Here is a 1153433-nt window from a genome sequence, read left to right on the forward strand (position 1 = left end):
AGAGTGTGAAGCACTATGTCTTCTGGTTTGAGTGCCAGCTCACCTGCAATACAATAGAACACCAGGTAGACTTCTGACGTTTCTGACTCTAGTCTCTAACTCCCAGATGGCACTTCTGGACCCACCTTGGATTTGGGGGACCTCATGTCCCAAAAAGAGAAGGACATAGGCCTGGTTGGCCTTTACCACCTGCCAATTGTAGAGCTCCAGGGCCCAGGGAGTGGTTACAGTAGGCCTTGGGCAAGATTAAGAATTGTGCTGGCTTCAGGTCTGAACTAGAGCACAAATAATGATGGTGGCCACATGGGGCGCTATGTCACTCCACCTCAGCTTTAGGTGGCTCAGAACAAAGACTGTGTGTTTGGGAAAATGTAAGGGAAGACAACAAGACTCCCTGCCTGGTAATCCAGAGAATTATCCCAGATCATGGCCAAGACCATCAAGGTGGTACCTTCACAAGTCTGCAAGAAGCTCAGTGTTACTGGGCTTGGGGTGCCCCCTAAAGCAGAAACAGCTTAAATCACAACCACCTAAGTCTTTTCAAATATCTGGAAAGCCTTCCCAAGAAAGACAGCTACAAATAAGCCCAGACAGTGAAGACTACAATGAACCTAAACTCTTAAATGCCCAGACAACAAAGAACATCTACTAGCATCAACACCATCCAGCAAAACCTGACCTCACCAAATGAACTAAATAAGGCACCAGAAGCCAATTCTGGACAAACAGAGATATGTGACCTTTTAGACAAAGAATTCACAATAGCTCTTTTGAGGAAACTCAAAGAAATTCCAGATAACGCAGAGAAAGAATCCAGAATCCTATCGGATAAATTTAACAGAGACTAAAATAATTAAAAAGAATCAAGTAGAAATTCTAGAGCTGAAAAATGTAATTGGCATACTGAAGAATGCATCAGAGTCCTTTAATAACAGAATTGATCAAGCAGAAGAAAGAATTCATGAGCGTGAAGACAGGCTATTTGAAAACAGCCAGAGGAGACAAAAGGGAAAAGAATAAAAAACAATAAAACACACTTACAGGACCTATAAAATCCCTCAAAGGGGCAAATCTAAGAGCTATCTGCAGATAACCTGTCACAGGACTTTTCAGCCTTCATAAACATGTGAGTCAATTACCCTAATAAGTCCCCTTTCATCTATCTATCTATCTATCTATCTATCTATCTATCTATCTTATTGGTGGTGTCTTTCTGAAAAATCCTGACTAATACAACCCACTCTTTTGTTATAACAGTGCGGTATTAGTCAGGGTTCTCTAAAGGGACAGAACTAATAGGATAGATGCATATATGAAGGGAAGTTTATTAGGATAATTGACTCACATGATCACAAGGTAAAGTCCCAAAGTAGGCCGTCTGCAAGCTGAGGAGCCAGGAAGCCAGTCTGGGTCCTAAAACCTCAAAAGCAAGGGAAACTGACAGTGCAGCCTTCACTCTGTGGCCAAAGGCCTGAGAGCCCCTGGCAAGTCACTGGTGTAAGTCCAAGAGTTCAAAAGCTGAAGAACTTGGAGTCTGACAGTCGAGGGCTAGAAGCATCCAGCTTCTAGCTGGATGGAGTCCAGAAGACTCAACCAGTCTAATCCTTCCAAGTTCCTCTGCCTGATTTTATGCTAGCCAGGCTGGCAGCTGATTAGATGGTGCCCACTCAGATTGAGGGTGGGTCTGCCTCTCCCAGTCCACTGACTCAAATGTTAATCTCCTTTGACAACACCCTCACAGACACACCCAGGAATAATACTTTGCATCCTTCAATCCAATCAAGTTGACACAACATTAACCATCACAAGTGTCTACTAAGAGAATTAATTTTTAAAGATCAAAATAAATAAGACAATGACTCTGCCCTCAAGCAACTTGATGAAATTTAAATACTTAGGAAAATACACAAAATTAACACCAATACGAAAATGAGAAATATCTAGTTATGGTAAGAAAGTTCTGAAACCAAAAACACATGAGCGATTAGTTCTTGATTGAGAAGAGTCTCAAATAAGTCACATATTTGTATCTTACCTTTAATTAGTATTATTTAGTTCTCTAAGGTTTTCACAAGTAAGATTTCATTTACTCTTTTACCACAGTTGTAGTGGGTAAAAATCATTGTATCCCTTAAAAATGAAAGAGAAATAGATGTTCAGAAATATTTATTGATTTATCCAAAGTCACACAACTAGTATATGAAACAGCTCAGATTTTCAACCCCTTGTTCAGTGTTATCAAATATTATCTTGGAAAATGTGACAGTAAGAAATTATAATAATCTCCAATCAACATACCTTTTGTAAACAGAGATTTTGAACTGTTTGAAAACATTATCTTCTAAAAAAGATGTGATAAACACCTTGGAAATATGCTTATCTTATCATTTGTTCACCATCATTAATTTCAAAGGTTAACTACAGCCCAGAAGCTGTCAGGTTTGACAGATTAATGGAGCTGAAATAAATGGCATGTTGCCCTTGCTACAAAGTACAAGTATTGTAAATGACATGTCTTTGGATATAATGGAGTTTTAGAACACAGCATGTTGGTAAAGATCTGAGAGTCCTTTATCCTCAGAGGTCCTGCTTTGGGCCTGACTGTGTTTAATACATCAGTTCTAAGAGGAATCGAGATCTGGCAGCTGCTCAGGTCTGACGATTTATTGACTCTCACCTGGAGATAACCCTTATTAAACTCTTTGCTGCCATATCTTGAAAAAGCGTTGTAAAATATTTCAAGACTGCAGACTGTTCTCTGAAAATGGGGAGGGAAACTTAACAAATATATTTTGACTATATTTTTATAACGATAAAAGACCTTCAAATAACCCACTACACACACACACAAACACACAAACACACACAAATCCAACTATGCAAATGAATTCTCAAGACAAAATCCTCGTCTTCTAATTCTCCTAATTTGATTGCCATTGTGAAGACACAGTAATTTAAAAATTAGTGAACCATCACCATTCTTGTCTTCTCATGTATAGCTGGAGCTGTTGTGGGTGACTAAGTAGTAAGAGAAATAAAGATTAGGAGGAAAACACTAGGCATACTTTATCACACTGACAAATGAATAGTGAATGGACCCAGTAAAAGATGGTGTTCACATAGGAACCTACCAGGAGATGAAATTAAAATGTAGATGAGAAAATGCCTAGTCTCTGTGCAGAGCAGCATTGTACCTAGTTGCTTAAAATGATAAAGCCATTTGAGCTGTGGCCTAAGGCAGCATGGAGGGATTTGGATTAGATGTACACTATCAACTGTCAGAAAAGAAAAGCCTGTGCAGAAACAGTGATGACCGCTATAAATGCAGTATGCAGGGAAAGAAAATGTCAGCTCAGTCAATAAATTATCTGTCTCCACTGGCCTACCCCAGGCCTCCACAGACACATGAAAGCTTATTGCATACGCAGATGTCACTTTGTGGTGATTTGCACTCCACTGACTCTTACTAGCTATGTGATATTTGGAAAGTTGTTATATTCTCCAATCTTTACCCTTTAGTTAAATAGAGATTTTTTTTAAAATGGGCCAGGTGCGGTGGCTCACGCCTGTAATCCCAGCACTTTGGGAGGCCGAGGCGGGCGGATCACAAGGTCAGGAGATTGAGACCATCCTGGCTAACACGGTGAAACACCGTCTCTACTAAAAATACAAAAAATTAGCCGGGTGTGGTGGCGGGCGCCTGTGGTCCCAGCTACTCGGGAGGCTGAGGCAGGAGAATGGCATGAACCCAGGAGGCGGAGTTTGCAGTGAGCGGAGATAGCGCCACTGCACTCCAGCCTGGGAGACAGAGCAAGACTCCGTCTCAAAAAAAAAAAATTAAAAAATTAAAAAATTAAAAAAGTGATTTCACTAGATTGTCATGGAGGAAAGGAATGAGATAACGCATGTGAATGAAGAAGCAGAATCTTCAGGGGTACAGAGTTGCAGCCTGATAAATGAGAGCTATAAAAAGTCAAAGAATGCTCCCTCCTTTAAAAACTCCTATATGGTGTTCATTTGATTCTTGGCATTACATGCAAACGAGTCTCTTCTCTATCTTAACCTGATCAACCACATCACCAACTCTTCTCCCATCATGAACTCTTAAATCTTGCCACATCAACCCTCCAACACACCAAGTCCCTTCTCCGTGATTCTATACACCATTACATCTGCCTGAAAAAGTCCTTTACTCCCCCACCGAATAAACTCATCCTTTAAGACTCACAGTCTTCTGTGAAGCTTTTCCATCATCTGCTAGAGTTAGTTCAACCTATCCAGTAATCTGATGAGGTCTAATTCATGCTTCTTTTAGACACTCTGAGCTTCTAGAAAGCAAAGGCATTCCATGTATTTATTAATTCCTTTATTCATCCAACTTTCAATGACTGTCACCTCTGTACTGGGAGATAAAAGTACATTTTTGGAGGTATTGGAATACCCTTTACTGAAGCCTTTTCTTTCTGTGGCTGACACTAACACAATAGTTGCTTAATAATAAGAAGAAAAGCAGAGAACCCTTGAGAGAAGAAAGAAAAATGTCTTTCCTTCAAACTCCCAATTACTTGACACCATCCCCCCAAAAATAAAGCCATGTGAATCTTCTTCGAACATTTTTCGTTACTTCTATATATAAAAGCCAAGTTCCTCTGTTGTCTTCCATTAAAATTTGTATTAATTTCATCTATAATTTGTTTTTACACTTGTTTGCATGTTTGTTTCCCTCTTCTAAACTGAAAATTCCCTCGGGATGGAAACTCTTACTTATGTCTTAGCACAATGCCTGGCAGATAGCATGTGTCCTATACGTATTAGTTGAATGAATAAACAAGGAATAAATTAGTAAAGTTTTTCTTTCCAGCACAATTTCACATTGGTCTTGCCCAGTAGCCAAACATCTTTGGGTTCTTATACTCTGAATCCCAAACCCCAAAACATCTGCTGGTCAAGTCAGGCCTTTAATTTTGAAATGATCAAAAACATGATTTAAGTTTAGGATTTCCATCTTCTCCAAAGATAAAGTATTTGTTCCAACTGAGTGAAGTCAACACGAAGAAAAGAGGAAGTATAGGAAATATCAGAGAATATTTACGTATACTGTGGCACTGAAAGGAGAAAATTAAATGTTTGAATTCCTCTCCGCTATGCGTGTGGGATAAATAATTTCCTTTCTTCTAGAGTGCTTATTCACTCATTTAAGACAGAGAAATACACTAGCTACCAAAGTTCCCAGTTGCTCTCTCACATAAAGTTATAAAGATCATTGACTTCTTTCTTTTTACCTTTCTATCGATTTAATTCTCACCACTTTGATCATTTGGCCTGAGAAAGAATACTTTTCTCTATTATACCTTAGTAATCACACAGTTGCATTTGTGTTCTTACGTTATTGTAAGGTGACTATATTGACATTGAAATAAAGCATATGCTTTACTCTTTAACAAAATCAACATTTTATTTTTCTAAAAGATGTAATCATTTTCTACTTTGGGATATCGTCTTGTAAGTTTGAACTGATCTGACCAAAATTAGATACTTACTGACTGGTCGGGAAATGACAATGATAATCTACATTGAGAACAAACAATGTGTTTTGGAAATGACCTTGACTTCATGAAACCACTCTTCTAGTCTGCATTTAACATGCTTTGTCCTAGTGATTAATTAAAATAATGTCACTGGAAAGGAAAGTCAATAAGACTTGGCTGGGAATAATACTGCTAGCCTGAATCACAAATGATACAGTCTTTAGTTTCACTGAAAGAAGAAAAGCTACCTCTAATTTTAGTTTGCAAGAGAAAGTACAATTTGGCATTGTGGCCCCTCATTGCTTTGTACAAAGTAATTGAATGTCCACCACACCTTCAATAGTGGTGTTACAGATACCCCAAATCCCTAAACACCTTGACTTTACACTGGCAAAGCCATTATATGTATTTATTCCAACCATTTTTAATAGAATATCTTCTTCTCAGCTGGAGGACTATGTTGATCTTGCTGTATTATTTTCTCTGGAAAATTAATCCACTCTAGCTTATTAAATCATTTTGGTCAATCAATTATCAAATATTTGAATTTTGGCTACACAGCAGACACTTTAAAGCAAACATATGCAGAAATGATTTATACATCCTTTTCCATTCTCTCAGTTTTCACTAATAAAATTAATAACTATGCTTTTTAATTTTTGTCATAAACTTCTAATTTCTCTGTAAAGTCATCAAAAAAAGTTTGTCCCATCTAGTATCCATTTCCTGTTTTGGTAGAAGTGCCCTCACGTCATTCATTTCTGCGTGATGCAGTTTCAGGAAAAGCCAGCCCCACGCTGTCTTTAGAGGCATCCCTCTATTCAACACTAGGCTAATCAGCATCATTACATTCCCCTCCTTTTTCTTATGGACTTTCCTTCCCTCCCTCCCTCCCTCCCTTCCTTCTTTCCTTCCTCCCTCCCTCCCCCACTTTTCCTCCCTCCCTTCCTTTCTTCCATCCTTCCTTTCTCTTTCTTAGAGGTTGATTCACTTAAGCCAACAAGAATGAAGTCCAGAACTTTGATTTAAAGGTTTAAAGAAGATAGTCTTCCTTCCTGTAAAGAGCAACAGAAGACACAGTCCAGAAGATGCTGGCAGCCATCTTGGTTCCAAAACCTGAGTGCTGATGAGCCTCAGAACACCTGGCACTGAGGTAACACACCCTGATCCATCAGATTTTTTACTATGCTTGTTTGCCTGAATAAAGTATCACCTGGAATTACACTTGCCCTGAAAACACCTGATATATTTCCCTCCCAAAATGTCCTTGTTTGGCTTAAGCCAGTTTCAATTGTTCTTTTCTTTTTTAACTTTTATTTTAAGTTCAGGGGTGCATGTGCAGCATGTGTAGGTTTGGTACATAGGAAACCATGTGTCATGGAGGTTTGTTGTACCGATTATTTCATCACCCAGGTATTAAGCTTAGTATCCATTAGTGATTTTTTCCTCATCCTCTCCCTCCTCCTACCCTCGGCCCTCTGATAGGCCCCAGTGTGTGTTGTTTCCTTTTATGTGTTCATGTGTTCTCATCATTTAGCTCCCACTCATAAGTGAGAACATGTATTTGATTTTCTGATTTTCTGTTCCTGCATGAGTTTGCTAAGGATAATGGCCTCCAGCTCCATCCAAGTCCCTGCAAAGGACATAATCCTGTTCTTTTTTATGGCTGCATAGAATTCTATGGTATATATGTATCACATTTTCTTTATCCAGTCTATCACTGATGGGCATTTGGGTTAATTTCATATCTTTGCTATAGTGAACAGTGCTGCAGTAAACACATGCGTGCGTGTGTCTTTATATGGAATGATTTATATTCCTTTGGATATGTACCCAGTAGTAGTGAGAGGTGAAGCCAGCTGAGCTTCTGGGTTGGATGGCAACTTGGAGAACTTTTGTGTCTAGCTAAAGGATTGTAAATGTACCAATGAGCACTCTGTAAAATTGCACAAATCAGCACTCTGTGTCTAGCTAAAGGATTGTAAATGCACCAATCGGCACTCTGTAAAATAGACCAATCAGTGCTCTGTAAAATGAACCAAACAGCGCTCTGTAAAATGGACCAATCAGCAGGATGTCAGTGGGGCCAAATAAGGGAATAAAAGCTGGCCACCTGAGCCTGCAGCGGCAACTCGCTCAGATCCCCTTCCATGCTGTGGAAGCTTTGTTCTTTTGCTCTTCACAGTAAATCTTGCTGCTGCTCACTCTTTGGGTCCACACTACCTTTATGAGCTGTAACACTCACCGTGAAGGTCTGCAGCTTCACTCCTGAAGTCAGCGAGACCACAAACCCACCAGGAGGAACAAACAACTCTGGACGTGCTACCTTTAAGAGCTGTAACACTCACTGCCAAGGTCTGCGGCTTCGCTCCTGAAGTCAGTGAGACCATGAGCCCACGGGAAGGAAGAAACAACTCTGGACATGCCACCTTTAAGAGCTGTAACACTCACTGCGAAGGTCTGCAGCTTCACTCCTGAAGTCAGCAAAACTATAAGCCCACCAGAAGGAAGAAACTCTAGACACATCTGAACATCTGAAGGAACAAACTCTGGACACACCATCTTTAAGGACTGTAACACTCATCATGAGAGTCTGTGGCTTCATTCTTCAAGTCAGCGAGACCAAGAACCCACCGGAAGGAACCAATTCCGGACTCAGTAGGATTGCTAAGTCAAATGGTATTTTGGACTTCAGGTCTTTGAGGAACCACCACATTGTCTTCCACAATGGTTGAACTAATTTACACTCCCACCAACAGTGTATAAGTGTTCCTTTTTCTCCACAACCTGCCAGCATCTGTTATTTTTTGACTTTTTAATAATAGTCATTTTGACCGGTATAAGATGGTATCTCATTGTGGTTTTGATGATGATCAGTGATACTGAGCTTTTTAAAATATGGTTGACCACATGTATGTCTTCTTTTGAGAAGTGTTTGTTCTTTGCCCACTTTTTACTGGGGTTGATTTTTCTTTTAAATTTGTTTAAGTTTTTTATAGATGCTGGATATTAGGCCTTTGTCAGATGCACAACTTGCAAAAATGTTCTCCCATTCTGTAGGTGGTCTGTTTATTCTGCTGATAGTTTATTTTGCTGTGCAGAAGCTCCTTAGCTTAATTAGATGCCATTTTTCAATTTTTGTTTTTGTTGCAATTACTTTTGGTATCTTCATCATGAAATATTTGCCCATGCTTATGTCACGAATGGTATTCCCTAGATTGTCTTCCAAGATTTTTGTAGTTTTGGATTTTACATTTATGTCTTTAATCCATCTTGAATTAATTTTAGTTTATGGTGTAAGGAATGGGTCCAGTTTCAATTTTCTGCATATGGCTAACAAGTTATCCCAGTGCCATTTATTGAATAGGGAATCCTTTCCCCATTGATTATTGTTATCAAGTTCGTTGAAGATCGGGTAATTGTAGGTGTGCAGTCTTATTTCTGGGTTCTCTATTCTGTCCCATTGGTTTCTGTGTCTGTTCTTCTATGAGTACCATGCTGTTTTGGTTACTGTATCCATGATTATCTCAACAGATGCAATAAAGGCTTTCAATAAAATTCAATATCCTTTCATGTTAAAAACTTTCAACAAACTAGATATTGAAGAAACATACCTCAAAATAGTAAGAGCCATCTATGACAAACCCACAGCCAATATCATACTGAATGGGCAAAATTGGAATCATTCCCCTTGAAAACCAACACAAGAAGGATGCCTTCTCTCACTACTCCTATTCAACATAGTATTGGAAGTTCTGGATAGAGCAATCAGCCAAGAGAAAGAAATAAAGGGCATTCAAAAAAGGAAGAGAGGAAGTCAAATTATCCCTGCTTTCAGATGACATGATCCTGTGTCTAGAAAAACCCATAGTCTCAGCCCAAACACTTCTTAAGCTGATAAACAACTTCAGCAAAGTCTCAAAATATCAAATTAATGTACAAAAAATGCTAGCATTTCTATCCACCAATAACAGACAAGCTGAGAGCCAAATTATGAATAAACTTCCATTCACAATTACCACAAAAAGAATAAAATACCTAAGAATACAGCTAACAAGGGACACAAAATATCTCTACAAGGATAACCACAAAACACTGCTCAAAGAAATCAGAGATGACACAAACAAATGGAAATACATCCTATGGTCATGGATAGAAAGAATCGATATTGTTAAAATGGCCTCACAATCATGGTGGAAGGCAAGGAGGAGCAAGTCACATCTTACGCGGATGGCAGCAGGCAAAAAGAGAGAGCTTGTTCAGGGAAACTCCTAATTATACAACCATCAGATCTCATGAGCCTTATTCACTATCACAAGAACAGCACAGGAAAGACCTGCCCCATGATTCAGTAACCTCCCACCGGGTCCCTTCTACAAGATGTTGGAATTCAAGATGAGATTTAGGTGGGGACACAGCCAAACCACATCAGAAAAAGTATAACCAAGGATGGGGCCATTCTAACCTTGCATGACTGCACAGATTGTTTGCCCCTAAAGCTGGCTCTGAAAAAAGTAATAAATCTTTAGTCTAACTCCATACTACTACTTACAATGTAACTAATTTGTGTTGGTCTTTGTACCATACAGATATAAGACTGAAAGTTTGATTTGATTGCAAATATATAAATGATTTTACATAATATATATAATTTTAAATACACAAAAAGACAAACAATTGAAATAATATTTAGAAGTGGCTTCAAAAATATATAATTTTTCCATGAAAAGCAAATCGATCTTTCATGATTGATTCATGTTCAACTGTAGAGTGTATTTGAGCATGAGACTCTTTGTCCTACCTTCTCATGCTACCATATTTTACTATTTTTTGACATGTTTTCAACATAAAAACCTCTGTTGTGGTGTTGTTGCTTGAAGTAACTTCAAGTAATCATTTCTTAAATTAACACTGACTATATACCATCATAAATATTAATGAGTCAGTAAATGCTTCTGTCATTATAATTATGAGACACTCATGCTTGGTTGCCAATTGTGGTGACTACACCTAGGTATGTATGCTTGAGGCTAGCTAAAATCAGAAACAAGTTTATAATTCATCATTACAAAATTACATTAAAGAAAAAAGTCATTTCCCTTTGATTTTATCATCATATATTTCTTTCAAAAATCATTAATGTGTATAAATGTTAATATAGCTACTCACATTCATGTTGAAAAACTGAAAATCACAGGACATATTTCAAATAAAATATAGTTTGAACATAATCCATGGAAGACAGATTATGCTGTGCATAAACTTCTGTAGTCTGTTATTTCTACTTAAGATTATATCTTGAGCATGTCTTTCAAAATAATTAAATGTTACAGACTTGATTTCAGTAGTTAAATTTTGCCCTATTGTATTTTTTTCCATTAACCATTTACTTAATGTTATTATTGAACATGTAGGTTACTTCTAATTTTTTACTATTAATAAATTCTGTTATGTGAAATATCTCATATGTGCATCTTGGTTGCATCTATTATTTCCTAAAATAAAGTTATTGAGATAGGATTGCAATGGTCAAAGGGTAAGAAGCCAAAGCTGGATTACTGGCTCAAAACACTTCTAATACCAAAAAATTTTAAGATTATACAATTTACTTTTCTACACAGTGTAAATTTATTTGTTTTAGAAAAATATACAAGTCCTTAACTTACATTGTACACCAAATAAATTCCAGATGAATAAATATTTAAAAAAAGATAAATGTAACTGATCTAGTTGAAAACTTAGCTAAATATGTATGTGACCAAAAACGATATTATCACCATGAAAAATATTGATAAATACATTATGACAAATTAGAATTAAATGTTTCATTAATAAGTATTTCATAATTACAAATAAAAGACAAAAGAAAAATTGATTTAAGACTGCTTGATCAGTGAATGGCAATAACATTTAGCATCTTAATAAAAAGTGCCCTTCCAAATAAATAAGAACTAAGAACATCATTAACAGCCCAATAGGTAAAGAAGCAAGGATGTTCAGATGAATAGGAAATACTGGAAGAGGAAAGGCAAGTATATAGTAATTATATGAAAAATATTTAAGCTCTCTAATAATTAAAGAAATTAAAATAAAAACAAAGGACTTTTTGTAAGATTGGTGTCATTGGTAAATGATAATGCCTAAGGCCAGGTGTAGATCTGATAAAAAATAATCTTCAAGGACAATTAAGCGCATGTATTAAATATCTTCCAAAAAAAATCTTAGGAATTGGCCAGGTGCAGTGGCTCACACCTGTAATCTCAGCACTTTGGGAGGCCAAGGCAAGCAGATCACTAGGTCAGGAGTTCGAGACGAGCCTGATCAACATGGTGAAACCCTGTCTCTACTAAAAATACAAAAATTAGCCAGGTGTGGTGGCACACATCTGTAATCTCAGCTACTCAGGAGGCTGAGGCAGGAGAATCGCTTGAACCCAGGAGGTGGAGGTTGCAGCGAGCCGTGATCGTGCCACCGTACTCCAGCCTGGGCAACAGAGCCAGACTCCATCTGCCCCCCACCCCCTCCAAAAACAACCTTAGGAATTTACTTAAGAAAAAAAAATTAAGTTCATGTAGAGATTTATCCACAGTAATGCTTTGATATATAGTAATAATAACCTGGAAAGAGCCCAAATGCCTGGTAATAGAAAATTGGTAAAATTAACTGTGGTCGATCCACATAATATCATGCAATGTTATCATTAAAACAGTTTCACAAGGTCGGGCCTGGCGACTTATGCCTGAAATCCTAGCACTTTGGGAGACTGAGGCAGGTGGATTGCTTGACCTCAGGAGTTCAAGACCAGCCTGGGCAAAATGGTGAAACCCTGTCTCCACAAAAAAAACAAAAATTAGCTCAGCATGGTGGCTCCCACCTGTAGTCCCAACTACCTGGGGGCCTGAGGTGGGAGAATCACTTGAACTCAGGAAGTGGAGGTTGCAGTGAGCCAAGATCACACCACTGCCACTATACTACAGTGTGGGCGACAGAGTGAGAGTCTGTCTCGAATAATAATAATAATAATTTCAAAAAATATGTTTTAAGACATGAGAAGGCATTTGCAATTAGCTAAGTGAAAGTAGATTACAAGGTCCATTGATATTCAAACATCCATACATTTATTTAACAAAACAAAGACTGACATTTTACAGACCAAAATATTAGCATGGTTTTTCTTTTCTTTTTGCCCTTTCGAGTTTTCTTAAAACGTATGTATTCCTCTTATAATTTATGTTTCTAGTCTTTTATTTCAAAACTCCCTCTGCAACTGCTAAGAAACATATTAACAAGGTATAAACAGCACAAGCCTAGAACGAGAGTGTGGGAAACTTTTGCTAGTATCATTTTACAGAGGTCCTTATTTCTGGAACAGAAACATATTTAGAATCCAATCCTAGCAAACTTATTCTCCAGTTTGAGAAGAATAACTGTTACATTTCCATGATAAAAGAACAAGCTGATGTGATGTTTGTAGTGTGTTGCAGACATTTGTCTGGTGCAATTGTGTTAAGCAATCTCTAATCTGCTCCTACATACATTGTATCTTTCTCTAAAAGGAAGAATACAGAATAAATTGAAAATTGTCATTCTTAGCAAGTACCAGAGCAGTACTTTTCCCCATTGTTCTTTTTTAAGGCCTTTTAATACTCGAGATTACAACCTCTGGGGTGTGGTTCTTTACTAGTTATCCTTTCTTCTTATTTTCAGGTGGTGGCAGTCTTTGAATGTGGGCAGAAATACTGGTAAACGGGAGGGGAGAGAAGGGATGTTTCCTAGTTGTGTCATAGTCACTGAAGCTGCCATTTTAGAATTTCATCTGTGTGGGAATCCAGGACTCAGCTCCTTTCATAACCTTAATTAAATAGTTAAGAAGACCCAGAAAAAGATAAAATCCCCAAAATGGTTCCCAGTGATTTTTGCCTTGTAATGTTCATGCCTCCATGTAATCTTCTCTCGCAATGAATAGGGCTGACTCTATAACCAATAGGATATTGCAGAAATGACAGAATGTGACTTCGGAGGCCAGGTAATAAAAGATACTGTGGCTTCTGCCTTGTTCTCTCTTGCCTCACTGACTCTGAGGGAAGATAGCCGCCATACTGGGAGAACATTCAAGCAGCCTTACAGAAAGATGAAGTCTCCTGTCTACAGTCTGCATCAATTTGCAATCCACATGAGCCATCTTAGAAACTGATTCTCCACCTGCAGTAGGTCTTCACATAGCTGCAACTTCGTATAACATGCTAGATGCAATTTCATGAGAAACCCCAAGTAAGGACCTCTCTCATCTGAGCCACTCACAAATCCCTGACTCATAGAACCAGTGTGGGATAATATATGTTTATTGTTTGAAGCTGAAAGGTTTGCAGTTATTTGTTACACAGCAATAGCTAAGTAATACAATGTGTAATAAACAATCTAATACATAAATTTCAGGATGCTTCCCTACCTTGAGACAAGATAAAAGTACTTACTTTCCTACTGCATAGAAGATTGTAACACCGACTGTGTTTGAGTATGAACATGAGAAAAAAAATGGATCTTAGTATGAAGCAAACACTGATAAAAGAGAAAGGAGACAGAAACTGGGACCTTGATGACATTACTGAGGCCTTGAAATAAGTCAGCACTTTTATGGAATTTCTAAATTTGTGAAAGAATAAATACCTTTACCTTTAAATCATGAGACCAGTTTCAGTTGCATTTTTAATTATTTCCAGCACAACACTGCCTAGCTGGTACAAAATGTACATATAGTCTCTCAAAACATGCTTTCATTCTCCCACGACCACCTGACTTCCATCCTCTTCCATGCTCAAACACATACATATCTAATGCATCTGTCCTCTTTGGTGAGCCCAAAGAAACTTAAACATGCTACATTCTTTCATATTCCCATCGTTTTGCACTTGCTTTCCACTCTCCCTAGAAAGCCCTTTATTCACTTGCTAATTTCTTACAAATTTAAGATCCAGTTAAATAGTGATCTTCTCGTGCATGTTCCTGGACTCATCCTGGAAGAATTAGATATTTCCTTCTATCTTATCACCTGGCATTTTAATCAAATCTCTATTATAATATTTTCTATACTATACTATACTACGTATCATTCTGTCTTCTTTTCCTACTATTTTCTAATAACCTTGAGAGCAAGAACCATTTCTAATTCAACTTTCTAGCTCAGGAGTTTAGCTAAGCACTTGACAGATGGCAGATGTTCATTCAAAAGTTTTTGAATTAATCAATTGATTAAAAGTGCTCTACACATATAAGTAGTGCTATCCTAACATAAAGTATACGAATTAGCACCAATGCTAAATTTGAAAAATCTTGGCCCCTATGGCAGTGATTCTCAAATGTTAGTGTCTGCAAAAATTGCTCAGAATGCTTAATAAAATGCCAATTCCCAAAGACCCACCACTAGAAATTCTGATTCAATATTTGTTAGACACAGGGATCCATCTTGGTGTTCCTCATTTACTAATCCTGTAAGCTCGGGAATATAACTTCACCTCTCTGTTCATCCATTTCTCCATCTGCAAAGTGGGGATGCTAATATTACCTATATTGTTTGATCATATTGTCTTATTTGTCAGGAAATAAATAATAAATGAGAAAAATTGGCATAGAGCCTAAAAAATAGGTATCTGAAAAACAATATTACGTATGGGTAAGCACATAAATGCTAGAGCCAAATTTCCTGGGTTTCAATCATGGCTCTGGTCTCGCAACTGTGTATTTTAACCTCTGGGTCTCTGTTCTCTCAATTGTAAAATGAGAATGATAATAATACCAATCTTATGGGATTGTTATGAGAATTAAAACGAGTTAAAAAAATACATACAAAGTTCTTAGAACAGTGCCCGGTACACAGTAAGCATTACATGGTCTTGCTAGTCCTATTATTTTAGAGTCATTAAAGCTTTCTTGTAGAATATTTGTCCAGTGGTAGTCCTATTTTTCTTTCCTCAGTTAAGAATATGTGCAGCTTCTTTTGAGAGGACCTCCACTTTTCAGCAACAGACACAAGCTATGCTTTCCTGAGCCACAGCAAATACCTACAAGCTAGAGTCCCCAGCAGCCTCCTGGAATGTCTATACTCCCTGGCTTCCACAGACCTAACCACAGATGTGGACCTTAGAACAGGGTCATTGAAAGGCTCAGTTCATCTTTTTATTTGAGGGCATATGGTCAACTCCAAATTGTTGTGTGTTGTTATTTTGTTGTTTTTGTGAGAGACTTGAATTCTACTTCCAAATAGATGCTCAGAACCCAGAAAAGAATTTATAAAGTAAAGAAAGGTAAGAATCCAACTTTACTTTGATTAAGGAAGAGATCCATTCATCTGAAAATGTTTGAGGTATAGTAAACATCTACATTATAATTGAAATTAAGTAAATATGCACATATTAGTCAACTGAACAGAGAACTGACTAGAAGAACTCCCATCTTTATATGATGTTTATATACTATAGTTGTTGTTTGGTCAGTTGGCATATCTTACAAGAGCTAGTGAGTTCTTATAATCCTGCTAGGTGTCTGGTGCCACCAATATCAATGCCTGTAAGCACACTGCCTCACTGCCTCTCAAATACAGTCAGACTTTATTTAACAGTGGGTGTACATTCTGAGAAATGAGTTAGGTGATTTTTGTCATTGTGTAAACATGATAAAGTGTATTTACACAACCTAGATGTCATAGTCGACTATATGCCTAGGCTATATGATACAGCCTTTTGTTTCTAGACTGCAAACCTAAACAGCGTGTGACTGTACTGAATACTAACTGTAGGCAATTGCAACATAATGGTAAATATTTGTGTATCTAAACTTATCTAAGTATGGAAAAGGTACAGGAAAAATACCGTATTATAATCTTATGGGACCATCATTGTATACATGGTCTGTCATTAACCAAAATGTTCTTATGTGATGCATGACTGTACATAATATTCAAGGAACCATGATACACTCTGTGAAAGGAACAAGACATGGAACACTAGCTCTTCGCTGTACTGTAATTTTATATTTACATATATGCACACATAAGTACGCATCAGCAATTGATGCTTTATGATAAAATATTCTAAGGTTTACCTTTATGTGAAAGTATGATATATATTTATGTGTTCTCTCTGTAACTTTCCTGCTGATATGGGCAGATTTACGTTTAAGAGAAGATGGCAGATCAGGCAGATCAGAGTAATCTAATGGTAAGGCAGACTGACACTTACAGGAATCTCATCAAAGGCATCTAAAGATTTAAAAATAAGCAGCTCTCGGCTGTCCAGCTGATAACACGTAACATAGCACTCATGTAATACAGCACTGTATCAGAAATGTTTAGAATAATCAATGCCACTCATGTAATATAGCACTGCCACTCACGTAATGCAGCACTGTATGAGACATATTTAGAAGAATCAATGATTTTTAAATTAAAATGTGAAATAAGATAATTATTTTTTATATGTCTTGAGAGGTCACAAGGTGGAGAGGTAGATATAACTTTCTGCTAGGAAGCAGAGGTTCACCTTCCCCAGTATGCCAGCTAAGAGACCCTAGGCACACTCACCCCTGCATCCAAGCCAGAATCATTTCAAAAATACCTTACCTAGATGAAGGTTTGGAGCAGGGTCAAATTATTTCTTAAAGTCTATTCTAATTTTAGCCTCCATGATAACTGTATTATCATATTTTTTCATTTAAAAGAAACATACCAATATCAATATTAGTAATATTGTATATATTTTAAAATTCATAATTCATAATGTATACATATGGAGGTCACCTCTGTAGATTTTTGCGTGTATTCCTTTTACAAGCATTTGATCACAGATCTCTCTCCCCTACTAAAATGAAAATTCCTTAGAAACAAGGTAAATGTCTCATAAATCTTTATTACTTCCTGTGCCAGTTATTAAGATAGGGTGTCTCAGCTTCAAACCCCGCCTTCAACACTCTGCTGTGTGGGGCTGAAAGAGGGACTTCCCTGGTCCACTGGCTGGCTGTTAGGCTGTAAGTCCAGAGAGGGTGCTGGAGGGAGACAGAGAGGCTTAAGGGAGAAGTGGGAGAAATTCCTTCCTATTTTCTTTCCTATTCCTTTTTTGTTGGTGCTGCCTTTTTGAATCGAACCCTAACCAATTTTGTTCAACAGGATAAAGGCTATTTGTTTTGCTAGCAACAATTAATTTTAGACTGAAATTTTTCTAACCCATGTTAGAACTAGACCCTGCGCCTTCCTTGGAGACACTATCCACAGAGCAGTGACCCCTCCTCAGAGGTCAAATCAATTCCAGCGTCCCACCTCCAAACTTCCGGGCTTCAGTAATTTCAACTTCAGCTCTTTGTTCCTCAACCCTAGGAGTACTAACTGCTTCCTATTGCTCCCTGCATGAGGTCTAAGTGCTCCATTGTTTTTCTGTCTGTTCATTAATACCTGTTTTACAATTCTTTATATGAAATTATCTGTGCTCAAATGGTAGATGTGGCATTGTATGTACTGTTGACCAGATGCTAACTGGTACTTGTTAATACCTAGCCCCACGCCTGGAATAGAGGCATCTACATCTTAGTTGCACGAATGAATGTCCTATTACTGCATTTTCAATACAGTATGATACAGCTTTTATTCAACTGTGGCTTGTGCCCTTTCTGCATCATAAACTCTACATCTTGTCACACAAAGCATTCAACTCCAAGGCACATTTTCAATCTTCTAAGGCTCACAAAATTTCTTTGAAAAGTATTAGATGCTGACAGTTTTTTCCCCACCTCTTTTAGTTTTAACTCATGAATTGTTGAAATACAGTCCAATCAACTGGGCGAGGACATAAATGCACTACCATTTCGTTCTTCTATACTTCAGACTATTTTATATTAGCATCTTATTAACCATCTCTTCGTCTTGTCGACATAATATTTTAAGTGCAACTACACTTCTGTTACTAAAATTGACCAAGATAGAAACTGAATTACATATGCTCTGCCTCTTCCTGTTGCTGTCTTAGGAACAACTGCAAGCAAAGGGTAGAATATCCAGAAACAAGTAGAGGAGGCACACACACACACGCACACACACATGCACACATAAACAGACACACATACAGATGCATACACACATGTGCATACACACACATGCACATGCGCATGTGCACATACACACATACAAACACATGTACATACACACGTGCACACAAACACATGCACACATATACACATGCAGATGCATACACAATCACATGTGCATGCACAAGTGTACACACAACCACGCACGTGCACATACATGTGCACATACATACGCACATACACAGGCGCACACACGCACACACGTGCACACATAAACATGCATACACACACATGCACAGAAACATGCACACACCTGCACACACATGCATACACACAGACACATACAGATGCACACAGACACATACAGATGCACATATATACACACACACATATATATGTGCTTAAAAGAAACTTTCAGAGCAAAGAGTGTAGGAAATGTACTTTTAATGCAACAGGAAAAAGAAGCATAGCAGCAGATGGAGAAATCAACAGATGTTGGCTAACCTGGCACCTAAAAACATCAGAGATGATTTTATTTTATACGATATGGATAACTAAGAATTGTTTTAGAATCCACTTCAACTTGTGAAAAAAAAAAGCAGTGCTGTGAGAGAGAACATTCTTAGAGGAAGGTCGCAGTCATAAACATGGTGCAAGATTTTTTTGTTTTTGTTTTCTTTTTTCATTAGTTATGGAATTTCTGCTGCCTTCATTCTCATGCTCATCAGATCTCCCTTCTCTCACTAAGGCAACCTAGTTCTTTTGGTTACAGGATAATCCACCCCCATAAAATTTTTTCTTTCCTATTATTTCTTTCCCTCCCAGATAAAGATTTTACCTCTTCATTATCAAAAACAGTTCTTCCCAATATAGCCATGTCAACTTCTAGTCATTGTGTATTTCATGTGTATCTGCATTTTTTTGTTACTACAGACATCTGAATTTTTCAAAAATCCATAAATGTTTGTCAACTTAAGAACTGTGGGCTATATTTTATTCTTACAAACAAATGCTAATAGTTCCTGACAATTGCATTGTGCTTTATCCATTTCAATGCCATTTCCCATAAAAATAATTTATTTTATTCTCATGACTCTGTGAAACAGACAAAGCAGATAAATTGTAGACTTCTAGAGCAGGAGAAAAACATGGAGAACGCCCAGTACAAAGTATCCATGACCTTCACTATCCTTTCTCTCTCTTTCTGTCTCTCTCTCTCTCTCATTTGCTCTCCTCACTCTTGCTCTCGCTTTCTCTCTCTCTCTCTCCATGGCATAACAACAAATCTAAAATTAATCTGGTACTAGAGTTGGTTAATTGAGTTGCCAGCAATATCTTCAAAAACCAGGTACTGTATCATTTTTTGTTCTCCATCTTTACATTATAGACCCACATCTTAGGAGTTTGGCTACAGCAGGTTTCAGGCATCAATGCCTCTCCAATTTATAATATAATCAAAGATCAAAATAGAAGACTGTATAGCCTCTTCTCGTGTTCCATTTTAACAGCAATGATTCTTTCTAGATAAGTTCTCTTCAGATCACACTGGACAGATGGCATCATATGCCCATTAGTAACCCAAGTGCCACCAAGGGGCATCGAATTTATATGACTGTCTTAGAGAAATAAAGCTGAAGCTCTTGGTTGCCCAGGCTCTAAAGAATGCTGGGGTTCCATTTTCCAGGCTATTTTGAAGGAGTGTGACTGTTGTGTAGGCACTAAGTAACACCTGACTCATTAATGAAAACATAAGACTCTCTTCATCTGAAAAGCCTATTTACATATTTATAGATACTCTTTTAATAATTATTGTCTGTGGTCATTTCACAGTTAAAATTTTTCAGTACTGACTTTAAGATTATTCAAACTCTATCATCTTTAATAAAATTATTACAAATAATTTCTCCTATATATGCTTGATAGCCATATGAACCCTGTTTGAATATTTCACAATATTGAGAAGTATTTATTTTATTAAGCAATTCTAATTATCCAGCAGGGCCTCTTTATATGTTACCTTATAAATGAAAGTAACAAACTTGCTGAGCATCAACTGTGCATCCCCGATAACTTCCAACTGTTATTTCTTTGGACTCCTTCTGGACAAACACAGGAGAAATCTAATTTTCCTTCCATATATGACTATGCTCCTTTAAGGTGAGGCCAGAAGAAATAAAGCAGCTTGCTTAAGACCTTGTGGATACTTCCTAGCAGCACTGAAATGACAAGTCCTCTATATTATGTAATTTATCACCCTGCTTTTTTAGGTATCTATAGATACATTCATTTTCCTCCAACCATCTGACTAGTGCTTGTTGTATCTTCTTGATGTTACAAGTTTTCAAAAGAGAGCACATGATATCAAATAAAGAACTGTGGTTAAATTATTCTGCTACTAAGGGATGTCAAAACAGAATTTGCCATTGATAGTGCTGAAAGTGCAATTCTCATCTCCCCTGTCTTTTCTTTATGTATTCCAAACTATAATTTAATTTCTCCAGTGGTTGCTTTGTCCCTGAGTTTAGCCATGACAGATGCAGCCAAGTGAAAAGGAGGTTGCTGGATTTTGTCTGCATGAGCTCAAAAACCTGAGGACAGCAATAATCTGTAATAACATCCCGAGGTAATACTTCTAGAGAAACAGATTCCAGGTTGAATTACTGTCAATGTTTTCCTGCATATCAGCAAGATAAACTGATATTTGTTTTAATACTTTTCCACTGTCTGAAACTATAGGTATTAGTGATAGGAGACTAATAAATTATCACAATATGCTAATTTAAAAAATTGATTTGCATAACAAATGTTGATTTGTATATAATTAAAATGCACTTTTTTTATTTTTCCTGAGAAACAGAAAAAGAAATAAACTTTAAATGCATCAAAGTGCAGAAAGGTGTTTGCTCAAGAAGTGGAGTCAGCATTGAAAAGAGAAATGAGGACTTCCTTATTTCTACCATGGTTAGTCAAATTTCTGTAGAAACAATCATTCATTGGACCATCCCACATGACCAAGACAGGAATAGGGTACAAGCAACCAGAACATTCCAATTTTTCCATTTATTTTGATTAATAATGTCTCATTGCTTACACTATCCAATTTCTGGTGGTACAGTGTAGCCAAGCACACACCCTAAGATCTCAGTAGAAAACATGTACACTGCTAATGGGTATGCGGCTTCTCTTTCAGGTGACCAAAATGTACTGGAAATAGGCCAGATGCCTGTAATACCAGCACTTTGGGAGGCCAAGGTGGGCGGATCACTTGAGGGCAGGAGTTCGAGACCAGCCTGGCCAACATGGCGAAACCCCATCTCTACTAAAACTACAAAAATTAGCCGGGCATGGTGGTGCATGCCTGTAATCCCAGCTACTCTGGAGGCTGAGGCAGGAGAATCACTTGAACCCAGGAGACGGAGGTTGCAGTAAGCCAAGATTGTGCCACTGCACTCCAGCCTGAGTGACAGAGAGCGACTCTGTCTCAAAAGAAAAAAAGTACTGAAAATAGATGGTGGTGATGATTGCACAATTTTATGATATACTAAAAAAACACTAAATTTAATAATAATAATATAATAATAACAGTGCAACTCACAGGCTGTCTCTAATCACCACCAAGTACTTCTTTTCCCTTTTCCATTCTTTAGTAATTATTTCTTAACCCATCTGTTTCTCTATGGTGAACTAAAATATATTTATATTCAATTATGTATTCAACCAATAAATCATTGATTTTTTATTCCTTGTATACAGTATATTTTCTATTTTCTTGCATAGTGACCTTAAGTCATTTGTTCAATTTATCTTTCTTAAGGAAACTGCCACTCTTCCAACCTACATAATTCAGGGGAACTATGAAATAATGCAACACACAAACTTTAGCTTTGGGAGTAGGCTTAGAGCCTGGCCCTGGCTAATCAGAATGTTTCCATAAGATTTGCTCCGAAAACATTTGGAAGGAAAAGATCTTCTCTCTTCCTTTGTGATTAAAGTTGTAAAGATTACATGAGCCCGAGGCTACCAGCAGATATATTACCATTCCTAAAGGGAGGTATGACTAAGGGTAAATCCAAGCAGAGACAAAGAGATCTAAGAGATACTGAGAAATAAAGATGGAAACGGAGAAAGAGATCAAAAATAAAGAATCCACAAAATTATCTGAAATTCTGTATCCTCTATATGCAAGAAGCTACACTCCTCTCCCTTGGATTTGTGAAAAATAGGCATAAAAGTACATCCCTCACCCCTACTCCACCTCCAATACACACAAATATCTGATTTTACTTGGAGTTTTTCGTATTTGAAACAACAGCATCCACTTTAGATAAGTAACACATGTAATAGCTCTTGCTTTTAAAAGAATGTAAAGACTAATAGTGGAAACAGGCCTATAAACAGATACATGTGAATATAGTATGAAGCAGTGCTGGAAGGATGGATAAGATATATATTGAGAAAGGGTAGAGAAGTTAATGTTCAACTATAACTGAGGTGGTGAAGAAACGCTTCAAATGAGATGTAACACTAAGGCTGATTCTGTAACTATAAAAAGGAATTTAAAATGAGAACTGGCTCAGAAAAAATGTAAGACAGTCCATAAAAAAGAACCAGCAAGAGAAAATCCAGGGACAACAGAAAAGCATTATATATCAAGAAAAATAAAACAGTTACTTATAGGTACAGCAAAGAAACACAAAAGAGTAGTTTCAGAGCAAGGATCATTGTGACTTTAAGGTGCTAATTGGGTATCCGTACATAAATGTCCAGGAGGCCATTTTCTGCATGGATCTAGAACTTAAGAAATCTTGGCTAGGGACAGATTTGAGTCTTCACAGAACAGCGGGCAGTTATAAATGTGGGATACAATGAGACAGCCCAGAGGAAGTGAAGGGAGTAAAGTGAGAAAAGTGTGAAGGAGACCAACCTGTGTATAAGTGCTGAGCGTTCATAGAGGAAAAAGCCAAGACTCTGGCAGAACTGGACTCACTGGGCTTCCTTGGTATTGCAGAATTTTCAGAGACCCAGACCCTTAGAATGAAAACTTTTATTTTCTTCACAATCAAGATCTAACTATCACAATCCCAATACCTCTCTCTCCACAGTTCGCCCTCCTGCCACTACCATCAATGGGGTCTCTTGAGTTTTTAGATTTTAAATCATTTTTTAGCGGCCGGGCATGGTGGCTCACACCTGTAATCCCAGCACTTTGGGAGGCCGAGGCAGGCAGATCACAAGGTCAGGAGATCGAGACCCTCCTGGCCAACATGGTGAAACCCCTCTCTACTAAAAATACAAAAATTAGCTGGGTGTGGTAGCGCTTGCCTGTAATCCCAGCTACTCGGGAGCCTGAGGCAGGATAACCGTTTGAACAAGGGAGTCAGAGGTTGCAGTGAGCCGAGATCGTGCCACTGCACTCCAGCCTGGTGACAGAGGGAGACTACGTCTCAAAAAAAATAAAAATAAAAATAAAAATATATCATTTTTTGGCACAGTTATCTACTATTTTATTGTGTCTCTTTTGGTCTTTGACTTCTGGACTTCCAATTCCCTGCAGCTTCAGTAAACTGGGCCCTTAACTTGATGTCTTGAGACCTGTATACCTCATCCATATTCTGGCCAAGTACCTGATAAGTCTTGATCTCTTGAGACCTGTATACCTTATCCATATTCTAGCCAAGTACCTGATAAGTCCACCCACATCCCAGAATGACAAGGAGGATCAGGGTCAAAGAAAATCATGACATGTATATCTAAAAAGCAAACAGGGAAACACGGTGCAGAATTTGTAATGATACTCTTTCCTAAGTTCTTAGTCTATTGTTCTGAAATGTTGAATTCTCTCTACATGACAGAGTATGGCTTGCACTCAACATCTGACCCTCTTATGGTAACATCATGTTGTCCTAAGAGCAATCACTTGCTCAATAACAGGTTGCCTCTATGGCAGAGGATCAGAATGTTTTTTAAAGGGCTTTTCAGCAGTAGGGTTGCTACCATAGAAATGTAAAACTGCAGGAAAATAGCTGCATCAAAGACAGGGTCATTAAGAAGATACTAGAAAGGAATTTGCTTCTGATAAAGCCCGTTGTTTGCTTTTTCACTATACACCCACTGAACAAGGACGTTTGGGACTAGAGCAACAGAAAAGCATGCTGCATGCATTCAGATCAATGGAAATCAAAGTAAGATTACTAAAATTGCACACTATGGATTTATTAATTAGTTGAGAAAAACAGCAACAAATACTAGTGGAGATATCACAAAATTTCCTGGAGAGACTTAGATGCAAACATTCCATCCACCCAATGGTTATGTAACTGTAGAGTAAGTTACCTAAGCTCTACAAGGCTTAGTTTTTGCAACTATCTCCTTCATAGGGTTGTTACCTAATAATGCCTCCCACATAGAGTTATTTTGAAAAATTAACATAAATAACATAGAAGATGTAACTAATAAAGTAGTTGGTACATGGATGGTGCCCAAAATATGTCGAATTTGTATAGTATTTTTATATAAAGTAATGCAATGGAATTTGTTAGGAGCAAGATGTAGCTGTTACCTCTCTACTTCCAAATGTATGTGTTTGATGACCCAGGGACCATTCAGAGCAGGAAGATGGGACAAAGCTGACCAGAAAACAGGCCAGATAATTGTTTTTTTTGTTTTTCAAGTTTTAGTAAACAGTCTCTCCCATATTGTATTGTTTTGTTTTGTTTTTCACTCTGCTGCCTGGGCTGGAGTGTAGTGGCGTAATCTTGACTCACTGCAACCTCCGCCTTCCTGGTTCAAGCAATTCTCCTGCCTCAGCATCCCAAGTAGCCGGGATTACAGGCTTCCGCCACCAGGCCTGGCTAATTTTTTTTGTATTTTTAGCAGAGACAGGGTTTCACCATGTTGGCCACGCTGGTCTCAAACTCCTGACCTCAGATGATCCCCCCGCCTCAGCCTCCCAAAAGTGCTGGGATTACAGGCGTGAGCCACCGCACCCAGCCCCTATATTGTCTTTTAAATATGCTGTCTGCAAATATAAGTTCTTCTTTATTATTGCCCCTCCCAGATGATTCCCTTTTCTCCAGCACTGAGGCTCAAAACCCCCAAAGTATCTTTGACCTCTTCTTGTTCCATTGTACAGGTTGTCCACCTAGGAGATTTTATCAAAAATTCTCTAACACAAGGATAGAAGATTTTAAGGAGTTTTAGAGGAATAAATTGTAGCTTTTAAAATCAGGCCATCTGGAAAGTGGTTCTACTTATGAAATCTCCAGGAATGAAGTTGTTGGCCATAAAGGAACTGTTTTGATCCACTTTAAATATAAGCCTAAGGGCTTAGATGCTGCTGTAAAGCAAAATGTTAATAAAAGTTAGCTGATAATTTTGCTGAACATTTGTATTGAACTTTAAAGAGAAAGTGTTTTTGTAGAAAGTAAAGAGAAAGTGAACAATATTCCAGAAGAGCAAATGCTAGTCAGGAAACCTTAAAGTTATGAGACACCAAAGGAACCCTGGCATGTTTCAGGACTATGTTCTAATTTGCTCCATATCTCAGGAGCAGTGCTGTTTGATTTTTGGATGCTGCCCAATAGTATCAGTGTAGTAAGAACGGCATAGATACACAGGGCCAATTACCCAGTGTTTTTAACTTCAGCATTCCATTTTGTCTCCTCTAGCCTTCTTATTGCTTTGTCCCCTGGGAAGTACTAGTGATGTTTTCCATGCTGGGGAGCTGTCAGTTAAGTGGTTCATTTTTTTATTATTTCACATCAAATGTCTATGAAAATAACTTTTTGACCCAAGATCATTACGTAATGTGCTTTGATTTACTTCTACAGAAGTGCAAAGGGTGGCATTTAGAGCACCCGAGCAATGGTGGTATAAGGGTCATGTTTGTGTCATGCAGTAGATAATGTCTCATCTAAGCACCACTTTTACCAGGAGCTGTACAAGCTCTCTACATCTGTGCCTGTTTAGATTTATTCTCCATTTTTTTTCTGTCTGAGCAAATACATTATCTGCAGGGGAAAATATGAATATATTAGTCTTGCCAGAGTGAGGCTATACTCCTGTGAAAACAAGATGATCTAAATCAGCAGTGGAAGATTCCAGAGTGTGGATTGGAAGGGGGCTTGCAGACAGATATGCTGCATCAAAGGAAATTACCAGCAGCCTCAACCTTGCTGCAGCAGAAGGCCTTTCAGAGAAATAAACCATTTTCATTTTTGATTTACAAAATATTTTAGGGGAATTTTATCTGTAATCATGGAGAAGACAATTTTGAACACATACGAGTTTTTCTTTCATGAGTGAGGTGATGAGTTTTCAGGACGGGCGCCATGTATTTACTCATTTTCTGGTAAAAAAAAAAAAAAAAAAAATGCCGCAAGATGTCACCACTTAGTGGAGAAGAAAGTGATCTGAAGCAATGCTACCCTAGGAAACTAATGCATATCCATACCCAGGCTGAGAAAACAGCTTTAGGAAGAAGAAATAAATTTTATGTATACTACTGAAACATCTCTGACTGTGCAATAATTTAAAAGTACAGCAAAGTTTCATTTTTAAAAAGTCATCTAGAGTGCTGCTGTACATGTAGAAACTGTTCAATAAATATTTAATACTGAACTCATTGTCATGGAATAAACTGTGGTCCAAATAGTTTAATAAATATAAGGGAAAAAAATTATAAAGTACATTTTAAAAGCTGAGAAAAACTTGAGGCTGCTTAAAGTTTCAACTGGATTGATTTCAGAACTCCCAGGAGGAAAATGCACCACAACATGTAGAAGAAACAGAAGACGGCCGGGCGTGGTGGCTTACACATGTAATCCAAGCACTTTGAGAGGCCGAGGGGGGTGGATCACCTGAGGTCAGGAGTTCGAGACTAGTCTGGCCAAAATGGCAAAACCCCGTCTCTACTAAAAATACAAAAATTAGTGGGACGTGGTGGCAGGTGCCTGTAATCCCAGCTACTCAGGAGGCTGACGCAGGAGAATTGCTTCGACGCAGGAGAATTGCTTCAATCCAGGAGGCAGAGGTTGCAGTGAGCTAAGATCGTGCCACTGCACTCCAACCTGGGTGACAGAAAGAGACTCTATCTCAAGAAAGAAAAGAGAGAGAAGAGAAGAGAAGAGGAGAGGAGAGGATAGGAGAAAAGAGAGGAGAGGATAACAGAAGAGAATAGAGGAGAGGAGAGGAGAGAAGAGAGGGCCAGCAAGAGTGGAATAGTGGAATATTTTCTAGTCACATATTATAACAGACATTAGAAATAAATAATTTTAGGGAAAAAATGTAATCAGTTCTAATTGGAAAAGAAGCTATTGTATGCCTATCAGTTTGTTATACTCTAGGGAGAGAGAAACAAAACCTAGACCTTACTCTAGAGGATCTTATAGCCAAAACCTATTTCTTGAGTTTAAGGCACATCCTAACAGATGGAAAAATCAGAGGTATTGGAAACAGGTGTCTCTTCCTAAACATTAGTCAGGTATATTTTAAACTACAAGTTTCCATTAAAATAATGTTTCTTAGAAACTAGATTTTGATGTAACATATTTTGCACCCTTAAATGAGAAAAGAAGACTCCTAGAAAAAGAGACTATGATAACTCACAGCCCAAAGCGAATAAAAACTGCTAAACCTTAATATCCATTATTTGGATAACTACAAGGGTAGTTATTTTTAAGGGTAGATAAAATAATAACTACACGGGTAGTTCAAATATCTTGTCCATGAATAATAACCTTTTTAAAGAAGAGAAAAAGTTTTACACAAAAAATCTGGACTGTCTTTCCAGCCCTTCCTACTCAGTATGACTTGTATTCACTATGGAAAAACTATAAAAGAAGATTTTTTTTTCCTTTGGAGAAAATGTAATTTTTAAATCAATATTGAAATGATCCTCTCTTACTGAATTCTGGAATGAACTAATGTAATATCAGTAACGGGGATGGATTCCAAGCCCTTTCAGTTTTGTTAGGGGACCTGATTACTTTGAGGTTTGCTGTGGGCACAGCGTTTGTACGCATGCATGAAACCCCATGCTGTGTTGGATTCTACATTCGGAAATATAAAAATAAAGTGGTAAAGTAGTTCCCTTTGTTTCTGCTTTGAACTAAACAAGTTAAAATATCCTGGGGGCGGGGGCTGGGTGGAAATGACTGAAATGGAAGGGGAAAGAAAGATGGTTTGAGTTACAGTTTTTTCTTTGCTGTGTGTGTGTATGTGCGCGTGCGCGCATGTGTGTGTGTTATTGCCAGGACTTTTCAATATTACATGTGGCCTTAGCATTTCTCCCTTATTTGTGAATGCTCTATACCAGCCATTTCTTTCATCCTCAACTTGACCTCTTTTAAAATCTTTTCTCTTAAATCTCCTTGATTTCTTCTTTTAAATTTTTCTCTCTTCTTTAGTCTACCTCCCTCCTCTTCCTCTACATTTAAGACCCAATTGGTGGGCCGGGCGCGGTGGCTCACTCCTGTAATCCCAGCACTTTGGAAGGCTGAGGCGGGTGAATCACTTGAGGTCAGGACTTCGAGACCAGCCTGGCCAACAGTGAAACCCTGTCTCTACTAAAAAATACAAAAATTAGGTTGGTGTGGTGGTGCATGCCTGTAGTCCCAGCTACTTGGGAGGCTAAGGCAGGAGAATTGCTTGAATCCAGTAGGCAGAGGTTGTAGTGAGCCAAGATCATCCCACTGGACTCCAGCCTGGGCTTCAGATCCTTCCATTGCTTATGAAGGTAGAAGAGTTTATAGGGGGTCCAGTTAAAGAGCATATGATTCTTTTGTACCATTCCGGTTAATACTCTGTTTTACTCAATATATTGGACTAAATACACATCAAGGAACTTGATAAAGATAGATTCAATAATAAAGTGTATATTTACCTGTCTCTAGCATCTTGTTGCACTTAAATAAGTAATTGTAATCCACATGTTCTGTGTTGCCAAAATCGTTCTGTTAAAATCTTACTGTGTTAGCTTTAAAATAGTTGAGATTAAAAAATTTGCTGAGGAAAGCGTTTTGTTTTTTTTTTTTCAATTTATAGGTCATTCTTTCCTCTTTAAATAGAGTCTCGAATATACCTTTAAAAGTCTCTTCCTTTAAAATTATTGCCAGAACTCTTCAGTCCAGAACTATTTCTGAAACTCTACGACCCAACATCCTCCTTAGAGCTCAGGACAGATAGAGGTGCCTGCCTCTGGAATATTTCAGTGCGTGTCATAGATTAAGTGCCCTGGAAATAGTGTGACATGGTGTATTTGTCAGCTTGGGCCACCATAACAAAATGCCACCGACTTGGTGGCTTAAACAATAGAAATTCATTTTCTCACAGTTCTGAAGACTAAATGTTAATGATCACGGTGCCAGCTGGTTTTGGGCCTGGTGAGGACCCTCTTTCTGGTTTGGAGATGGCTGCCTTCTTCTTAAGACCTCATATGGCCTTTCTTCAGTGTGTGTATTCAGAGACAGGGAGAGAGCTCTTTGCTGCCTCCTTTTATAATGACACGAATCCTAGAAGATCAGGGCCATGACCTTATGGAGGAGCATTCTTGGGGTTACACCTGTAAGGAACTGAAGAAGACAGGGATGGGCAAAAGTGCTGACATGCAATGTGGTTGCCATTAAGACTTCCACCTGCCTAAGGAGAGCTCTAGAACTGGGATAGTCCTTCAAGTTAGCCCCAAGTCACAGAAAAGGGTTGGCTGTTCACGTTCTCACAACAGTCACTAGTCAGAAACTGCCCTGGGAAAGGGCATAAACTTGATTATTGCAGCTCCATGTGTCCAAATACAATTCCCTGTGAAGGATGCAGCCATGACCTATCAGTAATTGATATGCCCAGCAGCTCAGGGAGGGGTGCATTGGTCCTGGGAATGCAATGTGAGTGAAGTACTGCAATATCCCTTGCATTCTCCAATTTGCTTATTTTTTATAGAAAGTTAGCCCCATCTGGAAAGAGCTTTCTCAGGGTGCTGGTTGGTCTTACTTCTGGGAGAATGTAGAAGAAAGTGGGAGGAAACAACCTGTATTGTTGCACAGTTAATCTCAAGGCCATAACTGACCCTCATCATCCTCTCCTCCAGCACTCATCTTAGATTGTTTTCACCTTGCCTGGCCCCTCTGTTGGTCCAGCTGGTGGCTTGCCACGTGGGGGACCTAGGCCCTTATCCCCAAGGGGTCTGAGTCCCAGTAGTTATTATGTCCTTCTCAGATAATGGATACTGTACCTTTCCGTTTAACATTAAAACTGGACAACAGAGCACCAAGAGATGTTTTAGTAGGTCACCTGAGCTCAAGCACTTTCCACCCCATCCCCATTGTACAGCAGCAGCCCTGCCTCCTCCTGCTGATCTGAGCTGACCACCCACTGAAATGGTGACTCCTTCACTTGATTGCCGGCCCCTTGACATGAGAAGACCAAAATAACCATATGAAAGAACTAGCTTAAACTGTAATAGGACTCTACTGTATCCTCTAGTGGAAAGCACTACCATTCTGAGAACCAAGATCTTTAGACTCACGGAGACTATAACTGTGGTAACAGAAATTACAAATGCCCTAGAGAAAACTGGGGTGATGGAAAGCAACACCACTTCTAATTCCATCTGTTGGTTCCCAGATCCATGTATTCTAGCCTAAAGCAGATACAGAACAACATAATAGTCATTGATTTTCAGTGAATACCACGTCCTGAAGTGAATATCATCCTCACAGGGTATGGTTTCCGACCAGGGACCTCAGTTGCACGTTTTAAACATGACTTTACCAGTGTATCAGATTGACAGGTTTTGGTTTGTGAGAATAATGATATAAAACAAATGGAGCGTGTAGTCACACATCCTCTACTGCAACTACACCTCATTTGTTATCATTTGATTCTCTTGGTCTAAGGACAGGTTACACAGTATCCTGTACCAGCAGACAAAATCTTCAAAAATCTGCAGCTAGTGATATTAGCAATGGCCTTGCAGTGGGAAATAAATACTCACACCCAAACTATCTGTGGATTCCATTAAGGATAAATCACTGCTTCTTCAGGGGTAGGAGAGGTCCATCGTAGTCAACTTTCTGGTAAGCTCCATTCCTTGGGTAAAGTGTGTCATACCAAGGGCTAAATATTGGTCTCTGATATTGCAAGCTGGACTTTTGGCAGAGGCTATAGCAAAATCATTATTGTTGAGAGAAAGCCCGTGCAACTCGGCTTTCACAACCACTTCTGCCACCATGGCTACTTCATTTATGTGCCAATTATGCCAGCCCTGTGACTGATTGATAGGGACTGGCTGATGTCAACTAGCCACATGAAAAAGAAGTGATTGGTTCATTGGAGGCATTGCTTGACTAGTGCCTCTGGTGGGTTAACCTGTGATACAGAGATCGTCATTCTGTGCCCACTCCCATAGGTCTATCCATGTGCCTCTTCTTCTGATCTTTTGGTCCCTGAGCTTCTAATCTTTCTCTTTTCAAATTCCAGACCAAGCATCCAGGACATTAACCAGGGATTTTAATCCTCCTTCCTGATAGAATGGAAAAAAAATGCATCTCTCAGTGGGTCTGTATAATATTTCACAGGCTGTGATGTTCTCCTCTAGTAAAGATACGCCATCTGACAAAGCAACTGCAATTAGAGCCACTGCTTGGTACAGTTTATGGTAATCCACTGTAAATTGTCATTATCCATCCATTCCTAGTAAAGGCTAGACTGGTGAATCTCAATGAGGATATGACAGGAAATACTAGTCCTACATTCTTTAAATATTTTAAAATAACGTTTATCTCTTCCTGTCCCCCCGTGATCTGCTATTGTTTTTGATTTGCTATTTTTCCTGAGCAGTGGGTCAGTTTCAAAGCATTATACTATATACTTTCAGTGCTCTTTCCCCTACCTTCATCCTTGGACCAAGAAAACAATAGGAAAATTCTGCCAACTACCACCTCTAGCCATCCCAAATGTAAATTCAAAATCTATGAAAATAAAAATCAACAGAGTCTTTAAACCCAGCGGACTCATTATAAGTTGTGCCTGGGCCAGGAATTCATTTATTATCTGGCTTCCATATATCCCCACTCAGACAGGAGGGCTAAGTTATCAATGGGTATTAATGTCAATTCAGACTCTATGTCTCATAATCCTGGAAATGTGTAGTTATTTCCCATTTGCCAATGCATGATTATCTAAGCAAATGACTAGAGATACCTTTGGGGAATAGTGGGGAAACAGCTATTGAATATGCTTGTCACAGTGTTGTAAGGTCCTGGTGGAGACATGACTTTTTCGTCAGTAAAGAGATTCCATATCTGAGAATTATCTAGGTCCAGAATCTGTCAGCTGCATTTGGATTTCTGATCATCCATCCCTGATTTCCTTTGATTGCACGAATAAAGTAAAAGTCTTGTTACTTGCCCATCTATCTTGTCCCTGAAATCACAATGTTCTCTTAACCACCTCCAGTTCTCTGTGGATTGGGACCCCTAGCTACCACTTTGATCTTTCCATTCATTGCAATAACTGCCTCTCCAGTAATTGTTTCTGTCTATTAAGTACTTTACATGGTCTGTATTATTATAGAACCCTATCATCACCATTGTTTACAAGGAGTCCAGTTTGTAGAGGACAGACACAGTAGAGCTTCTAAATGATGAAGTTCTGGCATCCCTCTCAAAAGCACATTCTCTGTTCAGTAAATGGAATGTTATGTTGCAGAACTTATTAGGCAAGTAGGTTTTCCAACCTTGCACAGTATATCTACTCCAGGATACTATTTTCAGAGCCTTTTAGTTCTTTCTTCCTTTGTCTGCCCTGACAGTTTGATCATATCCACTTCATTCAATGCGAGACATCACTTTTTAAAATTTCTAAGAGCACTTGCCAGTGTGTTAAACTCTGTATCACAGAAGAGCATCCTGTATCAATTGGTTGCCCCTTGATCCAACATCACGGGAGAGCTCTGCTATGCACATGCTTCCAGCTCTCGCTGGTACATAGTAACAGATCACACTGCTCCATTGATATATAGGTCCTCTCTTCCCTTCCCAGGTCTGGCACACCTCACCAAGTTGTGCTGCAATTTAACCTCTGTTTTGGTCTGATTGTGAGGAAGAGTGATAGAAGTAAATCTTAATTGGGAACAAGCATTGTTCTATAAGACATCTACCTCATCTGAGATTTATGATCCTCAAGCAAAGGCAAGGATAGGAGGATGGGTTAGAGGGAGTTACCTTCTAAAAAGGGGAATTAGGCAATTCTATAGGCCCAGAAAAATAAGAATAATTTATGTGTTCAAGGTTGAGCTGATCCCAATTCTCAAGGTCTCACTCTTTCCTTATTAGGGCCCTAACCTTGGTTTAAAAAAATCCATCAGGTCTCAGAATTCAACCTTTTTCTGGATGTCAACTACTCTTATGATTAAGTTCTGATCAAGGTCCTTCATCTTTTTGCCCTCTGGTAAGAAGGCAAAAGATGAGATTCTCCAGTTGTTGCGGGGTTTTTTGTTTGTTTTTAATGTTGCCTATAATAGGTAATTGATCACCCTGAGCCTGTAATTATATCTTTTCAACAAATCAGTGGAGCTCCAGTAACCTAATTCCATGGTCCTTATAGTTTTCCCTTTTCTCTCTTGACAGCCAAAAATAACGCATCTGTCAATGTATCTCCTTCCACAGGTATCTGGTCACAGTTCACTACAGGTGAAAATTTTAACAGTCGCATCAGTGCAACATGCCAGGAGCAATTCAAACACCACCCACCACCACTGATAGGGTCCTAGTGCCATATAGCTGGCAAGTGATCCATCTCCCAAATTCCATTTTAGATTCTGCTTCCTAGGACTGATACCATTACCTGCCTTCACCTGTGAGGCGGAGAATCATGTGCTGAAATATATTGAGAAGTGATCTCAGGAGGTACAGCTGCCAGGAAGTAAAAGCAGAGGTATTGGGCAGAGGAAAATTCTGACCTACAATGCAGTTGCCACTGAGATTTCAGAAAAACTTAAGAGAAGATCTGGAAATGGGAAGATCCTTCAACGTTGCCTCAAATAGGTATGAGGTGGGGCCTTAGCATTTTCACTTTCATTGTTGTTCACTGTTGGCCACAGGGTGCCCCCTGCAAGCAGGAGGAGCTGTTACCTTGAGCAACATAGTTCCCAGAGGCTGAGGGCAATTTCCACTGAAGGACACAGCTGCCAGCCATCAGCAAGTGGGAGATGGGTGCATGGGCTCTGAAGGGAGAAACTGGGTGGAATATCACAACATCCACTAAATTATTTCTCATCCTTCATATTTAAGCTCAATCATCACTCTGTCTGGGAAGTGTCCCATGACCTTGACCCATCCTCCTCCCCTGCCATACACCACAGGCTCTCAAACTAGGTCAGATCTCCCTATTACATACCTTCTTCACTTCCTGCACTATTCTTCATATAACTTATTCCACTTTTAGTTATAGGTTCATTGCTGTGATTATTTGGTTAAAATCTTTCTTCACCATTAAATTGTAAGCTCCTAAAGGGAAAGACTCTAATAGTTTTGTCCACCCTTGAACCTCCAGTGCCCAGCAGAGGATCTGTTATATATTAGTGCTCATTTGATACTTATTTCAATGAATATTACATTGGTGAATGACTATCATAGATGATGTATGTAGCTCACTGTAACAATGACATCATTATATAGTAAACTCTCCTCAATGGATATTGTAAAGAATGGATTTCTGCAAGGAAGTATAGCAGTTTTCCTCTGAGTATTGTATTCCTGGACAAAATTTGCAGCTTCAGAGAGAATGAGACAGCAACCTAACTAGTCAGAGTGTCTTGATAACTTCTGAAATCAAGATTATATTTGATTAACTAGTATTATATTTTAAAAGAGCATGTACTGACAACACCAAATGCTGCAAAAGGATATGGCAGCAGGAACTCTCCTTCACTGCTGGTGGGAATGCAAGATGACTCAGCCACTTTGGAAGACAGTTTGGCTGTTTCTTACAAAATTAAATACAGTCTTATCACACATTCCAGCAACTGCGCTCTTTTCACTTTCCTCAAATTGGTTGAAAATGTGTGTCCCCCAAAAAAAAAAAAACCTTCACACACATGCTTACAGCACTTCTATTCATAATTGCCAAAACTGGAAAGTAACCAGGATGTCCTCCAATAGATGAATGGATAACTAAACTGTGGTACACCCAAAAGGGGAAATAGTATTCAGCACTAAGAAGAAAATAGCTATCAATCCATGAAAAAAAAAAACATGGGAGAAACTTAAATGTACATTACTAAACAAAAGAACAAAGCCATCTGAAAAAGCTACATACTGCAGGATTCCGACTCGATGACACTCTGAGAAAGGCAAAACAATGGAGACAGTAAAAAGATAAGTGATTGCCAGGAGTTTAGAGAGAGGACTGAGTAGGTGGAGCACAGAGGATTTTTAGGGCAATGAAACTACTCTGTATGATACTGTAATGGTGGATACACATCATCATACATTTATCCAAACCCATAGAGCATACAAGTGAACTCTAATGTAAACTATAGACTTTGGGTGACGATGTGTCAATGTACATTCATCAATTGAAAAAATGTGCCATTCTGGTGGTGATTTTTTTTTAAGTTCAATTATTTTAAGTTCTGGGGTACATATGCAGAATATGCAGATTTGTTACATAGGTAAACCTGCACCATGGTGGTTTGCTGCACTGATAATCCCATCACCCAAGTATTAAGCCCAGCATCCACTAGCTTTTCTTCCTTACCCTTTCCCTCCTTCCATGCCCCACCCTCTAACAGGCCTCAGTGTGTGCTGTTTCCCTCAATGTGTCCGTGTGTTCTCATAATTTAATTCCCACTTATAAGTGAGAACATGCAGTATTCGGTTTTCTGTTCCTGAGTTAGTTTGCTAAGGATAATGGCCTCCAGCTCCATTTATGTTACTGCGAAGGACATGATCTCATTCCTTTTTATAGCTGCATAGTATTCCACGGTGTAAATGTAGTCTGATGATGATGTTAACAGTCTGGAAGGCTGTGCATGTGTAGGGGCATGGAGTATATGGGAAAGCTCGGCACCGTTTACTCAATATTGCTATGTGCATAAAACTGCTCTAAACAAATAAAATCTATTTTTTAAAAACAGTTGTGGCCGGGCGTGGTGGCTCACGCCTGTAATCCCAGCACTTTGGGAGGCCGAGGCGGGCGGATCACGAGGTCAGGAGATCGAGACCATCCCGGCTAAAACAGTGAAACCCCGTCTCTACTAAAAATACAAAAAATTAGCCGGGCGTAGTGGCGGGCGCCTGTAGTCCCAGCTACTTGGGAGGCTGAGGCAGGAGAATGGCGTGAACCCGGGAGGCGGAGCTTGCAGTGAGCCGAGATCCCGCCACTGCACTCCAGCCTGGGCGACAGAGCGAGACTCCGTCTCAAAAAAAAAAAAAAAAAAAAAAAAAAAACAGTTGTGTAAATGAAAAAAAGTGCTTATAAAACTTGTTTGCCTTGTATGACATGAATTTACATTTTAGTTCCATGTTGATTATTGCGATGGTTAATACTGAATGTCAACTTGATTGGATAGAAGAATACAAAGTATTGATCCTGGGTGTGTCTGTGAGGGTGTTGCCAAAGGAGATTAACATTTGGGTCAGTGGGCTGGGAAAGGGAGATCCACCCTTAATTTGGGTGGGCACCATCCAATCAGCTGCCAGCACAACTAGGATATAAAACAGGCAGAAAAACGTGAAGACTAGACTGGCTTAGGCTCCCAGCCTATATCCTTCTCCTGTGCTGGATGCTTCCTGCCCTCTAACATCAGACTTCAAGTTCTTCGGTTTTGAGACTCGAACAGGCTTCCTTGCAACTCAGCTTGCAAACAGCCTATTGTGGGACCTTATGATTGCGTGAGTTTACTCTTAATAAACTCTCCTTTATACATATATATATATAGGATATATATATAGGATAGATATACATATAGGATAGATATATATATAGGATAGATATACATATAGGATAGATATATATATAGGATAGATATATATAGGATATATATAGAGGATAGATATATATATAGGATATATAGGATAGATATATATATAGGATAGATATATATATAGGATATGTATATATATATATATATCCTATTAGTTTTGTCCCTCTAGAGAACCCTAATACAATTATGATGTTGATGAAATCATCAGTTGCTTTTAGACCATTTAAGAGGTTTAGGATGATATTTCATGAGATACAAACAAGAAAGCTTGGTTATAAATTCTGTTTTGTTCTGTAGGAACATTTTAGAGGAGGAACTTCTTGAATAGAATTCACCTCAATATACCTCATAAGGCTCATACTTCCATTTTAAATATCTGCCACAAGAGACACAGTTTGGCATCTCTTATTCCTAAATCATGAATTTCCAGAGACTGTTGCTTCTAACAATGGTTCTGTGTTTGTCTTCCATAAAGGTAAGAGATTTGTAAAAAGAACATTGATCTGAGCAGTCAATATCATGCTTTGTCTCCCTGAATTAAATGGTCATGTTTAAAGATTAGTGTGGATTATGCACATCGCTAAAAGAAACTGGCAACTGGACCTGCCAAGGGTTCTGTTGTGTAATGTCATCTCACCTTCCCAATCGTAGTGAGTCATAATGAATTATCAAATGAGCCACATCTCAGAATCTCCTGGAGCACTAAGCTCCATATGCTGTCCTGCCGCTCATATCCCCCTTTTTAACATGAGATTTAGTATTTGCTGGGAGTTATAAAACTGAAAGCATACTTTTCCAATAAACACATGCATAGCATGACCTGTGTACTCACTGTTCTAAGTGCTTTACAAACATTTAATAGGTGGGTTTTGGACACTATAATTGAAAAGACAGATTTCATATCATAAGACATCCAGGATAAAATGGAGTTGCTGATCATCTCCAAGTTAATCAGTTGCCAAGTTATTCCCCCAAGAAACTCTCAGTGCCAGGAACCCTGGAAGTATCTCCAGTGTTGCCCTCTTAGGTGACCTTGTGTCTGACGGCTCCTGACACTCAGCAAATTCACCATGTGAAGGTAACAGCAGGCTTCCTCTGATTTCACAACTGCTCAGATTGCGCTATCTTGTGGCTGTACCACAGTTCATATGCTACAGACTTAAGACTCACAAACTGTGCCCACTTGCAGGCTAAATTATAATAGTGTCTGAATATGTAGGACTGATAAGTGTCCTGGGAACCCTGACAGTGTGTTTTGATATTTTTGTGTTACTATTCCATGTTCCATGTTTCAACAAATTAGAGGGACGTTAAGATCAATGTTGCATACTTCCAGCTCCCCCCCAAAATAATAATCATCTTTTCTAAAAGTTTTTGTATTTTTCTGTTTTCTCTGCTACTCAACAAAGTATAATCATTCTGACCTGTTTTAAATTAACGGTGTTATTGTTAAGTCCGGGATACTGTACCATTAAATATGAGCCAGTTATAGGCTAATAATTATATCCCAGATATTACTGCCCTTCATTGGGTTTTAATTGTAGCATTGACCTCATAGTGGTGGCATATTCATACAATCTTGTTTTATTCAACTCTCTTGAGGCATAAGTTAGCTTATTAAAATTTTGTAGCTCTGGAGTTGCTATCACTGAAGTTTCTCCCAGACCAGCAAGTGATGTGTAGCTGTGGCCAAAGTCATAGTCTGTGAAATGGCAAAGCTTCTGAAATGTTGAACACATTATCAAAGTTTATAGTCTGTGAAATGGCAAAGCTTCTGAAATGTTGAACACATTATCAAAGTTTTTCTGTGGCCTGAATTATCTTTTCAAAAATATTTTGTGCAGAGCATATAATTTTCCTTTGTTCCATGACATTAATGGATTGCTTGGTCTGTAAACTACTTTCCTTATTTAATACAAATACCTCTTCAATCGAAATTATCTGACTTTGATTAATGATACACCAAAAGAACTAACAGACTTTACTGCAGCTTAAATGAATGTGTGCATTCATTTATCCTCTAGTTGTTTTCACTGTACAGTGCTCTGCTTATTTATTCAAAAATAAAAACAGATGGCGTACTTGCTTCTGCTTCAGGCTCTACGAGCAGTTCTTTGTCGATTGCATAAAAGTTGTTTGCAAGCACATTTTTCTTTATAAAGGAAAAATGTAATGAAGGTGTCCAATGACCCTTAAATTATTGGGGGAATTTAACCCACTACATACAGGCTCACAGAATGAGTAGCGGGAGTGTCAAAACTTTTCAGCCAACTATTTAGTCTGATTTCTGGCTTGAACTTTATCCTATTTTCACACCAATTCAACTCAATGAGTTGTTTTATAGGAGTTAATAACAGACAATGAACAAGATTAAAACACTTATCTCTGAGCTTAAAGTAAATAACACATCACTCTGAAAAATAAAGTTGACTGATTTCTCTAACACTAAGTGAAAGTTTTTAAAAGCATTGATTATAAACCGTAACAATGTCTTTAACTGCATGCCTTCAAATATAAGTAACTTTCACTTAATTAACTAACCTTATTGCTAATGTGGAAATGAGTGATTTTCAAGGACTGTCGTCAGCTAAGTTGCAGCTTCCCAAGTGAGTTGGGGATGTTAATGACATGAATTGCATTTGACTCAATAATCATCACATCAAGTATAAGAGCTGTCTAGTCATACATAAGAAATTATTCAAAAGCAAGCAGGTATTCCATGCCCCCATAATATTTCCTGTGGGTTGTATCGTTGTTCTGGTTTGCTAAATACTTTTAGAATTTGCCTTTCTTTCCCCTGGTACTATAGTCTACCATCCAAATAGTTGTTTCCAGATAGATTAATTCACCACCTTATTGGTACTTATTTTAATAAAAGGCAATTATATGTTTTAGCTTTCTGATACTTCTCTGATGCCACAAGTTGGTATTTTTAAAAGACCTAATTTTCTTCAAAGCCAGTAATATTCTGCCAACTCTAAAACTGGCTCACTAAGGGCTGATGTTCTTATTCTTCCAGGAGTTAGAGATAAAAGTGAATGGCTTCTTAGTAGCAGCTCAATTCCAGCAAGTCCCCTAGCACATGTTAGGAAAACTAGAATTTATTGGATGATATCTGAGGATGCATCTATTACTCCAGCTCTAGAAGTACCTCAAATCTGATGTAGTCCTAACTTTATTCTCACCAGAGAATTGATCATCCTCAAGATATCAAAAATGGGTGCTGATGACATCGCCACTTTGGAAAGCCGTTGGGCAGTTCCTCACAATGGTAAGCATAGAGTAACCTTGTGACCCAGCAATTTTACTCCTAGGTACACAAAAGCACATGTGTCCACACAAAAACTTTAGACATGCATTATTCATAACAGCCATAAAGCAGAAACAACCCAAATAGCCACAAACTGATGAGCGAATGAACAAAATGTGATATAGCCACACAATGATTGAAAATAAAACGATATGACATGATACACTGTAAAACATGGCTGAAACTTAAAAACATTTTGCTAAATAGAAAAGAAAATCGTCACACAGGAACATGTACTGCATGATTCTGTTTATATGAAAGGTCCAGAATAGATGGCTCTATAGGGGTAGAAAATAGACTACTGCTTGCTTAGAGCTTGGGGAAGTGGAAGAATAGGCACTAAGGGGGAAAAGGGAGTGACTGCTAATGGGCGTGTGAGTTTTTTTGGAAGGTGATAAAAACGACCTAAAATTGTGATGATGGTTGTACAACTCTGCTAACATACCAAAAATCACTGAAATGCATGCTTCAAATGGGTGAGTTTTATCATACATCATTTCTATTTCAATAAAGTTATTAAAAATGAGTACCATTTATTGTGTTTATTTACTATGAATCAAATATTGTATTAGGAAGTATATATATATGTGTGTGTGTATATACTTATTTAATTCTCTGAACAATCACTTTTAGGCAGGAAAACAAAAGCCAGAGATGTTAAGTGACTCACTGAGGCTCATACAACCAGAAATTAAAATAAGTTGATTTGACTCACGAAACAGCTGTATCATATGGTCATCAAGATGCTGCTGTAGCCTGGCGCGGTGGCTCATGCCTGTAATCCCAGCACTGTGGGAGGCCGAGGCGGGCAGATCACGAGGTTAGGAGATAGAGACAATCCTGGCTAACACGGTGAAACCCCGTCTCTATTAAAAACACAAAAACTTAGCCAGGCGTCGTGGCAGGCGCCTGTGGTCCCAGCTATTCGGGAGACTGAGGCAGGAGAATGGCCTGAACCTCAGAGGCGGAGCTTGCAGTGAGCCAAGATCATGCCACTGCACTCCAGCCTGGGCGACAAAGTGAGACTCCATCTCGAAAAAAAAACAAAAAAAAAGCTGCTGTGTCAATTGGTGGGTTCTTGGTCTCGCTGACTTAAAGAATGAAGCGGCAGACCCTCGCGGTGAGTGTTACAGTTCTTAAAGATGGCGTTTCTGGAGTTTGTTCCTTCAGATGTTCAGATGTGTCTGGAGTTTCTTCCTTCTGGTGGGTTCGTGGTCTTGCTGACTTCAGGAATGAAGCTGCAGACCTTTGCGGTGAGTGCTACAGCTCTTAAAGGCAGCGTGTCTGGAGTTGTTAGTCCCTCCCAGTGGGTTCTTGGTCTCGCTGGCTTCAGCAATGAAGTTGCAGACCTTCGTGGTGAGTGTTACCGCTCATAAAGGTGGCGTGGCCCCAAAGGGTGAGCAACAGCAAGATTTATTACAAAGAGCAAAAGAACAAAGCTTCCACAGCGTGGAAAAGAACTCCAGCAGAGAGCCGCCGCTAGCTTGGGCAGCCTGCTTTTCTTCCCGTATCTGACCCCACCCGCATCCTGCTGATTGGTCCATTTTACAGAGAGCTGATTGGTCCATTTTACAGAGAACTGATTGGTTCGTTTTGACAGGGTGCTGATTGGTACGTTTACAAACCTTGAGCTAGACACAGAGTGCTGACTGCTGCATTTATAATCCTCTAGCTAGACATAAAAGTTCTCCAAGTCCCCACCAGATTAGCTAGATACAGAGTGCTGATTGGTGTATCCACAAACCCCGAGTTAGACACAGAGTGCTGATTGGTGCATTTACAATCCTCCAGCTAGACATAAAAGTTCTCCAAGTCCCCACTAGATTAGCTAGACACAGAGCACTGATTGATGTGTTTACAAACCTTGAGCTAGACACAGGGTGCTGATTGGTGCATTTACAATCCTTTAGCTAGACATAAAAGTTCTCCAAGACCCCACCCAACTCAGGAGCCTAGCTGGCTTCCCCTAGTGGATCCCATGCCAGGGCCGTGGGTGGAGCTGCCCGCCAGTCCCGTGCCACACGCATGCACTCCTCAGCCCTTGGGTGGTGGATGGGACCAGGCACCGTGGAGCAGGGGGCAGCGCCCATCGGGGAGGTTTGGGCCACTCGGGAGCCCATGGGGCAGGGGCGGGGGTGGTGGGGCTCCGGCTCGGCAGACTGCAGGTCCCAAGCCCTGCCCGTGGGGAGGCGGCTGAGGCCTGGTGAGAATTTGAGCACGGCGCAGGAGGGCTGGCAGTGCTGAGGGACCCGGCCTGCACTCTCTGCAGCTGCTGGCCCAGGCGCTAAGCCCCTCACTGCCCAGGGTGGCGGCGCCAGCCAGCTGCTCTGAGTGCGGGGCCCACAGAGCCCGTGCCCACTAGGAACTCGCGTTGGCCCCAGTTCCCGCCCGTGCCTCTCCCTCCACACCTCCCGGCAGGCAGAGGGAGCCAGCTCCAGCCTCGGCCAGCTCAGAGAGGGGCTCCCACAGTGCAGCGGCAGGCTGAAGGGCTCCTCAAGCATGGGTAGAGCAGACGCCAAGGCTGAGGAGGTGCCAAGAGCCAGCGAGGGCTGCTAGCACATTGTCACCTCTCACTGCCTTCAGAAAAGGAGCAGATGTGTGTTATTTGGCATACCAGGATAATTAAAATGTAACATGTTGCTAACCCATAGCAAGCCCAAAAAGCAATAAGCCTCATTTGGTTGTCTTTCTGAAAGAAACACTGTCTACATGACCTGTAAAATCTGGGCAATATAAATTTTTTTTAAATTTAAATGGTCAGCTGGTTTGAATTGGTCCAAATACCTGTCTTTAAAAAATATTTAGAGCAATTTTTTTTAACTCGAGGTTTTATAAGGGCAATGAAGCAATAGAATGAGAATGAGGCATGACATAAACTTTTCAATCTACTTAATATTTAATTAAAATATAATCATATACTATAAACCAAAATTAATATATATGAAACACTGGCATTAACTTCCACTTGAGAATTGGGAAAGTTATAGAATAACAAAGAAAAGAACGTGAAATGGTGCCCCTTTGATCACACTCAGCTAAGGATTTCCTCTATTCTAGGCAGTCACAACTGTGCTAAATGCTTGACATAAATTTATATACTTGTTCTTCACAATCATTCCAACATGTGTGTTATTATTACAACTGAGAGTTGAGTAGACTGCTTCTTAGAAAGGTAAATTGCTAATGTCAGATAGAAAATGAAAGAACCTGAATTTGACCTAAGTTGCATTGTTCACAGGCTATGACCTCTCCTCTCTGTGAGGCTGTAATCACATGTATTGTACTGATTGCTAGAAATGATAAAGGCCACCCCTCGAAATTAGAACACAGATAACCTGCTACCAAATCTGAAGGAGAAAGAAGGCAATTTATCATCTCAATGAATTTTAAAAAGCCTATAGTTAATCCTCTCTCAAGACATTTCTTTTCTCAGATATTCACCTACTAGCCAATGAGAAGGGTCTTTAAGCATGTGCCTGACAAAAACCCTTCAAAACATTCCATTTCATCAATTGCCTAAAAATAAGCTCTCTAAAACATTAATAAGATTGTACTGTTCTTGATTGTGCCAAAGCAAGAGATCCTTGTTAGAGGCAATGCTGAAACTGACCCAACAGTCCCATAGATAATTTTTTTGTTCACTTGTTTTTTAAATAAACATAGAAATTGACCTTTCTGGTCTTAAAGCTTGAAACTTGTATTCATTTTATCTGTGTTCCTTCCTCAGGAAAGGACCTTCAAGCTGCTCAAAAAGAAAGTATCAAAGAACTGAAACTCACCACATCACCACATACAGACAATGAGATGAGAGACCTCTCATTCACCCATCATGATTGCTTCATTGCCCCTTCCTAGTTCCTGTTTTCTTATACATTGTTACATTTCCTCCCACTATATAAAACCCCTACGTTTAGTCAGTTAGGGAGACGGATTTAGGACTCCCATCTCCTCGACTGCAGCACCCGACTAAAGCTGTCTTCCTTCTCTTCCTTCCTTCATTGGTAGTACTTGACGAGCAATTGGCTTTCTGTGAGGTGAGCAGCAGGACCGAGACCAACCCCCAGGTGTTTCGGTAACAATACCCAATGTCTCAATCTTCAATCATATTGTTATTACTGGGGTAAAGTTGGCAAGTTTGCCTCCTGACCTCGAAACTAACTGAGAATCAAGGCTTCCAGTTGCATGTGTTTTCCAGCTGGTCATAATGTGCTAGGCATCATTCTATAAATAATCTATATGATTCTCTTGTAAAGAAAAAAATGAGAAATTATATATAGTATACTACCTTATCTATGGTTTTTCTTTCCATAGTTTCAGTTACCCAGGGTCAGCAGGAATCTGGAAATATTACTTATGGCAGATATTTTCAGAAAGAGAGACCACACTCACATAACTTTTATTTTATTTATTTATTTATTTATTTATATTTATTTATATTTATTTATTTATTTATTTTTGAGATGAGGTCTCACTCTCATCCCCCAGGCTGGAGTGTGATGACGCCATCTCAGCTCACTGCAACCTCCGCCTCCCAAGTCAAGCAATTCTCCTGCCTCAGCCTCCTGAGTAGCTGGGATTACAGGCACCTGCCACCATGTCCCGCTAATTTTTGTATTTTTAGTGGAGACGGGGTTTCACCATGTTGGCCAGGCTGGTTTCAAACTCCTGACCTCAGGTGATCCACCTGCCTCGGCCTCCCAAAGTGCTGGGATTACAGGTGTGAGCCACCATGTCCAGCCACATAACTTTATTATAGCATATTGTTATAATTGTTCTACTATATTGTTATTGTTAACCTCTTACTGTGCCTAATTTATAATTAAACTTTATCCTAGAGATGTATGTATGAGAAAAAAACATAGTACATATAGGGCTTCAGCACCATCAGCAATTTTAGGCATCCACTGGGGGCTTAGAATGTATCCCCACCAATAAGGAGGAACTACTGTAATACCATTTTAAATCTTATTTTTTCCTGAACTATTGCCAGATAAACAATCTATATTTCCTAAGCACTGTTAGTACTTGACTACAATGTTAAATTATTTTCATATCTCTTTTCAATCTGTCTTCTCAGACTGGATAATTGATTAGTTTACTTGTATTTTCAATTAGGTAGTATAAGTTGCAGCTGAAAATGAGTGACTCCTTAGAGTTTTTAAGATATAGGCAGGCTTTCACATCTTTTTAAATTCTCTAAATAGTTCAATTAAACCCTTAAGCCTAAAAAATCCCGTAGTTTACAAAATTAAACTTTTTTTTTTCCTGTAGTCATTATGCTTGCTTGCAAATCAATATTTGCAAATCAAGTTTAGATTTAGTATGGGCGTGGTGGGGAATCCAAGGTAAGAATAAGCATTTTGGTGCCACAATGTTTAAAAAAAATTTTTTGAGTTTATTCAACTAGCATATTTTAAAAATACATGTTTGGCTTACAAATCCAAAGAAAATTATTAAAGCACTCTATAAATATGAGGCAAAGTAGGGTGGAAAAGTGGAGAATAAGGCACTAAGCTTTGCAATCCATACCTCTAATAAAGAGACATGATGGGAGAATATGATCTTACCACCCTGAAGCCTGTCTGTACAAATTTTAAGCAAGTTTTTCAATCTCCCTAAACCTCAGTTTTCTCATTTATACGGGGATGATGCTTCGAGCTTTGTCACCTCATATGGTTTATAATTCCAATAACTTCACTCATTTCCATGTCTTACTGAATGCATAATAAAGTTGAAAACATTTACTAGAAGTTGGTCTTATGTAAATAAATAACATGTTTTAGAATCCTTTTTCTGGATATACATTAAAAATGTAAGAACCAAAATTATTTTGTACTATATATTATTACTTAGGTTTAGTCTCATAAGAATTCTAAATATTTCAAAATATGGGTCATTATTTTGTTTCATTTCATGACACTCATATTTTTTCCTAAATCCCTTTGTTGTAGAGGAAGACATGAATTCACTTTCACTTCACTAAAGTCTAAAGCTAGAAATCCTTACGCCACTCCCAGCCTCCCAGATTCCCACAATCCTAGCCACAGAATTGCCACTCAACCCTCACCTCACGGGCCCTGAGACTAACATAGGGAGCTACCTGGACACTGAACAACAACACTGCTCTGGAAAAGGAGCTCATGCTTGATCCCATACACCCCTTAAGTCCTAAGCAGCTGCAGCAAAGTGCCATTTTGAGATCCTAGCCCTCTCCACCCTGCATTCTGCTAGAGGCTCAACAGACCCTGCACCTCCACATCCCCAGAGCTTCATTCACTTCCACAACACGCACCCACCACCACAGCTGGGTTGCCACCAGGGTCACAGTGGGAATCATTTGTAACAACCCCACTTCCCTCAGCAGCAGACCCACTACACATCTTCATGCGCCCCAAGAGCAGACTCTCCCACCTCCAGCGGCCACCGCTGTAGGCCACTGCTGCTGGAGCTAAAGTAAGAGCAGAGTGCTTGCTCTTCACCTGCTTGCCTTTGACTGTTGTCACTGAAAGTAACCCGCCCTCCCCTGTAACAGGGCTGCAGCATGGCCACAGCCATCCCCACCTGGGCATTCCACCAGAAGCCTAGGGATAGCTCCTCCCCTGCCTATTACAGCGAGTGCCTATACACACCACCTAGGGGGCCGAGGACACCTGGGGATTGCCCAGCCTGGCCCACTATCATTGGCACCTGGACATTTATCTTGAGGAACTGAGGTCAAGCCCAGCCAACCTGTCACTATCACCACAGCTGGCACCCCCCATATGCACCAACTGTGTGACTGGGGACTGGTGCAAAAGCTCATTGCAGCCACCACCAATACCAGCATAAACTGCTTGGGAGTCATAGTGTTGTCATGCCACTGCTACTGCCATTGCCTGTGCCACATCTACTGCTCACAAACCCAAAGACCCACTCACCCAACTGGCTCACTGGCACTACCATAACCCAGGAAAGCTGCCTGGAGACCCAAGAATTAGCCAACCTGGACTCACTAACACCAGTGCCATTATATGCCTCCTGTGGACCCAAGGATGACCATGCTCAGCCTGCTGCTGCCACTATTGAGGCCTGATGACTGGTCCACCTGGCATCTTCATTCCCATAAAAACTTCACCATGGCCGCTACTAACCATACCTTAAGCCACTGGGGAAATCAATGATTCCACTGTCACTGTTTACAGCTGAAGAAATCACATGGAGACTTCCCTACTGCCTGCACCCACAATTAGAACCAAAGTGCCCTATCCAACCAACACTATTGATACATCTTTGGGAAAAAGCCCTCCCCTATGAAAGTAAATTCAAGAAATTGGAAAAAGCAACTGTTACACCAGATGAGCAGGTATCAATGTAATAACATACACACAAAAAGAAAGGAAAGGAAAGGAAAAAGGGAAGGGAAAGTGGGGAAGGGAAGGGAAAGGGGGGAAGGAAAGGGAAGGGAAGAGAAAGGAAGAAGGGAGGGAGGAAGGAAGGACTGACAAGGAAATATGACACCTCCAAAGGAATGCAGCAATTCTCCAGCAACAGATTTCAATTAAAAAATTCAACAAGTCCCAGAAAAACAATTAAAAATCATGATATTAAAGAAGCTCAATTATATATAGGAGAACTCAGAAAAATGATAAAAAGACATTTTTAAAAAATCAGTATACAAATGAGCAATGTACCGAATAGATATCATAAAAAAGAACCAAACATAAATTCGGGAGCTAAAGTATTCATTGAATGAAATATAAAATATGTTCATAAGTTTTCAATAATGCACTAGATCAAGTGGAATAAAGAACTTTAAAGCTTGAGACAGATCTTATGCAATAACCCAATCAGAACAATAATTTTTAAATAATAAAGCAGAATGAACAAAACCAATGGTACATATGAGGCATCACAAAGTGACCAAATATTCAAATTTTCAGTGCCCTAGAAGGAGAAGAGCAAACAAAAGGGAGAGAAAACCTATTTAATGAAATAATAGCTGGAAACTTCCCAGGTCTATCCAGAGATTTAGACTTACAGACACAAGAAGCTCAGAGATCCCCAAATAGTTACAATTCAAAAAGTTCTTCTCTATGGCACAATTAGAGTCAAATGTGAAAAGTCAAAAAGAAACAATTCTAAAAACAGCAAGAGAAAAGCCTCCAGACACTTATAAGAGAATCCCCACCAGACTAAACAGATTTCTCAGCAGATGTCTTACAGGCCAGGAGAGACTAGAAGGATATATTCAGAGTGCTGAAAGAGAAAAACTGCCAGCCAAGAACAGTTTACTCAGCAAAGTTTTCCTTCATATGAAGGAGAAATAAAATCTTACCTAGACAAGCAAAAGCAGAAGGAATTAATCACTAGACTGACCCTACAAGAAATACTTAAGGAAGTCCTACGCCTATAAGTGAAAGATGATATCTACACTCATGAAAACACATGAGAGCATAGAAGCCCCTGGTAGAGTAAACACACAAATAAGGAAGAGAAAGGACTCAAACGTTACCACTAGAGAAAAGCACCAAACCACAATGATAAACAATAAGAGAGAAAGGAATAAACGATATACAAAAACAACCAGAAATCAATTAATAAAATGGTGAGAATAAGACCTCACTATCAATAACAACCTTGAATATAAACAAATTAAACTTTCCACTTAAAAGATGTAGAAGAGCTGAATGGATATACAAACATAACCCCATTAGTTACATGCTGCTTACAAGGAACTCAACTCATAAAGACACATACACACTGAAAGAAAAAGGACGAAAGAAAGATATTTCATGCAAATGGAAACCAAAAGCAAGTGGGAGTTACTATGCTTATACTATACTTATATCAGACTAAACAAACTTTAAGTCAAAAACAGTAAAAAGAGACAAAGAAGGTCATTATATAATGATAAAGGGACCAATTCAGTAAGAGGATATATCCATCTAAACATATACACACAGCACTGGAGCACTCAGACACATAAAGCAAATATTAGATCTAAAAAGAGAGGTAGACTTCAACACAGTAATAGTTGGAAACTTCTACACTCCTCAGAATTAGACAGATCATCTAGACATAAGATTAACAAAGAAACATGCAATTTAAACTGCAAGTTAGACCAAATGGACCTAGCAGATATTTACAGAACATTTCATCCAATGTGTACAGAATACACATTCTTCTCATTAGCACATGCAACATTCTCCAGAATAGACCATATGTTAGGATGCAAAACAAGTCTTAACAAATTTTTTAAAATCAAAATTACATCAAGTATCTTCTCAGACCACAATGAAATGAAACTGGAAATCAATAACAAGAGGAAGTTTGGAAACTATACAAATACATGGCTATGATTAAAAAGTCAGAAAAATAGTAACAGATGCTAGTGAGGATGCAGATAAAAGAGAACTCTTACACATTGTTGGTGGGAATGAAATTAGTACAGCCACTACGGGAAAAAATACGAAGATTTCTCAGACAACTAAAAATAGAAATACCATATGATTCAGCAATTTCACTACTGGGTAGTTACCCAAAGGAAAAGAAATCAGCATATCAGAGGAATACCTGCATGTTTATTGCAGCACTGTTCACAATCGTGAAGGTATGGAATCAACCCAAGTGTCCATCAACAGACAAATGAATAAAGAAAATATGATAAATATACATAACGGAATAGTATTTTGCCATAAAAAAAGAACAAAATCTATATTATTTGCTGCAATATGGATAGAACTAGAGATCATTAAGTAAAATAAGCCAGGGACAGAAAGACAAATATTGCATGTTTTCACCCACATGTGGTCGCTAAAAATGTAGATCTCATGGAGATAAAGGGTAGAATGACAGATACCAGAGGCTGTGAATGGTGTGGAGGGCGGGTCGGCATAAGAATGAAGAGAGGTTCGTTCATGGGTACAAACATACAATTAGATACAGTTATATAGGAGAAAAAAGTTATGATGTTTGACAGCAGAGTATGGTAACCATGTTTAACAACAAAACACTGTATATTTCAAAATAGCTAGAGGAGAGGGCTTGAAATGTTCCCAAGACATAGAAAAGAAAAATACTCGAGGTGATAGAGTTCCCAAACATCCTGACTTAATCATTACATACTCTATGCACGTAACAAAGTGTCACATGTACCCCATAAATAGGTACAAATATTATGTATCAATAAAAAAGAGAAATGAAAAAAATAAAATTCAATTCCTCTTGCATCAGCTACATTTAAAATTTCCAATAGTCACGTGTGCCTACTGTCTACCTTATCGAACTGCCCACACAGAGGACTTTTCTATCAATGCCGAAAGTTCTACTGGACAACATTGGTACGAGATGTTAAACTGTTTGATTTTCTAACTAATATGTATACTTCTTTGTAATAGATGAGTTTCTAAAAATATATAGAGTTTGTTTAGTATCATAATGAAACTCTAAATGCAAGAAGATAATTGGTTATGTAGAGAAAAAGTTTCCTATTAGACTCTACGCTCCATGAAGTCAGACTATGTAATATTAATCACTGCATTCCCACAACCTAGTAGAGTATCTAACACACAGTAGGTGTTCATTATTTTTTACATTATTTTGTTGCATTTAGTCACTTTTGTGGTGAAAAATTACTGTTCAAGCATAGTAAAACTTCATGTACTTAGCACAAACCAAATAGAATTTACAGTTATCTAACTAGAGAGGTTGAAATTTATAGATGAGCTCTGAAAAAAGCATTTACAAAGCAAATTAAAAATCATATTATAAGGTACTTGACTTCTTTAAAAGATTAAAGTGGCTAAATGGTTTCAGGGACTTTAACATCTCTATTTGGAAAGAGTTAGTTACAAATGCCCCTTCAATTAAAATTGACCTTAAGGGATCCTATTTGGCAAGAGTTCCTTACCGGTAATCCTTCTAATTATAATAACACAAAATATTTAGAGTTAAAATAGTCCATAATACAGCCATCCCTAATTTAGATTGACCTTTCCACAAATACTCTTATTACTGGAATTTTGCTGAATGAGCTAGCTATTTTACCACATCATTTATTCTGTCACTATCCTAAAGATAAATAGAAAACAGTTAAAGTCTTAGTTGAATACTGCTTAATAATTTAAGGAAACAGTCTTTGATCATTATATAAAGGAGTGCAATCATAGTAGGCAATAGGAGTAAGGCAGAGTGCAGTAATGAGAATGCCTGGCTGTACAAATTAGGGCAGCCTCATCCAGTAGCTGTTGATTTGCAGCGTTTGTTGAGCACAGTTCCAGTTCTGAGAATGCTTGCTAAGTAATTAAATAAGTCCATGACTCTAAGGAGTTTTTATGTCTAGTGAGTTCCGTTGTGTTTGCCTGTCCAACGTCAGTTCCCATTTCTGCTAATAGCACCCTGATTTTGCTTTGATGATCTGATTTGCTCACATTTTAAGGCAGTCTTGGCAGAAAAGCTCAATGTCCCACCTGCAAATGAGGAGATGGCATCCTTAAACAAAACTAAGTTTAATCCTAAGCTCTCTCCATGAGATTTCCATCTTCAGCAAAATAATACAGAACCTGAAAAGAATAGATATTTATTCTTCTCAGTTAAAATGTCCAAGGAAGATGCTTCGTTATTAGCTCTATGCATACATCCCTGGACTTTTCCCATCTTGACTTTTTGAGACTGGTTCTTCATTTTTACCTCTGATTCTTTCAGCCACCCCATATTTTTTTTTACCAACTCCCTTTTATATAATTTAACTAGAAGATTATTCCATTTTACACAACCAAAGAACATTCATGCCATGTCTGTCAGGAGGATTGCTAATTAAAAACAATTGTAATGCAATGTCTAAAATTCTAGGTGTAAGAATTCACAATAGCGATGCCATTTTTCTACCTTGGTAACTGTGTTTCCTACCTTGGTGACGGTGTTCCCAAAACCAAAGCAAAGGTCAATCTCACCCATACCCTTAACAGAGCTTAACAACCCTGACCACAACAAAGCCTGACTGGCCCTTATCGCATCCTTCCCCAGGCCCCTACAGTGTCAGCGTGCCAGCGCTTCCCCAACCCCTCACCTATAGAAACAGTATTATAAAACCTCACCTTGTAAGCTGTCAGTGTCTCAGCCAGATTCCTGACTGGGACCCCTAGCAGGCTTATTCTTGTAAATAAACCTGTTTAGCCATTGATTTGCCTTCTCTCTCACTTCCTTCCTTTAAAAAATCTTCCAGCCAGCAAGAGAAAGCAAGAAAGATCTAAAATCAACACCCTAACATCACAATTAAAGAACTAGAGAAGCAAGAGCAAATGAATTCAAAAGCTAGCAGAAGATAAGAAATAACTAAGGGCAGAGCAGAACTGAAGGAGATGGAGACACAAAAAACCCCTTCAAAAAATCAATGAATGCAGTAGGTGGTTTTTTGAAAAGATCAACAAAATGGATAGACTGCTAGTCAGACTAAACCAGGAAGAAGTCGAATCCTCGAAAAGACCAATAACAAGCTCTGAAATTGAGGCAGCAATTAATAGCCTACAGCCAAAAAAAGTCCAGGACCAGATGGATTCACAGCAAAAATTCTACCAGAGGAACAAAGAGGAGCTGGTACCATTCCTTCTGAAACTATTCCAATCAATAGAAAAAGAGGGAATCCTCCCTAACTATTCTTATGAGGCCAGCATCATCCTGATACCAAAACCTGGCAGAGACACAACAAAAAAAGAAAATTTCAGGCCAATATCCCTAATGAACGTAGATGTGAAAATCCTCAATAAAATACTGGCAAACTAAATCCAGCAGCACATCAGAAAGCTTATCCACCACAATCAAGTTGGCTTCATCCCTGGGATGCAAGGTTGGTTCAACATACGCAAATCAATAAATGTAATCCGTCACATAAACAGAACCGATGACATAAACCACATGATTATCTAAACAGATGCAGAAAAGGCCTTCGACAAAATTCAACAGCCCTTCACGCTGAAAACTCTCAATAAACTAGGTATTGATGGATATCTCAAAATAATAAGAGCTATTTCTGACAAACCCACAGCCAATATCATACTGAATGGAAAAAAACTGGACGCATTCCCTTTGAAAACAGGCACAAGACAAGGATGCCCTCTCTCACCACTCCTATTCAACATAGTGTTGGAAGTTATGGCCAGGACAATCAGGCAAGAGAAAGAAATAAAGGGTATTCAAATAGGAAGTGAGAAAGTCAAATTGTCTCTGTTTGTAGATGACATGATTGTATATTTAGAAAACCCCATCGCCTCAGCCCAAAATCTCCTTAAGCTGATAATTAACTTCAGCAAAGTCTCAGGAAACAAAATCAATGTGCAAAAATCACAAGCATTCCTATACACAAATAACAGACAAACAGAGAGCCAAATCATGGGTGAACTCCCATTCACAATTGCTACAAAGAGAATAAAATAAGTAGGAATCCAACTTACAAGGGATGTGAGGGACCTCTTCAAGGAGAACTACAAACCAGCGCTCAAAGAAATAAGAGAGGACACAAACAAATGGAAAACATTCCATGGATAGGAAGAATCGATATTGTAAAAATGGCCATACTGCCCAAAGAAATTTATAGATTCAATGCTATCCCCATCAAGCTACCATGGACTTTCTTCACAGAATTGGAAAAAACTACTTTAAATTTTATGTGGAATCTAAAAAGAGCCCACATAGCCAAGACAATCCTAAGCCAAAAGAACAAAGCTGGAGGCATCATGCTACCACTATACTATACTACAAGGCTACAGTAACCAAAACAGCATGGTACTGTTACCAAAGGCCTCAGAAATAACGCCACACATCTACAACCATCTGATCTTTGACAAACCTGACAAAAACAAGCAGTGGGGAAAGGATTCCCTACGTAACAAATGGTATTGGGAAAACTGGCAAGTCATATGCACAAAGCTGAAACTGGATCCCTTCCTTATGCCTTATACAAAAATTAACTCAACTTGGATCAAAGACTTAAACATAAGACCTAAAACCATGAAAACCCTAGAAGAAAACTTAGGCAATACCATTCAGGACATAGGCATAGGTAAAGACTTCATGACTAAAACACAAAAGCAATGGCAACAAAAGCCAAAGTTGACAAATGGGATCTAAGTAAACTAAAGAGCTTCTGCACAGCAAAAGAAACCATCATCAGAGTGAACAGGCAACCTACAGAATGGGAGAAAATGTTTGCAGTGAACAGGCAACCTACAGAATGGGAGAAAATGTTTGCAATCTGTCCATCTGACAAAGGGCTAATATCCAGAACCCACAAAGAACTTAAACAAATTTACAAGAAAAAAACAATCCCATCAAAAAGTGGGCAAAGGATATGAACAGACACTTCTCAAAAGAAGACATTTATATGGCCAACAAACATATGAAAAAAAGCTCATCATCACTGGTCATTAGAGCAATGAAAATCAAAACCACAACGAGATACCATCTCACGCCACTTAGAATGGTGATCATTAAAAAGTCAGGAAACTACAGATGCTGGAAAGGATGTGGAGAATTAGGAACGCTTTTACCCTGTTAGTGGGAGTGGAAATTAGTTCAACCATTGTGGAAGACAGTGTGGCAATTCCCCAAGGATCTAGAAATAGAAATAACATTTCACCCAGCAATCCTATTACTGGATATATACCCAAAGGATTATAAATCATTCTACTATAAAGACACATGCACATGTATGTTTATTGCAGCACTGTTCACAATAGCAAAGACTTGGAACCAACCCAAATGCCCATAAATGATAAAGTGGATAAAGAAAATGTGGCACATATACACCATGGAATACTATGCAGCCATAAAAAAGGATGAGTTCATGTCCTTTTCACGTATATGGTGAAGCTGGAAATCGTCATTCTCAGCAAACTAACACAAGAACAGAAAACCAAACACCAAATGCTCTCATTCATAAGTGGGGAGTTGAACAACGAGAACACAGGGAGGGGAACATCACACACTGGGTCCTGTCAGGAGGTAGAGGGCTAGGGGAGGGATAGCATTAGGAGAAATACCTAATGTAGATGATGGGTTGATGGGTGCAGCAAACCACCATGGCACATGTATACCTATGTAACAAATCTGCACGTGCAGCACATGTACCCCAGAAATTAAAGTATAAAATAAAAATTTCTGGCTGAGCATGATGGCTCACGCCTTTAATCCCAGCACTCTGGGAGGCCAAGGCAGGCAGATCACCTGAAGTCAGGAGTTCAAGACCAGCCTAGCCATATGGCGAAACTCCATCTCTACTAAAAATGTAAAAATTAGCTGGGCGTGGTGTAATCCCAGATACTTGGGAGGCTGAGGCAGGAAAATCGCTTGAATCCAAGAGGCAGAGGTTGCAGTAAGCCAGGACTGTGCCACTGCACTCCAGCCTGGGCAACAAGAGTGAAACTCTGTCTCAAAAAAAAAAAAAAAAAAAAAATCTTCCTAACACTGAATTTGTCCACTAATTTTCTGTAAAATGGGGTTAAGAACACCTACTTTGTCAGAGGACTTGTGATTAAATTGAGATTGGATAAAAGTAACAAATCAAGCACACTCAGTAGGGTCTCCTCTTACAAAGATTTGGCAGAAATTACCTACAAAAACAAATACATATATATATTTAAAGGACAAACATATCATAATATTAGAATATAATAAATAGCACCACTAGAAAGACTAAAATTTTGAGGAACACTGGAAGATAGAAAATACATGAGGTTGAGTTGATAGAGGAACAGGAGGAAAGGAAATCTCAGACAACAACTACTATAGAATTGTAAGTAATTCCAGAAATAATCCGAACTCAAAGTAAAACAAGAACAAAGACCTGAGTCAGCCTTGAGGTGACCAAAGGTTATTAACTGAAATATTGATTTATTAAAGTTGGGGCAGGCAAGTTCTCAGTTGGCAGAAGGAATCTTGCCCTGGGCTTAATATTTTAAGAAAGATGCTAGTACAGGGACGGTTGGGATTATTGAGGAATTGTACATAAATTCTCCACAAATTTAAAAACAAAATAAAAAGGAAAGCATGGGAAGAACCAGCTAAGGTATTTTTGACACAGAAAACTCTAAGAAGAGGCCCTTACAATAAAAAAGAAGATATTGTAATCAGAGAAAAGATAGATAATGATTTTCTGCAGCTAAAAGAAGATAAATCTTTAGACTGAATCCTCTGAGCGTCAAAGAGATTAAACTAAAAGATAAAGAGAAAATCTCATAACATGGTAAAATTTCAGATATTCATAAATCCAGGGATAAGAAAAAAAGTATCAAACCTCCCACGGGAAAAATGGAGTTTCACAAAAGAATGAGTATTAGAGGCCATCAAAATTACTCAGTCGCAGTGGGAAGGAGAAGGTAATAAAACACACCTGAAATTGTGAAATTAAATTATTTTAAACCTAGAATTCAATGTTCAACCAAACTAGCACAGAAGTATGTGAAACAATTTTTCAATATATCCTTTCAGTTAATAAATACTTACTGAGTACTCGCCTATTACATTCTAGGCGGTCTGGGAGGTCTTGGGCACATATCTGTAAACAAAATATATAAAACGTCCTGCCTTCATAGAGCTTGCATTATAGTGGGGAACAATAAATAAGTAAAATATGTAGTATATTACATATTTGTTTCAATTACTCCGGCACACGACAAATTACAAGCATTACAACAAATAGGGGATATTATAGATTTGGTTTCAGATTACTGCAATAAAGCAAATAGCACAATAAAGTGAGTCGCACAAATTTTTTTTTATTTTCCAGTGTATATAAAAGTTATGTTTACACTATACTGTAGTCTATTAAGTGTTCAGTAGCATTATGTCCAAAAACTAATGTACTTTCCTTAATTTAAATATAATTTATTGCCAAAAAATACCATCATCTGAGCTTTCAGTATGACTTATGACGATCAGGGTGGTGGTTGCCGAAGGCTGGGGTGGGGAATGTGGCAATTTCTTAATGGCATCTAGAATAATAGATCCTTTCCAGAAAGTTTTTAATTTACTTTGCCCGGATCCTTCAAAGAAATTATTATTTATAGAAGCTACTGTCTTACAAAATGTGTTTCCTATATAATAAGACTTAAAAGTCAAAATTACTCCTTGATCCATGGGCTACAGAATGGATGTTGTCTTAGTAGGCATAAAAAAACATTAATCTCCTGTTCATTTCCATCAGTTCTCTTGGGTTATGAGGTGCATTGTCAATGAGCGCCTATTTTGAATTTTTTTTTTTTTCTCAGAAGTGGTTCTTGGCCGGGCACAGTGGCTCATGCCTATAATCCAAGCACTTTGGGAGGCCAAGGTGGGTGGATCTTTTGAGGTGAGAAGTTCAAGACCAGCCTGGCGAACATGGTGAAACCCCGTCTCTACCAAAAATACAAAAAAATTAGCTGGGCGTGGTGGCACAAGCCTATAATCCCAGCTACTTGGGAGGCTGAGGCAGGAGAATCGCTTGAACCTGGGAGGCGGAGGTTGCAGTGAGCCGAGATTGCACCATTGCACTCCAGCCTGGGCAACCGAACGAGATTCCATCCCCCCGCCCCCCCCCCAAAAATAGAAGTGGGTCTCAATATTGGACTTAAAATACTCAGTAAGCTATGCTGTAAACAGATGTGCTGTTATCCAGGCATTGTTACTCCATTTATAGAGCTCGGGCAGAGTAGATTCAGCGTAATTCTTAAATTACGTAATTAGAAATTTTGAAATGGTCAATGAACACTAGCTTCAACTTGAAGTCATCAGCTTCATTCCCTAATGAGGCAGCCACTCCTTTGAAACTTTGAAGCCAGGCATTGACTTCTTCTCTATAACCATGAAAGTCCTAGATGGCTTCTTCTTCTAATAAAACCTGGTTCCATCCACACTGAAAATCTGTTGTTCTTCAATAATTATTTTCGCTAGATCTTCTACATAACTTGTTGCAGCTTCCGTATCATCACTTGCTGCATCACTTTGTAAATTCATGTTATGGAGATGGCTTCTTTCCTTAAACCTCATGAACCAATCTCTGCTGGCTTCAAACTTTTCTTCTGTAGCTTTTTAATGCCTCTCAGCCTTCACAGAAGTGAAGAGAGTTAAGGCCTTGCTCTGGATTAGGATTTTGCTTAAGAGAATGTTGTGGTTGGTTTGATCTTCTATCCAGACCACTCAAACTTTCTCCATGTGAGTAATAAGGGTGTTTTACTTTCTTATTATTCATGTGTTCACTGAAGTGGCACTTCTAATTTCCTTCGAGAACTTTTCCTTTGCATTCATAACTTGACTTGCGGTTTGGCACAAGAACCCTGGCTTTTAGCCTACTGTGGCTTTTGACATGCCTTCCTCACTAAGCTTCATCATTTCTAGCTTTGATTTTAAATGAGAGGCATGTGACTTGAACACTTAGGGGCCCTTGCACAGTTATTAATTGGCTGAATTTCAGTATTGTTTTGCTGCAAATAAGAAGCCTTAAGAGGGAGAGAGATGGAGAAATGGCTGGTAGGTGGAACAGTCAGACATATTGTTTAGTGATTAGGTTTGGCAGTCTTACGTGGGGGTGATTCATGGTGCCCCTAAATGACTATAGTAGTAGCATCAAATATCACCTTAAAATATATGATAATAATGAAAAAGTTTGAAAATTGTGAAAATTACCAAAACATCACAGAGAGACATGAAGTGAGCACTTGCTGCTGGAAAAACGGGGCCAATAGACTTGCTAGTTTCAGGGTGGCCACAAACCTTCAATTTGTAAAGAAATGCAATATCTGTGAAGCACAATAAAGCAAAGTGCAATAAAACAAGATCTGCTCATAGGCCAAACCTCAGTGACAGAATAATGGCCATTTATCATACTTACGGATTCCGTCAGGAAATTGGATAGGGCACATCAGGGACAGCTTGCTTCACTCCCTGACATTTGAGGCATCAGCAGAAGAGGGCTAGAGACTGGAGTCCTCTGAATGCTCACTCATTCATGCCTGGAAGTTGATGCTGGTCATCTGTTCTGACCTTAACTGGGAATTCCTACATGGGCTCTTCCTATGTGGCCTGGGCTTCTTTCCTAACATTGCTGGAGCCCAGAACATGATAATCCCAAAGTATGGCACCTTGGCATATTGAAAATTTTAAGCTGACGAAAGTTGAGAAAACTGCAGAATCAGGAAAGTCACTCTGATTTTCTCCCACCTTTCTCCCCTGAAGCGGGCCATAAAATAATTCTCTGAACTACCTACAGATTCTAAGACCCTATTTCCAGAGGGATCCTGACCTATACCCAAAGACCCAGATGAATCTGAACAGGCCTTGCTAAGTTTACCCTAGTTTATTACCATTCGATCACACCTTTTGGCCTCTAATCATACTTGTGCACAACTGGCCATGAAAATACATTTTTCGGCTGGGCCAGGTGGCTCACATCTGCAATCCCAGCACTTTTGGAGGCCAAGGCAGGTGAATTACGAGGTCAGGAGATGGAGACAATCCTGACTAACACAGTGAAACCCCATCTCTACTTAAAAAAACAAAAATACAAAAACAAAAATTAGCAGGGCATGGTGGCGGGCGCCTGTAGTCCCAGCTACTCGGGAGGCTGAGGCAGGAGAATGGTGTGAACCCGGTAGGCGGAGGTTGCAGTGAGCCAAGATGGCATCACTGCACTATGGCCTGGGAGACAGAGCAAGTCTCCGTCTCAAAAAAAAAAAAGTCTGATTATAGACTAACCAACTTGAGGTAGTCTCTGTAATATTGCAGCTGGGTCTCCAAGATTATCCCAAGATTAGCCACCAAAACTTCTAAGTAGGCACACAATTAGATACTATCATACAGTTAGATAAAGGTGCATGGTGAAAAGGAGAGTATGGTAAGAAAAAGAGGGATGTGTTGTTTCAAATAAAGTATATTCCAAGGCTATAAGACTTAGGAGGAAAAAAAAATGTTTCTGTAGTAAACTTCAAGGTTACATCTTGAGACTAGAGAGAAAGAGAGAAGGGAAAAAATGTTTCATGGTGCATTTTCAGGCTAAACTGTTCATTTACAAAAGTACTGCACTATATATATGTATATATATTTGAGACAGAATCTCTGTCACACAAGCTAGAGTGCAGTGGCACAATTATAGGTCACTACAGCCTCAAATTCCTGTTCTCAGGCAATCCCTCCCTCCTCAGCCTCCCAAGTAGCTGGGACTACTACAGGTGAGTACCACTATGCCCATTAATTTTTAAATTTTTTTGTAGAGAAAGTGTCTCCCCATGTTGCCCAGGCTGGTCTCGAATTCCTGAGCTCAAGTGATCCTCCCACCTTGGTCTTTCAAAGTGCTAGGATCACAGGCATGAACCACTGTGCCCAGCCCTGTACAATATTTTTGTAGAGGAGAGCAACACTGGTTATTTTATGACCTCATTTCCACTAGATCTTTGGTACACTTTCCAAAACCTGGGAACTTCTGTTGTTAGTTAGCCTCAATTTGTTTTTGAATAATGCAATACTTCCCTTGTCACATCCCTTAATTAACTGCTGAAACAGAAAACAACGTGTGTTACTTTATACTTTGATAGCCACCATTATGAAATCCTTCATTTGATATCGATAAGCCAATATCTGTAAAATCAAGGTCAACTTTTGAGTATGCTATTGATTTGAGCAAGTACTCATTAGAAATAGGACATGTATCAAGTCTGCGTCAAGGCAGGGGTTGGACCATAGAAGTCCATAGGACAAAGTCACTCTTCTTCAGCAACTAAGTTCAAGTAGGAATGAGATATGATTCACATATGAATTACAGGTACAGTCATATACTCAACTAACTAGAAGGCACTGACAAAATGTTGTCAGGGAGATAAGAAACCATGATAGTGCACAAATGGGAACACTATATGTTCATATTTACTCAACATCAAGGTATAGACTCTTTTCTTTAAAAATAAAAACTAGATACACAGAAAAAGGAAGCCTCGAGGGACTCTCATCACCTTTCACAGGAGTGGTCCCCATACCCTCACCCCTCCACACCCTCACCCCTCACCCACTTATAGTTTTCTCAGCTTCTTCATCCATCCCCTTCCTGGAACATTATCTTTCCCCATAATATTGGTAGAGAGGTTGTCTTTCTGAAGAGCTGTGAGGGAAATAGTGGCAGAGAAGCACACATCAACATTTATTGAGTGCCTGCTGCAGACTAAGGGAACAGGCACTGTGTTTAGTGAGGGAACTGGAGGACCCACATCTACAAGGAGGTCAGGACATGGTAATTCATACAATAGCACTGAATAAAACCAGCAGAACCCCAAATAGAGACTGCACGGGTCCTGCAAGAAAAAGTCCTGGGATCTGAACTCTGGATTCTAGCTGCAAATGCAAACTGGAAAATATGTGCTGGGACACAAGTTGACACTGAAAATCATTAGAGAAGGCGAAGCTAAATTAATCATGCTTGGCACAACTGCCGTGCCTCAGGATGATTGAAAGGAGTACTATGGGCCAGGCGTGGTGGCTCACGCCTGTCATCCCAGCACTTTGGGAGGCCGAGGCAGACGGATCACTTGAGGTCAGGAGTTCGAGACCAGCCTGACCAACATGGTGAAACCCCGTCTCTACTAAAAATACAGAATTAGCTGGGCATGGTGGTGCATGTCTGTAATCCCAGCTACTTGGGAGGCTGAGGCAGGAGAATCACTTGAACCCAAGAGGTAGAGGTTGCAGTGAGCTGAGATGGAGCCATTGTATATTATACTCCAGCCTCAGCAATGAGCAAAGCTTTGTCAAGAAAAAAAAGAAAAAAAAAGAAATAAAAGAAGAAAAAGGAGAAGTAAGGAAGGAAGAGAGAGAGAGAGAGAGAGAGATGGAGGAAGGGAGGGAGGGGGAGGGAGGGAGGAAGAGAGAGAGAGAGTACTATGGCTTGTTGGCTAAGATCAGTGAGTACCATGCAATGCTGAATTGGGCACAGCTGTGGAGTGTACTACAACACGTGTACTCTGAATCTCATTGATCCAGGTAGGTGCACCTCCTTCGGCACCTTACAAGGTCTGGTTGGAATCCAGTTGCTCTAGGATGTGAAATATACACAGAAGCACAGAGCTGTAGTGGATAGTGGAGCAGAAGTAAGTGTGCAACGTCCTGTGCTTTATGAGCTCTGTCTCACAACGAACACATTCCTAAAAGATATTCAATAAAGGAATATACAGATGACTTATAAAACATGAAAAGATGCATATTCTCACTCCTAATAAGAAAAAAGTAAATTAAAACTAGACTGAGGTACTATTTTGCACCTGTTGGACTAGCCAAAGAAAGTTCAAGGAAAGACAATAAACAGTGTAAAGAAACAGGCATGCTTAGACACTGCTTAGAGAAAAATAAATTTATATAGTTTTTATGGAGTGTAGTTTGGTGATATCTATTAACATTAATCATATTAAAAGGACATTTCCTCCATGCAACACTTCTAGAATTTTTATCCAATCAATCTCCATGCAAGCGTGTAGGAAGTTATCCCTTGCCACAATGCTTTCATAGCATAAGCACCCTAACAACCAGCAATACCAGGTTAATAAAATAAATTATGCCATATTAAACATTGGGATACTATACAGTTCTAAAAAAGGAGTACAGTACTGGCATAAGAAAATCTGATATAGGAAAATCTGTTACACACATTTCATAGAACAACACATATGTTATCTTTTCTGTAAAAATGAAGAAAAACAAATATTTACATTTACACATATACAAATAAAGAAATTCTAGAGAAATACACATCAAATTAATAGGTGGTTAGATTAGGTGTGGGACTTTTTTTGGTGAGGTGGTTGGGTTGTTTTGTTTATTTTTGTTTTCAAAGGGACAGAACTCAACTGATGGGAAAGAGGGACTTTCATTGTACAGTTTTTAAGATATTTGCACATGTGAATATATTACTTACATAAAGAATTAAGTAAATGGATTTTTTTAAGTTACAAGTATCTGTAGCTATGTAGTGGACTAGAAGCAAAATTGAAACATGAGGTTGCATGGTTCCTTCTGACACCTGTCAAACCTGGCTATCAGGAAAAAGTATCATTTGTTCAGAAGGCATCTGTGTTCCTCAATCTTGTCTTGACAAATTCTTAAAAGATAAGTATTTTGTCCAAGTCTGTTCCAGGTGAAAAATTCCACATGATTTTGTGAAGGTTTGCATAATGTTATTATCCTTCTTTTTATCATAGTGATTTTAGTAATTTTTAGTTAGTTTGTCCTGGTGCGTATGATGGAGAGCAGGCAAGCCCCAAATTGGGGCTTAGTCCAGGAGGGTTCCTGGCTTCGCTCAGAAAAGAATTCAAGAGTGAGCTAGTGTTAGAAGGAAACCGCTTTACTGAGGCAGCAGTGTTACAAGCTCTGTGACTGCTCCTGCAGAGCAGGGCTACCCTATTGGTGGTGTTTGCAGAGTAGCAGCTCAGAGGCAGTTCTGTAGTCATATTTACACCCACTTTTAATTTCATGCAAACTAAGGGGCAGTTTATGCAGAAATTTCTAGAAAAGGGTGATAACTTCCAGGTCATCGAGTCATTTCCATAAAAAGGGGTGGTAACTTCTGGGTATTGCCATGGCAATGGCAAACTGACATGGCACACTGCTGGACATGTCTTATAGAGAGGTGCTTCTGCCCCTTCCCTGTTCTGTTTTAGCTATTCCTATATTTGGTCCAGTGACTGAGCCCCACCTCTGCAGTTGAGTCCTGTGTTCTACTTCATGTACTGTGCATGCAAAAGTATTCAGTCACTTACAGTGATAAGCCTGAGCAAAACACTTTAGCATCTACCTGGAAATGTCCAATAAAATGGGTACACAAATGTGGAATTATGGGGAAAGCTTTGAGTAGAAATATATATTTGAGATTCATCCATGTTTAAATGGTACTTAATTCATGCAATTGGATTAAATCACTGTCTGAGCCTGGATTCCCTCTGAAAAGACCCTGAAACCAGGGCTTATTGACAAGTTGTTTATTCAAGAGGCAGTTCTAAGAAAGAGGATAAAAGACCATGAAGAACAAATGAAGGAAGGAAAAAGAGCCAATGCAATCATATATTATCAAGTAGATCACTGACTCGGGCAATAGGAGCTTGATTCCACTAGAATCTTCTGAAAATCATTTGAAGTGTTTCACAGTATTGTCTCATTTGAGGACTGACCAGGAGAAAGGTTTTTCTATCAGCTCCAATGATTGAGGAGTCACCCACAGGGCTTAACTCACCAGGACTTCCAGGCTGAGCCTTTGCACCTAATAGGCAGGTGCCACCCCCAGGTTAGGAGAAGCCTCAGGCAGAGATTATAAAGGAGGTGAGAGCTGCAGCCTGAAGTGAGTAGAAGCCTGCACATGGACCTCTTTGCCATAGTCCTGGCTAGAATCCTAAATAAGGCTGGCAGGAAGTAAAGCAGATCACACAGGACCCCTATGAAACAAGAGGTTTGAGTATTGACCCTGGAGCACCCCCATGTTTAGATGTTGAGGAGATAATAAATACCCAGCAAAGGAGACAGTGGAGCAGCTGTAGCTGTAGAAGGAAAACTGTTTCCTATTGTATGCCAGGCCAGGTTGTGAAGGTCTTTAAAAATTCACAAAAGAACTATTGTGTTGGAAAATGAAACTGTTGTATCTACTGGAGCAGGGTATGATGTGATCAATATTATGCCCGAAAAAAAATCTGATTTAATTTGGAGTGCTTTAACAAATGTCTTATCATCAATTCAAATCTGAATTGATGCTTACAACAGTGGACATGGGTATATGTCTAAGTTTAGACTTTGTGCTTATTTTTTAATTGTGAATTTTTGTCATTTCATTATCTCTAACCTTCAGAAAAAGGGGAGTGTTCAGTTGACCATTTGCTTTGTTGAAGTAATGCAAATGATAATATCTATGCCAAACAACCAAAAATGTTGGCTTTTTCTACTTTCTGTTATCGTTAGAGTACCTATTCTCTATTTATCTACTATGTACATAAGTTCCAGAGCATCATAGTCTTGAGAACCACATGTGAATATTCCTTAAAAACGGGGAGTAAAGTTGAAAGGCTCATAAAGAATATGCAGAGTCCGGCAGCGTTCATGCAGCTGCTTTGCAGTAGTTTGGCTACGGTTCGTTCATTCCCACCAAAGCTCATGTTGAAATTTGATCCCTAATGTAGCAGTGTTGGAAGGTATGACCTAGCAGAGTGGTGTGAATGAAGAGACTGGATCCCTCATAAATAGATTCATGTCCTCTTGCTCCTTTCCACTGAGGTGAGTGAGTTCTAGTGGGAATGGATTAGTTGTTGTTAAAAAGAATCTGACTTCCCCAATTTTACTGTCTTGCTTTCTTCCTCACCATGTGATCTTTTTGCACACACTAGCTCCCTTTCTGCTGTCCACCATGAGTGGAAGCAGCCTGAGGCCCTGACCAAATCCAGATGCCCAATCTTGAACTTTCCAGCCACCAGAACCATGAGCTAAATAAATCTCCTTTCCTTATAAATTATTCAGTTTCAGCTATTCTGTTATGGCAACATAAAACAGACTAAGACAAACTCCAACTTTTAAAAAATCTAAGAATAAACTTTACAAAACGTATATAGAAACTTTATTTAAAAAGTTATTAAACTACTGAGGAACACAAAAACAATGAAATGAAAATGGAAAACTATCTTGTTTTAAGTAGTTTTATCAGGCAGGATCCTGACAGGAATCAGAAGTCACATTTAAAGAGGTAATTCAAAGGACCAAGTGTGGCCTTAATTAGAAAAATCAGGAAAAGGAAGGACCCAGGGTTAGCAAGAATGGGAGCCATCACCTTCCCATAGGTCTGAAGTATCAAGAATAAGAATCAGTTACTCATCTGAAGTTGGATTCAATAGCAGGAGGGGGCTGCCCAATGAGGGTTAAGGGATATAGTCACTGTCACATAATGGCCTACAGGAGAGGAAAGGAGGAGACAAGTAAAGTAGATGTCACTTTTTCCTTGCCCCCTAATGTCCTACCAGCATCTTACATTGCCTACACCCATTTGAAATAGGCTATGCCAATTGATGTGCTTCATAAAAGTCAGCCTCCCAGGGAATATAACAAGGTAGAGAAGAAGAGAGATTGGCTCTGGAGAGGCAAATGGGAACTATCCTGCACAAAGACTAATTTTTTTAAATGTTATAAATTGACCACAAACTGACCTCTAAATGTAATACAAAGTCAATTAAATTCAATGGATATTTTAACTTGGAAAATAAATGATTCTAAAGTAAATCTACAATAACAAACACATCATGTGCAGCTTGGATAATTCTAAAATGAGTGAGTAATGAAGCACAAGAGCTATTTAGTCTACAGATATATGCTATTATGTTGCTATATAATAAAATTAATTTGATGCTAATGGAAAACGAGAATGACTAATTTATTTTTTGACATAGACAGTCCAATGATAAATCCAAGTATATATTGAAACAATGGCATTTAAATACACGAAAAAATAATTTAAAAAAATCACTACAAAAACGGGATATAATCATGGAGAAAAAGATTTTTATGTTATACTTTATGTAAAAATAGATTATAGATGGATTTAACATCAAAATATATTAGAAAAATATAAATTTATGAAAAATATATGCTATGATAGGTAAATATCAGGTAATATAAATAAATTGTACAAAAATCTTGGCATGGGGAAGAAATCACTCTGTGTCTCATTTAACCCAGCCCAGCATCTTGTACTGAGCACCTCTCTGGCTGTATTACATGTCCTCAGTAATCAGCTAGTTAACAAACATATCAAAATCAGAACACATAAAAGCAAAAAATTGATAGAACTGACCAGAAAAGAAATGTATATTCGTATAGAGTCAAAATGAACAAAAATGTGGCAAAATGCAAATTAATAAATGCAAAGGAATAATTGCATATATTCGCAATTTCTCATAGAAGCAACCTAGGTCCCCACCAATGGTGAATTGGGCAATATATAAAAATGCCTTAGAGATCATTAGAGAAAGGTAAATAACTCAATAAGAAAATTGGCAAAATAAATGAACAAATAACACAATGACAGGAAAATATAACTAATGAAAAGGTAAATTTACAAGTTTAACACTATTAGAAATAAAAGAAAAACAAGTTGTCTATACAATGACTTTTTTAGCATGAGCCTAACATTGATAAAAATTGAAGATTGAAAATTAGTGTCAATCATATGGTAAGCATAGGTGAAGGTAAGGGAAAATCTCTCACATAGTTGGTCAGAATGTATAATGTTTAAGTTTCTATCAGGTAATCTGGCAATTTATTCTAATAATTATAATTATAAATGATTCATAAATAATTATAAATAGATATAAAATTATGGTTATAAACAAAATATTAACCACATATGAGATTAGTGTGGCATTAGACTATCTGTGTAATGTATTTATATACCACAATTAAAGATAAAGTAATAGAAGGAGATTTATTTCACAGAAAGCTGTTCATGAAATTTGTCAACTGAAAAAGCAAATGAACAAAACAATATCACTTCAGGTCATAAGGCAAATTAGACACCTTTATATTTTTGATATGAACTGCCTTTTAACTGAATAAACATAGCAGTATTATTTTAAGTGCATTGCTGAAATCCCAAGGATGTCAAGGATTGAAAAAGAAATGCATTAAGGTGTAAAGCATGTGGTAAGCACTGCTTGTCAGTGGTGTCTCCTGGAGTTGTGGAATGCCTGCAAGCTGTGGCCATGCACTGTGTCACTGGAGATAACTATGGAGTGTGGGCCTCAACTTGGACTAAGACCTTAGCTCTATGTGAGCTAAGATAATTTGATAAATAAAGCTAGTTTAAAATTGTTGTTAAAATGAAATAGTCTCCAGAATTGTCACTATTAAATATAATTCAGACATTTTTCCCTGGGTCAGACAGGCTTATGCTGTCTCTGTTACTTGTTTTAAGGTCATAAAACTGCTGCTTCTGTAATATTGTTCATACTTGCTTGATTTGTCTGTGAGCTACAGTTGTAATGGACCAGATCCTGGGCTCCCCTGAAGCACTGCTCACATCTTACTATGAGCTTATGCCTTTGCTTTGAACCTCTGGATTCCAGGGGATGGACCAATGGTCATGGCGAGGCCTGAGGACATATGTGTGTCCATAACGCATGGGCTACCAGCACCAAGGCAGAGCCAAGACCAATATGGCCCTGTCTTCCCTGGCCCAACGTCACCTCCTGGCCAACCTGGGAGGGGTTGGATACTCCAGGAATTCGTCTACACAGCTCTGTCTTCTGTCTTGAACTCTAAGCCTAGTGTGTAAATTCAGGGTCCTGGCAAATTCTGCCCTTCACAGCCATCCTGGGTGCCACATGTATACTCAAGACCTAGGATAACTGAGGAAGACATTAGGGAGGGTATCTGTGTCATAGTTTCAAAATTCTTTTCAGTAATTTAAAATCTTAAAGTCATGTTATGTTAAATTAAGTAATAGAAAATCATAAAATCTGTGAGTCATTTCTAAGTTAAAATACTGAAAAATTAATTATTAAATAAAAATTTAAGTTTACATACTTTGGCATGTTGTTTTTGTATGATATAGAAAAGCTAAATATATGTAGATCTGTTAACAAACAAAAACATTGAAAAAACATCTTTCTAAAAAAATTGGTTTTATCTAAAAATACTGATATAAAACAGTTCAAAATTACTTTCTAGGTTTTTCACTGTTAGGGTTACTAACAGTTACAACTGCAGTTAATATTATAAATGTCGTTAAAACTACTAGAAAAAAATCTATGTACAGAGTATTAAAAAAGATGTGTTTTTTTACAAAGAAGTTTATAAAAAACACAAGAATGTAGTTTTGTTAACAGAAAAGTAATTTTGTCTGTTTTAGAAGTTTTGTGAGTTGTTACTAAATGCAGGAAAAAATATAGAAAAAAACTAAATGGGGACGGGCACAGTGGTTCACACCTAAAACCAGCACTTTTGGAGGCTGAGGTGGATGGATCACTTGAGGTCAGAAGTTCAAGACCAGCCTGGGTAACATGGCGAAACCCTGTCTCTACTAAAAATACAAAAATTAGCTAGGTATGGTGGTGGGTGTCTGTAATCCCAGCTACCCTGGAGGCTGAAACAGGAGAATCACTTGAACCGAGGAGGCAGGGGTTTCAGTGAGCTGAGATTGTACCACTACACTCCAGCCTGGAAGACAAAGTGAGACTCCATCTCCCCCCAAAAAAAAAAAAAAAAAAAAAAAGGAAACGGAAACTAAATTGCTATAAAAACTTGGGGAAAGAAATAACATAGAATTCATAAGAGGTTACAAGGGGTTTACAGGCTTAAGGGTTTATCTTCTTGTGTGTTCAAAAGCTGAATGTGATTGGATAGATTTATTTACTAGGTTTATTAACATTAGCTTTTGTATCAATAATACACTAATATAAAACTAAAATTTGATTTTATTCTTTGAACAAGAATTTCATGAAGTATTAATAATAAAATATTTTTTTACTATTAATAGTAAAATAGTAAAATATTTTTGTTCATTTTTTGAACAACTACAATAAAAAGAGGAGAGAGAAGGAGAGACAGATTCTGTTTCATCTTGTCTCTATTAGGTCTTTTGATTGGAAAATTGAGCTTTTTCTCTATCAGAAAATAAAAGTTTTTGCATTTAAAAAATTTAATTATTACTTTGGCTAAGTGAATGGCCTATTTATAGTGTAAAAGTTGTCAGAATAAAAATGTAATCACTAATTTTTTTTTAAATCTTGACAAATAGAGCCAAAAAAAAAACCCATAAAGAAAAGGTTTTCACACTTGTATGGCTGGTAACATAAAAGACTCCACAAAAACCACAACCTTGCACAAACATCATCACAATCTTACATGAAAACTACTTCTACCATAACATCTGCCCAGCAACTATCTGTTGCTGGGTTCAATCTTGGACTGACATCACACTTATTACTAATATTTGTAGCCAAAGATAATTATTTCAAAATAATTATGTAATCCTCTTCATTTTTTTCTTTAAAAACTTGTGTGTTCCTTTACTTCTCTAAATACATGTATGAACCCCAAAAATCTGAGCTAGGTCTCAGTTAATTTAGAAAGCTTATTTTGCCAAGGTTGAGGACATGCACCCATGACACAGCCTCAGGAGGTCCTGATGACATGTGCCCAAGGTGGTCAGAGAACAGTTTGGTTTTATACATTGTAGGGAGACATGAAATATCAATTAACATATGTAAGATGAACATTGGTTCAGTCTGGAAAGGCAGGACAACTTGAAGCGGGAAGGGGGATTCCAAGTCACAGGTAGGTAAGAGACAAATGGTTGCATTCTTTTGAGTTTCTGATTAGCCTCTCCAAAGGAGACAATCAGACATGCGTTTATCTCAGTGAGCAGAGGGGTGACTTTGAATAGAATGGGAGGCAGATTTGCCCTAAGTAGTTCCCAGCTTGACCTTTCCTTTAGCTTAGTGATTTGGGGGCCCCAAGATATTTTTCTTTCACATTTCCCCCTTTTCTTTTTTAAAATCTTTTGGAGAAAGCATTTTAGAAGAAAATGAATCTCTTGTCTCAGGTTTCATCTGATCTCTCATGGTTAGGATGGCTTATTCTTAGACAGGTAGGTCCTGAGTTATTAGGAAAGCTCATTTTTAGAAGGTTGTGAAGTCTCATGTCCTCTGAAGACAGAATAGGGGGAGGAAGAGAGAAAAACAACAAAAAAGAACAATTCTGGAAAATCGATAATAGGACACAGTACTCTGAAGTCCATACATCAGCAGGTAGGGATGAATTTGGCTTATGTATGTAAATGTATGTATGCTGTTATTTTCTTCTGAAGTTTAAGTTGTCTAGCTTCAGTTCACAGGGCTTTCTGAAAGCACAACTTAGTTTTCAGTGAATCCAAATTAGGAAAAATGGGGGAAAACCTGAAAGAAAAAATTGAAAACATTATTTTGAAGACGTATAGCCAAGAAAAATTAGAATTTGGTCCAAACTGTGGAAAATGGTGAAAATTTAAAAACGTTAGGCAAGATTAGAATCTAATACAGGTGTACTATAGTTTTGAAACATAATTTTTCCTCTCTCCAGTTTCTCATATTTGCTAAGGACAAATCATGGTAGCACTGATTTGCTTTATTATATTTGGCCTAATTATTTATATAAAGTACAGCAAGACTTTTTTTTACATAGGCTTTTAAAATTGGCTTTGATGGAACTTTGTTCCATAGAAGGAATCACAGATGAAACTTTTTTAAAGCTGAGCCTAGCCATGGATTTGTACCATCAAATATCTATGAGTTGGGTGAGCCTCTCCTCTTGAGGTTCCAAGACAAAACTTTGGGCTCCTAGACCTGTCAGGAAGCAACATTCTCTACTTACCACAGGTCAGGAACCCTGTTTAGGAACTGTGTAGACAAGTATGAGGCCAATTTTCCCAAGGGGCTTTTATTGGCTCCATAAGTCAAGTTTGATTCCTTAAAGGAAAGTACACCATTCCAGCCAAAGCCTTGGTAAAATAACCATTTTCTCCAATTGTGTCCTGTTATAAATGAAAACAGATTCTTATTGCACTTATGCAAGTCACTGTATTGCCATAAGTTAAGAATACTCACAAATAGTTTCCAAATTCTGGAGAAATCAGGTAGAGAAAAAACAAAAATGTTCTAAATTTTGTTCATAGGAGTATACTAAATTGCTAAAAGCTGTTAATAACTCAAAAGAAAAGCTTTCTTGATTCTGAAAAAACAAAGGATCAGCAACATTTTTAGCAAAAAGTCAAAAAGTTTACTTCAGTCTTCTATTTGTTCAGTCCACATAGTTAATTGCTGTTCTGCTTTATATTCATGAACATTTCAGCTCTCCATGAGTCCTGAAAGTTTTCCTTCTATTCTGATGTCACAATTTCCAAAGCTATCAGAAACTTGTATTCAAGAACACCTGTTCGAGTTTTACTGATGATTATAAAACTACATTCTAAGGAGGACCAAAACAAGACAACAATTGTCTGTGGATGAAAAAAGGTTTTAGGGCAGCCATAGACAAAGACACAATTGACAAGGAAATTTATTACCTCTGTGTCACACAATAATTTAACATAACAATTATTATTATTACTAATAATATACACTAAGTCATATCAGAATTATAGGAGTTTCCCATGATTTTGAAACACATACCAATAACATATTTATACAAGTACACCCTAAAGAAAACCAAACATCATTTTATATTTGACAATGCTTCCTGTATAAAGTTTATACCAAATAAACCAAATTATGTCATATTTTGTACTTTAGGGAACTTAATATCTTAAAGGATTAATAAGGTCAGAAGAAAATTTATAATTTGATTTTAGAAAGTTTGTCTAATATCAAAGGTTTTAAACACTTGATATCACAAGTCATTGTAAAATAAGTCATTCATTTGACCAAAGTGATAACTCAAGGGTTTCAAAAAAAGGCAAAAACCTTCATTCTTTGAGAGGAGACTTAATTTTCCAAACAATAATCCCAAATATAAACAGTATGAAGCCAATTAAATTTGTCTTTCAAAATTTTATGAACAATCTATCAAATTTTAATCCTTACCATAAGATATAACTTTCATAAGCCTTGTATAAACTTTATAAGCTGTATTGAGAAAACATTTAATGCTTAAAGAAAATCTTGTTAATCTGACACAGGGACCCATATGCTGGTTGCATCAATGTGCTATTGACATTAATTATTAATTTATAGAGAAATTGAACTTACTTTATCTCTCAAAATTGGCTCTTACAATCTCACATGCCCACCTCTTCCATGATAGTCCCTGGGCCTGGAGAAGTTGAATAGTTTTAATTTCTGGCCCTGTGTCTCAGGAATGCAGTTTATTTTGATTGTCATCTTTTACTGGGTCTGATAACATTATTTTGAGTTTCCGATTTAGCTTCTCCAAAGGAGGCAATCAGATATGTGTTTATCTATTTATCTCAGTGAGCAGAGGGGTGACTTTGAATGAAATGGGAGGCAGGTTTGCCCTAAGCAGTTCCCAAGCCTGACTTTTCCCTTCAGCTTAGTGATTTGGGGACCCTAAGATGTTTTCCTTTCACATCTGCATAGTTTACTATGTCATTCATATTTCCATTACAATGCTTTATTACTAAATAAACTTTTTTTTTTTTACTTTAGAGAGCCTTTCTGTGTTATTTAGGTTGACCATAGTGACCTGTGATCCCATTTTGATTAAGTGTTTTAAACTTTTGATGTATTTGACAGGCTTCTCAAAGTCAAATTTCAAATTCTAAAATTAAGTCTCTTTGTTCTCTAACTTTGGATGTTCCAAAGGACCTCTGAATAATACAAAAGAGAGATAATAAACAGGCTTATTTGATGTGTTAAATTAGATGGAAAGCACTGTCAAGAAATGATGTTTGACCTTCTCTGAGTTATTTTTTATGGATACATTATTAAAATGTGCTCCAAATTGAGTAAGAGTCTTAAAATTCTGAAATGTCTTATATATTATCCATCATAATTATGGTTTCTATGTCAAATTATTGTAGTCCACAGAAATAACTGAATTTTCTTGTCAACTGCATCTTTAACCATGACCATTTCAGATCTCGCTCACAGTTAATTGCTTAATTCTGATGCATTCTCAGAAAGCTCTTTAAAAGCAAGTAAAATCCTGAAGTATTGTACCTTCAAGCACTCTTGAATACAGGTTTCTAATAATTTTAGGGTGATATTATTTGCACTGTGTAAAATTCCCAGAACTCTAAGGAATAGCCTGACTGAATTATAAAACTGCTAACTCAAGAAGGACAAGAGTTCATTGAATACCAAGAAAATACTGTGCCAGATATTCATGCTAAATCAGCCAGCATAGAAATTGCAAAGATACGCAATTTGAATGAACACCATGGTCCAACCAAATTACCTATGATAACCCATTTAATATACATCTGAGTTGGAAAAGCAAAATTGATATTTAAGAGGATATAAATCAAGTGTTAAGCATGAACTCACAGAAAGCCTGGATGGCTATCTGGTCCTTCCTGAGTCTTTAAAGATTCCATTATTTAAAGTTCTGCACTTCATGACTCATCATAGAAGAGATAAAATGATTTCTCTCTCTCTCTCTCTCTCTGTGTGTGTGTGTGTGTGTGTGTGTGTGTGTGTGTGTGTGTGTGTGTGTGGTGACTGTTCTAAATTGCTAAAATGGTTTATTACCAATGTTTGGTTTGTCAAACCCATAACACTGGGAAGACAGTCAAAATTTTAGGTACATTTCTGCTAACTGGGTAGACCATTTGAACATTTATATAGGAATTTAATTCAATTGCCACTTTTAATGCATGTTTTCTGGTTGTATAAAAGCTTTCCCATGAAAGAACGTCAATGTTATAACAGTAGATAAAAGGTTGCTAGAAAATGTGTTTCTCTCATGAAGCATTTCTGGAGAAATCTCCAGCAATAGAGGTACTTGTTTCAGTGGATAAATTATAATACATTTAAATAAGTTATTACAGGTACAGTAGCATTAGGTAAAGCTAACTGAAATGATAATATTGCCTTGGTTGGAGGTATTGAATATTGGTGGCAATCAGATCCACTTTCAATGTAAAATATAAGTTAACTTTTTGTGAATAGTAACTGGAAGGCTTATGACACTAATGATTGCACTTCATGTATCTTTCCTTCCTGAATTCTGATATGACTAAATGCTGAAAGGCTTTAATTCATTAAGCCAAAGTGTATTTTCACTAGGTAAAGGAAGCTTTTCTTGATTCACCAACTGAGGACAATCAAACCCTTTATAATCTAGAAGCCAGATTTCTGAAAATGTCATCAGAGAAAGACTTCCATTGCCACCCACACAGCAGCAGAAGTTGGGAACCTTGAACCTTGAGTCTGTAATCTCACAACTCAGAAGGGCTCCTTCAGAATCGTGGTGGAATTGTACACCCATTGGAGACCTCAAGGTAAAGCTAATCAGCAAAGTTTCTCCCCAGAAGCAGATGGCATCCTAGATGTTGACAGCTTCCCCAAGATCACAGATCAAGGCTACTCTGATGTTATGAGACTGTTACTTTTCATATTTTTTTTCTTGGCCTGTGCCTCTATGACCAATAGAACTGGGAGGCCTTGTGTGGACCCATGGGGTATACATTCATTTTGTCAAGGATTTTGCAACCAATCTTATACATGGGCAAACTTATGGCTTGATGGATGGAAGATGAAGAGCCAATGTGGGCTAAAAATGTTAATGGTATCTTTGTTGCTCAGTAAACCAGTCAGGAATAGAATACTGGCTCACTCCTTTTAACACACATCATAGGTAAAGGGAACATTGCCCAGAGGCCTTCACCCTTCTGGGTGGGCATCATTTGTTAGGTCTCTTTTTCTATGGTTTGCATTAAATGAGGCAATGATTAGAAAATTTTCCCTCATATTAGGTTCTATAGCAAATTCTACTGCAAAGGCTATGGTCACACAACATACTTCTTTAAATTCTTTCACTAAAGTTGTGCTAAATAATAGAATTTCTCTAGATTACTGACTGAACAGAGAAGAATCTGTGCAGTTACTGACACTTCTTGTTGCATATAGATGACTATGCAGAGTATTATAGAGAGTCAGTTGCAGGGATTAACAGACAGGCTGCTTGCTTCTTGGTTAAAATGATTAGATTCTTCATCTGGTTCATCTTTTGATGTATTTAATTTGAGTTGATATTGTTCTTGGGGAGTCTGGCTAAAGAGTATATTTCAAATTATTGTATTATCCTCCTGATAGATAGTCATAATAGTTTCCCTGGTATACTGTATTCCCTCAAAACCTTTAAATGTTTACAGGCAGCCATCCGTAGAATGGTGTCTCTTTGACTGGAATGACAAAAAAAAGTAAAGAAATGTATAATCATGAAGACACCGTAACCGGGGAATGACATGCTGAGACCGGAAACTTGAAATGATCACAACTAGAAGTAGCCCCAAGATTTGGACACAGTCTTACCTAGGTGAAACCTGATCAAAAGAGTGGGGAATTGTTACACAAAATTTTAGGAAGCCATTGTTCTGGATTGAGCTCCTGAACTAGGCCCCTGAACAGACCAGACCAAACCGAAATAGAATCATTCATGCTAAATTGACTTAAGCAAACTGAAACTTTAAAAAAGCAGAGAGAGGCCGGGCGTGGTGGCTCACACCTGTAATCCCAGCACTTTGGGAGGCCAAGGCAGGCGGATCACGAGGTCAGGAGATCGATACCATCCTGGCCAACACAGTGAAACCCCGTCTCCACTAAAAATACAAAAAATTAGCCGGGGGTGGTGGCAGGCACCTGTAGTCCCAGCTACTCGGGAGGCTGAGGCAGGAGAATGGTGTGAACCCAGGAGGTGGAGCTTGCAGTGAGCCGAGATTGCACCACTGCACTGCAGCCTGGGTGACAGAGCGAGACTCCTTCTCAAAAAAAAAAAAAAAAAAAAAAAAAGCAGATAGAGCCCAACATTTCTGTCTCCTGAAAACAGGCGATCACAGCATAATAAGGAAGTCCCCCCTGCTCTAATCCTTACAAGAAAAGTAACTTGAAGTAACCAATCATTTTTTAAATTGTTCTGTTTTCTTGTTCACATCATACAAAATGCATTCATCTGCTATTTCCCAGTGGAATTTGAGATTAAATAAGTTCACTTACCATGGTGACAGAGTGATGTCAATGCCTAAAGTTTTTGTCAATATCTCAAAATTGAGAGGCTGACCAAAAGAGGAGTATGGTTAAATTGGATTTAGTCTAAGGCTGCCTCCTTACATATTTAAAGTTTGGCCTAAAGGTTTCTCCATACATAGTGAATAGGTAGTTACACATCCACTAACGGGATGTGTAAACATACTGTGACCTTTTCTTGTACCAATCACAGAATTTTGGCCAATCGCAGCTGCACAAGTGTTCAAACTGTGGTCAAATAAGGCAATGCCAAGCTGTAAAAAAATCCAGCTGTTTCTGTACTTCACTTCTGCCCTCTGTATGTCACTTGCCTTCTTCTGTCCAGGAATGTTATCTGACCATGGGGCAGACCTAGAGTCACTCTGAACCTACTGTGGTTCTGGGGGCTGCCTTATTCTTAAATCATTCTTTGCTCAATTAAACTCTGTTAAATGTAATTTGTCTGAAGATTTTTTTAACAAATCATAGGAGTTCTTTTGTTTCCAAAACATTTTAATTGTTAAAAAACAATTTTCAAATATTTAAATGTATGTGAGATTTATTAATTGGGTTAAAGTCATAATAGGAGAGATAAGCCATTAGACTGAAATCCTGTGTTTCTACATAACAGGGACACCTTCAAATATAATAAAATTAGAGAGAAAAGAATTAGGGGAAATTGCAGATGAAAAGAATCTGAGTTGAAATACTGTTTATTGCCCCACAACAAAACTTGAATTCATTTACTATTGATCCACTTACAGTAATTGACTCTGAGGTAAAATAAAATGTATTTAATTTGTTGAGTGGAAATTTAGCAAAATTTCTCTGGAAAAATGGCTTGTGAGAAAGAACACTTTTGATAAGCCTTTTTTTCTTACGCTGATACCTGTCATTTCTCTTCAAAACCACTCTACACTTGAACAAAGAACGTAAGATCAACTTTAACATGTAACTTATATTCAGTCTCCACGCTATCCATCCGACCTTCATTTATAAAAATGGTTCTGCATATTCATACAGCTTCATAAAATGCAAGAGTCAGTGCTGAGAAGGACTTTAGGCTAACACATATACTATAGCAACTTTCAAATGGGAAACCAAAAATATAATTTATTTTTATGGCATGACTCAACAGCATTAAACAGCCTGCAGATAAACTGCAAATAAAAAGTATATAAAAGTGTATATCCAACACTTTTTCATCTAAAGCTTTCAAGTAGACTCAATTATGTATAATCAGAATGCATTAATGTTTATTTGACAATATGTATCCATGGCCACAAAAGTCATAGTCACTACAAGTGTCTATATCAACATGTAGGAGTTTGCTGAAAAATACCTATGAGAATATAAAGATCTCAAGTATCTGAAAATGTTTCTGCTAATAGTGAAAAAAAGCTAAAAGTTCTGGGAAAAAATATAACAAAAAATCCTTTAAATTCATAGCTGAGTTGCAAGAAAATTGGGAATATCTCCAGCGACAAAAATTGTGGAAGAATTGAAAGCCTCAATAGCAAGCCAATGGGCTGATGCTGTTGATTCCAAAGTGGGAGCTGTTGTTGGTCTTAGTAAGTGAAGAGATTGGATTTTAATGCCTATACAAGAAAAGGAGACGAGTCCCCTTGCACAATATGGTAATAAAGATTGAGACGTCCACAAACTATGAATTTCTATGAATTAACTGGAATTCCAAATTGCAAGTTGATTTTGACATTTCTCTTGAATTGAATAAAGTATAAATCCTCATATTCAGAAATTACAGTGAGTTCCAAGTGCATTTTTTATATCCTTATAAAATAAAAAAGAAAAAGATCTAAAGCAAGCAAGTTAAAATAACAAGATTTGACAAACCTGGATAGTGAGTACATGAGTGTTCACTTTTATTATTTTCCATAATTTTTGTAAGCTTTCAATATTTCCTTAAAAGAAAAGCAAAAATATTTGACCTCTAACCTTTTTCTCACTAAACAAAAATATATGACACTTTTGCTAAGGCAACGACTCTAGCCATTGTTTGCAGAGGCCACTTTTTGAGAAGTTCAAGTATTTACTGCAATGAATACTTTAATAAAGCAGCTTCGGGATAGTAACAAGATGAAATATCTCTCACCAATTGTACTTCATTTTGCCCATCACCCTCTAGGAGTCTGAGATTCCCTTTGTAAAAAAGTTACAATCTCACAGGGTCATGGTAAAGATTCAACATGAAAAATGTATGTTGTGAACCCTAATGGGCTGTTCTAAAGTCATACTATACAGTGGGCAAGCCACAGACTGTGTATCAGACAGCCCAGCTTCCAGTGTCATTTGTGCCACTTAAAAGCACTATGATTTTAGGTAATTCATTTGATCCCACAGTGCCTCAGGTACATAACTTTAAAAGAAAGATTAATATAAAATTTTCCTGATGTACATTTTTATGAAAATTTAACAAGATAATATATATAAATAAACACAAAGTCTAGTGACCAAGAAAACCCTAAATTTCCTTTGGCTTGACTAAACTTTAGATGAATTTCTTCCAGGTGCTAGATTCCTGACTTCCTTTTACTTAGAGCAATTACTTTAGAAAACTTTCTGTTGTAAATTATTTCCCTGACTCTTTGAAAGACAGTACATTTTCCCCCAGTTTCTTGTCAACTTTACAACACAGAAATGTCTTTCTTGAGAAACTGGAAGCAATCTTTGTGGAAATCATCCCTGAAGGAGACAGCATCCCTACTTCCAGTCTCTGCTGGGTAGAAGCATAATTTCAATAAGCGGCAGTCAGCAAGCACAAGTGGTCTAATCGCATTGACCATCTATTCCCCTAACCTCCAGTACTTCCTCGCTAGCTTCCTCCTTTTCTTTCAGCAGGGTTGGGTTCAATATCTCTCCTCTATTGCAGTAGTCTTGAATAAAATCTTCCTTGCCTATTTAACTTGCTCGGAGCATTTTTCCTTTGATGTTGGTACATAGAAAATAAATAAATAAATAATTTGTTATTATTACTATAGTAATATATTAAGTAATACGACACTTTTAATAAAAAGATCCCTAAAATCTTAACTTGTATTGTCATTGCTCTATAGCCTATTTTTTAAAGAACCTTCTAGATTGAATGGGCTAAGTTAGAAGGTTATATTTAAGTCATTTCTTTAGTTTTTAATAAACGTATTTCAAAGTGAAAATGACAAGGGCTAAAGCATATTGTGAGGTTTAGTGTTGTACTTAGTTCTATGAATTAAATGTCAGACCAAGAACATGAAATATGTACTAGATTTTTTCTTGGACTTTTTATTGTTTAAGGAAATAAATCAAAATTGCTACAATTAAACTGGAAAGAAAAGAGAATAAAGAGCAGAGATTAAAAGATGGTGTTGCAATTAAAGAATTCCCTCTTTGAGGTTATTTTTCAGTCTACTTACCCTCGTGATTAAACCTGAAATCTCTCCTTTTTCTGCTATCTATTATCACTGGGGCTTAACACCTTTATAGGACTTTGCACCCACCTTCCAAATCTTTTTCTGTACATTTGTCTTTTTTCCCACATTAGCATATGAACTTTTAAAGGTAAGGATTCTATTTTTCTAACCTCCCAACTTCCTATACCTAGCTCTGTGCTTTGTGTATAATGGCCAATTATTATATATTGAATATACATTGAAAGACGTGAAAAAGAAATGTTTGCTGAAAACTCAAGGAAAAAAGAGTCAACAATGTGATTGTTGTGATGATCAGTGAAGATCATCAAGAAAAATGCATACATTGTACAGACTACCCCGCAAAAAATGCTTCTCTGCAGCTGTATCCGTGCATCCCCAAAGCAAATGTCCACTGTTCAAACACTATGAAGGCATGAAGGTTTTAGGCTAATTGCAACCAAAATTACCAACAGACACTACTTTACAGGGTAAGGAGAATTTGAGCAGGGGAAGCATTTAGGTAACAGACAAGGCAGATTACTTACAACATTCTGCCTTTTACATAAAATGATTGCAAAAGATTTTTTTTTTTTTTTTTTTTTTTTGAGACGGAGTCTCACTCTGTCGCCCAGGCTGGAGTGTAGTGGCGTGACCTCGGCTCACTTCAACCTCCGCCTCCTGGATTCATGCCATTCTCCTGCCTCAGTCTCCCGAGTAGCTGGGACTACAGGCGCCTGCCACCATGCCGGGCTAATTTTTTGTATTTTTAGTAGAGACGGGGTTTCACTGTGTTAGCCAGGATGGTCTCAATCTCCTGACCTCATGATCCGCCCGCCTCGGCCTCCCAAAGTGCTGGAATTACAGGTGTGAGCCACCGCGCCTGGCCGATTGCGAAAGATCTTTACATTACAAAGTAGTGTTTCTAATTTTTACAAAGCATCTATTTTCTTATTTCTATTTCTATGCTAATTTTTAACTGCAGAGGCATTAGCTAATCCGAACAGTATTGAAATATTTGAATATTACAGGTAAAGAACATATTGCAATATTAAATGATCTTGTCCCTTTTATATATGTGTCGGGGGGGGGGGGGTGGGATGGGGGTGCATGTGTGTATATCCAGACAGAACATAAGTGAAGCTGATGGTGACTTTTAAACATTGGCAACTAGATGGACAATGAATACTAGAATTGCAAATTTTTTATTTTGCAGAGAAACATAATCAAACTTAACATTTTCAAAAAGTCAAATAGAAGAAAACAGCATTATTTGATACTCAAATTCTAATAGATTATTTTGAATATTTGAGAACAAAAATACCTTATGATAATAATTTGAATATTTCAATTGTTTAATTTGATTTACATACTTGATAAAAATATATTTAAATTTTGTATTGCTTGGCTACATTTTTTCAATCCTTTAGATCATTGAGAATAAGTCAATAAAATAATAGAAATAAAACCTACAAGAATAAGGCTATAGAAAATGACTGAAATTAAAAAGAGAAAAATTTTAAAGAGGCATCGTGTTTACATTTTAAAAACCAGAACCAATAAAAACAAGCAGCTTTTGGTAAGCATGGTCAATATGAAATTTAAGAATGGGCTTTACTAATTGTTTATTTAATGAATAGTTAATTGTTGATCACACAATGAAAATATACAAAAAAGGATTCTCGTTAACTTCACAACTCAACAAGGTCAGATTAAATCTGCAATGTCAACTTTTTTGCTAAAGGAAGAGATAATTTCCGGTAAAAATAATCAGAATAAATGAGATAATTATTCATATCAAGTTCATAACTCAAAACAAACCAATGCGATTATGGCCTGTCCATTAGAAGATGAAGAAAATTTATGCCTCAAATCAGCAAATTACAAGTGGAACAACTGGTGTTATACCAGTTTGTTTGATGATGATCTGGGAAAAGAACTCTCTCCTTGTGACAGAGGAAGAATTTTTTTAGTAAATAAAATTAATGATTTTTCACTGGATAAACATGTAAGAAAATTTAGTATTTTAAAGTAATTTACTTCAATATTATTTCAAATGGAGAAAGTATAGAAATTGACTTTACATTCTAAGTTCAAACTTTCAATTTCCAAGCTCAAAGACAAAAAGCATCTAGCATAAGTACTAGTCAATATCAGTGACCGCATAGCTAGCTTCTAAATTCTATGTGGTTTGCAATACGTCCATTTCATGGATCTGAAAGCAGATTCAATTAGTTCAGGCAATCTGTCTAAGGTTCTGAAAATATATATTTTCACAGAAAATATATATTTCTAAAAACGTTTAAGCCCAAGATCAAACTTTTCTTCTATGACCTTCATTAACTATCTGCTATTGTTTCAGAAATAAAAATACTATGGTATGCATTTTAGTGGAATAAATCTTTCAAATGAGGGGGCTTCTTAAATGTTTGTGGTTATCTATAACACTAATATAAAGAAATAATATTTTCTTTAAAGTCAAAAGACCTGGCCTTGATGTTCTGACCTACCAATCAGTAACTGAGTGAACTTAGTTAAAATAACATTACTTTTTAAGCTCTACAAATTTTATATAAGGGAATGCAGGATCTGCCTAATGTTTATCAAAACTAAACTGTTTCTGTTTTGAGAGGAGTTTTTAGGTATGATCCCTGCCCTATTCCCTCAAAAACAATGTGATATTCTTTCTTGCACAGACGATTTAGGAATGCTGAGTTAAGCAAAGTTTATTAGAGATGTGTTGCTGTTGTTGTTTTAGCAATCTGGTTCTTACAAAATTATTAGGCACATTATAAACCTCTAATAGGGCTAGAGCATGAAGCTTGTTTTTCAACTTTTTTCACTGCGAACCTTTTTTTGCCTGAAGCTTGTGATGTTATCATCTGGAAGAGAGTCCCTGAGAACATCAGATTTTAAAATTACTGTGTAGGAAAAAAGCATGGGCTTTGTAGACAGACTTGAGGACAATGGCCACTCTCTCAATTAGTAAAATTTCATTATCTTGAACAAGTTATTTATTCTTTTTGAGTCTATTTTCCTGATGTTATAAAATGGAGAAAATATATCAACGCCACAGAGTTGATGTGAGATTAAATGAGATAATGCAGGTATGAGAGGCTAAATAATGCTTCACACCCCACCCAACAAGGATGTCCTTGCTCCTAATCCCCAGAAACTGAATATGTTACCTTACATTGCAAAAGGGGCTTTGTGGCTGTTATCAAGTTAAGGATCTCCAAAAGGTCCATATAAGAGGAAAGCAAGAGAGTCAGAGAGAAAGAAGCAAAATGACAATGGAGGCAAAGAGAGAGAGAGAGAGTGGAAGATGCTTCACTGCTGGCCTTACACACAGAGGGAAGGGACCATGAGCCAAGGAATCCAGGTGGCCTCTAAAAGCTGGACAAGGCATGGAAATGGACTCCCTACCAGAGCCTCCAGAAGGAACTCAGCCCTGCCAATACCTTCATTTTAGAACTTCTGATCTCCAGAATAGTAATACAATTGTGCTGTTTTAAGCCACTTAATTTGTAGTGATTTGTTACAGCAGCAATGGGAAAGTAAAACAATAGGTAAATCTCTTGGCACGGGGCCAGTGAAACATGAAGAATAGTCATGTCTAACTTGAGAGTTCTGGTGGATGTCAAATGTGATCATATATTCAATAAATCTTTATAACTCACAACGTGCTAAACAAATATTCGCTTTTATTGCATAGCTCAGGAAACTTGTCTCTCTGTAATTGAGGCCTAGGTACACAGAAGAAAATGATTTTAAAATGTCAACAATCAACAACTTGGAAAGTAAGTTGTCAACAATAAAACACGTTGGCAGCATAAAACAATTTAGAGGCACTCTTGCTTTCTGCGTGTACTGATGACAGACGTGTAGTAAAGAATGTGGGAGCCAGAGTTCAAGGTTAACGTATATTGTGGAATTGAGAGGCAGGCCTGCATAGGTGGTGGTACTACTATCTGAAAGTAGTAGGATAAACGGGCATTTACAGCAAATTTCTTTTCTTCAGACCTTCCTGTTCATAGCCAACAGGAGAATGATTGTGTTCTGTGTGAAAAAACATTTTAATGGTCCATTTTCAAGGCAAGATAAATGTAGGTACTGACAGCCAGTACCTAGGTACTGTCACACGGCCCATGCACCTAGAAAGTCACAATAAGCAAGCAGGATGTAAAGGAGAGGTCAGCTCACTAAATGAAATAAAATGTCTTTATTGGTAAAACCAAAACTTAAGCGGGAAGGGGACCAGAATATGATCTTATAAGGGGATAATAAAACCTGGGCCACGTCCAGGAAGATTGCAACCCAGTAGTATTCCACCAATAAGGAACTGGGGGAGGGACCTGCATGCTAGGAAATCAATTACCTGCTGCAACTGTCCTGGATGTGCCTGCCTACCAGACACCCGATCTCGCAAGACCACCATTAAAAGTCTCACTTCCATTGTTCTTCCTGTCTCTAAGTCCATTCTTTTGGTTTGGACTGGTAAGTGTGTTTCTTGCATTCTGGAAACAGAAAACTCAGCAATTGTCAGTCAAAGCATGAGCTCATGTGGCCAGCAACTGCCTGAAGATAAGTAAACACCATTCTATGATATTTACTATAAAATGGAGCTTCCGTCTCCCACAACTTCTCTTTCTGAAAAGAAAAAGAAAACGGAATTTCTAGAATTTAACACCTTGTTGAATTTCCTATACAGCTGGAGTATTCCTGAATTTAACTAAATCACTTTCTGGATAATGGCTTGTACTTGAATAGACAATACTCCCAAACACTAAAAAATGTTTAATTTAAAAAACGATCTCAATTAGCCACGAGTCAGTTTTCCTAATATATGCTCTCAGATTTTTAATAAATAATAAATAACTATAACTGACGGACTCTTATATGGTTAGTTTATGGAAATCATGTCAAATTTTACCTGGTTCCAGAAAACAAAATCACAGATTTTCAGAATGCAAGTTAGTTTTAATTCTGACCCTTTTTCAGAAACATAGACTTGATTTCACAGAAACATCCTAACACATTTTACTTCAAAGATAGTTAAAAGGTGCTTTTCTTTTCTCCTTCTCAGTTTTCTTCTCCCTTCAAACCAGAAAGCCAGAAAGAAGGAAGATGCTGTAGCAGGGATGGTATTGGACATATAAGTGAAATAACCATTCCAGTTACTTTTATTTCCATTTTCAGGTCCACTGCAGACACGTCAATTAAAATTCTTTGCCTAGCACCCTCCAGAGAAAACAGAAGTTTGTATACAGTTTTGAATGTCTAGTAGTAGCATATGGACACTGAGAATGTGCAAAAAGAAAAAAAAGAAAGAAGGATAGAAATAAAAGAATGAAGAAAGAAGGAAGGAAGGAAAGAAAGACGGACCAAAATAAAATAAATATCAAAAATATATATTAAGACTTTGACACAAGATTATAGATCATGGAATGGAGGAAGATGGCTGAATAGAAGCCTGCACTGATTGTCCCTGCTGCAGAAACACCAGAGGTTAACAACTAACTCCACACACAAAAAGCACCATCATAAGAACCAAAAATCAGGTGAGCAATCAAAGTACCTGCTATTAATGTCCATACCATTGAAAGAGGCATTAAAGAAGGAAGGAAAGACAGTCTTGAATGGTCAACGCCACCCTTCCCTTGTTCCCCTAGTAGCACCAGGTGCTACTAGGTGGTATGGAGAATCTGGCACTTGAAGGAGGGAGAACACAGTGAACTGGGGACTTGGCATTGAACTCAGTGCTGCCCTGTCACAGTAGAGTAAAGCCATGCTGGGCTTTGAAAAAGAGTCTAAGCCACAAGGACTACTATTCTTTTTTTTTTTTTTTTTTGAGACAGAGTCTCGCTCTATTGCCCAGGCTGGAGCACAGTGGCGCAATCTCGGCTCACTGCAAACTTCACCTCCCGGGTTCACGCCATTCTCCTGCTTCAGCCTCCCAAGTAGCTGGGATTACAGGCGCCCACCACCACGCCCAGCTAATTTTTTGTATTTTTAGTAGAGATGGAGTTTCACGGTGTTAGCCAGGATGGTCTCAATCTCCTGACCTTGTGATCCGCCCGCCTCGGCCTCCCAAAGTGCTGGGATTACAGGCATGAGCCACCGCACCCAGCCCACAAGGACTACAATTCTTAAGCAACTGTTAGCCCTGGGCTTGGCCTATAGTCAGTGGACTAGGGTAGCACATGACCTAAGGAGACACCAGCAGGGGCAGCTAAGAGAGCGACTGTGCCACATCTCCCCCAGTCCTAGGCAGCACAACTAGCAGCAACAAAAGTGACTCCTTCCTTCTGCTTGAGGAGAGGAGAACAAAAAGTAAAGAAGACTCTGTTTTGCGTCTTGAATAACAGCTCAGCCACAATGTAACAGGCCACCGGGCAGAGTCGTGAGGCCCCCATCCTAGACCGTAGCTCCCAGGTGACTTTTCTAGACACAGCCTGGTCCAGAAGGGAATTCACTGCATTAAAGGGAAGAAACCAATCCTGGCAGGATTCATAACCTGCTGACCAAAGGGCCCGTGAGCCCTGAATAACCAACTGTGATATTCAGGTAGTACATCGTGGGCCTTGGGTGAGACTCTGAGACAGACTGGCTTCAGGTGTGACCCCGCATATTCCCAGCTGTGATGGCTATGAGGTGACTCCCATTGCTTCAGAAAAGCAAAGGGGAAAGTAAAGGGGACTTCGTCTTGCATCTTAGATGCCAGCTCAGCCACAGAGGGATAGAGCACCAAGCAGGCTCTCAGGATCACTGCATCCAGGTCTAGGTTCTTGGACAGCATTTTTGGACTTGCCCTGGGCAAGAAAGGAGCCCACTGTCCTGAAGGATGAGACCCAGGCCTGGCAGCATTCACCACAATCTCACTGAAGAGTGCTTGGGCTTTAAGTGAACATGGACGGTGGCCTGGCAAAATTCCCCATGGAGTGGTGGTGGTGATGGTCACTAGGAGATGCTGCTCTTCCTGTGGAAAGGGGAGAGAAGAGCAAGAAGGACTTTGTCTTGATGTGTCAGTGCAAGCTTACCACAGTAGAATAGAGCACCCAGGTAGATAGCTAAGGTTTTTTTCTCTAGCTCCTGGATCCCAGATAATACCTCTGTACCTGTCTGGGGCTTGAGGGAACTCACCGCCCTGAAGGGAAGGACACAACCAGGCTGGCTACCTCACATGCTGACTGTAGAGCCCTAGGGCCATGAGTGAACACAGACTATCAACAGATAATGGTTACAGCGGGCCTTGAGTGAGACCCAGGGCTGTGCTGGCTTCAGATCTGACTCAGTGTGGTCCCACTGGTGGTGGCTACAGGTGTGCCTATGTCACCCCATGTGCAGCTCTAGGTGGATCAGCACAGAGATTCTTTTTTATTTGGGAAAAAGTAATAGAAGAGAACAAGAGTCTCTGCCTGGTAATCCTGAGAATGCTCCTAGATCTTATCCCAAACCACTAAGGTGGTATCTCTATGAGTCTACAAGAACCACTGCATTATTAGAATTGATGCTCAAGTCCCTTGAAATACCTGCAAAGCCTTCACAAGAAAGATAGACACAAACAAGCCCAGACAGTGCTTACAATAAATATCTAACTCTTCAATACCCAGAAAATGACAAACCTCCGTAAGTGTTAAGACTATACAGGAAAAAAATGACCTCAACAAACAAACTAAATAAGGCACCAAGGACCAATCTGGAAAAACAGAGATATGTGTCCTTCCAGACAGAGAATTCAAAATAGCTGTTTTAAGGAAATTCAAAGAAATTCAAAATAGTACAGAGAAGGAATTCTGAATACTATGAGATAAATTTTTTAAAAGTTTGAAATAATTTAAAAGAACCAAGCAGAAATTCTAGAGTTGAAAAATGCAATTGACATACAAAAGAATGCATCATAGTCTCTCAATAGCAAAATTGATCAAGGAGAAGAAAGAATTAGTGAGTTTGAAGACACGGTCAGAGGAGAAAATTTATGGACAGAGGAGAAAAAAAAGAATAAAAGGAAATAAAGCATGCCTACAGCATCTAGAAAATAGCCTCAAAAGGTAAAATCTAAGAGTTATTGGTCTTAAAGAGGACATAGAGAAAGAGATGGCAGTAGAAAATTTGTTCAAAGCAATCATAACAGAGAACGTCCCAAACCTAGAGAACAATATTAGTATTCAAGTACAAGAAGGCTATAGAACACCAAACAGATTGAACCCAAAGACGACTACCTCAAGGCATTTAATAATCAAACTCCAAAAGTTTAAGGATAAAGAAAGGATCTTAAAAGCAGCAAGATAAAAGAAACAAATAACATCTAATGGAGCACCAATATGCCTGCCAGCAGGCTTTTCAGAGGAGACTTTACAGGCCAGGAGAGAGTGGCATGACATATTTAAAGTGCTGAGGCAAAAAACTTTTATCCCAGAATAGATTATCCAGTGAAAATAACCTTTAAGCATGAGGAGAAATAAAGACCTTTTCAGACAGACAAAAGCTGAGGGATTTTATCAACACCAGACATGTACTACAAGAAATGCTAAAGGGAATACTTTGATCTGAAAGAAAACGATGTTAATGAGCAAGAAGAAATCATGTGAGGGTAAAAAAAAAAAAAAACTCACTGGTAATAGTAAGTACACAGAAAAATACAAAATATTATAACACTGTAACTGTGGTATGTAAACTACTCTTACCTTAAGCAAGAAGACTGAACAATGAACCAATCAAAAATAATAACTACCATGACTTTCAAGACTCAGTAGAATAAGACATTAAAAGAAAAAAAAATTATAAAGCAGAGAAACAAAATTAGAGTCACTCTTAGTTTTTTTTTTTTTTAGTGTCTGTATGTTTCTCTATGCAGTTAGTGTTAAGTTGACATCAATTTCAAATAATGAGTTATAGGATAGTATGTGCAAGCCTCATGGAAACTTCAAATCAAAACATGTACAACAAATGCACCAAAAAATAAAAAGCAGGAAATTAAATCATACCACCAGAGAAAATCACCTTCACCAAAAGAAGACAGGAAGAAAGGAAAGAAGGAAGAGAAGACCCCAGAATAACCAGAAGACAAATAACAAAATGGCAGGAGTAAGTCCTTAATTATTAATAACATTGAATGTAAATGGACCAAACTTTCTAATCAAAAGATGTGCAATGACTGAATCAGTAAAAAAGCAAGACCCAATGATCTGTTGCCCCCACCCACCCCCACACACAAACATGCTTCACCTATAAAGATACATGTACACTAAAAATAAAAGCATGGAAAAAGATATTTCATGCCAATGAAAACCAAAAAATACCAGGAATAGCTATACTTATATCAAACAAAATAGATTTCAAGACAAAAACTGTAAGAAGAGACAAAGAAGGCCATTATATAATGATAAATGGGAAAATTCAGGAAAAGGATATAAAAATATAAATATATATGCACCCAATGCTGAAGCACCCAGATATATAAAGCAAATATTATTAGAGCTAAAGACAGAGAGGTCGGGAGTGGTGGCTCACACTTGTAATCTCAGCACTTTGGGAGGCCGAGGCAGGCGGATCACAAGGTCAGGAGATCGAGACCATCCTGGCTAACACAGTGAAACCCCGTCTCTACTAAAAATACAAAAAAATTAGCTGGGTGTGGTGGCTGGCGCCTGTAGTCCCAGCTGCTTGGGAGGCTGAGGCAGGAGAATGGCGTGAACCCGGGAGGCGGAGCTTGCAGTGAGCCGAGATCGCGCCACTGCACTCCAGCCTGGGTGACAGAGCGAGACTCCATCTCAAAAAAAAAAAAAAAAAAAAAAGACAGAGGTAGATCTCAATAAAATAATAGCTGCAGACTTTAACACCCTACTTTCAGCATTAGACAGATCTTCCAGATAGAAAATCAACAAAGAAACATCCTACTTAGTCTGCAATATAGAACAAATGAACCTAACAGATATTTACAGAACATTTCATCCAACGGTTGCAGAACACACATTTTTTTCCTCAGCACATGGATCATTTTCAAGGATAGACCATATTTTAGGTCATAAAACAAGTCTTAAAACATTCAAAAAAATGAAATAGTATCAAGTATCTTCTCTGACCACAATGGAATACAACTAGAAATCAATAACAAGAGGAATTTTGGAAACTATACAAACACATGTGTATCTGTTCCTGGATAACCAATGGGTAAATAAAGAAATTGAAAAATTTCTTGAAACGAATGATAATGGAAAGACAACAAACCAGAACCTGTGGAATACAGCAAAAGCAGTACTAAGAGGAAAATTTACAGCTATAAGTGCTTACATCAAGAAAGAAGAAAACCTTCAAATAAATAACCTAATGATGCATCTGAAAGAACTGGGAAAGCAAGAGCAAACCAAACCCAAAATTATAGAAAAAAGAAAAGAAATAAAATTCAGAACAGAAACAAACGAAGTTAAAAGAAGAAAACCAGATAAAAGATCAACAAAACAAAAAGTTGTGTTTTTAAACAGATAAAATTGACAAAGCTTTTCTTCCATAAAGACACATGCACGTGATTGTTCATTGAAGCACTGTTCACAATGGCAAAGACATGGAATCAACCTAAATGCCCATCAATAACAGATTGAATAAAGAAAATATGGTACATATATATCACAGAATATTATGCAGCCATAAAAAAAGATTATATCTTTTGGGGGAAGATGGATGGAGCTGGAAGTCATTATTCTCAGAAAACCAATGTAGGAACAGAAAACCAAATATCACATGTTCTTACTTATAAATGGGAGTTAAATGATGAGAACTTATGAAAACAAAGAAGGAAACAACAGACCCTGGGGTGTACTTGAGGGAGGAGAGTGGGAGGAGGGAGAGGAGAAGAAAAGATAACTATTGGATACTGGGCTTAATGCCTAGGTGATGAAATAATCTGTACAACAAACCACTGTGGCACGAGATGAACTATGTAAAAAACTTTCACATGTACCCTCAAACCCAAAATAAATGTTAAAAAAAATAAGAGACAAGACCCAAATTTTAAAAATCAGAAATGAAAAAGGTGACATTACAACTGATAACACAGAAATTTAAAGGATAATTAGTGGCTACTATGAGTGACTATATGCCAATAAATTGGAAGATTCAGAGGATGTAGATAAATTTCTAGGCATATACAATATACCAAGATTGAACCATGAAGAAATTCAAAACATAAACACACCAATGATAAGTAACAAGATCAAAGCAATAGCATAAATTCCCCCAGCAAGGAAAAGCCTGGGACCTGATGGCTTCACTGCTGAATTCTACCATACATTTAAAGAAGAACTAATCCCGATCCTACTCAAACTATTCCAAAAGTAAAGGAGGAGGGAATACTTCCAAACTCATTCTGTGAGGCCAGGATAACCCTGATACCAAAACCAGACAAAGATACCTTTAAAAAACAAAACTACAGGCCAACGAATTCATACAGCTAAAATAAACTCATTTTTGATAAATGTGCCATGAACACACACTGAGAAACACAATCTCTTCAAATATGGCACGGGGAACACTGTAAATCCATCTGCAGAATAATGAAACTAGACCCCTAGTTTTCAACATCTACAAAAATCAAATCAAAATAGATTAATCCTTAAATCTAAGACCTCAAACTACGAACTACTAAAAGAAAACACTGGGGAAAATCTCCAGCAGTTTGGTCTAGGCAAAAATTTCTTGAGTAATACATCACAAGCACAGACAGTCAAAGCAAAAATGGACAAATGGATCACATCAAGCTAAAAAGCTTCTGCACAGTAAAGGATACAACCAACAAAGTGAAGAGAATGGGAGAACCCACACAATGGGAGAAAATATTGGCAAACTACCTGATATGGTTTGGCTCTGTGTCCCCACCCAAATCTCCTTTTGAATTGTACTCCCATAATTCCCACATGTTGTGGGAAGGGCCTAGTGTGCGATAATTTGAATCATGAGGGCAGTGTTCTCCATACTCTTCTCCTGGTAGTGAATAAGTCTAATGAGATCTGATGGTTTTTTCAGGGGTTTCCACTTTTGCATCTTTCTCATTTTCTCTTGCCACTGCCATATAAGAAGTGCCTTTCACCTTCATGATTCTGATGCCTCCCCAGAGTCTGATTCTGAATGCCTCCCCAGCCATGTAGAACTGTTAAGTCCAATTAAACCTCTTTTTCTTCCCAGTCTTGGGTATGTTTTTATCAGTAGCATGAAAATGGACTAATACAGTAAATTGGTACCAATAGAGTGGGCCATTGCTGAAAAGGTACCCTAAAATGTGGAAGCGACTTTGGAACTGGGTAACAGGCAGAGGTTGGAACAGTTCGGAGGGCTCAGAGGAAGATAAGAGAATGCAGGAAAGTTTAAAACTTCCTGCAGACTTGTTGAATGGCTTTGCTGAAAATGCTGATAGTGATATGAACAATAAGGTAGAGGCTGAGGTGGTCTCAGATGGAGATAAAGAACTTTTTGGGAACTGGAGCAAAGGTGACTCTTGTTATATTTTAGCAAAGAGACTAGCAGCATTTTGCCTGGAGATTTGTGGAACTTTAAACTTGAGAGAGATGATTTACGGCATCTGGCAGAAGAAATTTCTAAGCAGCAAAGTGTTCAAAATGTGGCTTGGGTGCTGTTAAAGGCATTCAGTTTTATAAGGGAAGCAGAGCATAAAAATTTGGAAAATTTGCAGCCTGACTATGCAATAGAAAAGAAAAACCCATTTTCTGGGGAGAAATTCAAGCTGGCTGCAGAAATTTGCATAAGTAGCAAGTAGCCAAATGTTATTCCCCCTGAGACCATGGGGAAAATGCCTCCAGGCCATGTCAGAGACCTTCATGGCATCCCTCCCATCACAGGCCCAGAGACCCAGGAGGAAAAAGTGGTTTCATGGGCCAGGGCCAGGGTTCCCTTGCTGTGTGCAGTCTAGGGACTCGGTGCCCTGCATCCCAGCTGCTCCAGCTGTGGTTTAAAGGGGCCAATGTAGATCTGAGGCTGTGGCTTCAAACGGTGCAAGTCCCAAGCCTTGGAAGCTTCCACATGGTGTTGAGCCTGCAGGTACACAGAAGTCAAGAATTGAGGTTTGGGAACCTCTGCCTAGATTTCAGAAGACTCATGGAAATGCCTGGATTCCCAGGCAAAAGTTTGCTGCAGCAGCAGGGCCCTCACAGAGAACCTCTGCTAGGGCAGTGCAGAAGGGAAATGTGGGGTCAGAGACCCCACACAGAGTCCCTACTGGGGCATCACCTAGTGGAGCTGTGAGAAGAGGGCCACTGCCCTCTAGACCCCAGAATGGTAGATCCACCACTAACAGCTTGCACTGTGTGCCTGCAAAAGCTGCAGACACTCAACACCAGCCTCTGAAAGAAGCTGGGAGGGAGGCTGCAAAGCCACAGGGGTAGAGCTGCCTAAGACTATGGGAACCCACCTCTTGCATCTGGATGTGAGACCTGGAGTCGAAGGAGATCATTTTGGAGCTTTAAAATTTGACTGCCCCACTGGTTTGGACTTGCATGAGCTCTGTAACCCTTTGGTTTGGCCAATTTCTACCATTTGTAATGGCTGTATTTACCCAATACCTGTACTCCCATTGTATCTAGGAAGTAACTGTCTTGCTTTTGATTTTACAGGCTCACAGGTGGAAGAGACTTGCTTTGTCTCAAATAAGACTTTGGACTGTGGTCTTTTGGGTTAATACCGAAATGAGTTCAGACTTTTGGGGACTGTTGGGAAGGCATGATTGGTTTTGAAATGTGAGGACATGAGATTTGGAGGGGCCAAGGGCAGGATGACATGGTTTGACTCATTGTCCCCCAACAGATCTCACCTTGAATTGTACTCCCATAATTCCCACATGTTGTGGGAGGGACCCTGTGGGAGATAATCTGAATCATGGGGGCAGTTTTCCCATACTGTTCTCTTGGTAGTGAGTAAGTCTCATGAGATCTGATGGTTTTATCAGGGGTTTCCACTTTTGCATCTTCCTCATTTTCTCTTGCCCCTGCCATTTAAGAAGTGCCTTTCTCCTCCCACCATGATTATGGGGCCTCCCCAGCCATGTGGAACTGTGAGTCCAATTAAACCTCTTTTTCTTCCCAGTCTTGGGTTTGTCTTTATTACTAGCATGAAAACAGACTAATACACTAACCATCTGACAAGGGATTGATAACCAGAATATATAGGGAGCTCAAGCAACTCTACAGGAAAAAAAATCTAATAATCCAATTTTAAAAACAGGCAAAAGATCTGAATAGATATTTCTCAAAAGAAGATACACAAATAATAAACAGGGTGCTCAACGTCACTGATCATTGGAAAAATGTGAATAAAAACTACACTGAAATACCATCTCACCCCAGTTTAGTGGCTTTTATCTAAAAGACAGGCAAAAATAGTTGCTAGCAAGGATGTGGAGAAAAAGGAACACTCATATACTGTTGGTGGAAATGTAAATTAGTACAACCACTATGGAGAATAGTTTGGAAGTTTTTCAAAAACCTAGAAATAGAGCTACTATATGACCAGGAATCCCACTGCGGGTTGTAGACCCAAAAGAAAGGTAATCAGTATAGTATACCAAAGGAATATCTGCTTCCTCATATTTGTTGCAGCACTGTTCACAATAGCTAAGATTTGGAAACAACCTAAGTGTCCATCAACAGATGAATGGATTTAAAAAAGTTTTATATATATACACACACATATATATATACACACACACACATATATATAACATGTTATATATGTGTATATATATGTGTGTATATGTAAATATTTGTATATATATACACATACACACAGTGGAGTACTAGTCTGTCATTAAAAAAATGAGATTCTGTTATTTGCAAAAACATGGATGGAACTGGATGTTGTTATGCCAAGTGAAATAAATCAGGCATGGAAAGACAAACTTTACATATTCTCACATACTTGTGGGAGCTAAAAATTAAAACAATCGAACTCATGGAGATGGAGGGTAGAAGGATGGTTACCAGAGGCTGGGAAGGGTAGTGTGGGACCAGCAAGGAAGTAGAAATGGCTAATGGGTTCAAAAACAATAGAATGAATAAGACAGGGTGACTATAGTCAATCATAATTTAATTGTGCATTTTAAAATAACAAAAAGAGCATAATTGGATTGTTTGTAACACAAAGGATAAATGCTTGAGGGAGAGGATACTCTATTAACTGTGATGTAATTATTACACTTTGCATGCCTATATCAAAATATCTCATGTACTTCATAAATATATACACCTACTATGTACCCACAACATTTTTTTAAGATTATAGATTATATAACTACATGAAACTTCAAAAAGAAGCTTCTCTAATGCTTACGGAAGCAATTTAACAAGAAAGGGCCCTGTATTAGGGTGAGACAGAACTAATAGGATAGACTAGATAGATGATAGATAGATAGATAGATAGATAGCTAGATAGATAGATAGATAGATTGATTGATTGATAGATAGATAGAGGGGAGCTTATTAAGTATTATCTTACATGATCACAAGGTCCCACAATAGGCTGTCTGCAGGCTGAGGAGAAAGGAGAGTGAGTCCAAGTCCCAAAACTGAAGAACTTGGAGTTCAGTGTTCAAGGGCAGGAAGCAACCAGCACAGGAGAAAGATGTGGGCTGGGAGGCTAGGCCAGTCTGTCTCCTCTTCACATTTTTCTGCCTGCTTTATATTCTCTGGCAGCTGATTAGATGGTGCCCACCAGGTTAAAGTGGATCTGCCTTGCCCAGCCCACTGACTCAAATGTTAATCTCTTTTGGCAACACCCTCATAGACACATCCAGGAGAAATACTTTGTATCCTTCAACTCAATCAAGTTGACACTCAGTGTTAACCATCAGAAGTCAACCCCTTGTCAACTTGAACCCATATACATCTCCTAAGATCACACAGTCTTCAAATTAAGGCAATAATAAGGTCATAATTATGCCTAACATAATACTACTGTCCTTCATACAACCGGAAACGCACCACTCACCAATCCAAATACTATTACGTAAGGTTAACAATACTTAAATGCTGATATAGAGTCAATCAATCTCATGTCACATGATAAAGGAAAAGGAAACAAAATAATGATATTTTCTTAATACAAGTGTATACAAGCACAAGCATGTTTTTAGCACAAGAAGGAAAAATTGCTCATGACAATTACAGTCCCCGTTTCTGTAACTGGTCACGCGGTCCTAGCTGGTTCTACCTTCCACCACCCATTCAGTATTCCCTTTGCCTTCAGAAAGCACCTTGGCAGGTCATGGTTTTTTTCCTGGTGGAGTGACCCAAACCTTCATTCCTGAGGGGTCTGAGCCATTTGTAGTCCTGCTTGGATTGATCTGTTGTCGTTTTCCATTGACCTTAATCACAGGGCATGGTAATACTGAGAGGCACCCTAATGGATCTCCTGTATTCAATGCATACTTTTCCATACCTCCATTGTGGAGTAGTAGATTGATTTCATCTTGATAGTCTGGGTCAATCACCCCAGCCAACAATGTAACTCCCTTCTTAGCCTGTTGAATTAAAGGTAGGAGGAGCCCAAAAAGTCCACGTGGCAATCTTAACTTCCAGTTTAATGAAATCATCGTTGTGTCTCCTGGTGGCAGCGTTCTTCCCTCTTGAACTAAGACCTCTAGGCCAGCAGAACTTAATGTCGTGGGAACAGGAAGCAAACATTTTGCTAGTGGGCCACTAGGGGTGATGGTAAGTGCTGCCACTTCCACTTCCACCCCTTGATTCCTGGACCCATGAATCCTGGCTGTGAGAGAAACAGTACCATATATTGGATGCTGATTCAGAGCATACAACGCCTTCTGGAGAACTTTGCCCTAGCCCTGCAAAGTGTTGTCACCTAGTTGGCATTGTAATTGTGACTTCAAAAGGCCATTCATGCAGAACCATCTGTGAATCAGGCCCTAGTCTTCTCTTCCTCTGTCAGCTGCTCCAGGGAATTCTCCATGAGGCCATCAGTGCAGGCTGGGGGAGAGAAGGCAGGGTGGCAGGCATGGAGACCATGGGCATTTGAGCCACTTCCTCATGTAACTTACTTGTGCCTTCAGGACCTGCTCGAGCCTGATCATGTATACACCACTTCCATTTGATGATAGAATGCTGCTGTGCATGACCCACTTTATGGCTAGATTGGTTATGATAGGCAGCTCAGGTTCCATGGTGACTTGATGACCCATAGTCAAATGTTCAGTTTCCACCAAAGCCTGGTAACAGGCCAAGAGCTGTCTCTCAAAAGGAGAGTAGTTGCCTGCAGAAGATGGCAGAGCCTTGCTTAAAACTCCTAGAGGTCTCTGCTGTGATTCACCTATAGGGGCCTGCCAAAGGCTCCAAACAGTATCCCTATCTGCCACTGACACCTCAAGCACCATTGAATCTGCTGAGTCATATGGCCCAAGTGGCAGAGCAACTTGCATAGCAGCCTGGACCTGTTGCAGAGCCTTCTCCTGTTCTGGACCCTACTCAAAACTGGAAGCCTTTCAGGTCGCTTGATAAACGGGCTGGAGTAACACACCCACATGAGGCATGTGTTACTTCCAAAATCCAAATAGGCCCGCTAGGCGTTGTGCCTCTTTCTTAGTTGTAGGAGGGGCCAAATACAGCAACTTATCCCTCACCTTAGAAAGAATATCTTGACAGGCCCCCCACCACTGGACTCCTGGAAATATTACTGAGGTAGAAGATCCCTGAATTTTAGTCAGATTTATTTCCCATCCTCTGGCACGCAAATGTCTCACCAATAAGTCCAGTGTGTTTGCTACTTCTTGCTCACTGGATCCAATTAGCATAATGTCATTAATGTAATGACCAGGGTGATACCTTGTGGAAGTGAAAAGCGAATAAGATTATGATACAAAGCCAGAGAGTTGATATACCCCCGAGAAAGGACAGTACAGGTATATTGCTGGATATATATACCCAGGATCAATACTTTGTATCCTTCAATCCAATCAAGTTGACAAACAGTATTAGCCATCACAGGCCCTTTCTGTCTTGACCTCTCACTCCTCCAGTACCTCAGGTCCCAAGTCCACCAGAATTTGCACATAGCCCAGAGATTATTTGGTTCTGCGAAGCCTTTTGTTCCCTGCCAAGACTCTCAGGCTCCCACTGGAGATATAACTCTTTATCCTTCAACATCATTGTTGGAAGCCTGAATCCAACGTGGTGTAAACCTTCCCCAAGATATCTAGAGGCAAATGGTATAAGTCTTGTAAACCATGAGGTCCCTCTGACAGTGCTGTCATAGTTCATTTTTCTCAGACAGAAGTACCATCTCTGAGTACAGTTAACAAAAGTTAGTTCTAGGCAATCTTACAGTCTACAATAAGAGAAATAAAGAAATAGTTTACTACAATGCAAATCATTGCCTTCCTTTGCATGTTATGGCTCAAATCTTACAAATTTTGTGGAATTTCCATGAAATTATTGTAACCTACATCATTTATGATTTTTTTCTGTATAGGCTGGGCATGGTGGCTCACGTCTGTAATCCCAGCACTTTGGGTGGCCGAGGCCAGTGGATCACTTGAGGCCAGGAGTTCAAGACCAGCCTGGTCAACGTGGTGATACCCTGTCTCTATTAAAAATAGAAAAAATTAGCTGAATCTGGTGGCATGCATCTGTGGTCCCAGCTACTTGGGAGACTGAGACATGAGAATCACTTGAACCCAGGAGGCAGAGGTTGCAGTGAGCTGAGATTATGCCACTGCACTCCAGCCTAGGCAACAAAGCAAGACATGGGCTCAAAAAAAAAAAAGCATGTATATAATATAGCCAAATTTTAATACTCTCTTTGATAGTTTTAGACTTTGATACCTGTATCCTGACTAGTGAACACTGGCACTAAAGAGCCACACATTTTCCATAAACAGTTATCCACACATATATTACCATGCTGTTTTCTGTGACATCTGCTTACTAGGTTAATGAAACCAAGTATGCCCATAACAAAATAAATGTGATCCATCTTTTCATGTATGGATGAGAAGAAGAGAGATAGGATATTTAGTAATAAACTTTTATTTCATTTCTGAGAAATCTATGAGACAATTTAAAAAGTGATTATGAAGAAAAACCATTTTCAAGAATTTTTTAAATCTCATGAATTATTCAATAAAAGATACATAAGTAATGTAGTGCTGTATAAATCAAGAGGACTTAAACAGTAATTGAATAATCTTTATAAGATCTGGACTATAAGTACAGTAGGAGCTGAAGATTGAGGCAGTAGAAGAATGAGAGGGAAAGGGAGAGAGAGAAAGAGTGGGGATGGGGGAAGGGATCAAAGTGGAAAGGGCACAGGGGAGGGGAGGAGAGGGGAGGAGAGGGGAAAGCAAATGGGGGAAGAGAGGCAAGAGAGGCAAGGGGAGACAAGCCATGTAGGAGGCAATTCCAAGTCACCATTAGGTAATGATGAATGTTTACATGGAAGCAAAGATTCTCCAAGCAATCCTCTTTCTTTCTTTCTTTCTTTCTTTCTTTCTTTCTTTCTTTCTTTCTTTCTTTCTCTCTCTCTCTCTCTCTCTCTCTCTCTCTCTCCCTCTCTCTCTCTCTCTCTCTCTCTCTCTCTCTCTCTCTCTCTCTCTCTCTCTCTCTTTCTTTCCTTTTCTTTTCTTTTCTTTTTTTTTGAGATGGAATCTCACTCTTTCACCAGGCTGGAGTGCAGTGGCTTAATCTTGGCTCACTGCAACCTCTGCCTTCCATGTTCAAGCGATTCCCCTGTCTCAGCCTCCCAAGTAGCTGGGACTACAGGGGCGTGACACCACACTCAGCTAATTTTTGTGTTTTTAGTAGAGACGGGGTTTCACCATGTTGGCCAGGATGGTCTCGATTTCTTGACCTCGTGATCCACCTGCCTCAACCTCCTTATAAAGCTAAACAAAGTGACAAGGCGGTTTGTACTGTCACCTCACTTGGCTCCTGGGCAAGGACTAGGGGCAGGGCCAGGACTTGGATGGCTTCTGCGATCAGGCAGATGCTAGAATAGATGGTAGGACAAGATTGCTGCAAATCTGATACAGATCGTTTGGGGTTCTCTGCTAAAGGCTCTATGTCGTTTCATGCTATACACACAAGAAAGCCTGGAGGCAGATCAGAAAACTGAGGCTCAGAGAGACTGAGAAACTTTCTTAACATCATAGAGCTACCAATAACCTCACTGTTTCTCCTCGCCAAGGAAGACAAGCTGTTGTGCTTTATTTCAGTGTAAATCACCAGGTCAGAAATCCATATGTACACATGTTATCATCCAGTCCACCTAAATGTCTGGTTTTTGTTCTAACGCCTGTACTTTTCTTGAACAATTCATCCTTGCTCTTATTTTGTTGGTTTTGTTTTCCCCACACCAGGAATTTCAGTGTCAGTGTATTTAGATGTCTTGTACCATCAGTAAAAAGGATCAGTTTTGGAGAATAAATGATCCAGAGGGCACGACATTTTCTAAAATGTTTTCCTGGGTTTCCCTATGATTCTATCCTTCCTGAATCATTTTTTTTCCCTTAAAGTCATGAGCTTCTTGGAATTTGTATTATGAATTCCACAAGAATTTTTTCATTTTATTGATTTTTCAGATACCAGAGAGTTTGCCATTTCCTACATAGGCACGTATCATAAAATCATAGAAATGGAAATGATTTTTCCTAGGAACCACTGGTAACTCTATTTTCAGTCAGTCGTGAAAATAATCTCTAATCCCATTGCCCAAAAGCACGAGAAGCTAGCTCAGATCTAAAGATAAACAGAATTAATGCTCATAAATTTTAATCAAACTACCGGCCTGTTTTTAACAGGAATCTATCACAGAGAAAATGGTGTATCGTTTGCCTAAGATTACCTATGTCATTTCTCATAGGTTAGTAATGAGAACAAAGAGGAAAAAGGCACATAGAATATTATAGCTGAAAGAGATCTTAGTGATTACCTAGTTTGACCCATTATTCTATAGATGAGGAAAGAAATGCATAAAGTTTAGGTGACTTACTCTAGTTCACACACTCAGTCAATGGCAGGACCAGAACTATGTTCTAGGACTAATTTTTTAAATTGAATAATGAAATCTAATCATGGAAAAGAGGAGTAAATGACTACAATCATAACAAAAACAAAGAAAGGTTTTTTTTCCCATTGAAATATGTAGGAAATGACACAATTCTGTTGATTCTAATATTACACTAATTTAAATATTTTTCAAATTCATCAGTGAGTTAGTTCTTCATTGTCTACTTTTGTACTATTACACAAATTACTTCCAATTTTAAGCCCTTACTTTGTGTTAGGTATGCTGTGTATCTGATCTTATTTAAATCTCACAACTGATCATATAAGATGTATCATAATCCCTATTTTACAATTGAAGAAAATGAGGTGAAGGGAGTTTGGGAAGCTTGCCCAACTTGATTTTGACTTAAGACCAGTTTACCCACTGCAGCTTCTGAACATAGCTTACTCCACTATACACTGATACACTGTCAGAATTTCCTCTGGCACCACCCTTAAGACTCTTCAGCCTAAAGGTAAAAAAAAAAATCATATTTCCTTTGTAGCCCCCTACAGTGCTAAAGTGACAACCTCACGGGCAGCTCTCTCCTTTTATTGCTGACCTTGGAGGGATGAGGGCTCAGCCCTGTGGTTTTAGGAATAGATCATCCACTTGCTCCCTGTATCAATCTCTGTAATTAGAGCAATTGTACAATCATTGATGAAAACAAAACCACTTCCCTAAAGATGGGAAATAAATGAGGATATACAATACATACAATTGGCAAGTAATGTACATAGATTATGTAGCAAGTTGGGACTTACCTATACCAGAAAAATAGTTTTACTTAGACCTTATTCATTTGGGCACTTCTTTTTTATTTTACTTTAAGTTCTGGGATACAAGTGCAGAATGTGCAGGTTTGTTACATAGGTATACATGTGCCATGGTGGTTTCCTGTACCTATCAACCCATCATCTAGGTTTTATGCCCCACATGCATTAGGTATTTGTCCTAATGCTCTCCTTTCCCTTGCCCCGCATCCCCCAACAGGCCTTCATTGTTCAACTCCCACTTATGAGTGAGAACATGTGGTTTTTGGTTTTCTGCTCCTGTGTTTGTCTGCTGAGAATGATGGTTTCCAGCTTCATCCACGTCCCTGCAAAGGCCATGAACTCATTCTTTTTTATGGCTTCATAGTATTCCATGGTGTATATGTGCCACATTTTCTTTATCCAGTCTATCATTGATGAGCATTTGTGTTGGTTCTAAGTCTTTGCTATCTAAATAGAGCTGCAATAAACATATGTGTACATGTGTCTTTATAGTAGAATGATTTATAATCCCTTGGGTATATACCCAGGGCACTTCTATCTAATGGTGTGATATCACTCTTCTCCCCACTGAGGCTTCTTTCACAGGTCTCACTCAAGTGTCTGTATTATTTTCCGGCATCTGGTCATCTACTATCGCATGGCCAGGTACAACTGCATTAACATGGACATCTGAGTAAATGTTTTCGCCTTATGACCTGCAGTTTCTCAAATCTTTTTCACTCTTTATTTTTCTATCTTTCCTAGTTTTTCATGGCCAGAACCTCTTATGCCTTCAGCAACCCCAAACCCCCTGAAATACTCTCTGCTGACTTTTTCCTCGTTGTTGTGTTTCCCTTTATCTCTTCTTGAATTAGCCAAAGATGTATTTATTGTGATTACATAATGATTATAATCAATTAACATACATGTGGAAGGAATTATTACTTTCTAAAAATATAATTTTAAAGCAATTTGTCACAGCCTGGTGAAACATACATAGGTAAATATATATTTGAACTTGCTGCCAACATTTGTGCAGGAATACTTAGGTTCAACTCAGGCTCTTTTTACAACCCACAACAATTTAAAGTGGTATTTACTTTCATTTAGTTATAGAATAATAGTCAATGAAGCTAGAATTTCTAAAATACCTATGATTGTACAGTTGACGTTTGAAGAACACAGTTTTGAACACTTATAGGTGGATTTTTTTTTCTGCTTGCCTCTGCCACGCCTAATACAGCAAGATCAACTCTTCCTCTTCCTCCTCCCTCTCAGGCTACTTAACTTGAAGATAAGAAGAACGAAGGCCTTTATGATAATTCACTTCCACTTAATGAATAGTAAATATGTTTTTTCTTCCTTGTGACTTTCTTAATAATAGTTTCTTTCCTCTAGCTTACTTTATTGTAAGAATATAGTGTATAATACATATAATATACAAAGAATGTTTTAATTGACTGTTTATGTTATCAGTAAGGCTTTCAGTCAACAGTAGGCTGTTAGCAATTTAGTTTTGGGGGAGTCAAAAGTTATATACAGGTTTTTCAACTTCACAGGGTATCAGCACCCCTAACCCATGTGTTGTTTAGGGATCAACTGTATAATCTTCCATTTTTACCCCAATCAGGACACACACACACACAAAATATAAATAAAAACACTTATTCAACCCACCAGTATCCACAAATATCCATAAAATCATGAAAATGTACATAAGCAAATTCCAGTCTTCAACATGCCTTTCACCTTCCTGAGAATGACTTTATTTTCTTATAGGTCCTAGATTAGAAAATATGTTTTGTAAATATTTTATTTCTAGGCACTCCCACTTCCATGTGAATAGTGGCCATTTTGCAATTTTTATTTGCCTTTTCCCCAGCCATTTCACAGTTTTGCTATTGACTGTTGGCCATTTAAAGTGAGTAGGGCCACATCCTTAGCTCCAGAGCAAAGATCTAATTGATCTAAAATCACCCTACTGTTACTTAGGACACATTAAAGGGACCTAAGCCAACAGTGAATGACAATCCTACTGACCGTAGAAATTGATAAAGAATGTGTACATTGTCTTTTTCCCCCCTCTTTCTAATTAGAATGAAGCTCAGGATTTCAAAGTTTTATTTTTTTTTTCAAAGTTTTTTATGTTCGAAGTTTTATATTCTTCTGGAATCACATGGTATTCACATGGAAAGGATGGAACCACTGCAGACATTTTATTAACACAAGGGATGTCAGGATGAGGATGAAGCCAATATACAGATGAGATTATAGCTGAAAGAAATGGAACTAAGGGTTGGGCAAACTGAGACTCAAGCTTGCCCTATATCTAGATGTTTATAATTACATTATCCCACAAATTCTTGTTCATGTTCCAAGAGTTTGAACTATTGGTTTTCTGTCACTGCAAATGATAACATTCTAACCAATACAACCAATTAAGAGTTGGTCACTAAGGAAAGTGCTGGGAAGAGAGTAGTGGAGAAAAAAGAAAAACCAACTTAGCCTCTGTACTCAAAAATCTCAGGGTCTACTAGGAAATTAATATATTAAAATAATTCATTGCAGTGAATTTTGTCATTTAGCCAAGAATGCTTTGTGACATGCACCTAAAACTCTAACTGGCATTGTCTGATCTTTGAAAGCTCGTTGAGTAAAGTTTTCCAATTACAGAATGGAGAAGTGAGCAGAACGAGGCAAAGGAAACACTGTTGTATCATCATGACCTTTATTTAATGAACAGGGATAAGGGAAGGGAAGAGATTAATGCTTTCAGTTAAGCAACTGGTTATCCATTCATTCATCCATTCACTCAATATGATGGAGAAAGCAGACGCATAAAACTTACAAATAAATGTAAAATTGGTACAGATAATAGTTGTGCAGATACTGCACAAATAAAAGGATGTTTAGCCTCATTGAGGTTACAGAAGAATTCTCCAATAAAGTGTCAATGAAACTGAGATCTAAAGAATTTATAAGAACTATGTAAATATGTACATAGGTTTTAACTCAAATTGAAAACTACCAGTAAAAAAATACAGTGTTGCCAAATTATAATTTCTTTGAATATGTTAAATGAATAAAATAGATTGTATTTTATAACCTAATTTTAAAGAGAGTATTTGGATTTAGCTATATAATAAACATATTTTATATGATATACATCTAGTGAGTAGCAGTTTTGGCTATTTTATGCTAGTCATACCAGGTTCCTATATTAATAAAAGCACTGGCTTAACATGTCATACTGAAAATAACACTGTTGAAAACATTGCAAAGCCTTCACTATTGCCCTAATGCCTTTGTCTGGAAACCAATGAAAAAGAACAAAGAATGAAAGCAGAAACAAATTTCACATTCTCCACTTGTTTAAGTAAAGGTTAATGACATTTTAAAAATGTTTCTTCAAGGAAAGGACACATAATTTCCAGCAAAACATATCAAAAATCCATGCATTAAGACATTGCATGGATACAAATATGAAAATAACAAAATTCAGTTAACTAAAACCCAAACATCTAAATGTGACTTAAGTTTCTTAGTAAAGTTATTTCTAAAGCTTGGTATTAAATTTTATCTTTTTGTTTGCTGCTCTAGCCACTGGGACAGTGTTTGGCACCTAGCAAGCGCTCAGTGACTATTGAATGAAGCTAAAATTTAATTTGGAATTTCTTCCAGCATCTCTCAGATCTATGATGCCTGAAAAAAATTAGCATTTGAGGAAATGTTCCTGATAACATTGCAGGCCTCTCCTTCTGCTCCTATTTTTTTCTTCAAACATTGTACCTATGGGACTAAAAGTGATACACTTGAAACCCATCAGTAATCAAAGTATAGGTTTCCATAGAAACCGAAACAAAAAAATATCTTCATTTTTTTCTCAGGCAGAGATACAACTGCAGATTCAAATTTAGTTAAAAGGATAAATACCGTTCAAATGATTACATGTTCATTTTATGTGCTGAATATATGATGGGGATTCTAAATTTTGCAGCCTTTTAGCTGTCTGCTTACTGTCAGGTTTTGAATTTCAATTTTGTTTTGTTTTCTTAAACAGCCTAATTGCTGTATTGATAAGAAAGTGCTTTATTATTATGTTTGTTGTTATTACATTGCACGATTATCTAATATTTATATTTGGTTTCCTTTAAATGCCTATTTGATATGTATCAAGTTCATCCATTGAACAATAATCACATCTAAATAAATGAATATTTTTAAATCCCATTTTTATGATATTTACATTTATGTCACCAAGTAACATATGTAGGTGCAATAGAAGTCCTAGAACACTTTCATGAATGACAGCAGTCAGTTTCCTATCAAATATTTAAAAAATTCTCACCAAGACTTCCTGAAATTGCCCTCACTCCTGGATGTACCTAGATATCTATTTATTGTTTTAAAAACTGAGATCCTCTTTTTACACCTCCAGAAAATATTTGTACATAGAAATCAATACTTCAAACTCTCCAAGAGTACCTGCTTAAAGAAAGGCTTTCTTCCCAGAGTGGAGACCACAATCAAATTCCACAGGAAAAGTACTGGATCCCAGGAGCTAAAGAGGAACTGTGGATGAGTTAAGAAATGAAGCTGCTCTCCAAATACTCCAGAACTATTTGCCTCTTTTGAGAATGGTAAATTATCTAAGATACAAACAGCTTATTAGTAATGGTGACAATATCTGTGCATAAAAAGTAATCTTTATTTTTTATTTTCATTTTATTTTTTGTGGCAGGCGTGATTTTTGAAAGAGCGCAGAAGGTTGAGTTGGAAGATTATAAGGAATGGTTTTGGAGCCAATGAAGCTCTTGGTAAAAGATAAGCAAGTTTAACACTAACCCTACATACCTAACCACTGAAATGGATGTATCATGTCTAGCATTTAAAAAAAAAATTGTTGGAAAACTTAACCAAAGAAATCTCTAGTAGCTTCCTAGAACTACTCAAAGGAAAATAGGACGTTCCATAAATTGCACAATAATAAAATGTACAATAAAAATAAAATGTACAATAATAAACACTTAGTCACACACTGTAACCATACCTGATTTCATTCTTCTCTGAATATGCCCATCGCATTCTAAGGTCCTGCCTTTGTTTAACCTATTTTATCTGCCTGCTATATTATTTCATGTAATCAAAGACACAAAGCACATAAATCTCATCCAAAAAAGCCCACTCCCACTATCAAAAATTATTCTCTTCTCTCTCTCTCAGCACTCAAGGCCTTTTTCCCCTTTTCTTTCCTCTTTTTAAATTGTTGTATAAAAGCATTTCTCACCTAATTTTTTTTTCTTTTTTTTTTTTTTTTGAGACAGTCTCGCTCTGTGGCCCAGGCTGGAGTGCAGTGGCACGATCTTGGCTCACTGCAAGCTCCGCCTCCCGGGTTCATGCCATTCTCTTGCCTCAGCCTCCTGAGTAGCTGACACTACAGGCGCCCACCACAAGGCCTGGCTAGTTTTTTGTATTTTTAGTACAGATGGGGTTTCACCGTGTTAGCCAGGATGGTCTTGATCTCCTGACCTCGTGATCCTCCTGCCTCGGCCTCCCAAAGTGTTGAGATTACAGGCATGAGCCACGACGCCTGGCCTAGCATTTTTTCTTACACATGCCTCAGCCACTCATTTTGATTCTATGAAAGTCATTAGAATTATTCCCTGAACACTGTGATTGAAAGTAAAACATGAAAATTTGAAGAAAGCATGTGCTCCACACAGACTGGAATTCTCTCAAAAGCAGAGAATTGTGGGAGAAAGAGGGTTAGAGCGTCTTATTATATAGTAAACAATAGTGAATTGAGTTAAACTAAAGAAAGGTTTAGATGGAGTAAGAAGGCATATCATAGTATTGTTATTTTATTATTTTAATTTTTTAGAGATGGGGTCTTGCTATATTGCCCAGGCTAGAGAGTAGTAGCTATTCATAGGCAAGATTACACTGTCAGGCCTCTGAGCCCAAGCCAAGCCATCACATCCCCTGTGACTAGCACGTATACATCCAGATGGCCTGAAGTAACTGAAGATCCACCTCTTCAACTCACACCTGACCTAAAACCTAAATGCTTTATTTTCTTCTGCAATGCCACTTGAGCCCAATACAAACTCGACAGTAGTTCCAAATAGCCAGAAAATGACACTTTGAATTTTTCCATCCTGCAAGATCTAAATAATTCTTGTCGTAACATAGGCAAACGGTCTGAGGTGCCTGACGTCCAGGCATTCTTTTACACATCAGTCCCTTCCTAGTCTCTGTGCCCAATGCAACTCGTCCCAAATCTTCCTTCTTTCCCTCCCGCCTGTCCCCTCAGTCCCAACCCCAAGAGTCGTTGAGTCTTTCTAATCTTCCTTTTCTACAGACCCATCTGACCTCTCCCCTCCTCGCCAGGCCGAGCTAGGTCCCAATTCTTCCTCAGCCTCCGCTCCTCCACCCTATAATCCTTTTATCACCTCCCCTCCTCACACCTGGTCCAGTTTACAGTTTCATTCCATGACTAGCCCTCCCCCACCTGCCCAGCAATTTCCTCTTAAAAAGGTGGCTGGAGCTAAAGGCATAGTCAAGGTTAATGCTCCTTTTTCTTTATCCCAAATCAGAAGCGTTTAGGCTCTTTTTCATCAAATATAAAAACCCAGCCCAGTTCATGGCTCCTTTGGCAGCAACCCTGAGACGCTTTACAGCCCTAGACCCTAAAAGGTCAAAAGGCCGTCTTATTCTCAAAATACATTTTATTACCCAATCTGCTCCCGACATTAAATAAAACTCCAAAAATTGGAATCTGGCCCTCAAACCCCACAACAGGACTTAATTAACCTCACCTTCAAGGTGTACAATAACAGAAAAAAGTTGCAATTCCTTGCCTCCACTGTGAGACAAACCCCAGCCACAACCTCAGCACACAAGAACTTCCAAACGCCTGAACTGCAGCAGCCAGGTGTTCCTCCAGAACCTCCTCCCCCAGGAGCTTGCTACCCGTGCCGGAAATCTGGCCACCGGGCCAAGGAATGCCCGCAGCCCAGGATTCCTCCTAAGCCGCGTCCCATCTGTGTGGGACCCCACTGAAAATCGGACTGTTCAACTCACCTGGCAGCCACTCCCAGAGCCCCTGGAACTCTGGCCCAAGGCTCTCTGACTGACTCCTTCCCAGATCTTCTCGGCTTAGCGGCTGAAGACTGACACTGCCCGATCGCCTCGGAAGCCCCCTAGACCATCACGGACGCCGAGCTTCAGGTAACTCTCACAGTGGAAGGTAAGCCCGTCCCCTTCTTAATCAATACGGAGGCTACCCACTCCACATTACCTTCTTTTCAAGGGCCTGTTTCCTTTGCCTCCATAACTGTTGTGGGTATTGACGGCCAGGCTTCTAAACCTCTTAAAACTCCCCAACTCTGGTGCCAACTTAGACAATACTCTTTTAAGCACTCGTTTTTAGTTATCCCCACCTGCCCAGTTCCCTTATTAGGCTGAGACACTTTAACTAAATTATCTGCTTCCCCGACTATTCCTGGACTACAGCTATATCTCATTGCCACCCTTCTTCCCAATCCAAAGCCTCCTTTGCGTCCTCCTCTTGTATCCCCCCACCTTAACCCACAAGTATAAGATACCTCTACTCCCTCCTTGGCGACCAGTCATGCACCCCTTACCATCTCATTAAAACCTAATCACCCTTACCCCACTCAATGTCAAGATCCCATCCCACAGCATGCTTTAAAAGGATTAAAGCCTGTTATCACTCGCCTGCTATAGCATGGCCTTTTAAAGCCTATAAACTCTCCTTACCATTCCCCCATTTTATCTGTCCTAAAACCAGACAAGGCTTACAAGTTAGTTCAGAATCTGTGCCTTATCAACCAAATTGTTTTGCCTATCCACCCCATGGTGCCAAACCCATATACTCTCCTATCCTCAATACCTCCCTCTACTACCCATTATTCTGTTCTGGATCTCAAACATGCTTTCTTTACTATTCCTTTGCGCCCTTCATCCCAGCCTCTCTTTGCTTTCACTTAGACTGACCCTGACATGCATTAGGCTCAGCAAATTACCTGGGCTGTACTGCCGCAAGGCTTCACAGACAGCCCCCATTACTTCAGTCAAGCCCAAATTTCATCCTCATCTGTTACCTATCTCAGCATAATTCTCATAAAAACACACGTGCTCTCCCTGCTGATCGTGTCCGATTAATCTCCCAAACCTCAATCCCTTACAAAACAACAACTCCTTTCCTTCCTAGGCATGGTTAGTGCGGTCAGAATTCTTACACAAGAGCCAGGACCGCACCCTGTAACCTTTCTGTCCAAACAACTTGACCTTACTGTTTTAGCCTAGCCCTCATGTCTGCGTGCAGTGGCTGCCACTGCTTTAATACTTATAGAGGCCCTAAAAATCGCAAACTATGCTCAACTCACTCTCTACATTTCTCATAACTTCCAAAATCTATTTTCTTCCTCATACCTGACGCATATACTTTCTGCTCCCCGGCTCCTTCAGCTGTACTCACTCTTTGTTAAGTCCCATAATTACCATTGTTCCTGGCCCAGACTTCAATCTAGCCTCCCACATTATTCCTGATACCACACCTGACCCCCATGACTGTATCTCTCTGATCCACCTGATATTCACCCCGTTTCCCCATATTTCCTTCTTTCCTGTTCCTCACCCTGATCACGCTTGATTTATTGATGGCAGTTCCACCAGGCCTAATCTCCACACACCAGCAAAGAGGCAGGCTATGCTATAGTACAAGCCACTAGCCCGCCTCTCAGAACCTCTCATTTCCTTTCCATCGTGGAAATCTATCCTCAAGGAAATAACTTCTCAGTGTTCCATCTGCTATTCTACTACTCCTCAGGGATTATTCAGGCCCCCTCCTCCCTGCCCTACACATCAAGCTGGAGGATTTGCCCCAACCCAGGACTGGCAAATTAGCTTTACTCAACATGCCCTGAGTCAGGAAACTAAAATACCTCTTAAGTCTAAATAGACACTTTCACTGAATAAGTAAAGGCCTTTCCTACAGGGTCTGAGAAGGCCACCACAGTCATTTCTTCCCTTCTGTCAGACATAATTCCTCAGTTTAGCCTTCCCACCTCTATACAGTCTGATAACAGACCAGCCTTTATTAGTCAAATCAGCCAAGCAGTTTTTCAGGCTCTTAGTATTCAGTGAAACCTTTATATCCCTTACGGTCCTCCGTCTTCAAGAAAAGTAGAATGGACTAAAGGTCTTTTAAAAACACACCACACCAAGCTCAGCCACCAACTTAAAAAGGACTGGACAATACTTTTACCACTTTCGCTTCTCAGAATTCAGGCCTGTCCTCGGACTGCTACAAGGTACAGCCCATTTGAGTTCCTTTTTATTAGGCCCCAGTCTCATTCCAGACACCGGACCAACTTAGACTGTGCCCCGAAAAAACTTGTCATCCCTACTATTTTCTGTCTAGTCATACTCTTATTCTCCGTTCTCAACTACTCATACATGCCCTGCTCTTGTTTACACTGCCGGTTTACACTCTTTCTCCAAGCCAACACAGCTGATATCTCCTCTTGCTATCCCCAAACTGCCACTCTTAACTCTTGAAGTAAATAAATAATCTTTGCTGGCAGGTCTATACTGAATCTCCTTAGGCACTTTCTAATCAGATGTCCTAGGTCCTCCCAATTCTTAGACCTTTTACACCTGTTTTTCTCCTTCTCTTATTCCATTTAGTTTTTCAATTCATACAAAACCGTATCCAGGCCATCACCAATAATTCTACACAACAAATGTTTCTTCTAACAACCCCACAATATCACCCCTTACCGCAAAATCTTCCTTCAGCTTAATCTCTCCCACTCTAGGTTCCCACGCCGCCCCTAATCCCGCTTGAAGCAGCCCTGAGAAGCATCGCTCATTCTCTCTCCATACCACCCCCAAAAATTTTCGCCGCCCCAAGACTTCAACACTATTTTGTTTTATTTTTCTTATTAATATAAGAAGGTAGGAATGTCAGGCCTCTGAGCTCAAGCCAAGCCATCTCATCCCCTGTGACTTGCACGTATACATCCAGATGGCCTGAAGTAACTGAAGATCCACAAAAGAAGTAAAAATAGCCTTAACTGATGACATTCCACCATTGTGATTTGTTCCTGTCCCGCCCTAACTGATCAATGTACTTTGTAATCTCCCCCACCCTTAAGAAGGTCTTTGTAATTCTCCCCATCCTTGAGAATGTACTTTGTGAGATCCACCCCTGCCCGCAAAACATTGCTCTTAACTTCACCGCCTATCCCAAAACCTGTAAGAACTAATGATAATCCACCACCCTTTGCTGACTCTCTTTTTGAACTCAGCCCGCCTGCACCCAGGTGAAATAAACAGCCATGTTGCTCACACAAAGCCTGTTTGGTGGTCTCTTCACATGGACGCGCATGAAACATACTGCACTACAGCCTCAAACTACTGGGCTCAAACAATCTCCCTGCCTCTGCCTCCCAAGTACTCTTGAACCTGGTGCCATCCCTATTGGAAAGGCTGAAGCAGGAAGAATGAGCCCAGTAGAGCATGCTACAGGTGCATGCCACCATGCCTGGCTTTGGTGGTGTTTTTTTAATGTATCTAAGCACACTTCTCCAAATATAAATCCCTGTTACATTAAAAAAGCAGAACCTTAGATCTAATGAAAACTAAAAGAAAGCTTGATTAATCTTCAGGAGAATAAATTATATCTTGCATATTATTCAGCCTCAAATATTTATCTTGGTTCTCTGTAGGCAGTGGTTCTTAATCATTTTTATCCCAAGGATTCTCTGGTAATTCAATGCAAAACAATAAGAACCTAGAGTCATCACTAGATAAGCAGAAACTGAGGAAGGAGTAAATGATCCAAAGAAATAAAGATGCATTTTGCCTTGTCACAGGAATTGCAAGGGGAGACATTCCCAATGCTGGAGGGTCTTCAAAAGTCCCACAGAAGCACTCCATGAGATAAAGAAAGAGTCTGTTTTAAACACCTTCCAAGTTTAGTAAAAGCTGACGTTCGCTTGCCATCGCAGCATAAGTCAAGCAAGAATTCTTCCCCTCCCCTTGCCTCCCTTTGTATCCACATGCTCCAATTCAGGATGAGTCTGGAACCTAACTGTCAAAATCTCATAAGTAAGTGCAAGGAAAAATAAGTCAACTTCAGCTATAAACTTAGCTTTAAAAGTCCTGAAAGTATAAGAAAAATAATATGGTCAATTACAGTATATTTCAGAAATGCAAAAATGATTCAACCTCAAAAAATTTAACAATGTGATATTACGCAACAGTGTTCAAAAGTGGAGAAATTAATATCTTCTTATTAGGAGTCTAAATGCATTTAATAAAAGCTAACACCTATTTACAAATAAAAGCTTTTAGAAAACTAGAAATATAAGGTAGTTTCTTTAACTTGATATACTCTATCAAATCCCTATAGGAAAGATTCTATTTAATGGGAAAACTAGAGAAGGTTGGAAACAAGAAAAGAATCTCTCCCCTACAATTCACCTTAGAAGAGGAGATATTGACCAATGCAGTAAGATGAGAGGAAAAAGATAGGTAAAAATTGTAGGAAACAAGATCAAATTATATGCTGTTATTTATATCACAAACACAAGAAAATCAAAAGAGATTAGAATCAGGTTAGAATCAGAGTCAGACAGATATTTGCTTTGTGTGTATCAATTTCCAAAAGCCGTATGTTCCTCTAGGTATTTTCATGAGTAATTGTGATGGTTAGTTTTATGTTATCAATTTGGCTAAGCTGTAGTGCTCAATTATTTGAATGAAACACTAATCCAGTTGTTGCTGTGAATATATTCTATAGATGCGGTTAACATCTTCCATCAGTTGACTTCAAGTAAAGATTACCCTTGGTAATGTGAATGTGCCTCATCTTATTATTTGAACACCTTACGAGAAAGTACAAGTTTTCCACAAAGGAACCTTTCCACAAGACTGCAGTATTAACTCCCGCCTTCGTTTCCAGCCTGCAGGCCCGCCCTACAGATCCCGAACTTACTAGCCCCCACAATTAGGTAAGCTAATCCCTTAAAATATATATAGATATGAGATAGAGAGAGAGACAGAGTGTGAGAGAGAGATATCCTATCAATTATGTTTCTCTGGAGAATTTTTAATACAATGAGTAAAATAGGAAAATGAGATATATTTTGCAATGGTGTGAAAATCTGTATCTTATCGAGAAACAAAGCTATATAAAAATTAGTAAGACCAATACAGATAAAAATTTAAGCTTTATTAAAAGACATAAAATAAGTGAGATGACATGATTATGGATGGGATTTTTTAATATCCAATGCAATTGCAACTTTAATCTCAGGCAGATTTTAGTAGAATGTGAGAAACATGTCCCAAAATAAATGTGGAAGAATAAAGATTAACAAACAGCTAAGGAAATTATTGAAATAATTTTTGAAAAAGGAGAATCCACCTGCTGGATATAAGCACGTGTTATTTTTTTCCTTCAACTTTTATTTTAAGTTCCAGGATACATGTGCAGGATGTACAGGTGTGTTGTATAGGTAAACGTGTGCCATGGTGGTTTGCTGCACAGATCAACCCATCACTTAGGTAGTAAGCCCAGCATCCCTTAGCTATTCTTCCTGATGTTCTCCCTCCTCCCTCTACCACCCCTCAAAAGGCCCCATTGTGTGTTGTTCCCCCTCAGGGGTCCATGTGTTTTCATCATTCAGCTCCCACTTATAAGTGAGAATACACAGTGTTTGGTTTTCTGTTCCTGCATTAGTTTGCTGAGGATAACGGCTTCCAGCTACATCCATGTCCCTGCAAAGGACATGATCTAGTACTTTTTTATGGCTGCATAGTATTCCATGGTGTCATATGCTACATTTTTTTATCCAGTCTATCATTGATGGGCATTTGGGTTGATTCCATGTCTTTGCTATTGTGAATAGTGCTGCAATAAACATATGTGTGCATGTGTCTTTATAACAGAATGATTTATATTGCTTTGGGTTTATACCTAGTAATAGGATTGCTGGGTCAAATGGTATTTCCACCTCTAGATCTTTGAGGAATTACCACACTATCTTCCACAATGGTTAAACTAATTTACACTCCCACCAACAGGGTGAAAGTATTCCTTTTTCTCTGCAACCTTGCCACCATCTGTTGTTTTTTCACTGTTTAATAATGGCCATTCTGACTGGCGTGAGATGGAATCTCATTGTGGTTTTGATTTGCATTTCTCTAATGATCAGTCATGTTGAGCTATTTTTCATATGTCTGTTGGCTGCATGTATGTATTATTTTGAAAAGTGTTCATATCCTTTGGCCACTTTTTAATGGGGTTGTTTGTTTTTTTCTTGTAAATTTGTTGAAGTTCCTTGTAGACTCTGGATATTAGACCTTTATCAGATGGATAGATCACAAAAATTTGCTTTCATTCTGTAGGTTGTCTGTTCACTCTGGTGATAGTTTCTTTTGCTGTGCAGAAGCTCTTTAGTTTAATTAGATCCCATTTATCAATTCTTTCTTTTGTTGCAATTGCTTTTGGCATTTTTGTCATGAAATCTTTGCCCGTGCCTATATAAGCACGTATTTTAAATCCATTGATATCAAATCAGTGCAGTGCAATTCATGCACAGGAAGTGACACATGGATCAATGAAATGAAGTATTTCCCTAGTCACATGTAAGTGACAAAACTTTAAGACATTGCAAATGACAGAAGACAGAGCAGATTGTATAATAAATAATGTTGGGAAAAATGGCTTGTTACAAGAAGAGAACAAGTAGATTTCCTACCACACAATACATGCAACTGTAAAAGTGTTAAATCTAAATGTTAAAGGGCATGTTGTAAAACACTTTAAAGATTTCAGAGAGTTGTTTCATAAATTTGAGTTGCGAAATAATTTCTTAAGACTCCAAAAGACCAATTTGCTTTTAAATTTATAAATAGTATAATTTAATTACACAAAGTAAGCCATTTATTTTTTACAAACAACTTAACCCTAAAAATATCAAGTTGATAGAATTGTATATAATTCCTCTCTAAAAGTAGATTAAATAACTCCATTTTTGAAATGGAGAATTGAAATGATTCTCAAAACCCATGAATGAGCTGAGATTTATAACTTAAGGAGCAGTGCTTTGTGCACAGATTTTCTAAATCTTACTTAATCACTTCTCCAACTGAAACTACTCTTGTCAGTTACTCACAAATAATTCTTCCTACCCCTTTGTCAGGACAAGTTCTAGGCATGGTGGTAGAGTTTACATATTTTGTCTTAAGGTTCCTCAACAATTTTCTAAATCCTCTCAGATCTGATTTTTCAATTCATCTCTGTCGACACAGGAGTCTGCTAGGGAAATGCTCACAGGTACTGTACATTCCCTGGAGAGGTAGCATAAAAATACTAAGACATACGATCAAAAGACCTAGATTCCACATCTATCCCTCCCACTACCAGCTCTGTGACCTTAGGAAAGTATATTGTCACTTTTTGTCAAGTATACATATGGCTAAAACTAGGGGGACAATGAGCTTGCAAGGCCCTTCATAGTTCTAACAACTATAATTCTGCCATTACCAATGACGCTAATGTGAGATTATAAATCATGGTAGACCAAAGTGAAAGATATCTGGGAATAGGCCCCATGGACTCTGACACTGCAAATACAGCGTCAATTACCTAGTACTTTTATGACAACAACTGACCCTATCCTCAATATGGTAAGAAAAATTTCTGTTTTCTGGGTTCTTTAGTTGTTGACAACAGAAAAACAAAATTGGCTAAATTAAGCAAGAAAATTTTTTTAAAAAATTATTCGAAGCAAATGTGATGAGTCATGAAATTGAAAAACAGAGCCGGTAAACTAAGTTTCTTAAAGAACAGTGTGATAATTAATTTTATGTGTCATCTTGACTGTACCACAGGGTGCCCAGATATTTGGTTAAACATTATTCTGGGTGTGTCTGTGAGGGTGTTTCTGAGCTGGGGCATCAGTCTTCCCCTGTCTTTGGATGCAGACTTGCACTGGAACTTACACCATCAGCTCTCTTGGGTATCCAGATTGCTGAATGCAAATCTTGGGACTTCTCAGCCTCCATAATCCAATTCCTTATAATACATATTGGTACATATATTTATATAATATATACAGAGGCTGAAAAACTAATGTACATATATATATATATATATCTCCTATCCATTTGTTTTTCTGGAGTCCCTGACTATATATACAGAAACTCAAAAATCCCTTGGGATGATGAGAAAAAAGACAGAGAGCATCCCCACATCACCGTGGAGGTACTTCTTTACCAACTACTTCCTCTCTTCATTTCATCTGTGAGAGCTATTTTGCCTTAGTTGGATTATAAACTTATCATCTCTTGGCCAAGGGAAGTCAAAGCATCTTGGTTGAAATCATGGACAAGGCTGACTGCAATAGAAGAGAGAGATCTTTTTCTCAAAGAGAATCAAGATAGCTACCACACAAAGGAGAAATTAATCTTGGATAAGCAAGAACAACAGCTCTCACAACAATTACTCACGGAAATCTCTGACATTGTCATAATTGTCATTTTCTGAGCCTTTGCTCACATTGGAAGCTCTCCGCTGTCAGGCCTAATAGAATCAGAGAAATTATCGATACTCTGCAGCTCATCTTCCTCTGAAATGGTAGTTTACTTGCTTGGACTTGTTGGGGACCCTCTGCTGTTTTTATTCCCCCCATTCCTTTACTCAAATCTCTTCAAACAATCAAAAAAGAAAAAAAAACTAAGAATATGTATTTACGTTTTTTCTCAATGTCTCAAAAGAATTTTAATGTCTTTAAAAAGCATGTTTTTCTCCAGGCACAGTCAGTCTTGGTAATTTACTATCCATACTTTCATAGGGATAGAGTAAGATGTGCAAAACCAAATGAGGTAGAGTTCATTTTGAAAATAGAGAAAGATATTATAGTCTAGAAAATCACTGACAGAACTACTTCTGCTCCATTATGACCAAACTCTTTTTTAGAATTAAGAATCCATCATGCTGGCAAGAAATGTGCTTGGAAGGATGCAGAGTTATTCTGCGATCTCAATGAGAAAAGATGTAGAGGTGGCAAAAGAAAATTTTGCAAACTTCCTAAATGTGTCTACACTCAAGTTACTACTTTCCTTCAGCAACCTGGATTTGATTATAAGGATGACTGAATAGTATAAAATAGGTTTGTTTTAGTCTCATGGTTTCTTGGGGATTTAATTCCTATTTGATTTTGATTACCTTTTTACAAAATGGGACAAAATGTGGCCACTGGATATTGAATGTTTCAGCAGATGCTATCTGGTCTTACCCAGTGGTAAACTGCACGACCATCTGACCTCCCTGAAGTTGCAGCCAAATACAGCACTGAGAATGTATGTGTCCTTTGTGAATATTGCACTTCTTGTTTACTTTGAAGAAGTCCTTTTCCCTGACACTCTAGAAATAAGGAGAAGCCTAGCCCTGGAGAAGAGCTTTACTGATGCCCACTACCACAGAACTGCCTGTGCCCATGGAGACACACCTGCAGCGATAGAATCCTCTTCCTATTTTTGCCCCAGTCTGTGTAGTTATTTGCAATGGAGACAAGCAAAGAGAAATTGGAAGAAATATCTGACTTAAACAGAGCATTTGAAATGCAGGGGTTTCATGTGTTAATATAGACAAAGATTCCATCTGGAGTTGAAATCTGGTCTGATTTTAAAAATATGTAATAATATGTGAATAAACCATCTTAAAAATACAAGAGTTCAAGACCAGCCCGGGCAACACGGTGAAACCCCGTCTCTACTAAAATACAAAGAATTAGCCGAGCATGATGGTGGGCACCTGTAGTCCCAGCTACTCAGGAGGCTGAGGCAGGAGAATTGCTTGAACCTGGGAGGCAGAGGTTGCAGTGAGCCAAGATCACGCCACTACACTCCAGCCTGGGTGACAGAGCGAGACTCTGTCTCACCAAACAAAACAAAACAAAACAAAAACAAAACTGACTCTTTTGGAGAGCAAGCTTTTACTAAGCCTGTGACCTCAGCTATGTCATTTAATTTCTCTTAGTCTGGTCTTATTTATCTGTTTAGTAGTATCTGCCTCACCCAACTCAGAGGACAATTTGAAATAATGGACGTGAAAACACAATGTAAATCCAAAGTGAAGTGAAATGGAATTATTTCTGGGAAACAGTCTGATGTAATTCAAATAAAATAGGCATTGCAGTTAGGATATCTTGGTCCAACTGAAGATTCTTAATAGCAAGGTATATATTTTGGCATTTTCAATTACAGGAACATGAACTAGCAATAAATAGTAGAAAAATCATTAGCTCAGGTTTGTAGTCAGACAGACATAGGTTCAAGTACAGACTCTGCCACTTAATAATTTTTGTTGTCACACAGCACCTTCCCCTGTCTAATACTCAATTTTCCCTCTTGCAAAATGAGAAAAATATTCTCTACCACGACCAAAATTAAACTGGCAATATACCCATAAAAGGAAAGAGAAAGATCAAATGAAAAAAGTTAAGGCAGCCTCAGATGCAAGAGGAGCTGAAGAAATGTAAAAGGTGGTGATAAACTACACCAAAAGAAGAACAGCTGCAGATTCTAAAAACCAAAAAGTAATCAGGTATTTTAAATGAAAATGAGAATTTTGCTTAGCATTAATGGGGAAAAAGGCCTCCCAGTTAAAAAGGCTAGAGAAAGGCAACTTTAGTAATCTAAACCAGCTAAAAACTAGTGAGATTTTGCAGGGGCAACAAAAGAGGTCAGGGTATTTCATCACCTACTCAGAATTACGCATTAAAAAATATGTGGATAGGATATTCTTCGGCCTAAGCAACTAAAAAGATGGGTGTGTAAATATGTCAAAGCTGTATGGTCATGGAAACATATGTCTTCTTTTCTTTTTTTTTCTTCAACTTTTAAGTTCCAGGGTACACTTGCAGGATGTGCAGGTTTGTTACACAGGTAAACGTGCCATGGTGGTTTGCTTTACAGATCAATCCATCACCCAGGAATTAAGCCGAATTAAGCCCAGCAACCATTAGCTATTGTTCCTTGTGCTCTCACTCCCCCTGGCCACCCTGACAGTCCCCAGTGTGGGTTGTTTTCCTCCATGTGTCCATGTGTTCTCATCATTCAGCTCCCACTTATAAGTGAGAACATATAGTGTTTGGTTTTCTGTTCCTGCATTAGTTTGCTGAGGATAACGGCTTCCAGCTCCATACAAGTCTCTGCAAAAGACATCATCTCATACCTTTTATGCCTGCATAGTATTCCATGGTGCATATGTAAATTTTCTTTATCCAGTATATCACTAATGGGAATTTGGGTTGATTCCATGTCTTTGCTATTGTGAATAGTGCTGCAGTGAACATATGTGTGAATGTGTCTTTGTAATAGAATGATTTCTATTCCTTTGTGTTTATACCCAGTAACAGGATTGCTGGGTCAAATGGTATGTCCACCTCTGATCTCTGAGGAATTGCCATAGTCTTCCACTGTGGTTGAACTAATTTAAACTTCCACCACAGTGCTAAAGTGTTCCTCTTTCTCTGCAACCTTGCCAGCATCTGTTGTTTTTTTTGACTTTTTAATAGTAGGCATTCTGACTGGCGTGAGATGGTTATCTTATTGGGGTTTTAATTTGCATTTCTCTAATGATCAGTGATGTTGAGTTATTTTCATGTTTCTTAGCCACATGGATGTCTTCTTTTGGGAAGTGTCTGTTCATGTCCTTTGCCCACTTTTTAATGGGATTGTTTGTTTTTTCTTTTTTTATAAATTTAAGTTCCTTGTAGACCCTGGATACTAGATCTTTGTCAGATGGATAGATCACAGAAATTTTCTCCCATTCTGTGGGTTGTCTGTTCACTCTGATGATAGTTTTTGTTGTTGTTGTTGTTTGCTGTGCAAAAGTTCTTCAGTTTAATTAGATACCATTTTTCAATTTTTGCTTTCATTGCTATTGCTTTTGGCATTTTCATCATGAAATCTTTGCCAGTGCTTATGTCCTGAATGGTACTGCCTGGGTTTTCTTCTAGAGTTTTTACAGTTTTGGGGTTTACATTTAAGTCTTTAGTCCCTCTTGAGTTAATTTTTGTATAAAGTATAAGGAAAGGGTCTAGTTTCAATTATCTGCATATGGCTAGCCAGTTCTCCCAGCACCATTTATTAAATAGGGAATCCTTTACCCATTCTTTGTTTTTGTCAGGTTTAAGATCAAATAGTTGTAGGTGTGTGGTCTTATTTCTGAGTTCTCTATTCTGTTCCATTGGTCTATGTGTCTGTTTTTGTACTGGTACCATGCTGTTTTGGTTACTGTAGCCTTATAGTATAGTTTAAAGTCAGGTAGCATAATGCCTCCAGCTTTGCTTTTTTGCTTAGGATTGTCTTGGCTATTCAGGCTCTTATTTGGTTCCATATGAATTTTAAAATAGTTTCTTCTAATTCTGCGAAGATTGTCAATGGTACGTTAATGGGAATAGCATTGAATCTATAAATTACTTTGGGTAGTATGGCCATTTTCACAATATTGATTCTTCTTATCCATGAGCATGGAATGTTTTTTCATTTGTTTGTGTCCTTTCTGATTTCTTTGAGCAGAGGTTTGTAGTTCTCCTTGAAGAGGTCCTTCACTTCAATTAGCTGTATTCCTAGGTATTTTATTCTTTTTGTGGTAATTGTGAATGGAAGTTTATTCATAATTTGGCTCTCTGCCTGCCTGTTGGTGGTGTATAGGAATGTTAGCAATTTTTGCACATTGATTTTGTATCCTGAAAATTTGTTGAAGTTGCTTATCAGCTTAAGAAGGTTTTGGGCTGAGACTATGGGGTTTTCTAAATATAGGATAATGTCATCTGCAAACAGGGATAATTTGACTTCCTCTCTCCCTGCTTAAATACCCTTTATTTCTTTCTCTTGCCTGATTACCCTGGTGAGAACTTCCAATGCTATGTTGAATAGGAGTGGTGAGAGAGGCATCTTTTTCTTGTGCCAGTTTCCAAAGGGAATGCTTCCAGCCTTTGCCCATTCAGTATGATATTGGCTATGTGTTTGTCATATATGGCTCTTAATATTTTGAGATATGTTCCTTCAATACCTAGTTTATTAAGAGTTTTTAACATAAAGGGATGTTAAATTTTATCAAAGGCCTTTTCTGCATCTATTGAGATAATCATGTGGTTTTTGTCTTTGTTTATGTTTATGTGATTAATTACATTTATTAATTTGCATGTGTTAAATCAAACTTGTATCCTGGGGAATAAGCCAACTTGATTGTGAGAGACAGGCTTTTTAGATGTACTGCCTGATTCGGTTTGTTCGTATTTTATTGAAGATTTTTGCTTCGATGTTCATCAGGGGTATTGGCCTGAAGTTTTCTTGTTTTGTTGTTGTATCTCTTTCAGGTTTTGGTACCAGGATGATGCTGGCTTCATAAAATGAGTTAGGGAGGAGTCCCTCCTTTTCAATTGTTTGGGATAGTTTCGGTAAAAATGATACCAGCTCTTCTTTTTACCTCTGACAGAATTCAGCTGTAAATCTGTTTTTGTTTGTTTGTTTGTTTGTTTGTTTTGTTTTGTTTTTACTTGGCAGGCTATTGATTACTACTTCAATTTCAGAACTTGTTATTGGTCTATTCAGGGATTCAATTTCTTCCTGGCTCAGTCTTGGGAGGGTATATGTGTCCAGGAATTTATCCATTTCCTCTAGATTTTCTAGTTTATGTGTATAGAAGTATTCATAGTATTCTCTAATGGTTGTTTGTATTTCTGTGGGGTCAGTGGTGATATCCCCCTTATTTTGATTGTATCTGTTTGGTTCTTCTCTCTTTTCTTCTTCATTAGTCTAGCTAGCAGTCTATTTTATTATTATTTTTAAATAACCAGCTCTTGGATTCATTGATTTTTTGAAGGGTTTTCCGTGTCTCTATCTCTCAGTTCTGCTCTGATCTTGATTATTTCTTTTATCCTGCTAGCTTTGGGGTGTGTTTTCTCTTGGTTCTCTAGTTCTTTTAGCTGTGATGTTAGGTTGTTGATTTAAGATCTTACTAGCTTTTAGATGTGGGCATTTAGTAATATAAATTCCTTTAACACTGCTTTAGCTGCGTCCCAGAGATTCTGGTACATTTTCTCTTTGTTCTCATTAGCCTCAAAGAACTTCTTGATTTCTGCCTTAAATTCATTATTTACCCGGGAGTCATTCAGGAGCAGGTTGTTTACAGTTGGTAGCTCCAGATTTCTAGCCAATAACCATATATTTAACACCACCTTACAAATAGGAAAAGAGAAATGCCAGAAACATGTTTAAATGCTTTCTCACAGTAACAGCAAAATGCACAGAGTGGAGGGAACATGAGAGTTCCTTTACATTTTAAACATCTTTGGAAAGATGCACAACTTTGATGCCATTTCAGGGTGCTCCGGACACCCATGGCCACTTCATATAAAGCGCTCACAATTTCTAGGGCACTTTGAGAGACTCCAATATGATTGTAGTGAAATTTTGTAATTAAACCTAATGAGGGCAACCGACACTTCTCAAATAAGAGATGTGTCAATTATAGTGCTCCCTTACTCTAAGGCATTCACAAGGAGACAGATAAACAGGTTTTTTTTTTTACTCATCCTACTCCTCCTTCTTCTCTTCTTCCTCCTCGTCTTCTTCATCTTCCTCTTCCGTCTTCTTCCGGGCAACTTTAGCAGGATCCTTTGCACCAGCAAACTTTCCTTGAAACTTATAGTCAGCAGCATTCTTCTCATACTTCTCCTTCAGCTTGGCCATCTTAGGGATGTAAGGCTGCTTTTCATTGTCACTTAGGTTATTCCACATCTCACCCAGTTTTCTTTTTTTTGCCATGTCACCAAAAGAGTTGCCAGGGTTTGTGGATTTTATCTTGGGGCTGAATTCTTAACAGAACAGGAAGAATGCAGTCGATGGCCTTTTGGGGGCATTAGGGTCCTTCTTCTTGTCTCACTTAGCTGGTCCATAATCCTTCATTTCCCAATCATAGCATACTTTATCCGCCTTTGCCACTTCACCAAATTTAGGCTTCTCTTTCCCAGACTCTGTCTTCTACCTCTCAGAGCGCTTCTTGGAAAATTCTGTAAAATTGACAGGGAGACCTCTGGGTTTTTCTTCTTATGTTCTTCTCTGCACATCTGCCCAAAGAAGGCATAAGCAGACATGTTGCCCTTTTTGCTCGGGGTTATCGTTAGCCATCCTGACTATAGTGTTCACTAGTCTAAGCAGTGCAGGGCATGACACGCAGCTCGGCGCTCCCCAGCCGCCTCACACTAGCTGCCTCCACGAGAGCCACCTATTCCCTATTCCTTTCTTTCTTTTGTTTTCTTTTGTTTTCTATTTTTATTTTTATTTTTTTTATTTAGACAAAGCCTCACTCTGTCACCCAGGGTGGAGTGCAGTGGTGCGATCTTAGCTCACTGCAACCTCTGCCTCCCGGGTTCAAGCGATTCTCCTGCCTCAGTCTCCTGAGTAGCTGAGACTAGGCGCCCGCCACTACACCCGGCTAATCTTTGTATTTTTAGTAGAGACGGGGTTTCGCCATGTTGGCCAGGCTGGTCTCGAACTCCTGACCTCTGGTGATCCACCTGCCTCAGCCTCCCAAAGTGCTAGGATTACAGGCATGAGCCACGGCACCAGCCCTCTTCTTTTCAAAGTAAGTCTCCAGTGGGCTTTTCTGGAGGCCCAAGTAACTTGCATTTATCAGTTTATAGGATTTAGATTCTGCAGTGAAGCCAGGGATAACACAAGTAAAGCAAACTTTTGAAATTAAAGCAACATGCAGCTACATAACCAAAGAGCTCTATCTTATAGCTGTGGTAAAATATTTATGAGACAAGAATTTCACAACAAAGCTGAAAAATATGTTAGATGCATATTGGTGGAGAATATTTTATTCTTCTTTTTTTTCTGAGAAGAATTGAACCGATAAGCCACATTTGATGAATGTTATGAATAATTCAGCTGGGTATGTTTGAGCATCAAAGACATATAATTTTTTAAAAAGCCAGAACTTTATCAATATATCAATATACAGTGGTGATGACATAACAAAGTTATTTTAAGGGTACACAGGAATAGGGACTTAGGTTTGGTACAACATCCAAACATCATGAAAACAAGAGCATATTTCATGAAGAATCCAGGGCAGCCTTGAGATCTTCTCCTTGTTTCTCTAGTGCTAGGGGAGAGAAATTCTTCAAAGTAAACCAGAAGTACAATATGCACAGAGGCCACAAGTAGTCTGGGTGTTATATTTTGCTGCAACCTGAGGAGGAACAGGTAGTCATATTTTCATGCCCATATCCACCATTGGAGTAGCTCAATTACCTCTGTATATCTGCTAATGTCTGCCTTGTATCAAATGTCTTCTAGTGACATTCTTTTTCCCCTCTTGACTTCCACTTGGCCCATAATTTTCTCTTCCCTGTGATTTTGACTCACCAGGAGCCCAGAGGCCATCAATTACCTCATAGGATCCTTTCAGCTTCTACTTGCACTCCAGCAACTTTCATTCACAGTTCATATTCCCAGGAGAGATGAGCTGATTGATCCACCCCGTCTTTTCATATCAATCCGTGGCACAATTTCTGACTGGCCTTTGGGTCAGATGCCACTTTCAGTCCAATCATTTGTTAATGGGAAAGTCACATGGTTCATAACAGGGAATTTAGGTGAGGAACTTTCATTCACAAGAATTGGGTCTTGATATATTATGAGACCACTCTCAGTGACTATGGAAATCTAAGCAAGTCATTAACTAGCTTTAAGCACTCTGTGCCTGTCTCACCAGATTTTTGTAATCATGATATGAAATAATTTATGTGAGAGCCCTTTGTAACTTCTAAAGTAAACTATCATGATATGAATATGCATATATTTAATTCTTTTCTTTTTCTTTTTTCTTTTTTTTTTTTGAGACAGGGTCTCACTCTGTTGCCCAGGCTGGAGTGCAGTAGCATGATCTGGGCTCACTGCAACCTCCACCTCCCGGTTCAAGCAATTCTTCTGCCTCAGCCTCTCAAGTAGCCCAGACTACAGGCACATGCCACCACACCTGGCTAATTTTTGTATTTTTAGTAGAGATTGTGTTTTACCATGTTGTCTAGGCTGGTTTCGAACTCCTGGCCTCAAGTGATCCACCTGCCTTGGCTTCCCAAAGTGCTGGGATTACAGTTGTGAGCCACTGTGTCAGGTCTCTTAAATTTATTTTTTAAATTATTCAGTTCCATGTATGTAACAATTGGCTCTGAGGAATTTGTGGTCAGTTCTCAAGAACAAGGTGCTTGTTACAGATTCCCTTAAATGTGCCAACAGTCTGAATTAGAGCTTCTTAATGTAATTCAGGTCATTTCAGTTCAGATGAATATTTCTGTGTGCCTCTTCAGTACATAATGGACTACATTAAGGTCTCTAGCCCAGTGCTGAACACTGTCCAGTTTTTAGGAATAGGACACTATGTAATGTCTTCCCCCCACCACACACACACAAATATCTTGTTTTGAAAATATTTTCGTGACTATAGTAATTATTTATCAATTGCCAGCTTCCAGGAAGATACTACATAGGCCTTATCCTCAAGGTCTGACCATGTTGAAGGACTTAAAAATGGATTTCACAATACTATAAAATATAAAGTGGAACTATTGTTTTTTGAGATAGTTTATCCAGCTGCACAACTGGACTAAGTAGGGGGTATAGCCCCCACACAAGGTCACTCTCACTTCTGACACCAGTTGAATGTTTAGGGATGGGAGCGGATTTCCAAAACCACCTTTGTATTTGATAATTCACTGGAAAGGCTCACCAAACTCTCTAAAAGCTGTTATACTCGTGATTATGGATTACTACAAGGAAAGGATGCAAATTAAAATCATCCAAGGAAAGAAGTACGTAAGACAGAGTCCAGGGAAGGTGGCACGAAGAGAGCTTCTGCTGTCCTCCCCCCTGGCATCATGGACACATTCCTTTCCCAGCACCAATGTGAGACAACATGCATGGAGTATTGCCAACCAGGAAAGCTCACCCAAGATTTTGTTGTCCAGAGATTTTATTGCGGCTCAATCACACACTGCTGTGTGGTTAATCTTTAGTCTCCAGGATTTGCCAGAAGTCATACTGACATCTTTAACCTCCAGTTCCCTCCAGAGACAAAACTCAAACCACATGGCCAAAAGTCCCATCATAAATCACGTTGTCAGACTGTCAGATGGTCAAAGCCTCCAGGCAAACAAAGACCCTCCTCCCCTCAGGCATGAAATATCAGGCATTTAGATCTCACCTTCCAGTAGCTTAGGGCAAAGTCCAGACCTCTCTTTGAGTAAGGTTAATTCTTATCACTACACAATAACTAAGTGTAATAAGTGACATTTAACTCAATGAGAATTCTAGTAAGATGATGCTCAGGGAGGTTAGAGACCACTGGTGAGGCTGGGATAGAATCACATAAAATTGATATGCTGTATACAGAGGTAAAAATATGAACCAAGATAATCTAAGAAAGCAAACAAGGCAGGTTTTTCTATTTTCAGCCTGTCTTCCTATTTACTTAAGATAGTTTTACTGAGGTAAAACTTATGTACCATAAAATTCACACATTTAAATTGTATAATTCAGTATTTTTATTAAACTTACAGAGCTGTGAAACCATCACCACAATCTGAGCATTTCCACCACCCCAGAAAAATCCCCTCTGCCCATTTTTCAAATCCTGTTCTCACTCCCTACCCTAGGAAACCCCTGATATACTTTCTGTTTCTATAGATCTGACGTTTCTGCACAGTGCATATCAATGTAATTCTACAACATGTAGTCATTTGCATTGCACTTTTTAACATAATGTTTTGAAATTCATTCATGTCATAGCATGAATCAGTGGTTTAACCCTTTTCATTGCTGAGTTGTATTCCATTGTATGGCTACACCATACATTTTGTTTATCCATTCACCATCTGATCGATTTTTGGATTGCTTTTATTTATTCCAATTATGAATAATGGTGCTATTAATGAACAACTTGTTATGTGGATATAGTTTATTTTTTCTTGGGTAGATATGCAATAGTGGAATTGTCAGTTTTTGGTAAGTTTATGTATAACTCAAAGAAACTATCAAGCTGTTTTTAAAAGTGCTTGTCACACTTTACATTCCCAAAAACAATGGGAGTGTCCAGTTCCTACACATTGTGCCAACACTTGTTATTTTCTGCTTTTTTTACTGTAATCCTTTTAGTGGGTAAAAAGTTATTTCACATGTATTTTTCTTTTTTTTCTTTTCTTTTCCTTTTTTTTTTTTTTTTTTTAGACAGAGTCTCGCTCTGTTGCCCAGGCTGGAATGCAGTGGCACGATCTCGGCTCACTGCAAGCTCCGCCTCCTGGGTTCACGCCATTCTCCTGCCTCAGCCTCCCGAGTAGCTGGGACTGCAGGCACCCACCACCACACCCGGCTAATTTTTTGTATTTTTAGTAGAGACGGGGTTTCACTGTGTTAGCCAGGATGGTCTCAATCTCCTGACCTCGTGATCTGCCTGCCTGGGCCCCCCAAAGTTCTAGGATTACAGGAGTGAGCCACGGCGCCCAGCCCGTATTTTTCAAACTAGTTATAACTGCACTGGTAAACGGCTATCATTGCATCCAAGGAAATAACAACTTCAGTAACAGGTGCTCTGTCTCTGCCTTTGCTGTGGAGAAAAGATTTTGCCATGCTTATTCTTTGTGTTTGAAGCTTTCATATCTGAGAACTGTTACTTGTGATTATCACTGGAATAGACCAGATCCATTGATCTTCACATGACTGTCACATCAAATCTGTCTGGCAGCAAGCACGATGTTATTTCTTTGTAGAGTTTCTCACATTTACTAAAAAAGACGATAGCAAAAGTGGAGTGGATAAGATATACATAGGAATTATGGCAGGGTGGACAGGACTGGGAAACATGCTGCATTTAGATACATGATCAAAATACTTCATGGTGTCATGCAGAATGACTCTGTAAACACAACAATCTGTGCTGACCTATGGATTAAGCTTTAGTTTCTACTAGCAATATTCCACACATAACTGTCTTACTCCCCACTTGCAAAAACTACCATGCACAATAAACTAACATGTGGGAAGTGAGAAAAAATGTAGGAAGAAAAAAAAATAATCCAAAGAAAGAAGGTACACAAGAAAGAAAAACCATTGCTAGAATGTATAAATCATGGTATGATTTATAACTTGTATAAGCAAGCACTGAAATATTTAATTTCATGCCATTTGTAATGTAAAGCACAGCCAGGCTGACTAGTTTTGATAGCAGGGGAAGGGGGTTTACAGAAATGGCCTTTCAAGAATACTGGAAGCTGTAGAGAACTACAGCTCAGAAGCCCCTGACCACTGACTCTGTTCACATCCCTCAGTATGATGGCATTGCTTTAATGATGCTGAGTATAGATCAAGAACCAGGAGAGCCAACTATTTGCGAACATTACCTTAATTCAGTGATTTTCAACTGCATGCTGTTTATTCCCCAGGGTGTAGTTGGCAATGTCTGGAGGCATGTTGGGCTGTCACAACATCTGGTGAGTGGAGCTCAGGCTTACTGCTAAACATCCTAAAATGCACAGGACAGCCTCCCACAATAAAAAATTATCCAGTCCAAAGTCGGTAGTTCTGAGGCTGAGGAATGCTGCTTTGAATAGAGGCACACTGATTATTTGCGTAAAGTCTACCTGAACAGTCATGTATGGCCCCACATTAAAGAGCTACTCTACACACTAATTGACCTCATGCTGATACCACTGCCGTTTCACCAGTAACTGCATATACTTATTGAATCTCTAGGCCAAGAAAAGCTGTATTATGATATGCTGCATGCGCTTCTTTTCTGCCTTACTTTCAGTCACTTTTTTTTTTCTAGCCTTGGTGAGTTAAATCATGAACATAACCTAATCTTACAACAGAGGGAGAAATGTGAATGTTTGTGTAGGTGAGGGTGGCCTCTTCCTGCCCGTCTGTATTGTATCTAAAATGCTAAATCTATCTTTAAAAATTAAAATCCATAGGGAGTCTGAGAGATATTTTAGATAATTGTTTCTAACTCCTTTCTTCTTGCCTTTTTGGCAAAATTGTATTAATAAGAGCAAAACAAACTGCTTTGAGTTTTATCTTGTATGTCCCATAACTGCTTTCAAATTTAAAAAACATAATGACATGTCTTAGAAAGCAGGTTGCAGGAAGGAAGAAAAAACAAAAGACTCTAAAAAACATCAACTAGAAAAATAATTCCTACAAAGGTCCCTAAGAAGATTCTAAAAACTGACTGGACTTGGAACATTTCTATTGTGCTGTATTTTATAACACAATTCCAGTCATTGTGGATTTCCCCCAGATTATTTTATATTTTTTGCTTATCTCATTTTGCAAATCAGAGAAAAGACCCTCTTTCTATCATGCAAATTTATTCTTCCTATTTCTAGTCCATCAATCTTCATGTGTGGTAATAAATGTGATAGATATATTCTGTCACGATAGCTTTATTTTTCAATAATTTTAGGTTTTCCCACTGGAAATTTTTGGGAAATGGTATAGCATACACCTCAGATTTGTCTCTTCCTCCTGATATAAGGAAAAAGAAGCTGGGGTAATTTATGCTCCAATTCTTGTCAACCAGTGGCTGAGGACTGTCCTGGGAGAATGTGTGGATGCTAAGAGAAAATGTGTAGAGAGCAAAAATGCATTAACAGCTTTTTCAATTCCTTTTCAGAGAGTCAGTGATGGCTTCCTTCCCTAAATGATGTCGATATTACATTACTTTTAGTAAAGTTGTACAGCTAAGCACAAAGTAAAACCAACAATAATGTAACTCCTCCAAATCAAGAGATATGAGTGTGGAAGGGTGGTAGGAGGTAATAAAATTGCACTTTCCTCATCTTGCTTACCAAGGAGTAAGGAGAAAAGGGTGATTTATAAAGAAACAGAAATATATGCTTATTGTTTACATTTGTAATTTTTAAAAATCAAGTGGATGGATGGCAGTCACTGGTTTGGTTTTTCTCTTATTGTTTCTTCTAACCCTGCTGTTTTGCATCTTTTTTTCTCATCCCTTAGCTACATCTTGGGCCAATTCTGTAACTTTCTGGTCACTTTCAGCTACTAAAGTTCAGACTAATTTAATGCATCAATCTGAAACTCGATTTTAATCATAGATCTTCCCTTTCTACCCCACGTCCATTTTCAATAATAGATTTGACTCGTAATCATGGCTGCTAGAGTGACGGGGAGATGGAGTCTACTCTGACCTCCTTCTCCCATTTCATTTTCTGCGTTTAGATCTCCTGGGGTTCTGGGGGAGAAATATTAGTGGCAAGGTGTATTTATACAACTACCTGAAGGCTGTTCATGGGCACTAGCCCCTGGTCTTGCTCTGATTTGAGTTCATTTTCCTTGCTGCTGGTGACACTCATGGTCATGAGAGTCCCCAAATGGCTGTATGAGTGTTTTTCTTAGTGCAGTGTTCCCCAGTATTCACCCAGGCCTCATCTGTTATTGTTGCCCCATTCAGAGATAGCAGCAGTGTCTCCTTAACCATGACAGTGGTTCATGCCCACAATTACTTTTCTGGAATGGACAAAACCCTGCTAGGGTTAGCAGCCTCCTGAACTCATACTTCCTCATTTAACTGCTATGCCCCATCTCAGGGAGACAAAGGAACTGCACACATCTTCTTTTGTACCCCTTCCAAGATCACAGAGAACTGAGATGATTTGAGAGGCTGGTTTCCACCATCTCCTTCTAATCATACACCACAACCCCTTCCTAAGAACATGTATGCTCCTTTATACTCCACGGGAAACACCAAGGTGGCTGTGCAGATCCTGCAAATCAACAAACATTCAGCCTTCCATTAAGAGGCAAGTGCACTCTCAGCACCACCTCTATCACTGATTCCCCTGGAGGGAATCCTCTCACTCACTTGCAAAGGAGAAAGTCTCTCACTGTGAACACTGTACTTCTCAATGTCTCTAGTTACAATCGATTTAGGCTCCCCTTCCCTAGTCCTCTCTGTGTAGACTAAGAATAGGGCCATTGATGAGAGTTAGACCATTCCTACAGCCTCTTGCTAAATTGGAAGAGAAGGCCATGATGTCAATTAAAGATTCCTTCTCTGGAATCAAGAGTAGAGTTTCTCAAACTTCAAGGTAATTTCCTCAATATAATTTCCTCAACGCAACATACAACTTGGAGATTCTTATTAAAATACAGATCCTGGTCCACTAATTCTGGGCTGGGACCTGAGATTCTGCACTTCTAACAAGCTCCTAGGTGATGCTCAACTTGCTGATTTACAGACCACAGCAAGTAGCTTTTAACCACAGCTTTGTGTGCCTTAGTTACAAATTCCAAGGAGAGATGGAGGAGGGAGCTATACAAGCAAGGCAAGGGAGGACATTTTTATTTTCTATTTTAAATTATCTTATATTATTTGGAATTTGTTTTGTCTCTACTTTTTTTTTAATTTTAAAATACAGAGGGTTAAGCAGCACAAAAATAATTTTTGAAAATTGTCATACTCATTGGAGGGACTTTGAATAATTTTTTCGTATTTATATGGAGTCTCTAATTTTGTTTTCTTTTTGATATAAGTGAAGGAAATACCAGCTGCTATCAGTTAAGCAGTTAATGTCTTTCTCACTTAAGATGGACCTCATGTTGGTTTAGAAAATATCTGCTAACCAAAAAGGAATTTTAAATGCATTAAATTAGACTTTGGGGATAGTACACTATGCCCGGACTAAATTACTTTTGAATTCCTGTTTGTTAAAGACAGAAAGAATATAAACAATCCATATGCATTTAGAATATATAACATGAAACCCTGAAAATTTCCAATATCATTCCGCCAAATAAAAACTTCCCTCAAGGGGATTTACCCAGAGAAAATACACGGATGCCTCAATGTTCAGAGTGTTTTCATCGGCATTCCTGATGCCTTACTTGGTTAGTGCTTCTACCCATATTAACTGTAGGGATTTTCACTGTTATCTCTTTTCTAATGTGAGGCTCCCCTAACGCAAGTCTTTTTGATTTATTCTTTGCTTTTCTTTCTTGCAAACTCTCTATCTTGATGTTGTGCTGCTGAGGTTAATTGAGGATTCACGCTCTCAGACTTCAGTCCTATTTCAGGTTAGCCGCAGGTTCCCTGTACACTTAGCGCCATCTCTGGTCATGAACTGGAACTGCAAGCCAGGAAAATTCCAGAGTCATTCTCAAATCTTTGGAGTTGGCCAGGCTCTCTAATGTGGCCTGGGCTGTATTTTTATCTCTGAATCTGCTAAAGAATCTGCCCATGGGCTTGCCTGCTGCCATACTTTCTAATCTTCAAGTAGCTAGTCTCAAACTAATGCTTTTATAACACCCCCAAAAGTAGTAAGTTTCAGCAGAGAACCAACTGATGTATTGGAGGCTAGCTCTGCATACAGTGCAAGGTGCAGACTTAAAACTTTTTTTAAAAATTCGATTGTTGAGATGTCTTAGGTGTTCTCATTTTGCAGGGGCTTCCATGGGTATTTAGATATGTAATTTCCTCAAAAAGCCTGCTAGGTAGGCTACTTTGATTTCCAAGCTAAAATGTTATTACTCAATATAAAAAATCTTTATATTGTGCTTTTTAAAAATGAATTTTAACCTAGTCCATTAGGGTTTCACCTAAAGAAGTATGTATTCTGGGACTAGGGGACATTGTAGAAGCCCTCAACCCACACTACAAAGCAGCTTATCCTTTTATATTATTATTTTTTGACTGCAAGAAGTCAATTGGCTATAGCTGTAGGATTTAATTTTTCTGTAACTACTCAGTCATAAAAAGGAACGAAATAATGTCTTTTGCAGCAACTTGGATGGAGCCGGAGGCCATTATTCTAATTGAAGTAACTCAGGAATGGAAAACCAATCATCATATGTTCTCACTTTGTAAGTGTGAGCTAAGCTATGAGGATGTAAAGGCGTAAGAATGATATAATAAACTTTGGGGACTGTGGAGGAAGGTTGGGAGGAAGGTGAAGGATAAAAGACTACATATTGGGTACAGTGTACACTGCTTGGGTGACAGGTGCACTAAAATCTCAGAAATCACCGCTAAAGAACTTATCCATGTAACCAAAAGCCACCTGCACCCCCAAAGCTATTGAAATAAATAAAAATTAAATAAATCAGGATATATCCAAGGCCTACCAAAAAAAATTTCCTGTAGCTGTAAGAAACAAAGATGCATCTATGCTAACATAAAATGAATTGATATATAGATATTCCAAGTAATTCAGAAATTAGGTAATTTTGAAATTAAAACAATTCACATTGTAGAGACAGAGATGATGCATACATCAACATTATTGAAAATTGTGGAAATTTAATTTTTAAACTTTCTGAATTTTTGATGATTTCCCAGAAAAAAATCATTTATCTAAAGAAAGACTGATTATCCAGATTATGTATCTGGAAGGTTGTCTGCCATTGTCTGCTAGAGGGTTTGGTTATTTCTCTGTGAAATAACTGTAGATTTGGCTTTAAGGTCAAGATACTGACACCTACAATTTGCAACTTCACCCATGAAAAAACTTACCCTTATATTAAGCAATGGCATAAATTCTAACTAATATATGCCAAATCATTATAAAAAAAAATATTAGGAAGAAAAAGAAATTGTTGCTATGTTTTCTTAGTATTAAAAGATAAAGTTAAAACGTATTTCTCTACATGAGGTTAAGTTCAGGAAATAAGGTACTTGCAAGAGTGTCCTCTACTTCAGTGGTGAATAGATTAAACCAAAAATTATCAGAAGTCTGATTTAAAAATGTATCTTTGGGCATTTTATTTGTTTAAAAAACACTCAGGACTTCATGACAGATTTGCACCTCCTTAGCTCCACTCTTAGGATTTGGCAAGAGGTAAATGACTGACTCTTTTCTAGTTAGTCAGGTTAAAGACATCCACCAGTGAGCATGAAAACCCAAGAGAATCCTGAAGACGATCCAAAAGGGCAAGAGGATGAGCTACCTCCCCCAAATATTAAAACAACTCAATCTATAAAGAATCTAAATTAAAACAATATGGGTTATGTGCACGGTTTAGACAAAATCATGAAAAAAGGAATATCCTGCAATTTATACACAAATAATATACGGTAAAAGGACGATTTCAATATCTCAATTTTGTGTGAATATTGTTTGGGTTTTTGTGGGTTTTCTTGGGGGGTGGTGGTGGTTAGTGATATTCAGAAAGAACTGTATAGCCCCGTGGATAAACAGAAAAATTGGATCCATTACTCACACTACACAGCAAGATAACCTTCAAATGGATCAGAGATTTAAACAAAAAAAAAGAAATGATACAAGTGATAGAAGAAATTTAGACCGGGCACAGTGGCTTATGCCTGAAATTCCAGCACTTTGAGAGGTCAAGGCTGATGGATCGCTTTGGCCCAGGAGTCCAAGGCTACAGTGAACCATGATTATGCCACTGCCTTCCAGCCTGGGTGACAGAGTGAGACCCAGACGCTACAAAAGAAAAGAGAAGAAAAGAAAAGAAATTTGGATGAATTCGTATTTAACCTTGAGTGGGTATAACTTTCCCATCTAAAGTCCGAAATCCAGAGGCAAGAAGAAAAAATAAAAGAAATTTAAAAATTGTATCACATTAAAAAGAAAACACATTTGAATGGTCAAAAACACTGTAAGCAAAGTAATAAAATACATCACTTATTTACAACTTAAATCATAGATAAATCATTAATATCTCTAATATATTGAATGTTTTTTAAAATAGTAAAGAGTCAATGTTTCTTTACAGATGACCTATGGAAATTCATGATCAATTCATAGAAATAAGAAATGCAAATGGTTTTTGAACATGTGAATAGATGTTCAATCTCTCTCATATTAAGAGAATATACTAATTAAACCTACACCTAGAGAGCATTTTTTACTTATTAGTTTGGCACTAAGTTAGAAAACATACTTTGGGAGGCTGAGGCAGGCAGATCCACTTGAAGTCAAGAGTTCAAGACCAGCCTGGCCAACATGGTGAAACCCTGTCTCTACTAAAAATACAAAAATTAGCTGGACATGATTGGAGATGCCTGTAATCCCAGCTATTCGGGAGGCTGAGGCAGGAGAATTACTTGAACCTGGGAGGGGAAGGTGGTAGTGAGCCGAGATCGCACCAGTGCACTCCAGCCTGGGTGACACAGTGAGACTCCATCTCAAAAAAAAAAAAAAGAAAAAAGAAAAGAAAACATACTCTGTTGGTAAGCCTGTGGAAAAAGAGGCACTCTCATATATGTCTAGAGAGACATCAACATACAGTAATTACTATGGAAAATAATTTGAAAATGTCTAGCAAAATTACATAGAATCTACATTTTAACCTAGCAATCTCACTTCTAAAAATCTATCCCACAGATAGATTGGCTTTTCATTGTGGGAATTATCTGATAGAGCAACTTAAATGTACATCAGTAAGAAGCTGTTTGAATTACATTACACTGACACTCAATGCCTTACTATGTAGCTATAAAAATGAATGAGGAACATCTCTGTGTACTTCTAGGGATTGAGGGTAGGAATTATTTTTCAGTTAAAAAATAAAGGTGGAAAATTATGGATATAGTATGGTCCCGTTTATCTTAAAAATACTAAATGTAATTGTATATATGCTTAATATTTTTTAAAAAGGAAATAAACATGTAAAAAATAGATACCTATATAAGTGAAGAAAGAATTAGGAGCAAGAAAATAGTGAAGGCACCAAACTTCCTTAAATATATCTTGTTTTGATTTTTAAATTATAAGAATATTTTACATAATTAAGAAATTGTATGAATTTTTTTAATTCTTAAAAATTCTTAATAAAATCTAAGAAAATGAAACACATAAACCTAACTATGTATGTTGATGATGATATATACGCACAGAGAAGACCAGTACTAGTACTAAGCAACTTTAAAACAAATTGGGTATTTATAATCACTAACAGGATACACCCTAAGGACAAAAAGGCAAAAGACTGAAAAAATAAATTGAGCTATTTTTGGAAATCATATTGTTGATAGTCATGTTTATATTGTAATTCTGACACTGTTATATGACAAGGTAAATTAAATAAATGCCTATGTAATATTTTATCACAAGCAATACCATTTATAACCAAGATTCTCAATGTAGGACTAAGAAGATAAGAGGTAAGGTAGAAGAAGCTACACAAAATCCCCATGGTCCTGAATTTTAACTGGAAATATAAATAGGACACATGATAGTCTTTATTTTTTATTCAAACAAATAAAATAGCTCACTGGAGAAATGACTGATTTCAGGTCTGGGCAGGAAATAAATAAGCTAAGCCTGAAACACCTTGGTATATCAGATATTAAAAAAAAAGACCTGCAAAGACAGCAAAAGATATAAGGAGCAAACTTAAGGAGGGATCATTGATTAAAAGTGGGACTATTTGAGCATCAATATCAAAAATAGCTAAAACGGGTTGAAATACATCAAAGAGGCATCATAAGTTTACAGTGATTCAAAATAAAACTTTAAAAATTGTTGGTCAATTACCGTTTTGAAAACTTGTAAAAAAATACATATCTATATAAACTGGTAAATACATTTTACCACTGATAGACAAAGAGAAGATGAAGGGATGTTTCTATTTTTAAAGTAATCTAGCTATTAAATGAGAACCGAATGATACAGTTGGAATACCAGTATTTGGCAACCAATAATAAATTAATGAATTAAGAGTATAAACAGCTACTCATGTCCTAAAACCAGAGGTAACCAGACAGTATGTGCCTCCTGGTGGACGAACACAATGGCAGCTTTGGAACAGTCTTGCCAAAACAATTAAACCTGAATATGATTGTCTCTAGATCCAACTATCAAGACAGATGAAAGAGAAGACAGAAGAATGTTAAAGAACACCACAGGGGTGCATCAGCAAAATGCAGATAGTAAGAAACTCCCCAAGATAAATCACCTCATTTCTTCCATAAATAAGTTGAAAAGGGGGAAAAAGTTGGAGAGAAGACCTATACGTAGTAACACATAAACCATTTGCCATATTTGAGCTGATTTCAATCTAGACTAAAGCAGCAAAAAATAAAACATTAAAGGCGGGGCACAGTGTCTCATGGCTGTAATCCCAGCACTTTGGGAGGCTGTGGCAGGCAGATCATGAGGTAAAGAGATCAAGACCACCCTGGCCAACATGGTGAAACCCTGTCTCTCTAAAAATACAAAAACTAGCTGGGCATGGTGGCACACGCCTGTAGTTCCAGCTACTCGGGAGAGTGAGGCAGGAGAATCGCTTGATCCCAGGACATGGAGGTTGCAGTGAACCGAGATTGTGCCACTGCACTCCAGCCTGGCAACAGAGGGAGACTCTGTCTCAAAAATAAATAAATAAATAAAAATTAAAAATTTTAAAAATTAAAAATAAAGTAACAACATATGTGAGACAGTTGAAAATTGGAACAGTCACTGGATATTTTATAGCATTGAAGAATCGTTGGTGATTATTTTTAGATAATGTTACTGTGCTTGGGTTTAAAAAAGAGTTCTCTTTAAGAGGTGTAAACTACAGCATTTACAGAAGATATAATAAAACTGCTTCAAAGCAATATGGGAAGGATGAGATATACTTGAAAAATACTGACCATAGATTAATAGTTGAAGATGTGTAATGGTTACGTGGGATTTCAATGTACTCTTTGGTCTACTTTTACATATGTTTGGAATTCTACATTTAAAAAAATGACAGAACAATATGCTTGGGGATCTTGAAGAACAAATGGAACTTAAATTAGAAGTTAAAGAAAAGCTTCTTAGTGCAGAGTAAAGGTGTATATGTTTAAGTAGGCACAGTTCATGAAACGTAGTTTCTGGTGGCTGTTGCTTGGAGTTTAAAAATCAAAGGGAATATAAGGCTGGAATGTTAAGTAGAGATCAGGTCTTGGAGAATTTTGTATCCTATAAAATGTGGTGTACTTTACTGTAAGGGAAGCGGGGAGACATTAACAAGTTTTAAGCAGGAGAGTTAACACCAATGGAGTTGAATTCAGAAAGCTCAGGTAGCAGCTGTGAGGAAAACTGATTGAAGTGAGGACAGACAGCAGCAGAGAAAACAGTTAGAAGCCTGTTATAGTAATTCATGAGAATTTTTTTTATTATACTTTTCAGTTCTGGGATACATGTGCAGAACGTGCAGGTTTGCTACATAGTTATACATGTGCCATCGTGGTTTGCTGCATCCATCAACCCGTCATCTATGTTAGGTATTTATCCTAATGCTATCCCTCCACAAGTACCCCACCCTCTGACAGGCCCCAGTGTGTGATATTCCCCTCCCTGTTTCCATGTGTTCTCATTGTTCAACTCCCACTTATGAGTGAGAACATGCAGTGTTTCATTTTCTGTTCCTGTGTTAGTTTGCTGAGCATGATGGTTTCCAGCTTCATCCATGTACCTGCAAAGGACATGAACTCATCCTTTTTTATGGCTGTATAGTATTCCATGGTGTATATGTGCCACATTTTCTTCATCGAGTCTATCATTGATGGGCATTTGGGTGGGTTCCAAGTCTTTGCTATTTTGAACAGTGCTGCGATAAACATACGTATGCATGTACCTTGATAACGAATGATTTATAATCCTTTGGGTATATACCAAGTAATGAGATTGCTGGGTCAAATAGTATTTCTGTTCTAGATCCTTGAGGAATCACCACACTGTCTTCCACAATGGTTGAACTAATTTACACTCCCACCAATAGTGTAAAAGCATTCCTGTTTCTCCACATCCTCTCCAGCATCTGTTGTTTCCTGACTTTGTAATGATCGCCATTCTAACTGGCATAAGATGGTATCTCAGTGGTTTTGTTTTGCATTTCTCTAATAACCAGTGATTATGAGCTTTTTTTCATATGTTTGTTGCCTGCATAAATGTCTTCTTCTGAGAAGTGTCTGTTTATATCCTTCACCCACTTTTTGATGGGGTTGTTTGCATTTTTCATGTAAATTTGTTTAAGTTCCTTGTAGATTCTGGTATTAGCCCAAGAGTAGACCAATAACAAGCTCTGAAATTGAGGCAGTAATTAGTTGCCTAACAACCAAAAAAAGCCCAGGACCAGATGGATTCACCGCCAAATTCTACCGGAGGTATGAAGAGGACCTGGCACAATTCCTCCTGAAATTATTCCAAACAATAGAAAAAGAGGGACTCCTCCCTAACTCATTTCATGAAGCCAGCATCATCCTGACACAAAAACCTGGCAGAGACACAACAGAAAAAGAAAATTTCAGGCCAATATCCCTGATGAGCATCAATGTGAAAATCCTCAATAAAATACTGGCAAACCGAATCCAGCAGCAAACAGAATCCGATTGCAGCTTATCCACCGCAATCAAGTCAGCTTCATCCCTAGGATGCAAGGCTGGCTCATCATACACAAATCAATAAACATAAACTATCACATAAAAAGAACCAATGACCAAAACCACATGATGATCTCAATAGACGCAGAAAAGGCCTTTGATAAAATTCAACACCCCTTCATGCTAAAAACTCTCAATAAACTAGGTATTGATGGAACATATCTCAAGATAAAAAGAGCTATTTATGACAAACCCACAGCCAATATCATACTGAATGGGCAAAAGCTGGAAGCATTCCCTTTGAAAACCAGCACAATACAAAGATGCCCTCTCTCACCACTCCTGTTCAACATAGTATTGGAAGTTCTGGCCACGGCATTCTGGCAAAAGAAAAAATAAAAGGTATTCAAATAGGAAGAGAGGAAGTCAAATTGTCTCTGTTTGCAGATGACATGATTGTATATTTAGAAAACCACATCGCCTCAGCCCAAAATCTTCTTAAGCTGGTAAGCAACTTCAGCAAAGTCTCAGGATTCAAAATCAATGTGCAAAAATTACACCAGTAATAGACACCAGTAATAGACAGAGAGCCAAATCATGAGTGAACTCCCATTCACAATTGCTACAAAGAGAATAAAATACCTAGAAATACAACTTAAAAGGGATGTGTAGGACCTCTTCAAGGAGAACTACAAACCACTGCTCAAGGAAATAAGAAAGGAAACAAACAAATGGAAAAACATTCCATGCTCATGGATAGGAAGAATCAATATCATCAAAATGGCCATACTGCACAAAGTAATTTATAGATTCAATGTTATCCCCATCAAGCTACCATTGACTTTCTTCACAGAATTAGAAAAAATTACTTTAAATTTCATACGGAACCAAAAAAGAGCCTGCACAACCAAGACAATCCTAAGCAAAAATAACAAAGCTGGAGGCATCATGCCACCTGACTTCAAACTATACTACAAGACTACAGTAACCAAAAGAGCATGGTACTGGTACCAAAACAGATATATAGACCAATGGGACAGAACAGAGGCCTCAAAAATAACACCACACATTGGCAACAATCTGATCTTTGACAAACCTGAGAAAAACAAGCAACGAGGAAAGGATTCTCTATTTAATAAGTGGTGTTGGGAAAACTGGCTAGCCATATGCAGAAAACTGAAACTGGACCCCTTCCTTACACCTTATACAAAAATTAACTCAAGATGGATTAAAGACTTAAACATAAGACCTAAAACCATTAAAACCCTAGAAGAAAACCTAAATAATACCATTTAGGACATAGGCATGGGCAAAGACTTCATGACTACAACACCAAAAGCAATGGCAACAAAAGCCAAAATTGACAAATGTGATCTAAGTAAACTAAAGAACTTCTGCACAGCAGAAGAAACTATCATCAGAGTGAACAGGCAACCTACAGAATGGGAGAAAATTTTTGCAATCTATCCATCTGATAATTTAAAAAAAAAAAACGAAAATTGACAGGACTTAGTGATTGGATATAAGAGATCAGAAATACAGAAAGTCTAGGACAACTCCCAGGTTTTTGGTTTTGTTACCCATATGGATGGGATGTAATTAGATTAAAATAAAATTGGATTAATTTTTTCAGCTTTTTGGGGACTCTTATAATGTATCTTGAGCTAATAAGTGCTTAGATATTACAAAACAAGAACTGTGAATCACAACTAAGAGATGATTCTGACACTAGTGTCCATTAATGTGAAAATCAGCAGTCACAGACTATGGCTCTCTGAATCATGCAAACGATTCTCTATGCAATGATAACTAGACATTTAAATGTTCTGAGTCATAGTCTTGCAATCTTGACAGTGCAGACAAGAATATATGCTTCCTAATCACTTAATGAAGAAGAAAATTTTTTTTTTCTGGATTTAAAAAAGACATTTCTAACCGATGGAAGCATTTGACATTTGGTATTTGGCATTTGAATACAAAATGAATGTTATCTTTTTACCACAATTTTCTGAGTTGCTCTCTATAAAAGACTCTTTTTGTTTGTTTTTAATTTATAAAGAAAAGAGGTTTAATTGGCTCATGTTTCTGCAGGCTGTACAAGCATGGTGCCCCTGAGGTAGGAGAATAGGGCCTGGAGACTGGGAACCTGAGGACTTCCTAGAACTAAATTAAATGGAAACACTTCAGCAATAACACGAATGTGAATGGCTTTGTAACTTCACTTCATCCTCTTCATTTACATAGGCGACACACACCCAGTAACATCCTCTCCATTTACATAGGGTACATACTGAGTAAATGACTTTGTAACTTGACTTCATCCTCTTTATTTACATAGAGCATACACCAAGTAACCCATGGGAAACCTCTAGAGGGAACTGAAACTCCAGAAAATTCTGTAACCAGCGCCCTTGACCTGCTTGCTGGGGCCCACTCCCACCCTGTGGAGTGTGCTTTCATTTTCAATAAACCTCTGCTTTTATTGCTTCATTCTTCCCGTGCTTTATTTGTGTGTTTTATCCAATTATTTGTTCAAAATGCCAAGAACCTGGACACCCTCAACTGGTAACACCAGCATCTGTTCAGCTTGTGGGGAGGCCTCAGTGAGGTTTTACTCATGGCAGAAGGTGAAGCAGGAGCAGGAGCAGTGAAAGAAGGAATGAGAGAGAAGGAGGGGCAGGGGTGCCACACTTTACAACAACCAGATCTTGTGAGAACTCACTCGCTATCATAAGGATAGCTTGAAGCCATGAGGAATCCTCCCCCATGACCCAAACACCTCCCACCTCCAACATGGGGGATTATAATTCAACATGAGATTTGGCAGCGACATATATTCAAACCATATCATTCTACCCTCTCCGCCCAGCCCCGCTCCCCCCTCAAATTTCATGTCCTTAGAAGAAAACCTAGGCGATACCATTTAGGACATAGGCATGGGCAAAGACTTCATGACTAAAACACCAAAAGCAATGGCAACAAAAGCCAAAATTAACAAATGGGATCTAATTAAACTAAAGAACTTCTGCACAGCAAAAGAAACTATCATCAGAGTGAACAGGCTGATGGGGGATCATATTTCAACATGAGATTTGGCAGCGACATATATTCAAACCATATCATTCTGCCCTCCCCCCCACCACAAATTGCATGTCCTTCTCATATTGCAAAATACAATCATGCCTTCCCAACACTCCCCAAAAGTCTTAACTCATTCCATCATTATCTCAAAAGTCCCAAGTCCCATACCAAAGTCTCATCTAGAGATGAGTTCCTTCCACCTGTGAGCCTGCAAAATCAAAACAAGTTATTTATTCCCGAGATACATGGGGTTACAAGGATTGGGTAAACATTCCCATTCCAAAAGGGGGAAATTGGCCAACAAGAAGGGGCTTCAGGCTCTATGCAAGTTTGAAACCTAGCAGGGCAGTAATTAAATGCTCTAAAATAATCTTTGACTCCATGTGCCTCTGCGTGGGGGCTCCAACCCACATTTCCCCTCCACACTGCCCAAGTAGAGGTTCTCTGAGTGGGCTTGCCCCTGCAGCAGACCTCTGCCTGGACACCTGGGCTTTCTCATACATCCTCTGAAATCTAGGCAGAAGCTGCCAAGCCTCTTTCACTTTTGCACTCTGTGTGCCTGCAGGCTTAACACCACATGGAAGCTGCCCTGACTTATAGCTTGCACCCTCTGAAGCAGCAGCTCAAGCTATACCTGGGGACCTTTGAATCAAGGCTGGTACTGGAGCCGCTGGGAGGTGGGGAACAGTATCCCAAGGCTTCACAGGGCAGCAGGGGCCTGACCTCAGCAACCATTTTTTCCTCCTAGGACTCAGGGTCTGTGATAGGAGGGGCTGCCTCAGATCTCTGAAAGGCCTCTGAGGCTTTTTTCCATTGTCTTGGCTATCAGCACCTGGGTCTTTTTAGTTATGCTAATTTCTATAGCAAATGGTTACTTTGCAGTCTACTTGAATTTTTCTTGAAAAAGCTTTTTCTTTCTTTGCCACATGAGTAGCATTTTCCAAAATTTTACACTCCACTTCCTGTTTAAATATAAATTTCAACTGTAAGTAATTTCTTTGCTCCCACACCTGAGCTAGGCAATTAGAAGTAGCCAAGCCACATCTTGAAAACTTTGCTGCTTAGAAATTTCTCCCACCAGATAACCTAAATCATCACTCATTAGTTCAAACTTTCACAGATACCTAGGGCATGACTACAACACAGCCAAGCTCTTTGCTAAGGCATAACACAGGTGACCTTTGCTCCAGTTCCCAGTAAGTTCCCCATTTCCATCTGAGACCTCATCAGCCTGGAGTTCACTGTCCATATCACTGTCAGCATTTTGGTCACATTTAACTAGTCTCTGAGAAATTCCAAACTTTCCCTCATCTTCCCGTCTTATGCTGAGCCCTCCAAATTCTTCCAGCTTCTGCCTGTTACCCAATTCCAAAATTGCTTCCACATTTTCAGGTATTTTTATAGCAATGCCATAATCCTCAGTACCAATTTTCTGTGTTAGGCGGTTCTTGCAGTGCTATAAAGAAATACCTGAGACAGGGTATTTTATAAAGAAAAGAGGTTTAGTTGGCTCATGGTTCTGCGGACTGTACAAGCAGAAGCTTGGCTTCTGTAGAGGCCTCAGGGAGCTTTTACGCATGGCAGAAGGCAAGTGGAAAAAGGCACATCACATTGTCAGAGGCGTCTGAACCAGAGCAACTCCATCTTGAAGAGGTGGTGGGTAAAATAAGGCTGAGACCTACTGGGCTTCATTCCCAGGAGGAAAAGACATTCTAAGTCACAGGATGCGATAGGAGGTTGGCACAAGATACAGGTCATAAAGATCATGCTACAGTTTGCAGTAAAGCAGCAGCCAAAACCTACCAAAATCGAGATTGCAACAGGAGTGACCTCTGGTCATCCTCACTGATACGCTCCCAGCAGTGCCATGACAGTTTACAAATGCCATGGCAATGTCAGGAAGTTACCCCATATGGTCTAAAAAGGGGATGCATACATAATCCACCCCTTATTTAGCATATAATCAAGAATGATAAAAATGGGCAGCCAGCAGCCCTCGAGGCTGCTCTGTCTGTGCGGTAGCCATTCTTTATTCCTTTACTTTCTTACTAAACTTGCTTTCACTTTATAGACTCATCCTGAATTCTTTCTTGCACGAGATCCAAGAATCCTCTCTTGGGGTCTGGATTGCGACCAGTTTCCAGTAACAACATAGTGAGAGCAGGAGCAAGAGAGCAAAAGGGCACATATTTAATAGTTGTTTTCTTGTCTGTTCCTATGGGTTTGGTGTAAAAGTGTGTTTTAAACATTAAATTTATGATTCTAGCCATTAAAAGAGATATGTGAAACAGTAAAGCAGCATGAGTTGCTAAAAAGGTCTTTAATAATACAACTATTTCCATTCCCTGGTTTGATGGGTCCAGGAAAGGGAGAAGGGAAAGTCCAGGATGTATCTTGAAGCTACATTCAGATAAAAAGTGTATTGTTTATATTAGAACAGATGTTTATCTGTGCTGCTTTCCAAAGCTAAGGGAAAGTAAAGAAAGCTAAAGCCCAAGCCCACATTTGGTCACCAAGGAAGGTCTTCAAGTTCAAAAAGCCTATTTGCCTCAATTCACTGAATCTGAGAGGGTGGGGGGCTGGCACTGTCTTTAAGTAGTTACCAACCATTGCACCATGGTTCAGGCACAGCCACAATACAAGTTATGACAAGTCTGTGAGATCAGAAACTTGTCCTGCCACAAAGGAAGCTGTGTCTGCTTCTTGGGGGTCAGCATCATTCCGAGTTCTGAGGTGATCTGAATATTTAAATTCAGTTTAATGACCTATTTGATATCATTTTTTATTTAGAGGCATATGTAATATGTGTTACTATAAATTCCAGTTGGCACTGGTATATATCACATGCAGATGAATTTTTGCACAGAGGGACAATAAAAGACCCATTCTTTGATTCCCTATTATAGACAATACAAAGAGCAAAAAATATGGTTTGGCTAAGCGACACAATACAAATCAGAGATGTTTACCTCCAGGACTCATGACCAGATACCAAAAATGGCTTCGACTTCCAATTATTTTATCTGTATATAAGATGCTTTAAAAATTATAAATTATCTTAATGAGAAGTCCTCCAAGCTTCCCTTTTCTTACAGTTTATTATGGTTAGAGTATCTTTCTCCTACTCTTTATGATGGTATCTGCTTTAATGAATGAATAATTATAGTAGAATTCTTTGCTTTATAATTATATTTGATGAGATTCTGGCTAAGAAATCTCACACATAGGCCGGGCGCAGTGGCTCACACCTGTAATCCCAGCACTTTGGGAGGCCAAGGCGGGCAGATCATGAGATCAGGAGATCGAGACCATCCTGGCTAACACGGTGAAACCCCATCTCTACTAAAAATACAAAAAATTAGCTGGGCGTGGTGGCGGGCACCTGTAGTCCCAGCCACTCGGGAGGCTGAGGCAGGAGAATGGCGAGAACTCGGGAGGCAGAGCTTGCAGTGAGCCAAGATCGCACCACTGCACGCCAGCCTGGGCGACAGAGCAAGATTCCGTCTCAAAAAAAAAAAAGGAAAAAAGAAAAAAAGAAATCTCACACATAGAGCCACAGACCTATGTAGGGAAGAAATTATTTCTTTTGGGAAAATAAAAAGCCAGCTAAACTTCTTCATGCTCTGGGTATTAATTTTTGTTAGAATAAGAGTTTGATCTACTCCAGATGTAATCTTCTGTGATCCAGCAAATATGACAGTTCAGGATTAAGAGACCTTTAATGTTAATTTCATTACTTTTTATGTTGTAATTGAAAGTCACATAAAAATGTACTCTGCTTCCTAGAAACTTTGCCACAGATACACACACACACACACACACACACACACACACACACACACACCACTCATACAAAATGATACAAAATTATGATAAGTATTTGGTTACTTTCATTTTATAGAAATAAATGGTTATTTAAGCATGTAAGAAGTACGTGGTTAAAGTACTTATCCAGAACATTTAATGCATACAAAAGATATTCTATTTACTAAAAAAGATATAATCACAATATTTTTCGAACCTCAATAAAATTCTCAAGTCATCTGAATTTTCTCCTTCTTTTACAGAGGGATGTTTGTCATATTTTATACTGATAAGAGTCTAAGAATTGCTGAGGACAAACCATGTATATTAAAAGTACGGTTGAATACTGTCTTCTAGACTCAGCAAAAAAAGTTCAACTAGTATTGACTCTCTGATATATGACATGTTATCTTGTAATCAGAATAGTAGTTAATATATCAAATAATATGCTGCATTCTATGATGGTAATAAAATGAAATTTCTGTAACTTTATTATTTTGACATATGTATGAATTTTCAATTGTCCATTTAAAACTTTTGAAATATAAATGCTGTGTATTCTAAAGATTTCTTTGTGGCTCATTTTTCTCTTGTTTGAGGGCTTAAGCTCTGCATGTCAGCTACGTACCAAGCAGCTGTTGCTAGGATGTATCTGTTTCCATAGCAATAGATGAACTCTTCAGATACATCTAGAATTCCCCCTCTTTTCTCTATCCCTCAATCCCTTGTCCATCCATATGTAAATCAGTATCCAAATCTCTAACTGCAACAGAATTATTCCAAGTGATAATATCTGTATTTAACATCCGTGTATGTAGTGTTGTCCATTATAGAATTTTTTTCTTTAATCTCTGCATTCTTTTCTCAAGATGTTTATATTGTGTAGAAATTCCTGTGATTTGGAGATTAACACTGTGCCAAGTTGATAAAGATCAAAAACATTTTCTGCCAAGGCACTTTTCAGAAACAGTAATTAATAGGAGAAAACAGCTAGGTGCAAATGGTCTTCCTCTTCCTCTTCCTCTTCCTCTTCTTCTTCTTCTTCTTCTTCTTCCTTCTCCTCTTCCTCTTCCTCTTCCTCTTCCTCTTCTTCTTCTTCTTCTTCTTCTTCTTCTTCTTCTTCTTCTTCTTCTTCTTCTTCTTCCTCTTCTTCTTCTTCTTCTTCTTCTTCTTCCTTCTCCTTCTCCTTCTTCTTCTTCTTCAGCATTCATTATGGAACAAAGAACATGTTACAAAAGTAACAGGCAATATATGCCATGCGGATTTGGGCCAATCCCTTTTGGACTCAAGCCTGAATTTCAAACATCAGTTTAGGTTGACCCTTCTGAAAGATTTCTGGGCTTTCCAAAGTTCTAAAGGTCTTGGTGTGAAGTGTCACCGTTTCTCTGGCTGTGAAGAGAGCTGTGATGTGATTGCCCCCAGTGGACCTAAAATTGTCACTACAGGTCTTCTTACCTTTCTATTTTTTTTTTTTTTTAAGTTTTCATTCAGGAGCTTCAGGCACTGACAACAGTTATTGCAGAAAAAGGAAAGCAGTAGAGCTATCACTAGACACCTGCCACTACGCTAAATAATCCCTGCCAAGTGCTAAACAGACTGTGAACTCAGCAATATCTGGGAACAATAGAAAAAGTAAAGACAGGGACAGATAGAAATCTCTAAAACTAATATTTGAGTTGATTCCTGGAGGCAAAACCTTGTTTTGTGAAAAGAGATTTGACACTGGCTTTTTTACATGACTTTATACTTTCTGAGGGTAAATAACCATGCTTTCTGCTTCATGTTGTGATTCAAATGCAGCCTCTCTCCTGGGCAAGAAGCAACCCTGCTTCCCTAACTATCCATCTTCCCTAGAGGCAGGAAGGAAAGAAACATGATGTTCTTAATCAAACAATGCCCACTTGTGCTCAAGTTGTCTATGACGAAAGAACATATGTTGATTATATAAGTATTAAGTTCATTAACAATTGTTTATCTTATTTTTCATTCAAAATACACAAATTTTATATTATGTCTCTGGCACTGCTTTTATCTATAGAGAAAAGAAATATGAACAATTAAAAATTATCTTACTAATATGTTTTCTTATTAAAAATGTATTATGCTTGTAGTTAACAATACTGTATTGTACACTTAAAATTGTTAGGAGGGTAGATATAACCTTAAGTGTTCCCACAAAATAAAAATTTTTAAAAATCCATTAGAGATACATAATTATATTTTTGATCCATGTATATAAATATATTAGGGATGAAGTTGGGAATTTGAAGCAATATGTTAGTAGAGATTATGTAATCTATTTTTTCTTATCTGTAATTTCTTCAATGTTACTTTTGTAAAGGGAAGTTAAAAAAGTAGCTTTTAAAAAAATACTGCCTTATTTTTAATTGTTGTTTAATAATTCCCCCATGTTTAGAGTAGACATACAAGAAGCATCCTCTTCCAATTATGAATTTGCCTTTTTAGATTGTTAATAGAGAAGAATTTAGGAATTGACTTCTGTGTCCCCTCAGACTGGTGATGAGCTGCAAGTGTATAAAAACAGCTGGTAATTGTTTTTGCCAGCATTTGGCACCCAGATGATGTCTCCTGTCATATCCATTTGTGCTTTATCCTGATTATGAGAAAATAGCAGAAAATAACTTTCAATACTATGTTCCTCACTATGAATTCAATTAGAGAAAAATGGATCTCTCTCAAACAAACCTCTTTCAATAAGTGTTCTTGATAATTTTTATATTGTGTATTAAATATACGAAGAAAACATTTAGAAATCCAGAATTCAAATTATTTTCTCAAATTAAGATTTTTATCATTTATATTCAACCATGTATTGAACAAAAATGTGGACCTATTATACTCCACACTTCAACACTTAGGCTAAAAAGATGGTCTGTGCCTTATTAATTATTATGTCATATATGTATTATACTAATAATTACTATTGCACAAAGACTAAACAAAACTCCTTCTTTTGTTAGTAATTGTTGGTATAGTACAGTATAATAATTATTAGGAAAATACATGTTACTAATTAATGATGGCTATAATCAATATAAGCTTTTAACAACATTTTATTATAAGGAATACATTATATAATTAAAGGGAAAAACATAAAAAGAGTTATTATAAAAATGATTTAGAATTGATTTCATAAAGCTTTAAAATGTCCCTTCTTACTTATTAGAAAAAAACGCTAATAAAAATTACAAGAGTTTTATTCAAAGACATATGTACAACAATGGAGATTGGTTAAAAGAATACCCATACAACGGATGTAATTTGGCTTTAAAGTTACAAGATAGAATTATGTTCAGCAATTGACAAATGTACTCACAAAATGTGTTAAGTGAATAAAAGATGATTATATCACAATCCATGTTTTTTTGTTGTTGTTGAGACAGAGTCTTGCTCTGTTGCCAGGCTGGAGGGCAGTCTCAGCCATTGCAACATACGCCTCCTGGGTTCAAGCGATTCCCCTGCCTCAGCCTCCTGAGTAACTGGGATTACAGGCGTGCGCCACCACGCCCGCTAATTTTTTGTATTTTAGTAGAGATGAGGTTTCACCATGTTGGCCAAGATGGTCTCGATCTCCTGACCTCGTGATCTGCCCGCCTTGAACTCCCAAAGTGCTGGGATTACACACAATCTATGTTTTAAGTACATCAAAATGATAGCAATACTTATCTCAGGTGGTGATATTACAGGTGACTTTTTTCTTCATTTTAAATATTTTCTAATTTTTCTAAATGACCGCATGTAACATTTCCCATTTATATTAAAATTATTTTTGTAAACAGAGTTGAAAGATTAGAATAAAGAAGAAAGTCTGTAGGTACTAGAAAGGGTAAAGATGGAAAATAACTAGAAGATAAATAGCTAAAACAAAAAAGAAAAGAAATTTTGCCAGAGAAGATTTGAGCTGCCTTACCATAACACCAAATATTCTGAGAATAAGAAACACACTGTGTTGACATTACAGTGTTTCAACTGGTAAGTTATCAAAAACTTCCTTCTCAATCTGATGTTCATGGTAAGATATCAAAAGGACCTCATGCTTTCGAAACCACAAAACCACATTTGAATCTTAAGTTAGAATAACAGGGACACTCGTGTGAACATTCCATCAAAGCCACAACACCAACTGTCTCTTTTACCGTGAGTTTAATGAGAACTGGCTAACACGAAAGCTACTCACCAATGTATGTTTAAAAACAAACCATACATGGAAGTCAGGGTGGGGGCTGTGTGCACATATTTTACAAGGACACATGCATGTCTTAGTTAATAGAAATGAAACTAATCCAGTGAAATATCAGAATTCTATTTCTGTTGGTGATTTACTTATAAAGTGCTCCATGAGAAATCTTATTACAACACACCCTCATCATTTCAAACATGGCACATGTATACATATGTAACAAAACCTGCACGTTGTGCACATGTACCCTAAAACTTAAAGTATAATAATAATAATAAAAAAAAAGAATGACACAAATGTCCACTCCTAAAATATATAATGAGGTTTCTTACCTCTGTGTCTTTTGTTCTTGCTATTTGTTTTGCCAGAAATAATCCTTCAATTTCAAGTTAAAGAGGGTATGGTCAGAGCTGACAGGTGGAAGAATGGGCTGATTTTATGGAAATTGGGATTTCCTGTCACTAAAGGTGATCACGTCCCTGAGGAAGGACTAATGGTGTACACTGCAGGACGAGAACATCAGAGAAGTTATTTAAATAATCTTTGCAAAAATGAAATTCTTATTCAATGGTCATACGGCGTAATTTGCTAAATGAGCTGTGAAGAAGATTTTATCTCTGCTGTCCCCCTGCCCTATATTAGATTTCTCCAATATTCTCCAAGTTCTCTTCCCCACTCAGAAGAGCTACTACTTAGAAACATTGTAAGGTTTTCTTTGCAGTCTTTTTAGGTATTACTATATGGCAACAAATGGAAAAACATCTGGTAAATTTTAGTTGACTGAAAGCAACTAAAACAAGACGAGTCAGGCTGCAGGAAACAAGCTTAAGGATTAGATATGCCATACAAAGAATTTAAAAAAAAATAACAACAGGAAAGGACACCAAAATATGATTATTCAATCATAAGGAACAATGAGCCTATCAAAACTGTATACTGGAGACCTGGGACAAATGAAAACTGACTTGATGCTCATCAAATAAATGGACAAGGAAAGATAAAAATCTGAATGAAATTTAATTTCTAAGTAGTCCCTGCTAGCTACTGCTAAATGACATAATAATCCTATTCTTCCTGACCTTGGGACTCCTAAGAAATATTATTTTCTACCCCACGCCCCAAGAACCTGATAGAATAACTCATTGGCACCAACTTTCCAGAAGCTAATTTCTTAATTCAACTTTTGAGAGTTTGTAGATGAATAAGAATAGGGAGTGATAACATAGAAGATCTGAAGCATCAAATGATAATATTTAGTAAACTCTCAAGCACTAAGTTATTCCTGAGATTAAAATCTCTTCTGCGTTATATTTATCATGTTATGGAAAGAGCACAAGTTTTGGGGTCAGGTAACCTGGGTCTCAGGAATACCCTTAACTAGATCATTAATGTGATTATGTAATCTTTATGAGATTTGGTTTCATCTTGCATGAGGAAAAAAAAATGGTCTCGAAAAGCAGAATATTGAATTTATCCTTATTAGCCTTTGTGCTTACACTCTTAAAGCCCTGCCTTGAAAACACACCAGCAGGCTCAGGTTTGCAATATTTAAATATTACATTTTAAAAGTATAAGGTCCATGTGAGCAAAACTTCTTTGCAATAAATCCTTAAATTACATATTTAAAGCACTCTCTTTAACATGTTCCTTAACATTCCCGAAGAAATAATTAAAAGCACTTTGGTTAGCTGGCTGTACCTTTTAGCTTGGCCTGGTTCCATAGCTATTCCCACTTTTCATCTGTTTACAGAAAATGTTGCCTTCCATTGATTCTTGAAGAACTCTTCTTTGCAAATATCTAAACAATGTATTATACATCTATAGATTGAAATTAGTCCCTAAGAACTAATATTATTCTTAATAATGCTTGAGGTTATTTTTTTAACCATTGTTTATTTCATACAATGTGTAATGCACATTTGGGTATTCTTTTCAAATTTGGTCAAATTTTCAAATTTTGTCAACAATTATCATTTTTATTAGTATACTCAATACATTTTGAACATTTACTACATGCTGTATGTGCTCTGAACAAAACAATTCTATACTGGTATTATATGTAGGATTGCCAGATCTATCAAATAAAAATATAGGATGCCTAGTCACTCTTGAATTTCAGATGAATAACAAATATTTTTTCATATATATGTGTCCCACGTAATATTTGGCATACTGTATTTTATCTGGCAGCTCTAATTATGTGCCATATTTCCTTACACAGCATTCTTTCTGAACACCTTACATAACCCAGTTTAATATTGCTTCCCTTCAAATAAACTGGAAAATGTAGCAGTACCATTTATTTGTGGCATTTTCTGAATTTGCTCAAAGCCATTTTATATACACGTTAAAACCTAAAGGATTCTCAATTTAAACTGTAGTTCTTTTGAAACTATTATTGAACACTTAACATTATGTCATAAGAATAATGATTAATAAACTAACTATAAAGTAAATTAGATTATGGATGAAAGAAAAGACTGCAAACCAATTCAAGAAGGTAAACTCTTGGCCAGGCAAGGTGGCTCACGCCTGTAATCCCAGCACTTTGGGAGGCCGAGGCAGGCAAATCACCTGAGGTCGGGAGTTCGAGAGCAGCCTGATCAACATGGAGAAACCCTGTCTCTACTTAAAAAAAAAAAAAAAAAAAAAAAATTAGCCAGGCGTGGTGGCACATGCCTGTAATCTCAGCTACTTGGAAGGCTGAGGCAGGAGAATTGCTTGAACCCAGGAGGTGGAGGTGCAGTGAGCCGAGATTGCGCCACTGCACTCCAGCCTGGGCAACAAGAGTGAAACTCTGTCTCAAAAAAAAAAAAAAGGTAAACCCTTAAAGCTACATTAGCAAGATCAATGTACATATAAATATGCTAATGACATTTTTTCTGTACTCATTTGTTTATCCTTTTAAAAAATGTATTCGTTTTATCTCCAAGAGGCTATCATCTAGCAGAAACAAATTAGCAACTACTTCTGATACTATATATAAGTAACTAGATAAAATCATGCTTCCTTTTGTAATTCTGTCATAGGTTTGTAATTATAGAGTCACAGTTTTATAATTCTCAAATTTTACTTACTTTTGAAGAAGTTTTTACAATTTATTTTCATGCATATAAAGATGATATCAGATAATTTCCCAACTTTATTATCTGAAATTGGGCTGATGTAGACAATGTATGGATTATCACTTTCCTAAACAACTGATGAATTGTTTCTCCTCGAATAAAGGTTGGTAAATGGGCCAAAATAATATAATTTTATAGTGTGTCTAAAATATCCAGTGTGTAAGGATTTATACATAATGTGTTTATCACAGCTAGATTAGAAGGAAGAAAGAAAAATGCATGTATATCCAAAAGTGAATGACTACATGAATCATGGTACGTCCTAAACTATTAGGAACAACTAAAAACAATGGGTTATAAAAATTCGATCAGTGGCTGCTCTTTACTAAAAGTGTGGAGTATTGGTTTTGTGTGTGTATATATGTGTGTTTTAATTACTATACATTAGTTAAAAATCTTTTTATAAAAGTGTGGAGTATTGTGTGTCTGTCTTTAAAAATTGTAATATTATATTAGTTATTCATAGGAACTTCAGAGGGCCTTAAAAATAATTAACAACCAAATAATGAACATTGGAGAGTGTGTGCTGTCCTTTAGCATCTACTAGGAATGTGCTGTAAGCTGTCCATCACTAGATGGATGTTAGATGATAGATAGATAGATAGATAGAGCTATTTTAAGCTCTATTTTAATCCATAAAATGTGTAAGAATTGTGATCAAAAGCTGGTGGCAATTTTTCCTTAGTCAGAGATTTTTATTCCTGTGGAAGTTGGTAACACAAAGAAACTGTGTATTAGAGGTGCACGTATTCTTGGGAACTGCGTCTCCTTTACCTATGAGACTTGGCTTTTCTTAAACGCCTTGTCAACTTAATTTCAGTATAAATCCTGAAGTGGTGTGAGTTGTTCTACTGCAGAAATTGGCTCATAAAATAAATCACTGACATTTCTCTGAAATGTAACACTCTGTGTCAACTTCTCGTTGTACCTATATTGAAACTTCTGATATTGCTCACCATTGTAAAGCAATCACATACAGGTATCTATAGAAGTTAGAAATCTTCCTATCCAAACTTTGGGACTAAATAATTTCAGACAAATATTTGATAAATGCTTTAGTATCCAAAATGTCCTTACTTATTTTCTGCAATCTGGATTCCAGATGGATTTAGATATCACTATCTGAGGTTACTATCGAAAGTCTTATTTACCAAACTCAGGAAATAGACACATAAGATTAGATTAAGAAATTAATACTAGTCAGATATGTTTTACTGATAATTTTAAATGGGGAGTAAATTTGTCTATTTAAACATAAACACTCATACCTGGCTGCATAAACTAAAATTAGCTATGTGTTTTATACAGTCGACTCAACTAAAAATAAATACCTCAGCTAAATTAAAAGAATGAAAATATTATATTAGTCAATTTATAACAAAAGAAAACTGAATTGCAATAATAATTTCAACCAAGGTTAAATTTGCCACAGATACTGTCAAATAAATCAAGGAGGGGCATTAAATTAATATGAACAGAGATTTGATATCACTGTAATACTGACTTTTTCAAAAAATAAATCAAGATGTAATAAAATGTATTTTAATTTCTTTAAAAGTACACTCCACAGAGTGAGACCTGGCTCAAGCAAGTGCCTTGAGAGCTCTGGTTACAGAATTTTCTGGGGGTTTAAATACCCTCTAGAGGTTTCCCGTTGGTTCGTTCATTTACCCTATGTAAATGAAGGAGTGGCCCTTCAACAGTCTGATTGGTTACGAAGGCGACCAATAAGAGGCTGAAGTAAAGTTACGAAGTTACACCCTATGCAAATGTCTGATTGATTGCAGGAGGAGACCAGAGGTGCTTTCCATTTCTCATCTGCGACTCAGAAAAGGGGGGACCTGAAAAAGGGAATAACCTCTGTTTTTGTTACTTGGGTGTGGAAAATTGGGGTTTTCCTTCTGATTTAGTTCCAGGAAGTCAGTGTGAACCAGCCTTTGGTTCCCTGCCTCCAAACCGTATTCTCCTGCCTCAAACCTTTTAAAAATTATTTTGTACTTTTAAATTTTGTGGGTACATAGTAAGTGTAGGTATTTATGGGTTATATGGGATACAGGCATGCAATGTGTAATAATCACCTCATGGAAAGTGGGGTATCCATTCTCTCAAGCATTTATCCTTTGCGTTACAAACAATCCAATTATATTAATTTAGTTATTTTTAAATATACAAATTATAACCCTTATTCATATGTTCCACTTCTTGTTGCATTTAACCATTCCCAACTCACCCTCAACCCCCCTCTACCCTTCCTATGCACAAACCTTTTGACACATTGGGGATTCTATCTTACAGAAATAAAATCTCCAGTGTGTAAGGATTTATACATAATGTGTTTATCACAGCTAGATTAGGAGGAAGAAAGAAAAATGCATGTATAACCAAAAGTGAATGGCTACATAATCATGGTACATCCTAAACTATTAGGAACAACTAAAAACAATCGGTTATAAAAAATCCATCAGTGGCTGCCCTTTATATAAGTGTGGAGTATTGGTTTTGTGTGTGTATACATGTGTGTTTTAATGACTGTACATTAGTTATAAATCTTTTTATAAAATATGGAGTGTTGTTTGTGTATCGTGTGTATATGTGTTACAGGTTATAAGTATGTATATATGTTATATGTTATAAGTTATATGTCCATAACTTTTTATCCAAGTTTGCCTTTTTGCTCTCCAGATTAGCTTTACTTTCAAGGAGTGAATTATTCTACGCTGTACATGTTCGTCTCTGTTTGATTAAGCATAGAGCAACTTGTGGAATAATATATATCAAATCGTTAATGTTGCTTACTTCTGGTAGAGGAATTTCACAGGTTTGTAAAAAAGGTTTTACTTTTTTTCTAAAACCATCTCTTAACTCTAATTTGTCGTGAAAAGCAAGTGTTACATTGGCAAATTTATAAAATAAAAAGTTTAAGACCTCAAGAAGCAAATGGAAAAAAAAACAAAAAACCAAAAAACTGTTCCCTGAGGGACCTACATGTTAAAGTTAGTGTGAAGGTAGAAGGCACACAGTGTTATTCTAGATCAGAAAGCGGTGAGGTGAGGCGGCCCTGCAGCAGCTCCATTTTGATGTTTTTCTCTCTTCTAGGTTAGAGTATGCAAACTTTTGTGTAAAGGGCCAGGTTGTAAATATTTTAGGCTTGGCAGCCATACATACGGTCTCTGTCACAACTACAGACTCTGCAGCTGTAATGCAAATGTAGCTTCAGGCAACGCAAAAACAAATGACCATTAGCTATGTTCCAATAAAACTTTATTTGTAGACACTGAAATATAAATTTTATATAACTTTCATGCTTTGCAAAATATCATTCTTCTTTTGATATTTTTCTCCACTATAGAAAAATGTTAAAACCATTATCAGCTCATGGGCTGGCCCAAAACAGGCTTTGGGCCATAGTTTCCAATCCCTGTTCTAAGCAGTGCAAGTATAAGTGGAAATATACCTACTACAGGTGGGTCGTGTTGTCCAAGCCAATGCCATTGGAATCCAAGTTAACCCAGTACAGAGGTTGGAGCTTGTCACTCCTCTATGGTCTGATACATTGATTCTGAAAAATATCTCCCCAGGTTCTTTCCTGATAAAATCTGCTTGATTATCTTTCTAGCTCTAATTCTAAACTTAGAAGTCTTGGTCTTTGCAAAAAAAAAAAAGGAAGTAAAAAGCTACCGTTCTAGGGGGGAAAAATGCATTAGGCTATGCTATCTCTCACTATGTGAAATTGTGAAAATGATTTTCTCCAAACAACCATACCCAGAAAATGGAAGTTTTAATAGAGTAGATGAGAAGATGAAAGGGTCCTTTTAAATAATAGATCCCACAGGAAAAAGGCTGGATGGGCCCTGGAGGGGCGTGCTGATCATCAGCGGTGAGGCTGTGGGGTGGTGCTGGGCCCTGATTGGCAGCAGGGGAGATGCAGGTCTCCAGAAGTGGCACAGAAACGCGGGTGTAGTGGGAGACAATGTAGGACAAAGGCTGTATAACAATGTTCCCTAGAACACTTACTGGCTTTTCCACTGTGGTTAAAACTGCATAAAACAAAGGCATTTTAGGGAAGGAGAGGAAAAAGATGAGAATCCTCATTCTTCAGATTTCTGGCAAAGATTACTCAAATGTGTTTTAGGCAGAGACGAAATGGGGCATCATGCTTGATGATCACAGATGACCGCACCGAATATGCCTTAGATGTGAGCCAGGATTTCATGAACTGGGAATATTGAAAGCTGTAGTCAGCGGGGAAAATGTTCTGTTTTAAATAAATGTGGGGAAGAATGTGTTAAAGTCAATAAAGAAGGCTCATTTGTTTGCAGGGCTATTTACAGTCCTACATATTCTAATGAGACCTGTCAATCTCCAAGGGAAGCTAGAGAGTACATCACTTCCCCAATACTTCTGAAAACAAGTGGGGTGTGTGTGTGTGTGTGTGTGTTCGCGCTTGTGTAACATCTCTCAGAAATAATCTTCACAAATGTATTTTGAAAACTACTACTTCAGCTATAACCTTCTTATGACAAAATGTGTCCTAAGACAACAAAAATCACCAGACACAGCCAAACTAAGAGGGTGAAATAAAATGTACAATATGCATTTATATACACTTAACAGATTTGCTTTCCTATGGCACAAACTGTTGGAGATATTCACATAAACAATTTATTAAAAGCAAAGATTTCAACTTACCGAGGAGTTTTAAGTTCTAAAAGTTTGTTTTTATCACTCTTAATAACTCAGAATGCATTTTCTAATAGAAACTAATAAAAATGGTGGCTCAGTTTCCAGCCAAGCCTACTAATTCTTTGAATAAAGTTGAAATAAATTACTGATCATGCAGTAGGACATTTATGTCTGAAACAGTAGTAAAATTGAATCAAACAGAAATGCAAAGATACATTTTTAAATGTTATATTAAATGCAATGCCTCTGAAAAATAAGAATAACTGAAAGGAGGTTTAAGTTGAAGAAAACTATGAAGGAAATTTTGTAGCCTGCCGTAAGGTTGAGGTATTTATTTTATATATAATAGTTTCACTTCCTTTCAAATTAAAAAAGGTATAATAAAATATATAAAATTAAAAATATGAAGAAGAACATAAAACCATCTATAATTTTACCATACAGTATAATTCACTTGAAATGCATACTCTCACACTATATTCTTTGCCTACCCACATATTTATCAGAAGGAGTTTTTGCATTAGTAACATTCCTGGCTCTTTAAGAATAACAAACATACAGAAAACATGTGCAGAACAAATATTCCCCACTGTAAATTATAACAGAATGAACACCCCGGTAACCACCACTCAAGGAAGGATAGTAATATTGAAGGATGAGGAAGTGCCTCATGCAATTGCTCATGCACAATCACTACTTCTATCTCTTCATCAATGGTAACACGATTCTGACTTCCAACAGAATGGACACTTTGCAAGTTTTGAAATGTATGAAAAGGAAAAATATGTCTTTTTCTGCTTATGGCTTTTTTAGTCAATGTTATATTATGCACTTTATTTATGTAATTTTGTCTTGCTATAGTTTGTTTGCCTTTATTGACGAATAATAAATATACTAGTATGTGAACACACCACTCTTTAATTATTTAGTCTACTTTTATTTCCAGGTGTTGGATCTTTTTCATCGATATGTAGTTGATTCTTAGCAATGGAATAGCTGAGTCATAGGCTCAGCTATTGAACTAAATAGATTCAAATTTAGTAAATGATGCCAAACAGTTTGGCAAAAGGATTGGTCCAATTTACATTTCTGCCAGAGTTTCCATTGCTTCGTAACCTTGCTAGCATGTGGGATTGCATTTGTCTCATGTAGTCATTATGGTATATTTGTGGTCTTTTGTTACGTTTTTATTTGCATGTCTTTCATTACTAAAGTTAAGCACCTTTCTATACATTTATTGAGCATTTGTGTATCTTCTTTTGTGTTCAAGATACTTGCCCATAATTTTACTGGATCATCTGTTTTTTTCTATTATCTTTTAACAATTCTTAATTTAGTCTAGATATAAGCCCCAATGAATTTTACAATTTTTTATTTAATATTTTGATGAGTTTGTCAGGATATGCTAGGTTTATGCTGAGAGAACAAATAACCTTTATCAGTGGATTTACACTTAAATGTTTAGATGTGCTGCAGATCATTGGGTTTGAGGACAGCTCCTTTGTCCATATAGTCTCTCACTCAAGGGTCCAGAGTGACTGATGCTCCACCATCTGGAATGCTGTTAGTTGCAAGGCAGAGAAAAACAGAAAACTGGAAAATCTCACACCAGAAGTGATACATGTCATGTCTTCTCACATAGTATTATCCAGAACTAGATGATCGTTCATTCCCAACTGTGAGAATGATGAGACATGCAGCCTCCCAAATGCCCAGGAAGAAAAGAAGAACCCAGTATATTGGTAAGAACTAGCAATGTCTACTATGCTTGGACATTTTCCCTTATTAGTAATTTACATCTACTTTCCTGCTCTAATGTTTGCTGTGCATTCCAGTTTTGGCTTCTACCATACTTTGGTTAAATACTTCCCCCAATTATTGAGGCATGGCACACAAGAAAAATAACATTTCTATGGAAAAATGGAGGAAATACATGGGGGATTGGGTCATGCTAGAGATATCCACGTGGTATTTGGTAAACAAAAAATTTTCATTGCACTTTCTTTATATTAATTATTAGAAAAAATGTTTGGTCATATAGTGTATAATTAATGTCTATACAACAGTCAAATCTCAGCTTTTCAAAATTTAAATTTGTTTCTCTGAACATGTCTGTTTTTTTTTTTTTTGAGATGGAGTCTCACTCTGTCGCCCAGGCTGGAGTGCAGTGGTGCAATCTTGGCTCACTGAAACCTCCGTCTCCTGGGTTCAAACAATTCTCCTGCCTCAGCCTCCCGGGTAGCTGGGACTACAGGTGCCCATCGCCACACCCGGCTAATTTTTGTATTTTTAGTAGAGGCGGGGTTCACCGTGTTGGCCAGGCTGGTCTCGAACTCCTGACCTCAAATGATCCACGCACCTCAGCCTCCCAAAGTGCTGGGATTACAGGCATGAGCCACTGTGCCCGGACTGAACATGTCTTTTTAATATCTAATCTTGTGCCTGAAATGGTAAGATGCAGTTCCTGGTCAAGTTTTAAATGATGATATTTTAAAGTTCTGGATGTGAACATCACTAAAACTTTGTTCATAATAAGCTTGCAGAAAAAAATACCACAGTTAAAATCATATTTAAAGATTTGAACAGCTCTTTTTATTTCATTGACAAATTAATGTTGAAATTGCTTCTGAAAATGGGAATGGATTTTGAATCTAATTCAACATTGTCAATTCAACTATTTAAAATTATTGATGAAGATCTAATCTGAGGATATGCATGCATTGTTAGGGCAATATCCTGAAGCTAACATAAATATAAAAAGGGGTGTATTCACCATGAAAGGACAAACTAATATATGTGAGGACAGAAATACAGGGATCAAGGCTGTTGCACCTGCCTAGAGTCCCTGCCTACCTTAATAGACCACACCTGCAACTGTGTGAGTCAACCCTTGGGCACCTGAAACATCCACTCTGCCCAGCAGCAACATAGAATTCTTGACCCTGATGAAAGGCAATATGCTCTGCAGCTGGTCACTACTAACAAAGTCATCAGGGTGGTTCACTGCTGACCAGTGTGTGGCAGTGAGGTAATTAGTGCCAGATGTTGCTCATTTTGCTTGCCAACTGCAGCGAATTGGAGTGTATCACAGCCCTGCCTGCTCTGAGGAACTCTGGGAGAGGTTTGTGTTAAGGGAGAGGCATCTGGTGGTGAGATGTTTTTGGCTAAGCTGCATTTTGCTGGATTCTCTGACTCTTTTCACAATATTCTGGGCACCAGTTAAGTGAACCCTAATAGGAGACTGTAAGGACAATTGGCCAATTTAACACATGAGGAAGCTGGGGCACAGAAAGATCAAACATCTTATGCACCGTGACCCAGATTGTTAAGTGGGGAGTGACTATTTGAATGTGGCTCCAAAGTTGACGCTGCTAACCACCACATTCTACAGACTTTCTTTGATTTGCTCAAAATGAAACAAAAAAACGGCACAAGTAAAAAGCATAGATATGTTGCATTAATATTAACTACTTCCGGTGTGTGACCTGTTGATCAATGGATTGTAAACGTTTGCAGATTTGCTCTACCTAAAAATCATGGCCTTTTGCAATTCATCACGACTTTTGCTGTTAAAATGAATTAAGGAAAACTAGTTTGTCTACAAGTTTAGTAAGTTACAGTGATATGAAAATTGTGATTATAGTTGTAGTTTGTACAGCATTTTTTAATTTTCCAGGAATCTGACATGGTGCTAATAATATCAATAAAATTGTGTTGGTAGTTTTTTTCAGGGTGAAATAATAGAATTTTAGTTGCCAAAATTGATTATTCATTAAATTAGAGCTGCAGTAACAATAAAAATTCATATCTCTACTAATGAAATAAGAAGCCGTTCTGAGTATTAGTCAAGAATATTCTGTTTATTAGGTTTCATACAAGATTTGACTAGTTAATATGATTATACAAAACTCTATAGATAAAAAAGTATTTCTGTATATTTTCATAAGCTATATAATTACACTGTAGGAGCAAAACTAGAAGTTTTAGATTGATAAAAAATAAATCTGGTCAATTTTTCTGACACTTAGACCTCTAGAAGTCAAAAAATCATGGCCTCTTCCAAACTGAAGCAGATGTAATCATATTTGATTTCAATCAAATACTCAAAAACTAAGATAAGATAAAGATTGAGCTCATCAAGATCCAGCAAAAAAGGTATGTTATAAATGATGTTATTCTGATTTAGTTCTTGCTTTCTCCAATTTGTTTATTTTTATGTGACCTAGCTTTATACATTGCAATTTAAAGGAAATGAAAAACAGTTTTGTTATTTTCTTGTGTTATCTGGGAGATTATCTTATTCTTTTAGGGTTCAAGTGCATAGAGTTGGTGCAATCAGCCACAGTTTATGACACAGTATAATTTATGCTTCTTGCATTCTGTTTTAAATTTATTTTCACCTTTTATTTTCCTTCCTTTTATCCCTTTGTATTATGTCTAATATCACCTCATCTTCACCCCAATCCATGATGTCACCATAAGCTATGTGAATACAATTTACATGATGGCTTTGGGCTTTTCATCTCTTCACGTTTCTTCACAATATTCATTCAGAATATTGTGAGTTGTCCATGCTGTCCCCTGTAGATATACTAGTTTCCTTTTCACTGCTGCATAGCATTCCATCATTTGTAATACCACATTGTACCTATCAAGTCCCTATTTACAGACATTTACATTGTTTCGCACTCTTTGATTTGATTAACAATTCTGGACAATCTCTTTGTGTATATGTAGAATGATTTTTCTCAAGAGTCACAATGTGTACACATACACAAATTCACTACAGATTATCTCTGCAGATTAATTCTGATGGTAAAAATTAACATATCATTGTTTTTTATTTTCTCTTTTTCCTTCTTTTATACTTTCAACTTTTATTTTAGGAGGTACCGGGTTCATCTCACTAGGGAGTGCCAGACAGCAGGTGCAGGACAGTGGGTGCAGCGCATCATGCGCGAGCCGAAGCAGGGCGAGGCATTGCCTCACTCGGGAAGCGCAAGGGGTCAGAGAGTTCCCTTTCCTAGTCAAAGAAAGGGGTGACAGACGGCACCTGGAAAGTCTGATTACTCCCACCCTAATACTGCGCTTTTCCGACGGGCTTAAAAAACGGGGCACCAGGAGATTATATCTCGCACCTGGCTCCAAGGGTCCTACGCCCACGGAGTCTCGCTGATTGCTAGCACAGCGGTCTGAGATCAAACTGCAAGGCGGCAGCCAGGCTGGGGGAGGGGCGCCCGCCATTGCCCAGGCTTGCTTAGGTAAACAAAGCAGCCGGGGAAGCTCGAACTGGGTGGAGCCCACCACAGCTCAAGGAGGCCTGCCTGCCTCCGTAGGCTCCACCTCTGGCGGCAGGGCACAGACAAACAAAAAGACAGCAGTAACTTCGGCAGACTTAAATGTTCCTGTCTGACAGCTTTGAAGAGAGCAGTGGTTCTCCCAGCACGCAGCTGGAGATCTGAGAACGGGCAGACTGCCTCCTCAAGTGGGTCCCTGACCCCTGACCCCCGAGCAGCCTAACTGGGAGGCACTGCCCAGTAGGGGCAGACTGACACCTCACACGGCCAGATTAAGCGGTACGTGTACAGGTTTCTTACACAGGTATATTGTTCGATGCTGATTTGGGAATGAATGATCCCATCACGCAGGTGGGGAGCATGGTACCCAACAGTTAGTTTTTCAGCCCTTGCCCCCTCCCTCCTCTTCCCTCTAATAGCCCCCCGTGTCTATTGTTGCCATCTTTATGTTTACGAGTATCTGACGTTTAGCTCCCACTTACACATGAGATCATGTGGTATTTGGTTTTCTGTTCCTGCATTAATTTGCTTAGGACAATGGCCTCCAGCTCTATCCATGATGCTGCAGAGGATATAATTTCATTCATTTTCATGGTTGTGTAGTATTCCAAGGTGTATATTACCACATTTCCTTTATTCAGCCCACCATTGATGGGCACCCAGGTTGATTCCATGTCTTTGCTGTTGTGAACAGTGCTGCAATGAACATATGAGTGCATGTGTGTTTTTGGTGGAATGATTTATTTTCTTTTGGATATATATCCAGTAATGGGATTGCTGAGTCACATAGTAATTGTTTTTTCTTTGAAAGATCTCCAAACTCTTTTCCACAGTGGCTTAACTAATTTACATTCCCACCGACAATATATGTGTTACCCTTTTTCTGTAGCCTTGCCAGCATCTGTTATTTTTTGACTTTTTAATAATATACATTTTGACTGGTGTGAGATGGCATTTTATTGTGGTTTTGACTTGCATTTCTCTGATGATTCATGATGTGGAGCATTTTTTTCATATGTTTGTCACGCACTTGTATTTTGTCTTTTAAGAAGTGTCTGTTCATGTCTTTTGTCCACTTTTTAATGGGGTTGTTTTTTGCTTGTTGGATTGTTTAAGTTCCTTATAGATCCTGGATATTAGACCTTTGTCAGTTGCATAGTTTACAAATATTTTCTGCCATTCTGTAGGTGGTTTGTTTACTCTGTTGATAGTTTCTTTTGTTGTGCAGAAAGCTCATTAGTTTTATTAGGTATCACTTGTCAATTTTTTTTTGTTGCAATTGCTTTTGAGGACTTAGTCATAAATTATTTCCCAAGGCCAAAGTCCAAAATGGTATTTTGTATGTTTTCTTCTAGGATTTTTATAGTTTGAGGCATGACATTTAAATCTTCAATCCATCTTGAGTTAATTTTTGTATACAGTGAAAGAGAGGGGTTCAGTTTTATTCTTCTGCATATAACTAGCCAGTTATCCCAGCACCATTTATTGAGTAGGGGGTCCTTTCCCTGTTCCTTATTTTTGTCAACTTTGTCAAAGATCAGATGGCTGTATTAGGTGTGTGGCTTTATTTCTGGAATCTCTGTTCTGTTGGTCTGTGTACCTGTTTTTGTACCAGTACCACAGTATTTTTGTTACTGTAGCCTTATAGTATAAAGTTGAGCAATGAGATGCCTCTAGCTTTGTTCTGTTTGCTTCAGACTGCTTCAGCTATTCAGGCCCTTTTTTGGTTCCATATGAATTTTAGAGTAGTTTTTTTTCTAGTTCTGTGAAAAATAATGTTGGTAGTTTGATAAGAATAGCTTTAATGCTGTAGATTGCTTCGGGCAGTGTGGCCATTCTAATGATATTGATTCTTTCAATCCATGACCATAAATTATTTTTCCATTTTTTTGTGTCATCTCTGATTTATTTCAGTAATGTTTTGTAGTTCTTCTCATAAAGACCTTTCATCTCCTTGGTTAATGTATTTCTAAGTATTTTCTATTTTTGTGTGTGACTATTGTGAATAGGATTGCATTCTTGATTTGGCTTTCAGCTTGAATATTATTGTTGTATAGAAATAATACTTATTTTTGGACATTGATTTTGTATCCTGAAACTTTACTGAAGTCATCTGTCAGTTCCAAGAACCTTTTCGGTGGAGTCTTTAGGGTTTTCTAGGTATGGAATCATATTCTCAGCAAAGAGATCTCATTTGGCTTCTTTTCCTATTTGGGTAACTTTTATTTCTTTCTTTTGCCTGATTGCTCTGGCTAGGGTTTCCAGTACTGTTGTGGAATAGAATTGGTGAGAATGGGCATTATTGTCCTGTTCTAGTTCTCCAGGGAAATGCTTCCAGCTTTTTCCCATTCAGTACAATGTTGGCTGCAGGTTTGTCCTAGATGGCTGTTATTATTTTCAGGCATGTTTCTTCAATGCCTAGTTTCTCAAGGGTTTTTATTATAAAAGGATGTTGGATTTTATTGAAGGTTTTTCCTGTGTCTATTAAGATGATGATATGGTTTTTGTTTTTAATTCTGTTTATGTGATGAATCACATTTATTAATTTGTGCAATGTTGAACCAACTTTGCTTCCCAGGAATAAAGCCTACTTGATTGTGATGAATCACAATTGATGTGCTGCTGGATTTGGTTTGCTGGTATTTTACTGAGAATTTTTGCATCTATGTTCCTCAGGGATATTGGCATGTGGTTTTCTTTTTTTCATTGTATTTCTTACCAAGTTTTCTTATCAGGTTGATGCTGGCCTTGTAGAATGCGTTAGAGTACCTCCTCTTCAATTGTTTGGAATATTTCAAGTGAATTGGTACCAGCTCTTCTTTGTACTTCTAGTAGAATTTGGATTTAATTCTTCTGGTCCAGGGCTTTTGGGGGTTAGTTTTTGATTTTTACTGAATCCATTTTGGAACTCAATATTGGTCTGTTCAGGGTTTTAATTTATTCCTGATTCCATCTCGGGAGGTTTTTTTCAGGAATTTATCAATTTCCTCTAGATTTTCTAATTTGTGTGCATAAAGATGTTCATAGTAGTCTCTGAGGATCTTTCTTTTGTATTTCTGGGAGATCATTTGTAATGTCACCTTTGTTGTTTCTGATTAAATTTATTTAAATCGTCTTTCTTTTGTGCTTTGTTAATCCAGCTAGCAGTCTATCAATATCATCTATCCTTTAAAATAATCAACTTTTGGTTTTGTTGATTTTTTGTATTTATTTTTAGGTCTCAATTTTATTCCGTTCTGCTCTCATTTTAGTTATTTTTTTTCATCTGCTACCTTTGGGGTTAGTTTTCTCTGGGTGTGATGGTTAGATCATTAATTTGAGAGCTTTCTAACTTTTTGAAGTAGACATTTAGCACTATAAACTTTTCTCTTAACACTGCTTTTGCTGTATTCTAGAGATTTTGGTATATTGTGTTTCTGTTTTCATTTATTTCAAATATTTTTTTATTTCTGCCTTAATTTTGTTAGTTTGAAAATTTTCCTCATTAATGAGATTGAATAATCAGGTATCAACATTCCTTTTTGTGGATTGCCTAATTACATCCTTTCTTGGCTAACTAGTGGCATTCCTGTCTTATTTTTCCTAAATTAAAGAAATTTCTTCTATATTCAAGATTTTAGTCCTTTTTAGCTATATATTGTGACAGAATCATCTCCATCTATAACCTGCCTGTTAATACTGTCCATGATGTTATTTGTGTAAGATAAATCTTTGTGTTATATTCAAAACTCTCAAATTTTGCCTTTATAGAATTTACTTTATGTGCATTTTATTTTGTAACATTTTATTGAAGTCTGAGATGCATAAAAAACAAAGATATTTCGTGTACAGTTTGATGAGTGTTTATCTATGTGTAAACCATTGTAATGACTATACAGACAGAGAAATTTCTGGCAGCCTAGAAATTTCCTTTATGCCTTCCCAGTCAAAACCTACTCCTTCCGATCCCCCATAGCACCTATTCTACAACCACACATCAATGTTTTATTTTTTTGCCTTCATATACATGGAATCATAGTATTTTGCATCTGGTTTTATTCACTCATGACAGTCAGATTCATCAATGTTCTTGTAGGTAGCAGTTGTATTTTGTAGCTGTGTGGTTCTCCATTAAGCAAATATGCTGCGGTGTATCTATCCATTCTACTGTTGATGGGCATTTGCATTGTTTTGAGTTTGGGGCTATTATGAATAAGCTGGTACTTATTGTACAAAGAATTTTATAAACATATTTTGGTCATATGTCTTTAGGTGGACACATATACCCATTTCTCTCCAATATATTTATATAAATATTTATAAGGATACATAACTTTTCTGTGTGAAGGTCTATGTAAACATCTAGGGTCAGGAAATATTACAAAACTGGTTTTCAAAGTGACTGTCCCAGTTTACACCCACAACAGCAATATATGAGAGTTCTCATTGCTCTACATTCCTGCCAATATTTTTGTGTTTAGTCTTTTCAATTATAGCCATTCTCATAAGTGTATTTCGGAATCACATTGTGTTTATTCTTTTAATTTCTCAATATTTAACTTAATTTTTCTAGCTTCTTTACCAATATGAGGAACACACCACTTGGAGTACCACTCTAATAATCGTTGCATATAGACTATCAGTTTGCAATTCTACTTCCTGCTTCAATACATTACTATTTAACCACAATGTTTTCTAATCACAAATATTAACTTTTATCGACTTTACTTTCAGTATCTATGTATATGTAAAATTATTACATTTTTACGGATTAGTTGATAAATTACTAGGTTTCCTAGTGCTGAATCTTTGTTATATAACCAGAATAAAATGCAATCTATTATGCTGTGAAATTGTTAATCATTTGCTTAGAATTTTGTTTACTCGGAACACTTTTATTATTATCCACATGCAAGCTTGGCTTGTTGACATTTTAAATGCTATATTTTTGGAACACTAATATCAAGGTTATGTTTGCCTCATAAAAGAAACTGATGGGAGGCTGAGGCAGGTGGATCACCTGAGGTCAGGAGTTCGAGACCAGCCTGGCTAACATGGTGAAACCTGATCTGTACTAAAAACACAAAATTAGGTGGGCACCTGTAATCCCAGCTACGTGGGAGGCTGAGGCAGGAGAATCACCTGAACCTGGGAGGCGGAGGTGGCAGTGAGCAGAGATTGTACTTCAGCCTGGGTGACAGAGCAAGGCTCCATCAAAGAAAGAAAGAGAGAGAGAGAGAGAAAGAGAGAAAAGAAAGAAAGGAAGGAAGGAAGGGAAAGAAAGGAGGGAGGGAAAGAGAGGAGAGAAAGAAAGAAAGAGAAAGAGAGCAAAAGAAAGAAAGAGAAAGAGAGAGAGGAGAGAGAGAGAGAAAGAGAGAGAGAGAAAGAGAGAAAGAAAGGAAGAAAGAAAGAAAGAGAGAAACTGGGAGTTTTTCCATTTCTCTTATCTAGAACTGGTCAAATAGCATTGATTAGATTACATTCAAAGCATAGTAGAATTTTCTTTGCCACTCTCTAGTCTGATTTTTTTTCAGGAAGTAACACTTTGACAGCAACTCCTATTTCTTCTGTGGCATTTGGCTTACTTATGTTTTCTTACAGTCAATGTAGTAAGCTGGCTGAAAGCATGGAAGCTGGTGCCAGACAACCATGGTTAGACTCTTTATTCCATCACTTACTAGCTATGTGTCCCTAGGCAGGTCGCTTCTTCTGTGCCTCTATTTCTTCATTTGAAAAATGGCAGTAATTAAAATAATAAGCATAAGAATACCTCATAAGTTGTTGCAAAGAATAAAAGAGTTAAGGTCTGTAAGCTCTCAGAACAGTGCCTGGCACAGAAAAAAAACAACATTTAGTGCTATTGTTTTATTTCTTCTGGGGGCAATTTAGACCATTTACATTCTCATAGAAAATATATTTTCATGAAATTAAATAGCATAATTTGGATAGAGCCATCTCTGTTGCTTCTTTCAATTATTATTATTTTCCCATTATCATTTTTATGGTTTATTGGCATACTCCCCTCTTTACTCCTTGACTGGTTTTGCTGACAATTTTAACAATTTTATGGTCTGTTTTTCTCCCCGCAAAAGAACTAATGTGAGATTTATTCATTATTTCTAATGGTTTTCAGTTTCTAATTCATTATTATAATTTTTGTCCCCTTTTTTTCCTTCTGTTTCCTATAAGTTTATTTTAGTTTTTCTAAGTTCTTGTGTTGGGTGTTTAATTTTTTCTTTTTTTCTTGATTATTTAGATAGACTTATTTTATCTCATCCATATGCCAAAGGTTCAGATATATAGTCTTACCATAATTTTTGTTTTCTAGATATTTTGCTATTTTGGTACAGCTTTTCTCTTTTACTAAATAATTTTTAAGAAAGCTTTTTATCTGCTTTTTTTTACAGTTTTTATTTTCTTGTAATAGATGTTGCCTTATTCTCCAATAATCTTATAAATTCATTAATACTTAATTTTGATCAGAAAATGAGTCTTTTTTAATTTATGAAGTTTACTGAGGTTGTGTTAATATGTGGTCAATTTTTATTTATAGCTCCATGAGCACCTGAAAAGGACATAACATCTGTTTTCTAAGTATATGGAACCCATATCATTATTCAAGTTATTTATACCTTTTGTAGTCTTGCTTAAATTTTGTTTGTTTGATCTTACATGATTGGATAATAGTGGACTAAAGAGTATCCTTCATGCATTTTTATCTGTATTTGTCATAGTCTTTGCCTAATGAATACTGATACTATATTATTTAGTACACAGGTATTTATAGATTATTACACTTTCTATTTTTATCTAATTTCACTCTAGTACGAAGATAACTCTTCTCCTTTTTGTTTGTATTTCCTTTTTATATTTATTTATTTATTATTTATTTATTTAGAGTTAGGGTCTTACTCTGTCAATCAGGCTGGAGTGCAGTGGTGTGATCATAGCTCACTGCAGTCTCAAACTTCTGGGCTCAAGTGATTCTCCCATCTCAGCCTCTCAAGTAGTTAGAACTACAGGTATGCATCACAATGCCCAGCTAATTTTTTATTTTTGTAGGAATGAGATCGTGCTATTTTGCCCAGGCTGGTCTCAAACTCCTGGGCTCAAGCAATCCTCCTGCCTCCACCTCCCGAAGTGCTGGCATTGCTCTCATGAACCACCCTGCCTGGTCTGTTTGTATTTTCCTGTTACGTCTTTTCCTATCTTTTTAGTTTGAGCATATCTAAATTATTTTTTAAAGGTGTATCTTATGAAGCAATTATTATTTGTGTTTTGCTTTGTAATTCGATCAGAAACTTTTCTTTTTGTGAGTTCATCAGACCATTTATATTTATCAACACATTATCTTGGTCTTATCTCTGTTATCACATACTCTATTATACTTTAAATTTTATGTTTTCGCTTTTCACTATGTCTTCTTCTGCTTTATTTCTTTTATTTTGTTTTTAGTATGTTTCTTCAAATAATGTATATAATTTATATTTTCATTCCAGTGGTTACTTTTATATCTATACATCTATATAATATCTTAGTTATTTTCATTTTCTACAGTATTTGACTTAATGCATTATATGATCATAACAGAATTAATATTGTTCCTCTTCGTTCCTTTTCCTGCCTTATTTCTCTATCATTCAATTTTTGAGGAACATACATTTTCTGTGATATTACTTATCAGTTTTAAAACCTATTTTGACCATTAGCAACAAAAGATAAGGAGAATAACATGCTTTTAGTATTCATCCCTTCTATCTCGATGGGCCTGTGATATAGAACTAGGCATGCTTCTTGCTGCTGCACCTGGAAGATTCTATCTCTTCCAAATCTTCAACTCTACCACCATCAATGACAGAAATCACTTAGTCCACCTCAGTTCCTGCCTACTCTCTGGATGATCAGGGAGACTCAACACACTCAGTGGGTGGAAAGCTCTTCCCAGTCCGCTGCTTCCCAGAATTCATCCAAGAACTCCAAGAAAAGCAGCAAAAGCTCTGCACTGTTCTCTCTGCCTAGACCCCAAGAAAGCCCAAAACCTTACTTGTACCCAACTGCCTATAGGCCCACTGCTGCTGTATTTTTGCTTTATGTTTAATTATTTACCCTTCATACAACTATTTATGGGAGAGAAGGGAGCATTTGAGGAGCTGAATTTATTGAATCATCTAAAAATGGCATTTTTGCTAGAAGTAAGTTTGTTGTTATTGTTTTTTTTTTTTCTCTATAAAATATTTCCCATGGACCTTAAGATTAGAATTATGTTAGTGCCTCTGTCTTCTAGATATTGCTTATGTAAACGCCTCAAATAAGGGGTATTATTATTGCCAGCACCACTATTTAGTAACTGTAGGCTTTTTGGTTCTGTATAAATTAAATCATTTTAGTTTTTAAAATTATATATTTTTGTTTATTTCCTGTTGCAGACAGAATGGAATTAGAATCAGACTCACCATATCTTCTTTAAAAAACACATATTTGTATACGAAAGAGAAAAAATACTTTCCCCTTATTACAAGCATTGCTTTGACCCTTTACTAGCAGTTGTTTATTCTAACAGCCTTCTTCCTGCTCTGCTTCCAAGCTCAAAACGTTCTTGAATGTGATCCTAACACAAAGAAAGCTTGGCTGTTAGTAAAGTGCCAGAGTCCGTCCTTTATCCCTAGGATCGGTTGGTCAGAAAAATACCCAAAATTACATCGTTTTATATTTCAATTATAGGAAAGATCAAACATGCTAAGACAATTAAAATGCAAGCTGATATCATGTGGCTTCACTTTACAGATAAGAATGAAAACCAAGGGTCTTTAACATTGCTTAATCCAGCTGTAGTTACAATTCTAATCCTCAATGTTTATATCACAAGCTTGAATTATCCCTATTATATTCTGTGTAGCAAGCATCCTTAGGTACCTTCCAGGCTTTAGGGACAGGGGCCAGAACGTACACTCTCTCTGCTATCTTAGTCAAGGGTCCTCAGAAAAATTGGCATTTGCTATGCCCCACCACACCCATTTATTACCGGCCCAAGTAATTTCCTGTCAGGCATTCATCTAAATCTAAACCTCAGCATTATGAACACTCACTAGCCTCATTTTCAAAAGTTCAATTATTTAGACTAGGTAGTGTCTCTAGAGTCATAGAGCTGAAAAAATTCTGGTGTTATCACTGTTACTTCAAAAGCTGATTCTCGTTCCACAGAATGAAATATTTATTCCCTAGAGAAGCTGAGGACGCTAAAGAGCATGTTTAAGTCGTCTGCCCATTATCGCTTCTGAACGCTTCTACTGCTTGTTCCATTAGACAATTCAGAGACTCAAAGCCAGAAGTTTTTATCCCCAAGTGAAAAGTCCTGCATTTGGTCTAAAATTGCAAATATACTGAAGTGCCAGAAAATGACATTCTGAAATTGGCCAAAGGGTTTTATTTAACATCAGAGCACTGAGAGCATTTCTGAACTAGCACCAAAATTTTATCTTTTTTAAAGACAGGCTCTAGCCCTGTCACCCAGGTTGGAGTGTAGTAATGTGATCATAGCTCACTGCAGCCTCAAATTCCTGGTTTCCAGTGGTCCTCACACCACAGCCTTCCAAGTAGCTGAGGCTACAGGTGTGTGCCACCAAGCCTGGCTAATTTTTCAATTTTTTGAGAGATGGGGATCTCACTATGTTGCCCAAGCTGGTCATGAACTACTGGCCCCAAGTGATCCTCTCCATTCAGTCTCCCAATTCATTAGAATTACAGGTGTAAGCTACTGCACCCAGCTAAAAACTTATCTTTTATAATGATATTCTTTGTATCAATGCGTTTCCTGACACATCAATACTTAATTGTTCTAGCCAGTAAGACTTTGTTTTCATACAACCATGGTTTAACCTAACTTGTGGTTCAAAAATAGATCGTCATGATTTTTCTTTTTGGCACTGGGAAAGGCAAATCATATCACCCTCTTACTTACCCAGGGGTTCTATCACTAGACTGTCTCCATTTATTTCTTCCATAGTGCTAGGTAGTTCTAGTTATTAAAAAATCTACAGTAACCAGTGTATTTTCAAGCTTAGACAGGTTCTGCTGGAAATGTTTTGTAAACTTACCATTTGAATAATTGAATTTTTGTCTTTTAAAAAATCAGTGGCTGTTAGATTCACGAGGCATGTGTGTGTGTGTGTGTGTGTGTGTGTGTGTGTGTAAATTGTTCCTAGGGAAGACAGAAAGATAATACTCCAGGTTTTTCTGAACACTATTCGAAACTCATGCTATTCAGCAATTTAAGGCTTTCTTATGTTTCTATGGTTATTCTTTGATACATAAAGAATAGAAAAAAACAAGGAAAAAAAATAACCAAGGGGAAAAAAAGCAACCCTTGTTGATGGATGAAAATATGTTATCAAGAATGCTGAAGCAGCAAGAGAGAATAACACCATGATAATAATTCATAGTCACCTGAGGCACAAGGAACCACCCCGAGGCCAGCTGAATGGCTTCAACACTCAGCAGACATAAACAGAGCAAATGCATTTTCTGTCTCCTGCATGGAATCATAGTTTTTGCAATACTCTCTATGGTAATGCTGCTAAAATTTTCACAGTAACTGGCAAAGATCCTTCAACCTTCTGCCTATATAGAGTCTAATAAAATGTCCTGATCAATGTCTCATAGAGTGGTACACCAATCCTGAATCCCCAACAGACATGAAATTTGGGGCAATTCACTAAGCCTGTGTGTGTGAGCTCTATGGCAACATCAGTTCAGAACAATTTCAACATGACCTTTGGACAAAACAGCAGACCATGTAGCAACAGTACAGGGGATCAAGATGAAATCACTCTTCTGTGGAGAAACAGAAACTCAGAACTTCAAGTATGCTTCTGAATGCCTAGTCCATTCACTCTACTCAGATGACTATTTCACAATATTTTTTTCTCTTCAATACTCCAACATCTCCTCTCCAAATTTCTAGCAGCAAAAACAGAAGCACTCGGAAGACATCCTCCTCCTCCTAGTCCACCAAGTCCACCAAGATCAAGCATCTGTGCTCATGTATACCACAACCCTCCTGTATTATGGAGGAACAGCCTTTCTCCTAGATGAAGTCAATTCCTCCACCTGTGTCCTGGATCCCAGCCTTGCTTACCTACTCAGAAACTTGCTCCTGAAATTACCTATGTCATCTCCCCTGGGATCAAGTTCTCTCTGTTCACTAGAGCATTCTAATGACATAGCAATCATGTGACAATTCCCATCTTTAAAAAATCCTCTTGCAACCCCCATACCACCAGCTTTGCACACACTTCTTGCTCCCTTTCATAGCAAAAATAAAATAAAATGATTTTTATCCTCATTGCTGCCATGATTTTTAATCACCCACTCTCTCTTGAACTCATCAGTTCAAGCATTTATCCCCACCACTCCACTGAAGCTAGTCTTGTTCTTGGTCAATAACGACATTCATATTGTCACATCCAATAGTCATGGTTAGCCCTCTTCTTATGTGATCTCTCAGCAGTATTTAACCCAACTGTTCACACTTTCTTCCTTCAAACACATTTCACTTGGATTTGGGGACAACATACTTTTCTGATTATCTTTCGCTTTCACTGACCGTTTCTTCTCAGTCTCCACCTTTTTTTTGGATGCTATGCATGTTCCAGATTTCTAAATATTGGCATACTCCAGGGCTCCATCTTGGACCATGTCTATTCTCTAACTACAGTTCGTCTCCAGGTGATCTCATACAGGACCATGTGTTAATATCATTCATAAATTAAATAACTAGACCTCAGCTCTGACATGCCCTCTAGTATCTATCAAATATCTAATAGTCATATGGCTAAACCTCTGTTTGCCCTTCTCTGCCCTGCTCTGTCGCCAAGGCTTGAGTGCAGTGGTGTGATCTCGGCTCACTGCAACCTCCACCTCCCTGGTTCAAGCAATTCCCCTGCCTCAGCCTCCTGAGTAGCTGGGATTACAGGTGCACACCACCATACCCAGCTAGTTTTTTTTGTATTTTTAGTAGAGACGGGGTTTCACCATGCTGGCCAGACTGGTCACGAACTCCTGACCTCAGGCAATCTGCCTGCCTCAGCCTCCCAAAGTGCTGGGATTACAGGCGTGAGCCACTGCACCCAGCCAATATAATTCTTTTTATGTTGACAATATGGAAAAGATAACTCTAAGTGATAGCACTGTTATCCTAATTTCTCCAGCCAACAAACATAGAATAACCTTTGATTCTCATCTTTATCCCAGACCCCACCAGCAATCCATCAACAAACTGTGTCATCTCTAACTTCAACTTCTTACCTCTAGAACTCAGTCGTCATTATCTTTCACCTGGAAACTGAATAAGCCTTTAAGTCGTCTCTCTGTTTCTTCTTTTGCCTTTCTACATCCATATTCTGGTTATCTATTGCAATGTGACAAACTTTATTAGAGCACAGTAACTTGAAAACAACAATTTTATTGTTTTTCATATTTCCTTGTGTTGACAGGGCTTGGTTGACTGATTATTTAGCTGGTTTCACTTGGTGTCTTTAACACAGTTGGAGGTAGAGAGTTCGTTACTTGGACAATGAGAAAGCTGGACCTCCCTCTCTTTGTGAAGCCTCAGGGCCTGTCCTCTCAAGGCCTGTTCTCTCCATGTAGTTTTTCAGCAGAGTAACCAGGCTTCTCCCATGGTAGCTAAAGACTCCCAAAGTGAGTGGTTCAAGAAAGAGGAAGCAGAAGTGGACAGTCCTCATAAATGCTAGATCTGTAACTAGTACTACGTCTCTTCTGTCACACTTATTCATTAACATATGTCAAAGGCCAGCCCAGACTCATGGTGGTGGGAGAGCACTTCACAAAAAATGACTTCTGAAGAGTATGGGCCATTGGGCCCCATCTTTGGAGGCTAGCTGCACATTCTCCAGAGTTATCCTTTCAAACAGAAATCCCATCATGTTACCCTCTGCAATCAACACTCCCAAAGACTTTCCATCTAACTCAAGATAAATTTCAAAGTCCTTAGCATGGCCTACCAGATCCTACATGGCCTTGCTCTTGGATGCCTGTCTAATATTATTCACTCTCACTCTCTGGAAACGCCACACATGGTGTTCTGGCTCTAAATTATCTGGATAATTGCCTCCATCCTTTAGTGCATCTGACATTTATAGTCTCAGGAGAACCACAGGAATCTCACATTTAAACAAAGTCACAGGTACAAGATGAAAGGATTAGAAATTACCATTGTTCCTGCAGAACTGAGACACTCACAAATAGAATTTCAATCACTTCTTCGAGCTTTATGGCCTATAAATGCCCATCATATTCATCACATCTCTTGACAATGGCATCACAGGCAGAATGGGAATTATTTTCCTCGTTTTTAGATTAAGAACCCAAATCTTTTAATCACAATGACTTGTCTAATGTCAGAGATGTAATAAGTGGTTGATCCAGAACATAGAACTAACTCTTCTAATTATTTGCTCAATATTCTTGTTACTTTCTCATAATAAAAGAGGAGAGAGAAGAAACTCAGAGATACAAGACTATTGAAAAAGGAAAGACAAAATGTATCAATTTATACTTGTAGTGTGCTGTCTGATCACCTATGTATCAATTTATACTTGTAGTGTGCTGTCTGATCAATTCAGTTACTGGATAAAAATTACAGTGCCAAGTGCTCCTTTGGAACTTGCTTTTGTCATTGTAAACACTAACCAGAGATAATTGTAAACACTAATCAGAGATACAGGAATACAAAATGTAGTCTTCACAGAGCCTTTTTTTTTTTTTTCAAGATGGACTAGGGTAAGTTGAACTTCTCTTTCTCCCTACCTGATATTTATTCATGTATCAGTATATTCACACTTTCCTTCCTCCTTTTGTACATTCAACAATATCTGTAAGTGACACACACCCCCGATTTATGCAACTCTTTTGTAGGCCATGCCACCACTGCAAAATAAATAGAAGCCAGCACTTCTGCCTAAAAGGAGTTTGAATTGTAGCTGAAGGAATGAAAAATAGATACAAGGTGATATGAGAACAAAACAAGAGACTCAGCCACAAATGCAAAACAAAAGTAAAGGTGAATGTGTGAAAAGCTTTTTAAAAAGTTTATGACCTTATTGGAAGATCTAAAATTATACTGCTCCTAGGCATAGACTGCTCCTCACATCACAACCAAGCATAAATGCTTCTCAATTGTTATTGAAACAGTTATTCCCTGCAAATAGTTGAGGGATATTATAAGATATATAAATTTTTAGTGAGTTTCTGAGCTATGTATTTGATCTAAATATTATATTATCAATCTGGCTCAAAATCTCACAATCTGGATTACAAAAAAACACACAGTTAAGCCTTGAACAGCACAGCTTTCAACTGCGTGATTCCACTTATTTGCCAACTTTTTCCGTAAATATATTGGGAAAATTTGTGAAGGTTTGGGACAATCTGAAAAACCTCACAGATGAACCACATAGCCTAGAAATGTCAAAAAAAATTAAGAAAAAGTTTGGTATGTTATGATACTAGTGTATTTTATCATGTACTATAATAAAATATATATGTCTATTACAAAAAGTTAAATACATCAAAACTCACACACAGACACAGACCACATAGGGTACCATTGGCAGTTGAGATAAATGTAAACAAATGTAAAGATGAAGTATTAAATCATAACTGTATAAAAGTAACTGTACTAGGGTAATCATTTTATAACCATCTTTTTTTTGCTATTGCAGTGAGTTTAATGTTGTGAGTAGCCACTTAAAATGCCCTGTCATGCTAATCATCTCCAGCTGAGTAGTTTCTGTCTCCAGTAACTGGCATGTAGTAGTGAAAAGTGATCTCTCACTGTTCTCCTGTATTTTTCATCATGTTAAGCACAATACCATAAACTTTGAATAAAAAGTGCACACAGTGCCGCTGGAAGTGCTTCCGAGGAACAGATAAAAATTATGGCATTACAAAAAAAAAGCTGGACTGCTCGATATATACCCTAGATTGACGTCTGCAGCTACGGTTGCCCACCATTTCAGACAGACGAATCATCTTGTAAACGGATATCAACTTACTATATGGATAAATACAGTACAACACTATGAATGTATTTTCTCTCCCTTATGATTTTCTTTATAACATTTTCTTTTCTCTAGCTTACTTTATTGTAAGAATACAGCCTATAATACATGTAACACACAAATATGTACTATTTGACTATTTAAGTTATCATTAAGACTTCCACACAACAGGAGGTTATTAGTCGTTTAAGTTTTGGGGAAGTCAAAAGTTATACATGGATTTTTGACTGTGTGTGAGGGAGCAGTAGGGGGAGTAGGGGCAGTGTCCCAATCCCCACGTTGTTCAAGGACCAATTATACTTCAAAACTTGCCTTATCCTGCAGACAAACATTCTCGTGTGCTTAAGATAAAAGATCAGAGAGAGCAGCCCCAAGTTTTTCATCATTAGCTTCTGAAGTCTGATAATGCAAGCTGTCTTGCAGACAAGAGCAACCTCTCCTATAGAACCTCAGCCTCAAAGTAGGTTGTGATCTGACTAAATATAACAAGTTAGAGGAACAGAGTAGGGCACACTTCCAAAGCAGCATACCCAGAGATGTGTTGCTTTGGACACAGCCTGATACTTTGTTCAACAGCCAAGTGACTTGTCTACCCATTTTATGAGAGCCAGGGAAAAAGAGATATCGCTGATCTCAGTACCAGGAAGGATTGTACTTCTCCAGAGCCACTAGTTTTCAGACCCTATCAGACACATAACTGCTTATGTTCCTTTTCCAGTAAGTGTATGACATTTCACGGTTATGAAGGTTAATTTTGTATCAACTGGCTTGAGCCACAGCGCCCAGATATGTGATCAAATATTCTGGATATTTCTGTGAAGGTATTTTGGAAAAGATTAACGTTTAAATTAGACTTTGAGTAAAACAGCTTGCCTTCCTTAACATGCGCAGGCATCCTCCAATCAGTGGAGGCCTGAGTAGAACAAAAGGTTGACCTCCTCTGAAAGAGAGAATTCTGTCAGAAGATGAACTAAAACATTGGTTGTTCCCTGATCTCCAACCTGCCAGCCCACCTTGATGATATGGGACCAGATGGTCTCCATATTGAAGAAAGCCAATTTCATAAAACAACTCTCTATATATTCTCTATATACTCTCTATATTCTGTATATATTGGTTCTGTTTCTCTGGAGAACCCTGACTAATATGATGGTGCAAATTTTGTACACTTCTCATTCTTTCGATTTTAACACACTTTTCTATTCCTTACTTCTCCTTGATCTCCCTTACTTGGTTTCTTTTTTTTTTTTTTTTTTTTTTTTGAGACGGAGTCTCGCTCTGTCGCCCAGGCTGGAGTGCAGTGGCGCGATCTCGGCTCACTGCAAGCTCCGCCTCCCGGGTTCACGCCATTCTCCTGCCTCAGCCTCCCGAGTAGCTGGGACTACAGGCGCCCGCCACCACGCCCGGCTAATTTTTTGTATTTTTAGTAGAGGCGGGGTTTCATTTTAATTTATCTTGGAAAAGAGAAAAGCTGTCCTTGACAGCCAGGAGGTGGCCTGGCACTTAGAGCTATGCCTTGATGTTCTCCTCTGTAACATAATTTCAGAGAACATCAATATCAGACAGGGAAACTGTGTGACTATGATGGATTAAGCCAAAGACAAGACCACTGCAAAACTGTGTCCAGATACAGACAAAATTATTGACGTCGTTCAAACCACAAAACTGTCTAAACACATCCCTGTTCTAGCTAAGATGAGTGGCTGATTTCAACCTCAGTCTAGTCTTCCCTCCTGGATGTGATTTAGCCAGATAGAAATAACCCCAGTCTCTGAGTATCCAATCCAGAGTAAAACCTGCTTCCTTAACTCTTCAAAAAATCACTAACCTCAAGCCCAAATTCTATGTAAAAAAAAAAAAAAGTTTTTTCTAAACCCTTCTACTGAGGTGACTCAGTTTCCTGTGGCCTTTGTTGATACAAGCAGCAATTCCAACTTGTTCTGTTACAGGTAAATTTCTGATTGTCTTTGTCTAGAGAGCATTGACAATCTCAATTTATTATATGTATCATGAGTTGCTTTAAGTGATTTCTGGATCAAATCAAGGTGACACGCAATATTTACACAACAGTAGCATGAAATGTGAAACTTGAAAAGCCCAGTAATAGTTTTGTATTTTAAACACATTCTCAATACTACGTTGACTGATTTCAATGTTTATTTTGGTATCGTATCGCTACAAACCAATATTGGATATCAAAAGCACTTTGTGAATTGTTGTCTTACAGTATTAAATTTTCCTAAGTGGCTATACAATATCCTTTTCCTGAAGAAAACCATAGGTTTGTAATCATTGTCATTCTAGGTTCTATGAGTATTCTTTACTGATCAAACACTTTTTAACTGCCACTGCTAGTGCAAGCACAAAAAGAAAATATGTAGGATGTATAAATTCCATTTCAATTTAGGAGACAATTAAAAACTCAAACGATTTTTTAAAGGCCAGACAAATGGGATGGGGCCACAGAAAAGACATACAAAGAGAAGACACGACATAATATGACAGACATAGATTTAAAAACAGAAGAGATTTAAGGTTCTCTTTCTAGCCAAGATGGAATAACAGATATTTCATTAACCCTCACTGAAACAATAAAAAAGGAATAAATATAGAAAACAAAAGTCTTCAAGACATTGTATGTCCAGCAACAAAGAACAGTGATCCCTGAGAGACAGGAAGCAAGGCGAGTCTACGGTTGCCCTGGCTTAGTGCCTTGAGTTTCCAGGCCATAGCACAGGAAGAGGAAACCGAGGCAGAGCATCTGAGCTGTGAAGAGAGGAAGCAAAGAGCCTAAGAAAAGCAAGGCAGCCAGAGCTCACCAAGCAGAATACTGGAGAGGTGAGGGCTGCACAGATAAAGAACCCTGGAATCTGCAGAGGGTGCCTCTTGAGTATTCAGCATAATACTGAACAGTGCAGAGGAAGCTATCAAAGGCTTGAAAAAGAACCACCCAGACACGATTAGAGGGAACAGTATCTGGCACTCATCCCAAGCTAAAAATATTGCCTATTTCTACTAACCAGATGGGAAACTATCATATTTTGTAGGGCACTGTGCAGAGTAGTTAAAACGTCCTCTAATCTAATATTTTTAAAAACCCACAAAGGTAGATGGTTTAGGAGGAAGAAAGGTGTTTTCACAATTTTATTTATCTTCTCGAAAATCAGCCTGATTTTCACTATTATTTTCCTGTTTTCTATTTATCGTTTTCTTCTCTGACCTGTATTATGTTCTTTCTTTTGCTTACTTTGGAATTAATTTTCTCTTCTTTTTTAGTGTCTTAAAGTAGAAGCTGAAGTCGTTAATCTGAGACACTATTTTTTCTAGCATAGGACTTCAGTGCTGTGCATTTCCCTCTACATATTGCTTTAGCTACATCACACAAATTTTAATATGCTGTGTTTTCATTTTCATTCACTTCAACATACTTTTTAATTTTGCTTTTAAATTCTTTTTTGTCCCATAAATTATTTAGATGATCTCTAAGATTATCTCAGAGATATTTCTTTTTATTATTGCCTTGTACCTTAATTCTGTTTTGCTCAAAGAACATATTTTCTATGAGTTGAAACTTTTAAATTTTTCTGAGACTCATTTTATGATCCAGGATATGGTTTTCCTTATGAAATATTCCATGTGCACTTATAAAAATGGACAGTTTGGTCTCGTTCAAAGAAATGTTCTATATATGTCAACTAGGTCAAATTACATGAGAGTATTAGTCAAATCTTCCATATCCTTACTGGTTTTCTGTCTACTTGGTTTGTCAATATTCAGAATGGGTATTTAAATATTCAGCACACATTATGGATTTGTCTATTTCTCCTTGGCGTGCTTTTAGTTCTTCAGTTTTTGCTTGATGTATTTTAGGTGCTGCTATTAAATGCATACATATTTGGAATTATGCATTCTTAATGAATCATCCCTTTATGTCATTTAAAACCTCTCTTTATTGCTGGTAATATTATTTATTCTGAAATCCACTGAACCTAACATAATATAGGTGCTCCAGATTTCCTTTGATTACTATTAGCATGGCATATTTTTAACCACCTTACTTTTTAACTTATTTGTTATTTTATCTTTTTTTCTTATTCCTTTTTTCTTTGGAGAATCTATTTTACATATATTAGGCTACATAAAGTTTTCCCACAGCTCTTTGATGTTATCTTCATTTTGTTCATTCCTTTCCTCTCTGTGTTTTATTTTGAAGAATTTCTATTGCTAAATCTGTAAATTTTTCTTTTGCCGTGTCTAATGTGCTGTTAATCTAATCCAGTGTATTTATTATCTCCATTATTGTAGTTTTCATTTCAGGAAGTTTGATATAGAGATTTTTCCTATGTCTCTACTTAATATGCTCATCTCTTTCATAGCTTCCTAAACATATGAACTATAATGAAAATAACTGTGTTACATTCTTGTCTAGTAATTCTATTATGTGTATTATTTGGGGATTGGATTTGGTTGATGGATTTTTTTCTTCATTATGGATCATATTTTCCTGCTTCTTTGGGACACTTTGTGTATTAGGGTTCTCTAGAGGGACAGAACTAATAGGAGATACACACACACACACACACACACACACACACACACACACACACATATTAACTCACATGATCACAAGGTCCCACAATGGGCCATCTGGAAGCTGAGGAGCAAGGAAGCCAGTCCGAGTCCCAAAGCTGAACAACTTGGAGTCTGATGTTCAAGGGCAGGAAGCATCCCACATCGGAGAAAGATGTAGGCTGGGAGGCTAAGCCAGTATAGCCTTTTCAGTTTTTATCTGCCTGCTTTATATTCTAGCCACCCTGATAGCTGATTAGATTGTGCTTGCCCAGATTAAGGGTGGCTCTGCCTTTCCCAGCCCACTGATTCAAATGTTAATCTCCTTTGGCAACACCTCACAGACACATCCAGGATCAATATACTTTGCATCCTTCAATCCAGTCAAGCTGATACTCAGTATTAACCATCACATTTGTTAATGTGTTATTATTATAAGCCAACATTATGAAATTTACCTTGCTGGATGCTAAATATTTTTGCATTTTTATAAATATTCTTAATCTTTTTTTCTGGAACAGAAGATAAGTTACTTAGAAATAGTGAGATTTTTACAGGTCTTGCTTTTAAGCTTGGTTAGGGAGGAGCAGAGAAGCATTTATTTTAGTGTTAATTTTCCCCACTAATGAGATAAAAGATATTTGTGTACTTTTCTTGATGCCCATGAATTAGGAGATTTCTTTTTTTACTCTGGTGAAAAAAGAACTATTCTCCATCCTAGTGGAAGCACAGTTGGCTCTTAATACTTTCAGGCTGTTCTTCATCTGGCCTCAGATAATTTCCTCACATGCGTGTACTGATTAGTAAACACCTGAAGTTTTGAGGGGGACCTATGCAGTTCTGTCTATATGCGGCACTCTCTTCTATTCTGCCATACTTAACTCAAGCCACCTTGTCCTCCAGGGACACCCAGCTCTCTCTTCCCAATTCAGGAGACCACCAGGTTCTGTTTGGATTCTTCCTCCCCATGTTGCAACCTCAAAACTTTCTTCAGGCAGGAAATTGAGGCAATTTTCAGGCTCACCTTGTGTGTTTCACATTTCCCAGGCATCACTGTTCTTTGTTTCCTGATGTTCAACAAATTGAAAATCATTTTCTCAGGCAAGAGGTTAAATCGAGTCTCTGTAACTCCATTTCCACTGAAAGCAAAAGTCCAAGAATTACATTTTTAAATTTATAAAATACTGATCCCAAATGGGAAAAGAATCCAAATTTGACATCAGATTCCCTGATTTTGCTGAACTATGTGTTTATTGGTGCAAGAAGCTGGATAGCTAATAAGAATAGTAAGAGTTGATATTTTATTAACTTTTTTTCACTTCATACACAATAAAGGGAAGAATTAATTTCTTCCATTAAAGACATCTGAGTCTGCTACTACTCTTATTTTCTAAACTGCTATGGATTATTAATTCTCCCATCAGCTACATCAAAGGGAGAACACTTCACAAAATTGAGTGACTGGATAGCTGTCATTTGTTTTGGACTCCTTTTTCTGCATTGAGAACAATATAAAGAATCACTCTGGGAATGATTCAGGGAAGTGAAGATGATAAACAGTGTTCAGTTGTATTTTCTTTTTACTGCTTCTTTATGGACTTCATGTTGTACATGGGTTGAAGTTCATAGAGGCTTTAATAAATTTAAACCTGAGAGCTCATAAACCATGTTCCAGACTCTACAACTCTACAACTGTAATAGTTCTTTATTTTGCTCTGCTCTAAGGGATACTAGCACACACTATGTCTCAAAACAATTTTCCAATCTATTTAACTTATGTATTTATTTAATAAGTATTTATTGAATACTTACAATGTCAAGACACTGAATGAGATACTAAGCATATAATACATGAGACAAAAATTAGGCTCTGAACTAAAAAGTACATAATATGGTAGGAAATAAGTAATACAAGTAAATAAATGAATATGTACTTAAATACAAATTGTGGCCGGGGGTGGGTGGTGGCTCATGCCTGTAATACCAGGATTTTGGGAAGCCAAGGTGGGTGGATCACTGGAGGTCAGGAGTTTGAGATCAGCCTGGTCAACATGGTGAAACCTTGTCTCTACTAAAAACAGAAAAATTACCCAGGTGTGGTGGCATACGCCTATAATCCCAGCTACTAGGGATGCTGAGGCAGGAGAATCGCTTGGACCTGGAAGGCGGAAGTTGCAGTGAGCTAAGATTGTACTGCTATACTCCAGCCTGGGCAACAGAGCTAGGCTCCATCTCAAAAAAAAATAAATAAATAAATAAATACAAATTGTATTAGATGCCAGGAAGGAAATTAACAAGCGGTTATGCTAGAGAGTCAAAAGTCCATCAATTTTGATAACATAGGGGAGTCCTATCTACAACAGCAACATATGAACTAACCCAATAAGTGAAAAGAATTCATCACAGGAATAGCACAAAGGAGAGAGGTTGAAGGGGTATGTTTGTGCTGAAATATTAAGGAAGAACTTGGTGTGTTAGAGGAAATGGGATAAAGTCTTTGTGGCTGAAGCACAGCAAGGGAGAAAGTAAAACCAGATGAGTTTGAAGGATGAGCAAAAGCCATACAACGCAAGGGCCTGAATGCAGTGACCATGGCAGAGTTTAAAGCAGGGGAAGAGCATTCTGGTTTGGGGAACTAAGTGAACAATGATGTCATTTACTAAATGAGAACAGACTGAGTGATAAAAAGTTTTAGAGATGAAACAAAATGTTAAGCTTGGGCCCATTAGGTTTGGGATGCTAGGAGTTATCAAAATAGAGACACTAACTAGTAAGCTGAATAACTATTTTAGAAAAGGAGTTTGAATTATAAATACAATGTTGGTAGTTGTTAGAATGTAGGTTATATTTAAAGGCATCGTCATAGGAGCCTTAGAGTGTTGCTTCACCGACCAGAAACTTCTGTGACAGGTGGTGCCTCTGCTTGGGTTTTGCTTGCATCCACTGGGCTCGGGCCAGGCACAGTGGCTCATGCCTGTAATCATGCTTGCTCATTCGGCCCAGCAGGTTGCTCTCAGCTCGCAGTACTGGCCCGGATCCCATGCCTGCCAAGAGTGAGCCAGGCACAGAGTGGGGATGGGCGTGTGACTGAGTGAATGCAGGGTCCAGCCACGGCACGTGGCCAGGCACACTGGCTGCAGTGGGGTGGGCAGCTCCAGGTGCCAGCACAGGCACTGGCTCTGTGCAAGGCTGCAACTGGACCAGGCATACCATAAGCAGCTTCCACCATGGGCACCAGGGAACACAGTGGCGCCCAAAAGCTCAGAGATGCCAGGAACACAGAGCCCCAAAGAGGTTGTTACAGCTTGTCACAGCCCAGGATCAGGGAGCTGCAAGGTCTGGGCTCCCAGAAGGGCCACAGGTCTTCTTTCCTTCTTGCCACCCACAGCGTGGGGAGCGAGGGTGGGAGGGCATGTTTTGGGGAGGCGAGTTTTAGCCCATTTGTGTTACAGCTCTTTCAGTCCCACTGCCCGACTCCAGCCCGTGGCTCCTGGACTAGCCCAGCCCCACCACTGCTTCCTGTTGCATAGGGTGACCACTGGGAGCCAGTGGAAGGCAGAAGAGCTATACTGTTAAAGCAGCTCTGGCTTCAGGAACTCCAAGATCTGGGCTTCCAAAAGGTCACTACTTTTCATACCCACAATCCAGGAGTGTGTCACTGCCTGCAGCTCAGCAAGCCAGCCAGGAACATGTTATAGTTCCTTTTGTTCCTGCCATTTGGCAGGTCTCAAATTCCTGTCCCATGTCCATGAAGAATGAGGTATGAGGTTACACAGACAACTGTAGGGTGAGCAAGGTGGAGAGGAGCTTTATTGAGAGACAGAACAGCTCTTGAGAGACTCAAAGTGGGTAGCTCCACAGGCAGATCATCCCAAGGAGTGGCTGAGTCTGCAGTTATTATGTGCTCAGAATGGAGGAAGTACATGCTGACTGGTCCATGGATGGCCGTGGGCAGGCCTTAAAAAAGCACCATCCAGCTGGCCAAAAGACATCAAGGAAGTTCTCACTCCTGGTCGCAGACTCCACTTGGAACAGCCATCCCGGCCCCCAGGCTTTAGACCATCCCTGGCTTGAAGGTGAGGTTTCACTGGGGACTCATCCCTTCCCAACTAGTAACCTGTCTGCCTCCTACTGCCATCAACATGCCATCTGCACCACCCAGACTGTTCATTCTGAGGGACACCTGCAGGCCCATGCCGAGCCCCACCGTCAGCCCCCTGCCAAATTTGTTCCTGAGCTAGTTGGCCCCCAAAGTTTCAGAGTGGGCTGAGATGCATTCAGTTTAAGGCAGCAATTGAAACAGAAATTTTAAGGTCAGCAGCAAGAAAAAATAAGCTCATTTTGATAAATAACATACAACAATATGACATTTTAAAATGTACTAGTGGTGGTCAGGTGCGGGGGCTCACGCCTATAATCCCAGTACTTTGAGAGGTCAAGGTGGGAGGATAACTTGAGGTCAGGAGTTCAAAACCAGCCTGGTTAACATGGTGAAACCCAGACTCCACTAAAAAATACAAAAATTAGCCAGGCATGGTGGCATGTACCAGTAGTCCCAGCTACTTGGGAGGCTGAGGCAGGAGAATTGTTTGAACCCAGGAGATGGAGGCTGCAGTGAGCTGAGATCATGCCACTACACTCCAACCTGGGCAACAGAGTGAGATTTCATCTCAAAAAAAAAAAAAAAAAGATCCTAGAAGCAGTAAGAGAAAAGAAACAAATAATATACAATTGAGCTCAATATGTCTAGCTGCAGACTTTTAGGTGGAATCCTTACAGGCCAGGAGAGAGAGTCATGACATATTTATTATGCTGAAGGGAAAAAAAGCTTTTACCCTAGAATAGGATATCCAGTGAAAATATCCTTCAAACATGAAAGAGAAATAAAGACTTTCTCAGACAAACAAAAGCTGAAGGATTTTATCAGCACCAGACCTGTCCTACAAGAAATGCTAAAGGGAGTGCTTCAGTCTCAAAGAACAGGATGTCAATGATCAATAACAAATCATCTGAAGGTACAAACCTCACTGATAATACTAAGCATAGAGAAAACACAAAATATTATAACACATAATTGTGCAGTGTAAACTACTCTTATTTAAGGAGAAAGACTAAATGATGGACCAGTCAAAAATAATAACTATGACACCTTTTCAAGACATAGACAGAACAATCAGACATAAAGAGAAAAAACAAAAATTAAAAAGCAAAGAGATGAAATTGAAGTGTAGAGTCTCTACTCATTTTTTTGGTTTTTGCTTTTTTTGTTTATGCAATCAATGTAAATCTGTCATTAGTTTAAAATTATGAACTATATGACAGCATTTGCAAGCCTCATGCTAGCCTCAAATCAAAAAACCTACAACACATACAGAAAAAATAAAAAGCAGGAAATTAAATCATACCACCAGAGAAAATCACATTCACCAAGAGGAAGATAGGAAAGAAGCAAAGAAGGAAGAGAAAGCCAGAAAACAAATAACCAAATGGCAGGACTAAGTCTTTATTTATCAATACTAACATTGAATGTAAATGGACTAAACTCTCCAATCAAAACACAAAGAGCGGCTGAATGGATGAGAAAATAAGACCCATTGATCTGCTGCCTTAAAGAAACACACTTTACCTATGAAGATACACATAGACCAAAAATAAAGGGATGGAAAAAGATATTCCATGCCAATGAAAACCAAAAAAGAGCAGGAATAGCTATATTTATATCAGACAAAATAGATTTCAAGACAAACATATGACATAAATCTCAAGAGACAAAGGAGGTCATTATGTAATGATAAAGGGATCAATTCAGCAAAAGGATATGACAATTGTAAATATATATGTACCTAACACTGGAGCACTCATATATACAAAACAAATATTATTAGAGCTAAAGAGAGAAATCGATTTCAATACTATAATAGTTTGAGATTTCAACAGCCCACTTTCAACATTAGACAGATCTTTCAGACAGAAAATCAACAAAGAAACATCAGATATAATCTTCACTATAGAACAAATAGACTTAATAGATATTTATGGGACAATTCATCCAATGATTGCAGAATACACATTTTTCTCCTCAGTATATGAATCATTCTCAAGGATAGATCATATGTTAAGTCACAAAACAAGTCCTAAAACATTCAAAAAATTGAAATAATATCAAGCAGCTTCTCTTACCACAATGGAATTAAACTGTAAATCAATAACAAGAGGAATTTTAGAAACTGTAAAAAAAATGAAAAATAAACATATTTTTCTGAATGACCAATGCATCAATGAAGAAATTAAGAAGGAAATTTAAACATTTGTTGAAACAAATGATATTGGAAACACAACTTATCAAAAACTATGGGACACAGAGGAAGAAGTACTAAAAGGGAAATCTATAGCTATAAGTGCCTAGTTCAAAAAATAAGAAAACTTTACATAAATAACCAAATGATGCACCTTAAAGAACTAGAAAATTAAAAGCAAACCAAAGATAAAATTAATATAAGAAAAGGAATAATAAATATCAGAGCAGAAATAAATAAAATTGAAATGAAGAAAACAACATAAAAGATTGACAAACTGAAAGTGTTTTTTTTTAATAAACAAAATTGACGAACCTTTAGCCAGAGTAACTAAGAAAAAAAGAGAGAAAACCCAAGTAAAATCAGAGATGATAAAGGGGACATTACAACTTATATCACAGAAATTCAAATAATCATTGGTGGCTACTTTGAGCAACTATATAACAATAAATTGAAAATCTAGAGGAAATGGATAAATTCTTAGACACATACAACCTACCAAGATTGAACCCTGAAGAAATCCAAAACCTAGGCCAAGTGCTGTGGCTCATGCCTGTAATCCAAGCATTTTGGGAAGCCGATGTGGGTAGATCACTTGAGCTCAAGAGTTCAAGACCAGCCTGCCTAAATGGCAAAACCTCGTCTTTACTAAAAATACAAAAAATTAGCCAGGCATGGTGGTATGCATCTGTAATTCCAGCTACTCGAGGGGCTGAGGCATGAGAATCGCTTGAGCCTGGGAAGTGGAGGTTGCAAAGAATTGAGATTGTGCCACTGTACTGCAGCCTGAAAAGAAAAGAAAAGAAAAGAGAAGAAAAGAAAAGAAAAAGAAAAGAAGAGAAATCCAAAACCTGAATACAACAATAACAAGTAATGAGATCAAAGCTGTAATAAAAGGTCTTCAAGTAAAGAAAAGCCCAGGACTTGATGCTTTCATTGCTGAATTCCATCAAACATTTAAAGAAGAACTAATATCAATCTTACTCAAACTATTCCAAAAAATAGAAGAGGATAAAATACTCCCAATCTCATTATACAAGGCCTAGTATTACCTTGATACCAAAACCAAATAAAGACATGTCAAAAAAAAAACGAAACAAAAAAAACTAACTATGGGCCAATATCCCTGAACACTGATGCAAAAATCCTCAACAAAATACTAGCAAACAAAATTCATCAATACATTCATAAAATCATTCATCATGACCAAGTGGAATTTATCTCAAGGATGAAAGGATGGTTCAACATATGCAAATTAGTCAGTGTAATACATCATATCAACAGAATGAAGGACAAGAACCATATGATCATTTCAAGTGATGCTGAAAAAGCACTTGATAAAATTTAACATTCTTTCAAAAAAATTCAAAAAACTGGGTATAGAAGAGTATACCTCAACATTAAAAAAGCCATCTACAACAGAACCACAGCTATTATCATACTAAATGGGGAAAAACTGAAAGCCTTTTATCTAAGATCTGGAACAAGACAAGGATGCCCACTTTCACCACTGTTATTCAACATACTACTGGAAGTCCCAGCTAGAGCCATCAGACAAGAGAAAGAAATAAAGGATATCCAAATTGAAAAGGAAGAATTCAAATTATTCTTGTTTGCAGATGATATAATCTTATATTTAGAAAACTCTAAAGACTACCCCAAAAAACTATTAGAACTGATAAGCAAATTGAGTAAAGTTACAGGACACAAGATCAACATGCAAAAATCAGTAGCATTTCTCTATGCCAACAGTGAACAATCTGAAAAAGAAATTTAAAAAAGTAACCCAATTTATAGTAGCCACAAATAAAATTAAATACCTAGGAATTAACCAAAGAGTTGAAAAATGTCTACAATGGAAACTATAAAATGTTAATGAAATAAATTGAAGAGGACACAACAAAGGGAAAGATATTCTATCTTCATGTACTGGAAGAATCAATATTGTTAAAATGTCCACATACCAAGAGCAATCTACAGATTCAATGCAATCCCTATCAAAATACCAATGACATTCTCTACAGAAAGAGAAAAAGTAATCTTAAGATTATATGGAACCACAAAAGACCCAGAATAGCCAAAGCTCTCCTGAGCAAAAAGAACAAAACTGGAGGAATCACATTACCTGACTTCAAATTGTACTACAGAGCTACAGTAAACAAAACAGCATGGTACTGGCATAAAAACTGACATGTAGACCAATGGAACAGAATAGAGAACCTGGAAACAAATCTATACACCTACAGTGAACTCTTTTTTTTTTTTTTTTTTTTTTTTTTTTACAAAGGTGCCAAGAACATACATCAGGGAAAGACAGTCTATTTAATAAATAACGTTGGGAAAATTGGACTTCCATATGCAGAATAATGAAACTAGGCTCCTATCTCTCACCATATAAAAAAAATCAAATCAAAATGGATTAAAACTTAAATCTAAGATCTCAAACTGTAAAGCTACTACAAGAAATCATTGGGTAAAATCTCCAGGACATTGATCTGCACATAAATTTCTTGAGTAACACCCAGAGCACAGGCAACCAAAGCAAAAATGAACAAAAGGAACCACATCAAGTTAAAAAGCTTCTGCACAGCAAAAGAAGCAATCAACAAAGTGAAGAGACAACCCACAAAATATATAAGAAGCAATTTTATCACCACTACAATGAAGATACTGAATAATATCAATGATAAAAGTTTCTTATGGAAAATTTTTTTCTATAGGGAAATATCTAATAATCTGATCAAAACATGGGGAAAAAATTTGATTAGACATTTCTCCAGAGAAGATATACAAATGGCAAACAGGCATATGAAAAGATGTTCACCATCATTGATCATCAGAGAAATGCAAATCCAAACTACAATGAGATATCATCTCACTCCAGTTAAAATGGCCTATATCCAAAAGACAGGCAATAACAAATGCTGACGAGGATGTGGAGAAAAGGAAATTCTCATACACTGTTGGTGGGAATGTAAATTAGGCCAGCCACTATGGAGGACAGTTTGGAGATTCCTCAGATAACTAAAAATAGAGCTACCATACAATCCAGCAATCACATTGCTGGGTATAAACCCAAAAGGAAGGAAATCAGGTTATCTAAGGGACATCAGCACTCCAGTGTTTATTGCGGCACTGTTCACAATAGCCAAGATTTAGAAGCAACCTAAGTGTCCATCATCAGATGAATGGATAAAGATAATGTGGTATATGCACACAATGGAGTACTATTCAGCCATAAAAAAATAATAACATCCTGTCATTTTCAACACTATGGATGCAACTGGATGTCATTATGCTAAATGAAATAAGCCAGACACAGAAAGACAAACTTCACAGATTCTTGCATATTTGTGGGAGCTTAAAATTACAATGATTGAACTCATGGGAATAGAGAATAAAAGGATGATTACCAGAGGCTGGGAAGGTTAGTAGGGGGTGGGTAGGGGGAAGTGGAGATGGTTAATGGGTACAAAACATAGAATGAATAAAAACTAGTATTTGATAGCACAGCAGGGTGACTATGGTTAATAATTTAATTGTACATTTTAAAATAACTAAAAGAATATAATTTGATTGTAACACAAAGGATAAATGCTTGTGGCAATGGACACATCATTTACTATGATGTGATTATTACGTATTACATGTCTATCAAAGTATCTCATGTACCCCATAAGTATGTACACCTACTATGTACCCACAAAAATTAAAGAAAAGAAAGAGAAAATGAGTAGGTTGAGGAAAGAGCTGGGTCAATTTGTTTTATCAGAAGAAAAGTCGAGAGTGATCTTGTCAAGAGCCATTTCTATGGAACAATGAAAGTGAAAACTAGGTTAAATAGGTTGAAAAGTGATAGGAAGTGAGGAAGTCGAGATTGAATGAGTGACAACTTGGAAGAAATGAGTTTGAAGGAAATACATGAAGTGGTAAATAGAAGGAGACACGGGATAAAGGAGGCAATTTATAAATATAGATGGTTTTCTAATGTGCTTACATATATTTTCTCACGTTTCTCACCAAAACAAACCCTGAATAAAATATCCTTTCTATTTAACAAGAAATAATGGTCTGTGATACAGATCCTTATAAAATTGCAGTAATTCCTGTCATGTAGGTCACTATGAAAACATTTTCTCACTGTCCATATAAAACCAAGCGCTACCAGAACAAAAGCAGAGAGCTTGACCTCAGATGTCACTTCAAAATGAGGTTATCTTATAATTTCACTGAAAAAAGAAAAAACAGCCAAACTTGCAGGATATTTTCAGCAAATATGAAAATTCTTTAGTTCTTCTCCCACATGTGAGAGACATATAGATAATCAAAGGACAGATAAATAAGCTTAGATGAGGGAATGGGAAGGGCATCTCACTGCAAGGAGACAGCCGAGAAACTTGTTTTGGTATTTAATTTGACAACATGTAAAATTTAAGTAAAGGGACTAATTTTTAATTGAAGAGTTTCCACCCAAGTAAGTGTCCCGAGCATATTCTATTCATTTTTTCTAAACACAGTGAGGTTGACTCTATTATCTTAAATTTACGATGAGGAAACAGATTTGTGGAAGTTAGCTGGGAAGTGTCAGATCCAGGGTCGAAGGCCAGCTTGTCCATCACCAAAGCCAATGCTGAAGATATATTGTAATGAGCAACAGTAGAGGAAAATGGTTAGAAACATAGGCTAGGAAGCAGACTACGCAATTGATGTTCAATTTTACTTCCTACTAACTCTGTAAACTTGTGCAAGTTATTTTTATATTCTATTCCAGTTTCCAACCTATAAAATGAGGATAAAGAAAATGCCTACTACACAGCATTGTTGTGGGGATTAAATGAATTTAAACAGTGCCTGGACCATAGACCTTCATAAATGACAAGTGTTAGTATATTATCTTCTCTTAAGAAAAAAATGGTCTCTCTATTTGGAAAGGTCACCCTTTTAATAGAGTATTAGTAGTTACTTTAGTCAGCAGAGATGTTTCTCAGTCAAATCACCCTAAACCAGTTTTGATCTTGTATCTGAATAGAGGCAACTAGAATTTTAATTTCAAAATCATCCCATCCAAAAACAAAATTGTCTTTGGCTCAACACTGCATATGTATTTACTTGTTGTTCAAGATTTCCTTCCCACCAATAACTCTTTGTTTGTCTTCCTGTAAAGAAAATGATGAGGGCTAAATCCATCAGCACCAAAGCTGGGAAGCCCTCCAGGTTCATTTGGAAGAAAATACTCCTCTGAGCTCAAAGGAAGTGTGATCTGTCACAATATTGTATGCCTGCACTAAGTTTGCATCCTGAAAACTCACTGGAAGATAGGAAAGCAAGCATGAAAAAGCAGCCGGGTCAGACAGGCTTCTGGATTCAGTGTGTGGACATGACTTTGCCTGCATGAATTGCCCCTTTCTCCTACAAACAAGAGAATTCGGTCAAGTGGATGTGGCAGAACTGGGCTGCTCTGAGATGATAGAAAAGGGCTCCTGCTTTTCCTGTAATTGCAGCCCCTTGTTCTTGTGGTTGCTACATGCAATAAATGTAATTCTATGAGAAGGACCAGCCCTTACATCCCATCAAAATGTTTCCTGGAAACCTGGAGCACAGAACTCTGATATCCTCTCACACTGTGGCAGGAGAAGCAGCACAAGGCACAATGCTGAAATAGCATGGTCCAGGGTAGGGTACAGCTCATTTATTTTGTTGAAGAAATCCTTTTCATTGCATTTGCTGGAAGAGGAGGAGTAAGGGCTGCTTGACACTCATCTCTTAAATGCTATACATTCTACCTTGTCCCTGTGATGTAAGAGCAGGAAATAAGGAATACCAAGCACAAAAATAGTAGTTAACAATTTTGTGGGTTAAATGATAAAGTGTGTGTGTGCATGTCTGTGTTTTCTCACAGTGGCCATAGAGTAAGTGATTTTTATGCCAAATTATGGTTTTATAGAAATTATTTCGGAGTTCCTATGGTGACTTCTTAACTTTATCAGACAGTTGGCAGTTTGGACAACTTATAGAGAAATCTAGGACTCCCAGCTAAGGAAATTAATATTTACAAAAATCAGCCAATAGCAAAGAGAAGAAAAGCTCTGACAGATTAAAAAGTTTCACAAAAGTGGTATTTTTTAGTGTAAACATAAACTGCTTTAAGAATGCATAATTATCTTTGTACACCTATATGCATGTGTATTCAACACAATGCTCATACAAAGAATTTAAGCCCAAGTAATTTTAGTTGAAAAAATACATATTTTTCAATTACATGAATGTTCAAGAAAAAGTAAAAATTATTCCGACCACAACAACTTTCAAAATGATGTCACAGTTTTCCACTTTATTTGTGTGTAGACTATTTTAGAACATTTCCTCTTTTCAAAAAGAAGTCATCTTTGACAGCCATTAGAATGAGCACAAAATAGGCCCATTTATTTATTTATTTCACAGATGGACAACTAATACAGATGGTACTATTAAAATTATGTCACATCAATGTTTGCAGGGAACTTGGATTTAACATTATGAAAAAAGATTCATTCAGAAATAAAAAGGGTGATACTTTGAGAGTCAACGTGAGTCTACTTTCCAATGAATTCAAGCAATACTTCAACTGTCAACTAAATAATTTAAGTTATTGGACTTCCACTTCCAAATGTAAAAACTGAAATATCTTCCTTAATTGCATTTTTAGCAGTTATATGATGAGACTAAATCAATAACACCAATGGAATTGAGTATTTACAATCATTGTTGCTTCAGCAAAAGGTTTGGACTGAACAAAAGGTTTGGACATAACTATGGGCTAAATAATAGAAGTGTAACAAGCTACGATTTTTAATAGCTGTGTTTTAATAGTTGACAAATTTCTGAAATAATCTCAAGCAAGTAAAGCTCAGTAGAAATAAACATTAGTTTTCTAATCACTGTTATAATAGAAACTTTCCACAATGTTTAAATTATTAAGAATTTTTAATCCTCAGAAAGTAGCAGTAAATGGATCATCAACTTTTGTTCTGGATCATGAATAGATATATGTATTTCCTTCCTTTAAGATCTATTGGGCACACTTAAGCTGAATATACAAATTTTTGTAGTTCCCACTTTTGGCAAAACAGTGGCCTTTATGGTGTCATTCTATTTTCCGAGCCCTCTTAGGTATTATCTCTCCAAAGGATTAAAGTGGCAAATAGTGCCCAGCCTGGAGTCTTAAACTCAAAGGTAGGATTTGGTCACAATTGCTGTTTCTATTATATTTTCATTAATTATTTTTTCTTTCTTTGAATGTATTCATTTTCAGCAATGTTCAAAAGTTAAAATAGGGTCTATGACATGTTTTCTAAAAATGAATGAAATGTGGGTGTCTCAATCAGTTTGGGCTGCTATAATGGAATACCATAGACTGGTGATTTAAACAACAGAAATTTATTTCTCAAAGTTCTGGAGCCTGGGAAGTCCAAGATCAATTTCTGGTGAGCGCTTTCTTCCAGGTTTATAGATAGCCGTCCTTTGCTGTGTCTTCACATGACATACACAGGGAGAGAGGAAGAAAGCCTTCTTGGGTCTCTTCTCATAAGGGCACTCATCCCATCATAAGAGCTCCACCCTCATGACCCAACCACCTGCCAAAGGCTCCATCTCCAAATGCCATTATATTGACGAATAGGGTTTCAACATATGAATGTGGTTGGCAGGGCTGGGGGGGTACACAAATAGCATATGAATGAATTTGTTTCATAATATTTATTGCATCATATCCTTGATGATTTAGGCCTGCCAAAAAGAGGAAGAGAGTTTTCAAGTGGACGTTAGCCTTGAGCCTCAAACATTTTGATTCCTGCTTTTTAAATGTATCCAATAATCAAGAGAGAACAATAACAATGAAGGATGTGATGCATAGAATACCAACCAGTTACAGCCAGGAAACTTTCAAAAACTAATACATGAAATTCTTAGAAGAGCTTATAAATAGCTATGTTCATTTCATTTTAGTCATTTTATATTCGCCTGTGAGAGAGAGAATAAACTGAGAAATTCTATAAGCAATGTCATTCAAGTGCCTGAAATAATCAATGCATGCTGGCAAAAGTTACAGAAAGAATTTGTGAATTTATGCATCCAACAAATGTTTATGGGGAACCAATTTCATTTTGGACAAAATTTTCTGCCTTCATGGAGTTCACATCAAAGAGTAGAATAAACACATAAGTAAAATTTAATAGGTTGAATAATGGTAAAAGTTTAATAAAGCTTAGTAAAATGAAGTATCAATAGTGTGTCCATTAGTTTACTATTGCCACAAAATTGTCACATTTCAGCAATACGTATTTATTGCTCATGTGTCTGAGATCTGTCAACTATGCTGATGTTGGCGGGGGTTGGCTGACTGAAAGGTGATCAAAGCTGACCCTGGCTAAGGTGACTGGAGCAACCAGTATGTGTCTCCACCTCCAGCATGTTAGTCTGAGCAGGTTATCAAGGCTTTGGAAGGAGTGGGAAGACATGTGGAAAGAGCCAAGGCTTCTTGAGACCTAGACTTGAACTAGCACACTGTCACTTCCAGCTCATTCTATTGGGGAAAGAAAGTCATATTGTTGATCCTAGAGTCAAAGAACAGAGCAGGTCATCCTACGCATTGAGAGAAGGAACTGGAGAGTCACATAGTAAAGGATATAGAGACAAGGAAGGGTAAGAAATGGGGCCAGTGATGCATCTACCATGGCGTGGATGCTACTCCAAAGGAGAGGTCAGGAAAGAGGTTACTGATCTATTTGATCTAACTGATAAGACACCTTAAGGAGGTAAATAAGTGAGCTACAGAAATATCTGGAAGAAATATTTCAAGTGCAGACGCCATAAGGCAGTATGGAAGAAATGATGGAAGTGTGGTAGAAATGGTCACAGAGGTGGTGGAGGAGTGAGGTGGGACACACATCTTGTAGGGCCTTGTAGGCCATTCGAAGAAACTTGATTTTACTCTAAGAAAGATAAGAAGCCAGTTAAGGATTATGAGGGATGGAAAAACATAACCTTATATTTAAGAGGTTTCCTACAATGGACAAAAAGCTGAGCAGGCTGCTGGTTGTCATTAAAAAAGTGAATATTAAGAGCCATAGACAATGAGAGGAATTGATAAATTGGACATGCAGGATCATATATACAAAACTACATACCTGGTACCTTAAAGGAAATTTAATGACTATTGAAGGTAAGGTGACTTAAAATTTGCTTATGCTGAATTTAGATAAAAAAAAAAGCCCAGCTAAGCAGAGATTTCACCATAAGCTATGTCCTTGAATACGTTACTGCTGGGCCCACTGAGCACAGATATCCTTTCATTTATGTGGTATATGCATTTCTAAAAGGTCTATGGGGTTTTGAATTTTAAAGTGAAGTAGTTTTCCCATTACTATAATGGAAGTTATGTATCCCCATGCAGAAATGAAATTAAAATTCTCCAAAATAAAATTTGCCTTAAACAATAAGAGAATTGAATAAGGCATAGGGTATAAAAAGTAAGCCTGCCAAAAGCAATATCCTATATGCACACATAACTAAATTGAAGATACAATGGGAAAGAAGACCATATCTGATATAGCCAAAATGTATAATAATATAAAACATCTAGGCTAAATTTTAGCAAGAAGTGTTCACATCTCTAGAGGAAATCTAGAAAACACTCTTCAAAGACACAAAAGTAAACTTAAACAAATGAAAAGATATGCCATTACTTAGGAAGAAGCAACCTTATAAGGAGATCAGTTCTCCCTCAGGTAATTTTGAAATTTAATACAACACCATTGAAAACCACCAGGTTTTTCTTTTCTAGAGCTTGAGAAGTTAATTATAAAGTTCATTTGGGAAAAAAAGCAAACATATGGAGAGAGTGGCCAGTCTTATTTGTTATTAAAATCCACTAAAAGTCTCATAACGGTGTAGAATGTGTTATGTAAAAAGACAGAGAGACTAATGGCACAAAATTTAAAAATTCTGAAATCAACTTGGTTACATATACATACATACATAGAAAATATGGGATACAATAAAGATGGAATCTCAAGTCTAAACTGAAAAGATGAACTTTTTAGTAACTTGAATTGAGATAATTTGATAGCCATATGGAAAAAGACAAAAATTAGATCAGTCTCTTACATCATACATGAGAATAAATTCCGAAGGGATCAAAAAGTAGATTCTAAAAAATTAAACCCTGTAGTACTAGAAGTTAACATGGGTAAATTCTATAATCTGAGAGTGGGAAAACTGCCACGCTACTACTCGAAGTCCAGAAGTAATACAGGAAAAAATTGATGAATATGAATACATAAAATAAAAAGATATTTTTGGTATGGCAAAATCATAAGCAAATAAAGACAAATGACAAACTGAAAAAAAATAGCTAAGTGCTATATCTCTAATATATAAAGATCTTCTAAAATAAAGAAAAAACAGACCCTATTTTTAAACAGGACAGAAAATTAAAGAGATCTCACAAGAAAGCAAATGGCTCTTAACTCTGAGAGATGGTCAACCTCACTGATAAGAGAAATAAAATTAAAACTACACTGAGATATCATTTCTCACCTACTAGATCAGCACAAATCCAAGAGGTTGAAATCACATTCTGTTGTCAAATTCATGAAGAATCAGACACTCATATATATTTCTTGTAGAGTTGCAAAATGTACAATTTCCAAGGAAAGAAAGTTAATAATATCTAGCAAAATTACATATGCGTGTATCCTTTGACCCAGCATTAACTCTAGGAATCTACCTCAAAGACACAGTGGCAAAAATCCAAAATGCACAGGGCAATTCACTGTACTCCTGTTTAGAACAGCAAATGTCAGAGAACAACTCAAATGTTCATTAATAAGGCACTGGTTGAATAAAGTATGGTAATTCCACACACATGCAAAAATAGTTTACAATTATAAAAAGCAGTGAAATATGTCTCTGCATATCATTATGTACTATCACAGGAAACTATATTAAAGTAGCAGGTTATAAAATTATACACAAAAAGCATAAGAAAGTAGGGAGGAGATAAAATTGTGTAGTGTGACAACAATTACCTAAGGATAGAAGAGAATATACTGTTAATACATATACATATCTGTTTACGGTAACAATTTATGGAGAAAACAAAATTTTTAAATTACCTTTAAGTGAGGGAAGAAGGGGAAAAGGCAGTGAGTAAAGAGTAGCTAAACTTCTTTAGAATGTACTTTACTTTGTATACCTGACTCTGATAAGAATTTAAATTGCTGATAAAACATATTGCAACACTGTAATTTATAGAAGTGAATTTGAAGAACTTATGCTGAAAGTTATTTTCAAGTTTAGGAATTCTAATTCAAATTTTGTCATATGACATTAAGTTATTTTCTAAAGTTAGGAATACACAACAGCTATGTTGGCATGTGTGAAAACACATACGTGTGGACTGTATTTTTCACTGTGATAAGAGCTCCAGTATACAGCAGAAAGAGACGGAGTCTGGTGGAGAGTTTCTCAATTGGAAATCAGGTCACTAGCCAAATAAACAGAAAAAATTTCTCTGAAAACAAACAGAAAAAACCCACAATGGTTACTGATTGTATCCAGAAATAATGATTGGGGTTTGTTCCCTTAATGGATATGATCCTGTTTATGTAATCAAATACAAATATCTCAGTTTACTTCTTAGCTTACTTTTTCATTGAGCTATCAAGCTGATTTTGACACAAAATTGACTTATCTCCCTAGCACTTATCACCATCTGACATTACATGAAACTAATTTCTCTCCTCTCTCCCTCTCTCTTCCTCTTCCTTCTCACACCCCATCTTTCTTTCCTCCCTCTGCAACATAAGCTCCATTAAACCAGGGAATTTGTGTTTTTACTCTTTTAACTAAGTACTTGGTACTAGTGCCTGACAAATAGGTGATGCCTGATAAATATTTGTTAAGTAAATGCATGGGCGAGTATTGATTTTTTGTCACAGCCAAAAATCTAACTGAGATTTGATATGGTCACAGTGCGTTTTGCCATGCGTATCAATCCAGGTATTTATGATGGACAGCGTCTCTTGTAGGCTTTTAATGGCACTGGGGCACAGGCGTACATGAGATCAGGGCAGACTGTCCTGGCTAAAGAGGATGCTCTCTGAAGGCATTCACTCCATCTTCCACAGAGCCTAGTTCACGCACCTGGATACAGAGACTTAGGACAGAACCTATCTCATGTGGTTATTCAAGGAAAGTACCCAATACACTGTCTGGCAGACAGTCAAGAAAATTTATTGTTCATACCCATAAGTTATGAGAAGGGATAAAGGGAAGAAGTCTGAAGGAGCCATAAAGCCTCCCCAACACCTAACTTCCTCGATTTCCCATTCTGCTATTTTTCATACAGGTGACCATGGTTAACTTTTTGGAATGATTTGAGCATCAGCTTCTGAATTAGAAAAATTGAAATAAAATAATTCCTGCTCAATCAAAAAGTCAAATAAGACCATTTAAGTGGAAGTGATATGTTACTATATAACTGTGCTGTTTCCTTTTCATCTACCCACTCAAACCACCTAGTCAATTAAGCCAACTGTTCAATCAATCAAACAGTACGTATTCATGATCACACACCAAGTGAGAGGCACTGAACTCTTCACCATGTAGAATAATGTAGGTATTTACAGCACTCCCCAGGGAAACCACAGACAAAAGATTCACTGAAATCTTCTGATTTTTGTTTAACATGCAGCTGCGGGCACTCAGGTATAAACAAAGAGATTTTTTTCTCCCAAGAATATATTCTTGGGGACCAGGCACTGTGGCTCATGCCTGTAATCCCAGCACTTTGGGAGACCGAGGTGGATGGATCACTTGAGGTCAGGAGTTTGAGACCAGCCTGGCCAACATGGTGAAACTCTCTCTCTTCTAAAAATATAAAGAATTAGCCAGGCATGGTGGCTCTCACCTGTAATTCTAGCTACTTGGGAGGCTGAGGAACGAGAATCACTTGAACCTAGGAGGCAGAGGTTGCAGTGAGCTGAGATCAGGCCACTGAACTCCAGCCTGTGTGACAGAGTGAGACTCTGTCTCAAAAACAAACAAACAAACAAAAAGAAGAAAATATACATCCTTGGGTTCCAAGTTCTTTCTCATTTTCTATTGTGCCCCGTTAATTCTTTTTTTTTTTTTTGTCTTTTCTGGCCCTGCATATCAAAAATGTGGGAGACCAAAACCAATTATAGTCCTAGTAAATAATAAAAACAGATTAAGTCTTCTGATATTGTCCCAAGAGAAAACATTTGATACTCTTTTCAAATCACAATGTCATTCTCCTATCCAAACTACAGGTTCGGGAATGAAGACTCAACCCCTGAGAATACTACTATCCCCTGACCCAGGATAAACTTTCTCTGCATGGTTTATACGGAAAAACAAAGTGTGTTCTATTGAAACAAAATGTGTTCTATTTGGGTTCAAGGCCCACCTTCCTTATATCCAGCATTAGACTATTTTCCAGGAACCTCACTTGCACCTGTATTAATATCTTCTCTTTCTGAACACATAATTTCTCCTCCACAAATTTTGTTTTTCCTTATATCACAAATTTCTTAACAATATTACTTTTTTTTATTTTTTAATTTCAGTTTGATGGGTGCCTAGTAGGTGTATATACTTATAGGGTACATGGTATGTTTTGATACACGCATGCAATGTGTAATAATCACATCATGCCAAATCGAGCACCCAACCTCTCGCGCATTTATTTTTGTGTTACAAACAATCCAATTACATTATTTTAGTAATTTTAAAATGTACACTTAAATTATGATTGACTGTAGTCACCCTGTTGTGCTTTTTTTTTTTTTTTGGCTTACTGATAGCATGCTTTTTTAAAAAATCATCTTTATTTTTTAGAGCAGTTTTAAGTTCACAGCAAAATAGAGCAGAAAATGCAGAGAATTTCCATATGACCATTGCTCCCTCACACACACACACACACACAGCCTCCCCACAATTAACACCTCTTGCCTTTGTTACAATCAACGAACCGAACCTATATTGACATATTATTATCACCCAAAGTCCATAGTTTACATTAGAGTTCACTTTTGGTGTTGTACATTCTATGGGTTTTGACAAACATATAAAGACATGCATTCACCATTATAGTACCATATAGAATAGTTTCACTGCCCTAAAAATTCGTACACTCTTCCCATTTTTTCCTCCCTCCCTCCAATCTCTCACAACCATTGACTTTTCTACTGTCTCCAGAGTTTTGTCTTTTCCAGAATGTCATATGGTTGAAGTCACACAGTACATAGCTTTTTCAGATTGGCTCATTTCACTTAGAAATGTGAATTTAAGGTTTCTCTATGTATTTCCATAGCTTAGTGGCTTTCTTTTCTTTTCTTTTCTTTTTTTTTTTTTTTTTTGAGACAGGGTCTCGCTCTGTTGCCCAGGCACAAACATGGCTCACTGCAGCCTCTCCTTTCCGGGCTCAAGCAATCCCCCCATCTCAGTCCCCCAGGTAGCTGGGACTACAGACACATGCCACCGTGCTTGGCTAATTTTTGTATTTTTTGTAGAGATGGGTTTTCACCATGTTGGCCAGGGTCGTCTCAAACTCTTGGGAGCAAGTGATCCATCCACGTTGGCCTCCCAAACTGCTGGGATTATAGGTGTGAGCCACCGCACCCAGCTGATAGCTTATTTCTTTTTAGCCCTGAAAAATACCCCATTGTCTGGATGTACTACAGTTTATCCATTCACCTACTGAGAGACAATTTAGTTGCTTCCAATTTTGACAATTATGAATAAAGCTGCTATAAACATCTGTATGCAGGTTTTATATGGACATAACTTTTCAACTCATCTGAGTAAATACCAAGGAACATGATTATGGGATTGCATGGTAAAAATATGTTTAGTTTTTTAAGAAATTGCCAAACTGTTTTCAACAGTGGCTAGGTGTTTAGTTTTTTAAGAAATTGTCAAACTGTTTTCTACAGTGGCTGGGGTTTGGGCCATACTCCTGAAAGATACCATTCTAAATGTTGTAATATCAAATGTTGAAATCCCAAAAGATCAAAATCCCTAATGTCTAAAGTCCCCAAAATCCCAATCCTGATAGACCAAAATCACAATATAATTCTGGAAAGATAATTTAAAAAAAATTTTAAAGACATTTACTTACATTTGTAAAGAAGGTTTGTTTGAGAAACATAAAAACACAACCGAACACTTTATAGGCATTTGAGATTATGGCATTTGGGATTTTGTCTTTCGGATTATGATCGGCACTGTGAACAGCTCTACCATCACGCATTCCCACCAGCAATGAATGAGAGTTCTTACCGCACCAGCATTTGGTGGTGGTCATGTTTTGCTTTTGAGCCATTCTAATATGTATTTAGTGGTATCTCGTTTTAATTTGCAATTCACTAAGGGCATACAATGTTGAAAATTTTTTCATATGCTTATTTGCCACGTGTATGTCTTCTTTGGTAAGTTTTTAGAGTACTTTGGACACCAACCTTTATCAAAAGTATTTTGCAAATGTTTTCTCCCAGTCTGTGGCTTGTCATTTCATTCTCTTGACAGTGCTTTCACAGAGTAAATGTTTTTAATTTAATGAAGTACAGCTTATCAATTATTTCCTTCATCAATCATGCCTTTGGTGTTGGATCTAAAATATTCAGCTCAAACCCAAGGTCATCTAGATTTTCTTCTACACTATATTCTAGGAGTTTTATAGTTTAGCATTTTACATTTCTGTCTGTAATCCATTTTGAGCTGATGTTTGTGAAGAGTTTAAGGTCTATGTCTAGATTCATCTTTTTGCGTGTGAACATCCCATTGTTCAGCACCATTTGTTGAAAACTTACTTTTCTCCGCTGTATTCCCTTTGCTCCTTTATCAAAAATCAGTTGATAGTATTTATATGGATCTATACCTGTGCTCTCTGTTCTGTTTCATTGTTCTATTTTTCTATTCTTTTGCAGATACCACCACACTGTCTTTATTACTGTAGCTTTATAGTAAGTCTTGAAGTCGAATAGTGACAGTCCTCCAACTTTGTGCTTCTTCAATATTATGTTTGCTATACTGGGTCTTTTTCCTGTCCCTATAAACTTAAAAATCAGTTTGTTGATATTCAGGAAATTATTTCTGGGATTTTGATTGGGTCTGCCTTGGATCTATACATCAAGTTGGGAAGAAGTGATGTCTTGATAATATTGAGTCTTCTTATCCAAAAACATGGAATCTTTCTCTATTTATTTAGCTTTTAATTTCTTCATCAGAGTTTTATAAATTCCCTCATAAAGGTCTTATATATTTTCGTTAGCTTTATGCCTAAGTATTTAACTTGGGGGAACTATTGTAAATGGGATTTTGTTTTTAATTTCAAATCCCATTTATTTGTTGCTGGCATATAGGAAAGCAATTAACTTTTGTATATCAACCATTTTTGCCACCTTGTTATAATTGCTTATTAGCTCCAGGAGGGTTTTCTCTTTTTTTTGGTCAACTCTTTCAGATTTTCTACATAGACAATCATGTCATCTGCAAACAAAGGCAGTTCTATTTTTTTCTTCTTCTTCCCAATCTGTATACTTTTTACTTCCTTTTCTTGTCTTATTGCATTAGCTAGGACTTCCAATAAATATGATAAATATGATGTTGAAAAGGGTTGGTGAAAGGAGACGTCCTTGCCTTGCTCCTTATCTTAGTGGGAAAGCTTCAATTTCTTACCATTAAGTATGACGTTAGCTGAAATATTTTTGTACATGTTCTTTATCAACTTGAGTAAGTTCCCCTCTAACACTAGTTTGCTGAGAGTTCTGATCATGAATGAGAGCTGGTTCTGTTAGATGCTTTTTCTGCATCTGTTGATATGATCATGTGATTTTCCTTCTTTAGCCTGGTGCTGTGGTGTAGTTAGTCTGCTGCCACAGCCCAAGTGTATAAAATCCTCTGATGAATCTCCTGTGATGATTCAAATCCTGGAGTAATTTCCTGAAGAAGAGAAGAGCCTCTGCTCCACGCCCCGTGGCTTCCGCCCTTCCTTCCAGAGCAGGGGCCTGGCCTGCTCCCCACAGGGTTGTTGTATTCTGTTTATTAATCTCTTGTCAGATGAGTAGTTTGCAAATATTTTCTCCATTCTATAGGTTGTCTCTTCAGTTTGTTGATTGTTTATTTTGCTGTGAGGAACCTTTTAAAGTTGACATGATATCATTTGTCCATTTTTGCTTTGGTTTCTTGTGCTTGTGGGGTATTACTCAATAAATTTTTGCTGAGACCAACGTCCTTGAAAGTTTCCCCAATGTTTTCTGGTAGTAGATTCATAGTTTGAGGACTTAAAGTCTTTAATTCATTTTGATTTGATTTTTGTATATGGTGAGAGATAAGGGTCTAGTTTCATTCTTCTGCATATGGATATCCAGTTTTCCCAGCACCATTTATTGAAGAGACTGTCTTTCTCCCAATGTATGTTCTTGACACCTTTGTAAAAAACTGAGTTCACTGTAAGTGTGTAGATTTGTTTCTGGGTTCTCTATTCTGTTCCACTGGTCTATGTGTCTGTTTTTATGCCAGTACCACACTGTTTTGGTTACTTTAGCTCTGTAGTACAATTTGAAGTCAGGTAATGTGATTCTTCCAGTTTTGTTCTTCTTGCTCGGAGAGCTTTGGCTATTCTGGGTCTTCTGTGGTTTCACATAAATCTTAGGACGATTTTGTCTCTTTCTGTGAAGAATGTCATTGGGATTTTGATGGAAATTACATTAAATTTGTAGATTGATGTCAGTAGTATGGACATTTTAACAATATTGATTCTTCAAATACATGAAAATGGAATATTTTTCAATTTTTTAGTGTCCTTTTACATTTCTTTTATTACTTTTTTTATAGTTTTCACTATAGACATCTGTCACTTCTTTGGTTAATTTAACTCCTAGGTATTTAATTTTACTTGTGGCTATTGTAAATGGAATTACTTTCTTGATTTCTTTTTCAGATTGTTTACTTTTGACATACAGAAGTGCTACTGATTTTTGTATGTTGATTTTGTATCATGAAACTTTACTAAATTTGTTGATGCGTTCTAGTTGTTTTTTGATTCAGTCCTTAGAGTTTTCCAAATATAAGATCATATAATCTGTAAACAAGGATAATTTGACTTCTTTTTTTCCAATTTGGATGCACTTTCTTTCTCTTGTCTGATTGCTCTAGCAAGTACTTCCAGTACTATGTTAAATAACAGTGGTGAAAATGAGCATCCCTGCCATGCTTCTGATCTTAGAGGAAAGGCTTTCAGTTTTTCCCCATTTGGTATGATAATAACTGGGGGTTTGTCATATATAGCTTTTATTATGTCGAGGTATGTTCCTTCTAGCCCCAGTTTTTTGAGGGTTTTTATTATGAAGGAATATTGAATTTTATCAAATGCTTTTTTCAGTATCAATTGATATGATCATATGGTTTTTGGCCTTCATTCTGTTGATACTATGTATCACATTGATTGATTTGTGTATGCTTTGAATCCCAGGGATAAATCCCACTTGGTCATGATGAATTATCTTTTTAATATATTGTTGAATTCAGGTTGCTGGTATTTTCTTGAGGATTTTTGCATCAGTGTTCATCAGAGGTCTTGGCCTATAGTTTTCTTTTTGTGCTGTGTCTTTGTCCTGTTTTGGTATCAGGGTAATATTGGCCTCATAGAATGAGTTTGATAGTATTCCCTCCTCCTCTATTTTTCAGAATAGTTTTAGTAGGATTGGCATTAGTTCTTCTTTAAATGTTTGGTAAAATTCAGTAATGAAGCCACTAGGTCCTGGGCTTTTCTTTACCGGGAGAACTTTATTCTGGCTTCTGTCTCATTACCTGTTACTGGTTTGTTAAGGTTTTGGATTTCTTCATGGTTCAATCTTGGTAGGTTGTATGTGTCCAAGAATTGTCAATCTCCTCTAGATTTCCCTATTTCTTGGCATATAGCTGCTCATAGTAGCCACTAATTACCTTTGAATTTCTGCAGTATCAGTTCTAATGTCTTCTCTTTCATTATTGACTTTTATTTTTTTGGATCTTCCCTCTTTTTTTCTTAGTTAGTCTGGCTAAAGGTTTGTCAATTTTGTTTAGCTTTTCAAAAACCTCATTTTTTGTTTTGTTCATCTTTTTGTATTGTTTTTTACATTTCAGTTTCATTTATTTCTGCCCTGATTTTTATTATTTCTTTTCTTCTACTAATTTTATCTTCAGTTTGTTTTTGTTTTCCTAATTCTTTAAGATGCATTATTATGTTGCTTATTTGAAGTTTTTTTTTTTTAATGTAGGCACTTAATAGCTACAGACTTCCCTCTTAGTACTGCTTTGGCTATATCCCACAGGTTTTGGTATGTTGTGTTTCCATTATCATTTGTTTCAAGAATTTTTTTCAATCTCCTCCTTAATTTCTTCATTAACTCATTGGTCATTCAGGAATATATTGTTTAATTTCCATGTGTTTGAACAGTTTCCAAAATTCCTCTTGATATTGATTTCCAGTTTTATTCCATTGTGATCAGAGGAGATGCTTGATATTTAATTTTGTTGAATGTTTTAGACATTAATGTTTATGGTCCATCCTTGAGAATGCTTCATGTGCTTAGGAGAAGAATGTGTATTCTGTAGCTGTTTCGTGAAATGTTCTGTATTAAGTCCATTTGGTCTATAGTACAGATTAAGTGTGAAGTCTCTTTGTTGATTTTCTGTCTGGAAGATCTGTTTAATGTTGAAAGTTGGCTTTTGAAGTCTCCAGCTATTATTGTATTGGGGCCTGTCTTTCTCTTTAGCTCTCATAATACTTGCTTTATATATCGGGGTGCCCAATGTTGGGTGCAAATGTATTTGAAATTGTTATATCTGCTTGCTGAAGTGACCCCTTTATCATTATATAGTAACCTTCTTTGTCTCTCCTTGTAGCTTTTGGCTTGAAATCTATTTTGTCTGATACAAGTATAGTTAGTTACTCCTGCTCTTTTTTGGTTTCCATTGACATGGAATATCTTTTTCTATCTTTTTATTGTCAGTGTATATGTATCTTTATAGGTAAAGTGTGTTTATTTTAGGCAACAGATCAATGGGTCTTTATTTTTCATCCATTCAGCTACTCTTTATGTTTTGATTGGAGAGTTTAGTACATTTACATTGAATGTTATTATTGATAAGTAAGCAATTATTCCTCCCATTTGGTTATTTGTTTTCTGGTTGTTTTGTGGTCTTATCTTCCTTCTTTTTTCCATTCTATCTGCCTTTCAGTGAAGGTAATTTACTCTGGTTATATGGTTTTGTTTGTTGCTTTCTATTTTTTGTGTATCCTGTGTATTTTGGGGAGGGGTTATGTTACCACGAGGCTTGCAAATACTATCTTGTAACTCATTATTTTAACCTGAAAACAATTTAGCACTTTTTGCATAAACAAACAAACAGGTAAAAAACCCCAAAAAACTCTAAACCTTAACTTTGTCCCCCTACTTTTTAACATTTTGTTGTTTCTATTTATATCTTATTGTACTGCTTATGTCTTGAAAAGTTGCTGTAGTTATTATTTTTTATTGGTTTGTTATTTATTCCTTCTACTTAAGGTAAGTTTAGATTACATACTAAAGTTATAATGTTATAATATTCTGTGGGTTTCTGTGTACTTACTATCACCAGTGAGTTTTGTACCTTCAGATGATTTCTTTTTGTTCATTAATGTCCTTTTCTTACTGATTGAAGTACTCCCTTTAGCATTTCTTGTAGGACAGGTCTGGTGTTGATGAAATACTCAGCTTTTGTTTGTCTGGGAAAGTCTTTATTTCTCCTTCATGTTTAAAGTATATCTGATGCAGAAATAGGGTAAATTTTTTTTTTTCTTTCAGCACTTTAAATATGTCATGCCACTCTCTCCTGGCCTGTAAAGTTTCCACTGAAAAGGCTGCCTACCAGACATATTAGAGCTAAATTGTATGTTGTTTGTTTCTTTTTTATTGCTGCTTTTAGGATCCTTTCTTTACCTTTGACATTTGGGAGTTTGATTATTAAATGCCTTGAAGTAGTCTTCTTTAGATTAAATTTGCTTAGTGTTCTATAACCCTCTTATACTTAAATATTGCTATCTTTCTCTAGGTTTGGGAAGTTCTCTGTCATTATCCCTTTGAATAAACTTTCTACCCTAATCTCATTCTCTACTTCCTCTTTAAGGCCAATAACTCTTAGATTTGCCCATTTGAGGGCTGTTTGCTAGATCCTGTAAGTGTGCTTCTTTGTTTCATTGTTTTTTATTCTTTATTCTTTTGTCTCCACTGACTGTATTTTCAAATAGCCTGTCTTCAAGCTCACTAATTCTTTCTTCTGCTTCATCAATTCTGTTATTAAAAGACTGTGATGTATTCTTCAGTATGTCAGTTGCATTTTTCATCTCTATAATTTCTGTTTTATTATTTTTAATTATTTTAATCTCTGTTAAATTTATCTGATAGAATTCTGAATTTCTTTTCTGCATTACATTGAATTTGCTTCAGTTTCTCCAACATAGCTATTTTAAATTATTTGTCTGATATGTCACATATCTTTGTTTCTCCAGGAATAGTCCCTGGTGGCTTATTTAGTTCATTTAGTGGGGTCGTATTTTCTTGGATTGTCTTGATACTTGTAGATGTTTGTCTGTGTTTGAGCATTGAAGAGTTAGGTATGTATGGTAGTCTTTTCAGCCTGGTCTTGTTTGTATTTGTACCTGTCCATCTTGGGAAGTCTTTCCAGATATTCAAAATAACTTGGGTGTTCTAATCTAAGATGTATCTGCTTTAGGGAGCACCTCAACCCCAGTAATGCTGTGGTTCTTGCACATTCATTGAGGGACCACTTTGATGGTCTTTGACAAGATCTGGAAAACTTATCTGAATTACCAGGTAGAGACTCTTGTGTTTCTTGTTTGTTTGTTTGTTTTTCCTGTTACTTTCTCCAAAACAAATGGAGCCTCTCTCTCTGTTCTGAGCGATGTGGAGCTGGTGGTGGTGTGACACAAGCACCCTTGAGACCACCACTACTAGGACTCTGCTGGGTCAGACCTCAAGCCAACACAGCACTGGGTCTTACTCAAGACCTGCTATAACAATTCCCTGGCTGTGGCCTATGTTCACACAGGACTTGGGGCTCTTCAATCAGCAGGTGGCAAAGCCAACCAGGCCTGTGTCCTTCCCTTCAGTGTGACAAGTTCCTCTCAGGCCCTGGGCATGTGCAGAGATGTTGTCCAAGAGCCACGTTCTAGAGTCAAAAACCTTAGAACTCTATCTGGTATTCTATTGTACTGTGGCTGAAGTAGTACTCAAACCACAAAATGCAGTCCTTCCCACTTTTCCTTTTTCTTTCCAAAGGCAGAGGAGCTTCACCCTGTGGCCAGAGCCACTACTGGCCCATGGGGAGTACTGCCAGACTACCACTGCTGTTCCCTTAAGCCCCAAAGGCTCTTCAGTCAGCTTGTCATGAGTGCTACCTTGCCTGGGACTCACTCTTCAGAGTAGTGGGCTATCCTCTAGCCCAAGGCAGGCCCAGAAATGCCATGCAAAAGCCAAGTCCTAGAACCCCATGAACCTACTAAGTACTCTACCCCACTGTGGCCAAGCTGGTGTCTAAGGTGCAAGACAAAGTCCCCTTTGCTTCTCCCTCCCCCAGCCACTTTTCTCAAGTGGAAGGAGTCTTACCCCATAGTCACCATGGCTGGGAACCTGCTGAGTCTCACTTGAAGCCATCAAGTTTCCAGTCTTACTCAAGGCCCTCGACATAGTACCTGAGTATTGCTGCTGGTTATTCAGGGCCCAAGGGCTCTTCATTAGCAAGTGGTAAATTTTTCCAGGACTGGGTTCTTCCCTTGAAGACAGCAGGTTCCCTTCTGGCCCAGGGTGTGTCTAGAGATGTCATCCAGGAGCTACAGCCTGAAAAGAGAGCCTCATAAGTCTGACTGGGGCCATATCCTGCTGTGGCTGAGATTCAAGATGCAACACGAAGTCCTCCCCACTCTTCCTTCTCCTCTCGTAGAGTGGAGAAAAGGGATCTCTCTTGGAACTGTGAGCTGTGCAGCCTGGGGCTAGGGGAGGCGTGATGCCAGCTCTCCGTTAGCCACCACATACTCCTATAGTCCACTGTCTACTGGCCACGTTCAGCACTAGGACTTGCCTAAAAGTTGCAGTCCTTGTGGCCTAGATAGTCTTTTGAGTTTATTTAAGGCCCCAGCGCCCTTTAGCCCACAGTGGTGAGGCTTGCAGGAACTCAAGTTCAGACCACTGGGATTAGTGATTCCCCTCTGGCTAGGGCTGGGTTAAATGCTCCCTCCATGGGCAGGCATCAACTGAGTTGGTCCGGTTCTGTTTTCTGTTATAATAGGACAGCACTGAGTTCAATGTGTCACAAATGCTGCAATCTCCCTCTACCTAGCACACAGAAGCACTCTCCATACACTGCCCACCCACTGCTGGGGAATGGAGGAGGAATGGTGTTGGTGATTCAAGACTGTTTTTCCTACCCTTTCAGTGCCTCTTTCTCTTTCAGTGATATGAACTTAAAACCAAGTGCTGTGAGTGCTTACCTGATTTTTGGTTCTTATGAGGTACTTTTTTGTGTAGATAGTTGTTAAACTGGTGTTCTTATCAGGGGGACAATTGCTGGAGCCTTTTATTCTGCCATCTTGCTTCACCAGAAATCCAATATTATTATCTTATTTGGTCTAGCTTATCAGTAGCCCTTCTCTTGTAGGGGTCTCTATGTCTCTTCCATGGGGCTTTGCTAAGTTCAAATACAGATTCACATATTAAACAGTGCCGCCTTTAAACTCTGATCTGCCTTTAAAATCTTTGGATATACGTAAGACTGACATTTTGTAAAGTAGTATATGAGCAATGTGACAACAAATTAAATGTTTCCTTTAAAAAAAAACTAAACACTCTAGAATATGAATAAATGAAAGCAATCTTTTTAAATGGTCATTTTGTAAGATTATCTGTTTCTAGAAAAACTTGCTGGTTCAGGACAAATCTTGAAACTGCCTTCAAAAAATTCATAAACCTATTTTTTGAAAAGAAATTTCATTCACATACACTAAAGCTGAATGTCTTTCTTTAAACCACAAATAAAATAATATGAGTACAATGCATAAACTTAGCTTTAATATTTCAAAAAAACCAATTCTATCCTCAAAAAATAAAGACTTAAACACTTGCAGCTATATTAAAGGATATGTTAATATACAAGGAAGCACATTTCCAGATGAGATTTTCTAAACATATGTTGGATGATATGGTTTGGCTGTGTCCTGACCCAAATCTCATCTTGAATTGTAGTTTCCATAATCCCCGCATGTCATGGGAGGGACCCAGTGGGAGCTTATTGAATCCTAGGGGCAGTTACCTCCATGCTGTTCTCATGGTAGTGAATGAGTTATCATGAGATCTGATGGTTTTATAGGAGGGTTTTTCCCCCTTTGCTCTCCACTTCTCCTTGCCGCTGCCATGTGAAGAAGGACATGTTTGCTTCCCCGTCTGCCATGATTTTAAGCTTTTTGAGGCCTCCCAAGCCATGTTGAACTGTGAGTCCTCTTTCCCTTAAAAATTACCAGTCTCAGATATGTTTTATTAGCAGCGTGAGAATGGTCTAATTTTTGAGGCCTCCCAAGCCGTATTGAACTGTGAGTCCTCTTTCCTTTAAAAATTACCCAGTCTCAGATATGTTTTATTAGCAGCCTGAGAATGGACTAACACAATGGTCTATCATTAATAATTCTATTCAGGTCTGTTTCCTTAAAAATTAGTAGAATACCTGACATACTGTAGACCTCTGAGAGTCTCCCCTTGGTGTGCATTTACGTTTAAGAAGAGGATATATTAATACGTTTATGAAGAAGGGTAAATCCTGGTTTTTGCTCTTGAGGTTCTAAAACTTGATTAAGGAAATAAAAAGACAGGCATTGTGGGGACACTGGGGATTTTAGAACTTTTCTTTTATACCCAGAAAAATTTTAAAGATTCAAAACAGGACTATGTCTGTCTCTTTAAGAATTTAAACATTTGATAGTAAGGTATAATTAAGAATGAACTTCAAAGCATCAATTTACCTTAATCAATAGTCTTACTGTGTGCTTGGACACTTTCAAGGGAAATGAGGAGAAAACAAGTAAAATTATAAGCTAAAAAAAAACAGAGTAATAGAAAATATTCACCAAATACATGCAGTTGACTTTCCCAGTAGCAAATTAATTTTTAGTACAAAAAAAATTTTTTTGTATTTTCCCCTATAAGATTTGGAAAGTACAGAGAGATTAGAGAAGAAAGACAGTCTAGTCGAGACCAGACTGACCAGCATGGTGAAACCCCATCTCTACTAAAAATACAGAGAGATTAGAGAAGAAATTTGGGTAACAGACCTTGTTCTATATCAATTTTGGCAATCTCTTCACTGAAAAGAGGAAACATTCTATGAAGCTGAAAAGGATCGAGAGTGATAAACACCATTAAAATACATGGACTGCTTTCATTGTTCTTACATGAAAGCAGTCACAGAACAGATAAATACAAAGACAAGTTACATTAGCACTGCTCTCTGAACCTGCAAATGGATGCAAATGAAGCCTAGACTATATAATCCAAGATAAGAAGCAGAAATTTCAGCCACAAAGAATCTAAGTGTAACTTAATTCTAAGGTTACCATGGAAGTTTAATTTTACATTTAAAGCAATTAAAAAAATAAAATTTTCTATGTAGTTTAATCTCATCAAAAGCTCTGTGAGTAGTTCACATTTCTATAAATCTCATTTCAAAAATGCAATATCTTACTGTTAATATAAAATATTGGTATTTGGACAATTTTAAATTATTATTTTACTAAAAGTGCTTAAAGAGAAAATTATCAATTAATTGTTTGGCACAGGTCATTAAGTTCTGAGCTACTCTGTTGCATATGTCTAAAATGCACCAAACCATGGAGTCTACACTACTCTCCTGGCAACCAGTTGCTACAGAAAAGACTGAGGAGCTGCTATATTCTATAACTGCCAGTCTATAATGTCAACAGAACCAGTGCCTTACAGTGAGTCAAGCAATGTTTATTGGCTGGGTGCGGTGGCTCACGCCTGTAATCCTAGCACTTTGAGAGACCGAGGCGGGCAGATCTTTTGAGGTCAGGAGTTCAAGGCCAGACTGACCAAAATGGTGAAACCCCATCTCTACTAAAAATACAAAAAAAAAAATTAGCTGGGCATAGTCGTGCACGCCTGTAATTCCACGTACTAGCGAGGCTGAGGCAAGAGAATCGCTTGAACTTGGGAGGCGGAGATTGCAGTGAGCCGAGATCGCGCCATTGCACTCCAGCCTGGGTGACAGAGTGAGACTCCGTCTCGGAAAAAAATAATAATAAAAATAAAATGTTTATTAAATATCTACTGTGTGCTAGAGGAAAAAAAATGAGCAAAAACAGAGAAGAAAGAGCATGGCAAGTACAGGGAATTATAAGCTGTTGAGGATTCATGGTGAGCTAGGAGCAAACGGTGAGTATCCAGAAATGCAGCTAGAAGGGTTTGTCCTCAAGGACCTTAGATGTCAGGATGTTTAACTTTATCCTGTACATTATGGGGAGCCAACAAGCATGATCAGCAAGGGCACAGTCTGATTTCCATTCTTTTAATCTGTTTTTGGCTACAGTGTATAGGATGAACATGTAGGAAGATAGATCAGTTAAGAGCTCACTGTACAACTCTGTATGAGCCATGAAAGTCTGAACAACAAAAATGATACCAAAAGGTAGAGTCAACAATCGTGGTAGTTGAATGTGGGAAAGGCAGTGAGAGCAGTCTATGATTTTCTTTAACAAAAATTTATATGATGCATACTGTGCCAAGGACTCTTGTAAGTGCTTTATTAACGAAGCTCATTTAACACCCATAAAAGTCTTATAAAGTAAGCACTATGGAAACTCACTTTTACAAATGAAAAAATCAGGCCATCAACCAGCTGATTAAGTTGTTCATTGTCACACCAATTGCCTGTGATTTAAACAAGATTTTAGCAATAAATGGGGCATAAGAATTTATACTTCTTTTAAAATTGTTTTTAGAGACAGGATCTCTCTCTATCACCCAGGCTGGAGTGCAGTGGCACAATCATACCTTACTGAAGCCTCAACCTCCTGGGCTCAAGTGATCCTCCCACCTCAGCCTACCGAGTAGCTAGGATTACAAGCGTGCACCACAACACTTGGATAATTTTTTGTTTTTGTAGAGATGGGATTCTGCTATGTTGCCCAAGCTGGTCTCAAACTCCTGGGTTCAAGTAATCCTCCCACCTCTGACTCTCAAATGCTGGGATTCAGGCATGAGCCACCTCACCCAGTCCAGAGTTCACATTTCTAACCACTGAACAGTGCTGCCTACCTAGAAGGCCAAGGAAGGCTGCCAGATTTTTGCCTTGAGGAACTCAGGAGATGGTGATGCCATTAAGAGAACTATGATTGGATAGGAAGGTGAAAATGCTTTGGGCATGTTGTATTTCCAGTGCTCATGAGTTATTTAAGTGGAAATGTCTACCAAACTTATCTATATTAGAATCTGAAGCTTTAGAGAAACAACAGAGCTAGAGATGTAGGTTGGATCTATCAGTATATAGGTTAAAATCAAGACAAGAATGATTTGAGATTACTTAAGAATATGCTGAAAAGGTTAATAGAGAGAATGCTGGAAAACATCAACATTTAAAATGCAAGCAAAGGAAGAAGAAAGCATTAAGATAAACCAAAATAAATTGTCAGGGTGGGAAAGTAATTTTTAAAAATAAAGTTATGGAAGAAAGAGATAAGAGATGCTGTAAAATAAAGACTAAAACACCAATAGGTTTAACATTATGAAAGTCCCTAAAGTCCTTGGAAATAAAGGCCAGATTTTAAAGTGTGGAGGAGGAGAAAGGGAAGCTGTGAAAAACAGAGAGAAAGTTGAAGGCAGGCCTTGGGTTAGAGATGAAAACATGAATAAAGTGCCAGTTTTTAATGAAAATGGAATAGTCCCATGGTATTAACACCAACGAGAGTCTTTTATACAAAGGCAGATGTGCAAGGGTTTGAAAGTGGAATTAAAGCGCTGGAAAAGTGCTACTACCCCCACTGCTTTCTCTGTGACCCTTGGAGCATGAAGTTCAGGGAGGGGAGGATGAGAGAAAGAATCAAGTGAAAGGAAGCACAGAGAGTTGTACAGAGATAAGAATGCAGGTTAATACACTTTTTTTGTGAGTATTGAAGGCTATAATGCAAAAGAGTGATTTGCTCAAGAAGTGATTTTAGAAAGATTTATATGGCACTGATACAAATGTTCAATGGAGTAAAAGGAAACAAAAGAAAGAAGCTGAGACATTTTTATGATGACCTAAATCAGTGCTTCTGAAAGTGTGGTCTGTGGATTTGTGGGGTCTCTAAGACTCTTTCCATGGATCAACAAGGTCAAAAAAATTTTAATAATAATTCTAGAAAGTTAAATGGCTTTTTCACTGTATTGTATTTTTGCACAAATGAGGCATAAGCAATCATGAGTTCAACTGCTAATACCTTAGCAGGAATCGAAACAGTGACCCCATGGCATACTAAGAGTCACTGTACTCTTCACAGACGTGCACTCACAGAAGAAAAACACGAAAGAAGTTCCACTTTTAAAAATATAATTAATGGATCAGTAAAATGTATTAATTGTATTAAATCTTGGCCCTTGAGTACATCTCTTTAAATCTGTGTATGATGAAATGGGAAGGACACATGAAGCTTCTGCCACAAACTAAAGTAGAATGCTTGTCCCAAAGAAAAGCGCATGTTGCCTGTTTGAGCTGTGAACTAAATTAACCACTTTTTCCGTGGATCACTATTTTTATTTAAAGAATGACTGAGGCCGGGCGCGGTGGCTCACGCCTGTAATCCCAGCACTTTGGGAGGCTGAGGCAGGCAGATGACGAGGTCAGGAGATCGAGACCATCCTGGCTAACACGGTGAAACCGCGTCTCTACTAAAAATACAAAAACAAAATTAGCTGAGTTTGGTGGCGGGCGCCTGTAGTCCCAGCTACTCAGGAGTCTGAGGCGGGAGAAAGGCGTGAACTCGGGAGGTGGAGCTTGCAGCGAGCTGAGATCGCGCCACTGCACTCCAGCCTGGGCGACAGAGTGAGACTCTGTTTTAAAATAAATAAATAAATAAAATAAAATATAATGATAAAGAAATGTTTTTATAGAGCTCTCAGTTTTAATTTCTGAAGTGATAGACTGTGATAAAGATAACCTAAATAAGAAAAGCTTTTTGGATCCTCAATAATTTAAAAATGTGTAAAGAGTCCTGAGACTGAAACATCTGACAACTGTTTATCTATTAGAAAGTGATAAGGGGCTGTACTAGGGTAATGGCAAACCTCTGTAACTGGAAATTGAAGAGCAAGACTTGAATAGAAATGAGGTTCCAGATTTTAGAAAGACATTTAGGCTTATGTATCATTTAAACTAGTTGTTTTTGGATAAATTTTCAAGAGTTGATTTAGTTGGACCCTAGATACTACCTTCAGGCCCTTAAAAGAATCAGGTCCTTTAAGGACGATTCTGTACAGTTAAATATAGTGTATTATTTATAATAATTCTTCTTGCTAATTTCTAGGCCACATACAACAGGATATAAAAAGCCAAACAACAAAGGATAAATTCTTTCATATGTGTGTAATCCTATAAACCCTCTTTGAAGTTGATTCTCATATTTTTATTTTACAGAAAAGGAAACCAAATATCAGGAAGTATAAGTAATTTAGTAAGTCACAAGGAAGTAAATAGTTGAGACTGGATTTTGAACTGCTTTTTTTTTAATCAAAAGTCCGGGGCTTTCATCCACTTTATTCTAGATGGCTTTGTTTTAGGTTTATTGGGTAGAAGTTGGTGTGAGGAGTTTTTTGCTTTCATTTACTTATTTATTTTTTTACCATGCAAATAAAGAGTGCCTATTCCATTTTACTTGATATGTATGCAACAATCCAGTGATCAAGGATAATATTGTATCACAATGCATTTGCATTCTCATTAGCTATGCCCATTTAAAAGTTAGATAACATAGAAAATATCTATAAACAAATACATAAAATGTTCCTCCAATGAAACCTTGGATGTCCCATTTTTCTGAGCTTCAAACCACTGTAATTGTTTCCTGCATAGTATTTATGTTTGTGTTCCTCATTAATAGCCATTAATCATGTGTTCCATTAACAGCCACTCTCAACAGAATCAGGACTAAGCTATTAAAGTAAGTGTAGGATGAAGGCAATTCTATGAATAACTAAGCCAATAGATGTTGAAATTCAAAGAAGAGAAGTGACTTTTAGCACTTTCCTGGGATTCATCCGTGCTATGAATAAATACGTTGCTTTGAAACAAATAATTTTTGTGAAAAATGTTGCATGATATGGGTTTGATAGCAATGTTCAATCTAAATGTATAGATAATAAATTATTCTTGCTTCGAATAGAAAGCCTGGGCTAAGCAAGAAGCATCAACAAAAAGACAGATATTTCTATTGTACAAATTACATATTAAGGCTCAATGAAATAAAAGATATATTTGGGATCAATACTGTATGAAATAATTATGTTTGTAATAAATTGACTCATTTATTTGCAGTCCATCTCCTTTTATGAGAGACTTGAACTTTCACAACAGACTTCAGACCAATTGAGTAGGAAATGAACAATTATGGAGGAAACAGGGAATATACCATAGGGAAACTCTGAAATAACAAAAACTTGAAATTGAGGTGCTTTTATACTACATATTAAGTGGTATTAATTTATTATTTCTGGAACAGTTTTTCTCTAGGTTTCTCAAGACTGTCAATATATTTGAAAGAAAATTAAATTTGTTCTGCAGCTTCCTGAATTGTATATTAAATGGGTGGAAGATACCAAGATATAAATGTTAAACAACTTAAGGAAGGACATGCAATGATAACCAGAATATTCTATATTCAAAATAGAAGGATAATAACTATCCTCACTGAAAGATGATAAAGACCAATAGAAAACAAAAAAATCAATCTCAGCTGAGAATATGAAGCACAAAGTTCAAGTCCTGCTCTAGAGAGTAATTGCATTTTTCTATAAAACAGAATAAAAAAACAACTGTTTCTAGAAAAGGGCAATGGGAATGGGGTTGCTCTTTGCCTGTAATTCTAGAAGAAAAGGCATATGGCTAGTCCATAAGTCTATACATTTAAGTCCTGGTTGGTTGACAGACTATATTGAGTCAAAAAGGACAAAACGTCTTCATTAAGGTTTTCCCATAAAGATGTTTTATTTTCAAACTGTGTCATTAAAAAAATCACCCAGATTGTTTTATTTTTATTTTATATTATTTATCACCCAGATTGCATATATTTTATGCCATTATCTGGGTATAATGGCATAAAATATATGCTAATCATTTTTTCAACTGAATTCAAATATTATGCACATTAATATTCATATATGTTTAATATAGAAAGAAACACAGAGAGTGAGGGAGGGAGTCCACTATGTATTAAGTACTGTGTTAGTGAGCAGACCTCCCTTAGGAACCTTATTACGGAGTACAAAGCTAGGAGAGTAAATAAAGTATATTAAAAAATGCATACAAAAGATGACAGAATCACCATTCCAAAAGATCTTGGTGGATAAGAATCATGAATTGGATCTAACAAGATGTAACTTAAAAGTAAAAAAATCTATAGTGTTGTACTGAGCTCCCTCCAAAGCAACTATAAATTTATAGGAGATGAAACATATGATTCACCAGGCATAAGAAGAAAGTTTCCGTAATCAAACACTATTGTATCCATCTTTTTAAACTCCAGCTCCTATCACAGCACCTGGTCCAAAGCAGATCTTTAGTATTTGTGGAACTGGCTTGGATTGTGTTTAGGAAATTTTGTCATTGGTAAACCTAAGGAGAGTCAAGAGAACAACGTGACCAAAAAATAAAACTAAAAAAAAAAAAAAGGGACTTTCATTGTACTGGTAGAAAGACAAAGTTTATAATCTGGCTTAGTTTCTTTTTTTGTTGTTGTTTGTTTTTTGGTCAGGGCAAATTTAGGTCATTATTTTTAACACTGGAACTGTAGTTTCAGAGCAGATAGACAAACTATAATGAGAATAGATGAACAGCAAGGCCACTGAAAGGACTCAGAACTACATCTTATAAGAAACAACTGAATGATGCTAATGTTTAACTTGCAAAAGAGAAAACTCAGTTGATTTCAAATATATGAAATATAGTGGTAAGGAGTTATCACTTATTAAGCAATTACTATTGCAATGTATACTCATTTAATCCTGCTAACAGACATATGAGGTGAATATTATTAGCCTACCCTCGCCTTTTTTAAGTAATGAGAAGACTGTCATCCTGTAGGGTAAAGTAACATGTCCAAACTCATACAGCTACAAAGTTACAAAGCTGATTTATAAAATGATTGACTCCAAGGTCAGGAATTATTATACTGTGTCTTGTCTTCCACATGAACTAAGCACAAAGGAACTGAATGCAGGCAGACAGATTTCAGCTCAATATAAGAGAATTGTTACATTAGTTCATGGAAGAATATGTTTTAAGGTATTTTTGTTAGTCTCTAGGAAATCTCTGTAACATTTTATTGTGTAAATTATATGCTTTAATGTAAGAGGATAAAAATAATAGTGAACATTGGCAAAATAGCCTATGATTAATAGAGTTTACCTATGAGTTATCTGTTTCTAAGATAAATGCCAAAAAATAATATTGGAATTAAATGTTCCTTTCAAGATCTTCCCTCCCTGCTCCCTGAAATTGCAGTGAATTTTTCAAGACCAACTGAGGACATGTATTTTCAATGTTTATGGTTAAAAGATATGTACATGCACAGATATATACATGTACAGAAATGAGAATTACTTCAGAATTGGTGTTAACTTTAGAAAAAAAAAGACCAAGAACTTACTCTTGGTATTTACAAATTTATTTCTAAAATAGAAGCACTCATGGACTTAGAAGTAAGGTATAAAATTCAAAAACGTATCCATGTTTCTCAAGGATCTTGTTGTAGGCCACTCTAATTCCATATATTATGTGGCTTTTCCTAGAATTTTTACACTAGAAAACAGACTGAATGCAAATTTTGTTTTGTTTTAACAACCTTCTTCTCAGAAGCATATGTCTATCGAGGAAGTCTTCAGATAAAAAAGATAAACAATTCCAAACAGGTCTATGAGATTTAAGATGTGAAAGATCAACATTATCTTTAGTTGACTTTACTGGATGCCACAACCTTCTGATTTCTGTAACCACTTCTTATGCCTCCTACCCACTGAAACAAAATCAGAGGCAAACAGAGCTTCACCCTAGAAATTGGGGAAAATGAGGAACAGGTTTTCTGCACAAAAGTTTATTTGTTTCTCATTTCTTTTTCAGAAAATAAAGGATCGCTGTTGTTCCCAACAGGTTTGTAGGGAAGAAAATTGGAGAAACATTATTACCTTTTCTTAGATGTTGGCAACGGAGGCAACAAGGACTGCAAAAGAAAATTGTGTGTCCCCCATTCCTAAATAATCAAAATTGGCAGTAGGGATGGAAGAGCATTGGGGTTTTAGGGCTGTTAGGGTTTCATCAAGCCAATGTATTCCCTGCCAGATTTTAAGGAGAAAAAGGCGCTGGAAAATTGAGTGATGTTAGCCCCCTTTCTTATTTTTCACTGCTACCAAAGACTAACTCTATCTCTCTCCCCAACCCTTCTCTCCATCTCCCTCCTTTAGATGTGTTTGCACAGAAGAGTGCCCAGTGAAGAGACCTACTCCTTGGATCGCTTTGCGCAAAATCCACCCCTTTTCCCTCCTCCCTCCCTTCCAGCCTCCGAATCCCGCATGGCCCACGCTCCCCTCCTGCAGCGGTGCGGGGCAGGTGATGAGCCTCTGTGAACTACTAAGGTGGGAGGGGGCTATACGCAGAGGAGAATGTCAGATGCTCAGCTCGGTCCCCTCCGCCTGACGCTCCTCTCTGTCTCAGCCAGGACTGGTTTCTGTAAGAAACAGCAGGAGCTGTGGCAGCGGCGAAAGGAAGCGGCTGAGGCGCTTGGAACCCGAAAAGTCTCGGTGCTCCTGGCTACCTCGCACAGCGGTGCCCGCCCGGCCGTCAGTACCATGGACAGCAGCGCTGCCCCCACGAACGCCAGCAATTGCACTGATGCCTTGGCGTACTCAAGTTGCTCCCCAGCACCCAGCCCCGGTTCCTGGGTCAACTTGTCCCACTTAGATGGCAACCTGTCCGACCCATGCGGTCCGAACCGCACCGACCTGGGCGGGAGAGACAGCCTGTGCCCTCCGACCGGCAGTCCCTCCATGATCACGGCCATCACGATCATGGCCCTCTACTCCATCGTGTGCGTGGTGGGGCTCTTCGGAAACTTCCTGGTCATGTATGTGATTGTCAGGTAAGGAAAGCGCCAGGGCTCCGAGCGGAGGGTTCAGCGGCTTAAGGGGGTACAAAGAGACACCTAACTCCCAAGGCTCAATGTTGGGCGGGAGGATGAAAGAGGGGAGGTAAACTGGGGGGACTCTGGAGGAGACCACGGACAGTGATTGTTATTTCTATGAGAAAACCTACTTTTCTGTTTTTTCTTCAACTGATAAAGAAAGAATTCAAAATTTCAGGAGCAGAGAAGTTGCTTTGGTAAAAGCTACAAATGTCTAGGGGTGGGGGGCGGAGGGAAGCTATAGCATAGACTTGGAGCGCTTCCTTATACTGAGCAAAGAGGGCTCTTGGCAGAGTCCTACACTCAGTCCCTCTGCAGGAGCTATGGAAAGAGTAAGTTGTGAATAATGGGAGAGAAATTCTAGTTAGCTTTCCCAAATTTGGTTGGGGCCGGTGTGTGTGTGTGTGGCGGGGGGAGCAGTCTCAAGTCTTCTCAATTGTTTTGAGATGGACCTTGGCAACTTTCCTACTCCTGCTGGTTTAGTACTTCCCTGTACCACAACCCCACCCTTTCTTCTCCCCTGCCATAGCAGCCCTTACCCAACTCTTCCTTTCATCCTGAGGCAACACTAGGTAGAGGAAGTTTTCCTAGCATCTCTCCATGACAGTTTTCCTCTGTTATAACAAACATGACAAATGTGTTGCCTAGACCAGTTTGCCGTTAGTAGCTTCAGATCGCCTAAGTCACAAACTGCATCTGGAATGGGTAGGTTGGTTCAGGAGAACCGCAGGACATGGCTGTATTTCATTGCCTTCACAAGTTGGAGCTAATTAGGAGTGACCAAAAGCATCATAATTCCACATTAGAAACTGCAGAAACTCTTATACAGGAAGTTGTGATGGGTGCTCTAGACAAAGTGTTCTTATCAAGTAAAATTAATTCAAAAGAGTTGTAGTCCACTTTCTGTTTACCCAGATGTTCCCGGTATATTTGGCAGAGTGTGGAAGCTCTCAGTATTGACTGAGATTGATATTGATTGTGTTGGTGTTGATGTGTATATTCAAATACTACATGTGAATGTGAAATGCCATATATCTGTTTTTGTTAAAGAAGATAAATATTTTAACACTTTAAAATAGTTCCTAATTCGAGGGTTTTTTTTTTTAACCAGGGGTATGTGTATATAGGGAACATGGCATTTTCATATTTAGTTACAATGTTTGTTTCACCTATTCAGCAAGTATTGCAGGTTTCAGCGGAGCTCTTAAATCATTTAAGAATTGCTCTCTCCAGTATGCTTTCATTACCCAGGTGCTGCAAATTGCTTATAAGCAATTCTTTCTACTCATCTGTCTGATTTCTTTAATTAATGATTTTTAAAGAGTAAAGCTAATTTCCCTGATCTTTTGATGAGGAATAAGATAAGTATTGTCTGTAAGAAAAGAGCACCATCTATTGAGAGGAAGGCTAACAACAGAAGGAAAAATGCAAGAAGATCGATGGAAGTATTTATTTTTAAAAACATTTACTTTAAGTAATTCAATACAATGATTCACATTGAAGATTAAAAACCAAGTTTAATTTTGCAGTTATGACAATAAAAGTTATAATTAAAGGCCTGTTTTGTGAAGGGAAAATATGTTTCTCATTTTTTCTAAAAGAAATTCATAGAATCATAAACTAATCAAGCTAGAAGGGACTCTAGAGATTATCTATGCTAAGTAAATAAACTGAGGCACAGAAAATGTAAATTATTTTCTCTAAGAACAGATAGTTCATTAATTCAGTGCCACTAAATCTCTCCTAGCTAACATATTTTTTTTTTTTATTGTGCTGGCAAATCATGATTTGAGTTAATTCGACTATTAGGTTGACAGAGTGGGTTGATATAGCAATAATAACTTGGGAATAACAAATTATCCCCAAATTCTATGTGAAATCCTGAAGGAAAAAAGCATGAAACAAAAATACCAAAGCATCTAGGAATCCTGCCATCTGAAACATAATATTTTATTCCCTTTTATTGCTTCTTGATATTTTCCTTCCTCATTTTTCTACCCTTTAGTTTATGCTTTGCAATACAGAGAGAGCCAATAGAGTGGCAACTGGCTGTGAAATGAGCAGATTGGTCTTATTCCAGTGTAGAAGAGGTTGCTGGTTGGGTGAGTTAGTTTTAAAGGCATTACCTCTGGCCTCTTGTTGACTTGGAGAAACATGGTGACGGTGCATCTTACTGAGAACATGTTATTATGCTTTATTCTCGGTACTGAAAGTTCTTACAAAATGCAGTACTATTTGAAAGGTCATCCCAAACACCCACCTGTGGCAGGCTGGGTTTTAATCGCAGGGTTAGGTAACCCTCTTGGAATGTGACTGTGAAACAGAAAAATGGGCAAGTTAGTGACAGATGAAGCGACAGGGAAAGCATCTGGGGACTGAAGCAAGTATGTCTATTTAGCTGAGAACATTTAACTGACTGTCTCCAGGCTGCGGTGTTTAAACTACAAAATGATCAGTTCAGGGATGTATTGTCCTTGCTAAAATGCTGGATATAATGTTGCATCTATTAAGTATTGAGGAGAAATGTTCACTTCCTTCCCTATTTAAAATTCAACAAATGCTATTGAATGATCAAGTAGTTGCAGTTTTCTGATTATATTAAGGTAATATTTATTAAAATGTTTTAGTACATTGAGTGAATCATGAGGCTCAGATGACTATGGCAACAACAACAACAAAAATAACTGCTAACATGGACGCTGTGATTAACTCTTTGGTTCTGTTTGTAACACCATCATCATCATCCCCTCATCAACAACATTATTAAGTAGTATAACTTAAATGAGATTCTTAAACAGGGCTACTCTAAGGAATACAAGGGAGGAAAGGAGAAACTGTAATATGTTCTAAAGATTTTAAGTCCAGATGTTAAGTGATAAAAATGTTATCAGTAACCATCACCTGAAAGCTTTTTTGGTTTTAAAGAAAAATAATGCTTGGAGAATAACCTTATGAAAATTATCACAAAGATTTTAGAAAATGTGATGAAAATACTACAAACAGTAGCAATCACTTAAAATGGGATGATAGTATTTCATTGTCAAGAACTGTAAAGAAAAAAAATCAAAACAAAAAGTAACAGCCACCAGAGATGTTTCACTTTTGGGAAAATATTTAATAACTGAACCAGACTATAGAATTACCCATAACTGCAAAAACTAATATAATCCCAGATGTGTTTATGTTGGGAAATTCTTTTTCCAAGGTTTGTTCATGTAGCTATGAACATGGTATGTACAGACACTGTTGAAAAGTGGAGGGCTAGAAACTTTGAGATTTCTGTGGGCTGCGTAAACCATCCTTCCAGTAAATTTCCAATGAAGAGTGCCAAGTAATAGTACCTTCATTTTTAAGATTATTTCTTAATGTGGTTAGATAAATTCTCAATATAACTAATTATCAGAGAAGAGCATTTAAATACGTGCAAGATGTTATTGTCATTTCTCCTTCCTAACAAGTATTTCTGATTTTAGAAAAAGTCCTGTGAGCTTATACTTGTTCTATATACTAAATATTTGATTCAGGTTTAAATTTAAAAATGATCAGTTATACTTGATTGAAACAGAAGTATAAGCTTTTAAACTTAATCTAGATTCAGGTAGCTACAAATTAGTGAACAATAATGTTTTATCTAATATAAGGATATATATGTGTGTGTGTGTATATATATATATATATAAATTCACACACACACATACATATTTGAATCAATTTGAATGCATGTCACTAAATATGATCATTAGTAATTTTCATAAAATAAAAAGATAATAGTTTATTTACTCAAATATTAATAAAATTCACTTTTCTAAAACCCACAAAATATCCTAATTAGAGGATGGATTTAAAGTGAAAAACACTAAATAAAATTCAGTTCTCAATTTAATGGCTTACATTAAAAAATACTAACTTAATTGCATGCCTTTCACTTAGTAAGGGAGAGCTCCTGGTACCTATTACAATTTGAACTTTAAGTGCTATTTTCCATATAGAAACTAATTCAGAGGAGAACAACTCTTCTTCTGTGTCTTCTAAACACACTAAATTGCTTTTCCTTTCCTTGGTTGTAAGCTGTGTCTTTGTCATTTGCATGACATTACCAATCAACGAGTTTCCTATATTCTTCTCTCTCTCTTTTCTTTCTTGAAAGAATGACCTATCTGATATTTTATGAAACATCTCCAAAGATAAAAAATATATAATTACAGAACAATTCTTCTCTTAAAGGATGGATGGATAGATAGATAGAGAGAGAGAGAGAGAGATAGACAGACTGAAACAGTTGAAGTCTCTTCTCTGCTCCTAATACCCTCCTGTCACTGAGACTACCACTATCATAAATTTAGTGGTGAGTTATTCACATGCATGTTTTTAAACATTTACTACATATGGAAACACATATATATATAGTAAACATATGGAAACACACATACATAGTAAATGTTTTTGTATGTTCTCATAACTTTTTATAATTGGTACCATATCATATGTTTAAGCTTAAACACATAATTTCCCTAATTACTCCAAGTTGTTATAGTTCCAGTAGGCCAATGCTAGAAAATAGATGTCAAATAAAACCAACAAACATAAAAGAAAACAAACAAACATTCGGGCCATTAACTCTTCTGAGTACTTTTAACTGATCTTATTTTTTTTTAAATGTGTTAAAAATTATTTGTAAAAATTTATTTGCAAGCATTTTTCTAAGCTAATTGTTTTAATTAATATTTAGGTATAATACTCAGAAAAAAACCTCAGCTACTGCTGCAAAAAAAATAAATCGGTTAATAAATTTAAATAAAGCATAATTTCTCTACTGCTAAGAAGAAAATACAAATAATTAATTGGTGTCTGTAGGTATTCAAATAATAAATGCTGACAATATTTACTTTGAGATTTTGAACATCTAATAGGATCTCTTACATATAAAAGTTGAAAATATTATTTCTCCTAGGATTCCGTTTAAGGCAGTAGTTGAAACAGATATTTTAAGGTCAGATGCAAGAAAAAATAAGCTCATTTTGAGAAATAACATACAACTATATGAGATTTAAAAATGTACTAGTGGTGGTCAGGCACTGTAGCTCTTACTTACAATGCCAGCGCTTTGGGAGGCTGAGGCAGGTGGATCACCTGAGGTCAGGAGTTTGAGACCAGTCTGGGCAACATGGTGAAATGCTGTGTCTACTAAAAATAAAAAAAATTAGCCAGACTGGGTGGCGCATGCTTGTAATCCCAACTACTGGGGAGGCTGAGGCACAAGAATTTCTTGTACCCAGAGGCAAAGGCTGCAGCGAGCCGAGATCGCACCACTGCACTCCAGCCTGTGCAACACAGTGGGACTCCGACTCAAACAAAAAAAATAAATTAAAAAAAAAAGTACTAGGGGTAAATACCAAGACTAAATGGTGCATGTCATTTTAAAATACAAGAATTCCAAGTCTTTAGTCCTCACTAAGTTTAATGTTTATCTGACTGAAATAATTATCTGTGACAGCAGTCTTCAAACTTGTTTTTAGATGTAGACACTTATTTCAAGAACTTGGGACCCAATATATAAAACAGATCACAGAACAACTGTCCAGATGTAACCACATGTTGAGACCAAGAGCACTGCTCACCTTGCACCCCCATGCCACCCACCAGTGCTGTCCCCAAGGGACCACCATAGAATTTCTAGGGCTCCACCAGGCAAAATTTGAAAGCAATGGCTTTCACGTTGTTTCATATCCTTCTCGTGCCCACCTCATGTCCTTCACCTCGCCTTCTACCTCAGCCGTTGATATGGCAGTCAGTTTCCAGACATAACTGAGTAACACTTCACCTTGGCTGCATCTAAATCACTTACTTTCTGCCCTAGGGCTTCTCTACTGGAGTAATTGCCCTCCATAGGAATCAGCCTGGCACTCACAAAGGCACTATTTGGAAGTTCAGGAAAGTTCCCTTGACCAGGAAATGGAAGCCTGTGGAAAAATGCTGCCCTTGCTCCCCTCTCTCCTGAGGTGTACAATTCTGAGGTGCCAACTACAAGGCACATCAGAAGGCCCCGCCCACATTGTGACCGTCTCAAAAACATGCCTCGTTTTCCTCTTCCCTGGTTTACTCTTCTAGTTTCCCACTCCTTGCCAAGCAACCACTTTTCAAAATGGTTCACCTTCACACAAGGTCGTATCTCACACTCTGCTGAATATCCTTCCTGTTATTTTATAATTGGTGACTATACGTTAGCACAGTAAAATCTGTTTAATAAATAGAGCTCTTACAGACCTATCAATAAAGGTTTTCTCTTAACTATCAAAAACTCGTAAGAAAAATTCTGATAGGCAGCACCAGTTAGAACTACCAAGAGAGTTCAGAAGCTAAGCTTTTCCTTCCATTTTTGTTCCTGCCTTGGGATTTAGGAAAGGCTTTTTTGGGTAGGTTTGGCTGAATGGAGAGAGAGTGGGCACCAGTCATGTCCAGTGTTCAGTTTACTTCTTCTTGAGCTCAGGATAATAGGAGCAGAATTGTGTGTGCCATGTAAAGGAAATAAAGCCTCCTGTGCCTTCTGGCAAATTATCTGAGGGTATAAGAAAACAAACAAACAAAAAATCCTGCCACTCCCTTTTCCATTAATTTCATGTTATATAGTAACGTTAAGAGTATCTTGTGATTAATTGAGCTCAAGAAAATTTCAGTCTTCAAAAGTGAGCTGAAGCATCAAATGCAGGAAACGTCATATACAACAAGCATCATATACTGAGCTTACCAAGCAACTCCTTTCTTTACCCATCCTTTCTTGCCTCAGGTAACTTTTTTTCTTTCCCCATCAATTTCTCAGATACAAATTTAGAAAGGAAGAACAGCAAGGAAGAGAAACCTTGCCCTGGCTCAGGGCCCCAAGTGTCAGTTGTGGCTCGACTTCAAGGCACTCTGCGCCTCACTCTCCTTATCTGTAAAAAGGTGCGAATTGGACTAAAAAAATCTTAAACGCTTTCTAGTACTAAAATGTCCTATGGCAACTTCAATGACTATTAAGAGCATGTTTTTCCCAGCAATACAATCTGGAGGAAAAGAGGAATCATCCACAAAACTAAACAATCGTGGTTGCCATTCCATCACAGCCCTTTGGATTCTATATAAGCTCAAATAGGTTCTGTCAAAGGGAGAAAGAGTGAGTGTGCTCTGAACTGCCAGGTGTGGTGTTTATGATTAGGACAATAAGGGAAACAGAAAGTTACAGTCAAGCCTTTATTCATATGCTTCGAGAGTACAGGCAAGTGGTTAAGTGGGAAAAGGTGCAACCCCATCATGTTTCATTCCCCCCACCCCCACCCCACAGAAGCCACCAGGTGAGCATCACATGTTTGAGCAGAAATGCAGGAAGGAGAGGGAAAAGTCATCTTCTTACTGCACTGGGAGGCCCAAGCAAAAGGTCCTGCTGTTTTGTGTACCTGAGGGCCTGGGTGCAAGATGGGGAAAGACAAGGAATGAAAAACAGTGAGTCAGAGTATGTGCTGCCTCCTTAAGGGTTAGGAACGCATAACCTAAAAGCGTGACTGGCAAAGGTGGAGCGTGGGCAAAATTCTCTCTCTCTCTCTCTCTCTCTCTCTCTGTCTCTCATTCTCTGTTTAATTTTTAGGAGATGGTTTTAATATTTGCCTTTAGGTATTAGTCCTATCCTGGATGTTGTATTCCAAATCTGATGCAAAGAGGTTCCACCAAATCTAATCAAGTGAACTTTCGTAAACCAATGGATAGGGCTTTCCCATAAGATGAAGTGTGTGATGGGTTTAAATGAGAGAGAGATCATTCTGTTCTGGATATGTGTCTGTCCAGGCAAAAATGTTGTTAAGTACAATTTTTGTTTGTTTGTTTTTTGTTTGTTTTAAATAATATGTTAGCTTATGCACTGTATGTAAGTAGGTGTCTTCGTGTGTTCAGGCTGCTATAACAAAGTACCATAGCCTGGGTGGCTTACAAACTACAGAAATTTACTCTTACAGTGCTGGAGGCTTGAGGAGTTCATGATGAAAGCACCAGCAGATTCTGCATTTGCTGAGGACCTTCTTGCAGAGACAACTAACTTCTCCCCATTTCTCCACAAGGCAAAGAGGCAAGGAAGCTCTCTAGGGCCTCTTTCATAAGGGCATTAATAGTGTTCATAATGGCTCTGCTCTCATGACCTAATCACCTCCCAAAGGCCCCACCTCCAAATACCATCACACTGGGGAATAGGTTTTCAACATGTGAATTTGAGGGGAACACATTCAGTTTACAGTAGGTGTCCTAAGTGATTCAAATATTAACCACTCATATTCACTGAAAACCATTAGTGTGATTTAAATTAACGTTTACGTAAATTAGGCCAACCTGATTCCTTCACTATCTTCCAATATGCTTCATGTTTATCTCTTCTATACTGTTTCCTTTATTTTTCTTTCTCTCTGTTTTCCTGTAACGTATCTCTCATTCTTTTCCTATCAAAATGTTTCTTGTTCTTCAAGTATCAACTTAAATCCATCCTTTCTTACAGCCTCTCCAAAGTACTCCTACAACCAATTTCCCTGCAATATAACCCAAAATACATGCTACCATTGTTAAAAAAAAATTATGCATTTTCTCATGGCCTTATAAAATGTCACTTGATAAAACTTAAAGACTTGAACTATATCTATCTCTTTGTGTTTAGGTGAGAAATCCAACATTCAAAGTTGACCAACAGAACTGAATATCTTCAAAATACTGTACAATTCTAAGCTATTAGCAATTCAGATGTACCTCAAATTATTCAAGTATAAAATCTAATTTAAATAATTTTCTCAATTCACTTTGTTCATGCATATTTAGCTTTTATCACTTGAGTCATGAAAAGTGATCTGTACCATAGATACATATTAGCAAATCATAAATTCAAATACAAACACATACATGTCTATATATGCATATATTCCTGAGTTTACAAACTTTAAAAAGGGAATATATGGTTACTCTTATAATAAAAACTCAGAAAGTAAAATTTGAAGAAGTAAAAACATAAAAAGTTAATATAGTCAATTCCCATTATTCATGATAGTTATGGTCCATAAAGTCATTATGACTACAGAATTCGTGAGTACTGAAGCTTTGCTTCTAGGGGATATATAGGGCAGGTTCCTGTGAGCCTCTGATTATAAAATTTTCATCAGCTAATGCATTCGTAACCTTGTTTTATGTGTGTTTCTGTTTAAAGACGCTTTATTTAATATATAGCTGATTCACTAACGTTGAACTCATGGTTAACAGCACTATAAATCATGCCTGAACAAAGCTTCTGTAACACAAGTACTTTCCTCATAAGCCACATCACAGTCTTCTTGGCTTAGGGACACTAAGCAGAACTTCCACACTATGTTTGAGACCATTTTAAACAGTGAAGTCACCACCACCACCAACAACAACAACAAAAAAACACAGAAATGTGAAAAATGTGGCAATAAATAGATTGTGAAAAGGACACGTGTTTATAGTACAAGCTGAAAGAAGACAGCAGAGCATTGCCTTGTTTGACCTTACCTGGGAACCTGCACAGAGAGCAACTCAAATTTTTTGCTGCTCTATACATGTCCACACAGGTCCTCAAATGACTGCAAAAGCCAAGTATTATTTTGCGGGTAAATATTAATAGATTTTAGTGAAGAGGCCAATTTTCAAATACAGAATCCTCAAATAATGAGAATCAAATATATATAAAATGTTCCTCAAGGAAATATTTTTGAAACACTAGTAAAGAAGAAAATCAGGAAGCTATGTTCCAAATTAAATATGGTAGCAAATTCATGACATGATGACAAGTTGTATGTTTTATTATAATCAGGTAGAATCGTTTGAAAACAAAATGGATTCCCATATAACTCACTCATGAGTCACCAGATACCCAACCACATCACACAAATTTAAAATATATACAGCGCATTGATTGATTTGCATATGTTGAACCATCCTTGCATCCCAAGGATAAATCCCACTGGGTTACAAGGAGTGATTTTTCTAATGTGTTATTGAATTCTGTTTGCTAGTATTATGTTGAAGATTTTTGCATTAATATTCATCAGAGATATTGGCCTGTATTTTTCTTTTTTTGATATGTCTTTGGTTTTGGCATCAGGGTAATACTGGCCTCACAGAATGAGTTTGGATGTATTCCTTCCTCCTCTATTTCTTAGAATAGTTTGAGTAGGAATAGTATTAGTTCTTCTTCAAGTATTTGGTAGAATTCAGCAGTGTAGCCATCAGGTCCTGGGCTTTTCTTTACTGGAAGACTTTTTATTATGGCTTAGATCTCAGTACTTGTTATTGATCTATTCAGCTTTTGGTTTTCTTCCTGGTTCAATTTTGGTAGGTTGTATGTATATACTCAAAACAAAGGAAGTTAGTATATCAAAGAGATATCTGCACTCCTATGTTTGTTGCAGCAGCACTGTCTACAACAGCTAAGATTTGGAAGCAACCTAAGTGTCCATCAATAGATTAATGGATAAAGAAAATGTGGTACATAAACACAATGGTATACTACTATTCAGCCATTAAAAAGAATGAGATCCACTCATTTGCAACAACATGGATGGAACTAGAGATTATGCTGTTAAGTGAAATAAGCCAGGCACAGAAAGACAAACTTTGCATGTTCTTACTTATTTGTGTTATCTAAAAATCAAATCAATTGAATTCATAAACTTAGAGAGTAGAAGGATGGTGACCAGAGGCTGGAAAGGGTAGTGGGGGCTGATGGGGGGCTGGGAGGAGGTGGGGATTGCTAACAGGTACAAAAATATTAGAAAGAATAAATAAGACCTACTATCTGAAAGCACAAAAGGGTGACTATAATCAATAATAAGCTAATTGCACATTTTAAAATAACATAAAGAATGTAATTGGATTGTTACTCAAAGGATAAATGCTTGAGGGGATGGATACCTCATTCCTCATGACATGTTTATTTCACATTGTCTGCCTGTATCAAAACATTCCAAGTACCCCGTAAATATATACACCTACTACATAGCCACAAAAAACAAATATTTTTAAGATTAAAATATATATTAGCATGTTTTATTTTGCATATTGAAATAAAATTTTCAAAACTAAATTGATTCCTGTATATTTCTAAAATAGAAGTTTAAGTAAAATTGTGATTATGTAATATAAGTATGTGAACATCAAAATTATCCTTACAATGTAGGATTTCATTTATCTGAAGTCTTATGCTTTTTTCAGTAAAGCTCTAAAACATGGAAAGGAAACTTTTACCTAATAAGTAATAACCATGCTATAGCTATAAAATCACAACAATTACTTGATATTTACAATTAGCAAACTTTGGAAAAATTTATTAAGCCACAAAATCCTTACTCTAATTTTTGGTAAACAACTAAAAAGGGCTCTGCCTAAAATTGAATGGCTCTAGGACCGTGAATTAGCCTGCTCCCTCCAAACTGAGAATGGCGAAAATGCACAAGTAAACTAGACATTCCATCTGGAAAGTAAAATCCTATTTTATACCAAAATACTTTTATTAGCCAACATAAAATTTGGATCTAAATGATTCTGAGGTAAGACTCTCATCTCATTTTACTATAGTTAGATGCATATAAGACCCCTTCATTGCATGAAGAGTGATGGCTTTGCTCAGTCTTTCCTATAAGAGTTACAAAGTATTTATGCAACCAATAAGCATATGAGAAAAAGCTCAACATCACAGATCATTAGAGAAATGCAAATCAAAACTACAATGAGAACCATCTCATGCCAGTCAGAATGGCGATTATTAAAACATCAAGAAACAATAGATACTGGTGAGGCCATGGAGAAAGAGGAACGCTTTTACACTGTTGGTGGGAATGCAAATTAGTTCAACCATTGTGGAAGACAATGTGGCAATTCCTCAAGGATCTAGAACCAGAAATATCATTTGACCCAGCAATTCCATTACTGGGTATATACCAGAAGGAATATAAATCATTCTACTATAAAGACACATGCACACATATGTTTATTGTAGCACTGTTTACAATAGCAAAGACATGGAACCAACCCAAATGCCCATCAATGATAGGTTGGATAAAGAAAATATGTTACATATACACCATGGAATACTATGCAGCCATAAAAAAGAATAAGATCACGTCTTTTGCAGGGACATGGATGAAGCTGGAAGCCATCATCCTCAGCAAGCTGACACAGGAACAGAAAACCAAACACTGCATGTTCTCACTCATAAGTGGGAGTTGAACAATGAGAACACGTGGACACAGGGAGAGGAACAGCACACACTGGGCCCTGTCGGGGGTTGGGGGGCAAGGGGACAAGGAGCATTAGGACAAATAGCTAATGCATGAGGGGCTTAAAACCTAGATGACAATTGATAGGTGCAGCAAACCACCGTGGCACAAGTATACCTGTGTAACAAACCTGCATGTTCTGCATATGTATCTTGGAACTTAGAGTAAAATAAAATAAAATAGGTAGAAAGTAAATATTTCTGGTTTTTACAATCAGATAATCTCTGTCATAACTACTCAGTTCTGCTGTTGCAGCCTAGAGCAAGCCATAGACAACACATAGATGAATGGATATGACTGCATTTCAATAAAACTTTATATGGACACTGACATTTGAATTTCCATATAATTTTCACATGCCTCAAAACATTATTTTTCTTTTGATTTCTTTCAACCATTTAAAAATGTAAAATTGTTCCTAGCTGGAAGACCACAGAAAGAAGTGGTAGGCTGGGTTCTGCCCACAAGCTGTCATTTGCCAAACTCTGACACAGAACATCTTAAATAAAATTTTATTCTTGCAGTGGTCATGAAATAGGAACACATCATCTTCTTTAGAAAATTTGATTACATATTGTTTACTACATGAAGGCAAAACATTTTGTTAAAATAACCTAGTACTTAGTAGGTGTGTATATTTATGGGGTATGTATATACCCACAAAAATTAAAAATTAACAAAAACCTAGACCAACTCACAGTATTTTTCAACATCAGAAAATAGCAACACAAATATGAAGTTACCACAAACCAGAACAGTTGCCATAGATTGCTATGACAGAGCATATTGCTCTTCTGGAACTGAGGTTGAAGTTGTGCTATAATAATCACCACACAAAATTATCTCTATTTCACCCCAGGCCTCCATATCTAACCCCCAACCCTTTATTTGACTCAGACAATCAGCAAGGTTTATTACCACCCTTAGCCAGTGATTAAGGAGTAAGTGCTTAGAAAATAGCATTTCTGAAGAATTTATCTTTATTGGATATGCTTTGTGGTTATCTTAAGTAAGTGCAGTTTGCTAGGCTTGTCACAGTATTTTCGTCTTCAATCTTTTGGAAGCTTTCAGGAAAAATGGAAACTGTCATCTGCAAATTCATATTAACTTCTTGGCAAATATAAAATCTGTCTTCCAAGATACCTATGCCTGCACACCTGCCACCCTGCACCCACTGCATGTGACCAGATAGTGAGTGGCAGCTTCAAACTCTATGCCATTTCAAACATAAAAGCTCATTGCTTGGATCTTTTTTCTTTTCTGTCTGACTTACATATTGCTCATTTAAAAAAAATGTTTTCTGCAGCTCTCAGAAGTTGCTTTGGAAAATGCTATTACTTATTCTTTAGAACTCAGACTGTCTAGCTGGGTAAAAAGGAGTGCTAGGGTAGGCCAAGGTATTCTAAGGATGCTTATAATCCCTTGACTTCTTGTCTACAGTTTTGTTCAATGATTTCCTTAAGACTCACTGAAATCTCCTCCCTGCCTGACTCTACATCTTTAATTTTGTCCCCATCCATCCATATCTAAATGACTGCCCTTTGATCTGCCATGCTCAGAGGAAACTTTCTCCCATGTACAGGAATTCTTTAGATTAGCCAGATGACCATCAGGAAAAAGTTCGCAAGAAGAGTTAAGTTAAAGGAGAGTTTAAACTGGGTGACATAGAGTCCACTGCAAAATTTTATAATTCCCAGACTCTCTTAAGCGAGAATTGGATCTAAATTCTAGCAAGGAACCCAGACAGGATAAAATGAATAATAATTGAGTCTCCTTCCAATTAACTCATGGAACATCAGAGCCATTATATAAATCCCCACAATATGCTTAGACATGTAGAAGAAGAGTACTTTCAGATCGTCTAGTCCAGTGATTCTGAATCCTGGTGGTACCTTAGAATTACCTGGAAAGCTTACACCGGTCTCGGTGGCTCACGCCTGTAATCTCAGCACTTTGGGAGGCCGAGGCCGGCGGATCACGAGGTCAGGAGATCGAGACCATCCTGGCTAACACGGTGAAACCCCGTCTCTACTAAAAATACAAAAAATTAGCCGGGCATGGCGGCATGCACCTGTAGTCCCAGCTACTCGGGAGGCTGGGGAAGGAGAATTGCGTGGACCCGGGAGGCGGAGCTTGTAGTGAGCTGAAATCGCGCCACTGCACTCCAGTCTGGTGACAGAGCGAGACTCCGTCTCAAAAAAAAAAAAAAAAAAAAAAAGGAAACCCGCCTAAGGTTAATTGAATCAGAATCTCCAGGGGCAGCTCCTGGGCATAAGTAAGTGTAAAAGTTCCCCTGGTGACTCTACCATGCAGCCAAGATCAAGAAGGACAGGTCTGGTCCAACCTATCCATTTTATGGATGAGAAAACTGAGTCCTGTTTGTGAAAAATATTTAACGGATCTGTCCTTATATTTTACTTCCCTGAACTTTAAGGGGTTATTTATAGAACAAGTAGTAAATTAAATTATCTTGCAGAAAAGCGAAAGCTCAGGATGTTTTGAAAATTTCTCTAAATTTGACCAATCATCTCTCTTCAGAGTAGGCATAGTGGAGTAGACAGAGTAGTAAACATGTAATGAAAGACATGTTTAGATAAATGCTTGAGAGGATGCATACCCCATTCTCTGTGATGTGATTACTATGCATTGCATGCCTGTATCAAAACATCTCATATACTTGATAAATATACACACCTAACACCTACTAGGTCGCCCACAAAAATTTAAATTAAAAAACTTGAAAAGCAGACATGTTTAGATGTCTGCCCCTTACTAGTGACTACACTAGACACCTAACCTACTTGAATCTCATTAGTTAAACCTTAATAAAGGAAAAATAGCCATATTCAACCTCACATGGGTTTTAGGTCCAAATAGATAAGATTTGGATAATAAAAAATATGTGGTCAACTCTAAAGTGCTCTGTAAAGCTTGGCTGGGCGCATTGGCTCATGCCTGTAATCCCAGCACTTTGGGAGGCTGTGGCGGGCAGATCACTTGAGGTCAGGACTTCAAGACCGGCCTGGCCATCATGGTGAAACCTCATCTCTACTAAAAATACAAAAATTATCCGGGCAACATGGCTTGTGCCTGTAATCCCAGCTACTTGGGAGGCTGAGGCAGGAGAATCGCTTGAACCTGAGAGGTGAAGGTTGCAGTGTGCCAAGATGGTGCCACTGCACTCCAGTCTGGGTGACAGAGTGAAACATCGTCTGAAAAAATTAATGAATAAACAAAAAAAAAAAAATAAAAGCTAGAGAGTTTTATTAGCTCCTAATTTTCTTCCCTCCCACTGCACTCACACCATCAGTATGCAACCTACCAACACTCACTCAGGGCTTTTGCCTTTCCCTAGGTCAGATATATTATCCATTATAATATTTCTAATTACAGTTTATCTTTCTAGACTCCTAAGTTCTGCAGAGAAGAAGCTAGGTTTTGCATGAGTATCACTGTTTCTTGTCATTCTTCTCTTCATTCCCATCAACTCCTTCTACATGCACTGGGTCATTCCAAAACCATCGTGTCAAGGACATGATGATGTGAAGAAAATTCTAAGGACAGGCAACTGCAACTCATTTGGTTCCCTACTGTTAAGTCTTTTTATATTGTCTAATAAAGTGAGTAGGGGAAAAATATGCAAACCAGTGATGTTCGAACAAAACAGCATTTTTGTTACTTAAATCTTGGTGTGAAAGAATCTCAAGCAGGATCTAAGTCTAAATGCTAACTGCATGTGACAAAACTCCTTTGTCCCCAGCAGCACTGTTCATTTGAATAAGAAGAAATAACTTATAACAATGGCATTCTCTGAACACCAGCTTTGAGAATTTAGGGATTTCTAATTTCATCCCTATAAAGAGTCATCCTGACCCCTGTTGAGTCTGATTCTCTAATCACAGTAAAATTGGTCAAATGATGGAGCTCTTTTCTTTTCTTTTCTTTTCTTTTTTCTTTTTCTTTTTGTTTTGAGACGGAGTCTTGCTCTGTCACCAGGCTGGAGTGCAGAGGTGCCAGCTCGGCTCACTGCAACCTCCGCCTCCCAGGTTTGAGTGATTCTTCTGCCTCAGCCTCCTGAGTAGCTGGGACTACAGGTGCTCACCACCATGCCCAGCTAATTTTTGTATTTTTAGTAGAGATGGGGTTTCACCACATTGGCCAGGATAGTCTTGATCTCTTGACCTCATAATCCGCCCGCCTCAGCCTCCCAAAGTGCTGGGATTACAGGCGTGAGCCAACGCGCCCGGCCTGATGGAGCTCTTTTCTGCATGAAGGACACATTAATGACGATTCTGTGGCTATTTCTAACACCTTCACGATGGATTTTTCCAGGACTTGCAATGCGATGTCTGTCAACTTCCTAACTCAGGACAGTAAACTCTATAAATAAAGCAAGCAGAGGATGCAGCAGAGAATGACAACCTGGAATCTTACGGTGCCCTTGAAAACTAAGACTCTTCCAAGTACAGAAGCTGTGGGAACAAGGAGATCAATGGAAGGGAAGGCCTCTTTGTTTCCGAGCATTTTTTCACCGAAATGCTGGGTTCAGTGCCAGTGAGAGGTTGAGCTTTTTCCGGGGGAGTATTAAATGTTAATTGAAAAACGTTGCCAGCAGTATAACCTGAACATCAGAGCCTCATTGTGCCTGCCAAGAAGAACAAGGGAAATTATTATCAACATTATAATTTCATTCTTACTCAGCCCCCATAAGCTCTGGAAAGAAAACCACATGGGCTGAATAAAATTAAATATGAGCATGTTAAAGATCCAAGGCCACTGAAATTGGTAGTCCTATTAAAAGCAGATAGCATTAATTGAAATCCTTCAAATAGTCTTTCCTTCTGATGACAAAAGGAAGCCTTTTCAACTTCCTTATAAAATAAATAAAACACATATCTAAGGACTAAAGATATTCTTTTTGTCCTTTTAATTTTATAGAACTTTACATTTTTCCCTAAATTGAGCAGTTTGAGTCTCATAACATTTTTGTGAGTCTAAACAGGGAAGACATTGAACAGACTCATTTTAAAGAAATAGACTAATTTTAAAGAATAAACATGAACTACGTTTGTTGAGCACTATGTACAAAGCACTCTCTTAGGAGTTTCAGATATCAGTGAGCAAAATAGACACAGTCTGACTTTTTCCCAAAGGTACAGTCCAGTGGATGAGAAAATTAAACAATTTTACCAGTTAATAAATGCCAAGAATAGGACTATAATAACTGACTTTGTGTTCTTTCCATCACAGTATCAGAAAAACACTGTTCTCAAGGTTTATTGCCATCAATTACTATAGCTCACCTTATTCCATCACCAAGCCCATCAATGTGATAACTTCTTAATTTAAGTCTTTATTCCATTTCTCAAATTTTGTTAAAGGTATTATTTATGTCTCAGAGGCAAGATAGTAGTGAGTGGAAAAGGCCTGCGTTCATTTTCATAAAAGAATGAAAAAAAGTGCTATTGACCATAATTTATAAGTATTTTTCTCAAAGTAGATATTGTAAAAATTTTACAAATAGTAAGGATATCGGCACAGAAGAGCAGAGTCCTGTATGAGTGGAATTTGTAGGAAGAAAATCTCAGGAGTCATTCCTTTCGGACATTTGTTACTCTCACTGTAATGGAACGATGACCAGTCTACTTATGAATACCCTGTCACACGAAGACAGGCAAGAGAAAAATCAAGCCGGAAGTCCAACCTGAAACTTTCACATTTTAAAAAGTTTTGTATCAGTTTTGTGATATTTAAGATGTAACTATCAAAAGAGAAATTGACACTATCTTTTAGAAAAGGGCCACTATTCTGAACAAAGAAGAAATTGTCTGCATATAAACAAATGCATCACATTTCCACAAAAGACTTTGGTATATTTGTCAATGCCACAAAGCATAACTTAAAACATATAAAGCACACCAGTGATCATTTCCACAGGAGTATTATTTTCTCAGCAATTTAGAAACTTAAAATAACAGCATATGAATGAAAGAATTAACATGCTTTCTACACACCCTTGCTTTTATGCATCTTTAAAAAAAATTGTATATAAAGATATATGCCTTCTGCTATATCAAAAAATTCTAACACTATTAAAAAGATGAAAAATGATGTTTGGTATAGCTCTCATGTTTTTATTCACACATTTGTTTGAAGTTAAGTTGATATTAAAACAGAATATATTGGGTCAGCATTCTAGTTGAAATAGATGAAGTTATAAAATTTAGCTGACCAAAACATTTTTGGAAAGATAATTGGTCAAAGAAGCCCTTTGAAAACAGTTGTGTTTTCAGAACAATCACAGGTCAGAATGCATCAATTATCTTTAGCCCACATGAGAAACATCTAGAAGCAATGTTAGTACAGTCAAAACAAAAAGTAACACTTTAGTAAATATGAATGCTTAATCTGGGCTCATATTCTAAGGACAAATAAACATGAACGTAGTAGAATATTGGTCCCTAGCAATGTGCCTTGGAGAATAAATTAGCACCCATTAAATTGGAAACCCATAGAAAGCATTATCATCATCACCATCTTCATTATCATCATCACCGTCTTCATTATCATCATCATCACTGACTTTTACTGAAAGTAACTACAGTTCAGATTCCATACTAACAATCCTTAAATACACTACATTAAAAAATTTTCATCTTTACACCAACCATTAAGGAAAGTATTAATATTTTCCAACTATTACAGACAGGAAAAATAGAATTCAGAAAATTTGTGTAATAAGCCCAAATTTGTCCAACTAGTAAATGATGGAAGTCAGATTTGAATTGAGAGCTACATTACCCTGAAACCTAAGTGCTTAAAAATTGTTTTATTCAATTGCATCAAGGAGAGGTTTTCAAACCAGTTATTGAGGGTTCATTTGGATGGCTGACAGGTATATTAAGGTAGCTTTTATATCTTACTTTCCAGAATTGTTCCCTAATTGGCAGCCTATTTTCCTTATTGATAGGCTCTACCTTGTGGAAATCGGAATGAAGGAAATGAGATGCCTGTCTCCTTGCAAGTCAAACCCTGCAGATTTTCCTTCATATTAGGCGGTGACATTTTGAATTGACCTTTTGTCTCTAGGATAACTCAATCTAGGTCTGTAATTGAGTCAGCCTTTTAACCTGGTAAAATAGAACCCATCAATTATTAGTGGAACTTCTATTTACAAAGCCTCAATTGTGATCTAAAGGTGCTGTCATAATCTGTCCTCGACAGCATCATTACTCAATGTGTGACTAGTGAGTGCTAATAATTCCTATCAGGAAACTGGTCAAGAGACAGCCACTCTGCCAGGCTCAGTGCTGAAAGCTGGAGATCTAGTCAGGCTTCCTGGATGTGTTATTCAGCCAAGCACTGTGACATTTGCATATCTCCACTTACATTCATGATCCTTTTTTACACTTAAAAAAAAAAATTCCGGTTTTAAGAATGCAAGCTCCTTGAGGACAGACTGTGTCTGGTATTTTTGTTGTTGTTTGTTTGCCTGTTTTAATTCTTTTATCTCAGAACCTAACAAAGTAACAAATACTCATGTGACATACAGTAGCTGAAATGTTCCACTACACTGAATTTATTACAATGTTATGTTAATGCTACATTTATTTCAGCCCTTTGTGTCTCAGTGTTCCATTTCTAATTTTTGAAAGTAACTTTTAAGTCATTGTTCCACTGAGAGCTAATGTTTCAAAGAAACTTGAAATTCCCAAGATTAAAATTATTGTAAAAGAGCTTTTTTAATTATTTTGATGCAAAGATATTTTCCAAGGTTATTTTCTACATTCGAGTTGAGAAGAGAACCTAAGCCCATGAAGTGTCTGCCTTTTCCTCTTCCCAATTTATTGCCGCAAGGAATCCAAATGGGAGAGGGGTTATAGCAAGATAATAGTAACCGAGAAAAATTGAATCTAGAAGAGGAATTAAATCTGGAAGACTCTAAGAAGAATCAATCTGGAATAAAAGGTACAACTTTACTCAAGGATTTTATTTTTGAAGCAGCACTAATGAAATTCAAGAAAAGGCATCCTGCTCCATATCCTTGCATCCCTACCCTAGCGACCAAAACACCAGATGGACAGGCTGAAGGCAGATTAGCTGGAATTACTGCCAAGTGCAAGTAACCAGGCATGTCGGTGGTACTCCAGCGAGCCTAAATAAATAGACCAAAAGAACCAAAAGTACCCAGCAAAGTAGTGGAAACTCCCACATTTTATTCATGACTCTTATCTGTAACTCTTTCTTTGCTTCTCAAATGGTTAATGGGGTCACTTATGAAAAGTATGGAAACCTAGTCCATTCAACTCCCATGCCAAATTCTTCCCATAGACTACTCCAGTCCATTCCATATTCTTTGTCTTAGAAACAGATTGGAAAAGAATAAGGTATCTGCGGAGACTTCCAGTAAATGAGATTTTTGCTTATTGTATCAATATGATAGTCTGAAAACTGACAAACACTGAGAGAAGAATTCTTAGTTGTATGAGTTTTTTCCCCCGAAAAATCAGTGGATTTCTGCCTCCCTGGGAGAAAAAGATGAGGTGACACTAGCCATAATAACAGGAGAACAATAGGGGCAGAATGCTTCCCTAGAAAATGGGAAGAAAGAAGTCACAAGACAATGTGTCATTAAGAAATCCAGATTCATCTTAGAGATGTATCCCACAAGGAGGTTATACTGGGTGACACAAGAAAATTTCTAGCCTCTACTCTGCACCAATTATTTCACAAATATTTAAAAGTACAAAGTTTATGTCAAGAAAAGAAATTCTTACTTCATGGAGCAGAAATACACTGGTAATAAAATATTGGCAAATATCTCACTCTCACTAAAATGGGTAGTAAAATTTGTGAATTTAAACATATTTAACAGTGGTGTATATTCACTTCTGGAAACTAGATACATGGCAGGCTAATTGGAGATACTTGATTTATATTAGTTTCTGGAAAACTTTGGGGCCCACCCTAAATTAATGGCTTTCTGCTACCATCAGAGACAAAATCCTTGGCAAAATGGGCCAGGAACATGTCCCCAGTAAGTGAATTAAATACTTTCACAGACACTCTCCATCTAGTAGAACAAATTTGGAATAATTGCAACATTCCTGTCACCTACATGAGCATTAAGTACTCCTCTCAACACTGCCATGTTACCCGCACTGCGCTGTAACATCTAACACACCATTTAGAAATCGCTTGGTTCTGGTTTGTCACCAGACTTAGGAGAGATATATCTCACTGTAGAACCAGTGCCTATCATGTGCTTGGCAAAAATAAAAATAAGAGAGGTGTTATTATGGAATACTATGCAGCCATAAAAAAGAATGAAATCATGTCCTTTGCAGCAACATGGATGCAGCTGGAGGCTATTCTTCTGAGGCAATGTATGCAGGAACAGAAAACCAAATACCACATGTTCTCACTTATAAGTGAGAGCTAAACATTGAGTACACATGGACAAAGAGGGGAGCAACAGACACCGGGGCTTACTTGAGGGTGGAAGGTGGGAGGAGGGTAAGGATCAAAAAACTTTTATCAGGCACTATGCTCACTACCTGAGTGACAAAATCATTTGAACACCAAACTCCAGTGACATGCAATTTACCTATGTAATAAACCTGCACATGTACTCCCTAAAAAAAAATAATAGTTGGAAAAAAAAAAGGTGTTAAGGAAATGTATGTTGACTCAATGTTGACACTAAGAAGATTTTATGGCGAACAAAAGTAATTATGAAAATATAATGCGTTCTATGAAAATTAAAAACATGCCCATAATTCTTAAGATGCTTTAATACATAAAGCTCAATAACATTTTTGTCTTTAGCTAGGAAAAGTGTGAAATGTATAACTTTGATCACGAAGTTAGAGTATTAAATATAACAAAATGTTCCCAGAGTTTGGCTGTACTTGTTAAGTTTAGAGTGATTTATATTTTAGTTTTTATATAGTTCAGTGTTATTCAGATTTTTAAATATGACTGTCCAATAGCATAAGGAAAAATATAATTAATCATATGAAAACAAGTAAAAAGGGAGAACATTTCAGAAGTAGTAGATGATCCTGAAAAGTAATAAAGTATTGCATTAGAGAGCTTTTTTACTAAAATATAAATCAATGTTTGGAATTTTCCTATTAAAAGAATAGTTACATAATTTGTGGCTAAAAATGTTGTTAGTGCCAAATGACTCTATTCCAAGTCAGAAGACAACTCCATATTGATTTAATAACCTGTATTGCACTATAAGACTAAAATTTCAGGCTTTAAAAACTAATGGGACTTCTTTGCTTTGCCAAATTACTGGTTTATTCATGAATCATATTTTCTCCTTACAAATGCTATTGAGTTTTCCACAGGGAAAGGAAAATACCTTCCAAAAAAACTCTCTGACTGAAAAAAAAATCTCAATAAGCTTCTTTCTGTTTCCTAGAAAAATCTCAAGTCAGCATGATTGTTAAATTACAAATAATTGTGTAATTCTTGGATGGAAAACAGTCATCATAAGTACCTAATTTTATATAAATCAAGATCTACAGGAACTAATTGCATTACCTTTATTTTTCCATCAATTGGTCCTAAAATATTTTGGAAACCTACTGTTGCAGGAATTCATTAAATGTCAAAATATTCAGACATCAGCAGGTACTAAGACACACTAAAATGGATAAACAGAAATGCTCATCAACAGTTTGGACAAATCGAATTTGAAATTAAGTCTTTATAGACCTTAATTAAATCTCCCTTTTGTAAAACTTAGGAGCAATGAGAACATCCTTATTTCAATTTCAGCTTCCTAAACAGTATCCTGACATATAATTCTTTCTAATCTGTTGTGCTATTATTAAACATTCCAAGTAGTTAAATCTCCAGAAAACACACACACAAAACTACAACTGAAACAAATCTTAACTATCCAGATATTTTGCTTGCATAGCAACAAATATCCAGGTATTTCAAATGCACAATGCTAACAATGTTAAACATTTTTGTCTTTGACAATTGTTCTAAACTTCAGTACTCTTCTCTTTAAAATAGATACAATAATAGATACAATAATCACGGTTGTCTAAGTTACTACTAGAATTTTTGTGAACATCAGTTCGCACAAACCCCTGTAAAGAGTTAGTAAAGCTTACTGTACTTTATTTATTATACAGATAGCTTATGTTTCATGGTGCATATATGGTAGCAGTGCAATGTAGTAGTAAAGAGCATTAACTTTATTAAATTATTAAACTTTATTAAATTTAAATATGAATTTAAATTCTGCCTCTGCCATTGTTATTCTTTTTTAACCCTAATTCATATTTTTATTGATTCATGCAACATAAAGTTTCCATTTTAACCGCTTGTAAGTATACAATTCAGTGGTCTGAAGTACATCCATGTCATTGTGCAATCATTAGTATCATTCATCTCTAGAACTCATTTCATCTTGCAAAACTGAAACTCTATACCCATTAAACAATAATACCCATTCGTTCTTTCCTCCTCCCAAACCCTGGTAATCACCATCCTACTTTCTGTCTCTATGATTTTGACTAATCTAGTTAACTAATATAAGAAGAATCATATATTATTTATCTTTTATAAATGGTTTATTTCATTTGGCATAATGTCCTCAAAGTTGATCCATGTTGTAGTATATGTTAACATTTTCTTCCTTTTGAAGGATGAATAACATTTCATTGTATGTATGAACCACATTTGGTTTATTTATTCATCTATTGAGTGGTTACATCTATGCTTTAGTAATTCTGAATAATTCTGATGTGAAGATGGGTATATAAATATCTTGTGGAGACCGTGTTTTCAATTTCTTTGGGTATTTGGATCATATGGTAATTCTGTTTTTAATTTTTTGAGAAACTGTCCTACTGTTTCCCACACTGATATGTCATTTTACATTCCCACCAACAGTCCATAAGGGTCCTATACGTTCTTCATATCCCCACCAACACTTGTTATTTTCTGCTTTATTTAATAGTAATATTCCTAATGAATGTGAGGAGGTGTCTCACTGTGGTTTAATTTGCATTGTCCTAATGAATAGTGATATTTTGCATCTTTTCATATGCTTATTATCCATTCAAAAATCTTTTTTGGAGAAAAGTCTGAATAGACTCTTGAATAAGTCCTTTGTCTATTTTTTAAATTGGGTTGTTTGTTTTCTGTTGTTGAGTTTTGGGAGTTCTCTATATGTTCTGGATATTAATCCCTTCTCAGATATATGATTTCCAAATATATTTCTCATTCTGTAGGTTGCCTTTTTACTACATGGATAGTGTCCTTTGATTAACAAAAGTTTTCAGTTTTTATGACATGCAATGTGTCCATGTTTGCTTTTGTTGCCTGTGCCTTTAGTATCATATCCAAGAAATCTTTGTGAAATCTAATGTTGTGTAGATTTTGCCCTATTTTTTCTCTTAAGGGTTGTATAATTTTAGCTTTTATATTTAGGTCTTTGATCCATCTTGAGTTAACTTCTATACATCAGGTTAGGTAAGGTGCCAAAGTTATTCTCTTGCATGTGAATGTCCAATTTTCCCAACACCATTTGTTGAAAAGACTGTTCTTTCTCCATTGAAAGGTCTTGGAACTCTTGTTGAAAATCATTTGGGCATGTAGGCAAGGGTTTATTTCTGGGATCTCTACTCTATTCCATTGGTCAATATGTATGGCTTTATACAAGTACCATGCTGTTTTGATTACCATTACTTTAAAGTAAGTTTTGAATTCAGGAAGTGTGAGTCCTCTGCCTTTGTCCTTCTTTTTCAAGATTATTTTGGCCATAGTGTTTAACTTAAGATTCCATATGAATTTCAGGATGAATTTGTCTATTTCAGCAAAAACTTCATTGAGATTTTGGTAAAGATTGCATTGAATCTGAAGATGACATTGTATGACATCTTAACAGTATTACATTTCCAATCCATGAACATGGGATGCCTTTCCATTTATTTATGTCTTCTTTAATTTTTTTTTTTTTTTTTTTAGACAGAGTCTCACTCTGTCACCACACTGGGGTACAGTGGCACGATCTCGGCTCACTGCAACCTCCACCTCCCGGGTTTAAGTGATTCTCCTGCCTCACCCTCCCAAGTAGCTGGGACTACAGCTGTGTGCCACCATGCCTAGCTAATTTTTGTATTTTTAGTAGAGTTGGGGTTTCACCATGTTGGCCAGGATGGTCTCCATCTCTTGACCTTGTGACCCACCTGCTTTGGTCTCCCAAAGTGCTGGGGTTACAGGCGTGAGCCACAATTTCCTTTAGCAATGTTTTGTAGATTTTGTACACATCTTTCACCTCCTTGGTTAATACCTAAGTGTTTTATTACATTTGATGCTATCATAAATTAAACTATTTTTCTAATTTTCTTTTCAGATTGTTCATTGTGAATGTATAGAAATGCAACTGATTTTTATATGTTGACTTTGTATTCTGCTACTTCACCAAATTCATTATTAGTTCTAACAGTTTTTTTTGTGTGTGGAATCTTTAGTATTTTCTACTTATAAGATTATGTCATCTGCAAACATATTCATTTTACTTCTTTTCTAATTTAGGTGTATTTTTTTTTCAAATTTATTTCTTTTACCTATTTTCTCTGGTTAGAACTCTCATGCTACATAGAACAGAAGTGGGGAAAGCAGCCATCATTGTCTTGTTCCTGATATTAGAGAAAAAGCTTTCAGCCTTTCAACATTGAGTATGATCTCTGCTGTGGAATTTTCATATACAGCTTTTAATATGTTATGGTTGATTCTTTCTATTTTGATTGTTTTGAGTATTTTATCATGAAAGTGTGTTGAGTTTTAACAAATACTTTTTCTGAATTAAATGAGATTATCATGTGGTTTATTTTCTTCGTTCTGTTAATCTGATATATTACATTGATTGGTATTCACATGTTGAACCATCCTTTCATTCCAGAAATAAATCCCAGTTGATTATAATGTATAATCCTCTCAATATGCTGTAGAATTTAGTCTGACAATATTTTGCTGAGGATTTTTGCTTCAATTTTTATAAGGGACATTGGTTTACTGTTTTCTTTTCTTGTAGTATCTTTGTCTGTCTTTGATGTTAGGGTAATGCTGGCCTTATAGATTTAATTAGGAAGTGCTCTCTCCTCTTCGTTATATTGAAAAATTTTGAGAAGTATTGGTATTTGATTTTTTTTAAGTGTTTGGTACAATTCACCAATGAAGCCATCAGGACCAGGGCTTTTGTTTATTGGGAGATGTTTTTATTACTGGCTCAATCTCCTATTATTGATAGTTTCTATTACTTTGTACTTTAGTCTTGAGAGGTGTTATGAATTGAATTATGCACCCTCCCATCCCCCCCAAAAAAAATCATTTGTTGAAACCCTAACTTTGATGTGACTGTAATTGGAGGTAAGGCCTTTAGGAGATAATTAAAGTTAAATGAGATCACAATGATGGGGTACTAATGAGGTTAGTGCATTAATGGAATTAGTAGTCTTATAAGAATTGAGAGAGAGAGAGAGATCTCCTTTAAGCAAAGAGGAAAGATCACAGGAGGACACAGTGAGAAGGCTGCACCTGCAAGCCAGGAAAAAAATCCCTCACCAGGAATTAAATCAGTTAGCATCTTGATTTTCAATTGACCAGCCTCCAGAACTACAAAAAACATTTTTGTTGTTAAAACCACTCAATGTATGGTATTTTATTGTAGTAGCTTAAGTAGACTATTACAGTAGTTTTTATGTTTTTACGAACTTGGTCATTTCATCCAGATTATCCAATTTGTTGGCATATAATTTGTCCATAGAACTCTCTTGTAAACATTTTATTTATGTACAAAAACTAGTAATATGCCTACTTCAACATTTTATTGTAGTGATCTGATTATTGTCTATTTTGTTATTAGCCAATCTAGTTAAAGATTTGCCAATTTTGCTAATATTTTTGGAAAACCAATTTTTGTCTTCGTTCACTTTCTCTATTTTTTTTTAGTTTCTATTTCATTTATCTCTGCTCCAATTTTTCCTTCCTTCTGCTAGCTTTCTGCTTACTTTGTTCTTTCTCTAGTTCCTTAAGTTTTTAAGTTGTTAACTTAAGATTTTTAAATTTAAGCATTTATACATACAAATTTTCCCTTAGCACTGTTTTTGCTGCATCATAAAAATTTCAGTGTGTTGTGCTTTAATTTTCATTTATCTCTAAGTATTTTCTAAGTTCTCTTGTGATTTTTCTCTTTGAACCATTGTTTATTTAAGAGTGTTCTTAATTTTCACAAACCTGTGAATTTTCCAGTTTTCTTTATGTTATTATGTTATTGATTTTTTTTAATTTTATCCAATTTTGGTCAGAGAAGATACTGTATATAATATTTATTTTTTTAATTTATTAAGATTTAATTTGTGGTCTAACATATAGTCTGTCCTTGAAAATGTTCCATGTGCATGTAAGAGGAATGTTTTCTGTTGTTGTTGGGTAGAGTAGTCTGTCTATATCTGTTAAACCTAGTTGGTTTGTTGTGTTTTGTAAGTCCTCTATTTCCTTACTTATCTCATCTGATTATTCTATCCTTTGTTCAGAGTAAGATATTGGCACTACCTCCTTCCCTCTTCAATTCTGTCCACTTTTGCTTTATATGTTTTTTAATGGTCTGTTGTTGAGTACTGTTTGTAATTGTTATATCTTCTTGCTGTGAAACATTTATTGACATATAATGCCTTTCTTTGTCACTTGTAAACTTTTTTTATTTACAAAAAGTTAAATTACAAATTATTTTTGCAATAATACTAGCATTTATAATTGTCAATGTATTTACCTTTACTGAGACCTTTATTTCTCTGCATGACTTTGGATATTGTCTACTGTACTTTCCTTTCAACCTGCAAGACTCCCTTTAGCATTTTCTTAAATTTTAATAGTATATTTTACTTAATCCCATATATCTATATTATCATTTCAACAAGTAATCGATGTAAATTTCTTAAATCATGTACCACATGATATTTTGAAGTATACATGCATTCTGGGATGGTTAAATCTAGCTAGTTATAACTTCTGTAATGAAAACACAACATTCACTCTCAGCATTTTTCAATAGTACCATATTTCAATATTAACTATAGTCACCATGTTGTACAATAGATCTCTTGAATTTATTCCTCCTAACAGTAATTATGTCTTCTTTGATCTATATAACCTCAACCCCAATTCACCCTAACCACCCCAGCCTCCATTCTATTCTCTACTTGTGTGAGATCAATTTTGTAGATTTCTCATTTGAGTGAAATAATATGGTATTTGTCTTTCTGTGCCTGGCTTATTGCACTCAACATTATGTCCTCCAGGTTGACCCACGGTCACAAATGACAGGACTCCCTTCTTTTTTATGGCTAAGTCGTATCCCATTGTGTATATATACCACATTTTCTTTATCCATTCATATATTAATGGACACTGAGATTTATTCCATATCTTGGTTATTGTGAATAGTGCTGCAATAAACATGGGAACGTAGCTATCTCTTCAACATATTTATTTTGTTCCCTTTGGATATATATACCTAGTAGTGAGATTGCTAGATCATATGTTAGTTGTGCAATTAGTTTTTTGAAGCACCTCCACAGTGTTTTCCATAATGGCTCTACTAATTTGCATTTCCACCAACATTGTGTGAGGATTTCCATTTCTCTCCATCCTTGCCACCACTTACCTTTTGTATTTTTTGTAATCATCATTCCAACAGGTACAAGCTGATATCTCATTGTAGTTTTGACTCGCATTTCCCTGATGATTACTGATGTTAAACATTTTTTTCATATACCTGTTGACCATGTGTATGCCTTTTGAGACATGTCCATGCAGGTCTTTTGCCCATTTGTTAATTAGGTTATTTGCTTTCTTGCTATTGGTTTGTAAGAGCTTCTTATGTATTTTGGATATCAGCCCCTTATCAGCTGTATAATTTGCAAATATTTTCTCCCATTTTGAATGTTGTCTTTTCACTCTGGTAATTTGTCTCCTGCAGTGTGCAGAAGCTTTTTAGTTTGATGTAATCTTATTTGTCTAATTTTGTTTTTGTGGCCTGTTTTATTTTTTGAGATGGAGTCTCGCTCTGTCACCAGGCTGGAGTGCAGTAGCCAGATCTTGGCTTACTGCAACCTCCACCTCCCAGGTTCAAGTGATTCTCCTGCCTCAGCCTCCCCAGTAGCAGGGATTACAGGTGCATGCCGCCACACCCAGCTAATTTTTGTATTTTTAGTAGAGACAGGGTTTCACCATGTTGGCCAGGATGGTCTCGATCACTTGACCTCGTGATCTGCCCACCTCGGCCTCCCAAAGTGCTGGGATTACAGGCATGAGCCACCGCGCCGAGCCCTGGCCTGTGCTTTTAAGGTGATAGCCAGAAAATCATTGCAGAAACCAGTGTCATGAAGCTTTTTCCTATGTTTTCTTTTAGCATTTTCATAGTTTGGGGGTCTTACATTTAAGTTGCTAACTTACTTTGAATTTATACTTTATCTGGTGAAAGATAAGGGTCTCATTTTATTCTGCTGCACGTGGAAATCCAGTTTTCCCAACATTATTTATTGAAAAGACTTCCCTTTCCCCATTGTGTTTACTTAGCACCTTTGTTGAAAGTCACTGAGATATAAACTTAAGGTCTTCTCAGGCTTTTTTCTGGCCTGTGCCTCTCCCTCGGCTTGTTAGTGACTTTCTGATTTTCCTTGTATATGCAGTTGCTTTTGAATATCCTAGTCTTTAATGTCTGACCCCCAAAAAAGGATAAGAAGGAAAAACAAATGAAGTAGGGGGGAAATGGTCCTGGTAATTTAAATTCCCTGGAAGTTGCTTCAGCTATAGGGAAAGAAATTTGTAATATTCGGAGGTGAGGGGGTACAACAATGACTATCTGCCTTTGTGTCTGCCTTCCATGATCAGAAGCAACAGTCAGCACTCAGAACACAGGTTCTGCTATTTGGATGACATGGTTCTTATTGCCTACCCTGGCTCCCACAAGCTGCATGCAAGCTGCTCCTGCAGCTCATGCACTGCCTCCCACCAGGCTCGTGTGGGAGATAGAAAACTGTTAGCCAGGTAAGAGCAGAAATTAACCAAAATAAACCAAGTTTACTGTCAAGCATTCCCCTGGAAGTTGCAAGCCTTCCACAACACTCCAAAGTTCAAAAATATTTACAACAGACAGACTATGCCAATGCAGTTTTTATCTAGATGGGGAGACAGATTCTTGATGCTTCTACTCATCCATCTGCCCAGAATCTTTGCCACTGTTATTTAAGAGGTGCATCTTGAAAGGCTGTGATGAAGATCAAGTAAGAAAAATCCAAGTAAACTCTTTAGAGCAATGCCTGGCATTCAACAAATGTTGGCTCTAATTATAATGCTCAAAAACAGTATCTATCTCCATTATTATTTAATTTGTTTTAAAGATAATTTTTTGGTAATATCTTCGCCACTTTACATTTATGGAAATTGGGACTCAGCAACTTGACTAACATCACAGACACAGTTCTCAGATTTATATATCCTAATTCCAAACCCAATATTCTTACTACTAGAATATGCTGGACCGTTTTACTCCTAACTTGGTTAAGAAGCCAAATATAGGAGGAAATTAACAAATCAAGGTAGTTTTAGTTACTCATTGGTCTGTGGGTTCACAGCATTTTAATGGAGCCAACTTTGCTCTTAAGATGAGTAAGCAGTTGGTATGACTCAGGAATCTCTAAGAATGTTTCTACCTTAAAAGGCAGGTTTTTGTTTCTTAATCCTTTAACAATTAATATTTTAATTAAGGGAACATTGGATAGACATTGTAAGGTGCAAAATACCTCTAGAAGGTATTGAAAATACTCACTGTAAGTATAAGCCATTTGATTACAACTGAGCAAGCAGGTCTTCACTTTGATAACTTCTAGACCTAAAGACCATGGTTAACTGATATTTGAAGGTATGGAATGCATAATATGGAAAGAGACTTAACCTAGATCATGGTGAAGATCCAGCTAAAGGCACAGTGTGTAGTCATAGCTGCTGAAGGAAGGAAGCAGCTCATTAAAAAGGTGAGATGGTATCCAACACTAGCTTTCATACCCCCAGGTCTGCCTGAGGTGGGTTTCTGCCTGCTACAGATAGATGCTGGATAAGTATATATGCCAAGATTTCAGTGAGGCAGCAGCTGATGTAGCTACAATGCCCCCTAAGTGGCCTGTACCCATCTGTCAGCATCACTGGAAAATGTCTAATGCTTCCCTCTAATTGCTGATTTTTGTCAGCTTGCTCATCATGAAGCCTGATCCTCATTTGTTATCTTCAAGTACACTCTATTATCCATGCTCACCAGCGAAAACCCCCAGGAATATCCCTGTAGTTTTAAAAAAAAAATAGGTGTATTGATCTTGCTACAGCAAGGAATACAAAACACCCAGGGATTTCAGTTTATATTTGGTGATTTGGGAAAGGATTCAAAGAAACAAAGGTCTATCTAGACAGTGTGCTGTCCTAAAGCAAGAGAAATCTGATGAATGAGCATCAGTAATTTTTTATCTAGGAGGAAGAATTAAGCATGTAAGGCTAGAGTTGTCATTGAGCAGTGGTCAATGACAATAAGAAGCAGTGGTTACTTAATGTTAACCAGGAAAGGGAGATGCTTGGCATTTTTATGGTTGTGGGTGATTTTGGTTTTATCTCTTTTCCAGGCATGGTTACAAAGTTAACTTGTTTTTGTCTTGTTGCATCACATCATGGAGAGTCCTCATCTGATGTTTATATTCTATGGAATTTTGTTCCACAGAGGAATACCACAGACTGATGGTTAGCAACCAGGCTGCTTCCCAAAAGCTGTCAGGGACTTTTTTTTGGTCTTTCTCGCAATTACTCAACTATTATATACTGTCCCTTCTCCTTCTTTGGCAATAGGAGAGGGATAAAAATGAGAATCAACGTGGGAATGGTAAGATAACAAGAGCTGGGAAGGTATGGTTTATTCTTATTGGAGGGAAATCTCCTAAGAATGTGAGATGATCAGGAATGTCATAATTAAACAAATATATAAATGTGGCCGTTAGGATCAAGAGAATGCATCATGTTGCTCAGGCATAGCAAGGTAGGCAGTTGAGTGCAGATTGAAGGTGGTCTCTGAACTCCAGAAGCTTATAAACCAATAGATAAAACAGATACTACTACTATAATCATCACATATGTTACATAGCACTAAGATTTCATGTGCAAGAATGCAAAAGGTTGAAATGTATTTTCAAATTCATTGATAGCACAAGATTTGCTTTTATTCAATACTAAAACTAAGTACTTGCTTAAAGTGAATGCAATCTTTCATTTTCAAGATAGCTAATTGAGAACAAGCATGAGACTCCACTCCTGGTCCCCAAGCTCCAGAACACAATAGAAACTATTTTTTAGAGAATATAAAGCAATAAATCAATGGACAGTCATACATTAGTTTATGAAAATGACAGAAAAATTCTTACTAAACAATGTGATATTTTAAAGGGCCCTATTAAAGGTTATTCCTGTTTTCTCTGCCATTTTGAACCAACTGAGAGATAAGACAAAATGAATTAACAACGTCACTACTGATAAATATCTTTATGATGGAAAGTTGTGCAGTAACAATGGCTTCCCAATTCTAATCCCAGAATGCAGCATACTCAACCACCTGATTGCCTGCTTGAACCACTGGTGACCTCTGCACACGGATACCAGCCCCTTTAAAATTTAGAAAATAGAGTACTTTTATGTTTTCCTTGGGAAGCTGAATCTCAAAGAAAGAGAGAAATGGAGAAAGCTATATATATCCTATTCTTTAAACATATAAAATAGCTAAGTCACTCCTCCTTTTGAAAGGAGTGAATAATGGAACTGAGAGAAATCAAAGCAGAGAAATGGTGGATGACTTTACTCATGAAACATGAACTCAGAAGAAAGGAGGTTCTCCCATTGCAGATAAACTAAGATGCTGAAAGAATACCTGAAACTAAGAACAGCCAATATAAGCTGCAGGTAGTGGAGCAAACTCCACTGATGTTCCATAATGAGGCAGACTTCCACAGTGGTAGCAGGCATGTTAGTTTACTCTTTTATATCTTCCAGGCTAGACATAAGCAACAGTGTCCTCATGCATACTTAGGGCAGAGATACTAGGCTATACCTGGGAAACTAGCACTTCTCTACAGGATTAGAAGGAAAGATAAGTAATCGAAATCAGATGACCAGCCACTAATGTATTATGTCTACTGCAAGCCATCTCATCCTCTGTTTTTATTGAAAACTGCATAGTGTGTAAACTCAGGAGCTAATTCTAACCTTTATCCCCAGCCAGGCTGCACAAGCAGAAGCAGTGAACAGTCTACCAGGGAATATTAACTTCAAGGATCATCTCAAAGCCAATAATCATCACACTGTTGAAGAGTGACTGCACCAGGAAAGAGACAGGGCAGCAGTGGGAACACAGCAAACAGAAGAATTTACACTTGAGGAAACAGAATAAAAAAGCAGTCACACAAGGACTTTAAAATAAGTCATATCAGGCATGGTGGCTCATGCCTGTAATCCCAGCACTTTGGGAGGCCAAGGCATCTGGGTCACTTAAGGCCAGGAGTTCAAGACCAGCCTGGCCAGCATGGCAAAAACTGGTCTCTATTAAAAATACAAAAATTAGCCAGTGTGGTGGTGATCCCAGCTACTCGGGAGGCTGAGGCAGCAGAATCATTTGAACCTGGGAGGTGGAGGTTGCAATGAGCCAAGATTGTCCCACTGCACTCCAGCCTGGCCAACAGAGCAAGACCCTGTCTCAGAAAAACGAATGATAATAAGTCATATTTTACATCTTCAGATAGATAAAAGAGAGAATTTTTTCTATGAAATAGGAGGAAGCAATTCAAAAATAATAAGAGATGGTTATTAACAAGCAAAGCATAGCAACCAAATTCCCAGACAACCTGGGTTTCAATCCTGGCTCTGACAACAATCACTAGTTGGATGTCTCCAGGGCAAATTACTTAACCAATCTGTGTCTTCATTTTTTCATCTGTAAAATGAAGATAGTCATAGTATATACCTTATATATGTGGTATGAGGATTAAATAATTTAGCATTAGTAAAGCACTCTGAACAGTATCTGACACATAAGTGTTTGTTAAATAAACGAACAAATTGGAAATTCTAAAAATAACAACTTTAATTTTTGGCGTTCAGGATTTTATGGGTGAGCCGAAAAGCAGAAAGAGAGAAGGCGAAGAGCATGTTAATGAGCTGGAAGAACATAGAAAATGGGATGGAGGCCAGGCACAGTGGCTCACACCTGTAATCCTAGCACTTTGGGAGGCCGAGGCAGGCAAATCACCTGAGGTCAGAAGTTCAAGACCAGCCTCGCCAAGATGGTGAAACACAGTCTCTACTAAAAATACAAAAATTAGCCAGGCGTGGTGGTACACTCCTGTAGTCCCAGCTACTTGGGAGGCTGAGGCAGGAGAATTGCTTGAACCTGGGAGGTGGGAGGTTGCAGTGAGCTGAGATCATACCAGTGCACTCCAGCCCGGAGGACAGAGCAAGACTCCAAATAAAAAAAGAAAAGAAAAACAAACAGAAAAAAAAGACAAGCAAAGAAGAAAAGAAAATGGGATGGAAATGGAGAGTATGAAGAAACACAAAAGATACTAGAAGGATAGACACGGAAAAACTAAAATGTATCTATTAAAGGTAGAGAACAAAAGCAATGGAAGAGAGGCAATATTGGAAGAAATAATAGCCCCAAACATCCTATAACTAAAGAAAGGGATGAGACTGAACTGATGTCTCTGTGTTCCAGGCACAATAAATATTTTTAAAAATTCTTGCCACATTTTAATAAAATTCAGGAACATACAAAAGAGATAAGATTGCAAGTACTATAAGAGAAGAGAAAATGATATTTTTAAAGGGAATAGAATAAGAGTTTTCATCAACACACTTGGCACAAAGAAGACAATGAATAGAGTAACATTTTCAAAGTGAACAAAAACTACTTTGAAAATTAAGCCAAACTAGCTCTCTTAGAGGTTACATCCTCAACTTACACTAGAAACATGCTTTTTAGAGACATTGAAGTAAATAGCAAAATAATCAGTTACAAGTATTGAAAATGATACGGTGAGCAATAGGAATGAGACAAAGTAAAAAGAACTGGCATTTTTCATTACAAGGATGAAATTATGTTTTTGTACCCTTTTCATAGAGATTAAATCTGTTTTTTATATAACCAACTAAAATAAGCACTTTTTTTTTTTTTTTTTCCAGACGGAATTTCACTCTGCTCCCAGGCTGGAGTGCAGTGGCGCAATCTCGGCTGACTGCAACCTCCACCTCCCAGGTTCAAGCAATTCTCCTGCCTCAGCCTCCCGAAGAGCTGGGATTATGAGTGCAGGCCACCATGCATAGCTGATTTTTGTAATTTTAGTAGAAATGGGGTTTCACCATTTGGGCCAGGCTGGTCTCAAACTCCTGACCTCAAGTGATCCACCCACTTCAGCCTAAAATAAGCATTTCGAGTGCTCCTATGCAGAGGGCTTGAAGACTTGGAAGACTCAACCCCACCTCTGAGAGACTTCCCATCTGTTAGAGGGAGGAAGGGTGGAACAGTGAACACATCTGGGGAATCCCAGTCTGTCATTTACTGGCTTTACAAGTTGAGGGAAGGGAGCTGATCTCTCTGAGCCTTAGTTTTCTTGCCTGTAAAATGGGGATGATGAAATGCCTACCCCATCAACTTTATGAATTACTTAGTGCAATACTTGGCATGTAGACAACATTCATTATCATTACTCTTCTTCTCATGTATAAGGAGATGCTCGAAAAGGCTATCTCCATGTAGTAGGATTTTACTTTATTTTTATGTTATTCTTTGTATTTTCCTGTATTGTGTATTTATACAGTAAGCATGTATTATTTTTACAAAGTTTACAAAATGCACCCTGTAAAAGAATCAATATTTTTAAATTATCGGAAGAAAATTTCAGAGATCATTTTTAATAACCTCAGAATAAGTAAGACCTTTACGAAAAACATGTACAAACACACCCACCACAGGTAGTCAAAATGTAATACTCCTAAGGGACAAAAACACTATGAATAAAGTTAAACAATAGCAATCTTTGAGGAACTATTTGCAGCATATATCTTAAATTTTTATAAATCAGTGAGAAAAAGACAACCTAATAAAAATGGTCAAAAAATAAATTCATAGACGAGGCAGTACAATTAACCCAGAAATAGATGAAATTATTTTCAACCTCTAATTAGTATATTGTTAATTGAAACAATAGTGGCATATTACCTATCATTCATAATATTGGTAGATATGGCTAGACACGGTGGCTCACGCCTGTAATCCCAGCACTTTTGGAACTGGTCATCAAGAACTCCAAAATCTCCCCTGTAAGAACCACCACCTTTCAGACCAGCACCTCTTCCTTTCCAGATCCTGAATCTGACACCTCCCCCAAAACTGAGCTCTTCAATCCATCATCCTAACTCCTTTTTTATAAACTACAAATCTCAAATGAGCACCTAATACTGCCAAGCAAATGTTTCTTTGCTAAATTTACTTTCCTGTTCTCTTCTCTTCTAGATCTCTCACATTTTCTTCTCTATCATTTCCTTTCATTGATACTTCCGGGTTTTATTTTATTTATTCATCCAACAAATATTTATTTTGTTCCTTTCCAATAGAATTCAGGTCCATGAATGTGGATTCTTTCTTGAAGTTTTGCTGAAAAGTAAAATAGAAATGAAAATTATAAAACATAAAAAATTGCGGTTAAGAGAGGGCTTTCAATGAAAAAAAATAAAAGCAGGCAAAAAAGTCCTCAATAGATCTACAAGCCTTTTCTGTATCTGTGCCCATATTTTCAGTCTTCATGCCAGTAATAATCAAGAAGAGGTCAACCAATCCACATGTGCTCCAAACCCCACCCCCTTTCAGTTTCTCAGGGACATTGCACATACTCTATTTTCCCTGCTTCTTCAAGTTTCCATTGCTACAACATAATTTAATAGCACACATAAATTCTCTAGTATATCAAATCATAAGGGGGTGGTTTCTGGGATTTGTTTTGTTTTGTTTTTAGAGACAGAGTTTCACCATGCTCGCCAGGCTGGTCTCAAACTCCTGGCCTCAAATGATGTGCCCACCTCGGCCTCCCAAAGTGCTGGGATTACAGGCATGAGCCACTATGCCCAGCCTTCAAGTCATGTTTTTTAAAAAACAAAATAAGGCCGTGTATGGTGGCTCACGCCTGTAATCCCAGCACTTTGGGAGGCTGAGGTGGGCGGATTGGTTGAGGTCAGGAGTTCAAGACCAGCCTGGCCAACATGCTGAAACCCCATCTCTACTAAAAATACAAAAATTATCCAGGCGTGGTGGCACATGCCTGTAATTCCAGCTACTTGGGAGGCTGAGGCAGGAGAATCATTTGAACCTGCGAGGCGGAGGTTGCAGTGACCCGAGCTAGCACCACTGCACTCCAGCCTGGGCGACAAAGTGAGATTCCATCTAAAAAAATAATTAATTAATTAATTAATTAACTAAAACAAAAGAAATTCTTTCTTGAACTCACATGTCTCTCTTTCCCTCTTCATACCAAAATATCTCTAAAGAGTTTTCTAAATCATTGGCTTCCAGATCCTCACACCCCATCTACTTTTTTTTTTTTAACTCATATCTATTTATCATCCAACCCTACCACTCCAAGGAATTTGCCAAGGTTATTAACAGGTATTTTGCCAAAGGCAGTGAACATATTTCTGTTACTCAGTCTCTCTGCATTCCGCAAATTTGACCACTATAGACTTCATGATAATCTTTCCTCTTTTGATTTCCTTAACCCTAGCTCTGGGTTTCTTGCTTAAATTCTCTGGCCATTCCTTAGTTCCTCTACCTTTCTCAGAGCTTTAACCTAGTCCCTCTTCTCTTCTGTGCATATACTTTCTCCTTAAGTTTTCTTCCTCAGTTCCATGCTTTATAAACTACCCATATGTCAACTACTCCCAAAGTCACACTCTAGCCCTGTCCTCTCTTCTAAACTCCATATTCCAACTGCCTATTTAATTTCCTTACCAGTTACCTAATAGGTACTTAGCAAAAATAAGAAATAAAAATAATATCCATTGCATATATTCCCTTTCAGTAATTCCTTTTTATACTGCAGGTCTGTTACCCTTAACACCAGACTATGAGAGTAAGCCTGTATTCCCAAGAAAGGGAAAAAGAACCCACAGGGAGAGCAAATGACTGTCAATTCCATTATAGAATTTTGAAAGCTTTAGCTTTAAAATGCAAAACTAGATGATGAAAAAGGAAAATGTTTTTAATGAATTCTGAAATCTTGGACTTAATTATGAAAAACACATCCTAGGCTGCATGTGGCAGCTCACACCTATAATCCCAGCATTTTGGGAGGCCAAGGAGGGAGGACCACTTGAGCACAGGAATTTGAGACCAGCCTGGGCAACATGGCAAAACCCCATCTCTCATCTCTACAAAAAATACAAAAGATTAGCCAGGCATGGTGATGCATGCCTGTGGTCCCAGCTACTTGGGAGGCTGAGGTAGAGGATCGCTTGAACAGAGGAGGTCAAAGCTGCAGTGAGTCATAATTGTGCCACTGCACTCCAGCCTGGGCGACAGAGCCAGACCTTATGTCAGGAGGGGGAAAAAAAATCATCCTAAAAGACTAAAAGAATATGGCTTATGCCATAGGCCATAGATTAGAAAATAAAAGCTGGTGAAAATGTTGATGTTCCTGCCACACAGAGAGGAAGAGAGGAGAGAGGAAAACGTTCTGGGCTGGGGAAAGACATTTGAGAGGATAGGAGAAAGAGAGCAAGAGAAATCAACTCAGTGTGAGCCCTGCCTTTACCAACTGATCATCTCATTCCCTCACTCCAGGAAAAACTCTTTATGGGGAAATAAACAAAAGGAATCCAAAACAGTAAGAGATGTGACCTCTCGCCTGACTGGAATTCTGGAGACATTTCACAGGGTGCCCCAGGGTCCCCTGGAGTAGCTAGAGGGGAGTAGAAATCTGGCCAAGTGGCACTAGGCAAAGAGAAACTGAGATGATCTTGCAATATGCAAAGGAGACCCAAAATGGGGTAGAGGAGGTCAATGGAGTTGGGAAATTTTGTGCCAGCCAGAGGCACCTGCACTGCATGGGGGAAGTGAGCCCTCTAGATTCCTGTGGCAGAAATCCAGGGCAGAGACCAGAGAGATAATCAGGCTCAGTCCAGGAACAGCTCTGAGAGCCAGAGCTGAGAAGTGAGCAGGCAGGGGCTCGAAATATGTGGGATGAGGCTCAAGACTCATACACACTGGAGTGCTCTGTAAGAAGACGATAGAAAATCACAAGTAAAAATAAGAAACTAAAGCAGATAATTCAATGGAAAAATCATTTAGAAATATAAAGTATTAAAAGTTGACAAATACCACAAATATCACAAAATCCAAAAAAGATAATCTTTTAATTTATCTTTTTAATTAGTTTTCATTTTTTAGAGGTGAGATCTTGCTCTGTTGCCCAGGCTGGAGTGCAGTGGCATGACCGTAGCTCACTGCAGCCTTGAATTCCTAGGCTCTGTGGATCCTCCCACCTTGGCCTCCCAAAGAGCTTAGGATTACAGACGTGAGCAACTGCACCTGGTCAGAAAAATAATAATATTTTTGTTAGTTAACTCCCTGCCATACCTCTGTAATGCTTTCTTAAATGGTAGGCCGCATACTTTAGGAATGCCTGATTATTTGATAACAATTTCAGATTATCATATTCTATATGGAAAAGGGAATACTAATTAGTTTCTCTAGCATGGTTAATGAAAAATTTATTTATTTTTATTGATATTTTACATAATTTTTTAGTTTGCAAATTGATCCTGGAATTCTCATTTAAATGTTTAAGATTGTCACATTTGGGGACATTTCTATCAAGATCATTTCTTATATGAGCTATAAGATTTATCAGGAAAGTTTGTATCACATAAGTGAAATGTAATTCAATATGTTAAGATGCATGAAATATGTGATTTCACTTACAAACATACTCATGGCTATAGTACTGCAGCAAACTTAACGCCTTCAAATGCAAGAATCCTGATAAATTGTATTTCAGACGATTGCCATGAAAAAGTTATAGTCCATGAATAATTGCATGTTACATGTATAATCAGCTATAGTCAGACGAGAATTGATAAAAACCAGATCCTCTACTTACAAAAATGTGTGTACGATGATTAAAAAATTTCCCACAGATTGGCTTCTACCTCTGACATTTCAAACCTCATTTCTCTCACACTCACTTATTTCTGACGTAGCCTGCAAAGTGCATTCCTATCTTTCCTCCCTGTCTCGCTCCCTCTTTTCCTCTCTGTTTTTTTCTGGAACTTGATCCTTCTCTGCCTTCAGCATTCTTTCCATTCTGCATCACAGCACAGAGCCATCCCATCTGCTCACATGATTAGAATCATCTAGAGTCTGGTGACCCGTACGTGAGTGGCTCCGGCTAAACTGTAGACATTTCCAATGGCTTAATGAACAGTCTCCTTTGTCCCACAACACCATACATCCAAAGTGTCAACACCAAATCTACTTTTCCTCTCTGCCTTCTCTGTTAGACAATGATATTATCATCTATCCATTCTCCCATGCTGGAAGTGCAGAAGTCACATTACATCCTTCTTTTATTCCCTCCTTCCAAAAAATAAGTCTTGTTGATCCTTCTTTCTAACAATCCCAATTCTCCATTTGTTGTATCTTTGTAAGTGACGTCACTGATTATTGCGTTGTTCTCATTGTGGTGGTGGTGGGTGAAGAGGTGAGAAAGAATAAGTGTATTTTGAGAAGTATTGTCTCTGAGAAACCAACACGGCAAGCAAGCACAGATGTCCAAACAAAAGGAGAAAATGTAGTCACCAAACTGGGAACAGAGAGGTTGTGAGTCAGTTTACATAGAACTGATAGGTTCAAACCATGGATTGTAAGAAAATAAAGCAAAGGGCCTGGCGCGGTGGCTCACGCCTGTAATCCCAGCACTTTGGGAGGCCGAGGCAGGCAGATCACGAGGTCAGGAGATTGAGACCATCCTTGCTAACACAGGGAAACCCCGTCTCTACTAAAAATACAGAAAAAAAGTAGCCAGGCGTGGTGGCGGGCGCCTGTAGTCCCAGCTACTGGGGAGGCTGAGGCAGGAGAATGGCGTGAACCCGGGAGGCGGAGTTTGCAGTGAGCCGAGATCGCGCCACTGCACTCCAGCCTGGGCAACAGAGTGAGACTCCATCTCTAAATAAATAAATAAATGAAAGAAAAGAAAAGAAAGCAAAGGATATGGAAAAAACTCAGCTTTCCTTTAAACAACTATGACTGTTACAGCATTCACTATAACGAGAAAATGTCTCAAGATTTCCAAGATACTCTCAGCACAGTCATATTTGAAAAGAAGATAAGAAAGCTTTGCATGCCTACTTCGACGTGGTCAGAGAGGTGGAAGAGTATTTCTGGGACCCATTGCTTACAACACAATCAGCAATGCACTCCTAGAAATACACGTGGCCCACAATACAGGCTAGACTCCTCTTTAGTTTCAGATGGAGTCTAGAGAAATGGGAGAAAAGCCTCAAATACTTGTAACTCTGTGTGCCTCGGGTCCTTCACCATCAAGCAAAGGTGCCTCTTTGCTTAGTTTCATAGAGGCCTCTCCCGGTCTTCTCTTTTTGAGGCAAACTAGCAAGCAATAGTTCCTTTCCTGCAGCAGGATTCAGAGGTCTGCTATCACCCCTCGTTCTCTTAGACAATGTGATCTTGAAAGTCTCATTGGGATCTTCTCATTATTCCATGACTTTCTATGATTGAAGTTCTTTTTAATTTGATAGTGAACTGGCACAGCAAAAACAAATATTCCCTCTTCAGTCTTACTTCAAAAATTGCTGGTTCTCTAAGAAAAAAATGTTTTGTCTTACACACAGAAAATAAAATAACCCAAGCCCTTATTTCTTTATTTAAATTCCATTCAACAAGCATATGCTGGTGCCCATCTTGTGCTGGGTTCTATGCTGAATGGATTATTTTTTTCTATTTTATTTTGTTAAATTATTCTATCCATGTTATTTTTCATATTTTACTTATATTGAGTGATTACATGTACAATGTCATTACCAAAAGTGTATATTAAGCCTCATATTTGTTGTACTAAGCGCAGTAAAAAATAATTTTACTAGTAGTCTAAACTTTCTAGAAATTTAAAATCTACAGCATATGTTTGCACTTCTACAAAAGGTAATTTTCTAATATTGATAATGATGAAATTGTTTTATCATATTTTGAAGTTGTCTTCTTTGTTGTTCCTTCCGTATTAAAGAAATACCTAGGGCTATACTATGATTTGAAGTCGCTAGTAATGTATACTTGATTTTTCATTTATAAAATTCCCAGATCATAAAATATAAGAAATGACCTTTCCCCTTAGAAGTTATAAGTTTGAAAGCTAAGCTATTTCTAAGCTCTAAATATCAGGTTCTTAGAATAAAAGCAAAGCAGTATTCTCTGTAAACCAAAAATCTCTAGCTCCTGAGATGGATGCTCTGATGCTGTTTTCAAAGTCTTTAGTCCAAAAAAATAAATATTCTATATATTTGCAAACAAAAATCAAAGCCACAGATAGGAATATTTCATCTAGTTATAACTGCTTATATATGTCAGAGAATATAACATAGTAACATTTTTCTATAATACATAAATACTATTTATCACAGAATACAGAAATCAGAGAAGCAAAACATGTCATTTTTATATAAACTTCTGATACGTGCTATCCATGTCCTGAAGTAAAATTTTCAGAAATCGAATAATGCAGGAAATGGGCACTTCCGGAAAGCATAATACAAAAATGGGAAAGCAAGGTCTCTTGGCTATAATGGAAGTATCTCTCGTTCCATTTCCTTTCCTATACCCAGAGGAGTAGTGCAATGACATTCGGCCATGTTCTCTCCTCACCCTCCAACCCAGTTTCCAATTCCAAAATAAGAATTTGAAGAGCTTTACAAAAGTGCATACCAGAAAACAAGAGAAATAAAGAAGAAGGCAGGCCAATAGAAACCAAGAGAGAATGAAACCATGAGATTAGCAGGAGAGGTAACACAATAGAAATGTATGCCATTAGCTTCTACACAATTATTATGGGGATACACAGATTTTCCTCTGATATTTTAAGCACCAAATGCAAAAATAAAAATACAATTAGTTATTCATTTTATATTTTCTATATACAAAGTTCATCATGGTTCTGAGAAAGCAACTTCCCCTTGCTCTGTCTGAAAGATACTCATGGTTTGTCATCGGGGGACCCGAAGGAAGAAGAAAGCAGAGAAGATTGGGAGAGGACAAAAGAGCGAGAGGATGTGGAGAGAAAGGGTGACATGCTACCAAGAAGACTGATAGTCAGCCGGGTGCGATGGCTCACGCCTGTAATCCTGGCACTTTGGGAGGCCAAGGTGGGTGGATCACGAGGTCAGGAGATCGAGACCATCCTGGCTACGACACGGTGAAACCCCGTCTCTACTAAAAATACAAAAAATTAGCCGGGCTTGGTGGCGGACGCCTGTAGTCCCAGCTACTCGGAAGGCTGAGGCAGGAGAATGGCGTGAACCCGGGAGGCGGAGCTTGCAGTGAGCCGAGATCGCGCCACTGCACTCCAGCCTGGGCGACAAAGGGAGACTCCGTCTCAAAAAAAAAAAAAAAAAAAAAAAAAAGGAAGAAGACTGATATTCATCCCACTCTGGTGACACACAGGAATGGAAACGGCCACTTGCCCTCTGGATGGAAATGCCTCTTTGCTTAATTTCATACAGGCCTCTCCCCGTCTTCTCTTTTTGAGGTAAACTAGCAAGCAATAGTTCCTTTCCCGTCGCAGGATTCAGAGGTCTGCTATCACCACTCTTTTCCTTTGCTGATAGTAGCTTATTAGAAATGTCATTAACTACATAACGTCACCTTGAAATAAATGTAAATTAAATGTTTCACAACATTTTATAGCAAAGTGAGAAGTCCTCCATTCTCCCCTTCACTAAGCTAGTGGAGAATATAATACAAAATAGCAACCTAATATATAGTCTTTCTCCATGTTAATGCCAATGAGAGGATAATCACTAGTTTTGATTATGCTTTTTCTTATTTTAGAACCTCCCCCCCCAACAGACAGACAGACACACACACACACACTCACAAGTAAAAACGCACCTGGGATATCAGAATGGAATAGATGGATAATAATGGATCAATTAACTCAGGTAGATACTCATTTGACCATATTCTTTGCCTAAATAATTACTTGAAATGTAGGAAAGTATCTTTATCTCATTGGATTGATCCAATTAAATATGAGTATTAAAGTATGACACTCTAGGGAGGATTTTTTTCTCGACTAAAAAGGTTAATTTCTATGTGAGGGTAAGTGGACATAAAAGTCATGGCAAATGCAAGAAATATATCTTTCCAAGCACATTGCTGAACATATAAAAGGGGCTTGTTGAATTCTTACTGAATTAGGTATCTTTCTTCACACTACTTGGTAAAAAAAATGAAAAGGCAGAAAAATTAGCCCCAAAAGAGATGAAACTCTTCCGTCCATCACCATTGACTCTATTGTGAACTTATGAAAAAGGTAGTTGAGCAATATGAAGGCCATGATGTGGAATTAAACACACACACACACACACACACACACACACACACATGCTGGATTCTAAAATGTGTCCTTCCTCCTCTCACTCTCTTGATCAGTTTTATTTCTGAACTGAGACACGATCACCACAATTCAAATAATTAACCACAAAACTAAACAGAAGTTTACAAAACCCATCAGGTGTACAGAGGTAATTTATTTAGTCTGGCTTCACTTAACACAAATAGGTCAAAAGCAATCACATTTTGTAAGTAGTAATAGTTGGAGAAATGTGTGAAGAATAGGTCAAAAGATAAATAAGAATTATTTTATAACCATAAGAAAGGAAGAACATCTATAAACAAAAGTCATATATGCAACATAAAAGAATAGGTGAGCTGCCAGCAAATGGGCCTCACAATGCCTTTTCCCCAACACTTCTGGAAGTTCCATAAAAATCACTCTAATGGGTCAAACATCGATGGTTCTCAGAAGAACACAATTTTTTTCAAAAACGAATAGCATTGTAAATTCATTTGAATTCATAAAACAAAAGAGCTATTTAATCATCTAGACCAAAGTTAAAGAAATACCTACTACAAAAATTTTAATGGGATAATTAGAAAGAAATAGCTTGGGCCACTGCTTCGAGCAGAAGATGGAGTTCAGTGGCTACCATAGGAAGGGTCAATATCAGGATGGCCTGTGAGTCCAGATGAGTCTCTCTTTGCCCATTTTGCCACAGAACACATTCACAGCACAGTACAAAGCAGTAGGCATGGAGTAAGGAAAAAGGCTTGTGTTTTAATAGCCAGGAGTTCTACTCGGACCCACTCAGGTAAACTGAATGGCAAAGATAATTCTTCCTGCAGGTCATTTCTTTTGCTAGTTTGCTAACTCTGAGTCCTATGCTCCTGTGCAAGGCCCATGATGTGACTCTGAGCATTCATTGAACTTTGCTGGGACAACATTCATGCCACCACATCAGAACAGAATGAAAGCTTGCCCTTTTTTTTTTTTTTTTTGAGACAGTGTCTCTCTCTGTTGCTCAGGCTGGAATGCAGTGGTACGATTCTCCTGCCTCAGCCTCCCAAGTAGCTGGGATTGCAGGTGCCTGCCACCACCCCCAGCTAATTTTTCTAATTTTAGTAGAGACAGGGTTGACCAGGCTGGTCTCCTTCCCCTGCCCTCAAGTGATCCATTCACCTCAGCCTCCCAAAGTGCTGGGATTATAGGCTTGAGCCACCAGGCCCAGCCCACATTACTCCTTTTCTGATTAGACCATCTCTTCAGATTAAAGCCTTTGGGTATATGCTGGAGGCAATTGGAATTCTTAATCCTTTAGCTTTGTATAATTTTCTTTCACATATTTAGAAGATCGTTGAGCCCCCTTTTATATGTTGCTGTGATCCAAAGCATGAGTAACTGGGGTAAGAATGCTGGCTATCTTTAGAGGAAGACTTTTTAAATAAATTGAGAAAAATTAAACAGCATCATTCCTATAAAATGCCCGTTGAAAGAATTTTTATAGATAAATATTCACTTTTTTTTGGTAAATTGATGATAAAATTATGTATATTTACCATATACAACATGATGTTTTGAAATGTATACACATTGTGGAATGGCTAGCATGCTAATTAACTATGCATAACCACGTTTCCTTTCACCATGTTGAACCCTGACATAATTTTTTTTTCCACAAACACCTCACTCTGGAGAAGGAAATGATTTTTTTTAATTAAAATAAACATACATTGGAAATACTTAGTGCTAAAATAAGCCTGAAGGAAAGGTTGGAAGTATGATGAGTCAGAAAACTGACTGTAAAGAAACCAATTACTTAACATAAAACACCATTAAAGATAAGCCACGAAATGTAAGGTCTGCTGGGTAGGAAAGTGGCAAATGCAATGAAGCATGTCTTTAGATCATGCAGGTCTATAACCAACGGTGAATCTAGCAAAAGTTATTTTCTCTTTTGGGGAGAAACTTCTTCTTATTAAAAAAATAAAAAATGTTTCAACTTCTTGAGCACCAAGGTCAATTATTCTAAATCTTAAAACCACAGTTTTAATTTTGCTTTTTTGTTGGTTTTTGTACTTTGGAGTATTTGTCTACATTATCCTTTTTATATTTGCCATATTTAAAGTCCAAACTAAAAGCAAATTATTTTCTCTCCTCAAGTTAAATGGCTCTATCTTTTTCTTTAAAATCCATTAAGAAAGTGAAACTCCCAAAGTAAGTCCAAAAAAAAGCCCCCAAGTCTGAAAATGTGGAGCTTTTCTGGCAGTAATGCAGCTTCTGCAAGTATTGCAGACCAGATCAGGTATCAGAATTTTAAAGCTTCAGTAACAAAGCTGTCCTATTGACCCTGAGGAGATTTATGAAATCACTTTCCTGATGTTATTGAAACCAAAACACTTTCCTGGACACTGAATTCAGTCCTAAACAAAGGGCCTCCAACCAACAGCTGTCTTGGGCTGAATGAGTTAGACTCAACCTCGTGTGACGGAAAAACAGTAAACACAAGCTAACATTTAAAAGGAATTGATGGCACCGTGTAAATCAGAAGCCCAAGGAGGGCCTGGCTTCAGGTGTGGGGTTCTCTCTCACGCTCTCAAATCCACATCCTCCGGATTAGGTCCATTTTCAGACAAGCTCCTCCAGCAACTACATACCATGCGTCTTCTCAGGTGTGGGTCCTGCAGGAAAACTAATACACTCTTTGTCCATAAGTCTCAAAATAAACTCTCACTGGCTCTGGTTGGAACATGAGAGCATCCTTGCCATTCACCATGGCCCCGGTCACTAAACGTCTTCACGCCCTGGACTGGTAATACAGCCTATCCCAAAGCACCTGGACTGAGAACGGGAAATGAGTGGTTCCCAGAGTGAAACTGAGGTACTATTACTAAATTAAGGTAAATATATGTGGAATGTTAAAAAAAAAATGATGTCCAATGTTTACAAGGTATACTTCTGCCATCAGATATAATGTATTATTGCAAGTGTACCTGCTTATATTCTACTATCATATTTCTAATTTCTGCAGGCCTTGAAAACATATAACACTCCTAGATACTTACCCAGGAGGAAGAAAAGCATATGTTTATATAAAGACTTGCACATGAATGTTCGTAACAGTTCATTTGTAACATCCAAAAGTTGTATGCAACTCAGTTCCCATTAATAGGTGAATGGATTAAAAAAAAAAACAGATGAATGCATAAGTAATACTACTTGTCAATAACAAGGAATTAATTCTTGTTATATGCAACCACATAGATGAATCTCAAAATAATGACACTGAGTGAAAGAAGCAGCACAAAAAAAGAGTACATACTGAATGATTCTATTTGCATCTTCTAGGAAATGCAAACTAATCTATAAGAACAGAAAGCAAACCAAGATCAGCAATTGCCTGAGGAATAGTGAGGGTTGGATATGAGGACAGGGAGGGGCAAACAGGAAAGATTAAAGAGCTACACAAAGACACTTTTGGGAGCAATTGATGTCATTATCTTCATCAGAGGTTGACATTTTTTTCTGTAAAGTGCAAGATAGTAAATAACTTAGGCTTTGCATGTCATCTGATCTCTGTTGCAATTATTGAACTTTGCCATTGTAGCATCAAAACACTTATGGGTTTTTAAATAGGTGTATTTATTTATAAAACAGGCAACGGTCCAATTGGGTCTACACACCATAGTTTGCCAATCTCTGATCTTAATTATGGTGGTGGTTTCACAGGTGTACACACGTATCAAAGCTTATCAAATTGTATACTTTAATTATGCGTTATTTATTATAGGTCAATTCCACCTCAATAAAGCATTAAAAAATAAAAACAAAGCAAACACACTTGGGTTCCTCATCATGGATTGGATAGAGTCTAATCTTACCATGGCATACAAGTTCTTCATGTACTGGCCTCTCTTCTTCCCCAGTCAGATCCCTTGCCATTCCCTGGTAGAATGTGCTTGACACACACATCAGGCCATTCCAACTCTACATCTTTGTTGGGGTTCTCTCTGTTACCTCTCTGTCTAGAATGACCTGCTCCTACCAAGTGTCTAACTCAATCATCCTGCTTGTGCTTTGAGATTAAACTTGCACTTCCAGGATGCCTTCCACATCTTACTCCTACTATTCCCTTTGCCTTATGCTCTGTGAGATGCCTCATCTCTGTGCCCCATAATCGCCTGTGTGTTTGTATGTGCATGTGTTTGTGTACATACCTATAGACACTTGCACAATTATACTTCTTGATAATTTTAACTATATTTATATAGCTAAAATTTTCTCTTTTATATTTAGAATTACTATCCAGTCGCTGCCCCTACTATTTGACTGGAATCTCCCTCTTTCTATTAGACCTATCACAATGACTGACACATTACAAAAAAAAAAATTAAAACCCTCACTGCGTGTGGTGTCTCATGCCTGTAACACAAACACTTTGGGAGGCCGAGGAGGGAGGACTGCTTGAGCCCAAGAGTTCAAGACCACCCTAAGCAACATGTCAAGACCCTGTCCCTACAAAAGTTTTTTAAAATTAACAGGGTATGGTGGCATGCACCTGGGATCCCAGTTATTCAGGAGGTGAGGCAAGAGGATCTCTTGAGTCCAGGAGGTTAAAGCTGTAGTGAGCTCTGTTCATACCATTACACTCCAGCCTGGGTAACAGGGCAAGATCCTATCCAAAAAAAAAAAAAAAGGAAGAAACTCAACAAAGCAGCATCGTTGCTATTATTGCAGCTATTTAGCCAATAGGTACATCATTGACATCATTGTAAATAGCCAAGCTGATACTGGAAAACAATTCTATATCTAATCTCAAAAAAGCTTTCTACTAATTCATGCAAATTTATTATTGGAAGCTTACCTATATTTTACACTAGTGTCTTTTACTGATTCTCACTCTTCTTCCTTTATCTCCTAGATACACCAAGATGAAGACTGCCACCAACATCTACATTTTCAACCTTGCTCTGGCAGATGCCTTAGCCACCAGTACCCTGCCCTTCCAGAGTGTGAATTACCTAATGGGAACATGGCCATTTGGAACCATCCTTTGCAAGATAGTGATCTCCATAGATTACTATAACATGTTCACCAGCATATTCACCCTCTGCACCATGAGTGTTGATCGATACATTGCAGTCTGCCACCCTGTCAAGGCCTTAGATTTCCGTACTCCCCGAAATGCCAAAATTATCAATGTCTGCAACTGGATCCTCTCTTCAGCCATTGGTCTTCCTGTAATGTTCATGGCTACAACAAAATACAGGCAAGGTGAGTGATGTTACCAGCCTGAGGGAAGGAGGGTTCACAGCCTGATATGTTGGTGATGTCATAAGCAAAGCAGTATTTATGGAGTGCCCCATTGTCTTAGTCACATTGTAATTTTAATTATTCTTCCTAGCAAAAAAAGCCTTTGAATACTTAAAAATAGGAATTTTCCTCATAATTTTAGGCCTATTAAATCCTTTAAAGAGAATGTAATCTATTTATTTCTGATTTCTCTGTATTTACTTCATAAAAATGGTGTGTAAATTAGTACATAGCTCTCCCAAGAGTAATTGGAGCTTAAACCCAAAGAGTATTACACTGAGGCTTGTTTAAAATTATCAAGTGGCTGACTACATGGCAAATGTATCTTTCTACACCTAATATCAGAATATTGAACAATCCATCAAAAAATGAAGTGAAAACATCCATTACCTGGAGCCGCCTAGAGACTTTGGACAATTATTACATTTTTTATATCAATATAGACCTCATGGAGGATCTAGCTCATGTTGAGAGGTTCATTTTTGTTCCCTGAACGAAAGCTTAATGTGATCGAAGTGGACTGCAAAATGGGAAATTTAGAAAAAAACAAAAAACATTAGAAGTAAAACTTTCTTTGAAAAGTAACAAACAACTGAGTTTCTTCCACAATTTCTTTATAGCCTTAAGTTAGCTCTGGTCAAGGCTAAAAATGAATGAGCAAAATGGCAGTATTAACACCTTATGACATAATTAAATGTTGCTGCTAATTTTTCCTTTAAATTCCTTTCTTCTAGGTTCCATAGATTGTACACTAACATTCTCTCATCCAACCTGGTACTGGGAAAACCTGCTGAAGATCTGTGTTTTCATCTTCGCCTTCATTATGCCAGTGCTCATCATTACCGTGTGCTATGGACTGATGATCTTGCGCCTCAAGAGTGTCCGCATGCTCTCTGGCTCCAAAGAAAAGGACAGGAATCTTCGAAGGATCACCAGGATGGTGCTGGTGGTGGTGGCTGTGTTCATCGTCTGCTGGACTCCCATTCACATTTACGTCATCATTAAAGCCTTGGTTACAATCCCAGAAACTACGTTCCAGACTGTTTCTTGGCACTTCTGCATTGCTCTAGGTTACACAAACAGCTGCCTCAACCCAGTCCTTTATGCATTTCTGGATGAAAACTTCAAACGATGCTTCAGAGAGTTCTGTATCCCAACCTCTTCCAACATTGAGCAACAAAACTCCACTCGAATTCGTCAGAACACTAGAGACCACCCCTCCACGGCCAATACAGTGGATAGAACTAATCATCAGGTACGCAGTCTCTAGAATTAGGTATATCTACTGGGGATGACATAAAAATTATAAGGCTTTGTGCTAAACTAGGAGTTTAATCCATTATAGAGGATGAGAATGGAGGGAAGAGGGGAAGCAAATTGTGGTTCTAGTGTTAGAGAAGAGGTTTGTTATATAAACTGTGTTCTTTATATTTGACTGTACATATTCATTTAGGTATAAAGATACACCAATGAGAAATCCATGAAACTATTCAAAATAACTATTTTTATGGCCTTTACTTCTATGCAAAATTTATGACTTTAGCACATTATAGAAATAATTCTGATCTAGAATCCTTTTCATTTTCCCCAGAATTATTATATAATTCATAGATGTTGCTGCAATACCCCTCTTATTTCTCAAAAGCCAGTCTTGCTCTGGTTCTGTGATTAAAGAGAGAGGGTGAGTGCCTTGCCCACTGTGGTCATGGATGCAAGATATTCACAGAAAATTAGCATCATGGAAAAGGAGAAAAGATTAAAAAATGACCATCCCTAACTTTTCTTAAGCTATTGGTTTGCTACCTGAACTCTAGCACAAATATCAAACATATTAGACTGAATAATATATTATTAATATGTGAATATTAATCTAATAAATTTTATTAGATTAAACAATTTTTAACAGACCTCATGCTTGTTGGAGATAATAGGGTGAATAGCGACTAGCTTTTGGAAGGTGTATTTCTGTGCCCAGACCTACACAGAAAATTCAAGACTTATACACACTATTATAATCATATGGGAAATCAACAAGGAGGAAAGAGAAAAGGCTGTCTCCAAGTTAGTATTACTTGATTAAGCCACTGGTTGGCTAAATTTGACCTCTGATCTATAAAATCAATCAAATACATGGCTTAATTTTTAATATTAATCTAAGTAAGTAAATTTTAAATAATGATGCCAGCATCCAAAAATCACAGCCTGTATAATTTTTTTAACAGTGAATTCAAATTCAAACTTCCTATGAAGTAAAGGCTGGAGTCAGAATCTTGGCTAAAGTTCCTAGAGTCAGGCGTCAGGACTGTGAGGACAGATGGCTCCGGAGAAATGAATAGCAAGTCAAATGATTGAGGAGCTAGGGGAGGCCTTTGCCACCACAGGGTGCAGTGGCTTCCTCCTGCTGTCTCTTGACCACACCCTGTCTCTCACTGTCCCCTCTTTACCCCACTCTGCCATCCAGCCCAGCCCAGGCTCAACCTTTCTAATTGACCAGAGGACTAATGTAATATGGCCCAGATACATCCGTCATGGGCGACATTAATCCTCATACCCCTGGTATTCAGTGATGCTCAAGGGAACACAGGAACTCACACCCCCTAGAGAGCATGAGGTAATGATGGCAGACCCACTTCCAGACAAAGGGAAATTAACTTATTATGTCTCAGTTCTAATTCCATTTCAGAAATGAATGCCAGAAAGAAATGGTTTTGACTCTGCTTCTTTTCTCTACGTTTTTTTCCACATCAAGACTGCTAAACCTACTCCTTTTACTAGGAGCTACTTTTAAAAAGTAATTGCAAAAACAGCGATTACTTTTGCACCAACCTAATGCTAAGCAGCCCTCCTATTCAGTGGCTGCTAGAATCTTGTAAGTAACTTTAAAAGGGCAGGGATTTAAATAGATTTTCACCAACCTGGGGATAACATGTTAAAGATTGCAACTTAAAATGCCTAGTCCTCAGCTAAGGATAAAATATTTTGCTTTGAAGTAAAATATTTCCATTGGAGCAAAATAATGGCCATTATAAAGTACTGACTCTTTCTCCTTTAGTGCCTACCTATACCTTCCCTGTCTTGCTGGGCTCTAGAGCAAGGCTGCTTGGTTGTGTACCCTGGACCACTGCAAGGACCTCTTGTCAGATATGACCTCCCAGCTATCCTTCACTCGTCCTGCCTTCGTGGAAATACTGCTCCCAGCCCGTCTGGTGGAGCATTTCTCCTGAGTTAAGCATGATTATTCTTCAGTTGCCCGACACTGCCCTTGACTCCCTTCCAAATTCGGCATTTTCACATCAGTATGGCTATTGTACAGCCAGATAGAAGAGAAAAGAAGCTAATTGGAGGAGTTCTGTTCCAAGTAACTAAAAGGTTTGCTTTAAAAATACATCCAATTAGGCCTTATCTTCATCGCTGCCTCTATGAAGCAGTATCAGTGTAAGATAACAGCAGAAACACATTAGCCCTCGAATTGGTTGCTGTCCCAAAATGCCCAACTGAGAGAACTGGACACAGAAGAGAGGCTGCCAGGAAAAGAGGGAAAGATGCTCTGACATATTTAAAAATTAAGATAAATCAAAGCTCCCTTTGGCTAATCTCCACTGATGTGTCATCATTAGAATTAAAGCAGTTACAACCAGACAACTGGAACAATACATAAGCTGCTAGTGATAGTTTCAATAATATATCAACATAATAAAATGACTTGAAGGAGAAATTGGAGACTTGATGGCTGTGTCTATAGGACATGTTAAGTTAGTTGTACAAATCCAGAATGTGATAAACAGGTGTTTGGTCGTTGTTTCACATCATGACCCATCATGTTGGAAAACAAAGCTAATAGGATTTGCATTTAACTTTTCAACTACTTGTTTGAAGTTTATATTGGTTGTGGATGTTTATGTTCTGCCTTATGTATTTGTACTTTCTTTGAGGAATATATTATACTCTATATGTCACATTTCAAGCACATTAGTCAACTTCATATTCTGCAGATCAGAGATCCAATATCAAACCTTCCCAGGGTGTCTGTATTCTGACAACTGTCCACTGAGGCAATTTCCATACAGCGCAAAGTGGAGTGGCGATTTGGCAGTTATCAAGGTAATTTGATAAGCCAATGAGAAAATTCTGTGCCCAAAATAAGCTTAGAGTCATACTTACACAGTTAAGAGCTGCTCAGTCAGCTTTTGTTACATTACAAATCATTCCAAAATGTAGTGGCTAGAAGCAACCATTTATTTAGTTTACAATTCTGTAGAACAGCCATTGGAGCTGGGCTTGGCTGGACCGTTCTTCCAGTATTGGCTGGGCTTGCTCGGAGGGCAGCTGCCCGATGGGCGGGTGGTCAGCTAGCTGATCTACATGGCCTCAGCAAGAATGACTAGCTCCACATGGACTCTTACCGTCTAGCATGTTACCCCAGCCTTGTTCTCATGGTGGTCACAGATTCCAAGAGAAAGAAAGAGAGAGAGAAAAGAGGAAAGCGTCTTTTGGCATAGAGTAGGAATTGGCATACGGTCAACTCTGTGGTTTTATAGGTCAAATAAAGTCATCCTGCCAACCTAGATTCAAAGGGTGAGAAATTAGACTCCATCTCTTGCTGATAGGATCTGCAGTCACATTGCAAAAGGATAGGTATATAGGGAGCGAATAATTATGACCACTTCTGCTAACAATCCGTAGTAAGGACATGCTGCATGAGACAGGGAAGCCATTACTTCCTGAGGGCAGGAGCCGTGTCTGTCTTGCTCTCCCAAGCCAGAGTCTAGCACATTAAAAAGAAAGTACTTCTGGCCAGGCACAGTAGCTCATGCCTGTAATCCCAGCACTTTGGGAGGCCAAGGCTAGTGGATCACCTGGGGTCAGGAGTTCGAGACCAGCCTGGTCAACATGGTGAAACCCCGTCTCTACTAAAAATACAAAATTAGCCAGGTGTGGTGGCACATACCTGTAATTCCAGCTATTTGGGAGGCTGAGACAGGAGAATCGCTTGAACCTGGGAGGCAGAGGTTGCAGTGAGCCCAGGTCGTGCCATTGCACTCCAGCCTGGGCAACAAGAACGAAACTCCATCTCAAAAGAAAGAAAGAAAAGAAAGAAAGTACTTCCAAAACATCCAAAGCATTGGACAGATTCATGTCTGTTGAATAAATGATGAGAGGGCTGAGGATATTTCAGGAGATGTGGCAGGCATGACCCCTTCATCATGCAACTGACGAACAACCTAAATGACTATGTACCCTAACCCTCTTACCGTCAGTAATGGGAAAATATTCAAAATAGGCCTTCTTCCTTTTCTCCTCCTCAGCCTTTGCTACTCTGATCCAATGTTATTTATACTTTTCAAAAAATCAGTTACATTCATGGTTGTTTTCTAATTTTATTTCTAACGCGTACTTTTGATAAGGAGACCAAGAGATTGATTCAGTGCCCTAAAGAGGTCTTTCCCTAGCTGAGTATGAAAAAACAAAAAAGATGGTCTCGTGTTTTTTTTGTGCATGCCTGGGCTCAGCCTACTGCTCCAGCTGTAGCCTCTGTGCCTGATTTATGTTCAGCTTGCTGTCTTTATGACTTTTAGATCTTTATTAGGTAGACTAAGGCATAGGCATTCATTTTCCATCTGTTCTCAGTGCAATTTAATTTCTCCACACACGCCCTACACTGCTGTTGTCCTATTGAACTCCACTTTGCTTTCAAACCCTTCCCTTGTTTATTTCGATCACTTCAGGTTCAACTCAAACCTGAACTGTTGGCCACTGCTAACCTGCCTTGCCCACTTGGTTTCCACCCGCATCATATTATCTAATGCATTTTCTTTTTGTTGTTATTGTTGTTGTTTGTTTGTTTTTTGATTTTTAGTTTGAAATGGAATTACTCTGTCGCCCAGGCTGGAGTGCAGTGGTGCGATCTCAGCTCACTGCAACCTCTTCCTCCTGGTTCAAACGATTCTCCTGCCTCAGCCTCCCCAGTAGCTGGGATTACAGGCATGCGCCACCACACCCAGCTAATTTTTGTATTATTTTTAGTGGAGATGGGGTTTCACCTTGTTGGTCAGGCTGGCCTCAAACTCTTGACCCCAAGTGATCCGCCCACCTCAGCCTCCCAAAGTGCTGAGATTCCAGACGTGAGCCCCTGTGTCTGGCCTCTAACGCATTTTATATCTTGACACGTAGGTGATTATTGAAAACGTTTAGCATTATATGGGGAAAAAAGCAACACTGTTACATCAGTTGAATTATCACTGAAACGGTAGAGTTTGGTGCAAAAGTAATTGCGGGTTTTGCCATTACTTTCAATGGCAAAAACCGCAATTATTTTTGCACCAGGCTAGTACTAACAACCACTATAATAATAATGCTGCCTTACATTTATATGGCAATGTACAGATTCAAAAGTGCTTTTATGGGCATTATCACATCTGCTTCCTATAACAACTCTGATGGGTAAATGTAAGAAAATGCTCAGGGAAGTTAAATCATTATATAAGATCAAACAGCCAGGAAGAGGTAGAATCCAGACAAGCACCCAGGGCTTCGAATATTACTCCACAGCTTTTCTCTGCTTTCCTACACAATGCTACTTTGCACTCAATTATTATCACATGGTCTCAGCCAGATTCTCAACATTTACTATGAGCTCCAGAAAATGTAAGTTCTTAAGAACTGCTCTAATAAATTATAGTTTGTTATGTGAGGGTCCAAGAATCTGCCTTTTAAATAAAACAATAAACTGAAATCTCTTATTTAAACTGTACCTTCATCTCCAAAGTAGCACATTTACTGTTTTGTCTAACCTGTCTAGCCATTTCAGTCAAGCTGATTGACATGAATGTTTTCACCAAATGAGTTATGTGTTTTGTGAAATAATGTAATTATCCTTGGAAAAAGCCTTAATATTCTGACATATCTACCCGTGGGTCTTACAGGAAAAAGCAATATAATAGTGATAAAGTGAACGTCGTGGCATGTCCTGCTAATTCCTTTCCATTAATATGGCAAGTCCAGTCCTAAACCCTCTAATTACTATTATTAAAGCACTTTCTTGACATTTTAATCAAAATAGCGGGTCAAGAAGTTAGGAGATGCTCTGTATTTGGTTTAACTGTGAACTATATTATCCCCAGCTAAACTAAAAGCAGAAGCCTACTTTTAAAATAAAATACATCACTCTCAAAAGTTGATCTCAGTTTTTTTTACAAGACATCTGTGGAGAGTTAATTTGGGAAAGTAATTGTTTCAATTCAATGGGAAAAAAAACTCAAATGAGAATAGCTCACAAAATTACAGCAGTGGACAACATTAATGCTTATTTTGTGAATGAAATCAAAATGGCTATTCTTTCAGTTCTACAGTTTAAAAAGAAAATGGTTCCGTGTGTGTGTGTGTGTGTGTGTGCGTGTGATATAGGCATGTCTCTTTTTGCATGTATGGAATTAGAGTAAATGTAGGTTTAAAATTAATATTTCATGCATAGCAGAAGAAATTAGTATGTGTTTCTATAAATTATTGTGATATGTGAGAGAAAATGTTGTTTAGTTAAAAATGTGTTTATCCCTAGAAAAATTTGGCTTTTAGACTATTCATAATAACATATATTGACCATTTTGTGTCTGGGATGGGATATCTTATTTAATCATATTAGATATGGATTGTAACCTCTACTCTATAGTTGAGGAAACTAATGTTTAAGGAAGTAACTTGCCCAAGGTCATAGTTAAAATGTAGTGGCTGAGGGTTGGGTGCAGTGGCTCACGCCTGTTATCCTAGTACTTTGGGAGGCCAAGGCAGGAGGATTGTTTGAGGCCAGGTGTTCGAGACCAACCTGGCCAACATAGCAAGACCTTGTCTCTACTAAATTTATAAAATTTTAAAAATTAGAAAAAAAATTTTAATTAGTGGCTAACTATTGACTCCAGTTAAATTCCATCTTATAACCCAGGCTTTTAATCAATGTGCCCTGATATATTCCAGTCTATTTTTCACTCTTCTCAGCATGGTCTCAGACCTGAGAAATTTAGGGAAATTTAGTTTTAAAGATTGGATTAACTAAAGTGGTGCAGTATCTTCTTTTCCTGACTGTTCTAACTAATGTAACTAACTGAAAAACAGCAACATATTTTTCCTTTCAAAACTAACAAAATGAGATGTCATCTTATTTGGTTAAACTTAAGTGGTGAATTGCTATTTTACAGCCATTTTTTGTAAAAATACTCTCACTGAGATTTAGTGTTTTGGAACATGTCAATCTTTATTTTCTACCTCATGTAGTTTTGGATGCTAAATATGAAAAGGTGCATATTTTTCTCTTTTAACTTTCAACAACACCACGTTTATTTTTACTTCTACCTCTATGATTTTGAAATGCAGTTTCACAGTATTTATTTTTGCTTTTGCATTTTCTCCTTCACACTAAAGGAAAGGATATTTGAATGTATATGACCTATCACAAACCAGCTGTTAACTTTTGGATGTCATTCTGATCACTATATCTTTTGGCAGGTTGCAAATAAATATTTGTAAATTGCTAAAATTTGACAAAAATGGCAAAATTAATTTGGAGAGTACATTATGAGAAATAGAAATTTCTGTGGGGTGTAGAACAAAATTTGTCTTATTGATAATTTTCCTTTTCTAATTATTATTTCCCTGGAAATCAAGAATCCAAAGCCACAATTTCATCAGTCCTCTCCCTTCACACTCAGAATTTGTTTCTTTATAGAGTAGAGTTTCTGAGTTTCACGTGAATAGGAACTTTTCATGATGAAGAAAAAAAATTAGAGCCAGACCAGGTGCAGTGGCTCTCATCTGTAATCTCAGCATTTTGGGAGGCCGAGGCCAGTGAATTGCTTGAGCCCAGGAGTTCAAGACCAGCCTGGGCAACCTGACGAAAGTCGATCTCTGCAAAAAACAAACAAACAAAAAAAGCCAGGCGCGGTGGCATGCACCTGTAGGTCTAGCTACTCAGGAGGCTAAGGTGGGAGAATTGATTGAACCTGGGAAGTTGAGGCTGCAATGAGCAGTGATTGTGCCACCGCACTCTAGGCTGGGCAACTGAATGAGAGTCTGTCGAAAGGAAGGAAGGAAGGAAGGAAGAAAGGAAGGAAGGAAGGAAGGAAGGGAGGGAGGAAGAGAGCGAGAGAGAGAGAGAGAGAGAAAGAAAGAGAAAGAAAGAGAAAGAAAGAAAGTAAAGAAAGAAAGAGAGAAAGAGAAAGAAAGAGGGAGGGAGGAAGAAAGAAAGAGAGAAAGAAAGAAAGAAAAAGAAAGAAAGAAAGAAGGAAAGAAAAAGAAAGAGGAAGGAAAGAATGAGAGAAAGAGGAAAGAGAGAGAGGGAGAGAGGAAGGGAGGGAGGAAGGAAACCATATCGTCTATGACTTCTACTCTACTGCAATAAAATCTCTTAAATAAAGATCATACACATATATACACACATATATATACACACATGTATATACATATATACACACATATATATGATGTGGGTAGGGGAGGCTAGAAACAAGATTCATTTCAAATGTTAAATTGTAATTGTAGTTTTTAAAAACATGGAGAGTTTTCATAATAAACATGAAGAGTTTCATAAAAACATGAGTTTTCATAATATATATCAAATATATATCATATCAGGATATATCATAATATATTATATATTATCATATGATATATATCATAACATATTATATATTATATTATGATATATATCATAACATGTATTATCATATTATGATATATATCATAACATATATATTATCATATTACGATATATATCATAACATATTATATATTATCATATTATGATATATATCATAACATATTATATATTATCATATGATATATATCATATGATATATATCATGATATATATCATATTATATATTATCATATTATGATATATATATTATATATTATCATATTATGACATATAATATATATTATCATATTATGACGTATCATAATATATATTATCATATTATGACATATCATAATATATATTATCATATTATGACATATCGTAATATATATTATCATATTATGACATATATCATAATATATATTATCATATTATGACATATATCATAATATATATCAAAAAGTCACAGAGCTCATGCAAGCCCAGTCATCCCCATTGCCAGTGGTGTGTGCTAAAGGAATACACCCATAAATATTAACCCTAACTGGTGTGAGATAAGTATGAATTTAAGGTAGTGCTTGTTGCTTTACTGTGTATGAATCAAAGGAAATTAACCATCTTGTCTTTCTATAACATCTGAACATATTAGAAACACATGCAAAGAAATAAATAGCCTGATAAATTGGCTCCATATCATTATCAGATACCAAATAAATATAGGCTGAAAATTTCATCACAATTTGAATATTGGTCCTCTCAGTTTAAGAATGAATATATAGAAAAATAATGTGAGCAATTTGTCTGTATAAAGTGAAGTATTTCTTGGGAAAGAAGGAAAAAGAGCTAATGTATAGAGCACATTTTTTGTGTAAAATCAGCTACCATCTACTATTCTGTTTTCTATACAGACACCAGAAATCCCAAGAATACTAGATATCTACAAAATCTAGCAATCCCTACCTAGGTTCTTTCTACTTTTGTCACATTATCCAATATTTATAAAGGTTAAAAAATATATATTTAGGAGATTTTATAAATATAAATATATATGTATATATAATCCAGGATTCGTAATATATATTTACATATTATATATATAAATATATATACACACATATATAAAATTCAAGTTTTCTATACCTAAGTCCCTTGAAGTGTAAAAAGTAAATGATTTATTATGATGAAATGGATTCCTTTAAGATGTAATAGAAAAGCAAATCCTATGAAAGATGATATTAAGAAATAAGAATAACTTAATCAACAAATAGCAAAATATTTTTTAAAACGTTGACAACCAGAAAATTCAGTGAAAGGTGGATGTGGGATGAGATATGACTACTGTACATTTGACAATACAATCATCTATTTAACTCATTTCATAATTTGTCGACTTAAGAAGAATATCTCACTCTTACTCTTCTTCATTCTTCTCTATTATATTAGCTAAGGTGTTCTTATATTCAAAATTCCTGAAGTATCATTAAATATGGGCTCATTCAAATTCAAACCATCAACTTTTAAAAACGCTCTCCTTGAGCTACTCTTTGGAAATAGAAGGGAAATGGGAGGAACAATTCTCTCATAGAATTTTTAAATGCTTCAGCTAAGGCTTGCAGTGTGACTTGCATATACTATAATAACTGAATTTCTTTCTGATTGCTTCAGAAGTTCAATATGACAAATAGACTTTCAAATGGCTATAGTATAGCAAATATCAACGTCTAAATCTCAATAATGTAACTGGATATGTCAAGCAGATGCAAAATGTTCACAGTTCTTCGAACACTGGAACTGAAAAAGAACACTGCAGACTGTCTTATCCAAACATCCTTTTCCTATAAATGGAGAAATTGAAGGCCAGAAATGTATTTTTTTATTGTGTACCTTTTTTCTTACTAAATGTAAAAGATGATAGTGAAATCTTTCCAAACACCTAGTTTTCAAATAGAGTTTAAGAAAATTTGTGTAAATAAAAAGTCAGATAATTGTATTTTTACATAAACATATGTAAATTTAATTTTAAAATTTTCATCAGGTTAAGGGGAAGCATTACAATTAGATAAGAACAGCAGATGCAAGATAAAATCCTAAAAAATTATTTATTTTATTTTTTTGGAGACAGGATTTAGCTCTGCTGTCCAAGCTGGAGTGCCGTGGCACCAGCTCAGCTCCCTGCAGCCTCTACTTCCCAGGCTCCAGTGATCCTCCTGCCTCAGCCTCCTGAGTAGCTAAAACTATGGGCACACACCATCACACCATGCTAATTTTTGTACTTTTTGTAGAGACAGGGTTTTGCCGTGTTGCGAGCCTGGTCTTAAACTCCTGGGCTGAAGTGATCCACCTGCCTTGCCCTCCCAAAATCCTAGGATAGCCAAAATCCTAAAAATGTAAATGGCCCCAGATCATACTACTGATGGGCTGAATGTTCTTGGGCAAGTTTCTAACAATCTCTGCTTGCATTTCCTCATCTGTAAGAAAGGTAATAACTGTAGTAACTACCACTTAGCTTTGATGTAAGCATGATGTATGATTATCCATCCAAAGTGTCAGGCAACTGGCTAATATTATTACTCCAAGCCATCCGGTGAGGCTTTACTATTCTCATCTTCTTCTTTTCCTTTTCCCTCAAAACTGAATTTCATCTCTTGTAAATAGCATTTAAAAGGAATGAAATAATGTACCAAAAGAGATCATAAAGTGGACTAACCCAAGCCTTCTCAACCTTGGCGCTAGTGACATTGTGGGCACTGTAAGATGTTCAGCAGCATCCTTTGTCTCAACACACTAAATGCCAGTAGCACCCACCCATCTCCCACTGTGATGCCAAAATGCCTCCAGATATTGCCAAATGTCTCCTGGAGTGGAGGCAGGCAGCAGAAATCAGTCAAGAACCATTGATCTAACCTGTTTAATTTTGTTCAATAGCTGGAGAAACATTAAGGTCCAATTAGTTGTGATGTTTTTAAAGCAATGCTTGAGAAAATTGGAACCAAACCCCAGGTGTCCTGACTTTAGTCTGATCCTCCTCTGAAAATTTCTCTAAGGAAAGCTTTCTTCTACACCACTAACCAGTTGCAAAAAAAAAAAAAAAAAACACTCCATACTCATGGAAGACAAGAGAAAGGCACAATTCTTCAACCCTTATATTACTTCAAGCTTCTTTTAGAAAAAAAATGACCTTCAGCTTGAGACACTATTAAGAAAAAAATTAAAGGCCAATAAAGATGAAGATATTGTTAGAGAACCCCAGGAGGCTCTGAATGAGGTCAAATCTCATGGCGATATTAAAACATTAAGAGGAGTTGTGGACAAACTACAATGAAACACAAATCATAATCTCTGAAGCAAATAAGAATGGAAGGACTCCTGGAAAATGAGGGTAAAGAAATAGAATCCCAAGTTTAATGGGAATATTGTAGCAACTGAAAACCACAGAATATTTAGCTTTGTACAAATTGTTTTTAGAACCTGGATTAAATCATTAAAATGTATTTTGAAAGTACTTAGAAAGAAAGCAAGTAACCTCTAAGAGGCAAGTTATCATTAGTTATGGCAAAATAAATTTTATTTTCTTAGAACATTACTGGACCCGGAAATTAGGTAAACCCTATACCAATTGTGTTTCTAACAATAGATTTGACAAGCTCTTACTAATTTCTGTAATACTATACTGTGTTTATGATCTAGGTAATAGTACAATGAGGTAGGTTTATAAACTTTTTTTTTCAAAGTGAAAGCAAGTTTATTAAGAAAGTAAAGAAATAAAAGAATAGCTACTCCATAGAGCAGCCCTGAGGGCTTCTGGTGGCCCATTTTTACAGTTATTTCTTGATGATATGCTCAACAAGGGGTGTATTATTCATGCCTCCCCTTTTTAGACCATACAGGGTAACTTCCTGATGTTTCCATGGCATTTGTAAATTGTCATGGTGTTGGTGGGAGTGTAGCAGTGAGGACAACCAGGGGTCACTCTTGTTGCCATTTTGGTTTTCATGGGTTTTGGCCGGCTCCTTTACTGCAACGTGTTTTATCAGCAAGGTCTTTATGACCTGTATTTTGTGCTGACCTCTTATCTCAGCCTGTGACTTAGAATCCCTTCACTGTCTAGGAATGCAGCCCAATAGGTTTCAGCCTCATTTTACTCAGCTCTTATTCAAGATGGAGTTGTTCTGGTTCACATGCCTCTGACATGTCCCCCCTCCCTTTTGTAAGAGAACCCTTAATCCTAAGAGTTGCAGAGAGATGAAGATCCATCTTCCGTAACTTCTTCAGGCTGAATAGGGGCAATAATATTCCTGCCTAGCTATTAGGGGCTCTTGTGTTTAGGGTAGAGAGAAGCTCAGTCAGAAAGCATCAGTATGGCGAGGGCCATTCATGACTCTTGAGTTTCAACAACAGATGATATCTGGAAGATTAATAAATGTTTAGTTAAAGAAAACATTCAGTCAGCTTGTCCTGTATTCCTACACAAAGAATATAATAGGAATATATTCCAAAAGAGTAAAGCAAAACAAATGAAGTTATTCCAAGTAAACTAAATTAGAATGCTTTTCATAAACTGGACAACTGTTGGAACTAAGCTGATATGGGGTTGTTAGCTGATTGTAATGTGCCCAGAATTAGAATACTCATTTAGATTTTTACATTACCCATCCCTCTTGTTTCTTCTAAGCAGCAGTCAGACATCACTGGTTGGTTTACAGGAATAAGCAGGATTAGCCTAAATTGCAGAAACAAGCTTAAAAACAACTAATGAGACTAGAATTTAATAACAAGTGTACCATAGTTTTTGAAACATAATATTTCTCTCTCTAGTTTCCCATTTTTACTAAAGACAAATCATGGTAAGGCTGATTTGCTTTATTATACATGACCTGATTATTTGTATAAAGTGCAGCAAGAATAATTATTTTTCACATAAGCTCTTTTTAAATTGGCTTTGATGGAATGCTGTTCCACAGAAGGAATTTCAGGTAAGATCTTTTTAAGCCAAGCCCAGCCATGGGTTTGTACCCTCAAATACCTATAAGTTGGGTAAATTTCTTTCCTCTTGAGGTCCCAAAGTAACTTCAGTCTTCTGGACCTGACAGAAAATGACGTTCTTTACTTACCATAGGTCAGAAACCCTGAACAGGGACTGTGTAGGCAAGGTATGAGGCCAGTTCCCCAAGGGACTTTTATTGGCTTTATAAGTCAAGTTTAATTCCTTAAAGGAAAACACACCATTCCAGTCAAAGCCTTGGTAAGATAAACAATTTCTCCAATTGTGTTGTATTACAAAAGAAAACAGATTCTTATTATGCCTATGCAAATAACTATACTACCATAAGTTAAGAATACTCACAACTAGTTTCCAAATTCTGTAGAAATCAGGTAGACAGAAATAAATATGCTCCAAATTTTGTTCATAGGAGTACACTCAACTGTTAAAAGCTGTAAATAGCTTAAAAGAAAAGTTTTCTTGACTCTGAAAAACAAAACAAAGGATCAGCAATGTTCTAAGCAAAGTTTAAAAGATTAGTTTTCTATTGGTTTACTGAATTTAGTTAACTCCTGTTTTGCTTGACATTCATGAACATTCCATGTCTTCATGAGTTCTGAAAGTTGTTTCCTCTATTCTAATGTTACAATTTCCAAAGTTATCAGAAACTTGCATTTAAGAACACCTGTTAGAGTTCTATAGTTGATTATAAATCATCTTCTAAAGAGGATTAAAACAAGACAACAATTTTCTGTGGATGACAAAAAGTTTTAGGACAGCCACTATTAAAGCCACAATTGATAAGGAAATTTGCTTACTTCTGTGGCACACAGAATTTTACACAACAGTTATAAATAACATACACTAAGTCATATTAGAATTATAGGAGTTTCCCATAACTTTGGAACATATACCAGTAACACATTTATGCAAATATAGTCTAAAGCAAGCAAAACATCATTTCACATTTGATAACACTTCCTCTATGATTTTTATGCCAAATAAGTCAAATTTCACCTTTTACTATTAATGCTAAACCTAAGTTTTAATAAAACCTTATAGACATATTTACCCAATTTTAATGTTTAACCATAAGGTAAGATTCTTATAAACCTTTTATAACCATTTACATTTTTTTGTGTAAGAGCAGATCAGTGCTCTAGGAAAAAGCTATTGTGATTTATTCCAATGTTTAATTTATGGAAAAACGGAATAATACCCCCTTTTAGCCAATATGTTCACACACAGAATCTCTTACAATTAATCCTTATAAACCTTCCACAGCTTGTTTAAATCTTTAGATTTTTTTCTTACTTAAAACAATCCTTTAACACTTTAAGCAGAAAAAATTCACATTCTTATGACTTCTTATAATTTTTCACCAAAAACACATTTTACTTTCTTTACACACCTTGCATGTAAGATTGTTTCTTTAGTAGTTTTAATTACATGTGATAATGTTAACTCTTAGCAACTTCTATTTTTGATGAAAACCTTGGTAAATTTGAGATTTTAGTTGTGTGCTAGGTGTGAAGCCTGGCCCAGAACACTCCAGGCAGAAGTGCAGATAAGAGCTGGCTCTCCAGCACAGCTGAGGGCATGACTAACTCCGCATGTCCCCAGACCTTACCTAGCAGTAAAGCAGGCAAGTTGTACGGTAAGAGTCATAGTGGCATTTTATGAAGCATTTAGGAGTCCTTACAACCTTTGAATTACACAACATTTCTTGCATAAATTCCTTTTCACAAATCCTTTCATCACTCACACAGAATATCTGAGGCATTTTTGGACTTTCTGACTTGCCCTAAACCTCCCTTCTTTTAAACAACCAGTTATTTTACTTTAGGACAAGAATTTACCATACAGGATCCTTTTTTATATAAAATCTCTTTCTTTATAATCTTCTTTGTATAGCTAGGGGGCATGGTAAATTCCACATATCCCCAGGCCTTATCTAGAATTTAATGGCTTTAGGGTAGGTAGATTGAACAATTTTCAAAAGTCAAAGAAACAGTTTGACCTTAAAGCATTTAGCAAATCTGATATCTGACCTTAATTTAGACCAAATGTCTACATTTTTAAGATGTTTTATTTTACCAATAATCTTTAAAACTGTCTTTATTTCCAAAATATTACTAAAGTCATGTGAACAAAGAGGCATAAAATATTCTATTTTTCTGCTGAAATACTTCATTTAAAGGCTTATATTTCTAAGCCAATTAATCAGAGCCCTTTTACATATAAACATACAACACATATAAATATAGAGACAGACAGAAGATTCAGCACTTGTAAGATTTTCATTTGCCAGTTTCTTAATTGGATGACTGGCTTGAGGATGGAGTCCTTGGAAGAATGGGGACAGGAAAGGGGTCTCTGGTGCCTCCTGTTTTTCCCAAGGAGTCCAGACTGTTAAGAGTTTGAATGTCCGCTTTTAATTAAACTGATTTTAACCATAGCACTCTTTAATAAAGTTCTTTTAGAATTTCTTATGCCAAAAGGCCGGTATTTCTGGCTTTTGAACTTCACCAAAGGCAACCTCCTTGGTGCTTAGAGAAAGGAAAATTTCAGACAGTCCGCAGAGGAGAAGAGAATAGACGTCTTCACTCAGATATTAAACCAGAAGTGACTTACTTTCTAGGTGGAATTGAACCTGGACTGTCACTGTGAAAATGCAAAGCCTTGGCCACTGAGCTACAATGCAGGGCAGTCTCCATTTCCCTTCCCAGGAAGAGTCTAGAGCATTAATTTTGAGTTTGCAAAGGCTTGTAACTATTTCATATGATTTTTAGAGCTGACTATGACATGAACCCTAAAATTCCTGTTCCCTTGAAGGTGGAGACCAAGAGAAGGTACTGCCGTGTGGTTAAAAGGTCAAGCTCCCAAGGTGGAGAGACTTCATCCAGTTTTTTTGTTGGTTTCAGGGACCTCCAGCCAAGTTTGTTGCTGACCAACTTGCCGGGTCGTCTTGAAAAGGGGGCTTACAGGTGTTCCAAGCCCGTGTTTTATCCTGAAGTATCCCTCAACACAGAAAAACGACCTCATAACACAAAATACACCAGCTTAAAAATAGCCTTTGAATTATTTTTCACATTAATCAAAACTTTACAGAGGAGATAAACACTGATTTTTTTATTTTATTTTATTTTATTTTATTTTATTTTATTGCCATTCATTCAACCGTTTGCACAGAGAGAAAGAAGACAGAAATCTGACTGGTAAGAAATTGTTACCCTTTTGCCAGCATGCCAGGCTTCTGGGTTCCCTTTCCCTGAGCGGCCCTAGTGATCCGGCTTGCGGCACCATCGCCTACGGGCCAAGCTGCATCATAAAGGAAATTTTTTTTTTTCATTCTGGCCAGAGCAAAACACATGTGATAAAACATAGGCATTAGCTACTCTGCTTAGCACCAAATATCAGACTAGCTTAAATTTGCCCCCAGATGGGTTCCATCATCTTTAATCCGACCTCTGACTTGCAGTTTCAACACGTGCTCTCTGGGCAAAACAGTTGCCCTGAGTAACAGAAAAGATAGGAAAGGAAAAGGAGAGAGAGAAAAACGTGCCAGTGGAAGGGTGGGGAAGGTGAAATGATCAAGGAGGCCAGAGAAAGACTCACCTATTGCAGCAACACTGTAGAAGTTCAGGCAGCTGCTTCTCGGTAGCAAAAGGATCTTTTCCAGCAATCCTATTAGCTCTCAAGTTTCCCCTTTTAGGGAGGAAAAAGCTCCCCATGTCCCGCGATCCTGTACATGTCCAACCCTGCCATCCACAGCCATCAGCAAAGAGTGCAAGACAGATTAATCCAAAGAGAATAGCAATTAATATCCCATAGCATCAAAGCTGTTCTTAGCCAAGAGGGACTTTAACGAGAGGGGTCTCTAACACCCTAAATCTTAGAAGAGACTCTAACCATCCTAAGTAGGGCCTCTAACCCCGCTTTATAAACTTTTAATTGACTCCCATCTTAACAGTTGCAATCCATGGAGGAATGCTTGATAACCTCGGTGATAAGATAAAAAACCAAGCATACTAGAAGTGTTCTCTAAAATTAAAAATACAGTAGTTACTAGAGAAAAATTTTAGTCCAAAAATCCAACTATAGAAACATAGAATGTGAGAGGTAGCACATAAGAAATAAGTCATGGGGATTTTATTTCATGGACCAGCAATATGATGATAAAAGCCATCTAACCTGTTGGAATTATAGGTCACATCAAGAGAATTCTAGTGTCTAGAACCAAAGAAATGTTAGCCTCACTCTAATAGACAATACACTTCAGGAACGAAATAAGCAAATTAGATTGTGTTCAGAGATGAATAACCAAGATGGCAGAGGGAATTAAAATAATTGCTCATGATTACCCTGGGAAATAGAAGGCTTAGAAAGGACAACACAGTTTCTTCATATGCTTAAAGCAATGTGAATAGGGAATTGGACTCAACCAACATAGCCCGACTTATTAAAGCCAATGGGTAGAGGTTACAGAGAAAGCTATTCCAGTACAACCAAACAAAAAAAATAAAATGTAAGCCACTTTCTTGAGACATGATTGACTTACAAAAAGATGTATGTATTTAATGTATACAACTTGATGAGTTTAGAATTTTCTAAGCTGTGAGTTATAGAGATTTTCTTGTTACTGGAAGTCTAATATTCAAACATCAGCATTTTGCCTACATGAAAAGGACACTGAGATAATTCAGATGTTAAGATTTGATGATTAGGGAATCAGAGGGAATGACCCTTTGAATAAGGTTTTCAGTTTTCACACGCTCTACCAGCTTCTTGTAGAACACTACTAAAGTGAAATGCTAATGGTGGTCCGTGAATGAGAAGCTCTATAGACAAGTGTTAGGAAATGTGGCCTACCTTATTTTGGTCATGGGGACTGATAATATGTATAAGCATTTAAAAGGCTGTGAAAAGCCCTACTCTCTCTCCCTCTCTCTCTCTCTCTCTCTCTCTCTGTGTGTGTGTGTGTGTGTGTGTGTGTGTGTGTGTGTGTGTTGCATACATACACATTTCATTTTCTAAGCCAAAGTTCAGTTCTCCAGTTCATCTGAGCTCAGGCCCAGTTTTTCAAGGGACACCTTATAACATCTCACAGAATAAAGGTTTCACTAAGCAATGTTTAAAAGCCACTGTAGATCATCAGTCCCAGTTAGGCATGAATCTATTCAAAATTCAATGTTTCACTGGAATAATTGGCAAGGTCTCATAATTCTAGGCATTAATCAGAATCCTAAAATTGATTGTTGAACTCTTATTCTTACTCATTTAAAATATATGCTCTAAATACTTCAGTATACAAAAAGACATTAAAATTTCCTATCTCTGAAAATAGAGCAGGGTTTTCCCTTTTGTTTTATTTGGGTTTTCACTTTTGTTTTACTTTGTTTTCTGGTGATATTACAAGAAAAAAATCTATGTACCTTTGGGGTATAAATCATTGAATTAAACTATACATTGCTAAGAATAAGCATTATAATTGGTACATTGTTCTGTTTTTGAATGAAATATCTTTGCAGAAAATAGATTTATTTCAAAAGTCATCTTTACTCAACTGTGAGCATACCAAGGGCTAATAATTACAATATTTTCCCGTGAAAGAATATAAGATTGGAAGCCAGAGAGCCTGGGTTCTGCTGCTAGCCCTAATGGAGACCATTTGTGTGAGTTTTTCATCCCATGGCTTAAGGGTTGCTTATGGTTGCTTAAGGGATCCCTTCACAAGCAGGAGTTTCCGAGCTCTTTTGACTGCTCAAGAATTAGGACTCATTGGCCGGGCACGGTGGCTCAAGCCTGTAATCCCAGCACTTTGGGAGACCGAAGTGGGTGGATCACGAGGTCAGGAAATCGAGATCATCCTGGCTAACATGGTGAAACCCCATCTCTACTAAAAATTCAAAAACTTAGCAGGCGTGGTGGCGGGCACCTGTAGTCCCAGCTACTCGGGAGGCTGAGGCAGGAGAATGGCGTGAACCCGTGAGGCGGAGCTTGCAGTGAGCAGAGATCGCGCCACTGCACTCCAGCCTGGGCGACAAAGCGAGACTCCGTCTCAAAAAAAAAAAAAAAAAAAAAAAGAGAGAATTAGGACTCATTTCTGGGTTTGACTGATTACACCATTCAGACTCCAGGGCCAGCTTCTGTTAGTGGACAATAAATGTAATGACCAACGCTTTCTCTTGTGAAAGAAAGATGTATTATATTGGACAAAATAAGTCCATATTCACAGCAGAAGAAAGCATATGGCAGATCAAGTCTGGATCTTTTGAACTACCAGATTATTCTACCTCTCCTTGAATTCTTCTTTGCTGAAGTCGGAGCCCTTGTACTATAGATTCCATATGTCTGATTCAGGCAATGGAGCTTGGAAGAGGGGATGAGTTTCCTATTATTATTATTTAGGTACATGGAGATCTTTGCCTATGAGTCATCAGCTCCCAAGGTTTTCTGTATGGCTCTGTTTTTATGATTTCTGTAATAAATGAGATTTTGAAGCCTATTTCTGGCTCAAACTCTGATTGGCTTCAAAAGTACCCAAGCCTGTTATTGCCTTCAATTGTAACTTTGAATGGCATCACAAAGAGAAAAGAAAAAAATTGAGGTGGAGGAGAGTGGCCACAAAATAAAAATATTAAACCAACTTTCCTCCTCCAATGCACCTGGGCACACCACTTCACCTCTCAAGGTTATGTTTGCTTCCATAGATTGACAAGGTTGAAAAGACAATCTCTTCAATTTTCTTTAGTTCCAAAAGTGCAGGAAATACACACCAACCTTTGCGTGGATAAAGATTAAAAGTGCCTTAAATCAGCTTCCATTTGAACCTTAAAAGCTTTTCAAACATTTAATTTTTTTAAACAGGACCAAAAATAGCCCAAGGGTATTTGCTAGTTGACTTCCTGGAAAAACTATAGTTTATTTTTATTTATTTATTTATTTATTTATTTATTTTGAGACCGAGTCTCGCTCTGTCGCCCAGCTGGAGTGCAGTGGTGCCATCTCGGCTCACTGCAAGCTCCGCCTCCCGAGTTCATGCCATTCTCCTGCCTCAGCTTCCTGAGTAGCTGGGACTACAGGCACCTGCCACCACGCCCAGCTAATTTTTTGTATTTTTAGTAGAAACGGGGTTTCACTGTGTTAGCCAGGATGGTCTCGATCTCCTGACCTTGTGATCCGCCCGCCTCGGCCTCCCAAAGTGCTGGCATTACAGGCTGGAGCCACCGCGCCTGGCCAAAAACTATAGTTTAAAAAATTGTTGACAAAAATAGAAAACCGACAGCAGAGAGTTGTGTTACATCTATGTATCTAACATATGTGTCTAAGTATGGTATCTAATGTCAAATGTCAAATCTACTAACTGTACTGTGGTTATCATCAGAAAAGAAACCCAGCTTTAGAAAATGGTAGGAAGTTCCAAAACTGCAAAGGAGATATCTTAGCAAGCAAGTAGCTTGGCTTTTCACAATTTTATGGGTGCTAGAAATAGCATGACTCAGTGGACCAGAGAAAACCACTTATTACTCACAGCACAGTAAACAGCACAAGTATCAGCATGCTAATGCCAGTTCCTTTGCCTTTATGTCTTGTGATGTGACACCATGAACCCAAATTGCTGCTACACATACAATGAGTTGCACAGCAGCTGAGGAGTTCAGAGATATGGGTTCAGTGTCTTTTGTAGCAAGCAGTAAACAAATCAATCCTCCTTCCCCAGGAGCCAGAGTCTCAAAATGCCGTGGTCCTCATGTGGTCAGGCAGTGAAGGTTGTTAATTGACTATGACTAGCTGTAGAAAGAAATCAGGGTGAGAAGATGATTAGATCTTGCAGTTCAGCTCAGTCAGTAAGAATGGGCAGGGTTGTTCAGTGGACTGCCTCTCCCAATAATTCACATTCAACCTAGAATATTCTTGGCTGAACTTAAATTTTTATACGATTATGCCACCCTATCAGCAACTTGAATTAGACATATTGACAAGGACTAGGACCAAATCTGTTTCCACTTATTTCAGTCAATACTAGATTAGGGCTATTGTCAGCAGAATCCCATCCACAGGATTAGGTCAGTCTGCAGTATTGACCTCCACCATGCACTCCAGGATCCCCGACCCAATTAAATAAGTCACAGAGAAGACTAATAGGTCAAATTTCAGATAAGCACCTAGCTTCCTTTCTTATGGTATGCATGGATTGCTCCACCATACCGTGGATATTAATCCAAACAAAACAGGAACAGTTGGCTACCATACAAATTCTCCTCCATTCAGCCAGACTGTAGTCTAAGGCCAATCAATGACCCATTTACAATCAGGGAGCTAAGACTGACCTGCTGATCTTCTATGGTTTGTTCTGTCTCATTGGCTAGGGTAGCTAAACTTAAGAATAGGTTCCTGGCCTGTCTCTAAAATGTGGACTCTGATGCTGGGGAACAGTACTCACACTGCTGTATGGAAATAGAAAACCATGTATCCCTCAGGCAGGACAGCCCTCTTTACCTAGGGGACTAACAAAGGAAATAAAATCCAAAGAGTGGCGCCATTGCCAATTATTGCAAGGACTCAAAGATGAACCAAATAGCAACCTCCACATGCTCCAGTGGATGGATATCCTCTGGGCCACTCTCTCCCACATATGAACATATAACTTGATTTGGATCACCATGACCTTGGTTTGGTTAAGCTCTATGGGCAGGGTCGCCAAGTACTTGTCACCTGGACAGCCCTCCATAGCATGACTCAAGGGCACTCAGTGTCAGGAGAAGCACATGAATCAGTATGAGCTGTCTGAGTGATTGTGCAGGTAAAAAGGGTGATTAATTTTGGGGAGCTGACTTTGATACACCAGGCACAGTAGAATAATTCTGGACCAAGCAGGCCAACAGGAGATTTTCTGATCCCACAGCACACGGATGAGGATGATAAATCCAGCTGATAAATCCAGCAGTGTTACGGGTTGGCAATCAGAGCTGCTGCTTGTCTCTGATGGACCATGTGATTATTTTGCCAAGTGAGAGGCTGGGATTCAGAGACAAAAAGATCATTCATTATTCCCTCCTCTGAGCACCTCCAGGGTCTAAGGTGTTCTTTCCCCAATGAAGTGGCGAGTGGTGCCAGGGAAGCAGTGAGTCCAGGATGCCAAGGGGTACCTCCAGGTGGAGACTGTTTCCCTTTCCAGAAGCCTGGAGTTGAAAAGGGCCCCCTAGGTGGTCTGCTGCAACAGCCTGCTACACTGACCCACGTGTCACCTGCAGCTTAGGTCCCCAGTCATATATGGCAGACTTTCTAATCAACTTGTACATAGGACTCAACAAGAGGCATGCATAGATAAGGCACGTATTGTCTCTAAGATCTAAATAGTCCAATTAAGTGCCAGGCTTCCTTTCTCTTAGGAGAGCCATAGAGCAAAGAATATTTTCTTTACCGTCTAGGATCAACTTTTGAGTCTTAGTCCACATCATTTTGGAGATACTGACTTGGGTGGCTGGTCCTGTATCTTATCAGAATTAAGAGCCTTTCTGGGACTTCATGTGATTTAGCATTGGCTAATTTTATTAAGGCCTTTCAATAGAATATCATCAATACAGTAAGCCCAATTTCTCTGCAGAAAAAAAAAAGAGAGAAAGAGAAAGAGAGAGAGGCTTGTCCTGTGTTTTGACCCACCTATTGGCGATAAATAACAGGGAAATTCACGTAGTACTGCAACAGCCCAGTAAACATGTTTTGGAGGGTCAGCCAGGGAAGGGGTCTTAATCTTTGGGTGCAAAAGGGATTGAGAAAAATACATGGCCAAAATCAAAAATGGCACACCAGGTGCTATCACAGGGAATTGATTCATTTACAGTCACAATGTCTGTAACAGCCAGGACTATAATACCAACTAAATTCAGTTGGCATGATCTAACACAAGCCTCCAGATTCCCATTAGTTTTTTTTTTCACTGACCATACAAGGCTGCTACATTGAGATATTACATTTTTCATTAGTCCCATTGTATTTAAGTCCTTGGTCAAGGTTGTGGTTTCATTTTCTCCTTCTGGAATTCTAATTAAAAAAAAAAAAACAAAAAACTTGAAGAGAACCAAAGCCAAGTTGTGATCAGTTGTGCATGCATCCTTCTATCCCTCTCTACAAATGGCTCTTCCAATCAAAAAAATCTCTCTTGTACATCATGAACATTTACAGAACAAGAATGTAAATTATCAATACCAATTACACATTCAGCCCTGGGAGCCGCAAAAGTAGTAGATAACAGGGCTCTAAACAGCTCTGCCTAGTGGATACAGTTACTTCCTTTCCTATTTTTTTGGTATCAAATCTGGGTAATTAAATGTGTGGTCCTTACAAGAGAAGGACCTCGGAGAACCTAGTGCAGTCCCTCAGGAGAACCTAGTACTTAGTCATTTGAGCATGGATATCAAAAAGAGACATAAGGCGGCGCAGTGGCTCAAGCTTGTAATCCTAGCACTTTGGGAGGCTGAGGTGGGTAGATCGCTTGAGCTCAGGAGTTCGAGACCAGCCTGGGCAACATCGTGAAACCCCGTCTCTACCAAAAATACAAAAATTAGCCAGGTGTGGTGGTGCATGTCTGTGGTCCCAGCTACTCGGGAGACTGAGGTGGGAGAATTGCTTGAGCCTGGGAGGTGGAGGTTGCAGTGAGCAGAGATTATACCACTGCACTCCAGCCTGGGTGACAGAGTGAGGCTCTGCCTCAAAAGAAAAAAAGAGAGAGAGAGAGAATAAGAGTTGGACCCTTCCTTCTCTCCTCTACCTCCATTGTTCCCCCCATCAGGTGTAATGCCTCTGATTCCTCTTGGGAATGAAGAGAGCTTGTCCTTAAAGGAGTCTAAATCAGGATATAGAAGTTTAAAGTTAGACAGTAGAGGTTCTGAGGGGGTGATCTGCCCTGGGGCAGCAACCTGGCTTCCCCCTCCATTAAAGGAGGATTGATCTCCACAAAGGAATCTGTTTCTATAAAGGAACATAGAGTTTCATCTGTGTAAACAACTAACTGCCTCCCTAGGGCCCACCGTCGCTAGATATCTGGACTGAGTTTCTTTGGCGATCATCCGATCATTCCCTTCTTTGGGAGCTCCTGTTTAGTAGGCATGCCCACATTGCCTTATGATCAGGTCCCTTTGGAGGGGCTTGGTTTTTCTCATCCTGGGCTTTGTTTTGGATTGCAGAGACCTTACCTGGTTTAGGGAGTGGTGTCTTTATCCTAGACATCTAGAGGCCCTAAATCAGCACAGCTGCCAGTACAGGATCTCCCGGCAAGAAAAGTAGTGGAATCCTCAACCTTGGAGGGAGAAACTCAATCTTAAAAATGCACTGGTCGTGCTCTGGGTGAGGGTTCATCATCAAAGCTGTCATTCTGTCCAGGACAGAACAAGTCTAGGGCAGCTTCAGCCCTCAGGCTTTAAATAGCTTCCTCCATGGGGTTTCATGAGATTTTATTGACTTAAGAAAATCTTCTTCAGTTGGGCGTGGTGCCTCATGCCTGTAATCCCACCATTTTGAAGGCCGAGGCAAGTAGATCACTTGAGGTCAAGAGCTCCAGACCAGCCTGGCCAACATGGGAAACCCCATCTCTACTAAAAGTACAAAAATTAGCTGGGCGTGGTGGCACATGCTTGTAATTCCAGCTACTCAGGAGGCTGAGGCATAAGAATTGCTTGAATCTGGGAGGTGGAGGTTGCAGTCAGGCAACATCATGCCACTGCACTCTAGCCTGGGTGACAGAACGAGACTCTGCCTCAAAAAAAAAAAAAAAAGAAAAGAAAAGAAAAGAAAAATCTTCTTGGATTTACCATAATGTAGTCACTAAAACAGAAATCCAGGGTAGCAAACCTTATTGTGGGACATGATTCTATCTCAATGACATAATTTGCACAGTGTTTTAAAGTATAAGGTCCCACATGAGACAGCCTTGGTTCTGCATGCTCTAAGGCATAACCTTTCTTACTCCTTCATTACACCAATGCAGCAGCCAAGTGTCGAACAGCCCCTCTGTCTGCTGATCCAAGCACCCCTGGACTTCTTTCCTTTCTCTCTCCCCTTGGATCTGCATCTTGGTACTCTCTGTGGGAATGCATTGCCCTTCAGGTGTATACATTTGTAACTTACAACTTGACACCGTTGTGCTTTCCTCCCTAATGGAACCCAGAATGTTCTCTCCATCCTCCACCCCACAGATGAGCAAACAGAAACCATGGCAGCTTCTTGGATTTTATCCCTCACCTTTCAACCTCCATCTATTGACTCAACTCTTGTTCATCAACAGGTAGGACAGAGGTGGACCACTCGCTGCCCACCTTCTGCACCATTTGGGCCAGAATATTTGCTACCAGACCCAGGGAGTTCACAAATGTCCCTGAATCCAGCTTATGAGTTCTTGCCTTTTTATTCTTCCAAAAAGTTGTTGTCTGTCTTGGCACCCTGCACTTTGTGCCACTTTGAGAAGAATTTCAACCTCTTAGAAGATGGCAAGAAGTAATAGAATTCCAAAAGAGATGACTAAGCAAGCAAGTAGGTTGCTTTGCCACAACTCTATAGGTGCCAAAATTAGACAAAAGACCCAGGCAATTGACTACTCACAGCACAGCAAACAGCAGAAGCTTTAGCATAATAGTGCCAGTTCCCCTACTCCCAAATCCCACAAGGCAATACGATGGGACCAGACTGCAGTACACACACAGTGGGTCGTATCACAGTTGAGGAACCCAGAGCTTAAGTCTCAGCACCTGGGGGAGCAATAAACAAACCTCCCCTACGATCAAGCAGCCACATCATGGTCAGTGCTGTGCTCGCCTGTGCTTTCTTAATTGCCTGTGTGACCAGCTACAGAAATGATCAGAGTCAGAGGACAGTTAGACCTTGTAATTTGTCAGGGTCAGCAAGGGTGTGCAGGGACACTCCTGGCCATGATGGACTGCCTCTCCCTAAAGTGAGAATGACCTAATCTGTTCTTTATTCTTAGAAAAAATGTACTGAGATATTTAAGGGTAAAGCATCAAATGGCTTAAAAAGATGGTGTGTGTGTGTGTGTGTGTGTGTGTGTGTATGAGAGAGAAAAAAAGAGAGAAAAAGCAGATGGCAAAGCACATGGATAAAGCACATTTACTAAAATAAAATTTTAAAAAAATGATCTTTTACCCTTTTACGCTTCCTATACAAACATCTCCTTTTCTCCTTAGCAGTATTATAATGAATGATAGCAACAATTATTTGTTAATTACAAAACTTATTCTGTTTCCACAGTCCTCTTTTCTTACCTGAAAATAGCAGGCCACATTTCCATGTGTCTGAGCAAATGTTATTGTTCAACACATATGCCAGCTTTACAGTGGGGATCAGGTAGGGTGTATACTTCAAATCAGTTACAGGAAAAAAATCATTAATTTTGAGAATTGGGTAAAAATAGAAATCTCTTTATCTGGAAATAAATAAGATCAGAAGTACTGAAAAAAACATCGTTTTTCTTTCAAAATTTTGATCAAGTCATAAATGATTTGAGGCTAAAGAGGGAGGAAGAGGGTAAAAAAAGGGGGAGAAAGAGTTTCAATTAAAATGTATTTTTTCAAGGAAATTATCAATAATCTCTCTATAATGACTAGTATACAGTTCTTTTCAGTAGCATACACAAATGAAGAGCATATTCATAATGAGCCAGAAGATTATTCATAATGTCTGAAGAGATTGATTAATGTCTTGACATTTAAGAAAAACTGAGGCTTGCAGGTGAAAGTATACATGAAGGTCTTCAATGCAGTTCTTACGAGCAGAAGATGCTCAACAAATGTGTGTTGCAACCGTATCTGAAATGTTCACTGTCTTTGCTCTTTCTCTCCTTTCAGCTAGAAAATCTGGAAGCAGAAACTGCTCCGTTGCCCTAACAGGGTCTCATGCCATTCCGACCTTCACCAAGCTTAGAAGCCACCATGTATGTGGAAGCAGGTTGCTTCAAGAATGTGTAGGAGGCTCTAATTCTCTAGGAAAGTGCCTGCTTTTAGGTCATCCAACCTCTTTCCTCTCTGGCCACTCTGCTCTGCACATTAGAGGGACAGCCAAAAGTAAGTGGAGCATTTGGAAGGAAAGGAATATACCACACCGAGGAGTCCAGTTTGTGCAAGACACCCAGTGGAACCAAAACCCATCGTGGTATGTGAATTGAAGTCATCATAAAAGGTGACCCTTCTGTCTGTAAGATTTTATTTTCAAGCAAATATTTATGACCTCAACAAAGAAGAACCATCTTTTGTTAAGTTCACCGTAGTAACACATAAAGTAAATGCTACCTCTGATCAAAGCACCTTGAATGGAAGGTCCGAGTCTTTTTAGTGTTTTGCAAGGGAATGAATCCATTATTCTATTTTAGACTTTTAACTTCACCTTAAAATTAGCATCTGGCTAAGGCATCATTTTCACCTCCATTTCTTGGTTTTGTATTGTTTAAAAAAATAACATCTCTTTCATCTAGCTCCATAATTGCAAGGGAAGAGATTAGCATGAAAGGTAATCTGAAACACAGTCATGTGTCAGCTGTAGAAAGGTTGATTCTCATGCACTGCAAATACTTCCAAAGAGTCATCATGGGGGATTTTTCATTCTTAGGCTTTCAGTGGTTTGTTCCTCAGTTTTAAATGTGCAATTTTCTTGCTCCTATTTAAGTGTTCACAAAAGGTAATAGTCAATGAGCTCATCACTTCATCCATGCAGGAAGTCAAGCATTAAAATGTACTCTTTATTTCTCACTGGTTTCTCCATACTGCAGGCTCCCCACATATTATTTTCTTTTTTTAACTCAGCTCAGAATCCTTATGCCTTTTGAATCAGTGTGATAAAATGACAGATGTTTTTGTTGATTGCCAGAACAGTTTAAACTTTTTTTAAACAATAAATCCAATAAACATAATCTCAAGACAGACTCATATGACCATACAGAAAAGTGTGTCATCTATTTTTCAATCCTGTGTAGTTACTTGGATGTGAAATATTAACAATGGCCCAAAAATATTTTCCTGAAGATTGTGTTTATATAATGTCATCACCAATATTTTGGTCTTTTTGATCTCTGCTAAATGTCAAGATTTCCTTTGTAAAGTGTCGATCTTCTAAGTAGTTTCTTTAAGACAATTCTCCGCTTTAACTGATTTTCTTTGTTGTGAAACACAGTAGAGATTTGGCAATCAACCATTTTACTTGATCTAGGTAGACAGCCAAGTCAGATGGCCCATGCCTAGAAGCTCTCCATTTTGAACTTTTGTCAGCATTGATTAAAAGAATCAAATACCTTGTAGTTATCTATGATGATACAAGTAAAAAACTAGGCTGCTGACTTCTGAGTATTCCTGAGCCTACAATTGTAAAATTGTAGACTCCATTGTAAAATTTGTATTTTTTCATCAATCTGACAAGGCACAAATATGTGCCAGATATACAAAAGCAATGTTTCTAGAAAACAGCTATCATGGATCAGAATAACTGAATTTACTCTCAGATCTATTGGCTATAGTTATGTGGACTCAACCCACGTATCCAGTAGATGGGAAAAAACAAAAGCCAAAATAAGTTTTTTAGTGTTTCCTTCTGATGAAGTTTCATGTTTGCTTGTAATAATCTCCATTTCTCAAATATTATGTTCCATAATAGACATACATTATGTTTAATTTTTTATATTTTCTGACAAAAGTAACTAAAACTAGGACCTTAAAAAGATTTAGAATGTTAAATAAGTGTACTAGGGTGTATATATTTACATATATACACTACTAGAGCTTCCAAAAGTAAAATGGATAATTCAAACAGAACACAATGTAATATTTGTATGTAAATAACTGAGGAGGAAAATCCATGCTTTTCATGGGCTAGGATGGTTTCTCCCAAGAGATGACATAGTATTGCTTTTGCTCATCAGGCTGTTTCTCAGCAATCATTGTTTCTGCTTAATACCAGCTCCTAGTACGAATTATCTGGCATGTTGAGAGCAACTTTGTCTTCAAGTAGGACCTGATCTATCTTTTTCCACAAATGTCATGTGTGTGAACAAGTTTCTTCCATGTCATCTTTGAGACTCTACACAGAATACACAATAAAGGGAGTTATTTTTAAAATAAGACATTCTAAAGTAAATAATAAATAAGGTCATTGTCAACGTTTTTCATTCAAAACCATTTTTTAACGTAAATTTGCTAGAACCACCTTCCAATTCCAAGGCAAGGAGAGACATTACAACCCTGACTCAACTGGATGGGCTAAGGTTTCTGATAAAATCTGAAGATAAAGAAAATGGAATATTCTGCTTTTTTCTTCCTTCTAATTTCACCCTTGCCTAAGGATGAGATTTCTTCCCAGGTTGGTATCCCAGAAATGCAGACTGTAGCTATGGGGCGGAAGCTTTGTTTCTTTACCTGATCACTTGCTGTGGAAATTCTAGCTTATTGTGTTCCAAGTAGTTAGTGGTTTTTCTCCTTCAGTCTCCACTGTTATTTTGCTCCTTCATCCCTCTTTCCTTGCCAATCATTAGAAAGGAAAGAAGAGGAAAGAGACTCGCTGGAGCACTGGTGAGTCTCTAGGACCCTGCTATCCTATCCCAACAGGGCTGTCAGACGGAGAACTCCTAATGTGGCCATTTGAAACACTTCTCAACATTGAAATAGACAGTTGAAGTTTTAAAATAACCTCTTCTAAGACACGGCTATGAGTAGGTAAGAGAGCATTCATTCCCTTCAATAATATGACTGTGTTGATAAAACTGATAACCATTCACTTGCAAATGTTATTATTGAATAAGTCTCACTTAGCTCATTTAATATTACCCAAAAGATGCTAACAAATTCTGTTTCCCACATTGTCACAGCATGCCCTTTACATCTCAGGATCCAGGCAAAAGTTGAAATTCAGAAACATAGATATGAAATGTAAGATACAAAGAAAACACCTCTGCAAAGATTCCGACCACATTTATCAAAAAGTCCCCAAAGCATTCAAAATCTTTACTTAAGTCAAGTCTATTTATACGTTTAAAAGCTAAAAACAAGATCTTTTTGGTAATGCTTCAATTAAATGTTTTATCTAAATATGTGGAAATGATAAGATGCGTACTGCATCTCTCATATAATAAAGATAATCAGTTTTATACAGACATATTCTCCATCTACTGGCAATTACCAAGATAAGATGGCACTAGAAATTTCTCCAGCTTACGCCATGAATACTGCAGAAGCTGATACTATCCGTTGTGGTTTTACAAATTCTAGAGGGTTCTAGCCAAAGCAACCTAAGAATAGGACATGGTAGCTTAAGTTTTTCAGCTTCTTAACTGGCCACACACACACAAGTTGTGTTTGTACAATTCTTGAGGTCAATCAGAACCAAAAAATCTGTTGCTGGAAGAAATATTATCCTCTTCATAGAAATATCCACCAGCAGAAAATTGGTTTCTCAAGGAATCCCTACTGCCCTTGTAGAAACATCAAGATTCTTGCCTGGATTCTCAACATAAGTCTTTACTCACAGGCCTATTGCTTGGTTTCAGAAGAGTGAGAACATGAAAGTTCATAAATGCCTGGGCCACTGCAACTCTAACCACTGTGTTTCCCCCAGTTTGATATGGTTCAGGATACATAGTCATAGAACAGGGCATGCAGATTGTATTTAAGACCACTGCAAGTAAGGTCTAAGGCAAAAGTAAATTAATGAGTCCAACTCTGGGGCATCCATTTAAGAGCCATTTAATCCATTTAATTACAAATAATTTCAACCCATAGTCAGTGTTCTTCACTGTCTTCAAAAATATAAAAAGTACAAGGAATTGTGTACATTACAAACTGCTCCAGAAACAAAACCAAATGTGGATAGCTTTGTGAGCTGCAGTGTGTGGCAAATGTTCAACCTTTTGTTATGCAATATCACCCATATCAAATACCATTCTTAAAGCAGTAGACAGATGAGTCAAGTTCAATTTAATGCAAACAATATTACTGTGTTCTAAGCGCTTCTGTTACTCGAAAGGGGTCTGATCCAGACCCCAAAAGAGGGTTCTTGGACCTCATGCAAGAAAGAATTCAGGAGTAAAGTGAAAGTGAAATGGGTCAGGATCAATGGTCTCATTGTCTAAGGTGTTATCCGAGCTCGTTGTCTCACAACCAAGAAAATTAAGGAGCATGGACACAAAGGGTGAGGTTGGAGCAAAAGTTTAATAAGCAAAAGAGGAAAGCTCTCTGCAGCAGAGACGGGAGCCCAAGTGGGTTGCTGTTTTTACAGCTGAATCCAAAAGCTTTTATAAGAAACTCCTCTCATCTCTGCAGCTATTTGAGTAACTTCTCTTATCTGAAAAGCTGTCTGTACAACTGCCTCTATCTATGCAGCTATGGGGTGTCTCTAGGCGAGCACAAAGCATAGCTTCTCTTGTTGTATAATTGTGGGTTTGTTTTAAGTAAGCCACTTTCCTCCCTGCAAGTTCCCACGGAGCAGAAAAAAGGAGGAAACTTTTTCCTGGGAGCCCACTAATCACACAGTGAACAAAAGGCTTCTATGCTGGGCCTTACTTTCTAACAGTGCAGCAGTTATAGTCTGAGTTTTCTCCAGGCTGCTCCATTTTTGCCTGTAGCTATGATTTTTCAGGCAGCCTGCTTCTCCGAGGACTAGTCTTAGCTGTTTACCTAACTGATTGGTCCTTTTCTTCTCCCTGAAAAGCAAGTTTATTAAGAAAGCAAAGGAATAAAGAATGGCTACTCCATAGGCAGCGTAGCCCCAAGGGCTGCTGGTTGGCTATTTTTGTGGTTATTTCTTGATTATATGCTAAACAAGGGGTGGATTATTCATGGGTTTTCTGGGAAAGGAGTGGGCAATTCCCAGAACTGAGGGTTCTTCCCCTTTTAAGACCGCATAGGGCAACTTCCTGACATTGCCATGGCATTTGTAAACTGTCGTGGTACTGGTGGGAATGTTTTTTAGCATGCTAATGCAATATAATTAGTGTATAATGAGTAGTGAGGACAACCAGAGGTAACTTTCATTGCCATCTTGGTTTTAGTGGGGTTTGGCCGGCTTCTTTACCACATCCTTTTATCAGTAAGATCTTCGTGACCTGTACCTTGTGCCAACCTCCTATCTCTTCCTGTGACTTGGAATGCCTAACCTCCTGGGAATGCAGCCCAGTAGGTCTCAGCCTTATTTTACCCAGCCTCTATTCAAGATGGAGTCGCTCTGGTTCAAACACCTCTGACACTTGAATTACAAATATAAGGACCATTGACACTGAGATTTTAAGGGAGGAAAAACAGATTGACAGTGGACTAAAGGTACTTTTGTAGCAAGGTACTTTCCACACAATATTGAATAAATGCAGTGTATACATTTTTAAAGGAATTTTAAGAGCTCGGAAATCATTAAAATTAAGTTTATCAATTTTTGAAAGCATCTTCTGACTCAAATATATGAAAAGATTATTCTAGACCTTAGGCAGATATTCAGAGAAAGATCAGTTTTCTATGGGTTTTTTCCATCATGCATTTTATACAAATTTAATATACTTTTTCAACTCACTTTGCATTTCCTGTTACCTTGTACTGAGAACTTCATTAAAACCTGCACTTGAAATTGCACTTAAACTTTACAAAATCACAGAAGAAGTTGTTTTCCATAGGTGTGGGGTGGGATGTTAGAGCTCTAGACATTAATTCCTAGGAATCGCATACCTACGGAAAACAGTCCTCTGACCTCCTGTGACACATGGGGTGAGCCCTTCCTTTTTGTCTCAATCTCAAAAAACAGTAAGTCTTTAATCCATTTGCATCAAAAAGTACTTCATATGCTCGAAACTAAAGTAAAACTTTATTGAAATACATTAATATGCTCCTGGAACATACTACTGGGTCTCAGACAGTGCAGAAGCTTTATTGTTTATTTGGGAAGAGCAAGGTAAGAATCAAGTAGAAATGATAAAGGGCAAGGAAAAAAGATGAAAGCTTACTCATATTAACCATTCTACCATTGGAATTATTTGCCAACACACCTTGCTGCTACTTAGAGAAAGTAGTTCACCTCACTACCTTTTATCCAAAGAAATTATCTCTAAAAGCACTCAGACATTTTGTAGAGCAAGTAGCAATCTATTCAAAGTTGTAAAGGTTCTGTAGAATCTCTCAGACCAGGTACAGGACCTACCAAAGGCCACAGCCAAGCACAAGCAGCTACATTAGACAGTTTTACAGCTCTGTATTTCAGGAAAACTTCTGTCCTGTGGGAGCAATACAAAACTATACCAGTTTTTTGTTAGTGTAAAAATTGCCCAATATTAACCAGAGCAGCCCAAAATATTTCAGGGTAAGAATAGATATATTTATATTTTTCAGATGATATATCTTCATTTTCGATTTTGAAAGAACAGTAATACTAATTATATCCCATGTAAGGGGCTACTGACAATTTTGATGGTACCTGAATTTGCCTCTATCATGCATCTCAATGATTTGTTGTCATCCAAAGCTATTTCATGAATCAAATATCGTTTTCTACCTGCCCCACAACTGTGTACATAAAACCTAAACCTCTGAAGCAATAAACCTCTTCCATTACACAGGTTTAGATTCAGAGTTTTCTTGCTTAAGTTCCAACTAAAAGTATTACATTCTTAGCATAAGTATACTCATAAAGAAAAATAAGTATTTGTTTTAGGTTTTAGAGAGAGAGCACAGAGTCCCTTTGAGACAGTGGGGAAAATTCATCTTCATATTGTCACATGCACTGTAATAGGAATGTTTAGCAAAAAAAACCTTCCAGAGAAAGGTGGTTTCCAATATTACCTACAACTTCCTTTGCAATTTGATTTTTGAAAGGACCTAAAAGTTGAAAACAGGCTATCACATCCCATTTGCTTTAAAGTCTCTTAAACTTACGCTCTTTCGCTTCAAATGCATAAATGTTTTATTTAAGTTTGCATTGCCCACTAAGGCTAGACATTTTTTTTTTTTTTTTTTTTTTTTTTTTTTTGAGACAGAGTCTCGCTCTGTCGCCCAGGCTGGAGTACAGTGGCGGGATCTCGGCTCACTGCAAGCTCCGCCTCCCGGGTTCACGCCATTCTCCTGCCTCAGCCTCCCAAGTAGCTGGGACTACAGGCGCCCGCCACTACGCCCGGCTAATTTTTTGTATTTTTAGTAGAGACGGGGTTTCACCGTTTTAGCCGGGATGATCTCGATCTCCTGACCTCGTGATCCGCCCGCCTCGGCCTCCCAAAGTGCTGGGATTACAGGCGTGAGCCACCGCGCCCGGCCCGGCTAGACATTTTTTGATAAATTCACAGGGTTACAAAATACCAAACGGAAATGAGATAAGTGGTATAAACCACAGAAGATATAGGAGAAGAGAAAAAAAAAAGAGGAAATAAAGAAGACAACTCTTTTCCTAAGAGTCTGGGTAAAATTGAACATAGCCATATTCACTGAACAACATGAGTGAGCTTCATTAATTTAAGCACAGCAAAACTGCTTTAATTAACAAGACCAGAGAGAAGGGAGAGGAGACTACATTTGTGTGACCTAATGGTTGTGATTTCACTGTCCAAGAGGACAAAGACAAAGAAATTCTGGGAAGGAGAACAACAATTATATTCCCCCATTTCAAGAAGGGCAGAAGTGTCCCAACACTACCCAATATTTGCAAAATTCAAATGTCTCATAGGCTCTTCTTCCCTGGTTCCCTCAGGAGCTGGGTTTCTGGGTTGCAGAAGTGCTTTTCATATTCTGTATCTGGTTGTGGTGGCAATGTCACCACCCTACACTGCTGTGACACCGAAACAACCAAGCCTAGAATCAGCTGGTGCCTCTTTTCATCTGCAGGGTAGATTTGGCTTCCATGGTTGTTCACTGCTCTGTGTTAGGAAGGCTCAGTGACAGGTGTACAGCCTTCAGTAATGCCTCAAAGGTTCTCCAAGCAGAGGTAAACATGTGGGTCCTGCTGGTGACATATTAGACTTCTTACTTTCCCCAAATAAAAAAGTGCCTGCTGGGCGCGGTGGCTCACGCCTGTAATTCCAGCACTTTGGGAGGCCGAGGCGGGCGGAACACAAGGTCAGGAGATCAAGACCATCCTGGCCAATATGGTAAAACCCCATCTCTACTAAAAATACAAAATTAGGAAGGCGTGGTGGTGCACGCCTGTAATCCCAGCTAGTCGGGAGGCTGAGGCAGGAGAATTGCTTGAACTGGGGAGGCGGAAGTTGCAGTGAGCCAAGATCGCAGCATTGCACTCCAGCCTGGGCAACAGAATGAGATTGTCTCAAAAAAAAAAAAAAGTGCCACATGCCATGCTATGTGCCCAAAGTTTCCTTCACACAACACAGCCTTGAGATGCAGTATTAAATTCTACACTTTTCCTACCATAGTGATACATGTGGCTTTTCTTTGCTGTGTTCTGAGATGTCATGCTTTGAAATCAGTGGCCATTATCATCTAAGGATTCCGCCAGAGACTTCCAAAAGAAGAGGTCTCATTTATAAAGTGAATTTGAATAAAATGACCAGTTAGGTGTTTTCAGAAACACCTATGCCCTACTTGCCTACTCTTCAAGGGTTTAGGGGCTTAGGGGGAGGTTTTGTTTGGGTTTTTTGTTGCTGTTGCTTGTTTATTTGTTTGTTGTGTTTAAGACGTTTTACTTGTCCCTGAAATGTTTGTCATCACACAGATACACGCTCAGGATAAGAACTACCAGACTAGATTAGGAGGTCCACACCACCAATTGAGATGTACCTGTGCTCATGACTTGACATTGTGGTGGGCCGGCTACAACCCTCCCCACCCCTCGCTTTCACTAAATAACAACTCTCTTCTCTCCATCATTTTGACTTAGAGCCAGTCAGAATTCAATCTCCAATATCCTGACTAGCACAAGAAATCCATAGGTTGATTCTTGTTCTCCTGCATCTCTGCAGGTGGCAAACCTGATTCCTAATGCCTGTTCCTGCCTCTGCAGGGGTTCATTCAGAAAACAGGAAAATAACAAAGGCTTCCTGTAATTCTCTTTGGCTGTAATACAATTTGTTCCCGTCTGCCCCCAGGCTCACCCAGTGCTCTGTCTCAGTGGTAAGCTGTAACTGATCACTGCTGTATTAACTCAAAACTCATTTGCTTTATGGAAATTCATGGCCCTTATTTCTCAAGGGACCAGAGAAAACCAATAGGCCTACTCCCCAGCTGAGTACTTTCCATGCAAGCTACCGCATCTGTATAAATTAGGTTCAAATAACAGAGTATTTCCAGGATTTATAAATTCAGTATTACAAATAGTAATCTGGCAAGTGTTCTCAGGATCCCCTTGCTACCTGTAATTCAATCATATAACTTCTGAATGGGCTGGGGGAAAATAACAATAAGAAAAACTGGTGTTTACCTGAAGATCTGCCCAGTGATTTGTGTGTTTTCTTAATAAACTTTACCCACTTATTAAAAGAATAAAATGAAGGTGGAGTTAATTCTGACTACGGGATTCCTTTTTCACTTTTATAATGAACTCCTTCCTTCTAACTAAATCTTATCATAAGCAAATCTATGCACCAAATTATTTAGTACAATTCCTAATAACAGCTGAAGGACCATTTATTTGAAGCAATGTTCACCATAGCAAAATTCCAGTGAAGTCTAAGAACTGGGACAGTCCGTTGAGGATCCTTGTGCCAGGATGTATGTTGCCCCATGAATGTGCACATGCATATTAAAATATGGGCACCTCTTTTAATTCTTTTTTTTCTCATAATAAGTTTGAAACTCACAGTAGGAAATTGAGAGATCAATTTGGTTACTGTTTTATCATTGATCCTGAAGACAGTTGAAGCAATCATACTGGTTGTTCTCGAACTAGCTGGTTTCCCAGAGACAGCTGGAGACTGAGCACATAAAGACATCATTGAGGAAAAAGGCTACCTTGTACCTCATGGAGAGCTGAAGGTCTGATAAATGGGAACTGCCAGGTAATAGCTATGCTATTTCTGACATAAATTTAAAAACTAGTATTGTTTCTTCTAGCTCTGTTTTTGCATAGTGCACAGAGATCTTTGTAAAAAACAGGAAATTAATGTTAAATTGGATCTATAAACATAAGTCAATTTGGCTCTATTATGTCAAAAGAGAATAGGAGTTTTAACTTATATCTGTGTTTTATTAATATTTTGAAGTATAGGAACCTCATGGTGTAGCAGGATGAGCCACAGACAAAACCTCTCAGACACCGAGTTGTAGAAGGAAGGGCTTTATTCAGCTGGGAGCATCGACCAGCTACTGTCTCAAAATCCAAGCTCCCTGAGTACACAATTTCTGTCCCTTTTAAGGGCTCACAACACTAGATTTCACATGAAAGGGTCGTGATTGATTTGAGCAAGCAAGGGGTATGTGACAGGGGCTGCATGCACCGGTGGTCTGGGAGGAACAGAACAGGACAGGGAGTTCTTCTATACAATAGAGAACAGAACAATGTTCTTCTATACAATGTAAGGAATCTATGAATAACATCGGCTTCTAAATCATAAGTTGATTTTTAACTACTGGGTTTAGGCCAGGCGGGCCCAGGCCTGGTTTCGGGCCTGGCGCTGAGCTGCCTGTATTTGGTTTTACTTCCTTGTTGTTTTTACTGAATATGAAACAATATAAAACAATGTGAGAGGGTCTTTCTCTCCTCTCAATGTCAACATCATATATGATTGGAGACTTCCACATAATTGAGTTTTAGTGCCCACTGTTACAGAAAATCATAATGGAAAAACTAAAATGTCAATAATAATTTCAGATGTGTATTTTAGTTCTCATAAGAACATCTACATTCATTTGAAAAATAGTTCTATATCTATTCTTGAAACATATTTCTTTAGTTCAAGGTCTGATGAGCTCCCAGACTGTTGGGGATTGCTCTACAGCTGCTCAAGCTTTTGAAGACTCCTGTGATTTTTTTAAATGGCTGGTTTGGTTGAAGTTTCTCTTATCAGTCAGGCACTTTGCATTTTAAGCGTACTTTACCACCGACACCCTCCCCCCCCAGCACACACACACACACACACACACACACACACACAACATAGTGAAATGGACCCGTGGGAATTATATGATAGTTGTAATCAAAATAAAATGCAATCAATACTAAAATACAATTTACCAAAGGCTTACCTCCTTATTTGAAACTCCAGCATCAATAATTTACTTGCACTCTTGTTATTTACATTTGTACTCTGGAAGTAAACTTAAAATGAAAATTAGAATTTGCTTTCAATTATACTATCTCTATCTAAATCTTAATTTGAAATTTAAATTATTTTGTCTCTACCCAAACCATCGATTTCATGGAAATGTTTAAATTTTCTTTTTTTTTTTTTTTTTTGATGGAGTCTCACTCTGTCGCCCAGGCTGGAGTGCAGTGGCTCAATCTTGGCTCACTGCAACCTCTGCCTCCCGGGTTCACACCATTCTCCTGCTTCAGCCTCCTGAGTAGCTGGGACTACAGGTGCCCGCCACAACACCTGGCTAATTTTTTGTATTTTTAGTAGAGATGGGGTTTCACCACGTTAGCCAGGATGGTTTCGATCTCCTGACCTCGTGATCTGCCTGCCTCGGCCTCCCAAAGTGTTGGGATTACAGGTGTGAGCCACTGCGCCTGGCCAGAAATGTTTAAAATTTCATAAATCTTGAATCCATAAAATTCAATGCTACCATTTATAATTTAATACTCCTACCATAAAAATTTCTGTGTTAGGCATAGCTATATGAATATTTGCCTATAAATCCCCATCAATTTAATAGGAATTAAGTTAGAAATACTAGTATATATATTCCCTTTATATACTAATTGTATATCCATATAAAAGCATTAGTACCATTATATGAAAGTATATATGCCATTCCATAAAAATATATCTACCAATATAAATAGAATATATAAAGGGAATATATATATACCAATATAAATGGGAATTTATATTGGCACATACATTTCCATTATTTTAATGGGAATTAAAGAAAAAATGCCTGTTTTCACTAAGTCATCCTTCCCCTGGCAATACATTTCCTGAACTTTTACATACTTAAATAGCCAGTTATGAAAATGTAAAACAATGAGTGATCTTGTTGTTTTCATTTTATTATGTTATATGAAAAAAAGAAACCTTGTAAGTGCAGATTTATTTTAAAAAATTGAAAAACTACTCTGTCAAACATAGCAAATAGGAAAGTTAAAAAAAAGTAAGTCTAAAGATTAGGTGCTCTGTCACTTGTCATTACATTTTTTTATAACATTAATGACACATTTTTTGCTATCCAAATATAATTTCCACTAGAAAAGAAAAGATGTCCTCCATGTTTTAAATTGCATTTGAAATTCAGGTAACTAATAACCCTTGGTTTTAAAAGATACATATAATGTTTCCGTAGGAAAAAAATCAAAATATTGTAAAGAATCTGAGTAAATGAGAGCCTCTCATGGTTGATTAAGTTCAGACATTTTAAACAGACTCCTGCCCACAAACTATTTTTCCTCTCCAGGAATAAGAATGGCAACTGAATTGTTCCTTCTTTATTCTATAGCTTTAAGTCAAACCTAACATAAGCAATCAACCCTTCCACCCATTGTCCTCTTTCTAGCTGCTTATATTCCTGAGTCTGAAAGAAGGGCAGAATTAATTCGTTTCCTTGACAGTGTTGGGGGTGAAATAAAAGATAGACCCCTGCTGCTCTGCACGTAGATTCAGTTTGTATGCCAGGGTGACATTTTAATTTACAGTAGTCCAGACACCTAAACAGGACATAGAAATGTCAACTGGTCATATTAAAATAAAAAAGTATAGAATAGTTTCTGTTTTACGGATTTTGTATCCAAGTAAATGAAAACACAATCACCTTTCAAAACATGGTATGAAATCCACAGTTGTAACAGTGAGCACAACATGCTTTCTGTGTGTGTTTTTAAGCTCTTTCCCCACATCTGCTTTTCAAAAATATTTGCCTGGAAACCTGTATTTCGCCTATAGAGACAAATACATATATTGTTTGTTGTGATAATGCACAAAAAGGAATGTTAAAAAAAAACACACAACATTGTTTTCCTTTTGATGGTCTGGGAGTTTTTCTATAAGTTTTTGGTTTTTTTTTTTTTTTCTCTTCATTAGTGTGTTAGTTCCATCATCATGTCTGTTTACTATTGAAAAATAAATATCTTCATTTAAAGTAGAGACAAAGCTACTATTTCACATTTCCAGGTAGGACAGGATGATCAGATGCAGCTTTCAAAAGAACTACCTGCTAAATCATAATGGTCTCATGTGCAGATCAAAATGTCAACTAGTATATCAAACAGTGAGCAATTCACTAAATTATTTTTACATTACTCCTATTTGACTGTTTCAGATAGTTGTATATAAAAAATATAAATTTTTGCATTGTATTGTTCTTGATGTACCAGCATACATAAACATATTAGGCTGTATTGTAAGTTTCCTGCATGTAATATGTAATGTGTAATTATATGTGATAAATAAAACCTAAAACTGATACAAATCTAGATTTTCCCTTGTCTTTCTCATTCTGACATTACTGACCTGTTTTAAAAGAATATTCCCCAAGTAAATGTTGCGACGTAGGTAAATAGCCTAAGAATTAGAGTAACAGACAACTTTGATACTAAATAAATACTTCAAAATAAAGAAGTGAACTTTCTCTCTTCATGAATTATTTCTATTTTTAGAACCAAAATGTCTCTAAACCTTGACAACCATAACTTCCTAAGCTAGAATTCTAACCAAACCATACAGAGAAGAAAAATATCCACTGTAAAGTCTATAGTTGAAAATATAGGCAGCTAAATCCACTGATAGTCTACTTTTTTTAAAAATGTGTTCTTGATGTTTTGAGCAGGAAAATTATTTGCAAGAAACAAAGAGTTTGATAAGGTGAAATTCAGAGCATGCTCTGGGTTGTTAGGTACAATTTTTTGAAGTGGAAACGTCTCAACATGAAAACACTTTATGGTAAGAAAAAAACGGCTGGGCGTGGTGGCTCACGCCTGTAATCCCAGCACTTTGGGAGCCTGAGGTGGGTGGATCACGAAGTCAGGAGATCGAGACCATCCTGGCTAACACGGTGAAACCCCATCTCTACTAAAAATTCAAAAAATTAGCCGGGCATGGTGGCAGGCACCTGTAGCCCCAGCTACTCGGGAGGCTGAGGCAGGAGAATGGTGTGAACCCGGGAGGCGGAGCTTGCAGTGAGCCGAAATTGTGCCACTGCACTCCAGCCTGGGCGACAGAGTGAGACTCCATCTCAAAAAAAAAAAAAAAGAAAGAAAAAAACTATCTCAAAATAACATTGCATAACTTTAGATTGCCTATTGAAAAGAGTTATTTACAAGGGCCTTTTGAAAAGAAAAAGCTATGTCCCTATATGTAAAAATTTCATCTCTACATGGTATTACCAGATGTAATTTCCTGACACACAGTTTTTATCTTGTCCTTCTTCTGCTCAAAAGCTTTGAATGGTGTCTTATTACCTAACGATTAAAGTCCGATCCCTTCCCATGGTATTCAAGGGCCTTCATATTTTGTGTGAACATGTCACAATTTATTCACCCATTCTGCTATCAATTGATAGACATTTGGGTCACCTCCAGTCTTAGGTGATCATAATGCTAGTGTGTGACATCTTCAGGTACACATATGCATGCATTTGTCTGGAGTATTTATCTAGAAATTGAATTGTTTGGCAAATAATACCAAATGGTTTTCTGAAGTGACTTTACCAGTCTACCCTCCTTCCAATAATGTGTGAAAAGACTATTTTTATTGAAAAGACTATTTTTCTCAAGTTCATTGTCATGTACCCGTGCCAGAATTCAGGCAGTCCAATGTGTGTTGGTCTGTTTCCAACTGTTGAATTTTTCCATTGATCTGTCCATTCTGTTTTAGATACTGTGCGTTTGCAATGAGTCTTGATTATCTAGCAGCGTAAGCCCTCCAAGTGCTTCATTCTCAAGACTGACTGCTATTCTTGACCCTTTACATTTCTGTATAAATCTTAGAACTAGCTTGTTCATTTCCACAGAAAAGGCCAAAGGGATTGTGATAAAGATAAACTGTTGTCCACTGGAAATGGCCTATGGTTTGGTTGACTGGGACATAGGGTTTGAAAGCTGAGCAATGGAAGAAGCTTTAAGTTTGGCTGAAGACTCATTTTTAAAAACTTTGGCTGTCATTTAAGGAGTATGCACTTTATTCACTGCACAGTGGGGAACCATCAGTGATCTTTAAGAACAGAAGTCAGATGATTAGATTTGTCTTTCTGAAAGATCACTAGGAGGCAACATCCATGCCTAATTTCTGTCACCTAAATTCCCAGGTATCTACTCTAAATACAGAGTTATATTCATACCCAGGCTTTGGGAGATGAATTATTCCTTCTGGAACCCCAAAGCAGAGGAGAAGTTGTTTCATGCCTGGCTTTGCAGGAGAGAGACCTCACCATGGGATAGAGTAAACAAAGCCAACCAGATACTTCTTTCTGATGCATCGACATTCAATCCAAGATTTAGTTTGAGAGGCAGGAGGGTGCCCTCTCTGAAATGGTTTATGTCTGCAAAGAAGACTTCTGATGTGCAAGAAGAGACCAGCAGATACAATGGCCCTGGTTCTGAAGCTGCGCCTGAATCACCCACCCTGCATCTCACATCACCCCTTGCCCTCCCTCTAATCCCCAGGCCGAGGCAGGGAACCCACTTAGCACTGACAGTGCTAGAGACATAATATATCCAGAAGCCACACTGAGGACCATCAAACACAACAGAACAGGAACTTGTTAAAAGATATTCAACCAGGGCTCAGACTCCTCACCCTCAAGCTTCTGACTCAGATAGAAGGAGCGATCAGGCCAACCTGCAAATTGCAGATAGTTCTCTTCGAGAAACTGGCTAGCTGAGCAGCGAATTTAAAATTTAACATGCATTTTTTTTTTAGGACAAGAGTCCTAAAAAACCACTATTTGAGTCCAAAGAAAACCACTATTTGAGAAGGGAAAATGAGAATAGTAGTTAACCCAGTTGTCAAAAATAGCTGACAGAAACTATCTATTTAAATTAGGTTTCATTTTGGGAAGAGAAGATCTCAGAACCCTTCTTTCATACCCACCCATCATCTATGGGTTTCCCAGAGCCAGTCTGGTGGCCAGCCAAGACGTGGACAATTTCACTAAGTCAAATCTATAGTCCGCATTCTAACAACGCTTTTTAAATTTCTTTTTTGCCATGTGTACTATGGAATTCACTGGAGGTGTCAGAATATGAGAACAGATATCTTCCCTTATTAAGTCTATGTACCCATCCTAAAGAATATTGACATTCGGCCAAGTGCAGTGGCTCATGCCTATAATCCCAGCACTTTGGGAGGCCAAGGCGGGTGGATCACCTGAGGTCCGGAGTTCAAGACCAGCCTGGCCCACATGGCAACACCCCGTCTCTACTAAAAATACAAAAATTAGCCAGGCATGGTGGCAGGCACCTGTAATCCCAGCTACTCGGGAGGCTGAGGCAGGGAGAATCGCTTGAATCTGAGAGGTGGAGGTTGCAGTGAACCGAGATCATGCCACTGCACTCCAGCCTGGACAACAGAGTAAGACTCCATGTAAAAAAAAATATATAGATAGATATAGATATAGATATAGATATAGATATAGATATAGATATAGATATAGATATTTTGTCAAGCATACTACAGCTTAATGTTTGCCCAGATGTGGGGGAAACTTTGTTTTTTAACTCTGTCTTCTTCCTAGTGGCAGGCTCCCTGGCCAACTTGAAAAGGCTATATAAAAGGCTTGGTCCAGCCATGGTGTCCAACTTCTCCAAGGTACCTAGGCCTCATATCCAGGCATATAGAACCTCTTGGCCTTGGCCAAGTCTCCCGAGGAATGAAAGCAGTAGCTGTAGGCACCACTCGACATTTTCCTAGTACAGCCTGGTACTCCCAGCAGTGCCAAAGCTGCTAGTTTCCCATTGAAACTAGAAATGTGTTTTCTGAAAGGAAAGTATACCCAAAACATCAAGACTGAGAGAAAAAAATTGAAAGCATTTCATATTTAATGTCCCTAAAGAAGCATCGTAGGGAATATTAAACTCAAAACTTTGCTGGGCTTTACCTGTGTTGAGTATTTTTATCATTTTGACTTACACACAGAAGGAGAATCATTCTCTTGAGTGTTTAGCACCTATAAAGGCGTGATTCGGCTCTGCCTCCAGGAAGGCTGAGACATCATATCCCAGAGAGTCCTGGGTGATCACAGGGAAATGGCTGAATATGAATTTGTTGGGTCCTGGCCATCATAAAGGCAAAAGAAGCTATAGCCAAGGGATCCCAGGCAAACCCCTACCTGTGTCATGCCTGTCACTAGTTCTGTTTTCTGGGGCTTCCACGTCTCTATCTCCCCATCACCACTCTCCTGCCCCTCGCCTCCCTGACTGCGCCATGGTTTCATTCCAAGGCTAAATATTTAATACGAAGAACACTCTGCCCAAGGTAGAAGGAGAGAAGAAATAAGAGAAACTCCTATGAGAATGTGTGTATGATATTAGGCTATCCCTGACTCTTCTTGTAAAATAATGGTGTCAATTTCAGCTGAATCATCTAGAAAGAGATGTCAGATATATCTAAGTGATTCTGTAGACTGAACTCATCTAAATCTCTCATACCCACCTGAGGGGCCCTCTCTAGAATGGCCAGGGGGATCTCATGTTCCACCTAATCCCTCAGCCCCTCCGCTTGGTTCCTGGGCCCTCTTCCTGCACTGGCGCAGCATCCCCACAGACAGTGCCCAAGACAGTGTCTGAAATTCAGGTACAACAAAAATATACATCTCCTTTACTTCAAATACATGGGGAGAGTGGTGAAAACTGGCAGCTGCTTTCCATGACCTGCCCATATGATGTGGATGGAGCTGGGATTTGAAGGGATGCCAACATGTGACTTGCAAAGGATGGGTGAAAAGGGAGGCAAGCCGAGCGATAGGTAGCTGCCCACACCTACTTGTCAAAAAAACATTCCTGCTGCTATTTGGGGATATAAAGTGTCTTTGAAAGCAGCTCACATTTTAAACCTTTTAATGATAACAAAAATTGTAATAATGATCTTGTGAACATACATCAAGTATGGACTATTTATGGTCATTCCACTAAGATCTTTATGATCTCATTTAATCTTCACGACAACCTTAGACAGTAATACTAGTATCTCGTTTCACAGATTAGGAAACCAAGCCTGAGAGATTACATTACCCACAGTAGCCCAGCTAATATATTATGTCAAAACTATACTTTTAACCTCCACATTACACTACCTCCTTCAAAAATTATTCCCCAAGAATATAGGTGAAATGCCTATGAAATACAAGTCCATAATTAGAAAAGTGGGCTTATGGTAAAGAGAATATTACATCTATGTACAGTGATAAAAAGAAAGGAAAAGATAGGAGTATATTTATTATTTTAAAATGTATCTGTTACCTCTGAATATACTTGCTTTCTGTGGCATGCTTGTGCAAGACTAATAAATTATATTAATAAAGAAATAAACCTTTATGTACTCAGTTATTGATGCTAATAATTTTATTTCCAAAGTTAGAAATATTTTTCTATAATTTAATAAATCATTAAATTTATTTAACAGAATAAAGTTAACAGATAAACAGAAATCAATTCATAAGTACTCTATACCAGGGGCCACCTTGGGTATTTTAAGAGATTCAAAAAGAGAAGATTCTGGTGATATTTACAGTCTTATTCCAATTATCTTACAAATCAAAATGAAAGTGTACAGCCTTTACACATACAAAAGAATGGTACAGATTCAGTCCTAAGTCAAATAACACATGTTTTATATACCATGAGAGTTCAGAAGGAAACACCATTTCAGCCACAATTGGCCTGGAAAACTTCACAGGTAAAATAGAAGTATGAAATCGAAATCAATGGATAGGACAAGAGGGATGTTGGAAGAAGAAGAATTTGCATGAGCCAGACACAGAAGAATAAATAACCCTGAAGACCCAGAACTCAGGGCTGAGACCCATCTTTCTGTTAAAGAGCCCTCACGTTCATGAAGAATATTCAGAATTCATTTGTTTCCAACTAACATGGGGCATAATGCTGAGCATTGGAAATAGAGATATAAAAAGACATAGTCTTCCCCTTCAAGGACTTCTGAGCCCAGTAGAAAGCAAAGAAAATCAAGCCAGCATCTACAATACTAATTAAAATTCTGAGCTTTCAAGTCACACTGACCAGGTGTAACTCCTTACTCCTTCGACTTACTAGCATATTCTTAAACTCTCTGAGCCTGTTTCTGCCACTGCAAAGTCTCTCATAATTGACGTGAGGATTAAATTAGACAGTATGCAAAAAGCTTTCAGGAAAAAAAAAAAAGTCACGCAGTTTTTTAACAAGTAAATATTTTAATGCTAATATTTTAGAATACCTTCATACAGAGGTTATTCTAGGCCAGTTATTCAGTTGAATCGCCTGATTGCTTTAAAATAAAAAATACCAATGTCTGGAACCTGCTGCAGATGAATTATATCAGCAAGTATCTGGAGGTGGGACCTGGTCCTCAGGACTTTGCTCAAAGTCCTCCCGGTAAGGCTCATGTGCCTGCTTTCTGGGTTGAGCATATGGAAGGAATAAGGAGCTCTGCCCATGTGTTTGCCGGGAAGGAGCGTGTCAAGATGAAACCACCTTTGCAAAATTATGACGGAGACAGAGAAAGAGGTCCAACTTAAATGACCCCATCTTGCCTCTAACCTCCAAGGGGTCCTGTTAATTCCTGGGCATAGGCTGAACCAACTTTGGGAGGAACTTAGTTTAGAGTTTATAGTTTAAAACAAAGATGATAACAGACCTTTCCCAAAACAAACCTCCTTCTTGCCTGGGTACTAGACGACTAACATTAGCCACAAGATTAGAAATTATAGTTTAGGAGTCACGTAGCCGGAGGCTACAAGATTCTGACCCTCCCTAAACTGCTCCTAAGATCAATGCTTGAGATGTTTTGCAGACTCTACACTTGATGGATCAACCGGCACTACCCAGATTGAGAAACCAGCCCATCTGATCTTGTGACCCCACCCAGGAACTGACTCAGCGCAAGAAGACTGGGACACCCCAGGATTTCACCTCCAAGCCAACCAATCAGCACTCCCTGACTCACTGCCCCTCCACTCCCACCAAACTGTCTTTAAAAACTTTGATCCCTAAATGTTCCAGGAGACTGATTTGAGTAATAATAAAACTCTGACCTCTGGCTTGGCCAGCTTTGCGTGAATTACTCTTTCCCTATTGCGATTCCCCAGTCTTGAGAAATCAGCTCTGTCTGGGCAGCAGGTAAGGTGACCCATTGATAGGTTACAAAGGCAGGCCTCCTGGAATGGATGATTCCTGACTTGTGTCGCTGGTATCAGAGTCTGACAGACAAGAAGGGAAGAGGATAAGATGTGTACCAAACATTGGAGAGGTCAAGAGGGGGGTTATAGTCCTCTTTTGGGGGTCTTAAAAATGGTTTCCCTTTTGAAAACTCTTGGAGTTCTCACCTTAAAATCTCTTGACTTTAAAATTTCTTTCAACCTGGAGCACATTATAAACCAGAAAATAAGAAAACCAGAATAAGCTGAAGAGAAACAGCTACCATGCCCCAAGGATGGAGCAATCAACAAAAACAGTGCTTTGAGGATCTCATGTCTCTAGCATCTCAGAAAAAGCCCCCTGACCTGTGCAGCCCAGGGACACCTTCTTAGTTTATAGCTATCCTTAAAATGAGAAAGGGCATCACTATGGCTGCAGCTGGGCCTAACACACAGCCATCAGTCAGTGGTCGGTTAATATATTTTCAGAGGAGCAATCAGAGTGAAAGACACTTAAGGCCCCTGGTAAGTGTAGGCAGCCACTTAAATCAGCCCCTAACATCTAGCTTGCTAGAAATTTGATCAAATGCTTATCTTCTCCACGGTATATGAAATGGAAGACATGATCTGCAGACCAAGATGACCAGAAAAAAGAAGCGTTCATTCCCCTGGCCCGCAGTTTAAATTCCCCGGTGACGTTATCTCTTGGGGGGAACAAAAAAGAAAAATCACACTTGAATCAGTCTAGGCCAAAAGCAATTGAGGAAGCAACCATCCCATCTCCAGTTCCCCGCCCTCTTGAGAAAACCAGAACGGAGGGCCTGAAACATTGATATGCAAGTCACTCTCAAGCTATGACTCAGTTTTCTTCTCAAAGCAATTAACAATTACCAGCATTTATTCAGTGAATGGGAGTCAGGCAAACAGACAGACACTGACAGTCTGTCATTATCGCAACAAAAGAACCACAGCTTTTATCCTCCCCAGAGGAAGTAAGACTTTAGAACTCTTCAACTTTCAAGCTTACATACTTCCCTGACCTATGGTTTATTTCATCATCAGCCTTAAAAATAATAGAAAGTTTAGCCGTTTATGTTATTTTATTTTTTTTTTTTTTTTGAGAAAGAGTCTCGCTCTGTCACCCAGGCTGGAGTGCAGTGGCACGATCTCAGATCACTGCAACCTCCATCTCCCAGGTTCAAGCGATTCTCCTGCCTCAGCCTCCTGAGTAGGTGGCATTACAGGCGTGTGCCACCACACCAGCTAATTTTTGTATTTTTAGTTGAGACAGGGTTTCGCCATGTTGGCCAGGCTGGTCTCAAATTCCTGACTTCAGGTGATCCGCCCGCCTCAACCTCCCAAAGTGCTGGGATTACAGGTGTGAGCAGCCCCGCCTGGCCTTATTTTTGAGGCACTACTTGGAGATGGACCTCCCAAGAATCATATGCAGCTCCAGATAGGGCAAAAGGAGGCCATTATGAATCATAGATATACAGGTCAACCCACAGAGGGCACCCTGCCTACACTCCCTACCCTATTGACGGCCTGGCAGGAGAAGGCACCCTTTCTGCAAACTTCCTGCAGACTGCATCCTATTGGCCACTTCCTAACTACTCAGATGCTGTTTTTAATGTGATCAAGTCCATTCAAGAGTTGGTTGTCACATGTCCATTTGAGGCCAGCACTAGATGCTGTAGAAGCCAGACTGAATGAATGACTCACGTATGGCCCCAGCTCTTCAGTACTAGACTTACAGTTTGATCAGAGCCTCAGTCATGGAGCCAAGGCAAAACCAGAATGTTCACTCCTTGGTGGTCTCATGGTTAAGATTTGTCACTCTCAAACTAGAATCAGATCCACCCCTGACTGTTATTGGATGCAATACATTTAGCTATTCTGAGCCTAGGTTTAGTTTTCTCATTCATCAGAAAGATAAAACCTACCTCACATAAAAGAGATAATGGACACAAAGCACCTTCCCTGATGCTCAGTACATGGGCAGCGCGTGTTAATGTTATAAATCACCCGCTTATCCCAGTCTTTACCAGCTGGTGAGTATAAATATTCTAACGGTTAGCTTACCCCTAAGTCTCAGTGCTCTATCCCCTAGGTCTGTCATGCCAAAACTCCAGTCTTTTCCATTAATTTTCTCCCAAATTATTTCCTCTTGGAGGCCTTGATGGGGGTGGGGCTGGTGGTATTCGCAGCAGCCCTGTGGTCTGAAGTCGGCAGAGCTCTGTGTGAAGCCCGAAAATTTGAGACAGGTCTCAGTTAATGTATCAAGTTTATCTTGCAGAGGTTGAGGATGTGCAGCTGTGACACAGCCTCAGGAGGTCCTGACGACATGTGCCCAAGGTGGTCAGAGCACAGTTTGGTTTTATACATTTTTGGGAGACGTGAGACATCAATCAACATATGTAAGATGAACATTGGTTCAGTCCAGAAGGGCAGGACAACGCGAAGCGGGCAAAGGGCTTCCAGGCCACAGCTAGGTGAAAGACAAGCTGTTGCATTCTTTTGAGTTTCCGATTGGTCTTTCCAAAGGAGGCCATCAGATATGCATTTATCTCAGTGAGTAAAAGGATGACTGAATACACTGGGAGGCAGGTTTGCCCTAAGCAGTTCCCGGCTTGAATTTTCCTTTTACCTTAGTGATTTCAAGGCCCAAGATATTTTCCTTTCACATCTCCCAATCCACAAGCCTCAGTTCCTGCCTTACATTCTGCCTCTCATGACCAAGTTTTACACAAGTGGTTGCTAGTAGATCTGTGGTACTGGTATCATCTTTGATTTCTCCTCTCCAGAGTGCTCAAGCATTTGAAAGTTGGAAAAGATGCAAATAGCCCAACTCTCACGCTCTGGACCTGTAATCTGTCCCCTCCAACCTCTGGCCGTCTCTGCTGGGCTTGTGTTACAGTGGGTAGCTCATCAGGCATGAGCAGGGCAGGACAGGACTCCCCACCCCACCCCTCCAGGAAAGTCAGGTGATGGTCAAGCAGTTGTCACACTGCCCCTCTAAAATAACAATAGGTCGCAGCCAGCGCCAGGGAGAGGCAGTCTCTCCATAGATAATAACACCTGAAATTGGTCATCAGCAGCTTCCAATAAGATCTCAGGAACTGGGTGACTGGGCTCGACCATGCACATTAAGAGGCAAAATGGGTAGTATGACCTTCTGGGGACATTCCACCAGAAAAGGCGAGAACACCTCAGGCGAGCATGTGTACAACTCCAGTAAACACACTGTGTACTCTTGTCGCCCTGGGATTATAGGCCACTGAGCATGCAGGCGGCTCTCCCTGAAGGAAGAATCCAAGGAAAGGGGCACTAGACTCCAGTAGTCGACCAGAATATAAAATCCTAGATCCAAGGTCAAACGGGGCACTTGTCCTTCAAGTCACCCACCTGGGCCTCTTCCAAGTGTACTTTCCTTTCTTTCATTCCTGCTCTAAAGCTTTTTAAGAAACCCTTACTCCTGCTCTGAAACTTGCCTCAGTCTCTTTTTCTGACTTATGCCCCTCAGTCGAATTCTTTCTACTGAGAAGGCAAGAATTGAGGTAGACTTGCACGGATTCCCCTCCACTAGCTCGGATACCTTCCACTGCTCACACTTGGCCTTTTAGCCTTGCAGTCCATGGTTTCTGCCACTCTTCTCATTCTCTAATGCAGCCTCATCTGAGGTTCCCCCAATTCCATCAAATAACTGAGACCTATCTGAACCCCAAGGGAGGACCAGTTCTTCCTTACAATTCTTCCAGGTTCCATACCAATCAGAGAGTATTTTGAACTCCCTGAACATTCTCTGCCTGGAGTAGAGGAATTCCAGCCAGACTAATAGAGTCTCATTTCTAATATATATATAAAAAAAGGTCACTAACATAGACATACATATATGCACATAAATGCACAGATATAATATGTGTTTAATATAAGGTAATTTAATATTTTTTTGATTGCCTTTCTACAGTAAGCCAAACTGCTTATGTGTCTATTAATACACCTGGTATTTTTCTGAGTTCACTCCTCTGTCCCATTGTATCTAAGACTGGCATACCTAGTCCTTCTCTCATCACTCTTGCTCCATCTATACCGATACCTCAAAATGCAGCTCAAACTTCACCACCTCCATGAAGCCCTCCTTGACCACTACAGCACACAGTCCTCTCTTCTTCATCTACATTTATTAAAATTATTGGTCATGATGTAATTTGACAATGAATTTATTCTTCATCAGGACAAGAAAGATAGACAGGAAGCAAAGAGTAACAAGACCACAGAGTGAAGTGTAAGAATATAAATTGCCTTCTCTTGCATAAACTACTGGGAAAGGAGTTTGGAGACAGATAGATGCTATGGTTTGAATGTTTGTCCCCTCCAAAAGTCCCCATGTTAAAAATTTAGTTGCCTTTGTTTCAGTGTTGAGAGGTAGGACGTTTAAGAGGTGATTGGGCTATGAGGGTTTCACCCTAATGAATGGGATTAATCTCACTTTAAAAGGGCAAGTTTGGTCCTAAAACAAGACTCAGGAATTTCCACTTCTGGAAAAATGGAGTAGATATATTTTTCCTTACTTCTACTACAAAATACCACACACACACACACACAAATTGAAAACAGAAAAACAATAGAGAAAATCACTAAAATAAAAAGGCAGTTATCTGACAAAAGCAATAAAATTGACAACCCTCTAGCAAGACTGACCGAAAGAGAAAGAGAGAGAGAAAGGACACAAATTACCAATATCAGAAATGAAACAGGGTTTTCAGTACAGACCTGCAGATATCAAAAGGATAATAAAGAAATACTATAGATAATTCAACAAAAATAAATTTGGCAGCTTACATGAAATGAGCCAATTCCCCAAAAATCACAAACTACCACAAGTCACCCAATATGAAACAGATAATTTCAATACCCTGTAAGTATTAAGGAAATAGAATTTGTTATTTTAAAATTCTCAAAAAAATGTCTCCAAGCCCAGATAATTTCACTGAAGACTTCTACTAAACGTTTAAAGAAGAATTTACATCAATTCTACACAATCTCTTTGAGAAAATTGAAGAGAACACTTCCCAATTTACTTTCAAAGCTACTGTTATATTGATACCAAACCAGATAAAGATAGCACCAAAAAAATTTACAGACCAATATTCATCCTGAATAAAGAAGTTAAACTTTTTAACAAAATATTAGCAAATAAGGTTCAGCAACATTTAATAAGAATTATACAACACGGGCCGGGCATGGTGGCTCAAGCCTGTAATCCCAGCACTTTGGGAGTCTCAGGCAGGTGGATCACCCGAGGTCAGGAGTTCGAGACCAGCCTGGCCAACATTGTGAAACCCCGTCTCTACTAAAAGTACAAAAAATTAGCTGGGTGTGGTGGTGGGTGCCTGTAATCCCAGCTACTGGGGAGGCTGTAGCAGGAGAATCACTTGAACTCAGGAGGTGTAGGTTGCTGTGAGCCGAGATCGCGCCATTGCACTCCAGCCTGAGCAACAAGAGCGAGACTCTGTCTCAAAAAAAAAAAAAAAAAAAAAAAAGAATTATACACCATGACCAAGTGGAATTTATTCCAAGGAAGCAAGGCTGGTTTGATACTCAAAATAAATCAAGAAACTCACCATATCAATAGTAAAAGAAGAAAAATCATCATTATATCAATTGATACATAAAATTAATTTGACAAACTTTAACATCCATTCATGATGAAAACTCTCAGAAAAATAAGAATAGATGGCAATAGGAACTCCATCAACTAGATTTAAAAAATATATATACCAAAAAACTACAGCTACAATTATATTTAATGGTGAAAGACTGGATGTTTTCTCCCTAAACACTGGAAACAAAGCAAGGATGTCCACCCTCACTACTCTTATTCAAGAAAATGCCAGAAGTTCTAGTTAGTGCAATAAGACAAGAGAAGGAAATAAAAGTCATACAGTTAAGAAGGAAACAAACCAACAAACTTCTGTTGGCAGATGACATGACTGTGATTATCTTTGTAGAAAATCCTCAGAAATCTTAAAAGAAAAAAACAAAAAACCCTCCCAGAACTAATAAGGGAGTTCAGCAAAATCACAGAATTGAAGATGAACAGACACAAAAATCAACTGTATTTCTATATGTTTGCAACGGACACATGGACAGCCAAATTAAATATACAATGCCATTTACAATCACTCAAAAAATGAAATAGGTGTTAATCTAATACAAACATACAGGACTCATGCTAAAAACTATAAAACACTGATGACAGAAATCAAAGACATTTAAATAAATGGAGAGACATACATTGTTCATAGGTTGGAAGACTCAATGAAATAAAGATGTCAATTCTTCCCAAATTGATATACAGGTTTTTCCCAGCAATGGGTTTTGTAGATGTAGACAAGATTATTCTAAAATTTACATGAAAGGGCAAGGAACTAAAATAGCTAAAACATTTTGAAAAAGAAGAATAAATTGGGAGGAAGCAGCAGTCTGCCCTATTTCGATACTTATGTAGCTACAGGAATCAAAGATGTGCGGTATTGACAGAGGGATAGAGACATGGATCAAATGAACAGAGATAGAAAACCCAGAAATAGGCCCACATAAATACACCAAACTTATTTTTGACAAAGGTGTGAAAGCAATTCAATGAAGATAAAAGTGTTTTCAACAAATGGTGCTGGAGCAATTGGACATCCATAGGCAAAGAAAGAAAAATAAACCTTGATTCATAAGGTTTATAACCCTCACACTGTATTCAAAAAGTATCATACTGTCCTTGATGAAATAGCCCAACAAGAAGGCAATATTTGCATGGGGCATCTCAGCAAGTCAGTGGTTTTACAAAGAGACATTTGGTTAACTTAGATATTTAAGTAAAGAAAGAAAGTGGGCCAGACGCAGTGGCTCACGCCTGTAATCCCAACACTTCGGGAGGCCAAGGCAGGCAGATCTCTTGAGGTCAGGAGTTCAAGACCAGCCTGGCTAACATGGTGAAACCCCATCTCTATTAAATATACAAAAATCAGCTGAGCGCGGTGGCGGGCGCCTGTGATCTCAGCTACTCAGGACGCTGAGGCACAAGAATCACTTGAACCTGGGAGTCGGAGGTTGCAGTGAGCTGAGATCGTGCCACTGCACTCTAGTCTGGGCAACAGAACAAGACTCCCTCTCAAAAAAAGAAAAGAAAGAAAGTGGAAGAGGAAATCTACAACCTACTTTGATCAATAATTTCTATTGGTGGATAAGGGTAACACTTAAACTCCAGCCAAAATTTATAAGGTATATAATGGAGTACTTTGTGCATAACATATAAAATCAGTATTGAAAATATGTTGTGTGATTGCTGGTGAATGATTCTGATATTCACTCATATTGGATGATACATTAAGGTGACAAGTTAGGGAAAAGAGCATTTGCATTCTAGCTTCATTCTTGGGACTGACAAACTATGGTGCAAGGAGAAACACAATATCATCCTTAATATGCTGTGCTTCCCCTGGGTACCTTTATGAGCATGGAACTGAAAGGGCACCCCACATGGAAGAGCCATGCCGAGGGGTGGGTAACTGTCCTAGGTCAGGTTCCAGAGAAGAGTTGGGGCCAGAGATGGGGATTTTTGTTAAAGTGATGCATTGAGGAGGGAATCTCAGAAGGGGCATTGGGAAAGGAGGGTGGGGCGTGGGAAGTAAGCTAATTAACAAAACAGTCTGGATAGAAACTAGCTTCCATCTAGTCTTGAGGGCAGCTCTGAAGTCCACATTGCACCACAGAGCTGGTTCTACCTTAAGGGAAATGGACTTTTGTACTCTTCATAAATCAGTTATTGGTCACTGGCTGCTGAGGGAGAGGTGGGGAAGGGGAGCAGAAGGACAACTGCTCCAGGGAAGCAGCTGCTATTCAACCAGAGGTGAAGTTCTGGAGGACAAGGCAATGGGGAGTGGTTAGCAGCCACCATTCACTGTAATTTGGGTCCATCTGCCTGGATAAGAGGATCTAAACAGATCGCTATCAACACCCAGTGGAGTCCATCTCTTCTCTCGCTCATGTTCTCTTGTTTTTCATATTGTTCACTACATAGGAACTGTCATGATTTCTGGAGAAACTTCCAAAAGGCAAGTTAGGGTGATGAACTACAGCTGTGTGGTACAATTGGTCCTAAAGCCTTCGGTGATACATTATCTCCCTCCTACACAACACATTCTAGATTTTCCTTCACTTGCGTTTCTGCTGTTTGGTGTCCCAGGCCTTCATCCCTGAGCTGTTTGAGCCCCTGTTCACCATATACTTATCAGGCCAGTTGCTTCACTGAGCGAGTTATAACTGAGTGTGAGCATAGGCATACCAAGAGACACCCTAATAGATCATGTGAATGCCAACCATACTCTTCCTTCTTCTATTAAGAAACAGCAAATCCTACCTCCTCATGATTATCAATCATCCCTGCCAGCTGGTAAATCCTTTCAGTGCCACTGATCTCCTACCATGAGGAACCCAAAGGAACTAAGTGTCAGGCATAGGTTTACTGGAATTCTTACAGCATCCTCTGGCAGGAGCAGGACCTCTAGATCCAGAGAGCCTAAAGTTGTAGGGATGGGAAACACAAATCCCAAGTTGATCACTTGGAGCAGTGAAGAGCTGGACCAGTCCTATTTTCACCCCTTGGTTCCTTGACCTATATAATTCAGCCTATTGGGGTCAGAGTACCCCAGTTTTTTATAAAGTATGGCCAGTTTTTTGTAAAGTATACTATATTCTGAAGGCTGATTCTCCATTCTCATAAGATGTCTTCCACTGGCAGGTGCCTCACCTGCACCTTCAAGAGACTTTTTCAAGGCTCTTTCAGGCCAACAGCTTCTGAATGGAAAAGCATGTGAAAGAACCACATGATCCCATGATTATGTGCCCACTGCCTCACTTCCTTGGCCATACAGTGGGATCCCATGCATAGATCAAACATTCTGTGAACCCTGGAATATTAGTGTTGACTGAGGCACTGTATCAAGGAAAGGCCAATCCATGGGTGAAATCCTTGTCTTTCATAGCCAGGATGAAACATTGCTTTTTCCCAGATGGAAGGGGTCCAAGCTAATCAAGTTGCCAACAAGTATCTGGTTGATGTCCAAAACATGATACCTTATTGGGACTCTGCATTGACTTTTGTTATTAGCAGGCAAGCCATCCAGCAGCAGCAGTAGCTTGCAGCCTTGGTGAATGTGTGCATGTCTGGGGGCCATGGTGCCCCTCCATCTCTGCCACCATGTCTTCTCTGTTCATGAGCCCATGCACATGTCAACAGAGAAACTAGCAGACATTGCTGGCTGAGTCATCCTGCCTGTGTGCTTCTTCTGAAAGGGACGCTCTCTGGTAGGTATTTTCATTCAATATAAAGATCAGATCATCAACATTGTGCCCACTCCCACAGGTACCTCCACAAGGCTCTCCCCCAGACCTCCTTGTCCACTATGTTCCTTGGGTCACTTCTATCTCCACACAACATGGATGGCAAGATATGTTACATGAAGCTCTGCCCCGTGGAAGGCTTTCCATTCATCACCAGCTTTCAGAGTCACCCATAAGTGAGGCTGTAGGGCAGTCATAGCCCATTTTTGGCTTGAACATTTAGAAACCAGTGAGAACATGGGTCATCTATTACTTGACCTCTGTATACCCCTACCTTAACACAGAGGCCATGATATTTTTTGAGTAGTTCCTGGAAATCAGAAACAATGTGGCCCCTGTATACAATTTTTCTTAAAAGATTTATGTATTCCCCTTCCCCATTGTACACTTGCCCAAGTAAATGGTTATAGGTTCCTTTGGGAAGGACTAGGGGAATTGCCTGTATCTTATCTCAGGGTGTATTAGTTCATTTTCACACTGCTGTGAAGACATACCTGAGACTGGGTAATTTATAAAGAAAAGAGGATTGATTGACTCACAGTTCCACGTGGCTGGGGAGGCCTCAGGAAACTTAACAATCGTGGTAGAAGGGGAAGAAAACACATCCTTCTTTACATGGCAGCAGGAGAGAGAAGTGCAGAGCAAAGGAGAGTGGGAAAGTCTCTTACAAAACCATCAGATCTTGTGAGAACTCACTCACTATCACAAGAACAGCATGGGGGTAACTGTCCCCATGATTCAATTACCTCCCCTCCATCCCTCCCATGACACGTGGGATTATGGGAACTACAATTCAAGATGAGATCTGGGTAGGGACTCAAAGCCTACCCATATCACATGGTGTTGTTAAAATCGTCTTCCTCATGAGAAACAGCCTCCTCTTGAGGGTTAGGTCTCAAAACTGAACAAGGGATTGTGACTTTCTTTTGAAGCAGCTGACCTCAGCCTTCTGCATATCCATTCTGGATCGTGTGTGTGTGTGTGTGTGTGTGCGCGCGTGTGTGTGTAGAGAGAGAGAGAGAGAGAGAGAAACTTCCCATATATCTTGTCTTTAGAAATGCCACATTCTATTATTCTATTAGCAATCTCCCAAGATCTTCCAAGATCCATATGGTTGGTCCCATATGGTCAAGGCCCCAGGTAGCCATTCCAGCCTTGTGCCTACTACAGTAGTTCTGAATACCTTGCTTATGACTATACAGTGCTGCCATCTGGCCTCTACTATTCCAGAATTCTGTTATCCCCGTTGCTTCTAGATAGTTATTTTCCCTCACAGCGTCTCCTACTGACAGCTCCCACCTCCACAGGACAGCCACCATAGCTTTTTAATGATGCTAATAGCCCCCTCACCAGCACGTCCCAATTGCTTTGGCAAATAATGTCCCACCAAGGCAGATTATCTGCTAGTGGGTTTCCTGGTTTAATAATTCAATTGTTTGAGTTTTTCCCCTACTTCTCTGGGCACTTGCGTCCCTTCCTCCACAATCTGCCTGGCAGTTCTGACAACTCATCTTCATTAAATTTGGGACACCATTTTCCAGGCTTTCAAGGAGAGCCATTTCAGCAGCATATTAGTCTCCCTGGGCTCTTGCCCAGCATGAATTCCTGTGGCAGACAACAGGGATGGTATATTAAGCCTATATTAATAACCTCTCCCTTGTCTTGCTTGATGCTTTGTTCTTGCTTCCCTTGATCCAACCTTCAGGATCTACTCCCAGGTGTTGTGTCCTGGTTCCTGCCAGTGAGTCAGAAGGTTCTGCAGTTATTTGATGTATAAGTGCCTTCGTCCTTTAGTCAGACTAGCCCTTCCCCCATTGGCTAATGCTGATTGGTCCTATTGACAAATCAGGCACCCAAGATAGGGAAATTGGGAGTGAGCCTAGCAAGGCCAGGCATTGTCTTATAAGGTCCCTGCCTCATGGGAACCCTCTGGGTAGTTTTGAAGACTGGGGGCTTGGAGCCCTATATCCCAATAAGGAGGAGTCCACCTCTGTTGCAGGCTCAGACGTTTCAAGTGAACCTGGGGATTCACATTTCTCAAGCTTCTTTACCCGCACATCCCCATTCCAAGTCTCAAAGCCTTGTTCCTTCTCTGTCAAGATCCTGACTTTGACATTGAAGACTGGCCAAGGCCAAGTGTTTAATCTTCTTTGAAATTCTGTCACTCTTGTACCTGATTTTGAACTCTTTCTGCCTTCGGACCACAGAAGATTAGTATTAATCAGTATCTCTCTAAATGTTGCCCAAAAAGCCATTCTCCAACATTTTGCTTTAAATTGTTAATAGACCTGAGCCTGTTATCTAAGCCTGTTCCTCTCTTCGATGCGTCAATGGCACTCAGCGACTACTTTCCCCCACGCCTGTCAAATACCAGAGACACTGCCCCAGCTGGTCCACCCTCTTCCTCCTGTGTCTTGTCTCAGTCCACCACAGGTAAAAGTCTCAGCAACCACAGACCACAGGAGGTGTTGTCCCAATTGGCATGCAGCTGGCTCTGCAACCAAGGAGCGCCCATCTCTCTAATTCCATCCTTACGATCGGTATCCTGGGTCCTTTCCAGTACTAACCGCCTTAGGCTGGAAGCAAAGCCTGAGAAATGGAGTCTTGGGACCGTGATTTATTGAAGGAATGCTTTCAGAAGGGAGTGAGGGAAGCAAGATAGGACAAGGGGGTGGGAGAACCTAAGCAAGGCTGTGACCTTAGTTGTGGACCAGATTCAGCCTGGTCCCTGGGGGAAGCCCTGGAGCACACATCCTACCACAGAATTGCTTCCATTTTGAGACAAGGGCAAAAGAGGGGCAGGGCCCTTTGCACCACAGCTGTCAGTCATTGTTGTGGCCGCCATGGTTGGGGATGGGGAGCATAACCTCCTGACCTGAGTGGCTTTCATGTAGCTGAGGGAAATTTTCTGGAAAAGGAGCACGGTATTTGCTGCAAAAACTCATAGCCACTGGGGAATGAAAGCTCTGGCCAGGTAAAGGGATCTGGGCAGGGCATCAACAGCATCCACAGCAAGAGCCTCTGGCATGAGGACAATAATGTGCTAAATCTCCAGGCACCCTGTTTGCCTGGGAATTTTGCTCCTTCCCTACACCTCCTACTCTGGCTAGAACTGCCGAGGTATGCTCAGAAGAGACTTCTGGGTTGATGTTGTGTTTATGCCTTCCTAGAATACGTGACTGGAAAAACAAGCAGACTGGCATCAAGGAATTAGCTATAAATCCAGGTTCGTTCGTTTGTTTGAAGAGAAACAACAAATAGAGGGCCGGGCGCGGTGGCTCAAGCCTGTAAGTCCCAGCACTTTGGGAGGCTGAGGTGGGTGGATCGCTTGAGGCCAGAAGTTTAAGACCAGCCTGGGCAACATGGTGAAACCCTGTCTCTACTAAAAATACAGAAAAGTTAGCCGGGTATGGTGGCGCAGGCCTGTAATCCCAGCTATTCACGAAGCTGAAGAACAAGAATTGCTTGACCCTGGGAGGCAGAGGTTGCAGTGAGCCAAGATCGCGCCACTGCACTCCAGCCAACAGTGAGACTTTGAAAACAAAAAAAAAAAAGAAAGAGAGAGAGAGAGAGAAAGAAAGAAGGAAGAAAGAACGAAAAAGAAAGAGAAAAGAAAAAGAAGAAAGAAAAGAAAGAAAGAAAAAGAAAAGGAAAGAAAAGGAAGAGAGAAGAAAGAAAGAAAGAAAGAAAGAAAGAAAGAAAGAAAGAAAGAAAGAAAGGAAAGAAAGAAAGAAAGAAAGAAAGAAAGAAAGAAAGAAAGAAAGAGAAATAGTGTTCAGGTTGTGGTTACACAGGTCAGGACCAATGAAATTCTGTATTTATCCATGCATTTCAACAGCAACATCCACTCAGAAAAGCCCCCTCACACTGTCATGGGGGAAGAGGCTGCAGACTAGGTCAAATCCATCAGTCTGACATGGCACCAAGCAGATCATAAACCTAAGATGTTAAGGCCTAAATTATCCTTTGCTTGATGATACTTGATTCTCAAAAGTGATTTTTTAATGCTTTGTCTTTAAATGCAGGTATTGTGAATACCTGATCTGATAATTAAAATATTGTCCCCATTGCACCTGTGCACACATAATTTTTATTTTTGTTTCTATTTATTTTATTTTTGAGACCAGGTCTTGTTCTGTCACCCAGACTGCAATGCAGTAACCTGATTATAGCTCACTGTAGCCCCGAACTCCTGGGCTCAAAGGATACTCCTGCCTCAGCCTCTCACGTAGCTGGGACCTGGGACTACAGGCATGTTCCACCACACCTAGCTATTTTTTTTTTTTTTTTTAAAGAGACAGGGTCTCATTATGTTGACCAGTCTGGTCTCAAACTCTTGGCTTCAAGCAATCCTCCCGCCTCAGCCTCCCAAAGTGCTAGAATTGCAAACATGAGCCACAGCTCCCAGCACTTGATTTCTTAAAAGCCAGAAATTTCTTGCTTTTCCCCTCATAAAGATGAATTATCTTTCCTATGGTGAACATACCTTGAAGTCAAATTCAAGTTACGGGGTGTGAAAAAGGACTTTCATGCTTCTAGCTAAAACGTGGAATTCCTGGGATTTCTGGGAGGTGTTGCTGGTCCACGGGGACTCAGCAGGATATTTGAAAGGGAGATTTGCAGTAAGCAGGATAGTGTTCAGTCCTAATCACTGGAACCTGTGTAGACGTAACAAAGGGGAATTTAGGCTGCAAATCAACTGACCTTCAAATAGATTCACCTGGATTATCCAGGTGAGCCTGTTGTAATCACAAGGTTGCTTAAAAGAGCCCCGGCCAGGACCGGTGGCTTACGCCTGTAATCCCGGCACTTTGGGAGGCCGAGGCGGGCAGATCTCCTGAGGTCAGGAGTTCAAGACCAGCCTGCCCAACACGGCGAAGTCCCGTCTCTACTGAAAATACGAAAAATTAGCCAGGAGTGATGACGGGTGCCTGTAATCCCAGCTACTCAGGAGGCTGAGGCAGGACAATCACTTGAACCCGGGAGGCGGAGGTTGCAGTGAGCCAAGATCACGCCACTGCACTCCAGCCTGCGCGACAGAGTGAAACTCTATCTCAAAAAAAAAAAAAAAAAGCCCCAGGAGGAGGCGAGGAGAGAAGGAAGGCACCAGGTGCAAGTTGCTGACACCGAAGCTGGAGGAAGAAGCTCAGAGACAAGCGAAGTGGGGCACCTGTAGCCCAGGGAGTGGGCAAAGAAATGGATTCTCCCCCAGAGCCTCCACAAGGAGTGCAACCTTCCTCGAACTGTGAGTTCACAAATTTGTTGAAGCTGCTCTATTTGTGGTAATTTGTTATATCAGGAATAGGAAATAATATGAGATTGTTCCCGAAATCAGGAAACGCATGGTGCCTATACCTTTTACTAATACCTTTGGTCTAAAATAATTTTTCCTGCTTCCATGTAGGAGCCTAGAAATATTTGGTGGTGGCAGGACAAAGAAGACAGAAGGTGGAGCTTGGCTTGTGAGGTGAGACTTGGGAGAGAGTCAGGAACAAAATGAAAACTGTGTGTGTAGACAGCAGTCAAGGAGCATGAATCAGTTCAAATGCAGGCTGATTCCCTCTGATCAGTGGATCCAAAGAAAGGCAATTTATTAGGCTATTTCATTATTTTCTTTGTTCATTTTCAAATAAATATCTCATATGTTTTAAGCAGCTTGTGTACCACATTTTGTAACTTTTATAATATGCAAATTTTAAAAATTCTTTAAACAAAATGTGGGTGCCTAGAAATAATAAGTAATACAATGTGCAAGTCAAATTTAGTGGTCCAATGGCAATTTTTGAAAAATCTAAATATTATTGTATTAATAAACCTGTAACTTGAGAACCACTGGAAAAGACCACATCGATTATTGTTGAAACAGATTTCCAATATAATTAGATCTTTTATTTAAAAATAAAAACAAGTCTAGAAGCGATTTTGATGACTGCCACCAGAGGGCACTGTAACCTTGTTGTAGACGATCAAAACGCAGCCATTAAACACTTCCAGCCACATGTTTATTTCTTTGAGAAAGCAACACTGCAGGACAAAAATGAACACCAGTAGTATATTTCAACTTTTTTTTCATGTCATTTGCCTAGATATATTTTTTTCTTATTTTTATTTTTATCTTACAAGTCAACCTCAAAAACATAAAGCAGGAGAGAAATGAGCCATGCCTCTTTTTCAGTTTAGAGGGGTAGCTGACACAGGATGAGAGCACAGTAAAACTTAAGCTAAGATTTCCACATTAATATCTTGCCCCCAAACACCATGCAGTGCTAAAAGTCACATTCCCATCATGCAAGCACATTAAAATATATGGCGATTAAAACTCCTGGTTTCTATTTTACGGCATTTGCTCTTTCCACGAGGCACACTTCCCTTTTGGGCTAAAGGTTAAAAAAAAAAAATTCAAATACAATGAAGAATCCATTATTTTCAATGTTTTCTATGTGGTTCTGGGGTCATGTGGGAAAGAACTGAGATGTGCTGAAGAGGCAAGGGAATTGCTTCCTGCCCCACGACACAGAGAAACGTGTGTCTGCTCAATGCCTCATTCAAGGAGACGAGTGGCTTTCTGTGAGGAGAGAAATTATCCCCCTTCCACAGTCCATTTCATACAGGCTGCAAACATTTAGTTTCAGGGACTTTTATTTTCAATTATGTATTACAAAACCCTGGGCAGGGCAGTCATCTCCCAGTTCTAGGATTCAATTTCTCCTGTGAGGTATACAAAAGAAATTGGAAGAGAAATAAATTGGAAAACCACAATTGGATATCATATTCTTGTTAGACTGAAGAAGAAATGCCCCCTAAAACTATGTGGATATGGCAGCTTTTCTGTACTTAACATTACTCATTAAATCATGTATGTGGCTATATCAAAATACTGTCTTTCGGCCAGGTGTGGTGGCTCACACCTGTAATCCCAGCACTCTGGGAGGCAGAGGCAGGCAGATCACCTGAGGTCAGGAGTTTGAAACCAGCCTGGGCAACATGGTAAACCCCGGTCTCTACTAAAAATATAAAAATTAGCCGGGCGTAGTCCCAGCTACTCGGGAGGCTGAGGCAGGAGAATCACTTCAACCAGGGAGGCAGAGGTTGCAGTGAGCTAAAATCGTGCCACTGCACTCCAGCCTGGGCAACAGAGCAAGACTCTGTCTAAAAAAAGAAAAAAAAAAGTATTTCTTACTAAGAGATAATGTACCTATGAATTTAAACATGTCTTAAATTTGAATAGCACTTCTTTTCAAAAGACTTAAAAATATTTTTTCTTTGAATCTGTTTCATCTCTGTGACATTGTTTGTGACTGGAGTGCTACCTGAGTAAATTATCATGATTACATGAAAAGCAATTAAGAGAAGAAGGTCAAAGGACCAACCTCTAATCACTAAGTTTGGTCTCTAACATTTGACAGCACATGCCTCAAAAAGCAAACAAAATAAACACTCTCCATTTCTTTAAATATATGTTTTTCATCCAAGGATCACACAGCACCTCCCAAGTAGTCTAATGTACAGAAAGAAAAGAAAGGAAACACAGCATGATTAGGTGAAACCCCAATCCATAGACAGCCCGCCAGCAGGTTGAGGCAGGACCACTAGGAGGAGACTGTGCTCAAGCACAGAGAGGGCCCTTTAGGTTTCAAATGGAGAATTTAGCCAAACAGCCACCAGGGCCAGCCGTATGCTAAGCCCAGTGCAATGAAACACACGCTCCCAGTCAAACTTCTTGGTTTCCTAGTGGGCTATGTGCCAACAGCAACTTCACAAGGTAACAGGTGAAGCGAGGTGGGGGGCGGAGAGGAGGAAATGGGCAGAGAGCCGCTGGGAGTCCTGAGACTCAAGTTCCTGCTTCATCACTGGGGGCTCCGGGCCAGGCACTTCACTGTAATAATCCACAATCATCTCAGAGCATGGGGCAGCGGGAGGGGGCTGAAAACACACCAATTTGCAAACTACAAAGTGCTGTGTAAATGTAAGGCATGGGTTTCACATTGAAATCTGACTCCAAACACAATCTCTTTCTTACGCTTCCTGGAGTCTTTGTAATCCTATACTTTAGGAGTCTTTCTAGGCCTTTGATCCTATTCTGAGATTTGAGCTGTTGTGGCAAAACTAAGAATTCTTTAAAGCAAAAGACGCCCTTGCAATGCAGGGCTCAGAGTGTCTATTTGCAATATATCAACCAGTGAAGGCATCACATCAGGCTCCGTTCTGGATCTACAGGCTAACAACAGAGGGAAAAGGTCCTCTTCACAACCCCAAAGAGGAGTCCTCTCCAAATCCTAATCTTTAGCAGGTGCCACAGATTTGGATCTACGTGTGCTGAGAGATTCTCCACTTCCTTCCTGAGCAGCCATGGTTTTCTCTCTCATTCCACAGCTCACAGACACTGCAGGACTGGGTATAGGAATTGGCCCTTGGACCCCAGGAAACTACCCCAAATGCATTTCAGAGATGACCCGGTCTCAAGAAATATACTGAAAGTAATCCAGTTTTCCCAATATTCTTTGGACCAGAAAAGTGGCTTGAGGCCAAGAGAGAGAAGCCCATGTCTTCCTACATTAAGTGTCACGGAAAGTGTCACCCACTCTCCCTCTCACTCCTGTCTATCCCCCCACCCACGTCTTAGTGGCCACAGCCTAGGCTGAGAACTCACAGAAGCAGCCCTACTTTCTAGCACAACCTGGTCAAAAGCAAAATAATTTACAGGGGGAAAAACACGAATGAGCAGGCAATGGGGCTCCAGAAAGCCAGGTGCAAAATTGTGAAGTTCAGTTTCCCTTTCACTTTGGGAAGCTCTGCAAAGTAAGCTTTAACTAGCAAAGCAAAAACTTCTAGGCTAATGTTCTTGACTTTGAAAAATAAATTTAAGCCTTGGCTAAGTAATCCCAGGGATCTTTTTTGCCTTAAGTTTCAATGGTACTAAAGGAGTTTACAGTTGAAAGGCTGGGGAAATATGTCTTCACGAAAAGCCAAAGGAAAGCATTCAAAGCTATTCACAAACCCTGCTCAAAAGTGTCTGGAGCTCTTCAATTTAAGAAAAACTGGAAGTCTACAGGCTGGTGTTGCAAACCAAAGAAAAATAGGTGGAAGGGCACTTTATGTCACACTGTTATTTCTGCTATTGTTATTTGTTGTTCCTTCAATACTCTTTACATTGCCAATCCTAAATAATTTCCCTTCTGGTATCTGCTAATCACAGAAAGAATCAGTAATTTCCAGGGGCAAAAGGTTAAAGCACTGCTTTCCTAAACCAGGGCATCAGGGTGCAATCTGAGGATCTGAATGTTCTCTCTGTCAGGTCACCACAGGTCAAACTCATCTTCAGTGGCTTCCCTAGGTGGAGAAGTACCCACATGTTTGCTGGGCCAAACTGACTGGCCTGGCCTCTTATCTTAGAGAAGTTTCTAGCAGTACAACTTGCTTCTTGTTTTTTGTTTTTATTTCTTAATGCTAAGGTTGTTTTTTGTTTGTTTGTTTGTTTACAGAGTATTAAGGCTTCTTAGTAAAGCTTGGGGAACTATTCAACAACTATTTCCATTTTGTTTGCAGATATAATTCAGGTGGTTCCTTCCATTTGAATGTCAAGCCACACTTTGAAGCTATAAAACAAAATAGGTTGTGTGAACAATTTGTTACGGGTAGGCAGGGCCAACATGGGTACTTGGTGGGTTGTGGTTATTCCTATGGTGAGAAATATTCATGGTGATTAGTAAGGGAAGACTTTCATATTGTTTCTCTATAGCTCTCTTTAACACAATGATTTCTAAATTTCTATTAGTCTTTAATGAAAAGATGACATTAGTTGTGTTGCCTTTGGTCTAAGGTTTGCAGGCATAAATGGCACAAAGCTTAAAGTTTATTTAATAGAAAGGATAATCTAAGATGAAAGTCCTTTGCTGGTTAAAAGAGTGACTTACAAGAGATAGAAATCTAAATTTAAGAGCTCATGGGGGTTGGGGTGGGGAAGAAAATGAAAAATTATGAATGCATGCCCCATTTTTTTCCCACAAGATTTCCTGAGCATTCCTCAGACACAGTGCAACATCATAACACCAGTGAATCAATAGTATTTCTATTTTTCTCAAGCAAAAAGTATAGACTCATCAAATATATACTAAGCACAATATATAATAGTATATCATCTTTTAAACACTAGTAATTTGAACTTCTATAAATATATTTAAATAACAAACATAGCTATTCACATAGCACACAAGTGACATATAAACATACAAAAATAAATCCCTCATGTTTAACTCTTTTGTTGCTTCCATGGGTTTTTGTTTTTTTGTTTTTTTGAGTAAAGATATTAAAACAATTCAGATGCCAAAGTCGTCTTGTCAATATTGATCCTGGGAAACCTGGATATAAATTCACACTATGTATAGGGATCACAGCCAAGGACAAGAGCAGTAGACATTCTTTGCGGAACATATTCCTATCTCCTACCATTGAGTAGGAAAGCTCAAAGGAAGTAGAGGTCTCCAATTGTGATGAGATGTTTTCTCTAGCTGTTGTAAGGAAAGGAAACATTAATCAGATCCCCTAACCTGCATAAAGTGTGAAAACACCAAGCTGTCCTTTGAATGAGTGGAATATGGAACACGCCTCCTCCTTCAGCTCTCCCACATGCCACTGTCTATGAAGCATTTCTCATCACATGGAAAAGGCACCACCATTCCATACCAAAGGCAAGGAATTTTTGTTCTGCAACACCACGTTTGTCCTTCCAGTCACTGCTCTAGAAAACATTCCTCCACTCAAACAGTGATTTGGGCCACACAGCTTCCCAGTCAAGTGGAATATGTACATTCTTCTTTTGAAAAACAGAATGTTTCCATGGGCAATTACTCCTGGTAAAATTTGATTCTTGTCCATAGCATTCTCTGGAGAGCAATGAACAGAAGAGACATTTCTCACATCCCCCCTAGAGCCCCACATCACCGTGAGCTCCCAGTAGGAACACAAAAAACGCCTTTCAACTGAACTCAATCATTCCAATCTCAATGGATGCGTTACGACTGAAATGAGGAGCCCTGGTGTATTCGGTGATTATCTTCATCTAACGTGCATCTTTAGATGGGAAGCTGATGCTTGAAGGACTGGGTTTCAGTTTTCCTTTTAAGGAAAAATGTAAGCTTTTGCAACATCTTGAAGAGTTGCTTGTGATAAAATATAAGAGGAGAAAACCCTGACTTTGTCTCAAATGGAATTTTCAACAGAGGGAGAAGAAGGTGATTTCTTGAGTTCCTGGGGGGTGTCATCAGTGTCATCAGGGGCAGGCGAAGCCCGCTGCTGCTGATAGATGTCCTGGATCAGCAGGGTGTTCATGACTTTCCACTCTCTGTATTTCCTGGCTGTCAGCTTCGGGTCATCCAGCAACTGGTTAATCATGGCCAGATCATGTTCTTTACACTGTGTGAGTAGAAAAAAAGGGGAAGGGGGTATGTTGAGAGTGTCTTAATTTACATAAACCATCTTTACCAACTCTTTTACAAGTACACATATACATAAAATTACCAAAGCATTTTTGCACGTTAATGTTCTAATTCCAGCATTAAGCTTAAGAAATACGACATTTGTTTGCATACGCTAGCCGCAAAGAAGTGAAGTATCCTACCCAAGAGTTAGTGGAAGAGCTAGACATATAGCAAAGATCTTCTATGTTGCCTTTCCCTGATCAATCCATTATTCCACACCACAGTAACAATTCTACCTTGGTGTGGGAATCATGCCTCCTAAAACTTACCATTGTAGGTATTAGCATTTTATTGACAATCCAAACTTCACTAAGTAAAATTGGAACGTAACACTTTACCTAGGACATATGGCAACATAAAATATGTCTTTTAAGATTTTATTAAATTATCTTTATTTTTAATAAATCACATTTATTTAATACAGAATAAATACACAGATTATCTTTTCAGTCAAAGAAGAGGCTACTAACCTTCCATCAAAACAGTATGTATTCCAATAATGCTAATAAACAACCTATTGGTGCTATTCCATTCTGCCTCCTCTGTAACCAATGGCACACATTTCTGAAATGTCTAGCTCAGGTTAGAGTTTTCTATAGACAAGGAATGGAGTATAAATAAGATGTTCATCCTCCATATTAAAAACAAATATTCAGCCCTGACAATTGTATCTCAAATCTATGCCTGTTTTCTCCATCCCATGACCATAATCCTAAGGTTGGATATCCAGTTCAATATATCACGTTTGATCTGCTGCCACAGCCTCCTGAGCGAGACCACTGCCTCCAATGCCCACTTCAACTCCACCTCCACTTAGCAGAGCAGGGATGCATGTAAATGCCGAGTCCCCCTCATGGATCCCCTTACACCCAAGGCTCCTCACCTGCACTGGCACCATTTGTTGATACTCTGCTTCCTTTTGACTTCCCAGTCTAATGTACTGGCATGCATTTTCTCACCCACACAACACTAGCTCACACCTCCGTGTTGTTGTGCCACATGAAGAATCTTCCTTGCCTTTCTTCACCTCATAAACTCTAATTTCTAGAGTTTCTTTTACACAGAACACTTTCCAGTCTTTCTTTACCCAATTTTTTTCTTTTCTTTTCATTTTTTTTTTTTTTTGAGACAGAGTCACTCTGTTGCCCAGGCTGGAGTGCAGTGGCCCAATCTCAGCTCACTGCAAGCTCTGCCTCCCAGGTTCAAGCGATTCTCCTGCATCAACCTCCCAAGTAGCTGGGATTACAGGCATGCACCACCATGCCTGGCTAATTTTTCTATTTTTAGTAGAGATGGGGTTTCGCCATGTTGACCAAGCTGGTCTCAAACTCCTTAAACCTCAAGTGATACACCCACCTCAGCCTCCCAAAGTGCTGGGATTACAGGCGTGAGCCACTGCACCTGGCCTACCCAATTTTTCAAAACCCGTAAATCTATACTTGAGGCATCACATTGTCCAGGAAACCTTCCCTGCACTCCCAAAATTGGACTGATAAGCTTTTAAGTTTTTATGTTCTCATGCCTTCCAATGATGCCCTCTGAGAACTTACCGAGGTACATTTAGGTATTTACGGGTAAGTCATGGCCCCTCTTCTAAAGCTTAAAGAAGATGACAAGAAACATTTCCTTCATCCCTGTATTCCCTGCACCTAACGCAATGCCAAGTGCCATGTAGACATTCAATTCATGCATGTGATTGAACTACTCTTTTTGACTATCCCCAGGACAGCATGTGTGAAACTAAAACTTCACAACCACTGCCAGTAAGTGGATTTTCACTACTCTCCAGTCATCACATTTTCACATCCTTTTTCTGGCAGTCTCCCAAATGACTATTTCAAAACTCTTCTCATCTCAAACCCCCTCTCTCATCCTCACTCGCAGCTGATGGCCTTGCTATCTCTTTGTTGAGGAAATGGAAGCCATCAGAAGAGCACTTCTCCCAAGTTCCTATTGCCCACGAACTACATGGATGCAAATCTATGCTGCCTTCTGCCCTGTTCACAGAGATGGAGCATCTGTGCTCCTAGTAAAGGCCAATCCCTCCACTTGGGCACAATGGCCCCCGCTCTCCTACTCAAGAAATTCATCCCAGCAATTCTGTTCTCTCCTCTGACTCACCAACTTTCCAGATCCCCTCCAGCAGTCTCACTGGTACACATGTTTGCTGTTATTTCTTGCATGTTAAAATTCCTCTCTGCCCCCAAATCCCTGTCCAGCTAATGCTCTACTTTTTCCTGTCTCCAGTGGCCCATTCTGCATAGATTCAGTCCCATCAGGGTTTGGCCCCCACCATTCACCAAAACTGCTCTTGTGAAGACCATCAGTGACCTCCATGTTGTTAAATCCAATAAACCATTAAATCAATGTTAAACCAATGATCCATCTTCAACTTATTTATCAGCAGCACCTAAAACAATTGACTACTCCTCCTTCTTGAACAGTTTCATTGTTGTGCTCCTATGATACATTCTCCTGATTTTTCTTGTACCACAATTGCTACTTACTCCCACCTTAGTTGCTGATTCCTCCTTGTCACGCCACCTCTTCTCACTGGAGTGTTCTAAAGCCCCAGCTTGTATCCTGTTCTCTGCTCTATCTATGTTCATGCTGTTGGTAATCACAAGAAATCTCTCCCACTCTCCTATGTGCTGAGGGTCCCAAGTTTATATCTCTCCTTACTTCTTCCCTGGACTCCATCATCATTTGTCTAAACTTCCTCTTCAGCAGTTCCACATCAACCCCTAAGAGGCATCTCAAAAATAACATATCTAAAGATAAGTTCCTCTTATTCTCTACATCCCCACCCCACCAACTTCCAATGCACACCAAACCCGGTTCCTACCGTAGTCTTCCACAAAGCACTTAATGGTAACTCCGTCTTTCCAGTTGCTCAGAGCAAACACTGGAGTCATTCTTGACTCCTTCTACCACACCCAATCCACCAGCAAAGGCTGATGGTTCTACCTTCAGACATGACACAAAGCATGCCATCCTTCTGTTCAGAACCTTCCAGAGGGTCACTGTCTTACTCCGAGCAGAAGCTGGTGTTTGCAATGGCAATGAGATCCTCAATGGCTCGAGTCCCTGCTGCCCCTCCAGCCCACTGCTGCACTCCCCATGCTCCATCCCCACTACATTACAGCTACCTTGACCTCCTTGCTCTTCCTTAAATGCCCTAGGCACACTCCCGCCCCAAGGTGTTTGTGTTTTTGTTCCTTTTGCCTGAAATATTCGGCCTCAGAGAACCTCAAGCCTCATTCCCTTTCCTTTTTCAGATTTTACACAAATTATGTCTTTCAAAGAGGCCTTTCATGTCCTTCCTAATTAAATATCAATTCCTCAACATGTTCTATCCCCTTTTCTATTCTTTATCAAATCTATCATCACTTATCATATTATACATTTAATAGTCAATTATGTTTGTTTATTCTCCTACTAAAACATAAGCTTCCGGAAGGCAGGCCTTTTTATCTGACATGCCCAGTGCTATAGCCCCAAGTGCCTGAAAGAATGACTGCACATGTAGACTGTTTACACATGTAGACATTCGTTGAATACTTGTTGAAAAAATGAATATATAAAATAAGAAATAAATGAATAAATGAATTACCAATTTGCTTTTTATTCTCTTTTGCATTCTGAACCCTATTTGGAGTCTGAGGAAATCCTTTCCATTAAACAAAAAAACTAGACATAGATTCATAGATCAATAGCTGGATAGATAGATATTAATAGATAGATAGATAGATAGAAGATAGACATATAGATGGATAAAGATAGGAATCCTTCCTTCCAAAATGGAGAAAAAACAGTGCAGTAGGAAAGCAGAGGGATTGTTTATAGAAAGTTAGGCAGGGCCAAAAGAGCATATTTCTTCTTTCTGAGTTTTCAATATCTATGCTTCCAAAACAACTTTTCCAAAACAACAACAACAACAAAAGCTTTCTTCCTCTGATATCACCATACTGCTATTAATGTAAAGTTATTTAAAGAGTTTTATTTTGTTCTAAAGAAATTTAGACATCTACTTCAAAGGAAGATCCTAATTTTTCATATTAAAAAATTAAATAAGATCTTTGAAAATTAATAAAAATTGGGGAAACTGACTTTGCATACATGAATTAACCCCTCTTTATAGCTAATAAAATTTTTAGAACAGGGTCTCTTCAACTTTGGGCATTAAGCTGACACTTCTCATATGGCTTTTGGCTCTAAGTAGTTCAAATTTTTTACCATTTGGCTCAAATCTGTGTTAGTTCTTCTATGGATGAAAGAAAAAAATGTAGACAATAATACAGAAGAAGGAAATTAATGAAACAACAGAACCTTCCAAGCTCCTTCCTACACCAGGCATCCTGGGGCTGGGCCTCATCCAGCAGCCCAGCTTCTCCTGGATGGCGCATGAGGCTTTTGGAGGGCTTTGAACTACTTTCACAACATCCGCTCTGCTTTCTGGCAGGCAAGCAAGGTTTGGCAGGGATTCCAAAAATACCATGAAAGAGAGAATGCTGTACTTTCAGTTTTTACTCCAAATAGTCAGTGTGTGGCTCGACTCAAGACCTAAGCATTGGAAATGTGTTCCACCAGAGTAGCTACGGGAAGAAAGGGTTCACCGCTCTTGTGACATAGGTCAGAGTAACTCAGAGAGAGTTTCAGTTGGACCCATTAATCATTCCATTAATAACTTATTTTAAAATAAAAGCAGACTTAGCCAAAAGTCAGTGAATGATGAGCTGTTAGAAATTCCTAAATATCTGTATTTAGTGTACAACATAATACGATCAACTTTTGCTCAAGTTCAACTTGGAAGTTTGCTCAACTTCCTAGAAGAATTTCCCTGAAGTGCATTCATTCCAGTACTATCCCAGTGCAGGGATTTTTCTTATTTACGGAATGCACCTGCGGCAAATATAAACATTATTGTTAAAACAGTTTCCTTGTTTCTGCATGAAACTCTGTTGTCTTTGCTTGTCTACACTCCTACTTTGGAGCTTTTAAAACATAAACATTTCCTCTGTGTATGATATATTCTCTGTGCAATATATCATACTCAGAGAAAAGTGCACAAATAGAAAAATTGTGCTTAAAGAATTATCACAAAATAAACACTTCCATACCACTACTACCAGGGTCACAGAAGGACCCGCACCCAGCACTCAGAAGCTCCATTCACATCCCCTCTCAGTCCCATCCTCTCCTCTTCCTCAAAGACAACCACTCTCTTGACTGCTTTGAATTTTAAAAACAATTAGAAATAATTATTATACCCTTCCAACATGAACATGCACACATGTACCAAGTTCTCTCTCTCCTTTGAATAGGTTGATGCACTTTGCTTTTGTTCAGCTTCTTCAGCAAGACCAATTTCCACATCAGCATGTCCTCCTACCTCCTGAGATTAATAGGACTGCATGACATGGGTCCTGTTCTATTTCATCAGCCCCAAGCACTGCACGAGGGATCTATGGAAAGGGCTCCTTCTCACAAATGTCCAGAAAGAGCAGTTCCCTAGCTGGGTGGGGCAGGCAGCCCTGAGCGGGCCCCCAATCTTCTCTGCTTCCTGGTATTCAAGGCCTTGTGTAATCTCCTCCCTGAAAATGAGATGACCCAATGACTTGCTTCTACTGAATAGAATACTGCAAAAGTAATGTGATGTCATTGCTGCCACTGGGTTATAACCCATCTCACTCACTCACTCTCACTGTGTTGCTTGCTCTGAAAGAAGCCAGTTTCCAAGTTGTGACCTGCCCTGTGGAGAAGCCCATGTGGCAAGGAACTGAGGGGAGCCTCTGGCCAACAGCCAGAGGGCAACTGAGACCCTCAGTCCAGCAACCTGAAAGGACCTGAATCCTGCCAATAATTAACATGCAGGAGTTTAGAAACTGATCCCTCTCCATGGAGGAATGAATGCAGCCCCAGCTGACAGCTTGATCACAGCCTTGTGAGAGACCTGGGGGCAGAGGCATTTGAGCAAGCCACACCCAGATTCCTGGCCACAGACACTTTGAAATAATAAATGCTGATTGTTTGGAGTTGCTAAGCTTTGGGATAATTTGTTACCTAGCACTGGATAACCGATACACTGACAGAAAAGCAAAAGCTGCTGAATTCACCAATGACGAGGTCACAGAGACCCATAGGGAATGGTAACACTAATTCTTTTCACAAAGTTGGCCCCCCAGTGGCCAGGTGAGGGCATGGTGCCGTAAAGATCTAGAATCCTGAGTCTGCTGCTCTGTGGAAGGCCTGAGGCCACAGCCTTTCTCCTTCTACTAATGACTCAAACTGCACATGCTCTCCGCGGCCTCTACTTCCTGCTTCTCCCAACGTGGAACTACAGCTTATTATCCGTTGACAGACATTCCATTTCCTTGAATGTCCTTCCCTTGGTATTCATTTCTTCCTGACTCACGGATTTCGTGACAGTGTTCCTAATGCCTCCAGTAATCCACTGTCCCCCTTGGACCACCAAAGCACCCTGAGCACATCTCAACCAGAGTATTTTTGCACTTCATTTTAATCATGTATTTGTTTTCCTCTGTTTCTACACCGGTAGAGTCCATTCAATGGTCCCAGTCACCTAGAATAGTGGCTGGTACATAGTAAGAGTCAGGAAATACTTGCTCAATGAAAACTTTACTCACTCATATCAGCTATCACAGACAAAGAAGACAGTAAAATCCCAACACGCTATGACATATTACATTGAATAATCAAATATATTCATCAGCTTCGTACATACTGTGAAATGGCGGCCAGTGATATCTTTTATTATCGATAAAAATTTTAATATTAAATAAGAGTGAATTTCTCTGCATTTGTATTATCTTTGTATAATTAAAATTTACTTTCTTTTTCCATTCTGGCCTCATTTTTGTAGCCTTTTAGGGTGTTCAGATGTTCTACTGACTAACTGGGACGCCTAAGAGCCACTCAGCCTGCCTTTGTAGCCTTGTCCTTTCAATTGCTGACATTTCTTCCTGGAAAATGACTTAAGTTCTTAATGCCAAAGGCCACAGACAAAACAAAATTCACTTACAGAATCTATCAAAGCTTTTCAGATAAATCGTCTGCTAAATCAGGAGCATTTTACAAAGTATCCTGGCCTCCACCTGTTCATGTTATAATCTAAATGTGAAAGCAGGACACTTTTGTTATGAAGAACCATTTCAGCTCAGGGAGGGCCTGAAAATAGCTTCAGTACTTCCTGTACACTTTCCCTTATTCCCATTGTGAAAACATCTGCTGGTCTATTACCACAGAGTGTGTACTTCCCACTGTCGGGCTCTCATGGTGCTCCTTGGCTGCAGTGCCCACAGCTGACAATCACTACATCTTTGCTGCAGCTGAAATCAAGACATTTCCTTCTGGATGCAGTCCTGAAGACTGGTACCCTTGTATGAATCAGATGAAAATTCGAGATCTTATTTATACGACTGTTTATTCTCACCAGTTGATGATCTCTGTCTCTCATCAACATTTATTGAACCAGGTACTGTGCTAGGTATAAGGGTTAAAAAACAAATTATGCATGGTCCTTGCTGTCCAGAAGCTTAAAATTTGAAATTTTATATCAGAGTGAATGCAAACATCAAGGCCTATTGTGAAAAACTGCCTTGGGCGCTACTGTGTGAATGTCCTAGTGCTTTAAGAACGTCAAGATCATCTTGCCCTATAAAGGTTATATTTACTTTTACAGCCCTTCCCTGCAACCACACAAACATGCTGTGATTAGCAAGAATCTCTCTGCAGAACCAGCCGTTCCTTGCCCCACATCCATAGAGTTCATCCACAATTTGAAATTTTGTTACCTTTAATGTGCTATTCAATGTTCGGATTTTGTGGAGTTTCTCGTTTATAGATGGATTTTTACACCGCTTAACAAAGGATTTTCTCAACTCCTTTTTAGTCGAAGGTCGTCGGTCCCCAAGAGGAGATAGACTAGCTTGCTCTAATGATTTGTACAGCTTCTCCATTTCATCATCTTCAGACACTTTTGTCTCTTCTATTTGAAAAAAAAAAAGAAAGCAGTAACAATAAACCCAGTGAAAAATCAAGGAGAGAACATTCAATACTGTGGTCCCAAGGCACGGCCCCACTGGCACCCTCATCTCAGACTTCTCTCCGGAACTGAAAGACAATAAATGTTTGCTGTCTAAGCCACCCAGTTTGCGATACTTTGTTACTGCAGAGCCACGTTCCCTGTGAAGGCACCAGGGAAGGAGTTATTCCAAGCCTCTCTCCTGGCTTCAAGTGGTTTTTTGGTTTGTGGCAGTATAACTCCAATATTCACATGGGGTGTTCCCTGCATGCATGTCTCTGTGTCCAAACTCCCCCTATTTATGAGGGTATCAGTCATGTTGGATTAGAAACCTGCCCTATTAACTCATCTTAACTAGTTAAATCTGCAACAACCCCATTTCCCAATAAGGTCACATTCTGAGGTATTAGGGGTTAGGACGTCAACATACGAATTTTATTAATTAATTAATTAATTTTATTATTATTTTTTTTGAGACGGAGTTTTACTGCTGTTGCCCAGGCTAAAGTGAAATGGCACAATCTTGGCTCACTGAAACCTACACCTCCCAGGTTCAAGTGATTCTCCTGTCTCAGCCTCCCAAGTAGCTGGGATTACAGGCACCTGCCACCATGCCCGGCTCATTTTTATATTTTTAGTACAGACAGGGTTTCACCATGTTGCCCAGGCTGGTCTTGAACTCCTGACTTTGGGTGATCCGCCCACCTTGGCCTCCCAAAGTGCTGGGATTACAGGTGTGAGCCACCACGCCCAGCCCAACATATGAATTTTAGAGGGACACAATTCAACCCATACATAGTCCACCCTCCGGCCTCCTAAATTCATGTGTTTCTCACGTGCAATATATTCACCTCATCCCAACAACTCCAAAAGTCTTAACCCATTCCACCATCAACTCTAAGACCAAAAGCTCACCCAAATATCATCCAGGCTGGGTGTGGTGGCTCACGCCTGTAATCCCAACACTTTGGGAGGCCAAGGCAGGAGGATCGCCTGAGCTCAGGAGTTTGAGACCACACTTGACAACATGGTAAAACCCGTTGTCTACTAAAATACAAAAAATTAGCTGGGTGTGGTGGTGCGTGCCTGTCATCCCAGCTACTCAGGAGACTGAGACACGAGAATCACTTGAGCCTGGGAGGTGGAGGTTGCAGTGAGCTGAGATCACACCACTGCACTCCAGCCTGGGCTACAGAGTGAGACTCTGTCACACACACACACACAAAATATCATCTAAACCAGGTATTGCTGAAACTCAGTGGGGGAGTGATTCATCCTGAGACAAAATTCATCTCCATCTTTAAACCCATGCAAGTCGACAAATATCTGCTTCTAAAACACAGTGTGGGACAAATAAGCCCTAGCAAATTATACACATGCTAAAGTTTGAGAACTACTGCCCTAGATGATTGCTTAATGTCCTTCCCAGAACTACCCTTGGAGAGAAGAAACCTGTCTGTGGTCTGTGGTTTTGAGTAGAAAGTGATCATTCCTCATCTTGCCACACAGACTCCATCTCCCTTCCTAACCACACTTTGCCAGCCTCGGCCCACATGATTGCAGTGAAGCCACTCCACCACAGGATCTACTGGGGACCATGTGGACTAGACGAGGCCAATGGCAGTTCCACCATTCTGGCCACAGTCACTGATTCAGAGATAAACATGTGCCTCTGGTCAGGCCATTTGGGGCCAAGGAGACTCAGTTCCAAGACTTTGGAGTATCAGATAAGTAATCTCTCTTTTTTCTTAAGCTGAATGTTGTGATAGTGTGAGCTGGAAGTTTCCAGGAAGTATCCCAAGAATAATGATATGGAAGCCAACCCATTCTGAGACACAGATCTTGATGATACCGTTGGAGCCCTCTCAGCCTGTGGGAGCTAATATGTTACCCATGTTAAGCTACCCTGGCTTTGGTTTCCAATCATATGCACCTGGAAGGGCCTCAAATGATACAGAGGTTACTCAAAGAAAATCTTCATCCTTTGATGTTGCTTTAATTTCTCACTAAGAACGTTAGTCTATTTTTCCTTTATTCCTTGGAAGAAAGCTTGGGAAAGAAATACAATGAGATTTCTTTTTCCACCACATACTCCTTAATGTTTATATGTTTCACTTCCTGTCCAAAGAACCAGCTTGAAAGAGGACTCTATAGAAAGTATGGCATTAGAGGAACTAGAAAAACAGCCTCTCCATAGGGTGGAGAAAAGCATATAATGGTGACCTAGGAGCATCAAAACCAAGCAAACTTCACATGCCTTAGAGTTTACTCCTCTACGATTAGAAACCTTTATGCAAGAATTAGTTTCCCCTATCCATCCCAGAAAGTCACCAATACTCTTTCATAAAACAGAAAGCAAAGATGATGCACTCACTTCATAGCTGACTTAAAATGTTCATCAGCACAACCTCCTTTTTCTCTACCAAACCGTCTCACAAAAGGGAAGAAAATACTCAAAACTACATCTGAAGACAATTAGACTTTTGGCTCACACCGTGTGCAGACATCAAAAGTGGGCTTTTGTCAATAAGCACATGAAAAGATGCTCAGTATCATCAGTCATGAGGGAAATGCAAGCCAAAACCATCATGAGATGTCCCTTCACACCCAGGGTGGCTACAATTAAAAAGACAGACAGTAGTAAGTGTGGATGAGGATGTGGATAAATTGGAACCCTCATACATTGTTAGTGGGAATGTAAAACAGAGCTGCTACTTTTATTTTATTGTTTATTTTTTAAAGACAGGGTCTTGGTCTATCACCTGGGCTGGAGTGCAGTGGCATGATCATAGCTCATTGCAGCCTTGAACTCCTGGACTCACTAGATTCTCCTGCCTCAGCCTCTCAAGTAGCTGGGACTACAGGTGCATGCCACCATGCTCAGCTAATTGAGTTGCCACTTTAGAAAATAGTTTGTCCATTTCTCATGGAGTTTAGCATGTGCCCCAGCAATTACACTCCTACATAAATACCCAAGAGAATTGAAAACATATATTCACACAAAAATTGTACATGAATGTTCACGGCAGCATTATTCATAACAGACTCAACTTGGGAAGATCCTAAATGTTCATCAGCTGATGAAAGGATAAACAAAATGTGGCATTTGCATGTGACAGAATAGTATTCAATAATTAAAATAAATACTCAGTTGTCCACAATACTTCAACATGGGTGAACCTTGAAAACATTTTGCTAAGTAAAAGAAGCCAGTCACAAACAACCACATATTGCGTGATTCCATTTATATGAAATGTCCAGATTAGATGAACCCACAGAGACAGAAACCAGAATAATAATTGCCTGGGGTCTGGGAGGGGACAAGCAGGAGTGGAGAATGGCAGCTAATGTGTAAGGATTTCTTTTTGTGATGCTGAAATGTTCCAAAATTAGATTGTGATGACAGCTGCACAATTCCAAATATACTAAAAACCAATGAACTGTACACTTTCATGTGTGAATGTTATGGTATGTGAAATATATCTCAATAAAACTATAAAAAGTAGTCATTTATGAGATTGTCATGAGAGCTGATGCTACATAGCAGAAATACTAAGCATGGCCACAGTCATGGGGTCAAGCTGGAGACACTGGAAAGTCTTAAAGAAGTTAAGTGGAAAGAAATCTGACTCCTGAAGGGGGGCATTAGGATTGAAGACTTAGAGTTTTCAGTTTTAAGACACAGTAATTTTACATGTCCTTTTACTTTTTAAAAAAATACAGCTAACAAGGTAGAATTCTACTTAGATTAAGGCATAAACACATAGCTTTCAATACCACAGTATTTTTGAATTAAGGAATATATGTTTAACAAACATCAACAAGCAAACCAAACAAGAGTATGACAAAGATAAATAGAATGGTTTCTTTACATTTCTCTGTGTTCACCAAGTAGCTACATTGTGCTACTAAAGATTGTGATAGAAAACAACTTACCAATTGAGCCACTAAAAGAAAAAAATATTTTTGACTAAAACATTTTGTTTGTAATTATGTCACAGTAAAAATTATTATCATTGCTTCCAAGATAGCCAAATAGGAACAGCTCCAGTCTACAACTCCCAGTGAAATCAATGCAGAAGACAGGTGATTTCTGCATTCCCAACTGAAGTACCTGGTTCATCTCATTGGGACTGGTTGGACAGTGGGTGCAGCCCATGGAGGGTGAGCTGAAGCAGGGCTGGGTGTCACCTCACCTGGGAAACACAAGGGGTCGGGGGATTTCCCTTTCCTAGCCAAGGGAAGCCATGAGTAACCGTACCTGGAGGAATGATACACTTCTACCCAAATACTGTGCTTTTCCCACAGTCTTCGCAACCAGCAGACCAGGAGATTCCCTCCCATGCCTGGCTCGGTGGGTCCCACACCCATGGAGCCTTGCTTGCTGCTAGCACAGCAGTCTGAGATTGTCCTGGGATGCTGGAGCTTGGCAAGGGGAGGGGCATCCACCATTGCTGAGGCTTGAGTAGGTGGTTCTATGCTCACAGTGTAAACAAAGCAGCAGGGAAGCTCGAACTGGGCGGAGCCCACTGCAGCTCAGCAAGGCCTGCTGCCTCTCTAGATTCCACCTCTGGGGGCAGGGCATATCTGAACAAAAGGCAGCAGACAACTTCTGCAGATTTAAGTGTCCTTGCCTGACAGCTCTGAAGAGAGCAGTGGTTCTCCCAGCACGGCATTCGATCTCTGATAACGGACAGACCACTTCCTCAAGTGGGTCCCTGACCCTCATGTAGCCTGACTGGAGCCTCACCTCCCAGTAGGGGCTGACAGACACCTCATATCAGTGGGTGCCCCTCTGGGGCAAAGCTTCCAGAGGAAGGATCAGGCAGCAATACTTGCTGTTCTGCAGCCTCCGCTGGTGATACCCAGGCAAACAGGGTCTGGAGTGCACCTGCAGCAAACTCCAACAGACGTGCAGCTGAGGGTCCTGTCTGTTACAAGGAAAACTAACAAACAGAAAGAAATAGCATCAACATCAACAAAAAGGAAGTCCACATCAAAACCCCATCCGTAGGTCACCAACACCTAAGACCAAAGGTAGATAAAACCTCAAAAATGGGGAGAAACCAGAGTGGAAAGGCTGAAAATTCCAAAAACCAGAACACCTCTTCTCCTCCAAAGGAACACAACTCCTCACCAGCAAGGGAACAAAACTGGATGGAGAATGAATTTGATGAGTTGACAGAAGTAGGCTTCAGAAGGTGGGTAATAACAAACTTCTCTGAGCTAAAGAAGCATGTTCTAACCCATTGCAAGGATGCTAAAAACCTTGAAAAAAAGATTAGATGAATGACTAACTAGAATAGCCAGTGTAGAGAAGAGTTTAAATGATCTTTTGGTGCTGAAAACCACAGTACAAGAACTTCGTGAAGCATACACAAGCTTCAACAGCCGATTCAATCAAGTGGAAGAAAGGGGATCAGTGATTGAAGATCAAATTAATGAAATAAAGTGAGAAGACAAGATTATAGAAAAAAGAATGAAAAGAAACGAACAAAGCCTCCAAGAAATATGGGATTATGTGAAAAGACCAAATCTACATTTGATTGGTGTAACTGAAAGTGACGGGGAGAATGGGACCAAATTGGAAAACACTCTTCAGGATATTATCCAGGAGAACTTCCCCAACCTAGCAAGGCAGGTCAACATTCAAATTCAGGAAATACAGAGAACGCCACAAAGATACTCCTTGAGAAGAGCAACCCCAAGACACATAACTGTGAGATTCATCAAGGTTGAAATGAAGGAAAAAATGTTAAGGGCAGTCAGAGAGAAAGGTTGGGTTACCTACAAAGGGAAGCCCATCAGACTAACAGTGGATCTCTCGACAGAAACCCTACAAGCCAGAAGAGAGTGGGGGCCAATATTCAACATTCTTAAAGGAAAGAATTTCCAACCCAGAATTTCATATCCAGCCAAACTAAGCTTCATAAGTGAAGGAGAAATAAAGTCCTTTACAGACAAGCAAATGCTGAGAGATTTTGTCACCACCAGGCCTGCCTTACAAGAGCTCCTGAAGGAAGTACTAAACATGGAAAGACACAACTGGTACCAGCCACTGCAAAAACATGCCAAATTGTAAAGACCATCAATGCTAGGAAGAAACTGCATCAATTAATGGGTGAAAAAACTAGCTAGCATCATAATGACAGGATCAAATTCACACATAACAATATTAACCTTAAATGTAAATGGGCTAAATGTCCCAATTAAAAGACACGGACTGGCAAATTGGATAGAGTCAAGACCCATCAGTGTGCTATATTCAGGAGACCCATCTCACGTGCAGAGACACACACAGGCTCAAAATAAAGGGAAGGAGGAAGATCTATCAAGCAAATGGAAAGCAAAAAAAAAGCAGGGGTTGCAATCCTGGTCTCTGATAAAACAGACTTTAAACCAACAAAGATCAAAAGAGACAAAGAAGGGCATTACATAATGGTAAAGAGCTCAATTCAACAAGAAGAGCTAACTATCCTAAATATATATGCACCCAATACAGGAGCACCCAGATTCATAAAGCAAGTCCTTAGAGACCTACAAAGAGACTTAGACTCTCACACAATAATAATGGGAGACTTTAACACCCCACTGTCAATATTAGACAAATCAACAAGACAGAAAATTAACAAGGATATCCAGGACTTGAACTCAGTTCTGAACCAAGCAGACCTAACAGACATCTACAGAACTCTCCACCCAAAATCAACAGAATATAGATTTTTCTCAGCACCACATCACACTTATTCTAAAGTTGACCAAATAATTGGAAGTAAAACACTCCTCAGCAAATGTAAAAGAAAAGAAATCACAACAAACTGTCTCTCAGACCACAGTGCAATCAAATTAGAATTCAGGATTAAGAAACTCACTCCAAACTGCACAACTACATGGAAACTGAACAACCTGCTCCTGAATGACTACTGGGTAAATAACAAAATGAAGGCAGAAATAAAGATGTTCTTTGAAACCAATTAGAACAAAGACACAACGTACCAGAAGCTCTGGGACACATTTAAAGCAGTGTTTAGAGGGAAATTTACAGCACTAAATGCCCACAAGAGAAAGCAGGGAAGATCTAAAATTGACACCCTAACATCACAATTAAAAGAACCAGAGAAGTAAGAGCAAACAAATTCAAAAGCTAGCAGAAGGCAAGAAATAACTAAGATCAGAGCAGAACTGAAGGAGGTAGAGACACAAAAAACCCTTTAAAAAAATCAGTGAATCCAGGAGCTTTTTTTTTTTTGAAAAGATCAACAAAATAGATAGAATGGTAGCAATACTAATAAAGAAGAAAGAAGAATCAAATAGACACAATAAAAAATGATAAAGGGGATATCACCACCAATCCCACAGAAATACAAACTACCATCAGAGAATACTATAAACACCTCTACACAAATAAACTAGAAAATCTAGAAGAAACTGAGAAATTCATGGACACATACACCCTCCCAAAACTAAACCAGGAAGAAGTTGAATCTCTGAATAGACTAAAAATAGCTTCTGAAATTGAGGCAATAATTAATAGCCTACCAACCAAAAAAAATCCAGGACCAGATGGATTCGCAGCCGAATTCTACCAGAGGTACAAAGAGGAGCTGGTACCATTCCTTCTGAAACTATTCCAATCAATAGAAAAACAGGGAATCCTCCCAAACTCATTTTATGAGGCCAGCATCATCCTGATACCAAAGCCTGGCAGAGACACAACAAAAAAAGGGAATTTTAGGCCAATATCCCTGATGAACATTGATGTAAAAATCCTCAATAAAATACTGGCAAACCAAATCCAGCAGCAAATCAAAAAGCTTATCCACCACAATCAAGTCGGCTTCATCCCTGGGATGCAAGACTGCTTCAACGTACCCAAATCAATAGACATAATCTATCACATAAACAGAACCAATGATAAAAACCACATGATTATGTCAATAGATGCAGAAAAGGCCTTCAACAAAAATCAACAGCCTTTCGTGCTAAAAACTCTCAATAAACTAGGTATTGATGGAATGTATCTCAAAATAATAAGAGCTATTTATGACAAACCCACAGCCAATATCATACTGAATGGGCAAAAACTGGAAGCATTCCCTTTGAAAACTGGCATAAGACAAGGATGCCCTCTCTCACCACTCCCATTCAACATAGTAATGGAAGTTCTGGCCAAAGCAATCAGACAAGAGAAAGAAATAAAGTGTATTCAATTAGGAAAAGAGGAGGTCAAATTGTCTTTGTTTGTGGATCACATGATTGTATATTTAGAAAACCCCATCATCTCAGCCCAAAATCTCCTTAAGCTGATAAGCAACTTCAGCAAAGTCTCAGGATACAAAATCAATGTGCAAAAATCACAAGCATTCCAATACACCAATAACAGACAGAGAGCCAAATCATGAGTGAACTCCCATTCATAATTACTATAAAGAGAATAAAATACCTAGGAATCCAATTTACAAGGGATATGAAGGACCTCCTCAAGGAGAACTACAAACCACTGCTCAATGAAATAAAAGAGGTCACAAACAAATAGAAGAACATTCCATGCTCATGGATAGGAAGAATCAATATCATGAAAATGGCCATAGTGCCCAAGGTAATTCAATGCTATCCCCATCAAGCTCCCACTGACTCTTCACAGAATTGGAAAAAACTACTTTAAATTTCATATGAAACCAAGACAATCCTGAGCAAAAAGAACAAAGCTGGAGGCATCATGCTACCTGACTTCAAACTATACCACAAGGCCACAGTAACCAAAACAGCATGACACTGGTACTAAAACAGAGATATAGACCAATGGAACAGAACAGAAGCCTCAGAAATAACACCACACATCTACAACCATCTGATCTGACAAACCTGACAAAAACAAGCAATGGGGAAAGGATTCCCTATTTAATAAATGTTGCTGGGAAAACTGGCTAGCCATATGCACAAAGCTGAAACTGGATCCCTTCCTTACACCTTATACAAAAATTAACTCAAGATGGATTAAAGACTTAAACGTAAGACCTAAAACCATAAAAACCCTAGAAGAAAACCTAGGCAATACCGTTCAGGACATAGGCATGGGCAAAGACTTCATGACTAAAACACCAAAAGCAATGGCAACAAAAGCCAAAATTGACAAACGGGATCTAATTAAACTAAGAAGCTTCTGCACAGCAAAAGAAACTATCATCAAAGTGAACAGGCAACCTACAGAATGGGAGAAAATCTTTGCAATCTATCCATCTGACAAAGGGCTAATATCCAGAATCTACACAGAACATAAACAAATTTATAAGAAAAAAACAAACAACCCCATCAGAAAGTGGGCAAAGGACATGAACAGACACTTCTCAAAGGAAGACATTTATGCAGCCAACAGACATATGAAAAAATGCTGATCATCACTGGTCATCAGAGAAATGCAAATCAAAACCACAATGAGATACCATCTCACGCCAGTTAGAATGGTGATCATTAAAAAGTCAGGAAATAACAGATGCTGGAGAGGATGTGGAGAAATAGGAACACTTTTACACTGTTGGTGGGAGTGTAAATTAGTTCAACCATTGTGGAAGACAGTGTGGTGATTCCTCAAGGATCTAGAACTAGAAATACCATTTGAGCCAGCAATCCCATTACTGGGTATATATCCAAAGGATTATAAATCATGCTACTATAAAGACACATGCACACATATGTTTATTGTGGCACTATTCACAATAGCAAAGACTTGTAACCAACCCAAATGTCCATCAATAATAGACTAGATAAAGACAATGTGTCACATATACACCATGGGATACTACGCAGCCATAAAAAAGGATGAGTTCATGTCCTTTATAGGGACATGGATGAAGCTGGAAACCATCATTCTCAGCAAAATATCACAAGGACAGAAAATCAAACACTACAGGTTCTCACTCATAAGTGGGAGTTGAACAATGAGGACACATGGACACAGGGAGGGGAACATCACAGACTGGGGCCTGTTGGTGGGTGGGGGGCTGGGGGAGGGATAGCGTTAGGAGAAATACCTAATGTAAATGATGAGTTGATGGCTGTAGCAAACCACCATGGCACATGTATACCTATGTAACAAACCTGCACGTTGTGCACAAGTATCCTAGAACTTAAAGTATAATAATAAAAAAAATTATATTAAAATTACATATCTGATTCAATAGATATTAAATCAGTAAAGATAAAAATAACTTTAGAATCTTAGGATAACATGGCATATAATATATTCCCTACATGAAAAATAAATGGAACTTTCTTTTTGATAGCTTTATTATTTAATGTATTTACATGAAGATATATGACCTTTATGTTAAAAATATCGAAGGGTATCTTCCTCCCCCTCTTCCATTTCTTTTTCTAACTTAAACTTTGGGTTGGGCAACTGTGTATATGTAAATACAACTTGATCTTCCAATAAATAACTAAACTTTAAAATTAACAAACAGATAAAGTGAACCTGTTGGGGTAACCAGACATGAAAACAGAATTCACCTAAAATTTCATATATTATGCTCAAAAAAACCAATATCTTCAATTTAAATTAATCCAAAAATGAGATAATGGCAAGAAGTATGTATGTTCACATAGGATTAAAGCTGTTCAGAAAATGAGGAAATAATGAAAGGCAAATTATCACTCAGCTTCCTGCCTCTCAGCCATCCCTCTCTCCTCAGAGAAAGCCTGGAACTGAAAGACTGTGTGTCTGACCTCTAATAACCTGATTCCAGAATCATCCACAAGCATAAAACAGTAAAATAATAAATTCTGGTGTTAGGAATCAAGAAAATACCCTTATTGGCTGTTTTGTGTGTCATAATCTAAGAGGTCTACAACATATCACTAAATACTCAGGGGATGCACTGTGCCCCAGGTCCACGACCCAGTCAGGGACATTACATTGTTTTTATTGTTGCTAATGGCTGATGCTTAGGTCTTCACAGGGCCATAAAATGAACATCCAGTGGAAGCAGGTGATAAGTAGGATCACAGGACAAAAACAGACCCAAAAGGTACAAGTGCAAAAGAAAACACAGCTTGTACCTGACCCCAAAGCAAATGTGAGAATCCTTCTCAATTGCTATACTAAGACTACAGCAGGCTTGTCAAACCTTTCTGGCTACCCTTGTACCTCCAAGAGGCTTTTCAGTAAAGCAGTATTTTAAAAATTTCCCTTTTGCTTTTTATATATTTTTCTAAATTAGAATTTCATAGTAGAAAACACTACATTATTTCTCTTATCTTACAAGATCATAAAGAGCGAGGAAAAAAGATTGGCAGAGAAGACCGCTTGTCTCTCTCCCATTGGAGACGGGAGCCAAATTAATTATTTCCGCCCCCCCTTATCTTCTGAAGCAAAATAAATGAATTTTGTCTGACAGTCAAGTGTTTCCAATGCAATTTTTATCCTTCCTTTCTGGAGCATATTTTAGTCTTCCTACATAAAACAGCAGGACTTTGATTCTGCCACAGAAGGCACTTTAAAGTCTGTCTTATCTCACCTCACAAGTGTTTTGTCAAGGAAGATGAAAACTATTTTTATTTTATGGATGAGAAAAATAAAGATTCCGGAAAAACAGTAAGTGATCTTTTCAAAATGCAAATTAGTGATGGAGTTAAGAATAAAAGTTCACTTTCACACCGTGCAGAATCATGCCCTTCTAGACCACTCCTCTCAAACTTTTAACAGGCACTCACCTAGGAACCTTGTTAACATGTAGATTCCATTTGAGTTCATCTGGGATTGTGCCGAGATTGTAAATTTTTAACAAGCTCCTAAGTGATGCTGGAATTGCTGGTCCATGAACCATACTTTGAGTAGCAAGGCCAGCCTGTTAGCAATTTTTCATGCAATGCTAGCCTCAAGTCATTGGAAGAGAAAGCAACTAGAGTTACAACTAGCACACTGAGATTTGTCCATAAAGCAGCACTCTGTATTATCTCTTAACTGAAAAACCAAAACAAGAGAATGAAAGAAAATTTGGCTTTGCTCAAAGGAGTATGTCCAAAATCCCTGCTTAAAAGTGTCAGTGCCTCATAATGTTGAGTTGGTGCGAATTTGGGTTAATGTCAGTGACCCTTCACTTTTGTTAGACTAGCTTAGGATGTCTCAAGGGGTCAGACTCCTAAACTTTCTTCAAACTTAGGTCAGCTACCTAACTAGTTAGACTCAAGAAAGGAGACATATATATATATATACTGAGCTAGTTTAACAACAACAACTATATATATATATATATATATATATATATTTTTTTTTTAAACATGATCCTTCTTGGTGACATTAGCAAATGAGACAAAACAACATTTTTAGCCAACAGTTATAAGTTCACTCCTTTCCAAGACCCTGCCAAATGAATGTGCTGCTCCCTTCTCCTCCTCTTCCATACCCCAGTCTATTGTCTGCTCTGACAGCACAGGCATGCCCCAGTAGGCCCAGAATTTGGCTGTCGAGAACACTGTATGCAGATTATCTCTTTAAATGCTATATTTTCAACTCTGCCTCCCCCACTATCTTATTTTTGGTCTTTCCTTGTGCTTTCTAGAATGTGGCTGTTTATTTTCTACTTAGAACCTAAATGCTGGATTCAGAAGACAGGAGGGGAATTCATATGCCATATTTCTTATCAGAATTTGAAAGGAAATTTGTTTCAGATTAGGAATGTCTAAATGATGTCCCAGGGAAGATAATTTTAGTTCCCCAACATGCAACACTTGGAAAAATTTAGGTAGAAAACAGCGTTTCCTGTTCATATGCAATGTTCTAAGTGCCTGAGAAAGAAAAGACCGTGGAAGGCACTTGTCACCAAGAGAAGAAAAAACTATATAGTCATTTGGGTATTTTGCATACCCTAAAGGTATGCAAAACCTTAAAAGGCTTTACACATGTTATTTAATATAGCACCTGATGCCAAAAGATCAGAAGAATTGTATAGGCTTTCTCCAATTAGTAAATTTGACAACTCTACAACATAGCAAAAGATTTGAAATCATAATGATATATTTAAATTATTTAATTAAGAAAAAAATCTGGATAACTCATTTTAGTAGTGAGGACACTACTGACCAACAACATTGGCATAGTATAATTTGAGAGAGAAATCTCCTATTTTTGTTCCTGTTGGGTAGAGATAACGATCATACATTGAGTTTTTACTATGTGACATGCACTGTGTTAATTCTTAGACCAACGTTATTTCATTATCTTTTAACACTTCTATGAGAAGTGTTAAATTAAAATTCTTTCACCAAATTCACAAAGAGACAAACCTAGGTTGTGACTCCAAAGCTCGTTTTCTTAAATACTATGCTTTAAATTTACATAGCTATACTATGCTATGAATATATATATTTGATGCGTTCTTTTGAATGAAAGTCAGTGAAGACTATATATTTCAAATTAGGCAATATATAGTCACTGAGATAGCAGTTGACTGAACTGGACAGACCAAGGCTCAGATCCCTGCTTGAACTACTGCATCTTCAAAGGGAGCAATCCCCACCCGGAGCCTCTGCTGCTGAGGTTCCCAGGTTTTGTACCTCAAATTCTGTCTCCACAGGGCCGCAGGGCACGAGACCTGAGAGCAGAAAATTGATAAGCCAGCCAGCAATCTAGGACACAAACCACAAAATCAGATTACCTTCTTGGGGACTTGAACTGGACACTTGGGGATCATGAACCAGTTGAATCAAAAGCAGAAGGTAATAATCATAAATACATGTGTACAAGACTGCAGCCATGTATTAAACAGAGGTATGAGTGCTTAGAAGATGAGAACGTCAAGTTGGGAGAACACTCTAGTTGGGAAAGGTGAGGCGATTTTAAAAGATGGCAGGTTTGTAACAAACCTGCACATCTGCGCATGTATCCCAGAACTTAAAATTAAATTAAATTAAAATTTTTAAAAAAGATCACAGGTAAAAGAAATTCCATGAGAAACTGAACATATTAAGAGAAAGAGAGAGAGAACACCCAAGTATAAAGCTAATGTTTTTACTTGTGCTCTCATGAATCTAAGACAAGAGTAGCTTCATTTTGATTTCCCTCATTTTCCTCTATTTGTTTTACCTTCTCTGCCAGAGTCATGTACGTATCTTCTTTCATGTGTTTGATGTTTCTGTTAAGACAGCTCAAGGCTCTTCTACTGTATTATTGCTTTTATTGATAAGAACAATCCTAGTCTATTGGGTGATCTTTAATGGTTGTTTTGCTGTTGTTATTATTGAGTCTTGAGGCAATCGTTTTCTGAAATAATCTTAAGTTGACTCCATTGCTCAACTATCTGATTAAGTAGCTTTATATTCTTAAAACAAATATTTCATTTGTTTTTAAATTTTATTCTTCCAAATATAGGAGCACCCAGGATTAGGCAAGATATTTAAAGTAGACATAAAATTACTATGTTTCCTCATATGCTAAGAAAACAGAAAACGTTGGTGTACATACAAAAAAGATATTTGATCGCCTTTTTTTCTTCTTAAAATACGTTTATGAGGTATCAGTTGAATGAGAACAAAATGGTAGCAGTGGGTGGGAAGCTGGAAAATGACCTAAATTCTAGGATACGAATCCAATGCATTGTAGATAAATATGTTAGCTGTGGCACCATAACCCGCTGGATCCATCAACCATGTGGATCCATGATGGGGACAAGTGAATACAAAAGGTAAAAATGAAAATTTTAGAAAAAGGAAAGGGATGAGACTAGGGAACACTTCAGGTCAAGAACAGGGAGGCAAGAGAAAGGAAGAAGTTAGCTTATCTCAATTTCACTAAGCAGAATATGAAGGCTGAACAAATAAATGCCCTTATCTTTTTTTTTTCTTTTTTTTTGAGACGGACTCTCGCTCTGTAGCCCAGGCTGGAGTGCAGTGGTGTGATCTCAGCTCACTGCAACCTCTGCCTCCCAGGTTCAAGTGATTCTCCTGCCTCAGCTTCCCCAGTAGCTGGGATTACAGGTGTGTGCCACCACACCCGGCTAATTTTTTGTATTTTTAGTAGAGACGGGGTTTCACTGTGTTAGCAAGGATGGTCTCGATCTCCTGACCTCGTGATCTGCCCATCTTGGCCTCCCAAAGTGCTGGGATTACAGGCGTGAGCCACCACACCCAGCCACCTTTATCTTTTCAAGATGGCGCTCTCATTCACTTATCGCTATGACTATTATCTACTGCAATCTATGTACTTGCATAACATGACCTAAATAGGTAGATATACCATATTCATGGATGACTTAATGCTTTAAAGATAGTACTTCTTGCCAAATTAATCTAAACATTTGAGAACATTTTGACCAAAATCCAAAAATTATATTCTAAATAAAACCTGAAAATTAAATTCACAAGATTACCTGAATGATAGTGCCAAGGAGAGGTGCGCTCTATAGAATACCAAAGGATGCTATAAAGGTATGTTCTAACTACCATACTGACAAAGTGATAAAAAGAAAGATTGGGCTGGGTGGTGGCTTACACCTGTAATCCCAGGACTTTTTGAGGCCGAGGCAGGCAGATCACTTGAGGTCAGGAGTTTGAGACCAGCCTGGCCAACAGGGTGAAACCCCATCTGTACCAAAAATACAAAAATTAGCCAGGTGTAGTGCATGCCTCTAGCTACGTGGGAGGCTGAGGTGGGAGAATCACTTGAACCCAGGAGGCAGAGGTTACAGTGAACCGAGGTCATGCCACTGCACTCCAGCCTGGGTAACAAAATAAGACCCTGTATCAAAAACAAACAAACAAAAAAAACAAAAAACAAAGCAAAACAAAAAACACAAACAGGAAAAGAAAAAAATTGTTTTGTGGTCAGAACATTTAAGCAAATTTCAAGTACACAATGTAGTACTGCTAACTCTAGTCACTATGCTGCATATTCGATCCCCTGAGCTTATTCATTTTATAGCTGAAAGCTGGTACAGCTGTTGTTGTTGCTTTATTTAAGAGAAAGTTTTCAGTGTATCTCAACATTTGAAGAATTGCTTGGTCCAAGGGCAAGTACACTTCAAATGTTGAGTTACACTGAAAACTTTCTCTTAAAAAAAAATAGCTGTATCAGCTATCTCAAAATGTAATAGCACTGGCATATAAAGTGATACATATTAGAATGTTTACTGTAACACTCTGTAATAATAAAAAATTGGAAATCACCTACATTTCCATCTTTTGGAGAATAAATAATACTACTATACTAGTAGTAGTATAATATTCACACCACAGAAAATGATGCAGTTATCAAAAATAACAAGGTAGAGCTGCATGTACTAACAAGGAAGGCTTATGTGGAAAAACAGGCTACAGATGGATATCTGTCACCTAATTCTATTTACATTTTTTTTAAAAGACCAATGGTATATGTGTGTACATCTATGTATGTGTATGTATATATATATATGCGCATTGGTACATAGAAAAAATACACTCCAAATTGTTAATAACCAGAATGCAAGATCCAGAACACAAAAATTGTAGGCATAGTGCCTATAACAGATATTACCAATTAATAAAAGTACAATATATTTTTTTCGAATGAATGAATGGTAATTTTAGTGATGAAGACATGTTAGCATTGGGAAAATGCTGGTAAAGGAAATCTTTATTTTTTCTTGGTATCTTTCCAGATTGAGATTTTATCAAGTATAGTATCTTTCTAGATTGTTTGAGATTTTATCAAGCATGTTATAATAATTTTGTAATTAAAACTTAAATACAGATAAAAATAAACTCTTGCCTACCCCTTTCAGATAATGTTATAATGTGTCACAAGAAACAAACATATTTCTTGGTAATAAAACAAAATTATTTGTAAAGTACTACCAGGGCCAGCCTGTCTGCATATAGCCCTTTTTCCTAAAAAGTAAAAAAATCATCCTAAAGATTAGAGATTTCTGATCCTGCTACATGGCATGACTAGCTAGTCCTTCAAGTTAAAAAATATATCCATTGGTGATAAAGAAACATATTGAATATTATTGTCCCCTGAGCCTCTTACCATGATATACTCAGCTGTATGTGAAAGGATTTTGAGAAAACAGAGCCTAGCAAGGGGTCTCATGCCAATGGGTCCTGCCAAGGAGGAGGGTCTTCTGTATTTCCAGGGAGCAGCTATAGACATGGAGCTTAATGACTGCCTAAGTGTTCAAACTGCCAAGGCACACTTCATTCCAAATATGAAGATATTCACAATGTACCTTTCAAATATTTAGAAAATATTTCTAACAGGTACTTTGTAATTTTTAATGGCAAAAAGTTAGAGTTTAGATTGTGACTGTTCATAACTGCCATCACTTGCCCCCAAACTTTACAAATCAGTTCAGTGTTACTTTACATGGTTAAAGGTCTAGTTTGTATGGCTGATATAATACATGCTATGTAAATAAATATGGTCATAAAATTGCTATAGATTTGGCTTTGATTTTAACACAAAATATGCCATATGCTTATTATAAATATTTAGTATCAAGTTCTATATTATGATTACCTCAATTCCTCAACAGTCAACTTTTAATCCGGGGGTGTCCAATCTTTTGGCTTCCCTCGGCCACATTAGAAGAAGAAGAAGAACTGTCTTGGGCTACACATAAAATACACTAACAATAGCTGAAACAAAAGCTAAAAAGAAAAAAATCACAAAAAATTCTCATAATGTTATAAGAAAGTTGATGAATTTGTGTTGGGCCACATTCAAAGCTGTCCTGAGCCACAAGTTGGATAAGCTTGTTTAATCTTGGCTTTTTGCTAAAAGCTAAAGCATTTGGCTGATACCTTTCCTGACTTAGCCCCCAGAATAACGACCCTTTTGGTTCCCCTTCTCCCTTAACAGGGGTTATTGCTTGTGTTCTTTGCGGCCTATCAATATTGGGGCACCCCAGAGCTCAGCCCTGACCTCTTCCTTCTCTGTGTTCTCTCTCCCCAGGTGATCTCAATTAGCCACAATTCTTCAAATACAACTATATGCTGAAGATTATCCATTTTAAATCTCCAAGCCCTCTGCTGAAGTCCAGACTCACATATCCACACAGACTTGACTTCTCTACCTGGATTTCTGTGAGGCATTTCAAATTCAACTTCAAATTCTTGATTTATATCTCCAAGTGTTAGGTCTTTTCCATCTCATAATATGACAACTCTATTATTTTAGTCATTCAGGCTGAAAGTCTTGAAATCATCTTTGACTTCTGTCTTTCTCTTTCAAACCGCATGTCAGCAAATTCCATTGTCTCATTTTAAAATATACACAGCATCTGACTGCTTTCCATCTCAACCTAGTGTTTTGTTGCTAGCAAATCCCATCACCTCCACCTGAACACAGGCAGCAGCCACCTCGCCGCCTATCCTCCTTTCGCAGATGCTCCCTCATGTCCGTGCACGGAGCCAGAGCAGCTCCTTTCTTTCTTTTTTTCTCTTTTTTTTTTGAGACGGAGTCTCGCTTTGTCGCCCAGGCTGGAGTGCAGTGGTGCGATCTTGGCTCACTGCAAGCTCCGCCTCCCGGGTTCGCGCCATTCTCCTGCCTCAGCCTCCCGAGTAGCTGGGACTACAGGCGCCCGCCATCACGCCTGGCTAATTTTTTGTATTTTTAGTAGAGAGGGGGTTTCACCGTGTTAGCCAGGATGGTCTTGATCTCCTGACCTCGTGATCCACCTGCCTCGGCCTCCCAAAATGCTGGGATTACAGACGTGAGCCACCACGCCCGGCCCAGAGCAGCTCTTTTCAAATTTCAGTGAGATGGCACCGCTCCTCCCTGCAGAGGGAACCCTGCAGCCACTTCCCCTCCCACTTTTGAGTGGAACCCAGAGTGCTCACCGCCTACATGGCCCTACATGATGGGATCCCTGCCCACTTCTTGCACCTCTGCTCCTGGCCACACGCCCTCCACTCTACACACTCCACACTCTGTCTTCCTGCCGCTAGTCTTCAATCACCTCTAGCACTGTCTGACTGCACTTGTTGTGTTTTTGCCTGGAAGACTCTTCCCCAAATATTAATTTGGCTCACCCTCTCCCCTCCATAGTTTTCTGCTCAAATATCGACTTATCAGAGAGATTTTCCAGGACTACCAATGTAAAATCACACACCCCACCCCATACCCCACCTCTGTCCAGTCTCTCTCTAACCCCCTTGCCCTGCCTCTTGTAAAAAAAGCATGGCTTTTAACAACCACCGAATCTATCATACGTGCTGTTTCCTACTGTTTCCCTACCAGTCTCTCCCCTCAGTGTTAGCTCTGTAGGGCTGTTTATTTTGGCTTTCGTTTGCTTTTTGCCCAGCTCATGGCATGGTGCTTGGCATATAAAAAGCACTTGACAAATATTGTTGAATGAATGGAGTTCCCACACCCAGAGATATCATAATAGTATTTACATGCTCCTGTTTCTAGCATTAGGTGGGTGACCTGTACTACCTCACCAGTAGTTATTGAAAAACATGTAATATCATGATTGTCGAAGGAGAGAAATTATCTTAGTTATATATGGCTTGGCTCACATCATGTCTCACTCAACCCTGTGTCTTGCTGATTATTCAGAATTATTCTTAGGTATTAAGGCGATTAGAATCTCAGGCTGTGGAGTCAAACAGAACTGCATTTCAGATACAACTTTCACACTTACTAGTTACATGACTGTTTTAAGCAATTTACTTAATCAGTTTAAGCCCCAGTAAAATAGAGGTATTTTTCTTCTTCCATAAAACAGAGGTGATGAAAAAGTACCTACTTCTAACTTGGTGGCAGAGGTGATGAAAAAGTACCTACTTCCAACTTGGTGGTAGAGCAGAAACACAGAAACCTTTCACTCTGAGATCAAGCAACCACAAAAATGCCCATGATTGCCATTTCTATCAGCATTGTACTTTGGGTCTACCCAAAACAAGAAAAATAAGTAGCAGATATAGTGTTTGGAAAGGAAAAAAGCAAAACCATTATCATTTGTAGAAATATGATCATATACATAAAAAAATTTAGGATAAATTACTAGAATTAAAATGACAATTTAGAAAGTTTGATTCTTAAAAATGCATTTTAAAAACTAATTGCATTCATGTAAACCAGCAATAGTTATAAAATGAAAAAGAGAAAAATCGATGTTAAAAATAGCATTTAAAACTATGAAATATATAGAACTAAATCTAACAAATATGTTCAAGACTTTTCATAGAAAATATAAATTGTGAAATTTATTATAAGATGTAAGAAAGACAAATAAATGGAGAGAGGTAAAGAGACCAATTTCATGTACTGGAAAATTTTAGACCATAACGATTTCTGTTTCCCCCAGATTGAATCTAAAAATGTAACGCAATTCATGCCAAAGTCCCACAGACTGTGTGTATGCACGCATGTGCATGTGTGTGTATGTGTGGGTAATTTCACTGGGTGATTCTAAAAGGTATATGGAGGTTAAAATGGCCAAGAGTATCCTAAACACCCTTAAAAAAAGAACAAAGTAGGAAAACATGTGTTACCAGATTTTAAAACTTATTTTGTAAAAAGAATGGTATGAGCCAGGGTAGAAAAAGTGGCCCACTGGGTAGATGAAAGTCTAAAAAGCACCAGCACTCGATTCATGAGAAAGATGACACTGAAGACTCATGTGGATGTTTGGGAGAAAAATGGCGTGTACAGAAATGATACTAGGAAAATTATATTTGCATATGGAGTAAGATGATATTGTATCTCATTCATGGAACACATCAAAATAATTCCAAGTGGACTAACGTTTATAAAATATGGAAGAATATCTTTAAGATACCAGTGTAGGGAGAAATTTCTTGATACCAAAAAAAAGCATTTAACCATAAAGGAAAGGATAGATAATTTTAATCACTTTAAAACTGAGTTCTATTTATTAAAAGATACTACTTTACAAGAAAAGTGAAGTAAAAAAGTAGAAAATACATTTGCAATATGTTAAACTGACAATGAAGGAGTATCCAGAATGTATACATTCCTACAAATCCATTGGAAAAACAAAAAAACACCTATAAAGGTATGGGTAAAAGAGTGAAATAAACACTCTTAGATGTGCTAATCCATAATCAAGATTACCACCTGCCAATTTTGCAAAAATTCAGAAACTCAACTTTACCAATGAGGATGTGGGGCTTTGAGAGCGCTCATCCATGCTGAAGAGATGTATTTTGGTGGAACCAATTTATAAAGCAATTTCATCTAGTAAAGTTGAAGATAGGCATACATCATGGCCAGCAATTCCATTTCCAGGTGTATACCCGTAGAGAAATGCAGGCATATGTGGACCAAAATACATATGTAAGAATTTTCATTAAGAGCATTTAAAGGCAAGCCACAGACTGAAAGAAAAAATGTGCAAAACACATAAATAAAGGACTTAATAAATAGAGAGACTATAGCAAATAACAATGTAGTATATAGTTCAAGATAGCTAGAAGATTTTGAATGTTGTTACCACAAATAAATAATAAATGCTTAAAGTGATGGATATGGTATTACCCAGATTTGATCATTACACTAGTATAATGAATATATTCATGCATTGAAACATCACACCGGGCCAGGCGCGGTGGCTGATGCCTGTAATCCCAGCACTTTGGGAGGCCGAGGTGGGTGGATCACCTGAGGTCAGGAGTTTGAGTCCAGCCTGACCAATATGGTGAAACCCTGTCTCTACTAAAAATACAAAAATTATCTGGGCATGGTGGCTGTAATGGGAAGCTGAGGCAGGAGAATCACTGGAACCTGGAGGTTGCAGTGAGCCGAGAATGCACCACTACACTCCAGCCTGGGCGACAGAGTAAGACTCAGTCTCAAAAAAAAAAGAAACATCACACCGTACCACATTAATATGTACAATTGTTATATGTCAATTATAGGTAAGAAATTAAATAAAAATAAACTATAAACTATCTTGTAGACAATAATGTATCATCAAACTGAATATTCTGCTCTCATGTACTTCCTATACTTATATTGACTCAGTTTGAATCTGGTCCCAAAAACTCACAAAATATAAGACTGTCACCAACATCACATAAGCAAAAATCATTAACTTGTACATGTAGAGTAATAAAATGACGTTTCACATTAAAAATATTATTCATATACACACACATACAAAGATTCAAAAGAAAACAAAAAGCTAATGGAAAAAATAGGCAAAAGATCTCAACAGATACCTCACCAAAGAAAGTATATACAAAAATTAATAAATTCTGAGCAGCCATCTTATGTTAAAGAAAAGAAGGCATATAAATAGCAAAAAAGCGTATGAAAAGATGCTCAACATCATGAGTCATTAGGGAATTCTAAATTAAAACAATAAAATGTTACTACCCACCTACTAGCATGGCGAAAATCCAAAACACAGAAAACACCAAACGTTGGCAAGGATGTGAAGCAACAGGAACTCTCATTCATTGATGGTGGGAATGCAAAATGGTACAGCCACTTTGCAAGACAGTTTGGCATCTCTTATACAGTTAAACATACTCTTACCATACAATCCAGCAATTGTACTCATTGCTATTTACCCCAAAGAGTTGAAAACTTGCATCCATGCAATAATCTGCACCCACATGTTGCTAGCAGGGTTATTCATAATTTTAAAAACTTGGAAGCTACAAAGATGTCTTTCAATAGGTGAATGAATAACAAACTGTGATGCATCCATACAATGGAATATTATTCAATGATTAAAAAGTGACCTATCCAGGAGATCGAGACCATCCTGGCTAACACGGTGAAACCCCGTCTCTACTAAAAACACAAAAAATTAGCTGGGCGTGGTGGCAGGTACCTATAGTCCCAGCTACTCAGGAGGCTGAGGCAGGAGAATGGCATGAATCCAGGAGGCAGAGCTTTCACTGAGCCGAGATCGCGCCACTGCACTGCAGCCTGGACGACAGAGAGAGACTCCATCTCAAAAAAAGAAAAAGTGACCTATCAAGCTACAAAAGACTTAGAAGAAGCTTAAATTCATATTACCAAATGAAAGAAGCCAATCTGAAAAGGGTACATACCATATAATTGCAACTATGTGACATTCTGGAAAAGGTAAAATTAAAGAGGTAGTAAAAAAGATGAGAGGTTGTCAGGTTCCTGGGAGAAGGGTAGAAGGATGAATAGATGGAGCACAGGGGATATTTTTTACGGCAGTGAAACTAGTCTGTATGATACTGTATTAGTGGATACATGACGTTATACATTTGTCAAAACCCATAGAACTGTATGACATAACGACATAAAGAGTGAACCCCATGCCAGGCGCGGTGGCTCACGTCTGTAATCCCAGCACTTTGGGAGGCCGAGGCAGGTGGATCACCTGAGGTCAGGGGTTTGAGACCAACCTGGACAACATAGTGAAACCCTGTCTCTACTGAAAATACAAAAATTAGCTGGGCATGGTGGCGAGCGCCTATAGTCCTAGCTACTTGGGAGGCTGAGGCAGGAGAATCGCTTGAACCCAGGAGGTGGAGGTTGCAGTGAGCCGAGATCACGCCACTGCACTCCAGCCTGGGTGACAGAGTGAGACTTTGCCTCAACAACAACAACAACAACAACAACAACAACAACAACAAAGAGTGAACCCTAATGTAAACCATAGACTTTAGTTAATAAAAAAGTATGAATATTTATTGCCAGTTGTAACAAATGAACCATACTAATGCAAGGTGTTAATAATAGAGGAAATTGTGTATGGAATGGAGGGGGTATATGTAAACTCTGTACTGTCTGCTCAATTTTTCTATAAATCAAAAAGTGCTCTACAAAGTTAAGCCTATTAATTTCAAAATAAGAATCTCCACAGCAGCATTTTACATAAGAGCCCACAACTGAAAAAAAAAGTGTTCACCAATAGTAGATACATTTATTGTTGTATAGTAAAACAATGGAGTACTATAAAACAATGAAAATGAATGAATTCCGGCTGGATAAAGAGGATATTACAAAGGGTTTCTGCATTATGCCTGCACTTCTCTAGGGGTATACACCTGGAAGTGGAACTGCTGGCCATGATGTATGCCTATCTTCAACTTTACTAGATGATGACAAATTGCTTTCTAAATTGGTTCCACCAAAATATATCTCTTCAGCATGGGTGAGCACTCTCAATACCCCACACCCTCACAAGTAATTTGCTGGCTGATTTCTGTTTCTTGACCCAAATGGTGGCCACGTGGTTACTGTGTGTGTGTGTGTGTGTGTGTGTGTGTGTGTGTATGCATGTGTGTGTATTTATGGAGTATTTTAGATAGAGAGAGAACACTCTTCTATGTATATGATACTTTTCAGTATAATTAACAATTTCCATGAAACAGAAGAAATGATGAAGCATATAAATATCGAGTCATGAAAAGAAATGGAAAACCAAACATTTGAACTTAATTAAACCAAAAAGCTTCTGCACAGCAAAAGAAACAATCAGCAGAGTAAACAAGCAACCCAGAGAGTGGGAGAAAATCTTCATAATCTGTACATCTGACAAAGGACCAATATCCAGAATCTACAAGGAACACAAACAAATTAGGAAGAAAAAAAAATGACTTAATCCTATCAAAAAATGGGCTAAGGACATGAATAGACAGTTCTCAAAAGAAGACATACAAATGGCCAACAAACACGAAGAAATGTTCAATTAGTGATGGAAACCACTAATTGCCAGGGAAATGCAAATCAAAACCATAATGTGATACCACCTTATTACTGCAAGAATGTCCGTAACTAAAAAATAATAGATGTTGGTGTGGAGGTGGTGAACAGGGATCACTTCTACACTGCTGGTGGGAATGTAAACTAGGACAACCACACTATGGAAAACAGTGTGGCGATTCCTTAAAGAACTAAAAGCAGAACTACAATTTGATCCAGCAATCCCACTACTGGATATCTACTCACAGGAAAAGAAGTCATTATACGAAGAAGGATACTTGCATGCATGTTTACAGCAGCACAATTCGCAATTGCTAAAATATGGAACCAGCCCAGATGCCCATCAGTCAACAAGTGGATAAAGAAACTGTGGTACATATATACCATAGAATACTACTCAGCCATAAAAAGGAACGAAATAATGGCATTCACAGCAACCTTGGATGGAATTGGAGGCCATTATTCTAAGTGAAGTAACTCAGGAATGGAAAACCAAAATTGTATGTTCTCACTCATAAGTGGGAGCTAAGCTATGAGGATGCAAAGGCACGATAAAATAGACTTTGGGGACTCGGGGGAAAGGATAAGAGTGAGGTGACAGATAAAAGACTACAAGTTGGGTACAGTATATGCTGCTGAGCAAAATCTCAGAAATCACCACTGAAGAACTCATTCATGTAACCACACAACACCACCTGTTCCCCAAAAACCTATGGAAATAACAAATTAAAAATAAATAAAAATACGCATCTATCTGCATATACTTGTACTCTCCTGCTAAGGAGTAAATAATAAAAACTTCAATAACATCAAAAAAGAAAGAAAACCAAGGATTTAATCAACAACAAGAAGTTATAAGAAAGAGAAGAAAAATTGAAGACCCCTCTGATAACTTTCCAACCCTCTACACCGCTAGACCACATGATAAGCAAAACAAACACTTCGGCCTTGCTGCCAGACAGACAAGGAGGAGAGGCCTGTGACAGGTCACTTTGGCTCAAAGCCACATTAATTTAGAAATGACCCCAGCATCAAACATGACAATACTCCCTATTTTTTTCTTCCAATGCTGTTTTCCATACTCTATACAGACAAAAAGTGCTCAAAAAACTGTTGATAAAACACAATTCTAGTAGCATAGTATTAAAAGGGATGTCCAACATAACAGACTTCAAAGACTTTTTTTTGTCATGACATACACAGTTTACATCATAATAAATGTGGTATTCTGGGCAGGAATTTGTGACCATGAGCAGTGGTACACCTAGCGTACTTAACGCCCAGGGCAGATCACTGTTAATACCCGCTCCTCAACGTTTCAAACTGTTTTACATCTAAAATCACGGTGGCTCATGCCTGTAATCCCAGCAATTTGGGAGGCCGAGGCGGGTGGATCACATGAGATCAGGAGTTCGAGACCAGCCTGACCAACGTGGTGAAACCCCATCTCTACTAAAAATACAAAATTAGCCAGGCGTGGTGGCGCATGCCTGTAATCCCAGCTACTTGGGAGGCTGAGGCAGGAGAATCACTTGAACGCAGGAGGCAGAGGTTGCCGTGAGCTGAGATCACACCATTGCACTCCAGCATGGGCAACAAGAGTGAAACTCTGTCTCAAATAAAATAAAATCCTCACCTCTAAATTTATTCCTTTCTGAGTGGAAGATTCCTCTTACCTTATTCACATTCTGTCTCTTCTGAACCTACTACCTTCCTTTTTCAATTATGACCTCCAACTCCTCAACCCCTCCTACTTCTTTCAAACTGTCATCGCCACTCTAAGCTTACGTACCTCCAAACTCTAGATTACACTTGTCACCATCTCCCATACCTTTGCCCCAGTGACTTCCTACCACCTACCACTCCTAACTCCTAGCTTCAGGAAAAATTGTAGGAAGTAGGATGAAAAACAAAGGTAATGTAAAATCTAAGTACTATGAATGGCCTACTTAAATCACACAAATCTGCAGGTAACCTAATCAGCATAACTTCATGACAACTCATAGAGATCTTTAGCCACCTGACACAGGATCAGAGAAAGCAGGTGGTGAATCACCCATGCCTGAGATCAATGCCATTGATGCCAATGATCATATATTCAAGGTTTTCCCAACATCAAATGATACTTCACAAAACAAGATTACTAGGTAATGTTCTAGGAACAAAATTAAGTGCTGAGGATACAAAGGCCAAGATCAGTCTTCACCCTGATAGGCATGCTGCAGAACCCCTCATCTCCCCTTCCTTCCCGTCTCCACTGCCACCTCAGCTGTTATGCAGGCTCCCTAAACCTTCTTATGTCCTGTCTCCTCTTATTCTCTTCTTCCCTGCACTCTACAGCTAAAATAATTTTTCTTTTCTTTCTTTTTTTTTTTTTTTTTTGAGACAGAATCTCGCTCTGTCACCCAGGCTGGAGTGCAGTGGCACGATCTCGGCTCACTGCAATCTCCGCCTCCAGGGTTCACACCATTCTCCTGCCTCAGCCTCCCGAGTAGGTGGGACTACAGGCGCCCGCCACCACACCTGGCTAATTTTTTGTGTTTTTAATAGAGATGGGGTTTCACCATGTTAGCCAGGATGGTCTCGATCTCCTGACCTTGTGATCCGCCCACCTCGGCCTCCCAAAGTGCTGGGATTACAGGTGTGAGCCACCGTGCCTGGCCCAGCTACAATAATTTTTCTAAAGCATACTTCCAACTCACCCTGATGAGAAATGGTCATCCATTAGCTGTTTAAATTAAGGAACACCTATCCCAGTATTCAACCTCAACCAAATGTCCTTTCCATCCCCTTTACCCACGCCTCCCTTCTCCATGTACATATCTTGCCACTTAGATGAGATCTTGTCTTGGGTCCCTGCTCTCTTTTAAACCTCTCTCTGGAGTGCTCTGTATCTCTTCTGTGGCACCTATTTTACTCTGCTTTCTTTTGTTAAATGTGTCTAGTTCCTCCCACTCAGCCCATTAGGTGTTAACATTTTTTAGACCAGAATTGTACCTTGTTCACAATTTTTTTTTTTTTTTTTTGAAACGGAGTCTTGCTCTGTCACCCAGGCTGGGGTGCAGTGGTGCAATCTCGGCTCACTGCAACCTCTGCCTCGCAGGTTCAAGCAATTCTCCTGCCTCAGCCTCTAGAGTAGCTGGGATTACAGGTGTGTGCCACCATACCTGGCTAATTTTTGTATTTTTAGTAGAGACAGGGTTTTACTATGTTGGCCAGGCTGGTCTCGAACTCCTGACCTCGTGATCCGCCTACCTCGGCCTCACAAAGTGCTGGGATTACAGATGTGAGCCACCCTGCCCAGTCCCCCTGGTTCACATTTTATTCACTTTAGCACAAAGTACATCAGCACATGTATGTTAGGTACTCAAAAAAATGATATATACACAATATAATAATGCAAAATTGAATGGAGTCCAGTTTTGGACTTATTTTTTATTACATACTTCCTGAGGAGGCATACTGCATGATTCCAACAGCAACTCTCAAAGTAGCTAGCTAAAGTACTGTTCACACTCAGATTGTGTACAATTTTGTTAATATTTTTTAAATCCTAAAATCTGGCTCATTCATGTCACTTTCCTGAAACATCATGCATGCTCTAGAATGCCTGCCTCTTCTTTAACAATGTTTTATTTTTTTTAATTAAGCTTGTTATCTACATGACTCCCAGATCAATTCTGGCTGTGCTTATACCTGATAATTTATTTGTATAAATTGGGTATTCGTCTTATTTGCTGACATGCAGCTTTTCAGCATCCAGAGTAAGGTTTCTTCATTCATTAAGTAGAAGTGACATTGTCTCCACATTGTCAGCAGGTAGTGTGTGTTGTACATATGTGACTTACTATCACACAGGCATAAGTCATGGTTCAAAAAATTTCTAACAAAAGAAATGAGGAGCACAGGGTAAAATTGAGCTGAAATGAACATGTCATTAACCCTCTCACCTCTTTTCCCATTATGCTTTGTGAAAATAATCAGTGAATAATTCCTAGAGCTCTGGAACCTGGAACTCTCAGTGAAGAAAGGCAATAGGAGGCAATTAACACCCTGATTTTATTTTTTCAATAGCTTAACACTACAGGAGAAAATGTCTAACAGAGTATTTAAATTCAGCATAAAATCCTAGCAACCACAATTTTAATTGCATACTAACTGCAAAAATATTTCTTTCATTGTCTAAATAAAAGGAAGACTGTAATATGTACTGTCTGCTTGTTTCAGGACTCAGTTATTAATCTTTAAGAATCTTTGCTAGGATGAAAGCCTCTTCTTCCAGCAAATGCATCCTGAGACTGGGACTTAATCTTTTAAAATCCTAGCTCTCATTTTGAACCATGTTAAGATTTCTATCCCTGATATAAAAACACCTTGAACAATTTCAGACACAAGAATTTCAGGAATTTTTTATTAGTAACTCAAAAACAATACCTTTTAAAAGTCACAAAAATGAAAAGCTACCTTTGTCTGCAACACATAAACACACATGTAAAAAAAAATGCACAATATGAAATTTGATTACTCAACAGCAAGTCATCACAAATGCAAGCAAAGATTGGGTTGCTGTTTCCATAGAGATGACTTTAAGTGGTTCAGTTCTTCTGGGAATTTAACCAAATCCCCAGCAGCAGAAGAAAATCATCAGCAAAAATTCTGTAGCATATGAGAACTGCCAACAAATCAATGAGAGAAAAAAAATACTTTCATTTTCTTTTCCTTTTTACCAAGAGGAATACTGTCACATTGAGCTGTTTGAAGAAGTATACAGATTTTGCTGGTCACTCTGCATGTAACTCAAAACTAAATAATACCAGGTTGCTTCATTCTTACATTAAAAGGGCTGGTGGTACCCAGCCAGGCTCTACAGCACATGCAATCCTGGAATGGCATTTAGCCAGGAACAAGGACTGTTGCATCTTCCCATGTCTCTGGCTATGGTCCTAAAAGAAAACCCTCAACCTCCAGGGTTATCTCTTGGGAAAGAATGCAAATGGGATTTTATTCTCTAGTATGTTTTTGAAGCTATGCTCATCCTGGGGGGTGTGTGTGTGTGTTTGAAATTTTTTTAGTTCTACTTACGACCCAGTGATTAAAGTAAGCGTTTGTAGGAGAAAAATAATAGATGTAGTACTTTTTATTATTTTCTTTAGTTTCACCAGTCCTATATCTGGAAGTCTCTTCTAAGCATCAAGATAGAGGTCATCTAGTTCAAGATGCTTAAATTCTCTCTTCAGTATATCTTTTCAAGAACAAGAGGTGTGACCAATACACAATAGGCAATCAATATTCAATGAAAATGTTTGTCTCAGAATGAGTAAAGACCTCCAGTGATAAGGAATGCATTCCTTTCCAAGGAACCCATTCTATTTTTTGAAGAGTTCACAACATCAAAAAAAAGTTCTTATGCTGAGCATGAATCTATCTCCTTTTGACTTGCACCATTGAACTCAATTCTGTGCTTCCAAGGAGATACAATTAAGCTCAATACTTTCACCAAACGACAGCAACTCACAAACCTGAGGGCGGGTTGAGACTACTCTTCCTCACAGTCCAATCTTCAGCCCTCTCCATTCCTCAGTGACAAGGTTTCCTTTCTCCTCCCTATGCTACTCATTCACCTCTAGAAATAGGTTGGTTTGCCAGACTTTATTTACTCCAGTTCTTCTAATCTAGATAGTTGGCCTAAATAAAGGGGAGAAGTATAAGAAAAATGCCATCAGAGGCCAGGCAGGTCTGTGTAAAGCATCTTTAGGTAAGGCCTCAGAGAGTGGTGACAACTGTTATAACTTGGAGAATTAGTTACCAGGCTGAGTAATGAAATTTACATACTTTTAAAATATTACATACACACACACACACACACACACACACACACACAACTTGTTCTGCAGTTGTGATCCTTGGGCAAATTACGCTGATACCAAAAATTAAATTAGCAGGGTACCCATCTGAAATTTGAGAACTTAAAGAAACATTCCCTGATTAGGCTAGAGGAGAGGAGAGAGCAGTCATCTATGTCATTAGACACTCTGGCAAGTGATTATGAGAATTTAGCAAGTCAACTTTCTCTCAATGGCACACCAAAAATATACAAACCAAACTCATCATTCTTTCACTGCTCAGTATCTTCCATCAGGTAAGCGTGTTTTACAGCAGAATGAATAGCGCACAATCAGAAAAGATACGTCACGATTGAACAGTAATAAAAATAAGTTAGTCCTGGATAAAAGACAAGGACCAGTTATCAGAGTATTTTTTAAACCTCATATTATTAACTTCCACACACAATTAATTCTTTCCTTTGTTAAGACTTAAAATGTTTTCTGAACGCATGAGTTGTGCTCTCCTTTATATGTAAAGGTTCTAATGCTGCACAAAGTGCATGCAAATTGTCTGTCTTCCCATCAACCACACAGGAACATTCAGGAGCCGACAGGCTAAGAATTAGATACTGTCTGGGGCACAGCCCAGAGAAAGTGGCTGATCTAAGCTCATTTTGAACTATCAAGGTGATGTTATGAATACCAGACTACAAAATCCTGATTTAACCACCACAGGCTCCAGCGCATGGGACATGGGACCAAAAAAGAGGCAAGTTTTTTCTCCGATTGGTGGAAAAGTATCATTATTTTATGATCACATGTCTTGGAGTTCTGAAGCAATTGGTTAGTGACACTTATAGCAAGTAATTAGTGGCCTAGTAGCTGGAGTTGTCCACATGCAAACTCCTCTACAAAGCAACCTCTGGGCATAGCCCCACTTGACTAATTATTGAATCATCATTCATGAGTTTAACCATTCTTGTTACAAATTAATATTACAGTTCCATATACAAACAAATATTCACTCTCTAACGAAGAATAAATAATTTATTGGTTTACCTTTGTCCATGATCTTTGATCCAGCAGGCTTATCTGGGACAGTAAGATGGTCATGATTGCTACTCAATGAAGAAGTATCATCACTAGATAAAGAGTTCAAAAATCCACTTTCTGATGTGACAAAACTGTTTTCCAGGGCCTTGTGGATGCCTGCCTCTGAGGGTACAGGTGAATGAACTTGCACAGCAAACGTTATTGGTTGTCCCTCATCTTCAGCAGCAGACAAACTGTTAACTGTGTCAGGCAAGGATTGTCTCTCTTTAGATAAGGAGGAAGGAAAACTGCTGGGTGTCTTCACTGTATTTTCCAGGGAAGAGAAAGAATACGACGTTCCACTCAGGCTGGGTGAGGATGAAGATGCCTGCTGTGCAGTCTATTTTTCACAAATAAAACCAAAAAAAGAATAAAAGACATCATGATTAAACCATCATTCTCTACCTTTTATTTTCAATCACGGTGTCCCCGTGTTATTTCAAAAAGTGACCAATAATAAAAGAGTCAAAAGGTAAAGATATGATATTTATTTCTGTTTGACACACATTAGGATTTCATTCTCCAAAACTGATTTATGTAACTTTAAATTCACTGTTCTAGGATCTGAAAAATCTCCTTATCATGATTTGTCCTATTCTTCAATGCTCTCCAGAAACTTAAAAGGCCTCTTTTGGGAATGCTTCAGAATACTGCATTACACTTTGAGCAAAATATAATTTGCAATCTATCACTGAATTCACACTGATGGAACAAGAAAGATAATTATGAAAAAGGAGAGGCTGGGTGCGATGGCTCATGCCTGTAATCCCAGCACTTTGGAAGACCGAGACAGGCAGATCACCTGAGGCCGGGAGTTTGAGACCAGCCGGGCCAGTATGTTGAAACCCCATCTCTACTAAAAATACAAAAATTAGCCTGGCTTGGTGGCGCGCACCTGTAGTCCCAGCTATTCAGGAGACTGAGGCAGGAGAATCACTTGAACCTGGGAGGCAGAGATTGCAGCGAGCTAAGATCATGCCACTGCACTCCAGTCTGGGTGACAGAGTGAGACTCTGCCTCCAGAAAAGAAAAAGAGAGCAAAAGCTGGAGCCATTCCAGAAACAAAATACGAACTTAAACCCTTGAATATCGCTCACATACTCCTTAGTGCATGAAAAGCCTTGGCGACATTTTCATCAGTACACAGAGAAAACATCAAAGCAACATCACCAATGATATGGTTGGTTCTGTGTCCCTATCCAAATCTCACCTCGAATTGTAATCCCCACATGTCGAGGGAGGGACCTGATGGGAGGTGATTGGATCATGGGGGTGGTTTCCCCCATGCTGTTCTCATGATAGTGAGTGAGTTCTCATGAGATCTGATAGTTTAAAAGTGTTTGGCAGTTCCCACCTCACTCACTCTTTCTGCTGCCACCATGTAAGATGTGCCTTGTTTCCCCTTCGCCTTCCTCCATGATTGTAAAGTTTCCTGAGGCCTCCCCAGCCATGTGGAACTGTGAGTCAATTAAAATCTCTTTTCTTTATAAATTACCCAGTCTCTGATAGTTCTTTACAGAGGTGTGAAAATGGATTAATATAACCAACAATTCTTGGAAAGAACTTCATTTATTCTGAGATTTTTATCTTTGCTACATTTTGATGTTGAAATACATGCCTTCTTTTTAAAAAATGGTGACAGTACATATAAGCCTTTGTCTCTTTGTCTCTTTGTCTCTTTTCCTTTCTTTAATGTCCTATGTAGCAAAATAAAGATTCAGCAACTCTGTCTTGTTCCTCCATTTTTAACTTTATTGGCCAACAAAATCAAAAAATCTAGACTCCAGTACTCTACAGATCACCCTATATCTCCAACAGCAGACAAGGTAGAGAAGGCATTTTATGGTTCAGTTGCATTACATCATCCTATGGGACATGCCTGTCAACATCAAGCATTCAAAACTCTAAGGAAGGCCAGGCGCGGTGGCTCATGCCTGTAATCCCAGCACTTTGGGAGGCCGAGGTGGGCAGATCTCTTGAGGTGAGGAGTTCAAGACCAGCCTGGCCAACATGGCGAAACCCCGTCTCTACTAAAAATACAAAAATTAGCAGGACATGGTGGCTCATGCCTGTAATCCCAGCTACTCGGGAAGCTGAGGCAGGAGAATCACTTGAACTCAAGAAGCGGAAGTTGCAGTGAGCCAAGATCACATGATTGTACTCCAGCCTGGGCAACAGAGTGAGGCTCCATCTCAAAAAAACAAACAAACAAAAAAACTCCAAGGAAGTGTCAGGAAGGTTGACAGAGAGAGGAAGCCAAAGAGCAAACTAGGATCTTCTTCAAAAACCCTCAGAATCATTGCAACTAATTCAGAACAGTTGACCTTCTTCCAAATCAATATGGTCCCCAGGAAATTTGTAGATTCTGAGCTCTGAGTTTTGATGGGAGAAGCCAATATTTACCTAATGTGTACCCAATCAGTTCCATGCTAGACACGGATTGTCAGATAATCAATAAATACACTTTTAAGTAGCATGACATTAAAATCTCTAGTTAAGATACTAACTAATCACATATCTTCTCAATAATCATATACTGGCACGTACATAAAAAAAATCCATTCAGGAATATGTCAAGTACCTTGTAAACTGGTTACCTTACATCACTTAGATCTTTAATAACCAAGAGATCAAAGACCTATAATTTCAATAAAACCCTAGTTATCTAGAGGAGGGAATGCACTACCCCCAAATTGTCCAAATAAATGGCAGGAATAGTTTACTCGTTAGCAGGATCTACAAAATAAATATTAACAAAAATATCCATTCTGGACCAGTCCTGACACGTTCCCCTATTGTGAGCTATTTTAGTAAAATTCAACTTCTATGTGATCAACTTCCTTTTTTCGAAACAACACCAAATAAGCTTTTCCTCTTACTCCTGCTGACTCTACTTTAAATTAGATTATAGCAAACTGGGCTATTTGAACAACAGACCATGTACACAGTTGCTACAGGACTGTCTGTAAGGTTTATTGAACCTCAAAACTCTGCTTAAAGTATCAAGACCTGTTAAATGAGCATTAGAAATATCTGTGAAGTGTCATCGTGTTTGTGCTATGACTCAAACACAGTGCAAATGCTCTCTCAATCCATTTTCTCTAGGCACCAGGCACCACTTATAAATTTCATTTTTAAATGGAGAAAAGAAGAATGAAGGGAAAAAAAGAAATAGAAGAAACACGAAGACTTGGAGAAGAGGAAAAGGAAAATGAGAAAGTGACTACATATTCAGGTCAGGGGGAGTTTTCATTGGAAAAGAGATTGATAAAATACAAATACAAATGAAAGTGAACCTGGAGTTTAATTTCCAAGGATTCAGTATGAAAACACGCTTTATAGACCGTGTAGTGCTAAGGCATGGCTCATTATTTCTAACATTCTGGAGAAACCAATAGCCAACATCAAGCATAGAACTCTTAGCTCACTGCCTTCTGTGAACCATCTGTGCAACATACTCATAAAGCTCCCCACTGAAGATCAAATGAAAGCAGAAGGCAGTGCTAGTCTCTCCTCTCCGCCCCACCTCTACTGGTAAATATGAGCCCAACCTTCGTGTGTCTGTTCAAACACCAACTCCTCCAGGAAGCCTTCTCTGATAGTCTCGGGGCCAGGTAGGTGCTTTGCCTGGTGCTTCTGCGGTTATTTCTATCATAATAGGTGGAATGTCATTTTGTGTATCAACTTACACAGTTGTCCCTTGAACAGTAGGGATTCAAACTGCACAGGTCCACTTAAACACAGATATTTTCCAATAAATACAGTCAGCCTTCTGTATCCATGGATTCCAAATCCATGACTAAATGGGGATGAAGACAGCGTTTGTGGGATGCAGGATGAGAAACTCAAGGATACAGGGAGCCGACTTTTCGTGTAGGTGGGTTCTGCAGGACCCACTGTGGGACTTGAGTATGCACAGACTTTGGTCTCCATGGGGTTCCTGGAACTAAACCCCCACAGATACCAAGGGATGACTGGATTGCAACTACTGATTGACTCTTCATCTTTTTGATGAGCTACCTGAGAACAGGCTGGTTTTAATCATTTTTCACCTCCATTTTTTGCCTCTTGTTTGACACATAATTGGTGACAAATTAATGACAAAGAATTGGCCAGAACCAGCTTTGTGAAGAAAAGCGCCCCAGAGTTATTCAGCCTCTGGGGGAGGAGCTCCCTGAAATCCTCCATAAAGTTGCTGAGTGATTTATCCGAATCCCAGGATCAAGGGGCTATCGGTGCCAATTACAATGCAAATAGCCTGACAAAATGTTCTCATAACCTCAGATAAAAGTATTATTTTATTTAGTTAGTGATTAATAATTGTATGTGGTTTCATTCCTTTCAGAACACTTAGGTATTAAGTATTTTATATTTAAATGAGGAAGTTAAAGACATTTCAAAAATCTTCGTTCTAGTTAAGAGACTATGATATGATTACATTAAAGATTAATACTGATTTTTCCTATTTTCTGTATAGGATAGTTTTAATTCTTGAAGAAGCATCATTCAAATGTTAGCCCTAAAATCCTTTTCTTGGAATTGTTTTTCAAACACAAGTTTGACATGGTGAAAAAATAGTTTAAAATGGCCACCCAAACCCTGTAATTAGGCAGAAGTGAGTCAGCATAGAAATCTTAAGGAGTCAAAGTACATGGAAACAAAAAAGTCTAAACAAAACAAAACAAAACCAAAATGACAAGAAAGGAAGAAAAGTACACAGCTTCCCTTTCCTTGTATTGGCCATATTAGCAAAAACAAAAAATAAACCAGTCAATTGTTGTTAAGCCCCAGGAAGTATCATGTTTGTATTTCTCCTATATGCCAGGAGAAGCATCACCCTAAATACCAGAAGACCTTGTAATAGTACACTCCTTCTCTGTCACTGACCTTCTGCATGACCTTGGGCAATGTGCTGACCGAAGATCTACTCATCACTGTGATCCTTAGTATCCATGTGACCTTGAAGAAGTCATTTTACCTGCAAGTACCATTCTAGTGGCTTCCTGCCTTATCAGTGCCCCCCATCCCACCCCAGTCCATCCTCCAAACCACAGATAGAGTATTTCTAACACACACAAAAAGTCCACAATATTCCTCTGCAGAAAACCCTCTTATAACTGCCCATCTTAAGTAGAAAAATATCCATAGTATTCATTAGAGCTTAGAAGGTCCACATGAACCCCTAAGGACTCCTCCACCTGCATCTCCTCCCTCCTTCTCCACTCCTTTCTAGCCACACTGGCCTTCTTTCTGTCCCATCACCACATCTCTGGTCCCTTCTGCCAGAAAGGCTTCCCTGTGGATGTTGGGTGGACGGCCTCCTTCCCATTGCTTGGACCTCCACTGAAATATCACTTCTTCCACAGGGTCTTCCATGACAGAGCAGACAGAGCAGTATCCTCTCCACTCCCAACCCCTGGCCACTCCCTAGCCCATTGCCCTACTTCATCTTCAGAGCATTTGTCAGTCCTTGAAGTAATTTGTTTGAATTATTACTGCATTGTCCCTCTTCCTCAACACAGAACTCAAGATGCTCAAGGGAGAAGACACCATCTAGTTCCATTCAGCATCCCTGTATTTTTTTTTAATAAAAACAGCTTTATTAAAACATTGGCTAGATGTGGAGGCTCATGCCTGTAATCTCAGCACTTTGGGAGGCCAAAACAGGTGGATCACTTGAGGTCAGGAGTTCAAGACCAGCCTGGTCAATATGGTGAAACCCTGTCTCTACTAAAAATACAAAAATTAGCTGGGCGTGGTGGTGCAAGCCTGTAATCCCAGCTACTTGGGAGGCTGAGGCAGGAGAATCACTTGAACCCAGGAGGCGGAAGTTGCAGTGAGCCGAAATCACACCACTGCACTCTAGCCTGGGCAACAAGAGTAAGACTCTGTTTCAAAATAAAAACATACACACACAAAGAAACACATTAATTTATTATGTATTATTATTTAATTAGTTACCTAACTAGTTAGTGTATATGCTGCTGAATTTGAGCGGCTGTGTATTGTAGAAATATTTCAGAGGACAATGAATAAACTGCAATTAGGACAAGGTGCACATTTTCCATTTTTGTTTACCCCAGGCTGCCACTTAAAATCAAATGCTATCATATTTGATTATTCCTTCCTTTCTAACACATCATAAAGTTTTGTATCTCCATGCTTCTGCTTGTGTTCCTCCAACTAGGATTACAATAGCAGACCCTTCGGAAACTCACCCAGATCCCCTTTACCTGGCTATGCTGCAGCCTTCCCCAGCTGCTGCTAGGCCTGAAACTAATGGCTTACATCTGAGGCTTTTGCCAAAGGATTACCTTGGCTATCAAGAGATGCCAGGAGACTTTATTCTCAAAAGCTCTTCATGGCACCCCCATATTGGTAACAGTCCCTAGCACATGGTAAATACACAAAAATATTTATCAGCTGCCTGACTAACTCAAATTTATCAAGAGGGGCAAGTGATATCCCATAAAGAATATTCTTCATGAAACATAAGCAGCTTGCAAATGCTACTTCCGATAGCTATGTGTATTTCTCTGGAACCTGGCTTCCTCATTTGTAAAACTCATACAAGATTTCTGTGAGAGTCAAATGAAATCATTCTTCTCAAAGCCATGCAAAAGCACTAGACAAGTGGAAAGTAGTATATTTCTCATTCACATGGGGAAATATTTGTGGAACAAGAAATTTGCGGGGGTTGTGGATGAAGTCACAATAATCACTCACCCATCCATCTGTCCATTAAATGTTTATTTAGTTTCAAATGTGTGCTAGGCACAGTCATAAATGATGTGGGTAAATGAAAAGATATTGGGCACTGGCTCTGACTTTAAGAATTTAATAATTAGAGAAATAAACCAGATACACAAAATCTCTAATCAAAAGCAGATTGTGATAACAACATGAAAAAAATCATCAAAAAAAGAAACACTATGGGAATACAGAGAGTTCAGAAGAGGGAAGAATTACCCTGACCTAGAGGACTAGAGATGTTCTCATGAAGGAATCTACATCTGAAGCTACCATTTTGAAAGATACTTAGAAGGTGGGATTGGGGTGGGAGTCAGGGGCAAGTGGTCCTGCAAGTGGAGAAACTTTATACCTACAGGTACGAGGGCAGGAATGTCTGGAACGCTTTTGGGGAACAGCAGGCCGTTTGTTGGGCTGACGATAAGGGCAAAATTGGCAGCAAGACTGCAATGGCAGCCTGAAGACAGGCCAAGGGCCTAAAATACCAAGCCAAAGACTCAGGAGTTAATTTAAGAAGCAATGAGAATTCACTGGAAGCTTTTGTGCAGGTGAATCAATGTGATCAGAACCGCATCTTAGGAAGACTAATTGGGAGGTGGTTTTTAGGAGGAGAGAGAGAGGGACTAGAGACAGGGAAAGAAAAATAGCCTGCTATTTCAATAACTCAGGTCAGGGCTGATGAGGGCCTCAACTAGGCAGTGGGAGCAGAAGGCAGGAGAGAGGCTGGGGGAGAGCCACCGGGCTGCGTGACTGACTGCCAGGAGAGCAGGCTGTGAATGAAGATGAGCTGTTAAAGCCAGAGGCAAAAATATAAACACGAATTTTAGCAAAGTCTTAAAATCAGTTAGATATTCAACCATATGGCTTACAATCATTTTTTGAAATCTTGAGGAGAAAGGGTGAATTTTTCTGTCTACCTTTTTCTTGTATATATAGTCACTGAGAATTTTTCACCCAACTATCCACTTGCAGTTCTGTTCTTTCATTTAGTACAGATATTGAATAATCAAATGACTTTGGTAGACAACTGTTCAAGATATGTCTTGTTAAGATTAAATGTGAATTTCCAAAATTAATTTCACCTCCTTCTGTGTTTAAACTTTTTGGGGTTTTTTTTGTTTTTTTGTTTTTCTGTAAAGACGGGGTTTCACCATGTTGCCCAGGCTGGTCTTGAACTCTGGGGCTCAAGCCATCCACCCACCTTGGCCTGGTGGAAACTTTGACTTCCTCCTCTGTCGCTGGCCAAGGGCCACAGTTTGCAGGATTTATTTTTCCTTATTGCTTCTTTTGTTTATTTTAGCTGATTTTTTTTTCCTCATTTCAATATTTAAAAAACTACTTCAGAAAAACATCAAAATATGAGGATTGTTGTGTTGAAATAATCTGCATAAGCTTCTAGAAGCTGGAATTAGAAATATTTATCTCCTCTGTTTGTCTCATATTTGATCTGCCTATTTGATGGTCTACCTTCCAAACGGATTCAAAATCTAACCATTCCATTTCTCTGCCACCCCACTGCTATCCCGATGGAATCGCTGCCATCTTTTGCAATAGCTTACTGTATACCCTCTCTTAGTTTTCTGATTCTATGCCTACCTCCCACTTCCCAGTGTCTGTTGCACAGAGCAGATTGGGGGCTCCATTTGAAATGGAAGTTGATTATATCCCTCCTCTGCTCAAACCTTTCAAAGGCTCCCTAAAGTCCTTAACTGGCCCATATGCCCTCCACGATATGGCTACCACTATGCTTTGGCTTCATTTCCTACTACTCTCATCTTGGTTCACCCCGCGTCAGCCACAGAGGGCTCCTTGCAGTACCACACACCAAGGAGACCTTGACTCTCACTGTTCCCTTTGCTTGGAAAACTTTTCCCCCAAATATCCACTTGGCTGACTCTCACACCACCTTTCAAGGTTTCGCTCAGATCTCAGCTCTCAGTCGGACGTGTCCTGGCTCCTCTATTCTTTGCCACAACCCAATCTCTACCCCATCACATCCTGACTCACTGGACTCCACTTCTGATGTAGCATATATTTTCCTTATTATGTGGATTTTTTATTAACAGTCTCCCTCAACTAGAGGTTTGGCTCCATGATGAACATGAATCACAGTCCACTTTATTCACTGATGTGTTCCAAGTATTTAGAATGCTGGCTCTCAATAAATACTTCTTGAATGAATGAATATGCCCAGAAGCATAGACCAGGTTATCTCATGATGCTTTTTTAAAATTAAACTTGAAGGAAAAATACCTGGAGTAAATTTTTAGTGACTTTTATAGCTCTTAACTCACTTTGTAGCTTATAAAATTATCAGATTTGAAATAGAAAGTTGGTTCTTTTTGCTCTTTTGTGAAACTAAAGGAATCACAGATAATGATTTCTACAAATTGTCTTCCAGAGTGAAACTAAAAGACTCACATCTATTTGGAGCCTTTTCAGTAAGCCTGTTAAAAGCTGCCCACTTGCAACTTCTTTGAGAATAAATGGATGTTCTTTCCACTATCAACCCTCTGAAACCTTCTGAAGAAGGAGGAACATAACATAAAAACCTCTTCTTCACTGAAGGAAGATTTCCTGACATGTTCTTTATTATCTCGTGAAATGTCATTCAGCCCATTAGAAGCAGAAGTCCAAACTGGTTTCATTGTTTATCTTGACTCTATAGCAATTAGAATGATTAGACTGAATTAAATATTTTCAAGATTTTAAATTTTTTTGAATTTTCCAAAATAGTATTATTTTATACTGTTGAGTTCATTATCACAAAATGGAAGTACATCACCCAAAATAAAATTTTAACCAAAAACTTGGGGAAAAAAATATTTTTGCCCCTAGGCTTGTATATCTAAGTCATCGCTAGCCTATACTGTATTGGGCCAAACACTAGCTCAATTCACTCTCTGCATAAAAGCTATGACTGAGTGCAGTGGCTTACGCTTGTAATCCTAGCACTTTGGGAGGCCAAGGTGAGTGCATCACTTGAGCTCAGGAGCCACAGACCAACCTAGAGAACATGGCAAAACCCTATCTCCACAAAAAAAAAATTCACCAGGTATGGTGGTGCACACCTGTAGTCCCAGCTACTCGGGGGGCCGAGGTGGGAGGATGACCTGAGCCAAGGGTGAGGCTGCCTTAAGTTGTGATCACGCCACTGCACTCCAGCCTGTGTAACAGACTGAGACTGTGTCTCAAAAAAAAAAAAAAAAAAGTTACTATATATTTTTTTTATTTCATCTGTTTAAATAAAAAGCCTAAATGTTAGTTTAACCAAGTGCCTTCCATGTCTGTTTTTCAGAAAGAGAAGAAAACAAAAACAAAATCTGTCTGGGAAATATGTGATCAGGAGGAACACATTCTGTTTCTAAGGGGGAAAAAAAATCTAACTGTTCAACGTTTATCTGACGATTTCCAATATATTTCTTTAGAAAATGTTAGCATTAATGGCCTGCCAAAAAATGCTCAACTTAGAACTTCTAAAAAATAACATTTGATTGATGATTCAAAAAATTTAAAGATACTTCTGAGTTCAGTGACCTAACTTACTGGCTTCATGAGTATCCCTTCATTTATTTATTTTAAATCAAGTATTCCCTGAACTTCTATTGTGCATCAGGTTAGACTGTCATTATATAATGCAATTGAGCCATGACCCCTTGTCTAAGAAGGCAATTTGGTTGCTTTTATTTCACCAGGGAGAGTTCTAGAAGGCCCTCCATGATATGGCTACTCGGTTGCTTTTATTTCACCAGTGTGTTCTAGATGCCTGACAATGCTCTTAGCAAAGTAACCTGAGATACTAGTTTGCCATTATAAAACTGAAAATGCCAGTATTTTACAACTAAATAATCATAAAAAGAGGTATATTGGTGGGCACAGTGTGAGGGAGAATGAACTTGAGGAAAAAATGGAGGGAGAACAACTAAACATTTGTATGTTACAGGTTAAAATAGGAGAGAGACACAGAAGCAGACATAGAGACAAAGACAGAGACAGAGAGAAACTTAGCAAAAATACATAATCCTCTCTTAAATCAACAACAAGGAACATTTTTTGAAGACCTATTCAATACAAAGTTGATAATGTCTTTAGAGGCATTAAAGGGTAAACTAATCAGAAAGTTGTCAAAAGCTGAGAAACATTGTAAGGTCTGAAGATATCATTAAGTTTGAAAGATATAAAGAAAATAAAAGCTTTTTCTAAAATCCAAAATTGATTTTTAAAAAGGAGAAGGATTACACTGGGGAGAAGCTATGAATATAGTAAGAAAGAATAATATTATAAATGTAGTTCAAAAATTGTTCTAAATTTTACCATATTCAAAGTTTAATTTTATTTATATCTTGCTTAATTTTGGCTAATCATATTTAATAGATAGTTTAATAAACATTTATTCAACAATATTTATGTCTTTTCTTGGCTGCTAGCCAAATAAATTAGAAAATGACCACAATTCTCCACTGACAGTGTGAAAAAACAGTAGAGGTCATTATTTAAATAATCAATATAATACCTTAAATCCAGGAACTTGCAAAACACAATAAAGATAAAAACTATCACACTGAACAGAAATTCTGGCAGAAAAGGTCTGGTAAGTGAATGAGCTACTGTAACCTGTCAGAACTTGCCATCATTTGGGTCTATAATGGACAGGTGTCATGGTTCAGTAGAAACAGCATGTCCTGGCTGGGTGCGGTGGCTCACGCTTGTAATCCCAGCACTTTGGGAGGCCGAGGCAGGCGGATCATGAGGTCAGGAGATTGAGACCATCCTGGCTAACACGGTGAAATCCCGTCTCTACTAAAAATACAAAAAATTAGCCGGGCGAGGTGGCGAGCACCCCAGCTACTCGGGAGGCTGAGGCAGGAGAATGGTGTGAACCTGGGAGGCAGAGCTTGCAGTGAGCCAAGATTGTGCCACTGCACTCCAGGCCGGGTGACAGAGCAAGACTCCATCTCAAAAACAAAGAAAAAAAAAAAAAAGGAAAAGCATGTCCTATAAAGCTAAACAGACTGGGATTCCCATCTCAGGCACTCACTGGACACTTGAGCATGCCATTCAACATCTCTGAACCTCAGTTTCCTTAACCATGAAATGAAGACAGGAATATCTACTTCCTCATGACCTAGAATAGGAAACAATTTTTGAAACCAGTGGGAAAAAAAGGCACTCACCACAATGAAGGTGATGGATAAATCTGACATATTAAAATCAAGAACATGTGTTTACAAAGAGAAATTGTGGAACAGTTTAAAAAAGATTAAAAGTGACATTTGTTCACTTTTAATAGGTTGGTGCAAAAGTGATTGTGTTTTTTGCATTATTTTTCATAGCAAAAAGCAGAACTACTTTTGCACCAAACTATAGCTGTAGAGCTGACAAAGGACTAACACATAGAATAATAAATTAAGAAATCCTATCATTCATAAAGAAAAAGGAGGAGGAGGAAGCAGCTAAAAATGTAGGAAAGACTTAGACACTTCACAAAAGAGAAAGTTCTAATGGCTAACAAACATGAGAAGGTGCTTGGCCTCATTAAATGCAATGCATTAAATAAAATGCAAATTAAATCATACTACTTCCAGGGTTGCCTGGAGAATTAAAAGTTTATGCATTTAAAGCACCTACATACATCCTAGTACATGGTAGGTATAAAACCAAAAATCACCTTCCCCAATGATCATTGTATGACCCTTCCTCGGGGCCATTACTGTAATGCTAAGAGCATCTAAATATGAAGCTAACTCTCCATAGACTTCACATTAATTAATAATGTGAACTTACATTTGGTGCTTCCAAAGCTTAGAATCAAATTTGAATTCCTCTCTAGTGAATACACAAATCGCTCCATGTGCACTTTTAATGCACTAACCCCACTCCTGACTTCCTGCTCTCTTTCTGGCTCTCCTTTTTTCTTTCTGCTCTTTTTTCATCCTAAATTCATTTTGCATTGTTATAGTACATGCACATAGGCAAGGCATTTAAATTCTTCCTGAGAAAAAGTAGAACATAAATAAACACTGTCAAAGAAGTCTTTGCAAGCACTGGCCTGTCACCTAGAAGCCTTTGCATCCTCATGAATTCTCTGAGTACGGTACATCTTCGGGTCACACACAAATATACCAAGTTTATCATACCACTGGGTTGCTATGGAGAAGGCTCAAAATCAGCACCCTGAAAATTGCACTTGCTCGTTGGCAGGTATCTTAATTTAGCCCATTCTAAAAATTTATTGGTCAAGCTACTTCCTATTCAATTGGAAGAAATGACATCCACATGTCTGATCGATGACCAACAGACTACTTATGTCGGTACATACCAAAGACTGAGTCTGGGAAGCGTGAGGAGGGGGTGGTGTCTCCGCAGCTATTTCTGGATCTTCCTGTTCACTTTCACTGTAACATTCTATAACAAAAATGAAAATGCTTAATGTTTTAACGCTGTCATCGCTTATTCCATAATGCATGAGCAGAGGTTTATCTCCATCTGGCTATTGCAATTTCAATCCAATTCAGAAAGTTCATATCTAATGAACTACCTGGTAACTACCTGGTGCAAAGGAATTACATAAGAGGCAGAAACAAATGGCCAATTCGGGGCTCCTGACCTCAAAGAGCATCCAATATGCAGGAAGAAGACAAATCGTAGCTTGGGGAAAATAAAATAATTCCTCAAAAGAGGTGTGAGTCATAATACCAAGAGAACACAAAATCAGTGGTGATTAATTTTGATTGTAGGAATCCTAATGAATTGAAACTGGCAGGATCACTAAACTATCAGTGGTGCACAACTTGTGAAGGGGAGTCTCTGGCTGAGGGAGCAGGCTGGGCCAAGTATGTGGAGACCCCTACAAGATATGGCAGAAAACGAAGCTAGAAGGTGGTGGAGGCCATGTCATAGAAGGCCTTACATACCAGGACAAGGAGAAGTTTTGTGTGTAGTTTTGTACTAACTCACAATCTATAAATAGACAATGGGTACTTATTTTATGGAAAAGAGGACCAAGAAGATGGCTAGGACACCACCGATTTCATGGTATTGCACGGTACCCCTTTACTGTTTCAAATCAAGTTGCCACTTTTCCATTTCTAACTAACTCTAAGATTTTATGATTTTGTTATCAGAAGATATAACTCCCTGCTTCCAATTTCCAAGGCCTTTTGTGGTCTGGGCATTTCAGAAAGACTATGAGTTCAGTGGCCCTGGCAGCTAAATCCTCCCTCTTCTCAACACTAAGGTGTAATCACATCATTAAGAATTAGACTCCTGTAGCTTTTGAACCCTGAAAGCTACCGACTGAGCTAAAAATATGGCCTGTGTCCCAGTATGACCTTCAGGTTCCTGGTACAATCTTAGGGTAATTAGCCTCAGTACACACCTGGTGGAAATATTAAAATATCAGGGAGGAAATAGTGGGATGAAAGTTAACTGACCAGATCATGACGAGATCATGTCTATCAGTAAGAATTCCACAAGTGGAGCAATTAAACATTTGCATCGGTGACTGTTTGAGATGTCATGAAGCCCACAGCTGCCGGAGTGTGGGTGAAGTGTGAAAAGCATTCATAGCCAGCATGGGAAGCTCTATTCCATGTTGGTGAGTCTGTGTGAATATGTCTGTCTCCACATATTTTCAGATCATCTTAAATGCCAAAGCATGTTTCCTCAGGATCAGACTATACATAGAACTTGACATTGTTTTTTCACCCTGTTTCAACCTGTTCTAATATTCTTGCTAAATTTTCAGAAATTTAAAATAGAACATACCTTCATCCTTTGTAGTGGATTCCTGATGGATTACAGCCGATCCAAGTTTATTTAACCACCTAAAATTCAAATAGAAAGCAAATGTTGACCAAAGAGATTAGCCCCCCACCCATTCACCTTCCCCCAGAGTTTGTTATGAAATTAGGTCATGATTCTACCATCAGTCTGCACATTTCCAGAAAGAGCATAAGTTTGTGCCATCGAAACCTAAGGCCTCTGGTTTCACAATACTTTCCATACTCAAGGTATCTTTTGTAAGGTAAGATGTGAGGTGGCCCATTACTCAGTTGGTTCATGAGGGCAGCTAAATTAGGTATTCCAAATATATGAACAAACACATCTTCTGTAATCCTGCATTTGAAATTTTTAGCAACCATCAAATCCTTTATCACTGGATTTAGTAACTTGGCTATTAAAGTTATTAGGTGTTACTCTTAATAATGTCTTAATAATGTCAGTTTATTTTAGAAAAAATGTACGAAAAGATCATCCATTTAATCCAGGAATATTTTTATGTCAATCAGTAAAAAAAATCTGGCTAGAATTTAACAGGTATTTTTAAACTAGAACAAATTTTAATTCCTTGAAGAATTTTATGTAAGGTAAAAATTGAAAATGTCCTATTTACCATTTTACTGGCAATGAATTCCAATTAAACATCAATAACAAAAATAGAACGAGACAGAAACTCAAACTTGGCTTATCACTGCAGACCACTGTAGTTCCTTCTCAAGGGTTTACTTAGGAACATATCTTGAAACACAAATTTTTAAAAGCTGGGACACAAAGTGTGTCTATGACATATACTCCTAACTATATAATTTTCTACTTATTGGGAGGATCTTGCTTATTTCTGTACCTATTTTGAGACAGGGAAAATCCGTGCTACACGTTTATCAATTCGTCTATGCTTTTGATGTCTTCCAGTCTCCCATGGGCAATGAACAAGCCATGAACAATTCAGCATACTACACTTGCACTAAGCCATAAATATTGCACCTTCCCACCTGTATAACTGTCAGATAATTAGGAATCCTTACGCAACCCTCAACCTGCCATGGTCTTGTTGTACCTGTTATTTTTGAATAGAAAATATATAACAAATTCAATGCCGGGAGCGGTGGTTCATGCCTCCCAGCACTTCAGGAGGCCAAGGCAGGTGGATCACCTGAGGTCAGAAGTTCAAGACCAGCCTGACCAACAGGGAGAAACCCCGTCACTACTTAAAAAAATACAAAATTAGCCGGGTGTGGTGGCGGAAGCCTGTAATCCCAGCTACTCGGGAGTCTGAGGCAGGAGAATCACTTGTACCTGGGAGGTGGAGGTTGCAATGAGCCGAGATCATGCCACTGCACTCCAGCCTGGGCAACAAGAGCGAAACTCCATCTCAAAAATAAATAAATAAATAAAATTTAAAAAAATAAACAAAATAGGAGTTTCTAAAGAACAAAGATGAGCTCCAGCCTTTGTTAAGAAATCACCTTCAGCACATAATAATCACAAACTCCTTAGTAGCCACTTAAAATTGGACCAATGAAGAGCCCAGATACGAAACAGGAACCCAAAAATGTATATCAAGTCTCAATAGGATAACAGGCAAAATAAAGGAACAGAAATTTACAGAGAAATCAAATAGCTAGACAATATGCGAAAAAAATTTCTCAGCCTCAATAGTATTTTGAGAAATGCACACTCAAACACAGGAAAATATTTTCACCACTGGATTGGAAAAAACTTAAAAATATTATTGATTTCAAGTATTTAGCAGGAAACAGAAAAAGAAGCATTGTCACCTTTTGTTGAATTAAACATGAAAACTGATACAGCCAATTCTGAGCAGGCAATTTGATGATAATATTAAAAATTTAAATATCCATCCCCTTCACCCAACAATTCCAATCATAAATATCAATCCTATAGAAACACACTTTCATATACACAAATGTGGCAGAATGTTCACTGCCAACAAGGCTTGTAATGGCAAAAAGAAAAAACATTAATAAGAAAATGGATAAATAAATTATTTATTCTATCAACACTGATTCTATCAATTTCCTGTTATAATGAAGCTAATGAGAGGACTAAGATGGGGGTGGGGGGTGGTTGTAATGACCTGGAAAAGATATGAACAAATTATGAACAAATATATCTTCTGTAATTGTGCCTTTGAAATTACAAATTTCCAAATTTGTAATGGAAATTTGTATAAAATGGAAAACCCTAATATACTCTTAATTGAGAAGATCAAGCATAGAATAGTATGTTTAGCCTGATCCACTGTACTTCAAAAACGATATGTTTTTGTATGTGCATGAATTGGTATGCATAGAAAAGTGTCAGGAAGAATATAATTTTACTGTTTAAAGTGATGGCCGGGCACAGTGGCTCACACCTGTAATCCCAGCACTTTGGGAGGCCAAGGCAGGTGGATCATGAGGTCAGGAGTTGGAGACCAGCCTGACCAACATGGTGAAACCCTGTCTTTACCAAAAATACAAAAATTAGCCAGGCGTGGTGGCACACGCCTATAATCCCAGCTACTTGGGAGGCTGAGGCAGGAGAATCGCTTGAACCCAGGAGGCAGAGGTTGCAGTGAGTTGAGATTGCACTACTGCACTCCAGCCTGGGCGACAGAGTGAGACTCTGTCTCAAAAAAAACAAAAGAGGAGGGTAACCTCTTCTTCCCCTAAGTGGCCTCAGGTGATCTGTGAAAATGGTTTGCTATTCACCTGACCCAAAAAACCCCATAAAACCATGCAAACCAAGAGGTTCAAATCTTTGTGTTCACTTTAAGAACACCTGTGAAATTCCCTAGGCTATCAAAGGTATGCATATATGAAAAGCCACCAAGTTATCTGAAAGATGTCACTTTACGGAAACAACGTGTACCATTCCAGCCTTCCAAGGGTGGAGTTGGTAGGTATGCACAGGCCAAACAGTGGGGCTGGACACAGGGCTGGTGGCCCAACAAGAATGCTGCATTTTTCCTGCACATGTTTAAAAGTGCAGAGAGTGATGCTGAATTCAAGGGTTTAGATGTAGATTCTCTGGTCACTAAGCACATCCAGGTGAATGAAACACCCAAGATGGGCCACTGTACTTTCAGAGCTCATGGTCAGATGAATTTATATATATGAGCTCCCTCTGCCACATGGAGATGATCCTCGCTGGAAAGGAAGAAATTGTTCCTAAACCACAAGAGGTGGCTGCATGGAGAAAAAAAAAAAAAAGTGTCCCATAAGAAACTGAAGAAACAAAAGCTCATGGCACGAGCATCGATTCAGCATAAAATAAATGCAAATGAAAGCGCACACACACACAAAAAAAGTGGTTAGCCCTAGGGAGGGTAGTTGAATTAGAAAGTGAGGTGAGGATATAGGAAATCTTTTGCTTTGTCTGACACGAATACGTTTTATGTATTATTAACTAAAATAAGCATTTAAAAGTTCATTTTTTAAAATTGACCAGGCAAAACATAACAATTTCATGGTTCACTTTTTAAAATACCACAATAACAATTTTTAGCTTATACCTTAGTTCATAATTGTATAAGTTTATTCTCCCTCAAAAAAGCATCTAAAAGTGAAATAGGGAAAATATTTTTTTAAAGAGACAAAAAAATTGTTTTCACTTGAGTGTCTGAAACAAGAAAAGGCATTTCTAAGCTCCTCTCCCAAACATGGAAATAGAGCAAAATAGAAGACTGTTGACAATAAAGAAAATATTTCTCTCAGCCCTTACCCAAAACTTGTAACCTTTTCATTACAACCATTAGTTACTTGCTGTGAAAAACTGGTGATGTTTAGAATCTTGTTTGACTGTTTTCTTTCTAGGATCCACTGGCTTAGAGTACCTTCTTTGCTAAGAACTTTTTTTAAAACATCATGGCAGCAGGAAAACATCTATCTGTGGCTAAGTAGATGGATGCACTAAAGGACTTATATTTACATAAAAGAAAATGACAGATGTTTCCTGGGAGTTTGTTGTATATTAACTTGACGTGAATGTGTGTGTTGGAGGAGAACAAGTTTTAAGAAATTGATGTACAAAACAAGAGCATTCTTCCCACAGTGTCTGAGAAAGGCAGCTCCCGTCTTTGCTGAGAAACGAACTCTTTCATTACCCTTAATTACTTACCCCTGTACTTTTAAATTGAGACTCACTACAGAACATGCGGAGTTTCTACTAAACTTAATTACATTTCCCTTCATCGTCCCTGAGAGAAATGTCACTATCCAGAAATGCAGTTGCCCAGGGAGAGGAACTTCTAAAACAAGGACTCATCACTGCAAACGCTACCCACTCCCTCCCCCACACCTCTCATCTTACCAAGTAATACCCAGATACATTATTTCCTGGCTTAAACCGGCTGCATCAGTAAGAAGGGAAGTTCTTCATGTGTTATTGCAAAGTAAATCTCTATCATCTGCATAATCTTGTGGGAGAAGGGAGAAGTTGCATTGTTGGCTACTAGAAAAGTCATTTTTAGAATAATGAAACTCTATAATGATATTATAAACATGAGAAGTTATTATAAATTTCAGGCCCAGACAAAATGGACCATTTAGCCGGATGGACAATTTTCAAGTCTAAAGGTCACTGACAGATTCAAAAACATGGGGTCCAGACACCTTAAGTTCAAATTTCAATTTGCATCTTCTTTGTAAGCTGGAAAGATAACCCCCAAAAGAATTTCAAGTAAAATGAACAGATCTTCATAGCATAGATAGGCGGTAAGATCTTGACGTTGATAACTGTGAAAGACTTTGATTTCACAGCCAACAGGATGAAGTATTTATATCATATCTACCCATGCAACTCTACTTACCATTAGATAGGTTTCTGCAAAGGGAGAACATAAAATTGGAAGATAAATAAACTGGAAATGTAAATAAACACTGGGGCGGTGAGGAGGGGGATCTGGGATTTACAGAGCAAACGTGCATGAAATACAACGGATTCAGATAAACATGGAAGGGTCTCACACTTTCATCGGTTTAAAAATGCACCTTACTGTGTAGGAGGAGAAATTCACTAGGTAACAAACAAAGCACTGAGAAGCAATTGTTTCTCTGCTACTCTGTCTCACTCACCTCTTGCTGGAGAGAGGAAAACTACTTGCAAGGAATCAGCCACAGAATGAGTGGGAAGGACGGGCCAAGGATGGAAGCTGGAGCTACAAGGCACTTTTAAAGAAAAGCCAGGACAGCAGGAGGTATTGGGCAGGGGAGAGGCGGGCAGCACTGTTTCACCACCATTCAAGACCAGAAAAGACCATTTGGGATGAACTGAGGCTCAGCGGCGGACTGACCTCACTATCACAGGGCTCCAAGTGCTAGCGGGCGAGACCTTGTGCCTTCCACATCCCACTTACACAGCAAGGGCTTTGCTAACCAACAGGATTTAGCAACTGATGCAAATAAAAAAAAAATAAGTAAAGATCTTTGATGTGGAGATTTTAACATCCTCTCCATTCGTGTATCTGTTCTTATTTTTCTCAGATGCTTAAGAAAACCAAGGGGATAAAAAAAAGCTAAAACTAGAAAAAGGATAGAAACAACTTCTCTCTTTGTCCAAGTAAATCAAAGCTTTGTTTGGAAGACTCAACTGTCCGTTCCTTGCCTTGTTATTTCTAACACAGAGCTTCCCGACTTTCTACAGTACAAAGCCATTCTGTCCTCATCTGGAGGGTGATGCTGGGGAGGTGAGGATAGGGGACAGATGAGAGTCCTTCTAGCTGGACAGAGCTGAGCGGATACCTGTAAGGAGTGTGTGTGTGTGTGTGTGTGTGTGTGTGTGTGTGTGTGTGTGTCCATGCACATGTTTGGTGAAAGGCAGTTGCTTTTTTTCTTCATGTTTCTAGAGCAAGAGAGCAATGAGAACTACATAGGGCAGATAGGTAAGGAAATCATTATAAGTAAAACAGGTTAAGCGTAAGCTCTGTGAATGGAGGAATTATGTGTGGGTTTTTCATTGCCATTGCCCACCATCTGCTGCAATGGGGCATGTGGTAGGCGTTCCATTAACATATTTTCAATTGGTCATGTGAAATAATAAGAGACACTAAGAATTCTGAGAATAGGGCTAAATCAAAGAGAATGCCCTCTGATATCTCCAATCAGCACCTCAAATACAGCCTGATTCAAACAGCCATTGTTGACCAGGTGCGGTGGCTTACGCCTTAGTTCCAGCACTTTGAGAGGCCGAGGTGGGTGGATCACTTGAGGTCAGGAGTTCGAGACCAGCCTGGCCAACATGGTGAAACCCACAAGAAACACAAAAAATTAGCTGGGCATGGTGGTGCACGCCTGTAACTTGGGAGGCTGATGCAGGAGAATCATTCGAACTCAGGATGCAGAGGTTGCAGTGAGCCGAGATCGCACCACTGCACTCCAGCCTGGGCAACAGAACAAGACTGTCTCAAAAATAAATAAATAAATAAATAACAGCTATTGTGATCACACCTGACTCTAAACCATTAGGAATGGTGTAGGGCAGGTTGTACTCTGCACACAGCCCACTTATTTTCACAGACCACCCTGGAAATGGAGCTAGGGATCTACAATTTTAAGTTTGATGTACTCCGAGCAAAGGCGTTTTGCAATATGTTCAGGACAATACATGGAGAGGTGATAAATACGTGAATCATCACGATAATCACACAGCATATATTAAACGCTATAGCAATATTTTGCATGTAGAATTCCGAAAGCTGCAAGATCAGTTACATAATACTTTCAAGCCTCTCTCCTTGTGATGCTGATTCTCCTTTTAACATGTTCTTTTAATGACTTCTGTCCACTCCTTTTTCAACTTAGTGGTTCCCCGAAATAGCCACTTTGATACATGTAATTCTCCAAACCGTTTCCAAATACTAGAGAAGAAAGCACGAAGGCATTGTAACTGCTAAATAAATTAATCCTTAAAGTAACAGAAATAAAATAATAATTGATATGGACATATGATTAGAATTCCAGTACCAGGCTAAAGTTAAGTATATTCCCATTAAGGATGGGGTTTACCAGTTTCCTCTACTTACACGTTCATTTCCTGCACATTCTCAGCTGCAAAATAAAAGGTCTTGATCTGTGGATGGCTGATCTTAAAAGCACTTGAAGGAGGAAAAGCACAAACACATAAAAAATTAGTGTTTATAGTCAACAATGGGTCTGAAAGTAAATCAGTAAAATACAAGCTTTGTAAACTTGTCTGCTTTCTTTGTAAATTTACAAAAAATAATTTAGTAATATTAGATACCTATTGTCTAGTCTCTGTTTCATATAGAGAACTAAGAGTCAATTTTTTATGTCAGAACGTCCAGAACAGGGCTGAGTCTTAGCTGGTCAGTAGTTTCCATTTAAAACATATAGGTATGGCCGGGCACGGTGGCTCACGCCTGTAATCCTAGCACTTTGGGAGGCCGAGGCGGGCAGATCACGAGGTCAGGAGATCGAGACCATCCTGGCTAACATGGTGAAACCCCGTCTCTACTAAATATACAAAAAAATTAGCCGGGCATGGTGGCGGGCACCTCTAGTCCCAGCTACCCGGGAGGCTGAGGCAGGAGAATGGCATGAACCTGGGAGGCAGAGCTTGCAGTGAGCCGAGATCATGCCACTGCACTCCAGTCTGGGTGACAGAGGAAGACTCCGTCTCAAAAAACAAATAAATAAATAAAAAATAAAACATATAGGTATATCCTCTTCCTTTCACTTGCTAACTGCTTTGCTATAAAGATACAATAAATTCAATTTTAAAGTGATAGAAATAACACTTCAAAATATTCAGAACAACTACTTCAAGCAAGGTATTTCTTCACTTTCAATCAAATATACAGAAGAATTTTTATAGGAGAATAATCAGGTATGGAACGTCCACTCTGCAGCAACACATCAGAAATCTTATTCAAGGCACCCTTTGTTAGTAAAGGGAAATATGAAATAGATTTTAATATAAAAGAAAAGCAGAAAACATTGAAGATAACAAATGAGAAGGGCTTCCACTTTACCCTTTAGGCAGGAAGTCCTGCAGCACGGCACAGGCCAGGGTTTTTGTAAATAGCCAATCCTTTTCAAACCACAAGAATCAGCACTGGACATGTGCAACCACACCACAGAGGCAAAGACTTAAAGCTAACACCAGTTTACTAACCTTGTTAAAAGAAAACTACTCAATTGCTGCAACTAGTCACATAGGACAAAAAGGAAGGCCCCTTTCTGATAAGACTGGAAAAGATGTCAAAGGTAGAAGAAATAATAAGAAAAAGGTGAAAATGGACACATACGCAAAATATAGCAGACTGCTATCATGGGAGGAGCACTTGAATGAGAGTCTATAGATACCTGGGTTTACAGCCAGCCCGCTCATGAGATCTAAGCAGGTCACAAACTCTTTGGGCTGTTTCCTTCTCAGGAAAACCAGGACCATGAGCTGGTAATTTTTTTTGGTCCCTGTCAGTGCTCAAATCTTTTGGATTTCAATTAGATCAGAGTGTAATCTCCAAGCTTAAGACATCTCAGAAAATTCAATTCCAAGTGTGCATCTGACAACTCCATGAACTAAGAAAGAAAAGCTGGTCTTGCTGGCGTATCTGCAACTCGGGTGAGTCCTATTTAACTGCTTGTTTTTTCTTTAGTAGAACCGAAGCTTGACATCTGACCTCCCTGCCAGTCCTGGAGGGGGTTTATTCCATCACAGACACAGTCATCAACAACAGTCCATGCCAAGACTTCGTGGGGGTTTTAAAATCCATCTGCTCCACAAAACGAAATTCCAGAAAATGAGAGGTTAAATGCTTCTATTTCTATGTAGGGTGCCAACCCATAATGCTTCAAATTCTCAGACATTCCGATGTTACCTTCACTCACTTCTAAATCACCATATCCCTTGGTGAACATTATGAAGAGATAGTATCCTGGCTCAGAGTTTTGTGGAAGATGAGAGACAACTTACTGCTTTTTCTTGCATTCAGATGCTCTTTCCACAGTGAAATCAGGCAGGTTGACAAATCCATCAGCTTTCTCTGCCTGAAACAAATATATACCACAAATAGGAATGAATGCATCAATCCTGGGGATTAGTGCATTGAGATCATATACATGGAATAGGGATGGTATAAATGACATGAGGGAGAATCAAGAGATACCAACCACCCTGAATCACCATGGAGGTGTCCCAGATACACAGCTCATGAGAAAGATTAATGTTCTCCTGATAAGTCACCCAGAATCTTTCCAAGAGAAGTGGCATGACATGACACAGCTTAGGGATGGTCACCATATGGCAGGCTTAGGGCCTGTCTCCACCGGCCTCCTGTCTCTGTGGAAAACATAGCTAACCCAACAGTCATGTCTGCTGAGCCCATCAGCATCCACAGCATCTTCTATTCCTACGACTCTAGTCAGCTAGCACACAGGAAGAAACCTAACTAGCATTCTTGATATATATGGTGCCCAGAGCCCTGGAGTTAGCAAATCTACATTCCTATCATGGATTGACCACTTACTGGTTGTTGTGACTTAAATGAGCTCAGATAAATAAAACTGCTAAGAGTCACTCAACAAACATTATTTCCTCTCCCAAGTCTGTAGGCAGGGCCTTGGGGATTAAATCACAGAGCTGCATCTTTCAGAACCTCAGTCCCATCATTGATTTCTGGGAATTCTTTCTACAAAGAAAAGACTGCATAAGAAAATTATATTTATGAGGACGTAGCATAAATGTCACTTTACATCACCAAAAACATGTATAGGAAATATAATCACTGTCCCACCTCTCTAAGAATTTGTTAATCTGTGTTTTACAAATAAAGTTTAACTGAGCCACAACAAAGCTAGATTGTTCGTCACCCATAGAACTCAAATCTTCTTTCATCTACACTGGTGTCTCTGAGTAGAGAAATAGAATCTACAAGATTAAACATAAATGAGTCTGTGGTTATTGGGAGATGAGTAAAAATGGATTTTGAAAATACAATCTTAATTTTACAAGTCAGCTAGCTATTAAGTTAGTGCCATGGGTGCTTTCAGTTTACTTGATCATTCTGCTCTTTCCTTTATTGCCAACTAGAGTGCAACTTGCATTCTTTTCTTCAGAAAAATTAAACTGTGAGGCATCCAACCCTATGCCCATCTTCTCTCTCTTATGTGACTCAACTTATCTAAATTATTCACCTGAAATGCCTTCCTCTTATAAGATTCAAAACTCAAGGCTGGGTGCAGTGGCTCATGCCTGTAATCCCAGCACTTTGGGAGGCTGAGGAGGGTGGATCACTTGCGGTGAGGTGTTCACGTTCAGCCCAGCCAACACGGTGAAACCCCATCTCTACTAAAAATTCAAAAAATATTAGCTGGTCATGGTGGTGGGCCCCTGTAATTTCAGCTACTTGGGAAGCTGAGGCAGGAGGTTAGCTTGAACCTGGGAGGTAGAGGTTGCAGTGAGCCAAGATCGTGCCACTGCACTCCAGTCTGGACAACAGAGTGGGACTCTGTCTTAAAAAAAACAAACAAACAAAAAAAAGAGATTCAAAACTCAATTCTAATGGGCACTCTCTTCTTTAAACATTATATATGCATATGTGTGTTTATACAGAGTGAATATGTACTCATTCATATGTATATTATATATATGCAGCTTCTCTCTTGACAGCCTTCTTAATTACTGGATGCTGATTCTCGAAGAGAATATAAGGTATTCAAAGAATACAGACTAAGTCAACTTTCTGTACAATGCACAGTGCTTCCTGTGGATTCTCAATCCGCCTTACAAAAAAGTATAGTTTTGAAAAACTATGTTAGGTCTCATCAATTCCACTTTTAGATCTACAGACTGAGTATCCCTTATTTGAAATGCTTGGGGACTGGAAGTGCCTTATATTTCAGAATTTTTCTGATTTGGGGATATTTGCATATACAAACAAGTCAAGTATCCCAAATCTGAAAATCCAACACCCAATGAATACTCCCTTTGAGCATCATGTTGGTGCTCAAAAACTTTCAGATTTTGGAACATTTTGGATTGGATTTTTGGATTATGGATGCTCAGAGGAATTGAAAAAGGGTACTCAAATACATGTGCAGCCCTGTTCACAAAGCACTCACAACAGCCAAAAGGTAGAAACAGCCCAAATGCCCATTAACAGATAAATGGATAAATTAATTGTGCTGTATCTATACAATGGGATATTATTCAGCCTTAAAAAAGAATAAAGTACTAATACATGCTACGTGGATGAATCTTGAAAACCTTGTGTTAAGTGAAAGAAACCAGACACAAAAGCTCATCTCTCGTATGATTCAATTTATATGAAATATCCAGAAGTGGAAATCCAGAGAGACAGAACACAGCTAATTGGTAGCTACCAGGGTCCCAGGCAGTAGGAAATAGGGAGCAACTGCTCAATGGGTAAGGGGTTTCCTTTTGGGGTGATGAAAATGTTCACAATCTAGATAGATGAGGGGGTTGCACAACATTGTGAATGTATTAAATGCCACTGAACTGCTCACTTTAAAGTAATTAATGTTAGGTTGTATGACTTTCATCTAAATTTTAAGAATCTATGTTAGGCTAAGGCGTTTTTATGTAAATTTCCATAATTGAAACATCACTTAGACTCAGCATTTGTTTCTACTTCCTCCTCCCATTCATTTCTATATGTTCCAGAGAAACTGTAGAGACCAAAACTCCACCCGCGTTGCTAAATCCCATCTACTGTTTTTAGTCCTCCCTTAATTGAACTCTAAGTGACGCTGTAGCTGCTCCCTCCCTCTGGAGCCACCCTGATGTTGTGGCCTTTTTGACAACACATTACTGCTGCTCCCCTTTTTCCTCTAACTATGCCTTCTTCTCTTTCAGGGGTCTTGTTCTCCTGTCTGTTTCTTAAATGTCAGAGTTCACTAGAGTTCTGTCCACAGACTTATTCTCTTTTTGTTCCAAAACTCTCTATGGATGATCATACACACCCTCATGGCTCCATCTGTCATCACTGTACACACATATCCAAAACCCATACCTTGTATCACCACTGTCCACATATATCCAAAATCCATATCTCAAACTGGGATTCAATCCTGGAGCTCCTGTCCCAGATTTCCAACTGCCTAGTAAGCCTATTCCCATGGGCCCCGCAAGAGTAACAAATTCAAAATCAAACTCATTATCTTACTCCATAAAATGCCCACTTCTTTCTCCTGTGTTCTTGACTTCAGTGAATAATATCACTTTCTAGCCAGTTGCCAAAACAGGACATGTGAGAGACATCCCCAACTCTTCCATTCCCTTCTCGGTGCCCATGCAGGTAAACTCAAAGTTGTATAGTTGCTGCATCTGCTCAGGTCTTCAATCCACCCATTACCTACTGCCTCCTTCAACTTACCTTTAATGTTTTGTTGAATTACCGCAAAAGTCTCCTCAACTGTTCTCCTTCTCTATAATTCTGCTGTTTCATCAAATTTAGTGTCCAAATCACAGTCACAGTCACAGCAAATGTTTACATCATGAACATTCTTCATGGCACTGTTCTGATTAAATACCCTGCATGGTGTCCAGCTGCCCTCGGGTCAAGTCTAAATGCCTCAGCAGAGGATGAAAGACCCTTTATAATCAAGCCCTGATTAGTTCCACAATTTCATCTCTCCCCCTCCCCCATTCAGCCAAAGACAAACAGAAAAATCAAAAACAAAGAAAAAACAATACTTCTGGCCAGGCGCAGTGGCTCACGCCTGTAATCCCAGCACTTTGGGAGGCCAAGGTGGGCGGATCACCTGAGGTTAGGAGTTTGAGACTAGCCTGGCCAACATGGTGAAACTCTATCTCTACTAAAAATTACAAAAATTAGCCAGGTGTGGTGGCGGACGCCTGTAATCCCAGCTACTTGGGAGGCTGAGGCTGAGGCAGGAGAATCGCTTGAACCTGGGAGGCAGAGGTTGCAGTGAGCCAAGACCGCACCACTGCACTCCAGCCTGGGCAACAGAGCAAGATTCTGTCTCAAAACAAACAAACAAAAAAATTAAAAAATAAAATAATAAAAAAATAAAAAACAATAGTTCCATGGAGCTGAATTAGAATCAGCACCCAATTTATGGCATGATTAGTTTCTAGACAACTCATTTTCAGTACAATAAATCGATCTCAAATGATATAATACACAAATCAATCAACAAAAATGTAACATACCTATATACACTTTTAGTAATATTTTTATTCATCTAAAAATAAAATTGGCCAGGCTCACTGGCTCACGCCTGTAATCCCAACACTTTTGGAGGCCAAGGTGGGAGGATCACTTGAGCCCAAGAGTTCAAGACCAGCCTGGGCAACATGGTGAAATCCCATCTCTGCAAAAGTATAAAAATTAGCCGAGCATGGCAGCACACGCCTATATTCCCAGCTACTTGAGAGGCTGAGGTGGGAGAATCACCTGAGCCCGGAGGTCGAGGCTGTCATGGGTTGTGATCACAACACTGCACTCCAGCCTGGGTGACAGAGTTAAAATGTGTCTCAAAAAAAAATTAATTAATTAATTAAATTTAATCCATGTAAAAAATAAATGGTAAATCTTCATTTGGGTGGATTCCTTTTCTGCATAAGTGAAACAGCTGAGATTCCCTTAAACAGGAGCCTAAATAAGTTTGGGTGAAAACACCTTAGTGTTTCCCCAGGAAATTATCACTTTATAAGCAGAAGCTTTTTTTTTATTCTGAAGACAGTTGAGCTATATTCAAAATCACAGATAATTTGTGTCAAAAAATGGTCCTTGCTTATTTGACTTGCAAAAAAAAAATGCCTCAAAAATGACAATCACAGAGGGCAAATCTTGAGAGAATGACAGTGTTCTTCTCTTCCTCCTCCTTTTCCTCCTCCTCCGCTTCTCCAGATCCCCTGTTGCCTATTATATTAACTAAAATAACTTTGTTGAATGGGATCCTTCTTCTTCAATTCCTAACTTTCTAAAAAGTTTCCTGCAGGCAGCCAAGCAGGGTGGCTCACGCCTGTAATCCCAGCGCTTTGGGAGGCCGAGGCAGAAAGATCACTTGAGCTCAGGAGTTCAAGACCAGCCCAGACAACATAGGCAGACCTTGTCTCTGTTTAAAAAAAAAAAAAAAGTTTCCTCCAGGTTCTATGCTGGTACCTGCAAGCTTCCCTCGAAATCCTGATGTAATAAAAAACTTGTTCTCCTGCCAGAGGTATCAAACCCATCGTTTGGCCATTGTACAAACTTCTCTTTCCAAATCTAGTCTTAAATTCAGAAGAAACACGTTCCTTTTCACTTTGTTTTATGATGTTCTATGATCTCAAACCTTTCTCCTCACAATTCAGCCCATCTAGTTTTCCCAGCATCTCTGATTTTGTTCATCTCAGTGGAGTGTCACGTACAGTTGCTGTCATTAGGCAGCATTAAATACATATTTTTATGAAAATGGCTGGTGTTACAACATTGGGGGGAAATGTAAAGGTTGCTGATCATCTCTTTGATCTCATGAATCACCTCTAGAGTATTTGTCTCCTTTAAACACTCTGCTCTTGGCCAGATGTGGTGGCTCATGCCTGTAATCTCAAGTGCTTTGGGCGGCCAAGGCGGGAGGATGACTTGAGGCCAGACGTTCAAGGCTGCAGTGAGCTGAGATGGTGCCACTTGCACTCCAGCCTGGGCTACAGAGTGAGACCCAGTCTCAAAACAAACAAACAAAAAACAGAGTAAAGGGTTCCAAGGTGTGAGCAAGGCAGGTTGCCTCCTGCTCCCTGGCCCTATAATGCCCTTCCTACCTCATTCCCCTAGATAAGTTTCCAGGATTCAACTTAGGTGTGACCATTTCCAAAACTTTTTCCCTATTCCCTTAAGTCTGGACTAGGTGCCCCCATGTCTGCCTCCAGCCCCAGGGGCGGCCCTCCCTTACAGGACCTCTCTTACTGTATTTAATTATCTGGTTGTTTGTCTGCTTCTCCAATGGATTGTGAGTACCTTGAAGGAAATAACTGTGTTGTTCATACATATTATTTATAAGGTGTGGAATAAATACATGTGAAATAAATAAATACATTTTTTGAATGAATGAATGAACTATAATCTTTTTCCTCTGACAATAAAGTGTTAAAATGAGATGCAGAAGGCAGTGTGGAAAAGTTTGCCGGTTTTTTTTTTTTTTTTTTTTTGAGACGGAGTCTCTCTCTGTCGCCCAGGCTGGACTGCAGTGGCGCGATCTTGGCTTACTGCAAGCTCCGCCTCCTGGGTTCACGCCATTCTCCCGCCTCAGCCTCCCGAGTAGCTGGGACTACAGGCACCCGCCACCACACCCGGCTCATTTTTTGTATTTTTTTTTTTTTAGTAGAGATGGGGTTCGCCGTGTTAGCCAGGACGGTCTCGATCTCCTGACCTCATGATCTGCCTGCCTTGGCCTCCCAATGTGCTGGGATTACAGGCGTGAGCCACCGTGCCCAGCAGTTTGTCAGTTTCTAAAAAAAGTAAGCATATAATTGCCATACAACTGAGCAATTCTACTCCTAGGTGTCTACCCAAGAGGAATGGATGCAAATGCCCATGCAAAGGTTTGCATGCAAATCGTTATAACAGCTTTATTCATAGTAACCTAGAACTGGAAACAACCTAAATGTCCATCAGCTACTAAATAGAATATGACACAGCCATACGACGAAATGCTATTTAATCATGAAAAGGAGCAAACCAGTGACGCTTGCTGAAACATGGATGAACCCTGAAAACATTCTGCTAAGTGAAAGTGAAACACAAGCGATCAGTTATGACTGTGTGATTCCATTTCTAGGAAGTGTCCAGAAAGGGCAAATCTATAGAGACAGAAAGCAGGACGGTGGTTGCCTGCGGTTGGGGGTGGGAACTGACTGTAAATGGGGATGGGGGATCTTATTGGTACAATACCAATTATTTAAAACTGATTTATTATGATGGTTGCATCACTTGGTAAATCTACCAAAAATGAATGAACTGCAAATTTGAATAGGGTGAACTTTATGATACATAAAATGTACCTTAATAAAGCTGTTTTTAAAAACATGAGGTTCATCAGTTATAACAAATCTCCCATGCAGATGGGGATATTGATAATGGGGAGGTTGTACATGAGTATGGGCGGGGATCATATGGGAAATATCTGTACCTTCCTCTTACTTTTGCTGTGAGCCTAAAACTGCTCTAAAAAAATTAAGTCTTTTAGAAATTAACTAAAACAGGACATCAGATTTTAGAATTTAAATGCAAAAATAAGTGTTCATTGCCATGATAACATTTGCCCTTTTCGTACCACAAGTATTTTGGAAAATATACAAAATTACTTCTTAGGTACCTACACATGTCAGAAAAGCAGAAGGGCTGACCAGGAGAAATGAGAGTGACGTGTATTCCCGAGTCTAAATAGGTCAAAGAGGACCAAGCCAGAAACAGATGAATGGTAATATAGGAAACTGTCATGTAGTTCCTGGTTAAAAAATGAAAAGTAATATTATATCTCTATTTTCAATGAAACCATAGTTCCTTAATTCTAAAACCCTGATTTCTTTACACTTCAATAATTCTGAAATCAGAAGACACCTTAGAATCTATGTATATTTTCATTGCAACATCTTCTCCCCTAAAACCTGTTATTAAATAAATTACAGGTCTTAAATAGAATCTTGAATTCAAGAAAAAAAAACAGCTAAAAAAATTTCTTTGTAATATACTTTTGTGTTTTTAAGTGAATATAGAATTGAAATTCTTGAAATTACATTGAGCAAATTTAATGAGGTTACCCAATGACTATCTGAATCAGCCGAAACTGCAAAAGTCTCCATTTCTCCATATAAATCTATTGTTTTCTCAGTTACTCCCCAAAACCCCCAGGGCACTGGAAACAGATGAGGTCTAAACTCTGAGCTGAGCTGCCCATTCTCATGCCGCCTTAGAACAGTTGTCTCTAGATTCTCACACTACACACAGACTCATGACCACTAGAGAAATCTGAATTATATTCTTTAAAATAGAAAGTAAAAGTAAAAGGAGATTGAAGAAAAGTTAGGATAAAATTCACTGTAAAAGTTCTAGTTCTATGGAGAAACAGTCATTCTCAAACACTGCTGGTGGTAATGCAAAATGGAACTCAACAGAAGGAAACTGGATAATAATCAGCAAAAATGCACTTGCCCATTGACCCAGAAATTCCACTTCTGGGATCTGTCCTAACTATACCTTGGAGAATATGTGGAATGACATGTACATTGCAGCATTGTTTGTATTTACAAAGGATTGCAAAGAATGCAAATGTCTGTCATCAGGTGACAGTTGAATACACTGTGGTATCCACACACAGTGAATAACTATGAAAAACGCCATACAACGCGTAGAGCAATCTCTAGGACATAGTGAGAGAAAAAGTAAGGTGCAGTACTATATATTTAATGTGCTAATTTTGTGTAAGAAAGGAGGAAGAGATTTGACTCAATATACACACTTGCTGTATTTGCGAAAAGAAACATGGGAAAATAAACCAAAAACAAATAGAAAAGGGGGAAGAAAGAGGATAGAGAACAGAGATGCGAAGGAGACTGACTTGGTTGTAACTTGTTACAGGTTTGACTTTGGAATCGGGTACATGATTGATTTTTTAAATCAAAAACAAACACGAAAAAGAAAAGCAATTCTCGAAATTAAAAACAAATAGAAACAAACCTAATTGAATGTAAACATGGTGACATAGCCCCACACAAATAATCATTGCTCTGAAAGACTTAAGAACTTTGACTATACGTATTTCATGGCAAATAGGCTAAGTAAGGACTCTTCGTAGTGACATGTTATTATCATTTTTACATAGTCTTGGTAGGTTTTTTTCCTTTCTTCCCCTCTAAAATTGCACAGAATCTAAAGCTCCCCTCCTTCTCTCCATACAATAGCGTCCATGGCACTGCAACTCATCTGCCCCTTCCTTTCAGAAAAGGAAATACGAAGATTAGCACACCAACACAATCTACATCCTGCAACTATCACAGAGAGCTGCACGTATTAGCATCGGGCTGTGACAAGCACTGCACCAAAAGAAAGAAAAAATGTCTGTGTTTTATTTTCTTCTAGATATCAGAAGCAGGCCTGGTAGGGAGTGTGCTTGGAATCCTTTTAAGAAATATAATAATCTTGAGTAACATCTAATAAGACCTAGCATTTATTGAGCGCTAAGCATATGCCAGTGAGGTAGTACTATGATCACAGCCTTAAGAGGAAAATTAATCCCATGCCAAGTGCCAGACCTAGAACACCAAGCTAGCCTGGTATTATACCATGGGAACCATCATGTGGTATTATTAAAGTGACAGGACTCAGACCAAGACCCAGCAACCAGTCAAATAATTCTAAAGACAAGACTGAAGAAATTCTTCAGAGCTAAAATAGGCTCAGGAACTGAAATGGGAGGAGGAGAGAATCTGCAGTCAACACATGGCACAGAAAAAAACAACCCTGGATTTGGAATTAATGTCTCGATGTAAGCCACATACTCTGACATCCGAGGCAGAGTACTTAACCTCTCTGAGTCACTGTACTCACAGTGAATAAGCAGCTATAACCAGCTTCTCCAGACTAAATGGAAATTAACATAGATGTGTGTAATAATGTAAAATTTGTTAAAGCTATAAAGAAATCCAAGAATTTATTATTATTAGTTCCTAGGAAAGCAGGAAAAGGGGTGAAAAGAAAACAAAAGAGAAGGAATGACCCAGAAATTAATGTAAAATAAGCCTTTTTTCTTTTCTTTTTTTTTTTTTTTTGAGATGGAGTCTTATTCTTGTCACCCAGGCTGGAGCACAGTGGTGCAATCTCATCTCACTGCAACCTCCGCCTCCCGGGTTCAAGTGATTCTTCTGCCTCAGACCCCCAAGTAGCTGGGGTTACAGGCATGTGCCGCCACGCCCAGCTAATTTTTGTATTTTTAATAGAGACATGGTTTCGCCATATTGGCCAGACTGGTCTCAAACTACTGGCCTCAAGTGATCTGCCCGCCTCAGCCTCCCAAAGTGCAAAATAAGCTTTTTGACTGAGTGCATTGTAAGCTGAGCCATCCGACTAGCTGTTTCTGTGTCTCGGCTCTCCTCTCTTTTCTTTGCATCAGATTAATGGTTATAAAAACATTTTAGTTTATTTGGAGAATAATAATACTAGTAAACTTACCATATTCTTCATGTATTATTTGGGGTATTTTTACTAAAATATTGTTGCGTTTGGGTTTAGCTAACATTACCCTATGAATATAACTAGATTTAGATCCAGAGAGACTTTTTTCTTACAAACACCTAGAAATAGATATTCTACATAGACAACATTTGGTAAATGTTTTTGGCTAGAAAAAAGGCCCAATTTCCTACAGAACCCAGAGATTCTTGGCATTGATTATAAAAACAGATGGAAAGAATTGATTACGCTAATGAGGATGGTTCTGAGGATACTGAGGCTCCAACAGGGGGAAGAGGGGAGGGTTCTGCAGTAAGGAGATCAGTTACTCTCAGTGACCCTGACATATGCCCTGTCCTTACCACCCAGGGCACACTGGCAAGACTTCCTGCCACCAGCACCTGCATCTCACTGTGGGAAAGCTTCTCTGGCTGCCCTATTCCACTCTTTCACCTGTGCAGAGGTCCTCGGAGATCACTGCTCCTGGGACGAGCTCTCAACCAGCAACGAATGGGTCTTGGGGTAGAAATGCCCCCAGCTAGGCCGGACGCCGTGGCTCACACCTGTAATCTCGGCACTTTGAGAGGCCAAAGCAGAAGGATCTCTTGAGGCTAGGAGTTCAAGACCAGCCTGGGCAACACAGTGAGACATCTGTCTTAAAAACATACAAAAATTAGCAAAGCACAACTATGTGCACCTGTGGCCTCAATTATGCAGGAAGCTGAGGCAGGAAGATTGCTTGAGCCCAGGAGTTTGAGGTTGTGGTGAGCTATGATCACACCACTGGAGGACAGTGAGACCCCATCTCTAAAAAAAGAAAAATACATAAATAAACAAATCAATATCCCAGTTCCTTTTTCCCTTAGCGTGAAAACTCTGCGGTACATGTTTTTCACAGGCTCCCAGGGTTCCCCAGAAGGATGAAGCTTTGGTTACCCACAGTCACACCCTGCTTGCTAAGGAGAACTTTATTAACTTTTCTACCCTCTCTCACTTCCCTATTGCCTTTCCGAGTATCTCCTGGATCACTTCTCAAGTAAACTGCTAGCACCCAAATCCTCTTCTCAAGAATCTGCTTCTGGGAAACCTAAACCAGGATGCTATTCCCCTTGCAGAAAACATTCCCTGCCATGAACAGCCCAACTGCTCAGCACAACAATCCCTCCTTACTATTCCCTCCTAAAAGTCAACCAAGGATATGGCTCTCTCACTATCACATTACGTCATATTTAGGTGGTGACCAAGAAGTGGCTGGCATCCTGTTCTATGCTTTGTAAGTCACCTCTTCTAGCTAGCCACTCACAATCTTTCATTCTCTCCTTATGGAGAAAGAGGGAAAGGGCTCTGAAGTAAGGAGATCACTTGGAGCAAAATCATATTTTAAGTGAAATTAAGTTACTAGTGAACTTTCAGGTAGTCTGACATACAAAGATAGTAATTACCTTCTGAAATGTAATTTTAAAAAATGATTAAGATGGAAACCTCAAATTTAAAAGAATTTTGTGTGATTGTCCTCTGCCGTGTAAAATCCTTAGCTTCTGCTCAGTCTCATCTCTGCCCTATTCTTTCGGAAGCTTTAAAACCCCAAATGTGCTACTGTTTTCACATATATGGGCTGGTCTCTGCACCAGCATAGTCAAAAAAAGAAAGAAAACAATACATATGAAGGAAAGCTTTTAAATGAATCAGAAGAAATTTGATAAAATCTCACCATTACAGACTAAATTTCATCTCTTGCTATCTAATTAATCTACCATCCATGGTTATTACACGAGTTGGGAGAAGAATAGATAAAGGAGCACCATTTAAGAAAATTTAAAATCAGGTGCATTCTCTTTGAATATTAGAGATTTAGAAGTAATAGGCCGGGCATGGTGGCTCACGCCTGTAATCCCAGCACTTTGGGAGGCCAAGGCGGGCAGATCACCTGAGGTCAGGAGTTTGAGACCAGCCTGGCCCACATGGCGAAAACCCGTCTCTACTAAAAATACAAAAAATTAGCTGGGTGTGGTGGCGGGTGCCTGTAGTCCCAGCTACTCGAGAGGCTGAGCAGGAGAATCACTTGAACCCGGGAGGCAGAGGTCACAGTCAGCCGAGATCGCACCATTGCACTCCAGCCTGGGCGACAAGAGCAAAACTCTGTCACAAAAAAAAAAAAAAAAAAAAGTAATGAAGACAAAGTTAAGTCTTTTAAAATCACAGTCAGTACAACACATAATCTTGCCTTCCTGCAATGTGAAGTTATCAAATACTTCAGGAACTTTCAAATCTCTTCAAGCTGTTTTCATGAGTTTCGTCTGTACTATTAAAATACACCACCACCACCACTAAGAAAATCTGGTTCAAAAATGGCAAAAGACATTTCTCCCAAGAAGATATGGAAATGGCCAATAAGCACATGCGAAAGTTGCTCAAGGTCACTAGTCATTAGGAAAAGGCAAATCAAAGCCACCGTGTGATGGTACCTCACAGCCATTAGGATGGCGACTGTAAATAATTAATTAATTAAGTGACAAGCACTGTTGAGGATGTAGAGAAAATGGAACCCTTGTGTTCCAGTTCTATGGTTGGGAATGTAAAACAGTGTAGCTGCTATGCAAAATAGCATGGTAGCGCCTCAAAAACAATTAAGATAGAACTACCATATGATCCAGCAATTCCACCTCTAGGTATAAAACCAAGGGAATTGAAAGCAGAGTCTCATCTCTATTGTGAATATTGGCATTATTCACAATAGCCAAAAGGTAGAAGCGACCCAAGTGTCTGTCAACAAATATGAGTCAATAAACAAAATGTGGTACACACATCAAGGGGATAAGATTCAGCTTAAAAAGGAAGACAATTCTGAGACCTGCTACCACATGGATGAACCTTGAAGACATTATGCTAAGTAAAATAGGCCAGTCACAAAAGGATAAATATTGTATGATTCCACTTATAGGAGGGAACTACAGTAGTCAAATTCGTAGAGACAGAGAGGAGAATGGTGGTTGCCAGGGACTGGGAGGAGAAGGAATGGAGACTTATTATTTAATAGGTACAGAGTCTCAGTTTTGCAAGACGAAAAGAGTTCTGGAGATGGATGATGCTGACGGTTGCACAGTAATAAGAAATTAAGCAATGCCACTCAACTGTACCCTTAAAAATGGCTAAGATGGTAAACTTCATTAAAAAACATTTAATTTTAAAGCTACTACTCTGAAATCGTTATTTGTCAGTGAAGAATGAAAATGCATTTTCCAAGGTAAGTTTTACAAGATTCAAGGTGTGAAAATATCAGTGGCTGACCTGCTGTTAATGAGCACCATCTCTTTCACAGGTAACAGACATCTATTCATGCTTCTGTTGAACAGACATAGAGGCGAGGCCCAGAGATGGTGGGTGGTTTGCCTAGATTGTCAAGGAGCCTCAGCATCAGGGTAGAATCAGGGTAGAATTAAAATTGGGTGCGTTCTCTTTCAAGGGAATGTAGAGATTCTACATTGTGAGCCCAGGGTTATCTTCCCCTGCAGCGTGCCTTTTCCTTGCATCTTTTTTAAAGACATCGTTTCAAACATGTTTCCCTAAATTCTGACTCCTTACAGAAATATTCAATATTTGTTTAAACTTTCCTCTCTATGGTTTCCTTTTGAAATCTTCTTGAAACATGCTCTATGGAAGATTAAACACAGCAGCACAGTGACAGATGAGTCTATCAATTAGCTTGTCTGTAGAAGAAGCAGCTGGAACCTGACCCTTAAAAGAGCTTGCTCCAGACAGATGATAAATCTTCAAATAAAGACTTCTCAGGAAAATCCTCAAACCTAATGAAAAGTTCAGCTCATCCCATGGGCCACTTGGCATTCTGTTGCTTGGGAAATGTGCCCACACCCTCACCATTAACTCATGTGTTAACTGAACTCTTCCTCCAGGGTGGAAAACGCTGTATTGACAAGTACCCAATGTCTTCTAGTCCATTCCCATCTTGTAGCTTAAAATCATCCTTTACACGGGGTCGGTAGGTGTATTTTTGGACTTTCTTACACAGGACAGATCATAGTCACTGAGAAAAACCATTCCTGGTATCTGAAAATTCCTAGCACAATTCTCCTGCATCCTAAAATCTCAATATTTAGGCAAACACATTGCTTTTGTTTGTATACATTCCTTTGATTTTTTAAATATTGCTTTTAGCTGCACTCAATCTTCTCAAAGTAGCTTTGAATAATATAGAGATAGTGTTCTTGGTCAACATTTACTTGCAAGAAAATAGACGCATAGACATTTGCATCACTGACTTAGAGCTACAAGACCTCATAATAAAGTACAGGATTAGAATCCAGGTGCCATTTGTCCCTTATACCATGCTGCCGAAATCCACCTTACTGCTGGCTTGCTTCAAGAATGATGAAATTATATACACACACATATACATATGTATGTTTATACACATGCATATCTATATATATGTTAATATTTATACACATACATATCTATATATGTGTCAATACTTATACATTTATGCACTATAAATATCAATTCAATATATATCAATTTATTTTTAAGTTAGTGTGTGTGCACTTATGTACTCTATTTCCTGTTAACGATTTTAAACGATTTTAGGATAAAAGCCATTTTTGATTTTAGATTCTATGCATTGGCAAATCAACTATCATATATGCATATATAATTCTTACAGCCATCAGAAATGATGTTGTGGATATACATGTATCAACATGGAAATATGTTTCTATGTATTACTTAGTGAGACAATCAAGTGACAACAGCATCATGTATGATATTATTTTATTTTTGTAAAACATAGAAACAAATGCTTGGAAACACATACAACAAAATGTCTAAACTCGTGCCATGGTGGTAGGAACCTTTATTTATTTATTTATTTTTTAGATGGAGTTTCACTCTTGTTGCCCAGGCTAGAGTGCAATGGCGCTGTCTCGGCTCACTGCAACCTCTGCCTCCCAGGTTCAAGCGATTCTCCTGCCTCACTCTCCCAAGTAGCTGGAATTACAGGCATGCACCACCATACTGGGCTAATTTTGTATATATATATATATTTTAATACAGACAGGGTTTCTCCATGTTGGTCAGGCTGGTCTCAAACTCCCGACCTCAGGTGATCTGCCTGTCTTGGCCTTCCAAAGTGCTGGGATCATAGGCATGAGCCACTACACCCGGCCAAGCCTGTATGATCTTAATTCATTTATTTCTCTCTGTGTGTTTGCTTCCATGTCTGTCTTCTTTTTTTATTTCGCTTACTTCTATTTTCAAATTTTTCCTATGAGCACATACTACTGTATAACCTTTTTTATAATTTTTATTTTTATTTTTAGCTGTTTTTTAAGAGATGGGGTCTCACCATGTTGACCAAACTGGTCTCAAACTCCTGGCCTCAAGTGATCCTCCCATCTCAGCTTCCCAAAGTGCTGGGATTACAGGCGTGAGCCACCATGCCTGGCCCTATTGTATAATCTTTTAAAGCATTTTTCAGTTACTTTAAATTTCCAAAAAGTAAAAAGTTGGATTCTATATTGTTGTTTTTTTTAAAAAAAAAAAGAAGTTGTGGAAACACCGACAAAAGTACTATGCACTGTCCACCAGAGAAAAGAAGGAAGCTGTATCCCCTGAGTGGGCATTTCACTGCTGTGAGCTAAGAAGACTGTCCTCTAAAATACCTCAGCCATGGCATTCACTCTGGCAATGCCCAAGCATATCACTGCCTTCTGAGAACAAGACAAAAGAAACCAACATTTCCTGGCTCTCGGTGTTCCACAGTTAATTTTGAAAAGTTTGGAAAGAATTTAAAGGAAAATAATATTGGCAACATGAGCAATTGTTCCCACATTACAACAAGAAGTTATTGAGAACTGCCCATCCCAACTACAGATAATGTGGCCATAAAGCTATGACAGGGGAACCATTATTTTAGAAATACATTCAAGGATCTGCAAAGGAAAATAATTGTTAGAACACAATAATACATTATAGACAATAAATAAACTAAATGTCCATTTAAAAATTCATTTCCACACATGTGAAATTAGAATGTCAGAAGTAACAGAATTCAAGAAAGTCCTCAATCATTCTAACATTTAGGTTTCCAAATGTTAACTAAGCAAGCATTTTTACCCCTTTGATCCATGAGTCATTGTCTTGCGGTAAACCGGTCACCTACAGCTGCTGAAATGTCACGTTTTGCCCTGTCCAGACATGTCAACATTCCACCTTCTCATTCTCCTTTCTAATGCAAATTCTAGGAACCCATATGTTGGCCAAAAGTTCATCAATTTCACATGGTTAGTTTGAATTGTCTTCACTGAAGAAACTTTTTTTTTTGAGACGCAGTCTCGCTCTGTCACCCAGGCTGGAGTGCAGTGATGTGATCTCGGCTAACTGCAACCTCCGCCTCCCATGTTCAAGCAATTCTCTTGCCTCAGTCTCCCAAGTAGGTGGGACTACAGGCATATCCACCACGCTTGGCTAATTTTTATATTTTTAGTAGAGGGGGGTTTCACCATGTTGGCCAGGCTGATCTTGAACTCCTGACCTTCAGTGATCTGCCCACCTCAGCCACCCAAAGTGCTGGGACTACAGGCGTGAGCCACAGCACCCAACCTTGAAGAAACATTTCAAAACATTGGAATTTTGTTTGGGATACGCTCAGAGGCTGGTTCTTGGCTAAGACAATAAATATAGAGTTCAAATAAATTAAAAGCCCATAATTCTCATTTTGGTAGAAGTCTGGGAACACATCAGTGTTCAATAATAATGCTCAATTTAATTAGTTAATTCATACAACTAATTGATAATTAAGTAATGTAATAATTAAGCAATTCCTTCAAAAAATACTGGTACATGCTCTGTACCTGCCAACTTCTAGGATACAGAAACACAGTTTAAATCAGACAAGTAAAGAATACGTCCTCTGCTGCTTATGTTGTAGCTGGGGGAGAAAGAATATAATAAGCTATGACTAATGTATTCATAAATTCCTATAAAATTTTTTTGAATCTATTGTAAACTCACTCAGACATTTTCCAAAATGTATGCTAATCTATGCCTACTGATGAAAGGTTCAGAAGACTTAATGTCACTTTCCCAGGGAAAATTAATCTGTTCTTTATTTTTCTTGAGCTGAAAAAAAAAAAGGTACTCTATATTTACTGAAACTTGCAGAATAGCTGTCTCATGAAAAGAGAAAATTTTGACTTTCAAGTAACATTTTCTACATGGGTAATTCTGCCCAATGTAAAAAGTGATTAGATCTTCACTATAGAGATTCTCATAAAACTGATTTCAAGAAATATGCCTTCCAAAGATAAGAGCCTCTGAAATTCACATGAAGTGTGCATGCAGCTAGAGATGGAACACATCTCATGCAGACAGTTACTTCAATCCCCAAACATGCAAAACTTTCACAATTCAGAAAGCAAAGGAGAAACACAATCACAATTGTACAGACATATTGGGGCCTCAAAGAACATTAAAGTCTCTGTAATATATACAAAACCAGATATTAACCTACAAACCTCTTCAGTTTGTCTAAAGTTTTTATGAAATAGATAGTTGGGGCCAGGTGCGGTGGCTCATGCCTGTAATCCCAGCACTTTGGGAGACTGAGGCGGGCAAATCATGAGGTCAAGAGATCGAGACCATCCTGGCCAACATGGTGAAACCCCGTCTCTACTAAAAATACAAAACTTAGCTGGGCGTGGTGGTGCACGCCTGTAATCCCAGCTACTCAGGAGGCTGAGGCAGGAGAATCGCTTGAACCCGGGAGGCGGAGGTTGCAGTGAGCCGAGATCGCGCCACTGCACTTCAGCCTAGCAACAAAGTGAGACTCCATCTCAAAAAAAAAAAAAAAAAAAAGAGAGAGAGAGAAACAGATAGTTGGATGATTCATTTTTTCTAGTCAAGGCTCAGGGGCCTCAAGCTTCCTTGAACTGGTGATGCAATGGCACACATGGTGTCAATAAATGAAAACTAAAAAACACAAGTATCTAATAATTTTATACAAAGAAACAATGTACAAAACTAAAATACACCAAAAAAGTAAGCGACGGTGAATCTAAATGAAATTCCACCCTTCTTACTCACAAACTCTTTGTCCCTCAATTTTCATATTATTTTCCCAGTCTCCCCAGGCTCTAAAACTTGGAATCATGCTTATTTTAGCCTCAAATTTTTTGTGTCTTATATCCAAGCGTTCTTCATACCTCACCCCTTTTTATTTGCGTAGTGCGCCCTACATTCTCACTGTTGGCACTCTAGTCCAGGAGCTCATGTCTGAACGCCTGCATTTTCTCACCATCTCCTAACTGGCCTTCTGGCAGCTCCCTCACTCTCCAAAACATCCAATCTATTGCTGCTAGGTTCATATTTTTCGCATGCCAATTTCACGAGCTCACCTTCCGGCTCAAGAATAGGCAGTGGCTCCCTACTGCCTGCTGGATCAAACCCACATTCCTACACTATCACTACATGTCTCAGTCCCCCATTCACTGGCCCTAAGTCACCTCTAAATGGAGAAGCTATGCAGCCTGGGGAAAAGAGCCTGGCTTTGTCGTTGGGAAACCTTTGTTTTAAATCCCAGTTCTGCTATTTACTCCTTATGAGACTTTGAGCAAGTTACTTAAATTCCCTGAGCTTCAGTAAACTCCCTTGAAAAATGGGAATAATAAAATCTATCTTGCTCGGCTATTATGAGAATTCAATATAATCGCTAACACAGTGGGTTGGCACAGCTCGTTTATATTTTCATTCCTTTGTTCCCATTAGTCCCCAGAATGCGCATCTCCCACCTCTACTTCTCAAAGATCCTAATAATGTGTTAGCAAAATGAGAGCAGCTGTGCAGGACCTAATCGGAACCTTGGGGCCTTTCTAGCAAATTCAGATTGCTCCTTTTCCCATATCTGTTTTTAAGAATAGAGGTGGAAATCCTTTCCTGGAAAACTATTTTCTGTCAAAATCAGTCCTTACACATGACTCCATTTCTTGAAATTCCCATGGGCAACGTAAATGCCGAAGATTCTTAATTCTTATTTATATATGAAATTAAGAACTATTAATTGAGAGCCTATTAACTGTCAGACACAGAGTAAGTTGCTGAAGATATACCCATGATCTTCTCCTACAGAAATGATCAATTATGGAAAACAGCAAGTCTGACAAGCAAGTACTCAAAAAAGAGGACAAGCATGATAGTAAGAAAAGTATAGGCCAAGTGCGGTGGCTCACATCTGTAATCCCAGCACTTTGGGAGGCCAAGGCAGGTGGATCACTTGAGGTCAGGAGTTCGAGACTAGCCTGGCCAAGGTGGTGAAACCTTGTCTCTACTAAAAATACAAAAATTAGCGGGGCATGGTGGCGCACACCTGTAATCCCAGCTACTCAAGGAGGCTGAGGCATGAGAATCGCTTGATCCTGGGAGGCAGAGGTTGCAGTGAGCCGAGATAACACCATTGTACTCCAGCCTGGGCCATAGAGCAAGACTCCGTCTCAAAGAAAAGAAAAGAAAAGTATAGGCCACTCAGGCAGCAGAGAGAGGAAGCCAAATTTAGGTCAAAGGAGAAGGTACGTGCCTCTAGAAGAAGGCTATTTAAGCTAAAATTTGACCTATAAGGAGGGATAAGTTTGATGGAATTGGATAGGAGAAAGACTTCAGGGCATGGAGACAGAGTTTTCTGAGCAGAGAAACAGCATATGCGAAGGCTTAGAGAGAGCCAGCCCACGTGCTAACAGGAATTGAAAGAAGTGCCATCTTTAACTGGGTAGGGCTGACAAGTGTGAGGAAATAAGAAAGGTTACCAGTTAAGGTGATTCCCACAAACCAGGAAGTGAACGTGTACCTTCTTGTAAGGGCAAGGGAAAACAAAACTGTGGATTTTAAATCCAAGATTTTACCAGCTTGGATTTCTACGGCTGTTAAACTTGCATATGGTTTTGTAGGACTTGTGTGCCGCGTCACACTAAGCACATACTCTGTGGCGTGAAAAATGGCAGATGAGCCTCTGGACTTGACCTTTCTCAATGAATTCTAGGTAGTATAGTTTGAAGTAGCAACGTGTGGTGAAAGAAAAAGGTAGACTATGCATTGGGTAACTGGGTAGCAATAGCATAAAACAGAAGAGAGGTGAGGCTGGTCTTCCCAGGCAGTGTCAGGCAATGACGGAGAGAGAAAAGCAAAGGGATTCAATGACAATGAGATCACATGTAATTTCAAAGGAGAGTTGCCCTAAATTTCATTTCCAGAGCTGTTCTCTCAGAACCCGTTGAAGGCAGAAAACAGGGTGGTCTTAATTGTGTCATGTATCCTGGCCCGAGAGGGAGTCGGATTGGCATGCTGTAAGTCATGGGTTTAGGAGTCCAAGGGACCTGAATGTGAATCTGTTTTTTTCCATTTACTCCCATGTGACTTGGGACAATTGACGCAATCTCTCTGCATTTCAGTCTATCCCACTTTCAAAATGTGGAGACAACTACTACCTCTCAGGGTGATTTTGAGGAGTAAATGAGAGCATATATGCAAGGTACCTTGAATCACCTACCTTGGCCTAGAGTAGACACTAAGTAACAGGTGGCTCTTCCTAAGATGCTATGGACTCTGCTACCTCTCAGCATTAGGCTACTGAGGAAGTGTAGGGACGGGGCTGGTTGTAACCCAAGGTAGAATTAGAATTCTGCTCTTAGGTGCTTAGGCTTAGGTGCTTTGAGAGCGACTTTGTTGAATCTGAATTCTTTTAAGTGGCAGGAAGTAAATAAAGCTTCTTGGCTTGACAGGACATGCTTGGGTCTTATTTCACAGTTGGTGTCCGCACAGAGAAGAGGAATATCACTGCTAATTAAGCATTCATTGAGTAGCCTTTTTTCCCTCACAGTAAACATATAATTAAGATTCGGTGTGTGTGTGGGTGGGTGTGTGTGTGTGTGTGTGTGTGTGTTTGTGGTGGAGAGGAAGAGAGAGGGAGAATTCCCCTACATACCATTAGTTTTATAACCATTAGTTTGCATACCATTAGTTTAATCCTATAGTTCCCTAGCCAGATAGCGGCAAGCTTATTCTCCATTCAATGCTGCTAATCTAACTGTATTCAAGTACATGCTTTGCAACCTGAATATTGCTTTCTGTGTTGCCATGAAAGCAAGCCAGGGCAGGAATGCATGAGTGTATCTAAGGCTCTATCCCTTTCCTCTTTCTAGCCTAGTCTGTCAACACTGCTGCTCCTTGTGGAAGCATGAAGTTCCTAATGCCTAAAATAGGTAACTCATTTCTCCTCTAAGAGAATCATAAGCTGAATGAGCTGATGAGGCCAAGCCAGCCCAATCTGGAAGCCTGTGTGGTTCAGAAGGACTTCCTTTAAATTCTATGAAGACAGGGACAGCAGCCAGAACATATTTGCTAAATAATTTGATTCCCGGAGAAGATGAACATCCTCCTTCTATCTGAGCTTTATTACTTCCCACAGACATGCCAAGCTCCATCAGCGTCCAATCTTTCCAACAGCCTCTGGAAATGCCCTGACCACTATTAAAAGGTAAATCAGTAGGTTCTCTCATGTTATAAAAGATGTAGAGGACTATCGCTTGCCACAACTACCCCAAAACAAAGGCCTGAAATAATATGAGACAAGAAAGAGACATTTATATTAACCTTAGTTCCTCTTAAGAAGGAAGCTGTATTTGTTTAGGAAAACTCTCTTACAATAGAAGGCAAGACCACAGACCCAGGTTGCCTCAATTTGGGTAAAACCATACATGCTAGACAAGATGAAGAATGTATTCAGGAGGGGAGAAGAAAAGAGAGAAAAAGGATGCCAGTGGAAAACTGCACACTCTGCCAGTGACTTTTTGTGAATCCCTTAAAACTTTGATAAAGTTGTTATAACTCACCAAATGCTTGGAAAAAAAAAATGTATTTTTATGGAACCCAAAGAGGAGCTTTGTGCCACATTTTTCATGAGGTGAAGCTGGAGCAATAAGTTTGGGGGCAGAGCAGCAGAGAGGAGAGTGCTTATTCCCAGCACTGGAATTGGATTTGGGTCTGGTTTAACCAAATCTTTAATGAACAGGTGCCCAGGGCTATGTGAGCAACGAAAATTGATTAGTGGCCAGTGAATGTAAATTTATCAACTAAAAATTTGGCCCACAAACAATATGCAGTACTTATTTTGCATTTATAAAGTTACATGATGTACAGCTCTGTTGCTTGAATGACATGCATGCCCACGTCATTTCACAAGAAGAATGTCACATAAAAAGAACTTTCCTGGCTTATAAGCAACTCCTAAGTACTTTTCCCTTAATTGACTAAAGGCCCTCCAGTGCTGATCTTCACAGTACTACAAAGGGACTCACACTCTCCTGAGAGCAGCAATCAAACCTCACTGGGTTTGTGGAGAGCATTCCTCCTTGGAAACGTCTCCTCATTCGACATTCAACAACATCGTCATTTTCAACATGATTCAGGTCACGAAAGATCAGCACACTTTCTAAGAATAACTTTATTTCCAGCCATTTTCAAAAGAAAACTAGCCTGGGATGCAGACCACAACAGTATACCGACTTTTTAAGGAATAAACTAGGCAACTATCTTTTCAAATGTTGTCTAAGCACGACTAGTTTAATGCCATCACAGAGCACACCAGGGGACAAGAGGTGACAGTCGCCAATGCAAAGCTGGCATAGGGGTTAGCGATTCCAAACCAACCCATTTGATAAAGAAGGTCGGGGGAAAGAAGGGGAAGAAGAAAGTAAAGGAGGAGAAATTGAAAAAGCTTCTCTGAATTGAATCAACTGACACCCTTGTAGGTCGTGAAGCCGAGTCTCCTTTTAGTAGAGAGACCTTAACTATGTAAAGGTGCCATGTTAAGTGATGGCCACATAAATCCTGAAACTATTAGAATCCCTCGTGGAATAGTAACATTAATAACAGAACTTAAAAGTCTCCTTTAGCAAGGATGTAAATGTCGACACTCCCTTCCTCCCCAGCCAGAGTAGTCAAACAGGATGGGTTTCTTCTCCATAAAACACAGAAGCATAACCTACATATCTACTGCACCAGAAATGGCTTCTATAACTTATTTGTTTATTTACTCCGCTCCAATTCCCAGAAATCAAAATGAACTTTCCCATAGGGATCACCTGATGCCTTTAACGTATCCCTCATTAAAACGGCTGGGAATAGGAGGAAGAAAGCAGACTCACCATTTGATTGCTATACCAGTACAGTGACGACCCCTTCAGTATCACCCAGAACTTTTTCCATTTGTTGCTTAGGAAACTTCCCTTTTCCTTTTTCTTATACAGCCACCCTTGGCAGTCAGCATGGCCCAGATCTTTACACGATATCCTCCTCCGACTCATCGTGAGAAAACCTGCAATGATTACATGAAGAGGTAGATAATGTATTACCCTGATTTGGTAGGTAAAGTATTATCCTGATTTATGTGACAGAGTGAAAGGCAACTTTTAATTGTTAACCCCCCGGGGAGCTGGATTTTTCACCAAGATTTATGCAAAGCCTATGCAAAACCTATGCAAAACCAATGCAAAAAAAAAAAAAAAAAGCCATGTGTCTGTTTTATTTTTAAACATTTGTTTCATGCTTAGAAGGTATAAGATACGGCCAAAGAAACAGCGCAGCAGGAGTAATATGCAAGTATTAGTCTAAGAATAGTATTCACCAAGAATAAGTTGAAAATAATTAAAATTGTAAGGCTGGCGGGCATATCAGTGCAGTAACATAGCTCCTCTCAACAATAACAGCCGTAGTTATGCAATAGATGTTGAAGGGTTAATGCCCACCTCAATACACAGCTACTTCCCGACTCACTGCCAGTTTTTCTAAGCTCTTTTGACATACCACGAGGGATTAATCCAAATGAACAACATGTCGTCATTTCTTAAAATCGATTCAACAATAACCAAAAATTAATCTGCCGTCCACCTCCTCTTATTAGCATTAAGACAGACAGAAATCTGATCCCAAGGAAGGCACCCCGGAGAAAAGCCACACTCAACGTACACAAAATGGAGATAAAGAAACAAAAGAGATCTAATTACCTTGAGTTTTCCTCCTGGGCTTCTGACGCAAGGGAACCTGCTGAAAATGCAGGAAGGAAAGAAAAGAGGAAATTTCTGATTGTGTTGTAACATTTGTAAAGAGAGAAGGAGGGAGGAGGTGGCAGTGTTTATGAGCAGGATGGAATCTAAAAAAAAACTCTCCAGGCAGAGCTTAACGGGGAGCTACTAGCTGAGGCACAAAATGTGCTAATTAGAATCAATATACATTGAGCTGAACCTGAAAAAAAAAAAAAGTCACAGAGCATTTATCACTGATGTTTCCTGTTCCCACCCACAAGCCGCTCTCACTACTACTTTAGTTATGATAGCACAGTGTTCACGGAAGTTTTAAAAATCAAAAAATATTTCCCCTTTTGTGTTTTTGTGAGAGAAGGAAAAATATATCTGCTTCTTTTGCAATTTCTAAATAACAATGATTATTCAGATAAACCTGGAAGATAATTGTTACAATCTCAAAATATTAGAGTCACTTGACTATTCAGCTCATAGTCCTGCTACCACGTAGGGTTAGACCTAAACCACATGAATTAAATATCCCAGAAAATGAAATTCCACAACCTCTTTCAGTGAGAGTTCAGTAGCAATCAACCCTCCTTATCAGGAAATTCTTATTTACAGACAAATTAAAGTTTGTTATTCTGTCTTTAAATATCTCTGAATATTTCTCACGTTTTATGGAAGATAAATTAGTTACCACCTACTATTCTGTACTAGCTCTTCAAATCAGACATAAGACAACATATATGAAATATACATTTTTTCCACAATACATTTTAAACAAACATACAATCAGACTATCAGCAAAAATAAAAAATATTTTTAAGTGCTTTAAAATACGTGTGTGTGTGTGTGTGTGTGTGTGTGTGTGTAGAGAGAGAGAAAAAAAATTTTGCTTAAAGAAGTTCTATTTGTTTTTTCTTTACAAATATCTAAGCTGAACTGATTTAAATTTGAAAGACAACCTTTTCCGTTAACAGGTAGAGAACTCAGGGGAAAAAACGTGTGAAAATGAAAAGCAGTTCCAAAATTTGGTATGTAATCTTAGTACAGCATTTTATAATGTTTTCTAGAGGTTCCTGGCTTATAGTCTACATATCTAACTATTGATCTGATAGCTATTGTATATGGTTCTACTGTATGTTTGAAGAAGGGATATGACATAGTGAAAAGAGGAGAAGGTCTTTAAATCCAGAGGCCTGGAACCAATTCCTGGCTATTATAATTAGTAGCTGTGGTGCCCAAGAAAATAGCACTCTCTGAATCTGCTTCTTCATTTATAAAATGAAGATATTGATAATAATTCTAATCCTATAGGTCTTATAAAGATTTTACAAGATTTATTTGTGAAAATCCTCTGAGAACTAAACAACATCCCTTTATATGAGTATGTGTAATATAATATTATATCGTTGAGATAAACAAATACTTTATATCTAATAAACAGAAAAAAATCATAATTTTTATAAGTATGATTTATGTATCCTTCAGCAATTACAACGAAGCTAAAGTGTTTAAATTATATTTCCTGGGAAATATAGATCCCAAGAAATATTGCACTGACATTTCATCTGACCAATGTTAGAGTAAAATTTATCCCCCCCAAAATTAATCATCCATAAAGATGGCAGTAATTACCTTAAATTTTAAGCAAAGATAGACATGTTATAATCATGGCATGTTACTAAAATCCAGGCAAGTTATCATGAAAAGGACCTAGTCTCAGCCTCACTTCACAAATATCTCCCACACTGACCTGTCTTGTGTTCTAAAGTTCCTATCATTCCCTCAAATCATCTCCTGGGACCTTTTTTTGATATGCCAATTCTCTGAGATCAGTAAAACCCAACTAGTACCTATTGGCAAAATATTTTTGCCCAAATATGTATATTATTTGAGTGGCTAAATTTTAGCTGAGAGCCAGGACTAAAGACAAAGAAGAGAATTCGTGAATGTAGATGCTGGGTAAGATTTGGGAAATCTGGGGTCCAGGAGTCCCTAGCAAGCACTTGAGACAAACCAAGAACCAGGGGAATAGGGAGAAAAGGGCGTTGTTAACAGTCATTCCTAGAGTGCTCAGGCCTCCAATGAACAAGATGAAATTACATTAGTTCAAACAAGAAGAGCAGCCTTCAGATGAACAAATGAGAGGAAAGTCCCTGGAGGGCAGCGATGGGATCAGCCAAGGCAGAGAGGAAGTGATGCTCCTTCCATCGCTCCCAGCTGGGTACCAGTGAGTATCCTCCACCCATTCCTTGTGAGCACCCAGTGGGACTGGAGCCCTCCGGCTCCACCTTAGGGCTACTTCCAGGGAAAGCCCCAAAATGTGAGCTTTGTCTCAATTCTGCCCAAGACCAACCCTTGGTCTACACCACGTTCTTATGCCTAGGATGGGATGAGAACAATACCTCAAGCAGAACAGGCACCCAACTCAAAGAAAGGCTTTTTTTTTGTTTGTTTTTAAGTGGGGGAGGGAGCTTAGTTATTGAGTCATTGAGTCAACCCTGTTCTGACAATAATTCTCTTAAAGCAAATTATTAACTGTTAAAACTGTTTTCCCTGACCAGAAACAGACTGCATATTATAGAAATAACAAATTCAGGGAGTTTCAGTTTCACCTAACATACATGAATTTGAAACCTAAATTGGTTTATATGAGACAGTGAAAACAATCTTTGAGAACTTTATTGCATCTAAGATAGATTTTACTCCTCACAACAGGAAGTGGAACCCGTGAACTAGTCCGTTTCAAAATGATCTTGCATGTGGTTTTTCGCTAGGTAAGTAAAAAAAAAAAAAAAGCAAGCAACCAGTTGAGCATTTTATGAGATGGTTTTTCAATAGGGGAAATTATAACTTGCTATCATCATAAATATTCAGAGCCTAGTAAGATATTTTCTCATTCTATTTTCTTCCAGTTTGAATGTTATAGGTAAAACTAAAAAATTATTCTAAAAATCTGATTTTGCCCTAACTTACTTCTAAAGTTGAGGGGAAATTTTTCTTTGAAAATATGTATTTCTTTTTCATTGAAGAAGTGTATTTTTCTTTAACTTTTTAAAAGATGGTTCAAAAACTTCATTTGGCCACGAATCACTCAAAAACACATGGAAATATACAAAAGACCCAGTAGAAAATATACAAAGGAAACTCCTTTGATATTGAATGTTGGGGCTAACGCCCAGGTTACGGGTAACTGTTATATTGACTTATAATCCATATAGTAGTTGTTAAACCTTGCAGGCAAAATTTACCCCAAGATGTATTAAAATTCACAGTAAGATGCTCTGTCATTACATCAGACTTCATAGTGATCCTAATCTTTAGCAAAAACTATACAGTGATATGCTGGTAAAATGGGCTCTCTGGTTGCAGGAGCCCTAACTGGTGGCTTTTGTCAATTTCTGTGGTAGAAACCCTCACATCATTGACAGTTTCAAATTACCAATATTTTAACAACCAAGCCACAGAAATTCCTGACTATTTTAGAGCCATACCAGATCGGCACAGCACTGATAGAGCTGTTAGGGATGTTCTTCCAGAAACCCCTGACATCTCCACAAACGTTTTTTATCCTTCCCAGAAAAATAGACTCAACTTTTTAAAGGAGATTCTAAAGCATCCAATTAATAGACATTTACCTGTGAAAACATGAAAAGCTTGCTTAATTTTTTCAGAAGACTAACCACCTTAAATAATACTTAATACATTAATTGAAATAATCTGTCATAGTAGTGGATAATGAAGAAAGACAATAGACATTCTAACAATAATAACAGAAGCAGTAATAAAAACAATGACAGAGGTTGGATGTGATGACTCACGCCTATGTCAGTGATTTGGGAGGCCGGGGTGGGAGGATGTCTTGAGCCCAGGAGCTCAAAACTGGCCTGGACAACATAACAAGATCCCATCTCTTATTTTAAAAAACCACAATGACAGCTAAAACATATGAATAAAGCTTAATAATCATATCATGCTCGCATGTGCCAGGCGCTGCTCTGAGTCTTTTCAAGATTACTAGCATTGAACTCTCATAGCCACCTTTCTGGCTCAGGTGCTATTATTATATCCACTTTACAGAAGTGGAAATTAAAGCAAACGGAGCTTCAGAATTTTGCCCAAAGTCACCAAAGTAAATGGTAAAGTGAAAATAGGTATTTCAAGAATAAAACTCTGCATAGTAAACTGTTAGGATATTTGTTTGCATTGTTGCTGTTTTGTTAAGAAGTAGGGCAGGGAAGCAAGGACTAGAGATTGTGGCGAAGATGGATACCACGGCACTTTCCACCTAGAAGAGGAAAAGAAGAAATGAAAGGAGGACTGGGAAGAAGGGGAGGAAGGAAGGGAGAGGAGATAAGGAGCTGCAGGAAGGGTGCAAGAGAAGACGGAAGAAGGAGGAAGACAATGTAGAAAGTGGGGAAGAGCAAAGTTCCAGGGAAAATCGTGGAGTTTCTAGCTGAAACAATTGCAATAAATGACTTAGCACCATAGAGAACACAGTTAGAAATGTACATATTGTTTCAGCAGTAAAGATACTGAGTCTGATAAACATGTGAGACATCTAAGTGGAAATACTTGGTATACAGCAGTATATAAGGGATTAGATATTGGGAGGAAAATCTGGAATAAAGACATAAAATGTTGACTTGTCACTGTATAAAGAGTAGAAGTCTCATGTTTTGGTCAGATCACCCAGAGAATGTATAGAATGACAAACGCTCAACATCAGAATCCAAAGGAAAACCAACATGCCCCAGAAAAGCAATAGAAGCCCAGCAAGGGGACTGTGCCATTAACAGCCAAAGAAAAAGTAAAGAGAGGCAGGAGAGAAGGTTGTCGTGGAGCAGAGGGAGGAATACAAGAGAAAGGTAGGTCCAAACCTTCCAGTACTGTCAGTGTGAAAAAACAAAGGACGAGCTCCTCTTGGCCAGGCACGGTGGCTCTCACCTGTAATCCCAGCACTTTGGGAGGCCAGGGTGGGCGGATCACGAGATCAGGAGTTCAAGAACAGCCTGGCCATCACGGTGAAACTCCGTCTCTACTAAAAATACAAAAATTAGCTGGGCGTGGTGGTGGGCACCTGTAATCCCAGCTACTCGGGAGACTGAGGCAGGAGAACTGCTTGAACCCCAGAGACGGAGGCTGCAGTATGCCGAGATCATGCCATTGCACTCTAGCTGGGGTGACAGAGCAAGACTCCATCTCGAAAAACAAAAAAAAAGAAAAGAAAAAACGAAGGATGGATTCACTAGAGATTTGGCAAAACCAGTTTAACTATTGTGTGGGGCTACAAGACCAATCCGAGTGGGTTGAGAGATGAGTGGGAATTGAAGAAATAAAGACAGCATTGCAGACTACTCCTTCAAGAATCTTCACTGAAAAGAGGCGTCATGATAGTAACAGGAAGGCACACTGCCAAAGGACAGAGATTGCCACAGACCTCCCTCAAAACCAAGCTTCTGTGCTTAAACCCTTTTATTGCAGTAAGATACAGATACACACTTAGAAAGCACTTCAACAATACAGTATCAAAGGCTTCAATTATATTCATATTCTAACTCATTGATCATCCATTTCTTTCTGCCTTTTTTCTTTTTGAGATTATTTTTAAGAGAATTAAGTATACTGTTATCTCTCTGTGTACTCCTTCCCTTTTTCATTTCCCTCTCATTCTCCTCACATTACACTAACTTGAATGTGATGTTGATCATTTCCTTGCTTTTTTTGTTGTTGTTGTTGTTTTCTCCTTGTAGAGACAGGGTCTCGCTCTGTTTCCCAGGCTGGTCTCGAAATCATAGGCCCAAGAGATTTATCTTCCTCAGCCTCCCAAAGTGCTGGGATTACAGGCACGAGCCACCACATCCGACCTCCTTTGCACTTTTACTATCTATAAATAATATTTTAACAAAACTAGAAGTAATAACATTAATGCAGACATTTAATTTTCACTATTATGTTTTTGTAATGTTTTCACGTTGATACATGTATCTCTAGTTCATTTTCAATGCTGCATAGTACTGCAGTGAAGAAAAATGCCACAATGTATCTCTACCTATTGATGCACATTGAAATTATTTACAATGTTATGCTATCACAAAAATGTTGCAATTAACAATTTTGTATAACTTCCATTATTCATATATGCAGGTGTCTTTCTGGGCTACCTATGTGTCTGGAAGTGGAATTCCATGATCATAGGATATGTGCATCTTTAATTTTTTAGATATTCCCACGTTTCTTCCAAAGTGTCCTACTTACAGACCCTCCTGCAATATATAAAATTTAGCTTTCTACAACCAGGAATATGTTTTAGTCTCCTATCTCAGAGTTTCAGAAATCTTTCCTACATCTCCTTCTACCTGTTTATTTTTTCTCTTTCATTAATGTCTGCTCTTAACTTATTACCCTTTCTTTAAATTTTTAAAAAAATTACTGTTATTTTTTTTCCAGCTCCTAGAGGTGATGTATATCTTATTTATATTCTTTGCTTTTATTATAATAAAACATTCAGAGCTATACATTTACTGGGAATTTTGCTTTACTTGTATCGCCTTGTTTTTCCATTCTAAATCATTTCTTTAGAATAAGACATTGGAATATGTATTTATAGGTTTCTTAGCATATGGGAAATTTTTACTACTTTTTTTAATTTCTAAATTCATTGCATTTTGTTCAGAACATATGATCTTTATGATACCAATTTCTTGAAATTATTAGCATTTATTTGTGACATTACATAATCAAATTTTGTAAACATTCTATATTAGTCCATTCTCACACTGCTATAAACATACTAACTGAGACTGGGTAATTTATAAACAAAAGAGGTTTAATTGACTCACAGTTCTGCATGGCTGAAGGGGCCTCAGAAAAGTTACGATCATGGTGGAAGGAGAAGGGGTAGAGAGAGACACGTCTTACATGGCAGCAGGAGAAAGAGAGAAGCAGGAAGCACCAGATACTAATCAAACAACCAGATCTTGTGAAAACTCACTCAATATCATGAGAACAGCATGGTGGAAACTGCTCCCATGATCCAATCACCTCCCACCAGGTCCCTCCCTCAACATGCAGAGATTACAATTTGGATTACAATTCCAGATGAGGTGGGGACAGAGTCAAATCATATCACATTCTATGTAAACCTAAATCAAAACTGCTAATTTTGTTTTCCAAATCTTTTATATCTCTCTTTAATTTTTGTTGCTGGAATTACAACTTTGTTAGCATTTCCATCCTTTTATTTTCAAACTTTCTGTGTGGTTGGTTGGTTGGTTTTTGCCATTTCTTTTATAAGGACCATATGACTACATTTTGATTTTTTTTAATATAACATGATTATCTGTGCCTTTTCATAGGTGAGTTTAATCTACTTACATTTAACAACATTTTTATTTTGCGGTTTTGGTTTCATTCACTTCATTTACTTTTATTTTTCCCTTTTTTCTTTCTCACATGCAATTTCTCTGATGTTTAATTTAGTATTTCTAAATTCACCATAAATATAGCATAACTTAGCATATTGTAACTCCTGTTTGAATGACTACTCTCTTGTTATTGCAGTCTACATATTTATTTTTCCATTAAAAATGTTGTGTATTATTATTCTTAATCATAAATTTATTATGATTTAAGTTATTATTTCTCAATCAGAAATCACAAGTTTTCCTATTTCTGGGATCATCTTTCTTTCATTTATCATATAGCTTCCCACTGGATCCACTTTTCTGTTTAGGAGGGTGCCTCTTTGAATAGTCCCTTTTAATGAGGATCCATAGGCAGTAAATTCTCAGTCTCTGTGTGTATTGTAATGCCTTTATTTTCACCTCAAAACTGAATGATAATTGAGGTGGGTATAAAAGTATTTTCACCCCTGGCACTTTGACTATTTTGATCATTGGTCTTCTAACAACTATCACACTGATCGATTTCTGCTATCAGTCTGTCATTCATTGTACTTGATTTTTCTTTTCACTCTCTTAAGGCATTCTCATCATCCTTGATATACTGTAACTTTACTGCAATGTTTCTAGTTATGGACTTATCTTTATTTATACTGCTCAATCCTCTGAGTGAAGCTTTAATTGATAACTTGCATCTTTTCTCAAGCATGGAAAATTTTAAAAGGTCTTCAAATCATGCTTTTCTGCCATTTTCCTCATTCTCTTCTTTTGGGAGTACTGTTAGATTTGTGTTAGAGATGAGTGATTTTTCTTTCATATCTTAGCTCTTTTTTAATCTCTTTATCTCTCTATGCTACTTATGTCTTATATCAGTTTTTCAAATCTGCTTCCAAGTTACTAATACTCTTTTTTGAAAGTGTCCAATGTTTATGCCATCTATTGAGCTATTGCAAGAAAGGTATTTTCTTTTCTGAAATTTATAAATTTTTTAAAAACCAACTGATACTTTATTATTGGTGCTTGATTTTTCTTCAAAAATTTTTAAAAGTTTCTTTGAACCTCGTACTTAAACATTTTGTCGAGCTTTTAACTTTTTATTTAATTTAAAATGAAGCTATCTTCTAATTTTTTATTCTATATTCTATCTTTCTTAGCATTGTTATTTGTAAATGTGTTCTGGGATTTGTCTTAGTCAGTTTGGACTGCTGTAACAGAGTACCATAGACTGAGTGGCTTAAACAACAAATATTTATCTCACAGTTCTGGAAGCTGGGAAGTCCAACATCAAGATGTGGGCAGAGCTGGTGCCTGGTGAGGGCCCTCTTACTGGTTTACACATGGCCATTTTCTTATTATATCCTCACATGGCCAGGGAGAAAATCATCTCTCTCTGGTCTCTTCTTATAAGGGCACAAATCTCATTCATCAGGGTGAAGCCCTCATGACCTAATTAACTCTCAAAGGTTCCGCCTCCTAAAATCATTACATTGGGGATTAGGGGTTCTATGTATAAATTTGTGGGGATTGAATAGGAGGGACACAAATATCCAGGCTATGATAGAATTTAAATTTGCAGAATTGCAAGTGAAAAAGTTTTATGTCTTCTCTTTCTCTGCCTTACTATCTGTCTATATGGCATTCTTTCTCTCTGTGTCTCTGTCTCCGTCTCTCTCTCTCTCTCTCTCTCTCTCTGTGCGTGTGTGTGTGTGTGTGTCTCTCTCACACACACACACTCTCACTTTCTCTCTCTCTCTTCCCATCTGTGCTTATGGCTCTCTCTTTTGCTGTTTAGAAGTTACCTCTAGTTACTGCAAAACTAGTTCTACAAAAATATCCTAATTTAATCATAGAGAATCTTGCACACATGGTCCCCAACTTATGATGGATAGTTTGACTTACAATGACTTTATGATAGTACAAAAGCAAAAGCAGTATGCATTCAGTAGAAGTTGCACCTCAAATTTTGAATTTTGATATTTTCCTGGGCTAGTAATACATGGTATGATACCTTCACATGGGATTTTCAACACTTTATTATAAAATAGGTTTGTGTTAGATGATTTTGCCCGGTGGTGGGCTAATTTAAGTGTTCTGAACATGTTTAAGGCAGGCTATGCTAAGCTATGATGTTCAGTAGATTAGGTGTATTAAGTGCATTTTCAACTTAAGATATTTTCAATTTATTACAGATTTATCAGGATGTAACCCCATGGTAAGTCAAGAAACATCTGTATATCCTGTCACTGATCCAGTTGGTGACTAAATTTAGTTCCTGGTTTGGTGCCTGTGTCTGTATCTCCTTCCTCCCAGGGCCCACAACTAGCAAAATGTGTCATCTCAGGCAGTGATTTGGCAACTGTTTCCTCCATTTATCTTTAGCTCCTTTCACAAGTGAGGAAGCTCCATTGTCATCATGGAGTGAACCTAGCTAGCTCTCCCCACATTTAGCGGAACATTTTTTACACCCCTATCCCTTAACCTGCAGGCAGAGGCAAACTACTTCCTGCTTCCAGACCAGGTGCCTATCCAGCTCATGGCTTCAGTCATGCTACACTTTTCATTTCTGATCCACAGAGATGCTTACCATGTTTCTGAGCCTAACTATCATTTTTGGCTTTTTATGTTTTTCTTTGTCTATCATTGCTATATGTTGGAAGATGAATGGAATGTCAAAATGTGTACCACCCTTGAACGGAAATCAGTTAATTCATTTATAAGATTCCATCTTAAATCCACAAATAACAAACAAGTCTCTTCCCATACTGGCCTCAATATACCACCAAAACTTTTTGCTTTTTTGTTTTGTTTTGGTTTTGGGTTTTGTTTGTTTGTTTGTTTGTTTTTTGAGACAGGGTCTTGCTTTTTCACCCAGGCTGGAGTACAGTGACAGGATCATGGTTCGCTGCAATCTCAACTTCCCAGGCTCAAGCGATGCTCCCACCGCAGCCTTCCAAGTAGCAATTGGGACTATAGGCACACACCAGGACATCTGGCTAATTTTTTATTTTTTGGTAGAGATGGAGTCATGCCATGTGGCCCAGGCTGGTCTCAAACTCCTGGCCTCAAGTGATCCTCTCGCCTAGGTCTTCCAAAGTGCTGGGATTACAGGTGTGAGCCACCATACCCAGATAACTTTTTTCTATTCTGCAGAAATATCAGACACTTAAACAGCTCCTTGCTTTTGAATACTGTATTTCCCTCCCCATTCTTCTCCTGGTTAATGCTTACTCATCCTCTGAGATCCAGGTCAAATGGCACCTCCACTATGAAGCCCTCTCTGACATCAGAAGGTGGTTAGTTCTAATACTAACTTCATATTCACCCAGTGTTATTTATTTGTAGCCCCTGTAATAAGCTATTTATGTTATCTCTGAAGATCTTCATGGTAGGTACTATTTTTATCCTCCTGTTCACAGATGAGGAACTTCAGCTTGGTGTGGTTAAGAAACTTCTCCACAGATCACGCACAGCTAGTAGCAAAGCCAAGAATGGGACCCAGCCAGTCAGACTCCTAAGCCTATTGTTTAATTATATGTTCTCCTGCTGTTCTGTCTTCTGTGTTCTCACCATGTTTTGCTATGCCTCTGAAATTGATATTATAATCTGTTTATCTGTGTGGGATACCATGGTACACACACTGTGGTAACACTGCCTACCCAACGGTCCAACCCAGAGCCTGTGAGTAATCTCAGGTTTGCCCTTTCCCCTCTCCTACACATTTGCTCACGCACCACCCATGTCCAGGTTGCTTCCTAATATTTACCAAATCTCTCTTTCCTCTCTATCTCCACTATTGCTGCCTTAGTCAGATCCATATCAGTTCTCTCTTAAACAATGACCAACCATCTCATTCCTGGACTCCCCGTCTACAGTCTAGATCCTCAAAACCCATTCAACACACCACTGAACAACTACAACTCTGCTTAAAATGCATCAATGACTGGCCAAGACTTCAAGACAGAATTGATGTTCTTGAACATGCCATGTCCTCAAAATCTAGCACCTAGCCCAATGACTGACATAAAGTAAGCACTCAAAAAAATATTTAACAAAAAGTTTTATGGTCTTATATCAATTTTTCCTTCATATGATGCCTTTAGTAAGCATGATGCCTTCCTATGTGCCTGGCAGATAGTGGAACTTTGACAGATGTCTGCAAAGCCATCTACTGCTCGATTACTCAGAGCTGTAAAATACCTTGGCTAATAAATAATATCAGCAAAGTTAAGCAACACAAAAGTTTCACCAATACCTTTCTCACTCCCAAAGAGGCACATCCATAGAGAAAACCCCATAGGATTGACTGACATGAAACTTGAATTCACAGGAAGAGTTGACTCTTGGTATTTTCTTGAAGGTAAAATGGACTTTTGCTGAACAAATCTCTAGTTCTACTAAAAGACTATTTCCTTAAAAAGCACAATACCTTTCTCCCTCATCCTCTTTCAACAAACCCTCCAAATACTGAGAATCTGGAATCAAAGAAATATGAAATGCGCGCTGGGCATGGTGGCTCACGCCTGTAATCCCAGAATTTTGGGAGGCCAAGGCAGGAGGATTACCTGAGGTCAGGAGTTCAAGACCAGCCTGACCAACATGGAGAAGCCCTGTCTCTACTAAAAATACAAAATTAGCCGGGCGTGGTGGCATGTGCCTGTAATCCCAGCTACTCGGGAGGCTGAGGCAGGAAAATCACTTGAACCTGGGAGGCAGAGGTTGTGGTGAACCGAGATCGCTCCATTGCACTCCAGCCTGGGCAATAAGAGCGAAACTCTGTCTAAAAATAAATAAATAAATAAAATAAAAAATAAATAAATAAAAAGAAATATAGAATGCATGGGGCAGGGGTGGCATGAGGACAGAAGTTTTCTACTTAATGAGCCCCTCCCACCCCTACCAATAATCTATTCCCCAGAGAGCTCTCATGCCCTTCCCACCTAAGTCCTTGCCACAGGAAATATGTTCAAGTCTCCTGTTTTTGACCCATGTGAAGAGCAGCGTTGGCCCCTTATTTCAACATAGGGTTATGTTGATGTAGCCTGAAAGCAAACTGCAAAGTTTCAGCTTTTTTTAATTGACCAGAAATGTGAAGAATAAACTCCTCACTTCCACTCCCTGCAGTTCACACGACGAGCACGGAGATGGAGTGAGCGGTGAGACATGCATGTTTCATGCAGGCAGAAATCGTGTCTGGGCTGTTGACTACACATAGTCACATAAAGACCGATGCTTTGTGAGTGGCGAATGCAGAGCTGTCTTGTGAAGTAAACACAGCAAGTACCAGTTTGCTATTAGACAGATCATCCCACAGGTGAGAGTCCAGGCAACAGCAAATAACTTAACCACAGTAGCAGACATAAACATGCATTCACATCCACTGACCGTTTCCTTGTCAGCAAGAAAACTGAGCGAAATATCCATGATTTATATACGTAACTTTTTGTTTCAGGGAAAACATTTTAGGAGCTTTGGGTACAGGAACTATGTATAACAGTAAAAGAGATTATCTGTCTCATTCCCAGTGAGCCCTGTGATCCTTAAATTAAGGCTGTTTTCCTTCTTTAGTTGAACAGCGTTACTAAAATCTATCTAAGACCAGAGAACTTTTTTTTTTTTTTGAGATGGAGTCTCTCTCTATCCCCCAGGCTAGAGTGCAGTGGCGCCATCTCAGCTCACTGCAACCTCCACCTCCTGAGTTCAAGTGATTCTCCTGCCTTAGCCTCCTGAGTAGCTGGAATTACAGGCACACGCCACCACACCCAGCTAATTTTTGTATTTTTAGTAGAGACGGGGTTTCATCATGTTGGCCAGGATGGTCTCAATCTCCTGACCTCGTGATCCACCTGTCTCGGCCTCCCAAAGTGCTGGGATTACAGGCATGAGCCACCATGCCCAGCCGACCAGAGAACTTTATAATCAAGCCTTGAAGATTCATATATGCTAGTATTATTTATTTATTTATTTTAATGAGAAACTGATCATAAAAGAAAACCAAGCAATCATGATTTCGTGCATAACACTTGGTTATCACCATAGTGTGATTCGAGGAAACTTTATCAATATCAAGGACTACATAAACCAATTCTTAGAGAAGTCTGGGGATAGTGCCAAATCTAGTAACTATATTGAAGATTTCCCAACACACAATGAGCCAGATTCTAAAGGCGTGTGTGTGCATGTGTGTGTGTGTTGTGACAGGGTCTTGCTCTGTAGCCAAGACTGGAGTGCAGTGGACCACTGCAGCCTCGATCTCCTGGGCCCAAGCGATCCACCCACCTCAGCCTCCCAAGTAGCTGGGACTACAGACATGAACCAATACGCCTGGCTATTTTTTGTAAAGATGGGGTCTCCCTATGTTGCCCAGGGCTGGTCTCGAACTCCTGGCCTCAAGTGATCTTCCCACCTCAGCCTCCCAAAATGCTGGGATTGCAGGCATGAGCCACTTCTCCCGGCCTTAAAGTATGAAGTTTATCCAAAGGACAATGGGACATTGAACCAATGTAAGCAGGCGAGTGGCATAATCAGACTTCCATTTAAGAAAAATTCACTCTCGTTGTCATGTGGCAATTGGATTGGAGGGACACAGGGCCAGAGACAAAAGCCCAGGGGAAGAGGGCAAGAGCTGTGGCTGTGAAGATGGAGAAATATTTAAGAGACTGAACCGATAGAACTTGGTGGATCGATACTTTTGGATCTACATGAAACTTTAGCTTTGAAAATCCCATTGTTTCATTTAGAAGAGAGAAAAGAATACTATCAGGTAAACAACTCAGCTTAGCAAAACAGGACAATGCTGTTTGGTATACACATAATAAAATTTCAAATAACACTTAAAATTTAGTTGTGAATTCTGAGCATTTTTTTTAGCACCACTTACCATACCAGCTTCAGTGAAAACTAGCAGGCTAGGATCAACGAAAGGACCTTAAAGGTATATTCCTTCCCCCTACCCCCAACAAGATGGTATGCTCCTCATCTTTATACCCCAGCACCAAGCAGTTTGTTCAACCCATATAACTCAATAAGTGTTAGTTTAGTGGAAATGAAGTGTAATTCAAGATGTGATTAGGTCAAAGGTGTCAAACCTACTGAAACTACCTAGCATAAAAATAGGTCTCCTGTGCTACATTTTATTTAGAGAACAAATGACAGCAGAAAATTGAACTAATTTTCTGAATGGAAAGATAAAGTAGGGTAACCACTGAAAAGCTGCTGGAAGAAATGCTTAAAAGAAATGTTCAGCAGTGCCGCCCAGACACTGACGGCTGTGAGATAAAAATAACGGAAAAATAGACACACGAGGAGAGCTGGCTGATTGACTCTAGGAGTGGAGATGGCTCATGAAATGAGGAAGATACATAAATAGCCAGTTTCCACTAATAAGAATAGAATTCATTTGTACACAAGACCAAGGGAAACAGGTTACCTATTATAGTGGTAATGGCTTTAGGTCGGGAATTACGTGGATGATATGTTAGTCCTTTGGTAATCACATCTGTGATCTGATTCCAATACCCAGGGTTATACTTGTAGATGTAGAGACTTTAACTTGTCCAAAGCCAATTAAATCTCCAGTTCCTACCCTACCTGGTACAGTGCCTGATGCATGATAGAATCAGGATAGGTAAGGGTAGGTAATACTAACTGAATGTTCCAATGAACAAATAAATTTGTTAATTTAAAACACTTAAATGCTCTCTTATTACCTTGATTTCCAGTTCTTCTTAAACATATAAGATGAACTTCCTCCAGTTGGAAGATTACATCCTTTCAGTGGAAAAGGTGGAGCAATATAAGAATTAAACATTGCATTACCTTTCCCAAGGATCCAACAATCCTAATCCTTTCTTTTTTATGTCTTTGTTCCAAATAGTACATATACACATGCTTATAATCCTTTTTTTTTTTTTTTTTTTTTTTTTTGAGACAGAGTCTTGCTCTGTCACCAGGCTGGAGTGCAGTGATGCAATCTCAGCTCCCTGCAACCTCCACCTCCCGGGTTCAAGCAATTCCCCTGCCTCAGCCTCCTCAGTAGCTGGGACTACAGGTATGCGCCACCATGCCCAGCTAATTTTTGTATTTTAGTAGAGACAGTGTTTCACCATGTTGGCCAAGATGGTCTCCATCTCCTGACCTTGTGATCCACCTGCCTCAGCCTCCCAAAGTGCTGGGATTACAGGCATGAGCCACCATGCCCAGCCATGCTTATAATCTTAAAATGGAATTTTTCCTATTTAAAAATTTTCATTTTTGTTACTCTGAACTTCAACTTCCTTACTCTATTTTTACAGATCTGCAATGTCCATTTGCATTAAATCTTGACCACAGGACTCCCTTTTAGCATCCTGTAAATGAGTCTTTTTTTTTTAAATTTATTTATTTATTTTTTTTAATTGATCATTCTTGGGTGTTTCTCGCAGAGGGGGATTTGGCAGGGTCACAGGACAATAGTGGAGGGAAGGTCAGCACATAAACAAGTGAACAAAGGTCTCTGGTTTTCCTAGGCAGAGGACCCTGCGGCCTTCCGCAGTGTTTGTGTCCCTGGGTACTTGAGATTAGGGAGTGGTGATGACTCTTAAGGAGCATGCTGCCTTCAAGCATCTGTTTAACAAAGCACATCTTGCACCGCCCTTAATCCATTCAACCCTGAGTGGATACAGCACATGTTTCAGATAGCACAGGGTTGGGGGTAAGGTCACAGATCAGCAGGATCCCAAGGCAGAAGAATTTTTCTTAGTACAGAACAAAATGAAAAGTCTCCCACGTCTACCTCTTTCTACACAGACACGGCAACCATCCGATTTCTCAATCTCTTCCCCACCCTTCCCCCCTTTCTATTCCACAAAACCGCCATTGTCATCCTGGCCCGTTCTCAATGAGCTGTTGGGTACACCTCCCAGACGAGGTGGTGGCCGGGCAGAGGGGCTCCTCACTTCCCAGTAGGGGCGGCCAGGCAGAGGCGCCCCTCACCTCCCGGACGGGGCGGCTGGCCGGGCGGGGGGCTGACCCCCCCACCTCCCTCCCGGACGGGGCGGCTGGCCGGGCAGAGGGACTCCTCACTTCCCAGTAGGGGCGGCCGGGCAGAGGCGCCCCTCACTTCCCGGATGGGGCGGCTGGCCGGGCGGGGGGCTGACCCCCCCCACCTCCCTCCCAGACTGTAAATGAGTCTTTATATCAACTCCTAGCCAAAGCCTCCTACCGCAGCCACATTGATTCTCTTATTTGTTCCTCTTATTTATGCTCCTTGTAATTATTCACATTTCTATTATCAAAAAACACCCACCCATCCATGCCCATTGGATCACACCTTCCTTCCTTTTCTCCAAGCTTTACATGGCAAATATCCTACAATGCATGACTTCTTTTTTTTTAAAGAAACACCTTATCATTTGTTGGTCACTCTCCATTCATGATTCAGGCCTGTGTGTGCTGGTGAGGCCATCCTCCCAGTTGAGTTAATTTTTATATCTGGTGTGAGGTAAAGGTCCAGCATCATTATTTTATTTTATTTTTTTAATTGAGATGGAGTAACCCTTTGTTGCCCAGGCTGCAGTGCAGTGACAGATCTCAGCTCACTGCAACCTCTACCTCCCAGATTCAAGTGATCCTTTCGCCTCAGCCTCCCGAGTAGCTGGGACTACAGGTGCGCACCACCATGCCCGGCTAATTTTTGTATTTTTAGTAGAGATGGAGTTTCACCATGTTGGCCAAGCTGGTCTCAAATCTCCTGACCTCAAGTGATCCACCCACCTCGGCCTGCCAAAGTGCTGGGATTACAGGCGTGAACTACCGTACCCAGCCAATACATAACTTCTTAAGTTTCCTGCATTTTTTTTCATACCTAGCAAGTTTTCTCCTTAATTAGAATGAGCACCGGAATTAAAGTGTCTTCATTGCCTTTTCAATTTCTGGGATACGACATTGTTAGCAAGTCAAGCAAAGGATGTTTCAGCCGCCCTGCATGTTACTAAGGTGTCCCTTTCAGGAGCTGTCTAGTTAACTCAGATTCTTCATCCCTGTTACCACAAAGTCCCTTGACATCCATTTTCTAATTTGCGTCAAGAAACCACAGTCTACATTCCAGATTTGGCAGGAAGTCTATACTTTAGCCTCCCAACACACCACTTCTGATTCTGCTTTTAGCTCTGCTCCTCAAACTCTGACCTATACATCCATCATGAGGTCATTAGATTTGCCAAAAGAAGCACACCATACAATCCCACGACACTCCCCACAGTCCCTTCTATTAGAAATGCCGTGTTACTAACATCGACTTCCTAATTTTTCCCTGCATAAGTTTCCTTGTCTAATAGAGATTATATACTTGCTCAATTCACTTACCTATCTTAGGCAAACATATGACCATAAAATTGTTTTAAAAGATACCCATGATTTCAGTGAAATTATTATTATGTTTTTTTTTTTTGAGGCGGAGTCTCGCTCTGTTGCCCAGGCTGGAGTGCAGTGGCGCGATCTCGGCTCACTGCAACCTCCACTTCCCAGGTTCAAGTGATTCTCCTCCCTCAGCCTCCTCAGTAACTGGGATTACAGGCGCACACCACCATATCCAGCTAATTTTTGTATTTTTAGTACAGACAGAGTTTCACCATGTTGGCCAGGCTGGTCTCAATCTCCTGACCTTGTGATCTGCCCTCCTCGGCCTCCCAAAGTGCTGGGATTACAGGCATGAGCCACCGTGCCCAGCCCTATTTCAGTGAAATTATTAACAGAATTTTTCCTACAGAGGTTGCATGAGAGGTTCCACTAGTACCATAGCTAACATCTTCTTAAAATATAATTGATGTACAGTATATTAAAACCATGGTATGCAGCTTAAACTTTAAAAGTAAAAATCTAGAGGTCTTAAATGCTTGATAACCATAAGACCGTTTAAATCTAGCAACAGTGTCTTTGGTTCTACTGTGGCTAATGAAATTGAGGACAATAAATTGCTAGCCAAACTTGAAATCAACCTACTATTTTACTCATTCATCAAACTGACAATATCTAAAGCCTGGGGTATTCCAAAGGATACTTACAAGAGCACTGCCATCAATAGCCATGTATGATGTCATCTTAGTAGAAACAAAAGCTAGAAGAGAAAAAATGTTTTCAGTTAAATGTGAGATTAAAGTGTTCATAAAAACATATATCTCTTTGAGTGGGGAAAGAAAATACTTCTATTGTGATTAATCAATTTTACAATAAAAGTAATTCATTAAATAGCCTTTCGGCCAGGCATGGTGGCTCATGCCTCTAGTCCCAGAGCTTTGGGAGGCCAAGGCAGGAGGATTGCTTGAGGCCAGTAGTTCAAGACCAGCCTGAACAACATAGTGAGACCCTGTCCCTAAAAGAAAAAAAACATAGCCAGTTGTAGTGGCACACACCTGTAATCCCAGCTGCTCAGGAGGCTGAGGTGGGAGGATTGCTTGAGCCCAGGAGTTCAAGGTTACAGTGAGCTATAATGGCACCACTGCACTCCAGCCTAAGTGACAGAACAAGATCCTGTCTCTTAAAAAAATTTTTTTTAATGAATAAATAAATAAATAGCTTTTTATTTCAGAACTCAATAAGCCAACTGTTTAAAGTTGAGTTCATAAGATAAGCCAGAATTTCATTTATACATTTGTCAATATTCTTTTCAAGTACTCAGCAAGACATGTATATGATTTACACACTTAATATTACTATATATATATATATATATATATATACACACAAACACACACACACATTTTGAGAAGTGGAAATGTTTTCCTCTTTATGATAAACAATGCAACTAAGATGTGAAAATGTGGCCCATCACTATTATCCAACTTTGAAAACATAGCTAACTCCCCTGCCTCTGAAGTCCCAAACTTTAATAGCAAGATAGGCTCCTTTTGATGTTTGCACTTTGTAGTGGGTTGCCTGAAAAACAAGATATTCTGTGGTTTCAAGAAAAGCAAATGAAAACAAAAGGAAAAAAATCCTCATGTTTTCAACATTGACAAGCAAGAAACTTGTTAAAGATCCACAAGCCACTGAAACTCTCCCCAAAGCAGACAGCTTTTCAACTTCATCCCAGTGACACCACAAGTACACATTCATGACCTGTTTGTTTCTTACACCAGTGGAGGTCCCCAAATTCTGAGTAATGGAAACTCCTTTTTCATATTAAAAATGCTATATTACATAGATATTAATAAGACATTTATTGGTAAAATGTGAAAGAGATAAACCACAATAAAAGGACTGATAAATTTACTTAATTTTAACTTATTTCTTAAAAAAAAATTAAAACCTAAATTTAAAAAATCAAGTCTCAAGCTGATAAAAATATCTGAAATATACATTTAATACATAAGAACCATAAAATAGAGTTCTTACATGTCACAAAGAAGATAATAAGCAAACTAATAGAAGAACAAATAAAGGAAAATTGAAAAAATAAAATACAAATAACTAATGCTTAATCTCATTAGTAATAAAATAAATGCAAAATAAAATACCATGATTCCATTTTTATTCTTCAGGATTGGAAAAAAATTAAGTGATGGAAGTCAATTTGGGTGGAGGTGGAGGTGTGTTGAAAAGAATATTCTCACATATTGGGATATCAAAATGTTACAGGATCTTTGGGTTGTCGCTCTTCTGGCCAGAAACCTCTGTGGCTGGTGGCACCTTTGCCCAAGTTCTTGTCCTGCATCTGGGAATAACGAGGTACACAGAGAAGTAGAGGGGAGCAAGATGAAGAGGAGCTTTATTGAGTGTTAGAACAGCTCAGAGAAGACCCATAGTGGGTAATTCCTCTCCATAGGCAGGTCGTCCCATGGAGTGTTCAGCTTTCAACAGAGAGGAGGCCCTGGAGAGGGCAGCTCCTCTCTGCAGGCAGGTTAGCCAGAAGTCTGCAGCAGCTCTTGGCAGAGAGGAGGCCCTGGAATGGGTTGCTCCTCCTTGCAGGTGGTAGTCCCAATGTCTCTGCAGGTCCTGAAGCTCTCAGCAGAGAGGGCAGCTCCTCCCTGCAGCTGGTTGTCAGGATGTCTGTTCAGCTCTGGCTGATCTTGGGGCTTTTATGGCCTCAGAGGTGAGGAAATGCACACAGATTGGTCCATGGGTGGCCATGGGAGGGCCCAGAAAGGCACCACAAGTTCCCACTCCAGTTGGTGGGACTGGCAGCCTGGTCCCCAGTCTTCAGGCCCTCCCTGGCCTGAAGGTGGGGTCTCACCAGGGACCTGCCCCCTTCCGCCCTGGCATCTGTCTGCCTCCTGCTGCCGTTCATGGTGCCTGGGCTTGTGGGGACTTTGCTCCCATCAGAGCAGGCACTGACAGCAGGGAGAAGCCAGGCAGCAGAAGCAGGCACTCCTGAGCCTGCAAGGACAGCAGGGGCCTTCCCAGGCCCCCAAGAGTGCAGTGATGCCTGAGTCTGGGGGTGGGGTAGGTCCTGTCTGCTCTTTGGAGTGGGAGGTGTGGGTCTGCAGCTACAGCCTGCTCAGCTGTGGTTTGGGTAGCTGCAGCAGCACCCAGGGAGCTCCATCTCAACTCAGAATCTTTCTTTTGTATCCATTTTACCTGCTTAATTCCTAACTATCCCTTAAAGTCCTCTCTGTCCACACCCATTGCCATCATCCTAGTCCAAGCCATCAGCACCTCCCTCTTGGACCACTGCAAGAACATCCTAACTGATGTCCCAGTTTCTCTCTGGCCCAGTGATTTTTTTCAATGCACATCTGACTATTCACCTCTGTCCTTATATCCCTACAATGGTCATTGGTCTTTAAATAAAGATCAAAATTGTGAAAACTTCCTACAAGTGAGGCTTTGCACCATCTGACCACGACCTCATCTCCGGCCCTTCCTTGGGTTGTTTCCGTATCTGTTTCTATCTCCCTTACTCATTGTCTTTTTTTTTTTTTAAGTCCTCAAACACATTTATTTCCATTTCAGAGCCTTGGTGCATGCTTTTTCTCAACAGTCACCACCTAGGATGGCTTATACCATCTAATTTTTCAACTCTCTGACAGAAGGTCACTCCATCAAGAAAACCTTCCCTGATCCTTGGGAGAGATCGATCCCCTTTTATAGCCTCTCACATCACCTTATTTTTTATTCATAGAAGTTTTCATCATTGTAGTGAATGATTAATTTTGCAATTGGTCCTTTAACATCTGACTCTCCATTATAATATAACCTAACTGAAGGCAGCCACTGTGTCTGGCCTTGGTCACTTATTTGCTGCTGTGTCCTCAGTCTCTGTAGGCAGGGTGGTTCAATATATATTTGTTGAGTAAATGAATTAAATATACAAGCAATAAAACCACTCACTATAGATGAGTTTCCATAAAGGAAATCTATAGATTCCAAATTTTTGTTTTGTAAAATATTGGCATCATGAATATCCCATTAGAAAGCTCCTTCCCAATCTGCAGGATATGGAAATGAGATGATGTTGATATCATACCTCCTTCGGTCAAAGAGCAAAAGGGTAGAAATAATACGCAGTCACTGGCATGGGTGGTGGAGGTGGGATGGGAGACAGCTAGGGATTGATGTACCTTTGTGGAGTTTGTGTATGAGTGTTTCATTAATAATCTTGGAGTTTCAGTACTTTGTTTCTTTTTTTTCTTTTCTTTTCCTTTCTTTTTTTAATTTTAAATTTAAAAAAATAGAGACAGGGTCTTGCTTTGTAGCCCAGGCTGGTCTCAAACTCCTGGTTTTAAACAATCTTCTTGCCTCGGCATCCTAAAGCATTGCGATTACATGAGTGAGCAACCATGCCTGGCCAGTACTTTGTTTCTTGAAGTAGTTGAAACATATGAAATCTAAATTCCACTAAAATGATTCAAAAATAATTTTGGGCAGAAGAACCACCAAAATAAGCTAAGCTCAACTCTTGTTTCTCCTCTTCCAGTCAAAGCCCATGGCCATAATAAAGAAGAATTAGGAAAAGAAATGAGGGCTATGGAGACTCATGTACGTACTTTTGATTGTTTGGACAATGAGAACTGGTTCAGCTAACCAGGTTAACCAGAAACACATGGTGTCCATATGTTGATAAGCTAAATAGGTAGCTCCAAGGTTTTGATGAAAATATATACATATAAAGTACACAATAAAAGCAGCTTGTGAGAAAAATAATCCTGGCAAAGGTGTTTTGAAAGTGATAACTTTTCAGTATTCACAGTCCTTTCTGAGAATATCAGTTTAAGCAAAGTGCCTATACATAAGAATTGAAGGAAGAAATAATGACTATTTGATATATCATGAGAATGAATTTTTGAATTACCACAAATTTAAAAATAGATAAGACCCTAACGACAGGGTAACAAAACACTTTTGTATATCAAGAGGTTTCCAGTTCTTTGCTTTCAACAAAATTAAGGAAAAACCTATTTGAATTGTCTATGGATTATGAAAGTAACTGTTGTGATAAATCATCATGAGATATTTGGCATATCCTTGGAAGGAGTTCAAAAAGTGCTCAATTCCTACATATTTACTTACGTGAAAAATATTTCTAAGTGCTTACATACATAAAAACCAATAATAGGATTAGAATTAGTTCTCAACTCTGTCATTGTAGTAATAAATAATGTTCATTCATGTGTATGTTGCATAATTGGGGGTAATGTCTCATCTATCTAAGTACTGCATATTCAATAAAAATATTTATCTGTTTTATTCAATCACTATCAGTCAAAATGTGTAGTATATCATATTAATGCTTGTTAAATTATGTACCAATAATAATTGTAATAATAACTCTGAATAAAATTTTTTGGCTTAAATAATTTTGTCACCAAAAATTTTTTAAATTAATTTCAATTTAAATATGTATTCTTGGCCAGGTACGGTGGCTCACGCCTCTAATCCCAGCACTTTGGGAGGCCAAGGTGGGCAAATAGCTTGAGATCACGAGTTCAAGACCAGCCTGGCCAACATAGTGAAATCCCATCTCTGCCAAAAATACAAAAATTAGCCAGGTGCGGTGGTGCACACTTGTGGTCCCAGCTACTAGGGAGGCTGAGGTGGGAGGATGGCTTGAGCCCAGGAGGCTGAGGTTGCAGTGAGCCGAAATTGTGCCACTGCACTCCAGCCTAGGTGACACAGCCAGACTTTGTTCCAAAAGACAAACAAACAAACAAACCAAAAAAACTCTTCTTTTAGCTTAAATGTATGATAGAATTATCAATAAAATATTTTCAGGCATAAAAATATGTAATAGGACTTGGCACAGTGGCTCACACCTGTAATCCCAGCACTTTGGGATGCTGAGGTAGGAGGATCACTTGAGGTCAGGAGTTCAAGAGCAGTCTGGGCAACATAGCAAGACCCCATCTCTACAAAAAAAAAATAAATAAATAAGAAAAATCAGCCCTGTATGATGGCAGGCATATGTAGTTGGGAGATTGAGGCAGGAGTATCTCTCCCACCCAGGAGGTCAAGGTTGGTATGATAGTGCCACTGCACTCCAGCCTGGATGACAGAGTGGGATCCTGTCTCTTAAAGAAAAAAAAAATCATATAATAGGATAAAAATCCATATGATAGTGGAATGAAAATATGAGTTTCAGGAGAAAAGAAAACAATGTAAAATGTGCAAGTCCTAAAGTTTACTTTTAAAAAAAATTACAGGACATACCAACTCTTTATGATATCTATATTATATAGATTACTTTTATACAGAAGTATAACCTTTTTTACCATCAATGTTTACAATATGCCAGAAACCACATCTTTTCAACTACATGTATGACAAAAACTTTAGGTGACAATTTGAAGTATAAGGGGGTACATGAGGCTCCTAAGTTCTTTTATGGGTACACAACCAAAAATATATGCTTAAAACTAGGCCGGGTTCAATGGCTCACATCTGTAATCCCAGCAGTTTGGAAGACCAAGATGGAAGGATCACTTGAGACCAGGAGTATGAGACCAGCCTGGGCAACATAGCAAAACCCTCATTTTTACAAAAATAAAATAAAAATTAGCAGGGTATGGTGATGTGCACCTGTAGCCCCAGCTACTCAGGAGGCTAAGGTGGGAGGATTGCTTGAGCCCAGGAGTTCAAGTCTGCAATGAGCTTTGATTGTGCTATTGCACTCCATCCTGAACAACAGAGTGAGACTCTGTCTCTAAAAGAAAACCACTCCACTAAAGTATGTAGATTACAGTCAAGTAGGTTTAAGTTCAAATCCCAACTCTGCCACTTGTTAAATGAGAAAACTTATGGAAACTGCTTAATGCTCTGACTAGCAAATGCCTCCTCTTTGAATAATAATAACCAACTCATAAGGTGTTTGTGAGAATTAAACGAGATATCATATGGGAAGCACACAGGGCACAAGTGTGCATGCTTAGTAAGTGGTAGCAATTACCTAGAATGGGAGCTATTACCTAGAAATAGCTTCATTATACAAAACTATCCTTCCTAATGGAATTAGTATACAACTAAAGGGATTGAACAAGTGTGATAACAGGTTTCATCAAATAAAATAGCTTTCACACTTCAAGGTTGGTTAAACTCCCTAGCCAACTAACCAATGACATTTTTGGTGCCTTGTTTCAGAGTTTAAGGGAATAGTTATCTCAGTCATATTTAAAACAGTTATCTTCTTTAAAGAACAATTTCTTAACAAACTACAACATGAAACATAGCCAAACCAATGAAATCACTAATTGTTTAAGTTTGTTAAATGAAATAAAATGCATTCCTGATCAACTCTGTAACTGAAAACTAGAAAATATGTTTTGTTAGCAAATGAGTAATAAAGTCAATTTCAAAGAAGAGATTTTCCTTCACATATATTAATAAAGAATCATTCCATTTTGTTTTAATCACAAATTGCATGCTTCTTAAACCAAGTGTGTTTTAGCCATTTTAGAAATTGTTTAGAAAGTTATTTAAGATAGAAATATGGACTCTCATCCTATACTATTTTAAACCCAGAAAATGAACCAAGAATATCAATCCCCAACAAACACACTATTTATAAAGAAGGCTAGCATAATCAGTATTTTTTTTAAGAATCAAGAAAAAAATTCCACTAAGGGGATTTATTCATTCAACTGATGCAAAGGTAACTGTCCTGGTTATTCCCTAATAGACATTATCATCTTTGGAATGATGGAGCAAAATAAGTACCATGCCTAATGTTTTACACATTTTTAAAACAAAGATAATTTATTGTGATTTAGAGACGATTTTCCAGTTGAAATAACATAGGAGCTAGGTTGATTCTCTTTCTCACAGAGCCTTAAGTGAAAACAAAACAGGTCTGAACTAAAACGTTTAAAACCCACAGATTAATTTATCCTTTAAAATTATAATGCTGGCATTCAGCAAGACATTATCACAGCAGCAAGTGGATTTATACAAAGTCCACAAACACAGGCAAACAATGTGCGTTATTCTTAAGCCAGAAGTCAGAGCTAAGAGGAAACAAAAAAATGCTTGTTATCCTCGTGGCAGAAGTCTTGATCGTCGACAAGTAGGTAATCCATGTGGCAGCAAACGTCCACACTCTACTGGAGACAAGCACTGTTTATAAGCGAGCATGTTCTGTTACATGATAGTCCATCACAGCAATGCCATGGAAAACAGAAGAGAACATTCATCTTCGCTCACATATAAAAGCAAAGGACATGAGATAATCCATTCGTTTTGCCAATTAGTAGGAGATTTCACCTGTCAAGGCAAAGCAGGAGAGAAGGAAGCAAATGCAAGATGACTTCCCTACCAGTCTGTGTACAGTGACATATGCGGCAGGGGAGGTTTGGGGTTGTGACTTTGTTCAGGAACTTTATGAAGGAGAAAGTAGCTTCATCCAAATTATTTTAAGCTTTTTTCTTTTTTTCTTTCTTTCTTTCTTTCTTTTTTTTTTTTTTTTTTTTTTTTTTTTTTTTTTTTTTTTTTTTTTTGAGGCAGAGTCTCCCTCTGTCGCCCAGGCTGGAGTGCAGTGGCGCCATCTCGGCTCGCTGCAAGCTCCGCCTCCCGGGTTCACGGCATTCTCCTGCCTCAGCCTCCAGAGTAGCTGGGACTGCAGGCGCCCGCCACCACACCCGGCTAATTTTTTGTATTTTTAGTAGAGACGGGGTTTCACCTTGTTAGCCAGGATGGTCTCGATTTCCTGACCTCATCATCCACCCGCCTCAGCCTCCCAAAGTTCTGGGATTACAGGCATGAGCCACCGTGCCTGGCTGCTTTTTTTTTTTTTAACTTAAGCTCAAAGTGTCATTCTGATTCCAATCCATTTTCTACTTGCTATAGAATATTCTCATTCTTTCTCTTTCGGTTATCTTCCCTTTTTTATTGTTGTCTTTTCCACTCATTTCGTTGCATTTCTTTCCTGCCTTCTCTCCACTTTGATGATGAATTGACAGATGGTTTTAAGAACCACAGCTTTTTTCAAACAGAGAAACTATGATGCTTAAAATTACTTTATTTTTGACACCATAAAAATACTGCAATCCATCATCTGTGGAGACTGGCAGGCCTCTTCCCTGCTTTCCCTTCAGAAATTCCCACATAAGCTGTCAGCCCTGACAATCAAGGCTCAGACACACAAAATCCACAAAGCTAAGGGAGATAAAAGACTTTCTTTCAGCCAATAATGTCAATCTTTCCTCCCAGTGGACCATTTTACCATAGTAACAAACAGGTGGAAAACTGCAAGAGATCTCAAACGATTTGCCTCTTTCACATCCTGGAAGGGCCTACCAAATGCCAATGGCTATTGGCCATGCCCCTCTTGGAGGTACAAAGCTCCCCTGAGTTGCTGAACTACAGGGGTCTCTTGTCCTTCTGTGGGACTCCTGAACCTGAAACTTCTAAAATGTGGTCTATACCTGCAGGGGCCATTAGACTGGGGCAAGCAGAGACCAGCCGTGGGCCACACCCTGGCCAATCCTCCTCAGAGCACCCAGAGCCCAGCCCTGGCCCACATGCACCCTGTGTTGGTTGCGCCCAATCAAGGTTCCCTTCCCCAGAACATGGGGTAGACCAGATGCCCTGAAAAGCACTGGGACTTGTTTCTACAGAGTTGGGTTTGTTCTGCGGTTGTCTTAAGTTCCATGACACCTGCCTGGAGAGTAGTTGTTGTCACTGGTTCTCCAAAACAGGGATGGATGTTCAATGATTCCAATTATTTATATAGGCAGGGGTCCTACAATGCATATTTTCACCTACCCCTCAAAGACACATAAACACACACACCCTAGTGGCAGCTCTTGTTCAGTTTTACCAATGCAGATAAAACACACCATCACACCTGCCTCTCCTACGCCAGCTCCAGATCCAAGGAACTTCTAGGAGCCAGTTACTCTAAGATCCAAGCTAGCCGTATGCTGAAGCGTGATTCTAAGGGATTGTGACTGAAACTCCAGGAGCCACCTCAAAAGTTTGTACTGTCCTCAAGCTGCTACATCATATGAGACAAAGGGCACCAGCTCCCTAATGAGGACACAGGAAACATTGGTAGCTCCTAGACAAGGTATCAATTATGAGGCCCACTGCAATCTACTACAGTCTGTTCCATGAGCACAGCTTGGTTCCTTCCAGGTCCCTACTAGGGTATCCCCCGAATAACATCCGCAATTCCTAGTTTGCTTCACTCCAGCCGGTGGGGCAAGAGCTGATACAGTGCTCTAGAATGAGCCAGATAGGAATAGCAAGCGATGGCCCTTACTTTTCTGAAATTTGCATCTCTCCATTTCTCCACATGAATAATAATTACATTTTCTGTCTGCAGAAGATGAAATGTTTTTCTACTTGGTGAAATTCAGACAGTGTACATGGCTCTGAGGCAGCCAGTCACTTTATTTCTGCTTTGCCAAACATTATTCCATTCAGTGCCCTTTACACCAAAGTGAGCAGCTATACCCCATACAGCAGAGGACTCTGCAACTGGACATTCACTGGCTAGAAGGCAGCCAAGAAAAAAAAAATGATTATAAAAGCTGTCAGCCGCTTGCACCCATTGCTCTAGAGTTGGAGCCAAAACCCCTTTTGTCTGGCTAGATTTTTCCTTAAGAAATATCATTTTAGGGGCCGGGCACAGTGACTCACGCCTGTAATCCTAGCACTTTGGGAGGCCGAGGCGGGTGGATCACTTGAGGTCAGGAGTTCGAAACCAGCCTGACCAACATGGTGAAATTCCATCTCTACTAAAAATACCAAAAAAATTTAGCTGGCCATGGTGGCAGGTGCCTGTAATCCCAGCTACCCGGGAGGCTGAAGCAGGAGAATCGCTTGAACCTGGGAGGTGGAGGTTGCAGTGAGCCGAGATTGTGCCACTGCACTCCAGCCTGGGCAACAGAGAGAGATTCCATCTCAGAAGAAAAGAAAGAAAGAGAAAAAGAGAGAGAGAGAGAAAAGGAAAGAAAGAAAGAGAAAAGGTGGGAGGGAGGGAGGAAGAAAGAGAAAAAAGAAAAGAAAAAAAAAGAAAAGAAAAGAGGAAGGGAAGGAGGGAGGGAAGGAGGAAATAAAAGATCATTTTAGGGGCCTTGTAATTTTGCAAAGGTCGTGCCCAAGGGTTATCAGACAAGAGAGACCATAAGGAGATAAACTACTGTATATAATCATGGTGAGGGCTGCTTTGCCCAGAATAGAGTGACTTCTCTTGGAGGCTCTTATAATGATATTTGGCAGAACTGTTGCAAACTGTTTTCAGTCTTCACAGCAAGGTTGTAAAGTAACTTATACTTTAACACGTGAAAAAACGAATATACAGAGTGGGTGGACTAACTAGTTTACATAGCTAGCAAGTTAAAGCCAAATTTGAATTCAGATTTTCAGACTCCAGGTCCAGGGCCCTATGGTCATCAGCAGTGCTGTCTCAGAATAATCTTTGCCTTTTCAAATTCTCCTTAGAAGCAGGCTTTTATTTTCTTTTTGCAAACAGTAGATCTCATTACATTCTTAGAGAATGAATGAGTCTAATAATTCTTACAGACACTCAGGGCAAGACATGCAGTAGGCACCTAACAAATATCTGTTGACTTATATTGGCCCTGCCTCAACTTTAGGACAAGTTAGAATGAGTAAGCTATTTACCAAATTTAGACAATTCAGAGGGACCTTCGGTGACTAGCAGTGATAACGTGGCTGCCAAAGGGCTACTCGTGGGATCATAGATCAGCTGCCACTGTGTGGTCTGGAAGGGTCTGATCAGCAGGCAATACAGCTCTCAGAAAGAGACACTGACGAGCTGCATGCAGCTTGTTTGGGAATTGCGCATCCTAGGTGAGGCTTCATTCAGAAACTATGAAGGGCTCACGTCCTGGTCAGAATCCCACATGGGCAGGCTATGAATTGAAGGCTTAAACCATATCATGCTGGAAACCACACAGGCACAAGGACCTCAATTTTGCATCTGCTGAAAAATCTGGGTTAGTGTCTCCAAAACATCTAAAGCAAGAACGAGAGATGTCACTAAAACACACCTATTTATTCTTTAGGAAGAACTGTTAAATTAAAGTCATTCTTAAATACCCCCCATCCCAAATTGAGATATTTGTTGACACAATCCACATAAGCGAATGCCGTCAAGAATAGATTTGCTTTCTCTGAAATCATAACATGTATGCAAAGAGACACCTAGTGGAAGAACACCTAAGTACAATATTTAGCTTAAGACCAAAGATTAAATCGTCCAACTCCCTAATTTGACATTCTTTCAATTTCAATAGCGCATTTTTTTAAACCACTAGAATCATAAACTCAGAAATCTAAGTTTTCAAAAAGAAAATGTTCTATTTGTTTTTCCAGGAAGCATTGGCTCTTTTATTGGTTGTTGTTGTTGTTCATTAGACTATCTTACGTATAAATTACTGCGAAGTAATACAAAAATTACAGAGCAGACTGCAGCTGGCCAGCCACTTTACTTCACCTTTCCCTGAACACATGTGGGCTTATTTTTTTGTTTCCATTCCTTTATAGACTTTGCCTGTGAGATTTTCCGCTTGTCTTTGGGTTGCTTTTTTCTTGCTTTTAACTAGGTAAAGCCAGACTTTTTTTTTCCAGCCAGCTTCCTGTGGTCCGCCCAGCTTCCTGTGGTCCACCCACTCTCATCTTTACATGCTCACTTTCCCACTCGTACCTCACCTACACTGGGTACCGCACCCACCTCCTCATCTTCCATGCACACGTGCACCTTCCTCTCTCCCTCCTGCCCTAGATACCTTCATTTAACCTCAAAAGGAAAACTTTGTTATCACAAAATAGAAGGAATCACCTATTTTTTTCTTTACTCCATAGTACTAAAATTCAGCTATGACAAACGTTGAAATTATTATTTTTAAACTCCTGCATAGAAAAAAAGTTTAGATTGGAAATTGATTTTTAATTTAACAGATATGTTTAATTGCAATTTCTATGACCTCACAGGCACCACTTCATGGGATTTTACATCTGAAAGAGGAACATGTGCTCTAGCAGAAGCCAGACTGACATTCACCAGGTCCAGGTCTCCTGACACTGCTGTGCTACAAAGAGCTGAGCCCTGTGGACAGGTCCGGGAGAATGAGACGCCAAGTAGAGAATGGGAATCCAAGAGACGCCAAGGCTCCAGACGTATGGATGCAAAAGTGATCTTGAAAGTAGAGATCCTCCGATCCTAGCCACCCCAGCTAAAGTCACATGGGTCAAAGATGAACTGCCAAGCCAAGTCAACCCCTCTCCAAATTCCTGTCATGGTCAAAACAAAAAGGTCCTTACTCCACTGTTTTCAATAAGTAAGAAGGTCCTTATTCCTACATCACATGCTTGATGGTGACATGTTGAAACCTTTTCCTTTGATATTAGGAATAAGCCAAAGATTCTCATTATCACTTAACAACATTGTCTCAAAAGTACTGGAAAACAATGGTAAAAATATATATATATATGATTAAAAGGTAAAAAATCAAGATTGTCAGTATTTTCAAATGATATAGTTTTACATGCAGAAAGAATCTACACATTAATAATTACAATTAAAAAGTGGGCCAGGCGTGGTGGCTTATGCCTGTAATCCCAGCACTTTGGGAGGCTATGGTGGTGGATTGCTGGAGCTCAGGAGTTTGAGACCAGCCTGGGCAACATGGTGAAACCCTGTCTCTACCAAAAATACAAAAAAAAAAAAAAAAAAGCTGGTCATGGTGGTGTGCACCTGTGGTCCCAGCTACTTGGGAGGCTGGGGTGAGAGGATCCCTTGAACCTGGGGGATAGAGGTTGCACTGAGTTGAGATCGTGCCACCGCAAAAAAATCATAGACAGAGCCAGACCCTGTCTCAAAATAAAAAAAAAAAAAAGTGGGCATAAGAAGGTTGCTAGCTACAAAGCCAATATATTAAAATCAACAACATTTCTACCAGCCACCAACAGTTTGAAAGTAAAATTTCTAAGAAGATAGCAATATCATAAAAATTCAAATATGTTAGAATGAATCTAATAAAAATGTATAAGACTTCAATGAAGAAATCAATTTTTGAAAGAAACTTAAAAAGGGTATAAATAAATGGAAAGATGTCGTGTGTTCATTCATTGGAAGACTCAATATTGTGAAGATGACTCTGGCTAGTGCTTTTCCTTTGCCATTCGTTATCTTCATTATTCTGTGGTCATAAGGATATCGTCCTACTTTTCCTTCTACGAATTTTATTGTCTTGTCTTCCTTATTAGATCTACAATTTACTTGCAATTGATTTTCTATTATGGTTTCAAATAGGGGTCAAGTTTCATCTTTTAAATTAATGGCCAATTACCTCAGTATCATCTATTGAAAATACTGTCATTTCCCCCACTGGTTCTAACCATAAAGGAAAAGCTGTAAGTTGAAACACATTAGAATTAAGAATTCCCATTCATCAAAAGACAACCTTAGGGACTGAGAAAACAAGCAAATGAATGAGAAGAGGTATGTGCCATACATATAACATGCATGAGGCCATGCATCCAGAATCTATAAAGAACTCCCATGAATCAGTAAGGAACAGGCAGAAAACCTAAGACAAAAATGAGAAAAGACTTACTAGGCCTTTGACAAAGAAGGAACATCAATTAGCCAATATACATAGGAGAGACACCAATCATTAACAATCAGGAAATGTTAATGTTAATGTTAATGTTAATCCTCATTAACAATCAGGGAAATGCAAGGCAGAACAGCAATGAAACATAATTAAACAGCCACCAAAACAGTGTAATTTTAGAAGACTGACAATGCCAAGCGTTGGCAAGATTGTAGAACCAGTGAAAACTCAAAATATTGCCAGTGGAAAATTATTTTGGAAAAGTGTTTGGCAACACCTGCTAAGGTTAATTACATGCATAGTCTATGCCCACAACCTTTACTCTAAGATGTACATGCCTCAGATATGTGTGCAAATGTATGCTGAAAATGCGTAACAATGGTTCTATCCAGTTCATTAATAACAACCAGAACAAAAAACAGGGCTGGGCATGGTATCTCATGCCTATAATCCCAGTGCTTTGAGAGGCCAACATGGGAGGATCACTGGAGGCCAGGAGTTCAAGACCAGCCTGGGCAACAAAGTGAAACTCTATCTCTACAAAGAGGTAAATCATTTAAAAAATTGTTAAAAAAAAATGTCCATCAATGGGAAAATGAATAAATAAATTGTGGTACAGTCATTACAATGAACTACATAGCAATCAAAAAGAAAAAGACTACTTCTATCCACAGTGAAATAACATTGAGAGAAAGAAGCTAGACACAAAAGAATATAAACAATATGATTCCATTTATATAAAATAATAGAGCAGCCAAAGCTAGATCATAGTGTTTAGGGAAGTGTACTTGGGTCATAAAATTATCACAAAATGCAACCACAATGACCACAAATGGCAGGAGAGTGGAAACCTTTGAGGAGGAATCAGGAATTATTTATTGGAATGGGTACAAGAGGGGATTCGGGATCCCGATGGTATTCTATTTCTTGACTGAAGTGGCAGTTGCAAGAATTTACACTTTATGATAAATCATCTAGCTATTCCATTTTTTTCATGTTTTCCACTGCATGTATGTTATATTTCAAACTAAAAGTCATTTTGAAAAGTGAGAACTAGGCCAGATGCTATGGCTTATACCTGTAATCCCAACACTTTGGGAGGCCAGAGCGGAATGATTGTTTGAGGCCAGGAGTTTGAGACCAGCTTGAGCAACATACTGAGAATCCCCATCTCAACAAAAAAATTTAAAAATTAAGGCCAGTCGCAGTGGCTCATGCCTGCAATCCCAGCACTTTGGGAGGCCGAGGTGGGTGGATTACTTGAGGTCAGGAGTTCAAGACCAGCCTGGGCAAGATGGTGAAACCCCGTTCCTACTAAAATACAAAAAAAAAAAAAAAAAAAAAAGCCAGGCATGGTGGTGTATGTCTGTAATCCCAGCTACTTGGGAGGCTGAGGCAAGAGAATTGCCTGAACCCGGGAGGTGGAGGTTGCAGTGAGGCGAGATAGCGCCACTACACTCCAGCCTGGGTAACAGAGCAAGACCTCATCTCGAAAAAAAAAAAAATTTTTTTTAAAGTAGCCTTGTGTGGTGGTGCATGCCTATAATCCTAGCTACTTAGGAGGTTGAGATGGAGGATCACTTGAGCCCAGGAGTTTGAGGTTGCAGTGAGCCATACTGCACTCTAGCCTGGATAACAATGTGAAAGCTTGTCTCTAAATAAATAAATAAACTCTTGTTGAAGATTTTAGTTTTCCTTGAAGTGAAATGGGCAAGCCTGGCCAGGCATGGTGACTCACGCCTGTAATCCCAGCACTTTGGGAGGATGAGCCAGGTGATAACTTGAGGCCAGGGTACGAGATCAGCCTGGTCAGCATGGTGAAACCCCGTCTCTACTGAAAATATAAAAATTAGCCTGGAGGCCGGGCACTGTGGCTCACGCCTGTAATCTCAGCACTTTGGGAGGCTGAGGTGGGTGGATCACCTGAGGTTAGGAGTTCGAGACCAGCCTGGCCAACATGGTGAAACCACGTCTCTACTAAAAATACAAAGAATTAGCCAGATGTGGTGGCACACACCTGTAATCCCAGCTACGTGGGAGGCTGAGACAGGAGAATAACCTGAACCCAGAAGGTAGAGGTTGCAATGAGCCAAGATGGCACCATTGCACTCCAGCCTGGGCAACAAGAGTGAAACTCCATCTCAACAACAACAACAAAATATCCTGGCATGATGGCACATGTCTGTAATCCCAGCTACTCGGGAGGCTGAGGCAGGAGAATAGCTTGAACCTGGGAAGCGGAGGTGGCAATGAGCCGAGATTGCACCACTGCACTCCAGCCTGGGTGACAGAGCAAGACTCTGTCTCAAAATTAAAAAATAAATAAATAAATAAAATAAATGGTTTTGCAGGGTTCTGATCTGACAAACACATTAACAGCTCTGGCTCCAGCACTGACAACAGACTGAAACAGAGAAAAGACATAAACCAAGAAACCAGTTAAGAGGCTACTGGAACGATCCAGGGAAGAGATTACAATGTCATCTCTTTCGCGGGACCAGAGTGGTAGCGATAGAAGTGGTAAGAAGTAGATGGATCAGGCAGGGCGCGGTGGCTCACGCCTGTAATCCCAGCACTTTGGGAGGCCAAGGTGGGCGGATCACGAGGTCAGGAGATCGAGACCATCCTGGCTAACACGGTGAAACCCTATCTCTACTAAAAACACACACAAAAAAATTAGGCGGGCACGGTGGCGGGCACCTGTAGTCCCAGCTACTTGGGAGGCTGAGGCAGGAGAATGGCATAAACCCGGGAGGCAGAGCTTGCAGTGAGCCGAGATAGCACCACTGCAGTCTGGCCTGGGCAAAAGAGCGAGACTCCGTCTCAAAAAAAAAAGAACTAGCTGGATCAAAGTACTTACTCCTCTTTGTCACAATGACCAATCCAGAAAATAGTACATGTACCAAGTCAAGATAATCAGGAAATTCTGTCTGAAATATTGGGAAAGAGATTTGTCCCTTTTTTCTGGGGTGTCAGCCATGAACGCTCTGCAAACCTGGAGTTAGCAGTGGTCACCTTGGTGAAATGGTGGAGAAAAGAGATTGAAAATGAAGCCAAAACAGCAGGAAGCAGAGCCCAAGGAGAGAGTGGAAAAAGAAATCTATGCTACAAAATACTCAATCCCACAAATTTTCAAAGATGTATATTTGAGGGCAGGGCAGGAACCTCATTCCTGTAATCCCAGCACTTTGGGAGGCCGAGGTGGGCGGATCACCTGAGGTCAGGAGTTCAAGACCAGCCTGGTCAACATGGTGAAACCCCATCTCTACTAAAACTACAAAAAAATTAGCCAGGCATGGTGGCGCAGGCCTATAATCCTACTCAGGAGGCTGAGGCAGGAGAATCGCTTGAACCTGGGAGGTGGAGGTTGCAGTGAGCCGAGATCACGCACTGCACTCCAGCCTGGGGCACAAGAGTGAAACTCCATCTCAAAAAAAAAAAAAAAAAAAAGAGGGCCGGGCACAGTGCCTCACACCTGTAATCCCAGTACTTTGGGAGGCCGAGGCGGGTAGATCACAAGGTCAGGAGATCATGACCATCCTGGCTAACATGGTGAAACCCCATCTCTACAAAAAAAATACAAAAAATTAGCCAGGTGCGGTGGTGGGCCCCTGTAGTCCCAGCTACTCAAGAGGCTGAGGCGGGAGAATGGTGTGAACCTGGGAGGTGGAGCTTGCAGTGAGCTGAGATCGCGCCACTGCACTCCAGCCTGGGTGACAGAGTGAGACTCCATCTCAAAAAAAATTAAAATTAAATAAATTTTTAAAAAGATGTACATTTGAATATGTCTTGTGAAATTTCAGAATTTCAAAGTATACAGAGAATTCTAAAAGTTTCTCTAAAGAAACAAGAACATTGTTAGATTTCTCATGCAAGTTGAGCTGCTGAAGGACATGGGGGCAATATCTTTGAAGTTCTGAGTGAAAATAAATTTGTACATAAAGTTCTGTATCCAACCAAACATACAATCAAGTGTGAGTGCAAAATAAACACATTTTAGACATGTTTGTTTATTCCTTATGTGCCCTACGTGAAAACATTGCTTGGTAAAATAATAAACTGACAAAGACATTTAAAAAGAAAAACATGAGATAGAAGAAGGAAAAGAACATGAGATTAAGATTCAGGGAAAGATGAGCATATAATTAAAAAAAGATGTACACATAAAATACAATCTACTGAAACTGTGCAAGTATAGTTTCCTATTCCTAGCTTGATATCCCTTGAATTGATTTTGCAATCAATCCTCACACATTTGCAGTTACATTTAATTTCAAGTAATGATTTTGTTGGGGAAAAAAGAAAGTACCATTAATATAATTCCTTCTTCATAATCCTTTTTCACTTATTCTCACCTAAAGTCAGAAAGTAAAAAATGTGAAGTTAATTTTAAAATATTAAAATAACTCAATTACCTGGTAGAACAGAAGGAATTGTAAGTGTGACTGATTTAGAAAGGAAGGGTGTTGTATAGAGATACTGGATGTGATAACTTTGCAGCACATACCATCAGACAAGAAATTGTTAGTGTACTCTATGTCTAGTTCTCCTCTTCTCCCTCGGCCCCCAGGAAGACCTCCCAGACCCATGCAGTTAGGAGAGGCCGTGTGAGTTGTTCTGACCAATGGGGACTGGGCAGAGGTGATGTCATCACTTTGTGTCTGGAGAAGAGTATGAGTGCCCCACACCCTCCTTCTGTGTCATGACCAACTCTGAAGCCACCTATTGACATGGTGGTGTTGCAGGATGGTGGAGCTTTCATCAGCCTGAATCCCTGAGTGACTTTGTGGAGTAGAGGATCTCTCCCCTCCTGACGACCAGCACTGAACATACAGTGTGGGTAAGAAATCAGAGTTATAGCCAGGCACAGTGGCTCACGCCTATAATTCCAGCACTTTGGGAGGCCGAGGCGGGTGGACCACAAGGTCAGGAGATCAAGACCATCCTGGCCAACATAGTGAAACCCCGTCTCTACTAAAAATACAAAAATTAGCCAGGTTTGGTGGTGTGCACCTGTAGTCCCAGCTACTCGGGAGACTGAGGCAAAATAATCTCTTGAACCCAGGAGGCAGAGGTTGCAGTGAGCCGAGATCACGCCACTGCACTCCAGCCTGGGTGATAGAGTGAGACTCCGACTCAAAAAAAAAGAAATCAGAGAATCAGAGTTACTCGAGAGTTAATTTCAGCATAACACCGTCTAGTCTAATAAGAGCTCCTGTGCCTCATTAAGTATTAACAAAAGTCTTTTCTATATTTCTTCAAGCTCTATTTAAATTTTTTCTGTGTAAACTAACATATACCCAAGATAGGTAGTTGCCTTTTTTAACAATTTGGCTGGAAGGTAATTTTATTAGGAAAGACATTGGTATCTCTACTGAGGATAATAAACTCAGGGAAAATGAAAATGGCAACAGGAAACCTTTCACTTGCTGAGAAAACTTGTTCTTTTCTTTTCCCTTTTCCTCACTGTCTACATATAATAAATGCAGAAAATTTTCTGAGGAAATGCCCTATTCATTGTGGAAATAATCTCAAAAGATTTAGAGATTTTCAGTTAGTACCTCATCATTCTTGAAATTGGATTCTATTTTTTAGAAAGCTATACCCATATTTTTGAGCTAAAATTTAAAAAAAGCAAAAATATTATTAACCAGGAAAACAATAGCTCAAATGTTAACCTGCCCTCTCAATAATCTGAAAAACAGATTCTGTTTTCAAGGAATAATCTCCATATAAGTATTCTTTCAGCTAGTTCCTTTTTTGTAATCTAGTTGTCCACATTCTTGTTCACATTGTTATATTTTGCACACATATGCACAAAAATTATGAGCCTTCAAGAAGAAAATATATGTGGTCATCTATTTCTTCACTGCCAGCATACAAGTTTTTAACACAGAGTTTATTTTAAAATAAGGCAAGAAACCCTTGGAGTCTGAGTTGTTTCTTTATTAGAGGTGTGAGACCTGGCCCCACACGTTTCTGTACTGGAAAAAGTCCATTGACACCTTGAATCACTTGGTAACATAAATCAAAATTAAGCAGTTCTTAGAACATAAGTTTCATAGGCCATAGCAAGTAAAAAATAGTAAGAAAAATATAACCTGATGTTCAAATGCATTCACATAAAACTTCACAATATTTACTGCCCAGCAGGAATATGTCAAAATAATTAGACAAGCATTCTGTGCTTAAGAAATCTGTGGAGAGCTCAAAATAATTATGGGGCCAAGAATGTAGGCACATGTGAATGAAAACTAAATATGAACTGTTTGCTCCCACTACACACCCTTGAACCAAGAACTATGTCTGTCACACACCAGGGCCTGTCTGGGGGTGGGGGGTGGCAAGGGGAGGGAGAGCATTAGGACAAATACCTAATGCATGTGGGGCTTAAAACCTAGATGACGGGTTGATAGATGCAGCAAACCACCATGGAACATGTATACCTATGTAACAAACCTGCATGTTCTGCACGTGTATCCCAGAACTTAAAGTAAAATAAAAACTTTTTAAAAAGAACTATGTCTATAACATATTAGAGTGACTAGATAAACAAGATTCCTTTAGTATTGCTTAATGACAGGAGTAAAAGACGAAAATTGTTAACATGCTTTTGCATCAAGATGGAGGACATTTTATTATCTTAGTAGCTGGTTCAAGACTTTCTCTTATGTAAACATTTGACTTTGCTAGAAAAATATCATAATAAGCCCCTTTGTCATAAAATCTGAAATCCAGCAGTGTTTGGATGTGTGTAGAAAGACCTGCAATGAGGCAGGGAGGGGAAGAAGAGAGGTGGAGGCTGTAAAATGGGGAATGGGGAGAGCAGTGTGATGGAAGAAATGACACCACAATGTCAGTTTCAGTAGAAAGCGGTGAAGAGTCTGAACTTTGCCTTCATGTTAGCATCAGGTGGAACCGAGGCAGTACACAAGGACATCTGAAAAAACAAGTTGCTGGGAATAAAGGCCAGGGCCGATGACAAGATCATTCATCACCACGTGATATTGTTTGGCCCCGTGTCCCCACCCAAATCTCATGTTGAATTATGATCTTCAGTGTTGAAGGAGGGGCCTGGTGGGAGGTGACTGGATCACGGGGGTGGATTTCCCCTTGTTCTCATGACAGTGAGTGAGTTCTCAAGAAATCTGGTTGTTTAAAAGTGTATAACAGATTGCTCGAGCTCAGGAGTTTGAGGTCAGTCTGGGCAACATAGCAAAGCCCCCTTTCTTTTTTTTAAAATTAAAAAATAAAAATAAATAAAATATTAAAAGTGTGTAGCACTTTGCCCTTCTCTCCCTCTCTCTCTCTCTCTCTCTCTCTCTCTTGCTCTGCTATGTGAAGATTGTGCCTATTTCCCCTTCACCTTCCACCATGACTGTAAGTTTCCTGACACCTCTCCAGCCATGCTTCCTGTACAGCCTGTGGAACTATGGGCCAATTAAACCTCCTTTCTTTATAAATTTCTCAGTCTCAGGTAGTTCTTTATAGCAGTGTGGGAATGGACTAATACACCATCATAACTAATATTTATTAAGTGCTTAACAATGCACCAGATATTGTTCTAAGAGCTATATTCATATTAACTCATTAAATCCTTACACCAGCTATGGGTGCTATTACTGTCTCCATTTAACAGATGAGGAAAGCGAAGTGCATAAAGGTTAAGCAGTTTGCCCAAGGTCATACAGATTGGTGTGTATTTGTGTCAGAGATAAGATTCAAACCCCAGCCCTCTGAGCTCAGAGCCTCCCCTTTGTACCATTGTGCTATCTCTTATTTTATTACAAGAGACTATAAAGTTCATCGAATTCAGTCTTCCAACAAACACAGCTTCTTATAACAAGCCATGCTCTTACTAGATGCCCACTGTGATGGGGAGGTCCCTAATCTGAGAGCCAGAAGTGTTATACTAGAAAACATACTTGACAACTTTTGAAGATAGTAAAATCACCCACTTTTGTCAATACCTTAGGGTAACCAGTTCTGCATATCATCAATGAAAAATATGAATATAAAAAGCATCACTTAAAATTCCTCAACAAAACATCAAATTTTATGGTAAATAAAGCATTCTTTACTGCAGAAGACAATGCAGACATCTTACTGCCTGACTCATCAGTAAATGCGTATCTTTTATATACATGTTGAAACAATAGAATTTATGTCTTAGAAGACGTCTATACAGCTAAGGTATGCACCAAAGCTAATTTGTATGTCCATGAGTTGGACAACCAGGACAACGGGTTTTAATAACTACAGAAAAAGAAAGAGAAGGGCAATGGTCACCAAAAAGCACAATGGTGACTAATGAGTTATGACTAACAGTGTTTCAAAGACAGTTGTAACATAATTGGAAATGGTAGAAACTACATACTGAGGACAATAGTGATTATTGTCTGGGTCATAGAAAATAATAGCATTTAAGTTAATACGCTAATACTTTCTGAAAAATTACCAGGATTTCAGTTATATCTATACAGTCACAGAAAGATGTGTCCTTAATAGATAACTGTGGGCGGCCGGGCGCGGTGGCTCACGCCTGTAATCCCAGCACTTTGGGAGGCCGAGGCGGGCAGATCACGAGGTCAGGAGATCGAGACCATCCTGGCCAACATGGTGAAACCCCTTCTCTACTAAAACTACAAAAAATTAACCCGGTGTGGCGGCAGGCGCTTGTAGTCCGAGCTACCAGGGAGCCTGAGGCAGGGGAATCGCTTGAACCCAGGAGACCGAGGTTGCAGTGAGCCGAGATCGTGCCACCGCACTCCAGCCTGGAGACAGAGCAAGACTCTGTCTAAAAAACAAAAAAAACAAAAAAAAAAAAAAAAAAAAAAAAAAAAACTGTAAAAAGAATGCTTCCTTTGAATTCCCCAGCAAGTTTAAAGTTGTGTTTCATCTTTGGAAAAAAATGAATTAAGGCTTAGTACAATGGCTCACGCCTATAATCCTAGTTCTTTGGGAGGCCGAGGCAAGAAGATCACTTGAGGCCAGGAGTGAGAGATCAGCTTGGGCAACATAACGAGACCCCCTCTTTACAAAAAATTTTAAAAATTAGCTGGGCATGGTGGCATACTTGGGAGGCTGAGGTGAGAGAATCACCTGAGCCTGGGAGGTCAAGGCTGCAGTGAGCCACGATCATGCCACTACACTCCAGTCTGGGGGACAAAGTGAGACACTGTCTCAAAAACAAACAAACAAACAAGAGTTAAACCAAATAAAAGATGTATACCTCAGTGAGGAGCTAAGACATATAATTCTTTTAAAATCATTTTATAATAGAAAATCAGAGTAATAATGAGAAGAATTACACAGGTATTCAACTCCAGTCTTTCCTAGATCATTAGGAGTAAACTTATAAACTTTAGAGGTGGGGACATCTTCAGATTGTTTTACTCTTCTACTATAATTATTAAATATAAATATTTAATTGTTATTATTAGTAAATTTAAATCAGTAAGTACTCCATTTCTAGAGCATTCAGTTTATACTTGGGCATCTAAACATGCAATTGCTTGTAAAATAGACTCTTCACATAATTATAGTTATAAAGTACTTTGATAGTCGTGGTATATTCCTTACTCTTAGAGAAGCAAAAAAAAAATCAACCCATAAATAAATAAATAAATAAATTACTTAATTCTCCCACTGAAAAATAATCTTCGGAGGACCAAAGATAGTCAGTAATGCTATCAACTTCCCTCTGCATAAATCCTAGACTAGGGATAAACATACCTAGGCTACACTAATTTGATTCACAAACTAGAATAACAAAGTGAAACTCAAGCTTTTCAAGTCATAAATATCACTAAAGAGAAAGAATTCGTTGCAAAGAATTTTCAATTACATACCAAAAAGTTATGAATTTTCTTGGTCCAGTTCTGTTGCCTTTGACCTTTATGGAAAAAAAAAAAAAAAAAAGAGAGAGAGAGGAAAAAAAAGTGAGTCATGAGATTTCTGCCTGGACTCAATCACCTGGGTTAAAATCAGAATCCCACCACATCAACCCCAAGAATAAGCAACAGAACAGTAAGTTGATCATCGTGATAATGTTAGGGTAGACAGCTAGGCAAACACAAACAGTTCAGGAAAGTCCCACCACCACCACCACCCAGGAATGTCAGGCAATGTTAAACCACCAGGGGATGGTCAGGTAGTTGTTAAACTGGCTCTCTAAAATAATAATTGGTGGCAGCTGGTGCCAGGGACAGGCAGTCTCCCATTAGATAAGTAACACTTGAAGCTGGTGATCAGCAGCTTCCTGATAAGATCTCAGGAGATGGCGAATGGGCCCAAGTATGTGTACTAAAGGGCAAAATGGCAGAGTTTAGCATATGACCTCCCTCTGGGAACACTCGACTGGTAAGGGAAAAATGCCTCAAGTGAGCATGCATGCAACTTCAGCAAACACACTGAGCATGCTCCCCTCCCAACGTCTGGCAGGCCATTGCACATGCGGAAAGCCCACCCCAAGGGAAGAATCAGGGTAGGAGAGACAGAAACCCCTGTACCATGCTGATGTATAAAACCCCAAGTCAAAGATCAAACAGGGTACTTGGATCTCTCAAGTTGTCCGCTTGGCACTTTTCCAAGTGTACTTTACTTCCTTTTGTTCTTGCTCTAAAACTTTTTAATAAGCTCTCACTCCTCAAAAACTTGCCTCAGTCTCTCACTCTAAGTCATGCCCCTCAATTGAATTCTTTCCTTCGAGGAGGCAAGAATCAAGTTGGTGCAGACCTGCACAGATTCACCTCTGCTAACAATAACTTCCCACTGTCTCTCTCAAAATATGAAAACAAAAGTTTTCTCTCATAGGAAAGAAGATCTGGGTAGCAAATTATCAAAAAATCATTAAACTGAGATCCTCAACATTTAATTTTTTCTAAAGAGGACAGTAAAAATAATGTTTTATCCTTTTGAACACACCCCATGATACATTTTTACTTCACTTTTAAATACCACGAAAGATGTGCACATAGATTGAGAACTTCTATCTATTTTCCTGGAATTTTTCCAGTAGGAATATATTGCCTTTTTTTTTTTTTTGAGACAGAGTCTCACTCTGTGGCCCAGGCTGGAATGCAGTGGCACACACAATCTCAGCTCACTGCAACCTCCGCCTCCCAGGTTCAAGTGATTCTCCTGCCCCAGCCTCCTGAGTAGCTGGGATTACAGGCACCTGCCACCACGCCTGGCTAATTTTTGTATTTTTAGTAGAGACAGGGTTTTGCCATGTTGGTCAGGCTGGTCTTGAACTCCTGACCTCGTGATCCACCCGTCTCGGCCTCCCAAAGTGCTGGGATTACAGGCATGAGCCACTGCACCCAGCCCAGTGGGAATATATTTCAAATTAGTAACAATAATTCTATTCATTGCCTAAAAGCATACATTTATAAAAACACAGATTTTTATTTTTTAAAATCTATATATTTGCATCTCACAGAAAAATAAAATTGTAGGAAAACATGTTCTGCAAAGGACATATTTCAAGATCTGTATTTTAATAACTCAATCTACTTGAGTACTTGGATTTTTTTCTTTTTAAATTTTTTTTCCAAAATTTTATTTTGAAAATGTTTAAAACTATAGAAAGCTTGTAGGAATAGGTAGCAATGAACACCTAGATGGCCTTCACCTTGATTCCCAAATTATGACACTTTTCCACATTTGCTTTATCTCTCTGCATATCTAAATATTTTGCTGAACCATTTGAGTCACTTGTAGACATAAAGATGGTTCACCCCTATATACTTCAGCATGTACCTCCTAAGAGCAATGATCCCACTATAGTTATTAATAATGATCACACTCAGGAAAGGTTTTTTTTTTTTTTTTTTTTTTGAGATGGAGTCTCGCACTCTCGTCCAGGCTGGAGAGCCGTGGCACAATCTCGGCTCACTGCAAGCTCCGCCTCCTGGGTTCACGCCATTCTCCTGCCTCAGCCTCCCAAGTAGCTGGGACTACAGGTGCCCACCACCACGCCCGGCTAATTTTTGTGTTTTTAGTAGAGACGGGGTTTCACCGTGTTAGCCAGGGTGGTCTGGATCTCCTGACCTCGTGATCCACCCGCCTCGGCCTCCCAAAGTGCTGGGATTACAGGCTTGAGCCATCGCGCCTGGCCACACTCAGGAAATTTTAAATTGACAAAATGCAATCACTATACAGTCCAAATGTTCCAATTGTATCACTGATGTCTGTTTCAGTGTGGAAGATTTGTTATATTTTATTTTAAATCCTGGATTTAATCAGGGATCACCAAGGCATGTCTACGGTCTCCTTTTACCTTTCAGGACATGTTTTTGTAGAGTCCAGGCCAGTTGCTTTGCCTAACACCCCTCAATATGGATTTGACTGACTGTTCCTTCACAACTAAGTTAAACATTTTTGGCAGAGGTACTCACAGGTTGGAATGCTTTCCTTCTTTGTATACATTAGGAAAACCACATAACAGGTTGGATTAATATTTTCTTTCAATCACTTAGTAACACTTAGTGATTGCCTCATATAAACTAAATTTAGTGTCACAGTTTGCAATTTACAAAATGCTTTGATATGGATTAATTTATGAAATTTGCGCTACAATCGCATGAGGTAGGTTTTTTATTTTGGTCATCTTTCCTCTTTTGAATAGAATTTTATCCAAGTTCATACAACCAGCAAGTCTAGCTCAGTGGCCAAAATTTAAGTATAGAATTACCGTAAAAATCACCCTAGAGTAAGAAACTCTATTTTCAGGTCAAATAAATCTAGATCCCTTTTTCTCTTTTGTAACCTGTACTCCCTGTTGTCCAAACTCTTTGCCTTACAGTTCTTATTTTGTTGTGTTAAACTACAAGGTAGTGAGGTATCATGATTTATCTAAACATTTTTTCAACCATAATTATTTCAAATTATAAGAGTTAAACCAGAAACAGTGGAAAAAATGGGTATTAACTTAAAAGTGGGCGATATGTTAAAATAAATGAGTATTAGCTGTATTGAGTAAGCTAACACTCAAAGTGATTGGCTTTTCTTCATGTTTTTGCCTTTGCTTTGGTGCAACTAATGATATACCAGCTCTTTCTTTCTCCCCAGAACAAGATCTTATGTCACTTCCTCCTACATTCCAAAGCAATGAAAACAGTATTTCCTGAAGGAGTCATCTGTATGTTTACAAAAACTTTCCAGCATATTAAATTAGGTAGTTTTTCTTATTTACTTTTTGCCGTGGGGGCCTCACAATCGCAGTGCTGTTTAGTTAAGAATCAAGTCAAGAAAAGTTTGGGAATCGGTGTATGTAACTTGAGTCACAACTTATAACATGAATCTCTAAATAGACATTCCAGCCAGAAAGAGAAACAAACAGGTTTCCCAACCTATAGGTCAAGGGTACTGAAGCTGGCAAAAGCCAGACAAGGTTTAGAGTGATACTGAAATCTAAAAAGCAATACAACCCAAGTCCAGGTCAGCGCAACTGCAGATGCTTATCTGGGTGGCATCAGACTCAGATGTACCATCTCAATCACTTTCAGTATAGAAAGATCTTCAAGAAAATAGGCTGCAATTGTCCACTGACAAAAACCACTTTACTAAGCCTCAAGCTAAGATAACAGATCAAGATCCATTTACTGCTTCATCCATGCACCATTTCTCTAACATTCAGTGATCTGAATATCTCACTTCAAAGCAAAAGAGCAATTAGAGCCATTTAAAATGTCTGAATAATGAGTGTGATATTATTGTTACTGTCCAGTGTTCAATTTCATAAAGAAGCAGGAACAGACTCCTGAAAAATACCCGGAGAAAAAAATGAACTATCTTTTCCACTTCCACAGAGCTCTTCGAGCATTACATGACTTTCTTTTGAATTGGCATATTATGCACCCCCTAAAAGAAAACTCTCTACTTTAATCCCAAGAAAAGCATTATTCTTATTCTTCATTTGAATTATTTTTTAGGCCAAATACAGTAAAGGAAGTTGCACTGATGATTGTGCTTAAATATATAAATTGGGGCAAGACAGGGAGCAGCAAGAAATGTTTCAACTGTGAAGTCTTTAATAGAACATGTATCATTCATTTTTCCCCACTAATCCTCAACAGACTCCTATTATCTTCAGATAATAAGAGAGGCTGCCTGCCATTAATTTAATCACTGTAATTTCCTAAGAAATAAAGACTGATGTCTATTGAAAATTATTCCAATTATGTCTTTGAACATGAGTTCAAAACTGGTAAAATTACCACTTTCAATAATATATTAACCTCCTAATTGTTATTAGTTATTCTCACAATCCTCTTAAAGCAAAGAATGACATTGGGGCCCAATTCTTTTATTCAACTTTGAGACACAATTATTTTTAAAACTTTGCTCAAGTTCAACCCACTTCAGGTGTAATCTAACCCTTTAAAATACATCCTAAGAAGCAATTTATCTGCTTAAAAACAAAAACTGGGCCGAATCCTTTTTATTATATCATGTAAAATCAAACTATGTAACCACTTGAAAATAAGTAGAAGTAGGTAAAAGTAAGGAAATCTCACAGAAACACCAATGATAAAAGTACTGGAGGCTGGATGCAATAGGTTATGCCTATAATCCCAGCACTTTAGGAGGTCAAGGCTGGAGGATTGTTTGACCCCAGTGAGACAGCCAAGTATAAAGGGGTTTCCCGAGAACCTTCGACTGGCCTGTGCACAGGGAGGTGTGTGCACTGTGGTGCAGCCATGAATTTCACACCATTTGCAGAGCGGAGGATTCTGGCTTCCCCTGTTCTGGGGTGGTAACTGGGAATTCAACCTATGAGGCAGGAAGCCTACCAGCAGAACTCTCACTTTGCTGAGAGTCCCTGTTTCCCTTTTTATTTCCTTTTTGCCCAATAAACCCTGCCCTTCTCACCCTTCAAAGTGTCTGCGAGCCTAATCTTTCATGGTTGTGTGACAAGAACCTGGCTTTTAGCTGAACTAAGGAGAAAGTCCTACACCACCAGGAGTTCAAGATCACCCTGGACAACAGAGTGAAACCCCATCTCTTTTAAAAAATAAAATATAAAAATTATTTTTTAAAAAAAGTACTTGGCCGGGCGTGGTAACTCATGCCTGTAATCCCAGCACTTTGGGAGGCCAAGGCGGGCACATTATGAGGTCAGGAGATCGAGACCAGCCTGGCTAACACGGTGAAAGCCCGTCTCTACTAAAAATACAAAAAATTAGTCGGGTGTGGTGGCGGTCCCCTGTGGTCCCAGCTACTCGGGAAGCTGAGGCGGAAGAATGGCGTGAAACCAGGAGGCGGGGATTGCAGTGAGCTGAGATTGCGCCACTGCACTCCAGCCTGGGCGACAGAGTGAGACACCATCTCAAAAAAAAAAATACTAATAGCCAACATTTATTAAGCTCTGATTATTTAATTTGTACAGTCATGTGCTAGATGCTGCTCATGCATTAAGTATTCATTTTCACAGCAACCCCGTGAAGGTGGTGCTGTTCTTACAAATGAAGACCACTGCCCTGGCATCTGCCGCTGTGGCTGCTGTTGACTGCTCTGTTGGCAGCTGCCACTCCATTGCTCACGGGTGGCTGCCGTGCTGCCCCCAACCTCCTCTGGACACCCCCATCTCACCGCACCCCACCACCAACACACACACACACCTCTTTCTGCTCATTGATGAGGACTTTCCATAGTGGCACACACTTTGCTGTGAGCATTGCTTGGGGAACAGAGAGCACAGGGGGTCTAGGTCAGCGACGCCTGCACAAGGATCTGCTGCCTCTTCCCACACTGCTAGACTTCTTGGCTCATCTTGGCTTTTGCCAGCAGCCCCATGGCTCTCCCTCCAGTCCAGCCTTTTGTGGATCTGAGTCCATCAGCTAAGTCTGTACATGTCTAAGCTAAAACTGCAGAGAAATTTAGCCTCTCTTGCCCAGGGCTTTGGGACTCTTGCAATACTCCTGGTCATGCCTCTGTCCTGAACTGTCTGGAGCTCTCTGACAGCCAGGAGGTGACTGCCTGTCACACACATGTGCACACGCACACACACACACACACACACATGCGTACACACACACACACACGCACACACACACACACACACACACACTCTTAGCAGTTGGCTGGCCGCCATCTAATGTAGCAGGTCATGTTAGCACACTGTCTTCCCTGACACTGTTCAAAATATTAGTCCCAAATTATTAGCTATATGAAGGAGCTGACAGCTACTACTCTCAAACTTCTCAGTGTTCTGAGTCTAAATATGCTGTGGGCTCTGTGCATACATTTCATGAGGATAAAGGAAGCACAGGGAGATAGGGAAGAAAGGAACAAAACAGGAATGAAGGGAAAGGAGCCCTTTTGGGCAAGCAGATTCCAAGGGGTGCTCTTGTTGGGTTTTGACCACCCAGAGGGCACCAAGAGGACAGGAACACCAGAGGCAGGGGAAGAGCTGCTATAAGAAGAGGATGTAAAGAAGACAAGGGAGTGTGAAACACAAAAGTCACTTCTCGGATCCACCGTTGCCTTCTCTGCTTCTCCTAGAGGCCAGCGCCACATCTTTTCACCTGTTTAGCCCACCCTCAACTCCACCGCATGCCCTAGAAACTCCCAGGCTAGAGATTCATTTTTGGCAACTACCAACACCCAGGAAAAACTCTGTCTGTATCTCTCCTTGACCAAAACGTATGTACCACCTAAAATGTTGTTAAAATGAATATCGGCCGGGCGTGGTGGCTCACGCCTGTAATCCCAGCACTTTGGGAGGCCGAGGAGGGCAGATCACGAGGTCAGGAGATCAAGACCATCCTGGCTAACACAGTGAAACCCCATCTCTACTAAAAATACAAAAAATTAGCCAGGCATGGTGGCGGGCGCCTGTAGTCCCAACTACTCGGGAGGCTGAGGCAGGAGAATGGCGTGAACCCAGGAGGCGGAGTTTGCAGTGAGCGGAGATCACCCCACTGCACTCCAGCCTGGGCGACAGAGAGAGACTCCGTCTCAAAAAAAAAAAAAAAGAAAAAAAAAGAGAATATCATCCTCAACGGTTTTGGATAAAAACAGACAAAGAACATTAAAGTGAGAAAGGCTGACAGGGCCCCAGCCACAGTGGAAGTCAGGAGGATTGGATGCAGATCCTAAATGTGCGATATAAGATGACGCTGCTCTCTCTGCTTCCCCACTGGTCCAAAGTCATTACATTTCTTTTTTTCTTTTCTTTTCTCTCTCTCTCTTTTTTTTAAATAGGGTCTCACTCTGTCACCCAGCCTGGCATGATCATGGCTCGCTACAGTTGCAACCTCCCCAGGCTCAGGTGATCCTCCTGCCTCAGCCTCACTGAGTAGCTGGGACTGCAGACACACACCACCACACCTAGCTAATGTTTGTATTTTTTGTAAAGACGGGGTTTCACCATGTTGCCTGGACTGGTCTTGCACTCCTGGGCTCATGCAATCCACCCACCTCAGCCTCCCAAAGTGCTGGGATTACAGATGTGAGCCACCGCGCCCAGCCCAAAGTCATTACCTTTCTAGGTGTTTGGTCCTTCTGGCTTGTAGCAGGTTCCTGACTCAGCACCCCTACCATGAGCATATTTTAAACCCCAGGTTGACGTGCAGGTCTGGCAATGCTATTGGGCAGCCTACATTCAGGGCTCATGGTCACCATGTCCTCACTCTGATTGTGGCTCTGCCAATAACTACAGCATCTATTCCACTTTTTAGAAAACTATGTTGCTTTGACATTTACAAATGCATATTTGCATTGTTGTAAGCTTAAAAATGCAAAAGAAAAAGTTAATAGAGGAAAACAAAAATCACCATCATCCCCAGGTCCACAGGTACCCACTGTGAACTCATTGTGCATTTCCTGTCCACTTTCTTCTATTCATTTTGAAAATTTGTAACATAACAAGGGTCATTCTGTACATACAGTTTTGTGTCTGCAAGGCCTAGTCTTAGAGCTCTGCATGGACGGGGATGACAGCTAATATTTTGGCTGCTTGAGAAGTCACATTTAGATCCTTGCATCACAGTAGAGGCCCTGACATTCCACTAACTTTATTAGGCATGGATGAGATTTTGGACAGCACTCTAATGAGCCGCAGTGCTCTGAAGAGCATTCTTTTCTTATCTCAGCTGTTGAGCGTGAGGTCCCAGGGTGCAGAACAATGTGAAAGTCCACATGAACATTTTCAGTGTTTGAAAACCAGCATATAAAGCACAGAAGTGCTTCTAAGAACAAGGTCAGGAACACTTTTGAGGTTCAATGGGTAGGGTTATCCAAAATAGTTTATTTCATCATTTAGCATTTCTATGTTCTTTTAAATAAAAGCTACATAAATGGCAGAATGCAAAGATTGTTTCAACTAAAAATTCACTGTTAGTTAAAAAAAAATGTCAGATTCAGGATCCTCTGGCTCAATTTCAGAGAACTATAAAAACTTTTTCTAAGAAAACATTTTGAGAACACGTCACAAAATATCTTGTAATAAGCTTTCAGATACACCCCATTTTGATGTAACGATTTCCCAAGTGGTCCCCAAAATGTCTTTGCAGAGTTGGTTCCTAGAGAACCTCTTAATCAAAACTTAAACTAAATGTAAGTCAGCAGTTTCACTTTGACTTTGCAAACATTTCATGAGTCATAGTCAATTATATAATCTCGAATCAAGAGGGCATTGTTATTTGTTCATTGAAGAAACAGACTGTGCCCTGCTAATTCAACTGAAAAATGACTCAAACCCAAAGAAAGCAAAGAAAATGGAGAGCAATCTTCCTTTAAAGAGAGAAGAATGGTTAAGAGTCTCTTCTTTCAGCAGAGAATGAGTAACTCTTATATAGGTTACCAACATTATGGCTGGGCGCAGTGGCTCACACCTGTAATCCCAGCACTTTGGGAGGCTGAGGCGGATGGATCACCTGAGGTCAGGAGATTGAGACCAGCCTGATCAACGTGGTGAAACCCCGTCTCTACTAAAATACAAAATTAGCCAGGCATGGTGGCGCATGCCTGTAATCCCAAGTACTTGGGAAGCTGAGGCAGGAGAATTGCTTGAACCCAGGAGGCGGAGGTTGCAGTAAGCTGAGATAGCCCCATTGCACTCCGACCTGGGCAACAAGAGCGAAACTCCATCTCAAAAAAAAAAAAAAGATTACCAATATTAGCATTGTGCACATGCATACACACATAATCTAAGGAAGAAGAATGCCAATGTTCCTCTTTATCCCAGGATGTTAACCCAAAGAGTTTAGGAAATACTGCTATTTCTTTCACAAATCAGTTGTGAATCATTCATGCCTTAAAATCCTGTTGTCAGTGGTTAGCATCCTAAAGCCCCTCTCGGTCCTCCCATGAGTGCTTTATTAAGCTGGGATAAAGCTACTCCATGCCCAACAATAAGCAAGGCTCTGTGCAGCTGAGAGAAGAGACCAGGGGACAATTGCTGAGAGCCTAGGGGAGGTGGGCGGGTCCACACTTAGCAGTTTCACTTGGGCTGCAGGGCATACTTTCATTCAAAGAAAGAGTCTTTCATGGAATCAACCCAAATGCCCATCAATGACAGACTGGATAAAGAAAATGTGGCACATATATATCATGGAATACTACGCAGTCATAAAAAGGAATGAGATCATGTCCTTTGCAGGGACATAGATGAAGCTGGAAACCATTATCCTTAGCAAACACTGCATGCCCTCACTTATAAGTGGGAGCTGAACGATGAGAAAACATGGACACATGAAGGGGCACAACACACACTGACTAGGGCTTCTAGGGGAGGTGTGGGTACTGAGAACATCGGGAAAAACAGCTAATGCATGCTGGGCTTAATACCTAGGTGATGGGTTGATAGGTGCAGCAAACCACCGTGGCACACATTTACCTATGTAACCAACCTGCACATCCTGCACATGTATCCTGGAACTTAAAACGAAATAAAATAAAAAATTAAAGATGGGTTGATGGATGGATAGAGGGATGGATAAAAGGACTGATAAGCAATAAAGCAAATACCATAAAATGTTTAAAAAAAGAAAAGAAAAAAGAAAGTAGTCTATGACTTAAAAAAAAAAACTTGGAAAACTGTGAATCTATACTCTTCAATTTTGCAAAAATTTAGCAATTCTGTGCCCGAATCATGTATAACATTCATCAGTTGGCATATTACTTTAAAAATGAAACCCCGAAGTGAATGAAGACTTCACCTCACCAGTCATTTTCCAAGCCCCATGCATGGAGGAAGCATTTCTCCCATGACTGCGAACGGTGTTTTGTCTTCCCTCCCAAAAGGAAAGAACAATTACTTTACAACTTCATGAAAGCTGAAATGCAGGCAGACCTCTTTGTGGGTAAAGTCTAAAGCAGATGCAATTTTAGGTTAAACATAGAGTATTATTACTTATTCTGATTCTTCAACTGAGCCTCTGAAAATATTTATTTTCTATTTGTTTAAATGTAGGTATTGAGAGACATGGCTTCCTTTTTTCTTTCTTTGTTAAACAAATGCTCAGATGTGATGGCTCATGCCTGTAATCTCAGAATTTTAGGAAGCTGAGGCAGGAGGATCGCTTCAGGCCAAGAGTTCCAGACCTGCCTGGGCAACATATGATGACCCACGTCTCTACAGAAAAATGTAAAAATTAGCCAGGCATGGTAGCGTGCACTGTAGTACTTAGCTACTTGAGAGGCTGAGGTGGGAGGATCCCTTGAGTTTGGGAGTTTAAGGATACATTGAACTATGATGACAACAGTGCACTCCAGCCTGGGTGACACAGTAAGACCCTGTGTCTAAAAACAACAAAAAAACACTAACAATATCAATAACAACAACAAAAAAAGAAGCAAAGTAGATTTTTCCGCCACCCCCCAAAAAACATAAAGTCCAACACGTAAACACCAGATTCCCCATGGGCTTTGAAGAAACAGACATTTTATGCCCCTTAGCAAATTACTCTTGGATGAAATTGGCAGCACTCTACTTCTTTAGGTAAGTAAATAAAGATTGTTATATTTGAAAACAATGGCTTTTATTGTTATGAACTAGGAGTGGCTTTAATGGAGAAGTTGCCCTGTTACTTGACCACTGAAAAGGAAGAGCTACAGACCAGCTATTCTAAACCCAAAGTAATTATTTTGTTAGACTTAGCTCCACATTTAAGTGGCTTATAATCAATAAATCTATAAAACAAGTTAACTCGGCCACTTACTAAAGCATATTTTACAGTCAATTATCTTGGCACATACACCCAAAAGTTATATTAATCACCCTTAAAATATTACATATATGCTGTATTTAAATTTTAGAGTTGAAATCAACATGTAGTTACACCTGTTTAGATTTTCCAGGTTAAAATCATTGTTGTCGTAGTCTATGGTCTACATGTGTATCCCTGATCCCTCACATTATAGTTTGGACTCAGCTGAGATATGAGGAAGGAATGATGAGGGAAGGGACCAGCATTCTTACGTGGATCGTCATCTCCTGGGGCCATGCACTGGTAGGATCTAGAGGTTTGTGATGTTCCCAAACGGTCATGAGACTCTTGGGCACAAGGGTTGAGGCTATCTGATCCAGGCACCCCATAAACCTTGAAATATTAGCATGGTGTTTTGTTAAATGTGTCTGTGTGTGTACCGTTCTCCAGGCTACGAAAGCACTTGTTTAATCTGCAGCATAGAACAGGCTGCATTCTTATTTAATGCTAGGAACACTTAAATCCAACTGGCTGGTTCTCAATCCGTGTCAAAGGCTCAGTTACAATAAACAGTATTTATATAATATTCTTAAAGGTACACCTATTACTCTATATTCCAGAGTTATTTATTGAGCCCTGGGACTTCGGGGGATCATGATCACTGAAATTGTGTGGATAATTTAACGTGATATGTGCATTTACAGCTTTCATCATAGTCTCAAATTGAACCAGGACATATAAAAAGTAAGAATCACTAATCCACATTTTAAGATTAAGTATCTCAAAGGAGGTAGTACTAATAAGTAAAAATAAATAATACCTTATACTCTCAAAAGGTTAAAAAAATTATACTAAATATTTTAAATCTAGATTCTAATTGAAGGCTTGAAGGCATTTGGAATGGAATAAACAGCGTGGTGCCTGAGATTTACGATGTGTTGGTTATGACATCTATTTGAGCGCTCATGGAGTTTTGCTGATTTGCTGATTCCTTGTTGTGTGCTGGATGTGTGAGTTTATAGATAGACAACTTCCAAATAAATGAGATTCAACTACACTTCATTTTCTGTGGAAACCATCCAGAGAGTTCTCATTGCTCACATTTGTGGATCTATATACCAATGCAAAGAAATGTTTATTCCAGTCTTTATCTGACAGCTAGCTTCTGTTATTGAGTTAAATCTCCTGAATCCAGTAACAGAAACATTTATAGACCTTGACTCCACAAACCACTAGGTTCTGCTGTCAGAAATCTCTGAGTCACGCTCACTTCGAGAGGCAGCAAAACCAAATTTGCCCACTTCCTCTTTCTTGTGTGCTTTATTTGTCTCATTTAGTTGTAACCACATGATATGGTGGGGGGAGTCTGGACACATATGGAAATCCTGCTTCTGCCTCCCACTAGCTGTAGGACTTTGGATAAACTATTATTCTCTCCAAGTCCCAGCTTTTTCTTTTCTTCTCTTTAGTGGGGGAAGGGGGTTTTGCTGTGTCTCCCAGGATGGAGTGCAGTGGCATGAGCTCAGTTCACTGTAGCCTCAACATCCCAGACTCAACTGATCCTCTCACCTCAGCCCCCCGAGTAGCTGGGACTATAGACATGTGCCACCACGCCTGGCTAATGTTTATATTTTTTGTGGAGACAGGGCTTCACCATGTTGCCCAGGCTGGTCTCGAACTCCTGAGCTTGAGCGATCCCCCAGCCTCGGCCTCCCAAAGTGCTGGGATTATAGACATGGGCCACTGTGCCTGGCCCAAGTCTCAGATTTTTCATCTGAAAAGTGACTATAACTTAGGACCCAGGGTGCTTGTAAGGATTAAATGACATAATTTTCATGAATTTACCCAGTTGTCATCAGGCACTTAGTAGATGCTTAATAATTACTTATTTCTTATCCTTTCCCACCTTCCTTTATTTTGTGTATTGACTCTGCAACACCCAAATATATGGATCACCATCACTACTTATCATCTTTAGTGAGGCAATGTTGACCAGCAACCCAACAGCTTTAGTAAATCTTCCTAAGTTCCCATCAGATTTTGAACGCAACTATATTATAGCTATGATAGCACTTTTTTTTTTTTTTTTTTTGACAGAGTCTCGCTCTGTCACCCAGGCTGGAGTGCAATGGCACAATCTCAGCTCACTGCAACCTCTGCCTCCCAGATTCAAGCTATTCTCCTGCCTCAGCCTCCTGAGTAGCTGGGATTACAGGTGCATACCACCACGCCCGGGTAATCTTTGTATTTTTAGTAGAGACGGGGTTTCACCATGTTGGCCAGGCTGTTCTCAAACTCCTGACCTTGTGATCCGCCCACCTCGGCCTCCCAAAATGCTGGGATTACAGGCATGAGCCACTGCACCCGGCCTATGATAGCACTTTTCACTTTGTCATTTGATTACTGGTGTACATATCCATCAGCTCTCAGAACACGAGAGGGTTGTTTTCTGCAAAACCTCTCCAATTTTAACGACATAATACAGGACGGGGAGAGACAAGAATGGCTCATTCACCCTTCTCCTTTTTATCATTTGTTTTGAAGAGAACTAACACAAAAAGAGAATGATTCTCATACATTCTTCTGTAACAACTATTGCCCTACTCTTAAATGTACTCCTGGCTAGGCACAGTGGCTCATGCCTGTAATTCCAGCACTTTGAGAGACCAAGGCAGGAGGATTGCTTGAGTCCAGGAGTTCAAGACTAGCCTGGACAACAAAGTGAGACCTTCTCTCTGCAAAAAAATTAAAAAATTAACGAGGCATGTTGGTGCACCTGTGGCCCTAATTACATGCGAGGCTGAGTCAGGACAATTGCTTGAGCCCGGGAGGTCAAGGCTGCAGTGAGTCATGATTGTGCCACTGCACTCCAGCCTGAGCAAGAGAGCAAGACGTCTCAAATAAAAAAAATAAAATGCACTCCTTAACCAGGCAAGGGGGCATGCATCTGTGGTCCCAGCTACTCAGGAGGCTGAGGCAAGAGGCTCTGGGCCCAGGAGTTCAAGAGCAGCCTGGTGCAACATAAGAAGATCCCACTTTTGTAAAAAAATTAAGTTAGCCTGGTGTGGTGGGGCACACCGGTAGTCCCAGCTACTTGGAAGACTGAGTGGAAGGATCACTTGAGCCCAGAAGTTTGAGGCTGCAGTGAGCCATGATTGTGCCACTGCACTCCAGCCTGGGTGACAGAGCAAGACCCTGTCTCAAAAAAATTTTTTTAATTAAAAAATAATAATAAATAAAATATACTTTAAAAATACATCAATAAGCAGCTTCACCAGGATAGAACAAAAGTCTGCTCTTCCTTAAAGAGTATAGTATTCGTGCCAATTTTTTCAGACTTTATTCATGTTGAGAATACTTCCTGAAATCACTCTCTTTTTCAATTTTGTGTGATGCAATTTAATAGACAGATAAACTTAGCATGAATTATTACAGGAAGGGTTGGCATCTCATTCATCTGTGTTCCCAACTCATAGCCCATCACTTAGGACACTAGTAAACATTGAATAAATGAATAAAAGAAGACATCACCATTTATATATTCTGAATGAAGGTTTGCTTGTATGAGTTGATTCTGGATCTGATATGTAAGTATTTGGATCAAAAGCCAGAGATCCTGAAAAGCAAGAGGCCAATATGACCAAATCCATAGACAGTCAGTTACCTATTGAAGGCTCTCTGCTGACCTAATAACACCATGCTCAGTTCATACCTGGGAAATTTCCTGCCTGTATCTCCAGTTTGGAAAAAGAAAAAAAAATCATCATCTGCATTTCTAGACCAAGTCAACCTGATTTTTAAGCATAAGAAAAGGCCGGGCGCGGTGGCTCACGCCTGTAATCCCAGCACTTTGGGAGGCCGAGGTGGGCAGATCACCTGAGGTTGGGAGCTCAAGACCAGCCTGACCAACATGGAGAAACCTCATCTCTACTAAAAATACAAAAGTTAGCTGGGTGTAGTGGCGCATGCCTGTAATCCCAGCTACTCGGGAGGCTGAGGCAGGAGAATCGCTTGAGCCCAGGAGGCGGAGGTTGCAGTGAGCTGAGATTGTGCCACTGCACTTCAGCCTGGGCAACAAGAGCGAAACTCTGTCTCAAAAAAAAAAAAAGAAAAGAAAAGAAAGAAAGAAAATATGTGAGAAGACTGTGCCTCCTTGCTGTTACTCAGCCCCCTCCATCTCAGAGTTTACCCAGTCAGGTGTCTGTCTTGGGACAAAAAACCAGTAGGAGGTCAATAGGCTGGTGCATGTCATCTGCTTTTCAGTGATTTGAGCTCCCTTTCTCCTTCCCCTGCTGTTCCCACTCCATCAGTAATTCTACCATGCATTCTTCTCTGTGCATTTGTCCATTTCCACAGCAATCTTTCAGGCCCTCCTATGCTCATTCTTCTGCCTGTATCTCTGTCTTCTGCCTCCTGCTGTACCTGTCTATCCTACATACACAAGCATATACTACCAGAATAATCTTTCACAAAAATCACATCTCACTGGTTTAAAAACAAAAATCACTAATAGTTCTCCATCCTGGGCTTTCCTTTTCAACCACTGAAACTACCCCCAGTGTGATGGTTAATATTATGTGTCAACTGGATTGGATTGAAGGATGCAAAGTATTGTTCCTGGGTGTGACTGTCAGGGAGATCAACTTTGAGTCAGTGGACTGGGAGAGGCAGACCCACCTTCAATACGGGTGGGCACCATCCAATCAGCTGCCAGTGGAGCTGGAATAAAGCAGGCAGAAGAAGGTGGGAGAAATGGACTTGCTGAGGCTTCTGGCCTCCATCTTTCTCCCATGCTGGATGCTTCCAGCCCTCAAATATCAGACTCCAAGTTCTTCAGCTCTTGGACCTTTGGACTTACACCAGTGGTTTACCAAGGGCTCTTGGGCCTTTGGCCACTGTCTAAGGGCCGCATTGTCGGCTTCTCTACTTTTGAGGTTTTGGGACTTGGACTGACTTCCTTGCTCCTCAACTTGCAGAGGGCCTATTGTGGGACTTCACCTTGCGATCGTGTGAGTCAATTCTCCTTAAAAACCTCCCTTTCATATAGACATATATCTTATTAGCTCTTTCTTCTAGAGAACCCTAATACATCCAGCTTCCTTCTCCTGCCTGCCCACCCCGACATCTAACTCTGGAAGTCGCCCCACGTCACTTACATTAACCTCATCAGTGCTTGGCTTCTCATAATTTACTAACATTTGAGCAGATCTATCCAGAACCCCCTACCTTGTCTTCTCACTCAAGCTTGCTTCCTTTAATTCTTTAAAAATATAAACTTTCAGAGACAGAATGACCTCGAGTTAGAGTCTAACAGTGCAGCACAATCCTTTCATTTCTTTTTATTTTAGTTTGAATTGTTTGCTTTATTTTGTTTTAATTTATTTTTATTGATTTATTTTGTAGAGACAGGGTCTCTCTATGTTGCGAGGCTGGCCTCGAACTCCTGCGTTCAAGGTATCCTCCTGCCTCAGTCTCCCAAAGTGTTGGGATTACAGGCATGAGCCACTGTGCCCAGCCCATTAATAGTCAAGAAACTAAGACCCAGAGATGGCTCATGACACCCTGCTGTGAGAAAGTTCTCAGGGTCAATGCACCCTTACCCTATGGGCCCCCTAGGAAAGAGCACACACAGCCAGGGCAGAGGACAGGGAGGATGGATACTGTGCAGCGCCTACCAGCAGCCAGGCTCTGTCCCAGTGCCTTCGTAGGTTTCTTGTGGTTCTCATGAGCCCAGTTGATGACTCTGAAACTCAAAAAGTTAAGGAACTTGCTCAAAGTCAGACATCTAGCCAATGCCCAGACCCAGCTCTTGGACTGAATCTCATTTTTTTTGTATATCTCACTTCCCTTAACCTGCACCTGCTATAACATTCACATTTGTATTCATGCCCCTCTGTGCAGTTTGCTGTGTGTGAGTGGTTGTATCAGTTTGCCAGGCAGCCATCACAAAATACCGCAGACTGGGTGGCTTCCGCAACAGACATTCATCCGCTCACAGTTCTGAGGCCAGAGTCTGAGATCAAGGTGCCACAGGTTTGGTTTTAGGGCCCATACTAATGACCTCATTTTAACTTAATTACTTTTCTAAAGGCCCTGCCTATCTCCAAATACAATCTGATATGGTTTGGCTCTGTGTCCCCACCCAAATCTCATCTTGTAGCTCCCATAATTCCCATGTGTTGTGGGAGGGACCCGGTGGGACATGACTGAATCATGGGGTGGGGTCTTTCCTGTGCTGTTCTCATGATAGTGAATGGGTCTCATGAGATCTGATAGTTTTTAAAATGGGGGTTTCTCTGCACAAGCTCTCTCTTTGCCTGCCGCCATCCATGTAAGACGTGACTTGCTCCTCCTTGCCTTCCGCCATGGTTGTGAGGCTTCCCCAGCCACATGCAACTGTGAGTTCTCCATTAAACCACTTTCCTTTGTAAATTGACCAGTCTCGGGTATGTTTTTATCAGCAGTGTGAAAACGGACTAATACACAGTCACATTCTGATGTACTGGGGTTAGGACTTCAGCATATGAATAGGGGTAGGAGGTGTGGAGAGACACAGTTTAAGCCTATAACCGTGGTCCAGAACTGTCTTTTATTTCTGTTTTCCTTAATCCCATACCCGCCAAGTAGTCTCTTTCATCAAATTATAATAAAATCACACAAATACTAGACAATTTATTTAGATTTCGACTTTTTCACAGATCTGCATTTAATGTGAAAAGCATCTAGATGTACATTCACCATCTTTATTGCTAACTATACCCTACTCTTTGCTTCAAACACTCATCAAAAACAGAGTAAAAATGAATGTGTGCTCACAGCACTGAGTGCCTCCTCTGTGTACTGTTAGACGACTGAGCTGCCCTTTCCAACTTGGCATCCTCACATCCACCCACTGACAAATAGTCACAACCAGCAAGCAAACAGAACACTTCCCAGGAGGCTCTCACCACTGAAAAGAAGAAAGGTAAGGGGTGGCTTGAACGTTGCCCCTTTAAATAAAAACAGTTCTCCAGCAGTCTCAGCAATTTTTAGGGGGAGAGGGATGTAAACAGACAGTAGTAAATAGTGGAAAGAAACTAGAACAGGGTGAAAGGGGCCAAAAGATATGATTAATTTACTTATGTCCTTTCTGTGATCTAAGCTGGCGTGCAGTGGTGCAATCATGGCTGGCTGCAGCCTCAAGCTCCCAGGCTCAAGCGATCCTCAAACCCCAGCTTTCCAAGTAGCTGGGACTATTGGTGCGTGCCACCATGCCCTGCTAATTTTTGTATTTTTTTGTAGAGATGTTTTGTTTTTTTTCGCAGTGTTGACCAGGTTAGTCTCCAACTCCTGAGCTCAGGTGATCTACCTGTCTCAGCCTCCCAAACAAACTACTGGGATTACAGGCTTGAGCCACCACACCTGGCCCTTTCTGAAATATTTTAATGAGGGCTCCACATTTAAAATTATACCATCCAATTTATCTTTTTACAAAACTTATCCAGAAGCCAACCTTCTTTCCCAAGGCAATAGAGGTTTAACAGAGAACAAAGTATTCTTTATATTAATTTCAGACATCCTGAGAATAAACATCGTTCTTTCAGCAAAGCCTATCTTTGCTGTTTAATTGAAATCAATGGTATTGACTAATAAAACTAGCCATTACTTTGTGTGGCTTTTAGGGGAGTTTAACCTGAAACTGGGGATAAAACTAATTAATTTGTGTTGAAGGACTGTAAAAGAATCACGAATACACAACCACTATTACAGCACAAAAGGAGTTAACATGCATTTGTAATTTCTAGATTCTTCATAAAATGATAATACTTTAGAATGTTCTCTTTGTTGTCAATTTTACAGGATAATACTATTTTTCAATTTAAATTAGATGCGATAAGGTGTGACATCTGCAACTCAGGAACACAAGGACCGTCTGCTAAAAATGGTTTGCAGTTCTCATTTTAAAAGTGTAAACATCTACATTTGGTTTTTTTGTTTTTTTAAAAAGGAACTTCTTGCAAATATGTTAAGTCATCTTAGATGAGGACAGTTTTGTAAAGAGACATGGAGAAGGTCAATATTTGCTAAAATAAGTTGTCTCTTTTAAATAAGGTGATTTCTAAAAAAGAAGGGAAACTCACTTTTACTAAGTATCATATACTCACTCTCTCCAGCTGTCACAGATAACTTTCCCTGAGCTGTCTGAGTCAAACTACCCATTACATGGTCTCAGAACGCCAATAACCGCTCATTCACAGCCTTTATCAATATCACAAATTTGGATATATTTGTATGATTAAGATGAGTATCTGTCCCCCCACTCTATGGTGGCAGGGCTCACCATCTAATGCCAGCACACTACCTGAAGCACAACAGGAGCTCACAACATGTGTTTAATGACACCCAACCGATGGAAGAAACCAGCAGTTATTCTACCTTCACATCCCCAATACATCCTGCTGTCTCTTATTCAGCCATCTCACCGTTCTTCACAGAGCTGTTAGATACCATCCTTATATACCTGTTACCCTTCTCTTCCTATTGAAGACCAATCCCTTCATTATGCTGGGGAGGTGCCGCCCTCCTTGTTCTTGGAGAAGGCATATTTACTGTCTCTTCTCTGTCCTGTATTTTTTTTCATCTGCCCTGTATCTTTAGACAATTCCTCTCTACTTTCCTCTTTGATCCACAATCTTTGTGAAATTCTACCCACCTTAAAATAAAATTCTTTCCGCTAAAGCTATTTAGTCACTCTGCTTTTCTTTTCTTGTTTTTTTTTTTTTTAGATGGAGTCTTGCTCTGTCACCCAGGCTGGGGTGCAATGGTGAGATCTTGGCTCACTGCAACCTCCGCCTCCCCGGTTCAAGCAAATCTCCTGGGTCAGCCTCCCAAGTAGCTGGGATTACAGGCGCATGCCACCACGCCTGGCTAATTTTTGTATTTTTAGTAGAGACAGGGTTTCACCATGTTGGCCAGGCTGGTCTTGAACTCCTGACCTCAAGTGATCCACCCACCTCGGCCTCCCAAACTGCTAGGATCACAGGCGTGAGCCACCACACCCGGCCGTCGCTGTGCATTTTTAAACTTTCCCTTTAGTCAACCTTTGTAAAAGAAGTCTGTTCCTACTGCTCCAATTCTTACCACACAGTCAGCTCTCCAAGACCTAATAATACAAGTGGAGCTCAACCTCAGCTGAATCAAGATGCCCACATCAAAACTGCCAGGCATTTCTCAAAAGAGGACATATGATTGGCAAATAGATGCATGAAAAAATGCTGAACATCACTAACCATCAGGGAAATGCAAATTAAAACCACAATGATATCACCTCATACCTGTTAGAATGGCTATTTTCTTTCTTTCTATTTTTTTGAAAACTAGAGGAAGGGGAGGAGGTCTAGGATGTTGGCAAGGATGCAGACCCTTGCACACTGTTGGTGGGAATGTAAATTAGTACAGCCATTTTGGAAAATAGTATGGAGGTTCCACAAAAACTAAAAATAAAATTACCATATGATCTAGCAATCCGTATTCTGGGTGTATATCCAAAGAAATTGAAATTAGTATGTCAAAGAGATATCTGTACTCCCATGTTTATTTCAGCATTATTCACAATAGTTAAGATACAGAATCAAAATGTGGTATGTATATACACATGGAATACTATACAGACCTAAAAAAGAAGGAGAGTCTGTAATTTGCAACATGGATGGAATTGAAGGACATTATGCTACATGAAAGAAGCCAGGCATATAAATACAAATACTATATGATCTCACTTATATGTGGAATCTAAAAACTTAATCTCATAGAAAAAGAGAGTAGAAAGGGGATTACTAGGGGCTGGGGATGGTTGGGGAAGGGTTGGGGAAAGGGAAGATGGTGATCAAAGGGCACAGAGTTTTAGTTAGACTGGAGGAGTAAGTGTTGGTGTTGTATTGCACTGCATGGTGAACACAGTTAATAATAATGTATTGTATATTGCAGAATTGTTAAAAGAATTTATTTTTAAAGTCCTCACTCCAAACAAATGATGTTGGAAGGGAATAAATATGCTAATTATCTTGATTGAATCTTTCTACAATGTATACATAAATCAAAACAACACATTGTAACCCATAAATATGCACAATTATTATTTGTCAATTAAAAATAAATTAATAAAAAATAAGAAAGAAAAACTGCCAGGCATTTTGTTCTTGCTGAGTTCAAGGAGTGCTTTTCAATCTCTCTCTTACTAACCTCCCTGCAGCACAGGATCCCATCCTAATACTCTTTTTCTCTTGGCTTTCAGTACTCCACTTTCTGCCAGTCTTCTTTCATCTCTTCTCAAGCTCATTGCAACCCCTTGCCTCTTTTAATCCCTTAAATATCAGTGTTCCTTAGGATCTTATTCATGTTCTTTTTACTTTCTCTTACTACCTTTTGTTGAATTATCACCAATGCTAATGGCAACCAAATTCATATTTCAAGCTAGACCTCTTGAGCTCCAGAGCTATACTTCCAGTTGACCACTGGCCATGCCCCTCTCCATGAACCACAATTTCCTAAATATGTTTTTTAAAAAAGTGCTCATTATGTTTCCTCAAACACTTATTTTTAAATAACCCAATTTTTTAAATGGGCAAAGAATCAGAATAGATAGTTCCCAAAAGAAGACATACAAATGGCCAACAAGTGTATGAAAAAAATTTTCAATATCACTAATCATTACAAAAATACAAATTAAAACTGTAGTGAGAGATCGCCTCACCCCTGTTAGAATGGCTATTTTCAAAAAAAGATGAAAGATAACAAGTGTTGGTGAAGATGCGTAGAAAAGGGAACTCTTGTGTGTAGTCAGTCAATGGGAAGGAAAATTAGTACAGCCAATATGGAAAACAGTATGGAAGTTTCTCAAAAAATTAAAAATACAACTACGATATGGGCCAGCAATCTCTTTATCTTTTGGATAAATCCTGGATATTTACCCAAAAGAAATGAAATCAGTATATTAAAGAGATGTCTATACCCCCACATTCATAGCAGCACTATTCACAATAGCCAAGATATGCAATCAATCTTTGTCCATCGACAGATGAACAGATAAAGAAAATGTGATCTATATGCACAATAGAATACACTTAAAAACACTTTTAAAAAGAAGGCAATCCTGTTATTTGCAATAACACAGATGAACCTGGAGGACATTTTGTTACATGAAATAAGCCAGTCACAAAAAGATAAGTACTGTATGATCTCATTTATATGTGGAACCTAAGAAAGTCAAACCTAGAGAAACAGGGAGTATAATGGTGGTTGTCAGGGGCTGGTGTAGAGGGAAGGATTGGAGAGAAGTTGGTCAAAGAATCAAAACTTTTTTTTTTGAGACAAAGTCTTGCTCTGTCGCCAGGGCTGGAGTGCAGTGTCACGATCTCGGCTCACTGTAACCTCCACCTCCTGGGTTCAAGTGATTCTTCTACCTCAGCCTCCTGAGTAACTGGGACTACAGGCACGCACCACCACACCCGGCTAATTTTTTGTGTTTTTAGTAGAGACGGGGTTTCACCATGTTGGCCAGGCTGGTCTCGAACTCCTGACCTCATGATCCGCCCGCCTCAGCCTCCCAAAGTGCTGGGATTACAGGTGTGAGCCACCGCACCTGGCCAGAATCAAAACTTTTATTTGGACAGGAGGAATAAGTTCAAGAGAGCTCTTGTACAACATGGTGACCACAGTTAATAACAGTGAATTGTATACTTGAAAATTTCCAAGAGAGATTTTGAGTATTCTCATGATCAAAAAAACTATGTGAGGTAACACATATGTTAATGAGCTTGATTTCGCTATGCAACAATGTACACATATTTCAAAACACCATATTGTAAACCATAAATATGTACAATTTTATTTGTCAATTTAAGATGAATAAATAAAAAATTTTTTAGAACTTTTTCTTGGGCAGGGCACAGTGGCTCACACCTAACACTTTCGGAGGGTAAGGTGGGAAGATCACTTGAGCCCAGGAAGGGAAGGTTGCAGTGAGCCGAAATCAACCCCACTGCACTGCAGGCTGTGAGGCCCTGTCTCAAAAAAAAAAAAAAAAAAACATGGCCGGGCACAGTGGCTCACGCCTGTAATCCCAGCATTTTGGGAGACTGTGGAGGGCAGATCACCCGAGGTCAGGAGTTTGAGACAAGCCTGGCCAACATGGTAAAACCCCATCTCTTCTAAAAATACAAAAATTAGCCAAGCGTAGTAGTGGTGGGTGCCTGTAATCTTAGCTACTCAGGAGGCTGAGGCAGAAGAATCACTTGAACCTAGGAGGTGGAGGTTGCAGTGAGCTGAGATCGCGCCACTCCACTCCATCTTGAGCAAGAGAGCAAGATTCTGTCTCAAAAAAAAAAAGAAAAAGAAAAAAAATTAATGTCACACAGATTTCTTAGAGAGTTTAAACAATAGATAGGTTGTATTTCAATTTAACAGTAAAACAAAATGTTTTAAGAGACTACAAAAGTCTATCCTACTGGATATTGGAAACCTTTTTCTTTACTACTTTTCTATACTAATGACTTTATTAAAGAAAGATGTTTTGGTTAAGCCTAATCTCTTCAACTCAATCACTGTTCTAGTTATTAAGGCTTTACTGTACGGTTATATAGGCAAGTAAATTCCAAAATGGTGTAGAATTGTATGTATGCTTTAATATAAAAGAGATGTAAAACACCAAGAAGCCAGAAATTCATCTTCTGGTTCTTTTTTTTGTTTTGTTTTTTGTTTTTTTGAGACAGGGTCTCGCTCTGTCACCCAGGCTGGAGTGCAGTGGCATGATCTCAGCTCACTGCAGCCTCAAACTACAGGACTCAGGCAATCCTCCCTTCTCAGCCTCCCAAGTAGCTGAGACTACAGGTGTGTGCCACCACACCTGGCTAATTTTTTTTTTAATTTCTTGTACAAATGGGATCCCACTGTGTTGGCCAGGCTGGTCTCAAACTCCTGGCCTCAAGCAATCTTCCCATCTTGGCCCCCCAAAATGCTGGGATTACAGGTGTGAGCCACCATGCCCAGACATCTTCTGGTTCTGTTTTTGCCTCTGCCATTTACCTTGGTGCTTTCTCTGGCATCAAAAAGGGAGTTAACACAGGTCTTGGCTAATAATCATACCACTTACATTTTTGTACATTTATAATTATAGAGTGCTTTTAATCTCATTTCATTTTGATCACAAAAAACAAGTCTTTGGAGGATTATCAGCTCATCTTAGATAAGAAACTGAGAACAGATTCGGGGGAAATGCCCAATATAAATGCCAATAGAAGAATCAAATTGGCCACTATGGCTCTGTGCCCAGTAACTCTTGCAAAAGAAGGCCAAGCATATTGGAAAGATTAATGACATAATCATTTGTATAGAAATTTGAGCCCATAATTAAAAATAGAAAAAAATGCAAACATACCTATGTTTATATTACCAACAAAGATACTAAGAAAAAACTAGTGAAAATCAGGTCTATCTACCTAGGAAACTTTTGTTTTCTTCTTACTTTTTAAAACTTGCCCTTCCTCTTGTGTTTCTCTTTCTACCTTAGTATCCTAAGAATTCCTTTGCCTCATCTAACATGAAAAGAAAACTCAGAACAGTATTAATTACTGTTTCTAATTGAATTCTCGTATCTATTGATCATCTCCCCAATTGATCTCAAGTTTTCACATGAAAAACCGAACACTCTAAATAGCTCTTAGTTTTGTAAAAGACAAAATTGAGATAAGATAAAAACCACAAAAGAACAAGTTTTTGAAAATGTTTTTTATCCCTAAAAATCTCAGGGATAAGCACTCATAGAAAGAGGTTCCTTTCCCTTCAGGGCCCCATCTACTTTGTAAAGATGGCTTCACTAGTGTGATTACTTTTTTTTTTTTTTTTTTGAGACAGTGTCTCTGTCACCCAGGCTGGAATGCAGTGACACAATCTCAGCTCACTGCAACCTCCGCCTCCCAGGTTCAAGCGATTCTCCTGCCTTAGCCTCCCGAGTAGCTGAGATTACAGGCATGTGCTACCACGACCAGCTAACTTTTTTGTATTTTTAGTAGAGACAGGATTTCACCATGTTGGCCAGGCTAATCTCGAACTCCTGACCTCAAATGATCTGCCCGCCTTGGCTTCCCAAAGTGCTGGGATTATAGGCGTGAGCCACCATGCCTAGCCCACTAGTGTGATTACTTGATTAACATCTGTCTCTCCATTAGACTAAAAGTCCTGGGAGAACATGGACAGTGAATATTTTTGCTCACTCATGTACCTAAGCACTTAATCATCTTGGTGCTCAGTAAATATTTGTAGGGCCAGAGCATTTCTATGAACATGACATTTCTACAGGGAAAAACAGGGTCCGTGAAGGCAAAGAGTGGGAGCCCTTAGAAACTGAACAGCTTTCTCTAATAACAGCTGTTTCATTGACATAAATAAGCTGAGTTACAAGTAGCCCAGATCCCCAGTATGGAGTTCAGTGTCAAGATCCTTATTTTGAACATAGTTATAAGGCATAAGGCAAGAACCAGAGTCAGAGGCTCTAAGTCAATTTCCTTTGTGGTAACGATCACAGATGGGAATGGGCCAGTATCCACCATTAATGACAACTAAGTCCCGGATTTTATCTTAGTCCTGTGGATCTATACCAAGCTTGGGAGCTGATAGTCACACTAGCATCCCTGTATTTGGCCCTGAGATACCAATCCCCCATCTGTCTTCAAATAGGGAAAACAGAGTCAAATTTGAAGTTTTAAATATTGATGGGAAATTGATGAAAATCTAAGTACAGAAATCTAGAATCAAAATTAAAATGTGCAATTTTTTTTGGGGGGGAGCGGTGGTGGACAGTCTCACTCTGTCACCCAGGCTGGAGTGCAGTGGCCCAATCTCAGCTCACTGCAATCTCAGCTCACTGCAATCTCAGCTCACTGCAATCTCCGCCTCCCAGGTTCAAGTTATTCTTGTGCCTCAGCCTCCCAAGTAGCTGCGAGTACAGGCATGAACCACCAGGCCTGGCTAATTTTGGTATTTTCAGTAGAGACAGTTTCACCATGTTGGCCAGGCTAGTCTTGAACTCCTGGCCTCAAGCAATCTGCCTGCCTCAGCCTCCCAAAGTGGTGGAATTATAGGCAAGAGCCACTGCTCCCAGCCAACATGTGCAAATTCTTAACCCTCACTTTAGGTAACACTGTAAAATTGGGTTGCCATTATTGGCCCTCTCCTTCACTCATAGGGAAGCACATTTTTTTAGATGTATGCTATTGTACACTTAATAAACTACAGCACAGCATCACTTTTATATGCACTGGGAAACCAAAAAAATTAAGGTGACTCACTTTATTGTGATACTTACTTTATTGCTGTGGTCCGGAACCAAACCTGCAATATCTCTGAGTTATGCCTAGATACACAAGGTATACTATTCTGTATTTAAAAAAAGAAGGAAATTCTGTCATTTGCAACAACATGAATAAACCTGGAGAACATTATGTTACATGAAATAAGCCAGACACAGAAAAACCAATACTGCATACTCTCACTTACATGTGGATTCTAAAGAGATTGAAGTCATAGATGCAAAGAATAGGATGGTGGTTAGTTACCAAGGGTTAGGGGAAGAGGAGATGTTGGTCAAACTATATAAAAGTTCAATGAAACAGGAGAAATAAACTCAAGAGAGCTATTGTACAGCATGGTAAGTACAGTTAATAACGATGTATTGTATTCCTGAAAATCACTAAAAGTGTAAATTTTAAGTGTTCTCACAACAAAAAATGAGTATGTAAGATTAGACATGTTATTTAGTTCAATTTAGCCATTCCACAATATATACGTATTTTAAAACAACATGTACCTAGTAAGTAGATACAATTTTCTCAATTAAAATTAATTAGTTAATTGGAATAATAATAATACTGCTGGAAAAACTGGATAGCCATATGAAAAAAAATTAACTTCAATTCCTACCTCATAGACCTAAACTTGACAGCTGAAACTATAAAGCTTCCAGAAGAAAATATAAAGTAATATTTTTGTGATCTTGGGGTAGGCAAAGATTTCTTACTCAGGATACGGAAAGCAATAAACATAAAAGAAAAAAATTCTAATCACAAGTGATGTTAATAGAATAAGCAAGCCACAAGCTGGGAGAAAATATTCATCAAACATGTGTTTGTCAAAGAATCTGTACCTAGAATACATAAAGAATTCCTCCAACTCGATAATAAAATGACAAGTAGACCAATTAAAAATGAGCAAATGGGCCAGGCACAATGGCTCACGCTTGTAATCCCAGCACTTTGGGAGGCCGAGGTGGGTGGATCACGAGGTCAGGAGTTCGAGACCAGCCTGGCCAACACAGTGAAACCCCGTCTCTACTAAAAATACAAAAAATTAGCTGGGCATGGTGGCAGGCTCCTGTAATCCCAGCTACTCAGGAGGCTAAGGCAGAAGAATCATTTGAACCTGGGAGGCAGAGGTTGCAGTGAGCCAAGATTGCACCACTGCACTCCAACCTGGGCGACAGTGAGAGACTCCATCTCAAAAAAAAAAAAAAAAAAAAAAAAAAAGCAAATGACTCAGACACTTAACAAAAAAATGTAAAAATGGCCAAAAAATACATAAAACAGTGCTCAACATAGTGAATCATTAGGAAAATGCCATAAAACCACAATGAGATACCACTACACACCCACTATAATGGGAAAAGTCAGAAAGATGTTGGTCTCATACAAAGATGAGAATGTAAAAAGCTACAACCGGTTTTTTTTTAAATGTTTGGTGCTTTCTTATAAACATAATATGTTCTGTGACCACCAGGTCTGCCCTTTAGTATTTACTGAAGAGAAAGAAAAACATGTATCCACGCAAAGATTTGTCTATGAATATTCATAGCTAGTTTGCTTATAATTCAGGTTGGAAACAACCCAACTGTCCATCAATAGGAACAGATAAACAAATTGTAATATGTTCATAAGACAGAATATATAGTAATAAACAGAAACAAAATACTACTGATAATTTACCCAAGAGCATAGATTAATCTCACACACATTATGCTGAACAAAAGAAGTCAGATATGTAAAAGTACAAGCCACATGACAACTTTGCTATGAAGTTCTGGAACAGGCAAGACTAACCTTTGGAGAAAGAAATCTGAACAGTGGTTGCCCTGGTGAGAGTAGAGGGTGGGGGGATTGACCTTAATGGAGCAAGACGGGAAAAATTCTGGTTTTTGGTAATAGTTTGAGTTCCATGAACATACACATTTGTCAAAACTCATGGAGCTGCAGCACTAATGACCTGTGCCTTTCACTACATGAAGACCAAGACCCAATAAAATAATTTAGGTCACAGAAGGTAATTTGAGAATATTATTTCCAGGGAATTAAAATTTAACTTGAAAACAAATGAAGGAATAATGTAGGGTAGGATTCATTCCACTCTTGCCCTTCAGAAGGATAAGCCCCAGATTGGGACCGAGATGGAAGGCACAAATCTGCTTTCATTTCCACCTTACTAGAATCACGATGTGCTTCTGGTTTTAACAATATGTATTTTCTTGGCCGGGTGTGGTGGCTCACGCCTCTAGTCTCAGCACTTTGGGAGGCCAAGGTGGGTAGATTGCTTGAGCCCAGGAGAGGCTGCAGTGAGCCGAGATCACACCACTGCGCTCCAGCCTGGCTGACAGAGTGAGACCCTGTCTCAAAAAAAAAAAAAAAAAAAAGAAGAAGAAGAAAACAATACATATTTTCTATACAACATGCACCCAATGTCAATAATTATTTTTTCCCTCATTCCATCCATACACAAAAGCTAATTTCATCATCTGGAACCTTCAGAAGATATGATCTGTTTCAGCACTGGCCACGTTAGCCAACCTATGTGTGTCTGTCTCAAACATGATGTCAACAAGGGGAACTTTCAAGGATAAATGTGAATGTTTGTAATTTTTGCTTTATGTGCTGACTTTAGAACCTAATTGAAGATAAGCTATGATTCCATAGTAATTTTTTCTATGCAGCAGGGTGATAACTAATATCTTAGATTTAAATGTATAACTAAATTCTTGTCATATTATTCTTAGTACTCTGGTTATAATTGAACATACCAATTGTGCGTGAATGAAGTATATTAAAATTCATTCTGCTCTTTTCCCTTCCCTCCCCTTACCCAAAAACATGAACTGTTTATAAAATTTTCAGAGTCTTTTCATTTGGTTTTACTTATCTGGACTCATAAGCCATGCATGGTAAATTTCAGACCTATAATTTGTGGCTTCCTGCTTCCAAGATCACTCCAGAATAGTTCTCATGTGACTGTTTTTCTAGTTAAATATTTACACATATACATGGGGTACACAGGCAGTTCATATTTGACATGATTTAACAGCATCTACATCTGTTTCTCATTATAACATGGCAGAAAAATGTGCCTACTAAACATTTTTTAAATATATTTGTTCAAAAAATTGTTTCTACTCCTAAGATGTTTTCCACATAAAGAAAACAGAAGATGATCCCCCGCCCCCAGGCCCTTTTTAATTCCCTTTCTCTGGTTCAGGTTTCTCTCTTGCTATCAATCATTGCTTTCCAAGCCTAACCAAAGCATGTGTCATGTCTTATTTTTATCAGTGTGTGAGAAGCACAAAATTAAATTGAGACGCGAAGCGGGGAAACATCTTATTTAAATTTAAAAAGCCTTCAAAAGCAGCAAGTGGCTCCGGGTGTGATACTTCAAGATTAGCAAGATCGTGTTTGAATGCACTCCCTGCCCATATAAACAAGCCTGAAGTCTGTTCCACGCTCCCAATACACGGCTCAGGCATGGGCTTTTCTTTTGGAAAGAGAGAAAATTCTTGGCTTTCAAGAGGTCTCTTAATCATCGCTGTATCCCCAAAATTTTAAATCACAACATAAATATCTGTTCTAACTCTCCGCCATCTAGTTAAGGAGGCCAATCATATTTTAGACACGAGCATTTTTTCCAAAGATATAAAACCTAAATTATGAGAATATTCCCTTCCGAGCACTAATTTAGAATAAATTGCTATTGTCTAACTTTTATTCTGTTGTTTTCAGTTTCAATCTGCAAAACTGTTTCCTCATTTTTATTCAAAAGTTATCATCTAAGTAATAAAAAAAGTGAAAAAGAATGAAAACAAAACCCCAAAACTCCTGAATTATAAATCCTAGACGCTAACCATGTAGTTCATAACTACCAAGGAAGCAAAAATAAAAGGAATAATCATTTTCAACTATTTCAAGACTTATTTTTCCAATTTGTATCTAATTCAAAACCTTGCCTTTTTCTTTTCTCTTTCCTGCTCATCTTTTGGCTACTTCACAGCTCATTTCACTCTAGAGAAAAAGAGATTGGAGAAAATAAAAAGAGATGAGACTCAATGAGTGCAACTGGCCTCAACCGCCCTGAGGAAAAGCTTTGTTTTCAAGAAGCCTAGAAAAACTGGCTCTAATACCGATTTTAGTGCATCTGAGAATTTAAATAAACCTTAATATTCTTAATTCCTGTCACTGATTAAAAAGGGTGGTAGTCAATTTTTAGACATTTTGGTTTATGGAATAATAAGAAAAGCTGTTTAAAGCTGGCTGTCACACTGTGTATCCAGAGAACCACTTCCTAGGATAGGAAGGATTGAACGTACCAATTGTGCGTGAATGAAGTATATTAAATTTCCCAAACAAAACTGTATATACATGGCCGGGCACTGTGGTACGAGCCTGTGATTCCAGCTACTTGGGAGACTAATGTGGGAGGATCGCTTGAGCCCAGGGGCTCTAGATCAGCCTGGGCAACATAGCAAGACCTCACCTTTAAAAAATTGTGTATATAATTTTATCTATAGACATATATAGAGAGACACTCACACATATACATGTGTATATATGTATATGTATATTCATGAATTCTTTTTTGTTGTTGTTGCGACAGGATCTTGCTCTGTTGCCCAGGCTGGAGCACAGTGGTACAATTATGGCTCACTAGCCTTGACCTCCTGGGCTCAAGCAATCCTCCCACCTCAGCCTCCTGACTAGCTGGGATTATAGGCGCGCACCACCACACCAGGCTAATTTTTGTATTTTTTGTAGCGACGGGGTTTCTCTGTGTTGCCCAGGCTAGTTTCGAACTTCTGGGCTCAAGCAATCCTCCCATCTCAACCTCCCAAAGTGCTGGGATTACAGGGGTTAGCCACCATGCCCAGCCTATATGTATATACATGAATAAATGTTACCTTTGAACAATATTACCTTTGAATAGTAATTCTGATGCTTCAAATATCTATGCTAATTTTAGAAGGTAAGTAACTATAATATTTGTATAAATAAAACCTACAGATGATGCAAAATAGTTTTTACTCATGAACTTATATACTAGATAAACATTTCAGGAAAGAGGGTGATACGTATATTTATAAATTTCCTTCTCAACCTTTGAAGAAGTAAAATATAAAAAGCATCCAAAAGACCCAGGTCAGGCGTTGTGGCTCACATCTGTAATCCCAGCACTTTGGGAGTCAGAGGCAGGCAGATCACCTGAGGTCAGGGGTTCAAGACTAGCCTGGCCAAAATGGTGAAACCCCATCTTTACTAAAAATACAAAAAAGTTAGCCGGGTGTGGTGGCACGAGCCTGTAGTTCCAGCTACTTGGGAGGCTGAGGCAGGAGAATTGCTTGAACCTGGGAGGCAGACGCTGCAGTGAGCCAAGATCGCACCATTGCATTTCAGCCTGGGTGACAGAGAGAGACTCTTTCTAAAAAAAAAAAAAAAAAAAAAAAAAAAACCAAGGAACCTTACAAAAGCTTTTAGAAGGTAGAGGAGGAGATAATTCTCAAGTCTTTTCATGAGGACAATGGAACCCCGATACCAAAACCTAACCTGAACATTTTAAGAAAAGAAAATTGTAGACCAGGATCTCTCATGAACATGGATGCAAAAGCTGTTACCAAAATATTTGCAAATTGAACTCAACAATAAATAAAAAAGACAATGACTGTGTGGTTACCCAAGCTTAACATTTGAAATTCAATCAATATATATCATCATATTAAAATAATAAAGGGGAAAACCACATGATTACCTTAATAGATGCCAAAAGTGCATACACCAAACTTCGAAAACATTTACGATTAAAAACTAAACAAAAAACAAAAAACCTTCAGGCATGCAAGAAATAGAAGGGAACTTCATCTGATGAAAAGGCCACCTACAGGCTGGGCAAGGTGTCTCACACCTGTAATCCCAGCATTTTGGGAGGCTGAGGCAGGAGAATCACTTCAGGCCAGGAGCTGAAGACCAGCCTGGGCAAAATGGTGAGGCCCTGCCTCTACAAAAAGTTTAAAAATTTTAAACACACACACACACACACACACACACACACCCCTATGTTTGGGAACAATGCAAATGATGTGCTATCACATACTTCTGCTATCATCGTACTGGCAGCATTAACCAATGTAATAAAATAAGAAAAAATAAAAGACTTAAAGACCTGGAAAAGAAGAGGTAAAACTGCCTCCTAAAGAAAATGTTGGCCAGGCGTGTTGGCTCACAGCCGTAATCCCAGCACTTTGGGAGGCCGAGGGAGGCAGATCAATGAGGCCAGGAGTTCAAGACCAGCCTGGCCAACATGGTGAAACTCCCTCTCTACTAAAAATACAAAAATTAGCTGGGCATGGTGGTGCATGTCTGTAATTCCAGCTACTCAGGAGGCTGAGGCATGAGAATCACTTGAGCCGGGGAGGTGGAGGTTGCAGTGAGCCGAGATTACACCACTGCACTCTAGCCTGGAGGAGAGAATGAGACTTTGTCTCAAAAAAAAAAAAATTATCTCGAAAGAAATGAGGAACCTATACTTTAAACGCAATTTTTAAATGTAGAAATTGTAATACATGAACTATACTTGAAATCTCATTCAAACAAATACACAACAAAAACAAAACAAATATATGAAACAGTTAGAGGAATTTGAACATTATTAAATATTATTGGAGAATTTCATTAATCTTTTTCGATGTGACAAGTGCTTTTAAACAAGAGATTCCAGCAGGTGTTGTCAGCTCTGCATCCCATGCCCTTGGTTCTGAACCATTGCCTTAGATACCCTGCCCAGTTTCCAACTCCCAGCATCTGAGTCCCTTTGCCTGAGGCCTTCACTAGCCCCAGATCTCCACGTGCACGAGGGACTAGAAGTGCTGAGGAATCCACACAGCTGTCCCCTCCATTCTTGCCCCTAGCGCCCCTCAACCAATCACTGTTGGGGGTTGATAAATACATATTCCAGTTCCCTTGCTCCTTGGGGACAGGGAACATATATTCTCCATGGCCTCCAGGAATTCTGCAGCAGGATTAAGCTAAAGTTGGTGGTGACAAGCTTTTTGATGTTCCCCCTATTGATTTGTTTCCCTTCCCTCTCTCATTCTGCCAAACATTTCTTTGGTATTTACAAATAAACGTTTATTTAGTATTTAGAAATAAACATTTATTTGGTATTTACAAATAAACATTTATTTGATATTTACACATAAATATTTGCATTACTATCTTTGTCTCAGGGTCTGCTTCTGGAGTAACCCAAACTAAAACAGATACATGCAGAAATATCTCAAAATGACATGATGTCTGATTCCTTCAAAATAATATGCAGAGCCTGGGTGCAGTGGCTCACACCTGTAATCCCAACACTTTGGGAGGCCGAGGTGGGCAGATCACCTGAGGTCAGGAGTTCAAGACCAGCCTGACCAACATGGTGAAACCCTGTCTCTACTAAAAATACAAAAATTAGCAGGGCATGGTGGCAGACGCCTGTAATCCCAACTGCTCGGGAGGCTGAGGCAAGAGAATCGTTTGAATCCAGGAGGCAGAGGTTGCAGTGAGCCAAGGTCGTGCCATTGCACTCCAGCCTGGATGACAAAAGCAAAACTCCATCTTAAAAATACATATATACACAGAGGGAAGGTACAGAAGAAACAAGACTGATCACATTGAAAGTTTTGAAGCTAAGTGATGGGTACAGTGGGACTTCATTTTATTATTTTGTCTACTTTGATAAGTTTGAAATTTTTCATAACAAAGTTAATTTTTTAAAATAAATGCATAAATACACTGAAAGTCAGAATGTGAAACAGACAACATTTCAAACCAGCAGAGGCATGTGGCTTATCCAACTGGCTAGCCATCTGGAACACATCTAATAAAGCTACATTTTATCAAAATAAATTGCAAGTGAATCAAATATTTGGATATATAAAATAAAATCATGGCCAGTTACAGTGGCTCATGCCTGTAATCCTAGCACTTTGGGTGCCCAAGTTGGGAGGAACACTTGAGTTCATGAGTTTGAGACCAGCCTGGGCAAGATGGCAAGACCCCATCTCTATTTGAAAAATAATAATAAAATAAATACATAAATAATAAAAAGAAAATCATAAAACTATTCCAGATAAGTGTAGGATAATTTATTCCTTTTTGGATCTGAGAAGGCTTTTCTACACAATATACAAGACCAGGTGCAGTGGCTCACACCTGTAATCCCAATATTTTGGGAGGCCAAGGCGGGCAGATCACCTGAGGTCAGGAGTTTGAGACCAGCCTGGCCAACATGGTGAAACCCTGTCTTTACTAAAAATACAAAAATTAGCTGGTCATGGTGGCAGGTGCCTGTAATCCCAACTACTTGGGAGACTGAGGCAGGAGAATCGCTTGAACCCAGGAAGCGGAAGTTGCAGTGAGCTGAGATCGCGCTACTGTACTCCAGCCTGGGTGACAGAGAGAGATTCTGTCTCGAAACAAACAAAAAAATACACAAAACCCGAATTCCAAAAAGATTAGCAAATGTGACTACATAAAATACGTTTGAGGGTTTTTTTCCAGCATGGAAAAAAAAGTACCATACAAAGTCAAAAGACAAATGATCAACTGGGAAAAATATTTCAACGCATATGACAATGAGTTCATGTCTTTCATGTATAAAGACCTCTTACAAATCAATTATAAAAGACCATTAAACCAATAGAAAAACAGGCACAAAGCTTAAAGAGGCAGTTCATAGAAAGGAAACACAAATGGCTTATGAATACAGGAAAGATAGTCCACCTCAATCATTTTAAAACAGTAAATTATCAATGAGATAAAATTTTTCATTTATTAGATGGAAATTCTCAAAACATATTCATAAGATGGCTATTAAGTGAAAAAAATCAAAACATAGAACAGTCTGTAAACTATGCCTCCACTAGTGTATAAAAACTATATATTAATATATATGCATATCCATAGATACACATAGATAAGTATATGTACATATCTGTATATGTACTTAAATATGCATAGGACATTTTTAGAACTACATTGTATAAACTGGTTAGTGATTGCTTCTGGGGAAGAGAACTAAGAGTGGGAGCCCAAAGTCTTAAGTAAGAGTAGACATCACTTCCCACCATGTAATTTTTAATGTTTAAATGTATATCTGTACTGTCTTTCCAATTAAAAAATAACTGGGTAATAAAATAATCTGAATTACTTTATTCCACAAATATTTACTGCCTGAGCATCTACTTTCTGCCAATCACTACTTAAGGGCTGGGAATAGAGGTGGGGGTGACCAACATGAAACTCTGTCCTCACAGCTCTAACATGCTCCTGGGAGGAGAATAATAAAAATCTTTAATCCTGGTCAGTCTAGTAATTTTGACTGCAACTTAATTAATGCTTTCTTTGAGTGTGCTTTTTTGGGGTGTGCTTTTTGACGGTGAATATATTTAGTTTTATATAAAATCACTACTCTAGAAACACATTCTTTAGAACAGACACAATAATTGCCATCATAATTTGAACAGGCCTTGACAAGTGAGAAGAAATGAGAAGAGGTTTGTTGTTCAAGCCTCCATGCATAGCCACATTATTTAAGAATTTCATTCTTGGCTGGGCACAGTGGCTCACGCTTGTAATCCCAGCATTTTGGGAGGCCGAGGCAGGTGGATCCCTTGAGCTCTGGAGTTCAAGACCAGCCTGGACAACATGGCAAAACCCCATCTCTACAAAAAATACAAATATTAGCCAGGTATGGTGGTGTGTGCCTGTGGTCCCAGCTACTTGGGAGGCTGAGGTGGGAGGCTTGAGCCCAGGAGGCAGAGGCTGCAGTGAGCCAAGATTGCACCACTGCATTCCAGCCTGAGTGATAGAGCCAGACCTTGTCTCAAAAAAAAAAAAAAAGAAAAGAAAAAAGCTGTTAACATTGTTTCACATAGTAAAAATACACATTTTGGCAGATGACATAATCCTCTATCTAGAAAACCCCATCACCTCAGCCCAAAACCTTCTTAAGCTGATAAGCAACTTCAGCAAAGTCACAGGATACAAAATCAATGTGCAAAAATCACTAGCATTCCTATACATCAACAACAGGCAAATAGCCAAATCATGAATGAATTCCCATTCACAATTGCTACAAAAAGAATAAAATATCTAGGAATATAGCTAAGGATGGAAGAAAAGGACCTCTTCAAGGAGGCCTAAAACCACTGCTCAAAGAAATCAGAGAGGACACAAAAAAATGGAAAAACATTCCATGCTCTTGAATCGGAAGAATTAATATCATGAGAATGGCCATATTGCTCAAAGTAACTTATGGATTCAATGCTATTCTCATTAAACTACCATTGACATTCTTCACAGAATTAGAAAAAACTATTTTAAAATTCACATGGAACCAAAAAAGAGCCCAAATAGCCAAGACAATCCTAAGCAAAAAGAACAAAGCTGGAGACATTATGTTACCCAACTTCAAACTATACTACAAGGCTACAGTAACCAAAATGTCATGGTACTGGTACAAGAACAGACACATAGACCAATGGAAGAGAAAAGAGATCTCAGAAATAAGACCACACACCTACATCCATCTGATCTTCGACAAACCTGACAAAAACAAGCAATGGAGAAAGAATTCCCTATTCAATAAATGGTGCTGAAATAACTGGCTAGCCATATGCAGAAGACTGAAACTGGACCTCTTCCTTACACCTTATACAAAAATTAACTTAATATAGATTGAAGACTTAAATGTAAAACCCAAAACCATAAAAACCCTAGAAGAAAATCTAGGCAATACCATTCAGGACATAGTCACAGGCAAAGATTTCATGACGGAAATGCCAAAAGTAATTGCAACAAAAGCAAAAATTGACTAGTGGGATCTGACTAAACTAAAGAGCTTCTGCACACCAAAAGAAACTATCATCAGAGTGAATAGAAAATCTACAGAATGAGAGAAAATTTCTGCAATCTATCCATCTGACAAAGGTCTAATATCCAGAGTCTACAAGGAACTTAAACAAATTTACAAGAAAAAAACAAACAAGCCCATTAAAAAGTAGACAAAGAACATGAATAAACACTTCTCAAAAGAAGATGTACATGTGGCCAAAAAACATATGGGGAAAAAAAGCTCAAAATCACAGATTATTAGAGACATGCAAATCAAAACCACAATGAGATACCATCTCACGCCAGTCAGAATGGCCATTAATAAAAAGGCAAAAAAACAACACATATTGGTGAAGTTGCTGAGAAAAAGGAACACTTTTACACTGTTGGTGGGAATGTAAATTAGTTCAACCATTGTGGAAAACAGTGTAGCAATGCCTCAAAGACCTAGAGGCAGAAATACCATTTGACCCAGCAATCCCATTACTGGGTATGTACCCAAAGGAATAGAAATCATTCTATTATAAAGATACATGCACACATATGTTCATTGCAGCACTATTCACAGTAGCAAACACATGGAATCAACCTAAATGCCCATCAATGATAGACTGGATAAAGAAAATGTGGTCCATATACACCATGGAATACTAGGCACCCATAAGAAGGAAGGAGATCACGTCCTTTGTAGGGATATGGATGGAGTTGGAAGCTGTTATCCTCAGCAAACTAATGCAGAAAGAGACAACCAAATACAACATGTTCTCAGTGAGAGCTGAATGATGAGAACACATGGACACATGGGGGCTAACAACACACACTGGGGCCTGTCAGAGGAGGGTGGTTGGGGGAGGGGGAGCATCAGGAAGACTAGCTAATGGATGCTGGGCTGAATACTTATGTGATGGGTTGATCTGTGCAGCAAACCACCATGGTACACATTTACCTATGTAACAAACCTGCACATCCTGTACGTGCACCCCTGAACTTAAAAGTTGAAAAAAATACACATTTTGGTTAAAGAACAAGTCAAACTAAATTAGAACAAATTCTAAAGCGTGGCTGATGAACACTAGGCTTGCCCAGTGCTCTGTCAAAAAAGGGATCCTTGGCCAATCAACTGGGAAATACTGCTTATTAAATTTCTCCTAAATAAAAAATATTCCCCACCTTGGAGATTTACAACACCTGTTAACGTATTAGCAGCCCTAAGAAGTTCTTCAATGGAGGCCAGGCATAGTGGCTCACACCTGTAATCCCAGCAGTTTGGGAGGCTAAGACAGGCAGATGACTTCAGCCCAAGAGTTCAAGACCAGCCTCGGCAACATAGCAAGACCCCAAATCTATTTTCTAAAAAGAAAATTAAAAAAAAAAAAATGTTAAGGAAATCCTTCAATGGAGAACTTTTTTTGCTTAACTTTTTAATCTTTCTCTCTCTCCTCTTTCTCTCCTCTCTCTGCCTCAAGTGTGTCCTTTGACTTCATTTGAGACTCTCTTCAGGCCTAGTGTACTCGTTTCTAAAATGTAAGAGCTCAGACCAGATGAAGTCAATGGTTCCTATTCTACTTTATCATTCCAGGTTCCCGGTCTCACTTTAGAAAAATTAAGCAATTGAAGCATTCGATGTTATTGCTTTGAAACCCAGCCAAATAAATAATCATCAGCTATTACTGAACTTCAAAGTATTCTGTATGATTGATTAATGTCATATGAAGTGATACTCAAATCACTGGTGCATTCATGAATACCAAGAAAAAAATTTATATCTTTTTTCAAAGCAACTTAGTATAAATCTTAAAAGATGGCAGAAAAAAATAATCGCAGTCAAAAAGGTGTTAGTTCAGACTCTAATGTTTCCAGGACACAGGAAAAAAAGTTTTTAAATTACATTTTAAAAATCTGCCACGTGCAGTGGCTCATGTCTGTCATCCCAGCCCTTTGGGAGGTCGACGGGGGAGAATCACTTGAGGCCAGGAGTTTGAAACCTGCTTGGGCAACATGGCAAGACCCTGTCTCTAAGAATTTTTTTTTTAATCAGCTGAGAGTAATATTTTTAGGTAACTATTCACAAGAACAGCTATGTCAGCCAGGCACAATGGCTTACACTTGTAATATCAACATTTTGGGAGGCTGAAGCAGGAAGATCACTTGAGCTCAGGAGTTTGAGATCAGCCTGGGCAACAAAGTGAGACTCTGCCTCTACAAAAAATAAAAAAAATTAGCCAGGTGTGGTGGCACATGCCTGTAGTCCCAGCTACTCAGGAGGCCGAGGTGGGAGGATCACTTGAGCCCAGGAGGCTGCAGTGAGCCATGACCGCGCCACTGCCCTCCAGCCTGAGTGACAGAGCCAGACCCTGTTGCAAGAAAAAGAAAAAAAAAGAAAGAAAGAGAGAGAGAGAAAGAAAAAGAAAGAAAGAAAGAAAGATCCAAAAACTAAAAAAAAAACAGTTTTGTTATGAATTCCTAGATTCGTCATGCAAAAAAGAAAGTGAAATTTTTTTTTTCACCAATTCTCTACTCATTTTCCTCGCAAACAGCTCGGCACTAGCTTAGTGGCGAATTCACATGCTTCCAAAAAGTGAGAGAGCAAATTAGAAAAGACTGGATCACCTGACATCAGGAAATGCTCATCTGAGCTCAAATCAGGAGAGTCTTTGTTTTGAATCTTTGTTTTTCTTCAGCAAACTCCAAAGTACTTCCCAGCCCCACTCTGGCCTCCGTGCTGTCCAAACTTCTTACTAGTTTGTAGCTAACCTGAAGCTGCCATCTGAGAAAATACAGCACAACCTACCTCCGTCCCAAGGAGCACTCTCTCAGTCTCATGGCAAGAAGAAAGTGAGAAGACTACATGTGGGCTTAGAACAACTGAAATTCACTATTACCCACCAGATTACTTCCTTATAAGGATAATCTTCTCGGATAGAGCACAGCAATGACCAACAACAACAAATGCAAAATCCAATTTAAAAAAACAACACATATAGGACAAAAGAGATCCAATTCAGTACACTCCCCTGAAAGAAAATGGGGTGGGAAACAACTTTCCTTTTAACAGAATACCAGCAGGAGCAACGGGACTTCTACAATTATAGCCTCTTTTTTTTTTTTTTTTTTTTTTTTTTTAAGACAGGATCTCTCTCTGTCACCCAGGGTGGAGTGCAGTGGCACAATCATAGCTCACTATATAGCCTCAACCTCCTGGACTCAAGCAATTCTCCCACCTCGGTCCCCCGAGTAGCTGAGAACACAGACATCCAGCTAATTTTTTTTATGATCGGTAGAGATAAGGTCTTACTATGTTGCCCAGGCTGGTCTAAGTCCTGGGCTCAAGCGATCCACCCGCCTCACCTCCCAAAGTGCTGGGATTACAGCCATGACCTCCACGTCTGGCCAGCCTCTCTTTCAACTAATGCTCTGCCTAAGGAAGTTGTCTTATATGCAAATTTAAAACCAATCCAAGCATTTTCTCTTACAGCACCCCTCACAAGTATGTTCAGCTGTGGAACTGGGCCTTCCTAAGTTCTGATTCTGTCTTGAATTTATCAGGACACCTTACTTCCAATCTTTCAAGAGGCAAAATAGTCTGGCTTAGTGGTTGACACAGCATTTTCTACAGCCTACTGTCAAAGGCAAAACCTTAACAAAGGAATTCTTTCCTTCCATATTTAAAAATGTTGGAGGAGGTAGCTAGGCAGACATGAGCAGGGCAGGAGAGGGCTCCTTCCTACCCCAGGGATGTCAGACAACTGTCAAGTGATAGTCAGGCAGTTGTTAGTCTCTCTAAAATAATAATTCAGGAGGCCGAGGCGGGTGGATCACTTGAGATCAGGAGTTTGAGACCAGGCTGGCCAACGTGGCAAAACCCCGTCTCTACTAAAAATACAAAAATTAACCAGGTATGGTGGCATGTGCCTGAAGTCCCAGCTACTCAGGAGACTGAAGCAGGAGAATTCCTTGAACCCGGGAAGTGGAGGCTGCAGTAAGCTGAGGGTCACACTGCTGCACTCCAGCTGGGGCGATAGAGTGAGACTCTAAAAATAAATAAATAATTGAGAATTTGAGAGAGAAAGAAAGAAAGAAAAGAAAAGAAGAAGAAGAAGGGAGGAAGGGAGGAAGGGGAAGGAAAGAGAAAGAAAGAAAGGAAAGAAAGAAAGAAAGAAAGAAAGAAAGAAAGAAAGAGAGAGAAAAAGAAAGAGAGAGAGAGAAAGAAAGAGAACGAAAGAAAGAAAGGAAAAGAAAGAAAGGGGAAGGAAGAAAAGAAAGAAACTTAAAAAAAGAGCAGTTTTATGACTTCAATAAATGGAAGAAATAATAATATAATAATTTGTTGCAGTCAGTACCAAGGAAAGGCAGTATCCCAATAGATAGAAAACACCCGAAGCTGGTGATCAGCAGCTTCCCAATAAGATCCCAGGCATTGGAGAGTAGGCTCAAGCATGTGCACTAAGAGGCAAAATGGCAGAGTTTAAGCTGGTATATGACCTTCCTTGAGGAACACTCGACTCAACAAAAATCCTCAAATGAGCATTCATACAGCTCTACTAAACACATATGCATGCAGCCCCTCCCAAGTGCTGAAAGGCCACTGTGGGTGAGGACAGCCCACCCCAAGGAAAAAATCAAGGGAGGAGAGACACAAACCCCAGAACCATGACAGTGCAGAAGACCCCCAGTCAAAGGTCTGATAGGGCACTTGGTTTTCTCAAGCTGCTCCCTTGGCCCTCTTCCAAGTTTACATCCTTTCATTACTGCTCTGAAACTTTTTAATAAACTTTCACTCCTGTTCTAAAACTTGCCTCAGTCTCTCACTCTCACTCTCCCTTATGCCCCTCAGCCAAATTCTTTCCTCTGAGGAGGCAAGAATCGGTTGCTACAGACAACCGATTTGTTGCCACTGCTAACAAAAAGTGCAATTCTCACCAATGAAACTCCGCCATAATTTTTATTAAGTCACATGCAGAACAAATGCAACTGAAATATCAGGGATCATGATATTTTTATACTTCTCTCCTTGCACAGCATCTGACCTGTTGATAACTGTTTTTTTGTGTGTGAGTGGTTTTTTTTTTTTTTTTTACTGTTTTTTTAGAGATAGGGTCATGCTATGTTGCCCAGGCTGGTCTCAAAGTCTGCCAGGATTACAGGCATAAACCACTGTACCCGGCCCATGTTGATAACTTTTTATGATACAAATTCATCTTCTGGTGAAAACCAGTGAATGACAAATACTTACCTGGTAGTTTAAGTCTATATGTGAAGATGCTATGTTTCAAGAATCAAGTTTTATGTGATTTTTGTGTTTAAAAACTTTCAATTAAAAAATCTTGAAAACTGAAGAGATTCTCTCCTTCATCACATAAAACTGGGGATTCCAGCATTTTATACAGGTTCTGCTTGAATTCCTACATCTCCTATGCTAATTAAGAGTGCTCTCTCCCTGTCCCATCTGTGCAGACTTCTAAATCACTAGAGAGATCACCAGGTAGAATGTCAGCACAGCTATCCTCCAAGCCTAAGATTAGTTGTCACTTAGTGAATGAGGCTCAAGAGAGCAATAGAGACTGAGTCAGGCACTCTGTTGTAAAATAGGCACATTACAAGGTCAGAGAAAGCTGTCAGTAAAAATATGTGTGATTGGAAGGGCCTCAAAATGCCTTACAACAGCTTGATGCTCATCTGAGCTTGAAGCAGGCCTGATGGAAACGCTAAGGGGATCTTGGTCAGAGAGAATCGAAAAACAATTGATCTAACGGAAAACCCAGCATTTTTTACCCCCAATTTACTCCTGCCTTCTGGAAACTTTAGAAGCTTAGCCTTGTCTCTCATCTTAGGCTCCCAACGCTAGATTAACTTCATTTCCTGATGGTCTTCAGGGTGTTACTGGAACTGAAGTCTTGAGTTGGATCTTCAAACAAGCCAATTCATTTAGTTGTTTTTTGTGATGATTAATACTGAGTGTCAACTTGATTGGATTGAAGGATGCAAAATATTGATCCTGGGTGTGTCTGTGAGGGTGTTGCCAAAGGAGATTAACAATTGAGTCAGTGAGCTGGGGAAGGCAGATCCACTCTTAATCTCGGTGGGTACCATCCAATCAGCTGCCAGCAAATATAGCAGGCAGACAAATATGAAAAGGCAAGACTGGCTTAGCCTCCCAGCCTACACCTTTCTCCTATGCTGGATGCTTCCTGCCCCTGAACATCAGACTCCAAGTTTCTTCAGTTTTCGGACTCAAACTGGCTCTCCTAGCTCCTCAGCTTCAGACAGCCTATTGTGGGACCTTGTGATCGTGGGAGTTAATATACTTAATAAATTCCCCTTTATATATACATATATATATACACACACACACATATATATACACATATATATGTATACAAGTATACATATATACGTACATATGTATACAAGTATACATGTATACATATATGTGTATATGTGTGTATATGTATATATGTGTATATATAGTGCGTTTGTGTATATATGTGTGTATGTATATATGTGTATGTATATATATGTGTATGTATATATGTGTATATATGTATGTGTGTATATGTGTATATATGTATATATATGTGTGTGTGTAAATATATATATACATATTTACCATGACTCACACATTTCTTTAGTCACAGACTGCCCCTCCACCCTAATATCTCATACAACATGCAAGGGCTTAACAGAAATGAGTATTAGGAGAGAGAAATAAATAAATAAAGTATATCCACCATCTTCATGTACAACGGATAGCACTTCATTATAGAGAAAGACACAGAAATGAGAAAAGCTGAAACAATCTTCAAAAACACATGGCGTAGCTTCATTATTGGGCAGCTAACATTTAGAGGTCTAGATCAGGCATTTATCAGCCCACAGTTATGGGGTAGATGGGTCAGATAGTTTGGCAATCCCAGTTCACCCTTAGTTGGAAGCATCTGACTGTCTAACTCATACATCAGTGTTAGTAACTCATAACAATTTAAAGACCTTCTCTTTTCAAACATATGCTCATTTTAACCCAGATATAACAGCATAAAGAGTCTAGCAGTAAAAAGTCTAGGCTGTGAACAGTTATCACTAACAAGATGGACACATTTGGAAAGCCACCGAAACTCTTTGGCTCTCAGTTCCCCATCCATAAAGTGGAAGGGTTACAGTACATGAAGTCAAAATTTCTTCTAGCTAAAGTATGTTTGGTATCTATGACTCTATAAAGAAAGCCTAACTATAAGGCATCAAAGGCAAGTGAGTAAGGTTCTCCCAACCCACCCAAGTGCAAGGCTAAGGATACATGCCCCATGGGATGACCCAGGCTGGGAGGCACGAAGGAGCAGAAGATCAATAGACTTGAATTCAAACTTTACCTAGATGATAAATCAACAGAGACAACTTATTGATGAAGGTCAGGCAACAGAATGCTCTAGAGTGGGGAAACCTTACATAAGAGACCTAAAGTTCAAGCCTCAGCTTAGCCATTGACTAGTAGAATGGCCTTGGACAGGCCACTTAACTCTTCTGAGCCACAGTTTCCCCAATGGGTGTATTACTATCTGCTCCACATATAGACAACTCAGTATTTGTATTGTTGGAGCTCAGAAACTGATACCTCAAAATATGGTCCTTTGATATACTGAACTAAAGAAGCCTCAAGGTCTCTCTGATTTTCCCCCACCTCCCAACCTCACTGTCTCACCCAAAGCATAAGATGAAGCTAAAGTTCCTTTATCTGCCTAAGATCCAGACCCACCAAGAATAATTGTTTTTTTCTTCCCCTCCCTGTAAAACCAAGAATATAACCACACCTAAACAGATCGTGTCACAAGATAATGTCACAGTATTTTGGGAGGCCAGGATGGGAGGATCACTTTAGCCCAGGAGTTTGAGACCAGCCTGGGCAACATAGTGAGACCCTGTCTCTACAAAAATAAAATAAAATAAAATAAAAAGATAATGTCTATCTGTCAGATCATTCCAGTTCCAAAGATAACTATTTACATATTGATCTCTCTTCCCAGATACATTTATTCTCCCTAGTAATTCCCTCAACAGAACTCCTCTTCTCTGTGCCCCATCTTGCCACATAATATGTTTTGCCAGGATGGGACATGAGCTTCTGAACCCCAATGGGGAATGGATAATCACTTTCCTTGTGTACACGTTAATAAAATCTGTATGCCTTTTCTCCAGTTAATCTGCCTTTTGTGAGTTGATTTTCCAGTGAACCTTCCAAGGAGAAGTTCCCCTTGGCCCATACAGTATCAATATAAGAAAATGTGCACACAGCAAAGAAAACAAACAACAGAGTGAAGATACAACCTGTTGAAGGTCGAGCACGGTGGCTCATGCCTGTAATCCCAGCACTTTGGGAGGCCAAGGTGAGAGGATTGCTTGAGCCCAGGAGTTGAAGACGAGCCTGGGCAACATAGCAAGACCCTCATCTCAAAAAAATAAATAAGTAAAAGAAAAAGAGAAGATACAACCTGTTGAATGGGAGAAAATATCAGCAAACTATTTATCCAAGAAGGGACTAATATTCAGAATAACAAGGAACTCACTCAAACAACTTAACAGTAACAAATCAAATAATCTCATTAAAAATGAGCAAAGGACATGAATAGACATTCTCAAAAGACATACAAATGACCAATAGATATATTAAAAAACACACAACATCACTAACTTGCATTGGGGAAATGCAAATCAAAACCACAATGAAAATGAAGGAAAAAACTGCAATGAAATATCATCGCATGCCAGTTAGAATGGCTATTATTTAAAAAACAAAAGTAACAGATGCTGGTGAGGAGGTGGAGAAAAGGGAACACATATACTGTTGGTGGAAATGTAAATTAGTATAGCCACTGTGGAAAATAGTATGAAGATTTCTTTAAAAACTAGAAATAGAACTACCATATGCTCCCACATTCCCACTATTAGGTACTTATCCAAAGGAAAAGAAATCAGTATATATAAGGAATACCTGTGCTTGCATGTTTATTGTAGCACTATCCACAATAGCAAAGATATGGAATCAACCTAAGTGTCCATCAATGGACAAATAGATGAAGAAAATGTGGTATATGTACACAATGGAATATCATTTGGCCATAAAAAAGAATGAAATCATGTCATTTGCAGCAATATGGATGGAACCGAAGGTAATTATGTTAAGTGAAATAAGCCAGGCACAGAAAGACAAATATCACATGTTCTCACTCACATGTGGAAGCTAAAAAAGTTGATCTCGTGGAGATAGAGAGTAGAATGATAGATACCAGTGGCTGGGAAGGGTATGTGTGTTGGGAGGATGAAGAAAGATTGGTCAATGGATACAAATATACAAACATACAGTTAGATAGGAGGAAAAGTTCTCTTTTTTTTCTTTTTTTTTGAGACCAAGGTCTCACTCTGTTACCCAGGCTGAAGTGCAGTTGCATAATCACGGCTCACTGCAGCCTCGACTGCTCAGTCTCAAGCTATCCTCCTGCCTCAGCCTCCCAGGTAACTGGGACTACAAGCATGTGCCACCATGCACAGCTAAGTTTTTAAAAATTTTTTGTTGAGACAAGGTCCCACTGTGTTGAGGCTGGTCTTGATCTCCTGGGCTCAAGTGATTCTCCCACCTCGGTCTCCCAAAGTGCTGAGACTACAGGCGTGATCAATCATGCCTGGCCTAGAAAGAATGAGTCTTATATTCAATAGCAGAGTAGAGTGACTATAGTTAATAACATTGCATTATATATTTCAAAATAGCTGTAAGAGAGGACTTGAAATGTTCCCACCACATAGAAATGATAAATACTGGAAGTGATGGAAACCTTAAGTACCCTGACTTGATCCTCACACATTCTATGCATGTAACAAAATATCATATGTAATCCATAAATATGTATAAATATTGTATATCAAGAAAAAAGAAAAAATGTGCACAAACATACTCAATAAATTATAAAACAGCCAGAGCTCAGAAGTTCTATGCGAATAGGCATTTGTAATTTAGAAGGAGATTTCCTTCTCAAAATAGAGCAAAAGCGGAAAGAAAAAGGCTAGAAAAAGACTTTTGAGAAAACAGCTTCCTACTTTCCCATTCTTTAGATATAGACACTGAGTGTGAATTTAAGAAACTTCTCTAGTCTTTCCAAGAGAAAGAGGTACCGCCTTTCCATGGAAATGTCTGAATAATAAAAAGGTTGCTAAACCTGAATCTTTGTCACACTTACTCAAAGCCCCAGACCATGCAATGACATTCAGATAAGCAAAAGAATCTCTGAGTCTCTCTTTTATACCAGGAGACAAGACACAAGTTACAGGGTAGGCAAAGAGGCCAGGCCTCAGCAGCTGAATTAGCCAATGTATGTGAGTTATTATGAAAAAAGAGGCACAGCAACGAGGAAAGAGATTTGGCCACAGTCAAATTTCCGTTATTTGTGGGGTAGAAAGGGGAGGAGGGAGGAACCAGGTTGGCTAGGAAGAAAAGTGTTAAGAAACAAAGCTATTTTCACCTAAGGGCAAATGTATGAACTCAGTGCTATATAATGTGAGAAGAAAACTAGCTCTGAGCAGTCTAAGCTTTGTGGTGTATGCAAAAGTGATCAGGCCCAGGAAGACTCGAGTAGAGGACTTCAGTGACATATCCATACCACCCTTACCCTGGGGCACTTGTTTAAAGTCACTTTGGACCATGGTTCCTGCCTGTAATCCCAGATAGTAATACGCCCATTGGGGAAACTGTGGCTCAGAAGAGTTAAGTGGCCTGTCCAAAGCCATCCTACTAGTCAATGGCTAAGCTGAGGCTTGAACTTTAGGTCCCTTATGTAAGGTTTCCCCACTCTAGAACATTCTATTGCTTGACTTTCATCAATAAGTTGTCTCTGTTGATTTATCATCTAGGTAAAGTTTGAATTCAAGTCTATTGATCTTCTGCTCCTTCATGCCTCCCAGCCTGGGTCATCACATGGGGCATGTATTCTTAGCCTTGCACTTGGGTGGGTTGGGAGAACCTTATCACTTGCCTTTGATGCCTTATAGCTAGGCTTTCTTTATAGAGTCATAGATACCAAACATACTTTAGCTAGAAGAAATTTTGACCTCATGTACTCTAACCCTGCCACTTTATGGATAGGGAACTGAGAGCCAAAGAGTTTCGGTGATTTTCCAAATGTGTCCATCTTGTTAGTGACAACTGTTCACAGCCTAGACTTTTTACTGCTAGACTCTTTATGCTGTTATATCTGGGTTAAAATGAGCATATGTTTGAAAAGAGAAGGTCTTTAAATTGTTATGAGTTACTAACACTGATGTATGAGTTAGACAGTCAGATGCTTCTAACTAAGGGTGAATTGCGATTGCCAAACTATCTGACCCATCTACCTCATAACTGTGGGCTGATAAACGTCTGATCTAGACCTCTAAATGTTAACTGCCCAATAACGAAAATCCTAGTATTTTCAGAGGCCAAGGTAGAGAATCACTCTAGAACCCAGGAGTTTGAGACTGGCCTGGGCAACATGATGAAAACTTGTCTCCAAAAAACATACAAAAAATTAGCCAGGCATGGTAAAGCACACCTGTGGTCCCAGCTACTCAGGAGGCTGAGACAGGAGGATCGCTTGAGCCCGGGAGGTGGAGGTTGCAGTGAGCTGAGACTTCAGTGAGCCAAGACTGCAACACTGCACTCCAGCCCGAGTGACACAGCAAAACCCTGCCTCTAAAAAAATAAGAAAAATAAAATCACTTTGTTCCTGCCTAGCTGCCTCACCCATTATCTTCATGCACAAAAAACAACATACAGCCCATGAATAGCTTGTTATTTCAATGTAAATTATTGGTAAACAATTTAGGAACTGCCTCTTCTTTTTTCCTTTAAAAACCCACCTGTAACTGCTGCTAATCAGGGTGTATATTCAGGGCAACTTGAATCTGTGCTCCTCGGTGGCCATTCTCAAGATTTAGGTTCAAATAAACTCTATACTTGATCATATTTTCTGAATCTCATTATTTAATTTTGACCAATATAATTACATAAAAGTGTGTTAACCCCTAAATGAGAGAGGAGAAGAGCCTAATCATTTTTTAAAAATTAAATTCAACCAAGTTCATTTGGTTCAATCAACTGTCCATGAATTCTCAAAATAGTGTAAGAACAGCAAGAGTACATTGAGTAATAATTTATTTTATTTACTTACTTTTATCTTTTTTTAATCTTTAATTTTTTTTTTTTTTTAATTTAGAGATAGCGTCTTGCTATATTGCCCAAGCTGGCCTCAAACTCCAGGCCTCAAGCATTGCTCCCGTCCAAAGTGGTGAGTGGTGGGATTACAGGCATGAGCCATTATGCCTGGCGTTTTTTGTTTGTTTGTTTGTTTGTTTGTTTGTTTTTTGAGAGGTTCTCGCTCTGTTACCCAGACTGTAGTGCAGTGGTGCAATCGCAGCTCACTGCAGTCTCAAACTCCTGGGATCAAGTGATTCTTCCACCTCAGCCTCCCCAGTAGCTGGGACTACAAGCGCACACCACCACCACATCCAGCTAATTTTAAAAAATATTTTTGTAGAGATGGGGTCTCACTATGTATAACCCAGGCTCGTCTGGAACACTTGGGCTCAAGCGAGCCACCCCCCTCACCTCCCAAAGTGCTGGGATTACAGGCATGAGCCGCCGCTCCTGGCCAAGTGATAATTTAATTTCAAGCATGTTCAAGTTGTAAATAACGTCAGTAATGGGAGTGGGGGAAACCTGCTAGCAAGAGGAAACTGAGTGGGGATCCAGAGTTAGATCAAGGCTGGAAAGATGGGTGCTCAACATATTGCAGAGTAGCAGCTGAAGATACTTGAGGCTAGGGAACTTCCCGAGTCTCTAGAGTGAACCCCGAAAATTTGAGGCGGGTCTCAGTTAATTTAGAAAGGTTATTTTGCCAAGGTTGAGGATGCGCGCCCGTGACACAGCCTTAGGAAGTCTTGACGACATGTGCCCAAGGTGGTCAGGGCACAGCTTGGTTTTATAGATTTTATTTTTTAATTTATTATTATTATTATTATTTTTGAGACGGAGTCTTGCTCTGTCGCCCAGGCTGGAGTGCAGTGGTGTGATCTCGGCTCACTGCAACCTCTGCCTCCCCGGTTCAAGCAATTCTCCCGCCCCAACCTCCCTAGTAGCTGGGATTACAGGCGTGCACCACCAATGCCCAGTTAATTTTTGTGTTTTTAGTAGAGACAGGTTTTGCCATGTTGGCCAGGCTAGTCTCAAACTCCTAAACTCAGGTGATCTGCCCACCTCAGCCCTCCCAAAGTGCTGGGATTACAGGCATGAGCCACTGCGCCCAGCCAGTTTTATACATTTTAGAGAGACATGAGACATCAATTAAAATATGTAAGAAGGGCCAGGCGCGGTGACTCACGCCTGTAATCCCAGCACTTTGGGAGGCCGAGGTGGGCGGATTACCTGAGGTTGGGAGTTCGAGATCAGCCTGATCAACATGGAGAAACCCTGTCTCTACTAAAAACACAAAATTAGCCAGGCGTGGTGGCACATACCTGTAATCCCAGCTACTCAAGAGGGTGAGGCAGGAGAATCGCTTGAACCCAGGAGGCAGAGGTTGCGGTGAGCAAAGATCATGCCATTGCACTCAGCCTGGGCAACAAGAGCAAAACTCCGTCTCAAAAAAAAAAAAAGAAATATATATATGTGTGTATATATATGTGTGTGTGTGTGTATGTACACATATTATATTTATATATCATATATACAAAGTGTATATATATGTAAGAAGTACATTGGTTAGGTCCAAAAGGCAGAACAACTTGAAGCAAAGGCAGGAAGGCTCAAAGTGGAGAGGGGGCTTCCAGGTCACAGATAGGTGAGAGACAAGCTGTTGCATTCTTCTGAGTTGCTGATCAGCCTTTCCAAAGGAGGCCATCAGATATGCATTTATCACAGTGAGCAAAGGAATAACTTTGAATAGACTGGGAGACAGGTTTGCCCTAAGCAGTTTCCAGCTTGAGTTTTCCTCTTAGCTTAGTGATTTTGGGGGCTCAAGATATTTTCCTTTCACACTAGGGACAGCAACACAGGGTGCCAAGAACTAAATCAAATAAGAGTCCATAGTTAAAAGAAAAAATTCAAGAGAGATGGAGTACAAGTCGCCAGGGTGGAAGAGGCTGAAAGCCCTTGGGGCTTGAAGCCTACAGAAGGGATCATTTGGGGATGGAGGTTATGATTGATATTGAAAGGAATGCTGAATCCAGAAAGATTAGCATGAGAAAGATCCTAGATTTGACCAAAATGGAACCTTTGAGAGGGGTCTGAATAGAGTGCAATGAACAAAACACGCAGGAAGTTTGCCAGGCTAAATCAGTTCCGGATCTTTTAATAGAGTGTGTGAATTTCCCAAGCTTCCTCCTTTTTCATCTTTCTTCCTCCTTTTGGCTCTTTTTCCTGTGTCCACTGGAAGGTTCAATGCGTAAGGAAAGATAAAACTAATTGTGAAATCTATTAAATGATTAGGGAAGAAATTACACAAACACTAAAGTTGGAATGAACCTTTACAGATTGTGTGGATGTGTTTTATCATTACCATCATTCTGAGTTGATTATATTAAACCTTAATAATTTATAATGTCTGTATGCCTTCACCTAAAAAGAAGAGTGTGATGTGTAAGCCTTGAACTGCTGCCTGAGCTTCAGCTGCTACCCACTTGGATTGATAACGTAAAGGAAAATTTAAGTATCTCAGGACTCCCAAACCCCTTATGTCAAAGAGGTTAAGCATAGAGGTTGAGTCATGCAACATCCTTTTCCAAATGAATAGCCGTTACTGGCATGCATTACCCAGACTCCCATAGAAAGGCAAAAGGCCTCAGGCGTCTCCCGAGACTGCTCCCACAGATCATTTGAAGTAAATTCTTTGCTGGCCTCCCATAAGCATGGACATGCCAATTACACTTTAGGTCTGCAGTCTAAGTCTAGCTCCTAAACCTGAAGTCTGTTTGATTCCACACCAATAACGTCATTACAAGCTTATTTTCCCAGGTACAGAACAAAGACAAGATCAATCATACCTCCACTTACCCAAAGACCTCTGCATAACTGAGTCTTCCTTTACTCCCTTTTTTAAATTTTATTATTCACCTTGTCTTATGTAAAATGTAGATTTCTGGGCATTGACTAAAGTCTCACAAGAATGTAACCATTCCTCTTACTACCTACTCACCCCTCTCCCTACATGCCTTCCCCCTTTTCAGGATGGAGAGCAGTGGCATGATCATAGCTCACTACAGCCTTGACTTTTGCGACTCAAGTGATCCTCCCACCTCAGCCTCCTGAGTAGCTGGGATCACAGGCATGCACCACCACACCTGGCAATTTTTTTCAATTTTTGTAGAAACAGTGGCAGGGTGAGGGGCTGAGGAGGGGGAGGCAGGCAAGGCTGGATTTTGCTGTTACTCAGGCTGGTCTCAAACTCCTGGTCTCAAGTGATCCTCCTGCCTCAGCCTCTGAAAGTACTAGGATTACGGGCATGAGCCACTGCGTCTAGCCTCCTTCCCCGTTTAAGGAAATGTGTAAATACTAAACCTCCTAAATATCTCTTCAGAAAAACAGCTGCAAGGCTGAGTATGGTGGCTTATGCCTGTAATCCCAGCACTTTGGGAGGCTGAGGCCAGTGGATCACCTGAGTCCAGGAGTTTAAGACCAGCCTGGGCATACGGCAAGACCCTGTCTCTACAGAAAATACACAAGAAAACTAGTAAGGCTTGGTCACATGGGCCTGTAGTCCCAGCTACTCAGGAGGCTGAGGCAGGAGGATCACTTGAGCCCAGGAGCTGAAGGCTGCAGTGAGCTGAGATACCACCACTGCACTCCAGCCTCGGCAAAAGAGCCAGACGCTATAAAAGAGAGAGAGAGATAGAGAAAACAGCCACAGGTGTGTCTGTGGCTCGAGTTTTTCCCAGAAACGCCCTAAAGCTGGCCTAATAAGCCTCAATTCATTGAGCCCTTTCCCTCAGTCACTCATTTCGGTTATCATAATATTTTCTCAAAGCCACTGCATCTTTTTGTTGAGCATTATGTCATGTGCTTCTAGGGCTACAAAAGGGAAATAAGTGAAATAAGAAGAAAAAGAAGAAATTTCCTTTTCCTCCTATTCAATTAGTGGAAAGAAGATGTTAAAAGATTTAACATCATGCTTTGCCTACAAAACTCAGGAAAGTGCCATTTTATTAGGTGCAATACAAGTGTATGAAAACTCTCCCTATCATCAAACTTCCAAAATGCTCCACTTCCCTGGGAAAGCTTTTCCTCCCCAAGTCGCCTCACTTCCCACCATTTCTCCATGTTGATCAGAGAAGTCTCAGTGGCCTCAACCTATCAACCAGCCTTCTTTCCTCCGCCAATCTGACCCAATTATGCACTCACTCTGTCTCTAAAATTACTCACATTGACCCAGGTGTGCTGTGACTGCTGTAGGTGTTGTTGAGAAATTATTTTAGGCAGATAGAGAGGAAAAGAGGTCCTTGGAAAGTTTTCGTCCCTTTTAAAGCAGCTCCAGAAACGTTTCTTGTCTAACAGGAAAGCCCGGCTCTTAGAACTGGGCTGGCAACCTTTGATATGCAAATGCAGGCCATTAGAAACTGGGTCCACCCAACATGGAGATTCCCACATGTCCTCTTGCCCTTGCCCCGTGGTGTGCCTGGCAGCATGGCCGACCTCACATATCCCCACGTGTGTAGAACATCAAGGCGCCCTGCATTTGCATATTAAAAGACTAAGGTGGGAGGGCCAGTTTTTGTGCAGGCTACGTGAATGACATGCCTAGTCAAACCAATCCCCTGAGCCCTATGCAAATCAGACACCTCCTCCTCTAGCCTCCTCATAAAACTGGCTGGTATCCACCACACTCCGAGTCTCCTCTCTCAGTTTTGGAGCACCTCTCCCTCTGTCTGTGTACAGGGGAACTGCTTCTTTCTTTCTTCTCCCTTTTCTCTTGCCTATTAAATCATCTGCTCCTTAAAACCACTCCACGTGTGTCCGTGTCGTTTTATCTAATTCACATGAGTCAAGATCCCTGGTGTTCCTCCACTCGTCGGAGCCATATCATGACTACTTCACTGTCCTTTCATGTCCTGGTTTTGTGCTTTTCTTCCATCTGTATATCCAGTAAATCATTATCACCAAAGATACTTACATCCTGTTTTTCAACTGAAAAATCTCATTCACACACATTATCTTATAGAAACCCCAGTGACTTTGGGGCATGTAAAGATATGAGGCTCCCCGTTTCACAAATGGAGAAACTAAGACATGAAGAAAACAACCCCATGTTCACAGGTTTAGCAACTGGCAGCATAAAGATCTTCCCTCCTGTGGTCCAGGATTCTTCCCGGTATAGGAGTGCTCAATATGCCGGAGCACGAATACCAACTACCATCACAGATGGCGCCAGGGGAGAGCTCTGAGCCTGCATTTTCCTACTGACTTTCATGGTCATCCCTCTCTTCTCCCCCAACCTGAAACTTTGCCCTTTTTTTCTCAACAGAACAGAAGTTATTATTCAACTTTTTTCTCCACCATTACAGGCTCCTGGATCATGCTCTCTCTAACTTTTAGCATACTTATTCTCTACACTGTTTACCATGACAATCACATGTCACTTTGGGTCTTTTGTTGTTGTTGTTCTTTTTGGAGATAGGGTTTCACTCTGTCACCCAGGTTGGTGTGCAGTGGCACAATCTCCTCTTCCTGGGTTCAAGGGATCCTCCATCCTCAGCCTCCCATGTAGCTGGGACCACAAGTGCACGCCATCACACCCAGCTAATTTTAATACATTTTGTAGAGACAGGGTTTCAACATGTTGCCCAGGCTGGTCTCAAACTCCTGACCACAGGTGATCCACCCGCCTTGGCCTCCCAAAGTGCTGGGATTACAGGCATGAGCCACCGTATCCAGTCGGTTCTTTTGTTTAATGTTTCATGTGTGTGTTTTGTTGTCACTGTAAATTAGTAAGATATTTGTAGTAACTATTATTTTCTAATACTTATTTTATATTCTTCACAATGCCTAATACAGAGAAAATTTACACAAATATTTGCTGAATAGGGATGAATGTCTCAGGGGACTGAACAGAAATTCTAGGCTTAAGACATTATCTTTCTTACAGTCAGAAAACTCAGAAATTTTGTGTGTGTGATGATATTGACAAGCTTAAAATCACATGGCGATCAGAGCCCTACTAGTCTCCAGGACCACGAAGCACCAATATAAGATCGCAAAAAAATACAAGCCAATTAAGAATAATCCACTTTCCAAAAGAGAGCTGCTGCCACCTGCTATGACACCTCCCAAACCATGCCTCAACCACTTTTTGTTCTTTCATTAACTTCTGCTTTCTTTTGTTTTACGTGACTGCTCATCATTTTTTGGTTGAAAACGTGTTAGATTTGTCAATTCTTCACAGTATTTAATAATTCTGAATATCTGAGCTTTCCTATGGTCAGTTATCATAAAGAAAGAAATCTCTTCACTTATCCATTCAAAAACTTTGGTTACTGTACCCCATATGGTAAATTATTATATCTAAAATATATAATGTGTTAGGAATATGGTTTTAATATATTAAAATACACTTTTATCTCATTTTTTTTGTAAACACACACTTTTTTTGTGAGATGGGGTCTCACTCTGTCACCCAGGTTAGAGTGTAGTGGTGCTATCTCGGCTCACTGCAAACTCCACCTCCCAGGCTCAAGCAATCTTCCCGCTTCAGCCTCCCAAGTAGCTGAAACCACAGGCATGTGCCACCGCGCCTGGCTAATTTTTTGTATACTTTTTGGTAAAGACAGGGTTTCACCATGTTTCCCAGGCTGGTGTCAAACTCCTGAGCTCATGCCCTCTGCCCACCTCAGTGTCCCAAAGTGCTAGGATTACAGCTGTGAGCCACTGCACCTGGCCTCACATGTACATTATTAAAAAGCAAAAACATTGAAGATTTTACATCAAAATGTTAACTATAATTATTTCAAGGTTATAGGATCATGAAAAGTATTTATCTTCTCCTTGCTTATCTGTATCATTGGCAATAAAATGCATTCTATATGTACTAAGGAAAAATAATTATTTTAAAAAATTTAAGCTCTAGATATCAAGAAAGTTGATAACACATTTTACTATGAGGTTGAATTCAAAGTGTTTGCCTAAAGAGATTATTTCTTCCCTCCTTTTTTCTAAATTGGCATATACTAATCTTTTCTTTCATTCAAGAACTTTTTCTGGTTGTATAATAATTAGAAAGAATGGATGGACTATCTGTATTAGTCCATTCTTATGCTGCTATGAAGAAATACCTGAGACTCGGTAATTTATAAAGGAAAGAGGTTTAATTGACTCACAGTTCTCTGCATGGCCAGGGAGGCCTCAAGAAACTTACAGTCATGGTGGAACGGGAAGCAAACATGTCCTTCTTCACATGGCAGCATGAGAGAGAAGTGCAGAGCAAAGCAAGGTAAAGCCTCTTATAAAACCATCAGATCTTGTGAGAACTCACTCACTATCATGAGAACAACATGAGGAACAGCCCCCATGGTCTAATCACCTCCCACAAGTTTCCTCCCCCAACACGTGGGGATTACAATTTGGATTACAGTTCAACGTAAGATTTGGGTGGCCAGACTCTATCCCTATCCAAGCATATCCTCTCAAAACTCTGCCTTCCTATTTTTTAATCTCTGTTTTCTTCCCCTTTTCAATCTATATTATTAGAAACAAATGCTCCATCACCCTCAACCCCAATTCTCCTCAGCTTTGATCTGGAAGTGTCTTTGGGAATGAGATTTTCCTCAAGGCTCAGGCAAATCTGGGCTGAGCACTCCTAAAATCATTATTCACCCAAACAGGCTTCCTCTGGCCTCTCTGGGGTTGGATTATACACATTCTCAGCTCCAGGAATGGAAAGGTGGACAAGCACAAAGCAACCTTATCCAAAAATAAGAAATTATGTAGCATCCTTTTCCTTATATTATAGTATATTCCCTCAGGACAGCTATATACTGGACGCTCAGGTCAAATAAGCCTAGGCTCAAATTCTGACCCCAGAGTCAAACTGCTGGGGTTGGAACCCTGACTGTACTATTTCTGGGTGACCTTGAGCCAGGTTTGAAGTTCCCTGAACCTGTGTTTTCTCATCAGAGAAAGGGAACTAGTTAATAATAACAGCACTTCCTAGAGCTATTTGATTAAAAAATTAGATAATGAATGTAAAGCCTTTAACACCGTCCCTTGCAGACAGCAAGAGGACAGTACATGTTACCTCCATGTGCCACACAGCCAGTGGGGCTGGGGAAGCCCTGCATGGCCTGTTGGAAAAGCTGCAATTATCAGGTTGGTGCAAAAGTAGTTGCAGGTTTTGCCATTAAAGACTACTTTTTCACCAGCCTATAGAAAGAAGGGGTCCTCTTGGACTCTATTTTCTGCCTTGCTCTAAGGCTCACCTCAGTGGCTCCTACTGCCCAGAAAGTTCCAGGCATTGCCTAGAATATTTCATAGGCCAGGAGCATCCATCCATTGGCAAAAGGCCACCTCCACAATGATAGGAAACGTGAGCTCGTGGGGAGTGGACAGTGGTTTGGTGCTCAATGCCTGAAGTCCATTGAGATTGACAGAGGGATCGCTTGCTAACTTGCTCCCAATGCACAGAACACAAAGAGGATGCAATGCCCGGTGGAAATTACTACACCCCATGTCTAGGACCCTGTGACTACAGCTAATGCCAACTTGAAAGCAAAGTCACTTCAAGGCAATCAGGAGTCGCTGAGCCTTCATTGCTCAGCCCACTTACTGTGTTTTGGTGACTCGGTGTCTCTCTCCCCGTGCTGGCTTCTCAGCTCAGAATATCTGGGACTCCAGCGTTCCTCTCAAGGCAACTAATTTGTACATAACTTTGGAATGTTTGTGAGTGTTCACAAAATAAAACTGAATAGTACTCGAGTGCCTGGCTCAAACCTTGCTCCACAGTCCCTCCCTCAAGTCCCCATTACCTACGCAAAAGCTGCTCTAGTTGATTAATCAAGTTGAAAATCCAAGTGTGGAAAACTCTGGTAGCTGTGTTCCAGAGTAAAATCCAGCTCTAGCTGGAAAACTGTGAGTGTATTTGACCAAGAGAGTTCAAGTTCAGGCACTTCTCTTTGATAGACTGGCTATAACTGAGTCTAACCAAGAGGCAATACTAATTCACACGATTCCAGGGGAATTTCAAAGGTGATCTTGTCCATTTAATTGCAGTGAAATACCTGGCACATTACGTGGAAAATATTAGGTACTCAATAAGTATTTGGTGAAGGTTGAATATTCGTAAGTGGGTCCTTATCATATTATATGGTCAGCATTCACAACCACTAGTAAGAACAACTGCTTGACTATTTTTTGTCAGGATGGAAAAAGAGGTTGGGATTTGTGCCTTAACAAGGAACCAGAAAATAAGGTCTTTAATATCATTTGCTTCAGGCTTTTAATCGGTGGAAAGAACAAAGTTGTTACAAATGACTTGCACTCCCAGCGAATAAACAGCAACGTTCCTGCAACAACCATTTAATCTATTAGAATAGTAGAATCTTCAAACATGTTCAAGAAATGGATGAGATTATATATATTCTCATCAGTCCATAAAACTATTACAGATTTATCCAATAGTGTGCTGTAGTCTGAGCTATTCAAACAGAATAATCATAAACAAGTAGCCTAAAATGCATGGTTTTCATGTTTACAGCCGTTTGCTTAGTTTTTCAAATAATTAAAGGTTTTCTCCTTCAAACATAACTTTGTATAAAGTACAGCTTATCTCTGGATAAACTGTGACACTTTACAAAGAATTATATTCTTTAGGAGTGAATAATGTTAAATTAAGGTTCCTGGGAAATGTTTTGAGTTGGTTTCATCTTTTTTCCTTTCTCAGAGGTTTGTATTATTTTATCTTATTATTATTATTATTATTATTATTGAGACAGGGTCACTCTCAGTCACCCTGGAATGAATGCAGTGGTGCGATCATTGCCTACTGCAACCTCAATCTCCCAGGCTCAAGTGATCCTCCTGCCTCCATCTCCTGAGTAGCTGAGACTACAGGCATGCTCTACCACACTTAACTAATTTTATTTTATTTTATTTTATTTTATTTTATTTATTTATTTATTTTAGTACAGACGAGGTCTTGCTATACGTTGCTTGGGCTGTTCTCAAACTCCTGAGCTCAAGTGATCTTTCCACCTCAGCCTCCCAAAGTGCTGGGTCAAATTCCTGATTTCAAGTGATCCTCACACCTCAGACTCCCAAAGTGCTGGGATTATAGGCATGAGCCACTGTGCCTGGCCTATTTTCCTGTTTTAGACTAAGGTTCAGTCTCTATTAATATATGTACATTTGCCTATAAGTAGTTAAATGTTCTATTCCTCTCTGGCGTTACAGATCAGTGCATAAAACTCTGAAGAATGCAGTTTCCTTCACAATAGTCAGGAAAAAAAGAACTTCTACCCTGTCCAAATTTGAAAAAATCTATCCAGTCACAGATTTCTACTGCATAGTTAGAAAAAGATTATATAAAATTAACAAGTCTAAAGAAAATTAAATATGGATCAATTAAGAGGAGGAGAAAAAAGATATTTTTAGTTTTACATAGATTAAATGTATTAGCTTCCTATAATGATATTTACCTGTTAAAAGAATGTTGTTCTGCTGGGGATAATCATGTAATAGGAATTAGGGTAATTCAAATTCTGCTGAAAAGGGGATTTAAGAGATTCTTATGTCACAGGGAAACTCAAGAATATGCTTGAAATCCTGGCTATTTATGCTGTCATTAAAGTACTTATGCAGGTACCAGCCTAAATTTATGGATCAAAGTGATCAACGATTACAGATGAACCACTAAAATGATCTAACATCCATTTATTGAGAAGTTTCCACTTGCTGTACACTTAAATTGCAGCCTTAGATTTTATATTTGGATCAAAGTTCCATCACATTGCATCATTTTCAGAATATTTGAACTTTTATTTCAATACAAACTGAGGTAAATAAATATCCCCCCCAAATAGACGCTGATGTTCCATATCTAACAAGTAACCAAATTGTCATGATAATCTGGGATCACTATCTAGACTCCATTTATGAAAGAAAATCTTTTATAGATTTCACAATAGCCTGATTTTCATTTTGTAAATGTGTCTCATTGTTGAGAGTGTCTTTATTCACTCCCATTCAATGATGAAGTGACTCTACTGTTTGAGGCCCAATGCCACAAGTTAACTTCATAGAAATGAGTCACGTCCAATTTGGCCCCTAGAAGTGCTTGCCAGCAATACAGATGGGCTTATTACTAGCACATAAAATTACTTTCATTCTTTACCTCCTGTATTAGCTTCCAAGAAGGGCTCCATTGGTTTATAATATTTTTGTTTTCTTCTAAGTATATACGCTTACTTTCATTTGGCCCATACATCAACGCAATTGGTTAGTTTTTTTATTTTTTCAGAGACAGAGTCTTACTCTGCTGCCCAGGCTGTACACCAGTGGCACAATCATAGCTCACTGCAGCTTCAAACTCCTATGCTCAAGAGATCCTTCTGCCTCAGCCTCCTGAGTAGCTGGGATTACAGGCACACATCACCACACCTGGCCACATTTTTTTGTTTTTGTAGAGATGGGATCTTGCTTTATTGCCCAGTGGGTCTTCAACTCCTGGCATCAAGCGATCCTCCCAACTCCGCTTCCCAAAGTGCTAGGATTACAGGCATCAACCACCCCACCTGGCCTGGTTTGGTATTTTTATCTCAGCTTTTATAGATGAGACAACTCAAGCGTGGAGAAGTTAAATGCTTGCTTGTAGCGCAAAACTATCATATACTACAGGCAGGACACTCAAGTCTCCTAGCCTTTTGATCTGCGGTGTTCCCGCTAAAAAATTGAGCCTAATAGAAGGCCCCATCAATATGGGTCCAATGATACTCAAAATGGAAATTGAATATTTTAAAATTAGATTGGGTATTGTTATGAAAGAGCAGCATGAGGGATCTTTGTGGTGACGGAACAGTCACATATCTTGACTGTGGTTGTGAACTACCCAGGAATGGTTCTGAGGTCCCCCCAGTCCCCTTTTGTTCCCTGCTGGCTGGAAGCATTTCCTACGTGGTACCACCTGACTGCCTAAGAAGACAATCACGGATGTGCAATCATGTCAAGGCACAGGCAGTTTCCTGGAAAAAAGAACAACTCCTTTCCACTATCTCTTCACTAAGGAATAGAAAAGAATTTCACTTGGGCGATTTTAAAGTAGAGAGCAAATCTGCTCTGCTCAGACTCGCCCTTGGTGTCAAATCACTATTTATATAACAAAACCTTTAACATAAATGAAAACAATGTAATGTGTAGAATGGTAGACCACAGGCTCAGAGACACAAAGGTCTGGGTTTGAATCCCTCTCCCCTGCCTATTGTGGTGGTTTGAGGCAGGGGACTTTACCTCTCTAAGCTTCAATTTCATGGAGATAACAATAGTACTATTTCCCAGAACTGTTTTAAGAAGTGGCTTAAATAGCATAAAAAGGAACAAGATCATGTCCTTTGCAGGGACATGGATGGAGCTGGAAGCCATTATCCTCAGCAAACTAACGCAGGAACAAGAAACCAAATACCGCATGTTCTCACTTACAAGTGGGAGCTGAACAATGAGAACACATGGACATAGGGAGCGGAAAAACACACACTGAGGCCTGTGAGGGCCGGGGGAGAGGGAGAGCATCAGGAAGAATAAGCTAATGGATGCTGGGCTTCACACCTAGGTGATGAGTTGATCTATGCAGCAAACCACCATGGCACACATTTACCTATGTAACAAACCTGCATATCCTGCACATGCACACTGGAACGTAAAGTAAAAGTTGAAGAAAAAAAAAAAGAAATTGTAAATGTAACTAAATGTAAATGTAAACTAAAAGGTAAAAATAAAAGTGCAGATCACAGTGTCTAGAACCTAGCAAGTGCTCAGTAATATCATTGGTTTTTTATTCAGCATTCCACGTATGAAATATTCAGAAAATGCTATAGAATCTGTTGGGAATCCTATCTTGCTGCTGTTTCTATTTCAATGCTTAGTGCATGCTGGGTTTTTGTTTCTTCAATTAATTCTTTCATTTCTAACTTGACTTAGTTTTCCTTGACGATCTGGTCATTTTTTTATTCAGACTTCTTTTGAAAGACTCATCCACATTCTAGTAACTTTGGGCTGAGTTTAAGCTGGCTCACTTTTCACCTTTCAGCTGCTTCTATGTCAATCCCTGTGTCAGTCTGGGAGACCTGTCTTTGCTCACATTTGTTCAGCCCTTTGCCTTTTTGTCTGCCGACTATCTCTCCTTTCTAAGACAAAGATTGATTCTAAGACAAAGACAGAAGATTCTTTTCAATGCCTACAAGCCAAAATATTTTATTTTGGTTACGTCCCTGATAAGGGACTCCATGGTGACCTGCTGGCCCTGTGAGACGGCAGGGCCAAGATTCTAACAACAGGAATGATAATTCTTGAATCTATAAAATAATCTGTGACTCTATAGAAATGTTTTTATGACCTCTCCCTATGAGTACCAAGATGATAAACATATGGCAACATTCCCTAAGAAATGTATTAACAATTATATTGGGAGATTTAAATTTAACTTATAATTAATAACTGACAAATTGACTATTGCATTTTTTAGGAAATCATCAAACTCAGGTTTAGACGCAGTTATAAGTCATCCAGAGAAAATAACCCATTTTCATGTCATTCTAGGAATTAATCAGACCAGCCAGCCCCAGTGGGACCACGTTTCCTTTTTCTCACTTCAGAGTTGACACATGATTCTGCACCAGCCTTACTCTCAAAGGGGATTTCCCTACAAAGACTAAATAACATAAATTTTAAGTGTCATTTCTTAGACTGCAATGAACCATGAACTTCAGCACACTATCACTAAAACATTGCTTTTGTCGTCCTGTTGGTGGAAGATTTAAGGAGGGTTACATTTTTGTCCATTTCTTTTCTTTTCCTTTTCCTTTTTTTTTTTTTTTTTTTTGAGATGAAGTCTCCCTCATTGCCCAGGCTGGAGTGCAGCTGCGTGATCTCGGCTCACTGCGCCTCCCGGATTCAAGTGGTTCTTGTGCCTCAGCCTCTTGAGTAGCTGGGATTACGTGCGCCCGCACCATGCCCAGCTAATTTTTGTATTTTTGGTAGAAACAGGGTTTCGCCATGTTGGCCAGAGTGGTTTGGAACTCCTGACCTCAGGTGATCCGCCCGCCTTGGCCTCCCAAAGTCCTGGGATTACAGGCATGAGAGCCACCGCACCCGGGCCTATTTACTTTCTTTCAACGTTTGTTTTATTTTCAGATTATTAAAATAGTTCAGGTATGTTCCACTAATGAAAAATCTGGGAAGAAAATAGAGTACAAAGTACAAAGAAAGAAGAACCACGAGCTATAAGCCCACTACTCATATATTAACATTTTAATGCATTTCACCCAAATCTTGCTTCTCTGCAGTATTTTTACATAGTTGAAAAAGTTATGTTCCTCCTTTTTGGACTTAGCATTACATCATGAGACTATTTCCATAAATATCATTTTCTTGATGACATTTCTTTATATACCACCATGTGTTCAACCATTCTGATAACTAGGCTTATCATATTTATTTTAAATTAATGATTCTTTTAAAAACTCACTTTCACTTTACAAAATTCAGAAAATGCACAAAGCATAAAGAAAAAAAGAGAAATTAGAGATTAAATTTTTAAGCGTGGCTCTGGCAACTTGAAAACTGATATCGATAACTGCCATTTAATGCAATCATATTTTTAACCCTCACACAACAACCCAAAAAGTCAATATGTTATAGTCACCACTTTATAGGTTCGGAGGTCACAGAGCTGGTAGGTTCAGAGATATAGATTTTGAACAGATATGTCTGAGCCCCCAACTGTGTTTTCTCTTGGCTAAATTATACTGACCTTCCCATGATTACCTCCACCATTACCTCTACTACCATCACCTCCAACCACCATCTCCGCCATCTGTACCATCACCTCTACCATCACTTCCTCAACCATCTCCACCATGTCTACCATCACTTCTACCATCTGTCACCTCCACCGTCACCTCCAACCACCATCTCCACCACCACCTCCACCACCACCTCCACCATCTCCTCCACCACCACCTCCACCATCTCCTCCACAACCACCTCCACCATCTCTACCGTCACTTCCACCATCACCTCTACCACTCCAATCACCATTTCTACCATCTCCATTACCACCTCCACCATCGCCTCCACAACCACCTCTACCATCTCCACCGTCACTTCCACCATCACCTCCCCTACGACCACCACTTCCAACACCACCCCCTTTATCTCCACCTCCACCTCCACCACCATGTATCGCCAACCCTTTCACTTTACTGACCTGGGGATTTTTCTGATCCCCGTTCTACACACCCTTTCTTTACTCCACACCTTCATATTCTCCTCTCCTCCTCCACTCTGATCTTTTCTAACATTCACTTTTTAAAGTGCCTGAGTAACAGAGATAAAGCAATGGCTTTCCTACCACATTCATTTTATGAATTATGCCAGTTATTCATTCATTCAACAAATATTTACTGAGAGCAGGCACTGTTCTGAGCACTTGGGAGCACAAGTAACTCCTCCATTTGCAGGATTCTCTTTAAGGCTAAAAAGCTTATTTTTTAGGATTTTTCTTCACACACACACACACACACACACACACACACACACACACACACACACACCATTTGCCACATTAGACCTACTTGCAAATTGTTAACCTGTACTGCAATTATCAGCTCACACTGCAGAGCCTCCAAGCTGGATGGAAAGCAGAAGTGAGCTGTTCAAAAGGATGCACGAGTCAAAAGGAAAGTCTCAGGCAATAGTGATGAAGTAATTTCTTATCTCTTATTGCCACAGCAAACTACCGCAGGAAAGAACTTCCTATTTCCATACTCTGATGATGTATATTTGCTTAACACAGCTTGCCTGAAATAGTTCATACATGGACCCACTCCAGAAAAGACACTTGATTTATAAAAAGAGGAATGGAAGGAAATTATAAGGTAAATTAAAGAATGAGTTCATCAACACATACACAAACTTACACCCTTTTCTTCCTTGCTTGCATGATGTGAGCAGAAAGAAATGTGTGTTCTTTCCATTTCTGTTTCTTTTCTTTCTTTCTTTCTTTTTTTTTTTTGAGATGAACTCTTGCTCTGTCACCCAGGCTGAAGTGCAGTGGCGCAATCTCAGCTCACTGCAACCTCCGCTTCCCGGGTTCAAGCAATTCTCCTGCCTCAGCTTCCCAGGTAGCTGGGATTACAGGTGCATGCTCCCACGCCCAGTTAATTTTTGTATTTTTAGTAGAGACGGGGTTTCATCATGTTGGCCAGGCTGGTCTCGAACTCCTGACCTCAGATGATCCACCCGCCTTGGGCTCCCAAAGTGCTGGGATTACAAGCGTGAGCCACCGCACCCGGCATTCTATTTTCTATTTTCTTTTCTTTCTTTTTTTTTTTCTTCCTGTAGAGATGAGGTCTCATTATTTTGCCCCCAGGCTGGTCTCAAACTCCTGACCTCAAGTGATCCTCTCGCCGTGGTCACCCAAAGTACTGGGATTACAGGTGTGAGCCATTGTGCCCAGCCCTCGGTTTCAATTTTCTACATAAAATAAATAACTCGATAGAAATTAGACTTTATCAAGGACAGCACTAGGAACACATAGGCCACTCAAGACTAATAGAGCCCACTGCTGTAGTCAAAGATGCTTCAGTGGGTTATAATTCTGACTTCTATAATTAAATACTTTCACATATACCCCAGCAAAGAAAAATCAAGTGCCCCAGACACCCTTACTAAAAGACTCTGAACCAACAACACCTAGCTTTCATTTTTATACCAGAGATATTTTGGCAAGCCTGAGACCTTTATCAAAGTGTAAAATGTCCCCCAGCTGCCTCCATGCAAAGGAAGCTCCCTTGCAAAGAACACACTTTCTCGAAAGAGGGCGGCCCCAGAGTGCTTCCCCAAATGAACTCCTCAGGACCCAAATACATGCTGAATTGTGCTTTTCTAAATCAAACCTGTGGTCTGCAGTCTAAACACCTATCAAGACAACACCCATTTAAGAAACATAAAAGCAGAGTGAGTACACAACTCTCTCCTCTTTCAAAGCTTTCACAGAATTAAAGAATCTTTAGCACCTGGCTTCCCAGATTACAGAGAGCTGAGTGAATATTACATCCCCAAAGTCATATTTCCTACCTCACTACTCTAAGGAGAGTGCTAGGGTATCCATTGCTTTGCCATCTTGATCTGTCAAGCAGTTACCTCTCATACATCAGCCAAGAAGTGACGTTACTTACATGCAATACAAAGAGAGTAAATCCAAGAGCAGTCTTATTCCTGGATTCAGAAGCCTCATAGTACTCTGAGGCCAAGCTTGAGGATTCTACTTAAAGCAGCCTCAGCTCTGGAAACTCAGTCAACCCAGAACTAACATTCAAAGCTGATCAGAGAGTAAAGCTCTTTCGAAAGAAGAGGAAGTATCATCTCCACTTCCTCAATCCTAACGTTCTTCCTTCTCATTGTTATGAAACCCTTCCTTGATGCCCATATCCAGGACACAGTACATGTAAGGCAAGCACACCCCATCTGCCTGAGTTCATTGATCACTAAGCACTGCCCAGTGTATTCATTTGCCGAGCACATTGGTGGAACAGTTCATGGTTCTGCTTTCCTGTTTTGGAGGCAAGGATGTTCATTTACAGGCATGGAGGGTGAGATGATCTGCAGAGTCATTCTCAGCATTTTTGGGTGAAATGCCACTTCAACCTCTTTAGGTTCAATCTTCTTTCAGATTTCCCTCTTTCCTCCTTTCCTAATCGTTCATAATGCTCTAATAAAGAGAGGGTACAGACACATTTGTAAAACGTATTTTAGGATAAAAATAAGTCTTAGCCTGCCATCTTTTGCAGTAGACATAGAAGAGTCTCTAACCACAAAACTTTTCTTTCCCACATTGGAAAAGGAAAATGGCAGGCTGAAAGTCAGAGATATTCCATCTCATTACAAATTCCTGCCCTCCCAATCTCCCTTTCAACACCAGCTTCTTGTTTCTCTATACCTTCTAGGGAAATGAATACAGCTGGGCGTGGTGGCAGATGCCTGTAATCCCAACCACTCAGGAGGCTGAGGCAGGAGAATTGCTTGAACCTGGGAGGCAGAGGTTGCAGTGAGCCGAGATCGCACCACTGAACTCCAGACTAGGAGACAGAGCAAGACTCCAACTCAAAATAAATAAATAAATAAATATGTATGTGTATATATATATATAATATATATATATAATATATATATTATATATATATTATATATATATTATATATAATATATATATTATATATATATTATATATATAATATATATATTATATATATTATATATATATAATATATAAAATATATATATTATATATATAAAATATATATAATATATATAATATATATATAAAATATATATAATATATATAATATATATATAAAATATATATATAAAATATATATATATATAAAATATATATATATAATATATATATAAAATATATATATATAATATATATATAAAATATATATATATAATATATATATAAAATATATATATATATATATATATATATATATAGAATATATAGAATATATAGAAACCTAATCCCCAATGTGATTGTATTTAGAGGTGGACCTTTGGGGAGTGATTAGGTCATGAGGACAGTGCCCTCATGAATGGTATTAATTTTCTTATTAAAGAGAACCTGGAGATCTGCCCACCCCTCCACCATATGAGGACATGGCCAGAAGACAGTCACCTAGGAACGAGGAAGCAGGTCCTCACCAGACAATGAATCTGCTGGCGCCTTGATCTTGGATGTCCAGCCTCCAGAACTGTGAGAAATAAATGTCTTTTGTTTGTAAGCCACCCAGGCTACGGTGTTTTGATATAACAGCCTGAATGACTAAGACAAAGATAAAATGTAAACTAAATCTGTGGAGGAGTGAAAAAATGAAAGAAGATGCTGTACATTTTGAGCAGGAACAAAATGAAGGTTCTCTCAGCGGCTTCTTGTTTGTGTACACTTCTATTTCTGGAAGTGCTGCCTCATCTTCTCCCTATATTGAGTTGTCTTCTAGTTCCCTGCTTTACGTAGAAAAAAAAATGGTACTAGGTGATATTAAAGGAATTTAGTGGTATCAACAGCATGGCCTGGCTTCTCACCAGACATTTAGATGCCATCATCAAAGATATCCTCAAAAGACATGTTATTTACCTTTATGGGGCCAGAATAGAGCCACTTAAATTCTTTGAGCAAAGATGATTTGTAGAATTAGAATAATCCTCAAAACGGCCGGACTGTCAGTTCAAGATGACGGGCTGACCACAGATTTGCTCCCTCCCTCCCCAAAGACTCCGTTAAAATGAGAAAAGTATAAAAAGTTTATAGGGCCGGGCACGGTGGCTCACACCTGTAATCCCAACACTTTGGGAGCCCCAGGCTGGCAGATCATGAGGTCAGGAGATCGAGACCATCCTGGCTAACATGGTGAAACCTGTCTCTACTAAAAATACAAAAAATTAGCCACGCCTGGTGGCACGAGCCTGTAATCCCAGCTTCTCAGAAGGCTGAGGCAGGAGAATCGTTTGAACCTGGGAGGCGGAGGTTGCAGTGACCTGAGATCGCGCCACTGCACTCCAGCCTGGGTGACAGAGCGAGATTCCGTCTCAAAAGAAAAAAAAAGATATAAACCCACAATAACCCAAAAAAGGAGGAAAAGCATCAGAACTTGGGAGAGCACAACAGATTTCTGGCAGCCTGAAAGCCGATGGAGGAGCAATAACAGATGGAGGCAGGCAGGGGAACCACAATATCTCATTAGTTAGGAGAACACGGCGTTGGAGGAAATTGCCCGTGTGCGGTGCTGAATCCCTGAGAGGACCGGAACTCAAGCCAAAAGAAGCTAAGAGAGCTAAATGAGTGATAGGGTGACAGGACTGAAAACAGGAAGAGTAATTCAAAGTCTGTAAGAACTCAGCCCCTCCCATACCCCTCTTTCAAATCTCTCTGTCCGCCCAGCCTCTGCACAGCAAACACACACAATTCCAACCCCGGGCAGCATACCGAGGATTCGTCTCTACACATAGTGAAATCATGCAGAGAATACAGGCATTGTATGTGGATATGAGCACTCCACAGTCAGAACTCCACATTCTGGCAATAAGAGCCTCATCTAGCATGTGCTGGATGATGGATGATGTGCTTTTTTTTTTTTTTTTTTTTTTGAGACAGAGTCTTGCTCTGTCACCCAGGCTGGAGTGCAGTGGCATTAATTATCTCGGCTCACTGCAACCTCCGCCTCCAGGGTTCAAGTGATTCTCCTGCCTCAGCCTCCTGAGTAGCCAGGATTACAGATATGTGCCACCACACCCAGCTATGTTTTGTATTTTTAGTAGAGACAGTGTTTCACCATGCCGGCCAGACTGGTCTCAAACTCCTGACCTCAGGTGATCTGTGCACCTTGGCCTCCCAAAGTGATGGGATTACAGGCATGAGTCACCACGCCTGGCCTAGATATGCTTCTAATCAGTATCCTTAGAGACAGTCCTGAAGATATTGTATCCATTAAAAAGAACAGGATGCTAAGAAAGATAGATAATCTGAAAACAAGAAAGACCCCTTGGATATTGCAAATATAATTGTTAAATAAAGATTTTGATAGGTTGGGTGATAAATTCAAGTGAAATTTTCAGGAAATATTATTTGATGACATAGTCAAAGAAATAACATAAAGGATCCCCCTGAAGTCCAAGAATATTTAGATTAAAAAGTCTCATCGAGTGCCTAGGATGAAGAATTTCAAGTCACTGCAAAATTTCCAAACTCCGGAAATAAAGAGAAAATCTTAAAATCTCCCAAACACAGAAAATAAGTCACTTTCACAGAAACAAGGAATCAAAGGGCTCCAGATTTCACAGAAGTAGCATTAAGGGTTAGAAGGTCAGCGAGCACAGCCTTCAAAGTTCTGAAGGATTTATATTTCACTCTAGAATTTTGTGTTCATTCATCCAGTGTATTAGTCCATTTTCATACTGCCATAAAGAACTGCCAGAGACTGGGTAATTTCTAAAGGAAAGAGGTTTAATTGACTCTTATAAATTAAAGAGGTTTAATTCAGCATGGCTAGGGAGGCCTCAGGAAACTTACAATCACAGTGGAAGGTGAAGGGAAGCAAGGCGCCTTCTTCACAAGGTGGCAGGAAAGAGAAGTGCTGAGTAATGGGGTAAGAGCCCCTTATAAAACCATCAGATCTCATGAGAACTCACTCTCACAAGAACAGCATGGGGGAAACCACCCCCATGATTCAATTTCCTCTACCTGGTGTCTCCCTTGACACATGGAGATTATGGGGATTACAATTCAAGACGAGGTTTGGGTGGGGACACAAAGCCTAGCCATAGCATTCAGCAAATATTTTTGAGCACTGTGTCTAGGCAGTGAGGACGCAGCAGTGAACCAAATAAAGTCCTGCCCTCAGGGAACTTCTTTTCTCATGCTCAGATCAGGATGGTGTACTCTCTACACAAACAAAGAAAGTAAAATATAATGTGTTAGGTAGAAGTAAGTGCTAAGGAGGAAAAATAAATCAGCAGAGGAAATATATAGAGTCTAAGGAGAGGCTAAAAATTAGATGGGGAGGCCAGCAAAGGACTCACAAAGGTGACCTCTGAGTGACAGCCTGGAGGAAGTGAAGGCGTGAGCTGTGTAGACAGCTAAGGGAAGAGAAATCCGCAGACAGAGCCCCAAATGCAAACATCCTGCCACCCCCAGAGCCTTTTGGTGCCGCAGGAACAGCATGGGGGCAGGTGTGGCTGGAACAGAGCAGAGCGGGTCAGAGATGGAGAGGGGAGCCGGGGAACCCATGATTATGGTTAGGTCCTATGGGGATCGTTGTGAGAACTTGGGTTTTTGACTCTGACCAACTAAACCAGGAGCTGACAAACTATTTCTGGAACAGGCCAGATAGTAAATATTTTAGATTTCGTGGGCCAATCTCTGTTCAATTACTCAACCCTGCCATTGTGGTATCAAAGCAGCCATAGATAACATGTAAAAGAGCAGCTGTGCTCTAATAAAACTTTATCTAGGGCCACTAACATTTGAACTGCCTATAATTTTCACGCATCACAAAATCTTCTTCTTTTGATTTTTTTAAGCACCTAAAAATGTAAAAAACTGTCATAACTTACCAGCTGTGCAAAAATAGGCAGCAAGCCAAAAGCGGCCCGTGGAAAGTAGGTTGCTGATCCCTGAATGAAACCATCAATTAGGTGTGAAGGTAGAACATGCCCGTTTTCAGATATATCAGAGCTGACTCAGAAGGCTGACTGCCCACAAATCCTTTCTTTTTTTTTTTTTAATTTTTATTTTTTGAGACAGAGTCTTGCTCTGTTGCCCAGGCTGGAGTGCAGTGGCATGATCTCACCTCACTGCAACCTTTGCCCCCCAGGTTCAGCGATTCTCCTGCCTCAGCCTCCCAAGTAGCTGAGATTACAGGCGCCTGCCATCACGCCTGGCTAATTTTTGTATTTTTAGTAGAGACAGGGTATTACCATGTTAGCCAGGCTGGTCTCGCACTCCCAACCTTTAGTGATCCCCCCATCTCGGCCTCCCAAAGTGCTGGGATTACAGGCATGAGCCACTGCACCCAGCCTCCACATACCTTCTTAGGAAGTTACTTGATGATGGACCCCAGCAAAATAAGGGAGTAAACTAAAAAATGGAAGTGGTGGAATCCGGGAAACAGAAGACTCAACCTGGGAGCGTTGCAAAGGGAAATCCTTGGATGGGAATCAGGCAGCTGAACCACACAGCAAACATCAGCATGGAGCTCGGTAAGAGAGGAAAAGTTTCCAAAAGCAAAGTATTCAGGGGAAAATGGAATCACAGAGCGTGATACCACCCCTGAAATTATGGAGTAACCAATATGGGCAGCGCAGCCAAAGAAAGAAAAATAGAAAAACAATTAGAAAACATCAAGAAATAACAATAAAAGCAGTAAAGGAACAGAATGGAATTACTCTATACTGTTCGGCTTGTGAAGTTAAGGATAATTTTTACAGGCATAATAATGCAATACTCACAACTGATTTTCAATTTTGAGGATCAAGATCTGGAGAAAACATGTAAAACAAGAAGATACTGTAAGTGGCAGAGTGTGGTGGCTCGCACCCGTAATCCCATCTTTGGGAGGCTGAGGCAAGAGGACTGCTTTAGCCCAGGAGTTCAAGCCAAGAATGGGCAACAAAGGGAGACACTGTCTCTGTGTATATTTTAAAGAAAAAAAAAGAGAAAAGATTAAGACAATATAAATGTTAAAGTATGCTGGACTCTGATGGCAGCCACTAGCTACTAAAAATTAAGCTTTAGCTAATTAGAATAAAGTAAAATAAAAATTAAGTAAAAAAAATTAAGTAAAATAAAAATTAAGTAAAAAAAATTTCGGTTCCTTGGTTGCACCAGCCACAGTTCGAGTGCTCAGTAGCCACTGGTGTCCAGAAGCTCCCATCTTGCACAGCACAGACATGGAGCATTTCTCTTCATCTGGAAAGTTTCTTTGGAGAGCCCTGGGGGACATGAGAGGTGGAAAGAGAGGTTTGAGAGCCAACTTACAATTTGAGGATTGATTGAGATTCTCCACAAACAAGAAACAAGTGGGACCATATTATTTTAAAAGTTACCCAAGTAACTGACGAGCACTAACCAGGGAGTTAATTATAACACACAAGATCTGTGTGATCAGCTTGGAGTGGAGACAGCTGCAGCAGGAGAAGGTGGCTTTCCTCTTAGTTCCCCCTCCCTGGAGACCCCCGGGATCTCCAATTGTCCCTGTTTAGCAAAAGTTGGTCCACCCTTCAAGGTTTAGCCCTGATGTTAGGATGTTACTTCCTCAGTGAAGTGTTCCCCATCCCTCAGATTTAGCCCCTCCCTCCTTGTTCTCCCAGCATCCCGTGCATGTCTCCAGTGCACATTGTCCTGTGTTATTATAATGATGGTGAATCAGGGCATGCGACATGCATTCTCAAGGTCCCGGTCCTTAGAAGGGCCCTGTGCTTAGTTTAATGCTCTGCAGTCACTCTTTTGAAATGTTGAATAATTTATGAATAAGAGGTCCCCTATTTTCATTTTGAACTGGATCCCACAAATTATGGAGCCATCCTGTTTTTAAGTTTGCCTCTCTAGCTGGACTGTCAGCTCTCTGAGAGCAAGGATGCATCATTTTTGAGATTTGTATCCTCATGATCTAGTACAGGGCCCTCACTAAAATGACCATCTTCCCTAACTGATACTTATCTATATTTTTCTTGTGAGGGCTGTAATTTTATACTCCAAGATCCAAGGACATAATCCATCTCTCAGAAAAGCTATGGTTTGTAGGCTATTGGGAGCCTCTCTCACACCGTCCCTAAACCATCTCTGACTTTCTCTGATGCCTGAAATGCCATAATTACAGTTTTAGTCTTGCTTTTTTAAGGCATTTCCTTCTGTTGCACCGCCAGTCTCTCTGGGAGAGGTGGCCTTTAAGCTTCACTATTGAACTTTAACGAATATGAATTTGTCAGATCCCTTTAGTTTAGACAGAAACATCCCCATCCCCAAAGCAGACGAATCATTTTAAGTTCACACTTTGAACACATAACACACAGCTGTTACTGATTTGGGATGACGGTGGTAAGACATGTAGACAAATAACTCAAACAGCTTTCTGAGCCTCAGCCACTATAAATCAGCAAAGTGAAAATTTTAATGTTATACATGAAAATATATCAGTATTCAAGATTTTCTTGAAAAATTTATAGTCTCCAACACATGTAATATCATCTCAAATTTATGTCTGAAACATTTTCTCATCTTTCCCACTAATCAGGTATAAAAACCCTGCCCTGCTTTATTTACTCTTGGATATATCTATGGAACATGTGCTAAAATCTGGGGGCTTTGCATCTAGGAAAGGAGGAGAGTGTAGACAACCAAGCAGACTAGGAGGGGCAGTGTGTGACAAACGCTGTGTGCCTGATGCTGCGTAGAAGGATCCTGAGAGAGGCCGAGGCGGGTGGATCACGAGGTCAGGAGTTCAAGACCAGCCTGGCCAAGATGGTGAAACCCCATCTCTACTAAAAATACAAAAATTAGCCAGGCGTGTTGGCAGGCACCTGTAATCCCAGCTACTCGGGAGGCTGAGGCAGAGAGTTGCTTGAACCTGGGAGGCGGAGGTTGCAGTGAGCCGAGATCGCGCCACTGTTCTCCAGCCTGGGCAAAAGAACGAGACTCTATCTCAAAAAAAAAAAAAAAAAAAAAAAAAGAAAGAAAAAGAAAAAGAAAAAGAAGGACCCTGAGAGGTCGGGGATGGAAGAAGAGAATCTGGCAGGCTGTCCTTCATGGAGGACACAGCATAGACCCTGATCTTGAAGCACAGACGAGATACTGACAGGGGGAGAAGGAGCAGGAGATGACAACCGCTAACCTGAATAGAGGCTCAGATCAGCTGGTTGACGATCAGCTCAGTGGTTCTTGCTGAGCTGGCACAGCCTCCTAATGGGCATTTTAGAGATTTTGGTGGGATTTTGTTTGTCACAGAGATTGAGAGTTGTTCCTGGCATTTGCAGGGGGTAGGATGGGTGGGTGGTGATGGTGGTAGTGGTGAAGGGCGTTTGATTCCCCTCAAAACAAAGGGCAGTCCTTCATAACAAAGAATTATCCTATGTCCCACATAACTTCTAACATCCGGCCAGATACCTGTATTCAGTTGGCCCTTGAACAACATGGCGGTTAGAAGCACTGATCCCCTGAGTAGTTGAAAATCCACATGTAACTTTTGACTCCCCAAAAACTTAACTGCTAATAGCCTACTGTTTACCAGAAGCCTTATAGATAATGTGAACAGTCAATTAACACATATTCTGTATGTTTCATGTATAATACACTGTATTCTTGCAATAAAGTAAACTAGAGAAAAGAAAATGTCATTAAGAAAATCATATCCCAGCACTTTGGAAGGCCGAGGCGGGCGGATCACGAGGTCAGGAGATCGAGACCATCCTGGCTAACAAGGTGAAACCCCGTCTCTACTAAAAATACAAAAAATTAGCCGGGCGTGGTAGCGGGCGCCTGTAGTCCCAGCTACTCGGGAGGCTGAGGCAGGAGAATGGCGTGAACCCGGGAGGCGGAGCTTGCAGTGAGCCGAGATCGCGCCACTGCACTCCAGCCTGGGCGACAGATCGAGACTCCGTCTCAAAAAAAAAAAAAGAAAATCATAAGAAAGAGAAAATGTATTTACTATCCATTACATGGAAATGGATTATCATAACAGTCTTCATCTTCATCATCTTCTCATTGAATAAGCTGAAAAGGAAGAGGAGTTGGTCTTGCTGTCTCAGGGTGGCAGAGGTGGAAGTGCTGAGAAAATGAAAGGGAGACAGGAGAGGAAGGCACACTCAGTGTAACTTTCACAGAAAAAAAATCTGCCTCTAACGGGAGCCATACAGTTCAAACCCATATGATTCAAGGGTCAGGCGTAATATGAATAGTATGGAAGGTTTAACTGACTCTAGAAACAAAGTCTTTTTGCATCGTTTTACTATATATACATTGTTCCAGGAATGCTACTTTCATAGTTTAAAATGTATCTTGTAAATTTGTTTTGTTTGGCAATTTACAAAGAATTGTTGACCATTTCAGAAATCACATTAGCATGATAGCCCTGATTATAGTATGAGTCTTGTAACAATCTGCATGATAGTAGTTGTCACATTTGCTGTGATTTGACATGTACATATGAATACGGTTAGTTAAATGTTACCTCAAATGCTAAATTTTTTTTTTACTTTTATTTTATTTTATTTTATTTTTTTGAGATGGAGTCTCACTCTGTCTCCGTCGCCCAGGCTGGAGTGCAGTGTCCTGATCTTGGCTCACTGCAAGCTCCGCCTCCCAGGTTCATGCCATTCTCCTGCCTCAGCCTCCCGAGTAGCTGGGACTACAGGCGCCCACCCCCACGCCCAGCTAATTTTTTTGTGTTTTTAGTAGAGACAGGGTTTCACCGTGTTAGCCAGAATGGTCTCGGTCTCCTGACCTCATGATCCACCCACCTCAGCCTCCCAAAGTGCTGGGATTACAGGCGTGAGCCACCGCGCCTGGCCAATAATTTTTAGAAGTATCACCAATGTTTAGTTGAATATTATCTTAGCCTTAAATCAAAACTTATGCATTATAAATTAGAGTCTGACTATTTCATTTGTTTTCCTAGTGTGGTCATGCCTAAGCATTTATACATTAAAATACTGTAGATATTATTTTATTACTAAATGACTTTTATTTCTCCTATATATATAAATACACACACACACGCACACATATATATATATATATTTCTTTTTTTTGAGGCAGAGTTTTGCTCTTGTTGCCCAGGCTGCAGTGCAATGGCATGGTCTCAGCTCACTGCAACCTCCACCTTTGGGGTTCAAGCAATTCTCCTGCCTCAGCCTCCCAAGTAGCTGGGATTACAGGTGCCCGCCACCACGCCCGGCTAATTTTTGTATTTTTAGTAAATTGGGGGATTCACCATGTTGGCCAGGCTGGTGTTGAACTCCTGACCTCAGGTAATCCATCTGCTTCGGCCTCCCAAAGCGCTGGGATTACAGGCGTGAGCCACCGTGCCCAGCCTGTCCTTGTATTTTATTCAGAGCAGTAAGAGCTAATGGATATAGAATGCATATTATGTGCCAGACACATTCTAAAAGCTGTGCATATTGCTTACCTATCTTCTCAATAACTCTATGAGGCAGGTACTATTGTTACCCCCTTTTCAGAGATGAGAAAAGTAAGGCACAGAGAGGTCACTTGCCTGAGATCCTATGGGTAGTAAACGGCAGAGGCTGGATTCAAACCTGGCCAGGCCGGCTCCAGGCCTCGTGCTTTCAGCCAAATTACTATATCTCACTATATTGTTGTTGTTGTTGTTTGGTTTGTATGTCGGCAGATTATATTATTTATGAATTTTATTTCAAAATAGTAAAGAGGGTGTTTCAAAATATATTTGATGATGGAAAGGGAAGCACTGAGAACCATTGGCTGAAAATTGACGCTAACATGAAGGAGCAGGAAGTGAGAATTAAAACGTAAGGGCAGCTGAGGGCTAGGCTGAGACTCACCCCAGTGTTCAGCTCAGGAGTATGAAAGTGAGTTGCGTAGGATGCCAGCCTCCTTGAAGAAAAAGCATTCTGAACATCACGTATTTTGCTAACATTCTATCATTCCTCTATGCAGAAATATTCTTTTTGTTAAAAGGAACAAGATTCTCAAAGGCAAGGACTTTCTTTTCTTTTAAACTTTAAACCTCCAGGTGCAAAGTATGTATGGCACGTTATGGCCAAGGAATGTTGTTTGAATTCGTTATATTTTCCAAAATTAAAGACTAGAGTACAAATTTTAGTCTTTCCTCCTCTGTGTTCCTCTATGTTTTGCCCCTCATACACTTATTAGGAAAAACAACAGCTCCATTCTGATATCACTGGGTTATTGTATCAGCCTAATGTATCTCTATTCCCAAGAATGCCAAAGTTTAAAAGAGTCACTTTCTGTTTCAGTAAATGAGATAGTAACTGGAGCAATTTTAGCATGGATTGTTGCATAACATTGACCTGTTGGCTAATAAATCCCAGAGAGTGTGCAATACTGTTGGGTAAGATCCTTGTTTTACCATTTCTGAATCAAGCCTTACTCGGAGATGATCAGAAGACCACCCCCATGTCAGGGGTGCGCAATATCTGGACTGTTTTTACCTCCCTTGGTCTTGAGGATATCACTGAGCTAAGATTCTGCTGGTGATGTAAAGACCCAACCAACACCTATGAGCCCTGAGTCAGGCTGTAATTTGTTAGTGAAGCAGCCTTTTGGCCAGCAGGGATCTCATCTGTCACTCATACAGGCTTCTCCTAGTGTATCCCTTCTTACAACATGTAGTGCGGTTCTGCTAAGCACTCTCTCCCCAGCATCTACGTTTCCAGACAAGATTGTGCTTGTTGTAGACTGGCACTCCCAGGGAACCATCAAGTGAGCGTGCACATTGACAGGGCCTAAGAAGAGGATCAGCTTCCCTGCACCTTCTAGACCACAAATGCCACCAGCCAGGCACTTCAGGAACCTGCAAACATGAATCATCCTTTAGGCACGGTAAGAAGAGACTTGCACAAACTGGATGATCAAAGAATCGGAAACAGGTAAATGAAGTAGGTGCTGAAAATATTTTCAAGTACGTATCTGGAATGGCGTTTCCAGTATAGATGATTTGTCAGATTTTCAAGATGTTACTAGCAGCTAGGGTTAGTTTAACAGGAAGTCAAAGTGTTATAGATCAAAGATTCATCAAAAAGTAAAGAGGAATTATTCACAGCTCCTTCAATTTCTACAGTTCCAGCAATTTACTATATTGTAAATTGAGGTATTTCCATGATTATAATTCCACCTACACTGTAAACTGCTAGAAGTGAGAGTCAGTATCTTGTTCATAAGGTATCTCACAATGCATAGCACATAGTAGGCACTTCATAAATATTATTGAAACGGTAAAGATGGAAGAAGTGAAAAAGATGTAAATGGATATGTATTAATTTCCTATTGCTCTTCCAACAAATTACTGCAAACTTAGTGGCTTCAAACAGGCATCCCCAACCTCTGGGCCACGAACCGGTATTGGTCCCTGGCCTGTTAGAACAGGGTGTCACAGCAGGAGGCGAGCAGCGGGTGAGCCAGCGAAGTTTCATCTGTATTTACAGCCGCTTCCCATCGCTGGCATTACCACCTCAGCTCCACCTCCTGTCAGATCAGTGGCGGCATTCGATTCTCATAGGTTCAAGAACCCTATTGTGAACTGCGCATGTGAGGGATCCAGGTTGCACGCTCCTTATGAGAATCTGATGCCTGATGATCTGTCGCTGTCTCCCATCACCCCCAGATGGGACTATCTAGTTGCACGAAAACAAGCTCGTGGCTCCCACTGATTCTACTTTATGGCAAGTTGTATAATTATCTCATTATATATTATAATGTAACAATAATAGAAATAAAGTGCACAATAAATGTAATGAGACCGACCTTCCCAAAACCATCTCCTCCACCCTCGTCTGTGGAAAAATAGTCTTCCACGAAATTAGTTGCTGATGCCAAAAAGGTTGGGAACCAATGGCTTAAAACATCACAGATTTATTATTTTACCATTCTGGAAGTCAAAGTCTAAAATGGGCTGGCAAGGCTGTGCTCCTGGAGGTAGCAGGAGAGAATCCATTTCCTTGTTTTTTCCAGTTTCTAGAAGCTACCCGCACGCATGCCATGGCCGATGGCACCGTATCACTCCGGTCTCTGCTTCCATTGCCTGTCACATCTCCTCCTGTGACCCTGATGTTCCCACCTCCCTCTTACAGGGACCCTTGTGAGTACACTGGACCCACTGGGATAGGCCAGGATAGTCTCTCCATCTGCAACATCCCTTTTGCCATGTAAAATAACATCGTCACAGGTTCTAGAATGTGGACATCTTCCCAGGGTGGTAGAGGGGGGCATTATTCGGCCTACAAGCACTCTACCAGGGCAGACTTTCTCCCCTTACCTAATTCTAATAGTTCATAATACTTACCTGCTTGGACAGTCCATGAGTAGCTGGATATCGTCAAGCCCCAGAATGTAAGACAAGATAATGTTTCCAAATCCCTAGCTCAGTTCATATCAATGGAGTCAAAGCAGAGGAGACACTAGATTTTTCCAGATCCTTTACTTTCCTCACAAATAAATCACCAAGATGTATCACCATAACTATCTAATATTTCTCAGACTCCTCTCCTTCTTCCCATCCTGCCGCCTCACTTCACCTTCAGGCCTCATTTTTGGCAGAATTGCAATAGCATCCTGGGTAGTTTCCCCACCTCCAAGTGAATTTCCCCCACCCCTCCCTCCAAGAGGCTGTGCAATCTCTTTAAAAAGCAAATCTATCACTCCCTGGGAGCCAAGCACAGCACCGTTAGAAATATTTGCTGAAACATTTATTGAACAGAATTGGTGATAATAGACACTGATTTGAAAAAAAACGGATCCTATTATCTTTGATCTACTTCAGTTCTCGTTTGTGAGGGACTATTTTGATTGGACTTCACCCACTACCTGTGGGTAGTTTTGTAAGAAAGCCCATTTATCTGGCAAATTAATTCATGTATAATACACATGAATCATATTTATAATAATAGCTTTCTAAGATTAAAAGGCACATCACAGAGGAAATACATGAACTCCTCAGCCTGGACTAAACCGATCACTGCCACCAAGTGGCAAATGTTATCATTGGAGCCCGGAAGCACAAGGACACAACAGTTTCTTCCATTCATTTGTTCTGTTCCAGCCTCCGATGCATAAGGAACGCTATGGAATGTATCCAAGACCCACATCAGAACAGCAAGGAGCTGAGGTTTAGAGGAGTAATTAACAGGATTTTTATATCTAAGCAGGAAAAATGAAGTAAAAATACTTGTGAGCTTCACCATAGAAATTCGTTATTTTTTCCTTCTGCTTCTTTCCATTTCAACTTTACAGACACAGTGTTGCCTTGTTTATTGACAGTCAAAGGGGTATGACATTTGGGAAGGTCATTTTCAAAGTAACTCAAGATGATGTCTTTAAGAACTAAAACATATTTTTAAAATTTAACCACATATAACGGGCATGTATAGATGCCTCCCTGACACAGGAGTTTGAACAAAATGATGTGCTGTCTGTCTTGGTGCAGCCTGAAAGGCCAGTAGCTGCCAAGAAGGATAACTTATTTGGTGTCAGAGTGTAAACTCACCACAGTCCAGGGGCAGGCCCATCCTTGCAGGCACAGAAACTCTATTTTGTCTCTGCCTTGGGATTTTCTGTCCACAGGGATGCCGACTTAGCCTAATCAAGTCACACACAAAAACCAGAAAGCAATGTACATATTTGTTTCAGATAGCAAATATAGCACATCATATATTGACATTAGTTTGACTGCTGTTTTCTGTGCCTGTATCAGGCGTTGGGGTTAGGGATAGAAGTAAAGAGGAGGGGGAATCGGAGATGTCCATGTCAGAGAGAAGTAGAGAGCTGGGTTGCACAATTCATTCTGATGCCATTTCTGCTCTTGTTCTAGTTTATGTGGCTTAGCAATATGCCTCCTTTTTCTGGGTAATTAACATGAGTCTCTGTTCCTTACAAACCAGAGGATGAGCTTAAAAGATTGTTAAACACGTAATTATCTCTAATTATGCCGAGTATAAACAAACGGCTCTTACGATGTTTCCATCTGTAAAACTGATATGCCGATTCTTGCTTAAGACTTAGAGGTCTTGTTTGAGAAACTCTACGTGACTCTGATTCTCATATCCTAATTCCTACTTTACATCAGACACTTCTTCTGACATTTAAAAAGACAGGCTGGAAACTGTCATTCTTGAAGAAATAGCTGTAGAATAGCCTCTCTAAGCTACTTGGGAATACCAGAATACCAGAACAGCAGTTCTTTACAAACTGCTAATATACACCTTATAAAATACTGACCGAACTAATGGTCATAGCATCATAATGGTAACATCATTCATTTTCCCTTTTACACAGGTCCTGCCTATTATCTTTTGTGTCTTTGCTACTCTCTTGTTTGGACTTACTTAGGATTTTTAATTGTTTATAATAATATTGTGGTATATTCAAATTGTAATACTTGCTAAAAATGCAAGTTGTCAATTCCTTTTGAGACACAGCTAGTAATTCAGGAAATTTCTGAAGCACAAAAAGTTCACCTATGACCTTTCCATGATTATGCAATTACAGCCTCAATATGTGCTAAATATGGGTTGTCAAGAAGCCAGGAAATCCAGGTAGCAGCAAAGATTGAAATGAGCTAAAATGTAGCTGCGACTTTTTTTTTTTTTTTGACATGACATCTCTTACTCAAATAAGGGGGAAGATTTTTATAAGTTAATGATAATTGAAATAAAAATTGAGAGTCAGAACCAAACTAGTCAAGTTCATGGTTCATGCAGGCTGCATCAGCCAGACAGCAGAGAAGAAAGAGAAGGCCATACCCCGAAAGGGACTGGAGCCTGGAACGCCCCGCCCCCTGCACCCCCTACAAGTATGGCCAAAAAAACCACAAAAAACAAAAAACAAAAAAAACCCAGGACTTAAAGTAATTTAACTCTCAGTTAACTGTCAGTAATTGCTGAACAGCTGTGGTGGCTCATGCCTGTAATCCAAGCACTTTGGAAGGCCGAGGCAAGAGGATCACTTGAGGGCAGGTGTTCAAGACCAGCCTGGGCAACATAGCGAGACCTTGTCTCTACAATAATTTTAAAAATGAGCGAGTCATGGTGGTGAGCACCTGTATTCCCAGCTACTCAGGGGGCTGAGGTGGGAGTATCGCTTGAGCCCAGGAGTTCAAGGCTGCAGTGAACTATGATCATGCCACTGCACTCCAGCCTGGGCGACAGGGCGAGACTCAGTCTTTAATGAAGTCTCACTTAGAAAAGTTCCTCCCACTTAAATGTAAGACCTCAAATTATAAAAATCCTAGAAGAAAACCTAGGAAATATTCTTTTCAATATCAGCCTCGCCAAAGAATTTATATAGCTAAGTCCTCAAAACCGATTACAACAAAAACAAAAATTGCGAAGTGGGACCTAATTAAAATAAAGAGCTTCCGCACAGCAAGAGAAACTATCAAAGGAGTAAACAGACAACCTACAGAATGGTAGAAAGTATTTGCAAACTATGCATCCAACAAAGATCTAACATCCAGAATCTATAAGGAACTTAAATTAACAAGCAAAAAACAAATAACTCCATTAAAAAGTGAGCAAAGAACATGGACACCTCTCAAAAGAAGACATACATGTGGCCAACATAGGAAAAAACACTCACCATCACTAATTGTCAGAGAAATACAAATCAAAACCACCATGAGGCCGGGCACAGTGGCTCATGCCTGTGATCCCAGCACTTTGGGAGGCTGAGGGGGGCGGATCACTTGAGGTCAGGAGTTCGAGACCAGCCTGGCCAACATGGTGAAACCCCATCTCTACTAAAAGTACAAAAATTTAGCCCAGCGTGGTAGCATGCACCTGCAATCCCAGCTACCGGGGAGGCTGAGGCAGGAAAATCACTTGAACCTGGAAGGCAGGGGTTGCAGTTAGCCGAGATCATGCCACTGCACTCCAGCCTAGGTGACAGAGCAAGACCCCGTCTCAAAAACAAAAACAAAACAAAACAAAAACACAATGCGATACCATATCATACCAGTCAGAAATGTCTTTGTTAAAAAGCTATTTTGTTAGAAGACAAGAGATGCTGGTGAGGCTGCAGAGAAAGGGGGAAACTTACACACTGTTGGTGGGAATGTCAATTTGTCCAGCCACTGTGAAGAGCAGTTGGGAGATTTCTCAAAGAACTAAGAATTCGTGGCTCTGCCTAGGTAGTAGCCATTTTTTTATTTCTTTACTTCTCTAATAAACTTGCTTACACTTAAAAAAAAAAGAGAGAACTAAGAATTGAACTACCGTTTGACAGAAATCCCATTACTGGCTATTTACCCAAATAAAATCAAGTCATCCTACCAAAAGGACACATGCACCCATATGTTCATCACAGCACCATTCACAATGACAAAAACGTGGAATCAACCCAGTGCCCATCAACAGTGGAATGGATTTTTAAAAACCTATGGAATACTATACAGCCTTACAAAAGAACACCATGGAATACCATACAGCCATGAAAAGAACAAAATAATGTCCTTTTGCAGCAACTTGGATGCAGCTGAAGGCCACTGTCCTAAGTGAACTAACATAGAAACAGAAAATCAAATTCTACCTATTTGCCTTTATAAATGGGAGCTAGACACATGAACATAAAGATGGGAACAATAGACACTGGAGAACACAAGAACAGGATGGGGAGAAGGGCAAGGCTGAAAAACTACCTATTGGGTTCTATGGGCTCACTAACCAAGTGACAGGTTCAGTCCTACCCCAAATATCAGCATCAGGCAATATACCTTTGTAACAAACCTGTACATGTAACCCCCGATCCTAAAATAAAAGTTGAAAAGAAAAAAAAAAGAGTTCCTCCTTCCTTATCATCAACATCCTCACGATGGGTCAATATAGCCCTGTTTTTTTGTTGTTGTTGTTTGTTTTGTTTTGTTTTTACATATTTGACTTTTGCTCTAACTTCTGCATTTCAAAGAGAAAAAAATACCAGAGCATGTTTCTGAAGACTCCCTGCTTTCATCCTCAGATACCTCTGGGCTACTCTATTCTGAGGGAAGGAAACAGGTACATGCCTATGCTCACGAAACACACCCAAGCACCACCACTGAGTAAGAGGTCAAACTTCTGTTTCCACCAAAGGGTATATGGGTTCCCCAGAGCTGTGCTGTCAACAACAGACGGCCCTCTTGCAGGGTGTAAGCCCCTCTCCTGAATGCCCCAGCATATCCTGCCCCTGGCAGGAGTTTCCAAAGAGAACTTCACAGGCACTGGGAGAAGGAAGACAAAGGCTCTGTTTGAGACACTGAGTCCATACTAAGATTATAACTAAAAGGCCATGACTGACAGCAAAATGCATTTAGGGATAAATTAACATGAAGTTGAATGTAAATTTAAGATCATATTTGTAAGTTTCACCACCACTTTTGAAATTAAGAGTATAGGTAGGAAGATACTATTGGGATGATTTTTTACCCAGAAAAAGAAAAAGTTTGGAGAGAAATTGTGTCAGAGATTGCATATGTATGTGTGTATGTATGTATGTATGTATGTGTATTTATTTATTTGTTTGCTTGTTTAGAGAGACTGCAGCCTCACTATGTTGCCCAGGCTAGTCTCAAACTCCAGGCCTCAAGTGACTCTCTCACCTCAGCCCCCACAAAGTGCTGAGAATACAAGCATGAGCCACAACATCCGGCCACAGATTAATTAATCTAATAAAAAGTTTGTCAATAATGAGGCCAGGTGTGGTGGCTCATGCCTGTAATCCCAGCAGTTTGGATGGCCAAGGCGAGCAGATCACTTGAGGTCAGGGGTTTGAGACCAGCCTGGCCAACCTGGCAAAACCTTGTCACTACTAAAAATACAAAAAATAGCCAGGCATGGTGGTGCACACCTGTAGTCCCAGCTACTAGAGAGGCTGAGGCAGGAGAATCGCTTGAACCCAGGAGACGGAGGTTGCAGTGAGCCAAGATCACACCACTACACTCTAGCCTGAGTGACAGAGCGAGACTCTGTCTCAAAAAACAAAAAAAAAAGGTTATCAGTAATGATAGCTTTTTGCAAATAAATTTTAAAATTTATATTAAGATAATATATAGATGACATTATTGTCTGATTAAGTCATACCTTATTAATTAAGTCATTATCAAAAATTAAGACATTATTGTATGAGTAAGTCTTTATCAAAATTTAAGAAATAGAATCCATTTGTATCTTATAGTCATTTATTGTCAGGTCACACTCCGCATAATTCTTTTTTTTGAGATGGAGTTTCGATCTTGTCACCCAGACTGGAGTGCAATGGCGTGATCTCAGCTCACTGCAACCTCCACCTCCCGGGTTCAAGCAATTCTCCTGCCTCAGCCTCCCAAGTAGCTAGGATTATAGGCATGCACCACCACACCCAGCTAATGTTTGTATTTTTAGTAGAGACGGGGTTTCACCGTGTTGGTCAGGCTGGTCTCGAACTCCTGATCCCAGGTGATCCACCCACCTCAGCTTCCCAACGTGCTGGGATTACAGGTGTGAGCCACCACGCCCAGCCTGCATAGTTCTGATATGCATAAATTTCTGTTTCCCGTCCCCCAACGCAACATGGTGCAAATTGCATTTACTAAAATATATTAACAGTAATTAGATAAAGTATAAATTTGACTCCTAGCTCTTCAGTCCCTAAATCACTATGCAAATAACATGCACATCGTGATCAGTGACCAATTATGTCACTTCTTAGTCTGCTGTTGGTCACCGAACATCTGTTATTCAGTTCACACACAGACAGCGAAGTATATACAAAAACGAGTTAGTAGAAGAGGAAATAAAAATAAAATTTTTAAAAAGAGGGAATTATCTGGTAAAAAAAAATAAAAGTGCAGCAAATAAATGAAAAGTAATCAGGCTAGCAGTGCCTTTCCAATCAAATGTAAATGGAGTTATGGAAGAAGTAGCCAAGCATGGATATGTGGACACCACTGCTATTCCAGAGACTAGATGTACAGCCCAGGAACTTGGTGAACATGAACTTGGCCACATAAGTGGGGAATGAGTTGTGACACAAAGCATAAAGATGTTCCAGAGGGAGTGACATGGGCAGATAAAAATAATCACATTAAAGAAACTCTCAGAAATATTTCTCATTCAAGCACAAAAGATAAAATGTTGGAAGTTGATTCAAATTTAGGAGTATGACAATTCTCCAAGACATAGAAAAAAACACTGTCGGCCAAGTGCAGTGGCTCACACCTGTAATCTCAGCACTTTGGGAGGCCGAGGCAGGAGGATCACTTGAGCCCTAGGGGTTTGAGAACAGCCTGGGCCATGTGGCAAAACCCCATCTCTACAAAAAATACAAAAATTAGCCAGGAGAGGTGGCGCATGCCTGTAGTCCCAGGTACTTGGGAGGCTAAGGTGGGAGGATCGCTTGAGCCCAGGAAGTCGAGGCTGCAGTGAGGCATGATGGTGCCAAAACAGATGCTGCTTCATATCGTAAGTTGTATGATTAGAAGAAGACATCACTGTACAAACTAATCTCGATATTTTTCACAGAGAAATAAAACACTGTAATTCTCAGCGTTTCTAACATTTTAAGTTACCTGATACTAAATGAACATTTGTTTTACTATTTTTTATTTCCTGATACATTTATAGATAATAAGAGAGTTTTGACACAAAATTTTTAAAGGTCACAGAAGAATCTTAATTTTTCCCATTGATTAAGATTGCTTTGCACGGTTTCGGCTTGTATGGTCATTTTTGTGGCCCTGCACTACTGTGCAAAGTGAGGATTGTTTGTACTCTATTTTATTATTTATTTTATTTTATTTTAATTTTTTTGAGATGAAGTCTCACTCTGCTGCCCAGGCTGGAGTGTCGTGGTACAGTCACAGCTCACTGGAGCCTTGACCTCTTTCACATGCTGAAAATGAATGCCTCCTTTTTAGCAATCATCATCATTATTTCACAAGTAAAAACAACTATTTCAGTAAGCACCCCACAATGATTATCTGCAATTTGAAGACTGATTTCTAAAACTGGGCACTGCCCAAGTAAGTACCTTTTCTCATAGCAAGCTGAATACAGCTGTAGTGTCGCTGCCATTTTCATGCAGGTTTTCAGTCTTAAAATGAGGGATTTTAGGGATTCCACCCTGCCCCTAGTCTAGTCTTACATATTGTACTTGGCTGTTTCATACTTCAGCAGCGAATAGCTCGATGCCTTGCTCTCTCAGAGCCTGGTGTATCCACTTGGTCATTTCCCCTTCCTAGAATGCCTTCCCCACTCCCACTATCTGGTTGTCTAACTCAGAGACCTTTCATGTTTATCTTTATAACTTCAGGCTCTGCCACAGCACTGTCAAACAGTATATGTCCAGTAAATTGTTTTGAAGAAATGAATGAATGAATCCTCAAGTCGCACCTCCAACCACACCTGCTCTGAGACTTTCCTGCCTCCGCTAAATGGACCGGGCATTTTCTCCTCTGCAACTTGTACGCCCCTATCTTTGTTCTGATTAATACTTGATCTTTCAAAAACAGGTACAATCTGCCGGGCACGGTGGCTCACGACTGTAATCCCAGCACTTTGGGAGGCCGAGGCAGGCGGATCACGAGGTCAAGAGACAGAGACCATCCTGGCTAACATGGTGAAACCCCGTCTCTACTAAAAATACAAAAAATTAGCTGGGCGTGGTGGCAGGCGCCTGTAGTCCCATCTACTCGGGAGGCTGAGACAGGAGAATGGCGTGAACCCGGGAGACGGAGCTTGTAGTGAGCCGAGATCACGCCACTGCACTCCAGCCTGGGCGACAGAGTGAGACTCTGCCTCAAAAAAAAAAAAAAAAAAAAAAAAAGTACTATCATTGATTGCCCTGCTTTAAAAAAACATCCTCTCCTTGGTCCCCAGTCCCTCAGATAAAGTTCAAACTCCTTAATTGACATTCTTTGTTTATTCTTTCCTTCATTCAGTGAGAATTTATTAACTGTGCATGTTATGAACAAGTTGAGGGCCCTTTTCTCAAAGATTAGCCACATGCATTAGCTGAGAGACACACAAACAGATCATTGTGGTGCAATGCAGGGAATGCAGTGACAGGGATGGAGACAGCATATTTCCACAGCAAAGCGGAGGGGCCTTATCATTATCCAGAGAGCAAGTGGAAAGGAAAAGTTTTCCCTGAGAAGACCACCACCACTCATCCTAGTCTCACGGATGAATGAAAATTCATTCATCAAAGGAGAGTGAAATGGAAAGGAAGCAGGCATACTTTTTACAAATAGACTTGGGGCTGGGCGTGGTGGCTCACGCCTGTAATCCCAACACTCTGGGAGGCCGAGACGGGCAGATCACCTGAGGTCAGGAGTTCAAGACCAGCCTGGCCAACATAGTGAAACCCTATCTCTACTAAAAATACAAAAATTAGCTAGGCATGGTGGTACACACCTGTAGTCCTAGCTACTCGGGAGGCTGAGGCAGGAGAATCGTTTAAATCCAGGAGGTGGAGGTTGCAGTGAGCCGAGATCGTGCCACTGCACTCTAGCTTGGGCAACAGAGGGAGACTTCAACTGAAAAAAAAAAAAAAAAAAAAAAATATATATATATATATATATATACACACATGTATATATATATACACATACACGTATATATGTGTGTGTATATATATGTATATATATGTGTATATATATGTGTGTGTGTATATGTGTGTATATATATATGTATATATATATGTGTGTATATATATGTGTGTATATATATATATGTGTGTATATATATAATGCTTGGCCAGGTGCAGTGGGTCACACCTATAATTCCAGTACTTTGGAAGGCTGAGGCAGGAGGATGGCTTGACACCAGGAGTTTGAGACTAGCCTGGGCAACATAGGGAGACCCCCATCTCTACAAATAATTTAAAAATTAGCCGGGCGTGGTGGTGCATGCCTGTGGTCCCAGCTACTTGAGAGGCTAAGGTGGGAGGATTGCCTCAGCCTGAAAGGTCAAGGCTGCAGTGAGCCATGATAGTGTCACTGGCACTCCAACCTGGGCAACATAGTGATATCCTGTCTCAAAAAAAAAATAAATAAATAAATAAATAAATAAATAAATAAATTTATATACTTACTATATAAAAATTTATATATATATATAAATTTTTATATAGTAAGTATATAAATACACTTAATAAATTGGGATATTAAATATATCAGGAAATTATACCATAGCAGTACAGCGAGATCTTCATTCCTCCTTAAACTTCTTAAAACTTCATCATATGGATGCACTGTAGTTTGTTCAAACTGTCCCCTATTGGTGGACATTAATGATATTTCTAGTTCTATTATAATGCTATCATAAATAACACTGCCAATCGATGGCATTGAGCATATTTGTTGCATTTTATGCTTTTGTCCTTTGCAGCTTTGGGATAAATTCCTAGAAATGCAATTGCCAGGTCAAAAGGTAAATGCAAGGATAATTACACTAAATATTGATAAATTATTCTCCATAGGAGCTGCATCATTTTGAATTCTCATTATTAATATCTGAGACTGCAAGACAATTTATAGGAAGATTTTTTAAAAAGAAAAGATGATGCAAAAATTATGATTTCAGAACTATACTTGTTAGTGTTCTATACTCATATAGTGTACATGAGAAAGAAGAGAGTTAAAAGGTATAAGGCACCAGGTGCGGCGGTTCACGCTTATAATCCCAGCACTTTGGGAGGCCGAGGAGGGCAAATCAGTTGAGGTCAGGAGTTCGAGACCAGCCTGGCCAACATGGTGAAACCCCATCTCTACTAAAAATACAAAAATTGGCTGGGCACGGTGGCAGGGGCCTGTAAACCAGTTACTCAGGAGGCTGAGGCAGGAGAATCGCTTGAACCCAGGAGGCGAAGGTTGCAGTGAATCAAGATCACACCACTGCACGCCAGCCAGGGTGACAGAGCAAAACTCTGTCTCAAAAAAAAAATTTTTAATTAAATTTTAAAAAGATATAAGGCACAGAGGAGTTCAGGGTTGTTGAGGTGGAATCATAAAATCCGAATATTTATTTGAATGGAACTAAGTGCAAAAAAATAAACAAGTTTCTCACTAACCTTTGTCATACAACAGAATGAAGCAAATACACAACTCCTGACAACTGTAAGGAAGTGAGAGCCTGACTGTCAAGCAGGGGGAGTGGAAGGAAATAAATAGTACATTTCCCATTATTACTAAATCAAGGCTTCTTTGTTCCCCAACTCTATTTTTTCTTTTAAGTAAATCTCCCAACTATAAACTTTGTCTGTCTCAGCAGTTTTCAAGACCTTTACCCTCAGTTAGGGAGCCCTATCACACTGGCCCTGTTATGTTCGGGTTCCTCTCCCCACCCTGGAGTTTTATTTTTCCCCAGAAGGGAAGTAGTCAGGGTAGCAAGTAAAGAAAATCACTTTTAACGCTGAGCAATTTGAACCAGGCAATTGAACTCCTACATCTGATCCCCCCTGCCCAAACTTTTAAATCTGTCTTCTGGATTCTTTGGAGAAGCTGGTAAGGGAGGCAGACTGTGTTGTTTTATTTATTTATTCCTCTGTAGTTGATTTAAACCAAAAAAGTTACACGTGGATGCAAAACGTATGTAAGCAATGATGCAGGTACACACACAATCCCCCCTGCAACTTAAAAAGTAGAAGATTGGCTGGGCATGGTGGCTCACACCTGTAATCCCAGCACTTTGGCAGGCCAAGGCGGGTGGATCACTTGAGGTCAGGAGTTCGAGACCAGCCTGGCCAATATGGTGAAACCCCGTCTCTACTAAAAATACAAAAATTAACTGGGTGTGATGGCATCCACCTGTAATCCCAGCTACTTGGGAGGCTGAGGCAGGAGAATCACTTGAACTCGGGAGGCAGAGGTTGCAGTGAGCCAAGACTGTATCACTGCACTGTAGCCTGGGTGACAGAGCAAGATGCTGTCTCAAAAAAAAAAAAAAAACCAAGAAGTAGAATATTATGCTGTCATTGAAGCTACGTATGTGTTCCTGCTTGATCCCATCCCCTTTCTTCCCTCTAAACCTCTTCCAGCGGATGTATTTGCATTTACAGAGTTAGCTGGATTTGCATCCAACAGATGTATTTGCATTTACAGAGTTAGATGACTACTCTGCAAATAGGGCCACTTTTGCCCCATTGAGTCTTATGTGTGAGTCTTTGTGTTGTCTGAGCAAGGCGCATCATCCCAGAGTTGCAGTAAGAATTTGTCCTCAGGAGCACTGGCTCTTCTGTTCATTTAGGGTGCATCTCTCTCAGCTCATGGTTGTTAGTCCCGTATATTCCTAACAAACCCAGCAATGCCTTATAAAATATCTTCACAATGATTTGTCCAAGATTAAGTGGTAGCGTAGCAGGAGAGGGTTCCTCGTGGTATCTAGGAGCCCATCCTGCTCTGAGTGGAAGGCTGCAGTTTCCTAATTCTTGCCTCTGGCCTTAGGAGAGTATCTTTCCTTCTTGCTATATTCTAAGGAAAGATTACAACAAATCCTATTTCAATTCTGCTACCCTTGAAAAGGGTGGCCGGGCACAGTGGCTCACGCCTGTAATCCCAGCACTTCGGGAGGCTGAGGCGGATAGATCACGAGGTCAGAAGATCGAGACCACCTTGGCCAACACGGTGAAAACCCGCCTCTACTAAACACACACACACACACACACACACACACACACACAAATAGCCAGCGTGGTGGTGTGCGCCTGTAATCCCAGCTACTTAGGAAGCTGAGGCAGGAGAATCACTTGAACCTGGGAGGTGGAGCTTGCAGTGAGCCAAGATTATACCACTGCACTTCAGCCTGGGCAACAGAGCGAGACTCCCTCTCAAGAAAAGAAAAGGAAGAGAGGGGAAGGGAGGGCAAGGGAGGGCAGGGGAGGGCAGGGGAGGGGAGGGCAGGGGAGGGCAGGGGAGGGCAGGGGAGGGCAGGGGAGGGGAGGGAAGGGAAGGTTTGTTAAACCTGGCGTAGATTCAAATAATTGGTAGTGGGTACCTGAAATTCTGCCTTGGCAAACTGAGAATGTTTTTCAGGGCTCTTCTGACCCAGTAGCAGTTTCTCCCACGACCAGGCCTGTGGTGAGTGGCAGCGGCAGTTGAAAGTCTGACCTCTGCATTTTTCAGCTGACCACCTATTGCTTGGCACTTTACTCTCAAGAATTGGTCCTTGGTTACCTGGATCTACCCGCAAAGCCTTAGTCATTGATAAGACTGGCTGCAGGCATTTAAAAAGTAAACATCTCTCCCCGTCGAATTTCTTATCTCTTCCTTCATTCATTCCTGACCTGCGGTACCTCATGCACTGCTTACAAATCAGTCTCCCCAAATTTAATCTCTTTGAATCAGCTCTGATTTTCTAAATTCTAGCAAAAATGACGCAATGAAGAACTTTATTATCTGAATTTGTGCCTCGTATCAGCTCCTATTCTGACTATTTTTGATGACTAATTCTGATTTCTAGTTAATAACCATCACCTGGCATATCAGTTATCTATTGCTGTGTAACAAATCCTCTGAAATTTAACAGAGTGAAAAAGCAACAAACATTTATTTTCTCACCCCGTTTCTGTTAGTGAGAAACTGGGGAATGGCTTAGTTGAGTAACTAGGGACCTCATACAAGGTTCGGATGTCAAATGGGGCTGCAGTCAGCCAAAGACCTGACTGGATAGAGGATCCCCTGCCACGCTGGCTCACTCTGATGGCTGGCAAGTCAGTGCTGGGTGTAGTGAGAAACCTCAGCTCCCCAGCACGTGGCCCTCTCTAGAGGACAGCTTGAGTATCCTTACAACATGGCGGCTGTGAGAGCAAGGCAGACACCTCAGCATCTTTTAAAACCTTCCTCGAAAGTCACAATATCCTGTCATTTCCACAATATCCCTGTTGGTGTCACAGGTCATCTCTATTCGATGTGGGAGAATCTACAGAAGAAAATGAACACCAAGTGATGGGGATCACTGGGGGTCCCCCGAAGGCTGACCACCACTCTCAGCAAATATTTTTCATTTGAAAGGGTACAAAGCCAAATATCCCCAAATCTGAAGCTTGATAGTTTGTAAACTACTCCAATGCACTGAATAAAGGGCAGGAAGTAAACTTTTACATTTCCTATGCAGAAGAAGATGGATTTCACTTTTTTTTTTTTTTTGGCAAGAAATCTGACAGTTTGGGGGCTGATGGTGTTTTTTGTTTTTGTTGTTTTTGTTTTTGTTTTGTTTTGTTTTTTAAACAGGCAGCCTCCTCAGCTCAGATTAGGCTCTGAGAGACTCCGTAGCATCTTTTTTGAGATTCCAAAAATGAAATTACATTTCATAACTAAAGAGTGAAGAACAACAGCGTGGATAGAAACAATGGGGGGCTGTGGCAGAAAGTTGTTATTCAAAGGCTCTGAAGTTTTCCTCTTGAGAGTCCTTGGGTTTTATTAATTGTCACAGAATAATAAGCTCCATTCAATGAAGAGTTTTCTTGCCCTTCTACTTCTGACACTAACTGTCATCATAGAATAATGCTAAACTACCTTTTGTTTTGTTTTGTTTCACTTTGCCTTCTGGAATGCCCAAAATGACAGCACCCACAGAGTTTCTGGAATTTCCTTATGATCTTCTAACGAGGTAGAGAGCCATAAGTCTAATTATAAAACAATGTTAGCCTTGTTACTGCTAGGTTAGCAACCAGAAACCTGGCAAAGTTCAACAGAGCAGTAGTTTAAAAATATTTATATAAACCTTTGTTTAGTTGCCAAACCCCTGAAGAACAAGTGGATTTTTCCACAAGGTGCATCGACACCATCTAGTAATATTTTCTAAGCCCTCTGTTCCTCATGAATAATCAAATTCAAGATGAATTTATGAGAGAATCTACCAGTAGCATGTGCCAGACATTTTCCCAGGTTTCTGGGAGGTATCAAGAAAGCAAAGATCTTGCCCTCAAGGAATCAGCAGGTCTCTGCTCAGCGTGGAAAACCTTTTAGGCTGAGCAGTGAGTTGTTATATGCATGCCCCTTAGGAACTTGCAATAAGACATAAAATTGGCAGGCTCAGTGGATGATGCCTTGTAATCCCAGCACTTCGGGAGGCCAAGGAGGGCGGATCACTTGAGGTCAGGAGTTCGAGACCAGCCTGGGCAACACAGTGAAACCTGTCTACTAAAAACACAAAAATTAGCTGGGTATGGTAGCATGTGCCTGTAATCCCAGCTACTCGGGAGGCTGAGACAGGAGAATTGCTTGAATCCGAGAAGCAGAGGTTGCAGTGAGCTGAGATCACGCCACTACACTCCAGACTGGATGACAGAGACAGACTCTGTCTTCAAAAATAAATAAATAAATAAATAATAAAAATACATAAAAGACATAAAATCCTGTGGAACAGGGACTCGATCAGAAGGTCTCTTCCTCACTCTTTCCCTTTTTCCTCCCCTCTCCCCAACCTGGCATTACCTTCCTGGGAGCAGGAATGTTTGTCCTTTCCAATCTTGTCTGTTCAGAGAATAGTTCTAAGTTTTCTCCGAATCCAATCAGCATGCACTGTGAGTCTGCTGAGGCTTCACTCTCAGGTCTTAGACCCTTCATTTTGCCAGTGTTCCAGTTTTGTGGTATAACAGCAACCTGGAGCAAATCTCAGCCCCTGGTGATTTGCACAGCAGGGTCCTACACTGCAGCACAGCCTGGAGAGCCAGGAGCCACTGTCCTGGTGTCAGGAGAGCCACCACCTTTCTGGGAAAGAAGAGCAGCAGAAGCAATGGTTCCTTCTAAATGGGCTCTGCTTCCTACATCCTAGGGCCTTTCTTCTTTTGCTGAGGAAGAAAAGAACATCATCCTACCCCATCCAAACTAAGGACCCACTTGATCGTTTTTATCCTATTTAGATGAGGCAACTCCCCAGTGTCTCCTCCCCGTCCCTCAACTCACTCATAATTCTTTGGAAAGAACAAGACACAATACATAAGCTGCTAGATTTATGAAGCAGATCACTTAGTCTATTCCCTCTTGAATGAAATGTCCAAATTTCCTGAAGGCATCTTTCTACACTACGGACTGACAGTCCTAAAACCTTCCATGTAAAAGCGATTTAAAAGCACTATGAATCCAGGTGTGGTGGCTCACACCTGTATTCCCAACACTAGTTCAAGACCAGCCTGGGCAACATAATGAGACCCCGTCTCTACAAAAATAATAAAATAAAATAGCCAGGTGTGGTGGTGCATGCCTATAGTTCCAGCTGCTCTGAAAGCTGAGGTGAGAGGATTGCTTGAGCCCAGGAGTTTGTGGTTACAGTGAGCTATGATTGTACCACTGCATTTTAGCCTGGGCAACAGAGCAGGTCACTGTCTCAAAAAAAAAAAACAAAAAAAAAAACCCACAAACCCCCCCCCCCCAAAAAACAGCATTATGGATTACATAAATACAAAGATCCACAATTTCCTGGGTCTCCGTATTTCTATTTCTCCCTCCTGTGTCCCTCTTCCCTAGCACAGAGCACACATTTTCTCCACTACCCTTCATCTGTCCATCCCTGGGATCAAAATGACAGTGGACAGCCCACAAGTCCAAAGGCAAGCTTCCGCTGTAGAGCTCTTCTCTTGTAAAATGGAATTAAGTGCAGCTGGGCATGGTGGCTCACACCTGTAATCCCAGCACTTTGGGAGGCTAAGGCAGGTGAATCACGAGGTCAGGAGTTCAAGATCAGCCTGGCCAACATGGTGAAACCCCATCTCTACTAAAAATACAAAAAATAGCTGGGTGTGATGGTGAATTCCTGTAATCCCAGCTACTGGGGAGGCTGAGGCAGGAGAATGGCTTCAACCCACGAGGCAGAGGTTGCAGTGAGCCGAGATCCTGCCACTGAACTCCAGCCTGGGTGATAGAGCAAGACTGTCTCAAAAATAAAATAAAATAAAACAAAATGGAATTAAGTTATCAAAACTTAACATTCCAAAGGAAAAAAGAAAAAGTCTCCAAATAAATAGGGCAATTATCAAAACATGAAGGGTAAATTACTTCATTCTAGTTGAAAAAGAATTATTGGCCGGGCATGGTGGCTCTCACACCTGTAACCCTAGCACTTTGGGAGGCTGAGGCAGGAGAATCCCTTGAGCCTAGGAGTTCAAGACCAGCCCGGTCCACTGTAATTCTGGCTCACACCAGTAATCCCAGCACCTTGGGAGGATCATTTGAGCTCAGGAGTTTGAGACCATCCTGGGCCCCTTAGCAAGACCCTGTCTCTACTAAAATTCTAAAAATTAGCTGTATATGGTGGTGCATGCCTACATTCCTAGCTACTCAGGAGGCTGAGGCAGGAGGATTGCTTGAGCCCAGAAGTTTGAGGCTGCAGTGAGCCGTGATTGCACCACTGCACTCCAGCCTGGGCAACAGAGCAAGACCCTGTCTCTAAAAAACAAACAAACAAACAAACCCAAAGATCATGACTCCTAATGCGGATCCCCTCCCTTCTATTGCTGCGTTCACCCTGGGTTCCAGGGACCTCTTCCTCCCCTAACCCGTTCACTCCTCCTTGCTGGTGCTGGGATGCTTCACCAGTCCCTTGTGGAAGCTCCAAATCTATCTACACTTTTGTAAATAACCCCTTCACAACACTCAATGATGACCCTGTTTGAGGGTATCATCTGTTTCCTGCAGGGACCATGACCATACTTTGCATGACTGATTTTTTTAGCCTGCACATCAATGCATCTAGCATTTCACTCTTTTCCAAATGAAAAGGAAACTACAAAAGAAAATAATAAGCTAACCGCAGAGTGCACAATTTTACATAACTAATAAAATGTATTAGGCATTTTGCTGCAAAGAAAATGAAATAAAGATGTTTTATTATGTACATTAGTTAATGAGGCACAGGAAAGGAATGTTAAGAAAAGCAGGAATGTTTATCTAGTTCATGGTCCATGATAACCACAGATTGCTGCATTTGTAGCCACATGAGTCATTCAAAAGTGATATGAACATGCATACATAACAATTCTTCTGCTTTTAATGAAACATAAGAAACTGTCAAGCTTTGGAAATTAGAAACAAACATATTCAATGCTTTTTGAAAAATCAGGCCTTATTTAAAAAGAAAAATGTTCTATCATCAAATGTATTATGCATTTATTTTTTATCATTTGAAATAATAGCTTATAAATAACATTGGTCCAGAACTAATAAATGAATTTTTACAAGAGCTCTCTCTCCCTTAAATAGGTTTAAATTTGCTTTTCAAAATAAACAGCAAATTTCCTGGATGTAAGGAAGAGAAAGGAGTTTCCAGAATTAAAATCCAATTGCTTTTCTGTTCTATTTTCTTTCTTTTTTTTTTTCAGTAAGAACACAAGGTGAGATCTATCTTAACAAATTGTTCAGTGTACACTGCAGTATTGTTGACTATAGGTGCAATATTGTACCACAAATCTCTAGAGCTTATTCACCTGACTTCACTGAAACTTTATGCCTATTGATTAGTAACTCCCCACTCCCCTCAGCCCCTGGCCACCATCATTTCACTCTTTGGTTCTATGAAGTTGACTATTTTAAATATCCCACATAAATTGAATCCTGCCATATTAGTCTTTCTGTTAATAGTTTATTTCACTTAGCGTAATGTCCTTAAGATTTATCCATGTTGTTGAATAATTGCAGAATTTCCTTCTTTTTAAAAGCTAAATAGTATTCCATTGTATGTGTATATACATTTTCTTTATTCATTTCTCCGCCGATGGACGCTTAGATTGTTTGTGTATCTTGGATATTGTGAATAATGCGGCAATGAACCTGCAAATGCTAATACCTCTTTGGGATCCTGATTTCAATTTTTTTGGATAAATATCCAGAAATAGGGTTGCTAGGTCACATGGCAGTTCTATTTTTACATTTTTTAGGAACACCCATACTGTTTTCCTTAGTGGCTGCACCATTTTGCATTCCCATCAACAGTATGCAAGGGTTCCAATTTGTCCACTTCTTCACCAATATTTGTTGTGTTTTGGTTCTTCAATGATAGCCATCCTGACAGGTGAGAGTTGATATCTCACGGTGGTTTTGATTTGCATTGCCCTGATGATCAGTGATGATGAGCACCTTTTATCCTCTGGGAGCCTCCCATTTCCTCTCATTGATGAGAATTTGCCCATGAGAGGTTAATATCCCTATACTCTCGCAATGTGTCAACTAGCTTCTTTCATTGCTGTTCAAGATGCCAGAGCCCATGCTATTCAGATCCTTGGCCCATTTGTAAAAATTGGGTTTTTTTTTTTTTGCTATTGAGTTATGAATTCCTTACATATTTTAGATGTCAACCCTTATCACATACATCGCTTGCAAATACTTTCTCCCATTTCATAGGTTTTCTTTTCACTCTGTTGATTGTTGCCTTTGCTGTGAGAAGCTTTGTGATTTGATGTAACTTTGCTTATTTTTGTTTTTGTTGCCTGTGTTTTGGGGGTCATATCCATGAAATCATTGACAAGACCAATGTCAAAGAGCTTTTCGCCTATGTTTTCTTCTAGGAGTTTTACAGCTTCAGATTTTATGTTTAAATCTTTAATCCATTTTGAGTTGGGTTTTGTATGTGATGTAAGATAAAAGTCCAGTTTCCCCCTTTTGCACATGGATATCTGATTTTCTCAATACCATGTGTTGAAGAGACTATCCTTTCCCCATTATGTATTCTTGGCACCATTGTTGAAGATCAGTTGACAATATACATGTGAATCTATTTCTGGACTCTCTATTCTGTTCCATTCACATATATGTCTATCTGTTGGCCAGTAACATACTGTTTTGATTACTGTAGTTTTGTTATACATTCTGAAATCAAGCAATGTGATGCCTCTATCTTTGTTCTTCTTTCTCAAGATTGATATGGCTATTCATGGTCTTTTGTGGTTTCATATGGACTGTAGAATTGTTTTGTCCCTGTCTTCAGATGACATCGTCTCATATATAGAACGCCCTAAGACTCCATTTTTTAAACATGTTAGAATAAAGGAATTCAATAAAGTTGCATAATACAAAATCAACATACAAAAATCAGTTGCGATTTCTATACATTAACACAGAACTATCTAAAAAGGAAATTAGCGAAACAATCCCATATATAATAGCACCCAAAATAATAAAATACTTGGGAATAAACTTAACTAAGGAGGTGAAAGACTTGTATACTGAAAACTACAAAATACTGATGAAATAAATTAAAGAAGACACAAACAAATGGAAAGACATTTCATTCCTGGGCTGTAAGACTTAATATTGCTATTCTCCTTTTATAGAAAAATAAACAAACTCAAGTATGCAGAGTTAAGTTAATCATAATCTTTGATTCATTATACATCATCATCAGTCCACACATATCCCTCTTTTATTTCATTTCATTTTGAAAATAATAAAAGGAACACCCCATGTACCCATTATCCTAACCAAGAACTAGAATATTACTCATCAGTCACAAATCTTGTATGCTTCCCCACATTTTCTCAGCACCACCTACGTCTTAGACCTCAGCCATTTGCCTTGCCTTAGCCCCAGCCTGTGCCTGACCAACTCACCTAGGCTACCAAGTTCCCTTCTAGGCTGATTAGAGTTGGTTATCCCCTTGACTGTCAACTCTGCAGCTGGGCCAACCATACACACCCAGAGTTCCTAGTTCCTCCTGCCCTTTATGGACTCTGACAAAAGGCCACACTGCAGGGCATAGGCTTGGCATCTTGAACAGCAACAAAAGAAGGTAACACATTGTGAAAGTATAGGGACATTAACTTCTCATGGAAAAATTCTCACTATTAGGAGACAGGAAATGGGAGGCTCCCAGAGGATAAATTTCTTCTTCCCTTCCTCTCGTCTCTGGACTATACCTTACAGCTTTCCAGAGAAGTTTCACTGAGTGGGACACAATTGCCTAGTGCCCCGTTGTGTCTCTGTTTGGCTCATTTTGAAGTGATAGTCAGCAAGGCTGTGCATCATTTTGTGTATTAGTTTGTTGGGGCTGCCATAACAAAATACCACAGACTGGGTAGCTTAAACAACAGAAATGTGTCTTCTCACAGCTCTGCAGGTGGAAGACTGATCAAGGTGTCAGCAGCACTGGTTTCTTCTGAGGCTTTTTTTTTTTTTTTTTTTTGAGATGGAGTCTCACTCTGTTGCCCAGGCTGGAGTGCAGTGGCTCCATCTCGGCTCACTGCAACCTCCACCTCCCGGGTTCAAGTGATTCTCCTGCCTCAGCCTCCCAAGTAGCTGGGATTACAGGCACATGCCACCACGCCCAGCTAATTTTTATATTTTTAGTAGAGAGAGGGTTTCACCATTCTGGCCAGGCTGGTCTCGAACTCCTGACCTCAAGTGATTTGCCCACCTTGGCCTCCCAAACTGCTAGGATTACAAGCGGGAGCCATCGCGCCCGGCCTGACGCCTCTTTCTTTAGTGTGTAGCTGGTTTTCTTCTCCCCGACTTCACATGGTCTTTCCTCCATGTGCATACATATCTGTGTCCACATGTCCTTGATTGAGCCCACCATAATGACTGCATTTTAACTGAATCACTTTTTTTCTTTTTTTGAGACGGGGTCTCACTCTGTCACCCAGGCTGGAGTGCAGTGGCACAATCTCGGCTCACTGCAAGCTCCACCTCCTGGGTTCACACCATTCTCCTCCCTCAACTTCCCAAGTAGCTGAGACTACAGGCGCCTGCCACCACAACTGGCTAATTTTTTGTATTTTTAGTAGAGACAGGGTTTCATCGTGTTAGCCAGGATAGTCTCAATCTCCTGACCTCATGATCCGCCTGCCTCGGCCTCCCAAAGTGCTGGGATTACAGGCGTGAGCAATCAGGCCCAGCCTGAATCACTTCTTTAAAGACCGAATCTCCAAATACAGTTACATTCTGAGGTACTGGGGTTAGGACTTCAATATGTGAATTTGGAGAGAACGTAATTTAGTTCATGCCATTTTGTGTCACTTTGTGTCTTCTTTTGCTTCCCTTCTCTTTTTTCTCACCTCGCCTTGGGCTTGTATCTTCCAAATAAAACACCAATAGTTTCATCCTTGACACCAGCTCTGTAGAGATTTGGGCTAATGCAACTCTCTGTCACATACCTGTAGCTTCCTTCCTTTCCCACAATCTTGCTGCCCCGTCACAGGTAACCAACATCCTAAACTTGGTCTTTTCACATAAGTGTTGTGTCTAAATTATATATTTTTCAGTTTTACCTGTTTCTGAATGTTTAAAAAGAATGTAGCTGGGCATGGTGGCTCATGCCTGTAATCCCAGCACTTTGGAAGGCTGAGGCAGGCGGATCATGAGGTCAAGAGACAGAGACCATCCTGGCCAACATGGTGAAACCCCGTCACTATTAAAAATACAAAAATTAGCTTGGTGTGGTGGTGCGCACCTGTAGTCCCAGCTACTCGGGCAGCTGAGGCAGGAGAATCGCTCGAACCTGGGAGGTGGAGGTTGCAGTGAGCCGAGATGGAGCCACTGCACTCCAGCCTGGGCAACAGAGAGAGACTCCATCTCAAAAAAAAAAAAAGAGTGTACCATTATATGTTGTCTTCTGATGCTTTTTCCCACTCAGCACTATATTAATAAAATCCATCTCTTTGATATGAATAGCTGTAATTTATTCATTTTTACTTGCTGCAGAATATTCCATGGTAAGAATATACCACATGTAAACCTTTTTTTGCCAACAGACATTGGGCTGTGTTCTACAAAGGCAGATGGCCAAACAGCACACATAACAGGCACCCTAGAGACCCTCTGCTGGGGATGCCTTGAGAAAAAGCAGTAGAAGGAGTGCAGGTCCCCTGCTGTCAATTTCATCTGGGGCACTAAACAGATGGCTAAAGGAGCCCACCCTCAGAATCCAAAAGAGGGTCCCGAAACCTTGTGGGGATTGTAAGCTCTATGATGAAGGAGGCACCAGCCTCTCTATTGGCATCATCAGAGGTTGTGTTTGCAGCTAGGCAACACTGCAAACTAGCAGCAGGATTTGCTTCATTAGCATCGATGTTTGGGGAACAAGGAGCCCTTGCCTCCCCTGACGGCAGCAGCAGAATGGGGTCTAAGCCTTGCATTTGATGAGACTTCACTGCCCTAAGTCATGGGTCATTGCCAGTTTCCATGGAGCTCCACAAGAGCCTGACTTCTTTTCTGGGAAACCAACTTCTAGAACACTTTGAAATGTTAGCATTGTCCTCTGAGGTAGTTAGTGGTTTGTTTGTTTGTTTGTTTGTTTGGAGATGGAGTCTCATTCTGTCGCCCAGGCTGGAGTACAGTGGCACAATCTCAGCTCACTGCAACCTCCACCTCCGGGGTTCAAGCGATTCTCCCACCTCAGCCTCCCAAGTAGCTGGGATTACAGGTGCCCGCCACCACGCCTGGCTAATTTTTGTATTTTTAGTAGAGATGGGGTTTCACCATGTTGGCCAGTCTGGTCTCGAACCCCTGACCTCAAGTGATCCACCTGCCTTGGCCTCCCAAAGTGCTGGGATTGTAGGTGTGAGCCACTGCACCCACCTACTTAGTGTTTCTAATCCCCAGGATATATATCTAGGAATGAAACTGCTGAGTCATAGGGTATGTGAATACTCACTGCTAATTTAACCTCATACACATAATATACCAGATCCCACTGATCGTTCTAGGATATCCTCCAAGTATTTTCTAATCATTTCAGTTTTGCCAGTCAGGTAGAGAGCAGCATCTCCCTGTGATTTTGACTTCACTTTCCCTGCTCGCTAGTGAAAATCGCTTCACATGCATATGGACCATCTGATTCTCTTTTGCAAAATGCCTTTTCGCTCGTTTTTGTGTTGATTTGTCATTCTCTTGCCAATTTGTAATAATTATATGTATATATTCTTACTGCTAACCCTTAGGACTTTTTAATCTTCTCCCAATTTGTAACTTTTTAAAAATTTTCTTTAAGGTGTCCTATGATGAGGAAAAGTTCTAAGCTTTAGCGTAGCTGAATTTATTAGTCTTTTCTTTTGTACTCAGCCCTTTTACTGTCTTCTATAAGAAATCTTTCCCTATCCAAGGTTACAAAAACAAATTTCAAAATGATTCATAGATCAAATAATAAATCATAATAGAAATTAAAAATTAGTTAGAATTAAAGAGTAATGAAAATGCCATATACCAAGCCTTGCAAAACATGGCAAAATAAATGTTTTGGGGAAAATGTAGTCTTGAGTATTAATATTAGAAAAGAGTTGTAAATTAATAAGCTAAATATCCAACTTAAGAAACATGTCAGAGACCACTCATCCTGACCAATATCACTCTCCCAACCTTCCTTGAAGTTGCAGTGGCTGTGATTGTCATTTCTTTTCTTTTGTGAGATGAGGGTTTTGCTTTGTCATCCAGACTGGAGTGCAGTGGTGTAAACCTGGTTTACTGTAACCTCAAACTCCTGGGCTCCAGCGATTATCCCACCTCAGCCTCCCAAATAGCTGGGACCACAGGTGTACACCACCAAGCCTGGTTGTTATATTTTTTTGAAAGATAGGGTCTCACTATGGTGCCCAGCTGGTCTTGAACTTCTGGTCTCAAGCAATCCTCCCAGCTCAATCTCCCAATTGTTGGGTTTCTGACTGTTAGCCACCACACATGGCCTTATTATTGTCACTTCTAGGCCAGGTTGGTTGAGTATTCACTTTCCTGGGACCCATCTCCCAATTTACCAGGTGGATAATGCCTGGGTCACCTTGAAGTCCAAAATTGGAGACACCATAACCACGCTGGAGACACCAGGAGCAACCCAAGTCCCTGAGTCACTAGCTAGAGGACAGCCACAGAGCATTACCCAACCTGGAACATCCAAAGTGGACGTTGATGAGGAAAATGTAAACTCTTAGTGTGTAAAGTCACTGAGATTTGGGGGTTGTTTGTTATAGCATGAGCCTAATACAAGAAGTAAAAAAAAAAAAAAAAAAAAAGAAGAATTCCAAAGGAAACAGAAGAAAATAGAAAATAAAAAGCAGAAATCAGTGAAATTGAAAACAAAGAAACAACAGAAAGGCCCAACAAAGGGACCACTGTTCTTTCCTGAACCTTAGGAAAGCCATCAGATAACTGTCCGATTCTGTTCTTAGTCCTCTTGCCAAGTCTATTTTCCTCTCCCCACGCTGTTCACAAGAAGAGCATATAGAGAACCTGCATATATAAAGCTGTGTGGGTTGGATTCTTTGTTGCTTATACCTCCAATGGCCAAATACATTTTCTTTCGTCACAGGAACTAAAGGAAAGAGATGGTCTGAGCACAGAGAATGAATCTAGGAGAGAGGTGACTGGTTTGGGCTGCATCAGGAAAATGCGAAGGCTAAAGACCAGAGCAAGAGACCAAAATGCAGGGAGTACAGGTGGAAAAGGTCAAGTGGAACGGAGGTGCCCAGGGCAGGAGAGCAGGGCTTCCTGGCAAGCTTAGGACGCGTGCTCCCCCTGCAAGGAGAGAAGGAAAAAGTAAGAGTTTTCTTATTTGCATGCATCAAGTATTTTCCATTGCCAAGAAGAGAATTCAATCCCATTTCCCATGTAATGAGTGAAGGGTAGTCTATGTTTCCAGTTAATTCTACAAGAGTGCTTTTGAAAAAAGTACTCCAAAGAATTGGGAAAATGATCATACAGAGCCCTGGTAACAGTCATCATCATCATCCATTGCTGTTTACAAAGGAGACTCTGTATTTAACCACCCAGGATCTCTTTATTTTAATTTGTTTTCTTTGTTGAACTGCATCATAATTGAGTATCTCCTGCTACTTGTTATCTTTTTGCAGTGCAGGATGTGTGGGGGAGCAGAATTTCCACTTGTTTTCTTTCATCAACAAAGTAGAACATCACAGACTCAGATGAGCCCTATGTAGCAATATGCAAAGGACATTACTTGAAAACTCAACTTTCTTGTTCTCAGACTTTTATTAATGCAGTTTGTTGTCTCCAAAAGAGCAGCAACAATATTCTCAGTGGTTCTACCACTCAACCCCTTGGGATGAAGGTTCTTAGTAATATTTCACTATTTAGTCTACAGCCTATATATGCATGTACGTTTTGTTTGTTTGAGATGGAGTCTCACTCTGTCACCAGGCTGGAGTGCAGTGGTGCAATCTGGGCTTACTGCAGCCTCTACCTCTCAGGCTCAAGAGATCCTCCCATCTCAGCCTCCTGAGTAGCTGGGACTACAGGTGCACACCACCACACTCGGTTAATTTTGTTTGTTTGGAGGCAGGGTTTCACCATGTTGTCCAGGCTGGTCTCAAACTCCTGGGCTCAAGCAATCCACCGGCCTCAGCCTCCCAAAATGCTGAGATTACAGGCATGAGCCAACTGTGCCCAGCCAGCCTTAGTATTTATAGACCTGGTTTCCTCAGGTCCAAATCCCTCTCCTTCAATCAAATGTTATACAACTGCAACTGTCCTCCACGTCGCCTCCATTTATAGAGCATTCTATGACCTTACCTCCCCACCATTAACTTTTCCCTGGCTAATTTGAAACTGCCTGTACGAGCTTTAAATGAGTTCTTTGTGGACTTCGGAAAGTGCTTACATTCTCAGCAGTTCCTGTAATCCTGTAACCAAAGAAGCGTTGTTGATGGCCAAGGCTTATTCTTCCTACAAATATGATTGAGTTCTGACACCTGGTATAATGTTTTCTTTAAAATGAGAGCCAATGTAATAAAATTCTTTATGGAATAGTCTGCAAAATGCTTTAATATATTAATAAAATTAAAACAATTTTCACAGAAAATTTTAATAATTTTTTCTAACTTCTTTTCTGATTGCACAGTTAATTTTACCATCTAGTTACTTCAATAATATTTTCTCTGCCTACAGAGCAAATATAAGGGTAAATTATACAGACCCTGCTTTAGAAAGGCTCACAATTCAAGCTGGTCTAACACGATGAGTCAATGCTATGGAAAAACAGAAGAGACCAGTTAATTCTATTCAGAGTAAGATCAAGGAGGACCTCATATGGATGACCTTGGGACTTACTGGGGTAACTAGACCGAGAAGGATGAGTCCATTATCAGGATTTAAGAATCCAGAACTAAGTGCTAAGTAAGGGGTTTAAGGAAAGCATCAGCAAAAATTCACTAATTGTTTTCTTTTTTTTTTTTTTTTGAGACGGAGTCTCGCTCTGTCTCCCAGGCTGGAGTGCAGTGGCGCAATCTCGGCTCACTGCAAGTTGCGCCTCCCGGGTTCACGCCATTCTCCTGCCTCAACCTCCCGAGTAGCTGGGACTACAGGCGCCCGCCACCACGCCCGGCTAATTTTTTTTTTTTTATATTTTTAGTAGAGACGGGGTTTCACCGTGTTAGCCAGGATGGTCTCGATCTCCTGACCTTGTGATCCACCTGCCTCAGCCTCCCAAAGTGCTGGGATTACAGGCGTGACCCACCGCGCCCGGCCTCACTAATTGTTAGTTTAAATTACCACCTACATGAAGTCTTATACCCTGGCTTTGTATTTTATGTTGGCTAAAGAGAATGATTCAATAAGACTATAGGATAAAGGCACCATTAAAGGTGCTTCAGTGGCATTCTTTCATTGAGGAGAAATCTGCAGAAGGGTAGCACTTTCTAGTAAAACATAGTACTCTAAACACGGTTAGCTTACATGTTCTTCCATTTATTTAAGTGCCTTAAAAACAAAAGGAGAAGCAAAACCCTGAAAGATCTTGGTTTAATTCTTTTCTTCTCTAAAAGTAGGTTTCTGTTTTTTGGAGGGGATTTAATTGCTCATCTGATCTGAATGCCCATGACCAGCTCTTGTTTATCATTGGCATGGCCATGAACACAAACAATATAAAATGCCAATTTAACCAATCCACCATGCTTGTTTTTTCTTTTTTCCTAGGAATTAACAGTGGCAGGCCCTGGAAATAGATGGGTAAGAGCAAATCTGTGGTCATCAACTAGGTGCACAGTCCAGTGGGTGTGTGAGATGCATGCACAGGGCAGACAGTAGAGCCTGCAACTGTGATGGAATTAACAGGGTAGGCCCTGCAAACAGATGAGTAAAAGCAAATCTGCGGCCATCACTAGGTGCACAGTGCAGTGGGGGTGTGTGAGATGCACAGGGCAGACAGTACAGCCTGCAACTGTGATGGAATTAACAGGGTAGGCCCTGGAAGATGAGTAAAAGCAAATCTGCGGCCATCACTAGGTGCACAGTGCAGTGGGGGTGTGTGAGATGCACAGGGCAGACAGTACAGCCTGCAACTGTGGCGCAGGCGCAGAACAGGATTGAATTTCGCTAAAAAGACAAAGGAAGAAAAAGTATGGTCTCTGTCCTCAGGGCATTGCAACCCATTAGGCTGAATCATATGAACTGCAGATTATGCAGGTAAAATATGGCCACATATCCACACCTTCACAGGGCTCTGCCTGACACACGGAGGACACAATCACAAGAGCCAAAGCAGGGAAGGGGCAGGGAAAAAGTGGACACAACCCCACCCCAGTCCAGTGGTGCGGATCAATAAATCGAGACTTACGGCCAATCTGAAATAGATTCTATTCATGAAAGTCCTTCCAGAAACAACATTCAGGATGACGGCATCAGTGTTAGCCAAGTGTCTGAGTGGTCTGGGTGTCACATCTGTGTGTGTGCCCAAATGGATGAAATTTATGCACAACCAATAAGCCCCACAAAAGTGATTGTTATGCTGAGCCGAACAACCATTTTTTACTTCCCTTTGTCTCTCCCATAGCTTCTCTTTCCTTTTCACTTCCTGGACCTACCAAAGCCTTGGCCTTGGGTGGGGAGGCATCCAGTGACTGTCCTTTTCAGCTTCAACAATGGCAACACAATCTCTTGGCTTTGTATTTGTGTAAGAGTTCCTTTTCACGATGAGAATGTCCAAAATAGATACCATTCTACATTATTCCTTTATTTAAAACCACAGGAAACATAGAAACGAGTTTGAGGAATACCACTTCAAGATGGGAATGGGAGGCAAAAATAATTCAGCCAACTAGGAGGTGGGCAAAATGCTCCGATTCCCTTTGTTTTCATATACGATTTCATTGAAGGAAGTGGAAGGGATTTAATAGAAAAGATATGATGATGACAAATCAAGTCAATATTGAAAGAATACTCTAGGCGGGGCGCAGTGGCTCACGCCTGTAATCCCAACACTTTGGGAGGCTGAGGTGAGCGGATCACCTGAGGTCGGGAGTTCGAGACCAGCCTGACCAACACGAAGAAACCCCATCTACTAAAAATACAAAATTAGCCGGGTGTGGTGGCACATGCCTGTAATCCCAGCTACTTGGGAGTCTGAGGCAGGAGAATCACTTGAACCCAGTAGGCGGAAGTTGCGGTGAGCCAAGATCGTACCATTGCACTCCAGCCTGGGCAACAAGACTGAAACTCCGTCTCAAAAAAAAAAAAAAAAGTGTGTCCAATCACAGACTTTTGTCATTTCTTGAGTTCTGAATCGGCTAAAACATCCGAGTGAGTTTTCTAACAGTAAAAGCTGCATCTCTAGGCCACTGACCACACTGCAGCCCTCTGACAGTGTCACACTGGCATTATTTTGCTGCTTATGGACAAAAGAATGAGCAATTTCCTGTTGGCCAGCTCTGAATACCTTATTCACTAGAGGCTGAGATGGAGTCAGTACTGCTACTACAGGAACACGAGTCAACATCTCTTAAATGCTGTGTGCCAGACTATGCGAAGAAAGGGCCTTAAAAACATTATCTCATTTAATCACCATAAGCCTTCGAAGTAGATGCTAGTATTATCCCCATTTCATAGATAACTGAGGAGTGGAGAGGTCAGTCACCTGCTTCAAGTCACAGATCCCATAAGTGGCAAAGTGAGACAGCTGGATGATCCAACTTCAAAAGCTGAGCCCCCGCCTGCTTCTATCTGCTTGATGCAAATTCCCAAAAGTCAAAGGCTTCTAAATTCGCGCTAATTCCTCAAATCCCTCCTCTTATCCTGGTGCAGCCTCAGTTGGAGTGACAGGAAGTTTAGATATGAGTAAGAAAACGGAACCTGACACTGAGTTAAAAGGACAATTTCTTCCTTCAGAGACAATCTTACTTTATATTAAACTTCATTTCTGAAGCTCCCTGATTCTCTAAAATAATCAAAATGTTCAGCCCAAGATATGTCAAAATGGTGAAGAAATATCTTAAAATCCAGTTTTCACCCCTCTAACAATAAAGTTAAATCCTCCCCTTTAATGGGTCTAGTCAGTGGAAGAACATTTCTCTCATTTTAATCATTTTTCTCCTGATATTTTCTCTCCTTTTAATCATTTCTTCACAAACATCTGAATGTTTATGCTCCAGGCAAGAGGAGAGAAAATGATGAGAATATCCTTATCCCTGGGTGTGAGGAGTAATTACTCTACTGCCCTTTTAAATACCTTTGAGGTTTATTTCTTAATTTTTTTCCTCCAACTTCAGTTTCACAACTTCTTCATGAAACAAGGAGCTTGGTAAAGGAGGCCAGCAAGTAACAGGTTGGCTGTGAGCGTGACATGAATGCTCAGGCTGTAAACTGTCTTCCTCAGAGAGCAGTGACTCCAATGGTCAGTGACATGCAGGAGGAAACGCAGGATTAGGACCGACTTTCCTTAGGTGTAGCCTCACGTTTTAATCCCTGAGGTATGTTGTAAATGGGCAGCGCATGAACAGGTGATCAACTCAGAAGACGAGCTTCATAAAGGTTGCCATAGAACTTTAGAATATGCCTATGGATGGCCAAGTCACAACCAGAATTGAGTCCTTAATCACTGACCCCATGTGTATTTCTATGGAAGGGGAGTGCAGTATGTGGCCCAAAGGTTCTGAAAAACTGTGTGTGACAGTCTCCTGGCTGTGTAGCATTTTTTGTTGCTTATAGACAAAATTTCTCTCCTCTATCCAAATCAGTAGGCCATAGGCCATTATTTAAGACAAACTTTTGAGTATAAAAAATTTGTCTTTTACATACACAAATGCACACATATATAGGGTTTGGGACAGACTCCACACCCCTAAAACTAGAGGAAAAACAAGGCCCTCTAGCAGGTCTGAACATGATGTAATCACTTTTTCCTTTACTTATGTAAAAGGTACCCTTTGTCAAATTAGCACACTTCTGGCAATAATTCTGGCCCCAAATAAATAGAAACTTTAAGTTGAAACTTGGCAATTGTGAAATTTCCAAATAATTAAAAGGTAAATTTTACAGTAAAGAGACTAATTTTTTTCTAATTCCATATGCTATAGGCTACAAAATATATATTTAAATTCCCTTAGGTATTACCAAATGTGTGTTGAGGTCCTCAACTGGGGTTGAGGGACCCTAACTAGGGGTTAATACATCATGCAAAATTTTCCACGTATTGGAAGAAACATCAGAAATCAGCTTTTGTGTGCTCCTTAAGCCAGTTTTAAAATAGATTTTAAAATATTCACCTTCCAGCTGATTAGCATGAAAGGTTTGAAAAATATACAAAAGCAGAGTGCTATGGATTGCATGTTTATGTCCTCCCAAAATTCATCTGTTGAAACCCTAATCTCCAAAGCAATGGTATTAGGAGGCGGAGCTAATACCATAAGTGGGCCTTTGGGAAGTGAGTAGGTCCTGAGGGTGGAGCCCTCATGAATATTAGCGCCCTCACAAGAAGGGAAAGGAGAGCTTGCTTGCTTCCTTTCTCTCTCTCTGCCATGTAAGGATGCAATGGGAAGATGATGGCTATCAGCAAACCAGGGTAAGGGTGCTCACCAGGAACTCACCTTGATCTTGGACTTCCCAGCCTCCAGAACGGTGAGAAATTTCTGTCATTTAAGCTACCCAGTGTATGGTATTTTGTTATTGCAGCCTGAGCTGATTAAGACACAGAGTAACTCACAAAATAAATAACATCAAGTATCACTGGCCAAGCCAATGAGCAGTCATACCAAAAGTAGTTTACTTTTAAGATGTCCATCTTCCACAGAATCTCCAAGGAAGTAGCTTGCAGTAGTCTCATCCCCACGGAAATGATGCAGTGATTTTATGCACAAGGGTAGGAGCAAAATGTGAACTAATGGTCTACAAAACTAATCTCATCTACAATAGAAGAAAACAAGTCAGGCCTACTTCTCCATACCATTCATGCCTATGGTGGCAAAAGGCAGCATGAGTCTCATGCTTTGCTGGTGACATTCAAATGTCAGACAGATTTACTTACTCGAGCTCTTTGGCGGATGAAAAGTTTTGTGTCAATACCTCAGGGTTTGCTGCAATACTAACAACCTAAAGAGGAATGTTCATGGTCTTCCAGGGAAAAAATTAAAAAAAGAAAGCCCACAAAATAGATTCTGAAATTTCAGGTTTGGTGGGGAAAGAACTGAGAGAGAAGCAGAGATAGGAAATGGACAAATATATAGACTGAAATACTACTTAAGGAGGATACAGGATTTCTTTTAAAATACTTGTTCTGAAAGAGATGGTACCCTCCCCCACCTCCGCCCAAGAGGCAGTTCTGGAAATGTGAGCATGTTAGGGGTGCCACTGATGGGCGGCCACTACTGAGATTTAACCTGTTGGAGCATGCGTGATACACAAGCCCTGCAGCTTACAGCCCTCACAACAAAGAGCTGACTCATCAACACAACTTTCAATTGCCCCGCCCAATATTCATATAGATGGGAACTCAGTTTACAATAACAAATCTATGATCTCATTTCATTTTATATATAAACACACAGAATTTTCAGCCCAGTTTTAATATGCTTTGGATTTTTCAAGAATGCAATGAGAGAATTCTATAAATGGAAGGAAGCCTATATACTGAGTGATTATGAGCAAGAAAGCCAGAGCCAGGCTGCTTTCATTTTAATCCCAGCTCTGCCATTATTAGCACATAACCAGGATGACTAGCACATAACCTGGGTAACTCCCTCATATGCAAAACGGGACTAACAGCAGTACTCACCTCATAGATTTATTAGAAAGGTATTAGAACAATGCCAGGCACACAGCAAGCACTATATGAGTGAAGCCATTACAGACTAGGTATGCCTAGAACTTTATCTAAAGAATTGGCCACATTTTAGAAAATCATACTGCTGACATCGACCCCTTTCCTGGTATTGAACTGCCAATGCAGCAGGTCTGAATTGGTAACTACCACATTCATGGTGATTTTTCACATATTTATATTTATACACACACATACAAAGTATGTGCCCTGCTTAGTAGTTTAATTACATCTTGTAATATAACCATGCTAGAATATGTACATATGAAAATAATTATTTCATTATAAAATATCTTATCTGTTTCAGTTAGAACGTCACTGATGGGTATGTTTTAGAGGCTAGTTATATTACCTGCTAGTTTCATTTCAGAATAGTAAATGGAGTGATGTTTTTATGAGTGAAGGTAAGCTTCATCATCCATGATTTTCATTTGAAGATTGAAAAGTGATGCTATAAAATATTATAATAGGGGTAGGTGTTGAGTTGTGTCTGGGAGAGTTTTAACAATCACTCTTGTAAAGTATCCTGTCAAGGAGTTCAAGATCAGCCTGGCCAACATGGTGAAACTCCATCTCTACTAAAAATACAAAAATTAGCCAGGTGTGGTGGCGGGCACCTGTAATCCCAGCTACTTGGGAGGCTGAGGCAGGAGAATTGCCTGAACCTGGGAGGCAGAGGCTGCAGTGAGTTGAGATTGTACCACTGCACTCTAGCCTGGGTGACAGAGTGAGAATCTGTCTCAGAAAAAAAAAAAAATTTTTTTTAAAGAAATAAAAATAAAGAATCCTGTCAAAAAGCATCATCAAGCAACTTCATATGTGAACACACGTCCACAATTAAACCTGGATTACTACTGAGGCAAGCAGTTTCCATTAATTTCTAAGAAATCCATATTAAACTATTATTTATGTATGTCCATAGTAGAGGTTTACAAAGGTTTTTTTTTTTTAGCAGCAATATATTTTTCAAACACAATTCAGGAGAAAACCTCAAATAAAAAGAAAGATGAAGCTGTGGAGGGTGACTGCAAGTAGAGGAGCCAGGAACTTCTCTCGCGGGTCCTGGGACTCCAGGGAACAAAGGCTGAAAAGCACCAATCTGGTTGGCCACTGCCTATAATGAAGACTGACTGCCGAATATTCACTTAAAGGATGGCTGTTCAATTCACAAGTGGCATTTTCCCCACAGAAAAAGAGCTCACCAGCCAGCTAAGGCCTCCAGAGTGATTTAACTCATCATCCAGTGGAACTACAGCTCTTAGAGTTCTCCCCACAATCTGGGGAGTAAGAGGAGATGTTGCCACCCACTTCCTGGGCATAAAGCCAGCTCAAGACAAGAGTAAAACAGGCAGGGCTGGCTCGCCCCTCGTACACAGCTCCCTCCTCATCACCAGTGCCCTACACGAGACCTCCCCAGCCCACACCCCACCCTCCTAGTGTGTTGAACACCCTGTGGTCACACACTGCAAGCCTCTTCTCTCCATCTGCCAAACACCCTTGGGTCTCCATGTCTCCATGAAATACCAGATCTTTTTCTTTTTGTTTTTTTTTTGAGACAGAGTCTCCTTCTGTCACCCAGGCTGGAGTGCAGTGGCCTGATCTTGGCTCACTACAACCTCCGCCTCCAGGGTTCAAGTGATTCTCCTGCCTCAGCCTCCCGAGTAGCTGGGACTACAGGTGCCCACCACCATGCGAAGCTGATTTTTAGTAGAGACAGGGTTTCACCATGTTGGCCAGGCTGGTCTTGAACTCCTGACCCCAGGTAATCCACCCACCTTGGCCCCCCAAAGTTCTGGAATTACAGGCATGAGCCACTGCGCCAGGCCGAAATACCAGATCTTCATGGCAGTTGTCTTAGAGGTAGAGAAGAAAACAGCCAGACTGAGCCGGGTGTGGTGGCTCATGCCTGTAATCCCAGCACTTTGGGAGGCTGAGGCCGGCAGATCAGTTGAGGTTGGGAGTTTGAGACCAGCCTGGCCAACGTAGTGAAACCCCGTCTCCACTAAAAATACAAAAATTAGCCAGGCATGGTGGCGGGCACCTATAATCCCAGCTACATGGGAGGCTGAGGCAGGAGAATCGCTTGAACCTGGAAGGTGGAGGTTGCAGTGAGCTGAGATTGCGCCACTGCACTCCAGCCTGGGTGACAGATTGAGACTCCATCTCAAAAACAAACAAACAAACAAAAAAAACCAGCCTGACTGAATTCAGTCACAGTAATTATACATGAGTGGTTGCTAGTTCCTTTAACCACACCAGAAGCATTTTAAAGGGAAGATGTTTCCTAACTCCAGTGATTTTCATGGGCTGAATTCCAGGCAGTTCAGCAAACTCAACAATTCCGGTGGTATGAGAAAGGGCATTTTGGAGTAGGAGATTTCGGCTCTGCCTAGGAAGATACCTCAGAAAATTCCCCTCGTGCAATTTCACTTTGCATATGCTTCTCCTGTTCTTCCATTTCTAATCCATAAAATCCCAAAATGCTTGGGAGGGTTTATTTTGATTTTTTTTAACAATACTGCCCTGCTGGCAACAGCCACGATAGTCACTTGCTCATCTGAAAATGCCTTGCACTTTCTTTTTCACTAGCTTCGTGTATGACGCAAAACAGAAATATTTCAATTACAGGTGACTAAGAGTAAGAAAAATATACAACTATATTTAAAATACTTAAATTAACAAGATAGTACTTTTCCATTCTAACAAAATATCATACATTCAGTTTAAACAAGAGTTAATATCCAGACACACGTTTTCAAAATACCTGATGCTAGTTGAAAATTAGTGACCATGAGGCTTTCCAAGATATTTCTAATTAGCAAACTGTGTACAATTTTGAAGAAGTGTACACACCGTGCTGGAAGACAGACACTGAACAGGTCAAAATGCAAACTCATGTATCTTTCATCAACCTAAATCTTGTTGCTTCACTTTTCTAAATGATACTTTGGCTGTCAGCGAATCTTATAGCTTCTTTTCCCTTAAAGACAATAATATATAACAACACCACCCCACACAAATAACCATAAACTTCTTTGTGTGAAATAAGCCCTATCAAAATGTGTTCATGTATTTCTGTACCAACTGATCTATACTGAGACTGTCATGAAAAAGGTATCAAACAAGTGTAACAGGCCTACACTTAAACCTCTGCCTCAAAGGAGAAATCAGATACTTGCCACGTTATTGCAAAGTCAAAGCTGCTACACTTAAAATATGGTAGATAGTTTAGAAAAATCAAATCAAAAATGTTTTCTCACTGGCTTTTTCAGATAAAGAAGTTGGACCACAAACCAACACATCTGTGTGAAAACAGCCACCAATTTGAGTCCCCCCAGCCCCTCAAAAAGGAACAATGCCACCAGTCCCTCACAATGACCATAACGTCTCTGGCCAGGACTGCGATTTCTAGCGCGTGTCTTCACATTCTATCTCTGGGGAAGCAAGACAAACAGGCTCTACCCATTTCCCTCCTTTTGTCTCCACAAGCCAGCACCTAAGATCCTCTGAATTTGTTCCCATCCAATCCTGCAAACTTCCAAGAAGGGCAGTAGATAACTTTTCAAAAGAAAAAGAAATTGCATAAGGTCCCTACATAATACTGAGGCTGAAACGAGAAGAGGCTGTCCACTGTAAAAGCAAGGCACTTGGGGCAGGAGCCAGGCAGGTGGCCTGAGCAGGGTCCCTCTCAGTGAGTCAACAGTTTGAGGCGCGTAAACCAGCTGACCAGGAGGGACGGTTCTGTGGACGAGGACTTCGTAGCTGAGGAGCCAGATTTCTTTTTGGTCCCTTCCTCCTGGAATGGAATCGTGGCGCTGCTGTGGAGATCTGAGTTGATGTAGCACCTGCTTCCTCGGATGTAGTCCGCACCCCGGACCAGATGCCGCTCGGTCGTGGGTCTGGAGAACCGGTATGGGGGAGAGGAGCTCTCTTCAATGATCGGAGGAATCCGCTCGTTACTGAAATACCGGCAAAGGGCATCCTCCCCTGTTTCCAGACAAAGTCCATTAAGTCACAATCCCAGCCGGGCGTGGTGGCTCACACCTGTAATCTCCGCACTTTGGGAGGTCGAGGTGGGTGGATCACGAGGTCAAGAGATCTAGACCATCCTGGCCAACATGGTGAAACCCCGTCTCTACTGAAAATACAAAAATTAGCTGGCGTGGTGGCGGGCGCCTGTAGTCCCAGCTACTCAGAGAAACGTTTGAACCCGAGAGGCGGAGGTTGCAGTGAGCCAAGATCGCGCCACTGCACTCCAGGCTGTTGACAGAGCGAGACTCTGTCCCCTCCAGGAAAAAAAAAAAAAAATCACAATCCCCTACACAGTGCTCTTTGGAGGGCCCTCGGCCTGCCCAGACTTCTGCCACCACCCTGAATGTGGGCACCATACCTTTACTGCTCTCCTCCCTGGATTGGCCACAAGGTCCCACCTGTGGCTGGGCCCACCAATGGGTGCTCTGGAAGCAGAAATGGGAAGGGTCCCTCATACTTTAGGCTGCTTTAGCGCCTGAGAGGTAGCACACGGGTCTCCTTTAGTGGGTGGGGACCATAGAGTGTAGTGTCCCCGCGATGGCTGAACAGAACTGTTTATGCATTGTTTAATGCAGGGCATTCAAGCTGGGCATTCAGGAACATTCCCGAACAAGGAAAAGAGTGATCCTGCCCTAACTGCCAGCAGACCCCCTGGGATGTGGCTGGAATGTTAAGAAACTGAATAGAAACTTAAAATACAGTACACTTTGGTAACATGTAGCATCCTTGTGAAGCGGAAATTCTACACCCCAAAATGTGCAAAGATCTATGGACTCACGGATGCTTACTGAAACATTTATTTTTATGCTTATTTTTATTTTTTGAGACAGGGTCTCACTGTCATTCAGGCTGGAGTACAGTGGTGCCATCTCAGCTAGTTGCAGCCTCCATCTCCCAGGCTCAAGCGATCCTCCCACCTCAGCCTCCCAAGTAGCTGGGACTACAGGTGCGCACAACCACACCCAGCCGGTCTCGAAATCCTGAGACCAAGCAATCCACCTGCCTCAGCATCCCAAAGTGTTGGGATTAGAGGCATGAGCCACCACACCTAGCCTACTGAAACCTTTTTCAAATTTTAGAATTTGAATTTTAGAATTTTCTAAATTTTCTAAATTCTAAGTTTTCTAAATTTTAGAATTTAGAAAATTTTAGCCTTTTTCAAATTTTAGAATTTGAAAAAAAAAAAAAAAAAAAAAAACCTAAATTTCCAACAGTGGCACGTTGAATAAATAGGCGCTAGAGCCATAAGATGGCATTCTAATACGGCTATATTCTTTTCAAATATGGTGTAGATAATATTCATTTTTACATAGTATTATTGAATATTTACTTCTCCCCTTTTTTTGAGACGGAGTCTCACTCTGTTGCCCAGGCTGGAGTGCAATGGAGAGGTCTGGGCTCACTGAAACCTCCGCCTCCCAGGTTCAAGAGATTCTCCTGCCTCAGCCTCCCGAATAGCTGAGACTACAGGCGCCCACCACCACACCTGGCCAATTTTTGTATTTTTAGTAGAGACGGGGTTTCACCATGTTGGCCAGGCTGGTCTCGAACTGCTGACCTCGTGATCCGCCTGCCTTGGCCTCCCAAAGTGCTGGGATTACAGGTGTGAGCCACCGCACCTGGCCAACTTCTCCCATTTTGCACATTTTTCTAAGTATATAAATGTAAATACAGGAACAACTGGAAATCACACGAAACATTCACAGTGATTATTTCTTAGGTCAGAGAAACAGATTCCAGCTGAGTTTTATTTTCTCATGCCTTCCATGTTTTTCAATGTACTTGCTTTGCTTTTGTAATGAAAGGGGAACAGTCACATTGAAAAAGTGCCCATTGTCAAAAAGCCACATGTTGCATAAGTCTATTTATATGAAATGTCCAGAACAGGCAAATCCACAGAGTAGATGAGTGCCTGTCAGGGGCTGAAGAAGGACGGAATTGGGAGTGACTGCTAAAAGGCACAAGGTTTCTTTTTGGAGTGACAAAAATGTTCTGGAATAGTGGCAACTGGGGTACAACTCCGTGAATATACTAAAACCCACCTGACTGTATATTTTAAAAAGCTGAATTTCATGCAAAGAGTTATATCTCAATAAAACTGTTATTTTTTTAAGTGGCTGTGTATAGATAGATACCTTTATTCCAAAACAATCATGCAAGAAAAATATGCAAGGAGGAGTGGAGGGAACAAGTATTTTTCCATTTCCCAATTTCACACCCCATAACCCTGACACTTCATCTCTCCATGTATAAAATAAATAAAAGGCTCAACCCTGGCTCAGATGAACGGCAAGGAAGATGTTAACGTGTCTAAATCTAAACAACGGACAGCCCTGCCACCTGCTGACTGCTCCATGGATACTCACACGTTAACTAAGGGGATCCTGAATGGTAGGTACCCAGGCATCTTTCCCTTTTTCACTTTAGCATAATACAGGTGATATGGGTACTTAGGTGACAAACTTTACCAAGTCCCTAGAAAGGGTCAGGGGTCAATCAATCCCTTTGGAAGGTTAGGCTTCCAGAATTTTTTCTTCTTCCTTTTACTATCTAAAGCCTATTGTACTTTAACTTTTCAACTGCCCTTTGTTTCAACAACTGCAAAAACAATGTTATAATGTTCTGCCAATGATGACAATCAAATGCAATCTGGCAATAAAATGAGAATGTTTTAAAACATTTCACTCAAGACCAGCATAATAACCAGGGACTTTGATTACAGGGTGAATTAAACACAAATTTCTTTTCAAATAGTAACTGCCTTCTAACATAAGAAGGACTTGGAAGAAAAAAAAATCCATGTTTGTTCATCAGAAATCAAACAGACTCCAAAAATAAAAGCAACAAAATTTAGAATAAGATTGTTTAATGAAAGCTGGGCATGGTGGCACACGTCTGTAACACCAGCTATTCAGGAAGCTGAAGTGGGAGGATCACTTGAACCCAGGAGTTCAAGGCCAGCCTGGGCAACATAGTAAGACCCCATCTCAATTTTTAAAAATAAATTTTGAAAAAGATTGTTTAATGAATAATTTATTTCTATTCATTAAAAAATTAGACTATTGGCTGGGTATGGTGGCACATCCCCGTAATTCCAGCACTTTGGGAGGCTGAGGCAGGAAGACCACTTACAGCTAGGAGTTTGAGACCAGCCTGGACAACATATTGAGACTCTGTCTCTACCAAAAAAAAAAAAAAAATTAGCCAGCCGTGGTGGCGTGCACCTGTAGTCCCTGCTACTCAGGAGGCTGAGGCAGGAGGATCACTTGAGTCCAGGAGCTCAAGGCTGTAGTGAGGTATGATCACGCCACTGCACTCCAGCCTGTGTAACAGAGCAAGATCCTGTCTCTAAAAAGTAAATGAATAAAAATTAGACCATTAAAGTCTATAGCCTTTTTACAGCACTCAATGCTAATTAGGATATTTACAATCACTAACTAGGATTATATAATTTTGCCATTCTAGAAATAAGTAGGATCTTAAAGATCTTCAGCAGTCCTAATTTTACAGATGAGAAAACGGGACTCAGAAAGGCCAAGTACTCAGTCTACTTATTATAACACATTTAGAAACAGAGGTGAAACCAGGCCCTGGGGCTGTTCACTCCCCATTTGCTGTTCCTTGGTTTGCTTGGATGAAACGTACCTTTCCTGCCATGACCTCGAGGTCTGGCAAAAGGGTCCACAATCCCCATCCAGTTCCCATCAGCAGGCATGGACAAAGGCCGTGGCTTGCCTTCAGAGGGACGAGAAAGAAGGTGACAAGTTTGATGAGTTCTGGAACTTTAGTGAACCGTTCCCTTTATGTATAACTTAGACCTCACAATACCACACCCACTTAGACAGAAGCAATAACAAATTTTAAAATAAAAGTATTTTAAAGCACTGTATTTCCATAGCAGGAAATAGAGTGCTACTAAGATAGAGGCACATTAAACTTGAGCCTGTGAGTCTACAGAGCAAAGCAACTCCAAAGCTAAAACCCAGGCACTGAAAGTTAAAACTGTAACATGATCTCACCCAGTTGGGCTTTCATGCCAGGCAGAGTAATGACTCAACAAGGATCCGCTTGACAGAGATGAATAAAGGTCTCATACTTAGAATTTCATTGAGGTTTATGTTTTCCTCAGATTACTCTTGAAGTCTGCCAAATTCATCCAACAGTTCCAACTAAGGCAGGGGGCGGGGAGGAGAAGTCAAGGCCAACGGCAGAACAAAACAAACACTTGAAACTTACCATAAGATGGTGTTTTCTCTCTCATTTTTGTGGGCAGAATGTTGGTTTCCACCGAGTACCCAGGCAACTGATCCGAGTCTGCAATGGTGAATCTTCGTCTCCGGCTTTCCTGGTCCAAGAAGGAATTCGGGGACTCTGAACCCTTAGGACCAGGCAATGGTTGTTTGCACTTACTGGACCCTCCATAAACAAAACTGCCATTCTCATCCCTGGAAGATAATATGGACAATAATTAAGTTGTTTACAAAGATGTTCTCATACTGAAGAATTCCAGCAGTGCTGCTACCTCCAGCACACAGAAGATAATTTAAATTCTCCTTTTCCACTGGAGGAAAAGCATTCCTTTTGTCAACCCCAGTTGCCGCTCAAATACATACAGATCCTATTAAATAAGCAAAATACCATGACGTGATGAAATAAGAATAAATGCAGGCCGGACACAGCGGCTCCCGCCTGTAATCCCAGCACTTTGGGAGGCCAAGGCAGGTGGATCACCTGAGGTCAGGAGTTCAAGACCAGCCTGACAAACAAGGTGAAACCCCATCTCTACTAAAAATACAAAAATTAGCCAGGTGTGGTGGCAGGAGCTACTTGGGAGACTGAGGCAGGAGAAGTGCTTGAACCCAGGAGGCGGAGGTTACAGTGAGCTGAGATCATGCCACTGCACTCCAGCCTGGGCAATGGAGCGAGACTCCATCTCAAAAAAAAAAAAAAAAAAAAAGAAGAGTAAATGCAGGGTTTTTTTTAATATCCAAACAAATATAGCTTTGAAAAGACAGCTCTAGTTTTCCTGTGCTTCTGTGTGTAGCTGAATATCCTATTTACTACAGCAATCACACATTAAGGTATGCTCTAGCGAACCACGTTGCTCATGCCAAGAGTCGGATCTCTGCCAAAATCCAGCAAAAAAGACTTGATATATTATGAAGTTGTTAGATTTGAAAACCATGTCAAAAGATACAAAGGAACCTTTATAGTAACCAATGGAGAGTGATTCTTTTCTGAATCAAATACTACAAAAACCAGCAAAAGTTGGATCACTGATTCCATTCTAATTCTATCTACATGTCAGTTTAAACTGTAGGATTAATTTGAGTCCAAGTTACCAGCTGCTTAGTTTTTTTGCACTTGGTAAATTCCATTAGGCAAATCAGGACAAAAACTGCTAGACAAAATACAGAATCAACTGAGTCCCAAAGCAATCTACTAATCAGCCATGTCTGTGTGTGGTATTCCCAGGTGGGATGGCATCCACCTACCCCTCCCACCCACAAATATATCTCCTTCCATACCTTTAAACCGGGCATATAACTCCCCATTCACAAAGCTTTCATGACTCATGACTTGTTTCTCAGTAATCCATTCCCATTTTTCATTCCTCAGAAAATCCTTCATGAGTGGTGTGTGTGCACTCTCAAAAGCGTCTTCCCGAGCAGTTTAATCCAGCTCTCCTCCTAGCCCCAGGTTCCTTTATCTCTCACTATGTACACAGCACCCCTTTTCTTGCCACTACTCCAGGAACCCAGACAAGAATATTCTGGATCAAGGGAGGGTGCCTTCCTCCAGTTTCTGATAGAACAATCCACACATTAGTAGTGGAATGTCATGCTCTCTATATGCAGAGGGAAAGACTACCTGTAACTTTAAACACACTTAAGATCCTGCAAACCAGAATGCCCCGATCACCTGAGGTACATTCTCTACACGCTATAATAAGTTCTGAGTAAGCCAAGACTCAAGGAAATGGAAAACAATGTTGAATCTCTGCACCCAATGCAGAAGAAATACAATGAAGCAAATACCTCAGCTTCAAATGAAAACCAACAAACAAAAAATTCTGATAGAAAGTAAAATGTCACTGTAATAAAATCCAGCCTGAACTTTGTTTTATGAAATATTATAACCTAATCATATATTTCTCAATATATGCTTGAATTGTTGAATAAGACCCTGGCAGTTCTGTAGGGTCAAAGACCGAGTCTGTTTTGTGTCAGAGGGTAACCCAGACCCAATACTCAGGAAAGATATGCTGAATAAATGAGCCAGATTGTCTAGTTTTATCAACATATATAAATATGTGAGTTGATAAAAATAAGCCTAGATCACACCTAAATCATCCTGTACACTCTATATACCACCCTCATTATACCATACAGTATTCAAGTTAGCCATGAAGAAAGCAACTATCTTTTTAAGAATTTATGGTACACACACACACACACACACACACACACACACACACAAATATGAAATGTTCATACCTACACTCACAAGGTCTGAGTTTTTCTGTTTTTTGTTTTTTTGTTTTTGAGACTAGGTCTCACTCTGTTGTCCAGGCTGGAGTGCAGTGGTATGATCATGGTGTATTGTACTGCAGCCTCGACCTCCTGGGCTCCAGTGATCCTACCACCTCAGCCTCCTGAGTAGCTAGGACCACGGGTGCACACAACCACACCCAGCTAATTTTTTAAATTTTTTGTAGAGATGGGGCCTCACTATATTCCCCAGGCTGGTCTTGAACTTCTGGGCTCAAGCAATCCTCTGAACTGGCCTTCCAAAGTGCTGGAAATATTGGCGTGAGACACCATACCTGGCCACATAGGTTTTTTTTCAAGTTCTATGAAGAACACATCTTTCTCAGCAAAATCAAGCTGCAACTCTCATTAATCTCACAGAAATACTTATTATCTACCCCCTCAAGATGAATTTACCATGGAGTTAATGAAACTTAACCTGCAGGGCCCCCAATAGACCCTTCCAAGGCCCCAGGAGAGCACGTTTTCATTCGTTTTTCAAAAGTAAGGTATTGCTATATCCTTTTGTTTCTTTTTTGAGACAGGGTCTCGCTCTGTCACCCAGGCTGGATTGCAATGGCACAAACTCTGCTCACTGCAACCTCCACCTCCTAGGCTCAAGCGATTTTCCTGCCTCAACCTCCTGAGTAGCTGGGACTACAGGCATCTGCCACCAAACTCAGCTAATTTTTGTATTTTTTTATAGAGATGAGGTTTTACCATGTTGCCCAGGCTGGTCTTGAACTCCTGAGCTCAAGTGATCTGCCCGCCTCAGCCACCCAAAGTGCTGGGATTACAGGTGTGAGCGACCACACCTGGCCAATACTGCCATATTCTTTTCTCAGAAGGGCCCTCCCCACCAAACTGTATAGCTTCAAGCCCCACAGAACCCAGATATGTCCCTACACTCCTATAAAATAAGGCTGATCATACTTTTAACGGCAGTTCAAGATTCAGCCCTGTCACACTGTGGCTCAGCAACTTCCTCTCTCAAGATCCTCTTTTCACACCACCATTTACAAATGACACCAACAGGAGACAAGCATACCATGACAATGGACAGCAACATACCGGGGAGAGTAGGGAACAGCAGGCGGAGGAGGAATATAAAGATCCAGGATGGCTGACTTCTCCTTCTTCAGTGAGGTATCCATAGTGCTTTCAGGGGACTGGGTTGTCGCGGGTGGAGGTGAGGTCTGAAACAGGAGTAACACAGCAATGCAAAGAGTGGAGATCAATTCAGAGATGATTCTTGGTGTTTATTTCCCCTCCCCCAAACCAACACCAACCCCGTGTCTGAACAGGGACTGAGGTCATTCATGTGTTTACAGATATTGGCAATATTTAACTTACATTCTTCTTTGAAACCTTAGAATGAGCTGAGGGATTTGAATGACGATGTATAGTGGCAAGAAGCAGAGGCTTAGGAGCCAGGTGCCAGGGTTATGACTCTAGCTCTGAGCAAATCACTTAAACATCTGTGGCCTCCCTTTCCTCTTCTGTAAAGGAGTGATACTGATAATATCTCTTGCATAGAGCTGCAGTGAGAATTAGATGAGTTAGTTCATGAAAATTACTAGCAAGGCTGGGCACGGCGGTTCTTGCCTGTTACCCCAGCACTTTGGGAGGCCAAGGTGGACAATGGATTGCTTGAGCTCAGGACTTCGAGACCAGCCTGGGCAACATGGCGATACCCAGTCCCTACGAAAAAAATATAAAAATTAGCCAGGCGTGGTGGCACACGCCTGTAGTCCCAGCTACTTGGGATGATGAGATGGGAGGATTGCTTGAGCCCAGGAGGCAGAAGTTGCAGTGAGCGAAGAGTGTACCACTGCACTCCAGCCTGGGTAACAGAGTGAGACTCTGTCTCAAAAAAAAAAAAAAAAAAAAAAAAACAAGAAAGAAAAGAAAAGAAAAAGCAATCAGTAGCAGTGCTACTATTGACTAGGAGTATTGCTTGGAACTCTGGATGTGATCCTGGCTAGACTTACTAGCTGCCCATTTTTTTTTTTTTTTTTTTTAAGATGGAGTCTGCCTCTGTCTCCCAGGCTGGAGCACAGTGGCGCCATCTTGGCTCACTGCAACCTGTGCCTCCTGGGTTCAAGTGATTCTCCTACCTCAGCCTCCCAAGTAGCTGGGATTACAGGTGCGTGCCACCACACCCAGCTAATTTTTGTATGTTTAGTAGAGATGGCGTTTTGCCATGTTGGCCAGGCTGGTCTCAAACTCCTGACCACAGGTGATCCGCCCACCTCAGCCTCCCAAAGTGCTGGGATTACAGGTGTGAACCACCACGCACAGCCCTTATTAGCTGTTTATTGTTGAGCAAGTCACACAATGTCTCTGTGCCCCATCTATAAAATGAGAATAAATAGGGACAAGGATAGCACCAACATAGGGTGGCTGTGAGAATTAAGTAAGGTAACACATGTAAACAACTTAGGACACTGCTTTCCCATAGAAAATACACAACCTTATACCGTTTATTTTAGTACTATTTATACATATATGCATTCATATATACGAGTTAATCTTAACTTCAAATCCACATGGCTGAGTTTGAACTATGATACTGGTCTCAAAGGACATGGTTTTTAATATCTCATGTGAGAACTTCAATCTTACCTTCTACAATCTAACAATGACAACAATGATTTTTCTGGTTGGTAAAGAACAGCAAGGAAATCTTGGAGTCAAGGCAGGGAAATATTTGGTGAAGGCCAGTGAGACTGTGCCAAGCCCTGGGCAGACATAAAAAGGTACCCTTAGGCCCAGCGTGTGGGCACACACCTGTAATAATCCCAACACTTTGGGAGTCTGAGGCAGGTAGATCACTTGAGCTCGAGAGTTCAAGATCAGCCTAGAGAAAATAATGAAGCCCCGTCTCTACCAAAAAAAACAAAAACGAAAACAAAAAGCTACCCTTCAACCCTACCCAGCCTGGTTGTAATGGAAGAGATCTCTGAAGTGAAACTGTGACCTGATTCTAAGGATTGAAAGGACTGACTAGCCAGTGTGACGGAGCTAGACATGGCCACCAGGAGATTCACAGAGGACAGCTCATTTTCAGGAGAGATACCAAGTCACAGGGGCAGGGACTGAGCTTTCAGTCTTCCAGAGTAGAACCCCCATATTTTAAACCGTGGCCATTAATGCATAATCTATCAATTCTACTCAATTTGTAATTGATTGACATCTCAACATGTCAATTTCGGACCATATCTGAAAACATGAGGCCAGGATCCAGATTCTCCAAATCTTAGAAGCAAAAGTAAACTAGAACATTTCCACAAAATTGATGCTCCCTGAAAACACACATATTGATAATTACTTCTATATCAGTAACTCTCATTTCCCAGGAGTGTGGCATCAAAACAGAGTGGTGAATGCCTTTTCTATGATAGGACAACAGTAATGATGTTGAACAACTTAGAGCTCTCTTCTGAGAAGGGTGGGTGCCCAGGTACAAAGAATAATGAAGAATGGAACACAGAGAAACCCCCAGGGCTGGGGACTAAGTCTGCAGAGTATTTGTCTACCAGAGTTTATATTCTGAAAATATCCTGGGCACATCGCAAGAACACCTGGTAACTAAGCTATAAAATGGTGTCTGCATTTTGATGGTAATTATCTCCCTGTGTCACAAGCAAAATTAGGAGTCTCTGTCTCTCACCAGCACCTCTTCCCCAAACTGCAGCTAGAGGGACTTGGCAGGAAAGTAGGCAAACCAGAGAACATCGCAGTGTCTCTTCTTAAGTGAATTTCCAGAAGTCAAGGGACCAACGCTAGCCTGAACTTAAAAATTATTTTCACTCATGTTCTGAACATAACCATGTGAGTTTTCCTCTATTGCCTCAAACTCAATTATGCTCAAAATACCTAACATCTCTTCCTTCCAAATGGCCTCTTTTCTGACTTTCCAATTTTTGTCACCACGCAGGTTCCCTGTCACATTGGACACTTGCTTCTCCCTAGCCTTGCTGGCCTTTCTCACCCTTACCCCAAAACATTTTCGAATAGTCAACACTATTAAAGAGAAGAGCATGGCTTGGAAAGATTACATACCTTGACTAAGGGTCCCACAACAGCTAGTAAGTGGCAGAGCTGGGATCTGAACTGAAGTGGTTCAACTCAGAGGCCACATTCATAACCACTAGGCTGTGCTGCTTCCTGAGGCCTTCTGATGTGCTTCCCAGTGGCCTCCAGCATTCTTAGTCTTTCTTTCACTGAATCACCCATCACCAGCCTTGCCCAGGACCACATCGCCCTGTAGCTACCCTTATACAGCAGCCTCCCTTTTGGTGGTTCTTATGTTTAGATGTTATTATGGGCTGAACTGTGTCCCCTAAAATTCCTGTGTTCAAATTCTCACCCCCAGTACCCAGAATGTGACTGTATTAGGAGATAGGGTCTCTAAAGAGGTGGTTAAGTTAAAATGGAAGTCATTAGGGTGGGCTCAATCTGACATGACTGGTGTCCCATAAGATTAAGACACAGACATATATGGAGGGAAGACCACACGAGAACAGAGGAAGAAGACCACCATTTGCACACCAAGGAGAGGGTCCTCAGAATGAAGCCATCTCCACTGACTCCTTGACTTTGAACTTCTACCACCCCGTATGGCAGGCCTAGCTGAGTAATAGAGGTATTAATGTAAAAGCAGCTGTCAACTTGTCACCTGTGGAAGAAAGCCCATGCTCCCCAGCCTGGCACTCCATACCTGCCAATATAGTCTCAGGCAACCAGTCCAACTTTATCTCCCACCCTCAGCTCCACAGAGTCTGAGCTACTCATTTCTTCTGGTAGAAGCTCTGGAGCCCATCTAGAGTCTCACTACCGCCACTACCACCCCCCGCTGCTGGGAATGTCAGCTGCTAAAGCACACAGCTGCCCCTTCTCAGAAGAATGGCCCTCAGCTGACGGAGCTGCCTCGCCCGAGCAGGGCCACCAGAACCCGGAGCTGTGTGGCTCCACCAGGATGCTTCGTCCTGCATAGTAGGTCAAGGCTACGCTGCACCTGAGAGGCATCCTTGCTGCCTCCCCGTCATCATTCTGCCTTTCTCTCTCCCTTACCAGTTTTACTTGGAGCACATACCCTCAAAATTGCTTTCACAAGGATGTACACCTAAGACTCTGCTCTAGGAAACCTTATCTAAGACACCGCCCTTCCCCGATGGTGGTCTATCTATGTTTTGTGGGCGAGTGTGTTTGAAGAATAGCATTCATCTCCTCTACCATACATGCTCCCATCCGCCAATGCAAATCCCACCTACCCTCCCAGGCTCCCACCTCACAGTCCATACCTCTCTCTCCTTCAGAATCCAACATTTATCTTATGCAACAATTAGCGGGCAGAGCAAGCATTTGACAGGCACTCCATCAATTACCTACAAGGAATTAGCGCCTCTGGAATGTTAAGCATCATATTCTGAGAAATCCAAAAAAATCTAACCAAGTTTAAATTTTACACTGACCAATGCCAACAGAAACAGCTGGAGTATAATCAATAGGCTCAGTTATGGGCAATGATCTTTTGGCTCTGACTGCAAAAGCACAGGTGACAAAAGCAAAAACAGACAAGTGGGATTACATCAAATTAAAAAGCTTCTGCATAGCAAAGGAAATAATTGACAAGGCAGAGTCAACCTAAAAAATATCTGCAAACCATACATCAGATAAGGGGTTAATACCCAAAGTATATAAGGAACTCAAAGAACTCAACAGCAAAAAAAAAAAAAACAAAACACAAAGAACCTGATTTTAAAAATGGGTAAAGGACCTGAATTGACATTACTCTCTTGCTTTTTTTTTTTTTTTTTCTTTTTTTGGAGACAAGGTCTCACTCTGTCACTCAGGGTGGATGCGGTGGTACAATCAAGGCTCACAGCAGCCTCCCAGTCTCAAGCAATCCTCCCACCTTAGCCTCTCAAGTAGCTGGGACAACAGGTACGTGCCACCACACCCAGCTAGTTGGTTTTAAAAAATAAAAATTGTTGTAGAGACAGGATCTTGCTTTGTTGCCCAGGCTGGTCTTGAACTCCTGGGCTCAAACGATCCTCCTTCCTTGGACTCTCAAAGCACTACAATTACAGGCATGAGCCCCTGCAGCCAGCCCCGAATAGACATTTCTCAAAAGGAGATATACAAATGGCCAACAGAGATATGAAAAAATGTTCAGTGTCACTAATCATCAGGGAAATGCAAATCAAAGCCACAGTAAGATGACAGCTGGCACCTGTTGGAATGGCTACTATCAAAACACAAAAGGTAAGTGGTGATAAGGATGTGGAAATGTAGAAATCCTAGCACACGGCTGGTGGGAATGTAAATTAGTGGTGCCATTATGGAAAACACTACGGAGGTTTCCTGAAAAATTAAAAAGCAGCCTCACTACTGGATACACGTTTAAAGGAAATGAGATCAGTATGCTGAGGAGATATCTGCACCCTCATGTTCACTGCAGCATTTTTCAAAACAGCCCAGCCATCAACAGATGAATGGATAAGGAAAATGTGGTGTATATACACAAGGGAATGCTATTCACCCTTAAAAAAAGAAGGAAATGCTCGTGGGGCATGGTGGCTCACGCCTGTAATCCTAGCACTTTGGGAGGCTGAGGCGGGCGGAACACCTGAGGTCAGGAGTTTGAGACCAGACTGGCCAATATGGTGAAACTCCATCTCTACTAAAAATACAAAAATTAGCTGGGCGTAGTGGCGGGCACTTGTAATTTCAGCTACTCAGAGGAGGCTGAGACAGGAGAATCGCTTGAACCTGGGAGGTGGAGGTTGCAGTGAGCCAAGATCACGGCACTGCACTCCAGCCTGGGCAACGAGAGTGAAACTCCGTCTCAAACCAAAACAAAACAAAAAAAGAAGAAAAGGAAATCCTATCATGTGTGACAAGAGGGATGAACCTGGAGGACACTGTGTTAAGTGAAATAAGCCAGGCACATGTAGACAAATACCACATGATCTCACTTATATGTGGAATCTAAAAAAAAAAAAAAAAATTGAACTCTTAGAAACAGAGAGTAGAATGGTGGCTGCCAGAGGTTAGAAGGAAGGGGATTGGGGAATCCTGGTCAAAGGGTACAAAGTTTCAGTTAGCCAGGAAGAATAAGCTCAAGAGATCTATTGTATAGCACAGTGACTATAGTTAATAAAAATGCATTGGTGGCCGGGCGCGGTGGCTCACGCCTGTAATCCCAGCACTTTGGGAGGCCGAGGCGGGCGGATCACGAGGTCAGGAGATCGAGACCATCCCGGCTAAAACGGTGAAACCCCGTCTCTACTAAAAATACAAAAAATTAGCCGGGCGTAGTGGCGGGTGCCTGTAGTCCCAGCTACTTGGGAGGCTGAGGCAGGAGAATGGCGTGAACCCGGGAGGCGGAGCTTGCAGTGAGCCGAGATCCCGCCACTGCACTCCAGCCTGGGCGACAGAGCGAGACTCCGTCTCAAAAAAAAAAAAAAAAAAAAAAAAAAAAATGCATTGCATGCTAGAAAATTGCTAAGTTGCTATAACACTTGTAGATTTTAAGTGTTCTTGCCACAAATAAATGATAAGTATGTGAGGTAATAAACGTATTAATGAGCTTGATTTAGCCATTCCAAAATGTAAACACATTTCAAAACATTGTGTTGTACAATATAAATAGATACAATTTGTATCTGTCAATTAAAAAGTGAATTTTAAAATATGTTTGGTCATTATTTATAAACTGATTGTAATTATGTTCCCCTCTTGCCCTACCTTTATTACTGTGAGTTTTTGTTTGTTGGTTGGTTTTTGTTTTTGTTTTGAGACAGGGTCTCACTCTGTCATCCAGGCTGAAGTGTAGTGCCGCGATCTCAGCTCACTGCAACCTCTGCCTCCTGGGTTCAAGCAACTCTTCTGCCTCAGCCTCCTGAGTAGCTGGGATTACAGGCACAGGCCACCACGCTCAACTACTTTTTGTATTTTTAGTAGAGATGGGGTTTTGCCACGTTGGCCAGGCTGGTCTCAAACTCCTAACCTCAAGTGATCCACCCACCTCAGCTTCCCAAGATGCTGGGATTACCGGCGTGAGCCACCACACTCGGCCTCTCAGTTATTTATTTTTAACCTCTCTTCTGTGACACCTACAATGTCTCCAGTACCTTGTCTCACAAAGTTTCAAAGTTGATGGTTTAAGACTACTGTTCTTCCATAGGAAGACATACAATAACATCAAAAATAGTCACAAATAAACCATAATCTCAATCTTATAAAAGGGCATTATAAGGTTATTGCTTTTCATTCTTGCTTTATGAAATAAGCACTAAGGACCAATGGCATAACAAGGAGTGTGACCAGTGAGTGTGATCCACCCAGGTGTCGGCAATAAGAGGGTATATCGTTTGAAAGGAATTTAAATAAAACTCAGTCAGTCTTCTATTATCAGCGCAGATTGGCAATACTACATAATGTCTAAATAATGGTGTGATACTGTCCCCATGGGGTGGGCTGCACTCACCGCCCCCAACCCTCCCCTGGTAAAGCGCTGCTGATGACTCAACCTCATGTGGTCTCTCCAGGATTAGTGTTCAAACTGTATACAGTTATGTAGGTATGTGTTTGAAATGAGAGAGGAGAAGGACTAGAAGGAACTTTCTGCAATAATGAAAATGTCCGTATCCACACTGTCCGATATGGGAGTCACCAGCCATATGTGAATATTCTGCACCTGAAATGTAGCCAGTGATCATGCAGAGATTAACTTTTAATGTCATTTCATTCTTTTTTTTTTTTTTTTTTTTATGAGAATAGAGTCTCACTCTGTCGTCCAGGCTGGAGTGCAATGGCACGATCTTGGCTCACTGCAAGCTCCGCCTCCCGGGTTCACACCATTCTCCTGCCTCAGCCTCCCCAGCAGCTGGGACTATAGGCGCGCACCACCATGCCTGGCTAATTTTTTGTATTTTTAGTAGAGACGGGGTTTCACCGTGTTAGCCAGGATGGTCTCGATCTCCTGACCTCGTGATCCGCCCGCCTCAGCCTCCCAAGTGCTGGGATTACAGGCGTGAGCCACCGCGCCTGGCCTCATTCTTTAAATAGTCATATATGGTTACTGGCTACTATATATACTGTTCCATGTAGATCTAGAATTCATATTTTCACATAGGCAGGAGTATAGGATAATTACATACAAACTCCTGAAACCAATCAATCACCTTCAAATTTTAATCTCTTTTTGTTTGGAGACTAATGAGATACTCAACATTGTTGGATGGAGGTTTACAGTTAATCCCAGATACCTGTACAAGAGGTGGCTTCCACCGTAGGTTTTTCAGGGGAGCAGGAGTAAAGTTGAAAGACCCGGTGGGGCGCTTCTTAAGCAGTAACACAACTCCGGTGGGATTCTCTCTCAATTTCTTCACCAGATTTTTCAGCTGCCATCCCACCTTCAAAGAAAGCAAATGGGGAGGGAAGACTTGCTCATGAATAACGAAAAAAACCGAACCTATGAATTTATCTCAGGGCAGTCAGGGTTGTGAGCAGATACATAGAAACAAAATAGGCAGGCGTAAGTATGCTCATGTTAGCACAACCTAAAATAATGAAAAATAGGATATAAGCGGCAAATTTTAAAAATTTAAACAAAATGGTTTTAGATTTAATTAAAAGTTTTAAGGAGGAAAATTGAGCCTCAATAAACAAACTCACCACAGTTTGCTGATTAACTTGAATGACTTCGTCACCAGCATGAATCTTCTGAGATCTGTCTGCAGGAGACTGTACAGAAACAAAATAACCTGCCTTAATTCTTTTAAACCTTCTATTTCTTTCTGCTTTTATTTCTTCTTTCTTCTGTAGACAATTAGCAACTGAAATAACATTTTCTCAGGAAAAATAAAACAATGCACTTTATTCCCCTGAGACTACACAGTCTATAGGACCTTAACACATGAATCCTGTGTTATCTATCTTATTAGTGTCTGTTATAACTGATAATTTGTCTGTTAGAACAGCCAGGTTCAGCTAATCTATCGGGAAGAGACTGGACATACTGTCTTTTGTTTTGTTTTGCTTTTAAGACGGAGTCTCACTCTGTCACCCAGGCTGGAGGGCAATGGTGGATCTCAGCTCACTGCAACCTCCACTTCCTGGGTTCAAGCGGATCTCCCCCCTCAGCCTCCCGAGTAGCTGAGATTACAGGTGGCTGCCACCATGCCCAGCTAATATTTTTAGTAGAGATGAGGTTTTACCATGTTGGCCAGGCTGGTCTCGAACTCCCAACTTCAGGTGATCTGCCCACCTCAGCCTCCCAAAGTGCTGGGATTACAGGCATGAGCCACCGCGCCCAGTCTGGACATACTGTCAAAATGATTGGCTGATAAAAGCTATTGGTTCATCTAAAAAAATTCTTACACATATCCTTATCAAAATTAATCTCATAAAAGCTGACCAACTGTTCAACGTGGAAAATCATCTTTGTAAGTCTGTCATCTCGTTTCCTTATTAAAACTAAATGTTGTTCTCATTCTATCTTCTTTTACATATTATTGCAATGCTGTTAAAATAGAAAGTTGGTGGCAACAGAAATTGCTTTAAAGAAAATGAATTTAGTTTTCTTTTCATTTTCAGATTACATTCAAAAATGAGTCTTCAGTGTCAAAACAAAATCCAGACTTTTTTTCCTTCAAATAACGGCTGGTTATTAATTTACCATCACTGCAACAACAATATATATAAAGGGATAGGCCGGGCGCGGTGCCTCATGCCTGTAATCCCAGCACTTTGGGAGGCCCAGGTGGGCGGATCACGAGGTCAGGAGATCGAGACCATCCTGGCTAACACGGTGAAATCCCGTCTCTACTAAAAATACAAAAAATTAGCCAGGCATGGTGGCGGGCGCCTGTAGTCCCAGCTACTCAGGAGGCTGAGGCAGGAGAATGGCGTGAACCCAGGAGCGGAGCTTGCAGTGAGCCGAGATCGCGCCACTGCACTCCAGCCTAGGCGACAGAGCGAGACTCCGTCTCAAAAAAAAAAAAAAAAAAGAAAAGAAAAAAGAAATATAAAGGGATATAATCCATTTGTCAAATATTTTGCTCATGGTGTTCTTGTTCATATCAGCCACCTAGCCTAGAACTCTTTATGTTGAAGGTATCTCATATATGACTAAGAGAAGAAGAAAAGATAAACCTTGGATTTCAAATTCTAATCAAACATTATCTAGAATAGAGGATTTAATTTTCTAACTTACATTACTGGCTAAATCTTCAAACAATTTCCAAATATCCAAAAAATAGCACCTTTGAACACAGGGAGAGGGACAGCAATGAGACCCAAGACACACTGGCTGAAGTTTCTCTAAATTGTTGTGACAGGCTCAACGGGAAATTAACAAGCAGCCCTAAACTGTAGAAATATTCCCTTTGATTTTATCTAGGCCTCATACAAGGCCCTGGTAACTGTGAGTTATTTGTGAAAACATTTAACCTGCTACCGTACCCGACAGTGCTCACCTGAGAGACCAGCCCATGTTCATCTCAAGTTTCTGTTTTGTTTTTTTGTTGTTGTTGTTGTTGTTTTTTGAGACAGTCTCACTCACGCTCAGTCACCCAGGCTGGAATACAGTGGTGTGATCTCAGCCCACTGTAACCTCTGCCTCCCAGGCTCAAGCCATTCTCCTGCCTCAACCTCCCGGGTAGTTGGGATTATAGGCACCCACCACCACGCCCAGCTAATTTCTGTATTTTTAGCAGAGATGGGGTTTCACCATGTTGGCCAGGCTGATCTTGAACTCTTTACCTCAGGTAATCCGCCCGCCTTGGCCTCCCAAAGTGCTGAGATTACAGGCGTGAGCCACCGCACCCGGCTCATCTCAGATTTCTTACATCACTTAAAAAATGAATTTATCTATGCTCCTTTTTGTCCCTGTGTGCCAGATGCTTAACCTACAGTTAAAGGCCTACTTTAGTAATTCTGATCCTAATCGGTCCAGTCCAGTTAATCTTCCTGGGCAAAGGATTCATTTAAGATAAGCTTCACTTTACAAAAGATAGCCCCAAGGCTAGGAAGTCCCTGTCTCTAGATGTGTAATCTTAAAAAACATGCTCTGATGTCCTGAATTGACTTCCCTTCCTAAGGATCCTTTTGCCTTCATTTCTCAAATGTCCAATCAAGTGATTAAGAGTTGTGTTTGGCAGAACACTGGTAAAGAGAGAGCTTGGTACCAAAATTCTGCCCAGGGCAGTAGCTCTTGCCTATCTTCACCATGAGGAGGACTACTGAAAAATGATGCTTGTGTTGGTTTGCTGCAGAAGGGTCATGACCTAGAGAATAATGCACCCATTCTTCAGAGGCTAATCTAACTCCCACCGGATCTCAGGGGTGGAGGACAGAAGTATGGATGAGGCTGTGTCAAGACTCTTGTCAAGGTCTAAAATAACATCAAAAAAAGAAATAAGAGAAACATCAGACACTGCTTGTCTGACTTTGGAATGATCCTGGCCTCTCAGGTAACCTTCAAAGAAATGGACTGAAGGCCTTGCTTGCTTCAGCCTCAAGTCCAAGATTGAAGAATATGGACATAATTCACTTGTGAAAACAATGGGTGATTTTCATCCACTGCTACCCACCATACTAGGCTTCTTCCATTAAAACATTCTGACAGTGAAGTCATAGCAACCTTAAGTGATAGCCAAAAGCTGACCTGGAGCTGGCACTTTCTACTGCCATTCAAGTGTATTAATACCCAACATTAAGAATAAAATATCCAGATTGAGCCTGGGAGAAGTGGGCTCTCACCTAACTTCCCATGCTTGTCTAGAAGACTTAGACTTACTTAGCCTAGTGTCTAGCACATTCCAGGTCCTCAATAAATGCGAATTGAATGACTAAAGGAATGAGTGACATTTTCAAGTGGATTACCAGATGGAAGAAGACAAGTTTTCTTTTTTGATCTCTAACAAGATGGTAGCCACCACTCCCTGAGACGACTTCCATACAGTCCTACATGGGAATACCAGGACAGCCCCTGAGTCTGTTAGCCAGTGTTACAATTCTGGTAGGAATTCAGGGAATATATCATTAATGGCATATGACATTTCATTTAATTCAAAAGCAGCTTTGTTTAGTCTGTCATTGAACTCTTTTATTTATTTATTTATTTATTTATTTATTTGAGACAGAGTCTTGCTCTGTCACCCAGGCTGGACTGTGCAGTGGCTCGATCTCGGCTCACTGCAGCCTCCCGGGTTCAAGCAATTCTCCTGCCTCAGCCTCCCGAGTAGCTGGGATTACAGATGCGTGCCACCACGCCCAGTTAATATTTTGTATTTTTAGTAGAGACGGGGTTTCACCATGTTAGCCAGGATGGTCTCGATCTCCTGACCTTGTGATCTGCCCACCTCAGCCTCCCAAAGTGCTGGGATTACAGGCGTGAGCCACCGCACCCGGCCCGTCTTTTCTTTAAAACGGGGGGTGGTGCAAGAGGAAGGAAGTACTATGCCTTCCAGTAGTAATTCTGTAGTGCTCCAGATCCAAGAGGGAAATTGCTTCAAGAAGACCCAATAGAGTTGGAAAACACACTGGTCTGGTTAAGACAGACAACGTAATCATCAAATTGCTAGATTGCAAAACTTCAACTCTAAAAACTGAAAAGACATTCACCATGTTTCTCTTCCATACAAACAGATATGACTGTGTTCTTATCACGGCTGAGCTGCAATGTACTGAGTCTCGATCAAGGATGAAGGAAGAATCGTGTGTTGCATCTTGTGTCTTTTCTTCCGCACCATCCCCAGCCTAAAAGCAGAGCTTCCTGTGCTGTTATTGTCTAGGAGGTGACATGGTATAAAAACTCCTAGTGACTCTCAGGGCTTCCTCGCTGCAGCTCAACAGAGAATCCTGAAACACACTACCATTTCCTACCCATTCATCTGCCAGAACCATGCAATGTATTTATAATTCATTGACTGCCTTAAGCAGTATCATTTTCTCACTACAAACATCAAGTGCTTATCACAGACACTCAAAGATCATGCCATTTTCCTTTATCAAAAGATCTAGCATCTGAAGCTCAAAATTAGACACATATTTCTACCAAACAGATTAGAAAAGCAGCTACTAAAATTTCCCCTAATTTTAGGAATTATCTCCTCCTGTCTTAGCTGATTAAATAGGTTAATTCCCCCAAATACATGCTTCTTTTGCACAGACCCAGGGAAGCTATTCAAACATTTTTAGTTTCATATCAATGTCTTTCAAAAGCAAGCCACATTGTAGGCTGCAAGAAGAAAGCATTCAACCAGCTCTACTTCTCACAAATTCAAAATGTTTGAGGGGCTAAAGACAACTCTACACATAGCAGAATTTCCAGAAGGAAGTACACAGTGTACAGAAGTCTCTCACAGTAGAAACAGACCTGCTTTTCCTATTCAAGGGCTGGGGAGAGAGGACTAAACTTCAATATCATGCCAAATATTATGAAACACAACTATAAAAATATGTTGTAAAAAATCCTGAAATAGCTGCTTTGGAGACATAAAAATTCCATTAAATAAAAAAAATTATATTTTATACACATGGCCACCAATCCCAGTTCTTATAAGAGTGACTCTCAAAAACAAAAAGATCATTGCTTTTGTATTTATGGCTTAACACTTCCAGTGTGCAAAAGGAATAATTAACACAAGGGTAGGGGTAAAAACTGGGCAAGGTATATGAACAAGAGCAATAAAGGACAATTTAAATAATAGATTGACAACAGCTGGTGACAAGCAGTACTCTATCAACAGAAATAAACAAAGCAGGTACCCACGCTCTCACAATAATCAAACAGCATGCACACGTTTAAATTCAAAGTATAGAGACTGTGGATCAAATCTGTTTAAACACACAACAGATTTTACACTTAATGAATATACACTTACATTTTCTGTGGTTCCAGTAATCACGTGTAACCCATCATAGGTTGATTTGATGTACATGCCCTGGAGTGAATCACAAATAGATTAACTCATTACTCCAACGTTTAGAGACATAGCCCCGAGTGAGACTTAAACTTATAAAACATTAACAACAGTCCCTTCAGAACAATACTCATTTTTCAGCCTCCTGAAACATCGAGAAACAAGATCCAAAGGGTGGTGAAGGGGAGCTAAGCAAACTGAAATACTGGTGAAAGAAATAAAACATGTGATCTCTTTGATACTATAATCTGTGTACCAGGCACACAGAATTATGCCACAACTCCGAGGATGTGGGAGTGTTCTTAGACCTACAGGATGAGTGAATGAGTGAGGCACTTCAAACAACAACTGTTCTATTATGTTAATAATGAGACATGGTCTTGCTAAGTTGCCTACACTGGAGTGTAGCGATGCAAACACAGCTCACTGTAACCTTGAACTCCTGGGCTCAAGTGATCCTCTCACCTCAGCCTCCCCAAGTAGCCAGGACTACAGGTGTGTGCTACCACACCCAGCTAATTATTTTTTTTTTTTAATAGAGAAAGGATCTCACTATGTTACCCGGGCTGGTTTCAAACTCCTGGGCTCAAGTGATCCTCCCATCTCGGCCTCCCAAAGTGCTGGGATTATAGGTGTAAGCCACCACACCCAGCCAAAGAACAGTTCTTTCTTGACCATTTCTCTGTCTAGGGACACAATATATTCATTTAAATTTGGTAACAGAAATAACCTCAGAGTGACTATTAAAGCTACTAATAATCCAGACAAAGATATATGAACAAAGATTGTTAAATAACAAAGCATAGGTAGCAAATTAGTAACAGACACCCCTCCTTTTAAGGGAAATGTAAAGATGAATGAATATTCTCTCTCCTCAGAGGCCTGAGAGGTAAACTCAGAGGCCAATGCCTCACTGAGTGATACACCGAATGTATCATTGAGGAACTATTTCTGCAGTTGGACTCACCACGTGTACATTTTTTTTAAATTAAACTGTTACAAGATGGGGAAAGAGAGCAAAAAGTAGACCAGGTAAAAAGTAGTTGCTCATCCTGGTATCTATGCTGTAATAATGTGGACCCTCCTCAGAAATTATGCTGCACCCAGCCTGCTCATCAACCTACGCTAATCTATGATGAGAGCCCCATCAAACACCAGCGCCTTCAGGTTCTCCTGATTCCTCTCCTATCCTGTTACTTTCACTCGCAGATTATATCAGCTTCTCCTCTACACATGGTACTCCCCCTCCCAGGGCATTGCTGGTATAACTTTACCATCTGAAATGACAACTCCATTTCTGCCTACTCAGGACATTTATCTGCTTAAATATGTGACTATAAACCTACCTCCAGGAAGTCCTCCCTGTTTAAACTTAATCTGATATAATCCATCATTTGCTTTGAAGCCAAGCAGTACCAATATGCATTTTTCTGCTCACTAAGAATGTGGGCCTGTCAACAATTGGTTGATTTTTGTTTTTTCTAAGAGCAGAGACTGCCTTAACAGCTCCTGACAGCTACCTATACATTAGATACTTTCCCCCTCCCCCGTCTCCTCCTCCTCCTTCTCCTCAACATCATCAATACCAGCAACTGTAGCTGCAGCCACATTAATGCACACGTACTATATGCTTGGTGCCTGGTACTTGGCATTCACAATCTAATACAATACTTTCAACAACCCTCTGAGGAAACTGACATGTAAAGAGGTTAAGTCCCTCAAGAGCCGGGATTTAAACCCAGCTCTCTCTGACTCAAAGCCTCTAAGCTAATTAATGGGCTTCACAGCTTCTTCACGAAAATTTCAGCAAATTAATCCCATAAGATGCACGCTAGGTACTAGGAGATCACTTGTATGTAGTCCCACAGCCTGTTATGATATAGCTCATATATTACTTATGAAACATTTCTAAACCCTTCTTAAGAATCACTGCCTTCAGCCAGTCCCTTCTCACATTCATCCTAAGTGCTAATACTTTCAGAGCAGATGTTATTTTTGTACCCAGAGACCATCTTTCCTTTGTGTAAGTGTTTTATATTTCCTTGCATTGCTAAGTCCTAAAAATAAAGTGTTATCTTCAAAATACGAGTATACAGTTTTTAAACTGTATTTATTTTTATACTTTGTGGATAGAAAACATATCAACAGGATTCAAGATAGCACATTCCTAATTACATAATGGAAGGCAGTCTAAATTAATTCTGCTTTTCAGAATTATAGTGAAAGCAATAAGGAATTTTTTTAAAAATTTAGTAAATGATGATGTATGTTATCTGAAAATAAAACAAGTGTTATTAGAACTTACCAGGCCTTCCCCAGGTTTAATGTTTGGTAAGTGAACTTCCTCCAGACATGCACACTGGCTCATCACAGGATCTGTGGTAGATCGGATTGTTTTGTCACAGATGCCATTTAAAACCTTGACCTAGAATTGGAGAAGCAAATAGTCAGGAAAGTTCAATCATTAACCAAGTTTATCTCAAGCTGATTTTTAGAGAAATGCATTTCACCTATAATTGTTAGTTCTGGTTGGCAATCATTTTGATAATTCTGCTCAGTGAATGCATGGCATTTAGACTCCATGTTTACCATCTGTGGGAATAGTGCCACTATTTCAGCTTTGTTTAGAAAAGGCAGCTTTTATATTAGCTCCTTTATGGCCACTGAAGAGCACAGGCCAGGCAGAAATCCCCTTTCAGCAATGAAGTGGAATCATCTCTCCCCAACCACCTACCTGACTTTTCAATGATTGCTCACAGTCTCTGAATACCAAATATTGACAAGGTAAAAAAAAAAAAAAATTGTTTTGAGACTAAGCCATTTTTTCAATGGACTTTACTTTTTTAAGCTGTTTCACGTTTATAAAAAAAAAAAATTGAACAAAAAGTACATTGAGTTCCCATATATCCCCTCCACCACCAGCCTCCATTCCCAGTTTCCTCTATTATTAACATCTTGTACTAGGTGTGGTGCATTTGTTATAAATGACAAACTAGGACGGGCACAGTGGCTCATGCCTGTAATCCCAGCACTTTGGGAGGCTGAGGTAGGGGGATCACCTGAAGTCAGGAGTTCAAGACCAGCCTGACCAATATGGCAAAACTCCATCTCTACTAAAAATACAAAAATTAGACGGGCATGGTGGCGTGTGCCTGTAACCCCAGCTACTCGGGAGGCTGAGGCTGCAGAATTGCTTGAACCTCAGAGGCAGAGGTTGCAGTAAGCCGAGTCGCACCACTGCACTCTAGCCTGGGTAACAGAGCGAGACTCTGTCAAAAAAAAAAAAAAAAAAAAAGCCACCAAAAACAAATTATGAACTAATATTGAGACACTATTATCAACTAACATCTATAATTTATATTAGGGTTCACTTTTTGTGGTGTACATTCTATGAGTTCTGACAAATGCCTAATGTCACGTATCCTTCATTACAGTATCATATAGGATAGTTTCAGTGTCCTAAATATCCCCTGTATGCAACCTAATTATCCACCACCCCATCCCTCACCATGAACCCCTGGCAAACATAGATCTTTTTACTGTCTCTGTGGTTTTGATTTTCTAGAAAGTCAAATAGTCAGAATTATGCAGCATGTAGTCTTTTCAGACTGCCTTATTTCAATTAACAACATACTTGTAAGTTTCCTCCATATCTTTTCATGACTTGATAGCTTATTTCTTTTTTATTGCTGAATAATATTCTATTTTATAGATGTACAACAGTTTGTTTATCCATTCATCTATTGAGAGACATTAAGGTTGCTTCCAACTTTTTTGGCAATTTTGAGTAAATCTGCTATAAACATCCTGTGCACATTTTTTGATGTAAATTTTCAACTCCTTTGGGTAAATATGTAGGAGCACAACTGTTGGATCATATGGTAAGAATATGTTTAGTTTTGTAAGAAACTTCCAAATTGTCCTCCAAACTGCCTGCACCATTTTGCATTTCCACCAGCAATTAACGAGCGTTCCTGTTGCTCCACAACCTCAGCAGCGTTTGGTGTTGTCAGTGTTTCATATTTTAGCCTATATAATAGGTATATGGCGGTATCTCATTGTTGTTTTAATTTACAATTCCCTAATACAAATGACATTGAACATCTCTTCATAGGCTTATTTGCCATTTGTATGTATTCTTTGGTGAAGTACCTGTTCAGATCTTTTGTCTCCTTTTTAATTGGGTTGTTTGTCTTCTTATTCTTGTTTTTTGTATATTTTGTTCTTGTTCTTTGTATATTTTGGATACAAGTCCTTTATCTGATAGGTGTTTTGAAAATATATATCCTCCCAGTCTGTGGCTTGTCTTTTCATTCTCTTAACAGTGCATTTCACATAGCAGTTTTTAATTTTAATGAAGTCTACCTTATCAATTTTTCTTTCATGAATTATGCTTTTGGTGTTCTATCTGAAAACTCATTGCAAAACACAGTCACCCAAATTTTCCCCTATGTTATCTTTTAGATGGTTTATAGTTTTGCATTTTACATTTAGGTCTATCATCTTTTTAGTGATCACTCACATTCTTTGAATGCCAAACACTGACAAGGTAAAACTAAAGAGACAATGAGAGGATCCCTATTAAGTGGTCTCCTTATAGAAGTCACAGTGGCTACGTGTGGTATTTCCCCAATCAGACTCATCTAACCTTTCAAAATTAAACAACCAAAGAAATCAGGAAATTCCAAAGAGTGATTTTTCTTTCCAAGGGGGAGAATCCAAGAAGTGATACTTTTTACATTCCTCCAATTTGTTTGGCCTCCCTATTTATGGAAAATATATTTATAGCAGTTTCATTGCTAAATTCCTCAACATCAGTAGGAGGAAGGCCTTATCAAAAGAGCACAGGCTGGCGTATGTCAAAAGGAGGAAGTGATGATGAATAGTTACAAAATGCTCCTTAAACAGTTACAGCACATCCCCCCTCCATCATAAGGTTTTTGCCAAGAATTTTTTTCTTAAATCAAAATGGTCCTAAAGTGAAATTTGCACATCAGTTCAATCCTGACTAGCAGGCTAGCTAGCAATATACATATAACTGTATCCTGATAAAATGTTCAGAAAAAAAAATAAAACAGAGACTCGATGTAGTTAATTTAAGCACAGGAATTTTCACAGTAGTTGGTCTTGTTAAATAACTTTTATGCTTTCTCTTCCACCTAAATTTAAAAACTCATGTCCCAAAAGCCAATATTTCAAAGTATCTCCTGAAGTAATTAGCCACAGGGCATTTACTTAATGTGATTCCCACTGCCTTTGGAAAATGAATTTTACAATAACTTTTAGAATGTATACTTACCACAGTTAAAACTTTATCCTCCATTTCCGCTACAAAGCAATCCTAAAGAAGGGGATGGAGAAAATGAATACTAAGTACAAGAGTTAAAAACGTTCAGAACTGTTGGCCTAGCTTTCTAGACATTTTCTGCAGCTCAAGACGGTCCCTGACACACCCGTCAGCCTGCACAGTCCTGCAGGACTGGGATGGGAATGAGAGGGCAGAGTGGGAACAGAGCTGACGTTTGCACCTTCCGAAGGTCCTGCTCTCCCCTGACCTAAGGAGTTCTCATCCAAGGAACCCACTTGGCCAATTACTTAATTTGAAAACTTACAAAAATAACTGAACTGAAATCCACCTACTCTCCAGACTGTCCAGAGAGTAGTAAGTCAGAAGTCCAAGTCAAGAAACCTGACGACGGCTCCCAATGTGCCCCCAGGAACAGACAGCAGTGGGCCAACAAGCTGGCAGTCTTTAGCTCTGGGCCTGCCTATAAGAATAGCTTTCAAATAAGGGCTTGAGTAAACTCAGCCACAAAAGTTTATTTTAAGCACCACTGAGATTAAATCAGATATTTCAGTCCTTGATAGATGAAAAGGGTTCAACAAAACATTCATTAACACACTGACAAAAAAGTGGTCTTGAGGTATGCTATTGATGACATGAAATAAAGGGCTGGAATGCAAAGCATTATTTATTCAGCTTAAGAACAAAAGGCTTGGAACACTGTATGAACTGGGTTAGCTGATTATAGGAATCACCATTGTCTTGTCTAAAAGCTGCCAAAGTGAAATTGCCAATGTGAAACTTTCACAGTTAACCTTCTAGAACTCATCTGTAGCAAAGGATTTCAACCTATACTGCAGAATGCATGCAGAAAAAAAAAATCGATACAACTAGATTCTATAGAGTTTATTCAGCCCTATTAACTATAATCCCAAGTTAGGACAATCTTAAAGATAATGCTAATTTCTTTTATGTACATGACAAAATGTTAATCAACTGTGTTGGAATTGTCAGGTGAAGATTTTTCACGTCAATCAAAAAGTCATTTTTAGGTCATTTTTTACTACTTCTGAAGGAGGAAGATGCCTGTCAGTTTCTACTCTATATGATTTAATAATCAGACTTTTATTGTCTTCTTACATTTGTTTAAAATTTTTTCTACTAAATAAAAATGTAGGAAACAATAATAATGACTGCTCCTAAAATTTATACTGACTCTCAGGAAAAGAGCAGCCTAGAGAGAAAAGACTTAAAAAAAATAAATTTAGAAATGTATTTTTACATGTGTGAATTTGATATTATCTTAAACTACAGGAGCGGCTTCTGTAAACAGGAATAATTATAGCTCCAAATGTGCTTTTCCAATTCTATCTTGTAGATAAAACTAAACTGTCAACTACCATTATGGCTCATCCCCTATTAATACTGTCTGGCAGACTTGTTAAACACATTTCAACCTTAGAAACACAGTATACATATGTGATCGTGTGCTAGAAATAAAACTAATACTTTATCTTTGTGTCTATAATCTTTCACTACAAATTCCTTTTTTTTTTTTTTTTTAGACAAGGTCTCACTCTCTCGCCCAAGTAGGAATGCAATGGTGCAATCTCAGCTCACCGGCAGCCTTGACCTCCTGGGCTCAAGTGATCCTCCCGCCTCAGCCTCCCAAGCAACTGGGACCACAGGTGCACACCACCACACCTGGCTAATTTTTGTATTCTTTGTAGAGACGGGGTTTCACCATGTTGCCCAGGCTGAACTTGAATTCTAGACTCAAGCCATCCACCTGCCTCAGCCTCCCAAAATGCTAGGGTTACAGGCATTGGTCACCACACCCGGCCCACAAATCTCTAAATTAATACAAGCACTGTCACTTCAGGGAGACCATCACCTAGAGGCAGAGACCAACTCTCAATACACCAGAGCCCAAGAACAAGGTAGACTTGTGACTGCAAGGTTCCTACAACTTGATTCCTTGAGGGATCCAAGAGGCCACCAAGAATATCGGTTCCCTGCAGTGGTGACTGCGGTGGTGATGGAGACAGCAACACAAGGAGCTTCCCGCCTCCCAAATTGTTCCAGTTGGCGTGTGAAAGGACTCCCTCTCACCTCCCGCCACTGTGAACGTGGTTCCCACACCCATTCCTGCCGAGAGGAAGCAGCTGCAGGCATGACTTCACATTGTTTTTTGGCATGAAGGCAATGGAATGGAAAAATGAGTGCAAAACCAAGTCACCGACCCTCCCAGGCTGGACAGTGAGCTGAGCTTCTCACAGCCCTGGGTCACCTGGCAGCAGAGGCCCAGCCTGGGTGGCACTCAGCACCCCCCTGCCTCTCCTCCTATTCTGCCTTCTCAGGAACTGAGCAGTCTTGTGCAGTAGGTTTAACTTCTCTGAGCCTTAGTTTCCTTCTTTCTAAAATGGGGTGATAACAAAGCCTACCTCTGAGATTTGCTGAGAATTCGGTGTGATGGCACGCGTCAAGTGTGAATGCACACCTGCTGAGAATTCGGTGTGATGGCACGCGTCAAGCGTGGATGCACACCTGAGAATTTGGTGTGATGGCACGCGTCAAGCGTGGATGCACAATGGCATGTGTCAAGCGTGGATGCACACCTGCTGAGAATTCGGTGTGATGGCATGTGTCAAGTGTGGATAGACACCTGAGACACAGTCAGCACTCAGCAGCAGTCTTTTCCTCTTCTGCTTCCATGGCTTGCTTTCTTCTCGTGTATGTGACACAGGGTCTCACTGTGTCACCCAGGCTGCAGTGCAGTGGCATGAACATGGCTCACTGCAGCCTCCGCTTCCCAAGCTCAAGCAATCCTCCCACCTCAGCCTCCCAAGTAGCTGGGACTACAGGCACACACCACCACGCTTGGCTAACTCCTTAATTTTTTTTTTTAATATAGAGGTCTCACTATATTGCCCAGGCAGGTCTCAAGCAATCCTCCCAACTTGGCCTCCCAAAGTGCTGGGATTAAAGGCCTGAGCCATTGAGCCTGGCAGGCTTGTTTTCTTTCCATTCAGTTTTCTCAAGGACAAATATTGCTCATTTTCCTAATTCTTTTTTTTGTTGTTGTTAAGATACTATCTTGTTATGTTGCCCAGGCTGGTCTCAAACTCCTGGGCTCAAGAGATCTTCCCATCTCAGCCTCTAGTAGCTGGGCCTCCAGGTGTGCACCAACACATCTGGCGTCATTTTCCTATTTCTTTCCAGACTGAAACTCAGCACCTGCCAGGGCCATTGTGTCTCTCTTGCCGTCTCTATTTCAGTTTTCATGGCATCCGACATGAGGAGACTACACTGGAAATACAGATCTCAATCCCTTCCCACCTTGGGGTCCTTCATCTCAAATTACAGCCTCAACACTGAACGGGAAGATCTATCCTTGTACTTGGTGTAGGACTACAGCTGAAAAAATGTTAAGAAATGAAGAAATTTCTTAAAAGAAATGTGCAGTTTCCTTGCAGGAGAAAAGAAGCAGCAATATGTATCCTTCAAATTAGAGGACTCATAAATTATTATTGGAAGGAAGGATGCAGAGATGGATGGAAGGAAGGATGTCACCACAAGAAGAAGAAGGGGGGACGGCAAGATGTAGAAGAGAGATGGGACAAGCAAATGTCTCTTCACAGACAAGGACACCAAGAATAAAGGCTCAGACAGAACATGTTCTTTGTCACTGGAAAGAGATACAACTTTTATTCCTCCAATTCCCCAGTTAAAAGGAATAAATGGCAAAGACAGATGTCTTCCCAAAGAGTCAACAGATCTTCTGTCAAGCAGCTGCAAGAGAATGTGAAGTCCCCTGGCACGTTCAATCTCATTGCTACCATCACAACGCACATGGGGTAAGCCACACTCAACTCATTTATCAAGTTTGTAATTTCTAATTTGTATGTATCTGAGCGCACAGATGCACAAATATCACCATTTGGCAAAGCACCTATGTTCTTTTTTTTTTTTTTTTTTTTTGAGATGGAGTTTCAGTCTTTCACCCACGCTGGAGTGAAGTGGCGCGATCTTGGCTGACTGCAACCTCCGCCTCCCAGGTTCAAGTGATTCTCCTGCCTTAGCCTCCCAAGTAGCTGGGATATATAGGTGTCCGCCACCATGCCCTGGGTGATTTTTGTATTTTTAGTACAGATGGGGTTTCGCCATGTTTGCCAGACTAGTCTCGAACTCCTGACCTCAGGTGATCTACCCGCCCTGGCCTCCCAAAGTTCAGGGATTATAGGCGTGAGCCACCTCTCCCAGCTATGTTCTTCAATTACTACAGAACATGCGCTTGTCAAGAGCACTTGTCAAGAAACATATTTTTCAATCTAAGTTCAGAAAATGATATCCTGATATATATTTACATATCAGTCTTACTCCTTCAAAACTGTTCAAATTTAAAACAAAAAAATACCAGAGAATAAGGGCAGTATATTTGTCCAGTTCTTCTCTTTAAACTATCAAATTTGATTCCAGAAAACAAGTACAAGGCAAGATTTTTGTATTTCCTACCACAGTCTACTCCTTCTGAAGCAGGCACTGTGCTTTTCACATGTTGTATCTCGATCTCCTGACCTCGTGATCCACCCGCCTCGGCCTCCCAAAGTTCTGGTATTACAGGCATGAGCCACCGCACCTGGCCCACATGTTATATCTCATTTAATCTTCATAACAATCTTTTGGAGTAGGTATTATTTTTTAAGTATTTTATATTATTTATCTGTATCTAATTTTACATAAATGTGGTCATATACATGATTTTTATAAATAAAATTTTTTGTTCTCTTTTTTTGCCTTGGCTCCTACATTCCCTCCCTCTCTCTCCCCCTGCCAGAGTAAACACAACTTTTTTTCTAAATTATCCACTGTATTTACATATTACTTCGTATACAAGTTTGTATAGGATGATGCGTGTTTTATATATACACACACAAACACACACACACACATGCATTTTAGGTATTTATGGTAACCATTTATCTTCATACCACACTTTTTTTTTGCCTTTTTTCTTTTTTAACTCAACATTAACTTGTAGAAATCCCACCAAATTATCTGGTAAGGTAAATATTTGTATTCCCATTCTGTAAATGAGAAAATTGAGGTTCAAAAATTATAAGTGACTCGTCCAAGGCCCCAGGGCTAATTAATGGTAGAGGTAGGATTTGAACCTATAGCTGCCTCTCTCTGAAGAATATGCTCTTAACCACTAGACTAACCTCCCTCAGTGAGCACCACAGGAAAAAGAGAAACAGAAAATGAATGCGGAAACAAACAAAACTAATACCTCTTGTGTCCCTTGAGTTCTGATAAAAGTCAAATTCTCAGCAGCCTATCTGTCCAAAGCATTATTTCGTTCATATAACACACATTTAAAAAGCACCATTCATCATGTCCCAGGCATTCTTAGGCCCCAATAAGCTGGGCAGGCGCAATGAAGACGCTCACAGGTACCTTTCTGATGTGACCAGGACATGTACCTCCTATGGGAAGATTTTTTTATTTAATCATCAGTTCATAACGATCGACCCCTCTCTACAATTACCAGGAAAAGTAGCACTTGAGATGATGCATAAGCCCATCCCATCAGACAAGCACAGACTTCTCCTGGCTGAATTACTCAAGTGTCACCTTCTCAAGGAGGCGGCTCTAGGCACGTATCTCAAACTGTACTCCCCTCACTCCTTCCTGTGCGCCTTCCCTCCCTAGCATTGCTCTACCTTAATATAACCACATATATTCATATATAAAAGTCTGCTTATCTATCCATTTTCTCTCCAGAGACTGTATGCTCCAGAAGGTCAGGGACTTTTTATCTGTTTATTCACTCTGGTATCCCAGGGCAGCAGACACAGAATAAGTGCTAAATAAAAATGTATTGAAAGAAGTGTCCAAATACCTCGGAAGCCAACATCAACTTGCTCAGGCAGAAGTTCACCCCGTGAAACAAACATGACCCCCCCTGCCTTCACTTTCATCCCTTTCTCTCCTCTCCCTACATTGCAGTGGGGACAGCCTGAATCAGCCACACAGTTGAGGACCCTTCACAATAAAACACAAATGTACCAACAAGCAAAACTTTCCCATTTGCTAATCACAATATTTAACTCTTTCATTTAATTGATCGCTAGTAAACTCTGTTAAAAATCAAAACAGGGCCAGGTGCAGTGGCTTATGCCTGTAATCTCAGTGCTTTGGGAGGTAGAGGCAGGGGAATTACTCGAGGCCAGGAGTTTGAGACCAGCCTGGGTAACATAGCAAGACCCTGTCTCTACAAAAAAATGAAAAATTAGCTGGGCATGGTAGCATGCACCTGCAGTCCCAGCTATCCAGGAGGCTAAAGTGGAAGGATTGCTTGAGCAAGGAGGTCGAGGCTGCAGTGAGCCACGATTACACCCCTGCACTTCAACCTAAGCAACAGAGTGAGACCCTGTCTCTTAAAAATAAAACAAAATCAAAATATGAGGAAAATATTACGGGAAGAGGGAAGCAAGGGAGAAAATGGACACTCAAGGTAGGTATCAGGGAAATGCCTTCAACCACAAATGCCATGCCTTCATGGCTGTATGACTAATGCATCACAACTGGTATCAGACTCTTTTTTGTCAAAATTACTTTATGCACCATAAAAAAGAGCAAAAACTCAGAAGCTACTTTACTTGCTCTGAGCACCTTTCTAAGATCATGACCTCAAAACTCCATGTGCCTTGAGAACAATGGCTGCTCAGGACTAGAGCAAACAACTGCCACGTGCAGAGACAAAGTTCACAATTCACATTCCAGAAACAACCAGAAAAAGCACGGCTTTTCAGAATTGCATCTCTGTTATGGCATGGTCAGGACAGAAGGGAGGATGTTCTTTATGTTTTGCCAAATCAGCAGTAGAAACAAATGTGGAAACAGAATTTTAGAACCAAGTGGGACGTGAAAAAACAACAAGCTCTTCCTTACATTTCATAGCCTCAATTCAATTCAAAAATATTTTACAAGCATCTGCTGCATGCCAAGTAACAGGACAGAAGGTAGTCCTAAGAGCTGATGGTCCAAGAAGAAATTTTTTTTTAAATTAAGATCACAGAAGCTCAATCAGTTACAGACTGGCTAATATAAAACTTCCTGAGCCTTTACTAAGATACCTAGGTCTGGGCAATGAGCCATGAGTGAAATTGACATGTGTCACTTGCAGTCCAGAACATCAGTCAGTGTGAGGACCTTCATGGTTTTTACCTTTCTGCCTTGGGGAAAGGCAACATGACATACTAGTGATTCTGTCAACCTATGTCCTGTATACATCTTGAAATGAGGAGTCGGAGGTGATTGCCCTCTAGCCCTGACCCATTTGGATGTAAATAATCAAGGAATAAACTGCTAAGGTTTGAGGTTTGGGGGTTGTTTGTTCCTGTACCACAACCTAGCCCATCCTGACTGGTAAATCCAACAACAAGAGGCCAAAATGAAAAGAAAATTAAGAAGCAGATATAGTAAAGTACTCAGAACAAAGACTATCATGCAACTTAGTTACTCCAGAATTTTCATTAAAAAAAAAAATTAAGTGCTCTAACATTTTAGGGGAAGTACAGGAACTATTAGTTCGCCTATTTTAAAACACACACAAAAAGGTAATCTTTAATTCAAAGGCCACTGGTCAGTTTTCAGAGAAACCATCTTTACAATGATCTAATTTAAAGCCTTTCATCTCTTCCCAGCTCTGATGGAAAAAAAACTGAGGTGGGGAGAGGAGAGTAGTACTTCATACCTGCATGAAAATCCTTTCAAGAAGAGGAAAAGCAAAAAAAAAAAAAAAAAAAAAAAGAAAGTGAAAATGACATACTACTGACCTTCTGGACTGTAGTGGTCAGGTCCAAGCAAAGCTGGATAATTTTGTTCTTCGTGACTGAGAAATCAGTGATCCCTGTAAACGGAGCCCTAGAAGGTAGCAACAATCCTCTTAAAAAGGGGTAGGGAGAATCCACGGGGATCCCACTGGATGTTGGTAAGCATAGCTACCCCATGGGCTACTCTAAATTCCTTTTTGTTTTGTTTTGTTTGAGACTGTGTCTCACTCTGTCGCCCAGGCTGGAGTGCAGTGGGATGATCTTGGCTCACTGCAATCTACGCCTCCCAGGTTCAAGCAACTCTCCTGCCTCAGCCTCCCGAGTAGCTGGGATTACAGGCATGTGCCACCAAGCCCAGCTAAATTTTGTATTAAATTAGTTTTTATTTAACTGTTTTCTCTCAAGTGACACATAAAATAGCAATCTGAATAGAAAGAGAGAAGGAATAGATTAAAAACAAAACAAAACAAAAATTGACAGTTAACATCCCTTCTGAAGTCAACTAACAGCTTTCATACCAATCAAATCCTCAACCATTAATGTTTAATCTCAGTAAAACACAACCTTTAGCACAGTTTCACTCTTCTCTAAGCTGAGGTTAATTTGTTCCTGCTATTAACCTTTTAAGTTAACTGGCAAAGGAATCCTAAAATCTACCACTGATCGAGGACTCCTTAAGAGCCGGTAAAAATGATATGAAAAGAACAATGGTTCCTTTTCCTAAGACAAAGTACAGCTTCCATGCAGCTTGGACTCTATCTACTCTTGCAGGGCAGTAAAAGGCACATCTCCAACTTACCGGTCCAGCCACGCCAGCAGGGCCTTGGCGGCGCCGATGAGCTCCACCACCGAGGTCAGGAACTCATTGGGGGCCTTGCGGGAGGTGTTGCCATCGTAAGCGGGACTTTTCCGTCGGCTACTTATGTAATTCTGTAAATTGTGGGAAGATGCTCTCAGTTTCAGAACCAAGTTCTTCATGTTATCAGTTTCGAGGCCATAATTCTGTGGAAAATAAAATCAAAGAGAAAAATTCAAAACAATGCACAATATTCGACAGGGCGCGGTGGCTCACGCCTGTAATCCTAGCACTTTGGGAGGCTGAAGTGGGCGGATCACGAGGTCAGGAGATCGAGGCCATCCTGGCTAACACGGTGAAACCCCGTCTCTACTAAAAACACAAAAAATTAGCCGGGCGTGGTGGCGGGCGCCTGTAGTCCCAGCTACTCGGGAGGCTGAGGCAGGAGAATGGCGTGAACCCGGGAGGCAGAGCTTGCAGTGAGCCGAGATGGCGCCACTGCACTCCAGCCTGGGCAACAGAGGGAGACTCTGTTTCAAAATAAAAACAAAACAATAAACAAACACCAATATTCAAACTCTCTGATAACTCAAAAGCCCAGTTAGTCACTTGAAAAAAACCTTACAACAACCACAAAACCCTATGTGATCTATCCCCAGCCCACTTCACTCACCCCACCCATATCAGCCTTCTCTCTGCTCCTTCCACAGCCACCCGGGCCTCAGGGACTTTGTTCTTGATAGTTCCTCTTCCCCAAATGCGCCTCCTACAAATATTGTCGTAGACAGCTCATTATTTTTTTATTTTTTTTATTTTATTTTTTGAGACGGAGTCTCACTGTGTCGCCCAGGCTGGAGTACAGTGGTGCCATCTCAGCTCACTGCAACCTCTTCTTCCTAGGTTCACAGGTTCAAGTGAATCTCCTGCCTCAGCCTCCTGAATAGCTGGGATTACAGGCGCGCACCACCATGCCGGGCTAATTTTTGTATTTTTAGTAGAGACGGGGTTTCACCGTGTTGCCCAGGCTGGTCTCGAACTTGTGAGCTCAGGCACAATGCCCCCCTCGGCCTCTCAAAGTACTGGGATTACAGGCGTGAGCCACCGCGCCTGGCCGACGGCTCATTCTTATCACTCAGGTGCTGGCCCAAATGTCCCCTCCCCTGCAAGGCTTCCCTGACCACTTAATCTAGAACAAGGTTTCTCAACCTCAGCCCTACTGACATTTGGGGCCAGATAACGCTTGTGGGGTGGGGGTCCCTGTGTCTTACAGGATGTTTATCAGCATCCCTGCTCTCTACCCATCAGATGGCAGTAGTACCTCCTCCCCCGGTGTGACAACCAAAAATCGCCCTGTGTCCCCTGGTGGCAGAATCGCCCCTTCGATTCACTCTCTAGCCCATCACCCACTTCTGCCCCATCTGAAGCACCGTGTTTGTGGCCTTCTTCCTCCACTGGGACGTGAGGGCTGCAGAAGCAGGGCTCTGTGAGTATGCCCACTACCGTATTTCCAGCACAGTGGACAATCATAGAGTCATGGAATGCATGGATTTCCACCAGGCGAGACACTCACACAAAAAAAAACACAGCAGCACTAACTAAACACCAATTCACTAAGCGTGATCTCCTGAGCTTGAAGATATGGCTCCTGTTTGTACTCCAAGCTACTCAAGAGGCTGAGGTAGGAGGATCGCTTGAGCCCAGGAGGTCAAGGCTGCAGTGAGCTATGATCGTGCCACTGTACTCCAGCCTGAGTGACAGAGAGAGACCCTGTCTCAATCAATCAATAAAATTAATTTCTTGCTCTTGTGCTTCTAACCTGTGTTCTTTTTGAACAATGTTCAGCTTATGTGGGTGCTTCAAAAAAATCAATTTCATGAGATAATACTGTCCTAGACTCCTTTTCAGAGAAAAGAGCCAATCCCAGGAAACAACATGTAAATCTGCAACATTAGAGGTGGGGGTATAAATTTCTGTATTCAGTTGCCTCTGTATGTCCTAAATTGTTTCATCATTTTTAAAAAAACATGACGATATTTCTTGAGATACATTATGCCATCTCAATAGCATCCCAAGGCAAGAATCTGGTACCATTTAAAAACTGAAACTAACAGAATACTTAACATTATTGAACACTTTATGCCAGGAACTGGACTCAGTGTTTGACATGTATTATCTCAGGAAAACAGCCCGTGAAGGTAGAAATGTTTTTATCTCTAATTTGCCGGTAAGGAAACTGGCATGATAACAGTAAATAAATTCTCCAAAGTTACAAAGCTCATCAGCGGTAGTGCTGAGCTTTTGACCAAGGCAATCTGCATCTAGGGCACAAGCTTTTGATTACTCTGCTGTGTATGTCCCCTTCCATACAACCTGCCCAAAAAAGCGCCACATGATAAGACAGATGACAAGATGGACATTAGACAAGAATAAGGAAAACTGTCCAGTGATCCTGGATCCAGCACAAGCTGAATAGCTATTCAGCTTCTCAAAATTCTACACATCCCCTCTGAAGTGGAGAAACTTTTTTTTTTTTTTTTTTTGAAACGGAGTTTCACTCTGTCACCAGGCTGGAGTGCAGTGGTGTGATCTCGGCTCACTGCAACCTCTGACTCCCTGGTTCAAGCAATTCTCCTGCCTCAGCCTCCCAAGTAGCTGGGATTACAGGCAAGTGCCACCATGCTCAGTTAATTTTTGAATTTTTTAGTAGAGACGGGGTTTCACCATGTTGGCCAGGGTGGTCTCAATCTCCTGACCTCATGATCCGCCCACCTTGGCCTCCCAAAGTGCTGGGATTACAGGCATGAACCACTGCACCCGGCTGTGGAGAAACTTCTTTCAGCTGGCTTTGGCTATGTGGGCCAGAGAGAGGCAAGTCACGTGTCAAAATCAAGATACATAAAGCATAAATATACTCGGAAGTAGGTAAGAAACTTTTTTTTTTTTGCAAGATGAACAATGGTAAGTTAAAAACAACAACAAAAGGCTTTAACTTTAACAAAACAATTCTAATTTTAAATAGATTTTACTTGAAGTTTAAATTTATGTTACCTCCTAGTGAAACAAAAAATAATATTTAAAAAATTAGAAATTTTGAAAGAAGCAAAAATTAGCTGAAAATGTTCTCTTCCAAACTTTTGAAAAAAACTGAATTTCAAAATATAAATGAATATTCTATATTAGCAGTATTTTTCTATCTAAATGTGATATTCATTTTTTGTTATTTTCTAGAGACTAAAATATAATAATATTGTCCTTCAATAGAGAGACAAAAATAAGATGGATTTGCATCACAGCTTTTTAAATTCAAAGAATCAAAGACTCACAATTGAATGGATAAAGAGGCCACAAGACAGAGCTTGTTTTGAAGGACTTGTAACTATGATTAAAGGGAAAGGTCCCCTCATTCGGTCACTCAGCCTGCCAACTTACATGAAGAGTTTTGAACTAAAAGCAGGAAAGTCAGCTTTCAATAATCAATGTCACCATAAATTACTTGGAACTTTTATTACCATATACATAACGTTTACTTATTGAACTCAAAGAGGATTAAGAGCATTTTATTGTTGCAAGAAACTTTAAACCTCAATCTTCTAAAAACATACCACTTTTAATACTGAAATAAAGGGGTAGAGTGGCTTCTTATAACTGGTTCTCTTCATTTTCCACTCAGTTTGCTCTTTTTCTTCCCCAAAACAAATAATGGACCTAGAAAGATGAATAAATATAGCTAGAATAGAATTTTTAAAAGAAGGAAGGAGGAGAAGAAGAAAGGAAAGTTCCTTCCCTTCGACCCCATTCCACATTAAAGAGAGAACAAGAAACTGATTATAGTAGCTCTAAAGAACCTCTACTGTAGAAGCATAATCAGGAAAGGATTATTGACTTAAGTGCCCCATAAAGACCGAAAATAAATAATTTCTCAGACCAGATTAATTATTTTCACCAGTCTTTTCCCCAAAACTTGTCTCCTTCAGAAACTGCTTTGAGATAAAGCATCAAAAAGATACAAATTAAGTAACACAATGAGTTTCTGAAAATCTGTTCACCTACTAAAACCCTTCCACTGAGATCTCACTTCCTAGGGTTCACCATCCGGGATCCTTTCCTGATCTGGCTAGAGAAACCATACACTAAATGGGAGAAAAGGAAAGCAAAAAGTCTTAAAATTATACACATTTAGCTAAGGACACACCTTACACAACTTCTTCTCTACCATCTTCTCCATTCCTACTAGCTCTGTTCGTGATCTAACGTGTGATTAAGGTGTGCCAGAGACACAAAATCAAAGCCATCTTATTGACTTGGGTCAATTAAGAGACAACCTAAGAAATATAGTTCACAATTTTCCTAAGGCATTTTTAAATAAGCTCATAAGCAAGATCAAGTTAAATACAACTTGCCAGCAAAAATTCCTGTTCCTGCATTTCTTCTCATAAAAAAGATAACATGTTTAAATGATTTGCCTTGGGTGAATAATAAACAACAAATAATCTCAGAGGTATACCAGTGCGCATAAGCACTCTAGGCCCATAGATTCATGACAGGTACTTCATTTAACCCCAAGTCTAGGTAGCATCATTTAACACATGCATCAATTCCAACTCTGTTCATTTCTCAACCTCCTTCAACCTTCAAAACACAGCTGCCCATGCCTTGGTGTTCAGTAAACTAGGGCCTCACTGACTTGGCAAAGAACACAGGTTACAGTCATACTTATCTTTTTTTTTTTTTTTTTTTTGAGATGGTGTCTCACTCTGTCGCCCAGGCTGGAGCGCAGTGGCATGATCTCGGCTCACTGCAAGCTCCACCTCCTGGGTTCACGCCATTCTCCTGCCTCAGCCTCCCAAGTAGCTGGGACTACAGGCACCCGCTACCACACCCAGCTAATTTTTTGTATTTTTAGTAAAGACAGTGTTTCACCATGTTAGCCAGGATGGTCTCGATATCCTGACCTTGTGATCCGCCTGCCTCGGCCTCCCAAAGTGCTGAGATTACAGGCGTGATGGGATTACAGGTGTAAGCCATTGCACCCGGCCACAGTCATACTTATCCTTATTGGTTATTCTTACTGGTTATTCTCAATCACACCCTCTCGACCAGTACTGGCCAACAGAACTCTATGCACAGATGAAAATGTTCTTTATCTGTGCTGTCCAATATCGTAGCCACTAGCCACATGGAGCTTCTGAGTACTTGAAGTGTTGCTAGTACAACCGAGGAACTGAATTTTTTTTTTATTTTAGTTGATTTTCATTTAGACAGTCACATTGGGTAACAGCTATCCTACTGAAAAGAGCAGCTCTATAATCGGTCTCAGGTACCCTCTACCCAGAGAGAGGAAGAAAAATTGGGTACAGATTCTAATTCAATCTGGGAAAGTGGTCCTGGTCTCATCATATAATACAAATCACTCTCCTAAGCCACGACTGCCAGCCAAAGTCAATGTTCACAAAAGATGGTTTCTCTCATTGCTCTCTAACCATGACCAGCTAATTTGTGAGCCACTGCTCACCAGTTTTGGAATCTTCATTAATAGCTGTTTCCTATTTTAGGTTCCTGCCCATCTATCTGCCCCTCTCCTTACATTGATACTTTCCAGTGGTTTTGTTTCTCCCCTCCCCCTTCCTTACTTTTAATTATATTCATTTCCTGTCTATCATAAAATCAACATCCACTAAACTAAGTTTACATAGAAACCTCTTTTATAACACCAAGGCCAACTGCATTTACACATTAACTGCCCTGGAGATGTTCTGTTCAAAGCATCACCAATTTATATATCCAAAGATCTATATGCTATAAATGGATTAAAAAGACAGTATAATTAGTATATGAATTATAATAAGAATATTCAAAAAGGAGATTATATCCAGACTAAAGACATTTTAGTAAAACTCACTAAAATAATCCACACTCTTTTGTGAACCCCTAAGTGACCCCCCCTGTCCAATGTAGTCACTGGCACAGAGCAGGTCCAGAATGAGTCTGAGGTCAAAGCTTGGTCTACAAAGGAAATTAGAAGGAAATTGTAGGAGATAAAACACAGCTTTAGGTTCTGGCATTTGTCCAGCTTTGTTCATTTTAGCCTAATGCTCTAAGAGGTAGAGAAGAGGAAAAAGCAAAGAGAATGCCCAGAGGCAGCTGTTACGTTTATCATCCCACTTGATGCATGTGATGCGTCTCTAGCTGACCCTTCCTGCCTCTCTTACTTTGGATTTCCAAGTAAATTTACCTGTCCTCAAAGTATTACTGCAAAGTGAAAGAGACAATTTGCAAAACATCAAGCAGAAAAGACGGAAAAGCCATGTTCCCAGAAAGTATAATAAAAGTAAACTCAAACACGTTTGTACAAAAAAAAAAAAAAAAGAAAATACAGTTTCGGTAATAAACAGGATGCTTAGATGTCTGGGCAGTGCAAAACACACAATAGTACACAGCCACATCTAAGGTGAGCGTTACTGTACAGATGGGAAAAACAGACATCACCATTTCCCCAGAGGTCACAGAGGGAGTAGCATGTAGCAGAGCCAGGATTAGAATGCAAATTCCTGCTTCCCAGACCCGTGCTCAGACTACTTGGCCATAGCGTCTCCCAGGCGGCAGCTCATTTATCAACTACAAATAATTTCCCCATTACTTTCCTAAACAAGAGCAGCACATCTCAGAGCAGAAGACAAGGCTCTGTCCATTTTAAGAAGAAGAATACACACAATGCAGCAAGTGTTATATAATCAACAGTACGCAGACCAGCGACGGCAAAATCATCAGCAGCACATTCTTTCCCACCATTCTCAGTGATGTAATTGTATATACCCCTGGCTGGGGTTCAGGGCATTACTAACCCAGCCTGAATGCTGTCGAGTTTGTCCAAATCCTGACAGTTAAGTAAACTGCATCTTTAGCCTGGCACCGGGACAGGCAGACTTGAATCCCACCCACACTAACCAATTTATAAACAAAATGTCCTTACAGGTGTTTTTGGCCCACACCTAACGAAGCTACCCATGTGATTCTAGTGTCAGGACCCAGCAGGATTTTACTCATTCATGTTAAAGCCAAAACCCATCATCTACAAAATGTAATGAAGGCCACATTTTTTTCCCATTTTATAGGTCATGTCAAGTGCAAATATCAGTTATTTAAATATCACAAATATCTGTGAAACTCAACCGCTTTTTATAGTAACAAAATCAGACATGAAAATCAGAACCTATTTCTCACTTCAATTTAGAAGATGACATTTTCTTTTCTTTTTTGAGACAGGTTCTCACTCTGTCACCCAGGCTAGAGTGCAGTGGTGCGATCTCTGCTCACTGCAGCCTCCACCTCCCAGGCTCAGGTGATTCTCTGACCTCAGCCTCCTGAATATCTGCGACTATAGGTGCGTGCTAGCCACACCTGGCTAACTTTTGGTATTTCTAATAGAGACAGGGTTTTGCTACGTTGCCCAGGCTGGTCTCAAACTCCTGGACTCAAGCAATCCACCCGCCTCGGCCTCCCAGAGTGCTGGGATTATAGGCATGAGCCACTGCGCCTCGCCAGAAGGTGACATTTTCATTCAGGAGTATTTCCATCATTTTTTCCTTATAAAAGAAAATTAGACTAATACAGAGATTTTCTGAAAAAGACAAACTCTTTCTGTAAAGGACAAGTTAATAAATATTTTAGGCTTTGGGGGAACCATGTGGTCCCGTTACAACCACTCAATTCTGTCACTGTCGCAAGAAAGCAGTCACAAACACGTAAGTGAATGGACATGGTTGTGTTCCTATAAAACTTTATTTACAAAAATAGATAGTGGGCCAGATTTAACTCGCAGGCCATAGTTTGCCAACCTTTAATGTAGAAAATAACTTATTTTTCCCCTTCCTATAGTATCTTCAGCTCATGTTTTATTTTGATGGAGCATTAAGGAAAGAGTGATATGCTAAATCACAAACAATGACGGCTTAAGAGAGCAAGGCTCTAAAGAACGTCATCACGGTACAGACCGTCTTTTCCTGAACTAACCAGTGCACAGAGAAGGTCCACAGCCTCCAACACAAGCTCCTGGTGTCCAATCCGTGTGACCCCCAGCTCCTCCAGGTCCTGATGGGAAATCTGCAGCAGCTGCTCGCCGTTGATCTTCTCTCGTTCAAACTTGTGGACATATTGTTGCAGGCAGTCATCCAACCCTGCCAAAAACAATCAGAAGTCCCATTATTGCCATTTTGTTCCTTTACCCACCCCCTGCAAACTGCCCACATGTCACATCAATCTCAGCAATCAACAATTATGATGCCACTATCTGGTTATCTATGTGAGGCCTATTGCACCTGATGGGCACTTTTGCATGACATGTCAAACAGGTTTTCAAGGGCAGCTTAACATTCTCAAGTGATCCAACAGAATTTTATGATAGTTACCTTCTCATTCCCTGTAAACTAAAGGAATAAACACCAAACCCCTGTTGACTTAAAATGCTAATTATCTAGACCAGACATGCTGTCTGTTTGCTAAGCAACCCTTCTTTTGGGACATCATCCCTCCCATCCCACGTAATCCCAGGGAGCTTGCCAGTCAAGACGCCTTGCCACAGTGGGTGGCACATGGCCAGGTCTCCCGTAGTGCTCTATACACCAGCCAGTCACAGGTTTAGGGATGGACATGTGACTCAAGCAGAACCAATCAGAATCTTCCTTGATATTTGATATATGGACACAAGAACTGAGAAGCTCTTTCTTACTTTCCAATCAGAAGTCAAAAGATAAACCTTGGCAATGCTGGCAGTCATTTTTCTCATCAGTTTTCTGAGAATAAATCCATTTGAGAAAGAGAGAGAGAAAATGCCCCCAATAATATCCTATATGCCCCTGGATCTAACCTTGCTTAATAAAGATACTTCTAGCCCTAGAATATTTCACTTAAGTTTAAATAAGTTTTCTTTTTAGATTAAGCTTGTTTGTGTCGAATCTCTGTCCCTTGCAACTGAAAAAGTTCTTATAAATACAGACTATAAAGGAGACAGGTATCAGCAGTGGTACCACATAGAAAGGCATGGTAAATGGGTTCGCTTACGGGAATTTTTCCAGGTCAAACACTATGGCCAAAAGTGCCGTATTTTAATGCTTGTATATAATGACTAAAACGAGTAAGCCAAATAGAACTTGAGAATTCTTATTCCTGTACAGAGAACTTGTTTTAATAATTTTACTGGAATAACATTTTACCCTGAATCAATTGATCTATTGAAGCCTAATAATAAAAGTCACCTTAGTGTTTTAAAAGACTTAGTGATTTAAAAGTGTTTTAAAAGTTATATAAACTCAATCCTAACACAAAGAGTGAACACTCAATTTAACGGGAAAAGTATGTAGAAAGCATGCTGCTGCCCCTCCCCACCAAACGCGCACACACACACACGCACACACGCATACATGCACACACACGCGCACACTCGTGCACACACGCACACGCACAGATGCACACACACATTTATTTCATTTAATCCTCACAAAACCTGTGTCAGTGGGTATTTCTCTGAGCTAGAAAAGGCCCAGCACTTACTTTTTGTAATACTAAAGTCTATGGATATTATAATCTGATGTGTGAGGCTAAACTACATCTCTGCCCTGCAAATGTTCACCATTTGCCTCCTAATAAGATACAGGAAGAAGAGTAGTTTTCTGATAACCATTTGGGGCTATTAAATATAGGAAGAGGAAGTAATAAAAAAAACTATGGTAACCATTTGGAACCCAACTCATCCTCCCTGAAATGACATCTGTCTAGCCCAGGGGCTAGACATTACGCAGCAAGTGAGGCTGGGGATACTGATATAAACCCAGCTCCGCTCTGACAGCCTTGAGCTACAGGTGGCCTTCGTGGCACGCGAGTCAGGCAGGCAGTGGAGGCCAGGCAAGTCGACAGGTGTTGAGACCAACACCCTACCTGGGCTGCAAATGCAACCTCAGCACCAGGACACTCAGAGTCAATCGTCTGCGGGGGAGGCAGTATCTATCTGTAGCAGGCAACCATGACAAGGGACAAGATTGAAGGACAGCCTCCTAACTATTTTGTTGATGAAAGAATTAAGGCTCACGGAGGATACATAACCTGTCCACAGTCATACAGCTGGTCAGATGCCAAGAGAAGGGCTGATGCACCCATCATCAAGGGTCTGTTGGACACAGCCTCGCTCTTCTGCATTTTCTCGCAAACACGAGATTATAACCCAGGATTATAAAAATTCTTCTCCAACAACTTCTTAAATCAACAGTAAGGTCTAACAACAAGACAGTTATTAAAATAGAATTACAGAATCTTAGAGACACTTAAAAGGCATTTCAGATCTCACTGAGTACAAAAAATTGAGAAAGCACAGACAAAACAGAAATTACTGTGAAGTTTACCCAGAATCACTTAGCCAGTTCTAAGCCTGATCATGATTTTCTCTTCTCTCTTGGGACGCTGTCTTCCCTAGCCTACTTTTAAGCTTTAAAAAGAATTTTTTGTTTTAATTCATCATACAAGTTTAGGACAACTATGTTATACATTTCAAGCCTGTTATGGCTAAACTGTGTCCCCACAAAATTCATATGTTACAGTCCCTGGAATGTATTTGGAGAGAGAATCCCTAAAGAAGGAATTAAGTTCAAATGACATCGTTAAGGTGGGCTCAATCCATATGACTCGTGTCCTTATTAGAAGAGGAGATAACGACACAGACACACACAGAAGAAAGATACGTGAAGACACGGAAAAGACGGTCATTGTAAACCAAGGAGAGAGGCCTCAGAAGAAACCTACCCTGCTGACACCTCGATCTCAGACTTCTAGCCTCCAAAATGGTGATGAGATAAATTTCTGTTGTTCCGGCCTCCCAGTCTATGGAACTTTGTTATGGCAGCCGAAGCAACATAATACAAATACAATAACATTTCCTTTCATATTAATCCACACGTGATGGACTGTCTTAAACAAGGCCCAGTCAGGTGATGTTTACTGTGCTGAACAAGCTCACTGCTCATAATACAAAGCATTAACACTGAGAGATTCACATTCGTTTTCATGTACAGCATAAATCAGTTCATTAAAACTAAAGTGAAAAAGTATATTGGATGTTCCTTAAGCTTCATTCCTGAATGCTAAGGAGAAACATAAAGATGAGGCCAGATCATTTCTCTTTTAACGAACCGAAAAATTCACAGAAGGAGTAGGATTTCAGAAGTAGCTTTAGAACAGTAAGGAAATGTTTGGAGCACTGAAAAGGCTGAGATGGGAGGAATGGTGAGAGTTCTAGACAGTATGCAGGCAACAAATGATTAGAGATTGAGAATTGAAGAATACAGAGCATTTCTCTGAGAAACTAACCAGAATCTCCTTGAGGATTATGAGAGAATAGAAGCATTGTAACCTCAAATAATCACAAGTTCCCTGAGATGTAGAATTATCAAGCAGAAAAATCACGTTACTGCCCACATAAGAATAGAATGTATTGTAGCCTGAAGACTTTGTCCTCAAGGCACACATATATTGAATATGCTAGGTTTTAAATAGTGTCACCCCCCAGAGTTTTATTATTCCAATACATTATGACCTATTGTTCGGCAGTCCTATTGTTTAGAATACAATTAAACATTTATAAACAGCTAAATTAAACTATTACGCAGTCCCACAAAGGAGGGAAAAGCCTCAATTTCTAGTAAACTGATCTAACAGTCTTAGAATTTGCAATAAACCATATTCTTTTACTTATTTGTCAGATGGATCTATCTGCCAGTTTCTTGCTTCAAGCAATTTACAGAAAGTCTAGCAGGACCAAGAGAAACACACAATTCAGTAAAATTAGATTAAACACATTCCATTTATACAAATTAAACACATAATTAAATGTGAAGGAAAAAGAGAAGAAATTCTCACAGAAAGGGAGCCACAGGGCCCAGACCTACTCTACTGTCATGAAATCTGGCTGCATATAATCCTAAACCTTCAAGGAAATCCCAAATGCAAGATGAAAACACACACACACACACACACACAGAGAGAGAGAGAGAGAGAGAGAGAGAGAGAGAGAGAGAGATAAGAGCCCGCAATCCAATACCAGTCTCCCTTCTTACTGACCGGGTAACCTGGAGCAAGTTACTCAGCTGTCTCATTTGTAAAATGAGAATACTAATACTACCCACTACATAGAACTGTAATGAAAATTTAATGTTAATGTTTATAAAGAACTTAAAACACCATGGAACACACAGTAAATACTCTGTAAATTTAGTTAAATTTTAAAATGTGATTTATTCAGGTCCTCAATTTTCTAAATGTTCAGAATAAAAGTTGCTGGCTGGGCATGCTGGCTTACTCCTATAATTCTAGCACTTTGGGAGGCCAAGGCAAAAGGACTGCTTGAGGCCAGAAGTTTGAGACCAGCCTGGACAACATAGCAAGACCCCATCTCTATTAACAGAAAAAATTTGTTGTTTGTTTGTTTGAGACAGGGTCTCACTGCAGCATAGCAGCACGATCATAGCTCACTGCAGCCTTGAATACCTGGGCTCAAGTGATGATCCTGCCTTAGCCTCCCAAGTAGCTGGGACTACAGGTGTGTGCCACCACACCCAACTAATTTTTCATTTTTTTGTAGAAACGAGGTCTCCCTATGTTGCCCAGGCTGGTCTTGAACTCCTGGGCTCAAGCTGTTCTCCTGCCTTAGCCTCCCAAAGTGCTAGGATTACAAGTGTGAGCCACTATACCTGGCAGAAAAAAAAAAAATAATAATAAAATTTTTGAAAGAGAATAAAAGTTGCTAAAGAGACACAGAAACTCCCAAATGCTTAGATGGCTATGTTATTACCTTTCCCAGAACGTGTTCCCAAATGTGAGAGCCTGCAATCATCATTGGTTTCACCTAAAAAATTTTTATGATTTATATCAGAACGTAAGCATCACAAAAGCAGTGACTTTGGACGGGCACAGTGGCTCACATCTGTAATCCCAGCACTTTGGGAGGCCAAGGAGGGTGTATCACTTGAGGTCAGGAGTTCGAGACGAGGCCTGGCCAACATGGTGAAACCCCATCTCTACTAAAAATACAAAAAAAAAAAAAATTAGCCAGGCGTGGTGGCAGGCACCTGTAATCCCAGCTACTCGGGATGTTGAGGCAGAAGAATCAGTTGAACCTGGGAGGCAGAGGTTGCAGTGAGCCGAGATCATGCCATTGCACTCCAGCCTCCATCTCAAAAAACCAAAAAAAAAATAGTGATTTTGTTTTGTTCACTACTTCCTCCACTGGTGTGGAGAACATTGCTGGTGTTCAATAAATATTTGTAAAATAAACACATGAGGCAAGAAGAAAGACAAAGAGCTCCACATAAATATTAATATCACACCAATGCACAGAAGTCATCTGCTTTTATTTTCTTTCCTTTTTTTTTTTCAGACAGAGTTTCTTTCACTCTTGTCAATTCTCCTGCCTCAGCCTCCCAAGTAGCTGGGATTATAGGCACCCGCCAACACGTCCAGCTAATTTTTGTATTTTTAGTAGAGACAGGGTTTCACCATGTTGGCCAGGCTGGTCTCGAACTCCTGACCTCAAGCAATCCACCTGCCTCGACCTCCCAAAGTGCCAGGATTATAGGCATAAGCCAACATGCCTGGCCTGCTTTTATTTTCTTATACAAATAAGCAACTAAACTATTGATTGTGATATCAGTTACAGATATTTGCTGCACATTTCAACATTTCAAGATTAAAGGAGGTCATTTCTGCACAAAGAGAAATATCATAAACAAAATAAAACTCCAAGCCTCTCAGTATCAGTCTTTGACAAGATACCTGCCTTGTACTAAGAATTTTTATTAATTAATTAATCTCCCCTAAGTGTAGAAAGGATTATATACATGAAGACTAAGAAGTTAGAGTAAATGCCCCAATGCAAAAAAAAACAAACAAAAAACAAAACAACAACAACAAAAAACTATGGCTATTCTCATTTTCTGTAAAAGAGTAAAATCAGATGATGAACTAGGTCCCAGAAAGCAAATGGTCATCATGACCACTTTAGTGGAAAGTGTCCCACAGACCACACCTTCTGTGGCTTTGCTTCCAGCTTAGCAAGCTCAAGTTGGCAGAAGCTACAATTCTTCAAATACAGGAGCCCAGAGTGGTTCTTCCAATGTTTTGCATTGAGTACTCTCACCTGAGTTGGGTTTTGTGCTTTCAGGTTGTTTTTTGTTTTCTGGGTTTTTGTTTTGTTTTGTTTTGTTTTTTTAATGATTAAATTCAGAAATCAGTTTAGCTAAAGCTTGTAGACTCTCATCTCACTCAAGACTTTTAAGAATCACAAGTGACATGTGCCAGGCGCGGTGGCTCACGTCTGTGATCCCAGCACTTTGAGAGGCCAAGGAGGGTGGATCACTTGAGGTCAGGAGTTCGAGACGAGCCTGGCCAACATGGTGAAACACCATCTCTACTAAAAATACAAAAAAAAAAAAAAATAGCTGGGCTTGGTGGTGGGCCCCTGTATTCTCAGCTACTCAGGATGCTGAGGCAGGAGAATCAGTTGAACCTGGGAGATGGAGGTTGCAGTGAGCTGAGAACATGCCATTGCACTCCAGCCTAGGTGACAAGAATGAAACTCTGTCTCAAAAAAAAAAAAAAAAAAAAAAAAAAAAGTGACATGTGATGCAAAAATTTGCTCCAACAGGATTTTGGTAGACTATGCTCTTCCACGAGGAGAATCATCACAGACTCACACAAATTCAATTTAATTCAACAAACTTTAGGAAGCAACTACTATATGTAAGATACTCTCTACTGGAAATCGACCTCCATTACAAAGGAGACGGGGTTCAGGGGTAGGTCAGCTTATTATTATCTGAACCAGAGGGACGGAAACAGGATTTGGGGGGTACATTTACACCTGACCACAATATTCTCAGAATTCCCAATACTTTGAAAAACATTAAATGGTAAAGACCTGACATCAAAGCTCCTTAGCCTTCCCGACTTACTGACACCACTGGCCAGTATATTATAACTTCCCCCAAACATGACATGTTGCTAAGAACAAAAAGACAGCTTTCAAACAGAAGCGTGACATGTTTTGGCTTCTATGTGAGCGTAGTATGATTAATGGAGGGAGCAAGGCTGATGTCAGGGCATGCCAAAAGCCAGAAAGGTGGTCTACTGGTAGGCCTCCGAGTGCCCTTTCGTGAGATGAGTCACCCAGTTACATCACTTGGAAATGCCTTTCTTCTGTCGCTCGTTTTGTTGATGTCTGTAGGCCTTAATTTTCAGGACTAGTTGATAAAGAGTTGATTTAAATATAGCAATTTGAGGTTGTTCAATAATACTATGTTTGAAACCCAGCAGTGGGCCAGATGCAGGGGCTCACACCTGTAATTCCAGCACTTTGGGAGGCCAAGGTGGGTGGATCACCTGAGGTCAGGAGTTCGAGAACAGCCTGGCCAACATAGTGAAACCCTGTCTCTACTAAAAATGCAAACAGCCGGGCGTGGTGGCCTGTAATCCCAGCTACAGGCGTTCTCTGCATTCTGTTCTGTCATTTGTCTCTGCAGAGTATCCCTTCACCATGTCCCCTTCTGCTCGTGGTCACTGTCACAGCTGAACTTATGTCTTGCCCGGATTTCTGCAATAACCTAGAAAGTGGTGGCCATGCTCACTCCCTTCTTCCTCTTAATTCATCCTCTATCATTCCATCTGAGCAAAACCATCCTGTCCTTTACAGATCCCAGTCCATTAGCTCAACACAGCATCTCAAGTCCTTTGGGACCCGTCCTCTTCCAAACCTCCCTGCAGTCCCATCATCCTGTAACTCACCCTACTGGTGAGGACACAGTAAGCACCTGTTCTGCTGAGTTTCTCCAAAAGTAACAAAAATGTCACGCACAGGTTGGCAAAAACAGCACCCAGGCCAAATCCTGCCAGCTGCCTGTTTCTGCAAACAAAGTCTGAATGGAACACGGCCATGACTCCTTGGTTTACAGATTGCCTCTGGCTGCTTTTGTACTACAATGGCAGAGTTGAATAGCTGTGATAGAGACGTATGGCTCTCCCACAGAGCCTAAAATATTTACTACCTGGCCCAGGTTTACAGGCCCTTGGTATAACTGACAGCAGCGATGAGTACAGAGTGATGATGACCTCTGCCGACCAGAAAAATAGACTCCACCAGTCTAGTCTGGAATTAAGGGAATGTGAGTTTTTCTTTTTTTGTTGTATTTTTTAAGGAATCATTTCATACAGTTACACTGAATTTAAAACCATAGAAAATGCTCCCCCCTCCCCTAATGAAAGACCTGAATGTTTTAGGAGGTTCCTTACAACTTTTGAGCCACTTTATTATTTTCTTTTTGTCAGTTCTCTTGAGGCATAATTTATAGACATTAAAAGTCACCAATTTCCAGGGTACAACTCAGTGAGCTTGGACAAACAGGCAGTCATTCAACCACACTACAATCATGATAGAAACATTCCTATCACCCCCAAAAAAAGTTCCCTCGGGCCCCTTTGCTGCCTACTCCCTCCCTACAGCCCCGTCCCCAGCTGCCACTAATCTGATTTCTACCTAAATGAGCCCAATTTCTCCTCCTGGCTGTACTCCCTGTCCTGCCCCAGTAACACTGGCTAACTCACTTAGTTCTGGTTCTCAGGCTTCCCATCAGTGGATTAGCAGGCTTCCATTAGAACTGACACCCACGCACACTACTAATTGCAGCTCTGATTTTATCAGTCATCCTTCGAGGTTTGTGGTTAAATTTAATTTGAAGAACGGGGACCATGATGAAACATAATGTCTGAAAACTGGATTGGAAAGCTGCCGTGCTTCTTTCAGGTCTAAAGATCCATAGTTCCAACATATGTTTGAGCTACTCAGAAGTTACCTTTACTTACAAGAGCAGAGAATGAAAAAGGAAATAAGCTGCCCAGAAACTTAAGTCCTAAATATCCTCAAAGCTACAAAAGAAAGAAAAAGAAAGAAAGAAGAAAAAAAGAAAGAGAAAGAAGAAAAAGAAAGAGAGAAAGAAAGAAAGAGAAGAAAAAGAGAGAGAAAGAAAGAAAGAAAGAAAGGAAAGAAAGAAAGACTAGCAAATGAATGAACTTGGTCTTGAAAAAAACCATATAAAGACGATGCATGTAAGTCGGGTTTTGACCCTGATCAGAGCTGTGAGCTGGAACTGCTGCTCCCTTGGAAGCAGGGGCCCTGTGAAATCCAAACACATAATAAAGATCCAACCACCAAGAACCCTGGGAAGCCCAACTTACAACCAGCAAAGTTCTTTCACTTTGTTTCTGAAATGGAATGACTGATTTTGAGGATAAGGGACACCCCACTGGCCATTTTTTGGGGTACCAAGCTGAAAGAACAGTAATGCAGAAGAGAAAATAAAAGTTTAGACTCTTACCCATTTGGGAAAAGCTGATCTACACATTGCTGAAGAGCTACCAAATACGTAGTAATGAGCCCACAGCTTCAATTTCTTACAAAAGGCAAAAACAGGTGGAATGGAAGGACAGTCAACCCTAAAGCGCTTTCTTGTTCCCAAAGCAAACTCAACTTTCTTGTTAGTAACCAATGTTCTCTAAGACTTAGGTCACCCTGAAGACATCGGAAGACGTAACCAACGAACAACCACACTTTGAGTTTCACAACATAAGTAGAAGACATATTATTTAAACAAAATTTGGAACTAGCAAACACATCCATGCCAGGATAATTTAAGAAAGTAAAAATAGAAGGAATACCTTAGCTCAAGGATTCAAGTTAACCAGAAAACAACAGTCAGACGGGCTGCCCTCATTTGAGGTTTCTGAATGGGTAAGTAATGTGTCCCAGCTGAAAACTTTAACCAGGAACCTCTGGCTCTCAAGTTGTAGGGCTCCCAAGCCTACGCTGCCTCAACCCCAACCCCAACAGATTCTGTACAACTTCTGACGACTGTGAAATGGACCCAGCCTGCCCCCACCCCCTCCTGGGACCCTGAGCTGCTGAAAAAAGTCTAGCCATGGAGGGAGAAGCACCCAGAGCAGGGACAGGCGAAAGAACAGAAGTTGGTATTATCTGAAAGGATTTTTGGAGGGAGAAGTTTATGCTGATCTAAATCACAAAAAAAGAACCGACATGCAAATCTTAAGTCAACTGAAGAGATCATCAGAATTCAGAATATAATGGCAGCCCTCAATATTCTCCTTTGAGTCCTCCTTCTTTGCTCCTCCCTCAAAAAACAATGTATGAGGAGCTTGAAAGATAATACTGAGGGCAGGGAAGAAACACAACATTGACTTATATGTTTGAAGGTGTGTGTGCGTGCATGTGTGTGTAAAAGCATATACCTATATCTCACAGCAGACATTAAAAATGCAAAATGAGAGACTCTAAAGACAAAAACACAACTGTGGGGATGAACACAAAACCTACGCAATACTCTGGTAAACATGTACTTTCCAAGGTTGTTTGTTGTAATTCAGTAACCACACCATTGTATCCAATTTTGTAACAGACCTTGGACCAAACAAGGGGAGGGGAGGGGAAGAGAGAAGCCACATATGAAACAGAAGAAAGGAATGCATTTTACCCAGGAAGCTGTACTTTTTGCCTCCTCTAGTGCAGCCTACTTTGCCAAAACCGTAAATTCGATTTGGTCTAAAAACCAAACACCGGCAAAACTATCCTCAGTTCATGCTTACGCTGAATGAAGGGTAGAATTAACTAGCTCCCCTGCCACACAGCAAGTTTATGTTTTTAGCACGGGGGAGAACCAACTCGGCACAGAGACATGCAGTGGCCGCGACAGCTGCACCCATTGCTTGAGTGTCAAGTTGGGCGAGTTCTACCGTATGGAGGTGAGCACATCCATCACTTCTGCTCCACCTGAGCCATCAGGATTTCCATGGAAAAACCATTCAGCCAACCCTCTCCCAACACTGCCATCATCATTTCAAAGTGCGTGGTCCAAACAGCCAGGTCTTGTATTAAATTAAAACCCCGCATGAATAGGGGGCGGCTTGATTTACAAAGTTCCCACCCACACAGTGGCTCATGGATCCCTGCAGTGACCCCACGGAGGGTGCTGGCCGGGTTATCATCATCTCCAGTTTATTGGTAAGGAAAGCAAATCCCAGAGACTATCAGGAAAAAGGCAAAGCTAAGACAGAACCCGGACCTCAACTGGGCACCTAGATCCTTGTGGGGTCTGAGGTGGTCAATGAAGAAATAAGTGGAGGGGAAGACAGTTAAGTACGTTAATGTGCAGAGTCCATTACTGAGTACTTACTATGTTTTTGGCACCACGGGATGCATTGTGGAAATGGCATAATTTATAGTTGCTGTTCAAGTAGCTGAAGATTAAACAATTGTAAAATAAGCAAGAAGAAGCTCTGCACCAACTATACAGGCCAGGAGAAACAGTATGGCCTGTGGAGCCAGAAGGCCTGGATTCAGCTCTACCACTTCCCAGCTGTGTGACCTTGTGCAAATTACTTAACCTCTCTGTGCCTCACTTTCCTCATCTACAAAATGGAGAGGACAGCAGTCCCTATACCTCATGGGATTAACTGGATGATTAAATGTGTTAAAATGTGTAAATGAGTTAATATTCTTAAAGCACTTACAAAAATTACCAGGTATATAGTAAGCGCTACTATTTAAAAAATAAAAGAAACTGGGGCTCAGCTTATAAGTAACTGGCCTAAAGTCACACAACCAATAATAGGCAGAGTCAGGATTTAAAGCCATTTCCCAGAATTGTGAAAGGAGAGCATGAACCCAGCATGGGCTTGCGAGATTTGGAGGTTTGATGGCAGGAATCTCATATTATCCGCAACCGATGCCTTTTACTTCCTGAAGTGGCAGGAGTTGGAGGCAGGAAGGGGTGCTCCAATACAAGGAGGCTGGAAAAGGGCCGAAACGGCTGGGGACAGCCGCCTGGGACAATGGAGCAGGTTTGCCAGGCAGCATTAAAGTCTTTCTAAAATGTTTTAATAGCAGCTTTATTGAGACATAATACATATACCATACAATTCGCCTATTTAAAGTAAACAATTCAGCAGGTTTTAGAATATCCACAGAGCTGTGCAACCCTAACCACAATCAATTTTAGAATTTTTAACACCCCCTCACCAAAGAAAATTCTGTACCCATTAGAAGTCCCTCCCCCCGAAATTATACAATAACGTTGTATAAGTTCCCCCCACCCTGTCAGTATTCTTTCCGGTGAACCTGTCTGACCCTCAACCCTAAGCAACTACTAGTCTACTTTCTGTCTCTATGGATTTGCCTGGATGTTTCACATAATGGATCCTGCACATTTCACATAAACAGAATCATACAGTATGTGGTTTTGTGTGATTGGCTTCTTTCACTTAGTATCAAGTTTTTGAGGTTCCTTAAAGCCTTCTTAATGCACAACTTCAATGCTCTTCCCTTGCTCCAAGCCCTACTGGCTTCCCACTGCACTGGGGATAAAATCTACAGCCAAAAAGGTCCAGTGTGATCTTCCTGAAGGCATCTCCATCTCCGGCCACATTCTCCCCTAACCACTATGCTGGATGCTGGCCAAGCACCTCGGGCTCCTATCTCGAGGCCTTTCCCTGTGAGGTCCCATCTACCTAGAATGGCTCAGTCTCAGCTCCCTTCACATCTGCAGGGAGGCTTCAGCTGGCCACGGTATATGAAGGAGCCCAGCATTCTGTTATTCGCTGTGCCCTTCACAAGCCTTTCCAAACCTGTGACTGTTTATGTGTTCATTATGCTGCAGCGAGCCCCCTGCCTCCCGCCACAGAGGGCCAGGACCATGCATGGCCGCATTATTTACCATTTCGCCACCTGCACTGCCCAGCACAGAGGAAGCACTTTGGGATTGGTTGAATGAAAGAGAAAAAAAGGAAGGAAAAGTCCAGCTGAGGTTGAAGACTGCAGTTTGGAGATGCATAAATCAATAAAGTTGTACAATTTCCCCCCACCCTGTCAGTATTCTTTCCGGTGAACCTGTCTGACCCTCATCTTCTCACCTTTTTCTTTTTTTCTTTCCTTTTTTTTTTTTTTTTGAGACGGAGTCTCGCTCTGTCGCCCAGGTTGGAGTGCAGTGGCACAATCTCGGCCTCAGCCTCCCGAGTAGCTGGGACTACAGGCGCCCACCACCACGCCCGGCTAATTTTTTGTATTTTTAGTAGAGACAGGTTTTCACCGTGTTAGCCAGGATGGTCTTGAGATATCTCCTGACCTTGTGATCGGCCCGCCTCGGCCTCCCAAAGTGCTAGGATTACAGGCGTGAGCCACCGCGCCCGGCTTCACCTTTCTTTCATATATACATCACCAAATATTTATTATGCAACCCACTGGCACATGGGCTGGGGGTATTCACCGTGGGAAATGAGAAAAAGGAGATCCCAATCCTGCAGCCTGCAGTACGGCAGGGGAAGAATCCTTCGAGTTCTTCAACACAAAATTCCCACAAGTTTGCTATGCTCGCGGCTTCACGGGATGCCAGCCCTGGTTACCAGAATGACTTAACTGAAGCTTTCTCTTGTTCTCCAGAAAACCCAGTTTTCACTACACTCTAGGGGCCAAGACAACATTTCCCAGATCCTATGCTGCTTGATATGAATCTCTAGGGTCCTCTCATCTTACAGAGTCACCTTTTTGCTGTGCTGAGGGAAGAGTATCTAGGCCTCTGGCTCTGGCTCTCATGAGCTAAGTGACCTCAATCAGATCACTTGGCTTCTTCACTGCAGTGTAAAATGCAGGAGCTGGGAAGGTGACCCTGTGGTTCCCACTGGCCCTGCGTTGCTATGATTCTGTACTTCTTAAGGTGCTGTGTTTTTTCCCATCATCAAACTAATCAGGCACCACCTTCATGCCAAACCCCCGATAGCAGAAAGTCCTCTAATAGCAAAGCCAGCTCCCATCAACAGGGCAGGAATTGGCACTATTTGTGTACAGTTAACTGACATGTGCAAAAGTAGTGTTTCTGAGGTTAATACATGATAAGATCATACGAGGCCAGAATTAAGAGAAGAACTGTAAAGCACTGTTATACTTCTTGGTTTTGTTTCATGCTTAATAAAACAGTTGTGTGCATCGTGCATCTGATATACAGAAAACCAGATCCTGGGTTGGCTCAGCTGGGACTGACTGTTAGGGTGGAGGGTGAAAGCCTCCCTGTGATCACTGCACATTGTCACAGCAGGGACAGCAGTGTCCCCTCTGCTGTCCTTCCCAGAGAGGGCAAGAGCAGGCAATGCCACTGAGGTTCTCAAAAGGAAAAAAAATTCTACTCTCGGAAACATTCACACTAACATACAATTCACATCGTGGATTTAAGCAGCACGTTAAAGAAAGACAAAGGCCTGGGCGGGGTGCAGTGACTCACACCTGTAATCCCAGCCCTTTGGGAGGCCGAGGCCTGCGGAACATGAGGTCAGGAGATCGAGACCATCCTGGCCAACATGGTGAAACCCCATCTCTACTAAAATACAAAAAATTAGCCATGCGTTGTGGTTGCTCACCTGTAATCCCAGCTACTCGGGAGGCTGAGGCAGGGGAATCGCTTGAACCCGAGAGGTGGAGGTTGCAGTGAGCCGAGATTGCACCACTGCACTCCAGCCTGGCGACAGAGCAAGACTCTGTCTCAGAAAAAAAAAAGGAAAAAGAAAAAAGAAAAAAAGAAAGTCAAAGGCCTTAGTGAGCCATAAAGCCCAGGCCACCAGTGCGCTCTCAAGAGGGACGTCATGGCATAGGAGGGAGAGAGCAGGGGAAAACTTCAAAGTGGTCTGTGGGCCCAGCACTGTGGCTCACACCTGTAATCCCAGCACTTTGGGAAGCCAAGGTGGGTGGATCAAGAGGTCAGGAGTTCGAGACCAGCCTGGCCAACATGGTGAAACCCCATCTCTACTAAAGATACAAAAAATTAGCCGAGTATGGTGGCAGGCACCTGTAATCCCAGCTACTCGGGAGGCTGAGGCAGGAAAATTGCTTGAACCTGGGAGGCGGAGGTTGCAGTGAGCTGCGATCGTGCCATTGCACTCCAGCCTGGGCAACTGGGCAAGATTCTGTCTCAAAAAAAAAAAAAAAAAAAAAAAAGGGGGTCTGTGTTTGGTGAATGAATACAAGAGTTTCCATCTTCAGATCTGCAAAATTGACAGCTTAAATAAAATTCTAAAGTCTTTAATGCAAAATACAATAGGGTCGATCTATCTTACCAAATATTATGGTTAAGAAGAACTCAAATTTCCTCTAATATTCAAAAGAATCTACTAAAATTTGGGAAAATGCACATATAAAATTACACGTATAATTACAGAAAACAGGTAAATGTCACTTTCTGCATGGCAGGTGCTTTCTAAGACTTAATATATATATATATAACCCCTTAAGTCTCCTAGCATCCCCTCATATGTGTACTATAACTGTCCCACCTGGAGCTGAGGAACTGAGGCACCCAGAGGGAGGTGACTTGCTCACAGCCTCGCCGAGCCTGGCTCACACCAGGGGACTCACATTCTCACTGCCAGATGCTACCCCCATCCTCCAACACAGAAACGTTCACAGATGTCTCTTTAGCTGATCTCTGGAAAGTACAGTTTTATATAACAGGAAATTATACACATCATTTAAGCTAACTTAGCTTACTGTCTGTGACTGCCATCAGAAATGTTCATGGCCATGTAGATATAAATGGCTCTCCCACCTGGATGGGTCAGACGAGAAAATACTTTTAACTTAAAGACATTATCAGAAGCCAGTATGTGATGAGTTGGGTAGCCCAAGTTTCTAAATAACACTCAAAAATACAGGTGAGGGGGATTCTGTATATTCTTTCTAGGAAATCTGGATGGAATTCTTTTCTAGGGCTTTCATGTTTGAATGTATCTCTAGAAACTGGCCCTCCAGGCTGGTAGTGACCTAAGCAGCCATATGCAACTGACTGCCTCCAAAGGATGAAACACTTGTGGAATTCACAAACTCTCTACCTATATGTTCCAAATTTATTTTGAAAAAACTTTAGAAAATGGCAAGTTATCCCTTGCTGGAACCAAATAACAATATGGTACTTTAGGCTGTGTACTTCAAGTTTTCTGTGTGCCATTCACATTTCAGAAATAGACAAAAGCAGGGAGAGAGAAACAGTACTACAGAAAGAGAAAATGTCAAGTAGTTGTCAGCACAGGTCACCATGTACCTGTATATCCTAAGGGCTCCAGAAACAAAATACCTGTCTAGTGGCTTGTAAGTAGAGAAGGGCCAGTTCCCTTGGCTCATGTACGGACTTGTGTTTCACCACAAAAACAAAAACAAAGGAAGCGCCTGCCCCACAGAAACACGCACAAGCATGAGCAGCAATACTGGCAACATTTTGGAAATATTGTAAACCCTGACTGAGGGTTCACACTCCCAGAGTCCAGGACCCAGCCTTGGCCCTTATGGAAACAACTAGGTGATCCCTTAAAGAAAACATGTTGGGGATGGGGGGATGTGGGGAGGGGAAGGATGAGTGAAAAAAGACCTCTTGAGCTATTGTCCTCCAATTGCTTTTTTGGTTTTTGCTTTGTTTTTGAGACAGGGTCTAGCTCTGTCGCTCAGGCTAGAGTGCAGTGGCGCAATCATAGCTCACTGCAGCCTCCACCTCCCAGGCTCAAATGATCCTCCTGCCTCATCCTCCCGAGTAGCTGGGGCTACAGGTGCACACCATCACGCCCAGCTAATTTTTTTGTTTTTTTTTTTTATAGAGACAGGGTCTCGATATGTTGTCCAGGCTTGCTCAAACTCCTGGGCTCAAGTGATCCACCCACCTGAGCCTCCTAAAGTCCTGGGATTAGAGGAGTGAGCTCAGCCCACCTGTATTTTTTTATGGAAGAGAAGAAAATGTGGGAGTACCACTCCAAGGAAGAGAGCTAAGCAAAGAGAAAACAAACAGGACAGGCAGGCAGGAGGCAGCAAAGAGGGAGGCAAAACTTTGGGGAAGAGGAAAAGCAGATTAGATGGCCACTGTTTCCAGTTAGAGCCCTCAAATGGCCTCCACAGCCATTCCCAAGAGCAGTCTTTAAGTAAAACAACAGCTACTGAAACCTTTCCCATGGAACCACCGACCGCATCCTCCCCAGATACCCACCGGGAGTAGAGATACTTTAATCACCTCCATCCCTCATGGCCCGTTTCTTGTTTTGGAGAGGCACGGCACTGCCAACAATATAAAAGCTTTCTGCTTGGGCGTCCTAAAAGAATGACACTTTCCCCAAAACAAAGAATTTATTCCATCTAAACCAACTTATATTTATTTAGCCAGGACATACATCAACTAGATGCTACTACTATGTAACACTCCCTCATGGAGGGCTTACAGATGCCTTCAGGGGTTCTCACTATACACACTGTCAACAGGTGGTCCTGAAGAGCACCAACAACTGGAGATGCCATCTTCTGCTTACGATCGCCACAGCTGTTTAGTGACTTAAGCAAGAAGCATAGGTCATATTCGTAAGAGGTAACTCCTTGAAGTGATTTTGCACAAGGCTTATGCCTTGATGGGAAAATCACACATTAGAATGACAGTCTTCTATTGAAAAATAAGTATTTAATTTCAAGTTTATTTTCATAACATTTTACTTATATACATATACCATATAACTATGTAAAGTATGTGGTTAGACCCATTATAAATATATATATATATATCATTTTTGTTTGTCTGTTTTGAGATGGAGTCTCGCTCTTGTCGCCCAGGCTGGAGTACAATGGTGCAATTTCGGCTCACTGCAACCTCCGCCTCCTGGGTTCAAGTGATTCTCCTGCCTCAGCTTCCTGAGTAGCTGGGATTACAGGTGCCCACTACCACGCCCGGCTAATTTTTGTACTTTTAGTAGAGACAGAGTTTTGTCATTTTGACCAGGCTGGTCTCGAACTCCTGACCTCAGGTGATTTGCCTGCCTCAGCCTCCCAAAGTGCTGGGATTACAGGCATGAGCCACCACGCCTAGGCTTTTTTTTTTTCTTTTTTTTCTTTTTTTTTTTTTTGAGACAGGGTCTTACTCTGTCGCCCAGGCTGGAGTACAGTGGTTCGATCTTGGCTCACTGCAGCCTCCACCTCTTGGGTTCAAGCAACTCTCCTGCCTCAGCCTCCTCCCAAGCAGCCAGGATTATAAGCAGGCACCACCACACCCAGCTAATTTTTGTACTTTTAGTAGAAATGAGGTTTCATCATGTTGGCCAGGCTGGTCTTGAACTCTTGGCCTCAAGCAGTCCACCCTCCTTGATCTCCCACAGGGCTGGAATTACAGGCATGAGCCACTGCACCCAGCCCATATATATTTTATACACACACACACACACACACACACACACACACACACACACCATGACCATCTAACCTAAAAAAGTCCACCTTTGTATCACAGTCACTTCTATCATACTGCCTTTTAAATTTTTTCCTTCTGAAGACAACACTTTTTGAAATTACCGACTCTATTAGGATAATGGCTTCCTGTCTGTCACCTCCTCTAAAACATCTGCACCGTAGAATTAGGGATCTCATCTGTCTTATTACCTGCAGTATCTTCTCCACCTCCTAGAACAGATTCTAGGAGGCACTTAGTAAATAACTACTGAATGAATGAAGAACGAACGCCTCCCCACACACCAAAGCAACAGGAAGCCATTATGGAAAAATTCAAATATAGCGGACACAGAGTCAGACAACTTGGGCTTAAGAACCAGCTTGACTTCCTGATTTCCTCTCTGTGTACAGAAGTTGCTTAATCCCTAGACCTCAGTTTCCTCAGCTTTATACTAAGATAGGGTGGGCATAATGGCTCATGCCTGTAATCCCAGCACTTTGGGAGGCTAAAGTGGGAGGATCGCTTGAGCCCAGGACTTAGAGGCTGCAGTGAGCTAAGATCGTGCCACTGCACTCCAGCCTGGCCAACAGAGCAAGGCCTCATCTCTAAATAAATAAATAAAGTAAGAAAATAACGAAGTACTGTGTTTGACAGTTCTTTGCAAATTAAAGAGTACTTTATTATTGCTGTTAATGACATCTTGAGTCAATATTTATACTGGCATCAAAGAAAAAATTCATTAGCATAAATCCTTAAATAAGCAAGTTAATCTGGCAAGACTGAACTTTCTCATCTTCAACCCCATTTTGCAACTGATTGGCTACCTCTCAAGTGCGTGATAGTTTGTTTACAAATAATAGTAGAAAGAAAGTATAAAGACCAGGGTTCAGGCCCCTACTCTACCACCCAACTTTAAGCCCTCCTCCCCCATCATCATCGCATATGAATAATAAATATATGAATAATCCAGAGACCTCAGAGTGCTACTGTGAAGATAAAAACCTAGTATTACACTTTGTCCAGCCAGTTGGAGCTTGCTCATGTCAGCCTACAATAGGATTTTGGCACCAAAGGCTACGTGGGCACCATCAGGAAAAGCACCATCCTATTAAACAGTGGGACGATGACACCAGTCCCATTCCATTGGCAACGCTAGACAACACCTCCACAAAAAGCCTTCTATCACCAGTCCTATGTTCTTTTGCTACCAGATCTTTCTTATTAAGATGTAATTCATGTACCATAAAATTTTCTCTTTTAAAGTGTACAATTCAGTGGATTTTAGTATTTCCACAAGGTTATGCAACAATCACCACTATCTACAGCTGACCCTTGAACTAACTTGGGGTTAGGCATGCCAACCCCCTCATAGTAAAAAATCCATGTGTAACATTTGACTTTCCCAAAGCTTAACTGCTAATAGCCTACTGTTGACCAGAAGTTTTACAGATAACATAAAGTCTATTAACACACAGATTTATATCTACATATATTTTATGCATTCATGACATACCTTTTTCTTAATTTTTTCTGATATTTTGAGACTACAAAGTTTTTTCAAATTGTTGCAAATCTCCAAAAAATTTTCCAGTACGTTTACTGAAAAAAAAAATCTACTTATAAGTGGACCTGTGAAGTTCAAACCTACATTGTTCAAGGGTCTACTGTAATTTGAGAACATTTCCATCACCCCAAAAAGAAACCCTACCCACGAGCCATCATTCTTTATTTCTTATTCTCCCAACTCCTGTAATAAAGAACCTACTTTCTTTCCTTTTTTTTTTTTTTTTTTTTTTTTTTTTTTGAGACAGGGTCTCACTCCATTGCCCAGGCTGGAGTGCAGTGGTGCAATCTCAGCTGACTGCAACCTCTGCCTCCCAGGTTCAAGCAATCCTCCCACCTTCAGCCTCCCAAGTAGCTGGGACTACAGATGCAAGCTACCATGCCCAGCTAATTTTTGTGTTTGTAGAGACAGGGTTTCACCATGTTGTCCAGGCTGGTCTCAAATTCCTAAGTTCAGGAACTCCACCTGCCTTGGCCTCCCAAAGTGCTGAGAACGAATGTACTTTCTATCTCTATGATTTGCCTGTTCTGAATATTTCATATAAATCATTTCATACAATATGCAACCTTTTATCTTTGTCTTATTTCATATATCATCAGGTGATCAAGGTTTATCTATGTTGCAGCCTGCACCAGTACTTCAGTCCTCTTCATGGCTGACTAATATTCCATTGTATAGATATACCACATTTTTATCCATTCATCAGTTGATGGACACTTGGGTTTGTTTCCTCTTTTTGGCTATTATAAATAATGTTGCTATGAACATTCATGTATAGGTTTTTAGGTGAATGTACGTTCTCAGTTCTCTTGGGGATATACCTAGGAGTGGAACTGTTGAGTCATGTGGTAACTCTTGAACATTCTGAGGAACTGCCAAACTGTTTCCCAGAGGAGCTGCACCATGTTACATTCCTGCCAGCAATTTATGAAGATTCCAATTTCTTCACATCTTCACCAACACTAGTTATCATCCATCGTTTTTAGTATAGCCATAATAGTGGGTAAGAAGTAGTGTATTATTGTGTTATCAGATTTTAACATCCAAATTTTAAGTAGGTCCTCAGAAACAGAAACTAAATACCAGACAGTGGAAGAAAAAAAATCCATATTACGCCAAGACAGTATTCCCAAACTTCAGTCATTCAGTCATTCAAGTACTACCCTCATGATTTTACCAAATCTGAGTGTCATTTCTACTTATTTACTTGTTTAACAAATCAATTCATTTTTAATTTCATTTTTATAAGAACCTTTAAGTCACTGCTATAAATATGTGTTGCTTGCCATAAATAGAAATACCATGAATGCACACTTTGGGAGGCTGAGGCAGGCAGATCGCTTGAGGTCAAGAGTTCGAGACCAGCCTGGCCAACATGGTGAAACCCCATCTCTACTAAAATTATAAAAAGTAGCCAGGCATGGTGGCACAGAGGCATGCAATCCCAGCTACTGGGGAGTCTGAGGCAGGAGAATTGCTTCAATCCAGGAGGCGGAGGTTGCAGTGAGCCAAGATCGCATCATTGCACTCCAGCCACGGCAACAAAGCAAGACTCCCTCTCAATAAATAAATAACATGAATATAAATATGAAAGCAAAGCAAACTTAGCTAGATGGAACTGTCTCCCAGGGCCTGCTTATTCATGCTAAAAGAAAAATTTGCAAATAAAAGGTGCTGGAAAAATGACAGCTACAGAGAGAATCTTTCCTTGACCTCATCAAACAGACTGGACAGCAAGGTGCTGGAACCATCAGTGACACAGTAGTTCCCTGTCACGTTTGTGTCTCTTATAACGTAATCTCTTTACTATCCCAGGCACCTCACTTTGAGAGACCCTGCCATAACGCTTCAGGAAATGCCAGTCCTGAAATAGAAGTCCAGTTCCATAGTGGCCATCATACTGGGGGTTTTGATGGACAATTCTCTACATAGCCCATTACACTTGGCTGAGGGTGTCCCTACTTCATGGTAACAAACCTTGTTCAGCAAATTTCCAATAAGTCTGCCCATTCTCTAGCTGCAAGCACCTGGCTTTTCAAGTTTCAACAAAAACAACTTTCAGAGCAAATATACGTAATACAAATTAAAATAAAGAGCACCTGCCCTGGGCAGGCAAGCCCAGACAGCGCTATCCATAATGTGACAAAGTGCCTGGATGGGCTTTACTGACAGAACTGGCCCCAAGTATAATTTAAAAAAAACACACACACAATGCACTGGTTGTGCTTAAATACAATTCAGCCTTCCTCACCCAGCCCAACACACGTACTATTTATAGTGAGATAAAAGCAGCCAGTGACAGCATATTTGGATGCCTCCAGATTTTAAGAATAATTATCATCTGTCATCATCCAAGCTTAATAAAATACTAAATAGTATATTACATTAAAAGAAAAGGAGTGATGATTAAATCTGAAGGTACTCCACTGCCTCTGTACCTGGGTACTCCTCCTGGGCCCTCAGATCTCTGCTCACACATCCTTTTCACTGGGAACACTTCCCTGGCCCTCAACTCTAAATCCCCCTTATTTCGTATCTCGGGATACCTATCATTTCCCTTCCTAGCACATCTCGCTATGTAGTTTACTCTATGGATGGCTGGTGTCTGTCTCCCAACAACAAACCCCATGAAAACAAAAACCACGACTGTTTTGGTCCACATCATGCCGCCAACAGCTACAACAGTTCTTGGGACAGAGGAGATATTCAAGAATTATTTGCTGAATGGATGAGTTCAGAGGATGTCAAAATTGTATAAATTTTTTTTTATTTTATAAGGTCTGGCCATACTTAGAACTACCACTAAGAGTACATCTTTAAAAGGAAAAAAAAAAAAAAGCAAAACAACAACAACAAAAAAACGTACAGGGCAGGACTCTACAACTTTCTAGAGTTCCCTGCTAACTGACTACAACCCAGGCTATCCCATACAATAGGAACCTCCCTTTCTTCTAAACTAAGTGAGGTATCGAGTCTATCAATGAGCTTTTATGGAGGGCCTGCTGGTCAGTGGAGGGAAGTTGGTGATGAAGGAAGGAAGAAGGCAAAGAAACTAAAATGGACTGAGTGCTTACCATGATACACACATTCCTCCTTCAGTCCCCAAAGAACCCTCCGTGATCACCATGGTGCATCTTAGGCTTATAAAATGTAGTAACTTGCTCAAAGTCACACAGCTAATCTATGGTCAAACAGGAACAAGTATCTAGTTCATTATGAGCTGAAGACGTTAGACAAGTGCCAGAGAGCACACACACGTTGAAAGGGGCCAGAAAATAATGGACAAAGTTAGATGATAGAGCTAGTGGGGCTATTGTTAGTTTATCATTTTCTATGCGTTAGGCATAGGACTAAAGCATTGACTCGCAAAATTTGATGTGTTCATCATACAAGCTCCAGGAGGTGGGCACAATGATTATCGCCATTTTTTTAGGGTGAAACTGTAGCTTAAAAGAGTGACCTGGAAAGTGGTTGAAATCTGAAGCCCAAGCTGTCTGAGTTCACATTCAGAGCAATGACCCCTGCCTCCACCTCCTGCCACGATGCTGGGGGAGAATGGCATAAACAAGGCACAGAAGAGGAATGAGGACGTTGTACAGTGAGCGCATGCATTTAGGGAGTGTCTACTCTACAGGGTAACGAGTAGAGGTGAACGACAGAGCCCGGCTCTTACAGAGCATCTAGAAGACAGTGAAGTCAGAGTGGGTCTGACATATAGGGTCTGGAGTCAGGTCGCCTGGATTCAAACACTGACTAGCTGTGCAACTTAGACAATCACTTAATTTTCCCATGCTCAGTTCTCTCCACTATTTTTTTTTTCTTTTTGAAACAGAGTTTTGGTCTGTCACCAGGCTGGAGTGCAGTGGCATGATCTCAGCTCACTGCAACCTCCGACTCCCTGGTTCAAATGATTCTCCTGCCTCAGCCTCCCAAGTAGCTGGGATTACAGGCACGTGCCACCACACCCAACTAATTTTTGTATTTTTAGTATAGACGGGGTTTCACCATGTTGGCCAGGATGGTCTCGATCTCCTGACCTTGTGATCCGTCCACCTCGGCCTCCCAAAGTGCTGGGATTACAGGCGTGAGTCACTGTGAATGGCAATAGTTATCACACCTACCTCATGGGGTTATAAAAAAAAAAAATGGGACAGCTGGGAGCAGTGGTTCACACCTGCAATCCCAGCACTTTGGGAGGCTGAGGTGAGCAGATCATGAGGTCAGGAGATCAACACCATCCTGGCTCACATGGTGAAACCCCGTCTCTACTAAAAAACATAAAAAATTAGCTAGGCATGGTGGCATATGCCTGTAGTCCCAGCTACTCGGGAGGCTGAGGCAGGGGAATCGCTTGAACCCGGGAGGCGGAGGTTGCAGTGAGCTGAGATCGCACCACTGCACTCCAGCCCGGGTGACAAAGCAAGACTCCGTCTCAAAAAAAAAAAAGTGGGGGGGGGCAATATAAAGTCCTTCAACATACCCAGCACACATCAATATTAGCTATTATTGTTCTTGGAACTAATGGAAAACAAAAACAAGGTTAGATGGGAAAGATATGGCCAAAGTAAAGGACCGTGGAAGGATTGAGTTCAGCAGGGTCTAAAGAATGTGCAAGATAGACGGGGGCTTGCTAGAGTCAGAGATGCCCTTGGGAAGGCAGCTGGGCCATCCGGATGTGGGGTGGTGTGCCCCTGGCACAGCCGTAGACTATAGTGTCATGGGAGAAAGAAATGGACAGGATGAGATGATGGACTACGACATCACATGAAAGGCAAAAACTAGCCAAAGAGGGTGCCAAGGGTTTGGACCAGGTTCAAACTCTACACTAGACAGAAAATGTGGCACAAAAGAGAGAGGAGAAGTGTGGGAAGAAGATGAGGTCATGCCTTTCCTCCTGTGCCTGCTGACTTGACAGTGGCTGTGAGTGAGTCAGAAAGTTGGGCAGAGACTGCGGGCCTCAGGAGGCTCCAGACCAGGGCCCTGCGGAAGAGCTGGCCCAAGGAAATCACCATTTACTGAGCATATACTATGTTTACATTGTTCATGGTTAAATCTAAGTCTTGTTTTTTCCTTCTGAAAAGTCTGCAAGATCACTCCTGATCTCCCTTGTACACGAGGAAGCTGATGGAGAGGGACTGGGGACATTGCTGAAGATGACACAGCTAAAAAGTGGTAGAACTGGTCTTGAGGTCCAGGCCCATCCGACTCCAGAACCCATTGTCTTCCCACTGGGAGGCTCAGCCAGAGAAGCCGGGAGGTAGAACAAGTTCTGCTAAGAAGCCAGCACCTCAGAGTTACAACACACGCCTGGCCCTTCTCCACCTCGTCCCTCCTGGCCACCATCTCTCCCCCTGGGCGCCCTTCCCTCCCCTTCTCCAATCCAGCACTGTGCTCATTAGGCAGGACCCAGCAATAATCCACCCTCATCCATGAAGTTTTCACGCCCCCTCCCCGGTGGAAATGGTCACCTCCTCCATCTGCTGCGGCCCTTGCTGTCCTCCCTACCCACCGGCATGTATAGACAAGCTTCAACTCAGGTGTGGTGTTCTGGCCACCTTATGCCACCCGCTGACAGATGGGGCTGATTCTGCTATTGGGCATTTCCCAGGGCCTCTTGCTCCCTCTCAGCTCCATCCAAGTCCCCCTGAAAGCTGCACTCTCAGTCAAATGTCAGTCTTCTGGGGACAGGAGGACTCCCCAGCCCTAGGCCTTCCTGGGGCGGAGCCACCCTGCTGCACCTCTGACAAATTCCAAGTACTGTGGCTAGCTCTGCTCCACTACGTCCTCCTCCAAACTAGAATGTAAGTTTCTAGAAAGAAGTCATTTCCCTGTGCTGTTTGTAGTGCCTTACACGTGGTCGACGACCAATAAATAACCACCATTGTCAAAGATGATAAAAAAACCTTAAGTACAGTAACACCTCACCTCACACAACTTGGAACCAAAAGGCAAGCCAGGGGACCTCTAGGCAAACAGTGTAAGAAGGCTTGGGGGTGTTGTTTTTACCCTGCAAACCCAGCAGTGATGCCAGCAGAAGTAATAATATCATTTTTTTTTTTCGGATATGGATGGTTCAGCGTTAGAAAGACTTGAAAAAACAAAATGAGTCCTCCTTCTTTGAAATGTTAAAGATATGATAAAACCTATGCCATCAAGTACATTCGCTTGACTTAAGGCCTTCTAAGACAGACCTTCGGGCCGGGCGCGGTGGCTCACACCTGTAATTCCAGCACTTTGGGAGGCCAAGGTGGATGGATCACCCGAGGTCAGGAGTTCAAGACCAGCCTGGCGAACATGGCGAGACCCTGTCTCTACTAAAAACACAAAAATTAGCTGTGCGTGCTGGCAGGTGCCTGTAACCCCAGCTACTTGGGAGGCTGAGGCAGGAGAATCACTTGAACCCAGGAGGCGGAGGTTGCGGTGAGCCGAGATCGTGCCATTGCACTCCAGCCTGGGCAACAAGAGCGAAACTATGTCTCAAAAAAAAAAAAAAAAAAAGACAGACCTTCACCCAAGGCCTGTTTGTTCTCATTTTAGAAAGCAGAAAAGTTCTTTTGTTTCCCAGCCTTCAAGAGAGACAAGTTTAGTAAATCCAAAAGAGGAGCCAGTGTGTGTTACTTGGAGCATCGGTTACCTAAAAGCCAAGGACAGTAACTTAGAAAACATGGCATTCTGGGGTCACTCGGCAAAGTAGTCATACGAGTATCGGTAGGCCCTGTCATTATGGTAACCACACACTTCAGTGATTCTGAATAATTCATTCTTTCATAAGCAAGGAATGAAGAAATCATTAACTCAGGTTGAATGTACTCTGTAAGCCCAAAAAGTTAAAAATTTATTTTAGAAAGGTTTCCATCCAAAACTACAGGGAAAAATTAAAAATATCCAGGTCTTAAAAATATCCAGGTTTAAAGACCTTAAACCAGGTCTTAAGGTTCGGTTATCAGGAAAATCCCTATATATGAAACAGTTCATTCCCTCATGGGCCCAGCAAACAGAATGAGACATCATATCAATTCTCTCAGAAGAACTGCAGAATGTCTACTTTCTTATCTTCTTTTAACTTTGCAAATAGCCCAACTATGAAATGCACATGGCTGTGAGGTCAGGATGTCCTGAAGCCAATTTAAGGACCTAAAAAAACCTATTTTTACATAAAGAACCAACTTTATTTCAAAGCATTTCAAAAAAAGACAATTCCTTCAGATTTTTCAATCACTGAACTATCAAAAATGATTGTAACATTATAACATCATGGCTTTTATTGGAATACCTGGGCAGCTATCAGCTTTGCAGAGTGAAAAAAAAAAATTCTGAGCTTCTTTGTAATTTTTATTTTTATTATTTATTTATTTATTTTTGAGCAGAGTGACCCAGGCTGGAGAGCAGTGGTACAATCTCGGCTCACTGCAACCTCTGCCTCCCACTTTCAAGCAATTCTCCTGTCTCAGCCTCCTGAGTAGCTAGGACTACAGGAGCACACCACAAAGCCCAGCAATTTTTTTTTTTTTTCTGTATTTTTAGTAGAGATGGGGTTTCACCATATTGGTCAGGCTGGTCTCGAACTCCTGACCTCAGATGATCCACCTGCCTCAGCCTCCCAAAGTGCTGGGATTACAGAAGTGAGCCACGGTGTCTGGCTGCTTCTCTGTAATTTCTAGTAGTTTCAAAATGTCACTGATGGAATGACATTGATACTAGCTATTGGTAATTAACTAGGCCAGCAAAGCTTGGGCCCACCCAAGGTAGCCTGAAGAGCAGGACTGCTAATGGACTCCCAATCAATGTGCATGGAGGCTCTCCCTAAATACTTGTCATCAGCTCTCCTGCCATCCACACTGCTCTTCAAACACCCAAATGCACTCATGTGACTCCCCTGATTTAGACCTTCAGTGATCCTCCCATCATTCACTACAAAGATGAGTCCAAATCCCCTAACATCACTCACCGCCAGGCACCAGGGGAGCCATCACAGAAGAACGTCCTGCTCTGCTGGGGCTTCCGTCCTTATGACGGAAGAGAGGCAGCGAACACACAAACCCAGAACAGGGCAGGCGGTAAGTGCTTGGAAGAAGGCTAAGGCAGGCACCGGGGCTGCAGAATGGCACTTATCCAAGAAGTCCTCTCAAGAAAGGTGAGTACAGCCTGAATGACATGACCATATGACAAGCAAAGGCCTCCCAAAGCTGGCCCGAGGCCTGCTGGCCAAGCTCCTCCTCCGCCCGTCCTCCTCTTGCAACCTGCACTCCAGCCTCGGGAGCTGGGATTCCTTCTCCTAACACACCTCGCTGCTTCCACACTCCATGCATTTGCATTTGCTCTTCTTCTGCCTACAGCATCACCCACACACCTATCTGGTCTGGCCAACTCCTCCTGATCCTCCAAGGCTCCCCAGAAGCTTCTCCTCCTTTTTGAGGCCTTCTCTGGACACCAACCACGCACCAGCTTCCTCACCAGCAAGATTCATCACTTCTCCCTTCTGCCCCTCTGGACTGCACCGTGTTTATTCATGTGTCTGACGCCTGAGCAAAGTGGAGTTCCTTAAAGTCCCGGAGCTGTGACACTCATCTCCATAGCAGCAGCCCCAGGTCCTTCAAGACAGCCGTGCCTCTAGGGCCTCTGTTAATAAAGGAATGAAATGCACATCCTCTTTTTACAATGCCATCTTTGAAAAGGTCTGCCCATGAAGAAAGCACAAACAAATGCCTTTTTATTTAAAACTCCCTTTGTAAAAATCACTCTCCTTTTTTCCTGAAACCTGCATCTTTTAAAAGTCCTTTTGGGTTCTTCCCCCTGTAAAACTATCTTGACACCTAGCCATGTATCACGGCACATGAAGCAGCTACAACACTGCAGTTGGAAAAACATTATGCTGTGAAGGAAGAAACTCTATCTGCCAAGACACTTAAAGGCTTGCTACAGATATCATGAGAATGCCATGCTGGCCACAATGAAAGCAGCTTGGACACTCCTTTACAGCCTGTGATCATTTTCACAAACATTTCCTAAATTCTACATAGTAAAACTTTCTTTCCAAGGAGGACAAATTGTTTAAAAAGGGGGAGGAACATATTCTTTTCTGGTTTTGTTTTTCTGTAGTTAAACTCTGAGCTTTAAAAACACAGCCTATACCCCCCCATCCTTAGAACACCCAAACAGAAAGTCATTTGGAAGTAAAAAGGAAAAAAGTGGCCAGGACTCAAGACAAATGGCTCCCAATAAAGGAGATGGATTCAGAGAAAAAAAAAAAAAATATTCTTTCAGTGCAGATTCCACTACTGTTACTTGAGTTTCCATTCTGTTTTCAATGTGAGGCAAATAAAATTGTAGAAGTGAGAGCCTCCCATGTCGGTGGAAGGGAGTTGGATTCAGAATCAGGTTCTAACTGCAGAAACACAGGCCAGATCTCATAAAGACCAGCCCAAGCCACGCTGACAGCTGGCCCTCCTCAAGCCTAAACTAGAGCTCCAAAACTGAAGACCCCCTAAAAATAACAAAGAAAGAGCATTCAGCTGCTCCATCCAAACTCAAGCACAAAAGAAAGCGGGGGTAAAAATCGTTTCCATATTTCACATAAACACAGATCTCACTGCGACAGCTAGGAATGCATGAGTCAACCAAGGACTGACAATAATTACTGCACACATCGAGGCCCCCCACTACAATTCAAGACGAGAATGTGCAACACAGAACGAAAATTATGGACGTCTCTATTGGGAAATGTTTGTGCTTACATATTTCAAGATGGCTCTTTTAAAAAAAATAAAGTGTCCTTTTACGTGAGCTTTTAACTTTTTTGTTGTTGTTGTTCCAGAGAAAGCACCTGGAAGAGACTTTAAAATTTAAAACTTGTCCCAGAGTCACGTGAGATTTTATTCTTGCAACTTACTGTAACTGTACACTGTGAGTTTCTCCCAGCCCCCAGACTCCCTCACACGGTGGTTAAGATTAGTTCTGCCCCTGAACAGACTGGGGGTTTAACTGCACTGCAGTGGCCCTTGTGGGGCAGGAACAGAGGCAAATAAATCACAGAATGGCTGTAATTCCAGAAGAACAATTTTGGGGGAAGTAAACTTTCTCGTTGTTGGCTGTCAGGAACGGAAAGTTATCTATGGTGTACAGTGTTGAGAACCAGGCACCAGATGTCTGGTGCTGGGGCCGTCTCATTTCATGAAAAGGAATGTTTTCTTTTAAATGTCTAAATAACAAGTACCATTTCCTGAGCCCTTCTGTATTCCACAACATAAGCTGGGCACTCTCTCCTGCTGTTTCATTAATGCTCATAACAGCCATGTGATGTATTATTATGCCCACTTTGCAGATGTGAAAGCAAGCTCCGAAGGGCTAAATGCTCAAGGTCATACTACCATTGAGTGCTAGAGTGAGGATTCAACACGGGTTATTTTACTTTGCCCCAGACTGGCTCTGCTTTCCCCCTACAGCAGGTGGGGCACCTGTTCTGGTGTGTGTGACTTCCGCAGGCAGGCAGGTAAAGCCTTTGAGAGCGGCGGAGTCTCATGAGCAGGATGGATACAGGAAAACAAAGCTGTCTCCCTGGCTCATTCTCCATGCGATTAAATTAGTCAATGCTTACTACATGGATGAATGCAGAATTTAAATCTAGTGTCTGAAGAGCCTTTATTAACCATCATGTGAGCGTGTCCCTGGTTGCCCACTATCAAAGAAGTGACACTACTGAACTATAAACATCAATTTTACATCCAACAGAAGATATACCACGTTCTTGACCTCCTTATAATCCCATAAAGCCCAGTTTCCTTGAAAGCCAGATTAAAACAGTTCACTGAGCATGTGCCACCATATCTCGCAATTACTATTTCTTTTAAAGCCAGGCATGATCCCATATCTTTAAGAAATTTATTTGATAGCAGTCTTATGCTTATTTATTTGATAGCAGTCTTATGCTTATTTGATAGCAGTCAGTTCTAATTTATTTGATAGCAGTCTTATGCATATTTGATATTTATTTGGCTTATTTATTTATGCTTATTTGATATTTATTTGATAGCAGTCTTATGCTTATTTGATATTTACTTATTTATGCTTATTTGATATTTATTTTATTTGATAGCAGTCTTATGCTTATTCGATATTTATTTATTTTGCTTATGTATTTGCTTATTTATTTGTGCTTGTTTGATATTTATCTATTTTATTTATAGCAGTCTTATGCTTATTTGATAGCAGTCAGTTCTAATTTATTTGATAGCAGTCTTACGCATATTTGATATTTATTTGGCTTATTTATTTATGCTTATTTGATATTTATTTGATAGCAGTCTTATGCTTATTTGATATTTATTTACTTATTTATGCTTATTTGATATTTATTTTATTTGATAGCAGTCTTATGCTTATTTGATATTTATTTATTTTGCTTATGTATTTGCTTATTTATTTGTGCTTGTTTGATATTTATCTATTTTATTTATAGCAGTCTTATGCTTATTTGATAGCAGTCAGCTCTAACACAGTTTCTAAGTCACTGAGCATGAAAGTCCATCTCTCCTCGAGAAGTTCCCTCTTTTAGGTAGCAACTGGCAGTGTGAAATAGAAGAGACCTGATGCCTTCAAGAGTAGATGAGGAACACAGGCACATGCTGCCCTGTCTCCCTGAGAATGACATCATCCTTTTATGCTGTATGATTTTATGCATGTCTGTGTTTTGTTCTTTTTAAAGGAGACCTGATGACCAGGTTCTGGTCATCTTCAGAGCACTGAAAAAAATGAGTGACAGCAGGTGGCTGTCACATTATCAGGCCAAGAAGGCATCTTCCTCTTTTTCTAAATAACGTGAGCCAAGGTAATAATGACAGCATTCCAAGAACATCTTCTACTCCCGGGACAACTGCCACTGTACTTCAGGGAGTAACCAAAACACCAAGTCCCATCAGTGGGTTTGCTGGGGTGGCAAGCTCTAATGCACAGTACAGTTCTACCAATCTGTCATCAAGTGCCTTCCAATGACATCATCAGCCCATGAATGTAACAGAACAATTATCTGCCCCGTGACCCCTTCCAAAGAGTTCCCCCTTATTAATTCTGTGTCCTACTTCTCGGCACTAAAATTCAAAGAAGTTACCTTGCCCTTTGGGTCAACCTTACCAACTTCTCTCAAATAGGCTTTGTAAAATTATGAAACAAACTTCGGAGAAAGATACAAGTCCCACATTCTCCCTATGCCTAAGGGATCTCAGAGATTGTTTATCAGGCCACCTCGCACTTTAATATAAGCCTGGCCTTAAAAGAAGACTAAATGTTTGTTTTAAGCAGAACTGGTGCCACAGTAATAAACTTTCAGGGCAGGAGATCAGTTCTCCCTTGTTAGACTGACCCAAGATATTTTGCCAGGTGCAAGCCAGCCTGCCACAAAACATCCTAAATCCACCATCCAGTCCCAAAGTGGGTGGGCCATGACACCTTTCTGTTCCTAAGAGGCACTTAGATTTTTAGATTATTTTTTAGATTAATAAAGTTAATTAAGTTTGATTGCATAAGCCCTACTTCTAAAAATTTGAGGTTTATCTAAATATAGTGATGCAGAGAAATCGTTAAGACAGTATTCAATGTAAAAAGGAACAGATTCAAACTGTGCAGAAATCCATTTACAAAAAGACAATGATTATGTGCAAATAAGAATAAACATGTATGCAAATGTCTAGGAAGGGTTCCAGAAGGTGCTGACCCCCAACTCTGGGAAAGGAGAAGGGTATAGCATAAAGGGGACTATCTTTTCCAACCTATCTAGAGTTCTGTTGTTTAAATATTCTTTTACAAGAAAGTATTTCTGTATTATTTGACAAATAAAAATGAAATCTACAGGCAACGGAAAGATAATGGGGGGAAGGGTGAATATATGAAAGTAAATCACATTCCATAGCTCTTGAATGTTTAATCAGAGATGATTTTCCACTAATATTCCTGTGATGACCGATTTGCTCCATGAGGATGCATTTCTGCCTGCCACGTTAGAAGCAGCTGTTTCCTAGCATTCATTATCTGTTTCCTCCAAGGCCAGGAAAACTGAAAGGCAGTTCTGTCTGGTTCCAGAAGCTAAACATGCAAAGCTGCATCCACACCTTTACCCCAGTGGCATCTTGGACGAAGGACAGGAAGTCTCAAACAGAGCCTGCTGTCTTTCTATTTGAGTCTAACCAAAGCATTCTCCCTAACCCTTCCTCCTGATCACACCTAGGCCACTGAGCCTCTAGGTATCCAATAATCCACACTAGTCACAGCCTGTTCATCATCACGCCAGCCATCATATGCAGACATTTAACGTTCTTTAACCTGTAAGAAAACAGAAGATCACTGATGCACTCTCGGCAGCCTCTTTCCATTCTGAATCAGGCTGGAGAAGAGGAACAGTGCGAGTACACCTAGTGATTGCTACAACTTGACAGTATGCCACGCACAACCAACTTCACTGCCCAGCACTACCAATGGGCAGAATCCTCTTAGTTTTCTAAATCACTTCACCTAGAAGTCCCCTACCCTCACCCCTCATCTGGCTGGCACTTATCCTCGAAAACCATCCTCAAGCAACTGTCTTTAAAAAAAAAACGAAACAAAACAAAAAACACTTTACTGCTTTTTGTGGAGCATGGCCAACCCCTAGGCAGGACACAGAGTCAGCCTTATTATTTTTTATTTTTAAAATACTTTACTGCTCCTTGTGGAGCACCAACAACTCTCTAACTCACTCAATCTCCCTCTCTCCCTCTCTCTCTCATTCATTTGTGCTCCTCTGAACAGTTCCTAGACCTGTAAGTACATCTGAATGCATCAGATCTTGTTGTGTAATAAATAATGCTGACATTTCTCCTGCTAGACTGAATGCTCCTCACCAGTGGATCCTCCAAACCCAACACTGAGTCTAGTCCCTCACACAGAAGGTTAATAAGGCTTCTTGATTGGGACTGTACTACAGAACAGGAAAAATGCTAGGATGTGCCACATTATTGCTGGTGGATGGGACCTACAAAGCCATAGGTTTTATGGGATCTGGGGAAAGGGGGCCAATCAGAGCAAGATGGAAAAATAGTATAATCACAAACCTTCTGAACTGGGAGTCTAGAGAATTTGGTTCTAGTCTAGGTCCTGCCACTTAAATCTCTGGGCCACAATGTCATTAACGACAAAATAACTTATTCACACAAAAGAATAAAATATTTGGACTGAATGATCGAAGGTCATTATCAACCCTCAAAATTAGACTTAACGATGGAAGAAAAAACATGGAATCCATAGTGCTGAAACCACAGTCCTAGGAAAAATGCCTGCTCTTGTTATATAACCAACAGAAGTCAAGAAACATCTTAATATACCTAATACGCAGGCTGTCATCCAGTTCACCAACGTGAACAGGATTTGCATCTGAGCACTGCCTCATACCCAGTATTTGTTCACTATAAGGATACTCCTGGCCGGGCACAGTGGCTCACGCCTGTAATCCCAACGCTTTGGCAGGCCAAGGCGGGCAGATCACAAGGTCAGGAGTTCGAGACCAGCCTGACCAACATGGTGAAACCCCATCTCTACTAAATACAAAAATTAGCCGGGCATGGTGGTGCATGCCTGTAATCCCAGCTACTCAGGAGGCTGAGGCAGAAGAATCGCCGGAACCCAGGAGGTGGAGGTTGCAGTGAGCTAAGATCGCATCATTGCACTCCAGCCTGGGCAACAGAGCAAGACTCAAAAAAAAAAAAAAAAAAAAGATACTCCTTGTCTCTATCATCTCAAACCTAAATATGATTATCCCCTTCCCCCTCCCCCAAAGAAAATGAATAAATACTTGAAAATAAAAATCAATTGTTACCATCTGGATGGAGGCGAAGCTTCTTTGAGAGTTTAACCAGCACGGGAACACTGATGGCCCACGCTGGGTCTTAAGGCTTGAAAGCTTGAATAGCCACACAGGTCTGGTAGCTGCTACTGACCTCCCTGTCTCAGGCCTTTGGAGAGGTGGTTTTTAGCTTCATTCATCATCACTGCTTTCTCAGACACCAAGACTGCCAATTCCACTGAAGGCAGAGCTGCCAATTAGCTTGGATTTTAACTTCTCTTTATGGGAATTTTTGGTGGATTTTTTCAACTTTTAAGTTCAAAGTACAAGTTTGAAAACTGACAGCATCTAAAATATGATGTACATGAATCATTAATTATGAATCACATCTCCCTACACAGAGTTCCAAACCTATAATGTTTGGGAGGAGAGGATTGGTCTAGGTATCTTACAAATATCTTTTGAAAAGTACTACTCAACACACAAAAATTAGACAAATATTAACTTGGAAACTGATCTAGAAGAAATTATATGTGTTTCTAAAGGGTTGGAAAGGGGCTTCTTTGGCGCATACAGAATTTTCCAGTTTTAAAAGAACTTTTCTACATTAATCACTTACTAAAGCTCTGTTCCAGAAACAGGCACACACTGAATAAAATATAGAAACAGTTTTTTCCCCTGGCTCAAAGATGCCTTACAAAAAGTCTCCTTCATCTATAAAAGGCAAATCAGGTCAACTTTTAAGTTTTTTATTTAACACCTGCATTTCCCAAAACGCATCAGGTATGAGTCCTGCTCACCATAAGACCAAATCTGTTCTTAATACGAACAGCGTGATTCACGTCACTCCAGGTTACTCCCTGCAAGGCGCCTCTTTGACACGGTGGGCATCATTCTTTCTCCTCGCTGCACAGGCAATCTAAAAGTCCCTTGAGAAGTTTGAGACTTTCTGTGATTTGGAAACTGAAGAAGCAACTCTGGTGACTAAGGAACAGGGGTAATCACCCTTCTGGTGGTTGCTTCTGTAAGATCTGCTTCTATAAGTTACTCCCAACAGTGCTTATAGGAGCAGATCTTTCCAAATAACTTCTTGGCTCCCAAGAAGAACCGGGCTGGTTTCCTTAATTGGGCTTGGCGCGACGGGACACCTTCCATCTGGGGCTGTTCTGCCAGGACAATAACTCACTGGCATACCCACTACATCGTGGACACACCCATGTATTACTGCCACACCCACCAGTTATCAAAAGCAGCAGTAAAGCAGGAAATGTAGTAAGTGTTGGGTATTAACTATGGTAAAACAAGAGATATGGCCTTCAAGGGTGTGCCTTTGTGGATGCTTCCCCTCGGCCGTGTAATGCCTACTCTACACGTCAATATCGCCAGCCCTCAGGTCTCTTTATGCTAGTGGAAGAACTGAGGAAAGACATTTAAGAACTCACTTACCATCACCCCTCGACAGCATGACATTTAAAAAGGTACAACTGTCTTCTCTTTTCTCTCTCTCTCTTTTTCTTTTTTTTTTTTTTTAGACGGAGTCTCACTCTGTCTCCCAGGCCAGAGTGCAGTCGTGCGATCTCGGCTCATGGCAGCCTCCGCCTCCTGGCTTCCAGTGATTTCTCCTGCCTCGGCCTCCTGGGTAGCTGGGATTACAGGCACGGGCCACCACGCCCAGCTAATTTTTATTTTATTTTATTTTATTTTATTTTATTTTATCTTATTTTTTGAGATGGAGTCTTGCACTGTCACCTAGGCTGGGGTGCAATGGCACGATCTTGGCTCACTACAACCTCCCCCTCCTGGGTTCCAGCAATTCTCCTGCCTCAGCCTCCCAAGTAGCTGGGATTACAGGCACACACCACCACACCCAGCTAATCTTTTGTATTTTTAGTAGAGACGGGGTTTCACTATGTTGGCCAGACTGGTCTCGAACTCCTGACCTCAGGTGATCCGCTTGCCTCGGCCTCCCAAAGTGCTAAGATTACAGGCGTAAGCCACTACACCTGGCCATCTTTTCTTTTTTTAAAATATTTTTTAATTAAAAATTTTTACTTTTTTAAGTTAAAATAGAGACAGGGATCCCACTTTGTTGCCCAGGCTGGTCTCGAACTCATGGGCTCAAGCAGTCCTCTCGCCTCAGCCTCCCAAAGTGTTGGGATTACAGGCATGAGCCACTGTGCCCAGCCTTCTCCTCTTTTTTTGCGGGGGCAGGTGGTGAGGGGGTTCAAGTGATTCTCCTGCCTCAGCCTCCTGAGTAGCTGGGACTACAGGCACGTGCCACCACACCCAGCTAATTTTTGTATTTTTAGTTTCAACACCATTTCATATTAACACACTGCATAAAGGATGTGGGATCCAGTTTTCTCTTTACCATTCCTCTCACCAATGGGCAGTTTACTATTTATAAAAGGCAGAGTATCCTTGTTTGATTTGAGATTGAAACTACCCCGTTGGAAGATGTGATTTTTTTTTCCAGGATATGCCTGAGTTCTATGCAACAAAAGTAGCACCTAGGCTTTATTAAGCACTTAAAATATGGCTGATATTATGATAAATGCTTCACTCACATTATCTCATTTAGCCCTGAAAACAAATCCTGAAAGTTTAGTAACAGCATGATTCCAAGTTTAAAGATGAGCTAGTTGACTAAACAATGTACATAAATTGGCCAACGTCAGGCAACCATGAGAGGAGTAAAGGATCCAAACTTGGGCAGCTCCTGAACAGCCCTGGTTCTCCAGTACTGTGTCACCCTGCAGCAGCCACAATGTTTCAGAATGAGGAACGGCCCACCCACAAACACACTGATTTATCCAGCCCCAACAGAGACAGGAAGAGACTGTGAATGAATGGACACATGAATACATTTTCTCTCCAGGCAAAATCCCTAAAAGTAAAACAATTATTCTCTATTGCAGGCAATTAACTACAGGCATGTGCTCCCACCTTTACCCAAAACAGACGCGCTGAAGCCAGAGCCATGGTTTTTATAGGCTGATTCCAACTTTGTTGGACAAAGAGACTTTAGGGTTTTACCTTCTTCCCTGTCAAATATTTACCAAAGACCTTTATTGCCAGGGCCCTAATTTGAACAAACAGATGCCATCCTTGACCATCTCAAGGACAAATGTTAACACTACTATCACTTGACTTTGAGATGAAAATAATTATTTTTAAAAGAGAAAAAAGAATGTTAACTACATGAAACAAAAAACAAACCAAACAACTCTAATCTTTACATCTTATCAACAGTATGTCACTCTCACTATAACTTTAGATCTGTAAAGCGCAAACAAAACTAGCAATAACAACGATAAGATCTAAACTATGCAATCTGCTTTTATAAGAAAAGTAAGGTAGTCTTATAATGTTTTTATAATGTTATAGTTACATAATTACCACCAAAGATGATAATTACCAACCTTAACCCACAAAATTGGTGTGAGATCTTTTGATGACAATTAAGTCATTATAACAGATTGATTTCACATCATTTACCACTCCCAGGAAGTCTACCACAGTTTCATTTAACAAGGCAGATTCTTCTTAGATTTCTTCCTGAATTCCTAAGGTTGCTTATGGACATTTGTACTTTTTTATTTCTTTGTTATTAGTTACTACTCTTAGGAAATGTTCCTTTTCTCCTTAATTCATGAGAGCATGACTTTAGGAGATGGAATTTCTACAGCATGACTGGAACATTACATATCAAGTTAAAGTTCATCTTAAAATCTGAAAATACGAAAAAGATACTAATCCACATGCTATCTTAAGGAAATATTTTTTCAATATTCATTCTAGGGATGGATCTTTTTAAAAGATAAAAGAAAAGAAATAAGAACACCCTCAGGATGTGAAAACAATTGATACCAAAAAAAGTTACAAAACACAATTTCAAATTGCTAAAATATACAGATGAGGATGCTAAATTCAAAGTTAAAATAACAGCTATCCATGTCCTCCAAGAGATCATATACTCAGAAATCATGACTGGGGTCAGGGGTGACAGGAGCAGAAAAATTGGGACTTTTTTAAAAAGGTAACTATTAAAAACTTAAAATGTACCTTGTTAAATTACTTTCAAATCACATTCCACTGAATTCTAACTTTGGACTGTTGAAAATGGAAGCTTTCCCAGAACTGAGTGTACGTTTAACCCCAGGAATGATGCGACAACCTCAACCACATGAACAATCTGGAAAATGACACAAAGGGGAGGGCGAGCGGCCACACCCTTCAGAGGTGGGGTTTTGTGGGTTTTGAGTTTTTTTTCATTCTGCCTAATCAATTCCCATTCATTTCAAGTATAACCTGTGTGTTCTTACAGGGTTCAGGAACTCAGAAATAAATACCCACATGGCTGCTTCTGGATCTGGTACAACAAATATATGATTCCCCTGGGCCTGTGTCTGAGATGCTCACTGTATGTATTTTCAAGATTTCGGTGTAAAGTCACCCTATTGCTGCTGGGCACGATGACTCACGCCTGTAATTCCAGCACTTTGGGAGGCCAAGGTGGGCAGATCACTTGAGGTCAGGAGTTCAAGACTAGTCTTGGTAACACGGTGAAACCACATCTCGACTAAAAATACAAAAATTAGCCTGGTGTGGTGGCGCACGCCTGTAGTCCCAGCTACTTGGGAGGCTGAGGCACAAGAATCGCTTGAACCCGGGAGGTGGAGGTTGCAGTAAGCCGAGATCCCACCACCGCACTCCAGCCTGGGTGACCAAGTGAGAGTCCATCTCAAAACAAACAAACAAACAAACAAACAAACAAAGTCACTCTATTGTATATTAGCGTATGGGTATAAATACTAATAAATACTAGGTACACTGAAATCGGGGGATGAGGAGTGTTCTGTTGGAAATACTGGATTATATTGTTTATCTTACATGTACCCTTCTTTGGGGGCGTGGGGTTAGGGAATCCTAACCCTCAGATGATTGATATTTCTAACCACTTCCAGAGAAAAAATTCCAACCAATGCTATGCTTTGGCTTATCCCACCAGAGTGAAGTCTCTGAACATATAAAGACTAAATTACATACTAAGCTAGAAACAATTCCTAATCGTTCATCAGCAAGGGGCAGCAGATCACAGGTGATAACACAGAAAACACCCACACCTCAAGGTGTGACCTCCGGGGAACACTCCCCTCCAAACTTCCGCCGTCTGGGCTCCTCCGCCTTCCCCCACCCCAGTCTCCCTCCTCTCCATTCATCATGGCTCCCCTTTCCTCTCCCACTCCCTGTCAGCCCAAACTCCCATCTCTTTTTTTTAGCTCAGGTCAATGTGTTAGTAGTTTCTTCTTTCTTTAATGAAGAGTTTTTAATGTTTTCTTATGCTTAAAGTCAGCTCAGTTTTACATTTCACAGATCAAAGGAAATAAATACCCAGTAAGTCAAGTTCCTTTTTGCACAGAGCCTTTCAGTGACATTTCCCCTGGAGATCCAGGAGCTTCCCCTACAGTAGGGTGACTGGGCCACTGCAGGTCTAAAACCCAGTTAGTGCTACATCCCATTAAAGAGAGGACAGTGCCTGCCTGATAGAATTCTGAATCAAATAATGAGCCCTAAAAAATAAATACACATGTATGCATATTTATATGTATGTATCTAAGTATATATATCATATGTATTATGCATGTATATATGATATATAATATGCATATGTATCCATGTATTGTGTGTGTATATACGTATACAATATATCTAATATGTATAATGTATCTATTATATGTGTGCACACACAATACATAGATACAAATACACACACAGTTCCTCCACAAAGGAAGGCCACGAAAAGATCTTCATTCTTTCCTTGGATCCCACCTGCTTGGAGACTTACAGAGGGGCTTGGTGATCTAACATCCCACTCCCGACTCTCCAGCCTCATCTATTTCCATTCACCTCACAACAGAGCCACCACATCGGCTTCTTTCAGTGGCTGACAATGTCAAAATGCCATGCTGTCTCTTGCCTCCCAGTTTTCTGCCAAGAACATTCTCCTGCCCTAGACAGAGCTACCTCCTGCTCATCCTACAAGTCTCTATTTATTTTATTTAAATTTTTTTTTTTTGAGATGGAGTTTTGCTCTTGTTGCCCAGGCTGGAGTGCAATGGCATGATCTTGGCTCACTGCAACCCTCTGCCTCCCGGGTTCAAGTGATTCTCCTGACTCAGCCTCCTGAGTAGCTGGGATTACAAGCGCCCGCCACCATGCCCGGCTAATTTTGTATTTTTAGTAGAGATGAGGTTTCTCCATGTTGGTCAGGCTGGTCTTGAACTCCCGACATCAGGTGATCCGCCCACCTCGGCCTCCCAAAGTGCTGGGATTACAGGCGTGAGCCACCGCGCCCGGCCCAGGTCTCAATTTAAATGTCTCTTCCTCCAGGAAGCCTTCTCTTGTGGCGCCCATTCATAACTGCATGAGATACTCCTCCCTCTGCACTTCTATGATGCCCTGTAGTCTAAATGCCTGTTGATTTGTCTGTATTCCACTTAACTGAAGTCACCAAACAAAGACAGCCCCTGTCTTATTCACTGCACCTAGAAAAGAACTTGACAAACGGTAGGTACTCAATAAACAGCTGGTGAATTCTATTTCAAGTTGATTGGTTTCTCTCCAGTTGCACCAGTTTTCCTGCTAACAAATGCCTTCCACCTAGGGTCTGTACCAGACATGACATACATATGATTTCATGGCATTCTGAATGTTTCAGATAAATCTTAAAAGATATAAAGGTAAATACTTAATAACAAGGAATTCTTCCAAGGTTTTGGATCTGTCCATTACAAATCTTTTCTACTTACATGGGTAATTATAGAATAACACCAAACTCAGAGAGAGAGCTATTTACTCATTTCCTGATCTTCATTTCCAAAACAATGTGAAAAAAAAAAATGAAGAGATAATTTCTGCTGAATAACTCTTCTCTGTAGAAGCCACCAGTACATAGTCATTCACTAAATGAATGGCATTGTTAGTATTAAAATAAGGGATTGCATAATCTACAGTGTCCTGTTACCCAGTTCAGGGAGGGCATAACATGTCCCCATTTATCAGATATCTAGTTACCAAACAGCTGATTACAGATTTTAAAGGAATTAAAATAAAACGCATTCAGCATCCTGAGAATACAAAGAGCTGTGTGCATTGAGGGAGGTGCTTCACGAGCAGGTGGTTTCTTAGGACATCGATTCCTCTCCTCCTGTTTGTTCTTGAATTTACTCATCAGCTGTGTGTCCCACCAACCCACCAAAACCACCCTGTCAAGTTCACCAACCTGCACACAGCTAACTAGATACAATAGTCAATTCTCAGTCATCCTCTCACTGACCTCACAGCAGTATTTGCCCCAGTTGATCACTACCTTGTTCTGGGAACACCTCCTTCGCTTGCCTCTGGCCATCACCCTCTCCTATTCCTCTTCCTACATACTGGCAGCAACTTCACTGCAATCCTTGCTGGTTGCTCAGCTCCCAGATTTCTAAAGGCTGCGATGCCCTAGATTCCTTTCCTTGTCTCCCTACTCTCACTCACTTGGTGAGGTCATCCAGTCTCAAAGATTTAATACCATCTGCACCCCAATGGCCAGCAAATTTGTCTCCAGTATCAACCTTTCTGATTAATCCCAACACATATATCCCACCATCTCCCTCACTTGGTGGGCAAATGGGCACTGCAAAATTAAAAGCCAGATCTTCCCAGCACTTTGCAAGGCTGAGATGGGCGGATCACTTGATGAGGTCAGGAGTTTGGGACCAGCCTGGCCAACATGGTGAAACCCCATCTCTCCTAAAAATACAAAAATTAGCCTGGCGTGATGATGCATACCTGTAATCCCAGCTACTAGGGTGGCTGAGGCAGGAGAATCTCTTGAACCCAGGAGACGGAGACTGCAGTGAGCAGAGATTGTGCCACTGCACTCCAGCCTGGGTGACAGAGTGGGACTCTGTCTCAAAAAAAAAAAAACAAAAAACAAAAAAAAAAACAACACAGATCTTTCCTTAACCTGCTTCTCCCACCTCTCAGGAGATGACAACTCTATCCTTCCAATTCCTTGGACCAAACACTTCAAGGGTATCCTCTCACACTCAAATTCAATCTCTCAGTAAATCCTACTGGCCTTTCAGAATACCCGGAACCTGGCCACCTCTCAATCTCTTTCATGTGACTATTGCCATGGCATCCGAACTAGTTCCCTGATCCCACCCTTGCAAAGCCACCATTATCATTTTTAAATGTAAATCTGATAATACTTCTTAGCTCAAAGCCCCCCAATAGCTCCCCAAAACACTGACTGTAAGCCAAAGTACTGATCAGGTCTCTAGGGCTCTACACCCTCAGCTTCCCCTTGGTCACGATGCCTCAGGAACACTGACCGTCTCAGGACACATGCACTCGCTGTTCCCTTTGTCAAGAACATTCTTCCCCCATTAGCCACATTGCTCTGTGAAATCGTTCCCTGGTCATCCTAGTTAAAATTGCATCCCCACTCCTCCAAATCCACCTGTGGCCCTTCCTAATGACCTCTATCACATTCACGTGCTATGAATTTTACAATCATCTTTCTACCCTACCAGAATATCAGCTCCGAGAAGATAGGAACTGCTGTCTCTTTCATTCATTGCCACATCCTCAGCTCTCAGAACAGTGCATGGCACACAGAAGGCACTCAATAGATGTGTTTAATGAATGCACAGTGAATAGCAACCTTCTCCAGCCTTAGTGGAAGTGCCAATTAACTGGGCACTTTAGTTAACAGGCAATGGGTGAGGGGAGTTGGAGTTAGCCTGTATTTATCCATTCTCATATTGTTATAAAAAACTACCTGAGACTGGGTAATTTACAGAGAAAAGTTTAGTTGACTCATAGTTCTGCAGGCTTTACAGGAGGCATGGCTGGGAGGCCTCAGGAAACTGACAATCATGTCGGAAGGCGAAGGGGAGGCAGGCACACATGGCAGCAGCGAGGAGAGAGCACCAAGAGGAAAGTGATACACTGTCAAATCAATCAGATCTCTTGAGAACTCACTCACTATCACGAGAACACCTGGGGGACATCTGCCCCCATGATCCAGTCACCTCCCACCAGGTCCCTCCTCCAACATTAAGGATCACAGCTCGAGATGAGATTTGAGTGGGGACACAGAGCCAAACCACATCACACCCCCTAATGTGTTCCAGTGACACTGAACTCCACTGAAAGCTTCACTTCCAGAGCTAGCTAGGATTAATAAGAAAGATAAGTGGCATCATTTCAGAATACCAGGTAAATTAATATATCAGTCTGTTCTCACACTGCTATGACAACATACCTGAGACTGGGCAATTTATAAAGGAAAGAGGTTTAATTGATTCGCAGTTCCACATGGCTGGGGAGGCCTCAGGAAACTTACAATCGTGGTGGAAGAGGAAGCAAACACATCCTTCTTCATATTAGGTCAAGAAGAAGAATAAGAGGCAAGTGAAGGGGGACGCCCCTTATAAAACCATCAGATCTTATGAGAACTCACTCACTATCATGAGAATAGCATAGGGGAAACTGTCCCCATGATTCAATAACCTCTCACCAGGGCCCTCCCATGACACGTGGGGATTATGGGAACTACAACTCAAGATGAGATTTGGTTGGGGACACAGCCAAACTGTATCAATGGGGTTTGTTTTAATTTTAAAATCAGACATGAGAAATTAGCAAGTTTTAATAGAACTGTCAAGGAAACAGAACACGGAGAAAGGTAAATATAAGAAAAATAATTTATAAGAAAAACAATCTACCATTTTATAGCTAATCCTATTAAGTAAAGGATTTATTAACCTAACCTGAGAGAAGGCATAGAAGAAATCACCTCTACTTCTAAGGGCTTATTGGGCCAATGATGAATAAGAAAACAGGCCACCCTTCCACCCTCTGCCACCCTCTTCCTTCAGCACCAAACCTTGAAGAGCCCTACACACCCCCGTTCCTCCCCTGTCAGTATTCTATTCACCCTCTTGCCTTGGCAACCCTAAGGAGGCACAAGTCCCAGGGAAGTGGCTCACCCACCCAAACACCAACTGCAGCCAGTTATGTTAGCCAGAACTGCTTATCTCTCCAAGCACTGGCCAAGACTTCAGGGATTATGCCAAGATGCATTTTGCATTGATCAGCACTGATTTTAGATCTCCATTGACATGCTGTCCTGTAGGTCTCTAATCCTCTGATTTTATTTTGTAGTCGATGACTTAGGCTGCATTGTACAGAAATAATTCCGGGTGTCATATTCATGTACATTGCATCATTTCACACTCAAGCTTGAGGACCTGAATTTTAACTAACACTGCCCTATTCTAACACATTTCGCGTGCCAGGCTGCATGATATTTGCACCTCATTACAACATGACACAATTAGAATGCTGTAATAAGAGAGGGCACTGCATTTTCTTAAATGTTTGAATCATGGAAGTATCTTTGTTGGTATCAAGGAAGATGTATCATCTACAAACTAGAACAGCTTTTGAGATTGGTATCTGTAAATTGTGCTCACTCTTAAACCCACATAGCAGCTCCTTCCCAGAATTCAACACTTTTTTTTTTTTTTTTTTTTAAGAGAGAGATAGCTTTTGGGCTTTTCTGTCACCCAAACTGTAATGCAGTGGTGTGATCATAGCTCACTGTAGCCTCGAACTCCTAGGCTCAAACAATCCTCCTGCCTCAACCTCTCAAGTAACTGGGACTATAGGTGTGCACAACCACACCCACTCATTTTAACATTTTTTTTTTTTTGTAGAGACAGGCTCTCACTATGTTGTCCAGGCTGGTTTTAAACTCCTGGCCTCAAGCCATCCTCCTGCCTCAGCCTCTCAAAGTGCTGGGATTACAGACATGAGCCACTGTGCCCGGCCTCAACACATTTCTAATGATATGGCCACACTAAGTCACTGAGGCACAAAACCTGGACTTAAAGTTCTCCCTCTCACCACTCCCACGTGTATTCAGACCCTGCCAGGGCGCAGAGTACTCCTGTGTGGCGCCTCTTGCTGCATCCTTCCACCACCTTTCGGTTCTGAGGCCTCTGCTTGAGTTCAGGCCCTTTCAACTCTCACCAGGAGACAGGCCCAACAGCCACCTCCTCAACCCTCCCCATTGCCACGGCTCTGTCATCAAGACACCAGCTTTCAAAGCTCTGTATTATATCTCTATTATCTAGTGAATTCAGAACAAACTCCCTAAAAGTCAATGTCTCCCAAACTGTGATTCACAGACCACCCCAAAAGACTTACCTGGCCACCTGTTAGACATGCGGCCGTCACTATACATGACGTTACCAGAATTTCTGGGAGTTAAAGCCAAGAACTCTTTCATCCTGACTAGTGACTCTGATGTCCACTAACAGCTAAGTACCCACATCCTAAATCTTGCATTCAAAAGACAAGGCTAGACACATCTGGCTATGATGGACTAACATCTATCAAGCCAACCCCGACAAAACTAAAAAAGAAATAAAGACGAGCTGGCTGTTTGAAGGTAATAGAGAACAGCAAAGGCAACCAGGACTTGAGGGGTCACAACCCTGGAAAGACATGAAAGTGAATCCAACCTTCTCTCCCACATTTCCGTTTAAGGCTTTTCTGGTTCCACAGCAGCCCGCAGGAGAGGCCAGGCAGGAAGCAGCCAGGGCTCTGAGTACAGGAGAAGCACCATCTGATTGCTTTAATAAGAGCAAACAAGAGAATAAAGCCATCTTTCATTCTATCCTCTATAGATAACCAATGTGGGCATTTTGATGTATTTCCTTCTTGTCTTTTTTAAATATACAGTCATATCATCTCAGAATTTTAATGTATGAGAGCATTAGAACCTAAAAACATGAAGGGACTACCCAAAGGTCAAATAGTCCCCATTAAATATATTTTAAAATCCACCTTGTCCCATTTACAAGAGCCCAATCATATATTAAAAAGAGAAAAGAAGTAGATACACTATTCTCTAGAATTTTGAGTGGTAAGATTACAGGTTAAAATTAAGTAGATCAATGCGATTCATAATGCTAATGATGTAAATGTTTTTCCCTCATCCTCAAAACCTTTTATCAGGCCAAACTTACCCACCTAAGTGCCTCTAGGGGAGACGTCAGGCTCTAATGCCTCTTGATTCAAACCCTATTTGCTATCTACGCAAGCTCAGACACATCAGGGTTTGGTTTCCTTAACTCTAAGATGAAGATGATAAAAGCACCCGATATCAAATAAGCATTGTGAAGGCGAAATGAGATAATGCATGGGAAGCCTTAGCAAGAGCCTGGCCCTTAAAGAATCGTGATAAAGGCCAGGCGCGGTGGCTCACTCCTGCAATCCCGGCACTTTGGGAGGCTGAGGCAGGAGGATCGTTTTGAGCTCAGGAATTTGAAACCAGCCTGGGAAACGGAAACATAATGAGACCTCGTTTCTACTAAAGTTCAAAAAAAAAAAATTAGCCAGGTGTGGTGATGCATGCCTGTGGTTCCTGCTACTTAGGAGGCTGAGGCAGGAGGATCTCTTGAGCCCCGGAGGTCAAAGCTGCAGTGAGCCCTGAATATGCCACTGCACTCCAGCCTGGGTGACAGAGGAAGACCCTGTCTCAAAAACGAGAGAAAGAGAGAGAGAGAGAGAAATGCTATACATGTCAGCTGCTCACTGCTGCCTCCCTACTAAATTGCCAGCTTCCGGACACGGATTTCATTTACACCTAACTCACCTGGCTGTCCCTAGCATAAAGCAGAGTAATTGGTACAAAAAAGGAAATTTGTACTTTTTTGGTTTTAGCTTTTAGAAAGGGAGCTAATGGTTGAAATAAAAATCTAATGAAGGTTTATCAAAATGTCATTCACAATAAATATGTATGGTATGTTTATCTGTATATGTGTGTATATACACTTATGTATCTCTATAGCCTGTATACTTACAACGCAAACTGAAAGACTACAATATTCTCCTGTGTTTAAGAAGTTTTGTGAATTGTGTTTTGGGGTGAGTGCCATTCTGGATTAAGAACTGAAGCTGGTGTTTCTTGTTTGCTTCATTTCCCGATGCAGAGCACCTTGAAGATGGAAAGAACCTTGAGTCAACAGATAACTTACTAATTTACGTAGGACCCCACTAACCAGCACAGAGATGGGGGCACACTCCCTATTTTAGGTGATATGTGAAAACTTTCTGTGCAAACACAAACAGCTCCCATCAGAGGCCAATATTATATAGCCACTATGGGGAGGTAAACTCAACCAAGAGAAGCCGAATTCCTGTTTTTACCCTGAAGAGTAACTATTCAGTGGTTTGCTGAATACATCAGGGCATGAGTGTTTCTGGCTAAATAATACCTGCATGGAATTACATGTTGCAATTTTAGGAATAACGGAATTAGGTAAATAGGAAAAACAAATTATACATTAAAAAAGTTTACTGAATAGCTGATTAATTACTATGCAGCCAATTTTATTCACATCTTACAGGTGCGCTTCTCACTGGACAATTAACACCTGACCATGGCTGTCCACAGAGGAAATTGCAAACTGGTCCATAGATATGTTTTGTTTGGTCTACGTCAAAAAAAAAAAAGCTATAGACAATTTTGTGAACACTGGGAAATGTCACATAGAAACCCAGATTTACAGCTTCATTTGACAAGAACAAAAAAATGACAAAAATCAGAAGCTCTGGAAACTTCACATCCACAATCAGCAGAAACCAGACAACACATGGCTTTGGGTTTGCCACAGTCTCCACCACTCCCTACTGTCACGCCCCCACACTGCAACTTCTGACATTGCCTCCTGGCCCCTATAGGCAACCGTGTTTGCAATTCCTGTTACAAGTCTCAGTGTGATTCCTGTTACAAGTCTCAGGGCCATTCCTGGTCTTTGGTGTTCACTTCTGCAGTGTCTTTTTTATTCTGGACTCTCATGGGTTTTGCCAAAAGTACAGGTTCAAATTCCATCTACACTGATTCAACGTTCACAACGCCCACCTACTAAGACAAAAGAGCTTTTTGCTTTGAAATGCAACATGTTTGTGACTCAGTATTGCTCTTTTCTGATTTTTCTTTCCCTCACTTCTCATCTCCATGCTTTGTTCAAAGCCAAAACCTGAGTGCTAAGTGAGGAAGCTCAACTATTTTCTCGCAATGGAGGGGAGGGGGTTACATTCTGCTCCCCTATTCGAGTCAGGTCTGGAAATTCCACATGAAAGCTAAACAGGTCCTTTCGGACCCATGAAACATGCCCCTTCTGTGTGTTCCTGGGCTGAGCACTCACAGGGACAGGACGGAAGGATGCCCTGGGCCTGGGGTTTAACAGGTGGCTAAGAGCCCGAGGGGATACCAGCTTTAACTCTTCCCTCCCTATTCTGCAGAAAGGACACTTACAAGCCAAGGTTCATTACTCATCTACTTAAATATGTCACCACTGTCCTTACTGGAAACATTGTCTTTCTTAATCAGTTATTATGTATTAGCAAAAAACTGTGGACAGGCATTATGAGGAAGAGTCTGGCTTATGTCACCTATTTCCATAGAGTCCACATGAGTGGTGTAGACCCCTGATTCTCCCATTTTATCCTGTACCAGAATTCCCTGAGGAGTCTGTTAGCTTCCTGGATCCCACCCCCAGAGTTTCTGATTCTGCAGGTCTGGGGTGAGGCCCAGGAATTTACATGTCTATGTTCCCAGGTGAGGCTGGTGTTGAAGAAGTGAGTTCAAGAACAATGGTGACAGGATGTTGAGACGCCCCGCATGTATGTGCCTGGGAAACGGTCTCTTGAAAAGCTTGGTTTAAACACTCATTAAGTTTCTCTATTCCACGGTGCCAATCTCTACCGGGTTTTTTTAATGTGGGGGGTTCTTTTGGTAGACACAGGGTCTCACTATGTTGCCCAAGTTGATCTCGAACTCCTGGGCTCAAGCCATCCTCCTGTCTCAGCCTCCCGAAGTGCTGGGATCATAGGCGTGAGCCACTATGCCCGGCCTGTCCATCTCTGATTTGATCCAAGTAAGAATGAAGAATTTCTCCAGCTCCAGGAAGGGTTTTTCTTTAATCAGCTTTATGTAAAATTCTTCAAATTGGCCTGGGGTGCTTAGAATCAAACCACTTCAAACCATGTGTCTCCAGGCATCTTAATAGCAAAGAGTATTTATGTTTTTTTAAATACTTATTAGTAACAATTTAAGGCTTTAGTGTACAGAGTCGTTTCCTAAATGCCACCCACAGTTGTGTCATCTGCTCATGGTTAGTTTAAGACTCCAGTTGGTATCTCTGTTAAGATGGTGCTGACAACTTTAACAGGTGTTACATGAAGTCTGATCCACCCTACATATTAAGCTAGTTTTCCTCTATTTCAAAGATCATATTCCAACTAGTATTTTGACTTGATTCTCCTGAAGACAATGTAATATAAAATTACTGTGAGAACATGCAAAATTGTTCAATTAATGCATATGTAAGTAAAATTAGAAACACACACACACACACACACACACACACACACATCCACTCCCAATCCCAAAGCACTGAATTTCCCCTTTCCACAAATCTCTGAAAATAGGAAATAGAATGCTTCCTTTCACTAAAAGGTTATCCTCAGGAAAGCATGATTCAGATTATCATAATCGCCGCCTTTTCTGATAGAAAGCACGTAGGGGTTTTCCTCTGATGGAGCTGACAGACTGTCTCCTTTTGGGGGACTCACAGCTGGGTGTGAGCAAGGGGTTAAGGCTTCCAGGTTATTTTATTATCAGCCTCCCTCCTTAAGTTCCCTCTCCCACTCCCTCCCCTCTATGGAGAAGTGATATATTATGTGTTTAAAACTGCCCAGCTCTTGTTGAAAATTTCTCAAAATGCCATCTATTCCACCAAAAGTATGGGAGCTATAGTTTCTAAAGCAAACATTAGGATAGTCTTTCAGTAGGGCAAAATATTTTAAGTCAGATACACCAGTTTCTTTACTCAAATACTTTAAAAGTTTTCACATAGAAAGCTTTCTAATTTCTACATCTTATTGATTCGCATTCTAAGGAACTGCTTTGCTTTAATAAACAACCATATTTGCCCTTCTGATCCCAGGTTTAAAAATGTTCAATCAGCCATTTGATGTCAAAGAAAACAAAGTAGGCTAAGTCCAATTTCACAAAAACTCTATTCATAGATGAATAAACAGCTTCAGAAACTAGCCGCAGCAAAAAGTGCCAGAAAATAACAATGATGTGAACAAGGCAGAAAGACAGAGGGCGCTCTCTATTCTAAATGACCATCATACTTGGCCAGAGAGGAGCCAGGGGCAGAGGAGAGCATCTACCTTAGCCCTGGCAGGAGGGGAAAGAATGAGCAGACATCCCAACTTCAAATATAATGTTTACATTACTGAGATTGGAAGCTGTCAATGACCCAACTGTAACTAGAACTTGGCTTCACAAAGGCTGAAACTGCCAACACCTGAATCCAAGACACCATCGCCTCCAGAATACTGCAATGCCTTCCAGCTGGATTTCCTGAATTCATTTCTGCTCAAAAACCCTGACTGATCTTTCAACACACAGATCAAATACTGTCACTCTCTGCTTTCCACCGTAACTATTAAAAAATAAAAATAAAAAATTGCACCTCCCTGACCACGACTTGTAAGAACCTACATGATCTGGCCTCTGTGTGTCTCTCTCACCTGCTCTTCACCCATCACCCCCACCCTCGCTCTCATGACCCCACCACAACTTCCTTTTCTCAAACTCTCCAAGCCGGTTCGCACCTCAGGGCCTTTGCATGAGTTATTCCCTCTCCTAGAATGCCCTTCTCCCTAATTTTCTGATGGCTGGTTCCTTCCTACCATTCATGCCTAAATGTCACCTCTGAAAGGCTTTCTGATGACGTCATCCAAAGGAGTCCCCCACCCAGTCCCTCTCCTTCACCTCTCTGCTTTATTTTCTGATTTATGCTTATCAGTAGAAATTTTCTTATCATCTGTTTTGTGGTTGGTGGTGGCGTTTGTCACCCACACATCTACCACACTAAAGCCGGGACTATGGATTCCCAGCACTTAGAACAATACCTAAAACCGAGAAGATTCCCCTAAGAACAGGGGGAAAGCGTCCAAGGAAACAATGAGAAGACCGAAGACGGACTTGATTTAACTTACCTCCTGTATAACAACAAAAGGGTGAATGGAATTGTCATAAATTATTAATAAGCACATGAAGGGTGACAATCAGCCACAACAATATTAAACATTTAAATAAAAATATCCCAATTACACCACCAGTTAACTTGAGTTATTATTGATCATGAATAATAAGTGGGTAAACACATACGCCATACGTTATGCAAGGGGCTTTCCCTGTATTTCCTCTTTTAATTCCACACATATGCCATACGTTATGCAAAGGGCTTTCCCTATATTTCTTCTTTTTTTTTTTTTGAGATGGAGTTTTGCTCTTGTCGCCCAGGTTGGAGTGCAGTGGCACGATCTCAGCTCACTGCAACCTCTGCCTCCCGGGTTCAAGAGATTCTCCTGCCTCAGTCTCCTGAGTAGCTGGGATTACAGGTGCCCACCACCATGCCCAGCTAATTTTTTTTTTTTTTTTTTAGTAGAGACGGGGTTTCACCATGTTGGCCAGGCTGGTCTCAAACTCCTGACCTCAGGTGATCCACCCACCTCGGCCTCCCAAAGTGCTGGGATTACAGGCGTGAGCCACCACACCCAGCCTCCCACACTTGTTGGTTAGGAAGGAACTAGAAGGCACCACCTGGATAGAGCAGAAACCAGGGACGGGACAGGACCACAGAACAGAAGCCTGTGAGGCCTGGTCCCAGCTCCTCACCTCTGGACCTTGGACAATTCATTTCACTTCCAAAAGCCTCCTCCATGCTGCTCATCTGCAGTGGAAACTGCCTTCCTGTGCATCTCCAGGCTTCAGAAGAGTCAAATGAGAACAAATGCAGAAGTGCCCTCAGAGCTCATGAAAATAACATCTGATTTTTTCACTTAAAGCTTACATAATGGGTAAGCCAGTGATGACACGCCAGAAATAGCATAAATGAGAGGAAAGAGAGAAAGCAAGGCAAGAACGCTCAGGTCCGGGAGCTAGAAGACAACACGCTGGGTGAAAAGAGAGGCAGTGACACAGGCATGGGGACACAGACGGGAGGGCCCCTCTCGCTTCCTCACAATAAGGGGAATGCACGAAGGAGCCGGAGCAGGAGTTGTCACTTGCCAATCTCCATGGATAAAGGATGGAGCTACCCCAGTCTCAGCGCAACTCATATATTTGTGCCAAGTTTTTAGAACTGCCATGGTTATTTATTCCTGAAATGACATTTGGTGTCATTTCCCATCAACAATAAAATCTCCACCAAAAGTCAGTTAAGTGTGGTAAACCCCGTGTGGTCACCAACTATAGGATAGTGTGACTAGCCAAAAGCCCATCTCATCCTCCTAGGTCCTACTGAGGATCCTGAGAACAAACTTCAACCACAGTGACCACTGACCACCCCACAACTCCCTTCTTACTACTTGTGTTAAAGATTTTTTTTTAAAGGGGGGCAGGGGTTGGTCCTGAGCATGGTGGCTCCCATCTGTAATTCCAACACTTTGGGAGACCGAGCCGGGAGGATCACTGCAGACCAGGAGTTCCAGACCAGCCTGGGCAATACCACAAGACCCATCTCTACAAAGATTTTTTTTTTAATTAGCCAGGTGTAGTGGCATGTGCCTGTGGTCCCAGCTACTTGGGAGGATGACACAGGATGATCACTCAAGCCTCAAGCCCTGGAGTTTGAGGCTAAAATGAGCTATGATCGTACCACTGCTTTCTAACCTGGGCAAGAGAGCAAGACCCTGCCTCTTATTTAAAAAAAAAAAAAAGGCTGTTATAAGAACTCTTCAAGGAATAAGGAAGAAATCTCAAGGGAAATGTCTCACTTATTTTGCTAAGAATTGCCTGATGCTGTTGCTAGGTGGTGCTTATAAATATAAGCACACACCGTAAGACTGGTTTTTTACTTTAATTAGTGGCAAAGACAAGCCTTCTCAAATTAAGTGTCATCATTCCAGAATGTAAATAAAACAGCTGGAGTACATACCAGACCAGATAGCCCAATACTACAATAGCAGGACTCTAGCAAAGTTTGAAAACACATTTGCAGCTACGTGCTAGAACAGTGCTTCTCTAATTGTGATGGGTGCACGAATCGCCAGGGGATCTTATTAAAATGCAGATTCTGATTCGGCAGGCCCAAGCTTCTGCATCTCTAACAAGCTCCCAGGTGATGCTGAAGTTGCTGGTCACAGACCAGGTACCAGACAGGGGCCAACAGTTGACAGCAAAAACCATCCTATGCCATGCTCACTGCAAGCCCAGGTACTATTTTTTAAAAGTGAGGAAATATGGCTCAAACTAATTTACCCAAGGAAAGCTCACGAAATTTGCAAGAGGCATTTATCACTCCGCTAATCAAGAACCTTCCTGATCAGCTGCAAGTTCTGCCCCGGATCCTCTGACCAGCTGGTAAACGGCAGAGAAATCTCTTTGACACTGACAGGTGCCCCTGGATGATAAGAATACACCTTATGAAAGACTTCACTGCTCAGAGAAAACAGTTTGTGTCCTGGAGCTATAGGAAAAAGGAAGAGAGAAAGCAATAAAAACAAGGAGTAGAAATGTATGGAGAGCTTACATAAGATCACACAGTCAAAAGCAGAACTGGGATACAAACTGAGTCCGGCTCCAGAGCCCATGCTCTGAACCATTCAGCTCCACCCCCTGGTACAAGTAATCAAAGTGACAAAGTGATGGAGTACAGGAGAGCCCCAAGGAGACCACAACTACTAATTAGGGGACCCTGAGCAAATTCTCTCTCTGCTTCAGTTTCTTTAATATGGGCTGGAAATTATTCAAACACCTCACTGGGTTTTCTAAGGATGAAATCAAAGAGGCTGGACAGGTGCAATGTCTCACATTTGTAATCCCAGCACTCTGGGAGGCCGAGGTGGGAGGATCACTTGAGCTCAGGACAAGATCAGCCTGGGCAACAGAGTGAGACCCCATCTCTGTATTAAAAAATAATAAGTAAAGAAGTTTTATAATGAGAGAGCCTAAATAAACACTTAGAACAGCGTCTGCCAAGATAATAAGTGCATCAATCAATGTTTTTCTGTTATTAAGAGAATTTTATCACTGGAGTGCAGGAGAGTGAATGGAACCAAGGAGAGGGTGGAATGAAGAGCTTTTCTGAACTATGGCCAAATGGTAGACCTACGGCTGCTAAAACAAAAAGGCCTCCCTTTCCCAGGGACCACAGAGACTAAAAGAGAAGGTATAACCTAAACTGGAATCAAGGTAACAGAAAGAACTGCCTCTGTCTGGACGGTGGCAGGAAGGGCCTAACAGTGCAAGGTAGTACATTGCAGTTGACCTGTGATGTATCAGATCTCTGTAGTTAACTTGGAAATTCCAGACTTTCCATGGCCAAATAGTCAAGCACCTTAAGACTGCTATGTGTCATAAACAAATAGACACGACAGGGAAAGAGCAAGTCCCGTGGCTTAGACCTTGAGCAAGAAAGCCCCCTTTTCTCTTGGTTGGTGATGGGGACTGCTACCAACACTAGCAGCACCAGAAGCTGGCCAGAGAGACTTCTGTCCTGGGACCAAAGGTGGGTTTTAGAGATGTGCTGACTCAACTACACAATTTTATTATTATTATTATTTTTTTTTTTTTTTTTTTGAGACAGAGTCTCACTCTGTCGCCTAGGCTGGAGTGCAGTGGCACGATCTCGGCTCACTGCAGCCTCCGCCTCCCGGGTTCATGCCATTCTCCTGCCTCAGCCTCCCGAGTAGCTGGGACTACAGGCGCCCACCACCACACCCGGCTAATTTTTTTTGTATTTTTTAGTAGAGATGGGGTTTCACCATGTTGGTCAGGATGGTCTCGATCTCCTGACCTTGTGATCCGCCCACCTCGGCCTCCCAAAGTGCTGGGATTACAGGCGTGAGCCACCGCGCCTGGCCAACTACACAATTGTTGAGAGCCTACCCACTCGAGGCTGATCAACAGCCAAGGCTAGGACAGTTCTGCTGGGACAACCAGTCCCACGTCTTCCTCGTCGAAGGCACTCCCCAGTGGCCTTTTTAAAGCAGAAAAACGACTTGTGGTAGCTGCATTTGACAATGAAATTTCTCATATTTAAATCAAGCTTAGAGAAAAGGACCTCATATAAGTTCAGATTTTGACCTAAGAAGGTTGGACAGGAATGAAGATATAATGCTTTTTCTAAAACAGGGCTGGATATAAGTAGGGAATGTGGCACATGTGTACTCTGAGAACTGAGCTATGAAAATCAGTGCATGTAAATCCCTGTTGCCTGCCTACCAATATCTATTCTCCCCTTTTTCCTTTCTGACCAAACTCCAAGTTTTTTTCAGGGCCACAATGTACCAAACTTAAAAAAAAAGAAAGGAAGGGAAAAAGCAAAAAAGGAAGAAGAAATGAAAAGGAAAAGAAAGGAAAAGAGAGGAAAGGGGAGGAAGGAGGTAGTGAGGGAGGGAGGAAAGAGAAAGAAGAAAAGAAACAAAAGAAGGAAAAAGAAAGAAATTACAGCAACCAGCCTTCCCTGCTGCATGAGGTGGCCATGTGACATTTCTGGCACCTGAGATGTAAACCAGGTCACTTGACAGTTTTTCAAAGAACTCTTTAAAGGGGAAGACTTGGCTGCTACCTGTCTTCTGTCTTCCATGAGACTCCCTTCTGCCTGGAATAGGAAGACAATCATGCAGGAGCCGCCACCTTGCACTGAAGCATTAAGTATGAAAATGAACACCATGTGCCAGGCCATACCCTACGCCATGTGCTACGAATGGCTGAACAAGATGGCAGCGCCATGGAACCCCAATTTGGTTAACCCACTGGGTTTTCTGTTATGTGCGGCTAACCCTACACGTTGTAAAAGATCATTTGCTTTGCAAAGGCCTTTACTGAACTGACTGGCAAGGCGCCATGAACTAGGAATTAATTTGACTTACAAATAACTTTCTGACATGAACTAAAGATAGAGAATAACACAGACATATACTGGATGAGACTCCTCCGCTACCATATGCTATTCAGACCGAATCCTGAAGTTCTATTCATAAATGTAAAGATTGTCGGTGTGGTCTAGATGTGGCCTTGGGAAGAAACTCCTGAGAAAATGGAGTGGAGTGAAGCCAAACCACCTGCTCTGCTGGGTGACATCGGTCAATCTGTGTGTGACTCGGTTTCCTCAACTGCAAAATGGAAATAACTGTTCCTACCTCAAAGGTGGTGGTGCCTATTAAATGAGCTGATATTTGTACAATGCTTAGACATGTGCCTGACACACTGCTTAATAATTACTGAGGATCCACTAACATTACGGTAAAATTGGTGACAGTGTAGCTAAACATTAATAATAAAAGCCAGACAGGTTAATTCATTCTGTAGACAAGAACTTCTTTCCTAAGGCACACATCTGTCAAATAACAAGGAGGTGAGATCCAGCTGTCGACTGTGGCCAGGTTTAGACAGTTTTAAATCTAAGGCCTTCTATGGTTCTCATAATCGCCCTACCCAGATTCATGCAATACCAAGAGTAGCAAAGTCTACATGAAGAGCTGCTTATCAGTAGCATGTATTTATAAAATAAAGGTTGGGTAAAGAGATTAGCAAAGAGCACTAAAAATAGTCCTATAAGCAGACGAGCTTTTGTAAGTCGATAGTTCATTAAAAAGTCAATACTTGAGCATCATTATTATGAGAAATATTCAAGTAATGGGTCACGCAACTTGGAAGATTGCAGCCTCTTATCATCTTAGCCATCTTTTTTAGATTCGAACACAGAACGTATCCAGGTCTTTCTACTAAGCTGTATTTCAGGGTCCAAAAGGGCACAGGCATTTTGTATAACGTAGTCAAGTGCCAACCACAGGTATGTAACCTAGTAAGTATCGTAGGTATTGAGCCAGCCATAGATGTTCTTTCAGGTCAGGAGAAAACTTTTCCTAGATGAAAGTAACTCAACTAACTGATAACGTCAAGGCAACTGGCTAACAAAAACGTTTTAATCTACTTTCCCTTTTAAATACTCAACAAACATAACAGGATGTGATTTTACGCTTCTCCTTTTCCAATCCCAAGAGGGACAAAAACAACAACAACAACAACAACAAAACCAGACACAAATCTTGAGGGTGTGAAGATCTCACTCCATAATCTTCCTGTGCGCCTGTTACCATTTTTCTGATTGTACATTATCAACTAAGCTGGCAGAGGCTCAGAAAAGCCAGGGTGATAAGATGTAACCCTTTCTTTCTGCTACAGCAGAACTGTCCAATAGAAATATAATGGAAGCCACAAATGTGAGCCCTGTGTTATTTTAGATTTTCTAGGAGACATATGTAAGAAGGTAAAAATAAACAGGTGAAGCTTATTTTAGTAATATATTTTATTTAACCTAACGTATCAAAATACTATCATTTCCACATGTAATAAAAAGTATTAAGATATTTCATGTTCTTTTTTTTCATACCAAGTCTTCAAATGCCATGTGTATTTTAGACTTACAGCACATTGCAATTCTAACCAGCCACATTTCAAGGGCTGCAGAGCCACAAGTGGTACTGGTTACTAAGTTGGACAGAGCGGCTCTAGAAGTCAACAGTAGCTGAAATTTGCAGTGTCTCAAGTTGGCTCTATGAGGGACATACAGATAAAATACATATCAACTCAGTTTCAGGAAGCTGCCAGCCTAGGGAATTTGGCAGCATCTTGAATGGAGGAACACACCTCATTTCAAGCTAGCGTGGGCATGGATGGCTTTTAAGCTCATGCTTCCTACCAAGTACTGGCAATGCCACTTACTCTTTACCAAGGGAAACCTAGTCACCAAGGCAGAAACATGTGTTGTTTTTAGCTTCATTTTATATAGGAGTCCAGGAAATTCTGCTCACTTGACAAACCCGTTCTCAAGGAGTTCTCCCAGAGGAGCAGGAAATGGTCAGACATACCCACTGACACACCCCACACACCTCGGACATCCTATTCCACGTGGTCTATGTGTAAGTCACAGGCGTGAGAAATGAGATGTAGCGGTGATCAGTTTTCATTATGCTGCAGCCATGGGTGGGACGGTTTGAAAGACGACCTGGTCTTACCAGTATTACCTACCTCACAGGCTTACTGTGATGACCAAGGACAATAACAGAGAGAGCTCTTAGCAAACTGTAAAGCGCTACACAATTCTAGTTATTACTGAGAAAGAACACCATTCCTCACCTGGAAGAGCAGATAGAAAAACAAATAGTAACTTGAAACAGAGATGTCGTTGGGGGTGGGGGGAAACCATGAAAATACAGATTGTTCTTGGTGGACTTTGTTCTCTTGAAAGTACAGAAAAGGGTTGAGTAAACTCTAGTACCTTTCCCTCGAAATCGTAGGAGACATTGAAAAGTAAGCGAGCCAGCTAGGAGGACAAGCTTCTACCTCTGCTCATTCCCCCCACCACCCCCCCACCGCCCCAGCCCCACTGCCTTCCTCATCCCAAATATTGTATGAATCAAGACAGTGGTTCCAAACAATTATATTTCTCCTTCCCAGTGCTTACATGTGGCCTGAAAATGCAGCGCCACCGGGGATACTGGCGCCTCCCGGAGCAAAAGTCACTGCCTCCCGGGGAGTCCTGGCTCGAGGTTTCTCCCTGGCGCAAATGCTATGGTGTTGGCTTTTGCGCGGCCCTCTCGCCTTCTCCAACAAAAACAGACAGGCTCGGCGGACCCGCCGGAGTCTCCCTCTACCTGTCCGACAGCCCTGTCACGCCTGCGGACGGCTCTGGGCAGGCGGCATGGACGAGGTCCCGCGGGAGTCACCCACACAAAGGCACCTTGTGCCTCTGCACTCGGGCCCCCGGGTCGCCGGGCACCGCACCGGGGCCAGGCAGGGAGAGCGCCCCCCGGCCCGAGTGCCGAGTCCCGAGATCGGCATCCCCAGCCCTCAACCGCCACAGAAAGGCCACCCCTACTCCCTGGTTTAAAGATAGGGCTCCCCTCGGCTTGCCACAATCCGCACCCTGGAAAGGAAGAGCTCGGAGCAGGTACGAGAGATAGGAGCGCACAGGCCACTCGGCAGAAGTTTGCATTGTCACCGGGCTGTGCCCTCACCGCTTCTCGCCGGGAGGAAGGGCCAAGTACCCTCTTCCCCAGCTCCTCGTCCGCCCCATCCCCGAGGCTGGAGGACTCCGGACCCCCCCAAGGCCCGCGCACCTCTAGTCCAGTCCACCACTTGTTTGGGGCTCCACTTGGTCACGGGTTCCATGGTAAACCGCTTCGCCTCTCGCTGGGCTGGAGAGTCGCAGATAAAGTGCTGCTGCCTGCGCTCCGGTGCCCCTTCCCGGGAGGGCGCGCCCGCGGCTGCTCCCCTGCGCCCGAGCGACTCCGTCAAGACTGCATGGCCGCGGTCAGCCAGTCGTCCCAGCGCGGCTCCGCCAGGGGAGCCCGGCCCTCTCCCTCCAGCTGCCACAGTCCAGCTGCAGCTCCTCCTTCCCCCGCCGCCGCCGGGATCCCGGGCACAGCTGCTGCTCCCGAGCGACGGCAGCTGCAGGCACGCCGGGCTGCGACCCCAGACCCCTGGCCTCGGCTCGGCACGGGAGCCTCCCGGCCCGCGACCACTTCCTCGGATCTCTCGAGGCGCGATCGGCTCTCCCTCGGCCGGTCTTCTCGCCTGCTGGCTCTCCGGGGTCCCCGCTCCGCGTGCGCTGGCGTCCCGGAGCCTTCCCGGCGCAGGTCCCACCTCCTGCGCCGCCCTCCCGTGCCGCCCTGGCAGGGCCGAGCGCAGAGCGTGCGCGCTCGGGTTGCAAAGTTTCAGCTCCGGTTGCTGCAAACCGAATAAAAGAGAGGGCGGGGCCGAGGGTCTAGGGAAACTCGTGGGAGGGGGCGGGTCCGCCCGAAGCGGCGGACTCGGGTTACTTTCCCTCTCTAAGCCGGTCCGGCTCACACCCGCAGCGTCCCGGGCCCCGCTTTCCTTTTCAAGGGGCGGGTTGTAGATCGCGCGCGCACCCTGGAGAGCCCGCTGGTTTGTGTGAGGCCCTGGCCCTGTGGGTAGCAGAACACTCTGTCTCGCTGTGAGCAACAATACACTAAAAAAAAAAGAAAAGAAAAAAAAAAGTAAGATCTGCATGTTCTGTTCATTTTAAATGCTTTATATCGTAATACTACTCTGCCATTAAGCCGTCATTTTAGGTTTCTTAAAGTAGAACAATTTTTTTTTTTAGATGGAGCCTCGCTCTGTCGCCCAGGCTGGAGTGCAGTGGCGCGATCTCAGCTCACTGCAGCCTCTGCCTCCCAGGTTCCAGCGATTCTCCCGCCTCAGCCTCCGGAGTAGCTGGGATTACAGGCGTCTGCCACTACGCCCGGCTAATTTTTGTATTTTTAGTAGAGACAGGGTTTCACCATGTTGGCCAGACTGGTCTCGAAATCCTGAACTCAGGTGATCCGCCAGCCTCGGCCTCCCGAAGTGCTAGGATTACAGGCCTGAGCCACCGCGCCAGGCCAGAACAATTTTATTTCATTTATATGTTGACTGAAATCGTAACAATGTAACTCTTTTAATGCTATTGCTATGAAATTTCAACTTTGCGACTAAAATTAGATTGATGGCTTTTAGCGTTATATTTTGCTATATTATAATTTCATATTTACAGAGTGAGCTAATGCTCCTTGGGATTAGTCATTAACCGTGAGAGGAAAGCTGTTAGCCAAGAAAAAAAAAATAGCTCGTGCACAATTTCAGCGCCTGGCAGGGGAGGGCCCTTCCACATTCATGGACTGCAACTGGGGCCAGAGTTAATGCTAAACTGGGGGAAAATCTAATTTGAATGCCTGCCTCTCCTTCAAGTTCTCCCTGCATCCTAACCGCCCCCCCAACCCCTGCCACCCTCGCCACCACCCCTCCCCTCACCCCCCAACACCCCCCCCAACCCCCCACCCCCGCCCCGCCCCGCCCAGCAACCTCTTCCTCCCACTCTTTTTGGCACTGAATGATTCTTACTTTCAATTACGGTTATTTATTTACATCTTCCTCTTGGAGACTATTAACCCCTTGAGGGCAGAACCTACTTGATCTCATATAGAGTTTTCTCTCCTCCCTTTCTTCCTACCACCTAACTTGTAGCACCCAGCACGGGACCAAAGGCAAGGTTGGTATTTATTCATTCAGTAAATATCCGGGAATGCTTCCTATGTGCCAGCCACTGTATTCATTCAGTATTTGTTGAATTCGTGTGATATGTGCTACTTACACAGGTCTGTTTGGACGCACATGTGGAAAAATAGCTAGCAGCCAGCCTAGCATCTGATGAGCTGGAGCATCCAAGCAAAAGAAACATTTTTAAAAAGCAAAACATCAGACCCACCTCCCATTCAACTCCCCTAGAGGACTGGGCAACACAGAGACACACAACTATCAAATATAGTGATTCTTTTTCTTCATCTAGCGAAAGTGACTGGCAGACCACACAAGTTGGCAAAGGCAATGACAAAATTCCTGATATAGTAGTTGTCCTTAAAAAAAAAAAAAGACCTTTAAACTTAATGACATCCAGCATTAACCATCTTTACAGCAGTCAGCAGAGAGAAGGACCTTGACACTGGTTCACTGGAAAGGGTAACCAACCTGATGCACACCTTTTGTTTCAGCAATCACTGCCTGTTGTGTGATTTCTGATTATGATTAGGGTGACCACATAACTTACCTCCAAATCAAAATATTCTTGAGCATGAAAGAAGCAACTATCAAGAATTACATTGGAATAACATGAATAAACTGGGCCATACGGTCCCCACAATTATAAAAGAAAGGTCAAATATTAATGATTTTGCCGTGGAATTTTACTTGATGTTTTCACGTCTTCAGATTCATTGGCAGTAGTCTTTACCAGAAGAGCTAAAACACTAAAATTCTGCGAGTCAAGCAAGAGTTTGCAAAACATCCCACGGAGCCAACACACTATCTATACTTGGTACATAAATACAGCATAGCTAAAGAGGAAGGCCACGCTAAGATCTCTAACCCGGAAGACCAATTAACTATCTAAATGAATTAGCATTCTGTTTACACTTCAACTTCTGGAAGCTAATTACTATTTAAATAAAGCCTTCTACCTTAATTACAGCTGTTAGCACGTGAAAGTTTTAGGGAGGCCTGCCTTCCTAGCTGAAATGCAAACTTGAGGACATACAAAGCTATTAATGGCATACAAAGCTAATAAAGGCAGAATCTTAAGTAAATGGCTTTAAAAATTAAGTATATATAAAAGGATAATTTGTAAATTTGCTAACTTTTCTTCTCTGCTAGCTAAAATCTGTAGCTATTACACCATATGTTCACGCACATTACCAAACTGCAGCTATGCCATCTTCCAGATCAGAACTCTTCATTTGTGTCTTAATGTTTACTACAATTCCTCGCACATACAAGGAGTTCAATAAGCCTTTTTAAAATTGAATTAATATGTAGAACAGATACTAGAACCCAGATCTTCTAGATTTCTTTCCAGCTCTTCCGTTTTTCTGACTTTGACCCTTCTTGCATGTTTAAGTCATTTATTCAGTTGATGAAATACGTATTAGGTACTCACTAAACTAAGCACTAGGAGGATTCAGAAATGATGAGTAGCCTTTTAGATCAAAAACACCATGTGACTTTCTAAAGGTGGATTTCTTCTGTAGTCTTTCATCCAAGGAAAGTGACCTGGTAAATAAACACAAACAAGGGAGTTCGAGGACCAATGTGATATTAACGTTTTAAGCTTGTTCAAAATTTATTACTTCTTTATGTGAGAGCAAGGGATGGAGTATTTTGGATTGGTGGTTATACCTATAATTTGATAAACACAGAGGAGCAAATTAAGCAAACTTTTAAGCAAATTATTAATCTGCAAAAAGCCAGTCTCCTTCCCCAGTTAAAAACAATGTAATGTTTTCCAGAATAAAAGAAAGAAAGAAAGCAAGTTGCTCTAAATATTCAACTTTATTTCGCAATCTGAGGTTCTTCTCTTATTTTCTTTCCCTCACATTTCTTTTTAACTATTTTCAGAAAATTCAAAATTATTTAATTTTTTCACATATAATTGTCTCGTGTATGTTCTTAAGTTATCTTTTATCTTGAGAGATACCAAAAACGTCTGCAGTTTTCTGCCTGGAAAATATCCTACAGTTAGAGCTAAGCATTCTTATCTATGACATTACATCAGTGCAAAGTCATCACTGGTTAACTAAATTATCCAGACTGCTCATGTTCTTGTCTTTCATTTAATTCCATTTGGTCTGAATTCTTCACACCACGGTAATGTAGTTATCTCCCTGAACATGCCAGGTTCCCTATCAGATAATTCAGGTAGTAAAGACTTCAAACTTTATTATATTTTATTTTTCAAGTGCTGCCTCACTTATTCAAATTCTTCTGATCATTCAGGAACGTTAAGTCATTCTACAGTTGGAAAGCTGGTATTTGGCTTTCTTTTACTGAGCCCTATCTCTAACTCAAAGATCAATGTCAATTAGATAAATATTCAAAAACCTCACCTACTTTAAATCATACTTGGAAAAGTTGATTAATCTTTTCTAATAAAAAGAGAAACATTGATGTTGCTAAATTCTATTTTCAAGGCCTTATCGTTGTACCTTGGAAGAGTTGATAGATGAGGCAGTACCCACAAAAGAACTGGATGTCCTTGCCCTGAAGTGCAGAAGCTACTAACGAAGGAGGGTGCCACAGACAAAGAGGGAACAATCAAGCCTGCATTTTTTCCTGTGGATTTTTATTACTTTTTGTACCCCCTATCGAGTTGCAGATTATCCAAAAAGAACAGAATGCCATTTACACCAGCTGTTCTTACAGTTCCAATTTAACTTTATGGGACTCATAATCTCAGAACAAGTCAATATAATACCAAGAGTTTCAGACTCGGTGATTTTTGCTTCAATCATAAATTCTATGCTGATAAGGACAAAGTCTCAGGGTGAAAAAAGATTAATGAACATCACTCTAAACCTAAAAATAAAACAATAATTAAGTTAGGCAATGTAAAAATATAACATTTGGAAATAAAACGCAGATTTGGCCGGGGTTGGTGGCTCATGCTTGTAATCCCAGCACTTTGGGAAGCCAAGGCGGGTGGATCACTTGAGGCCAGGTGTTTGAGACCAGCCCGACCAACATGGTGAAACCCCATCTCTTATTAAAAATACAAAAATTAGCTGGGTGTGGTGGTGGGTGCCTATATTCCCAGCTACCCAGGAAGCTGAGGCAGGAGAATCCCTTGAACTCGGGAGGCAGGAGAATCCCTTGAACTCGGGAGGCAGAAGTTGCAATGAGTCAAGATCATGCCACTGCACTCCAGCCTGGGTGACAAGAGTGAAACTCTGTCTCAAAAAAAAAAAAAGAAAGAAAGAGAAAGGAAGAAAGAAAGAAAGAAGAGAGAGAGAGAAAGAAAGAAAGAGAGAAAGAAAGAAAGAGCAGGTTTGAGTATCCTAAACGCACTAAGCTAAAATTTTTTAAAATCTCTACAATGTTAACAAGAACATAAAAATAGTTTATATATTGTTTTATGTATTCAAGACACTTCTAGTAAAAATAAATAATAACAATTTAAAAATATGTATTGTTTTATATTTTTCTAACTTCAGTTTGGCATAACAAATATTTAATAATCCTGTTTCAAATAAAATAGAAATATATACCCAAATGCCCCAGACTATAACTAAGGAGCTTTAATTAACTTTGAGCTCAGTCTAAAAGTTGTCTGCTCTTCCATTACTTAGCTACCATTCCATACAGAGGAGGAGACTTTCTTCTAGTTTCAACCTACCAAAGGTATTTAAATTCTGCAGCCATTGCTAATCAACACATCCAGATTTTTACTAAAGGCACATATATGTTTCCCCTTTGGGATCCTTAGACATTTGAGCCTGTAACAGGAGACTATTCCTTAATTTTCCACAACTAGCTCCTTGCATTTGGAAATACTATAACCATTTGGGATGGGAGAGCGGTGGAAAGAAAAAGAACGTAGAAAAGCAGGAAGTGTTTCAGTCTACTTCAACATCAAAAGGGAAAGGATGAAAATTAATACCAATCAGGGTTTCCTGTAGGCAGTCAGATGATTTCATAGGATTTTGAGAACACTCCCAAAGGTCTCATAGAACAGGAAAACTCACACTTACTGCCAAAAAGTCAGCAAAGTGATTGTTGAAATCCACAACCAGCTCACAAATGATAGCGACAGTCATTGTTTTACAGTAATTGTTTTAATACATGCGCATTCCATTCTGGGAAAACTCCCAGATCAAATCTCTTTTTCCGTTCGAGTTCTGTATAACTTTTGCTTTTGGTTACAAAGGAATGGGCTTCTATCCGTTTCTTTTCCACTTTTTTTCCCATTCTCCTGGGCCTAGTCCCAGAGAAACAGCTGGAGTAACAGGCAGGTGGCAAGAGGGATTTCAGAAGCTGGAGGAGCCTCAGTTTAGGGAGCCACAGAAAGCCCTTGGGTGGTTAAACCAGTGTTACCTGAGTCCAAGGAAATCTCTGCTGCTAGTGGAGAGAACCCAAGGGAGAACCTGAATAACACTGGGAAATTAAGGCCACAGACTTCACTTCTGTCCTGCTCCAAGTTACATCCCCTGGGTGTACCGCTCAGCGGCCAGCCAGATGGAGTATGGGGTTTCTATCTATTTAATATTTCTCCTAGCACGAAAGGACAAGAGACATAGGGCCCACTTCATAAAGCACCTTCTTAAGGTTTAAGAAGGACAGGAATACAAATGCAATGCTGGTCTCACCTGGGAGGACCACGCAGTGCCATCGAAGGGGCCAAGTGTGCCAACTGTGTCACTCCTTTTCCAGAGTCACCTCCTCTGCCTTTGCGTCCATGTCTTCTTGTGAGATAACTTCATTTCCACTAAAGTGCTGGCCTAAGATTTCCCTTTTCTTGGAAAATTCATGTTTCCAAGAGGAACACTTCGCGATCCCAACTAACTTTATTATCCCAATCTCTTACCCAGTTTATAACTGGCCCTGTAACCTTGAGCAAGTCAGCTTCTTTGGGTGGAAAGGAACATTAAGGATCCTTCTAGCTGTAACATTCTCTTTTCTAATATTGAGATATCAGTTGTTGAGGGCAGCTAAGGAAGGGGATTTTATTTATTTATTTATTTATTTGTTTATTTATTTTGAGAGGGCTCTGTCACCCAGGCTGGAGTGCAGTGGCATGATCATGGCTTACTGCAGCCTCAAACTCCTGGGCTCGAGCAATCCTCCAACCTCAGCCTCCTGAGTAGCTGGGATTTTAGGCACGTGCTACCATGCCTGGCTAAGATTTTTTGTTTTGTTTTGTTTTTGTAGAGACAGAGTCTTACTATGTTGCCCAGGCTGGTCTCAAACTCCTAAACTCAAGCAATACTCCTGCCTCGGCCTCCCAAAGTGCTGGGAGGTGTGAGCCACACTGCCTGACCAAGAAGCCATTTTTGAATGAGAGAACAAATGAATTCCTTCCTGTCTGCCGTGAGTTCACATGGCTTACTGTGGTTGTGTAAACTCACTTGCTGAATTGGTTTTGGAAACATTAGGTTTGAAAATTGGAAATGGCCAGGCATAGTGGCTCATGCTTGTAATCCTAGCAATTTGGGAGGCTGAGGTGGGTGGATCACTTGAGCCCAGGAGTTCGAGACCAGCTGGGGCAACAGGGTGAAACCCTGTCTCTACAAAATAAATAAATAAATAAATATAATGAGCCAGATGTGGTTGTGCGTGCCTTGGTCCCAGCTACTCAGGAGGCTGAGGCAGGAGGCTCACTTGAGCCCAGGAGGTCGAGGCTGTGGTGAGCCATGATTGTGCCACTGCACTCCAGCCTAGGTGACAGAGTGAGACCTTGTCTCCAAAAAGAAAGAGAAAAGAAAAGAAGAGGGAAGGAAGGAAGGGAGGGAGGGAGGGAGGGAAAAAGACAGAAAGAAAGGAAGGAAGGGGAGGGGAGAGGAGAGGACGGGAGGGAGAGAGGCAAGCCGGGCATGGTGGCTCACGCCCGTAATCCCAGCACTTTGGAAGGCCAAGGCGGGCGGATCACAAGGTCAGGAGTTCGAGACCAGCCTGGCCAACATAGTGAAACCCCCGTCTCTACTAAGAAAAAAAAAAGAATTAGCTGGACATGGTGGCAAGTGCCTGTAGTCCCAGCTATTTGGGAGACTGAGACAAGAGAATCACTTGAACCCGGGAGGCGGAGCTTACAGTGAGCTGAGATTGCGCCACAGCCTGGGTGACAGAGTGAGACTCCAAAAAAAGAGAGAGAGAGGAAGGAGGGAAGGGAGGGAGGGAGGGAGGGCCTGGTGACAATGGGATAGAAAGGAGATTCAGGGTTCCGTATATTGTTTATATATTTTAATATAGAATGAAGATACACAATTTATCAGAAGCTATCAATAATGCAATGATAGCAAATCATACTTTGCATGTCAAACTGAGGCATTTCTGTCAGTATTAAAATAAAGATATTACATCCACAGAGAAATACTTGTTGCCATTATTGGTCATCAGATGCCAACTCAGGCTCCCCTTGAGGGTCTGACTCCCCAAGAAAGAGACACCATCTGGTGTGATGGTTAATTTTAGGTACCAGTTTGACTGGGCTAAGGGATGCCCAGAGAGCTGGTAACACGTTATTGTTATTTCTGGGTGTGTCTGTGAGAGTGTTTCTGGATGAAATTAGCATTTGAATCAGTAGGCTGAGTAAAGATCACCCGTACTACTGTGGGCGACCATCATCCAACCACTGAGGGCCCAAATAAAACCAAAGGCGGAGAAAGTGTGGATTTTGTCTCTGTCTCCTTGAGCCAGAGCACCTGTCATCTCTTGTCCTCAGACATCAGCGTTCCTGGTTCTCTGGCATTCAGACTCCAGTACTTATACTAGTAGCCCATACCCCCATCCCCCACCACCCCCGCCCCCCACCCCACCCCCCCACAGGTTCTCAGGCCTTCGGACTGAATTACACCATTGGTCTTCCTGCTTTTCCAACTTGCAGAGAACAGATGGTGGGACTTCTCACCCTTCATAATCGCGTGAGCCAATTCCCATAACAAATTAAAAAATGAAGTATATTGATATATACTTATATATGTCTGTGTGTGTACGTGTATGTATATGTGTGTATATGTATGTATATGTGTGTATATATATGTATGTATATGTAGGTATATGTGTGTATATATATGGGGGAGTTAGCATCTTGCATATTTGAGACATCTCTAGTTTTACAGTGACACACACTGAAGATGTTGGAAGCTCTTTGTCTCAGAAACACCTAATATTTTACAAAGTGTTCATATATATATATATATATATACACACACATATATATACACACACATACATATACACACACACATATATACACACATACATATATACACATGCCTGCGCACGCGCGCACACACATACATACATACATATATATATATATATATGTTGGGTTTTTTTCTCTGAAGAACCCTGATACACCTGGTGTAAACAAAGGGGCTCCAATTTCACTTAGGACCAAAACATTATCTGCCTTCCAGCCCCCTTTGCTCTGTCTTCCCCACAAACCTTACAGGCAAATATTGTTTGAGCTTTCATTTCTCTGGATTTTTACAGTTTGTATTCTGTTTAGTTCTGTGGTTCTCATTTCTTTTTTCCTCATATGAAAACACAACTATAAAATGACCTCTAATTAAGTTGTTATTTTACAAAGACTGAAAATCCAAAACCAGTGGAGTTTTTTTTGTTTTTGTTTTTTGTTTTTTTCCAGAATAGTGTACTGGAAGGTTCTAGTAGCCCTCCCACATCTCTTCATCAAGTAATGATCCACCAAATCATTTCATCTGTGATTAAATCATCTACAATGTCTTCCTCAGCCCTGTCATCATAAATTTAACCATTGCAATGCTGCTTAACATCAACATAAATACATCTTAGGTATGCATCCTCTCACTCAAAAGAATTCTCAAATGTAAGTATTGCTTTAATCAGCACTTGGCTTTTGTTTATTTAGGGCTCTTTGTGTAAAATATTAGATGTTTCTAAGACAAAGAGCTTCCATCCTCTTCAATCTATATCACTATAAAACTAGGGTGCTAACTCGCTCACCAATGCTTTCCCTACTCCTCCTTCTCTCTTTAACATCTGGCTCCATCAGCAGCTTCTTCTATTGAATGTGGGATCTAGTACGAATTAAACCTCTACATAACTGACAAGGTCTGAAATTTGACTGATTATCTTTTATATGGTTTTAAAAATTTCTTCTGATAGCATTTTTTTCTGCTGTTTTATTTGTTGGAAAAGTGGCAACAATTCAAGGAATGGTGTTTTCTTCAGTTACTAATTAATCCACTAAGAAACTTAAAAGCATTCCCTTCTGGGAAAAGGGAGCCTTATGTAGTTCACAAAAGTCCTTTATCCTAAAAGGTCCAAAGGCTAAATCGTTGTCAATCTCCAGTAGAGCTGCCATACTTTTAAAGACTCCCTGAAGGCGTCTCATGGAAGACTGCTCAAAGAAGAAGTCCAGTCATGGAGAAAAGTCGAGCTTGATGAATTCCACATTCAGCATTTCAGTCACTTAGAGATAAGCCTTGTAACTGTCATCACATATGGGCCACAAAAGGAGAACCTCTTATCTGTTCCGGTTAAGTATGTAAATATTATAGCCAAGTAGCCAAAAAATTACTCCTTGACTCACATTTCTTTAGATGTTATTGATATCCTCGGAACAACCATGCACAATCCCCCACCAGGTTTTTGGGCTAAAATGTAACTGACCAAAAATGGAAAGTTTCATTTTATCTTACAGTATTTATGTACCAACAATCCTGAGTAGTCTCCACATAGGAGCTGGACTTCTGTAGACAATATATGCACCACAAAATTAACTTATTTGAGAACTGGAGGGGATTTTTTTCAAATTGACAAATGAAAGTTGTAAATATTTATGGTGTACAAGATGATATTTTGATATACACACACAGTGTGGAATGGCTAAATCAAACTAAGAGGGGATTTTATTTTACCCTGGAGCATGTAATTCCAGTATAGCTGTCATTTAGGCAAATAATCTTTGATACAAATGTAAAGTAATAACAAGTGATCTTAAATTCATCCACAATTTCAGAAATGAAAAAGAAAAATCTCAAATATTTTTATTAAGGAAAATTTAAATGATGGTGGCAGCTTAGAAGTGACTAAAGTAGTTAGAAGAATGAAGCTCAAGAAATCAAAATTGTCAATAATTCTTTGTCCAACAATAATATTAATCGATAATAAGCAACAGATGTAAAACAAGGCATAACAAGGTATTATATGCTAACAAACAATAAGAATAAAACAAGTCATGGCTAATTTAAAGGTCTCTGAAGCACACCATTTGTTTTTTAATGCATCAGGGTAATTATGGTAACTTTTGAATATGTCCACAAATTCTTTGATATTTCCCTTTTCAGAGGTAAAGCCTAATTCCCCTCCCCATGAGGATGTGACTCGCTTCTAACAGAATATGGCAGAAGTAAAGATATGTGACTTTGAGACTATGTCATGAAGGACATTGTGGCTTCTGCCTATCTTTCTTCTGGATCACACCCCAGGGGAGAAAGCCAACCTCCATGTTGTGAGGACACTCAAGCAGCCCTTCGTGGAGGTCCGCGTGGTGAGGAATTGAGGCCTCCTGCTGATGGCTCATGCTAACTTGCTAGCCGTGGGAGTCAGCTACCTTGGAAGCAATCCTTCATCCCCAGTCAAGCACTCAGATGACCGCAGCTCTGGCCAACATCTTGACTGCAACCTGTGAACGACCCTGAGCAGAACTGTCCAGTTAAGCCACTCCTGGCTCACAGGAATGGGGGAGATAATAAACATTTATCGTTTCAAGCTGTTAAGTTTGGGGGTATGTTATGCAGCAAGAGATAACAAATGTAGAATATTTCACTCATTTCTACATGAAGATTTCTTTTCTTTTTTTTTTTTTTGAGACAGAGTCTCTCTCTGTCACCCAGGCTGGAGTGCAGTGGCGCGATCTCAGCTCACTGCAACCTCCACCTCCCGGGTTCATGCCATTCTCCTGCCTCAGCCTCCCAAGTAGCTGGGACTACAGGTGCCCACCACCACGCCTAGCTAATTTTTTTGCATTTTTTTAGTAGAGACAGGGTTTCACCATGTTATCCAGGATGGTCTCGATCTCCTGACCTCATGATGCGCCCACCTCGGCCTCCCAAAGTGCTGGGATTACACGTGTGAGCCACTGCGCCCGGCCCTACATGATGATTTCTATCACATAAATATACAATACTATATTTATCAAGCACTATATGTTAATAGATTCATTATCAATCCTATCCCGTTAGAATGTAAGCTGCATGAAAGAAGAAAGTTTGTTTTGTTCATTGCCATAGACTTACAGTGTTGATAAATAAATAAATATTTCTTGAATGTGTGAATCACTTGATGAGTTTACCATAATTTGTATCAGATTAAAAAATGGAGAATAAAAAACTTTTTAGACTAGTGTTTCATCAGTGGTAAGCTAAATAAACTTCAGCAAAGGGGTTAAAAGGTCATCATATTTATAGTTGAAAGCTGGAATAACCTTTCTACTGTTAATTTTGTTGTTTAGATACAGTACCTGTGAAATCTATTTGTTGACAAAAGGAAAAGATTCAACTGTAGATAAAATTCTATAATTTCTACACATAGTGTTTAACAAGTATGAGAAGAGAAAGTATTATAGAAAAACAATTACCAAACACACACATATAACACACACACACACGAACACCCCAGAGTCTGGTGTGGAAGTGTACTAAAAGGTCTCTACATGATGAACTCTATCAACAACTTCAAAATATTAAGGGACTGTAACATGAGTACAATGTGGTAAGTCTTCTACGAGCCAAAATAAATAGCGCAGTGTTCATTTTCAACACTCACAAAGCTGTTGCTTTCCTATGTGTGCCACAGAGCAGACAGGTCAGTACGTTTTCTTTCTTTCAGCAGCATTCCTATTTGCATCTAAAGACCCATCTAATCAATCTAATTATTTTCCACCATGTCCAATTGAATCCTTCTCTACTAAATTGCTTCTCTATTCAAGCTGTACAATTTCCTCTGTGTTCTTCCATGGTCATCATTGTATCTTTTACTTTCTTTGCCTTCACTGGACGTTAAAGAAGTGCCTAGTAAATGGCTATTCTGTATTTTACCATTCAGGTCTAAAACAGCCTTAAAAAGCCTGTAGTTATCTCCTGATCAATCCAACAAGGAGTTGAGTGTCTACCACCAGCTCCTACTGTTCTAGGTGATGTAAATGAAATAACATTTTTGAAAATTAGATCATCTTTTCCAAAAGAAAATACAATTCACCACAAAAAGATGGCACCGTAGTGAACAAGATTATCACACTAGTCTTATATTAGGCAATTGGTAAAAGTATGTATGAGTTCAGCTTCCTGGCTGAATTGTGTCCCAGAGATGGAAACTACGGAAGTTCAGTGAAATCAGAAATAGGTAAACATTTCAGAAGCAAAGTTAGTACCAGGTCTGTATGGGTGGCTTGAGCTAAAAGCAGATTGGTTTCCATGTCCTAAAGAAAGCAATCCCAGAAATTAAAAAGAGAAAAAGAGAATGAACAGAGAAAATAATAGCGCATGAATAAATCAGGGACATAAAAACTGACTTAATAATGGGATTCCACCTTTAATAGAAAAAATGACGATTGAATGTTTTATGAATTACTGATACCTGGGACAATGAAAATAAGAATTGTCTGACACTCTTCTGTTTAAGAGGCAACAGCAGGCAGGAGCTTGTGAGATGTGTCGTCACTGGCCTGGGTCTGGTCAGGTGACATCCACTTTTCTCCCTTGTCCAGTGGTTTTAAAAAATAAATGCAGAGAAACATGGCGTGCCAGGTATAGACAGCTTACAAAGAATATTGGGAGAAAGGAAAATCATGGTAAGAACAAAATAAGATGATGAAGTGGAGCATCATAAGTAATCTCGACCCTTCCACCTGTGTTAGTTCATTTTGCATTGCTATAAAGGAATAGTCAAGACTGGGTAATTTATAAAGGATAACAGGTTTATTTGTCTCACAGATCTGCAGGTTGTACAAGCATTTCACCAGCATCGGCTCAGCTTCTGGTGAAGCCTCAGGAAGCTTTTAGTCATGGCAGGATGGCCAGGAAGCCAGCGTGTGACATGGGGAGAGAGGAAGCAAGAGGAGAGAGAGGAGGAGGAGGTGCCAGGCTTTTTTAAACAACCAGCACTCAGTTGAACTAACCGAGTGAGAATTCACTCGTGACCATGGGGAAGGCACCAAGCCATTCATGAGGGACCTGTCCCCATGACCAAAACACCTCCCACCAAGTTCCACCTCCAACATTGGGGATCACATTTCAACATGAGATTTGGAGGGGAGAAATAGCCAAACCATAGCACCACCTCATCCCCCTTCCCACCCCATGGGTGCTGCAGTTCCCTGCTCTGTTACTGTTAACCTCTTCAATAGGCATCACTCATGCACACATGCGCCAGGCCCCGTGTTGTCTGGGGGACACAGTGGTGCGCCAAACAGGCAAGAATTGCTGTCCTCATGGATATCCCCCCTCTTCATGTACTGCATTTATTGTCTGCCTCTACCACCTTAAAAAGCAAGGTCCAGGAGTTGTTTTATATATATACATATGTGTCTGTGTATATAAGTATATATACATATATGTGTATATGTGTGTATATGTGTATATACATATATGTGTATATGTGTACATACATATATGTATGTATATGCATATATGTATATACACACGTGTATATATACATACATGTGTATATACACGTGTGTATATACATGTGCGTATATACATATGTGTGTATGTGTGTATCTACATATGTGTGTATGCATATATACACATATGTGTGTTTATACACATACATATAGATATATGTGTGTATATACACATATACATATAGATATATGTGTGTATATACACATATACATATAGATATATGTGTGTATATACACATATACACATACAGATATATGTGTATATACACATATACACATACAGATATATGTGTGCATATACACATATACACATACAGATATATGTGTGTATATACACATACAGATATATGTGTGTATATACACATACAGATATATGTGTGTATATACACATACAGATATATGTGTGTATATACACAGATATATGTGTGTATATACACATACAGATATATGTGTGTATATACACATACAGATATATGTGTGTATATACACATACAGATATATGTGTGTATATACACATACAGATATATGTGTGTATATACACATACATATAGATATATGTGTATATATACACATACATATAGATATATGTGTATATATACACATACATATAGATATATGTGTATACACATACATATAGATATATGTGTATATACACACATACATAGATATATGTGTATATGTGTATATATACATATAGATATATGTATGTGTATATATACATATAGATATATGTATGTGTATATATACATATAGATATATGTATGTGTATATATACATATATATACATATAGATATATGTGTATATATACACATGTGTATATATACACATACATATAGATATATGTGTATATATACACATGTGTATATATACATATGTGTGTATACACATGTGTATATATACATATATGTGTGTATATATATGTGTATATATACATGTGTGTATGTGTATATATACGTGTGTATGTGTATGTATACATGTGTGTGTATATATACACATACATATGGATATATGTGTATATATACACATACATTGGATATATGTGTATATATACACACACATAAAATTAATATTGAGTTTATACATATAACAACTCATTAATTTTTCTCACATTAAACAAATATCTTCTAATGAAATTTTAAAATGACAGGGGAAAGCCTTTGATACTGGTCCACGTGTTTGCCTTTCCTCAGAATAATCCTTCTCAAGGAGTGAGGAAGCTGGGGTATTTATACATCAATTCCCTGCAGTCTTTGATTGAGAGTTGCTTCCAAGGAATTGTTAATTTCCTGAATTAGAGCAACTGTTTTGGCCAGAGAAAGCCCTCAGGCAAAGAGTTGTAGCCGTTAGCAGTAGGTCATAGAGCCAGCTTGCTCTGAGATGGTGAGGGCTGAGAGGAAAGGATGGGGCAGAGTTTGCTACAGTTTATAATTATAGATGCTACATTACAGAATGCCTTATTCAGAGGCACACTAGTTGAAGGTGCCCATGGCCTTCCTCTGCCATGGCCCTCCCTACAGGGGAGCTAAGAGGACGTGACCACCTGGATCCCATGTAACCCCTTCTAGGCCATGCTTCAAGGAGCTGGAATCCCAAAATTCCTTCCTGTTAAGGGCTGAATTTTGTCCCCCAGCAGAAAATACACTGGAGTCCAACCCCTAGTAGCTCAGAATATGACCTCATTTGGAAATAGGGTCTTTACAGACATAATCAAGTTAAAATGAGACTGGGCATGGTGGCTCATGCCTGCAATCCTAATACTTTGGGAGGCCAAGGCAGAAGGATCACTTGAGCCCGGGAATTCAAGACCACCTTGGGCAACATAGCAAGACTCCAACTCTACAAAAAATAAAAAATAAATTAGCTGGGCATGGTGGTGCTCACCTGTGGTTCCAGCTACTCAGGAGGCTGAGGCGGGAGGCTAACTTGAGCCCAGGGAGTTAGAGACTGCAGTGAGCTGTGATCATACCACTGCACTCCAGCCTGGGTGAGAAAGCAAGACCTTGTCTCAAAAAAAAAAAAAAAAAAATTAATCTGGGGCACTGTGACTCATGTCTGTAATCCCAGCACTTTGGGAGGCCAAGGTAGGTGGATCACTTGAGCCTAGGAGTTCGAGACCAGCCTGGATGACATTGCAACTCTGTCTCTACAAAAAAATACAAAAAATTTTAGCCAGGCGTGGTGATGCACACCTGTGGTGAGGCTGAGGCAGGAGGCTCACTTGAGCCCAGGAGGTCAAGGCTGCAGTGAGCTGTGATTGAACCACTGCACTCCAACCTGGGTGAGAGAGTGAGATCCTGTCTCAAAAAAAAAAAAAAAGAAAAGAAAAGAAAGTTAAAATGAGCTCATTAGGGTGGGCCCTAATCCAATATGACCACAGTGTCCTCATAAAAAGGAGAAACTGGACATGGAGACAGGTGTGGGAAGATTGTGTGAAGAGACATGAGAGAAGATGGCCATCTACAAGCCAAGGAGGAAGTTCTCACAGCACTCAGAAGGAACCAACCCTGCTGGTATCTTGGTTTGGACTTCCACCTCCAGAACAGTGCAACAGTAAACTTCCGTGGTTTAAGCAGCCCAGCTTGTGGTACTTTGTCATGGCAGCCCCAGGAAACCTCAGAGGCAGGTAAGAGAAGAGCTCTTTGGAAATCTGTAAGTGTGTATTGGTTTCCTATCAGCAGCAATATCTGGTTTTCACTTTTTTTTTTTTTTATGGTAGCAGCTACTGGTGCTCAATGCCTAGATTTATCCATTAATTAGGCTTGCATACTAGTAATGTTCTAATTCTACTACTTTGCTTTTATTTATGCAATGGAATAATTTTATAAGATGATTCTTCCTCTCGTCTATTTGGTTACCAGTGCTGTGGTTCACACGGGAAAAGCAGGACAAGTGCTTGATGTTCCCCCTTATAAAGTTTTCATGATAATAAGTTGGGTCTTTAAGGTTTCTTACTTTTTATTTTTATTGTATCCATTTTCAAAGTCATGGTTTTAAACATATTTGATAGGTTTCAATCCATTGAAATTCTTATTCTTATAGAAGTTCAAATGTTCCCATCTTTGGCCAGTGAGAGCTTCAGACTGGCTTGCCAAGTCCTTTTGACATTGTGTCTATGCCATTTAGTCCTCAAAGCAATTATTTGATGTAGGTATTTTTATCTCTATTTTACAGGTGGGTTTACTGCAGTTAAGTGCTTTGCCCACAGCTACACAGTAAATGATGGAAATGGAATTAAAGTCTAGGCAATCTTTTTACAAAGCTTGACCTCTTCAACACTACGATAACTCACTATTGACAAGAATATGTCCAACTTTAGCTTTACAAGTCTTAACTGGGTCAGATAATATTACATATGTACTTGTATTGGTCTGGGTTCTGCAGAGAAACAGAATGAATAGGAGATAATATTTTTACATCTGTATATAATTTGTATGTGTGTGTGTGTCTGTGTGTATATATGTGTAGAGAGAGAGAGAGAAATTTACTATAAGGATTAACTTGTGTGATGAAGGCTTGTATTAGTCCATTCTCACTCTGCTAATAAAGACATACTCGAGACTGAGTAATTTATAAAGGAGAGAGGTTTAATTGACTCACAGTTCATCATGGCTGGGGAGGCCTCAGGAAACTTACAATCATGGCAGAAGGGAAAGCAAACAGGTCCTTCTTCACATGGTGGCAGCAAGGAGAAGTACCAACCAAAAGGGAGAAGCCCCTTAAAAAACCGTCAGATCTCATGAGAACTCATGCACTATCAGAAGAACAGCAATGAGGTAATTCCCCCATGATGCAACTGCCTTCCGCCAGGGCCCTCCTATGACACATGGGGATTATGGCAACCACAATTCAAGATATTTGGGTGGGGACACATCCAAACCGTATCAAAGCTGAATAGTCTAATCTCTGCAGCTGGCAAGCTGGACACCCAAGAAAGCCAGTGGTATAGTTCCAGTCTGAGTCCAAAGGCCTGACAACCAGGAACACTGATGGTGTAAGTTCCAATCTGAGAGGGGGAAAAGACCAATGTTCTAACCCAGGCAGTCAGGCAGTGAGAGCACATTCTTCCTTACCCTGCCTTTTATACTATTCAGGCCTTCAACCAATTGGATGAGGCCCATCCACACTGCAGGGTGGGGGTTGGAGGGCAATCTGCTTTACTCAGTCTGCAGATTCAAACACCAATTTCATCCAGAAATACTCTCACAGACACACCCAGAAATAATGTTTAACCAATATCTAGGACCTTGTTACTCAGTCAAATTGACACATAAAATTAACCATTGCAATATTCTTTTGTAATTAATGTTTAAGTGAACGTATTGCAGACTGTAGTACAGTCAGGCAACAAACATAGATTTTGCCACTGGCCAGAATCACTGTCAGAAGAAGTTTTATGGATGGTCATGGTTTGGTGTTGGCCATATACAGAGGCAAAGCAATGTGGCCTACGCAGTGTTGAAGTGTAGGTGACAGTTCAACAAAGTCAGTCTCCAGACATTCCCCCAGCACCATTAGATTTGAGCTGTTCATTTCACAGGAACCTAAATACTAAACTAGATTTAAACTATCATTCTGTTCTCCACATTGAAGATGGTCTATAACATAAGAACAATGAGCAAAGACAGAAAATCATAATAGCAATATTCAAACAGTCAAAGGCTGAATGAGGCCTGGCGCGGTGGCTCACGCCTGTAATCCTAGCACTTTGGGAGGCCAAGGCAGGGGAATCACGAGGTCAGGAGATCGAGACCATCCTGGCTAACACGGTGAAACCCCATCTCTACTAAAGATACAAAAACATTAGCCAGGCGCGGTGGCGGGCGCCTGTAGTCCCAGCACTTTGGGAGGCCAAGGTGGGCGGATCACGAGGTCAGGAGATCGAGACCATCCTGGCTAACATGGTGAAACCTCATCTCTACTAAAAATACAAAATAATTAGCTGGGCGTGGTGGCGGGCGCCTGTAGTCCCAGCACTTTGGGAGGCCGAGGCGGGCGGATCATGAGGTCAGGAGATCGAGACCATCCTGGTTAACATGGTGAAACCCCGTCTCTACTAAAAATACAAAAAACTGGCCAAGCGTGGTGGCGGGTGCCTGTAGTCCCAGCTACTCGGGAAGCTGAGGCAGGAGAATGGCATGAACCCGGGAGGTGGAGCTTGCAATGAGCCGAGATTGCATCATTGCACTCCAGCCTGGCGACAGAGCGAGAATCCATCTCAAAAAAAAAAGGGGGGGGCTGAATGAGAGCTGTTATGGGTTGAATTGTGTCCCCCCAAAAGATACGTTGAAGTCCTAAACCCCAGTATCTGTGAATGTGACCTTATTTGGGAACAGATTTGCAGATGTAATCGAACTAAAATGAGATAAGTAGGGTGGACCCCAATCCAATATGACTGGCATCCTTAGACAAGGAGACAGACACACACGGGGAAGATGGCCACGCGATATTGGAAGCAGCAATTGGAGTGACTCATCTGCAACTAAGGAACTCCAAGGATTGCTGGAACTCCAAGGAACACCTGGAGCCGGAAGAGGCCAGGAACAATTCTCCCCTGCAGGCTTCAGAGAGAGCATGACCCTGCAGACACTTTGATTTCAAACTTCCAGCCTCCAGAACTGTGAGACAGTACACTCCTGTCTTAAGCCACCCAGTACTTTGGTACTTTGTTACAGCAGGCCCAGGAAACTAAGACGGTACCTTTCATGGGTCATCATTTTTCCTATGAGAGGATCAAGAGCCAGTGAAGCTGGCCAGTGGCTCACACCTGTAATCCCAGCACTTTAGGAGGCCAAAGCAGGAGGACAGCTTGAGCCTAGTAGTTTGAGACCAATCTGGGCAATATAGTGAGACCCCACCTTTATAAAAATTTCTGAAAAATTAGCTGGGCGTGGTGATGCAGGCCTGTAGTCCCAGCTACTCAGGAGGCTGAGGTGGGAGGATCACTTGAGCCCAGGAGATCAAGGCTGCAATGAGCCATGACTGCACCACTGCACTCCAGCCTGGGTGACAGAGCAAGACCCTGTCTCAAACACAAAAACAAACAAAAAGAGCCAGTGAAGTAAAAAGATTTGCCAAAGTCCTCACAGTACAGCCAACACTTGAATCCAGACCTGACTCTTATTCCAGTTTTCCGTAAACAATAACATATTGATTGCCTCTTGATCCAAGCATAAAAATTAATTCTTTTACTCTCTTTACAAATATCCATTAAACACCCACCAGTTGGCAGCCACTAATATAGACAAAGAGATACACTGGTCTGGAAAAAGTTTTTTTCCTTCATGGGACTTAGAATCTACTGAGGAATGGCCAGGCACAGTGGCTCACACCTGTAATCCCAGCACTTTGGGAGGCCGAGGCAAACGGATCACCTGAGGTCAGGAGTTTGAGACCAGCCTGGCCAAAATGGCGAAAGCTCGTCTCTACAAAACATACAAAAATTAGCCAGGTGTGGTGGCAGGTGCCTGTAATCCCAACTATTCGAGAGGCTGAGGCAGAAGAATTACTTGAACCCGGGAGGCGGAGGTTGCAGTGAGCTGAGATCACACCACTACACTCCATCCTGGGTGACAGAGTAAGACTCTGTCTCAAAAAAAAAAAAAAAAAAAAAAAAGTCTACTGGGAACAATGGATAATGATTAACATTAACAACTAATAGCAATAAAACAACTACACAAGAATATATAGCAAATATGACAAGTTCATATTCTGGTAAAGGTGAAAAAATGAAAGAATGAAAACAAGTTACAGTAATAAAGTATTTTCATAAAAATGAAAAAATTAAATAAAATTAAGTGCAATGTCCTTATAGCCATTTCACAAATAAATCAAAAGTTAGGCTACACTGTAATAAATGTGTAAAGATTAGACCAGTAGTTCTTACTAGGGGGGATTTACCCCCAAGAAAACATCTGGCAAAGTCTGGAGACATTTGTGATTGTCAAAGCTAAGGGAGCGCTATTGGTATCTAGCAGATAGAGGCCAGAGACGCTGCTAACTATCCTACAATAAACAAGACAAACTCTCAGCAACGTAGAATTAGCCATTGAAAACGTCAATAGTGCCCAGGTTAAACTGAACTAGACTAAAATAGAGGCTATTTTTTAAACTGTACTCGTTAGTTTTATCATCAGTGCCTTATTGAAAAGGACTTGAAGGTTGATATCTGAACCACTGTAAACCCACTAGAATGTGTTTACTGCAGGTCTATAGAAAAGTACACTTATTTCTCATTCCATACTCAACAAATCCTTTCTTCTTCTGAATAATGTCATAGCCATTATTTTACACTGATATCTGTACTAGGAGAACTCATGACAATTGCTATCAAGATCCTGGAAAAATCTAATTAACAGCACCTTTATATAACACTGCCTTAACCAGACCCATTTTTGCTAGAGTACACTACGCATTTCACATATATCAGAGACTGATGTTTCTATGTTCTCCATTGTTCATCGATGGCTTTCTTTCTTTTTCTTTTTTTTTCTGAGACAGAGTCTCACTCTGTCGCCCAGGCTGGAGTGCAGTGGTGCGATCTCGTCTTATGGCATACTCCACCTCCGGGGTTCAAGTGATTCTCCTGCTTCAGCCTCTCATGTAGCTGGGATTACAGATGCCTGCCACCACACCTGGTTAATTTTTGTATTTTTAGTAGAGACAGGGTTTCACCATGTTGGCCAGGCTAGTCTTAAAACTGACCTCAGGTGATCTTCCCACTTTGGTTACCTAAAGTGCTGGGATTACAGGCGTGAGCCACCGCACCCAGCCATCAGTGGCTTCTTATATAAACCTATACATTATTGACATAAGAGTTTTTAGATTTGTTAGGCACCAAGAATAAACAGTGGAAGCTGAGACGAATGCCTCTGAGATGACCACAAGGATCAAACCTGAACAATGGGACGGAAAGCAGGGAGCAAATAATCATATGGATATTAGGTTAAAGAGGAAGTGAGTGATGCATTCAGTACAAGAATACATACAAAATCAAAACCAGGGGGATCGGAACTTACACCATTATCCCAGCTGAGCAGAAGAATCAAGAGATAAGAAGTTTCATAAAAACAGATGATTCCGAATCCAGTATAGGAATGACAGGGCAGATGGATCAAGCACAAAAAGATAGGGCACATGGCCAATTCAAACTGGCTGACCTTGAGCTAGGGATCCTGTCTCAATGGCAAAGGAACCACAGATTTAGGAGCCGTAGCCGATGTTAAGGTTCACCGTGGACAGGTGCAAGGTGGAGAAGTGTGATTATGGAAGTCTAGCACAAACAACATTAGGCAGAAAAATAAGAAGACATAGTCAGACACATAGACCAATGGAACAGAATAGAGATCTCAGAAATAAGACCACATGTCTACAACCATCTGATCTTCGACAAACCTGACAAAAACAAGCAATGGGGAAAGGATCCCTTATTTAATAAATGGTACTGGGAAACTGACTAGCCATATGCAGAAAATTGAAACTGGACCCTTTCCTTACACCTTATACAAAAATTAACTCAAGATGGATTAAAGACTTAAATGTAAAACCCAAAACTGTAAAAACCCTAGAAGAAAATCTAGTCAATACCATTCAGGACATAGGCACAGGCAAAGATTTCATGACAAAAACATCAAAAGCAATTGCAAAAACTATCATCAGAGTGAACAGAAAATGCAGTCAAAAACTGGTAGAGTAGTCTAGACTTTTTGAATGACCTTCAACAAGCAGATCATGACTTTAATTGAATATTCTAATGAACATTCATAATCACCTACTAAAAGGAAAATTTAAAAATTATTATTGACTTTCAAAATAAGCCTTTGATTTATAAAGTAATGATAATTATAATTAGCAATAACAATAAGTAAAACATATGCTTCTGTGGGCCAGGAACAATATATTATTCTATTTTCTCAGTTGAAGCTGAGACAAATACCTCTGAGATGACCACAAGGATCAAACCTGAACAATGGGACGGAAAGCAGGCAGCAAATAATCATATGGATATTAGGTTAAGGAGGAAGTGAATGATGCATTCACTATAAGAATACACACAAAATCAAAACCTGATTTAATACTGACACTATTTAATACTGATACTAATCTTGTGAGGTAGGTACTATCAATAATTTCATCTTATAGGTGAAAAACCCAGGGATGAAAGAGGTCAAGTAATTAGACAAAGATTGTGTAGCTAGTAAGTGGCAGGCTAAGGTTCTCACCTAAATCTTTCTGATTCTTATGGCTTTATTCTTTTTTCTTGTTATTAATTTACTATGTATTTTAATTGAGAAACAAAATACATGCGCCTCATTAAAAAATAATGAACTATAAATGAATGATAACCATTCTTTCCCACCCCACCCCCACCCCAGATTTTTTTTTTTTTTTTTTGACACAGGGTCTTACTTTGTCACCCAGGCTGGAGTGTAGTGGCACAATCTTGACTTCCTGGGCCCAACCGATCCTCCCGCCTCAGCCTCCTGAGTAGCTGGGACTACAGGCATGTGCGACCATGCCTGGCTAATTTTTGTATTTTTAGTAGAGACGGGGTTTCACCATGTTGCCCAGGCTGGTCTCGAACACCTGGATTCAAGTGATCTGCCCACCTCGGCCTCCCAAAGTGCTGGAATTACACATGTGGGCCACCACACCTGGCAAACCACTCCAGATTTTCTGTTCCTCAGTCTTTACTCCAAAAGGAATCACTATTATCAGTTTTTTATACATTCTTCTAAAAAGTCTATAAATCATCTCTTGCTTATTTTATTTTTTAAGAGACAAGATCTCACTCTGTTAGCCTAGGCTGGAGTGCAGTGATGCGACCATGGTTCACTGCAGCCTTAACCTCCTGAGCTCAAATGATCCTCCCACCTCAGTCTCCCAAGTAGATAGGACTACAGGCGTGCACCACCACACCCAGCTAATTTTTTCTATTTTTTGTAGAGATAGGGTCTCACTATGTTGCCCAGGCTTGTCTCAAACTCCTAGTCTCAAGTCACCCTCCTGCCTCAGCCTCCCAAAGCACTGAGGTTACAGGCCAGAGCCATTGTGCCCAGCCAATCTTTCTATTTTTAATCCAGATGATAGCATAGAGCAGACCATATTCTGCACCTTGTAAATTCGTTCTTCTTAATCACTGCACTATAGTTCTTCCTTCCAAATGTTAAGCTCTTCTGATAATATATTATCATTGAACTTATAAAGGCCAGACCAGTGCTTTTCAATAGGGGATGATTTTGCCTCCTAGAATACATTTGGCAAGGTCTGAAGACATTTGTGATTGTCACAACTAAGGAAGTTCTACTGGCACTCTCTGGGGGAAAAAAAATCACAGAAAAAAACTCAGTGGCACAGTCACAAAAAGACTATATATTGTACAAAAAGTACAAGACAATCTACCACAGATAACCAACATTTTGCAGTGGGTTAAGTGTGATCCTGCCTGTTAGAGTGTTCTCTTCAGTAACCTGTTAAGGGAACCTGGAGAGTTCCTTTGAGCTCCAGGTTCCTTTGAGCCTTATCATGATTTAATGTAGCAATTATCAAAGGGTATATAGTTTTGAGGCTCATCATGGTCCCTAAGACCTTCTCAGGAGCTTTACAAGGTCAAAATTTATTTTCATAATAATACTAAGACGGTATTTGTCTTTTTTGCAGTGGAGTTTTCCAGACGCTTTATGACGTGTGATATTGCAACAGACTGAATGCAAAACAGATATGAGAATTCAGCTGTTTCCATTAAGCCAGACAGAAGACATTTGCAAATGTGCAAAACAATGCCATTCTTCTCATGCATTTTTTTTGTTTGGTATAGTAACTTTTATTTTTAAAAATATGTTATTTCAGTTGACATTATTACTGCTATTGGAAATGAATTATAAATAAATATTTCACAACTCTCTCAGTTTTAATTTCTATTATGGGTAAATATTGGTAGATATAACCCACATAAACCCACATAAGGGCTCTTTGGAGTTCTTGATAATTTTCAAGAGTGTAATGAGATTCTAAGACTAAGAAGTTTGAGGACCACTGATGTAGTGACTTAGAGGCCTAGTTAATGCATTATAAATAGCATAATCTTGGCCCTACTTATAGAAGAATGATCTGAACATGGCAGCCACAAGGCAAAAGCAAGAAGCAAGAAAAGAGTCCCAAAGAAGAACAACTGTTCTGTAACTGCTAAGAGTAGGGCAAGAATCTTTTATTAGCTGAAAACAATAGATTTTTTATCCTATTTTAAAATGAACTTTTTTATTTTAAAATTTAAAAAGCAAGATTAGCAGAAAAGCAGTCCAATATTTAATCATTTATGGCAGAATATTTTATAGATGATGTTAATATAAAAACAACAGAACTCAGCTATTCCAAGAGAGAGTCTTCCAAGATTTCCCAGAAAAGCAACATTGGATGCCAGATGTTCGTGCAGTTGAAGGATTTGCATGGTCCCTTCAAATTCATTTATAAACAGAAATTGATGATCATATCATCAAATTTCTAGAATGAAAACCAAAGGAAAGGATTTCCAAAAATAGGATACATTTTTTTTTCAGGTTTTAAAATTCGCAGCTAGTAATTCTTGCTAAGATGAAAAAGTAGTCACTCAAAGAGCCCACATTACCTTGGTGCATAGCTTTTCACCGACTGCACAGAGACGGTTAGATAAACCGTCTAACACAACAAAATGAAGAAGGATGCAAGTTTGTCTTGGGGGTTTCCTGTCTTCCCTTTCCCTTTTCCTCACCTTCAGCAGCTCCTCCTTCCCCCACCCACCCTGTTTCTATCTCTGAGTTCACCGCCTTCCCAACCCCCGGCAGTCTCTGCTTTCTTGACCTGAGTCGGGTTCTGACTTAACCACTGGCTGTCGGCAGGACCTAAGCCATGGCACATCTCCTCTGAGCCTCAATTTACTCATTTATAAGATGGGAATGATAATCTGCCTGCCACCCCAGGTTATTAGGATTAAATGAAAACACTTTTTGTAAATTATATAGCTCCAGACAAAACTGTCAAATTATTAACCCCCTAACATTTATATCCATGTAGAGTATTTATGTGAGGCAGACCCCGCACCAGGAGAGGGTGTCAGAAATGCCCCTGGCATCCTGGATGTCCTGAAAGGGAACCAGTTCAGAAGCCCAGTGGCATTGTGTGGGTGGATGGAAAAGCTGGGCCAGAGGGTTATTCTGGGCTTTGTCAGGCTCTCTCCTTTCTTCCTCACTCGTTTCCTTCAACATACCTGATCACCACTCAAGGATTCGGGGATCCAGCCCTTTATCTCCATAGATCCTCTTATTCCTGTAGGACCGTCCCTGAACTTTGACTTCCCTTCCCTTTTTCACCATTGAATTGTTATCCTCTTACCTACACAGTATTGAGCTCCACAGCCCAACACTTCGAATGTCTGCAACCAGCAGCCTTCCATTCTGTAGTTCTGGGGACCAGAGCACAGTGTAAGGGCTCCGGTGGCCAGGGCAGTGCAGGAGGATGGGGGAGGCAGACTGTGGGAGGAGTTCATGGGCAGAACTTAAGCTTGGGTATGCTGCAGAAGGCAAGGGGATCCCAAATCCTCTGTGAATAAATGCAGTTAGATCATGTGATGTGGGGGAGATGGTACTGGTGGTGATGATAATGACAGAAAGGAATGGTAGGTTTCACAGGGAACATTCCGGATTGGTAACAAATACACCAAAGCAAGAACCTGTGTGTATGTGTGTGTGTGTGTTCTTTTTTTACAGTGATATTAATTACAGCAATTTACATGAAATGTTAAACATAGATGCTTAATGACCGTGTGTCCCTGTGATGATTATGCTGCTCACTAGAGATGCGTGAGCTCAACTGTATTGTTTTCTTTGACAACAACAGCAAAGAGCTGCATCTGCGTGCTCCTCTTACCCCGCGCTCATCAGTTCCCTGTCCCCAGCAAGACCAGCAAAGGCCATAAAACCCCAGCTGAGCCTGCAAGGCTGTCGCAGAGGCCCCACAGCCCGTGTTAATGCGTTTGGGAGGTGTGTGAGTGAGTATGTGTTTTTCTCCTCTGTGTCTTCTATCTCCCCCTTTTATTGAGCTGCTGCAGTTAAAAGAAGACCAAAGGTTGGCGGGTGTTGAATACTTGCCCACAATAGCTGCATCTCACGTAGTGATTTAAGAGTTCTTTTAACATCAGCAGCAAACTAAAACACTTAAACAAAAGGGCCTTTGTGTGATTTTTAGTAACAAAGGGATCTAGAACGACCGTCTTGATACTACATTTCTTATTTTTCCCAATCTTACATGTTATTGAAATAACTAATTGGCACAAATTAAATTTTCTTTCTTTTTGGAGTATATGCAGACAATGACCTTACTACTTGTTATAAATCATCTTCCAGCAGGGGAAAACTAAAGCAATAAGAAAGGTTTTTTGTCTCCTAATAAATTCTATGACAAGTTAAAAGCCAGGGGGAAATACAAAAATAAATAAAATCCAGCCCAGATTTCAAAGGCATTACAACATAGTCCAAGGGTCAGGCAGCCCAAGCACTGTAGCTGTGATATAAGGAGATGTTAGGGCCTTTGCCCATTTAACAACGCACTGCGAAATTGCAGAACAAAAAGTTTTGTATTTTCATTCAAATTTTAGGTTAAAAAAAGGTGTTAGGGCCTTTGCCCATTTAACAACGCACTGTGAAATTGCAGAACAAAAAGTTTTCTATTTTCATTAAAATTTTAGGTTAAAAAAAGGAAAGGAGGACTGAGAATGCTTATATCATATGTTATTAAACTCTGCCAAACAGATTTAGCTATAATCACTAAGAATTTTAAAATAGCAAATCCTATATTTAAGAAGCTCATCAGTGAAATAAGAGTTCCTTGTTTTGTTTTGTATGTTTTCAGCTTTTAAATACTAAATTCTTTCCCCAACCACAGCTTTCCTTATGCTAGATTCTGGTACAGTGGATTTACTTTTATACGGTGGCAAAAAACGTGGGTGCACTGCACAAGAATTATAAAACATCTTTTGGGGAATAATTAGAAAAATAGATACTGTGAGTTAGGAAGAGAAAACATAGATAAAGCAGAAGCTGAGGGTTTTGTAATAAAGCCTTGTATAGATCATGGACATAATGTTAGAGAACATGGGAAAGCAAACCTGATACTCAAAGCTGTCTTTCTGCATGTTAGGAGGGCAGGAGCTGAGATGGATTACAAAGATTTGTTCATGCTGGCATGAAGCTATTGTGGGCAGAGCCAAGGCTACACAACCTTGTGTCCTGGGAGCAGCTAAACATAAGGATCGGGAAACTGAGCAATGCCTAACTGTATGGAATAGCTGAAGTAAATATTTCTCTGAACTTTTTCCATCTCAGGCATTCAGGTCTGCCTCTCCGGGGACCATGCTGGAAAGCTAAGAGACTGTAACAGCTGTGGGTCGTGAAGCCAGAGAGGCACTGAACAAATGCATGGAGGACCAGAAAGGGGAAAAAAATACTATAGGATCTATTTTTTTTAATTAAGTAAAACTAATTTATTTGAGATCTTAGGAAAGGAGGAGAGAAAGAGCATCTGATGACAAGAAATGGTTCGTTACTCATTATTAGTTGAACATGGATAAGATGTTAACAAAAACATTTTTATTTGGTGTACTCTTATTTTATTAAATGTAAAAATATGTAAAGAGATGTTTTTATATAAATGCTAAGTAAATTTTTATCACACAAAAGTTTTCATTTAACTGAATCTCTCTTGGGTTTGCACATAATTAGGCTTGTTTTATACAGAAAAGCCTCTTATGGGCCTCTTTTATAGAGAAGGAAAGCATTGAAATTCCAGTCTTAACAGAAGAGTGGTGAAAATACCTCCACTATTTAAGTTGAGAGCAGAATATTGATACTTGGCTCCTTTGCCCAATATTAGGACTATAGAAAGATATGCACACACACACACACATACACCATATATATTTATATATATATGTATATATATCTATATATATATATTTGATCATGACAATAGTAAACCCTTATTTACACAGCCTATGGTTATAGTGACTTTCTTAACAACAGTCAACTTTTGCTTTAGCTATTTCCTTCAATGGATCTTTTAAAAATTGTTGGTGGCTGGGGATGGTGACTCACACCTGTAATCTGAGCACTTTGGAAGGCCGAGGCAGGAGGATCACCTGAGCTCAGGAGTTTGAGACCAGCCTCCTGAGCTCAGGAGGCAACATGGTGAAACCCCGACTCTACTAGAATTACAAAAAATTAACCAGGTGTGGTGGCGCATGCCTGTAATCCCAGCTACTCAGGAGGCTGAGGCACAAGAATCGCTTGAATCTGGGAGGCAGAGGTTGCAATGAGCTGAGATCGTACCACTGCACTCCAGCCTGGGGGACACAGCGAGACTCTGTCCCAAAAAAACAAACAAACAAGAAATAAAAAAATTAAAAACTATTTGTAAAGATACACCCATGATTTCCTTACAAAAGTTCCTATATTAATCTTCTGAGAGTTAGAATACGCTATCTCCCACGCCTCCACCCCTTCCTCTCATGGAAATCTCCTCTCCTTTAAGGATGTTGGCGATACACTTCTCAGTGGTTAGACAGCCACATCAGGAGCACCCTAACTAGCAAACCTTGCAATGATTCCATTTTCCACACATTCAAAAACATCTGTAGATTTTCAGAATTTTCTGAGAAACTTTGCAATTCTCAAACTATAACTGATCTTTCAACTCCTGCAGAAGCTTGTGAAGTTTTCGTACCAACTACTCTCCCTAATTTGGTTGTCATTAGCTACAGTTAGTAAATCTAAGGATACAATATATTAAGTCATAGCCCCAGTCTCCCATCTGTATTTTGTTTTCCCATACGGTGTTAAGTTTCTTAACTGTGAATTCTTTACTGTAGTGTTTTCTTTTCTTTTCTTTTCTTTTTTTGTGAGCCAGAGTCTCACTCTGTTGCCTGGGCTGGAGTGCGTGGTGTGGTCTTGGCTCACTGCAACCTCTGCCTCCCGAGTTCAAGTGATTCTCCTGCCTCAGCCTCCCAAATAGCTGGGATTACAGGCACCCTCCATGACACCCAGCTAATTTTTTTGTATTTTTTTCAGTAGAGATGGGGTTTCACCATGTTGGCCAGGCTGGTCTCGAACTCCTGACCTTGTGATCCGCCCGCCTCAACCTCCCAAAGTGCTGGGATTACAGGTGTGAGCCACTCTTGCCCGGCCTACTATAGTGTTTTCTATAGCCTAAGTCTAGGAGGAAGAAGACAACCTAGTAGAGATACTGGGGTTGCAATCTACTAGGACTGCAATTATCTAACAGTGAGCCCCATAATCACAGGACCGGCCTAAGTTACGATCCAGGGATGGGAGGGAAAATAATCCCTCTGAATACATTGTAAAGGAAGAGTGGAAGACAAAAATGCAGTGTATTTTTGAATTCATTCTGACATATTTAGTTCAATGTACTAATTTTTATTGTTTTCCAATGAGATACATTAGGCAGGCATGAAATAAAATTTTCATGATGACCAAAACCTATCCACTTGAAACATACAGAAATCACCATTTTCACCGGTGACACAATATTTTTGAGAGAGAAATTTATTTCAAAATTACTATGTCTCCCTTTGTGTTCATTTTTGGGAACATTGTAAGTTTTGCTAATGTGTGATTTCTAATGTGGTACATTTGCCTTGGTGTACTCTTCATAAACCTAGGCCGTTTTCTTGGCTTTTATAGATTTCTTTCCTACTAGGGTGAAAGTTTATTATAATCTTGTAGCCAGGGACCACATCTTACTCATCTATAGAGATGATGCCCCATATTACATGATACAAAGGGTTATGCAGTCAATTCTTATTAACCCTTTGTGAAATGAATTTTCTTTACTTTTAATAAGCTTTTGCTGAGCGCTTGTCACTCAAAAATCCAAGTGTTATTTCCATTCCATTTCACAGATGAACAAACTGAGGCTCAAAGAGGCCTAGTAAACTAATGCAAGGTCCTCCAGTTAAAAGTTGAGCCAGAATTCATACCGAGGCAGGGTAACTCTAGAGCCCACGCTCTTTTTATCTTTTTTTGGAGACAGAGTCTCCCTGTGTCGCCCAAGCTGGAGTGCAGTTGCAGGATCTCAGCTCACTGCATCCTTTGCCTCCCGGGTTCAAGCAATTTTCCTCCCTCAGCCTCCTGAGTAGCTGGGATTACAGGCATGTGCCACGACGCCTGGCTAATTTTTGTATTGTTAGTAGAGACGGAGTTTCACCATGTTGGCCAGGCTGGTCTTGAACTCCTGACCTCAGGTGATCCGCCCGCCTTGGCCTGCCAAAGTGCTGGGATTACCTGTGTGAGCCACCGCGCCCGGCTGAGCCCATTCTCTTAATGACCTCACTGTATGTATGCCTCTTCCTTATTGATTTATTCGATTAAAAATATGTTGAGTCACTGCTGTGTGCTGAACTCGTTCCAGATGTTGGAGAGAGACAGTGACGCAAAGGACCAGACCTGGTTCTCACAGAGTCTACACTCCGGTGTGAAGGGTCTGAAAGTATGTGGGAAGCGGGAGAGAGGAAGAAAGAGGAGCGGAACTGCCGACCCACTCTATGGGAACTCTGTATTGAACCATTTGAGGAAGGGCCAGGCTGTTTCCCAAAAGCAGCTGCACCATTTTGTATTTCACCAACCAAGCGTGTGGGGTGCAATTTCTCTACATCCTCGCCAACACTTCTCTAACATTTTGATTGTAGCTGTGATGAGATGCATTCTAAATTTCTGATATAATTACTTCTCAAACAAAACCATCGAATCATGTCAAATCAATCTGACTTAAAAGAGAAAGTCTTTTTTTAATTAAGTTAAAAATTTATTGACATTCTGATTGTGAAAAACTCTAACATTGCTTTTAATTTATCATAGGAGTTACTTCCCAAAAATGTTAATCACAGCTGGATTGAAAGAGTCTTTGGGAAATGGGGCAATGTTGTTTATGTAGGTATACCACATTATAAGTCTACTGGAGATCCAAAGGGATTTGCGTTTGTGAAATTTGAAACAAAAGAACAAGCAGCAAAAGCAATTGAGGTAGGACCAGATCCTTTTGAAGAAAACAATTTCTTTACCTTCCTGAATTAGTTCCCAAAGATTCCTGTTCTCCTCCAGAAGGAGCTCTGATGAACCTCGACACAGGCTGCAGAGCTCCTCTTTGTGTTCCTGTGAGGACAATGGTTGTGCCCTACCAGGCACTTAGTGTCCAGGGCACCCACCAGCTCTTTGCAGACAAGTTTCCCAGATGGTCTTTAAATGATCAACCAGGCTCGCTTTCATGGCAAGACCCTTCCTCCCACGGCTTCCCCCCGGCTGTGTCAGTGAAAACAAGGTAAAACATTAGCTTTGTTATTCAGCCAACAGAAAGCCTCTGGGAGGTGTATGCTGATTTTCTTTCTTTTCTATACATTTACATTTTACAAGGGTCATAGCTCATTAAGACAAAAGTAGATCACCAGCGCATTTAACTTTGACCAGAAAAAAGGCACGCCTTTTTAAGTGGCCTACATAAGATCTGTGGTCATTTTTAGATTAAACAAATGCAAAATACATTATTTTATATCGGGGCATATTTTTCTATCTTAAATACAATTTTTACTTTTTACAAGATGCGTTCCAACTCTTGGGAATATTTATTATTAAAAACGGGGCCTAAAACAAATAAGCAGTGTGTAATAAGCAAGTGGTATGTCCACTCAGCAACTGAGTTACCATATAGTACATAAAGTAACTGTAATCCCTGAAACTCCCAGTATACACAGCTAACCTCAGCCAATACATATTCCTGAAGAGAGATTGCTACAAGCCAAACTGTGATATCTAACAGGAACAAAGAACTGACTGTATACATTTGGACTCCCCATTTTACTTTGTTATGATTAAAGTATTGCCTTTAATGCAATAAAAAAAAAAAACCAAGCATATTTGCATTCAAGCTCAAAAAAGGAGTAAGGCGGGATTAAAACCATGGCTTCACGCTATTTTAACTATGAAAGAACATCAATCAATAAAACGTAACTGAAAAATTCTTACTTGAAGAATTCTTTAGATAGCAGTAACATCAAATTCTTGTTTTATGTTTTTTCACTTAGTGTTCTGATTCACAACTATTTTTTTCTTGTTGGCAACTCCCACTGACTCCAACTTAAATAAATAAAGTTTGTTTTGAGATGAGTTTCCATGGTAAGACACTACTTTAAAGCCGATAATGCACTCAGTATGATACAGTTCCTCCACATTTTCTTTTCGCCAGATAGGTAGAATATCTCACATTCCCCTTACAACAACTTTGTAGCTTTCTACATAACACTATATTAAAATAATACTTCAAATAACTTGTGTCTCTCATCGGAAGATCTCACAAAACTTGGTTTCATTAATAAACCCCTTCGTGGCCAGGCGCGGTGGCTCACATCTGTAGTCCCAGCACTTTGGGAGGCCAAGACAGGCGGATCACCTGAGGTCAGGAGTTCGAGACCAGCCTGGCCAACATGGTGAAACCTTGTCTCTACTAAAAATACAAAAATTAGCCGGGTGTGGTGGCACACACCTAGTAATCCCAGCTACTCAGGAGGCTGAGGCACAAGAATCACTTGAACCCGGGAGGCGAGGTTGCAGTGAGCCGAGATTGTGCCACTGCACTCCAGCCTGGGTGAAGGAGTGAGACTCTGTCTCACCAAAAAAAAATAAAAGTAAACACCTCCCTGCCCTACCCACTCCAAGCACCATGAAAGTATAAACTTCCCTTTGCTGAAAAGGTTGAGGTAAAAAATTAATAATTTTTCATACAGGAAAAGACCTTTGAGATGATCTGTAGGCCACCGGTTCTCAACATGGGGTGCTCAGACAATACGCAAACTTACGAGGAAGGCAAATTCTCAGGCCCCACCTGAACCTAGTGAACCAGAAACTTAGGGGACATTGGGCACAGCCAAGTCCTTTCTAACAAGCCTCCAGGTGATTCTGATGCATGCCAGAAAGTTTGAGAACCACTGATTTAGGCCAAATCACCAATTTACAATGGAAGCCTCTAAACTACTGACAAGTTAGTGATTTGCCTAAAATTGTTAATGTCAAAATTGAGATTAGATTCCAAGTCTCTTAACTTCAATTAGTTCCAGTTTGCAGACTCTAACACCGTGAAATACATCAAAGAAAATCTCAACTCCTTCCCCGCTTTGACCCTACCTGAGCAGCCATACCTGGTTCAGAGTTTCCAAGTTCCAAACAAAACGGGAATCAGCAAAGAGAACTTGGTGATACTTGTTTGCAAAATCCTGCCCCAATTCTTTTATTTACAGGATCTGTTGTATAGTAAACAGAGTATTGAATTGAACCCTGGAGGATTCCATTCTGGTTCTGTCCCTAACCACAACACCACCCCCTCCTCTTACATTGTCTATGAACATAAGAGAGATGTATTAGATTGTACAGTATGCAAATTTAAGATTCTCTAGAGCTCAGAAATTTCATGATTCCCTGAGCCTGACTGCTAAACAAGTTTTCTCATTGTCACCATGTCAGATACTATAAGTCCATTTTCTGGTGACCAGAACATCTGGATTCCTAATGCTTTTATTTCCCCCTTTTCCATCCCCAACCTATGCTCTATACAATGGCTAATGTGCTACCATTGTTCAAATGTCGAACCATAATATGGTTGTGATCATGAAGGCAGAATTTAAAGAAGGAATCGTAAAATTAATCAGGAGATAAAGATTGCCAAAAAATAAACATTTTAACTTCCTCAAGAATGGAAATTGAACATGCTTGGAGGTTCAAGCTGAATTAATCTCAGAGTTTACTCTATGGATTTGACCACAGTCCAAAAAACAGCAAGAAATTTTTTTTTTTTTTTTTTTTTTGAGACGGAGTTTCGCTCTTATTGCCCAGGCTGGAGTACAATGGCATGATCTCGGCTCACCGCAACCTCCGCCTCCCAGGTTCAAGCAATTCTCCTACCTCAGCCTCCCGAGTAGCTGGGATTACAGGCATGCACCACCACGCCCGGCTAATTTTGTATTTTTAGTAGAGACGGGGTTTCTCCATGTTGAGGCTGGTCTCGAACTCCTGACCTCAGGTGATCCGCCCACCTCGGCCTCCCAAAGTGCTGGGATTACAGGAAGAAATTATCTTTAATTATTAAAGCAAATAGTGTTCTAATATAGATTAAAATATTGGCAATTGGCAAAGTCTGCTGCTTTCCAGCTTGCTCGTGTGGCATCATTTATTGATAGACACAGAACTCAATACAGAGGTGTCATTAACATCTACATAACTTATATCTTCACTTTAACTGAACAGGAATAATACGGAAAATTGTATCACCTGGACTGCCAAAGAGAGTCACAGCAACACAGAGAAGACTATATATTCCAAGGATTGCAATCATGTTGCTCTCTGCTCATATTTTCAAACTGAGAATCTGGATAGAACATGAACAGTTGGATTGTGGATGCATTTCTTGTACCTTAAATCGGGGAGACAGCATCACTAAAAAACTCTCACATAATCTCTTTCCATCTCTTCTTATGAGTCTTCTACTAACTGCTATTAACAGGAAAAGGACACTTTCCAAGATAGGCCAAAAAGAGCTGTGTTGTTGAAGATGTATTTTTCTCCCTTTCAGCAGAGACATTACTTCCTAACTGAAACATAAGTCTAAAGTCATAAATTCATTCTGGATATCTCATTTCTGTGGAACAAACCCCCCCTCTTTTTTTTTTTGGTTTTGTTTTCTTGAGACAGTGTCTCGCTCTGTTGCCAGGCTGGAGTGCAGTGGCGCCATCTTGGCTCACTGCAACTTCCGACTCCCTGGTTCAAGTGATTCTCCTGCCTCAGCCTCCCAAGTAGCTGGGATTACAGGCACGCACCACCACACCCAGCTAATTTTTGTGTTTTTAGTAGAGACGGGGTTTCAGCATGTTGGCCAGGATGGTCTTGATCTCCTGACCTCGTGATCTGCCCCCCTCAGACTTCCAAAGTGTTGGGATTATAGGCGTGAGCCACCATGCCCTGGCCAAACCCTTTTTAAGGATAAACAACTTTAACAAATAAAGAAATAAGTTAATGAAGTCTCAAGTTGCTAAATTAAATTTGAAAGTATGTGAAATTAACAAAGGGAAGGAAAAATAACAGTCCTTCAGGAAATTTCACAAGTTGTTTCATTAAAATAAGCTACAGTGATTTATAGAAAAGAAAAACTGAAATCAGTATCACAATGGATTAAATTAGCTTCTTTTGTTAATAGCTACATGAAAACACTATACATTTTTTCTTTTACTTATTATTTTTTAATAGAGATGGGGTCTCGCTATGTTAACCAGGCTGGTCTTGAACTCCTGGCCTTAAGCAATCCTCCCATCTCAGCCTCCCAAAGTGTTGGGATTACAGTCATGAGCCACTGCTCCCAGCCATTTTATTTTCTTATAGAAAGAAACTAAGAAGTACAAAATATGTTTAATTCACTTAATTACGTCATCCAAAAATCATGGACATTGAGAAAATAAAAGCACAGTATTTCAATGGTGCTATTATGCATATTAGTTGTGCAAAGGAAACTACCTAGAAGGGAAATTTGTAAGTAGTTCTTTAGGATTTTTAAGTAGTTCTTTAGGACAGGAATATTTTATGCATACTAAATGCTGTCAATATATGTTTTCTTAATGGGTAGAAAAAGAATGAACTGGGTAACTAAATCTATTAAAATAAATCCTAGTTGAGGCCTAGTGCCATATAAATTCATTATTTCGTTTATTTATTTATTTATTTATTTATTCTGAGACAGAGTCTCGCTCTGTCACCCAGGCTGGAGTGCAGTGGTGCGGTCTCGGCTCACTGCAAGCTCCGCCTCCCGGGTTCACGCCATTCTCCTGCCTCAGCCTCCCGAGTAGCTGGGACTACAAGCACCCGCCACCACGCCTGTCTAATTTTTTGTATTTTTAGTAGAGACGAGGTTTCACTGTGTTAGCCAGGATTGTCTCTATCTCCCGACCTCATGATCCGCCTGCCTCAGCCTCCCGAAGTGCTGGGATTACAGGCGTGAGCCACCACGCCCGGCCTATTCATCTATTTTGAGACGGGACCTTGCTCTGTCACCCAGGTTAGAGTATAGTGACCCGATCATGGCTCACTGAAGCCTCGACTTCCTGGGTTCAATCGATCCTCCCACCTAAGCCTCCCGAGTAACTTGGAATACAGGCACATGCTACCATACCCAGCTAATTATTTTATTTTATTTTTTTGTAGAGATGGGGTCTTACTATATCACCTAGGCTAGTCCTGAATTCCTGGGCTCAAGCGATCCTCCCGCCTTTGCCTCCCAAACTGGCGGGATTATAGATAGGAACCACTGTGCCCAGCTGCCATATAAATTATATATCGAAACACTGCATGCCAGCCTATTCCTCACTCCCTCAAATTGGATATGACCTAACCCCATGGCCCTCTGTAAAGGAAACCTACATATGGATTGGAAGTAAATTGGCATTGGAACCCTTCTGTCCCTTTTACACAGCACAGTCAATTCAGAGTCCCCAGCCTGGACCAGGCTCACGTCCGTCTTTGCAGTGGATGGGGAAGGACAGTGTCACTAGAGAAGCCTCCTACCCAGGGCGGCCTGGGAACAGCTCCCTTGAGTGCTGTTTTCCTGTCAAGTCTTATCATTGTAATAGGACTTCTGTTGTTTTTGGACTCTGTACAGAGAGACTTTCAGTTTTCAATGAAACAGTTGGCTTAAAAAAATGCTTCAAGGGGGAAAAAAACATAACTGAATCACAGCAAGGCCCTCAGAAGTCATAGCCCTTGATCTTCCTTAGCCTCCTCGGCGGCAGCTTTCTAAATATTATCACTCTCCTGCCCCCAAAGCCACTCCTGCCCCAGGCCCCTGCCCTCGGATCATTTCCTCTCCTAGTTCACCAAGAGAACATCATCCAGAGAAAGGGGCTCCCTCAAGCTTCTTCTGTCCCCATTGCAAAGCTCTTTTTCTCTCCCTACCTGCTATGGTGCCGGGCATTATGCCAGGCCCTGGGCACTTATGAGCTGTGTGAATCCCAACAACAAGCCTCTGTTTTACAGAAAAGGCTCAGAGAGGTCCCGGAATTTGTCAAAGTCATAGACTGTTTCTCTGTTTACATGTTCCATTCCTTCTTGTCTGGGCCTAAAAAAAAGCATCCCAATCAAGTCTTTTTCTTTTTTTTTTTTTTCAGGAGGGGGACAGGATCTTGCTCTACTGCCCAGGCTAGAGTGCAGTGGCATGATGACAGCTCACTGCAACCTTGAACTCCTGGGCTCAAGCAATCCTCCTGCCTCAGCCTCCTGTAGCTGGGACTACAGGAGAACACCACTGCGCCAAGCTAATATTTTTAAAATGTTTTGCAGAGACAGGATCTTGCTTTTTGCCCAGGCTTTGATCAAGTCTTAACCTCCCTACACACACACACACACACACACACACACACACACACACACACAACAATGCTGAATCCATTTTCCCACCCCTTCTGGGGACTTCTTTATCAATCATTCAATCCTCTTGCAACTTCCCTTTTATTCTGAGCCAGGCTTCCCTTTAATGCCACATCCAAACCCATCAAGTCCTGATGGAATTCCACTCAAAAACTGTCCTCAGCTCTACCACTTCCCAGCATCTTCACTGCCAAAACCTTAGGGCTAGTCCAAGCGCCAGCAGCTCCTGCCCCGCCCACTGCGGGCCTCCTGACTCTTCTCGCTGAGTCTCCTCTCATCTCCAATAGACGGTTCTCCAACAGTAAGCATTGTGGACTTCAGAGGAAAAAAGGAGTCTGTTCGGAGGCCCTGACATACAGGTTATAAGTGCCATGGCTATGACTAGTGTCAAATTGCATGCTGGTGTTTTAAGAAAGCCAGATACCTGGATTGGACTCTCGGGTGTTCTCTGAGGAACACCTTCATCACACAAACTCTGTACTTCCTGGAATCAGTACTTGTATTTTTCTAGTACCAAGTTACATGCACCAAATTATAATACACTTTTCTATAACATTTTCTCACTGAGACTCCCGGGGCTTTTAATATCTCTGGAATATTTTTTTCCATTTTCCATAAGACTCAAAAGTAATATAAGCTCTACAAAATCTACTAAAAAGTATCTGCAAAAAATAGGAGATGAGGAGGACTCTGATGCAGAAAGTGATCAGAACGAGATGAGTGAGCAGGAAGAGGAGCTTGAGGATGGCCTTACTATAGCAAAGACTATCAAGACCTGGAAACAGTAGTGCGGTCTTTTCAGGATGACGTTGTCCTGAAGACAAGCCTGGATATTGGAAGAAACAAAGTGGAAGATGCATTCTGCAAAGGTGAATTCAGGCTGAATGGGGAAAAATTATGGAAGAAAAGCAGAATGGTCAAAGTGGGAGATACATTGGATCTTCTCATTGGAGAGGATAAGGAAGCAGGAACAGAGACAGTGATGCAGATTCTCCCAAAAAAAAGTGTTTGAAGAGAAGGCTGAAAGTGAAAAATACACAGTGGTATTACAGCAGTGGAAAAACTTAAAAATGCCTAAGAAGAGAATGTCTAAATAAACGGATTCTTCACCGGGCATGGTGGCTCACTTCTGTAATCCCAGCACTTTGGGAGGCTAAGGTGGGCGGATCATCTGAGGTCAGGAGTTCAAGATCAGCCTGGCCAACATGGTGAAACCCCATCTCTACTAAAAATACAAAAATTAGTTGGGCGTGGTGGCATGTGCCTGTAATCCCAGCCACTTGGGAGGCTGAGGCGGGAGAATTGCTTGAACTGGGGAGGCAGAGGTTGTAGTGAGCTGAGATCACGCCACTGCACTCCAGCCTGGGTGAGAGAATGAGACTCCATCTTAAAAAAAAAAAAAAGAAAAAAAAGAAAGAAAGAACCTTCTTTTGCCTTTCACAGCTCTGTCACTTTTTCCCAGTTGGCCATTTTACTAACATTCTTTTTTCTCAGTCTTTATCATTAGCCCTTTTCTCTACCAAAAATATATGTTCTTACTGTTCATTGGAAGGGATCTCATCCATCCCAACAGCTTCATTTATCACTCATATGTTGAAAACTCTCCAATCTATATCTCCTGTCCCAATCTCTTTAGCTCCAAGTAGATACCCACAATTTGCAAGACATAGCTTGATACTGGTAATGCATAATTACATCAAGTTAAACTTGTCCAAAATGTAGCTCATAATCAGGTTCCCAGTCTCAACTCCATTCCAGTCTTGTGTGTTACAGCATCATTCAATCAATTGCCCAAATGTGTAATCTCAGAACATTGCCTTCCATTCTCTGCTGACTTTGCAAAACCTGAGAAGCAGAAGTAAAGAGGAGAAATGGGAAAAGAGAACTGTCAGTTTTGCATGCCACCTTAAACCATTGCTTTGCTTTGAGCTTTGCAAATATAACAGGTTTGCAAAGTGTGTCACACACTCAAATTGAGATGTGCAGAAAATGGTAACTTCTTTATTTTAGTCCTTTCCCTAAGTCTTCAACAGTCGAAGGAAAAATTAATTAAGTTAATGCTCAAGTCTGTTAAATGCATAATACAGTCCAATGATTTAAATAGACTGTTTACGGAATGCCAAGTCTCTCTTGGAAAAAAATGCTCAATCTCTGAGAAGCCTCCTCTCTTCTGATTCTTTCTTTCTTTTTTATTTTTATTTTTTTTTATTTTTTGAGACGGAGTCTCCCTCTGTCTCCCAGGCTGGAGTGCAGTGGCGCGATCTCAACTCATTGCAACCTCCACGTCCCAGGGTCAAGCAATTCTCCGTACCTCAGCCTCCCAAGTAGCTGAGATTACAGGCACCTGCTACCATGCCTGGCTAATTTTTAGAATTTTTAGTAGAGACAGGGTTTCGCCATGTTGGCCAGGCTGGTCCTGAACCCCTGACCTCAGGTGATCCACCTGCCTCGGCCTCCCAAAGTGTTGGGATTACAGGCGTGAACCACTGTGTCCGGGCCTGATTCTTTTTTGAGAGGCTGTCCAGGTGCACAGGAGGAAGGGTGTGTAATAGAGGTACCTGTGAGGTTTCAGGGAGACACGGGTTCTCAGACCCCAGAGCATGATTCTGGAGTTGCTTGTCATGTGAGCTGTTGGTGCAGCCTGTGAGCTGGGCCTCCCAGCTTGCTCAGGACTCCACCTCACTTTGGCTCTGCTGGCAGTTTTCCCCTGAGCTTGGTGTCCAGCCTCCGAGTAGCCTCTGCCCCAGGCTCACCTCCCGCTGCCTCAGGAGGCCCCGCAACGGACCTGGCTTGTGTTCCACATAGGAATTGAAGTTGAGCCTTAAAAAATATTCACACTGCCATATATTTCTGAGGCTGTGCCCTAGAAAACGTATGGCAATAGCTCCCCTCCTTCCTCTTGGTGTAACCCACTAATTTAATTAACATCCCTGTCCCCCGCCCCCACCCCACTCCACCACCAGAGACTTAAGGACTGGCAGCTTCCCTCTCCTCCCTCTTCTTTCATTTTGCACAAACACTCTTTCTCCCTTCTCCTCCCAAGAATCCTCAGGACCAGAAAACCAGTAGGTTTTCTTTTTTTTTTTAATTTCTTTTTATTTTTTTAGAGACAGTGTCTTACTCTGTCTCCCAAGCTGGACAACAGAGGTGCAATCATAGCTCACTACAGCCTCGAACTCCTGGCCTCAAGTGATCCTTCTACCTCAGCCACCCAAGTACAGTGGGCTCTTTTTTTTTTTTTTTTTTTGAGCCTGAGTCTCGCTCTGTCGCCCAGGCTGGAGTACAGTGGCCCGATCTTGGCTGACTGCAACCTCTGCCTCCCGGATTCAAGCGATTCTTCTGCCTCAGCCTCCCTAGTAGCTGGGACTACAGGCACCCACCACCACGCCCAGCTAACTTCTGTATTTTCAGTAGAGACGGGGTTTCACCATGTTGGCCAGGCTGGTCTTGAACTCCTGACCTCGTGAGCTGCCTGCCTCAGCCTCCCAAAGTGCTGGGATTACAGGTGTGAGCCACCACGCCCAGCCCAGTGGGCTCTTTTACTTTCCCCACATCCTGTTCCCTTTTCTGACTCCATCTATAACTGGGGGCAGGAGTGTCTCCTCTACACTGTGGGAAAATTCTAGAAGCTCACCACTCCAAGCTAAGTTATTGGCAGGCTAAAAAAAAAAAAGAATTAAAGGAATTCGGAAAATATTTTCTCAAGATACCTGTTGAGCCTGATATAAATTAAAGCTGATGAAGTGAACTGAATCTATCAGCCTAAGGAATTTTAATTGATCTTAAAGGCACACGATAGCCACTGACTTTTCCTTTCAAAGATCATTTTGGCTGCAGTGTGCAGAGTGGATTAGACACTAGTGCCTCCCAGATTTTGCACCCACAACATGCATGGAAAATGGTAATATTACATGGCACAATGGGGGAACAGGAAGAGGTGGCCCCAGACCCCACCCAGCCGCCATGAGGGTTGAGGGAATGAACACACCTGGAATCCATTCATGGTTACCCGTGGATAAAGTAGGAAGTACAGTTCTGGAAGGCAGGAAGCTAGTTAAAAGGCAATGTTAGTAATTCATGCAAGGGATAATAATTGTCTAAACATTAGTTCTTCGTAGGGTAGATATGGGGAGAAATGAATGGATTTGAAGGATACCAATTAGATAGAACAAGCACGTTGTGTTTGATTAAATGGCTGGATAAAAGGTGGCGCTAATTCACAGACATGGAAGGAGTTTCCAAGGCAGAAAGGAAGAGAGTGCTGTTCTTGTGAGGTCCGAAGCGAGGAAGATATTACGCAGGGGCAAAGGAGTTGCTAATAACATTACCTGGAATTTTTTTCTAAGTTAGAAAATACCCTAGAGAGCATGTTAGCCAACCTACCCATTTTACAGATAATAATAATTCTTACTGTTTACTGAGTACTTCCTATTTGTGAAGTGTTATGGGCTAAATATGCCCCTTCAAAATTGGTCTATTGGGCCGGGCGCAGCGGCTCACACCTGTAATCCCGGCACTTTGGGAGGCCAAGGCGAGTGGATCTTCTGAGGTCAGGAGTTTGAGACCAGCCTGGCCAGCATGGTGAAACCCTGTCTCTACTAAAAATACAATAATTAGCCGGGCGTGGTGGTGGGTGCCTATAATCCCAGCTACTCTCAAGGCTGAGGCAGGAGAATCGCTTAAACCGGGGAGGTGGAGGCTGCAGTGAGCTGAGATGGCACCACTGCACTCCAGCCTGGGCAACAGAGCAAGACTCCATCTAAAAGAAAAAAACAGTGTATTGACACCCTTATCCCGAATGTGATAGTATTTGGAGGTGGGGCCTTTGGGAGGTAATTAAGTTTAGATTTCGTTATCAAAGTGGAGCTCCTTGATGGGATTAGTGCCCTTCTACAAAGAGGAAGACAGTGATCACCTTTCCATGAGCACACACAGAGAAGAGTCCGTGTAAGGACACCGCAAGGAGGGTGGCTGTCTACCGGCCAGGAAGCCGGCCCTCACTAGAAACCGAATTTGCTAGCAGCTTGATCTTAGACTTATGAGCCTCTAGAATTGTGAGAAATAAGTATCTGTTGTTCAAGCCGCCCAGTCTATGATATTTTGTTATAGCAGCACAAGTGGACTAAAACGTTAGGCAATGATCCAGTTGCACTACGAATATCATCTCATTAATTCAGAACTAAATCTATGAGGTCGCTGGCATTATTTAAGAGTGAAGAAATGGAAGCCCTAAGAGGTAAGTAACTTGCCTGGGCAATTCAGAAATTCCATCACAGAGCCAAGATTCAGATCCTCATCTCTCCATTCCCAGGAGCAGTTGTTTTCCCATTATCTTAACGTCTCTGGAAAGAGAGTACTGTGCAATTTATTTTTTAAAGGTGCAAATCCGTATGTTTTGAAACTTCCCAAATGGTTCCATTTCATGCCCAATGCCATAGAGCCAGTTAACAGTGAGTCAGGATTAGCTCTGGGGTTCTGCCTCCCCTTCGAGTTTCTTCCCTGCGCCCTGACCTTACTTTACTGAGCAAAGTGCACATGGGAAACAGCAGTACTGCATTTTTTGTGATCCACGGAGGGTCAATGTTTTAACTTCACAGCCACAGGTCCACCTGCAGAGCCCTCCTCCTCACTCCCATGCTATCTCTGCAGAGGCTTTGGGGAGCTACGCTTCAGCCCCACCCTTTGTCCCACAAGCACCACATTCAGTGGTCTCTACAGTGTCATCCGGAGCTAAAGGATGGGGGAAATGTGGACAATCACAGATCTTCTCTGCACTGGTTCAGATAAAGGCTATTTTTAGTCCAATTCTGTGAGGCACAGTTTTCAGATTTTGAAGATGATTTGTATTTAATTCAATTTAAGCCTGACTTCTTGTCTTTCTCATGGTGAAAGACACAGGATGACTTTTCCCATTATTAAAGATGCAGCGTACAGGATATACACGGCCAAATGCCCAGGCAAAGTCAAGATGATGTCATTCCTGTGTTCAACTTAACCATGCCCTAGCCTAAGGGGAGTGACTCCTTTTACTCATAAAACATCACAGCTTGGTGCCCGGGTTAAGCTACGCTACGTGATATGATTTCATATTTGAGCCATGGCATCTCTAATGCATTAGGCTTTTGCTAGCTTAAGCTTCTTAATGGTGTGTGTTGTTGGTATAAACAAATGCCAACCTCACCACGGCAATGTCAAATTCCTCAGATGCCTCAGCACAATTAAGAGAACAAAGTTGCTGTAAAGTAATTACACAGTATGGATTAATGTGTAATCCTGAAGAGCAATAACACCCATAGCAAGCATGAGCTCTGTTTTATTACTGAGCGAGAGAGAAGGCTGGTGGGTGGGGTGGGGGTGGGGGGGAATTCCAAAGCACAAGCATTCATTCACCTTTCTGCACAGGCCTAGCTGACACAGGACTGTTTTGGTAACTGAGTGTAATCTAACATTCCTGAATTCTTCAGGCATAGCTGGGGCACCCTGGGAAACCCATCCCACCCCTAGGCCTGGCACTACCCAAAAAGTGTTCTCCTGGAACCTGAGAGGGGAGGTGCATGTCCTTATAAAATTTCTTCTAGGGTTTAAACTGGCAGTTCCTATAATTATCATTATTTTCTGGGAAAGAGACAAGATTTTGTTACTTGTCTTTCTTTCATACGAGCAGAAACTGCTCTATAAGTAGTTTGTTTTGTTTTGTTTTGTTTTTATTGAGAGAGGGGTTTCACCATATTGCCCAGGCTGGCCTCAAACTCCTGAGCTCAAGCAATCCACCCAATACCCACCTTGGTATTCCAAACGTGCTGGGATTACAGGCGTGCACAACTGTGCCCAGCCTATATAAATATTCTGACCACGTATATAGTCAGCAAAACAGAGTTTTAAAATTTATAATTAATCTTCAGATTTAAATGTTTTCTACTTTTTACTGCTATGTAAGGATTCTATGAAGGACATCAAATAAAAAACATTCTCCACGTTTAAAAGTGGGTTTACAAAGGCATGTAAATCATTCTATTATAAAGATACTTGCACATGTATGTTTATTGCACCACTATTCACAATAGCAAAGACATGGAATCAACCTAAATGACCATCAATCATAGACTGGAAAAGAAAATGTGGTCCATATACACCATGGAATACTATGCAGACATAAGAAGGAATGAGATCCTGTACTTTGCAGGGATATGGATGAAGCTGGAAGCCATCATCCTCAGCAAACTAACACAGGAACAGAAAACCAAACACCGCGCGTTCTCTCTCATAAGTGGGAGCTGAGCAATGAGAACACGTGGACACAGGGAGGGGAACAACACACACCCAGATCTGTGGGAGAGTGGGGGGAGGGAGAGAATCAGAATAAATAGCTAATGCATGTGGAGCTTAATACCTAGTGATGGGTTGATAGGTGCAGCAAACCACCACGGCACATGTTTACCTATGTGACAAGCCTGCACATTCTGTGCATGTATCCAGAACTTAAAATAAAATTTAAAATAATAAAATTAAAAATTAAAAAAAAGGTGGGTTTAATGTGAGGGAGAAAAACAATTATCAACGTGTAAGATCAATGATCAGCCGTCCAAAGTAAATGCCTGAAAATGTGCATCTTTATGCCCCATTAGAACTTCAGGCCAGGCGCGGTCACTCACGCCTATAATCCCAGCACTTTGAGAGGCTGAGGCGGGCGGATCACGAGGTCAGGAGATCAAGACCATCCTGGCTAACATGGTGAAACCCCATCTCTACTAAAAATACAAGAAATCAGCCGGGCGCGGTGGCGGGTGCCTGTAGTCCCAGCTACTCGGGAGGCTGAGGCAGGAGAATGGCGTGAACCCGGGAGGCGGAGCTTGCAATGAACCGAGGTCGCGCCACTGCACTCCAGCCTGGGTGAAAGAGCGAGACTCTGTCTCAAAAAAAAAAAAAAAAAAAAAAAAAAAAAGAACTTTTAGGACCCCTGGAAGAAAATGTCCATAGGCCAGCATGCTGAATTTGTGGCTGAGATGGGTTTACTATTTCTCTAGTCATTGCAGTTTTCTTCAATGATAAATATTATTAATGAAAACAGGCATTTTAGAAGCTTAAAGGTGAATAAGAAAAGCAAGCTGCAGAAGTCTTCATACAATAAGAAACCTTTTTTGTTAAAGTTTCTATCAGGCAGGTTAGGTACAGTAGCTCACATATGTAATATCAGCACTCTGGGAAGCCAGGGCAGGAAGATCACTTGAGGCCAGGAGTTCAAGACCAGCCTGGACAGTATAGTAGGACCTCCATCTCTACAAAAAAAAATTTAAAAATTAGCCAGGCATGGTGGCATGTGCCTGTAGTCCCAGCTACTCAAGATGCTGAGGCAGGAGGATCCCTTGGGCCCAGGAGTTAGAGGCTGCAATGAGCTATGATGGCACCACTGCACTCCAGCCTGGGTGACAGTAACATGTCTCTCAAAAAAAAAAAAAAAAAGAAAGAAAGAAAGAAAAGGGATCTGCCATTTGCAATAATCTGGTTGAACCTAGAGTAGGAAGATGATTACCAGGTGTTTGGAAGGAGTGAGCTATGGGGAAATGTAGGTCAAAGAGTCAAATGGTAGGCCGAGTGCAGTGGCTCACGCCTGTAATCTCAGCACTTTGGGAAGCCAAGGTGGGTGGATCACCTGAGGTCAGGAGTTCAAGACCAGCCTGGGCAACATGGTGAAACCCCAACTCTACTAAAAATACAAAAATTAGCCAGGCGTGGTGGTGCACACCTGTAATCCCAGCTACTCGGGAGCCTGAGGCAGGAGAATCACTTGAACCCGGGAGGTGAAGGTTGCAGCCAGCCAAGATCATGCCACTGCACTCCAGCCTGGGCAACAAACAGATCGAGACTCTGTCTAAAAAAAAAAAAAAAAGTACAAAGGGTCAAAGGGGTGAATAAATCAGGAAAGCTAATTAATGTGCAACATGAGTACTATAGCTAATATACTAGAAACTTGCTAAGAGAATAGATTTGAGGCACTCTTATCACAAGAGAGAGAGAGAAAGGGAGGAGGAAGGAAAGGGAGGAAAGAAAGGCAGGTAGCTATGCAAGGTGAGGGATTTACTTGGCTGTAGTAATAACTTCACTATATTCATGAATATCAAAACATCAAGGCCGGGCGCAGTAGTTCACACCTGTAATCCCAGCACTCTGGGAGGCTGAGGCGGGCAGATCGCCTGAGGTCAGGAGTTCGAGACCAGCCTGGTCAACATGATAAAACCCCGTCTTTACTAAAAATACAAAAATTAGCTGGGTGTGGTGATGCATGCGCCTGTAATCTCAGCTACCTGGGAGGCTGAGGCAGAAGAATTGCTTGAACCAAGAGGCAGAGGTTGCAGTGAGCCGAGATTGCGCCACTGCATTCCAGGCTAGGCGACAGAGCAAGACTCCATCTCAAAAACAACAACAAAATCATGTTGTACACATTACATATGTAAAATACAATAAAATAAAAAGTGTTTTGCCAAAAAAAAGAAAGAGAGAGAAAAGAGGTCTGGGTGTTGGGAGGGTGCTTACCAACGCACAGGCCCATGGCGCCACTGGAGGAGCATGTCCCAAGACTGACCGTGGTTCATAAGCTTTTCCTTGTCACTCTCTTGCTTCTCTCAGGACAGAACCCTGACTACACCTGGTGTGGCCAGTCGGGCTGTCCTAAAAAGCTCCGTCATCCAGCATTCTCCAGTGGGCACCTGGGGAGGCCAAGAGTGTCTTTGAATTCACCCAAGCTCTGTCTGTTTTCCTACCCTTGGGGTCTAGCTGCTACTGGGTAAGCAACTGCTGAGGAAGAAAAGGCATAAAGAAAAGGCATTTTGAAATATCAGGACATGAATAAAGCCAAAAGTCATGCTCAGTTCAATATTCACCACAGCCAAACTGCCGCCGAGTACTAGGGAAGCATTTAAGAAGAGCAGTTTTGTCCTTTTGTGATCTCCTTAAATGGTAGCTTTACTGCATTGACATTTGTATTTATTTTTTCCTTCATGACCTAACTCCCACTCACTGCCCTCCCCGGGCTTATCTCCTGCCACCAACTCCAGACACACTGAACTGCTGGAATTCTCCAAAGACGCCCTCTCCTCTCCCTGTCCTGACCCCATGGGCAACACCTACTTACTCAGTAAGACTCAGCTCCAAAGAAACATCCCCAGAAAGCTTTTCCTAACCATTAACCACCAAGCCACGTTAGACACCCCTGCTATGTCCTTCTTCAGTGTGCTGTGCCCAACATCTCAGCCACATGAAATTGCCTGCTTTTCTGCCTTCACCAGGAGGCTTTTTGACAAGAAGCCCTTTAAAGGCAGAGACTGACCCTCATTCATTCACCAGCACAGTGTCTGCAATGCGCTAAGTGGTCAAGAGCAACTGCTTTCATGAATGATTAAATGAACTTCTTTCCTCTGAGCAGTGGTTTGCAGATGAGGAGTACAGCATGCACATGTGTGTGCGTGTGTGGGTTTGGGTTTGGCTAGAACAGTGACAAGCACCTGCAGTCTGTGGATTACAGACCACCCATCGCACTCATGTTGAAAACAGTCTCAAAACGTTTTGGCCAAAAGAAAGATGTATTGGTTCCCATCACACTAGAGAAGAAAGTGCTGAAGGGTGAGTCTGGTCTCACAAATGACGAAAACAAGAGATTCCAACACAATGTATTTTCTCTCTCTCTCTCTCTCTCTCTCTCTCTCTCTCTCTTCCTCCCTCTCCATCTCTCTTTCCATCTCTTATTTCTGCTCTGGATGAGACAGATGGGCTTTCCCCAAATGTGGAGAGAAACAGCCAACAGAAGCACTGAGCTCATGCCTTCCTGACTTCACATAAAAAGTCATCTTGTCTTGATCCTAATTTTGTCCTTTAGAAGGCTTGGGTCCTTCTGGCTTGGGTCACATGCCCCCTCACCCCCCGGCCCCCACTGCATTTATTGTGCTGAGCACTTAGTAGGCCACTCAGTAGGAAAATTCATATCCTTTAATTCAGCAAAAGTCATATCGTTTGTCTTGGGTTTTTTGGGGTTTTGTTTTGTTTTTGTTTTTGTTTTGAGAGGGAGTCTCCCTCTGTTGCCCAAGCTGGATTGCAATGGCATGATCTCGGCTCACTGCAACCTCCACCTCCTGGGTTCCACCCATCCTCCTGCCTCAGCCCCCAAGTAGCTGGGACTACAGGTGTGCGCCACCGCACCTGGCTAATTTTTGTATTTTTAGTAGCGATTGGGTTTCTCCATGTTGGCCAAGCTGGTTTCAAACTCCTGACTTCAGCCTCCCAAAGTGCTGGGATTACATATGTGAGTCACCCTGCCCAGCCTGTCTTGGTTTTTTGATCGTTAAATAATCTCCCTCTCCTCTTGCTTTCTCTGTTTTCTCACTCTGATATAATTACTGATGGATCTTCTAATTTGCTTATCTTGTTTGCTGCTACTCCTGTCTCAGTGTCCTCTTCTGCTTTGGGGAAGATTTTTTTCAACGTCACCCTTCATATTTAGTTTTACGGTTGTGCCATCTTTGTTTCAATATCCAGGAGGCTCTTTCTTGTTCTCTGAATATTAATTTTTTTATCACCCTCATTCTTACATGCATCTTGACTCTCACCTTTTCTGAGGATATTAACTAATAGCAAGTAGTTTGTTTTCGACATTTTCTTCTGTTTCCTTCAAGTTACTCTTATTTGGGCTCTGCATTTCATCTTAGAGGCTTGGCCTCTGATGCTTAGTGATCCCTGGCTATTCATATTTAGACATAAAACACTAAATGTTTCTTGTAAGTTCTCAGTGCTGGTGGGCTTCAAAATAGGGTGACCGTGAGCGTTAATTTTATGTGTCAACATGACTGGACTACAGGATACACAGACATTTGATCAAACATTGTTCTTAGTGTTTTTGGATGAGTTTAATGTTTAAATCCATAAACTGAGTAAAGCAAATTGCCCCCTCTGGAATGTGATGGGCCTTATCCAATCTCAGGCCTGAATAGAAAAAAAGACCGACCCTCCTGCAAGTAAGAGAGAACGCCTCCTGCCTGAGAAGGGGTTCAGAACAGGGACATTGTTTTAATTTTTTCCTGCCTTCAGACTCAAACTGAAATATTGGCTCTTCCTCGGTCCCCAGCCTGCCAGTTTTGGACTGGAACTATACCATTTGCTCTCCTGGTTCTCAAGCCTTCAGACTCAGACTGGAGTTAAATTGTCGGCTCTGCTGGATCTCCAGCTTGCTAAATGCAGATCTTAGGACTTGTCAGCCTCCATAACTTCATGAGCCAATTCCTTATAGCAAATATCTTTTTATAGATACATCCTTTTTTTTTTTTTTGGTTTTATTTCTCTGGAGAACCGAGGATAATACAGATTTTGGTGCCAAGCGTGCTTCTAGAGGAACAATGTTTTAAGGTCGAGTTTTCTAAATGATTTCTGGGATATTTGCAATTTTCTCTAATTAGATTTAAAGATGCTCATGACTCTATTTCCAGCAGTAAAGAGTGCACTGATAGCCCACGGCATGCTCTGGCAATAGAGATATACAAAATATTACCATTGGCTACTTCTAATCAGCCACTTACAAGAAGCAAGGCTGTATGTGACTGTATATGTGATACTTTAGAACATTTTTGTCAAAATAATGAATATTGTGAGATTGGTGGATGGCTCTTAATGTGGCTAGACAAACTGGTGGGTGGGGTAGAATGAGTCCAGGGATTCAAGTTCGCAGCTCATACACCACATAAATGACCTAAGAGCTTCTCTGTATGCTGTGAAAGAGACCCTTATCTCCTATAGCAGAACCGAGATTGCTGAAAATCAAACCCAGAATCTCAACCTGCAACTCACTGGATTATGACACAAATTGAACTCCCAGCATCACAAGGTGTCCACTGTTAAAGTGAGGACACTGATGGAGAAGGCATGAATCCTGCAATTTGGAATGGGGACATGAGGGAAGACATTGAATGGGGACATTGAGCCCCTAAATTCTGATGAGTCTTCTCTGAAGTCTTCTTTGAGTGGAAACAGCCTCTCTACCCCAGTGAAAGCAGCAGCTTCCATACCCCTGTCTGAGAGAATTAATCCTGTGTGGCCTGAGGAAACTGTAATGACGTCCCTGAGGGAGTTGTCATGAAGACAATGCTGATTCTTTTCAGGACCCGTCCCATCACCTCTCTTTGCTTCTAGACCTATAACTAGACTAAAGGGCCAACAGACCCCTAAAGATAAGGCACAAAATGTGATCCATGAGTTGGTATTCTATACTCCAAAAGAACTACTTTAGTTTTCTAATTTATACAGATAGAAATCTGTGAACATATGTTGGAATGACATTAAAGATGTGGGATAATGGTGGAAGGAGTGTAAAGTTGGATCAGGTCAAATTTATTGATATGGACTCACAAAGCAGAGTCTGAATTTAATGTTGTATCTTGGGAAATTAGAAAGGGCTCTAATAGTTTGTTTGGTTGAATGGCTGAAATGTGGACCAGAAGGTGACCCGTAGTGAGCAAGTGGGAAATGCCAGATCTGCCTTGGTTTCACGAAGAGGAAGGGATTGAAAGGTGTAAGGAGACTGGAATGTTATAGTGGATTTGTCATTTAAGACCTGCTCACTCACCAAAACATATAGTTTTCACCAGTGTTGTGAGAAATAAATTTGTGAGGGGAGCCCAGCATCCTTGAAGAGCTCTGCGATTGCTCTTCTCTGTGGTCCACACCTGATGATGGGAGCCACAGCGCTAACTGGAAAACCTAAATGGAATGGGAGTAGATTCCAGCGTGGCAGGAGCCAAGGGGCAGCACTCAACCACCAGAGGCAAGATGGGAATGGTTACCATACAGGGTCCAGGCAGCAATCAGAATGGTTTGACTTGCACAGACCTATGGCATTGGCTCATTGAAGATGATGCTTCTGGAATTGAATAGATAATAGGCCTATTAAATTCTTACTTTATCTATATAAACGGAAAAGTTCTAAGTCAAGTGAACAAAAGCCTAACCTGAATCATAACAACAGCATGGCCCCTCAAGCAATTTCCAGCCTTGAGCCAGTTTACAGACCCAGAATCCTTGAATGAAGGGGAGGCCAGGTCCCCTTGAGGAAGAATCCAAGTATACTGCAAAAAAAAAAACAGGTTTTTGTTTGTTTTTGAGACAGGGTCTCACTCTGTCACCCAGGCTGGAGTGCAGTGACATGATCACAGCTCACTGCAGCCTCGACCTCCTGGGCTCAAGTGATCCTCCCACCTCAGCCTACTGAGTAGCTGGGACCACAGGCAGATGTCATCACACCTGGTTAATTTTTTTATTTCAATTTTTGTAGAGACAAGTTCTCCCTATGTTGTCCAGGCTAGTCTTGAAATTCTGGGCTCAAGTGATCCTCCTGCCTCAGCCTCCCAGAGTGCTGGGATTACAGGCGTGGGCCATCACTCCTGGCCTGCAAAAATTTATAACGTTAATCTTTTTTCCAGTCTTACCCAAAGGGACATACAGCTTTTTGCCAGGGCAATTGTGCACTGAGAAGAAGGAAATAATCAAACATTTTAGGGACTACTGAATGCTAATTCCACAATACCCAAAATGTCACTGTGGCCCACCAGTCAAAATAGATCAGATGAAAGTCAGATAATCACTGTAGTTTTAGCTCAAGTCCATTTCACAGGGAGCCCATTAGGTCTCTGAATCTATCCTGTAATTATTTCCCCAGTTCCAGAATGTGTAATTGAAATAGATATACACATCATCTGGCAGAATCCCCACATTGGTTCTGTTTACCTGTGGAAAGAGCGCTATGATGGTGAGAAAGGCCAAGTTGAAGCCATTAGAACTGCCTCTACCTAGGAAAATAGTAACCAAAAGAAATACTGCATTCCTGGAGGGATTTCTGAGATTAGTGCCACTATCAAGGACTTGAAAGGATGCAGAAGTGGTATTCCCGCCACATCCCCATTCAACTCACCTATCTGGGCTGGGCAAAAGAAAGATGAATCTCAGAGAGTGACAGTGAATTATCATAATTATCATACACTTAACCAAGCAGTGATTCCTATTGCAGCTGCTTTACCTGATGTGGTTTCATTGCTTGAACAAATTAACACATATCTTGGAACCTGGTATGTAGCTATTGATCCAACAAATGCTTTTTTTCTCCATACCTGTCAATAAGGACCACCTGAAGCAGTTTGCTTTCAGTTTGCTGACAAGACCAGAAATATACCTTCACTATTCTAGCTCAGGAGTATATCAAGACTCTCCAGCCCTATGTCATAATTTTGTCTGCAGGGATCGTGATCTTCTTTCCCTTTTGCAAGATAACACACTTGCCTTAGTCAACTCAGGCTGCCATAACAAAATACCGTAGACTGGGTGACTCAAGTGGGGGAAATTTATTTCTCACTGTTCTGGAGTCTGGGTAGTACAAGATCAAGATGCCGGCTGATTTGACTCCCAGTAGGGTCTCGCTATGGCCTCACATGGCCTTTCCTTGGTGCATTCATGAAGAGAGAGAGAGGAGAACTCATCTTCCTCTTCCTATTAGGGTGTTAATCCCATCATGACGGCCCAACCCTCATGACCTCTCCTAACCCTAATTAACTTCCAAAGGCCCCATCTCCAAATATCATCACATTGGGGTGCTGATTAGGGTGCAATGTATGAATTTGTGGGGTGCGCAAACAGTCAACAACACTGTTTCAGGCACTGAAGACATAATGCTGATTGGACTACCAACCAAAAAGTTGCAACTACCCTAGACTTATTGGTAAGACATCTGTGTGTCAGAGATTGGGAAATAAATTTGACAAAAATTCAGGAGGCTTCTATGTCAGTGAAATTTCTAGGGGTCCAGTGGCATGGGGCATGTCTAGATATCCTTTCTAAGGTGAAGGTTAAGTTGTTGTACCTGGTAAGTTGTTGTAGGCCCAGCCTACAACCCAAAAAGAGGCATAGTCCCCCAATGGGCTTCTTTAAATTTTGAAGGCAACAGATTCCTCATTTGGTGTGTTGCTCCAGCCCATTTACCAAGTGACCCAAAAAGCAGCTGGTTCTGAGTGGGATCCAGAACAAGGGGAGGTTCTGCAACAGGCTGCGGTGCCAGCTGTTCTGCCACTTGATCCGGCCATGTGAGCCAGCAGATGTGGTGGTGTCTGGAGTGTCTGCAGCAGATATGGGTGCTGTTTGGAGCTTTTGGCAGGCCTCTGCCAGTGAATCGCAGTGCAGGCCCTTGGGATTTGAAGCAATCCCAATTTGATTGCTTCAATCAAATGAGATAGGATGACCCATTCTCTGCTGATCATCACCCTTCTTTTGAAAAACAGCTCTGACCCTGCTCATGGGCCCTAGTAGAGACTGAATTATTGACCATGGGCCACCAAGTTACCATGTGACCTGAGCTACCATCATGAGCTGGGTGTTATCTAATACATCAAGTCATAAAGTTGGGTGTGCTACTGATGTGGTTTCATTGCTTGAACAAATTAACACATATCTTGGAATCTGCTATGCAGCTATTGTTCCAACAAATGCTTTTTTCTCCGTACCTATCAATAAGGACCACCTGAAGTCACGTATATACCGCCATCAAATGGGAGTGGTATATACGTAACTAAGTCCATGCAAGTCCTGAAGGCACAAGTAAGTTACATGAAGAAGGGGCCCAAATGCCTGTGGTCCCCCTCCCTACTATAAGATACTGTGTTTCTCTCTCAGCCTGCACCTGTGGCCTCATAGAGAGTATCCAATGACTAGTTGACAGAGGAAGAGAAGAGTTTGACCTGCTGTTTACAGGTGGTTCTCCTGACAGCCAGGCATTGCCTGAAAATGGATAGCTGCGACACTATAGCCCTTCCGTGAGACATCCCTGAAGGACAGTGGTGAAGGACAGCCCTCCCAGGAAGCATAACTTTGGGCAGTGTACTTGGCTGTGCACTTTGCTTGGAAGGAGAAATAGCCAGACATGTGATTATATATCTATTCATGGGTTGTGGCCAATGGTTTGACTGAATGGTCAGGAAATTGGTAGGAATATGATTGGAAAATTCCTGTCAAGGAAATTTGGGGAAGAGATATGTGGACAGATCTCTCCGAATGAGCAAAGAATGTAAAGATATTTATGTCCCATATGAATGTTCACCAAAGGGTGACATCAGCAGAGGGTAATAATAAGGTAGATAGGATGACCCATTCTGTGGATACCAGTCAGCCACTTTCCCTAGCCCTGTGGGCTCTTGAACAAAGTGTCCATGATGGTAAGGAGGAGGGGGTAACACATGGATCCGCAACATGAACTTCCACTTACCAGGGGCAGCCTGGCTACAGGCTACTGCTGAGTGCTCCATTTTCCAGCAGCAGAGACCAATACTGACATCAATCCCCCCAATACGACATCAATCCCCAGGTAATCACCCAGCAGGTTGGTGGCAGATTGGTTATATTGTACCCCTTCCATCATGGAAGGGGGAGAGTTTTATTCTTTTTTTAAAAAAATAGAGACAGGGTCTTCCTCTGTTGCCCAGGCTGATCTTGAACTCCGAGGCTCAAGGGATCCTTCCACCTCAGCCTCCAAAACTGCTGGGATTACAGGCACGAGCCACCATACCTGGTTGAGAGTTTTATTCTTACTAGACAGAAGCTTACTCTGGATACAGATTTGCCTTCCTGCATGCAATGCTTCTGCCACAACTGCACTCCATGAACTTATGGAATGACTTATCCACCATCATGGTATTCCACACAGCATTACTTCTCATGGAGGAACTCAATGCACTTCACAGCAAATGAAGTATAGCAGTGGACCCAAGCTCATGGAATTCACCATCCTGAAGCAGCTCCCTTGCCAGAACAGTAGAATGGCCTTTTGAAGACTCAGTTCCTGCGCCAGTTAGGTGGCAATACTCTGCAGGCCTGGGGCAAGGTTCTCCAGAAGGTTATATATGTTCTGAGTCAGCATCCAATATATGTTGCTATTTCTTCCATAGCCAGGTTTCACGGGTCCAGGAATCAAGGGATGGAAATGGGAGTGGCACCACTCACTATTACCCCTAGTAACCTACCAGCAAAGTTTTTGTTTCCTATTCCAGAGACCATATGATCTAAAGGTCTAGAGGTCTTGATTCCAAAGGAGGGAATGCTTCCAGCAGAAGACACAACAATTCCACTGAACTAGAAGTTAAGATGCCCACCCAGCCACTTTGGGCTCCTCATGCCTCTGAATCAACAAACAAACAAGGGAGTTACTGTTTTGGTTACAGTGAATAATCCTGACTACCACAAGGAAGTTGGACTGCTACTCCATAATGGATGGAAGGAAGAGTCTGTCTGGAATACGGCAGGTTCCTTAGGGCATCTCTTAGCGTTTAAGGTGATGCCTCTCAATCACATATCCTGTGATTAAGTTCAACAGGAAGATACAACAACCCAATCCAGGCAGTTTTACTAATGGTCCAAATCCTTCAGGAATAAAGATCCTGGCCACCCACCAGGTAACATATCATGACCAGCTAAGGTGCTTGCTGAAGGTAAAAGGAAATACAAAATGTGAGTACTAAAAGAGGGTAGTTATAAATACCAGCTATGATCACATGACCAGCTACAAAAACAAGGACTGTAATTGCCATGAGTATTTCCTCCTTATTTTGTTATGAATGTATGAGTATAAAGTAAAGCAAATACCTTTGTTTTCTTCCCTCTCATTTCCTTATCATGTAACATAAGACATATTGACTTTCTGTTATAGTGTTTATGTATTGTTAATTTTACATCATCGTGTTTAAGTTATATGAAGGAGAAGAGTAAACATCACTCAAGGACTTTACCTCCTCTCTGGGAAGGGATTGGTGCATATTGAGTTGTACACATCACAGTTATGTTATGTTAAACAGAATTATGACCTTGTTATTGTCTTCGTTTGGAGGTTAAATATGGCTTAATGAGATGCATATGGGAATCAAGTTAATAAAGGATGGACTCGTGATGGTAACTTTATTTGTTGACTTGCCTGGGCCACAGGTGCACGGATATTTGATGAAACATTATCCTGAGTATTTCTATAAGATAAACATACGTATTAATCTGCTGGGGCCAGGCGCAGTGGCTTACGCCTGTAATCCCAGCACTTTGGGAGATCGAGGTGTGTGGATCACCTGAGGTCAGGAGTTTGAGACAAGCCTGGCCAACATGGTAAAACCCCATCTCTACTAAAAATATAAAAATTAGCCGGGCGTGGTGGTGCACACCTATAATTGCAGCTTCTCAGGAGGCTGAGGCAGGAAAATCATTTGAACCCAGGAGGCTGAGGTTGCAGTGAGTTGTAGATTGTGCCACTGCACTCCAGCCTGGACACCAGAGCGAGACTCTGTCTCAAAAAAAAAAAAAAAAAAAAAAAAAAGACTATCTCGTCGACGACATATGGGTGTGAGGTCTCTTTTGGGGGTGATGAAATATTCTAAAATTGATTGTGGTTATGGATGCGCATACCAAAAACCATTGAATTGTGCACTTTAAATAGGTGAATTGTGTGATATATAAATTACGTATCTATAAACCTGTAATTTTTTTAAAAAGACTTCATGGAGCTGTAGTCTTTGACAATACCAAAGATCGAAGCTCTATATACTAAGTTCAAACATGGATCATGAATGGGGAGGTAGATTAATGAATCTGTGAGAAAATAAATATTCAAAATATGTTTTAAAATTCATCATAACTCCCAAGAAAAGAACAATTAAGCATTTCTACAAGTTTTTGTGCTGTAATTCAAGACAAATATTTACGTTTGAAAGTGTGAACTCACAAAAGATAAATCAGCTCAGGTGAGGCAATTTCATACAATCCATCGATTTAAAAATATAAAATTTAGGGGCTTAAGTAAGTTCACTTTAGATGCTTGTGACTTGAACAGCTGTCAAAATAGCATTTTGTGGTGGATATTTTTTCATAAACTTTATTGAAGGATGTTTTCAGATATTTCTGTGGATGCCAGCTGTTAGGTTTAGGGGAAAAGCATCTTGTTATTTGGGGACATGTCAAAGCCAGAAGCCACATTCAGTTTATATTTCTGCATCAATTAAATTGCAGTCAGGAAGTAGAAAAGTGTCCAGGAAAATTTCAATCAGGTACCAGAAATCCACAAGGATAGTGTTGTTCAGCAACCACTTTGTGGATACAATGAGGGGAAATGACCCACTAGATGAGCAACATCTGGAGCTATCCAAATGCATTACTCCAGATCTGGTCAGTTTTAATGTCATGAGAGTGATGATACCATCATTTTAAAATACATTTCAGTTTAAGTGCCAAACGGAGTTGCAAACAGTATAATTCTGTGTGGCATGGAACATTTGTTCTCCTAACATCCTGGAAAGTAATACTTGTTTTTCAGTTTGTGTTTTTATGGCTGGCTGATACTGTGCTCTTACTTTTTAAGCCAAAACCTCATCCCTCAAGAAACAAAAACAAAATCCCCCAAACCCAGCAATTAACAGACCAGCTGGCCCTGTGTCTAAGAGAAAGTGGACTGAGATAGACTCACATGACCTGACTTCCAGCGGGTGGCATATTTGCTATGTACGTGAGCTTAATCTCATCACAAGATCTCTGACCTTCAGTTTCCTTATTTATTAAATGGGTACAAAGGTGCCAGTCTATCCTGACTCACAGGGTCAGGGCAAAGAGCAATAAGATAATGAGTGTGGATGTGATTTATCAACTACAAATTATTAGAAGTGTAAATTAGCATTCCAAGTGGCAGGGATACATAGGAGAAAAAGAAAAAAAAAAGAGGAGAAATAATAAGTGGGACCTTCCCAAGGAAAGCAATTCTTACCTCTAATTCTAACAATTTTAAGATAAAAGGGATGCTTAAGTAGTACATACTAGGAAAACTTTCGATGCATGCTTTCTGTATTAAATACCTACTGACATTGCCTCACCCATCCTGTTTCTCTCTCTCTCTCTTTCACACACACACACACACACACACACACACACACACACACACAGTTCCCACAATCCATTGCTTCATAATCCCCCCCTCAAATGCTACTCTGTGGAGATAATTCAATCACAGCCACAGTAACTAAGTCAATTTATAGAAAATACAGTAGAAAATTATTCTACTTATCCAGTTCTGAACCGCCTTGCACTGTTCTGTGTGGTACCTTTCCAAGGACCTGCTAAAAAACTGAGGTGATTCCTGTTTGCCAAGAGTTGGGCATCTCAACAGCATGAGAAAACATTATTTTGGTCAATAATTGGCACAGTGATCAGGATATCAAGTGAGGAGTTTCCTAGGCCTTGGAGACATGGCTACCCAGTTTCAAATTAGGTGGTGGAGAACTTATCTCAAATTTTGCAGAGACACAGAAAAAAATGGAGTTATCAATTACTATCATTATCAAGCAAGAATTATATTTAATTCTCATTTGTCTCTAGGTAATGAAACTTTGATGCCTTCAACAATGGTGGAATTATTTAATTCACCAAACTGGCCCCTGGATAACATCCTTCAGGAAACAGAAGAAAATAATGGCATGGTGATAGTCTGTGTCTGCTGCTGGAGCCAAGGGTGAGTTAGTCACACTACAGATGGGAGGGCTGGACCCAGGGTACAGCCAGCCAGGGAGAATGCCAGTGGCCTTTGGATGTAAAGGACCCATGCTCTCCTGAGAAAACCCAGTAGCCAAAGATATAGCTCAGCTGTATGGGATGGGAGAAGGAGATCAGAAGATGACAAAATTGGCCAGGCGCAGTGGCTCACGCCTGTAATCCTAGCACTGTGGGAGGCCAAGCCAGGCAGATCACTTGAGGTCAAGAGTTCAAGACCAGCCTGGCCAAATGGTGAAACCCCATCTCTACTAAGAATACAAAAATTAGCCAGGTATGGTGGTGTGCACCTATAATCCCAGCTACTCAGGAGGCTGAGGCAGGAGAATTGCTTGAACCTGGGAGGTTGAGGTTGCAGTGAGCTGAGATGGCACCACTGCATGCCTGCCAGAGTGAAAGAACGAGACTCCATCTCAAAAAAAAAAAAAAAAAAAAGACAAAATTAATGGAATAAAATATTAATATTAGGTTGGTGCAGAAGTAATTGCAGTTTTTGCCATTACTTTTAATGGCAAAATATCCTTATTTCAATAATATACTTATTCAAATATAAGATACCTAAGACATTTTCAATATCTTATTCAAACACGATGTTTTGCCATTACTTCTAATGACAAAAATCGCAATTACTTTTACACCAACCTAATAGCAGCTAGAGGTGTCTGAATTCTAACTCTTCCAATCTCACTGACAACTCAAACTCCGTTGCCTTCTCCCTGCTACTTTCCCCCACTATTGCTACCTTTGATTTGAACAAGATTTCAGCAGGACAAAATGTCACAAACAGGGACAAGGGATCTCCCACATGATGTTATTTCGGGGGGGCTCCTTAAAGCTTTTATGGAGACTTTGTGTAGTAGTTGAGAAAAGGAACTGCACGCTTTCAAATCTGACCTTCCTCATTTCCACTTACTACCTGGATGACCTTGAGCAAGTCATTTAACCTCCCTAGCTTTACCTTCCTTAGCAACAAATAGGAGTCTACAAAGAACAGTATTCATCTTAGAAATTGTATGTGAACTTTAAATGAAATAATGAGTAATGCATGAGGCAAGTACCTCAAACATGTTAAGGATATTTTATTTATTTTATTTTATTTTATTATATTTTGAGACGGAGTTTCACTCTGTTGCCCAGGCTGGAGTGCAGTGGCACAATTTCAGCTCACTGCAACATCTGCCTCCCGGGTTCAAGCAATTCTCCTGCCTCAGCATCTTCAGTAGCTGGGCTTACAGGCATGCACCACCACACCTAGCTAGTTTTGTATTTTTAGTAGAGACAGTGTTTCATCATGCTGGCCAGGCTGGTCTGGAACTCCTGACTTCAAATAATCCACCCGCCTCAGCCTTCCAAAGTGCTGGGATTACAGGTGTGAGCCACTGCACCCTGCCAAGAATTATTATTGTATTGCTCTTGCATTTACTAGCAGGCTTTGTACTGGGGATTTTTTTTTTTTTCAGGAAAAAAATTTAAATAGGGTGTTGTGAAAGAGTCATGGTTTTCAAAGTTTCAAGAGAAGTGTTTTATTAAAAGAGGGGAAGAAATCAATGTTACCTTTGTCAAGAGAGTTCTGTATCTTAAACAATCAGCTTCTTGTTCATCATCAGGTTCAATGAAAAGTGCACAAAGTCCTAGAGACCTGATAATAATTAAGAATATTCACAGCTTCCTTCCGAAGGCTCCTTTTAATCATTGATTTTTATATCTGGGTGGTCTTACAATGAGCTGTTTTTGTTGTTTTATATATCTCTTGCATTCTCAATCTGGGATAAATGAGGAAAACTTCTAAATTAAAACATTTGCTCCAACAGTTGTCCTTCTTTCACATTCTGGTTTTAATAATGAGGTACTAATATTCTGGAGAAATCTTTCATAAACTGAGTATTGTTTTTAAATCTGCTTATTTATGTTTCTTGTGCAACTTTCTGTGATATGCTGTGTTCAGGAGGAAACATCTGTCTTTGGGGTTTTCGTCACCGTGAGGCAGTTTACTACAGGGCATGGCATGTCTGGGTGCTCAGAGATAACTCTCCAACATGGGCAGGCCCGGGAACACATGTTCACGGTGACAGCCACGGCCGTATCCCCAAGTACATACTCATGTGCTCATTTGCAGGAAACACATAGAGGTGTGGTCCATGTGAACATGTGTCCAGAGGTTCCAAAGAATGTGTCTGTTAGTGACAAGAGGGACAGCTGTTGCTAGGACAGAGCCTTCAATACTTAAGTGACATTGTAGCGCTGGGTGCTCTTATGAAAAGCGAGCTCAGGTCCTTTGAGGAATATGTACTATGGAAAGTTCCAATGAACTGGAATATTAACTTTCCATTAACGTGTCTCATTTTCCTGGAATTCCTATGTGAGAATTCTCTGTTTTGTTTGCACAACCCCAGGCTTCACATATCGAATTAGTAAATGAACTATCTACTTTTAAAGATCTAGGGTATCTCACAGAGGCTATGGATTTTAGGCAAAAGAAAAACTATAAAGACGGCTGTCCCTAAAACCAGGCAAACTTTGGGAAACTCATACTCACTCACCAAATTTTGCCCAAACTCATACTCATTAGCTATTTCTTTTTTTTTTTTTTTTTTTTTTTTGAGATGGGGTCTTGCTCTGTCACCCAGGCTAGGGTGCTGTGGCACGATCTTGGCTCTCTACAACCTCTGCCTCCTGGGTTCAAGTGATTCTCCTGCCTCAGCCTCCCGAGTAGCTGGGATTACAGGTGTGTGCCACCATGCCCAGCTAATTTTTTGTATTTTTAGTACAGACAGTGTTTCACTATGTTGGCCAGGCTGGTCTTGAACTCCTGAGCTTGTGATCCACCTGCCTCGGCCTCCCGAGTAGCTGGGATTACAGGCATGTGCCATCGTGCCCGGCCTCATTAGCTATTTCCACACTTATGCATGTTGTTGGCCATTCATTGAATTAGTTGATCAAAACTTTACAGTATTATTTTCCAACTCCCTAATAAACTGGGGCGGTACTTGATAAAGAAGTAAATGATGCTTTCTACTTTTAAAATGCTGGAGCTGGCCCCTACAGGTTCATGAGAGCCAATTGTGTGTATCGCTTCCCAACTCCACGTTTACTGTTGTCATGTTGGTAGCTTAAAATTAGCTACAGTGGAAGTTTACACTGTGGGAATAGGCATTTGCTACAAATCAGGGATTAATTTTCCCAGGCAGCTGGATGTGGAGCATTCACAGGCACCCCGTTTGGAAAGCTGATGTCATTTGGTGCATGTTTGCCACAGTGAGGCTTTCTGGACAGCCTGGACTCAGGCTGGACTTTCCTGCTGCAACAAGTTCTGTGTAAAGATTCAAGAGCCACTTGGGTTGTAGAAACTACCAAGTCTTAAGAGTTAAAATGTCAAGGCTGCCTAATGAAGAAAAACTACCAGGGTGAGGTCTGGGTTCTTTCTTTCCTCTATGTATGTGGGTTTTTGTTGTTGTTTTTTTTTTTTTAACCTAAGACTTGGCTTTTATACTTTTTCCTGTTAGATTTTATTTCTTGAATTCAACTCATTTTTCCAGATATTTTCAATATCTTATTTGAATCGTGATTCTGTACTTGGTAAACCATAAACCCCATTAGCAACATAAACTATTTGCCAGGTACAGTGGCTCATGCCTGTAATCCCAGCACTTTGGGAACTCAAGGCAGAAGGATTGTTTGAGGCCAGGAGTTCAAGACTAGCCTGGTCAATATAGTGAGACTTTGTCATCTCTACAAAAGTAAAAGAAAAAAAAAATTTAAGCTGGCCATGGTGGCTCACGCCTGTAATCCCAGCACTTTGGGAGGCTGAGGTAAGTGGATCACTGGAGGCCAGGAGATTGAGACTATCCTGGCCAACCTGGGGAAACCCCATCTCTACTACAAATACAAAAAAAAAAAAATTAGCTGGGGAAGGTGACACATGCCTGTAATCCCAGCTACTCGAGAGGCTGAGGCATGAGAATTTCTAGAACCCGGGTGGCAGAGGTTGCAGTGAGCCGAGATCATGCCACTGCACTCCAGCCCGGGTGACAGAGCAAGACTCTGTCTCAAAAAAAAAAAAAAAAAGAAAAGAAAAGAAAAGAAAAAAGAAAAAAAATAAACGATTGCTAATATTTTTAAACAAATTAGACAAATATGCGGTGATTATTCACAACTGTGTTATTGATCATAGTGTTGGAAGGGACAGTCTCTTGGATTGGGTTTTTTCCATGCAGACTTGGAGGCAGATCGTTAATTTAAAAAATGATCCAAGGAAACCAGAGCAACAGCACAGGTGGAGTGGTTGGTGGGGGAAGAAGGGAAAGGTCATGAAGGGTACCTAGTAGAGCTTATTGTCCTTATTCCTGCGGGTCAATCCTGATGGGGACTCTGAGCACCTCTGTAGATGGTGCACACCTGCCTCTCTGAAGTGGAGATCCTGCACCATTTATCCACTGACTCCTTTTCCCTACTGGTGAGTGTTGCCCCTGAGGACAGTAACTCCCTTGCATTTCCAGGCAGCGAGGCAACTTCCCAGGCATCATCTGAGAAAGCTGGTGGAGAAAAGCCAGGGACTCTGCCTGCACTTGAGGTGAACCAACACTGCATGCACTGAAATCGTCCACCACAGCCACAGCTGAAGCAGAGGCGGGCTGAGAGGGGGTGGCTCAGGGCACCGTAACATCTGCTATGGACAGAACTGAGGGATGAATTTTAGGAGGTGTTCATTAACTCAATTAAGTATTTATATATTAACCAATTAGATGAAACATCTACTAAACGTGTTATTTCCAGACACTATTGTAGGTACTAAGGACCCAGCAGTAAAGTCTCTGCCTTCAATGAACTGATATTCTAGAAGACAGATTCTTAAAATTAATAATAATATAATGTTGGTAGGTGATTAGTGGTAGAAAAAATATTTAAATAAGAAAGGCAAAGGATGAGGAGGCGATGAATGTGGAGTAGGGACACAGAGTGTTATTTTAGAAGAGTAGTCAGTGAGGGCTGCTTGGATGAGGGGCCATTTGAGCACAATCTTGAATGAAGTGAGCCAGAGGAGCATGTAGGCGGACAGTGGCGGAGTCAGCAGTACTGCTTTCCAGACCCAGGGAAAATTCCGTGCAAAGATCTGGAGTCAGGAACAACCCTGCTGTGTTAAAGGATCAGGGCCAGACACAGTTAAGCACAGAGATCCAGTGGCAAGTGAAAGAGACATGCTCCCTGCCCTGTAGAGCGTAGAGTCTGCTGGGGCGACTGCCATTAACTTCATAAACAATCACACAGATCAAAGCAAATTTATAGAGTGTGGTAAAGGCATAATCGAATTTGTGTTTCTTAATGATTACATGTCTACTATGAGCAGAGGGACTGAAGAGGGTCGATGCTTGGTGTCTGTCTATCATTCAACACTGTTCATTGCTTTCTCCTTTACTTCTCACTATCAATAACTGGACATAGCCCTGGATGCTCGGTATGCTTCATGACAATCTGCTTCTTGGCATGTTTTCAAGAAACATATTGATTTGTAAAAACTGGAACTACTGAATTTCTATGCGCACCAGAAGACAGAGGTCCTCTTTCCTTGCCTAACGCAGCCATGGCTCGTGGTCCCAAGAAGCATCTGAAGCTGGTAGCAGCTCCAAAGCACTGGATGCTGGATAAATTGACTGGTGTGTTTGCTCCTCATCCATTCACTGGTCCCCACAAGTTGAGAGAGTCTCTCCCCATCATCATTTTCCTAAGGATCAGACTTAAATATGCCCTGACAGGAGATGAAGTAAAGAAGATTTGCATGCAGCAGTTCATTAAGATCGATGGCAAGGTTTGAACTGATACAACCTACCCTGCTGGATTCATGGATGTCATCAGCATTGACAAGAGAGAATTTCCGTCTGATCTATGACACCAAGGATCGCTTTGCTGTACATTGTATTACACCTGAGGAGGCCAAGTACAAGTTGTGCAAACTGAGAAAAATCTTTGTGGGCACAAAAGGAATCCCTCACCTGGTGACTCATGATGCTTGCACCGTCCGCTACCCTGACCCCTCATCGAGGTGAATGATACCATTCAGATTGATTTGGAGACTGGCAAGAGTATTGATTTCATCGAGTTCGACACTGGTGACTAGAGGTACTAACCTGGGAAGAATTGGTGTGATCATCAACTGAGAGAAGCACCCTGGATCTTTTGACGTAGTTTATGTTAAAGATGCCAATGGCAACAGCTTTGCCACTCGACTTTTCAACATTTTTGTTATTGGCAAGAGCAATAAACCATGGATTTCTCTTTCCCAAGGACAGGATATCCGCCTCACCATCGCTGAAGAGAGAGACAAAGACTGGCGGCCAAACCAAGCAGTGGGTGAAGTGGTCCCTGGGTGACATGTTAGATCTTTGTATGTAATTAAAAACAATGTGGCATGATTAAAAAAAAAAAAAAAGGCTGAGCGCTGTGGCTCACACCTGTAATCCCAGCACTTCGGGAGGCCAAGGCGAGCGAATCACCTGAGGTTGGGATTTCGAGTCCGGCCTGACCAACATGGAGAGACCCCATTTCTTCTAAAAATACAAAATTAGCTGGGCGTGGTTGCATATACCTGTAATCCCAGCTACTTGGGAGTCTGAGGCAGGAGAATCGCTTGAACCCAGGGGGCAGAGGTTGCAGTGAGCCGAGATCGCGCCATTGCACTCCAGCCTGGACAACAAGAGTGAAACTCCGTCCAAAAAAAAAAAAAAAAAAAAAAAACTGGAACTATTTATATCCTATCCTCTATGCCTGCACAGAAAAACTGAAGGGAACTTAACCTGAAATTCATATATTAATAGTACTGATTTCCACTGCCATGCCAAAGAGTAAGTAAAGAGTCAAGAGCCACTATGGTATAGAGGAAAGAGCATAGACTTGGACTTAAATCCACCTAGGCTCCAATTCCAGCTCCGATAATGATTAACTACATAGCTTTAAACAAATGATTTTACCCCTCTAAGCCTCATCTTTAAAAGGGGGATAATAATGCCTGCTCTGGAGCATTACAAAGATGAAATCAGATCATGTATATAAAGCATCTGATTCACTACAGAGGCCGAAAATGGATTATTATATTAATCACATCATAGAGAATCCTAACTAATCTAAAACACTGTGATATATGTGGGTTTTGTCTGAACCACAAAAAAATATTAAAATGGCCCATGCAAAATTGAAACAAGTAAACAAATAAACTGAAAGGAGCTTGTAAATAATCGGACAAACCTGTTTAGTCCAATTATCCCAAGACACATATTTGGTATCCATGAGAAACTGCTGGGGGTGGAATGAAAGGAGTATGGCGGAAGGTCAAAGTCAACTGCCTGTGGATGATTTCCTGGAAAAGTGTTTCTTTCCAGATCTCTTGTTTAGAGAGAGGTCAGACTGACCATGAAACACAGATGCTGAAGCCTCAAACATAGGATGTTCTACGAGGTCCAACCCAAAAAGGGAAATGCATTTTGATGATCCAGCAAGAAATTCTTATTAGTGCAGGAACTCTTGCCCACCATCTGCCAAGGGAGGCTATAATGGCATTGTTGACTCCCACACAGCAAGCAGAGCCTTAATCATGTTTTACTAGGCCTCACAGATCACAGGAGCAGGCATGCCCTCTTAGCCCCAGGCCTGGCACCACCCCTGCAAGGTAAGTAGTTTACAGGTGTGTCTGGGTCTACTTCAGGTCGGTCAGTTTAAGACAGCTCCACAGGACCTTAACCCAGAGAAGGAGGTCAGCCCCAGGCAGAAGCTCCCACACCAAGGAAGAAAAAGCTGGGCACCAGCTTTTTCACTATCTCCTGGGCACCAAACTAAATGATGTTTAGACTAGACTGGAAGGAATGACAACAAATCCAAAAGAAAAGTAAAAATTGGAAATAGTATTAAGAGCAAAAACTTGTTGTTGTCTAATCAGGATAAGCAGCAAAACGTACATTGCATTCAGATGTGCAGGCCAGTGATCTATAGCCTTTGCAGGCTTTGGGTCCTTTCAACAGGCCACTTCTCCTCCTCGTCATCACTTACCACAGCAGCAGTGTAGGTTATTATGGTGCTGTGTGGCTTGCAAAGCATTCTGGAACACACGGTTTTGTTACAATCCTCAACGCAATCTGATGAACAAGGTTATTATTGTCCTCATTTTAAGGGTGAGGCCATTGAGACTCAGAAGAAAAAAATTAATTGATTTACACCAGGATCCACATGAAATAGATTTGGGAGCAGAGATTTGGACCCTGGGCTCCTGACACCAAGTTTTATTTTTGTGGCTACACATTTCATATTGTTGCGGATCTTTAATTGACAAACGTGGTCCCACATTGGCATTGCAGCTGCCTGGTGGGAGTGGGACAAAGTGCATTCTACCTGTGGCTCTGGGCTAAAGCCACGTCACCACATAGGAGAGTAGGTAGCTCAGAGAATCAGTCCAAATAGGCTAAGTGGTCATCAGTCCAGAACTCAAGTTGCCAAATCTAAGGAAATGAGGTCTGAAAGTGGGATCTGAGCCAAACCAATAAAGTCTCAAAAGCCAAGGTGATCCTGGGTAACTGTGTTCTCTTACTAGGCAAAAGTAAGAGAGAGGCTTTTTTCCTCAGTTTCAGTAAAGTACAAAGTGTGGTTTGAACAGGATTAGTTGGAAATGTCTTTGAACCTATTAATAGAGTTGAAATAAATCATCTGCAACTTTATTTATGCATTTCCTCAAGGTCCTTAAGTATGGAACCCTGACCGAAAGATTTTGATAGAGGCTTTTGCTTTTGTGTTATACTCTCTAAAATTGTCATAACTTGTTTTACTAGTTAATGGAAAGGTGTGATGTCACAACTCTCACAATGTGAGGGACGTGTGGGCATTTCCTTTGATTGCCAGTTTTTCTCCACAAACCATAGTAAACGTAGGCTCCATGAGAACAGGGATTCTTGTCTGAGTCACTCGTGAATCCTCAATACTTGGCACATAATAGAACTCAATAAATATTTTTTATCTGTTGTATGAATAGTGGTGACATTTTACATTGTCTTTTGGCAGAAAGAGGTACTTCTTTTAAATCTTAACTAAAAATAGATTCACTTATTATAAAATAAGTTAATTATCTTGGCAAAACATCATGTATCTCCCCCCTTTCCCTGATGATGAAAGTTGTAATGAAGACATAACTTATTTATTGCTTTTCCAAGAGCATGTGGGCCTCAGGATTACTCCATGGTTATGCATCCAACAGACAAAATATGTTACGTGTGAAAGGTACTAATTATGTAGGTGGTGGTTTTCAATAAGGGTCAAGGATCCCATATCACAGTCTTACCCAAGGAGTTATGGTTCCACATCTTACGTGAATTTTCTGTAAGGAAAAACCTGTTTATATTATCTGAGCCCAGAACTTAACTCCATTTTACATATGAACACAAAGCATTTTTGCTCTGTGTTAATATATAAGGAATTTCCAGGAATGCAAATATCATGTAAACTGAGGAAAGATTGAGACTTGTTTTGTTTGAAAATTTACCAAAAGTAATTGACTATTGAAGAAAATCACCATCAACAAGTGCTTATGGTATTGGAGGCACCAATAAAAGAGCAGCTGTCTCAGTTTTTGTAACTATTGCATTTACGATGATAACATATTAACTTTCAAATTTACTTATTTAGACTTTCACTTCCATTTATGAAAAATTAACAGCTACAGGAATTATCCTTCTTCCATGCACAAATTGAAAATTTGGCAAAATATATGAAACAACAGTTTTCAGACATTAAACAACTGGTAATGCTGTGGGACTGTGAACCCTGAAAGAAGAGAATCAATTGAGCTGAATGATGTGATTGCCCCAGCTTCCTGCCTGGAGGCAGTTTTCAAGCCACAGCATGCAGCCAACAGTCTCACTGAGTTAAGGAAACAGAGATCAAAGTTAAGGAAGGCAAGGTGGCTAGATTTGTGGGACAAAGTACTGGAAAGGAGAAAGCTGCACAGAGAGAAAGAGAGAGAAAGAGAGCACACTCTCAAGATTTGCAAAGGGTTCTCTCAAATCTTTGACTAAATACTAATAATAAATATGATATCTCATAGGGAAGAAAAAAACACTAGATAGGTTTGATAGCAATTTACACACTGTAGAAGAGAAGATCAGTATTCTTGATGACATAGCAATAATAAAGCACAAAGAGAAAAAGACTAGAAAAAATTAACAGAGCATCAGTGTTGTATGGAGGAATATCAGAAGGTAAGTGGTCTAAACCATGTATAACTGGAGTAGCAAATAGAGTGGGTGAGAAGGACAGAAAAAAACCTTTAAAGAAATCATTGCTGAAATTGTCAAAATTTGATGAAAGCTCTGAACTCTCAGATTTGGGATGCTCAAGGAACTTCAAGAAAAATTAAAAAAAAAAAAATTCAAACCAAGAAAGACCATAAAATCAGTCATAAAGAAAAAAATCTTAAAATTTCCAGGAGAGGGATGATGGGACACATTACATATAGAGGAACAAAGATAAAAATGACAGCAGACTTCTCATCAGAAATTTTGCAAGCCAGAAGGCAATGAAGCAACATCTTTAAACTACTAAAAAAAAAAAAAAAGCTTTGATCTAGAATTCTATACCCAGATAAAATAGCTTAAGAAAGTAAAAATAAAAAAGTCTTATTTAGATATACAAAAGCTGAAAGAATTCATCACCAGAAGAATGCACTACAAGCTACGTGAAAAAAAGTCTTTCAGACAGACGGAAAATAATACTAAAAGGAAATTTGCTTCTACACAAGTGAGTGAAGAGTGTGGAAATGATGAGTGTGTAGGAACATATAAAATACTTTTTCTTCCAATTTTAATCTCTTTAAAAGATACAGATTATTTAAAGCAACAATAATAGCAAGTATTGTGGAGGCATGTATGACAAAACAGCATAATGTATGACAATAACATGTAAGAAACCGTAGCACAAGGACAGAAGGAAGAAAATGAAGACATACTATTGTAAGGTGCTTATACTATATGTATATAATTTGAAGGTAAACTATGAGTTAGATGTGTTTTATAAACCTTAGAGCAACTACTAAAAAATAAAACAAAGACACTCCAATTAAAGGATGGAGATTGTCAGATAAAAAAGCAAGGCCTAACTACTGTGCTGTCTGTGAGGAAAACATTTTAAATATAAAGTAACAGAAAGACTAAAAGTAAAATGATGGAAAAAGACATACAATGAATACACAAAACAAAGTTGAAGGAGCTACATTAATATCATATAAAGTAAATTTCAGAACAAGAAATATTCCTAGAAGTAAAAATCAGGCATTTCTTTTTTTGTTTGTTTGTTTTCTTGAGACAGAGTCTCACTCTGTCAGCCAGGCTGGAGTGCAGTGGCATGATCTCGGCTCACTGCAAGCTCTGCTTCCCAGGTTCAAGCCATTCTCCTGCCTCAGCCTCCCGAGCAGCTGGGATTACAGGCACATGCCACCACGCCCAGCTAATTTTTGTATTTTTTTAGTAGAGATGGGGTTTCTCCTTGTTGGTCAGGCTGGTCTCGAACTCCCGACCTCAGGTGATCCACCCGCCTCAGCCTCCCAAAGTGCTGGGATTACAGGTGTGAGCCACCACGCCCAGCCAAAATCAGGCATTTCTTAATGGTAAAGATGTCAATTCATCAAGAAGACATAAAAATCTTAGATGTCTATGCACCTACTAAAGGACATAATAATCTTAAGTGTTTATGTACCAGGGACACAAAAACTTGACAGAACCGAAAGAAGAAGTAAAATACTTTGCAATTTCAACACTCCTCTATCAATAATTGATACAAGCAGAAAGTCTGTAAGAAAATAGATTTGAACAACACTATAAGCAAAGTTGACCACCATTTATGGAACACTCCACCCAACTATAGAACATTCATGAAGATAAATTATATTCTGGGTCATAACAGAAATATACTTATTTAACCCTTATTTTTAAATTTCAAATATAAGGACAGAGTGTGGAAAACATTTAGTAGAATATTGTTCTTACTTATTGTAAATCTGAAATTATTCATTGTAACAAGGAGCAAGCTTCTAACTATTAATACTTAATAATTAATACTTAATTTTCTTATATAGCAACTGAGAATCTCTACACTGAAATACCTTTTATTTTTCTTTCATATTATATATGACATCATTTTTAATTGTATAACATTTTGTGTTTAAGTTACCCTATCAATAAATTTTTTTTCATGACAGAGAAAAGATTATTACAAGCTAGTTATCAAAAGGGGCTTTGGATCTGATGGAGTATGAAATCACTTGTCTGAAACACAAAGGAATGTTTTGATGTTCCTGTTGTCTTTACCAATACTCTGATGGAAAACCTACGAGTGAAGTAGGATTTTTCACATATCTACGCACTACAAACTCCTCCACTTGTCAAAATGATACACTAAGGTAGGCCTCTGTAAATTTGAACTTTGTATGCAGAGATCTCGCAGTTGCAAAGGAATTATTAGTATTACAAATACCATTGAGTACAGTAGTGTCACGACCCTCCTAGATATAGAAAGTATATTCTTATTAATACAGCTGACAGTTGTAGTTAATTTTTCTAGGAGCCTCATCATATGGTTCATATCACATTTATGGTTCATACGTTTGCTATATGTAAAACAAGTGAATAGACAAGATTCTTTTAACCCAGATGAAAACTATGCATTTATCTATTCCTGTTAGGTTTTATCGTGGTGATTTGTGAATTGTAGTTCTTCCACTGAGATAATTTTGAATATCGATTCTGATGAACTTTATATAGTGGCCTCCTATCCTCTGGTTTGGGGTCGGGGATAAATTTGATTAACGTGCCTTTAGCAGGATGTGAAATATCTTTGATATTTCCAAAAAAAAGTCTTTGATACATTTATGCCTTTTAGTCAATCATTATTGTTTTGTGAAAAAAAAAACCTCTAATATATTTAGCACTGTAGATTCCAAAACTGGGAGTTTCCAGGAGCAGCACACTAAAAGTCCCTTAGTGACCTTTGTCTCTCAGCTCCACACCCAGCCCTCTGTACCACTGAAACTGGAATTCTGCAAACTGCATTCTCCAAACTCTCTTGTCATTGTGGTCAGTGAGGATATTTTTTATAACTATCTTCTTAAATCTATTGAGACTTAATTTGTGGCCTAACATATGGTCTATCCTGGAAAATGTCATATGTGCACTTGAGAAGAATGCGTATACTATTGTTGGCTACAATGCTCTGTATGTCTGTTAGATCTGGTTGATTTATTGTGTCGTTTAAACGCTTGGTTTCCATATTTATCTTCTGTCTTGTTGGCCTGTCCATTTTTGAGAGTGGGGTAATAAAGTCTCCAACTAGTATCATAGAACTATTTCTCTCTTTGTTTCTGTGAAGTTTTGCTTCATGTATGATGGTTGCTTATTAGGTGTGTAAATATTAATATTTATAATTATTATTTCTTGCTGGAGTGAAACTTTTATTAATATATAATGTCCTTGTTTCTTGCAAACATTTTTGATTTAAAGTTTATTTTGTCTGATATTAGTACAGCTACTCCTGCTCCTTTTTGGACACTATTTGCATGGAATATCTCTTTCCTCCTTCCACTTTCAATCTATTTGTGTCTTTAAATGTAAAGTAAGTCTCTTATAGACAGTACACAGTTGAATTCTGTTTTTTAATACATTCTGCTGATCTCTGACTTTTGATTGGAGAATTGAACTCGTTTACATTGAAAGTAATGACTGATAAGGAGTGATATTTCTGTCATTTTGCTATTTGTTTTCTATATGTCTTATACCTTTTTGTGGTCCCTCACTTCCTGCATTGCTGTCTTCTATTGTGTTTAGTTGATTTTTTATAGTGAATTATTTAAATTCCCTTCTCATTATATGTATTCTATAGCTATTTTCTTTGTGGTTAACATGGGGATTATATTTAACATCCTGAAGTTGTAACACTCTAACTTGAATTTATACCAGCTTAAGTTCAACAACATACAAAAACTTTCCTTCTTTAACAGCTCCATTCCCACTCCTGTTGGGTTTTGGTGTCACAAAATTACATCTTTATATATTGTGTGTCCAAAACATAAACTAATAATTCTTCAGAATGCATTAACCTCTTAAATCATATGAAAAACAAAATGTGAATTTACAAATCAGTTTACAATACTAATAGCTTTTAGACTAGTAATTGTTTCTTTTAATGTTTTAGTCTCTTAAATCATGTAGAAAACAGAAAGTGCAGTTACAAATCATTATTACAATAATGCTAGCTTTTATAATTGCCAATATATTTACCTGTATTTATAGCTTTATTTCTTCATGCAGCTTCAAGTGATTATCTGGTGTCTTTCCATTTCAACCTCCAGGACTCCCTTGGTCTTGTAGGGCAAGTCTAGAGATAACAAATTTCCTCCGCATTTATCTGGGAATGTCTTAATTTCTTCCTCACTTTTGAAAGGCAGCTTTGCCAGATATAGGATTCTTGACTGACAATTTGTTTGGGTTTTTTTCTAGCACCTTGAATATATTGGCCCACTGCCATCTGCCTCTAAAGTTCCCAGTGATTATCTGTGGATAATCTTATCACGGATCCCTTATATATGATGAGTTCCTTCTCTCATACTGCTTTCTCTCTTTGTGTTTGGCTTTCGAAAGTTTGATTATAATGTCTCTCACTGTGGGTCTCTGAGTTTATCTTACTTAGAGTTCTTTGAGCTTCTCGAAAGTTTACATTTATGTCTTTCATCAAATTTGGGATGTTTTTAGCCATTATTTCTACAGACATTCTCTCTGCCCCCTTTCTGTCTCTCTTTTCTTCTGAGACTTCCACAATGTGTATATTGGTCTGTTTGATGGTCCCACAGATCCTTTAAGCTCTATGCAATTTTCTTCACTCTTTTTTTTTTTTCTGTTCCTCAGACTTGATTTCTATTATCCTATCTTCAAGTTTGCTGGTTCTTTCTTCTGTCTGCTCAAATCTACATTTGAATTCCTCTACTGAGTTTTTCATTTTTGGTCATCGTATTTTCAGCTCCAGAATTTCTTTTTTGTTTCTTTTTATGTTTTCTATTTGTTGGTATTGCCATTTTGTACATACATCTTATTCTTGACAGTCTCCACATCTTTTAGTTTGTTGAATATCTTTAAGATGGTTACTTTAAAGTCTTTGTCAAGTAGCTATGCCATCAGGTCTTTTTCAGAGACAGTTTCTGTTTATTCTTTTTTCCTCTGAATAAGCCATATTTTCCTGCTTCTTTGTATGCTTTGCAATTTTTTGTTGAAAACCAGGCATTTGAATCTAATAATCTGCTAACTCTGGAACTCAGGTTCTCCCCCTTTCCCAGGATTTTCTGGGTTTTGTGTTTATGTTTTATTGTTTGTGTTTCTGATGTTGTAGACTGTCTCTGTGCCAAAGATCAGTGTCAGTTGTAAACTTAGGTCTTTGCAGGTCTTTTCTGAACGCGGGTCTTTTCCTGGGTATGTGCAGTCACTTTCTAATGCTCCCCATATATGCAGTGGTTTTCAAATGTTATAGTCTTCAATGTCTGGCACCCAAAAGGGAGAAAAAAGAAAAATGAAGGGAGACAGAAAAGGGCACCAGCCTTTTAAATCTCCTGGAAATCACTTCTACTAGCGGGGAAGTGCTTGCAAAAATGGCGGGGAGGTGCAACCACAATGGCCATTAGCCTCTTTGTCTGTATCTCTGTGATCAGAAGAAGCAATCAGTGATCCAAATACAGATCCCTGATGTTTGGAGGACAGGATCCTTTTTACCCACCCCAGCTCCTACAAGCTGCCTACAAGTCACTCCAGGAACTCCGGGAGCTCCAGGAGCTCCTGCACAGGTGCCTGTCGTGTAGCTGGGGTGGAGGATGAGTGCTACTGCTACCTGCCAAGAGCTGAAATTGACCAACATTAAATGCAATTTACTGCCTAAGCCTTCTCCTGGAATTTGCAACCTTCTATAGATTCCTGAGTTCCAAAACAGTTACATCAGACAGATTCTGCCATTACAATCCTTGTCTGGATGGGGAGAGAAATGCCTGGTGCCTTCCACTCTGCCATCTTCCTAGAATCCCTAGACATTCTCTTTTGCTACTTACAAAATTAAAATATTAAGAAACAATTAAAATTATAATGGCAATAGGATAAAAGAAGTAGTATTTTAACTATAGTATTTTCTAGGATGAGGAAGGTTTTCCATTTGACTATAAATCCCTTAAGGGCAGGAACTCCATTCATCCAATAGGTATTTTTTTTAGCATTATTTCATGCTAGACTCATTCAGGTGTTTTATATCACTTCAATGCAAAGTTGAATAATTTAATTCTAGGACAAAGCAGGAGTCTTAACTTTTATCTAGACTAGTGGTTTACAAACCTCTTTTTGGCCTTCTAGCTCTTTCATCAAATGAAAGTTCATATAGAAGTCCAATAAATCCAGTAGGCATGAGTAAAGCTACTCCATTTGAGCAGGTACCTCAGAAAGTCCAGAGCCCAAGCAGCTAGTGCCCACTGCCCCCACCCGACCCAGTGGTCCTCAGGGAGTATTCACAGACACACCAAGGCCTTATGGAGCATTATTTGAGAACACCTGGTCTACTTAACCCATCATTTTATATCATAGATAGGAAACTGAGAAATAGATAGAGAGCTGCCCAAGGCCACACAGCTGATGAGTAGTGAGTCCACCTACAACAGAGACTGTGATGATCAAGGTTCATGGGGTCACAGATTTTTGCGGGTCCCAAGTCTGAAGGGATTCAAATTCAAACTTGGCCAGAAGGAACCCAAGTTATATAAAAGGGGATACAGGCTGGGCACGGTGGCTCACGCCTGTAATCCCAGCACTTTGGGAGGCCGAGCTGGGCAGATCACGAGGTCAGGAGATCGAGACCATCCTAGCTAACATGGTGAAACCCCATCTCTACTAAAAATACAAAAAGTTAGCCGGGCATGGTGGTGGGCGTCTGTAGTCCCAGCTAATCGGGAGGCTGAGGCAGGAGTATGGTGTGAACCCAGGAGGTGGAGCTTGCAGTGAGCCGAGATCGTGCCACTGCACTCCAGCCTGGGCCACAGAGTGAGACTCTGTCTCAAAAAAAAGCGGGGTGGGGGGATACAAATTTTTTTAATTGAAAACACAAGATAATGAGGTTATATGTCATGTCTGGATACTTGTATTCATGTGTATATTTTGTCATATTCATACATGTGAGAAGAGCTAATAATTTTTTGTGCAGGGATGATTTTAGGAACTAACTCAGAAAAACCAATACAGCTTTCATCCTGATGCATGACTTACGTACGATTAAAAATACCATTTCTGGTTGGTTTTAGGAAAAACTTACCAGATTTGTAGATTATAAAATTGGTTGAACGTGTTTACTGTTTGGAAGTGGATGGAGTGTTGTCAAACTGCAAGAGCATTTTTAAATTTTTTATTATATAATATTATTAAATATTTACTTTAAAATTATTTCCATGTGCTGAAACTTGTTCCATTGTAGTAAAGCTTTAGTAAAATTACATAAGCACACGAACTAGAAATGCGATTATGTGTAATTAACGTTACCAATGTAATTGAAGAACATGGCCTTACTATATAATTTATAAATCTGTACACAATTAATTTTGTGTGATCTTTTTGATCTCTTTTTACAATGCATTACTTCTCTAAGTTCTGTAGAATCCTGCATTACTAAGAGCATTTTTAGATTAGCACACATCTATGACACCATTAACAAAATATCCATCCCCTTGTCATTCTGGCTTTTGATTTGACAGATTAGGCAATAGCTCTAATTTAGACAGCCAAATTGGTTCTCTACTTAAAAGACAGAAATTATGCTCTTCTTCATAATTATCTACACTCTCATTGTAATCTTCATCTACCACCACTGTTACCATGCAAAGCATTGATTAAATATTTCTTTGTACATTTCACAAAGAAAGATTTTACAAGTGCATATTTACTGCCTTCCAGAAAATAATAATTTTAAAGGAATATATGTTAATTATCTGTTTGAAACTGTCAATGTGAGCTAAATCTTTAGTACCTCTAATTTATACCCAGGTACTTGAAATTTTAAATAGCAGTTCCAAAAAATCAAAAGCTTTTTGACCAAATGTGTTATTATGGGGAAGGGAATTCTTACAGAAACAAATAATTGCTAGAACTTTTATTTCATTATCTTAGGAACCTCCTCTTCAATGATTGTTGATCTCAATATGGTTATTGTCTCATGAGGCCCTCATGAATTGGCTGGGGAGAGTCTCTGGCATTTGTTTGGAGCTTTTAAGGAGTTAGCACTTCCAGCCTGTCTCTTTTCTCCATTTATCCTTCTATTAAGAGACTCTACTTAGCAAGTGCTCTCTCTTCAGTGGCTGTAGGGTTTTATGCAGCTAATTTTTATCTGTTGAGTACAGTCATTAGACCCTTGATTACCAAGGGCAGAGATTTACTCAGGCCACCTTAATAAAAATGGGGATGTATTATAAATATAGGTGGGTACCAGAGCCTAAAAGCTATGAGAATACTAAGTAGTACTTGAGACAACTCTCCTCTCCACTTCTCTTACAGCCTATGTGGTCTCTCTTTCAAAGCGCCACTGCTTTGCTCTCTATGCCTGCCCCATCTTTCTGTGAATCTACTCTGTATTCCCCAGGAATTTGGGGACTTACACCCCAAGAAACAGTTTTGGGGCCGGGTGCGGTGGCTCATGCCTGTAATCCCAGCACTTTGGGAAGCCGAGGCGGGCGGATCAAGAGGTCAGGAGTTCAAGACCAGCCTGGCCAAGATGGTGAAACCCCCGTCTCTACTAAAAATACAAAAAATAGCTGGGCATAGTGGCAGGCACCTGTAATCACAGCTACTCGGGAGGCTGAGGCAGGAGAATTGCTTGAACTCAGGTGGCAGAGGTTGCAATGAGCCGAGGTCATGCCACTGCACTCCAGCCTGGACGATAGAGTGAGACTCTATCTCAAAAAAAAAAAAAAAAAAAGAAGAAGAAGAAGAAGAAGGAGAAACCGTTTTGAAGGAAATTTATCAGGTTGGCTTAGCTCATTACTAACCTGCTATAGGGCAAAACCTTCACATCTGACCTTGGGTTTGATGCTTAATGTTGGCCCCATCAGAAGCCATGCCTGCACAGCTAAGTCAGATACTGCCTCACTAAGCAGGGGGCTATGGCCAGTGTGTTTTCTACTGTTTAAAAAAAAATGACAGGAGGCACTGTAATTAACATGTCCAATATATGTATAATCAGAAGTCAGAGGTGCCTCAGCCTTGGATAGCTACGAAAGGATTTTATCCAATGATACCTCCTTATTGTACATTGAATTGGTAATTCCCAAGTTTTGGACTTCTACAGAAGAAAACTTTGACAAAACTCAACCCTATTATATTTTGAATGATATAATCACAACCATCTTCCTTTGTTTGGGTATTCATTTGTGTTTTGAATAATTAAGCAGGAAATCTAGCCTGAATATTCTAGCCATCTCAAATTCCATTGGTTTATCTGTACAGCTAAAAATAATTACACTCATGTGCGCTTAATGAATAGATCAGACTGCTTCACATTCTTGCCTGCATTCAGAAATTCAAAAGGTAGGTTACCCTGCTTTTTGCTAAATTTTTTAGTGATATTAATTTGTGGAACAGATTCTATAAACTTTAAGTCCTAATGTCCAGCTTTTGGAATTATGATTTTTTAAAGTTTACCATTTGAACATATAATAATCATCAATATTTCAGAAGATTGAAAAATAAAATATATTTGAACTTTGCTAACCACTTTCTCCCTCAGTATTTACAGACCTCCACTAATTGAGATGACGCACTTCTTCAAAAATAAAGATGCTGTTCAAATACTTTCCGTGTTTGCTTAATTAAAAAGGACATTGGAAAAAATGACCTTGTATGCCCACTAATAGCAGTTTGGAAGCGACACTTCCTATTCATTATGTTATCACCATTTTCCTTTAAAATAATCATTCAAATACATGCATTTCTCATTTCCAAGAAAACTAAAGCTGACATGTAATAAACTGAGAGTTAAATACAGATCCATTATTGTGGGGCCAACAAAACCTGTGTTACTCAGATCTGATAACACAGTTGCATGTAAATTCCATGCATCTGCTTATATCTAATATGTGCACATATTTACTCTGAGGAAATGGGAAAGCAAAGCTGGGCTCAAGAGTAGTAATGTAAACAGCATCGCACCTACGCTCAGCAGGAATCGTTTGCACACCTGTCTTTCTTGGAAATGTGTCAACCAGTTGTTTTCTCAGGTTCATGTGCAATTTTATCGAGCCCTGGAAACACCTACTCCACATTCACTGTGCCAACCATTAAAGTCCAGTTTGTTTCTGAGTGAGGAGGTGGGAAAGGGCTGGTTTGGAAACCAAGTCTGTGACTGTTTCAAATGCACCAGTGGTCTCCCAAAGGTTGACTTTTATCACCTTTGAGACAGTACTCTCTGAAGGCCCCTCCCTCATTCTTACAGATTGGCATTTTGATTTTAAAAAATGAAAATGAAAAAAAAGGAAATAGAGAAATGGGACCACATATAGAAAAACTGGGATAAAGCTTCATTTATTCAACACCCACTGTATGTCAGGCCTGTGTTAGTCTTTAGAGATACAGCAGTAAACAACTTTCTACTTTGACTTCTAAGCAATAAATTTGCTTAAGTTTACTGCAGACTTGGAGCAAAGTCTCTAAAGAGTGTGGTGATAAAATGGAGAATCTGGAACATTAGAGAAGGAATGCCTTTGTTTAGTGGGTGACTCCTTAAATAGCATAATTTTCTAAATTTTTTAATGTCATACAGTTATTATTTTGTAATCTAACGTAAAAATGAAGTTTAGGCCAGGCATGGTTGCTCACACCTGTAATCTCAACACTTTGGGAGGTCGAGGCAGGAAGATCACTTGAGCTTAGGAGTTCGAGACCAGCCCAGCCAACATGGTGAAACCCCGTCTCTACAAATAATACAAAAATTAGCCAGGCGTGGTGGCTCGTGCCTGCAGTCCCAACTACTTGGGAGGCTGAGGTGGGAGGATTGCTTGAGCCAGGGAGACAGAAGTTGTAGTGAGCCGTGGTAGGGATACATTTTTTTAAATGTTTAAAAAAAATAAACATAAAGTTTAGATGAAATTCATACATTAAGAAAATTAATTTGCTAGGCCAGGCACTGTAGCTCACGCCTGTAATCCCAGCACTTTGGGAGGTTGAGGCAGGGAGATCACTTGAGCTTACCAGTTCAAGATCAGCCTGGACAACATGGCAAAACCCTATCTCTACTAAAAATACAAAAAACTGGCCAGGAGTGGTGGCACGTGCCTGTAGTCCCAGCTACTTGGGAGGCTGAGGTGGGAGGATGGCTTGAGACTGGGAGGTGGAGCTTGCAGTGAGCTGAGATCACACCACTGCACTCCACCCAGGGTGATAGAGCCAGACCCTGTCTCAAAAAAAAAATTAATTTGCTTTTAGTCCAATGGTGACAAACATTGATTCATCCACTCATGAATGTATATGGTAGTTATAAAATAATATAGCGCAAAGTTCTAGCTACATAGATATTAAGGAGGCAAAGAGAAGGAATCCTAACTCAGCCTGGGGAGGAGTAAGAGAGGGAGTTTGGGAGGGCTTCCTGGAAGCAGTGACCACTGAGAGTTAAAACCAGAGAAGGAGTGAGGTCAAAGGAAGAACATTCTCTACAGAGAAGATAGCAATTAAAAGGAACTGGAGATCTAAAATAACTCTTCTTAATGTCTTTACTGACTTCTATGTGGGGCGTTGGGGGAAGAGCACTAGAAGAGGTTGAATATATCTAGAACATACACTATGACTGAAGCGAGTTTGAGAGACAGGGCTAGAGAGATAAGCAGGAATAAAATCAGGGAGAGCCTTGAGCACCACCGCATTAGGAAAAGGCTGCCGTATTAGGAAAGGCTGTTCAATATGACGTAATAAAACCTAATTATCGTAGGTTCATGAGAGCTTATCCAAGAAAGGTCCTGTCACTGTCGTAGCCAGGCAGGATATTAAAGATATTTCCGTATTGAAGACCTTTCCCTAATTCGCATCTCTGTGACACTGTCACCTACTCTTTCTTTTCCCATTCTAGCTCTTAGGCCTGGTGGCAATTCTGTAAGAGTGCCAAAAAGGAAGTACAAGCTTTAAAAAATAATTATACCATTTTTAAAACAACAAAACAAAACAAGTCACCAAAAGAAGTCTGCTTAAATTTTGCTTTCTGGGCTGCAAAGATCATGACCACTAGGAAGCTGAATTGAAGAAAAGCCCTACTTGTTTTGGCCAATGTTTTCCTCAAATAGAAGAGTCTGAATGTGTTGCCGTGTCCAGAGATTTGCTGGTATGTGGTTCAGATGCTTCTCCAGTCGAAGCTTTATGTGAAATTTTAAAAGGTGTAGGGCTCACCAAAGCCCCATAGGGAGCTATCAATCTATGTCATGGGGCGGACTCTGAATCCTTGTGAGTAATCCCCGCCTGCCTTCCCTCCCCCAGCTCTCTCCCCAGCACCATGTAAGGTAAGTTCAGCCAGCAAACTCAGATCTGGCTCTCTTTACCCTTGAGAACCTTGCTTATGCCTCTAACACACACGCAGACGGTGAACTGGGCACATTGCTTTCTACTTTTATGAAGGTCACAGACTCTTACTGCTAGAGTAACCAGATCTCCTGCCTCACCAGGCGCAGTCCCAGGCGGTGTCTGTGCTGTCAATATAAATCCCAATTTCTAACCACCTTCAGCAGGAGTTCTACCTCTGCTTGCAAGCCTTTCTCCCATTTATTCCACAGAGAAGCTTATACGATGGAACTCCCGTGAATTCCAGTAAAACCTAAGAATTTGAGAAACACCCTAGAGATTATGGTTGAGAGTTTAGCCTACAATTTATGTGTTCGAGGAACCTTCAGATAAATTATATAATTACATTTAATAAATCCTTGTTGCACTCGTCTGAAAAATAAATAGGTAATTTTTTAAAGCATAAGGAAGGCCCATCTCCCACCCCAAGCAAAGGTAATCAAGGAACTCGGAAAACCTAGGGCAAAGAGTTGAGTGAAAGCAGATCTGGGAAGAAGCCATGTGAAGCACCACTCATGAGAAAATGGTGTTTGGGGCCTGGCGCGGGGACTCACGCCTATAATCCCAACACTTTGGGAGGCTGAGGCAGGGGTAGGGGATCACCTGAGGTCAGGAGTTCGAGACCAGCCTCGACAACATGGTGAAACCCTGTCTGCACTAAAAATACAAAAATTAGCCGGGTGTGATGGCATGTTCCTGTAATCCCAGCTACTCAGGAGGCTGAGGCAAGAGAATCGCTGGAACCTGGGAGGCAGAGGCTGAGTGATAGATCAGATTTGCATTTGAAACCAGTTCCGGCCGTTTGCAGTGGCTCCTGTAATCCCAGCACTTTGGGAGGCTGAGGTAGGTGGATGGATCACCTGATGTCAGGAGTTCAAGAGCAGCCAGGCCAACAGGGTGAAACCAGCTCAATAAATGAGCTGGGCGTGGTGGCATGCACCTGTAGTCCCAGCTACTCGGGAGGCTGAGGCAGGAGAATCGCTTGAACCTGGGAGGTGGAGGTTGAAGTGAGTCCAGATAGAGCCACTGAAATCCAGCTTGGCAACAGAGCAAGACTCTGTCTCAAAAAAAAAAAAAAAAAATTAGCTGGGCATGATACTGCACATCTGTAGTCCCAGCTACTTGGGAAGTTGAGGCAGGAGAATTGCTTGAACCCAGGAGGCGGAGGTTGCGGTGAGCAGAGATCATGCCACTGCACTCCAGCCTGAATGACAGAGCGAGACTTCATCAAAAAAGATTTAAAAAAATGGCGTTTGGCCATGGTGTCAGTCATCAGATCTGGCTCCTACCCATAAGCTGAGTGGACAGCATGTTACTAATAGTGATTTCCCCATCCTCTCTGGCCATTCGGAAAAGCATGTTCAGCAGTTTCTGGTCCTTTGGCCCTTTCTCCTTCCCTGAGTCTTTTACAGAAGACTCTGAACTGATGTTTCACTGGTTTTATTTTTTATGTATGTATGTACGTATTGGAGATAGGGGTCTCACTCGGTCGCCCAGGCTGGAATGCAGTGGCATGATCATAGCTCACTATAGCCTTCAACTCCTGGGCTCAAGCAATCCTCCTCAGCCTCTGGAGTAACTGGGACTGCAGGCATGCACCACCACACCTGGATAATTTTTTTTTTTTTTTTGAGAGATGGGATCTTGCTATGTTGCCCAGACTGGTCTCCAACACCTGTCCTCAAGCAGTCCTCCCACCTTGGCCTCCCAAAGTGCTAGGATTACAGGCATGAGCCACTGCACCCAGCCTGGTTTTATTTTTTAAGAACAACCTTACTGAGGCATAACGGACATAGAACAAATGGCACATATTTTTAAAATTACAGTTTAATTGGTTTTGAGGCATGTTTATTTCTGTGAAGTCTCAACACAATCAAGATAATGAACATATCCATCACCCCAAAGTCTTCTCCTGCCCCCTGGTAATTCCTCCCTTTCCCCACTCATGCTCCCCAGATCCCATCCCCAGCCATCTTTCTTTTGGCTTGAAACAAAACAAAACAAACAAGAAACTTTTTAAAAAGTTCTTTTCAAATTCTTTTTTAATTGCCTAATTGAAACCTTCTGAAGCTCTAAGGTTTCTTGCTAATCCATATGAAACATACCCAGCAATCTGCTTAGTTGTCTGGCACACTTTTCACATTTAAAAAAAAAAGAATAAATAAAATACAAGAAAATTCCAAGGGAGCAAAGAGTGTATTTGGCTTATTTAACAAGCATAAGGAAAAGAAGTATTTGCTTTAGCTTAAAGCCATTGACAGCATTCTTTCCTATGGAAAAGGGAATGCCAGGAACAGCTAGACATTGAAATGGTCCAAGTTTTTATTAAAAAGTGAGAGATGGCATTGCTAAAGGAAATGCCTTCTTAGATAATAGAATTAAATCCTATTTCACCTGAGTGGAATGCCTTCTGTTTCCACAAAGCTATCAATTATAGAGCAGCTTCTCCAGCAGTACTTTAACTAACTGGAAACTTCAGCTTTGAAAACAATGCTCAAAGTTTATTCTTGGTTTGGATTGCATCTGCTCTAGGGCGGGGAGTGGGGAGGGAATCCATTTTTGTAAATGATGGGAAGCTTTTGGAAAAGCACGTTTCTGAGTGTCCAGAGATTCTTCCATGAATTAACTGCATGGGCCCACATACAAGTCATTTCATTTCAGCTTCTTCTTGGTATAATGAGAAGATTGAACTAGAAGAATCCTCACAGTCCTTCAAGCTCTGCATTTTATAGTGTGGGACCTTGTCAGGGATATCTTTGTCCAACAAAGAGGCTCAGCTGGTTAAGATTTACCCAGGAGTGCAAAGAAGAAAAGCATTCACCCTAAGAACAGCTTCCCCTCCCATAGCCTTTCCCTGTTGAAGGCTATGTATTACAATAGCTATTGTTGTATAGCTATTATACAATTCCAGATGATGTAAACAGAAAACGAATCTATTGAAATTTTAAAATGTTGCCAGAAAGTGTGGAGAACCATGCCACAGAACTGCTTTTGTGAGAAAATACTGCTGGTCCTAGATGCCACAATTTAGCCTGGAGTAGCTTGTGATGCATCGTTCGCAGCAACCACTAGCATGCCGGAGAGAGAATCTTCCCAGGCCTCTATTTTTATGTGCCAGCAGCTCTGAGTTCAGAGCCCCAGTCAAACACGTCCCAGCCTTTTTGATGCCGTGGTACTATAGAGAATTATATTTTGACATGTCCAGGAGCACTGGCCACCCCAAGCCCTAACCAGGCCTCTTCAAGGGCTGCAGAATTTCATATCTCAATATTCCCCTCACCTATTCATGGCCACGCACACTGGTTAAGAAGCTCTGCCCTGAACAGTTGCGTTACTTCGTGCCCTGTTTGCAACGGAAGCAGGGAAAACACATAACAATTTTTACTTTCTACTTCTGTAATAAAGGGGGGGTGCAGATTTCTATAAATTGGGGAATTCCCCAAACAGATGCAGGGCAGCGGTGGTGGGGAGGGAAGAGTCTCTAAGAGCATATTCCTGTATGCATAGCTGTTACTGTGGACCTTGCCAAAGCCACTTCTGCCATGTGACAGCAGGAACTCTATTTTGGATAAGACATGATTTCAAGAGGGCCTGATACCTCATGAGCATAAGATCTGCCTACCTCCCTGCAGCCACTCAAAGCAGCAATGCTAGATTCAGTGATCCCTTTCTTTCAAGGTTATAATTTCATGTATTTCCACAGAACCAGCCTCTGAGGCCCTTGCTTTAGAGGGTCCTATTTGGGCCTGCTACAGTTTTCAAGTTTGTCTCCTCCAAATCTCATGGTGAAATTTGACCTCCAGTGTTGGAGATGGTACCTAATGGGAGGTGTTTGGGTCATGGGAGCAAAGCCCTTGTGAATGCCTTGGTGCCGGCCTTGCGGTCATGAGTGAGCTCTCGCTCAGCTAGTTCCCGTGAGAGCTGGTTGTTAAAAAGAGCCTGGCCTCCCTTATCCCCACCATGTGATCTCAGCATGCACTGGCTCCCCTCCACCTTCCATGAAGCCCCTAAGCCTTTCATCAGACGCCCAATCTTCCAGGCAGCAGAATTATGAGTCGAATCAACCTTTTCTCTTTATACATTACCCAGTCTCAGGTACTTCTGTATATCAACACAAACGGACTAAGACAGGGCCCTTCTCTGTCCACACCCATCCTCACCAGGTGAGGACACCAGGGAACAAACGGGATGGCCCCACTCTAAGCCCACACCATACACTCTTTCTAGCCTATGCACCCGGCATTCAGGACCCAGAACTGCCTGCCCAAATGATCCTGAGCCTACTTCCAGGGTCAATACAGGCCTTTTCCTAAGGGAGCAAAAATGTTATTATTGGGGGGCACACTCTGAACACTGAGCAATGGTCAGTGGGGGACTGCTTTTCAGGGAGAGCATGTGGCTGGAGGGCCTACAATCCCGTGTGTAGGACAGAGCAGGGGGAAGATAAGGGAGGGGTTGCGGTGGAGGGGCACTACCTGTGTTCTTGGCCCTGACCTTGTGTCTGTAGCACCCACCCAAAAGTCTGGACTTCCAGGCTGTCACCTGCCCTCAAAGCCAGATTATCTATGTCATGTGGCCTTCCACAGTTCCCTCGATACAAAACTGGAAATCATTTGGCTGCTAAATTGTAGAGAATCAAAACCCTCTGAGTCACAGCTGTACAGAACACATTTCACACCAAACTTAAAAATCCCATCAGACACACAGTTTATAAAATTCACCTTTTAAATACAAGCTGTCACAATGGAGTTCACAGAAGCAACAAGTCAGGGAAAATGTCATTATCTTCAGTTTAAGTCTTAATCTGACTAGGCGGTGAGTGAAATTATCCACAAAGTAATTCTCCAGAGAAGGCCTCTCTCTAATGACCTGAGTAAGGCGACCAAAGAGATTTTTTTTTCTTGGTAGAGAAGCTAAACATAAAAAGTCCAATCCCTAACGATGGCCATACCTCTCCTTCACGGTGAAAAAGTGATTAAAGCTTTGCGTAGTTAAACGAACTACCTCCCAGCACCATTATATTTCTTTCTGCTTTTTAACATAGGTCTTCAGAAAGTGCCAGTCATTCTTATCTGGGAACTCAAATTTTACTGTAACACAATGACCACCTGAAAGCAATACAGGCTGTTGCCCGATCAATAGAACTGGAGCTCTTTGATGTTTTCCAGCCACAGGTACCTCCTGACCCCTCCATCTTTGTTCATACCATCCAGTCTGCCCAGTGGCTTCGCCCCTCCTCTCTTCCTATTGAAATCCCAGCTCTTCCTCGAGGCCCAGCTCAAATTCCACCCCATCTGGTGGGGATCTTTCTCACAGCTCTGAATTCTGAGAGCGCTTGCTGTTCGTGTCATTCATTTGGTATCTATCGTGTGTTGCTTTTGGTTGCTGATTTTCTTGTGAAATCAACTTTCTTACTCTTTTTAACCTACTTGGAGCTCTGATGTCATTTACAGCCACCCCCTTAGTTCGTTGACAAGTGGCATTTAATAAATTCATTTTGATTAATTAAATTAAAGTATTAATAAATATTTTGATGGAGTATAGGCTGGCTTCTACATATAATAAACATTTTATATAGATTTACTGTAATATATAAGAACAAGTGTTTAAACTGATGAAGCCCAAAGACAATATGAGAGCCTTGATTATTAAAGATGCAATTCAGTATATTGTATATCCATATTCATAAGTCTAAAATGGAAACATATGTTTTGGAGAGATTTTGAGAAACAAAATTTGACATCAATCGGGTTTGTTCAAATCCTACTCGTGGATTTGGGGTGGCCTCAGAGAATGGCTGTGGGCTGGACCACCACCAATCCTGGGCCTGGCTGAACTGGGGCAGGAGTTAAACTAAAGCAATCTAAATGCAGATGGAGGGAAAACTTCTGTGGTCCAGAAGAAACCAGGATCTGAACATCAAGTTTAAGATTGAAAGCTAGTCTAGAAACTGAAAAACCAAAAAGGGGAAAGAATGCAATGTGTAGAACAAGTCAAGGCAAGTGTTTCAAAATTAAAGTTGTGAACAGTTGGAAAATCCAGGAGAAACTTTTACGTGATGCCTGGGGACCTAGGGGTAAAAGCAGAGGCTTAAAGTAACCACACAAGACAATATAGTGATTGTTTGTTAAGTATTAACACCCAAGATACCAGAATATTCTCTTCTAAAGATACCCACCTTCCCTCCACCTGTCAATATGTTCCATCCTTCACTTACTCCCTGCACATGTCTTTAATCATTGTATTAACTATTTTTTAAATAATTTTTATTTATTTTTATTTTTTGAGATGGAGTCTCATTCTATCACCCAGGCTGGAATGCAATGGTCCCATCTCAGCTCACTACAACCTCTGTCTCCTGGGTTCAAGTGATTCTCCTGCCTCAGCCTCCTGAGTAGCTGGGATTAAAGGCATGTGCCACCACACCCAGCTAATTGTTGTATTTTTAGTAGAAACAGGGTTTCACCATGTTGGCCAGGCTGGTCTCGAACTCCTGATCTCAAGTGATCCGCCCGCCTCGGCCTCCCAAAGTGCTGGGATTACAGGCATGAGCCACCATTCCCAGCCCTAAAAATAATTTTCTATTCCTATTTTTGTCTCGTCTCACTAGACTGTAAACTTCTGGAGAACAGGAACTCTCTCTCTCTCTGTTTTTTGTTTTTTGGTATATCTGCAGAGTGCAGTATGCTGCCTGGAACCTAGTAGGTGCTCAGTAATAATATATTTAACTCTAACCTCTAAACTTAGCTGCCTGGTTCACACATATATGCTCAGCACCCAAAACAGTGCCTGACATATTATAGACTCAAGAAATATTTGCTTAAAGAACAGGAATGAATGCATGAATGCCAATGCAAGGCCAATGTGCCACAATGTGCCAGACCCACCCTTGGTATTGGGGAACATGAGCTTTCCCTCTAGTAGTTTAATGGGATTAAATTATTGTATATTTTATTCATTGTCAGGCTCCACAGGCAGTGAGTGTGGAAGGGATAGCCATAGGGCCATCTGAGACCAAATGCCCCCAGATGATCTAGCTCTAGTGCTATAAACCATTAAATAAAAGATTATACAGTCAAAAACCCATAGCAGATATTAACAGTCTAAGGCATTCTTACTTAGTATATAGAGCATTCAAATTTTAGTCATAGACAGCCTGGGTTTATTGTCATAGCTCAGGTGTCATTGTCATTGTCATTGTCACTCCCCAATATTTGTGAGAACAAAACACATCTCTTAATAGCAAACAGATACCATAAAAATCTCATCATCACCACCCTTAGATGTCCCCTGCCCAACCATAAAAACATATACGCCTTTCTTTACATCTGTGTCACAAGTGGAAGTTAATTCTCCAACCCAGTTTATACCTTGACATAGACAAGTCTTGGACCTCATCTTCTAAAGGCTGAGTCTTCAGCACACACACGTATGTGCATATGCATTCACACACACATATACATACATGTGTGCACATGCATACACAAGCATGCACACACATACACACACACACCAATGTGGCTCCCTGAAGGCAATAGTTCAACAAACAGTCCCTTGAAAAACCACACCTTGAAGACTACTGAATTAGGCCGCGTTCAGTGGCTCATGCCTGTAATCCCAGCATTTTGGGAGGCCGAGGTTGGTGGATCACTTGAGGTCAGGAGTTCAAGACCAGCCGGGCCAACATGGTGAAACCCTGTCTCTACTAAAAATACAAAAATTAGCCAGGCGTGGTGGCATGCGCCTGTAGTCCCAGCTACCTAGGAGGCTGAGGCATAAGAATCGCTTGAATCCAGGAGGCAGAGGTTGCAGTGCTCAAGATGGCGCCACTGCACTCCAGCCTGGGCGACAGAGCAAGACTCCGTCTCAAAAAAAAAAAAAAAACTACTGAATTAGGGTATCTCAGTTAATTACTCATTTATTTTATTCATTTATTGACTTATTTATTCTTTATTAATTAAACATTTATTGAGTCCCTACTCCTGCCAAGTGCTTGTTTAGGTAGTGCAGGTGATTCAAAGATTAAAAATAGGCCAGGCATGGTGGCTCACGCCTGTAATCCCAGCACTTTGGGAGGCCAAGGCAGGAGGATTGCTTGAAGCCAAGAGTTTAAGACCAGCCTGGGGAACATGGTGGGACCCCGTCTCTACAAAAATAATTAAAAATTTTTAAAAATTAGCCAGGCTTGGTGACACAGGACTGTGGTCCCAGCTACTTGGGGGGCTGAGGTGGGAGGATCACTTGAGCCCAAGAGGTCAAGGCTGCTGTGAACAGAGATTGTACCACTGCACTGCAGCCTAGGCAACAGAGGGAGACCCTGCCTCAAGTAAGTAAATTAATAAATAAAAACATATTTGTTACCTTTATGGAGCCTACAATCCATTGATGAAAAGAAACAATCAAAAATCACTGTGGAGTGGGATCCATGTAAAATAGAGATGCTGAGAAAGTTCTGGTCACCCTGAGGGCAGGAACTCACTTTTATCCGATGACTGCTTTGTGCGGGATGCTTCTTAGTGGGTATCTCACTCATTCTTATAACAGACCTGGGAAATAGGTATTATTATTATAGCCATTTTCTAGATTTAAAAAAGGAAACCTGAGGAGTTCAAGTTTTGTTCCAAGTCATACAGCTAGCAAGGAGCAGAATCAGGATTGAAATCTAGTTGTCTTTGTCTGGCAAGTCTGCTAGCTGGAGCATTAGGGGCGTGGCATCATTAAGGAGATAAAACTGTAAGTATTGAAAGATTGAAAGTCCTTTACCAAACAGAACGAGTGTTTGGGGGAGAGGGTGCTCTGGGCAATTGCACCAGAGTATCTGGCGGCTCCATAGAGGAGGTACAGTTGCAAGCAGGCCTGCGTAGCTGAACAAAGGAAAATGGTGAGAGAAGAACGCACTTCACCAGGAGAGCTTCCCTAGGTTTCCTGATTTCCTTTGGAAGTTATTATTCTGGACCAAATCTGCCATCTTCTTCTCCATGACCAATCTGAGTTTGCAAACGTGTCTGTTGCCAGCCAGAGGGATTCTGTCACCCTCTCTTTACAGTCAGCTTAGATATGTTTATTTGTCATCACTGCCTGTCACTCATTAATTAACCTCACTGCGAAGAACTCGGGCCCATCAAAGCAGCATTCCCAACATTTACGTCAGTTTTCAAACTTGATTTCTTGGTGTGGAGGAGAAGCAATGTTGTGGAATGTTTTTACTTCATGAGCCACGGAATTTCTATAATTGCTTTTTATTTTGCCTGTGGTTGAAGATAACTCCTTATTTTTCCATCAAACAGTAAACACTGCCTTTGACTCCCTGGACTTCCTGAATAGGAAGATAAATAAGAATGACTCTTACAAATTTTATTATAAGGAACTGTGTTTTTAAGTTCATTGTAAGCACTGTGTAATACATCCCAAACGGAATAAGATGTGATTAGGAGAATAATCATTTGCCTGACACTCCAATTCCAACCCCATCCCTATCCCAGAGGTTGGTCTGACTCTGGCTACTTTCCAGGAGTACAGATTGGGTGGGGATGAGGCCTACAGTAGCCTGACTCATCTCTGCATCTTTTCTTGGCTCTCTCTCCTCATGGACTCTAAGCTCCTTCTATCATTAGTGTCTACCATAGTGTCTAGTACATAGTGAGACCGTGGTTTATTTTTAAGTTAATAAGTCAATAAATGATCTCCAAATGAGGATATCATCTACTGTGTTTGTCAATGAAAGAACCTAATAAGACAGTTAATTTAGGGCATCCTCTTACAGGAGTAAGGTAAGTTTTGATCAAGGGAAGATGAAAGAGAATTGCGTTTAGACAAATGACTACTCCTGATTCTCACCCCCATCTTCAATGTTTCGATTCTATTCCCATATATGAATGTCTTTGCGCAGCCCAAAGTAGGGCCAGCAGTTACACCCCCACCAAAGTGCCTGGCCTTCCTGACTTAGCTTCTTCTCTTTATTTTCGCCATCAATAATCTGCATCCACACACGGCCCTAATCTCAGCTGGATGGCAATGAGGATGAGATGCTGACAGAGTCTTGACTTTCTAGAAGAGGACAAGGCCCCCACGGGCTGGATTCAGGGGTATGAGAGGACTCCATGGGGCTGGTAGTGTGGATGCTTCCATCCAAGCAGTAGGCAGGTGAGGGAGTAAGAGTCTCCCATGATCACCATGTAACTGAAGATGGGGTGAGAAGTGAGATTGAAACAAACCCCCCACACGACCCCATGGCTCACTCACTCTCTTCCAGGCAGATAGAGGAAGAGATGGTATCATGACGATGAGACAGTAAGCCCCATGGCCCCATGAAAGGCGGTGTGACTGGGACAACTGCGTCAAGGAGTCCTCAATGTGAAAAAAAAAATGGCAATGAGGACCTTGCCATTCATTATAGAGCTCTGGGTAAATAAAAAACAGTGGAAGTTTGTTTTCTGAGCCACCGGCAAGCAGCTGATCAAGAAGAAAAGTGGATGCGTGGCCTTGCCAGATAGAGCAAAGCTAGCCATGCTCATGTGCCTGGCCCCTGCCACAGCCCAACTTGGCCAGGGACAGGGATGGGGTACGGGGTACAGTGGAGGCCAAAGGTACTAAGGACTGTGGCAACATGCAGGGGCACAGAAAAACTGGGACCTGTGACCCTAAGCACCCATCAAATGCCCAGAGGCGCTTAGGGGAGGAAGCAGAGCCAGTCCTCAGGCACTAACCTTGGAGCAAAGAGTCATGGGAGAAAAAAGACACCCCGTTAGGGAGGCCACCCAGCCTCACCTCCACCCTGCACTCCTTATACTCCCAGATAGGATAGCACTGGTCTCCCAGCAACTGCGGCTGTAGCCACTAACTCACATGCTCCTTTGTCCATACTCCTGCAGGGGGAAACGGTGCCAGTTTCAACTCAGAGTTTGGAGAGGGCTTGCAGCGGGGAAGTGAAATTAAAGTGACTGTGCGTGAGGTCCCTTGGGTCAATTCAATGTATTGTTGTGGCTTCCACATCTGAATGTATAGAGAATGGATGTGTTACCTGCTTGCAGTTCTCAGTCCCTCCAGTGTCAGAGGGGTTCTCCCTTTCGGAGTCGGCAGCATATAGAAAGGTGCCAATGGGACATCACTCCACCACCACCTGGACGCCTGCCTCCCTGTCCCCTCCCAGATGGTCAGTAGACGGGAAAAGGGAAGTCACTAAGAACATGGCTTTTTAAAAACAAAAAAGTAGCTATTAACCTCCTACTGAGCACTTGTTGAAGCTGGAGGTCTTGTGATAATTCCCATTTGGCACTGGGTCACCTCAGACTCAGTAACTAACAAGATGGGAAGCCTCACTTCCTAACAAGCCTCACTTCCTAAGTGAAAAGGATCTAGTCAAGAACACAGAAAGGTCCTAAATTGTCTTTACCCAGATCTTTCCTGTTTTGTTTTGTTTTGTTTTGTTTTGTTTGAGACGGAGTCTCGCTTGCTCTATCGCCCTGGCTGCAGTGTAGTAGCATGATCTCAGCTCACTGCAACCTCCGACTTCCCAGTTCATGCAATTCTCCTGCCTCAGCCTCCTGAGTAGCTAGAATTACAGGGGTGTGCCAGCAAGCCCAGCTAATTTTTGTATTTTTAGTAGAGACGGGGTTTTACCATGTTGGTAAAACAGGCTGGTCTCGAACTCCCGACCTCAGGCGATCTGCCTGCCTCAGCCTCCCAAAGTGCTGGGATTACAGGCATAAGCCACCACACCTACCCTACCCAAATCCTTTCTGAGGGGTGTATTTCCGTGAGCAACTTTGAGGAGTGAAGTAAAGTCTCAATCTAAGTGAAAGCATTTTTCTTACTTACTGCTTGCTACAAAATCATGGGGTCCTCCCTATTGCTCAGTTGAACACAAACCCATTATCTGTGTAGCATCTATCTGGACCCTGCACATTACCCTGGGACTTGGGGACAAAGGAACTCACACAAGCATAATGATGCTTACACTATTTATTGTGCGATGAGTAATACAGTCTTTTGTCCTCACCCTGAAATTTCATGTTTTCTGCCATTAGCCACACAACTATAACAGTCTAACCCATTAACTTGTGGGAAAGGCAAAACCTCAGAACAATCACAGTTCTTGATACTGGGTCCAGGAAGCGGTGGGAGGAAAGAGCTGACATTCAGCAAAGTGAGTGATCACGTTGACGCGTCATTCACTTAGGATCATTTCTTTTTCTTTTCTTTTCTTTCTTTCTTTTTTTTTTTTTTTTTTTGAAGTTGTATAACTTATTTGACAATCAGCACTTAGTTCTTATTCACATTGACTGTAGATTTCTGAAAGTGGCAACAGGTGCATAGGTAACCAATGTACAGACCTTGTTTGGCTCATTTCTGAACCACACATGGCATGGGACATTCCTCATTCCTTTGGCCCGGAAAGCTTTGCTGAGCTTAGTATGAATGTGTGTAATGGGAGTTCCCCTCTCCTTCAGGACAAATTTCTGGCCCTCTTTGAGTGCCCCAAGGGGTCTGTTTCTTGAAGCCCACTCTGCGAATGAGCTTGTGAATGTCGATGGTTTAGTCTCTGGTCACCACCTCATTGAGGGCAGGTGGCCCTTCTTGCCACCTTACTATTCAGAAACCATTTTTGCCAGGTCCAGATAGAAAGGAAGATTGCAGGGGACTGGGTGAGAGGGAAAGCAGAGATTGCAAGTACAACTTCTGCATCAGCTGGAGGCAGGAAAAGTTGGAGGCGGGGGCGGCCTTTGCACGTTAAAAAGGGGGCTAGTTAAAGAGAGATTATTTCTACCACCCCTTAAAAATGAATGCCACATAATGGAATTTCCAACTGTACATCAGGTGGATAGATGGGAGAAATGCACCACCCCTTCCCTCATGCGTGAGACGGCTGACACATCCCTCAAACAACGTGGAGGCGGTCATCATACAAGGCAGTGGAGAGCAGTAGAAAAGGCTTGGGCTGTGGATTTGGACTGATCTTGTTTTAATTCCTGGTTTTGCCATTAACTCTGGGAACTAAATTATCTAGGGCCCCAGAACCTCATGTTTCTTCATCAATCCAATGGAAATGTTATCTCATGAGAATTACTTGTATTTGTTGTTATCTCATGAGAATTACACACGTATTCGTTGTCATGGGAATCACCCAGCCCTGAGTGGATGCCTTAGTGTTGGAGTCCTCCTCCTTTCCCTCACCTCCTACTCCACCTAGAAAGGACGTGCACCCTGCCTCACAGCCCCCAGCGGTGACATCCTCTTTTCTCTCTGTCATTCACACCCGCCCACCTCCCACGCAGACTCGTGGGGGAATTTGGTCCACATCAGCACAGAAGGTCTTTTCTTCTCATGCCCACATGTTGGGGAACCACCCATTTGCTGGCTGTGTCTGGGAGAGGCTAGTGATCATGACAAAGCCTGACGTGCAGGGACTTTCCCTCGTCTGATGGCGGCAGCCCCTTGTCTTCAGCCTTCCTCCTGCAACTTCAGTTCTGAGCCAAAAACAAGGCTGAGAAAAGCCTGACCTCCAGTTTCTACCCTGGTGTAGGGGGTTGGAGTCACTTTTCTGGGCCCCCACAATCGTTGCTAGATGGAAAATATGCACCCTTCAGTGCTCCTCCCAGCTCCATCTCCTTCCTTGCCTTCTCCCCCATCCTTCCTTGGCTTCCAATCCCCTTCCAGACAGAGCAGAGAGGCTGGGCCTTCAGGAGAGGGGGCAGAAGGGCTTTCTGAGCTCCCTGAGTGCTTGTCCTCCTGCCACAGACCTCTTCTAGGCTGCTTTGAGTTATTGTTTATTTTTGACCAAGGTGTAAGTTCCTGGAGAGTCTATTTTACTTACCTCTCCTCCATAATGCATAGTAAAGCACTCTGCATGTCACAGGCACTTTGCGACAATTTGACACTGGCTGCATCACCTCAGTCCCAACTTTTGCTACTTTGGACCTGTTCCCCAGGAAACACAGGCATGGAAGGGACCTCAAGAGGTCATCTGTGTCGTTCTTTTCAGAACAGGCAGGAAAAATGTTACCGCAGAGGCAACCGCAGCCAAGGGAGGGTAACTGACCTGTCCCAGGTGGGACAGCTGGCAATGGAAAGGGGGCGTAGAGGCAGGGATTGTCATGGCGCTCTGTTCTTTGAATTATATTGAACTATAATTTGCCTTGACAACTATTGAGTTGACTAGAGTAAATCTTCCCAGAAACCACTGGCAAGAACATCCACTAAATGCTATTTGCAAGAAATGCATTAAAAGACATTCATCAGTGAAAAGAGAGACTCCAGCTGCCCAGAAAAGCCTGATGAAGTTTGCAAAGGGCAAGAGTAGAAAAAAAGTTACTTTGCCTTTTCCGTAAAGTAAAGCCAAGTGCCAACCGGCACTCAACACTGAGACCTCCTCCTTGGGGCCTCCTTTCTTTAGGCCAAAGAGGAGCTTCAGAAGAAGCAAGAAATGAATGTTTATATGTTTTTCTCTCGAGTCTAAACCATGCTTTTCATCCCCCAGGTTTCCTCTGCTTTTTTCACTTTTTCGTATTTCTTTTTCCCAACAGAGATGGCAGTGAGGAAGAGCCCACATGTCATGGCCATACCACCTCCATTTGGTGTTAGAACAGATTTCAAATTCCTTTGTTTTGTTTTTATTCCATGGTGCTTTTTCCATAAGTGGTGGTTTCTATTAAATCCATAAAACAGTCATTTGCAGATGGTCTGGCATTTTTTTCTTTGTCATAAAATATTATATGCTACTAACAAGGTTAACTTCATCCACTTGATATTTTCATTGGGTATATATATTTTAACTCTGAGTCATAAGAAAATAATATGGCAGACAAAATATACATTTCCTGAGGCAATGAGAAGGAAGATTTGAAACACAGATTTCACTGAGTTGGGCCTGCCCACTACAGATATTAATAATTTCCTTTTGTAGACTATTTGAAGCCTATTCTATGAATATATTATATAACCCTACAATTTCAATGCTGGAAAAAATGTCAGAATTCATTCCTTTCCATCATCTAATTTTCCAGAAGAGGAAACTGAGGCTTGGGCGTGAAATTAATTGTCTGAAGCCTCCTCGTAGTGTCAGAGGTGGGACAAGAAATCCAAGTTCTTCATTTTTAAGTGAACTGTCTCTGAAAAAAATAAAACAAAATATTGCTCAGTAACAATGTACTACTAATGCCTTCTTATAGTAAGCCCTCAGTGAATATGTCTTTTGAGTACTTGATTCATGGAAACAGTAAAAAGTCACCAGTGATAAATAAACAAATGAAGGAGAAGAGACAAATCTCCTATGCAAATGAATTCAAAGTAATTTATGTAGATACTATCGAGGAGGTGAAGCAAACTCTTTACCTAAATGTGGGCTGCCCATAGTGACTTCTTTCCAAAGAGCAGAGTATGGAAAGCGGGTGTGGGGTAACTCCACAGTGGAGAAACCCGACCAACGGCCCCTCTGCCAGGTGATCAAGGTCAACATCGACAGTGTTAAGTCATTTGGTAGTCTGTACGCTGTATATGATTTGATGAGAATGGTACTCCACGTCTGTGGCCTTCCTCCCAAAAAACCCGTAACCCCAGTCCAATCATAAGAAAAACATGAGGAAAATCTCAACTGAAGGACATTCTACAATATACTTCAACAGTACTACTCAAAACTCCCCCAAATAAGGAAAGCCTGAGAAACTGTCACAGCCAAAAGGAGCTTAAGAGGCACGATTAAGTGTAATGTGGGAACCTGGGACAGAAAAAGGACATCAGGGGAAAACTTATGAAATCTAAATAAAGTATGGACTTTAGCTAATATAATGGATATTGGTTTATTAACTGTGACAAATATGCATACTCATGTAAGATGTTAATAATAGGGAAAACCAGTTGAGGGTAAATGGGAATTCTCTGTACTTTCTTCTCAATTTTCCTGTGAATCTCAAATTGTTCTAAAAAATATAGACTTTTTTTTAGGTGGGGCGGGAGGTATGTGCTCTCTTCTGTCACCCAGGGTAGAGTGCAATGCCATGATCTCAACTCACTGCAACCTCTGCCTCCTGGGTTCAAGCAATCCTTTCATCTCAGCCTCCCAAGTAGCTGGGACTACAGGCGTGTGCCACCACACTCGGCTAAATTTTTTTTTTTCTAGTAGAGATGGGGTTTCACCATGTTGGCCAGGCTGGTCTTGGACTCCTGACCTCAAGTGATCTGCCCACCTCGACCTCCCAAAATACTGGGATTACAGGTGTGAGCTACTGGGCCCGGCCTAAAGACTTCCAATTTTTAAATCACTGGTAAACGGGTCAAGAGAAAAAGCAAGGGTTTTCTGTCGTAACCCATTGTAACCCATTGCCACAATATGTCCTTTTCCTCACCTATCCACCTGCAAATGCACCTTTCAAGGTTTTCTTAATAAGAAAGGGAAGAGAAGTCACTATGCTTTAACTTCACTAGCATCTTTCCCATCCTAATATCTGGGCAGTTTCTTCACACAAACCCTCAAGAAGGGACTATAGAGTAAGAAAACTAGAATGTGTGATGCATGGGGGCAGGGATCTTTGTCTGTTTTGTTCACTGGTGTTTCCCAAGTTCACAGAAAAGGTGTCTGACACATAGTAGATGATCAATAAATATCTGTAAAATTAAGTGAAAGCCATAAGTAAGAAATTAGCTTTTAAAAAGATATCTGTTGTATGAAATGTGGTCTAAAATGCTGTAACTGCACAATTATTAATGGTCCATTAAAAATACAGAAAATAAAAAATAAACAAACTGATTTTCAAAATAAATATATCAGAGCTCGTATACTCAAATCAGTGTAAGCCTTCCAAATTAGTACTCCTGGCAGGCACACACTTCATTCAACCCTGATGTTACTACTCTAGATAATTTTAGAATTGTTCACTTAAAATTTTTTAGCACTTACAGGATCAGATCCAGACATGTAAAATGAGACCTTCGTGATCGAGGCCTCCAACTGTTTCCTCTAAACCACTTTCCTCGAGACAAATGTCTTCTTGCTGGAAACCTTCCCCCTTCTACTCCCATTCCTCATCCATCTAAGAAATTCCAATTCCTCCATAAAATCCTATCTTCAGAGACACGTTCCCTGAAAACCCTTTTCTTACCGTCATATCACCACCTCCCTGAGAGAGAATTCATCATTTTTTGGTCCTGCATTTGTTCCCTATTTTTACCCTTATCATGATGAGCTGTGTCTACGTGTTTATCTCGTTGTTCTCTAGATTAGCCTGTGAGCTTCTCAAAGGCAGGAGTCTTGTATCATTCGTCTCCATATCCGCAGAGCTGCCTACAGAGCTGCTAGCTCAATAAGTGCCTGTTGAATTGAATGGGATAGAACAGAACTGTAATTAAGTCCAAAGTCATAAGACATATTCCTTTTCATAATCTCAGTGCTGGCAAATCTCAATGCTTTGAGGCTGGATATGTGACTGAAAAAGATCAAAGTCATTTAGTACCTACTTTGATGAACAAAGTGGGTAAAAATGCACTGAGCAATGCTATTTTATACAAGTCCAGAAATGTCTACCGCTAAGGAGATGAATGGTCTTATATGTCTCACCAGGAAAACAGGTTCAAAAATCAGTCTTAATATTGTATAACTAAATTCATACCTATTACAAAATGCTTACATATGTAGACAATAGAATCTGGTTATCGCAATAATTTGTTCAACCATGTATTCAATAAAGTTGTTTTTATTAAATGTAATAAGCCTAGCACTGTCTAGGTCTGAGGTATTGCAAGAATAAAAAGACAAGGTCCTGTCCCTAAGGAACTCACATTCAAGGGGTGGAAGAAGAGCTACACAGTTATCACACTAGTCAAACTATAGTAAGTGACAAATAAAGGTGTAAACACTATACTTTGGGACTATAGATTCTGGAATTTTTCATCTTAACTGGGAAGGTATAAGAAAGGATACTCATTGAATTGCTATCTTTGGCCAACCTCAGCTGCATATGTCTAGGGGATAGTGTAGATGATGTGTAGTGAAAGTTGAAACTGGAAAAAAAGAAGGTTTAGGCCAGACTGTGACAGCATCTCAGTGCTGATCTAAGGCATCATTCTGTGGGGAAAAAAAAAAAAAAACAAAAAAAAAACCACAAAAAACATGAAGCTGTTGGAAGTTTCTAAACTCATAGCAACTACCAGACCTGAGATTCAGGAAGATGACTCTGTTGTCAGTGTGGATGACACGTAGAGGATGATCAGAATAAAGGTGAGATCAGAGAAGCATGAGAAGAAGGAAGCCCAGTTATGGAAGGCATTCACGTAGGCCCACGATCCTAACAGTTTCTCTCACGAGCCCTTTACACTCTTAAAAACTACTGGGAACCCGGAGAGTTTTCACTGTTGTGGGTTATATCTATTTTTAATACATTATAAGTATAACTTGAGACAAATTTAAAACACAAGAATGCCTAAGGACACTTTCCATTAGCCATCAGAGATAGGACATCCCATGTCCTGTAGCTTCTAAAACACTCCACTTTCTACTTCTTAAAGAATGAAGGTAAACAAGGAAAATAACGTTTTACTATTACTATGAAAATATTTTCACATCACAGACCCCCTGAAAAGGTTTCAAGGATGCCAGGGATGTTGGGAACACTTTGAGAACCATTGATCTGGATATATGACTGAAAAAGACCAAAAGCCATTTGGTACATACTTTGATGAACAAAGTGGGTAAAACTGTGCTGAGCAATGCTATTTTATGCAAACCCAGAAATGTCTACAAATAAGGAGATTAATGGCTTTATATGTCTCATCAGGTAACCAAATTCCCGTTAGACAATAGGCCCAAAGCAGAGATAGAAGAGAAGAAAAAATAACCAATCAATTACACTTCAGAGGTAACCTTGGTAGGAACTGGTGACAGATTGAATTAGTGTGGGGTTGGATGGGGTGGTTTGGGAGCAGATGAAGGAAGAAAGAAGAGCTAAAAATAGCTCTCAGAGTTTTATTTCGGGGAACTGTGCGATTTTTTGCCCCAGCTTCTCCAATATTTACATATGTAAATATTTAATAAAATTAAAATTTGCGTATGCTTACATAATACTTTTAAACTGCGGCTTGGTTGTTTGGTCTTCTTATTGAGATTCTTAAGCAACCCCATGGTATTCTACCCAGAAATTTTCTTCCTCCTACCAGCAAAGTACCAAGGATAGTAAGGACTTGGTATAAATGGTTGATGAATGAATGAGCACCAACCTAGATACATATAATACATAATTTTCCGAGCCCTCAGATGAAAAATATAAATGTGCAAACTTCTACTCTTAAACAATGAATCACCTTTTAAGTATGTATTGAAATTATTTTCATAAGGGGGCACCCCTCACCCTCCAGTCCAAGAACAATAGTACTAAACCCACTTTAAGAAACACCCATCACTTAACTGTGCCTTTTTTGAAGTAGGGTGTGTCCATTTAATTAGTTTTAATTTAAAGACCAATTAACAAGGTTTCAACATAGAACAACATAATAAAAATCGATTTTTTTATTTCCTGAACTACTGAATCATCTCTGATGATTCTGACTGGATCTGAATTTATTTGTACAATACAATTTTATTCCAAAGTGTTTACGAAAACCACATTTTAGTTCTTTCCCTACTTGGTTCCACACCCTTCTGTGTTTTAGCCCATTAACCTCAATAAACCTGCTCAGTTTGCCATTTGATTTCAGTCAGATGCCTTATTCCATTTTTTCTGTCCTGCAACCATAATGTGACGACAATCTGGGTACAATTGCAGAATCCCACGCTACGCCACAGGACATGGTGTGGCCATTCACGTGCCTTAACAGTTCAGAAACATTTGCTCAGAACATGAAGAGCCAGGATGAGACCTTAGCCCATGTTCAACGACGTGCCTTCTCCAACCCTCCATGTGGCGGATCCTGCAGTGTCAGAGAGGGCTTGTCATTTCCTGATCACCTTGTGCACGTCATGCTTTTGTGCTTTTCCTCATGCTCTTCCCTTCATCTGGTTTGTTTTTCCCTCCTTCCTCTTTCCTTCTTTCAAGGTACAGTTCAAATGACGCTTGCTATGGGAAGTCTTCTCCGGTGCCTCTGGCCTGGTTTAGCCACTCACTTCCCATAGCTCCTGCTCACAGCTCTTAGGAGTTTCACAGTCCTTTAGCTCATGACTCATTAGGCTGTGGGCTGCTTTTAGCCATAACGTCATATGTGTAATCAGCCCTTCATAATTATTGCTTCAATGGAATTGACACCCAACCAGATAGTAGGAGAGATAAGCTCAAACCTCCTGACTCAGCACATGTGCACAAGTTTCCCAAATCCCTAGTCCACATTAGATCTTTTTCCTTGTCAATAAGAAAAAGCTTCTCTTAAGAATTATTAAACTTCCAATTCACCTTCTCAGAGTGGATAATAAGAAAGCTTTTATGGTGGGGTGGCAGGGTGGGGAATAGATATGAGATCCACAACAATGAGTGGGGTATGTAGGTGTCTCCAAATACTTCCTACTTGGCATAGGTCTAGCCCTTTATCCAAGCACACTAACTTACTTTGTGAACAAATGCTATGAGATCTATCACAGTCCCAGGAATATAGTGTGTCTGAACTCATCTCTGAGCCTTTGCTTACTTTACTCCCTCAATCCGGACTGTCCGTCAGCCATTCCTTCACTTCTCCCTTTAAGACCAAGTTCATATGGCTTTCCTTCCAGCTTCCTCAACCAGAATCAGAAATGTTAGCACTGGAACTTCTACTCTATTGCTCACACCCTTAATTACCAAATGAGGGACTGAGGCCAGTGAAGTTAGGTGACTTGTCTAGGACCACATAGCTGCCCTGGAATTCAAATCGAGTGGCTTGCAATCCTACCTTCTTTTAATCATATCCACTTCAATCTTGACTCACTTTGTTTCTCTCAACTCAATATCTGGATAGAGTTGTTTCATGTGGATAGATGTGTCATTTCCACCATTTGGTAAAACATCCGGGCACAGGATTATGGGTGGATATGATGCAGTGAAAGACACATGGCATCTGGAGTTAAACAAACCCAGACTCAAGAGCATCCCACGGTCTAACTGTGTGACCTCGGGAGAGTTATGCAAACTTCTGAGCCTCTATTTCCTCATCAGTAAAATAGTAAAACACAAGTGGGGCCAGTGAAGTGCCAGGAGGTTGGACAAGCTATCAGAACCTCAAAACGACGTGCTGCGTGGACAAGGGCACGTGTCTCACACTCACTGGCCTAGAGTGGGGTGGCCATATCTGCATGGTCCCCTTTCAGTTCTAAACAGTTCCTTGACTCAGGGATTCAGGGTAGTGTCTACTAAAGTAAAACACCAGCTTGTTTTCAAGAAGGGAAATGTTGATGCTGCCTCTGCATAGAGTCATAGGGAAGAACAACAGATAGCCTGCCAAAGATATGGTCCAAAACATAAAAATAAAACATGTCAGCTCACTGCCAAAGTGACTTCAAAATAGTCAGGATCTTAAGTAGTTCAAAACCCTAAAGACTGATCTTGTGGTCAAGGGCATCAACCTCACAGTGCCGCTGTTTCAGTCCTCTTCCCCTGACCGAGGGCCACGTTTCCTCTTGACCAGATGTGATATCCTATGACCCTTACCTCTGTGTCCCTACGCATGGAATTTTATTTTTAATCATTTGAAAGCAGAGTAAGCACAAAGCCTGCTCACTGAACCCTGGGTCAGACCATGTCATATATCTACTTTAAAAAAAAAAAAGTACTCTCTTTTATTAAAAAATAGAAAAGGAAGCCCTAAGAATGTTGTATGTTTTCTGTGTTTATATTCACATTGTGAAATGGGTAAAATAATACTAAACCCTTAATGGTGGTAACCTCAGGAGGGTGTGTAGAGATGAAATGATTGTCTTTCTTTACCTCTTAGAACTCTGAATGATACCAATGAGCATGCAGTTGTTCTGGTATTTTATCAAATAAATCAAATCATTACTTTTTAAAAAGAAAAAAAAATTTTCCTTTCAGTTGCTAATAAAACAGATATTGGTTGCTGGGAATTTTTTTTTTATCTTCAACTAGACTCCACTTCCCCCAGAAAGGTACCAAAAGCAGTTTAGGAGAAGATGGACAACTTGATCTCAGGTTTACTAAATTAGCAATAAACTTCAACTTCTCAAAAGTCTATGGTAAGAGTATTCAAGTCCCCTTTGCTTCTTGATTTTTAAACACAGTTATGTGCAGATTCACTTTTCCCAATCAATAAACAACGTCTCTTTATTACCTAAACTGGATAATTCCAGAAGTCAACAGGCAGCCAAATGGCAGTTTCTCATTTCTTTGAGATCACTGCTGATTGCTCCCTCTCCGGCTTCCTTGGAGCCTGTTGTGGACACTGTTGGCGTCTTGCCCAGTTCCTTCACCAGGCAGTGCCTCCACCCCACTGCTGTGGTGAGTGGCGGCTGCTGGTGGCTCACAGCTGCCTCCTTCTCGGAAGAACCGTGCTCAGCTCCTGGGAGGTTGCTGCCTCCAGGAGGTGATGTGCCTCCGGCAAGGCCCTGGCGGAGCTGCAGAGCACAACCCCCCTGCTGGATGGGGGCCACGTATGGGGCGCCCCGCACGTTGCAGAGCCACCCTTGGGCTTCCGCAAAAGCCGCGTCTTTGCTTCTTCTCTTGCTGTTTCCTCACTTCGGTAGAGGCTTCTCTCTCAATAAATCACTTACATGAGATAAGTAAATCACTCTCTTCAGGCCTAAAACAGCTGGGCTTTTGGTTACCCTAATGAGGAGCATTTTCATATAAAGTTATAGTTGATTAAAACTTAAATTCTTTAAAACTTAAAAATTAATATGGAAAAAAAATAGCTCACTATCCATCCCACCTTAGCCTCCAGTTCACGTGTGAGGAAATCTAAAATGTTCTTCAGATTCACAGCAACATCCAAGCTCCAAAGGCAGAGAAATAAGGATAAAATGCAATTATTATGCCTGGCCTACATAGTGGGTATTTAATAAACATTTCACAACTAAAAAAATTTTTGCCAAAATTTACTTGATTGGAAATAATGCCCAATTCAAGAATCAAAATGGCTGATTGTTGAATGTTTAAAAATGTTTTTGTGACTTTTACATAATTTTTTTGGAACCCAGAATACCCACTTAACATGTAGGAGTAACATATAGGTTTACGGAATAGGAAGAAAGGAGCTTGGGCCACAGTCCAGTCTTCAACTAGCCACCGTCAATTCCAACACAACTCCATCTCCATAATCCTGTACTGTGGCCCACAGGAAAGAGTGGAGCCTTACTGGGTACCAAAAGAATACTTTGCCTCTCTGAATGCACCTGGAGGGCAAGATTAACATTTGTATAAAATAATAATGACAGACGGGTGTGGTGGCTCATGCCTGTAATCCCAGCACTTTGGGAGGCCGAAGCGAGCGGATCACCTGAGGTCAGGAGTTCAAGACCAGCCTGGCCAACATGGCAAAACCCCATCTCTACTAAAATTACAAAATTTTAGAATACAAAAAATTACAAAATTTTAAAATACAAAAATTAGCCGGGCGTGGTGGTACATGTCTGTATTCTCAGCTACTCAGGAAGCTGAGGCAGGAGAATCACTTGAACCCAAGAGGCAGAGGTTGCAGTGAGCTGAGATCATGCCACTGCACTCCAGCTTGGGGGACAGAGTGAGACTTTGTCTCGAGAAAAAAAAAAAAGAAAGAAAGAAATAATAATGACAATACTACACAAAAATATATTGACATTTTAATTGACCTTTTGGGAGTCTAGTTGATAGATCAATAGATTAATAAAGTAAAATGAGAAATAAAGGGAAAATATTGGCATGTTGTTCGATTATTCAAATAGAATCTATTTTTTATTCATGGGATAAGTTGGAATTTTCCTTTTGTCAGGAGAATCTATTCTATAGCACAATCTTGATCTAGAATAATGACATACAAATAGACTTTTAGGATAGAAAACCAAATGATATCCTTACCAACTGTGGATTCAAAACCAAAAGGAAAATATATTGCATCACTTTTCTTGAAGAATGCAAGCAAAGGATAGGCATGTAGTTTAATCATCTCTGCAATGTATTAAGAGGTTAATCCTGTTTTAAGTAATCTATGAACTCTAACCATAAAACACACCATATTTAAAAATAAATATCCATGACTAGAGCATCTAAAGAGCATGTCTCCATTTAAAGAGGTCAGTCCCGGAGAACATCCGCTTTTTCCAGTGAGCTTTCCATTGTTTAAAAATGTAGGAGAGCTTCTTTTAGAATTACCTTCACAGACCACAGCATATTCTTTTGAAATTTTTCAGTGGTGAAAAATCCTTACTCTTTGAGGTTGGCCTCGACCTTCAAAAACAGCCAACACCTATTTTCAGACAAGTCTGAGGAAAACGGAATGATAGGGTTGGATAGTTAAGGCAATGACACATGTGAGGTAATTTACAAAAATACTCAAGCATAGAGAAGTTAAAACAAAGATGGCCGCTATATCCTGCCTTTCACATCCTGGCCCAGTTGTCTATCTCTGAGCATCTCTATATTGGTTTTTTTTCAGCTGGACAGTAAACTCTATTGAGTTTTCATTGTATCCCTGAAGTTCAGAGCTCAGAACTAAATCAAATAACATGATAATAATACAACTGTAATCGCTCTTGGCGGTATTAGCTTGAGGTTTGTCTCCTTGTAGCCTATGTGCTTATCAATTACATTGTCATAAATGCATGATAAGAGGATGGGCCCTTGAGCCAGGCTGCTTGGCCTGAAACCCCTGCTCCAATACTTATTATTAAACATGATTACTTAATCTCTCTAGGTTTCCATTTCAGCATCTGTTCAACAGAGATAATAATTGGAACTTTCTCATGTTGTTGCGCAGAGTCAGTAACAATATATTTCAAATATTTAGAACACTGCCTGCTATATAGTCCACACTAAGTAAGTATTAACCATAATTATTTTGTGTGGGTTTTGTGTGTAACAGGCAAAGAATGAGGAACTAGTCTTCAAAAATAAACAAACAACAAAATAAAAACCAGCTTTCATTGATTCAAATGATACACCACCATCCTAACCAAAGTTGCAGGAATATTTTTTTTTTTTTGAGATGGAGTCTCTCTCTGTCACCCAGGCTAGAGTGCAGTGAGGCGATCTCGGCTCACTGCAACCTCTGCCTCCCAGGTTCAAGCGATTCTCCTGCCTCAGCCTCCCGAGTAGCTGGAATTACAGGCGCACACCACCACGCCCAGCTAAATTTTTGTATTTTTAGTAGAGATGGGGTTTCACTATGTTGGTCAGGCTGGTCTCGAACTCCTGACCTTGTGATCTGCTCGCCTCAGCCTCCCAAAGTGCTGGGATTACAGGAGTGAGCCACCGCACCCAGCCAAGTCATAGGATCTTAAGAGGATTGAAAGCCATATAGTGATTCACAGGGCTCTAAGTATATAGGACAAAGACAGCTACTGAGAGGCGTTTTAGAGTTCCATAGCTGTGGATCTCAATGTGATTTTGGAAACCTCCAAAGAGATGAAATTATCGCTGTTAACAGAAATTGTTGGCTGTTATACTGTATTTTATAGAACGTAAGATGCCACCAATTGAAACACACATCCCAGCTTTGGAAATAATAATTTGAAAAAGTGTGTGCCTCCAAATCAATGAAATATGGTCACAGAAGTTTAGATGGCGACATCCAGCTTCTAGCTTTGGTGAATTCTTTCGCCTTCTAGGTGGAGCCTCACTCATGAAAAGGGAAACTTTCCCAGGATTCCATTATAAAGGTAACAACTGAGCTTTGAGTTCAGCACAGCGAGCAGGGGAAAGCCCCAGTGGGAGACCATATTTTATATAGGAGGTGAAGAAATGCAGAAGAATGTGGAAATTCTTGAGTATGCATAAATGTTTCCTAATGCAGGTGTTAAAAAACTCCCCAAGTGAATTCTGAAATTCAGAATCTTTTTCCATCTATGGAAAGAACACATTGTTCCAGTCAAAAGCGAAACAACCAGGCAAAAAAGAACTCCCAGACCTCTCTTTTCCATGCTGCCCTTTGATTTTCCGGGAGCTCCAGTCTTGGACTACAACCACAGTTACTGAAACCTGGACAGGCTGCTCCTCACCTAACGATAGCAGAGCCAAGACTCGCTGCAAACAGCATTAACAAATGCAAACGAATCAGCCCTAAAGGCTCAGATCCCATTTTTAACAATTTGTTTTTATATTTCAACTCAACAAATATTAGTCAAAGACTCTGGACTATGTGTAGGTTATTGTTTAAAAGAAAAATGAACCCAGGTGCAGAGAGTTTTGTGCCAAGGGCTAAAAAAGAGACTCTGAATTAGGATCACCTGGCACTCCATCCTGTGTAGGGGGATGAAGGGAATATGACAGAGGAAGGCAGGGCAGGGAGCCGGGGAGAGAGAAAAAGAGAGAGAGGCAGAGGGAGGTTGACATCTGTAAACATAATTCAATTTTCTTAGTGTCTTGGACTGCTCTAAAAAGAATTTTACACAGAAGTGTAGGAAAGACTGTCTTCTGATAATCCACTGGAATCTATTCACCACAAATTTGAAAGAAACTTCGAAGATTGGCCAAAGGTTCTTTGCACCTCACATGTACTCAACCATCACCACCTGCAGCCTATAGCCAATTGGTAAATTCATAACACACCCCTTCTGTTAAAATGTGACTCTTGGATCCATCTCCTCGGCTAGATTTGGGGGCATTTTGGCATAAAGTTTAATTTTTTGAGCAAGTTCCTGAGTGAAACTACCACTTTTTTGCAGATGAAGAATATAATTCAAGACGTTCATTTTTTTAGTATAAAACCTGGAAGATAGGCCAGGCGCAATGGCTCACGCCTCTAATACCAGCACTTTGGGAGGCTGAGGCAGGTGGATCACCTGAGGTCAGGAGTTCAAGACCAGCCTGACCAACATGGTAAAACCCCATCTCTATTAAAAATACAAAAATTTAGCTGGGCGTGGTGGTGTGCGCCCATAGTCTCAGCTCCTCGGGAGGCTGAGACAGGAGAATAATTGCTTGAACCCAGGAGGCGGATCTTGCAGTGAGCCAAGATCATGCCACTGCACTCCACCCTGGCCAACAGAGCGAGACTCCATCTCAAAAAAATTTAAAAAAAAAGATAAAAAAATAAAATAAAAAAACCTGGAAGATGAGTAGCCATATAATTCATCAGTATTTTTTAAATTAGATTATAAAGTGTATCTTATTTTATCCACTAAAAATAATTTTTTTAGGAAAAAATAATAGTTATATCTCAGTACTTTCATAATTATTCAATAATACTGTTCATACCCTACTTCAAGTAATTCTAAATGGTTTAATGTCTTTCACTTATAATTTGGATCAAATACTACTGGAGTTAGATCATTGAACATCTAAGACTTAGAAATCTTGTGTTTATACAATAATTAAGGAAATAATATTGGCATTTAATACAAGAGCAATTGGCAGGAATTTGTCAAGAAACTGTATCAGAACTTCATTTACCTAACTTAAATTTTCCTTGTTTTTTCATCTATATATTTTTCAAAAGTAATTGTCCAAACTATAAAAATGAAAATGAATACATTTTGTTTAATTATCTATAGCCTCTTTTATAACTAACCCAACAATGTCATTGTTAAAGTTTTTGTATTGTATTCTTCTCGTTGGCAAAATGAGATTTGGTAATATATTCAAAGCCTATCAGCTCTAACTTAGTATATTTGAAGCTCGATGACACCCTGGTAATGAATTTGAAATTGTCTGCCTTCCCTTCCACCACAAACACACACACTTTCTGGTATTTTTCTGAAATGCCAGAGCTCCAGATTTTATGCCATTATGTCTGAGTATCTAAAAGACGGCGATGATAAAGCACATGACATCGTATACACTCTGTTCTTTTGACTTTTAAATTCTCCTTAAATATAAACCCTAGCTAAGGCTGCCAAGAAGTTTGGCAAAGGTCAGCCTGGTTTGATTCTTTCTAAGTGGGCGAAACCAGAATTACTGGCCTTACAAATTATTTTGGTCTCCATGAACAGTTCCTCTTCTCTAACATTAAGTTCATCTTCTGGCCAGGCACAGTGGCTCACACCTGTAATTCCAGCACTTCGGGAGGCCGAGGCAGGTGGATCACTTGAGGTCAAGAGTTCAAGACAAGCCTGGCCAACATGGTGGAACCCTGTCTCTACTAAAAATACAAAAATTAGCTGGGTGTGGTGGCACTTGCCTGTAATCCCAGCTACCGGGGAGGCTAAGGAAGAAGAATCGCTTAAACCCAGGAGGCAGAGGTCGCAGTGAGCCAAGATCGCACCACTGTACTCCAGCCTGGGCAACAGAGCAAGAATTTGTCTCAAAAAAAAAAAAAAAAAGTTCGTCTTTAGTGTTTATTCAAATGTGTCTGAATTGTCTGGCCCACTAATACTTCCCCTTTAATGAGAATGCAGTTCCTTGCCAGAAGTCCCATTTGGATAATTTACTTTTTCTTTGTTGATCATATCAAGCAAATCACTCCAAATAATAATACTTTAATAACATAGTTCTTTCCAGGAAATGTCATCTTGCTGATGGCATCTAAAGCTGGATATTATTAAAATCTGAATTTTTTCCAACCTGGCTGCGCTGCGGTTTAACACCCCTTGAAGAGAGACAACATGGAGAGATGATCTGTCTTGTGATCAGTATTTCAGGTTGGTGGTCAGATAAAAGCTCTGAGAGAACTCTTTCCAAGGATTTTCTGTGCACGCTCAAATTTCTTCTTCTGTGTTGATTCAAGCCGTTATTTCAAGCTAAAGTACCTCTGTAAAAACAGGCCATTGAGGCAGTTCAGAATTAAATAGAAAAATTTTTTTTCATTTATTTTCACTTTCTGACAATGTATAATTTAAATCACTTTATTAGCCCTTAATGAATGGGATAATTAACTAGTGCAAAACCTAATGCAAAATCATTATAAAAGGTTCTATTCCAAAATAAAAGCATTTGCCTCCATCTTGTTTTTCATCTACGTTTATTCCATGTGTTGTGATGTTTGCCCATCACACAGAAAAGAGATTCTCCTGAATTAAAGGAGATGGAGTTCATTTTGATGAATGACACAAAATCTTTGCAAGTTAATATTTGTTTCCAAGATAACATTGTAGAGCACACTCAGTGAATATATCCCTTCTCAAAAAAAAAAAAAATGGAAAGAAGTACTTCTTTGGCAGTAAATGGATAACAAGAAAGAAAGGTTAGAGTCTAGGGAAACAATGTTTCACCTTAATGTCGGGATGTGTTGGCTACAATTACCGAATACCCAATCAAAAATAACAAGTAATATAGGAATTTCTATCTCACCTAACCAGAAGTCTGTTACAAGGTAGGATGGTATAAGGCTGATACAATAGCTCAGCAGTCTCAGCTCTGAGTCAGGTAATATCCAGTGAATACTTTATTCATTCTTCATCCAACATGTCTTTAGATATGCCCTTGGGCTTCCTCTGTGCCAGCCCAGGTGCTAGGAGACCATGGCACAGTGCTGGCTTGGGGCCTAGTACAGTCCAAGGTTCTATGGCTGATACAAACAAAAGGTAAGATAGAGTCTTTGTTGTTGAGAAGCTAACTCGCTTTTTATCAGGAAAAGGCTGATATATACATGAAATAAAACAGTCTGACACAATAGTCAGGCATTTATTTGATTGTCACACATTGTACACATCTGGATGGATAGAGGCAAGCATAAAGCAGAAAGAGAATGTTCTGGAAAGTTACTGAGTAGCTCACAAAACTAACTGGAAGGCTGAAGGACTACATTTGGAAAACAACACAAAACCCAAGGTTTTCACAACCAGGATCACATACAAGGAACTGCTTGGGTGCAAAGTCACCACCAGATATCAGGTACAAGACATTGCCAAGATCTGGATGAATTTTGAAGTGTCCTTCTTTTGTGGCGTTGCCTGCCTCAGCACTAAGAGTTCACACCTACTGTGAGCATACTGCCTATGAAGCCCAGTTCTAAGCAAGCTACCTTTATCTCAGTTCATACTTATGATGCGTTAGGGTGTTCTTGCATTGCTATAAAGGAATACCTGCGACTGGGTAATTTATAAAGAAAAGAGGTTCAGTTGGCTCAGGGTTCTGCAGGCTGTACAAGCATGGCATCTGCATCTACTCCACTTGCAGGGAGGGCTCAGGGAACGTCTACTCAGGGTGGAACGTGAAGTGGGAGGAGGCACATCATATGGCCAGAGCAGAAGCAAGAGAGAGAGTGGTGGGGGGTGGGGCTGCAACACACTTCTAAACAACCATATCTCGCGAGAACTCACTCAGTATCGTGAGGGCAGCACCAAGCCATGAGAGATCCACCCCTATGACCCAAACATCTCCCACCAGGCCCCACCTCCAACACTAGGAATTACATCTCAACATGAGAGTTGGAGGGGACACCCAAACTCTATCACATGATAACCCTCTGAAGAAGCTAATTGTCCCTTGACCAGGCACAGTGGCTCACACCTGTAATCCCAGCACTTTGGGAGGCCAAGGTGGGCAGATCTCTTGAGGTCAGGAGTTCAAGACCAGCCTGGCCAACATGGTGAAACCCTGTCCCTACTAAAAACACAAAAATTAGCTGGGCGTGGTGGCAGGTTCCTGTAATCCCAGCTACTCAGGACACTGAGGTGAGAGAATCACTTGAACCTGGAAGGCGGAGGTTCAGTGAGCAGAGATCGCACCACTGCAGTCCAGCCTGGGCGACAGAGCAAGACTCTATCTAAAAAAAAAAAAAAAAAAGAAAGAAAAGAAAGTAATTATCCCGTTTGACAGGTTGGGATAGTGAGGCTCTCAGAGGCTGGGTACTTGCCTGAGGCTATAGAGCTGGTAAGTGGGGAAGCTGGTACGCAAGCCCAGGTAGCCAGACTCCACCCCATCGTCTGTCTCTCCAAGTCCAGGAGCCTCTGAATTCCTGAGCTGATGGCCTGTTCTCTAACTGCCAGGAGTCAAAAAAAAAAAGCACAAATGTGACCTTTGCAGTGTCCAAAACTCACATGTGCCTGTCTCTCCGACATGCCAAGGGACTTGAAATGCTGACAAGGAACAATTTACAAATATCACTCCAAAGACTACAGAGAGAGACAGGGAGTAAGTAAAATAAGTGAAAGATCCAAACTTGAGAAGAAATAGTCTAATTATCCTCAAGGTATATTATGATTTCCTATATTCAGCTATATTCTGAATATTTGTTTCAGCCTAGAAATATCTCACTATTTTGCTCTAGTTTGTGGGAAGACAAATTAAGATCAAGGATTATATTTTTCCTTTTCTCTCTTTTTAAATTTGTACCAAGGTAATGCTGGTGAAAGATAGCTCTCTGGTTTCAGTCCTCAATCAACAAATATAAAAAGGTCTGATATGATTTGGCTGTGTCCCCACCCAAATCTCATCTTGAATTATAGCTCCCATAATTCCCATGAGTTGTGGGAGGGACCTGGTGGGAGATCACTGAATCATGGGGGCAGTTTCCCTCATACTGTTCTTGTGGTAGTGAATAAGTCTCATGAGATCTGATGGTTTTGTAAGGGGAAGCCCCTTTTGCTTGGTTCTCATTTTCTTCTTGCCTGCTGCCATGTAAGACGTGACTTTGCTCCTCCCTCACCTTCTGCCATAATTGTGAGGCCTCCCCAGCCATGTGGAACTATGATCCCATTAAACCTGTTTCCTTTATAAATTACCCAGTCTCAGGTATGTCTTTATCAGCTGTGTGAAAACAGACTAATACAACGTCCTTACTCCATTCTACTTCTCAAATATTTAAATGATTTTCAAGAGATATTATACACAACATTAACTCAGAGATGGTTTTATTAAACACACAAGAAGAAAAAACAAAACGAAACAAACATATTTTTATTCTTCTCTATATCTCTAGCTTGGAGGAGAAGGAAAGAATGAGTATATTATGGATGTATTGTTAAGCCAGCCAAATTGAGTTTATCTTTTCTTTCTAAGGGATAGAGAGATACAACTGCAACCAGAGAACCCCTGTCTTTGTCTCTTCCCTTAGCATTTTCCTGACTGTATAGGCTATTTGAGTTTATATTCCAATAGTAGCACTAGCCAGTAAACAGAGAATACCCAATTACCAAAGCTCACATTGCTCAACCCTAAGAAATAGTGACTAGAATTTCTTATTTTGTTCCCAAACATGGAGAAAGAGAAATTATGTTATTCCCAAATTACTTTTCGAATGTATGTATCCAATATACAATTTACAATAGAATATATACAATATTAATGTATTTTGGTAGCAGGGACAGGAATGCAAGCAGGGGGAAAAGGTAATTTTAAGTTATTTTTTAAATGAAGACCTATTTCATTTACTGCAGACTTCAATTCATTAGAACAAAATTTTGAAAGAAAATTTAATGTTTTCTTTAAGTATATAAACAGGTATATAAAAGTCTATTTAAATATACAGTATCTTTCTCACAGAAGGAAGTCTGGCTTAGTAACATCCAGAATTTGAATTTAAAGCGACTCATGCCACAGGAGCTGGTTCAACTCTGTTGGAAAAAAGAGAGAGAGAGGAAAAAAAAACACAAAACTAGGAATGCATCCCAGAAGAATTCTGCTCTCTTATTTCCTTTTTCGTATTTAGCACACAATCTATCCTCAATTTCCTGAATTGTCATTGCTCTCCATTTAATAAACAAATGATAAAGAGAAAACCCAAGTCATGAAATCAGTGGCTCAATAATCTTCACTTGCGTTTTTAAAAACCCCTAAGCTCCAAGGGCCACTTTAATTTAAAGCCTAGGGCCAATGACTTGTGGAGAAGTTTCCTTTTTTTTTCTTTTTAAGAAGAAAAGCAACCAATATAAATAATGAAACTTAGTGACAAATTCTAAACAGTCTTTTTTGTGTTTAAATATTTTCATCAGTTTTAGTTCTTACCACAGCACCCTGGCTCTCAAAACTTTATTTTTTTAATAATCCCACAAAGATGAATTTCCCTGAATTTGCTTCTTGATACCATTCCAGTAGTCAAAATGGGCAATTGACTTTATTGGTTTTCTAATAATCTGGACACTGGGCCAAAAGAATTCCATGCATCTCTGACTGTTCCCGATACTTGTTTTTCATTTCTAAGGGTAAATACTCTGGAAGGCAGTTTTAGATGACTGGAAAGGACATAATGTTATTTCTATTGAAACTGACTTTCATTAGGAAACCTCATACTGTATTAAACCAGGCTCTTATACTCTCCTGACAAGAATGTTATCTGGAAAGCCATGGTTGACTTCCATGAAGTCAAACTCAGAACTCAAAAATGTACTCAGAAAGCCCTAGGTTTTCTTGAAAATTATAATCCTTCGTAAACTTAATCTCTTTGAAACTTAACAGAGAGCACTTTCTGAAAAAAATACGTTCCATGTACTTACTCTTCACCTAGTAAAATCATTCTTGTTTGTTCTAAAATAACTCAGTTGAGCTTTCAAAGATGGCTTTACATTTTTTTATATTGAAATTTTATTTCAAATGTTTTATTTATTTTTATTTTTTTGAAACAGAGTCTCACTCTGTTGCCCAGGCTGGAGTGCAGTGGCACGATCTCGGCTCACTGCAGCATCTGCCTCCTGGGTTCAAGCAATTCTCCCATCTCTGCTTTCCAAGCAGCTGGAACTACAGTTGCACACCACCACACCCGGTATTTCTTGGTAGAGATGGTGTTTCATCATGTTGGCCAGGCTGGTCTCAAAATCTTGATCTCAAGTGATCCACCCACCTCTGCCTCCCAAAGTGTTGGGATTACAGGCGTGGGCCACCACCTGTAATCAAATGTTTTCTTTATAAGGTAACCCATTTTACCTTCCCTTAGGAAGAATGATGGATTAAATCATTTTTATTTCTTCTTTTTATTTTATGTATTTTATGCACTTCTATGAATCCATAAATATTTCATTTACAAGATATTCACTAGTAATATTGTCTACATGTTATCTGATCTTTTGATTCTTGAGTTTTAATCAACAAAATGAGAAGATTGACTAAAGATGATCTCTAAGTTAACTTCTGTAGTTAAACTGAACTTTCAGTGGAAATCCTATTTAAGTCCTTACCATACGTACTCCATGTCTGTCCTACACTACACTTTAAGGAAAGACACAGTAGATATCAAGGTTACTCTTCAGTGGACACACACCAAAATGTTTCACTCAGTTGAATTATCTGCTATTACTTCAAAGTCCTTAATTCGTTTCTGCAAAAGTAATCAAAATGCCAGAGAAAATTAATAATTTTCATTCTGAATTTGGCCCCAAAATCTTTGAGCTTTTCTGTCTTTCCTCTGTGGAATCCTTTCCACGTTCCCACACTGGTGGAGTTAAAAGTTCCAAAAAGCTTCTGTATTATTTGAACTTATAAAATGACCTCCTTCACTTGGAAAAGCATCCTAAAATACATGAATAAGAATTATTTTGGCCGGGCGCAGTGGCTCTCACCTGTAATCCCAGCACTTTGGGAGGCCAAGGCGGGTGGATCACTTGAAGCCAAGAGTTCAAGACCAGCCTAGCCAACATGGTGAAACCCTGTCTCTACTAAAAATACAAAAAGTTAGCCAGATGTGGTAGTGCACGCCTGTAATCCCAGCTACTCGGGTGGCTGAGACATGAAAATCACTTGAACCTGGGAGGCAGCAGTTGCAGTGAGCTGAGATTGCGCCACTGCACTCCAGCCTGGGCAACAGAGTGAGACTCTGTCTCCAAAAAAAAAAAAGGAATCATTTTACCCAATATGTGAAACACTGAGATTTTGCAAACGTGTTTACTTTTGAAAGGTGTAATTACATTCAGCTTTAAATTATGCAGAACAGATTTTTCAAGTGGTAATATAAACATCTCTTTTAAAGTAACTAATGGAGACCTTGTACTACGTAAAACAACATTTACACAGTTAACAATCTGCTAGGTAGTACTTTAAATGTTTCGTGACCTTCTTGGGCACACTGATATGTTTCTGTTATGAGATTTAATTTTCTGTTACTTCGAAGAGCCGTAGTGGGTCCACACATATCACTTACATAGCAACTAGCTTCATGACAATAGACACAATGGCAAGGTAATTAATACTGTAAGAGGGAGAGATTTTAAATGTGAAAGAATTCAAAAATAAAATTCATAGTGGAAAAGGCCTTTTTATTTTTTAATTTTTATCATATATACTTAAGATGTACATGATGTTTTGATATACATAGTGAAATAGTTATTATAGTCAAGCAAATTAGCATAGCCATTATTTCACAAGTTCTCTGTGTGTGTGTGTGTGTGTGTGTGTGTGTGTGTGTGTGTGTAAGAGCACCTAAAATCTCGTTTGTTAGCAAGTTTCCAGTATACAGTATAATATTATAATTAGAGTCCTCCTGTTGCTCATTGGATCTCTAGATAAGAAGGCTTTTTTTTTTTTTTTTTAGCAAGCAATGGGTTTCTGGGGAAAAGAAGAAAGCTTTTTCAAATGTGACTCAAAATCTAGAAATCATGCAACAAAGAACTGCTAAACTTGACTGAAAATTGGGAGATGTTGGTCAAAGGGTACGAATGTTTGCTTATAGAGTGACTACATTCCAGACATCTAATGTACAGCACAGTGACTACAGTTAATACTGTATCGTATACTTCAAATTTGCTGAGAGAGTAGATCTTCACACAAGGAGAGTGCTCTCATCACACTCATAAAAAAAGTAACTATGTGAGGTGATAAATATGTTAGTTAGCTTGATTGTGGGAGTCATTACACAGGCATACTTATGTCAAATCACCACATGGCACACCTTAAATATTACATTTTTCTATTTGTCAATAATATCTCCATAAAGCTGGAAAAAAAGGAAAAAAACTTGACTGCATAAAAACAATGATTAATTGGAAAATATTTGTAATTCCTATCATTGACAAAAGGCTAATTTTTTTCATATATAAGAATATCCTAGAAATGAACAGGAAAAAAAACAAGTCAGCAGAAAAATGGCTAAAAGGTGCTACCAGACAGTTCACAGAAAGGGAAATACAGGTAGCTTTCTAACACATGAAAAGATGTTCAGACTCTCTTGAGGTGAAGGAAACACTCATTCAAACTTTACTGAGCTACTTTTTCCCAAAGGTCAAATTTGTAAAAATAAAAAGTGTAATAATGTAGTATATCGGTACATTCTTGTATATCACTGATTGAAATGTAATCAATGCCCATATAGAAGCAACTTAATAATAACTACTACATTTAAAATGTGCATACTTTTAAACCTAACCAACTATACACACACATACACACACAACCCACATTTATATCCACACATTTATAAAGTGATAAAGTTAAGACTATTCATTAATTACATTATAATATAAAGTAGCAAAGTGGCAGAAGTACCTTAAAAGTCAATCAGGAGTAGGCAGGTTGAATAAATTATGGCACTCCATATAATGGAATGGAATGCAAAAGAGCTGTTTAAACCAACAAACTACAATTAAGGAGGCTCCTTATGTTCTAATGTGCAGCAGAAATTAACATAGGCCAGGCACAGTGGCTCACACCTGTAATCCCAGCACTTTGGGAGGCTGAGGTGGGAGGATCCCCTGAGCCTAGTTTGAGACCAGCCTGGACAACATAGTGACAGCCTGTCTCTACAAAAAAATTAAAAATTAGCCAGCATGGTGGCATGTGCCTGTAGTCCAAGCTACTCTGGAGGCTGAGGTGGGAGGATCACTTGACCCCAGGAAGTTGAGGCTACAGTGAGCTGTGTTCACACCACTACCCTCCAGCATGGATGACAGAGCTAGATCCTGCCTCAAAAAAAAAGAAAAAAGGTATATTTTCAGAAGTAAAAAAAGTAAGATGTAGAATACCATTATTTAAGTTGAAATAAGGGAGAAGAATTACATATGTGATTATTTGAAAATGCCAACCATATCTCTGGAAGGATACAGAAGAAACTGGTCATGGTTGCCTCTGAAGAGGGGAACTGCATGACTGGGGAACAAGAAAAATAAAGTGTCACTTTTCAAAAGTTGTAGATCATTTAAGTACTTATTGCTGACATATTATTACCAGGCACTGTGATAAACAGGAAGAATTTTTTGCCTTTATGAAGCTACAGTCTATGAGACATAGAAGGCTACCAGATATTACACATTAGAAACCCACCATGTATTAATTTTCTTTTCTTCTCTTTTTTCTGGAGACAGGGTCTCACTCTGTCACCCAGGCTGGAGTGCAGTGGTGGGATCATGGTTCACTGCAGCCTCAGCCTCCTGAGCTCAAGCAATCCTCCCACCTCAGCCTCCCAGGAAGCTGGGACCACAGGTGTGCTCTACCACACCCAGCTAACTTTTTGGTATTTTTTGTAGAAATGGGGTCTTGCCATGTTGCCCAGGCTAGTCTTGAACTCCTGGGCTCAAATAATCTACCTGCCTCAGCCTCCCAAAGTGCTGGGATTACAGGCGTGAGCGACTACACCCGACCTATTAATTTTCTTGGCCATAACTGTAAATGCAGCAGACACACAAAGGAACTAGAGACAGAATAGAAAGCCTGAGGGGAAGGCGACATCTGAGCTGGCATTGAAAAGCCCAGAGGTGTCTGTGTCAGGAATTCCACTAAAGGGAGTTAATTATTTATTTCTCTTTCTTCCTTTCTTTTTGAGATGGTGTTTTGCTCTTGTTGTCCAAGCTGGAGTGCAATGGTGCGATCTCAGCTCACTGCAACTTCTGCGTCCTGGGTTAAGTGATTATCCTGCCTCAGCCTCCCAAATAGCTGAGATTACAGGAGCGCACCACCATGCCCAGCTAATTTTTTGTATTTTTAGTAGAAACGGGGTTTCACCATGTTAGCTGGGCTGGTCTCGAACTCCTGACCTCAGGTGATCTGCCCACCTCGGTCTCCCAAAGTGCTGGGATTACAGGCGTGAGCCACCCCGCCCGGCCTCTTCCTTTTCTTTATGTTTTTTTTTTTTCTTTTTTGAGACAGGGTCTGTTGCCCAGGCTGGAGTGCAGTGGCATGATCACAGCTCACTGAAATCTCAAACTCCTGGGCTCCCGTGATCCTCCTGCCTCAGCTTCCCTGGTAGCTAGGAAGGACCACAGGCACACACCACCATGCTCAGCTAATTTTTTATATTTGTTTGTAGAAACGGGATCTCACTGTGTTGCCCAGGCTAGTCTCAAACTGCTAGCCTCAAGCGGTCCTCTTGCCTCAGCCTCCCAAAGTGCTGGGATTACAGGAGCAAGTCACCGTGTGCAGCTCACTTTGTTTGTTCTTTTTCTACTTCTTCACAACGGGGGTTCTTAACATGCATATTTCATGACCATGGATCTTTCAAGCACTTTCGTGGCAGGCAAGGACACTCCAGCCACCAGTGATCTTCCAGCATGTTCCCAAGCATAGAATGAAGTCTTTATTTTTCCTGTGTTTTGGTCAAGTATTTTTCCAGTGAGCATGTTATTGTTCTTATGTACCTAAAGCACTGGATACAGCCACCTGCTATATATATGGTGATAACAAATTGACTACAAAGCAAATATTAGGAAGTATCCATGTTTAATAATATCAAAATTACTTCATCAGTAATAGAAATACAATAGAAGTCTATCCAATTATCTACCAGTCATTCTTTATCTCTTTCTCTGTATCTCTGATAAGATGTTGTGAATGAGAAATTTAATTAAAATGCATGTGTTTCATCTATGGAACACCGAAAGCAACAGAGTTAAAACTTCAGTATCACTGGCCCTGACTGAGCCGGCTGGAGAGGCAGGCTTCTGGGTTTTACTTGCTTCTTTCATCATAAGATGTCTTCCATTTTCCCACATCAGTTCTGAATTGAAAATTCCTAACACGTGTCCAAGTCTGCAACAGAGACACACACACAGTTTGCTTCCTACTCTGGAATTCTTCCCTGTGCCTTTGGCTGGAAAGAATGCAGGAATCAAAGCATTTCCTTGAACAATGGAAGCCAAGATAAATCTACTTATGCTAAGAAACAATAGAAATGAAATTTCCACTGGGATCAAGCTCAACACAGCTTATTAGCATCCCTTTCATGCTAGGTATTTGGCTTAGATATCAGGTTAGGGGTTAGGAGAAGAGAGTCCATGACCATTATACTAAACATGAACGTTCACCAGAGAGTCATCAACTTGTGTTTTACTTCTTCAAATGCTCTTTCTCATTCTTAATGATCAGCATTAAGTATCCTATTTTGGACCACGATTTTGGTTTGGTTTTCACATTTTTCATGTTGACAGTAACAGACTTATTCTACAACAATTAACAAACCAGACCACCCACAAACTGCCATTAACTCTGAGTTGTACTTTGATGTATTTTATGTTTTTTGTTTGTTTGTTTGTTTTGAGTCAGAGTCTCACTCTGTAGCCCAGGTTGGAGTGCAGTGCAGTGGCACAATCTTGGCTCACTGCAACCTCCGCCTCCCAGGTTCAAGTGATTCTCAAACCTCAGCCTTCCAAGTAGCTGGGATTATAGGCACCTTCTACCGTACCCAGCTAATTTTTGTATTTTTTGTAGAGATGGGGTTTCACCATCTTGGCCAGGCTGGTCTCGAACTCCTGACCTCAAGCCATCCGCCTGCCTTGGCCTCCCAAAGTGCTAGGATTATAGGTATGAGCCACTATGCCCGGTCTTATGTTGTATATTTAATCCATCTTCAGTAGCAATTATACCCTGATCGTGAAAAAACTCAAGTTTCTTGTCATTTCTGTTCAAGATGTAACCTAAGTGGACAGGAGTGGGTGCCTAGGAAAATACCAGAATATACAATATTTTGTTTGGAAGGGATGACTAACCTTGTTTATGTATCCAGTACCCAGCAACTAAACCTTCTATCTTTTTTTATCCCAATAGATGTGGTACTTAAAACAATCAAACACAGTTTATCTTGGTCTGCTGTTATGATACAGCTAGACCTAACCAGGTTCTTGTTGGTTCCAGAAGTACCACCACATTTACTATGCACATTTTTTTCATCTTTAGTGTCTATTCTCTCTTTTATTCTCCCTGGCCATTAAGCCTAATGTATTCAGCCTCAATATCATATGTTGAAATCCTAACCCCCAATGTAATGGCATTAGCAGGTGGAGCCTTTGGGAAGTGATGAGGTGATAAGGGTGGAACCCTCATGAATGGGATTAGTGCCCTTATAAAAGATCATTTAATGAGCAGTTGGCAGTCTGTAAACCAGAAGAGGGCCCTCACCAGAGCCCAGCCACGCTGACACTCTTATCTCAGATGCCAGCAGTTACCTTGGCTTCATCCCTACTCCTTTGTACTCTTCATACTCTCTTATAGGACTTTAATTCCTTATCACCTTATACCCCAGATTCACTTCTTTTTCTCACCCAAGTCTCAAATTTCTAGCATCAATGCTTGGCTTCATGATCTGCTACTGGCCCATGTCACCTTATGCCATCCTCCAAATGTCTCGCTTGGTTTCCAGTCCTCTACCTTCCTGCACTCTTTCTACCTCCACTCATCTCCCTCCTTTTTGGCATCTACCACTATGGTCAGTGAGATTACCCTGGTGCAGCCCTCACCTGTTGCCAAGCAGAAACTCAAGAAATAGCCAACTTGGGAACTTATTTCAACAGGGGCATTTCACTTTACACTAGACTCTGCATTCCACTTTATTCTGGACCCTGCTCACTGAGGATCAGTATAAACGTCACGTTCATTGTTGTATCCCCAGAATCCATCACAATGTCATACATATTAGATTTTCAATCCAATACTCACTGGATGAATTTCAATGACAGTAACAAATGTACTTTTGCCATTTGCCCACATAATTAGACAAACAATTTTGATGTGTTGGTAAGACACAGTCACCCTCTCTGATATTTACCCTCCTGCTTTGCACTTCGCAGGCATAGCCATATTGTGCAGTACAGACTGTGCACACAGCGAACTCCATGGGTTTATCAAAACTTCATTAAATGACCTTTTCAGTGAGCAAACAGCCTGATGGAAACCATGAAGCTACCCTGAGATCATCATCAAATCCTAAGTTTCCTCAAAGATAAATTGGAGAAGGCTCAGAAGATTTGTTAAAAGATAATTAAGAAATAGAAAAAATAAGAAATAAAATCAGGCTAAGATGTTGTGAGAACGCCTATTAGATTAATTCCCTAAAACCTCTATTTTCTTAAACTAGCTTGTATTAGTTTGTTGGGGTCGTTACAACAAAATACTATAGACTAGGTGTATACAAAAAAACAACAAAAATGTATTTCTTACAGTTCGTGAGGCTGGTAAGTCAAAGATCAAGGCACCAGCAGACTTGGTGTCCGGTGAGGGCCCACTTTCTCATAAATGGTGCCTTCTCTATCAGGCACAGTGATTCATGCCTGTAATCCTACCACTTTGGGAGGCTGAGCCAGGCGGATGACTTGAGGTCAGGAGTTCAAGACCAGCCTGGCCAATAGGGTGAAACCCTGTCTCTACTAAAAACACAAAAATTAGCCGGGCGTGGTGGCAGGTTCCTGTAGTCCCAGCTACTGAGGAGGCTGAGGCAGGAGAATGGCGTGAACCTGGGAGGCGGAGCTTGCAGTGAGCCGAGACCACGCCACTGCACTCCAGCCTGGGCAATAGAGCGAGACTCTGTCTCAAAAAAAAAAAAAAAAAAAAAATTAGCCAGGCCTGGTGGCGGGTGCCTGTAATCTCAGCTACTTGGGAGGCAGAGGCACGAGAATCGCTTGAACCAGGGAGGTGGTGGTTGCAGTGAGCCAAGCTGGCACCATCGCACCCCAGCCTGGGTGACAGAGCCAGACTCTGTCTCAAATAAATACATAAATAAAATGGTGTCTTCTTACTGAGTCCTCACATGGTAGAAGGGGCACACAGGTTCCCTCAGCTTCCTTTTTTGTTTTTTTTTTTTTGAGATGGAGTTTTGCTCTTGTTGCCCAGGCTGGAATGCAATGGCACGACCTCGGCTCACTGCAACCTCCGCCCCCCAGATTCAAGCAATTCTCCTGCCTCAGCCTCCCAAGCAGGTGGGATTACAGGCGCCCGCCACCACGCCCGGCTAATTTTTTGTATTTTTAGTAGAGACGGGGTTTCACCATGTTGACCAGTCTGGTCTCAAACAACTGACCTCAGATGATCCACCAGCATCAGCCACCGTGCCCGGCCAACTGAGCTTCTTTTTTAAGGGCCCTAAAAACTCCCATTTGTGAGGTCTCTGGCCCCTTGATCTAATTACCTCTCTAACGGCCCCACCTCTTAATATCATCATCTTGGGGCTTGGGACTTCAACATGAATTTTTTCGGGGTGGGGAGACACAAAAATTCAGATTATATAGCATAGCTGTAGTAAGATTCTGAAACTTGCCACCAAATATCCCTATCTAAGACAAAGATGTATGAGTAAATGTCCCATAATATATGATTCCTTGGGAAACACTTAACAAAACGGTATGGATAATTTAATTCTATTCCTGTACACAGAGAGTGAAATATCTGGGGTATTTTTTAATTAACACATATAAAATAAATGCAGTAAAGTGCACCAATCTGAAGTATTCAGCTTGATACATTTTTACTTTGTATATGCACATGTGATTGCCAACAAGATAAACATATAGTACATTTCCAGGACTCCGGAAGACTTTCTCAAGTCCCTTCTCTGAAGAATCCTTCACAGAACATTTAGTGGGCACCCTACTGAGGAGATTTTAGGTGCATTTTCAGTTTTTTCTTTATACTATTCTGTTGCTCAAGTTTTCTTCATGAGTATTACTTGTATCATCAGAAAAAATAATAAAGCCACCTTTTTGTAGACTTTTTGGACAGCAGTACTACTGAGAACTTCAGGCAGCTGAATGCCTGAATCCAGCATTTCAATGTTTAACTCTATTCTGGTCTGAATGTTGTGTCCACCCCTTGAAATTCATATGTTGAAATCGCAACCCCCAGTGTGATGGCATTAGGAGTGGGGTCTTTAGGAAGTGATTAAGTCAGGCCAGGTGTGGTGGCTCATGTCTGTAATCCCAGCACATTGGGAGGCCAAGGCGGGCAGATCACCTGAGGTCAGGAGTTCGAGACCAGCCTGGCCAACATGGCAAAACTCTGTCTCTACTAAAAATACAAAAATTAGCTGGTCCTAGTGGTGGGCACCTGGAGTCCCAGCTACTAAGGAGGCTGAGGCAGGAGAATCGCTTGAACCCAGGAGGCAGAGGTTGCAGTGAGCCGAGATCGCACCACTGCACTCCAGCCTGGGTGACAGAGCAAGACTCCATCTCAAAGAAAAAAGGAGGTCATAAGGGTGGAGCCCTCATAAATGGAATTAGTTCCCTTATGAAAGATGACCTATCGAGCAGTTGGCAGTCTATAAACCAGAATAGGGCCCTCACCAGAACTCATCCGTGCTGACACCCTGATCTCAGACTTCCCAGCCTCCAGAACTGTGAGAGAATAAAGTTCATTGTTAAAAAGTCACCCAGGCTATGGTAGTTTGTTATAGCAGCTGGAGCTAAGACAAACTCCTTTATTTTTCTTGTTTTTCTTTGTATATTTTTTGCTCTCCTTTTTCTCCTCCCTAATACTTAGCAAATCTTTTCTTTCTAGCAGTGTAATCTGTTCACTGTGAGGGCAATACATACATGCTTCCTAAGCCTTATAGAAGGAGCAGCATATTCCAGTGGCTGGGCATTGTATGGCCATCTGAAATCGGAGTGGAATGAGCCCAGTCGAGAACGAGACACAAAGTCAGGAGGAAAGATATTAAAATGGACGCTTTTATTACGGACAACAGCAGATTGGAGAAGGCAGCTTGGATCTGCAGCCCCAGTCCACCTCCAAGTACCGATGGCCATGAGTTCAGTTCACACACTTGTAAACCCACCTCCCTGCAGAGACAGCACCCTTGTCAGGAAGCACTTCACCACATCAGCGACAAAGGCATGCGGCTTCAGGACACACTGCTTCCAGGGACAGGGAACCAGGCTGTTGAGCACTCAGTGCTTCTCCCAGTCTCACCAGACAGATAAGGCACCAGGTGAAGGTGGATGAGAAAAGGGCAGAAGTTATCCTCCTAATGTTTCTAAACTTCCCTTTAAAGGAACTGAAATGCAAGTTTTCTTATGCGCAAACACGAAGATTTAGAAATATGGTTCCAGGCCAAATGTGTGGCTCATGGCTGTAATCCCAGTACTTCGGGAAGCCAAGGAGGTAGGATTGCTTCAGCCCAGGAGTTCAAGACCAGCCTGGGCAACATAGTGAGATCCCATATCTACAAAAACTAAAGTAGTTAGCCGGGCATAGTGGTGCACACCTGTAGTCCCAGCTACTCAAGAAGCTGAGGTGGGAGGATTACTTGGGCTCCAGAGGCCAAGGCTGCAGTAAGCTGTGATTGCACCAGTACACTCTAGCCTGGGCAACAGGGCAAGACCCTATCTCAAAAAAAAAAAAAAAGAAAGAAAAAGAAAAAGAAAAGAAAAGAAAGAAATATGGTTCCCCCAACACTCTGGAGGCATAGGCATGGCTGACTAAATGATTCTTAATGTTTCCATAAATTTAGATTCCATGATTCCAGAAGAAAGAAACTTGGCCTTGCCCAGGTGTGGTGGCTCACGCCTGTAGTCCCAGCACTTTGGGAGGCCGAGGCCAACGGATCAGGAGGTCAGGAGATTGAGACCATCCTGTCTAACACGGTGAAACCCCATCTCTACTAAAAATACAAAAAATTAGCCAGGCATGGTGGCGGGCGCCTGTAGTCCCAGCTACTCGGGAGGCTGAGGCAGGAGAATGGTGTGAACCCGGGAGGCAGAGCTTGCAGTGAGCCGAGATCGCACCACTGCACTCCAGCCTGGGCGACAGAGCAAGACTCCGTCTCAAAAAAAAAAAAAGAAAAGAAACTTGGTCTTTTTTTTTTTTCTCTCTTTCACCACATGATTTCTTATGGTATATTTATAAATAAATAAACAAGAAAACAATTAAGTGCAGTGAGATTAAAAGGAACTTTAAAGTGTTGTGTGGAACCTTGTAATTAGAGAACATCTTCATTCATACATGGGGGGAACCCACTGGGCATGTCTGCATTATTGAAAAGCCGCAACAAAGAGAAACTGGCTTACTAGTAACTAATCCCTTTTCTGTCTGAACTTCCAAACTCATCTTAATCTCATTGTCAGGACCTTAGATGATTAGTCACTGGAATTTCTAAGTCAAGTGCAGTTGGCAGTAGACTAAATGCTGAAGCTAAAATTCCCACCAAGACTGTTTTTATAACCTGTGAGACACATTCAAACAACTCAGGACCCATTTCCTGAAAGGATATTCTCAACTTTCCAGCTACTCTGCAAACTTAAAATTGGACTCAGCCTTCAACTGGAGAGTATGAGGATTCCGAAAAGGAAATAATTTTTTTCTTCAAGTAAAAAACCTCAGGGCGGGCTGGGAAGGGGAAAAGTTTACTTGATAACGACTTGCTTCCCTTTCAAAGATTTCTCAAAAAGACTTTATGCATATTTATTTACTTATGATGTGTTTTGTAAGTAAACATCTTTTTACTGAAGTATTGCATCCATGTAGAGAAGTGCACAATTCCTGAGTGAACTTGAGGAATTTTTTAGAATGAACACGTTTGTGTAACCAGACCCAAATCAAGGTGTAGAACATCACCAGCACTGCCAAAACTCCCCATTGCTCCCTCCTTTTCTTTTTCTTTTTTTTAAATTATACTTTAAGTTCTAGGGTACAAGTGCACAACGTACAGGTTTGTTACATAGGTATACACGTGCCATGGTGGTTTGCTGCACCCATCAACCCGTCATCTACATTAGGTATTTCTCCTAATGCTATCCCTCCCCCAGCCACCTACCCCACGACAGGCCCCAGTATGTGATGTTCCCCTCCCTGTGTCCATGTGTTCTCATTGATCAACTCCCACTTATGAGTGAGAACATGCAGTGTGTGGTTTTCTGTTCCTGTGTTAGTTTGCTGAGAATGATGGTTTCCAGTGTCATCCATGTCCCTGCAAAGGACATGAACTCATCCTTTTTTATGGCTGCGTAGTATTCCATGGTGTATATGTGCCACATTTTCTTTGCTCCCTCCGTTTCATCACCGTTTCCCAACGGTCCACTACTCTGACCTCTGATACCATATACTAAATTTGCCTGCTTTTGAACGTTATATAACTGCAGTATGTTCTTTTGCGTGTCAGAATGCTTTTGCTTCATGCTATAGTCATGCACCCCATAACAACATTTTGGTCAGCAACAGATGACATGTACAACCATGGTCCCGTAAGATTATAATTGAGCTGAAAATTTTCTATCACCTTGTGACATCATAATGTCACAGCAGAAAAAGTTACTCACATGTTTGTGGTGATGCTGGTATAAACAAACTTACTCTGATGCCAGTTGTATAAAGGATAGCACATACAATTATGTACAGTACAGAATACCTTATAATGATAATAAACGACTATGTGACTAGTTTATGTACTTAGTATACTTTTTTTAATTTAATTTTTTTTTTTTTGAGACGGAGTCTCACTCTGTCACCCAGGCTGGAGTACAGTGGTGCGATCTCGGCTCACTGCAACCTCCGCATCCCGGGTTCAAGCAATTCTCCTGCCTCAGCCTCCCAAGTAGCTGGAACTACAGGTGCATGCCACTATGTCTGGCTAGTTTTTTGTATTTTTAGTAGAGATGGGGTTTCACCGTGTTAGTCAGGATGGTCTCGATCTCCTGATCTCATGATCCGCCCCCATCAGCCTCCCAAAGTGCTGGGACTACAGGCGTGAGCCACTGCACCCGGCCGAGACAATACTTTTTATTCTTGTTTTAGACTGCACTCCTTCTACTTATTTGGAAAAAAAAGAAAAGAGAAGGTGACTGTACAGGCAAGTCCTTCAGGAGGCATCCAGAAGAAGGCATTGTGATCACAGGAGATGACAGCTCCCCTGAAGATCTTCCAGTGGGACGAGATGTGGAAGTGGAAGACAATGATGTGGATGATCCTGACCCTACGTAAGTCTAATCTAATGTGTGTGTTTGTATCTCAGTTTTTAAAACAGAAAAGTTTAAAAAGTAAAAAACCAAAAATTTAAAAAAATTAAATAGAAAAAGCTTGTAGAGTACAAATATAAAGAAAGAAAATATTTTGTACAGCTGTACAATGTGTTAGTGTTTTAAGCTAAGTGTTGTTACAAAAGAGTTGGCCAGGTGCACTGGCTCGCACCTGTAATCCCAGCACTTTGGGAGGCCGAGGTGGGCAGTTCACTTGAGGCTAGGAGTTTGAGACCAGCCTGGCCAACATGGCGAATCCCCATCTCTACTAAAATACAAAAATTAGCCAGGCGTGGTGGTACACGCTTATAGCCCCAGCTACTCAGGAGACTGAGGCACAAGAATCGCTTGGACCGGGGAGGTGGAGGTTGCAGTGAGCCAAGATCACGCTACTGCACTCCAGCATGGGCGACAGAGAGAGACTCCATCTCAAAACAAACAAACAAAAAGAGTCAAAAATTTTTTTACTTGAATATTTATAAAGTAAAAAAGTTGCAGTTAGAATTAATTTATTATTGAAGGGAGAAAAATTGTATAAATTTAGTGTAGCCTAAGTGTATAGTGTTCATAAAGTCTACAGTCCAAACCTACAGCCACATCGTGGGCCTTCACATTCACTCACCGCTCACTCCCTGACTCACCCAGAGCAACACCCAACCCTGCAAGCTCCATTCATGGAAAGTCCCCTATACAAATGTACCATTTTTTAATCTTTTATACCATATTTTTGTTGTATTTTTCTATGTTTAGATATGTTTAGAAACACAAATACTTGGCCGGACACAGTGGCTCATGCCTGTAATCCCAGCACTTTGGGAGGCCGAGGCGGGCAGATCACAAGGTCAGGAGATGCAGACCATCCTGGCTAACACAGTGAAACCCCGTCTCTACTAAAAATTACAAAAAATTAGCCGGGCGTGGTGGCGGGCGCCTGTACTCCCAGCTACTCGGGAGGCTGAGGCAAGAGAATGGCGTGAACCTGAAGGGCGGAGCTTGCAGTAAGCCAAGATCGTGCCACTGCACTCCAGCCTGGGCAACAGAGTGAGACTGTCTCAAAAAACACACAAATACTTACCATTGTGTGTTACAGTTACCTACAGTATTCACTACAGTAACCTGATGTACAGATTTGTAGCCTAGGAGCAATAGGCTTTACCATATAGCCTAGATGTATAGTAGGCTATCCGATCTAGGTTTAAGTACACTCCATGATTTTCATATGATGAAATTGCCTAACAATGCATTTTGCAGAATATAGCCTCATCGCCGGTGGATCACGAGGTCAGGACTTCGAGACCAGCCTGACCAACATGGTGAAACCCCGTCTCTACTAAAAATACAAAAATTAACCAGGTGTAGTGGCGGGCACCTGTAATCCCAGCCACTCAGGAGGCTGAGGCAGGAGAATCGCTTGAACCCGGAAGATGGAGGTTACAGTGAGCCAAGATCACACCACCGCACTCCAGCCTGGGCGACAGAGTGAGAGTCCATCTCAAAAGAATACAGTCTCATTATTTATTGACACATGACTGTATTTGGGAGATTCATCCATGTAATAGTGGCAATTCCTTAATTCTTATTACTGCTTAGTATTCCATTGTATGAACATGGCACAATTTATTTATTTATTTATTTACTCTACTGATGATGTATTCATTTGGACAGTTTCTAGTTTGGAGTTATTATACATAGGGCCACGGTGTATACTCTAGAACATGCCCCTTGATGAACACTGGTGCACATTGCTATCAGGCATATCCTAAGGAGTCAGCCATAGGTCACTAAGTTTGTGGTAACTTGTTACAACGGCATAGGAAACACAATAGAATCACCTTTCTGTATGTTTATTGGCCACATGGATATCCTCTTTTGTTAGAAGCTTGCCTGATTAAGTCTTTTGTTCACTTTAAAAAATTACGTTGTCTTTCTTTTTCTTTTGCTTTATGGAAGTTCTTTGCATATTCTTCATTCAATCTTTTATAGATGATACTTATATTCTCCCATTCCGCTGCTGATTTCTTTTATTCTCATAATAGTATGTTTTGATAAGTTCTCAACTCTAATCATGTCCAATGTATCTATCTTTTCCTTTACGGTTAGAGATTTTTCCACGCTTTTAAGAACACCGTCCTACAAGGTCGTAAAGACATTTGCATGCTGTTTTCTTCAAACTTTATTTTCTTAACCCATCTGAAATCGATATTTGGGTCTCATGCAAAGTAAGTGGCAAGATTTCCTTTTTTCCATATAGATACTCAATTGATCTAGCATCATTTATTTAAAATAGCATCTTTTCCTCACTGTATCACAGTGACCTTTGTCATACATCAGGTGACCACATATGTATAGATCTGTTTCTGGACTCTTTGTTTTATTGATCTACTTTTCCATCTTCACACCTCCTCATAAAAGAGTTAACAAAGCTGGCCTGAGAATGCTACCCTTTGATAGGCCTGCATGGAAGGTTGGCCTTTGGCTAGAATCTGGGAACTTAGATTTGGGGAGGGTTCCCACCATTCTCAGAATAGATAAGTTTGGCTCACTCTGCTTAAAGTGTTTTTACAAACAATACAGTTTTTGCTGAACACTTGCTTTCCTTCTGAGAGTCTGGAACTTGGGTGCGTGAAAAGCCCTTAGGAAGAACCCTGGGGCCGGGCGTGGTGGCTCACACCTGTAATCCCAGCACTTTGGGAAGCCGAGGTGGGAGGATCACTTGAGGCCAACAGTTCAAGACCAACCTGGCCAACATGGTGAAACCCTGTCTCTACTAAAAATACAAGAATTAGCCAGACGTAGTGGTGGGCGCCTATAATTCCAGCTACTCAGGAGGCTGAGGCAGGAGACTCACTTGTTCCCAGGAGATAGAGATTGCAGTGAGCTGAGACCGTGCCACTGCACTCCAGCCTGGGTGACAGAAGAAGACAGTCTCAAAAAAAAAAAAAAAGAAAAAGAAAAACAACAGCAACCCTAGGCACTGAGTCCCTAATGAGCCTTCCTGATGGCAATATTTCACATTCGTCATAACTCACTGGGAGAGTTAAACACATGCAGTGTGACCCCTGGTGCATCCACTGAAGAGAATTCTTGGAAGCTTGTTCGGAGTTTCCCCCAAATGTCACCCCATGCACATTTTCGCTTTGCTCTCGGTGTCCTTTTATTTTGTATCCTTTTACTGGAATACAAAATTTTACTTTGTATCCTTTTGCTGTAGTAAATCATAACCATGAGTACAACTAGACGCTGAGTCTTCCTAGTGAATTACCCAACCTGAGAACCCTGGTCTTGACCTTAGGAAATCTTAACACATTATCAATACCATACTGCCTTAGTTACTATAACTTTACAGTCATGAAAGCTGGCAGTGGAAGTTTGCAACTTTGTTCTTCTTTAAGATGGCCCTGCCTATTTTTTCCCCTTGAATTTCCATATCAATTTTAAGATCAACTCAATTTCCACCAAATTAAACCTGCAGGGATTTTTATTAGAATGTTATTTGCTCTCTAAGTCTATTTTGAAGAATTTATATTTCAGCAATTTTGAGTCTTCTAATCCACTAACAGGACATATTAGACCTTCTTTCATTTCTCTCAATTCTATGAATAATATTTTGTATTTTTTTTCTTTTGGTGAGAAAGTCTTGTATTTCATTTATTAAATTTATTACAAGGCATTTGGTAGTTTCTATGCTAATGTAAATCTTATTTTTTGTTTCTATTTTCCAGTTGTGTTTTTTGCTGTTTTGTAGAAATATAAATGATTTTTGTATATTGACTTTATATCCAGCAACTTAATAAATTTGTTATTAATCCTAATAGTTTAACCACAGAGCCTTTTGCTCTGTTATTAAACAACCATGTAGTCCATGAACAACGACAGATTGTTTCTTCCTTTTTAATCGTTGTTATGGGCTGAATTGTATTCCCCCAAAATTCATCTGTTTTGACTCTTCCATCCAGAAGCCAGGCATCCCTTCTCTCTCTTTAGACTTTAGATTTCTCAACTGAGAATCACAGAACAAGCAGTCGGCTGACAGCCCAAACTGAGAGACCCCACTGAGGCCCCCGCTTAGGAAGCTTGGCGAGAGGGACAGGCATCTCCGAGACTTCCACTCAGCAGGGCGTGGGGAGGCACATGGACTACCCACATCTAAGATCGTTGAGTCTGCTTTCTTCTTATCCTTTTATATCCTTAGTGAGGTGGGGGCTTCTAGCCTTCAGGACTCTGAGGAAATAAATTTTGGTTGTTTCAACCATCCAGTATTTAGTCCTTCATATGGCAGCCCTGGATGACTAATACAGTCATCAGACTTTGTAACTCACAGTAATTGAAGCACATACTACATGCCAGGCACTGGGCTGAGTAGTTTTCACGTCCTTTTTTTTTTTTTTGAGACGGAGTTGTGTGCTGGAGTGCAGTGGCACAATCTTGGCTCACGGCAACCTCCGCCTGCTGGGTTCAAGTGATTCTCCTGCCTCAGCCTCCCAGGTAGCTGGGATTACAGGTGTGCACCACCACACCGGCTAATTTTTATATTTTTAGTAGAGACGGTTTGGGTTTTGCCATGTTGGCCAGGCTGGTCTCAAACTCCTGACCTCAGGTGATCCACCTGCCCCAGCCTCTCAAAGTGCTGGGATTACAGGCATGAGCCTCATGTGCTTTTAAAAAAATTCCTCACAATATCCAAAAAGAAATGTATGATTTTTTCAATTTTACAAACAAAGAGCTAGACCCTGAGAGGTTAAGAAGTGTGTCTAAGTCACATAGAACTAGACAGCAAACTCAAAGCTCATGACTTGCTGCTTTCCTATTCTATCTTCCTACAAGTGTCCAACACAGTTATTCTGACTTCAATCACTGCCCTTTACTTGACTGAAAAAAAAAAATTTCTCTGTTGGGGAATTTATATATGTATATGCATATATATCATATATATTAATATATGTAACATATATGCATGTATATATACACATACATGCAGATATATATTCATCAACATAGAAAAAATAATTTTTTCAATTAAATAAAGGGCAAATGACTGCAGTCAGAATAATTGTGTTTTACAGCTCTAGGAAGATAGAATAGGAATAGTAGTGTATATATATATATATAGTATTGTATGTATATATATATAGTACTATATATATATTTACACACACACACACACACACACACACACACACACACACACACACACAACCTATCTTTGGCTAGGTCAGCCAGACCTATCTCAAGATATAATAGATATGCCAGAGTGACTTATCTTATCACCCAGACTTATCTCAAGATATAATAGATATGCCAGAGTGAAGTATCAAACAAGATACAGATTTCTAAAGGATTTCACACAAAAACAGGCATATAACTTTGAATCCCTCACCTCTCTAAGGATTTAAAAGAGAGGAGATTGGAATATTTCAGATGTGGGTGTTCCCTCTGCCCACTCCCACCCCCTGCCAAGCTGCCAAGTGGCAGCACTGGAGATGCCCATCCTTCTCCCCAAGCCCCTTGGGATCTCCCAGTTTGGGCTGTCAGCTGACTGTTTTCTGATCTCTGCTGAGAAATCTCAAGTGAGAGAGAAGAGATGGCTGGCTAAGATGGAAGAGCTAAAGAAGTGGTGGTGGGGTTGGGTCACCAGTGGTTACAGAATTTAGGGAGCAAAGATGAGTTCATGTTTTCTAAGGCATAGATGTGGGCCTCATATGAGGGGGTTATTTTAGGTCCTACCCAGAAGGGTAAACTACAGGGGCAAAAATAGCTCCACAAAGAAAAGAAGTAATTGTCAGATTTCTAGCCCCCAAGGGAATAAGCAAGCAGCTAGCCTGGAGATTTATTCTCTACGTGTGAGAGGAGAATGGAGTGAGGGTGACATAGAGTGAGTCTTAAAACCCGACAGCCCAGGAAATGCTGTGCCGCTCGTGACAGTCCCTGATGAGAAAAGACTTGTTTGCTCCCTGCCTCTTCCCTATCTCACCTTCACAGTAGCAAATTAAGGGGAGAAGTTAAGAGTAAGGAGGGGGCTGAGCGTGGTGGCTTATGCCTGTTATCCCAGCACTTTGAGTGGCAGAGGGAGGCGGATCACCTGAGGTCAGGAATTCGAGACCAGCCTGGCCAATATAGTGAAACCCCATTTCTACTAAAAATACAAAAATTAGCCGGGCGTGGTGGCAGGCGCCTGTAATCCCAGCTACTTGGGAGATTGAGGCAGGAGAATTGTTTGACCCCAGGAAGTGGAGGTTGCAGGAATCCAAGATCGCATCACTGCACTCCAGCCTGGGTGATAGAGCGAGACTCCATCTCAAAAGAAAAAAAAAAAAAAAAAAGAGGAAGGAGGAAAAGAAGGAAAGCCAGCCACACCTTCTAGTCACCTGGGGGCCTTCCCCCAGGCTCCCGCCTTAGGGGGAAGGGAGTTCCCGTGTGGGGGTAGGGAGTGGAGGGGGAAGACAGAGGTGCCTCAAATTTAAATCAGTTTGAAAGTTTTGATTAATGCATGAGGGTGAACACATTAATTACTAAATCAGGATTTTTTGTAATACCTAGAAATTAGAAAAGTCATCTGGGACAGAAAAAAACTAGCCTCATTCAACAAATTTAATAGATATTTTAAAAAGATGATTCGAAACTACAAGATAACACTATGCGCCGATTAGCACAGTTATCTAAAAAAGACAAATAATACCAAATGGTGGTGAGAATGTGTTTACTGCTGGGAATACAAATGGTACAGCCATTTGGGGAACAGTTTGGCAGCTTCTTAAAAGGATAAATAAAATCTTACCAAGCAATTCAGCAATTCCACAACTAGGTACCTGCCCAAGAGAGATGAAAATACATGTTCACAAAAGAACTTTCACATGAATGGTTTACAGCAGCATTATACATAACATAATAGCCCCAGACTGGAAACGATGCTAATTCCATCAACTGATGATTGGATAATGAATATGTAATATATCCATATAATGAAATACAATTCAACAATAAAAAGGAATGAACTAATACTACATGCTGTAGCATGGGTGAACATTATACCAAAAACATTATGCTAAGTAAAAGAAGCCAGATGCAAAAGGCTGTATACTGTATGATTACATTTACATGAAATGCCCAGAAAGGGGCAATCTATACATTTGTAGATTAGTGGTTACTTGGACCTGGGTATGGGAGTAGGGATTGACCGTAAACAGACACAGGGGAACTTGTGGGAGTAATGGAAATATTCCAAAGCTAGATTGTGGTGATCATTTCACAACTCTAGAAATTAACCTAAAATAACTGAGTTACACACTCACAACGGATTAATTATATGGAAGGTAAAATTATAGGCTGGGTGTAGTGGCTCATGTCTGTAGTCCCAGAACTTTGCGAGGCCAAGGCAGGCAGATCACTTGAACTCAGGAGTTCAAGACCAGCCTGGGCAACATAGTGAGATCTTCACCTCTATTAAAAATAATAATAATAAAGTAAAATTATACTTCAGTAAAGCTATTAAAAAAAACCTATGTGGGGTCAGAGGTAGGGAGGCATAGATAAAACGAGATAGCAATAGATTCTTAATGATTGAAGCCGGAGGATGGGTGATGGAATTGTGGAGTAATTTGACAACTAGGTACCTACCCAAGGTGCCTATATACTATTATACGATTCCTTCTATTTCTATATATGTTTGAAATTTTTCATAGTATAAAGTTAAAAGATAATGAGTTATGAAATTAAAATTGCTTTATAAAGACACACTTGATTAACTATTTAATATAATCCAATATAATTATTATATGTACATTTAATTTTTAAGCCATTCCATTAAAGGTGGCAGTATTCAACAGAAAATTGGCCAAGGAGATGCAAATGACTGCTGTTAGCTAGATCTATATTTATATGTTGTGCCTGACAACTTTAATAGGCCTAATACAACTCAAAAATCACGGTGTCAAGAAATCACAAAGCTAAAAGAGACCTGGAGTGGTCACCAGATGGTCTCAGCTCCTGAAAGTGTCTCACACAATAAAGCTAACTTTTCCATTTTAAATATTTAGAGCTGTACATAGCAGAGTTATTCAAAATCTTTTTGGTATTTTAGATCAACATAATTTGGCCATGTTAATGAATATCTTCCTTTAACATAAAAACAGCCAAGATAAACAAAATACATTCAGAAGCCAGAAGCAAGTGATATATCTATGATATGTCTAGCTCTTAATAAAGAGAAAAAACTAATGAAATAAAATTATTGAGGAATTAAATACTTGCATTATTAGAGAGTTTTTAAAGAGACTTTCTTGAAGACATCATGATATCAAATTGGCTTGTGGGCCAGATGTACTGAATAGGCAAATTTGATAACTAGAGGAAGGGACTTATCTGGAGGGTTTGCCATGGAATCGTTGGCAGCAAGATAGCACCATCTGTTAGAAAGAAGTAATGTCAATCAGCAGTCAAGTATTTTTGATCTATGAGAAAAATCTTAAGTCTTTCTAAAGGGCCCGATAAAGAATCTTGTTAGAATTAGAAGCCACGAGTTCAGTGGAACAAGTACCAAACTGTGTTTATACATCACATTGCCCCAGGAAACAATCTATTTGTGTAGCCTGGATTGTTATACACACACACACACACACACACACACACGCACACGCACATACACGAAAAAATCTACAAGTCATTTAATGTCTGAAATGTCTGTGAAATATCACCGCCTTTACTTCCTTTCACTATTTTAAACTCTGAAACAGCTACTCGTAGCCATGCAGAATGCGTTCCTCTGTCTTCCTGCAAATTTCTAATCTTGATAGTTATTCTACTCCTGGAAACTGCTACCAAGTCTGATAGGACTGTCAGTAAGTGTTGTACAGGATATTAAAACCCTCTTTCAAAAACATAAATAAATAGACATTCCTATGGCAATGTCAACACTTGGAAAAGATGATATGTTTGTTTTGTATTTTGAACAAAATTCCTAGGCTGTTACAATGTGTAAGCATCTAAACGCCAAAATGCCTCAACTTCCTACCTGAGCTCAAGAAGTACAAGAAGTGAAAAATGGCATTACCGGCCGGGCGCGGTGGCTCACGCCCGTAATCCCAGCACTCTGGGAGGCGGAGGCGGGCGGTCACTAGGTCAGGAGATGGAGACCATCCCGGCTAACAAAATGAAACCCCGTCTCTACTAAAAATACAAAAAATTAGCCGGGTGTGGTGGTGGGCGCCTGTAGTCCCAGCTACTTGGGAGGCTGAGGCAGGAGAATGGCGTGAACCCGGGAGGCGGAGCTTGCAGCAAACCGAGATCTCACCACTGCACTCCAGCCTGGGCGACACAGCGACACTCCGTCTAAAAAAAAAAAAAAAAAAAAAATGGCATTACCACTACTCACAATTATCCAGAAGTCAGTCCTTTAAATCCAAATTTTCTTCCCCAACATTTCAAGTTCCTAAAAACAATGTTTTTAAAATCATTTTCTGTGCTAAAAATAGATAAAATGGGTAGTTCCAACCGTGAGCACAGAAAGTTCTCCAGTTCTTTCCTGGAAAGTATCAGCTATTACGCAAAACCGGTATTTTTAAAACTCTGTGTAACACGTAGTCTTTCTAAAGGTGGAAATTCCTGTCCTTCAAATGTATGAGCCCTAAATTTATACTTAGTTTTGAAAGAAAATGTTCTGAGTCAATGTACATATACTACAAAAAAGTTCAGGCGTCTTTCATATTAAACAAACATACCATAAGAAATCCTCCCAAAATTCTGTCTATAATTTCTGACTCCAACTCGTTAACCATCATCTAATTGCCTGCAGTTATATACTTTCAGATTCAGTATTGATTCTTCTGTCCTATTGTTCACTCAGCCTGTCCAACTCAGGAAGAACGCGTTTGAAAGAATCAATGGAAAAGTTATTTGGCATAAGGGAATGTCGTGGCTGGTTTGATCTTCCATCCAGACCACTCAAACTTTCTTCATAACAGCAATAAGGCTGTTTTGCTTTCTTATCATTTGTGTGTTCACTGGAGTAGCACTTCTCATTTCCTTCAAGAGCTTTTCCTTTGCATTCACAACTTGGCTCACTGTTTGGCACAAGAGACCCAGCTTTCAGCCTATCTCGGCTTTGGACCTGCCTTCCTCACTAAGCTTAATCATTTTTAGGTTTTGATTCAAAGTGAGAGGCATGTGACCCTTCCTTTCACTTGAACACTTAGAGGCCACTGGAGGGTTCTTAATTGGGCTAATTTCAATATTGTTATCTCAGGGAACAGGGAGGTCTGAGGAGAGAGAGAGAGATGAGGAAATGCTAGTTGTTGCAGCTGTCAGAACACACACATTTATCAGCTAAATCCACTGTCTTATATGGATGCAGTTCGTGGAGGCCCAAAATAATTACAATAGTAAAAACATTAAAGATCACTGATCACAGATCCATAGAACAGATATAATAATAGTGAAAACATTGGAAATATTGCAAGAATCACCAAAATGTGACACAGAGACTCAAAGTAAGCACATGCTGTTGGAACAATGGCACTGATAGACTGGCTTGACACAGGGTTGCCACAAACCATCAATTTATAAAAACCACAATATTTGTGAAGCACAATACAGCAAAACACAATGAAAACAGATGTGTTGTGTATGCGAGGTTTTGTGGTATTTGCCTTTCTGTGCCTGGTTTATTTCACTTAAGGCCTTCCAGTTTCGTTCATGCTGTTGCAAAAAACAGAATTTCCTTCTTTTTTAAGGCTAAATAGTACCCCATTGTGTAGTATTGTACTAGTTCATTTTCACACTGCTGATAAAGACATACCTGAGACTGGGTAATTTATAAAGAAAAAGACGTTTAATGGACTCACAGTTCCACATGGCTGGGGAGGCCTCACAATTATGGCAGAAGGCGAAAGGCATGTCTTCCATGGTGGCAGGCGAAAGAGAACTGGTGCAGGGGAACTCCCCTTTATAAAACCATCAGACCTCATGAGACTTATTCACTATCATGAGAACACCATGGGAAAGACCCACCCCCGTGATTCAATTACCTCCCACCAGGTCCTTCCCATGACATGTGGGAATTGTGGGAGCTACAATTCAAGACAAGATTTGGGTGGGGACACAGCCAAACCATATCACCTCCATATACCGCATTTTAAAAATTGATTTAAACTTAGATTGATCCCATATCTTGGCTATTGTGAATAGTGCTACAATGAACATGGGAATACAGCTATCACTTCAACACACTGATTTCATTTATTTTGCATACATACTCAGTAGGGGGATTGCTAGATCATCATTCTATTTTTAAGGTAATTATAATTTTGAGGAATCTCCATACTGCTTTCCATAATGGCTATACTAATTTACCTCCCCATTAACAGTGTACAAGGGTTCCCTTTTCTCCATATCCTCTCTAACACTTGTTATCTTCTGTCTTTTTTATTATACCTGTTCTAACAGGTAAGAGATGATATCTCATTGTGGTTTCAATTCACATTGCTCTGATGATTAGTGATGTTGAGCATTTTTCTGTGTACGTATTGGTCATTCGTATATCTTCTTTTAAGAAATGTCTATTCAGATGCTTTGCCCTTCTTTTAATTGGGTTATTTGTTTTCCTACCATTGAGTTGTTTGAGTTCCTTATATAGTTTGGATATTGACCCCTCATCACATGTATGCTTTTCAAATGTTTTTGACCATTCTGTAGGTTGTCTCTTCACTCTTGATAGTTTCCTTGGCTGTGCAGAAGCTTTTTAGTTTGATTACAAGCTAAATTACAATCCCAGTGGTCTACATTTGGTTTTGTTACCTGTGCTTCTGGGGAGTCATATCCAAAAAAAATTATTGGCCAGACCAATGTCATGGAGCTTTTCTCCTGTGTTTTCTTCTACTAGTTTTACAGTTTCAGGTCTTACAGTTAGGACTTTAATCCATTTTGAGTTAATTTTTGTATATGGTGTGAGACAAAGGGCTAATTTAGTTTTTCTGCCTCTGGATATCCAGTTGTTCCAACACCATTTGTTGAAGAGACTATCCTTTCCCCATTGTGTGTTCTTGTCACCTTTGTCAAAAATCAATTGACCATAAACGTGTGGATTAGGAAATGTTAATAACAGTTGCTTTGCCTCACTCTGAGGCTTGTCAGTTTCTAAAGTGATGTTACATCTTAAAAAAAAAAAAAACAGTTAAACAGTTGAGTGACTTTATTAGAGGGATCACTTGTTTATGGATATTTGTTGTGAGGCAACACAGATTATAGTATCTTACGGTTTTTTTGAGTCAAATTGTTTTTGACGCTGGTCTACAGTTTCTGCTTTTTATTTTCTCTTTTTAATTTTCCTCATCTCTATTTAGAGAATCAGAAACTAGTCGATACAACTTATAGGAGATGTCAGGTCAAGGCAAAATTGTAAGCTTCATTCTCTCTCCTCCAGACATCTCTCTCTTCCTCTGGGTGCCTTTTTTTTTTTTTTTTTTTCTGTGACAGGGTCTCTGTCGTGCAGGCTGAAGTGCAATGGCACAGTCATAAATCACTACAGCCATGATCTCACATGGCCAAGCAATCCTCCCACCTCAGCCTCCAGAGTAGCTGAGACTACAAGCAGGTGCCCCTGCACCTGGCTTTTTTTTTTTAAAGAGATGGAGTCTCACTGTGTTGTCCAGGCTGACCTCAAACTTCTGCTGGGCTCAAGCAATCCCCTTGCCTTGGCCTCCTGAACTTCTGGTATTACAAGCATGAGTGAGCCACCATGTCCAGCCCCTTCCTTTTCTTTGATTCTAATTGAGGTGCCTGAAGTCAACTGACATTTGTTATTTTCTCTACAGTCCTTTATATCTTTACACCTCAGGATGTGGCTTTCTGTATTTATCAACTTGCCAGTCAACTGGCCTGATAAAATCATGTATGCTAATAAAGGCCTGACCTGTCACCTGTGGGGCCTTCTGCCTCCACCTATATCACTAATCAAGAATCAAATGGTTCTGGTTTGGGAACAGATAAGGAGGAAGAACAGTACTTTGGGAAAGGGGAGCCTGAATCACATTCTGCAAACTGCTACCTTCACAGTCCAGAAGCAGGTGACTGTAGCAATAGCCAAAAGCCCTGGCCAGGCCAGCACAACACAGGAGCTGGAAGCATGGCCCAGCCCTGGGAACCAGAGCAGGGGGCAGAAGAATAGCCCCAGCAACTCTGAACACAGAAAAGAAAAACACTGCTTCTCATTTCTTTCTCTCGGAGCTAGAAAATGCATGTTTGGTGTCTGCTTGCCAAAAGAAGCTTTTGGAATTTATGTTGCTAGTCTCGAGTTTTGAAGTCTCAAAGGATGTGACAGGAATGTTACATGGATTGAGTGCATGTGTGTGTTTGATTTTAAGATGATAACTGTGGGCTCGTTAAGACTTTCTGGTTTTGTGATGTGTAATCCTATTGTCATTTTTGTTTGGTTTTGATTTTTAATAGGTTTTGATTTTTAATTGGTAATGATTTTTAGTAGATTTTTAATTGGTTTTGATTTAAAAGTGGAGGAGAGCCTGGGTAGGAGGGAGATTCAGGGAAAGGAAATCAAAACAATCCTGGAAACTCCCCTAATGTTCAAGGATCTCAAAGCACATGACCACGGAGGGTTGGTAGGTGAGGAATGAAGGGAGATTTTCCTGTGAATCATGTATTTCCTTGTTATCACAACAACCCTTCCTGTCAGCGGCAACAGTACGTTCAGGGTGGAGTTGAAGAACCATGTCCCGTACATGAGAGAAGCCAGCTTAGTCATGAAAGAACAGTTCCAACTGTTTAGTACAGCAAAGAACATTCTGGAAGAAAATAGAATATAGCATGTCCAGAGTTGGCCAAAAGATCTTTGAAGAAGTTTTAAAATTTGATATTCAAATAATTCCTGCTTTTTGTAAAAACAAAGCCTACTTATTAATCTCTTGTAGAGCTATATTACACAAATGCCAGTATATTAAGTACAAAAGCAGGTGTAAACCAAATACAAAGCATCTCTGCTGCCCTGAAAGAATTTAGACTTTTTCATGGGTTGTGTGGGAGCTGATGGAGAACTGAGGTTTGATGACTTGAGCAGACCCCATTGAAACTCACTGCACCTAACTTCCTCTCTGCAGCCCCCACTGAATGAGGGTCTATGAAAAGCTATGCCCCTCAGCCTGTCCACTCAACTTGCTGGTCCTCCAGTTTGCTTCCTTAACAGAGTAGGATGTGATAGTTCAGCCATCGCTACACACAGCCAGCCTTAAATGCATTTGCCTGCCTTGATGACAAAATGATGCTGGGAGGTCTTCTTTGTCCAAAAATGTTGGTCCTTGACCTGTTCCGGGTTTGAGGCACTACAATTAGAGAATTCTTCCTGCATATGCAGCGTGATGAAGCAGAAAAAGCTTGGACTCAGATGTCAGCAGACTTGAGTTCAAATCTCAGCTCTTCCACTGACCATGTCACTTCATTTGCAAACCTCTGCCTCCATATCAGTTAAAAGGGGACACATGGCTGGGCGCGGTGGCTCACACCTGTAATCCCAGCACATTGAGAGGCTGAGACAGACGGATCTCTTGAGCTCAGGAGTTTGAGACCAGCCCGGCCAACATGGCGAAACCCCATCTCTGCTAAAAATACAAAAGTTAGCTGGGCGTGGTGAAAGGTGCCATAATCCCAGATACTCAGGAGACTGAGGCACGAGAATCACTTGAACCCAGGAGATGGAGGTTGCAGTGAGCCAAGATGGAACCACTGCACTCCAGCCTGGGTGACAGAGTGAGACTCTGTCTAAAGAAAAAGGGCCAGGCGTGGTGGCTCACACCCGTAATCCCAGCACTTTGGGAGGCCGAGGCAGGCAGATCACGGGGTCAGGAGATCGAGAACATCCTGGCTAACATAGTGAAACCCCGTCTCTACTAAAAATTAAAAAAAAAATCAGCCAGGTGTGGTGGCACGCGCCTGTAGTCCCAGCTACTCGGGAGGGTGAGACAGGAGAATCACCTGAACCCGGGAGGCGGAGCTTGCAGTGAGCCGAGATCGCACCACTGCGCTCCAGCTTGGGCAACAGAGCGAGACTCCGTCTCAAAAAAAAAACGAAAAGAAAAGAAAAGAAAAAGGGTGGGGGACAGGGGTGGATATATGTGAAATCAGTGAGACAATAGGAATTCGTTACATATTATTTTCCCTCCTTACTTTTCAGAGTGTAATAGTGTAAATACTCCAGAGTTGAGTAACAGCTTCAGCGCTTACCATCTGGGAAATTGGATGCCTCTGTGGTGAAATTAATTAACTTTCGGCTTTTATCCAGAATATTGGTGGTCTTTAACCACTGAAGGATGGAATGCTTTTGGCAAAGGTTTCTCTCTTAAGATTTTTTGCTTGCTCTCATAATCTCACTTATTTAGACCATCCTGGAGAGTAAGGACTATATCTTATTTATTTTTGTATTTCTTATGCCTGGCATAGAAAGTAATCGATAAATGTCTCTTACATGAATGAACAAATAAATGAATAAATTCTCCAGGGAGAGCAGAACAAGAGAGGTGATGATGGGTAGAAGGAGAAAGTACCCCAGGACTAAGAAGAGGGAAGGTGAGAGGGCCCCAAAGCAAAACAAAACAATGTTTTTGCCTAATTTGTAACTTTCTCCAGAATCAGAACTGCTGCTGCTGCTGCTGCTGCTGCTTTAGAAAGTAGATAAATTGTCTAGGCCTGGTGGCTCACACCTTGTGATGGTTAATACTGATTGTCAACTTGATTGGACTGAAGGATGCAAAATATTGATCCTGGCTGTGTCTGTGGGAGTGTTGCCAAAAGAGATTAACATTTGAGTCAGTGGGCTGAGGAAGGCAGACCCACCCTTAATCTGGTGGGCACCATCTAATCAGCTGCCAGCAAATATAAAGCAGGCAGAAAAACGTGAAAAGGAGAGACTGGCCTAGCCTCCCAGCCTACATCTTTCTCCCGTGCTGGACGCTTCCTGCCCTTGAACATCAGACTCCAAGTACTCTGGTTTTGGGACTCGAACTGGCTCCCCTTGCTCCTCAAGCTTGCAGACGGCCTATTGTGGGATCGTGTGATCCTGTAAGTTAATACTTAACAGCCTCCCCTTTATGTATAGAGAGATAGATCCTATTAGTTGCATCACCTTAGAGAACCCTGACTAATACACACCTATAATCCCAATACTTTGGGAGGCTGAGGTGGGAGAATCACTTGAGCCCAGGAGACCAGCTTGAGCAGCACAGTGAGATCCCATCAAAAAAACTGAAAAATTAGCCAGGCATGGTGGTGTGTGCCTGTAGTCCCAGCTACTCAGGAGGCTGAGGCGGGAGCTGTCTTGAACCCAGGAGGTTGAAGCTGCAGTGAGCTATGATTCACTCCAGCCTGGGCACCAGAGTGAGACCCTGTCTCCAAAAAAAAATTTTAAAACTAGATAAATATTCCTCATTCCCCACAGGCACAGGCACAGTGATGATGATGATGATGATGATGATGATGATGATGGTGATAATTCTGTGGAATAGGATTTAAAAAACTACCTTTTCTTAAAGTGGCTACAGCCCTTTTTGCAACTATCTTTCTACTACTTTTAGGAAGGCAGCTGCAATTTGTTTCAGTCTCTTGACTACATTAAGCATGTAACAGATAGGACTTTCACGCAAATATTGTCTCATGAAAAACTGGGATGAGGGCCTGAAGGGGGTGTGCAGGGCACTTCTCTGTCTCCATGAACTTACCAAATGCCCCTGGAGTGCTGTGCTGGTCCATACAACTATCCAGCCTGGGTGGTACCCTACGCTCAGTGCATACGCTTTGTTCTATTACTTTTTTTTACCTTAGTAAGAAAACTTAACATGGCATCTACCCTCCTAACAAAACTTTAAGTGCACAATATTGTTAAGCAGAGGCTCAATGTTGTACAGATCTCTAGAACTGAAAGTTATACCTGTTGAACAGCAAATCCCATTTTCCCTTTCCCCTACCCCCTGGCAGCTGGCAATGACCATTCTCCTCTCTGCTTCCATGAATTTGACTACTGTAGATACCTCAGATAAGTGGAATCATGCAGTATTTGTCCCTCTTTGACTGGCTTCTTTCCCTCGGCACAATGTCCTCAAAGTTCATCCATGTTGTCACATATGGCAGGATTTTCTTTTTTAAGGCTGAATAATACTCCGCTGTATGTACATGCCACATTTTCCTAATCCACTCATACATCAACAGACATTTAGGTTGTTTGTACCTCTTTGTTATTGTAAATAGTGCTGCAGTAAACATGGGAGAGCTAATATCTCTTCGAGATCTTGATTTTTAATTCTTTTGGATAAAAACCTAGTAGTGGGGTTGCTAGATCATATAATAGTTCTATTTTCAATTTTTTGAAGAACCTCTATAAGGTTTTCATAGCAGATGCACTATTTTACATTCCTGCCGACAGTGTGCAAGGTCTCCTGTTTCTCCACATCCTCACCAACACGTGTGATCCTTTTTTTCTTTTTCAATAATAGTCTCCCTAGCAAATGTGAAGTGATATCTCATTGTGGTTTTTATTTGCATTTTCCTGATGACTAGTAATGTTGAGCATTATTTTATACACCCGTTCGCCATTTGTATGTCTTCTTTTGAGAAATGTCTATTCAGGACCGGGCGCGGTGGCTCATGCCTGTAATCCTAGCACTTTGGGAGGCTGAGGTGGGTGTATCACGAGGTCAGGAGATCGAGACCATCCTGGCTAACATGGTGAAACCTCGTCTCTACTAAAAATATAAAAAAAAAAAAAAATAGCTGGGCATGGTGGTGGGCGCCTGTAGTCCCAGCTACTAGGGAGGCTGAGGCAGGAGAATGGCGTGAACCCGGGAGGCGGAGCTTGCAGTGAGCTAAGATCATGCCATTGCACTCCAGCCTGGGGGACAGAGCGACACTCCGTCTCAAAAAAAAAAAAAAAAAAAAGAAATGTCTATTCAGGTCCTTTGCTCATTTTTCAGTCAGGTTATTTGTTTGTTGTTGTTGTTATTTTCCCTATTGAGTTGTAGGAGTCCTTTACATATTTTATATATTAACCTCATGTCAGATATATACCTTGAAAATATTATCGCTCATTCTGTAGGTTGCCTTTTCACTCTGCTCATTGTTTCCTTTGCTGTGCAGAAGAAGCTTTTCAGTTTGATGTAGTCCCACTTGTCTATTTTTACTTTTGTTGCCTGCACAAAACACATAAGTCTAATAAAATAGAAAATAAACATGTCTAGGTGGATGCTTCCTCAACAAGACACTGTCCAGCTCAACCAACAAGCCAAGATCAGCCTTCAGAGGAAAACACTAAAAGGATTTCTGCTGAAAACAGGAAAAAAGACAAGGTTGTCCTTTACCATCATTTTTTTTTTTTTTTTGAGATGGAGACTCACTCTATCGCCCAGGCTGGAGTCCAGTGGCCCGATCTCAGCCCACTGCAACCTTCCGCCTCCCGGGTTCAAGCGATTCTATTGCTTCAGCCTCCTGAGTAGCTGGGATTACCGGCACGCGCCACCATGCCTGGCTAATTTTTGGATTTTTAGTAGAGATGGGGTTTTACCAGGTTGGTCAAACTGGTCTCAAACTCCTGACCCTGTGATCCACCTGCCTCGGCCTCCCACAGTGCTGGGATTACAGGCGTGAGCCACCGCACCTGGCCGTACCACCGTTTTTATTTAGCGCAGTATTAGAGGCACTAGATAGTACAACTAGACAAGAGAAAAACATAATGGTTATAAAAATTTGAATGGCAGATATAAAAGTATCACTATTTGAAGATTAAATGATTCTTGGCCCATAAAACCCAAGTAAATTAACTAAAAAGTTATTTCAAATAAGAGAAGGCCATAGGGTTGATTAGATATAAAAATTAACATGCAGAAATCAAGTCTTTATTTATATAGGCAATAATCATTTAGAAGATGCAATAAAAAAGTTGTTTTACTTAAAATAAACAAAAATAAAACACTTAGGAATTAAAGATGAAATGTGTAACACCTATATGAAGAAAATCTTAAAACACTAAGATATTTGAAAACAGATTACAAATAGAAAGGCAGACTATGTTCGTGGGAAGGAAGATTAGAGAACACACACACACAATCATAATTCTCTACTAAAGAGGTTCAAGAGAAATTGACATGATTCTGCCAGTGCTGGAGACACTGAGACTTTAAAGTCCCTACCAACTAGCTGGACATGAATGGCAATAATAGAGTCAATGGGCCGGGCACGGTGGCTCACGCCCATAATCCTAACACTTTGGGAGGCTGAGGCAGGCAGATCACCTGAGGTTGGGAGTTCGAGACCAGCCTGACCAACATGGAGAAACCCCGTCTTTACTAAAAATACAAAATTAGCCGGGTGTGGTGACGCATGTCTGTAATCTCAGCTACTTGGGAGGCTGAGGCAGGAGAATTGCTTGAACCCAGGAGGCGGAGGTTCTGGTGAGCCGAGATGGCACCATTGCACTCCAGCCTGGGCAACAAGAGTAAAACTCCATCTCAAAGAAAAATAAAAAATAAAATAATAATAATAATAATAGTAATAGAGTGAAAGACATGCGCCCTCCATCCTATGGCTGCAGGGCCTCAGTCTGATGGAAGAATTGCAAAGCACAGGCCTCGACATCAGTCTGGCTGACTTTGTATGATAAAAAAGGAATGTACAACAGTCCCAGGGTCGATCTCTGCACCACCGGTAAATCCAGTAAAGTGAAAGGAATGTAGGGAGGAAAGATGGAGTCGTGGAAGCAAAGGAGATAAATTCTAATTCCAACATCTCACTTAGAAATTGTTGAGTTGACTTTTTCTCTGAGCCTCAGTTTCCTTATCTGTAAAACAAAGGTTAAAAATGCCTGCTGCTTACTTCACAGGGCTGTAGTGAGGATAAAAATTGAAATGTGAAGTTCTTTGGAACTTTAAAACTATTTATTATATTTATTATTATTATAGTTTATTATACAAACAAAAGCAACCCATGTTTACTTCATGTTTAATTGGATATTATTAATCATGAGGGCTTCCACTGTGCCTCCGCCTCCTAATACCCACCAATAAATCCTACTTCCTGTCCACTTAAAAAAATAAAAATAAACGTATTCCTCAGCTTTATTTCTTAAGGAACCTTAAGGAATAGACTTTCTCTGGAGCAAACCATTCCCAGCTTCTTAACCAACCACCAGCAGTGGTTTCAAGTAATTACCCAGAAATATTGGCTTCCATCCTCTTCTTCCTCTCTTATTGCCTCCTTCCCTACCTTGCAAAATGCAAAATTGTGTATAGAAACATGAGTGTGAAACATCTTGAAACCACTCATTTATATAAACTATATATGTTCTTGACTCCCCACTTGGGGAAGAGCTGCCTGGCCAGCACCAGAGTGTGACATGAGTGAGAAACGGATTTCAGTGTTTAATTGATTTCCACAACATAGTCTATCCAGTCCTGCCTCCTACTTGAGGCTTATAAGTGAAGTGGTGGTCAGAGAAAGGAATTACAGAGTTCAAGATCTTGTCAAGTATGACCACATCTATAGGTTGTTGATGTGGAATGGAGATAAAGAGAATTCTATGAGAAGTGGGAAGTTTTTTTAATAACTGAGGCCGTTATTAAAGGTCTATGCAACAAATTTCTAGATAAATGCCCATTCTCACATAAAGAGTAGATGGTTTGTTTTTGTTTTTTTGAGACAGGGTCTCACTTTGTCACCCAGGCTGGAGTGCAGTGGCATGACCTCCCAGGTTCAAGCAATCCTCCTGCCTCAGCCTCCCAAGTAGCTAGGACTACAGGCACATGCCACTATACTTAGCTAATTTTTTGTATATTTTGCAGAGACAGAGTTTCGCCATGTTTCGCCCAGGTTTGTCTCGAACTCCTGAGCTCAAGTGATCTGCCCACCTTGGCCTCCCAAAGTGCTAGGATTACAGGCATGAGCCACCGCGCCCAACCAAGAGCAGAGTTTAGATGTGGTACCCATGGAGACGCAGACTAACAATAGGTGAGTGGATACAGTTGTGACTCAGTATATAAAATCTTTTCTTTGGAAGGCTATTGATGACACCTCAGATGCCATGCTGAGAGCATGGCAAAACAATGAATGTGGCCGGGCGCGGTGGCTCACGCCTGTAATCCCAGCACTTTGGGAGGCCGAGGCGGGCGGATCACGAGGTCAGGAGATCGAGACCATCCTGGCTAACACAGTGAAACCCCATCTCTACTAAAAATTACAAAAAATTAGCCGGGTGTAGTGGCGGGCACCTGTAGTCCCAGCTACTCGGGAGGCTGAGGCAGGAGGATGGCATGAACCTGGGAGGCGGAGCTTGCAGTGAGCTGAGATCGCGCCACTGCACTCCAGCCTGGGTGACAAAGTGAGACTCCGTCTCAAAAAAAAAAAAAAAAAAAAGAATGTAAAATTCAGCCCACTCTTACCACACATAATACACTCAAGATTGGGTGAGCCTATCACGCCAAAGAATAAACGACATGCAACAGAAGTCTATGCTGCCCCTATCGCCCCCACATGGCTCAGAGAAAGCGTTAGCAATAAACACTTTTATTTATAATGAGGAACAGATGAAATATGGAAGGAAATGATGGCATGACTGGATTTCCTGAAAGGTACATTAACAAAGTAATAAAACACAAGATACCCTTATAAACAGCACTAGTAAGTTTTACATAAATGCCTCCCATGACCTTTTGTGCTTTTGAGCTATTTCAGTTACAGTAACATCAGAGAAGGTGGCCAAAACCATTTACTATAAATTCAAACATTTTCCTATTCATGTAAATCAATGCATAAAAATCAAAGCATACTTCATATTCATACATACTCAGAAATGCTACACACAGACACACACAGAGAAAAAAACATATATGCCCTTGTGATCTCATTTGTTTTATAAAATGTGATATTAAGAGTACCAGCAAATACATATAGTCTAGGGAAGGAAGGAGCAGACTTCATTAGGCAGTTAGGAAATGTAAATCCCCAAATTGTCATTCCTAAGCCATGCAAGTTGGAATAACTTCACCAAAATTTGTCCTAAATAATTAATAAGTCAAACATGTTTTTCCTTAAAAGCTGAGGATTGTGCAGTATTAAATAACCATTTTATTACTATTAAAATTCATGGACCCCTCTAGTATATTTAAAATTTTTAATCCTAAATTGTTTAACTCTTAGAAATAAGGGAAATAATATTATTCTATCCTGCATTCTCAAAAAAATTTTTCTTCATCTCACTTTGGTGACCTGATTGCTATCAAGGAAAGCAATTCCCTTTAACATTTTATTCCACTGCAAAAAGCTTTTCCTGTACTTTATCTTGAATATGTATCATGGTGTTGCCCCAATACCCATGTGGGAATTGCTGGCGGGCAAGACCTCTTTTCTAGAAAAGAGGAAGAGAATGAATGTTTTAGGAACTTGGGCCTTAATGAAGAAAACACATCAGAATAACATGAAAAGCCATTTCAAAATATAGGTGTTCCATGAAAGAGCCACATATGCAAAGCAAATCCCCATGCAGAAAGAGCCGAGAAACCAAAGAATGAGGCAACAAATTCAGTTTGTCATTATAGGCTGATTTTATTGGGGAATTTACAGACAGATGCATGGTCTTGGATGGCCGCAAGATAGGTAGATCTCTGCACTGTTACCCTCCAACCCAAGGGCTCTTGTACCATTGGGAAAAGGAATAATGTTTCAGAGGGAATGTGCAGGAATTTGTTTAAGAGCAGGATTTACAGTAAATATGAGTTCCTACCTAAGGGTAGGATTTATGCAAAGTACATGTTCTTCAACAAGAAACAATAGATAAACTGGAAATATCAGAAGCATTCCTAGAACAGGAGTTCATCAAAAGCAAACATGGCGGATCAGCTTCCAAGATGAAGTTACTTTGGCTTCGACAATAGGTCTGGGGCTCATCCCCCAAGATTCTAATTCCCTACAAATGTTATTGGTGGTCACGTGCTTATTTTTCACAATGGCTGTCAGAACACTAGGGGCTAGGTTTGCTCCCCCTCCCCGAGTCAGGTGTGTACGAGCAGTGGCCCAGCACATGGCTGGTATGCTAACATCACTCCTGGCTCGCCTTACCTTCCTTCCCATATTTTCCATTTGCCTATTTTCTTACTTATTTTCAGTTTATCTTGCTAAATTGGGTGCATCTTTAGAAGCAGCCTTGAATTCTTTTTTACAATGCGGAGAATAAGTCAATGAGTAAATAATAATGAGACAGGACAGATTTTTCAATAAGGGAATGTTCTATCCTTTCCAGGACCTTTTTCTCTCCCTGCAGAATCCCAGTGCTGTGCTATTCTCTCCTTACCTCATCAACCCTAGTCTCAAATCCATCTTTTACACTCAGAATAAAATTAAATCAATGTGTTACCATTCTGAGAGATATTTGCCTTTTCTCTAATAGCAAAATAAGATGTACTACTTCTTAAAACAAGTTCAGATATCAAGGAAGCAGGCAAAAGTAGAGGAAGTAATCACAGACAACAGTCTTCCCAATACTGCAAAAATTATACCACTCATCTAGGATTATTTCTGCTTGGGACATTTTAAAGGAAAGTTGGATGGTTTCAATAACAATTTTAATTTACTTATTTTAAACTTGTTAAAAAATTTTTTAGCAATGGGGTCTTGCTGTGTCACCTAGGCTGGAGTGGAGTGCAGTGGCATCATCATAGTTCACTGCGGCCCCAAACTCCCAGGCTCAAGCGATTTTCCCACCTCAGCCTCCCGAGTAGCTGAGACTATAGGTGCGCATCACCATGCCTCTCTAATACTTTTTATTTTTTGTACAGATGGGGTCTCACTATGTTACCCAGGCTTGTCTCCAACTCCTAGGCTCAAGTGATCCTCCTGCCTCTGCCTCCAAAGTGCTGGGATTACAGGCATGCACCACCGTGCCCAGCCAATTTATTGCTCTGTTGATAGATTTCTATGAGTCATGTGAATAACCAAATTAATAAAGATGATGAAGAAAGGGATTACTGTGAGAAAATTGAAAGATGATTTGGAGAGAGATAAGTAGGCCCTGACTGGCATTTATGTAGAAGGGAGACAGAAGAGATCCAAAATGTTAATGGAGAAAAGGTTAAACAAGAATATTTTGACTATTGTTAGTCTAGACTGAGAGATTGAGGGTGAACTTTAAATCACAGGGCCATACACATAAAAGTGGGCGTTGCTATGGGAGTTGCTCTGCATTTTGGAGAGAATTTTGCCCTCTTTGTTTGGATTCCCCTGTGTGGACTCCGTATCAAGGCTGCTGTTAAGGGTCAAATTGTGTCTCCCCAAAAAGATATGTTGAAACTCTAACTTCCAGCACATACAAACATGGACTTATTTAGATTACAGATATAATCAAGTTAAAATGAGGTCCTACTGGATTGCGGGGCCCTACTCCAGTGTAAAAGGGGTTTCCTAGGGTTATTCAGTGCACAACCTGTACAGCAGAATGAGGCAGCCCTGGGAGGAATATTGCAAATGCTCAAGTGAGGTATTGTCGGCAGTATTTACTTATTTATTTATTTAAAGACAGAGTTTAGCTCCTGTCACCTAGGCTGGAGTGCAATGGCGCAATCTCGGCTCACTGCAGCCTCTGCCTCCCAGGTTCAAGTGATTCTCCTGCCTCAGCCTCCCAAGTAACTGGGATTACAGGCATGCACCACCACTCCTGGCTATTTTTTTTTTTTTTTTGTATTTTTTATTAGAGACAGGGTTTCGTCATGTTGGCGAGGCTGGTCTCGAACTCCTAGCCTCAGGTGATACACACCCCTCAGCCTCACAAAGTGCTGGGATTATAGACATGAGCCACCGTGCCTGGAGTTGGCAGTATTTAAAGGAAAGAAGCTGGGGTTCTTGTTTAAAAGAAAAGGATGACCCTTCCCGGAGAGAATATAAAATATGGATGGCTTAGTTTGTATCATTCAGGCCACTGACCTAAGATGACTGTTAATAATTATTTATGAGACATACACATATATTTGTACGTTTATACATATACCTAATAAATCTATATATGTGTAAATTCTTTTTCATAATGACTATCAGAACATTGGGAGCCAGGTTCTGATATATATTGATTGGATTATTCAATAAAATAAAATTGTTTTATGGTACAAACTTTTCTTGTGGTTAATTGTTTTCCTTTGTAGGTACATATTTTAGTTTATTGAAACTAGAGTTAAATTAACTTTTATAAGAGACAAGGGTGGAAGTGGAGATTTGGGAAAAGGCAAAAAAATAAATAAGAGAGAGAGATAACTTGCTATAAATAACCCTGCCAAGAAAGGAAATGAGATTTCAGAAATATGCTGCATGTGGTATAAAATCCAGGATTTTTTTTAAAAAGAGGGCATTGTTCACAGGAGTATTAAAGTGATCATTTTTTTATACTTCAAAAGTATTTAAGACCTAAAGAAATATTGTGCCTTCCATTTCAGCTATAAAAAGTCCAAAAGGAGAAACATGCCACACCTGCTTTTTTTTTTTTTTTTTTGAGACTGAGTCTCGCTCTGTCGCCCAGGCTGGAGTGCAGTGGTGCGATCTCGGCTCTCTGCAACCTCTACCTCCCGGGTTCAAGCGATTCTCCTGCCTCAGCCTCCTGAGTAGCTGGGATTACAGGCACCTGCCACCACACCGGGCTAATTTTCATATTTTTAATAGAGATGGGGTTTCACCGTGTTGGTCAGGCTGGTCTTGAACTCCTGACCCTGATCTGCCCACCTCAGCCCCCCAAAGTGCTGGGATTACAGGCATGAGCCACCATGCCCAGCCCACACCTGCATTTCTAAAACAGCACATCCATGGCCAGACCTCCTACAACCTACACCTTCAGTTATTTTCTGCCCCCCAGGACAGGGTGGGGAGGTCATAAATTTACCCACTATTTCCCAAAAGATTAGATATTTCACAGATTAAATGGTTTATGATCCCAAAAGTTTAGGATTAAAACAAAATTCTCATAAAAGAAAGGTATAGGTAAAAGAGGAAGAAGAGATGGAGTGGGAGATACCGCAAACTGGAAGCCCTGGAGTCTGATGTTATTTCTGGTTCTCTTGGAGAATAAACCCCATGGTAACCTACGAGTCTCCTTGTGAGGCTTTAACCAGGACTCGGCAGAAAGAACCAGGACTCCATATCGAGGGTGTCCAGCCCCAAATTCAGTTCTATGGAGCTAATAGTAAGTATAAGGTCTGAAAGGAGAGTCATTAAGCACCTTCTATACACCAGACATTAAAAATCAAAACTCAGCCGGCAGAGTAGCTCATGCCTGTTATCCCAGCAATTTGGAAAGCGGAGGCAGGAGGATTGCTTGATCCCAGGAGTTGGAGGCTACAGTGAGCCATGATCAAGCCACTGCACTCCAGCCTGGGAGATAGAGTGAGACTCTGTCTCAAAAAATAATAATAAATAAATAAAGTAATAAAAATAGGCCGGGTGCAAGGGCTTATGTGCCTGTGGTCCCAACTACTTGGGAGGCTGAAGTGGAAGGATCACTTGAACCTGGGAGGCAGAGGTTACAATGAGCTGTGATTATGCCAATGCACTCCAGCCTGGGTGACGAAGTGAGACCCAGTCTCGAAAAAAAAAAGTTTTATAAATTAAAAACGTTTCTTAAATAAATAAATAAAAACTAGGCTGGGCTCGGTGGCTCACACCTGTAAGTCCAGCACTTTGGGAGGCCGAGGCAGGCGGATCACAAAGTCAAGAGATCGAGACTATCCTGGCCAACATGGTGAAACCTCATTTCTACTAAAAATATAAAAATTAGCTGGGCACAGTGGTGCGTACCTGTAGTCCCAGCTACTCAGGAGGATGAGGCAGGAGAATAGCTTAAACCCAGGAGATGGAGGTTGCAGTGAGCTAAGCTGGAGCCACTGCACTCCAGCCTGGCGACACAGCGAGACTGTCCCAAAAAATCAATCAATCAATCAATAAAATAAAATAAATAAAAACTAAAGTAGAGCACGTCTTTCCCTTCGGGAGTTAAATTACATGCCATATTACATTTTACATTTAACTCCCTTTGGGAGTTAAATTATATGCCCTTGGGCAATACCAAACCTCTGCTGGCCTCATATATAAAATGAGGATTGTTAATAACCTCATCTCAAAGATAAAGTTCCTGGGGAAGACGGTAGGTTTCCCTTAAAGGTTAGCCTTCCTCTCCCACTTCGCGATGTGATTTGAGGATGCCTTCCTGACCCCAAAAGCCTCTCTGTGACTACTACCACCTCATGGTAGTGTACTTAACAATGGATTTAGATTGTTGGATGTGAAAAAACAAGATCATGTTGAAAATATTGTTATAATAACGTAAAATCTGATTATATTCATTTAGTCTCTATTAGAAGACTTGCTACTAATTTGTTTATTTATTTTCCACTCCTGATTATTATTTGGTGCTTCATTTTTTTTATTGTGGTAAAATATACATAACACAAAACTTTCTATTTTAAATGTACAGTGCAGTGGCATTAAGCACAATCACAAGGCCAGGCGTGGTGGCTCACGCCTGTAATCCCAGCACTATGGGAGGCTGGGGCAGGCATTCGGGAGTTCACTTGAGGTTGAGTTCAAGACCAGCCTGATCAACACGGAGAAACCCCGTCTCTACTAAAAACACAAAAATTAGCCAGGCGTAGTGGTGGGCGCCTGTAATCCCAGCTGCTTAGGAGTCTGAGGCAGGCGACTTGCTTGAACCTGGGAGGCACAGGTTGCAGTGAGCCAAGATCATGCCACTGCACTCCAGCCTGGGCAACGGAGTAAGACTCCATCTCAAAAAAAAAAAAAAAAAAAAAAGTAAGAAAGAAGAAGAACCAGAAGCAGGGATGGAAGAACAAGAAGGAGAAGGAGGAGAAGACAAAGATGATGAAGGAGGAGGAGGAGGAGGAAGAGGAGGAGTGGGAGGAGGAGGAAGAGAGGAAGGAGGAGGAGGAAGAAAAAGAAGGAGGAGGGAGAGGAGGAGGAGAAAGGAGGAAGAAGGAAGAAGGAAAAAGAAGAAAGAGGAGGAGGAAGGAGGAAGAAGAAGAAGAAGAAAACTGAGGGAAGTACACATCTCACAGGTCAAAAGGCAGTGTGGTATTAGCACGAGGATGGGTCCCTAGACCAGTGTAGTTAAATAGAGTGAAGAAACAGATACAAACCTAAATGGCCACCTGACTCCTCTGTAATTCACTGAAGAAGGATGGTCTTGGAATAAATGAAGCTGAGATATTTGGATATTCAAACAAAAATAACCTTGCCTCTGTCTCATGTCACACACAAAAATTATATTGTGATAGATCATAGACATAAGCAATCAAATTTCTAGAAGGAAACATAAGTGAGTAGAGTATCTTTGTGACCTTAAGATAGGAAAATATTTCTCAAACAGGACACAAAAAGAATTAGCCATCAAGATTGATATATTGTAAGAACATGTGGGAAAGGCGGGGGGAAAGATTGATAAATTGACCTTCATTAAAATTGAGAATGAAATAGCAAGACTGAAAGAATAGATATTTGCATTATATACAACTGACAATGGGTTCATATCCAGAATATGTTAAGAACTCCTATAAATAAATAAGAAAAAGACAGTTAATCACATTTTTAAAATGGTTAAAAGACTTAATCAGACACTTTAACCAAAGAGGTTGTTAAAATAACACACATATGAAAAGGTGCCAACACTCAGTCACCACAGAAATTCAAAGTAAAACTACAATTCAGTACCTTTTATCTACTAACAGAATAGTTACAATTTTTAAAGACTGACAATTGGCTGGGCGCAGAGGCTCACGCCTGTAATCCCAGCACTTTGGGAGGCCAAGGCAGGTGGATCACCTGAGGTCAAGAGTTCGAGACCAGCCTGGCCAACACGGTGAAACCCCATCTCTACTAAAAATACAAAAATCAGCCGGTCGTGGTGGTGGGTGCCTTTAATCCCATCTACTGGGGAGGCTGAGGCAGGAGAATCCCTTGAACCCGGAAGGCGGAGGTTACAGTGGGCCGAGATTGTGCCACTGCACTCCAGCCTAGGCAACAAAAGCGAAACTCCACCTCAAAAAGAAAAAAAAGACTGACAATAACAAATTTTGGTAAGAAAATTAGGCATCTGGAGCTCTCTTAAATGGCTCTTGGAAGCATAAGTAGGTACAACCAGTTTGGAAAATGCTTGGCAGTACTTTCTAAAGCTAAATCTACATACCCCTTCTGATGCAACAATTTCACTTCCAAATATACGCTGAGCAGCAAGGAGTGCTTGTGTCCACCAAAGGACATGTACAAGAAAGCTAGTGGAAGCTTTATTTAAAATAGCCTAAAATTGGAAACAACTCAAATGTCTACCAAGAGTAAAAATGATAAATTGTGAATATTAATACAAAGAATTTGTGGTATATTCTGCACTGTCAGTAGAAAGAACTATGAATCTCACAGACATAATGTTGAATGAAAGAAGTCAAAAGTAAGAGAGTGCATACTGTATGATTCTACTTAAATAAAGCTTAGGAACAGCAAAACTAATACAAGGTGATAAGCGTGAGAATAATTGCTCCATCGGTGGAATACTAGATGAGACAGGCAGGGAAGGAGCCCTTTGAGGTCCCGGACATGTTCCAGATTTTGATCTTCACACTGGTTAGGAAGGTATATGCATTTATGAAATTTTATTATATGTAAAATTCACACTTAAGATTTGTGCCCCTTTCTCTATGTAAGTTATACTTCCAATTTAAAGCAACCATTCAATTCCATATTTTCTATGTATTAATCACAATCTTTTTTTTTTTGAGACAGGGTCTTGCTCTGTCGCCCAAGGCAAAATGCAGTGGCATGAACATGGCTCACTGCAGCCTCGAACTCTTGGGCTCAAGCCATCCTCCTCCCACCTCAGAATCCTATGTAGCTGGGACCACAGGCACACACCACCATGCCTGGCTAACTTTTTCCTTTTTTTGTGGAGACTGGGTCTCACCATCTTGCACAGGCTGGTCTTGAACTCCTGGGCATAAGTGGTCCTCCCACCTGGGCCTCCCAAAGTGCTGGGATTACAGGTGTGAGCCACCACGCCCAGTCAGCAACATTTTATTGAATGTCAGACATTCTATAGAAAAACTGCAGAGGCTCTGGATGATGTTATCTTCTATCAAGAGGTTTCTCCTTATTCTCTGGCAGGCAGCAGGAGTGGGTGTACATCACCTCAGTACATTCAGTGCATAGAGCTTTGAAGCTGTCTTGCAATCTTTTTAAGGTTTAGCCTTCCTCTAAATTGAACCCACTCCTAGGAGTTAGCCCTGCAAATGAAGCCTAGTGTGTTTACTAGAACACTTCCTCCTTGGCTCCAAATTTTGACTCCTTACCTCAGTGCCATGAGGCTTCCACTCTGCTTTTCAACCTTTTCTGTTCGATTTCTCCAACTCTAACCTTGTTCAGCTTAAGAATCAGTAGAGGCCCCAAGGAGGAAATGGGTATGCAGCCTTTACTGGGCTTACTTCTCTGCACTCCCTGGAGTTTGTACCCTCAAGTCTCAGCTGTTCTGGCAGCCCCAAAACTCCAATGTTCACCTCCTGTGCCTCGTGAGATTGATGGAAGTTCTACCACTTTGATGCCTCTTAGCATTCACCTTCTAACCAACTTCGAAACCTCTGTTAGTGCCAAGAACTGGCATTGACTCAGGGATCAAACTGCAAGCAGAGGGTGACGCTCATCTCAGTGACCCACCCTTATCTCCAATATTCTTCCCTTGAGTCCTTACTGCCTCAGTGCCTTCCAGCAGATGTTTTTGATATTATATCTGGTTTTTCTAGATTTCCTTGATGGGAGCATGGTCTGCTACAAACTATACCCTTCTAGCCAAAATCAGGAATATTTTCATCAAGGTATAAACATTAGGCTGGGCACAGTGGCTCACATCTGTAATCTCACCACTTTGGGAGGCTGAGGCGGGCGAATCACTTGAGCCTAGGAGTTAGAGACCAGCCTGGGCAAGATAGTGAAACCCTGTCTCTATAAAAAAATACAAAAATTGGCCGGGCGCGGTGGCTCACGCCTGTAATTCCAGCACTTTGGGAGGCCGAGGCGGGTGAATCACTTGAGCCTAGGAATTAGAAACCAGCCTGGGCAACATAATGAAACCTTGTCTCTACAAAAAAATACAAAAGTTGGCTGGGCACACCAGCTACTCAGGAGGCTGAGGTGGGAGGATTCCTTGAGCCCAGGAGGTAAAGACTGCAGTGAGCCGTGATCACACCACTGCCCTCCAGCCTGGGTGACAGAGTGAGACCCTGTCTCAACAACAACAAAAAGACATTAAAGACATAGTAATGCTTACAGAAGTTATGTTATGTTTTTAACATTGGCATTTCAGGAGTTAAATGCAGATGGCAGCGGTTCCGAGGAAGAGAGGAAGTGCTAATAGCCTCATTTTATAAAGTGACCTGTGATGATTCTAGAAAGAAAAGTAAAAGCAAGTTACTAATATGCTAAATTAGCACAATTCATGGGATGTGATCAAAATGTGCTTTATTTTTCCATTGCTCCTTGCAAATGTCTTCAGTGATGTTCCACTTCTCCTGCTCCAGATGACATCTTGGACTAATCCCGTGACATTTCTGTTCACTGCCAGGTAATAGACTTACCACTGTTATAACTGCCCAACAGGTTCTGGTAGATGCCTAAAACTGTCTCTTTCTTTCATGGCACTTGCAGAGGCTGACCCAGGAGGGTCTCTCTGGGTGAAGTACCTAGGATGTGAGTGGTGCGTCACCTTCAGCTGACCTCTCTCCACTCAACCCTTGGTCCTCTAGCAACTCACTTAACAAGGAGGCTGATTATTTGCATCCATCACATTCCCAGTCTGTCCTCTTAGGCAGGACTTTAAGTGGCTCCAGGGTTCACTCTGCCATGTGGTCCACAAACACTCATGCTCCTATTAAGTGGCCACTGGAGGAGAATGCAGTTATTCCTGAGCGCAACAGCCACCCTCTCGGATTCCATCATCCAAGCTGCTTTCTGGCTCACCATCTAACCTTTGTTGACCTTCAGACTTGATAGGAATAGGAATTAGATACTAGTCCACTCTGTCCCTCAAATCCCCGGGGATACTTTGGGAGCCTCCCCATTTGGTCCAGGGAAAGTCCATGCTTATTTTGAGGAAATGAGGCAGGCGATCTCTGTCTCAGCCCCTTGGTGGGATATGTGGATGAGGCTCACAGTCAACCTTCTCCAAAGAAACCTTCCTCGAACAATGCTCTCATCCTCTCCACTCCAGCGCTTCTATATTCTCCATGAAGTAGTGGGTAAAGAGGAGCTTGAGAGTCATTAAACCGGATGTTGACCATTTCCTTTGTAATCTGCATACAGGACTTGGCTTCACATCCATTTTGGCATATATCTTACTGGCACCTCAGTCAAAATGAAGAGAGGAAGCATCCCACTTTCCCTACTGTTAGGAGTACATTGCTTCAGGTTATGATTACAGCAAATAGAACAACCAACGGTCTCAAATGTAAATGCAAACCATGGCAGGCAGCTAAACCCATGCATGAAACACACTCTGATGTGAGAAAGACTATTGGACTTGCTTTGTCAATTTGTAATTTTCCCACATGGGTACGGGGAAATATTTTGTTTGCTATAAGAAAAGAAAGAGGCCGGGCATGGTGGCTCACGCCTGTAATCCCAGCACTTTGGGAGGCCAAGGCAGGTGGATCACAAGGTCAGGAGTTCAAGACCAGCCTGGCTAAGATGGTGAAACCCCGTCTCTACTAAAAATACAAAAAATTAGCCAGGCGTGGTGGCGGGCGCCTGTAATCCCAGCTACTCGGGAGGCTGAGGCAGAGAATTCCTCGAATCCGGGAGGTGCAGGTTGCAGTGAGCCAAGATCGCGCCACTGCACTCCAGCCTTGGCGACAGACCAAGACTCCATCTCAAAAAAAAAAAAAGAAAAGAAAGAGACCAATGATGAGAAATGTCAATTTACACTCAGCCTCAGCACTAAAGAGCAGTAAGGAGTGGGGACATCTGGGGAAACTGGAAATCTGAGGGACCGACAGTCGTTATTCAGCTCAGGTCAACAGCTGCCATAAAAGAATGCAAACCTCATTTAAATATTTGAGGATTTTTCAAGAGAAGTAGGAAAATCTATATTTTTTTATTTAACTTGATCCTTTAAATGTTGGCTCAAACGTTTTTTCAACAGCATGCAGGCCAAACAACACTACCCATCTATACCCTCTACAAGACAGACACAAAAATAGTGAGCTGAAAACTCATGTATCAGAGCAGAAAGTCAGTAAATATTTATTTAAATTGATGCCTTTACAGATAGTGATTTTAGCACAGTACTTAGACCTGTGAAGAAAACTGAAAGAACAAAAAGCTGAATGAGTTAAAAGTGGTTATCTTTAAGGACAGCGTAAGAAAGACTATAGTTTTTATTATTTATACTATTTTTTGTTGTTTAAATTTTGTTATTACCTTAAGAAAAAAAATTAAAAAGGAATCAAAAATCTCTCCACAAAAACCCAACTCTGGTTTGACTTCCTTAGCTGGAACCTGTATTTCTATCATCAGACAACAGAAACCATTGCATTCCTGCTGCACCGAGGCCATAACAGCAACTCCACCAGCTTTGCAGAAATGATAACTGTGCAAGGTTCATCAAGTTCTGTGACCAGCTTCGGTGTCTGTAGCCTCCTGTCCCACACTGGGTTGCTCAATATCTTGTTCTTTGCACATACCTAATTCTTCCTGGCAGCTCAGAGAGGGTGTTGACCATATCTGAGGACTTGCAGAGCATGTCCCCAACTCAAGGACCACATGGAGCAGCCTGGAGGCCTCCTCCAGCCCCAGCCAATATCCAGTGACTACACGGGATTTTATCACTGAGCTTTCTGTCACCTCCCACTGCCCCCGCTTCATTAATCTAACACCATCCTTGTGGCTACATCTCTACTCACAAAACCCTCTGAGACAGCCACAACCACCCCCATTCACACCCCTAGAATACCTTTGTCTCCGTGGGTTCTCCATCCAGATTACACAAGCACAAGTTTGTATCCTCCATCTTGCAGAACCTCTCCCCAATCCTTGGAACAAGAGTCATTTGTCCTCAGCTTTCTTCCAACAAAAAGATGGCCCAGAAAGATGGTCCAGAGATTACTCCTATCCCAGAATGATATAAACTACAAGATTTTTGTTTTAATAAAAATAGCTGGGCTAGGCACCGTGGCTCACGCCTGTAATCCCCACACTTTGGGAGGCCAAGGTGGGTGGATCAGGAGTTGACGTCAGGAGTTCAAGACCAGCCTGGCCAACACAGTGAACCCTCGTCTCTACTGAAAATACAAAAATTAGCCAGGTGTGGTGGTGGGCGCCTGTAATCCCAGCTACTTGGGAGGCTGAGACGGGGAGAATTGCTTGAACCTGGGAGACAGAGGCTGCAGTGAGCCGAGATCGCATCACTGCACTCCAGCCTGGGTGACAGAGCGAGACTCCATCTCAAAGAAATAAAATCAAATAGCTAACAGTTGTTGAGTGTTTTACTTCACACTGGGTATTGTTCTAATCTCTGTGGTTTAGGTACATTTATCTCCATTTTAAGCCAAGGAAACTGAGGCACAGAAAAGTTAAGTAACCTGCTCAAAGCAAAAACTTAGTAATTGGCAAAGCATTTGTGTTGTTTTTGTTGTTGCTATTGTTGTTGTTGTTTGAGACAGGGTCTCACTCTGTCACCCAGGCTGGAGTACAATGGTGTGATCATGGCTCATTGCAGCCCCAGCCTTCCCGAGCTCAAGCAATTCTCCTACCTCAGCCTCCTAAGTAGCTGGGACGACAAGCGTGTACCACCATGCCTGGCTAATTTTTTTTTTTTTTTTGTACTTTTTGTAGAGTTGGGGTTTCGCCATTTTGCCAGGCTGGCCTCCAACTCCTGAGTTCAAGCAATCCTCCTGCCTTAGCTTCCCAAAGTGTTGAGATTACAAGCATGAGCCATCATGCCTGGCCACAAAGCCTTTGTTTTAACCCTGCTTCGACTCCAGATCCTGTGCTCTTACTACTAAAATTATATAGTATTTCAATATCAAACAGCCCATGAATGCAAAACGATACACCCATAAAATAGGATGTAATCGCCAAAATCTAATTCTATTGCATCTAGAAGATCTTTATCCACAGTGAAAAGAGTTGAACATCATTGACAGGTTTGAATACATTCAATATTTATACTCTTACCTCCCCCCACCATTACAAATTGTCTAAATGGCATTCTAAGCCTTTATGAATTCAATTAAAAAGAAAAATGCCAAGGCCTGCTCGCTAGAGGTCGCTCTCCTAACTATGGGGTCCTGTTAGTCTTATAGAGTAAGACAGCAGAGTAGGCCAAGAAAGTGATGGCAGCAGCCATCAGTGTGACCAGCAGATGGCATTAGAGTCCCACAGATCCTGAGATTGAGCCATAGCTAAGCAACTTCACTAGGCATACCACATCTGTCAAGGCAGGTTATGCTAAGCTTATTATTTTCACAAACGTTTAAATATAACGCTATTTGGTTGTCAAGATAGTCCACCCAAAACTCATACACAACTCATCTTCTGGGAAAACAGAATAAGTAAGATGTGTTGCTAGAAATAAGGTAGTGAAGGAAAAAAATAAGAGGATTGATTGACAGGAATGAAAACTCAGACTGGATTTTGAGGCTGTTTCTGGATGGCTTCCACCAAAAACCATAGACCCATCTAAGATCAGGGATACAAGGAGGGCTCATGGCTTCCAGCATTTTCCATTGGCCCTCAGCAAGGTGCTCCCCAAGATCAGCGGTCAAGAGAGGTGGTCAATACACACCAGGTTACGTGAGGACTTGGTTATTCTAGAGGAACCCAGAACACAAGTCCATGGCCTTTTCAACCATGTTAGGCGTTGGAGGCCACGTCAGCCCCCATGGATCCACTCTACAACTTTATAAAGAATTTGTTAGGCACCAGTGGCTTGCTTCAGAGTTCTAGTTCCTATGCTGTCAGGGAGTCTACAGCATCCCTATCCACAACTTACCTCCAGGATTTTGCTTAATTTCTGTGGAAAGCGATCTCAACTTCCCAGTTCACACACAGATGCAACCAGCATGAGACATTCCTAGAAATCAACAACCTTTGGTGACTGGTCTATCTCATGCTATTCTACATACTGCTTGCTCACTTCACAAATACGACATTCCAAGAGCACAAGGCTATCTGGTAAGGATGAGTATGGAGATAAATATTAACATCTTTTTACTGTGATGATTTAGCTGGAATAATTAAAACTTATATTTCCACTTATGAAGACTCTGCCTTTTGTTTTTTTAATAGAGATGGAGTCTCGCCATGTTGCCCAGGCTGGTCTCGAATTTCTGGGATCAGGCAATCCTTCTGCCTCGGTGGTAAGATTACAGGTGTGAGCCACCGTGCTCGACCTGAAGATTCTGTTTTACCGCAAGTAAAACCTACCCCCCTTTATCAACACTGTAGAGACTGTTAATAAGTGGCGCTTCTCAGAGCCAAGTACTGAGAGCAACAGTCACATCTTGAATGATGACCGAGACCAGCAACAAGTACTTCTACTTGTATTTTTACTGACTTTAGTTTAAAAATTTTTACTCATTTTAGTTTTAAAAGTATGTCTTTTTAAAGATATATATACATTTAAAGTATATCTTTTTTAACATATACTTTTATATCTTGAGATGTAAACCGAGAAAGGTGAAAGCACTAAGGAAAACCACTTTTTAGGCAGGCTGGGGTACTTAGAATAGACCATTCATAGAAGAAAGATTTAAAGGAACCAGAGAGCTCAACCCAAGAGACAGAACACATATCTGGACTTGTTTGTGCACATCTTCTGAATGCCTTTGTAGAGGACTTCCCTTCTCCTTGAACTGTTCTCTCTAACTCCTTGTTCTGCCTATAAATCCTACTCATCATTTAAAGTTTTTGTTGTTGTTGTTGATTTTGTTGTTGTTGTTGTTTTTGTTTTTGAGACAGGGTCTCGCTCAGTCGTCCAGGCTGGAGTGCAGTGGCTCGATCTCAGCTCACTGCAACCTCCGTCTCCCGGGTTCAAGCAATTCTCCTGCCTCAGCCTCCTCAGTAGCTGGGATCACAGGCACACACCACCATGCCCAGTTAATTTTTCTGTTTTTAGTAGAGATAGGCTTTTGCCATGTTGGCCAGGCTGGTCTTGAACTCCTGGTCTCAAGTGATCCACCCCTCCTTGGCCTCCCAAAGTGCTGGGATTACAGGCATGAGTCACCATGCCTGGCCTAACGTTAAATTTAAATAGTTCCTCCCCTGTAAAATATTCTCCAACCTCCTCAACCACGGTCAGAATCAACAGCTCCAACGTCTCACCCCTCAGTATGTTTTACAAATTGCCATCATTTGTAAAAATCTATCCCATAGTAATAAAAGCGAACAAAGTGCCATTATTAAAGAGTTTATCAATTAAGTCATTGTCAGGCAGGTGACTTGCTGCAGTGGGCTTAGGGGTTAAGAACACAGGCTCCAGCAGCAGACGGTGGCGTTAATTCTTGGTTCTTCCACATACTAGCTGTGTGGTCTCAGGTACGTCATTAAACTTGACCCTGCCTTGTGTCCTCATCCATAAAATGGAGGCAACAGGTCCAGGCGTGGTGGCTCAGGCCTGTAATCCCAGCACCTTGGGAGGCTGAGGCTGCAGGACCACTCGAGCCCAGGAGTTCAAGACCAGCCTGGGCAACATAGTGAGACCACATCTCCACAAAAATGTTTAAAAATTAGCCAGGCATGGTGGTGTATGACTGTGGTCCCAGCTACTCGAGAGGCTGAGGCCGGAGGATTGCTTGAGCCTGGGAGGTCGAGGCTGCAGCAAGATGTGATCGTACCACTGCACTCCAGCCTGGGTGACAGAATGATCCTGTCTCAAAAAAAAAAAGAAAAGAAAAGAAAAGAAAGTAACAATATTATCTTATTGGATTGTTGGGATGATTAAATAATATAAAATATGACAACAGAACAGTGCCTGGCATAAAACAGTCCTCCATAAAATGTTAACTTTGTATTAGTTTACCTACTAGATAGGTTGTTCCTCACTGTATATCAGAATCACTGGGGATATTTAAAAACAAACAAACAACAACAACAAAAAAACCTGATGTCCAGGCCCTACCCAAGACCTATTTTAAAAGATTGTTGAGGCTGGGTGCAGTGGCTCACACCTGTTATCCCAGCGCTTTGGGAAGGAAGGCAGGTGGATCACCTGCAGTCAGGAGTACAAGACCAGCCTGACCAATATGGTGAAACCCCAACTCTACCAAAAATACAAAAATTAGCCGGGCATGGTGGCGTATGCCTGTAGTCCCAGCTATTCAGGAGGCTGAGACAGGAGAATTGCTTGAACCCAGGAGGCGGAGGTTGCAGTGAGCTGAGATCGCGCCACTGCACTCCAGCCTGGGTGACAGAGCGAGACTCCATCTCAAAAAAAAAAAAAAAAGGCTATTGAGGTGGCTTCCGTTATTCGTGTTTCAAATCTTCCCTGGTAAGTAGCATGCTCCAGGGTTGGGGACCACTGTGTTGGATTGTGACCCCTTTGACAACAGGAACTAATTGTCTCTGCATCCCCAGCACGTGGGTTACTGTCTCAGACATGTATGAATTTAGTAACGTCTGTTGCACGGAACAGAGGATCTGAGAAGATCTAGAAGGATGTAAAATCCAAGTGTATCCTCAAAGCACCTCCTAAGACCCTGCTATGGCTTTAGATGTAACTATTTCCCATCATTATACCTCTGTGCCTCGGAGAGAAGGCTTACCTGAGTACCGTTAAGGACACTTGGGGACTAAAGGGTGGGAGAAGAACATTGGTCAACTGCAAAATTTTTCATGGAAACGCAGAATTCATACTGATAGTGTCAGAGGTATTTGAACCACAGCAACTCCATCTTGAATAGGGGCTGGGTAAAATGAGGCTGAGACCTACTGGGCTGCATTCCCAGATGGTTAGGCATCCTAAGTCACAGGATGAGATAGGAAGTCAGCACAAAATACAGGTCATAAAGATCTTGCTGATAAAACAGTTTGCAGTAAAGAAACCGGCCAAATCCCACTAAAACCAAGATGGCGATGAGAGTGACCTCTGGTCGTCCTCACTGCTACACTCCCACCAGTGCCATGAAAGTTTACAAATGCCATGGCAATGTCAGGAAGTTGCCCTATATGGTCCGTAAAGAAGAGGCATGAAAAATCCACCCCTTGTTTAACATATCATCAAGAAATAACTTGGCCAGGTGCGGTGGCTCACGCCTGTAATCCCAGCACTTTGGGAGGCCAAGGTGGGAAGATCATGAGGTCAGGAGTTCGAGACCAGCCTGGCCAATATGATGAAACCCCATCTCTACTACAAATACAAAAATTAGCCGGGCATGGTGGCACGTGCCTGTAGTCCCAGCTACTCAGGAACCTGAGACAACTTGAACCCGGGAGGCGGAGGTTGCTGTGAGCTGAGATTGCACCACTGACTCCAGCCTGGGCAACAGAGCAAGACTCTATCTCAACAACAAAAAAAAAAAAAAGAAAGAAAGAAAAAGAAAAAAAGAAATAACTATAAAAATGGGCAATCAGCAGCCCTCGGGGCTGCTCTGTCTATGGAGTAGCCATTCTTGATTCCTTCACTTTCCTAATAAACTTGTTTTCTCTTTACTCTGCAGATTCACCCTGAATCTTGTATTGCATTAGATCCAAGAACCCTCTCTTGGGGTCTGGATCGGGACCTCTTTCCTGTAACAATAGAGCAGCAAAAATTATGAAGTTAAGCTAAAGCCTCATTGGGGGAATTGAGAAAATACCTTCAATTCCTGTTTGATAGCACCGTCCAGTCTCAAACACTGTTCACCAGAAATCTCCTGAGTCCTGTCAGCATTGGCATTTCTCTGGAGATGTGAAATTTGCTATGCCAAGGCACACGGTGCCTGATAAAACCTAACTAGCTTGACGGAAAAATGTTGAACCATCAAAGGCCTCTGAAGGATAAAGGACACGGATTTTAGAAGTTGGAAACAAAGTAACCAGGAATTTTCCCACAAGACTCTAGAGGCTGTTAGAACTATGAGAGAGCATAGGAGAATTTTTATATTACTTTAGAAAGGCTGATTGTTGTGAAGTGTGCAAACAGAAAATAGAAAGGTTTGGATTCCTGAAATTAGAAGCTATTCTTCTTTTTGTGTGTGTCTTTTTTGCAATGTAAAGCACAAACTGTGAAGGGGACAACATTTTGAAGCACTTTGTTTTGTTTTGTTGAGACATGGTCTCACTCTGTCACCCAGGCTGGAGTGCGATGGTGCGATCTCGCCCACTGCAGCCTCCACCTCCCGGGTTCAAGTAATTCTCCCACCTCAGCCTCCCAAGTAGCTGGGACTACGGTTGTGCACCACCACAGTCAGCTAATTTTTTTGTGTATTTTTTTGGTAGAGACAAGGTTTCACCATGTTGGCCAAGCTGGTCTTGAACTCCTGACCTCAAGTGATCCGCCCGCCTCGGCCTCCCAAAGTGCTGGGATTACAGGTGTGAGCCACCACACTCAGCCAACACTTTGTTATTCTTGAGTGTTCTTTCACCTTGCCATCCCAATTCAATAGAGCTCAGTTTTTGGTTTTTTGTTTCTTTTGAGACAGAATCTCACTCTGTTGCCCAGGCTGGAGTGCAGTGGGACGATCTCGGCTCATTGCAACCTCTGCCTCAGTCTCCGAGTAGCTGGGATTACAGGCACATGCCACCATGCCCGGCTAATTTTTGTATTTTTACTAGAGATGGGGTTTCGCCGTATTGGCCAGGCTGGTCTAGAACTCCTGATCTCAGGTGATCCGCCTCGGCCTCCCAAAGTGCCCGAACTACAGGCATGTGCCACCACGCCTGGCTATTTTAAAAAAATTTTGTACAGACAAGGTCTTGCTACGTTGCCCAGGCTGGTCTCAAACTCCTGAGCTCAAGCAATCCTCCCACCTCAGCCTCCCAAAGTTCTGGGATTACAGGTGTAAGCCACTGCACCCAGCCAGCTATGACTATTTGAACCTTATCCCAAGATCATATCACTACCCTTAGGACCAATTCTGTCCTTCAGTAGGATCTATTAAAGCATGTTAGGTAGTCTAACAGTATAGAACTCAGTGGGGTCTTCCTTAACTTGCTACTGCTCTCACCTTATGCCCATTTCAATATTTATACATTTACCTTTTTTCTGAGACAGTTTTTTCCTACAACATACATGGTATGACATACATAGAGAAAAGTGCACAAATCGTAAATGCTCAGTCTGTTGTCTCAAAGTGAACAGCCTCAATCACCATCACCTGCTTAAGACATAGAACACAGACAGCACCCCAGAAGCCTTCTCTATGCTCCCCACCAATCATGCTATGCTCCCTTCCTCCAAACATTCTACTATTCGGTTTTCTATTATCTGTTTCTGAGTTTTATTTACAGAGAATCATATGGTACATGTTATCTCATGCCTGGTATTTATGCTATGCATCATGTTTGTGCGATCCAACCTAGTTTTGCATATAGCAGTAATTGACTCTTTTCATTATATAGGATCCAAGGTACAAATATATTGCAATTTGTTTACTGATTCTACTGGAGATGTGTATTTGTCCCTAGATTTTGGTTCTTGTGAGTAATGCTGTTCAGAACATTCTCAGGGGTCCCCAGCACCCAGGCTGCAGACTGGTACCTGTCCATGGCCTGTTAGAAACTGGGTTTCACAGCCAGGCGCTGTGGCTCACGCCTGTAATCCCAACACTTTGGGAGGCCGAGGCAGGCGGTTCACGAGATCAGGAGTTCGAGACCAGCCTGGCCAACATAGTGAAAATCCATCTCTACTAAAAATAAAAAAATCAGCCAGGCGTGGTGGCACGCGCCTGTAATCCCAGCTACTCGGGAGGCTGAGGCAAAAGAATCACTTGAACCCAGGAGGCAGAAGTTGTGGTGAGCTGAGATAGTGCCACTGCACTCCAGCCTGGGCAACAGAGTGAGACTCCATTTAAAAAAAGAAAAGAAAAGAAAAGAAACCAGGCTTCACAGGAGGAGGTGAGTGGCAGGCACACGAGCATTACTGCCTGAGCTCGGCCTCCTGTCAGATCAGCAGAGGCATTCGATTCTTTCTTACAGGAGCATGAACCCTGCTGTGAACTGTGCATGCGAGGGATCTAGGTTGCATGCTCCTTATAAGAATGATGATCTGAGGTGGAACAGTTTTATCCCGAACCCATCCCCTGCCACACTATCTCCCAGGTCCATGGAAAAATTGTCTTCCACTAAACTGGTCCCTGGTGCTAAAAAGGTTGAGGACCGCTGTTGTATATGTCTTTTGTGTATGTGAGCATGCGTTTCCGTTAGATACATACGTAGAGGGAGTTAAGCTGCTGGGTCGTGGAGTATGCACACACTCAACTTCCGCAGATAATGCCTAAGTTTCCCGATATAGTTCTACCAGTTTACACTCACAGTGTATGAGATTTCTCATTTCTTCTTGTCCTTACCCAGAATGGTATTGTTTACTCTTTAAACTTTGTCCCTTGGGCATGTTGTGGTATCTCATTGCCATTATAATTTGCATTATAATTTGACTAATGAATTTGGACCCCCTTTCAAACGTTTATTGGTCGTTAAGTTATCATTCAAGTCTCTTGGTCACTTTCTATGAGGTTGTCTAATTTGTAGAGAGGTTCTTTGTATATTATAAATATAAGTATTTACTCGATTACACCAATTGCAAACACCCTCTCCTACTGCTTGGTTTGCCTTTTCATAACTTTAATTGTGTTTTGTTGAAAAACAGAAAGTTAATGAAGTATAATTTCTCAATTTTGTTTTTAGTTTTTCCTTATTTTTGCCCTCAGTCTCCTCTCCAATATTTGTTTTTATTTTTTATTTAACAATTTCTCAATTACTTTCTTTGAGAGGGCCTTCTACGTCCTGTTTAAGACATATTTCCACATCCAAAGTTATGAATATTTTTTCTATTTTATCTTCCAGGAGCTTTACTGCTTTCTCTTTCATAAATTACAACTCACCTGGAATTAGTTTTTTTGAATGGTGGGAAGTATGGGAGGTATAGGAAAAGTTTTATTGTTCCATATAGCTTTACAACTGACCTCGCATCATTTATTGAAAGGACTGAGCTTTCCTTACTGCTGTGTGTGTGTATGTAAGCGTGTGTTTGAAGACTACTAGTGTGAATGAAAATATCAATACTTCATATCAATACTTCATGAGTTGATTATTATAAGTGGTCACAAATAGATTCAAATACATTTGAATTTTTATTTGCTCAGTTACAATTGAGTTATACCCCATAAGAAAAGCAGAGAAAAAAGAAAAGGCAGATAAGGTTAAGACAATTAGAAACAGAAAAAGAAGGCTGAACCACATATAAAAGGGATTCCAGGGACAAGGAAATGAGTCAGAGCCTCCTAGATTTGCTCACAGAAAAAAATAAAAAAGAGAAAATATAGTATAATTAAACCTAGCTCATGGCCACAGGAAGGAGTTGAGAAGTTTGAACACATCCAGATCTCAAGAGTGGCGAGGTGTGTGGTTGTTATTTAAGTACAATTTAAACCTGAGACTGAATGAAGAGCCCATAAATCACTAGTAGAGACTGGACAGGGGCCACCCCAAGCAGTAAATTACTAAAGCAAGTGAGGACAGCAATATTCAATGAGGATATATTAAAAAACAAACAAACAGATTGATTACTGTGTAAATGTATCAATGTGCTCTCTACCCCCCACTCTAAACTTCCTCCCCGTATTAACTACAGGGAAATCATACTCATCAAATTTAGATTCTGGTAGCTCATACTTAAGTGGAAGGCAAAAAGGCATTGAAGAGTGAAAGTAGAAAGAGTTTCACTTGATACATCTTTTTCACTTTCAAAAAAGGAAGTGTCAGTTTCTGTCTCTGGCTGGTGATTGCGGAAAGAGAATGAAGAAGTTTATAACAAGGCACACATGGGGATGGGAAAGGGAGGGACTTTATTTCATAGCAGATAACAGCCACAATCATAATATACTAGCCTACTTCAGTTTATTAGCAATAGTTCTTTTTTTTTTTGAGACGGAGTCTTGCACTGTCACCCAGGTTGGAGTGCAGTGGCACTGTCTTGGCTCACTGCAACCTCTGTCTCCTGGGTTCAAGCAATTCTCCTGCCTCAGCCGCCCAAGTAGCTGGGATTACAGGTGTGCACCACCACAGCCAGCTAATTTTTATATTTTTAGTAGCGAACGGTTTTTGCCATGTTGACCAGGCTGGTCTCGAACTCCTGACCTCAGGTGATCCGCCTGCCTCAGCCTCCCAAAGGGCTGAAATTACAGGTGTGAGCCACCATGCCCGGCCAGGAATAATTCTTTAGGTCATTTTTAGACACCTGATTTACTCAATTTACTCACTAAGACCAGTTGGTGGTCATATATAGAGCTTTCAGATGAGGGGGAAACATCCCCTTTAAGATGAAAAAAAAGTCTATTATTCCTTACATTAACTTAAGCATCATCCACTATACCTGATATCTGCAAATTTTGAGTCTCTCCAAAGTACTGCAGAGTGGATTGGCTCTCTCTTAGCAGTACCCCTATTGCCCAGGCTGGAGTACAGTGGTGTGATCTCAGCTCACTGCAGCCTCCACCTCCTGGGCTCAAGCAATCCTCCCACCTCAGCCTCCCAAGTAGCTGGGACTACAGGCCTACACCACCACACCCAGCTGGTTATTTTTTATTTTTTCTAGTTACAGTATCTCATTATGTTGTCCAGGCTGGTCTCAAATTCCTGGCCTCAAGTGATCCTCCCACCTCGGTCTCCCAAAGTGCTGGGATTATAGGCATGAGCCACCATGCCTCACCTCTTTTTTTAATATGGAAGATATGACAGAGGCTCTGAATTAGTAGAGGATTTATTGATCACTGTTGATTGTCTGATTTGCACTCATTCACTATATATTTACCACTGACTTCTTACCACATAGCAAGTACAACTGCTCAAAGCACTGAAAAGCATGAGACTGGAGGGGTGCAATGGCTCACACCTGTAATCCCAGCACTTTGGGAGGTCACAAGGGCAGATTGCCTGAGGCCAGGAGTTTGAGACCAGCCTGGGCAACATAGTGAGACCCCCTGTTAATACAAAAAAATTAAAAAATTAGCTGGGCATGGTGGGACGCTGGAATTAATACAAAAAAATTTAAAAAATTAGCTGGGCACACTGGTAGTCCCAGCTACTTAGGAGGCTGAGATGGAAGATCTCTTGAATCCGGGAGGTTGATGCTGCAGTGACCTATGATCATGCCACTGCACTCTAGCCTGGGTGACAGAGACTCTGACTTAAAAAAAAAAAAAGTGAGACCCCTCCAAAAGTTCTCATATTCTCTCTTTTTTTTTTTTCTTGAGACAGAGTCTTGCTCTGTCGACCAGGCTGGAGTGCAGTGACATGATCTCAGCTCACTGCAACCTCCGCCTCCCATGTTCAAGCAATTCTCCTGCCTCAGCCTCTGTAGTAGCTGGGATTACAAGTGCGCACCACCACACCCAGCTAATTTTTGTATTTTCAGTAGAGACGGGGTTTTGCCATGTTGGCCAGGCTGGTCTCAAACTCTTGACCTCACGTGATCCACCTGCCTCAGCCTCCCAAAGTGCTGGGATTATAGGCGTGAGCCACCACGCCCAGCCAATTCTCATATTCTTGACCTGAAATTGTTTACAGTCTAACGGTGAAGAGGAGAGATAAATAGATACAGGTACTACATGAGATACCATGACACCATGGAAAGAGGGAACTCAAGTTTATCTTGAGACAGGGAAATAATTATAGAAGCAGTGATGTTTTTGCCTCGACTTAGAAGAGTAGGAGTTTGGAACCTATACAAGTTGGGTAAACAGCATGTAAAAAACAAGGTGTTCAGAGAGCATGGTACCACTGAGAACTTACAAGTGGCTTGATATTTTTGGAGCATGAAGTGTCACAAGAGAATAATTATAAGTTGGCACCACATGCAGCAAATGCAAATTAGTGTGACATGGACAGTTGCTGTGACAGAAGTATTTTATAAAGAAGGTTGTTATCAACCTGCAAAAACACTTTAAAAATGGTACAGAAAACTTAGTGTTTTCTTCTAAGCCAAATTCATATTTCAGCCTCTTTGAACTCTGGTTAGATTGTCTCTCAGTTTCTTTTAATAAATTACTTTGGTCCCCTCTCCCTCTCCCTCTCCCTCTCCCCATGGTCTCCCTCTCCCCATGGTCTCCCTCTCCCTCTCTTTCCACGGTCTCCCTCTCATGCCGAGCCGAAGCTGGACTATACTGCTGCCATCTCGGCTCACTGCAACCTCCCTGCCTGATTCTCCTGCCTCAGCTTGCCGAGTACCTGCGATTGCAGGCGCGCGCCGCCCCGCCTGACTGGTTTTCGTATTTTTTTGGTGGAGACGGGGTTCCGCTGTGTTGGCCGGGCTGGTCTCCAGCTCCTAACCGCGAGTGATCCGCCAGCCTCGGCCTCCCGAGGTGCCGGGATTGCAGACGGAGTCTGGTTCACTCGGTGCTCAATGGCGCCCAGGCTGGAGTGCAGTGGCGTGATCTCGGCTCGCTACAACCTCCATCTCCCAGCCGCCTGCCTTGGCCTCCCAAAGTGCCAAGATTGCAGCCTCTGCCCGGCCGCCACCCCGTCTGGGAAGTGAGGAGCGTCTCTGCCTGGCCGCCCATCGTCTGGGATGTGAGGAGCCCCTCTGCCTGGCTGCCCAGTCTGGAAAGTGAGGAGCGCCTCTTCCCGCCGCCATCCCATCTAGGAAGTGAGGAGCGTCTCTGCCCGGCCGCCCATCGTCTAGGATGTGGGGAGCACCTCTGCCACGCCGCCCCGTCTGGGATGTGAGGAGCGCCTCGGCCCGGCCGCGACCCCGTCTGGGAGGTGAGGGGCGTCTCTGCCCGGCCGCCCCGTCTGAGAAGTGAGGAGCCTCTCCGCCCGGCAGCCACCCCGTCTGGGAAGTGAGGAGCGTCTCCGCCCAGCAGCCACCCCGTCCGGGAGGGAGGTGGGGGGGTCAGCCCCCCGCCCGGCCAGCCGCCCCATCCGGGAGGTGAGGGGCGCCTCTGCCCGGCCGCCCCTACTGGGAAGTGAGGAGCCCCTCTGCCCGGCCGCCCCTACTGGGAAGTGAGGAGCCCCTCTGCCCGGCCAGCCGCCCCGTCCGGGAGGGAGGTGGGGGGGGTCAGCCCCCTGCCCGACCAGCCGCCCAGTCCGGGAGGTGAGGGGCGCCTCTGCCTGGCCGCCCCTACTGGGAAGTGAGGAGCCCCTCTGCCCGGCCACCACCCCGTCTGGGAGGTGTGCCCAACAGCTCATTGAGAACGGGCCATGATGACAATGGCGGTTTTGTAGAATAGAAAGGGGGGAAAGGTGGGGAAGAGATTGAGAAATCGGATGGTTGCCGTGTCTGTGTAGAAAGAAGTAGACATGGGAGACTTTTCATTTTGTTCTGTACTAAGAAAAATTCTTCTGCCTTGGGATCCTGTTGATCTGTGACCTTACCCCCAACCCTGTGCTCTCTGAAACATGTGCTGTGTCCACTCAGAGTTAAATGGATTAAGGGCGGTGCAAGATGTGCTTTGTTAAACAGATGCTTGAAGGCAGCATGCTCGTTAAGAGTCATCACCACTCCCTAATCTCAAGTACCCAGGGACACAAACACTGCGGAAGGCCGCAGGGTCCTCTGCCTAGGAAAACCAGAGACCTTTGTTCACTTGTTTATCTGCTGACCCTCCCTCCACTATTGTCCTATGACCCTGCCAAATCCCCCTCTGTGAGAAACACCCAAGAATGATCAATAAAAAAAAAAAAAAAATTACTTTGGTTGGGTTTTCTTCCTTTAGAAATGGTATTTTCTCCTTCCCTTAGGAAATAGGTGGAAGGTCAGACTAACTTCTCACACACTCCATCCTTTGTCAGACAGTCATAGCTATGTTTTTATAAAACTCTAAATGGCCATTTATTACTTTGATCAGATTAATAGATTGTAGGGTAGTAAAACAGATCATTCCATTCGATTTCAAGTGGAAATATAGGAGTTATTCACTCCTTTCCCATTTTAAGAAACCAGAGGTAGCCTCTGTTTTCTCATTATCTTCTATGCATTCTGGAGATTAACAAATTCACTAAAAGACACTCAAGAGTAAAAACTTTCAAGATCAAATGAGTTGCTGGTAGAACTGAAATTGAAGAAGACATTTTAGCATTAAATCAAGGTCTCAGCCACTGAACTTCTTTTTTTTTTTGAGACGGAGTCTCGCTCTGTGGCCCAGGCTGGAGTGCAGTGGCGCAATCTCAGCTCACTGCAAGCTCCGCCTCCCGGGTTCACGCCATTCTCCTGCCTCAGCCTCCCGAGTAGCTGGGACTACAGGCGCCCGCCACCACGCCCAGCTAATTTTTTGTATTTTTAGTAGAGACAGGGTTTCACCGTTTTAGCCAGGATGGTCTCGATCTCCTGACCTCATGATCTGCCCGCCTCGGCCTCCCAAAGTGCTGGGATTACAGGCGTGAGCCACCGCGCCCGGCCACTGAACTTCTTAAAAAATCAAAATTGATAATGAAATTTAAGATATTGGGCTCCTGTTTCATAGACCTCACTTTTTCATTTCCTATTCCTGCCTTACTTAAATATTAATGAAGGATTTTCTTTTTCTTGAATTGGTTCCAACACCAGTGTTTAAATATAGAAGCTCTTGGAGGAGCAAGCATTTAACCAGAATTTACTCCTAAACAATCCTTCATGCCCATTTTCACTTGTAACATTGAAGTTGTTAATTTACTTTTCTATTACTTTCCTAACCAAATAAACAAGAGCATCTTAAACTAAAAAGCTTTTGTTCTTCATAAATATTTCTACTAGGGACCAACATTGCAAATAGCATTTTTTGAAAAGGTTTGTCTAAGCAAAATTTTTACCAGGTGATCCATATATGTAGTAGGAATTTGTAAAGCATCTACTATCAGCATAATGTTAGGCATGAAGTAGCAAACAGAATAAATATAAATATAGTCCCCATACCTGAGGAATATATTATCTTAATGAGGAGGAATACAGAGGAAACAGGCAAGTAATAATATAAGGCTATCAATGATCCATGACAAAGGAGAGGTCATTAAGTCTTTTTGCTACACTTTCCTATCAAAAGTAGGCCCTGGAGGAGATTCCTAGACTCCTCTAGAGAGTTTATTGATGAGATCTGGGAAGGAGCCAGGAATCTGAATTTATAAGAGCCAGCTGCTATTATTAAGATAAAAGCCAAAGCAAAATGAGCTGGTTTGCCCAAGGTGTGTTTCATTAAAGAAATGACCGACCAGCTGAACCTAATACCCTGAAAAGGATTTAATTAGGTTTGAGAAGCAAAAGGAAGTAGTGTGTGTGCATTTTAAAAAGAGGAAAGCTAGATGATGTGTTTGGCTGGAGCTGTAGGATTCATCTTAGACATAGCAAGAGTCAAAAGTGAAACAAAATTTAATCAAGCATTTATTCAGGCCAAGAACACTTTTATTTTGTAGACAGGGCAAAGGTATTTGAGTTGAGGAATGAAGGGATGAGATCAGCTTTTTAGCAACATTAATCAAGCAGAGGCATTTAAGATATATGTATCGTGAAAACCAGGAGGACAAGGCTACTCATTCATTTATTCATGCATCCATGCATGCATTCATTCATTCACTTAGCAAGTATATATTGAGCACTCAAATTCTCAGAAATGCCTTGTGCTAAGTAAGAAGTACGCACAGTTGTAAGCACCAACGGCCAGAAGAACTGTAACGCCAATTTTGTGAGTTATCTATGTTTAATCTTTTTTGTTACCTAAAATTTCTTCTTGTAGCCTGACTTAATTTAGGACTATCCTAGCAGCTTTCAGTTTTGTATTTATGCTAATTTGCCTAGCTATTCGGAGTCAGCTGCATTTGCAATTAAAATGTTCTATGTAATTGTTAGAAAACTATTCTGTAAGTGAGATGAAAAACAATTTTGTTCTCTCCAAACTATGCTAACAAGGCCAAGAGCAGAGGCTCATGCCTGTAATCTCAACACTTTGGGAGGCCGAGGAGGGTGGATCGCCCGAGGTCAAAAGTTCGAGACCAGCCTGACCAACGTGGTGAAACCCCATCTCTACTAAAAATACAAAAATTAGCTGGGCGTGGTGGTGGGAGCCTGTAATCTCAGCTACTCGGGAGGCTGAGGCAGGAGAATCGATTGAACCCAGGAGGCAGAAGTTCCAGTGAGCCGAGATCATGCCACTGCACTCCAGCCTGGGCAACAGAACAAGACTTCATCTCAAAAACAAACAAACAAACAAACAATACACACACACACACACACACACACACACACACACACACACTAACAAGACTCTAGAGAAAAAACTAAAAAGACTAAGGCCATATGAATAGGTAACTAGATCTTGAAACAAAATAGTTAAGGAAATTGGCTTCATATTAATGCCTATGTCAGTACTGAGAGGAATCAATCGGTATACTTAATAAATACTGAAAAATATTTAAATTTAGTCGTATGATTAATCATATCCTGATTGGAGGCTTGGTCCCTGGGGTGGTGCTTGGTATGCATCATATATTTCACTGCAGAACTTTGAACTCTTAATAAAAGGAGGCACAGCCGGATACTAAGCTATTATCTGTGTAGGAGTTATTGTGAGTAGAACACATCCCAGCTTGTAAAAACTAGTATATTTCCCCACTTTCCTTAAATCTTTTTCTGGGAACCTCATCTCACCAAATGGTAAGAAATTTAATCTGAATTGTCAGCCAGGTGCGGTGGCTCATGCCTGTAATCCCAGCACTTTGGGAGGCTGAGGCAGGCGGATCACCTGAGGACGGGAGTTTGAGACCAGCCTGACCAACATGGAGAAACCTGTCTCTACTAAAAATACAGAATTAGCCGGGCGTGGTGGCTCATGCCTGTAATCCCAGCTACTCAGGAGTCTGAGGCAGGAGAATTGCTTGAACCCGAGAGGCAGAGGTTGCGGTGAGCTGAAATCATGCCATTGCACTCCAGCCTGGGCAACAAGAGCAAAACTCTGTGTCAAAAAAAAAAAAAAAAAAAATTTAATCTGAATTGTCATCATGCTAAATATCAAAAAACATTAGACCCATATATGTAACAGGGGTCACAAATTGGGGCCCGTCAGCTTAGGTTTAATTCCTGGGTGTGTTTTATTGGCCCACAAAGTACATATTGCAAATAAACAATTTATTAACTACTAAAAAGTTTGTAAGTAGTTGCCAGAATTAATATGGGAAGCTTTCACATAAAGCTTATTTGAAGCTTCTATTACAAAATCAGAAGATCTGGCACTATTTGGCCTATGCTGATTTTTTTTGTTTGTTGTTGTTGTTGTTGAGACAATTTCACTCTGTTGCCCAGGCTGGAGTGCAGTGGCATGATCTCGGCTCACTGCAACCTCCACCTCTGGGGTTCATGTGATTCTCATGCTTCAGCCTCCCAAGTAACTGGGATTACAGGCGCCCACCACCACACCCAGCTAATTTTTTTTTTTTTAATGAAGTCTCGCTCTGTTGCCCAGGCTGGAGTGCAGTGGCACAATCTCAGCTCACTGCAACCTCCTCCTCCCAGGTTCAAGCAATTCTCCTGCCTCAGCCTCCTGAGTAGCTGGGACTACAGGGGTGCACCACCACGCCCGGCTAATTTTTTTGTATTTTTAGTAGAGATGGGGTTTCACCACGTTGGCCAGGCTGGTCTCAAACTCCTGACCTCGTGATCCGCCCGCCTTGGCCTCCCAAAGTGCTGGAATTACAGGCGTGAGCCACCACACCTGGCCCTAATTTTTGTATTTTTAGTAGAGACAGGGTTTTACCATGTTGGCCAGACTGGTCTCAAACTCCTGAACTCAAGTGATCCATCTGCTCACCTTGTGCTGGGATCATCCCAAAGTGCTGGGATTACAGACATGAGCCACCATGCCCAACCAGGCCCACATTGATTCTTAGCAGCAATTGGCTTGAGCTGAATAGCCTCTGTCCCTTTTGAAGGGGTATCTTCTTGTAGCTTGCCACAGTCCCCAACCATATTTATAATCTTAAACCTAAGTGCTTCAGCCAGTGATTTGGTCCTCATCCCTGTAGGCATTTGATTTTTGCCACTCCAACGCAAGGGTTTTGAGGGAGAAACATGACCAGAGCTCAGTAATCCAACAGGCCAACTAGGCATGTGTCTAAGGGGCCCTGAAAATAGGGCCATTAAACCACGGAGATTGTTTTTGAAATCTATATGTTGTTAAAACATTGAAGTAACCAGGAGAAATGCCAGCACTGTACTGGATTGTCTAACATCTATTTTACAGAGTGGAGGTTTTTATATTTTTAATTAAATGGGGAGGGAGCACACAGCCCATCAACAGTTTTTCAGTGCTAAAGACTAGGAAGATCATTATCTGGACCCTAAATTGAAACCCAAGGAGGTTTTTCACCCCCAACTTTTCAGCTATGTCAAGAGTCAAAAATTATAGGATCTATAGTTGAGATTATTTGGAACCGTCAGAAGTCACAAATAATGGCCAGGCACAGTGGCTCATGCCTATAATCCCAGCACTTTGGGATGCCGAGGCAGGTGGATCACCTGAGGTCAGGAGTTCGAGGCCAGCCTGGCCAACATGGTGAAACCCTGTCTCTATTAAAAATAAAAAAAAAAATAGCTGGGCATGGTGGCCCAAGCCTGTAATCCCAGCTACTTGGGAGGCCAAGGAAGGAGAATTGCTTGAACCCGGGAGGCGGAGGTGGCAGTGAGTCGAGATCACACCATTGCACTCCAGCCTAGGTGACAGTAAGACTCTGTCTTTAAAAAAATAAAAAGTAGTGGGTAGCCAGTGAACTCCCATCTTGTATGGTAAGGATATAAAAATACCCAAGGGTAAATAAGAGGACACTCCTAATTTCGCTCTTCATTGACTAAGGTCAAAGTGGAATAATGTATAATATTATTATATACATAATACTCCAGCCTGGGCCACAAAGTGAGACGCCGTCTAAAAAAAAAAAATTAAAAATAAAATAAAATGGAATACATAAGAAACACACAAATTTACACCAAATTCCTTTAATGTCAGCCTGTAGTTACCTTCCTCATACTTTACTAAGTCGTAAAGTTGTTTTCTGCTACATGTCCAGACAAGATAGACTTAAGGGCTCAATAATAAGTTGTAAGAACTGCAACAAGCTGAAATACATAAAAATATAAACTTCAAGTTTATTATAAAACAAAGAAAATACTAAAGATTATTCTCAAAATGAGATTAGATAATATTAAAAGTAATTTAAGAATTATCTGAATTAATTTCAGATTATATTAGAACAAGAAAAGAAGGGGCAAGAGGGAGGGGAGAGAAGATTGAACAATGTGTGGTCAAACTGCTTGTCAAAAACTAGAGGGATTAAAAATACTTTGTCACATTGTTGATGCCAACCATTACAGAAGTATAGGTTAAATTTTGCTTTTGAAAAAATTAATAGTCAGTTCTAGTAAACTTCAAAACAATAGAGTAATATATTACAATAACTGCTTAAAAAAATTGGTCATGAACTATTTGCCAATCATTGTTCAAAGGACCTACTCTGTCACCCAGACTGGAGTGCAGTAATGGTATCATAGCTCACTGCAGCCTCAAACTCCTGGGCTCAAGAGATCCTCCCACCTCAGCCTCCTGAGTAATTGGGACTACAGACATGTATCACTATGCCTCACTAATTTTTTTTTTTTTTTTTTTTTTTGAGACGGAGTCTCGCTCTGTCGCCCAGGCTGGAGTGCAGTGGCACCATCTCGGCTTACTGCAAGCTCCGCCTCCCAAGTTCACACCATTCTCCTGCCTCAGCCTCCCGAGTAGCTGACTGGGTCTTACTATGTTGCCCTGGCTGGTCTGGAACTCCAGGCCTCAAGCATATCCTCCTTCCTTAGTCTCCTAAAGTGTTGGGATTACAAGGGTGAGCCTCACCATGCCTGGCCTATTTTCCCATTTTCACAGATGATGAAACTTCAACTTAAAGAGTGTGTGGCACATATACAAATTGATACAGCAAATTATTTGGGGAACAGAAATTAAAAGCCAGGCCTGTCTGATTCCAGACCATGAACTCTTAATGGTTATATCTTATTCCCTATCAAAACATTCGTGAGGATACTGCAAAGAAAATATAATTCATGGCTGGGCATGGTGGCTCCTGCTGTGATCCCAGCACTTTGGGAGGCCAAGGCAGGGGGATCACCTGAGGTCAGGAGTTTGAGACCAGCCTGGCCAACATGGCAAAACTCCGTCTCTACTAAAAATAAAGAAATTAGCCAGGCGTGGTGGTGGGCGCCTGTAATCCCAGCTACTGGGGAGGCTGAGACAGGAGAATTTCCATGTTAAGAAAATGTCATATTGGGTTCTAAAACAGTCTAAATGCTATTTTTTAATAAACACAAAAAATGATCATCTGGGCTGGGCATGGTGGCTCACCCCTGTAATCCCAGCACGTTGGGAGGCCAAGGCAGGCAGATCACTTGAGTCTAGGAGTTCAAGACAAGCCTGGAGAGCATGGCAAAACCCCGTCTCTACTAAAAATACAAAAATTAGTGACTTGGGAGGCTGAGACATGAGAACCACTTGAACCTAGGAGGTGGAGATTGCAGTGAGCTGAGATCATGCTGCTGCACTCCAGCCTGGGGGACAGAAGGAGACTCTGTCTCAAAAAAAAACAACAAAAAAAATCTGTTATGGGATTAAAGAAGAAAAAAACACAAAGAATGAAATGACACAAAATGATTAAAGTCGAAGGATAAAGAAAAAATATTAGTCAAATACAGAGATAAAGTTGTTACCATTATATGGCTGGGCGCAGTGGCTCATGCCTGTAATCCCAGCACTTCAGGAGGCTGAGGCAGGTAGATCACCTGAGGTCAGGAGTTCAAAACCAGCCTGGCCAACATGGTGAAACCCCGTTTCTACAAAAAATACAAAAATTAGTTGTGCATGGTGGTCTGTGCCTGTAATCCCAGCTACTCGGGAGCCTGAGGCAAGAGAATCGCTTAAACCTGGGAGGCAGAGGCTGCAGTGAGCTCAGATTACACCATTGCACTCCAGCCTGGGTGACAGAGCGAGACTCCGTCTCATTTAATAAGGAAAAAAACAAAAACAAAAGAAAAGTTGTTACCATTACATTAATATGAGACAACATAAATAACAATAATTTTCTAAATGGATATATTATTAAATGATATTATTTTAATAAAGTATATCATGAAATATAGACTTCAGGCAAAAAAAAAAAACAAAAAAACACACAAGAAATGTTAGACCAGTAAAGGTATATTTCATAATAAATTATAATTTCCATGAATCTTTACTAAGTAGCATTGAGCCAAAATACTTATCACAATAATGACTACAAAAGCTGTAAAGACTGGCACATGCAAACTGCCCTCTCCAGTAACTGATGGGCAAAAAATAAACAAGGATAAAGGATGTCTGGAAAGAAGCATATAGATGAATTTAAAAGAGCAATGAACCTCCAACAGCAAATTTGAAAATCTTTGAAATATTTATTAATCTAAAATGTTCTGGCCTGGTTGCTCTTGCCTATAATCCCAGCACTTTGGGAGGCTGAGGCAGGAGGTTCCCTTGAGCCCAGGAGTTTGAGACCAGCCTGACTAACATAGTGAGACCCTCTCTCTACAAAAAAATTTTAAAGATTAGCCGGGTATAGGGGCACAAGCCTGTGGTCTCAGCTACTAGAGAGATTGAGGTGGGAGGACGGCTTGGGCCTGAGACGTTTGAGATTGCAGTAAGCCAAGGTCGCACTACTGCATTACAGCCTGGGTAACAGAGTGAGATCCTGTCTCTTAAAGAAAAAAAAGTTTCTTTATTATACATAAAGAAACTCTTAAATGATCGATGTGCTGACATTAAAAAAAAAAAAAGACTCTCACTGTGTAAACCAAAATTCCAGTTCCAGAAAGATGGCAGCCTAGCGTAGGCTGCTAATTTATCTTCTCAAACTCAACCCAAAACATAACTCAGAAGGAAGAAAGAATTGTTGGGTCTGAGAAAATGAAGTAAAATTTTAAGAAACCCTTAGGGAGGTAGAAGTCAGCTGTGATTCCCTCTGAGAGAAAGTAGCAGCTCTTGACAGAGGCAGGCTGAGCGCGGGGTCAGGGAGGAGTCGGGGATAGTTTGACTTGAACTCTGTTCTCTCTGTGTTGCCCTAGAATGCTCCTGATCATGGCATCTCTCTACAAAGCAAGGAAGGAGTGGAAGATGCCTGTGCTGGCCAGCTTGGTAGGGTGACATTACAGTGGGGGCCTCTGAGGAGAAAAGTTCAAAAGCCCTGGGTGGCCAACCTGTGGCCCTTGAACATCCCCTCTTTCCTCCCCATGGTGAGCTTGCCCTCACATGTGGTGTACAGGGGTATGACCTGAGAGAAACACACTCGAAAGGAGAAGGCTGGGCATAATGGCTCACAACTGTAATCCCAGCACTTCAGGAGGCCAAGGCAGGCAGATCACTTGAGCTCAAGAGTTCAAGACCAGCCTGGCCAACATGGCAAGACCCCCATCTCTACAAAAAATACTTAGCCAGGTGCCTGGGGTCCCAGCTACTCGGGAAACTGAGATGGGAGGATCACTTGAGCCCAGGAGGTCACAGCTGTAGTGAGCTGAGATTGTGCCACTGCATTCCAACTTGGGTGACAGAGTGAGACCCTATCTTGAAAAAAAAAAAGAAAGAAAAAAGAAAGAAAAGGAGCAGAGCCTGGGCAGATATCAGAAGAGTTCCTTTGAACATGTTTGCCTTAGGTGAGGAGTGGGGAAAGGGGGCCCAAGGCAGCGGTCAAGCATAAACTATGGCACCAGAGGCCTGAGATGTATCTGTACACACATACATCTTTTTTTTTTTTTTTTTTTGAGATGGAGTCTTGCTCTGTCACCCAGGCTGGAGTGCAATGGTGCGATCTTGGCTCACTGCAACCTCCACCTCCTAGGTTCAAGCAATTCTCGTGCCTCAGCCTCCCGAGTAGCTGGGATTACAGGCATGCACCACCACACCTGGCTAATTTTTGCATTTTTAGTAGAGACAGGGTTTCACCATGTTGGCCAGGCTGGTCTCGAACTCCTGGCCTCGTGATTTGCCCACCTTGGCCTCCCAAAGTGCTGGGACTACAGGCGTGAGCCACCATGCCCGGCCACACACACATCTTAAAGTCACCCTGGGGGCGGGAAGTAGAGTGTGGGTTTCTCTAGTTCACATTCCCCATCAAAGTAGCTGATGTCCTCAGAACTGTTACTAAACACATGAGGACAGAGGCACAACAGCCATTAAAGGCATAACCCCTTAAAGTAGAATGAATGGAATACAGCCACCACTGTTTCCAAATAAGCCTCTATCAAATAGAAAATGAAGAATTTTAGCAACATGATGCAAAAACAGTCATAGAAATATAGGATATGAAACATAATAATAATTGAATTCAGGAACTCAATATGTGGCAAAGACACAGAATGGGTTCAGCCCATCTTACCTGGAAGGAAGATGAGCGACCATCTTGGTCTGCCTTGGGCTGAGTTTCCTGGAATGCAAGACTTTCTGTGCTAAAACCAGGAAGGCCTCGCAAACTCAGACTTGGTCACCCTATCAAGAAGATAAGAAATCTCTCAGAAGGCATTGGGAAGAAATAAGTTAGAAATGTTTTGAAGTTACAAAAGCTAGAAGTAAACTGTCAACACTCATATAATAGACCCAGGAGGAGGAAATACGTTAGGAAATAATAACTGAAGCTGGGTGCTGGGCATGGTGACTCACGTCTGTAATCTCAACGTTTTAGGAGGCTGAGGCAGGAGAATCACTTCAAGCCAGGAGTTCGAGACTAGCCTAGCAAGGCAATGTCTCTTAAAAAAACAAAGGTAGCCACATATGATGGTGTGAACTTGTAGTCCCAGCTACTCAGGAGGCTAAGGCAGGAGGATCACTTGAGCTCAGGAATTGGAGGCTACAGTGAACTAAGATTGCACCATGGCACTCCAGCATGTGTGACAGAGCAAGATCTTGTTTCTAAATATATATGTATATATTTAATATATATATTTTTAAAATACATATGTATTTAAAATACATTTATGTATTTTTATGTACATTTATGTATTTTTAAATACATATGTATTTAAAAATATGTATTAAAATATAACTGTATAATTTTTCCAGAATTAAAGTTGGAAGATATAAGATTGAAAGGCTCCTAAACTGCCATAGAGGATGACATGTTTATTTTAATCACCCAAGACAGAGAGAAAATTATAAAAGCATCCAGTCAGGGAGAAAGACCTACAAAGGAACAGGCATCAGATTACTGTCAAGTTTCTCAAAAGCAACACTGGATACAGAAAACACAGTAGGCAAATATTGTCAAAGTATTACAAACAAACAAACTTTAAACCTGTAATTTTGTATTTTGCTAAACTGTCATGGATGTGTAGATGTACAATAAAGATACACTCAGGTATAGAAAGTCTCAGGAACTTTGTTACAAAAAAAAAAACACCTCTTTCAACACACTCTTGGAGGAAGTGTTTCAGCAAGGAGAAAAATAAATACAGGACAATGCCAGAACATATATGGAAGTACAGGTGAACAATTAACTTAGTAATATATTCCATACTCTAAAAGAGAAAGAATCCCAGCACTTTGGGAGGCCGAGGCGGGCAGATCACCTGAGGTCAGGAGTTCGAGACCAGCCTGGCCTTCTCTACTAAAAATACAAAAATTAGCCAGGAGTGGTGGCACGTGCCTGTAGTTCCAGCTACTTGGGAGGTTGAGGCAGGAGAATTGCTTGAACCCAGGAGGCAGAGGTTGCAGTGAGCTGAGATCACACCACTGTGCTCCAGCCTGGGCGACAGAGTGAGATTCCCTCTCAAAAAAAAAAAATAAATAAAAAAATAGAAAGAAATCAAAAGTGTATCCATAATAATCCAAAACATAAATTCTTAAAATAGTAAGGGCAGGGTGGGGTGAGGCAGGAGGAATTGAGTCAGTGCAAGATGACAGTATGCTATATGTTGATAAGGTTAAGAAATTAATAGAGAAAATAATATAAGTATTGGTCTTACTAATTTAGTGGCAACTACCTAAAAAATAAAATTACATAAATAGCCCTCAATCTGGCAAAAAATTCTGGATCTATTTAATAAAAGCAGAAAAGGGAAATAAATACTACCTATAAAATGGTATAAAGTCCTAAAGTGTTATTGTATTGAATTAAATGTAAATGAGTTTAAAGCCTCAAATTAAAACATTCCTAAAATTGGATAAAAAAGTAAACTGCCCACAAAAAAGACGTGTGCAGAAAGTTTGAAAATAAGGATATGGAAGTAGATACACATTGGACAATAAAGAAACAAAGCCAGGAGAGTAATTTTTTTTTTTTTTTTTGAGACGGAGTCTCCTCCTGTCACCCACGCTGGAGTGCATTGTCATGATCTCAGCTCACTGCAACCTCTACCTCCTTTGCTTGAAGAGATTCAAGCAAATCTCTTGCCTCAGCCTCCCGCATAGCTGGGATTATAGGCACCCACCACCATGCCCGGCTAATTTTTGTATTTTTAGTAGAGACAGGGTTTCACCATGTTGGCCAGGCTGGTCTCAAACTCCTGACCTCAGGTGATGAACCCGCCTCAGCCTCCCAAAGTGTTGGGATTACCAGTGTGAGCCACCGTGCCTGGCTGAGAGTAATTTTAATAGGAAAAAATATAATATTTTTCACCTTGAATTCTAAAGGAAAGCAGAGCACTAGGAGTAACAATATAATCAAGATGCAACCTAATGACTTAAGCAATACAAAGCAATAACTAGTAAAATTGCAAGGAGAGATTAACTGACAAGTCTAGCTGGAGATAGTTATAGACCCTCTCAGAAATGTATTGATAAAACCTACTAAAAATAAGCAAAGATATGGATGCTTTAAGTAACATGATTAATAAACTCAAATATATAGCTACATAACCAACAAACTACATATTCTTCTTTTTTTCTTTTCTTTTCTTTTTTTTTGAGACGGAATCTCACACTTTTGCCCAGGCTGGAGTGCAGTGGCGCAATCTCGGCTCACTGCAACCGCCTCCTCCCAGGTTCACGTTCAGGTAATTCTCCTGCTTCAGCCTCCCTAGTAGCTGGGATTACAGGCGCCGGCCACCACGCCCGGCTAATTTTTTGTATTTGTAGTAGAGACGGGGTTTCACTATATTGGCCAGGCTGGCCTAGAATGCCTGACCTCGTGACCCACTCCTCTCAGCCTCCCAGACTCAAGCCTGAGGATTACAGGCGTGAGCCACCGCGCCCGGTCCCCAAACCGTATATTCTTAGGAAGCATTCATGGAACTTGAACAAAAACTTCCTAGAAACACCTTCGGCTGGCTTTTGCCTTCATCTCACTGACCAGAAGTGTATCTAACTGCCACTAGCAGCTGCAAAAAGCTTGTAAATATTTTAATTTACCAGCCCCTATTTCAGAGACAAGCAAGGGAAAAGGATGCTGGGATTGATTTTGGGTTAGCCAATCTCCAGTGTCTGCCACATCATGGATATGTCTTTGTCGTGCCCTTACTTGAACGGCCGAGAACAACTGGATCTAACAGTTCAAGCTCCAATTTTTTACACTCAAAATTTGGAAGGCATTGCCTTCCTTGCCTCTAAGAGAGGTTTTATGCTAGCCTCTACCAAGTTACCTTGTAGTTGTCCTAATGTTTACTCTTGGAAACTTTTAAGATCTTCCATTTGTTTTTACGCTCTGAAGCTGCACGTGAATGTGTCTAGGAATGGGTCTTTTTTACATTCATCTTGCTCAGCACTCAATGAACCCTTTGAATCTGAAGACTTGAATCCCTTTCCAATTCTAGGACATTTTTTCCTATTGTTTCTTTGGCAATATTGTCTCCAAGTTTTTTGTTTTCTCTTCTTGAGAATCCAGTTAGTTGCACATGTTGGTTTTCCTGGATTGTCTTTCTCTCCCATTTTATGTTTTATACTTCTGGATTCTTTTATTTCTCCTGTCTCCATGGCCTTTCTACACAAAGTGTCTGTGGACTGTCAGCATTGACATCACCTGGTAGCTTCTTGTTAGAAACGTAGAACTTTAGCCCTCACCTCAAACCTCTACTGGATTAGATTCCTCGGTTTAACGAGATCAAGACCCCCAGGATTCTTATACACATTAAAGTCTAAGAGGTACTGTTGGATTTTTTTCAACTTCACTTTCCAGTTCTATTGAAATTTTGTTGTGGCATTCGTATTTTTAGTTTCTAGTAGCCCATTCTGGTACTGTTTCTTTTTCAGAAAATTTTATTTCTTCATGTACTGTATTTTTTTAGAGTAATTAGTTTTATTTTAAGCTCTCTTCTGTTTCTTGAATTCTTCTTTTCCCCCTCTGGGATTATTTTTGTGTGTTTGCATCTTGGTCTAGCTCTCTCATGTTCCTTCTTTTTTTCTTATACATCTGCTGGTCCTTGATAGTATCTTCATTTTTAAAAATGTGAGTATCATAGTTGTACATATGTAGGGGGTACATGTGATATTTTGATACATGTATACAATGTGTAATGATCAAGTCAGGGTAATTAGGATATCCATCACCTCAAACATTTATCTTTGTGTTGGGAACATTACAATTATTTTCTTGTAGCTATTTTGAAATATACAAGAAATTATTGTTAACTGTAATTTCTCTACTGTGCACCTTCAATTTTGAAAATGACAGACCTGATGGGTTATTTCATGTAGCTGGGATGGGTTTCTCCTTCTATTACATAAGTACACTTGCCTCCAGAGGAGCCTCTTTCCTAAATGGGAAGTCTTTACATGTGGGAGGAACAGTAATCGGCTTGGTGAGCTTTGTTGTTAGAAGCGAGGAGTCAAACCCAGTACTCACCTTGGAGAACATGTCTTCAAACTGTTTAACTTCTTTCAAAATCAGGCTTTTTTATTTGTGCTTTTTTGTGATGCAGTTAGGTAGGTAGGAAAGTTGGGAGCAGACTAGCACAACTGTCCTGCATTCTCAGCCACTTTGCATTCCCACTCTCTTTGATTTGTAAACTCTGCTGGTCTCCTGACCACGCTGCTACCCCATCGTACCATTGCAGTTTGAGCTCCACCTCAGCCATCAACACACTTCTGTCCTACCTTGTCTTCTAGTTTGTTTGTTTGTTTTTTTCTTACCTGCTAGTGGTCTTCCCTCTGTGTATGTCTATGTCCTAATCTCCTTCTCTTTTCTCTTTTCTTTTTTTTTTTTTTTTTTTGAGAGAGTCTCACTCGCCACCCAGGCTGGAATGCAATGGCGCGATCTCGGTTCACTGCAACCTCTACCTCCTGGGTTCAAGCGATTCTTCTGCCTTAGCCTCCTGAGTAGTTGAGATTACAGGTGTCTACCACCATGCCTGGCTACTTTTTGTATTTTTAGTAGAGATGGGGTTTCACCATGTTGGTCAGAGTGGTCTCGAACGCCTGACCTCAGGTGATCCACCTGCCTCAGTCTCCCAAAGTGCTGGAATTACAGGCGTGAGCCACTGTGCCTGGCCTTCTAATCTCCTTTTCTTAAACGACATCAATGTGTTCGGTTGGGATCTACCCCAATTACCTCACTTAACCTTAATTACCTCCTTAGAGACCCTTTTTCAAAATACAGTCCTAGTCTGAGGTCCCAGGGGTTAGGTATGAATTTGCAGGAGACACGATTCAGCTTTTAATACCAAGTTCATCCAAGTCCCTGCCTTCTCTGTGCCTCTCCCCACATGACTGAATGGGATGAGAGAAAAGCACACAGCATGCTGACTGTTCTCACTTTGAATTCCCAGGCACTAATCTTGAATAGACCCTTAATGCTGCCTACTTTAAATACCACGGTCCCCTAGCACATTCTTCTCATATTCTCATTGAAACCAATGCATGGCTTTTCTTCTGAACACTCCCTCCCAGATCCTTGCTCGGCTTCCTGTGGCACTGAGAAAGCAGGTGGCCATTTACACTAGATTATCTTCATATCTCCCCATCGACCTGCATCTCTGCCATCCACTCTCCCTATTCTCCTGTTACGTGGATGAACTCTTTGTGCTCCTAGCAAAGGTCCACCTGTGGACCCACACCCTCATTGTGTCCTCCTTGAGGACCCACATTCAGTCGATCCTCAAGCTACAATAGGCTTACCTGGACATAACTCCATCTATGTCTATAGATATTTCTGGTGGTAGGCAAGTGGATTCTGAAGTTTCATATGAAAAAATAATCAAGAAAATAACAGCCAGGAAATCTCTGAAATAGAAGAGCAATACGGTGGAACCAACCATACCATATAAGAAAATATTTTAAAATCCTCAGTCATGGCTGGGTGTGGTGGCTCATACCTGTAATCTCAGTACTTGGGAGGCCAAGGCGGGATGATTGCTTGAGCCCAGGGGTTTGAGATCAGACTGGGCAACATGGTGAGACCCTGTCTCTACAAAAAATTGTTTTAAATTAGCTGGGCATAGTGGTGGACACCTGTGGTCCCAGCCACTCGGGAGGCTGACTGAGGTGGAAAGATCTCTTGAGCCCAGGGGTTTGAGGCTGCAGTGAGCCATGATCACACCACTGCACTCCAGCCCAGGCAACAGAGCAAGACCCTGTCTCAAAAAATAATAATAATAATAATAACCATTAAAATAGTATTATTGTATGGGAATATTAGTAGACAAATCAGTGGATCAGAATAGAACAACATATGGGAATTTTGCATGTGAGAAAGTTGTATCTCAAATCTTTGGGGAAAAAAGTGTAAACTTTTCAATAAATGATTCAGAGACAATTCAGTAGCCATCTGGAAAAAAAGTAGAGTCAATTCCAAGGCAATATGTAAATTTGCGACAATTCCAGTGAAAATTCCAAAAGACAATTTTGTTGGATTTGAACTATCCAATATGCTTCTAAATTCCAAATAGAAAATTAGATGAGTTAGAATTGCCAAGAAATTTGGAAAAGTATACTACTAATGGAAGAAACTAATACTATCAGATATTAAAACTTAATGTAAATCTATGGTAATCAAAAACTATGGACTTAACATGTGAACAGGCAAATTTACCTACATTCATGTTCATCCCTCCCTAGAACATAATGGGTTCTCTATACATGTTTGTTGAAGATAGAATATTATCTTCAATTCGATAAAGCATAATATTTATATTCTGACTTAGAATTTAATTTTTCAATATTTTACTGATGGAATTCAGATCCTTTTCACTTACATAAAAAATACATCATTGAGTAAATTTTAAGATAATACTTTTCTGAGTTAAAGATTATATCCTGGCCAGGCGCCGCGGCTCACGCCTGTAATCCCAGCACTTTGGGAGGCCGAGGCAGGCGGATCACGAGGTCAGGAGATAGAGACCATCCTGGCTAACACGGTGAAACCCCGTCTCTACTAAAAATACAAAAAATTAGCCGGGCGTGGTGGCGGGCGCCTGTAGTCCCAACTACTCGGGAGGCTGAGGCAGGAGAATGGCGTGAACCCGGGAGGCGGAGCTTGCAGTGAGCCGAGATCGCGCCACTGCACTCCAGCCTGGGCCACAGAGCGAGACTCCGTCTCAAAAAAAAAAAAAAAAAAAATTATATCCTATTTTCAATACATAAATACACATAATATGTATACACACATACCTGAATACAAAGGTATCACACTGGCTTAATCTGTAAGCATTATATTAATTAAAAATTAATAAAATAAAAAATAATAAAAAGTTAAACATTATTTCAGTTATGTGATTAAAAGCATTGCAAAACCAAACATAGGCATACATACAGTATGCATGTGTGAAAATATGTATATGTGTGTAATAAGCCTGTAGAAAAAAGCAAGAAAATAATAGATATGCATTTAATAGTGCGGTTCCTTGGGAGATACGAGGGAGGTGTTTGGGATGGAGGGTGATAGGATTTGGGAGGCACATAAATGTTAAGTGGGTAGCAGAACAAATTAACAGAAGACCTGAGACTGCTATCCTTAGAAAGCCTTGCTCTCAAGGTTGGATCTTGGCTGGTGTCTGGGAAATTGAATTTTGGGAGGATTTCCACCATTGCCTAATAAGAGTATCTCACTGTGCCTGAACTATTTGTACAGGCACTGTGGTGGATGCCGAACATCTGTTCTGAGAGTCTTGAATTTTTATGTAGAAGGCAGGGGGTGCTATGTGACCAGCCCCGTCTAAAAACCATGGGTACTGAATTTCTAATGAGCTTCCCTGATAGGCAACATTTCACACATGTTTTTAAAACTCGGCATTGAGGGAATTAGGTGCATTCCCTGTAACTCCGCTGGGAGAGGAATTTTGGAAGTGTGTGCCTGGATTCCTCCAAACTTTGCCTGTGTGCCTTTTCCCTTGCTGATTTGGCTCTGTATCCTTTCACTGTTATCAATCTTAGCTGTGAATACAGCCAAGTGCTCAGTTGCTGAGTCCTGCGAGTCCTCCTAGTGAAGACTGTATTGAACGTAAGGGGTGGATCTTAGGGATCCCCTTCAAGTGGGTTTTATAGGTGTTCTTTTAAACATTTTTTTGGGCACGGTGGCTCATGCCTGTAATCCTAGCACTTTGGGAGGCCAAGGTGGGTGGATCACCTGAGGTCAGGAGTTCGAGACCAGCCTGGCCAACATAGTGAAACCCCGTCTCCACTAAAAATACAAAAATTAGTCGGGCGTGATGGTGGGCTCCTGTAATCCCAGCTACTTGGGAGGCTGAGGCAGGAGAATCGTTTGAACCCGGGAGGCAGAGGTTGCAGTGAGCCGAGATTGTACCACTGCACTCCAGCCTGGGTGATAAAATGAGACCCCATCTCAAAAAAAAAAAAAAATACCTATTATATCTGGTAAATTCTTTATTGTATGTATTTACCAGTTAACCAAAAGGAAGACAAAAGGAAAAATGAATAGGAGGTACCCAAATAAAGACAGGATATAGTTGTATAGAAATGTAGTCCAGTAGAATGTGGACATAGCAACGGCTGCTAAAGGCAGATCTGTTGCCTTCACCACCATCTGCACCACCAGCATCTGCACATTCCTACAATGGCTAAAACAGCAATAGGGGAAAGAAAATAAGGACATGACCTGTATGATATAGTGGAATTCTCATTAAACACAGCAGGGGCTTTAACTGGAATTAAGAGTAAGATGAGGTCTAGCCTACAAAGCAAACTAAAGAAGCTGTCCATCTTATCAGTGATCTGCTTTTATTTACATTTTTTTAAGAGACAGAGTCTTGCTCTGTTGCCCAAGCTGGAATGCAGTGGCATGATCATAGCTCACTGCGGCATCTAACTCCTGGGCTCAAATAATCCTTCTGCTTCAGCCTCTTGAGTAGCTAGGATGACAGACGTTTGCCACCATGTCTAGCTAATTTTTTTTAATGTTTTGTAGAGACAGGGTCTCACTATGTGGTCCAGGCTGGTTGCAAACTCTTGGCCTGAAGTGATCCTCCCACCTCAGCCTCTCAATGCGCTAGAATTATAGGTGTGAACCACCAGGTGTGGCCCTGCTCTTGTTTTTACCTGGAATCTTGCAACATCAACATCTATACTTAATTGAAATGAAAGTGAAGCAAATCAGGCTGGGCACAGTGGCTCACGCCTGTAATCCCAGCACTTTGGGAGGCCGAGGTGGGCAGATCACTTGAGGTCAGGAGTTCAAGACTAGCCTGGCTAACATGATGAAACCCCCATCTCTACTAAAAATACAAAAATTAGCCAAGCATGTTGGCACACACCTGTAATTCCAGCTACTCAGAAGGCACAGGCAGGAGCGTCTCTTGAACCCGGGAGGCAGAGGTTGCTGTGAGCCGAGATCGGGCCACTGCACTCCAGCCTGGGTGACAGAGCGAGACTCCATCTAAAAAAAAAAAAAAAAAAAGAAAGAAAGTGAAGCAAATCAACAAATGTGCCTTTGGCCAGGCTTTTAAGCTGATTTTAAGGCCACCACCTCCATTCTGGGAAGCCCGTTGAACTTTAGCTTGTACTAAGGAGAAAGACCTGTCCCTGAAGGAGATCCAGAAGAAACTGGAGGCTGCAGAGGAAAGAAGGAAGTCTGAGGAGGTCCAGGTGCTGAAGCCATTGGCAGAGAGGAGGGAATACAAGCAAGAAGTCTTTGAGAAGGCTTTGGAAAACGACACCTTCAGCAGAATCGTGGAGGAAAAGCTGATCCTGAAAGTGGAAAAAATTAAGGAAAATGAGGAGGCTAATCTAGCTGCTACTATGTCTGAAGGAAAAGGAGGCACGCCGCGGAGGTGCGCAGGAACAAGGACGCGCAGACTCAACAGTCTGGCTGAAGTGGAGGAGGGTACGGCATGCTGCACCATCAGTAAACCCACTGCCCATATTATAATGAGTCACGCAGTATCGGTATGGGAAATGTATGACATAGTTTACAAAGGACTCATTAACAAAGCAGAATTAAAATTAAAAAAAAAAAATGTGGAGCCGGATGCAGTGACTCACACCTGTAATCCCAGCACTTTGCGAGGCCAAGGTAGGCGGATCATTTGAGGTCAGGAGTTCGAGACCAGCCTGGACAACATGGCGAAAACCCGTATCTACTATAAATACAAAAATTAGCCAGTCATAGTGGTGCACACCTGTAATCCTAGCTACCCAGGAGGCTGAAGCACAAGAATCACTTGAACCCAGAAGGCAGAGTATCGGTGAGCAGAGATCATGCCACCGCACTCCAACCTCAGCAACAGAGCAAGACTATCTCAAACAAACAAACAAACAAAAAAAAAAAACAAAAAAACAAGGCCGGGAGCGGTGGCTCACACCTGTAATCCCAGCACTTTGGGAGGCTGAGGCAGGCGAATCATGAGGTCAAGAGATCGAGGCCATCCTGGCCAACATGTGAAACCCCGTCTCTCCTAAAAATACAGAAATTAGCTGGGCATGATGGCACGCACCTGTAGTCCCAGCTACTTGGGAGATTGAGGCAGGAGAATCGCCTGAATTCGGGAGGCAGAGGTTGCAGTGAGCTGAGATCACGCCACTGCATTAAAGCCTGGGTGATAAGAGCAAAACTCTGTTTCAAAAATAATAATAATAAACGCTGGGCATGGTGGCTCACGCCTGTAATCCCAGCACTTTGGGAAGGTGAGGCGGGTGATCACGAGGTCAGGAGATCGAGACCATCCTGGCTAACACGGTGAAACCCCGTCTTTACTAAAAATACAAAAAATATTAGCCAGGCATGGTGGCGGGTGCCTGTAGTCCCAGCTACTTGGGAGGCTGAGGCAGGAGAATGGCGTGAACCCGGGAGGCGGAGCTTGCAGTGAGCAGAGATTGTGCCACTGCCCTCCAGCCTAGGTGATAGAGCAAGACTCCATCTCAAAATAATAATAATAATAATAATAATAATAATAATAATAATAATAAAACCACCAACCATAGCACTTCTGCTTCTACTAGATTATGTGCAACCAGTGTGCTTTGGCTTTAGAAAGGGATGGACAAAAAGACTGATCTAAGATCAGTCTGGGTAGAAGCAAAGAGGTGAACCTTAAAAGTGCTGAACACAAATCCAAATCTTAATGTTTCAAGCATCTGTGAAATTGCTCTTTATCAACTGGGCTGAATTCTCTTGTTTACATTCTTCTGATGGAATGAATTACTTATGGTGTCAGGTAGCTTATTTGTGGATTCCATGATTGATGATGTTCATTTTAAGTTCTTACCAATAGTACAAGTACATGATGCGACTGAATATTTTCCCACTTTGAAACTGTGAGCTGGTTGTTGCATTAAATACACACACAAACAAGATAAAAAACACTGCAGACTTTTACTCAAGCTGGTCTTTCTTCCCCAGTGTGAAGCAGTCCTGCCTTTTAACCCTTTTCCCGTTTAGAGAAAAAAGTGCAGCTCGCTGCCAGTCCTCATTTAATTTTACATAAACATGCTCTTTGAGGTTGGAGCAAATCTAACTGATGTTCAATGTAAAAATAAAATATAAAAACTGTTCTTGGAGTTATTTCTAAGCAGAACTAACATTAGAATTGTCTGAATCATCAGAATCATCTATTTCAGAAAAATCGGATTCACTAAATGAATCTTTGTCCAACAACTGTTCCAGAGATGTGAACCTCACTCCTAGGAATGCTATGTTTTCTAGGATTTGACATTTTCAGTGATGGCCAATTATTATATTTTGTAAATGGAAATACCACTACTAAAAACAGAATGCTATAAATAGAATGATGTCTTTTGTTTCCAAAGAATGATGTGAAAATAATAAAAATGAGGTATTTCCTGGCAAAGTTATCTCAGGATAAATGCTGAAGCAACAAGCACTGCCAGTGAGTATTCTCGGAGCAAACAGGAAAAGTGTTGAAAAAAATTATCTGTGAGGGCTGAGCCGTTAAGGGGCTGGGCAGAATATCATGCCAACTAAGGGAATTACCAGTTACCCACTAAAAGTACCCAACTCCCAACTCCTGAAGGTAGCCACCTGCGTATTTACTCTTAGTGCAATTTTCCTGTATGTTCTTGTGAGCAAGCTGTGATTAATAGAGAATTGAAGTTCTGTGAACAACAACAACAAAAAGAAATAGTATAGCAATGTCTAAAATCAAACCAAAGAAAATCACATGAAGAGAACTGGAAATGAACAGGGGAATGAGAAGGAATGGTGAAACCAGAGAAGAACAGTAGTCCCCTGTTATTCACAGGGGATACTTTCCAAGACCCCCAGTGGATGCCTCAAACCTCAGATAGCACCTATATATGCTACATTTTCTCCCTATACATACATACCTATGATAAATTATAATTTATAGGCCAGACGCGGTGGCTCACACCTATAATCCCAACACTTTGGGAGGCCGAGGCAGGTGGATCACCTGAGGTCAGGAGTTCAAGACCAGTCTGACCAACATGGAGAAACCCCATCTCTACTAAAAATACAAAAAACTAGCCAGGCATGGTGGTGCATGCCTGTAACCCCAGCTACTCGGGAGGCTGAGGCAGGAGAATTGCTTGAACCCGGGAGGCAGAGGTGGCAGTGAGCCAAGATTGCACCATTGCACTCCTAGCCTGGGCAACAAGAGAGAAACTTCATCTCAAAAAACAAAATAAACAAAACAAAACAAAACAAAACAAAAGGTTTCCTTGAACACAAGCACTGCAATACCTTGACAGCCAATCTGTTAACCGAGACAGCTACTTAAGTTGACTGAAAGGCAGGTAGCCTATACAGTGTGGATAGCTGGACAAACGGATGATCACTGTGGTGGGTGTGGCAGGGCAGAGTTGGAGGGCATGAGATTTCATTATACTACAACACAGTAACGCACAATTTAAAACTTGTGAATTATTTCTGGAATTTTCCATTTAGTATTTTCTGACTCCAGTTGATGGCAGGTAAGTGAAACTGCAGATAAAGGGGAGACTACTGTAGTCAGAAGTGGCAATGGTTGTGGTCTCCATGAGATGGTCCTCTTGGTTCCCAGCCCCATCCTCCTTCCCTGTACCTGCTTGTGTGCCTGTTGATTTTGTGTATTGTAAGGATTGAGGCACATTTTTTTCCTTATATGGAGAGCTGTTTTTTCTATTTCCATTTACTGAAGACTATCCTTTCCCCATTGAATTACCTTATTACCTTTGTAGAAAATAAATTAACTACACATGTATGGCTATATCTATATTTATGGGATATATTTCTGGCTGTATCTGTTTCTGGATTTTCCAATCTCCTACATTGATATATAGGTTTGTTCATGCTGTAATACCACATTGTCCTGATGCTTTACCTTTATAATAATCTGTTAGATCAGGTAGTAAAATCCTCTGAATTTTGTTTAAAATTGTTTTAGATATTCTAAATCCTTTTCATTTTCATATAAACTTTGGAATCAGCCAATCAATTACTAGGGGAAAGGAACTGCTTTTTTTAAAGATTGCATTGAAACTTTAAGTCATTTTGGAAAAAACTGACATCTTAACAATACTGATTCTTCATTCTATGAATGTGATTATTATTTTGATTATAATTCAAAACTACCAGGCATAGTGGCTCATGCCTGTAATCCCAGCACTTTGGGAGGCCAAGGAGGGAGGATTGCTTGAGCTCAAGAGTTTGAGAACAGCCTAGGCCACATAGTGAAACCCCGTCTCAACAAAACATCAAAAAATTAGCTGGGCATGGTGATGTGTGCCTGTAGTTCCAGCTACTCAGGAGGCTAAGATGGGAGGATCGCTTGAGCCCAGGAGGTCAAGGCTGCAGTGAGCCAAGATTGTGCCACTGCACTCCAGCCTGGGCAACAGAGTGAGACCCTGTCTCAAAACAAAAACAAAAACAAAAACCACTTTTATTTCTTACATTGTTTCTGCTTTGGCCACTGGGAGCACTTTCAGTTGGCGCCTGTGTTGCTTTGACGTACCCTTCATTGCGTGCTGATATGTGTGTTTAGCACCTCGTTGTTTTTCTGGCACTACAAGATGTTCCAGGTTCATCTTATATATTCTGTGTCCCAGTCCTAGAATCGGTCATTTCTCCAAGGAAACCTGGTTTCTTTCACTGGACGGTAGTTTTAGAAACCAAGATCTGGGCATTAGGTGTGCTTATTGAGTATACTGGGGTATCTTTGCTTCTAGGTCATCTTAAGGAAATAGACCCTTGGAAGGAAATATACATATTACTGTATTCCTTCACTTGCTTATGTGTAAACTCCCGCTCCACCAGTGAGAAACCTGGCTACCCTCATCCTCCATTTACTTAATTTTCCAAAGTAATTGAATTTTTGAAGTAATTTGGATATTTTATTCCTTAGCTCTAGAAGTTTCATTTTATTCTTTTGTGTGTGTGTGTGTGTGTGTGTGTGTGTGTGTGTGACAAGAGTCTCACTGTCACCCAGGCTGGAGTGCAGTAGTGCAATCATAGCTCACTGTAGCCTTGACCTTCTGGGCTCAAGTGATCTTCCCTTCTCAGCCTCCTGGGTAGCTGGGACTACAGGTGTGTGCCACCACGCCCAGCAAATATTTTTACTTTTTGTGGAGATGGGGTCTCATTGTGTTGCTCAGGCTGGTCTCAAACTCCTGGGCTCAAGTGATCCTCCCACCTCGGCCTCCCAAAGTGTTGGGATTACAAGCATGAGCCACTGCACCCAGCTCTTGCTCTTTTTTATAGTTTCCATTCATTCCTCTTCATTATTTTCAGGTTTTTCTTTAAATCCATGTATGTATTTAGAATAGCTGTTATAATTATGCCTGTCATTTCTGGGCTTGTTTCTTTCTTTCTTTCTTTCTTTTTTTTTTTTTGAGACAGGATCTTGTTATGTTGCCCAGGCTTGGGCTTGTTTCTGTTGATTTATATTTCTCCCACTTCGTGTCACTGTGAAGTGAAGGGCTGACTTACTTAAGTTTTGGGTGTTCAAACCTTACGCATTCTGGCTGGGCATGATGTCTCACGCCTGTAACCCCAGCACTTCGGGAGGCCGACGTGGGCAGATCACTTGAGGTCAGGAGTTCGAGACCAGCCTGGCTAACATGGTGAAACCTCATCTCTACTAAAAGTACAAAAATTAGCTGGGCATGTTGGCGGGTGCCTGTAATCCTAGCTACTCGGGATGCTGAGGCAGGAGATTTGCTTGAACCCAGGAGGTGCAGGTTGCAGTGAGCTGAGATTACACCACTGCACTCCAGCCTGGGCAACAGAGCAAGACTCCAACTCAAAAACAAACAAACAAAAAAACCTTGCACATTCCAAAGAAAGTTCTGGCCCTTGATGGGATCCTGGAGGATGACTTCTAAGCCCTTGAAATATGCAAAGCCCTTTACCTAGGGCTTTGGGGCAACCCAGGCATTGTTAGCATTGTTAATAATATAATTTATAGTGGGTGCCTTAGGCCAGGCTTTTAAAGTCTGACCTTTGGAGGGGCTAGAGCAAGAATAACTAAGGTCAGCTATTGGACACTCCATGCCTACATGACCACCCCTACCTCCCTCAAAAAACCTTGGATATTAAGACTCAAGTAAGCTTGCATGGCTAGCAATATTTTGTGCTTCTTGTGATATATTGTTGCTGGGAGAATTTAGTGTTGTCCACATGGCCCCAGTGGGAATGGACAACTGGAAGCTCATTCCTGGACTTTCCTCCATGTACCTTTTGCCTTTGCTGATTTGACATCTATTTTTCCCATAACAAATAATAACTGTGAGCATGGTGGCTTTTCTGAATTCTGTGAGTCTTTCTGGCTAATAATTAAACCCAAGAGTGGTTTGAGGGGACCTCCGATATTCACCTACTCTTAATTTTTTATATTTGGTGATTATATATTGAATGCTAGTTATTTTGAAAGTTACTTTGATAAGTGTCTGGATTTCTGTATTTTTTTTTTAAAAGAATGTTGAATTATGTTTTGGCAGGCAGTTGAGTCACTTGCTTTGTTAGGGTAGGTCTAGTTGTTCAAGGGCTAAATGTAACCTCAAGTATTCAACAAGATTTCTCTGTTGTGGCTAATCACAACTCTCAAACATCTTTTGGCTCTGGGAACTGTTCAGCTTTCAGCAGCCGTTAACTAGTTTTCTTTGCCTGACCTTGTGGTGTTCCATGCTATGCATGTGCTGCTTTATATTCAGCCAGAAACTCAAGGTGGCCTCTGTGCAGATTTCCAGAGCCCTTTCTCTGCATAACTAACTCCTCTCTACTACTCTGCTCTGCAAATTCCGGCCACCTCAACCTTTCCAAAATCTGATCTGTCTCCTTAATTCAGCAAGACTTCTATGCTTTGTTTGGGTTCCCCCTTCCTATAATGTGATTCAGAAAGAGCTACTAGGCAGAAAGCAGAAGTATTGTTGTGATAACATCTTTGTTTTCCTGCTCTATTCTTCAATGTCCAATTGTCCAATATCTAGTTGTTCCATATAGTGTGTGTACATTTTCTGGTTATTTATACAAGAGGGTGCTGTGGTTTGAATGTGTCCTCCAAATTTCATGCGTTGGAAACTTAATCCTCAAATCCATACGTTGATTGAAGGTGGTATCTTCAGAAAGTAATGAGGATTAGGTAAGGTCATCAGGGTGAGGGCCCCATGATGCAACTGATGGCTTTATAAGAAGAGGAAGCAATGGCCAGCCATGGTGGCTCATGCCTGTAATCCCAGCACTTTGGGAGGCCAAGGCAGGTGGATCACCTGAGGTGAGGAGTTCAAGACCAGCCCAGTCAACATGGTGAAACCCCATCTCTACTAAAAATACAATGTTAGCTGGGTGTGGTGGCGCATGCCTGTAGTCCCAGCTACTCAGGAGGCTGAGACAGGAGAATCGCTTGAACCTGGGAGGCGGAGGTTGCAGTAAGCAGAGATTGCGCCACTGTACTCCAGCCTGGGTGACAGAGTGAGACTCCATTTCAAAAATATATAAAATAAAATAAAAATAAAGAGGAAGCAAGACTTGAGCTTATATACACACTCTTGCTCTCTCCCCATATGATGCTCTCTGCCATGTTCTGACACAGCAAATAGGCCCTCACCAGATGCCAGTGCCATGTTCTTGGACTTCCCAACATCTAGAACCATGAGCCAAATAAACTTCTTTTCTTTATAAATTACCTAGTCTATGGTCTGTTGTAGCAACAGAAAACGGATTAAGACAGAGGGCAAATATAGTTCCAGGTATTCTGTCATGGCAGGAAGTATAACACCCTCTACTGTTTTAGTTGCTATTTCACATGGTATTTTCCAAAATTAATTACATTTTCAAATATAACTTCCATATGTGGTCATATGGAAATGTAATTGTCTTGAACTCTTATTAATTCTATAATTTATCTGTAGACATTTTATAAGTTTTCTATATAGACATTTGTGTCAAAAATAATATTTTTTCTTTTTTGCTTTGGAATTTTAATTTTTTTCTTGCTGTATTGGCTTGGGTTTCCACAATAATGTAGAATAGAAGTGGTAATAGTGGATATTCTTTCTTATTCCTGCTTTTTAAAGGAATGTTTTAAGCATTAATATCACACATGATGTTTGCTATAGCTCTTTTTTAGATCCCAATGAAATAGATTAAATAAGTTGTCTTTTAAAATTAGTTCATGGGTTATTTTTGCGGTAAACTGAAAAAAAATCCCCCTCCTTCCAGTTATGTTTACTTCCTTTTTTCTTTTTTCTAATTTTTTTTTTCTTTTCCTCTGTCACCCAAGCTGGAGTACAGTGATGGTATCACAGCTTATAGCAGCCTTGATACCTGGGGTCAAGTGATTCTCTCACTTCAGCCTCCCAAGTAGCTGGGACCAAAGGCATGCACCACCATATCCAGATAATTTTTTTTGCTTTTTTTTTTTTTTTTTGAGACAGGGTCTTGCTCTGTCACCTAGGCTGGAGTGCAGTGATGCAATCTTGGCTCACTGCAACTTCTGCCTCCCGGGTTCAAGGAATTCCCCTGCCTCAGCCTCCTGAGTAGCTGGGATTACAGGCAAATGACACCATACCCAGCTAATTTTTGTATTTTTAGTAGAGATGGGGTTTCACCATGTTGGCCAGGCTGGTCTCGAACTCCTGACCTCAAGTGATCCACCTGCCTTGGCCTCCCAAAGTGTTGAAATTACAGGTGTGAGCCACCACACCTGGCTTTTTTTGCATTTTGTGTAGAGATGGGGTTTCACCATGGTGCCTAGGATGGTCTCAAACTCCTGGGCTCAAATGATATTCCTGCCTCTGCCTCCCAAGTGCTAGGACTATAGGCATGAGCCACCACGCCCAGCCCAATATTTACTTTCTAATCTCTAGAACCTGTGAATATTATCTTACACGGCAAATAGAGCAAAATTACGTGTCTTAGTTATTTTGTGTTGCTATAAAAAATACCTGAGGTTCCTGGTAGGAAAAAAAAAAAATAATATTTAAAAAAATACCTGAGGCTGGGAAATTTATAAAGAAAATAGGTTTATTTGGTTTGCTGTTCTGCAGGCTGTACAAGAAGTGTGGTGCTGACATCTGCTCCTCGGCTTCTGGTGTGGCCTTCGGCTGCTTCCATTCATGGCAGAAGGCACAGGGAAGCCTCATGTGCAGAGATCACATGGTGAGAGAGGAAGCAAGAGAGCAAGTTGGAGCCGGGCGTGGTGGTTCATGCCTGTAATCCCAGCACTTTGGGAGGACGAGGTGGGTGGATCACCTGAGGTCAGGAGTTTGAGACCAGCCTGGCCAACGTGGCGAAATCCTGTCTCTACTAAAAATACAAAAAATTTAGCCAGGTGTGGTGACGGGTGCCTGTAATCCCAGCTGCTGGGAAGGCTGAGGCAAGAAAATCGCTTGGACACGGGAGTCAGAGGTTGCAGTGAGCCAAGATTGTGCCACTGCACCCCAGCCTGGGCCACAGGGTGAGACTCTGTCTCAATTAAAAAAAAAAAAAAAAAAAAAAAAACAGAGCAAGGCGGGAGGTGCCAGGCTCTTTTTAACAACCAGCTCCTATGGGAACTAGTAGAGCAAGAACTCACTCACTTCCTCCCCTCCCCTTCAGGGAGGACATTAACCTATTCATGAAGGATCTGTCCCCATGACCAAACACCTCCCACTAGGCCCCACCTCCAACATTAAGGATCAAATTTCAACATGAGGTTTGGAAAGTCACATGTTCAAACTACAGCATTGTTGGCCAGATGCAGTGGCTCAAGCCTGTAATCCTACCATTTTGGGAGGCTGAGGCAGGCAGATCATCTGAGGTCAGGAGTTCAAGACCAGCCTGGCCAACAAGGTGAAACCCTGTCTCTACTAAAAATACAAAAATTAGCCAGGTGTGGTGCCATGTGCCTGTAATCCCAGCTACTGGGGAGGCTGAGGCAGGAGAATCACCTGAACCCAGGAGGCAGAGGTTGCAGTGAGCCGAGATCATGCCACTGCACTCCAGCCTGGGTGACAGAGCGAGACTCTGTCTCAAAAACAAAACAAAACAAAAATCCTATAATATTGCTTTATGTAGTAAAAGATATGACTAAGTTAAGGGTTTTCAGAGGAAGAGTTTATCCTGGATTATTTGGGTGGGCCCTAAATATGGTCACACAAATTCTTTTCTTTTTTTTTTTTTTTGAGATGGAGTGTCACTCTATTGCCCAGGCTGGAGTGCAGTGGCGTGATCTCGGCTCACCAAAACCTCAGTTTCCTGGTTTCAAGCATGTCTCGTGCCTTAGCCTCCTGAGTAGCTGGAATTCCAGGTATGCACCACCAAGCCCAGTTAATTTTTGTATTTTTAGTAGAGGCAGGGTTTCACCATGTTGGCCAGGCTGGTCTCAAACTCCTGGCCTCAAGTGATGCACCTGCCTCGGCCTCCCAAAGTGCTGAAATTACAGATGTGAGCCCAGCCACAAATTCTTTTAAAAGAGAGGCAGAGCAAGATTTTACACAGACAGACACAGAGGAGAAGGCCACGTGAAGACAGAGTCAGAGATTGGAGTGATGTGGCCACAAGCCAAGGAATGCTCCAGAAGCTGAGAAAGGCAAGGAACAGATTCTCCCATAGAGCTTCTGAAGGGAGGCTGACCCTGCCAACACCTTGATTTTGGACTTCTAGCCTTCAGAACTTTGAGAAAATAAATTCTGTTTAATTGCCAAATTTATAGTAATTTGTTATAGCAGCCACTGACAACTAATATTTTGATTTAATAAATGATGCTTAATCACATCTGATATGGTTTGGCTCTGTATCTCCACCCAAATATCACCTTAAATTGTAGTTCCCATAATCTCCATGTGTCATGGGAGGGACAGAGCAGGAGGTAATTTAATCACGGGGGTGGTTGCCCTCATGCTGTTCTCTTCATAGTGAGTGAGTTCTGCCAAGATCTGACAGTTTTATCGGGGCTTTTCCCTCTTTTGCTCAGCAATTCTCCTTCCTGCCGCCATGTGAAGAAGGACATGTTTGCTTCTCCTTCCACCATGATTGTAAGTTTCCTGAGGCCTCCCCAGCCCTGCAGAACTGTAAGTCAATTAAACCTCTTCTTCTATAAATTACCCAGTCTTGGGTACGTCTTTATTAGCAGTGTGAGAACAGACTAATACAACATCAGATGCATTTTTTGCATCTACTGATATAATTTTTCTCTTTTAATTTCTTAATGTGAATTATATCAATGGATTTTTCTAATGTCAAAGCAATTCTACATTCCTACATGAAGTCCAACTGGCTCATGATCTATATCTGTATGTATGTATGTTTCATCTGTCTTTTCTGCTGATTCTCATTCATGGTATATGACTTCCTCATCAGCTTAATTATTTTTACTATGTAATATGTAATACTCATTTTGGTAGGCAGAATAATGCCCTCCCCACAAGATGTCCACATCCTAATCTGCATGAATGGCAAAAGAGAATTTACAGATGTAATTAAACTCAGGGTCTTGAGTTGCAGAGATTATCCTGGATTACCTGTGTGAACCCAATGTAATCACATAAATAAGTCCTTATAAATGAAAGAGGGAGGCAGGAGATGTGAGAGAAAGAAGTGTGACTAGGGAAGTTATGGCAGAGAGACTTGATGTGAGAAGGACTTGAGCCATCCTTACTGGCTTTAAAGATTCATTAAGGTACCACTAGCCAAGGAATGCAAGAAGCTCTTAGAAACTGGAAAAGGGCAAGGTAGTGGATTCTGCCCTAGAAGCTCCTGTCAGAAGAAAAGCATCCCTGATGACATCTGGATTTTAGTCCAATGAGACGAGTATGGACTCCTGACTTCAAGAGCTGTAAGATAATAGGCCAGGCACAGCAGCTCATGCCTGTAATTCCAGTACTTTGGGAGGCCGAGGCAGGTGGATCACCTTAGATCAGGAGTTTGAGACCAGCCTGGCCAACATGGTGAAACCCTGTCTCCACTAAAAATACAAAAAAAAATTAGCTGGGCGTGGTGACGGGCGCCTGTAATCCCAGCTAATCAGGAGGCTGAGGCAGGAGAATCACTTGAACCTGGGAAGCAGAGGTTGCAGTGAGCCGAGATCACGCCTTTGCAGTCCTTCAGCCTGGGTGACAAGAGTGAAACTCTGTTTCAAAAAAAAAAAAAAAAAAAAGAGCTGTAAGATAATAAATGTGTGTTATTTTAAGTCACCAAGTTTATGGTAAGTTGTTACAGCAACAATGGAAAATTAACACACTCATTATCCTTGAGAATTTATTTGCAGGATTTCCTTATAGCTTTAGATGAAGGAGCAGTCCTGCAGAGAGGTCTTGCATTGACTTATCCTAGGTGCCTAAGGGCACTATTCTGAGAACACTTTAAACTACATTTAGGGCTTAAGGTAATGCACTTTTGTTTTTTTTTTTTTGAGAGGGTCTCGCTCTGCACCCAAGCTGAGTGTGGTGGTGCAATCTCAGCTTACTGCCGCCTCTACCCGCTGGTCTCTTCCACCTCAGCCTCCCCAGCAGCTGGGACCACAGATGGGGACCACCAAGCCTGGCTATTTTTTGTATTTTTTATGGAGATGAGGTCCCCCTATGTTGCCCAGGCTAATCTTGAACTCTGGGGCTCAAGTGATTCTCCTGTTTGGCCTCCCAAAGTACTGGGATTACATGCATGAGCCACCACACCTGGCCAGGTAATATACTTTTGAGCTGCAAATCCATGCAGAGGCTAGGCTGTGTTATACTTCTCAGCACTGTCCCGTCTTTGCTCTCTTTAGACAAACAAATTTTTCTCAGAGTCCCCTAGGGTAGAGAAAGGAATGAATTTACTTCTGTTTTGCCCTAATCCTGGGCTGTAGCCCTTTGAGGGGGCCAGCTTGATATGAGGAGACTCCCAAATCAGCCTTCCCAACATGTAGTCCCCCTAGGCTTTGACTCTTGCCCCCTTTACCCCAGGAGACTATCAAAACCCAAAGTTCAAGTTTGTCTAAAATGGAAACTGCTCTCGAGGAACAGTCAGTTTCAGGTTCTACTTGCCTGTCTGAGTTCTTACTTTTAGGATTTGTCCTGCTTTTAGTGATTTCAAAGTTTTTAAGATTTCTTTCCTTCCTTTCTTCCTTCCTCCCTCCCTCCCTCCCTCCCTTCCTTTCTTCCTTCCTCTCTTTTTTTTTTTTTTTTTTTTTTTTTGGAGTTTCATTCTTGCCCAGGCTGGAGTGCAGTTGTGTGATCTCCGCTCACTGCAACATCTGCCTCCTGGGTTCAAGCGATTCTCCTGCCTCAGCCTCCCAAGTAGCTGGGACTACAGGTGTGAACCACCACTCCTGGCTAATTTATATGTTTTTAGTAGAGATGGGTTTTCACCATGTTGCTCAAGCTGGTCACCAACTCCTGACGTCAGGTGATCCCCCCACCTCAGCCTCCCAAAGTACTGGGATTACAGGCGTGAGCCAATCACCTGGCCTTTATTCTTTATTTCTGTTTTTGTTTTAGAGATGAAGTCTTTCTCTGTCACCCATGCTGGAGTACACTGATGTGATCAGAGCTCACAGTACCTTGAACTCCTGGGCTTCAGTGATCCTCCTGCCTGGGACTCCCAGAGCACTGGGATTATGGGTGGGAGCCACCTTGCCTGGCCAGATTTTTTTCCTTTTAGCCAGCATTTGTTGTTTTTTTCAGTAATGGGGCTGGTCTGAATAACCCAGTCCACCATATTCCAGGAAATCTATTGAAAATTTTATATTCTGAATCTGTCAGTTCCACCAGCTGAACATTTTGCTGGTCTGATTCTGCTGTCTGTTGCTTCTGTTGGCTTTTACTCATGATGCTTTGTTTTCCTGTTAAATAGTTAATTGTAATTTTATTTGCTTTCCTTTTTTTTTTTTTTTTTTTTTGAGACGGAGTCTCACTCTGTCGCCCAGGCTGAAGTGCAGTGGCGTGATCCCAGCTCAATGCAACTTCCACCTCCCAGGTTCAAGTGATTCTCTTGCCTCAGCCTCCCAAGTAGCTGGGATTACAGGAGTGCATCACCATGCCCAGTTAATTTTTGTATTTTTATTAGGGACGGGGTTTTGCCACGATGGTCAGGCTGGTCTCGAACTCCTGACCTCAGGTGATCTGCCCACCTTTGCCTCCCAAAGTGCTGGGATTACAGGCGTGAGCTACTGTGCCCCATCTAAAGGTGCTTTCCTCTGAGAGAATTTGCAGATCCTCTGTCAATTGCCTGGAGGCATGGCAACCCAGTACCAAACGACTTTCTTTGCTTGAGGTTTTTCGCGTCACCCAAGAATTATGAATTGGACCACAAACTTGCATGAGGTATGACTTGTGGTTCAGAGGAATTTTTTTCCCCTCTCTCTCCATTAGTTCCGATGTTGAGACAGGCACATTTCTTTGCTGCTCCCCACCCACACCTACAGACGAGCTTTGTGTATTGTCCTCCATAAGTTGGTCATCTCATGTCCTGTATACTTGTCTTTGATGGCTATCAGAATCAAAGCTTGGTGACATCAGGGACTGGTAGATGATCACAGTATTCTGACATTTCAGGTCTTCCTTATTTCTCTGGATTCCTGCTTCCACTTGCTTGGCCTTTGAGGATTCTTTTTCATTTCTATCAAATGAAAGATGAATTTAAAAAGAAAATTTGGCCAGGCATGGTGGTGAACATCTGTAATCCCAGCACTTCCAGAGGTCAAGGTGGGAGGATTGCTTGAGCCTAGGAGTTTGAGGCTGCAGTGAGGTATGATCATGCCACTACATTCTAGCCTGTTTGATAGAGTCAGACCATGTCTCTAACAAGAGAAAATTTAGCCAAGCGCAGTGGCTCACACGTGTAATCTCAGCACTTTGGGAGGCCAAGGAGGGAGAAGTGCTTGAGCCCAGGAGTTTGGGACCAGCTTGAGCAACATAGTGAGACCTTGTCTCTACCAAAAAAAAAAAAAAAAAAAAAATTAGCCAGGTGTAGTGGCACAAACCTGTAGTCCTAGCTACTCAGGAGGCTGAGGCAGGAGGATTGCTTGATCCCAGGAGGTCGAGGCTGCAGTAAGCCATGATCACACCACTGCACTCCAACTGGGTGACAGGGCAAGACCCTGTCTCAAAGCAAAACAAAACTCAGTGAGATGCCCCTTCTCATCCACTAGGATGGACATGAAAGAAAAAAAATAAAACAGCCAAACAAACAAAACAGAAAAAGTACAAAAGAAAGTAAGTATTTTAATTAGTATTGATAGTTATACAACACAAGTATTTAGGAACTCTGGTCTGCCATTCTTCCAGAAATCTATCATTTTAAGGTGTCAACTGTCCCCGGGAGTTAAGAGGGCCATGATTGTAGATCCTAAAGACTATGCAGGGTGTCCTGACCCCAGAGATAAGATTAGGTTCCATTTCACCATCATTTTGTGCTTCAAATGCTAATTCTTTCAATGTCCACACTCGATTCTCTTTTATAACTCTTTGTGATTACTAATCCATTCTTCTCTACAAATCTTTTAAAATAAATCAAAACAAAAATGACAAGGTGGTAAGATGTATGCTTTTTTTTTTTTTTTTTTTTTTTTGAGATGGAGTCTCACTCTTGTCACCCAGGCTGGAATGGAGTGCAGTGCAGTGGCACCATCTCTTCTCACTGCAACCTCCACCTCCCAGGTTCAAGCAGTTCTCCTGCCTCAGCCTCCCAGATAGCTGAGATTCCAGGTGCCCGCCACCACACCTGGCTTATTTTTTGTATTTTTAGTAGAGATGGGGTTTCACTATGTTGGCCAGGCTGGTCTCGAACTCCTGACCTTGTGATCTGCCCACCTTGGCCTCCCAAAGAGCTGGAATTACAGGCGTGAGCCACTGCGCCTGGCCTCAAACCATTTTTTAAATGATGCCTGCCAAGGTCCAAACAATTTAACAAGTACTTATGTCCTAGCAACTTAGTAACCACTTGAAAAAAGTAATACACGTAAATAGAAGAAAATAATTTTTTTTTCTTTCTTTCTTTCTTTTTTTTTTGAGACAGAGTCTCGCTGTGTCACCCAGGCTGGAGTGGAGTGGTGCCATCTCAGCTCACTGCAACCTCCGCCTCCCTGGTTCCAGCGATTCTCCTGCCTCACCCTCCCCAGAAGCTGGGACTACAGGCATGTGCCACCACGCCCGGCTAATATTCGTGTGTGTGGTTTTTTTTTTTTTTTTTTTTTTTGTAGAGACAGAGTTTCACCATATTGGCCAGCCTGGTCTTGAACTACTGACCTCGTGATCCTCCTGCCTCAGCCTCCCAAAGTACTGGGATTACAGGCATGAGCCACTGCATCTGGCCTATTTTTTTCATTTTTAAATAAGCACAATGACATAACAATGGAGTGTGTATGCCTGTCCAGCACTTCACAACTCTCAAAGCCTTGAAATCAGATTGAACAATTCCACTCTTTTTTCTGCACACATCAATTTTCACTCACTATTTCCCTTTTATCCCAACAACTGTCAGAAACCCAACTTCACAAAGGAGTGAACATAGTACAATCTGATGCTGAAATTGTGAATTCCCTTGAGCTAGTAGTTCCTGTGGTGTCTGAAGCATTGGTATGTTTCCCTGGACATCTTCTCTGTTCCTTCTATGGTTCATTCCTTTGAATTTGTTGCTGTGCCTCAGGACACACTGGAGCATAGTTTAGCAACCATGCTCTTAACCCTTTGGCCCTTTTAACTACTATTTTCTCTTTCTCTTCTCTACAACTTTTTTTTTTTTTTTTTTGAGACGGAGTCTCGCTCTGTCGCCCAGGCTGGAGTGCAGTGGCGGGATCTCGGCTCACTGCAAGCTCCGCCTCCCGGGTTCACGCCATTCTCCTGCCTCAGCCTCCCAAGTAGCTGGGACTACAGGCGCCCGCCACTACGCCCGGCTAATTTTTTTGTATTTTTAGTAGAGACGGGGTTTCACCGTTTTAGCCGGGATGGTCTCGATCTCCTGACCTCGTGATCCGCCCGCCTCGGCCTCCCAAAGTGCTGGGATTACAGGCGTGAGCCACCGCGCCCGGCCCAACTTTTTTTTTTTAATCTCCTCTCTATAACCTTTGAAAAAAGTTTAAGGCCGGGCATGGTGGCTCATGCCTGTAATCCCAGCACTTTGGGAGGCCAAGGTGGGCGGATCACAAGGTCAGGAGATCGAGACCATCCTGGCTAACACGATGAAACCCCATCTCGACTAAAAATACAAAAAATTAGCCGGGTGTGGTGGTGGGTGCCTGTAGTCCCAGCTACTCGGGAGGCTGAGGCAGAAGAATGGCATGAACCCAGGAGGCAGAGCTTGCAGTGAGCAGAGATCGCGCCACTACACTCCAGGCTGGGCGACTAAGACTCCGTCTAAAAAAAAAAAAAAGAAAGAAAAAGAAAAAATTTTAAATTACTCTCATCCCAAAGCAATTTGATTTCCCCTATCATTACGCTGATGCAGTTATCACTGAAGTCACCACTGAAGCCCCTTTACTAAATCTAATGCAAACTCCTAAATCTTAAACCATAGGTAGTTTAGGGCAACAGTTGATACTTTTGACTGCCATGACCTTATATCATGCAACCAAGATGACTTTATTTCCTTTAAGTTACAAATACCATTATTTTTAGCCTCCACTTTACTTGCCTGCAAAACTTTGTCTTTCACTGTGCCAGACTAACAGAATGGCAAGAATTCTAGTAGTTCCCCAGCCAAATACTAGACTACAGGGTTCAGGTTACCTCTGAACAATGGGAGAGCCTTTGACTATGTCTTCCCTTTGCCAAGTCAAGACACTACAATCTTCTCTAGGCCCAGAAACAGGTGAAAATCTATTTTATCCTCACGCAAAATTTTATCCCAACTCCAAGCTGACTTAATTATTTTGTCTAAAATGCAGACACAGTTTAAATTTTTACAGTGCAGTGGAACAATGCTTCATATTATTGATCTTTATTTCAGAATACAATTGTAAGTTTACCCTTATAAATAAAAATAGCTCCCCTCCACACACACACACACACACACACACACACACACACACACACAAAGGGAAGAGTAACTTACTCTCAAAAAGAAATCCAGGCCAGGTGTGGTCACTTATGACTGTAATCACAGCTCTCTGGGAGGCTAAGGTAGGATCACTTGAGCCCGCGAGTTTGAGATCAGCCTGTGCAACATGGTGAGACTCCTGTCTCTACAAAAATTTTAAAAAATTAGCCAGGTGTGGTGGCCCACACCTGTAATCCCAGCTACTTACAGCTGGGAGGCTGAGGCACAAGAATCGCTTGAGCCCAGGAGGCAGAGGTTATAGTGAACTAAGATCAGGCCACTGCACTCCAGCCTGGGCCACAGAACAAGACTCTGTCTCAAATAATAATAATAATAATAATAATAATAAAAGCTACTTTGGATTATTTGTTTCCCAGGTACTTTGATGTTGAAGACTTATCTTGAAGAGGAGATGGGGGAATTCCAGTCACTTCAAAGAGATAAATCATATAGTAAAGTAGTACACTTGCATTTGGAGGGATAAATATCAACCTTTTGAGTGTTTATCATTAGTTTGCTCACAAGGCTCTGATCTACTTCAAATGTGTCAAATTGAGTTGCTAATATGCAAAGATACGAAGACCATGATGGTCTCAAAATATTGTAACCTTGTGAGGCCTTATTTGCTGAGCATCTCAATGCTTCCTATAATCGTGCTCTCGATATAATTGTGCCCTCGATTTATAATGTGTTTGTAGCAGCAAGTTAGACTGAGTCTAAGGAAATAAGGAAATGGCTTTTGGGTGGTAGGCCCTCTTTTATCACACTGGAGACTTATTTCATTCTATTGTAACACAATAATTTGTTCTCTTTTTCAATGATAATCTGAAATGAACCAAAAATGAATTTTTTTTTTTTTGAGACATGGTCTTGCTCTGTCACCCAGGCTGCAGTGCAGTGGCATGATTGTGTTAGTCAACTTTTGCATCGCTATAATAAAGAAAAGCTGTTTAATTGGTTCACAGTTCTGCAGGCTGTACATGAAGCATAGTGCCGGCATCTACTTCTGGTGAGGGCCTCAGGAAGCTTACAATCATGGCAGAGGGTAAAGGAGGAGCCAGGGTGTCACATAGCAAGAGAGGGAGCAAGAGAGAGAGAAGGGTGAGGTCTCAGATTTTGAACCAACCAGATCTCTAGTGAACTCAGCGAGAACTCACTGGCCCCTAAGGGGACAGTGCTAAACCATTCACGGGGGCTCTGCCCCCATGATTCAATCACCTCCCACCAGGTCCCACCTCCAACATTGGGAATCGTATTTCCACATGAGATTTGGAGGGGGACAAACATCCAAATCATATCAACTGTCATGGCTCACTGTAGCCTCAAATTCCTGGGCTCGAGTGATCCTCCTGCCTCAGCCTCCTGAGTAGCTAGTACTATAGGTGTGCACCACCACGACCAGCTAATTTTAAATTTTTATACAGAGATGGGAGTCTCACTATGTTGCCAAGGCTGGTCTTGAACTCCTGGCCTCAAGTGATCCGCCTGGACCTCCCAAAACAATGCAATTACAGGTGTGAGCCACTGTGTGTGCCCAGCCCCAAATTTTTATACTAAGCATAATCTATTAGCTCACAAAAACAGCATGAGACTTTAATGTATGCAAAATATCACCTTCTCACAAGCAACTTGTAGTAGTGTTGATTTGGAAAGCCTGGGAAGAAATCGTGTTTGTAGAGTGGGTGTTAGATGTGCATGTGTTACAGTGGGTGTTAGAGTGGGTGTTAGATGCATGTGTTAGAAGTAAGAAAAGATTCATTGGGTGGGTGCAGTGGCTGAGGCCTGTAATCCTAGCACTTTGGGAGGCTGAGGGGGGGAGGTCACTTGAACTCAAAAGTTCAAGACCAGCCTGGCCAACATGGCAAAATCCCATCTCTACCAAAAACAGAAAAATGCACAAAGTAGCTGGGCATGGTGGAACATGCCTGTGGTCCCTGCTACATGGGAGGCTGAGGTGAGAGGATCGCTTGAACCTGGGAGGCGGAGGTTGTAGTGAGCTGAGATCACACCACCACACTCCAGCCCGGGTGAGAGCGAGACCCTGTCTCAAAAAAAAAAAAAAAAAAGATTCATCATAAAGAGAAAGTCATGAATCTGCTAGTGTACTCATTGGGGAACAAATGTTAAACCTAAATCAGTATTTAAGTTTAATATTAAATCACTATTTAAATTTAACACTAAATCAGTACTTAAACTATAAAGCGTATAAATTTAAATTTTCTTGATCTCTGACTACTACTACTAGTGATGTGTGCTGTTTTACCTCTAGCCATTTGAAGAACTACCTCTTTTTTTTTTTTTTTTTGAGTCAGAGTCTTGCTCTGTCACCCAGACTGGAGTGCAGTGGTGCAATCTCGGCTCACCGCTAACCTCCACCTACCAGGCTCAAGCGATTCTCCTGTCTCAGCCTCCTGAGTAGCTGGGATTACAGGTGCGCACCACTACCACCCGGCCAATTTTTGTATTTTTAGTAGAGATGGGGTTTCACCATGTTGGCCAGGCTGGTCTCAAACTCCTGGCCTCAGATGATCCACCCGCCTTGGCCTCCCAAAGTGCTGGGATTACAAGCATGAGCCACTGCACCCAGGAAGAACTCCCTCTTCATCAGGCAACAAAATACTTATCAAACCCAAAATTCCTACTTATTTTAAATGAAGTTGGTAAAAGTAAAATGTTTACTTTTAATATCTTATGCTTCTCTCAGGATGCCTGGTTTGGGTATCAAGTTTGGCGACTTTGTGAATTATATGGTGCCCATTAAAAAAAATGAGATAGGAAATTACTGAATTATTAGAAAGGGACAAAATATTTTTAAAAATCTCATAATCCTAGTATACTAATACAATTTTTATTTTTCATATCATTTTCAGGCCTTACATACATACTTTTAGAGCTAAAATACATTAACAGTTTGTTTTCTACGCCTTTGTACTTAATAGTCTCTCATATACATTTCTTTTATATTCCTAGTCCTATTCTAACCATTTCTTTAAATTTGAAAAATTGTGATTAAATACATATAAAACTTATTTTTAACCAATTTTAAGTGTACAGCCCTATGGCATTAAGTACGTTCACACTGTCATGCAACCGTTACCACCAGCCACCTCCAGAAATTTTCATTTTCCCAACCTGAAGTTCTGTACCTATTAAATGACAACTCCTGGTTTCTCTCTCCCCCAACCCCTGGAAACTACCATTCTGCTTTCTGTCTCTCTGAGTTTGACTATTCTAGGTAGCTTATATAAGCGGAATCATACAGTACTTGTTCTTTTGTAACTGGCTTTTTTTCTCTTAGCACAATGTCTTCAAGGTAAAACTGTGTTATAGCATGTATCAGAATTTCCTTCTTTTTTTTTTGAGACGGAGTTTTGCTCTTGTCACCCAGGCTGGAGTGCAATGGCATGATCTTGACTCACTGCAACCTCCGCCTCCCAGGTTCAAGCAATTCTCTTGCCTCAGCCTCCCGAGTAGCTGGGATTACAGGAGCGCACCACCACGCCTAGCTAATTTTTGTATTTTTAGTAGCGATGGGGTTTCACCATGTTGGCCAGGCTGGTCTCGAACTCCTGACCTCGGGTGATCTGCCTGTCTTGGCCTCCCACAGTGTTGAGATTACAGGCGTGAGCCACCGTGCTGGGCCTTGAATTTCCTTCATTTTTTAAGGCTGAATATTCCATTGTACCACATTTTGTTTATCCATTCATCCATCAATGGACATTTGGGTTGCTGCCACCTTTTAACGATTGTGAGTAACACTGTTCTGAACATGCATGTTCAAGTCTCTGCTTTCAGTTCTTTTGGCTACATACACATACGTGAACTTGCTAGATCATATGGCAATTCTATGCTTAGTTTTTTGAGGAACTGCCAAATAGTTTCCCACAATCTTTTAAAAATCATTTTATTGGTAGTATAATAATTCATTTGTCTCTATACCCTAATTTACTAAGCATTCTGGAATGTTTGCTTCCTAAGTTTTCTTTTTTCCAATTGGGTGGGAATTAGTTTTAATTTAGACAATGCTCCAGGTTTTTGCCCCGTTTTAAAAGTACCTCATAAACATATATTATTCCTTCTAATAGCTGATAATTCACGTTGTTTTTTTTTTTTTTTTTTTTTTTTTTTTTTTTGCTTAGTGCTACCTCACAATTATCCCTTATCTAAGAAGTGCCCTGTCCATGGGAGCGAGTACCCTCTAGCTAGACCTATGCTTTCCAATATGGTAGCCACTAGCCACATACTTAAACATGAGTCAATTAAAGTAAAATAAAATTGGAAATTATCTTCCTCAGCTGCCCTAGCCGTATTTCAAGTGCACAGTAGCCACACAGGGCTAGTGCTACTGAATTGGGCCGCACAGATTCAGAACATTTCCATGACCCCAGAAAGTTCTATGGTGACTACTGCTCTAGACTATTTTTGACTCTGACCTCTTGGCCATGGCTGAATTCATTTCTATAAGTTACTCCCAGAAACTATTTAGTCCTCAGGGACAATCTGATGATAACATTTACAGGAGAACACCAGAAACTTTAGATTATGAAATATCTCTTCCAATGACTGAAGTACTCCTGACCACTATTTCCTATCAGTCTTTTGAGAACCAAATTAGTGGTCAGTTTCTTGGTGATGGTCACCTAATCCAAGCTGGGTCAATGAAATTCCTTATTTCTTTCCTTGGGAATTTGGATTTGGGAAGGAAGAGGTCGTCATTCAGGTCCTCAAGTTGTCTAGAACTATAAAACCAAAAGTAATAGATTCCACTAGATAAAACAGAGAATTGGGTAAAGCAATAGAAAAATTAAGCAGATAAGCAGAGATTACATTGCCTCTTAGGTTTTCTATTTTGGTTCAAGTCCCTCCCTTGGACTCAGCTACATTTCTGACTTTTGGTTACATGAGAAAAACCTGTACTGTAATAATGAATTATTATTTTATGCTTAAACTAGCTCAAATTGGCTGGTTATACTGGCAATCAGAATCCTAGCGTACATACATACACACACACACACAGACACACACACACGGGTACTGTTTTCACACTCTGTATGTAGTTGTGTATAAATTTTGTATATAGTCATTGCACTGGAACCCCAGGCTCCCCTCTAACCCTTCTCTTGCTTTATCGCCTTCTTATATTAAGATTGTGTTTAGGCTGGGCGAGGTGGCTCATGCCTGTAATCCCAGCACTTTGGGAGGCCGAGGAGGGTGAATCACTGGAGGTCAGGAGTTTGAGATCAGCCTGGCCAACATGGTGAAACCCCGTCTCTACTAAAAATACAAAAATTAGCCGAACGTGGCGTCGGTTGCCTGTAGTCCTAGCTACTTGGGAGGTTAAGGCAGGAGAATCGCTTGAACCCGGAAGGCGGAGGTTGCGGTGAGCCGAGATCGCGTCATTGCACTCCAGCCTGGGCGACAAGAGCAAAACTCAGTCTCAAAAAATAAATAAATAAAAAATAAAAGCCGGGCGCGGCTATAATCCCAGCACTTTGGGAGGCCAAGGCAAGCGGATCACAAGGTCAGGAGATCAAGACCATCCTGGCCAACATGGTGAAACCCCATCTCTACTAAAAATACAAAAATTAGCTGGGTGTGGTGGCACGTGCCTGTAATCCCCGCTACTCAGGAGGCTGAGGCACGAGAATCGCTTGAACCCAGAAGGTGGAGGTTGCAGTGAGCCGAGATCGTGCCACTGCACTCCAGCCTGGCTACAGAGCGAGACTCCGTCCAGCCCCGCCCCAACACCCCGCAAAAAAAAAGATTGTGTTTAGGCTGCTCTCTGTATCTTCCCCCTCTGCTTACCCTGATCAAACTATGCCCTCTGTTACCATTCTGAATGCGGAAGCTTTATTAAATCAAATTGTGAAGCATGTTAACCACTGATTTTATCCTTTAGCTTGTATTGCATTTTAATTTCTCAGGCCTAAGTAATTCCATCAACACTCATTTCATGTATGACCTAATAAATAATCCCTCACAGGCCAAAGCAGCGCCTTTTTTTTCCGTTCTTTTCTTTTTTGTTTCTCTTTTTGAGACAGAGCTTCACTCTTGTTGCCCCGGCTGGAGTGCAGTCACGCGATCTCGGCACGCTGCAACCTCCGCCTCCCGGGTTCAAGCGAATCTCCTGCCTCGGCCTCCCGAGTAGCTGGGACTACAAGGGCGTGCCACCACGCCTGGCTACTTTTTTTGTATTTTTAGTACAGACGGGATTTCACCATGTTGGCCAGGCTGGTCTCGAACTCCTAACCTCAGGTGATCCACCCGCCTCGGTCTCCCAAAGTGCTCGGATTACAGGCGAGAGCCACCACACCCGGCCTCAAAGCAGTGACTTCTGATTGTGAGAACCTGGCATGCACAGAACTGAGTGCAGTACTTTCTCAAGCCACAGTAAATGCTCCTTTAGATGGAGTGATTAGGGGACCTCTTTCAGGAAGATTGAAGGAGGAGGAGTCAGCTATGGAAAGGACAAGAGCAACAGCACCCTGTGTGAAGAGACACAATTGTCCTACCTATGAAAACACTGCTTCTTGTCAAGTAACAGAAAGGCCAGTGTGGCAGGAGGAGAGTCAGGGAGCAAGGGAAGGTGGTGTGAGCTGCGGCAGGCTGGGCTGGGCCTTCAGGCCATGGTGAGAAGTTATGATGGTATCAAATGGGCAATGAGAAAGTATTTAAGGGATTTAAGTAAGGGAGTGACCTGATCTGATTTATCTAAGAAAAACATCCCTCGGCTACTGTCTGGAAATGAACTGTAGGAAGACAAGCAAGGGACCAGTTAGGAGGCTACTGCAAGTGTCAGTAAAAGATCATGGCTAGGCCTGAAGATGGGAGACGGTGGAGAAATCTGTGACAGAATTTGAGATTTTGAAAGTAAATATAAAAGCACTTGGTGAGTTATCCCTGTTACCTTCTCAGTAGCCAGGCCCTATACTAAAGCTGCCAATGAAGTAGAATGAAGGCTCTGAAACCTCAAGAAGGGCCTTACTTTCCCAGTTTCACGGGGCTCTGCGCACAGCTCTTAGGAACTACCTTGATTCCAAAACTCTCCAAAAGTACGATCCTGCCCTTATGTTCCTCTCTCCCTTTGAGTGAATTTGGGAATGATTGTTGAAAAATGACTTTCAACAAGAGGACAGCAGTGTTCGGGGTTCCACGATACATCCCTATCTTTTAACATCGATAAGTATTTTTAAATTGGTACCTTATTTTGCGCTGCACGAGAGAGAAGGCTTTTTACTAGCAGCATCTCCTAATCCATCTAAGAAATACTGTATTTACCTTTACTCCAAGTATCCTAGGGCAAAATTCCTTTAGAACAATTCATCTTCCGAAACAGACGGGTTCCCTTTTCACCTATTCAAGTGTTGTGCATTCTAGGGTCCCCTTCCCGCCTTGCAGACAAATGCGCTCATTGTGCCACTCCAGTCCCTGGATCCTATGCAGCGGGCATTTCCTGCAAGGAGCTGCTGCATGCCTGTTTCCCTCGCCGCCTGCCCCAACCCGAATCCAAGGCTTTGGTTTCTAATGTTCCCTCCCTGTGCAGTTAAAACAATTGAGTTCAGTTACTAAATAGATGACCAGGAACTTTTTCTTGGCGAAGGCTGCGGATGTTTAGGGCACTGTCCAGTAAAGTTGTGAAAAGCAACTAAACCCTGCCGCTTGTGCAAAAGGACCAATCCACCGGGAAACAAGGGAAACGCGCACATTTCCTCAACTTGCCGCTTCTTGGGCACGTTTAGGCTCTTATTAGAGCCGCGCTTTGGAGTTGCCTCCTCCTGCTGTACAAACCCGCCGCGGCGTTCCCCCGGATGCCGCAGCGCTCACTCCCGCGTCCGCGGGGCGCGGGGAGGGGGCGAGGCGCGGGCGGCCCCGGAGCCAAGGCGAGGGCAGCGGAGCCCAGCCGGGCCTACGGGCGGCGACGCTCTGGCCCCAGCGCGCTCGATGGTTTCCGCGCGGCCGCCGGGGCTCGCACGGTCCAGTCGCCAGGGGGCGCGCTAGCCGGCGCCGCGGATCCCCGAACTGCGCGGCCCGACTCGAGTCCGCCATATTGGATGCCGCAGCCGCTGCTGCCAGCGCTTCCTCCTCTGTCTTCGCCGAGCGGGGCTGGTTCCTGCGGCCCGAGCGGCGGGGAGGTGAAACAGGAGCCCGTCGGAGGAAGGGGCAGAAGGGAGTGGAGAGTGTAGGGGAAGGGGCTAGAGGGAGGGGGACCGAAACGGAGCGGGGCAGAGAAGAGAAGGCGCCGCGGCCCAGCCCCTCCCCCGCCCGCCGCCGACCCGCCCCGGCAGCGCCTCTGTTCCCTAGAACGGCGCTCCCCCCGCCCTAGCGGCCATGCCGGTGCCGCTCTGCCGCTGAGGGAGCCCTTCCCCGCCAGCGCGTGCCCTTCCACTCCGCCCCGAGGTCGCAGCGGCCCGCTCTCCCGCCAGCGCCCCCTCCTCGCGGCCACGCAGCAGCCCGCGTCTCGCTCTCCCCACCCAGTGCAGTGGCCGCCGCCTCTTCCGCCGCCGGGCTCGGGGCCTCCGCAGCGACAACATGGAGGCCGTGAAGACCTTCAATAGCGAGGTTGGTATGGCAGCCGGGTTCCCCTGCTCCTGCCCGCACCGCCCCCACCCCTGGTCGAGGCCGGGGCCCGGAGGGTGGGCGCGGGCCTGCGGGTTTTTTAAGGGTGGGGTGAGCGGTGGCCTAGCAGTGCCCGTGGGGGAGGGGTGTTTCTCCTCTGGGTGCCCCTCCCCCGGGTCCGGGAGGAGGGTTGGGGGAGGGCCGCCCTGGGGCGGAGGGAGGTTCTGGCGTCTCCGGCGTCCTATGGAATGGCTGCGAGCTCGGAGGGAAAGACCCGGTTGGGCCCTCACCCGGAGACTCCCGACAGGTCCCTCGAGGTCAGTTCCGCCGAGGCCTGGCCCGCCCACCTCCTTCCTGGGCCTTTGAGGATTTAAGTGGACGCTGGACATGACTCTCCAGACCTTCCCGGGTCCTCACTGAGGCTAACACCGATTGGGGGCGGTGGGGGAAATGAACCTACGGGGTGTTGATCTGTGGTCACGTTACACGTAGTGTTTATAATTGAGGCATTGTTGACTAGGTAATTTGCCAGCTAGGGACTTGAGCTAATTGGATGGTTGGTAGGCAGGCAAAGGTTATTCTGCAATATCTTTTATTTTTACTCGCTCCTCTTCTAATCCATCACGACATAAAGACAAATGGTAGGGAGAGATCTGTGCATCGAGAGATGGAAGATTATGGGGGAAACATTTCTCGCTGGTTCATTCACGTGTCAAACAAGATTTTAAAAAGCAGATTCCATTTTCACTGTGTAGTTGAATTTACTAGTCTGGAAGAAGACAGGTTTTGATGTATTCAATTTCTTTTTAAACTCCGACTTCAATAGGCCTTAATGTAAACATCAAACATAGCAAGTACACATCTGCACAGTCAGCATTAGTATCCCTACCCGTACGCCTTGGAAAGTGTAATTATGGCCGGGAACAGTGGCTCAGGCCTGTAATCCCAGCACTTTGGGAGGCCGAGGCGGGCCAATCACGAGGTCAGGAGTTCAAGACCAGCCTGGCCAACGTGGTGAAACCCTGTCTCTACTAAAAATACAAAAAATTAGCTGGGCGTAGTGGCAGGCACCTGTAATCCCAGCTACTTAGGAGGCTGAGGCAGGAGAATCGCTTGAACCTGGGAAGCGGAGGTTGCAGTGAGCCGAGATCTGCGCCACTGCAATCCAGCCCAGTGACAGAGTGAGACTCTGTCTACAAAAAAAAAAAAAAGAAAAAGAAAAAGTGTAATTATGCTGGTAACTAAATTAGCATAAATTTTATGAACTCTTAAAGTGCCAATACTTTATTCGATACTATGATTGTTAAAGAGTATCTTTAATATTTACCTCTTAAAATACGAGGCTTTTTGCTGTGACGGCCCAAATAGGACAGTACTTTTAAATGCCGTTGCATAGTTTTATCTTGTTTTAATTTCTTTAAAAAGAAAAACAGTATTTGGGAATCTTAGCTAAGAGGCTAAACGGTAGATAATATTTGGGCTATTTTCAATAGCAGTGATACATAACTTTTTTTGGAAAGCATTTTCTTTTTTAATACTACATTTTTTATTTTTAACATTGATAAATTAGAGCAATAGACTTGGGAATCTTCTTTTTTTTTTTTTTTTGAGACAGAGTTTCGCTCTTGTTACCCAGGCTGGAGTGTCACCATCTCAGCTCACTGTAGCCTCCACCTCCCGGTTTCAAGCGATTCTTCTGCCTCAGTGTCCCGAGTAGCTGGGATTACAGGCGCACATCACCACGCCCCGCTAATTTTTGTATTTTTAGTAGAGATGGGGTTTCACCATGTTGGCCAGGCTGTTCTCAAACTCCTGACCTCAAGTGATCCACCCGCCTTGGCCTCCCAAAGTGCTGAGATTATGGGCGTGTGCCACTGCGCCTGGTGTTTCATTTTTTTTCATAGCTATCTTTCTTTTTTTGAGGAGTGTCATTCTGTCACCCAGGCTGGAGTGCAGTGGTGTGATCTTGGCTCACTGCATCCTTTGCCTCCCGGGCCCAAGGGGTCCTCCTCTCACCTCAGCCCCCCAAGTAGGTGAGATTACAGGCCAGTGTCACCATGCCCGTCATTTTTATTTTTTATAGAGAGGAGGTCTTGTTATGTTGCCCAGGCTGTTCTTGAACTCCTGGGCCCAAGCGGTCCTTTCACCTTGGCATCCCAAGTGCTGGGATGACAGATGTGAGCCACCACGCCTGGGGGATTTCGTTTTGTTTTGTTTTTTGCCCTCATTGGATTTAATTCCCGCCGCCACCCTCTTCCCCACACACACTTTGTTGGGTGTCTGTCTTTGGGGGGGTTCCTAATAATGTGGTCCTCCCCCTCAAAGGGCCATCCAAGACTTTTTTTTTTTTTTTTTTTTTGGAGACGGAGTTTTGCTCTTGTTGCCCAGGCTGGAGTGCAATGGCGAGATCTTGGCTCAATGCAACCTCCACCTCCTGGGTTCAAGCAATTCTCCTGCTTCAGCCTCCGGAGTAGCTGGGATTACAGGCACCCACCGCCATGCCCAGCTAGTTTTTTGTATTTTTAGTAGAGATGGGGTTTCATCACGTTGGCCAGGCTGGTCTCGAACTCCTGACCTCAGGTGATCCACCCGGCTCGGCCTCCCAAAGTGCTGGGATTACAGGCGTGAGCCACTGCGCCTGGCCCATCCATGACGTTTTAAACAGTAGCTCCCAAATATTAGATGTAAACAAGTGGTTAGTGCACTATGGTTGGTCACAGTAGGGAAGAAATGTTAATTCCAGTTTTTCGTTTTAATATTAATTAAGGATAAGGGGGCCTAACATTTACATGTGTAGATAGGTGTTTCACCTGTTTTCTCATTTTACAGGAACTTGAGGTTTGTCTTAGTCCCATTTTAGTGTATGTAGCACTCTCCCATTTCCCCATATGGATTTCAAAGAACTTAAGTCTTGTAACTTCCTTATTTATTTATATGCTCTAACTTCACCGTGTTTCAAAGTGGAGTTAGCTTAAAAATAGCAGTACAGAGTCAGGGAGTTGAGGAAGGGAAATATATTTGAAGAAGATTCAGAAAAATACTTTTTTTTTTAAACACAAAACAATACATAATACTGTTTTTTATTTTGAATGCAGTTTCTGTGAATGTTGTAATATTTGCTGATGTGTAGTAAACATTGTTATTGCAAATAAGTATATGCTGAGAAGTAGTTCAGTAATGATTGTTTTCCATTAAATTATGTGTTACAAATTACAAAAATTAAAAAGGAATTCTAGTTGCAGGATTAGGAGAAAAGGATGTTTTCGACGCTCATAGTTTGGCTTTTAAAGGTGTTTATCTTTGGGTTTAATCCATCACAACTTCTCTGCTAAATTTAAAGGTATCTTTGAAACATTGAATTGTCAATTCCATTTGCTTTGTAAGGAATCAAAATTTAGCTCTAAGAATAATCAGGAACGTTTGTCAACAAGATATTTTGATACTTCACCTTAAAATATTTAAAATAGGCTGGGCTCGATGGGTCATGCCTGTAATCCCATCCCTTTGGGAGGCCGAGGTGGGCAGATGACTTGAGCTCAGGAGTTCCATGCTAGCCTGGCCAGCATGGCGAAACCCCCATCTCTACAAAACAACAACAACAACACAAATTAGCTGGTCACGGTGGCATGTGCCTGTAGTCCCAACATGGGTGAAGGGGGTGTAAAGGAGGGGGCAGGTGCTGAGGTGGGAGGATCTCATGACCCAGGAAGGTGGAGGCTGCAGTGAGCTGCACCACTACACTCTGGCCCGGGCAACAGTGCGACCCTGAATCAGAAAAATTGAGACAGGTACTCGCTGTTGACAGGTCACCACGCCGGGCTAATTGTTTTTGTTTTGTAGAGATGGGGTTTTGCCATGTTGCCCTGGCTGGTCATGAACTCCTGAGCTCCGGTGATCTGCCCACCTCCCCTCCCAAAGTGCTGGGATTACAGGCCTAAGCCGTGGTGCCTGCCCCAAATTAAATGTTTAAAATACAAAATACTTAACCTTTTATGGCTTGCTAAGGCTCAGGTTTTTCCAGACTGAATTTTGTCACCCCCATCTTTTAATTTTGTGGAGATCATTGGTTTGAAAACCAGGAAGATGCCAGAGACTTTAGGAATACAGATTTTTGTGAATTGTGGGTGTGTGTCTGTAGTCTTAGCTACTTGGGAGGCTGAGGTGGGAGGATCTGTTGAGCCCAGGAGTTCGAGGCTATAGAGTGCAATTACTGCACCTGTGAATAGCCAGTGCACTCTAGCTTGGGCAACAGTGTGAGACTCTGCTTCAAAAAAAAAAAAAAGAAAAGAAAACCCCAATAATACAGATTTTTAATCTGCAAACTGTGGATGAGTTTCAGCTATGAAAATCCCAGACTTCATGCAAGATATGTATGAGTTGTTTTTGTCATGTCTACCCTCCCTACCATAATTTCTCAAAGGAGTTGACCTTTCACTTCTGTGTTAAAAATTACTATGTCAGAAGATCCTTTAATTGTGCAGGAATTATGTGGTAAATTTTTCTTCTCACGAGTTAAATGAGATTTAGGCTCAATAATTTATTTTTTAAGTGCCCCATGCTAATTTTGTGGGAGAAAAATAATTTCTATTTAAACATCATCACTGTGATGAAAGTTTAATCCCATGACCACTACTTTCAATTCTGAAATGATGGAAGACTTAAGTTCAGATTACAATACAAGATTTCCTCAGAGGCAATGGGTGAGCAGTTAACCATAAGAGAATTATGAGTGCAAGCTATTGCAGTTGCTGCTGCTCTAAGATGGTGGCGCTTGTAATGATTTAGCATTTCTTCCTAGTGAAAAGGGTCGCAGATTGAACTGCCTAAATCTGTGGATTACTTTGGGACTGCATTGATTGCTGGAATGCAGCAGTTTTATGTGAGCTGCATATCTATACTCTGTACTTAAGAATGATCACTATGTGGAGGTCATTCTGGTAGGATCTTGTTCTATTGTTTTTTTGTTTCCTTTTTTGTTTCTTTGAAAAGGGGTCGTGAGACAGTGGCAGTGCATGACCCATTCTTTCCTTTAGTTTGAGAGGGCATTTTAAAATACAGCAGATTGTTGTTGTTATTGTTTAAGACTGAGTTTCTCTTGCCCAGGCTAGAGTGCAAGGACAGGATCATAGCTTACTGTAACCTCGAACTCCTGGGCTCAAGTGATCTTCCTGCTTCAGCCTCCTGAGTAACTAGGAATACAGGCATGTGCCACTATGCACACCTAATTTTTAAATTTTTTGTAGGGAAGGGTGGGGGGTGTCAATATGTGGTCCAGGCTTTTCTTGAACTCCCGGCCTTTAATGATCCTGCTGTGTTGACCTCCCAAAGTACTGGGATTACAGGTGTGGGCCACTGCCCCTGGCCAGATTCTTTTAAATTTTAAGTACTTTAAAAAAACAAAAAACAAACGTAGTTCCTTTACCATTAATCACACTTCAAAAAAGTTAACAGTAAATCTTTAATATAATAAAATACCAATCAGTGATCTATTTTTTTCAGGTCCTTTGTATAGCTAGTGTATTACAATGTAGCCTTTCCCCCATGATCTATTTCTCTTGCTGCTCTGAATAGGCTGAGTGGGAAGATGTAGGACCGGATATGTAGGTTTGAGATATGTCAGAATAATAATTTCAGTTTAATTTCTGGATTTACCTTAGTTCATAAATTGAGAGGATTCTGTTACCTTTAGTTATATTTAGGATACCTAAATTCTTAGTATTTTTTGTCTTTGGGATCCTTTTGGATAGATTAATCTTTAAACTGTTCCAGGATGCAGGCTTTCCAGAATCAATTTAATATCCACTACATTTTTCTGTTCTATAAAGTGAACTCCCATCTCCACTTTATTTTACTTCCAAATTTGTATCCAGGGTGGGTATTTTGTCTAACTATAGGACTTTTTATAATCTCACCAACATCTAGTAGTAGACATGGCTTGGTAGAGAAAAGTGGAAAAGGTAGAGGGAATAATATAAACATGTGAAATTTGTTTTTAGTTTATTTTTCCTTTGTTGATGGTTCAGGATAGGGAATTTATGGGAAGCAGCTATAAAACACTGCATTTGTCTTTTATTTTCATCTACCAGGGAATCTGTCTCTGGTTTTCCTTTCCTATTATCATTTTCTAGAGGGAGTTCTGGTTAATTCTGTCAGTCAGGCTATATTTTTTTCTTTTTACCTTGTGAAAGTCCTTTAAAGATGTAGCATATTAATTAGTATTATAAAGGAAGGAAGTCTTTCACTAACCCCTTTCTGCTCATATGAGAACCCAAGAGCTAAGTATCTTGGGAACTATTGATATTTTGGGCTGGATACTTGTTTGCTTGGGGAGCAGTCCTATGCATTCCAGGATGTTTACAGCATCCCTGGCCTCTATGCATTAGATGCCACTAGCACCCTCCACAATTATGACAGCCAAAAATGTTTCCAGACATTATTAAATGTTTCTTTGGGGGCACAGTGACCCTGGTCCAGAATCACTGATTTAGGTCTCCTGTTAAACTGTCTTAAAATACTGTGCTGTTTCTTCCAGTGATCATAGCAATTTTAAGTAATTTTAATAGTCTTTACCACTAGATAATAAGCTCTATGAGGACAGTGACTGTATTTCCTTTGTTTCATGTCCTTGGTTCATAGCACAGTATCTCAATATACAGTATATATGTGAAGTAAAGATTTTCTTTTTCTTTTTCTTTTTCTTTTTTTTTTTTTTGAGACTGGGTCTTGCTGTCATCGAGGCTCGAGGGCAGTGGTGCCATCAAGGGCTCACTGCAACCTCTGCCTCTGCCTCAAGCAATTCTCCCACCTCAGCCTCCTGAGTAGCTGGAACCACAGGCACGCACCTCCATGCCTGGGTAATTGTTGTGTTTTGAATAGAGATGGGGTCTTGCCATATTGCCCAGGCTGGTGTAGAACTCCTGGTCTCAAGAGACCTGCCCACCTTGACCTCCCAAAGTGCTGGAATTATAGGCATGTGCCACCGTGCCTGGCCGCTAAGTAAAGATTTCTTGAATGAATGGATGCAATCCTAGGTAGCTAAATGACCTTGGCCAAGGTAGTTAACATTTCTGAACATCTGGTTATTACTTTGGGGAGGAGAGTTGGAGAGGGAACTAGTCCATTGAAGATTTCAGTTAGGTTAAGTCCATTGTGAGTTTTATGTTGTCTAGTAATTATGTTATTTTCAAGTCTGATTTTGCTGTTTTTCTGTTTGAAATGACATATAGAAGTTTTTTTCTTACATTAAAAATAGAATACAAGGATAATTGAAACTGATAATGGTTTTGAGAGACTGCATGATTTGAGAGTGTTAATCACACATCATTAAATATAAAAAAATTTTAGGCATGATGGAAATGCATGTTTCGTGGAGTTCAATTATTTCATTCTAGACTAGCATTGAATTTGTTATAGTAATTGTGATTAACATTTAGGGGACTTTATAGCCCCAGTGTCCCAAAGAGTCATATTCTATGATCATTTGCTTCTTTTTTTTTTGAGATGGAGTCTTGCTTCTTCGCCCGGGCTGGAGTGCAGAGGCATGATCTTGGCTCACTGCAACCTCCGCCTCCTGGGTTCAAGCAATTCTCCTGCCTCAGCCTCCCCAGTAGCTGGAATTACAGGCATGTACCACCACACCCGGCTAATTTTTGTAATTTTAGTAGAGACGGGGTTTCACCATGTTGGCCAGGCTGATCTCGAACTCCTGACCTCAAGTGATCCGCCCGCCTCGGCCTCCCAAAGTGCTGGGATTACAGGTGTGAGCCACCGCGCCCGGCCCGTTTGCATCTTTTTCAGAAGGGGTATCAGTGGCTTAGAATTAGTGATAGTATTACTAGTTGTATGTACAATTTCAGATATCTCTTTCTAAGGCCAGTTACGCTGTTTTGGACAACTTCTAACTCATAATGGTGTGAAAGAATGTAATCAACCTTGACCTTGAACACTGGCTGAGCTCCTGAACTTTTAAGTGAGCTCATTTTGTCTGGTTTTGTGTTCTCAACATCTTTCTCTACTCCTCTCTCTCAGGATTGTGCCTCTACTCCTGCTTGTACAGACTGCTTTTCCAGCAGCATGGACACAAGAAGCATAGTAAGATGATGATAACCCACATAAGGCAGGCCCTTTGGAATATGTTAGGTTTCAATTGGTAGTGGAATAGTGTATTTGATTATATGGTTAGTACTTGGGAAGCAGAATGAAGTTTGTCACTTAGAATAGATTGGTAGTCTTAAAAGAGAGCGTCTAGGGAATAAGTTGAATTGCTTCACAAAAAGGTTAATTGGAGAAAAAAGTTTTATGCTCAATAGTGAGCATAAATCATATATATATAAACTTTTGTTATGTTTACTTGTATTCTGCTCCATGTGATTTTACAAAAGAGATAGAACTATTTGAGTGAATTGCAGACCTCTTAATTGAATAATAAAATACACCTTTTGAAGAATTTCTTTGAACTATAAGATGACAAATTATTGACATATATGCTATAGGAATAAAGAATTGAATTTTTGATTTTCTAATTATAGAGGCAGCAGATTGTGGTAGAGGTACTATTGATTATGAGAAATAAATGCTGATGAGAAATGTTTCTATAGTTTGTGATTTCGTACCTAAATGGATTCTGTCTCATATTTGATGGTAAACATGATGCATTTGCTTTTTCTGATTTTGATTTTATGCATTTGTTTTGTCTTTCTAATTTTGTTTTATAAGAGTTTCTGATACAGCCATCCTTTAAACTTAAGGAAGGCTATGTAAATGTATTAAAATACCTATTATAGGTCAGGAAAAATCTCAGTAACTTTGACATTTCTTTATTTATTCAGAATGGGGACTATGTTGCTCATGTTCTCTAAAGACAATTTTGACTATTAAGTTGATGTATGACAAATTTGTTTTTAAAATAATTCTGCAACTTAATGTGATTTATATAGATTGACTTGAAAGATGTAGGATTTCATTCTTTCATTAATTTGTTCATGCACGTAACTAATATTTAATGAACATGTATCGCGGCCTAGGGATTTTTTTTTCCATCTCCTGGGATATAGTGGTAAACCAGACAAGCAAAAACCATGCCCTCTTGGAGCCTATGTTGTTGTGATTCTTTTCCTTTTGTCTCATTAGCAGTTTGTGTATTGAACTTGCTGCAGAGCTGGGGAGGCTGTGCAGGCATTACTGACTCCAGCATTGCTTCTTTGCTAGGGACTATGTTGTTTGCAGCCTGATCCGTTCTTAGCATTTTGCCTCTTAGAGTCCAGATTGCCTGTCCACTGTTCAAAATAGAGACTGAACAGGTAGACTTAGTTAAATGATTTTTCAAACAGTGGGAAAATATGACTAGCTACATTGTTTTATACAAAATTGTCTGTTATATATGTTTTAAAATCTCCATTTGATATTTTGGAATCTTAACTATTTCTTGTAAAATACAGCTTTAAGAATGTTTTCTTTTGTCCGTGAGAATCATTAGTCTCCACATGCATGATTTTAAAAAGCAACTATTCTTAAGTGGAGACCAAACCTTATGAATTTAGAAGAATAAACTAATAAGTATTTTCATTTTTAAAGCAAACTTTTTTAAGTACCTGAGAAATTTGATGTCCTTTTTGTAAATATTTTCTGAATTTGATGTGATTCCTCAGGGTTCATTTGAGTAGCTTATCAATGAAAGATGAAATAGTTTGCCATGTACTTTAGTGTGTAGAACTTGGGAAATAAAGATTTCTGTACAGTGATCAATGTCTCAGAGGTTGACCAAATCCTAATTAATGGCTTTCTTTGATCTAGCAATGTTTTTGATACCATAAAGTTTTATGGTTAAGAAAAAATAGACATAAGTGTTTGAGTTTGTTGAAATATTTTAAATATATGAGTAAAATCCTCTGGAGTAAAAAAATTTTTTAAAATCTTTTTTGCCCTTCAAGTGAGTTTTGAATAAGTAATTTTGTTTTTTACATATCAAAACATGATGTAGCAAATGTCTAGTTTCTGTAACAGCTGCTCACTATGATGAAAAAAATCTCTTACATATTTTTGAAGTACTTTTAATTTACCAAACATTTATTAGAAATTAACCACTTTACTGGGCACGGTGGCTCACGCCTGTAATCCCAGCACTTTGGGAGGCCAAGGTGGGTGGATCACGAGGTCAGGAGTTTGAGACCAGCCTGGCCAACATGTTGAAACCCTGTCTCTACTAAAAATATAAAAATTAGCCAGGCGTGGTGGCGTGCACCTGTAATCCCAGCTACTCAGGAGGCTGAGGCAGGAAATCGCTTGAACCGGGGAGGGAGAGGTGGCAGTGAGCTGAGATTGCACCACTGCACTCTAGTCTGGGCAACAGAGCAAGACTCTGGCTGGGTGTGGGTGGGGGTTGGTGAGGGGAAGTTAACCACTTTATCAAAACATCTTATGTACACAAGTCTATGTACCTACTGTGTACTCACAAAAATTAAAAAGAAAAAAAAGGAGGTATTAGAAAAAAGTGAACCACTTTATAATATGTAGTGTTTTATACTCTGCCCTCTTTTTCTGCAGCCATTACCATGTTTCCGTGGATCTTTAGTATTAACTTTGTGAGAATGGTTGGATAGGTGTCATCCCATTTTACAGACAAGGAAACTGAGGCCCAACAGTTGTGATTTTTCCAAGGAAATGCAGTTCTATAAGCATTAGAGCAGGGATTAGAAGGACCTAGTTCTCAACCTCTGGTGCTAGGTGTAAAGGGGAACCATCATTCAATTTTTCATAGGTTTTTTTGGTTGGTTGTTTTGTTTTTACTGGTATAATGTCCAAATACAAATTTATTTTTTCCTCATTCTTTTTATAACTTCACCTTCATAGAAAAATAGTAAGAATGATGAATAATTTTTATGTATACTTCATCCAGATTTCTGTGCCTCCTGTAACCATGTTTGCTTTCTTACTGTCTCTTCACATACAAATGAACACATAATTTCTTTTCTGAACATTTTGAGAATAAATTGCAATTCATGGTACCCTTTACCTCTAAATAACTCTGTGTATTTTAAAAACAAGCGCATTTTATTTAACTATAGTACAATGATCAAAATCAAGAAACTAACTTGGATACAGTACTGTTGTCTGTAGATCATATTCAGATTTCACTAATCATACCAATAATGTCCTTACTAGAGTAAATTCTACATCACACCTTACATTCACTTGTCTTAGTCTCCCTTAATGTGAATCAATTGGTTACTCCTCTTCTCTTGTATGACCTTTGAGATGATATTTGATTAAAATAGGCCAGTATTTTTAGAATTGCTTTAATATTGATTTGCTGCTGCTTCATGATTAGGTTTGGGTTCTATATTTTTGGCAGAAACACTCCAGGAGTAATATTGTATTCCTCTCAGCACACCATATCAGGAATCATGTTGTCCACATATTCCATTAATAGGGATGTAGAGCTTTTGTTTATTATTTTTTTTTAAATAGACAGGGATCTTGCTCTGTTGCCCAGGTTTGAGTGCAGTGGTGTGATCATGGCTCACTGCAGCCTCGAACTTCTGGGCTTAAGCAGTCCTTTGACATCAGCCTTCTGAGTAGCTGGGACTACAGGTGCATGCCACCATGCCTGCCTGATTTTTTAGATTTTTGGTAGAGAGGAGGTCGGGCTATGTTGCTCAGGCTGGGGTGTTAATTTTTATCTGCAGGGTTTCCCTACTGTGTAGTTACTGTCTTTCCTTTGTAACTATTAATAGTATCTTCTGGGGAGATACTTTGATGCAAATACCTTGCTACTTGTCAAATTTTCACCACTTGTTTTGGTGTCGTCTTATCTGAATCAGAACTAATGGTGATTGCCACATGGTGATTTTCGGAGTCTATCATTTTTGTATTTATTAGTTTGCATTCTCTACAAGCTTTCCCATTTATATATATAGGTGTATATGCATATTAGTATGAACTCGTGGTGTTTTTTGTTTTTTGTTTTATTTGGCGACAGAGTCTCACTCTGTCACTGTCACCCAGGCTAGAGTGCAGTGGCTTGATCTCAGCTCACTGCAGCCTCCACCTCCCAGGTTCAAGCGATTCTCGTGCCTCAGCCTCCTGACTAGCTGGGGCCACAGGCACACAACACCATGCCTGGATAATTTTTGTATTTTTAGTCGAGTCGAGGTTTTGCCATGTTGGCCAGGCTGGTCTTGAACTCCTGGCCTCAAGTGATCCATCTGCCTTGGCCTCCCAAAGTGCTGGGATTACAGGTTTAAGCCACCGCACCCAGCTAAACTCATGGATTTTTTTCTTAATTCACTGAGTTATCTTTATACTCTGATTGTCTCAGTTTTGACTAGGCAAGCTGGCTCCTTTGTCCTTTTGACAAGTCCTCATTATTTTTTGAGTTGTCTTATTCTCTAGTGTAATAAAATAACTCCCACCAGCCTGGGAATCAGCCATTTCTCTAGTTTCTTTTAGTGTGTGTATATCTATCAATAGATAGAACTGTAAATTATATATATACATACATTCTCTTTCTCATCTGTTTTGTATCCGTTTATCTAAAAAGCCATGAATTCATCATAGTATCTTCAATTCCAGTCAAACACAGTAGGGTTCGTTCTAGCTTTCCCTCTTTCCAAGTTTGTCTTCGACAGCAAGAACCCTGGCTTTTGTTATCTACAATATATTTACTTATTATTTGTTCATTCCTGAAATACATAGAAAGTAGATTCAGAATTGCTAAAGCATATATCTGTAAACAAACCTATTAATTAGAGTTTGTTTATAATTCATTTTTTGTTTTTGTCTAAGGGCATGTAGTTAAAATACTATGTACAAACATTACTTGGTTAGTTTTCTCCCCCACTTAAAGTGGTTTTGCTATTAATTTGAAATAGAGTTAGGTTCAAGTTTTTCTGTTTATATTCCATTTTGACTTTTTTCCTCTTTCATCCTTGTTTGCTATTTTTTTAGTATGTGAAACATTAAAGATAAATTAACTTTAATCATTTACTTTTCCTAGCTTCAACGTCATAACTACTTATGCTCTGATAAAAAACCAAAACAGCAAAGCATTTATTTAACATTCTTCAGATAACATTCTAAAATTCAGGGGCTTAGATATGGAAAAGGATTTAGGTAAGAGATCCAATAGTGCAGATTCTACTGATGGGTGAAAGAAAGTATATATTTAGAGAAAATTTATTCTCTTATGAGTGGAATCTCCAGTCCAGGGGGCAGCAAACTTTGTAGAGTATTAGTAAATATTTTAGGTGTTGTGGGCCTCTTTGTATATTCTTCGTCTTTTACAAAGCTTAAAATATAGAACCGTGCGGCTGAGTGTGGTGGTTAGGCCTGTAATCCCAGCGCTTTGGGAGGCTGAGGCGGGCTGATTGCTTGAGATCAGGAGTTCCAGACCAGCCTTGGCAATATTGTGAAACAATATGTCTCTACAAAAAATATTAATACAAAAAAATTAGCTGGGTATGGTGATGCATGTCTATAGTCCCAGCTACTTGGGAGGATTGCTTAATCCAGGGAGGTGGAGGTTGCAGTGAGTTGAGGTTGTGCCACTTTACTCCAGCCTGGGTGACAGAGCAAGACCCTATCTCAAAACAAAACAAAAAAACCCATATACGTATACATATACCATCCTTAGTTTGAGGGCCTATCAAAACAGGCCAAAGGCTATGCTTTGCTGGGCTCAGCAGTAAACTTAGAAACCCGAGAACTTGATTAATAACTTGCTACTTGTAAACAAGAATTATAATCGAGCAGAACAGTATAGCTCATAAAGGCCTTATAGTGCTTATTTTAACATCAAAAACAGAGCAAAACAACTTGAAAAGCTGCCTGGTGGAAATATTCATTTAACACATTTTTTTTTGCATTGACCACGTGCAGATACTATTTTAGGCACTAGGATTCAACAGTACAAAACAGACCAAATGAAAAACCAAAACAAGCCTCTGCCTTCATGGAGTTTACATTTCATTTCTGTGTGTGTGTGTGTGTGTGTGTGTGTGTGTGTGTGTGTGTACTAGAAATGCATGTTTGTTTTTCCTCATTTAGTGCCATTTTATTTATTGAAAGTTGTTTACATTTTAATTGCAGAGAGGATTCTTGTTGGGAAAGTTGATTTAAAAAATTAAGCAAAGGGGACAAAATTTTAAAAGGTTAGCTCATTGCTTTCTATCTCTTCCTTTTTTGTGAAGTGTAATATTTATTTGAAAGTGATTCTTAGTCATTATGATTTCAATGTGTTACTGCACTCGCTAAGGGAAGACAATAAAATAAAACTGCACTAATTGGCACAAACAACCCAGACCTAATTTAGTGATAAGTACATGTGCATTATGGAACTTTTAAAAAATATTATTCACATACATAAAAAGGCTTTAATGAATAAATGAGAAGGAGAATAATTACTATCCAAAGTTGGGAGCCGCTGTGGATATAGTTGCTTATGTGGTTTTCTTAAAATAGGGACAAAGTTTACTAATAAGACTAGTATTTATTTACTAAATGTTAATAAAAGCTCAAGAACTGTTTGCAGATTATCCATCTTGTCTCTGGCTGAATATGAGCACCTTTGAATAAAAATTGTCGAGATGAATTTTTACCATGTTACTTTTTTTTTTGCTGAAATGACTTCTATAAGTGGTTTTTAAATTTGCCTTTGTAAAGATTATTAATATATTTGGCTTTTCTTTAACATCAAGAAATAAGGTTTAATTTTTATAGCAATTTCTGTTGAACAAGAAATTCCAAATCCTTATTCTCATTTTATGAGATAACTCAGAAGTTTTTAGAAGCCTGTCTCTGTTTTGGTGGTAATTTCAAGAATGAAAGTTGTGAGCAACTTAGCTGAAGAGTAGTAAAATCCTAAAGGAGTTGTTTAGAGGCTGCAGCATCATTCTTGTGCAAAATTTCCTAATCAGTACTTTGATTTATTTGCAAAAGCAAAGAATTAAATGTCTGAGTTCTCTTAGAGCTGTAACAGTTTATTAATTCCAAATAATCCTATGGGTGAAGGCCTATGAATAAAATGTCTTTTTTTTTGAGACGGAGTTTTCTCTGTCGCCCAGGCTGGAGTGCAGTGGCGCCATCTTGGCTCACTGCAACTTCTGCCTCCTGGGTTCAAGTGATTCTCCTGCCTCAGCCTCCCGAGTAGCTGGGATTATGGGCATGGCGCCACCATCCTTGGCTAATTTTGTATTTTTAGTAGAGATGGAGTTTCTCCTGGTTTATTAGGCTGGTCTCGAACTCCCGACCTCGGTGATCTGCCCGCCTTAGCCTCCCAAAGTGGTGGGATTACAGGCATGAGCCACCGCACCCAGCCTAAAATCTCTTATTTTGCTAGTCCTACACAATTGTCCTTTTTTTCATTTTAATTACAAAATAATTTTTGAGATTGCTTTAATACAATAATAGCCTATGAAGGTTTTAATAGTAATAGCATCTGGTGGTTGGAAAGAGTGCACGGAAAGTTGCTGGTTGTTTGAGCTTTGTTACTTGCTTGCCATCTGTCAGCCATTCTGCAGGGTAGTCCGCAACATTAGATACCTACACAGCCTTTTCCTCAGCAAGCTCTTTCTGATGGGGTGGGGCTGGGAATATGATGAAAAGTAATATGAGGAGCATTATGATATGAAGAGTAGTGATGTCACCTATGTATAGTTTGTGTACACTGTGATGTATACAGTAGAAAGGGTGGAGGCATTGTGTGCAAAACGTAAAAGCTCATTGTCAAGGAAATTGCAGCTTTGGGTAGGGGATAGGGTAGGGAGGAGTGATTGGATAATTGAGCCTGGGTTTTCTGATGAAGGGCCTTTATATAGCATGCATAGGACCTCCTTCTAAATCAAAAGGGAATTGAGAGTCTGAAGGGCTTTAAATGAAAGCACAAGTTTTAAATTTGTTTTAGAAAAATGACTAGCATCTTTGTGGAGCAGGGAATGGCAATGGCGGGATGAGTTTGGGATAGGAAGGTTAAATTAGTCTAGAGAGGATGAGGGGCTCAATTAAAGTAATACTAATAGGGAGAAGAGGAAGGGATGACTGCAGTAGAAGTTTAGTAATAATAGGGAGCTGGATATGAGGAAGATGGGTGTTGCCAGGGCTTTGGTTTAAGGTTGATTTAAGAGTATGGTACCAGTCACTAAGATGGGCAAATCAGGGAGAGAAAGAAGATTGAGGAGAATGATAATTTGGGGGGGATAGGGTGGATGGGGGATTTTTTTTCTCACCAAGAATAAAAGAAAGATCCTCACTGTGGACGGAGGCTTAAAATCACCTTTATCTCAACCACCCAAAGACTGTTATGGTTACTGTTTTGTTAAGTACAGTAGTTTGTACATCTTGAATATTTGTTGTCTGTGGAACATCAAGGTGGAGATACCTAACTAAATATATGGGTTGGGTACCTGGAGAAAACAGGCTAGAAATGAAGATTGAGGGGACCGTGTAGTTGTTTAGGGTGATAATGTAGGGAAAGAAGAGAAGCCAGCCTAGAGGAAGATCTTGTAGAATCTTTTCATCCTCAGGTTTGTCCTCCCTCCCTCCCTTTCCCCCATCCCTATCATGTTGGGTTTGTGAGTATAAGACATTTAAAAGCAACTCTGTGTGAAGTATGCTTGATTTTAAATTCTGCCTATACAACCAGATGTTCTTGTATGTAATTAAAACTTAAGTAGTAAATTGAATGGCCTGTGAATAAAATTAAGGATTCAAATTTTGTTTAATGAGATTTTATTAGAATTTCTTATCATTAAGCTCACTCATATTATTCAGCATTTTATTTACTCTTAGTTACATAATTCTTTGCCTTAAGTCTACTGTAAGCAATTTATTGTGTACATGGAATTGTGCATTTAAAGACTCCATCATTAGATATAGAACCCATATTTATTTGGGAAATTCCAACTAATACAATTCTGGTATTTTTTTTGCAAAAAAGCTTTATAAATGAATTATTCTTTTTCTTGTTCTCATTTTGGCCATTTCATTGTTAATAGTACTATATTAAAAGGTAACATGTTTTCATTTTGATGTTTACAAAAGACATGGGAATGAATTGAAATTAAAGGAAGGTGGACTGTGTGGATCCCAGGAAGATTAAAATGAAGTTATTTTCATTTATACACCAGTGTATTTTTGTGTTTTGTTTTCTCCCATGGAGAATTGTTTCTGTTTTCTTTGATTTTAGAATAGGGTGGCTAAAGGCCATCACAAACATGTTATGCATTTGTAGCTATAGGAAGAGCTAGTTGTGGTTCTGTAACTGGGTTCCCTGTTAACTGTCTTGCTTAAACCTGATATCTAAAAACCACATTTTTTTTTTTTTTGAGACGGAGTTTTGCTCTTGTTGCCCAGGCTGGAGTGCAATGGTGTGATCTCCGCTCACTGCAACCTCCGCCTCCCAAGTTCAAGTGATTGTTCTGCCTCAAACTCCCGAGTAGCTGGGATTACAGGCATGCGCCACCCTGCCTGGCTAATTTTGTATTTTTTTGTTGAGACGGGTTTCTCCACGTTGGTCAGGCTGGTCTCGAACTCCCTACCTCAGGTGATCCACCCACCTTGGCCTGCCAAAGTGCTGAGATTACAAGCATGAGCCATCGCGCCCGGCCAAAACTACGAATTTTAGACCTGAAAGACATATCTGAAAGACTCGTTTTACAGATGAGGAATCAAGATTCAGAAATGATTAAACTTGTTCAGTCATACCTTTACTAGGTGCACATAGTTAGTGGCCTAATTAGAACACATTTATATTCTCTTTGTTTACTGCTGTTTTCATTATTTTTACTATGGATTTATTGAGTGTGATCTTGGTAGTATTTATGTTTGGTGGAGGGAGGAGAGGAGTGGGAATTGGTAATTCTTAATAGATTATTAATATTTCATGTTAACTCTGGGACAGAATAAGGAGCATACTACTGTGCTGCTCCTCTCCTCCTCGTAGAACAGGATGCCACAGAAAATACGCTTTCCTTGGCAAGGAAGTATTGCACAGAGCACCCACTTGGCCAACAGTTCTCCAGCAACTCACTCTGCAGAAAACTAAAAAGCCTTTGAGTCCAAAGCTCATGTATTTTGTACCCACTTTTAAAGAGAGGAGTGTGGTTATTCTTTAAGTCTATATCCTTAATGTATCTGTAGTATGTTTCTAATTTTCACATTTGAACAATGATGGCTACTTTGTGACTACTACATTTAGATTTTTGCAAACTATTGTTTAGAAGGTTCCTAGTCTCTAGAGGCCTTTTAAAGCCTGAAAAGGCTTCAAAATTAATATGGTTGCTGTAAAGTAACATGTGACAGATGACAGTTGGCCGCCAGGAAGGAGATGGTGGTTTTATCATTTACAAAATGAGATTAGATAAGATGACCTTTAGGATCCCTTACATACTAATCCTGATGAGCAAGTTTTCTAATTAATCTTTTCTTAGCCTCATTTAAAAAATAGAGATAATGGTATATTTCCTGACTACCTCTCAGTTGGTTTGAATATTTAAAAAAATCTAATGATTTTATAAAGTATTTGGAAAGCTAAACTTTTATTCTTCTACTAGGGGATACTGGGAATTTTAATTTTTTTTTTTTATTTAAGAGGCTGCAACTGCGGAACATGTAGTGTCATTGTGGATATCTCTGTTGCCCTGGAAAGTATCTTCATATTATAACATAATTTAATAGTGGGTAAAAGTTATAGAGACTATGAGTTGTAAAGAATGTGCTAGATTATGTTCAGCATATATTTCAAGTTGGGGAAATAGTTGAACAAACAGCAGACAGTTATAAAATACAGACTATAATGTATTTTGCTTGTTTGTTTTTTTGAGATGGAGTCTCACTCTGTCGCCCAGGCTAGCACGCAGTGGTGCAGTCATGTCTTGCAGCATTCTCCGCCTCCTAGGTTCAAGTGATTCTCCTGCCTCAGCCTCCAGAGTAGCTGGGATTATAGGCACTTGCCACCATGCCCGGCCAGTATTTTAGACTAATATTATTACTGGTCATCATTTAAAAGAATTTCATTGTTCCGTTAAATCCAGCAAGGCTTTCAAGAACCAGTTTTAAGCAGTAAAAAGGAGTACAGTTTTGTTTTTGTTTTGTTTTTTTTTTTAATTTACCAGAAGGTATAAAGTGGGCCGGGCATGGTGGCTCACTCCTGTAATCCCAGCACTTTGGGAGGCCGAGGTGGGCAGATCACCTGAGGTCAGGAGTTCGAGACCAGCCTGGCCAACATGATGAAACCCTGTCTCTAGTAAAAATACAAAAATTAAGGCCCGGTGTGGTGCTCATGCTTATAATCCCAGCACTTTTGGGAGGCCAAAGCAGGTCAGTCACCTGAGGTTGGGAGTTTGGGACCAGCCTAGTCAATACGGTGAAACCCCATCTCTACTAAAAAATACAAAAATTAGCCAAGTGTGGTGGCGCACACCTGTAATCCCAGTTACTCGGGAGGCTGAGTCAGGAGAATCGCTTGAACCTGGGAGGCGGAGGTTGCAGTGAGCCAAGATCGTGCCATTGCACTCCAGCCTGGGCGACAGAGCAAAACTTTGTCTCAAAAAAATAAATTAAAAAAAAAATTAGCTGGACATAGTGGCGGGCGCCTGTAATTCCAGCTACTCGGGAGGCTGAGGCAGGAGAATCACTTGAACCCGGGGGGCAGAGGTTGCAGTGAGCCAAGATCGCGACTCTGCCTCAAAAATAAATAAATACATGTATAAAGTGTCTATTTTATATATATACATGTATACAATGTACATATTTATAATATTTATACATATTTATGAAGAAAGATGCATGTAGAATACGCTGGAAGGTGGCCTACCAGCCGTTTAACAGTGGTTATTTCTGAAGAAAGCAGTAGGTGGATAGGGTGCAGGAATGAGACCTTTTAATAGTTTGATTTTTTTCACAGTGAGCATTTATTACCTTATTACTATTAATTTAAGTTGAACTCTTACTCTGTCACACAGGCTGGAGTGCAGTGGCATGATCATAGCTCACCGTAGCCTTGAACTCCTGGGCTCAAGTGATCCTCCCTCCTCGGCCTCCCAAAGTGTTGGAATTATAGGCGCGAGCCACTGTGCCTGGTCTCCATATTGTTTTTGTAATATTTTCTCCAAACCCAAACAGTATGTGTCTTAGCCATTAGGAGAAAGGTGGAGTTAGTCTATTTTAATACTGCTTGAATTAAATCACTTAGAGAAAGGGAGCTTAAGAGTTTGAAGATCCTTAAGCCCTATTGAAGACTTAAAATTCATGTTTAAATGCAGTTTATTTAGCTGTTACTTGATCATGCTTAAATAATTCATGCTTAAAATTCATGTTTAAATGCAGTTTATTTAGGTGTTATTTGATCAGTAGACTCAAAAGCTTTATAATCTTTTGTTTTTAAAGTCTTCTTGGTTATTCGTTGGTGCTACTAAATGGTGTGTCACCACAGTCATCCATCATCTGATTCAGTGACGTTGCTAGCTAGTGAACTTTTTGTTTTGTTTTTGGAAACTGGGCTACATCTGAGTGCCTAGGTAGTGAGAAGAACTGGATTTGAGACACAGTTCCATAACTCACAAGCAGTTTGATTTTAGTTAAGTCACTTAACCTAATTTTATACGTTTATAAAACGAGAATAGTAAATATCAATCTTATCAGGCCATTCTGAAAGCAAAAACAGTTGTGATAGTGTTTAATAATTGACAGTGGACCTCACAGATGAAAAGTATATTACTGTCTTTATTGTTTTTCTCATGCAGCTCCCTGTCTCTTTCAAATTTTTGTGTTGGTTAGTCTCATTTCTGAAATGGTTTTATCCTTCCTTAGGCCTTGTAGGCTCTTCTTCTACTTATTCTCCCTTTGTTATTTAGTTTTCAGTATTTATTCCTTATCTTTTCAACTATTATCTCTTCAGAAATTACTTGTATTTTTTAATTTTCTCTTTTGGGATTCAGTCTCATATCTTCAAGGTATTTTATGTACATGTGCATTTGAAATCATTGTTGTCACCTCATGTCTAAACTTGCCTTTCCTCCACAAACTTACTTTTAGACTTCTGTTTATATCAGTAGTAAAATCATGTTCATAAATACTCAAAGTTGAAAACTTGGAATTATTTTAGATGCTACTCTTTCATCCATACTTTTGTCAGTCATGAAAGCTAATGAATTATTTTTTAAAAAATGTATATTCTGCATCCTTCTCATTCTTTTTATTCTCAGTGTTAACACTTTAGCTCTTATCCTCATCGCTTCTCCTTTGGTTTGTTGCAGTCAGTTTTTAATTGGCTCCTAATTTACTATGCTCTTTTTCTCTAGTTCATATAGTAGAACTAGGTATTTTAGATTATTAGATTATTATTATTTTTTTAGACAGAGTCTTGCTCTGTCGCCCACACTGGCATGCAGTGGTGTAATCTTGGCTCACTGCAACCTCCACCTCCTGGGTTCAAGCGATTCTCGTGTCTCAGCCTCCCGAGTAGCTAGGATTACAGATGTACACCACCATGCCCGGCTAATTTTTGTATTTTTAGTAGAGATGGGGTTTTGTCATGTCCAGTCTGGTCTCGAACTCCTGACCTCAAGTGACCCTCCCGCCTCGGCCTCCCAAAGTGCTGGGATGCCTGACCCAGATTATTAGATTAATTTTTATTACTATTAGTTTTAATAGTGATATTGCTTGAATCATTTTGTATTTCTAAAAACCTTTCAGTTTCCCCTTGCCTTCAGCTGTACAGGTTCCTGAGCTATGGATTTGAGACTTTACATAAGATTATTTTATAAGACTGTAAATAGGAATATGCTTATTATATACATCGCATATAAAGATGCTGTGAAACGGGAAGATTTACTGTATGCAAAGCTGTGCACTATATATTCCCATTATTCCCATTTGTGTGTCTTGTTGGTTTAGGAACTCAGTGATTTTGTAGTAGGAAAGCACAGAGTTCTTTTGAGATTCTAATGCATTTCCATTGGGAAATAGCCACCTCTTAGCTTTTTGTAAATCACTGTAAAGAGAGAGTTATTGATGAGTATGTTATAAATGTAAATAGCCTGGAAGCGGAATCATAGCTGTAACTGGAATGCTCTTTTCCCAGTCTATTTCACTTACATTTTCTTATTAAACTTTATGCTTGTGGTTTCTAACTGGATGTTTATTTCACTTATACATCCCTCCCCCAGTATTTTTATTTTGACACTAAATTATGTCATTAGATCTTGTGTTAATGAGGAAAAGTTTGAGGTCCTAAATACCACTTTTGTGTACAGTATTATTTCTCTGTTAAATGCATATGGGAGTGTGAGGAGAGAATAACAAAGATGCTCCGTCACCAATAGTTAAGTTTAATACATATATTTTGAATTAGTGTCTCTGCAGAATAACCTGTGATTACATTTTAGAGATCTTCAAGATCATTATTGAATTGTCAAAAATCTCAGAAGGCTGAGAACCCACTATTTTATAATGATATGTATATCACTCTCCCGCTCTACCTCAGTAGATTGTTAGATAAATGGAGGTGAGGGTTTAAATGTTATTTTTTGTTTTCTAAAGGGCAGAATATAGTGCTGGTGTTCAGTAGTTAGACGAATGTTGGCTTGGCCTGTTTACCATTTAGCTTTGAACTGTTAATCAGTTGAATTTGGTTTTGTATTCCCCAGTTGTCTAGTTGTTTTTAGTTGATTATACCTTGATAGTAAAACTGTTTGAGTTAGAACATGATGATTAACTCTCAAATTTATACATTGTATACAAGGATGATTATTTTATACTATAACAAATGATGTTGGGGATTATTTCAGAGTGAAACATTCTGTTGCATTGAAATACGTTCTTTAAGCTGGGCGCGGTGGCTCACACCTGTAATCCCAGCACTTTGGGAAGCGGAGGAGGGCGGATCGCTTGAGCCTCAGGAGTTTTAAGACCAGCCTGGACAACATAACGAAACCCGTCTCTACAAGAAATACAAAAATTAGCTGGACATGTTGGTGCATTCCTGTAGTCCCAGCTACTCGGGAGGCTGAGGTGGATCGCTTGAGCCTGGGAGACGGAGGTTGCAGTGAGCTGAGGTTGCACCACTGCACTCCAGCCTGGGTGACAGAGTGAGGCCCTGTCTCAATAAATAAATAAGTTGTCTTTTTTTGAGTCTCACTCTGTTGCCTAGGCTGGAGTGCGGTGGTGCAACCTCTGTCTTCTGGGTTCAAGCAATCCTCCTGAGCAGCTAGGACTACAGGTGCACGCCACTACGCCCAGCTAATTTTTATTTTTACTAGAGATGGGGTTTTGCCATGTTTGCCAGTCTAGTCTCAAACTCCTGGCCTCAAGTGATCTGCCTGCCTTGGCCTCCCAAAGTGCTGGGATTATAGGCATGAGCCACCGTGCCCAGCCAATAAATATACTTTTTATACCTATGAATATTGGCATAGGATTATAGATACATGATTGCAAAACTTGTCAAAAGTAAAGTTCTGAGGGAAAAATTAAGAGAAATTTATATCATCAGTTATGGCTTTGGCATTCTACTTTTTTGAGTAAAATTAATCTGCTCTGTTCAAGTGAATTTAGGTGTGAGAAAGCTGGATAAACTGCTTTTGCTAGCTCGTATTTGGTTGCCTGTTACCTTTGAAACCTTATACTAAACTACTGTATGAAAGTCAAATCATCACATGCTTGGATACCTAATATGTAACACATTGTGGAAGACATGAAAAAAATACCTTTATTGGCTGCTACTTATTGAAGATTATCAGTTAAAGTCAGAGTTTTCCAAAATGGGTGGATTGATGGAAAGATAGGAGGGATAGATGGAAAGATGGATAGATCTGTGTATCTGCATATGTGTGCACACAGGCATATACATGTACATATGCCTCTGGATGATTATAACTGCTTTAAAATGTTTGATAGCTCCATCATCTGTGTCATCTTGGGATTGGCATTTGTTGATTGTTTTTTCCCTCGAGCAGTGGACAGATTCCCTGGGGTATGTGAAGTAAGTTTCACTTTTTTTTTTTTTTTTTTTGAGTTGGAGTCTCACTCTGTCATCCAGGCTGGAGTACAGTGGCGTAATCTTGGCTCACTGCAACCTCTGCCTCCCAGGCTCAAGTGATTCTTCCACCTCAGCCTCCTCAGCAGCTAAGAGCACAGGTGTGTGCCATCACTCCCAGCTAATTTTTTGTATTTTTGGTAAAGACAGGGTTTCACCATGTTACCCAGGCTGGTCTTGTAATCCTGGTCTCAAGCAGTCTGCCTGCCTTGGCCTCCCAAAGTGCTGGGAATACAGGTTTGAGCCACCGTGCCTGGCCAAGTTTCACTTATATGCTGGCGACATTTTTAATATTATGTTGTAAGACTTCATCAAAATCCTCTGAAGGATGTTGATTTTTGTTTATCAGGCAGTCAGTTTGGTTAACGTCAGGATGCGAGTTCTGTCTTGCCTTTTTGTGGTGGTTCCAGTGTCAGTTCAGTTCTCAAAGCATTTCTTTTGAGGTGCGCACAGCATACTTTCCACTCCAGTTAGTCTAGGAATTGGGCAGTGGTTTACATGGATTGTAGTTCTTAGAGCCTTTGCTGTGCTTCTTTGGGTCTGTTTCATGCAGGCGTAATTCTAGTATGAGCCCAGGACGTAGTTCATGCACAAAACTAGGGGATCCTCTTCTCTTTCTCTTTCTAGGATTCCCATTCATTCTCCAGATGCCAGTGTTCTTTTTTCTCTGTTTCTCTGGCCAAAAAGTCATGTTTCTTTCCAAGCTCAGCCTTCAGAATGAAGTAGTGAAAAAGAAAAATAGGAACTCCCACCCCTCTTCTTTGGATAATAGAGACCTCTGTTTCCTCTTCCGTTAGCCACAGATGGATCTTCTTGAGATTTAGGTACCAGTGTGGTAACAGGGTCTGCCTTCAAACTCTTGGCAAGGCCAGAAGGGAGAAGGGGAAATTTTCTTCTTTTTTCCTTCCCTCCTCCTCTACAGCATGGAGGAGTCCTTTTTCCTAGTATTCTGGCTGAATGGGGTTTCTCCTAGTGTTTTTCCCACTAGTATTGGCTACACCTTTCTGTATTCTCCTAGCACTGAGATCAAAGCTAGGAGATCATAGATGATACTAAACACTACGAAATTACCTCAGCTCCCATGCACAGCCACCCACCCCGTCCCCTTAGCTTTCACTGGTCATTTTTCAGGTTTGACTCTGGTTTCCAGTTTGCCTGCTGTTTTTTGCTTCCGGATTACTCAGGTAGTTGCTTTTTGTCTTGAGTTGGGGATTTTGAGTTGTCATCAGTGCGAAAGCAAGGCCTCGTAGTTTGGTTTACTCGATCTTGGCTGGCACTGTAAAGCGTATGTACCTTTTTTGGAGTATTTTTTAATTCCCTCTATTCCAAGGGTTTAGAAAGGATGTGCAAATTTGTGTGTTGAATTAAAGGACTTATGCAGATGAGTTTTTGGTTTTAGGGGAGAGTTGATTACAATTTTTCTTTGTTTCAAAGCAGTTTTAAACTAAGTTTCAAAAATAGATCTCTTCTTTTTTAACAGTATTCAAAACTGTAATGTTAATCCTAGACAGTTGCCATGCTTGAAAAATGGCATATCCTGCTTAATAATACAAATGTTAATTATTTATGTGAAAACAGTTGTAGCCCATAGGCAAAGATAATGAGAAAGCGTATGAGCATTTGGATTCGTCACAATAATCTTTAAAAAATTATTTATTTTTATTCATACTAATATGACATCTGGATATTAGAATCTCCAGATGTCATAATAATTTTTTTTTTTTTTTTTTGAGATGGAGTCTCGCTCTTGTCACCCGGGCTGGAGTGAAGTGGTGCGATCTTGGCTCACTGCAGGCTCCGCCTCCCAGGTTCACGCCATTCTCCTGCCTCAGCCTCCCGAATAGCTGGGACTACAGGCGCCTGCCACCACGCCCGGCTAATTTTTTTGTATTTTTTAGTAGAGATGGGGTTTCACCGTGATCAAGCCAGAATAGTCTTGATCTCCTGATCTTGTGATCCTCCCACCTCGGCCTCCCAAAGTGTTGGGATTACAGGCGTGAGCCACCGTGCCTGGCCATCATAATAATTTTATAAGCACTTTAAAAAATCAAATTCTGGGCTGGGCATAGTAGCTCACGCCTGTAATCCCAGTACTTTGGAGGCTGAGGTGGGCAGATCACTTGAAGTCAGGAGTTAAAGACCAGCCTGGCCAACGTGGTGAAAAACCTGTCTTTACCAAAAAATGTAAAAAATTAGCCAGATGTAGTGGTGCATGCCTGTAATCCCAGCTACCTGGGAGGCTGAGGTGAGAGAATCACTTTAACCCGGGTGGTGGAGGCTGCAGTGAGCCAAGATGGTGCCACTGCACTCCAACCTGGGCAACAGAGCAAGACTCTGTCTCTAAATAGATAAAATAAAATTCTGGCTCATTTTCTTTTCTTCTTTTTTTTAAAAATTAAAGAGGATTTCTTTTTTCTCCTTTACAAAGATTAGATAGATTTAATCTTGCTAGACAGATGTTTGCATATTTCAGACTTACAATTTTAGGAAAATAAACATCACTTCCCTTTGTAATGTCATACTTTTTTTTAAAAAAGGGTTCTAGATTTGAAATTCTGAGAAATACATACAGTATCGCACACTCTTCACCACATTATTGCATACTTAACTACACTCTGCTAACTGTGTCTATTAGTTTAGTAGAATATTGTCTGTCTCTAAAAGCAGATTAAGTTTCATGACAGAGGCCTAGTGCTAATGAATATATTTTGAATGAGTGATGAATTGTGGGATTATAGATAGATTACATTTTTTCTTTGTGTTTTTTTTGTATTTTCCAATTTTTTCATATTAAAATATTTTATGCCACAAAAAAGTTCTAAGAATTTTTTATTTATTAAAAATTTTTTTAGAGACCGTCTTGCTCTGTCACCCAGGCTGGAGTGCAGTGGCATGGTAAAGGCTCACTGCATCCTTGGACTCTTGGGCTCAAATGATCCTCCTGCCTCAGCCTCCCAGGTAGCTGGGACTACAGGCATGCACCCCCATGTCCCATTGATTTTTTTCTTTTTTCTTTTTTTTTAAATTTTTGTAGAGGCAGGGCCTTGCTGTGCTGTGCAGGCTTGTCTTGAACTCCTGGCCTCAAGCGATCCTCTCACCTTGGCCTCCCAGAGTGGTGTTGGGATTTATAGGTGTGAGCCATTGTGCTTGGCTCTAAGCATTTTTCTTAAAAGATTATTTCTTACATTTGATAGTGAGTTATTAGGTATAACATTTCAGATTTTATGTGCTTTGTTTGCAGTTACATGTGGTATGTTTTTTTCAAAGATGCTTTTGAAACACTTTGTTTGTTGGGAGGCTGAGCCAAGCAGATCACCTGAGGTTGGGAGTTCGAGACCGCCTGGGCAACATGGTGAAACCCCATCTCTACTAGAAATACAAAAATTTGCTGGGCATAGTGGCGGGTGCCCATAATCCCAGCGGCTCGGGAGGCTGAGGCAGGAGAATTGCTTGAATCCTGGAGGTGGAGGTTACAGTGAGCTGAGATTGCACCAGTGCACTCCATACTCCAGCCTGGGCAATAGAGAGAGACCCCTTCTCCAAACAAAACAAAACAAAACCAAAAAATCATTTTGGAAGTTTTCAGACTGGTCCTTTTTTTAGTATAAAAGGGAGGAGCTTTGGCTTTATCAAAAACCTGATCTGGGAGGATTCCCTCAGTATGTCTGTAACATCTCCTTTTGGCCTGTGCTGTTTATCTTTAAAAATTCTGATCACTCAAGAATATTGCTGTGTCATTAGAAGTTAACCAAAGCTTATATTTAAAGTTTTATTTTAAATATTTTTTATAAATAAATTTGAAAACCTTAGGAAGATAAAGTTTTGAAAGGAGTTTTTATTTTAAGGGACTATAAAAGTCACTATTTGTCGTATTATTTTAGAACATGCTTTTCTTAATATGGAATTTGCTGCTGTTATTTCTAAAGTTTCTGTTCTTTGGTCCCATTTTATCAGCAAAATCAGTTTATTAATGAAACAAATCTGTTATTTACCTTTTACTCCTGTATGCAAAATACTGAATTTTTATTTTCACTTGTAAACTTAGGAAAAAGCAGATATTGTTTTTAAATTTAATTTCTACTTTGAGTTATTAATAAAAAGTTTCACAAAAATATGAAAACTTTCAAGTTTATACACATACTAGAAAATAAAAGCATTCACTTATTTCTTCTACTGTATTAGTTTTCTATTGCTGTGTAACAAATTGTCACAAACTTAGCTTGTGGCTAAAAACAGCATGTACTTGTTTCACAGTTTCCATAGGTCAGGATCTAGGCGTTGGTTAGCTGGGTCTTTTGCTAATGGTTTCACTTGGGTGATGGAGGTGTTTTCCAGGGCTGGGCTCCCATTTGAAACTTCGGGCCCTCTTCCAAATTCATTCAGGCTGTTGGCTGAATTCAGGTCCTTATGGTTGTAGGACTGAGGTCTCTTTTTTTGTTTACTGGCTGTGGGCTGGGGGTTACTCTCAGTTTCTAGTGGCTACCCTCATGTCCTAGTAGCCATTGGTCCCATTTCTGGTCTACTACAATAGTTATCATCGGAGTGACTGTCCCACCATATTCATAGGTCCCACCCATACTGAAGGATGGGGTCATTAGATAGAGGGGATTATATAGGGCTTGTACAGGGTAGAAGTCTTGGGGGCCATCTTAGAATTCTGCCTGCCAAAGCTATTCTAACCAAACCAATGATAATTTTGTAGTATTTCCTTTTAATATTTTTTTGTGAGCTACCATTTTTATTTATAATACAAATATTTTACCTTGAGGCTTTGGAAGTTTCATTACTATCACTTATAAATATACCCATATTATTTCTGATTATAAAATAAGGGATTTTATTTGAGAGTTCAAGTATCTGTAGTGTAGTTTTAATTCTTAACATTTTAGTTGTGGTGGTTACCGTCATATCCCAAAATAATAATTTTATATTGCTGTTTCTGGAATGGTCAGTTTTAGACATTATTTATTGATTTTTTGCAGCAGCAGGTGATGCACTAGTTCACTTGTGTCATTCCTGCCCTGTAATACCTCTATTTGGGGTGGTGAGACTTTGGAATTCTCCATGATAAAGTGTTTTCCTCCTTGGTTGTATTTTCTTGTGTGTATTATAACTTATGGTTTTCTTCTTATTTCATCATTTACCAATCTTTTTATCACGTTTCCATTTTCTGGAAGTTTGTCACATCTCTGCTGATTTTTCTCCCCTCCTCATTCTGCTTTTCATTGTGAATTTTTATACCTTTTTCTTTCTTGAGTTCTTTATTGTCCTCCCAGTAAGAGGAAGAAAAGAAAAATATCTGGTTAGCATGCTGTCTTGAATTCAAAGTATGAAGATTGTGTTGGCTGCAGAAACTTTCATGAAGTTTCTGATTTCTTTGAAGATTTGGGGGATTCTAATCAGTACTCTCAAGGGCTTAAAGGACCATTGTTAAGAAAGATGGACTGGGTTGATTACATTTAGTTATTTTAGGTTCACTCTTAAGGTTAATTCCTTTGATCATAGAACCAGCAACCTTGTACATGAGCAAAATGTTGATGGTTCTCTGGGATGTAACTCATAATAAGCTGTTTGTTGGGCCCTTTAAGGTCATAGTAGAATTCATTTCATATTGCTGAAATTGGGAAAGGCACAAAAATGTTTGAAGTGAATACACTTACTTGAAATAACAAGCATGAAGGTACAACATTTTGTTAAATTTTGGGTTTTGGGTAATGAGTTTCATTTAATGCATAGAGGAGGGGAGGACATAAATATGCTCTCCAGGGGTGTGAGATTGCAGTGTTTATCAAAAAAGAAAAAAAAAACCCACATCTGTAGAATGGAGAATGTTGCCGAATCCAGGGGCTGGCCTGGTTTTGTAAGTAAGTTCTGTTGGAACACACTGTGCTGATTCATATACAAATTGTTTATGGCTGTTTTCTTGCTACAAAGGGCAGAGCTGAGGAGTTGTGATAGAGACAGTATGACCTGCAAAGGCTAGAATGGTTACTATCTGGCCCTTTGAGGAAAAGGTTTGCTGATGCTGGACCTAATTGATGAGTGCTTTTGAGATCTTGATTAGAGATAAGTTTTGTGATGGAGTAGCCATCTCAGTTTAGGTAAAAGATTCCTTAAACCTCGAGGAATTAGAAATTGATTTGACTTATAGAAGTCTTCAGATTAAAAATATGCATTTGCTGTGGTGCCTACAAGTGATAGTATAGAAACTTAAAATTTTACAAGTTTAAGGAACGTTCTTTAATGTACATGATGGGAGTTGAAACATAAAGAATGAATTAATTACACTGAAAACCAAGGCTCTTGTTTAGTATATTTTCTTTCCTTTTTTTTTTTTTTGAGACGGAGTCTCGCTCTGTTGTTTAGTATATTTTCATTGAAATGATAAGTCTTGAGTGGCCAAAGGAAAGGACAGGTGAAGACTGGTAGGTTATTTCAATCTCTGAGGTCAGATGAGCATAGAGAATTTGCACAAGTAAAGGGTTTCGTCATTTGACATTAGATAATATTAGAACATGGCATATGTGGGGAATAAACTTTTCATTTAGGAAGCATTTAGGAAGTTCAGAGAGAGTAACAGCATAGCAGGCACCAGTAGCCCTAGAAAAGGTAGAATTTGATGGAACAAACTAACTGGGATCAGCAGCCACTTAAGACTTTGGAAAACATGGCAGCAGGGAGCCAGATCCCAAGAAGTAGACTGATAAGATGGAAACCTGTAGAGAACACTGGGTAGCTGGAGAGCCCAAGCCTTCGCAGCATGTAGCCATGGTCTTCTCACCCAAGCATAGAGATGGAATCAGCAGGCAAAGGAGAAAAGTAAGGTCCCAGAATCAGCTTTCATTCTTTTTCAGCGTTTTTCAGCGTAAAACCATGATTTTTTATCCTGGATCAGATTTTGAGAATATGAAGAGAATAACATTCCCAATTCTTGGAGGCAGGTTAACATTATCTGATTAGAATGAGAATTGGAATGAAGCTTGGTAGTTCCTAATAGCAGTGGGTTACAGCAATATTAATAAATTATCCATTGGATAATGAAGGTTTATTATTGAGTGCTTGCTGTGTACCAGGCATTGTAATGTCTTGTAGATGTAAGTACATTAAATATAGTCTCTTTATGTACATTATTTAAGGAAGTTTATTAAAAGCTTCTAATGGGCCAGCATCATCATCATATTCTTTTTCTAAAGTACTGGTTGTTAGTTATAGTGTCATTCATAAAATTCTCAACAAATGGTCTTTGATGGAGGTCCTTGGAAGGCAGGTATGCTCACCACTATACCACCAGCACCATCAGATGGAGGTCTTTGGAGGATTAAGTTTGATGCTTGGGATTGAGTGGTAGTGAACTGTATAGAACACCTAAATTTTGGACAAATTTATTTGGAAACTACATGATGACAGAGTGCTTCTGAAGTCATGTGCTGGGTTCACATTAGTTCAGTAAATGTTGAATAAACTTGTACTCTAACCAATTTATAAAGAGCCATAAAACAGCTTAGTTAACAAAATTAAACACAATAGAAAACAGTTTATTTTTGTATCCAACGAAACTAGTTAAATATAGCAGAGAAGTAGATGTCAGTAGACATTTGAAATGTGTGTTCAGATTAGTAGAATAAACATATCAGCAAGATCCCTAGAAGCCAAGGAAAGAAGCAGGAAACTTGTTAAGTCACATATCTTTGATAAAAAGTAAGCACCAAGCTAACTGAATCACTCTCTAATTTCTGGATTTAAGTAGATTATTTAATAGGATCAGTAAATGACACTATTGTAGGGGAAATTTTTATCAACCTTCTTTAAAGTTGAGAACTTAATAGTAAAGGCATTCATTGAAGAATTAGATGAAATGATGTTTTCTGATGATCAGATTTAACAAATTAGATTTTAGAGACTCTAGAGAAATAGTTGGAGGCATATGTACAGCTGACCCATGAACAATGGGAGGTTTAGGGGCGCCAACCCCCGTGTAGCTGAAAATCATATAACTTTTGACTCTTCCCCAACTAATAATAGACTACTGTTGACCAGTAACCTTACCAATAACATAAACAGTTGATTAAAACATATTTTATATGTTATATATATTATATACTGTATTCTTAAAGTAAGAGAAAAGAAAATGTTATTAAGAAAATTATCAGGAAGAGAAAGTATACTTACTATTCATTAAGTAGAAGTAGGTCATCATAAAAATCTTTACCCTTGTCTTCATGTTGAGTAGGCTGAGGAAGGGAAAGAGGAGTGATTGGTCTTGCTGTCTCAGGGATGGCAGAGGCAAAAGATGTGGAGGAGAGGGAAGGGGAGGCAGGAGAGGCAGACACACTCAGTGTAACTTTACAGAAATAATAATTTCTGTCCAACTTTTTTGCTTTTTCATTTCTCTAAAAATGTTTCTATACCATGGCACCAATTCTTCTTCCACCGTTGGCTTTAATTTTAGTGCCTGTGTCATAGGAGGGTTTGTGTCCTAAAAATAAATCAAAAGCAGTCTTGGATAATTGTAACCCTTCTGCCAGATTGTCTAAAGTAGATTTGTTTTCTGGCACTGCTTCTTCTGCTGCTTCCTGACCGTCTGGCACTGGTTTGGAAGCACTCTTCTTCATCAAGTTGTCTTCTGTTAATTCCTCTGACGTGTCCATTAGCTCTTGAATTTCTCCAAGATTCATATCCTGAAACCCTTCACCTCCCTCCAGCAGCACCCCCCCCCCTTTTTTTTTTTTTTTGCTATATCCACAATTTTATGATTACCTTCATTGGTTCTGTTATAAATCCTATGAAGTCATGTGCAACATCTGGACACAGTTTTGCCCAGCAGGAATTTATTGTTTTGTGCTTCACGGGTTTCAAAGCTTTTTTTGTGGCAGTGGTGGCATCTTCAGTGGTATAATACTTCCAGACTTATATGATGTTCTATTGGGGTTCTCTTCCACAGCATTGACAATCCTTTTTATAGGCTACAGTGTATAATGAGCCTTAAAGGTCCTTATGACCCCCAGATCTAGAGGCTGAATTAAGAGATGTCTCGTTTGGGGACATGTAGACTACTTTGATGCCTTCATTGTTGCATGGAGTTATGGTTGACCAGGGGCATTGTCCAGTATGAAAAGAATTTTAAAAGGCAGTCCCTTACTGGCAAGGGTACTTCCTGACTTCAGGGACAAAGCATTGATGGAACCAGTCCAAAAAAAAGCATTTTTCTTGCCCAGGCCTTCCTTCTGTGCAACCAAAAGACTGGTAGCCAGCCAGTGTCTTCTGTCTTTTCCTATCAAGGCTCAGGTTAGCAGCTTTATAGAAAGGGCAGTCCTGATTATAAGCCTGACTGCATTTGCACAAAACAGTGGAGTTAGTCTATACCCTCCTGCTTTAAATCCTGGTGTTTGCCTCTCTTCCTTACCAGTAAGTGTTCTTTGTGGTATTTTTTTTTTTTTCTCCAGAATAAGGTACTTTCATCTGCAAAAACCTGTTCAGGGAGATACTCATTCTCCTCAACGATATTCTTAAATTCTTAATGATATCTGGGAAATCATGTGTTGCCTCTTGTTTGGCAGAAGCTGCTGCTTCTGTTATCTTTTTTTTTTTTTTTTTTTTTTTTTTTGAGATGGGCGTCTCACTGTGTCACCCAGGCTGGAGTGCAGTGGCACAGTCATAGCTCACAGCAACCTGTGCCTCCTGGGCTCAAGTGATCCTCACACCTCAGCCTGTAGTTGGGACTACAGGCGCAGGCCACCATGCCTGGCTAATATTTTTTTGTATGTTTTAGAGAAACGGGGTCTTGCCATGTTGCCCAGGCTGGTTCTGAACTCCTGGAATCAAGTGAGCTGCCTGCCTTGGCCTCCCAAAGTGCTGGGATTATAGGCATGAGCCACCATGCCTGACCTTCCCCTGGTATCTTGACATTTTTTAAGCCATACTTCTTTCTAAAATGATAAGTGATCCTTTGCTGGCATTAAATTGTCCAGCTTTAGATCTGTCACCTCTCTTTTGCTTTAAGGATCACATAATGACTTACCTTTTTCTCTAATCATATTAGAGTCTGTAGGTATGCCTTTCTTATAACAATTCTGTACCCACACAGAGGCTGCATTTTCAATACAAGATAAAAAGGTATTTCATAAAAAGTTTGAGGTTTTTGGCCTTTTGAGATAGCTGCAGTGACAGCTTCATGAATTTCCTTTTCTTTTTTGACAGTGGTCCTTATAGGCCAGATTCATTTGTCTTGAAAAGGTGGGCAACTGCGGCTGAAGATCTCAACCTACTATACATATCAAGCAAGTCAGCGCTTTTCTTTTAATGTCATGACTTTGCTTCTTGAGAGCACCTTCAGCATCACTAGTGCCACTTCCCATGGGTCTGTGGTGGTATTCAAGGTTCATGTTACTCCACTAAACATAATGAAAAACCTTCGAGAACTGCAAGATACCATTTTTTACTATGATATGCAATTTATTAGAGAGATGAACTGCTCATGCAGAAATGGTTAACATCACATGGCATTTTAAGTGGATACTCACACTCGAGCTCACTGCAATAGCAAGAGAAGGTGGCTATGAAATTATTATACTAGAGGTTTTTGTGGTTATGATTAATACTTCATCTTTAACATTGTTTATGTTTCTCTCTCCTGTGAATGGCGCTATGTATGTTTGTAAATGATAAACTAAAATAAACTAGTATCTACATATATTGTATGCATTCATGACATGCCTTTTTTGTTTTTTCAATATTGCTAGGCTATGCAGTTCCTCTGCATGTGTTTTTAAATTGTCAAAAATCTCTCAAAAATTTTCTAATATTTATTGGAAAAGTTCACATAAAAGTAAGCCAGGCGCAGTGGCTCACGCCTGTAATCCCAGCACTTTGGGAAGCCAAGGTGGGTGGATTGCTTGAGCCCAGGTGTTTGAGACCAGCCTAGCCAACATGGCAAAACCCTGTCTCTACTAAAAATACAAAAATTAGCCCAGTGTGGTGGTGTGCACCTAAAATCCTAGCCACTCAGGAGGCTGAGGCACAAGCATCACTTGAACCCAGGAGACGGAGGTTGCAGTGAGCTGAGAACACGCCACTGCACTCCAGCGTGGGCGACAGAGTGAGACACTGTCTCAAAAAAAAAAAAAAAAAAAAAAAATCACATATAAGTAGACCTGCGCAGTTCAAACCCATCTTGTTCAAGAATTGACTGTATTAAGTGAGCATTTGAAACATAATGTATTATCCAGTATTTCCTTGAATAGTAACTTGAGTGTCTGCAGTGGGTACATTTTTAAGGAAGAGTCTTAGATAAGAGTTGCTTTTAAGACTGTTGAAAATGCTTTAGAAGTCTAAATTATATTTTTTGCTCCGTCCCATCTTCCCAACCTCCCAAAAGAAAACAAAGCTTTGGTCTGCTACAATATGGACTAGTGCTTGATTGAAACTTCCATACTTTACCACAGAAAATGAAAGAAGTAATGTGTTGTCAAGCACAGAGTGAGCTGATGCCTCTTCATTACCCTAGTAATATAAACAGCAGTAGGATGTACTTTCACATGGCTGAGTGAATATGATTTGATTGGTCCTTTACTATTATTCACTGTAATGGAGAATGCCTATCAAAGAGAAAGCTTTTTATTTTGATAATAGCTAACCCTTATTGAGCTGTTCTAGTGTGCTCTAAAAGTTTTCTATACGATGTTTCTGTGAAAACAGTATTATTTCTGTTTTGTAAATAGAAAACTAAGGTTAATTGGTTTAACAACTTTTAATAAGGGGACATATAGTTGGAATTAAAATTTAGATCTTTCTGTACAAAGCTTGTTTGGTGTTGTGTCCTATATGTATTTGTTTATTTTTGTTCATTCTTAACAAATATCTATTCTCTGCCAGACACTGAGGATACAATGCAAATTAAAAAAACTAAACTGAAAATACAGGCTTTCTGTTCTTAGACCTTATTCTCCAGTACGAGAGGACAGGAATGGATTTCAAATGGGCCTGCTGGGAAATTTTGGGAAATTGACCTTTACTTTACATAATTTGCTGTAAGCACTGTAGTAATGTGGTAACATTATTTTGAACTTGGTGAGAAGACGGGCATACCGGTAGATTTTCTAAAGCAGGTAGGAATAAAGGGCATGAATATATTAAAATTCCCTGTGAGTTTGACACAGATCTTAACTTCAAGAGTTTAATAGTTTAAGGATCTTAGCTTAAGAATTCTTAGAAAGTAGGCTGGGTGTGGTGGCTCACACCTGTAATCTCAGCAGGGAGATGTGGGAGGCCGAGGCGGGCAGATGACTTGAGCCCAGGAGTGTAAGACTAGCCTGGGCAACATAACAAAACCCCGTCTTTACAAAAAAAGAAAACACACACACACACACGTTGAGTATGGTGATCTGTGCCTGTAGTGCCAGCTACTTGAGAGGTTGAGGTACACACACACACACACACACTCTCTCTCTCTCTCTCTCTCTCTCTCTCTCTCTCTAGTTGAGTGTGGCGGTCCGTGCCTATAGTCCAGCTACTTGAGAGGTTGAGGTAGGAGGACCCGTTGAGCCTGGGAGGTCAAGGCTGCAGTGATCGGTGCTTATGCCACTGTACCACTCCAGCCTGGGTGACAAAGCAAGACCCTGTCTGAAGAAGGAGAAAAAAAAAAATTCTTAGAAAGTATGTGATGGGATCCTAATTCTTGTCGACCATTGTCATGAACAGATGGGTGCCTTTATGAGAACTTAAGGAGGAAGCATGTTTGCACTTCTACCAGGATTCATTTCCATTTGGGCAGCAGTTGGTCTTTGGTTAAACTGGTTTTTGTTGTTGTTGTTTTGACACAAAGCCTCGCTCTGTCACCATGCTGGAGTGCGGTGGCGTAATCTAGGCCCACCGCAACCTCCATCTCCCAGGTTCAAGCAATTCTCATGCTTCTGCCTCCTGAGTAACTGGGATTACAGGCATTTACCACTACACCTGGGTAATTTTTGCACTTTTAGTAGAGATGGGGTTTCGCTGTGTTGGTCAGGCTGGTCTCACACTCCTGGCCTCAAGTGATCCACCTGCCTTGGCCTCCCAAAGTGCTGGGATTACAGGTGTGAGCCACTATGCCTGACCTTGGTTAAACTCTTACTAAGTTAAATTTCATTAAAGGAACTTGCGTCCTTTGTCTCTTACTGTCAGTCAGCATCACCCTGTGACATATCTTTTAAAAAATCAAGTATTAGTTAAATAATCATACAAGTAAACATCAGATTACAGCAGTGAATGCTTCACAGGTATTATAAATGATAGCACAAAGAAAGCATAAAAGAGGGAGTATTGATCTGATTGGGGAGGTCGGGAAGCCTTTCCTCATTAGGTGATGCTTTAAGATGGATGGGTATGCATTAACTATTGGAGAGACCCTGGTAGAGAGTATTCCAAATAGAGGAAACAAGCCTATTTTAAAGGCCCTGTGGCAGGGACCTGAAAAAAGACGACTGTGTGTCTAGAATAGAAGGCTGGGACAATAGTGTAAGATGAGGCTGGAAAGGTAGACAGGAGTTAGAATGGACAGGGCCTTAAATATACAGGTTTTTTTGTATTTATCCAAAGAGTGGGAAGGCATCGACCATTTTAAGGGGGGTGGGTAGTAGGAGTGGGTGAGTGTCAGTTACCTGATCAGATTAGTTTTTGAAAAGATAGCTGTATTTTAAGTGAATTAATGCAGGAACAGAAAACCAAATGCATGTTCTCACAAGTGAGAGTTAGGCATTGGGTACTCATGGACATAAAGATGGCAACAGTAGATACTGGGGTCTGCTAGAAGAGGGAGGGAGGAAGGGGTTGAAAAACTGTTGGGCACTAAGCTCAGTACCTGTGTGATGGGAATTTTTTGTACCGCAAACCTCAGCATCACAAAATACACCCAGTGACAAACCTGCACATGTACCCCCGAATTCTAAAATAGAAGTTGGGGGGGAAAAAAAGAAAAGATAGCTCTAAACATGGTAGGGAGAACATACCGCATGTATTTAGACGTTGTTCTTCAGGTGAGAGATTAAGGTAAATTGGACTGTGGTCATGGTATGGTGGTTAGAATTTTGAAATACGAGTTGGTAGAGGGAGAGGAGACAAATATGGGGAAAAACTGGGCAGATTTCTGAGATACGAAGGGCAAAAATGAGTAGAATTGAATGCTATAAGTGGTGCTGAAGTAAAAGCTATGCAAGATTCCCTAAGTTTGTAGTTAATTAACCAAGAAATTCTGTTTGAATTGCGTTTAAAATCTGTTGAAGTTGTTTTTGCAGTGTTCTGATGGCCAAAGTTTAGTTTCGACTTCTAATTAATATCTTACAGTGTTATACTTAAAAATCAGCATCTCTGCATATAATAGAAGTTTTAATCAGTAATTGTCTGTTGCCTGATTCCCTCACACTAAAGTAGGATTCTTTCCCTTTGCTTATATGAGAAATTTCAAAACAAAGATTTGGAGGTAGGCCGGGCACTGTGGCTCATGCTTGTAACCTCACCACTTTGAGAGGCTGAAGTAGGCAGATTGCTTGAGCCCAGCAGTTCAAGACCAGCCCAGGCAACATGGTGAAACACCACCTCTACAAAACATATAAAAATTAGCCCATGTGGTGGCGTGTGCCTGTAGTCTCAGCTACTTGGGAGGCTGAGGTGGGAGTATCGTTTGAACCCAGGAGGTAGAGGCTGCAGTGAGCCGTGATCATGCCCTTGAACTCCAGCCTGGGTGGCACAGTGAGACCCTGTCTCAATCAATCAATCAATCAATCAATAAAGTGGGGGATGGGGTGGGATTATTGTTAAACATTAGAGCCCTTTTTTTGTTTTTTCTTTTTGAGACAGAGTCTCCCTCTGGAGTCTCCCAGGCTGGAGTGTAGTAGTGCAATCTCTGCTCACTGCAACCTCCACCTCTTGGGTTCAAGCAGTTCTCCTGCCTCAGCCTCCCAAGTAGCTGGGATTACAGGCGCCTGCCACCACACTAAGCTAATTTTTGTATTTTTAGTAGCGACAGGGTTTCCCCATGTTGGCCAGGCTGGTCTTGAACTCCTGATCTCAGGTGATCTACCTGTCTAGGCCTCCCAAAGTGCTGGAATTACAGGCATGAGCCACCTTGCCTGGCCAGAGCCCTTGATTTTTAAAAAAGTTTTATTGAGATACATACCATAAAATCAGTCAACTTAAAGTATACAATTCAGTGGTTCTGTGCAACCATCATCACGTTCCATTTTAAACTAATTTCATCATCCCAACAAGAAACACTCTACTCATCAGCAATGATTCCTCATTTATCTCCAGCTCTTTCAGCCCTAGACAACCACCAATAGATTTGCCCTTTCTGGATATTACATATAAATGGAATTATATAATATGCTGCCTTTTTCACCTGACTTCTCTAGTTTAGCATAATGTTTTCAAGGTTCATTCAGGTTGTAACATGTATCAGTACTTTTTTTCTTTTTATGGCTCATATTTCGTCGAATAGATACATTTGTTTACTCATTAGCTGACAGATATTTGGGTGTCTGCTTTTTTATGAATTTTAAATGAATTTTATGTGAATAGGGCTACAATGACCACGTGTACAGGTTATTATTATTTTTTCTTTCTTTTTGAACCCTCAGACGGGAAAAAGTATCATGTACAAGTTCTTTGTGAATACATGTTCTCAGTTCTCTTGGGTACATACCTAGAAGTGGAATTGGCTGGGTCTTACGTTAACTGTGTTTAATCTTTTGAGGAACTGTCAAGCTGTTTTCCAAAGCTGCTGCAACATTTTACGTTCCCACCAGTATTGTATGAGGGTTCCAGTTTCTCCACATCCTTGCTTACACTTGTTACTGTCTTTTTGATTATAAGCAAGTAAGTGTGAAGTGGTAGCTCATTATAGTTTTGATTTGCATTTGCCTTATGGGCAGTGATGTTGAGCTTGATTTGTAAAAGAAAAGCAGTATGTTGGTTTCATTGAGAATATAAAAATGAACATGTTTGGTAGTTTCATGTAATTGCTTGGAGAGTTTTGCTGTATGTAAATTTGTTCTTTTTTCATCAGTTGTATTCCCTGAATGACTATAAACCACCCATTTCGAAAGCGAAAATGACCCAAATTACTAAGGCAGCCATCAAAGCTATTAAGGTGAGTAATAAATTTTACTCTTCTATTTTCAAAAGAAAAAACTATATTAATAGTTTGGATGGGGGATAATTTTTTTATGGATTATATGTTCTTTTTCACTTTACAGTGTTAACACATATTGTGGAAAAACACAAAAAAGAAAATCTGTCACCTGTAGACTCTCCCACCTAGAGATAAACATTTAATGTTTATTATTACTCTTTTTTAGAGACAATGTCTTATTCTGTCACCCAGGCTGGACTGCAGTGCCACGATCATAGCTCACTGTGGCCTCGACCTCCTGGGCTCAAGTGATCCTCTTGCCTCAGCCTCCTGAACATTTAACATTTTGATAAATGTTCTTCCTTAAACATTCTTCCATAAATTTTTTGAAGCAGTCATTTTTCCTCACCTTTCTTAGATAATATTTTGCATATATCCACATTATGGAGAATGTGTTTAACACTGTCTTTTGCCACACTGTCTTTTGCCACAAGGTTCTTGGCAGAACCTTGAAATTTGAGTTGGTAAAAGTTTCTATATATTGATATATTCATTTTTTCTTATTGATTCTATTAATATTATAGATTTGAAAATAGGCCATTAAGGAAAACAGTTGTGACTCATTGTATCAGGTATTTGAACTGTGGGAAAAGGCCATAGACATTTAACCTTTGCTCTCATAAAGTAGGTTTTGAACCTATGTTAACTCATGAATAGTTCTGAAAATCTCAGGAAAAGGTTGGATCCTCTGGAGAAATAAACATATGCGCAAAATTTTATAGAAACTTTTTGGCAAAAGGATCTTTTCAAGCTCAGCCATAGATTTTTCCCCGAGAAGTTCTTGTCCCCTAGGCTAAGATTCCCTGAATTAGTAGGCCTCTTAAAATTGAGAATGAATGAGTACTTATTTCTAATTAAGTAGGTACTAACCTATGAATATTCAGTGATATGTTTTCCTGCCCTGAATTAAATTATTAACCGTAACCAAAAGCACCAACTATTTAAATTATCTTTTAAATAACAGCAGTGTATTAAATTTAACAGATTCCTATTTACTAGTAATTACTACTGGGTGAAAATTCAGATGATTCGTTGATTTTGCAGTTTTCTAGTGGCTAAAGCTTAGTTTTCAGACTTGTTAGTATCTTACATCAATAGTTAAAATCAGTGTACTTCCATGGCAGAAAATCAGAGAGAACGACAGTAACTATAAGCACATTGAAGCCAGGAAATGTTTCAAAGACATGATTATTTAGAGGATTTGATAGGCTCATTGTGGAATAATTTTATTCTCTTGTACTTTACTCTGCATTATGTGATTTTTATGATCATGATCATTTGAAAGTGTGGAAACGTGTATTTTTTTCTGTGAAAATTAGTAATTGATGCACTTTTCATAACTTGTTGAGCAGAGTACTTTCTTAATAGAGTTAATGAGGTATAGGTGCAAACAGTATTTTCTATTTTCAGATGTCAGACGGGTCTGAGAGAAATTAAGTAATTTGCAGTAGTAGGAGTAAATATAGCTAGAATTTTAAGCCAGAATTCTGTCAGTCAAGAGTCTAACTCTTTGGACACAGTGGGACACATCGTTAGTCCTAGCTGCTGGGTAGGCTGAGGCAGGAGGATCACTTGAACCCAGGAATTTGAGGCCAGCCTGGGCAACGCAGTAAGATCTTGGCTCTTAAAGTTTTTTTAAAAAAAGAAGTAATGTTTTTTAAAAAGAGAATCTTTATTATTATTATATATTTTATTATTTTGACTTACTGTTTTTAATGTTTTGAATTTTGAAAAAATTTAAACCTAAGTTGCAAATTATTATGGTGAGCAGGACATATTCTTCCCTTAGATTTGCTGATTAACATGTTGCTACATATGGAAGTTAGTTTCAGACTTCATTCATAGTAACACTTAATCCTTGATACATACTTGAATTTGAAACTCCTGAGAATAAAGACATTTTCCTTGGGAACCATAATATACCAATCACATGCAAAAAATTTCACTTTGATAGAATTATCTAATATAGAGTTCATCCTTAACATTTTAACGTTGTTGCATTGTTGACTAGTAGCTGTTGCTGTCAACCCTGCTTTTTCATAATCCAGTCAAGATCACACATTATACTTATTTGTCCTGTCACCCAGCAGTTTTTTTTTTGTGACATTGACATTTTTGAAGCGTCTAGACCAGTTGTTTTTCACTACTTTATTACTTTAAACTGCATTTAGTGTGTATATATGTATATATATATATGTATATATATAAACACTACATTTTATCAATCAGATTTAAATGATACTGTGTTTCATATTGAGGTAAGTCATTGTTTTTTATATAGAAATGATTAGTGAGTGATGGTTAACATTGCATTGTCAACAAAACCTCCCAGAAAACCTATTGTGGAAGAAGGCCTATGAGAATTAATAAACTTTCAGTTAAGATTTATGAAGTAGTTTTATTTTAATTATGTATAGTAACAAAACAAAGAACACTGTCAAGGTGTCTTCCAGAATTGTTCCTTCAATGTGTAGTTATTTAATATTTTGCATATTGATTTTTAAATGTTTAGGGGCCTCTAAAGTGCCTAATAACTTTAGTTGTTTTGGCTTTTTTACTTAAGTAACTTAAACCATTGAGTAAACTTACTTTATTGTAAGTAACTTTAGCCAGACTTAAACTTGTAGGTTTTGATTTGGTGAATATGAGTTCATGATGTTTTCTTTTCTTTTTGTTATTATAAATACTGGATTTAGTGCTGAGGTTTAGTTGAATGTTCCTATTTCTTCAGTCTAAGGGAATGTCCTTAAAAAGCATAATTCACGAGAAGAAAAGTATAAAGAAGGCTGGGCGCAGTGGCTCACGCCTATACTTCCAGCACTTTGGGAGGCCGAGGTGGGTGGATCACTTGAGGTCAAGAGTTAGAGACCAGCCTGGCCAACATGGCGAAACCCCGTCTCTACTAAAAATACAAAAATTAGGCGTGGTGGCTGGCACGCATCTGTAGTCCCAGCTACTTGGGAGGCTGAGGCAGGAGAATCGCTTGAACCCGGGAGGCGAGGGTTGCAGTGAACTGAGATTGTGCCGCTGCACACCAGCCTGGGTGACAGAGTGAGAGTGTGTCTCCAAGGGGAAAAAAAAAAAAAGTATAAAGAGAAGCACAATTCAGGTTCTTTAAACAGAAATCATACGCCAATATGGTATTGTTATTGTGGCATTAAAATTTATTAGGCACACATGTATATACTATACGCTAAATTTATAATTTATTTCAAGTTTATTCATAGTGCTATATTTTATGAAACTTAAATCTTCTAAGTTTTCTTAAAATTGATAGTGGCCAATTACTAATTTTTAATCTACATGTTCACTTCCGCTGATTCATTTTGTCTGATCCATTAGGATATTATACATTTCTATGTTTTATTTTGTATTCTTGCAGTTCATTTTCCAGGAGAAGCAGAAGGAGATAAATGAAGTAGAAAACTACCTTACATACATTTATTAATGTTATTTGTAGTTACTTGATTTTTCAAATTTCCCTTGATTTAACTGATAAAATCATACTGTATGAAATCTGTACTTTTCCTTTCATGAATATAAGAATATACACCCACCAGTACTTATTAGAAGTATTTTGAAGTCAACACAACTGTTTGTTAAAGTATGCTTTCAGAAAGTCTTCAATAGCATTATTTTATATCTGTGGTAAGGTAATGCACTTTGGACATGCTGATCACACATCTACTTTAGAGAAGCCCTTTACTAATTATATAGCACAGCTAGTTGCATATAAAGGTGAGTGACAAGAATGTTTGTCTCAAAATTCTTGGTTAAGATAATTGTTTTGATAGACCTTTGGAGCATGTAAAACCTATGGTTAGCAGGAAATTTCAATCTCCTCAAACTGATTTTAAAACCATACTTCATTTTTTTCCTCTTTTAGTTCTATAAACATGTGGTACAGAGTGTTGAGAAGTTTATTCAGAAAGTAAGTATATAATTTTCCATACATGTGCTGTAATTGTAGATTAATGCCTGTACTCTTCTCCTTTAGATCAAATACCCAAGTTTAAATTGTTTTGATGGACTGTTAAAAAGTGATTCCAGTTATTTTATTTTCCAATTAAGAAATAAAATAAAAGTGCCTTTCAGATAATTTTACTTAGGTTTGTATTCTGCCTATGTTCATGTGCCTAAATGTAAGCAGAGCCAGTTTGAGAATCGGTGTCATGTGGTATTAAGGATTCAGCAAGGTTGCAGTGTGTTTATGTTCCACTTGGGAGAAGGGTGCGGGATTTGAAGTGAGATTTCAGTCATTCAACTGGCTAGGTAACTTTGAATAAGTTAGTTAGCCTTTATGTCATTGAGTTCTTTTTTCTTTTTTAAAATTCTTGTTTTCTCAGTATTTAAAATATAGTATTGATAGGCTGTGCACAATGGCCCACACCTGTAATCCCAGCACTTTGGGAGGCCAAGGTGGGTGGATCACTTGAGGCCAGGAGTTCAAGACTAGCCTGACCAAGATGACAAAACTGTGTGTTTACTAAAAGTACAAAAATTAGCTGACCTGGTAGTGCATGCCTGTAATCCCAGCTACTTGGGAGGCTGAGGCACAAGAATTGCTTGAACCCAGGGGGCGGAGGTTGTAGTGAGCTGAGATCACACCACTGCACTCCAGCCTGGGGAACAGAGTGAGACCCTGTCTCAAAAAATGTGTGTGTGTGTGTGTGTGTGTGTGTGTGTGTGTGTGTGTAGATAAAACATACTTGGGGATTAAGTGGTTTAGGTAACTTGAAGCTAAGATAAAGGGTTGAATAACAAGTATGCTGTCTGTTTCACTTAAAGTTTAAAAATGTTAGTGATTAGAAAATTTTATTTGGTCTAACGCTTTTAAAAGCATTTCTCAGAGATTGTTCTGATTAAAGATCTTTCTTTAAAAGTTTTAATGTCTGGTTTTGTTTTGTTTTGTTTTGGTTTTTTTGTTTTTGTTTTTGAGACGGAGTCTCACTCTGTCGCCCAAGCTGGAGTGCAGTATCAAGATTTCGGCTCACTGCAACCTCTGTCTCCCGAGTTCAAGCTATTCTCTTGCCTCAGCCTCCCCTGTAGCTGGGATTACAGACATGCGCCACCACGCCCAGCTAATTTTTTTGTATTTTTAGTAGAGATGGGGGTTTCACCATGTTGGCCAGGCTGGTCTTGAACTCCTGACCTCAAATGATCCATGTGTCTTGGCCTCTCAAAAGTGCTGGGATTATAGGCGTGAGCCACTGCGCCCAGCCATAAAGTTTTAATGTCTTACACTATGCCTCATAAACTTGATGAATAGGAATTTACCTAGAATTCTTGTTAAAAATGTGGATTCTAATTCACCGAGTGTGGAGAGGAACCTGAGATTCTGCATTTGTAACAGCTCCTAGATGATGTTTCTTTACAAACCACAATTTGAGTAGTAAAGGTTTAAAAGGTAAAAGTGAATTTATGGATAAATGCTTGTTGACTGATTTGATTTGTGGTAGGGTACTTTGAATAAAATGTGTCAGAATCTTAGGAAGACCTGGAATGAGCAAAGTTACTCTATCGTGAGATAATTACAGTCAATCTGAAGAAGCCAATCAGTGTATGGGGAAAAACTTAAATGCTTTGCTATTACCCTGTTTAAATCAGAGATCCAGCAACAGATTTGTGTAATGGTTAAAATAAGGTGTGTGTGTGTGTGTGTGTGTGTATATATATATATATATATACACTTTTTTTTTATACTTTTGAGCTAATTGTAGATTCACATGTCATTAAATCAGTAGGAATAAATCATGTAGAGATCCCATGTGCCCCTCACTCAGTTTCCCCCTGTGGTAACGTTCTGTAGAATTGTAGTAAAATATTACAATCAGGACATTGATACAGTCACCTGTTGACACACTAACCTTATTCAGATTTTAATTGTCTTACATGCACTCATTTGTATATGTATGCATTTAGTTCCATGCCGTTTAATCACATATATAGATTCATATAAACATCACCATAGTCAAGGTACAGAACAGTTCCTTCACCACTAGGATGCCTTGTGTTTCCCTTTTATATACTCTATAGTCATACTCGACTCACCTCCTCCTCCCCATCCCTAATCCCTAATGCCTGGCAGTCATTAACCTGTTCTCTTTCTCTATTTTACATTTCAAAATGTTATATAAATTGAATCATACAAAATGTAGCCTTTTGAGATTGACTTATTTTGCCCAGCGTAATTCTTTTGAGATCTAACCAAGTTGTTGCATGTATCAAATAGTTCCTTCCTTTTTTTTTTTTTTTTTTAAATTTAAGTTCTGGTATACAAGTGCAAAACACATAGGTTTGTTACATAGGTATACCTGTGCCATGGTGGTTTGCTGTACCTATCAACTTGTCATCTAGGTTTTAAGCCCCACATACATTAGCTATTTGTCCTAATGCTCTCCCTCCCCTCGTCCCCCACCCCCGACTGGCCCTGATGTGTTTTGTTCCCCTCCCTGTGTCCATGTGTTGTCATTGTTCAACTCCCACTTACGAGTGAGAACATGGGATCTTTGGTTTTCTGTTCCTATGTTAGTTTGCTGAGGATGATGGCTTCCAGCTTCATCCATGTCACTGCAAAGTACATGATCTCATTCCTTTTTATGTCTGCATAGTATTCCATGGTGTATATGTACCACATTTTCTTTATCCAGTCTATCATTGATGGGCATTTGGGTTGATTCCATGTCTTTGCTATCGTGAATAGTGCTGCAGTAAACATACGTGTGCATGCGTCTTTATGGTAGAATGATTTATATTCCTTTGGGTATATACCCAGTAATGGGATTGCTGGGTCAGATGGTGTTTCTGGTTCTAGATCCTTGAGGAATTGCCACACTGTCTTCCACAATGGTTTAACTAATTTACATTCCCACCAAGAGTATAAAAGTGTTCCTGTTTCTCCACAGCCTCACCAGCATCGGTTGTTTCTTGACTTTTAAGTAATCACCATTCTGACTGGTGTGAGAGTTTATCTCGTTGTTTTGCCCCAAAAACTCCTTAAACTGATAAGCAACCTCAGCGAAGTCTCAGGATACAAAATCAATGTGCAAAAATCACAAGCATTCCTATACACCAACAATATACACCAAGCAGAGAGCCACGTTATGAATGAACTCCCATTCACAGTTGCTACAAAGAGAATAAAATACCTAGGAATATAGCTAACAAGGAGTGTGAAGGACCTCTTCAAGGAGATCTACAAACCACTGCTCAAGGAAATCAGAGAGGACACAAACAAATGGAAAAACATTCTATCCTCATGGATAGGAAGAATCAATATCGTGAACATGGCCATACTGCCCAAAGTAATTTATAGAATAAATGGTATTCCCATAAACTACCACTGACATTTTTCACAGAATTAGAAAAAACTACTTTAAATTTCACATGGAATAGGAAAAGGGCCTGTATAGCGAAGACAGTCTTAAGCAAAAAGAACAAAGCTGGAGGCATTGCACTACCTGCCTTCAAACTATACTACAAGGCTACAGTAACCAGAAGAGACATATGGTTTCCTTACTTTTTATTTCTGAGTAGTATTTCAGGGTATGAATTTACCACAGTTTAATCATTCACTCATTGGGGTTCATCTGGGTTGTTTGTAGTTTTTGGTTATTATGAATAAAGCTGCTAGGAACACTTGTATACCCAGAGTGTTTTTGTGTGAATGTAAGTTTACATTTCTTTGGGATAGTGAGTACATGTTTCCATTTTATAAGAAGCTACCAAACTGTTTTCCAAGATGGCGGTACCATTTTATATTCTCTTCATATACCATAAATTGTGTGAGGGAGAAGTGTGGCTGCAGTTTGGTCATATATTATCCGTGAACCCATGTTTTAGTCATGAAAGATTTATGGAGTAATAAATGACAGTAAATGAAAAATTAACAGTAAATATGATTTCCTTTAGGCCAAGAAAACTACTCTAAAGAATACTCTGGTCTCTGGCCTTGTCCTAATTAATTTTGCCAAAAATCAGTTCATATGCTGATTGTGTCTTAGCTTTATAAGACAGAAGCACCTGGGCACTCTGGCTCATGCCTACAGTCTAGCAGTTTGGGAGGGGCCAAGGCTGGGCTCAGGCATTTGAGACCAGCCTGGGCAAACGTGGCAAAACCCTGTCCCAGCCTAAAAACTACAAAAATTAACTGGGCAAAGTGGCAAGTGCCCGTGTTCCCAGCTGCTTATGTGGGTGAGGTGGAGGGATTGCTTGAGGCTTGAGTTCAGGAGGAAGTTGAGGCTGTAGTGAACCATCATTGTGCCACTGCACTCTAGCTTGGGCAACAAAGCAAGAGCTTGTCTCAAAACAAAACAAAACAAACAAACAGAAAAAATGGGGGCGGCAGCAGCAGCAGAGGCGGGAGTTAGAAACAGATAAGGAAACTTCAGAAGACAGGTTTTAGAACTTGTTATGATCCTGTGTCAGGGTTCTCTAGAGGGACAGAACTAATAGGATATGTGTATATATACACACATATATAGGGTATACATATATACAGGGGAGTTTATTAAATATTAACATAAGTATTAACTTACACGATCACAAGGTCCCACAGCAGGCTGTCTGCAAGCTTGAGGTGCAAGGACGGCCAGTCTGAGTCTCAAAACTGAAGAACTTGGAGTCCAGTGTTCGAGGGCAGGAAGCGTCCAGCACAAGAGGAAGATGTAGGCTCTGAGGCTAGGCCAATCTCTCGTTTTCATATTTTTCTACCTGCTCTATACTTGCTGGCAGCTGATTAGATGGTGCCCACCCAGATTAAAGGTGGGTCTACCTTCCCCTGCTCACTGACTCAAATGTTAATCTCCTTTGGCAGCACCCTCACAGACACATCCAAGATCAATACTTTATGTCCTTCAATCCAGTCAAGTTGACACTCAGTATTAACCATCATAGATCCCTATATTTGCATTATAAATAACTAACTTACCTTAGTTATCCTGAATCCTAAAGGCAATAAATTTTATTTTGAGCCAGAGACCTCATGATTTGGTGACTTTTCTACCATCCATAGCTCTGTTCTCATTTGCTGGTTTGAAATGCAAAAATGAAATCCTCAGCTCTGTTCCAAAAATATGTAGAGTTTACCCAACTCTTTTTGTCTGTATGAAATCCCTTGCCTTTTTTTGCATGAGTACTACAAGCAAATGTGTCTACTAGATTCAGAATAAGATCGAATATTATCATTCAGAACTATTTATTTTGATAAAATCTAGATGCTTTGTTACAGTGAAATACATTCTATGGTACTGTGGCTACTCTTAGATACGGTGAGGTCAGGAATAAATTTCATCTTTCTGGCTCTGAAAGTGGTCTGTAGATGAGTTACTATTGCCTTAATCTGTAAGCTTTTGGCTATGATTACCTTCTTCAAATTTCCTGCTACATATTTAGTAAGAGCAGGAAATGTGGCTTATTTGTGGTGATTTTCAAGTTACATTTACTTTGTAAATAATAAATGAAAAGATGGTGCTAAACTGTCTAGAGATTATCATCATGAAAGTTTTTTGTTTTCTAGAAAGTTGATCTGGTAGCTGTATGTACATGGTTGTTAATGGTGGTTGATATTTTGCAGTGGATATGTATATATTTTTCAAAGAAGCGAAACATTTATTCTTCTCTTTGATATTTTTCCAGAGGAAGGATTGAGTCCACATTGAAAGATGGCTGTTAGCTAGGTGCAGTGGCTCACGCCTATAATCCCAGCACTTTGGGAGGCCGAGGTGGGCAGATCACTTGAGAGGTCAGGAGTTTGAGACCAGCCTGGCCAAAATGGTGAAATCCCGTCTCTACTAATACAAAAATTAGGCAGGCGCGGTAGCACATGCCTGTAGTCCCAGCTACTCAGGAGGCTGAGGCAGGAGAATTGCTTGAACCCACAAAGCAGAGGTTGCAGTGAGCCGAGATCATGCCACTGCACTCCAGCCTGGGTGACAGAGCGAGACTCCGTCTCAAAAAAATAAAAAGAAAGATGGCTGTTATATTTACTTATCTCTGGTGTCTTGAGATATATATATATATATATATATATATATATATATATATTTATTTATTTATTTTTCATGTAGGGTGCAGTATTCTGTAACTGGACTTTTATCATGAGTATACCTTTATGCTTGGAGGTAGGATACAAAGAGATTTTTGTACATGGGCACAAATAGTTTGAAAGGAGTATATTTCCAGATTCTCACTTTTCATATGTATTTTTATTAAAGTTCCTCTTCCCTAGGATATTTTAGATCAACACAAGTTCCACACTTTTTAAATTTACATTTCAAATATATCTTAAGCTTATCAGTCATTCTTAATCATTATGATTAGAGAAACTTTTGCCTCTTGCTTTATTTAAGAAACCAGGGATGTTTATATAATTACAGTCACTCTTCCGTTTCTGTGGGTTCCAACCCATGGGTTCAGCCTATTGGGATCAAAATTTGGGGAAAAAATATTCCACGAAATTCCAGAAAGCAAAACTTGAATTTCCTATACACTGAGTAGAATGTGAATGAAGTGATGTGTAGGCATTGTATTAGGTATTCACAGTAATCTAGAGCTGATTTAAAGTAGATGGGATGATGTCCGTAGGTTATATGCAAATACTGCCCATTTTATATAAGGGACGTGAGCATCCTCGGATTTTGGTATCTTCAGGGGTCTTGGAACGAATCCCCCAAGGCTACTGAAGGACAACTGTATTTCTTTTTATTCTGAAATTTCTATGTACATCTGTAGAAAAGTACAGAAAACAACATATACAGCCAAATTTTTATAAAGAGAAGACCTATGTAGCTCCCACTCATTTCAAGAAGTAGAACTTTGAAGCCCACAAGCCCCAAGTGCCTCTTCCTAATCATGTCTTGCATACCCCCTACCCAGGTAACCAGTTTGAATTTTGTGTCACGTCCTTGCTTGACATTATAGTTTTACTTTGTATAAAATGAATTCTTAAAGTGGTTTAATGTATTTTAAATTTTTTAATGTAATCCTATGGTATGTATTCTTTTTATACAGTTCTCCTACTCAACATCATGTGTCTAGGATTCATTCTTGTGGTGTGTAGCAGTATTCATTACTATCTGTTGCTGTATATTTTCCATTATGTGAATAGACGGCAGCTTGCCCACTTCTGTTGACATTGTGTGTGTTTTCTAGTTTTTGCAATTCTGAACAGTATTGCTGTGAACAGTGTAATATTTACATATGTAAGGTAATAAATATCCTCATACAGCTTGCATTTCTGTAGGAGTGGAATTGCTGGTTACAGGATATGCATTTCTTCACCATGGCTAGATAATACTAAATTAGTTTTATAATGATTGTACTGATTTACTCTCTTCCTCGCAATGCATGGGTTTGTGGTGCTCCCCATTTTTGTCAGCACTTGGTATTGTTAGATTTAAATTTTTCTAATCTGTCGAGCCATCTTTCTTACATGCCACCATTAGTATTATTCAGTGCTTTGCAGGTACAGCCACATGATTCTGTTTCTACCACTCTAGCTTTGTTGTCTTTAAATTAATATCACTTTTTAGTAGCTGCAGGTGGGAGCACAAATTCTAAAAATAGGATAATTAAGGTGTATTTGTATATTGCAAAATATATGGTCCAACTTACCTAGAAGGTTCTTTGACAAATAACCATAACTGATGATAACCTGCAGATGACAACTTGGATGACAAAATGAAAAATCATGCAAATATACTTAAAGGTGCATTCTCCCTATTCGTTCTTACCTTTCTCCCCCTAAAAAGGCTATTTCTCTATAAAATAAGAAATTGGAAATTACTAGAATATAGTTGAAAAATGGTATATCTATAAAAACTTAATGTGATACGCTTTAGGAAATTATTTAGAGTAAAAATACCGTATGCCATTGTATAACTGCCCAGTGGGTTCACCTTGCCTGCTGCCTAGACAGAGCCAATTTATCAAGACAGGAGAATTGCAATGGAGAATGAGTAATTCACGCAAAGCCGGCTGTGCAGGAGACTGGAGTTTTATTATTACTCAAATCAGTCTCCAAGAGCATTCGGGGTTGGATCAGAGTTTTTAAAGATAATTTGGTGGGTAGGGGCTCGGGAAGTGGGGAGTGCTGTTGGTCAGGTTGGAGATGGAATCATAGGGAGGTCCAAGTGAGGTTTTCTTGCTGTCTTCTCTTCTTGGGTGGGATCGCAGAACTGGTTGAGCCAGATTACCAGCCTGGGTGACATCAGCTGATCCATCCAGTGAAAGGTCTGCAAAATATCTCAAGCACTGATCTTTTAAGATAGTGATGTTATACTCAGGAGCAATTTGGGGAGGTTCAGACTCTTGCAGCCAGAGGCTGCGTGACCCTAAACTGTAATTTCTAATCTTGTAGCTAATTTGTTAGTCTTACAAAGGCAGACTGGTACCCAGGCAAGAAGAGGGTCTTTTTGGGAAAGGGCTATTATTAAATATTTTGTTTCTGAGTCAAACCGTAAACTAAATTCCCTCCCAAGGTTAGTTCGGCCCAGGCCCAGGAATGACAAGGACAGCTTGAAGGTTAGAAGCAAGATGGAGTTGGTTAGGTCTGCTCGCTTTCACTGTCATAACTTCCTCAGTTACAATTTTTGCAAAGGCGGTTTCAATTAGAGAGTCTTAGGAATTCTTGTTTTGAGTCTAATGGTACGTAAAGAGGAAAATTTTAAAGTATTTCAGATTTCTTTGTCTTGATTCTTCTCTCAGGTTTCTAGTTGATGACTTAGCCAAGTTTTCCAAGTATTAAAATTATTTAAAACATTAAATCATACTAAAGAACTTTTTTTGCCATTTTATGTAGCAAAAATGCTAATGTACCAGTGAAGGAAATTCTGTCCCACAAAATGTTAATGTATGTGTATCTAAAGATACTGTGCAGTAAGCTTGCAAGTAAAAGGATTCTTCATTGTGCTTCCCTAACTACATAGGCTAAAAAAGCTTGTGTTGAGAAAGTAGGGGAGGCAGGGCACGGTGGCTCGTGCCTGTATTTCCAGCACTTTGGGAGATCTAGGCAGGAGGATTGCTTGAGCCCAGGAGTTTGAGACTAGCCTGGGCAACATGGTGAAACCAAGTCTCTTCCAAAAAAACATACAGGAATTAGCTGGGCATGGTGCTGTGCACCTGTGGTCACAGCTATTTGGAAGGCTGAGATGGAAGATCATTTGAGCCTGAGAGGTCGGGGTTGTAGTGAGCCATGATGGCACCACTGCACTCCAGGCTGGATGACATAGGATAGATCCCCAGGATTATAGATGTTATATTTGAGAAAAAAAATGGAAACTCTGGCCTCTGTATTTAACAATGTTATAATTTGCCATTTGGCATTGTTCTTTTCATTTGCGTAGGAACCCTTTTGTTGTGTGTTCCAGATGAAGTCTGAGGCATGTTGGCAGTGTGTTTGCTAGAGCCCTTCTTTCCTGAATTTGCTTCTTTCTTCCATGTAGCTTTTCACAGTGGTTAAACAAATTTTAAAAATTATAATGGTACCTTATTTATCACTTTGTTTTATGTCATTGAAGCCAGTTACATAGTACTATTTTAGAACTTCTGATTGTATAGAGTAGCCAAAGTAGATTCTTTAAAATGCCATTCCAGAAACTGATGATATTGGAGTAGTCAATGTATGAATATTCATTACCATAGCATAGGCAATGTCTTTGTATTTACACAGGATTTTTGATGATTTTTGTCTATCAAGAATTTTACCTTTCCGTTTCCTTTCCTTTTCATTCTTCTTTTTTTCATCAGTGTAAACCAGAATACAAAGTACCTGGACTTTATGTTATTGACTCCATTGTGCGACAATCCCGACATCAGTTTGGTCAAGAAAAGGATGTGTTTGCACCCAGATTTAGTAATAACATCATTAGCACTTTCCAGAATTTATATCGTTGCCCTGGGGATGACAAGGTATGCTACTGGTTTTTTTTTTTTGTTTTTTTAAAAGTAGATACAGTAGCCTCTTGGTCTTAATTAGTCTTCAGATTATCTTAGTACAGTCATGTGCCACATAATGATGTTTCAATGACAGACCGCATATACAGTGGTGGTCTCCTAAGATTGTAATACCATATTTTTATTTTACCATTTCTCATTTATGTACAGAAATACCACTGTGTTAAAATTGCCTACAGTATGCAGTACAGTGACATGCTGTACATGTTTGTAGTCTAGGAGCAATGGAATATGCCATATAGTCTAGGTGTGTAGTAGGCTATACCGTCTAGGTTTGTGTAAGTACACATCACACAATGATGAAATCTCCTAATGACGCCATTTCTCAGAACATATCCTTGTCGTTAAGTGGCACAGGACTGTATATTCTCATTTGCTCTTAGTTATTTCAAATTTGAATATTTAATTATTACGGTATCCATATTGCATTTTGTTCTTTGAATTTCTCAAACAGAGAGTATAGAAAGATGTAGCAGATTTGCTACTTTTTAATTTGTTGAAGCAATTGGTGTTAAATAAAATGGCTAAAATAAGCTTTTGGAATTACATGAAACTTATTCACACACACAGTCAATTCAGAATTGTGATTATTTGACATGAGTTGATATTTAACTGCATATTAAAATTCTTCTATTATGGTAGAATTTTATTAATCACACTACTAAGTCTGGTATGTGTAAGATCCAAATGTGTAAATATTCTATAAATAGCAAGTAAAAAAGCTTTGGATCATGAGCGAGCATAAAAAGGAGTTGCTTATCCTTTTATTTGCTCTGAGAGGTTAGCTTATTTATTTTGGATGTTGGAAATTTAGGTGTGCTTTTTCTGACAGGGTTGATTGCAGTGTTGATTTAAGTATGAAAAGATGAGAATAGATGAAGATTCATGTTTGTTTTATGGAAGAACCACAAAACTTGAAAGCTCACCACAAATTATTCACCTTTATATTGAGTATAACAAGATTAAGTAGTTATTTTTCATAACTATTATATAGTCTTGAATCAGAAAAAAATCTTGTTATAATGGATAGCTATGGCGATAAATTTATTTATTTTTTTGAGATGGAGTCTTGCTCTTGTCGCCCAGGCTGGAGTGCAATGGCATGATCTTGGCTCACTGCTACCTCTGCCTCCCGGGTTCAAGTGATTCTCCTGCCTCAGCCTCCTGAGTAGCTGGGATTACAGGCGCCCGCCACCACACTCGGCTAATTTTTTTTTGTATTTTTAGTAGAGATGGAGTTTTGCCATGTTGGGTAGGCTGGTCTCAAATTCCTGACCTTGTGATCCGCCCACCATGGCCTCCCAAAATGTTGGAATTACAAGTGTGAGCCACTGTGCCCGGCCAGAGATAAATTTATTATGCTGTATTCTTTGTGAACTATTCTTGAATATACTCCTTGAGACAGAAAGTTTTTGATTTTTGTTTTTAATTACCTTAGTACTTTAATAATTCTGTGCAGGCAAAAGAATGCTTCTAATTTTTTTTTTTTTTTTTTTGAGACGGAGTCTTGCTCTTTCACCCAGGCTGGAGTGCAGTGGTGCGACCTTGGCTCTCTGCAAACTCTGCCTCCCAGGTTCACGCCATTCTCCTGCCTCAGCCTCCTGAGTAGCTGGGACTACAGGCTTATGCCACCCTGCCCAGCTAATTTGTTGTATTTTTATTGGAGACAGGGTTTCACCGTGTTAGCCAGGATGGTCTCGATCTCCTGACCTCGTGATCCGCCTGCCTTGGCCTCCCAAAGTGCTGGGATTACAGGCGTGAGCCACCGCGCCTGGCCTAGAATGCTTCTTTTAAATGACCTGTCATAATTGATTTTTAAAATAGGTACCTTAGACTACCACTTGAAGTAATGTACTAATCTGAAATTTTATACATGCATTTTTTAGAAGTCACTTTACTGTGATTTAGAAATTTCACTAGTTTGGACTTGGATTTCTGTCAGTTCTGGTGATTAAATCTTTCTTGAATGTGTAGATTTCATAATATAATATCTCATACTAGGGCTTATGGAATAGGGCTTTCTTTTAACCATAGGAGGAGAGAGTAGATTAACATTGTAATCTCAATCATAAATGAAGGACATCGTATGTAGATATATGGAATGATAGTTGTTAGGTGCTGGCCAGTTTTAAAGTATATGATGGGTGGCTTGGAAACGGAAAGATTTTTATATAAAGCAGAAGAACATAAGGCATTTTCCAAGTGCTCATGTTTTAGAGTGGAGAAATAGTCAAATCAGAAAGTATGAAGCAGTCTCTAATTTTCTTGTGCTTCATTTGAAATACACAAATTTGCACATTAATGTAGTTTGGACATAGTTTAAAAATATGTCAGTGTAATATTATGAGGGATTTAAAGTTGAACCAGATCTTTATTCTGAAAATTGCTATTTTACTTTGTAAAACATATACATTTAACAGAATTTTTTTTTTTTTTTTTTTTTTTTTTTTTTTTTTTTTTTGAGACGGAGTCTCGCTCTGTTGCCCAGGCTGGAGTGCAGTGGTGTAATCTCGGCTCACTGCAAGCTCCGCCTCCTGGGTTCACGCCATTCTCTTGCCTCAGCCTCCCAAGTAGCTGGGACTACAGGCGCCCACCACCACGCCTGGCTAATGTTTTGTATTTTTAGTAGAGACTGGGTTTCACCATGTTAGCCAAGATGGTCTCGATCTCCTGACCTTGTGATCTGTCCGCCTTGGCCTCCCTAAGTGCTGGGATTACAGGCGTGAGCCACTGCACCTGGCCTCTTTTTTCGTACTTGATTTTAGCCTCTGTCTTTTTTTTTCCTAATGGAATAAGTGGCATCACGATAGTAGTAACTAGGACTTAGTACTTGTTTGCAGAATAGTTATGTGTTAAACAGTTGTGAATCAGATTGTTTGGTGATAGTACCAAGAAAATAGTTATTACATAATCACTCTGCTTTTATTAGTGATAATATGAATTCAGGATATTGTTACTCTGACATAAGTGTTCTCTGGGTGAAATGTTTATTTCAAGAAGCAAGGTATAATAGATGGAACTGCTGATACTTCTTACAAAATACTGTAGGACATCTTGAGACATTATTCTTCATTGGGCATATTTTTCTGCCTATTAAGTTTGAAGCTTTCAGGATCTGTAAAACTTTAATACAACCAAGGAAGACATATAAGTAGGAATTTTTCTAGTTACCAAGTTTTCTCTAAATACTGCTAATTATGTTACTAGATTTCAGAATTACCCAAGAAATAGAAGTCACTAATAACTAGTCTTTTCAAGTTTATAATACACAGAATATAACAAGAGACAGGCAATAGTTAAATAGAATTTCCCAACTAAATAGATTTTCATATGAAATGACTGAGATTAGGGTATAAGTAATTAAATAGAAGTACGTTATAGTATCGCTATAAGAAGAGCTGTAACAAGGCATATATCTCCCTCCCAAGATGCTCAAAATTTGAGAATGGCTAGACATTTAAAATACTAGCTGGCTTAAACAGTCTGATACAGTTTGGAGGTTCAGAAAAGAGACCCGAGAATCCTTCTGGTATACTGTCTTATTTTATAAATGAGGATGCTAAAGTTTTTTTGTTTTTTTAAAAAATGTGTTGACATAGTTGGCCTGAGACCAGGATCAGCAGCAACGTTATATAGATCGTAAATATTTCATGAATTTTATAGCAGCTGCCATATGACTGACTGGAACCTTACAAAAAATACAAAGAACTCTGACTATTTGAGTAATCCAGAAAGAGGTTGAGACTAAAACAAAAATGTGATTTATTTGGTGGTAAGATGATTAGAGTGTGGGTTGGGATGGGCAATGTTGAGACTCTTTATGAGGAATATAAAATTGGATGCAGTGCTGCAGTTCAGGGGCATATCAAGAAGAGTAAATGAGATGGTTCACAGATGTCAAAAGTCTGCTTGCCAGTGGCAAGCAGGTTTTTTATTTTTTATTATTTTTTTTAATTTACAAAATGGTAAAGGATTCAAATTTTAGGAAATGAAATAATGTAGAACATTATTCATACAGAGGATGATTCATCGTTCTGAGGGCCAGATTAAGTAATGCCAGTATGACATTGACATTCTGCAAGGGGAAAGGGAATAGTAAAGAATAAAGAAGAGGGAATGAAGAGAGAAGAAATGGTTACGCTTCAGATTCTGTCTGTACAGAAGTTTGTCCATCTCTGGTTCAAAGTGTCAGTAGGGAATTAGCATTCATGGCAGGATGCTCAAAAAAGGAAGTAATTTGATTAAATTCTTACATGAGGAAATGCCCTCTCCTCAAGTAGATTGTAAAATGAAAGTTTTAAAATGTCACATTAGATAAGGACTTTGTCCTACAAGTTACGTATTTGTTCAAAAGATAGACATTGTGTGAGACAAAGTTAAAATCAACTATAAATATAACGTTAGTACTGAGATGAATCCTGGCTCATCCTCAGAATCCTTAAGACAGATCTCCAGCCAGCCTTACCATCCATATCATTAGAAGTGACATAAGAGAGGAAGCCTGGATGTCATCTCCGCCTTCAGCTAAGTGGAGCTTTCATTTACTTTGTACCTCTATCCAAATTAACATGTTTTCAAGCACGTTAAGGGTAGCAAATGCAAAAATGATAGAAACATAGAATTTTAGGGCTAGAAAGTACCATTGAAGTATTTTAATTTCTCCTTTCCATCCAGGGCCCAGATAGCCTCTATGAAATGACTGTACTAAGGTTTTGAGAGTAAAAACCAAAATGTCATGTTTCTTTTTTTCTCTAGAGTAAAATAGTGAGAGTACTAAACTTATGGCAGAAGAATAATGTATTTAAGAGTGAGATTATTCAGCCCCTTTTGGATATGGCAGCCGGGATTCCGCCTCCAGTTGTCACACCTGTTTTGGCCAGCACTACCACTGCTATGAGCAATACTCCAGGTATGTTGCTTTAATATAGATTTGTTGTCTAAATATTCTACTCATACTTTTTGGATGACTGTTCATATAAAAAATAATTCGACAGTGCAGGAAAATTTGTCCAGCATTACATAATTGAAAGAAAATATTTGTAGAGAAAAATAAAATTAGATATTATGTTTGTGTGTAATTATTTCTAAAATGTAGAAAACTGATTTTCATTTAATCCACAGAAACATAAATATAATGAACCTTAGAAATTTGGTGTGTCAATTAGATTTTTCCTGATTTAAGTTGTCTGTAACTTCTTATACTTGCATTTGTATCAACTTGGTATTTATAGGATACTAGGGGGACTTAATATTTTTTAAGAAACCCTGAAACAATTATTTAACAAAACCAAAATTTCAAAATCGTGTTCTCTTGAGGCATTTAAATGACTATGATAAAAAATTTTTATCAAAGTAATTTAAAAATTTTTTGAAATTTTTATGAAAAAATTTTTTTCATAATTTTTTCATAATTTTTTAAATAATTTTTTCAAAAATTTTTATGAAAAAATTTTTATCATAGTTCCAGCCCTGCGCAGTGACTAACACCTGTAATCCTAGCACTTTGGGAGGCCGAGGCAGGCAGATCGCCTGAGGTCAGGAGTTGGAGAGCAGCCTGGCCAATATAGTGAAACCCTGTCTACATTAAAAATAAAAAAATCAGCTGGGTGTGGTAGTGGGTGCCTGTAATCCCAATTACTGGGGAGGCTGAGGCAGGAGAATCGCTTGAACCCAGGAGGCGGAGGTTGCAGCGAGGCGAGATCGCGCCGTTGCACTCCAGCCTGGGCAACAAGAGCAAAACTCTGTCTCAAAAAAAAAAAAAAAAAAAAAAAATTTTTTTAAATCATAGTTCCAAGAATTAAATTGGTTAGCATTTCATAATTTTGTATGTATTTTGTGTGTGTGTGTGTATGAACAAAAATTGATGTACTGTTTTTTGAGACCTTGCTCTGTCACCCAGGCGGGTGTGCAGTGGTGTGATCATAGCTCACTGCAGCCTCGACCTCCTGGCTTCTAGTGATCCTCCCATCTCAGCCTCCTAAGTAGGTGGGACTACAGGCATGCACTACCATGCCTGGCTAATTTTTTTTTGTTGTTATTGTTGTTAGAGACGGAGTCTTGCTGTGTTGCCCAGGCTGGTCTCGAACTCTAGGGCCCAAGTAGTCCTCCTGCCTTGGGCTCTGAAAGTGTTGGGATTACAGGCATGAACCACTGTACCTGGCCCAAACATGGTTTTATATTATGTGTACTTACTATAAAATTTTTTTATTGAAGATTGTATTTTGAATATTTCCTCATGTTACTGAATTTTTGTCTCTAAAGTAAGATTTTTAATGGCTGTTAAGTATTGTAGGCTTTAGAAGTACAGTAGTCTCCCCACATCCACAGTTTTGCTTTCCATGATTCCAATTACTTGCAGTCAACCACAGTCTGAAAATAGGTGAGTATAGTACAATAAGATATTTTGACAGATAGGGAAAAAGAGAGAGAGACCATATTCACATAACTTTTTTCACAGTATAGTTTATTATTAGTTAGTGTTGTTAATCTCTTACTGTACCTAATTTATAAGTTAACCTTTATCATAGGTATATGTGTACGTACAGAAAAAAACATAGCATATATAGGGTTTGGTGCTAGCTCTGGTTTCAAGCATCCACTGGAGTTCTTGGAACACATCTCCCAAGCATAAGTGGGGACACTATAGTAACTTAGTTAATTGAGGAGGACAAATTTGGACAGATCCTTTTGGTGGGGGGGGGGGGGTGTGGGGGGTGTGTGTGTGTGTGTGTGTGTGTGTGTGTGTGTGTGTGTGTGTGTGTGTTTAATGTACCTAATTCTGTAAAGGATTTTAAGTGATTTTTTCAAAGTGGACACAATAAAATAAAAACAATATGCGTGCATGTGTTTTATAAAAGTAATAAAACAAGTTATTCTGCTTTTTCTAGTCTTAGTTACTTACTTACATATTTATTTGGGGGGTGTGATGTTCTTTTTAAAAGGAACTCCTGTGACACCTGTTACTCCGGCCAATGTGGTCCAAGGCTTACCTGATCCGTGGGTATCTCAGATAACAAATACAGATACACTTGCGGCTGTAGCTCAGATCTTGCAAAGTCCTCAAGGCCAGCAGGTGAGCGGTTTTTCTGTTATATCAAGAATAATTTAGAATTTAATATTTTCCTAATGTATTACTTTGTAACATACCACCTAGAGAATATGTGCTTTTTTTAGTTTTATAAAAATGGGACCATTATGTATACTTTGTTACTTACTTAAGTCATTTAATAGTGCATCATGAATGCTTTCATGTCATTAAAAATTACTTTATAAAAATTTATTCTGTACCAAAATACGGAATTAGCACATAGTTTTGCCAAATATTATTAGGTGCTATCACACTCCAGTAACAAGACAGGAGTCCTATCTTAGAGACCTCCTCCTATCTTAAGGGGGACAGATGGTAAAAAATAGTATGACAAAATTATCGTAGGTAGTGATTAATGACATTAAGAAAGGGTAAATCTATAGTGACTAGATTTGGGGGAAGGGGTCAGGAGTAGAGCGGATAGCCAACAGGAGGTGTATTTGAGGAAGTGACATTTGAATCGAGACATGAAATGGACTAGTCATGGCAGGACAGGAGGATAGGAAATAGAATTGCAAGTATAGAGGTCCTCAGGTGGGAAGCAATGTGGTGTATTGTAGGAATAGAAGAAGGCTTCTGTGGCTAGAACTTCAGGAATAGAGGGGAATCACAAAACATGTACGAATTGATTCAGGAATGGGAAGGATTGCTGTCTTTATAATACCAGGTTTTTCCATTGTATCTATACATATACTTTTATTGTTCAAATCTTTTATGTCTCTTAATTAAGCTTTGTAGCTCTTTAAATGTAGATTCTTCAAATTTCTTAGATTTATTTCCATGAATATATTTGAATAGTTTGGCTTTTTATAGTCAATACCAGTTTCTCTTAGTTTTCAGCTGATTTTCTTTCATTTTCCGTTATATTATTTGTAACTAATGATAATTCTGTGTCCTCAGTTTAAGTACTTACATATAGTTTTCTTAATGTATTGCACTAAGTTATGGAAGAGATCATAATAGAAATAATGATAGTGTACTCATTGTTACTTTTTTCAGACTCATAGAAATACCTCATTTTTGTCCCACTGTGATGTTGGTTTTGTTTCGAGATATGTATTTTTTATGAGGGGCATATTCTCCTTTTTCTAGATGATAGTGTTTTATGAGGTTTTGATTAAAAATTTTATTAGTGAAGATAATAGTATGGTTTTCTGATTACTAGACTTCATTATAATGATTCAGCATTGCAATCCTGTTCTCTCTCTCTCTCTCTCTCTCTCTCTCTCTCTCTCTCTGTCTCTCTCTTTTTCTGACCCTCAAATTCACGCTATCCTTTGAGGCAGTACATTTAAATATTCTGTAATTTTTGTTTTGCTTTGAAGTGTAAACTATTTCACAACTAGTTTCTATTTGCACCTCTACTGAGATGGGTTCCTAGTTTTTATCACCCTACTCTATTTTCAAATTAGGATTATTGCTTGCTTTGTGAGATCAATTTAGAAATGGTTACCTTTTTCTGTATTCTGTGCAGTACAACCTGAGTGCTTTCTGCCTCTGGAAGGTTTGGGTGAACTTAATCAAAAAACCTCTAGGGGCCAGGCACGGTGGCTCACACTTGTAATCCCAGTACTTTGGGAGGCCCATGTAGGTGGATCACTTGAGGCCAGGAGTTGAAGACTAGCCGGGCCAACGTGGTGAAACCTGTCTCTACTAAAAACACAAAAATTAGCTAGGCAGCTTGGCACATGCCTGTAATCCCAGCTACTTAGGAGGCTGAGGCAGGAGAATCGCTTGAACCTCAGAAGTGGAGGTTACAGAGAGCCAAGATCATGCCATTGCACTGTAGCCTGGGTGACAGAGTGAGACTCAAAAACAAAAATCTCAAAAAAAAAAAAAGAACCACAAACTCCTCTAGGGTTTGGTGTGTTCTGGGAGATTAATTTTCGATAACATTTTTCAATTCTTTTTTGGTTATTTGTATTCACTTACGCTACCTTTCCTGAATAAATTTTATAATAAATATTTATGATTAGAAACCATCTGTTTTGTTTTTCATAGTTGTACGTAATTTTTTTAAAAACTAACTTTGGCATGCACATCTGACTTTGTGTTGTGTTTTTTGCTCTAAATTTAGGTTTATTGAAGTTTATGCTTGCTTTTTATTTCTTTCTGTTACTACCCTAGTTCTTCATTTTTGGACTGTTGATGTACTCCTCTAAATAGCTTTTGATCCCTTTGCTGCTTCTCTTTCCTTTTTGATCCATCATTTTAATTCTTTGCAAGATTAATCTTTATCAGTGATTTTTTTTTTCTTTTGAGACGGAGTCTCGCTGTGTCACCCAGGCTGTAGTACAGTGGTGCAATCTTGGCTCACTGCAACCTCTGCCTCCCAGGTTCAAGTGATTCTCCTGCCTCAGCCTCCCGAGTAGCTGGGACTATAGGCACCTGCCACCATGCCCAGCTGATTTCTCTATTTTCAGTAGAGACAGGGTTTCACCGTGTTAGCCAGGATGGTCTTGATCTCCTGACCTTGTGATCTGCCCGCCTCTGCCTCCCAAAGTGCTGGGATTACAGGTGTGAACCACCGTGCCCAGCCTATCAATGATCTTGTATGTTTTAAACTTAAGCTCAGGAACATGCAATAATTACATATTATGCATAGAATAAAATCCAACTTTGTGGTATTTAGAGTTATTCTCAATGTAACCTGTTATATTTTTCTAACATTTTTCATTACTTAGATTACAAAGTTTCATAGATTTCTCTAAATTAATGTAAGTATTCTCTTTGCTTGTGTTGCACTCCCTTTTACTTTATCATCTACTTCTCCAATTTTCATACGTCTCACCCTTCACTATTCAAATCAAACTAAAATTTTTTAGAGTTTGGTGTCTGAAGTCCAGTGATACTGTATCACTTCATTGGTTGTTTTTCATTCACTCAACCTTCAGCAAACATTTACTTTGACCTGCAGTGTTTGAGGCCCTGTACCTTGTTCTGGAGTATACAAGACGAGCAAGAAACATTCTCGGGCCTCTGGAAGCCTAAAGTTTAATAATCAAGATTAATTGCAATACATAAATGTAATTAAATTTAAAATTAATAAGAATCATGGGAGAAGTTTAGAAAAGAAGGGCTTTGGAAATCCAGAACTAGAGATAATACTTTGGCTTGAACAATTGGTTCAGGAAAGTTCTGTTATACAGATGACAATTAAATTTGTTTTTTAAAGGATGAGTAAGAAATGGATGCTAAGGATGAGCTACGTAGACAGAGACAATTGAGAGTAAACAGTGAATTCTGAGTCTTTCAAACAAAACCTGCTCCACCTGCATCTTCATCTCAGTTAATGGAAATGCGATTTTTCCATTTGCTCATACCCAAAAGCTTAAGAGTCATCCTTGATTCCTTTCTTCCCTTTGTTCTTCATATCCAATCTGTTAAGAAATCCTCTGCCTTCAGAATATATTCTGAATCACTAACTCACCACCTCTATCACTAGTTCCTAGAATCAAGCCACCATCATTTCTTACCTAGTTTATTGCCGAAACCACTTAATGGGGCTTCTACCCTTACCCCACAACAGTCTGTTCTCAATACTTCAGGTAGCATGACCCTTTAAATACCTGAGAGTTCATGCAACTCCTCTGCTCAGAATCCTCCAGTGGCTCCCTGTCTCACTCAGAGTAAAAGCCCAAGATGTTTTGTTTGTTTGTTTTTGAGACAGGGTTTTGCTTTGTCACTCAGACTGGAGTGCAGTGGTGCAGTTGTATTTCACTGCATCTTTGAACTCCTGGACTGAAGCGATCCTCCCGCCTCAGCCTCCCAAGTAGCTGGGACTACACCTGTAGCCAGCATGCCTGGTTAATTTTTTATTTTTATTTTATTTTATTATTATTTTTTGACATGGAGTCTTAGCCTGTCACCCAGGCTGGAGTGAAATGGCGCTGTCTCGGCTCACTGCACCCTCCGCCTCCCGGAGTGATTCTCCTGCCTCAGCCTCCCGAGTAGCTGAGATTACAGGCACCCGCCACCACGCCGAGCTAATTTTTGTATTTTTAGTAGATACGGGGTTTCACCTTGTTTGCCAGGCTGTTGTCAAACTCCTGACCTCAGGCGATCCCCCCACGTCAGCCTCCCAAAGTGCTGGAATTACAGGCATGAGCCACCGTGCCTGGCCAATTTTTTATTTTTATATAGAGACAGGATGTCACTATGTTGCCCAGGCTGGTCTCAGACTCCTGGCCTCAAGCAGTCCTTTCACCTGCGCCTCCCAAGTCAATGGAATTACAGGCACAAGCCATCGTGCCTGCACTAAAATCCCAAGTTTCAGCAGTCACTTCATTGGTCCTTGTATGTTCTCAGTTTGACCTATTGTTCCCTTCCCAACATTTTCTATCACCAGTTCATAGACTTCTCTAACTAATGATAAGACTTGCTTATGTTGCCCACCCCCAACCCTGGTTTTATATTATCCTTTGCTTTGCTTTCTCACCTCTTTCTCCTGTAACTTGTTCCATCCTTTTTGTTGTTTCTTAAATAAACTACCTATAATCCTGCCCCAAGATCTCTGCTTTTGAAGTTTTTTATACTGAAAACCCACTTCCCTCATATATTCATATGGTTTCATCTCTTGTCTTTGTTTAAATGTCACTTTAATAAGGCCTTCAGTGACTGCTATTTATTTATTTATTTATTTATTTAGAGACAGGGTCTTGCTCTGTCACCCAGGCTGGAGTGTAATTGGCGCAATCTCGGCTCATTGCAACCTTGGCCTCCCGGGTTCAAGCAATTCTCTTGCCTCAGCCTCCTGAGTAGCTGGGATTACAGGCTTCTGCTACCACACCCAGCTAATTTTTGTATTTTTTAGTAGAGACAAGGTTTCACCTTGTTGGCCAGGCTGGTCTCAAACTCCTGACTTTAAGTGATCCGCCCGCCTCGGCCTTCCAAAGTACTGGGATTATAGACATGAGCCACCGCACCTGGCCGTGACTGCTATTTAAAACTGTAAACTCTTACCTGTCATTGTTTACACTCCCGTTCTCTCTCGCCTCTGCTTACTTCCTTCCTTAGCACTTACTACCTTCTGTTATGTTATATAATTACTTGGTTTTTTTTCTACCTCTTCCCACTGGAATGTATGCTAAACTAGGGCAAGAATTTTTTGTGGTTGTTGACAGCTGCCTGTCCAATGTCTAGGTTGTAGATGGTGTTCAATATGTTTTTGTGGAATGAATGAATGATGTACAAAAGCATTACAGTGTTGGAGATACAAAGGATATTGTAGAGTTGAGTTGTTTGAAGGAAAAGATAGTCTGTGTAAGCTATTAATGACAAAGTTAAATGGCAGACTTAAGTGTGACCTGGGCTGTGAAAACTATAAATGGTGGGCTCAGAAATAAAAGGTTTCATTTGCTAAGCAATGGGGAATCACCAGGGACTTTTTAATGTTGAAGTCACATGATCTTAACAGTACTTTACATGGATTAGAGAGAGGAGAAGTCTAGAGACAGAATATCTTTCTTTTGGTAGTAGTGGTTTTGGAAAGGAGGGTAATGATTATGAAAAATAGTAAGGTTGTATACTTTCTGAAAATACAATAGAAAACATGGGGCCATTCTAGACTTAAAAATATTTTAAAAAACCGATGTGTACTCTTAGGTTGAATCTATTTTCTACATTTTTGAGACAGTTGGGAAACTGAATATTAGCTGTATATTAGGTGAAATTATAGAATTAGTAATTTTATTTTGTGGTAATATTTTGGAAACAATTCATAAAGCAAGTGTTCTTATTTTAAAAGATGCCTATTAAAATAAATATTTTTGACAGAAGAAACTTTGAAAGGGATAGTACAAACAGAGTCAGTAAGACAGTAATTGATAGACTGCGAAGTCAGAGTAGAGGAAGAAAATTGGATGCTCCAGTGGTTTTTTACCTGGGTGACCAAAAGAATAACAGTGCCATGGGAAAAATGGAGATGTCAAAAGGAGCAGTTAAAAAGTGTAAAGGGGAAATACGGTGTTTCTATCATTTTAATAGTTTTATAGAAAATGTTTAGTTGATAGTGAAGTGACTCTAGTTTGTTTCCTAGTGTTACTGTTTTAAGTAGGCATGAAATTACTTTACTGTCATCTTACATAGTTTTTGTGTCCTTTCATCCTAGAAGTTGAACTTCAAGAGTACAGTTGTCTTGGTTATCAGTAGCTTTGCTGTCTTTATTTTTCTCTTTTAAACTAATAATTTTTGGATTTAACTCAGGCTTATAACCAGATTGATTATCATTTATTTCTGGAATGTATATAGGGTTTTCTTATTTATAGAATCTCTTAAAGATCTCACTGTTGTGTCTGTTTTTTAACAGGGGTGGGTACATGGTGGGAACAAGAGTTGCCTTCAACTCTAGATGACACTATTATTAATAACTAGTTGCCAGACTCTACTCTGAGAAACAGATTTCTTAATGACTCTCCAACTTTCAGGAAGTACGTGCTCAGATGGTAATTCTGAATAACAGCAAAAGCTGCTGCTATTTTCAGTACTCGTCCTTTTACTGAGTTTAAAGAGTTAATTGAACAAGGTAGAGAAATTTAGTGAAAAAGGTGTCAGCTTGTGATGAGCGCTTTATCTGGTTGTCACAGATCACTTTATTTTGTTTAAAGTTCGCTGACTTTCCAGAAGTAAGACAAACTTATTAAGGACTGTGTTATATAAGGTACACAGAAAAACTTCAAAAAATTAACTTATTAATAGTGTGTATTTTTTTCAAAGAGAGTGTGGAATGATTAATTTTACTGACTAAAAGTTTTAGGTGGCCACTCTTACAGAAAAAACCCAACACCTGTTTTGTAATATATATTTTTTTCTCTCCAGCTTCAACAATTAATACAAACCTTACAGATACAACAACAGAAGCCCCAGCCTTCCATTCTGCAGGCCCTAGATGCTGGTCTTGTTGTTCAGTTGCAAGCTCTTACGGCACAACTTACAGCTGCAGCTGCAGCTGCCAACACTCTTACTCCCTTAGAACAGGGAGTCTCCTTTAACAAGGTAGAAATTAAAATATCGGATCAAGTCTATATGAATTATTAAATATTATATACTATCATGGATTTTAATTCTATAAATAAATTTTATTGTAGACTTTCAGTATCTCCTGTACACTGTATAAGACAGTCTGAATTTTACAAAAGGTTCAAACTTCTGAAAAAAATTAAGTAATTAAAAAAATTTTTCCTAGGCCAGGCACAGTGGCTCACACCTATAATCCCCAGCACTTTGGGGGAGCGCAAGGCAGGCAGATCACTTAAGGCCAGGAGTTTGAGACCAGCCTGGCAAACATGGTGAAACCCCATCTCTATTAAAAATACAAAAATTAGCCAGATGATGCGTGCCTGTAATCCCAGCTACTGGGGAGGCTGAGGAAGGAGAATTGCTTGTACCTGGGAGGTAGAGGTTGCAGTGAGCCAAGATTGAGCAACTGTTCTCCAGCCTGGGTGACAGAGAAAGACTCTTGACTCAAAAAAAAAAAATTTTTTTTGAAACATTTTTGAAACATTTAAAATATTTTCATTTGACTAAAAATAACTAGTCAGTAAAATCTTGTATTCACCACTGAGGCAAGTGATTACTTTCTGAGCTTGTCTGATTTCTTTCATGGGTGCCACATTTTACTGTGATGCTCTGGGTTCTGTAATTTGGACCTGCAAAAATTAAAATTCTTTAATCAATATGTAAAATGTTTAAAGGAAACTTCTCTACAACTAGTCACTATACTGTAACTATAATAAGTTGATGCCTAAATTATTAATAATTAAAGTGTTTCTAAAACTTAAAATCTTTCATGTACAATTTAGTGTGTGATATTCTTAGTATGCTTATTAATTATGGGAATATCATACTACTTGGAAGTGGTGTTCATATTTTTAAAATTTGTACTTTTTATAGGAAAGTAGATACTGATTTATTGGATTATTACTTAGACTGTTTTGGCCAGCAGCTTCTAAGTCTAATATAGTCTAACACTAAATAGCTAGACCACATAAAAAGCCTTTAAATTGAGCATTCAGAAGAATAACAGCATTCTAAGATGAGAACCATATTAGGAATAGATCCATTGAATATGGCCCTAGATGTTTTATCAAGCTTATTACCATGGAAAAACCACCTAATTATTTTAATTCTTAGTCTTCTGTAAAATTTGAGTATTAGTGTTTATCCTGCCTCTATCATAATTTGTTTTGTTATGTAAGATAATACATATCAAAATGCTTTAAAGAAAAGATCTACTCAAAACACTTTATAATAGTATAAAGTGATACAAAATGTTTATTTACACATTAAATGATAGATATAACGGAATGCCATTGACATTTAAAATAGCATTTGTAACTTGTATTTGTGTGAAGCACTTTTTAATATGTCTGTTTCTCCTTCTTTCCCCCAGAAGTTGATGGATAGGTTTGATTTTGGGGAAGACTCTGAGCATAGTGAAGAACCCAAAAAGGAAATTCCAGCTTCACAACTGTAAGAATTTTTTCTTTATAGCCATAGTTTTTTTATATTTAGTGGGATGTTGCCATCTGAATTACTAAGTATACTTAGTAAGTTGGGATTATTATTTCAAGCTGTTGAACCTCTAACATTATACAAAGGTGGTAGAGATATGTCTTGTTGTCTCTTTGTATTATTTTGAGTCTTTTCTCAGATCTTTGCAAATAGACTGTATCAAAGTTACCTATAAGAACATTGATACATATTGGTAAATCTGGTTGTAATATTTTCCATATTAGGCTTTAAGTTATTTAACTTAATTGTAAGAGTGGTTGGAATACTAGGAATGAAGCTTGCTTCTAGTGCTTAGAGGCCACTTCTAGAAAGCATATGAAATTGTGGAAACACATCAACCTAATGAGAATTAAGGATTGGAGTTATGAGGATTTTTTTTTTTGTAAAGAAATGTGTTGTATGTTTTTATTAAATCAGTTACTTTTTTTTCCCTAAACAATTCTGCAGTGCCCAAGGTTCTGTGAGGGTATGTGAATGGACTAGTAGGGGGAAGATGTTGGAGGAGGCAGGGGTAGAAGTTGGGAGAATGGAAGAAGGATGAATGGTGAAAGTCTGTGGGTCTCTTGTTTCAAACAGAAGTTATTAGTTGTATATATTGGGGTAATAAACAAAAACATAATTTTAGAATATGTTAGATACAAATGTATCATTTTAGTAAAATGATTCCCCTTGACAAAATTTAAAAACTAGTATTTTAGATTATGAATTGCAAACTTGCAAGCAGCATTTGAAATCATGTTGATCAGTGTCCTAAACAATGTAAGAATCTCCTTTAACAGTCCTGATGATACAGTTTATTTATCCAGTATTTTAATGCTTTCTGTAATGAGAAGTTAACTAATTGTTATTATTGTGTGTTCTTTTGTTGAGCTGAATCCTGTTTCCTTTATTTTCTATTAATATACACTGACCCATGTTTTGCTTTCTGAAGCAAGGAATCAAATTTACTCCGCTATCTTTAGAGATGTAGCTTTTCATTATTTGAAGACAGGTATCATTCTTCCCCTTAGGTTTATTTGCTTCAGATGAAGTACACTTTTTTCCAACTGTTTCAAGACTTCTCACCATCCTGTTTGGCTCTTTTGGGATGCCCTTTTTATTGTTAATGTCTTACCTTGTGGCACCCAGAATCCCAGGTGTATTCCAGGTGTGAATTTCCAAGAATATAGTTAAACTATTATTTTTTCTTATTTAAACAGTATCTGTCTCTGTTAACATACCTAATAATGTATATGATTTTCTAAAGGAAGAATATTAGTTTTATAAATTTTATGGTCAATTACAATGGTAGATTTCACACATACTGATTGATAGACTGTTTTTCTATCTCATAGTAAGAGAAGGAGTTAAAGTAACAATGTTTAAATGTTTAAACTTTTTATAAATATTGAGATTTTCTTAATATGCTCTAATGAAAAAGCAGTAATTTATATGTATTTAACAGCCTGAGATGGTAATATCAGATCTTCAGCAGAGCATCTCTGACACGTTATCCATCTATTGATGTACAATTGAAGAATGTATTTTTCTTTTAATAATTAATGTTCTCAAGTATTCTACTTTAAGTATTAAAATTGCAAAAGAAAACATGCAGTAGAATATGTTTTATTGAATTGACTTTTTTGTTTTCTTTGAATACTCAGTTATTTTCATAGTATCTTTAGTGGGTTTTAAAATATGTTTCCACCTGTTTTTCCTTTTAGTTCTCACGTTTCAGAATCTGTGAACAATTCCATTTTTCATCAGATAGCAGAACAACTACAACAGCAAAACCTAGAACATCTCAGACAGCAGCTCTTGGAGCAGCAACAGCCTCAAAAGGTTTATAACCCCATCTTGTGGTCTTTAGAGTTATTACTATTTATATTCTATAAATTGGCATTTTTGTGGGTTGGCTTTTTTTTTTTTTAATTGGTCTTAATAGAATATTTTCTCAACTATTTAGCTTTTACCAGCTACTTTATTTCTTTCTAAAGTTTGTTATGGTGATATTTTTTCAACTCTTATTAGTAAGACCATTTTTTTCAGGACCTTTATGGTTTTTTCTGTAATCAAATTGTGTTCTGGTAACTTATGAATGCACATTGTAGAAATTAATTTCAGTGTACTGGAAGTAGAGAACAGGATGGAGGGGGTTTCAGAATTACCACTTAAAACTAAACGTGTTTTTCTCTCTGTTCCCTATCAAGCAAGTTGATGATTATGTTAATGGTGACAATGATGATGGCCATGTAGATTGCTATCTTTAATTTTTAAAACGTATTTGCTGTTAGCATGTAGCAGGAGCTTTATTAGGTATGTGGTAGGCTTGTATACATTTAACCCTCAGGCGATGGGCATTATGACTCCCATTTTATCCCAGAGGAAGTGGAAGCTTGGTGAGATTAAACATCTCATGCAGCAGTGTACAGCTAGTGTTATATATTATCTGACTCAAGATGTGCGGTTATTTTATGCATAGCTAAGAATTTTAAAACATCGATAACTAAATGTAACATCCTTTTGAGTTGTAAGGATCCTTTAAGTTCATCTTACGAATTTGATAATCTTTGACAAAATATTGCACCTTAGAACTGATAAAATATGTTAAGTTGTAGAGCTAGGATTAAATTTATTTCAAAGCCTTTTTCTGCTGTATGTGAGAAATGGTTACGCATGTAAACTGTTCAGAATAAAAGTATTAGGAAACCCCCTTTCCCTCCCCAGCATACATCCTAATATTAAAAAAGTTTTGGCATTAATGAGTTTAACAAAAATATCACAAAATATTTTTGAGTATGTGTTACTTGTTAGGCAAGTGTTACATACAGAGATGAACAGAAATGAGGTTGTGGCATCAGGTAACCTCTTCTCTAATGGAGCACGTACATCTGTATGAACACCTGGCAGAATTCTTTATTTTTGTCATAGAGGTACAGCTGAAGGATTCTAGGAGCATGGAGGGGGGAACAGTTATTTTAGATGGAAGAGATAGCAAACTTGAGACATTGGGGTCTGAACTTGACTTTTTAATGCAAACAGTAATATAAAATGGATGTTAATGATATTTGCTGCATTGGAACTCATGCCTAGAATTATGAGAATGGAATTTCATACCTTTTTTTTGAAGAAACAATTCTGATATAAGTGGCCAGAGTAGGGGCAGTATTTTATGTCAAGCAAATGTATCTGCCTGAGAACCCAGAAGTTGAAGATAGAACACAATTAAGAACATTTAGATGTTGTTTAAAGAAAAAACAAAGTTGTAACTCAAAACAAACAGCTCGTCAGTGATGTAATAATACAAAAATCACAGAACTGCTAAGAGAGGCAGGAGGTAGTCGTGATGGAAGAATTTATCCAAACAACAGATTTGTTGAGCTATAAATGTAACACTTTGTGAATTGCTTTAGTCATAGTTTCATTTTAGAAGGTTTAGCAGAAGCACTGTAATCGTAGTACTTTATGTTTTTAATGGTCTCTCTCTTAGCAGAATCAAGTAGTCTTAACAAGCTTGTAATTAGCACCATGTTATTGAAGTAAAAATAAACTTGAGAGAGAGCGAGTCTGTTGTAAGAATCTCACCTACCAAAAAGAGAGAACTCTGGGCTTAGTTAATTACTCTATATATCAGTTCCAAAATTTCACAGCTTAGAATAATAAGATCCCTTTGAAAGGAATAGAAGTTCTGAAAAACCTCATTGTTCAAAAATGAATCTAATGAAGAAAAGAGAGTGGTAAAACTAGAACTGTTTTTATAAGGTAGATAGTATAAAACCTATGAGAGATTTAGAATGCAGATCTCGGCTCACTGCTACCTCCGCCTCTCAGGTTCAAGCAGTTCTCTGCCTCAGCCTCCTGAGTAGCTGGGATTACAGGCATCCGCCACCGTGCCCTGCTAATTTTTCTGTATTTTCAGTAGAGACGGGTTTCACCATCTTGGCCAGGCTGGTCTTGAACTTCTCACCTCGTGATCCACCCGCCTCAGCCTCCCAAAGTACTGGGATTACTGGCGTGAGCCACTGTGCCTGGCCTGTTTTTTCTTTGTAGCATTTTTTATTAATGCCAATTATCAGTGAAAATCTAGATTCATTTAACTGACTGCCATTATGTATTTTTCATGCTATAATTTATTTATTAGTCCTCTGTAGTTTATATTTTCACAATTGAAAATTTACTTGATTTTACCATTTTAATATTTTAGTCCCTTCCTTTTATGGAGCTGTTCTCTGCTTTTATATAAAAATGAGTTTATACAAATGTTTAATTTTGGATTGATTACTTTATAAATGATTTAACATGGAATTTCTTTTATGTATGGCTCATGTTTTTAAACATGTAATTGTGATGTTTGCTGTGTTTACATTTTCATTCATAACAAAAAGTATCTCCCAATCTTTGTGTGTTTGTATATGTTCTCAATAGGCCACTCCTCAGGATAGTCAGGAAGGAACCTTTGGGTCAGAGCATTCAGCGTCACCATCACAAGGGAGTAGTCAGCAGCATTTTCTTGAACCTGAAGTCAATTTGGATGATTCCATAGATATTCAGCAACAGGTAAAAGTAAATGTTTTTCTGGGTCATAAATTTCTAAAAGTAGCTAAAGAAATCATAAAATATTTTATACTAGCAGTGCCCTGAATATATTTTTCCCACACTTAAGCTCCACTTTGTAATTGTTTCACCTATTAGGCCAAGCTTGTCCAAGGCCTAAGCATGGCCCCTAGGCCAAGCACATGGCCCAGAACTGCTTTGAATGCAGCCCAACACAAATTTGTAAACTTTCTTAAAACAATATGAGATTTGTTTTTGCGATTTTTTTTTTTTTTTAAGCTTATCAGCTGTCATTAGTGTTAGTATATTTTACGTGTGGCCAAAGACATTACTTCTTCTAATGGGGCCCAGGGAAGCCAAAAGATTGGACACCCCTGTATTAGGCATTAATGCTCCCATCGTCAATATTTTTAAAAACAGAATTGTCAATGTATAACTCTGTCTCAACCAGCCTTTCTGTTTGTTTGCTGTTCTTTTGACTTTCAAGGATATGGATATAGATGAAGGGCAAGATGGAGTGGAAGAGGAGGTCTTTGAACAAGAAGCTAAGAAAGTGGCGGTTCGCTCAAGATCAAGAACACATTCACGATCTCGTTCAAGGTTCTACAATGATATTTAATAATAGCCGTGTGTGAACTTTAAAATGTTGGCTTTATTTCTTTGCATCAGGATGAAAGGAAATGTTTCCTTGGGATGACATATTTTTTCTCAGTCTCTCGGAAAAAAAGTTATTCCAAAAACAAGATAACCTTTGTTCTGTTTTAATTGGTATATCTGTGGCTATTTATTTCAGTAATTTACATAAGATTGGCAGCCATATCATGAGACAGGGATTTTGAATTATATTTTATTTTAGTTAATATTATGATGACACCCAATTTAGAATATTGTTGCCCCTGAACAACAGTTAAGTCAGGCCATATTTCCTGGATTCCACTCATCTCACAGTGATACCAAAAATGGTTATAAAAATGAAACTACAAAATTTATTTTTATAAACATTAACTGTAATACCAAACCGTTAGGAAACAGTTTTCTTTATGAGCTTAACTTAAAGACATCAGTCTTTAACATTTTTGTATCCTATTTTTTGCGTATGAATGCCCCTGAAAATCTGAACAGTAAATGGTGTAAGAGGGGCAGTACGTTTGATGAGTTTTTCAGTCATTTCTTTTTCTTGTCACAAAGTTCTTTATATTTATCTATTGCAAATGAGAGCCTGTCAGTTCAACTTTCTCTAAACCCACCGCGTATCACTGAATTATTTTCCTGAAGCATTAACAATCTTAATGCTGAAGATATCTTCATTTGTCATTAGCAGCATCTTACTAAGCATTTTGAAGAGAGCTCAATGGCATGTGGTTGACAGGCAAAAAAGAAAGTGTTTCAGTGTCACCTTCTACAAGCACCATAAAATTTTATAAGTTGGAAACTACTAAGCAGAATTATGTAGTGGCCTAATGCTCTGACACTTAAATGGTCTTTTAATTTTCTTTGGTCTTTCATTCCTGTTCTTCTGTTTGAAAAATGAGTTGGAATGCACTAAGAGAAAGTGAGGCCCTTTCTAGAATCTTTTTCCTCTTCATTGTGAATAGTCACCCATACTCAGAATCATTGCCAACTAATATGGACCTAAGCAGCACACGGATTTAAGTAAAATGCATTTTTGAGACTTGATTTTACTTCAGAATATTTTAACATATTGTCACTAAATATAAGACAACTTTTTTGTTATTGTTTTTTCCCTCACTTAGAAGTGACAGATTTGGTAGAAAGAAAACATTGTCATTAGAAGTAAAATGAAAATTTTTTGTAGATCACCAAGAAAACGAAGGTCTAGGTCACGGTCTGGCTCTAGAAAGCGTAAACACAGAAAGCGATCACGCTCCCGCTCAAGAGAAAGAAAGAGGAAATCATCACGGTCGTATTCAAGTGAAAGGAGAGCCAGAGAAAGGGAGAAAGAACGACAGAAAAAGGGATTACCTCCAATTAGATCTAAAACACTAAGTGGTAAGTAACATATATCTGCAACGCTTTGGTTTCAATTAATATTTAAAAAATAGTTATCTGCTACAAAGTCTCTCAGCCAAATTTTATTTTCAGATTAAGGTTAAAAGTGGTTTGGTAAATGAGTAATGTCTCTGGTTTTTGTAACATGATAGAGAAGAGAAGAAGAAGGAAGAACAGATTCCATTCAAATACCAAGGTCATTGAGGGTTGATTTTTTGTTTGTTTTTCAAATGCAAGTTAGAAAATACATATTGACTGAAAAAGCAGACTAGGCTGGTATCTGTAGCATGGACACAGTGACTTCTGTCTATAGTATTCTTAGCAATTATGGCCACCAGGTCTGTAGGAATAATTATTAAAGGAAGCATATACTTAGCTATATCTAATTTTTAAAGTAATTATAATGTTAATGGGTTAGCACTACAGGATAATTCCTACTGTACAAACCTTGCACGGTTACATGTTAGTCAATTACGTATGATTAGAACAGATTCGGTAGTGGTGGGGTTTGGTTTTGGAGCAGGTGTGGGGAGGGTTCACTTGGTAGGAATGTTAAGCACAGCAAAATAAGTTTTAATTAGTGCCAAATTTTGCCTAGGGTATTCTTGGTGGGTTATGACTTTTAAGATGAACTAAGAGTTTACATATGGGCAAAGAAGTACATAAAATCGAACAAATTGTCATTCTTTCCAAAGAGCTAAACATTGATTGTGTTATCTAATTTCTGAAGACTTCCACGTAAATTCCCTCTGCCAGGGAGTTAGAAAAATAATTGGTATAATTTGTGCTACTAGAGCGTCTTGGAAACCCAGGCCTATAATAAAAGGCAATAGCCATCTTCTTACTAAGTTTTGGGAGTTCTTGTAGGCCTTGGCTATCTTGCATGAATTTTACCTGGTTGTGAGAGCTAGTGTCAACCTGATAATATTGATTATCCTTGCTCTAGAAGTTTGTTTGTCCCTTAGGGTGATGGTATACATCTAAACATTTTAGTGCTGGCTGATAAAAGAAATAATGTCAAACGTTTAACCACAAAAATCTCTACTGTGCTTTCTCGCATGATTACCATTAAGACGTTCAGAATTATCTATTTATTTGCCATTATTAGAGTAAGGATTTTATATGGAGTCGCTCTCATTTAATTTCTCACTTAATTTGTCATGTTGTTGATTTCACTGTTTACACAGTTTTTTTTTTTTTAACCATTTAATTTTCTATTTCATTTTCCTTTAAGTTCTGGGATACATGTGCTGAACGTGCAGGTTTGTTACATAGGTACACAGGTGCCATGGTGGTTTGCTGCACCCATCAACCCGTCATCTAAGTTTTTTCTTTTTTTTAAATTATACTTTAAGTTCTAGGGTACTTGTGTACAAAGTGCAGGTCTGTTACATAGGTATACATGTACTATGTTGGTTTGCTGCACACATCAACTTGTCGTTTACATTAGGTATTTCTCCTAATGCTACCCTTCCCCCAACCCCCCATCCCCCTGACAGACCCCAGTGTGTGATGCTCCCCGCCCTGTGTCCAAGTGTTCTCATTGTTCAATTCTCACCTATGAGTGAGAACATGTAGTGTTTGGTTTTCTGTCCTTGTGATAGTTTGCTGAGAATGGTAGTTTCCAGCTTCATTCATGTCCCTGCAAAGGACATGAACTCATCCTTTTTTATGGCTGCATAGTATTCCATAGTGTATATGTGCCACATTTTCTTAATCCAGTCTATCATTGATGGACATTTGGATTGGTTCCAAATCTTTGCTACTGTGAGTAGTGCCGCAGTAAATACGTGTGCTGTTTACATAGTTTTTAACTGTGGAATTTATTTTTTATTTCTGTTTTATTTTCATGGGCACAACAAACAGCAAAAAAGAAAATAAAAAGCACGTGAATAAAAAACGCATAACCAAATACAGGCATACCTTGTTTTATTGCACTTCACTCCATTGTGCTTTGAAGATACTGCCTTTTTTTTTTTTTTTTTTTTTTTAAATAGGTTGAAGGGTTGTGACCACCCTATGTTGAGTACCTCTCTTGGCACTATTTTTCCAATAGCAGGTGCCTACTTTGTCTCTATGTCAGCTTTTTTTTTTTTTTTTTTTTTGCAAAAAGTATTTTAAAATTAGGGTATGTACATTTTTGTTTTTAGACATAATGCTGTTGCACACTTAATAGGTTACAGTGTAGTGTAAACATATCTTTTGTGTGCACTGGGAAGAACAACTTATGTGCCTTAACCTTACTGTGATATCTGCTTTATTGTGGTGGTCTGGAACCAAAGTTGCAGTAGCTCCAAGGTATGCCTATACAGTGAAAAATAATCTCTGATTGTTTACCTCACAACTCTCCTTATTCAAAAGCAGTATCAATTTCCTGTGGTTTGTATTCTTTCTTAACACATTTTAAACATATGGTAGTGTTTTCATACGATTTATTGGTCTTTAGCATGGATTTTAGAACATAAGGTTTTCGTGAATAGTCTAGGGGATATAAAGCACCAGTGAATAATAACATTCCAGGAATCAAGTGTCCCTTCTGCATGGGATGACAAGAATCATTAATGCTTTCTGGGGAAAATAATGGAGTTTCCTATGGGAAAAATGTGTAGAGAGATAATATTGAAAGAGATGGGAAATACAGAACAGAGTTCAGGGAGATTAAGGCAGCTGGAATATGCAGAACCAGTAATAAAGAGGAAAAAGAGAATGCCAGGTGCAGCGGCTCACACCTGTAATCCAAGCTACTTTGGGAGGCACAGGCCAGCAGATTGTTTGAGGCCAGGAGTTTAAGACCAGCCTGAGCAACAAAGTGAGATGCCATCACTACCGCCAAAAAAAAAAAAAAAATTAGTTCGGCAAGGTGGTTCACACTTCTGTAGTCCCAGCTACTCAAGAAAGAGGTGGGAGAATCACTTGTGCCTAGGAGGTTGAGAAGCTGCAGTGGGATATGATTGTGCCACTGCACTCCAACCTGAGGAACAGAGCAAGACCCTATATCAAAACAAAACAAAACAAAAAACAGAAGAATCCTTAAGGCTGAGTATACTGGCTCAAACCTATAATCCCAGTACTTTGGAAGGCCAAGGCGGGAGGATTGCTTGAGGCCAGGAATTTGAGACCAGCCTGGGAAGAGCAAAACCATGTCTGTACTAAAAATAAAAACTTAGCCAAGCATGGTGATGGTGTGCCTATAGTTTCAGCTTTTGTGGAGGCTGAGACAGGAGGAGGCCTTAAATCCAGGGAGTAGGAGGCTGCAGTGAGCTATAATTAGGACATTGCACTCTAGCCTCAGCCTGGGTGACAGAGCAAGACCTCGTCTCCAAAAATAAAGGGGCGGGGGGATCTTTTCCATGACAGAGCCCCAGACTTCTGTTAAGGTTTTGTGGTAGATTGGATAATGGCCCCCTAAAAGGTATCTACATTTAAATCATTGGGATTTTTAAATATGTTACATTGTATGGCAAAAGGGACTTTTCAGGCCCTTTTAAATTAAAGATCATGAGGTGGGGAGATGAACCTGGATTATCCAGAAGGCCCAGTTTAATTACACGGGTACATAAGAGGGAAGCAAGTACGTTGAAGAGAAAAGGTGATGTGATAATGAAAGGAGAGAGAATTTGGGAAATGTGGAGGTGGTTTTGAAGACGAAGGACGGGACCATGAGCCAAGGAAGGCAGGCAGCTTGTAGAACCTAGCAAAGGTAAGGAAACAGATTCTCCCCTAGAGCCCTCTAGAGGGAATGCGTACCTGCTGACCCATAGTAGATCTTCAGAACTATAAGAGAATATATTTGTTTTATTCTAACTTCATGTTATTTTGTTATAGCAGCAATAAAAAACTGTTACAAGGCTAGGCATGGTGGCTTGCCTCTGTAATTCCAGCACTTTGAAATTACTTGAGACCAGGAGTTTGAGACCAGCCTGGGCAACGTGGTGAAACCACATCTCTGCTAAAGATACAACAAAAATTAGCTGAGCATGATGACGCACACCTGTAGTCCCAGTTACTCGCGAGGCTGAGGATCACTTGAGCCCGGGAGGTGAAAGTTGCAGAGAGCTGAGATCGCATCACTGCACTCCAGCCTGGGCAACAGAGTGAGACCTGTCTCAGAAACAAACAAACGAAAAACAAACCTAATGCAGAGCTCCTTGAGACTTTGGTTGAAGATTAAATTGAATATGCATAGGGTAAGACTTACAGGAGATAAACAGCTTGCAGGGAAAGAACAATGACCAGGGACTCTGTGTTAGCTAAGTGATTCCTAAAGCTTACACAGGTCTAGAAGATGTTAGAGTTCTGACTAGCCAGAGTGGAGAGACCTGGTTGAAAAGCCTAGGGCACTCAGTAGTGATCTTGCCAAGGGTACCTTCATGTGGGGCTAAATTAGCCATAGAGTAAAACCTGCCTGAAACCTGTCTTATTATAGATCAAAGGTAGCCAGAAATGTGGACATTGACATAAATCCAAATATAACATATGAAAATTCTGCAAAGGTGTCAGCTATAAATATTTTTTAAATAAATGTCTTCTGTAAAAGGAGGCATTCGTGGAGGCATGAACTGTACAGCTGAAAGTAGGCAAGGTGTCTCATGTTTAATATTTGTTAAGGGGATGTGGCTTTCAACAGTTAAGTATCTTTAAGTCTTTCAAGGGGTTAAGGGGTTCTGATTTGGCCATTTTCCCTTTGTATCTTCCCAGAAAGGATTGTTTCCTTAAGGATAAGATGCTGTTTTTAGATTTATCTCTTGATTAGGGAGACACATTCACTTAATCCTTCCAGTACAGAAAGACGCTTAAAAGGTTCACAGGCCGGGTGCGGTGGCTCACGCCTGTTATCCCAGCGCTTTGGGAGGCCGAGGCGGACAGATCATGAGGTCAGGAGATCGAGACCATCCTGGCTAACATGGTGAAACCCCGTCTCTACTAAAAATACAAAAAATTAGCCGGGTGTGGTGGCGGGCGCCTGTAGTCCTAGCTACTCGGGAGACTGAGGCAGGAGAATGGCATGAACCTGGGAGGCGGAGCTTGCAGTGAGCCGAGATTGTGCCACTGCACTCCAGCCTGGGCGACAGAGTGAGACTCCGTCTCAAAAAAATAAATAAATAAATAAAAGGTTCACAAATGGGATTACGGTGAGAAGTGGGTTTGAAACTTTGTTGCACATTAGAATCACCTAGGGAATTTTACAACTCTCAGTTCCTGTCTTTGACACTGCATGCCACTCATCCTCTTAGAATGGGACCCTGGCATCCACAGATGGTTCAGGTGTGCAGCCAAGCTTGAAAACAGGTGACATGTAAGTGGTTGACTTGGCAGAGATGTGAATTAATACTTGTGATTTTAGTTGTTTTTAAACATAACAGATGCAAGTGTTCATTGACAATTATTTTTAAATATATTATCTTAAATTTAATTATTATGTGTATTACTGCTTTTTCCTCAATTACTTTTCAAAGAAGTAACTATGTCTAAATGATTTAGGTCATTTGTCTCTTGTGTCTTGACAGTATGTAGTACTACTCTCTGGGTTGGGCAAGTGGACAAGAAGGCAACACAGCAAGACTTAACCAACCTGTTTGAAGAGTTTGGACAGATTGAATCCATTAATGCAAGTATCAGTTCTTAATAATTTAAGGTTTTAAAAAAGGAGGTTTTTATTAATACAAAGAATCACTTCTGTTCCTAATTAGCCCAGTAATGTCTGCCTTAAATAATACACATCTTTAAAAGGATTGCTTTACTTTGATAATGTCTGTGTTTATTTTGGTGCTGTTTCTCTCCTTAATTATTTTTATTTTTTAGTGGAATTCTAACAAAATGTTCTTGAGTTTTATAGCAGTGTACCATGCTTGATTCCTGACATCATCAAATGTTTGAGTTAGCAGGAACCCTATGTGTGGTCTGGTTTAATTCCTTTTTTTAAAAAACTGTCTCTGAGGAAATGGAGAGTTCCACAGAATTGTAGTCACTTGCACATGACCACAGAAGCAGTCGTGGAGACACAGCTGGACTTAGGATCCCAGTTTCTTTTGCCTTTTTCTTCTCACTCTCTCACCCTCTCGTGCTCTTTTACTCTCTTTTTTATCAAACAGAGCAAATGTTAGGTAAGAAAATCAGTATGGCCAGCGAATTGCTAGTAAGTTGAGCATAACTCTTTCACTCTTGATTCTTGCACTAGTTTTGCACCACTCAGTCTCCTCCTTTGAGTCTGTGTTTTATTCTTCATGAGGCCTGATGCTTTTCCCTGAGGGTCAGACATCTTTGGTTAGCTATTTTAATTGTTCTTTTATTTAAAAATTACGTGCTGTCTTTCTTCCTCCTGCTGTGTGGTGAAATGTTTTGTAGTCATTTGTTTGGGGAGACATTTATCCATCCATCCATCCATCCATCCTGGTAAACAGGAAGTATGAGGAGACTTAATTCATCAGGCGTCTGATTTCATTCCCTGTGGTTACAGTTTTATGTCTGTGGGATCTTTTTATCATTATTTATCAGAAAATTGCCCAGTTTTCCTTTCTAGTCTTAGTTCCCAGTCTTCCTTAAATGGCCAAACTTGACTTTTCTGTAATAGTAACAGAATTCTTTATTTGAGTTGAGTTGAACCATTTTGCATCTTACTTTTGACTGTGTGTGATCTTTTTGGAGCCTCATAAGAAGCTGGTTAAGTAATTCAAATACTGTTGTTTTCTAATGAGGAAACTAAGTGATTTGCTTGAGTTACACAGGTGATAAAAAGATGATTGGTTATGGATTTCAACTTGGGTACTTCAGATTTCTCTTTCTTTACCACAAGAGTGCTGTCGACCTCTCTTATTCTTTTGTCTTTTTAGATTTTACCTGTCAAAACATCACTGTCTTTCAGAGTCTATAATCATATACTTTCTCTGAAGTTTCTTTCTGATTTACCCCTACCTTTAAACTAGTGATTCTCAGTTCTAGCTGCATATCAGTAATATGTCCTGACATTTGAAAAATTAGGGATGCCCATGCTCGATGTCTTCAAATTTTTAGCAAAGTGTCACAGCTGCATAGGTGGTTCTGACGCACAGCAGGAATCATTGCTCTGAACAGACCTTGCATCCAAGTAGCATTTTGGATTTTCCTGTTTGATGATCGTATTTGTAATCTTTCTTGTATCACGGTCCCTTGAGCATCTGTTTGCCTTATCCCTCTCCTTTATTGTATTATGTTTTGAGAGCATAGTACTTATAAATAATAAGCACTAAGTTATTTTGTGAAATGAAGATTCATAATCCACTCATTTAATTTTGGGGACTTCAAAGACAAAGTCCATTCAGTTTGGCATTTAGTAGGTCATTGGTGAGCTTGAAGAGAGTAAAGTATTTTCCAGTGGGTTGGTGAGGAATTAGAGCTAGATTGTAATAGATAAAGAAGAATGTCAAGGTTTAGATATATTTCTCTTTTAATAAGTTTGATATTAATATTAAAGAGGCAGTAGCTTGAAGTGTTAGCAAGGCTGAGGAAAAGGTTTCTATGTAAGCTTTAATAACAGATATGGCTTATTAGGTATAGAGTGAAAATAAAATGATAGAATGCCTTTTGAGTTTCTCAGAAAGAAACAAATGCTGTGAATAGTTTTCTGAGTTAATATATTAAGGATAATTGTATGGTCTGGTGTAGAATAGTTAAATGCTTTATAAATCAGTCTCAGATCTTAACACTGAGGCTATTTTCTTTATGTTAAAACTTTGCCAGAAGCACTTGAACAAAATAAAGTTTTATAAGACTGAAAATTTTTATCATCAATTGTTTCAGATTATGGATTTTATATTAAGGATAAGATAATTCCCCAAAAGAAGAATCCTCTTTGCATTACTCAGTATAACATTTGGAAAAATTGAAGTAATATTAGGAATAAATTGTTGCCTTCAAATATTTTGGCCATATAATACTACTTTCCTTTTATCTGGTGGTATTATGTATACGAAGTTATACATTTTGTTTTGTTTTTAATAGTTCTTTTTCTGTATTCAGAAAATATTGCCATGTGATATTTAAGATTTCACATTTATCGTGGCTTATGATACCTAATTGAGTTCTGAATTTTGGGATTTTAAAAATTGAGTTATTAATTGTACATGAATTGTACCTACTAATAAACAGCTGGAGGAAGAAAGGGGAAAATAAGTCAGTAATCTATCAGAATTGAAGTATTAGTAAGTAGTCAATGTTTTGTGTCATTTAAACCATAAAATACCAGAATGAGTTTCTGTTCTTATACCTTTTCTTAAAACAATTTTTTTTATTAGATGATTCCTCCCCGGGGCTGTGCTTATGTCTGCATGGTTCATCGACAAGATGCATTTCGAGCTCTTCAGAAACTCAGTTCTGGATCATATAAAATTGGGTCCAAGGTCATTAAGGTGAGATTTGGTGGATTGGAACTTGGGGTAGGGGGGCAGTATTTTTAATGTCTGTTATGTTAAAGTCTGAGTTTTTCACAAGAGGGTCACAAGCTCTTCTTTTATTGGATTATTAGAATGTCTCTGTATTATATTCTTTTTAAATGTTATGGACAAACCTCATCAGAAACTTATTGTTTCAGTTCGTTGAGTTATAGAATTAGATGTAGGTAAAAATAAGTCCAATAACGAGAACTTTAGTCAATTACTTCCTTGAAATTACACTTGCACAGCTTTCTGAGTCAACTAGGGCACCATTCTATGAGTACAACGTGTTCATTTTATAGTATTGTCTTTCATTCACTTTTCCTCCCAGTACTCCTTAACTATACCTTCTAATTATATTATTGATTTCTTTTTTCTTGACATCTTTTTAAAATATAAACCAGGCCCTTGTGAAGAGATTATCTATCAGAATATTTTTATTTTCTTCCTAATCTTTATACTGAGAGTTTTTTTAATATCTTTCCATTACTTTCTATGATTAACTCAGTTTGATTTCTGTTATTTGAAGTTTATTTATCTTATCAGTTTCTGCAACTGAATTAAAAACTTTAACTACTTTCATTAAAGTTAATATATGCTCATCTTTTTTCATTCATGACTGAGTTTCTTGTGTAAACTAAAGTGTCCCTAGTCTCCTCTGGAATAAAAGATTTTTTCTAAAATAACAGACCAGGTGTGGCAGCTCACACCTGCAGTCCCAGCACTTTGGGAGGCTGAGGTGGGAGGATCACTTAAGCCCAGGAGTGTCTTAAGAGCAGCCTGGACAACATGGCGAGACCTCATCTCTACAAAACAACTTAAAAATTAGCTGAGTGTGATGGTATGCTTCTATGGTCCCAGCTGCTTGGGAGGCTGAGGTGGGAGGATCTTTTGAGCCCATGAAGTCAAGGCTGTAGTGAGCCATGATCATGCTACTGCACTCCAGCCTGGGCGACAGAGTGAGACCCTGTCTCAAAAAGTGAAGAAAATGCTATTCTAATCACCCCTCATGTAGGTTGACATTTTTATGGTGAAAAGTGGATTTGGATTTTCTTTGGAACTGGACTGCACTATTAGAGTTACAAAAAGAAGTGGAAATCCTTTATTGTAAATACTATGTCTAATGTAAGTTTTATTTTAAAAAACAAAACTGGTGAGGCACAGTGGCTCACACCTGTCCAGCACTTAAGGACAACCCCTGTCTCTACTAAAAAATACAAAAATTAGTTGGGCATGGTGTTGCCTGCCTGCAGTCCCAGCTGCTGCAGGGCTAAGGCAGGAATATCGATGGCTTGAGCCCGGAAGGTCAAGGCAGTGAACCATGATCATGCCACTGCACTCCAGCCTGGGTGACTGAGTGAGACCCTGTCTCAGACAAAGGGAAACAACTGGAAAAAAATTCTTTTGGCTACTGTTAGTTTTTCAGCTTTGCTTTTCCAGCTGTTTTCTAAAACCAATTTTAATGTGTTTACATTGTTTAAATAAAATTTTGAACTTTTTACCTTGTTTTTATAGTATGTATGTATAACCTTTCTTTTTTCCTCTTCCCATTTACAATAGATCGCTTGGGCTTTAAACAAAGGTGTAAAAACAGAATACAAACAATTCTGGGATGTGGATCTTGGAGTTACATATATACCATGGGAAAAAGTTAAAGTGGATGACTTGGAAGGTTTTGCAGAAGGAGGCATGATTGATCAGGAGACTGTAAATACTGGTAAGAATTCTAAGGTCTTTTTATTGTTAAAAAAAAGTATGCTTAGAAGGTTGTAGCTGAAGTGAATTTGGGATGACAGCGTTAACTGTGTATCCTGGATTCATCTCCCAAAAAAGAGAAAAGATACATTACTATGCCCTAGTGTACATGCTTAATGGGACCTATTTTAATAGATGTCAAAGTATAGATTAGAAAGTATAGAAGTCTATATAAATGTAGCATTTTAAAATATATGTGTGTTTTTTTCAATTTGATACTTGAGAGTTATGTGTGGGAGGGATTTTTGAAACTAAATATTTCTAATTGCTTCAGTTTAAGTGGGAACTTGAGAAGGTTTTTTGAAACACTTTGCAGATTATTTTGAGTAGTATCCATGTTGAAAATAGCAGCAATAGAATCGTAGTTTAGGGAGTTCAGATGCATACAATGTTATATACTTTCTGGGATGCCTTTTACAATACCAAATAATCATCAGCCTGCTTTTTTTTAATCCCCAAAATTATCTTTTTATTTTAAAAGATTTCAATTAAAAATTGACAAAATGATTTGCAGTTATAACCAATAGGAAATCTAAACATTTGAAAAAGAACTGAAATAGATGCATACACCTTTTTTCTTCACACCTTAGCTCTTTTATCAGAGTTAGCTAATTTTCAGAATATTTGTTTCTCAGACCAAGGTAAAATTTTGAACCATTTTTTTTCTTCCTGTCAGGCCTATTCCTCACCCCACCCCGCCAATGGCTGCTTATTCCAGTGTATTCACTTAATACATATTTTAGTTTCTACTGTGTGTCAGGCCCAATTTTAGGAACTGGAATTATGGCAGTGAGACAAATAGACAAAAATTCTTCCTCTTGTAGAGTGTAGCGCAGAGGTCAGCAACCTAATACCCATGGTCCAAATCCTGTTGGTAGCCTGTTCTGTAAATAAAGTTTTCTGTTGGTAGCCTGTTCTGTAAATAAAGTTTTATTGAAACATAGCCATGCTCACTTGTTTTCCTATTCTGTTTTACTTTTTTTTTTTTGCAATAACAGTTGAACACTTGCAGCAGAGAACACATGACCCATAAAGCCTCAAATGCTGTAAAGTTTACTAGCCTATGTTTCACACATTTATTATCTGTGAAAAAAACAGATAATAAACAAAATAGATAAACTATATAGTACTTTAGTGTCAATAAGTTCTAAGAAAAAAATCAGGGAAGGGAGATGGGCAGTGTGGGTGTGGAGGTATTGCAGTTTTTATGTGGTTGTAGAAGATCTGATGGAGAATGTGATATTCGAAAGGGTAAGGCAGGCAGCCATCTGGGGAAAGAGTATTCTATATGGAGGGAACAGCAAGTGCCATGTTTGTATTCAAAAATAAGAAGACCATTATAGCTTGCGCAGAGTGAGTGAGGAATGAGTAGTAGGAGATCAAGGCAGATAGGTACAGAGGAGCAAAGTCATGTAAATCTTATTTGTCTTACTTGATCTTTACTTTGAATAAGATGGAGAAGCATGAGAGAGGAACCATTAGAGCTTCTTTGTTCTCTTTTTGCATAGCTGTGTTTTCAGAAGGATTTTATTGTATTGGATTAATACTCTCCTAGTTGGTCTTCCTTTGTTGTATTTTGTGATAAAAAATTGAGTACGGTTAGTTCCTCTTACATCAGCCAGCCATTGAGATACATATCTATTGTATCTCTTCTAAGTGTTTTCTTTAGATGAAATATTTTAGTGTCTTTCCTTTGTGTCTCATGTTTCATGGTTTTTTGAACTCCATAGTATCCTAATCAGATTAATCTGGGCAGAAATCTAGAGTGGCACCTACGGTTGTGGATATATCTTAAAGATGTGCCAAGGTAGATGAAGGATTTAGATGTGAAATAAATGAATACAAAGAAGAAAATGAAAAGTTGCACCTATCCAAAGGAAATCAATTTCAACTATTTTGTTTAGAGTGGGAAACTGTGAAAAGCTCAGAACCTGTTAAAGAGACGGTCCAGACAACTCAGAGCCCAACTCCAGTTGAAAAGGAGACAGTGGTCACAACCCAGGCAGAGGTTTTCCCTCCTCCTGTTGCTATGTTGCAGGTTAGTGTTGAAGTGGGGTTTTTTTTTTCTTGTGTTGTTTTACATTTCTGTTTTTAATCATGTATTTACTTTATAAAACCGGAATGAAAATCTCCATATTAGAATAAATGTTTGTCAGTAGTGTTAGGGAAAAGAATATTTCTTTTAAATAAAAAAAAAGTCTGCTAATGCTGTGGTATCATTGTGCTATAAACACCTTAGGTTTAAAATAAAGGTAAATATGGAAATATTGTTTCTGAAAACTCAGAGGATTTTTTTAGGTTCATGTTTTTCTGAGGAGTCAAATTGATAGAACAGTAAGTTATTTTAATGAGTTTGATTAAAATTTTTTGAAAAATTATTTTTAGAAATGATGTCATTCATATTTAAATATGTTTGTTTATTGAACAAATATTTATTGAGTACTGGCTCTGTGACACTCACTCTTCTAGGTATCAGTGAAAAACCCCCAGAAATCTCTGCCCTTTTGGAGCTTTTATTCTCAATAGTGGTGACAGAAAACGTAAAATAAATATGATTGTGAGATCCTATGGAAGGAAAAAAGTAGCGTAAGGCTGATCTATTTTAAACAGAATGGTGAGGATAGACCTAATTGAGAATGAGAAATTTGAGCAATGACTTAAAAGCACCAAGGGAGTTAACCATGTGGATATCTGATAATGAACATTCTGTTCAGAGGCAACAACCAGTGCAAAGGTCCCACACCAGGAATATGGTTGGTGTGGTCCAGGAGTGTTAAGTGGGCTAGAATAAAGCCAGTCCTCTCTAAGGACTTTGGCTTTCACTTGGAATGAGATGGATGGTGGGTCTTTACATGTGACAAAAAGAGAGAGAGAAAGATGAGGAGTCATTGGAGGATTTTGAGCAGAGGAGTGACTTGATCTGGCTTACAGTTTTAAAGGATTGCACTGGTTACTATTTTGAGAATAGGCTGTAGTGAGCTTTGAGCAGGGAGACCAGTTAAAAGACAGTTGTAGCAATCCAGATGAGAGCTGGTGGTGGCTCAGAATAGACTTCTGGAGTGTCTATTGCACTGGAGGTAATGAGAAAAGAGTGGAGGTAATGAGAAATGGTCAGATACTAGGTGTATTTTGAAGGTGTTGTAGCCAACAGGACTTTGCCTGGTACGATTGGATTTGGGGTTATTATGAGCAAAAGCAGAGGCAAGGTTTTTGGTCCAAGAAATTGGAAAGATAGAGTTACCATTATCTGAGACTGGGAAAGACTGTGAGAAGAGTTCTTTTGGGAAGGACGACTGGAAAATCAGTTGTTTCATACATGTTGTTAGGTAGAAGTATCTTTCTGTCAGCACAATTGGGATGTTGAATAGACACTTGATGTAATGTGAAATTTACAGGAGAGGTAAAGCTGTGGTGCAGATGAATACTTGCGACTTTACCTAGAGTGAGTAAAAGGTACTTATGCTAGGATTAGAAAATAAATTATGAGAAATTTAGGCCATTCTAAAGCTGTCATTGACATGTTTCCTAATGGTGGTTAGGTTGCATAACAGGTATTACTGAGTGGGAGATGGCAGTTTAAAATGGAGCATAATATTCAGTGTTGAACTAGGTGACCATTAGTTTACATCACTTGAATGTAAGATCAAATTCATAATCTCCAAGTAAAAACTATCTGTTGAATAACATTGCCTTGTTTTTACCCTAAGTAGGTTCACTTGCAAGTATACAAAAAGGGGGCATAAAACCCTTTTTAGTAGTATTTGTTACCATCCTGAAAGAGAAATAGAATAATTTGCCTTTAGTTGTTCCAAGATGCAGGTGAATAAACTGATGAGTGAACTTTTTTGTCTATCCACAAAAGATTCCAGTGGCGCCAGCCGTGCCTACAGTTAGTTTAGTCCCACCAGCATTTCCTGTGTCGATGCCGGTTCCTCCTCCTGGATTCAGTCCAATCCCTCCACCTCCTTTTTTAAGAGCAAGTTTTAACCCTTCACAACCACCACCTGGTAAGGAATTTTTGTTTTAATATTTGAACTCTATTTAGATTATCATTTAAGTTGTGTTTCTTCCAGATTTAAGTACCATAGAGCAGTGGTTCTGAGACCTTAGCATGCATAGCCTTGTTAAAGCGCAGATTGCTGGGCCCAGCCTCCACTGTTTTTGCTTTACTCAGTCTGTGGTAGGGGCCAGAGAATTTTATTTTCTAACTTGTTCTCAGGATGCAGATTGGTGGGAGAAGCAGCACTGACAGAGAAATATTGAATTTCTTTAGAATAATTGAAAACCATGGCCGGGCATGGTGGCTCACATCTGTAATCCCAGCACTTAGGGAGGCCAAGGTGGGCAGATCACTTGAGGTCAGGAGTTTGAGACCAGCCTGGCCAACATGGTGAAATCCCATCTGTACTAAAAATACAAAAATTAGCTAGACGTGGTGGCACAGGTCTGTAATTCCAGCTACTCGGGAGGCTGAGGCAGGAGAATGGTTTGAACCTGGTTAGGCAGAGGTTGCAGTGAGCCAAGATCACACCACTGTGCTCCAGCCTGGGTAACAGAGCAATTACTTTGTCTCAAAAAGAAAAAAAGGTGAAAAAAAAAAAAGAATTATTACTCTTAAAGTAATGTAAAATTTCCATTGCAGTTTTTATATGAAAGTTCTCTAATAATTATCAGCATTTCATCAGAAAATTTGCATTGTCCCTCCTAAGAATCAGTAGGCTCCATTTTGACATTAGAAATTATATTTAAAAGGCTAATTGAATTTGTAATACTTTGTTTTGACCTAATAAATTATTTTTATTCTTTAAATATGGAACACTTCACAAATTTGTGTGTCATCCTTGCACAAGAGCCAGGCTAATCTCTGTATCATTCCAGTTTTAGGGTATGTGCTGCCAAAGCAAGTACTGACCTAATAAATTACTGATACACAAAAAAAGTTTCTTGAATTAGATTTTCCAGGTAAAAACTATAGATTACTTAAACACAACTTACATATATAGTTTAAGATAGAGCTTTTAGGCCGGGCATGGTAGCTCACACCTGTAATCCCAGCACTTTGGGAGGTTGAGGTGGGAGGATTGCTTGGGTGCAGGAGTGCAAGACCAGCCCAGGAACAGAGTGACACCCTGTCTGTACAAAAAATAAGAAAGTAGCCAGGTGAGGTGGTACACACCTGTAGTCCCAGCTACTCAGGAGGCTTGAGCCCAGGAGGTGGAGGCTACAGTGAACTGTGTTCGCACCACTACACTCCAGCATGGATGACAGAGTGAGACCTTGTCTCAAAAAAAAAAAAAAAAAAAAAGCTTTTATTATTAGACCATGGGAGGTTAGGTTAGAAGAATGATGGAGAGATACTTGTGAACTCCTGGAAGCAAGTGATCTTCCCACCTCAACCTCCCAAAGTGCTGGGATTACAGGTATGAGCCACCGCGCACAGCCTAAAAGCCCCATCTTAAACTATATAAGCAATTATATACGCATATTGATGAGATACGCATTTAAGTTATAGTCTTTACCTAGAAACTCTAATTCAAGAATTTTGTTATCAAAGTTTATTAGGTCAAAACAATATATATATAGTTTTTCCAAATTAAAATGCATTTGAATTCATGAATTATTTGCATATTATAAGAGAAGAAATACGGTATGTTGACTTCTGTAACTTAAGTTCTTAGATGTTGGGTAGAGTTTTTAGCAAGACTAAAAAATAAATTTGAGAATGGTTGTAATTTATAGGTCATGTAAGTGTTCTAAATTACAGTTTAATGTGTAATTGGAAATTGATACAGATTTTAATAACTTTATTTTAAATATTGAAAAGTTTAATTTTCTGTATTTGTGATTTCAAAATTAAATATTTCAGAAGATATTTTTAAGTGATTATTTCAAAAATCATAACCATATAGGCTTTATAAAGTCATTGTTCCTTATTAACTTGTTGAAAAATCATGTATTTTTATTCTTTCCTTATTTTTAGCCACTTTTTAAAATGTACAAAAGGTATATTTTATTAAAAATAAAATTAAATATGTGTATCATGTAATTTACCACAAAATTGAGTTATAATTAGGATTGTGAGAGGAGGAACAAACCTCGAATACCAAAGTAGATTTTATAGTTTAGAATTATTTTAGTCACTATTTTCTAGTTGAATGTAATGGTAGCTTTATATTTCAAAAAATGCAAAGAAGCAAATTTATAGTGTGGTATTTAAAATGATTAAGAAGCCGAGTGCCATAGTGTGTGCTTCTGGTCCCAGCTACTCGGGAGGCTGAAGTAGTAGGATTGTTTGAGCCCAGGAGTTTGAGACCAGCCTGGGAAACATAGACTCGGTATCTAAAATTAATAATTTAATTGAAATCATTAAAAAGCCAATATTAAATTGAAGATTTACTTCAGTGCTTAAAACATAATATAGTGTTATCCAGAGTTAACGGAAATATTTTGATCTAGTGAGTAAACACACGTATCAAATAAGTAAAATGGCATATATAAACAGTTTACCTGGCTCCTATTAATTTTTGATTTTACAGCACCATAGAGCATGCTACGGGACTTGAATGAGTAAATAAATAGGATGTTCTCATAAATCAGGACCTCTTTGCTTTACCTAGCTTATTAGGGATCAAATAAGGCAGCGTATATAAAAGCCATTTCTAAAATAGAAAAAATATATATAAATATGAGGTTGTAGTCCATTTTAAGAATATGAAGTTTCATTTGTAGCTGTTGGAATCTTTGATTTAAAATAAGTAATTTTTCTTGTGCTATTTTTTGGGGTTTTTTTTTCTGTCTAGGTTTCATGCCGCCTCCAGTTCCCCCACCTGTTGTGCCACCCCCTACGATTCCACCAGTAGTACCAACATGTAAGTTTTCTACTTTTAGAGTTTTCTTTATTCATGGTAGTGTTAATTTTAGTGTGTCAGTTCTCATTCTTGTGAATTACCGTTAATATTTTTATTATGAAAGCTTTAAGACAAATGCATGTTAGATAATTTCTAAAATACGGTAAATGACAGTTCTTATTGAAATTTGCTTGGTTGTCTTAAACTCTTATGATTGGTTTTATTTTAGTCAAAATTCAGAGAAGGTCCTCTCATCCTATTTGTGTGTTTTTTGTTTTGCTATGTGTATTAAATGTCTTAATGTTAGTGCAGTCCTGCCCCAGTCCTCCCTTCCTTTTCTTAATGCTTCATGACTTGTTGAAGAAACAGTTCATTCTGTATATAAGAGCTTAAATAATGGATTTGGTTTTTTGCTTCTTTGTGGTACTGAAATTACTGTCTTTGCATTTCCTGTAAAATGGAAGTTAGCACCAAAGGCTTGCTTAGATTCCGGTTCACCTGTTTTAGCAAGAATACTTGAGAAGCAAAATGCTGTAGGATTGGTATTATCTATCACATCAGAAGTCTTGCAGTGCCTTTTTGTCCTCCTGCCCCACACCTTTTTTGGGGCGGGGCGGGGGGGGGGGCGGTGTAAAACTTTATTTTTTAGAGCAGTTTTTTAGGTTCACAGCAAAATGGAGCCAAAAGTACAGAGGATTCCCATAAGCCCCCACCCACCACACTTGCACAGGCTCTCATTATCAACATCCTCCACCAGAGTGGTACGTATATTACAATTAGCCAGCCTATATTGACAAATCATTATCACCCAAAGTCCTTAGTTTGCATTTTGATTCACTCTTGGTGTTTTGTTCCCCTTTTAATGATGTTAAGATTGATCAGAACATTTAGTGGAACAGTAGAACCTGGTCATTAAAAACATTTCCTTTCATCCATTGATCATTGTTTCTTAGATCTACTTTTTATTAGTTGCAGAGTGGTGATCTTTCTAAATGTATAATTCCTTCCATGTTTCTTAACTTAAATGAAGAAAAAGTTTTCCTTAATCAGGTAATGGTACTTAGTTACCTTGAAGTGTGGTTGGTACAGCAAAGTCAGGGTAGATGCTATTTTTTTCTTTAATTGCCATTTCTCAGAGTCATGAGATCTATAGGTATTTCCAGTGATACCCAGTGACCAAAGAGAGATTTCTCATTTCTCTTCATCTTCTCCTCCCTTGTCCCTCTCTCCCTTTTTTTTTTCTCCTTCAGTTTCTTTAGTATTTATGGATTAATGGATTTTTACTTCTAGTCAGTTGCATTTTTCTTTTTTTGAAGTGTAGATTGTTTCATCTTTGGACGGTGGGAGACCTGTGTTGCCTCCCTGTCACATTAGTTTTGAGAGCTACTTAGCTTTTTGGCCCAGTATATCCCAGACAAATCTTGTGTTTTCCTCCCTCCAATCTGAGAATCAGCCATTTTTCCAGTTGGGGTATGGTATCTAGAGAACTCAGTCTGGGTACTAGATTCTCATTTTGCTCTTGGGTTTTCGTCGAGTCTAGGAATTTTTAGTGGACAAAACTAGAAAATGTGCATTTTGAACAGAAAAAAATGAATATGAAGTATTATTAAAGAAATTAGCTACTTTGATTTTTATATTTGCTTGTGTTCTCATATACTGAAAACAGTAACGTGATTGCTTTTCATTTTCATACAATATAGACATACACATAGTAGTTTGAAAGTAGTGTTACTGCCAACAAGGCTACCAGATGACACTAAGATTTTTCTGCCACTTTTTTTTTATCCCAAAGGTGTATAATCATAACTAGGGGTACATGTGCAGGTATCTATAAATATTTGTTTGTTACATGAGTAACCTATATAACAAACACAAGTTTACCTATATGACAAACCTGCACATGTACCCCTGAACATAAAAGTTTAATAAATAATGTATAATCAAATTATTGTGTATCAGGGTTACCTGAAATAAATCTTTTCTTTGTAGATGTGGTGCCAGTTTCATAAGTGATTTTTTTTTTTTTTTTACATTTTTATGGGATATGCACTCTAGCTTACTTGGTTTTGATATCTGTATTTTCTTTACTAGAATAGACATTTCAAAAGTAATGTAATGCAACAGTAAATATAGACATTTATTCATTTCCTTTTTTCTATCATTGGACGTTACAGAAATGCTAAATATACCCTTTTAATAATTTTTTCATTCTAGTGTACTCTTTATGTACAGTAATTCTCCAAGCTTCTGAAAAAACCTTTAGTAATTCAGGCAAGCCTACCTCAAAAATTAGACCTGAAGAGTGTATGTGATATATAAAGGTTTTAACTTTTGATTATCTAATTCATTTTCCTTGTATTCTTAAACTTTTTCTCCCTTTCAGTGTTTACATAGCTTTAAAATTTGGCCGGGCATGGTGGCTGATGCCTGTAATCTCAGTACTTTGGGAGGCTGAGGTGGGTGGATCACTCGAGGTCAGGAGTTTCAGACCAGCCTGGCCAACATGGTGAAACCCCGTCTCCACTAAAAATACAGAAATTAGCCAGGTGTGGTGGCGCACGCCTGTAATCCCAGCTACTCAGGAGGCTGAGGCAGGAGAATCACTTGAACCCAGGAGGTGGAGGTTGCAGTGAGCCGAGATCACGCTACTGCACTCTAGCCTGGCAACCGAGCGAGAGACTGTCTCAAAAAAAAGATAGGTTTAAAAGTCTTTCTTTTTGTTATTGTTGGTTCATTAGGAAGAATTGTTTATTCTTTCTGAAAATTAGACAAAGTGTTCAGAAGTCATTTCTGAATTCACTATTCACAGAGGCTTACCCTAGGGCCAACCTCCCAATTTTTTCCTAGTCCACTAATTTTGGAAAATCTGCAGTTAATTAATGGAAAAAGAGAAATAGTTGTGTGCCAGATGCTATCCAAATTGCCTTTGCTGTCTCATTTAATTCTCTTAATTCTTGTGCATGACCACAGGTGTTTTTATTTTTGTAGCTCTGTTGTATGCTAACAGTTTGTTCAGGTAATCTAGAGTTACATATGAAGATAAAACATTTCCTAAGTTCTCCAAGTATGATTTTACGGCATTCTAAGTGACATATTGGGCTAAAAATTTTAATTGTGTAATTATTTTGTATTCCTCTGGTTGTGTTTTTTAATATGTGTGACAAATGCACTTAGGGATATTTATACCCATTCTTTAAGATGGAAAGTTTATAGCTTCATATTTGTAGTCCACCTTATGTATTCTCAACTGATGAGTTTCTAACTTCATCTGACAAAAGGTAATGTTAAATGAATGTTAGGACCCTAGTACATTGTAATTGCAGGGGGATTGGGCAGATTTTCATACTCATACATTTCAGTCTGCACTAGTCATTTCTGTATGTTTAGACATTCACTTTATCTGGCATTCCTAGAAAATTATTAATTTTTTTGTTACTAGAATTTACTTTTTTTGAGTGCTGGTCCTAACATCTTTGGTGAAATATTTCTGAAAATTGTTAGTTTTCCCTATTTTTGGATAAAGCTTTCTAAATGTAATTTAGCCTATTCATGATGACTCCTTTTGTCATTTGAGCATTGGTTATTATATAATGTGCTTAGTAATACAGAGATGCCATTAAATTAAATACTCAGACTGCCAGAAAACTTAGCACATGAATTGACTCATTAAATCTGAAATATATTTTTCTCCTCTTTAAACAGCTTTAGTGCAGCCGTCATTATCCATGACACCGGAAACTGTGAAAGATGTTGGATTTGGTAGCCTTGTTATACCAGGCGGTTCTGTTGCCAGCAATCTTGCTACTTCCGCTCTGCCAGCTGGAAATGTTTTTAATGCTCCAACTAAACAGGCAGAGCCTGAAGAAAAAGTACCTCATCTTATAGACCACCAGATTTCTTCTGGTGAAAACACCAGATCAGGTAAATAATAATAATAAAATTTAAAAAAAGAGGTTGCCTCTCTGTATTTGGTGTTTAATTCTGGGGTGGCATGCGTTTGTAACCACTTCAATCTACAGATGCTGAAATGTCGCACTTTTTTTTTAAAAGAGATCACTATGTCCTAAAATTTCTATTTGAAAAAGTGGCCTTCTGTTCAGGATAATCTAGATTTCAATATGTTTCCATTAAGACCCTCACACCACCACCCCCTTTTTTTTGTCCTATTGGGACTACTTCAGTGTGTTGTCAAAATAATACTGCACAAAATCTGTATACTTATAGGAAGATAAAAATGAACAAGTATTGGGTGTGAGTAACTTCTATCGGGAACTTACTTCTAATAGGTATTATCCAGCTAGCTCTAGAAGATAAATATGGTGTTTGAAAGCAGTAAGTCCTTTTTCTATGGTCCCACTGTTGGTACATTAAGAATTATGGTTTAGAGGCACTTGACCTTGATGCCTGTTTGGGTCTCTTCTAAGCATACTTTTCTTTCCTTTCTTTCCTGTCCTAAAGCCTTTTAAACCTCCACTCCTGTTCTTAAAAAAAAAAAAAAAAAAAAAAAAAAAAAAAAAAAAAAAGAATTATGGTTTAGAAAGGCTTTTATTAAAGGTGGAAAATCAGTATAATACCTGACATTTCTGTTTAACTTAAAAAGATGTCATGTAGTAGCTAATGTACCTTGATTATTGGGGGATACAAGTAGCTGATTAAGCTAAAATTATTGGAAACTTTTGACTGTTATTTTGAGTTTTTTCTCTCTCTCTTTTTTTTTAGTGATTCCAAATGATATTTCAAGTAATGCTGCAATTTTAGGAGGACAGCCGCCAAATGTGACAAGCAATTCTGGAATTCTGGGAGTCCAAAGACCAAATGTATCAAGTAATTCTGAAATTCTTGGGGTCCGGCCATCTAATGTTTCCAGTAGTTCTGGGATTATTGCAGCCCAACCACCAAATATTCTAAATAACTCTGGAATATTGGGAATACAGCCACCCAGTGTGTCAAATAGTTCTGGACTTTTGGGAGTGCTACCCCCAAATATACCTAACAATTCTGGACTTGTAGGAGTACAGCCACCAAATGTTCCAAATACTCCTGGACTTCTGGGAACACAGCCACCAGCTGGACCTCAAAACTTACCCCCTTTAAGTATCCCTAATCAAAGGATGCCCACAATGCCAATGTTAGACATTCGTCCGGGACTAATACCACAGGCACCTGGGCCAAGATTCCCTTTAATACAGCCTGGAATTCCACCCCAACGGGGAATCCCACCCCCATCGGTACTTGATTCAGCTCTTCATCCACCACCCCGTGGACCTTTTCCTCCAGGAGATATTTTTAGTCAACCAGAAAGACCTTTTTTAGCTCCTGGAAGACAAAGCGTAGACAATGTTACTAACCCAGAAAAAAGGATACCACTTGGGAATGATAACATTCAACAGGAAGGAGATAGAGATTACCGGTTTCCTCCTATAGAAACCAGGGAAAGCATTAGTAGACCTCCCCCTGTGGATGTTAGAGATGTGGTTGGGCGGCCTATAGATCCAAGAGAAGGTCCTGGACGGCCTCCACTAGATGGTAGGGATCATTTTGGAAGACCTCCTGTAGATATAAGAGAGAATCTTGTGAGGCCAGGTATAGATCATCTTGGTCGAAGAGACCACTTTGGCTTTAATCCAGAGAAGCCCTGGGGGCATAGAGGAGATTTTGATGAGAGAGAGCATCGGGTTCTACCGGTCTATGGTGGTCCAAAAGGCTTACATGAAGAAAGAGGTAGATTTCGGTCTGGAAACTATCGATTTGATCCTAGAAGTGGTCCTTGGAACCGAGGATTTGGACAAGAAGTTCACAGAGATTTTGATGACCGCAGAAGACCCTGGGAGAGGCAAAGGGATAGGGATGACAGAGATTTTGATTTCTGCAGAGAAATGAATGGAAATCGTCTTGGACGAGACAGAATTCAAAACACTTGGGTTCCCCCTCCTCATGCTCGGGTTTTTGATTATTTTGAAGGGGCCACTTCTCAACGAAAAGGTGATAATGTGCCTCAGGTTAATGGTGAAAATACAGAGAGACATGCTCAGCCACCACCTATACCAGTACAGAATGATCCTGAACTTTATGAAAAACTGACATCTTCAAATGAAATAAACAAGGAGAAGAGTGACACAGTTGCTGATATAGAAAGTGAACCAGTGGTAGAAAGCACAGAAACTGAGGGGACATAATCATCACTCAGTAGGTAAAAGATACCTTTTGTAAAGTTGTCATCTCTCTGTAATAGATAATGGCTGACTGGACCATAGTTGTTCACTTTTGTCTGCCAGAATTAAGTTAATCTGATGTTCATGTTCACCTTTCTCTTAAAATAATTGTACAACTGACTTGTATAGACATTGTTCTTAATATGAACATGGTAGGTAAACTTTTTTTTTATTTTTTTCTGATAAAATACAAATGTTGGCCCCAGATTCTTTTAACGTCAAGGAAATGAATAACAGCTTGTCAGAGACTTCCTATGGAAGAAAGAATTTTTTAGATACTATCATTAGGTTGGATATGGTAATAGATATATTTCAGAATAGCAAGTGGTGGTATATCTTATCCATATCTTTAGGCTGCTGCAGAATTTTAAGGTTATAGATAAAGCTGTGATATTTTATGCAAAGACTGGCTCTAGGTATTTGAGGAGCACAATACAGAGATTTTAAAAAGTGATTTTGTAAAATCTACACTACGGTCTCTGTTTCTCCAAAGTAAGTGTTTGTGATTTGTTCCTCATACTGCAGTGAGTAAAAAAGAAACAAGAAAACAACAACATAAATATTAAAGTACGTTTCAATGTTGGGTGAATTTTGTTTTTAGATGCCAATAAAACTTATTTGTTTGATAACAGTGTTCTAGGAATTGTATTTTTTTAACCTATAAATTCTTAAAACCTTGAATTATTATTAGCATGTGCTTATTTTTTGCAAAAGCTTTCTATCATAACAACAATGAACTATGTGGTGGAAAAAGCATGTACTTTGATATAAAAATCATGCAGCCTCCTCAGTATGTGTATAATATCTGTGTATGTTTATTGTGGAAGTCGTGTAGTTTTTTTCTGTTTCTCTGTATGTCCGTCTTCATGCACATACAGAGAAAATAGAAAGTTGAAAAAGTTTAGATAATAAAATATTCTTTTAAATCTGGTAGAATATTGGAGAAATCTGGCTAATTAACATGGGTTATAGTTAAAGCTCTTGGTCTTGATGAAGGTAAAATAAGAGATATTATAAAGAGATACACTGGTAGTTTGGCAGTTCTATTTTTAATATAGGTAAGCATGAAGCCAGAGTTAGCATGGAGCCAAATTTCACATAAATGCTTGCATTGCTTTGTTTCACACTATATTTGCTATTCTGCGTAGATAGTACTGACACTAAAGTACTCACTGGTCACGTGCCTGAAGTTAATTTCTTAATTGCACAAAATGTGTAGTGGTGCTGGTGGACTTAAAGACATTAATGTGTATACCAGGAACATAATACCCATCATGTGTTTTGTAGGGCTCTGGGTAACACTGTAGCCTGCAAGGTAAACTGAGTAGGGAAAAAAGTAGGGGTTGGCTTCCTGTTTGTTTTTGCTTTTGCTTTTAATTTTTATTTGCTATTTGTTCTCTTTTAGGTTTTACTTATATACACAGATATAAAACCATTGGTGTTTTTTAGTTTCTAATGGAAGGCTTTTATTTGGTTCTATGAGTAGTCATTTTGTTTCCAATGCCTTACCAGCAATTTATCATTTGCTCTGTTTATCTAAAATTTCTAAGCAAAGATAGCTCCAAAAAATGATAGAACACACCAGACATTTAAAATTGGATTGGTCTTGCCTACCTCTGATGACCTAGAGAGCTATAAGAACTTTAAGGTTCCTCGTCAAAAATGAAAGACTTCTTATAAGTTCTGAACAGGGATAGTACAGTATTTATTTTGTTATTTAGAAAAGTAAAGAGTAAAAATATTTCAATGGTATTTACTTCCAAGGTAATTCAGTTCAATCAGTAATTTGAATTGGTTTCAACTCTTTTTTCCTTAGGGTAATGAGGAAAAACTATTACATGGGTACAAAGTTTTAATGTTCAGGAAATATTGGCCTTGCCCTTAAGGAAATTATATTGGCTGAGATTTCTCTCAAACTAGTTTGTTTAGCATTATTAAAATTAAGTGACAGTCACTTGGATTAAATAGCGATAAAAAGCATGAGACTTTCTAGTGATTTTTGATGCCAAGCTTCTTATCACTGTTGGGCCTTCACGTGTGTACTTGAAAAAAAAAAATGTACAAGCATTGCACTGGTTTGAAGATTCTAGTAGTGAAAGTTACCTAACCAGTTATCGGTACTGTATCTAGAAACCAATCTTGGAAATGTGTGATGACACTCTTTTAAAATAGTTAAAAGAAATTATCATGTGCTCGTTCTTTGTCCTTGTTTTTTGTTGTATAGAATTTAAGTGAAAAGAGATTATCCTCATTCAGAATTTTCAAAAGTCATAATTGCATTTGCCATTTTTTAAATGATGGAGAGAAAAGTTAATTATCTTACTTTGATAAATTTGGCATAGGACCTATCACATTTTTTATGCTTTTGGTCACAGTTCTGTCACTAGAATACTAGCAATTAGAAATGTGCAAGGAGTAACCTAACCACTTTAATACATTGGTTTGAAGTGTTGCAAGCAGTGATAACTAGACACCAAATCATGTAGTGTTTTAATTTGTGACATGTTAGAATGATATGCCTTTCTGCAGTATTAGCGAACACCTAATTTTTATCTGTATTTAAACATTTCATTAAACATTAGCTTGTGTTCTTAGCATAAATGCATGCACTGATAGAAACTTAGTTTACAGCAGAGTAATCTGCATCATATGTTCCTTTATTTTAATTTTATTTCAATAAAGGGTAGACAAATAATTTGAAAGTATTGGAAGATGAAAATACTAGAAGTATGAAATTACTTAAAACTCTGGAAGTAACTCCATATAATATTTAATAGATAAAAATGCATTCATTATTTAAGCTATTGCATTCTTACCAGACCAGTTCCTTTTGTCCTGAGAGTTTAGTTTCTTCATTAAATTTATTTGCCATTTTTCACTCATATAAAAGATTATAGTTTAAGGAGCCACACATTTAGGGTTGTTTGGGGGTTAGGGGACGTTTTGTAAATTTAAAAAGGAGAAGTCATCTTTTTAATTTGAAAAAGTGCTTTTTAAATAAACACTGTATTTCGTGGGATATAAGGTGCCATTGATTGTAAGAAACACCATTCAGAAATAGAAAATACTTCTAATATGACATGCTAGTGTTTATAGATACATTCCTAATTCAGAGATAAACGTGAAGTTTCCTAGTATCAAATAAATACAATATTTATTATTGAAATGGACTTTCAGTTTAGTGAGAATATATGAACATTACTGTTAATCAGTTAATTTGAATAAATTTTCTACCAGTCTAAACATTGTTTTTTTTTTTTTTTTTTATTTGAGATGGAGTCTCGCTCTGTTGCCTAGGCTGGAGTGCAGTGGCGTGATCTCCGCTCACTGCAAGCTCTGCCTCCCAGGTTCAGGCCATTCTCCTGCCTCAGCCTCCCAAGTAGCTGGGACTACAGGCACCTGCCACCACGCCCCGCCTAATTTTTTTTGTATTTTTAGTAGAGATGGGGTTTCACCATGTTGGTCAGGATGGTCTTGATCTCCAGACCTCGTGATCTGCCCGCCTCAGCCTCCCAAAGTACTGGGATTACAGGTGTGAGCCACAGCACCCGTCCCAGTCTAAACTTTCGTACGCACACACACACACACACATATCACCTCAAGTGATTTAGAGAATATTTTGTTTTTCTTCACTATTATGTCTAATATATATATGATATCTAATAAGCTTTCTGTTCTGTGTATATATATTAGATATCTAACAAATATATATCTAACAGATTATATTATATATATATATGATGGGCACAACCTTTAATGAACAAGAAGATTCTCATATTAAAACTTTGTTATACCTTATGTGCCTTCATCATCATTACTTTATTGGGTGCTATATTAATAAAATACTTGGCTTTTAACTTACAAAGAAAACTAACATATTTCTCTTTAAAAATATTTTACTTACATAATATATAGAAAGGCAAGTATCTTTATATTCATTAGGCAAAATAAAGGTCTAAATTATTTTAAGTAGTCATACTATGGTGTGGCAGAGAATTATAAATCTTAATATTGTTCATGCTGTGGTTTCATATATGATATCTTTTAAACTAACAAATTGTAGACACTGAAAATTTATTACTTCTGAAGAGAAATATTGATTATTATAATTTTTAATGGAAGATTTAAAAACAAGATATCTTGATATCCAGCAAAACTTTCTAAAACTAGAACTTAAAATTAAGGGCCCAGATTGTTTGTTTTTTTTTTTTTTTGGTGGAAAGGCATACTTTAAATATGGGCACATAAATATTGAAAGCAATTTGAGATGTCCCCTCTCTCTGGTTCCCAGGCAGGAAATGTATAACAGAAACACCTGTGGAGCTCTCTGAAAATATTTTGGTGGGGGTATGGGGAGTAGAGGGTGGTCACCACAGAGTTACTAATACAGAATCTCCTGAGGGTGATATATATATAAAATATATGCATACATGCACCTTCCTGTGTATATATGGTTTTTTAAATCCCCACATACCACCATTTCAGATATATTAAAATATGTACATCTTTATTATACCATACTCTTGAGATTCTTAAGATTTTTAAAAATCCAAATATTTTAGTTACATGAGATTATGTTTAGTGTTTCAACAAAGCATGCAGTTAACTGTGGCAGTTGGTGTTGGAGGATGATTCAAAAGTAGAGAAGTCAGTTATCACAGCTTAAATTTAAGCGTTAATCTAAAGATGAGTTATAGGAAGAAAGGGATGGCAGGAAGCATATGAGATGGTTTTGTAGGGAAGTATTTTTTTTTTTTATGCAAGTGAAACTTGTTCATGGATTATTACCTCAAGGAAAATTTACTTGATACATGTAATTAAGTGTTTTGATTATAGAAAGAATCTCTTTGGACCAATATTGTAGGTGTTCAGGGTCTAGAAGCAATGTTATTAGTAAGACTCCTTAGATGTGCATGTCAAAACTAATGCAAATCAGTGAATTATTTGTGCATGAGCTTTGCTTAGGCATTTTTCATCCCCTCCACTTAAGTTCCTCCTTTTTCATCAGGCTCTTTTGCTCCCATATGTATACTTAGAATGACTCGGGCTTCTTGTTCTAAAGTTTATTCAAGATACAGAACAAATATTCTAAGTAATTTGTAAAATATATATTGTATATCAAGGGATAGAATTGTGCTAATGGGCTAATTTCATATTGTATGGGAGACATTAGATGCCTCAGTTAATTGAGGGTGTTTTTGCGTGGAGCTCAATAGATAGTTCAAGTATATTGTATTTGAATCGCAATGGTGGAAATATAGCACCTGGTTGTCCTGTGTTCTTTGTTCCCTACCCTCTCCCCCGACTTCCATCCCCACCCCTGTGGGCAGCTATCATTGTTTTGTTTTATTTTTCTGCCTTTCTCAGAATTAGCCTCCAAATCCTTCTCATAGAGCACTCCAGGCTCCTTTTTGACCCCATCATTCCAGGCAGGGACCATCAATTGGATTTGTTGTTTGCATTGAAAGTCATTTGCTGCCCCTTCACTAAGTGATTATTTCTGACATCACTTCTAGCATTTAATTACCTCAAGTCTATGAAATAAGCTTTCTTTTCTGTAAATGACCAGTTGAGGAAGAAAACTAAGAGGAATGGAAAGACTTAACATTATTGGAACACTTTTAAAAATAGCACAAATTTTATTGCCCTTGGGTTTTTAAAACTGCCTTTAACAATAGCTAGATGTGTGGCTTTGGACAAGTTACTGAGCCTCTAAACATCGTTTGTTATTAGCTAATCTGAAGGGGTAAATTTTCATTATTAAAGATAATATTAGCTAATACTAAATGGACACATGCTCTGTGACAGGAACTGGAATAATTGTATTACCTGCACAATATAATCCTTACGACAGTCCTATAAGGTACTTATTACTTCACTATTTTTCTGAAGAGAAACCCAAGACACAGATTTAAGTTACTTTGCAGACTCACTGTAGTGAAGATTTAAACACTGTGTACCAGATTCAAAAATTAGTGTGTACCATCAGATAAAGTGCCTGACATGATAGAGGCTCACCAGATATTAGGCAATGTATATGCAGAAAAACATAACCCAACCAGCCATATGTTTATAGCCACAGTTAACCACTAAATTGTTTCCATTGTTACAAACATATATCGGGCTATCTCCTTTTCCTATGGCTAAATAATTAAGTTTGATTTTCTTAGATCTCCCTTTCTTCTTTTTCTTTTTCTTTTTTGTTTTCTTTCTTGAGATGGGATCTCGCTCTGTCATCCAGGCTGGAGTGCAGTGGTGCGATCATAGCTCACTGCAGCCTTGAACTCTTCCTGGGCTCAAGTGATCCCTTCTGCCTCTGCCTCCGCCTCCACCTCCCAACATGCTGGGATTATAGGTGTGAGCCCCTATAGGCACCTGGCCCGTATTTGCATGATTGGTTTTTTTTTTCCTTAAGGTTATACCATGGCATAATATTTTTAAATTTCTTAATAACTGGCTATTTTGGAGGCAGACATTTATGTTAAGATTTCTTTTTGAATACGCTTTTTCCTGCAAATTAAATAAAATTTAAAATTCCTTATATCTTTTAAAATGCTTTGTAAAGCAGAGCCAGTGATTGCTTACAAATTTATATTTTAGGATTTGGTTTTGGCAGCTTCTTTCCAAAATTTAACATTTATACACTGCATGTATAACTAAAACTTAGTACCATTTTCTTGTGCATAAAACTCCTATTTTAGGAATATTCCATGGCTTGAATTAAACAATGTGTAAAGTTATTTTTACACGTAGTAAGCATTTAGTGCTAGTGTTTACTCACCACTTCCATTCATATGAAGAGTTTAGAAACTAATCTTTGTCCTTAGCGGCAGTGGATAATTTACAGTACTTTTACCTTATTAGAATATATAACCTGATTTTGTTGTTTTTTTTTTTAAGTCTTCTATTCAAGTCACTAAACTTTATATTCATATAAGGTTTAATCCACAGCATGTCATGATGCTGGCCTTTGATAACTTTTTTCAAGAGTCCTTGGACAGATGACTGTGACCATTGTGGCCATATTCTTACCTAATCCACACATTGGAGAACGTGTTTATCAAGTTTATGAGTTATATTTCCACTAATCTTCGTAAAAGTAATTATCTTGCTTATTATTACATGAAATAAATGTTGCACGTGAACAAGCATTTTTTAATAATGAGTCTGTTTATTACTGAACTAAGTTTATACGTTAGCAAGGGTTTCAGTAAAATAAGATTTGTGTTAAATAATCTTCAGAAGTGGTATTCTGTGGTGATAAAAATTGCTTTAGGGTTGCATTTATATCGCTGCGGTCATACCAAGGGTCAGGATATAGGTTTTTAGTTGGCAAAACCATCAAGGACTCCATTTAGAAGGGTATTTTTAATAAAATTTATTGAGTATTTTAATTACAGCCCTCTGCTTTCATGTATTTTTGCTAGCAAAATAGTCTTTGACCATAGGTTTAATGCACTCTCACTACAAGGAGAGAAGGGTTTTGAGGGTGGAGAGACTTGAACCTGTAGTGTGGCAGGCATTCTACAAAATATATTTTCAGAAATACCCTATGTGGTAGGCTTTGTTATCTTTTCTTTACAAGTGAAGAGGCGAATTCAAAAGATGCCTATGGTTGGTTACACAGCTTTTGATTTGCATAGGTATTCGAACCCAGGTTTTGCTGACTTCAATGCTTTACCTTAAAAGATGCTTTTTTAGAATGGTAGATGTTAATAGATGGTCTGTGTAATTAGTTTCCTGGGCCTCCTGCAACAACATAGAAAAAAATGGGTAACGTAACATTTATTCTCTCACAATTCCAGAGGCCAGAAGTCCAAAATCAAGGTGTCAGCAGGGCGATGCTCTCTGAAGGCTCTAGAGGAGAATCCTTCCTTACCTCTTCCAAACTTGTGGCAGTTCTCAGCAGTCCTTGGTGTTCTTGGCTTGTAGATGCATCACTCCAATATCTGCCTCCATCACCCCCCAGCTGTCTTTCCTCATATGTTTTTGCATCATCTTACCTCTGCGTCTGTGTTCAAGTTTTCTTCTGCTTATGAGGACATCGGTTATATTTGTTTAGGAGCCTACCCTATTCCAGTGTGATCTCATCTTAGTTACATCTACCATGACCTTATTTCCAAATAAGGTTACATTTTCAGACATGGTAGTTAAGACTTTAACGTATATTTTTGGGGTTGAGAGGACACAATTCAGTTGGTAACAGCTATGACAAAATTGGGTAAATTGATGAACATCTTAAAAAAAACACAGTGGAAGAGGCAGGCACTGTAGAGTGACAAAATACATCTTTATAGAAATTCCATGTTAAAATTATTTTGTGTTATAATAATCAAATTTAAATACCTAATACATATATTACCATTAAACAGGATAGTCAGCACTACCTAGTTTTTTAGCTGAATTTGTAATGTCCATATGTTTATGTTTCTTTAGTAATACTTGAACTAAAGGAATTTGCAAAGAAAACCCAATAATATTAGTATTACATCAAAAAGTTACTGTGTATTTTTCTTCCATCAAGAAATAATGCTGACTTTTAAAGGTGGAGGAGTTTTTAGACTTCAGTAAACATAGGTACCCTGAAAATGTGCACTGTTGTATCTTTTCACTTTTGTATGTCAGTGCTTTGAAAGAATGGACAATGTTATCATTTTGTTTTGTCTGCTTATTAAAATTTTCTCCCTAGTGTGATGTGACTATCATTTTGCCATTTCAGTGTCATATTAGAAATGGTTGTTTTATTTACCAAATAAATTAACCAATTCGTTCAGTATTTTATATATTATTAGACGTCTAATACTTTTTAAAATTTTCTCACAGTATTAACTAGCAAAATCTATTTGATTAAGTAAAAAACAGCTTTGGGTCTGACTGAAATCCAACTATATAAGTATATAGGTTCTTACTAAGTAGGTGCCTTATAACAAGGACTCCAAAAGTTTTTTTTTTTTTTTTTTTTTTTTAAGATGGTCTCACTCTGTCTCCCAGGCTGGAGTGCAATGGCTCAATCTCGGTTCCCTGCAACCTCCGCCTCCTGGGTTCAAGCAATTCTTCTGCCTCAGTTTCCCAAGTAGCTGGGACTACAGGTGTGTGCCACCATGTCCCACTAATATTTGTATTTTTAGTAGGGATGAAGTTTCACCATATTGGCCAGGCTGGTCTCGAACTCCTGACCTTGTGATCTGCCCACCTCAGCCTCCCAAAGTGCTGGGATTATAGGTGTGAGCTACCGCGCCTGGCCCCCTATAACTTATATAGAAATCTGAATGGAGAATTCTGGTTTTTGTTTTGTTTTTGAAGAGCACCAAAGCAATTAAAACACTGCTTGGCACGTGGAACTATATAGGTATTCACTATTGCTTTAATTGTCAATAATGGCTAATGGAGACTGGGACATCTAAGTTAGTGTTGTAGATTAATTGCAATCAATTAAATTATTTTTGCAAATTTGAGTATACAACCCAAAGTTTGGGGAAAAATGGAGTTGTATAGTTCTGTCTCCAAAGCCTCAACTTTTTGAGCTCTATTTGAGTTTCTGGTCCTTAGTACCAACCTTTAAACACAGCTGTCTAATTCACTAGGCTATTGGCATGCTTCCTGTTGTCCCAGATGGTGGGTCTGTCACGGAGAGATGACTGTGATCTAATTTCAGGAAAAATGATTAGAAAGTTTCCTTCCTTTTATTAATTGTCTAAATATGTCGAGATAGTAATAATTAACTGGTTAAAGACAGTGTAGCTGATTTTCTTATTCAATTAAGTAGGAAAGTTTTAAGAGTAGATTTTTTCCATGGGACTTGAAAGAGGCCAATTTTTTTGAAATGGAAAAAGATATCTTTTTCCCATGAATATATTCATGATAAAAAAGTTATCACTGAAATAAATTAACCATTTCCTTAAATTGTGTCTGACTCAGTCCATTGTATGAAACACCATATTTAGACAATTTTTAAAGATTGTTATACTTCTCCATATGATACAGAGAATTTGAAAAGCATATTTAAAGCCATTTTATCCCAAAGTCTGTCAAATAAAATTTGAGACCTTAAAAGAAATATCTATTTGGGGGAGAGAAATGAACTTACTTAACTAGGACTGATAGCAAAATCTGTGCAGTTATGGAATGTAGGGATTCTAGATATGTATATTCTAATTCTGGAATCTAGTCATTCGTAATAGCCAGTTTAGGAAAACAGTAGGGATCTTGGCCCCAGTGGGAACCACAAGCGCCACAACGGTGATACTTATCTGAACTTTTAAATGTAAAGCAGTCATTTAATTTCTTATCAGAGCTTAAAAACATAACAGATGGACTTTTTAGGGGATAATATTGTTGCCCTCACATTTCTCTTAATAGTAGGGTGTGTGTGTTAATGGATAAGGAGAAATTCTGATGCGGGGGAGAGTTCATTACAAGTTATAGAAATAATTTTGTCCCAACCAACCTCTTTAGCTATGTTAGTATTGTAGTTATCCTGTGACTGTAAACACGAGTATGACCTTAGTTTTTTTCTAAGCCACCAAACATCAGATGGAAGTGATTTTAAGAGGATATATAGGAATAGTGTAGCTATATCTTGCACAGTCATGATATCTGCATTCAGATAATTGAATGAGGCTAACACTTTGTGGTTAGTCATTAAGTCCTTTCAGGTATTTTGTGGGTTTTTTTTTTTGTTTTTTTTTGGGTTTTTTTGCTTTTCTAGAGGAATACTTTGCTACTTTTCCCTTTGTTATAAGCAGTTACGATAGCTCTTCATTCCTTTTTGTAGCTTCAAGTGGTTGGTGACCTGGTGGAAAAAGAAAGTAATTATGCAACACTGCCTTTTGTCTAGTTGGTTGTAAAATACCTACCTAGGCACACTGAACAAGAGCATCTATTCCAGCTGGGAATGGATGAGCAGGGTTAATTTTTTTTTTTTTTTTTTTTTTTTTTTGAGATGGAGTCTCACACTGTCGCCCAGGCTGGAGTGCAGTGGTGCAATCTTGGCTCACTGCGACCTCCACCTCCCAGGTTCAAGAGATTCTTGTGCCTCAGCCTGTTGAGTAGCTGGGATTACAAGTGTGCACCACTATGCCCAGCTAATTTTTGTATTTTTAGTAGAGATGGAGTTTCAGCATGTTGGCCAGACTGGTCTCAAACTCCTGACCTCAAGTGATCTGCCTACCTCGGTCTCCCAAAGTGCTGGGATTACAGGTGTGAGCCACCATGCCTGGCCTGGCCTGAGCCAGGTTAATTTTTCATGATAAGGACTTTTAATTGCTCAATGAGTAATCTGACTTTACTTTTGTTTCTCTCTTGGCTATTTACATTTTTAGCTTAACATTTCAAATTAGTTTCTAATATTCTAATACAGCTCATAGTTGGAAATAACGTGTGTAGATACATACACATATATGCATGCGTGCATATGCGTATTCTATACCTTAAAAGAACCTTCAAGTAAGCCTTGTAGATTTTCTTTTGATCTTTTTTTTTTTTTTATTATGGTACCTTGAGTATTCTCTCAGGAATTAGACAACTTAAAACCAGTATCTTCTTTCTCTGCATAAGTCTCACATCTGTTTACCAAATTCTTAGCATTTAGGTTTTTTTTTTTTTTACTTATGTATGCATATATTTTATTCTGAATTTATGCCCCTGTCGTAAGTTTTGTTTCTTCAGTTTCTTCTGGGATATCTTTTTTTTTCTGTGCAGCCACAGAACAATTATGGCTTAGGAATAATTTCTTTCCAGCGAGGATCATCTCCATGTAGCCGAGGGAGCTCACATACAAATTAATCTGACCATGAGCTCTGAAAGGACAGTGGCTAGCACATCTTGGGTGTTTGATTCACCTGGATGTGCTCAGTGACCAGAGAATTTCCATCTAAACCTCGAGTTCAGCGTTACTCCCTGTGTATTTAAACATGTTCAGGAAGAATTTAGCTTTGTTTTTGGGCTACCAACCCTGTGTCTAGCCCACTGTTTGGCCTGGGCACACCTACCAACTCCACCCTGTAATGTCAAAATGGTACACATTGTTTCTGTAAAGTGACATCTTTCGGATAACTTGGTGATCTTTTTGTACATGCGTACCTTTAATGGCCTGGGCATTTTCACAAGTGTTCTTGAGTGAACATGACAACTTGAACCTCTTGATTTGCATGGTTTTGTGGCATTTTCCGGATCAAGAGACTATCAAACCGTTTTCACCTCAGTCCACTTACAGGGAGAGCAAGAACTGGATCGTTGAAGACTGATACGTTTTCTCATCAGGAACAACTCAGTCTTCATTAGTATAATGACATCTGGGCAGGGTGGTGGCTCATGCCTGTAATCCCAGGACTTTGGGAGGCTGAAGTGGGCAGATCACTTGAGCTTAAGAGTTTGAGACCAGCCTGGGCAACATGACGAAACCCCATCTCTACAAAAAATATAAAAATTAGCCAGTCATAGTGGTGTGCACCTGTAGTCCCAACTACTCGGGAGGCTGAGGTGGGAGGATCACTTGAGCCCAGGAAGTTGAGCCTGCAGTGAGCCATGTTTGTGCCACTACACTCTGGCCTAGGCAACAAAGGGAGACCCTGTCTCAATAAATAAAATATAGGATAATGATATCTGTAAATTCTCCAGTAACCAGAGATTAATACTAAATGTATACTCAGGGTAGAGGAGAGTAAGCAAGAGAATCACCTGTAATTTTCAAAGCAGTAATATTACTGAGAGCTGGCTGAAAAATATACTAACCTTCAGTCATTTTTGAGTCATTGATTCATATTCTGATTTATTATAACCTAACAGTGCTGTTTCAAATTAGTACCCATTGCTCTTAGTCGCTTGGGTACTGTGGTTCATTTTGTGGATTTGCTTTAGCTACTTTGTTTAGACCATCTGCCAAAAGTTAATTGAGACTGTACAAGGCTTCCAAGAGAGAGCAGATGTACCCATGGCTGAGAGTGGTACAGCAGTGGACAGGCATGTGTCCGCTATTGGCCTTTGACCTTTTTAAGCAAGGAGAAACCTTTCTTCTGTTGTGCTTTTTTGTGACTTTTGGTTTGTTAACCACTATTCTAAAATCCTTTATATCATACTGATGAATGCAAAGTGAGGTGCTTTTTTTCAGTGAGTCAGTGTGCATGTTCAGGATTGATTCATTGGAATAAAAATAACGTTCGGCTAATTGTATATTAAGAGTACATATAGGGACATGTTAAACAGAAGGTTTCTTGGGGTGATTTTTTTAAAAACCCAAAATTTTAAACATCAGGTATTTTATCTGGTTGGGGAATTAAGCCCAGGAAAGAAAAACCTCTAGAATATTCCTACCCATACAGCCTGATGCACACCCGTGGGCCGTCTTTAATACTACAACTTATTGAGTAAATGACAATGCATAGCACTCTCAATGCCCTCGTGCCACCCTAATGATTGCTCTACCTTTCTGCTTTCAAAAGACAGTACAATCTGTAATTTACCTCTGTAAAAGGACTATTGAGACCCTAACACCTTTGCTTCTGGGTTTCCCAAATCCTTCTGTTCTTAGTTTTCATCTGTAATTAAGAATCTTTCAAGCCCCAGAGGACAGACTCACATACTTTCCCACAAGTTGAACGATAGAAAAAACCTTGAGCCTGGGGAAAGTTAACATTGTAATGTCCATCAGTATTGGAACTTAACCTTCTTGTGCTACCACACTCCAGTTTCTGTCTAGATCCTTGAAAAAAAAAATATAAAAGGTGCACCAACATTCCTCTCCCTCTCCCAAGAGACACATGCTCTATCTCACAGGTGTGGCATATACCATTAATCTATCCCAGGACTCTACTGCTTACCCAATATTTTTCACATTTCTCCAGGCAGCCACTGTAAGTCACAGTTTTAGCATTAGATCTGAAACCTATTCTTCATCCCTGGTCATGGAGCAATTTACCACATAAAATTGTATGCCTTTATTAACAGTCGTTAATGTTAGTTTGCAGTGTCTTTTTAGTTTGTACTATACAATTTAGTACTTAGGATGATTTGTGAATTGTTACATGTTACTGCCCCTTGATTAACACCATACCAATACCATTCTTTGTCTTCACTTGCCTTGAGATGCAAAATCACATCTTGCGCAATTTAATCATTCACATGTTTATGTTCCTGAGTTAGTATTTTTAATCAGAGAGGAATACAGATAACATTTATTAGCTCTAAATTTTATAGATGTCATAATGCCCTAATGATATTTTAGCCTTCTTTTTACCTCTGTATAGGGAAAGGAATCCTTAATGGAGTTGTTAAATGGAATAACTACAACTTTTGCCAATTGTTTTAGGTTTGACCTTGTCAAAATTGTTTTAAATTATTGTTAAAAACATACTACTACATGGCCTTTCAACCCAGTTAATTTTTTTCAGATGTTAAAACTTTATTTTTAAAAAAATGTTAAAGGGGCAATTTATTTTTATTGAACTGCTTTGAAGGAAGAAATTTTATAAGGGAACAGAATTGAAAAGAAGTCAGAAAAAGAAAAGGACTCATACATTTGTGTTATTTCCAAAAGAAAACAAAACTAGTGAGAACCCAGTAAAAAGATTGTTTTAGAAAAGCACAAGCATTGTTTACCACCTTAATATATCCAGATTCTTTTTGAAATCAAGTTTTCGTGTTTATGAAATAATGGGCCCAGGAATGAATATCCAATGTGATCCAAATATATTAGACTAAAATATCCTGTGAACATGGAAATCAATGCATATGGCCTTTCTGACTTTTTAATATTGAGCACTTTCAAAGATTGGATCCATATTGTTAAGAAATGTAAAAACAGCCTGGGCACAGCGGCTCACGCCTGTAATCCTAACACTTTGAGAGGCCAAGGCAGGCAGATCACTTGAGGCCAGGAGTTCAAGACCAGGTTAGGCAACATAGTGAGACCCTGTCTCTACTAAAAGCAACTTTAAAATTAGCCAGGAGTGGTAGTGTGCACCTATAGTACCAGCTGTTTGGGAGGCTGAGGTGGGAAGATTGCTTAAGCACAGGAGTTCAAGGCTGCAGTGAGCTACGATGGCACCACTGGGCTCCAGCCTGAGTGACAGAGTGAGACCCTGTCTCAAAACACAACAAAATAAAAGAACAGTCTCATAAATATTTTCACTTTGGAACTTGACCCAGTCAGTGATTTCAAACCTAGTATTTTCAATTAATTGAAGTGTCTAGTATAATAAAATCTGATTTGCTTAATGTTGGCTCTGAAGTAATTTGACTTAATAACTTGTAACAATAGATACAGAGTTGTTTTTCTGTCTGTAGCTTAAGAAGTGAGCTGGGTATTGAAAGCCTTAGATTTGCTAACTATAATTGAATTATTTGTGTCTAGACTGCTCCTTGGCATGTTTCCAAATCATTTTTGTTTCCTTTGGGAGAATAGAGACATAACAGCTGTAGGGATGACCATGATTGCTGTGTGAACAAGTTTGTCTTCAGTAAATGTGTTTGCCTACTTGGATGTAGGCCTGCATATTATTTTTGAAGTCAGATTTTGGGTAAAGCTCATGGACTTTTTCTAAAATGCTCCCTATCTTAGACCATCAAATGAGGCGTCATGTGTGCAGGTCAGGTTGCAGTTAGAGATACATTTGAATGATGTCGCCCACATTGGTCTTTGGAATGTGGAATCTTTTTTTTTTTGTCCTTTCATTAGTACATGTAGCAGATCTGAAAGAGAATTCAGCTTGAATTTTCTCTGTTTGGAAGAGAATTGGTAATGTATCCAAAGCACTTCTCTTTTCATACTCAAGTTAACTTCAAATGGTTGTAGAGCCTACAGGGATTTTATTTAGCCATAATGAAACTGATTATGACCAACAGTTGGCTTCTAATAACAAATGTTACATTTTTGAAAATGTGCAGATTTTGAGGTTTATCACAGGTGAGAATCTGTCCTATCTGAGATTGTTGTTTCAGCATATTTTAGAGTGATACTCACGTTGAGATGCATTAGATCTCTTAAGGAAAATTGCTAAGTGCAAATTCAGTTCTGTGAGCTGCACATAAAGGTGCTTCAGTCACTTTGTGATTGTAGGAAAAAGAGAACTTTCTAGGGCATGGTTTTATAGTTTTATGTCTTTGGAGGTTTTTGGTTTGTTGTTACTGTTTTTAATGATTCCGCTCTGTCACCCAGGCTGGAGTGCAGTGGTACAATCATAGCTTGCTTCAGCCTTGAACTCCTGGGCTCAAGTGATCCTCCCACCTCAGCCTCTCAAGTAGCTGGGATTACAGGTGGGGGCCACTGTGCTGGCTGGGAGATATTTAAAGACATAAGTTTCTCTCAGATCACTTTCCTTGTTAATAATGCTGACAAATGCTAGGAGTTGTTATCTTACATCTGGTCTCTTCACTTTTATGAGTGCCATGGAACTCATAAGCTGTATTGTGAGCAAGTGTATTTTCAACCTTCTCAGGAAGTTTAAGATTGTTAAAACAAATTTTTAAGAAGTAAAGACTGTATTTAGAAGATAAAGTTGAAGGGAGATTCAATTAGTTACAACATCTTTGGATCCGTTGTTTCTTACAGTGTGCAGTAATTAAGCTTTCAGGACACAAGGTACAAATACTAGTAATAATACGGACTCATCTCCAAAAGTATAGGAAAGTTAATGTGACAGTGTTTCAAAGATGATGCCTAATTTTAAACACCAGATTATTTTTGTGTCTTAAAAATCAAAGTTTTGATTGTAATGGATAGGGTTTGGGGTAAATAAAATATAGAAGCCTTCCTATTGAAGACTTTACAAAATTATCATCAAATTGTATACTCTGGTTAAAAAAAGATAGATTCAATTTCTAACCTTAAAACTCTTCTTTGGGCAAACAAAAAGGTGGGTTCTCAGGGTCAGAACACTTTTCAGGATGACCCCATTTCTTAAGTTGTTGGAAATAATATTTTGATAAGGTCCTTCAGTTCCTTCTTCATGCCTCAGGTTCCTTTTGTGTACTGTTTTGTGGAGAGCCCATAAAGAGACGAGACATACACTTGCCTTTTAAGTCTGGGAGGAGGAAAAGTATTTCTGATACCCAGTTTTGCCTTCCCGTAGGTGAATTTCACCAAGTTACTTCAAAACTTTTCTACTCACCACAACACATGCCACCTTTACCATCTTACTCCCCTCCCAGCAGAGAAACTTGCCTCTTTTCCTTATGTAACTAGTAGATGGGACTATAGTAATTTGTTTCAGTAACCTCTCAACTCATTTAAATGATCTGGTCTCTGCCTCAAGACCAGTGGTTCTCAGCTAGAGTTGATTTTGCTTTTTCTCCGCCCAGGGGACAGTTAGCAGTTTTTGGAGACACTTTCTGGTTATCACAACTTGGTGTGGGGTACTGCTGGCATCCAGTGAATATTAGAGATTAGGGTGCTGCTAAATATTCTATAGCGCATAGGGTGGCACCACCCCATAACAAAGAACTGTCCCCAAATGTCCGGAGTGCCCAGGCTGGGAAACCTTGCTCTAGTTTTAGACATAACACGCTGTAGGTCCTGAGCAAATTTTTAATTATCCTGGTTCACTCAGAACACTGCATCATCAAATGTCTTCTCTTTCCTGTATTTTTTAATTTTTTATTATTATTTTTAGATGGAGTTTCACTCTCGTTGCCCAGGCTGGAGTGCAATGGTGCATCTCAGCTCACTGCAACCTCCGCCTCCTGGGTTCAAGTGATTCTCCTGCCTCAGCCTCCCGAGTAGCTGGGATTACAGGCATGCGCCACCACGCCTGGCTAATTTTGTGTTTTTAGTAGAGACGGGGTTTCTCCATGTTGGTCAGGCTGGTCTTGAACTCCCGACCTCAGGTGATCCGCCTGCCTCGGCCTTCCAAAGTGCTGGGATTACAGGCGTGAACCACCGCGCCCAGCCTTCCTGTATTTTTTTAAAACTCTCTCTCTTCACTGACACCAGGTGTTGCTATTAATGTGCTCAAATCTCTCACTTATAAAAAAGAATAAAACCTCTCTCTTTTCTAGTTACTGGTCTGTTTATTCTTTTGTAGAATGATCTTTGGGAAGAGTGTTTTCATTTATCCCAGTCTCTTCATCTTTTATTCCTTAGTGCACTGTCGTTGACTTTTGACCCCACCAATCCATTGAAATTTCTTTCCAAAGTCACTAGTGATCTATTGACCAAATCTAGCAGCCATTTTCATTGCTTATCTTACTTGATAGCACCACAGATTTAATGTTAGTGACTACTTTCTTGAAACTACTCCCTTGACTTTGCAGACCACTCTCCTGTGCCCATCGTCAGTGTTTCTTTTTTGAATTCTACAACTTCCCATGTGGTTCCATCTGTTCACACATGTTCATGCCCACATGAGCTCACTTAGGACCAACATACCAGTGAGTACACCATTGATACTCAGGTCTGCCTGACTTTCTACCTAGATAGCTTATAAGTATCTCAGGCTTAATCTCTATATTTTCTCTTCCTAATTCCCGCCAAAAATGTTTTCTCTTTTCCCAGTGGTTGACATTCCCATTCTTTCCATCTCCCAAGTTAGAGACTAGGAAACTATTCTCTTTTGCTCTCATCCCTTAGTAACAAAGTGGTTAGGATTTTTACTCACTAAACATAACTGAAATTTGCATTTCCATTGCCTTTGCCTTGGTTCAGTCCTGTTTTTTGCGGGGGACGGAATTTCGCTCTTGTTGCCCAGGCTAGAGTGCAGTGGCATGATCTTGGCTCACTGCAACCTTTGCCTTCCAGTTTCAAACGATTCTCCTGCCTCAGCCTCCCAAGTAGCTGGGATTACAGGCGCATGCCACCATGCCCAGCTAATTTTTGTATTTTTAGTAGAGATAGGGTTTCACCATGTTGGCCAGGCTGGTCTCGAACTCCTGACCTCGTGATCTGCCCACCTTGGCCTCCCAAAGTGTTGGATTACAGGCGTGAGCCACTACGCCCGGCCTTGATTCAGTCCTTCGTTGACAGTTCCAGTGGCTTCAAAACTATCTTCCAGGCTCAACACTGACAAACACAACTTCTGCAATGCTTACCAGAGTAATTTTTCCAGAATTTTCCTAGGTGAAGAGAGAGCGTAGCATCTGGAGCTTACGTTGCCAGAGTTTGAATTGAGGGCAAATCATTTTTCTTTTTGGTGCTTCAGAATTCTCAGTGGGAATGAACATGTTAGTACCAATTTTATAAGGTTGATGTAGAGTTAAGTGACTGAGTACATGTAAAGCTCTTGAAACAGTTTCTGGGTAAATAATGTTAGCTGCTATTAGTTTATACGATCATTAATGTTGTAATACACATCTGAACACACCTACCAAAAGTTCTTCATTTCTGTGGTAACCTACCAAATAAAATTTAAACTGCTTATTCTGACTTGCTGGACTCATCATGACCTAACTCTGTTTACTTTTCCAGTTTCTTATCTGATCTCTGCTGTAAATACGATGTGTTTCAGCAATTTGATACCCTTAGCAGTTCCTCCAGAGTGCTTTTACTGCTTGACTGTTTCTTCTCCCTGAAATGCTGTCCCCATCTATACCGTATAGACTCCTACTTGTTGACCTGTTTGCTTTTTTGATTTTAAGCAAATGAGCTCTTTGAGGACAGAGATCTTATTAATGCTTATGTCTGACTCATAGTACACATTTAGTAAAAATTTGTTGAAAGCATAAATGAACATTTAAAAAACGAGAAGAGACTGGGCACAGTACACTCCCAGCACTTTGGGAGGCTGAGGTAGGAAGATTGCTTAAGCCCAGGAGATCGAGACCAGCCTGAGCAACAACGTAAGACTCCATCTCTACAAAAAACCTAAAAATATTAGCCAGGTATGGTGGTGTGCCCTGGTGGTTCCAGCTACTTGGGAAGCTGAGGTAGGCAGATCACTTGAAGATCAGTTGAGCCCAGGAGGTCAAGGCTTCAGTGAGCTATGTTCACGCCTCTGCACTGCAGCCTGGGCGACAAAACGAGACCCTGTCTTTTTTTTTTTCTGAGACAGAGTCTCGTTCTGTTGCCCAAGCTGGAGTGCATGATCTCACCTCTCTGCAACCTCCGCCTCAGTACCAAGTAGCTGGGACCACAGGTGCTTGCCACCATGCCTGGCTAATTTTTTTTTTCTTTTTTTCTCTGAAGACGGGGTTTCACCATGTTGGCCAGACTGGTCTTGAACTCCTGACCTCAGGTTATCCACCTGCCTTGGCCTCCCGAAGTGCTGGGATTACAGGCGTGAGCCACTGCACCCAGCCCAAGACCCTGTCTTCAAAACAAAACCTAGAAGAATCAAACCACTGAAATCTGGAAAAATTAGTTACTTGCTACACAAAGCCTTGCACCAGCAACTTCAGCATCACTTGGAAGCTTATGATGCTCAGAATCTTAGGCTCCATCCCAGAGTCACCGAATCAGGATCTGCGTTTTTAAAAGATCCTCAAGTGATTCATAGGTGTGATAAAATTTAGTTGTAGTTCATTTATCTTTTCCCCAACAAACACAAGTTTTCATATATTCGAAGTCTTATTTTTGATGTTACTATAGATTAAAAGAATTTTGTAAATAAGCTTAGTGACAAGAAAAGTGAAACAAATTTAAAAATAGCAGTTAAACTGAATAATGATTTTGTTTCCTCCTAAGACAACAGTTAGCAGAAGTCATATGTACAGTTGTTTCTGAAGGTGAGATCATTTTTTAACTAGAGCTGCTCCATGGTGTATTTAAGAGTTTTATTTGATACCATCTCTGGTAATATTAGAGCCTTGAGAGCATGTCTCATATGAATATTTTTATTTTGCCTATAGATTGAATTTCATGAAATGTTGAGGTGGAAGTCTGTGGATTAGGACTGAGGGAATACCTTCTTTGGTTCTTTCTGATTTTTTGACAGGCTTCCCTAAGTTTGTCCTAGGCCTCACTCTACCTTAGTAGATACTGGCAATGTGCCCATTAGGAGAGAATAGAATTCAGTAAAATGTGAAAGGTTTTTAAAAAGTGTCATTGATAAATAAGATGAAAAGATTGGAAACCATCAAAGCTTTATTACTTAAAAGTTAACGTAGGCACTATGTTCAGCTCAAGTACCTTAAGAGGTATGTCTTCGTGCTTACACATCAACATACAGAGGTTAATGTTGTTATATGGCACAACTTTTGTGTAGGAAATGTTTCAGTCACAGTATTAAAGTTTCTATTAAAATATTTCTAAAAATATGGGAAATGTGACATTTTAAATTAATGGGCCTGAAAAAAATAGCTTAAAGTTAAATGTTTTTATCGGATTATAAGAGTTCCAAGTTTCTTTCTAGATTATTTGAAATAGTTTACAAAATGCTATTTTAAACAGACTTTCAACCTGTTTCAAAACTCAAATATAGATGCCTGAGGGTTGAGAGAAAGAGAGTGTGTTACCACATGTTTATCATTGGAATGTAGAAACAAATTCATACTCAATTCAGCAAATACTTATTGAATAATATATATATTTCAGATGCCTTGATAAAAATTGGTGACAGTAGGTAATTGAGAAAGATATTACGTTATTGACAGAACACAGTTCCTGCCTTCAAGGAGTTTACCTTTTAGTGAGAAACAACCAGTAAATTCTATTTCAATATAATGTATGAATTGCTGTAACAGATTGGGTACGTAAGATACAGCTAGAACATAGAGAAAGGATGCTAGTTGCTAGATTTTCATTAGAAGATGCATTTTTGTTTCAGCAAATTAACTTCCTAAGTCTCAATATCCTCATCTATAAAACTAGAAATAAAAAGTACCTGGAAGACTCATTTTGAGGGTCAAATGAAAATACATGTGCAGTGCTTAGTACAATACATAAAACAGACTGCATAATAAATGTTGACTGCTGCTAATACTTAGTGGCCATTACTTAGGAAATCTTTCCTTCTGTCTTTGTGATTTCTGCTTCCCTTTCTTCTTTATTTATTTATTTTATTTTTAATATTCGTAGCCCTAGTCCATGGATTTGAAGGAAACATTGCTAAAATCATGGAGGTAAAATTTAGGTTTCTTTGGACATTTCTTTTCTCCTATTGTCCCTTCCCTGCCCACCCAACATGAATAACCCTAGTCTCCTCTTTAACTTTTGAAAGTTTCCGGAACAGTAATGGTAGGGTCCTTTTACAGCATGATGTCACGTGTTACTCAAGACTTGTACTGTCCAGTATGGTAGCCTTTAGTCACCTATTGCTATTTAAATTTATAAAAAATTAAAAATTCAGTTCCTCAGTCACACCAGTCACACTTAAATGCTCAACAGCCACATTAGCTAGTGCCTACCAAATTGAGCGGCACAAGTACAGAACATTTCCAGGAGGTCCTATTTTATAGCGTTACTCTAGAAGAGCAATTGCTGATAACATAGGCTGTTTACCTTAATTAAAATTATATGATTCAGAATTCTCTGTCCCAAACTATATTTAAATTTTTTTTTTTTTTTAATTCTCACTTCTGGTTAGTTTCCATTAAGGAGTTACCATGCTTCACAATGCTGATTCTTATTTTTATAAATATAAACTCTACATTGGTATTTCAATTTGTGTTTTAAGTCTTACTAAAATGTCTTGGGGTGTTTTTTTCAAATATAATTCAGTGAAGTTTTCAGACTCTTTTAAGTCACATCTTTAAAATGCTATTTCTGATTAAAGATAACGTAACATAATGTTGCGATAAATATGTATTCTGCTCTACAATAAATATATAGACTGCTTTACTCCCTTCTTTCTTCTTCAGTCTTTTATGTATTATATTTGCCTTTTCTGAGCAATTCAGCTTGCTTTTTCCAAATACAGTATTCAGTTAGGGTGTTTCATACACCAGCTGCCATTTACATCTATGTTATTACCTATGGCAGACACCTACACATGCTGACAGACAATTTTAAGTCAGTCAGTCCATCCTTAAGGTTACCAAAAGACCAGAAAGATTATCTACTGACTGCTGCTGGGCAGATTTTACACTGAGTTTGAAGTGTTCAGTTATATATAACATTCTGGCTCAGTTCGTCAAGAACTCATCCATAATTCTTCCTGGAAGTGTCCTCATGTGCAACTGTCAGGATCTTTCCAGAGAGACTTTTAAAAAAATTCTGTAACCCTAAAAATGATGTTTGCTACTTTTTGATTTGTTGCAATATAAACAGGTAATATTTACAGACAATATAAGTAAATACTGAGTTCCTTTTCATACTATGAACTACGTTATTGCTATGTTGACCTGTTGAGTTCACTGTATACTTTATGAAGCCATATTCTCAACAATATATCATGATATCAATGATCTTTAGTAATTAGTCTTTTATTCTGAAAGATTGGGCACCAGATCAGAGTTGAAGAGAAAGTGAATAAGCCTTTAATGTTTTAACAATATCTTGGAGTTTGAAAACACCATAGAGATCACTGGCTGTATTTTTTAGAAAAGAAAAAATTTAAAAGAAATTGTGACTTATAGTCATGGGCCTACGTAGCAGTTTTCTTTTTTAATGTATACTTTATTCCATATAAGTTGGTATATAATGTTTACAATTTACACATCTCTATAGAAATGCAATGAACAAATTTGAATTCAGAGAGACTCAAAGAGGGCCAGTTACTTCATGTCTCATTGTCTCAGTTTTTTTTTTTTTTAATGTAAAATGGGCCAATTATTGTGTTGAGCTTAAGTGTTTGTTTTGAAGACCTAAAGAGTAATGCATGGTACTAACACATGCCACAGCATGGTTGAATCTTGATGATACTGTGCTAAGTAAAAGAAGCCAGACACAGGCTGGACGCGGTGGCTCACGCCTGTAATCCCAGCACTTTGGGAGGCTGAAGTGGGTGGATCACTTGAGGTCAGGAGTTTGAGACCAGCCTGACCAACATGGTGGAACCCTGTCTTTACTAAAACTACAAAAAAATTAGCTGGGCGTGGTGGTGTGCGCCTGTAATCCCGGCTACTTGGGAGGCTGAAACAGGAGAATCGCTTGAACTTTGGAGGCAGAGGTTGCAGTGAGCCGAGATCGTGCCATTGCACTGCAGCCTGGGCGACGAGCTGAAACTCCATCACACACACACACACACACACACACACACACACACACACACACACACTGAAACTCCATCTCACACACACACACACACAGACACAAAAGATCACATATTACGATTTATTTATATGAAATGTCCAGAAAAGCCAAGTCAGTAGAGACAGAAAATAGATAAGTGGTTACCAGTGGCTTAGGGGTGAGGGGGTGGGAAAGAATGGAGAGTGACTGCCGATGGGTACAGTTCCCTTTCAGCATGATGACAATGTTCTGAAATTCGTGGTGGTGGTGGTGGTTATACATCTTTGTCAACATACTTAGAACTACTGAGTTGTACACTTGATAAAGGTGAAATGTATCATATGCGAATTGATACCTCACTAAGAAGAAAAACAGTAATGCATGTAAAGTACTTAGCAGGTACCTGTTACATAATAAGCTTTTTTTTTTTTTTTTGGGACGGAGTCTCATTCTGTCACCCAGGCTGGAGTGTGGTGGTGCAATCTCAGCTCACTGCAACCTCCGCCTCCCAGGTTCAAACGATCCTCCCGCCTCAGCCTCCCAAGTAGTTGGGACTACAGGCATGCGCCACCGTGCCCGGCTAATTTTTGTATTTTTAATAGAGACAGGCTTTCACCATGTTGGCCAGGCTGTCTCAATAAGCTGTCTTTATAAAGATTTTTGGCTACAGTTATTAGGAACCATTTGTGAATTTTAAGAAAAGAATGCAGAAAAACTAGGAAGTATAGGCTGGGCGGGGTGGCTCACGCCTGTAATCCCAGCAGTTTGGGAGGCCGAGGCAGGTGGATCACCTAAGGTCAGGAGTTCGAGACCAGCCTGGCCATCATGATGAAACCCCATTTCTACTACAGATACAAAAATTAGCTGGGCATGGTGGCGGGCGCCTTATAATCCCAGCTGCTCGGGAAAGTGAGGCAGAAGAATCGCTTGAACTCGGGAGTCGGAGGTTGTGGTGACCTGAGATCGCATCATTGCACTCCAGCCTGGGAAACAAGAGTAAGACTCAGTCTCAAAAAAAAAAAAAAAAAAAAAAAAAAAGAAAAGAAAAGAAAAACTGGAAAGTGTAATATTTAGTATTGTATTTTATTTTACTACCTGAAATACAAATAATTTAACCACTAATGGCATATTTTAATTACTTTTTCAGCAGTAGAATATAAAAAAGATATTTACTAACACTAGTTTCCAAATTCAGGTAATCATAGTGAGTTTTTTGCAAGAAAGAATCCCATGTTTTAGTCAGTATTACAGTACTATTTCAATACTTTTCTTAATATGAATATATAAGCCATTAAAATGGCAGATTATATGTTGTATACATTTTACCATATTTTTAAAAATAATAAATACTAAGTCTTGTAAGAGCTTTTAATCCTTGAGAAGCCTTCTTTCTCTGTGTATTGTCCTGTCCTTTTTATTATTTCAGAAAAAGGTAATCATAGTGATAGAAATCTTTAATGATGGCAGTTTATATGTATCTTTAGTTTGTGGCTTTTAAAATGAAAATTATTACAGCTGATATCTAATATACGTATCTACTAGGTACTGAATAGGGCACCCACGGGAAGTAAATTCCATACCTTAAATTAATCTCATGTTGTTAGTGTGATAAAATAGAACACTCAGTGTTGTTGGTCTGGGGGAAAGTGATGTTTTAGCTTCGCTTCTCAGCTGTCATAGTGGTGCCAGTAACTTATAGAGTAGAAAATGCTCTGGTTAACTCGCAGAATCTGGAATAAAGAGCTGCTATAGATCTTCGTGTGATGCTAGTAGCAGAAAAAAGATAGTTTTTGTTTTAAGGGCTTACATAAGGTAGTTGAGGACAAATTGTTTTAAGGGCTTACATAAGACAGTTGAGGACAAAGAATTCACTAAGGATAGCCCCAGTGCCTATGAATGGCTCTTGATGTATGATGGTTGCTCAGATATTTGTTTAATTAATTTACAGGTATTCATTGGGATGCAATTTGATGATAATTAAATGCATAAATTGTGATAACTATTTGTCAAGCCAATTTTTTACACTAGCATTTTGTTTGAGTGAGAGATTGGGTGGGGATGGAGATACCAGGAAATTCTGTAAGTGTTACCGCCTTCAAGGAACTTAGAAAGGTGGTGGGCGATGGGGAAGATACTAAAGAATGGTGTAAAAAATGCAAGGTTGAATATAGCCAAGTGCTTCAGTACTTGGTGAAGGTGCGAAATGCTCCATATGAAGAGAAAAGAATGCAGTAGTGACTAGATTTATGGCGGAAATGGGATTTGGGGTTGGCCTCGAAGGACTATCTTAAAGGCTGAGACAGGGTGAAAGGTATTTCCATGTAGGGATATTGATCAGTTAGGAGACAAACTAGAGCAAAGGTATAAAGCCTGAGAGTCAGCCCCTCGAAAGTTGAAGAAATGTGAGCTCCATCTGACTGGAGCTGGGAAATCCACTTTAGGAGAAAGTGACAGACTTATGTTATGGTTGGATTGATTAAGTGAGATGGGGTTATACAGAATCTTCAGCGTCAGAAGCAGAGTAGTTCATAGTTCACATAGACTTCGAGAGGAGGAGTCAGGGTACTTAGTATAGGTTCTCTAACCGAAAAATGAATTGATGTTTAAGGAGAGATTAATTTGGTAGTTTTGTGTATGGTGCGAAAATGGGGTTGGAGAGACTCATTAATGGGTTTGCTCCATAGTGCCCTTGTGTGGGGTATACACTTTTTTTTTCTTTGAGGCACAGTGCAGTGGCGCAATCCCAGCTCACTGCAACCTCCGCCTCCTGGGCTCAAGCGATTCTCCTGCCTCAGCCTCCCAAGTAGCTGGGACTACAGGTGCCCGCCACCACACTCTGCTAATTTTTTGTAGTTTGAGTAGAGATGGGGTTTCACCATGTTGGCCAGGCTGGTCTCAAACTCCTGACCTCAATTGATCCGCCCACCTCGGCCTCCCAAAGTGCTGGGATTACAGGTGTGAGCCTCTGTGCCCGGCCGGGTGTACACTTTTATATGACACATAAGGCTGGGTCTAGGCAGAATTATAAATAGATTATTGCCTTTTGCCTTTTTTTTCCCTCTGTTTTCCCCCATGTCTTTCTTCATTGTCCCCATAGACCCTAATATTATAGTAGATTGTTTAGCTATCATAATAGATTCTAGACAATCAGCTGTTATTCAGTGAGTTTGTGATTTGGGGAATAATCTCTTTTTTAAAAAACACAAATTCTCACTTTAATAAGTGACTTTTGTAAACCAAGAGCTTTCCTTGTCAAATTTTCATTATAGGTTAATGATGAAATGGCAGGTAATTCACACTTTTGGACAGAGCGCACCGCCCCCGTGGAATCACCCTACAGAAGAGGCCAGCTATAAAGGATGTCTCACACCTTTAAGATCAGTGTTTCTCAATGTGTGGACCATGGATACCTGTATTAGAATACCCAAAGGATTTGTTTAAAATTCAGGCTGAGCCCTTCCCAAGACCTAATAGAGCTAAAAGCTTTGGGAGTAGGTGGAGGAAACCTGCATCTTTACCCAGCAATCCAGGTAATTTATATGCATACTACATTTTGAGACCCACTGATGAAAGAATTCTAATTTTCTATAGAGTTACTCTAGCAAGGAACCTTCTCATTTCTTATGTATTAGGTTATTTCTATATGGAACATTTCCCAGTAGACCATATTATTTATGGTATCTTATTAGGTGGAAGCCAAAAGAACGTTAAATAATCTGCTGGTGTTTTTGGGTTAGTTTTGCACTATTTCTCACAGTGCAAGCAATTCTTGTTACCTAGTAAAACGGTTCCCCCTTTGAAGGGTTGAATATTGTTCACATAGCACCCCAGCCTGTGGTGTATATGTTTAATCTGTCAAATCTCATTAAATTTTTCTTCTATAAGAATGCTAATGATACCAATTTCTAGAATTGAATGATTTCTACTCTGCCTGTTGGACTGCAAATTTGAAATCCCCTATAATAATTAGACCCCTCCTTAGAGTATATTATAATGACCATCGAACCTGTATCTAAAAATTCTAGTAACTTAACCATCCAGTCTTAAAAAAAAAAAATTAAAACAGGAATTCCAAAACAATTTCAGAAGTTAGAATAGGTGAAGTTAGCCTATTTTAGATGTGTGCAGGGATGGCAGTGGGGGGGAAAGATGGATTACTAAGTATCATTTATTTCTTGCTGGGTAAAAATTCAAACACAAGACCTTATAGCTGCCTTTTTATTACACTTGGCTTCCTTTTAGCTTTATTGGGCTTTGGTTGGTACATATGTGAATAAACTTAGACTATTATTGTATTTGACTGACAAACACTTAAAAATGAGTTTGTTCATATTCATTTTAGGTGGAGTTAGAAATGGAACCTAAATTGTAAAATATAATACAGCATGCTGCTTTTCGTTCTGGTTTTATGGTAACATTGAAACTAAAATGTTTCTTTCTAATGTGTCCATCCTGACTGCCATCCTTAAACTAGAGCCTCTTGTCTGCTATCTGAAAAGAGCAACAGCAGGAAGGAAGCAATTGATTTATACACATTTGAATTAGTCTGTAAAGCCCAAGGCCTGTGTTTGTTCAAGAAGAGACAGAGGCAGCAGTAATGCTCTGTGCATCAGGTGGATTAGTTGGAAATGTGCAAGCTATCATCTTTCTAAGAAAAGCATTTTAACAAGGCAAATTTGTGCCTAGCTCTTTTTTTTCTGTATATCTGTTGTGTTGATTTTTAATTTGGATTGTTTTCCACTGGCTTTAAAAATGCAAGTCTTTTTCAAAGAAAGGAGAAAGCATTTTGTAGCTAGTAGTATTTCAAGATTCCGTCATAATGTACATTGATTATACATCAAACTATATATAGTGTAGTTAGCTGGATGTAGACTGTGTAGCTTTGTAGTTTGCAACTTAGTTGTATATTTAAATGAGAAACAAGTGACTAACTGGATCCCATCAAGGTGGGTGTTAAGTACAGCCTCAGCCATAAAAGACTTAATCAGACCGGGTGCAGTGGCTCATGCCTATAATCCCAGCACTTTGGGAGGCCGAGGCAGGTGGATCACCTGAGGTCAGGAGTTCGAGACCAGCCTGACCAACATGGAGAAACCCCGTCTCTACTAAAAATACAAAATTAGGCGGGCATGATGGTGCATGCCTGTAATCCCATCTGAGGCAGGAGAATCACTTGAACCAGGAGGCGAGGTTGCGGTGATCCGAAATCACGCCATTGCACTCCAGCCTGGGCAACAAGAGCGAAACTCCCTCTTAAAAAAAAAAGACCTAATCAATACGTTTCCAAGGAGAAAGCGGGATTTTGAAATTCCTACTAGCTGCCAAAAGACAAAATGTTCCTGACACAGCTTTACTACCAAGTGAAAAAATTAAAAAATTCATTAGCTATAGCAAAAATCAGTTTTCAGTTTTTCCGGTTACCGGTTTTCTGGAAATCATTTGATTTTCAAATCTGCTGTTAGATTGCATTGTGCTTTTATTGAAATAGAGCATCTGGAGACTCTGCTATAGATGCTCTGCTTCAGAAATGAAGATGTCTCCATTAAATTTGGTCATAGTAGCATGAAATCTTTTAGCTGAATATAAAACATTTTGACACCTTTAAAGGATAAACGCTCATACCTTCAGGACTGTCAATTCATTTTATTAGTTATGTGGTATTAGATGCATCTCCCTTGGTGCATACTCTTAATTGTTAATTTAAAGTTCCTTGTAGTTTTAATTTTAAAGGACTTATTTGGAATGTTATTACATTTCTCTCATTTTGTAATCACCAACAGAATTTTGCCATTGCCAGATAATTTAACTAGTGCAGGAATTTGACTTTGTTATATACTCATGAGGGGCAAATTCTTTACTGATCATTTGATGGTTAGCTTTGCCAGAAGATTAGGAGTATTACTATTTCAGTTTCCCAAGATGATAAGTCTTTGAAAGTGGATAAGAGAATTGACTCAGTAAAGGTTACAGCCACAAAGACAGCAAAATTGTAAAATCATTCTCATTGCTGATAAAATTGAGTCTTTAAATGCATAGTTGCATACATGCATGAATGCGTGCACACACACACACACACACACACACACACACACACACACACACTTTGGGAATGTAATCTGTAAAATGTGTTGCCAGTCTCAGAGGAAACTGTAAAATAAGTGGAGTTTTCGTTGTCCTGGCTTTCTTTTCTGCTTCTTTTTATTGATTTTTAAATTAGCCTACCCCAATATCTTCCAGGGAATTTTTAAAAAGTTATCTTTCTCTCTTTCTTGAGGTTCCTCATATACTCTCACTCACACGCACATTTTCACGAGAGCGAAGTCTACCTTTAACTGAAATGAATGACTGCTGAATGGTCAGGAACTCCAAGTCCACATGGAATTCTTGCTCTTCGGTCCCAGACTCTCCCTTCTGTGTCCCCCTTAGGCAGGTGAGCATTCTGTAGTTTGTAGCCACAGCTCCACCTGGTTTGGGTTTTCTTCCTGTCATTGCCTTATTCCAGTTAATCATTACCTAGACTAGTTGCTAAGCTGAAAATTCATGTTGTGGAATTTCATATTGGATAACATAGTTACTTTTCTTGTTTTTTAAACAATGCTTTCAAAAAATAAAGGAAAAAAACGAATCTCTTAATTATAGCATTTTGGAGCCTTAACATTTGATCAGCATTTAAAAGCAGTGTTACATGTTTGAATTGTGGTGGTTCTTGAAACTGTTTTACTGCCTTCTTTGTCCTCATGGAGAATGTTGTCCTAAGCACAGAACTTGTCATTCGAGTATCTTGAGGATTTGTACAAATTGTTTATCCTGTGACATCAATTCTTTGTGCTAACTGGTTTCTGCCTTTGACAAGGCTTTTGAAATTTGTGCAACAAAAGCTTCCATGGGTGAACGACAATGTAGTTTTGTTCACTGCTAATTCCTGGAGTGGTTAACACTGTTTGGGGTGATACCTTGTTTAAAGCAGACAAGAAAATATGTGAGGATAGCTGTGGAAATAGAAAATATAAAAATTTTAACATTCTCACACTGAGTGACTTTTCATGTAAAGGTTTATTTCCTTTCAGAAATGCTGTCACTTTACTCAATTCAGTGATTTTTTATTTTTTCAAATTAATATTAGTTTGTTTTGACAAATGAGTTTATCAGATTGTTCATCTGACCAAAAATTTTAAAAGTTCGGTACTCTGTCCTATTCTTTTGTCGTGAACATCTCTCACGCTGATCTCCTAATACCTGTTTTCTTTCTACCATCTACAGCACAGTCGTTTTTCCTTTTTCTTCTTGTCATTCAAAATGGTGCTTATTTCACATTTTTGTCTGTTTTATTTTAAAATAATACATGTTTATCATAACTTATTCAACCAATAACAAAGGAGATGAAGTAAAAAATTCATAATTAGCCAGCCAGCCTAATTCTTCTTCTGCAGAGGCAACCATTATTAGTTCCTCATGTGTTCTTCTAGATGCTTCCCAAGCATATAAGCTGCACATCATTTGTAATGCCTGCATAATATTCTGCTATTTGCTTAACCATAATTTACTTAACCAATTTTCTTTCTTTTTTTTTTTTTTTGAGATGAAGCCTTGCTCTTGTCTCCCAGGCTAGAGTGCAATGGCGTGATCTCGGCTCACTGCAACCTCTGCCTCCCAGGTTCATGCGATTCTTCTGCGTCAACCTCCCGAGTAGCTGGGATTACAGGCGCCTGACACCATGCCCGGCTAATTTTTGTATTTTTTTTTTTTTTTTTAGTAGAGATGGGGTTTCACCATGTTGGCCATGCTGGTCTCGAACTCCTGACCTCAGGTCATCCGCCCACCTCGGCCTCCCAAAGTACTGGGATTACAGGTGTGAGCCACCGTGCCTGGCCCTAGTTAACCAATTTTCTCCTGAGAAACACGTTTCCTGTTTTTCTGTTGTACCCAGTATCTGCAGTTTCCCATGGTGCTCCAGTCCTCTACTGAGGAGCATTTCAGCTGTTTCCTGTTCTCTCTGTTCTACCCAGTCTTGACAGAGTTTGGAAGGATGTTTTTCTTTTCTTAGACATGTTATTTTAGAGCACTCTCAGGGATTCAGTAGTCACATGGAATTTCTTGATGTAATGTTTTGTTTTGTTTTGAGATAGAGTTTTACTCTTGTCAACCAGGCTGGATTGCAGTGGCGTAATCTTGGCTCACTGCAACCTCTGTCTCCTGGGTTCAAGCAATTCTCCTGCCTCAGCTTCTCAGGTAGCTGGGATTACAGGTGCCCACCATCACACCTGGCTAATTTTGTGTTTTTAGTAGAGAGGGGGTTTTGCCATGTTGGCCAGGCTGGTCTCGAACTCCTGACCTCAAGTGATCCACCCACCTCGGCCTCCCAAAGTGCTGGGATTACAGGTGTGAGCCACCATGCCCGGCTGTGATTTAATGTTTATAATTTTAAAACCCATGAATGTTTTCAGGGAATTAGAGTTAACTTTTAGAAAATTGCTTTTGTAGTGTCCTGTGTTATCCTTATGTGAGTAAAGCATTATCCTGTAGGCTGAGAGTAGAGAGTACAAAACAGAGGCCAGGCCCTGATGGATTCACCATGAGGCTTCACTCTTTCTCTTCACCTTTCACTACTGAAAGCTGTTAGTATGTGTCTATTCACTATGTGATCCTAGGACATATTTTACTGATATGATTATTTGAGTAGGAGTTGTGTGGTGGCAATTGTGGGTTGTTTTTTTTGGCGGGGCCGGGGTAGGGGGTTGAGACAGGGTCTGGAGTGCAGTGGCATGATCTCAGCTCACTGCAGCTTTGACTGCCTGAGCTCACGCAATTCTCTTGCCTCAGCCTCCTGAGTAGCTGGGACCACAGAAAGGAACCACCATACCCAGCTGATTTTAAAAATTATTTGTAGAGGGGAGGTCCTGCTATATTGCCTGGGCTGGTCTCAAACTCCTGGGCCCAGGCGATCCTCCCACCTTGGCCTCCCAAATTGCTGAGATTACAGACATGAGCCACTATGCCTGGCCCAGCAATTGCTTTAACAGTGGTTAATACGGATATTCCTTGAGCCAGAAGCATAATTTTCCCCATCTGATGCCCAAAATATGAAAGGAAAGAGAAGACATTTACAGGTCTGCAGAAGCAGGGCCCCACAAGGTGGCTACAGATATTATTATGTGGGGCAGGGGTAGGGGAGGGAGGCAGTAGGGAGTTGTATGAAAAGTTTAGATCATTTTTTAGTAAAAACTCCATCTTTTAAGGGCGAATTATTTAAAATATGTCCTTATAGGCTGGGCGCGGTGGCTTATGCCTGTAATCCCAGCACTTTGGGAGGCCAAGGTGGGCAGATCACCTGAGGTCAGGAGTTCGAGACCAGCCTGGCCAACGTGGCGAAACCCTGTCTCTACTAAAAATACAAAAATTAGCTGGGCATGATGGTGCACGCCTGTAATCCCAGCTACCCGGGAGGCTGAGGTACGAGAATCGCTTGAACCTGGGAGGCAGAGGTTGCGGTGAGCCGAGATCGCGCCACTGCCCTCCTGCCTGGGTGCCAGAGCAAGACTCCATCTCAAAATAAAATAATGAAATAAAATATGTTCTTATAGTTACTTGTATAGCAGTCATATTTTCCCTAAGTGCTGGTTCCTTAGGAGCAAGGACTATGCCTTGTCACCCTTGTATCCCCAGCAGTGCCTTGCATGTAGTACAGCAAATATGGGCTGATTAATTAATAAACAGAAATAGTGAGATGTGCCATACACATATGCAAGTCCTAGTTATCAAAGTTAAATAAAAATGTCTTCATTTTTCCCAATTCATTACTCTTACTAAGCAATGAATAATTTCTTGAAAAGGAACTCTGTTACATGTATTCTGGGCAAAAACTGGCTAACTCACTAGTTCACAGCTATTTTTATTATACTTTGTTAAAACAAACAAAATGGGCAAGATTAAGGATGCTGTATTCTCCCGCTCTTGGAATGAAATTTGGTTTGAGTGTTCATCACTGAAAAGTATCATTTTAAATTCTTTTCTACTTCATTTTCTGCAGTGGAAAGTTACGGAAATACAGTTTGAAGGAAATAATTTCAGCCTACAATAATTAAAAATATTGCCATGGGTTTTTAAAAACTGATTTTCCTTTGAACTCTTGTACAGTATTTTGATGTGCATGACAAATAATGACATATATGGAGGCTGTCTTTGACGTCAGCATCTCACTTGGCATTGTTTCACATGCAGGTAAAACTTGCCTATTGGAAGTTTCTTTAAATGTAATAAACCTACCTACAGTTTATTTCTGATAGCCTTTGGGATTTAAGAGAGAAAACCAATACTTTAATTGTTTTAAAATCAAGGAAGCAAAATATCTGTGGGAAGGTGAGCTACTTAGCATTCAACAATGCAAAGTTTCAAAGCATTTTGCAAATTTTAAATATACGCTATAATTCTTCTATAATTGGTGTCTTTGGTACTTTTTGGGTAAATTGGAGTTATTCCAAAATAATTATATTTTATAGCACTTTTGACACCATAACACTTAGCAGCAGGATTTTTAAATTAAAGTACTGTTTAGTTCTTTGCATTCTGTGATATTATGTGTATGGACAACTTTAATTGAAATGTCTAATTCTGGTAGAGGAGGAGATCTCATTAATTGAAAATTATAAAAGGTTTCAAAAAGTAAGTATTTTTAAAATTGTATCTTTTCTTTTTGGTGTCCTTTTCAAAGAATAAATATTCTTAGTTGTGCCTCCGAAAATCACTTACGGAGCAAATTGCACTTCGGGATTCTATACTTGTACCAGTAGAGGTCACTGTGCACCTATAAAAGGAAACCCAGTGCTTGCTTCTAGGGATGAGCTAGTTATCCTAGAATGTTATAACTAATAACATGAGCTAGTTATCCTAGAATGTTATAACTAATAACAATCATTGATATTTCTGGGAACGTAACCAAATTCCCACCCCACTCCCACCTCACCTCTTAACAAAATCACTTGCCTGTTATCTATCACCTGAGAGTCACCTGTTACTGTCTGTCCACATAATGGAAGCGTATTCTGATGAGGTTAAGTAGAGCCCCGGCACACTGTCTCATAGTATACTTAGGTGAATCAGCCAAAGCACCAGAAACTATGATTTCACAGAAGCAGCCATTCAAACTCTCAGTTTCAGAGTTTGAAAGAACTTTAACATTCATCAGATTCAGCATCTGAGATGGGGTTGGAGACTTTTTCATCTATTCTTAACATTTAATTTGCAAATCCAAAATTGTTTCAAAGGTATTCTTTTCAGTACTGTCGTCCATTTAAGAATGAGATTTTACTTATTAAAACTGTTTAGACGTTTACAGTATTATAGTGTCCATGCTACATAGTGTTTGATTCTCTGAGTGTCCAACAAAATATTCGTAGAATATTGTTTTATATGATTATCGCCACAGAGGTTTCTGATAACAGAGGAGTATGTGAGAACTGAACAAAATGCTGGTTTGTTATAAAACTGCAATGGTGCCCTTACCAGATAGTCAAAACAAATGTGTAAATCTCCAATCAGCCTTGTGCAATGACCCAAGTTCCTGTGAAGGTGGCTGTAAAAGGTGATAAAGGAATGTCGTGAATGGAGCAAGCAGCGGGGAATCATAGACCAATGTGATTGGGCCTCAGTTTACAGAAGGAGAATACAATGTAGGTGCTTTCATGGTTCCCTTCAGCTCTAACACTCTCATCTTCAGTGCAGAGGGCACATTGCAGTGGTTAGCAACATGGGTCCTGGAGAGAGTGCCTGGATTTGAGTTATGACTCTGCCACTTAGTAGTCATGAGGTTATCTTATAGTTATCCTTTCTGCACCTGTTTCGACATCTGTAAAATGGGCTTGATACTAGTACCTGCCTCATAGCATTGTGGTATGCAGTCATTGAGTTATATAGGTAAAGTACTTAGAATAGTACATAGAATGTAGTAAATACTCAATCTGCTATAATTGCATACCCATTTTTTTCCTAAATAGAACTCATGCTGGGATATGGTAGCTGAATTCTTAAACCTCACTCTATTGACTGCTCTCTGAGGATCAAAACAGAGTATATTCTGTGTTTTCACTAACTCTTAATGAATAACATCTATGTCAAGGAACCAGATGTGTATAGAATCTTTAATGATTTAAATTTTCTCTACTTTTTTTTATTTAAAGCTCTTCCTGTGCTCATTCTTGTACAATGAGTTTTTTTTTTAAATCTGGAATTTTTTCTGTGGAGTACATAATCACATTTTTAGTTGCTGTTTTTAGTGACTCATATTGATGCTTTTTTTGCAATTAAATGTCCTAGTTTCAGTGAAAGTCACAAAATACAGTATTTTTTTCAGTATTTCTCTATAGCATTCCAATTTTTATAGTATTTTTTCACATTAGAAATCTGTTAGGTCATTTATAAGGCATTTGTGCATTTGTCTTCAACAGACCCATTAAAAATTTTAAAGCAGTAATTTGATTATTCGTATTTGGACTCTCTATTAACTTTATTAACTTTCTTTTTTTTTTTTTTTTTGGTGGGGGTGGTGGGGGGACAGAGTCTTGCTCTGTCACCCAAGCTGGAGTGCAGTGCGCTCCAGCTTACAACCTCCGCCTCCCAGGTTCAAGCGATTATTGTGCCTCATCCTCCTGAGTAGCTGGGACTACAGCCGTGCGCCACCGTGCCTGGCTAATTTTTTTGTATTTTTTTAGTAGAGACAGGGCTTCGCCATGTTGCCCAGGCTGGTCTCGAACTCCTGAGCTCAGACAGTCCGCCCGCCCCTGCCTCCCAGAGTGCTAGGATTACAGGCGTGAGCCACCATGCCTGGCTTAACTTTCAAATTCTATGTAATCAAAGTTTATTACCCACATACCAATTCGTAGTGAGGGAAACCAATATCTGGCACAGAAATATATAGACACATTTTTGTAGGTATAAATTTGGTCTTGAAAGGTGAGACTGATACTAGCTAAAATTTTTATGTTCACTATATACTTTTAAACCCCGTATCCCTAAGCAATTATCTACATAGTCACTGCCTCTATGTAGGTGGGATAAACCAACTGTAGTGAGACATTTTGGTTCCAACTTGCTATCATCTATTATAGGTAGGTGAACTGGCAGAAAAATTACCCAAATGTGATGTCTCATAAACATCTGGCCTTTCTTTAGGGATGGTCAGGTTTCCCTAGACTAGATGGAAGGCCATGAACTACACCAACTTTCTGATTAACTTAAGAGCCATATATTTCTTAGGCCAAGGGTGTTAATAAGGTTGACCATGGTATTCCTTGAAATTATATGCCGTATTACCATAATACCCAAAAATCCGTGCTCAGATTTTTTTATTTTTTTAAAGATGGAGTCTTGCTCTGTTGCCCAGCTGGAGTGCAGTGGCGCGATCTCGGCTTACTGCAGCCTCCGCCTCCTGGCTTCAAACAATTCTGTCTCAGCCTCCCGAGTAGCTGGGATTCAGGCATGTGCCACCATGCCCGGCTAATTTTTGTATTTTTAGTAGAGATGGGGTTTTGTCATGTTGGCCAGGCTGGTCTCAAACTCCTAACCTCAGGTGATCCACCTGCCTCGGCCTCTCAAAGTACTGGGATTACAGGCATGAGCCACCACACCCGGCCTGTGCTCAGATTTTTAAATGAGTCACATGTGTGAATACTCCCTCTCACCACCTCCCCCCCACCCCAAAACACACACACACAAAGGTGAAACAGCCTGGAATAAAACATTCCGTAGTACAATATGATACCAGCTATTTCTTAAACATGATTGTATTTTAACTTCTATAAATCAGCTATCAAAGACAGAAGTAGGCCTCTTTTTTGTATGTTTCCCCCAGCTATATTAGGGTCTGTTATGTGTAGTGAGTCCAGAATGCTGAATTATGTCCAATAATCCAGGTGGTCTAATGGCTAGGAGACAGAAGGAACTTCTCCTGGAATATATGGCATCACCACCTGTTTTATAAATCTAAGTTACAGGTTGGTTTTTTTACAAGATAAAAAAAAATCGGCTGGGCAGGTGGCTCACACCTGTAATCCCAGCACTTTGGGAGGCCGAGGTGGGTAGATTGCCTGAGCTCTGGAGTTTGAAACCAGCCTGACCAACACGGTGAAACCCCCGTCTCTACTAAAAATACAAAAAATTAGCCAGGCGTGGTGGCACGCGCCTGTAATCCCAGGTACTCTGGACGCTGAGGCAAGAGAATCGCTTGAACCCGGGTAGCGGAGGTTACAGTGAGCCGAGATCGTGCCACTGCACTCCAGCCTGGGCTACAGAGTGAGACTCCATCCCCCACAAAAAAAAGAATAATTACTTTTCACTGCTTTCCAGGTATTTTATAAGTTTAATAACTAAGACTATTGGAGAGAACTTATTTTAGTTAACAGAGTGACATTGTATTGAGATATATTTTGCAAATAATTTGTTTATGGAGGCTCAGGAAATAGAACACTATTTAGGTCACTTTTCAGTAACTTTTTTCCACTATGATAAACTCTTGTAACTTTTGGAATATTAAGGTTTTTTATTGTTGTTATTGTTTTAGACAGGGTCTTTCTCTGTCGCCCAGGGAGGAGTGCAGTGGCATGATCTTGGCTCACTGCAACCTCCACCTCCCGGGTTCAAGTGATTCTCCTGCCTCTGCCTCCCGAGTAGCTGGGATTACAGGCATGCACCACCACTCCTGGCTAGTTTTTGTATTTTTAGTAGAGTTGGGGTTTTGCCATGTTGGCCAGGCTGGTCTCGAACTCCTGACCTCAAGTGATCCACCTGCTTCGTCCTCCCAAAATGGTGGGATTACAGGTTTGAGCCACTATGCCCGGCTGGAATATTTTTACTCAATATTTTCCTTCTTTAAAATGCTTAAATAATACAGTAATTTTATTGCATATTAATAGAAGTATTTGAAGGCAAAAATTAATTTCTTAAATTTATGCTTGGGGATGACTGGCATTTCTTCTGGGTATATGGAAGCTCTAAGCTTGGAAAATACTCTGTATCATTTTAAAATTCTAAACTTTTAACCTGATTAAGACTTGAATGAATGTATCATCCCTACACTGAATGCATTCATTTATTCAGCAAACACATAGGCACCAGGCACACGCTAAAAGAAAGCAAGGTCTCTGCCCTTGAGGAATCCACAATGCAGTCAGGAAGGTAATTACTGGACAGAGTGATTGGCGCCATGGCAGAGATGTGGCAGCGTGCTGTGGAAATGCATCCATGAACCGTGGAAAGGGGTGGAGTAGGGAAGGCGATTAGAGAAATTGGCACTTGACGGGCGTCCTGCAGCTTGCTGGAAGTGAAGTGCATTTGCAGGGGTTACTGGAAGGCATGAAAGGGTATGGAGTGAATGGAGGGCAGGGAGTAGCTCTGCTTGGCCCCTCCGGTTGTGAGGGGCCCTCACTGCCCAGCTAAGAGCTTGCAGTTTCTCTTGTAGGCAGTAGGAGTCTATCAGCAGCAGGTGCCCTGGTTCAGATTACAGATACATTCTTACCTCCTTAACTAGCAGAGTCATGTGAAACAGGAGTGGTCTCAGGAAAAAGGCTGAGAAAGCCAGAAATTGTCTTTCAATTCCCCCTCTATTTTGGGTCCCAGTACCCCTTTCTGCATTTTGGAACATCATCTCCTTAACCACCAGAGCCTTTATCACCTCCCCAGCCTTGATCAGAAAGGATCATATGCAAGGTCAAAGGGAGAAAGAATGATTTTACCTTACCTTTTTTATTTTACGCGAACATCCCCTTCCTTCTGCCCAGACCTGTTCCACATGTAAAATTTTAGCTACAGCATTTTAATTTAGGGCATTTGGATGCTGTATGGGTAAAGAGCGTATCTTTGGAGCCTAATTTCTGTCTGTCCCTGGTCTTACAGCATCAGGCAAGTTACTCAGTTGCCCTGTGCCTCAGTTTTACATCTGTTTCAGAAGGTTATAACATCACATAATAGTGTGATGATACTTAGAATAGAACTGGCACATGGTAAGCATTTTAATACATGGTAACTATTTTTTTTTCATGATCTAGATTCTAGAGAAAAATGAAGACTACAGACTTTAGGAGTATCAGACCCTTCTTGTTGTTAATATTCATTCTTAAGATTTGAGTATCCTAGAAGATATATGGAAATGGAATTGGGGAGGGAAGCTTTAGATTTAAAAGTCTCCCTCTCTTTTTAGCAGTACTTGAATTTCAGGAAAGCATACATTTCACAATATGTGTGTATTGCTAATGGGCTGGATATGGGATAAAACTAATGAAAGCCACGCCTTTGCCGTCTTGCATTATTTATTCAAAACCAGACAGCAGCTGGGCGCAGTAGCTCATGCATGTTATTCCAGCATTTTGGGAGGCCAAGGCAGGAAGATCGCTTGAAGCCAGGAGTCCAAGACCAATGTGGGTAACATAGCAAGACCCCATCTTTTAAAAATACATATAAAAATTAGTTGGGCATGGTGGTGCACACCTGTAGTTCCAGCTACTCAGTTGGCTGAGATGGGAGGATCTCTGGAGCTCAAGAGTTTGAGGCTGCAGTGAGCTATGATTGCCCCACTGCACTCCAGCCCAGTGACAGAGCAAGACCCCATCTCTAAGAAAAATAAGCAAAATAACTGGTCCAAAACCAGGTAGAAACATGGTTCTAATTTTCTGTCCAGGCACCGTGGCTCATGCCTGTAATCCCAGCACTTTGGGAAACTGAGGCGGGCGGATCACCTGAGACCAGGAGTTTGAGACCAACCTGGCCAACATAGCAAAACCCTGTCTCTATTAAAAATACAAAAATTAGCGGGGCATGGTGGCATATGCCTGTGATCCCAGCACTTTGGGAAACTGAGGCGAGCAGATCACCTGAGACCAGGAGTTTGAGACCAACCTGGCCAACATAGCAAAACCCTGTCTCTACTAAAAATACAAAAATTAGCGGGGCATGGTGGCACATGCCTGTGATCCCAGCTACTTGGGAAGCTGAGGCACAAGAATCGCTTCAACCTGGGAGGTGGAGGTTGCAGTGAGCCGAGGTTGCATCACTGCATTCCAGCCTGGGTGACAAAGTGAGACTGTGTCTCAAAAAAGAAAGAAAGGAAGAAAACCAGATAGCATTGTTGTGCATAAACATGTAGAAAAGTAAGGAGGGAAAAAAAGTAGCCATTCAAGAAATAAACCAGTAGCAAGGACTGGGTGAACATATTTGTGTAGGGATATTATTTGAGGGTGTTACTACTCAAGAGTTCATGTGCTCTTTTTACTGTGCTGGAAGAGGCAGAGGTAGAGACAAGTCTCTGTGGAGGAAAAGGAGGGCGCCTTGTGCTGAGAGAAGCCAAGATTGCCCTCGAAGAAGTGGCTCATGCTAGGGAGGGAGGTGACTTGGAGGTAAATGAACTGAAGCAGCTCCCCGCAGCCCTGGATACCCTTGAGCATGATGCTGAATGCAGCCGTGGATACCCCTGAGTGTGATGCTGAATGCAGTCGTGTGCTGCAGGTGATGAGCAACATGGTTGTAGTGAGAGGCTCCAAGCTCTGTGGAACCTTCACATTCTTTTATTAGAGTTTGTCTTGCAAGAGGAAGGGCAAATAATAGCAGGCTGTGAGGCTGAGTCTGGAGGCACAAAGTCTGTCGGAGATTCTTGAATGAATTGGCCTTGGGATTTAGCAACTTTGTGGGTCATAGATCAAAGAAAATTAGAGCCAGAAGGCAGTGAAAGATTTTCCAGCCCATGAATAAGAACTCAGTATGTCAAATTGGGGAGAAGAGGAGGGAATTTGAAAAGCACATTTAACGTGCTTTGTTTCATAATGCAAAATAAAGCTTTTTAAAATCGTCATGGTTGAGGGAAGATATGTGGAATCTGATAATGTGGCAAATGATTGTAGGGGACTTAGGTTAGCAACAGTTGTGAAATGATGACAGCTCGCCTCTCTGCATGGTTTCATCTATAAAGCAGGAGTGAAGATAGGTGTTTACAGTAAGCATCAAATGACATGATAGGGCAAAAATTCCTTGGAAATTTGGGGAAACTTAATACAGCTTTTGCAAATGAATGGTGCTGTTTGTTTTGTTGCTAGAAATCACATTCTCAGTGTCAGGGAGTTGAAGATAAAACAGAATTCCCTCGGGTTCTTTTTAAGTGAATGAGCGAGAGAAAAGGGGCATTAGAGATTGAGTTGCCAGGCTTCACAAATGAAAATACAGGACACCCAGTTACTTCTGAATTTCAGATAAATAATGAATAATTTTTTAAATATAAATATGTCTGAAATTTCATCTTAACCGGGCATCCTGTATTTTATCTTGCATCCCAATTAGAAACCTAAAATCACAGCAGAGCCAGGACACGGACTGATGGCTCAATGTCCTAGAATGTTTATGGATTTCACCTGTGCCCTGGGCCTCGCTGGACTTTTCTAGATATCTACAAGTGGCGGCTTGCTCTCTTTCTCCTCATCCCAGTACTGTGGAGTGTGGCTACAAAAGGTTTGAAGGCGTTACTGATCATTGTGGTGGTGTCAGTGATATTGTATAATAATTGTAATAATTTCTACGTATTGAGTACTTGCTATACTGGATGCTTTACGTAAATTAATTTATCCTTATAACAACCACATGAGAATAGGCACTATTATTTCACTTCACAGATGAGGAAACAACCAGTTTAGCCCAAGTTACACAGCTAATTTGGGCAAAAGGTGGGTTCTAACTGAGGAGTGTCTGATGGCAACTCCTGTGTTCTTAACATCCGTTCTACATGGTTTGGATTAAGAGAGTTTGTAGCTGACCCTATGATGGAAATTCATTGAGGGCTTGTGTCCTTTTTCTTCATGATCTGTGATGTGAATTTCTCTTCATAACCAGACTGTGTGTTCAGATCCCAGGCTCTGCCATTTGTCTTTTCAGATTTTGAGTTATTTCACTTTGCCTAAAATAATACTTCATCTTGCTAATGAAGCCTGTAGATTTCAGCATGAGATGCATTCTTAATAACCTGGAAAAGTATGTAGGGACGTACAAAATCCTATGTGGGTCTGGATCCAGCATTTATCTATTGACTATACACAGATTTTGTAATGAGTTATATCAAATTAAAGAATGGAAATCCTTGTTGAAAAATATTTTATCAACCAAATTATGTTTAAAGCTATTTTTATGTTCTTTCAGCTCACTGACATGTAACCAACTTCTCCATCTGATTTCACTTCTGCCGTGTTCTTGAAGATTTTAAAAAAGGGGACAGTTGGTTGACTATAAAACACAGAATCTATTTGTATTCAAGATCATCGATTTAAGTTTGACAAACTAAAAGAATGTAATGTTCTACTCATTTGTATGGCCAGTGTCTACCCAGTAAGCTTTTTCAGTCTGGAACATTTTTAGTTTTCCTAGTGATTATAGCTTAGATTTCAGCTGTATTGAATTTCTAGAGAGATTTTTAGTGCAACTAAAACTCATGTTAAAACTCATGTGTACCTTGACCAGCTTTCACCATGTGAGCCCTCTTCTCCCCAAATAATTGTGTCTCTTGGACCAAGTTCAAAGCTCCTGAGAGCTCCTGTGTGCTCTGTGTCCTGCAAGGCTTTGTCTTTGTCATCTTTTTCATTTTTAAATCTACACTTGACAGCTGCATGTGACATTTGGGAAATTGCTTTCAAAATCTGGCATTTGGGGTTTAGTAGCCAATTTAAATATATAAGAAAACCATATCTTTTAAAATTTTTTCAGTTGAAAGCATTTGCATTCAGTATCTTTTAAACAAGGAATAAAATGAACGAGCAAGGACAAAAGGATCCAATATTGTTTAGTATCTTTTGATAACATTTTGGTAAGATGCCTGAGAAATATTCCAATGCAGTTCAATACAATTCTCCAATAGAAACTCAAAATATAAAGTGACAGCTGTAAATTTGAAGTAGATAAATTGTGAAATCTAGGAAATTAAATATACATGTTTGGTACCATTTTTGCAGAACCCATTTATATGTAGGTTCTTAAGTAGAATTACGTTAAGTAATAGTAGTAATAATAATAATAAATAATTCATTGGAGAATGATCAGGAGAGAAAGTTTGCAAATTAACGACGGCAGAGCAAGTGAAGGAATTCCATGCATGTATAAATAATTTTGCCTTAAGGTTTGAAACTGTTGTCATGGTCAGAGGTATTTGCTGTTGCTTTGCTAGATCATTTTTTTGCACTAATTATTGTGGAGTCCTTTATCAATTTGGGAACCTATGAAGCCAGTTTTGCCAGTTTGGCTGTGTATATCCATGAGCTAATTTTTAGATATTGCTGGTAGCAACTTGATATCCCCAGTGCTTAGCAAAATGCCTGACCATGCCTAGCTCTCAGTGAATATTGTTGAACTGAAATTAAATGGCCTGGTGGGAGTGTTCATATTCCTTATAATTTAAAAGGGAAATAAAAAGGTATTTCTTTTCACTTTACATGTCCTCCTTAAGAAATGTAGGAATAGAAAATTTGAGATTCTGAAATATTTCAGTGGGGCCAGGCACAGTGTCTCACGTTTGTAATCTCAGCCCTTTAGGAGGCCTAGGTAAGAAGATAGATTGAGGCCAGGAGTTTTGAGAGCAGCGTGGGCAACATAGTGAGATCCTGTTTCCATAAAATGACATAATAAAACTTTACATCCAACTCAATATTAGAGAGAGATTTTGGCAGAGTCATCTTCTTCCACTGTATTTTTCCAATAGGGGAAATCCCACTTTTATAATTGAAATCAGTGAGAAAAAAATAAAATAAAATTTGAGGTATAGTGAATTTTACTAGAATATGTTCCCCTACAGTAAGAGTTATATCTACAGAGCAAAGTGTCTCAAAGAATAGACCCACTGAATATAAACAGCAAAGCATTTTGGAAAATGTGTTTATACTCAGTAGTTTGTTTAATAACTATTTATTGAGTGTCTGTTATTACCATTTAAAATTTCAACTTTTAGGTTCATGGGGTACATGCGCAGGTTTGTTGCATGGGTATAGAAGTTTTTTTTACAGTAACTAACAGTGTTGAGTCCGGTTGTCCTGGCTTTTTATTTTCCTGTTAATTTGACTTCCATGAGGGTACTGTACAGAGACATTTTTGGCTAAAAGATTCTGGCTCGAGAATCTTGCCTGGTTACTGAGAAAAGTTTAAAGTTATATGGAAAAAATCTTGTAATTCTCCAACCCACATTTTCTGCTTCCAATGAAGGTAAATTGTTTTATCTTTAAGCAATCTCTTAGTGGTGCCTTTGGAATCTGCCAGCCTTCCTCCCATTAGCATTTGTGCCTCTGATGGTATAACCTGAAATAGAACAGGGTCACTCCTGTGCCTTTGTTATGTTGAACTTTTACTCAAAATTTATCTATTCTTATTTAAGGCCCAAGATAAGTAGGTAAAATTCACTTTGGTCAAGCAGAGATTCTTTATCACATTACTTAAAATTAGCATGACTGAATGTCCCAGGTTGCCTCACTCTAGCATGCCTGTCACTCTAGCATGCCTGTCACTCTTCCATGCACAATACATTGTATGGTCATCACACTTTTAACTAGTGAAATCAGATGAATACAATACAGTAATCACGAGTCATACAACAACACATGAAATTTGAACCATTTAGAAAGGAGACAGGAGTTGTCAGAATTTGGCAGACGTGTGTCCCTATATACACAAGTATGGCGTGGGTATCAGCCAACTCTGAAGTGGAAGTCAGATGTAGCAACTTTCTGGTTTCTTTGAGGAGGATTGATAGGTAGCTGATGCCCCAGAATGGCTCTTAACCTTGAATTAGACATCTATTTCAACACACATTTGTTGAGTGCCTGTAGGTACCTGGTGCCATGGGGAGCAGTAGATACAACAGTGGACAGAGGAGATGTGGCCCCGCCCTCATGGAGTTGATCGGCCTTGTCCAAACTACATAAACAGGTCACTGTAAAACTTTAATTTTACTTTTAAACCAGAGGCATAGGCTGCACGTGTACAGTGTGCAAACTAAGTTATATTCTCCCCAACCTCATATCCTTAACACATCTCTTTATTGGACCATTAAATTCAGTGTGGTGCTTCTGCGTGAGGAAACAGCTTGGGAGTTGTGATCCAATGAGTCAGCTATGCATTTGGAATGGCTGATGCCTACTCTGCTAGCATCGTAGCCTTCAAAGAGACCATCAGAATGTTCATTGTGATGAGCACTTGAGAACAAAACAAACCGATGGTTTGGTTCCAGAACCATTTAAACAGTCAGGTACTTATTTAAAGTCACTTGCCCAGGACTTTCCTTTATTCCTAAACATGGCTGGTAAAAACCAGAAAGTGACTACCAGAGGCTCCTGCACAGCCAAGACGTTGTGACAAGATGGGTTTTGGAGGAGCAAATAGAGGATTAAAAGAGGCAGGCCTTTTGGGGAAGCCAGGCGATTGTGGCCTGGGGAATCGGTCAAGGAGGGTGTGAGCAACCAGGTCCAGGGGCTTGTTAGGGTGTGTCAGGCCTTCTGAGTGTTGGTGGGATGTGTGTATGAGTGGGCAAGAGCTCCCAGGTGTTGACAGGCAGATAGATGGACAGGGTCAGCAGGGCCGGCTTCCTCCTGGTCAGCATGATTGCAGACAGGTTTCTTCCGAAGCCCACGTGTGAAGTCCAGTGCAATGTATGCACTCGAGAATGAACTCAGCTTTATCTCTCAGACACCTTTTTAGGAATCTTAGTCATTTTATTTTATTTCTATTTATTTATTTTTTACTTATTTTTGGGCAGGGGGGACAGAGTCTCACTCTGTCACCCAGGCTGGAGTGCAGTGGCATGATCTCAGCTCACTGCAACCTCCACCTTCCAGGTTCAAGTGATTCTCCTGCCTCAGCCTCCTGAGTAGCTGGAATTACAGGCATGCACCACCATGCCCAGCTAATTTTTGTATTTTTAGTAGAGACAGGGTTTCACCATGTTAGCCAGGCTGGTCTCAAACTCCTAACTTCAGGTGATCCACCTGCTCGGCTTCCCGAAGTGCTGTGATTACAGGCGTGAGCCACCATGCCCTGCCTATTTATTTATTATTTTATATTTTATTATTTTATTTTAATTTTTTTGAGACGGAGTCTCATTCTGTCGCCAGGCTGGAGTGCAGTGGTGTGATCTTGGCTCACTGCAGCCTCCGCCTCCTGGGTTCCAGCAATTTTCCTGTCACAGCATTCCGATATTTATTATTTTTAATAGAGACAAGGTTTCGCTGTGTTGCCCAGGCTGCTCTCGATTTCCTGGGCTCAGGTGATCCTCCCACCTTGGCCTCCCAAAGTGGTGGGATTACAGGTGTGAGCCACCACACCCAGCCCATTTGATTTTCTAGTTCACAGTAATTACAGAGATGAGGCTAACAGTGTGTCCCATAGAGCAAGAAACTCCACCATCTAGTCCAGTGACTATACCAGCATCTAGTGCAGAGCTGACAGCAGCAAGCAGTAACAGCTTTACATTGTGAAATAAGACAGAAAACTCTTAACAAATAAAGACCAAAGACAAGCCAAGGCCTGGTATCTTACTATGTCCAAATTTGCCACTGCAGACTGAGTTGGATTTGTATTGCAGTTGTAATTGAAGTTCTGAAAAATTATCTTATGTGGAATATCTCATTACTCAACATTGCCAAAAACTGAAATTTAATGCTTATTGTAGACAAATTATCTAATTTCCAAGTTAGTTTTTATGTGTAAACACAACCAGAAATTCACTTTGAATGCTGAAGCCTGACTTTTTTTTTCTGGTTGATTTTCAAGGAACCAACTTATCTTTTTTATGTTTTAGAAATATGAGGGATATGGCTATGGCCTTGACTTTTTTGTTGCAAACAAGTTGGTGCAAAAGTAATTGCGGCTTTTGCCATTTAAAAGTAATGACAAAAACCACAATTATGGCTGGGCACGGTGGCTCACGCCTGTAATTCCAGCACTTTGGGAGGCCGAGGCAGACAGATCACAAGGTCAGGAGTTTGAGATCAGCCTGGCCAATATGGTGAAACCCCGTCTCTACTAAAAATACAAAAATTAGCCAGGTGTGGTGGCACGTGCCTGTGGTCCCAGCTACTTGGGAAGCTGAGGCACGAGAATCGCTTGAACCCAGGAGGTGGAGGTTGCAGTGAGCTGAGATTGCACCACTGCATACCAGCCTGGGCTGAACAGAGTGAGACTCTATCTCAAATAAAAAAAGAAAGAGGCAGGCCAGTCGCGGTGGCTCACACCTCTAATCCCAGCACTTTGGGAGGCCAAGGTGGGCGGATCACCTAAGGTCAGGAGTTCGAGACCAGTCTGGTCAACATGGTGAAACCCCATCTCTACTCAAAATACAAAAAAGTTAGCTGGGCATGGTGGCGCATGCCTGTAGTCCCAGCTACATGGGAAGCTGAGGCAGGAGAATCGCTTGAACCCCGGAGGCGGAGGTTGCAGTGAGCCGAGATTGCGCCACTGCACTCCAGCTTGGGTGACAGAGTGAGACTCCATCTCAAAAAAAAAAAGATAAGAAAGAGGCAGTCTGATGTCAGGTGCAAGTATGAGCCTTTAAAGTTGATCTGATTAAAATCCACTTTCTGCCACACAACAGCATGAGACTTCAGGGGAGTTACTTACTTAAATTGTCTAAACTTAAACTCCCTGTTATAAAACAGGAATGCTAATACCAGTGTGTCCCTCATAGGGCTGTTTGGGGATTGCATAAGGTAATTCACATCAGTTCCCAGCACAGCATCTGCTATGTATTGAGTAGTCATGACTGTCATTATTGTATTTGTTTCGAAGGACCAGGTATACTCTAGGCTTAGTCATCTCTTTAAAGATTGTCTTATGAGCCATTCTGTACTCCCTGCACTCCTGCCAATCCACAGTTGTTGCCAATCCACAAGCTGGCCCAGACTTGAGGGAGGAAAGGAGGAGGATCACTGTGCTGCCCGAGGACGTAGGGATCTGGGCCTACAGGGAAGTGCCACAGAGTATTCAGGAGAGATGAATGGGTGATAGGGAAAATGTACACTCAACAGTAGCTATTAAAGGAAAAGGGCTTGGATTTTACTTTGAATAATGACATACGCCATAGCAACTTTTAATTTTCCTTAAAAGATCACAGCTGGCCAGGCACCATGCCTTATGCCTGTAATCCCAGCACTTTAGGAGGCTGAGGTGGGAGGATCGCTTGAGCCCAGGAGTTTGAGGCTGCAGTGAGCTGTGATCACACCACTGCACTCCAGCCTGTGTCACAGAGCAAGACCCTGTCTCAAAAAAATAAAAAATAATAAAAGATCACTGCTGACCTCCAATAGCCCTGTCTGGAAGCAGTCTGTTTTCCTACAGTAGGTCTCACACAGCTCTAGACTACAATTATTTGGGTGGATATTTCATTTTTCATTTTATATCAGCCTTATAGTGTGTATGTATATAGTGTTGATATTCCTATCTGAGGAACAAACTGAAAGCATCTTCTGTATATTAGACTTGAAGGTTCTGCAAGAATCTCAATGAGGAATGCATGTGGTTGTGTTCTGACTTGTTTCCAAAGTCCAGATACCTGTGCTCTCCTAAGCAGGCTGCCAGTGACCACCAGCACCCTTCCATGCAGCTGCTGCAGCATTCCTTCCACAGCAAAAACACTTGGCAGCAAGCAGGTGATAAAACCTACTTTTGGGGAAAGTCTGGAACATTCCCGATGTTCCGCAAGGAAATCCTGTCTGTAATTACCACTCTTTATTATACTGAGCTGAAAATATTCATCACATATCATCATAAGTACTCAATTAGGTTGAATATTTGTATACAGTAAAACTTAGGCACAGACACATTTGCGTTAAGTGTAAGGGAGCACTTAGTAATCGTACTCCTGTCTTTATGAGGAAAACCACTCGATGGCACAAGGAAAATGTTGGAAGGATTGTGTATGTTTGTGTTTGGGGTGGGAAATTTTGTCTTTCTTTTTTTCTTTTTTTAAAGGATATTGCATGTCTTTGTAGAATCCAGAAACCAGAGCCTCAGTGGGGCTGGGAGCAAGACTCAGCTGGGGATAATCATGAGTGGATTAAGCAAAGGGCAGGTGGCAGTGGGTGGGGCCAGGAGAGAAGACTTGGCTCAGCCACTCCTAGTGCACCCTCAGGGGAAGGTGAGGACCCAGTGGGGTGAGGACTGACCAAGGTGTAGATGTGTGGATTGAGTGTGAGCACACAGTAAGTAAAGCCTTGAGAGTGAGGGCTTGAAGAATGACTGGGACACAGGTTATGGGTTTGTTCAATGTTGGTGGCAATATTACCTTTATAATCTTCTAGAGGGAAAGAGCCACTCGAGGACGAGGGAGTTAAGGTAATGAACTGACTGTGGGATTCTCAATACTCTCTGCTTTCTCAATAATAGCATTTCAGGCCAGGCGTGGTGGCTCACACCTGTAATCCCAGCACTTTGGGAGGCCAAGGCGGGCGGATCACCTCAGGTCTGGAGTTCAAGACCAGCCTGACTAACATGGAGAAACCCCCATCTCTACTAAAAATACAAAAATTAACTGGGCGTCGTGGCACATGTCTGTAGTCCCAGCTACTTGGGAGGCTGAGGCAGGAGAATGGCGTGAACCCGGGAGGCGGAGCTTGCAGTGAGCCGAGATCCCGCCACTGCACTCCAGCCTGGGCGACAGAGCGAGACTCCGTCTCAAAAAAAAAAAAAAAAAAAAAAAAAAAAAAAAAAAGGCATTTTAGCCATGATTTCTCTAGTTCGGAGCAAAGCAGCAGTGTATAATTTTGATTGAATCGTTACTTAACAGTTAAAGATGAGGAAGTAGCATTCTTCTATACAGATGTCACAGCTGGGTTTCAAAGAAAGCGGGAATTGGAAAATTGGGGATCAGATTTTGGCTGGGCCATATTGCCTTAGACTATTGTCACCCCTGAATCAGTTTCTCATACTCAAGGCAGCCTTAATAACTGTCTTGCAGAAATGGGAATATAAAAGGGTACCTTGTTCTGGAGACAGTTCTAGGTTTCTAGAGACTAGTCAAGTCTAGAAATTAGTCTAGTTTCTAGAGACTCTAGGTTTCTAGAGTTCTAGGTTCTGGAGACTAGTCAAGGTTTTGAATTATAGCCAGCATGTCAGCACTAAATCCTGCTTTTTATAATCCGTGTACAAGGGCAGAACATCTTTGGCAGCAGAATGCAAGAATACTTCCACCGTGGCAACCTGACGTAGTTCTAGAATATTCTAAATATTAAGGACTTGGTGAGAAACCATTCATTCATTCAGCAAATAGATCTTAGGTACCCACCATATACTTAAAGTATTTTAGTAGATGAGGCCAGGCACAGTGGCTCATGCCTGTAATCCCAGCACTTTGGAAGGCCGAGGAGGGTGGATCACTTGAGGCCAGGGGCTTGAGACCAGCCTGGCCAATATGGTGAAACCCTGTCTCTACTGAAAACAGGAAAATGAGCCAGGCATGGTGGCTCACACTTGTAATCCCATCTACTTGGGAGGCTGAGGCAGGAGGATGACTTGAACCTGGGAGGGGGAGGTTGCAGTGAGCCGAGATCGTGCCACTGCACTCCAGCATTGGTCACAGAGAGAGACTCCATTTCAAAAAATAAATAATTTCAGTAGAGATTCTAGTTCTACTGAAGTGACAAAAACATATAGAAAAAAGTAAAATTCACCTAATGCTCTTTTTTTACTGGCATGGTTGGTATCAGACAACAATTTTAACATCAGCAAAACTGGCAAAAATGATTAGTTTTTTTAACTGCCTATATTTGGCTTCACACAGTAGCAGTTTAGCACTCAGAGCTGTAAACGTCTGTCCATTGACTGTCCCAGAGACTGAATGATCACTGACCTACTACTGTTTCTTCACCCAGTCCTCCCTGAAGCCACTATGCTGTCATACGGTGGCCTGTGTGGGGACCTACCTAGATCAGCATGTAAGAAAGATACTTCACTTCCCATGTTTTCTTGCCAAGATAATGCCCACTTTGTGCTCCTCATTTCCTCTTTTTCACTGCTTGTTCTGATAGTAATTCTAGTAATAGCCTTTTGTACATACACATAATCTCTTTAACTGTCTGCATCTTCCTTCTCACCCAAGGATAGCCTTTTGCATATAAACATATTCTCTTTAATTACCTGCCTCTTCTTTCTTTCTCACCAAAGGAACGTAAAGAACATCCTGCCCAGCCTTCTAGGCATTCCTTCAATAATTTTCGGGTGCCTGTGCATGACACTACACTGGTTTTATAGTCGATAAAGTTTGGATACGACATTAGTTCTACATTCATAAAGCTTGTACTCTCACAGACATGACAATTTATAAACTAAAAACTGTAAGATGAAGTAGAAAATGTGTCAGACTATAAGAGACTTTTTCTACTCCTTTTTTTCATTTTCAAATTAAAAATGCATTCGTGTAGAATTTCAGATGTTCTACATTATTATTTGATATAGTGTAGAAAAAGGAAATGTTGAAACTAAAAAATGAGCACATGTTGGTCATCAGTTGGGGTGTAGGCTTTGTTCATTTATTTGTTAACCCAGCAAATAATTGAGTGGCCAAGCATTGTATTGGATGCTTGAGAAGTTAAGGAAAAGACCTTGCCCTCCTCCAGTTGAAAGCTCGGGTGCAGTGGTCCAGGAGGCAGGAAGGCATGGAAACCGCATGTGCGTGGTATACTGTCTGCGACTCCCTGGGCCCCATCTGGTGGCTAAGAGGGATCCAGCTAAAAAGCTTCATCAGGAAGGTTAGTCTCAAGGCTTTTGAAGATGGTAGGGCATGTGATTTTACAAAAAGATGGCTGTGAGGGGTGGGGAAGCAAGCCAAGGAAACTAAATAGACCTCTTTGGGAGGGTGAATGTTTCCTAAGTCTTTGATTCAAACTTGGCTAAGGGCAAAGGACAAGGGAAATCCCATAATTTTGAGAAAGGGAATGATGTAAATATAATGTGATGGTAGTTTTACATCTTTTAAATGACTTTATCTTTTAGGCTGGGAAAGAGTAAATGCAGGTCAGCCACCTATTTATGAGTCCCAGTTCATCTTTTTTAGAAAGTCAGATAACACTTTTCAAGACATACTGCTTATTAATCCTAGACATGAGAGACTTATGAAAGGCAAAAGATATGGTGATGCTTCACTTAACTAAATCCCAGAAAATGTTGGCTCCCCTTCTAAAAATCTTGAAATACAGTGTTTTTTGGAACATTAATAAGAAGACAGCTTGCTATCACCAAATTGTTAGTCTGCATTAGAAACTCAAAACTGCTAACAGATGCACCCAGCAGATTTTTAAATATGGAATTATTTCAGCCAGCTGCCAAATCATTGATCTATGTAACTTTTTAAAATATGAAATATACATATGAATCTACATAACTGTTCAATTGACAAATGTTCCTGTTTGTAGTGTATACCATGAACACTTGATTTCCAAACTGAGACTTGCCTTGACTAGAACTAAGCTACTTAGATTAACTCAGTAGTCTAAAAACAATTTAGATTAAGTTTTTTAGAGTAGGGTTTAGGTCTTAGTCCTGATTTTCTCCTTTAACTAACTAACACTGGATAGGTCTCAGCATGCCTGAGAATTTTCCACATTCCTTTAAAACCATGTTTCGAGTTTGTACATATGAGATTTATACGATGCACATATAATCAGTGTATGTTGTTAGAATATATTTAGAAAAACTCCCCACGTGTTCACATTAATTAGGTAATGAATTTACTAAAGCACATGGGCCCAGGTCCACTATGTGCCCACATACATTAGTCATACTTGCTCCCATGAAGGAGTTGAATAGCAGAGGAGTGATAAACAGAACATCGCTCCTGTTCCCTTTAGAAGCTAGACTCCAGTCCTGGACATATCTGTCTGTCAACTCTAAACCCCATCTATTTGGGGGTTTGTTTAAAATGGGTGCACACAAGAGAGTTGTCAGCCCAGGCTCCCTGGACCTGTGGCCACATGGTATGAGACGGAGACCTAAGTTTAGCCAGTCCTGTCCACACACCCACCCAATCCACCCAACTAGATGCCTCTTTAAAAAATAAGCAAGTGTATCTCCCATTTTTATAATAAAATTCCACTTATGAAGCTTCTCAATTTTGCAAAATTTTCCTTTTGTAATTTTTTAAACTTTTGTTAAATTTTAAGAGTCTTTATCTGTCCCTTTATATAGATAAAATTGGGTCTCAGAATATTCCTATTTATTTTTTCATTATGATCCTATTTTTTAAATCATACAAATAATGCATACTGTAGAAAATAGTATAAGATAGAGGTAAGTATGGAAAAAATAAATCACATGATTCTAAATCCGAGCATTTTTTATTCTTAAAAAAACAGGAGAATTCTGTTTGCCATACAGAATAAAACACTGCAAAAAGAAAATTGTTTTAAAGAGTACCAGACAGTGTAGAGTAGAGGAGGCATCATTCGTTCTGGAGTCCCCAGAGCTGGGCTTTCAGCCTGGTTTTGCCACTTACACAATATGTTGCCTTGAGCCATAGGCCTACTCTCTTCGAAAATGGGGATAATGATGCCCGTCTGTCCAGGGTGCTGATGGGAATCCATCGCAGAGGCAGAGTGTAAAGCAAATGGGTGGGTGTTATCAAGTATAAGACTGTGCATAATACATGTCATTGATCACATATACCTAAAGTGCTGCTCTTACTAGAACATTTTTTGGAAGACAGATTTCAAAGGGTTCTGAGATGAATTTAGTGGACAGAGTTTTGAATCCGAAAGCTGTTTTAGTTTGCTTTTAATAGAATACCTAAAACAGTAATTTATAAATAAAAGGAATTTATTTCCTACAGTTATGGAGGCTGAGAAGTCCAGGGTCAAGGGGCTGCATCTGGTGAGGGCCTTCTTGCTGATGGGGACTCTGCAGAGTCCTGAGGTGGTCCTGGGCATCACAGGGCAAGGGGGCTGAGTGTGCTAGCACAGGTCTCTCTTCCTCCTTTTGTAAAACTACCAGTCCCATTCCCATGATTACCTATTAATCCAGTCATCCATGAATGGATTAGCCCATTCATGAGGGCAGAGCCTTCATGACCAAATCACCTCTTAAAGGCCCAACCTCTCAATGGCGCCACGTTGGGGATTAAGTTTCAGCATGAGTTTCAGATGGGTGGACATTCCAATCATTGCAAAAGCTGACACGAGGGATGATAAACTCACAGTATAATCTTGCTAGTATGTGTAAGGTGACATATAATCCTAATGAAAAAGAAAGGAGGTTCTTGTGCCCCCAGTCTACTCTCTGACGGGCCAAATCTGAAAGGACCAGCACAGGAGAGGCAGACTCCTACCTAATTCAAGAAGAATGTGGAAGAGAGGTACAGAACTGTAAAGGCAAATCAGGAGGCTGGAAGTTGGTTTGAGGATGAAGCTTATGTAAAAACAAGTGCCTGTGGCATTATGTTAATAAATGACAAAGCCAGAACTCCATGTCAGAAGGAGCTAAAGCCTAAAATAGGTGGGAAGATGATGAGGTTGTCCCTAGTTGTTCTCAAAGTTGCTGTTACCTTGAAAAATGACTTCCCTGGGAACCAGAACATCCAGGTTGGCCTCAAACTTGCTGCCAAACAGGAACTGTGGCAAGCCGGAGAGGATTCTGATGCTTGGAAGTGGGCGAATGTTTTGATTTTCAAGCAAAGAAAAAGCTAGCTTCCTAGAATTACAGGCCAGTGAACTTGTCATCATTCCCAGAGAGTGCTGAAAAGAATTAATTAAATGATTTTTCAGCTGTTAAAAAGGGATCCTCTGCCCCAGCAGAACTGGCAGAGATCCCTAATAACAGTTCCTGCCAAAAAAAAATGATTGCAGCTTTGAAAAAGAGGGTTACTTCAATGATGAATGAGAAAGCGTTGTAGATGCTGTCTCAGGATTTTGGTAAGGTATTTGAGAAAGGCACTACATTTCTTTGTGAAAAGGCAGGAGAAACAGGGCTTGGATGGCAGTGCAGTCCCACAGGCTCATACCCACCATGCTACTCAAACTACCGATTAATGGACCTATGTCTACCTGGGGTGGAGGGCTGCAAGGGTGGACCTCAGACCCCAATCTCATAATGAGGTAGTGAGTGAGGCAAGACACCCCCTTACCTGGCCATGGCTTAAGAGTTGTAGAGCAGAGATCAGAAGCCACAGCCTTGGTCAGAGGGAGGGAAACAAGCCCAGCTGGATGAAAAAAAAGGAGCATGGAGACAAAATGGGGGGTGGGGAGCAAGGGACACTGAGGACAGCTGAGAACCAGGGGCTGCAGGTCTGCCCTGGGGAGGCAGGCAGGTGGGTTTCAAAGGCGGGGCACCATCGCTTGTGGAGGTTTGTCATTCTCAGTGCACTCTTGAGATTGTCACAGATCCATTTAAAAGGGCTGAAAGGAGACAGAGATTTGTAACCTCAGACCTGCCCTCCTCAACTGATTTATTACCAGTGTGAATGAGGACGTGGATATAAGACATGTTCATTAAGCCTGCAGGTGATGTGAAGGTGGAAGAGAGAACTAAAACGTTGGATGACTTCGGTACCTAGGTCCAAAAAACTCAGTTGTTCTGAGTGTGTGATAAAATGCTATTTAGTCGTGACCCGTGAGGAGGAGGTAGAGGCTGGAGAGTCAGTACAGATTAACGTGGCTACAAAAGCGTAAGGAAGACTTAGACCTCTGTAGCAGAAGAATATAGTTCAAGCTGAGATGGGTAACAAGCCTTACCTTAACAATATTTCTCTGTCCCCCACAAGTCAGACCACATCTGAAATTTTAAAATGAGCTCCAGTTTCCATCACTGAAGGGCAAATCTTGAGTGTATCCATTGGAGAATGCCGTAGATACTTTGAGATTTCATTCATATATATATATGGATTAATATGCTCACCCTGGAGAGCATTTGAGGGATTTTAAGGCCACTGGCTTGAAATAAGCGACGTGCACCTGAGGGATTGGATGTATCTTTGGTAACACCATAGGGCGTAGGTTTGAGCTTCTTAGCCTTTGGCGCTGTCTGAAAAGAAAATGGAGGCCTTGGGCCGGGTTTGGTGGCTCATTCCTGTAATTCCAACACTTTGGGAGGCTGAGGCAGGTGGATCACTTGAGGTCACGAGACCAGCCTGGCCAACGTGGTGAAACCCCGTCTCTACTAAAAATACAAAAATTAGCCGGGTGTGGTGGCTCATGCCTATAGTCCCAGCTACTCAGGAGGCTGAGGCAGGAGAATCGCTTGAACCTGGGAGGCGGGGATTGCAGTGGGCTGAGATAGCACCACTGCATTCCAGCCTGGGCAACAGAGTGAGACTCCGACTCAAAAAAAAAAAAAAAAAGGAGGCCTTGGGAGAGAGACCCTGACCCTGGAGACACCCACCCCCTGGACAAAGGTCACCTTCAGGGAAGTTAGAGAGACAACTCAGGGATCTGAGGAGACGTTGATCTGAAGACACCTAGGCCCCTTTGGAGCTAAGGTTATGTGGTCCTCATTCTATCATTTATATGTTTGTGTAGTGTGGGTACTCAAATCATCACATGCTCCTTCCGCATTGGTGGTATAAAAGCTGTGCTATTTGAGATTGTCTCCTTGTTAGGGGTATGATTCGAACTGGAAAGTTTGGGTTATCTTGTATGACAAAGGTATCAGTTTCAACCTAGTTTCTTCCATGAGACCCATTCTAATCCTTCAGGGAGGAACTTGATTGAAATGAGAGGCCCCAGGAAGAGAGGCAGCACAAGGAGACTGCAAGGAGACCATAGGCCTAATTTGCATGCCCACACTCCTGGGTGCCAGAGAGCAGAGCACAGTTTTTTGTTTGTTTGTTTATTTTGAGACAAGGTCTTGCCCTGTTGCCAAGCTGGAGTGCAGTGGCGTGATCTCGGCTCACTGCAACCTCCTCCTCCCGGGCTCAAGAGATTCCCCTGCCTCAACCTCCTGAGTAGCTGGGACTACAGGCATGCACCACCATGCCCAGCTAATTTTTTGTATTTTAGTAGAGACGGGGTTTCACCATGTTGAGAATGGTCTTGATCTCCTGACCTTGTGATCTGCCTGCCTCGGACTCCCAAAGTACTGGGATTACAGGCGTGAGCCACCACACCTGGCCCAGAGCACCTTTTTATAGGTTAAAGTGAGCTGTATTTTTTCCTTAAAGCTTTTAAAATCTTCTTCTTTTCAGATAAGGTGATAAGGATAGACATTTTAATATTTTTTAAGTTTTTGAGGATTTGTTTATTGTTTTAAATATTGATTGTTTGTTTGTGATAGAGTCTTGCTCTGTTAGCCAGGCTGGAGTACAGTGGCTTGATCTCGGCTCACAGCAACCTCTGCCTCCTGGGTTCAAGCAGTTCTCGTGCCTCAACTTCCCAAGTAGCTGGGACTACAGGCACCTGCCACCATGCCCGGCTTTTTTTTTTTTTTTTTTTCTGTATTTTTAGTAGAGCCTGGGTTCCACCATGTTGACCAGGCTGGTCTGGAGCTCCTGGCCTCAAGTGATCCGCCCGCCTCAGCCTCCCAGAGTGCTGGGATTACAGGCATGAGCCACTGTGCCCAGCCAATTATTGTTAATATCAAAGTCCTTCCTTAGAACTTTGTACAAACCAGAGGTGCAGTGTCATTAAGTATAACTGATAAATGATGGCAGCCTTCCTGGTTCTCGTCAGTGCTGCTGTGACCACAACCTACAGTCAGGTGTCTGTCCTTGTCCTTTTGAACAGGGGAAGGGATTCAAGAGCCATGGGAACTTTGTTTCTGACATATTCTCAGGAAGAGACAGGGATCTGCTGATTACTCTGCTGGGGACATGTTGGACTAGTCATTGTACACACATTCCTTCCCACCCAAAATGGGAATGCTTGTAGGAAATCAGGGAATATTTTTCCAGGTCACAGGTTTACCTTCTTAACACAATTTGAAAGCAATGTTAACTACTGACTTTCCAAAACTACACTCTAGGCCAGGCTTTCTTTCCTAAATGGAGACACCCATCTCCACTGCCTAGGTTGCTCATTTTATGCGTTATGGCATTGGCCTGAAGGCCCTTGGTTTTCGATACTAGATGGCTCCAGAGTGTTTCACTTTGCACAGGTCAGCCACCACTTCTCCTTCTTCCTCTTCTTCTCCTCCCTTCTCTCTCCTCTCCTTTCACTTTTTCACACTCCTCAAGCGCTTGCACGTTTTCTCTGTTAGAGAAAGCCCTAAAGAGCACCCTACCTCAAATCAGGGCCATGCCTTGCCCCCATCCTTTCTTTTCCCCTGATCAGTTTTTTCTTACAGCGTGGTTCTGCTCACTTGGTGTCACTCTGTCTGTCCACCTGTGTGTCCACTCCAGAGGTCAGAGGTGGGGCTTTATTCACCTTTTGTTTCCAGCTTCTAGGACAGTCCCAGGCATGTGTATCGTAAGCTAACGATTATTATCTGGTGGAAAAAAGGAGAGAACATGTAAAGGGCATATTTTTACAGTCAGGGGTAAATAGTAAAGGATAAACTTCTGAAAACCATCTTCATTTCTGGAGCACCCCCATCCTGCCGTAGAAATGAACACAACCTATTATGCTAGTTCAGTGTCCTTGAGGTATCTGGTCCTCGACTCCCTAGTAGGGTGCTAGATAATATGCAGGATACCCAGTTAAGTTTAAATTGCAGATATGCAACAGGTAATTTTTAGTATAAGTATGTCCCATGCAATATTTGGAATACATGTATGCTGAAAATTACTTCTCATATTTTTAATTTGCTACATTTGGCAACCATACCCCCTAGTTTCCTGATATACATTGGCCATATGCAAGGACCTTTCAACGTTCTCTATAGTTTTCCTAAAAGAAATCTGAGCTCTAATGTCAGCCTTGCCCCTGGTAATACAGTACTGCTGATTAGAGCTGAGGTTCATTCAGAACTTTTTTTGGACTGAAATACATATCATGAAATTCGTATCATGAACTCTTTAGGGGGGAGTTGCATTTGTATACACAACTCTCCCCTAAACTCCACCTCTTTTTCTCCCTCCCAAGAAAACATTAAATATAAATAAGAATGACTATTACAGGAATAACCTTGAGCCCTTCTGATTTATTATTTGAAACAAATCATTTGCAAGTTCAGACTTTATCATTGCAACCAAGCTTAGCGAATGACTTGAGACACCCCTCTCAGATGGTCTGGCATTACCCTGCAGATGCATGTGGAAGTTGGGGGCGGGGGGTGGCTTAGAATTTACTGCTAGAAAATGAGGATTGTGGATTTTATTTTACGTAAGAGATGTGTTGCTTTCTTTGCAAGAGAAAAAATATCTTGGACCCAAAGAGGACTTTTCTAAAGAGATAGAGATGGCTCAGTAAAAGCACACCTCATTACTAGAAAAACAACCCAAAACATGTATATTATTAAGAGTGGGTTAACAGTCTCATTTTTACATGTAACAAAGCAAAAGTAAAATTTTAACTCCACTGAGAGAGCCACTTAAGTGGTTGTAGTGACCAGATGAGAACATGTCCTGGATTTAAAAAAAAAAAAAGTTGTAGTGAAAAAAGTTGTAGTGAAAAAAAAAATAGTTGTAGTGAAAATCTTTTTGAAAGTACAAAATGAGAAATGAGTCTATCTTTTCAGAGTTAATATTCACCACCACGTTTTTATTCTTACTTTGCTATAAAAATTGCCTAGGCAGTTTGAGAAATACCAGAGACATTAGAGGCCTGAGTCACAGAGTAAACCAAAAATAAATCCACTGAGATAATCTTTAAATGATTACTTTGAAATGTAATTGAGGATTTGATACAAAATTTTTAAAGACAAACGCTAACATACTGCCCCATCTAAATTATACCTCGAGTTTAATTTCCTTTTCTTAAGAAAGAAATAAATGAATAGACATAATATTTATATGAATCCCTTGGTTCCACTCAAGAACTTATTGCCAGCAGTTTTGAGACTCCTGAAGCATGGTTATACATGATGTTAAGAATAATGCGACGAGGCTGGGCGCGGTCACTCACGCCTGTAATCCCAGCACTTTGGGAGACCAAGGCGGGTGGATCACCTGAGGCCAGGAGTTTGAGACCAGCCTGGCCAACATGGTGAAACCCCATCTCTACAGAAAAATACAAAAATTAGCCAGATGTGGTTGTGCGTGCCTGTAATCCCAGCTACTTGGGAAGCTGAGGCAGGAGAATCTTTGAACCTGGGAGGCGGAGGCTGCAATGAGCTGAGATCATGCCACTGCGCTCCAGCCTCAGCGACGGAGTGAGACTCTGTCTCAAAAAATAAATAAATAATGCCGGACATGGTGGCTGATGCCTGTAATCCCAGCACTTCGGGAGGCCAAGGCAGGCGGATCACCCGAGGTCAGGAGTTTGAGACCAGCCTGGCCAACATAACGAAACCCTGTCTCTACTAAAAATACAAAAATTAGCCGGGTGAGGTGGTGTGCTCCTGTAGTCCCAGCTACTTGAGAGGCTGAGGCGGGAGAATCCCTTGAACCCGGAAGGTGGAGGTTGCAATGAGCTGAGACTGCACCACTGCACTCCAGGCTGGGTGACAGAGTGAGATTCTGTCTCAATAAATAAATAAATAGATAAATAATGCAGATGAAATTGTGGCACACAAATGCTGACTTCCTGTTCCCTGGGCCTTCCTCGTTTTATTCTGTGACTCCTAGCAGTGGGCTTCCTCTTTCCTGTCTCATCGCTTTGTGCACCCTTGTTGCCCTGTGTTGTGTCTGCCAAAGTCCAGCTCCTGCTATGTCCACCTTCTCCAAAGCATTACCTACTGAGCATCCTGGGAGGTGTTCCAAAGAGTGAGCTACAGAAGGGGAAGAAATTCTAGCTTGTCATTATTCTGAAGAGAAAGACAGCCAAAAGTTTTGACAAAGGTTTTGGCCATCAGGCCCTTTCGAGATGATTTCCCCACATGAGCTTTGCTGACAGCTCAAACCCAACTGTGGGTCATGGGTGCAAAGGAGCCCTTTGCCGGGTTGAGTTCATCTTACACCCTTGCAGACGGTTCCTTCCATTTGACCTGCAATGAGAAGACCACAAACAGCTATAGCCACACTAGAATAGAGCCCCTTGTTGGGGGATACATAGTTCTCTGTTAAGAAAACATCACAAAAAAGAAAATGTCCATAATTTTTTGGTTGTGTAACACTTTCTTATAAACAGTTTGCAGTCAGGGCTGTGCTGAAGCTGTCCTGGGACCTGTTGGAATATTTTCTTAGTCCTCTGTCTCCCAGCCAAGCCACTTAAGGGAAGAACACCTAACCGTGCCCCTTTTTTTTTTCTCCCCTTGAGATGGAGTCTCACTTTGTTGCCCAGACTGGAATGCAATGGCACGATCTCAGCTCACTGCAACCTCCACCTCCCGGATTCAAGCGATTCTCCTGCCTCAGCCTCCCAAGTAGCTGGGATTACAGATGTGCACTACCATGCCCAGCTAATTTTTTTGTATTTTTAGTAGAGACAGGGTTTTGTCAGGTTGACCAGGCTGGTCTTGAACTCCTGACCTCAGGTGATGCGCTCACCTCAGCCTCCCAAAGTGCTCGGATTACAAGCATGAGCCACCATGCCTGGCCAAACCCTGTCCTTCCTTGCAATCCAGTGTCACCCAGTTTCGCAGTCCCTTGTGGTGGATGGAGTGCCGGGTAAAGGGTCGGCCTTTCCACTGGCACACAAAGGAGTCCATTTACTATGCGGTTTGTTTAGCATTTGCATACAAATGATAACTGTACTTACAACTTAACATTTTTTTGTGGCCCATTTCTCAGTGTATATATGATGAAGGGAGAGAAAGAGCCAACTTGTGTTTCTGACATTTTTACAACACCTGACACTGAATGGAGGCGGTCATTTCATCTTGACTTAGTGTTTGTAAAGTGGATCGAGCTCTCCTACAATACACATTACAGTTTCATGCCCAGGGAAACATTTCAGTCTACCAGAATGTGGTGCCTGATGTTGACAGGGATCTGGCTCCAAAAAGCAACGAGCAGTCCTGAAGTGCATTACACTTCAATTAAGAAAATGTCCCATAGTTCACAAGAAGAGAGTGTCATCCTAGGGAATCTCTGGGATTTCTTGTGCGGATCCAGGGGCATGTTGCATCTGTACTGCTCCCTGATTTGAGCAGATTCATCGGTAGTGCTTCAAATCATTTCGGAACGAGCCTTTCCAAACAATTATACATTATATATTAGATGAGTGGCTTTCAACCCGTATCGCAGAGGCTGTGACGCAGGAACATATAGGGCCCTCTAAGGGACTGGGCCAACTCAGCATCCACCCAAGCTGCTGGCTACTCATGTTTTACACGTTGGACTCTTAGCTTGAAAAATAGGGAACTAATTGCAAACTAATGCCTGAGCACCTTGGCATTCCTGGCGCCAACATTTATGGCTTCAGCTATTACAAACCAACACATAATGTAATACTCTAATTTTGCTAAGGCACACATGTGAATAGCATTGACTGCAAGGCGGGTGGGTGGCCATGCGTCACTCAGGTGGGTGAATCAGCCTCGTTGATTGCTGCCATCCGCACCCCACGCAGCCTTTTTTTTTTTTTTTGAGATGAAGTCTTGCTCTGTCGCCAGGCTGGAGTGCAGTGGCGTGATCTCAGCTCACTGCAACCTCTGCCTCCCAGGCTCAAGTGACTCTCCTGCCTCAGCCTCCCAAGTAGCTGGGATTACAGGCGTGCCACCACCATGCCCAACTAACTTTTGTATTTTTAGTAGAGACGGGGTTTCACCTTGTTGGCCAGGCTGGTCTCAAACTCCTGACCTCAAGTGATCCGCCCGCCTCGGCCTCCCAAAGTGCTGGGATTACAGGCATGATCCACCGCGCCTGGCCACCTCAGCCTTTTTAAATCATCATTGCATACCTATTTTAAGAGGGGGGTATTACATACTATGATGGGATTTGTAATTTGGGGATTTGCTAATATCTGAGATGTGTCCCTCACAAATGTCAACGGCTTCCGTGAAGAGGTACAGGCCTGGACAGTGATGGAGTGCACGCGCCCTGCCAGGGGTGTTGTGTATGAGGTGTGTTTGCGGATGTTGCGTGCTCTTCACCTCTGAGCATGCGAGGGAATTCTCTCTGGGTTGCAGATTCAGCATACCTCAGCTCTCAAACACTTCAAAGGAAGAGATTTCCTTTCCTTTTCTTTTCTTTTTGAGACGGATTTTTGTTCTTGTTGCCCAGGCTGGAGTGTAATGGTGCAGTCTTGGCTCACTGCAACCTCCACCTCCTGGGTTCAAGCGATTCTCCTTCCTCAGCCTTCCGAGTAGCTGGAATTACAGGCGCCCGCCACCACGCCCAGCTAATTTTTTTGTATTTTTAGTAGAGACTGGGTTTCACCATGTTGGCCAGGCTGGTCTCAAACTTCTGACATCAGGTGATCCGCCCACCTCGGCTTCCCAAAGTGTTGAGATGACAGCCATGAGCCACTGTGCCCGGGCCTCGATTTTCTTGCCCCAAATCCTGGCCGAGACCTCTGAGGAATATGATTATGGAAAGCCACCCATTTTTTTAAAAAAATCATGTCTTGTTCTATTCTTTCCTTTTGGATCTGCCCAAGACAACTGTTCGTGAATCTGCTGTGTTTGTAGAAAAAGAGTATCTATTAGTGGTTCATTAATTTGGATCATGTTTGGAGTTCTCAGTGAGCTTGTTAAAATAAGACACTGTTCCTTTCTTTTTTTCTTTTCTTTTCTTTTTTTTTTTCCAGACAGAGTTTCACTCTTGTTGCCCAGGCTGGAGTGCAATGGCGTGATCTCGGCTCACTGCAACCTCCACCTCCCTCCATTCAGGCGATTGTCCTGCCTCAGCCTCCTGAGTCTCTGGGGTTACAGGCATGCGTCACCACACCCGGCTAATTTTGTATTTTTAGTAGAGACGGGGTTTCGCCATTTGGTCAGGCTGGTCTCGAACTCCTGACCTCAGGTGATCCGCCCGCTTTGGCCTCCCAAAGTGCTGGGATTACAGGCATGAGCTACCGCGCCCGGCCAACACTGTGCCTTTCTAAAAACTATTATTCCACTAAAGAAAAAATAGAGAGAGACATGCAATTCAAGTATAGTCTTTCACTAACGTGATTGTTAGGTATGTTAGAGATAGTAGGAACCTTAGCTGAGTCGTCCTTGCTCTGTGGTTTTAAGTGTAAAAATAACCCTAATTATTGTATTTGCTACCTTGTGCCCACTTTACAGACTTGAAGCCCTGGTTTCTGTAAGTATATGCATACAAGTAAAGATCTAGTGAAGGCATAGCTGAGTCCTCCCATCGAGGGCAGCTGGGCATGGTCCCTGCAAGAACTTTTTTTGGCCGTTTGTCCCCTGCTAACCTTGCACCACCCAGGGCTGTGGGTAGGTGTTCCTGTCCTAGATATTCCAGGGGTCACTTGTCCCTTGGGCTGCATTTTCTGGCATCCCAGAAAAGTGAGTGGCTTGTCATTTCCTTGACTAAGTCATGTCAATTCTCTGCCACTAATTCAGTTTGCAAATGAGTTTCTTCAGCTATTTAAAAAAAAAAAAATAGCATCTGCTCAAATGGGCGGCCATATAGTCTCTCGAATTCAGTTGTGGAGACAGCTGAGGACACCAGATTGAGTTTGTTTCGGCAAACTGGATATATGAAAATTGAAGATTTTTTTTAAATGGGTGATTGTTCACTTTTTGAAAGGTTTCTTTGCCTACAAAAAGATTAACAATAGGATTTCTTCGAACATTGACTTCTTCCAGCACACTAAAAATAAGATTTAATTAATGCCTTGAGTTTCTAGAGCATACTTTATGCATAAATGTGGCATGCCTGTAAGAAATATTGAAAGTTTTTTAAAGTTAACATTTAAAATTATTAAAAATTTTCATCTGATGGGTTCAATTCTGCTAAAAAAAATATTGATAGTTTTCACTCTAGTCTTCAAGGGGTAAGAATACATCCTACTAAATGATAGTTTGAGGCTGGGTGCGGTGGCTCATGCCACCACTTTGACTCATTCCCAGCACTTTGGGAGGCCAAGGCAGGAGGATCACCTGAGGTCAGGAGTTCGAGACCAGCCTGGTCAACATGGTGAAACCCTATCTCTACTAAAATACAAAAATTAGCCGGGCGTGGTGGTATGTGCCTGTAGTCCCGGCTACTCAGGAGGCTGAGGCAGGAGAATCACTTGAACCCGGGAGGCGGAGGTTGTAGTGAGCTGAGAGCACGCCACTGCATTCTAGCCTGGGTGACAGAATGAGACTGTATCTTAAAATAAATATAATAAAATTAAATTGAATTAAATAAAAAAAATTTTGAACATGCCAGATTTTAAAGTGAGAGCAGCAGCACATCATGTGACCTGCCATGCATTAATCTTACAGTATTTGTTCTTGGAAACTTAAAGTCAAACCTTTTCACCTTTAAGCTAGAAGGAGAAGGATCTGAAGTCAGCTCTCATGTAAAATGCATCAGCTCTCAGCATCAGCCTGCAGTCTGAAGGCCTCCAAGCAGTCGAGGTGATTGTACTGCCAATGGAATGAGTGTCATGAAGCTGCCTTGTACAAATGGCCTAGAATGATTACGTGCTGAGCAGGTAGACTTTCCTCTTCCAGGATAGCTATTTAGTGTTATTCCATTTCATTGAATGTTGAATGGCCATTAAGCCCCATGCCCGGGAGTCTAATCTTACCAAGATGAATTCAGACGTTGGCCCTAGCTGTGGGGAGTCTACATTCTCACTTTCCTAGCCTGTCAACGTGGCAGTCTGCTGTCAGGTGACAGAGTGGTTGGTGCCTTGAACAACCTGTTTTTGTCCTCTTTCTCTTGCAGCTTCTTGTCCTATCGGCCAACCCCCGACCTGAAGGCCAGTGTCAAAGTGTCAGGGTGTCAAAGTGCAGAATTGTCAGGTCATACGTAGTCAAAAACAATCAGGTGTGGTTCTCTGTGCGCTGTTAGCAGAAATTCCTTGGATTTTTTTCTTGTACCTCGACAGGAGCATGGATATTGACTTTCTCTTTGAACACAGGTGTCTTGATTCCTAGTTACCTGTGATTCTCTCATCCAAGTAGGAATGGCCCAGAGATAGAGGGAGAGTGTTGGGAGGTGGAGGGGGAAAGAGGCAGCCTGTTTAGTTTCTGGGGCTGGGGAGCAGGGTGGAGAAAGGGCATATCCTGATTCCCTAGTGGCCAGGGAGGTGGAGAGTGTGTGGTCAGCACACTCACTGCCACCGGACCTGTGAGAAGGTGGTGGCCTCTTTCATCACCTTTTAAATCAATAACAGAGGAGCTCCCAGTCAAGGAAAGGAGGGGGAAGATGGGGATCTGAACAGGGCTCTCCTCGGAGACATGACCAAGGGAGACTCGTGACTGGGCATCCTTACCTACTGGGAAGGCCTGGCAGAGGAGGCAGCATTAGGTAGAGAGGTGTGGCTGGTTGAGCCCCCTCAAGGTAGAGCAGAGGGCAGAGCATCCCAGAAGGAGGAAATGGGAAACCCCGGCCTTGCTCCTGTAACTGCAGGTGTCATTGAAGGTGTCATCTCTGCTGTCCCCTTGGTCCCCAGGGCGGCCTGAGAACGCGGCTGGCAGAAGGAAGAATGGGTACCCTTCCAGTTTCTCACTCAACCCCACAGTTAGCCTCAGGGGCGGTGTTAATCTCCATTTGACAACTGAGGAAAGTGGGAGTAGCTAAGGAGCTTGCCCAAGGAGTGCACGCCTAATGAACAAAACCAAAGATGCAAACCCAGCGCATCTGATTCCAGATCCCCAGTGCACGCTTCTCCCCTGTGTGCTCACCTGCCTCCCCATGTATGGGCCTGCTGGAGGGGTTCTGCAATGCCCTGAGACCCTATGCTCTGGGACCCCATGCCTCGCTCTCACCAGCTCACGACACCGGACTCCCAATACCTAAGGAAACTTGCCGCCATAAGTGTCTAAAAACAAAAACAGAAAACACTTATGGAAATGGCTCAATCCATCATGGTCCCAAAGTTCATGTAATATTTGGATTATTCACGCCAAATGATGTAATTTTTCGGGATATAATATCTGAGATATTTGAACAAAATGAACAAGGGGCATTGTAGGACCAAGAGTCCGAGCATCACTTGGATTCTCAGTCGTATGTTCCTGGGCAAGTGTAAAACCTCTGAGCTTGTTTTCTGGTATTAAAATGAGAGCCTTGTGCCTTGCAATTCCTAAGGTCTGATTTAGTGCTCATAGGATCCCTCTTTCCATAGTGGTAGACTTAGGTCACTTCTTTGGGGACTCTCAAGGATCGTGTGAGTGATGCACGTGTGGACAGGAGGCAGGAAACATGATCTCAGTTAACAGAGGAGTCCTGGGTATCCCCCATCACAGGAATAAACTTCCCTAATAGGAAATGATTGCCTTGATGTTATTGTAATTATTCTTAACACTGGGTGCTTGAAAAGACATGACTTCATATTGTTCTAATCTAATGGGACATAGCCCCACACATTTTAAGTAGGTTTTTAACTACAGAACAATAAAACATTTAGCAAATTATGTTCAAACGTGTCTGCACACACTGATACTTTCAGCTCGGTGCCAGCCATTCTGCTCCCATATGGGCTGACCAAACAGATCAGCTGGAGGAGGCAGCTTGGGTTCTGGCATCCATGAGTGACTCTGGCACCTTCCCTTCCACATGGCAGGGCAGGCTGGCTGAGGCTTGGAACTGAATGTGGTTGGGAGAGGCCCTCGTTCAAACCGAGTTTCCTTGGTACTGCTCCATCATGTTTTTAGCCCACTGGTTATTAATCCAATGTTATTAGTGCTGGAACAAATCACTCATGTGGATTTTCTGTCTCTTGGCTTCTTAATCACACGCCTTCATCTTCTGTGGAGCGCAAAGGAAGAGGAGGACGTCGGATGCCAGTTGCCAGCTTTGCTGATTACTGGCAGGGCAGCTCTGATAAGACCTTCACCGGGGGAAAATGGAGATTAATTTTAAAAGAGTCAGAGCCTCTCTGTAGATGGTATCTCTATATTGTCCTCCTAGCCTTTTCTTTCTCAGCTGTAATTTATAGATGATTCTTCAGGCTGTATGCAGTTTACAGCCTGCTAATAGGTCATTTGGAAATCAGCTAGGAGGGGCAGATGATAACTAGATCACAGGAACCTTTACATTATAACTGAAGTTGGCTGGGCCCAGCGGATCACCTGAGGTCAGGAGTTCGACACCTGCCTGGCCAACATGGTGAAACTCTGTCTCTACTAACAATACAAAAATTACCCAGGCATGGTGGCACACACCTGTAATTGCAGCTACTAGGGAGGCTGAGGCAGGAGAATCACTTGAACCTGGGAGGCAGAGGTTGCAGTGAGCCGAGATTGCGCCACTGCACTCCAGCCTGGGTGACAGAGACTCTGTCTCCAAAAAAAAAAAAAAAAAAAAAATTAGCAGTGTGTGATGGTGCACTGTTGTAGTCCCAGCTACTCAAGAGGCTGAGATGGGAGGATCGCTTGAGCCCAGGAGTTCCAGGGTGCAGTGAGCTGTGATTGCACCACTCTGCTGCATCCTGAGTGACAGAGCAAGACCCTGACTCTAAAAAACAAAAACTGAAGGTAACTCAATGTTTCTTCATGCAGTTGGCCCCTTGTGGTTGTTTCTCTGAGGAGCCACTCTGCCAGGTCCTTTTCCTCTGTCCCTCTTCTATGACCTCATGAAATTGACCTGGAAGCCTGGCCACTGTCCCTTAGTTGGATTTCTGTAGGTGAGAGGGGATGTCGCTGTTTTGGAAGCAGTTGGGCCTCCCTGCAATCCTGAGCACTGCTGGGCCCTCATCAAGAAACAGTCTCAACTGGGCATGGTGGCTCATGCCTATAATCCCAGCACTCTGGGAGGCCGAGGTGGGCAGATCACCTGAGGTCAGGAGTTCAAGACCAGCCTGGCCAACATGGTGAAACTCCATCTCTACTAAAAATACAAAAATTAGCCGGGCATGGTGGTGCACATCTGTAATCCCAGCTACTTGGGAGGCTGAGACACAAGAATCACTTGAACCCAGGGGGTGGAGGTTGCAGTGAGCCGAGATCACGCCACTGCACTCCTGCCTGGGTCACAGAGTGAGACTCCATCTCAAAAAAAAAGAAACAGTCTCGTGGGCTGCAGTGTAGGGTGACTGCCCAGATGTCTGGTTGTTGAGGTATGTAGGGGAAGCAGCCTTTGAAAGAAAAGGCATATAATTTTGGGGTCAAGCATACTTAGCTTGAAATCCAGTCTCTGCCACTTTCTAGGTGTGTCATCTTGGCTAAGTTATTTAACCCCTTTGAACCTCAGTTTTTTCATTTGCAGTGTGAGATTAATGAATACCTCTAGGTTGGTGCAAAAGTAATCGCGGTTTTGCCATTACTTCCTTTTTTTTTTTTTCCCCCAAGATGGAGTCTTGCTCTGTCACCCAGGTTAGAGTGCAGTGGTGCCATTTCGGCTCACTGCAACCTCTGCCTCCTGGGTTCAACCGATTCTTCTGCCTCAGCCTTCCGAGTAGCTGGGATTACAGGCATGCACCACCATGCTCAGCTAATTTTTGTATTTTTAGCAGAGGCAGGGTTTCACCATGTTGGCCAGGCTGGTCTCGAACTCTTGACCTCGTGATCTGCCCACTTCGGCCTCCCAAAGTGCTGAGATGCAGGCGTGAGCCACCACGCCCAGCTGCCATTACTTTCAATGGCAAAAACCGCAATTACGTTTGCACCAGCCTAATACTTTTCAGGGCTGTTTGGCAGTATTAAATAAGCGATGTAAGTTACCTGACACCAGTGGACTGCTAGCCAGTGACATCTGTTTGAGCAGCACCTTCATTTCCATTTGCCTTCATTGTCGTCCATTTTATGAAAGAATCACTGTACTATGCATTTAGAAACCAAGGACAGTTATAGCAAATACATTGTTTATGGCAGTTTGTGCTGCAGAAAACTGGTTCTAAAATTTTTCATTTTCCTCCAGGTATTACTTCTACCTCCAGACACTACCACTTCTCAGATTTATTTCAAAGAGGTCTTATCCTTTGCACCATATTCCCATTGAAAAGTAGGGATTTGGACCTCCTACTGTTTATTTACTATGAAATTAGAGCTAGTATTATGGGAGCTCAGTGCACACTGGTAATTGCTTATAAAGGGTGATCCTTGACTCTGTGAGGATGCACTTCTTCATAAGAACTATAGCTATTTATGGAGTTTGAAATAAGCCCACCTGTTTGTCATGTCCCCTCAGCATGGATCTCTGATCCAGATACTTCACAGATCTCTGGAGTAGCTTGAGTGTGTATGAGAGACTAGGCTTTATTTATTTGTTTTTTTGTAGAGATGGGTTCCCTGTGTGTTGCCAGGTTGGTCTTGAACTCCTGGCCTCAAGCAGTCCTTCTGCCTCGGCTTCCCAAAGTGCTGGGATTACAGGCATGAGCCACTTGAGTAGGCTTTAGATGCAGCAGCTCATGTTGGGTTTCACACCTCAAAATGGAGTTGCGTAGCACATAACAGCGGGTGTCTGCTTAGCGGCTCAGCATACGCCAAAACACCATGCACAATGGAGAAAGCAGGAACTGGGGACTGAAAGCTAATAGAATTCTAGCTCTGCTCTTTGCCATGAGACACTGGGCAAAGCACATACCTGACCCTCAGTTTCTTTCCTTGTGGAGATAGTTATATCTATTTTGCAAGTCCTGATTATGCAGAGACACTAATCACATATCATGCAAGCTCTAGTCGTCATGTTCTGTTAAATCCATTTTGCAAGAATTCGTTATAAAGCACTTAATATATGAGTGCCAATAGTAGTAATAACACTATGCAGAAGAGATGAAGAACATAGGAAATAATAAATTCATCAGTATTCAGTGTTGGGAGCAAGAGACAGTGTTTTTTGTTGTTGTTGTTGTTTTTTCAAAAGTGAGCACCAGCCTTGGGCAGGTCGCCTGAGCTCGCTCATCTCAGCTGCCTCCCCAGGCGGAAGCTGACTCCCTTGTTGTAAGGACCAGAGCACAAACATGAGAAGCCTTTGCAAACTAAAGCACTCTCCAAGAGACATTGTCAAGCCCGTCATCTCCATGCCTCTGTACTGTTCCTTGCATTTCTCCTTTTCAATACCCACATTCTTCAGCGAGGAATCATTTCACGCGTACTTGTAGTGATGCCATCAGGCACTTACAGTATATACTAAATCATCCCAGAGGCCAGGCATGGTGGCTCACACCTGTAATCCCAGCACTTTGGGAGGCCGAGACGGGCAGATCACTTGAGATCAGGAGTTCAAGACTAGCCTGGCCAACATTTCTCTACTAAAAATACAAAAATTAGCCAGGCATGGTGGTGTGTGCCTGTAATCCCAGCTACTCGGGATGCTGAGGCACGAGAATCACTTGAACCCAGAGGGCAGAAGTTGCAGTGAGCCGTGATCGCACCACTGCACTCTGGCCTGGGCATCAGAGTGAGACCCTGTCTCAAAAACAACAACAACAAAAAATCATCCCAGAAAGCCATGGTCATAAAAATACTTGGCCAGAATCCCATAATAAATTTTACTTACATTTTAAGTTCATTTGTCGAGACAGAAACATTTATTTCTCTTATTTGGCAACAAAGAAACACACATTTAGTCTGTGTTAGTATATGTGCCTGTGTTTACAGATCATTTTACAGGTCCCCACTCCATAATTTGAGTGAATTTGTATCATTTTCTTTTTGTTCACCATTGTGATCTCTGTGCCTTTACTACTTAAATATTGATTTGCTGTGGACAACTGCCCAATCCGGTTACAACCTGGCAAATCTTATCCAGATTTAAGAAAATGACTCTGTAACTTTAGTCTTGTTGCTATTGAGAGTCAAATGACTGAGCTTATCTTCATTGCCTTTTTCTTTCTTGGGTAGCTTTTAAGTCAAGTTTTTTGTTTAAGTAGCTTTTAAGTTTGAAGAATAAACTCATTAGCAAACACTTAGAATAATCCAAAGTAATAGATGATATTTTGGCACCAGTTTTGTTTTGTATGGATTATTCACACGTTTCCCTCGATGCCTAAAGCACAGTAGAAAGATGAAAAATATTTCAGCCACCTTTCTTGTCACACATGACAGGATGCCTTAAAAATAAATGATGCTGGGCGCAATGGCTTACGCCTGTAATCCCAGCAGTTTGGAAGGCCAAGGTGGGTGGATCACCTGAGGTCAGGAGTTCGAGATCAGCCTGGCCAAAATGATGAAACCCTGTTTCTATTAAAAAATACAAAACAATTAGCCAGGCGTGGTGGCGCCTGCCTGTAGTCCCGGCTACTCGGGGCTGAGGCAAGAGAATCGCTTGAACCCGGGAGGCGGAGGTTGCGGTGAGCCGAGATTGTGCCACTGCACTCCAGCCTGGGCGACAGAGCAAGACTCCATCTCAAAGGAAAAAAAAAAAAAAGTATTCATTTTAGGGTGAGACTTAACTATGTTTAGGTCCCATGTCTGCTACCAGACATGTGTCTTGGTAAAGTTACTTGGCGGAGTTACTTAAACTAGTCCAACTAGTTGAATTATATAACTAGATAGTAGGCTCTTACAGAATGCTTCCATGTCATTATACTTATGAATGTATTTTTCAGCTTTTATGCGATTATTTGTTAATTTAAGAAAGCCAGCAGGGACAAAAAAAGACACTTCTTTGACCTTAATACAGCAAAAGATGTGAAAACATGGAGATGTGTATTTTCAGAATTCTTTACCCATCACTCTATCATTTAAGATTTTAATGGACTTCAAGATGCTAATATTTTGAAAATTCTCTGGAAGTTCACCTGGTTCTCAACTCCAAGCTGAACGAGGACCACGGACACCCAGGTGTAGGTATTTTGTAAGCCACAGCTTGAGATGGTCATACCTGGTTATGCTCTGTAAGGAGCTAAGAAGGCAGGACCATATGATCCTATTAAAAGGTAGCACTGGATGGCCTTCTTTTTAGACGTGCTCCACTGAAGCCTTTTAGTCTACATGTGAAGGAACCAAGGCCCAACAAGTTTAGGTGACTGTGTTAGTCATTGGCAGAATCATGTGTGGAGCCTGGGTCAGCTGACTTCCAGGACGGGGCTGTCTCCTGAACCATTCCAGCATTTGGAGAGCAATGAACACTGCATGACGTGGTTCTTCCTGCTCTGTTGGAAGAAGGCATGGCATTTTAGAGCACAGAAATTCATCAAACATTGAAACATTTGCTGTTGTATTGACACCATCTTTTCTTTAGGAATGATCTTGGAAAAAACTAGGAAAAGTTATTCCATTGACCAGTGATGACCAGTTATTGTTCCTTTTGTCAACAGGCAAGATGATGATGAATGAAGTCCTGGCAGCTTCCTGTGTCCCAGGCCTTGTAGAAATAAATGAGACAGACGTGCTTCAAAGTTCTAATGTGCATCACATCGGATCTTGTTTAAGGAAGCGTTAAAAGGAACCCGCCGTTACCTATTGAGAAGGCTCTGTACTCTCAGGCATTGTTTCTGATTGAATCCAGAGGTTGCAAGCATGCCTTCCTGTATTACCTGTTGGAGCAGGTTTAATTTTATAAATTTTAAACACAAACTCTATGAGTTTCTAGTTCATAATTGTTCTTTTTGGGGATCCACTCAGATGAACAGTATTGCATCTGTAAGAGATACCCACTTCCCAGGACCAGATTTGATTGGAATATCAGTGGCAACAGACTCCATCTGTAGCTCATCCAGTACCAGTGATGGAAAGGACAGATGGCAAGGAAACCCTTTCGGGGGGAAAAAGAAAGTCATATTGTGTTGGACCTACAGATTACTAGAAACATAGCTTTAGTAAACCAAGGCTTTTTTTCTTGAACACAATCTGTGTAGACTGTGTAGTTCTTGATTGGTGGCTTTAATCCATTATCATTAGGTATCTCCTTGAACGTTCTCAAACACTGAAAGTCTTAAGCTTTCATTAAAAAAAAAAGAGTAAATGCAGCTTTCAGAAAATCCAGGATTCTGTACAGTCTTCGAGTGTTTCACTTCAGCCTCCCTGTCCTGTTATTACCAACAGCAGGTACCCGGGTGGTAGACAAGAAGCCTCATGGGATAGATAAGGAAATGAAGATAAACAAACATATCACACTGTATCGTAAACATACTTTATAAGTACATTTCTTATTAGCTTCTTATCCAGGTAGAGATTATAAAAATTTGCTGCAAGTATCCAGACCAGAATTTATGTTTTGGAAATTATCAGTGTTCACAATACCTGCAGGGAAGAAAAAAATACAAAAACTCAAATATGAATACTCTTTACACCCAAAAGAATATTTTTATCATTCTTTTATTTGTTTTTGGCTCTGTCAAAAATTAAAGTGCTTGGAATGCTGTAGTCTGTGGTCTCTTGAAATTTAATCAATGAGAACTTAGCATTTTCACAGTATGCTGTCACTTTGGACATTCATAATAAAAATTGAAACTAATTTTGGGTGTTAGTCATTTATTTTGCTGTGTAGCTTAGTGCACCTTTTGTGGTCTGTCTGTGCCTAGTAACTGAGCAGTTTGTATGTATAGAGATATAGAGATAGATTCATAGTTCAAGCCTTTCACTGTTGTTTTCTATATTTGAACAACCACTCTTTTTATTTATTGAAAGGCCAAGAGATTTTTGAATGCCAAGGCCTTTTTGAATATGCATTCTATAACACAGATTAAAATTAATTCCTGAGGATTATACCTAAGCTTTCTTGAGTTTCTCCTTACAGCAGATTTTCTATTAAATTGATTATATTTTCTATTAAGTAGTAAGTAGGAAACTAGAGAAGGCTATAGGTAATATAGTGGCAATTATAGGCTTTTCAATAGGATCTTTTTTGTTTGACTCTCTGCCCGGTAGTGTTGGAGTATTGTTTTATGTATTCCATCATATTGCAGTTAGAAATAAAACAGCTCCAGAGAAACACAGACATGTGAGCCTATGTAGAAAACTTAGATCTTGCTTGGCACCTCTACCAAATTTGATATGGCAATGAGAAAAGATCCCTTTCCTTCTATTCTTTTGTAACTAAACCTACAATTGGCAAACATCCATCTAGCTCCCACTTCCCACCCCCTCAAGCCTCTACCCCCCACAAAGGAACAGTATGGATTTGTGACTAACCTCACCATTCTTGTGCACATATGAGCAAATGATTTGGGAAATTAAATTGGAAAAAAAAACAAATAGAAGTTTCTGAGGTTCTTTTCGCTGGATAGGGTGAGAGGAGAAACAGAATAGCAAATGAAGGTAAAAGAGGATCATTCCTTCAGCACTGGGTGCATATCCAGTCAGCACTTAGCTGGAGGTGCTTTTCCAATGACCAGGTGCACACGAAGGCCCATCTGTTGGAAGAGTAATCTTTTTAAAATCCCAAGGCAGCATAATGGGGGCAGAGGTTGATGCTTTTGTTCCCTGGATGAATTCCCTCTTCAGAAGCTCCTGCTCCCCTCGACCTGAGCATCTGGACAGGCTCTCTGTGTGAATCGGCATGAATATTGAACAGTCCACACTCCCTCCCTGCTTCAGTCCATGGCAAAGGAAAGCTTTCGAAAGTCACCGTTCTCCAGGGACGTTAAGCATTTCGAGCTGGTTTTTAAAACAGTATTAAGTGACTTTGACAAACTGGAGCTATTTGGTATTTGCACAATTAGAAAGAATCCCCCATGGGGGTTGTTTGGCTTTGTGAGTAAATGCTGGCCTCTCACTTGAATTCCAATACAGAGATCTCATTCAAATGAGATGGGTGGTCTTATGCAATTTCTTTGCGGTTCATAAATTCCTCATAGAGGGGGAAAAACTATTTCAGAATGGCCTCCACAAAGGAATTACACGTAGATGATTACTTTTATCCGGAGTAATTTGTGTTTTAAATGATTTAAAAGTATAAGCAGTTAAGGAAGTCGTGAAGTTTGATGCTTCAGAAGAAAGCCTCCTTTCATTCATTATTAGTGATTTCTCCAAATCCACTATTTCTGCATCTATGTATGAAAATTGAAGAACATTCCAGACTATGGCGGTGGCATCAAATCCAATCATTTTTATAGCGGGGCTTTCTCTTGGAGGACTCTTTAAAGGTTACAGAGAGAGGCAGCTTGGCACAGTGTGTAGATTGGTTCATAGTTACTGTTTTATAGATGTTTACTGTACCTTTTAGTATCTGTGAAAAATATTCCTTTTATTTCTTCTGAGGCACACATCTCTTTCAAAACGTTTTTTAATATCTTAGAAACATACTCTACCTGTGAGCTATAAGGAAATAAAATGATGCTCATTTTCATCCATTCTTATATTATTACAAAACTAAATCATTTCTCAATCCTATAAGATACAAATCAATTGCCTATTATTGTAGATGACTTAGGAAAGAAGATTGTAAACTAGAAAAAATATACATGCATTTTTAGTCCAAACTTTTAAAAATACAAGTACTGTATTCAGATATATTTTCTAAAAAGATATCATTCATAAAATTAATGCAAATTTTAAAATCCACTAAAGGATCCATAGTGCTAGAAATAAATGTGGCTTTCAGATGGCTGCGACTCTCAGCTTGCACAACTGGGAAAGAACCTGAATATGCCTCTTTTCAATTTTGTCCACTTGATCATGGGGTGGGAACGATATTATTGAGTGGAAGTAATTGCTACTCCAAAGATTTTTTCAAAGCTTTATGGAGACTGTGGCAAATATTATTTTGTATCTTAAAGGACCCTGTATGGAGAGTTGCACTGATATTTAAAAGTTCCCACACACGGTGTCACACAGGCCACGAGCCACAGCAGTCAGAAATGGAAGGGGGACCTCACTGCTTCTTACTGCATCATTCCCATCCTCTCATTACAACAGAAAAGAAAAAAGCTAATGAGGAAAAGGAAGCAACTTTTGCCAGAAATGTCCATGCAATCAAGGGCTTTCTTTTCCCTGTGTAATGTGAGTACAGAAATGTCCATGCACTAGAGGGCTTTCTTTTTTTTTTTCTTTTTTTTCTTTAGATGGAATCTCACTCTGTCGCCCAGGATGGAGTGCAATGGTGCGATCTCGGCTCACTACAACCTCCACCTCCCAGGTTCAAGCAATTCTCCTGCCTCAGCCTCCAAAGTAGCTGGGATTATAGGCGCCTGCCACCACGCCTGGCTAATTTTTGTATTTTTAGTAGAGATGGAGTTTCACCATGTTGGCCAGGCTGGTCTTGAACTCCTGACCTCAGGTGATCCACCCGCCTCAACCTCCCAAAGTGCTGAGATTACAGGCATGAGCCACCACACTCAGCCTAAGGGCTTTCTTTAGCCTGTGTAATGTGAGTGCACTCACAAGAGCACACACATCATGGGACTGGAGGCCATAAGCAGAGTGACCAGAATCCTCTTAGGCCACTCTCAAGGCAAAACTCTCAAAGGTGAGGCCTGGCTGGGGACTGCCAGGAGAGCGCAGGGACCAAGAGGCGAGCTCTGGGTTCTGCAACAAGAGCTGGGGCTCCAGTGCCCCAGAAAGTGATTCCCAGATTCTCACCTCATGTACGGCAGGTGTGGCCACAACCGAAGCCCCGCCTTCTTCATACTGACTGCAGGTCCTGCGCTTGGCTTTTTTAATTAGAATCTTGCAAATTTGTCTCCAAATACCAATATTCCTTCATTCATCCAACATGTATGTATCTAGTGCTTACTAAATACACAGTGCTGTGCTTGAGATAGAGATGGAACAGTGCATTAGAATTATGCTTGAGCACATCAGTAGAACGTGCATGTTCAATAGGAATACAGGTGTGTATTGCATCTTAAGCACAAGATGAATGCAAAGGAAGCTCACAGAGGCAGACGCAAATCAGTAGTTTACCTAAAAATGACTTGTTCTTTATCAGCTCAACTTTCCACTATCGTAAAAAAGAAAACAGTTCTTACTGTTTAGTCTTTTGCTGTTTCCTAGCCAGTAACACATTTATAGTTTTATTTGGATTTGAGAACCTAGAGATTATATTGACTTATACTGGTGAACACCTCTTTTCTAAACCCTGAAACTCTAGCAAGGATGCAGGTCCCACCATCCATGAATGCTGCCATTTAATTCAACATGAGAAGTGACCCGTTTCACCTGTAAACGGGGTGGGGGAACTCAAAATACTTTCAAACACAAGGACTTTGACTTTACAACGTTTGGAAAATTACAGAACACAAGAAACTATTTCTATCAAACCAAAAGAATTCAGAGTTTCTCAAGAGATCTCTTATTTAAAAAAAAAAAAGTGTATTTCATGAAATAAGGATAGACTATGGCAAGAGAGTGGGATAGAAAGAAAGTTATTCTTTTCTGAAGTTGGTTTGATTTTCCTGGGGCCATCTTAGCAGTACACAGAAGCAAGGTTGGTTTTCCCAGATCCCCATCACAATGAATGGTTGCATAGAAGTAGGGTTGATTGAATGTTCTCAGTCTAGTTGTATCTGACTTAGAAAGATGTTAACATACAAAGGGGGAAACTAAAGCCAATAGATAATCAGAGAATTGTGGATTTAATTCAACATTAGCTCCTATCTTTTTCTCAGGCAGAAGGATACATGAGATCTAAGTACAGGAATTTAACTAAATGGAATATAAGACTTATGATATGTAGGTTTCCTTTGGAAATCCAAACATCTGTCTAGAGGTGAAGACTATAGAAAGTACTTCTTGCTTAAAGCAGATTATTAACTCGAATAAGTACAAGCATGACCACCCCCAAATCATTTACTAATAATTGTTTCTTGGACTTCAACTGATGTTCCTTCCCTTCAACTAAAATCCTACTTACATTCCAAATAAAAGTAGTAATTCCTTATTGTGCTCAACCAGACCATCAAAATCTTCAAGCTGAGGATCCCCAAGATAATACAGCAACAGACTATTTTCTAGCATAGTTGGGGCTTGAGGTTTTTCCAATGGATCTCCAGTTTTTCAGGAATTTGAATACATGTTTTAAATGAACTGACATAAATGCTCTACTGGATATAATCCTAACAGTATTTGCTGTTGCAAAGGCCATCAGGACCTTGAGGTGCTCCGGGTCTGGGTTAATGCCCATGGGGTTCACCATGCTGGACTGGGGACCGCAGCAGCACCGGGCACAGAGCTCAGTTCATAAAGCACCAGCTTCTAACATAAATTGACATTAACAACAGTCACTCTCCTCCCAAGGACAGCGCAAAAAGGAAACCCACTTAATGAAACAGATGTGCTTAGTGTATTTTAGCTCATCCCTTAAACAGTCACTAAATACCGGCATCCCATTGGATTTGTCTAGGCTTACATCAAGGAAGTTTCTTCTCTTACCAAATTTCTTACATCGCCTGTAAAGAAAGCACATTCTTTCACTCAGGTGTGTCTCCTCAGCTCCTCTTAGCTCAGTCTTCAGTTTGCTTCTTTTTTATTCCTTGCCCTTGGTTTCCACTTGGATTATTTGGTAAATGTGTGCAGCTGAAGATGCTTGCTGTCGCTTCCATGGTTGGTCTCAAACGTGTCTGCATATTAGAATCACCTGGGAAGCTTCGAGAATCCTGAATCCTGTGTCCCTTCCGCAAAGATTATGATTGCTAGAGTGTGCCCTGGGTATTGGGAGTTTTAGAGGCTCTCCAGGTGGATTCTAATATGCAGACAAGTTTGGGAATCCCTGGGCTACAGGGAAGAAAGGGAAGTTTTCGAAGGCCTGGGCCTCCTGTGAGTTGTGTGATTTGGAGCAAGTCATTTAACGCTGCCCAGCCTTGGTTTCTCTGTACGATGAAGATAGTTATGCCGGCAGTTTTCCCATCTGCATAATGAAAATCATGTTTACATTAGGTGGTTAGTAATAGCACATGTAATGGGTTTGGCACAGGCTGGGCACTCGGGAAATGATAGCCATCCTGTATCCCTAAGGTAAAATAAAGGCAAGGAAACACTGTGGATGATTAAGTGAGGTCAGTTTAATGGAAACGAAAACAAGTAGGTGACAACCAGGCTCACTGTCACATGGGATGTGGTTTCTTTCCCTGAGACAATTGAGTTGTTCATCTATTTCTAGCTTGTTGGAAAGAATGATACCACCTCATACTCAGAGATAAGGCTATTGTGTTCATCTGTTTTTCCAGGGTGCGGTGGGTCTGCCCAGGGCTTTGTGAACAGGATCTGCCTGGCAGATAAATCCGAGGAGTATTGGGAAGTGGACTCTTTGACAAGGGCTGACTGACTTCATGAGTTTGGTGGGCACATGGCTGATCGCACTTCACTGGGGTGAATGTGACTCCTATACTCAGACTTGGGGAAGGATAGAAAGTCTATCTCATTTTGTCCTTGGTGAGCGGTCTCTTACGATGGCATAATAAGGGGAGGTTGGTGGTGTTTTAGAATCAGAGAGAGATAGAATGTCAGAGCTGAAAGGAACTCAGACCATCACCTGAGCCCCAGGAGTTCTTAACGGTGAACACTCTGAGATTATAGGAAACACCTTCGACATATTTAACATTTTCTTCGAGAAGCCATGGCTTCTCGTCTGATTCAAGAAGAGCTTGCTAGCCCTCCAATACCAAAGACTCGAGTTTATGAATAAGGAAACAGAGTCAAAGGAACTGTTCAAAGCCACGTGGGCAGTTAGAAGCAAAACAGAACTAGAACTCAGGTGACCACACTTTTCCCCAACCTCCACTCCCCCAGTTTTATAGCAAGTCTGAAGCATTAACTGTGGCAAGGGACTGTTTAAGCCACAGGTTCAACTAATTCACTGGATAATCACAGCCCCAAGCAGACGGTTGCTGGCATGCTACCAAATGAGGTTTCCATTTTTCTTTAGCTAAGGACATTATGTCTGCTGAAGGTCCTAGGAAGAAGGTAGAACTTCTGTCGCTGTTTGGAAATTCTCATTATTTTAACCTACAGTGAAACATCAGTCAGAATTTTGGGGGCTAACAGGAATCTGGACAGACATAAAGGAATTTAAACCACAAGTGCAGTCCAGGTTCAGTGGCTCATGCCTGTAATCCCAGCACTTTGGAAGACTGGGGCAGGCAGATGACCTGAGGTCAGGAGTTTGAGACCAGCCTGACCAAGACGGAGAAACCCCCGTCTCTACTAAAAATACAAAATTAGCCGGGTGTGGGTGGCGCATACCTGTAATCCCAGCTACTCGGGAGGCTGAGGCAGGAGAATCGCTTGAACCCCAGAGGCGGAGGTTTGCAGTGAGCCGAGACCGTGTCATTGCACTCCAGCCTGGGCAACAAGAGCGAAACTCCGTCTCAAAACAAAAAAACAAACAGGCCGGGCGCAGTGGCTCACGCCTGTAATCCCAACACTTTGGGAGGCCGAGGCGGGTGGATCATGAGGTCAGGCGATCAAGACCATCCTGGCTAACACGGTGAAACCCCGTCTCTACTAAAAAAAAAAAAAAAAAAAAAAAAAAAAAAAAAAAAAAAAAAAAAAAAAAATTCGCCAGGCGTGCCTGCGGGCGCCTGTAGTCCCAGCTCCTCGGGAGGCTGAGGCAGGAGAATGGTGTGAACCCAGGAGGCGGAGCTTGCAGTGAGCCGAGATCGCGCCACTGCACTCCAGCCTGGGCGACAGAGCGAGACTCTGTCTCAAAAAAAAAAAAAAAAAAAAAAAGAACAAACACAACAACAACAAAAACCCATAAGTGCAAAGTAGGCAAAGGCCTAAAAAAGAACAAGGATAGTTTGTATTTCCTTTTTCTTTCTTTACTGTAATTTTTATGTAGGCTCAAGAGGTACGTAAAGTTTTGGCAGAATGAAGGAACTTTACAACCATCCGCAGGACTCTATTTAAACCCTGAGCTCTACAACATTTTGGGGATCCATGATGTTTTAATTATGTTAATTTAAAATGTATCCATGTATTTAATGGATCACATCTAACTTGTGGCAGACACTGTCTAGCACCAGAAATACACCAATGTACAAAACAAAGCCTCTGCTTTCCCTTTTTTTTTTTTTTTAGGGCTTTTTTGTTTATTGTGGTAAAAATACATACTAATTTTCCATTTTAAAGCGTACAGTTCAGTGGCATTAAGTACAGTCACAATATTTTGCGGTCATTAGCATCGTCCATTTCTAGAGCTTTATCAAGGCGATGAAAACTTTTAGAAAGGTTAATAGTTACAAGTAAGTAGGCTGAGCTAGGATCTGAAATTAAATGATAGAAAATTCAACTTGACACTAAGTCCCAGAAGCCAAGCTCATTTCCCTCACTCTATCTTTAACTTCCAGGCCTAAGATGGCATTAAAATTAAAGGATTGAGGGCTGTCTCCAAGCATAGTTCAGTTAATAGAGTTGAAAAATAAAAGTATAGGCCCTTGGTTAGGGGAGATCCTGGTTTCCCCTTCTCAGCCCATGAAGGAGCTGTAGTCTCTGCTTTCATAGGGGTTTTCATCTCGTGGGAAGAGAAGGACAGTGACATTCACGTAATATTTTGGTTGAACATGAGTGCCATAAAGAACAGAGCAGGGCAGGGAGGATGAAATGGACAGCAGTGGGGAGGCCATGGCTAATATTTTATATGTGATGGTCAGGGAAGACCTCACTGGGGAGGTCTATGTGCATAGAGATCAGAAGGATATAGGAAGGAAGCCATGGTTGATCACTGAAAAAATACTGAGTTCAATCAGCTGTTTGGCACGACTGGGTCAGGTTCAGTGGTTTATGGTATACTGGTTTTCTTTCTCATTGTCCCAAGAACATTTGTGGTTTTTTTTTTTTTTTTTTTTTTTTTTGAGATGGAGTTTCACTCTTGTTGCCCAGGCTGCAGTGCAATGGCATGATCTCAGCTCACTGCAAACTCCGCCTCCCACGTTCAAGCGATTCTCCTGACTCAGCCTCCCGAGTAGTTGGAATTACAGGCACCCACCCCCACACCCCCACCACCATGCCCGGCTAATTTTTTTGTATTTTTAATAGCGATGGGGTTTCACCATGTTGGTCAGGCTGGTCTCGAACTCCTGACCTCAGGTGATCCGCCCCCCTCAACCTCCCAAAGTGGTGCGGTTACATGCATGAGCCACTGCGCCTGGCCCCAGGAACTTTTTAAAGACCACTTAGAGTTCAGCTTTGAAAGGAGGCTGTGCTGAGTTGGTGGGAGCAGCACTACTGTGAGTTCCATGCATTGCTGGGAGGGCTGGTGCTATGTGGGCGTCTGTAAGCAGGAAGAGGACTGGCTTTGGAGTCATCACATGAAAGGGGGTCTCACATCCACCTCTCCTATCACGAGCTCTGTGACCATGGCATGTTATTTTATTTTTTTCAGATGAAGTCTGGCTCTGTCGCCCAGGCCAGAGTGCAGTGGCGCCATCTCGGCTCACTGTAACCCCCGCCTCCCAGGCTCAAACAATTCTGTGCCTCAGCCTCCCAAGTGGCTGGGACTACAGGCGCCCACCACCATGCCCAGCTAATTTTTGTATTTTTAGTTGAGATGGGGGTCTCACCATGTTGCCCAGGCTGGTCTCGAACTCCTGAGTTCAGATGATCTGCCCGCGTCGGCCTCCCCAGATGGTGAGATTACAGGCGTGAGCCAGCATGCCCGGCCAGCATGTTATTTTATTTCTTTACACATCTCTAAAATGAAGAGAATGATAATGCCTCCCTCACAGGGTTGTTGAGAGAATTATATCAGATGGATACGTTTGAAGTCTCAGCTCATTGCCTGTGACAAAAGTCGTCTTCAATAAATGTCAGTAGTCATTGCAGTGGCAGCAGGAACAGTGCAGTGAGGGTGTGGCCCAAAGGTGTGTCCAGCTCTCAGGTTTTGTTTAGCACTCACTCACCTCCTGCGGTCCATCTATGGCCACTGGAGAGTCCATGACTGTTGTACTCATAAGGGCAAAAGATGGGTTTGATCTTTGTGTTCCGCGCGGTGCTCTTTACATGTGGTGAGGGATAGAGAAGTATTTGATGGAGAAGTGAATTATTGATTAAAATTCATCTGGGAAAGAGCCAAAGTGGAGAAAGTTTTCCAATAGAGGAAAATGTCTTATTAAAGTCTCAGGAAATGAATTGCTTTTTATTTAATGTTTCCCTAAAGTTTTTTTTTGTTTGTTTGTTTGTTTTTTTTTAGACAGAGTTTCGCTCTTGTCACGCAGGCTGGAGTGTGGTAGTGTGATCTCAGCTCACTGCAACCTCTGCTTCCTGGGTTCAAGCGATTCTTGTGCTTTAGTCTCCTGAGTAGCTGGGACTACCACCGTGGGCCACAACGCCTGGCTAATTTTGAATTTCAATTTTTTTAGTAGAGACGTGTTTTACAATGTTGGCCAGGCTGGTCTCGAACTCCTGACCTCAAGTGATCCACCTGCCTTGGCCTTCCAAAGTGCTGGGATTACAGGCGTGAGCCACCGTGCCTGGCCTCCCTAATGTTTTTTAATCATTGTTTTCAAATTCCATTTTTACAAGAATGAGAGTTGCATTAAAAAGAAGTAAGGGCTGGGCACGGTGGCTCCTGCCTGTAATCCTAGCAGTTTGGGAGGCCGAGGCGAGCGGATCACTTGAGCCCAGGAGTTCAAGACCAGCCTGGGCAACATGTCAAAACCCCATCAGTACAAAAAATGCAAAACTTAGTCAGGCATGGTGGTAGAGGCCTGTAGTTCTAGCTACTCAGGAGGCTGAAGCAGGAGGATCCTGAGCCCAGGAGGTCGAGGCTGGGGTGAGCCGTGATTGTGCCACTACACTCCAGCCTGGGTGACAGAGTGAAACACCGTCTCAAATAAAAAGTTTAAAAAACAAGAAAATAAAAATAAAGTCAATTTTTTTAAAGTAAGGATCAGCAATAGCCCATTTTTTTAATAGTAGCTTTGAATTTCAGAGGTAAAATGTGCCAAGTATGTGGTCCCTAATATTTGTCTATATTTTGAGACAGGGTCTCACTCTGTTGCATGGACCTGACTGCAGTGGTGCAATCACAGCTCACTGTAGCCTTGACCTCCTGGGCTCAAGCAATCCTCTTGTCTCAGTCTCCCCAGTCAGGGGCATTGCTTGAAGCCAAGAGTTTGAGACCAACCTGGCCAAAAAGCGAGACTTCATCTCTACAAAAAATACAAAATAATTAGCTGGTATATTTAACCAAAAGACACTTTGTGGCAGAATCACAGAGGCACGTGACAAACTGCCTCCTCCTAAATGACAACCAGGGTTAATTAAGTTACTGAGGCTTGGTTTTAATAATTTCCACTTACATACAAGGAGCTTTTGAAAAAATTTTTTTAATTTTTTTTTTTTGAGACACGTTCTCACTCTGTCGCCCAGGCTGGAGTGCAGTGGCACAAACACAGCTCACTATAGCCTTGACCTCCTGGTCTCAAGCAATCCTCCTACCTCAGCCTCCCAAACAACAGGAACTATAGGTGTGCACACCATGGCCCGCTAATTTTTTTATTTTTTGTAGAGACAGAGTCTCACTTTGTTGCCCAGACTGGCCTTAAACTACTGGGCTCAAGCCATCCTCCTGCCTCAGCCTCCCAAAATGCTGGGATTACAGGCGTGAGCCACATACCGGGAACTTTGAGATGCTGAGATGAAAAGTGGTGTGGGAGCTCCAAGTACCTTGTTATGATTTTTAAAAGCCCCAGAGGATATTGGCCTTAAGGAGACAGAAGCTGCCTAGCATTACAAGGACCCCTGGCTTGAAGCACGGTGGGGAGGGGACCCTGATTTCCCAGATGTGAGGCCCAGCGTGCCTGTCGAGGACAGGCTGCAGGGAACCTGAGGGACTGCAAGACACTGCCTGACTGTCTCAGGATCATGCCAGTGAAAAGGTGTCATTCAAGCCAGATCCATTTCAGGCATTTGTTACCAGGACGGTGACAAGTCTTGGACTGATGGTTAGAGAACTAATGCTCATTTTAGACCCAGCCATTGGCATGTTTGCACCAAGCATGGAGCAAAGGCAGCGTTCTGCACTTTCTTGCCGTTTCTGCAGCGGGCTTCCATTTCTCAGCATGGCTGTCAGGAGGCACCCGGCAGCAGTTTGCATCTAGGGAGCTCTTCTTACCCTCAAGAAACCCTGGTTTTTCCTTTCTTTTCACAGAACAAAGCCTCCTTGTATATTAGGGACCCAGGGAGAAGACAGGGATTTCGAATCCTTAGAGGATGCTAAAAAGCTTGCCTTGAGTCAATATAATTTTTTTTTAACTGATTTACATGTCACATTTTCCTCTTGTATCTACTCATCCTAGTGCAGAGAAATGTTTGGAAAGTGGAAAGTGGGACGAGAGTAGGGGAAATAGATGGCCCTGGGCCACACACCTGGGAGTAATCAGATCAGCTGTGTCCTCAGCTTCTCCTTCACGTTGGCTGGGCTGCCTGCACTTGCTTCCTGATGACTTTAGGTTTGGGATTTCCACCATCTTTCGAGAATCCACATGCTTGTGTGGGGAAGATGGTGCAGTTACCACGTCAGACCTGAAGAAAGATGCGTGCTCATTTAATGGAATTCAATTAAATTTTTATTTTTATGGAAGTCATCTGCTCACAACATCACTCACCCAAAACCCAGGACCAGCCCTCCTCTCTGTCCTTATCAGTCTGGGTATGGAAAGCATGACTTACTCATGAAATTCACAGGGTCCCTGGTTCAGGGTGCTGGCCGATCCCTCAGAAGACCTTAATAAAAATGCAAATGGCCTTGACTCATTTATAAAATGTGCCCACAAAAACGGAATGGAAGTTCTTGGGTTAAATGCCAGATGATTGGTCTCTGAAACAATTCCTCCTCCCCTCCCCACTGGGGAAGAGAATGGGGAAAGTAACTGGCGAGTGGGGGATGTGGGACCACTTGGAGGTAACTGACCTCAACAGAGACCAGCCTTCTACAAAAGTAGGCTCAGGATAGAGGGCACCAGGACTGGGGCTTTTTCTGTGAAAGGAGGCACCATGTCTCCCCTCCCCCTCACACATACCCAGCTAGTAGCACAAACACACAGAAAGAATAGCTCTTATTCCTTTTAGATATTAATAGCATTTTAGATGTTTCCTCACTTACTCCTTAAAACAGATCTGTGAAGGGTTCTCTCTCATCGGCTGGTGGGATTTAGAAAGGGAGGGTAACTTGTCCAGTGTCTCGGCTAGTGGAAGCTGGGGGGACTGGAGCTTAGCCCCATGTCTGTGCACCTGCAGACCTTCCAGCCTGGGATCACCCAGGCAGAATCTGAGGGAAGGACAGGTCAACAGCTGGAGGTGTGAGCATCTGAGGCTCAGAGCCAGAATAGGCCAGGAGTCGGGTGAAGGGGGAAGGCCTTCACATGCTGGAGGAAGTTCCCAGCCAAGACTAACTCACTTCCTCTTCTGAGACGCCAGGTATCTGGGCAGTCTGGAAGAGGAAATGATGAATGAGTTGTTGAAAAAAAATGGTCAAACCCAGGGAATCTCAGATGCCCTTTCTCATTCTTGGGCTGCATCGACTAGACAAAAATGTAGCCCAAGAATTCCACCTCGGGCTCCAGGTGCTGCAGTTCTCAGGGAGGTGTCGGGGAACTGAGGACCAGACCAGAAGTCTCTGTAGGATGTCTGATCTCCTCTGGCAGGAAGGCCATTGGTGGGAGTGTTTCCACTAAAACCAAGAGAGCTGAAGAGTTGAGAGTTGAATGAGGTGGGGTGGGAAGAGGGGGCAGGACAAAAGTCTGAGTACCAGGTGGGTCATTTATTCAACCTTCAACAAATATTGACTGAGGCACTGGAATATAGATCATGAACAAGCACAGACTGTTGCTCATGGGACATATGTTCTAATGCATGAGCAACATGCATGTTTTGTATATTCTAATAGGAAAAGTGACCAAGAAATGGATAAAATAGGGCCAGGCACAATGGCGTATGCCTGTAATCTCGGCACTTTGGGAGGCTGTGGCAGGTAGATTGCTTGAGTCCAGGAGTTCAAGACTAGCATGAGCAACATAGCAAAACCTTGTATCTATGAAAATTTTGTTTTAAAAAATTAGCTGAATGTGTTGGTGCATGTCTGTAATCCCAGCTACTCAGGAGGCTGAGGCAGGAGGATCATCAGAGCCTGGGAAGTGGACATTGCAGTGAACCTAGATTGTACCACTGCGCTCCAGCCTGGGCCACAGAGCAAGACCCTGTCTCAAAAAAAAAAAAAAAAAAAAAAGAATGGCTGGGCGCAGTGGCTCTTGCCTGTAATCCCAGCACTTTGGGAGGCCGAGGCAGGTGGATCACCTGAGGTCAGGAGGTCGAGACCAGCCCGGCCAACATGGTGAAACCCTGTCTCTACAAAAATACAAAAAATTTGCTCGGTGTGGTGGCAGGTGCCTGTAACCCCAGCTACTCGGGGGGCTGAGGCAGGAGAATCACTTGAATCTGGGAGGTGGAGGTTGCAGTGAGCCGAGGTCGTGCCATTGCACTCCTGGCTGGATGACAAGCGTGAAACTCTGTCTCAAAAAAAAAAAAAAAAAAAAAAGAATGGTAAAATAATTTCAAGTTTTAATAAGTGCAACGATGAAAACAAACAAGAGGCTGAAGGCCTGAGGAATTTTAAGTGAGAGAATGATGTCTTTCTGATCGTGTCACTTCTGTGCCGTGGGTGAAAGGTAGAAGGCAGCCAAGGAGATCAGCTAGGAGGTTCTTCCCATAGGCCAAGGGAGCTGCCCAAAGAGGAAGAAGACAGAGGTAGAAATGAGCAAGGAGGGTGCATATTTTTGGAGAGATCCTCAGTAGGACTTCCTGGAGGGCCAGATATGGAGGTTACGGGGAGGGAAGAGTCAAAGGTGACTCCCCGGTTTCCTACGGGCTGGGCATGGCGCCGTTTTCTGAGACAAGGAAGTAGTCATCAAAGCAAAGGGGCCCTGTGGTGGTCATCTGGGGGGTCTTGAAGAGCCAGGGGGATGAGCGCATGGTATCCCTTTGATGCACTGGTCAGGGGTGATGTAGGGAAATGCAGAGATGGAAGCTCTGCCAAGAGTTAAGCCAATGAGGTTTGTTAGATAAAGCCCTCAGCACAGTGCTAGGAGCACGGTGATGACTCAATACATGATAGCTGCTCTCCTGTTAGGAATGGGCCAGACTCCTGATAAGAGCCAGGATGGAATAGACAGAATAGGAAAGGACAGGGTGAGGCATGCCAGGTAACCTGGGTCTCCCCTGCAAGTGCTGTGTGTTCTCTGAGGATCACCAAGGGAAAACTAGAAAGCAGGGTCAGGATGGAGTGGGGTTTCCATCCCTGAACACCTGCAGTGGGACCTAGGCATCCCTCTCTGTTGGGAGGCACATGTGTTCTCCAGGCTGGAGGCATGGGCTGGAAGCTTCTGGATCTGACTCTCGCCTGCAGCTGCTCCAGCAGCATTTGAGCACAGTGGGGGGCTGGGTCTTGCTGTCCTCAGCATTAGCAAGCCAGGGAGCAGTTCCCCTCGTACTGTGTTAAGCTCCTTTCCATGGAAGAGATTTTCTCCAGAAGATTCCTTCCCTGGGGACGTCTGCAGTTTCCCCTCCTGTTTGATCCCCCTTCCCCCTCCCTTTGTTCAGCTCCCCCAACCTCTCAGACTCAGGATAGTGACAACACAGCACACAGTGTGACCTGCTGAGGCCAAAAGGTTTTCCGTCATTCCAATTATTCCTGTATCAAAATACACATGCAATTTAAAAACATTTGCTTTTTAAAACTTATAAATTGAAAGAGGACCTTGATCTAAAATCTTTGCTCTCAAAATAGATTTCTATTGACTTTAAATAGGAGTCAGACCCAGTTGAGCTCTATGGAGTCAGACACTTCATCTTGGGGAAGAGCACTAATATTAGAAATCTGAGGCCAGGCGCGGTGGCTCACGCCTGTAATCCCAGCACTTTGGGAGGCTGAGGCAGATGGATCACCTGAGGTCAGGAGTTCGAGACCAGCCAGGCCAACATGGTGAAACCCTGTCTCTACTAAAAATACAAAAATTAACTGGGGGTAGTGGAGCATGCCTGTAATTCCAGCTACTCAGGAGGCTGAGGCAGGAGAATCGCTTTAACCCAGGAGGTGGAGGTTGCAGTGAGCTGAGATCATGCTACTGCACTCCAGCCTGGGCAACACAGTGGGACTCTGTCTCAAAAAAAAAAGAAAAGAACTCTGCAGTGCCAGTTTTCTGATAAGAAAAGGGATAATTATATTTACCTATTTCATAGGATGTCAGCTATAATTATTGAAAGTTAATTTTTTAAAAATAGAACTTGGTATTTCCTGCCAGTGCTTTTGAACTTCAGACTACCTCTTCTCTCTCTCTCTCTCATGCTCACACACACACACACACACACACACACACACACACACACCTCCTTTCCTCAGGAGGCCACAGACAGCATTTCCACAAGCCTCACTAGCAATCCTAATGAAAACTCCTCAAGGTGGCTGTGATATCTGCCAAGACAAAAGCCAAGGGGGTCTTTGAGTAACACGTTCCTAATTTTAAGAGCTTCTGGCTTATCACCTTCCATTTTAAGTTTCCTATCCAGGGTAGATCAAGATCTGAAAAGATGCTGTGGTGAGGCTGTTGGGAAATGCTATGCATAGCTTCTGTTTTCACCTCTGGGACCTTTCCAGTCCTTCCCAGGTCCCAAGAGGAAGGTGGGATAACGCAGTCTCCTGCTGTGGTTCATCCTCAGCAGGAGAGAGAAGTCCAGCTGGTCCCCAGCACATTGCTCCCCTCTACCCTGTAAGCCTGCCGCGCCTCCAAGTCGGCTCACCTTTAAAGCCGGCTGAGCCACTCTCAGTAGAGGGGCTGGTGGCCTGCTCTGTAGCAAGGGCATGGGGGTAGTCTGGATTCCCCACATGGGACAACATCTGGTACTCTCTGGAAGCTTCTACATGTCCCCCAAGCATCCCTGCTACCTAGGTGAAGACTTGCATGTCAGAAGGGTTACCCAGCACGGAGCTTGCTTCTCGCACAGAAGCCAATGTGATGGTACCGGATGATAAGAAAAGATAAAGCTTTAATGCGAGTTGACTGGCCAGGGGACAGCAAGCAGTGCTCAAGTCTGTTCCCCGATCTGGGGTGGCGCGAGCCTCTGTGGCCTTTCTAACTAGTCCCAGGTGATGCCATGGCAGCGGGTCTGCCAGGCTTGTAGTGGGAACAGTCAGGAGGTTAAACTTTTCCCTTTGCCCATGCCTGGGCAATTCTGGCTCTGCATCACTGTAACACGGTTAATGTTACTGCTGTAATGGTTAGTCAGTTGAACTGGGTTCGGGATACAGAAGCACTTGGAATGGTCAATAGGTAAGCCTCAAAGAGGTTTCACAAAACCACACAGCTAAGATGGGGGGCTTTCTGATGTTTTAGAGCAGCAGTTCTGACTTTTTCCCCACCCAGGTACTCTTCTCTTTTTCTTTTCTTTTCTTTTCTTTTTTCTCTTCTCTTCTCTTCTCTTCTCTTCTCTTCTCTTCTCTTCTCTTCTCTTCTCTTCTCTTCTCTTCTCTTCTATTCTCTTCCTTTTTTGAGATAGGGGCTCGCTCTGTCACCCAGGCTGGAGTGCAGTGGCTAGGTCATAGCTCACGGCAGCTTCAAACTCCTGAGCTCAGGCGATCCTTCCACCTCAGCTAGGACCACAGGTGCGTGCCACCATGCCTGGTGCCTGGCTAAGTTTTAAAATTTTTTGTAGGTACAGGGTCTCCCTCTGTATCTCAAAGTGTTGGGATTACGGGCGTGAGCCACTGCACCCAGCCCCCACCCAGTTACTCTTACTGGCAAAGGAGAAAAACAAATCCCCTGTCCTCTGGGCCAAGGGCACAGCAGAGATTTGCCAAAAGCATGAAATAGCCTGTTTTATCACAAACCCCTGTGTGGCCATAAAACTATGTATGAACTTTACCCTTTATTCCTACCTATAGGTTTGTTTTAATATACAAGTCATGATTTGTGCTATATCAAACTACTTAACTCTCCGACCGCACCTCCTAGGAATTTTTAAATAAAATCGAGGCTATGGGAGGATGCTTGGGGTTTGTCCTACGGCTCTGTGTGACTTGATGTTCCCCAGCTCACACTTGGGGAAGAAGCATCAGTGGTGGCCCTGAGCTCTCCCCCGGGCCTGCCCTGCCCAAGTGCACAGGGTGCTGGGCAAAGTTGTTTCTGCCGTGCCCTGCTGGAACTTCCAGACAACTCCTGACTGCCCGATGGTGTTTGACCTTCCATGACTTTCTCCGGTCTTGTCATAATCTCCATCCTCCCACGTGGGTGCTTCCTTTTGGGTGTTTTCCTAACAGCACCATTGCATCTGTTGGAAAACAAGGTCATTAGCTCTCTGCCTCTTGTTCCTTCGTGTTTCTCCAATATCGTTCAAGTCTTGCAGACTTTCCTGCCAGTTTCCCAGCTTTGTTTGCCGTTTCAGTGTTCTGGGCAGAGGTGGAGACCTAAGCCCAACAAGTAATCAAACAAACAAAAACAAATAGAAGACTCAGAGCTGACCAGAGAGGTTTGCAACAGCATTACCTCGGGGGCTGCAGGTTCAAAGGTGTAAGCATGACCTCTGTTCTGATGCCAGGCTGGTAGTTAGGGGAAGTTTGGAACAAGATCACCAATCTCAACAGAACATGGTCCTTCCACATTTCCAGCATCAAGTCAGACAGGCAGCCTCACCATAGCTTAGGGCGGAGAGCGGGCATTGGAACTGTGCGGGTAGCTTTGGCTGAACCATGAAAATCGGGCAAGTGACTTAATCAACTCATCCTCTGGACTGTGCTTGTTCAAGTGTCATATGCACAACACCTTAAATTTGCTGTTGTTTTAAGTTAGCATACAACGTCCTGAATGATGGTTTAAAAAAAAAAAAGAAAAAAATGAATTTTTTTTCTAAAGTTGAAAGAGTGTAATAATCAGGGACACAAGGAGCAGATTTAGTGTTTTTTGTTCTTTTTATTGGTGTCCTGCTCTTCATTAGAGTCTTTTTTTTTTTTCTTTCCCGAGACGGAGTCTTGCTCTGTTGCCCAGGCTGGAGTGCAGTGGTGCAATCTCAGCTCACTGCAACCTCTGCCTCCTGGGTTCAAGCGATTCTCCTGCCTCAGCCTCCCGAGTAGCTGGGATTACAGGTGCGCCACCCCATGCCTAGCTAATTTTTGTGTTCTTGCTAGAGAAAAGGGTTTACTGTGTTGACCAGGCTGATCTCGAACTCTTGATCTCGTGATCTGCCGGCTCGGCCTCCCAAAGAGCCGGGATTACAGGTGTGAGCCACCGCGCCTGGCCCCATTAGAGTCTTACAAGCATAGATAGTATCAGTAGCACCAGCACGCACAAAGGCTCCCTCTGCACTGGGTCCTGTGCTCCAGGCTCTGTGTGCATTTTATTAATTCTCTTCACAACCCTCTGAAGTAGATTCTCTTATCACCCTAATTTTGCACATGGCTTAAGGGGATTAAAAAACTTCCCCCAAGGCCAGGCGTGGTGGCTTATACCTGTAATCCCAGCACTTTGGGAGGCCTAGGCAGGTGAATCACTTGAGCCCAGGAGTTCGAGACCAGCCTGGGCAATATGGCGGAAACCTCCATCTCCACACAAAAATACTGAAAAATTAGCCTAGTGTGGTTGTGTGTGCCTGTGGTCCCAGCTACTTGGGAGGCTGAGGTGGGAGGATCACTTGAGCCCAGGAGGTCAAGGCTGCAATGAGCTATGATTGTGCCACTGCACTCTCAAAACAAACAAACAAAAACCTTCCCCAGGTTCACGCAAACTGGGAAGTGTCAGAATCAGTCTCGAAGCTCTGGTGCCTCTGATCAGGAGTCTTTCTCTTGACCACTGTGTGACACATCCACACCCACCAGCTGTCTCCCTGGAGAAAGCTTACCTTTTCGTGTTCAAGATAAGGAACAATATCAAAAATGAACAGGAGCACCAGAATGCTGGAATCATATTATATTTCTGATTGTTAGTGTATTTCTAGCTTTGTATTACTTTATATTTAAGGAATACATTTAGTGAAGCACTGTTTTGTTTTTTGTTTTTGCTTTTGCTTTTTTTCTGCTAGAGAGTATCTTGACTTTCAGGAGTTAGAACTCACTTCTAATAAGAAGATATTTACATCCGTAATTTAGCTGGTGTATCTTCTGGATTGATTGATTTTATTACCCTGCCATGCTGGAAGTGTGAATTCAGCCAAAGCATACAGATTTCAACATTTGTATAAAGGCTACCTCAAGAGGGCGCTCCTTGCAAGCCGTAGAGTTGTTTAGTTCTCTCCGGGCCTGACACTTGATTTTGGAGAGTATTTTCAGAGACTGCATTGCAATCCTGCATGAGTACAGAGGAAATTCATGGAAGAGCCATGAGGAAACATAACAGAAGTGCAGAAATCTGAGTCTTTAGGATGGAAGTTGTGAAGTTTCAGGGATTTCAATTTTTATAAAGATTAAAGAAAAACCTCTCAATTCTTTTCCTGTATAGAATCATAGAAGGGCTAGAAGAATTGCTTTTCTCTATTTTTAAGGACTTGGTAGGAGTGACGGTGGGAGAATTCTCAGCTCTTCTAGATAACCAATTACATCATTTAATATATTGATTTGATATCCTGAGGCAGATGGTATTAGGGTATTTGTTTTTGTTCTTTTAAAAATCATATTAGGGCCAGGTGAGGTGGCTCATGCCTGTAATCCCAGCACTTTGAGAGGCCGAGGTGGGTGGATCACCTGAAGTCAGGAGTTCAAGACCAGCTTAGCCAACATGGTGAAACCCCGTGTCTACTAATAATACAAAAATTAGCTGGGTGTGGTGGTGCACGCCTGTAATCCCAGCTACTTGGGAGGCTGAAGGTAGGAGAATCGCTTGAACCTGGGATGCGGAGGTTGCAGTGAGCTGAGATCACTCTATTGCACTCCAGCCTGGGCGACAAGAGCGAAACTCCATCTCTAAAAAATAAATAAATAAATATCATATTAACTCTTCTAAAAAAAATACAAAGAGGCACAGCTAAAAGGCAATAGGGAAATAAGAATGGAATTCTAAATAATGTTTAATTAATCCAGAAGAAGGTAAGAAAGGAGCAGAGGAATTTAAAAAACAGATGAGAGAAACTAAAAATAAATTCGAGCAGCAGACTTAAATGCAATCACATCAGTAGTTAACATTAAATATAAATTGACCAAACGGTCCAATTTAAAGACAGAAATTGTTAGGCTGCAGAAATAAAAACCCAACTCTATGCTGCCTTTAAATATAAATACAGATAAGTTGAAAGAAAAAAGATGGAATATGTCACACAAACAGTATGTTTTAGAAAGCTCGAATGGCCATATTAATATACAATAAAATAGACTTCAGGATGATATTACCAGAGGTAAAAGGGACAATTGTCCAGGAACATATAAGGCATAAAACTGTGTATGTCCAGTAATAGAGCTTAAAATACGTGAAGAAATATTGACAGGCCAGGCACCATGGTTCGCATCTATAATCCCTGCACTTTGAGAAGTCAAGGCGGGAGGATCGCTTAAGCCTAGGAGTTTAAGATCAGCCTGGGCAACATAGTGAGACCCTGTTGCTACAAAAAACTAAAAACTAGCTGGGCGTGGCAACACGCTCCGGTAGTCCCAGCTGTTCAGAAGGCTGGGGCAGGAGGATCTCTTGAGCCCAGGAGGTTGAGGCTGTAGTGATCTATGACTGTGCCACTGCACTCCAGCCTGGGCAACAGAGTGAGAGCCTGTCTTAAAAAAAAAAAAAAAAAAAAAAAAGGAAAGAAAACAAAAGATTGACAGAATTTACAGGAGTAATAGATAAATCCACCATCACAGTTGGCGATTTTAACATCCCTCTGTTAGTAATTGATAGAACAACTAGACAAAAGCACATTTATTCATCTAAATTGGCCATCCATGGTGGGGGCTGAGCTGCAGTCAGCTAATGGGTACTCTGCTCACGATGGTTTCTACTTCGTGTTCCTGGCTAATGAAGAAGCAGCTGTCTCAGCATCCTTTGTTACCCAGAGGACGTCTTGAGATTGATTACAGTTACTCCAAGGGTGAACCTGAGTCTTTACCTTGGCAAGCAAGTTATGGAGGATTTCCTCTTTACTCCAACACTTGAGATCAACCCTGTCGTCTAGACAGGATGAGTTTCTAGTGAACAGAGTAAATTGCTTCCACTCAAATAAGGCACCTATCTCCAAGGAGCACTTTGTAACTACCGTTTGCTACAACCCCAGGCTGCCGGGGAAGCAGGTTCCTCTGAGAGTCCTCAGTTTGATTACACTGATGGGCCCTTGAGCGCAGAGATTAGAGTTTTACCTATATAGTTAAGTGACACTTAAAGTCCAAGACCTATTATCTTCCAGCCATCCACTTCAGGACCAGATTAAATTCGGCTAGGACTGCTTAATAGGATTATGGAAACACAAGGACCAGCCTCATCCTCCTAGCTCCAGGCAGATTCCCCTCACCGCACCACTTATCAGTTCTCAGCCTAACCATCTCCTGAGAAGAGAATTTTTCAATTTCCTGCATTGATAGGATTTAACAGATTTCCGGGGCTGAGAAAATGGGGGCTTCCCACATTGTGAACGCTCTGTCTGGGTAACACAGAGGCCTTGTTTAGGTGAAAGCATCTTGTGTTTCTGTGTCAGTTAAGCCATGCGTGGTGATGGAGGCAGCACTGTCTGGACTGGTCTCAGAGCAATTCCTTTTTTTTTTGAGACAGGGTCTCTCTCTGTCGCCCAGGCTGAAGTACAGTGGGATGATCTCGGCTCACTGCAACCTCCACCTCCTGGATACAAGCCATTCTCCTGCCTCAGCCTCCCAAGTAGCTAGGATTACAGACATGTGCCGCCACGCCAGGCTAATTTTTTTTTTCTCTTTTAATTTTGATATTTTTAGTAGGGTTGGGGTTTCATCGTGTTGGCCAGGCTGGTCTCAAACTCCTGACCTCAAGTGATCCACCCGCCTCGACCTCCCAAAGTGCTGGGATTTCAGGCATGAGCCACCATACCTGACCCAGGTACCCAACTTTAAAGAAGAAAGTTTGGTCACAATACCATCTCCTTTTTAAGGGATGAATTGTTTAGGTTCATTTGGCGGTTTTCTAATCTTAACGTTCCGTGGCTTAACATTCAGCACTGAGAACTGAGGATTTGAATTCTGATTTGAGAACTTGATCTGATGAATGTAATGAAGGCATTTCTTTCTCCACCTCCCTTTCCTGGAGGTGCTGCGTACCTTTGCCTTTACTGTATCCTCAGATCAGCTTAGTGGGGCTCCTGCCTGTAGCGAGAAACTAATACCCTCTGTCAAATCTCCTGTATGCATATTTTTAAGCTCCAGATGAACGTTCCTTTTTAAAGAACTTTTACAACAGATTTGTTGTAAGACGTTAAGCTAGAAAGAAGTATTATCCTACACTGCTCTTATACTCTTGTGTTTGGGGTTGGTGGCCTGATTTTTCTTTTGAGGATATGTCTCATCGATGTAATTCTAAAACAATTTTAAACCCACAGATTAAGAACATATGTTTCTTCATGGCACATGTTGAGAAAGACTTCAACTCATTCTGCAGTCTTTACTGAAGAATGTCTTTAAAGCAAAATTGCAACTGGTCAGCTCTATTATCTACAAATTTTATCAAGTCTTGACCCAGAGAGTCAGACCAAAGGCTTATCTGACCTTGTATTCTTCCTCTGACAAAGGCCCCAGTTTTTTCAATTGTTGTGTGGGAAAGGTGGGTGGGGTGGGGAGGGTGATGAGGCGGAAAGATGTTTTCCTTCCCTTGTGTCAGTCACAGAATGTCAGGAATGTTCCTCAAAGGTAGATCTTCAGCATGACCTTTGCTAACTCCTTCTTGAATTTATTTATAGTTTATCTGCTACCTCTTGGGACATAAGTTTCAAATGCTTATTATCTGCAGTAGTACAGTACTTCCTCTTTTTGTCCTAAAATCATTTCTTTCAAGCTTCAAGGAGCACCCTGGGTCTCAGTATTTGGAAGCGATGATTACATCTGTATTTTCTCCATTCGGTTCAGCTTGATCCCAGAGGCTCTGATGGTATCTGCTCAGCCTTTGTCAAGACTGAGCAGGCTAATTTTAGTTTAGAAAATGGAAATTTTTCAAAGGAAACTTCCTCCACTAGACAAATTGTTTTTGACCTGAGGTTTTGATCAGGGTACAGTGGTCCTCATTGTTGAAATGCAGGAACACTTCTTGTTGACCGCTAACAAAGGGTTAAACATCACGGGCAGTGTTAGAACAAGTTAAAAACAGAACCTATCCAAAGCATATAACGTGCACTCCAAAATAAGCCAGGCTCGCTCCTTGTTAATGGGATCATTGCAGACATGCCAAATTCTACAACTAGTCAATTGTATACATATGGTAAAACTTTTCATACCATTCAACATTTGCTGCAATATGATTTTAATTACATACAGATTGGGTAGCTGGAAGAAAGCACTGGAATTAAATAGAAGAAAGTTCAACACAAGCTCTTTTATAAGCGGCCCTGGTTTAGGTTAGGATGTATGCAAATGACTGCCAGGGACAGGAAGAGGAATGTGTGGTTTGGAGGACTCTGGGGATGGGACATGACTCATCTTCAACCTGGGAACACAGTTGTTTATCTGGAAGGGAGAGTTTACAGAAACGGTGATTATATTCCTTTTGAAGTTGCAACTTATGCTGATGCTTGCACCTTGTTACTTACATTCTTCCTTCCCAAGTATAGGGTAGTCTCTGCAGACAAAGTTGCTCTCTGGGCAAAAATTGCATTCAGTTGGAAAAGTGGTGGGGGTTGGATATGAGAGAATGGTACTTCTGAAAATGGTACTTCTGAAACTCCCCCCCCTTTATTAGGCTGTGTTTCTTGTTTCTTTGAAGTTAATTTTACATAATGATTTCAAACGTGGTGCTGTTTATTTTATGCAAGAAAAGAGCTGGGAAGCACATTTTGTTTCAGATTCTGAAATGGCGATGGCCGTTGTGGGAGCGTGGATGGGCCTTTGCCTTTTACAGAGGGGGAAACCGCCACTCTGGAATGTGCTTTCCTCAAACTTTCATGGCATATCTTTGGTTTTTCTCATAACTTACTGGAATGGCTTTTACTGACTAAATATCTTTTTGGTGAGCCGCTCTGCATCTCAGCTTTCTCTTTTGTGAAATGAAGATAACATCCCCCAGCGCTTACTTCATGAGGTTTTTGTCTGAAGAAGTTTGAAGACTTCAAGACACAAAACCTGACTGAACTGCAGAGCCTGCGAGCATCTCCCAGGGAAAAGATGGAGTTAGTGTAAGAAGGATGTGGAACGAGCCCTGCTTTCTAGAACCAGTCCTGTCATCACAGCAGGCCATCTCCAGGATGGGGATGGGGGTGCCGGGAAGCTTAGTGTAGGGGCCAGCAGAGGCTCCAGGGAGAAGGGGACTGGGCCTCCTGGGAGCCCCAGTCACAGAGTGGGTGAGCCAGTGGATCCCAGGTGTGGGGGAAGACAACAGACCCACCCCAACATCATCTTTGGCCAGGAAACTTCATTAGCAGTTTCCACCTGCTCTGCAGCCTCTTGGCTCACCTGGATGTGGCCATAGCAGTGACAAGCATCTGTATCCATGCTCATCCGCCTCTCCCGGTGAATATTCATGTACAGAAATGAATCTGCAGACATACACACTCTAGTCTACTTCTCTGTCGTTTGGGCTTTAGCTAAGTCATTTTTTCTTGAGAAAGTCACCAGTTTTAGCCTAGAGGGAGTTGTGGACTTATGATCTATTTGATTAAATAATTAAGTTATTTATTTACATTTCTCCCTAATAAATATCTGTAGGTTGGAATATCTTACTTTGAGGGAGATGGCAGGACTAACTAGCTAAAATGTAGCCTCTAGTTATGAATTTCTTGAGGGCAGTTTCCACATCTTACCCTCTTTTGCTGGGTAAGTAAAGACTAGATGAATAACTCTAAAGTTAATTTCACTTTGTCGAAATGGATTTTTTAATGGATTGCTTAATGTGTTCAGATATATACAATAATGACATCTACCAGTCATACAAGTAAGTTTCTCCCTGTTTCAAAAGAAAGGAAGGATGGAAGGATAAAAGGAAGAGAAGGAGGAAAGTCATTTGTACTTCATTTCAAATAGGAATTCCTCATTTCTTCTTTGGTATTTACACCAGTGGCCTTAACATATTGATCCCAAGCAAAATTAAATACTTCTAGAAGCCACTTTTACGGAGCCCCAGTACTCAGTTATCAAGTCCTAAAGAAGCAGGAGATACTGAATTTAGCTGCAGGGGATCTTTTGCTGTGCAAGGCACCCCAAAGAAGTCACGTTATACATAGAGTGCCACCGTCCTGTGCCCACTTTGCCATCTGCCACCTCCCTTGTTGAGACCACAGTTTTCTGGGGTCTGGGCTAAACTCAGCCACACAGAGACCATCTTCCCTCACATTGGGAAAGGGGACAGGTGCATGGGGGTGAGACGGGCTTGATCAGCACGAAGAGGCTGGCTGCTTTATATGCGGTGTGACTCAGGCCTCTTGCTCCAGGGTCTGACTTCCCTCTTGCTGACCTTTACCACTTTGCCATTGGGTTCCTAACCCACTCACGTGCGAAGAGAACGCCAGACAGTAACATAGGGAAGGGCATTCTAAGCACTGGAGAGGAAGTAAACATGTGCGGGTGTCTAAGAACATGGCAAATTTTTGGATAACAGAAAGTTTACCATTGTTGGAATGTAGGAAAAAGGGATGAGTGGGAATTTACTGGATATAAGGCTGGTGCGCCAGATCGGGACCAACTTGCACTCACCATGGTCAATTATCATGATATATTTATGTGTCTGTATCTCCCACTTGTTTGTACCCTGATATCTAGGAATGGGTCTTACTGACTTTTTCCAGTAATTCCTCAATTCCATGGTGTTTTTACAAGGGCCCGGTAGATTTTTCTTGAATGGATGACTGAGTGGATATCGATTAGTATTGGAAGTCAAGTTAGCTCAGACTGACAAGCTGAGCGGACTATAAATGGGTTATATACCATGGTGATTTGTTTGGACTTTATCTCCTAGGCAATACATATTCATTAAAGTTTCTAAAACAGAGGAGTGACCTAAACCTATCGGTGTTTTAGGAAGTAATTCTGGCTATAATGTGACAGATTGGTTTGTGAGAGACTAGAAGTTGTAACAACGGTTAAGAAACTAATATAATGGCTCAGAGGAGATAAGAGAAGGCCCGAGAGAATAGAGACTTGAGAGAGACATTTATAAGGCAGAATGTGGCCAGGCGTGGTGGCGCGGGCCTGTCAGCCCAGCACTTTGGGAGGCCAAGGCAGGCGGATAACTTTGAGGTCAGGAGTTTGAGACCAGCCTGGCCATCATGGCAAAAACCCATCTCTACTAAAAATACAAAAATTAGCCGGGCATGGTGGCATGCACCTGTAGTCCCAGCCACTCGGGAGGTTGAGGCACGAGAATCGCTTGAACCCAGGAGGCGGAGGTTGCAGTGAGCCGAGATGGGGCCGCTGCACTCCAGCCTGGACAATGGAGTGAGACTCTGTCTCAAAAATAAAATGAAATAAAATAAAAGTTTACAAGGCAGTATTAGAGCCCAGCCCCAACTTTTGGTGAAATCAAAGATCATCGTTGGCTGGGTGTGGTGGCTCATGCTTGTAATCCCAACACTTTGGGAGGCCAAGGTGGGAGGACTGCTTAAGCCAAGGAGTTTGAGACCACTCTGGGCAACATGGCGAAACCCTGTCTCTAGAGAAAATACAAAAAAAAAAAAACAACAAAATTAGCTGGGTGTGGTGATGTGCACCTGTAGTTCTAGCTACTTGGGAGGTTGAGGTGGGAGGATCATCTGAGCCCAAGAAGTTGAGGCTTCAGTGAGCCATGATCATGCCACTGTACTCCAGCCTGGGCAACAGTGAGACCTGTCTCAAAAAAAAAAAAAAAAAAAAGATCATTGATGCCTCAAGTGAAATTAAGTATGATTTTCAAGTATATTTATATTCAAAGAGGAAAAGGAAAAGAGATCTTAGCAATTGGACACTAAACATAACTGATTGATGTTCATTTAGAATAATGACACTTAGTAAATAAGCATTGGGTGACCAATAAGATTTACATGGACATGCAAAAGAACTGATCTTTATAGGAAACAGAATATGCATATTGCTTTTATAATATACATGCTTTATAAATACATGAGTGAAAAGTATATGCTGGTGTAATAAGTATTATCAGGGCTGCTGCATGTGGTCTCACAGGTTGTGCACTGCACAACTCTAGGGCACAGCATTAATAATAGCAATAGGTCACCTACACCCCATATGTCCCTTTTATCCTTCAGCTGAACAAGTTCATGGACTGCTGCTTTGAGTAATAAAGATGTTTAGGATGGGAATTTGATAACCTTGTGAGGATTAATCATCTGATAGAAGCTTCTATGGTCAGGTCATTAGTGTTAGGTGTGTGTTGATTAGGAGTAGAGGACGTCTTTAAAAAATGAGAGAAGTTTTTCTCCTTCTAAAAGACTTAAAAAAAAAAAAGGCAGAATCTTACTCTGTCTTCCATACTAGAGTGCAGTGGCGTGATCTTGGCTCACTGTAACCTGCATCTCCCGGGTTCAAGCGATTCTCCTGCCTCACCCTCCCAAGTAGCTGGGATTACAGGAGCCCACCACCACTCCTGGCTAATTTTTGTATTTTTAGTAGAGACGGGTTTTTACCATGTTGGCCAGGCTGGTCTCGAACTCCTGACCTCAGGTGATCCGCCCACCTCAGCCTCCCAAAGTGCTGGGATTGCAGGCTTGAGCCACAGTGCCCACCCATAAAGGACGGACTCTCGCTCTGTTGCCCAGGTTGGAGTAAAGTGGTGCGATCCTAGCTCACTGCAACCTCTGCCTTCTGGGTTCAAGTGATTCTGGTGTCTCAACCTCCTGAATACATGGGACTACAGGCATGCGCCATGGCGCCTGGCTAATTTTTTAGTAGAAATGGGGTTTCGCCATGTTGACCAGGCTGGTCTTGAACTCCTGACCTCAGGTGATGTGCCTGCCTTGGCCTCAAAGTGCTGGGATTACAGGCGTGAGCCACTGCACCTGGCCTCTTCTACCCCCTTCTGATGACAGTGGCCGAATCAAGCGTTTTTGTTGGTGGTGATGTTTTAAGGCTTCCTAGTGTGTAGCGTGCCCCACGCAATGATGCTCGGTGTTTCTGTGTCTTGTTCAAAGTGAGTAATGCAGAATGACACGTGGACTCAGCCATTAGAAGGAATGGATTCACAGAAGTGGATGAAGAAAATAGGATCCCTGATATTCTTTCACAACAATCATATGTTGCTTTAAAATTTTTGTGGATTTTGCTCACATGCTTCAAGGGGAACAGCTCCAAAATGTGACAGCCCAGAATTTAGGTTTGGCTGGCTCCTGGCTATGGCCCGCTGTGACTGGGGTTTCTGAACCATCACAGCAGTTCTCAGCGGCCCGAGACTCAGCCGGGAGGATGCAGAAGGCTCTGTGTCAGAGCACAGCGCCCTCCTGGACGTTACTCTGCTGAGACCTAGTGGAAAGGAATGAAGCCTTGTTGATTTCAGAGCAGCCCAGACAAACTGCATTGTAGACAATCTCCAGGTTCTCAGCCCCTTGAGATCCAGTTGCCAAACTGTGGTCTGGAATGGGGCCTGGGCACAGCGCAGGTAGTGTACAAAGATCTGTTTTTCTCCCCACACATTCGTCTAGTGGAAACATGTCAGGCCTCCTCCTCCAAGGCTGTGCATTTATTTTAAAGAATGTTAGAGAGGAAATATATTGCTTACCATCTTCCTCCCTCTTTGGGAGTGTTTATTGTGATTGGAAATCATTCTAGTCCACGTGGCTGTGGTGTTCCCCCACTCTCTGTGCTCTATGTTAAACGGGCCTCTGTGCAAATAAACAGAAAAGGGCAACGTTTTTTATTCAGCTACAGAAGAAGGAGTGAAGTTAGACTCTGGAGAGCTGGAATCGCATAACCCTGGCTTGTGTGCTCGGCGGCGCGCTTTCTTTTCTTGCCGCTGGAGTGAAGCCAGAAGGTACAGTAGGGTCCTTAGCCAGTGATGGCCCAGAGCCCAGACTCAGGTATTCTGCAGTGAATGGCACTGCTGGCTCTGCCTCGCCGTTTGGTAGAATTTACCTGGGGTTTATCTTGACTACTCCTGCTGGGAAAGGACATTTTGAGTTGCTCTGAACTTCATTAAAACCTAAAAGTAAGAAACAAAGCTGAAAAACTTGTGCATTTTGGATATGAAACATTTTATTTTATTTTTATTTATTTATTTATTTTTGAGACGGAGTTTCGCTCTTGTTGGCCAGGCTGGAGTGCAATGGAGCGACCTCGGTTCACCGCAACCTCTGCCTCCCGGGTTCAAGCAATTCTCCTGCCTCAGCCTCCTGAGTAGCTGTGATTAGAGGCATGCGCCACCACGTCCGTCTAATTTTGTATTTGTAGTAGAGACGGGGTTTCTCTGTATTGGTCAGGCTGGTCTCGAAATACTGACCTCAGGTGATCCGCCTGCCTCGGCTTCCCAAAGTGCTGGGATTATAGGCATGAGCCACGGCCTATTTTATTTTTTTATTATTTATTTATTTATTTATTTATTTATTTATTTATTTATTTATTTGAGATGGAGTCTGGCTCTGTCTCCCAGGCTGGAGTGCAGTGGCGCGATCTCGGCTCAGTACAACCTCCGCCTCCCGTGTTCAAGCAATTCTCCTGCCTCAGCCTCCTGAGCAGCCGGGATTACAGGTGCCCGCCACAACGCCTACATTTTTGTGTTTTTAGTAGAGATGGGTTTTCACCATATTGACCAGGCTGATCTTGAACTCCTGGCCTCAGGTGATCCACCCTCCTCAGCCTCCCAAAGTGCTAGGGTTACAGGTATGAGCCCCTGCACCAGGCCCAGCTTATGACTTTGTAAGAAAGAGCAAACCAACAACCCAAACTGTGAGCAAGCTTAGAATAAAAAGCGAGGGCTCTAGTGGCAGGAGGGTCTGATTTTCTGCTCTGGTTCTGCTACTGTGTGACCCTGGGCAAGTCATTTAGCTTCTCTGCTCCTCTTACTTCATCCATCAGATGAAGACAATAGGACTTACTTAGTAACCAGAGTCCACCCACACTTCTGTTACAAAGAACAATTGTGATTAAACTCTCTGCCTTATTATGAATGTTGATCCTTGAACATGTTAGTTAAACCTGAGTCCTTGGTTTGGAATTAAGATGTGTACAAAACCACATAATCAGGAAACATTGAATACACTTTCATTTACTTTTAATTTATTTATTTTAATTTTTTTTGTAAAAATAATAGAGATGGGGTCTTGCTATGTTGCCCAGGCTGGTCTCAAACTCCTGGACTCAAGCAATCCTCTCACCTTGGCCTCCCAAAGTGCTAGGGTTACAGGTGTGTTACTTTTAGTATTTTACTTGAAAATAATGTATTAGCATTGACAATAATGAAAATGGTGAATACTTACAGGATACCTTTTGGTTCATGAAGCAGTTTCTCATGAACTATTACCTTTGTTTCTAAATGAGATAAAAAATCATGCCCTGGCCAGGTGCCGTGGCTCACACCTGTAATCCTAACACTTCGGGAGGCCAAGGCAGGTGGATTGCTTGAGCCCAGGAGTTTGAGGCCAGCCTGGGCAGCATGGCAAAACCCCGTCTCTACAAAAAAATTACACAAATTGGCCAGGCATGGTGGCACATGCCTGTAGTCCCAACTACTCCGGAGACTGAGGTGGGAGGACCACTGGAACCCAGGAGATAGAGGCTGCAGTGAGCCATGATTGAACCACTGCACTCCAGTCTCGCTCTGTCACCCAGGCTGGAGTGCAGTGGTGCGATCTTGGCTCACTGCAACCTCCGCCTCCCGGATTCAAGCGATTCCCCTGCCTCAGCCTCTTGAGTAGCTGGGGCTACAGGTGTGCGCCACCACGCCTGGCTAATATTTTGTATTTTAGTAGAGATGGGGTTTCACCATGTTAGCCAGGATGATCTTGATCTCCTGACCTCATGATCTCCCCTCCTTGGCCTCCCAAAGTGCTGGGATACAGGCATGAGCCACGGCGCCCAGCGTAATTATTCTATTTCAACATACACTAGTGTTTTCTCCTTGGCTGTAACCTACAGTGAAGGAGAACTTGTTAAAGACCCTGTTATTTTTACAGTCTGACACACATGATGGGTGAAGAAACAGAAAACATAAATATCTGGTTGTTATTTTTCTATGTTTCTGGGGCTGATTATTTTGTATAACATCCAGTTCTTGTCATCATCATCATAATCCTGTATGGGGAAAATATGGATGAAATCATAGATAAGATAATTTTTCTTGATGTCATTTCATATTACTGCTTGTTAACAGATAAATATTCAATAATCAAGGTACCAAAATATGACTGCCCCGATATGGCTGCGTCATTGCATACTGCACGTCAGAGAGCCTTACAGTACGAATGAGTGACACAGGTTACTCTGTGGGTGGACCTTTTTTCTCCTGCCTGGAATCCGTACTCAGAAAGCTGAGAAAATGTGTCCATGTGACAATCTAGTGGATTGCCCTGAATCCTCAGCTTACCAACATGGTACCCAGAAGATGTCTGAAGGAAGTTTTATTAAAGTAACAGAAAATTTCATAACTATATCCTCTAAGGGAGATCACAATAACCTGCCATCCCAAAGGAGGCTCCGTTCTGGGGATTAAGACAGTTTGAAGGGGCCAGGCGCGGTGGCTCATGCCTGTAATCCCAGCACTTTGGGAGGCTGAGGTGGGTGGATCACGAGGTCAGGAGTTCAAGACCAGGTTGGCTAAGATGGTGAAACCCTGTCTCTACTAAAAAACTACAAAAATTAGCCAGGCGCAGTGGCAGGCGCCTGTAACCCAGCTACTCGGGAGGCTGAGGCAGGAGAATCACTTGAACCCGGGCAGCAGAGGTTGCAGTGAGCCGAGATCGTGCCACTGCACTCCAGCCTAGCGACAGAGGCTCCGTCTCAAGAAAAAAAAAAAAAAAAAAAAAAAGATAGTTTGAAGGGTCCTGAGTCTGACTGCTTAACCTCCTGGCCTTCCGGACTCTGATGCTCTCCTGTACTCTTTTGGCAGTGGGATGGTAGGAAGTTCCTTCCAGACCTAGCCAGTTTTGTAGACTTCCATCAGCTCCCACAGTTCTAGCAATTAGAGCTAGAATTGGGGGCCCATCTTGTTGAGTCTGGGGCTCTCATGCAAACGCAGAACTGGTGTCATGGTGCCTCCTCATGGCCTGATAGGTGCCCACCCCCTGTCCCAGGCTACAAGAGAAAGGAGCCCTGACTCTGTTTTCCTCTCTCATCCCTAGAACTGCCTAACAGTCCTTCTCCAGCTCTTCCTATCTCTGGGTATTCGATTTGGGCATCTCACCTTTAAAAGCCTTCTCTTGGTGACAAACCAAAATTGTACCAGTTCACTCCAGCTAGATGCTAGTTAGTCCCTAGGCAGACACTCATTCCTCTTGGCCCTCACCATTTTGTATGAGTCTCTAACTCAAGAGCTTTCACACTTTTTTCCACCATGGCCTACAAAAGGAAATATAGTTTACATCGCAAACCAGTACACACAGAGGTTTATGTGGTTGATATAGATACATAGACATATGCCCTTGTGAGCTTCCTTACCTTTACTACATGCACACTATTTTCTAGCCTATGCTATTCTGTTCTGCTTTGTTTGTTCATTTATATATTTTTAATGCTAATCAGTCCAGGCATGGTGGCTCACACCTGTAATCCCAGCAATTTGGGAGGCCGAGGTGGGAGAATCACCTGAGGTCAGGAGTTTGAGACCAGCCTGGCCAACATGGTGAAACCCTGTTTCTACTAAAGACACAAAAATTAGCTGGGCGTGATGTGGCCTGGCTGAGAGAGCAAGACTCTGTCTCAAAAAAAAAAAAAAAAAAAAAAAAAAAAATATATATATATATATATATATATACGTATATATATATATATATATATACGTATATATATATATATATATGTATATATATATACACACACACACATGTATTTTTAATGGTAATCAAGACCCACTAAATGAATCTCAAGACCTTTTAATACGTTGAAAGCTGCACTTTGAACAACGTAGTTCTAGTTCTGTTTCAGGATCTAGAAGAATTTCCTCAAAAAAAAGAAAAGAAAACTGAGTTTGGATTAAAATGTCTGAATCTCCTTCTCTCCTCCCTGCTAGATTGTGAGCTCGCTGAGGGCAGACAGTGTATCTATTTCTCCTTTATATACTCAGCACCTACCTTGGTGTCTGGCACGTAGGAGATGCACAGATAAATATTAACTGAACCAAAGAACTCAGCCTCTCTGGGTCTTCGTGCCCCCATTTGTAAAGTGGAGAAGTGGCCATGTGCACTCGGGGGGCAGTTGTGAGAATAATGAGATCATGCACCTACAGCAGCAGGCACAGAGCCCAGCACTAATAGCTGCTCGATGAATCTACATTTCTTTCTGGATTTCTACACCTAGCTCTTTCTTGGATTGACTGCTTGACTCCACTGCAGTTTTTTTTTTAAGTGTAATGAGAGGTTTGAACTCTATTAGCCTCAGATCCCAACCCACTTAGGTGCGCTAAGGTTTTCCAGGATGCTATGGAGCCTGGAGGCAAATTGCCCTTCAAGGACAGCAATTTCTTCTTGAAACTCAGCACACACAGGTCAGGCTCTGGCCAAAAATGTGAGAGGTCATGGGGCAGAGTCCTTTCATTTCTCCATGAAAAAGTGTGACTTGAGCTGATTATTAGCATTTTATTGCAAAAATGTAAATTACTTCCACATCTAGAAAGATTATAAAATAAGTTTAGGCCAGGCGCAGTGGCTCATGCCTGTAATCTGAGCACTTTGGGAGGCCAAGGCGGGCAGATCACTTGAAGTTAGGAGTTCGAGACCAGCCTAGCCAACATGGTGAAACCCCATCTCTACTAAAAATACAAAAAAAAAAAATTAGATGGGCATGGTGGAGGGCACCTGTAATCCCAGCTACTCGGGAGGCTGAGGCAGGAGAATTGCTTGAACCCGGGAGGCAGAGGTTGCAGTGAGCCGAGATTGCGCCATTGCACTCTAGCCTGGACAATAAGGTGAGACTCCGTCTCAAAAAAATAAAAATAAGAAATAAAAAAAAGTTTAAAGTCAGCGTGAAATTTGGAATGTTTTCTGAATCAAAAGCCTTCATAAGAGCCGTTGTTTCAAAATTGTGACCCTAAGTTAAGTCTGATGTAGCAGACAGAGCCCTGGCTGATGAACTTCTGACTTGGTCATTAACTGGCTGCTAGATTGTGGGTGGGACAGCCTCCCTGGATCTCATTTCTTCATCTTTGAGGAGGAGTATCCCATTCATCTCCAAAGTTCTGTGACCCCAAATATGAACCTTAGAGTCCTTTGTTTTACATTCACTGTAAGGTATTAACCAATGAGGAGATAATATTTCAATGAACACATCTCAATTGCAGAGTCTAATCAAATGCAATGCCTACAACATTTTCTCTCTAATCATTTCTTGCTCCTATCATGTAGAAAGATTAAATGATGCTTCAGCCAGCCTTAGAGCCAGTGAAGAGTCAGGTTAGCTGTTACTTGTGTAAATAAAATCTCAAAAACCAAGGTTTTGCGTGAAGTATCATAGTAGTTCACTCTGAATTGCACCTCGTCTTGTCCATGTAATGGGAGCTTTTCATTTAATGTTTTGTCGATTGATCGCTTACCTGTGGGTAATTTAACGAGCCTATTTGTTGTTTTCTTCTAGGACAGAATGACTTGGAAGATAACGGAGCTTCGAAGCTTCTAGCAGAATATGAAGTCTTTCGTCTTCAGCTACCTGGGTTAAGTTTAAGCAGGTTAGTGGTGAATTCCATTTGTACCCATGTCTTTGGAAGTTCCTAATGAGCAGGCTATCCTGAGGTTAGCAGGGAGATCGGGAACATCTCACCTGCATCGGACTCCTCTAGCTACCTTGGCCTTAAAGCCGAGGTTTTCTCAGATGTGAGAAGTGAGATGCTTGGTGTGGTGAGGTTCACAGTGCAGCTCTCCACCACCAGCTTCACGATGTGGAAGCTGCTCATCTGCTCCTTCTCGGCATTGCCCCTGCAGAGATTCTGTGGAAAAGAAAATTAGATAATAAATGGTTTAACTTGAAAGGCTAAGCTCCCTCAAAAAGATTTCAAAAGGGACTCCCTTCCCTCTGTTGTTTTCAAAATGTTCACAGCTTCTGTACAATGCAGGGGCTCTCACATCATTGCTTGTATAGAGAGAAAATAAGTTCACTATAACAAACTGCCTTCTAGGCTGAGTGTGGTGGCTCATGCTTGTAATCCCAGCACTTTTTTGGGAGGCCAAGGCGGGCGGATCACCTGAGATCAGGGTTTTCAAGACCAGCCTGGCCAACCAAGATGGTGAAACCCCAGCCCCAAGTTGATGGCAAAACCCCGTCTTTACCGAAAATACAAAAATTAGCTGGGTGTGGTGGTGGGCACCTGTAATTCCAGCTACTCGGGAGGCTAAGGTAGGAGAATTGCTTGACCCCAGGAGGTGGAGGTTGCAGTGAACCGAGATAGCGCCACTGCACTCCAGCGTGGGCGACAAAGTGAGACTCTTGTCTCAAAATAAAAAATAAAAAAATAAAGAAACCGCCTTCTAACTCACTCACTCTCCATTGCTCATCTTTGCCCATTGCGTTAACCTTGTTTTAGGTTTCCTTTCCCTTCTCCAGTTTCACCATCTTCCACCTAAAATAAAACTCATGTCCAACCATGTCACTCCCCTGGGAATACTCTGAATGGGTCTCCGTCTCCCTCGGGGAAAAAATTTGGTGTCCTAGCCCAGGCTCCAGCCCCACAGTCCCCTCAGCCCCATTGCTTGATGCCCCTTCGTCTTCCTTGAACTCATCCTCTATTGGGTCCCTCTATGTCTTCGCTCTTGCTGTCCTTTCTGTCTGGCACAACCACCAGCCCCTCCAGCCCCGGTCTACCATGCAGGACCCAGATCATGTGTCAGCCCCTCCAGGCAGCCTTTCTGGGACTCATTGCCCCGGGCTGCACGCCTCCCCGTACCCAGAGTGCCTGAACACACCTGGTCCCCACACTCACCATGGCGACATGACATTTTTGCTTTCTCCTCCCTTTCGCTGCACTGGGCACCCTTCTAGGTCAGGGACTTCCTCATCCTTGGCGCAGGGTTCAAACCCTGGCTCTACAACTTACTGACTGTCAGCTCTTAGACTCTGTCTCCTCCTAGCTTGCTTTCCTCATCTATAAAATGGAGGTAAGGAAAATACCTCTCATGTTAGGTTCCATGCCTGTTGAGTGATGTGTATGGAGCCCGAGGGCCAGTGCTAGGAAAAGGCTATGTAACTATTGCCTCATTAGTGCTCATCATACCGAAGATTAAGTTGAATGAAACTGCATTTTGTCCTTGAAGATCAGAGCCATGCAAATTGCAACAATGATTGTTCTCATGGACATCTTCTCGAACTTTTAGACAGTTTTGCTGAAGGAAGTTGAATGCAACTGTACTATTTTCTGACATCTTAAGGGTTTCTATGCTTACTTTTTTTAATTTAAAATATTTTAAATTTAAATGGGTACATAGTAGGTGTATACATTTACAAGGCACATGAGATATTTTGGTAGAGGCATACAATAATGATTACATCAGGGTAAACGGAGTATCACCTCAAGCATTCATCATTTCTTTGTGTTACAAATATTCCAATTGTACTCCTCAGTTATTCTAAAATGTACAAGTTGTTGCTGACTGTAGTCAGCCTATTGTGCTATCAAATACTAGATCTTATTCATTGTATCTAACTCTATTTTTGTACCCATTAACCATCCCCAAATCCTTCCACCCTCCCCTTCCCCACTCCCAGCCTCTGGTAAGCAACATTCTACTCTCTCTTTTTTGTTTTTGTTTTTCTTTTGATTTATTTTTCTTTCTTTTGTTTTTCTTTTTTTTTTTTTTTATTGGAGAGTTCCATCCATTTACACTGAATATTGTTGATAAATAGGGACTTACTACTACCATTTTGTCATTTTGTCATTTGTTTTCTGGTTGTGTTGGGATCTTCTCTTTCTTCCTTCCTTCCTGTCTTCTTCTTCTTCTCTTTTTTTTTGAGACCATCTTGCTCTGTCGCTCAGGCTGGAGTGCAGTGGTACAATCTCGGCTCACTGCAACCTCCACTGCTCAGGCTGGAGCAATTGTTGAGTGTCAGCCCCCCGAGTAGCTGGGATTGCAGGCGTGTGCCACCACACTTGGCTAATTTTTTGTATTTTTAGTAGAGACAGGGTTTCACCATGTTAGCTAGGCTGGTCTTGAACTCCTGACCTTAAGTTGATCTGCCTACCTTGGCCACCCAAACCTGTCTCTCTTTTTTTTTTTTTTTTTGAAAGTGTTTTTCTCTGGAAGCATATGTTAATTTCTTGTTTTGCCTACCTATTGTAGGTTTTTTGATTTGAGGTTACCCTGAGGATTGCAAATAACATCTTATAACCCATTATTTTAGACTGATGACAACTTAACTCTGATCACAAAAACAAGCAAGCAAAGAGAAAAGTAATAAAAACTCTACACTTTACTTCCCCAACTTTTAAATTTTTTGTTGTTTCTTATTTATTTATTTAGAGACTGAGTCTTGCTCTGTCACCCAGGCTGGAGTGCAGTGGCGTGATCTGGGCTGGCTGCAACTTCTGCCTCCTGGGTTCAAGCGATTCTTGTGCCTCCCGAGTAGCTGGGATTACAGGCTCATGCCACCACACCCCACTAATTTTTGTATTTTTTTAGTAGAGATGGGGTTTCACCATGTTGGCCAGGCTGGTCTCAAACTCCTGACCTCAAGTGATCCACCTGCCTTGGCCTCCCAAAGTGCTAGGATTACAGGCGTGAACCACCATGCCCAGTCAACTTTTTGTTGTTTCTATTTATATCTTATTATACTTTCTATGTCTTAAAAAGTTGTTGTAGTTGTTATTTTTGATAGGTTCATATTTTAGTCTTCCTTTTCAAGATATGAGTAGTTTACATACCACAATTACGTTATAATTATGTTATAATATTCTGTATTTTTCTGTGTACTCACTGTTACCAGTGAGTTTTATGCCTTCAGATGATTTCTTACTGCTTATTAACACCCGCTTTAGATTGAAGAACTCACCTTAGCATGTTTTGCAGGACAGATGTGGCGTTGACGAAATCTCTCTGCTTTTGTTTGGCAATGTCTTTATTTCTCCTTCACGTTTGAAAGATTGTTTTGGCAGGGCACTGTGGCTCACACCTGTAATCCCAGCACTTTGGGACGCCAAGGCAGGTGGATCGTTTGAGGTCAGGAGTTCAAGACCAGCCTGGCCAACATGGTGAAACCCTGTCTCTACTAAAAATACAAAAATTAGCCGGGTGGTAATGGCGCACACCTGTAATCACAGCTACTCGGGAGGCTGAGGCAGGAGAATCACTTGAGCCTGGGAGGTGGAAGTTGCAGTGAGCTGAGATCGTGCCACTGCACTCCAGTCTGGGCAATGGAGTGAGAACCTGTCTCAAAAAAAAGAAAAGAAAAGAAAGATATTTTCACTGGATATAATATGCTAGGATAAAAGTTTTCTCCTTCAATACTTTAAATGTGTCATGCCACTCTCTCCTGGCTCGTAAGGTTTCCACCAAGAAAACTGCTGCCAGACATGTTAGAGCTCCCTTAGAGTTCTTTTTTGTTTTGTTTTTTTGTTTGTTTTTGCTGTTTTTAGGAACTTTGTTTTATCTTTGACCTTTAGGAGTTTGATTATTAAGTGTCTTGAGGTCATCTTTTTTGGGTTAAATCTTCTTGGTGTTCTGTAATCTGGTACTTGAATATTGATATTTTTCTCCATGTTTGGAAAGTTCTCTGTTATTATCTCTTTGAATAAACTTTCTTTCTTTCTTTTTTTTTTTTTTTTTGAGACAGAGTTTTGCTCTTGTTGCCGAGGCTGGAGTGCAATGGTGCAATCTCGGCTCACTGTGACCTCTGCCTTCTGGGTTCAAGTGATTCTCCTGCCTCAGCCTCCCGAGTAGCTGAGATTACAGGCATGAGCCACCACGCCTGGCTAATTTTGTGTTTTTAGTAGAGACGGGGTTTCTCCATGTTGGTCAGGCTGGCTCCAACTTCTGACCTCAGGCGATCCTCCCGCCTCAGCCTCCCAAAGTGCTGGGATTACAGGCGTGAGCCACCGCACCTAGCCCCACTTTCTTTTTTTTTCTTTTTTTTTTTTTTTTTTTTTTTTTTTTGAGACTGAGTCTCACTCTGTCACCCAGGCTGGAGTGCAATGGCGCCATCTTGGCTCACTGCAACCTCCACCTCCCGGGTTCAAGTCATTCTCCCACCTCAGCCTCCTGAGTATCTGGGATTACAGGCACACGCCATCTTGCCTGGCTAATTTTTGTATTTTTGTAGAGATGAGGTTTCACCATGTTGATCAGACTGGTCTTGAACTCCTAACCTCAGGTGATCTACCCACCTCGTCCTCTCAAAGTGCTGGGATTACAGGCATGAGCCACCACACCCTGCTAAGTAAACTTTCCACCCCAGTCTCTCTATCTCTTCTACCTCCTCTTTAAGGCCAATAAGTCTTTGATTTGCCCATTTGAGGCTATTTTCTAGATCCTGTAGATGTGCTCCATTATTTTTTATTCTTTTTTCTTTTGACTCCTCTGTGTATTTTCAAATAGTCCGTTTTCAAGCTCACTAATTCTTTCTTCTGCTTGATCAGTTCTGCTGTTGAGAGCCTGATGCATTCTTCAGTTTGTCCATTGAATTTTTATTTTAGCTCCAGAATTCCTGCTTGATTCTTTGTAATTATTTCAATCTCTTTGTTAAATTCATCTGATAGGATTCTGAATTCCTTCTCTGTGTTATCTTGGATTTTGCTGTTTCCTCAAAACAGCTATTTTGAATCCTCTGTCTGAAAGGCCATAGATCTCTATCATTCTGGAATTGGTCACTGGTGTCTTATTTAGTTATTTGGTGAGGTCATGTTTTTCTGGATGGTCCTGATACTTGTGGATGTTTGTTGATGTCTAGATATTAAAGATTTAGGTATTTATTCTAATCTTCACAATTTGGACTTCCTTGTACCCGTGCTTCTTGAGAAAACTTTCCAAATATTCAAAGGGAATTGAGTGTTGTGATCTAAGTCTTTGGTCATTGCAGTCATATGTGCATTACAAGGCAACCCAAGCCCAGTAACGGTGTAACTTTTGCAGACCCGTAGAGGTACTGCCTTGGTGATCTTGGATAAGATCCAAGAGAATTCCCTGGATTACCAGGCAGAGTCTCTCGTACCCTTCTCTTACTTTCCACCAAACAAATGGAATCACTTTCTCCATGCTGAGCTGTCTAGATTTGGGGGATGGGTGGCACAAGCACTTACATCGCCATCACTGCTGAGAGTGTGTTGGGTCACACCTGAAGCCAGCACAATACTGGGTCTCACCCAAGGCCTGTGGTGACCTGATATTTATTCAATGCCCAAGAGCTTTTTAGTTGGCTGGTGGTGAATTCTTCTGGGACTGTCTTTTGCTTCAGGGCAGTGGGTTCCCTTCTGGCCCAGGGTGGGTCTAGAAATGTCACCCAGGAGCTATGGCCTCGAATGGGGGCTTCAGGACTTTAGTGCTTTATTTTACTGTGGCTAAGCTGGTGTTCAAGTTGCAAGATAAAGTCCTCTTTAAGTCCTCTTTACTCTTTCCTCTCCTCTTGGAATTGCGAGCTGTGCTGCCTGGGGTTGGGGGACAGGCCTTGGCCATGTCAGCTAGTGTTTCACTGGGTTGCATGCACACCAAGCCTACTGGCTCCAAGGTCGGCCCAGTACTGCGACTTGCCCAGGAATTGTGGTCCTTGTGGCCTAAACTGTCTTTCAAGTTTATTTAGTACCCCAGAGCACTTGAGCCTGCAGTGGCAGGGCTTGCTAGAACTCCGGTTCTGACTACCAAGACGAACCCTTCTCCTCCAGCTAGGACTGGTCTAAATGCTCCCTCCATGGGCACCAGCCTAATTCTGCCCTGTGTTGCTTTCCACTGTATCAGGGCAGCACTGAGTTGCAATGCAAAGCTCCATAATGACTTCCCTCTCCCTCTTCCAAAGACACAGATTCTCTGCATCATGCTGCGCTCCTAGGGGAAGGGCGAAGGGTAGTGTGAGCAATTCAAGGCTGTCTTTCCCACCCTCTTCAGTGCCTCTTCCTTGATATGATGTTAAAACCAGGTACTGTGATTGCTCACCTTATTTTCTGGTTCTTTTGAAGGTGCTGTCTTCTGTGGATAATAGTTCAATTTGGTGTTCTTGAGGGGTGAGGTTGGAGGGGACAGGGTGGGATGATAGCTGGAGGGTTCTGTTTGGCCATCTTGCTCTCTTTATAGTTATTCTTCATTAAATAGAATCACCAAGGCAGGAAGGTGTCATTACTGCTTTGATTCCAGATGCCTCTAGGCTCGTAGGCCATTTGAAGGCTTCCAAAGCTCTGGCGATAGAATAGATTCCTTCATGGACCCCCATTCCTACTCCTCTACAGTATCCATGCCACGTGAAGATAGCAGTAGGAGAAGATTCCTCCAGCTTCCTCCAGAGTGTGAAGGGGGTGCTGAGGATGGAGCTTCTGAGCCTGAATCTCTGCCGACTCAGGAGACGTCAGAGTCTGTGTTCCGTGACTGGCTCCCCAGCAATCTCACCAGATGTGCTTAGATTTGGGTGGACTCAGTCACGCTGCCCAAAGCTGCATTCACTCATAGGGAGAGCAAGGGACCCACAGTACTGCTGCCATGTCCCTTTGAGGTGGCCTCTGTGTGCACCTGCTGGTCCTCCAGCCCAGTCTGCTCTCTGTACACAATCCCCATGAGCAGCATGAGTGCCAAGAACTGCTCAGTGCTCAGGTCTGGCACCTGGGCTTCTTTCACGTGCTCATAAGGCAGCCAGCGTGTTTCCCTAGGTACCCCGGAGGCTTTGGGCACAGAGGACCACACGTCCAGAAGTTTGGGCCATTCACATGTGTGCCATGTGGACCTCTCTGGAGAAGAGAGCTGGGTGCACATCTCAGCGTGTGCAATGGGCATGAGTGTGTTTGGCAAGCATGCTCAGGATGAAGATCACCCCCTCCTTTATCCCACTGCTTCCTGTAGCTTCCAAACCACCTCCTCAGAAGTGTCATCTCCAGCCACTGCTTCCTGTAGCTTCCAAACAGCCTCCTCAGAAGTGTCACCTCCAGCCACTGCTTCCTGTAGCTTCCAAACGGCCTCCTCAGAAGTGTCACCTCCAGCCACTGCTTCCTGTAGCTTCCAAACGGCCTCCTCAGAAGTGTCACCTCCAGCCACTGCTTCCTGTAGCTTCCAAACGGCCTCCTCAGAAGTGTCACCTGCAGCCACTGCTTCCTGCTCTTTCACATTTTCTTTCTTCTTTGTCTGTGCTCTGTGGTTTGGCATCTGCCCCAGCTGCTCTGCTGCCGTCTTGTCTACCATCCATGCATGAATGACTTCCTTAAAAACACCGCCTTGTCTTTCCGTGGTCCTTCTCCTTTTCCTTCCTTCCAAAGTTGTCACCGTGGACCTCCTCTTCCACCCCCGTTCAGGAAACTGTTCCCTCAGGCTCACCTGACCTAGCCCTTTCCAGTTTCCTTAGCACCTGGGCAGGTCCTTCCGGGTGACTCATCCCATCCTAGCAAGCAGATTTTGGGGACATACCTAAGAGCTCTCCCCTGTTCTTCTGGTGAAGCATTTTCTCTTTTCAGAGAAGTCACTGCAAGCCAGGGTGACTTGCTGATTTGAATCTTCAGCCCTGACTCCTCTTCTGAGTTATAATTACTGCCTGGACATTGCACCCTGGGGGATCTATTCAGACTGAACATGACCAACGGTGAACTTGTCTCCCCCACCTTCTGTCCTGCCCCAAATCCTCACCCTAGTATCTGTTAGGAGGGCACCTCTTTCAGCCCTCCAACCTCTAGAGCCAACTTTGACCCTTCCATATCCTTCTTCCCCTGGAAAGGGACACCAAGTTCTGCTTTTCCTTGAAAATCCTTTAGATTTGCCTCTAGTCTCTGTCCTTGTGACCTCTGGCAATAGCTTCTGCTCTGGGCTCCCGCTCCAGTGCCCCATTTCTGGACTTCAACACAATTTGTTTTCTTTTCTTTTCCTTTTTTTTGAGACCAAGTCTCACTCTGTCACCCAGGCTGGAGTGCAGTGGTGCGATCTCGGCTCACTGCAACCTCCGCCTCCTAGGTTTAAGGGATTCTCCTGCCTCAGCCTGGGACTACAGGCTTGTGCCACCACGCCCGGCTCATTTTTGTATCTTTTAGTGGAGATGGGGTTTCACCATATTGGCCAGGCTGGTCTTGAACTCCTGACCTCGTGATCCACCCACCTCAGCCTCCCAAAGTGCTGGGATTACAGGCATGAGCCACCACACCCACCACATCACCCTCTGCTCAAAAACCTTAAGTGGCTCCTTCTGGCCCAGGATGGGTCAAGTCCAGGTTCTAAATCCCCATGTAACCTGGCACCAACCTACCCATGTCCAACCATATTTCCCACACCCTCCCCAGACATTCATGGAACAGCTCTTCAAGGCACTGGCCCAGGTTCTAGGGGAATCAAGGAGGAGGAAGCCTGGTCTTCTCCTTCAAGACCTTTTCAGTGAGGTGGAAGCTGGAGGTGGGGCATGTAGCTAGGCACAGGAACTCTAATGACGATGTAAGTGGCATTGTCACAGGCAGGTCATGTGACACGGGAGCACAGAGAAGAGTACCATTAGGTCAGACATATCATACATGTGGCTTGTGACATCCTATCAACATGAAACATAGCTGTGTTTCTTAAGCCATTTTGTTCACAACACAGCCAATGAATTCTTGTGACAATGTACCAAATTATTCAAAACAAATTTTTTAGTAAAATAATAAAACTACTTTTCTCAAAACAGTTTGATTTATTTTCTTTTTTCTTTTTTCTTTTTTTTTGAGATGGAGTCTCACTTTGTCACCCAGGTTGGAGTGCAGTGGTGCGATCTCAGCTCACTGCAATCTGCCTCCCAGGTTCAAGCGATTCTCTTGCCTCAGCCACCCGAGTAGCTGGGATTACAGGCACACACCACCATGCCTGGCTAATTTTTGTATTTTTAATACGGATGGGGTTTCACCATGCTGGCCAGGCTGGTCTCAAACTCCTGGCCTCAGGTGATCCACCAAAGTGCTGGGATTACAGGCATGAGCCACCGCACCCAGCCTCAAAACAGTTTGATTTTTGAGGAAAGAGTGCCTCCTTTTCATTAATTTGCGGGGGTGGGGGGTAACAATTTGCCTGAATTTCTATATTTTTGAAAAAGCTCTTTTAAAACATCTTGTTAGATGGGGCACCATGACTCATGCCTGTAATCGCAACACTTTGGGAGGCCAACGCCGGAGGGCTGCTTGAGCTCAGGAGTTCAAGACCAGCCTGGGCAACAAAGCAAGACCTTGTCTCTGCTAAAAATAAGAAAAATTAGCTGGGCGTGACGGTGCGTGCCTGTGGTCCCAGCTACTTGGAGGCTGAGGGTGGGAGGATCGCTTGAGCCCAGGAGATCGAGGTTGGAGTGAGCTATGATAGCGCCACTGCACTCCACAGTGGGCAACAGAGCAAGATTCTGTCTTAAAAAACAAACAGAAAAAAAACGCCACAAAAACACTTCTTGTTAGGATAGATGTGGTGGCTCCTGCCTATAATCACAGCACTTTGGGAGGCCAAGGTTAGAGGATCGTGTGAAGTCAAGAGTTTGAGACCAGTCTGGACAACACAGCAAAACCCCCAACTATACCAAAAACAAAAAACAACCCCAGAACCAAAACTTCTTGTTATTGGTAAAAGTACTGAATTTTTATATGAACATGAAAGTTAAATGCCTGACTGATATGAAAATGGTCTTGTCAAATGCATGAAAAAGGAGCGGTTGTCTTCAGGTGAGATGAGAGTCATAGTTTTGGAGTCTTTCTGTAACGTGCTCTCATTTTAAGAGTTCCACTCAGCTGCTTCCTGTACAACCCTCCACAGAGAAATTCCATATGAAACCTCTGTGAACCGAGGCTGCCGTGTGAATCTCTCCCATCAGGAGAACTCCACTTCTGTGCAGTTTTCCAGCCTGTGCCTGTGGTCTTGCATTCCTGAGACTTTGTTGTGGATAAGAAGAAAAATTCTGTGGCCTTGAAACTGTGTCTGGATGGTTCCTCCATCTATTAGTTTCTCATTACATTAGTGGCTGCCCCGGGATCCAAGATAAACCATTTTCCCATGCCTGGTGAGAGACTGTAGCACAGACGCTTGATGTTTTATTGCCATGTTATTAGAACCAGCCTCCTAATTTGCACTGGAAAATTTGAGAGGGTAAACATATGGGCATATGTCTTCATGTGTGCCAAACTCACACTGTGGGCGCGCATGCGGTACACACACACGTTCCTTTTGTTACCTCTTTGAACTCTGAATGAGATTTTGTGAGTGTGCACCTGGGGTAGACCCCTTAGTATTAGGTACAAACCCCACAGCAGCCCGCCTGGGTTTTCTCCCTCACCTGAGCATCTGAGCCCAGGGAGAATAAGCAGGTAAGTGCCAGCCCCTTCCTGCCGAGGCGTGCAAACTCGCCTGCAACCCCTACTCCATAGCCACACACGCACTCACAGACTTAAGGGTTTGCAGAGCACATTGAGGCTTCCCTCAAAGCGCATTGAGCATCCGCATGGAGAGATCAAGGATGGGAAGGGTGCTGGGAGCAGTCGCTCATGCCTGTTATCCCAGCACTTTGGGAGGTTGAGGTGGGAAGATCACTTGAGCCCAGGAATTAAAGACCAGCCTGGGCAGCATGACAAAACCCATCTATACAAAAAATACAAAAATTAGTCGGGTGTGGCAGTGCATGCCTGTAGTCCTAGCTACTTGGGAGGTTGAGATGGGAGGATCAGTTGAGCCTGGGGAGGTTGAGGCAGCAGTGAGCCATGGTTACACCACTGCACTCCAGCCTGGATGGGTGACAGAGCAAGAACTGGTCTCAAAAAAAAAAAAAAAAAAAAAAGGGAAAGAGCTGCCTTGAGTAATTCCCAAACGGCATTCTCTCCTTCGTTTTTTTAATGTTTTGTTTTGTTTTTAAATGGAGTTTCGCTCTTGTCACCCAGGCTGGAGTGCAATGGTGTGATCTTGGCTCACTGCAACCTCTGCCTCCCAGGTTCAAGTGATTCTCCTGCCTGAGCCTCCCGGGTAGCTGGGATTACAGACATGCACCACCATGCCCAGCTAATACTGTATTTTTAGTGGAGGCGGGGTTTCTCCAGGTTGGTCAGGCTGGTTTCAAACTCCCAACCTCAGGTGATCCGCCTGCATTGGCCTCCCAAAGTGCTGGGATTACAGGTGTGAGCTGCCGTGCCTGGCCTCTCTCCTTCGTCTTTGCACTTTACTCTCCCTCTTCTCCCTTTGACAAGACATATTTCCATGAAGCCCTATTTCTTATGGCTCCTTTCTTCTTTTGTTGTTGTTGAGACAGGGTCTCGCTCTGTCACCCAAGCTGGAGTGCAGTCGTGAGATCTTGGCTCACTGCAGCCTCAGCTTCCCAAGTGGCTGAGACTACAGACATGAGCCACCATGCCTGGATAATTTTTTATTTTTTTTTAGAGATGGAGTCTTGCTATGTTGCCCAGGCTGGTCTTGAACTCTTGGGCTGAAGTTATCCTCCTGCCTCAGCCTCCCAAAGTATTGGGATTATAGGCATGGGCCACCATGCCCAGCTCTCCTATCTTTCTTTGTCATCACCTTTTCTCCCCGGCAGAGCTCCAGCCTCAGGTATCCCTCTTGTGGATGCTCCTGTTTTTCCATGGGTCCATGTTGTGATTATGCTGAGCCAACCACACTATGTCTCCCTCCTCATAACCCAAGGCACAGGCAAGTCTGTAGGACCATCTGGCAGGAGAGAGCCAAGGCCTGGACAAGCAGCCAGCCGTGGGCCCCATCTTGGCTCACTGCAACCTCCCACCTCCTGAGTACAAGTGATTCTCCTGCCTCAGCTTCCCGAGTAGCTGGGACTATAGGCTCTTGCTACCATGCCTGGCTAATTTTTGTATTTTTAGTAGAGATGGGGTTTCGCCATGTTGGCCAGTCTCGTCTTGAACTCCTGACCTCAGGTGATCCACCGGCCTCGGCCTCCCAAAGTACTGGGATTACAGGCCTGAGCCACAACACTCGGCCCCATCATTACTTTATTCTTACCAGCTGCACTCACTGGTACTAGCAGTTCATGATTTGCCTGAGTCAATAATGATATCACAACATCAGATTCCACTGATCAAAAAAGGACCTCGTCAGTCTAGCACTCAGTGGCAAAAAAAAAATGTTTAAGTTATTATTGCAGAAAATCTGGAGCCTTGCCAGTGAATAAGATTTTTAAAGGATGTGCAAAAAATCTAGCAAAAGAGGCGTGAATGACCAGGGATGGATATGAGAGGAGATTTAGGGCGCAGTAGCCTAAAATGTGCCTCTGCTTGCAGAGATGCAAAAGAGGGTAAATGAGACTTTTAAAGCTGATTTAGACAGAGGAAAAGGGGAATGGGTGGTAATGAGACCCCTGCTGGAGGTATCACACGTGCCTGGGCAGCCGCGGAGGAAGACTCATGAAGGGAGTTGAAGGAGCAAAGCACCAGAACCCTTCCAGCCCTGAGAGTCTGTGAGTCTATGAGGCCCATGGGTGTCCAAGGATGTGAACTGTTATGATAGTTCTAGAAATGGAAAGAACAGCTACTGAATAATTATCAGTAATTATTGCTTTTCACCTAAAATGTGTAATGCAGCTTCCAAAATTACTGACTTGGCTGAGCACAGTGGCTCGCACGTGTAATCCCAGCACTTTAGGAGGCTGAGTTGGGCAGGTCACTTGAGCTTAGGAGTTTGAGACCAGCCTGGGCATCATAGTGGGAACTTGTCTCTACAAAAAATACAAAAATTAGCCAAGCATGGTGGCACGTACCTGTAGTCCCAGCTGCTTGGAAAGCTGAGGCGGGAGGATCTTATAAACCCAAGAGGCAGAGACTACAGTGAGCCGTGATCGTGCCACTGCATTCCAGCCTAGGTGACAGAGCGAGACCCTATCTGAAAAAAAAAAAAAAAGAAAGAAACAACAAAAAAAACACCCAACCAAACAAACAAATTCCTGATTTTATTCCTAGGATATAGGTTATTCTCTGGGAGAATCTGGTTAGTTCAGTGCACTCCATCGTTAGCAGACGATAATATTCTGCACTTAAATCACTCCTTTCATCTGTAGCTCTCAAATAATTTTATAAGCATTAATTAGTTCTCACATCTGGCTTTGAACCTATTTTCCCACTTGTCAAATGCATAATAAACAATTTCGTACCTGGGTAAAGCCAAAATACTGGAGTGGTGTCTCCCAGGTTTCCAGAGACCCATCAGAAGAGTCAAAAACCTTGGTCACTTCTGCAGACATCTCACCTGAGAGGGACCAGATGTCCAACTGCTTGTGGATGAGAGTCTGATACTGATGGCAAATAATTAACACTTCTTCCTACCACTTATTTCTATTCAGATCTTCTGACATTAAAGTATCAAATAGGATATGATATTTGGGAAAAGTTTTCAGACTTCTAATCATGTATGGATTTGAGAATTAAGTATTCCTTTCTGCCTTTATAAAATTAGAGCTCTTCTTATATTATTATTATTATTATTAGATTAAGTCTCACTCTGTCGCCCAGGCTGGAGGGCAGTGGCGTGATCTCGGCTCACTGCACCCTCCGCCTCCCGGGTTCAAGCAATTCTTCTGCCTCAGCCTCCTGAGTGGGTAGGATTACAGGTGCATGCCACCACACCCGGTTAACTTTTTATATTTTTCGTAGAGACGGGGTTTCATCATGTTGGCCAGGCTGGTCTTTAACTCCTGACCTCGTGATCCACCTGCCTCAGCCTCCCAAAATGCTGGGATTACGGGCATGAGCCACCGCACCTGGCCCAAGCTCTTGTATATTCTCTACTACATAAACTCACAGACCAAACCTGAGCCATCTGGAGGGTTCTGGGACAGGACGGGGCACTTTATGGCCTCACCATTTCCCACACTGTGTCCCACTGCCCTAGCCACAGCTACCACTTACCACTGTTAAAATAGTAATGGGGAATTCCTCTGGGGTCCCAGATGAAAGAAAAAGCTTCACATTACACCCTTCCACCCCTACAGTTCTGACTTTGACACTGACATTTTAATAGTTGAAAACTAAACACGACCTTGTACCTTCATTTCCTCTCCACTTGTTCCCTTCTTAACCCCCTGCGGTCCAGCCTCCACACTCTTCCCTCTGCTGAAGCCGTTTATGAAAAGTCTTCAGTGACTTTCTCGTGGAATTCCAAGAGGCGTCTCTCGGGATCATTCCCTCTGAGCTCCTTCATCCTGCTGCCCACCCTGTCCCCTTGAAGGTCTCTCTTCCCTCGACCTCTGGGATGCTGAATTTCCCATTTTTTCTTTCACCTCTCTGACATTTTCCCTTCTGGTTTGGAGGGCCCTCCACAGGGGTCATTGGTCCTGGGGTCTCCGACCTGTCTTGTGGGATCAACTCCCGCCATCCTCATCTCTGACAGGGGTAGGGATATCCCTCCTGATTTCCCAGATGAAATGCCCGAGAGATGGGGTTCATACCACGCTTCCTTCCATTTCCTGCACCCCCGGGCTCACGGAGTTTCTTTTTCCTCTCGTAGCTCTCACCCCTTCACCGGCTAGCATTGTTAGTTCAGGCCCCTACATGCAGAGTATTTTCCCCCAGACTATTCTGTTCATGAACATTAACTAAATATGTTTGCATGTGCTCCCCCAGTTTTTAAAGTTTATTTGAGAGATATTCCACTCTCCCAATTTTTGATTGTTTACATATTATATATATATATATATTTTTTTTTTTTTGAGACGGAATCTAGTTCTATCACCTAGGCTGGAGTGCGGTGGCATGATCTCAGCTCACTGCAACCTCCGCCTCCTGGGTTCAAGCAATTATCCGGCCTCAGCCTCCTGAGTAGCTGGGACTACAAGCACACACCACCACGCCCAGCTAATTTGTTTGTTTGTTTGTTTGTATTTTTAGTAGAGACAGGGTTTCACCATGTTGGCCAGGCTGGTCTCGAACTCCTGACCTCAAGTGATCTGCCCACCTCGGCCCCCAAAAGTGCTGGGATTACAGGCGTGAGCCACCATACCCAGCCTCACATACGCTTTCTCTTAAACTAATGTGTTCATTTATTAGGTTGCTCCAAGAGTAATTGCAGTTTTTACCATTGAAAGTAATGGCAAAAATGGCAATCACTTTTACATCCACCTAATAAATATGTAAAATAGAAACTCAAAAAGTTGAGATTTTTAAAAGTAAAAACAAATCAAAATTCTTTTTTTTTTTTTTTTTTGAGACCGAGCCTCTCTCTGTCACCAAGGCTAGAGTACAGTGGTGCAAACTCAGCTCACTGCAACCTCCGCCTCCGAGGCTCAGGTGATTCTCCTGCCTCAGCCTCCGAGTAGCTGGGGCTACAGGCTCATGCCACCACACCTGGCTAATTTTTGTATTTTTAGTAGAGATAGGGTTTTACCATGTTGGCCAGGCTGGTCTCGAACTCCTGACCTGAAGTGATCTGCCCACCTCGGCCTCCCAAAGTGCTGGGATTAGAGGCATGAGCCACCACACCTGGCCCAAATCAAAATTCTGATATCTTCTTCTCATATCCCAGTGGGTGACCTTAAGCAGAGCTGAGAGGGCCCCCCCATCAGCGAGCCCAGGGACCCAGAGGTCAGCAGCATCCCGAAGGCTTTGTCCACTGCCAGGCTGGCGCTCCTCCTTCCTACAGAGCCCAGCCTCTGTGCTCATCCCTATAAAACACTGGCTTCTTCTCCTCCCTTCTTCTGAGACCTCTGGTCTCCGGGCTTTCCAGTAGAGAACAGGCAGTCCCAGCTGACCTTCAGGGAGCTCCACATCCCATCATGACTTCTGTTCCAGCCTTTGCTCCCTTCAATGCCCCGCCTGTCCTCTCCAGGTCCTGGGCCTCTGCCTGGCTCAGGGTGAGCCTAGGTCACCTCCGTCCCACCTTCCCTGTTCACGCCATCACGTTGCTGTCTCCTTCCTCACAGCTCTGTCCAATCTTTTGGCACCTGGCCACCCGCTGTTACTTGACACTCTCACTCATGCCATCTAATCGCTTCACTGGATTCCGATCTCCAAGAGCACACAGTCCAGGTTTCTTCTGCATAGACTTTGAACCTGTCCTCTGTCCCTGCAGTGCTCCTCAGTCCCCCTCTCAGGACAGCACCATCATCAGAGCGGCCTGAGCCCTCTTGGTGGTTGTGTTTGGACAGAGACAGCTGTGGGGGCCACGGAAGCTCTGACACAGTCTGATGTGCTGATCACACGTATACAGGTGGACTTCACACGTTTGTGGCAGGCAGCTTAACACTGCTAAATTCTTAAACCTACTCAAGCTCAGCTTCTTGCAAATACTATTTCCCAGAAGTTGGTAATATATTCTCCTAAAGATTTAATAGAAGAAAAGTTGGCTGCTTATTGAAAAGTATGCTTTTGACTGCCAACTCGGATTATTTTAAATTAATGTTAATGCATGCAAGATTTACTCGCAAAGCATCCATCTCTTTAGTGCCCGATGGGGCTCAGGGCATGTGTGTAAATCATTCAGATGACAATTTCCTGGATTGAGTGCTTGGCATTTACCTACCACAGATCAATGCGCTTATTCACAGATGGCAGCATGGGGACACTGAGGATGATTGGAGATGTTGGACACTCAGGAGCAGAATGACTCTGAAACAGTCAAGAGGCAGCAAGCCTGGAGCTTCTTCCAAATCTTCTTGAATTCTCCTTTGAAACTCACCAGCAAATGCTGACCTGGGAATTTGAAAACAGCACACTAAAATGGAGATATCAACTCACTTCCTGGACTTTAATCTTTATGGCTCTGTGGCTGGAGTGCAGCCATCCAGTTCTTCAAGGTGCTTCCACGGGACCATATTGTTACTGGGGTGAATAACCTTTGAGACCCCTTAACAGAAACACACTCTCGTTTGTGAAATGAATGGTTGCAGATTGCAAGTGAATTTCTAGGTATACTTCAGGAGGGGATTATCCAAGAAATTGAGTTGTTTAATTTTTTTTCCTTTTTTTTTTTTTTTGAGACAGAGTTTCGTTCTTTTCGCCCAGGCTGGAGTGCAATGGCACCATCTCGGCTCACTGCAACCTCTGCCTCCCAGGTTCAAGTGATTCTCCTACCTCAGCCTCCTGAGTAGCTGGGATTACAGGTGTTAGCCACCATGCCTGGCCAAGTTTTGTATTTTTAGTAGAGACGGGGTTTCACCATGTTTGTCAGGCTGGTCTTGAACTCCTGACCTCAGGTGATCTGCCTGCCTTGGCCTCCCAAAGTGCTGGGATTATAGGCATGAGCCACCGTGCCTGGCCTGAGTTGTTTAATATTTAAACTACATGTTTTTCTTGTGGTAAACTCGTCAGACTTGGTGAATGTTATAATTGTGTTCAGAGTCCAAAAGTCATTCCATAGCATATATTTCAAGTATAATGATGGCTCAATGTCCTGAACCAAGATTATCTTGGTGGCTGAGGCTAATACCTGATACTGTGGGTGGCAGGTCACACTCTCTGCAGGTTCCCATCGGGTCGGGTGATGCTTTTCAGATTAACGGTTAAGTGCAGCTATCTTAGCGAGGGTTCATTATTGAAGTTTCTATTTGTTTCTTTATGCTTTTTAAAATAACTTACCTGCATCTCTTACATTGATTGCAAAGGGCCAAGTTTGAGACAGTGACAGACTTGAGAGAAGACCAAAGCTATCCACAGAAAGCTTTGCTAGCTAAATATTTGTTTGAGATTGTCGATCCTGTTATTCTTACAAGAGGCCCACAGAAAAAGGAAGAAAGAAGGAAAGAAAAGGAAGAAAGGAGGGAGGGCAGGGTAGAAGGAGAGAGGGAGGAAGAAAGAAAGAAGGCCGGGCGCGGTAGCTCACGCCTGTAATCCCAGCACTTTGGGAGGCTGAGGTGGGCGGATCACGAGGTCAGGAGTTCGAGACCAGCCTGGCCAACATGGTGAAACCCCGTCTCTACTAAAAATACAAAACTTAGCCAGGCGTGGTGGCGCACGCCTGTAATTCCAGTTACTCGGAAGGCTGAGGCAGGAGAATTGCTTGAACTTGGGAGGTGGAGGTTGCAGTGAGCCGAGATGAAGCCATTGCACTCCAGCTTGGGCAACACAGCAAGACTCTGACTCAAAACAAACAAACAAACAAACAAAAAAACCACACAAAACGAAAGAAAGAAAGAGAGAGGAAGAACGGAAAGAAAGAAAGAGGAGAAAGGAAGGGAAGAAAAGTCAGTCTCCCAGAAAATCCCATCTGTTTTCTAGCGGCTTCTCTAAGCAAGGCTTAGCTCAGCACAACTTTCCCTTCCAGCCCCCGCCTCCCACTGTGGCCATTGGCAGGGGCTGTTGGGATCACCACAGAGGGCACATGGGGAAGGTGGTGCAAGTGCTGGCCTTCTTGTTTCTCCTAGACTTTTGCTAAGGCCTGTGTGGGGAATACCCCTGTTGGTTGCCAAGCTAAGCATTTTCATAGGCTGAGTCACATAGACAGAGCTTTACTTTGTGAATACAAAACAGGGAAATAAAGGAACAAAACACCAATCCTGAAGGGCAATGACATGATCATTGCTAAGTGCCATTGAATGAACTCAGGATAACTCTCAACCTCACTCTTCTGTGGTTCTGTTTTGCATATGTATAATGTGAACTTCTAATGAGTTGGTTAATATTATTCCCTCCTCCCTGTTTTCTTTAAACCCTGCTTTGAAGCATAATGGTGTAAACCAGTAAGAAGTTTGGAAAGCCTGTGCTTGTCATTGGAGTTTAATTAAAATACACTAAGCCTTGCAGAAACTTGTGGTTTCGAGTAATGGAAAATTGGGAATTCAGAAGTATAGACTGATCCTAGGCAGAAGGGCCAAATTTTCTCTAAAGCATTGGACTTCTTGCCTTCCATTTCTGTGTAGACAATGTAGTTGACTCATTCTTAAACATACAAATGATCACTTTTCCAATAAAGGATTGATCAATGTTATAATGGCAAGAATTTGACATTTACCTCCACAGAAGCATTATCCAAATGTTCACACTATTTCATATTTCTTTGTATTGAATTCATTTATAAACATATTTATCCTAGACCGATTATGCGCAAAGCAAGTGCAGGTGCTAGGGATACAGTTATGGCAAAACTAGACCAACTGCAACCTCCGCCTCCTGGGTTCAAGTGATTCCCCTGCCTCAGCCTCCCAAGTAGCTGGGACTACAGGCACATGCCACCACACCCAGATAATTTTTTGTATTTTTAGTAGAGAGAGAGTTTCACTGTGTTAGCCAGTATGGTCTCGATCTCCTGACCTCGTGATCCGCCCGCCTCAGCCTCCCAAAGTGCTGGGATTACAGGCGTGAGCCACCACCCCCAGCCCTTATTTTATTTATTTATTTATTTAGTTTGAGATAAGTCTCACTCTGTCACCCAGGCTGGAGTGCAGTGGCCCAATCTCCGCTCACTGCAACCTCCGCTGCCCAGGTTCAAGCAATTCACCCGCCTCAGCCTTCTGAGTAGCTGGGATTACAGGCGCGCACCACTACACCCTGCTAATTTTTTATTTTTAGTAGAAATGGGGTTTTGACATGTTGTTCTCCAACTCCTGACCTCAAGTGATCCACCTGCCTCAGCCTCCCAAAGTGCTGGAATTGCAGGCGTGAGCCACCGCGCCCAGCCTCTAGTGTCATGTTAAGAGTATGGCATTTAGCTTGGTCTTGAGAAGTGAACTTGACTTTAACAAAGCATGAAATGGTTAAGAAAAATAAATGATTTGAATACAGCACTTGTCACCTGCATGCCATTATTTATAATCATGTATATGTTATTCTAATAGCGACGATGCAGAAGGATTCTTCAAAGCATGATACACACATGATACTGACACGTGTCAGACTTCATTTCAGCAGCTCCGCCTGTCCGTCAGTGGTGCTCTCCATCCTGTTCCTGGGAGGTGGGTCTGAGTGGAGGAGAGACGCTTTGAGACCCTGTTTCTCAATGTTCAGTTTCGCATCCAAATCACCTGGATGTGTTTGTCAAAATTCAGATTCTTTACCCTTGCTTCAGATCCACAGAATTAGAATCTCAGGAGGTGGGGCCAGAAATATGCATTTTCTGTTTGTTTGAGACAAAGTCTCGCTCTGTCACCCAGACTAGAGTGCAGTGGCGCAATCTAGGCTCACTGCAACCTCTGCCTCCTGGGTTTAAGCGATTTTTATGCCTCAGCATCCTGAGTAGCTGGGATTACACACGCCCGCCACCACACCCAGCCAGAATTATGCATTTTTAACAAGCATTCTGGCTGGGCACGGTGGCTCACACCTGTAATCCCAGCACTTTGGGAGGCCGAGGCAGGCGGATCACTTGAGGTCAGTGGTTCGAGACCAGCCTGGCTAATATGGTGAAACCCCGTCTCTACTAAAAATACAAAAATTAGCTGGGCATGGTGGCGGATGCCTGTAATCCCAGCTACTTGGAAGGCTGAGGCAGAAGAATCGCTTGAACCCAAGAGGCAGAGGTTGCAGTGAGCCGAGATTGTGCCACTGTACTCCAGCCTGGCTGACAGAGTAAGACTCTGTCAAAAAAAAAAAAAAAAAAAAGACATAAGGAAGAGAAACAGCATAGAAAGCCTGTCTCACACCTAGGTGTAGCGAAGGGAGGCCTTCCAATACTAACTAAAGTTCTCGCCATATAAAACAAGCGCAGAGTCTGATGAGCTCTTCTTTGGGGAAAAAATGTCTGCATCATTTTTATGGAGATTCATCTTCAACTCTTAACTAAAAATCCTCTCAAATCATGTGACATGAACAATTGTTTGGCAAAGCAACCTTATGTTAGAGCTCTTTCCTGAATACAAATTTGATCCCAAAGATAAATCCAAATGCTAAAATCCAAGATATAGGTAGAAGCTGACACATCCAGGTAATCCCTTTAAAATATTTAAGCCATATCAATGGGACAAGAAGAAGTTTTGAAAATACAATAACCCTTTCATTAATTTTGTTATTAAAAACCCTCCAGTATGATTAGGGGAAAAATTAGTTTGAAATGTTCTTTTTAAAAATTTTATTTTATTTTTTTATTTTTTTATTATTTATTTTTATTGATCATTCTTGGGTGTTTCTCACAGAGGGGGATTTGGCAGGGTCATAGGACAATAGTGGAGGGAAGGTCAGCAGATAAACAAGTGAACAAAGGTCTCTGGTTTTCCTAGGCAGAGGACCCTGCGGCCTTCCACAGTGTTTGTGTCCCTGGGTACTTGAGATTAGGGAGTGGTGATGACTCTTAGCAAGCATGCTGCCTTCAAGCATCTGTTTAACAAAGCACATCTTGCACCGCCCTTAATCCATTTAACCCTGAGTGGACACAGCACATGTTTCAGAGAGCACCGGGTTGGGGGTAAGGTCATAGATCAACAGGATCCCAAGGCAGAAGAATTTTTCTTAGTACAGAACAAAATGAAAAGTCTCCCATGTCTACTTCTTTCTACACAGACACAGCAGCCATCCGCTTTCTCAATCTTTTCCCCACCTTTCCCCCTTTTCTATTCCACAAAACCGCCATTGTCATCATGGCCCGTTCTCAATGAGCTGTTGGGTACACCTCCCAGACGGGGTGGTGGCCGGGCAGAGGGGCTCCTCACTTCCCAGTAGGGGCGGCCGGGCAGAGGCACCCCTCACCTCCCAGACGGGGCGGCTGGCCGGGCGGGGGGCTGGCCCCCTCCACCTCCCTCCCGGACGGGGCGGCTGGCCTGGCGGGGAGCTGGACCCCCCACCTCCCTCCCGGACGGGGCGGCTGGCCTGGTGGGGGCTGACCCCCACCTCCCTCCCGGACGGGGCGGCTGCCGGGCGGAGGGGCTCCTCACTTCTCAGACGGGGCGGCTGCCAGGTGGAGGGGCTCCTCACTTCTCAGACGGGGCGGCTGCCGGGTGGAGGGGCTCCTCACTTCTCAGACGGGGCGGCTGCCGGGCAGAGGGGCTCCTCACTTCTCAGACGGGGCGGCTGCCGGGCGGAGGGTCTCCTCACTTCTCAGACGGGGTGGCCGGGCAGAGACGCTCCTCACCTCCCCAACGGGGTTGCGGCCGGGCAGAGGCGCTCCTCACATCGCAGACGGGGCGACGGGGCAGAGGCGCTTCCCACATCTCAGACGATGGGCGGCCAGGCAGAGACGCTCCTCACTTCCTAGATGGGATGGTGGCCGGGAAGAGGCGCTCCTCACTTTCCAGACTGGGCAGCCAGGCATAGGGTTTCCTCACATCCCAGACGATGGGCAGCCGGGCAGAGACGCTCCTCACTTCCTAGATGTGATGGTGGCCGGGAAGAGGCGCTCCTCACTTCCTAGATGGGATGGCGGCCGGGCAGAGACGCTCCTCACTTTCCAGACTGGGCAGCCAGGCAGAGGGGCTCCTGAAGTCCCAGACGATGGGCGGCCAGGCAGAGACACTCCTCACTTCCCAGACGGGGTGGCGGCCAGGCAGAGGCTGCACTCTTGGCACTTTGGGAGGCCAAGGCAGGCGGCTGGGAGGTGGAGGTTGTAGCGAGCCAAGATCACGCCACTGCACTCCAGCCTGGGCACCATTGAGCACTGAGTGAACCAGACTCCGTCTGCAATCCCGGCACCTCGGGAGGCCGAGGCTGGCGGATCACTCGCGGTTAGGAGCTGGAGACCAGCTCGGCCAACACAGCGGAACCCCGTCTCCACCAAAAAAATACGAAAACCAGTCAGGCGTGGCGGCGCGCTCCTGCAATCGCAGGCACTGGGCAGGCTGAGGCAGGAGAATCAGGCAGGGAGGTTGCAGTGAGCTGAGATGGCAGCAGTATAGTCCAGCTTCGGCTCGGCATGAGAGGGAGACCGTGGAAAGAGAGGGAGAGGGAGACCGTGGGGAGAGAGAGGGAGAGGGGGAGGGGGAGGGGGAGGGCAAAAATTTTA

The 1153433-nt window shown here is 40.3% G+C and overlaps 4 protein-coding genes, 2 long non-coding RNA genes, 1 other non-coding gene and 7 pseudogenes across 52 annotated transcripts, besides 32 other annotated features; 8 read left to right on the plus strand and 6 right to left on the minus strand.

The window, feature by feature from the left end:
• Positions 17585-18350: an enhancer, noted in NCBI's record as "OCT4-NANOG hESC enhancer chr6:154152732-154153497 (GRCh37/hg19 assembly coordinates)". NCBI's record gives its function as "activates a minimal SCP1, AML or CMV promoter by ChIP-STARR-seq in primed H9 embryonic stem cells {active_cell/tissue: H9 hESC(primed)}" and the evidence as "EXISTENCE:reporter gene assay evidence [ECO:0000049][PMID:30033119]".
• Positions 30455-30955: an enhancer, noted in NCBI's record as "OCT4-NANOG-H3K4me1 hESC enhancer chr6:154165602-154166102 (GRCh37/hg19 assembly coordinates)". NCBI's record gives its function as "activates a minimal SCP1, AML or CMV promoter by ChIP-STARR-seq in primed H9 embryonic stem cells {active_cell/tissue: H9 hESC(primed)}" and the evidence as "EXISTENCE:reporter gene assay evidence [ECO:0000049][PMID:30033119]".
• Positions 46877-47377: an enhancer, noted in NCBI's record as "H3K4me1 hESC enhancer chr6:154182024-154182524 (GRCh37/hg19 assembly coordinates)". NCBI's record gives its function as "activates a minimal SCP1, AML or CMV promoter by ChIP-STARR-seq in primed H9 embryonic stem cells {active_cell/tissue: H9 hESC(primed)}" and the evidence as "EXISTENCE:reporter gene assay evidence [ECO:0000049][PMID:30033119]".
• On the minus strand, positions 124149-125061 carry HMGB3P19 (high mobility group box 3 pseudogene 19; annotated as a pseudogene).
• OPRM1 (opioid receptor mu 1) lies at positions 196484-432855 on the plus strand. Of its 31 annotated transcripts, NM_001145279.4 has the most exons (6): positions 196484-197006; positions 225149-225293; positions 225399-225822; positions 275814-276166; positions 276940-277460; positions 304671-318344. In NM_001145279.4, the coding sequence occupies exons 2-6, from the start codon at positions 225149-225151 to the stop codon at positions 304707-304709; spliced, it is 1482 nt and encodes a 493-aa protein (NP_001138751.1). In that variant the 5' UTR covers positions 196484-197006; the 3' UTR covers positions 304710-318344. The 31 variants fall into 31 exon arrangements, 27 of the variants coding, with proteins under 27 accessions (NP_001138751.1, NP_001138752.1, NP_001138753.1 ...); NM_001285524.1 differs by lacking the exon at positions 196484-197006 and having other exon boundaries at positions 225090-225293; positions 304671-318342; NR_104348.1 differs by lacking the exons at positions 196484-197006; positions 225149-225293 and adding an exon at positions 280198-280306 and having other exon boundaries at positions 304671-318342.
• Positions 225488-225987: an enhancer, noted in NCBI's record as "H3K4me1 hESC enhancer chr6:154360635-154361134 (GRCh37/hg19 assembly coordinates)". NCBI's record gives its function as "activates a minimal SCP1, AML or CMV promoter by ChIP-STARR-seq in naive H9 embryonic stem cells {active_cell/tissue: H9 hESC(naive)}" and the evidence as "EXISTENCE:reporter gene assay evidence [ECO:0000049][PMID:30033119]".
• Positions 340484-542791, minus strand: IPCEF1 (interaction protein for cytohesin exchange factors 1). Of its 7 annotated transcripts, none has more exons than NM_001394799.1 (13): positions 542660-542791; positions 492683-492750; positions 475701-475744; positions 451900-451952; positions 433437-433476; positions 432579-432748; positions 409158-409231; positions 407245-407316; positions 400206-400264; positions 398758-398843; positions 385656-386028; positions 353908-354101; positions 340484-346028 (listed from the first exon to the last, which is right to left on the minus strand). In NM_001394799.1, the coding sequence occupies exons 4-13, from the start codon at positions 451933-451935 to the stop codon at positions 345816-345818; spliced, it is 1317 nt and encodes a 438-aa protein (NP_001381728.1). In that variant the 5' UTR covers positions 451936-451952; positions 475701-475744; positions 492683-492750; positions 542660-542791; the 3' UTR covers positions 340484-345815. The 7 variants fall into 7 exon arrangements, with proteins under 7 accessions (NP_001381728.1, NP_001381730.1, NP_001124171.1 ...); NM_001394801.1 differs by lacking the exon at positions 542660-542791 and adding an exon at positions 541055-541128 and having other exon boundaries at positions 492683-492756; NM_001130699.2 differs by lacking the exon at positions 542660-542791 and adding an exon at positions 516009-516069 and having other exon boundaries at positions 492683-492756.
• On the plus strand, positions 402899-403512 carry RPL17P24 (ribosomal protein L17 pseudogene 24; annotated as a pseudogene).
• Positions 425450-425650: a silencer, noted in NCBI's record as "peak6225 fragment used in MPRA reporter construct". NCBI's record gives its function as "represses an SCP1 promoter by STARR-seq MPRAs in K562 erythroleukemia cells {active_cell/tissue: K562}" and the evidence as "EXISTENCE:reporter gene assay evidence [ECO:0000049][PMID:32103011]".
• Positions 444288-444407: an enhancer, noted in NCBI's record as "active region_25295". NCBI's record gives its function as "activates an Ori minimal core promoter by ATAC-STARR-seq in GM12878 lymphoblastoid cells {active_cell/tissue: GM12878}" and the evidence as "EXISTENCE:reporter gene assay evidence [ECO:0000049][PMID:35858748]".
• Positions 488582-488631: an enhancer, noted in NCBI's record as "active region_25296". NCBI's record gives its function as "activates an Ori minimal core promoter by ATAC-STARR-seq in GM12878 lymphoblastoid cells {active_cell/tissue: GM12878}" and the evidence as "EXISTENCE:reporter gene assay evidence [ECO:0000049][PMID:35858748]".
• Positions 516509-516709: a silencer, noted in NCBI's record as "peak6226 fragment used in MPRA reporter construct". NCBI's record gives its function as "represses an SCP1 promoter by STARR-seq MPRAs in K562 erythroleukemia cells {active_cell/tissue: K562}" and the evidence as "EXISTENCE:reporter gene assay evidence [ECO:0000049][PMID:32103011]".
• Positions 528288-529220: an enhancer, noted in NCBI's record as "H3K27ac hESC enhancer chr6:154663434-154664366 (GRCh37/hg19 assembly coordinates)". NCBI's record gives its function as "activates a minimal SCP1, AML or CMV promoter by ChIP-STARR-seq in primed H9 embryonic stem cells {active_cell/tissue: H9 hESC(primed)}" and the evidence as "EXISTENCE:reporter gene assay evidence [ECO:0000049][PMID:30033119]".
• Positions 542792-545880: 3089 nt separating the features above from the next.
• On the minus strand, positions 545881-558701 carry LOC105378067 (uncharacterized). 2 transcript variants are annotated; one of them, XR_007059823.1, is made up of 3 exons: positions 557234-558701; positions 548066-548969; positions 545881-547652 (listed from the first exon to the last, which is right to left on the minus strand). It is a non-coding gene; the product is annotated as an uncharacterized LOC105378067 (long non-coding RNA). The 2 variants fall into 2 exon arrangements; XR_943131.3 differs by lacking the exon at positions 557234-558701 and having other exon boundaries at positions 545881-546921; positions 547593-547652; positions 548066-550505.
• Positions 558702-573502: 14801 nt separating this feature from the next.
• On the minus strand, positions 573503-696673 carry CNKSR3 (CNKSR family member 3). 5 transcript variants are annotated; one of them, NM_173515.4, is made up of 13 exons: positions 696051-696673; positions 636083-636246; positions 628076-628278; positions 627280-627367; positions 619454-619495; positions 616460-616579; positions 614116-614175; positions 608903-608971; positions 608494-608640; positions 600287-600411; positions 596922-597130; positions 596331-596420; positions 573503-592640 (listed from the first exon to the last, which is right to left on the minus strand). In NM_173515.4, the coding sequence occupies exons 1-13, from the start codon at positions 696100-696102 to the stop codon at positions 592342-592344; spliced, it is 1668 nt and encodes a 555-aa protein (NP_775786.2). In that variant the 5' UTR covers positions 696103-696673; the 3' UTR covers positions 573503-592341. The 5 variants fall into 5 exon arrangements, with proteins under 5 accessions (NP_775786.2, NP_001355046.1, NP_001355045.1 ...); NM_001368117.1 differs by having other exon boundaries at positions 591287-592552; NM_001368116.1 differs by having other exon boundaries at positions 591287-592640; positions 695857-696234.
• Positions 648443-648737: a silencer, noted in NCBI's record as "tiled region #5073; HepG2 Repressive non-DNase unmatched - State 14:Gen5', and K562 Repressive DNase matched - State 8:EnhW". NCBI's record gives its function as "represses a minimal TATA promoter and a strong SV40 promoter by Sharpr-MPRA in HepG2 and K562 cells {active_cell/tissue: HepG2 | K562}" and the evidence as "EXISTENCE:reporter gene assay evidence [ECO:0000049][PMID:27701403]".
• Positions 662920-663120: a silencer, noted in NCBI's record as "peak6228 fragment used in MPRA reporter construct". NCBI's record gives its function as "represses an SCP1 promoter by STARR-seq MPRAs in K562 erythroleukemia cells {active_cell/tissue: K562}" and the evidence as "EXISTENCE:reporter gene assay evidence [ECO:0000049][PMID:32103011]".
• A 105-nt stretch (positions 696674-696778) lies between the features above and the next one.
• LOC101928868 (uncharacterized) lies at positions 696779-708299 on the plus strand. Its single transcript, XR_001744422.2, has 2 exons — positions 696779-696950; positions 707307-708299. It is a non-coding gene; the product is annotated as an uncharacterized LOC101928868 (long non-coding RNA).
• Positions 699932-700172: a transcriptional cis regulatory region, noted in NCBI's record as "candidate enhancer chr6.5343 targeted for multiplex CRISPR interference". NCBI's record gives its function as "positively regulates CNKSR3 gene expression with high confidence in K562 cells {active_cell/tissue: K562}" and the evidence as "EXISTENCE:mutant phenotype evidence [ECO:0000015][PMID:30612741]".
• Positions 711673-712201: an enhancer, noted in NCBI's record as "NANOG hESC enhancer chr6:154846819-154847347 (GRCh37/hg19 assembly coordinates)". NCBI's record gives its function as "activates a minimal SCP1, AML or CMV promoter by ChIP-STARR-seq in naive H9 embryonic stem cells {active_cell/tissue: H9 hESC(naive)}" and the evidence as "EXISTENCE:reporter gene assay evidence [ECO:0000049][PMID:30033119]".
• Positions 728397-729307: an enhancer, noted in NCBI's record as "OCT4-NANOG-H3K27ac-H3K4me1 hESC enhancer chr6:154863543-154864453 (GRCh37/hg19 assembly coordinates)". NCBI's record gives its function as "activates a minimal SCP1, AML or CMV promoter by ChIP-STARR-seq in naive H9 embryonic stem cells {active_cell/tissue: H9 hESC(naive)}" and the evidence as "EXISTENCE:reporter gene assay evidence [ECO:0000049][PMID:30033119]".
• On the plus strand, positions 735476-736237 carry MTRES1P1 (MTRES1 pseudogene 1; annotated as a pseudogene).
• On the plus strand, positions 762244-763129 carry RPS4XP8 (ribosomal protein S4X pseudogene 8; annotated as a pseudogene).
• Positions 791613-791916, minus strand: RPL31P29 (ribosomal protein L31 pseudogene 29; annotated as a pseudogene).
• Positions 792514-792813: an enhancer, noted in NCBI's record as "active region_25297". NCBI's record gives its function as "activates an Ori minimal core promoter by ATAC-STARR-seq in GM12878 lymphoblastoid cells {active_cell/tissue: GM12878}" and the evidence as "EXISTENCE:reporter gene assay evidence [ECO:0000049][PMID:35858748]".
• Positions 801350-801856: an enhancer, noted in NCBI's record as "H3K4me1 hESC enhancer chr6:154936496-154937002 (GRCh37/hg19 assembly coordinates)". NCBI's record gives its function as "activates a minimal SCP1, AML or CMV promoter by ChIP-STARR-seq in naive H9 embryonic stem cells {active_cell/tissue: H9 hESC(naive)}" and the evidence as "EXISTENCE:reporter gene assay evidence [ECO:0000049][PMID:30033119]".
• Positions 803749-803918: an enhancer, noted in NCBI's record as "experimental_91055 CRE fragment used in MPRA reporter constructs". NCBI's record gives its function as "activates a minimal promoter by MPRAs in K562 erythroleukemia cells, with activity observed for both the introgressed and non-introgressed 6:154938980 variant alleles {active_cell/tissue: K562}" and the evidence as "EXISTENCE:reporter gene assay evidence [ECO:0000049][PMID:34662402]".
• Positions 836463-836757: a silencer, noted in NCBI's record as "tiled region #5041; HepG2 Repressive non-DNase unmatched - State 21:Repr". NCBI's record gives its function as "represses a minimal TATA promoter and a strong SV40 promoter by Sharpr-MPRA in HepG2 cells {active_cell/tissue: HepG2}" and the evidence as "EXISTENCE:reporter gene assay evidence [ECO:0000049][PMID:27701403]".
• Positions 892467-896033, plus strand: LOC646274 (stathmin 2 pseudogene; annotated as a pseudogene).
• Positions 893189-894388: an enhancer, noted in NCBI's record as "MED14-independent group 3 enhancer chr6:155028335-155029534 (GRCh37/hg19 assembly coordinates)". NCBI's record gives its function as "activates an origin of replication core promoter dependent on BRD2, BRD4, P300/CBP and CDK7 cofactors, and independent of MED14, by STARR-seq in HCT116 cells {active_cell/tissue: HCT116}" and the evidence as "EXISTENCE:reporter gene assay evidence [ECO:0000049][PMID:35650434]".
• Positions 898247-898463: a silencer, noted in NCBI's record as "fragment chr6:155033393-155033609 (GRCh37/hg19 assembly coordinates)". NCBI's record gives its function as "represses an EF-1alpha promoter that drives an FKBP-Casp9 reporter gene in an ReSE screen in K562 erythroleukemia cells {active_cell/tissue: K562}" and the evidence as "EXISTENCE:reporter gene assay evidence [ECO:0000049][PMID:32094911]".
• Positions 919037-919276: a silencer, noted in NCBI's record as "silent region_17697". NCBI's record gives its function as "represses an Ori minimal core promoter by ATAC-STARR-seq in GM12878 lymphoblastoid cells {active_cell/tissue: GM12878}" and the evidence as "EXISTENCE:reporter gene assay evidence [ECO:0000049][PMID:35858748]".
• Positions 919307-919426: a silencer, noted in NCBI's record as "silent region_17698". NCBI's record gives its function as "represses an Ori minimal core promoter by ATAC-STARR-seq in GM12878 lymphoblastoid cells {active_cell/tissue: GM12878}" and the evidence as "EXISTENCE:reporter gene assay evidence [ECO:0000049][PMID:35858748]".
• Positions 919366-1020232, plus strand: SCAF8 (SR-related CTD associated factor 8). Of its 5 annotated transcripts, NM_001286189.1 has the most exons (22): positions 919366-919491; positions 919835-919918; positions 927944-928006; positions 959977-960060; positions 963989-964033; positions 973849-974010; positions 978811-978964; positions 980997-981127; positions 987959-988135; positions 989532-989611; positions 991357-991474; positions 994058-994189; positions 994674-994786; positions 996003-996196; positions 1001704-1001804; positions 1004467-1004580; positions 1006165-1006321; positions 1008264-1008397; positions 1010222-1010366; positions 1013160-1013228; positions 1016910-1017128; positions 1017927-1020232. In NM_001286189.1, exons 1-22 carry the CDS (start codon positions 919411-919413, stop codon positions 1019381-1019383), a joined length of 4014 nt encoding a protein of 1337 aa, NP_001273118.1. In that variant the 5' UTR covers positions 919366-919410; the 3' UTR covers positions 1019384-1020232. The 5 variants fall into 5 exon arrangements, with proteins under 5 accessions (NP_001273118.1, NP_001273117.1, NP_001273123.1 ...); NM_001286188.1 differs by lacking the exon at positions 927944-928006 and having other exon boundaries at positions 919366-919538; positions 919783-919918; NM_001286194.1 differs by lacking the exon at positions 927944-928006.
• Positions 919437-919940: an enhancer, noted in NCBI's record as "NANOG-H3K27ac-H3K4me1 hESC enhancer chr6:155054583-155055086 (GRCh37/hg19 assembly coordinates)". NCBI's record gives its function as "activates a minimal SCP1, AML or CMV promoter by ChIP-STARR-seq in naive H9 embryonic stem cells {active_cell/tissue: H9 hESC(naive)}" and the evidence as "EXISTENCE:reporter gene assay evidence [ECO:0000049][PMID:30033119]".
• Positions 919437-920176: a biological region, named in NCBI's record as "NANOG-H3K27ac-H3K4me1 hESC enhancer GRCh37_chr6:155054583-155055086".
• Positions 919577-920176: a silencer, noted in NCBI's record as "silent region_17699". NCBI's record gives its function as "represses an Ori minimal core promoter by ATAC-STARR-seq in GM12878 lymphoblastoid cells {active_cell/tissue: GM12878}" and the evidence as "EXISTENCE:reporter gene assay evidence [ECO:0000049][PMID:35858748]".
• Positions 964790-964990: a silencer, noted in NCBI's record as "peak6233 fragment used in MPRA reporter construct". NCBI's record gives its function as "represses an SCP1 promoter by STARR-seq MPRAs in K562 erythroleukemia cells {active_cell/tissue: K562}" and the evidence as "EXISTENCE:reporter gene assay evidence [ECO:0000049][PMID:32103011]".
• Positions 978410-978610: a silencer, noted in NCBI's record as "peak6234 fragment used in MPRA reporter construct". NCBI's record gives its function as "represses an SCP1 promoter by STARR-seq MPRAs in K562 erythroleukemia cells {active_cell/tissue: K562}" and the evidence as "EXISTENCE:reporter gene assay evidence [ECO:0000049][PMID:32103011]".
• RNU6-824P (RNA, U6 small nuclear 824, pseudogene) lies at positions 1011164-1011267 on the minus strand (annotated as a pseudogene).
• Positions 1020233-1039347: 19115 nt separating the features above from the next.
• MIR1273C (microRNA 1273c) lies at positions 1039348-1039424 on the plus strand. The gene has a single exon (NR_036100.1). It is a non-coding gene; the product is annotated as a microRNA 1273c (primary transcript).
• Positions 1049330-1049530: a silencer, noted in NCBI's record as "peak6235 fragment used in MPRA reporter construct". NCBI's record gives its function as "represses an SCP1 promoter by STARR-seq MPRAs in K562 erythroleukemia cells {active_cell/tissue: K562}" and the evidence as "EXISTENCE:reporter gene assay evidence [ECO:0000049][PMID:32103011]".
• Positions 1049763-1050057: a silencer, noted in NCBI's record as "tiled region #2718; HepG2 Repressive DNase matched - State 5:Enh, and K562 Repressive non-DNase unmatched - State 19:H4K20". NCBI's record gives its function as "represses a minimal TATA promoter and a strong SV40 promoter by Sharpr-MPRA in HepG2 and K562 cells {active_cell/tissue: HepG2 | K562}" and the evidence as "EXISTENCE:reporter gene assay evidence [ECO:0000049][PMID:27701403]".
• Positions 1124573-1124748: a silencer, noted in NCBI's record as "fragment chr6:155259719-155259894 (GRCh37/hg19 assembly coordinates)". NCBI's record gives its function as "represses an EF-1alpha promoter that drives an FKBP-Casp9 reporter gene in an ReSE screen in K562 erythroleukemia cells {active_cell/tissue: K562}" and the evidence as "EXISTENCE:reporter gene assay evidence [ECO:0000049][PMID:32094911]".
• Positions 1137348-1137848: an enhancer, noted in NCBI's record as "H3K27ac hESC enhancer chr6:155272494-155272994 (GRCh37/hg19 assembly coordinates)". NCBI's record gives its function as "activates a minimal SCP1, AML or CMV promoter by ChIP-STARR-seq in naive H9 embryonic stem cells {active_cell/tissue: H9 hESC(naive)}" and the evidence as "EXISTENCE:reporter gene assay evidence [ECO:0000049][PMID:30033119]".
• Positions 1152216-1152862: an enhancer, noted in NCBI's record as "H3K27ac-H3K4me1 hESC enhancer chr6:155287362-155288008 (GRCh37/hg19 assembly coordinates)". NCBI's record gives its function as "activates a minimal SCP1, AML or CMV promoter by ChIP-STARR-seq in naive H9 embryonic stem cells {active_cell/tissue: H9 hESC(naive)}" and the evidence as "EXISTENCE:reporter gene assay evidence [ECO:0000049][PMID:30033119]".

Source organism: Homo sapiens, chromosome 6 (assembly GCF_000001405.40).
Source record: "Homo sapiens chromosome 6, GRCh38.p14 Primary Assembly".
Taxonomy (NCBI): domain Eukaryota; kingdom Metazoa; phylum Chordata; class Mammalia; order Primates; family Hominidae; genus Homo; species Homo sapiens.

Coding starts and splice junctions, on each gene's coding strand:
- SCAF8 (NM_001286188.1), top strand. CDS start 919,411: ATGCCGCAGCCGCTGCTGCCAGCGCTTCCTCCTCTGTCTTCGCCGAGC. Junction 974,011..978,810: donor GTTGCCCTGGGGATGACAAG/GTATGCTACTGG, acceptor TTTTTTCTCTAG/AGTAAAATAGTGAGAGTACT. Junction 978,965..980,996: donor TGCTATGAGCAATACTCCAG/GTATGTTGCTTT, acceptor TCTTTTTAAAAG/GAACTCCTGTGACACCTGTT.
- IPCEF1 (NM_001130700.2), bottom strand. CDS start 451,935: ATGACATCATACATGGCTATTGATGGCAGTGCTCTT. Junction 409,232..432,578: donor ACTGGTATAGCAATCAAATG/GTGAGTCTGCTT, acceptor TATTTGTTTCAG/GCAGAGAAAGCTGATGGATT. Junction 346,029..353,907: donor CATTGAATAGCACATTAAAG/GTAACAAAATTT, acceptor CTACTCACACAG/TGTAAAGAACATGATCTGGC.
- OPRM1 (NM_001145279.4), top strand. CDS start 225,149: ATGTGTTTGCACAGAAGAGTGCCCAGTGAAGAGACCTACTCCTTGGAT. Junction 225,294..225,398: donor CCTGCAGCGGTGCGGGGCAG/GTGATGAGCCTC, acceptor TCTCTGTCTCAG/CCAGGACTGGTTTCTGTAAG. Junction 276,167..276,939: donor TACAACAAAATACAGGCAAG/GTGAGTGATGTT, acceptor CCTTTCTTCTAG/GTTCCATAGATTGTACACTA.
- CNKSR3 (NM_001368116.1), bottom strand. CDS start 695,926: ATGCAAACTTCTGCCGAGTGGCCTGTGCGCTCCTATCTCTCGTACCTG. Junction 597,131..600,286: donor GCTGTTCCCTACTCTCCCCG/GTATGTTGCTGT, acceptor ATTATCTTCCAG/GGATGAGAATGGCAGTTTTG. Junction 592,641..596,330: donor TCGAGGTCATGGCAGGAAAG/GTACGTTTCATC, acceptor GTCTGGAAACAG/GGGAGGATGCCCTTTGCCGG.